The sequence below is a fragment of the Panthera leo genome, chromosome B4 (assembly GCF_018350215.1).
Source record: "Panthera leo isolate Ple1 chromosome B4, P.leo_Ple1_pat1.1, whole genome shotgun sequence".
Taxonomy (NCBI): domain Eukaryota; kingdom Metazoa; phylum Chordata; class Mammalia; order Carnivora; family Felidae; genus Panthera; species Panthera leo.
Window position 1 is genome coordinate 16230485 of NC_056685.1, and position 1153433 is coordinate 17383917.

At 40.5% G+C, this 1153433-nt stretch overlaps 6 protein-coding genes, 1 long non-coding RNA gene, 1 other non-coding gene and 1 pseudogene across 23 annotated transcripts in view; 6 read left to right on the top strand and 3 right to left on the bottom strand.

The window, feature by feature from the left end:
- Positions 1 to 22884: 22884 nt before the first annotated feature.
- On the top strand, positions 22885 to 121305 carry MRC1 (mannose receptor C-type 1). The gene is made up of 30 exons (XM_042945032.1): positions 22885 to 23276; positions 37043 to 37444; positions 40914 to 41087; positions 45362 to 45526; positions 53053 to 53166; positions 55621 to 55767; positions 60562 to 60747; positions 69367 to 69524; positions 71333 to 71443; positions 79216 to 79331; positions 81314 to 81462; positions 83612 to 83811; positions 86129 to 86256; positions 86774 to 86861; positions 89153 to 89297; positions 90873 to 90914; positions 92033 to 92196; positions 93474 to 93541; positions 95214 to 95314; positions 96263 to 96405; positions 96786 to 96900; positions 100746 to 100912; positions 104024 to 104126; positions 107918 to 108150; positions 110793 to 110958; positions 111933 to 112082; positions 116981 to 117094; positions 117783 to 117947; positions 119134 to 119175; positions 120337 to 121305. The coding sequence occupies exons 1-30, from the start codon at positions 23216 to 23218 to the stop codon at positions 120585 to 120587; spliced, it is 4368 nt and encodes a 1455-aa protein (XP_042800966.1). The 5' UTR covers positions 22885 to 23215; the 3' UTR covers positions 120588 to 121305.
- Positions 121306 to 151368: 30063 nt separating this feature from the next.
- On the top strand, positions 151369 to 235036 carry SLC39A12 (solute carrier family 39 member 12). Of its 3 annotated transcripts, none has more exons than XM_042948369.1 (12): positions 151369 to 151650; positions 159414 to 159695; positions 163563 to 163770; positions 175466 to 175638; positions 181118 to 181289; positions 186281 to 186453; positions 189344 to 189496; positions 191380 to 191490; positions 195089 to 195155; positions 199215 to 199373; positions 201408 to 201595; positions 234908 to 235036. In XM_042948369.1, the coding sequence occupies exons 1-12, from the start codon at positions 151390 to 151392 to the stop codon at positions 235034 to 235036; spliced, it is 2076 nt and encodes a 691-aa protein (XP_042804303.1). In that variant the 5' UTR covers positions 151369 to 151389. The 3 variants fall into 3 exon arrangements, with proteins under 3 accessions (XP_042804303.1, XP_042804304.1, XP_042804306.1); XM_042948370.1 differs by having other exon boundaries at positions 191383 to 191490; XM_042948372.1 differs by lacking the exon at positions 191380 to 191490.
- A 93525-nt stretch (positions 235037 to 328561) lies between these two features.
- On the top strand, positions 328562 to 711782 carry CACNB2 (calcium voltage-gated channel auxiliary subunit beta 2). 6 transcript variants are annotated; one of them, XM_042945034.1, is made up of 14 exons: positions 328562 to 328725; positions 337792 to 337884; positions 582932 to 583051; positions 675793 to 675915; positions 677971 to 678107; positions 681876 to 681952; positions 687291 to 687424; positions 691215 to 691295; positions 691995 to 692053; positions 701733 to 701842; positions 707460 to 707611; positions 709040 to 709135; positions 710113 to 710298; positions 711197 to 711782. In XM_042945034.1, the coding sequence occupies exons 1-14, from the start codon at positions 328603 to 328605 to the stop codon at positions 711689 to 711691; spliced, it is 1986 nt and encodes a 661-aa protein (XP_042800968.1). In that variant the 5' UTR covers positions 328562 to 328602; the 3' UTR covers positions 711692 to 711782. The 6 variants fall into 6 exon arrangements, with proteins under 6 accessions (XP_042800968.1, XP_042800969.1, XP_042800970.1 ...); XM_042945035.1 differs by lacking the exon at positions 687291 to 687424 and adding an exon at positions 688055 to 688116; XM_042945036.1 differs by lacking the exon at positions 328562 to 328725 and adding an exon at positions 328992 to 329115.
- Positions 363283 to 380993, top strand: LOC122223922. Its single transcript, XR_006204577.1, has 4 exons — positions 363283 to 363631; positions 364090 to 364258; positions 378305 to 378492; positions 380848 to 380993. It is a non-coding gene; the product is annotated as an uncharacterized LOC122223922 (long non-coding RNA).
- NSUN6 (NOP2/Sun RNA methyltransferase 6) lies at positions 703325 to 780967 on the bottom strand. 6 transcript variants are annotated; one of them, XM_042945045.1, is made up of 14 exons: positions 776055 to 776591; positions 773902 to 774057; positions 771982 to 772061; positions 758740 to 758849; positions 756770 to 756923; positions 748284 to 748365; positions 743676 to 743795; positions 737906 to 738050; positions 722610 to 722758; positions 719119 to 719244; positions 715931 to 717427; positions 712808 to 712933; positions 705506 to 705567; positions 703325 to 704699 (listed from the first exon to the last, which is right to left on the bottom strand). In XM_042945045.1, the coding sequence occupies exons 1-11, from the start codon at positions 776127 to 776129 to the stop codon at positions 717215 to 717217; spliced, it is 1410 nt and encodes a 469-aa protein (XP_042800979.1). In that variant the 5' UTR covers positions 776130 to 776591; the 3' UTR covers positions 703325 to 704699; positions 705506 to 705567; positions 712808 to 712933; positions 715931 to 717214. The 6 variants fall into 6 exon arrangements, with proteins under 6 accessions (XP_042800979.1, XP_042800976.1, XP_042800977.1 ...); XM_042945043.1 differs by lacking the exons at positions 703325 to 704699; positions 705506 to 705567 and adding exons at positions 776891 to 776902; positions 780720 to 780967 and having other exon boundaries at positions 712468 to 712933; positions 776055 to 776449; XM_042945042.1 differs by lacking the exons at positions 703325 to 704699; positions 705506 to 705567 and adding an exon at positions 707627 to 708685.
- On the bottom strand, positions 737189 to 737377 carry LOC122225762. Its single transcript, XR_006205363.1, has one exon. It is a non-coding gene; the product is annotated as a U2 spliceosomal RNA (small nuclear RNA).
- On the bottom strand, positions 767161 to 768213 carry LOC122223921 (annotated as a pseudogene).
- A 78-nt stretch (positions 780968 to 781045) lies between the features above and the next one.
- Positions 781046 to 811882, top strand: ARL5B (ADP ribosylation factor like GTPase 5B). Of its 4 annotated transcripts, none has more exons than XM_042945047.1 (7): positions 781239 to 781329; positions 781629 to 781749; positions 796583 to 796643; positions 798222 to 798369; positions 801495 to 801578; positions 803952 to 804103; positions 805471 to 811882. In XM_042945047.1, exons 2-7 carry the CDS (start codon positions 781701 to 781703, stop codon positions 805517 to 805519), a joined length of 543 nt encoding a protein of 180 aa, XP_042800981.1. In that variant the 5' UTR covers positions 781239 to 781329; positions 781629 to 781700; the 3' UTR covers positions 805520 to 811882. The 4 variants fall into 4 exon arrangements, with proteins under 4 accessions (XP_042800984.1, XP_042800981.1, XP_042800983.1 ...); XM_042945048.1 differs by having other exon boundaries at positions 781244 to 781325; XM_042945050.1 differs by lacking the exon at positions 781629 to 781749 and having other exon boundaries at positions 781046 to 781325.
- Positions 811883 to 1148173: 336291 nt separating this feature from the next.
- The window catches only part of MALRD1 (MAM and LDL receptor class A domain containing 1), a 774784-nt gene continuing 769524 nt past the window's right edge, over positions 1148174 to 1153433 (top strand). The window contains exon 1 of the mRNA XM_042948257.1: positions 1148174 to 1148351. Coding sequence (XP_042804191.1) covers positions 1148174 to 1148351 — 178 coding nt within the window. The remainder of the gene's footprint in view (positions 1148352 to 1153433) is intronic.

Below are 1153433 nucleotides of genomic sequence, written 5' to 3' on the forward strand. Positions count from 1 at the left end.
CTTTAAAAGCTTAGCTTCTGGCTTTATGGCTTTGGGTAAGTTCTTTGACCACTGTAAACCCTAGTTTCCACATCTAAAACAAGAGCATAATAATCTTACCTTAATAGGTTAGAATTGTACTTTAATAGGTTGACGAGGATTACATGAGATAGGAAATGCTGTCATCATATTGTCTGGCAAACAATAATAACTTGATAAACTAAGTATTTCAAATGTGCCACATTAACCATTTTATTTATGAAAAATAATATGTAAAATCTCAAGGTCACCTTAGTTTATAATTTTTCACCAAGTAGCATGAGGTCCAAAAATGAACAATCTACTGAATATACGGATTAAAGTTGACATGAGTATTCACTCGTCCGGCATTTGATTGTCCCTCCTGAGTTCTTATAGTGCTAATTATAGTGCTCTATTAAGACTTTATTTGAGGGTTTACTTTTCTGAGTTCCCCATTAATGCTTAAATTCCTTAAAGGAAGTCCTGATGGTGTCTTGTGGGTTTCCCTCTTCATCTGTCAATCCAACAGGCACTTATGATACTTAGAACTCTAAAAAATTGAGAATTCAAATAATCTCTTTCAAATTATGCCATGATAATCTTTTTTAATTAAGAAAAATGTGTAGGTGAAGTAGTTGATTCGTAATTTTCTTAAATATGAAAACATTTGACATACATTTATATTTATCTTTATATTGGAATTTATAGAGTGACCAGTGGTCAGACAAACTCTAAAGTATTACTTACTGTAATTTAGAATGTGTTATGTGTTTAATAGTTGAATATGGATATACCTGGCCTACTGGGAGGTCACAACGCTTTATACAAACAGTAAAGAGATGTACATGTAGAGGAAAATTATTGAGTAACAATTTAATATTTTATTTCAAGAGTATACACATGTTTATAAAGTTCAAGTCTATGATAGTCTTTCACTTCAATGCCTTTCAGAAGTTTTAATTAAAAAATTTTTAAATTGAAGAATGGTTGGCATACAATATTAGTTCTAGGTATATAACGTAGTAATTTGATATTTTATATACATTAAAAAATGATCGCTGTAATGAGTCTAGTTACCATTTGTCACCGTGAATAGTTAGTACAATATTATTGACTATATTCTCTATGCTATACTTTATATCCCCATGACTTATTTATTTTATAACAGGAAGTTTGTACTTCTTAATCCCTTCCACCTGTTTCATTCATTTTCCTACCCCTTCCCCTCTGCCAACCACCAGTTTGTTTTCTGTGTCTAAGAGTCTGTTTCTGTTTTGTTGTGTTTGTTCATTTGCCTTATGGATTTTGCATGTAAGTGAAATCATATGGTATTTGTCCTTCTGTGTCTGATTTATTTCACTTAGCATCATACCATCAAGATCCACCCTTGTTGTTGCGAATGGCAAGATTTCATCCTTTTTATGGCCGAGTAATATTTCATTGTATACATATTACTTTCTTAAATATATGACTTTTTAAAAATTTATTCATGTATTGATGGACACTTAGACGGCTTCTATACCTTGGCTATTGTAAACAGGGCTGCAGTGAACACAGGGTGTATATATCTGTTTGAATCAGCGTTTTCATTTTCTTCTGATAAATACCAAGATGGAATTGCTGGATTGTATGGTAGTTCTATTTTTAATTTTTTCAGGAAGCTCCATACTCTTTTCCATAATGGCTGCACAATATACATTCCCACCAACAGACAGGTAGGCTCCTATTTTTCCACATTCTTACCAACACTTGTTATTTCTTGTCCTTTTGCTACTAACCATTCTGATTGGTGCGAGGTAATATCTTACTACAGTTTTGATCTGCCTTTCCCTGGTTATGTTCCCTAGTGACGTTGAGCGTCTCTTTATGGGTTGGCTTTTCACCTGTAGGCCATCTGTATGTCTTATGTCTTCTTTGGAAAATGCCTCTTCACCTCCCTCCTCTGCTCATTTTTTAATTGTTTATTTTTTTGATGTTGAGTTGTATTGGTTCTTTACATATCTTGGGTATTAACCCCTCATCAGATACATCATTTGCAAATATCTTCTCCAATTTGGTAAGTTGCCATTTCTTTTATTGATGACTTTGTCCAAAAGCTTTTCTGTTTGATATAGTCCCATTTGTTTAGTTTTGCTTCTGTTGCCCTTGCCTAGGGAGACAGTCCCCACCCACCCCCCCCCCCCCCCAAATATTGCCAAGACTCATAGCCAAGAGTTTACTGCCTTTGTTTTCTTTTAGGAATTTTATGGTTTCAGGTCTTAAATTTATGTTTCCAATTCATTTTGATTTTATTTTTGTACATGGGTTGAAAAATTCATCCAGTTTCATTCTTTGTGCTATGTACCTGTCCAGTTTTCCCGTCATCATTTATTGAAGAGACTACCTTTTCCCTTTGTATATTCTTGCTTCCTTTGTCATAGATTAATTGACCATATAACTGTGGCTTTCTTTCTCGGCTCTCCTATTCTATTCTATTCTATTCTATTCTATTCTATTCTATTCTATTCTATTCTATTCTTTCTATTCTATTCTATTGATCTATGTGTCTGGTGTGTGTGTGGGGGGTGTGTGTGTGTGTATCGTGCTGTTTTGATTATTAAAGCTTTGTAGTATAGTTTCAAGTCAAGGAGCCTGATAATTCCAGCGTTGTTCTTTTTCAAGACACTTTGGTTATTTGGAGACTTTTTTGCTTCCATACAAATTTTAGGACTCTTTGTTCTTTTTCTGTGAAAAATGCTGTTGGTATTTTCATAGGATTATATTTAATCTTTAGATTCCTTTGGTAGTATGGATATTTTAACAATATTAATTATACCAGTTCATAAGTACAGCATATCTTTCTTTTATAAAAATATAATTTATTGTCAAATTGGCTAACATACAGTGTGTACCCTGTGCTCTGGGTTTTGGGGGTAGATTCCCATGGTTCATTGCTTACATACAACACCCAGTGCTCATCCCAATAAGTGCCCTATTCAACGCCCATCACCCATTTTCCCCTCTCCCCCACTCCCCCCATCAACCCTCAGTTTGTTCTCTGTATTTAAGAGTCTCTTGTGGTTTGCTTCCCTCTCTCTCAGTTTGTAACTATTTTTTTCCCTTTCTTTTCCCCCATGGTCTTCTGTTAAGTTTCTCAAGTCCCACATATGAGTGAAAATATATGATGTATATCTTTTTCTGAGTGACTTATTTCACTTAGCATAATACCTTCCAGTTCCATCCATGTTGCTGCAAATGGCATAATTTCATTCTTTCTTATTGCCAAATAGTACTCCATTGGATATATAAATCACATCTTTTTTATCCATTCATCAGTTAATGGACATTTAGGCTCTTTCCATAATTAGGCTATTGTCGAATGAGCTGCTATAAACATTGGGGTACATGTGCCCCTATGAATCAGCACTCCTGTATCCTTTGGATAAATTCCTAGTAGTGCTATTGCTAGGTCGTAGGATAGTTCTATTTTTAATTTTTTGATGAACCTCCACACTGTTTTCCAGAATGGCTGCACCAGTTTACATTCCCACCAACAGTGCAGGAGGGTTCCCATTTCTCCACATCCTCGCCAGCATCTGTTGTTTCCTGAGTTGTTAATTTTAGCCACTCTGACTGGTGTGAGGTGGTATCTCAGTGTGGTTTTGATTTATCTGATGATGAGTGAACTTGAGCATCTTTTCATGTGTCTGTTGGCCATCTGGATGTCTTCTTTGGAAAAGTGTCTATTCATGTCTTCTGCCCATTTCTTCACTGGATTATTTGTTTTTTGGGTGTTGAGTTTGGTAAATTCTTTATAGATTTTGGATACTAACCCTTTATCTGATACATCATTTGCAAACATGTTTTCCCATTCCATTTGTTGCCTTTTAGTTTTGTTGGTTGTTTCCTTTGTAGTGCAGAAGATTTTTATCTTGATGAGGTCCTAATGGTGCATTTTTGCTTTTAATTCCCTTGTCTTTGGAGATGTGTGAAGCAAGAAATTGCTGCAGCTGAGATCAAAGAGGTTTTTATCCTGCTTTCTTCTCTAGGGTTTTGATGGTTTCCTGTCTCACATTTAGGTCTTTCATCCATTTTGAGTTCATTTTTGTTTATGGTATAAGAAAGTGGTCTCGTTGCATTCTTCTGCGTATGGCTGTCCAGTTCTCCCAACACCATTTTCTAAAGAGAGTGTCTTTTTTCCACTGGATTTTTTTTCCTGCTTTGTCAAAGACTAGTTGTCCATACATTTGTGGGTCCAATTCTGGGTTCTCTATTCTATTCCATTGGTCTATGTTTTTGTGCCAATACCCTACTGTCTTGATGTCTACTACAGTTTGTAGTAGAGGCTAAAGTCTGGGATTGTGATGCCTCCACTTTGGTTTTCATTTTCAATATTCCTTTGGGTATTCAGGGTCTTTTGTGGTTCCATACAAATTTTAGGATTGTTTTTCTAGCTTTGAGAAGAATGCCAGTGTAGGGGCGCCTGGGTGGCTCGGTCGGTTAAGTGTATGACTTTGGGTCAGATCATGATCTTGCAGTTTGAGTTCAGGCCCACATCAGGCTCTGTGCTGACGGCTCAGAGCCTAGAGCCTGCTTCAGATTCTCTGTCTCCCTCTCTGTCTGTTCCTCTCCTGTTCTTACTGTCTCCCTCTCTCTCAAAAATAAAGATTAAAAAATTTAAAAATAACAATAAGACAACAAAAAAAGAATGGCGGTGCAATTTTGATTGAGATTGCCTTGAGTGTGTAGATTGCTTTGGATAGTATTGACATTTTAACAATATTTATTCTTCTGATCCATGAGCATGGAATGTTTTTCCATTTCTTTGTGTCTTCTTCGATTTCCTTCATAAGTTTTCTATAGCATATCTTTCTATTTGTTTCATCTTCAATTACTTTCATCAACACCTTATACTTTTCAGAATACAGGTCTTTCACTTCCTTGGTTAAATAGGTATTTAAAAAAACCTGTTCCTAGGTAGTTTATCCTTTTTGGTGTAATTGTAAATAGGATTGTTTTCCTTAATTTCTCTCTCTGATCATTTGTTATTAGTGTACAGAAATGCAACAGATCTGTGTATATTACTTTCATATCCTGCAACTTTACTGAATTCAAGTATTAGATCTAGTTATTTTTTGCATAAGTTTTTAGAGTTTTCTCTATATACTATTATGTCACCTGCAAATAGTGACAGTTACAGTCCTTTACCGACTGGTATGCCTTTCATTTCTTTTTCCCATCTAATTGCTGTGGCTAGGACTTCTAGTGATATGTTGAATAAAAGTTGCCAGAGTGGACATCCTTGTCTTGTTCCAATCTTAGAGGAAAAGGTTGCAAGTTTTCACCATACAGTATGATGTTAGCTGTGGATTTGTCATATATGTCCTTTATTATATTGAGATATGGTCTCTCTATACCCACTTTGTTGAGAGTTTTTACTCATAAACGGACATTGAATTTGGGCAATAGATGCTTTCTCTGCATCTATTGAGATGATATGATTTTTATCGTCATTTTGTCAATAAGGTATCATGTTGATTGACTTGCAGATATTGAGCCATCTTTGCATCTTGGGAAAAATTCCACCTGATCATGGCATAAGATCTTTCTAATTTATTGTTGAATTCAGTGTGCTAACATTTGTTGAGGATTTTTGCATCTACATTCATTAAGGATATTGGCCTGTAGTTTTGTTGTTTTTTTTTTTTTTTTTTTTTTTTTTTTTTTTGGTGTATCTTTGTCTGGTTTTGATATCAGGGTAATGCTGGACTCCTAGAATAAATTTGGAAGCATTTCTTTGTTTTCAATTTTTTGGAGCAGTTTCAGGAAGAAGATGTTAATTCCTCATTTAACGTTCAGTAGCATTCACCTATAGAAGCTTGGATTTTGGTTTGTTGGGAGTTTTTGATACCAATTTAATTTCCTTATTAGTACTCAGTCTGTTTCAGATTTACTATTTCTTTCTTTTTCAGTCTTGGAAGGTTATATATTTCTAGGAATTTATCCATTTTCTCTGTATTGTCCAGTTGGTTGTACATTAATTGTTCATATTTTCCCCTTATAATCTTTTGTATTTCTGTGAGGTCTGCTGTAACTTCTCTTTCTGATTTTAGTTGAGTCCTTTTCTTTTTTTTCTTTATGAGTCTTGCTAAACGTTTATCAGTTTTGTTTATCTTTTCAAGGAACCAGTTCTTAGGTTCAATGATCTTTTCCAGTGTTATTTAGTTTCTGTTTCATTTATTGTTGGCTTTTATCTTTATTATTTTCTTCTTTCTGCTACTTTGGCTCTGTTCTTTTTTTCTCAGTTCCTTTAGGTGTAAGGTTAGATTGTTTATTTGAGATTTTTCTTGTTTTTTGAGGTAGGCCCATATTATTGTAAACTTCCCTCCTAGAGCTGCTTTTGCCGTATTCCACAGATTTTGGTATGTTTTATTTTCATTTTCATTTGTCTCAAGGTATTTTTTTCTATTTCTTCCTTGATTTATTAACTGATCTACTGGATGCTTAATAGCATGTTGTTTAGCTTCCATGTGTTTGTTTTTTGCTAGTTTTTTTTTTTCTTGTAAATGATATCTAGTCATACCATTGTGGTCACAAAAGATGCTGATATGGTTTCAATTTTCTTAAATGTTTTGAGCCTTGTTTTGTGGCCTAACATGTGATCTATCCTGGAGAATGTTCCATGCGTACCTAGAGAGAATGTGTACTCTGATGTTTTTGCATGGAATGTTCCGTACATATCTGGTAAGTACATCTGATCTAATGTGTCATGTAAGGCCACTGTTTTCTTAATGATTTTCTGCCTGGATGATGCAAGTGGGGTGTTAAATTTTCTTACTGTTATTGTGTTATCATCCCCCTTTGGTCTCTTACTATTTGCTTTTATTTTTTTTTTTTTTTGGTGCTCCTTCCTGGGTGAATACATATTTATGTTTTCACATAAATGATCCCTTTATCGTTATGTAAATGTTCATCTTTGTCTCTTGATACAGTCTTTGTTTTTTTGCTACCCCAGCTTTCTTTTTGTTTTCATTTGCAAGGAATATCTTTTCCCATCACTTCACTTTCAGTCTGTATGTGTCTTTAGATCTGAAATGAGTCTCTTATAGATAATATATTGATAGCTCTTTTTTTTTTCTTCATTCAGTCACCTGTGTCTTTTGATTGGAACATTTAGTCCATTTACCTTTAAAGTAATTATTTGTATGTAGGTACTTATTGCCATTTAAAAAATTGTTTTCTGGTTGTTTTCGTAGTTATTCTCTGTTCTTTTCTTCTTGATCTTTTCTCTTTGTTTTGATGCTTTTCTGTCATGTTACGTTTGAAATTCTCTTTCTCTTTTGGGTGTCTATTATAGGGTTTTGGCTTATTTTTACCATGAGATTTATATTTAGCACTCTTTGTATATACAAGTCTATTTAAGTTGATGGACACTTATGTTTGAACACATTCTAAAACAGCTACATTTTTACACCCTCCCTAATGTTTTATGTATTTGATGCCATATTTTACATCTTTTTTACTTTGTATATCCCTTAACTAATTATTGTAAATGTAGTTGATTTTACTACTTTTGTATTTTAACATTTATACCAGCTTTATAAGTGGTTTATCTACTACCTTAACTATATGTTTGCTTTTATCAGTAAGATGTTTTCCTTTCATAATTTTCTTACTTCTGGTTATGACCTTTTCTTTTCCACCTAAAGAATTTCCTTCAACATTTCTTGAAAGGCCAGTATAGTGGTAATAAACTTTAACTTTTGTTTCTTTGGAAAACTCTTTATCTCTCTTTCAATTCTGAATGGTTGAGTAGGATATTTTTGGTTGTAGGTTTTTTTCCCATTCAGCACTTTGACTATAACATGCCAGTCCATTTTGGACTGTAAAGTTTTGGCTGAAATATCAGTTGATAGTGTTCCCTTGTACATGATAAGATGTTTCTCTTGGGGCTTTTAAGATTCTTCCTTCTTCCTTAACTTTTGACATTTTAATTATTACATGTCTTGGTGTAAACCTTTTTGGGTTCATCTTGTTTGGGCTCTCTGCTTTATGTTACTGATGTCTGTTTCCTTTCCCAGATTTGGGAAGTTTGCAGCTATTATTTCTTCAAATGAGTTTTCTGCCCTTTCTCTCATCTTCTTCTGAAACCCCTATAATAAGAATGTTAGTGTGGTTGATATTATCCCAGAGGTTACTTAAACTATCCTCATTTTTAATTTTCTTTTTTTCTTTTTGCTGTTCAGTTTGGATGATTTCAACTACCCTGTCTTCCAGATTACTGATCTGTTCTTCTGCATCCTCCAATCTGATGTTGACTCCCTCTAGTGTATTTTTCATTTCAGTTATTGTATTCTTCAACTCTGGTTAGTTGTTTTTTTACACTTTTTGTCTCTTTATTGAAATTTCACTGTGTTCGTTGATTCTCTCCCTAGTTCAATGATCATGTTTATGACCATTAACTGGAACTCTTTATCAGGTTGATTGCTCATCTTTATTTTGTTTAGTACTTTTTCTGTAGTTTTGTTGTTTTGTTTGGAACATAATCCTCTGTTTCCTGATTTTGCCTGTACAGACTCTCTCTGTTTATATGTATTAGTTAGGTCAGCTACATCTCTTGGCTTTGTAGAAGTGGCCTTATGTAGGAGTTGTCCCATGAGGCTCAGAAGTAGAATCCTCCCAGTTACCAGAACTAAGTGCTCCAAAGGTCTCTCCTGTATGGTTTGTGTGTCCCCTCCTATTATAGCTGTGCTATGACTGATGACAAGGCTGGCCCCAGTGTGACTGACCAAGAAGCCAACTGTGGCTACTGTGGGTACGCTTGTGTTTGAAGCTAGCCCCTAGTGTGGCTGGCTGCAAAATCTAGATGCAACTATTGTGGGCACACTGATGGGTGGGTCCACCTGCCCCACGTGCGTTAGGAAGGTATTTCAGTGTTTCACAAAGAAACATTAATTCATGAACTCTAAATCATGCTGCTCCATGTATTTTTTAGGACTGCCATGTATGATTGTGGTAGTCCGTGGAAATGGCACCCCTTCTGATTGAGCAGTGTACAACATGCACATCATTATGCAATGGCTCTGAGAAAAGAAACTGTTATTCCAAAGTGAGTTCCCCTCTTGGTGAGTGTTGAGCCAAAAGACAACCAAGCCAAAGAGTAGGGAAAGGAAGGGTTTCACCTGCTACAAGTAAGGACAACACCAGGGATATTTCCCCAAACAGTATCTCCTCAAGCAACAAGACTGGAGAATTTTTAAGTTCAGGGTGGCTACATATTTATGAAAGGGCTTGTGAAATGAGGAAGATAGCATGGAATTGGACAAAAGTCATCTGAGGGTGACAGAATCCAGGGTGAAGTTATGAGGGCCAGCAAGGGTCACAATTATCAATTCCAGGTGGTCCCGCATCTGATTGCTCAAAGAGGTTTAGATCCTGCAAAGATAACTCAAGTGCATCAGGTCAATCTTCTCTTTTGAATCAACACTGGTTTTACCACTGATTTATTGTCACTGATATAATTAAGCTATCCCCTGGCCTGACGGTGGATGTTTGTTCTTACATTCTTTTGTTCCCTGAAAATCATTCACTATTGAGGCCTATTCCTCTGCAATTTCAACATATTCCAGAACTTCTACAAGAAATGTGCTTTGAGCAAGTAGTGTCAGTCAGGCATAGTTCACAAGATGGATGGGGACCTAAATTGACTAGTAGTATGTCAAGAAAGTCATGCCTTGTCTTTGTTTTTGAGGGAACTACTAACTTTCTGTTTGCAAAGCCAGAGTATCTGTGGCTAATAGTTTTGGTAACACTAAATATTTATAAACAATCGACAGTTTACAAGAGACTTCACATATAAGCCCATATTTATTCTGAAGGTTATCTTTTTAACATTTACTTAATTGACTCATTTAACAAATTGGAGTACCTACTATATTATATATAGTATGTTTTTTATGATTAAGTGATACACACACACACACACACACACACACACACACACCAAAAGCCTTGGTGAAACTGACAAAATTTAAGAGTAGTTTAGGCTACTTCCCATTTCCAGTTCTGCATGCAAGGAGCTTGGAAGTTGCCCTCTCTGTCCTAACAACAAGTAAAAAGATAAACAGACTGGAAAAAGCAGCTCTTCTGGGATTCATAAGGGAAGACAAGATACCTGGCCAACCACTGCCTCCAAACTGGAAAGACAGACAGGGAGTCACAGCTTCCCAGAGGAGAGGCTCACCAGCACCCAGGTAGGAAAACCTCAACTGTAAATGATGACTCGTTGAAGGCTCTATGTAGATAACTGAGTTAAAACTCCTGAAGGACCCAGTTATGGGGGGTTTCCCATAATATTTTAAGAGTACCTCCAGGAGCTTGACCAAGTTTCTATAGTAAATATTGGAGAAAAATCCCCTTACGTTTCCACCAGGGGGAGGGGAAAAGGAACTATGTTGAAATTAGCGGAGCACTCTATGCATCTAAATAAAGCCTGTCTTCAGGAGGAACTAGTTAACCAGAGCCCAATATGCTGGGGTATTATCAGAGCCTAGCTGACCTGGGAGAAGGGAAGTACCCAATTCCAGCCTACTCTGTCTTGTCAGCCTTGTCAACAATAAGGGAAGAATATAATACAGAAACTCTTGTGAAGTTCACAGTCCGGAGACATAGGCTCACTAAAGACTGATACTTGGTCATAAATTATAAAATGCTTTCCCTTCCTCCTCCCCCACACTTCACTACCATATTACTAAAGGCTTACTTACAGAAGTTCCTTTTACCTGGTATATCATGCCCAGCTATTAAGAAAAAATTACAAGGCATATCAAAAGGCAAAAAAAAAAAATGTTAAGAGATAGAACAATCAAAACCAGATATGTCAGGGATGTTGGAATCATCATGCCAGGAATTTAAGACGACTAGGGTTAATATGATGATGGATCAAATGCATACAGTATACAGCATGCATGAACAGGTGGGTAATATAAACAGAGAAATGGAAATCCCAAGAAGGAACCAAAAAGAGGTTCTAGAAAGAACCATGTAGCAGAAATGAAGACTGTATTCATTGGGCTTATTAGTAGACCAGATAAAGCTGAGGAAAGAATGTCTGCATTAAAGGATATAGTAATAGAATATTTGAAAGCAAAGGCTGAAAAAAATGGAACAGAATACCCAAGAACTTTGGGACTACTGCAGAAGGCATAAGTCCTGAGTATTAGGAATGCTAGAAGAAGAAGAAAGAGAGAAAGGAACAGAAGAAATATTTGCCACAATGATGACTAAGAATTTCCCCCAAATTAATGTCAGACACCAAACCCACAGATTCAGGAAGCTCAGAAAACACCAAGCAGGATAAGTGGCAAAAGAATTATACCTCCGCATATCATTTTTAAATTACAGACAAAATATCCCAAAAGAAGCCAGAGGAGAAAAGCAGCTCACCTGTAACGCCCAACTTCTCATAAACCATGCAAGCAAGAAAAGAGAGCAGTGAAATGTTTAAAGGGTTAAGAGAAAAACTATCAACCTAGAATTCTGTATCTGTGAAATCATTCTTCCAAGGTGAGGAGAAATAAAGACTTTCTCAGACTTATAAAAATTGGAAGAAGTTTTTTGCCTGTAGACCTGTCTTGAAAGAAACGTTTAAAGAAGTTCCTTAGGGAGAAGGAAAAAAACAAAACAAAACATATAGGCCAGGAACTATGATACATATAGAAAGCAAATGACTAGATAAAGGTAAATAAAAACTGTAAAAAAATTCTTAACTGATCTAATAGATAACAAAATAATTATTATGTATGCTTATGTGTATAGCATATACATACATGTTATACAATTATACATAGGTGAAATGAATGAAAGCAAGAGTATAAATGATGAGAGGAAGGAATTAGGATTTTTTTTTTATTATAAGATACTCACATTCCTGTAAAGTGGTATAGCATTATTTGAAACTGTACTTGGATTAGCTGTAAATGTATGTTGCAAACTCTAGGACAACCTCTAAAAGATTAAAAAAGGAAGTATAACATATGTTGAGAAAGGAGACAAAACGGACTCATATAAAATGCTCAATACCATAGAAGACAGAAGAAGAGTGAAACACAAAAATAGGAACAAAGAAAACAGTAATACATATGATAGAACTGCAAAGAGAAATAAATGGATCCCCTATTATAGGCAAAGACTTCAACACCCCCTCTCAGAAATAGACAATCCCAGCAGGCAGAAGATCAGTAAGGATGTAGTTGAACTCAACAACACTATCAGTGAACTGGATATGATTGACATCTATAGACTATTTCATCCAACAACAGTATAATGCACATTCTTCTCAAGCTCACATGAAACATTCACCAAGATAAACCACATTCTGGGTCATAAAACACACTTTAACAAATTCAAAGGCATAAAAATCATAAAATGTCTGTTCTCATAACACAAATGGAATTAAACTAGAAATCAGTAACAGAAGAATAATAGGAAAATCCCACAGCACATGGACATTAAACACACTTCTAAATAACACATAGGTCAAAAAAGAAATCTCAAGATAAATTAAAATATTTTGGAGTAAATAAAAATGAAAACAACTTATCAAAATTTGTAGGATGCAGCAAAGGCAGCGTTTAGAGGAAAATTTATAACATTGAATGCATCTATTAGAAGAGAAGAAAAATCTAAAATTGATAACCTCAGTTTTCACCTTAGGAAACTAGAAGAAGAAGGGCATGTTAAGTCCCAAGTGAGCAGAAGAGAAGAAATAATAAGAATTAGAGCAGAAATCAATGAAATTGTAAACAGGAAATAAATGGAAAAAATAAAATGCTATTTTTGAAAAAATCAATAAATTTGATAAGCCTGTAGCCAGGCTAATTTAAAAAAAAAAAGAGCGAAGGCGCAAATTAGTAATTTCAGAAGTAAAAGTGAGGACATTACAGATCCCAATGAAACTAAAAGAGTACTATGAACAACTCTATACCCACACAGTTGATAACCTAGATGAAACGGTCCAATTCCTTGAAAAAAACAATCTGTCAAAACTCACACAAGAAGAAATAAATGATCTCAATAGGCCCATATCAAAGAAATCAAATCTATAACTAATAATCTTCTAAAACTGAGGGGTGCCTGGGTGACTCAGTTTGTTGAGTGTCCGACTTCCACTCAGGTCATGATCTCACAGTTCACGGGTTCGAGCCCTGAGTGGGCCTGGGTTTTGGGCTGACAGCTCAGAGCCTGGAGCCTGCTTTGGATTCTGTATCTCCCTCTCTCTCTGTCCCTTCCCTGCTTGTGTTCTGTCTCTCAAAAATGAATAAATGTTAAAAATTTTTTACTAAAAAAAAAATAATAATTTTCCAAAACTGAAAGCATGAGGCACTGATAGGTTCATTGGTGAATTCTACCAAACATTTAAGGAAGAAATTAAAGAGATTGCAGATAATTGGTATAATTTCTCTTTAAGAGAATAGAAAAAAAGAGGGGTCCCTGGGTGGTTCAGTCAATTGAGCATCCAACCCTTGATTTCTGCTCGGATCATGGTCTTACAGTTTCATGGGTTCAAGCCCTGCATCAGGCTCTGTGCACTGACTGTGTGGGGCCTGCTTGGGATTCTCCCTCTCTCCCTCTCTCTGTCTGTCCTTCCCCTGCTTGCACTCTCTGTGTCTCTCAAATCAAATAAATAAATTTTAAAAAGAGAGAGAATAGAAGAAAACAATACTTTTAAAGTAATTCCATGATGCATTACCTTAATATAAAACCAAACACATTATAAAAAAAAAAGGAAAAAGGAAGAAAACTACAGATCAGTATGTAGCGTAACATTGATGTAAAGTTCCTCAAGAAAGTATTAGCATAACAAGTCTAAGAAAGTATAAAAAGAATCATACCCCATAATTAACTTGAACTCATTCCAGGTATGCAAACCTTGTCCAACATTCAAAAATGAATTAATATAATCCATGACATTGATAAACTAAGAAAGAAAAATCACATGATCATATCAATTGAGACAGAAAGGCATTTGAAAAAAATCAAACACCCATTCATGATTTAAAAAAAAATCTCAGGGGGTTCCCAGGTGGCTCAGTCGGTGAAATGTCTGACTTCGGCTCAGGTCATGATCTCGCGGCTTGTGAGTTTGACTCCTGCGTGGGGCTCTGTGCTGACAGCTCAGAGCCTGGAGCCTGCTTCGGATTCTGTGTCCCTCTCTTGCCCCGCCCCTCCCCTGCTCATGCTCTCTCTCTCTCTCTCAGGAATAATGAAAATTAAAAAAAAATCTCAGAAAATTAGGAATGGATGGGAACTTTCTCAACCAGATAAATATTATCTACAAGAATTTACAACTAACATCATACTTAGTGATGATAAATTCAAGAGCTTTCCTACTAAGATCAAGTATAAGGCAAGGATGGCCCCTCTACTTTTGAACATCAGGTACAAGGGAGTGATGTTTTCACTACTTTTCAACATCATATTGGAATCCCTTGTCAATTCAATAAGGCAAGTAAAGGAAATAAAAGGTATACAGATTAGGAAGAAAGACATAAAAATGTCTTTGTTCACAGATAATACGATCATCTATGTAGAAAACCCATAAGAATTAATAAAAAACAAAAACAAAACAACCCTGGAGATAATTGATTATAGCAAGCTTGCAGGATACAAAGTTAATATACAAAAATTCAATTGCTTTCTTATGTATCAGGAACAAACAAGTGAAATTTAAAATTAAAAACACATTAATATTTACATTGGCACCCTCTAAAATGAAATACTTAGATATGAATTTAACAAAATATGTACAAGATCTGAGGAAAACTTCAGAGTCAGATAAAAGATGCCAAAGGAGAACTCAATAAATGGAGAGATATTTCATGTTCATGAATAGGAAGACTCAGTATTGTCAAGATGTCACTTCTTCACAACTAGATCTAGAGATTCAATGCAATCCAGTCAGAGTTTTAACAAGTTGTTTTGTGGATATTGACAAACTTATTCTATAGTTTACATGGAGAGATAAAAGGTCCGGAATAGACAACACATTTTGAAGAAGAAGGAGCAAAGTTGGAGAAAGGATGTTACCTGACTTCAAGACTTACTATAAAGCTACAGTATAGTATTGACAAAACAACAGACAAACATATCAATAGAACAGAATAGAGAGGGAAAAAAAAAAAGGTTAGAGTGGGAGAGAGCAAAAGCATAAGAGACTCTTAAAAACTGAGAACAGGGGCACCTGGGTGGCTCAGTCGGTTGAGTGTCCGACTTCGGCTCAGGTCATGATCTCACAGTCTGTGAGTTCAAGCCCCACATCGGGCTCTGTGCTGATGGCTCAGAGCCTGGAGCCTGCTTCCGATTCTGTGTCTCCCTCTCTCTCTGCCCCTTCCCTGCTCATGCTCTGTCTCTCTCTGTCTCAAAAATAAATAAAAACATTAAAAAAATTTTTCTAAAAAAAAAACAAAAAAAAAACCCCAAAAAAACTGAGAACAAACTGAGGGTTGATGGGGGGTGGGAGGGAGGGGAGGGTGGGTGATGGGTATTGAGGAGGGCACCTTTTGGGATGAGCACTGGGTTTTGTATGGAAACCAATTGGACAATAAACTTCATATATTGAAGAAAAAAAAAAAAACAGAATAGAGAGACCAGGCATAAACCCACATAAAAAAAAAGTCAACTGATCTTCGAGAAAGGAATAAAATTAATAAAATGGAGAAAAGATGATCTTTTCAACAAATGGTGTAGGAACTACTAGACATCCACATGCAAAAAACATAAATCTGTTCCTAGAACTTACACCCTTCATAAATTAAGTCAAGATGGATCACAGATCGATCTGTTTGTTTATTTTTATTTACATCCAAGTTAGAATATAGTGGAATAATGATTTCAGAAGTAGATTCCAGTGATTCATCCCCTAGGTATAATACTCAAGGCTCATCCCAACAAGTGTCTTCCTTAATGCCCCTTACCCTTCAGCCCACCCCGCCAACCCCCAATGCTCCAGCAACCCTCAGTTCATTCTCTGTATTTAAGAATCTCTTATGTTTTGTCCCCCTCCTTGTTTTTATATTATTTGTGCTTCCCTCCCCTTATGCTCATCTGTTTTGTATCTTAAATTCCTCATATGAGTGAAGTCATATGATAAGATGGATCATAGATCTAAATGGAAAATACAAAACTATAAAACTCCTAGAAGATAAAATAGGAGAAAACCTAGATGACCTTGAGTCATCTGGGTATAGTGATGCCTTTTTAGGTATAACACCAAAGACATGATCCATACAGAAATAATTGACAAACTTGATTCAATTAAATTAAAAAGACTTCTTTGTGAAAGACAATATCAAAATTAGAAGACAAGCCACAGACTAGGAGAAAATATTTGCAAAAGACATATCTGATAAAGACTGTTATCCAAAATATACAAAGAACGTAAAACTCAACACTAAGAAAACAAGCAACCCAATTTAAAAATGGACAAACAACCTCACCAATAACAGACACCTCACACATGACAAGTTAGCATACAAAGAAATGTCCAGATCATATGTCATCAGGGAAATGCAGATTAAAACAACAGTGAGATACCACTACATATCAGTTAGAATGAAACAAATCAAAACACTGGCAACACCAAATACTGGTGAGCAGAAGAAATTCTCATTCATTACTGGTGGGAATGCAAAATGGTATAGACATATTTTTTTGGGTATTGTTTATTTACTTCTGGGAGAGAGAAAACACGTGCACACAAGTTGGGGTGGGACAATGAGAGAGGGGGACAGAGGATCTGAAGTGGGCTCTGTGCTGACAGCCGCTAGCCCCACATGGAGCTCGAATTCATGAAGCGTGAGATTATGACCTGGGCTGAAGTCAAACGTTTAACCATCTGAGCCACCCAGGCGCCCTGTATAGACACTTTGGAAGACAGAAAGATGGTTTCTTACAAAACTAAACATACTCATACCATCCCATTCAGCAATCATGATCCTTGGCATTTATCCAAAGGAGTTGGAAACTTACATCAACACAAAAGCTTGAAAATGGTTGCTTTTAGCAACTTTATCCATACTTGTCAAAACTTAGAACCAAGAAAGATGTCCTTCTGTGGGTAAACAGATAAATAAACAGTGGTAATTCTGGCAATGGAATATTATTCAGCACTAAAAAGAAATGAGCTAGCAAGCCATCAAAAACACGGAGGAAGCTTATCTGAATATTACTAAGTGTAAAAAGCCATTTTGAGAAGACTACCTATTGTATGATTCAAGCTATATGACATTCTAGAAAATGCAAAACTACAGAGACAATAAAAAAGATGAACAGTCGGAGCACAGAGGATGATTATAATGGAGAAGGCCATGAGCATGTGGGGGCAGGGGAGTATATGCGAAATTTCTGTACCTTCCTCTCAAGTTTATTGTAAAGTTAGAAGTGTTCTAAAAAATAATCTTTTAAAAAAGTTACTGTAGTCTTAAATATATCAAAAATGATATGTTTTGGGAAAAATATTTACTATAGTAATATTTTATGTGAAAGTTTGCATTTATACATACACAAATCTTAATTTCTCATGCATTGAAATTAAAATATTAATGGATTTTTCAGAAATGCCTTCTTTCTCTCCAATGCATTTCGTTTCTTTTTTTTTTCTTTTAAGATTTAGTTACCTCAGAGAATAGGGTTTCCAGAGTATTTCAGTGAATAGATACAACATTTACATTCTGTTGCTAAAATTTATACGTAACATTACATAGTTTGTAGTTACAGAGAAGAAATCTAAGGTTTTTGTGTCTTGACTTCCATCTATAGTCTCGGTCATCTTCAGACCATAAAGGATGTTTTTCATCTTAAAATTTTTTTCAATTATTAAATGGGTCATATAACCTTCTAATTAAATTATTCAGCAAAGCTAAACAAGGATATCATAAAGACATGAGCAGTGCCAAACAAAACAAAACATAACACTGATTGGAGAACTGGAAACTTCGTAGGCCCCCCACGTAGTCTGCATGTATATACTATAAATTACAGTCAATCTCAATATTCTATCTGAAGAGAATTACCATTAAAGTCAAATTTTAAAAAAGTTTGTTTTAGGTTTATTTATTTATTTTGAGAGAGATAGAGACAGCGTGAGCAGGGGACGGGCAGAGAGAAAGAGAATCCCAAGCAGACTTTTTTGGTAAATAACCCAATACAAAGATTGTTTTATTTCCATAAGTCAATTGTTTTCTATTAAACTGCAAATGCATTACTGGTGTTTTGACATATTTTGGTAAAGATTGGAAAATGTGAGGAATAAGAACGTGAAGAAACAGTGTTTCATCCTTTTAGGTTTTTAAGTTTGAATTCAATGGCATCCTCGTCTTTTTTCTTCTGGGCCGAAACTATTGTGATTCCCTTGAACAAACTTGCCCATCAAGGGATACGCTTGCTTAAGCAGAACAGGCTTCTGAATTGGTCGCCGGTTTTAACCATGAGAAATGATAGAACAGGCTACAAAAAAAATGTGTTGAGCTGATTTTCTTGGAATTGCTTCAGAGCAGAAGAGGCACCAAGTTCATGTTTCATGGAATTGAGTGGGTGTGAAGTGTGTGATGCTTGAGAAAGACAATGTCTGGGAGGAAATGAAATAGTTCAGTGATTATCTTTCCAATTAAAAAGTAAAGGTTTCCTTAGTTTTAGCCTGAAGCAACTGCTAGTTAAGTTACACCATCATCAACAGCTAAGCAAAAACCAGAACCAAAACTTACTAGTATATGGTTAACAGTTGGATTTCATTTTAATGTGGTACTATATACATAACATAAAAATTTCCCACTTTAACCATTCTTATGTGTACAATTCACTAGCTTCAAGTATGTTCACGATGTTGTGGAACTATCACCACTATCTATTTTTCGAAATTTTCATCATCTCAAACAGAAACTCTGTACCCACTAAATAATGACATCGCCGTCCCCAGCTCACCAGCCCCTTGTAACTTCTATTCTTTCAGTCTCTATGAATATGTACATCATGTAAGTGGAATCATACAATATATGCCCTTTTGTGTCTGGAGTATTTCACTTAGCATGTTTGCAAGTTTATATATGTAGTAGGAATCAGATTTCTTTTTATGACTGAATAATATTCCTGTGTGTGTGTGTGTGTGTGTGTGTGTGTGTGCGTGTGTGACACTCACTATATTTTGCTTATCCATTCATCTGCTGATAGACACTGGGCTTGCCTTTACCTTTTGACTACTATGAATAATGTTGCTATGAACATTGGAGTACAAATATTTGTTTGAGTGTCTGCTTTCAGTTCTTTTGGGTATATACCTAGAAGTAGAATTGCTGGATCATATGGCAATTATATGTTTAACTTTTTGAGGAACAGCCAAACTATTTTCCACAGTGGCTATATCATTTGACATTCCCTCCAACGGTGCACAAGGGTTCCAGTTTATCCACAACCTCGCCAATATTTGTTACCTTCTGTTTTTGTTTCCTGATAGTAGCCTTCCTAATGGGTGTGAAGTGATATAGCATTGTGGTTTTGTTTGCACTTCCCTAATGACTAGTGATGCTGAACATCTTCTCATGTGCTTATTGGCTATTTGTGTATCTTTTTTGGAGAACTGTCTGCTCATGTTCACTGCCCATTTTTTAAATTGATTTTCTTTTGTTGCTGTTGAGTCGTACTTTATATTTTATGGATATTAATCCCTTATTGGATATATTATTTACAAATATTTTCTCCCATTTTGTGGATTGTCTTTTCACTCTTTTGACTGTGTCCTTTGATGTGCAAAATTTTTAAATTTGGGGGAAGCCCAATTTGTGTATATTTTCTTTCATTGTCTGTGCTTTTAGTGTCTTATCCACCCCACCCTACCCCCCACAAACCATTGCCAAATCCAATGGCGTGAAGATGTTTCCTGATGTTTTCTTCTAAAAGTTTTATAGTTTTAGCTCTTAAGTTTAGGTTTTTGATTCATTTTGAGTTACTTTTTGTATATGGTTTAAGGTAAAAGTCCAATTTCATTCTTTTGTAATGCGGATACCCAGTTTTCCCAGCACCATTTCTTGAAAAGACTGTTCTTTCTCCATTGAATAGTCTTGGCACCCTTGTAAAAAGTCAGTTGATCGCATGTGTAAGAGTTTATTTCTGGGCTTTCTATTCCATTCTATTGGTCTTTATGTCTCCCCTCTGCCAGCACCACATTATTTTGATTACTACAGCTTTATGGTAAATTCTGAAATCAGGAAGTATGAATTGAGTTCTCCAACTTTATTCTTTTTCAAGATTGTTTTGCCTATATAGGATCTCTTTGGATTTCACGTGATTTTATGAAGTTTCTTTTTTTTTAATTTATACAAAAATATCATTGGGATTTTTATAGAAATTGCATTGAATCTATAGAACTCTTTGGATTGTATTGTCATCTTAATGATATTAAGTCTTCCATTCTGTGAACATGGGATAGCTTCCCATTTATTTAGCTCTTCTTTAACTTCTTTTAGCAATATTATGTGGCTTTCATTGTACAAGTCTTTTGTCTCCTTAATTAAGTTGATTCCTAAGTATTTTATTCTTTTTGAGGCTACCGGAAATGGAAATGTTTTCTGAATTTTTTTTCAAAGTTTCGTTAATAGTATATAGAGTTGCAACTGGTTTTTGTGTTCTGATTTTGTATCTTTCAACTTTGTTGCATTTGTTTATTAGCTCTAACAGGATGTGTGTGTGTGTGTGTGTGTGTGTGTGTGTGTGTGTGTGTGTATAATTTTTATGGTTTTCTACATACAAAATCATGCCATCTGTGAAAAGAGATAGTTTTACCTCTTCTTGAGAGACAGTATTACTTCTTTTCCGGTTTGGTATTTTTAATTGTTTTTGTTTCTTTTTTTTTTCTCGCCTAATTGCTCCAGCTAGAATGTCTACTACTATGTTGAGTAAAAGTGGTGAAAGCAAATAAAAGCAGCAGTCAGCCTTCAGAACCCACAATTCGGATATTCTGGAGGACACGGCCCAGGCTCTAGCACGTTGCCCCAGAAACTCAGTCTGCGCCCTCATGCTGCCAGCCGTGAAGAGTGGGGATGAACGTGGTAGCCAGTGCCTCCAGGGAAGGTTCCTACTAGAGTCTGGGGTTCCAAAATCGTTACCGCAGACCGTTCCTGCCAGTTCAACAGTCGTTGAAGTGAAATGATGGAGTCCGAGAGCTTCCTGTTTTGCTATCCTCGGTGATGCCCCTCTCCCAAAAGTTGGATTTCTTTTTCTTGCCTGTTCACTGCTTCTAGCCTGATAAATCTTTGTTTCAATAAGGTCAAGGTCTTGGGGTAAATTCTTTGTGGGACAGTTGGTTTCCTTTTGTTTCAAAGTCACAGCCTTATCACGGATCTTGGTTGACTATGTGGCACTTTTATATAAATCAAAAAACCTGAAGGGTGAGTGTAGAGAGCGTTCAATTACGTTTTCTTTGCTTCTCAAATTGATTTAGATCCAAATTAGGCCAAATTTTTTAAATTTATAGAAATTGTTTACATTTAAAAGCCATGAAGGGCTCATTTAAAGTATCTTTTTTTTTCATGATAAGTTAATGAAACAATGTTTTAGAAAGAAACATTTTTGTTTCATCTGTACTGTTTCATAACAAACTTTTTTTGTCAGTCAGGTCTTAGCCTAATGGGGGGAAAAAAAACCTTGTCCTGTGTCCTACATTCTTAGCACCTTTTGCATTCTGTTAGAATAATCTTAAATTTAGAATGTTTTTAAAATAGTAACAGGACTATATCACATTTCTTATTAGGAAGCAGTTTATAACTTTATCACAAAGATGATCAATCTTGGGGCTTTCCGCTTGAAGATAAACTATTCGTTTAAAATTAAAGAAAAATTGCAATGTTTCCAGCAGCCTTCGTTTTTGAATTGCTAATCTTTAACACACTCCAGGTGTGGGTTGGCTCTCTAATTACTGATATCTGCATCAAGATATTCTTTTTTATTTATTTTTAATTTTTTTAACATTTATTTATTTTTGAGAGACAGAACATGAGCAGGGGAGGGGCAGAGAGAGAGGGAGAGACACAGAATCTGAAACAGGCCCCAGGCTCTGAGCTGTCAGCACAGAGCCCGACACGGGGCTCGAACTCACGAACTGCGAGATCATGACCTGAGCTGAAGTCGGAAGCTTAACCAACTGAGCCACCCAGGCGCCCCTGCATCAAGATATTCTTAATTCATGTTTTACTTATGAAAAGTAACAAAGATAGATGCTTAGGGATTAATATTGTGTCTAATGAACATTTTTGTTCTTCAAGAAAGAATTCCACCCATCATGTAATGAATATACATTCTTTTGACCAAATGAGCAGAGTTTCTCGTGCCAAGAGGTCCCTTCCAAAGTTGAAGAACCAGCATGATTGAGACAGGGCATCAAGGCTTTATCACAAATCTTGTGTCACTGTTTTCTCTGTTTTTCTAGAGCAAGCCTTCTAGAACTTTCCCCCCCTAACCCTGCTGAGATTCCCTCTTAGGTTTAACCTCTCACTTTTCCTCTGGCCAAAGCACCAAAGCTCTGTGAGAACTGTGTCTTTTGAAGCTAAGAAAAAAGGGGACTCTAAGCAGTGAATATAGAGAATGAGGGGTATCTGTTTCAGCCCTTAAGAAAATGTCTCCAGCGTCAAACTGTCCTTTTCAGTGCCTGTCATTTCTGTCCCTTCAGGGTGGGGTTGGCTGCTGAGGCACCGCTGGTTCAGCTGCTTCTCAGAGGGAACCCCGGCTCTCCGGCCCAGGTAATGGCCTCCGGCTGGCTCTTCACCAGCCCCATCTGAGCCGGCCCTGAGGCACAGAGCTGTTTCACTTCTCCCCTTCCCAGCTCGCCCAGCCTGGCTCCGCGTTTCTCACCATCACCCTTTCACCACCCCCCCTTCCTCACCCCTCTCCCCCATGTGTCTCTTTCTTCCCTTCCTCTGTGTCTGCTCTTCTCAGAAGTTAGCTTACAAAGCAAAGTTGTAACTTTGAATTCCTGTTTTTCCAACTACCCTCATGTGACAGGATATCTCCTTATTGGAGGTTTTCCCTAATTTCAGAAGCCCTTTAAAAGTGAGAGCTTCCTCCACACTTCTTTTCAGCAGGGCAGCTCTGAGAACACAGTAGGGGAAGGGGTGATTGGGTGCCTGCGTTGTCTGGCTTCCTGCTTACCCCCTCCTCTCCATCAGTGGAAGGAAAGGATAAACTCTGGGCCATGAGGCTGTCCCTGCTCCTGGTTTTCGTCTGTCTCATTCCAGTGACTGTGCAGCTGTTGGGTAAGTTGACCGAGGTGACGGCTTTCTGACTTGGGGCCTGGAGGAACACCTTCCTCTTTGGGTCAAGGTTAGTGGGGTCCTTTCAACGCTTGCAGTGAGGAGGAAAGCAAAAGTCCTCTGCGCCACCAGCTCTGGGGGAACCTGGTCGCCTCCTCCTGGCTGCCGGGCCTGGAAGCTGGGGACCTTGAGCCCAGAGGCTCAAGCTTCTCAGGCCAGATGTGCCACCTGGTCCCGCAGAACCCTTGTCTCCTCCTGATATCCCCCAGTTCCCATTGTTCCTTCCCTGGTCTGTTCTCCGAGGGATTTCCTCTGTGGTTTGTGCATTCTTGCTTTCAGTTCACAGTATTTCTGTCTAACCTGCAAGAAATAATCTTGTGCGTGTTTTGGGCCACAAGGAGGGCGGGTCCTGGTGTCTTTCCTTGTGGTGGGTTTAAGGACAGGATCGTAGATCATCCTCCAAGGAGGGATTCCATGAGATTTTCACAATGCTGCTTTTTGCCTGTGAGCAAACCTTTTAATCGTCCATAGTTTTTATAGCTACAAATTTCACCCTTATCAGTTTTCTAAGTTGTTCAAACTGATTTATACTTGTTTTCTTCCTCCCCCCCTTTTTTTTTTTCCTGGAGACTGGTGATTACTTAGGAGGAACAGATTCACAGCTTTTCAAATCCTCAAAGACATTATCAAGTCTCTCTTTTCTGTCTCTCTAGACTCAACCTGCTTAAACTTCAGAAAGAGGGTGCCAGTTAGAATTTGCATTCTCAGTTCCCTTTGGAAATGAGATGGAAAGGGCTTCACCTTTGAAATTCTGGTTCCTGATCCCCCCGTTTTCTCCCAAATCAGCACACGCCATCTGTGCCCCTTCTGTGCCAACGGCACTTTGTGTTCTCCATGTAACTGTGGGGGCACAACTGGGACCACACAGATAACACAGAAACCCCAACCACCAGGAGACTGCCCGGGGAGAGTGCTGACCACAGAAAATGTGAAATCATGACGAGAATTAGGTTGCAGTGATTATAAAAACACAAGCCAAGGCACCCTGCCCCTGCCGGGAAACTACTTAATTATTCTGTGTTTTCATTTCCTTGTTTATAAAATGGGGAGCATGATGTTATTTGGCCCTGTGTTTTGTTTTCTTTTTTAATTCATTAAACATTTTTTTAATATTAATTAATTTTTTATTTTAGAGAGAATGCATACACAAGTGGGGGAAAGGGGCAAAGGGAGAGGGAGAGACAGAAAGACAGAGGGAGAGAATCTTAAGTGGTCTTCATGCTCAGCACGGAGCCTGATGTAGGGATCAGTCCCATGACTCTGAGATCATGCCCTGGGCTGAAATCAAGAGTTGGACGTTCGAATGACTGAGCCACCCAAGTGCCTGTTTTTGTTGTTTTTAAATTTATTTATTTGTTTAAGTAATCTTTACACCCAATGTGGGGCTCAAAACCATGACCCCAAGATCAAGAGTCCTATGCTTTTTTGACTGAGCTAGCCAGGAGCCCCTATATACCCCTTGTTTTTGCAAGGATTCAGTGAGTCGCAAAATGTAATTTGTTTGTTTGTTTATTTATTTATTTATTTATTTATTTATTCATTTATTTTTGAGAGAGAAAGTGGGGGGAAGCAGGGGGAAGAGAGAGAGAGAGAGAGAGAGAGAGAGAGAATCTCAAGCAAGCCCTACGCATGGAGCCAATGCAGGGCTCAGTCCCACAACCCTGGGATCATGACCTGAGCCAAAATCAAAAGTTGGATGCTCAACCAACTGAGACACCCAGGCACCCCTAAAATGTGTAGAACATAGGATGGCCCATAGGAATTGCTTGGCAAGTGCTAGCTATTAAAACAGGGACTTCTGGTTCCCACAATAATCATTAACTAGCCAATAAAAGCAGTATATTAAGCATTTAAGCGAGAGATTTCCCAAGAAACCAATGCTGAGAAAGATTCTTGGAGCTTAAGAAGATATTTGGCCTTATTCCTGGCTACAAAGCTTATCTCTCAATGTGTAAGGGGGGCTGGAGAGGAGATGCTTAACATAAGCAAAAGAACACCATGGGGTGGGTCTAGAGGTTTAGACATCATCACAGTATTCGTGTTGCAAATCTGTCTCATGGAAGGGAGTTAATATATTCTTCATGGGCCCCAAAGGTTAAAACTAAAGCCAGTGAAAAGCTTTTAAGAGTTGCCATGTCTCAAATAGAACAGTCTGGTTAGGAGTAAGTTCCCTGTCTCTGAAGGTCTTCAGTTGGAACCTGGACGAACAATTCGAGGGTTCTGTGTGTGACCTGAATTTCTAACCCAGGGCAGTCCAACAGAAACATCATTGGCCACATTATGGAGCCACACTCAAAAAAAAAAAAAAGTAAAAGAGAAACAGTTGACCTTGATTTTACGAAGATACGAAGGTATTTAATTTAACCCAATATATCCAAAATATTGTCAGTGAACATGAATGACAATAAAACATTGGAATAGTTTCACACTCATTTTTTAAAAGTTACATTTTCAAAACACAGTATTTTATACTTACAGCCCTGCATCAGTTCAGACTGGCCTCATTCAACTGTACGATAGACCCTTGGGGCCAAGGGCTACCATATTGGGCAGCCTGGCTACTAATTTTCTTTATATTGACTCTTAGTGCTTTGGGGCAAGAAATGTTTCTCAACTTGCTTAGGAATTTTCCCCTCCTTGAGACAGCAGGATGCCTTACTCTGATGAATGTCTTCCTCTTCAGAGGCACAAATACAGGGGAAGCAGGGAGGTGCTGAAGGTGATTACTCAGAGAATAAAAAGCAAACGAAAACATGGGTAAGGGAGCTCTTTCCCCAATTTTTTTTTTTTTCAACTTGAGAACCTATAATTCTGATTTTACCTTTTTTTGGCTCAGGCAGCACATGAACAGAGGTTAGTTGCTGCTGCGTTAGCAATAGACCAAAGGTTGTATCAATTCCCTGCACCCCCTGCAGCCTCTTCCCTGGCTCCCTACCCATTAAGGAAATCCATGGAAAGGTCTCCCTACTGTCTGTCGTGTATTCTTTTTTTCAGCCCAGAACCCTTTGTCCCACCTTCCTGAGAGCATCCCACATCATCAGCACCATGAACATCCACACCATACCTTGAGGGGCCAGGAGGCGAAGCTTGAGGGGGGGCAAGTTCTTACCCTTCTTGCCCTGCTACCCATTCAGCAGGAGGAATCGCATTCGGCACCAATGTTTAGATCTCAGTGGGGATGTCGTCACAGTCAGACACAGTGAGAGATGCTCAGACACGATGGTTGGACCTCAGCAGAGAGGCTTAGCTCAAAATGGGATGGTCTGACTCACAAGCAATGGTGTGTTGGTAAACTTAACAATTGGTTCTCAGAAGAAAAGCACTGATGTGGGGCACTTAACCAATTGCCATGGTGGAACATTCCTGCCGTGGTTGATTTCAAACTACCGATGTGATGGCCCTGGAGGCAGAGCTGGAAAAGATGCCAATAATAGGATCTCACTAGCCAATGAGTGTAAAATTACAGTGAATTTGACCTCTGGTGGTCTTGTGCTGCGTCCAACCTCCTTGTTTTATAGGTAAGAAAACTGAAGTCCTGACATGTTAGGTGATCTTTCCAGAGTCTCACAACTAGTTACTGGCACAACCTGTTTAGTGCTTAAGACTCCTGACTCTTAATGGAACATTCTTTCTATTAAACAGAAGCAATTTTTTTTTTTTTCTGAATGAATGATTGGTTTAATACCAATCTAGGATTTCTTCAAGAAACTATTCCCCACTGCTGTTCCCTTGGTCATTTTAATTTTCATAAAATTTTCTTTATAATATTTCTACTTTTCTTGATTTCTAGCCCCGTTGTTTCTTCCTTTACTTGTGACTTCTTTTAGATGCCAGATTTAAGACATACTTTCTAAAGTTATTGAGCAAAACCAAGTCCTTATCATCTTTCATTTTTCAGTTCTTGTTATATTTGTCTATTTTTCCTGTTAGTGTTCCAAACTTCCTCTGATTTTTCTGAAATTGAGAGATGGAGACCTGGCTGTGTAAGATATTGCAGATATAGGTAAGATGGCAATTGCCTTGTTACATGACAATTCAGCGCCTGAGGAGGGTGTTGAACCAAATTTCTAGGTAGGAAGAGTCATCATTGGCTAGATGTGAACTTCACAGAGTCAAATGTGTTCAACCTCAGTTAAAGACAAAGACACCTGTCTTCAGAAAGGAACTACAGGGGCACCTGGGTGGCTCAGTCAGTTGAGCATCTGACTTCGGCTCAGATCATGATCTCGTGGTTCATGAGTTCAAGCCCCACATCGGGCTCGCTGCTGTCAGCCCGTCAGCTCAGAGCCTGCTTTAGATCCTCTGTCTGCCTCTCTCTGCCCCTCCACTGCCTGCACTCTCTCAGAAATAAATAAACATAAAAAAAAAAAAAAAAAAAAGGAACTAGAGATCACAGGCATCCTTTGACACTCACATCTGGTCTCTGAGACTGAATCCCAAGCAGCTAAGGGAGAACTAGGAAGTCACAGAGGCCACAAAAGGAGTTGAACGAAAGGAAAGTAGTTTCTAGTTCCTATGTGTCTCTACATAGCAAAGAGGGAGTCAAACTGATGTGGAAATGAGAACAGTTGTGTCCTCTTGCCTCTTGGCCACCATCAAGCATTGTTGGATGGAAAAGTCGTGTGGGTAGTTTGATCTAGAAGAGTGTAGTGGAAATCAGACTGATCAAAAACGAGAGTAAAGAAGGTAAGAAAGCAAGTGCCCTTTCAAAAAGAATTGAAACTGACATGGAAAAAATAATGCATTCTAAGACAAATTTGCCCAGTTACAAACCAAGTTAAGGTCATTCAAGCTAAGAGCACTTTCAGATCCTTTATCACATTAATTAATCACTTTCAGGTCTTTAATCAGATCCTTACAACAGCCCGTGGGGTAAGATGGGTAAGGGGTAGTAGCCGGCTTTTACTACAGGAGAAAACAGGCTCAGAAGTCAGCTAGCCAGGAGGGACCAGAGCCTCTCTGCCAGTGTCTTCTGACTCTGAGGCTAAGAAGTAGACAGGAGTTACCAGCCGGAGTGTGTCGACCAGGAAAGACGTACATGTGCTCAAAACAACAGTATGTCAAAGAAGGGCTTAGTCCTTCTGTTTGTACCAATTGTTTAGACTTCTCACCTGGGGAGGGGAAGGAGGGCATTAACACTGGAGCGTTTACTATATGCAAAAGGACATGCTGCGTGTCTTACCTCAATTATCTCATTTAGAAGTTCATAGCAACTCTCTCAGGGAACATTATTATCCCTATTTTACAGATGAGGAAATCGAGGCTGGAATGATTAATTTAACTGAGGCAACACAACGAGGGAATGGTGGAGCCAGAATTTGATAACACGTTTACTGACCCCAAAGAATATACCTTCCTCCACCACATCACGTGTCTCTTGAGTTTGGAAACTCTGTAGTCTCCACCATTTCTGTTCTTCTGTCCCTTTCTCTGGGCTGCTGCAACATCTCTATCTGCTCTAGTCGCTTCCTGTTCTGAACCACTTCACGCTGTCTTCAAGACTGATTTCCCCCAAGTCAATGAGAACAGTTGCCGCGTTTCTAGCAATTTCTGTGTCAGGAACTGTTCTCGGTGCTTCACTTAGATGATCTCACTGAATTCTCGCAACAACCAGCAGATCTTGTTATTCTCCCCTCATTTTTCAGATGGGGAAAAGGAAGCACAGAGTGGCTTAGGAACGTGACCAAAGTCACACAGCCAGTGAGCGTCAGAGCTCTGATCGTGTCATGATCAGAGCGACGCGATACCTAAGGATTAATTAGCACGGCTGCGAGGGGAAGAAGATAGAGTGGCATAGTGTCAACACCTTACCTACAGATTTTGCTTGTCTGTCTGAGAATTGGGGGAGAGGCTGGCATTCTGGGGTTGAAGATCCAGGAGAGAAAGGAAAGGAGAACGTGTGGAGAGACAGAAGGGGATAGAATCTAGGATACGGGTAGAGAGATCAGCAGACCGAGGGAGACCTGCTGAGACAAGAATGAACTAGCCCAGGAAGGGTAGAGATATTCATATCTTTAGGAAAGGAGACAGGAAGTTGGAGGAATGTCTAGCTCCTGACCTCTCCTTTCTCCTCGAGGTCATAACCCATATTGGATTCATAGCTGTACCTCCCCAAATAGCCGAACGCAGTGACTTAAATTATTGGGTTCTCTGAATATTTGGTGAATAAATGAAGGAGCAAAATGAAAAATAAAATAATTCTCAATTTTTCCTCTATCTTTTTTTTATTTATTATTTATTTATTTAAAACAAACTTTGGGGGCGCCTGGGTGGCTCAGTCGGTTGAGCGTCTGACTTTGGCTCAGGTCATGATCTCGTGGTTCCTGAGTTCGAGCCCCGCGTCGGGCTCTGTGCTGACAGCTCGGAGCCTGGAGCCTGCTTCAGATTCTGTGTTCCCTCTCTCTCTGCCTCTCCCTGACTTGTGCTCTGTCTCTGTCTCTGTCTCCCTCTCAAAAATAAACATTAATAAAAATTAAACAAATTTTTAATGTTTATTCATTTATTTAGCGAGAGAGAGTGCACACATGCATGCACATGAGAGGGGGAGGGGCAGAGAGCGAGGGAGAGAGAAAATCCCAAGGAGGCCCCGTGCTGTCACCACAGCCCAACACGGGGGGACCATGACCTGAGCCGAGATCAAGAGTCAGACTTCTGACAGACAGATCCACCCAGGCATCCCTCCTTTATTCTTTTGTTCAATCTTCCTAAACCTAACACTGTAATCCTTAGTCTTCTCCCTGCCCCCAGCACTTGGCATAGTGTTTTTTTGCATATACTACGTGCATGATAAATATTTGCTTTTCGCCTAACTTCAGTTCTGGGAGGACGCATATGTAGGTTTTACATTCATTTACTGAGGCTTATGAACAGATTTCTTTGGGTTGCTCAAGACACTGTCTCTGACGGTGATTTGAGTGAACTAGGTTACTTGGGAGACAGTCCCAGGAAACACCAGCAGAGGAGTGGGGAGCTGAGACCAGAAGGGAAGGAGCCAGTGACCACTGTGGACAACTGGGGTTCAGCCCTGCTGGGGCACTCTGGGGGACAGTGTAGAGTATGTGCCTTAGCATCATCCCGCCCACCATGCCGGGGATTTGGGGCGTTTATTCATTGATTGCTATCAGTCACTGGTGAAGGGCTCCTCTTGGGGGGCCTTAGTTCTCTGACCTTTGTCTTTGCAGTGTGTAGGCACAGTGGGGCGGGGGGCTGTGATGACCAGAAAACGTCCCCCAGGCTCACAGATGTTGTGCTGACGTTGGGGAGTGGGGCTGCCATGCACCGAAATGGCAAAAGGCAAGAAGAAATAAGTGGATTCCACTTATTTTCTTCTTTGCCAGCTTCTCTATCTTGCGAAAGATTGCGTTTCATGTTTGCGTGTCAGCGTCTTATTTCTTGATACTGGGGAAAGTCTGCAAATGTCTAAGGAAACATAGCATATAATAGTCATATCTCTAGATAGTCCCATTTAATAACCTAACTTTCTTTGCTTGTAAATTCAGAAATCTAATTTATTTGCTCAATGTTATGGAAAATTTTAAAACTGTTAAAATATGTTTGAAAGAATACTCATACTCATGTTACTGGATATCTCCCCTTCGGTTATGTTGACTTGAGATATTGAATTGAAACTTACTGCTTCTTTCCCAAGTGTATTTTGACCTTTGAGGTTTCTGGCTTTGAATTAACATCAGGCGGTGTGAGTTTAGTGGCAGGGAACTTGTCTCTGGTTTGTCCTTTACAATGTCACCAGCACAGTGCCTGGCACATATGTGTTGAAGAATTAATATGAGATTAGGCAGATCGAGTTAAGATGGAAGGAGGGTCTCTTCAATTCTGCAAAGAAATTTCTGATGTGTAAGTATTTAAAAAGCAAAAAGAGGGGCGCCTGGGTGGCTCAGTCGGTTGAGCATCCAACTTCGGCTCAGGTCATGATCTCGCAGTCCGTGGATTTGAGCCCTGCGTCAGGCTCTGGGCTGACAGCTCAGAGCCTGGAGCCTGCTTCGGATTCCGTGTCTCTCTGTCTGCCCCTTCCTGGCTCGTTTCTCTCCCTCTCTCTCTCTCTCTCTCTCTCAAAAATGAATAAACATTAAAAAAATAAAAAGCAAAAAGAAAGAAAAATACTCATTCGATCCCATAATTGAGATGGCAAAGAAATGAATCCATTGATTCAGCTGTCTTCATGTGTTAGCTTTGCAGTGCTTACGATATCAGGATTACTCTAGACAAAAAAAAAAAAAAAAAAAAAGAATGTTTGTACATATAAAACATTGGTGGTGTTGATAGTGGCAAGAATGGCACAAAATGCCTTTTGGTCAAGGCCTTGAATCACTTTCAGCGGAAGAAATGTGACCTTTTAAATCAGAGACACTGTGCATAGAACCATGATAAAAGCAGAACTCCGTGTTGATAGTTGGGGAGAGGAATAATGTATGACTGTGAAATCATAAAGTGATAATTTTACATTTCCTTATATTGTTTAACAATGACAATATCAAACTTACACTGCTCCTTACTGTCAAAGATAAATAAAGGAAATCAGAATAGATACACTTGAATCGAAATAGAAGCTTTTCATTTGCAAGTACTCCTTAAAAATATTTTTTTAATGCTTATTTATTTTTGAAAGAGAGAGAGAGAGCAGGGGAGGGGCAGAGAGAGAGGGAGACACCGAATCCGAAGCAGGCTCCAGACTCTGAGCTGTCAGCACAGAGCCTGACGCGGGGCTCAAACCCACGAACTGTGAAATCATGACCTGAGCCAAAGTCAGACACTTAACCAACTGAGCTACCCAGACACCCCTCCAAATACACCTTTTATAAAAGTTTATAAATTGCTCCTCAGTAAAAATAAATGTTCAGGGGGAAAAGTAACATTAAATATACTCATCATCCTCAGTCAATTACTAAATAAAATAATGTATCTGGGTTACTAGTCAAAATGCTTCAGACTTAATTAATATTCTTTCATGCATTCAACTAATATTTGTTGAGAGGCTAGTATGCTCCAAAAAGAGAGGATAGAGTACTGAGCCAGAAAGGCTAGCTCTTTCTACTTGTAGAATTTGCATTTCAGTAGAAGGACACAGACAAAATATAATTAAATGGATTTTTTAAAGTTTATTTATTTATTTTGAGAAAGAGAGCATGTGTGGGCAGGGCAGAGAGAGGGGAGGAGAGAGAGAAGCCCAAGCAGGCTTCAGCACAGAGCCTGCTGATGTGGGGCTTGAACTCGTGAACTGTGAGATCATGACTTGAGCCCAAAACAAGAGCTAGATGCTTAACCGACTGAGCCACCGAGGCACCCTGATAACTGAAGGGATTTTTAAAAAAGAACATATTTTAAGATGGTTATGAATATTATGTAGAAAATAAAAGAGCACAATTAGGATAGTCTACTCACTAAGGAGTTGACACTTGACCTGGGACCTTCACGAGCATCCCAAGAATAGGGAACTCAAAATACGAAGTTTCCAAAGTGGAAGCGAAGCGTTTGAGGAACAGAAAGGTCTGTGGCTGGAAGGTGGTGGGTGAGAGCAGGGATGGCCGGCTGGACCATGCCTCTCCTAGTGAGCTACGATGTGGAGGCTGGATATTTTTCTCCTCTGTGCAGCCATGCACTCTCGAAGGGTTGACACTGTTGGGAAAATACCGTTAAAAACAAAATCTCCTCTCAACCTAGAAAACCTCTCCACAAAGGTAGAAGAAAAAGGAAACAATCTGATTACTGAATGAGCATTCAACCAGAATGCAATGCACATCATGGGCAATCTGCTAGAGAGACTGCAAAGACAGACAGAAATCTGACTCTATTATACCGTTAAGTGGGAACAACCCATTACATTAGGTAGGATTTGAAATTCAGAGTCAGGTGGCAAATTAGGCCCATCTCACCCAGGAAACTCCTTATATTGCTAGGCAATATAAGGAAACTTAAAATTATCACTTCATGATTTCACAGTCATACGTTATTCTTCTCACCAACTGGTCAACACGGAGTTCTGCTTTTATCATGGTTCTGGGTGCAGGTGTTATCTTCTTTGATAATTGCATTTCAAAGAGAGGACGACCAGAGTTAAGACTATGGTGGCATGGTCTAAGGCAGTGGCCATGGAGACAGACAGAAAAGAATGGATTAGAGTGTATGTATTAGGGTTCTCTGGAGAAACAGAACCAATAGGATGTGTGTGTATCTCTCTCTCTCTCTCTCTCTCTCTCTCTCTCTCTCTCTATGTATCTATCTATCTATCTATCTATCTACCTATCATATATCTATCTACCTACCTACCTATCATCTACTATCTATCTATCTACTATCTGTCTGTCTATCTATCTATCTATCTATCTATCATCTATCTATCTATCTATCATCATCATCTTCTACCTATCTTTTGAGAAATATTTAAGGAATTAGCTCATGCAGTTGTGAAGGCTGACAAGTCCAAAATCTACAAGGGTAGCATGGCAGACGGGAAACTCAAGAAAGAGTTGACATTGCAGGTCAAATCCAAAGGCAGTCTGGAGAATTTTTTCTTTTTCAGGGACCTCAGTCTGTTATCTCTAAAGCTTTTCAGCTGACTGGATGAGGCCCACCCACAGTCTGGAGGGTAATCTGCTTTACCCAAAGTCTACCGATTCAAATGTTAATCTTATCAATCAAACAAACAAACCTTCCAAGCAACATCCAGACTGGGGTTTGACCAAATTTCTAGGTACTGTGACCTAGCCAAGCTGATACATAAAATTACCTATCACGGTGTATTTTTGGGTAGAGCCAATAGATTCTGCTTTTGTTCTAGAAAGTGAAGGAAAGCTGAGAATCCATGATGAGTCCTAGGTTTTTGGCTTATGGATATGAATGGATGATGGTGCCATTAATGAAAAACAGAAGATTGGATATTTGGTCATTAAGTGCCATCATATGCAGAGAAAAATTAAGATGGAGCCACAGATTAAAATTAGTTACATAAATTACAAGTCAAATAAGTATAAAAACCTCTGAAGGAAGAACACTAACTGTGCCCAAAGACATTCAAGCACCTTACCTTAAACAGCTGGCTATGAGCTGGTTGCGTGACTGAATCTGAGTGGTTCATAAATGCTGGCCATGCAGTGATGCCAAAGTATGAGATGGAAGATATTATTGTTGATGAGATAGATGTTACTCAGCAAAACTATCTGAAAAGTGGAAAGTATGTGAAGATAGGAAAACAACAGTTGGGATGGAAAACACAAATTAAAGGTAAAGGGCTGTAGAGATGAGTTCAAAGATCTATATGACAAAATTTGTAGACTTCATTACCGTTTAATTTTTTTATTGAAAAATTTTTAATGTTTATTTATTTTTGAGAGAAAGAGAGAGAGAGAAAGAGAGAGACAGAGTGCAAGCAGGGGAGGGGCAGAGAAAGAGGGAGACACAGAATCTGAGACAGGCTCCAGGCTGTGAGCCATCAGCACAGAGCCTGGTGCAGGGCTCGAACTCATCAACCGCGAGATCATGACCTGAGCCAAAGTTGGACGCTCACCTGACTGGGCCACCCGGGCGCCCCCAGACTTCATTATCATATTCTATTAGAGGAGCCTAGATTTACATTTGTGTGTGGCAAATTATCATAGTAATTGACTTCTAAACTTTTTGTTTTCCTATCTCCTGTGTTTTATCATGAACAAAACACCATATCATGAGTATTTTCATTTTATTGCCAACGCAGAAAATTCCTCATCTTGTCACATGAGGACATAGGCAGTAATAAGATGAGATCAAGTCTGGGAAGGAGTTCAGCTACTTGGGAGGAGCTGCGGCTTGGGCATCACATGTTCCGTTGACAGATGTCAACTCCGGAGAAGCCAAAAGGAGCAGGTGTTCTGAATTGAGACTCTATTGAGTCCCAATTCCAAGAAATCAAACCAGCAGAAACGAGAAACCCAGCTGAGGAACCCGGCTAAAGTTCAAAGTGGCACCAAATTAGGAGCCCAGACGGATTAGAGGCAGGAGGTCTCTCGCGAGTGTGGGACGAGAACGGAGATGGGAGCGAGGCAGGGGAAAATAATCTTTCAAGGCAAACGTCCATTGTAAGCCCTAAATTGATGGTCCAAGAACTGACCTCAGAATGTAAGTGGTGCTAACCCCACAGGGGTGTTGAGGACAGTAAATAGAATATGGCTTGTGAAAATGTTTTGTAAACTGTGAAAGGACTCTGCTAGTGGCACTTTTATTCCTTTGCTGTATTTCACTGATGGTTTGATTAAAAATAATGAGCTAATTTAGTCAGACCCTCAAACATCTGCAATACTACGGGCTCATTTTGAAAGACCAGTTAAGTAGGAGGAATTTAGTAACACTCCAGAAGTAGTGTTTGATATTTAGGTCATAAAATGAAAAGTCAGTTCTTTTCATTAGTCTATTCTTAAAAAGACAAACAAAAAAGAAAACCCTTTACATGAATTCAGTTTTGATGTAAGGGGAAAAAATATGCTTACCAGATCCTTTTTTTCTCCTCCTCTTTCTCCTCCTCCTCCTCCTTCTCCTCCTCCTCCTCCTCCTCCTCCTCCTCCTTCTTCTTCTTCTTCTCCTTCTCCTTCTCCTCCTCCTCCTTCTCCTCCTTCTCCTCCTTCTCTTTCTCCTCCTTCTCTTTCTCCTCCTCCTCCTCCTCCTCCTCCTCCTCCTCCTCCTCCTCCTCCTTCTCCTCCTTCTTCTTCCTTTTGGCAAGAGGAAGTTCACTTTTGCCAGCTAGCAGCTCTGTACTATAAGTATAAGCCATCTCCACACACTAATTTAAATCATCAGCCCCAAATTACTTGACTAAAACAACACCGTTATATGTAGTTATTCTCATAAATATTCCCTCAAATGGTATAAGAACTTGCATTTATTTAACCTTTACTGCAAACTTGACACATTGTTACACTTGCAGGTACATTTTTGCATCTTTTTGTTATGCAAAGGCTATCTTGAGTATGCCAATAAAATGAAAGTTAAAACTATATAATAGATACTAACTTACCTCTAGATGCTAGATCTCTAAGTTACCTATTGTTGTAAGGGAAAACAAAACAAAACAAAACAAAACAAAAGTCTTCTCTAGTAGGGCTATCCAGAAAGCACTTCGTTCAAAAATTTGCTGGATATAAAGGCAAACATTTCCTAAAATAAAATCAGTTATTTTCAAAAACCTCCCTAATGTTAGAATTCGAATAGAGTTTCCTCTATCTCAAAGAGAGTAGCGGTGAATCAGACTTCAAAATTCTATTCCAGGGAACACATGCACCTAATTTTATAGCTTATTATATTCATATCTAACTTTTCTTTTCCCAGATGGATATTATTTCTTTCTCGGTTATCTAATTTTTATGTTTACTCCACTACCCTTTGTGTGCATTTAAGGCAGGCCTTTTCCTAAAGCTATAGGAGTGAACTCGCAGGTCTTGAGGATTTCCAGCTGATTGCTGGGGGCCATGCGACTGGCCCTTCCCCCTGTCTCTCTCTCTCTCTCTCTCTCTCTCTCTCTCTCTCTCTCTCTCTCTCTCTCTCTAGCTTCATGGACCCCCTACCCCCTTCAAGGGAGCTGAGTTGTCTCAGGCAGAATTCATATCACCCCTTCTCCCAGGATCAGTTTTACGGAGGAGACATTAGGAATTTTGACCTAAACTATTCTTTGTCACATGTATCCCCTTAAACATCTTTTCTTTCTTTCTTTTTTTTTTTTTAAACAGACACGAGGCAATTTTTAATATATAATGAAGATCACAAGCGCTGCGTGGAAGCATTAAGTCCCAGCGCGGTCCAAACAGCCGTTTGTAATCAAGACAAGGAAGCACAGAAGTTCCGATGGGTGTCTGACTCGCGGATTATGAGTGTGGCGTTTAAATTATGTCTGGGGGTACCATCAAAGACGGATTGGGTTGCTGTCACTCTGTATGCCTGTGATCCGAAGAGCGAATTTCAGAAATGGGAGTGCAAAAATGACACGCTTTTGGGGATCAAGGGAGAAGATTTATTTTTTAACTATGGCAATAAACAAGAAAAGAATGTTATGCTTTACAAGGGCTCCGGCTTATGGAGCAGGTGGAAAATCTATGGAACCACAGATGATTTATGCGCCAGGGGTTATGAAGGTAGGAAGCATGGACCGTCTTGCCTTCCTTCTGTCACATTTTTCTCATCTTCTTAGTTGGAACCTAATTGGAGAAAATAGGCATATTCTTATTTAATCTGTCGTAGAATTAGTAACTGATGATGTTTGCATTTTGAACTATCTTCTATGAAAACATGACAGTGAATACATGGTAAAAAGTCCTGAATGATGCTTTAGCAATTTATAATTAATGGAAAGACTGTTTTTTTTTGAGAAAAGGCTTTTATGTGAGGTTGGTTCCTTAAGCTCTTGAAGGTTAAATAAAATCAGAGTATTTCGTTTTCTCTGATCTTGGCCAAATTTCATTCCTCTGGTGGCTGTGCACAGAAACAACAAAACAAAGATAAAGCAGAACTCGAAGCCTTTTACAAAGCTTTCTTGAGTCAGATGATGTTATCAACACATTCCAGGTTTGGACACTTGATTATTTGGGAGTGTTATCTACAACAACCTCAAGGTCAGAGGAAGAGCCTGCCTTTTGGGATAAGAGATTACCTGTTTCCAAAATTACTATGTTACTGGGGCTGCAAAGATTGCTTGAACCTGGTTATCATAGCTAATCAGAGCACCAGAGTTCAGTCTTTGTGAGGCTGTAACATGTCAACTTTCCATTTTCCTTCTTCCTTTTTGAAATTTTAAAATGTTTATTTATTTTTAAGAGAGAGAGGTGGGGGGCGAGGGACAGAGAGAGAGGGAGACACGGAATCTGAAGCAGACTCCAGGCTCTGAGCTGTCAACACAGAGCTCGATGTGGGGCTCAAACTCAGGAACTGTGAGATCATGACCTGAGCTGAAGTCAGACGCTTAACTGAACCACCCCGGTGCCCCATCCATTTTCCTTCTTTATAAAGAAGAGGGAGAGCAGAAAGAGAGAGAGAGAGAGAGAAAGTGTTCAGAAAGAGACTATTCGGGAGCATTTATTGAACATAATGAAAGTTTAGAAGTCATAGGAGAGATAACATTTCAAGAGAAACTTGGTTGAAAACTATAGCCGGACAAGAGTGAACCAAAGTTGAATGAGTTAAATTTCACAGATCGTAAAATAGTCCTGAGGGATTCAAAACACGAAGATTGGTGCTAAGACATGGGACTTCTTATTTCATTTAAAAATACATCACTGGAGGGGTGCCTGGGTGGCTTAGTTGGTTGGACACCGGACTTTGGCTCAGGTCATGATCTCATGGTTCCTGGGCTCGAGCTCCGCATCAGGCTCTGTGCTGATAGCTCAGAGCCTGGAGCCTGCTTTGGATTCTGTGAGACAAGTATGCAGAGGGTTTAGCATAGTGGTTCTCAAACTTTAAATATGCTTAAGAATCACCAGGAAAGCTTGTTACAAGTGAAGATACCAAGGTCCCCCCCCTACCCGGACTCTAAATCAGCACATGAGGGGGAAAGTCCAAGAATCTATTGAATTATTTTTATGAACACCTGGGTGCTTGGATGAAGATGGTCCATTGACCACACTTGGTGCTCTCCAAGTCTTTCTCAATACTTAAGATATTCCTGCTGGAAGATCTAGGCTTTCAGAGTGATCTTGGTATCTGCTCACTGTAGAGTACACGTTTATCTGAAGACAGTACAGAGAGGGTATATGTAGAGCCTGTCTCTCTAAAGAAAACCTGGGGGAGACAACTGGCCGAGGTCAGGGACTATTTTAGAATAACAGAATCAGAATTACAGACTTAGAAGAATCTAAGTGTTGTCTGGGAGTTTGGACCACAGTGGAAGAGAAACTGCAATTACATGGCTTGCCAGTGAAAGTGGCTGGACTAGAATGTGGTTCTTTTGGCTTCGCCAGGGCGTTGTTAAATACATCAGGTTTGGGGCGCCTGGGTGGCTCAGTTGTTTAAGCGACCGACTTCGGCTCAGGTCATGATCTCACAGTTTGTGAGTTCGAGCCCCCCGTCAGGCTCTGTGCTGACAGCTCAGAGCCTGGAGCCTACCTCAGATTCTATGTCTCCCCCTCTCTCTACCCCTCCCCTGCTCACCCTCTGTGTCTCTCTCTCAATAATAAATAAACGTTAGAAAAAATTAAAAAAAAAACACATCAGGTTAGTCCTGAAAAGCCCATTTCTGATTGATATCTATAAATCCAGTGTCGACAATTTCTTGGCTAATTGAATGAACAGTACAACTAGCCCTGAGGTGGTCTTAACAGATTTTCCTCATACGAAGGAACAGGAACCCCAGTGGTTACGAATGGCATAATCATATCTAAATCTAGCCTGTCCCCTATATGAGATATGATTTGGAAAACTAGTCCTGTAACTTAGTGGCACAAAAGCCAGAGTTGCGTTTTGAAGTGACTAACTACTAGCTAATTGGCAAAAAAGTAATTTTGAGGTAAATGAAAATAAACCTGGCTTTGTCAGGAGGACGGGATAAGTGCAGTAAGGGGGAAGGAAAGAGGGTAAGGAGCTTAACATGCGTTTTGATTTTAAGATATGTTGGGTATTGTGCTACATGTTTTACAAACTTTATATTGTCTAAATGAATTTTGAGATGTCTTTTTTTAAAGTTTATTTATTGAGAGAGAGAGAGAGAGAGAGAGAGAACAAGCAGGGGAGGGGCAGAGAGAGAGAGAATCCCAAGCAGGTTCCGTGCCGTCAGTGGGGAGACTGAAGTTGGGCTTGAACCCACAAACTGTGAGATCATGACCTGATCAAGAGTCAGATGCTTAACCGACTGAGCCACCCAGGTGCCCTGAGATGTCTTTTAAGAACTGTTTAAAGGCATAGGATCTGCAAAACTTAATTAGGAAAAGAGTATTTTAATCTAGGACAAATTCTGAATATCAGCTGGTGGCAAGAGGCTAAGTATGTTGCTATAGAAGGTTGTTATCTCCCCAAGTTGTTATTTCCTCTGTCTCTTGTGTTTGAATTCAGTTTTAAGAAAGCAGATATTAATCGTAAATGGTTTTCGGTGCTTTCTTTCCATGATGTGGATTAGAGAGTTATGCTCAACTTCCGACTCTTTCTCAGAGTCGTTGTTGAGGGACTCCAGTGGAGGCTGGCTTGACAGGATTTAAGTAGGCGGGGTTTAAGTTTTGACTGTGCGTTTGAGTTATACAGCTGTAAGTTTATTTTTTAATCTAGAGATTCAATAATTCTGTGATTCCAAGCAAGAGGAAGGATGGGCTCTTCCCTGTTTTGGAGGAAATGCAGAAATCCAAGCAGGTGTCAGTATAGCTGACTACTTTTGCCTCATGTGAGGCAGGAGGCAAATCTGTCCTAAAAGACAGTGGAAATGAAGCGGTCCTAGAATTGTTCCTGATAGAGACTGCTGTGTGTACTCAGAAAAAGACTGGGGTAGAGACAGAAGGGAAAGAAAAAGGGATTCCCTGGGTGGGGACCTCAGGTGTGATCCTCTTTCGGCATCCTTCTTATCAGAAAGTCAACCTTGAGAAGATTGACTGACATTCTAAGTGCACGTCGATATGTCTCTTCTAGACATGTACACGCTGCTGGGCAATGCCAATGGGGCAACCTGTGCATTTCCATTCAAGTTTGAAAACAAGTGGTATGCAGATTGCACGAGCGCTGGGCGATCAGATGGATGGCTCTGGTGTGGAACCACCCCAGATTATGACACAGACAAGCTATTTGGATATTGTCCATTGAAATGTAAGTAACGTTCCCACCAAGAAAATTTGACACATTTCCCATGTCAGCGTAACGAGCACATGTTGCGTTTGTTGAGAACGTTTTCCCTTCCAAAGTTCTTTCCCACTTATTATCCCGTCACCCTCCACCACACCCCTGTACGGGTGTCATTGTCCCCGTTTTATAATGGAGAAAGTGATCCATATTGGCTGAAGACCAGAACACAGATCTTCTGACTCTCAGCCCTGGGCTACATCACATGATCGCTTTATTTCCACCAACTGCTTCTTTCCTTCACCTTCTCCTGTTCCTGTAGGTTATTTGCTAAGACTTTAGGGCAAATTATACTGTACACGTTGCAATGTCTACTTAAAACTGCCCTCCCAGGGATTTGCCTTTATTAAATGATAGCCCCAAAATAAAACTTAATGCCATGAGCATGTCGTCTGGTGGAGACGGAGACATGTGAGGGGCTCCTCACTTTTGTGTCTCCGTTCTGTGAAAATGATAGTAATGAATAGTAATGACAGTAACTTTAATTTCATTTAAAAAGAGTATCATTTAATTCAACATAGCTATGAATCAAATGGAAGAGGATTATTTTCATGCTCGAAGGATTTTTTAAAATGAAAACCTAAGTATTATCGCAAGAATACAAAAACAAGTGGCTTTGCATGATATTGATGGGAAGCAGCCAGAACATGAGTCCTGGGTAGTCTTTCCATACTCAAGAATCTGTAAAGAAACAGGGGAGCAGGTTTAGGTGGGATGGGGGAGGGGCCTCAAATGGGGAGGCGGGGCTGGGGCTGATGGGGCCAGTGAGGGAGGGGTTCTTTGCTCCACTTTTCCTTTTTTTTTTTTTTTTAACGTTTATTTATTTTTGAGACAGAGAGAGACACAGCATGAACGGGGGAGGGGCAGAGAGAGAGGGAGACACAGAATCGGAAGCAAGCTCCAGGCTCTGAGCCATCAGCCCAGAGCCGGTCGCGGGGCTCAAACTCGCGGACCGCAAGATCGTGACCTGAGCTGAAGTCGGACGCTTAACCGACTGAGCCACCCAAGCGCCCCTCCACTTTCCCTTTCATCCCACCTCCTGTCTCTTCTGCTAGCTACCCCCTTCCTTTTTACTCCCTAAATGTCTTACTCCCTGCCCCCCTTGCTCCTTCAGGCTTTCTGGGTCGCAGTAGCTCCCATTCTATGCTGTTACCCAGAACTCTTCCTCCTGCTGGCCTGCAAAGGGGTGGGATCCGGGGTAGAATCTGGGTACACTAGCAGCCTGGCATGGCCGTGAGCCCACGTCAGCTGCAAGAGCATTGCTTACAGCTGAAGTTTGGGGACCATGCACCCACCCAACGATAGCATTATTCTGAGCAATATGAGGAAGTAATTCACAAAAAAATATTGTAGTTTCTCAAGTTAAAGCCAGAATTCTAAGAAAAATACTTGCTTATCTCTCTCGATACACAATCCCACTTAAAATGAATGTGATTTCTCAGCCTCGGATATTATCATAATCCTCTACTGGGTGCAGTCCCTATGTCCTGGGTGAATATCGACAAAAACTCACAGGCTTCCCATTCAGAGTGACACTGCTCTCCTTTTCTTGGGGGGGAAGTAACTGCATTCACGTCTCTTAGAACCACTTTAGAGGTTTGATTCCCATGAAAGGTTTATAGATGTCTGATCTCTGTATTAGAAGTGTTTTCATCTGAATCGAGCTATTTTTTCCCCTAAGATAAAGCAAGACTTGTTTTCCAAAGGTAAGGAGCGTCTCTCACCTTTACTTAGTAGGAATGGTATTTTCTAAATCTGTTATCATGGAGTCTCTTGGGGATGTGGATTTCCCAGGTCTGACTACAGCATCTTGGACTTAAGTGGTATTGATGAAGGAGTTGTTAGCTGTATGTATGATTTAATCAATCGTTAAATGGAAGACAGATGGTTAATCACTAATCACACACGTGAAAAAAACCCCACAAAACCCTCACAACCTTGGGATAGATGTGTGTTGGATGGGAGTCCTGAGTATTCTCTCGCGTCCTTGTAATTTATGCCTTCAAAACCTATGCATACATCTTTTTTCTTGTTCAATGTAAAAATAAGATAACTCTAGGAAATGAAAGTGTCTGATTTCAACACGCATTCAACCCGTAAAGCACATTTTAGGCATCCCATGCCTTTCTTAAAGGGCTTTGCAATTTCCCAGTCTACTTCATTTTCATTGCTTTGCGTTCCTTTCAAAAGAACATTTGATTTTAGGTTAGCCTTAATTTAAACCTTAAGGTTAAGGTTTAATACAGGAAGATGAGGTACTGGCTTTTGACCTCGTGACACTTTCATATGTGCTCTTCTTCCTTGTCCATCGCATTGTTTATTACAGTGTTTCCCTTCTGTTTAGACATCTATTTTAAAGCATCGTGAGAACCGGAAAAGGAAAAGACCCTTTCTCTCAGTCCTCCGTAGCTTGCAACTTGAGCTTGCTGCATCACTTGTGCTGGTTCACTGCGGGAATTTGAACGTGAGGGGGGATGTAGTGTCAGGAAACCTATGCAAGCAGTGAGAAATAGATTTCAATTCCTTGACCTCAAGAGCCAAACATACTTTCTTTTAAATGAAGAGTCATACTGCATTCCCTTTTTTGGTTATGTATATCCCCAGACATGAAAATAACGCCCCCCCCCCCACTTTCTTTGGATGTCTCACATTTTCTACCGTATGAGGCCTCCAAATTTCTAAAAATAGGGGTATAAAACATCTCCATCTTCAGATGAACTCCAAACCAGTCTGATTCGAATGGTCTCACTTACGTGGACAAGACTCCATTTGGATATGGAACTACGTGATCATTTAAATTTAACGTCACCAATTCAAATTTATTTTATTTTATGTATCTTTTTAAAGTGTATTTATTTACTTCCTTCCTTACTTATTTTTGAGAGAGAGAAAGAGAGAGAGACAGAGAGAGAGAGAGAGAGAGAATCCCAAGCAGGCTCTACATTGTCAACGCAGAGCCCAGTGTGGGGCTCGAGCCTATAAACTCCAAGATCATGACCTGAGTCAAAATCAAGAGTCGGACACTCAACCAACTGAGCCAATCAGGCGCCCCTCCAATTTATTTTTATCTAAATATATAATAATTTTATAATGAAAGCTTCTTAGAAATTTCTGTGTTGTTGCCTGAATGGAATTTTGATATATTTTTCTTCCTCTTTGGTGTGCAAAGGAACCCCAAGTTTCGTGTCACATTCTGTGGTATGCGTATGAAAAAGGTCACTTCCTTGTCACATGGCAGCATAGGGCTACACGCTTATTGGAGACTGGCCGACGTTGTGGCAGGTTGAACACCTCTTAGAAAATTTGAGAAGTTACATAATTCCTTCTCTTTCTTACAAACAAGTGAAGAAATTATTACTTCCTATGATTTGTAGGTAGAAATTTGTATTATTAAAAAGACAAGAGGGAAAGTTTCATAACATGAAGCACACAGAAATATTTCATTTGTTGACTAATTTCCCCAACATCTTATATGTAACACACTTGTAAACAATATTTATCTCTACTATTGACCTTTCATGAGGTATAACTAAGTTTATAGAGTATATTGGGGATCATAAAATAACAAAGGAAAAAATAAGCTACAAGGATTATTTTTTGCCCTGAAGGAAGAAAAATTAACAATCTGCATCTGTTATTGCCTGGAGCTGCCTCTATTTAATATATCCTAGAAATAGGAAAATGAGACTTGAGGGGTTTGCAATTTAAGGACAAACCACTAGTGAGGTGACATTGCCTAAATGCACGTCCAGGTCAGCCTGGCGGTGGCATCCATGACTTTGCCTTCTAATGCCTGTGACTTTGGTCTAAAAAGACCCAACTAGGACGTGCAGGCAGAATATCCACTTGCTGAGAGGAGACATATATTTTCTCTTTTCCTTATATGTTTTTTTCTAGATTAAGGAGCGCGGGCCGGCATCTCTATTCTTGCTTAGTATTTGCAATTGCCCCACTCCCCAACTCACCTGATCCCAAACCTCCTGACGGACAAGTAGGGAGATGATGCCTCTCTTTCCTTGCTTAGGCATATGACAACAATTGGATGTGGCTCATCTTTTGAAAACTCCCCTTTTCATTAAGGGAGTGAAGAAAATCTCATAGACACTTTGAGGAAAAGGAAAGAAAGGAAAAGAAATAAGCTGCAGGAAATAATGCTACTATTAGAATTGTGTACAAAACATTGTTCCCTGAAAGTCTTTTCTCCGCCTAATACAGCCAATTCCATTTGACTTCTTTTACAGTTGAGGGCAGTGAAAGCTTATGGAACAAAGACCCGTTGACTGGCATTTCCTACCAGATAAACTCCAAATCGGCTTTAACTTGGCATCAGGCAAGGAGGAGCTGCCAACAACAAAGTGCCGAGCTCTTGAGTATCACGGAAATCCACGAGCAGACGTACCTGACAGGTAATGGCAGGAGAAGAAAAGGAAGTTGTAAGTAAGATCATGATGGTTCCACTTCTATCCGCTGGAGCCTAAGAGCAGCCAGCATAGGGGATTACAGACGGACATCATGAGGGAGTCAGTCCTGAACAGGTGCCATCCCAGGGTATGACCCACTGGCCCCTGGGATGGCAAATGGCTTTTGTCTCCTCAGCCAACCCGCTTCCATCCGTTGCGACAGTCTCTCTAGAACCTGCGTTGAGGATTCCGAGAGTTAATCTGGGTTCAGAGTAGAAGACGTCTCCGTCGCTAGGGGATGTTCTTGGACACAGTAGGGCTGCTATGCTGGTCAAGTGTTCCAGGTCCAACCTGAAGCCCAAGGTTTTCTGTCAGCATCATGGCATTCAAAAGGATAAAATGAAGTAAACGTTCCCGCCACAAGCAGGGACCAGTCAAGAGCCGCTCTGAAACCCTGCGTCCTTTTTGCTTCCTGTCTCTCAAACTCCCTGACCGTACTGGTTTTCAGGCTTTATTGGCATTCTTTCCTCAAGGTGTTTGCTTTTGAAGCATTTGTTCTTGTAGGATTATGAAGATGAAAAGAGCCAATGTTTGCTTGAAATGAAAGTATTTGTTCTAGCTTCTGAGACCCACACTTGGGGAACAGAGAGAGATTAGGAGCAGAAAGGAGTGCGGAGGATAAGCATCCTCAATCCCCTGTTCCAGAATCCCCTCCCTCCAGGTCCCCCTTTCTCTGCTACCAGATTAATATATCCCTGAGCCTATGACTCCTGTGTTCGAAAAGCCCTTAGTGACTTCTTATTTTCTACCAAGTAATTAACAAAACACCTTTGCCTGGCATTCAAAGGCTGTCATCTGCCCCCTGACAGATGCGTTTTGCAGTCTCGACAGAAGGGTTTGGGTTTCTCATCTTTTTTTTTTTTTTAAGTTTTTTTTTTTTATTGTTTATTTATTTTTGAGAGAGAGACAGGGTGGGAGCAGGGAGGGGCAGACAGAGAGGGAAACACAGAATCTGAAGCAGGCTCCAGGCTCTGAGCTGACAGCACAGAGCCTGACACGGGGCTCGAACTCATGAACTGTGAGATCCTGACCTGAACCGAAGTGGGATGCTTTAACCGACTTAGCCACCCAGGAACCCCTGGGTTTCTCATCTTTATCTCGTACTTTCTCACCACCACATCTTTAAATCTCATGCCATTTCTCGTACCTGGAATTGCCAAAATTTCATACAGCTGAAATGCAATCTTATCCATTTCCATCTGCATTTCCCTTGTTCACTTATTTTGAGAGAGTGAGAGAGCGAGCATGTGCACACGCATCGGGGAGGTGCAGAGAAAGAGAGAGAGGGAGAGAGAGAATCCCAGCAGGCTCCGTGTTGTCACCTCAGAGCCCAACTCGGGGCTCATACCCACAAACTGTGAGATCATGACCTGAGCCCATACCAAGAGTTGGACGCTTAACCAACTGAGCCACCCCGGTGCCCCTGTTTACTGCTTTTATAATAGCTACTTACCTATATGTCCCACTTCCCCTACAAGATTAGAAATACATTTATTTGTTATTTTTCATTCATTTATTCAACAAGGGGGCTGGTATCTGTGTGTGAGGTATTATGCTAGGTCATAGGGACACAATGGTGATCGAAGCCAGTCATGTCCTCTCTACGTGGAGCTTAAAGTCCAGTGGGGAAAACAGACATAAACAACAGATAAATACACGTGCCACAGAAGTGCCACGAAGAAAGGAAACTGAATGCTATGTGGAGAATGGATTATATGAGCAAATGGCTGATATGAGGAATGTCTCATGATTATTTATGACCCCCAAACCCCCAAGAGATTCACACAGAACCTTCCAAGGAAGAGAGTCTCAATGAATGTCTGGTGACTGACAAATGATGGTGCAGCACACACAAAAAATAATTATCTAGAAATCCAGCCTCGTGCTTGGATGGGCGGTCAGCTTACGGCAAGGAAACAGTAAGTTCGGTGGTTCCTAAATGTGAACTTGCTTAAATCACCGGGGAACTTTGGTACAACAAAGACGTGTGGGCACAAACTCCAGAGATGCTGGATCAGTAGGTTGGGCCCAGGAATCGGCATATTATCAACCGTCCAGCTGATTCTGGGGCATGTTCACGAGACTGACAACAGAAAAGCAATCTGACCTCGCTGCGTATTCATAAGCTCAGAGAAGGAATCGTGCCTCAGTCTGCTCAGTTATTCGGTCTTGTGTTGGTTTGGGGGGCCTTCCCAGTGTTGGGACATAGTATCAGAGTGATTAATACTTACAACCATGCATAAAATTAAGGACAGAAAGCCCAGAAAGAGACACAACTAATTTCACGTAGATGATCCAGGGAGAGAAGGGATGATTGAAGACAACGCTGGTGTTATCTGTGCACACTGGCGTGGGTGAGAGAAGAACTCTCTCAGAGTTGAAATGGTTTCTGAGTCAGTGAGAGAAAGACAAATACCGTGTGATTGAACTTGTATGTGGAACTTAAGAAACAAAACAAAAGAGCAAAGGGGAAAAGAGAGAGAGAGAAACCAAAGAAAGAGACTCTTAACCATGGAGAACACAATGATGATGGTTACCCGAGGGGAGGCGGGTGGGGGATGGGTGAAACGGGTGATGGGATTAAGGAAGGCACTTGTGAGGAAAATTGGGTGAGGTATTCTGGAATTAAAATAAAAACTTTACAAAGAGGTTGAAATGGTTTCAATTGGCTTTTTTTTTTTTTTTTTTTTTTTTTTTTTAGGGGAATCTGTGGGTTGTATTATCTTGACTCATCCGAGTTTTACTGGATTTTTGGCTTTCTGGAAGCCAAGGGACTGAACACAGGTTACTGTTTCACTGCCTTCCCCAGCTGCCTAGAGGAAAGGGGTAATGCTGGCGGGAGGGACAGCAGCTGCGGCAGGAAATGCTTTCCTAATCAGCCAGAGCTATTATTGTGTCCCTCAGGAGAGCCAACAAGCCTGAAGAGATTCAGAGGCTCAGTTCACCTCAGATACTTGTTTGAATCTTATCCAAGCCTCCGGAATTTTAGTCAGCAAATTTTAACTGAAACCTGGATAAGAATGACTTCTCCAATGAAATTTGGAGTATTTCCTGCTTTTCTTTAAGTCAAAAATATCATGGATTGGGGGGAAAGAGTCTGAAGGGGAGTTCATGAAATAAACAGCATTTTGTTTTCTGGAGGGAAGATATTCATGACATTCAGGATTTACTGGGATGTATTGGGGGAAGAATCTGGAAAACAATGGTGTGAGTGAAGGACTGTGATCTATTTGGGGCAACAGGTCACTAAAAACTAAACAAAACAAAACAAAAATACCCACAAATAGTTACACTCTTAAGGCTTATTCTATGTGAGGATTGTGAGCAGTAAATATAATTTTTTTTTTTAAAAAAACAGTCTAAGTAGGGGCGCCTGGGTGGCTCAGTCGGTTGAGCGGCCAACTTCAGCTCAGGTCATGATCTCACGGTTTGTGGGTTCGAGCCCCGCGTCAGGCTCTCTGCTGGTGGCTCAGAGCCTGGAACCTGCCTCCAAGTCTGTGTCTCGCTCGCTCTCTCTGCCCCTAACCCACTTGCATTCTGTCTCTGTCTCTCTCAAAAGTAAATAAACATTCAAAACAAAACAAAACCATCCAAGTCATTTTTATGACGCTCAGATCCAATTAGCTGTCATTTATGGATCGGCTCCTGTGTGCCAGACGCTGGGCTTTGTTTCTAAACCTCACGCCTACCTCCTAAATGAATATTATTGTCTCCGCTTTATAGATGAAATAACAGACTAGGGGGGAGAAGGTTGAAACTTGCCCAGTGCCTCCTGTTCAGAAAATAGTTGCATTGGAACCAGGTACTGTCTTTCCATTTCACTCTGCCCGGGTCCTTCTCACAAAGTGAGCAAGGATCTGGTCGTCCCCGAAGCACTACAGAGAACCCTAATTTAGGTGTGAACAGCTCCCTGTTTCAGTGAACTTAACCTAAACTAACAGTCTGATTTCCCTTTGCCTGCAGGGTTTACCGCTCTGCCCGGTGGCACCTTCTTACATCACCCACACATGTTGCATTATATCCTCACTTCCGTCTCTACCCCCAAAATGCTGGGACGCTATGTAATCCTCAGTGCCCGAACCAGAGTTCTAACCACATATGTGCAGGGTTAAGATTTACAGAACCGAAATAAGATGTAGGAACTGAAAGCTGGCTCATTACCCTGATTGTTTTGGGGGCTGGCTGGAAAAAGTACTGGACCATGATACAGGAAAGATGAAAACAAAGTGTAACACCGGACACGAACACATCATCTATTATACCTAAGCGCAGAAGCAGGCATATAACCGTTTCAGACTAGTGTGCAGAAAAATCAAGAATTGAAACGTTCAGCGTGCGGAAGTGATCCTCTGTGTAGTATCGCTAGCAAAGCCTTGGTCTCTCTATGAAATTACAAAAGCACATTCGAGAAAGAAATCTGTGGATGACGACCATCTTCTTTAAGTGACCTACTTAACACAAAATTTGAATTTTGTTTCTGAACACACTTCTTGCCGATCCTGATTCAATAAGGAGCAATAACAATAGTCAGACAGCTTACAGTTATTGGGCACTTGTTACATGTTAGGCCCTGGTTTGAGAGGTATTTATTAATTTCGCTCTTGAAAATAAGCCTACCAGTACCTAGAGCATGTGCGGGACGTCAGAGGATAGATAATTCCCTGAAAAAGCTATCACCTTTTCTCAGTATGCCAAACACAGCAATGTCAGATGAAAATCTACTTTAATTTTTCCTATAGGCAGTGAATTCTTTACAGTTTTGAAAAGTTACATATGCTTATATTCTTAACTAATAAATTGTTTACAATGCCAGGGGATTTGACTTCGGGAAATAGCTGTCTTTAACATTTGTGAAATGCTACTTTTGGCATCATTTCCTCTAGCATTCGCCTCTGTAGGTACAGACAGAATTATTATTCAAGTCACTGCAATTTTAAGTGATGTATGAAAAAAGCCATTCAGGGTTCAATAGTGTTTCATGGAGTGATCATTAACATATAATGTAGTATCCAACCCTAGAAGGACATTTCTAAGGCACAGTCTGGTGGACGAGTATTTCCTCTTGACACATTATAAGTTACCTGTTGTGTAAAAGAGGTAGGACACTATTTTTTAGTTGGTTTCTTTAACTTACCCTAAAGTGCTCTAAGCAATCATATGGTACTCAAAATAGTTTTAATAACTGTATTTTTACTATACACAAAACATAATTACTAAACTAAAAGGAGGCCATTGATAAGATGACTAATTATAAAATTGATTTAATATGAGTAAATTTTTATTGCTTTATTATTATGTTTTAAGTGAAAGCAGTCATATTTGGTGCCACTCATCCCAGAGATTTAAGACTAAAGAAATATAAAGACTTCCCCTTTTGATAATGTCATCTTCTTGGTATAGTTTACAGTAAACATTTCTAGTTTTTGGTAAGATCTCAACTTTGGGGAACCAAAAGTTGAGTCTTCGCAGGTGACGAGAGTGAGTTGTGGCATGGGCTGTTGTTTGGGAGGGAAGGACACGTATCAGAAATATCTGTCTAGGTCATTATTGTGTATTTAAAGGTGTCCTAACATTTAGAGTTATCTAGAAAGGGTAATATATCTAGAAGGGGTAGTAACTCACAGGTAAGTTTAATTTAAACAGGAATTGAATCCACTGGAGAAACCACACTGAACCCTAGGTTCCAATCCTGATCCACTAATCCTCCCCGCGTGTCTTAATCTCTCCGTCTCTACATTCTTCCTCTGTAAAATGAAGGAATTGGGCTAGATACCTCCCAAGGTACATAAAGTACCAGCATACAAGAGCTGTGCTAACTCAAACTTTGTTTTCAGAACACTTGATATAAATGAGTGAATCTGCATTAATCTTCACTGATTTTTACATTCCAGAGTTTAATTTCATCCCACTGTTATTTTCTTATTTATTTAAAGAAATCACCCAATAGGGTTTACTTTTCAATAAGTAACTCCAGTATTGAATTCAGTTCGGTTTGTTAAGCCCCAGTCCACCTAATCACAACCGAATCGATGTCCTCAAGTGGGTATTTTCACCTCCCTTTGCAAGTACCTCTCTGCCAGATGCTAAGTCAACTGAGTGCAATGTTCAGGTCACATGACCTCTAAGACAGCCATTTGCACTCTCATGGAAGTAGGTGTAATAAATGTGAGATATGATTATTTGCCACTGAGTCGTTGTAACTTCCATTCACTTGAATTGGTCACACGAATGTGTGCCTATATTAAGCTAATGAAAAATTGGGGAAAATGGTAGCAACTGTCAGAGAGCTCAGCTGGTTACATCAGAACTAGAGAGTCTGGGCTTTGGTGTCATGAGACACTATCATGGTTTGTGAGGATTAAATGAACAAGTACAGCGCTCTAAATAGAGTAAGTGGTAATTCTCACCATTGACAAAAATACCCACCTGAGTTTGGTATTTTATTAAAGACAAAGGACAGTTTTGTGTTTGATGAACTCTTCAATGAATTAAAAGGAATATAGACAGAACAGAGAACTGTGGTTTTTAAAAACGTTCGGGTAGTAACAGATGAGAGTATTTGACCCTGGAGGGCTGAGGTCCTTGTGGCTTGTTTTTTTAATCCCAGATCAGGCCTGGCACAGAGTTCGAAGCAATGTAATTATGATTTATGAAGTGCCTAAACAAAGCGTTGTTCCTGTTAGCCAAAGATTTTGTGCTTAGAATTTAAGCAAAATCTGAATGAAAAGAAAAAGTGAGTTTTAAAAATGTCATGAAATAAAATTCTTAGAATATGTCCTGGAATGTAAGACTGGGTAATAATTTATGAGACTGGTAAATTGAAATGTTTATTAAACATTTTTATGGTAGAGGGGAGCCTGGGTGGCTCAGTTGGTTGAGCGTTCGACTTCCAGCTCAGGTCGAGATCTCATGGTCCGTGAGTTCAAGCCTTGCGCCTGGCTCTGTGCTGACAGTTCAGAGCCTGGAGCCTGAATTGGATTCCATGTCTCCTTCTCTCTCTGCCCCTCCCCTGCTCACACTGTCTCTCTCTTTCTCTAAAAACTAAATAAACATTAAAAAAACATTTCTATGGTAGAAAACTCTGAATTTTATCCAAAATAAACCTTGTGCTCTAAAATGAAGTAAAAATGTTAATGTTTGATGCTAGAGAAATGAAAAGCACGTTCATACTGGCGTATAGGCGTATTCAAGACGGTGGGTTGAAGCCTGGTCAGATCTGGGCTAGAAGTTCGGCAGGAATCTTAATAGATCTTACTAAGAATCTTACACTCTCACCTCCATTTCTGTATCTGCCAATGGAGACAGTAGTTGTGCTTACCTCAGGTTGTTAGGAGAATCAAAGGAGAAATGTTAGGCATGGTTTTTTATTACTTCCTTCAAATACATTTTGAGTCAGCTGCTTAATTGTGCATTTGATTTCATTGTCTTTTCCAAATGTCAGTCTGGTTTTTGTTTTTGCTTTTATTCTATAGGATTAACCAGTTCCTTGACTTCCGGACTCTGGATTGGACTTAACAGCCTGAGTTTCAACAGTGGCTGGCAGTGGAGTGGTGGGAGTCCATTCCGGTATTTGAACTGGTTACCAGGTAGAGTTCAGCTTGCCTGTGGATAAACTCATCTAAATTCAATTTATCTGGATACCATGGAGATCTTCTTCATCTCACATATAGAGCTCAAAGAAAGGAATTGCGAGACTTTACCAAATTTAGACCATTTCTCATGTTGCTTTGAAATCTGCCAACGTGATTTGTGGATACTAAAACCTTAAGGTTATACCTGCTTCCCAGGATAGGGATTTGTCTGAGAGGATAATCACACAAATCAATACAGGATTCTGTGAAAGTATATATTTTCTGAGTATACTTGATTTGCTAGGTATTATATTCAAAATCAAATTTTTGAATTTTACAGCGTTCCAATTGAAAGTGCATATGTATAAAATGTATACTTATGAGATATATATACTATGTCATGCTATATAGTGTATTGAAAGATTTTATATGTATTTATATTTATACACACAAAAAGTATGAAATTAAGCAAATATAAATTATTTGGGGCTGGGCAATTTCTCACTGTGAGCCTTGAGATATTTGCAATATATCTGTCATTGTCATAATGATCTTAAGGTCTACATTAACATCATTTTCTCCTGTTGTTAATCTAATAGAGTTGGATTAAAACAATATTTCAGCCACAGATGATGATATTCTACACTAGCACAATAATTATTAGCACTTTTGTTGGCAATTTGTAGTTTAATTGTTAAACACACACACACACGTGCGCGCACACACACACACACACACACACACACAAACACACTTGGGTGATGATCAAGACTTTAACAGCGTTCTAATTTTTTGGAGGACAGAAAATGCTCAGAACTAACCAACTAATCATTGGTTTAAATTGATTTGCTTTTAACTCTGAAATTCCATTTCCAGTGCGTTCCTTCCATGCATAGTTACGGGACTGTCGCTAGAGTCATCTCTATTTGCCTCTACAACATGGGAAATCAACATTGTAAGGCAATATCAGATGTCAGTTTTGTGGGTGAGGATTAAAGTCCAATTAAATGGGAGAATGGCAGTTGGGCTCAATCAGATCAATCAATAATGATCTTTTTTTTTTTTCAGGAAATAGAGTTTACTCTTTGTTGCTTAGTTATTGTATGTCGGGCAAGTCTCTTTATTTACCTTACAGTTTTGGAGTGATGACTGTAATATTTAATTTGCATTGCACTTGCATTCCCAGAGTTCAGTGAGAAAAGAGGGGGTATAACTTCAGTGAAAGTGAGCGATGAAACTGGAATATTAATGATAAAGGGAAAGAAATTAAACGAAATTCCTGGGAAGTAGTAGGCACAAGATCAAATCACCTTCTGAAATAATAGGAGAGTTTCTTCCAACTAAAATTAGAAACCTTGTGGAATATCAGCAATGGTCATTGCATAAAATTTTGATCAAGCAACACATAACCATGGTAGCCATTTACAGACAATTAATTGCTGTATTAAAGTCCTTACCACTAACAGTGGTTCGCTTTGTGTGCTATTTCACTACTTCTAAAAATTTCTGACAAAAGCTTTACGGAGCAGGTGATGTGATTCTCATTTTGCAGGAAGGGAAAGTGAGGTCCAGGTCTGGGTTATATACATGTGGCAGGTCACAAAGCAGAGTCATTAATAAATTGTGGCTCATCACCTTGGCTTCAGGTGTGAGACAGAACTAGTTTTCGGAGTACTGGTTTTAAAATCCTACATGAACGAGCAAAAATGCATGAGAGATGTGGGTATCATTGCCTGTATCCGTTGCCTTCCCGACGTTGACTTTATCTGGTTCTTTTATCAGTTTTCAGTAAGATAGGGGATGAGGGGTTAGCAGTTAAAACTCTTCGGTAGACTGGGTTGAAAATCTTGAGAAACAATCTTAGTTTCGCGTTTACTTGATTGGCATTTCCTGTGTCATGTTGCTTCCCAAGCTTTCCTCCTCTTGTCTTTCTCCTCTTCACTGTTGTCCTCTCTGTCTCCTCTCCCTATTTGGGGAAATTTTTCCCGTGTTCAGAAATTCTCTAGTTTGCTCTTCACAGTTAGCCTTACTTAGCTGTTTGGTAGGTGTCCACCTTTTTTAAATATGGCTGCTTTAGAGCATCACGTCTCTTGTATTTTGTTCAGTACCTCTCTGTTATACATAACCAAACCCAGTGTGAAGGCTGTTCAGGATTATAAGCCCTAGCTTTTCTTGTTGAAATTCTGGTGGCGGGGGGGGGGGGGGGGGGAGGGGGAAGTTATTTCAGAGAAGCAAGCGTGTATAATCAACATTTTAGACATCGAAATGGTCCAACAACAAGTAAAGAAATAGACACGCAACATGTCTTTTGCTCTGCAGTCAATCAGTAAAAGCTTTCTTGGTGAATTTGCGGCAGATAACAGAATGGAGATCCATTAAATCCCAAGGATGAAGACGTGAGGTTTTGGGGGGCTATTTACTTGTATTACCTATGATAATCCCACTGTGATTTTTTCCTTTTCCCCAAAGGAAGTCCATCAACAGAACCTGGAAAAAGCTGTGTGTCATTAAATCCTGGGAAAAATGCTAAATGGGAAAATCTGGAATGTGTTCAGAAGCTAGGCTATATTTGCAAAAAAGGCAACACAACTTTGAATTCTTTTGTGATTCCCTCTGGTGAGTGATCCATTTGATCTGAAGTGTATAAAATATTATCACTGAAAGAAGAAAATCATAGCTTACATAACTGCGTGAAATGAGAGGTTTTGTTGATAATTTATGGAGTAAATATAATGATGTTCCTACAGAATTTCTTTTTGTTGGTTACTGGTGATGGGCAGTAACATTTCCGGAGTGTGCTGTGGTGTTCAGGCATGCACAAAGCCTTTGAAAGAACAGCAATCAGAATTCTGTCCTCACAGCAGCCCTGTGAGGTAGGCATGATTATTCACACATTCTAGATGAGGAAAAGGATATTAAGAGGATATATAAAACTTGCACATGTGACAAAACTGGAATCCAAGAGAGGAAATAAATATCTGAAAGGGATGTTTTTATTATATTCTCACTGTTTAAGGCTCCATATAGGCTCTAATGCTGTAAGTTTAGCATCTCAAATGGAAGTCTTCACAGAAATGGGATAAAACATCCCAAAAGTACTAACTTACTTTTACATTTAGGATAGAATCTGGGAAAAGAATCCAATTATGCTCTCTCTTATACTTTTATAGAAGAATTAAATTACTAAGGCATTTTTGCCTTGACGAAAAGCAAACAATCTACACTTTTTTCACTATAAGCTGTTTTTGCAGGGACACTTAATGCTCTAAAGGGCTGTATGGCTGGATGTATGGCTGGATGGATTCTTCTGGAGAAACTGGACAGTGTGGCATTCTTGACTTTTCTCCTGGACTTGTAAAATCAATTTCATTGCCTGGCTGTAAAGTCAAAAGGCACAAAATGATAGAAAATAATAGTATTTTCCTTCCACCTCTTACCTCTAACACCCATTTCTCCTCCCTGGTAAAGAGCTGTTTCTGGGTGTTTATCCTCACCTGGTTACTCAATAAATATATAAAAAATATGCTGATAATTATTTTTTTCTGTTTTATGCAAATGGAAGCATACTGTACATATATTCTCGACTTTTTTTCACTTAAAAATTTTGGACATCTTTCCATATGATACATAAATAGCCTCTTTGTTTCTATGGCTGCACCATAGCCATTGCAGAGAGAGACCATGTAGACTTTTTCACCAGTCACCTATTAATGGACCTTCAATTTACTTCCAACTTTTTATTATTACAAACAATCTTAGACTGACTGACTTTTTACACGTGCCATTTCGTGCATGTGATCATTCCTCACAGTGGTGTTGCTGGATCAGAGAGTGGGTGTGTTTGCAATTTTAATAGATACAGATATGGTCAAGATCTCCAGATAAGGGTCATGGTTCTTGGGTTTGATATTTACAGAGGCACCATTTTGACTGCAGGCATTGTCCAGGAGACCTCAGTCGCCTTTGTACTTCATATCCTCTCTTCCTCCCATAGGAGAAATAGTATGATTCTTTCTTCTTGGAAAAGCTCATACAGTTCTTCAGAAGATTTGGAATTGCCACTTTGGGGAAGAGGAGAATAGTTGTTTTATAGCTTCCCTGGTACAGGAAGCAGAATTCTGGAATTTAGCCTTGTTCTTAACTCCCCCGTTGTAGGTTCCTCATCTGTAAGGGGAAATATTAATACCTGTTCTTTCTGTGAAAATTCATTCATACTGTCAAGACTTCAGTAAGTTATTCTTATCTCTCTACAATACCTGCCTTGTTTCACCTGCTAACGTTCACTTTGACATTGGTTTTTTGTGTTTTTTTTTAACGTTTATTTATTTTTGAGACAGAGAGAGACAGAGCATGAACAGGGGAGGGGCAGAGAGAGAGGGAGACACAGAATCTGAAACGGGCTCCAGGCTCTGAGCTGTCAGCACAGAGCCCTATGTGGGGCTCAAACTCACGGACCGTGAGATCATGACCTGAGCCGAAGTCGGGCGCTTAACCGACTGAGCCACCCAGGCGCCCCTTGACATTGGTTTTTGAATTTCTCTGTATTTCCTGGGTTAATCGTTCTGTCTTATCTATAAATTCAAATAAACCAGAGCTTGGAAAAGCATATGAGAGTGAAAATGACACAGTACAGGGGCGCCAGGGTGGCTCAGTCGGTTGAGCGTCTGACTTCAGCTCAGGTCACGATCTCGCGGTCCGTGAGTTCGAGCCCCGTGTTGGGCTCTGGGCTGATGGCTCAGAGCCTGGAGCCTGCTTCCGATTCTGTGTCTCCCTCTCTCTCTGCCCCTCCCCCATTCATGCTCTGTCTCTCTCTGTCTCAAAAATAAATAAACATTAAAAAAAAAAGAAAATGACACAGTACCCATGATTGGTGACCCTCTTGGGCAAGAGTTCTACCTTGTACCTTGTTGGTCCTTCCAATGCTACCCTGTTTATTCACAAATCCTGGGTCTCTAAACCTGAACTGCCCCATTCGGTAGCCACTTAACCACAAGTGGCCATTGAGAGCATGAAGCCTGGCTAGTTTGAATTGAGATGTGCCCTAAGTGTAAAATACATACTGCATTTCCAAGACTTAGCATGTGAAAACATAAAATATCTCATTATTTATTTTTTATTGATCACATGTTGACATGAAAATATTTTGCGTTAAATAAAATATATTATTAACATTAAATTTACCCATTTCTATTTGCTTTTATTTAACGTGGCTACTAGCAAATCTAAAACTATGTATGTGGCTCTCATTTGTGGCTTACATTATATCTCTGTTGGACAGTGTTGCTCTACAGGAACGGGTGATCTTTTGTGGCTGTCCCATGGAACTCCTTTTCATTGGTTATCTTCATGTTTTAAGATATTTTTTAAGGTTATCCATTCAGTTTTTGAGGTCCTCAGCATTTGCTGCATTTTCAGCTTCCTAGGTAGCAAAATCAAAACATCCCACCAGAGGGCTCCAGAGTTATACTAAGTTTGTTCTTTCTTTCTTTCTTTCTTTCTTTCTTTCTTTCTTTCTTTCTTTCTTTTTCTTTCTTTCTTTCTTTTTTTCTTCTCTTTCTTTCTTTCTTTCTTTCCTTCTTTCTTTATTTCTTTCTCTTTCTTTCTTTCTTTCTTTCTCTTTCTTTCTTTCTTTCTTTCTCTTTCCCTTCCTTCCTTCCTTCCTTCCTTCCTTCCTTTCCTTTCCTTTCCTTTTCTTTTCTTTCTGGTTTTTTTTTTTTTTTGCAACGTGACAGTGTGCAATATCTCAATTGTACTGAGGGGCTAGAATTTTTAAGTATGTGCATTTTTTACTGTTACAGTGATGCAGTCATCGTGGGTGACCATTTACTTAAATGACTACTGTAAACCGAATCCTGGACTCAAACAAAGATGTGGCAGACAGTCCCAGTCTTTAAGGAAAAATGGCTTTAAGGGATTCATGAAATGAATAACAAACATTCACTGTATTGAACATTTACTAAGGCAGCACATCTGAGAACATGTACTACCAAACACATATACTAATTAACGTTCATTTGGTAATACGGTCCCTCTGTAAGCAAGGTGCATTGCTAAACTGCAGTTTGAAATCGTTTCTGTAAACGGTAACGCGAAGCTGCCGTGTAGCACATATATCTTCCGCTCTTTTTCTTGACCAGCATTCATCACCGCTGCCATATGGCAGGCCCATGCTGGTTCTAGGGCATACAAGGATGAATAATATGAGTCTCTGCCCCACGCATCTTTCCCTTCACTTTCCCCAGCTCATGACTATTACAGTACATTTTTTTGCAATGCAAAATCAAGATTTATGAAATTTGGCCGTAACTGTTAGTAGTAATAATTAGGATGTTGGCCACTATGACCTATTGACTTAAATAATAATTGTGTGATATTTGCAGTTTATAGGAACGTTATCTCAGATGCTTTGTAGTTCAGAAGAACACAGTGAGGATGGGTAGTTTAATATTAGTATGGTTAATATGGTTATGTTATATATGGTTACTTTGGTTCATGTGATGTGACTTGCCCAAGGTCACACAACTTGTGGCAAACTCAGGTGTTGCCTGAAAGACTTCTGAATCGAATTCGCTGTGATCACCACAGGATCACATGCCACCTTGTGGGAGCAAGCCAGAGGCAATGGGCTGGGGCAGAGGCACAGGTGGCCAGCTTATGCTGCTGTGGTTGGTCTCTGTGGCTCGTTGTTGGCCCTTCTGCCCCCACCCATTCTATTCCCCATTTTAACCCAGTTTTTGTGCTTGTTTTCTGAGTATTGCCCTTCTTCTGAGGAATGATTGGCTCCCTAGTGTCCACAAAATCAAAGTAAATTGAAATCTTTTAAGGAATGTATTGTATGTCAAATCTTTTGTGCCTCCAACATTTACATAACGTGCTTAGTACAGGTTTGCTGACGATAAAATGCGACGATCTGTTGCATCTTAGTGTGGCTTTGTAGGTATAATTTTTTTAAAAAAAGAGTTTTCACATGTAGCTTTATTTTATTTTATTATTATTTTTTAAATGTTTATTTTTGAGAGAGAGTGAGACAGTGTGAGTAGGGGAGAGTCAGAGAGAGGAGGAGACAGAGAATCTGAAGCAGGCTCTGAGCTGTCAGTGCAAAGCCTGGTGTGGGGCTCGATCCCACGAATCATGAGATCCTTGCCCCGAGGTCATACAATTAACCGACTGAGCCACTCAGGTACCTGTAGTTTTATTTTAAAATGAAAGATGGATTCGTATAGTTTTTAGTTGAAAAGCAAACCCAACCTGGTTTATCTTTTGTGAATATGTATGCCAAAGATGAAAAACAAATATTACCTTTAGTTGCTTATAACTATGAACTGTTTTTTTATATAGAATGATGGAAAATTTTGTTATAATGAGAACAACCTTCCCTCTTAAATGTTTTCCAAACTCTTTTTTCTCTAGAAAGTGATGTGCCCACTAACTGTCCAAGCCAGTGGTGGCCATATGCAGGCCACTGTTACAAGATTTACAGAGAGGAGAAGAAAATCCAAAGAGATGCCTTGACTGCATGTAGGAAGGAAGGTGGCGATCTAGCCAGTATCCACAGCATCGAGGAATTTGACTTTATCTTCTCCCAGCTGGGATATGGTGAGAACCTTTAAATCTGTAATATGTTTGGTTCCTCCCGCTCTTCTCCCGCTCTCCTCCCATCACTAGAAAATTTAATCATAAATGTTAAACTTAGTGATTTAAAATTAATAGTTAGATTATTTAATACAACAAATATTAATCATGCATGAAAGTAAAACATTGTTTAGAAATTTAAAGAGTTTGTATCACAAAAAGAGAATTTGACTTATTTTTCTTTTGATATGTAATCAGTTAATAGGTAGTTTAAAAAATATTGTTTTTCCCTGTATAATCCGGATTCAGAGCAGCCTACCTCAAATTTGTCAATAATATCTATTGGAAGTATTTGTGTATATGTATTTTCTTTTTTAAAAGATCTTTCTCTCTCTTTTTTAAATGTTTATTTTATTTTGGAGAGAGAGAGAGAGAGAGAGAGACAGAGCATGAGTGGTAGGGGGGCAGAGAGAGAGGAGACACAGAATCAGAAGCAGGCTCCAAGCTCTGAGCTGTTGGCACAGAGCGTGACATGGGGCTTGAACTCAGGAACGGTGAGATCGTGACCTGAGCCGGAATCGGATGCGTTAACCGACTGAGCCACCCAGGCGCCCCTGTATTTTCTTTCTTAGTGCCCATGTTTTCTCTCAGCAGAAACATCTCTAAATCTCATACTCTGGATTTTCCTTTCTTTTTTAAGTCTATGTATTTATTTTGAGGGAAAGAGAGAGCAAGCAGGGGAGAGGCAGAGCGAGAGAGGGGAGAGAGAAAGAACTCCAAGCAGGCTCCGCACCACCAGTGCGGAGCCCGATGCAGGGCTGGAACCCACCAACTGTGAGATCATGATCTGAGTTGAAATCAAGAGTCGAACTCTCAACCCACTGAGCCACCCAGGTGCCTTTATTTTCTTTGTTAACCTAGCTAGTGCTGTCACAGTGTTGAGCAGCAAAAAAACAAAACAAAACAACCAGGATATTTTATTGGGGTGGTTGGGTGTTGGCCTAAATCTTTTAAAGAAATTTATGCCTCCCTTGTTAGGGATGTAATTTAAAGATTATATAGAACATGTACTAAACAAAATATTGCAAAGCTTTCAAAAGCTGGTTCTGTCAACAAACAAACCAACAAACAAAACACTGGGGAGAAGGAGCTGGGAACACTCACCGTGAAGGGGTGGCGGGCAGGGAGGAACCTAACGATAACGGGCGTTCGGCGATACCTGCTGATTAAATGTTTATCATTTTCTGCTTCCACCCGTGGGACTTCTAAATAGCTGCAGCTGTCCATTTCCACCCAGCAAAACAAGAGGAAATGGCTGGTGACGATGGTGAGGGCTGCTTCCTGACACGTAGAGCCTGAACGTTGATAGGAGTCCGTGGCGAGGGGAAAAGACCAAACAGTTGACAAATAGACAGGAATTGGTAAAGTCGTCCCAGAGAGAGACTGCAAAGACCCCAAAGCACTAGGACTCCTACACCGGTGCCAGATGGGATTCTTTCCCCTGCGCATATGTTCCTAGGCCCTGATGGTAGCCTGCTGCCGCCTGGACGCCATTTCTCGATTTTATATTTACTCCTTCTGGAGAAATCAGACTAGACGGTAATAATGGGATCAAGACTGATAGGTCTGAATAATATCACGACCTACAAGTCATGATACGTATAGCAGGTGATAAAGTGTTACAAATGAATCCGTGAAAAACAGATTCGTTAAGAGGCCATAGGCCCAAAGAGCACATTTTGCTCTACTTTCTATAACATGATGCAGTAATAGCAGAAGCTGATATGTTTATTGCTATAGTTATGTAGCGAAGCTGGTGGCAAAGGTTGCTTCTATTTATTTACTTATTTATTCGTTTTTTATTGAAGTATAATTGACATACTTTTTATCAGTTTCAGGTGTACAACCTTGATTGCACATGTGTGTTCATTGCATCATGATCACTGCACTAAACCTGGTTACCTGCATTGACTCTGGTCACCGTGCTGTGCATTACACTTCCGTGATTTTTGAATTTCATAACTGGAAGTTTGAACCGCTTGGTGCCCTCACCCATCTCCCCCCAACCCCCTGCCTTTACTTCTGGCAACCACAAATCTATTCTCTGTATCTGAGCTTTGTTTTGTCCGTACGTTTGTTTTGTTTTTTATTTTAAAAAACAAGTCTTTTTAAAATGCTTATTTACTTTGGAGAGAAAGAGTGACAGAGCGCAAGAGGGGGAGGGGCAGAGAGAAGGAGACACAGAATCCGAAGCAGGTTCCAGGCCCTGAGCTGTCAGCACACAGCACAATGTGGGGCTCGAACTCACTAGCCGTGAGATCATGACCCGAGCCAAAGTCCGAAGCTCAACCAACTGAGCCGCCCTGGTGCCCCTCATTTGTTTTGCTTCTTAAATTTACATATACGTGAGAGCAAATGGTATTTGTCTGTGTCTGATTTATTTCACTTAGCATAATGCCCTCAAGGTCCATCCATGTTGTCTGTTGTCGTAAATGGGAAGATTTTATTCTTTTTTTGAAACAAATTTTTGAATATTTATTTTATTTACTTTTGAGAGAGAGGAAGAGGGTGCAGAGAGAGATAGAGAATAAGAATTTCAAGTAGGCTCTGCCCTGTCAACGCAGAGCCCGAAGGAGCGCTCGATGTCATGAACTGTGAGATCATGACCTGAGCCGAAATCAAGAGTCAGATGTTTAACCGACTGAGCCACCCAGGTGCCCCTAGAAAGTTTTTATTCTTTTTTTATGGCTTTAATAGTATTTGAGTGTGTGCGTGTGTGTGTGTGTGTGTGTGTGTGTGTACATGCAATGGAACATATATATATATATATATATATACCATATCTTCTTTATTCATCCATTGATAGACACCTAGGCATTTCTATATCGTGGCTATTGTAGATAGTGCTGCAATGAACATGGGGGTGCATATATCTTTTTGAGTTAGTGTTTGTGATTTTTTTTTTTAAATACCCAGAAGTGAAACTGCTGTATCATCTGGTAGTCCTACTTTTAATTTGTTGAAGAACCTCCATACTGTTTTTCACAGTGGCTGCAACAATTTACTTTCCCACTAAGAGTGCATGAGGGTTCCCTTCTCCCCACATCCTCGCAGACACTCGTTATTCTTGTCCTTGTGAGAATAGTCATTGTGGTAGGTGTCAGGTAATATCTCATATGGCTTTAATTTGCATTTCCCTGATGGTTGGTGATTTTGAGCATCTTTTATTACGTGTCTGTTGGCCATCTATATGTATTTTTTGGAAAAATTTCTATTCAGATCCTCTGCCTATTTTAAAATCAGATTGTTTTTCTGTTATTGAACTGTATGAATTCTTTATATAGTTTATATATAAACCATTAATGAATATGTGATTTTCAAATGTCTTTTTCCATTCAGTATGGTTGCTTTTTCATTTTGTTGATAATTTCCTGTGCTGTGCAGAAGCTTTTTAGTTTGATGTCCCATTTGTTTATTTTTGCTTTTGTTGCCATTGCCTTTGGAGTCAGAGCCAAAAGAGTATTACCAAGAGCATTGTCAAAGAGCTTACTGCTAACATTTTCTTCTAGGAGTTTTATGGTTTCCAGACTTATATGTAAGTCTTTATTTTGAATTAATTTTTGTGTATGGTATAAGATAGTGGCCCTGTTTCATTCTTTTGTAAGTGGCTTCCAGTTTTCCTAACAACATTTACTGAAGAGACTGTCCTTTCTCCAATCCATGAGCATGGACTATCTTTTTATTTGTGTCTTCTTCAATTTCTCTCATTTGTGTCTTAGAATTTTCTTTTACCTTCTTGGTTAAATTATTCCCCGGTATTTTATTCTTTCTGATGCAATTGAAAATGAGGTTGTCTTCTTAATTTCTCTTTCTTATAGTTCATTGTTAGTGTATAAAAAGGCAACAGATTTTTTATTAAATTTATTTGTATCCTGCAACTTTATTCAATTTATTCGTTTTAACATTTTTTTTCTTTTGGTGGAGTCTTTGGGGTTGTCTGTAAAATCATGTCATCACAAATCCTGATAGTTTTACTTATTCCTTTCTAATTTAGATGCCTTTTATTTTTTATTCTTACCTAATTGCTTTGGCTAGGACTTCCAATAGTATGTTGAATAAAAGTGGCAAAAGTGCCATCCTTGTCTTTTTCCTGTTCTTAAGGGAAAAACTTTTAGCTTTTCACATTCAGTATGTTAGCTGTGGGCTCACAATATATGCCTTTATTATGTTACTGTACATTCTGTCTATACCCAATTGGCTGAGAGATTTTATCATAAATGGATGTTGAATTTTGTCAACTGCTTTTTCTGCCTCCCTTGAGATGATGACATGATTTGTATTTTCATTTTGTTAGTGTAGTGCATCACATTAATTGATTCTCAGATATTGAACCATCCCTGCATCCCTGGAATAAATCTCAAAGGTCATGATCCTTTTAATGCATTGTTGAATTCTGTTTGCTACATTTTATTGAGGATTTTTTCATCTATGTTCATGAGGGATATTGGCCTATAATTTTGTGTGTGTGTGTGTGTGTGTGTGTGTGTGTGTGTGTGTGTGTGTGTTATCTTTGTCTGCTTTTGGTATTGAGGCAATATTACACTCATAAAATGAGTTTTGGAGCTTTCCTTCCTGTTCAATTTTTTGGAAAAGTTGAGAAAAATAGGCTTTAAGTTTTCTTTGAATGTTTGGTAGAATTCATTGGTGAAGTCATCTGACCCTAAACTTTTTTTTTGAGGGGGGGGAGTTGATTACTGATTACTTCTCCTTACTATTAATTGGTCTGTTCAGATTTTGTATTTCTTTATGATCAAGTCTTGGAAGATTGTATATATCTAGGAGTTTATCAAGTTCTTCTAGTTTGTCCAATTTGTGGGAATATAATTGCACATAGTAGTATCTTATGATACTTTGTATTTCTTTGCTATCAGTTGTAATTTCTTCTCTTTCATTTCCATTTTTATTTATTTGCACCTTCTCTCCTTTTATATGATTGAGTCTAGCTAAAGGTTTGTCAGTTTTGTTTATCTTTTCAAAGAACCAGCTATTAATTTCATTGATCTTTTTTGTTATCTTTTTAGTCTCTCTTTCATTTATTTTTGTTTTGATCTTTTTAATTTCATTCTTTCTACTAACTTTGGGTTTTATTTTTTCTTTTTCTAGTTCCGTTAGGTATAAAGTTAGATGTTTAGTTTTCTTTTTGTAGTTGATCTCTGGTTTCATACTATCTTCGTATATTTATTGACACTTATTTTGTGGTCTAGCATGTGGTCTTTCTTGAAGAGTGTTCCTTGTGTACTTAAAGAGAATGCATATTCTGCTGTTTTTGGATGGAATGTTGTGTATGTGTAAATTACTTATCTCCATTTCTTTAAGTTTTTTTCTTGGGTTTTATCTTGTTTCTTTTTTCTTTTTTTAATTATTTGGAATATATTCCTCTGGTTTAAAAAAACTTTTTTTAATTTATTTATTTTTGAGAGACAAAGTGAGACGGAGCATAAGTGGGGGACGGGGAGAGAAAGAAGGGGGACACAGAATCTGAAGCAGGTTCCAGGCTTCAAGCCGTCAGCACAGAGCCTGATGCAGGACTTGAACTCACGGACTGCGAGATCATGACCTGAGCCCCAAGGCGGATGCTCAACCGACTGAGCCACCCAGGCGCCCCCTCTGTTTCTTCATTTTGTTTGTCCCTCTCTGAGACAGTAATCTCTCTCAGTCTTAAAGTGGTGGCCCTGTGTGGGCATCATCCTTACCATTTAACTTTGCTCTGCTCATTACTCGTTTCTTGAACTGTTCTTGCAATTGTTTCAGACTTATGGGGCCCAGACGTACAGTCCCTCCTGGCTACCGGAGCCCAAGATTCAACGGGCATCCTTTGTGCTGGCTGTGCATGGAAATGCTGTGAGGAAGCAGAATGGTACCTGCTGTTTCTGGGGCTGCAGTAGTGGCATGGGGCATGGGGCCCTTGCCCCTGCCTCTGGAAGGGCTGCAGCATCAGTGTGGTGGGGTGGGCAATAGTGGATCAGATTGATAGGGCAAAAATGGTGGCAACCAGTGCGGCTCAAGCAAGGTAGAGGAGGAAGGTAAAACGGTGCCTATCAACATCTTTCTCTGGAGAGAGTTCCAACAGGCTTTTGCCCCTCTGGCAGAAGTTTTAAGATTATCAAGTGAATCTCCTTTGCAAGTGGTCTAGGCTCTACTTTTTCCCCGGGCCCTGGGGTGAGTAAGTCCACATGTGACATCTTCATGAGTGGATTCTCTGTTCCCTACAGCCCTATGGTTCTCTTGGATTTAAGCCCCATTGGTTTTCAAAGCCAGACATTTGGGGGGATTATCTCTCCAGTACACATCCTGAGAGTGGGGGGTGCCTGGTGTGAGACACAAACCCATTACTCCCTGAGGAGAAGTTCCATATTTGTGAGACCCTCCTGATGGTGGGTGGCTACACCCTGGTGGAGTTTTTGGCAAGACGAGGTCTCTGTTTCTCCTACCCGTATTTCAGTTTTTGTTGTACTGTAGTTGTTCAGCTGGTTCTCAGGCTCCTTTCAGAGGGAATTGTTCCATATGTAGCTATAGATTTGTTGTCTGCATGGGAGGACGTTAGTTCAGGATCCTTCCGTGCTGCCATCTTGAACTGCCTCTGGCAAAGGTTGCTTTTCTTAAAATTTATTTTTTTTAATGTTTATTTATTTTTGAGACAGAGAGAGACAGAGCATGAACGGGGGAGGGTCAGAGACAGAGAGGGAGACACAGACTCTGAAGCAGGCTCCATGTTCTGAGCTGTCAGCACAGAGCCTGATGCGGGGCTCAAACTCACAAACTGTGAGATCATGACCTAAGCCGAAGTCAGAAGCTCAACTGACTGAGCCACCCAGGCGCCCCAGAGGTTGATTTTCAATTCAGAAGAGGAATTAATAAATTTTTACTAGGGAAACCTTCCCTTTTTTGTCATGGATAAGACTTCTTTATTTAAAACAGTGAAAATAATATGGATAAAGGTAAAGAAAAGTTGTAAAATTATTATTTCTGGATCAAAAGCCTAGAAAAATTTTTCTAGCTAGTTGAGATAATTATCTTTTTTTTGGATATTTTTTATACTGATTGTGGAAATAGAGTGGAGAAATTGGGACTTGCGCACCTAGGTTATGACTACATCAACTAAGACAGCTTCCCTAACAGACTCATAACAATTGGTTTAATGACTTTTTCCGCTTGTGTATTATATATTTTTATAGAGTGTAGGCTGTGTTTAGGAATTACAAAAGCTAGATGGGGGTGCACAATGTAGTAAGAAAAAATGTTATAGGGAACTCTTAACACTTTATTTTAACTGTGGGCCTTGGGAGTTTCGGGTTTTATTTTTATTTTATTTACTTATTGCGGGGGCGAGGGGAGAGTTTAGGTTTTTATTAACTTTGAACCTAAATCCTGAACGGGCATATGAGGTCATTTTGAAGCCTACATTTGCTGCCCAAAAGATCATGAGCTGCCAAATTAAGTGAAAGGAAAAGGGTTTCATCCTGGCACCGTCATTCATGCCTCAAGGTGCTGGAAACATCTGCTGGGGCTGGCAATGGGCCAATCAGTGACTTCTCCAAAAGCAAGTTGGGAGACAACGTTTAGGAGGAAGAGATTAAACCATTTAGGGAGATTCCTATTTAGTGTGGCATTTTTCTCATTTTCTACTACAACATCATCTTTATAGTCCTTTGGCAAGTAATTTTATTTTTGCCATTTAAAGGCCGAAAGTCAAGCATTCATGATGAAATTTCCAGTAGAACAAATTAAATATTCATTAATTTTTTTAAATTTGCAAACATATGTTTCTAGGCATGAAGACTTAGGCCTTACATTTTGTTCAATTTTAGTTATAATATTTTTGGAATTATAACTACAGATAAGGTCAATAATGTTCTTCATAGAACTTTAAAACAAAATGATGATATTTTGTATCTGTACCTGGTTATTTTTGTTTTAACGTTTATTTGTTACTTAGTTGAGTTTGTCTGGTATTTTATGGTGAACATGATTACAGATTCATTTATGTTTATAGACTAATAAATAAGTCCTAAATGTCGGGAGAGACAGCTCAACTCCTTCATTTATATATTTTCTCACTCCTAGTACAGTTATTAAGCTTTAATATCTGGAATGTTCTTAATAATAACATAGTAAGTAAACTAGAAGTGGTTTTTAATAGTACTTTAAAACATTCATGAGATTTAATGATAGTCAAATAGAGCAATGTATAAGTAAGCTGTCATATTTCCAACACAATGAGTACAGTTTGTATGGAAAGTTATTTATAACAAAAGAGTAGCTTCACAAAACAGGGGGTAATGATGGACCAACCTCAGCCTCATTTTAGCAACTCCCAGGAGATACAAGTTACACTTGTACAATAAAAGAATACAGTTGCCTTCACAATGTAAAGAATACTTTGCTCAATGAAACTAATATTGACAACATAAAGTGTAGTTGACACGTCAGATTAACACTCAAGAGAATGGTCTTTTATCTGTTATAATCTTAAGGGAGTCGAACTTTTGTTAATAAAGCAGGGAGCCTTCCTTCCCCGATAACCTCCTGATTTTAGGAAAGAAAACATGTGTACATTGATTTCATGTTTTTCTTCCTCTTTAGAGCCAGATGATGAGTTATGGATTGGCTTAAATGACATCAAGATCCAAATGTATTTTGAGTGGAGCGATGGCACCCCGGTAACATTTACTAAATGGCTGCGGGGGGAACCAAGCCATGAAAACAACAGGCAGGAAGATTGCGTTGTAATGAAAGGCAAGGTAAGGCAACTTTATTTGCTGATGCCTAGCAAAAGCCACAGGGTATGTTCCATTCTGCCTCGCTTATTACATATTATTATTGTTTAGGTTGCTTCTAGTCTAGGTGATCTATCTGTGTTTCTATTGTTTGGCGAAGTCAAATTTTCAAGGGGAAGAGAAAAGCAGCAGATAGAAACATTTGGTGCAGGGGTGAAATTAACCAGTAACCAACATATTCGTCTTGTTCCTGTGCTGGGTTCTAAATGGCAATTCTTACAACTTGACTGATCACATTAGAGCTTTGGTTCAACTTTTGACTGGTTGCTCTGAGCAGATGCACTTAGATCTCTTCTGGGTTGCACCGTCTGCCCTCTGTACCTGGAGAGCTACGTTTGCTCTTTTAGGTTACGTGGAGATGTCAAATTCGAAAAGATTGCTTCCACGGCCTAAATAGGAGTTTAGTGACAGAAGAATATCATCAGGTTATCTTTTATTAATGGATGACGAACACGGTGGTTAAGAGGCTGGGTCTGGATGCCTGGCTTATTTTCTCATTCATGAAAAGGGCATACTAATTGTACCCAGCTTAACAGTGAGTGTAAGGATTGAATGGGTTAATGTGTATAACAAGTACCGTGACTGCCCCAAACCAGTTGTTCAATAAGTATTAGCTGCTGTTTCATCATTGTGGTTGTTTTTGTTGTGATTGGTTTTTTTTTAATGTTTATTTACTTTTGAGAGAGAGAGAGAGACAGAGTCCGAGCAGGGGAGGGGCAGACAGAGAGGGAGACAGAGAATCCAAAGCAGGCTTCAGGCTGTGACCTGTCACATACAGCCCCATGCAGGGCTCAAATTCACGAACTATGAGATCATGACCTGAGCCGCAGTCAGATGCTCAACCACCTGAACCACCCAGGTGCCCCTCATTGTGATTAATTGAAAGCTTAAGAAAAGAGCAGGTATAAACTATTGAAAGGGTAGGCAGAAGTGTGTCCTGGGAAGAGGAAACCAGAAAACATCCTTCTTATAAAGAACTGAAGGACAATATGGCTTAAAGCACGGAGTTAGAGTGGACGGACAGGTAGGAAAGCTGGCGAGTGTTGAGACTGAGAAAACATGCCTTAGCTGAGGAGTGGCTAAACCAACTTTTCAATGTATAGCTCTCACTCTGGCTGAAGATTGAGGACCAGATGGCAGTAGGTTGCAACTGAGTGAGAAATGAGGAACCAGAGGCAGACAATACAGAAGGAGTCTGTAGGAGACTGAAGGAGAGGAGTGGTCATTTTGATGTGCAGTCGTTGAGGAAGGGGGAGAAGGTGGAATCTGAAGCAGGCTGGAGGGCAGAGTCGTAGACCCGGGAGGACACTCCTCAGTACAAATTGGAAAAGGGAGGAGAGATGACTGGTTTCAAGGTGTGTTTTCAAGTTTGGTGTGTTGGGTGAGGGAGTTTTTCTGGAAGGCTTTCTCTGTACTTGGTTAACTTGAAAACAGCTGATGGGAGAGGCTGCATGTAGACCTTCTGTTGGTATAATCACTTAGGGGCTTACAAGCATTTTTAGTTTCTCTCTAGATCCTTCTACACAGTGGCATGGATAGCCATAGTATCAAAACATATTGGGGCCCCAATAGCTTTTCACGTCTTTGCAGCCGGAGTCAAATTTGCTGTTTACTTATAAAATGTCAATTCACCTTTCCTTTTCACAGATGCCATTTTTCTCTTAAGAACCTCGAATCTTCGTTTTCCTTTCCTGAGACACCATTACAAGAAAATGGCCTCAGAGTGAAACAGCTGATAATCATTCATTTTTTTTTCTCTTTGCTTTCCGTAGGACGGGTACTGGGCGGATAGGGCTTGTGAGCGGCCTCTTGACTACATCTGTAAGATGAAATCTCAAACCCAACCTTCAGGAACAGTAGAAGTAGAAAGAGGCTGCCGGAAAGTGAGTATAAAACATATGCAATCATTTCAGACCAGCAAATATTCTGTGATATCTTGGCTTTACTTTTGCCTGGGAAAGTGTTGTATCATTGTCATAGGTAGTCAGATGTTCTAACTTTTTAAATGTTCAACTGTTTGTTGGTAGTATTTGGTATTTGTTCTCCCTGAAGTCTTCTTCAGGTGCCCTCTACAGTTAATATGGGTGCATGTGATTCAGAACTTCGGGGGAATTCTCCCACCCCAAATGGGGGAGCTAGAACAGAGAATAAAACCACACACCCGTGGAACCTCGTGAGGGTAATGAGAGTCAGATGGGTTAAGGTCCTGGAAAGAAGGGTCACTGAGGTATTATTGGTGGTCGATGATCCCATAGGTGGTAGGAACATTTCCAGAAGATAACCATGAATTTCAGATAGCCAACTCTCCTGTCATTTTTCTCCATTTATAATATTTTTGAGAAGGCTACATCTGACGGGGATACTTCGCAGTAGATGGCTGCATTGGGAGGGGAGAGATCCGATGAGCTGGTAGTAGCCGTCAGCCATCAGTTAAAGTGGATAAAGCTTCGCCATCTTACTGCCCATCCCCCTCACCTGTATCGCACTTGGCATTCTACCTCCCTGTAACTCTTCTAGTTCTTTGAGGTTGAAGCAAATGGCCTCTGTGAAACAGTTTCTAAACACATAAAGAAACTACAGAAGACAGGGTGTTTGTTGGGTTCTCATTTTCCTGTTTAACTGCTGAATTGCTCATCTTCCTCTTTTCTTCCTTTCTCACTTCTCTTGGATAAAAATAAAGTAGAAACCAATTTTCTTTCCAAGCATGTCATGTTGTGATCAGATCGTCTTATAACAAACACCAGAAAGCTGAGAGTTCATGAAACACAATTCAGTACTGTCCAAATAAACTAGAAGGAAACATTGAGCCGGGGCACCTGGGTGGCTCAGTCAGTAAATCGTCTGATTTGGGCTCGGGTCACGATCTCATTATTGGTGAGTTCGAGCCCCGTGTTGGGCTCTGTGCTGACAGCTCAGAGCCTGGAACCGACATCAGATTCTGTGTCTTTCCTCTCTGGTCTCAAAAGTAAATAAACATTAACAAATTTAAGATAAAAGAAACATTGAGCAGATACAGAAAATCAGAGACTGTTAGAGACATCAAGGATTTTTGTGATGATCAAAATCCTCCCTTTAATTTTTACGTTCTGGAAATTCAGCCCAGAGAAGCTTGGACTTTCTTAGGGTACCGAAGCAAGGCTAGAACCCCAGCATCCTGACCCCAGGTCTCTACACTTAGACCACTGGTTTTTCTACCAATGCACTTATGTATCCTTTGCCTAATCATATGCATATGTGTTTATGTGTGTATTATTGTAATTTTCTAGAAATAATAAATAGTCCTTAAATTTCATGACTTCTATACAATTAAAGTTTATATATGTATACATATATGTATGTATATATATGTATATATATGTGTATATATATGTATGTATATATATGTATATATATATGTAACATATATATATAGTTTATGTATGTATATATGTATACATATACATAGCCCAGTCATTGTCATGTCTACAACATGTGATAAAATCCAATTTAATCATTAGGGTAGTAATACGAAATATTAAAAAAAATATCCACAAGTGTTTGTTTGTTGAGTGTGGTTATTATGCCACCAATGACCTTAAAGGATAAATGCTATGCTCCTAATTAGAAGGGAAAACTAAAGCCCAGAGACGTTAAATAATTTGGCCAGTTTAAAAATACCTTCTGTAGGCATGACTTCTTCAGAAAGCTAGGAAGACTAGGAAAAAAAATCCACTCACCGGTAAAGAAAGATAACAAGACTTAAAATTTTTTTTTATTTCTTTTTTGGTCTGGGCCTGGGCACGCGATGACGTGATCTTTTGGAGAATTCAAAACCACAGGCCTGATTTCAGGTTCATTTTTCACTTTGTTGCTACCTTTGTGGGAAATCTAGTGCAAAGTGGTCCTGAGTCGCTGATATTCCTGGATGTCGGACAGAGGCAAATGTAAAGACTCTGTACACAGAAGTTCCCTTTTCCAGGAATCTCTCAGATGAGTTTGAAACCCAAAATTATAAAATCTACTACTGGGTGCTTTAGATGGTGGAATTAATGGACATGACATTCCAGCGAATGTGTTTTTCTTTTAATGTGTATTTATTTATTTTGAGAGCGAGAGAGAGAGAGAGACAGACAGACAGACAGGGGTGGGGGCAGGGGCAGAGAGAAGGAGAGAGAATCCCAAGCAGGCTCCGTGCTGACACGGGACTTCCTCCCATGAACCATGAGATCATAACCTGAGTCAAAATCAAGAGTCAGGCGCTTAACCGACTATGAATGTGTGTTTAAATATTTGCAGAAATAAAAGGTGAATTTAAAACTGTGGACCAAACAAATGAAGTTTTGTTATCTAGTGCTTTCATTGTGATTCACTTCCAAATATTTTTTATTTCCATTAAGATTTATTTTATCCTCGAATTATTTAGAAGAGAGAGAGAGAGAGAGAGAGAGAGTGTGTGTGTGTGTGTGTGTGTGTGTGTGTGTGTGTGGTTTTGGTGGTTGTGATGGGGATTTTGTTTGATTTTTAGTTTCTCAATAATTAGAAACTATTGATTTTAATTTCACTGCATTGTGATTATATACAGTTTTGGTTGTTTTTACTTGCCAAGACTTTCTTTATGGTGTAGTTAATAGTCAGATTTTGTAAATATTCAGCGTGTGCTTGAACAGAATGATCTTTGATTGTTCGGTTCAGGGATCTTTATACGGTGACTAGATAAACTTTAACAATTTGTATAATTCAGATGTTCTGCATTCCTAGTATTTTGTCTCCTTGACAAAATATTCTCTTTACAGTTCTGTCAATGTTTGTTTTATATGCTTTGAACTGCATTATATCTTCCTGATGCGTCAGTCCTTGATAGTGTAATTATTTTCCTTATTCATACTAATCCTTTTTTTGACCAGAAAGTCAATTTTAAATTAATTGCCACAGAAGCTATCTTTTGCTTGGCATTTCCCTAGAAATGCCTGTTAGCTTTTAATAGTTGTATGTCATCGAATGGCTCTTGTAAAAATATATCTGCATTTTTATTTTTTATCTCATTTGAGGAACTTTGCTTTTTACCGGCAAATGTGAGTGTGGATTTTTTTTGCACATTTATATATTTGTATTTGTTTTACCATTTTGAGCTTTATTTCATTTACTGTTCTGTTTTCTTTCTATCTTGTTTGTCTTTTCCTGCATTCCACTAGTTCTCTGGAATATTTTTATCCCATTTTCCTCCTCTACAGGTTTGGGAATTATTCTATTTCTTTTTTTTTTTTTTTTCAGTGGTTAACCTTATGTTTTTAACATGCATGTCTAACTTGAAGTTAATCAACATCTCTCTGCTTCCTGAACAAAATGAAGTTTATTATTCCACCTAAACATTAAAACATTTTTTTTTTAACTTGGAAATCATGTTAGACTGTCAAAAAATTGAGAAAGAGAGTACAGAGGATTCCCCTGTGCCATCCACTCCCCCACCTTTGGTGAGAACTTCTCGTGTGAGGCCTATAGTATCACAGCTAGGTAATTACATGGATACAATATATTAACTAAACTGCACATCTTCTGTTTTTTTGTTTTGTTTTGTTTCAAATAGGGACATTAAGGTTTATTTATCTCACAGGATTCTTGTAAGAATTAAATATGTAATACTGATAAACCTCTATTTTTAAAGTCTATCTCTAATTTTATTTTATGATTATTTTTTTAGAGTATTTTTTTAAAATTTTATTTCAATCCAAGTCAGTTAACATACAGTGCAATAATGGTTTCAGGAGTAGAATTTAGTGATTCATCCCCTACATATAATACCCAGTGCTCATCCCAACAAGTGCCTCCCTTAATGCCCATCATCCATGTAGCCTCTCCCCCCACCTCCCCTCCAGCAAGCCTCAGTTTGTTCTCTGGATTTAAGAGTCTCTTATGGTTTGCCTCCCTCCCTGTTTTGATCTTATTTTCCCTTCCTTTGCCCTATGTTCATCTGTTTTGTTTCTTAAGTTCCACATATGAGTGAAGTCATAGGATACTGATCTTTCTCCCACTGACTTATTTTGCTTAAACCACACATCTCGTTAATTTCCCATTCTTTAACTTCCCACCTGCAATTAGTTATCTTTGCTGTTTGCACAGGCATTTAGACCTGGATTCACACACACATTTATTGGTTCCTTTGCTCAGTGTAGACTTTCAGCTCTCTTATTCCTCCTGATTTAAAATTCTTCCTTGACAAAGTAAAACTTTTAGTGATTCCTTCACTGGTGATTTCGGAGTGGAAAACTCTCTGTCTTTATCTGAAAATGTCTTGATCCACCCTTACCTTGCGTAATAATTTAGGTAGGTTGTTTTAAAATGCTATCTGTATGTATGTGCGTGTGTGTGTGTGTGTGTCTGTGTGTGTGTGTGTGTGTGTGTGTGTGTGATATGATATGATATATTTTAAAGTAGGCTTCACACCCAGCATGGAGCCCAACATAGGGTTGGAACTCGTGACCTGAGCTGAGATCAAGAGTCAAATGCTTAACTGACTGAACCGCTCAGGCGCCTCAGTGCTGTGTACATATTGTTTCGTTTTCTCCTGGCCTTTATTTTTGCCACTGGAATTCCCCTGTTATTAGACTAATTCTTCTTTTTATCCTTCTTTTAAAAAAAAAATTGTTAATGTTTATTCAGTTTTGAGAGAGACAGACAGACAGAACACAAGTGGGGGAGGAGCAGAGAGAGAGGGAGACATAGAATTTGAAGCCGCTCCAGGATCCCATCTGTCAGCACAAAGCCCAGTGAGGGGTTCGAACCCACGAACTACAAGATCGTGACCTGAACTGAAGTCGGACCCTTAACCGACTGAGCCACCCAGGCACCCGTACTTTAAAAAAAAAGTTTACTTATTTATTTTAGAGAGAGACAGAGTGAAGGAGGTGGGGCAGAGAGAGAGGGAGAGAGAGAGAACTCCAAGCATGCTCCACACTGTCAGCACAGAGCCCAACATGGGGCTGGAACTCATGAACAGTGAGATAATGACCTGAGCAAAAATCAAGAGTTGGGATGCTTTTTAAAAAAATTTTTTTCTAATGTTTATTTACTTATTTTTGAGAAAGACAGAGAAGTGTGAGCAGGAGAGAGACAGAGAATCTCAAGCAGGCTCTGCACTGTCAGTGAGGAGCCTGATGTGGGGATTGAACTCACAGAACAGTGAGATTATGACCTGAGCGGAAACTGAAAGTCAGACACTTAACCAACTGAGCTATCCATGCGCCGCAAGAGCTGGGATGCTTAACCGACTCAGCCACCTACACGTCCCTAACTCTTCTTTTTAAAAAGTGGCTACTTGTATTTTCTCTCTGATTGATTTTAAGATCTACTCATTGTCTTTGCCATTCTGCAGGCTTTTAGTACAATATGTTGAGCTTTGGGTTAATTTTCTTCTCTTTGGTACTCAGTGTGCTTCTTCATTTTCAGAATGTATCTTTCTTTTTAAATCTTGAAAATTATTGGGGCACCTGGGTGGCTCAGTCGGTTGACCGTCCGACTTTGGCTCCGGTCATGATCTCGCGGTTCGTGGGCTCGAGCCCTGCGTCAGCCTCTGTGCTGACAGCTCAGAGCCTGGAGTCTCCTTTGGATTCGGTGTCTCCCTCCCTCTCAGCCCCTCCACCGCTCACGTTCTGTCTCTCTCTGTCTCTCAAAAGTGAATAAATGTTAAAAAAAAATTTTAATTATATGGGGCGCCTGGTGGCTCAGTCCGTTGAGCATCCAGCTTTGGCTCAGGTCATGATCTCACGGTTTGTGGGTTGGAGCCCTGCATTGGGCTCTGTGCTGAAAGCTTAGAGCCTGGAGCCTGTTTGAGATTCTGTGTCTTCCTCTCTCTCTGCTCCTCCCCCGCTCATGCTCTGTCTCTGTCTCTCCTTCACAAATAAGTAAAAACATTTAAAAAAATTAAAATCTTGAAGATTCTCAGTCATTAATTTTATTTTGTGATTCTGAAACATTTCTTACTTTGATTTTCAACCTTCTCATTCTATTTTGTGTTTTCTGTCCGTGTTCTTTAAATGTCTTTTCATGTGCTCCTTACTCTGCTACATTCATTCAGTTGACTAATCTTTCCAAAACTGCATTTCTATATTTTATTTGGCCATTGAGTTTTTAACTTCATGGTTTTCTTTTCTACAAATTCTGTTGTGTGTTCACATCCTCTTGTTCTTTGTTCATAACATGTTGTTCTTTAATTATTGATTCTGCTTCTTCCTTTGTCTTCTTTTGTTAAATCATCTGAAGCATGCTTATTTTTATGTTTTTTTTTTTCCCAGAAAGGCAATTACTGACTTTCCTTGAACGTGAGCCTCACGTGGTTTGTAATTTTTGATTCAACCAGTCCCCGTCCCATCCCCAACCTAAGCCTCAAATGTCTTAGCCTCACATTACCTGTGTTGTAGAAATAGTTCTAGTGTGTGTTTCTGCATTTGACTTCTCTGAGTGTCTAGGAGTCTCTCCTTTCGTAGACTGATATTTATTTTATGTTTGTGGCTGCGGGTGCTAATACGATGTGAACAGCATCAAGTTGGGACCAGCAGCCATCCCTGGCACAGAATTGGTATTTATTTTTAACAGAAGAACTTTTCTCCCTGCACCTAGAACCCCAGGCAGATGATAAGAAACTGTCATTTCTCGGTTCTGTGAGTAGAGTTTTTCGCTCTCCTTTTTCGGAGGGGCTCCCATTAGTGGGTACCATATTCATGTAAGGACTTCAGTTCCATTCCCCTGCCTCAAGTGAGCTGATGTGCTCATTTGTATGGAGATTAGTACCCCTCCCCTAGTACCATAATCTGAGGTTCGTGCACAATGGGGCAACTACAGTCTCAGCTTGAGTATTTCCCATTCTAGGTTTTAGTTTTCGATGTATTTTCAGTAACTGGAGACAACCTCTTCTTTCTCTTGAGCTCAAGTATGGAATTTTTTCTTTATTGTTATCTTTTAAGTTTATTTATTTATTTTTGAGAGAGGCACAGGGTGGGGGAGAGAGAGCAAGAGCAAGAGAGAGAGAGAGAGAGAGAGAGAGAATCCCATGCAGGCTCCATGCTGTCAGCACAGAGCTGGAAGCGGGGCTCAGTCTCACAAACCGTGAGATTGCGACCTGAGCCCAAATCAAGAGTTGGGCCGCTTAACCCACTGAGCCACCCAGGTGCCCCTATTATAATGCTTTTATGTAGCATTTCTGTGTGTTTTAAGGATGGGAGAGGAACCATGCCAAATGGTGCTGCCAGAAGTTTGATAAGTATTCTCCCAGGACCAGATGATACAGTTTCATAGTCATCATCTACTTTTGACGTCAGTGGGCAAATGAGCTTGCTACTCTGCCAATTATTTCCTGTGGTTACTCATTCTAATACTGAAATCTTAGGCATTCTGTTCCGTTTCCCCAGTGAGCACTTCACACATCGCTTTTGTTAGAAGAGGTGTCAGAAACGGAGAGAATGAATGCCCTGTCCCCAGTTTTGCGTCCTAATTTGTCGTATGAAAAACAACATTCTACTGTTTTCTTATTCACATGAGTAATCGTCATTGCATTTCAAACTTTTCAGATTTGTGTTCTTCAGATACCTCTGTTATTTAGCAATTTACATTTCATGATAGAGGAATTATTAAAATAATATTATTGAATAAATATCCATGATAATCTGCTTGATAACATTAATAGGGCTGGAAAAGACACGGCTTCTACTGCTATTTGATTGGACACACACTTTCAACATTTGCAGAAGCAAACCAAACCTGCATAAATGAGAAGGCTTACTTAACAACTGTTGAAGACAGGTATGCAACTATTTTAATTCTATTTTAATGCATGTCAAATAATGAAATGGTTTCACAGAAGCCTAAGAATCCCCATGCTCTAAATTTCTGTCAATTACATTTGATCTTGAGGTATGATTTGCAGAAGGAGTAGCATTGAAAATCATATCCTAATTTGGATTCTTCATTGTAAGTGCTATAAAATATTTTGCTCCTTTTAGAACTTGAAAGCAATATTCAGTAACAAACGTTCATTATGTTATTATATGAATCATATAATTTCATTTCAGAAAAGTAATGTTCTAGCAAACATAATTTATGGGCCTAACTTTTTTTCTGATCTAGTATATACCAAATTTTTTAAAGCAGAAAAAGTAAAATTTATTGGTTCAAAAATGCCACTTTCTATCTTTACCACTGTCTCCACCAAAAAAAGGGTAGAGAGATTCACTGAATATTTTATTATTCCTTTACATTTTTCTGTTCATTTTCTTTTCTTTTCTTTGCTAGTTTTGCTAGACCGATAGGTCCAGAAAAATCACATGAATGTAGAGGATTTTATATAACTTTTGACCTCTAGAGTACCAAACATCTTTGAGGTTTTAGTTCTTATTTATTTTTCCCTTAATCTTCACAAAGCACTGGATTAGACACAGAAGAAACTTAAAGAATTTTCTTTTAATGTTTACTTATTTTTGAGAGGGAAAGAGAGAGAAACAGAGCATGAGAGGAGGAGGGGTAGAGAGAGGGGGAGACACAGAATCCGAAGCAGGCTACAGGCTCCGAGCTGTCAGCACAGTGCCTGATGCAGGGCTCGAACTCACAAACCGTAAGGTCATGACCTGAGCCGAAGTGGGACGCTCAACCGACTGAGCCACTCAGGCGCCCCACGAAATTTAAAAATGTGCATTTGATTTGTTATAAAAAGGTCAAGACATGGTTTTAATACAATAAGTTTTATTCATTGCTTCTTAAGGCACACCTGATAAAAGGTAAAGAATGCTACTGTTCTGATCTTCACTGAGTGCACATTGATCCTGACTAATCAATTGATGAGTTGGTTTATTGATCTTTTGGTTTATTGGAGCAGAAATTTCCCTATATTTTAGGTTTGTTTTCCTTTGTATTGTCTACATTTCTATTCGGGAGCTCAGTAACTCTGTGCTTAAATTTTGTTTCTAGACTTTTGGGAGAAATTGGGTTTAGGACTTTAAACATTTTTTCTTTGTACAGTTGTGAGAATGAAATTATTCAATTGTGAGAAGTAAACATTCCGTTATCCTGGAAACTGTGAACACCACTTTTTTCACTTCTCTTTTGCTCCAAAGAAAAATTTTTGCCTACATTGCTGCCTCATTATTTAATGTTTTATCTGTTAAGATCAACTTTGGTTGCTTTACGAACCAAATTGGGTCATTGGATGATGCCAAAGAGATGAGATCCAAAGAAAACCTTTGGAAATTGTGATTCTTCTCCTACTTCTTTCTACAGATCGAATCTCTGCTTCTCCGTATTCCTCAATAGTTTTCTCTTCTGTTTCAGACCTGAGGGAAGAGAATAAAATTTGAGGGGTAATCCACACAGATTTTTCTGTCTGTGTCATCTTTGATAACGTTACGACCTCGGGATTTACTTACCCAAGAACTGTGTCGGGCATTTGAAATAGTTGGAAAGTGGACTACTTTTTTAAACAGTGTATCTGAGAATGCTATAGTTTTCTCCTTTGCCTTTGCAGAATTCTCTTAGATTTTGAGGAGGGGCCGAGGGGCTGGTGAGGAGTGGAAATGATTTGAGTATATTTGATTTTATTCACTCAGCTCCATGATAGTCCCCCCTCATTTCCTTAGTAGAAATTTGCATAATTTAAATGGCATATAACTTAAAACACAGTATGTTTGAAGTACCAACTAAATTATAGCTCACACATGTAATTGACATGCTTTTCGTGTTGCTGTTTGGAAAAATTCACATTTCTAAATTTTAGTTATTTTTTTTCTTTTAAGATATGAACAAGCGTTTCTAACTAGTTTGGTTGGATTGAGGCCTGAAAGATATTTTTGGACAGGACTTTCAGATGTACAAAACAAAGGCACCTTTCAATGGACCATTGAGGAAAAGGTTCAGTTCACCCACTGGAATTCAGATATGCCAGGTATGAGCATTGCTTGGAGGTGAGGATTTCATTCACCCTACAAGTCCATGGGGCAAAGCCTATTAGCCCTCCATGTACCTTTCCAAATATACTACGTAGATTAGTTGTGTTTGCGACATTTTGTATTTCATTCTCTTTTGCTTTTTCTTTCTTTCTTAAAATTTTCTTAAAAAAATTTTTTTTTAACGTTTATTTATTTTTGAGACCAAGAGAGACAGAGCACGAACAGGGGAGGATCAGAGAGAGACGGAGACACAGAATCTGAAACAGGCTCCAGGCTCTGAGTTGTCGGCGCAGAGCCCGACACAGGGCTCGAACTCACTGACCGTGAGATCATGACCTGAGCTGAAGTCAGATGCTTAACTGACTGAGCCACCCAGGCGCCCCTAAAATTTCTAATTAGTTCACAGTCGTCTAAGAAGACAGGGAAGGTAAAACCAGTAGTTGTCTGGTATTGCTCTGTTTGAAAAATATTTATGAAATCCTAAATAACCACAAACGTTCCAGACAGTTAACTTATGTTTGTAAACTTAAAACTATATTAAAGAGATTTAAAATTTGGCCTTGCAGAGATGAGTGGAAATATTAGTATGTTTCAGGGGCATGACACCGCGCAGAAATGCCTCATGCCCAATGTTTTGTGGTATCTGGGCTAAACGCTAAAGCAAGACTGTTTGCTCAAGCACCTGGATTTACTATGTGGCTTAATAAATCCTGATCTTCAGAAGTTCTTTTAATTTGTATTCTCAAATTATTGACAAATAAGGAAAATAGGACAGTAATTTGGATAGTGTGATTCTTGGTGAGTTCTTGAATGTTCTGAAAACAATACGATTTCAGTTTATTTTTATTAAAAAAAATTTTTTTTTTTTTGTAATCTTCATTTATTTTTGAGAGAGAGAGTGCAAGTGGGGGAAGGAGCAGAGAGAGGGAGACACAGAATCCGAAGCAGGCTCCAGGCTCCGAGCTGTCAGTGCAGAGCCAGACGCGGGGCTCAAGCTCACGATTGGGAGATCATGACCTGAGCTGAACTCAGATGCTTAACTGACTGAGCTACCCAGGAGCCCCAACGATTTCAGTTTATTTTTAAATTAACTGGGCAGGAGAATAAGAGCTGACCATACACTTTTGTTGTTGTTGTTGTTGTTGTTGTTGTTGTTGTTGTTGTTGTTGTTAAGTATCCGTCAGAGTGATAATGGTAATTTTTACTTCTAGGCCCTACTCTTTAATTTTCCTCGTGTTGCTCCTTCAGCAGTGGGACCCTGAAAGCTTAATCCTGGAATGTCCCTAGGGAATAAAAATGGATGAAATCAGAGCCATAGGGAATCAGAGATCTTAGAGAAAATGTTTTGAAAAAGATGCGCCTCCCCAGAACTTTGAGATTTCTCTCTAGACGCTTAATGTCCGTTAAAAGAACAATAAAAGAATATCTCACTCCAGCAAAGACTCCTACTATTTTCAAAGTTCTTTAAAAATGAATTACTATTTGGAAATAATCACACCTGTAAAACAGATTTATAAAGCATTAAGCTGATTATAGTCCCCATTGTCTATGCTTTTTTTATCCTTGAAAGCTGGCACTCATCACTACTCTGTAAAGTAGGTGGTGATATTTGCCTTGTAAGATAAGGAAGCAAGTTCAAGGGTAGTTGAGTATTCAACGAATAACAAAAATCTCTAGCTCACTTGTGTCTCCCTTTGAAGTGTGTGATGAATTTCTGTCCTGAGAGACCTCCAAGGCCTGTGGGGCGGAGGAGGGGACTCTTACAAACGTTTTCTTAAAAAAAGAAAAAAAACCCATGAACCCCCTGTTTTTGCCATTATGGTACATTTTGTTCTACTAAAATTATTGTATCATTAAGTACCTATGTGGGGGGCACCCTGCCCGATGTTAGAAACACGAAATGCTATCAAAACCCTGACGTCTGAGCTCATAATTCTGTTAGGGATTTTGACCACACAAATAAAAGGTCACCAACAGTTCAAAATAGTAGAAAGGAGTTGCCAAATGCGGCCGTAATTTCTCCTCTATATTTTCTCTTCACCTGAGGAGTGTATGGCCCTGGGTGACCCTCGGGTTTGACCTGCGCGCGGGGCCGGCCGTCAGTAGCTCCTGCTAAGTGAATTTTCCTTTATGTATTGAATACAGGGCGAAAAGCAGGATGTGTCGCCATGAGAACTGGAGTTGCAGGGGGCTTGTGGGATGTTTTGAGATGCGAAGAGAAAGCAAAATTTGTGTGCAAACACTGGGCCGAGGGAGTGACTCGCCCGCCAGAGCCCACGACAACTCCCGAACCCAAATGTCCGGAGGAATGGGGCGCCAGCAGTAAAACGAGCTTGTGTTTCAAGGTGACTGTCATCCGCTAAGCTAAGAAAGAACGTGGACTGTGTTTCAGCCTCAAAAGTCACGCGAGGAATTAAAACGGAACCCCAAACCGCAGTGCTCAGGCTCTACCTGTAGAAAGTCTAATTCTCTGAATCCGGAAGGGGAGCTGGGCTTCTGTGTTTTCAAAAGCTCTCCTCGGGTACATGCTAATGACCGGTTGCATTTAGAGCTGCAAACACGACTCACAGCAGCTTTCTTCACGTGCTCTGCTTCGTCACCCTCCCACTGTCCCCCCCCCCCCCCCCAGGCTGCCTTGCCCTCCTCTGAGCTTGCACTTTTCATGAAAATGTCTGTTTCCCCTCATGCTATCCCATCACGTCCCATTTTGCCCTGGTCTCAGAGCCCAAGCTCTTAGGTAATTGCACTGGTAAATGAGTCTACATTAATGCCAAATGGTCATCTAGGAGGTGATGCTCCATCGTTGTGACTTAGCCCCCCCTCCCCCGGTTGTTATGCCCGATGGGCGATGAGAGCATTACTAAGTAGGGGCACGTGGCTGTTCAGTGTCCTTTAAATGAGGAGTTGATATCCTGCTCTCATTTTATTCCTTCCAAGTTCACACCGTCCATTTTCTCCTTATGCAGTCAAGTTGACCAAAACAAACAGACAAAAACCTCAGTGAATTATACATTTGGGTCTTTTTTTTTTTTTTTTTTTTTCACTCTTGTAAGTCATATCCTTTCTTGAGAAAGTTAGATTTGGTCACATACAGAAATGTGCCTTTCTACCCCTTAATGATATTGTTCTTTAGCGTCCCACTCCCAGGACCTCTTTTATTCAGACCCTTTGGTCGCATGTGGCCATGGTGTGCCTTGTAAGACAGTTAGGTAAGGCTGAGGGAAAACTTGAATTACTAATGTGTATCAGAATGAGGCTGTTTAGTCTTCTGTAACTCAAGGGGTGTGGGTAGTTGGGTTAGTCATTCCCACTACTGGCAGTGGAGATTGTTAAATACTTGTTCAATCCTGATTAGCAGGTCAGGGCTAAATGCATAATTTACATAGAAGGGGATGCATTGGGCCAAGACAAGAGAGGATTTTGGAAATGGGTTAATTGAGGACTAATACAAAGCAAATCGGGTGTTCATTGTTGCATCTGGAAACTTTTGGTTTACTGCACACAGGCCAGGCTCATCCTATACACAGCCATTCACCTGGGGGTGGTAGGCTATGGAGATTTGTAGCAGGATTTTGCGAGAAGTGGCAGAATTCTCCAGAGCTGGGAAGTGAATGAGGGTTCTGGTAGAGATGCTATCCTGGTGGATATTCAACACATTGAAATATGTGCTTCATTAGAAAATTATATAGTTTTAGAGGTGCTTACGTAGGTTTGTTTGGAAATATATAGACCGTCTTTGTACATATTAAGATGTGGGACCTATTAATAAAATTCAGGTGATAGTAAATTTATTTAAGAAAACGAAGTCTTATATCATAGTCTAGCAGGTTGCAGTGCCCACAGAGTCTTGGGAGTTAATGATGTGGAAGCTTGCTCAAGGCACTTTTGTCCAGAGAGCTCAAGTTAGGGTCAAGGTGAAGATTGCCTTGGGTTGCTTGGTGATGGCTGGGCAGCCCTAGTCCATTGGAAGCCAACCCCATTTCCCACAAGCCTGTAATGGTGGGGAGCATGACTCATGAGAAATAGTGAATGAAAATTATAAAAGTTGATGGATACAACGGACTCCTATACTATTTGCATACTGACAGGTATTTCTTAGTCTGGAATTCCATTTCACTGTAGCCCTCTGGATAATACAAGATATTCCCTAACTCATATAATCTATTAAAATTTAATGCAGCTGTAAGGAAAAAAAGACAAGGCCATTGTAAAAGACACCGGCAATGAAATATTGAGACTGTCAGGTGTTTGTTCAAGCTAGGCAGGATAGCAAACTATGCCACAATTTTTGTTTTCTGAAGTTTTCCTTCCTTACTTTTCCTGTATCAAAAGTGTTTTTTTTTCTTTCTCATTTCAATGCTACTTTTCCCATCTAACCAAATTAATTCTGCCAAACGCATCAAACTTCTAAGACTTTAATCTAATTTCTTCTGTGCTATGAAGTATTTTTATTTTCTAAGGTTTTCTCAACAAAACCACCCCACATGTTTTGTTACCCAAATACTTACTCCTACACTGATTTTCAACCAAGAGAATTACATTGTTTTACACCATAGCAGTGTCTTTCTATAAAATGAAATCTCATCAAAAGTAAATAATTATTTCTCTTGATTTGATAAGCTATGAAGTATAAAATAACTTCTGAAACTGTATCATCTTTAGCTGTTTGCAAAAGGAAAACACGAGAAGAAAACATGGTTTGAATCTCGAGATTTTTGTAAAGCTCTGGGTGGTGATCTAGCTAGTATCAATAATAAAGAGGAACAGCAAGCAATATGGCGATTGATAGCGTAAGTGTCTTTTGTATATAATATTCCTTTTACCTATTTGATGCTCTGATGTTGAGAAAAGTCTTACATTTCTGAAATTGTTGACTCATAATGCTACCTTGAGTGGCTGTATTATATCCCAAATCCATAGGACCTTTTTTTAATCTAGTTTCACTTACGAATGCTTTAATTTTATCGATATAAATCCTGTGATGAATTACTCTAGAAAAGTACAAGACATTCCATACATGTTATTAAGTGAATAAGTGAATGACTTTCTTGCAGTGCTTTATAATGATATGTTCTCAAGTGGTGGCTCCTTTTGAGGATATTCATGGGCTGTACCAAAACACACAGTTGCATACTGCTTATAGTCCTTGAATCTTTTTACCTGTGTACTAATTTAGGTTTCAAAGACAACTTTCAAATTTGATTAGCTCTCATATTTGTCTCATTAGGTAACCATAGAAATCTCGTTAAGTAACCAGACTTGTTTCATCCAATAGTATGAGCTCTCTTCATGTCTTGTAAATTGCAGGGCTACCGGGACGTACCATGAACTGTTTTGGTTGGGACTTACGTATGGAAGTCCTTCAGAGGGCTTTGTTTGGAGTGACGGTTCTCCTGTGAGTAATTTGATTTGATACATTGTTTTCTCACTTTATCATGTATTTATTTTGATGTTACCCTTTGGCTTAATCCAAGTTTTTGGTGAAACGTGCTTTTATGATAGCTAGTAACATTTTTCTATGCAAAAATAAATCCAATTCTAGGATCATTATTCTGCCCCTGCCCTAATTTAGTTCTGTTCACCCAAGGTATAAGCATAACTGGCTGGATGAAAAAAAATTTTTAGAAAACTCATTTAGGTAGCTTGAATAAAATAATGCTTTCATTCTATCATGCAAAATTGGTGTGCAAGTAGTTAAACTTCTTAAAAGTTTGGTGTTTTTAAATTTTTATTTTATTTGTATTTTTTAGTGAGAGCATGGGTGGGGGAGAGGGGCAGGGGGAGAAAGAGAATCTTAAGCAAGCTGAGCATGGAGCCTGATATGGGGTCTGATCTCACGACCCTGGGATTATGACCTGAGCCAGAGTCAAAAGTCAGACACTCAACCAACTGAGCCACCCAAGTGCCCCAGAAATCGAGTTTTAAACAAGTGTTGGTGAGGATGCAGAGAAAAAGGAACCCTTGTGCACTGTTGGTAGGAATGCAAACTGATACAGCCACTGTGGAAAACAGTATGGACGATCCTCAAAAAGCTAAAAATAGGGGTACCTGGGTGGCTCAGTCAGTTGAGTGTCAGACTTTGGCTCAGGTCATGATCTTGCATTTTTTTAGTTTGAGCCCCACATCAGGCTCCCTCCCGTCAGCACAGAGCCTGCTTTGGATTCTCTGTCCCCCTCTCTCTGCCCCCCCGTGGCTTGTGCTCTCCCAAAAAATAAATATTTTTTAAGAAACTTAAAAATAGAACTACCATATAATTCAGTAATTGCACTACTGGGTATTTAACCCCAAAACACAAAAACACTAATTCATAGGTGTGCCTGTACCCCTGTGTTTATTGCAGCATTATTTACAGTAGCTAAACTATGGAAGCAGCCCAAGTGCCCATCAACATTTATGTTTATTCAGCCATAAAATTCCAGAATATTATTCAGCCATAAAAACGAATGAAATCTTGCCCTCTGTAACAACATGAATGGAGCTAGAGAATATAATTCTGGCTGAAATAAGTCAGTCAGAGAAAGACAAATATCATATGATTTCATTCATATGTGGAATTCAAGAAACAAAACAAATGAGCAAAGGAAAAAAGAGAGAGGCAAATCAAGAAATGGACTCTTAACTATAGAGAACAAACTGATGGTTTCTAGAGGGGAGGGAGGTGGGTGAAATAGGTGAAGGGGATTAAGAGTGCACTTACCATGATGAGCACTGAATAATGTATAGAATTGTTGAGTCACTATATTGTATACACGAAACAAATATAACACTGTATGTTAACTATACTGGAATTAAAATTTAAAACTTCATATAAAAAGTTGAGTGTTTTATAGCTTCTTATAGAGCAAGAGATCTGGAAACAATTTTTGAGAATCCATTAATAACCATTGGGCCTTGTCAGCCTTCCCCATTCCTAAGAATGGGGAAGTGTGAGGCTGTGACACGTGTTGGCAGTATTTAGTGGTCTGGTCATCCAAGGAAGTGATTTTGTGTAATTTCAGTTCTACCCTCTCTTATAACCCATCAGCAACTTTTCAAGGCACTTGAGTAAGGTGATTTCTTTGACAGCTCCACTGACACTTGGATTTCATATTGATATTTCTGGAAAATGCTTAGCCTAAAACTGTTGGGTATGATTCTACACTGAAACCTGCAAGGGGTTCTACACCCAGCCCTCCATTTATTTCCACTGTTCTTTTAGGCGGAGTTATGTAGCTTTGTTAACGGCATTTCGTAAGTCTTTTTCTTTTATTATAAAAACTAATTATATTTCTCTATCCTACCTGTAAAGAGAAAGTTTCCAACGTCACACTGAAATATTACCACTTAAGAATGGGTTAGAGATTTAGGAACACCCAATACTGACAAGTGGAGCTTTTTTGCTGTTTTTTTTCTATATAGAAATCCCACTTTCAAGGCCCTGGATCCATTCTATCTATAAGACCAAAGAAAATGTTATAATAATAGCATATTCTATTCAGCTTTGAAAGTTTCTATGTAGTGAAAGCTATTTCTTTCCAATCCATTTTCATAAACCTTGCTTTCAAAACAAAGCTATTGCAAAAAAAGTGGATGGATTAAAAAATGTTAATATACCTTCCCTTTCTTTCGTTTAGATAAATGATTGTCAATGGCCTGATTTAAATGACTTACGTAATTAATGATTGCGATGTAATGTTTCTGACATAGGTTTCATATGAAAATTGGGCTTATGGAGAACCTAATAATTATCAAAATGTTGAATACTGTGGTGAGTTGAAAGGTGACTCTGGTATGTCCTGGAATGATATTAACTGTGAACATCTTAACAACTGGATTTGCCAGATACAAAAAGGTATGGTAACCTGTCCTCTATTCTGTCTCACACTGGAGAACTAACCTCCTGATATCCCAGTGTTTTCCTTTTATTAGCAGAACCAAACAGACAAAATAACCAAATAAGGGAACTGGCAGGGGCCATCATTTCACAGGATAAGAATGAAGTCACTGAGCACAGATAAATGTTCCAAAGGAACAGAAGATCAAAAGGCCACCCGGGAATCCTGGATGACAGTCACGTCCTCTAAAATAGTTCCCACGAGCTGTGATTCTGGCTCAGGTTCTACAGGGGTGGGAGTGGGTGGGCGTTCTACTCTGTAAGTAGAGTAATGCACATGCTGTTTCTTCTTTGGTATATTTACCCTCTGACCTATGTTAGCCATCCGGTAGGTAAAAGTTTCCCAACGTCTGAATATTCTAAATGTTGATTTCTTAAATAAGTATTCAACACAAAGAACAAACACCATTTTGAGGCCCTGATGCTATTATAGCCACTATGTTTATGATTGTCAAAAAGTATCAGTGCATACTTTAAGTCACGATCTGGGACTCAGAAAGTTCCACATATCCAAGTCAGGCATTGAGGTCAGAGGATCCAGGTTCTTCTGTTAAGATAAAGGAACAAACAGACCTTCCCTTGAACCACAATATACATAATCTTCCTCATTTTAAAACAGTCTGTGGAACCACATTGCCCTCTGCTGTTGGAGAACCTCGGCTACTGTCCCAACTCCACTGCTAGAGACCCTGGGTTGCTCTCGTGCTGTCTGCTTGTTTTCCTCACTCCTGCATAGATGAATGCTTTCAAAGTTTTCAGAGTAGAGGAATAAAGAGTGGCCAGTTTTTCTTTAGAAGTCTCCTAGCTACCAATGACTACGTAAGTTTCCTTACGTGTTATTAGTAACTCTGTTCTTCCAGATGTTAACTACATTAAGCCAAAAGCTGGGTAACCTGATTCCTTTTATCAGATTCCAACAAAGTCCAGATATATCATTAACTCCTTGGAAAGAAAAATATTTCATTTAACTTTTAGGATAAGATACATTTAATAAACATAATATTCTTTGGGAAAAAAACATTTTATAAGTAAATAGTGTATCTTTAATGGTTTCAAATAATGAAATTTTAAGTAAGTCCACAGCTCATTATAAGATGTGTAACTGTCACCCTAACATTTATTAAATATCTTCTACATACCAATAATGCACATAATTTATTCTACCTCTTTACACATACTACTAACTCCTTTTAGCAGTTGACAGAGTTGAAGGTAGGCAATTTAAACCCCAGTTTGGTTTGAAACTAGGTTTTCTGATTCTAAAACTCGTGTTCCTTTCTTCCCTTTTGATGACACTATTTGTTGGGTCTGAAAAGTGTCTTCCAATTTCTAGTAGCTATTACTGTACTAATTCTCTTAGCCTTCATTCTCCTCCTCTACAACATGCTAGGGCAATTGAGGAGTAGAAGAGAGGGAGAGAAGGAAGAGCTACATTTTAAACTGTTTTGACCCACAAAAATAGGAAAATTAGAAGGAGATATGATTGAGGAAGTTCACGCACACTTTATAATCTGGTTTTCTTTTGTTTTCCAGGACAAACCCCAAAACCTGAGCCAACACCAGCTCCTCAAGACAGTAGGTGTTTCCTTATTTCGTGATCTCCACACTGATAGCCTTTTTTGGTCTTTCCTTTCCTTTCCTTCACCCAGGAAGAACAGAGTTCTTAATATCTCTGAGAACCTTGTGGGAGTATGGATCCTTTCCTCCAGACAAATGCTCATAGGCACAAAAGCAAAGTATTTTAATATGCTGGCTCAAGGGCTCTTGAATCCAACCCAAGGGCCCAGGTTTTCTCTTTGGTACTCTATTAGTTCCTCAGGGCTGCTGTAACAAATTACCACAAAGTTGGTGGCTTCAAGCAAAGTACATTTATTTCCCCTTACAGGTGTGGAGGTCAGAAACAGGAGCTCAGTTTCACTGGGCCAAAATTGGCAAGGCCATGCTTCCTCCCATGGTTCTAGGGGAGAATCTGATTCCTTGTCTTTACCAACTTCTAGAACGGCATCCCTCGAAGTTAGATTGTGTCCCCCCTCCTGCACCCTGAAAAACCAGCAATGTAGCAATCTTGCTTCTTTTGTCACATGGCTTTCTTCTTCTGTAGTCAGATCTCCCTCTTTAAGGATACTTGCGATTACATTAGGGCCCACCCAGATAATCTAGGATAATGGCTCCATCTCAAGACCCTGAATTTAATCATGATCAACCATGATTTTAATCAAGATTTTTCACTTCTTTGGGTAGATTTGTTCCTAGGTATTTTATGTGTTTTGGTGCAACTGTAAATGGGATCGATTCCTTGATTTCTCTTTCTGTTGCTTCATTATTGGTGTATAAGAATGCAACTGATTTCTCACAGCTTTCACTTATTGAACTCAGAACATCATAGGTCCAGGTATGTAAGTTGTTTGCTATGTGATCCCTTTGATGAAAGTAGCCCTGGGAGTTCTTTTACCCAATGATGATACATAGGACTTAATGGAGAAGATAGAGTTCCAGATCTGGTGCAGAGTGGATCTCTGCCCTTAGGTAATTCAGTCTGTGTTAGGCATAAATATCCTGCTTATTCTGGGCTCTCAGACTTGCTGATACCTCTGACAAAGCTACTCTGCCCTTTTTACTTTGGTGCAGCACACGTACGAGATTCTTGAATTTGTCGAGGGAAAATTCATCACCCTTTTCTGTTCCTTTTTCAGATCCGCCAGTCACCGAAGATGGGTGGGTTATCTACAAAGACTACCAGTATTACTTTAGCAAAGAAAAGGAGACCATGGACAACGCCCGAGCATTTTGCAGGAGGAACTTCGGTGATCTTGTTTCTATTCAGAGTGAAAGTAAAAAGAAGTTTCTATGGAAATATGTAAGAATACGATTAATTTCAGAATGAAACAGTGACGTGTGATAAGCAAAGATAATATCCACTACTGGTACCCTGTGGTGCAATTTCAAATGAGGGGCTAAATTTCAAGTTTCTCAGGTCAGGGGAAGACATGAATGCCAGAGGAGAGGTGGGTGGTGGCCATAACAGAAATGAATGACCTCATAAAAATAAGTTGAATATAATGAAAGAATAAAAAATCGTTTGCTTACAAAGCTATTCCAGTGTAGTCTGACCTATCTTTATCTTTGTGGATATATTTTGGTTTGAACTTTTTAGGACATTTCCTAATATTGCACAAATAAATATATATGTGGACAAAGTCTTTCCTTAGATGCAAAGTACCACATGGTTACTTTGTTTTAAAGAATATCTCCAACAACCTAATTACTATAGGCATTTGCTATTGCAGAAAATGACTGAAGGTATTTGCTTTATAAATTCAGGTTCATATATAGTATGCATATTTTTCTTTTTCTTTTTAAAAAAAATTTTTAATGTTTATTCATGTTTGAATGACAGAGAGACACAGAGCACAAGCAGGGGTGGGGCAGAGAGAGAGGGAGGGGGACACAGAATCTGAAGCAGGCTCTAGGCTCTGAGCTGTCAGCACAGAGCCCGATGTGGGGCTCAAACCCATGAACTGCGAGATCATGACCTGAGCCAAAGTTGGACGCTCAACTGACTGAGCCACCCAGGCACCCCTTTCTTTTTTCTTTTTTTTTTTTAAAGTTAATTTAAGGGATGCCTGGGTGGTTCATTTGGTGTCCAACTTTGGCTAGTGTCATGATCTCACAGTTCATGGGTTCGAGCCCCATGCTGGGCCCTGTGCTGACAGCTCAGAGCCTGGAGCCTGCTTTGGATTCTGTGTCTCCCTCTTTCTCTGCCCCTCCCTCCCCTGCTCATGCTCTGTCTCTCTGTCTCTTAAAAAGAAATAAACATTAAAAAAATTTTTTTAAGTGAAAAAAAAACTAGAAAAGTTTATTGAAGTAATCTCTACCCCCAATTTGGGGTGCAAACTCAGGACCCCAAGATCAAGAGTCAGTCACATGCTCTTCTGGCTGAGGCAGCCAAGTGCCCCAATATTTTTCTTCTATTTCTATGAAAAACGTAACTTTGAATATACCACAAAATTTCTGCATGAATCCCTCCTTAGAAAGCAACCCAAACGGGCTGCCTCATTACTAAGTAGGTTTTGTTTAAGAATTTTCTTATTACGTAAGTATGGATTGAACTATATGTCAACTTCCATCTTTTAGGTAAACAGGAATGATGCACAACCAGCATATTTTATTGGCTTATTGATCAGCTTGGATAAAAAGTTTATGTAAGTACATCAAAATAAAGACAACTTTGCTTCAGAGGAGGATCTGATAAACATCTCACAGTTATTTTGAGACTTCGGCTTTGCTGAACACATTTTTAAAAATCCTGCTGAGTAGGTGATGGGCTGAAGAGGGCATATTTTGGGTGAGCACCGGGTGTTGTATGGAAACCAATTTGACAATAAATTTCGTACATTAAAAAAAATAAAAAATAAAGATGTATATATATCTATAAAAAAAATCCTGCTGAGCTCTCAATCTAAAAAGCGTCTTAAAAAGAAAGCAAAAGAATTTCTTAAAATCCAGTTAAATATTTTGAGCATCATAATTCTCAAGTAAACAATTCAAAGTCTGATTTAATCTTGCAAAACTCCACCTATTTTTGTTTTAGGATGTCATCCCATGTTAGTAAGTCACCTGCTAAGGAGATACATGCTGCGTATATGAATACCGACTTTACCGTTAAAATTATGATTCCCACTTGGACCATCCGTGGTGCACAGAATTAAACCGCCCTTCTATGTCGCCCCACTCACTGCTTTAACAGCCCTACTTTGAAATACCCTTTCAACTGCATGAAATGCTTTCGTTTCAAAGGAATGACTGTACTGTTTTCCATTAGATACAGGGGCCAGGAAAAGCTCCGAAAGGGAGGAAATTAGCACATTTTTGGGGTTTCTTTCCTTGTTCATGAATACACATGTTCTCCTAAGTTTGAAGAACAGATATGTCTTCCTGGCTCGTGTGCAGACGTGTTAGCCACATATGTTCCGCTTGACCCTTATTGCCATTTTTGAGTAAATAGAGACCCAAACTCACACTCCTTAATTTTAAAGATCAGAAATGTTTGATGCTTCTTTGGACAAGCCCCCGTTTTTGTTTTATTTATTTATTTTTTTACATTTATTTATATTTTGAGAGACATAGATAGAGCACAAGTGGGAGAGGGGCAGAGAGAAAAGGAGACACAGAATCAGAAGCAGGCTCCAGGCTCCAAGCTGTCAGCACAGAGCCCGATGCAGGGCTCGAACTCACAAACTGTGAGATCATGACCTGAGCCGAAGTCGGACGCTTAACCGACTGAGCCACCCAGGTGCCCCTGGACAAGCATCCGTTTTAATCATCTCTAAAATGAGAGGGTCGGATTCGATGATCTCTTGCTCTCTTCCCAGCTAACAGTCTCTGAATTTCTGTAATTTATATAAAATAAGCATTGGCCTGCATACCCTGGGAGAAACCTAGAATAAACACAAAAATCACAGAATGGGCCTTACCGAGAAAGTCTCAATGCTCCGTCTCTCTCTATGGGTGGTTTTCTTTTGTGGGAATCCTGTCTAATCAGCACTGCGAGAGATGTTTGCTTCTGGCTGCTTCCAGAGCAACTGGGATCTCCATTTCCTCTCTCGCTTCAAGACTAAAGGTAGCTTCTTCCAGCGAGGGAAAAGAAGACAGACTGTCCAAAGCCCTGGGTTGCCGCAGAGGAGCACAATGGCCCGGGAATCACCGGCTCCTCAGAGTTTTTCTGCTAGTCTTTCTAGAATCCTCTCTTCTGTTTGCTTCCAATCCTGTGCTCTGTGCATCTTCACTGACTCAGGTGTTCCCTCACGCTAGGCTGTAACCAGTTATCCCGATGTTTGGATTATTATTGCTAAGGGCCTGAATTTTCTCTTTCAGTTGGATGGACGGAAGCAAAGTGGATTATGTGTCTTGGGCCACAGGTGAACCGAATTTTGCAAACGACGATGAAAATTGTGTGACCATGTATTCAAATTCAGGTAGACAACATAAACACCGTCTTGAATCTGCCCCATGGTGCGATGTGCCTTTTGCTACATCCCTAGCCTAAAAGTAGCAAGTTGTGCCCTTACGTCAGGCAAGAAAAGCAGAAGAAATACTTTAAGTCTCAGCGGCGTAACTGTTAGTTGGCTTAGTTGGCGAGGAGAATGTTGGCTTAGTTGGCGAGGAGAATGTGTGCTTCCCATGTGCTCTAATAAAGGACACTATCTTGTCACTTATTTTAAGAAACGTTTTTTTTTTTTATGTTTTGATTTGAGCAGAATATCCAGAGGGTTTATCTGTCTCCATTATCTCTCTCCACATCTTTGTCTGTAAAATGAGAATAGTGACCAGAACTTGTGTGTTGTTGAGAGAATTAAAGATATGATATTTCTAAACCACTAAACAAATGCTTGGTATCTATAAGTTTAGATACGATTAGATTATTATCTTTAGCTGTTAATGGCTGTTTAGATAATGTATCTGCAACATCAAGTTTATTCTGGGCTCGTAGGAAGCTCTCCATAAAGTTGAACTATTATCGGGACGCCTGAGTGGCTCAGTCATTTAAGTGTGTGACTCTTGATTTTGGCACAGGTCACGATCCCAGGGTTGTGGGATCAAGCCCCACATCAGGCTCCATGCTGAGCGGGTAGCCTGCTTAAGATTCTTTGTCTCTCTTTCTCCCTCTGCCCCTCTCTCCTGCTTGTGCTCTCTCTCTCTAAAATAAAACAACAAAATAAAATAAAATAAAGCCGAACTATTGTTAGTTTAAGTGAAAGAACAAAAGGGTACGGCATAGATCTTTCTAGTTACTTGTGTAAAAATGGTGTTGTAATCTAAGCCATTTCTGAGAATCCTTACAAAACATAAGGCATTTTATTTAAAAAAGAGTGTTTTTAAATGCAAATATGTAAATCTAATTTAGCTATTTTGTCCTCTGCCAGGGTTTTGGAATGACATTAATTGTGGTTATCCAAATGCCTTCATTTGCCAGCGGCACAACAGCAGCATCAATGCCACGGTCATTCCTACCGTGCCTGCAGTCCCGGGAGGTTGTAAGGAAGGCTGGAATTTTTACAATAACAAGGTACTAAAACAATTAGCGGTAGTCTTGGCATCGATCGATGTGGAGAGTGTCAGTGCAAACTTTTCAGCTGAAAGTTAACTTTCGCTTACCTAGTCCCTTGAGAAAATTTTAGGCAAGAATAGATGAAGTTTCCTGTGTCAAATTCCCTGTGGAAATTGAGAGTATACTTGAAGGATCCAGATAGATGTGCCCTTTGTTACAAGGAAGAAAAAACACTTTGCAAAGGAAGTCCGTGGGTGACGAAACTAACTTAACCTTCTGGATCTCTGTTGGGTGATGAGAAAATTTATATTTAGCGTCGATCTGCATGAATAATTTAAATTTCTTTAGGGCAAACACTATTATCTTGACTTAGTCCCTATTTTTGTCTTCCCTCCAAGTGTTTCAAAATCTTTGGATTTGTTGAAGAAGAAAGAAAAAATTGGCAAGAGGCACGAAAAGCTTGCATAGGATTTGGGGGAAATCTGGTATCGATCCGCAATGACAAAGAACAAGGTATGCAGACCATTGTACAATCAGTGATGCGCTTCAATATGTAACCTTTTCCTGCTGATGATAGTAAATGATATTTTGGTTTTTGACGAGGCAGGGGAGAAAACCCAAACACATATGGAGAACTATTTTTCAGTTGTAGGGAGCCTGCTGGGCATTTAACATAGAAAGTCCCTTTTGGGGCACCTGGGTGGCTCAGTCGGTTGAGCCTCTGACTCTTGATTTTAGCTCAGGTCGTGATCCCAGGGTTGTGGGGTTGAGACCCGGATCAGGCTGCACACTAACCATGGAGCCTGCTTAAGATTCCCTTTCTTTCTTTCTTCCTCTGCCCCTCTCCCCTGCTCTCATGCATGCTCTCTCTCTCTCTCTCAAATTAAAAACAAAAAAAGTCCCTTTTCATTGTTAATGACAACTCTGTGAAGTAGGTTATCATCAGCCCGTTTGTGATTGGTGTTCAGGCAGTCTGCTGGTAAGCAGGAGGGTTGGGAATCAAACTGGCTATTCCCACTTAGACGCTATTCTTTTTCCACCAAGCCAGTTTGTTCCCCAAAGAGCCAAAGTAGAGAGTAGTTCTAGGAGTGAAATGGAAAATTGTTAAAATTAACTCCTAGAGAGTTCACTCCTAGAACTAGTCTCTACTTTCACTCTTAGAACTACCCCTAGAGCAGTAAATGGAAATTATAATGTTTTTTTATTGATGTTTATTTACTTATTTATTTATTTAAAAAAAATTTTTTAAGATTTATTCATTTTTCAGAGACAGAGAGAGAGAGAGACAGAATCCAAAACAGGCTCCAGGCTCCGAGCTGTCAGCACAGAGCCCGATGTGGGGCCTGAACCCACAGACAGTGAGATCATGACCTGAGCTGAAGTAGGATGCCTAACCGACTGAGCCACCCAGGCGCCCCAACGTTTATTTATTTTTGAGACAGAGAGAGACAGAGTGCGGGCAGGGGAGGGGCAGAGAGAGGGAGACACAGAGTCTGAAGCAGGCTCCAGGCCTGTCTGAATTCAGATTCTGTCTCCCTCTCTCTCTGCTCCTCCCCTGCTCACGCTCTGTCTCTCTGTCTCTGAAAAATGAATAAACCTTAAAAAATTTTTTTAAATAAGTAAATAAACATCAATAGAAAACATTTTAAAATGCACTAAAACTAATTTTTAGATATGAACTTTGAACTAATTGAGAAAAAATTTTTAATAAAACATAAGGATGAACAACTGCTTTGAAGAACAATGAAGGGACAAACGCATCATGTCCATAGAGCGGATTGTTAAAACTTACTATACTGTTGACAAGAGAAAGACAGTTGACTACTTTCGCATGGTCTCTTCATGGCCACCTTACCTGAAATAGATGCTAAGTTAAATAAGTGAGCCACCACTTTAAGGAGGATGCTGGCCACTGACAGGCCAGCCAGATGAAGAAACCAAATGGCTGGAGAATTTGGAAGCCACCGCAGGCAGCAAGTGAGCCATGTTTGAAAGACCTTCATCTTTCACAGCCTGAAAAAGACAGGATATGGACGCGTGTGCTTCTGGAAGGAAGATTTAACACCAATGAATGGCAACTATAAAGAAATAGGCCTAGGCTCAAAATTGGGAGGCCATTCTAAGAATTAGAACGGAGTAGGGGCGTCTGGGTGGCTTCGTCGGTTGAGTGTCAGACTTTGGCCTGGGTCATGATCTCAAGGTTCGCGGGTTCGAGCCCCACATTGGGCACACTGCTTCGGATCCTCTGTCCCTCCCCTGCTCGCTCTGTCTCTCAAAAATAAATGAACATTTAAAAAAAAAAAGGAACTAATTAAATGGTCTGCTTTGTGAATTCTCTAAAGGACTGTGAAAATGCTTACATTGGAAAGTTCTTATTTGGATCCTATAGACTCTAGCATATAGTGTACATATTGACTCGTACATGGCATGAAAGATGTTTAATAAATGTTTGTATGAATGAATTTATGTGGGTTGTTAAGGGGGAGATGAGGCACTAGATAATTTCTAAGTTCCCTCTTGGTTCTGAAATCCTTTGACTTCCAAAATCATGGTACATCTCAGAAAATATAAGAAAGAAGAAAGACACAGGAACCCAAATGGCACTCTCTCAAATGTTTACCTTATTCCATAAAGGCTGCCGTGTGCTCTCTTGGAACATATTATCATATTATACGATAAATCAACCAGGGTTTCGCTGAGAACCTTTGTCAAGTGCAGCAACTTTCCAGACACGGAAAGAAAAGGGTCAAACCATAGCACACAATAAAAACATTTTAAGAATATAATATTCATATTTCTCTAACTGGCCTACCACATTTTGGGCTTAGCTACCCAGCGGAGAAACACAATAATTGACTTCTTCTCTTAACCACAAAGTGCTGATTCCTGGCATAACAGAATTAGAACCTGGGTAATAGAGACGTGCAGAAGGAAACAATTTTCAGATAAAATAACATTATTCCTGGCAAAGCAAGCACACGTTGTTGAATTCTTATTTGTGGTTGTTGGCAGAAAAAGAAGTCAGGGCTAAAACACTGGCAGGTAGTTAGTTCTTTTCCACATTATTTCAAGTTGGGGTTGGGAAAGGTTATGATCTTGTTTAGGAAATAAAATAAAACCAAAGTAAATACCTTGCCATGCTCTCTTCTCTCTCTGAAAAATGTTGGAAGAAAAAAAAATTTTTTTTTTTTTTTACCTTTAGTTGAGAAATAAGCAAAAATCTCTGAGCTGAGTACTCACTGCCTCTGCTACTCGTCAGAATAACCATGGAGTAGTAGCCCTTCCATGGAATTACTTGTTCATGAATAAACAGATCGTTGTGTCTCTTTGGGCTTCTATTTTGCATTTTTTAGTAAAACCCCAGTGCACAGTCAGTCAGTATCCTCTTTGCATTCAGGAGTCGTGTTCGAGCGTAAGGGTGTGGAAATTGTTCTGGAGAGTCGGTGTTCATCCACCTGGGCAACCACGACTCCTGGCTGGGAGGTTGCTAGCTGTGGAAGGTGGCTGCGCGGTGTGGGAGGCGTGAGGAAGGGCAAGTGGACAGGGGTTGGGGCACCTGTGCCTTTCAGCCTTTTCCAGCTTCTGAATATTTGCCCCCATCCTCTCTCACTGCCACAGAATTGGCAAAGAAGCAAAAGGCCACATTTGTTCTTCGTTCTCTGAATTGTTCTAGATCTTCTCTCCTAATGACATGAGTGCTTAGCATCCAGTTACCCCCCTGGGTCCAAGCACACTTAGCGGATGGCCCCTGACCCCTAGCAGTTGCTGCCCAGAAGCAGTTTCAATTGGGTAGCTCTTTGGGCTCGGAAACCCAAAGTAGCGAGAATTTGACAGCCTAACGCTTCTCGTTTTGACAAGTAGTTTTCATTTTCAGAAATTTTCTGGATTAAGAGCTCTCTTTGCCCCCTAGTTATTATAATTAGATCATCTTATTTAAAAAAATCACGACACCCGATAACTCATAAGATAACTATGTATGAATTAGAAACAATACCTCTTCCTGCAGAAGGCAGGCAGTCACCCCCAGATCGGGGTATATGAAATGGAAAGCAGTGTATGGGATGGGCTTGAGCCACCCTTTCCTCACTGCCATTGGGCGGGGCACAGACCGGACAGCTATCTGCCCTGGCCCGGAGAAGAACCTAGACCCGTATGACGCAAAACTTGCCAAAGTACAAAACTGAAATGATAAAGTGATTTTAAGGTTAGACTGTGTTTGTTTTCATGGTAAGTACTTTTAAATAATAAAGATGTTAATCATGGATTCAGTATTTTAAAATTCTGTATTTTGAATACTTTCCATATGTTGAGTATTTTCCCCCCAGGTTTTAAAGTATCTTGTGCAACTTTTCTTTCAGCATTTCTCACCTATCACATGAAGGACTCCAAGTTTAATGCCTGGACTGGGCTGAATGATGTGAATTCAGAGCACACTTTCCTGTGGACGGATGGTCGAGGAGTTCATTATACAAACTGGGGGAAAGGTTACCCTGGTGGGAGAAGGAGCAGCCTGTCCTACGAAGATGTAAATATCCGTTTCAGGTCACCTCTCCGTATACCGTCAGCCTGCTTCATCATATTAGTGATGAGTCTTCTTTGACAGTCTACCAGAGTTCTCCCTGATCTGGTTCATTCTTGCAGTTTTTAAGTGTTTCAGACTGAGCCAGCCTTGAGAGAAGGAGTATAAATTCAATTCAGAACTCTTCAGCTCGTGGGGCAGCTGGTGGGGATCCCAAGGGATGGCCAAGCCGGCTCCACTCTGGGTCTCTGTTGTAGTCATGATGTGCACTTGAGCCCAGAGTTATCAACTTTATTTGTACCAGCTGCTTGTAAATTCTTTTTAAAAAAATTTTTTTTTAACGTTTATTTATTTTTGAGACAAGAGAGAGATAGAGCATGAACGGGGGAGGGTCAGAGAGAGAGGGAGACACAGAATCCGAAACAGGCTCCAGGCTCTGAGCCGTCAGCACAGAGCCCGACGCGGGGCTTGAACCCACAAACTGTGAGATTGTGACCTGAGCTGAAGTCGGACGCTTAGCCGACTGAGCCACCCAGGCGCCCCTTGTAAATTCTTGATGCTTGTAGTGTTGAGGGTTTATGCCCAGGACCTACTACTACTAAAGATCCCATCCTCATCATTATCATGACTGAGCTGCCATTTGTAGAGTGCTTGCTATGTGCCAAACAGTGCCCTGGGTGCTCTTGTACATTAACCTAAGAGACAGATGATTGTTTCTTTATTTTAGTGCTTTTAATCTTGTATCACTGAATAGTCAACTGGTCAGTATTAAACAGCACACTAGGCATTGAGAAAAACATGAACAAAAGACTTTTTTCTTACCTTAAAGAAGCTTACACTTAGGTTAGACCTCAAGTCTTTTTTTTTTTTAATTTTTTTTAACATTTCATTTTTGAGGGAAGGAGACATATCACGAGTGGGGGAGGGGCAGAAAGCACGGGAGACACAGAATCCGAAGCAGGCTCCAGGCTCTGAGCTGTCAGCACAGAGCCCGACGCAGGGCTCCAACCACGAACCGTGAGATCATGACTTGAGCCGAAGTCAGATGCTTAACTGACTGAGCCACCCAGGTGCCCCTTAGACCACAAGTCTTATATGGGAAAGAAGATAGTAAGGAATGCAAGTGTATAATGTCAGGATCCCTTATAAAGCCCTGTGTAGTTAGCAGGAAAGAACTTACTATGGGATGGAGTGATCTAATCAGTAAACACTTACATAGGGAGACTTTCATTTGATGCAGAGAAGGAGCGTGAGAAAGAATCAGTGAGGGCTCTTTTCCTTAAGAGGTTTGAGACAATGATCCAGAAGTTAGGTGAGGGTTGGGGAAGGCCATGCTAAGTGAGTGAAGCAAGTTAACTCTTCAAGAAAAAGGCACCACGTGGGTTTGGGCAGGAGTAAATAGCTCTGGTAGAGCAGGGCTTTTATACAGAAAAAAAGTAGGAGAAAACTTTAAAATGTTGAAAGCAGAATTTAGAGAAATTTAAATGCCCCAGGAATGAGTTTGGCTTTGTCAGACAGGCAGCAAGAAAAGGTTAGAGGAGAAACATGATCTGATCGAAATGGTGTGTTTGTGATTATTAATTTGGTAGCTCTGTGTAGGGTACCTAGTGATTTTCTGTGCAGAAATTCCTTGAATCTTCATTTACATACATGAGGGCTAAAAACTTACTGAAGAAGATGAAGCAGAATAGAGTGATAGGGGATTTGCTGGGAACAATTTCTGGATGAGAGGTGAATTTTGTGTAAAGCACACACACACACACACACAAAAATCATTACGGCCCAAGTTTCTTTTTTTGTCTTGGGAACCTAAAGACAAGCAGAAACAACAAAAACAAAATTTGTAATCTCACCACCCAGGAAAAAACACTGTTCATCTTTCGTCGAATTTGTTTCTAGACGTTTTCTGAGCGCAAAATATAAAGTCGATTGCATGAAAATGGAATCAAAACACACAGACTGTGTTGTTACAATTTCAGGAACTTGAGAGGATTAAATACAGTGTGATCGAGAGGGTGGGAGAGAACTCTTCGTGTGCATTTTGTGGCAGAAACATGCTTGCTGTGTCCAGGCTTTCTGGAGCAGAGCACAGGCTATAAGCCAGGGTAACAAAGATAAGAAGAGCTAAGGAGGAAGATGGGGATGATAATGATGGCCCATCTATGTGTTGGACAGGGAGTTCCTGGGAGTTGAAGCTCATTATTCGAACTGACAGATTCAAGAAGCCCAACATGTGATAAGTCAAAATCTTCATCTGACATGGGATGAAAACTTTGGCAGGTGCAGATTTCATGACTTTATGACTTGCTTTGGCTCATAGACCATCCTATGGGAAGCTAGATAGTGCAAACATATCCACAACACAGAATAGAGAACTCTTTCCAGCCTGGCGTACTTCCCTGTAAGATCGCAAATAAGATGTGAAACTTTCTAGCTCTACCCCGGCAATTTGTTCTGAATCCATAATGATGCTTTTATAAATTAAATTAGCAAATGAAAAATATAGATTATACTTATTTCCCTTTAACAGCAGGACACCTATTCTGGGGGTTGAATCAGGGGAATTTATGTGGAGAAGATACTGTATTCTCCTAACATTTGGTTGCTAAATTTTGATAGAGATTAATAGAATTTCTGATAGCAAAATTTCTCAGACCTGTCTCTAAACTTACCCTAATCTACCGGGTTGTTAATTAAAAATAGCAAGAGTTCACTGTGAGAGATCCAGGTAGAAAGTGCAAGCAGGTGCATGGAAAGTAAGGAGCAATTGAACATACTGTAAATGAAATAGGGTGATGAAGGGGTGCCTGGGTGGCTCAGTCGGTTAAGCTTCTGACTTCAGCTCAGGTCATGATCTCACGGCTTGTGGGTTCGAGCCCCGCATCGGGCTCTGTGCTGATGGCTCAGAGCCTGGAGCTGCTTTGGATTCTGTGTCTCCCCTGTCTCTGTCCTTCCCCCCCCCCAAAATAAATAATGAAACATCAAAAAATATATTAAAAAATAGGATGATTAAATATGGAGGTTAGGAATAATGGATTTTTTTGGCTCATTAATGAATTGATTTAACAATTACTGCTTCACACTCCTTTTTTTCCCCCTTTCTCCATAAATGTACAGGCTGACTGTGTTGTTATTATTGGTGGGAAATCAAGGGATGCAGGAAAATGGATGGATGACACGTGTGACAGTAGGCGGGGCTACATATGCCAAACACTTCCTGGTAAGTTCTACCAAACCTCGCCTGCCCATGAGAGCTGGGGTTATTTAATATTTCTTATAAAATATTAAACCTTGAAAATATTAAAATTGAGAACCTTCTTCTCAATTTTACTGTGAACACTAGACTGCTCTAAAAACATAAAATTTTATTTAAAGAATAAATAAATTTATAATAAATAAATAAATAAATTTATTTAAAATTTATTTAAAGAATGGCACCTTGACAGGTTTGTTTCTCACCTCAATCCATGGATGCCCGTGACAGATGAAAAGGGTGGCGTTTTCTATAAACTATTCATGAGTGTGCCCCTTCATCCATCTGAAAAGTTTTATGCAGATTACACTTGGAGTTGGAACTTTCTCAAACTTCGTTAGAACTTTAGGGTATTTGCCTCCCTGTACCTTTTTAAAAATGTCACGGTAAGCATACCTCAGTCGTGCTTGCATAATTTGAGAACCATTGACACAGAATATCATATATGCCTCCTTGGTTCTATATTCTCTGCCTTTAAAAATGTAGATCTTGGGGTGCCTGGGTGGCTCAGTCGGTTAAGCATCCGACTTCGGCTCAGGTCATGATCTTGCGGTCTGTGAGTTCAAGCCCCGCGTCGGGCTCTGTGCTGACAGCTCAGAGCCTGGAGCCTGTTTCAGATTCTGTGTCTCCCTCTCTCTCTGCCCCTCCCCCGTTCATGCTCTGTCTCTCTCTATCTCAAAAATAAATAAACGTTAAAAAAAAATTAAAAAAAAATGTATATCTCAAGGTGCCTGGGTGGCTTTCTTGGTTAAGTGGCTGACTCTTGGCTCTCAGGTCATGATTTCATGGTTCATGAGATTGAGCCCCATGTCAGGCTCTGCACTGAAAGCACACAGTCTGCTTGGGATTCTCTCTCCCTTTTTCTCTCCGTCCCACCGCTGCTCATGCTTGCTTACTCTCGCGTGCGCTCTCTCTCTCATTCTCAAAATAAATAAAAGAAACTTTAAAAGAAACATAGATCTCTCTCTTTTTAAAGCTGTAATTTTTAAGGAATCTCTACACCGAACGTGGGGCTCAAACTCACACCCCCAAGATCAAGAGTTAATTCATTACGAACTGAGCCACCCAGGAGCCCCTAAAAATGTAGATATCTGCTTTGCATGTCATTGTTTATCCTAGGAAGCCCTACTATCATTTAATGAAAATAAAACGGAAAATGTACATATGTACTGAGAATCAGGATGATGGTTGTATGCACTTTATGGCTGTTTCCAGTGAAACAATATAATTATCTAGCTCCACAGAAAGAGGACCAACAATGCAAGGTGGTTGAGAGATGAGGGAGGGGATAGCGTGGGCTGCTATCCTCCTAAGAACAATTCTTAGAGTTTGAATTAGAAGGTGTTCGTTCTCCTACATCAAATGGATTTTTCCACACTTTCTGGGGGATCAGGGAACTCAGACCAGCTCATGGCAATGAGTGAAAATCACTTAAGATATTTTCAGATGACTGGCAAGTACCGCGGGAATCCTAAGCGTTCATTAATTCAGGAGCTTTTCTCTCTCCGCTGTGTCTTATGGCACCAGAATCTTGGGCCACGAGAAATGCCAAACATGCGATCTGTGTCTGTGTGTCGAGGAAAGGAGGGACTGTCCTTCCAGGAGTGAATGACGGTTTACAAGCTTTTTAACAATCTTTTTCTTCTTCTTACAAGCATAAGTGATAGACTATTTGCCCCCAATAAAAACTTATTAAAAAATAGATAATATTTATAATCCTATTCACATATAGAGTCATGTTTTTATGCATATGTATATTCATATATATGAGCCAAAACCCACTGTTTTAAAAAACACATAGCACCTGTTCTTTGTTGACATTTAGAAAATGCAGAAAGGCAAAAAGAAGGGAAAAAAATTCCCCACAGCCCAACCACCTAAAAATAACCTCTCAATATTTTAGTTTTCCCTTATAATTGTTTTATGACTGTTTTCATAAGCAAGTTGGACGGATGAGCTGTTTCCTAGCTGCATACAGTCTGCCACGAAACGGTTTTTTTCAGCCTGCCCTCGAGCCTCATTTGCCACTTTTAGTGGTCCTACAATTTTCTGGTGCTGTGAAGACAAACCCAGACCTCCCCAAGTTGGGAAACCGTAAGATTGTTCAGTCTCTACTGGCTGTACCATTGGAGGGTGCTGGCCTGGGTCGCTTGGTTTAAGGATATTCTTTTACCAACACAAGGTGGCAGCAACAGCAGAAGAAAGGGGAAACGGCCCTTGCTGATACAAAGTTGTCACCATACCAGGCGTAATCAAAAGAACGTTCGGCATTTGTATAGCGACGGGACAAGACAGATGGTGGATTAGGTTGGTACACAGCGGAACACATCTGAGATTTAGCCAAGACAAAATTGGCAGGCAAGGACATCTAGAACCCTAGGCCAGGGGTTGACAAATTTTTGCTTTCTGGAAAGAGACAGGTTGTAAATATTTTAGGCTGTAAATATACATTCTCTGTTGCTAGCATTCCGCCATGATATTGGGCGATCATAAACAACATGTAAACAAATGAACATAACTGCGTTCCAATAAAACTTTATTTGTGGATACAAATCTGAATTTCGTATAATGTTTACATGTCACAAAATATTATTCTTCGATTTTTTTTTTTTTTTTTAATTTGTCAGCCATTTAAAAGCCATTCTTAGCTCCTGGGCCACAGAAACAGACAACAGGCTGACATTTGCTAACCTCTAACTCTAGGGCATCTGTTAAGGGACACAGAAAGAAGCTCTTTGGGGGGGGTCTATACAGTAAGTGGCACAAAGGATAGGTTGGCCTACAACAGCAATTAGAAATCCATGCTGGAAGGGCCCCTGGGTGGCTCAGTCAGTTAAGCATCTGACTCTCGATTTTGGCTCAGGTCGTTATCTCATGGTTCATAGGGTTGAGCCCTCTGTCCGGCTCTGTGCCTACAGCTCAGAGCCTGCTTGGGATTCTCCGTCTCCCTCTCTCTCTGCCTCTCTCCTGCTCTCTCCTTCTGTCTCAAAAATAAATAAACATTAAAAACAACAACAACATTTAGAAATCCATGCTGGAAGACTGAGGAAAAAGCTTCAGAAAGCCAGAGTGACGGTGGCTTAGAAGAACTCCAGCCACTGAGACAGTTTGGTCAAGGCGTGGGGGTGCCTGGGTGAAGGGCGTAGGCAATCATCAGTGGGGATGAAGCATGATGGTGTGATAGGGGTTAAATGAACCCAGGACTAGTATCTGGCTTCGTGCCAGAACTTAAATCAGTCTCTTGAAGGTGCCTTACTAACAGGTGGAGCCAAATAGACACAAATAGATGCAAAATCATGGATAGGGTGGGACAGATGGAGGAGGGGAAGGAAGACTGTTGGTGACCTTGAAATTTGACCAAGATGGTAAAGTAAAAATTAGTAATGACAGGACAATAGATAGGCTCTTTAATTTATGGGATTAAACTGTGTCATTTCTTCTGCTCAGATTCTACATATCGTTGAATTTACGAGCCTTTTTTTTTTTTTAATTTAGAAACTTGATTACATATCTATATTAATGATCTGGATGCAGTTTGGAAATTATTTAAGTTAACCAGGCATACTGATTAAAAATCAGAGCTTTGGTTTTTGGTGTGAAATGGCTTAGGAAATATTTTTAACACCTGATGGTTTGGATTGGTGCTATTCTGATTGTTTTTATAATGGAATGAGATATGGTAGTAGATACAGTATATCATTGACACTCTAAATGATGCTTATTGGTAATGCTAATGAAAGATAATCTTTTTCTTCCAGACTCTTCCTTGCCTAGTTCTCCAACAACAATTCCAACAGATGGCTTTATTAAATATGGTGAAAGTAACTATTCACTCATGAAATTAAAGTTACAGTGGCAAGAGGCGGAAAATTATTGCAAGCTCCACACTTCCCTTATTGCTAGCATTCTGGACCCCTATAGTAATGCATTTGCATTTATGCAAATACAAAAAGTTAACGAACCCGTGTGGATCGCCCTGAACAGTAACTTGGTAAGATGCTGGAAACATGCGCAACTTGACACGATTTATAAATTGTGATGAAACAGGATTCTCTTTCTGTTCATTCTGCTGAGCACTCATTAAATGTAAGACACTGTGCTGGGCAATGTGAATGATACTAACATAAACTAGACCTCATCTTTTAAGGATCCAGTGCCTTCAGGGATCTAGCAAGCTAGTGATATATGTCAGAGATCAAATTAAATTTACATAACTTAGATTAACTTTCACACTGCTTTTGAATATTAAAATTAGATTCTGTAGCTCAACACTCTCAGGTATTAACTTATTTCTCTCTAGAGTGTCACAATTACAGCTCTACCATGGGAATCAAGAAAGCCGATCAGGGGCATGGTTCCTGGGTAATGAGGATACGTTTTATTTTTTTTTTTTTTGTGGCCAGTCATTCTAGAGTTGTGAGTCCTGAAGTTGTGAAGCTTCTGTCCCTGTGCGAAGAACGTCACTGCAGTCGTTTCTTTTATTCCATAATAGAAAAAGGCAGGTTGCCAGTGGCAGAGAATTGGGGTGGGGGACACAGAACTAAGAGTGGTGATGGAGTTGCTAAAATATTCCTAAAATGAGTCTTCCCTGATGCCCTCTGATGCATCTGTCTTTTTTTTTTTTAATGTTTATTTATTTATTTATTTATTTATTTATTTTTTTTAAACGTTTTTTATTTATTTTTGGGACAGAGAGAGACAGAGCATGAACGGGGGAGGGGCAGAGAGAGAGGGAGACACAGAATCGGAAACAGGCTCCAGGCTCCGAGCCATCAGCCCAGAGCCTGACGCAGGGCTTGAACTCACAGACCGCGAGATCGTGAGATCGTGACCTGGCTGAAGTCGGACGCTTAACCGACTGCGCCACCCAGGCGCCCCTTTAATGTTTATTTTTGAGAGAGAGAGAGAGAGAGAGAAAGAGAGAGAGATACAGAGCACAAGTGGGGGAGGGGCAGAGAGAGAGGGAGACATAGAATCTGAAGCAGGCTCCAGGCTCTGAGCCATCAGCACAGAGCCCGATGCGGAGCTTGAACCCACGAACTGTGAGATCATGACCTGAGCCGAAGTCAGATGCTCACCCGACTGAGCCACCCAGGTGCCCCTGTGATCCGTCTATCTTCATCCATTTAGCTAGTCAACCAGCAAACTTCCTAGTAGAAGAAATAGAAATGTCAACACGTTACTAGGAGACAAAACCAGAATGTTAAAGAGAGGTATCTAACAGTGCTGCAAGAGAGAAAAGGGATCAGTCGAGTCAGGGGAGAGGGCCAAGCAGTTTTCTCTGAGAAAGCGGACTTTTTTGACGTGGCCTGGGACGGTGGAACATAAGGAAGGGAGTACCAGGAAGAGAGAAATGGACGGAAAGAGATAAAACTGGAAAGTAGGTTGGCGTCAGATTTTATAGATTTCCTAATGCTGTGCTACAGAGATCAAAATACACACTTCATGCGAAGAGTATTTCCTAAGTAGGGAAGTGAATACTTAAAAGTAAGTAGTTCCATGCTGATTTCTGTGAGTAAACTTAGGCAAGACATTTTTATGTCTGTGTTGACTCTGTTTTTTAGTAATTAATTTGCTTGTTAGTTCACTCATTCCCTTCTTACGCACAGGGTCACAATTCTTTCATGAGTTTAACATAAGGTTTTATTACTTTTAGAAAGATTAAGTAGCTTTTCCACTATACCGACATTTATAATGAAAACGGTACTATTATCTTCCTTACATCTATAGAATTAAGGACAACATAAGCATTATTTGATTAAATGTGGTAGAATACTACAAAATTCCAACTTGAGGTAATACATGGTTTTGATTTTGTCATTAAATCTTTGGTAATTGGCTTGGGAAATTAAATAATGCAGTTAAAATGGGACCCATGGTTCGGTTTCAGAATTCATTTATTTCATTAATATTATATATCATCTGTTGTTAGACATTGCCTGTCAGATCTTTTAGACTGGTCAAAGGATATTATTGATAAGGACTGTTTTTGATGTGGTTAATTAATTTACATGTGATCATAAATTTTGTTCCACTAAATTCAGTAAGAAGTTAAGTGTGCAAGTTGAAAAGAACAATCTGCTTTTTAAAAAATACCCAGAAGTATTTGTTATAGTTGAAAGACCATCTTCCTGGAAAGCGTGGCACCTAGGCTCCTCTGTTATCTGTCGGATCTTGCCTAAGTCATTTGTCACGTGTGCTTTTTCAACAGCTGAACATTGAGGCGATTAGAAGAGATTGTGTTTCTCTCCAAGGTCTACAAATTCAATGAAAATTACTTAGTTTTATTGTCATTTTAGTGTTGATGTAATAAATATTTTATTGGTCCTGAAGACAAAATTTGTATTTCACCCTGAAAACCTGCAAATAAAAAGTTTCATAGAATAACACATAGGTTTTTAAGTCAGTGTTTTTCAAATTAGCTTTCAAGGATGTATTTATGGGGAACTCCAAGAGTCCCTCTAAAAGAAAGGGCTCTCTCTACTGAATTGCAGTTGGTAGAAACGATTTATTACCAAATGTTGAAGATTGTCAAATCACAGTCTAAAATATACTTTTACTTCTCACTTGGTTCTTTCGGTCTTTTCTAAATGAAGCAAGACTGCACGTTAATTGTTGTTTTCGTCTTTGCAGACCAATAATGAGTACGCTTGGACTGATAAATGGAGGATAAGGTACACTAACTGGGCTGCTGATGAGCCCAGACTGAAATCAGCATGTGTTTACATGGATCTCGATGGCTCCTGGAAGACAGCATATTGCAATGAAAGTTTTTATTTTCTCTGCAAAAGATCGGATGGTAATTGAATACACAAAAACAATCAAGGGATTTGAAATTTCCTCAATAAGTGAATACACATGACTTTTGACATTATTAAACAGTAACGTCTCCTGGTTAACTTAATAAAATAATAAGGGGCACCTGGCTGGCTCAGTTGGCTAAGCATTGGCTCTTGGATGTGGCTCAGGTCATGATTCCAAGGCTTCATGGGTTCAAGCCCCGCACTGGGCTCTGCGCTGGCCGTGTGGAACCTGCTTGGGATTCTCTCTCCCTCTCTCTCTCTCTCTTTTTGCCCCTCCCTGACTCTCGCTGTGTCTGTCTCTCTCAAAGTAAAGAAATAAACCTTAAAAAAATAGCTTTAAAGAACAAGATAATAAAACATCTTCCTTCACATAACAGAAGACTAACTTGATAATAAGCAAATATACATAGATCCAAATAATGGGGACAGAAAATTTTCTTCATGGCTAGAGTTTATTTGCACTTTATAAACTTATGAATTTTTATTTTTGAGATTATGTGATGTCAGATTTGTCAGGCAATTATGACTGGTTTTTATGTTGACAGCACATCTGTATCAATATAATTTTATCAGATTACATATCAATTAATGAGAGTCAGTGATATGAAGGTGATAATTTTCCTAGAATACAGTGAAGGGGGACTCCCTTTGCAAATTATTTTTTGATAACTTTTTTTAGGAACTTAACACCTTCGTAAATATTTATAGGTCTGCATTCTTCATTATGCTGGCAATTGATTTCTATTCTACCAGAGTAGCGTCTACTGAAATACATTTAAAATGAAGAAAAGAAAAAGATACACTAAAAAGAACACCCAATAACAAAAATGGCGGATCCAAATGATTACCGTTAGAACTTTTTTAAAAAATGGTGATGGGTGATGAAATTTTCCTGAGCTGCTAATCTTTAATTCTACATAGTAGAGAAACCTCATGCTTCGCTTTGTTTTAAATGTCTTTTTATTAACAGAAATCCCTGCCACCGAACCTCCACAACTGCCTGGCAGGTGCCCAGAGTCTGAGCACACAGCATGGATTCCCTTCCATGGTCACTGCTACTATATCGAATCTTCATACACGAGAAACTGGGGCCAGGCTTCTCTGGAATGTCTCCGAATGGGTAGGCCACGTTTACTGTAAGAAAGATGTCATAATCACCTAGTCCGGATTACCATGGTACTTAAAAACACTGTACATTAAAATCCTGTGGAATGTAAACACACCGGCTTATTCTTCTTGTTAATTTCTATTGTGACAGGATTGTCCACATCATGCATCCCCAATGTAATTTATAACATTACAGCCTCAAAATTTTAAAGTATTACAGTAGAAAAACAATCATTTGCTGAATAAGTCTTTCTCACTTTCTGCCCTAGTATTCTTTTGTTCTGTAGTTTTTTTTTTAATGTATATTTATTTATTTATTTTGAGAAAGAGAGGGGAGGGGCAGACAGCTTAGCATGGAGGCCAATGTGGGGCTTGATCCCACAACCACGAGATGGTGACCTGAGCTGAAATCAAGCATCAGACGCTTAACTGACCGAGCTACCCAGGCGTCCTGCTCTAATATTCTAAATTGTTAGGATTGTCATTCTGAGTTATCTAGAGTGTCGTGCATTGCCTTCTGACCTCCATGGTTTCTGTTGAGAAATCACTGTCGATTCTCGGGAGGATCTCTTGTACATGATGAGTCACTTCTCTCTTGCTGATTTTAAGAATCTCTATCTTTTGACAGTTTCTCGGGGATGTGGATTTCCTTGCGGTTATCTTACTTGGAGCTCGGATAGATGTGGTGCTTGCTAGATGCATACGTTAATGTTTTTCATCAAATTTCAGATTTTTGGGGGCCATTATTCCTTCAAGTATTCTTTTTGCCCATTTCTCTTTATTTTCCTTCTTGTACATCCATTATGTATATTTTGATCTAATTGGTGACGTCCCACAAATTTCTGAGGCTCTGTAAATTTTTCTTATTTTTCCTCCATTATTCAGATGCGATAATTTCAACTTACCTATTTTCATGTTTTTGTGGTTACTTCTTTTGCTTAATCAAATCTGCTGTTAGGCTACTGTAGTGAATTTTTCCTTTCAATCATTATAATTTTCAACTCCAGAATTTTAAGAAATAATTTGTATCTCTCTCTTGATATCCTCTACTTAGTGAGACGTATCTCATACTCTTTTTTCATACTTTAGCCATGTTTTCCTTTAGTTCTTTAACATAGATGATTTGGTCTCTGGTAAGTCGAAGGTGTGACTTTCTCAGGAACAGTCGGTATTTACTCCTTGTCTTGCGTATGGGCCATACTTTCTTGTTTTTGTTTTTTTGTTTTTTGTTTTTTTTTTTGCATTTCCTGTGATGTTTTTTGTTGAAAATTAGACATTTTAAATAATATGATGTACAACTCTGGAAATAAGATTCTTTCCATTCCACAGAGTGTGTTGTTTTTGCTGGTTTTTTTTTTTTCTTGTTCAGTGATTTTCCTTAACTATTTTTGTAAAGTTTATATTCTTTTTCATGTGTCATCATGGTAGTTACTGCTTAGTTAGTTCAGGGGGTCAGCTAATGACAGCTTCCACACTCATACAATAGTTGACAACTCTGCCTTAGTGGGGCGCCTGGGTGGCTTATTTGGTTGAGCATCCGACTCTTGATTTTGGCTTGAGTCATGATCCCAGGGTCATGGGATGGACTCCTGTGTCACTCAGCATGAAACCTGCTAAGGATTTTCTCTCCCTCTGCCCCTCTCCCCAACTCAGCACACTCTGTCTCTAAAACAAACAAAAACCCCCAACAACTCTGCCTTAGTGCTCACTTCCTTCTTGCAGATCCTCAAGGTTAGCCAGAGTGAGAGCTTAGAAATCTCTCAGATTTTTTGTAAATATGCACATGTACACGCCCCAGTGCATGTCTGTGGCCTTCTCGATTCTCAAGAATGGATCAAAGCTTTTTGGAGCTCACTACAGACATCTTATTCCCATTTTTCCTTTTAAGCTTTTGTTATTGTTGTTGCTGCTGTTTTGTTATTCTTTTTTATTCAACTGTTATCCCTGCCTCAGGCACCTGTGATGTTAGATAATTGCATGAACACTTTCAGAGACAAGACCATTTACATTTGGAAGAGCTCTGAATTGGGGCAAATAAAGCCAAAGCTTTGCAACTCAGACTTTCCAGGGAACTGTCAGAGAGATAAAATAATGGAAATTCTTTGAAGTGGGACTTCGCAAGAGCTCCACCGCCATTCTGATTATTCTAGTGGTTTCTAGGCTGTTAGTTTTCACTGTGATTTGGGAGCTGTCGTTTTTAAGGTAAACAGAGAGCTGAGGGTAATGCAGTGAAACTAGAGCAAGTTAAAACATCATGAAGCTCACTCTTAACACAAAAACTGAATTTTTTAAGATAAGTATCACTGGATTGCTACATGCTGTTTATTAATCTTTAGGGTTCCAAAATTTGTCAGTGTTCTTACTGCTTTTGTAGAGGATTGCCGTGGATACTTACTGTCTCTCTCTCTCTCTCTCTCTCTCTCTCAAAAATTAAGTGTTTAAAAATAAATACATACATACATAAATACATAAATAATGAGATTTTAAAATTGCAATGAAGATGGAGAAAGTTTGTTTCCAATTTTAGAGGACTGCGTTTTCCTGTAAATAAAATGAATGACTTTCACTTACCAAAATATGTCATAAATATTTCGAAATGGTTATCATCCCTGAAATACATTAAACCATGGAATATGTGACTGTGAAATAAAAACACTAATCAAGGGGATAATCCAGGACCCAGTAACATGGGATGCAGGCACACGGCTAAGTGTAGGTTTTTGAGATCCAGAAGGCCTGGATCATGCCATGACCCTACCCTCTCCTATCTTCGGGATCTTGACAAATTACTTACCTTCTGTACTTTTGGTTCCTTATCTATAAAGAGGGGGTAGTGCTCATTTGATACGGTTGTTGTAAAAGTTTAGGGAGATCATACTGGTAAAGCACAAAGCAAAATGTCTGGCATGGAGTACTTAAAATATATTAGTGGTTATTATTAGAAAGCTATAGTATTTTACTATAAACTCTAATGCTGACGCTGAATCAACCCTAATGTAGTGTAAGGTGTTGGTGCCATAGTAATCTAACCAGTCTGTCAGTTTCCTATCTCATTTTACTTTCTACGATCCCATACCTAGAGGATCACTACTCTAGGGCACTGCATCATTCTGCTGCCTGAAAAAAAACCCAAGTGTTCTTTATCACTACCCTAAATACCAATCTCTTGCCATCTGCAGTGAGGCCCAACCCAAGTCTTTTTTCACCTGTGGGTCAGATTAGTCCCGCCAAACGGAGCCATCTATTAGCACTCTAGGCTCCTCGCAGTAGATAAATCTATCCATCCATCTATCCTTTGTCTAACTCCTCTCACCACAAACCAAACATGGGAGAGTCCGTGTATCTGTGCGCCATGTTCCTGAGTAAGCACTATGCTTCCCTCCCTGTCTTTTGTCTTATTCCTTCTCTTCTTGGAATGATTTTCTATTCTTTCTACTTGAAATCCTATGCTTCTTACAGCTTGAATTCTATTCTTCCATGTTCCCCTTTGGTTGTTTCACCTAAAACAAGTCTTCGGTTTGACATGTCAGTTACATATCGTACTTATTTTCTCTTCTAATGCATCCGTCTATCTGTCTATAATGTCTCCTGAACCATAACCTTGTTGAGACACACTCTATGAAAACCTGAATAGACATTTTTTCCAAAGAAGACATGCAGATGGCCAGCAACACATGAAAAGATGCTCAACGTCACTCATCATTGTGGAAATAAAAATCAAAACCATAATGACATGGCAAATGGCCAAAACCTGTCAGAATGACCGAAATCAAAAAGAAAAGAAATAACAAGTGTTGGCAAAGATGTACAGGAAAAGGAACCCGCAGGTGCCGTTGGTGGGAATGCAAATAGCTACAGCCACTATGGATAACAGTATGGAAATTCCTTAAAAATTTAAAAATAGAAGTATCATATCAATAATTCCACTATTGGGTATTTACCCAGGGAAAACAAAAACACTACCTCAAAAAGATATATGCACCCTTATGTTGTTTGCAGCATTATTTATAATAATCAAGATGTGGAAGTGTCCAGTAGATGAGTGGATAAGGAGAATGTGGTACACACACACACACATATACACACACACACAGTGGAATATTTCACAGCCATAAGAAGGATGAGATTGTGCTTTTTTTGAGACAACATGGATGGACCTAGAGGGCATTTTGCCAAGTGAAATAATTTAAAGAAAGATAAATACCATATTATCCTATGCAGAAATGGGATAAAAAAAAAAGAATAAGTAAACAAATAGCAGAATCAGAATTATCAATACAGAGAACAAACTGATGGCTGCCAGAGGGGAGGGAGGTAGAAGGTTGGGCAAAATGGGCAAAGGAGAGAGAGAGAAAGAGAGAGAGAGAGAGATACAGGCCTCCAGTTATGGACTAACAGCAGACAGACGTGACTGACAAAGAGTAAAATCAATAAGATTAGGCATTGCTGTTAGAAAGGGTGGAAGCCAAGAGTGATTCTCAGGTTCAGGCTCGAGCAAATGGGAAGATGATGACGCTACGTACTGACATGGAAACAGTTAAGGAGGAATAAGATTTCTAGGCAAGGATTTTATGAGTTTTGTTTTGCACACGTTGAGCTTGATGTGCCCCTGAAACATTAAAGCAGAGTTTTCAAAAAAAGAGAAAAGACGCATTGTCTTACTCATCTTCTCATGTCCTTCAGCAACTCATTCGGTGTTTGTAACGCACATGATGCTTAAACCATCATATTTGCAGAATGGAAACTGAAATTCTTAGAAGTCAAATGTCCGTTCTTTGAAATTCTGTCCCTTAAGTGGAGAAGTCGGGGTGATTTTTATTACTTCTAAGATCAATACTGTCATTACAAAAATATTTTTAGCTGCTTAACTATAGTTCCATCATTGTGTGTGTGTGTGTTTCTACGTTGCAGGCTCTTCTTTGGTTTCCATTGAAAGTGCTGCTGAGTCAAGTTTTCTGTCATATCGAGTTGAGCCACTTCAAAGCAAAACCAATTTTTGGATAGGATTGTTCAGAAATGTCGAAGGTAATTTTTGCGGCATGATAATCACAGATATTTCACGGTGGTGTTTGCAAAACAAGTTTTCAGCTCCAGAAAGTCTTGCCTTAAATAATGATTAATTGGTGAAGAATTTGAAAATTCAAACTCATATTTTCACTTACGATAAGAACTGAAATTTTAAATGACTCACGTATTATGTATGCTATCTTGGAAGCTGCCAATTAAAAGAGTGTTTTCTGTAGCTAAGTTAATTTAAGAAGCTTTAAAAAGCATTTTCTATCTTCAGAAAAAAATTAGGGGAGGATAAGTATACGTATTTGTACTAATTAGGAATAAATGTTCAATGAAAGCTGTATAAGAGACATATTCTTTTCAGGTTTTTTTCCCTATAATAATTGGTCATTATAATCTTGCAAACTAAAAGTCTGGTTGTAAACAACTATTGATTATAGTTTAAAATAATATGTGTAGAAATTTTGCACAAATAGGTAGAATTTATTTTAAGATGGGTGATTTGGGGGGGCTGCGTAAGTGACCCAGTTGGTTAAGCGTCTGACTTTTGATCTCAGCTCAGGTCTTGATCTCAGGGTTGTGAGTTCAAGCCCCGGGTTGCACTCCCTTCATTGAAGCCTATTCGAAAAACAACAACAACAAAAAAAAACCCAAAGGTGATTTTTAACTTCTGTTTTTATTGACTTAATTTGACAACCAGGAATGTGGATGTGGATAAACAACAATCCAGTTTCCTTTGTCAACTGGAACACAGGAGATCCTTCTGGTGAACGAAATGATTGTGTAGCTTTATCCGCAGCTTCTGGATTTTGGAATAATATTCACTGTTCTTCCTACAAGGGGTATATTTGTAAAAGACCAAAAAGTAAGTAAGAATGTTCCTTGTGGCCCATATGTTCACAGGCCATCATTTCTTTTAAATATCAAGATGTCATGTGTGGGATTATAATGTGATTTTACGTCCCTTGCAAGCCCTACCCCAGTGTAAGTGAAAAACCCACTCTGCCCTGGTGCTCAGCTATCTGCAGCTCTGAGTGAGCAGAGAGTAGCTTGCTCAGCTGACATAATGATGTTGGTATATCAGTGCATTTCTAATGGGATACCCACACAGAGGGACTGTCCAGTTGTAAGCGGTTTGGAGAGCCAGTTGACAAAGTCATCCCCACCAAGGGGATGGGGTCAAAGTTCCAGAGAGTTCTCAGAATTTGTTATAGAATAAATCGTGGAAGACCAATGAAATCTCCTTCTGAGATTAAGTGGCAGACCCTGTGAAGACACAGTTTGGGGGAATTAATGGTGTGATATGCCCACGACGTGGTACTACCTAAACTTTAATATTTTCACGCCAGTCCACTTTATATAACATCCTTCCGAAGAGATAAAATTAATTAGGGAATCTATTTAAATAAATGAATTAGGTAAATTAACACTCTCTCCCCAATAGATCTTGTTATTTTGGAATTAGGTAGTTCCTCAGTCTTTTAAAACTCTGTTCTGAGACACCACACTCTTTGGTGCAGTGTTGAAATCTTAGTTTACTTTTCATTCCAACACGCCGTGTGGTACCTTAGGCTTCAGTGGGCCAATTTCAAAAGATCTAGCCAAGAATACATGATTATTGGATAGACTGGATAGATTTTGAGGGTCAGTATCAGTGGCTCAAATGCAACTCACTGGATCGTATTTTCAGTGATTTCCATTGTATTCAAACTCTCCCTACAGCTGTAGGATGCTGATATAGTATGTATATATATAGATAGATAGATACATACATACATACATACGTATATACATACATTCATACCCATAAGTCTTGTAGCCTCTATCATCTGTCCTATATCGTATATCGTATATATATTGTATCCTATCTATACATACATGTATCTATACGATACATCTATATTGTATCCTATCATATCGCATCATATCATATCACCATGAACAAAATATGGAGGACTCCATGTATCTGTGAGCCAAATAATACTCATTATCTACATGCAATTATTATGGGTTTTTATAAGTATTTAATTGATTTCTTATTTCACAAACAGTTGTTGATGCTGAACCTACTCATGCATTAATTACCACAAAAGGTAAGACCATTCATTATGAAATTTTAAGATCTGTATTAGTAATGTATCAATACAGTTTGCTTGTTTTAACAACCATGATAATCCCTTCCCACACCCCCCCCCCCCCCTCCGGTACTCTCAGTAGAATTGCTTGGGGTTACATTAACCTTTGTCATTATGTCATCAGCCTTCCTTGAACGATGCTCTAGAAAAGCAGGCCTTGGAGTCAGGTCGGGGTTTTTACCATAGATATTATTGAAGACATTGCTGTGTTGCAGAGTTACCTTTTGGAACCCATGGGGGAAATTTCTCTCGAATCTTTGTGGGTTTTTTTTTTCATTTTTTTTTTTAAAGCAACCTTTTAAATTTTAAGTTTATAGACAACCTGAACATTAAGGTTCTTTACAATTTTATAGACAACTGATTTATTTCGCTTATTGTGTTAGCAGCTAAAAAAAACTCAAAGTGAGATTTAGGGTTTGCCTGCCACCTCCTTATTAACCTTACGGGTGCTATTTGTTTAATTATACTCATGATTTCAAATTTCCACTATTCTGATTTTCTCTTTTCCCTATTTTTTCTTGCTTTTTAAATGTTTATTAATATTTTTTAATGTTTATTTATTTTTGAGAGAGAGAGACAGACAGACAGAGCATGAGCAGGGGAGGGGCAGAGAGAGAGGGAGACACAGAATCCGAAGCAGGCTCCAGGCTCTGAGCAGTCAGCACAGAGCCTGATGCGGGGCTCGAACTCACAAACCGTGAGATCATGACCTGAGCCGAAGTCGGACGCTCAACCGACTGAGCCACCCAGGTGCCCCTTTTCTTGCTTTTTAAAAATCATCATTATTATTGCTAGTCTATGTATCTTCGTATGATGTATTTGTCATCAGCCTTCAGTTATTTTCAAACAGCGATAAATATTTTAAAACATTGATTAACTAAGAGATGAAATATCCTTGCAACCGAATACTAATATTAACGTTTAAAATAATCCTTCATGTTACCTGGACTCCTGTGTTCATGTCCTGCATTTCTCTTTGACAGATGTCAAAGAACATTTGAAATGAAAGAATATATATTCTTCGTTTAGTTTTTCCAAAAAGAAAGTTGTATTGTTCTTCATAGCATTCTACCTTTGGCCTCCCTCCATCTTTATCCTGATGAGTTTGTTTATTTCCAGCTGACCCCAGGAAGATGGACCCTTCCAAACCAGCTTCTAACATGGCAGGAGTCGTGGTCATTGTGGTCCTCCTGATCGTAACAGGTGCTGGCCTCGCTGCGTATTTCTTCTACAAGAAGAGACGTGTGCACTTACCTCAAGAGAACACTTTTGAAAACACTCTCTATTTTAACAGTAGGTTGAGTCCAGGAACTAGCGATACAAAAGATCTCGTGGGCAACATCGAACAGAACGAACATGCAGGCATCTAGTCTCATAATGTGATTTTGATATATTTGAATTTCATAACATTATACTAAAATGTTAAGGTTCTTTAATTCAATGTGATTGTCTCCTTTACAATTAGTACTGTATTGCACTGGCCTGTCCTTTTCCTTTGCCTAATTGAAGAAATAATCGCTCATTTTCTAGTCTGGCAAGGTATCTTCGTGAAAGAGAGGTAATGATATTGATGACCACTTCTAAAAATATGTTAGGTGAACACACAACACCATAATGCCAACACATTTAAGCCTCACTTGTGTGTCGGTAGTGTCGACTGCCTGTGACAGAGTGATTAGAAGAACCCCAAACATCTAAGCTTCCTAAAATAGTTTAAGGTGCTCCCAAAGAAATGTTACCTATTGAATTATAATTCGGTAATTAGAAAACCATTTTGAAAATCAAGTACACGTAACTTGTTCTTTGTTGTTTCAGGTAGCATAAAAATTTAGTCACATTTTCCTTTTACCAATCCTGACTTTTACATCAGTTATTTAGAATTGCATTTGTACATGTGCAGAAAGAATGAGGCAGCTGAGAACCTGTTTTCCCCTAGCAGGGTTTTCAAGGCTGAATATTGCAAATGTGTTCTTTGTCCTGTTATATGTATATCAGGAATGCAAAGATGTGAAATAAAAATGTAAATTTGCATAACTGGGTGTACTTAGATAATGTGAAATAAACATCAAAGACAAGGTCTATTTATAATATATTTGTGTTTTGGTGATCTTGGTAAATGTAAATTTTCTTTTAAGCGTGACTTATTTATCTATTTTCTTTATACTGGTCTTTCCTCTGAAAATAAACAATTTATTACTAGATAAATTCTTTAAACTAGACCCTCCATCTGTTTGGAAAAGATGTGTTGCTAAAGCATTATGTACAAAATGAATTTTTTCTCATGGTGACTTACATAATTTCCCCAGATCTTCATCTATAACATTGATGCCACTCAGAATTCCACAACCAAAGGCACTGTTACTGAGAATCAGATCTCTAAATATCTTTTTGTCACTTTAATAATTCCTTTTTGCTTTTAAAAATTTTACCTTAGGGTCACCTGGGTGGCTCAGCTGGTTGAGCATCCAACTCTTGATTGCAGCTCCTGTCATGATCCCAGGGTCATTGGATCGAGCCCCATGTCAGGCTCTATGCTGAGTATGGAGCCTCCTTGGGATTCTCAATCTCTCTCTCTCTCTCCCCCCCCCCCCCCATCTGCCCCTTCCTGGCTCACACACACACACACACACACACAAACTCTCTCTCTCTCTCTCTCTCTCTTTCTAAAAAAGGAAAAAAGAAAAGAAAAGAAAAAATTTTTTCCTAAATAAAGCTTCACATACATGGTGTAATACCTGGAGGTTTTGCATCTCACACAGGGACTACACTATCAGCCCATCCTTGCCTTTCTCAAGGGACTGCTCAACGGGCGGGAGCTCCTTACCTGGGGTCTCTGGATGGGACTCCTTGGATGCCATTAAGGGGTCTATGAACGTCCAAAAAATTGCATGCAAAACATTGTACCAATTTGTGTTTGTGCCTTCTTTTTTTTTTTTTTTTTTCTGGGAAGAAAATAGATTTTCAGGTAAGTCTGTGTTCAAAAAAGATTAAGAAGCAGAACACTGGGTAGGGACAGGATGGACTTTCTAATACCCCAACTCAGATGAGTAACAGGTGGAAAGAAATAGGAAGTGAGAGGGAGGCAATTGTGGAAAAGGTTGCTGAGCACAAACAATTCCCTTTGATCCCTGAAACACGAGAAAACATATTGCTTTTCCTTTCTTGTGAGAATGAACCATATTCAGTTTGAAGAAGTTCTAATGGAGATGATGGCTGTAGTGTCACAGCTGTGTGTAGTGAACTGTACTACAGAAAAGCCTTTCCTAATATATATATATATATATATATATATATATAGTACATATATAAGCTATATATGTTAGTACATATATATATATATACGTACATATATAAGCTATATATGTTAGTGTGTGTATATATTAGTATATATATTAGGAATGCTATATATATTCCCCTAATATATAATATATATTCTCTATATATAATGCTCTGCATAGAAATGCTATATATATTTCTAATATATATACTAATATATTCCTAATATATATACTACATATTCTCTCTTTATATATATCCCTTTCCTAATGCACATATTTGTATCTCTCAAGATACAAGAGAGCATTAGAAATGTTGAATAAGGAGGAATACCTAAGTGAGCATGATTTAAAAATTGTTGACACAAGTCCTTTTCATTATAACTGAGAGCTGCATCTTCACAGAAAACATTTTGGGCTTCAAACATGTATCTCAGACTTAAATGTCTTACCTTTGCAAGAAATATTCCATAGTTGGCAGAGTGCTGAGCCTTATACGTCCCACTCACATTATCCCCTCAAACATAAATTGTTAGGTCATTTGTATCTACGCATGTATCCAAACACAATATTAAACTATCAAGGGTATTTTGGGGGTGGGGGAGAGAAATATAGGGGGGAGAAGAGTAGTTGTATGCAGTTTTGGTTTTGATTATTATAGTTGAGCTGTGCGTCTTAACCAGAAATTCTATCTGGCGGTAAATGGTTAAGTGTTCTCCTCGATGGCTTTGCACTTGCTTCAGGTTTGCATCAGCATCCAGCAGGTGGAAGATCCTTAAGGATATTGTTTTTCCCCAGTTGAGCTCATACCATGTGAATAGTCTGTAACTTGAACTCTAAAACTAAAGCTGAGATTTGTAGACACCAGGAGACTTTTAATTCACTTTTCCGTATTCCCTAGTGCATCTGTCTGAATATCTGCCCGTTCATCTGGCAGATATTTCTGGAGCATCTATTACATGTGCTAGGCATTGAGCTAACTCCTGGAGATTCAGATCTGGGTCAGGACCAGTGCCTGTTCACAAACGGAGGTGTAGACACAGATCATTTTACAGCGATGTGGGAATGTGCTAGTAGAAATACGCCTAAGATACTTTTTCAGCTTTATTGAGGTATAGTTGACATATAACATTGTGTAAGTTTAAGATGTACACCATAATAACTTGATATATGTACATATTGCAAAATGATGACTTCAAGGTTAGGTAGCACATCCAACCCCTCACATAATGACAATTTGAAATACACCGAAGATATTAATGGAACAGTGACGGACGCAGACGTGGTTTCAGCAGTGTGACAGCCAGGTTTCGTGGGCCTGAGGAGTTACCTTGGGTGGGGAGGGGCACTTCTGAAGAAAAATAATACAAAAAAGTAGTACAAAAGGGAAAAATCATTCAAAATGAGAAAAGAAGTCATGAGAAATTACAAATTTTTAAAAGTCGGCACGTACAACGAACATCATAAATTCAGGATAATTGTACTTTAGTTTTAATAATTAACTGCTGATCTACTTTGTGTTTGTTTTCTAGGATCTACCCCGAGAAAGTACTACAGACTGGTAGTTTAAACAGTGGAAGTTTGTTTTCTTTCAGAGTTCCTACAGCTTACAGTTCTGGATGCAGGAAGTCCAAGTTCACAGTCCTGGTGGGGTGGTTTTCTCTGATGCCTCTCTCTCTGGCTTGCAGATGGCTGGCCCTCTACGTGCAGGAGTCCCTGCTGTTTCTATGTGTGTCCTACCTCTTCTTACAAAGATACCAGCTAGATTGGACTAGGTCACACCTTAAATACCTTATTTAAAAAAAATTGTTTTTAATGTTTATTTGAGAGAGAGAGAGACAGAGTGTGAGCAAGGGAGGGTCAGAGAGAGAGGGAGACACAGAATCCAGACTCTGAGTTGTTCAGCAGAGCCTGAAGCCGGGCTGGAACCGACCAACCACAGGATCCAGACCTGAGCTGAAGTTGGATGCTTAACTGACTGGGCCACCCAGGCGCCCCAATAAAGACCTTATTTTTAACTTCATACCCTCCTTAAAGATCCTATCTCCAAATACAGTCATATTTTGAGGTCTTAGGGGTTAAGGCTTCAACATTTGAATTTGGTGGGGGTAGTGGGGACTTATTTTAGCCTATAACATTTTTTTTTATTGTCCATTGTATTTTTCAGGGTTTTCCAGAGAAACAGAGCCAATAGGATATTCCTGTCTATCTATATATCTATCTATCTATCCATCTATCACCTATCTATCTGCTTAACTATCATCTATCTAAATGGAGAAAGTTTAAGGAAAAATGGCTCATGCAGTTGTGGAGGCCTGGTAAGTCCAAAATGTACTGGATAGGCCAGCAGGCTGAAGACCCAGGGAAGAGTTGCAGTCTGAGTCCAAAGGCAGTCTGCTGGCAGAATTCTTCTCATTCAAGGAAGGTCAGTCTATGTTCTATTAAGGCCTTCAACTGATTAGACAAGCCTCACCCACACTAGGGAGGGTAATCTGCTTTACTTAAAGTCCACTGATTTTAATGTTAATCTCATTCAAAACTCCTTCATAGGAACATCCAGAGTAATGTTTGAGCAGGGCACCATGGCCCAGCCAAATGGACACATGAAATTAACCATCACACCCCTTTATATGGCAATGGTTTTGTGATATTTTTTATGTAAGGAATAGAAAGATAATAGAAGATAAGTCTTCAGCATGATAGATCAGAATTTAAAAGAATTCTTTGATAGTTTTAAGAGGTTTCTTTATATAACTTGTTGATAATATAGTATAAACTTCAGGGTTATAGTCGAATATGGGAAAACCTCTGGAATTTCATTTATATTCAAGCACTAATACTTCAGGGCATTTATTTTGTGTGTGTGTGTGTGTGTGTGTGTGTGCACAACAAGTAGTCATAAATACCTTTGAATCTGATGATAATCACTAATCAGTTTGTTGACATTTTTTATAATGGCATATTATGAAGGTTTGGGGAGGTTGGTATTTTGTGTCAAATCAGCTAAAAATTTAAATCTTTTTCTAATATGCTCATATGATTCAGTTCTCTTCATTCTCTTCATTAACTAAATTACCATATAACCTAAGAGTCTCTTCACTACTTCAACCTGACATTAGTCTCTTCCTGTTAATAAATTATTGCTTTGGGAATAATCAGAAAATGTTCTTGCTCATATTTCCATCCTGATGTCAGAATAATTTCTACTGGTTTTATTTTGAAATTTTCATACTTCTCGATTTCAATTTTCTATTGGTTGATTCTTTTTTTTTTTTTTTAACGTTTATTTATTTTTGAGACAGAGAGAGACAGAGCATGAACAGGGGAGGGGCAGAGAGAGAGGGAGACACAGAATCTGAAACAGGCTCCAGGCTCTGAGCTGTCAGCACAGAGCCCGACGCGGGGCTCGAACCCACGGACTGCGGGATCGTGACCTGAGCCGAAGTCGGCCGCTTAACCGACTGAGCCACCCAGGCGCCCCTCTATTGGTTGATTCTTTGCTTTGTTTCATGTTTCCATTCGTTTGACTTTCATTCTATTCTAATCCTTTAACAAATTTTAAAACGACAAGGTAAGGTATATTTTCTATACATGCAAATGTGCAGTCTGACAGTACCTACAGAAGAATTTCTCGATTGCTTTGAGAATATTCCAGAAGTGTGTTTCCAAGTTACAGGTAACATAGTATACTGGATAGAGCTGTGTACCACATTCCTGGCAAAAGAAGAGAAAAAAAGGAAAGCCGCAGAGTGCTTTCTTTCATATTGTACATGCTGCATTATTTTAGTTTTGATCTGGCTTTGATGAGAAATGAAATTCTACTTCAATTTTTTGCCCTGTGGTAATTGTAGGAATTTCTGCAGACTGGTTTCTGGTTTCAAATATTTCAAACATTGTTTCTCCTCGAAATCCACTGAATTGGGTCCTGGGTACACCAGGCCATGCTCACGCTGCTGAATGAGTTCTGGTTTCCAACCTTCCGGGCAAGGCAAGGTGACTGGGCACAGTGGATGGTCGGTCCGTTCCTAGAAGCCGTTTGTGAGGCGGCTGTTTGACGCGGCGGCCTCACTGGTTACAGTACTCAGTGAATCAAACATGGATCTAGCTGCTCTGTGAAGGGATTTTGCAGAAGTCATTAAAGTCCCTAATCGGGTGACTTGCAGTTGTACGGGCCTGACTCAATCAGTTAAATGGTCTCAAAATTGGACTTAGGCTTTCCCCGGGGTAGGATGTGGGCGCAAACTCCTGCTTTTAGAAAACAGCTTTGGCCCATGAGGTTCCAGCTCGCTCCTGTCCTTCCCTTACTGATGGCCTGCCCTGTGGCCTTCACACTTGCTTAGCCAGTGTGCTGCAGTTACATAAGCCAATTCTTCTGTCTCTGTAGATGTTTCCCTATCTTCTATCTATCCATCCATGCATCCATCCGTCCGTCCATTATCTCTCATCTTAACGTTTCCCACTGGCTGTCTTTCTTTGGCTGAACCCTGACTGATACACCATTTCTATACTGACAACCACATAAATATATTATTCCATTAAACCAACCAAATGTGTCTCAAACTCAAGGTCCCTTTACCCTGATTCCCCCAAATGCCCATGGTCACTCCCACACTCCTGGACACAAGACAAGAGGTCCTTGGAAGTGTAGTTGAAGTGGAGAGTCTGAAATAATTAGGGTTAGAATATCTTACTTCTACACATCTTATTTTAGAAACACAACCTCAGTGTGAAAATGCTGCTAGGGCCTGGTCCACTGGCGTGGCAGGGAACCATGCCAGTGAGGGCCCCCAAACTTAGGCTTCATTTGAAAACCTCACTAGAGAACCCATTCTGAATGTCGGGAGTAGTTTCTGAGAGAGGTGTCACTGGACTGGAGACCTGAATGCAATCTGGTAAGACGAGAAAAAAGAGCAGGGACACATGGGTGGCTCAGTTTGGTTAAGCATCCAGCTCTTGATTTCAGCTCAAGTCACGATCTCGGGGTCGTCAGATGGAGCCCTGGGTTGGGGTGCACACTGGGTGTGAAGCCTACTTAAGATTCTCTCTCTCTCCCTTTGCCCCTCCCCTGGGTAAGCACATGCGGATGCCCTCTTCCTCTCTCTCTCAAAAAAACCCCAAAAAGATGAGAAAAAAGCATCTCAGCGGGGAGGGGGGAAGGTCGGAACAGATGGCAGACGGAGGAAAACTTGAGCAAAACCACTGAGATGAGAAACCACTGGTCGCAGATATGGAGTAAAGCGGGATGAATGTGAGAAGGAACTAGAATTTAGGGATCACGCCCTCAAATACTCACAGCAGGCAGTCTTCTGGCTGGTCCTCTCCTTACTTCATGTGCATTCACAGCCCCTTGATGTGTCAGGCTCGGCCCAGGTGACCTAACCAAGGGGACAACACGTCTTACTCGTTCGTTGCCTAAACACACATAATCAAAGCTGCGTAGGTAACGTGGCCTAACTTAAGGAGGTCCTCAGAAATGACACTCCCTCTTACTCAGAGTTACTGTCGTAGACTCGGGAAGAATTAGGCTTACAGACTCGTGGAGACTTAGATCAGATAACTCGGGGAGGCCTGGAAGAGTTGGCTTGTTTCCATAACAAGACTGGAGGTGGAAAATCCTGCCTTAGTTTAGAAACGCTTGAATTGTGAGGAATGTAAGTCACCTATATTAGCGAGCATTTATTTTCCGCTGGTGTCTTAGGGAAAACCTACTGCGCTGGCTGTAAATGGACGTCTCGACCCTGGCTGCACATTGTAATCAGCTGGGCCTCGTCTCAGACCCACGAGACGAGCATCTGGGCGTGGTGTTCAGGCTTTGGCAGCTTGACAAGACCTTGGCAAACGAAAACTCCCCAGCTGACTTCATGAACTGGATAAATGAAGCAATCGTGTTAAATAGTTCAGGTTTGAAGCTGTTCGTTATTCTTTAATTTTTTTTAATGTTTTTATTTATTTTTGAAGGAGAGAGACACAGAGCATGAATGGGGGAGGAGCAGGGAGAGAGGGAGACCCAGAATCCGAAGCAGGCTCCAGGCTCTAAGCTGTCAGCACAGAGCCCGATGCGGGGCTCGAACTCACGAACTGTGAGATCATGACCTGAGCCGACGTCTGCCGCTTAACAGAACCACCCAGGCGCCCCTGAAGCTGTTCATTATTCTTCAGGATTCCCTAGTAGGTCAAAATTCTTGAGAGCATGAACACATATTTCTCAAAATTAGCAGAGGGCAGTGGGTGAATTTCCTGATGGAGAATGGCTGCCCTTAATATAATTTTTTTTAACCAAAAAGAAGATATCACCAAAAATAGTAATATTGTCATTTGCCCTTTCATACTTCTGGTTTTTCTTAGAGGATTTATGTTGTGTCCAAGTGTCAAATAAGAAAGTTTCCTTAAAACATTGTTTTTGGTCAAGCCTGAATAGACATTATCATAAAAATGTTTTAGGAGATTCCTTCCACTGGTGATTTTGTGCAAACTGGTGCAACACATATTTGAGTATTGGAACTTCTTTAGCATTCTATAAATAACGTTTTGGATTTGGAAAGGCCCCCTGACAGGCAGTTGCTTTAATCAAAAGGTGGCATTGACATTGGAAAGGCCCCTGAGTTGGCCGGAGATCCTGGCCGTGCTGTGGGGGCTTTTAAACATTAACGTTATTCATGGCGGCTCCGCACGATTAGATTTTGGCAACGATTATTGATCTCATTCAACTCGCTCTGTGGGTTGAGTGAAAACACCTTTCCTATCACAGCTTTCTCCTCATGGGTCTGATTACAGCGCAATATACAGGCAATTCTCTAGGAGTTTTAGAGAATGCCACAAAGCTCTCACGCTCCCTTTTCTGGAGACTTAACTTTTTCTTCTTTAAGGGCAAGAAAGTTCAAGACTCTCTGGGCTGGCTCCCGATGTGGGGTTTTGGCAGGGGGCTCTCAACGTTGATGGGCCTAAGAACCCCCCTAGAGGGTTGATTCAAAATAGAGATATCTTTGGGCCCATGCTTATGATTCTGATTAAATAGAGCTCGATCCGAGTCCTGGCATCTGCATTTCGGCAAGAATCCCAAGGGACTCTGATGCCCTCGTGCTACAATTTTGAGGAGCATTCTATTTCAGAATCATTTTGCATTGACATGGCATTTCCTCAAAGCTGTTAGAAATCTCACATAATCCGGGAGGTAGAAGCAGGCTAGCCCGACAGCATGAGAGGTCACCGAAGCTGCAGTTTTTCTATTCTCTCTGCTAATTAACCGGGAACTCTAGATGCTAAAACGTTTCTGCACTACCTTTCATAAACTCCCTCATACTCTCTGCCCTCTGCTGAATGTCTGCGTCCCATCTCCCCAAATTCGTATGTTGAGACCAAATTCCCAATATGATGGTATTGCGAGGGGGGGCCTCGGGGAGGTGATTAGGTGATGAAGGTGGAACTCTTGTGAATGGAATTAGTGCCCTTATAAGAGAGACCCCAGAGAGCTCCCTGGCCCTTCCATCATGGGAGGACATAGAAAGCAGACGACTGTCTGTGAACCAGGAAACAGGTTCTCACCAAACACTGAATCTTCTGGCAACTTGATCTTGGACTCCCAGCCTCCAGAACTTAGAGCAGCCCGAATGGTCTAAGACATGCCCCCAGTGCATCCCCTTCTACAATTCCTACATCCCCTTCACAATCACCATTAATGAATATGTATGAGTTGATGATTTGTCTCTCTTATCCAGTCTTATAGTCTAAGCTCAAGGAAGGGAAAAGCTACTGTGGGGTCCTAGACAGAACCCTAGATCTTTGTGAAAAGAACCATTTCTCTTTGCTATGGGTGATAACTGAAAATTATCCCTATAGAGACTCCCAGCTCATGGAAAGATCAGTTGTCATGGGTCAGGGCTTGCTCACGTTAGAAAAGGAAGTAAATAAAAATCTTCAGATGCTATGACCATCATAGCTCTGTAATTCACCTTTAGCTCCTTGAGAACTAAAAGGGAAAAGAAACCTCATCAGTTTCTTTGATAAAAATTGCAAGAAATATTTCAAAGACGGTTCTGTCTCTTCTTTCCCCTCAATTTTCTGGAAATCAGAGAAACTCTTGGCTATGAAGGTGATAGGGAAACCGGTTAAGTTCCTGTCATGCTGGACACAATGGCATGTAATCGGATGAATTCCAGATAGTCCTGAAGTGTGTTCGGCCGATTGCTATGTGCCACCCTAGGGGTTAATTCCAAAACCCAGAGGTCCTGGCTCTTGAGCTATGGGGATAGAGGAGGAGACTTGGAGTTTCTAACAGAGAAGAAGGAAGGATGTGGGGTTGATAGTCTCCAGGCGTCCACTTCTCTGAAAATGGCAGTTTGTTCATCAGGCAAGATTTGACTCCTTTCGGGAAATACTGGATTAAGAGATGAGCAAAATCTCTACAGTCCCTATGCGTTCCGTGTTGTTGATCTTGGGTCTCCAAGGGGGTATAGCTCAGTGGTAGAGCATTTGACTGCAGATCTTGGGTCTCCATAAGAAGTCTTGATTTTTTTCCTTGGAGCGTCCAGACTCCTCTCTGGGCCTTTGCTCCCGCGTATCAATAGGCTGTGACTAGACACGGGTTGTGCAAGAGTCGCTTTCGTCAGAAGAGTCAAGTTTCCATACCCTGTGGACCCCACGGGGGCCGTGACTCTGCTGTGGGCCGCCTCCCCAGCTGGACCGCAGCCCTGCCAGAAACAACCGTCTGGCTCCAGCACGCGCGGCGTGTGTCCCACAGAGGTGGCGGGACTCCCGCCTCCACCATCCACAGGGCCACTCCTCACCCCGGGAGGACCCCCTGGGCCAAGCTTGCAGGGCATAAAGAAGGAAGCAGCTCCAGTTGCGGGCTCTGCCTGAGCAGCTGACGGAGACTCCCCTGCCAAGCAACAGAGAATCTGGCATCATCTCCAGAGAGCCTCAGCCAACTGGAACTTCGGAAGCCACAGCTTTCCTCCGAGCTCCCCCTCAAGATGTGTGCAGTCATCGTGCTTGTTTCGCTTCCTCCCTGTTCTTGTTTAAAAGTCAGAACGCCTTCCCGACCAACAGCAACATCTCAGCACTCAGGGGTTTCTATGAGGGCCGAGAGGAGGCAGGAGAACAGGTCTGGGGAGGCCAGGGTGGCATCAGGTAACCCCTCCTGAAGTTGACCTTTCGAGTATCCAAGCCGCTGCGTCCTTTTGGACTGTCTTCAACCGAACATATTCCACAGTTGCCAAGCCTCAGGATATCAAAGAAACGCTTACAAAATACTCGCTCTCTCTCTCTCTCTCTCTCTCTCGTAAGAAATGATTTAGCTAAGAGGATAGTTCTGCCAATACATATCACATGGACCTAGACACACACACAAAAAAAGGAACAGATGTTTTAAAAAATGCCTAAGGAGAATGAGACTATGTTCTTGGTGGAAAGAACACAGTCACTCTTCCTCCAAGAGTTCTCGCGATGGGCAAACCTAAGCTGCTTTAGTCGCCACCACCGACCCTAAGGCACTCAAAAAGACTAAGGCAACGTAGTGCTTCAAGGACCGCTAAGGATACCTGGGTAGCCATCAACATCCGTGATCGTGCTGGGGGTTTTTTGGGGTGTTTTTCTTTAGCTCTCACTTTGTTCTCTTCACTTAATGGTATTTCAGTTTCCATTGTATCTGATAGTAACGCATCCAGTAGTAAAATGCTGTAAAAAGCCAAAGAGAAAAGTGACGACTGTGTAAACTATGAACTCAAGAGCCAAAACTATGTTTTGAGGCCAAAACAACCGCCACAGGGATGATCAACACCATCACCCCTAAGGATTCACGTCTCTGGCATCAGTGATCGCATCAGGGCATGAAGAGCTGAGTCAGAAATGAAGGCACCATCCGTGCTGACCAGGCAGCTGAAGGCCACACCCCAAATCGCATGCGCGTTATGAACTTACAGTTTTGAAGGAAGGAGGTTGAGATATTATACTGATGACTGATGACAGAAAAATCTAGAGTTGAGGCCACAGTCAGTACTGTCTTGACAGATTGTAAAAATACGAAAGATACCAACAACAAACTCAAGATAGCCCAGATCCACTGGGCAATATTTGCTCGTTGTCACAAAGCTTCCAAATGGTAAGCAGATCCTACCCTTTGTGACCCTTTTAACTTCTCTTTTACCATATTTACCTTTAAAGGCTACAAGTAGCACTACACCCAGCAAAGTACTTAATGGACTTTAGACAGATTAAGAAGGAATTATTGGAAGGACATTTACACAAAGAACTACTTCTGTATTAAGTGTGCTTGGAAATCTGGGGGACATTTCTCCTTCTCCATTGTTCTGTTAAGTCCAAATAAGGTATTATTTTGTGCATTATTTTGATGCAATTTGAGAGAAATGCCAGATGCTTAGTACATTTGTTTTGAAATTAATTTATTACTAAAAACTTATTCCTCTTTGTGTGCCTGGGTGGCTCTGTCCGTTAAGCGTCTGACTTCGGTTCAGGTCATGATCTCGCGGTCTGTGAGTTTGAGCCCCGTGTCAGGCTCTGTGCTGACAGCTCCCAGACTGGAGTCTGCTTCAGATTCTGTGTCTCCCTCTCTCTGCCCTTGCCCTGCTCACACTCTGTCTCTCTCTCAAAAATAAATGAACATTAAAAAAATTTAATAATAATAATAAAAAAACCTTCCTCCTCTTTTTGAAATAAAAAAAAGATCATGTTATAGGCCAGGAAAAGGTAGTAACTCTGTCAACATAGGTGTAAGTGATCCCAAGCTGATCATGGACTTAATTTATTAGGTCATGGTTCAACTTGATCAGCTCTAAAGAGAGAATTCTTGTGGATCTTGACTTGTGATATAGTGTGGATCCTCCCTTTTGATATAGTGTTATATTTATAACCCATTCTACTTAGGACTTCTGTGAAATGTATGGTGAGTAATTGATTTTGTTTTCGTAAATAGTCATTTAATGAAAAGAAAAATAAGATCCTGGAAAAAGAAGTAAGCATGAGAATGAATAAATAGCATGTTCATGCTAATAAATCTCAAATTTGTATCTTTGGCCTTAACTTGTGCTTGGGACTTTTAACATGTCTACTTGACTGGTCTACTTGAATATTTCACACATACCTCGGATTTACCCAAATAGAACACAGCCTTTCCCCCCATGCTGTTACTACTCTGTTCTCCATTTTGTGAATGGCAACATGAGCTATCCAGTCATTCAGTCTAGACAACTTGGAGCCATTCTTACTTCGTCTCTTTCACTCACGCTCTATATCTGTCACCATGTCTATTCAATTCTCCCCAGATAAGCTCTTGGACTCGTCCATGTCTCCCTCTTTCTATGGCTGCTCCCCAGTCCAACCACCATTATCTCTTGCCTGAAATACAAAAGTAGCCTGCTACCTGATCTCCATATTTCTGCTTCTGTTGTCCTCCATTTGTCCTCCAATGTGCAGCAAGTGACTTTATTAAAATGTGGGTCATATGTCACTCCACAACTCAATACCTTTCAATAGCTTTTAATTACAGTTAGAAGGCTACTCAACCTTTTTGCCATGACCGATAGGACCCATATGATCTGTCTCTGGCTTGCCACAGGCTCACCACCCACACACCAGCCTACTAATCCTTTCTCAGCATGTCAGAAAGTAGAACTCTCTTCCCTCAGGGACTTTGCTAATCCCTCCACTTGGAATGTGCTTTCTTCCCAGCTTCAAGAGTTAGACCCATTCGATCCTTCAAGTCATTTTCATTAAGCTAGGCTCCCATCCTGTTGTTCTTCAACCCAGCCTCCTGCTTGTTTCCAAAACACTCCTAATTCTTTAATATTTCCCTTTTATTTCTACCCCAGTGTAATGAAAGCAGGAACCAATATCTAATTTGATTCATTGATGAATTTCTGGGACCTTCAGTAGTCCTTGCCTCATGATGGTATCCAATAACCTTTGTTAACACCATTGAATCAATGGAAGAATTTAAATACTAAAATAATAAAAGAGGGCATCAGGCAGAATCCAGGGGCATGTTAATATCAACATTGGGGAGCAGGATACAAACCTATAAGGAAACTCAAAAGAAGCAGTAGGAGAGGGAGGACTCTGCTAGAATATTCTGAAAGCCAATCAAAGGACACACTTCAAGAAGGAAGGGGGGTGAGGGGTAGGCTCTACCAAATGCTGCCATTTGTCAACCGAGACAAGGGTGGAAAGCTGTCTGCTGGATTTAGCTTTAAGAGTCATTTGTGACCTTGGTAAGAGCAGTTTCAAGAAGACTGGTGAAGGAGAAGAGAGATCAGGCACAAGTTACCGGAGGGAAAGATTTCAGTACAGTTGAGTACATGAACGGACCTAGGAGAGAACGAAAGTGTAAGAGTCAGCAGGGAGTCACCTATACTCAACCAAATACAGCCTCCCTGGGATCCACTTTTATGGAACCCAAAGCCCAAGTGAAAGAAAAAGAGTTTTCTAGAGTCACTGTGAAAATCACTTGGGGGGGGGTGCTTTTAAAAGTATCAATGTCCTGCCCCTTCCCTAATCCAATTCAATCAAATCTCTAGGGATGGGGCCTAGATAAAGTATATTTATAAAGCATCCAGGTTCCTCCAGTGTGCAGTCTCTTCAATGTTTTCCCCTCTCTTTTGTGTATCGAAAGAGCACTTTGCAGGTGGGAGGAGTTTCCTTGCTGGGCAAACATTGAGTTAGGGCAGTGGATAGATGCCAGCAGGAAGATATGAAGACATTAGTGGGTACCTTCACCTCTACCCAGTTGAATTGCTTTAAATGCATGCTTCCATTCATTTTTAAGAATTTGGTAGAGAACACATACCATAAAATGTACTATTGTAACCATTTTTATGGGTATAGTTCACTAGTAAGTATATTCACATTGTTGTATAACTAAAACTCTTTCATGTTGCAGAACTAAAACTCTAACCTATTAAGCAACTTTCCACCCGCTTAGACCAAGGAAGTGCTTGAAGGCTTCTGTCTGCTGCTAACGAGCCAGAATAAGCCGTGACTCCTTATGGCATCACCTTGAAGGTCTTATTTATATGTCACCAGAGGCATCCTTGAGAGCTGAAGCTGGATGGCAATTTGTGCTCAGTGATAATCATTTTGTTCAAGGATATTTCTAACCTCCCTGCTTCACTTGATTTCACACGGACTTCTCTATTTTACTATAGTGCTCAAGTCAACTTGCCTTTCATGGCCTACCATGGGGTAAGGGATTCCCATAGAAGACAGTGTATATACCTTTCTCATAGACGTTCCTGCTGCATTCTGTTGGACTGCTTGCTTTTCTCTAACAAGCTGTGATGGTGGGTAGTGATCATGCTCCATTCATCACTATATAAGCAGCATATAGTGATGTAGGCATGCTCAATAAATATCTGAGTATGACACTATGTAAATATACATGTAACGCCTAACGCTCATTGAGACTTCCAATATGACATGGACAAGTCATTGATTGTATTGTTATTTAATTTAATTCGGGTAAATTCTCACAACAGCTCTATGAAGGCAAGTTTTCTATTTTTATCCTCTCATCACAGAAAACTGATAGAAAGTTTAGGAAAAAGACAGATATCATATGTTTTCACTCATACGCGGAACTTGAGAAACTTAACAGAAGACGATGAGGGAAGGAAAGGAGAAAAAATAGTTACAAACAGAGAGGGAGGGAGGCAAACCGTAAGAGACTCTTAAGTACAGAGAACAAATTGAGGGTTGATGGGGGGGTGGGTGAGAGGGGAAAATGGGTGATGGGCATTGAGGAGGACACTTGTTGGGATGAGCACTGGGTGTTGTGTGGAAGCAATGAACCACCGAAACTACCCCCAAACCAAGAGCACAGGGTACACTCTGTATGTTAGCCAATTTGACAATAAATTATATTAAAAACAAACAAAAAAAGAAAGAAAGTTTAAGAAAGTCGTGGAAGGTCACACAGCTAGCAAGTGGCTGAGGTGAAAATGAAGCCTGGGCAGTCTGGCTCTTGAGTCAGTCAGCTGACTTTGAAAGAAATGAAAAAGGAAAGGAAGTACGGACAACAAGGACTTTTATCTGTCTGAACTCCCTCCCCGGGCAAGAGGGAGCAGAGGTCATGAAAAGTAGACTAGATCAGGGTGGAATGGAACTGGCCATGAGGTAGCATTCTGGTTCAAACCAAAGGGAGAGTCAATATGACTCCAAGTCGCCAGCAGCAAAGCATGAAGTATTTCCAGAAACAGCGACCCAGGGCAAGGGATCATAGTGCCGGGGGCGCAAGAACAGCTTGTTTCCCAGCACTACCCACTCCTCCTTCTCCAGGATGACTATTCCCTGGGGCATTGGGGTGGGGTGTGATCTTCAGGATTTCAAGCTGAATTGCAAATATCAGCACTGAGAACAACAAATGAGGTATTTCACTGTATTTGTTACATTTATCGTCACCATCATGAATGAATAGATAATGCATATATAGGGTACACAAATTAAAAGATTCAAGAGGAGGGGCGCCTGGGTGGCGCAGTCGGTTAAGCGTCCGACTTCAGCCAGGTCACGATCTCGCGGTCTGTGAGTTCGAGCCCCGCGTCGGGCTCTGGGCTGATGGCTCGGAGCCTGGAGCCTGTTTCCGATTCTGTGTCTCCCTCTCTCTCTGCCCCTCCCCCGTTAATGCTCTGTCTCTCTCTGTCCCAAAAATAAATAAAAAACGTTGAAAAAAAAATTAAAAAAAAAAAAAAAAAAGATTCAAGAGGATGGGGAACCCCCACACCCCCCATGCTCCAACCCCCATCCCTCAGCCACTGGCAAGTACTGTTGGAAGTTTCTTGTATATTCTTCTAGAGATAAGCTATAAATACATGCACAAATGTGTATACATACGCATACACACACATATATGCACAGCATTTCTCTGGAAGAATATACAAGAAACTTTTAATAGTAGTACACACACACACACACACACACACATGAATATCCATTCATCCATTTTCATCTTTCCAAGGTTTTTCTTCTCTCTCTCTTTTTTTGTTTTTTACACTTTCATCCCTTCTCTGTTCTCCTTATTTGAAGGGTTGTGCTTCTTTTATTAAAAAATCCTCTATTGTCATTACAATGGTCAATATAATTGCATTACATTATTACAGTTACATTGGAGGACAGCTCAGAGATGAACATACACGATGTTTAACCAGAAGTCTTGTTATATATTGATAGCCTGACAAAAGGTATTGATGGAGCGCAGCTGGAAATCAATCCAGGATTGGGCAGTCATGGACGATCTCTGGGAAGTTGAGTGAGAAGGAAGGACTCTAACAAAATCTGGGCTTTTATAATAATAACAGTAATATTCACCTGACATTTTCAGTGCCAGGTGCTGTGCTTTACATGTGCTTTCTCTCTCATTTAATCCTCACACAAAATAGGTACTATATCATCGTCTGCATTTCAGAGATTAGGACATTGGAGTTCACAGATATCCAGTAAACTGACCAAGCTCACAAATCTTATGGATGACCGAGCCTGGAATTTAAATTTACACCTGCCTGAAACCTTTTTCTTAACTCCCAGGGCTGCTCATTATATTCTCTTCTGACTCATTCCTGACCACCATGAGTAGATTGGCTCGAACTTCAGTTTGGGGAATGAATGTATATCAATGAGGACAAAATATTCTCAGCGAAGTTTGCCAGAGTCTGTTGTTCTTTTCAAATGACATTTGAAAAATAAGAACAATATTATCTTAGAAACTGGATGATGAGAACCAGTTTTAGGTCAACATGAAGGCACCCCATCTGTGATTTCTGATGCTATCCCAAAGCACCCTCACCTCCAGTATTCCCCTAGCTTAGCCTTAATCTTTTCACACTCTCTTCAACTCTAAAATCTAAAGAAATTCAAATGGAATATGCTATATAGTTTCAGAGAGAAGCTGAGTTTCCAGAAGTTCTACTTTGACAGGAAATTGGGTTTCAATAATATTATATTGACAGGATAGTTCATATTATGTGTCAACTTGACAGGGCCATGGGTTGCCCGGGTAATTGGTTCCACATTGTTTTTGAAAGTGTCTGTGAGGGGTGTTTCTGGATGAAATTAGCATTTTAATCAGTGGGCAGAGTAAAACAGATGGCCCTTCTAAATGTGGGTGGGCCTCGTCTAGTCAGCTGAGGGTCTCAATAGAAAAAAGTGAAGGAGGAATTCACTCTCTCTACTTGAGAATCTCTCAGCTGGGACATCAGTCTTCTCCTGCCTTTGGACTTGCACTGGAACTTATACCACCAGGTCCCCTGGTTCTAAGGCCTTTGGACTAGATGTACTGGGACTTCTCAGCTTCCATAATCATATGATCCAAGTCCTTATAATCAGTGAATCAATCAGTCAATGTCTGCCTATCTTTCTATTACGTATGTGTCTATCTATCTATCATCTATCTATCTAAACTTTATCTATATATCTCCTATTGGTTCTGTTTCTCTGGGAAATTAATTAAATCGGCAGTTCCAAAATGTAGTGAATAGGGCCACTGCACTGCACACCCCTGGGGGGCACCATTCACATCATGGACTATGTGAATGATACCAGGTCAAGCTGAGGCTTCAACTTTCCTGAATCCAGGGCTCTTTACCAGCAGTTATGAGACCCAACAAGGGTTCTCCTTGTAATATAGAAATGCCCTCCGGTTCAAGGAAAGTCCGATCTAGGTGTTTGCAATGTACCTTTCACAGTAGGAATCCTGGAACCTAGCAATTATTTGCACAAAGGTGCTCAGTTTGGCAAGTGAGGCCCATGTATTAGCTGGAGGTTTTTTGTTTTTGGGTTTTTTTTTAATCTTTTCATCTTTAGAAGAGGAGGATGCTAAGTAGAATAAGAGATCAGAGCATGGCTCCCCATGATATCATTTTCTCCGTTTAGCACCCTATCATCTTGACTGTGACTATGTCTTTTTCAGTGGTTGAGCTACTTTCTATTAAGCTGTCCTCCCTTTTTCCCAGCAGCAAGTGTGTCCTGATCGCACCCATTCTCTTTTATCCACACAGGGATCACACAGTTCTAATCAACCTCTCCTCCTCTGGGCCATTCATTCAAGTATTCATTTATTCGTTCATCAGGTATTTATTCAGCATCCACTGTATGCAAGGCACCGTGTGGAAACGGGGATACAGAAGTGACAGGAAGACACAGTCCTTCCTCCTGTGGACCTTGCAGGCCTGTAGGAAAGACTGAATTTTTTCTTTAAGTTTACTTATTGGGAGAGAGAGAAGGCGTGTGCGCGGCACACGCGCGCGCGCGCACACACACACACACACACACACACACACACACAAGCTGGGGGAGGGTCAGAGAGAAAGGGAGAATCCCAGGCAGGCCATCCAGGCACCCGGGAAAAGAAATCAGTAAATAAATGATTTCACACAGAACTTTTAATTGTTATTGAAGGAAGCACAATGGAAGAAACTTACAGGAAGACGTGAAGGTACGTATTGAGGCCAGAGGAGACTTGAGAAAGTTGTAAAGGATGGAATGAGTCAAAGCTCAGAGAAATTGCTAATTGGAGGCTTGGGTGGTCGGGAAAGAGTGTGTGGGGAGCAGTTAGGGAGGCAAAAAAGCAAGGTGGGAGCCCACTGCTTAGGGTGAGCCTGCGCCGTTTCTTAGCTCCCAGTCTTTACAAACCCTAGTTGAGACGATCTCTTTTATTTTCCTTTCAATTCTCCAAAATTTGATTAAAAGGGAATTCCCTAGGGGCACCTCGGTGGCTCAGTCAGTTAAGCGTCCGACTCTTGATTTTGGCTCAGGCCTGATCTTCTGGTTTGTGAGTTTGAGCCCCGCATCGGGCTCCATACTGATGGTGCAGAGTCGGCTTGGGATTCTGTCTCCCTCTCTGTGCCCCTTCCCACTCATGTGTGCGCTCTCTCTCTCTCTCTCTCTCCAAACAAATAAATAAACTTAAAAAAAAAAAAAAAAAAGGAAATCCCTGGATGTGGTTATTTTTCTCACCGGAGGTGGTCCACTAAGAATGAAATACTTTCCTCCACCCACACGCACAACACAGGCCGTATCCTGAACCACTTTGGATTATCGATGTTTGGGGGTGGGCCGCGGTCTCCCACCAGGACTAGCGCCTGGAAGATCCGACAGTATAGGTCTTCGTGTTGTGCGTAAGCTGTAACAGTAACTCGCACAGAGCAGGTGCTGAGCGGGTGCTCGCTGAACTGCATTATTATGTGTTGATGTAAAGGTTTTCTGGAAGTTATTTCTGGAACATTTACTCGGAAGGGAATCCTTTTTTTTTTTTTTTCCCCAACAAATGGCAAGGACAACTTCTGCTTTCTCACATTGACTATTCTGAGATTATTTCCCCTATCAACACTTTATGTGTCCTGCCCTATTCTGACCCAGAAGTTGGGATCTTAGTGCTTCTCGGCCTCAGGGGTTTTGCACCGAGAAGGCAGACCTGTTTGATATCAAAGGGTCCTCTTATCTTTCATAAGAGCCAACTTTCATCCAAAAGAGTATGCCAGGGGGCCCCTGGGTGGCTCAGTTGGTTGAGCGTCCGACTTCAGCTCAGGTCGTGATCTGTGAGTTCGAGCCCCGAGTCGGGCTCTGTGCTGACAGCTCACAGCCTGGCCTGCTTCGGATTCTACGTCTCCCTCTCTCTCTGACCCTCCCCCATTCATGTTCTGTCTCTCTCTGTCTCAGAAATAAATAAACATTAAAAGAAAAAAGAAAAAAGAAAAAAAGAGTATGCCAGGGTTCCCTGAGGATAAGGGAAGAGAAGAAAGCGTTCTTGAGAGAAGGGAGAAAAAGAAGGGAAATGTCGCCTACTCATGCATCAGTCTGGGAAGAACCAGATCCTGGCTCACTGCCCTGCTGTGGTGCTCTGGGTGACACGACTTCAGGGGAGCACCTAGAAGTGACAGAGGGGTTTCCAGTCTCAGCAAGGATGCAGAGTGGAAGCAAGAGAGGCAGTAAATAGAAGCAGACCATGGGAGTGGGGATCAGGAGACTCTTAGCGATGACCAGAGAACCCCATGGACTGGAAGGGCTCCCTGATGTTTGACCTGGGACCTTTCCCCCACCTGAGGATGGAATTTCCCTCAGCCAGCGTGCTTGGAGGCTCAGAGTCAGACCGAGGTTGACATGAGAAAATGAAGAGAAGCCATATGTCTCACGCACACGCGTGCTCCTCTGTCCAGCTGTCAGCAGCTTTGTGGGTAATTATTGACAGACTAAACCATTTGGAAAAGTGATGCTTGTCCTCCATCTTGGATACACAGGTTTAACAAATACACTGGAAAGGAAGTTCTCTTTCCTCAATGGTTTACATTTTAACATCCTGTGGGAAAAATTTCTGGATGGGTTTGAAGTGCCTTGTGCCCATCGTCAGAACTCATGAACACTTTAAAAGCTGGTAATGGGGCGCCTGGGGGGGGGCCCAGTCGGTTGGGCATCCGACTTTGGTTCGGGTCATGATCTCACGGTTGGTGAGTTCGAGCCCCGTGTCGGGCCTGGGCTGACAGCTCAGAGCCTGGAGCCTGCTTCGGAATCTGTGACTCCCTCACTCTCTGCCCCTCCCCCACTTGTGCTCTGTCTGTCTGTCTCTCAAAAAATAGATAAACGTTAAAAAAAAAAGGTGGTTTTTTTTTAAGTTGGTATCTTCCCGATGTTGGTATATCTTCCCGATATCTTCCGTTCGCAGAGCCTGCCCTCTCTCTCACATAGGAGTTTGGCTCATGCATGATCATCCTATGATTCTACATTTAGCAATAGGTTCCCAAAATGGTGATTCCCCTCCTCCTTGTTTTCCAATGGTAGCAGCCTTCCGTCTAACCAACACAGGTAAGTGGCTGCTGGCTACGTCAGAGCTCACTGATGGTGGCCATTTTCCATTCCCGGGTGCTTGCCACATATTGCATGCAGTTCTTGATGCTAGGGCTACAAAAATGGTGAAGACCCGGGCCCAGTAATGGGTGAGATAAGACAGACGTCTATATCACCACATCCTGGGACCAGTAGGATGAAAACAAAGTCTCACAAAGCAAAGAGGATGCCGATTCTACTACCGCATGGGAATCGTGGGGCCTTTCTTTAAAAGAACGAGTTAGATGGGGCGCCTGGGTGGCTCAGTCGGTTAAGCGTCCAGCTTCCGCTCAGGTCACGATCTCACGGTTTTTGAGTTCCAGCCCCGCGTCGGGCTCTGTGCTGACAGCTCAGCGCCCAGGGCCTGCTTCGGATTCTGCGTCTCCCTCTCTCTCTCTGCCCCTCCCCCACTCACGCTCTGTCTCTCTCTCTCTCTCTCTCTCTCAAAAATAAATAAACATTAAAAAAAAATGTAAAAGAACGTGTTATCTGAGCTGGGTCTTAGGGAAAATCAAACCAAGCAAATTATAGATTTGGCAGTAGAGGGGAGAAAGGGCACTGACGGCCCTGAGAAAATAGCTTGAATACTAGAACCTAGAGAAGCTCGGGGAAAGAGAAGTGAAGGAAAGTGGCCTGGAGAAGGAGCCGAAGACAGAGGGACTGGAGGGGAACTTTTCACGGAATTGTACTGTAGAGCTTGCATAATAATTGCAGAGTGATGACAGTCCATTTACTGAGCTCCTAGCTGTGCCAGGTACCAAAATGCGATAAAAGCAGGTGATACCCCCATCTTAAAAAATTAGGAGAAGGCTCAAAGCATCCATAAAATATCCTACCTGGGGCCAATATTCTTCCCTCCGCCTCCATATCTCTCTGATTCCTGTTACCATCACAGCCTGCTTTAACTCGAGAAATCATCGTGGCTTGCACTTTTCAAAGTATTGCAAAGAGCCCTCAGCTGTTGTAGAGTTCCACAAACAATAAAAAGTACTTTCCCAAACAAGGGGGTGCCTGGCTGGCTCAGTCAGTAGAGCATGAGACTCTTGATCTTGGGGTTGCAAGTTTGAGCCCCATGTTAGAGGAGTAGAGTTTTACTTAATAATAATAATTTAAAAAATACTATCTTACCAAAACACAATTATTACTCTTCTTGCATTTATGTATTAGGATGCCCTCCTTTAAATGAAAAGTTTTAAAAGTTTATTGATTTATTTTGGGAGGGGGGCAGCAGAAAGAGAGGGTGGGAGAGAATCCCAAGCAGGCTCTGTGCTGTCAGTGCAGAGCTTGACGTGGGGCTCGATCTCACGAACGTGAGATCATGACCTGACCCGACATCGAGAGTCAGACATTCAACTGATTGAGCCGCCTGGGCGCCCCCCAAAAATTTTTTACAAGAGAGCTTTGACGCTGAAACAAATACATGATTTAGAAAAGGAAAATTATTTATTCCAATCCTCTTTTAAAAATGACTATTTTTTCCCTCCTGTGCAAAATGACACATATTTACTATAAAAATGTGGAAAATCTAGAAAAAAGAAGGAAAAATCACCTATATATTCCTACACCAGTGGGGAACTATTAATACTTAATTTATAGTAATATTCTTACCATAGACATATGACATAGTTATGATCTATGTAACATTATACACAAATGTTTAAAGCTAACTTTTCTTGTTATACAATGTGCCTAGGAATGGGATAAATATTGGAAAGCTCTCTTTCCATACTGAGAAGGAAATCCACCAAGTAAGAAGCACTGAACAATTTATTTTGTAGAATTCTTGTGAATGCCATTAGTTAAATCAACATAAATGTTGAACCATCCTTTCTGGCAATATTTGAGTTAAAAACTTTTTAAAGTTGTCTTTAACTTAAAGGATATTCAACAGACAGAAATTTCAGCACATCACATAATTCTGATATCTATCTGTTAACACCAACATCTTAATCTTGAGAGCGGGATAAAGGGGCCCCTGGGTGGCTCAGTCAGATGACTCTTTTTTTTTTTTAAATTTTTTAATGTTTGTTTATTTTTGAGAGAGGTGGAGACAGAATGCGAGTGGGTTGGGGCAGAGAGAGAGGGAGATACAGAATCCGAAGCAGGCTCCAGGCTCTGAGCTGTCAGCACAGAGCCCGATGCGGGGCTCGAACTCACGGACCGGGAGATCATGACCTGAGCCAAAGTCGGACGCTCAGCCGACTGAGCCACCCAGGCGCCCCCAGATGACTCTTGATCTCCACTCAGGTCATGATCTCACAGTTTGTGAGACTGAGCCCCATGTCAGGCTCTACGCTTGGGATTCTGTTTCTGCCCCTCCCCTGCTCTCTCTTATGCTTTCTCTCAAGTAAATAAACTAAAAAAAAAAAAAAAAAAAAAAAGCAGGATAAAATGTTAAATAAGGATTCTGCTATTTTTCTAAAAATATTCTAGAAACCGCAATGGTTTGGGTTTGTGGAATAAAAAATATATTCGACGGTTGTGTACCTTAATACCCTTTCATCTCAAATTACAAAGGATTAGAGCTTCGTTTTAGGAACAAGCAAATAAGAAATTAAAAAGGAAAAAATTCCGTGTTTTAGACTGGCGCTCAAGATTCTGAGTAAATATTCAATGTTGAATATATCCTTCGTAATATTTGTGGCTAACCCCGGGAGGACTTGGAAACAAGTAAAGTTGGGGTGTGGCCAGAAGATCGAGAAAGATGTTGTAAGAAGTTCCAGTGTCTCCACTTCCCCAGCAAAGAACGTGGATGAAAAATACAGCGTTTCGGAATGTGAAGTGGCCATAATTACTTACATAATTGCCTGTGCCCTTCCCTTCGACAACTCATGCCCCACGATGACCCCCACTTCTCGGTGTTCACCTCCTTACGGTACCCGTCTCCCCTGCCCCCCTGTGGGTGGGATGTGTGATTCCCTTCTGCCCAGTGAAATAGGAAATGTCCCTCTGTGATTAGAATTCGTAAGATTGCCAACAGTCACACGCGTTTGACAGGCCATCCTTCCAGGGCAAGTCTTCAAGAGAAACCCCAGCCCTGCCCGACGCCTGGGTTGCGGCCTGACGAGGCTTGAAAACAGAGACCGCACGTCAGCCATGTCGGGGCTCCCGCCCCACAGAAATGGTGAGGTAACAAATGTGTCCTGTTTATGGTCTAAATCTGTGTCAATCTGTTATGCAGAAGTAGATGACTAATACACCTACTGACACAGTGATTCACCCAGAGTGAGTCAGAAAGGAGTTGTGAAACGAAGTGGTCACTGGACCTCGTCAGAGCCACTCTCCGCTTCTGTTAGCTTTTTCCATGTCTGAAAAAGTCACTTCGAGAAGCAGAAAAGGATGACAACGCAGATCATTGTTGTCTCCAGGGGCACCCGTGTTTGCATCCGGCACAGACGAACGGAAGACTTGGCAAAAGGGACCTCACAGACATCCAGATGTAGGGGCTTATCGGTTTCACTCAATCCAAACTGCAGGGACAGGGCGCCAGGGGCTCCCACCGTGACTCGTGACTCGGCTGATCACTTTCCTGTTTAGGCTCCTTCTTCGGTCTTCTGGCTCCAGCCCTTGGCCTCCGGCTCCTTAAGTCCCTGGGGCCACATGCAGCGTCGTTTCTGCCTTCCGGACGCTCCCTTTGCTGTCCCCAGCGGACATCAGCTATGTCACGTGCCTCACTTCTCAGGAGCCTGGAAAAGTGAGGCGGATGGATAGAGGCTGGGAGCCCAGCAAAGTCTGCCCCTCAAAGCTTTGTTCCCACAGAGAGAATCATGGAAAGACACCAATGACATGGAAAGCAAGCTATAAATGAGGATTCATCAAAGCCCAATGGGAAGGTGAATTTTTGAAATGACTTCTAAAATGGATCCATTTACAGTGAGACTGACCTGAGATGAATAACAACAGTGAGCTTCAAAATCATGCATATAACATAATTCAAATTCTGTTAAAATAATCGAAAGAGATAAACTAAAAGACATGAACTAAAAAAGATACACATAATACAGAGGCCACTTTTTTTTATACTCTTAGGTGTTTTCTATAGTTTCTTTTATTTTTTATTTTTAAAAATTAAAAAAAAATTTTTTTAACGTTCATTCATTTTTTGAGGGACAGAGACAGAGCCCAAGTGGGAGAGGGGCAGAGAGAGAGGGCAGGGGGAGACAAAGAATCCGAAGCAGGATCCAGGCTCTGAGCTGTCAGCACAGAGCCCGATGCGGGGCTGGAACTCGTGATCTGTGAGATCATGACCTGAGCCGAAGTCAGACGCTTAAGTGAGCCACCCAGGCGCCCCTATGGTTTTTTAATTAGTGAGTATATATGGCTTTCGTAAGGAGAAGAAGAATGTTGCTTGAAAGCTGCACATGAAATGTGTGTTTCTTTTAAGAATCATTTTTACTATCAGCTTCCGAATCGAAGATGGCCGAAAGGTCTAAAGTCAAAACAAATTGACATTTTCTAATTGTTACTTCCGTGTCGCAGAATCAGAAGTTGTGTAAGGCAGTCCCTACCCTGTAGGGGCTGTCTTCTCAGTGGAATATCCTGCTTTTCCTCTGAGAACATCGTTTTGTGAACAGGTAGCATTTGTCTCACACGCCTGCTACGTTGCCCTGTTAGGTAGTATTGAAAAGTAGAACCTGAGATTCTATTGGTTTCAAAGTTCTATTTTTTGCTTACATTTTTTTTTTCCTCTGAGAATTTTTGGGCTGAAAGGTTTGGGGAAGAATTCGAAAATCAGAATGTAGCAGATCATTTCCTTGATGATGGGCTCTCCTCTGATTCCTCTGTGTATCCCCCCCGCCCCCCACCCATGCCGTGCTGTAAGAGAAGCTTTCACTTACAAGTAGAATCAAGGGACCTCATCACAACCCAAGGTTGCTCCGTGGTGTAAACACCAGTTTCAACGCGGACGGGCCTGGATTTCTTGCGGCACCTACTGTCTGTGTGACACTGAGTATTTCTGAGATGTACAATGAGTTCATTAGGTTCCATCGATATCACATGAGAAAATACACATGAAGTTGCTTAGCACCGTGCCTAGGCATAAAAGACACTCAAAAAGTGATAATAAACATTATTATTTAGAGAGGTTAGTGTCTTGGAAAAAGAGGGAAGAAGACCACCTAAAGGAGCACCTGGGGAGAAACTGGGCCCAGAGGTAGCTCAGAGTTGTAGGACCTCCTATTACTGCCTGAGAAAGGCCCCCCCAAGGCTGAATGCTGAAGAGGCACGCACAAAACCCTGTCACCAGCTCAAAGCCTCCTTTCCTGAGGAAATTTGCTGGGAAATTGTTGAAATATATATATAAATCTGTGATGACTACGGAAGTGAATGATGATCCCTAAAGTTGTACAGTGCACAACCTGCAAAACTGTACTGGGCATGCCAGAACTATACCCACAAGATGGCTTTCTCCTCGTTTTAGTCTCTTAAATTGCTGATGTGTTGTATTTTACGTTTCCCGGTGGGCCCCTTTAAATTCTTTCTAGGTCAAGGCAGGGAATCCATGTCAATACATTATAAGACCTGAAGAAGTTGAAAGGTAGGATATACCAAAAGGCACAGAATCCACGCTGAAGGAAGGACTGGTCAGTCCCTGTCTTCCCTCCCACTTCTGGTCCCCTGCATCTTCCTGTGATGGCACAAAGTATCTGTACATCAAGACATACTGCAGCAGACGTGAGTGGTCCCAAGGGGGCTAAATGCCTTGTAACTATCAGTCAGGAGGAAATTAGCTCCTTCTTTATGCATTTGCTTAGCTAACATCTAAAACGTACTACCCCTCAACTGTTGGTTTCGATTGCAGATACAACCATGTTTGAGAAAGGTTGGTTTCAGGCTGGTGGGGGAAGCAGACGGCTACGACCCAGAGTCAGGAGAAGGTGACACCAGCCGTGTTCCGCCAAGTGTCTCCTTACCCTTTATTATTCCCACTTTCTTCCGATCCGCCTGCCGGCCCTCCGCGGTTTGGCTGGACTTGGGGCCACATCCAGGGCTTCCCCCCGCCCCCGACCCACCTGAACGTCATCTCAACGGGGACAGGGACAGAGACGTGGTCGGTGGCTGACTGTGGGGGCGCAGCCAGCCTTGGGGGCAAACAGCGCAGGCTCGGGCACGTGACAGGGGGAGGCAGTCGACCTCGTGGGGTGTCGAGCGGCTGTGGGTGGGGTGGCTGCAGGCGGTGGGAGCAGCTGAGAATTCCTGCAGGAGGTCACGTGCTGGGGTCCTATCGGGAGCGAATCCCTTAGCCACAGGGAAGCCGAGGCTGGGAAATAGGACTTCTGGGGTGGACACCGGCATAGGGGAATCGGGAAAAAGCTCCCCAAGTCTCAGAAGGGGGGCACTGTCCTGGCACCAGCGGTTAGAGCGAATCAGGATCCGGTTCCGCTGCAACCCGGCAGGTTATGCAATGAGACCTGGGCAGGGAAGACAGATGCGGCACCTGCTCGTTTGGGGCGGGGCCGGGAAGCCAGGGCTTAATTCCGGAAACAAGGTCAAGCCGAGGGACTGAAAGCACGCGATGGGAGGACGTGATACTGTGCTCAGTAGCTTTTGGACTACTTTGCTCTAGTCACCTCCCAGACGACCCCCGAGACCCCCGGGGCTGAGATGGTCTCCCCTGTGGAGATGGAGGGGGCTCTGGCCACGTCCCTCTATCCTGAGCCCAGGCCCTTCTCCGCCCCGACTGGGGTCACAACTGGAAGGGTCCTGACCAGCTCCTCTCGCCTCTGCTGGCCTGATGATTCTGGACACTAACTGCAGCTCATCTCACCAGAGAGCTCAGGAGAAACAGGCCAGGTCTCTGCCCTTGGCAGTTTAGGCAAATCCAAGGGCTCCGTGATGTGCAATTAAAGAGAAGCCGGGCATTTCTGGGAGCATTTGCCTTCCACGTTTCTGTGAGTATTACCAGCGTTCTCTTAGGATGGCCTCACCCTGCTAATCCTCCCAACTGCTTTCTCTTTTCATTGCCTCCGCCTCCTTCCAGAAGCCCCCTCCCCTCCCCACTCCTACCCCAGGGCCCGAACAGGGAACTCCGTCCCTTCCCTTCATCCTTCAGCTTCTCTTCGTTTTTCATGTACCATTTACATGCACTATGTGCATTTTGAAATCGTGGGTTGTAACTTCTTACCTCCTATACAATTTGCCACTTTGTTCTCTCAGTCACTCCTTCGTAAGAATTTGCTGAGAGCCTGTTTCACAGGGCGCTTGTATCACAGACGCTGGGGTCAGAATATACACGCTAATTACAGTTCCCCACTCCCATCCACTTACTTCCCGGGTAAGAACTTTATGCCTCCGATAAAGACTTTTCCTCCTGTTTAAAGACAGCTTTTTACAGATTTTCGAATGCCTTCAACCTTTTAAACCTCTGCACCTGATAAAATTAAGGCTTTAAAGAGCTTACTTTTTCAATAAATCTTCGGTTTGAGGGTTGATAAAACAGAGAAGCAACTGAAAAGAAAAAAGAAATCTCGATCTAACACTAAAGCCTTTCCGTCCTGCAAGGTGGAATCCTTTGACCTAGATCTTTTAAGAGTAAAAGGCACGTGACTGTAAGAAATTCTAGGTTTTTCTTAGACTTCTAAGAGAACTGGTAAATATTGATCTAAAACCTTAGGTTCATTAGCCACTTTTATTTGATTTTCCTGAAAATCTGCCAGACAGAAAGTTCTCACTTTTACCCGCCTTCATTGGCATCCCCGGAGCAGTTTTCTCCACAGCAACCGAAAACGTCTCTGGGTTGAAATAATCCTCTCCTGCTTCCAATGCACAGTCAAGGAATTTTAAAACCAGAGGACTTTGTAATCACAAAATACTCTCCGAGATTTAGAAGGCCACAGAGCTCCAGAGAAATAGCCATTTATCTTTCTTCTAACGGTAAGCACTGCGTTTAGAAATGTTTGTAGCATCTTCTGTCATTTTTTAATGCTAACATAAGAATCTTAAACTCTCTCTCTCTCTTTTTTTTTTAAATCCTGAAAGTAATCCCAGTATCTTTGTTACTACCTCACAGTCATTATTAGGTCATTTCTGGGCCAAGATCTGACATGAGATGCTGTTAACAATTTGTGTTCCTTAAGCAACAGATTGAAGAGATTAATTTTTTTTTTTTTTTCAGAAAGCTGATTGGCTCTAACATTGTCTTTATGCTTTTAATGACCACTGAGTCTGTGGATTTATTGTGGCTCTTGCGGTCTTGAAACACTCTTGTTTTTCTGCTAGCTCGTACTTTTAATAAATTAAAAACTGGAAAATGACCAGTGTTTTCTGGACGTGACAATTTTCTTCCATAGTACCCTTCTTACCTAAAACCTTCTCACTCAGCATGATGTATGTAATTTGTTGAAATGTATTTTCTCAGGCACATCTGGGTGGCTCAGTCGGTGAAGCATCCGCCTTCGGCTCAGGTCATGATCTTATGGTTCGTGGGTTCAAACCCCGGTCGGGCTCTGTGCTGACAGCTCAGAGCCTGGAGCCTGCTTCAGATTCTGTCTCTCTCTCTCTCTCTCTCTGCCCCTTCCTAGTTCGCACTCTGTCTCTCTCTGTCTCTCAAAAGTAAACATTTAAAAAACTTAAAAAATGGTAATAATAAAAAGAAATTGATTTTCTCTTTATTTTTATTTGTTTACTTGAGTGATGAGAACCACACCTCACAGAGTTCTACATTCAGATGGGATACAATGAGGGTATTTCCTGTCCGGTTCCTGTGACTTGTACCCCGTGCAAGATAAACAGAGAAACTTACTCTTCCTGACTTTTTTACTCTTTTTTATTTTAGAAGGAGGCAGTGTGACAAACCTCTTGGATGTTCTACGGTTCAAAAGTCTCCAGCCATGATAGTTTCCTGCTGTTCGCAGTTGTAAATGACCTACAGACCCCCTACTGTTCAGAAACAGCTTGCCCTTGCAAATCAGCTTAGCCACCCAATTAATGAATCCTTTCAAACACGTCGCGGCCACAGTAATTAAGGCCTTCATTTCCCCCCTTTAGCACAGAAATTCCTCCCATTACAAGTTTACACGGTGAACGGCAAGCCACCCAACTCCATTAGACACTGACTTGAGGTAAAGGAAGAGTGGAAATGTGCTTCTGGACAAAGCTTCCGGTATTTTGGGTGCCATTGTTCCTCCTCCTCGGCCTTGTTCCCTCTACTGAGACAGAAAGACCCTCAACCCAGGACAGCGGCAGCACTTGGAGTCCAGGCCACCTGACGGAAGCGCTACGAGCTCTCTCTGCTGGCGGTCCCCCACCCCTGAACCATTCTGGAAGCCTCCTCAAAACACTGATGGAGAAAACTGGCTGCCCGCGGAGGACAAACGGAATGCAAGGAGATTGCCATCTGGTTAGTGTAACAGAATGGGATCAGGTACCAGGGAACGTTCAAGAAAGAGCAGTGGCTTCTCTAGCCATTTGCTTCAGTAAGGCAAACTCAAATGCGGTACCCAAGCGGGCCGTGCCTTGTGATGTCATGTCTCCCATATTGAGGATACGGAAAGTCATTTAGCGTTCTAGAAATAGTACTTGAAAACAGGGAGGATCTTGTTGTAGTAAAATGGTCATGTTCGTACAAGCCTTTCTATGACCCTTCTGCATGTTCAGAGGTATTTAGTTGTAAGTGTGAACTTTTTATTTTTAAGAGAGAGAGAGGAAGAGTGCATGCGTGCACAAACTTGGCGGGGGGGATGCCCGAGGAGGGGGGAGAGGGAGAGAGAGGGAAAGAGAGCAAGAAAGAATCTGAAGCAGGCTCCATGCTTAGTGCAGAGCCCAGTGTGGGGCTTGATCCCACAACCCTGGGATCATGACCTGAGCCAAAATCAAGAGTTGGACACTTGACCGACAGAGCCACCCAGGTGCCCCACAAGCATGAACTTTCAGTTCTTTCTTCTTTCTGATTCACTAATCTCCCCGCCCCCCCCCTTTGCTTTTGTGGTTGCCGTGAACTTGTGCGTCACTGGTTAGATACGATTTGTTTTTGATGGCATAATGATAGTACTATTATATTTGTCTAATGTTGAATTTTTTAAGTTTATTGATTTATTTTAAGAGAGAAAGCATGCATATGTATGAGCAGGGGAGGGGCGTAGGGAGATGGGGGCGGGGGAGAGAATCCCAAGCAGGCTCCACGCTCCACACCGAGTCCATCTGGGGACTCGATCCCACCACCGTAAGGTTATGACCTGAGCCATAGTCAAGAGTCAGATGCTCAACCGACTGTGCCACCCAAGCACCCTTAATGTCGGATTTTTAAGTACTTTAGCCTGATCGTTGATTGGTGTTTTCTAGTATTTTGCATGGTGGGCAGTTAATGAATTGGGTGATCACCCTCTTAAAAATGAGGTATCTGGGCTAAAATGAGGTCTGTGGCTCCTGTGGCCTGGGCCCACAGCCTACCCCCGGTTTGCCAGGCGACTCTTATGCCCTGGCTGCACCTCAGCATTGTCTGGGCAGCTCTCCCCAAATACTCTGTGGAGACTTCTTCCTCCATAGATGAGGTTGAATTAACTTGCCTGGGATGGAATTAAAAAAAAAAATTCGCTGCAGGCCACATGAATGTAACATCCACATTAATGTAAATTCAGCATTTAAGGTAGAATCAGAATGTCTCTGTCAGGGTAGGGGAATTGACAGGAGCCTCACCAGAGGTAGGAGCCCATGTCTTAATTATACCCAAAAATAGACAAAAACACTCTTCACCATCCCTTTCCTGACTGGCGAGATTTTTTTTTTTTCCAGAATGAACCTACAAATAAGTAAATGAAGACATGAGTGAATGAATGAATGAATGAATGAATGAATAAATAAATAAATAAATAAATAAATAAATAAATAAATCTAGTAGCTGCCTCCAGCAAAAAAAAATTTTGGCAGACTTTCTCAATCGTGCTTAGTTTTAGGGAAAACATTTCCTGGCCAAGTGTTTTTGTTTTTCGTGTTTTTTGTTTTTTTATTTTTTTGTTTTTTTGGCTTTTCTTTCTTTCCTGACAGAAGGGTCTGCTAATAGAATTTGTCTCTGCTCTGTGCAAACAGTGAATAATTCAATAATTAGCGAAATTCCCAAGGGTCCCCAGAGCAAACATGTGTTATAATAGGCAACCCATCTGTGATGACATTAATTTATATATATAGCAACATAAGACTTCCCCATGGAAATAAGTGGGAGTCATGTCTTATTAATGTCCTCTGAGAATTTGCTGTGGGGAAATGTTCTCCTCTAATGACATAAAGTACCTTATTAAGGCTGTTTGAATATTCGTCAAGCTAGGGGGAATGTAAACATGCAAAATTGTTCTATGTTCTGTTTTGTTTTGTTTTTCAGAGGGAGACACTGTTTTGCACTTTTTGTTTTCTGTGACATTATCGAGACTTTGGCCAATTTCGCTTCTGTTTCAGCTATTTTTATTCCTACCAAGTGAAACACAGTCTTTAATAGCTTCGCCCTCTTGCTGCTGCTATTTCTTTGTGTAAAAGACTGAGGTAAAAAAAAAAAAAAAGTCATGGGGTGGCCTGGGTGGCTCAGTCAGTTAAGTGTCTGACTCTTGATTTCGGTTCAGGTCATGATCTCACGGTTCACGCGTTTGAGCCCCGCCTCGGGCTCTGTGCTGGCAGTGCTGAGCCTGCTTGGGATACTCTCTCTCCTCTCTCTCTCTGGCCCCCCTTTCAAAATAAATAATAAACCTTAAAAAAATGCAAATTTCAGCTTTACTTGTTCAGAGGGCTACAATTCACCTGAATCACCCATAGGCAAGGATTCCATGAAATCTCTCTGCGTCATTCATAAAAAGCCGGGGAGAAACAGTGTCCTATTGATTTCACAAGCATCTGCATTCTGGCACAAGCCACAGGGCTTAGCTTGTTGTTGGATCTTTTGTGTCTTTTTAGGAACTTCGTCCAGTTAGAGGCAGGGTTTAGATTAGAAATTCTGTGGTAAAAAGAGGGCAAGGGGATGAGTTCATATCCCTAAATGTCTGAAAAAAAGAGGGAAGTGAGTGTCTTAAATTTGGGGGGGAGACAAAAAGTTTCCAGTTTTATTTCAGGCTTAGGTAAAAACTGAATGGGTGTGTGTGTGTGCGTGTGTGTGTGTGTAAATCAATCTGAACTATCTGAAAGCACTGTGCACTTAAATCCATTCAAACTTCAGCCTTTGAAAATGGACAGTCTTGCCTGATCGTGGCCTGGTTTCTTTTCAATGAGAAGGGTTAGACTGCAGTTTTAATGAATTTAATGAGGGATTAAGTAACTCTAAGAGAACAAATTCCACTTCAGTAATGGTGAGAACCATAACCCTCCATGAGTTCCAGAAGCGGTGAAGGGATAAGAACCTGGTATCTGGAGTCAGCCAGCCCTGGGCCCAAATCCTTGTTCTGGCACTTTCCAGCTGTTAGGTCACGCGGAACCTCAGCTTTCTCATCTGTAAGACCGAAGTGCCGGTCCTCTCCTCGGGGAGCTCTCTGTGAGGACCACAGGGCCACACGTGAACTAGCTGGGGCACGAGAACGCCAGCTGTCTCTGTGCCCTCACATTTCCTGTATGTTATGGACATGTCCAACGCAGCGCTTCTGGAAAATAAGATCCTCCTCAGCACTCCCTCCTGTCCCCTCCCCCCCCACCCCACCCCCACCAACTGTTCAGGGCTTGGGGTGTTTATTCAAGACCTCCAGGAGATTCTCAGACACATTCAGGGTAGAGAACCACTGCTTTAAGGTCCTGCATTTAATTCAACCTCCCTCCCGCGTTTGTCTTAACCTGCCGTGCGTTGAAGAGTGGACAGCATCGAGCTTTATCTTAACTTGTTGATCTAACAGGTTTCTTAACCCTTCTCAGTAAGACTTATCTCCTTGTCGGTCAGAAATGCCACAAAATCTGGTCATGGGTCCACAAAAAGCCAGTGCCTGCCATCAGCAAACACCCCTCCAACTCTTTGGCAGGAAAAGGAAGAAATATAATTTCCTTTTTATGATCAGTTCTAAGACAACCCTCTCCCCCCAGAAGACCTTGTAAAAGCCTAAGAACTTGAAAAAGGCCAGTGGGCTTATCCAGAACCCCAAATCAACTTTAAGCATCTTTGGATCTAAAAATTTTAAAGTTTATCAAGTCTGACAACTCCTATTAACATAGAAGAAAGATTTCCTGTTGCTTTTTGTTACCGAGACTCTCTCCTCGCATAAGCAATGAACAAAGCTGAATGCAGCAGCTGGGGGAGGTGATCTGATTTGGCTATTGGAATCCAGAATCTGTGCTTTTCTCCCCAAAAAACTTAGGCACCCACATGACAAGATTAAAAGGAAAATCGATGGATTATTCCTGAATGAGTCCATTCTTCTTTAACAAAGAATCACTTCACCAGGGTCAGTGCTTTGGATGGGTCTTGATGCCTATGAGGTGCAAGTATTTGCAAAATTGGACTAAACGTCCTCCCCCCAAAACAACCCAGCCACTGCTAACAGCTCTAACAACTGAAACAAATCTTGTGATGATGAACCGGAAAGTCCAGTCCACCATCAACCCCCATGGTGCTTTTTGTCATGTCAATGTCTGTTCGATTTTCTGGTGTTTCCTACCGTGTTCTTTCCTCAAGCCACTGTCTTCCGTACAAAGGTAACTTCTTTAAGAATCAGATGTCTCGGGGGCACCTTAGTGACTCAGGCGGTTGAGCAACCGACTTCGGCTCAGGTCATGATCTCATGGTTTGTGAGTTCAAGCCCCACATCAGGCTCACTGCTGTTAGCACAGAGCCCACTTCAGGTCCTCTTATCTCCTTCTCTCTCTCCTCCTCCCCCACTTGTGTGCTTCAAAAATAAATACACGTTTAAAAGAAGAATCAAATATCATAAAAGGGCAGAAGGTTTTCAATTCATGGTCATTTGATTCGCAATTGAGCTTTCTTCCAGCAGGTGTCAGAAACTTAAAGCAAAGTTTGGGCAACTTCTGTTCATTCAAGATGACTGAAATCTCTAGTCAGACAAAATGAGATGCTCCACAGGTATTTAAAACATTTTCAGTCAAAAGCAATTGACCTTCCATGTTACATGCTTTTTAGAAACCACTTCTGGAGCGAACATTGGTATGATTTCAGATCTTACCCTCTCCTCTGCTGCCCCAGGCCACATCCCTCCTATTCCAATCCTAGAAAGGTACATTGAAGAGGAACCACAAATGGACAGGGGTGTGAGGCACGTCAGATGGGTGAAGTGTAGCCATATACTCTGCTGTATGCTATCAACCGAGCTCTGGCCACATGTATCTGGTCAGGTGGCTTCACGGAGGTCCCATTTCTCGTGTCACTGATACCCTTTTGCCTACCTACTCAACCTCATCAAACAGTCTAGACAGCATTTGAAAGTCTGTCAACAGGAACTCATTCAATCTTCAAGTGGTAGTATGTTCTCTCATTGATTTATATTAGAGCCTTACCAATTACTTGGCCTCCCCATTGACCTCTTTTTCTTTTTTTTTTTTTAATTTTTAAAAAAAAATTTTTTTTAACGTTTATTTATTTTTGAGACAGAGAGAGACAGAGCATGAACGGGGGAGGGGCAGAGAGAGAGGGAGACACAGAATCGGAAGCAGACTCCAGGCTCTGAGCCGTCAGCCCAGAGCCCGACGCGGGGCTCGAACTCGCAGACTGTGAGATCGTGACCTGAGCTGAAGTCGGACGCTTAACCGACTGAGCCACCCAGGCGCCCCAATTGACCTCTTTTTCTATCAAACAGGAGGGAGAGAAAATTACTGGTTGAAGGGGTTGCACTTTCAGTACATAGGTGGGTCTACAGCTCAAATTCTTCATGGCCCAAAACAAAGAGATAAGCAAATAAAGCGAATCATTGGCATAGTGGGAATTAAGATTGGGCAACCACTATTAGCTTTGTGATTTTAGGTACATTATCTACCCTTTTGTAGACTTGTTTTTCACATATGCTACAGGTATACCTTCCTTGTAGAAGGAGGACATACCTCATGCTGGATCCTGTGCACACAAATGTACCCACGAGGCACCAAATAATTGAGGAATTGGTACTCTAATTCTTTACATCATTGCAGAAATAGTTGGTGACTTATCAAATAGGCTGGGGCCATTTTGTTTTCTATTTAAAATTTTGGAATCATGTTCTTACCATCAAAAAACTCATTATCTGACTTTGTCCAGAAGCGATTAGATTGAGGAATGCCCAAATACAGAAGGCGCTTAGCACAATCCTGGGCACCTGGCTTCCAGTAAAGGCTAGCTAATGCTATCAATAGTTTGGTTTCAGGAGGCGATATGTTACAAAGAGAGGCTTGATGACACTGTGTTTCAGTTGACTAACCTCCTTGAGTCTTGGTGTCAGCCCCGCCAATAGCTACCGACCCATGGACTTTTCTTGTCTGCTACTCAAGAAACAGAAATGTGCTGGGGTGGTTTCAATGGTGGAGCTTAATAGTCACATTGAGTGACTTGATGTGAAGCCGATGTCTCTCTTTTTGCCGAACTCTTACCCCATCGCAGTTGAGTTGGGGAGAGAACAGAACCTGTATGGCTTATGAAGAATGTGATTAATGCTTTGCTTTGGAGACAGATGACATGTTTCTTCCTGACTCAGATGGTATGTCCCAGATGTTATCTGGTGGGACACACAGCATCCATGGAATTAAGACGCCTGAAATTTCCACCTTAGAGAATAGATGAAAAGGTACCATCGTACATTGTCCCACATTGGGAAGAGTCCTTCTGGGGCTCAGGACAGGCATCCCTCCATGCCTTCATTCTGTGGCTGTGCCTCTGGGATCCTAGGAGAGTTGTCAGGAGCTCCCCACTATCTCTGAAGGAAGGCAGCTCCTGTCTTGTGAGGAGGGCTTCCCTTCCATAGCCCTGTGTGTATCTTTTTCTCATTGTCCCGTTACGTTACCCGAAACACCTTCTGCCACGCAGACTTCCCAGATTAGATGAGCCAGACGTCTTGCTGTGGGTGTAAAGCAAGTAAAGCGTCGTGGAAATATTTTTTAGCCGTTCTCTTAGGTAGGATAAAGGCGAGGCAGGTGGCGTTCGTTCATTCCATTCCGCACCTTGTAAGTGCCAGGGATTGTGCCAGATGCTGAGGATAGAGCCGTGCACGGACAGAACCTGGCCTTAATGGACCACTCGTTCTCGAAGGAAGAGCGAAAATAAACACGGGGAGAAAGCAAGTTTAGAACACTAGTGCTATGGAGAAAATAAACGTGATATATGTTAGAGCTGCCACCAGCCACGTGTGACCGTGGGCCACTTGATAACGTGGCTCATCTGAATCGACACGTGCTGGTAAGTGTAAAGTACGCACCAGAGTTTGAAGACTTGGCATGACGAAAAGAATGTCAAATGGCTCACAAATAACTTCTTAAAATTGTGATTACAAGTTGAAGTGATCATATCTTGCATATCTAGGTTTCAGTAAGACACATTACTAAATGTATTATTAAAATTAACTTCGCTTTTTCAAATGTGGCCACCAAAAAATTTAAAGTGATGTGTGACTCGCCTCTGTGGCGAGGGTTGTGTTTCCATCGAACGGTGCTGTGCTGGAGAACGTGGGACGGGGCGGGGGTCGGGGCTTTCTACTTTGGGTAGGGTGTGGATCCTCAACGGGGTATCTCTTTAAGCTGAGATTGGAGAATTGAGGGGAAAGGAGACCCGAAAGATGGTGGGAAGAGCTTGGTGGAACTGATGGAAAATCACAGGGGCGGAAGGTTAGTGAGCGAGGTGGAGAAAGGCTAAGGTAAGACAAGAGAGGTAGGCAGGCAAGAGCCAGACCAAAGAGAAAATTGTATGGAGCTTAGATTTCATTCGAAATGCAATGGGGTCCTTACCGTAAACGCCAAAGAGCCAACGGGTTTTACTCAAGGCAGCAGATGGACATCTGGAGAGAGAGAGATTACTCTCAGGGAATAAGGGCTCCCCGGGAGGGCAACATCAATGTGTAGAAGTCCAGCCACGACTACCTTATTTGAAGCTGGCTGTTAGACCTACCCGTGTTCCCCCCCATTCGTACAATAATAAGCACTGGAGATCTGGCGGGCGGTCGTTAGTGTTCTAGGACTCTTTGCTAAACTTTGTTTCTACTTTTGTTGTTTTATGTTTTGTTTTTGGCACAGTGCTTTGAACCAGATGCCCTGTTGCTAATAGCTGGAGGAGATTTTGAGGATCAGCTCAGAGAAGAAGTGGTCCAGAGAGTGTCTATTCTCCTCCTCTTTTACATTATTCATCAGGAAGAGATCTGTTCTTCTAAGCTCAACATGAGTAATAAAGAGTATAAATTTTACCTGCACAGCCTCCTCAGCCTCAGGCAGGATGAAGACTCCTATTTCCTTTCACAGAATGAGACGGAAGATATCTTGGCGTTCACCAGGCAGTACTTTGACACCTCTCGAAGTCAGGTAAGAAGGGCACAGGTCAGGTAAGAAGGGCACCTGGCCGTGCTGCTAAGAGACAGACTTGGAGCCCTGTTTTCTGTCACTTGTTTATCCCCATGACAGTCAAGGACGTCTAAGAGAGGTATTTGTGGGTTTTAGTGACGGGATGTTAAGTGACATCATTTGAAATTCTGAGTATAAAAGGGGGAAGGGTGATGACTAATGATTGTAAAAGGAGTTCTAGCCAGAAGGCAGGTGGGTGGTTGGGTGGGCAGGAAAGCCAGGTGACAGGACAACTCTCTTCCTGAACGTGAAAGTGAGTGATTCATGGCTTCCGATCGATCTCCAAGAACTGACCCACGGTGGGGAGGACGCGATGCTCTTTGCCTCGCCTTCCGGCCAGGGAAAAAGAAGACAGAACCGGTGTGAGAGAGGTGAATTTATCATTCGTTGCTTCACCGAAGAAGCAGCTTGCAAAAAGCATTATTCATGACAGTCAGCACAGACAATAGCTCTTCTGCAGCTTTTGATTTGTGCCGCACATGTTCAGGGGTCTCTCGAAGTGCTTTGCTTTCCTCATGGCTCCCACTGTGAGGAACCAGGCACCTGGTCCCTTCCGGCCTTCGTTACTGTTCCAGCAAGAGCTGGCCTTTCAATTACCTTCATGCCTTCTGCCTTGCGGTGGGGAGTTTGAGCAGATAAAGCGCTCTGGACGTAGGAAAAATTTTAAAGCCACATTTTCTTAAAGAATTGATTGAACAGTCACGAGTGCATTTTGAAGAGTGCCATGAAACCTGTTTTATTTTTCTCTCTTGAATTTTTCATTGACGTGTGTCTTTGAGCTGCTGTAACAAAAATGCCACAGACTGAGTGGCTTCTACGCAACAGAAATTTATTTCTCATGGTTCCGGAGGCTGGAAGTCTGAGATCAAAGTACTGGGCAGATTTGATGTCTGGTGAAAGCCCCCATCCTGATTCCTCAGAGACCATCCCCTCACTGCGTCCTCAGATGGCAGAAGGGGCAGAGGAGCTCTCTGAGGTCTCTCTCCTCAGGGCGCTAATCCCATTCCTGAGGACTTCACCCTCATGACCCAATCACCTCCCAAAGGCCCCGCCTCCTAACACTATCACAGTAAGTGGCAGGACTTCAACATTTGAAATTTGGGGGAACGCAGTCATTCAGTCCGTAGTGATGTATATGGGCGTATTTGGTTTTTGGCCTCAATTCTGGCTTCCAGGAGCCCAAAGGTGTCTGTGCGTTCATGCTGTGGCTCAACGACCAGCCGACATATCCTCCAACTTGCTGTAAAAACGTTTAATTTCTCTTGCGATTGGCACACAGGTGGAAAGACTGTTTCCTGAGGTCTTTGTGGGCATCATTTTGGTAACTCTCATCTCATGACTCTCCAAATAGGGCCATATTTTTGTGTCCACTTCCAACTGAGAAAACGGGTTCCTTTCTAGAATTCGGTTTCCGCTTCAATAAGGAAGTACGCCCACATACAGTTTCTTCAGTGCAACATCCATATGATACAAGATCGGTTCAGGTTAGCCGCTTCGAAGCAGACGGCGTGTACATATTCGAGGCAGATTTCTGGTTATCCAACACAGGCCGCAAACACCTGGGCCTCCAAGCGTACGTGAGAGCCAACATTCCGAGAACAGAATAAAATAATGCGAGATTATGCGTAGCCGTACTTTTTCCGCCTCTTCAGTCAAGAAGAATTAAGAGCTCGTAACCCTCGCTGGGCCTCGGACGGTTATCTTCTGGAGGAGAGCACTGTCTCCAGTTCCTGGGAAGGGTCCTTTGTTCGCTTGGGCCGGAATTCCCTTAGGAATCCTTAGTCACTCGATCCAGACTTGCACAGGAGGCCCGTGGGCATCTCACCGGAGGATGCCGCTGTCTCCGACTGGAGAGCGTGAGGCCGCAGACGGTGCCGCCAGACCAGGCCCGCCATTACCAGCAGCTCCAGGTCTTGGTCTGCATAGGACTCGGCCTCTGCAGGTGAAGCCACTAACAGCCACCCCAGGGGGGCCTTAACCAGCTCGCCAAGAAACAGCTTTACCCCGTAGTACGCTAACGCAGCCACCCTCCCTGATGGCCCAGAGTATAAACATCCCTCTATTCCTTCGTTCTCTTTTATCCAACCACTATTTTATCTTCTTGGCTCGGTCTCTTGCTCCCACCTCTTCCTGTTTTTCCCCCCCCCCCACTGTTTGCTCTTTCCATGGGAGATAAGCAGGGATCTCTACAGACTTCTCTGCTAGCCCTGACTCTTACGTGGAGGAATAATGGGTCGGTATCGCCATCATACAGTTGACAAACCCAGAAACCTGAGCCATTTTCAACTCTCTGGACTCCTTCACATTTTCCTACAAGTCCTTTGTAATGTGCCTCAAATACGTCCATTTCTTTCCATCTCTGGTGCTACCACCTTAGGTCGAGAAGTATCTTGGACTAATAAATAACTCCCGAACTAGACATTCAGCCCTTAGTGTCTATCCCTGGCAATGTCTTCACTACTTTGCCACCAGAGTGATATTTCTAGAACATACCATATTGTTCTTTTGTTTATGCATTAGTGGCTCCTCTGGAGCCTTTAGGGAAAAGTTTTCGTGATGGCTCTTGCTACCTTCTCCAGCCTCCTGTCTATCAGGGGCACCACTGGACACTGGGACCAACAAGAATAGTAGCTAAGATTCGCTGACCGTGTTCCGTGCGCCAGCTACCATATTAAGTATTTTACACACATGATCTAATCTTAATAACCTTTGTGGTAGGCAGCATTGTCCCTTTTTACTGAGAAGAATATGAGAGTGAGCAAAGTTAATCATTTGGCCCAAGTTTGCTCAGTTACAAACAGCAGAGATAATTTTAAAACCTAACCTGTCTGTCCCAAGCACGATCCTACGGAACTCACTTTGATGATAGGAAAGGCCCATCAGCAGCTTGGATTTCCGTTTATTTCTCTACACAAAAGGAAGGGTATTTAAGAGCATAGGCTATGGAGTCAGATCTGAGTGCGCATTGGGACTCTACCTGTCACTGGTCAGGTGGTCTGGGAAAAGGGTATCCTGTGCACAGAGCTCTGGGACAATGAAAAGAGAACATAGTGTAATGGACCTAGCATGGCGTCTGGCACACAGTAGGTACTCAGTAAATGTTGGTGTGGTGACGAGGCAAAAATAGGGACTCGGTCCGTTTCGGCCATGATGATGATATTATGGATGTAAAGCCAAGGGAGAGATTTTTATGAATGGCCGTACTAGGGGCACGTAAGGCTAGAGTCTAGCCTTTCAGATGCTCATAATTTAATTGAAGACCACTCAGTGTACACATGGAAAAGATCCCATGTCCTATGGGAGTTCAAAGAGCACAGAGACTGTGCCAGCTTTGGTCATCACTTAGCACACATTGAGCCTGAGACTAAAGGCAGGCGTTAAAAAGGAAGTGCTCTGTGATGACACGAGGCCGCAGGGCCGGTGTGAAGTCAAGGTCGGGAGTAGAGATTTGAAAGTCCTTACACTGTGGGCTGGACTTGAAGCTGGAGAAAAACAAGTCACCACCTGGAAGCCTGTGAACAAGAAGAGCGAGAGATCTCTTTGGAGAAGACACATCTCTGAGGGAGTAGTGAGAAAGGTTAGGTAACCAAGGACCACTAGGGTGGGAGTTAGAAAATACAGTGTCCAGTCAGATAAAAGAAACAAGCATTTTCCAGACAGAATTCTGTCTGAGACTAGAGAATGTTGATAGTTGTGTTCCTACAAACAGCTCAGACCTCTTTAAGGTGAAAAACTCTTCTTTGTCTTTTGGGGAAATCCTAGACATATTTTAATCAAAATGGCTTTCGAGGTGCAAGCTTTTTCTTTTTACTCTGCATCTGATTTCAGTGTATGGACACCAAAATGCTGCAGAAAAAGTCGGGAATACTGAGCGGGGATGGCGCTGATGAAAACACACTCCCTCGGTTGGCAGCGACGATCATCGCTTTGTCCCTCCAAGGTGTTTGTCTGGGGCAAAGAGACTTGCCGTCTCCAGACTATTTTACGGAATATATTTTCAGTTTTTTGAATAGTACAAATACTCTCCACCTGTCAGGTAAGGATGCTTTTCATGAATGTAACTACCAAGTCATGCCTACTAAACAAATTGTGCCAAAAAGAGTGACGCTTTTTGATGACTAAATTTGTTCAGGTATGTTCTAAACGCTATTTTATCATAGCCTGTGGTAAGACAGCTCAGGTGGCCCTTTTAAGGCAAACATGCTATCGTATCTTTGTGGCGATGAGACAAAAATTGGGACTCGGTCCTTTTCGGCCATGATGATGATATTACGGACGTAGAGCCAAGGGAGAGATTTTTATGACCTGCCGTAAGTGCTGAGGAACGCTTGTCTGTTTGGTACGTAGTCCTGGGCGAGGGGTCACAAACTATTGCCTAGAATGAAGACATGGAAAGCCCAATGGTGCAAGAGCCTTGGTGGTGTTTGCTTGTAGCCATAAAGATCTATTATTTAATTTTAAATAAAAGTCGTGTGAGCTCTCCATCCTGGTTATATTAGTGACTGCCAGCTTTTTGGAACTCCGAGAACAAATGGGATGCCAGGGATGGAGCCAGAATGTTTGTTCTGCACATTTCTTTGTACTCGACAAGGCATTAAAAATGAAATGACGTCTAAAAAATCTGTACCAGGAGGCCCTGTTTTGCACACCAAGGGCTCTCGGAATGTCGCATAATAGCTGTTGCTGCTGCCAACACACTTCCTCTTGGGAAGTCACAAGAAAAAGGGAGATGTGAATTTACCAAGGGACCGACAACGCCCGTGATCTGGGTAAACCTCCCAACTCTGAAAGAAGGGATTGGGGTCTGGGGCCATACATTCAGTGTTGAATTTTCCCTGGACCTGTTAGCACAACCATTTGAGGGACAGATGCGGGTTTCTGCAGTTTATTTTCTTTTTCTGTGAAAAGTTGACATGTAATTAAATCATGTTACCTGGCTGTCATACACAGGAAACAAGCCAGGAAAAGGCATGTTATGCCGAGAACAATTTTGAGGTGGGAAACAGGGGTTGGGAAATTTTAGCGGTGCGATTCCCGTTGAACTGGAGGAGAGCCGTGATTCCACTTTCCAAATAATGTCAAGGTGTAGGCCACTTGAAGGCTCTATCGCCCCCAAGAAATGGGAGGTGATCAGACTGCAATACAGAATATAGTTAGAGGCAAGCTGGGTAGATATGGATCATTGTGGACCTTCATTAAAATGCCCAAGTAACTGCTCACGAGCGATCTACAGTATCGCCTCTTGGGGCAAAAACCAGTCACTTTTGCATCTGAGAAGTCACAATTCCGTTTCCAAGTGCCATTTGGTGTCAGCACAATTAGGTGTTTGTTTCAGAAGCCATGAGACATTTTCTCTCACAGCTGCCCCGAGCTAGGACTCTGCTGATATTGATGGTATCCTGGAAGACAGTATGCTCATTTTAAGTGTTGTTTTTTCATTTAAAACTAGTAGAGTTAACATACAGTGTTATATTCGTTTCAGATGTACCATATAAAGATTCAATACTATACATAACTTACCGCTCATCAAGACAAATGTATTCTATATCCCTTTCACCTCTTCCCCCATCTCCCCCTGCCCCCCTCCCCTCTGGTAACCATGTGTTTGTTCTTTACAGTTAAGAGTCTGTTTTTTGGGTTGTCTCTCTGTCTTTGCTTTTTCCCTTTGTTTGTGTTGTTTCTTAAATTCCACGTGTGAGTGAAATCATACAGTATTTGTCTTTCTCTGACTCATTTGGCTTAGCATTATACTCTGTAGCCCCATCCACGTTCTTAAAAACGACAAGGTTGCGTTTTGTGTGGCCGAAGAATATTCCGTTGTATATATACAACATCTTCTTTACCCACTCATCTGTTGGTGGACACTTGGGCTGCTTCTGTAGTTTGGCTATTGTAAAGAATGCTGCATAAACATGGGGTGTATAGAACCTTCTGAATTGGTATTTGTGCATTCTTTGGGAAAATACCTAGTAGTGCGATTGCTGCTTTATACGGTAGTTCTATTTTTAATTTTCTGAGGACACTACATACTGTTTTCTGCAGTGGCTGCACCAGTCTGCATTCTTACCGATGGTACACGAGGGTTCCTTTTTCTCCACGTCCTTGCCAACGTTTGTTATTTCTTGTGTTTGGATTTTAGTCATTCTGAAAGGTGTGAGGTGATGTCTCATTGTGGTTTTGATTTGCATTTTCCTGATGGGAGTGGTGTGGAGCATCTTTTCATGTGTCTGTTGGCCATCTGGATTTTTTTTTTCTTTCAAATTTTCATTCAAATTCTAGTCAGTTAACATACAGTGTGATATTGGTTTCAGGAGTAGAATTTAGTGATTTATCACTTACATATAACACCCAGTGCTCAACACAAATGCCCTCCTTAATAGCCCATCCCCTACCCAACTTCCCTCCATCAACCCTCAGTTTGTTCTCTGTAATTGAGTCTCTTACGGTTTGCTTCCCTCTCTGTTTTTTTTTCTCCTTCCCCTATGTTCATCTGCTTTGTTTCTTAAATTCCACATATAAGTGAAATCTTATGGCATTTGTCTTTCTCTGACTCATTTCGCTTAGCATGATATACTCTTACAAATGGCAAGATTTCACATCATTGCAGATGGCAAGATTTCATTTTTTCTGATCGCTGAGTAATGTTCCATTGTGTATATACACACCCCATCTTCTTTATCCATTCATCAGTCAATGGGCATTTGGGTTCTCTCCATAATCTGGCTATTGTTGATAAGGCTGCTGTAAACACTAGGGTGCATGTGCCCCTACAAATCAGTATTTTTGTATCCTTTGGGTAAATAATACCCAGTAGTGCATTTACTTGTCATAGAATAATTCTAATTTTAACTTTTTGAGGAACCTCCATACCGTTTTCCACAGAGGCCGCACCAGTTTTCATTCCCGTGAACATTGGAAGGGATTTCCCCTTTCTCCACAACCTTGACAATATCTGTTGTTTCTTGTGTTGTTGATTTTAGCCATTCTGACAGGTGTAGGGTGGTATCTTATCATGGTTTTGATTTGTATTTCCCTGATGATGAGTGATGTTGAGCATCTTTTCATGTGTCTGTTAGCCATCTGAATGTCTTCTTTGGAAAAATGTCTATTCATGTCTTCTGTCCGTTTCTTAATCAGATTGTTTGTTTTGGGGGTGCTGAGTTTGATAAGTACTTTATAGATTTTGGATACTAACCCTTTATCCGATATCTCACTCACAAATATCTTCTCTAATTCTGTAGGGTGTGTTTTAGTTTTCTTGATTGTTTTCTTCAGCTGTGCAGAAGCTTTTTATCTTGATGAGGTTCATAGTTCATGTTGGCTCTTGTTTCCCTTGCCTCTGGCGATGTGTCTAGTAAGAAGTTGCTCTGGCCAAGGTCAAAGAGATTGCTGCCTGGGTTCTCCTCTAGGATTTTGATGGTATCCCATTTCACATTTAGGTCTTTCATCCATTTTGAATTTATCTTTATGTATGGTATAAGAAAGTAGTCCAGTTTCTTTCTTCTGCATGTTGCTGTCCAGTTTCCCCAACACCATTTGTTGAAGAGACTGTCTTTTTCCCATTGTATATTCTTTGTCGCTTGTCAAAGATTAATTGACCATATAATCATGGGTTCATTTCTGGGCTTTCTATTCTGTTCCACTGGTCTGTGTGTCTATTGTTGTGCCAGTACCATACTGTTTTGATTACTACAGCTTTGCAGTATAACTTGAAGTCCAGAATTATGATACCTCCTGTTTTGTTTTTTGTTTTCAAGATTGCTTTGGCTATTTGGGGCCTTTTGTGGTTCCATACACATTTTAGGATTGCTTGTTCTAGATCTGTGAAAAATGCTGTTGGTATTTTGATAGGGATTGCATTACCTCTGTAGATTGCTTTGGGTATTATAGACATTTTAACAATATTTATTCTCTAATTCATGAGCATGGAATGTTTTTCCATTTATTTGTGTCTTCTTCAATTTCTTTCACCAATGTTTTATTATTTTCAGAGTATAGGTCTTTCACTTCCTTGGTTAAGTCTATTCCTAGATGTTTTATTATTTTTGTGTAATTGTAAATGGGACTGTTTTCTTAATTTCTCCTTCTGCTTATTTATTATTAGTAAATAGAAATGCAGTAGGGACACCTAGGCATCTCAGTCAGGTAAGCATCCAACTCTTGATTTCAACTCAGGTCATGATCTCACAGTTCTGTGTTCGAGCCCCACATCTGTGCTGTCAGCACAGAGCCTGCTTGGGATTCTCTCTCTGCCTCTCTCTCAACCCTTCCCCTGGTCTCTCTCTCTCTCTCTCTCTCTCTCTCTCACACACACACACACACACACACACACACACACACACACACATTCTCACTCTCTCTCCCCCAAATAAACTTAAAAAAAAAAAAAGAAATGTAACAGACTCATGTTCATTGATTTTGTATCCTGCAATCTTATTGAATTCATTTATTAGTTCTAGTAGGTTTTTGGTAAAATCTTTAGGGTTTTCTATGTGTAGTATTATCTCTTCCTTACCAATTTGTGTGTCTTCTATTTCTTTTTCTTATCTGATAGCTATGGCCAGGACTTCCAGTACTATGTTGAATAAAAGTGGTGACAGTGGACATCCTTGTCTTGTAACTGACCTGAGAAGAAAAGCTCAGTTTTTCTCTCCATTGAGGATGATATTGGCTGTGGGTTTTTCTTATATGGACTTTATTATGTTGAAGCATATTCCCTCAAAATCTACTTTCTTGAAGGTTTTTATTATGAATGGATGTTGTATTTTGTCAAATTCTTTTGCTGCAACTATTGAAAAGATCGTATGTTTTTTTATTTTTTCTTTTGTTGATGTGATGTATCACACTGATTAATTTGCAAATATTGAACCACCCTTGCATCCTAGGAACAAATCCCACTTGATCGTGGTAAATGACTTTTTTTAATGTATTGTTGGTTTCAGTGTGCTAATATTTTGTTGAGGATATTTGCACCTATGTTCATCAGAGATATTGGCCTGTGGCTCTCTTTTTTGTGGTGTCTTTATCTTGTTTTGGTACAGGTAATGCTGGCCTCATAGAATGAATTTGGAAGGTTTCCTTCCTCTTCTTTTTTCTGGAATAGCTTGAAAAGAATAGATATAACTCTTCTTTAAATGTTTAGTATATTTCACCTTATGAAGCTCTCTGGTCCTGGACTTTTGTTTGTTGGGAGTGTTTTAGATTACTGATTCAATTTCAGTACTAATAATCAGTCTGTTCAAATTTTCTGTTTCTTCCTGATTCTGTTTTGTTAGGTCACATGTTTCTAGGAATCTATCCATTTCTTCTTGGTTGTTCAATTGGTTGGCATATGATTTTTCACAGTTTTCTTTTATAATCCTTTATATTTCTTTGCAATTTTTATTTCTTCTCTTTCATTTCTGATTTTTAAAATTTGGGTCCTCTCTCTGGCTGAAGGTTTATATCAATTTTGTTGATCTTTTCAAAGAACCAGCTCCTGGTTTCATTGATCTTGTTTTTTGTTTGTTTGTTTGTTTGTTTCTATATTGTTTATTTCTGCTCTAATATTTATTATTTCCTTTCTTTTACTGGCTTGGGGTTTTGTTTGTTCTCCTTTTTCTATCTCCTTTAGGTGTAAGGTTTGCTTGTTAATTTGAGATTTTTCATGCTTTTGATGTAGGCCTGTGTTGCTGTAAATTTCCCTCTTAGAGCAGCTTTTCCTGCATCTCAAAGATTTTGGGCCATTCTGTTTTCATTTTCATTTGTCTCCATTTATCTTTTAATTTCCTCTTTGATTTTTTGGTTGACCTATTTATTGTTTAATAGTACATTATTTAACCTCCAAATATTTATGTTCAGATTTTGTCTTGTGGTTGATTTCTAGTTTCATAGCATTGTGTTCAGTAAAGATGCACGGTATGACTTCAATCTTTTTGAATTTGTTCAGACTTGTTTTTTGGCCTAATGTGTGATCTATTCCAGAGAATCTTCCATGTGCACTTAAAAACAATATGTATTCTGCTGTTTTAGGATAGAATGTCTGAATATATAGATCCATTTGGTTCAATGTGTCATTCAAAGCCACTGTTTCCTTGTTGATTTTCTGTTTGGATTATCTGTCCATTGATGTAAGTGGGGTATTAAAGTCCCTTACTATTTTTGTATTACTATTTATTACTTCCTTTTTGTTTGTATTAACTCTTTTATGTATTCGGGTGCTTTCATGTTGGGTGCATAAATATTTACAATTGTTATATCATCTTGTTGGATTGCCCCCATCAAAACATTTTTTTGTAATGTTTTTATTTTTGAGAGAGAGAGAACATATGCACAATGAGTGGGGGAGAGACAGAGAGAGAGAGGGAGACAGAGACTCTGACGTAGGCTCTGCACTGTCAACGCAAAGCCCAATGTGGGTTTCCAACCCACAAACCACGAGATCATGAACTGAGCCAGTCAGCTGCTCAGTTGACTGAGCCACCCAGGAGCCCCACACCATTAATGATTATACAATGTCCTTCTTTGTATCTTATTTCAATCTTTTGTTTTAAAGTTATTTTATCCAATATAAGTATTGTTACCCTGGTTTTCAAATCCATTTGCATAATAAATACTTCTCTATTCCTTCATTTTCAATCTGCATGTGTCTTTAGTCCTGAAATTGGTCTCTTATAGGCAGCATATAGATGGGTCTTGCTTTTTTATTCATTCTGTCATCTTGTCTTTGATTGGAGCATTTAATCCATTTACATTCAAAGTAATTATTGATAGGTAAGTATTTATTGCAATTTTGTTACTTGTCTTATGATTGTTTTTGTAGTTCTCTCTTCCTCCCTTCTCTTGTTCTCTTCTCTCATGATTAGTTGGCTTTCTTTAGCAATATACTTGGGTTCCTTTCTCTTTATTCTTTGTGTATCTATGACTAGTTTTTGATTTGTGGTTTCCATTCATTTTGTGTATTAAATTGATAGTCACTCACGGCTGAACCCATTCTTTAAACCTCTCCCCACCTCCATGTTTTAGATACATGGTGTCATACTTTACATCATTTTATTTTGTGGGTCCTTTAAGTGATTTTTATAGATATACTTATTTTTATTGCTTTCATGGTTCCTACTTTTCTTACTCTAACTTACAGTCTTTCCTTGCCACGCAGAATCCACTTTAACATTTCTTGTAGGGCTGGTTTAGTGGTCATAAATTCCCTTAACTTTTGTTTGTCTGGGAACCTCTTTATTTCTCCTTCTATTCTGAATGCTAACCTTATTGGATAGAGTACTCTTGGTTCCATGTTTTTTTCTTTCAGCACTTTGAATATATAGTGCCATTCCGTTCTGGCCTGCAAAGTTTCTACTGAAAAATCACCTGATAGCCTTATGGGGTTTCCTTTGTATGTAAGTATTTTCTTTTCTCGTGGTGCTTTTAAAATTCTTTCTTTACTGCTTCTTTTTGCCATTTTAATTACTGTGTGTCTTGTTGTGGACCTTCTTGGGTTGATTTTGGGGGGTTCTCTGTGCCCTTGGATCTGGATTTCTGTTTCCTATCCCAGATTTGGGAAGTTTTCAGCTATTATTTCTTCAAATAAATTTTCTACCCCTTTTCTTTCTCCTTTCCTTCTGGGTTCCTTATAATGTGAATATTGCTGAGTTCCCTAAGTCTATTTTCATTTTGAATTTTTTTTTTCCTCTCAGCTGTTCAGCTTGATTTCCTTCTATTATTCTATATTCCTGGTTGGTGGCCCATTCTTCTGTTTCCTCTAGTCTACTATTTACTCCATCTGGTGTATTTTTTATTTTATTTATTGCATTCCTCAACTCTGATTGGTTCTTTTTCTGTCTCTTTGTTAAGGGTTTCATTGATGTCCTTCAGTCTTTTTTTTTCGAGTCCTGTGAGTATCTTTATAACCACTGATTTAAATTATCTAGCAGGCATATTTCTTGTCCCCGTTTTGTTTAGGTTGCTTGCTGTGATTTTGTCCTGTTCTTTCATTTGGGACATATTCCTCCGTCTCTTCAGGTTGTCTAACTCTCTGGTCTGTTTCTTTGTGTTAGGAAAGTCAGCTATGTCTCCTGCTCTTGATAGTAGTGCCCTTATGAAGAAGAAGTCCTGTAGTGCCCTGCAGTTCAGTGTCTCCTGTTCAGCAGAACCTGGTGCATCAGGAGAATCTTCTATGTCTCTTGCATACATCCTGCTATTTTGGCTGAAACACTTTTTCCTTCAGTCCAGTAATCTGCAATGGCTCTCTTTGCCTATTGTGGACAGGGTTTGGTCCCTGTGGGGTTAGTGCAGGACACTTTCCCTGTATTGTACCCTAAGAAGCCTTCATTGGTGGGTGGGGCCTATAGTAAGACCAGCTGTCTGTCCCACTGCTAAGCCTCTACCCTGATGGTTGTGTGTGGTTCTTTCCCTCTCCCTGGGGCAGGAGTCAGTTTGGTGTGATACTGGCTCCTGTTTGGGATGCTTGCACACTGCCAGGCTTGTGGTACCACTTTGGATTAGCTAACCCAAGAATGTATTGGAGGGGGAAGATCCTCAGAAGTGTGTGGGGTCGGAGGAATGGTATTAGCAAGGTTTGCCTGGGTCTGCTGCAAGAGGGGACGTGAAGCAGAGGCCTGGCTGGAGGGAATGTGTCTGCAGGGGAAGAAGGGGCAGGGCATGCTCTTTGTAAGTTATGCAGTGAGTGTAGGTGCTGCACTGGGCCCCACCGATGCCTGTGTGTCTGGGCTGGGGGAACAGGGAAGGAAAATGGCACCCACCATCATCTTTGTTCCTGGAAAAGTGTCCCATTGATCCCTGCCCTTCTAGCTGGAGCTCTTAGATTAGTAAACACATCTCTCCCCCGTATGCTCTTGGTATTTTTCAAACTGCTGTTTCTACGTTGTATCACAGCAGGTCTGTCTGTTGTAATGTTTCTTTAAGGACTGGGAGTCAGTTTCCTCTCACCCTCCCAGTTCTCTCAGAGCCAACCCCACTGATTTTTAAATTTCCAGATTTTAAGCCTCATTCATTGTAAGAACTTGTGAAATTTCGTCCGTTTAGTTTTCAAAGCCAAATGTTACGGAGATTTGTCTTTCCTGAGTGGGCTCCTTGGCGTGAGAATCTATTTCTCTCCCCTTTCTGGGATTGTGGGTCCACCCTCCCCCAGACTCTCCTGCAGTCTTTTTCACTCCTCACCATGTCTCCACCCTTCTTACCCTCTTCAAAGCTGCCTCTTCCCTACATTTAGCTGTGGTGAATTTGTTCTTCCAGTCTTCAGGTCGTTTTCTGGGTTTTTTACACTGATGTGTTACCTAGTTGTATCAATGGGACGAGGTGAACTTAAGGTCCTCCTACTCTGCCATCTTCCCCGGAAGTCAGTTTTAAGTGTTTTCTGTTGTTGTTGTTGCTGTTGTTGTTGTTATATGAATTCTGAATATTAAAAGTAGACATCTAATAAAAATGTAATGTAAACAAAAATATAAACAGTAACATAGTCAACCCCCATGCACACAGTATCTAGCCTCAACACTTACCAGCAACTGGATAATCTTATTTTTTATTTGCCTCCACCCTTTCCTATCACTTGATTATTTTGAAGCAAATGATTATTAACTATTTCGGTGTGAATCTCTAATAGACAAGCGTTTTTAAAAGCCCCTTATTACCAATATCACAACTGAAAAATTAATATTGATTCCTTAATATCACAAAAAAAGCCCATTAATGTTTACATTGCCCTGACTGTTAAAAAAAGATGTTTCATTTTTTAGCACATCAGGATCTAAATAATGTTCATAAAATGCAGATTGTTGGGGTATCTCTTCAATTTCCCTTTATAGATGTCATGCCTCTCCCCGACTCCACCTTCTCTATTTTGCTGTGGTTTTTTTGTTAGAAAAAAGGGGACTGTTTATCACATCTGGGTTTTGCTGATTGCGTTTCTAGTCATCTAATATGCATTTCTATGCACTGTGCTTCATGTACATTGGATGTCGTAGAGATTTGATTAGGTGGTTTGTTTACTTGGAGGATGCTGTCTTAGCGTTAGTACCTTCCGCCAGAAGGTACGTAACATCTAGTTTTCTCTTTTTGAGAAGTCATAAAGTATTGATGATACTTGTCTATGTTGATTGTTTGCAGCTTACGAAATGGTGTTCTTCTAATTGACTCTTTTCTTCTTCATTTATTAGTGTAATAATTCTGTAATGGAAAACTGCCCCTCGTCACAATTTCGTTTTATTGAGGTTTGTAAAGGAAAGTAAGAATAAATTCTTTTTTTTTTTTTTAAGTTTATTTATTTACTTTGAGAGAGAGCACACAAGTGGCAGAGTGGGAGGGCAGACAGAGAGGAAGGAAGAGAATCCCAAGCAGGCTGCATGCTATCAGCGTGAGCGCACGAACTGTCAGACTGGATTATTTCTGTTATTCTTTCTTCGTCTTCGGTAATTTTTCCTTTTACCATTTCACACGTGCTGCTGAGCTCCTTTTGTGAACTTTTCATTTCACTCACTATATGCAACACCAGAATTTCCATTTGAACCTTTATATAATTTTGATTTTCTTATTTCTTCTATTTGCTGATTTATTATTGTCACACTTTAATTCTTTAAATATGATTTCCTTTAGTTCCTTCAGCGCACTTATAATAGCTGCTTTGAAGTCTTTTTCTGCTTAATCCAACATCTGGGAATACTCAAAGACATATTTATTGACTGCTTTCCTCCCTGATTCTGGGTCACACGTTCCCATTTTTTTGCAAGTCTTATAATTTTCTTTTCGCTGAAAGCCAGTCATTTAAAATAAGATATTGTAGGAACTCTAGTTTGTAATTTTTCTTGTCCTTGATGATGACATTCAGGAAAATACCAGGGACGTTGTATTCCCAAGCAAGCCGATGGATAAATCCAAAGAAATTCACCACTATACTTAATTATTCTGCATACCAACTAATTTTTTAAAATTTTTATTTATCGATTTATTTTTGAAAGGTGGGGAGGGGCAGAGGGGGAGAGGGAGAGAGAGAATTCCAAGCAGGCTCCATGCTGTCAGTACACAGCCTGACGTGGGGCTTGACGTCCTAAATTATGAGATCATGACCTGAGCCAAAATCAAGAGTTGGACCCTTAACCAACTGAGCCACCCAGGTGCCCCTGTACCAGTCAGTTTTTAAGAGCCTCGAGCTGTACCAAGGGAAGCTAAACTGTAATCTATAAACTGAAAGCCATACTACAATAGTATTAGAAGACAAAGTCAGTTGTCTCTATAATCTCAGATCTCTTTCATTTTCTTTCTTGTTTCTGCATAAACAAACCCTTAAAATGAAAATAATTTGATTGACTTAAACATACCATAGTTTACCTACGGAGGATGTATATAGTACCTCAAGGAAATGAATTTCCTATGGATTAGGCCAGTTCTATCCTTTGTGTGCATTTTTATGAGGAACATCTAGAAAAAGAAAGAGTTGGCTCAAGAGAAGGCATTTCTTTGGAGGAATTGCCCACTGTATCATCCCTAGGAGTTAAAAGTGGTGGGAACATTTTTTTAAGACTGATTCAGCTCCAAAGCTTAGTCAAGATCTTGTGAGGGGATTAACATTCATGTGAAGTATAAGTTTTCTTTTATTACTTTTCAGAGTAACGTCTTGACTTTTCATTAGGACCACATTTATTTAGCAAAATATCTATGCTGTGGCCATAAGAAATTGTAATTATCCTGAGATTGACCTGTCTTTATTCTATGTGACACCAGATTTTGTATGAAATTTCTAGAACTAGACCAACTCCTCAACACTCTCTGGACCAAAAGTACCTGTATCCGAAAAGATAAAATCCATCGCCTTGAAAGGAAACAAAACAACCTAACAATCTATGACTGGGGATACCCTAATCTATCTGTATCCATGGACCAAGAGTCAGAAGACATTTCAGTTTCCTGGGATAAGGTATCGTTATTCTTCTTCTTATACCACCAATTGCTACTGTCAAAGTGGTGAAAGTTCTATAAGAGTTGTGAAAAACTTAAGGGATGATGTGTATTTCCTTCAGTGTGAAAATATTCTATTTGTACGGAGTGGTCATGGATTTTTTTCTTCTACAAATGGGTCTCTGCTGACATAAATGTGAGGCCAAGATATGTAGGAGAATAAGACAATAGATATAGATAGATATAGATAGATAGACATAGATAGATATACAGATAGTAAATATATATATATTACTACTTCCTCCCTTGTATCTATATCGAATGCATGAATAATTAACTCAACAAACATACTGAACATTTATTACCTGCCAGTCACCATCATGGTCATTGGGTATACAGTGTTGAAAAAAATAGGCACAACGCGGGGCACCTAGGTGACTCAGTCGTCTGAGCATCTGACTTCAGCTCAGGTCATGATCTCGCAGTCTGTGAGTTCGAGCCCCACATCGGGCTCTGTGCTGACAGCTCAGAGCCTGGAGCCTGTTTCAGATTCTGTGTCTCCCTCTCTGCCCCTCCCCGCCCCCCTCTCTCTCTCTCTAAAATAAATAAACATTAAAAAAAATAGGCACAACTCCTTTGGAACCTACAGGATAGGAATAGAACACAGACATTGCATATATACTTAAAATGATGAATGAATGCTTTAAACTTAGATAAGGTTATGAAGAGATTACTTTGGGCTGTGAGCAACAGAGAAATATTTGTATAGTAGGTAGCACTGAGAAGGGTTTTGAGAAAAGGTGATGTATGAGCCTATGAACATATTTATACCCATATTTCCTAAAGTTGTGCCCCAAAGTACATTCACTTGTCTATCTTGGTATTTCTTGAAATGGGTCCTATGATTAAATCGGTATGGGAAATACTAGAAATACATAGTACGCTGTGGCATATTAGGGTATCTGGGAGGTCTCTCAGCAAATAAACTTCTTTGATCTTATTGAATCCAGCAATTCTCAAATTTTGACTCTAGAATCCTTCCCTGCCCTAACCATTTAAAATCCTGAGAAACTGATGTTCCACGAGCGTGGCTTATGCTTATTGAGTATGTATGATGTGTTAGACATAACGCTATTTCACCTGCATTGCCTCATTTAATTATTATAACAACTATATGAGATTGGGATCTATATACTATAGATACTTTTCCATACTACAGATGAGGAAATTGAGGCATGGAGCTAAGTAATTGCTTAATGTTTACAGAAACTGAGGATATATACAGAGGTTGATAACATATTCTGTGCTCTTAACAACTGTGCTATTGCTTGGGGAAGGGTTGACTTAAAGAAAACTGGTTTTGTTATTTGTATCTCAGATGAGCAAGGTACAATTTGTACCTTAAAAGAGCAAAATCCCCTACAGATTGCTAACAATTCGGAACGTTTTTCCTGTGAGTTATGAATACATGATTGCACAGTACCATAGATTCCGTCCCTACCCCTGGAAGTTTGTATCTCTTAATACCCTTCACCTGTTTTGCCCAACCCCTTCAACCCTCCCCACCCCCCACTCTGGCAACGACTAGTTAGTTCTCCATACCGAAGAGTCTGTTTCTTTTTTATTGTTGTTTGTTCTCTAGGTTTTTTTTTTTTTAAGACAAAATCAGATTATTAATTAGAATATTAGATATTTTTAAAAGTGAATTTTTGTTACTTGTGCGATATATATGACATTTGTTAAAGTTGATTCTTTCAAACTCCTGCTTATTGTATTCAACCCAAGGTGAAGAGAGCTGAAGCCTGTGTTGGCCTTTGTTTGCGAAGTCTTTTTAGATGCTTCTTCAGGACTGGCTCTGAGGAAGGGGGCAAATTTGCCTAATGGAGACCTTATCTTCATAACGAATGCAGATTGTTTCCTAAAATTTAGGAACTACCTACTTAAGGCACGTGGCTTTAAAAAAGAGTTTTTTAAAAATGTTTTTATTTATTTTTGAGAGAGAAAAAGAGTGCGAGCAGGGGAGGGGTAGAGAGACAGGGAGAGACACAGAATCTGAAGCAGGCTTCAGGCTCTGAGCCGTCAGCACAGAGCCCAACATGGAGCTCGAACTCACGGACCGCGAGATCATGACCTGAGCGGAAGTTGGACGCTCAACTGACTGAGCCACCCAGGCGCCCCAAGCATGTGACTTCTAAGAACAGTAAGAGTCATTTGCTGTGCTACCAATGCCAAGTAAACAAAATCAACCTTTTCAATGGTTCTTCTCTGTCCCAACATGTCACTTTGCTTGTGACTCTTGATAGGACACTAAGATAGACTAGATCTGAAGAACCTGTGTATGTTATTTAGACCAGTGGTTCTCAAAGTTTTGTCTCTCGACCAGAAGTGTCAGCATTGTCTGGGAACTTCTTGGAAATGCAAATTCTCAGGTCCCACCCCATCATCTTTTTTTTTTTTTTTTTTTTTAACGTTTATTTATTTTTGAGACAGAGAGAGACAGAGCATGAATGGGGGAGGGTCAGAGAGAGGGAGACACAGAATCTGAAACAGGCTCCAGGCTCTGAGCTGTCAGCACAGAGCCCGACGCGGGGCTCGAACTCACGGACCGCGAGATCATGACCTGAGCCGAAGTCGGCCGCTTAATGGACTGAGCCACCCAGGCGCCCCCCACCCCATCATCTTTGAATCAGAAACTCTGAGAAGTAGAACCCAGCACTCTGCCTGTTAGGAAGCCATCCAAGCAATTCTCAAAACTAAAGTTCAGGAACCACTGCTTTAGAATATGTTTGTAAAGTTACCATAGAAGTCTGATGACATCAACACAAGGATACACATACACTGAAATTTTATGTAAGGGAATAAAGCTAGTTAAAAAAAATTTTGTTTTTACATTTACTTATTTTTGAGAGACAGAGAGAGACAGCATGAACAGGGGAGGGGCAGAAGAGAGGGAGACACAGAATCAGACGCAGCCTCCAGGCTCCGAGCTGTCAGCACAGAGCCCAATGCTGGGCTCAAACCCACAAACCGTGAGATCATGACCTGAGCTGAAGTCAGATGCTCAACCGACTGAGCCACCCAGGCGCCCCAGGAAATAAAGATAGTTTAAAAGTTAATGGCTGGATAATCTAAATTTTCATTCTATATTATTCTTTATTAAAAATATCTTGGGTTCGGGGCACCTAGGTGACTCAATCCGTTAAGCATCTGACTTCGGCTCAGGTCATGATCTCACAGTCTGTGAGTTTGAGCCCTGCGTCGGGCTCTGTGCTGACAGCTTGGAGCCTGGAGCCTGCTTCAGATTCTATGTCTCCCTCTCTCTTTCTGCCCCTCCAGAGAGAGCTGCTCTCACTCAGTCTCTCTCTCTCTGTCTTTCTGTCTCAAAAATAAACTTAAAAAAAAACTATTTAAAAATATTGGGGTTTAAAATTTTATAGAATATAATGAATGACCTTTAAGGCCATTTATGTTAGTGATTTCAAAAAGAAATTTAAAACCAACAAAGGACCTGAATAGTACAGGAACAGCAAATAAAGATCAAGGGCACAGAAGCTTATAATAGAATATCCGTACTCTAGGAGAAGGTAGTCTAAGACCAGAACTATTCGATTTCTTGGCAATGAACTGGGGAAAGACGCATGGCATTCTGTTCATTTCCTCTCTCCCCTGCTTTACTTACCAGTCGAGCACTTCTTAATGAGAATATTTATTACGAAGGATTTGTCATCAAAAGTTTAGTGTTCGTTTCCCTTTTCTGTTGTCAGTAGCTTTAATGATGAAGTCATTGTATCCCATTAGTAACAAATGGTGCAACAGAAAATACTGTCTTTGGCATAAATTATTTTGACAAAAGGAGAAAAAAAAAATCCCAAGTTTAGTTTTCTGTTGCTGCTTTTTGTAGTAGAAGCCTTTTGGAGTTTTGCCCAGCCTTTTTCTGAGAAATGCCTGCCTCAGCCACAGGCCTGAGGCTGGCAGCCATGTCTGAATGGAATGATCCCACCTCCTATCTCGAGGCAAGACTGATTGAACCAGAGGGTTGTCTGACCCAAGGGAGTTCATCTGTGGCTTTGCTGTAGCAATCAGGTCTCTGTCAGGACTTGCAGACTCAACTCAGCCTTGGGTTTGTGGGCTGAGAGGTCGCTTCAGAGTTGGGGCTTATATGGCCATGTGTTTACTGAAAGAGAAAACACCGGACTGTAAAAGGAAATAAATATATGCAGAGGGAAAGAGAAAGGAGAAAATACTTGGTCCCGAAGAGAGAGAGAGAGAAAAAACAACTTTAGGTTCTGATTTTCTAGCTTCAGATTGAGTTCCTTTTGAGGTGTGGCTACCTTCTCAATCTTGGAGATCCTTAGTGTCCTTTCAATACGATCTCCTCTTGGTTCTTGCTGGTTCAAGTGGCTTCTCATCCCTGCCACCAAACATTTCCGGATCAAGATAGGACATTTTTTATTCACGGGATCTTCTCCCCCCAAAAATTGTCTGTGGGAAAACCCAGCAAATATGTCATCATTATTTCCTGATTAGCAATGTGCCTTCTTAAAAATCCTTACGTTCTAAAGCGTGGCAAATCAGGAAAGCCTCGCAAGTCAATGAGTTTCTTAAAAGACCTTATTGATTGTGACTGGAGCTCACGAAGATATTGCACGAGGGTCTGACTTCAGACCCCAAAGATTCTGCACGAGGGTCATCCATTTGTGCTGGTGGAACTATACACATTAAAACCTTTAAGTGTAACTTCTGACACACAAAATCAGCCCTTAACACTTCTGAGATGCACCAATTCCTTGTGGCAGCTTTTAGAGACGTCTTGCATTTGTTCTTTATCTATGATCCTGATCTCTTATAAATATGCCTATACAACGTAGAAAGGCTTTAAAGACAGAGGAGCAGCAGTAGGCAATCGTAATGATTTCGGTTGTTTTTGTGGAGAAGGGACGTCCCTTACAAAGGTAGCCATATCATTTAGTGTTTACACACGAGCTGGTTGACACAGCATTCAGTTGTTAAAATATTTACTTTGATTGCTTTTGAAAAGACATGTTGCCTACACAGGCTTACTAAATCAGAGAATATTAAAGACAATGATCTTATAACCGCAGAGCACCTGTTTCTCATTTGAAGTCTTCGTTCTGTTGCTACAAAGCCATCCCCACTAAAAAACAACAAAAGCATCGAGGCTTCCTTAGCCTGCTGGCTAGCAAACCATGCCACACATTGTAAAACACGGTTGCATGTTTTCAGGAAGGAAAAAAGTGTGCAAAACTCTTACTAGATAATACTCAAAATAAAAGTGAGAGACAGCTGGCTTTGATCAGAGATGAAAAATAATCCCTGGAAATTATATATGCACAAAGATTGCAGGGAAGAAAAATGAAGTCATGGCTTCATGTGTCCTTTTTAGCCATTCTGTTTAGTTCTGACTCCTTGGGAATGGCAACTGATGGTGGTAAGTTTGTTTGCTGAGATTAGTAACAATGACGTTTTCCCCCAAACAGACTTGCTTCTCTGCCGGGCAGCTGGTGGAGATATTTCTACAGAATAGCCTTTCACCCATTTCGAAGGAAGACTTTCAACAAATGAGTCCGGGAATCATCCAGCAATTGCTCAGCTGTTCTTGCCAGCTGCCAGAGGACCAACACTCAAAGCTCCCACCAACCACTCTGGAGAGTAAGTTGTGGTTCTTCCCTGAGAAAGTTGGTGCCTATAACGTACATAATAATAACAGTTGATGGAAAGTTGGTGCACATAATGTCCGTAATAGTAACAGTGAACAGAAAGTTAGTGCACATAATGTACATACTAATACCAGTGAATGGATGGATACTTACTACATACCACATGCTGTTCAAAGCATTTTACATGTCTCACCTCATTTAATCCTCACAAGCACGCCATGAGCTAGATACTATCAAGGTCCCCCTTTTACAGATAGAGAAACAGGCACATAGAGGTTAAGTGACCTTCCCAAGGGCACACCGCAGGTAAGTGATGGAGTTGGGATTCAAACCCGGGCAACCTGGCCCCAGAGTCATTGTTGTCAGCCACTATGCTACAGTACCCTTCACTGAATATTTTATAGTTTGTATGTACGTTATATAAATTGATTTTTGTCCCATGTATATGACTGAGTCATAGACCAACTTAGTTCATAGTTGAGAAGGGGCGTGATATGAGAGCAAGAACCTTAACGATGGGGTCAGAAATGCAAAGTTGAGCCATGCCTTCTATCCCCAGCCCAGTCTTGTGATCTTAAGCCTTCTCTTTATTTCCCTGAGCCTGTCTTTTTTTTCCTGCCCAGGGCTACTCACTGTAGCACTACTGTAGTAGGTGAGCTCTTTACCTTCTTGGGGTAGCTGTAAGTTTCAAATGGGATAACGGGTACGAAACTGTGTTGTGGAATTTAAAGCACTGTGTATTTAAAAGAAAAGGAAATAGCGGCCTGAGAACATTCGTGAGGGACCGCAAAAATGTGACCGTGAACGCAGGCACCATTCCAAATATTACCAGTGATCCCAGGGCTTTGTGTATGCTTTTTTCAGAGCATTTTGCTTTCTCTTTGCGATAGCGTCATGATGCCCATCCGGGATGAATTGTCCAGCCGCTCACTCCTAACTCACAGGGAATTGTGCCGCGTTCAGCGGCTCATTTGAAGAGTTCACGTGAACAGAAACCTTGCCAGACCTACATATCTACCACATTCGCTGAAAGGAACAGAATTTCATTAAAACTGAGCTCTCATTAAAAGTGAGCAACTACATAATTCAGCACCTGGTGAGCAGTGATGGTTCTGAAATGGGTGAGAGGGACAGAAGCACGGCACCTGGGAGACTCCAGGAGCAAGTTTTACATTTACATTCCCACCACCTCCCATGGTGTCTGCTTCAAACAGGCCGCTACAAAATAGCTTTCTGAACTGAAGATCTGCGAATTGTTTTTCTTTCTCATGAACACCTATATCCTTCTAGGGACTAGTCTTGCTGAGAAAAATTCAGAGAAATCACACTCACTATGGAAGCTAGGCAAACATTACTGTGCTCGATTTGAAGTGTTGCATTACGTGACTTAAGGGAAAGGCTTAAATATCAGACAATGTAAGAAGGAGGCATAGGAGACGTTACTAAGAGTAGTGTTTGGTGTGCTGGGACCTGACCCCAAAGTTCCAGGTTGGGTTGAGTTTCCGGGAAACAGTGTTATGACCACGTATAAACCAGGTTTCAGATATGTTCAAAGCAGCTGCCTAAGAATGGCTAGGTGTTTAATTATTAGGTCAAGTTCTATTATAATGATGCGAACCATTTAAATAGAAACTCTATAAGTTGCCTGACTCCAGTCAAGATGTCATGACACCTATATGAGGACCTGGGGTAATTAGCAGAGTCCTATTTGCCACAAACGTCAGATTTTATGGTTTTCAGGCGATCTTTGCCACATGAGAGCAGGTGAAATCTGGTTCACAGAGGACCTGAACGTTTCTAAGCCCTAGAGTTAGGAAGTGTCCATCCCAGGGGCTCCTGGGTGGCTCGGTCGGTTGAGCGTCCGACTTCGGCTCAGGTCACGATCTCGCAATTTGTGAGTTCGAGCCCTGCGTCGGGCTCTGTGCTGACAGCTCGGAGCCTGGAGCCTGCTTCGGATTCTGTGTCTCGTTCTCTTTCTGCCCCTCCCCCACTTGTGCTCTGTCTCTCTCTCTCTCTCTATCAAAAATAAATAAAATATAAAAAAATTTTTTTTAGAAAAGGAAGTGTCTATTCCCCTCCAATACCAGCTGTTGTTGCCCTCAAGACAAAGGGGAGAGGAGTAGAAGAAGAATCAAAGGACTGGAAGCTTTGTCTTTTGCCTGGGAAATGCCACACCCTAATTTATCCTTGTGAATTCTCAACATTTTCTGACCTTTTGTAGCTTTCATAAAAATGTGGCAACTTTGAAACTTATTAGACATCCAGGTGCTCATGTGAAACTTCAGCTGTCTTTAATTTATGTATTTGATGAGAAGAATGACACTCCCCCATACAGTCTATTTGTCGAAGAGTATGATATGAACCTTGGTTAAATATCTCCAGGGATGTTTTTATAACATAGGTGTTTTTATTATAACAGAACAAAATGAAACCTCTAGGTGGGTATATGACCATTTCAAACGATTTTTATTATTTTTTAATTTTTTTAAGTTTACTTATTTATCTAGAGGGGGGCGAGAGAGAGAGAGAGAGAGAGAGAGAGAGGGAGGAAGGGGCAGAGAGACAGGGAGACAGAGAATCCCAAGTAGGCTCCGTGCTGTCAGCACAGAGCCTGACACAGGGCGGGATCCCCACAAACTGAAATCATGACCTGAGTCAAAAATCAAGACTCGGATGCCTAGCTGATAAGCCATCCAGGTACCCATATTTTTTTAAATTTTTAATTGTGGTAACAAACTGAAATTGAAATGAGATTTAACCATTGTTAAGTATAGAGTCCTCTCTATCCTTTGAACAACAACTGTTTTATGGAGAGGTGCCCTAGAAGTGAAGGGGTAGTGATAAGAATGGAAAAATTTAAAAATTGCAAGTTTTTGCTTCTTTTGCGTACACTACCAACTCTATTTTAATATTAGACTCCTGTCTAATTTAGAACATATAATTCAATAAAAGTGCTCTTAAAATCACAAGTCTATTATCATGTTACCAGCTTTCATCATTAACACAAATTAGTGTAGAGGGCGAACCTTCCAAAAAAGAACCAGAATGGTAAGAATAGAATGTTTTCTGTTATAACAAATTTTAAGATGATTGTTTCTTAAAATAGGCCTCAAGTAGTGTGATAATTTTGATTTAACTTATCTGTAGTCAGTAAGGATAGTTTAATTTTGTAATTAACTTCCTTCATTGTTTACAGACCAGTTTGCCATGGCTTGTTAGTAATTTCTAAAGAAGTAGAAGGACGAGTATTTGCTCTGAGTATCTGCAACCAAAGGAAAATGGTGGCCTGAAAAACTCTTTATCCCCAAATCATTTATTTATACAGTTGACTCTTGAACATCATGGGTTTGAATGGCAGGGGTCCACTTAAATGCAGCTTTTTTATGTATAATAGAGTACTGTAAATGTATTTTCTCTCATGATTTTCTTTTTCTCTCTTTCTTTCTTTGTCTTTTTTCTTTTAGAGAGAGAGAGAGAGAGAGAGAGAGAGAGAGAGAGAGTAAGGCAGGGAGAGGGGCAGAGGAAGAGAGAGAGAAAGAATCTTAAGCAGACTACATGCTCAGTGTGGAGCCCAGCATGGGGGGCTCAATCTCATGACTCTGGGATCATGACCTGAGCCCAAATCAAGAGTTGGGAAGCTCAACCAACTGAGCCACTCAGGCACCCTATTTTTATGATTTTCTTAATAAAATTTTCTTTTCTGTAGCTTTAAAAAAATTTTTAATAATGTTTACTTATTTTTGAGACAGAGAGGGACAGAGCATGAGCAGGGGAGGTGCAGAGACAGAAGGAGACACAGAATCCGAAGCGGGCTCCAGGCTCCGAGCCGTCAGCGCAGAGCCCGACGCGGGGCTCAAACTCACGGACCATGAGATCATGACTTGAGCAGAAGTCGGACACCTAACTGACTGAGCCACCCAAGCGCCCCTCTGTAGCTTAACTCTTGCATTTTTCAAGGATCAACTCTGCGTGACACTGAAAGCCACTTTTTTCCTTTCTCTTAATCTTTTATTTTCTTCCTTGTCTCTTCTTCCCCCACACATATTTGCTCTTGTTTGAATAATCTTAAAAATTGCACCCCCTGAACATTTTTTGAAAATTCAGAAACCTGCCAACATGGGATCAACTTAGGGGTTCTGGAAGATTATTGCAATAATTTAAAACCTAGGCTGTCCAAATTTATGTTATCAACCATCACACATTCATCGATCGGTTTTTACCGATATGATCACTCATTTTAGGCACGGAGGGTAATAAACACTTTCGACATTACAAATAATTTTGAAAATTTTTGGAAGAGGGTACTCACCTTGTACAGAAACCTAGGTCTCCGGTGGCCCCAAATTGTGTGCTCCCTCTGCCACTCTGCTTCCTTGGCGTCAAAAGATTTAGATGGGATTAGAAGGAAATCATCACCAGTCTATGGCAGCATATGTTGTAGTTTAAAGTGGGGGAAATTAATAATTTCTTTGGGGGTGGGAGGTGAGCTAGGTCCTTGTTTGCTGTAGTGATTTTAGTAGGACGTAGTCAGGGTAGCTTCAAAGCAAAAAGGTTAACGGTGAAAGTGTTTTCATTCTTTTCCTTAAAAATCAAGACCTTTTAGGGGTGCCTGGATGGCTCAGTCGGTTACGCATCCGACTCTTGATTTGGGCCCATGTTGTGATTTCACCATTTGTGACACTGAGCCTCGCATCGGGCTTTGTGCGGACATTGGAGGAGGCTGCTTGGGATTCTCTCTCTCTCTCCCATCTCTCTGTCCCTGCCCGGCTCTCTCTCAGAGCTCACTCTCAAAATAAATGAACATTAAAAAAAAAAAAAGAAAGAAAGAAAATTTAAGACCTTTTACACGCTATAACACTCATAAAACAATTCCGTATCCCGACCACCTGTATCATTAGATGGATTCTTCTGGCATTTTCACTGGCCAGGGCACTCCTAGCAAATGAGGAGCACTGACTGCTTTGCAATCTCCATTTGGCTTAGAATATGGCTACAGCACAGTGGCCGTGGCCCTGCTCACGCTAGGCTCCATGCTTGGGACAACGCTGATTCTGTTCCACAACTGTGAGGAGAACTACAGGCTTATTTTACAGCTGTTTGTGGGTCTGGCCGTCGGGACGCTTTCCGGGGATGCTCTGCTCCACCTTATCCCTCAGGTAACTCTTTTCCTGTTTGCAATGGTGTGTTTCTCATTTCCATTTCCATTTAGTCACTGGAGGTGTTGATGCAAAATTTCAAAGGGACTTGGATAAATCAATGCAGTGGCCAGTGTTGTCTTTGGAAATAAGTGTTATTTCCCCAAAGCACTTAGAGAGGAAAAGAGATAGCCAAGCCTTAGGTTTACCACGGGTTATTCTTATTTTTTAAATAAACCCAAAAAAAGGTGATCAGATGCAGATTCCTATGAAGAAAACTTCAGGAAGTTTTCACTAATTATCTGCCAATAAAAATGAATGGGTTGCCAGATGTTGCGTTGAGTTTTCTCCAGTTGCCCCCAACTCTCATCAGATCCCGTCTCTGCCCTGTCTGCTGTGTTTTTCCGCCCCAGACGGTTGTGCCCCTGCAGCTCCCTTGCAGGCTGCGTTGTTGTCTGGATTGAGCCAATGGAAGGCACAACAGAAAAACCAGGGTAGGAGGAGAGAGTAGCAGAGATATCTCTTCCTCACTCTCTCCTGGCTCTGCACCTGCTCTAGAAGCAGCTGATTTCCTACAATATTACAGCTCCTCCTGTGGGAGCCCTTCTCCCCGACTCCTCTTCCCACTGAGCTGCAGAAACATTATTTCCAACCTTTGCCCTTTCTGCCCTAAGAGTGGAAATGGTTTTCTGGGGTTACTCGCTTCTGGGTGTCTCATTACCCCTTGTCCCTACCTTTCTGCCTACACCTCTGCCATTACACCATCATTAAGCTCTCCTCATCTGAACCATCGAAATGAATTTTTTTTTTTTTGGCCTAATAACATCTAGATTTTCCTTAAGAAAAATGTAAGCCTCAGGAAGCTGGCTCTTTGCTGAAGTTTTCTGAGGCTCTTTATTTGTCAAAAATGAAAGGTCCAGGACCTGACATGCAAGAGTTCAGACAGAAGGGTCTCCAGATGAGGTTATTTCTTCCCTCTGAAATCTCTTGAGACTGGAGAATGATGGGCAAATGAGCCCTCTTCTTGCAAAGCCGGAGATGTTAAAAATTTCCACAAGCCTCTGGCAATTTCCTACAGGGTCACTCTTGTTGCTTAAAGGCTCAATGATTATTAGATGTTTTGAAAAATCACAAAGTGAGCATTGGAAAATGAAACAAACCATTATTTGTTTTAATTTCCCTCGTAATCTAATTTTCTGGAAATATTTCAGGGCTTATTGGCTTGAGGAAGCGGCCGAGGCCTTTTTCTAGGTCCCTTTAGCGGTTTCAGGGCTGTTCACTGCAAAACAGCTAGAGGGTCTTAAGGCTTCCCGCGCCTCCCCCAATGGGGGGCTCACATCTCCCAGCAGCAGGGCATGGGCTTGGGGTTTGGGGGGCCGTCAGCGGGTTCTGCAGAGACACGTTCCGGAGAGGAGCTTAGAAGATTAGCTAGGTTTCACGAAAATTGGAAGGCAAGTGTTTTACTTGAGGGAAGAGATGCGGACAAACGTTACTGGGGAAAGGAAGAACAATGCGGTACCAGTGTGGTGGAAAGCTAGAGAAATCAGTGCTTCCTGAATGAGATCCATGGCCAGGGTTCAGAAGGCCACACGGAAATGAGAAAAATACCACTGTCAGGATTTCTTTTTTCTTTTTTTTTTTAACTAGCAAAATTTATTCAACTTAAAGGTCTACATTTGATTCTGAGATTGTGGGGTCTGCTTCTGTTTTGTTTTGTGACCTTACCACGTCCCCTGTTTTGTGAAATAATGGTAATTGCAAATATTAGATAGGTATCCTTCCTAATGCCCTTACCAGAAGGAAAAGTTGACTGCTGTATATTGGATTTTAGTTAGGTTCGTAAACTCATCGTGTACACTTAGATACACACATTTACTCACACATGTGAGTACATTATGTGCACATGCACATACACACTTAAATCTACGTGTGGACGTATGAACACATGCACATACAGTATGTATGCATAGAATCTTTTTCCTTTTTTGTTTTTTTAAATTTGATGGTCACTAACATCCTAAATGTAGAAACCACTGAGCTGTTTGCCAAACTGCCTTCTCCTGGGGAGGGAATATGATACATAATGATTTACTAGCTCACAAGAAATCATGAGGTCAACCAATGGGATGAGCCAACTAGAGGAAAATTCCTAATGCATTTCATGTATCCTTTTGTTTCTCCAAGCGGACAGTACTGCTGGGTATACAATATACACTCAGTGGAAGATATCGTTCAGGCGGATTTCTTACTTATCAGAATATTTAATAAAAGTTTTCTTTTAAAAAAATTTTTTTTTAATGTTTTACTTATTTTTGAGACAGAGGCAGAGCGTGAGCAGGGGAGGGGGAGAGACAGCGAGACACAGAATCCGGAGCAGGCTCCAGGCTCTGAGCTGTCAGCACAGAACCCGACACGGGGCTCGAATTCACGAACCCGCGAGATCATGACCTGAGCCGAAGTCGGCCGCTTAACCGACTGAGCCACCCAGGCGCCCCTAAAAGTTTTCTTTAATTGCAATGGGGTGTGGAGAGAGTAAACCCTGGATGAAATGTATCTTTATATTTCTTCTGGATATAAAATACATTCATCTGTTACTAAAGACTTGCTGGGCAAACAGGTATGGATTGAACTCCTAGGAAAAGACAAGGACTGAGAATATCTCAAAATTTAGGTTTAAAGTTCTCCTTTCTTTTCCCTTGTGCACATTTTATTTGACCCTGATTAAATCATCTAGTGGAAGTATTCGTACAACTGAAAGCAAACGTGTCTTTCAATGATTCCAGCGGTTGTCACGGGGTTCCCCAGAATGAAAGGGGAATATATTTAATACTGGGCCTATTAATTAACATTTAAGCCATCATAAGTCATTTCTTTGTGTCTCCTTTTTGTGTTTGCTTTTGTGTTTTTAAAGGTTCTTGGTTTACACAAGCAGGAAGGCTCAGAGTTTGGACATTTCCATGAGAGCAAAGGTCATATTTGGAAACTGTTAGGACTAATTGGAGGCATCCATGGATTTTTCTTGATCGAAAAATGTTTTAGTCTTCTTGTATCACCAAATACGAAGGTATATTTAAAATTTTCTTTATCTTTTGCTTTAGGGCTTCATAATATTCCTCCCTTATTTCAAAAGTACTTGTTCAAAAGTGACTGATGTCTTCGTGATGTTCTCTATGTGAGGGATGGGGCTCTGATTTCCAGTCACGCCGACTGGCAGCTTCCCTCTAAGTATGGTTCTTAATTTTTTAAACATCTGTTGCTGGCCCGTTAAGGTACTTGTTAAAACCTGCTATTTGACCTTCACGGCTAGTTTAGAAACAGGAGACCATTTCATGTCTGGGAATGAAGGGGCTGAAAGGCCTACGTACTAATGAGTGTTTTGGATGTCTTTCATAACCCAAGACAAATAAACATGGAGACAAAAACTTTGCAAATTCACAAAATTACCCATCATTTTCTATCTTAAAACCACTGAAAATTATAAGAACAAGGAGCTCAGAAATGGGGTTTGTGGCAGATCTTTTTTTTTTTTTTTTTTTTTTTGTGGCTTGAATAATTGCTTGCATTGTACCTGTATTTGTTTGATCAATTTCTGTGTCTGTGATGAAATGTAAAATGCATTATGGTTTTTTTTCATGGATTTGTGTTGCTCTTACACATTACCCTATAAGACAATAGATTAACTGTCTGGTGGGATGGTTAAAAAGGTAAATGCTTGCAAACAACTGTGGGAGACTAAAATAAAGTAAATTTTCCTTACAAAGTCCTGAGGCTCTGCGGTCTGCTATGGTTTTTCCACATATCTTCTGGCTTTCTCCTTGTGCGCATGATTTATAATGTCTGTGCTCAGGGAAAACGTTAGCAGTCGTGTAAAATATCAGCACCTGTTTATTATGATTCCTAAATTTATTTGAGGCTCAAAGTCTGTGTGTCAAAAATTAAGATGGTTTTATGGATGGACAGAGGGATGATAGATGGATAGACAGGTGGTAAAATGGCTTTAGTAAATGGTAATGGTGGATCTTGGGAATGAGTGAGTGATCGCCTTACACTTCTTTCAGCTTTTCTGTGTATTGGAAACTTTTCACGGTAAATAAAATGCTGTAGAAATGTTCTTTTTTAACGAAGCAAAGTTTTCCTTTGTCCTGGAGCTCACGCTAGGAGGCTATAGTAATTGATGGTCAAACCATCTTTGACCACAGTCCCCACCCTGCACGTTCAACAACTTAACCTCCTCAAGACGGGTTCTCATCTCAAGAAGCACAAAAGTAAATATCAGATCCCCTTCGTACACAATAGATTAGCGTTCTTAGCCTGGGAAAACTAAATTACAAAGCCAACCTGTCAACTTGTACGTGACAATTAGAAGTTTAGCCAGGGTGGAAGTGAGTGAAATAAATTCTGGGCATCCAAAAATGTAAAGTTTATTCAGACTGTCCTTGGACTTGTCAGAGAACTTACAATAAGGTTTAAGAACATATTTCAAGACTCCTTATATTGAGTAAAATAAAGGGAATGTGAATATTTTAGAAGGTATAAGTGCTTTAATTGATGAATACGTTTCTGAAGGTATTAATTTCATTGTTATAGGGTGTAATATAGTTTCAATTATCATCCTCTTGGTATCTCCAGCAGAAAGAATTCCAAATTTAATTTCATAGTAAATATACTTTTTCAGTAAATACAAAAGACAATATCAAAACAACCACTATTCAAGTCTCTTAAAATCACAACTAGACGTATTTAAAGTTTCATTCTCAGGGCATTCAGAATATGCACAATGTTTCAGAACAGGCCGGTGCTTCTCCAAGGTGAGACATTTTAGTATTTGCCACAATGAGCCGGCCGCTTTGGCCAATAGGCAAAATGTTAAATAGGACCATGGAATTCACAAAGGCTGCACCTGTGTTCTTCTGGCTTCAGCACTAATTTTAAACCATCCTCATCCAGCAGGGCATGTCATTGGTTAATGGGCATGTGGAACATTCCCACCATCTTGCGCTCAACTCCGAATTAAGTGACCAGTCAGGCAGAGGCAAATCTGCTTCCACTATCCCGTTGGTAGGTTACCGATCTGAGGTATTCTACTGATCTGATTACCTTCCTTCCTTTGTTCCTTAATGAACCGATGAAAATCAGTAGGATAGATGAATATCTATTTGTGATTTGCCTGTTTTGAACCATGATACGTAGTTTGGGAAGCTTTGCCAACCACCTGAAAGCTGTTTTAAAGAATAAAGAGCTTTTTTCCCCACGGATTCAAATCCTTGGTATCTGCACCCCTTTGAAGCATATATGATTAGATGGCATAAAATACATCTTGATCATTTTGTTTACAGGGTTTCATAAACCTGTTGACCTCCAGGTTTTCCATTCTGAGGAATACTTAGCCATGACCAGATGGGGCCAAATAAATTGTAAGCAAGGAGTTAGTGCAGCTAGTGTGGTAGGGTCCCCTCCCTAAGGAAAGAAAAGAAGAAAAAAAAAGAAAGAAACCTCAAGGTAACCGGCTATGAGCGTACGTGACAACATCCCTCATGACCTTGTAACATGAGACCGCTTAATCAGACCACATGTTTCTGTGTGTTACCATATATGGGAGACAAATAAATAGGAAATATATAAAAAGCTATGCCATACGACGTTCGGGGCTCAGTTCTTCAGGTATGAACCCAACTGAGCAGTGCCAGCAGGAATAAAGTTGCTTCCTAGAAAGAAAAACCTCAGTGTCATGACTCTGTTCGAGAATCCTGCTACTCTAGGAGTGGGGGTGATCATTTTGTACTGCAGAAGATAATTGATTCTGCCCCATAAGATGTCTCATAAGTGGCTTCTGTTACACTGAGTTTTCCAGGACAAATATTCCACACAAATTTGCAAAACACAGCCTCCCACCAGGTTGAAAACAATGCTCCTACTCTAATTCTTAAAGTGGCAAGTAAAGGGACAGGAAGAATCTGAAAGTGACAGAACACTTGTCTCCTCTAACCATGGCCATTGGGGGAAGGGTTTACAGTTCAAGGATAGATTCCTGACCGAGTGGAAATAAGTAAGCTGTGCCTGGGACATTGCCACAGCAAATAGAAGTCTGCTGGTAGATCACAGGTCTAGAGCTAACTCAATTAGGAACAAAACCATCCCTTTAAAAAAGTGACTTTCAAAGCCTTTATTATGTTTATGGCTTAGATGCTTCACATATGGCTTGGAAGAAGATAATTTCAGGCTGAGGTTAGTTTCAAAATCAGTTTAATGCTGATTTTATTCCGTTTCAATGAAGGGTTCAGAATCCCAAGACCCATATAAGTAAATGTCCGATGCTAACTAACCTTGTGAGTTTTGAACTATTTGAATATGCCGGCTCACTAATACTATACTCACTATTCCTCTGGTTGTTTTAGCTGCAAGATCAACTGTAAGTGATAGAAATAATATGAACTTTTAGGATTGTTTGGTTCAAGTTCCTGGTTTTTCAGGAAGGAGGGAAACTCATAATTCTCACCCGTCAAGGAGTCTTGGATGCTTGCCTCTAAATCCCTTTACACAGTATATGGTTTTGGAGGGAAAACCTTAGCGTAAATTTTTGCACTCCTGCCTTTTACTAGATCTATAGAACCTTTCTATGGTAACCAGGCCTTTGATATAGTGTAAAAAGAAAATCACATTGTTTTCTTGTTCACTTTTATCCTGTGTCCTTCAGGTCCTACCTTACTTCTCAGCCCCTTGTCCAAAAATTGCCCATCATATCTTTTGAGTAGTGGCTACTGTTCCACTATGTGAGATATACGTTTACTTTCTCCGTTTTACATTTTTAAAAAAGGTGCTTAGCCTTCACATTAAATATGGCTCAAAATTTTCACAACTTTGGGTGATAGAATGATGTGAATATGCTTTTAGTTTTTTTCAGTCTATTTATTTATTTAAGTAATTTCTACAATCAACGTGGGGCTTGAACATACAACCTTGAGGTCAACGGTCACACGCTTTTCCAACTGAGCCAGCCAGGCGCCCCGGTAAATATGCTTTTAAAAGCTTTTAAAAGGACATGTTCAATAAGATAGTTTTCCCTCACTATCCAAGCATAGAGCATTTCTATGAAACCTTTTGTAAGCCAAAATGGTATAAAGTGAAGGAGAAATTACCCTTCATTTACGTGGAAAAATTTGTGAGTATTCCCAGTCCCCCAAAATAACCTCTCTTAGGACATTTTGCTACCTTGTGGGCACATTTTGCTAAGAGGTGCACGAAATAAATCAAAATAAAGCACAGGGGCACCTGGGTGGTTCCACTGGTTAAGTATCCCACTCTTGATCTCAGCTCAGGTCTTGATCTCAGGGTTGTGAGTTCAAACCCTGTGTTGCGCTCCGCACTGGGTGTGGACCCTGCTTTAAAAACAAACAAAACAAAACAAAACAAAACAAAACAAAACAAAACAACCCAGATGCTCCCAGATACAGAGCCAAGCTCTGATGGCTTGATGCTGAGATGCTGGGAACGAGCTTATGGGAGCCACTCAGTGTTGGGGCACATGGCACCACTTTAGGCTTGCTGCAAAATGAATGCTGAGTGCTGTTTTGTGCTTTTGGCTTTTTTTCATAAAAAGCGAAAATCCTCTTTGGATTTCTTTCAGTTAGTGAAAACAGGTACTAATGTAGGTTTTTGCTAAAAGCGACATGGCGTGACGTGAACTTAAGAAGAGCAAGGACTACCTGTGAAGAGTCTTCTTTTCACAGAACAGAATGAGAATCTGAGGCACAGGGACGGGAGATGACGTTTCCTGAAATTGATCCATGAGTCAGTCTCTGAAATGAAATCACATCATATTAACTCACAGAAATCAATTTCAGAATCTGACCCGTCATATGAAAGGATAGAAACAGTTTAATTTGTTGTATTTATCTTTTGTAAAGTCTGTTGATTTGCTTTCTTTTTTTAACGTTTATTTATTTTTAAGAGAGGGAGAAACAGAGTGCAAGTGGGGGAAGGACAGACAGAGGGAGACACAGAACCTGAAGCAGGCTCCCGGGTCCGAGCACAGAGCCTGCTGCAGGGCTTGACCCCATGGACCGTGAGATAATGACCTGAGCTGAAGTCGGACACTTAACCGACTGAGCCACCCAGGCACCCCTGTTGACTTGCTTTCTGAACCAACAAGATTCTTTTCCTCGCCGGCAAAGCCCCCAAAACAGAATACTCCATCACAAGTAATGTGAGGCGTGGGGTCTGCATGGCTTTGTTCTCTATCCACAATACACGATGTACTTAGACATCAGGAAATGAATCCTACATCCACAGTCCACCACACAGGACAATTGTCAAATTAGGTCAAGAATCAAGAACTGTTTCTACGGCCTTTGGATTTCATTAAGGTTTACATAATTTAAGAGCCTGGATTACAGACTGTCCCAGCAGCCTCTAGCTCTGTATGGAAGATTCTGATCTACGTAAAGTGCTATCTTCGCCCCAAGGCACATAGTGCCAGAAGTTTGTTCACAGACCTCCTGCTTTATGTTCTATGCTTGCCTGTGAAATTTAAAAGTTCCGCTCTACTCTGGAGTATTAAAATGTTTAAAAACCAGCATAACTGTCGAGATATTTCCATTTTACAATGAAATGGTGGCCATGGCTAATCTTTCATCACTTATTTTTTCGTTTAAAATAGAAAGGCCCAGAAGATTCACAGGCAGCTGAAATTCCTGTAGGCAGTATGACAGCCTCCAACAGAAAATGTGAGTACCAATGTTAAAGAGCTAAACTTAAAATGAAGAAAGTGCTGTAGAAGAAAGGTTATGTCTGTTTGGGAACAATGTGCCGAGATCACGTAGGTTTCTCATTGGGTTTGTTTTGCATTATTACAGCCTCTATGAGAATATGTTTAATACTCTTTCCTATCCGTCTTTCACACACACTGCACATTAACATCAACTTTATACTTTAAAAGCAATGGTTTCAGATGACGGTTTGAAACTGATCTTCTGAGAATTTCAATTAGTGTAGATTCATATGTCGTTATATCAAGGCTCCTTTAAAATCATGAGCATAGCACTAATAAGGTATAGACTTGTGGAATCACAATGTTGTGCACTGAAATTAATGTAGTGTGGTGTGTCAATTAAATGTCAATTTAAAAAATCCATGCTTACATGATAATTGAGCCTTTCACTTCTCTATGAAGCCTGGAAACTTCTATCACAGTCTACTGACACTGAGCGCAAATGTCTGTCTCACGTGTGATGTTGTCATTGAGACGGCTTGTTCATAACATTTGTAACCAACTGGCTTTTTTCTGTGGTTTCTTTATTTCTGAATTTAATGTACCCATTTTGTATACAGCTTTCTTCCTTTTTATTTATGTTTCTGAATACTTTTCCAAATTTTTTTGGTCTCTTCTGGTTTTTGCCAGTTGCTTCCAAACCTTTGCCCCACTTTTCTCACTGATATTACCCGTTTGTGGCACAGACTTCTCAATATTTTTATATTACACAGTCATGATTAGTTACCCCCGTTCTACCCTAATAGATTAGTTACTAATAAAAATAGCTAACATTATATGGCAGGCATAGTGCTCAATGGATCATGGATTATTTTATTTAATACTCATACAACTTAATGAAGTAAGAACAATTATTAGCCTAGTTAAACAAACGGAGAAACCAATTGTTAGAGAGGGTAAGTTCCTGCCCAGGATTACATAACTAGGAAGCTTCAGTACTGAGGAACTAAGGAATGCCGACGGGCCGACGGTTTCTATATGGCCATTCGTGCATGCGTGCCTCGATGTCTTTTCTCACGCTCTTTCATTCATTCAAGAAATGTTTGAACACGTACCATGTTTCAGGCACTGTGCACACACTGGAGAATAAAATAAGAATGGTCTTTATCCCTGGTTTGCAATGCGGTTGGGGATATAAATACTAAAACAACAAACACAATCGCGACGATCACTATTTTAAACGTGTTACATATATTAACCTCGGTAATGTATTTCTTTGATTCAAAATGCGTAATCACGTGGTGTGGCCAATTCTGCTTTCAGAACATTGCTACTAATCTTTTTCCTTCTAAATCTTTAGTTCCAGGAGAGATTTTAGAATGCCAGGCAACTAGTAGGGATGCAATAGACATTTCTTCATTTATTATTTTTTAAAATTTTTCTTATGTTTATTTATTTTTGAGAGGGAGAGAGAGCACAAGCAGAGGCAGAGACAGAGGGAGACACAGAATCGGAAGCAGGCTGCAGGCTGCAGGCTCCGAGCTGTCAGCACGGAGCCCGACGGGGGGCTCCAAGTCATGAACCGTGAGATCGTGACCCAAGCCAAGGTCGGGTGCTTAACCGACTGAGCCACCCAGGTGCCCCTCATTTATTGTTTTGGAAGGAAAGGAAGAGGAAAGAAGGAAACGCCCAGGCACCTTAGGAGTGGGGTGACCTATGCTAGATGAAGGAGTAATGATGGTCCGATTCGAGTATTTTGGAGGCCTCATATCTCTCTTTCCACTTCGGATATCAGGCTTGGCTTTCAGAATGAACAGTGAACAAATCCAAATTTGATTACTCCACTGCCCTTTTGCCAGGGACGTATTGAATTAGCTTCAAATATTTGATTACTTGTTTCACATTACCTCATTGGTGGGACTCAGCTTGTGTTTCAAAAGACAGGATGTGAAAATCCTACCCACAGTCTGATTTAAATAAACAAAAAGCAACATGATACAAGGTCCGGCCCACGTCTCACCATGGAAAACCTCTGATAAGTTAGAAATGTAGAAATGAATAGGACTGCCAGCTACATAAGCCAAGATAAAATATTATTGATAATTCTGTAATAAGTACATTAGATTACCAGCGAAGGCTTGTCTTATCTCCCTCTGAATAATATTTAAGTTGCCTTAAACAATGTGTACCATTGTGTTCCTTGGGGCTTACATGCAAATATGTCTGTTTGCCTTGTGGTTTATTACATGTCCATGATCTGACATTTAGAAACCCATAATCAGAGAAAATAAAATAATAGACAACAAAAATAGGCCACACTGTTTCTTAGCAGAGTATAAACTGAGTAAAAAAATTTCCATTTGAGTATATGCCACTCATATCAAAGCTACATATAAGCACTTGGAAATCACAATTTATTTGCGTGCTGTGATGTTGCCAAATGTATTGCTTTGAATTATTTTATTTTCACAAAGAAGAGCTTTATTTCTGAAAATTGGCAGGAACAGCAACAAACCTGGTAGGATTATTAAATTTTGAGAGCTTCTAGGCCATGCCAATAAGAACTCCCTGAATTCAATAATTTGATATTTATTCTGTTTTCATGACAGTTGCCTGAAATCTCCTCATTTTTAACAGAGAATAGAATGGATTAGTCAACCACAAGAAGGATACAAGTTAGTCTAACAGTGATAGCTATAGATAAAGCAGGATTTTTGCAAGTGAAATGCGCGAGACATCTTTGCACAGCAGTCCATAGTCCGTTTCCTGCCCAATAGTCTGGACCACATCTGCCGATTACTTGACTGAAGCTACTTATCTTATGGTGTGGGATGTGGAATGAGTGAGTCAAGCTGTATTCCCCAACCAAAATAGAAAACCATAGTATACTACGGTGCCCCCGTAGTCTTAGACCACATCACAGAAACCAGGAGATAACCTCTTTCTGTTTACTGAGGGTACAATTGTTAGAATACCGTGTTTGGTTCTAACAGCAGCAACACCTACTTCTTACTCTAGGCATGCAGTGGAGAGCCACTGAGTAATTAGTGAAATTTTAGACCATGGAAATTGATTTGAACTGCCCTTCTTCTCAAAAGGTATGCCTACATGGCTTACCGTCAGAGCGAGTCTTATTCCCCCAGTATTTTTTGAATTTATTAGTTGTTCCATTTCATGACGGGGCTGTACTAATATGCAATTTTAGGTTTTTGAAAAAAAGAATTCTGTCCGTTAGAAACTTGAATCCAATTATGATCCAAAATATTTCATTAATTATTTCATTGACTCTCTACTAATCAGATAATGTGTATTATGTAACACAATCCCATGAAAGCAGCTTCTCTTTATTTTGTTCAATGTCCAGCTGGTCGAGTACTGAAAGTCACTTTCCAGAAAGACAAGAACATTAGCTAATTGTTCCAAAGCTAATTTGGGGGCCAGCCGAGTCGATAGTGGTTCTGTCATGGTCACAGAGCTGGAAAGTGAACCAGAGAACTTGGGACGGCCGTGAGCGCCAACCAGAAAGGGGAGCAAGGAGCAGAAAATGGCAAAAGTGCACTCCAGCAGATAGGCGCCAGGAACAGTCTGACCCAGAGGAGATAGTTTTGGAAAACAGCCTCCATTTTAATGACATTCTGCAAGGAGGGTCTTAAATTATTTTAAAGTGCTTTGCAGAAGACGCACATGGAAAGGTCATTGGTGGGATGTGGGAAGGTTATAGCAACATTTTTATTTTTCTTTTTCTTTGGGGTTAGCTGAACAAGGTGAGAGAATCGTGAATGCCAGGGCCTAATTTATCTCACGACTAGTCAGATCTGTTAGAAAAACAATAGCCGCGCAGCCACATGTGTCCCTTACCAGATTGGCATCTCCAGTCCTGACTTATTTGGAACGCGGAAAGAAAGTGGGGCTGCTTAATTCGAGGCAGTCTAAGAATGTCAAGGGTTGTGCTCGCTTCGACAGCACACGTACTAAGAACGACAGGATGGAAGGGAAAGGTGGTCGTGTGTGAAGGGTTCCATGAAATATCTAGTGCCCTGTGAATGCTTTCTCACACCTTTGTTTGGTCCTTTAGGCAAAACCATTAGCTTGTTAGCAATCATGATACTGGTTGGGGACAGCCTGCATAATTTTGCAGATGGCCTCGTGATAGGAGCTGCCTTCTCATCTTCATCTGAGTCGGGAGCCACCACAACACTCGCCATCTTGTGTCATGAAATTCCACATGAAATGGGTAAGTCACATAGTAGGGGCCCTGTTTCCTGCTTGTTGAGAACGCCGTAGTGTTATTTCTAGCTATGGCCTGGAGGTGTCTTTTTCCAGCACACCATTGAAAGATGAATGCTTTCCGTTCATAATCTATTTAAACGGTAAGAATAGCACAACTCGAAAAAAAAAAAAAATGCTGTACCTTGGGAGAAAATTCAGCTAGACTCTTTATGATGTTTCCCAGGGTCATAAGTCACTCTTTTTGGATTCTGGAGAGTTCTATATGGGAGAAAGTCACTCAGAGAAACCTCGCCGCTAAAGGCCTTGGCAAAGGCTTTAAAATCTGCGTATTAAATGTGGGAAAAACATTACGAGGGGAACTTTACCCATTATGTCAGCAAACAGGCCAATGAGATAAAATAACATTTAAATTAAGGCCAAACCGTGGTTTCATCAACTTGATTTATATAAAATGTCTAAGGCCAAGCATAAAACTGAAATGACAGGCGTATGGTGGCAGAGGCACATGAGGCTCTTTTTCTGGATAATCTTAATAGCCCCGTAATTCAAATTCTGCCTCCCAGGAAGCGAGAAGAGACAGAACAGAGGTTTCGGAAACAGGCCCAGAAAGAGCAGAGGCTGACCCCGGCACACATGTGCCCTAGAGAGGGGGCCCTTGCCTGTCTCGCTGCCCCCATTTCCGGGTCTACATTGTCCCCTTGGGCCACCGGGACCTCTGGTGTTCAGTGTCTACTGCCCGTAATTCTGTCACCGGTCCTTCTTAGAGCAGTTTATCCAAGGCCCTTCCTGAATCCACTAAAATGTCCCTGGTCTGGGTGCCATATAGCATGGTCCTGCTTTTCACTGTTATTTTTTTAGTGGTGGTTTATTTTTGAGAGAGAGACAGGGTGCGAGTGAGGGAGGGGCAGAGAGAGAGGGAGATGCAGAATCTGAAGCAGGCTCGAGGTTCTGAGTTGTCAGCACAGAGGCAACAGGGGGCTCGAGCCTATGAACCGGGAGATCATGACCTGAGCTGAAGTCAGATGCTTAACCGACTGAGCCACCCAGGCGCCCCACTCACTATATAATAAAACCACAGAGGAGCGAGACAGTCTGTGGCAGGCCAGCAACGACGGTTTAAGACCCGTTCATAGGACCAGTTATGCCGTGGAACTAAGAAACTGAGTCCCCAGACTATTCATTGAATTTTCAGCCTCTTCCCTATCTCTCAAACTAAGAACTAGAGGCTCTCAGATTAAAAGGTGATTCTTCTGGGGCGCCTGGGTGGCTCAGTCAGTTAAGCGTCCGACTTTGGCTCAGGCCATGATCTCACGGTTTGTGAGTTCAAGCCCCGCGTCTGGCTCTGTGCTGACAGCTCAGAGCCTGGAGCCTGTTTCAGATTCTGTGTCTCTCCATCTCTCGCCCCCTCCCCTGCTCATGCTCTGTGTCTCTCAATAATAAATAAACGCTAAAAAAAAATTTTTTTTAAAAGGTGATTCTTCTTTGGGAGGAAAGGTGTGGAGAGAATAAGGTCATGTTTCTATAGTCATCAAGGCAGTAAAACATTTTCTAAAGGAAAAATTTGTTTTCCTGACCAACTTTGGCAATGATTTTTAAATCTCCTATTAAGTAGTTTTCTCTCCATAGCAGTGCTTACATAAGCAAATAAGAAAAGCCGACACAACGTGATTTAGCCTGGCAAGTTTCCAGGCAAAAAGGTTTAAAAACCCTGGAACAGCAAGTGCTTTATTCTGCATTTATCTTGCAAATGTCACAGGGCATTGGGAACTGAAGAATACGTCACAGTTCTCTTGGTATATGCCGTCTTCAGGAACAGAAAAGGAAGACAGCTCTGGAAACGTAACTTCCTAATAGTATAATGAGAAGGCTACGAATCCCAGAGAACTATGGGCAAGGGCTTTGTTAAACTGGTCAGTCAACTTGACTTGTAAAATTGGTCCCAGTTGCTGAAATTTGGAACAACCCAATAGCACATTCCTCTACCAAAGGCATCCTCAGTTAAATAATGATTATATTTTCTTGTGCCCTTAAATTTCAGGAGACTTTGCTGTGCTCTTAAGCTCTGGACTTCCCATTAAGATTGCCATCCTTATGAATTTTATAAGCGCTCTAACTGCCTTCATAGGACTATACGTTGGTCTCTCCGTATCAGCTGACCCATGTGTGCAGAACTGGATCTTAACAGTTACTGCGGGGATGTTCTTATATTTATCCTTGGTGGAAATGGTAAGAATTGTGGCTTTTCTATTTTGTTTGTCTAAACTCTGAAAATGTAAAACAGAGACAAAGCCATAAAATGGAAGGATAGATGGGGAGAGGGGAAGAAGGATATGTTTAAAAATATAAAAGGCTAAGGAGATAGTCTGTGTAATCCAAGAAAGTAAATTGTAGGCAGAGGAAACATAATTTGAGATACAGAAAATATTGACATCCTTTTAGTGAATTTAAGTGGAATGAACGAAACCTTTAAAACTGCCAAAAAGTGATCATCAGTTCATCCTGCTCTAGCTTTGCATCTCTGTATGAGGCCTGTCCTTCTAGCTGATAAATGGAAAGTTCTGTGAAACAGCCGGCTATTTTGTTTATACATTGGAAAACAGTTCGTCCGAATTTGTCATTAATTAATGAGCTGTTTGGTTTAATTAACCAACTATAGTTTGGGTTGTTTTGTTTTTTAGAGAGAGAGAGAGAGCACATGAGTGAGGGAGAGGGGAGACAGAGGGAGAGAATCTTAAGCAGGTTCCATGCCCAGCCTAAAGTCTAACTTGAGGCTCAATCCCATGACCCTGAGATCATGACCTGAACTGAAATCAAGAGTAGGTGCTCAACCACCTGAACCACCCAGGTGCCCAACCAATGGTAACTTTTAAAAATAATGATTTAAGTTTTAATTGATGAAGGGCTATCAGACTGGTGAAATGAGAAAGGTTATAGTGTTGAGTCTCTAACATTGCAACATACATTTCTTCGAGAGGGCCTTGCTAACTAATGCTAACGGTGACTCACTCATCACTTTTCATCCTCAGAAATCTGATAAAGGAATTACAGCTGGCAATTTCACCCTGTTTTGCTTCTGGAAACTGCAAAATAAACCAGACTTTTTAAGGTCACCCTCTACTGGACTTTTTATGACTTAAACGTATTAAGGTGGATAATACTATCCCATCTTGGGGCACCTGGGTGGCTTAATCAGTTGAGCATCCAACTCTTGATCTCAGCTCAGGTCTTGATCTCAGGGTTGTGAGTTCAGGCCCCGCGTTAGGGCTTTGCAACGAGTATGAAGCCTACTTAAAAACAAAACAAAACAAAACAAAAAAATGAACCTATCCTTTCTTATGTGTTGGAATAATGCAAATAAAAATGACATACATGAGTAAAAGAAATACTTAAGAGTGAAAACCAATACAAAGCCAATCCAAATGGAAGTAAAATTATGTGATGGCCTATATCCTGGAGCAGAAAAGTAAAACGAACGATCTTGAAGAATTCGATAAGGGGACTCTTCAAGTGAACACAGCAATTTTAAACCCCAGTCTAAATACGTTTGACTTTTTGGTTGTTTTTCTTAATTCTTATGAGATTCAGAGAGATGAGGTCAACACCAAAGGGTACTTCCGTGTTTAGAAACGTTCTTACATGTAATTTATGATACTCAGGGAATTTCCTAATCTTGATGATGAAGACAGACTTGTGGGGCAAGTTCAACCCACCTCTTCCGAACCCCAATCCTCAAGCCGTGGTCAGTATGACAGAATCTTATGATCCTTCCAGTTCGAGAAGTCTGGGTTGCTAGCCTTGAGTGATGACTTCAAAAGCACACTGTCACTCATCATTGAATGTTGTGAGCTACTTTTTGTGTAAAATGCCTGTATATCAGTCCTGAAATTCACTCTTGGATCTCCTGACGGTCAGTTTTCTGCTTCTAACTTCCTTTCCCTTTATGACTGAGTTGGGGGCAGTTGCTGTATTATTTAGTTATTCCGGTTTGCTTTTTTTTTTTTTTCAAGTCTGTACCTCACTTCAACTCTGATGGATATGTGTCTAGTTAATCTATCTATCTAGTTAATGCTTTCTCTTTGTTCGAGAGTCTGATCTCCCAAAATGGACCTGAGGACATTATCAAGAACCATTTGTCCCGTAGAACCCTAAACTAGGTACATCATTTCCCCTTAGTGTTTCTCCTCCTGGTCTTGTAAGGTTAGGCGATTGCTTGTAAGAAATGTGGCAGATATCCTATGAGATTCCAACTAGAATGAATCTTGACCTTGTTGCAAATTACTATCGGCCAAGGGAAAACCGGCATCCTGGCAAAAAGACAGCAAAGAAAATACTCTGGAGTTTCCTGGGGCGACTTGCTATAATCCAGGTCGCCTGCTCTCACGGCCTTTTGAGTAACTTCTAAACAAATAGGACTCTTTCACATAGCAGCAACTTTAACTGTTTCTGTGAGCTGGGGCTGTGCCAGAGAAAATAGTCTTTTGTCATTTAAAGGGAAGAAAACAAGTTTTCAAGACTGTGTAAAACAGGAAAGAAAAAAACTGACAGTAAGTAAAGGGTAAGGGCGGGGGGGGGGGGGGGGGGGGGGGGGGGGGGAAGGGGGCAGGAATCCTTCCATACACTGGTTATTTACTAAACGCTGGAAATTTACCAGGCACCTTCTCAGTTGGGCTAATGTGGAAAGATTAGCTACATTTTTGCCTTGCTTGTTTGTTTCAAAGAAATTGGGCGTGTTCTTTCAAATCCCAGAAGAAAAAGAACTAGGGGCAAAAGTGGGGCCATTAGCAATGAAGTCAGCAAAGCAGAAATTCTTCACTAGGGAAATCTGCCAGCCTAAATTCTCCAAAGTGGGATTGCCTCATCCAAGCACACTAACTCTTGGTGGCATTGAATGGTTTCTAAAGAAATTTAAGAATGAATGCGGGCCTGGGCGGCCAGAGGAAATTCATGCTCCTTTAGAAAGATCAGTGTGCTAGGCTGGGTTTGCCCCAAGCAGAGACTAAAGACGCATGTGTGTGTGATGGCAGTTCACCTCCTGGGAGGTGAACCCAGGAGAGGAATGAAGGGCAGGTGGAGTGAAGCAGAAAATGACAAAAAGTCAATACACTGATGTGTTTTTGTTAACGTGACCACCACTATGGGGACCCACCACCGCGGACCTTCTGTGGGGACTCCTGTCCCCGTTGTTCAAAGCTAGACCCACAAATATATCCCCCCCCCCCAACACACACCCCTTTCAGGCTATGCATGCTTGAGCACCTGGGAAGTTCCCGCGATGGTCTCAGGCCAAAACACTAGAGAAGCCCAGGGCAGGAGAAAGAGAAATGCAGTGTGGACTAAAGCAAAGCTTCTCTGCAAAACTTGTTAACACCTCCTTGGAAATGGTCTCTGCAGCAGTGGCTGAGCACCAGAGATGAGAGAATATGAGAAGTCCCTTCAGGGTTGGAGGCCAGCCAAAAACTCCATAGAGACTTAATACAAGAGAGCAGAATAAGCTTCAAACCCTATTGGTCTTTTTTTTTTTTTTTTTTTTTTTTAATGTTTTTGTATTTATTTTGAGAGACAGAACGTGAATGGGGCAGGGGAGGGGGTGCGGTTTGGGAGGCAGGGAGAGAGAGGGAGAGAGAGACTCCCAGGCAGGCTCTGCGCTGTCAGCACACAGTTTGTTGCTAAACCAGCTGAACCACCCAGACATCCGCCCATTGGTCTTGTGGCAATTATTTGATATTCAACCATCTCTGTCTTCTAGCACCCAGCCTTGGTTCTCCTCGCCTTCAGGCAGCGCTTGGGCTGATCCAGATTTCTTTCCTGGTAGGGCAGCCCAGATCTTCACTGACGGGTCTACTTTATCCTAGTTGGGTCATGCTTCCTGTGGTTGCCTGTTCACTATCGTCATCAGGCATGGAAGCATGAAGAGATGCTTCAGGAAACTCCTAGTTTCTGGCTATGTGCCTGGGTTCCTCCATTGTGTAGCCATAACCCTAGTACAAATTCTACCAATGGAAGAGCCAGCAGTGATGGTCTACCATTGCCTCCTGATTTTCTCTCTGCTGTCTCTAAGATTTCCTTCCTTCTATTCACTTTGCATTAATTTTCTGTTTATTTTCTTCCTTTGTGAGATGGGATGGTGTATCGTTGATTTTAAATCTTTTCTTCTCTTAGATTAGAAGATCTAAGCATTTAAAGCTATGCATTTTCCTCTAAGCACTGCTTTGCTGGATCCCATATATTTTCATATGTGGTGTTTTCAATACTGACCACCTTGAAATGTCTTTCAATTTCTCACATAACTTTTTTCTTATTTGGCACATGTTATATAGAAGCATGGTGCCTGATTTCTCAATACCTGTAACTTGTAGAAGTAGCTTTTGGTTATTGATTTTAACTTAATTCCTTCATTGTCAGATATACTCTATATTATTTTAGTTCTTTGAAATATTTTGAGGTTTGTTGTATGGCCCAGTGGTCTATCCTGGTAAATGCCCTCACATGCATTTGGAAAGTACACAAGTATGGCAGCTGTTGGGTATTAGAGTTCTGTGAATGTCGGTTAAGTCAGGGTGGTTGATGGTTTTATTCATGTTTTCAAATTCATACTGATTTGTTTTTCTCTACTTGTGTTAATTATGAGGGAGTGGCATTAAAAATATAGACTTAGGTATGGGGGTTTGCCTATTTCTTTCTTGGTTTTGTCAGTTTGGCTTTATGCATTTGAAGCTCTGTTATTACATGCATGTGTATTTAGGTTTGTCCTGTCTTCCTGATGGAGTTGATATTTTTATCAGGCTGAAAGTTCCCTCTCTTTACCTCTGATAAAACTCTTTGTCTTGCAGCCTCCTTTGTCTGATGTTAATAAAGTCACATCTGCTTTTCTGCTTACTGTTTGCACAGGATATTTCTTTTCATCCTTTTGTCTTCTCCTGGCTATAGAAAGTAAGTGGTGGGGTCTTGACAGAGTATTTGAAGTGTCACATAAGAGAAATGTCTGATGTAGTCAGCAATCCCTGGGATTAATAGGTTAGTGTCCATTTATCTTATTTATTCACTTTATCCAAATTGTATTTATAACCAGATCTACTGATTTGTGTTGTTGTTGTTGTTGTTTGTTTTGTTTTTTGTTTTGGTTTTTTGGTTTTTTGGGTTTTTTTTTTTTTTTTTGGTACTTCCATGTTTGCTATAAAGATTTCATGAGATTTGTCCTCTATACATATAATGCCCTCCTCCCTAAGATATACTTGTCCTATTCTAGGGTACCTGTGAATATGTTATCTTACATGTCAAAAGAGACTTTGCAGATGTGATTAAGGTTTAGGACTTTGAGACAGGGAGATTATCCTGGATGATCTGGGTGGTCACATTTTAATCACAAGAGTCCTTAAAAGTAGGAAACCTTCCCCAGCTATAGTCAGAGAGAGAGGTGATGGCGGAAGGAGGGTCAGAAAGATTTGGATCTGCCGGGTATGGAGTTGGAGGAGGGGGGCCAGGAGCCAAGGAACAAGGAATACCAGGTGCCTCTAGAAGTTGGAAAAGACAAGGTAACAGATTCTCCCCTGGAGCCTCCAGAAGGAACCAACACCTTGATTTTAGCCCCATGAGACCTGTGCCAGATTTCTGACCTATACAACTGTAAGATAATAAACTTGTATCATTTTAAATCACCAGATTAGTGGTAATTTGTTAACAGCAGCCAGAGAAAACTAATATATCCCTGTGCCACTAACCTTGGTTGAGATGTTCTTGAGAACAGGCAGCAACGTAGGACTCTCTTGTTCTGCTCGGGAACTGAAAGTTCCTTCTAAGAAAATTCTCAGAACTAAAAGGTCTAGAGGATTTCTCATATTCACCTTCTCTAAAGTTTACAGATTTTCTCAAATAGAAGGAAAAGACAAGCCCAGAAGTATTCTTTTTTTTTTTTTTTTTAGCCGTTTGGATAAAAGAGACTTTCTTTTAATAAATAGGACTTATTATTTAAATCATAAATTAGCTCATTTTAGAGAACATAAGGCACCATGGCAAGGAAAGGTTTATTTGGGATATGACACCGGTTTCAGACCTTGAAGCATTTTTTTTCCCTAAGGTTTTAGATCCTGCAAAACTGTTTCCATAACAACAAGCCCATGGAAACCCCAAGGGGCTATCACCACAGATGTCACGAGACATGTCCCTGGAACTGGCAGAACTGGACAACTGCCCAGGAACCGATACGTTAATAGCATCCAAGCTGTAGCTCCTAGAGGTAGGTAGTAGAAAGGTAGCCCTGAATTCACCAGTTCATGCCCAAACAAAATGAAACCAAAGTCAGGTGCCCCCTCCATGCGCATCAAGACCAACCAGTCAAGTGTAGACCTTATCTCTAGCCCTCTCGGCTACAAATCTCCCTAACTAAACAGTTCTCCGGATCTCTTTCCCTCCCCTCTGCACTTTTTGCTTGTTTGTTTGAGCAGCTGCTCTTTTTTTTTTTCTTTTCTTTTCTTTTTTCTTTCTCTTTATTTTTCTTGAGAGAGAGAGAGAGTATCTTAAGCAGGCTACACACTCAGCACAGAGCCTGATGGGGCTCCATCCCATGGCCCTGGGATCATGACCGGAGCTGAATTCAAGAGTCAGATGCTTGACTGACTAAGGCACCCAGGTGCCCAGAGGGGATGCTCTTTTCAAATTTCTCTTCCTGTTCAAGATTATTATTCATGTTCCTTCAATCTTGATTTCACTTACGTAACCATGGGGGAGGAAACACCAGGAATGAAGAGCAGTCACTTAGAGTACCTTGCGTATCTACCCACTTCTGTGAATGTCTCCCTGAAGCAATATGGCTGCCAGATTTTGCCTGAAACATTTTCAAATTTCCAGATGTGAAAGGTAGGGCAAAGACTCCTTTGAACTTAAGATCCTCTACTCTAAAAAAGAAAAATTTTGGGGCGCCTGGGTGGCTCAGTCGGTTAAGCGTCTGACTTCAGCTCACGGTCCGTGAGTTCGAGCCCCGCATCGGGCTCTGGGCTGACTGACTGCTCAGAGCCTGGAGCCTGTTTCAGATTCTGTGTCTCCCTCTCTCTCTGACCCTCCCCCGTTCATGCTCTGTCTCTCTCTGTCTCAAAAATAAATAAACGTTAAAAAAAAAAATTTAAAAAAAAAAAAAAAAAAGAAAAATTTTTAAAATAGGCTCCATGCCCAGTGTGGGCCTCAAAGTCACCATCCCCAAATTAAGAGTCGCGTGCTCTACCGACTGAGCCAGTCAGCTATCCCAAGATCCTCTGCTTTTAAAATATACCAAGGGGCGCCAGGGTGGCTCAATCCATTAAGCGTGGGACACTTGGTTTCCATTCAGGTCGCGACCTCATGGTTTTATGGGTTTGAACCCCATATTGGGTCCCTGTGTTGGGAGCACAGAGCCTGCTTGGGTTTCGCTCTCTCCCTCTTTCCGCCCCTCCCCCATTCACACTGTCTCTGTCTGTCTCAAAACAAATAAATAAACTTTAAATATATGTGTATATATATATATATATATAGATATAGATATATACACACATATACATACATAATATGTGTATATATATATATATATATAGATATAGATATATACACACATATACATACATATACACATATATATGTATATATATGTGTGTATATGTATGTATATGTGTGTATATATCTATATCTATACATATATATGTATATATGTGTATATGTGTGTATATGTATGGTGTATATGTATGTATGTATACACACACACGCACACACACACACATGCATACATACATACATGTGCGGCACCTGGGTGGCTCAGTCGGTTAGGCATCCGACTTCAGCTCAGATCATGATCTCACAGATCACGAGTTCAGGCCCTGCATTGGGCTCTGTGCTGACAGTTCGGAGCCTGGAGCCTGCTTCAGATTCTGTGTCTCCCTCTCTCTCTGCCCTTCCCCTGCTCACACTCTGTTTCTCTCTCTCTCAAAAAAATAGATAAACATTAAAAAAATTTTTTTTAAACTATACACACACACACACACACATACACACACACATATATATACATATATATAATATATACCCAAACACACAAAAATAAAATCTACGTATTAAACCCAGTCAATAAACAGGATTATAGATCATCAGACGATGAGCATCCATTGGCTTCTCTATGTTTATTTTAGCTCAGTAGATTTAACAGCTTCATAATAGTTTTCACAAAGGGTGAAAAGAACATAAGTTGACTGACAAAACGGCCACCTTTCTAGCGAGGCTTCTCATCTTTCCTTAATCACATGACTACAAAATTAAACCAAAATGAACCGACACTTTTAGGATACTGATCCTATTTCCTCTTCATTATTCTTTATCCTCCAATTTATTGATTTTGATGGGGTCTTGCTTTCTCAGAGAAATCTAGTTATGTCCAATGCACTTCAGTCAGTAATCGAAAATCACCAAGTTGGTTCTGATAAAAGAGTCCTTGCTCCCTCCAAGAAAACTATTAAGCTATCGTTTCTTTGAAGGTTGAGAATACCTACGTGTCATGCCCTTTAAACAAAATCCATCCATAGAAAGGGGATATTTTGTTTGAAAGACATATAAAATAACGTTGATATACATACTTGCTTTCAACAAATATTGCACTTGAAATCAGTGAATGCAACTGACATGTAAAATACTCTTTCTCTGGGGGGAGAAAAATGACAAGCATTTAAAAACCATGTCAGGCAGCAAAATTAATATAATTTAACATTCACAATTTCTTCCCCAAAACAAGAAGTATGAATCATTCTTGCCAACAATTTTGAAAGACTTTTATTCTCTTCCTTTATACATCAGTCAAACTCTGCACTTAGGTATTTTCTACCGAGAAAATGATTAATAAACCCAATTTTGATAAATGTTGAGCTCTGCAATTTTTAAACTGTGACCACCAGAAATGTTGGCCTTTTTCTGCTCCTTGTATTTTTTTTTCTTCTAGCTAGTCTCTCAAACCATGCACCTGTGCACACCCACATCTTCCAAAGTAATCCATTTCTTAGGAAAATACCAAAGATGACTAATGACTCTCTTTCCTGGGCTATATAATTAAGAATTAGTCTAACTGAATCATCCCCCTAAGGAATAAATGAAGCAGTGAATTGTTAGAGACAAGTTAGAAACAGGTAACATCTTTATCTCTCTGAATCATGTGTGACAACGATGAAGGCTTTGCTCTACAGCTCAATTTTCAAGAGGAAATTTTCATTTGTTTTCCAATGCAAACTGCTTCATAAATTCCCTTGGGACAATTAGATTGGGAAATTAGAAGCCTATAATACCTGTATTTAAATATTTAAGTAAAATATCTAATGCCGAATTTAAAAAATAATAACCTTCGGATAGACCTCCTCTCTGGTACTGTGGTCCTTACTTTCTTGCTTGCAGAGGAAAATTACAACTATGGTATTAAGTTGTTTTGTGAACAGAGCTGCTAATTTCAGAAGACCTGCATTCAAAGCAGAATTTGTGTCAGTGGGAACAAATCTCCCAATGTTAAGGTATCGTTGAGTCAGCGCAGTAATCTGTGTTGAGGATGTTACTGTTCATAATCAAATATGGTGCTAAAATAGAATGCTCTTCTCTTATTTTTGTCCTATAGAACTTGGGGATTTTATTTCAAGACAATATTGTTATTCTGGCCACTGCTTTTACCCCCTGGAATTTTTTTAAAATTCCAGTACAATTAGCACACAGTGTTATATTAGTTTCAGGTGTACAATATGGTGATTCAACAACTCCATACATCACCCAGCATTCATCACAACAAGTGCACTTAATCCCCACCACCTATTTCCCCCATCCCCTCACCCACCTCCCCCCGGGGAACCATCATTCGCTCTCTCTGTTTATGAGTCTGGTTTTTTGGTTGTCTCTTTTTTGCGTTCATTTGTTTTGTGTCTTAAATGCCACATGTGAGTAAAACCCTGTGGTATTTGTCTCTGATTTATTTCTACCAGCATATACCCTCTAGGATCCACCCATGTTATTGCAAATGGCAAGATTTCATTATTTTTTGCGGCTGAGTGATATTCCATTGATATCCAGTGATATTCCACCTCTTCTTTACCCATTCATCTATCAATCGATGGGTTGCTTCCATAGTTTGGCTATTGTTTATCGTGCTGCAATAAACACAGGGGTGTTCTTTGGATAAATACCCAGTAGTGGGATACTGGATCATATGGTAATTCTATTTTTAGTTTTTTGAGGAACTTCCATACTGTTTTCCATAGGGACTGTACCAGTTTACATTCCCACCAACAGTGCGTGAAGGTTCCTTTTTCTTCCCATCACCAACACTTGTTGTTTCTTGCGTTTTTGATTTTGGCCATTCTGACAGGTGTGAGGTGATACCTCACTGTGGTTTTGATTTGCATTTCCCTGATGACAGTGATGTTGAGGATCTTTTCCTGTGTCTCTTGGCCATCTTGATGTCTTCTTTAGAAAAATCTCTGTTCATGTCTTCTGCCCAGAAAATAAAACATACTTCTAGCCTCCTCCTTTATATTGCTGTCAAAGAAATGACTAAGAAAATGAATTCAAAACAACAAAAGAGAAAACATATAATAGAAGGATAGATTAGGTTGAAACCACACACCAACTTTTACTGAATCAAGTCTTAGGAGACTGTTAAAGGCACGAATTGATACGAGATTTCTCTGCAAATACTCCAGAGAAAATTTTTATTCTCCAGAACATTGTAGAAGGAGAACTCCAGCAAGCCCTCCTGAGATTTTGTAGTTGAGAAAACCTCATTCTGTGGATAGGCAATCTTCCCCAACCAATTATAGCCAGGAAACAGCCAGGTTGCTTTAAGGAAAAGAAACTTAGACTTCCCTCCATCATGTTATAGCTGACAATCCCAAAGAAATTCAAAGTAAGCCACACTTCAGACTCTAAAAACAGGACTCTAATAAGGGCACTCATCCCAAATGGCTTTGTTCCCATGACCTCATCTAAGGTGCCAGTTCCTAATACCATCACACTGGGGCATAGGGTTTCAACATACAAATTTTGAGGGAAAGAAAACATTCAATCCATAACATCTATGCTCCAGGACTTTGAGATCTAAACATAATACATGTTTCTCACTGCAAAGTGATGATAATGAATCCTTACCAGGCGGTGAATGACCCTCTTCCTATCACCTATGTTCTTGGATGTAATTAAATGCTGCTTATTGTGTTATTATAATAAGCTAGAGTTAAAACAGAGCTTGGAGTATGTGTGTGTGTGTTTGTGCATGTGTGGTGTTTATTATGGTAAAAGATACAAAACAAGAAATTTACTCTTTTAACCATTTGAGGTGTAGAGCTTAATGACATTAAGAATATTCACATTCTTGTGCGTCCATCACCACTATCCATTTATAGAACTTTTTTCACCTTCCCAAACTGAAGCTCCATACTCATGAAGCACTAACTCCCCACTGTCCCGGCCCCTACTCTCTGGCAATCACCTTTTTACCTTCTGTCTCTCTGAATTTGACTACCCTAGGTACCTTATATAAGTGGAATCACACAGTAGTTGTCTTTTTGTGACTGTTTGATTTTACTTAGCATAAGGTCTTCAAGGTTGATCCGTGTCAGCATGTGTCAGAATTTCCTTCCTTTTTAATGCTGAATAACATTCTATTTGTGTCTGTACAACACTTTGCTTATTCAGTTATCCATCAGTAGACATTGAGTGGCTTTCACCTTTTGGCTATTGTGAATAATGCTGCTGTGAACATGGGTATACAAATATATCTTGAAGTCCCTGCTTTCAATTCTTTTATGTATATATCCCAAAATAGAGTTGCGGAATCATAGAGTGTCTATTTTCAATTACTTGTTTTCCATAGTGGCTGCATCATTTTACCCACCCTCTTTCTCTGCATCATCACCAACACTTGTTATAGCCTGTCATTTTGAAAATAACAATCCTAATGGATGTGAAGTGGTATCTCATTGTTGTTTTTGTTTGTATTTCCTGAATGTTTAGTGGTGTTCTTTACCATCTTTTCACGTGCTTATTGAGCATTGGTATATTTTCTTTGGAGAGATGCATATTAAAGTCCTTGGATCATTCTGTTTAGATTTTTGTGTGAGTGTGAGTTGTAGGAGTTCTTTATATATTCTGTATATCAATCCCTTATCAGATAAATGACTTACAGATGTTTCCTCCCATTCCGTGGATTACCTTTTCACTCTGTTTATAATGTCCTTTGATGCATAAAAGTTTTACATGTTGGTAAACCCAAATTTAATCTATTGTTTTCTTTTGTTTTCTTGCCTGAGCTTTTAAAGACATACCCAAGAAATCATTGCCAAATCCACTGTCATGAAGATTTCTCACTATGTTTTCTCCTAAATGTTTTACAGTTTTACATTTAGGTAATTTACATTTACATTATACATTAATACATAATTTACATTCATTTACATTTACAGTCTTACATTTAGGTCTTTTATCCATTTGGAGTTCATTTGGTATAGGGTATAAGGTTAGAGTCCAACTTCATTCTTTTGCATGTGGATACACAATTTTCCCAATACCTTATGTTGAAAGGACTGTTCTGAAAGAATAGATTTGGCACTCTTGTCAAAATTGCCTATGTATGCAAGAATTTATTTCTGGTTTCTCTATTGTATTCCATTGGTCTATAGTATGTCTTTATGCCAGGACCAGACTCTTGATTATTGTAGCTTTGTAGTTAATTTTGACATCAGAAAGTGTGAGACCTCCAACTTTGTTCTTTTTCAAGATTGTTTTGACTATTCAGGGTCTCTTGAGATTTTATATGAGTTTTAAGATAGAGTTTTCTATTTCTATAAAAAAATCATAAAGATTTTGATAGGAATTGCATTAAATCTGTAGATCACTTTACCTGGTATTGATATCTAAGCAATATTAAGTCTTCCAATCCATGAACATAGGACATCTTTCCCTTTATTTGTGTCTTCTTGGTGAAGTTTATTCCAAAGTATTTTATTATTTTTGATGATATATTGCAGGTGGAATTGTTTTATTTAAAAAAATATTTTTTTATGTTTACTTATTTTTGAGAGCATGAGAGACAGAACCCAAGCAGGAGAGGGGCAGAGAGAGGGAGACATAGAATCCAAAGTAGGCTCCAGGCTCTGAGCTGTCAGCACGGAGCCCGATGGAGGGCTCGAACCCAAGGACCATGAGATCATGACCTGAGCTGAAGTCAGAAACATAACTGACTGAGCCACCCAGGCGCTCCTGGAATTGTTTTCTTAATATCCTTCCTTTTCAGAGTGTTCATTGTTTGTGTACAGAAACACAGCAGATTTTTGTGTTGATTTTGTATCATACAATTGCTAAATTTTAAATATATTTTAACATCTCAAAAGTAAAAAAAAGATATTGGTACTGGGTAACAAATTTTTATTTATCAGGACATGTTTTGTAAGCAGTATTTTTTTAAAAAATGTAGCGCTTTAGTGAATATAATTGTTTAGGTTAAAGACATTTACAAGTCAAAAGGATTCCATCATTAATCACATGAGGTCATTTCTCTTCTTTTGTTTTTTTAACTCACTCAAAACAGAAATCTGACTCAATTTTATCCACTTTTTTCCTCTTCTTCTTTAATTTTAAGTTATACGAATGGATAAACATGCATTCATGAGAACAAGTAAATAAAAGAAATCTCTGTATTTCCTTAAAGTTAGAAGGGATGATGTTTTCTTAAATCCTTAATGAACAATGTATGACAAATTTGATCCTTTTGTGATCTTTCATTTATTAGACCAACTTCCCTGGTAGATTTATGTAGTCTGTGACAGTGAGTGCAAGATACAGTCTTGTTTACTTATTAAGACTAACATAGGTTGTTTACAATTCAGTTCATCTAAAGTTAATTGAATGTGTGAAAAAATCACTGCTGTGAAGACCCAGCCTATGTGTGGCTTCATATTGTCACCAGTCCAGAAGAAAACCAAAAAGGTCATGTGACTGTTTCTGTGGTTGAATACTTACTAAAACAAGTATATTGTTCACTCAACAGATGAGAGAAGAAAGACAAAACTTAGTCCACCTATGTATTGGGTTTATAAAGATCAACAGTGTTTCTAATGTATCAATTTTTCAGCAAGTTGTGATCTCATGGATGACTTCTTCAGAAAATTGTCTTGGAGACAGCTCATGGATAAAGGATCATATAGACTGCGTGCTAGGTTTTACAAACACTGGCCGAACTTTCGGGTGTCATTAAGAACCATAGTAAACTGAGGGTACAGGGGAAGATGGCGGCATAGGAGGACGCTGGCTCATCTTGTCCTGCTGATCACTTAGGTTCCACCCACATTGGCCTAAATAACCCAGAAAACCACTGGAAGACTAGCAGAATGGACTCTCTGGAGCCAAGTGTAGACAAGAGGCCCACAGAAGAGGGTAGGAAGGGCGGAGAGGCAGTGTGCACTCCACAGACTAGTGGGAGGGAGCCGGGGTGGTGGAGGGGCAGCCTGCCCGGCAAGGCAGAGCCCCTCGAGGTCTGGCTTGCAAAAGCGGAGGGGCCAGACTGCGTGAGTTCTGACAGCCAGCAGGACTTAACATCTGGAATTTTAAAAGTCAACATCTCTCCTCTCGGAGAGCGGGGAGGGCGAGAGGACGCCAGAAGGGAGAGTTATTGAGCCCTGGAAGGACAGAGCTCGGCAGGGGAACAAAGGCACTGGCAAGCGCCATCTCCCTCTCCCACCCCCCAGCCAAAATTCCAAAGGGAACCAGTTCCCGTCACCAAACTTGCTTGCACCGTGCAAACGCCCAACGCTGTGCTTCTGTGGATCCATCCCTCTGACGGGTCTGCCTCCCTCCTGGTGCTTCAGAGCAAAAAAGCTACCTAAGCCTGCCCCTCCTGACCCTGTGCACCTTGCGGATTGACCCCATCTAATACGCCCTTGGCCAGATCCCATCGACACAGCACCACAAGCCTGGCAGTGTGCAAGCAGCCCAGACAGGGGCCATACCACTCCACAGTGAGTCCTGCCCCTGGGAGAGGAGAAGATAAGGTACACACCAGTCTGACTGTGGGCCCAGCGATATCTGGGGGCAGATATCGGGTCTGACTGCAACCCTGCCCACCAACACAAGTTTCTCTGGATAGCACAGAGGAAGTGCCCTGCAGTTTGAAGTTACCACAGGCACTACCCAAAATGACAAAACAGAAGAATTCTCCTCAAAGAAACTCCAGGGAGTAGCAACAGCTAACGAATTGATCAAAACCAATTTAAGCAATATAATTGAACAAGAATTTAGAATAATAGTCATAAAATTAATGGCTGGGCTTGAAAAAAGCATAGAGGACAGCAGAGAATCTATTGCTACAGAGATCAAGGAGCTAAAAATTAGTCATGATGATTAAAAAATGCTATTAATGAGGTGCAAAATAAAATGGAGGCAGCCATAGCACAGATTGAAGAGGCAGAGGAGAAAATACGTGAATTAGAAGATAAAATTATGGAAAAAGAGGAAGCTGAGAAAAAGAGAGATAAAAAATTCCAGGAGTATGAGGGGAGAATTAGAGAACTAAGTGATGCAATCAAACAGAACATTATTGGTATCATAGGAATTCCAGAAGAAGAGAGAGAGAAAGGGGCTGAAGGTGTACTTGAACAAATCATAGCTGAGAACTTCCCTGATCTGGGGAAGGAACCAGGCATTGACATCCAAGAGGCATAGAGAACTCCTTTCAGACGTAACTTGAATCGATCTTCTGCAAGACATATCATAGTGAAACTGGCAGAATACAAGGATAAAGAGAGAATTCTGAAAGCAGCTAGGGATAAATGGCCCTAACATACAAAGGTAGACATATAAGGGTAGTAGCAGACCTATCTACTGAAACTTGGCAGACCAGAAAGGAATGGCAGGAAATCTTCAATGTGATGAACAGAAAAAAATATGCAGCCAAGAATCCTTATCCTGCAAGCCTGTCATTCAGAATAGAAGGAGAGATAAGGGTTTTCCCAAACAAACAAAAACTGAAGGAATTCATCACCACTAAACCAGCCCTACAAGAGATCCTAAGGGGGACTCTGTGAGTAAAATGTTGCAAGGACCACAAAGTACCAGAGACATCACTACAAGCATGAAACCTACAGACATCACAATGACTCTAAACCCATATCTCTCAATAATAGCACTGAATGTAAATGGAATAAATGCTCCAACCAAAAGACATAGGGTATCAGAATGGGTAGAAAAAAAAATACCCATCTATTTGCTGTCTACAAGAGACACATTTTAGACCTGAGGACACCTTCAGATTGAAAGTGAGGGGATGGAGAACTATCTATCATGCTACTGGAAGTCAAAAGAAAGCTGGAGTAGCCATACTTATATCAGACAAACTAGACTTTAAATTAAAGGCTGTAACAAGAGATGAAGAAGGGCATCATATAATAATTACAGGGTCTATCCATAAGGAAGAGCTAACAATTATAAATGTCTATGCACTGAATACAGGAGCCCCAAATATATAAAACAATAAGCATAAACATAAGCAACCTTATTGATAAGAATGTGGTAATTGCAGGGGACTTTAACACCCCACCTACAACAATGGATAGATCATCTAGATACAGGATCAATAAAGAAACAAGGGCCCTGAATGATACATTGGATCAGATGGACTTGACAGATATATTTAGAACTCTGCATCCCAAAGCAACAGAATGTACTTTCTTCTCGAGTGCACATGGAACATTCTCCAAGATAGATCACATACTGGGTCACGAAACAGCCCTTCATAAGTATAAAAGAATTGAGATCATACCATGCACACTTTCAGACCACAATGCTATGAAACTTGAAATCAATCACAGGAAAAAGTCTGGAAGATCTCCAAAAGCATGGAGATTAAAGAACACCCTACTAAAGAATGAATGGGTCAGCCAGGCAATTAGAGAAGAAATTTAAAAATATATGGAAACAAATGAAGATGAAAATACAACAATCCAAACACTTTGGGATGCAGGGAAGGCAGTCCTCAGAGGAAAATACATTGCAATCCATGCCTATCTCAAGAAACAAGAAAAATCCCAACTACAAAATCTAACAGCACACCCAAAGGAAATAGAAGCAGAACAGCAAAGACACCCAAAACCCAGCAGAAGAAGAGAAATAATAAGATCAGAGCAGAAATAAACAACATAGAATCTAAAAAAACACTAGAGCAGATCAATGAAACCAAGAATTGGCTTTTTGAAAAAATAAACAAAACTGATAAACCTCTAGCCAGGCTTCTCAAAAAGAAAAGGGAGATGACCCACATAGATAAAATCATGAATGAATATGTAATTATTACAACCAATCCCTCAGAGATACAAGCAATTATCAGGGAATACTATGAAAAATTATATGCCAACAAACTGGACAACCTGGAAAAAATGGACAAATTCCTAAGCACCCACACACTTCCAAAACTCAAACAGGAAGAAATAGAAAATTCGAACAGACCCATAACCCGCGAAGAAATTGAACCAGTTATCAAAAATCTCCCAACAAATAAGAGTCCGGCACCAGATGGCTTCCCTGGGGAATTCTACCAAACATTTAAAGCAGAGATAACACCTATCCTTCTAAAGATGTTCCAAAAAATAGAAAGGGAAGGAAAACTTCCAGACTCATTCTATGAAGCCAGCATTACTTTGATTTCCAAACCAGACAGAGATCCAGCAAAAAAAGAGAACTATAGGCTAATATCCCTGATGAATATGGATGCAAAAATTTTCAAAAGCTACTAGCAAATCGAACTCAACAGCATATAAAAAGAATTATTCACCATGATCAAGTGGGATTCATTCCTGGGATGCAGGGCTGGTTCAACATTCACAAATCAATCAATGTGATACATCAGATTAATAAAAGAAAAGATAAGTACCATATGATCCTGTCAATCGATGCAGAAAAAGCATTTGACAAAATTCAACATCCGTTCTTAATAAAAACCCTTGAGAAAGTTGGGATAAAAGGAACATATTTAAACGTCATAAAAGCCATTTATGAAAAGCCCACAGCTAATATCACCCTCAATGGGGAAAAACTGAGAGCTTTCCCCCTGAGATCAGGAACACGACAGGGATGTCCACTCTCACCACTGTTGTTTAACATAGTGTTGGAAGTTCTAGCAATCAGACAACAAAAGGAAATCAAAGGCATCAAAATTGGCAAAGATGAAGTTAAGCTTTCACTTTTGGCAGATGACACAATACTATACAAGAAAAACCCAATAGACTCCACCAATACTCTGATAGAAATGATACATGAATTCAGCAAAGTCGCAGGATACAAAATCAATGTACAGAAATCAGTTGCATTCTTATACACTAATAATGAAGCAACAGAAAGACAAATAAAGAAACTGATCCCATTCAAAATTGCACCAAGAATCATAAAATACCTAGGAATAAACCTAACCAAAGATGTAAAAGATCTGTATGCTGAAAACTATAGAAAGCTTATTAAGGAAATTGAAGAAGATATAAAGAAATGGAAAAACATTCCATGCTTATGGGTTGGAAGAATAAATATTGTCAAAATGTCAATACTACCCAAAGCTATCTACACACTCAATGCAATCCCAATCAATATTTCATGAGCATTCTTCTCAAAGCTAGAACAAGCAATCCTAAAATTTGTATGAAACCACAAAAGACCCCAAATAGCCAAAGTAATTTTGAGGAAGAAGACCAAAGCAGGAGGCATCACAATCCCAGACTTTAGCCTCTACTACAAAGCTGTAATCATCAAGACAGCATGGTATTGGCACAAAAACAGACACATAGACCAATGGAATAGAATAGAGACTCCAGACTTGGACCCACAAAAGTATGGCCAACTAATCTTTGACAAAGCAGGAAAGAATATCCAATGGAAAAAAGACAGTCTCTTTTTTTTTTTTTTTTAATTTTTTTTCAACGTTTTTTATTTATTTTTGGGACAGAGAGAGACAGAGCATGAACGGGGGAGGGGCAGAGAGAGAGGGAGACACAGAATCGGAAACAGACTCCAGGCTCCGAGCCATCAGCCCAGAGCCTGACGCGGGGCTCGAACTCACGGACCGCGAGATCGTGACCTGGCTGAAGTCGGACGCTTAACCGACTGCGCCACCCAGGCACCCCCAAAAAAGACAGTCTCTTTAACAAATGGTGCTGGGAGAACTGGACAGCAACATGCAGAAGAATGAAACTAGACCACTTTCTTACACCATTCACAAAAATAAACTCAAAATGGATGAAAGATCTGAATGTGAGACAGGAAACCATCAAAACCCTAGAGGAAAAAGCAGGAAAAAACCTCTCTGACCTCAGCTGCAGCAATTTCTTACTTGACACATCTCCAAAGGCAAGGGAATTAAAAGCGAAAATGAACTATTGGGACCTCATCAAGGTAAAAAGCTTCTGCACTGCAAAGGAAACGATCAACAAAACTAAAAGGCAACCGACAGAATGGGAAAAGATATTTGCAAATGACATATCAGACAAAGGGCTAGTATCCAAAAATCTTTAAAGAACTCACCAAACTCCATACCCAAAAAAACACATAATCCAGTGAAGAAATGGGCAGAAGACATGAATAGACACTTCTCTAAAGAAGACATCCGGATGGCCAACAGGCACATGAAAAGATGCTCAACGTCACTCCTCATCAGGGAAACACAAATCAAAACCACACTCAGATACCACCTCACGCCAGTCAGCGTGGCTAAAATGAACAAATCAGGAGACTATAGATGCTGGCGAGGATGTGGAGAAACAGGAATCCTCTTGCACTGTTGGTGGGAATGCAAACTGGTGCAGCCGCTCTGGAAAACAGTGTGGAGGTTCCTCAAAAAATTAAAAATAGATCTACCTTATGACCCAGGAATAGCACTGCTAGGAATTTACCCAAGGGATACAGGAGTACTGATGCATAGGGGCACTTGTACCCCAATGTTTATAGTAGCACTTTCAACAATGGCCAAATTATGGAAAGAGCCTAAATGTCCATCAATTGATAAATGGATAAAGAAGTTGTGGCTTATATATACAATGGAATACTACTTGGCAATGAGAAAGAATGAAATCTGGCCTTTTGTAGCAACGTGGATGGAACTGGAGAGTGTGATGCTAAGTGAAATAAGTCAGGCAGAGAAAGACAGATACCATATGTTTTCACTCTTATGTGGATCCTGAGAAACTTAACAGAAGACTGTGGGGGAGAGAAAGGAAAAATAAAGTTGGAGAGGGAGAGAGCCAAACCAGAAGAGACTCTTAAAAACCGAGAATAAACTGAGGGTTGATGGGGTTGGGAGGGAGGGGAGGGTGGGTGATGGGCATTGAGGAGGACACCTGTTGGGATGAGCACTGGGTGTTGTATGGAAACCAATTTGACAATAAATTTCATATTAAAAAAAAAAGAACCATAGTAAACTATCTACTTACCTATCTATTTAATTTAAAAAATTCTCCAGAGTGACCAATGTTTCTTTTTAATCATTTTCTAGATAACATGTTATCAATGAGTAATTATCAAATGACCCTTCAAAAGATCAAAAGAAAAAATTAACTGAATGCTTTATTAACAGTGTTGTAAATACCCAGATGAGTGAATATTCTAAAGTCCTTTTTTTTTTTTATGCATTTGGTAATATGCAGATGTTATACAGGTATAAGATTGTGGAAAATACTAGGGAAAAAAAAGATCCTTCTGAGTATAAACAGAAGACTTTGAAATGGCACTCTCTAGTTTGACCTAAGCCACTAAACAGTCCAGTAACTTAAAATATACTTTAGCCTTTCCTTCTTCTCCTTTTTTCTCCTATTTTTAGAGCAATAGGAATGTGTGGGCAGAAGAAATACAGAATGATCCATAACCATTATAATTCTTCTCCCAGTGGGCCTATACTTCCCGCAAAGTGTTTCTTTAATTTATCTAGTGACTTTTTTTTTTTAAATGTGTGGCTGTCTTATCAAGCACTTGAAATATGGTTAGTGTAACTGGGAAATGGATTTTTTTTTTTTAGTTAAAAAACTTTATTTTTGACAGCAGTTTGAGGTTCATGACAAAACTGAGTAGAAAGTCCAGAGAATTTCCAAATAACATCTGTCCTCCACGTGCATGCTTTTCCCCACTCTCAACATCCTGCACCACAGAGGTACATTTGTTATAATTAAGAAACTCTGTTGACACATTATTATCACCCAAAGTCCAGAGTTCACATTTATTGCATATGTGGTGTTGTATGTTCTATGGGTCTTGACAAATGACACACACCCACCCTTGTAATGTGTAGAATAGTTCCCCTGCCCTAAAAATCCTCTGTGTGCTGCCTCTTCCCTTTCCATTAGCCCCTAGAAACCACGAATATTTTTTAATCTCTGTAGTTTTGCCTTCTCCAGAATGCAGTGTAGTTGGAATCATTCAGTATGTACCTTTTGAAACTGGCCTCTTTCACTTAGGGATATGGTTTTAAGGTCTCTCCCAGTCTTTTCGTGGCTCGATAGCTCATTTCTTTTTGGCACTATGTCATATCTGGATATACCACAGTGCATTTATCCTTTCGCCCACTGAAGAACATCTTGGTCACTTTCAGGTTTGGGCAGTTACAAACAAAGCTGCTATAAATATCCATGTGCAGGGTTTTGAGTGAACATAAATTTTCTATATATTTGGGGAAATATCAAGGAGTGTCATCCCCGGATCATATGATAAGAGTATGTCTAGTTCCAGGAAAGATTTCCAAATGTCTTCCAAAGTGATTATACCATTTTGCATTCCCACCAGCATTAAATGAGAGTCCCTCTTGCTCAAGGTCCTTGTCAGAATTCAGTGTCATCGATGTTTGGATTTTGGCCGTGGTCATAGTTGTGATATCTCGTTGTGATATCTCGTTGCTGTTTTCGTTTGACATTTCCTAGTGAAATATGATGTTAAACACCTCTGAATATGCTTGCTTGCCATCTGTGTACCTTCTTTGGGGGAGGTGTCTGTCCAGGCCTTTTAACCATGATTTGAAACTGGGTTGTTTCCTATTTATGCATTTCAAGAGTTCTTTGTATGTTTTGGATGGCAGTCTCTTATCAGATGTGTCTTCTGCCAAAAAATTTTCCAAATCTCTGGCTTGTCTTTTCATTTTCTTGATATGTCTTTTGCAAAGAAGAAAATTTAATTTTAATGAAATTCAGCTTATCAATGATTTCTTTCATGAATCATGTCTCTGGTATTATATCTAAAAAAGGCATCACTGTACCCAAGATCATGTAGGTTTTCTCCTCTGTTATCTTCTAGGAGTTTCACACTTTTGTGTTTTCCATTTAGAGCTATGATTCATTTTGACTTAATTTTCGTGGAGGATGTAAGGTCTGTGTATAGATTCATTGCAGGTTTTTTTTTAAAAAGACTATCTTTGTTCCATTTTATTACTTTTGCTCCTTTGTCAAAGACCGGTTGGCTATATTTATATAGGTCTATTTCTGGCCTCTTTGTTCTGTTCCTGTAATCTGTCTTTCTGTCCTTTCACCAGTTCCATACTGTTGTGATTACTGCAGTTTTATATTAAGTCTTGAAGACTGACAGTGTCAGCTCTCCCACTTCGTTCTTCTTCAATTATATGGTGGCCTTTCTCGGTCTCTTGCCTCTTCATATAAATCCTGGAATCAGTTTGTCAACAACCATGAGATAACTTACTGAGATTTTGGATGGGACTGTGTTGCATCTGTAGAAGAACTGACATCTTGACAATATTGATTTTTCCTATCCATGGACATGGACTATCTCTATGCTTCTTTATTTTTTCCTTGATATCTTTTTTTGGAACTTTACGCTTTTTCTCACACAGATTGTGCACATCATTTTTAGATTTATCCCTAAGTATTTCATTTTTTGATGCTAACATAAATGCTAATGTGTTTTTAATTCAAATTCCAGTTGTTCATTCCTCATATGTAAAAAATTAGTCAACTTTTGTATATTATTGTCTATTACTGTATCTTCCAACTTTGCTATAAGCACTTATTGGTTCTAGGAGTCTTTTTGATGATTCTTTTGGATTTTATACATAAATGATCTTTTTCTATATTCCTTTAAATTCCTTTTCTCCTCTTATTGAATTCAGTAAGACTTTCAACTTGATGTTGAAAAAGCATCAGTGGGATGGGACATCCTTGCCTTGTGCCTGATCTTAGCAATAAGTCTAGTTTCTCACCAAGCATGATGTTACCTGTAGGGTTTTGTTTTTTTTTTAATTACAGATGTTCATGATGAATTTGAGGAAGTTTCTTTATAATCCTAGTTTGCTGGGAGTTTTTATCATAAACGAGTGTGGAATTTTTCCAGTGCTTTTTGTGCATCTCTTAATATCTTCTTTTGACTGTCGATGTTGTCATATAGACTGTATTAATTGTTGAATGTCGGACCAGTCTTATGTATTTAGATAAATCCCATGTGGTTGTGGTGTGTAGTTCTCTTACATATTGTTGGATTCAATTTGCTAATATTTTGTTGAGAAGTTTTCATATCTGTTCATAAGAGATATTGCTCTATAGTTTTCTTGCAATGTCTTTAGTTTTGGTATTAAGATATTGCTGGCCTTTTAGAATGAGTTAGGAAGTATTCCCTCTGCCCCTGTCTTCTGGAAAAGATTGTAGAGAATTGGTATAATTTCTTCCTTAAATGTTTCGTTGAATTCAATGGTGAACTCATCTGGGCATGGTACTTTTGTTTTGGAAGGTTATTGATTATTGATTCAATATTAAAAATAGATATAGGCCTATTCGGATTGTATATTTTTTCTTGTATGAGTTTTAGCAGTTGTCTGTTACAAGAATTTTTGTGTTTCATCCAGATTATCAAATTTGTGGGTATAGAGTTGTTCATAACATCCATTTATTATGCTTTCATTGTCCTTGGTATTTGTAGTGATACCCCTTTCATTTCTGATATCAGTAATTTATGTTTTCTGTTTCTCTTAACTGGGTAGAGGCTTATAGATTTTATTGATGTTTTCATAGAATCAACTTTTGCTGCATCTGTCCATTTCTGATAGAAGCATGTTAAGGTCTCCAACCATAATAGTGGATCAGTCTCTTTCTCTTTGCTGTTCTATCAATTTTTGTCTCACAACTTTTTTTAATGTTTATTTATTTTTGAGAGAGACAGAAACAGAATGCAAGTGGGTTAGGGGCAGAGAGAGAGGGAGACCCAGAATCCGAAGCAGGCTCCAGTCTCTGAGTTGTCAGCACAGAGCCTGATGCGGGGCTCGAACTCACGAGCTGTGAGATCATGACCTGGGCTGGAGTCGGATGCTCAACCGACTAAGCCACCCAGACGCCCCTCACATTTTTTAACTCTCTGTTGTTAGGTACACACATATTAGGAATTGTTATGTCTTTTTGGAGTATTGAGTCTTTAGTTTTTATTTAATGCCCATCTTTATCCTTGATAGCATTTCTCGCTCTGAAGTCTGCTCTGTTTGAAATTAACATAGGTAGTCTTGCTTTCTTTTACTCAGTGTTAGCATGATATATCTTCATCCATGTCTTTACTTCTAATTGATATGTGCCTTTATATTTAAAATGGACTTCTTGTAGAACGCATATAGTTGGGTCTCATGTTTTGATCCGTTCTGAAATCCCTCTTTTTTTTTTTTTTTGGTGTATTTAGTCTATTGACATTTAGAGTGAATATTGATATAGTTGGATTAAAATCTACCGTATTTGTTACTGTTTTCTAATTGTTGCCTTTTGTTCTCTATGGCTACCTTTTTTTGCCTTCCACACCTTTTCTGTCTTGTGATTTTAATTGAGCGTTTTATATAATTCCACTTGACTCATTTGTTAGCACATGAATTATACTTCTTTTTTGAGTATTTTAAGTGGTTACTCTAGAGTTTTCAGTGTACATTTACAAGTCATCCAACTCCTCTTTCAAATAACCCTGCTCCATGGATAATAAAAGTAGCTTGTAATAAGAAAATATTCCTAATCCATCCTTCCCGTCCGTTGCATCATTTCTGTCAATTATTTCAATATTACATAAGCATACATACATAGGCACCACAAGCATACAGAATGGAATACATTGTTGCTATTATTTTGAAGAAACCATTATCTGTTGGATCAATTAGAACTTTAAAACCTAAAAGTTTTCATTTTGCTTTCACTTATTCACTTTCTGATACTCTTCCTTTCTTGTGTAGATCCCTGTTTCTGACCTTTATCATTTTCCTATCTCCAAAGAACTTCAATTAACATTTTTTTACTGGCAACAGATTTACTCAAGTTTTGTTTGTCTGATAAAGTCTTATTTTCCTTTCTCTCTTTTTGTTTTCTAAGTTTATTTATTTTGAGAGAGAGAGAGAGTGAGCATGAGTGGGGTGGGGGTAGAGAGGGAGAGAAAATTCCAAGCAGGCTCTGTACTGTCAGCACAGGGCCCAACGCGGGGCTAAAACTCACGAATTGTATAATCATGACCTGAGCCGAGATGAGGAGTTGGATATTTAACTGACTGAGCCACCCAGGCGCTCCCTCCTTTCACTCTTGGAAAAGTTTGGAGGTGCAGAATTCTAACTTGGTGATTTTCTCTCTCAACACTTTAAACATTTTCTCTCACTCTTTTTTTTTTTTTCTTGCATAGTTTCAGAGGAGAATTCAGATATAATTCTGTCCTTGCTCCTCTCTATATAAGTTTTTTGTTTGGGTTTTGGTTTTGGTTTTGGTTGCTTGCTTGTTTTTGTTTTTGTTTTTTACTCTGCCATCTTTTAAGGTTTTTTTCTTACCTTTGTTTTTCTAAAGTCTGAAAATGATATGCCTACGTGAAGGGTGTTTTGTTTTTGTTTGCTTGTTGTTGGTTGGTTGGTTTTGTTTTGTTTTGTTTTGTTGGCACATTTCCGCTTGCTATTCTCTGAGCTTCTTTGGAGCTGGGATTTGGTACCTGATATTTTTGGGGGGGAAATTCACAGCCATTATTGCTTCTAATATTGCTTCCATTCTCTCTCTCTCTCTCTTTTTTTTTTTTTTTTCTGATATTACCAATACACCTATATTACACGTTTTCTCTCATGATTTCGATATTATGTTTTGGGGTTTTGGGGTCTTTTTTCTCTCTGCTTTTCAATTTTGGAAGTTTCTATTGTCATAGCTTCAAACTCAGAGTTTTTCCTCAGCTATGTCCCGTACACTAATGAGCCCATCATTGTTCTTTTCTCTTGCAGTGTTTTTCATCTCTAACTTTTCTTTTTGATTCTTTTTTAGAAGAATCTCTCTGCTTATATTATCTATCTTTTATCATTTCCGTTGTCTACTTTTCCCATTAAGGCCCTTACCGTATGAGTCACAGTTTGTTTGTTTTTTTAATTCCTGGCCTGATTATGCCAACTTTCCTGCTGTATCTGACTCTGGTTCCGAAGGTTGTTCAGTCTCTTTAAACTGTGTTTTTTGCCTTCTAGTAATTCATGTTATTTTGGTTGAAAGCACGACCTGTTGTACTGGGTAAAAGGAATTGTGTGGTCAAGAGTCCTGTAGTAATATCGTGGTAAGGCATGGAGAGAAGGGGAGCCTTCCATAGTTCTTTGATTAGGTCTTGGTCTTGTGGGGAGCCTGTGCTTCCAGACTGTGAACTTCTTGCCTTCTTGCCTCCTCCCCCTTTAGGTGGAAGAAAATGTCTAGAGTGGGGTGAAGTTGAGGACTTCCCTTCCCTAGGCTCTGATAAAACTCCAGCAGGTTAGACTTTGATAAAATAGTTTCTCATAAGGGAAATCCTTGTTAAGATCAGAATCTCTAAAGGATTTCAAAATGGCTTCTTTATCTTCCTCCTGATAAAAGCACAAAGGGATTCCCCCCCCCCCCCCAATATTCACTTGAGAATTTGGTAGAGCTCCTGGCAGTAAAATCAACAAAAGTGTGGGGACCCTCTGAGACTTAGGGTCCCCCTAAATTTTTTAATTCTTAGGCTTGTCTACACTAAGCCTGTAATAATTTGTCAATTACAGGTTTGTGTGTTTCTTTTTCCCCACCTTGGCTTATTGGGTCCCACAAAAGTTTCTTCCTGTAGGTTTCTGCTCAGGTAAGTTGTGATTCTGTATATTCACTTGACTTTCTTTCCAATGTTTGGGTCAGTCATTGGACCTCACTTTTCTGTCATATCTGAGAACAGTTGTTGATTTTCAGTTTGTTCATCTTTTTTACCAAAAAAAAAAAAAAAAAGGCCAAAACATGACTTTCACTAACAAAGTTCCATCTTGTTCTCAGATGTGGGTCTTCTGCAAAGACACAATTAAGTTCTTTAAAAATGTGACAAGTGCTCCTGGGTGGCTCAGTTGGTTAAGTGTCTGACTCTTGATTTCAACTCAGGTCTTGATCTCACAGTTCCTGGGATCCAGCCCCATGTTGGGTTCTGTGCAGACAGCGCAGAGCCTGCTTGGGATTCTCTCTCTTTCCCTCTCTCTCTGCCCCTCCCCCGTTCACACTCACTTGCTGTCTCCCTGTGTCAAAATAAATAAACTTAAAAAAATAAAAATAATAAAAATGTGACAATTAGAACAACCTATGGAGTGTGTGCCCCTAGTGAGAGTAAGTATTACTAGGATAGCCTACAAAATACGTTTCTGAGGTTTTGTCTCTCATCATATTTCTTAGGAACGAGAGTGGCTCCTTTTAGCAAATGCAAATGCATACCTAACTCCATGTGCATAATGAATGGGTTTTAGGGTCCTTCTGAAAAGAAGATGGTGTAAGTCAGTTATCAAGAGAGCCTCATGAATGGAGAAGCAAATTATTTCTCTTGAAAGTTAATAATGTCAAAAGCTACGTATTCCTGAGAGAGGAAAAACATTTAAATTACAATTTCACCTTCATAAGAAACATCACCAAGTGTCTTCAATTCAGTGAATGTTGAGGGGCGCCTGGGTGGCTCAGTCAGGTAAGCATCTGACTTTTGATTTCAGCTCAGGTCATGATCTCATGGTTTGTGGGTTCGAGCCCCATGTTGGGCTCTGTAGTGACACTGCAGAGCCTGCTTGGGATTCCTTCCCCCTATCTCTCTGCCCTTCTCCTTCTCACACTCTCTGTCTCACTCTCAAAATAAATAAATAAATAAATAAACTTTTTAAAAAATAAGTGAGGGGCACCCGAATGGCTCAGTTGGTTAAACGCCTGACTTCGCCTCAGATCATGATCTCATGGTTTGTGAGTTTGAGCCCCCCGTCGGGCTCTGTGCTAACAGCTCAGAGCCTGGATGGAGCCTGCTTTGGATTCTGTGTCTCCCTCTCTCTGCCCCTTCCCCTCTCATGCTCTGCCTCTTTCTCTCTCAAAAATGAATAAACATTAAAAAAAATTTTTTTAAATAAGTGAATGTTGAATATTTATATTTAAATTATAAATTTTTAATAACGAAAGGACTTTGATTTTTCGGTGTTTTGTAGAAGCATTGGATGCTGAACTTTCTTTTTCGGTACACACATTTGTGATCTGTACTGAAAGTAAATGTTGAAATATGTAGCGATAGATCTTTAATACCCACAAGAAACCAGTTTCAGATTACAGATAGAAGTAGACAGAGAAGGCTTTGCACAGCAAGATTCTGCAGCTTTGATGTGTAAGGAGAGACAAAAAATCTTAGTTCTAGAGAATGTTTTATAGATCGTCCTCCTTTGTGATAAGTCCTCCCTAGTATATAATTATTACAAGGCACATGACATTAGAATTTATCCACTTTCTTTCCTCACGTGTTCTAACATTCTCCGTGAGCATTCCCTTTAAAAAGTTAAGACTATGAATACAGTTATGGAGACTGACTCAAGTATAAATCATGTGCTTCATATCACTTTCTAAATGTCCAGAAATTCTAATCAGAGGTTTGGTTGACATACCTACATCTCAGTTAGTTAATAGAAATATAGGGACCATATCTACAGATAGGTCAGTCACCATGTAGACTTGGTCCATCTAGGGAATTGGTCTCCAGTGTCTGATTCAAATTTGAAAAAAAAAAAAAAAAAGCATGTTAAAAGGCTTTTAGGTAAAGATTTTCTTTTTCTTTTTCTTTTTCTTTTTTGCCAGAACATTACAATTCCTTGGCTGTCATATTTTGGCATCCACTGATTTGAGTTGGGGAATTTGCTAAACATGGAGGTAAAAAAGAAAGTTGCTTTCTGCTTCAAGATTTCCAAATTTCTGGCAGCAATCTAAAAAACATATCTCTTAGCTCTATCTCCGGGCAAAAGTGTTTTGCTAGCATTTCTCTTTTTTCCTGACCTTTTACTTCATTGTTAACATACTCTATCCATCATTTCACCCCCTCTAGTCTTAGGATATAATCAGGATCTGTAAAATTATTCAATAAGGGAATCTAATTGCCCTAGAGGAAAAAGGGACTTTTCTCTCTTGAAATCCAGGGGAAAATGGGTAGCACTAAAACTCATGTCAGGAATTTTTTAAAAAGAAAAAAACAAAATATATACTCTTAAAAATGAATGCATATATATCTTTATGTCCCTTCAAAATTTACTGACTGAAATGATAACAAAAATGTGGGTAAGTTCAAAGAAAGTGAAATGTTGTAATCAGACACGATTGGGATTTGGCATTTTACATTTGTGTCTTTTGGAAAGACTTTTTGTGAGACTCTCTGGTATTTTGGTGCATATCCAAGAGATATTACAATTTATATATTCATCCATAATCATCCCAAAAAAAGCCAAGTATTTTCTCAAAAGCAAGCTTAGCTTGATTTTCTTACCAATATCCACTTACATGCGAACGTGCAAAGCTCAGATAGATCATCCAAATCAAGATGATCCGTATCAAGACGAGAATCTCCTTAAACTTTTTTTAAATGTTGATTTTCATTGTTTGTCCATTTCTATAGGCTTACAAGGTTAGTCTTTTTTTTTTTAATGTTTATTTATTTTTGAGAGAGAGACAGAGAGAGAGAGAGAGAGAGAGCTAGAGCAAGAGAAGGGCAGAGAGAGAGGGAGACACAAATTCTGAAGTAGGCCCCAGGCTCTGAGTTGTCAACACAGATCTTGATGTAGGGCTGGAACTCGTGAACTGTGAGATCATGACCTGAGCTGAAGTCAGACACTTAGCTGACTGAGCCACCCAGGCGCCCCGACTCTGTGATATCTTGCCATCCATCTAGATGGGTGTGCCTTCTAGCAGCTCATCGTTCCCTTGAAGTCTTTCAGGATGCTCTGGCTACAGGTCTCATGCAGCACTTACTTTCATTTACATCCACTTTATCATGCCCTTTCTTATATCCTGCACCCCATTTACTCCTCATAATCCTGCGAGAGCTAAATTATTAACTCCTTTTGGTTCTGAGGAAACCATGGCTCGAGGAGGATAATGACTTACTCAAAGTCACATGAATGTGATGTCAGAACTAGGACAAGAAGCCCGCTCATCTCATTACTGTAGTAGACAGAGGATTGTACACTGTAACAACTCCGTCTTTGGCCCTCCGTCTTGTTTGTGTTTGCCCCGTGTACTCTCTTGGGGCTATGTGTTCCAGGCCCCTTGGAGATCAATATACGTGCCTCAGAAATGTCCACCAAGGTCGGGATGGCAGGAAGCTTGCTTTGGCTTCCCATGAGTCGGTTAGAGATAACATGCTCACTCCCCTTTCTGAATGCACAGGGGAATATTCTTTGGGCATATTCTATGGATTTTCAAAATGTCATCTTAAGTTGCAAAACTTCCCAGAAGACATTGAGTTCATGTGAACGGTGGCTCCTGGAGCTGTAAAATCCTCCTGATGTTTTCTTGTGGACAATGCCATGTGCATACTCAGAATAAAGGATTCTTGGTTTTCTTCCTGGGAATGGGGCCACTGACAGAGTCTGGAAGCTCTTATAAACACATTTATTCAATTCTATCGTGTGTCACACACTACAAGCAAACAGCCGGTCTACAAACAGGCTAGTGAGGAAAACAATAGATCAAACAATCGTTTTTAAAAATTGTGGCATTTCTTTGGATTGAGTCATGACAGAAACTGATTGAGATTTTGCGGGAAGTCCCAGGACCCTCATTTAATTTCTGTGTTTTTGTATCTACGAGTTTTTGGCTATTAAATCTACCTAATCAAGACCTACTTCTTTCCATCGAAAGATCCTGACTAGAAGTTTGAGGCAAAGATGAAAATTAGAAAATGAGCTTTCTCAATTGTAGGTTAAGACACTGGTGGTTTGAAAATAAATCTCAAGTTCTATCTTTTGAACCAGAACCATTTTCGTCACCTTGCTTTCTGTCTTGCCTGAAGTAGTTTTCTCAACAAGTCATTGAAAACAGCATGATTGTTCAGCAAATCATTCACATTTTATGGGCATTTACCAAGAAAATCTTTTTAGAAATCACTTCTACTTCATCAGAGATGAACAATCAGGTAGTGCTGGACACAGTGGACGTAAGATGAGCTGTAAATTCATCCACATCTTGTAAATGAACATTAATTACCTTGCTTGAAAAACAGGGAGGAGAGGGAACTACACAATATCTCAATACCTTAGTGTATTTGGAAATAAGGCCGGTCAGAGCTTCAGCCTTTATGTTACCAGGGATGGCATAATTAATTGTGTCACCAAGATGGTCTGAAACATAAATTATTGAGACAGAAGGGAACTGGTGGCCCATGTTGTCTGGCCTTGGAGTCAACTCTTGGAAATTGCTTACAAACTATTGAGAATCAGATGTATGGGGTGACTCTGATGCATGTATCTTGTTAATTCCTCCAGATTACCATAAATTGTTGGCTCTTTGGGAATATTCTATGGATTTTCAAATTTCATTTTGAGTTTATAATAGATAATGAACCAAATAGTATTACTCTCAAGTAGTATCATTAACCTGATGTTTAACCATGGCGGAGACAAACCAATAGGACACATAATTTCTTTAAGGTCATCCACCCAGGACAGCATTTCTGGATCCTACTTTGCCTTCTAGTCCACTGCTCCATGTTAGGGTGTAAGATAGCAGGACACAATAATCCTAATCTTCATTCTGTCCATTAATCTAATTTTAAAAGGGAGAAATATCCATCTCAAGCATACCGAAATAGAACATTCCAGATGCTCTTGTACAGGCCTGAAAAAAACATGTCAAGGTAAAAAAAAAAAAAAAAAAAAAAGTATATCAACCTGTTTTCTCTTGCCGTAAATCTAAAACCCTTGCACATTTTATATGTTTTATCTTTTTCTTGCTGTAAATAACCCAGTTTTCAACCAGATGTGATTTTTACTCCTCAGGGAAATTTGACAACATCTGGAGACATTTTTGGTTGTCCCAACTGGGGTCAGAGGTACAGCTGACATATGTCAGGCAGAAGTCAGGGATGCTGCTAAGCGTCCTACAACCCCCGTAACAAAGAATTATCCAACCCAAAACGTCAACAATGGCATGGGTGAGTTAAGTCTCCCCTCCAGGCTGACCTAATTTTCTAGGTTTCTAGGGAGTAGGTATTAAGCATTTTGTAACTGCTTTGGGAATTTGAAAGGTTATTAGGTTCTGAAAGCCTGTTTTCTAATAGAAATGACTATGTCATACGAGAGATCTCCGCTCACCTTCCCGGGGTGAGGGATTTGAAAGAATGTGAGACAAAAACACATCACAGGGAGGACAGATACGGCACAGGGAATATAGTCCACGGTGTAAGAGCGTTGTAAGGTGACAGATGACAGCTACACTTGTGGCCAGCATAGCATCCGGTATAGAGGTGGTAAGTCACTAGGTGGTACACTCAAAACTAATGTAACGTTGTGTGTCGACTGTACTTCAATTAAAAAAAAAAAGAAACCAGAAGAGACCCTTCAAAACTGAGAACACACTGAGGGTTGATGGGGGATGGGAGGAAGGGGAGGGTGGGTGATGGGCATCGAGGAGGGCACCTGTTGGGATGAGCACTGGGTGTTGTATGGTAACCAATTCGACAATGTTTCATATTAAAAAAAATAATAAAGGCCAAGTGAAAAAAAAAAAAAAAGAAAGAAAAAATACTACCTTGAGGTGCTGTTCCTAGATTCTCCCAGGAACATTTTGCTCTCAATGGTGTTAAAGCCATTTCACAAACAAAACCCGTCACTCGCCTCTAGGAGAGTAAAATGTAGCTTTAGGGCCTGATTCCTTTATTGTTCTGAAGGTCAGAAAGACCTTGAAGATCTCTTTGAAAGGAAACAAATATGTGCTTTGTAACAACCAGTAAGTTTAATGGCTCCATAAACCTAACAGAACAGTCAAAAGTAATACTTTTCATCTATTGTCTACTTTACAGTAAACAAAAATAAGAAGGATTGCGCTTGGTTTCAGTTGATAACTCTGTCATTTTAAGACTTCTGGCAACACTAGGATTCTTCTAACCGCAATCAAATGACTTAATTTATCTTACATTTTCAAATTTTGGTTGGGAGTAGGTATTAAGCATTTTGTAACTGCTTTGGGAATTTGAAAGGTTATTAGGTTCTGAATAACAGTCTCATGTTTTCCCACCAAACTTTTCCCAGCAGTGAATATATCTGGATCTTATTCTGGTTTTTTATTCTTTTTTTAGCTTCCTGAAATGACTCATGTTCAAACACGGCGACCCTGGTTGATGTTTCTCCTGCAGAACTTTGGATTGACCCTAGGTTGGCTTTCTCTCTTACTGTTGGCTATATATGAACAAAATATTAAAATATAAGTTAAGAGTCTCACACTTCTTCAAAAAACGAATTTATATGGCCTCCTTTTGTTTCTTTTGTCGTACTCTATATAGTGATTGTAAATTAATTATTGTTATCTTAGACAAAGTATGTGTCTTTTAGTTCATTAAGTTATTAATTTTATAAGGCACTTTTGTTTTAGGATACAAAGATCACGTTGCCCTCAATTGAAATTCTGGTTTTAGTCCCCAGCACCATGATAGAACTCGTATCTTTTTTAGTAATTAGGAAATTCTAAATTAATTCTGGGAAACTTTCAAACAATATTGTTTTGCTAATAAAGAACGTTTGTTTGTAGTATTTGAAGTGGACAGACGCCTGTTGGGATAAATTGGCTGCAGCTTCTGTGATATCAATAATATTTTTCTGCTTGTAAGATGACAAACCCCAAGGAAACTAAATGACAGACAAATGTAATAAAGCCTAGTGTTAATGTGGTGATTTGTATTACCTTCTGTTTCTGAGTGTCAGATTCTGAACCAACTCTTGCAAAACCAATATAGTATAGTTCTAGAAACCTTGCCCACTGGCTCATAAGTGATGTTACATCAGCAAACTCAGGAAGCCTAGAGGATAATACATGAACATTCTATCTAATCACTAAATGAAACCTGTTTTAGGTAAGGAGAACTGGAAACAAAAAGGGAAGTTCAAAAAAATGTTTTAAATAACAAAAGCTTAAGTCAGGCCGTAGATCAATGCATAAACTGTCACAGGGGAGGGGCAGAGAGAGAAGCAGACACAGAATCAGAAGCAGGCTCCAGGCTCCAAGCTGTCAGCACAGAGCCCGACGCAGGGCTCAAACCCACAAACCCTGAGATCACGACCTGAGCCGAAGTCGGACGCTCAACTGACTGAGCCACCCAGGCGCCCCTACACTGTCACAGTTTTAACAGATTGTGCTTATGGATATAATATTACTGACAATGTGATATAGTTTATATTTTTGGGAGGAAATCTAAACATGATTCCAGTAGGTAAGTTCATGAAATGTGCAAACAACGTTACTGACAACCTAGCCAATTTATTAAAATAGAAAATAACCCCGGCTTTAGTTATTTTTCTTGGAAAATAGAGGCCTAATATTTTTCTTATTTTTTTAATGATATATCTTGACAAGGGAAAAGGCCCATTTGACTGCCAAAAAGACTCGTAGCAACCAATCCAATCCGTCTCTCCTGCCTTTCTTACCGGTAAATAGATATTCTGCCTTGTCCCACCCAAACTCGATCTTTTTCTACCACCTTTATTTGACTTCAAAGTGAGGCGGGTTTCTTCTTCAGTTGTCCCTAGAGCCTGATTTCAGGGGGCCTCATGACAAAGTACAGCAGTTCACAAATGGTGGCATCCAGTAAGAATGAGGAGGGAACATAAGGCAAGCTGATAGGCCGCAAACATCCACACCCCCCCTCCCCAAGCAGGTGGGATGTGTGATACTCCTTGGGCACTCCTGGCTGCCCAAGAACAAAGGAAAGGGGGAAAAACAAATGGTTAACTGATAGAGATCATTGTCCTGCAGGATCTAAGCCTCCATCACCCCTCCATAGTGATATGGGGAACAAAGGCAGAAGGAAATGGCAGATAGAACTAAATTGCCTTCTAACCTGCAGCCCATTGACAAATACTTGGTGTTCCTCCAGGAACCCTCTGTGTCTGAATGCTAATGCTTTGCTAAAGGGAAAAACAACCCTAGCTTGACAATAGCTAGGCCTCCAGTATCCCTTGAGTCTTCCTTAGCATATGAAAATCTCACTGGAAACTTCCCCTGGATTCACCCCCCCCCCCCCCACTCCATAGTATATAACCAGCGTCTCTTCATGGACTTGGGGCAGCTCTTCCTGCCCACGGGTCCTGTCCCCGTGCTTTAATAAAATCATCTTTTTGCACCAAAGACGACTTCAAGAATTCTTTTCTGGCCGTCGGCTCCGGACCCCGTGAACCCCGCTGTCACCCCAAAAAGCCTCATCAGGATCAACCAGGGGACTTCCTAAAACACAGACTGTTCCTCCCCATCCCGAGAGTTTCTGATTCTGTGAGCCTGGGTAGGGTTTGAGACTTTGATTTTGAACGGCTTCCAGGTGATCGTGATGCTGCTCGTTGAGGCACTCCTGGAGCTCCGCCGGCTCGGTAGAAGTCAGCCACAGCTGGCTTCGGGAAAGAGCAGGCACACAGCCCCGCTGCCCAAGGGCTGTGTGATTCCCGTTAAGTTGATTAACCACTCTGTAAACCTCACACTAGGCCAGCGTTCCCAGGTTGAAACTCCTTTCCCTTTGCCTCCTGGTCTCGGAGCAGAGGATCAGTTACAGGAGTTACTGGATGAGGAGTCCACAGACCTGCACTTGTACTCATAGTCGCCTTAAAGGTAAGCAGCCGCGACACCTAGAGCTTTGCCCTTCTTTTGTTAAAAAAGACACTCGTTTGTAGCCGAACAAAACCACCTTTGTGGTCAACACGGTGTGGAGGCTGTGTGCTAGAAGCACCTGGTGCCATTTGCGTTTTGGTCTCTATGACCCAAGTTCTGATTTTTGACATGGAGCCTGAGTTTGTGCCAATTTAATTGGGAAAGTTCTGCTGGGTAAATTATTTCAAGCTCAAGTCTAGCGCAGTTTGGGGCTAGCTAAATTACAATTTGGGGGGTGAGCGACTCACAGCGTAACGTTCCAGGGAGAGTGAATTGAATTTGACCTCTGGGATGAGTTTGTGGGTACGGTGCAGAGGGGCTGGAGTGATTGGAAGGACGTTCTCGGTGAACGTTTTGCAAGCCTGTAGCTAGTGCCCTGATGGTAAACAGAGTCCTGGCCATCAGAGGTCATCTGTAGGATGTCACCCTAAGGATACGGGGGTAATGACTTCTGAGGGGCACCTTTCTGGGCTCAGCACTCCTTCCTTCTGCTCCCTGAGCTGGCTCTTTGCTAATCTACTGAGCAACCCCGTAGCCCGCGAGGGACCTCCAGCCACAAGCAATCTTAGAATTGCCAGCAATTCCCTTTTCCTCAAAACTGAGGGGTAATGATAAAAATATTAGGACAACTCTTCGCCTTCTAAATATGGGCAGAGTCTCAATTTGGGATGGCTGCACATCATCATCCCGTGAAGTTATCTAAATTCACGTGTTCCTGAAATTCGGGGTAAATGGCGTTTTCCTGAGGTCAGATTTCTCAATAACCGTAGAGTCTTTCTGTTTACTGGGCCTAAATTTAGGATTCCGCTGTATTTCTACTTGGTGATTGATTTCTTTTGTCATCACTGAGCTAGAAATGGTCCAAGAGAAAAATAAAAGAGCAACTCACACAGAAATCTTATGTGAACAGACATCTTTATGGAAGACGTCACCATGTCGCTGTGATGCCAAGTGCTGGGCCTGGGGAGATGGTTCCCGTACTGCGTGCTTCAGGGCGAGAGGGTTCTGCGTGTGTGCTCATGCGTTATGGCCAATACCACTCTGCCCAGAACCCAGACTCTGGAGGTGAGACTGTGCCTCTTGCTGAAAGACGTACCCGTCAGGACGCTGCATTTTTACACTTCCTTTCTCCTTCAGAGCTGAGGGGAAGGGTCCTACCATTTGGCTGCTAATCGCTAGGGTACACGGGATTAATCAGATGGGGGGTTTTGTGTGATCATTAAAAAAATCAGGCTGTTTTGAAACTGGAATCTTGGTTCAGAGACCAATGCTGCCACTCAATAGTCTTGCAACTTGTTTAAACACCTATTTTCTTCTCATGTAAAATAAGGCTAAAAAGGGAACCTCACTCCTAGGATTGTGGTGAGGTCCTTAGGAGACTCTTACTGCTCATGAGGCCCTTAGCTCAGTGCCTGCAGAATGGAAATGGATCCATAAAGAGGAATTTATCATCGGTACCCGCTTGGTCGTCGGTTCTGTGGTTTACCTCCCAGGGCCGTGCTTTGGGTCAAGGAAATGTTTTGTCTTGGTGGAGAATGGAGAGCAAGGCTTTTTATGTAATCCTCTTGTGACACCTCCAAGCCAGCCCCCACCGGTCCTTCAAAGCTGCCTTTCACCTTTACTCACTTCTGGAGCCAGAGAGATGGGGGTCCCCTCTGGTGGACCCTACTCTGCCCATCTCCCTGGGAAGCCTTCAGCCATCATGATTGCCCTCAGTGTGAGCCCCGCCGCCCCCCCCCCCTTTCTCTTTCTCTCTCATAATAAATGAAAACCTATTACCTTCTACTCCACTCACACTTCTAAGGCTGTGGAGGTTCAATGATGGAGCCTGACGGAGAGAAACCTGAGGCCACGGCTATTGTCACAACTTGATTTCAACTTGGGGAGACAAAAAGTAGTTCCACCAATTGCCCCTGTTACCATGCACCTGCTGAGGGACTGAAACCAGGTCTGAAAAGAGTCCAGCCCCATCAGGGTGAGCGGAGCCTCTGCCTGCTGGAGGCCTGGCCTGTCTAAACAGCCAGATGCCCTCTGGCTGGCAGCACACACAGCCCGCGCTGGACCCCGAGGTCACCATGGATGGTGGCACTCTACCTCACCCAGGCGCTGCACCTCCCCCTAGTGCCGTAGCTCCCCTCGCTGTGGCGCGATGAGCCCCACATGCTCACACTTTTACTTACGGAGGCAACTCTCAAAACCCAACGGAAATTGTAGGGAGTTTGAGAAGCTAACGAGGCTTTCCCAAATCCAGAGTGATCTTACCCCACACCCATTGCTTCTTTGAAGGGCCTACCTATGAAATGCGTTTGCTCAACTGACTGTACCCACCCCGCCCTGCCCCTGCCTCCATGTCCAAATCTCAGCGGCAGATATTTGTCGCGTGGACCTTCCCCCTGCACATTCCGTGACACCCCACCCCCGATGCACACACCCCTTAACCCTTTTCGCAAAGACTTTTGTTTCTCAGAAGCTTCCCTTTCATTTATATAACTAACTCCCTCCACCTCCCTAGTCATACTGAACAACATCAAAAAGGTCTTCCTCGGGGAGGCTGGTTTGGCTCAGTCAGTTGAGCATCTGACTCTTGGTTTAGGTTCAGGTCATGATCTCAAGGTTTTGCGAGTTTGAGCTCCGCACTTCTCTCTCGCTCCCTCTCTCGCTGTCCCGCCCCCACTCGTACTATCTCTGTCTCTCGCAAAATAAATAACTAAACTTTAAAAAATTTCTAAAAAATGATCTTGCTCTTCCCCCGCCCACAGAGAGGGATGCTTGGTCCAGCCATAACCCACCTGGGCTCCCACCGATTCCCATTCCCTCCAAATTTTGGCAAGTACCTAGGACTTGTGTTTTCTGGGTTAGGTTGTCTCATGGTCTCAGTAATTCCCTTAAATAACAAGTTATTTATTACTTAAATAACAAGTAATTCCCTTAAGTAACAAGTAATTCCCTTAAATAACAATACTCAGCCTCCTGCAGCGCATAAGGCTAGTGCTGGAACCCCAGTCAGACACTTAACTCTGATCTTAGCGTAGTGTCATAATAGCGAACATTTTTATAGCATTTACGGTGTGCCAGATGCTGTGACAAGTGCTTTATGAGAGTCATTTAATTCCCTTAAGGAGCCTGAGAATGTAGGCCTAATACTATTTTCACGTGCCCTTTTACAGATGAAGAAACTGAGGCCCAGAGAGGTCAGTTAAACTTGCCCAACGTTAGAGAGCTAAGGCAGGCTGGCTCCAGAATCAGTGATCTTAATCCCTATATCACACAGCGTCTGTAGAGGGGAAACTGAAGTTTGGAGAGTCTGAATGATCACTTGAATTCTCGTCCCTGTGAAGGTGTTGACGTAGGACTTAATTTAGATCTCTGACTGTAGTCCAGCCATCTTAACAAATATCTCCATTCACCCCTGGTCCTGCCCAATCAATATCTCAGTCCTTTGAGGTTGCTTTTACTACCCAAGTCATGTTGAAATCCGTGAGGATTTGGAGTCTAAGCAAGTTTTTTTTTTAAATTGAGATATAACTGAATATAACAACATTATATTTCAGATATGCAACATCATGTCTCGATGTTTGTATGTATTGTGAAATGTTTACCACAATAAATCTAGTTAACATTTGTCACCACAAAGAGTAACACATTTCTTTTCTTGTGATGAGAACTTTTAAGATCTATTCTCAAAAACTTTCAAATACACAACACAGTATTTACATTTTTTTAATGTTTTTATTTATTTTTGAGAGAGAGAGAGAGAGAGAGAGACAGAGAGAGGAAGACACAGAATCTGAAGCAGGCTCCAGGCTCTGAGCTGTCAGCACAGAACCCAATGTGGGGCTCGAACTCATGAACTGTGAGATCATGACCTGAGTCAGCCAAAGTTGGACAGTTAACTGAGCCACCCAGGCACCCCTACACAACACAGTATTGTTGACTATTGTCACCATGCTGTGCTTTACATCCCATGACTTAATTATTTTATAACCAGAAGTTTGTATCTTTTGACTACCTCCCTGCATTTCTCCCACCCCCATCCCCTGCTTCTGGCAACCACCAATCTGTTCTCTGGGTCTATATGTTTGGTTTGGGTTTTGTTTTTTTTTTTTTTTTCAAGATTCCAGTTATCCGTGAGATCATACAGTATTTACGTTTTTCCGTCTGACTTATTTCCCTTAGCTTAATGTCCTTAAGATCCATCCATGTTGTCACAAATGGCAGGATTTCCTCCTATTTATGGCTGTATAATATTCCATTACACACACACACACACACACACACACACACACACACATATATATGTGTGCGTTTTCCTTGACTGTGAATGATCCTGAGCACCTTTTCATATACGTATTGGCCATTTGGATGTCTTATTTGGAACAATGTCTATTCAGGTCTTCTGCCCACTATTTAATTGGACTTCTTGTGGGTTTTGTTTGTTTGTTTGTTTTGCCATTGAGTTGTATGAATTCTCAACATATTTGGGGTGTTAAATCAGATATCTAATTTGCAAGTGTCTTCTCCCATTTGGGAGGCTCCTTTTTCGTTTTGCCGATGGTTTCCGTCGCCGTGCAGAGCTTTTTTACCTGTGCTTTGGGTGTCTAATCTAAAAAGTATCACCAAGACTGGTGTCAAGGAGCTTACCACCTATGTTTTCTTCTAAAAGTTTGATGATTTCGGGTCTTAAGTTCAAGTCGTTAATCCATTTGAAGTTGATTTTTGTGTATGGTATAGGACAGTGGTCTGGTTTCATTCTTCTACATGTAGCCATCCACTCTTCTCAACATTATTGATTGAAGAGACTCTTTTCCCCATTGTGTATTCTTGTCTTCTGTGTCATAAGTTAATTGATCATGCACATATGGGTGTATTTCTGGCCTTCTGTTTTGTTCTTCTGATCTATGTATCTGTTTTTATGCCAGGACTATACTGCTTCTTTTTCTTCCAAGATTTTAGCTAAATTCAAGTTAGTTGATGTATAGTGTAATGATTTCAGGAGTAGAATTTAGTGATTTGTCACTTACATATAACACCCAGTGCCCATCCCAGCAAGTGCCCTCCTTAATGCCCATCACCCATTTAGTCCATTCCTCCTCCCCCCCACTTCCCCTTCTGCAATCTTCAGTTTGTTCTCTGTATTTAAGAGTCTCTTGTGGGGGCACCTGGGTGGCTCAGTTGGTTGAGCAACCGACTGCAGCTCAGGTCATGATTTCACGGTTTGTGGGTTTGAGCCCCGCATCAGGCTCTGTGCTGACAGCTCAGAGCCTGGAGCCTGCTTCAGATTCTTTGTCTCCCTCTCTCTCTCTACCCCTCCCCCACAGATACTCGGTCTCTCTGTTAAAAATAAGTAAACCTTAAAAAATGTTTAAAGAAAAGAGTCTATTATGGTTTGCCTCCCTCTATTTTTGTCTTATTTTATTTTTCCTTCCCTTCCCCTATGTTCATCTGTTTTATTTTATTTTTTTAATTTTTTAATGTTTTATTTAGTTTTGACTGAGAGAGAGAGACAGAGCATGAGCGGGGAAGGGGCAGAGAGAGAGGGAGACAGAATCTGAAGCAGGCTCCAGGCTCTGAGCTGTCAGCACAGAGCCTGATGCAGGGCTCGAACTCACAGACTGCAAGATCATGACCTGAGCCGAAGTCGGACACTCAACCGACTGAGTCACCCAGGCGCCCCTGTTTTGTTTCTTAAATTCCACATATGAGTTAAATCATATGGTATTTGTCTTTCTCTGACTGATTTATTTTGCTTAGAATAATACACTCTAGTTCCATCCACATCGTAGCAAATGGAAAGATTTCATTCTTTTTTATGGCTAAGTAATATTCCAGTGTGTGTGTGTGTGTGTGTGTGTGTGTGTGTGTGTGTACATACATACATCACATCTTTTTTATCCATTCATCAGTTGATGAATATTTGGGCTCTTTTCATAATTTGGCTATTGTTGATAGTGCTGCTATAGACTTTGGGGTGCATGTGCCCTTTTGAATCAGCATTTTTGTATCCTTTGGATAATTAACCTAGTGGTGCAATTGCTGGATCGTAGGGTAGTTCTATTTTTCACTTTTTGAGGAACCTCCGTACTGTTTTCCAGAGTAACTGCACCAGTTTGCATTTTGACCAACAGTTAGGTAAGAGGGTTCTCCTGTCTCTACATCCTCTCCAATATCTGTTGTTTCCTGAGTTGTTAATTTTAGCCATTCTGACAGGTGTGAGGTGTCACAATATCTTATTGTGGTTTTGATTTTTATTTCCCTGATGAGTGATGTTGAGCATTTTTTCATATGTCCATCAGGCAGTTATATGTCTTCTTTGGAGAAATGCCTGTTCATGTCTTCTGCCCATTTCTTCACTGGATTATTTGTTTTTTGGGTGTTGAGTGCAATAAGTTCTCTATGGATTTTGGATACTAGCCCTTTATCTGATATGTTGTTTGCAAATATCTTCTCCCATTTCATAAGATGCATTTTAGTTTTGTTGATTGTTTCTTTCACTGTACCGAAGCTTTTTATCTTGATGAAATACCAATAGTTCATTTTTGCTTTTGTTTCCCTTGCCTCTTGAGACATGTCTAGTAAGAAGTTGCTACAGCCAAGGTCAGAGAGGTTGTTGCCTGTGTTCTCCCCTAGGAATTTGATAGTTGCTGTCTCATGTTTAGGTCTGCCAGCACTATACTGTTTTGATTACTCTAGCTTTATAATACAGTTTGAAATCAAGGAGCATGATGCCTCCAGCTTCGTTCCTCTTCCTCATAATGGCTTTGGCTATTTGGGGTCTTTGTGGTTTCATAAAAATTTTAGGATTATTTGCTCTATTTCTGTGAAAAGTGCCATTGGGAATTTTCATGGGGAAATCACTGAACCTGTAGATTGCTTTGAGTAACATGGACATTTTAATAATATTAATTCTTTCAATCCATGAACATGGAATATCTTTCAACTTATTTGTGTCTTCAATTTCTTTCCTCAGTGTCTTACACTTTTCAGTGTACAGGCCTTTCACTCCCTTAGTTACATTTATTCCCAAGTATTTTATTCTTTTTAATGCAATTGTAAATGGATTATTTTCTTAGTTTATCTTTCTGATAGTTTGTTATAGTGTATAAAAATGCACCAATCTTTGTATATTGTGTTACTATATATTTCCCTATTCAGGTCTATTAATACTTGCTTTTTATAATTATGAGCTGCTATGTTGTGTGCCTAAATATTTATAATGTTATGTCCTCTTGTTGGACTGACCCCTTTTTCATTATAAAATGACCTTCTTTGTCTCTTGTCACAGTCCTTAAAGTCTGTTTTATCTGTTCTAAGTATAGCTATCCCAGTTTTCTTTTGGTTTCCATCTGCACAGAATCTCTTTTTCCATTACTTCACTTTCAGTCTGTGTGTGTCCTTCCTTCTGAAGTGAGTCTCTTGTTGGCAACATATAAATGGGAGTTCTTGTTTTTGCTCATTCAGCCGTCCTCTGTCATTTGATTGGAGCATTTAGTTCATTTACATTTAAAATAATTTTTGGGGTGTCTGAGTAGCTCAGTGAGTTAAGCATCCAACTCTTGGTTTCACCTCAGGTCATGATCTCACAGTTCATGAGTTCTGCCCTGCATTGGGATTCTCTCTCTGTCTCTCTCCTTCTCTGTCTGGCCTTCCCACTCTTTAAATGAATGAATGAATGAATGAATGAATGAATGAATAAATAAATATTGTAAGTATGTACTTATTTCCATTTTCTTAATTCTTTTCTGGCTGTTTTGTAATTCCTTTTTTTCTTTCTTCTCTTGCTCTCTTTGAGACCTGATGATTTTCTGTAGGGGTCTTGGATTCCTTATTCTTTCTCTTTTTTGTATCTACTATAGGTTTTTACTTTCTACTACTATGAGGCTTACATTAAAAAAAGAAACCCTTACATTTATAACAATATATTTTATGTTGCTAATAACTTAAGTGTGAATGTATCTGAACCTCTACATTTTTACATCCCCTCCCCACATGTTAGTTTTTTTAAATTTTTTAAATATTGTATTTTTGAGAGACAGAGAGAGAGAGACAGAGCAAGCATGAGTGGAGGAGGAGCAAAGAGAGAGGGAGAGAGAGGAAGACACAGAATCCGAAACAGGCTCCAGGCTCTGAGCTGTCAGCACAGAGCCTGAAGAGGGGCTCAAATACGTGAACCACGAGATCATGACCTGAGCCAAAGCTGGCGCTTAACTGATGAGCCACTCAGATACCCCTCCCCCATGTTTTATTTTTGATATCACAACTTACCTCTTTTTATCTCATGCATCCATTAACAAATTATTGCAGTTTTAGTCATTTTTACTACGTTTGTCTTTGACCTTCATATGCCTTTACAAATGATTAATCCATCACCTTTACATTAGATTATTCTAATTTTACTATATATTTACCTTTAACAGAGAAATTTATACTTTCACATGTTTTCCTTTCACTACTTAGCACCATTTTGCTTCAGCTTAAAGAAGTCCCTTGAACAGATTTTATAAGGCCTGTCAGGTGGTGACAAGTTTCTTTAGTTTTTATTGGTCTACAACTCTTTATCTGTCCTTCAATTCTGAATAACTATTTTGCCGGATAGCATATTCTTGTCAATTTTTTTTCTTTCAGCACTTTGAATATATCATGTCACTCCCTTCTGACTTACAAAATTTCTGCTGGAAAAATCTGCTGATAATATGGTAGGGATTCCCTTGTACACAAAAACTTATTTTTCCCTTGCTGCTTTGAAGATTTTCTCCTTGTCTTTGAATTTGACACTTTAATTATAGTGTGTCTTCGCATGGGTTTCTTTTGGTTTCTCTGGAATTCCTGAATCTGTATTTATGTGTCCCTCCCCACTTTAGGGAAATTTTCAGCCACTATCTCTTCAAATAAATTGTCCATTTTACCCTTCTCCTTCTTGAACCCCTATAATGCAGATGTTAGTGTGTTGGTTTGTTTGATGGTGTCCTATAAGTCTGTTAAGCTGTGTTCATTCTTTTTTCTTTCTGATGCTTTGATTGGATTAGTTCCGTTGTCCTGTATCTTGAGTTCACTGATCCTTTCTTCTGTTTCATCTAATGTGCTGTTGAAACTTTAGTGTATCTTTCAGTTCAAATACTATATTCTTCAGCTCTGTGACTTCTATTTGGTACTTTCTTATAGGTACATTTTTTGTTGAAATTCTCGGTTTGTTAATCTACTCTTCTCCTGAGCTCAGCGAGCATATTTATGGCCGTGATTTTGCACCCTTTTTCAGGTAGATCACTTATCTCTGTTGCCTTGAGGCCTTTTTCTGAGGTTTTATTTCATTCTTCCATTTGGAACATATTCCTCTATTTCTTCATTTTTCCTTGACTTGCCATGTTGGTTTCTATGCATTCGATGAAACAGTCCTCTCTCCCAGTCTTGAAGGAGTGGACTTGTGCAGGAGATGAAATAGGTTGTTCAGTCCTGCTGTAGCTCTTGGTCGTCTCTCAAACTTTTGTGGTTGTCCAAGGAGCCTTCTTTGCACTTCAGCGACTTCTAGCAGTTGAGGGTGTGCCGTCGTCTGTTACTGTCCCAAAGGGAAGGATGTCAATCAACACCTAGATTCAGGCTGATTAGAAGCTAGATCCTCAGGTAGTAACTTTTTAAATGTGTGAGTTTACATCTTTCAAAGGAAGAGTGGAAGGCAGGTGTTTCGGCTCCCTCAGCACTGAGCCCCCATGTGAGAACTCTTTTTTTTTTTTTTTCTGTCACCATCCCATTGAACCTTGAACACAAGCCACACTGGCCATCACAGTTAGGCTATTTAAAAAAAAATTTTTTTAATGTTTATTTATTTTTGAGAGAGAGAGAGACAGAGTGTGAGCAGGGGAGGGGCAGAGACAGAGGGAGACAGAATCCGAAGCAGGCTCCAGGCTCTGCGCTGTCAGCACAGAGCCCAGTGCGGGGCTCGAACTCACAGACTGGGAGATCGTGACCTGAGCCAAAGTTGGACGCTTAACCAACTGTGCCACCCAGGCGCCCCGATCACAGTTAGGCTATTGAAGGGTCTGTCCTCCGGGTGGCAGACACAAAAGCGGGGCTGCCAGATGTAAAAACTGGAGCTCCAGATTTGTACACGAGCTTCTCTCCGGGATATCCCAGCGTTCCGGAACGCAGCAGAGGGAGAACACGAAGATGGCACCCAGCCTCCAAGGTCTCTGAAGAAGATTCCTGTCAACCCTTATATGTGTGTATGTGTGTTAAGTTAGATGGCTGCCCCTCTGACCACAGCTCTAAAGACAACCTAATTCAAGACAACTTACACAGCAAGACCGGTTGCCTCAGCCTGTCGCCTCTCTGCCGTGCTCCGTGCACTGGAGCTGGTTAAGAAGTCTTTCTCTGTTTGCGACCGTCCTGTGGGACCTACCAGCATAAGACTCACTGGGCACCAGAGCCAGGCAATCTAGAGGTTTGCCCTGGGCAGCAGCTGCAAAAATCAGGGCGCCAGATAAATATAGAAGCTCCTTTCTGGGAGACACTGGTGCTAGAGTGAGACGGGGAGAACACTAAGGCGGTGCCTGCCAGCCTCTGTCTTTGAAGAGTATTTCACTAGGCCCCTAGCTGTGTGTTAAATTGGATGCCTGTCTCTCAGGCTGGTGCTTTTGAAAAAAAGCAAAGAGGTCTCTTTCACGAAAAGTCTGGGCACTTTTCATCCAGCCCTCTGCGCTGGGCCCTGGCATGGATGAGGCTCGATTTAAGAACTGTTTCTGAGCTCACTGTAGCCTGATGGGTCTAGGGGGGGCAAACCGTGTTGACTTTCAAAAATAGATGTTTTGGGGGGCTCATCTCTCAGGTAGAGGTCTTAAAGTTGGGATGCGGGATGTGGGCTTCAAATGCTTTATTCTTCAGGAAAAAGCTCAGGATTTTGAGTTCCTCTCGATTGTGGGTTGTCACGCTGGGGGTGAGGTTTTATGGTCAAATTTTGTCTCACCCTCTCCATCCCACCTCGATGTGGGTTTTTTCTCTTGCACCTGATATGGAAGCTCATATCACCTCAGCTCATGTGGGGGGCCCCCCCAGAGGAAATTACTCCTTAGTATCTATAGATTTATCTGTGGGAAGAGATAAGTTCCAGATCCTTCTACATCGCCATCTTGAACCAGAAGCTGTTTCTTTATCTTGCGATTTGGGGAATATAGCAAACAATTGCAAAATGTTAGATGTACAAGGTCACGTAATGCGTTTATTATGCATTAAAAAACTGGTCTCATTTGGAATTTTAAATGCATTTCCCTTTTTAAAAATGCAGAGGGAAATACCAGGCTATCAGGCCAACCTGGAAAATATAGATGCTCTTGTGGATGCTAAGTCACCCGGATCAACAGTCACAATACAAGAATAGGTGGGAATAGATGTCCAAAATTGCCTAAATCTTTTTTGTGTCCAAGAGAGATAGTATTCTACGATAGTTATTATGTGTGATGAAGCCAGGTAACAAGTACAGCACTGAAACCAACATTTGGAGAGAGTTCATGGAAGGAAGTTTTGCGTTCTTTAAAAAAAAAATGAAGTGAGGAAAGAGGACATATCGAGAATTATGCTTTAATAATAATGGTGATAGCTGTGACTTAATTGAATTTCTTTGTACAAGGCACTTATCGCCTTTCCTGTAATGCTTCTCTTGTCATTTAAGTCCCGTATGAGACCATTTTGGAGATGAGGGACTTGAGGCAGAAAGTTTAAGTAGCTTAACAAGGACACAGCACCTAAATGCAGAGCCACTGTGATTCCATGGCCTTGGGTCTTTCCCATCACACACATTGCCTCAGACAAGAATGACAAGAGCTCAAAAGGCGTCACTAGAAGTGATGTGCTCTGCAGGAATCCCCTTTTTGACACGTCTACCTCCAGCAATGGAACAAGCTGCTTGGGCATGAGGTGATTCCCCAGTTGGGCAAGGCTGTTATTAGGAGATATGGAGCTAGATGACCGCTAAGCGCCCCCCACCCAAGACTGGGAGCTGACAGCCGTTCAGAGGCATTTCGTTGGAGGGAATGGAGGCCGACAACCTATTTGTGCTGCAAAGACTCAAACTTCATACTCCATACAACTCCAGGAAGAGAAGCACTTTCCCATCTATTTCTGGAGCTCTTTTAGCTTTGCCAACTCTACCTGTGTGTTGTCTTTTCAAATATGCAGTTACTGTCATAGCCCTCAGCAAAAATGTTGAAGTCGACACTTTCCTTGTCTGTGTTTTCCGCCAGGCTTTTAGTTCTTCCAGGGTAAAACGCTCTCTCTCACTCATGTTTATACTCTTAGAACCTAGCATTTAAAAATTTGTTAAAATGAACCGTCTAAAAAACAAATCAGAGGACGTCATTCCCCTATTTGAAATATTTTGTTTCTCCCTATTGCCTTCAGGAAAACGTCCAAGTTACTTAACACAGAATAACTTAATAAATGTGTGATTTGTTCTGTTTTGACTTCTCCCATTGCATTTGCATTCCCTCTTTGTTTGTGTTTTACATTCCAACCAAATCAGACTGCTTGTGTATTTTCCTTGTACTGTTGCTGTGTCTCACCTCCATGTGTTTGCAAGGTGGTTCCCTCTATCTGGCAAGCCTTGGGCATGACTTCCTTGAGAAGTTCTTCCCTTGTTCTTCCGCCTAAGTCTCCCCAAATCCAGTGGGATCCTATCACCATCTTTTCTCCTTCCATTGAATCTCTATCATGGTACCCATGACTCATATTATATATCACTGTTTAGACAGTGCTCCTTCCCACCAGGACAGCGATCTTCTTGAGAACAGATACTACACTTTGATCATCTTTATATCTACAGAGCCGTGATCTTTACTTGGCCCTTAGAAGGCATTTAGTAACTATTTGGTGAATAAGCACATAAATCAATTAAAGTGCTTTGGCAACTGAATTGAAAATTCAACCAATATTTCACAGTTGTTTCTTTTTTTAATGTTTTCAAAGTCTATTTGAAAAACAACAGAAAACCTCACAGAGATGCCATATTGCTTTGTCTTCACAAATAAGAAACAGATCTAATTTGCCTAAATGGCAGTGAAAGGAAGGAACCATCTCCATTTGCTTCTCACAAGCTGATTATCTGGTTACCTTATAGATTCCTAAGTTAGCTGAGGTGTGTCTAGAAATATGGCTTCACTTTGTTTTAAACAGCTATTTATGGTGACCACTGTTAATCCTTGGTGGAGATCTGCAAATCTTTAGGCTCCAAAGAATTACTTCGTATGAGTTTTTCTTGTGTGTGTGTTTTTTAATGGCATATAATTCTGTGTTCAGTATTGTTTTAATGCAAGACTTTGAGGAAGCTTCGATTATCAAGAGATTAGTATCACCTCTTAAATTTCTCTCCTGGCATAAAATTTATAAATCACCCTTCATATCGGAAACCTGTTGAGTAGAAGAGACCAGTCTAATGAAACCCCAGCCTAATCTTTTGGACGGGATCACAAGTAAGATATTCAAAGTACTTACCTATAGTTGTACAAGTATTAGCCTTGGGTTTTTGTAAATTACTTAGAAAGTCTTTTCGTTATTATTCTTTTTTTTTTTTAATTTTTTTTTTAACATTTATTTATTTTTGAGACAGAGAGAGACAGAGCATGAACGGGGGAGGGGCAGAAAGAGAGGGAGGCACAGAATCGGAAGCAGGCTCCAGGCTCCAAGCCATCAGCCCAGAGCCCGACGCGGGGCTCGAACTCACGGACCGCGAGATCATGACCTGAGCCGAAGTCGGACACTTAACCAACTGAGCCACCCAGGCGCCCCTCGTTATTATTCTTATAGTGTCACTAGATGGATAAAATGGTTAGTCTTGTGCTATGGACTAAATGCTGTGTGTGTCCCCCCTGCCCCCCCCCCCAAATTCATATGTTGAAATTCTAACCCCCAAGGATGGTATTTGTAGGTGTGGCCTTTGGGAGGTGATTAGGTCATGAGGGTGGAGCCCTCAGGAATGGAATTAGTGTCCTTAAAAAAGGACCCCAGAGAGCTCACCTCACCTCCACCATGGCAGTACAGAGTAAGAAGACAACTATCTGTTGACTGGGAAGCGGGCCTTCACCAGACACTAAATCCTCCCATAACTTGATCTAGGATTTCTGAGCTTCCAGAACTGTGAGAAATAAAATTCTGGTATTGATGGGCTACCCAGTTGCAAGTATTTTATTTTAGCAGCCCAAACAGACAAAGACACCTTGGTTTTCAGGAAAGGTAACGCTAGCGAGCCACTGAGAGATTCTTTTGCCAACCGCCCAGGCTACATGTAGCTGCAGAACTCAACTGTTGGTGTGCCACTGTTCAGAGTTTCCTTCATGACTAACACAGAAAAAGATAGGTGAGACATGTGACAAGATCACGGTTTAGGTATGGTGAGGGGTTCACACCTATCTTTTAGGGTTCACGTAAGAAGCACATGAGAGAGTGCAGTTGAGAGTGTCTGCAAACAGTAAATATCTATACAAACAGTAGATTATTTCATTCTGGACAATTTATTTAAAGAGGAGACACACTCACATTTGAGCTCATTTAATAATATTTGTCTGATTGTCTAATTACATCCTACATCAGGGCTATTGTTGATCTGATGTCAAAGCCTTAAAAGTTAAACAGAGCTCTCTGAAATAGACATGAAATGTGATTATATACAACTCCACGTACAGAATCGGAGAATGCTTGGCCTACAAGGAAACTTGGATAGCTTCCAGCTCAATCTGTTATTTTACAAAGGTAGAACTTAAAATACCAGGAGGCTAGTATAATGTGGTGTGATCAGAAGTATGTTTGGGGGAAACAAAGTGTTGGCAGCAAGGGAAAGAGAGCTACAGAAAGAGGTTTGGAGAAACTGACTCGGCTTTGGGGGGAAAGGAGCTGGAAGAACGAGAGAAAGCTGTCCAGGCACAATGTTGGAAGGGGTGCCACAGCCTCCTTCCTAATTCCAGACGTTTTCTTTCCAATTAGCATTAAAGGATCCAGAGTCAGACGGGCTGGGGTTTGAGGCTCTGATCAGGTTGATGGCTGGGTCACTGCATCTCAGAATTAGACCGGTGTGTCTGAATTTCAACATCACCCCCAAGTCTCACTCTACTGTTGGCTCATCAGAAGATTTGGGAATCCAGGAAACGGAGATTGGGGCATCACCCTGACCCTGGCCAGGGTGCTGCACTTGGTGAGTTGCAGGGCTGAGCCCAGAGCCCAGCTCTCCTGACTCATCGTCTCTCATCCACGCTGCCTGTCTATTTTGAGTGTATGTTCTGGTATGGTCTTCTTTCTGGGACCTTCGTTGTCTCTTTCTTCAGCCAGAGCTTTCCTTGCAGAAGGACTAACGATACTATTTATGTGACTCTATAACTGAAAGCATGAGAGGTTTGGGGGAATCATTCTACGTCTACATCATATCACATAAAGGGAACAGCTAACCCCCATGCCCCTGCCAGTCCTGGGACCACCACCTTCATTTGTGATGTACCCATATGTACCAGGCACTGTGGTGGGGCAGGGGGGAGGGGATCTACTTCTTGGAGGAAGTTATTCTTACATGAGTCCACTGTTGTTTAGAGAACATATATAGCCACATATGGGTATCATTCAACCTTTCAAATGAATTTACTTCTTCATGTCGTCTGTTCAGTAATAATGAAATTTGTTTATTAGTTCTGGCTTCCATAGCCTGGCATATTGAAAGAGCATGGGCTCCAAGGCCTGCCTCTGACACTTGTTTGTGGTGGTAACTTGAACAAATTCCTTAACTGCTTTGAACCTTAGTTCCCATGTGAGGCAGATGTAACACTTTCTGCCTTGCAAGGTTGATATGGTATATGGAAGAAACATAACATAGTCCCTAGAATATAATAAGCGGTCCATATATGATAGCTGCCATTATATTGTTGCTTTTGTTAATAATATTTTTTTATCAGCCCAGATATAAGAAAATGGCTGAAGACTAAACTGAGTTCATTCAAAAGCAATAATGATATTAACATTAGCGACATTTGCCAAGCACTTTCTATATCTCGGGCACTGTTTTATAACTAATTGCTTGTATTATCTCATTTAATCCTTACAACCACCTTTACCACCTAAAATTCATGATGAGAATCAAGGAGTAAATACGAGTAAGCAGTTAGCCCAGGAACTGGCGTAGAGTAAGTGCTCTAAGAGTTTATCAAAGTTAAGAAGATAAATACTATTATTTTCCTCATTTATCAGATAGAGATGTTGACTCCCAGAGACTGTGACTCCGCCCAAGGCACGTGGCTAGTAAGAGGTGAAGCTGGGACCCAAAGCCTAGCAAGCTAATTCCTTCATTCGTCACCCTGAAGTGTCACAGCAAGTGGTACTATCATTTCTCACAGAGTAGACGTTTGTACCCCATGACCGAACTGAGGGTTACCTTCCGTAAACTGGTTGAGTTGCCTTTGCTCTTTCCGCTCACATAGGGACCTTGAAAAGTCTCCATTCCCTCAAGAGACCACACCTTTTCCATCCACACTGTATCTTGCAGGGCAACCCAGATCAGAAATCTACGTGCCCTCTTCCCTGAGTTTTTCTAGAATGTTCCTAAGTCCCCTTTTGCACAAATCTCTATATTCTTTGCCCCAAATCTCAGAAGACACACTCCTAAAAATGTGCATTTGTGTTACATAATCATACAGGAGAAGTTTGGGACACATTACCTCCTAGGGGCCTGTGTCCGGGCAGCCAGTGGTGTGACGGTCGGAACGTTCGCTCATTGTTAATACAATCATTTTTACCTTTTCTTCTGCGTAGCCCATATTTCATGCATTTCCACAGAAAGCCTCCTTTGGATTCTAAGCCTGTTATTTTGATCTGTACGATAAGAAAATCACTGTCATTTCAATCCGTAGCTCGCGGGGCCTGCTTTGCTTTTTTTTAAGGACGATAAGTTCTTAAACACAAGCGAGATGAAAACCATACCGCGCTTCCCTCGGGGACTATTTAAAATGTAAAATATAAATATTTCTTCTTTGAATGTACTTAACTTAGCAAGCCCGTGTCTGGTTTGTGTCCTTCCAGTCATCGCACTGGCGCTGTGTTTGCTGTTCCTTCATTTAGCTGAGTGGAAATGAGCTGGAGAAGCGAAAATCAGCACTTCAGCCTTTTCTGCGGAGCAGAGCGCGTGAAGCTTGCCAAATCTTCCTTGATCGCATAATGCCTCTCAGATAAGGTTAACTCTGCAGTAGGCCTTGCCTCGTGGTAGTGTTTTATGGTGACAGATATGCTGGCTCAGGGTCTCTTGGTGCAGTGGGTCCGGTGTCAGGAGAAGCCAACAGGACAGTCAACTTTCGGGGGGGCCACACGTCACCTCGCTTTGCTCTGCATTTGGGGCTTGTGGTCTTTGCCTGGTGAGGCCCACCTCAAAACCACCCCACTCCCTACCACTCCTGCCCCTAACCAGGGTGTCCTGAGTAATTTGTGAACATGGAGACACTAAGAGAGTGGTAGCCTCTCTACCTTCTGGCATCTTCTTACTTCACCGAGCTTAACTGCCATACTTCAGGTCAGACAGAGTCATGTTCTTGCCTCATACAGTGTTTAATTTTTTTTTTTATGTTTATTGTTGAGAGAGAAAGAGCAAGAGCGAGCGTGAGCAGGGGAGGGGCAGAGGGAGAGGGAGACACGGAATCCAAAGCAGGCTCCAGGCCCTGAGCTGTCAGCACAGAGTCCGACGCGGGACTCAAACTCACAGACCGCGAGATCGTGCTCTGAGCTGAAGTTGGACACTTAACCAACCGAGCCACCCAGGTATCTCTCTTTTTACAGGTCTTTAGTTATGAGAAAAATCAGACAATGAAGGAGACTATCTGGCAAAGGAATAAAATGTCTGTTAAGACGGGGGACACTCAGGGGGTGCTTGAGTGGCTCGGTCAGTTGAGCATCTGACTCTTGATCTCATCTCAGGTCTTGATCTCAGGGTCTTGGGTTTGAGCCCCACATTGGGCTCCGTGCTGGGTGTGGAGCCTACTTAAAAAATTTTTAGAAGACGAGGGACACGTTAGTACCCCAGAGACAGCACCCAGTGGGAAAGTGGCTTCTCAGTCTCCCAGCCACTGAAACCTTTCCTCAAGCACAATCTCATGAGGAAGCCCCATTAGAATGGGAATGGGGTGGGGGTGGGGGTAAAACAAATTTCATATAAAATTAGCATTTTAACCATTTTTAGAGGCACAGTGCGGAGGCGTAATGGCATTCCCAGGATGTGCTACTGTCCCCACTTACATGTCCCACTTGGTCCACCGCCCCACCAGACACTCTGTGGCCATCAAGCAGTAACTCCCCATGCCCGCGACAGCCTGGGTAGACCCCAGTCTACTTTACGTCTCTTTGAATTGGCCTATTCTAGGTATTTCATGTAATTACGCACCATTTGTCATTTTATGTCTGGCTTATTTCATTCAGCATAATGTTTTTAAGATTCATCCATGTTGTAGCAGGTGTCAGAACTTCAGTATCTTTTTTTTTTAATTTAAATATAATTAACATGCGGTGTATTATTAGTTTTAGGGATTCACCGATTCTATACATTACTCAGTGTTCATCAAGTTAAGTGTATTCTCGGGTGCCTGGGTGGTTCAGTCAATTAAGCCTCTGACTTTGGCTCAGGTCATGATCTCACAGTTTGTGAGTTTGAGCTCCACATTGGGCTCTGCACTGTCAGTGCAGAGCCTGCTTGGGACCCTCACTCTCTCTCTCTCTCTCTCTCTGCCCCTCCCTCCGTCTCTCAAAAAATAAATAAACATTGGAGCCCCTGGGTGACTCAGTTGGTTGGGCGTCCGACTTTGGCTCAGGTCATGATCTCGTGATTCGTGCGTTCAAGCCCCATGTAAGGCTCAGAGCCTGGAACTTGCTTCAGATTCTATGTCTCCTTCTCTCTCATTCTCTCCCTCTCTCTCTCTCTCTCTCTCTCTCTCTCTTTCTTTCTTCCTGTCTCTCTTTCTCAAACATTAAAAAACACTTTAAATAACTAAATATTTTTTAAAAAGATAAGTGTACTCTTAATCTCTTGTATCTTGTTCATCCCCTTCATCTATTTCTTTTAATGACTGAATAATATTCTATTGTATGCATATACTGTTCTGTGTTTGTCCACTCACCCCCTGGTGGACACTTGGATTGCTTCCACATGTTACCAATTGTCCATAATGCTGCAATGAATATTATACAAGTGTCTGCTCAAGTCCCTACTTTCACTTGTTTCGGGTATACCCGTAGGAGCGGAATTGCTGGATTATTTGGCAATTCTGTGTTTACCGTTTGTTTGAAGAGCCACCAAACTGTTGTCCACAGCAATCGTATCCTTTTACATTCCCACCAGCAATGTGAGGGTTTCAATTTCTTCACATCCTCCCCAACACTTACTATTTTCCATTATTATTGTTATTATTATTCTTATTACCATCTTAGAGGGTGCCAAATGGTATCTCATTGTGCTCTTCCTTTGTATTTCCCTAATGACTAAGGGCGCTCAGCACCCTTTCGTGTACTTATGGGTTATTTGGGTATCTTCACCGTAGAAGTGTCTACTCAAGTCCTTTGCCTTTTTGAAGTCAAGTTTGTGTCTTTGTTGTTGAGACTTAGGATCTCTTCATATATTCTGGAAATATGATCAGGTATATACCAGATACATATTTTGGAAATATTTTCTCCCATTCTGTTGGTTATCTTCTCACTTTCTTGATAATATGCGTGGATGCATGCAAGTTTTTAATTTTGCTGATGTCCAACGAATCAACTTCACCTTTAAAATCTTTTTTAAGTTCTAATTTTTTTTTGAGAGAGAGACAGACAGACAGAGAGAAGGAGCAGGGGGAGAGGCAGAGAGAGAGAGAGAGAGAGAGAATCTTAAGCAGGCTCTGCACCAAGCCTGACGCGGGGCTCATTCTCACCACCGCAAGATCATGATCTGAGCCAATACCAAGGGTCAGACGCTTAACTGACTGAGCCACCCAGATGCCCCTCAACATTACCTTTAGCTGCTTGTTTGTTGTTGTTGTTGTTGTTGTCTATCTCAGTATCCATAGCCAAATCCAACCTTACAAAAATTTACCCCATGTTGTTTTTGAACTTTTTTGAAGACTTATTATGTCTCTGGCACCTCCCATATATAATCTTATTTAATCCTTGCAGCAAACCTATGTGGTATTATTATCTCCTTTTGATTGATGAAAACACTGAAGCTTAAAATAATAATTTTCCCAAGATTGTGCCACTAGTAAAATGATAGAGTGGGAATTTGAACTGGGACATCCAAATTCCTAATAGATACTAATGTGGGGGGTTCAAGAATGAGATATAATAATTTATCTGATTTCTCAGGAATTTCCCCAAACTATAAGTTATGCTTAAAATACTTCCAGCATTCTTTATGCACTTTACTCACTAGTATGGGTATCTAAAATTTTGTGTTTGATGAGTAAGAAATATTAAGTTGAGTAGTATCTTTAAACCACAGCAAATGTTCAAATGTTGGAAAATGCCAGAAAACAGCACTGGCTAGTATTCAAATAATGTAATATTTGGATCTCCCAAAAAGGTGAACATAACAATAAAATTCATGTGTAGAAATTGCCAATTTAAGGATTTATTTGCTTCTAAAGTTGTTGTTTCTTAGAACATCATCTATAGGACTTAAATAAAGCATACGATGTGTATAAACCTACTAATAGTTATTTTATGGGCCAGAATGACTCACTCTTAGCAGCAGGTAAAGTCAGAAGCACACACGTATAGCAAGAGCTACAAGTAAGACTGGCTGGTTAGATCATAAATATTCCCCTTCTATGTTGATGGCTAAGCTTTCGTTTTTGCTGGAGAATTATATTTTCTCCTTTCCCCAATTTCTCAACTGATCTTCCCCAGGATATAGAAACACATACAAATTTTTTGAGAAAGGACAAGAAAGAATTCTTGCATGGAAACACTACTTAGAACCAGATCTGGATTTTTCCCCTTAAAACACGTATTTTTGCTGCTGCTACAACTGGCAGCCTCCCAAGAGAGGCTGAGAAGGAAGAGGAAAAGGAAAAGAGCCCTCAGTTGTAGGATTAGGAGGTGTTCAGTATAACACGTTGAGAGTGTTTCTGGTGTGTATTTATTTCCTATTCCTGTCGTAACAAGTCACTACAAATGTAATGGCTTAAATTAATGCAAGTTTATTCTCTCAAAGTTCCGGAGGTCAGAACTCCCGAATCAGTGTCACTGGGTTAAAGTCAAGGTGCCAGCACGAAGGTTCTGATGTTCTCTGTACTTTCAGCTTCTGGTGGCCACCTCTGTTCCTTGGCTTGTGGCCCCCTCCTGATGATCAAAGCCAGTCACTCCAGTCTCTTTCCATTTCGGGTCACCTTCTCCTCTTACTCTAACTCCTTCATCATCCCTCTTTTAAGGATTGCTGTGATTGCATTGGGCCCTTTGGGTAATCCCGGAAAATCTCCCTCTTCTAAAGCTCTTGAAATTAATCACATCTGCCAAGTCCCTTTTGCCCTACAAGGCAAGATTCACAGGTCCCAGGAAACAGGAAGAGGACTCAACTCAGGGACCGTTATTCAGCCTACTGCATTGGGCATGGTCTACACTTCCAATGAGAATGAAAGGCAGATGGGGGTGGCCAGGACCTACGAACAGGGGAGCCCCTACGGCAAGGTATGGAAGAATGTGCCCAGGTGCTAGTAATCCTTCATTGTACTAGGGCAAATTCAAGGTCTAAGACAACTCCACAAGCTCATTTCCTGATCAAGGTCAAGAGCTGGCAAGAGGTCTGAATCTGACAGTGGACCCAGAGCTCCTGCTTAGGTTTAGTTTTAAAAGAAGATCTAGTCTCTTGGCAGGAAAACAGAGATGGATCAAGTGTAGCTTCAGGGCTCACAGGATAAGCAGAAGAACCAGTTTGTGACTGCACTGGGAATTCAGAACGTGGAAAAAATGCAAAAGCATCGTTCTTTCGGCCTGAGGGTTAAGAGAGTGTGGGTTTTAGAAGTCGTGTTATTCCAACCTGGGATGGTAAGCCCTGTGTGAGTAGGTGAGCTGAGACCCAAGAAAAACATGAGGTTCTCTGTGGTTAGAATTAGGAACAGGCCCAGGCAAATCAGATTTGCAGAAATAAAGATTTAGTTATTCTTAAGGCCATTGAGCATTTATATCTGGCACGCATGTACGTGTGCACACATAGGGGTGGGTGAATTTTAGAAAGTATATATATTTTATGTATCCCCTCTCCCAAGTGGTACATTGCAAGACTGTCTATAGCTTCCCGATACCAAAACCAATATGAATGTTGCAATAATTATACTCATATTCTTCTCCCTACGGATCCACGTGAGGATTTCTTTGAACGTATACCCGGAACAGGACAACATCAGTCTGACAGCTGACAACATCAGTCTCCATTTCCTCCAGCAGTGCATGAGGATTCAGATATCCCTACATCCCTGTCAACAGTTGTCATTTTCCATCTTTCTAATTTTGCCTGTTTATTAGGGGATGTGTCCTGTCTCAGTTCACTATCACATCATTGTTTCTTATGCTCCTTAGTCATGTGACTTTCCTCCACTATAAATCGCCTTGTAGTATCCTTTGTTGACTTTGTATTGGAATTGTTACTTTTTCCTTGTTGATATGAGAATGTCTCTTGTATGCTCAGATATTAACCTTCTGTTGATTTTAACCATCGCAGATCATTTTTCCATCCTGTACCTGTCTTAATTTTGTCCACGATGTGCTTTGCTGAACACGCATTTTTAACTTCAGTGTAATCGAACTCATTAAGTTTGAGATTTATTGTTTGAAGATTCATTTGAAGAATTCTCCCCATTGTGGGGCGCCTGGGTGGCTCAGTCAGTTGAGCATCCGACTTTGGCTCAGGTCATGATCTCACAGTTTGTGGGTTCAAGCCCCGCATGGGGCGCCACACTGTCAGCACAGAGCTTGCCTGGGATCCTCTGTCTCCTTCTCCCTCTGCCCCTCCCCCGCTGACTCTCTTGCTCGCTCTCTTTCTCTCAAAGAATAAATAAATTTAAAAAAAAGAGGTTTCCCCATCGAAAGTCACAAGAAACATCCCATTTTCCAATAACTTCAGGTCTTTAAGCCATGTGGACTCCATCTGTCTGGTGTTAGCTAGTAATTCAGATTTATTTGCTTCTGATAGTAGGTCCGCTTTGCTAACCGTAGCTATACAACAATCTATTCTTTCTCCATTGATTTGTGGTACCAGTTGACTATATATTAAATTTCCCTATACACATGGACCTGCCTCTGACTTTTAGTTTCTGTTTCATTAGTCTACTTTGATGCCAGACTGTACTGGTTTTATTACTGTTATTATGCTAAGTCTGAATAATTGATACACGTCCTGCTCATAGATATTCTTTTAAGAATAACTGTTAAAGACGTTCATTCTTTTCTTTTTAATTTGAGATATAATTCACCCTATCGTAAAATGTTCCCTTTAATGGTGTATAATCCCATGGTTTTTAGTGTATTTGTAACCATCGCTATACTCTGAACAGAACCTTTTTCTTACCCTAAAAAGAAACTTAAAAAAAAATATTTTTTTGATGTTTATTTATTTTTGAGAGAGAGAGACAGAGCACGAGTACGAGTGGGAGAGGGGCCAAGAGAGAGGGAGACCCAGAATCCGAAGCAGGCTCCGGGCTCCGAGCTGTCAGCACAGAGCCAGAGGTGGGCTCGAACTCACAAGCTGTGAGATCATGACCTGAGCTGAAGTCGGATGCTCAGCCGACTGAGCTGCCCAGGTGCCCCTAAAAAAGAAACTTCATACCCACTAGTGATGACTCCCCATTTGCCTTCCCCAAGCCCCTGGCAACTTCTAACCTACTTTCGATCTCTATGGATTTACCTATTCTGAACATTTTACTTAAATGGGATCATACTGGAGCACCTGGGTGGCTCGGTTGGTTAAGCATCTGGCTTTTGATTTCAGCTCAGGTCACGATCTCACGGTTCATGAGTTCGATCCCATGTCAGTCTCCATGCTGACGTTACGGCGGCTGCTTGGGATTCTCTCTCTTCCTCTCTCTCTGCCCCTCCCCCACTTGTTTTCTCTCTCTCTCTCTCTCTCTCTCAAAAATAAATTAATTAAATGGAATCATACAATACAATACATGATCTTTCGTGACTAGCTTCCCTCACTTTGCAGAACATTTTCAAGTTTTGTCTGTTAGTATGTGTCAGTAGTATTGAATATTTTTATTGCTGAATAATATTCCACTGTGTGGATACACCACATTTTGTTTATCCATTCATCAGTTAATGGATATTTGTTCTTATTTTTTACTATCATAAATCATGCTGCTATGAACATTCGTGTACCTGTTTTTGAGTGAACATAGTTCTCAGGTCTCTTGGGTATATACCAAGAGTCAAAATGGTGGTCATATGGCAACTTTACATTTAAGTTTTTGAGGGACTCCCAAACTGTTTTCCAAAGTGACTGCACAGTTTTCCATTCCCACCAGCAATGTATGGAGATTCCGATTTCTCCACATGCTTGTTTTACTGTCAATCTTTCGGAATACAGCCATTCTACTAAGTATGAGATTTGCCTCATTTGGTTTTGATTTCCATGTTTCTTTCTTTTTTAAATTTTTAATGCGTATTTATTTATTTTGAGAGAGAGGGAAAGAGAGTGTGTGTGTATGAGCAGAGAAGGAGCAGAGAGAGTGGGAGAGAGAGAACCCCAAGCAGGCTCCGCACTGTCAGCAGAGTCCCACACAGGCTCAGTCCCTCAAAGCATGAGATCATGACCCGAGCTGAAATGACAAGTCAGACGCTTAACTGACTGAGCTCCCCAGGCGCCCTCTGATTACTATGTTTCTGATGACTAATGATGTTGAGCATCTTTTCATGTACTTGTTGGCCATTTGTACAATTTCCCTGCAAAAATATCCATTCAAATCCTTTGTCCATTTTTAACTGTGTTACTTGTCTTTTTATTGATGAGTTATAAGTGTTCTTTATATATTCTGGGACCTAGACCATTATTAGATATAAGATGTAAATATTCTCTTCCATTCTGTGGTCTGTATTTTCACTTTCTTTGAGTCCTTCCCATGGACTTTCCCAAACTTCCCAAGTTTTCCCATGACTGTGAGAGGCTGCTGTATGTTTTCATTGTTCAGTCCAAAAAGTTTAGAATCATTCTTGACTCTCCTTCTCCCTTAACCTACATCCAGTCTGTCAGGAAGTCATATTGGTCTGACTTCAAGGATAAACAAAGTCGGATCCCTTTTCTCCTTATCTACTCTTCCCTCCATCAGCGTTCCTGTCTTTACCTGGATCATTGCTTAGGCTCCGAGCTCTTTTCCCTGCTTCTACAACAACCCTCAAATTGTCTTTTCTCAGTATAGTTTCAGAATGATCCAGTTATAGTCTAACTCAGATTATATCACTCCTGTGATCAATTCCTCCTCAAATCCACTCAGAGTAAAAGCCAGACTCCCTGCTGTGGCTCAAGACACCTGCCAGGTCTGCACCCCACCCCCCCTCCCCGCTGTGAACACTTTTCCTGCCACTCACCCCGCACTCAGCTCTGCCCCAACCCACTGACTCCTTGTTGCCTCCCACCTCTGGGCCTTTGCACTTACTGCTCCCCTTACATTGATGCGTGTCCAAAGATGCCCACAGGATGCTGATTTTTCAGGTATCTGCTTAAATGTCGTATTTCCACAAGGACGTCCTTCTTTACCTTCTTTAAAAATCACGCCTTATCTTCATCACCACCGCCATGGCCCTCCCTTTCCTGTTCCCTGGTTTATTTATTTTTTTCCATAGCACTTGTCCCCTGTCAATTACTCTATGTTGCACTTGGTTTGTTTTTGGTCAGTCTGTCTCCACCCCCACTTCAGCAAGTAAGTTCCATGAAGGCAGGGATTCAAAAGACATTAAGATGCACCAGACCACACGTTTTGAAACTTGACTGTTTGGGAGTCAATAGAGCAGCAGTTTGAAGCATTTGTCTTTCCTGCTTGCCACGGATTTGGGTGTGGTCTTTCCTGCTCCCTCATGCAGCGTGCTTTTCCATGGCGCTATGACCTCTATGAGAGTGAGTACTCTGTTCATTTTTGTTTGCTTTTTAAAATCAAAAAGTGCATACGTATTTTAAAAAAGAAAAGGAATCACTGAATCCTCAGAAATCTGTTCCTTCTTTCCTTTTTTTCTGGAGGTGATATCTCATGGGAGTCTGGCTTCCCTTCTCCACCTAGAACACCCAGCTGCTCCTTAGCAGCATGTCTCATGCTCATGAGAACCCAGAGCGGGGAGGGCCTTGGAGCATAAACTCCAGGGTAAATTGCCCTCGGCCACCCAGCAGTCCTGCTTCCTCCATTGAGACCATCCCCTTGCACTCACTCTCTGGTATTAGTGTCTCCTTAAATTTATTAGCGTAGCGTACGTCCTGAAAGGACACAAATCATAAGTGCACGGCTCCGTGAATTTGCACAGGGTGAACACAAGTGTATAACCAGCTTCAAACAAAGAAATCCAGCCCTACCTAGGAGACCTGCAGCTGGATTTGTTGCACTTTTAGCTGATGAAGGAGGCCGGGGCGAGAGAACGAACAAAGGGACCATAGAATTACACATTTTTTTAGCTTTAAAACCAGACCGTATCTTTTCAAAGACTGGCTTCCACCGAATGTGCCTGATATTTCTGGATTTCTGAAATGACCACGTGTGATCTCCGTGCACGTATTTGGTATACAATTTATAGTAACATTTTAGCTTTTCTCTCATTTAAAAAATAAACTTAATGTTTTATTTAGGGAGAGCTAATTTTGAATGTACGTGGCCCATTTGTCTTTTGATCCCGCAAGTGGATGGCTCCCGGGACAAGAAAGGCAGTGAGGCGCCGTCTGACTTGACTCTGAGATAACAACACTCTCCGAATCCTGTCCCTCCTGTCCTCAAAGCCTTGCCTGGGATCCAGGCTCTCCCTACCGTCAGCAAAGTAGACAACTGTCTATGCCCCTGAAGTGCGGTGAGAGCCTCAAGCTCAAAACATCCCACTGGGTCATTGAATTCAACTTCCCTAAGTTTTAGTTTCATTATCTACAACCTAGTGCTAGAGTCCTAAGCCCCCTTAAAATGGAAATAATCATAGTAATCATGTGGTGGGAATTGGATGAAATAATGTATTTGTGGTAGGTAGAATATTACCCCCTTCCAGATGTCCATGCTAATCCCAGGAATCCGTGAATATGTTACCTTATATGTCAGAAGGGACTTCGTGGTTGATTACAGTTAAGGAACTTGGGATGGAAAAATGGCAAAGGGGAATTAAGGTTACAAGTGGAATTAAGGGTATGCATCAGTGGACTCAACCTAGGGATTTATCCTGAATTATCTGTGTGGGTCCACGTGTCATCAGAAGGACCCTTAAAAGTGGGAGAGGGAGACAGAAGAGAAGGTCAAAGGGCTGTAAAGAACTTGACCCACCATTACTGTCTTTTAAGTAGAGGAAGTGACCCTGAGCCAAGGAACACAGACAGCCTCCAGAAGCTGGAAAAGGCAAGGAAACGGATCCTACCCTAGAGCCTCCAGCAAGAAACATAGTCTTGCTGACATCCTGATTGTATCCCTGTGAGAATGTCACATTTCTAACCTTCAGAAGTGGGGGATAATACATGTGTGGTATTTCAAGCCACTAAACTGGTACACTTTGTTATAGCGGACATAGGAAACTAATAATTTAAGATCCTAATGAAGGTCCAGGTACATGATAAGTGATCAGTAAATACATGTTAGCTATGCAGGCTAAATAGGGAAAGCGGGGGCTGAATGCTTCTAAAACCTTTTACAATTTTGTCCAAGGTTGACCCTGTATAAGTCATTGAAGGTCTGTTCCTAAATCACATAGAGATTCACAGAGCTGGGTGCAGAAATGAAAATAGTTTTTCCTCTTGTCAGAGTTGCCATGTTTAAGTTCACCCCTAACAGTCATTTTGCCTGGAAAGTTTGTGTGTGTATACATATACACATACGTAACTATATACACCTACGTACCTGTATACAAATACGTACCTGTATACACGTACATATGTATATATGCCTACAGAGCTGTATACACATACACATATATACACATAGACATATATACACATACATGCATATGTACATATTCTATCAAAAACTAAACTAAATCTCGGGCTATAGCCGTGTCGAATGAATGCCCCCGATGTTATTGGTTACCATGATGTTAGTGCAGACCCCATCACCTCTCACGTCAATGGTTTTGACAGCCTTCCGATGGGTATCCTAAACACTGCTGGCTCCTGCCTTCCAATCTGTCTTCCGTGGTGCCTTTATGGAGATTCTTAAAAAAAAGTAAATATCTGGTCACGTCGTCCTCCGTGTAGGGCATTCAGTGACTTCCCATAACTCTTACAGGACAAACTCCTAAGCTCATCAGTGATTTTCAAAAGGACTTCGTAGTCTGTTTTCAAGGCCTTTTCGTTTCTAGAAAACTTCAGCTCTCACCGCTTGCCTACTTGAGCTCTGTGCCCTGGCCTACCAGGGTAACTCCTGCATCCCTAAATACACCCATTGCACCTACTTACCTCGTTATTTGTGCCATGCTCTTCCCTTTTCTGGAATGTCTTTCTCTAGTATCTTAGCAAGTTTTATCCAACATTGTCTAAAGTGTTTGCTGATCTACCCAGCTAGAAGTAGTCTCTCCTCTGCGTTCACACACCATCATTGTGCTCACCTGCTATCTTCTAAAACGGTGGTTTTCCTACTGTCTGAACTTCTCTACGAACACACAAGCTTATAGGGAAAAAGGGTGGGAATCGGGGGTACAATACCTTACACGCTGATGAATCCCACACAGTAGCTGCAATTGTGCCTTCCCTTAAAGCACCCAGGCCACGTGTGGCTATCTAGATTTAAATTAGTCAAGTTTAAGCCAAATTAAAATTTATTAGTCATACTAGCCACATTGCAACTGTTCAATAGCCATGGGTGGTTAGTGGCTACCATACTTGAGAGCATGGACAGAAAGTAATTCCGTTATCGTGGAGAGTTCTGTTCGTCAGTGCTGCTCTAGAACGCAGTAAGTGATCAGCGTATACCTGAGGAGAAAAGAAGGAAAGAAATAATAATGAGAAAGAAAGAGGAATAGGGAAGATAATTAAATTCCAAAAGGATGTCAGGAGAGATTGTCCAAGACTTTGAAGTGGGTGAAAGAGCTTGCCAAGTGTCCTTTCAACAAAGGGTTGGCAATCCCTTTGGAGATTATCTGATTCTGTAGCGATGGGTACCTTTGACTTATTATCTAGGCAATTGTACATCTATGTAAGGGAAGAAGTTAGCTTATGGAAAACTGATAGCCGTACAAATGATTCTTGTCCGCAATGATGCAAATGAATATTGTTCCACTAGAGAAACAGTTCATTTCCCGCTGGTATAAAAGATAATTTCAAGCTTTACGTCTGATTTTCCATTAGATATTAACACATTTTACCTCTGTTAACAAATTTATTTCAGCATTCGTAATTGATTCTGTATCTCTCTGTTCTTCAGTCTCTTTCTTTCTTTCTCTCTCTCTTTTTGTTTTGAGAGAAAGAGAGAGGGCACAAGTGAGCAAAGGGCTGAGAGAGAGAGAGAGAGAGAGAGAGAGAATCCCAGGAGGGGCAGAGAGAGTGAGAGAAGCGGGGCCCATCCCAAGCGAGGCTCCTGTTCACCCCACGTGGGACTCAAACCCACAAACCGTGAGATCATGACCTGAGCCGAAATCAGATGCTTTATGACTGTGACACTGGGGCGCTCTCTTTAATCTCTCTGAAATAGCCTTCATGTCTTACCAGTTCCTTCTTTGATTATTACATTGTTTTTTTTTTTAAGATTTTATTTTTAAGTAATCTCTACACCCAATGTGGGGCTCGAACTCACAACCTCGAGATCCAGAGTCGCATGCTCTACTGACTGAGCCAGCCACGCGCCCCATGTTCATTTTTGCCGTATGCATCAGATGCAGGTTGTTGACATTAAAAACATTGTACCTTAAGGATGTTGGAGGCAGCAGTGCTATGTTCAAGTGGGCTAGACATGGAAGCCTGGAGAAATGCACTGCTTGGGAAGTAAGCCTTAGGGGCTGTATACGCCCAACCTTATCTCGTCTTGGCTCCCAGTGTGAATAACAAAAAGCAGAACTGTAACTTTCTGTTACTGACTCTCAGTTCTTTAGATTCTTCTGTCCTCTCTAATGGTTTTGGTTTTTTGAGTGTGTGTATATTGTTTTTGATTCCAGTTCGTGCACGGCCACTAAGTCATCTACCGTTGGTTGCAGCAATGATGAGTTTAGTTTTACAGTCTATCTGGTGCTTCTTACCAGATGGATGATGAAAGGAATGAGAGCCATGTTGAAAAATTTTTGAAAATTGTTCTCTAGCAGGGCAAAGCAAGCGACAAATGGAGGGAGGATCCTTTGCTGGAGGTCTTTTTTGAGCTACTGGTCCCGGTACATCTTGTTAAAATCAGAACCTGACAGTAAAGTGGAAGAAAGAGATTTTATTCAGGAATGATTGCAAGAGGGGAAGACAGACCTCCACATAGAACTGGGATCAGTTCTTTTTTTTTTTTTTTAAAGTTTATTTATTTATTTTGAGAAAGAGAAGAGAAGAGGGGTAGAAAAAGTGGGACAGAGAGAATCCCAACCAAGCTCCATGCTGTCAGCACAGAGCCTGATGCGGGGCTCAGTTTTATGACCTGTGAAATCATGACCTGAGTCAAAGTCACGCTTTGGACAGTTCACCCACTGAGCCATGCGGGTGCTCCAAAACTGGGTTCGGTTCTAAAGATAGCATTTGCAGGTGGAGACTTATAGCCCAGGATCAGGGTGGGGTCAGCAGATGGGACATTACTAAGGAAACATAGGGATAAAGGGGATTCTGGCTAACTCAGCTTGACAGGACTTTTGCTAAAGGCAGGCCATGTGATTAGACATCACCTGGGGGAAGTGAGGGGGTCAGGAATTTGATCAGACATCAAAGTGATCAGTTATCAAGTGGGAGAATTTCTCTGTTCCTGACTTAGCGGGGGGTTTGCTAAAATTGGGCAATGCACGGATGGACAGAGGAGTCCTGAAGTTGAGGCCTCATTGAGAAGAGAGTTCAGAGCCCCCTGACTCAAGTTTGTGCAAGGAGAGCGTCTTCATTAACAAAAAGGAGCTTTGGGGATGGCCTTTGGAAAGAAGAAAATTGCTTTGCCAAAGGTATAGAAACTGAGAATAAGTAATTAAGGCAGAGGCTAAAAAGTGGAAACCTTTTGAGTTAATTTTTTGGCTTGAAAGGTTAACAGGAAGGAAAAGTCTTTAAAAAGAGTCCCATGTGGTCAAGGTAGAAGTTTGTTACTTTGATTTTGTTTTATAGTTTGAAATGTTAAAATATATAAATATATATAATGTTAAAATATAAGAAATAAAGACAATAGGGGCGCCTGGGTGTCTCAGTTGGTTGAGCACCCCACTCTTGTTTTTGGCTCGGGTCATGATCTCAAGTTTCTGAGATTGAGCCCTGCATGGAGATCTATGCTTGAGATTCCCTCCGTCCCTCTTCCTCTCCTAGGCTCACATACATGCGCTCTAAGAAAAAAATAAAGGAAGTCAGGAAGGCAAGAGAGAAAGAGAAAGAAAAGGAAGGAAGGAAGGAAGGAAAGGAGGAAGGAAGGAAAGAAGGAAAGAGAATGAAAGAAGGAAAAAAGGAAAGGGAGAAAGGAAAGAAAAAAAGAAAGAAATATAATGGTGTCAGGGAGGAGAGTGTAACCTCTACCCTCTTATATTGAGAGCCTGTCAATGAAATTAACAAAAGACAGATTCCTAAGAGAAAAGATACATAGCTTTTATTAATACTTACATGCATGAGAGCTCACAAAAAGAAGCAAAACTCAAGGAAGTGGTTAGACTCGGGGGTTATATACACCTTTAGCAACACAGGAGGGGCTGGGCTTCAGGGTCCCATGTGTATTGGGGAAGTAACTAGGAAATTAAGAGAGATAAAGGTTATTTTAGTAAGATCTCTTTAAGCAAGTTAGCCTTGTTGCTGCCTCCCCTGTTTCTGGTGATGTGAGTTGCTCTTCTCTTTCTGGGCAGGGTGGGGAAGAGAGAGGGACACCATCACCAGTGGAAAAGTATGCGCTACCTTTAGTCAGAAAAGGGAAGGGCAGAGAATTCGTCCTGTATCTGTCGATTCTAAACTGTCTCTCACTCAAAATAATCTTGATGCCAAAGTGGCATACTTCAGGATGACTTATTCTGATTCCCTTCATTGGCTTTCTAGAACGGTATTAGATTTTGATGTGTGAAGGTTGATAAAAATTGAAGAAAGCAATTATTCATTCATTCATTCATTCATTCGCTACATTTTTATTGACGGATACTGCTATGCCAAGCTCTTGGGCAGGAGCTAAAAACAGAAGGATGAGGCATATTCTTTGCTCTTTAAGGATTTCATACAAGCAGGAGACTGATACGGAAGAAAATTAAGTGAAACAGAATGCCCTAGGTGCTGCAGTATAAGTACGCGATACCAGAGAAATACAATAGGATAAATGGTCTGTTTTGGTCTGGGAAAAGCATATAAAACAATACAGGAATACATGACTATTGTAGTTACTTTCCATGGCTTCCCACGAGCTCTGAGCGCAATCTGAAATCAGTCAGTCTGTGACTCAGTAATGACTACTGTCAGGCTGCAGACTTAGCTAGCAAATTAGAATTCACCGGACGCCTTGTTCAATAAACAATTCATTTTCAGATGTTTCTTTGGTTAAAAATGCATGTCTTTGGAAGTTTTACTAGTTGCTTATTTTCTTTAGAGGAGAGTAAACCAACAAAATGGCAGCAATTACATTCATATCCAGTCATACATTACCATACGAATATATAAAATTGGAGGGCTTAGGCGATTCAGTGCAATCTCCAAAGTCGACTTCAGACTGTCTGTTTCGCTAATGTATGTCCGGAATACCTTTATCTGACTTCTAACCCAGTCTGGGGAGCTTTGGATAGAATGTTTTGGACGGAATTTTGTGTAGCGACATCTGTTCCCTGGGTGAAAATGCATTAGCCAGATTTGTTTACTTATTTCTATGCCTCTGGTTAATCTTTTTCTTAGAAGTTACCAAGTAGCTTGCATGCAAATTCTCGCAAGAACTCAACCTTCCGTAATGGGCTCTTCTCAGCTAGCTAAACTTCTCTGAAATCTGCTGCTGTTCTCCTAACTGCCTGATATCTCTCTGCATACCTATTAGAACCCATTCTCAAATCTATCACAAATAAACTTCACCTTGCTTCAGCTGTCACTCACAAGCAGGATCTCTTTGAATTAAGTCAGTTGCCCTGAGCAACACTAACGTGCTACATGTTTCGAGGAAATCAGCATGACTCTTTGGAGGGAAAAGGGATAATTTTCCATGCTTCATGCCAGTGCAAAAATCCAACCTTGGTGCGACAATAATACAAATGCGCTGCTCTTCAATCACAATCTGACTCAATGGCTACTAATGCCAGAAGAAAGGTTCTTTTGTATGAAAATTCCTTCTGTGTCTTTGAACATACTCGTCTGTGTGGGGGCCATCCGGGTGGCTATGCCCCTGGGGGCTTTGCCAGGCGATGACAGCTGTAAATGGCCATTTATTCAGAAAGCCAGGCTGCTCACTCCTGTGTGCAGAGAACACAGCAATTATTTGAAATTACCTCTCAAAATCTTACCTCTGTCTTCATGTTTTTCTCGTTTAAAGACTAAGTTCACATTAGCCGGTACAATTTACAAAAGGATTTCCAGAATTAATTTTTGTCTGGCGCCATTTTTTTTTTTCCCCTGGGTGTTTCTGTCAGGCTGTTCTGTGATTCTTTTTGAACATCCAGTCCTCTCTCCCACACACCCACCATCTTACAGACCAGGGAACAAACCGTGATGACCTCAATTTCCCAAAATTGGCGGAGCGGAGAAGAGGGCCCAGGGGTTCTAATTACAAACACCACTTGACGTGGGCCCAAGTATACCTTCTAGAGCGTTTTGTTTAGTCAGGTGCACACGGAAACTTGTTGCCACATTATATAGTTCTGAAGAGGATCCTTGAGACCTAAAAATATATCCATTATGTGGTTTACATTTAGCTACACTGTTTGCTTCTCTCTCTGTCTCCACCTCTCGTGAGCCATGAGGAGCCATTGAGCCTTCCTTCTTTCTCTCGAAATCGTCCCATCCTTTCTTCCCTTTTCTTCTGGTCTTTCAGCCCATTCACCTTCCTTCTCAGCTGTTGCAATGACCCCTGGGGTAGTGCCGCTTCCAGCTTTCCCCCTCACCCAACCGGGTCACCCTACTCAGAACCAGCAAGAAATAATCTTACCACGTTGGCCCTCAGGCTCCCCGTCCCTAAAACTGGAGTCCACGGTCTTGGCGGAGTTTGGTGATACCCTCTCTGGGATCTCTTACTTTCTCCATAAACATTTAAAATGGTCGTGTCTTTGGTCTGATGAGGAGATCTAAAATTAAAATAAATATTGAATCATCTGGGTGCTCATAACCTAGTGTTGACATTGTCACCATCCACGTTTGTTTCTGTGTGTGCTTGTCCCCCACAGAACGGGTAAAAATGAATGCAGTTTTTCTTAAACTTATGGTTAGAACGATAAGGGAATTTAGGTTGAGTGAAATAGTGAAGCGGGGTTTGTTTTTTTGTTTTTTTGTTTTTTTTAAAAAAGGCCATTTAGGCACAAAATGGCAATTTTCAAAATTGAGGCACATTTTGTGAATTTTTTGAGGATCAAATATAATCATGCTCACTGGTAGACGATTCCTTTGGAATTGTCTCCACATTCAAAAGCCTCAATCAGAGGGGCGTTAGTCATATTTGCACGTCGAAACACAAAGCGGATTTCTCCGCTTTTTCCCATGAGTTGGTCGTCTAGGTTTCTGGTTTCAGAGGCTGTGAGTTTCAAAGCCTTGCGCTCAGCACCTCGGAGTCTTAGGACATGTTTCCCCCTGCTGTGCCTCAGTCCAGCCTCCCGGCTCTGTGATCTGTTCTCAGAGGCTGGTGACTAAGTTTTTCGAATTGTCAGCTGCACGTTTCAGTGGAACAGTCCCCCTCCCCCGTTTTCTGGCTCCTCGTGGCTGTTTCAGCTCCAGATTGCCCGCGTTGCTCCTCTCGTTGTCTTCTGGTTTCAAGACTTCTGATGTTTTTGTGCCTTCCCCAGGAGCGCTGTTCGATGGAGAGGGTAGGGACAGGAAGCATGTTCAGTACTTTGGGCGGACACCGGTGACTTGTTTATCCTGTAGCTGGGAAAGCCTTCTCGTGGGTCATTTCTCATATTCTTCTCTCCTGCGTTTGCCCGCCTTCTGCCTCCCGTCCTGCCTCCGCCTCTGTCTCTGTCACATGCACGCGTGTGTTTGCAGTGTCTGATAAATCACGTAGTTACTTTTGACTCCTAATCCCTCTCCTACATAGCCACGCTTGAAAAAAATAAAAGCCATTGTGCAACACGTGAACTGGGTTAGGTCCTCTGCCAGTAACTTTCACACACTGTGTCGGCACCATTTTTAAGAAACCCACCTCTGCCATTCAAGCAAAAGAGGGGATAGCTTGGCTCCTATCTACAGACCAGCTCCATTTCTCAAATTCCTTTTACATCTGACACCCCACGATTTCAGCCGTGGTAGGGAGACTAACCATACTCATTGTGGTTGGAGTACAAAATGTTAGAGGGGGGCATGTTGGCTTCCCCTGGGCCAGGTGCCCACCCTGGAACCGATCACCTGGGTCCAGGGACAGGCATAGTCTCTTCATGTGGCACCTCCCATATGGACCCAGGGCAGGACATGCAGGGGGTTGAAAGAGGGGTTACTAAACAAATCATCTTCGGGACCCATTTCATATATGACATAGTATATGAAAATCTCAACGACCACAGGAAATCAATATTGTGATTTCCGTTTTACAAATAACGAAAGATTCTTGGAGAAGTTACGCCACACAGATGATAAGTGATGGGGTTAGATCGACTTCTGAATCAAAACTTACCCCATTTCCGCGATGACATACGACGCGATAATATTTGGTTGGAGACGAACATTGACTTGCTTTGGTAAAATAAAGGAATTCTTAACCACTTCTTACCCAGTATCACTCACTGAACTTCACTAAAAGTCACCATTTTCTTACTTATTGGTTACTTTTATAAATCCAAAAAATATGACGTTAGAGCTACAAGGGACCGTGATCCTCTCTGCCCGAAACTCTACTGGACCTCCAGCCGCCTTCATCTCCATGTAAGCAGATGAAGCAGACCACTCTCCCATCTCCCGGTTCTTAGGCCCCCTGAGCTCCAATAACCCCCCCCCCTCTCTCTCTCACTGTCCACTCTCCCCACCAGACCCCAGTTACCATACTCCTCAAACTGCTCCTTTGTAAAATCTTAAATCCAAACCTTGCCCTTGCTGACCACACCTTGCCTCTTCTAGCGCTCTCATGATTCCCGCTATACTTGCCTTCGTCTCAGTGAGGTATCCAATCCCTTTGCCCCCAGTCGCCCTCCTGCCTTCCTCTCCTCCTGCCACCCTCCCCTTACCTTCCCATCCAACCAGAACAAATCCTTCTTTGTATCAACTAGTCTTTACCAATTTCCTCCAGCCCTTGGCTACCATGGTCTCCACATCATGCTGTGTATCAATGCCCCAACCTCACACCAACTGAATTGTTTGTGTTCTCCACTCACTTGTACTCTTATGATGTAAAAATCGCCAAAAGTACCGATTGGCACCACTAGGCATTAGTCCCAGGGCCCTCCTGTCCCATTCTCCACAGTAGCCATCTTAAGACTTTACTGCTTTTTTCAATTCTTCTGTCCCATAGTAGCCTTCTCATGGCTCAGCAGGTGACTTCAGGAGGAAAATCAAAGCCTTTTTAATGATAAAATTCTCTCACCTTCCAATCTGCAAACCTGTGACCTTCTTTAGTAAAACTTTTATCACAAAGGAACACCCGACCCTCTCTCTCTGGCCTCTGGGGACAGCTCACCTTCTTCTACAGATAGTCTTCCCACTTTCCAGAATCTTCCATATATTTTTATCTACAGCTCCTTTCTCTCAGAATTTAAAAATACTTAGTTCGACCCATCAAAACAAAACCAAAAATATAACTTACTTCTTTAAGACTGCTTCCGGTCAGTCACCAGTAGAATACAAACTCCTTAAGAAGAAAGAGGATCTTCCCTCAGCATAATCCCTGCTCTTAATAGAAATATTTATTCATAAATATTTGATAAAATTAATGAATGAATGCACTCATTCAGATGCTTCAATTCATAGATAAGGAAACTGAGGTCAGTTTATTGTCCAGGTGTCTATAATGCCAAGCTGGGTTTTATTAGCTATCTGTAGATGACAGGTGTTTAATGTTCCCAACATTTTAGTCAACAGGTATAAAAGTAGATATTTGAATGCAATATATAACATGGTTTATACTTAGTTTGGGATGCTTTTGAGATACACATTCTGGACTTGCTGAAGAATAATATCGTCCATGTATATGTAAGCTGATTTTGGATTTACTGGAACAATGCAAGTGCTCACAAGCAGCAGTCAGTTATTAAGTCAACACAGGAGCCAGAACCTTTTAAAATCTATGTCAGATCCTGATACGCCTCTGCTCAAAACCCTCCAATGCCTCCCCCCTCGCTCAGAATGAAAACCCAAGCCCTGATCATCAGATCCGGGGCTCTCCAAGACCTGACCTTCCTTCTGCAACCCGATCCCTCCATTCCTCACGTATCCCTGAACCTGCCAGGCTTGGCCCCTCCAGAGCCTCTGCCCTCCTTCCTTTGCCTGGGAAGCTCATACCCCAGGACGCCACATGAGGGGTACACTCCCTCTCCCTCCTTTGCTCAAAAGTCACCTTCTCAGTGAACTCGAGGAAGCTCTCTATCAGTCAACAAAATTTAAAGAATGAGGTGCTGTGCTTAGAGAAAACGGTCTTGGAGGATGTCTTCCTGCTGTGTTACGGGAGGAGATGACAGCTACCAGGGGCTTAGGGGAATTTCAGACAGACTTTGCCGTGGAACAGCTCACCTCCCCCTCTGCTTCCTCACGCCCCTTTCTCCCTTCCCAGAAGAAAGGATGCCAAGGTGCTGACGCCTCCCTTGGACTAGTCAAAGCTTCATGGCTCAGCACTCCCTCCCAGACATTCTGTTTCCCAAAGTGCCTTCCTGGGGATGCCTGGGTGGCTCAGTTGCTTAAACATCCAACTCTTGATTTCAGCTCGGGTCATGATCTCACAGTTCGTGGGTTCGAGCCCTACGCGGACTCTGAGCTGACAGTGCAGAGCCTGCTTGGGATTCTCTTTCCTCTCTCTCGCCCAAACACACACACACACACACACACTCTCTCTCTCTCCCTCTCAACATAAACTTTAAAAAAAAGGGGCCTCCCCCTTTTCCTCTCTCCCTCCCTCCCCCACCTTCCCATCAAAACCTCCTTTTCTCAGAGCAACCGAATTTGTTGGGTGTTAAATCTGTAGGCACTATAGGTAAAAAAATCTGCAATGATTATTCTCCACGCAGGTTGCTTGCATCTTAAAAGCTGAGCTTTTATTAGTTCAAACAAATAGCAAATTGGTAGATGATACAGGGAAGCAATTTTTGGCCAGGAACAATCCTGTGGAGACCTGGGCCTCCTTTGGGATCCAGTCTGACACCGTGACAAAACATCAGCGACCTTACTTTCGACCTTACTTTCTAGAGTCGACCAAACCCTGATACGTGAGGCATTGTTTGTAAGAGTTCCATAAAAAGTAAGTTATTGATGTACTGAGATCTTCATAACAACATGCCCTAAATAGGATTATTCAATTTGGCATTTCACATATAGAGTTTTTCAAGCATCATTTTTTTTTTTTTTTTAATTTTTGTAAAGCCAGTATCTCAGGATTTGAGCAGGGGCCCGAGTCCTACATTGTTTTTGGTTTTGGCCCAAACTGCTCATTAATCTCACAGTGTAGCGCCTGGCGATCATGACCTGAAGGATGTGCTCTGTTTCGAAAGGAAATGTTTGACCGGGAAGCAGGACAACTTCTCACAGGCACTTAATTTAACGTGGAAACCCAGCTGTTCCTTTCTCTGGAAGTCTTAGGAACTGTTAAGGAAGGTAAAGTGGGAGAATTGGAACGTGTACTCTGGTTCATGGGCCAAAACCATTTTCAGAAGAAGGACCTCCAATTGGCTGAAAAGAGAGCTCAGCACACGGTGGACACCCCCAGAATGAGAAGCCAGAATTCTCAGAGCATTGCCAACCAACACAGCCCAGCCTCCTGGAGCTGTCCTTTGTTGGCCGCTGGCCAGAGGAAGATATGTGGAGTTCTTGGGAAGCGTGCCCAACACAGAGTTCAAAGCTCCCTTTCTGAACAGATTCCGAGTCCCAGGAGATAAAAGGCCGTCACCAGAAGACTAGGGTGCTTCTCTTCGTGGCCTGATCTCCAAGTATTTCAGAATGTGCCAGTCTCCCTGAACCTAGTATCCCTGGCTGTTGCCTTTAATCATCAGCTTTACCCAAGCTGTATTTTGGGGGCGGCTTTAACAAAATGTCATAGCTTTAGAAATTACAGAGTGGTTAGAACAAAGGCTTTATGTAGAAAGGAGCAGTTGTATATAAACTCCCATAACGTAATTTTCCCCCAAATGATAGGATTCTGACTTGGTGCCTATGCAGATTTCAGATTGGATGACTGGTTTTGGATGTGTGTCAAGTTGGGACGGGGCAAACTAAAATTCCTTCATTCCAATTTAACTTGATGTCTTCAGAGATTCCCTTAACTTGCCACCATTCTTTAAAGATAAGCAAAATATAATTATCTCTTTTTTTAACGTTTATTTTAGCGAGAGACAGAGTATAGGTGGGGAAGGGGCAGAGAGAGAGACAGAGACAGAGATAGAAGCAGAAGCAGGCTCTAGGCTCTGAGCTGTCAGCACAGAGCCCGATGGAGGGCTCAGACCCATGAGCCGGGAGATCATGACCTGAGCTGAAGCCAGACGCTTAACTGACTGAGCCACCCAGGCGCCCCAATGATGATCTCTTATCACTAAATTTGTTTGGCTTTGAATTTGTGACCTACCTTGGGGTCATTTTTGAGGGAATAAGAATGATTCTTTGTGGATCAGTGAGAATTAAGGAATACAATAAGACAAGTGAAGACGAGTCCTTCAGTAGGTACTGTGTTAGCTCCTTGAGGAAAATTACTATGTCTTATTGGATGGTTTCCCTAGAACCTAGTATAGTGCCTCACGGGTTATAAGTGCTCAGTACCTATGTGTTGAATGACTAAATGAACAAACGAATGAATAAACAAAGGAATAAACACTGGGGACTTGGTTTTTTAGAAAGTATAATCTTTGGGGGTTTATAAGATGAAATCCTTACTATATTTAAAACAATATTGGAAAGGCTGTATGTTCAGGAAGTTCAGATATGTCACTTACGGAGAAACCGTCTGGTAAACCTGTGAGCAGTCAGAGACAGAACACAATATAGCTCGAGTCAAAGCCCATTTAGGCCATCCAAGAAGTGGGAAATTGGATAGGTCGGGGCGGGGGTCACCTGGGATCTTCTGACAGTGGAGAAAATACTGAGAGTTCCTAAATAAAGGCAACTGGGATACAGTGAGTGTAACTTTACAGACATCCCCTGGCAAACACGGGTAGAAATGTACATTAGGGGCTACGTCAACATCTCTTTGAGTTTCAAGGTCCTATTAAGAGCTCCCCCAGCATCCCTAGGAAATGAACTTACTCTCACCGGTACCCCGAGCCTGGACAGGTTTGCAATTTGCATTCACTCTTCCCCGCTCTTTTCATACCTCGACTGTCTGAACTGGAAACATCAACTCTCTGAGCTCTTCCAAGAAGACCCAGGCAGCCTAGGGTGGGCTTGCATCCAGCAGGTGCTTGAGTGCTGCCCAAACGTCCCATCTGCCACTTTGGATGAGTCTCCTCATGGAGTCAGTGACGAGCTAGTTCAGGTCTGCACGCTTCATTTTTCATCTGTTTATCGTAAGAGGGACTGACTCTGGTCCATCACCATCAGGCTTAGTGAATCGGCGGTACTGGGGATTCTTTGACTGTGCCTGGAGGGAAGGGATAGACTTGGAAAGGCATGCATTGCCAGGCCCTCCCTGGCCCTTGAAGGAGGGACCCATGTGGGAACCACGAGGGAACCATGAGGACAGTGGGACCACAAGGGAACAGAGTAACTCTGAAGAGCCCCTGACTAAATGTTTTGAGAAGCAATATTGTAAAGGGGAGTTTATTAAGATGTTTTATACTGATATCCTTGAGATTCAGTCAAGTGGTTCCAGAATTGTTTTCATATATTGTTGCATTTGACCAACACTGGGAGCACCTTTTAAATTACTCTTCCTTCCTATGTATCCCTCACGTAAGGCACTTACTTTTAGAAGGCTTTTTGTCCTCTGTTAATATTCTTTTATATTTTAGTTTATTTATTTTTGAGAGTATGAGCAGGGGAGGAGCAGAGAGAGAAAGAGGGAGAGAGGGAGAGAATGAGAGAGAGAGAATCCCAAGCAGTCTCCTTACTATCAGTGCAGAGCCGATGAAGGGCTCGAATTCATGAACCGTGAGATCATGACCTGAGCCGAAACCAAGAGTTGGTCGCTTAACTGACGCCCAGGCATCCTCTCTGTTAATATTCTGACATTAATGATCGAGTTCGTTGGCACATATCGAATGCCTACTGTGAGGTCAGCACTGCGCAGGCCCCTGTGTAGATCCTTCTACATGCCCAGTCTTGAGACTCAGTCACTTCAAAGAGATTATCATCTAATTCAGGAAATAGAACTCACATAGGGGAGGCCAAAGTGCCACAGGAAATCAGGAAGAGGGGCATCCGTGAGGGATGGGCCAGTCTGGGAAGGCTTCATGGGGAGCTGGAGCTGGGGCATGGTAGAATGAGGAATGGAATGAAAACAAATGTGGTACCTTGGGGAGGCTGGCCCAGTAATCTGAGGCAAGTAGTGTGTGCATGTTGGTGGGGCATGAAGGCATGACCTGCGTTGAGTCCCGGAGCCCAGGGAGGAGTTGCTACAGCAATTCGGGCATGTGGTGGTGAGAGCTTGGGCAAGGGTGTTAACCATGAGAATGGAGAGTAGCTCAGGTCATTGAAATACATGGCAGGAAACGCAATAGGAAATCCTTTATATTGACTGAATGTAAGAACGGTTCATTATTTCTTGTGTTTCCTTCTCCCTACGATTTTATGCTCTAAATATCCTCAAACATAACGTTTTCTGAATTCCTGAGTACATTGAAGGTTACATCTTCATAACCAGTCTTCTAGCTGTGGCATATAACAGAAAATAGAATGAGGATATATGGTGGAGAATCACAGGAGCCTACGTTCCAACCTGGGCTCTTAGTGTTGTGACCTTGGGCGAGCTAGTGAGGATTAAGAATGCTCCCTAAGGTTGTTGTGAAGATTAAATGTAGGTGAAGATTCCTAGCATAAAGGACCCCTTTCCTTTTCTTCCTTCCGGAAGCTCATGCAAATCTGGAGAACACCTGGCACGTTCAGTCCCAAGTTGTAGACCGTGGATTTGCCAAGTCCCACCATAGACTTCTCAGGACTCGTTTGCTCTTCACATTGCAATGCCATCATCCCAGTACTTACACAATCTGTGCCTTTCACAATTACCTTTCTGGAGCCCCACTTTGCACACTTACTTTGTTTGCCTTTTTCCCTACCACGATAGATATTAGAGTTTGCAACCTAAAAAAGCAAAACAATGAAGGCACACACTTCTGTAACCTAGAAGCGTTATTGTCCTTGGTCCCAGTGGGTCTTCTAACCAGGCCTTTATTTGGTCTTCCTATCAAGAATGTCTCTGTATTTGCTGTAATTATCTTGCAAATGAAGTCATCTTGTCCTAAGTGGGTGCCTTTTTTTTTTAATACAAAAATAGAAAGCTTAACTTCTACAATAACAGAGTTGAGTGTTACGCTTATTACATTTTGGAAATACATCAAATGGCAATGATTTAAAGAACAAGAAACGTTGTGTTTGAATTATTTTTTAGCCTTCTGATTATTTCACATTATCAGCCAGGTTTCTTATCTAACCCTTCCCCACCCATAGGCTAGGTGGGGAAGACGGGCTGCTGAAAGGTTACTTGAGATGGGAGGAGATGTCTTTTTTCACATTAATCAAGAGTAAGTTCTCCTGGCTAAGAATTATGGACTCTCCACAAGACTTAGAATTTGACCAGATCAGATTGTGATGTGCAGAACTGAATATCTTGACTATAAGGAAGGAAGGCTTCTGAGTTCAGTGTGAACTCTTTTGGTTCGGTTTACCTAAATTGTAAAATTTCAAGATTTTATTGAAGACTCACTGTGTGCTAAGTGTTGAAAATCCCAAGGATATTCTCAAAGAGCCTAAATGCTTGGGTAAGCAGGGGGAACATACTCTTACTGTCAAAACTGGCCCAGTGTAGGACACACTTCCCTAGAGGGACAGAATCCTGCTTCAATGGGAAAATGGTCTTTATATGGGAAAACACCTAACAGGTCGTTAGGTTCTATGAGTAAATTTCAGAGCCAGTCCAGATGAGAGAAGGAGAGAGGTTGTCTTCTTAATATGTAAGAGAGGGATAGAGGGAAAAGCAGAGGTTGGTGACAATGACCTTTCTCCAAGGAGAAGATGGCCAGTAAGCAAGTCTCTTTGCTACAAGAGACTGGGGAGTAATAGTGACACCCAATATTCAATTCTAAGTTATTCCCTGCTTTTCTACATTGTGCTGTGGTCCAACTTTGTCCCAGTTTTTAATAATCTTAAACTCCAATAAATCTATGTTTAAAATAACTTTCTTTGAAGAATGAAGGAGAAAAAGATACCCAGAAAAACTGTGAAAGGTTTTGTAATGGGAAAAAAAAAATTACTCAGTGTCGAGAGTACCCTTCTGTGACCCCCCCAGGTTTCATTGTCTTTTGGGCTATTTTACAACTCTGGAAGGGAGAATAGCTGTAGTGATACAAATGACTCTGTTTATAAAAATGCAAATTATGTAGAGACGCTGTTGATTATTGCCATGTGGTATTGACCACTTTTATTTTGATCGTCAGTTTCTTTCCACGTCTACGTGTGTATTTTTAGACCTTCTTATTTGAAGCAGTGGGGATCATTTCACTGGTTCCCTCATCATTGGTGAGTTAAACAAAATCTTTGGCAAGTCTTTCTTTCACATTTGTACAGCCATCACAATTTAATTTTTGATGTTTAACATTTTTAAATTTTAACTTTTGATTTCAATATAGTCGACATACAGCATTATATGAGTTTCAGGTATACAAACACAGTGATTCAACATCTATACACATTATGAAATGCTCGCTATAAGTAAAGTTAGCATCTTTCACCATACAGAGTTAGTACAAAATCGTGGACTATATTCCCTATGCTGTGGCTTTTATTCTCATGGCTTCTTTATTTTATAACTAGAAGTTTGTACCTCTTATTCCCCTTTATTCCTCCCATCCCTACCCCCCCACCCCCCGCCCCTCCTGGCAACTACCAGTTTGTTCTCTGTATTTATAAGTCTGTTTCTTTTTTGTTTGTTTTTTTTTTGTTTGTTTGTTTTTTTAAATTTTTTAACGTTTATTTATTTTTGAGACAGAGAGAGACAGAGTATGAACAGGGGAGGGGCAGAGAGAGAGGGAGACACAGAATCCGAAATGGGCTCCAGGCTCTGAGCTGTCAGCACAGAGCCCGATGCGGGGCTTGAACTCATGGACTGTGAGATCATGACCTGAGCCGAAGTCGGATGCTCAAACGACTGAGCCACCCAGGCGCCCCTGTTTTGTTTTTTTAGATTTCACACAGAAGTGAACTCCTATAGTATTTGTTTTTCTCTGTCTGACTTCATTCACTTAGCCTAACACCCTCTCGGTCCACCCATGTTGTCCCAAATGACAAGAGGTCATTCTTTGTTATGACTGAACAATATTCCATTGTGTATATGTATGCCACCTCTCTTTTATCCATTCACCTATGGATGGACACTTAGGTGGCTTCCATAGCTTGGATATTATAAAGAATGCTACAATGAACATAGGGGTACATGTAGCTTTTCAAACTGGCGTTTTTGTTTTCTTCAGGCAAATACCCAGAATTACTGGATCCTGTGGTTATTTCTCTTTTTAAGTTTGTAAGGAACCTCTGTACCGTTCTCCACAGTGGCTGCACCGGTTTGCGTTCTCACCAACAGTGCGCGAGGGATCCCTTTATTCCACATCCTTACCAACACATGTTTATTTCTTCTTTTCAGTAACAGCCATTCTAACTGGTATGAGGTGACATCTCCTTGTGGTTTCGATTTTCCTTTCCCTAATGATTAGTGATGTTGACTTCTGTATCATGTGTCTGTTGGCCGTCTGCATGTCTTCTCTGGAAAAATGTCCATTCAGGTCCTCTGCCCATTTTTCAATCAGGGTGTCTCTTCTGGTGTTGAGTTGCATGAGTTCTTTACGTATTTTGGATACTAACTCCTGATCGGATTTATCATTTGCCATTATCTTCTCTCATTCAATAGGTTGTCTTTTCATTTTGATGATGGTTTTCTTCCTGGTGCAACAGCTTCTTAGTTAGATGTAGAATTCTCCTTTAACAAAGGAGATGGAGCGGGGAGGAGAAGGAGCATATGAAGAAGATAGGGGCCACACTTTGAGAAAATCCGTATAGATTGTAAACAACAGAGAAAGGTAAATAAGCAAGGATTGAGACTATATGGGGGGGCACCCGACTGGCTCAGTCAGTAGAGCATGTAACTCTTGATTTCAGGGTTGTGAGTTCAAGCCCCACGTTTGGGGTAGAGATTACTAAAAGAAATAAATAAATAAGAAAAATTTTTTAGAAAGAATATATCAGGAGTTAGGATTCATAAGAAAAGATAAACCATGAAACAACCATCCTTCATTTGGAGGTTCAACACAGAATTCTTGGGGGTATGTGTTAGGGTTTTCACAAAGGAATTGTGCCGTAGATAGTTTATTTGAATATTAAAATAAAGAGTAACCCCACAAAGGTGGAAAACCTGGATGCTACCATATAACACAGGTAAACACATAATTATAACACACTGTGATAAATTGTCAGATTGGAGATGTTTACAAATTCCATGAAATCATAGCAAGGACCCCTAAACCTGCTGATTATGTCAGTAAATATTATTAGTGTTTGCAAGTTGAATTTTCAGAAATAAAAGAAGAAATATCAATATCTATCCATATCTGTCTAGCCCTTTCCCCATACATCTATCTAATCATCCATCCACCCATCCATCTTTGTATCGTTCTAGGGAGACCCTTCTTATCAGAGTAAGTCTCTCCATCGCTCGATGGACAGACTAGCAATTGTGCTCCAGGCAGAGTCCAACATTGTCAAAATAGCTGAGAATCCTTCACTTGTCTAATATGAGAAGTTGCTTTTGGAAATAAATTAGCAATGTCGTTCCTCTGGGAGGAAAGATACCCAGAAAGGGAGGCAAGGACGGTTTCATTCTCCAAGGAGCTTCAGTCCTCTGAGGAGTCTCAGTCAGGGCAGTGCTAGGGAAGGACAGGAGAGGGTGTTGCTCTGAAGGTCCAAACCTCGGGTTTTTTGCCCCTGTCTCCGCTGCACCATCTCACTTTCTTTGTCCAACCCTCACTCAATTATCCCTGGGAATTACCACCCTCAGTTGGCTCTGCCCCAGGGGCAAGTTTTTGAAGCCCTTGCTAGGATGATGTCAGCCACAAACACAAAAATCAGAGGTGCCCTGGTAGTGAGGTAAAAACAGAAAGTGAGAGGTCACACAGATTTGACTTTTCATCCGACCTCCGTACTCTTCAAAGTGTAAATGCTTCACTTCCCCAGATATTTCTTATATATGAAATACTAAGATATCATGCTAACCTTAGAGGCTAGTTATAGGTAGGTAGGTAGGTAGGTAGGCAGGCAAACAAATATAATTCGTAGAACTTGGCATATGATGGATCTTCAGTGTGGTTTCCACTTTCCCCTGTACCACCAGCTAAGGAGAACGACCTAGATCTGAGAGGCCACAAAGGTTTTAGAAAAAGCTGAGATTTCCAAACAATTTTTTTTAGGGACATAAGATGAGAAAGGGTTTGGGGCTTCGGTTTTTCCGTCTTTCTGTGATTAGGTTTGTGCCTGTCTAGGGACAGATCTGTGGTTGGTTCTCAGTGGCAGTAGATTCGGTTTCTTGTTCTCTCGCCTCTTTCGGTCCCTACTGCAGTGAGAAAAGAATCCTGATTACTCAATAGCCTGTCCTCCATTGGTTATTGATCAGGTCTCTGGCCAAGACGCCAGGCTGCTGGAATTGTCACCTTCGAGCATCCTTTACAGCACGCATGAAGAGGGAGCAAAGGTTGACTTTTGTACTCACTATTCAACACGAGTACATTCTGGATTTGTTTGTGGCAGGTAGATTCGGCCTCGAGACTCTGTCACCCCCACAACTAGTCATCTGGTTGACTCCTACCCACAAGACTCCCTGTAGCTGGGAATAATCACTCCTCCTAATCTGCGAGGATGACTCAGTGTGAGCTTTTTGTCCCTGATTATTTTCCTGTAATTTTGACTTACATAGCACGATGCCATGGCCCTGGTAACATTCCTTTTCTCTTCATAGTACTGTCTGTAAACACATTGCTATTTCAGAGAGTGGCATCAAAGCCAAGGCTGGGAAAAGAATTTCCAGAATGTTCACGAGACGGTCCCATTTTAAAAGGATTTTCAGGCATGAGCAAGACCACTCAGTATTTCAATTCCATTCACCCTTCACTTTAACACTGGTGCAAGGTCACTCTACCCCCGCCCCCACCCCCCCCTTATTTGGGAATATGACACAACTCTGCCCACTGGAGCTGTGGGGGCCCCTCAATACCTTAAACATTCTGAAACAGTGCTGTGATTTAGCTCCACATACTATTCATTCATCTGTAAACGAGCGATTTGTGATCATGGGAATCTGCTGAATACGGTTGTTTTAAAAAGAAAGAAGAAAAAGGAATGTTAAGCAATATTTTTGTGGGAGGAGTTTTTCACCAACAAGGTGGGTCAAAGCCCAAGCCCCAGAGTGCTTTCCGGTTTTGGAAGGCAGATGATGGAAGTTGCTCTGACCCCCTTTCAAGAGCTGACAGTCTTTTGTCCAGGCCCTGCTGGTAATATTAAAAGTTGCTCAGATTTAAACAATGGTTGCAGGCAACGTATTGCTCAAACTATTAAACTCTGAACGGAGGTGAAGATTGCAAAAAAAAAAAAATCACATCATTGCTCTCCTTTGCCAAATGGGAGTACTGTCCTCCTATCTGTCTTGCAAGAATATTAAAAGCTTTTTCATTTGTAAAATATTTTGAGTTCTTCCGAGAGAGAAGCTCTGTAAATACTAAGGGATTGTCATTTTTTAAACATCTTAGGAAAATACTCTTTCTATTAAATCATATTTGCACATGTGGATTTCTCTCAGACTTTAAGGCCTTACACTCTTGGTTCTGCTCAATTCTCTTGAAGTGAATTTTCACGTTTATGGTGGTTTGTGAACATCACAGCTGGTAAAACCAAGTCACAAATAAGACTGCTGTTACACTACAGCCAACAAATGGAAAGACCTACGTACAGATGTCTGCTTGAAATCGTTCTATGAGCTCGTGTGAGTCACCTTTCTCCCAGATTTCTTAGCTCCTGAGAGGTTCTAGAAAAACACACCTTGCTCCTTTGTTGAGTGAATAGTGTTGCTGTTATAATAACGAAGTGAACCCCCAGGGGGCAAAGCAAATTCCAACACACTCTATTGCCTCATCTATTACTGTCTACCAAAAGTTCCATTTGAAAGTGCCCAGGGTCCTTTTGAGAAGAGAGAGTGAACAGGAGCTCATATTTCATGGATGTATCAGAAGTGTGAAGATTAACCATTGTGTGTTTCTTTCATTTTCTTTTTTTGTTTTTTTTTTTTTTTAATGTTTTTTGAGACTGAGCTGAAACCAAGTCCAACACTTAACCCACTGAGCCACCTGGAGGCCCCCATTGTGTGTTTCTTTCAGAGGCAACCGAGTTTCCTTAGTTTTATCCCCACGTATACCTACAGACCGTCAATAGGAATATTTCCTTTGCCAGGTATGGAAGCCTTGTCATTTTTCTTCCTACTTAATTGCCAAAACTCCAAGGCGCTCTTGTGATAAATCATTAATTGTTATTCTGATAACTTAATAGCCACCATTTATTGAGAACTCGCCAGCCCAGTAAGAAAGACTTCACATGCACGGTCTCATTGAACCTTCACGATAACCTGTGAAACAGAGAATAGGTCCATTTTACAGTTGAAGAAACAAAGGCCTAGAGAGAGAAAATCCATTGCCCAGGCCACGCTTCCAGAAAGTGGCAGCGTCGGAGAGTATTGATACAAGAAATTAGGGGCTGGTGTTGTGTTTTGCTTTGTTTTGTGATACTTTTAGCGACCCCACGTAAAAGGATAGAGTAACACGTCTGTAACTTTTTCTGCACATGTTAGTCTCCGATCAGCCCGGGGACCGCATATTAAGTCAAGAATGTCAATAGGCATTTGTGTTCTGCCTCATTCATACAGGACGGTCTAATGGGCCTAGTGATAGATACATCAGTGAGTTCATTCAACACTTGTTTCTTGTACAAGTCGTCTGATTTTATTTATCTTCCGGCCCTTGCTCCACTCATCCTTCTCTCCAAAGCCTTCCTCAGTTTATCTTTATCTTGTGTGCCTTAATACCCGCTTACTTGTTTTTCCCTGATTCCTAAAATGGATGTGTGGACCCCTGGGGAGATACGAGATGGTTCTAAGTGATGTACAGACAAACATTCTTAACAGTCTTGGTTTTGTGTTGCTTATTAGAGAAATTCAACCAGCACATCAAATCTGTGATGTCACAAATATTATTGTTTACAACAAAGCTAAAGTTCTTTGTCAGTTAAAGATACTAAATAAATGACAGTAACGTTGGAAATATGGTGTGCGACATCTGAGGTTAAGGAGATGTTGGGGAATACCATATAGAATGAGAGGCTATTACATTTGATAATGTTGTCTACTTTTTACTCTATGTAAATTTGATTTTGTGAACATGACCATTATCTTCATTAACACTTCTGAATACATCTCCATATGTTACTTCCTATACTAAACACATAGATACATTACTTCAGTTCTCTCTTATGACAACTCTGTGAGGTGTGTATTATTATAAGCTCGTTTTATAGAAGAGGAAACTGAGGGTCACAGACTTCAAGAAGCCTCCTCAGGTGCACACCGTAAACAGTAGAGTTAAAATCTAGGTCTGTCTTTTGTGGTTCTATACAAATGTCCATCAACTGATGAATGGATAAAGAAATTGTGCTTTATATACACAATGGAGTACTATGTGGCAATGAGAAAGAATGAAATCTGGCCTTTTGTAGCCACCTGGATGGAACTGGAGAATGTGATGCTAAGTGAAGTAAGTCATACAGAGAAAGACAGATACCATATGTTTTCACTCTTATGTGGATCCTGAGAAACTTACCAGAAGACCATGGGGGAGGGGAAGGAAAAAAAAAGAGGTTAGAGAGGGAGGGAGCCAAACCATAAGAGACTCTTAAAAACTGAGAACAATCTGAGGGTTGATGGGGGGGTGGGGGGGAGTGGGTGATGGGTATTGAGGAGGGCACCTGTTGGGATGAGCACTGGGTGTTGTATGGAAACCAGTTTGACAATAAATTTCATATTTAAAAAAAATCCAGGTCTGTCTAGTGCCAGGACTCATCAACCGCCTGTATGGCCTCCCTTATGTTTGTATATTCCTCAAGGTTAGAAATTGTTGACAAGTATTCTAGAGTCTAAAACTATTGCTAGAGTACTTTGACTTTTCAAGAAAAGTTTAGAAAGCTAGAACTTCTCAGACGCAGGGACGAATTTTTTAAAAGAATAAAGGCTTTTCTCTCTTAGAAGAACATGAAATATCAAGAGCTGGAATTACATTGTGTTCTTTCCAGTAATAAGAAGAGTGTAAAGTTTAAGATAATTTTCTATGTCTTTAATCAATCTTTAGAGACACTGCTGATTGAAAAAGAAAAAACAAAACAAAGCAAAACAAAAACCTCCTAATACCTTTGCTTCAACGTTCTCTCTCTCTCTCTCTCTCTCTCACACACACACACACACACACACACACACAAATATACAATCCTTTCTTGAGATGTCAAGCCAACATCTTGTTTGGGCATCTAATATGGGGGGCATAACTGACTTTAATGAGAGGGCATAGTCACCTTTGGGGACATAAGCAAATTTTGTGGAATACATTCACTCTGCCGGTTTTCGCAGTCCATTGCTCGAACTAAAATTACCAATCCTCTCTACACCAAACAAAAAGAATAGCAGCCTGCTAAAATCTGTGGTGATTTAAAAACCCAAATGCAACAAAACCTGCTAAAGCCAGATTGACTCCATTTCAAATCCTTTCCGTTTTTAATAGAGCAAACTCTCCTTTATATTTTATTGATGAACCCTAGAGATAGATGTGGAATTTAGGTACATGGCATTCTTAATTATTTAAGTAGGTTCATTATGGTGGTTCTGGAAAGAAAACTTCATCCCATTTTCCCCAAGTCATTACCTTTATCAATTTCAATCTAGAACTAGTGCAGAGTTCCCCGGGTGGGTAGTGAAAATGGGCTAATCCCTCCAGCCTTGGCCTAGGTATATATATTAGTCAAGGCTCTCCAGAGAACCAGAATCAATAGTGTGTACATATATATGCATACAAAAAGGGGGTGGTATTTATCATAAAGAATTGGCCCAGGTGGGGCGCCTGAGTGGCTCAATTAAGCATCAGGCTCCTGACTTCAGCTCGAGTCATGATCTCATGGTGTATGAGATCAAGCCCTGCCTCAGGCTCTGCACTGAAATCTGGGAGCCTGCTTGGGATTCTCTCTCTCCCTCTCTCTCCGCCCCTCCTCCACTCATGTGCGTGCTCTCTCTCAAAATAAACGTTAAAAAAAAAAAAAGAAGAAGAAGAAGAATTGGCCCCTGTGGTTATGGAGATAGGTAAGTCCCAAGATCTGCAAGGTGGTCAGCAAGCTAGAAACCTGGAAGAGGGAGTGATGTGATTCTAGTCCAAAAGTCAGCTAGGTTGAGACTCAAAAACAGCCCGTATTTCAGTGTAAACCCAAAGGTGGGGGGGGGGGGGCGGGGAATGATGTCTTAGCTCAAAAGCAGTCAGGCAGGAGGACTTTGCTCTTCTTCAGGGAAGAGTCAGTCCTTTTATTCTCTTCAGGCCTTCACCTGATCCAGCAAGGCCCACCCACATTAGGGAGGGCCTTCTTTACTCAGTCTACAGAGTCAGATGTTAATCTCACCCAGAAACAGCCTCGCAGACAAACCCAGAATAATGTTTGACAAAATCCATGTGGCCCGGTCAAGTTGACCCATAAAATCCACCATTACAATACACTCCCAGCATTGTAGTGGGACATCTTTAGACCATATCTCCTAATTCTCAGCCCCCGACTTTGCAGGGTTTCCCTAAGCCTGAACAAGTCCTAAGCTTCTGTGTACTTCCCAATGCGAGGCCCTTAGTAAGGAATCAATAAGTGTTGCTCAAATTGCTTTTTCTTAAGGGCCAAGGACAATAAAAGCTTGAGGGAGGAAGATGGTGACAAGGGACTCCATCAGCTGAATTTCTGTTGTCTGTGTACTCAATCTGGATGCGAAGAAAATAGAATTCCTTGAAGACAGTAACAAAGGAGACCAGCTGAGTTGCATCACACATTGTAGATAAGAAGTAAATGTTTATGGTATTGAGGGTGTTAAGGAGTGTTCTGAAAGGTACATGGTCTCCAACAAACCGTATTTTTTTAAACATTTCCATAATTATTAAAATGAGACGGTAAGTAAATTTTAAATGCATAATCACTAGAAGTTATAATAAATTAATACCTTAAGGCACATGGTTGCTTTCAGAGTGACCTTTGGTACTTAGTTCCAAGAAGAATGGTCCAGATACCTCCACAGGTTCTAGAAAATGAATGGGCACACAGGGTTTTGAGGATAAACTATGGCAATGATTTGCATTTTCTTCCTCATTGCCAAAAATAACGTTAATGCCTTCTGGTGTTCGTGGCAGGCAAAATAAATGCCCTTTGTCTTTCCCCTTGTCAGAAACACACTAAATCATTCAGGATTGTTTGAAGTAACTTCTTCTATTTTTGGTCCTGTTTTCACGAGCATGGAATCTCTCTTGAGAACCTGGGGAATGCTTTCTGTTAAAAAGCCATATTACGATATGTTGATTTGTGATGCCTATTTGTATGTGCACCCCCTTGAAGGGGAACCAGCTCACTTTGAGAAAGGGATGCCCTCCCCTTGACTTGGGCATTCAGCCAGAAACTGGGGGTTCTCTCCTTCCGGAACATCCTACTGGTCATACAAGAGCATACTGGCACACTGTGTCAAACTATTTTTAAAGGAAAATGAGGGATGATAATATTCTGCACCAGGCAAATGACAATAACCTGATGTCTCAGACACCAACAACCTCTTGCTGTCCTAGGGGCTTTTATCAATCATGTCCTACAGGAAATGAGTTCCATAGTTTGTACGCTGCCCTCTGCTGGCCCAGCCTGTATTTTCTGATGCAGAAATGAAAAGATTTTAGGAAGGGAAACTTCTGCATCCTTCTCTGGCTGCGACCAGCGATTACAGCTCTTCTAATGTAACCCGTATGTCCATCCCCCCAAAATGCCATTTATATAGCACTCAAGGATCAGTTACTCTTTGCCAGGCAATGTAGACACTGAGAATATAACAATGAACAAATCACAGACCTCGCTCTGAACATGGTCTGGTAAGCTAGTAATTACAGCAAGAGGTGAAAATGTCCATATGTGCATAATGACAATGTTGGTGGTCTTTCTGACTGTGACTATAGATCATACTCGTTCTGTTGGTATAAAAAGACCATATCCTGATCTTGATGTACTTACCACAAATATTTGGCATGGTAGGTTTGCGACGCTCCAAATTTCCTTTGGGTGTAGGCCTGCTCATTGTTTGTCTGGAAGATTAATGATAAAGGATGCCTGTCTAGGAGTTTGGACACGTAGATAAAATGTGGTGAATGGTTAGGCCCAATGTTTGAGTCCGCAGTTACAGAGACATCCTAAATCATTGAGACATATCTAGAACAGCAACCCAATTTTTAATACACTTGATATTCTATACCTTCTGACCAATACTCCTCACCGAACGAACCGCACTGGAAATGTGATTTAGTGGGTTCAAGCTTAAATAATAACAAAGTAGTCGTTTGCCGTTACATCAGAAGCATGATTGTAATTTAACTCAGAGGCTTTTGAGGGAGATGTAGGGATATGGATGATGGATGTGAGGTCAGAGGAAGGGGTGCAACCACGAAGGTTGGCAAAGATCTGAGATGGTAACGGAGAGGACACTTCATCTTTCAGTACACATTGGTTGCAGGTTTGGAACTGCACAATGAGAAGCCCGGGGGGGGGGGCCTGGTAATTTCCCTTTTCTGAAGTTACGATAATTGCTGTTCAGTGGGATCTTGGTCCAGAGGCATCTGAGTCAAAGAAATTCCACAACTTTCCGCTCAGTTGTGCTTGTTCTATGATAATAGAATGAAATGAAAAATTTGTTTTCAACTCATAAAGTACCTATCAACTATAAAAGAATTTAAAGCAAGTCTGAAAGAGTATAGTTACTTAGGTATCTTTTCTCACTAATAACCAGCTTGTAGTAACCCTTGCTTAGTTCGACCTCGTTTTCATTCGTCTTTCACACTTGAGTAGAATAACTCAGCCTGGTTTTTTGTTTTTGTTTTGTTCTATTTTGTTTTAGCATGTCCGTGGCTTCAAGAGCTCTACAGCTATCTTTTCATAAGAATTTGACATTGGAACTTTTCCTCTCGTTCTGGATTTTACTGAAGTTAAAAACTCCGTAGATTCTAACTTAATGACAGAAGTTACGAACGTGCCTGCTTCATACTCTTAGCCCTCTGAGTTCTAAAATTTTCTGTTATGTTCTCCATGACATCCATGTTTTGTCTTCCCTGCTATAGAAAATAAGTAAATAAAACTATTGGGAAAGCATGAATTGTAGAAAATATATACTTGTGGTAACTTAAAGTATTCATTTTGTTATTTATTTTTATTGTTCGAGAAAGGTTTCTCCTGGCATATAGTAACACTCCTTTTAAGATTTCTTAGCATTGGCATTTGGAACGGGGTGGGGGGGATCTGCCATCTGAGGGGAGGCCGAGACTGAGAAACAAGGCTTGCTCTGTGCAGGAGAAGTCAAACTTGGATAGCGGTCCACCAGCAACCAACCCAAACTTATCACTGGCTTCTAGCAAATACTTAGTTATTTGCTATAGCAGGTGAATGCTTGTTGAAGGAATAGTTAAATGGTGAGTAAATCTCTTTCTGTGCCTTGTATAACCAAGGGCTATTACTGGCCCAAGGACACACAATTACTTAGGGGACAAGCCCAGAAGCGAAGTCCGATTTCTTGACCTCTAGCAAATGTACCTCTGCATTCCACAACCCACCTGCACCGACAAGGACCAAATGTCACTCGGCCCTCCTTTTATCTGCTTTTTCCCAGTCGCGTTGACTGATAGAGTATAAAGGGTGGGTGACCGGCTTCGGTCTTCTCCGTTCTTTTTTTGGATTTGTCCAAGTGGGTCTTTCAAAGTCTTTGTTATCTGGTATGAGTGTTGTAAGAAAGTCAAACATAAAAAAGGTAGAAGTGAAGAGAGTCAGCACATTTTGAAAATTAGCAAAACTACCTAAATCTCTCACTTAAGTGGGTTTATATTTGACAAGAAACTGAAATATATCTTTACCCTATTTTCGACACCATAAAAGGTCGAGCCGATTTTAGGTATCTTGTGATCTGGAAAATAGAGGATTTGAATAGTCACTGGCCTTCCTACCCCTCCCCGTGTTTCTCACCATCAGGATGGTGATACTCAGTAACAAATTTAGTATATTTGGGTATGAAGTTACCCATAAACCCGCAACTCAATTCAGTCTTGAACGGTAAAACCTTATAAAGAGAATGCAGTTTGGGTCCTGAGGGGGGAAAAAAAAATCTCAGGATCTTTAATAACAAATGAAGTTAAATTGCCGTTAATTTATTTAAGCTGAAAAATGTTCTTCTAAAAACAGACTTGGATCATGAGACCCGTAAGGAACGTATTTGAAGATTCCACTATCAGAAATAGCCAGCATAACACAGGAAATGTGATCCTTTTTTGGACATGTAGCGAAGGCTCGAGTGCAGGTACTTTGACATTCTCTGATAAAGTGAAATGACTAAACATTTATCTGGATTAGGAGTTTAACAAGGGGAAGAGAGGAAGCCGTGTGGTCAGAAGTGATCTACAGGGTAGGAATGAAGACCAGCTTGATTTTGTGAGTGCTTTTCCAACATTTGTATTTCTGTGTCTCTAATATAATAAATATTCCCCAACACTTGAGATTATTTATAATACTGTGGGCCCTTCATAATCTGCTCGTGTTTTAAAATCTTTTATGACACTCACGTTTGCTCTTTATTGCCAGCATTGTCTTCTTCTCTCACTGTGGATTTTAATAAATTAAAAAAAAATTTAATGTCTGTTTATTTGAGAGACAGAGACAGAGCATGAGCGGGGGAAAGGCAAAGAAAGGGGGAGACACAGAATCTGAAGCAGGTTCCAGGCTCTGAGCTGTCAGCACAGAGTCCGACGCGGGGCTCCGACCCACGAACCGTGAGATCGTGACCTGAGCTGAAGAGGGATGCTTAACGGACTGAGCCACCCAGGTGCCCCTATCACTGTGGATTTTAAACTTTTTTTTACATCTTCTAACTGCCTTACAAAGGAAATCATTAGGTGGGATTCTTCATTGTTTTCAGCCACTGGGATACTCACAATGTGGCAACTCATTGAGGTGGAATGCACAGCAGGGACCAACCCAGACGTTCTGTTCAGACTTCAATCCCAGCTTGGCCACTTGCTCGGATCTCGGAGCTTCGGACGCTATTTAAGTATTTGCGCCTACCTGCTTTGCATATTTTGCATATACTTTGCGTATTTAATAGAAGTTTTAAAACTCCTATAGAGTTGTCATGAGGATTAGATGAGACAGTCTATGTCAAATCTTAGTTTAGTGACCCGTCCTTAACAAAGGTTGGCTTTTATTGCTGTTATTATTTCCCGGGTCCCAGTGAGGCTCTTGGAGTTAGCTAAGATGTGAAAAAGGCTTTGTGTGAGGACAGGAAAGTGGGCGGGGCTCTCTCTCAGCCATTCACAGCTTAGCCTCTGGGACCTCATTTGATCATAAAAGGAGGGGAGTGTGTGTGTGTGTGTGTGTGTGTGTGTGTGTACATAGTAGGAGTGCTCTCGGGTGTTTCAATGAAAACCAACACAAACTGACTCCCAAAAGCATGGACTGCCATGCTGTTCCTTACCGAAGTTGTCTAGCGGGGTAAGGGACCACTTGGCACAACTCAGAGAAATTTTTGTTTTTCTAAGGTTCCAGTCTTCATGGCAGTGGCTCAAGGTTTCACCATCCTTCCCATCTCCCCCAGCCTCATCCACCTTCCTGGATCTTTCCCTCTGGTGCCTTCCTGATCTTATCTCATGCAGTAAATGACTGCATTTACTCTCTGTAAATGACAGTGACCTCTCTGTCCTTCTATTCAGAAATCATAGCTTTAAACAGTCAACAGAATAGAGTCCAGCGCGTAAGCAGAAGAATGCACGGAGAAAGAAAAAAAGGTGATAGAAAGCAGTGCTGTTGCAGAGGAAGAGTAATAAATAAAAATAACAGAGGCTGTACCTTCTTTAGCTTCAGTTTTTGGCCTCCCTCACACCAGTATACCTGACAAGTTCATACGTGCCGAACTCTCTACTTGGAGTGCTGTGCCCTATCCCTGGGCTTCTGGTCTAACTGTTCTAAGAAGGGGGTTAAGAGGAAGTTGTTGGTTTTGTTTGTTTCCTTGTTTGTTTTAAGACGGAGGTATGTTTGCGTGCTGATGGGAACGCTCCAGAAGGAGTGCTGGAAGGGGGATGAAATAGGAGACAAATGGGGACATTTACCTACTCATCCCTTGAGATTCAGCTCAAAGACACTGCATTTTTCTGAAGTGCTCACCCCCCCCCCACACCTACCACAGTAAAAGACTCCTTTTTCTGTATTCTCAAATAACTTTGAACGTACTAATTGTGCCCCTACGTTCTCTCTCACTAGAACGAATGTAAGCCCCTCAAAAAGGGGAATCTCTAATTCGGTAAGTGACGGGTGAGTTTTTACTACCGTGCCAGGCTGTGTTCAAAGGGCTTAAGAGTCATCGGTGAGCAACACAGAAAGTTCTTGCCCTTCAGAGAAACTGCATTCTGTGGCAGGCACAGACAGCAAACAACAGAGAGGAGATAGCCCTGGATACAGTTAGGGGAGGAAGACGCGGGAAGACGACACAGTCACATCACGGGAAGGGCCCCAAGGCCGGATCTTCCTGGAATTTTGGAACAAGAGCAGGGAGAGGGGGAGCGAGGAGACAGTAGCCAGAGAGAAGGTTGGAGAAGTTATGAGAACCATATCATCTAGTGCTTGGAAGTCAACCAGGCTTTGGCTTTTACTCACATGAAATGCAGCAACAGAGTGACATCATCTGACTTACGTTTCGGGAGGATCACTAAGGCTGCTGTGTGGAGCATTGACTCTAGGAGTACAAAGACAAGAAGTAGGAGGGGTGACTCAGTCGGTTAGGTGTCCAACTTCGGCTCGGGTCATGATCTTTCGGTTGGTGAGTTCGAGTCCCGCGTCGGGCTCTGTGCCGACAGCTCAGAGCCTGGAGCCTGCCTCGGATTCTGTGTCTCCCTCTCTCTCTGCCCTTTCCTGGCTCGTGCTCGCTCGTTCTCTCTCTCTCACACACATAAATAAACAGTAAAAAAAAATTTAACAAAAAGATAAGAACTAGGGAAGCCTGTGAGGAGGCTATTATAGTAATTAAGAGGAGATGGTGGGTGCCAGAACAAGATAGTAGGATTTTTGATGGTAAAACGTGGTCAGATTCTGGATAGATATTGAAGGAATTCAAAGTCAGCAGGAATTTAAGAAAGGACTGTTACGATTTGGGTCTGAGCCATAGGAGGGCAGGATTTCTATGAACTGATACAAGAAATACTTTGGATGGAGTTAGGTGTGAGTGTTATCAGTATCTCAGTTTTGGAGATACTGAGTTAGAGATAGCTCTTCAACACCCAAGAGATACATCAAGTAGACATCTGGGTATTTGAATCAGTATGGAAAGAAGACTAAACTGGAAATCAAAATGTGGAAATCATTGATACATAGCTGACACTGACAGCCATGTGACTGGAGTGGGCGTAAAGAGAGAAAGAGAGAGGACCTGATACCATTAACTCATCAGGACACAGGGACAAATGAGCAGAGGACACTGATGGGCCACCAGCAATGTATGAAGAAAGCCAAGAGAGCATCCTGGAAGTCAAGTGAGGTGATCAACTGTGTTAAAAGTGGATCACGAGATGAGGACTGACACACAGGAGCCATTTCCATAGAATGGAGGGAAGAAAAGACCTGACTGAAATAAGCTGAAGAGAGAACGGAAGGCGAGCAGTTGACAGCAATGAATGTCAATAGACTTTTTGAAGGAAGTTTGCTAAAGGGAGCAGAGAAATTGGTTGGAAACTGGAGTTGGAAGAAGGGGACTGAGAGGAATTTGTGGGTTTTGTTTGTTTCCTTGTTTGTTTTAAGATGGAAGTATGTTTGTGTGCTGATGAAAATGCTTCGAAAGGAGCGCTGGAGGTGGATGAAATAGGAGAGAAATGGGGTCACTTCTGGATCACTGTCTTTGAGAAGGGAAGGGGATATAAGCTCTAACACCCGGGCTTTATTAGCCCGTCTATATTAACGAGATCAAGCCCGAACTTTGTTTTCCTGCAGTGGCACCATGTTTGTCCACGGTCGATATCCAACGAATGTATATAATTGTTGGCTTTTTCGCTAACGTAGAGAAAGAAAAAAAATGTGTACTCTCTCATGTCTTCTTCTTCCTCTCTCTTTTATCTATACCATATTATACTACAGTCAGTCCCATTAGTTCACCCAACATTTTCATAAGAAAAGAGAGGTAGCAAGGTTGGCTAGGGGAGAATAGTTGGAGAAGGGGGCAGGCAGGAACAGAGACAGAGAGACAGAGAGAGACATGTGAAACTCTGTGAAACTTTTTTGTTCAATTATCTGACAAGCGAGTAAGTCAAGCAGTGAAGGAAATGCTGTGTTGCCTGTCCCTGCCTTACGTGTAGCCAGGTAGTTTTCAGGGTAACCTAGTTGTGAATTAACCAAAGTCCTCTGTCTCTGGTGGCTTTGCTGCTAACAGAGGGAGCTGTTTTCCAGCCCACTTTCTCTCCTTCTTTTCTGATGCCGCAATATTTTCCTCTCTTTGGCTCTGTCCCTATGTTCCCAACTGTCTTTCCACCCACACACGCAGGGACTGATTTCCTCTGTGGGACAAACTTTTTATTTTCCTTATAAAACTTGAATGTACTTTGTGTTGCTAAATTAGTTTTCTTTCTCTTCCGTGTCTAAACAGCCTGTTCTAAATACTGGTGAGAACTGACCTAGTGTAGAAAGGCGTTCTAAAGTTCCCTCCTAACATTTTCTGGTAATTAAGTATCTTCATGATGAAAATTAAAAAAAAAAAATTAAATATCTAACAATGAAGCAAATCAGACCACCACAAAACTACCGCAAGAATAATTTAGTCAAAATTGGTGTGGTCTCAGCTGTTACCAATGTGTTTGGTGTTTGATGATTCTGGACCTAGGAATAAATGGCACATACTGTAAATCTGACTGTTCTGGGAAAAACTGTCATTCCTCCTGGTCCCTCCATGTCCGAAGTACAGAATTAATCTTGGATTTCACAGAAGAGTTGATTTAGGGCTATTTTAAGAATTCCCTAATCCAGACCTTCTGAGACCAACAATTGGCTTGGAGAATATAAGCTGATGCCAAATGTTTATGGATCTGGAATTTTCTCCTACCTACTTAAAAGTTATGGGTTCCTGCCATACCTTTATCTAATTTATGCAATGAGGCCTGCAGGTGCTATATTTCAGTCTCCGAACTATGACCCAGAAGCTGAGGTTCTTTGTTGAATTAACTTTTGACACCCTATGTGTGTATTAGAAATGGCAGACAGAGCTCCTGTTGAGGAAGCAGGCAGTGGTGTTGTGCCCCAGGGGGACCCTGCTGTATCTGGAGTAGACACATACACGAGGAAATCGTTTTATAGGGTGACCATTGATTTACAATGGGGTCTGGTACTAAAGGACAAGATGGGCCAATCCCTATCCTACTCTCATAGTTTTACTGGGAAACATTGATAGAATTAGGCAGTTACTAATGTGAGAAAATACAAAGTTATGGTAAAATCAAGAGTGACCAGGGAAGCCATCACGGGCATGAGAGCTGAGATCATGAGGAAGCAGAAATTATCGGTAATCATAGGACACCAGCTGGTAGAAAGAAGGCTATTAACCCATGAAAGAGAAACATTGCTGCCTTGGAGATAAAAGTGTTAACTGACAACTGGAAGCAGACCCAGAGAGTTCAGGGCCTGAAGATTTCTAATTGTCTTGTGTAAGAACAAGGATATAAAATGGCAAATAGAAAATCATACTAGAGTCTCTCCCAGATTTGTGGTGAAGATCCAAGCTGGTCCTAGGTCCTGAGGCCAAAAGGATTGAATATGCAATTTTAAAAAGAGGATATACAAATGGCCAAAAACTAAGAAAAGGTATTGATCTTCATTATCAGCGAAGTGCAAATTAAAACCATAACGCACTACCGCTGCCACTGAAAGATAATCCTGCATACATCTCTTGTGCTTGTGCCTGTCATGCAAGCAGAGATAATGCTGTGCTCTGAGAGCCTGTTTGTTTGTTCCAGACCACCTTTTCAACGATGTTTGCCTGGTGTACAGACTCCGAAAATACAGATGGTGTCTCCCCCGGGAGCAAAACCAGCCTGCTTTCTGCCCGTTAGAAAAGATTTGGGTTCCCTAACGTGGGATCCCTCTCCTGTAATGCAACTCACTACTCACGCAGGTGCCATCTGGCTTTATTTGCATTGCTCTGCAGGAACGGAGACCCAGAGCACTTATGCAGAAATGTGCATATTCTAGTTTACTGTAATTGCTGTGAAAGAGCTGTCCTTCATCTCTGACCCAAGGAATATTGAGTCTCCTTTCAAGGTCCGTGAAGGTGGAGTAAACTAACCACTTTGAGTATGGGATAAACATCTCAGATTTTTGCCGTCCTTGACACTTGACACTCGACACTCGACGTCCTCTGGAATGGCTAAAAATAAAAAGATTAATGATACCAAGTGTTGGAAAGGATGCGAAGCAGTTAGAACTCTGCCTGTTGTTGGGAATATAAATCGGCACTCCACTTTGGAAAACTATTTTAGAGCGTCTACAAAAGCTGAATGTCGTGTCTTAGGACTCAGTAAATTCATCTCCTAGGTGCACACCCAATAGAAATATGTCCACATATTTACCAAAAGACATGCACAAGAATGTTCATGGACACGCCTCCCCCAGGGCAAAACAACCCAAAAGTCCATTAACAGTAGAAAAGACAGATAAATTGTTGTATATTCATACAATGAAATACTGCACAGAAATGAAAACAGGACTGCAATTACACACAGCAACTTGGAGGAAACTTCCAAACATAACATCGAGTGAAGGAAGCGATGTACAAAAAAGAACATGTCATGCTATATTAAGAAGACCGCTAACATAGAGAGTCAAGAATCATGAGAGTGGTTTGTTTGTTTGTTTGTTTTTTGATGGTAGTTTGTGAAAGTCGGAGGGGGGTGGTACTCTGGGATTCTTCTCAGGTGCTAATAGTTCTCTCTTGATCTGAACAGTGGTTGTGCAAATGTGTGCTCATTACATGAAAATGCATTGAGCTATATACTACTCATGATTTGTGCACTTTCCTATATGTGTGCCGTATTTCCGTAAAAAGATTAAGAAAATCACAACTCTGCGGTCTTTTACTTAGCATAATGTGTTACCTTGAGGTAATAATTCTATCCAATAACAATCTCATTTAAGATTAAACTGAGAGGGTGCCTGGGTGGCTTAGCTGGTTGAGCATCTGACTTTGGCTTAGATCATGGTTTCATGGTTTGTGGGTTTGAGCCCAGCATTGGGCTCTGATCTGAGCTGACAGCTCAGAGCCTGGACCCTGCTTCAGATTGTGTCTCCCTTTTTCTCTTTGCCCTCCCCTTGCTTGTGCTCGCACGCTCTCTCTCTCTCTCTCAAAAATAACTGAATGAACATTTTTTTGAATGATTGAACTGAGCATAATTCAGGGTTCAATGGGTTTAAAGGGCATGAACTCCATCAAGAAAGCAATCATAATTATAAAATTGCTTTCAAATGAATTGCTTTTATGTTTATATGTCTTCTGTCACACTCTGTAATTTTTCTTGTTTTTTGAAATGTTACCATATGTTATAGAGAGAATTATACTGATTCTGATTATATTCGATAAGATAAAAAATGAGAGTGGGGCGCTTGGGTGGCTCAGTCATTTGAGCATCCTACTCTTAATTATGGCTCAGGTCATGATCTTACAGTTCATGGGATCAAGCCCCATGTCAAGGTCTGTGCTGATGGCCTGTGCTGCCCCTCCCCCACTTGTGTTTGAGCTCTCTCTCTCTTCTCTCAAGATAAATAAACTTTATAAAAAAATTAAAAAATGAGAAATTTACTTAATTCAAGATTGTTGAAAACCAAAGCTTGACAAAGTCTGACATCCCTTTACTAATAAGGACTATAAAACCATAGTAAGAATGACTAGTATTTACTGAGGGCTTACTGTGTTCAAAGCGATCTTTGTCCTTGATGGATGTCCTTCAAAGGAATCTTCTCAACAACCCTGTAAAGTTGCGTAGTCCTTGAACTCTGCACACAGTCCCTACCCCAGCATTGCTTGTGGGTCATTTCCTTACTTTAAAGAGCATTACAGATTATGTTGTCAACCATCAATATACCAAAATAAACATAGCAAAGGTCATTTGTAAGGCAATAGCCCACTCTGTTAAGAAGAATGCACGGTTGAGGCACCTGGGTGGCTCAGTCGGTTAAGCGGCCGACTTCGGCTCAGGTCGTGATCTCACGGTCCGTGAGTTCGAGCCCCGCGTCAGGCTCTGTGCTGACAGCTCAGAGCCTGGAGCCTGTTTCGGATTCTGTGTCTCCCTCTCTCTCTGACCTTCCCCTGTTCATGCTCTGTCTCTCTCTGTCTCAAAAATAAATAAATGTTAAAAAAAATTAAAAAAAAAAAGAAGAATGCAAGGAATAATTTTGAAGTAAAAAAATTATTGAAAATAACCACCATTCTCTCAAAACCTGCTCTGCAAAACTTAAAAAAAGATGGATTACTCATAGTACTTGCTTGCTTGTGTTCTGACTCATTTGCCATTTAATATTACGTTAAGTGAAGGTAAAAAGGTAGAATGTTAACCCAAGCCTGTCAAAGTGGATCGTACAGAATTATGTCTAACAAATTTGAAAGGAGCTCATGTTAACCAGCTCTGGTCAAATATCCTTATTTGTCGAGGCCAGAATTTGTTGTTATATTGCATAATACCAAAGAAACAGAAGACTGGTCTCTCATAACACTGTTTGATGTGCCGCTTTAAAGCTCTCTGCTTATGGGAATCTACTCCTGAAGCCAAGACTCTACTGTATATTGCCTAACTTGACAGTAAATAAATAAAATAAAATAAAATGAAATGAAATAAATAATAAAAAAAAATAAAGTTCTTTGCTTTGGGCCTTTGGTGGGGGCAGAGTAAGGGAGATGCCTCCTACATGGTTCTAATTCTTTTTTTTTTTTTAATTTTTTCTTTATTTATTTATTTTGAGAGAGACAGAGACCGCACTAGTGGGGAGGGGCAGAGAGAGAGGGAGACAGAGAACCCCAAGCGAGCTCTGCTCTGCCAGTGCAGAAACTGACACGGGGCTCGAACCCACAAAACTGCAAGATCATGACCTGAGCTGAAACCAAGAGCAGACGCTTAACCGACTGAGCCACTCAGATGCTCCTAATTCTTATTTTTTAAAAGGGTCAACGACCATTTCTGAGAAGATTTTTAAATAAAACTTCAATATTTTTCCATTTAAATGTGCAAATTAGCATGTAAAAAAGAGGAGGCTTGGGGTAATTTTTACGAGGTTACATGTGAAATCAAGAGATGTATCATTTATGTGAGGCAAGAAAAACAATTTTTTTAAAAAGTTTGCTTTGGAATTGATAGGAGAGGCCCAGAATAGGCCTATCCACGATTATGTAATCTTTAAAAATCATCCTTGATAAACCAGTGTTCCCACAGAGTATACAAATGCAAGCAATCTGTGTTAAGGACTTTTTTTTTTAAGGTTTATTTTTGAGAGGGAAAAAGTAGGTAAGTAAGTAAATAAGAAAGGGCCAGCGAGACAAGGAGACAGAGAATCCCAAGCAGGCCCCACACTGTCAGCACAGAGCCCTACATGGGGCTCAAACTCATGAACTGTGAGATCATGGCCTGAACTGAAATTAAAAGTCGGGATGCTTAACCAGCTGAGTCCCCCCAGGCGCCCGCTGTGTTAAGGACTTTTAATCATGAATCAAACATGCCGTGGTAATAACAGATAAATTTCAGAAGTCTCTGAGACTCCTTCATAAGGTTCAATTTGTTCTTTTCTGGCAGACTTCGGTGTACTTGTTTCTTTGGGTTTTCCTGCCACAGAGATTATGAATAACAACGAACACTTCTAAAGGGCTGGCTATATCAGCAACGCGTTTAAATTCTGTGCATCTACTTTTACAATTCCCTGGAAGATAGAACATAATGTATTAAGGCAATACAATAATATACCCCCCCAAAACATTTGTAAGTTATCACGTTCTTGTCCCCCAAATTCCCACTTACTAAGTCAAAGCATGGACACACATATCCGCGAGGTCTGCTTTTTTATATTGAGAGAAAGGACGAAGCCTTTTTTTCTTTCAGTTTGGATGGTCTGAATGATGGGCTAATTCATTCGTTCGTACGGCCGTCTATACCTGTGACTCTCTGTGGTAGACATAATGTTGGACACAAATAAACAGAAAGCAGGGGGTGGGCAGGGTAAAAATTCCAAGGATGGGGCACAGAAGAGTTTGGGGAGAAAGAGAGGAGCGTGGCCAGGGACCTCCCCTGGGACCAGCAGAAGCTCACACAGCAGCAAGGTCTTAGCAGAGAGAACTTGGTAGAAAGTTTTCTGCATACCAGAGATACTTGTCACAGTGTTTTGCTTTTTAAATGAATCTGCTGGCAGTGTTTTGATGTGAATGGAGAGAGAGGCCTCTGGACCACCACGCTGTAGAGGTTTCCAGGTGTAAAGTGAGAAATCTAGATTTGGGATTGCTGACTAGCCTGATGATGGAGGGAAGAGAAAAATAGAATTGCTTCGAAAGATATTTGTCAAGGAGGAATTAATGTAATTTCCTATCTGATTGGATGGAGAGACAAAGGAGAAGAAAGCTACCACGGAGGGTTCAGGCTGAGGCAATTAGGAGAATAGAATTTCCACTGTGGAAGAGGAAGGCAAGAGATTCGGTAACAAGATCTTATTTTAGATTTATTAGGGGGTTTTTGCTTTGTTTTGTTTTGATTGCTCTAATGTCAGAGCTAAATTTGTTCATCCGCAAGAAGATTCAAATGTGAGATTTTATGTTCTGAATCCAGAGCTTCTGTGAAAATATTTTCATCAAAATAATTGTTACCTATTCACAATTATTTGGCGGTTGCCTTAGCATTATAGCTATGGGGCCGGTAAATAGAAATGCTGGAGTATCAGTCCTTTACTTTCTATGAATCCTGTTTTTCCTTCTTTTCTCATTCCTTAGGATTGTGTGTCAGTGGGGTGTGGTCAGTCGTATGAGTGTGTGAGAGAGAGAGACAGAGACAGAGAGAGACTTGGGTCACCACATTTACCACTTGGCGCAAAGGAAGAGGCAATGAACACCCTTACCCTGGAGATACCTGCAAAGAGGCATCAGAATCCCTTTGTAAAGAACCCAACACTTGAAGGGTTCATGGAGGCCAGCTAATGCTGGAGAAGATATTGAAGGAAATACTTACAACAGAATTATCAATCTGAGCTTTTCAGCTGTGAGTTTCTTTCACACCTATTGTCTTCTTATGGTCGCCATGTATAAGTGAAAGTTATCCACACCTGGGGGAATATTCCTCATTCTCTCTCTGCCAATAGAAAAGAGGGAAGGAAGGTGTAATATTTATGGACTGGGTGCCATTTTTTAAACTCCTTATGCTCATTAGTACATTTAGGGGCCACAACTTTGAGAGATAGGGATGATTATTCCTAACTTATGGATTAGAAGCCTTCTCCAGAGGGGTGGGAGAATTTCTCCAAGGCCCCAGGGCACACAATTTGTGGGGATTCAAACCTAGGCCAGTGCCCTCTGGCGTGAAGCCATTTTGCAAACTGTAGTTTGATTCAGATGAAGGGACCCAGAACCTCAGACCCATTTAGAGCCAGACATGATGACGAGGTTCATTAAATAACAGCCTCGATCCAAGAAGATTTCAGCAGATTTTTCTCTCTCCCCTCCTCCTTCCTTTCTTCTGCCCTCCTTTCCTCTTTCTTCTTTCCTTCCTCTTAGAACATTACCTTTATTTCATAGATTAAAATATAAGTACATGGCAGGATGGTGGCCACATTTCACCAGGTTGAATTACTGTTTGTTTATCCATTTTATAATTAAATGATTCCAGGACAGATCCCTAACACCAATAGTAGAAATGATTATATTCCAATCAATCAATATAGATATAGATATAGATATAGATTGATATATATATCAATATTGATGGTATATTGATTGGAATATACATATATACATACATCTATATATACACAGAGATATATAAACCCAATTATCTGCTCAGCCTTAGGCAAGATGTTTCTCCTTGCTAAGCATCCTCTTCCTCTTTATAAAGTGGGGACACTAATGGGATCTCTTTCAGAATTGCCATGAGGATTAACGTGCGAGGCACTTGCATAGTGCCTGGTATATATTAAACACATAGTACATGTAAAAAAATTCAAGTTGTGCACGCATCTCCTTGAAATACTATGCTTCCGATGCTTAGGGTTTAACTTGCCTACTTAATTTTTTTTTTTAATGTCTATTTATTCTGAGAGAAAGAGAAAGAGATTTAGAGAGCAAGCAGGGGAGGGGCAGAGAGAGAATCCCAAGCAGGCTCCGTGCCATCAGTACAGAGCCTGACATGCGGCTTGCTCCCGTGAACCGTAGGATCATGACCAGAGATGAAATCAACAGTCGGATGCTTAGCTGCCTGAGCCAGCCAGGCGCCTCCTTGCCTACTTATTTTCGTAAACCATTACGTCTTAGTATTCCAAGCCTATCCTTCCCTTCCTGCTGCCGAGGACGGCCTTGCTTCAGTCAAGTAAGCAGCCCTTCCCAAATGGTTATCCCGTTGGTGTGTGCGATCGAAGGCCCACTTCTGATCTCGCCACGTGGGGCTTTGCTTAAACACGTTCGCTTACCTTTACAAAGCTCTTTGGGGTCTTTTAGGACGGAAGAAAGGTGCTTTCTATATTATTATATGTAATATATTATTATTTTATAAAATCTATTTCCACGTATTATAAACGTATGTTTATATGTATACACTAGCTGCCATAAGGCATCTTGTGTCTGTTTTATATCTGTGGTTTATGTGACAGCCGTATGTTATTCCTCCCGACGTCTTCAATGGGCGGTATAAAACCTGTCTGCCAAAATGTGGTTAGACTTCGTTAATTTGTAAAGTTCTCTGGAACGCTTGAATTTAGTGTACCGCAATTAGTAGAAAATACTATTATCAGTACTCTAATTATAAAGCCCTCGTAGATGCCTCTTCAAGTATGGTCGAGACATTTTCCTTAAGTACATGATTCAGAGAGCTAGTAATTCTGGCATCAGGATGGCTTATCCGAAGAACATAAAATAGTTACACATGTGCTGAAGTTCACTCCTTACCTTGTGCAGTAAGAGAAAATCAGGCTCAGGAAGATGTTCTGTTACATTCTCAAATCCACCCGCAAATACTTTCTTATGGAACGCGACAATGCAGGTTTTAGCTTCTCTTCTCTTTGCTACCTTATTTGGGCTACCGTATAAAGATGCTGAATCATCTGGATTCTTTCTGAGAAATTCCATGTTTCCTCTGAAGGGGTTGTCTCCAAACAAGACAGAAAGGGGAAGAGGTAACTTGCTTTCAACTTCTCTCCCTAAAATCTTTGGATTTCAGAGCTGAGAGGAATGTTGAAAAATACTAAAAATGTCCTCGAATTTCCTTCTTCTTTTAAGTGAAAGAAAGTTAGGTAGCGCAGGTCCCCGGGGTTTGCGTCTGGAACTTGTCCTTAAGGGGTTTTTTTTGAACCACAGTATCAATCCCGTTGTGTTACAAACATTATCCAGGCCACCATGGGAAGCTGCCTGTCCTGTGTTGTCTGTCGTTCAGACATGTCACTTTGAGGCGTCTGGGATGGAGAAGTCTCAGCTAAGTGGAAATAGTTTTCCACATGTTCAGGAAAAGGCAGAAAAGAGTGGGAAGTGAGAGAATCAATTCAGTGCCTTTATTCAAAATAACAGAAATACGGAAAATCAGCTAGATTTAGTCCGTATTTACCATGATCACTGTTGATACTGCTACTCTCTAGGACCTCACCCTCATAAAATATTGGACCAAATTAAAATATTTTGAAAGATTCCGCATGAAGTCTCCTCAGTCTTTCTCTGAATTCAACAAACCAAAATATCACACACCCTAAGAAGTCTGGCTTGGTAGAGGTTTTTGACAATGGCATTTTAAATTTTTTCAAAATTTCACTCCCAAATTTTGAAAAAGATGTAAAAGATCTAAAAAGCAAATTCCCTTGGCCACTAAAGTGTGTTTGATAATCCTAGTGTCACTTTCCTTAAATGATTATAAATAATACCTTTCTGTCAAAGTCATGTTTATAATGTTTAATGTTGAAGGCATAAACAAAGGCCACGTCCGTCTGGCAAGTGACTAAGCATACAATAAATAAATTGAACGTCATCAAAAATGAAAAACTTCTGTGCCTCACAGGACATTATCAAGAAGGTAAAAGGACATCCCACAGAATGGGAGAAAATATTTGTCCCCAAATATATAAAGAACTCCTACAATTAAACAGCTCAGATAAAAACGAGAAAATGACTTGACTAGACAATTCTCCCAAGAAGATTTTTAAATAGCCAATAAATAGGTGGCACATGTTAAACCTCACTGGTTATTAGGGAAAGGCAAATGAAAACCACAATGAGACACAGCCACACACCCACTAGGACAGCTACAGTCAAAACGATGGAAAGTAGCAAGTGTTGGTGAGGATATGGAGAAATCAGAGCCCGTGGATGTTGCTGTTGGGTGAGGAAAACATCGCAGCTACTGTGGAAAACATTTTGGTGGTTCCTCCGAAAGTTCAACAGAATCACCAGATGACCCAGCAATCCGCCCCAAGTAAAGAATTGAAAAGAATGACCTACCCGAAAGAATTTAGTTATTCAACCAAAAGCATACAGCACTCTTCGAAATAGCCGAGAAGTTGAAACAACCCAAATGTCCGTAATGGATGGATGGATGGATGGATAAACAAAACGTGAGTGGACTTATTCAATGGAATTCTTTTATTTTTATTTTTTTATTATTATTTTTTTTGGAATTATTATTTAAGCGTGTAAAGGAATGAAGTTCTGACATGTGCCACGACATATGGGAACCTTGGAAACATGAGGCTACGTGAAATAAGTCAGAAACAAAAAGAATGAATACGGTAGGAGGCCACCTACGTTGAAATATCTAAACTACGCAAATTCATGGAGCTAGAAGGCAGGTTAGTGGCGAGCAGCGGCCAAAGAGAGGGAGAGATGGCGAGTGATTCGGTACCGGTCCGAAGTTTCCATCTGGAGCATTCCAGAGTTTTGGAAGTAAATGCAGATGATAGGTACACAACACTGTGAATGCACCTGACGCCACTGGATTGTACCCTTTCAAAAGGTGACTTTCTGTTACGTGAATTTGATCTGACCGTACAAGAGGGAACTAAAATATCTCATTATGTGCTAGCCTAACAGAGAAGAGGGAGGTTTACACACAGATCGTGAAATAACATAGGAATTTTTGGGAAACGTTTGTTCTAAATACGTGTCAGAGATTTAGAAAACAGTAAGCGTTTGTTCTCACGTCCTTTTGTAAAGACGAGCCTCTAGGGAAGAGAAGGCTGATCCACCAGCAGCCCTAGAAAGGCAGTAACCGAAAGCACAAACATAACAAAAATGAAGACGGTGACTGACAGCTTGAGTGGCATTTTACTGCAGATCGGCTTGCCAATGGAAATGTGGGGACCGTTAAAAATAGACCCGATGGAGGAATCCGAGCAAATGCTCGGGGCATGTCTGTAACGCGATTGAATTGAATTATAAAGATAAACTCTTTTCACTGTTTACACTAGTATTTATCCCAGCTCTGTTGAAATAGGGATTGAAATTTGGCTTCATTTTGTAAGAATAACATCTCCCGGTTCTTCACAGGTAGTTGGAGACCGTGTGCATTGTCTGAGCATTGCATTTGAGCTTGGGTAGAGCTCAGGTCCTGCCTCACTTAATTTTGCTGAGCCTCAGTTTTCTCAGCTGTAAGATGGAGGTCACAGCACCCTTTTCTGCGTGTGTGGGGAACGTAAGGGACCATTTCTGCAAAACAGACTGCCTGGCACAGAGTAAGGCGATTATTAAGTATTAGCTCTCCGTTTAAAGGAAAACCTTCTGTACCTAAGGTTGTCTCAGTGACGTTTAATATTTGCACCGTTTTAGGTGTAAGGTTTTCAATATTTGCACCGTTTTAGGCTTAATGTTTGCACTGTCAGGTTTTCTTCAGGGACGGGTGAGAGGAAACGTTTTGTAAATGGCAGTCTTTCAAGGTAGAGTACCATGGAGCTGTGAGCTTAACCTGAACCTTTTCTATGCCCTAAGAAGTGGGCTACTCCATACAAAATTCTCTATACAGTTAAAGATCATCATGAAGAGCCATCTCTGAATAAGCACCTTTCCATGGCTGTTGAGTCTCAAGGGTATTATTTTCTTATTATTTAATCATCTGGGAAGATACAGTCCTGAAACTGGGAATACAAAATTGGGAGCTCAGAGGAAAACCGAGGAGACTTACCTTACATTATAAATAAAATTAACTCAAATGGAGCAAAGACCTAGAGGTAAGACCTAAAAGTATAAAACTCTTAGAAGAAAAGGAGGGAAATGCTTTGCAGTATTAGATTTGGAAATAGTCAGTAGAAGAGAAAATAAATTGGACTTCATCAAAATTAAAAACTTTTGTGCACTTTCGTGCAACCTAGTGAAAAAGGCAGCCCACGGAAAGGGAGCAAATATTTCCAAATCATGTCTCTGGTAAGGGATTAATACCCCCACATACATAAAGAACTCCCATAACTCATGACAACAACAAAAAGCAACTCACTGAAACAACGGACAAAAGACTTCAATAGACATTTCTCCGAGAAGCTAGACACATGGTCCGTAAGCGCATGAAAAGATCATCAATATCACTAGTCATCAGAGAAACACAAATGAACAGCCAACACTTCACATCCACTAGGATGGTACTAGAAACAAAACAAACCAGAAAGTAACAAGTGTTTATGAGGATATGGAGAAATTGGAACCCTGGTGCGTTGTTGGTAAGGCTATAAAATGGTTACAGCCACTCTGGTAAACAGTATGGCAGTTGCCCAGATAATTAAAGATAGAATCACTGTAGGGGCACCTAGGTGGCTTAGTCCGTTGAGTTTTGGACTTCAGCTCAGGTTTTGATCTCAGGGTTCACGAGTTCGAGCCCCGCATTGGGCTCTCTGCTGTTAGCAAGAGCCAGCTTCAGATCCTCTCTCCCTACTCTCTCCCTCCCCCGCTCTCATGCACGTGCTCTCTCTCTCTCAAAAACAAAACAAAACAAAACCAAAACAAAGAACTGCTATACGATCCAGCAACTCTCCTTTTGGGTATACACATAAAAGCATTGGAAACAAAGACTTGAACAGTTGTTCACGTCAGTGTTATTCACAATAGCCACAAGGTGAAAGCAACCCCCGTATTCACTAGCAGGTAAATGGATAAATAAAATCTGATGCATAAATATGATAGACTTCTATTCAGCCTGAAAAAGAAAGGAAATTTCTCCCCCCCCCCACACACACACAAAAAAAGAAATTCAGAGACATGCTATGGCACGTATGAGCCCCGAAGACATTATGTTACGTGAAATAAGCCAGTCACAAAAGGATAAATGCCACGTGAGTCCATTTACACAAGGTACCTGGAGTAGTCAAATTCATGAAGACAAAGGGTAGAATGGTGGTGGCCAAGGAGTAGGGAGAAATGGGGAGTTAGTGTTCATGGAGTTCCATTTGGGAAGATGTAAAAAGTTCTGGAGATGGAGGGTGGTAAGGATTGCACGAGTGTGAACGCACTTAATGCCCCTGAACTGTGTACTTCAAAATGGTTCAAATGGTGACCTGTCTGGGAGGTATATTTTGGCACATGTTTTAAAAACACCAAATCTGTACACTAATCGGTTCATCACAATGAAAACAGTGAACAGCAGTAATAGACTATAACTTCTAGTTCAGATACATTTGCTTTTCTAGGGAATCCCCGTAGGCAACCCGCCGTCCTCTTGAGCAGCACGGTCCAGTGGAAAAACAATGCAAACCACATATGTAAATAGGTAAGCGATTTAAAAATTTTGAGCAGCCATATTTAAAAAGCGAAAGAGAGGAGGCCTGGGTGGCTCAATTGGTTAGGTGTTGGATTTTGGCTCAGATCATGATCTTGGGGTTTGTGAGTTTGAGCCCCGTGTAGGGCTCTGTACTGACAGCTTGGAGCCCGGAGCCTGTTTCAGATTCTGTGTCTCTATCTCTGTCCCTCCCTGCTCACTCGCTCTCTCTCTCTCTCTAAAAGAAATAAACATTAAAAATAATATTAGGGGCGCCCGGGTGGCTCAGTCACTTAAGCGTCAGACTTCGGCTCAGGTCATGATCTTGCGGTTCATGAATTCAAGCCCTGTGTCAGGCTCTGTGCTGACAGCTCAGAGCCTGGAGCCTGCTTCAGATTCTGTGTCTCCCTCTCTCTCTGCCCGTCCCCTGTTCACACTCTGTCTCTCACTCTCTCTCTCAAAAATAAACATTAAAAGATAATAATAAAGTGAAAAGAAACAGGAAAATTTAATTTTAATAATTTGAGTAATTTAGCATTTTATTTAGCACTATGTATTCAAAATCTATAATTTCAACATGTAGTCAATATAATATTATTAAGGAGATAGTTTTAGTCTTTTTTGTTGTACCTTGCTGTGGTTTAAAAATGTTCAAGTGTGGCACCAGCTGCATTTCAAGTGCTCGGTAAGAGAGCGGCTACTGAGTTGGTCTGCACGGCTCTGGGGGGTTTCCTTTTCTCCCGGAGCTGTTTGTAGACCGAGCTGAGAAATCGGACCTGCCACAGGGGGGACACAACACACACCATTCCAGTTCACCGCTGTGGAAGGAGCGTAAAGACCTTCCTCAATTTGGTAATATGACAAACCAGCCATGTTAAAACTGGCTACTAAGTGCAGAGATCCAGAGTGTGCCTGCTTATGGACCTAATGGGAAATGAGACAAAGGAACGGTTGGTTTGCTTTCTGAATGGTTTTGTTTATTTCTGCCTGGGGAGGCAAAGAGTGAACGAGAAGGTGAAAGGAGAAGAGAAAGATCACAGTTGTCGGGGGAGGCGGGGCAGGTGGTGGAGAGAGGGAAATTAACAAAGAGGCATCTGTGTTGGGGAGGAAAATAGGATTTTATCTTGGAACTTTTTTATCTGTGCATCACCATATCCTAAGGCCAAATCAATTTTTTTTTTCCCTTGGCGGGGATATCAGAGGTTAACACTATATTTACCAAGTGCAAAAGGACTGCCTATTAAGTCCTTCTAATTAATCTAAGGGATTAATAGCCAGAATATATACACAACTCCCCTGTTGATAGTACAATACCCTAAAGAAATCATATGCTATATGTAAAACAGCAAAGAACTTAAACCAAATATTGACTTGATTTATAGTGTGGTATCATAATAATAAGAGGGTAGACCAGTCTGGAATGATCTCTGTTTATAGTTGTTTCTAGACAGTTATGTTCACCTGAATTTCCTTTACTTTAGTGAATCTTTAGCGAATGTGGCACTAGGTACCTTGGATTATAAAAATGAATAGAAGAGGTGTCTTGTCCTAACAGTCTAGTGCAGAAGAGAGACAGGTTGTTATTTTCATGCCAGTTTGTGAGTGCCAAAAATAAAAATGTAAATAGCAAGGAAAGGCACTCCATCCCACACTCAGGTGGTGAGAAAGAGCTTCCTGGGACAGAATTTAAGAAAAAATTGGAGGTAGCCAAATGCAGAAAGGTATGCCCTTCGAGGCAGAAGGCAAGCATGAAGTAGTGAGAAGTAACTATCCATCCATGAGCGAGAACTTCGAAGATCCTCCTTATCAATTGAGAGGCATCATCCATTTACTACCTGAGTGATTTTTAGGAGGTTACTTAGTTTCTCTGAGCCTTGGTTTACTTTTCCTTCAAATGGGAACAGTAACAGTAACATCTCAGAATTGTTATATGAAATAAACAAGATAATCTATGTAAAGTTCTTAGTGTGGTGCTTTGTACAGATCAAGCATTTGATAAAAGGTGGGTGCTTTTAGCAAACGTGGATAAATATCTGTTTTAAACGCAGTCACTGTTCAAACAGGATTTCAAACATGGAACATGTTACAATCTCCTAGGAATAGTTGAATAAAAGGGCAAGAAATACATCAATCTGTATATGAAGTTCTATTTCTCAACCCAGTTTGCTAGATGCACTACACAAAGCTTTGTGAAAATTAACTCAGCAAAATCGTAACACAGACAACTATGATAATGTTATGTTGGGGAAGAATCTTTTTTTGGTCCTATTTCTCAATCTTCCTGATGACTCCTAAGAGAATATTAGGCTGCTCCCAAATATGAGAACAAAAGGCTATTTTTACAGTATAGTCTTCCTGAAGTCTTACCTGATTGAAGTTTTTTGGATTAGTTATTGAAGATCATCATAAAGTTAAACATCAAGGAAGCATCCATATGCTTTAGTGAAGGTGGTATTAGGTACCTGGGAGTCCACAAAATATACGTAAGAGAGGTAAATGATGAAATTCTACCACTTTTTATTAAAAAATTTATTTTGATTCTTATTTGAGAGAGGGGGCACAAGTGTGAGTGGGAGAGGGAGGGGCAGGAGAGAGAGAGAGAGAGAGAGAGAGAGAGAGAGAGAGAGAGAGAGAGAATGAATCCCAACCAGGCTCCATATTCAGTACAGATCAGACCTCAGCACAGGGCTCGATCCCATGACCTTGGAATCATGGCCTGAGCCTAAATCAAAAGTTGGACGCTCAACCAACTGATCCACCCAGGCGCCCCTCTACCATTTTTTCAAAATAAAAGTTCACTTCTGATGGGACGCTTCAATCTATCATGAAATGATTCTGCCCCCATTTTATGAAGTTCTTGGTAGTCTAATTGCGCTTTTTGTTGCTTTGCTGATTCCTTTCTTGTTTGTTTTTAATTTCATCTTTTGAGCTTATGCTTATCAAGGTTTTATGATAGCAATCTTCTAACGGTTGAATTGAGGGTACATCCCTGTAGACAGGATTTCCATACGCTCCTGCCAGTGTCCATAGAACTATAGCCATAGAACTGCCAGAACCACCCTTATACTTGGAGAAGAGAACACCCTGCCCGTGGAATTCGACACTCAGCACAGCACCGTCCGAAACATCGGCTCTCATGACTAACTCCATTCACATCCCCAGAAGAGACTTAACCCCATCTTATGTTCGATATCTTGGAAATAGGAAATATTAAGTCCCAATGCCACTGGTAATGATGCACATGGATACCACTTCAAAGGCGATTCACAACAAAATAGAAATAAAATACCTCAGTTGACCTAGAATTCATTAGGAGATGGAATCCGTAATCAAAAATTTCCTGAAAATGAAAAGTCCTAGACCTGATGGCCTCACTAGTGAATTCTACCAACCATTTCAAGAAGGATTAACACCAATCCTTTTCAAAAATTGTTTATGTTGAAGAAGAGAGAATACCTCCACACTCCTTCTATGAGGCTAGCAATACCCTGATACCAAAGCCAGACAAAGAAACTACAAGAAAACTGGAGAGTACTATCCCTTCTGAACATTGATGCAAAAATCCTCAACAAAATACTAGCCTACCGAACTCAGCAGAATATTAAAAGGACTATATACCAGGACTAAGTGGGGTTTATTCCTGGAACGCAAGGATATTTTAACATATGGAAATCAATTAATGGAATACACCACATTAACAGAATAAATAAGGACAAGATCCCATATGAACATCTCACTTGGCAGAAACGGCATTTGACGAGATTTAGTACCCTTTCATGATACAAAACACTCATTAAATTACCTTAATATAATCCATACATGAAAAACCTACAGCAAACATCATACTCGATGGTGAAGAACTGAAAGTTTTTCCTCTAAGACCAGGGACAAAGTAATGATGCCTGCTTTCACCACTTTTATTTAATGAAGTACTAGATGCCCTAGCCAGAGCACTTAGGCAAGAAAAATAAATAAAATGCATACAAATTGGAAAAGAAGAAGTAAAATTATCCCTGTTCATAGATGTCATAATCAAGTGCTAACGATTCCACAGAAAGTCGTTAGAACTAATAAATTCAGTAAGCTGTCAGGATAAAAAACCAACACACAAAAATAGTTGAATTTATATACACTAATAGTGAACATTCTGAAAAGGAAGTTAAGAAAACAACTCCATTTACAGCAGCATCAAAAAAAAATAAAATATTTAAGAATTAATGGTATATATATGTCATCTTGACTTAATAATGACCTGAAGAGGAAATTTACAGGTTTAGTAAATTTCTCCTAGTAACACTCACAGAACTAAATACTTACGGCACTTCTTGGTGGTTTTCTATGCATCCTCCTGAGGACCATAAAAAAAAAAAATGCTTCCTCTCCTAAACTACTGTATAATATATCCTATGAGACCCAGAGGAAAATTTTTCTAAAATTGGGGCATTCCATGTAGAGTCAATATTCTATATTTTAAAATGTACCTGGAAGTGGTAATGGACTTACTTCTCAGGATCTCTTTGTTCATAATTAGGGATATAAAAAATAGAGTTCAGAAGTAAATGAAATAAGATTGAAAGGAGAAGTCTTGATAAGGAAAAATAAAAATTAACCAAGGAAATGAAAGACTTATACAATGAAGTCTATAAATATTATTGAAAGAAATTCAAGAAGACACACACAAAAAATGCAAAGATAGGGATATCTGAGTGGCTCAAGTGTCCAATTCTTGATTTTGGCTCAGGTCATGATCTCACAGTTTATGAGATCAAGCCCTGGGTCGGGCTCTGCACTGACAGCACAGAGTGTGCTTGGGATTCACTCTCTCCCTCTCTCTCTGCCCCTCCCCTGCTCTCTCTCTCTCCCTCTCTCTCTCTCTCTCAAAATAAATACATAAACATTTTTTTAAATGCAAAGATATCCCATGTTAATGGACTGTAAGACTTACTATTGTTAAAATGTTAGTACTGCCCAAAGTGATTTATAAATTCAATAAAATCCCTATCAAAATCCCAATGATGTTTTTTCAGGAGTAGAAAAATCCATCCTAAAATTTAAATAGATGGGGCACCTGGGTGGCTCAGTCGGTTAAGCGTCTGACTTCGGCTCAGGTCATGATCTCTCGATATGTGGGTTCAAGCCCCACGTGGGGCTCTGTGCTGACAGCTGAAAGCCTGGAGCCTGCTTCGGATTCTGTGTCTCCCTCTCTCTCTTCCTTTCCCCTGCTCACACTCTGTCTCTCTGTCTCTCTAAAAAATGAATAAACATTAAAATAAAATAAAATTTACATAGAATCTCAAGGAACCTCAAGTAGCTAAAACAATCTTGAAAAATAACAGAGGTGAAGGACTCACACTTCCTGACTTCAAAACATATTACAAAACTACAGTAATCAGAACAGAATGAGACTGGCATAAAGATAGACATATAGACTAATGGAATAGAATAGAAAGGTCAGAAACAAATAATTGCATATACAATCAAATGATTTTCAACAAAGGTGCCAAGACCATCTAATGGGGAAAGGACAGTCTTTTCAACAAATCGTGCTGGGAAAACTGGATATGCGCATGAAGAATGAAGAATTGAAGTTGTATCCTTACCTAATACCATATATGAAAATTAACTCAAAATCATCAAAGACCTAAACATAACATTGGCTTTAGCAATGATTTCTTGGGTATGACACCAAAGACATAGGCAACAAAAGAAAAATGGGCAAACTAGACTTTATGAAAATTAAAAACTTATGTGCCTCAAAAGACATTATCAATGGAGTAAAAGGGCACTTTACAGAATTTGAGAAAATAGTTGCATATCTGATGAGGAAGTAATATTCAGACTATATGGAGAAGTTCAAAATCTCAACAACAACAAACACAAAAATTGGACACAAGATTTGAATACACATTTCTTCAAAGAAGTCCAAATGGCCAATAAGCACATGAAAAGATCCTCAACATCACTAATAATTAGGGAAATGCAAACTAGAACCGCAATGAGATACCAACTTATGTGCTGGTTCTCCAAAAAAGTAAAAATACAACTACCATATGACCTAGCAATTCTAGTTTTGCATATATATCTACTTTAGATCGCTCAGGCTACTATACCAAAATGTCGCAGGCTGGGTGGTTTATAAAAAATAGAAATTTGTCTCCCCCGGTTCTGGAGCATAGAAGCCCCAAATCAGGGTGCCAGCATGGTAGGATTCTCGTGAAAGGTCTCCTCTCGGTAGTAGATGGCCAATGTCTTCCTGTATCTCATATGGGGGAGGCACGTGCAAGTTCTCTTTCATAATGGCCCTAATCCCATTCATGAGAGCTCTGTCCTCATGACCTAAGCCTTGCCTCCTAATACTACTGCATTGGGCATTAGGATTTTAACATGTGAATTTGGGGAAGCAATTACCCCCCCAAAAGGAAAGCGGGGTCCCGAATTTGTACACCTACGTTCATGCAGCATTATTTACAATAGCTAAAATATGGAAGGAAGCTAAGTATCCGTTGACACATGAATGGATACAATGGAATACTATTTGGTATTAAAAGGAAAGGAAATCCTGATGTGATACAACATGGATGAATTTTGAAGGCATTATGCTAAGTGAAATAGGTCGGTCACAAAAGGACGGATAATACAATGGTTGCATCTATGGGAGTACCTACAGTAGTCCAATTCAAAGGGCCAGAGAGTAAGAGTGGATGGTGGGGGTGGAACATGAGGGGGAACGAGGAGTTCTTGTTTAACGGGTATAGGATTTCAGTTTGGGAAGATGAGAAAAGTTCTGAAGATGGATGGTAGTGATGATTGTACAACACTGTGAAAGTACCAAATGCCACTGAACTGTATGCTTAAAAACAGTGAAGATGAGGGGTGTCTGGGTAGCTCAGTGGGTTGAGTGTCCAACTTTGTCTCAGGTCATGATCTCACGGCTCGTGAGTTCGAGCCCCATATCGGGCTCTGTGCTGACAGGTCAGAGCCTGGAGCTGCTTCAGATTGTCTCCCTCTCCCTCTGCCCCTCCCATACTTGCACTCTCTCTCTCTCTCTCTCTCTCTCTCTCTCAAAAATAAATAAGCACTTAAATTTTTAAAAAAATGATTAAGATGGTAAATTTCATAATATGTATTTTACCATGATAAAAAAATTGAAAACAGGAAAAAGTAACTAATGTAAAAAATCCAAAATTATATTCCTAGACTCTAACTCTCCTTTCTCATTAATTGATAGAATAAGTAGATCAAGAAAAAAAAATGAGTGCGGGGACACTGAGTGGCTCAGTCAGTTAAGTGTCTGACTTCGGCTCAGGTCATGATCTCACGGTTCATGGGTTTGAGCCCCATGGGGCTCTGTGCTGACAGCTCAGAGCCTGGAGCCTGCTTGTGATTCTGTGTCTCTTTCTCTCTTTGCCCCTTCCCCACTCAGACTCTCTTTGTCTCTCTCTCTCTCTGTCTCTCTCTCAAAAATAAGCATTAAAAAAAAAATGAGTGCAAACATTGAAGATCTGAAAAATACTACCCCACACAACTTAATCTAATTTCTATTTATCTAACATGCCACCCAAGCAGAATAGAACTTATTTTTTTTAATATAAAATTTATTGTCAAATTGGTTTCCATACAATACCCAGTGCTCATCCCAACAGGTGCCCCCCTCAATACCCCTCACCCACCCTGCCCTCCCTCCCACCCCCCATCAACCCTCAGTTTGTTCTCAGTTTTTAAGAGTCTCTTATGGTTTGGCTCCCTCCCTCTCTAACCTTTTTTTTTTTTTTTTCCTTCCCCTCCCCCCATGGTCTTCTGTTAAGTTTCTCAGGATCCACATAAGAGTGAAAACATGGTATCTGTCTTTCTCTGTATGACTTATTTCACTTAGCATCACACTCTCCAGTTCCATCCACGTGGCTACAAAAGGCCGTATTTCATTCTTTCTCATTGCCACGTAGTACTCCATTGTGTATATAAAGCACAATTTCTTTATCCATTCATCAGTTGATGGACATTTAGGCTCTTTCCATAATTTGGCTATTGTTGAGAGTGCTGCTATAAACATTGGGGTACAAGCGCCCCTACGCATCAGCACTCCTGTATCCCTTGGGTAAATTCCTAGAAGTGCTATTGCTGGGTCATAGGGGAGATCTATTTTTAATTTTTTGAGGAAACTCCACACTGTTTTCCAGAGTGACTGCACCAGTTTGCATTCCCACCAGCAGTGCAAGAGGGTTCCCGTTTCTCCACATCATCTCTAGCATCTATAGTCTCCTGATTTGTTCATTTTGGCCACTCTGACTGGCGTGAGGTGGTATCTGAGTGTGGTTTTGATTTGTGTTTCCCTGATGAGGAGCGACATTGAGCATCTTTTCATGTGCCTGTTGGTCATCTGGATGTCTTCTTTAGAGAAGTGTCTATTCATGTCTTCTGCCCATTTCTTCACTGGATTATTTTTTTGGGGGGGGTGTGGAGTTTGGTGAGTTCTTTATAGATTTTGGATACTAGCCCTTTGTCCGATATGTCATTTGCAAATATCTTTTCCCATTCTGTCGTTTGCCTTTTAGTTTTGTTGATTGTTTCCTTTGCTGTGCAGAAGCTTTTTATTTTCATGAGGTCCCCATAGTTCATTTTTGCTTTTAATTCCCTTGCCATTGGGGATGTGTCAAGTAGGAAATTGCTGCGGCTGAGGTCAGAGAGGTCGTTTCCTGCTTTCTCCTCTAGTGTTTTGATGGTTTCCTGTCTCACATTCAGTTCCTTTATCCATTTTGAGTTTATTTTTGTGAATGGTCTAAGTAAGTGGTCTAGTTTCATTCTTCTGCATGTTGCTGTCCACCTCTCCCAGTACCATTTGTTAAAGAGACTGTCTTTTTTTCCATTGGATATTCTTTCCTGCTTTGTCAAAGATTAGTTGGCCATACTCTTGTGGGTCCAATTCTGGCGCCTTCCTATGCTACCATCTTCCCCAAGAATACAACTTATTTTTAAGTAGATACAAAAAATTAACCAAGGTAGATGATTTCCTGAACCACAAACATAAAGCAAATCTTATCAAATTTAAGATGGTTGAAAGTATATTCTCTGAGTATGATGGAGTCAAACAAAAAGTCAAAAGCAGAAATCTATCTGGAAAATGTCCCATATATATAGAACTTTAAGAACTCACTTCTGTATAACCCAGGGGTGAAAGAGGAAATCGTAGTTAAAATTAGAAAATATTTTGAATTACATGCAAAGAAAAATACAAGTCAAAATCTGGGGATGCAGCTAAATAGGTGTTTAAGGGAAAATGTATAGTATCAAATGTTGATATTAGGACAGAAGTAAGGTAGGAAAAGGTATCGGGGCACCTGGGTGGCTCAGTCAGTTGAGGGTCCAACTCTTCATTTCAGCTCAAGTTGTGATCTCACAGTGTATGGGACTGAGTCCCACATCAGTTTCCTTGCTAATAGCACAGACCCTGCTTGGGATTCTCTCTCTCCCTCTCTCTCTGCCCCTTCCCTGCTCATGCTCACTCTCTATCTCTCTCTCTCCCAAAATAAATAAACCTAATCAAAAGATATGAAAAGATCTAAACTTTCAGCTTAAGAAACTAGGAGAAAAGGGAAAAAAACTAACCCAAAGCAAGAAGAAGGAAGAAAATGATAAACTGAAAAGCAGAAATTAAAAAAAAAAACAAAAACAGAAAAACAAGAAAATCAGTGAAACATAAAGTTGACTTGAGAAGATTGATAAAAATGATATGCCCTTAGCCAGACTAATCAAGAGGAAAAGAAAAAAATGCAAGTTATTAACATCAGTAACAAAAAGGAAAAATGTCAGTATAGCACCTGTAGACATTCAAAGGATAATAAGAGATTCTTAATAACATTTTATGACAATAAAACTGATAGCTAAGATGAAATGAACAAATTCTTTGAAAAACATGAATAATCAAGGCTCAAGAAGAAATAGATCACTCGAATGGTCCCATATCAATTAACAAGATTGAATTACTCATTAAAAACAAAGAAACCTCCAGATCTACTAGTGAATTCTTCCAAATATGTATGAAACAAGTATCACTGAGTCTTTATGAACTCTTTCAGAATATAGAACAGGAAGTAACCTTTCCCAGCGCTGGCCTTCACTTTATGAGGCCAGCATTCCCCCAATCTATAAACCAAGATAGGCTAAGTTATACTTTAAAGTTAATTTTTTATACATCTTTTAGAAATTTTGGGGGCGCCTGGGTGGCTCAGTCGGTTAAGCATCCGACTTCGGCTCAGGTCGTGATCTCATGGTCTGTGAGTTCGAGCCCCACGTCGGGCTCTGTGCTGACAGCTCAGAGCCTGGAGCCTGTTTCAGATTCTGTGTCTCCCTCTCTCTCTGCCCCTCCCCTGTTCACGCTCTGTCTCTCTCTGTCTCAAAAATAAATAAACGTTAAAAAAAAAAAAAGAAATTTTCTTTAATGTTTATTCAATTTTGAGAGAGAGAGAGAGAGAGAGAGACACAGAGTGCAAGTGGGGGAGGGGCAGAGAGAGAGGGAGACCCAGAATCTCAAGCAGGCTCCGGGCTCTGAGCTGTCAGCACAGAGCCCAATGTGGGGCTTGAACACACACACTGTGAGATCATGACCTGAGATGAAAGACGCTCAACAGACCGAGCCACCCAGGCGCCCCAAGAAAGTTAGTTTTAAAAGAACAAAAATAGGGGTGCCTGGGGGGCTCCATTGGTTAGGTGTCCAACTGTTGCTTTCAGCTCAGGCCATGATCTCACAGCCTGTAGCATGAAGCCCTGCGTGGGATCGAGTCCCACGACATGCTCCGTGCTGACAGCAAGAAGCCTGCTTGGGATTCTCGATCTCCCCCTCTCTGTCTGCCCCTCCCCCCCCCCATCAAAATCAATAAACAAAAAAAGAAAAGAAAAACGTTTTGAGTAATGAGAGCATATCTAGCTGGGTTAGGTTTGGTATGATTTATCAGAAGACCTAAAGTGACAGACGTTTAAGGCAACATGAATGCTTATTCCTGCCTAACTTACAAGTAGGCAATTCTACGGTAGCTTGACCTGAGCCCCCCTTTTTCCCCTGCTCGTTCAACTTCAGCGCGTGGCTTTTATGTGGCTTCGTTGTCTAAAATGTCCACTCCTAGCGTAGCTGATACATCTACAATCTGGCCAGCAGGAAGGAAGAGGAGGAAGAAGAGTACTTCTCTCCCTTTTATGGATACTTCTGGAAGTACTTCACCACACTTTGCTTACATTTGGCAGAATGTAGCCACGTAGCTGCGTGGAGGTGCAGCAGAGACCGGGAAATGCACGGCCTTTTATTCTAGCCACCCACATGCCCGGCTGCGATCGCAGCCTCCGTCAAAGAGAGGTATGGACAACTAGGAATCTCGGCGACAAGTAAGCTGACTGCGTTGAGTATGGAAATTCAGATGTGTTTCTTTTTTTTTTCTTTTTAATTGTTTTAATGTTTTTATTTATTTTTGAGACAGAGCATGAGCACGGGACGGGCAGAGAGAGAGGGAGACACAGAATGCCAAGCAGGCTCCGGGCTCCGAGCTGTCAGCACGGAGCCTGACGCAGGGCTTGAACCCACGAGCTGTGAGATCATGATCTCAGCCAAAGTCAGACACCCAACCGACTGACCCACCCAGGCACCCCCAGATGCGTTTCTTGATAACACAGATCTCATTAGTCTATGGTCCTTTGATGCATGAGTGTATGTGTAGATCTCCCATAAAAGAGTTACAAGGATTTGGAAAGTAAAAGCATGGAGGACCAAAGCCTTTGCTTGTAAATGGGACATTCCGATCAAAAGAATGAGGCCGTAGGAGAGCAAATAATATGGGAAGTTGCATATTTTTCATTATCTGCCCACCCCCTCACCTTCCAACTCGACCTTCTAGCTGTACTGAATTTCTTCACCTTCCATTTTTGTATTTTCTGTTTGGTTTACCAGGAACATTTTTTTCCCGATTTTTTACATTCCCTCCCATAGGATTTTGCACTCATATTTATCCTATTTTAACTGGGTCTTCCTGACCTCCCCAAGTACAGCATTGTTCAATGCTATTACCTTTATTGCCCTGGATTATGGCGGGCACTCATGTGTGTACACACACACACACACACACACACAGACCCTGGATTAATAGCTCTTCTGCTATTCATAGCTTTTGTGAGATCAAGTTTACTTCTAGTAAGTACAATATTGTACTTATAACGTGAAGCAAAAGAAATGCATAAATCTGTTTCTCTAAACAAAAATCCAGTCTTGACCTGTGTGGCAGACCAGACAGGCAGCTGGGTCGAACCAAAGCCAAGTCTCAGAGTTGAGGTTTCAGAGACCTGTGGTGAAGTCTTGCCACTCATGAGCTGCTTGGGCTCGGTGAAGTCAGTCTCTGCTAGCTGTGGATCAAAATCCACTCTCCTTTTCTCCCGAAGGCACCCTACTGGCCTGTTATCTCTCAACTTGCCTTCTATGTTTTTCATATGACAGAGTTCCAGCCAGTAAAATAGAAGTGAAAGAGATGCCAGTAAAAACTTGTAAGCCCAGGACACGTCATCCAACTCAGACGGGAACAACTGGGTGACAACTAGGTGACATTAGAAACCACAATTTGAATATGGTAGTCACTCAAGACTTGGTTCATAAATGTCAGCACGAAGCAGAGTTACTTCTGATGGAGAACCACCACCCCAGCGTCAAAGGAATACATTTCTCATTCTCTGATCCACTAAATATTTAAGATGTACTTGGTATAGTAATTGGACTCATCCGAACGAACATAAGAGTGATATCTAATTCATAGATGAGATGAGGTATATAAATCCTTAGCACAAAGCCTGGCCCCTTGTATGTAAACAAAAGTACCAGTTGTTGTAACAGGGTTTGGATGAGAAATAAATAACAAATGAATATGTTTTATAAACTAAAAAAAGTGCTATAGATTATTAGATATTCCAGAGTTCTGTCTCTCCTAGGTAGTTCCAAGAACTCATGAAATCTTATTATTTCTATGAAGTCTTTTTTTTGGAAGTGAAATTAAGCTTTCCCTGACCACTTGCATTTCTGCTGTAACTGTTCACTACATGCACACACGCACACACACACACACACACATCCCTCTTATACTGGATTTGCTTGCATCTTTATATGCTTTTAAATAACAGTCTGTAATCCAGAACATTCATTTTATAGTGTAAGTTTACACAAAGCAAGTGTTAACTTAGCGGAATGCATCATACCAAGTTAGGTCAGTGGCCGATACAGGTATAGCCTTATGAAAATGCTATTAATAATGACAGAGATCCAGAAGTGTAAATGAGGTGAAAAATGATTTACCAAGTAACGTGAAAAATCACACATGGTGCGTATCTGTCCTAAAGAGCTCTTACCCCAAGGTCTTAAACATAGTCATAAATCTGCAAGCAAGAGAGGGGTAAAGTCATTGTAATCACTGTTTCTCCTAGTTAGGGGGAAAAACCCAACTCTTAAATTTCTGGCTTCCTTGGCCAATGTTTCTTACTGGCCCCTGTTCTCATTTCAGAGCATTAGTAATGCCCATAATATGCTGCCCATTACAACAACTAATGAGCACGCTGACGTTTACATACAGCTTGAACAAATTAGTCATCTGCATTTGAAAGCCTCCGCTGCCGATTGTACATCCATTATTGCTGGAGGCATCTGCATAACTTTTAACATTGAAAAGAATTGGGCTTCACTTATCAAATTTTAGCATTCGTCTGTGGTTTTTAAAAATTGCACAAGTCAAGGTATGTTAGAAACATAACTGACCACGATGGCATCCATAATAAGCTTCTCAAGCCTTTTTCTATCTATATTTATTCTGACATTGTTTCCTTTTTGGGGTAGGGACAACATTGTCTTATATTTTATTTGAAATCTTTTACAAGGCAGACTAGAGTCTGAATGGGTACTGTTCAATATACTAATTGAATCAGCATAGGTTATAAAGAATTAATATAATGCTTTCATGGGATTCATGATCAGGTGAATGTCTTCCTATGTTAGAACTTGCAAAGTTGTATGCTATGTTTTAAGACACATGGAGAGTTGGGGTGCCTGGGTGGCTCAGTCGGTTAAGTGTCCTACTTCGGCTCAGGTCATGATCTTGCAGTTCTTGAGTTTGAGCCCTGCATTGGGCTCTGTGCTGACAGCTCAGAGCCTAGCTTGCTTCCGATTCTGTGTCTCCCTCTCTGTCTGCCCCTCCCTTGCTTGTTGTCTCTGTCTCTGTCTCTGTCTCTGTCTCAAAAATAATGAACATTAAAAAAAAAATTAAGACACATGGAGACAGAGCATTCATTCATTCATTTCCACAACTATTGTTTCCAGGCTCTAAGTGCCAGATATCATGCTTAATGCTGGGGATACTAAAATGAATTAAGACACAATTGATTGTTCTCAAGAAACTATGTTCTGGAGGAGAGACACATAAAAACAGACTTTGGAGGGGCGCCTGGGTGGCGCAGTCGGTTAAGCGTCCGACTTCAGCCAGGTCACGATCTCGCGGTCCGTGAGTTCGAGCCCCGCGTCAGGCTCTCTCTCTCTCTCTAAAAGAAATAAACATTAAAAATAATATTAGGGGCGCCCGGGTGGCTCAGTCACTTAAGCGTCAGACTTCGGCTCAGGTCATGATCTTGCGGTTCATGAATTCAAGCCCTGTGTCAGGCTCTGTGCTGACAGCTCAGAGCCTGGAGCCTGCTTCCGATTCTGTGTCTCCCTCTCTCTCTGCCCCTCCCCCGTTCATGCTCTGTCTCTCTCTGTCCCAAAAATAAATAAAAAAAAAAAAAAAAAAAAAAAAAAAAAGTTGGAAAAAAACAGACTTTGGTATCATAAATTATATATTGGATCGCACATGAAACATTTACTTGCCCTTTGGCTCTAAGTTTTATTAGAAATGATTTGCTATTTTGTGATCCCTTTTAAAATGTAATAAAAGATAAAGTTCGATTTCCCAAATGGTCATAACTGAAACATACAGATAATTCTACTATAAGAAGTCACACAGATGTCTTGGGAAAACACCGAGTTTCATCAGAGTGGTGGTTTTTAAAAACCATGTTAGAATTCATCCTTCTTCCTTCATTCAACAAGTATTGATAGGTTTCTCAGTGCTTATTAACTACACTGTAAGCCCCAAGAGACCTGGATTTTTGTTGTCTGTGTTCTCCCAGTAGCACAGAATAGAAGCTTGATTCAACTTTATTGACTGAATATTCAAAGAACTCCGGGTAGCCTGCCACAATCTGAGTGTGCCTTAATGAATAAGGGTGGCTCCTACCTCCCCACATAGAGCTTACAGTCTAATGAAAAACCGGACTTAATGTTCTCCCTGAAATTTTAACACTCTCTCACGAAAACTGAACACTTGTTAAATGAAAGACCCAGGAAGGTGATATCATCAGCAGATCATGAAACTAAAATACACTATAACTCCAACACTTTAAATACAGTATCTTTTGTATTTATTTTCATATGCACATGCATGCATATGCACGTGCACATGTATAAAACTGCTGTTTTTCCCCCACAAATCTTATCTGGTGGGGTTTTGGGGAGACTCCCAGCCATGGCTACAGAGGGGTGTCTGGGCCACCCACACATATCCTAGCCAACAGCCTCCCAGTCTGTTGTGTTTCGAAATGTCACATTATTATTATTGTTAGTAGTGGTAAGTACTGACCAATATTTCGGTGCTTCTATTTGACATTCGGTAAAATTCAAATAAAAATGACCACTTTAACATCAAAGATGAGGAAAATCAGTGACACTATGGAAATGCCTCCATTTTTAACCATACCAAAACCTGTTCTTTAAGCCTGACTAAAATCAGTGCATAATGGAGACAGGTTTAAGCTGTGTTTGAGAGGAACAAGTACTGTATCCCACGATAATTTAAAAGGCAGTTGAAGCCTACCTACTGCAGTATATTTCCGTAAATATAGATTTCAGTACACTAAACTTCATACCTTGTATTTTTACAAAACAATACCGATGCCTGGAAACCTTGTTCTATTGAATTTCGCTGTAATAACAGTTGTCGAAATGCGAGGCGCCCTCGGATGGAAAAATGAATCCTATCAGGAGGATCTAAATGGGGGGCTGCGGGTGAAACGTTCTTGCTGGGTCCACTACCCTCTTTATCCAGAATTCAGAGCAGTAAAGAAGTGCCCCTGTTGTCCAACACGTGATACGAAGACTTCTCAACTTTGGAAGCACAAGCCCAATCTGGGAGGAAAGCAGTGCTATTTGGCAAAGATGAAAACCAACAGAGGTCAGGAAGGAGAAACTTGGGACTGGGGTTTGGACCTGGCGGACGAGGCCAGCTGTAGATCCCGGCGAGACCGCACTTCCCAGGTCATCAGCCCCCGCGTCTCTTCTGCCACCGCGTTACTGCCACCATCGAGTGCCTTCCACTGCCGACGGGACGTCCTCCGCAGACGCTCGCCCCCTGGGGGGTGGGGGGGCGCCGGAGGCCTCCCCAGATCGCAGACGTGCAGCTTCGGACCGGAGCCCGGGCGGCCTCTGCCGCCAGCGACCTCGCTCCGGCCCGCGGGCTGCCCGGCTTCCCGCGAGGTGGTCGCGGAGCAGGAGGGGCGGAGAGCCGGGCGCGGCGGCCCGAGCGACGAGGCTCCCGGGCGCAAGGCCTCGCTTTCGTGGCTTTGAAAACTTTCCAGCGCGCGTGCCACGGCGACGCGCAGCGGCCGGGCCGGAGCCCACGCGGCCCGCGCCTCCCGCGGGGAACTTTTCGGCGCCCGGCTGCCTTGTCACTCTCGCTTTCCGACGCGCCTCCCCCTGGGCTCGCGCTCCCCGCGCTGCCTCCCTCCCTCCCTCCCTCCCTCCCGCCGAGGAGCTCCCCCGGGCGCCCGCGGCTCGCGTCCCCGTCCCCGCCGCTCCGCGCTCGCCCTGCCCGGCCGCCCCGCCGCCCCGCGTCTCGCTTTTCAAAATGGCCCGGCCCCGTCCCGCGCCCTGAGAGCGCGGCGAGCGCGGCGCCGAGCCCCGGGCGGCCCCCCGGAGCGGGGAGCGCGGGGAGCGCGCGGAGCGGACGGCAGGGGAGGGGGGGGGCGGAACGGGGGAGCGGAGGAGGGGACCCGCCGCCAGGGGCCGGCTGCTAGCTCCGCGCCGACTTTTCGCCAATGGTCCAAAGCGACATGTCCAAGTCGCCTCCCACAGCGGCGGCGGCGGCGGTGGCGCAGGAGATCCAGATGGAACTGCTGGAGAACGCGGCTCCCGCGGGGGCGCTCGGAGCGGCCGCACAGGTAGCGACGGCGCCGCGCCTTCTCCTTTCTTTGTGAGCATTCCGGGCGCCGACCCCCCGGCTCTCCCGGCGCCTCCTCCGCCGGACTCCCTCGCCTCGCCGCTCCCCTCCCGCCCGGGCTCCTCCGCCGCCTCCTCTCCCCTCGCCCTTTGCCACCCACTTCTCCCTTCCCGGCGCCGGGGGACCCTGCCCCTTTCCGCCGGTCCCCGGCTCTGGCGCGGCTTCCATTTTTCTCTGCTTCCGAAAAGCGAGTGCCAAGGGGCGGGGGGAGAGACCTCCGGGTCTTCAGAGGCTGCCCCCGGGGCTGCTGGGGCTGCCCTCCTCGCCCCTTCCCGGGAGAGGCACATGGATAGACATGAACCAGGCGAGCGGACTGGACCTGCTCAAGATCGTGAGTCCGGGTGGGCGGGAGGGGCTCGGCTCCCCCCGACCCTTCCGGGCGTGCTCGGAGCTGGGGTGGGGAGGCAGCGTGGGAGGCGGTAGGGGTGCGCAGGGGCGTGGGGCGCTCGGCCCCGGGCCCCGGGCCCCGGGCGCAGCCGGGACCCCCCCCCCCCGCCCCCGCACCTGGGGCGTTCTGCCGCCTTGACGGCTCAGCTCCCCTCGCGCCGCTTGCCGCCGTCTGCCTGCACCCCTCTTTCTTTCTCTTGAGAGAGTTGGGGACGCGAAAGTTTTTATTTTTCCTCCCCACCCCCCCCGCCCTGAAATGTTAGCCGTTCCAGGGAGCCCCGGGACCCCCTTCCTCTCCGATGAGTATTAGCGGTTTCTGGAAAAATTCCGGTTCGCTGCTCGTTGTGAAATAGGAGATGTCAGTTGTGGGCGTTGGGCAATGATAAGGTGGTGGCTTTTACGTAAGGCTTTGGCAGGTACAGTTTGGATTACAGACACCTCCAGGTCTCAGCGGTAAGGAGTCTCTCAACTTTTATCCTGCCAGGGAGATGACTTCAGACTCCGAGCTGTGGGCTGCTGGGCGAGCGAAGTGAGGAGGTTAGGATTACATTTCAAGCATCGTTTTGGAGAAATGTCTCTTTGCCTAGCGATACGGGCTTGTTGATTTCAAGCCTGCATTTGCTAGATTGTAATTTGTGGTGGTTACATATTTCTGTACTTAAAAAAAAAACTTATAAATATGTCGTTTCTGTTTTTTATATTTATATATGCTCAAGAGAGAGCGTGTTCTTAGAGTGTTGTTTCCTGTAGCAGTGGGAGGGAGTAGGACACGGTAATAAAGGTTACAAATGTTTTGTTGCCATTGTTGTTTTGATAGGGGATAGAAATTGACGGCTCTGAGATTCTGTTGATACCGTTAATAATGGCGGTGTCATTGGCTTAATCATGGAGCTTTAGTGAACTTTCTTTTGCTACCGGGAAATAACCTTGCTAACTTAAAACACATAATTCACTTTGAGATGGAAGAAAAATGTGGAAACCAAATTGTGTAATCAGAAATCCATTTCTTTCATAGGGGTAGCACAGCTAGCTTTTAGTCGGCCTTGGGCTGTTTGGCTGCTGAACCAGAGAGGGGACGTATAGCTAACCACCTACATTCCCATCTAGCTTCTGCCGGGGGACCTGAATTCTTACCAACACATGTCACATTTGTTCTAAACTCCTGATTTGATCTAGACTCTTAACCAGGTTAGATGACAGTGAGAAATGTACTCCGAGAACTCATTTATTTCTGGATGAAAGTCTTGAATTTTGATAGAAGAAAGGACTTTTAGGCCATTTTTTTTCTTTGATCTTCCTTTAGGGATTTTTTTTTTTTTAAGTTTTCATTCTTATGATAAAAATAGAGTTCCTGAATTCCTGGAGATCAAAGTTACTGCTGACAGAAAACATGACTACATTCAGATAAGAAATACTAAATTCACTTAGTGATTTATGTCGTTAAATGTAAGTCAACAAATTGTTGTTAGTTGCGGTTATGAAATGATTCATATGTGAGGAGACACCGTTTCTGCCTTCAAGGGTGACAAATGTGTGGCAATTGTATGGTACAGGACTCTAAGTGAGGTACTGAATCTTCTATGGTTTCCGAGGAGTAAAGATCACAAACGTTCTATATGGAGTAATCTGCAAGGACTTCATAGAAGAGGTGGCTTTTGAGAAGAGCTTCGAAGGGTGGGTGAGGTTTGACTCGAGATTGTTTCTCAGAGAGATGGTGGGAGCCATATAGGAGGTAAAGTCGCAAAAATTGTAAGTCTTGTAACATACTGATCATGTGTAGCTTGAAGAGAGTATGGAAAGGTACAGATTGGGCAGAGTTCGGCAGCAGATTTACAAGGCAATTTGAGGCCACATTTTGGAGGCATTGGAACCTGCTGTGTGATGAATGATAGAACCATGGAAGGGGTTCAACCATGGAGTCGCATTCAGAAGATACACCTAGGAATGTTCTGGAAGGTATTTTAGAGTTTCAGGAGTCCAGAGGTGGAGCTGCCAGACAGGAGATTGGTATAACAGTTTGGACAAGAGGTATTAAGGCCTAAACTAAAGAGAGAGAGAGAGAGAGAGAGAGAGAGAGAGAGACGATAATGGATACGACAGGCCCGTGCGTGAGACACTTCAAAGATTCAATGCACAGGAATTGGCTAGTGAGTGGATAAATATACGAGAGGGAGGAAGAAGGGAGGAAAGGATATTACAAGCAGGTTGGAGGTATAAATATTCAACTGTGTCCACATCCGTCTCGTTGCTTTCTCTACCTTCCAAAAATGAAAGCAGTTTTCCTTGAATTGTGTGTCTATCACCTCGGGTATTTGAGGGAAACTTTGCCATGCTTCTTTTATTTCTAATAAATCATGGCATCGTAGGATCAGAGGGCTGTGAAAACTTGGCATCTATTCACTGGGCAGGACAGGACAGCAGTAAAACCGCCTAAAAAGGGGGGGCGGGCTGTCTCAGGAGCGTCCCCCTTTTTTTGTGATACTGAGTAATAGTAAATCTACTTAGAAATGGGATTTTCACTTGCAAATGGTGTGTCTAAGCAATCACTGGTTTTAAGAATCCTTTTTTCTTTTTTTTTACCTCTGGATTTTATTACAAGTTCTGTATGAACAGAAGATTTAGATTCACAGACTTCCCATTCTCCTTTTTTATGTTAATAATCCTGTCGAGGGAGGGATGGGGCACCCCTCCTACACCCCAACCCTTTCAGTGCAGCACATAAACAACACGAATAAGTTTCTTACATGAGAAGAGGGTTGGCAGTCTAACTACGGGTTGTAAGTTCTGATGGAAGCAAATGGCATCGCTTTTTGGGTAACCTGCCGAACAGCGTCACTGCAAACTTGGACCTCCTCCAAAGTCGGGCGCCAATCTAGTATTCTGCCTCCAAAGCTTCAAATCTGCATTGTCTACGACTATAGCCCCCAGCCACGCGTAGCCTGAACTGAGATGTGCTCTACAAGTCAAATGCACACCAGATTCCAGAGACTTGATACGAAATAAAGAATATATGTCTCATTAATCATTTTTATATTGATAACATGTTGCAGTGGTAACCATTTGGATATATTGGTGTAAATAAGACACAGCATTGCCATTGATTTCCCTTGTTGTTTGCCTTTCTCGTGTGGCTACTAGAACGTTCCAACGACACGGGCTTGCATTATATTTCTGTCGGGCAGCATTAGTCTAAAATGTGGCACTGGTAAATCTCAGGGGAGTGGACTCGATGGTGTGTGATGACTGGGGGGATGGGAAGCAGGTGAAAGGGACTGAGAATAGGATAGAGACGGAGGAGACGGGCAAGAAACAAGACGGGTATGTCAGCGCTTTCTGCCGGAAAGAGATTGTAACCGGCACCTCCAGCCACACCTGAAAACGAACAGACAGTAACCAGAGGTCCTGTTTGTTTTGCTCCTAGCAACAAGACCCAGCTGGTTCCACCCCAGCGGAGTTTGCCAGATGCTTTTCAAGCATGTTGTAGTAATACCAGCTGATAGTGGCAACATCCTGAATCACCGTAGCAAGGAGCTTTATCTGAAAAGGGCAGCGGCCTTTCTCCTGGGGCTCTCGAACCACCTCCGTGTGGTTTTCCAGAAACACTTTTAGGTCCGCGGTAGAGCTTAGTCTTTTCACAGTCTCCAGAAGGAATGACCGTGGGTCTCGTGCGTCACGTTTTGCTAAAACCTTCCCCTCCGGGCCCCCCCCCACTTTCCTCCTGATTGGTATTTTCGTTCTGGTACCTGTTGCTGGATTTGATTCCGTTGAATTGCAGTGACGTAGCTTTAGTCCTTTCAGGAAGAGCTGAGCAAAATGTGTTAACCCCGTAATGGGTGGTGGCACCCTTCCCTGTGTGGCTGCAGCAGTAGTCACTGTCCTACAAATGACACACTCAGCATACGCTTACTGTCACAGCTACGCGGAGTTAGAATTAATTATGACACCACCACCAGTAGCCGAGGCTGCCTTAGAGTTCTTTCCAGGCCTGGCTGGAGGCTGCTTACGAAGAGGGCAAGGTTGATCTTCTCCTGCCCTCCCTGCCCCTGAACTTCCCCACTAGACATTTCTCTGCCGTCTGGCCTTGTCCCTCCTTCCTTGTCTACCTCCCGATCCCCAACGCAGTTCTCTTTAGGCTGCCTCTGGAGTCCTTTGTGTAAACTGATCCATACAGAAAAGAACTTACGGTTTCCCTTTTCCTAGGGAGGTAATCTCCATTACTTTACTCCTCGTAAAGGATCTGACAGTCTTGTTCGTACTAAGCTATCAGTAAATGAGGAGATTTAATGTCTGATTTCTCTCTGGATCATTTTCGCTTAGTTTGTCTGCGGCTCAGAGGGATAAATCTCAATGAATGCTAATCGAGAGAGATGGAAACTAATTTCAGGTATCAGCATTATGCTGACGAGGAGCAGTCTGCAGGGAGGAGAACGGTCACCCTATCTATCAACCACAGAAGCGGCATCATTCTTGAAGCTGTCCCCAGGGCCTGCCAAGCCAACTGTGTGTGCACGGGTGGGCTCAAATCTACAGTTAACTGGCAACTTCTAAAATTAACTACTATTGTCTATTTCAATCATACAGAATTAGGTTTCAGTGATCTGTGAAATATGAACATTTAAAACTCCAGTCCAATTTTCAAAGTCATTTAGTATCAGAGAAGACATTCATTTACACAGAGCTGATATTTGACATCATCGTGACTGTTGGATATCATTTTAATAAGTCATTTATATACTTGTGGAAATTTCTAGAATTTTTTTCTAGTTTCTGAAATCTGACTTAGCTTGGTTGATGTTTTAGGAGAAGTAAAGGAGTTTAAGTTTACAGTTTTCTTTTTCTCCTTTTTGCTGTGGTGACAACAATTTGTTTTTAGTAAGCTTCACATAACTAACAGGCAGTGAGTGGAAATGAGTGACTTTTTCAGGCTGTGTTCCAAGAAGGATTTAGGGGTCTGCACGTGTCAGGGAGAGTATTATGGGTTACACTTTGTACTCTGGCCAAACACAGACTCCCTTTCTCCTCTCCCTTTGGTGTCCTGACACTTGGGTGACTCTGATTATGAATCATTTTATATATTGGGTGTTCATATATTTAGTGTTGCTAAAAAAAAAATTTAGAAAAGCCATTTGTCCTAAAGAAGCTACATTTGCAGTAGCCCCTGAACTAAGAAAACTATATACTTCTTTTCCAGGTGGAGGCAAGTAAATATTTGATTAATCTTTCTTGCCTTCCTTTGTTTTGGGAAGATTTGGCCTTTACTTTCTTCTTCTTCTTCCCCCTCCTCCTCCTCCTCCTCCTCCTCTTCTTCTTCTTCTTCTTCTTCTTCTTCTTCTTCTTCTTCTTCTTCCTCCTCCTCCTCCTCCTCCTCCTCCTCCTCCTCCTCCTCCTCCTCCTCCTCTTCTTCTTCTTCTTAATAATTCCTGCAGATGAAATGCTCTAGTCTCCATTTTCAAGGATTTAGAGTAACTAAAGAGCAAGTAATTTCAGCAAGATGGACTTAATTTTAAATATTCATTGGATCAAAGGAAACTTTGCTTTGTAATGGTAGTATAAATTTTCACTAACATTTTTTAAAGTACATCGAAATGGACTATATTAGCTTTCCAAAAGATGCTTTAATTTGTTTTCCTCTTGATCTTGGGTATTGTTACAAGAAACGTTAAAAATTAAAAAGGAGACTATAGGAGAGAAATGATTGCTATAATTAGTAAAAGGACAGAATAGAGGTGTAATTACGCATATCTGCTTATTTTAGCTTTTAATAAATTTGATACATAATGAATAAGGATTTGCTATAACACTATTAAGAAATGAACAAGTTAATACTTTGAATAAAGCATTCCCCTTAAATTTAAGTGAAGAGGAAAGTATATATACTTTAAAACTATCACCAGTTTGCATGGGCTTCGATGGGCCACAGTTTTTTGTTGTTGTTTAGTTGGTTTTGTTTTTGTTTTTGTTTTAGTGTGCAAACTGTGCCTTAGTACAGTTGAAAACTGATAATCTAACATATATGCTTAAATATATATAGCATAGGTAGCCAAGTGCACCTGAAGTTATGTTTATGAGCAGTGTTCGTAGGGGCCCAGAAAAATTAACATGCAGATACAATTAAACACTTTTTAAAGGTATCTGATTTCTTGCAGAGAACGGTCTCCTCCTCTGGGACAGAATGTCTGAAATATTGTGTGGTTTTCACAGTGCCTGTTGTGCATTTATGAGCAACCACGAAAAAGCTTACACACCAAAGCAGCTGAATAGTAAAACATATTTATCCTGAAAAAAATCTGAAGCAAATGACCATGATAGAATTTCAGACTCACTTTCCACCCATTTCAAAATGGTACTGGAAGGACACATCATGATGGAGTAAGGTTATATTTTGACTTTGTTCTCAAAGATGATTGTATGCTCCTCATGAAGACAAATAGTGTGTTTAAAAAAAAAAAGAAAATTTAACATAGATTTGTTCCCCAACCCCCAAAGAAACATGTTAGGCCTTTAATAAAAATCTTTCAAAGGTAATAAGTCTTTTTCTGTATGGAAATATATATATTTTTCTGTATGGAAATATATATATATATATGTGTATACATATATATATATATATATATGTATACACACACACACACACACACACACACACATACATACACATTATTTAAAGAACTTCTCATGCTTTATTTTAGTGTTCTTAGGCTTTGGAAGAAAGACACTTCTGTCCAAACCTTTGTATAATAATTGGAAAAGGAAGAACGCTCTTGAAAGAATGTTATTTTTCAACAGTTTACTGAATAATGTTTACATAAGTAAGAAGAATAAGCTGCTGAGTGAGGAGAACGTTGTATAATACATTGTGAAAGCCCAGCCTAGGTTGTCTTTCCTTTTATGAAGCTGAGAGTTAATTAAATGCCATGGAAACACATTTGTATTATACAAATCCCGTAGATGCTTGAAAGAGAACAAACATCTTTAAGAAAAATTCTTGCTTTAAGATTATACCACCGTCTCACTGATTGCAAAGTCCTGTAACTTAGTCATAACACAAATGTTTGTAGTAGATTTCAGTTCGCCTAAGTGCTACATATACCATGGTTTATGGGATATTTCTCTTTTTAATTAAAAACATATGTGTGTGTCCAATATCACAAAGTAGTATTTTCAAGACCTGAACACACTGATTTTTTTTAAAAGTAACTTTTGTAAATTCTGATGAACTAATGAAGCCTCTTTGAGTCTCATCATTCTAAATGTTATATACCTTACCCCACCTTTTCCCCACTCTTCCAGTCTGTGTGTGATATTACTTTTTATACTACGTATATTACTTCTTAAAATAAGTATGTCAGTTTTAAACTATTCTTCTGACCCTGTGCCATATGCTAGGTCTCATACTAAATGCTCTAAACCTGTTATTTCATTTAATACTTAACCCGGTGAGGTGAGTGTTAATATCCCCTTTTAAAGGAAGAGAAGCCTGTTGTTTGGAGAAGTTAAGACACTGGCTCACTTTCTGCTCTAGCAGGGTTCCAACCTGTGTGCATTGAACTGTAAAGCTCAGCCTTGAGCTACTTTTCGATTGTATGTTAATGTTCAATATTTGCAACGACGTTATCTTTGCCTGGAATTAAACAGAGATTGATGCATAGTTTATTCTCCGTGCTCCGAATGCAAACGGTAGACATAATAGGAAAAGCAAGTTCATTTGCATACGTTCGGGCTTGGCTCGATCCTGTCAATTGAAGCAAATTGTCTCACTTTTTAACGCCCTGTTCTGAAATGCTTGTTTTATTATCGTTAGGATTCTATAAAACTGATTTTTCCTGTGTGCTCAGCAAAATCGCTAAGTGGATAAAAAGCCAGATTTTCATATCCCATTCAAACATGACAATAACGGGCCAGGCATTTTTATGAACTACTTTTAATTTCATCGAATTCACCACCTCGTCTATAGCTATTTCACCACTTCCAAAAGCAGTCTCTACATCCATTGATCACAGGAGGAGCTGGCACCGTGTTTCCTCCGTGTTCCCTCTGGACCTGTATAGAAACTTCTATATATACATATATATGTATATAAATAAGTTTCAGGGCCAGCAGAATTCATACTGCACGATGTTCTTCAGCCACCATATGCAGTTCTTACAAGTACCTATGGAGTTACAGATTAAAACATGAAAAACAGCCGAAATGGAAGCCCGCACCACTGGGCTGCTGGAAACAGCATTTCATTATGCACAATCTGTCGACGCATCACCTTTTCTCTCACCTTGCTGTTGTAGCTTCTTCGGTCTCTCCTGCACCGAAATCCTTGCTTTTAAACGTTTTTATCTTCAATGGCTTTGCCTCCAGATGACAGATATGCTAACAGATCACATAAGTTGTTTTAATTCGCACGTTATTGAACCCTTTGTCTGGAAACCTCTTTTCCCTATAAACTCACCATTTTGAAATCGACACTTGTGATTCCAGTGTCATTTTCTAATGATGCCCACATGATGGCAATTTATATTTTGTTTCGGTTTTTGACCCCTTTCTAGAAGTAGGCCTAGATTTTGGTGAAGGTCTAACAATAATCTCATTTATCTTTTTTTTTTTTTTTTTTCCCTTTCTTTTGTAGTCATATGGAAGAGGAGCTAGAAGGAAAAACAGATTTAAAGGATCCGATGGGAGCACTTCCTCGGACACTACCTCAAATAGTTTTGTTCGTCAGGTAAGAGAGCTCTTAAATTTCTGGTTCACAGAGGTAGATTCAAATGAATTTAATTTTTTGAAGGTGATTTTTATACCATTACCCTTAAGATGTATGTGGTGCTATGGTACTTACTTGCAGTTAAAGTGAAAAGCGCGCAGTTTCATGTGATACTTAAAATATTTAAATTTTAAGTGAGATCACGTAGTAATTCCACCCTTTCCTGGCAAGTTGGGGAAAGACAAGTGTAAAATTCACTGATTTCTTCGTAACAGAATGAGTGAACTCCAGCAGAAATGATTATGGCTTTGGGCGTTTTTTTTTTCGGCTGGGGGAGGGAATCTCCTGTTGTGGGCATCCGTGTTGCCAACTATGAACTTGAAATACCGGTGTTCCCCTAGCTTGAGTTTTCCTCTTCCCTGTTGGGAATTGGATTAACTAAAGAGGAAACTGTTCTTGGTCTTGGAACGACTGAGGCTTCTAAGGTTAAATAAAGCATATGATATCTTTGCGGCATAACTTGAACTGCCTTTGGAGACGTAGCTTTTATTTCAGGTGCTATGTGGGGTATTCCTGTCCAGCTGTTTGCAACTGTCCCCTAGACAGTGAGTGTCCACATCTTTAACATAGAAAACGTTCACACGTGCTAACAGAAAGGATTTTAACTGCCAGAGCAAGAACACAGGCAGCCCTATCTCCGAGGGCAGTAGGTTGTGTGTCTAGACTAAAGTCTTGCTAGGTGTAGATGAGTGTGTATCTTCATGCGACTAACGCTTCTTGGTGGAAAAGAAATTGGGAAGGACAGTGCTAGACAGAACCTGATTCCGTGGCTGAAGGACTCCCAGTATCTGGCCCTCGTGCTCCGAGGAATATGTCGGCCACAGGTCTTTCCCCCCAGATAATGGCGGTCAACCGGAACACCTCCATTTCTCCTGCTGGCCACTTTTCCCGTTGCTTCTTGCGCCCCTGCTCCGACACGTCCCCCCACGGTTAGTAGCACTTGGGCTTCCGTTTGTCCACCTGCCGCACCACTGGGGATTCTGTTCTTGGCTGGTTGCTGCCTCCTTACACTTTCGCGACACAGACAAAGGATGATCCCTCTTTGGCCCCCAGTTCCCTCTCTGCAATGTCAGCTATGCCAAAGGTATGTCTGAGTAACTCACATGCAACGGGAAAAATCTTGGTTCTGGTCTGTGCCAGTTAAGAATTGTTTCGGTTGCAGGAAGTTAGAACAAGAGTTGGTTAGGAAAGAATGGGGCTATTTTGCTAAGAAACATTTAGAAAGAAAAACAGAGCTGTGTTTTAACGGTGTCAGAAAGAAGGAGCCGGGAAGGGCCCAAGAGGAGCCAAAGGTGTGTGCGTTGGCAGAATCCAGGCGCCATGGTCCTAAGAATAAATGAAGGGCCTGAGAAATAGTTGCTTAGCTTAGGTGAGTCAGTGCACAGAAAGTCACCCAAGGCCTTTTCCATTTCAAGCATCCATCTCGATTCTGCCTCTGGGACAAGGAGACTGAACCAGAGGAGTGAGAAGCCACAACTGTGAGTCATTATCTCGGGGCCGGACGTCCGAAGCAGAAAAAAAATAAGCTTCTTAGAACACGTGGTAGTTGTGGCAAAGCCACACAAAGCGACAGGCAGGTTGTCGAGATTGCATGGGAAGAGAAACTGATGTTTGAAGTGAATGCCGCGTTGTGGGCAGAAATGAAGAGTAAACCGAGTCCTCTGTTGCTCGTCTTCGTCCTGTTAAAAATGTCATTGTGAGACAATGGTTGGACTTCACTTTCCAGTTGCCCCTGGCCGTGGATTTCTCTTTCATGGTGCTTTGAGAATTTCATTCGTTAACTTCATTCATTAAGGGGTGATTGCCACACTGCATATAAATTAACTGCGATTTGCTTTTCTTCACGATAACTTCCTTTCGCTTTTGCGTTCCTGGTGATGTGTGTGAGATTCTGTGCTTGAAACACAAAGATTATAAAGAGAGTTGTTAAACTACTTAATGTAAATTTAGATCTATATTGCCAAAACTTATGTGGGCATTTAAGAAGACAAGACAAAATAAAGCAAAACAAAACAACAACAACCCCCCTCCCCCCCCCCCCCCCCCAAAAACCCCTCTATCCTAAAGGGGCATCTCTTTGAAAGAAAATAAAACCCATCTTCCTGAGTCCTAGAATGAGGTGTGTGCCATGGCATGGGTTTGGGGTGATGATTACACAGGTAATGATTTCAAGGACCCTGAAGTGCCGACTTCCTTCCATCACAGAAGGAAAACCAGTGTCTGTGGCCAGAATGCTGAGTTAAAACCTAGTTTTCCTTCGATAATTTAATCTCTATTCTGTTCAAAACAGCATTCATATTTTGCTGCCATTTGAAAATAAGCAAACGTTACCTTGATAGAACTAGATATTTAATAGAGATGATTTCATCAGAGTGTTTGAAGAAATGCATGGTAGATGTTAGATTATTAAATCACCTGAAAGAACATCTTTTAAATGTGTTCTTTTTATCATAAGTAGATGTTTTGTTAAAACAAGTGACTTGTGTCCATGTATGTTACTTACCTGTCTGTGGCTGGGGCATATGTATAATTGGTAAATCACTACAACAAGTGGGATCTATTTAAAAATATCTTACAGTTAGATCATATTCCTGCCCTTGAACTAAAAATCATTTCCATATAACTTTGAAACCTTAGAATTACATTTTTAAAAATATTATATTATTTGTAAAGACTTTTTAACTATTTGGTAACCACTAGGTACTTCAGAAAGTTTCAGAGTTTGGAAATGAAAATTTTGTATAATAAATATATTAAAAATTTCAAAAATAAATAACTGACAGAATAGCATAGACTTGGCTCTGAACGGAGTTGTATCTCCCCCCAATTCCTAGGTTAATTGTGTTTGGGGGGGGTCTCTAAGGGGATGATAACAAGGTTAGATGAGGTCATATAAGAGCAGGTCCATAATCCTACAGCACTGGGAGCCTTATAAGAAAGAGATACCAAGAATGTGCACGCACAGTAAAATAGCCACGTGAGGACATAGTGAGAAGATAGCCATCTGCAAGCCAAGGAGAGAAGCCCCACCAGAAACCCACCCTGCCAGCGTTATGATCATGAACTTCCAGCCTCCAGAACTGTGAGAAAATAGATTCCTGTTGTGTAAGCCTCTCCTTCTCTGGTGCTCTGTTACGGCAGCCATAACAGAGTAATACAGGTATGTATATAAGGGGGCATGAAAACAGGCCTATTTTATGTATTTATTTATTTATTTACTCTTAAAGTAAACATTCTTACTGATCTGTAACAAAAATGCCCCCAAATGCACAAATCATAAGTGTTCAGTCTGATGAGATTTCACAGAGTAAGTCCCCATGTGGCTATCACCCAGGTCAAAAAATCAATATCACCAGCACCTGAACTCCCCCTTTTGACCCTTCTCAACCATTATTCCCTTCTTCCTTACTAAAGCTAGCCCATTACTTCTTCTTTTTATACCATAAGTTCCTGTGGCCTGTTTTTGGAGTTTTATATAAATAGAATCATTTATATCTGAATTCTTTCACTCAGCTTTACGATGGTTATATTCGTCTGTGTTGTGTGTTGCAATAAACGGTGAATCTTCTTTGCCGTATCGCACTCCACTGTTTAAATATAGCACAATTGCTTCTCTACTTTACTATTGCTAGACATTGGGTTATTTCCTGTTGGGGTTATTGAGAGTATGGCCGCGTACATGTTCTGGTATCTACCTTTGGTATGTGCACGCGTGCATTTTTGTTTGATCAGTAGAGTGGGATGGTGGGCCACGTGAACGTATGTGTTTAATTTAAGTACACACTACAAGCCAGTTTTCCAGAGTGGTTGAGCCAGTCTGCACTCCCACAAGTAGTGGGGAACAGTGTCAACTGTTTCACGGCCTTGCCAACACTTCGTATTGTCAATGTTTTTCCTTTTAGTCATTCTTGTGCCAGTGGTATGAATAGCCCTTTCCCTGATGACTAAGTCACAACTTACCCATGCTGGATTTTAGCCCTGTGGCTGTTTGATGAAAATTGTCTGCTAACCGTTTGTTGGAACATGTTGAAACATACTGGAATGCGGTAGAACGTGAACATGAAGATAAGTCTACAAAGTAGAAGGCTGAGAGGCCTTCACCCATGGTTTTATTTTATTTTTCCAAACTTTTTGTTGTATATTTTGTACCCATCATTTGTTCGTGGTGCTCTAACTAAAGTTATTTTGTAAGAAGGATCCTTAGTCTTAAGGAAAAGTTGCTTATAGATGGGTTTCTGCTTTAGGTCCTGAAGCAGGATAACAGGGACCATGAAAGAATTTCACAGTCATAGATAAAGATTCCCGGTTGTTAGTTCATCAGTTGACCTTAAGTTAACCAACTGAACAGTCTTCTGGTCCTTCACATCATCAGCCTGTTTGAGGTCAGTGATATTTCAGAGTCGGGATTGGAGGACGACTTCCTTCTTTAACTTAGTTAATTTCCCCCCGGACATCAGTTTTATGCAGGGGCTCTGGGAGAGGGGCGGAGCCCTGATCAGCATTGCAGCATGGCCACTGCCCATGGGTTGTTGGCTACATGTTTCATATATTGGTAGGCTTTTCCAGGTGCTGTGGGAACTGAGGTCGCTATGATTTCTACTCTATATAAGCTTGTTGTGAAGTGATGGCCGAGCTCACCTTATCTGTCAAGCATTTCAAAGACAGACCTTGTTCTTCCTCATATTTCCTAAAATCGTTAGTTGGAGGGAAAGTTAATTGTGGTGTTTTTTAACTGTGGTCTTACTCCTTTATGCTGCAGCGGAAATGTTACATATATGCAATATATGTTCACAGTATACCGCACTTAAAATTTCCATAGTTCTCTTTGATGTATATTGTATCAGGAGACTTACTTAAAATGGTTTCTTTTCAAGAAGGAGGTGAGTGGTTAGGGGTCGCTGTGAAAGGACTAGAGTCTGAAGCCAGGCTGCTCAGTCTGAATTCCGGCTCTGCCATTTACTAGTTGGCCTTTGGACAAGCAGCTTAATCTTTCTATTCCCCAGCCTTTTTACCAGGGAAATAGTGCCGACTTCCAAAGTTAGTTGAAAGGATTGCATGAGTTCAAACTTGCCAATTGCTTAGAACTGTAGCTGGTAGCTAGAAAGTACTATTGAAGAGCGTATTATTATTATTTATAAATACTATAGGCCATTGAGAACATCAGTTAAAACCTGGATAAGAAGTAGAGCATGGCAGAGGAAATCATAATAGTTAAGTGATATTAATAGTTATCTATTATTTCATTGTTTACCGCGTATTCTTTCTGCACCTCTGTTTGAGGCACAGAGAGGTTAAGTAACTTGTCCACAGTCACATGACAGGTAGGGTTGGAGTCAGATTTTGAATCCAGGTAGCTGACCCCAGATTCTTGCTTTTTTTGGATAGGCTACATCTCCTTGTAACAAAAGCCATGAGTAAATCAAATTGAATGACAAGTGCTTTCTTCTTTCAGCTAAGGAAGACACGTGGAAAGATTTCTACCGGTGTCTTGACTGGAGAACACATACAAAGTTAGTCTGCTTTTAACTTCCTTCCCCACAGGAAGGTGAGGATGTCTTCAGCATTGTAAACATCCCCTGGACATCATGATGCAACAAACCAGCTTTATTCCCTTATTTCTTGCATCAAAAATTGCTGAGTTCCAGTTTGTGCCACCATTCAGCACACTCTGCCTCCTGTATGAGTAATGCCAAGTGGAAAAGTAGTGCTGGGAATGTTTCCTTTCTCCCACACACACTTAGAACACACACTTAGAATCCTGAAAGTCCTCTTTTTCTTCTTCTTGTTTTGAATACACTTGGCCGTGAACTTAAGTCCGAAATCACCTGCAGCATCATGCTGGTCCACTTTGAGGTTTAGCTGAGGCTGATACAGGCCCATGAATCATTCTTATTGTGAATCTGGGTAATTCCAGGTCCATATACAACACCTGGCTTTACAGCAGGTCCGTTAGAAATGGTTTTTTAGTTCCTTAGGCTGTTGCTTCATAAACAGGCATTTTAGTTTTAATTTGTTAAGAGGCAGAAAGTGTTAAACATGCCTTCTAGGCACCCTAATTAGAATTAATGAAGATTATTGTTCAAATTATTTACGTACTAAATGGTATTTAATATATAAAGCTGCAGTTATCTTGGATTTATTGAGATTATTACGATACCGAGGTTGTCTTCAACTCAGGGAAAAACTCTTTGTACTCTGGCTCTGTGTTGTGAACAGATATGTTGATAAAAGAACTTTATTTATCATCATAACAAGGCCAGCAAAGCTACCATTCTTAAGATTCTTGATGTGTAGGGCCTTGCTTAAAGTTATAGTCTATTAAGATAATTAAGTTGTCATATAATGTAGCTCTTTCCTTCCAACTTCATCACAGAAAGAGAGAGAGAGAAAGAAAGAAAAGAAAGAAAGAAAGAAAGAAAGAAAGGAAAGAAAGAGAGAAAGAAAGAAAGAAAAGAAAGAAAGAAAAAGAAAGAAAGAGAAAGAAAAGAAAGAAAGAAAGAAACAGAAAGAAAGAAAGAAAGAAAGAAAAGAAAAGAAAAGAAAGATAGAAATCCCAGGGGTCTGTTGTCAAAGGAGGAGGAGAAAAGAAGAATGAGTAGTTTATTTTAGCACCAGAACCTAAGCGAGTAAATTAATTTACTGGAAGAAAAATAGGTGGAGAAGAGTAACAAGGCCTGCCTGGCATCGAAGGATAGAACGTTTGTGCTGTTCTTTTCAAGAGATTGTGCAAGAACCGCTAACTGTATAAATTCCTCGATACTGCCAAGGTCAGGGAAGCTATGTACATCTGCAAATGAGCGCTGGTCATCAAAGTTAAAGCAGCTCACGGGGGGGGGGGGGGGGGGGGGGGGGGGTGGGGGGGGGGGGGGGGGGGGGGTGGGGGGGGTGGAGAGGGCAGTGTTAGTCCTTCTCTCGAGCCCAGTCACTTCTCTTCTGTGTGCTCCCTCCCTTCCTTCCTTCCTTCCTTCCTTCCTTCCTTCCTTCCTTCCTTCCTTCCTTCCTTCCTTTTTTAATTTCTTCATTTTCTTAAAGACATGTGTTCTCCCTGGCTACATTTATGTACCTGGCAGTATTCCTAAGATGAACACCAAATGCTCAGCGGATGCCTGCCAGTTTGCTTTATTTGGACGACTCCACAGCATGGCAACTTTCATTGAGAGCAACGCCGTCATCTGAGCTCTGCTATAGGCCCTGCCGTGTATGGCCAGGACCCACAAACCGTTTCCACTGCTGATTTTCACAGGTCACCCTGGCTGTGCCAACTGGGGTCTTTTGTGCGGAGACTTCAGCCTTAGGAATCAGCAAGTCTTTTTTTGGAATTTTCAAGTGCCATTATTCTTTGGGGGCTCACGAGGGAGAACTCTGCAACCGATCTGGGATTGTGCTCTCGCCAACATATGTTGTGGTTGTAACAAAATAATCCTGTCGCTTCCAAGGGCTTCCAGAATACAAATCAGGATGACAAAATGGAATGAACCAAATATTTAACAGAAGGTTGCATGACACTTCCAGAACATGGTATTCTAAACAAATTCCATCTCTTCCAGTACCATGTTCTGGGTGCCGCTTTTTTGGACCTTTTATTAGTTCAGATTGGCTTTAAATGCGAATGATTAATCACAGAGACACACAGCCTATTTTTTAGTTTTGTTTTGCAAAGGCAGATTAAATTGTGATAATGATTACAGACTCCAGGCCTGCGCAGACTGATATGTTTAAGGCTGGATAAATCTTTCAGCCCTTAAATACTGGCTTGTTGCCTTGTTATGCTGTATTCGTCACAAACACAACTATAAATAATAACGTGGGAGATTTATTGCCACTGTGATTTCCTGTAAAGGTCTTTCTATCTTATTAGGCATTCACCTAGGTTTTGTGAAGGATAGGACCTGTTCTGAGACCTCTTAAGAACTCGTCTTAAATATATCAGTAGAAAAATACAGAGCTTTTTAGGAAAGAATTCCCTTGTTCTTTCTACCGTGTCAATCTATATACAGCCATGAATGTTTCACTTTTTTTTTTTAGGAGGCATTTTAGAAAGTATTAAAACAAAATTTAGATTTTCGTACTTTATACAATTAGCTTTAAGACGTCTTTCTTGATGTAGGTTTTGTGGGAGAACAAGGGCATGATTAGCTATGAAATCTGCCCCATTCTCAGACTGTGGTCATGTATTTGGAACACCTCCTGTGTGAACTAGGTTCAATTAAGATCTCTAATTATTAAAATGGTTTTGTGGATTGAGGCATTTTTATCTTTGGATGTTTTTTTCCTATTGATACAAATATGTAATTTTAAAACCGAGAATTATTTCTGCAGGTGTTTTTAGTTTCTTTGACCCTCAGATGTTTCAAATTATAATATACTTTCCACTTATGCCCCATTTTCTGCTGTTATTATCCATCCTCTTTTTGGCCAATGTCTGTAGTCTTGGAAGTCCTAGACTGAAGTAACCCCAGGAGATTAATCGAGAATTTACAAGTGATCTGATATGGAGTAACTAGTATGCCTAAGAAAATGGAATTTCATTAAATACTGAATTTGCAAAAACTGTGTCTTTCAGTTGAACGTTTAGAAGTACCACTTAAGATCACTTACTTAGCTTAAGGTTAATTATTCATGTGTCTTAGGTCTTCATAGACACCATACCTGAGATACTAGTCTGGTCCCATGAAGGGACACTCTTTTTAGGGACGGAATTATTGTCAGCTTCTCTATTGATTTATTTCTGGAAGGCTTCATGTCTGATGGTTATCAGATGCTAGAGAAGTCCGTTTTGAGATTTGGGCTTATGGCTCAAAAATACTTGCTGTGGTTCAGTTCAACAAGTAATTATTCCAATTCTGTCGCATCATTATTCCACATTCGTGACCAGGCATGTGTGTTTATTACGAAGACCCCGAGATGGAGTAAAGTGACCCAGCCCCCACCTCTACCTCAGATCTTATCACGCTTCCTTTCTCCATGTGCTTATTTTAGAGTTTGACCAATAAGGGGGGGCGGGAGGGATAGGAAAATAGTCACAGGAGGAGGGGGGAACATTTTTATAGAGTCTTCCGTGGCTACGTGATAGGGAAAATGAAGATGGAGCCCTTCAGGGAGTCCTTGTCCCCTGCACCAGCTCACTGTCCGTGTCAACCCTCCCAAACTGCCATCAAGTTTTAGAGAATTGTCTTGGCTCAGGGCCCTTCATGATTCCCTTATGTCGTTGGTGTCTGTAAAACGTTCCAGCGTCCCCTCCTTCTTTTACTTCATACCTGGTGTTGAGTCACCGGGGGACAGCTTGACTGGCTTCTGACCAGGACACGTTGCCTTAACTCTGCTTTCCCTTCTCCATCCTGGCTGAGAGTCTGGGCACCGGGACCTCACCAGTTTTTCTTTCCTGGAAAGTAGTATTTTCTCGAAGCCAGGGTCTTCTTTCTCCTATAGGTGGAAGCTTGAGGGTTTACTCCCCTTTAGAGGTCTCACTCCCATGGAAAGATTCATGATTTCTCTGTGGTCAGGGTGCTGTATTTGAAAATTGGTAAATGGGGGGCACCTGGGTGGCTCAGTCAGTTCAGTCTGACTTCGGCTCAGGTCATGATCTCCCCGTTCATGAGTTCGAGCCCCACGTCGGGCTCTGTGCTGCCAGCTCAGAGCCTGGAGCCTGCTTCGGATTCTGTGTCTCCCTCTCTCTCTGCCCCTCCCCCATTCATGCTCTGTCTCTGTCTCTCTCTCTCTCTCAAAAGTAAATATTAAAAAAATTTTAAATAAAAATTAAAAAAAAATAAAATTGCTAAATGGCCAACCACCTTTAAAAAACAAAAACAACCCCCGCCCCCCGCCCCCAACCAAACCAAACAAGCTAACTGTTCATTTGAAAGAAAAATACTGCAGGTGGTGTATTCCTTTGCTAGAGTTTTTGTAACTACGTACCACAAACGAGGCGGCTTCAACAACAGAAATCTATTGTCTCACAGTTCCGGAGGCCAAGACTATGAACTTGTCCTTCCTTCTGAGGCTGTGAAGGAAGGACCTGTTCCTGCCTCTCCCTGGCTTATAGGTGGCTGTCTTCGTGTTCATGCAGTTTCTCCCCGTTTTGGGTCAGTCTCCATATTTTCCCCGCCTCCCTTTTGTCCCCCCCCCCCATTTTTTTAAAATTTAAATTTTAGTGAAGATACAGTGCAGTATTGGTTTCAGGAGTAGCATAAGTGATTCATCACTTACATCACCCAGCGTTCATCACACGTGCCTCCTTAGCACCCGTCACCCATATAGCCCATCCCCCGACCCACTTCCCTCTGTCGACCCATAGTTTGTTTTCTGTCATTACAAGCAGATCAGACATGTTGGATTAGGGTTCATCTGGATGACCTCATGTTATCATAATTACCTCTACGAAGACCCTATCTCCAAATAAAGTCACATCCTGAGCTCTCAGGGCTTAAGTCTTCAACATGCGGGTTTGGAGGGGGGCGGATCATAACTCAACCCACAGTAGATGGTGACTGTTACAATTAGCTTCATATGTAATTTTGTTTTCTTGTAGCTTCCATGTTTAACATGAAGATAGATTTACACTAAAAAACCAGCACAGAAATAAGTCAGAGAAAGACAAATACATGATTTCACTCACATGTGGAATTTAAGAAACATAGGGGAAGGGAAGGAAAAATAGGATAAAAAGAGAGAGGGAGGCAAACCGTAAGAGACTCTTTTTTGTCTTAGATGTTTTTTAACGTTTATTTATTATTGAGAGACCGAGAGATGCAGAGCGTGAGCAGGGGAGGGGTAGAGAGAGGGGAGACACAGAATCGGAAGTAGGCTCCAGGCTCTGAGCTGTCAGCGCAGAGCCTGACGCAGGGCTTCAACTCACGAACTGTGAGATCATGACCTTAGCCAAAGTCGGTCGCCTAACCAACTGAGCCACCCAGGCGCCCCCGTAAGAGACTCTTAAATGCAGAGAACAAACTGGGGGGTGCTGGAGAGGTGTTTGGTGGGGTACGGGCTAAATGGGTGATAGGCATGAAGGAGGGCACTTGTTGGGATCATCACTGGGTGTTACGTGTAAGTGACGAATCACTAAATTCTCCTCCTGAAACCATGATTCCACTGCATGTTAACTAATTTGGATTTAAATGAAAATTTTTAAAAAGCTAACATGTATCAGAAAAACATCTTTTTCTAGAATATTAAAGGAGTAAAGAGGTACGTTTCCCCCATATGTGTCAATGGGATTCCTGTATCTTCCTGTGTATGAAATAATACGTGAAAATTTCATGTATTTTCATAATTGATCTAACCAACTCAACTAATATGTCAATTATGAATTCTCTTCAATTTTCACTGTATGAATTTTCATTTAGATTATTCCATTTCTTCAAAGTATAAGACTTTCTTTCTAAGGCCTTGATTACTTGCACCTAAGGACATGTCAGGGATTTATAAAGTGTTCAAAAGGCTTGGGGCTTTTAGAGATTAAATTCATCAGTGTTACCCAGAATCTGGTTCACTCCTTAGCATACTTTGTGTGATGGGTAAAACACACATGAACTATTGCATATCAACAACAGGTGGGTTCTTTGTACTTAGTTTCGTGACACCTGTCGATATACACACACAAGCATTTTTGCATGTGTGTGTGTGCATGAGTATGTATTTGTGACTTTTAGGTTTTCCTTGTACCCTTTAACCTCTCACATTTAAAAACAGAGCTAAATTTGGGGCACCTGGGTGGCTCAGTCGGTTGAGCGTCTGACTTCAGCTCAGGTCATGATCTCACGGTCTGTGGGTTCAAGCCCCGTGTCGGGCTCTGTGATGACAGCTCAGAGCCTGGAGCCTGCTTCAGATTCTGTGTCTCCCTCTCTCTGCCCCTTCCCCGCTCATGCTCTGTCTCTCTCTCTCTGTCAAAAATAAATAAACATTAAAAAAAATTTCTAAAGCAGAGCTAAATTGAAAAATGTACTGTGTTATGGCCTACCTCAGTGTTTTTCATTTGTATCAAGATCTGAGCCACTTAAAAATAATTTTTAGACTTGCATTTCTCACAGTGAATTATTAACTCTGTTGAGTTTTTGCAGTTGTGATTTCTAGCTTATAGTCATTTGATACCAAGGAGAATGAGGAATCGAGGTCCTCCTTTAATCTTTCAGACAATTATAAGGAGAGCCGTAGCAATGAAGAAAACCACATGGTCGGTCAGAATGCCCCGTTACGTATTAGCCACTTGTGGGGAAAAAAATCAAAGATCGTCTGGCAATCCCTTGCTGATTCATTTGATGGTGTTTACTGGTTCACCAAGGTGAGAAACATGCCGAAGAATGTTATTTACTCTTTTCAAGGTCTTATTTCCAGAAATTTTCCTTCACTAAGCCGGATGTGTTTAAGGAGTCCAGTCTAGAAATCTCAATGAAAGATTTCAGAGTCAAATGTGTCGTTAGCGTCAGAGCGCTGGGCGTGTGCATTGTGGAAACAGTTCCCAAGGGATTCTAATGCTTGCTCAGGATTAAGTGCTGTGACCTGGAAGGGATCAAGGGATCAGGCTGGGTCATAAGGAAAAAAATTAGGTAGGAAGCAGCCACCAGGAAAGTAGTAAGCCAAGACATGACTTACTGACATACAAATAGCTCTTTGGTTGTTGTTGTTTTTTTAAGTGTATTTATTTATGTTGAGAGAGTGTGTGCGCACACGCGTGAATGAGTGGGGGAGGGGGAGAGAGAGGGAGGGAGAGAACGAATCCCAAGCAGGCTCCAGTGCTGTCAATGCAGAGCCCGATTTGGGGCTCAGTCCTACAAACTGTGACATCATGACTTGAGCCAAAATTGAGAGTCAGCCACTCAACCGACTTAGCCACCCAGGTGCCCCGGTGGCCATTTGGGAACTTAGAGGAAGTGTGTATTTTAGTGGAGGAGCAGAAGGGAGGCCTGTGTGAGCCCGGAGGAAATGACATTTCATTCAGAAGAGTAAGAATAGGAAGGATTTGAGCATTTACTCCAAGAACAATTTTATATTGAGATTTTCGATTTAAATTAAGAACTTCAATTTTAAGCACTGAAATTAATATTCAGATTAAATTAAGAATAACTTAAACATTTAAATGTTAAGCACACAGGGTATTTGGGGGATGCTAAGTATCCATGTGTATGGAATCTGGATGTATGGAGATATGGATGGGAGATGAAGTTAGGGCGGGTTGGAGGGCACCAGATCCCAGGGCTTCTGTGCCTCGAGTTACACGGCAGCATCCTGGGTGAGAGAAGCTTTGAAAAAGTGCACTGATGGGTCGGCTGATTGGAAACCAGTCGCTGTCAAAGAGCGTATGAATATAAAGTTGATAGTGATAGCTAACTTTTACTGAATACTGATGGTGTGCCAGCCACTCTGGAAGGCACTTTATTAAACAGTAACCCAACTCACTGAGGCAGGTGCTATCGGCATCCACATCTAACAGGTGACGAATTGAGGCCTTAGGTTAATTGATTTGCCCAAGTTCATACACTTAGAGAGTCATTATTAGATCAAACTGGTATATTCTTGGGGACGTTTAAGGCGTTCGTTTGGGCAGTCAGAGACTTCAGGCCACACTGATGCTCCAAATGGGGGAGAACATGACATGGTAGTTCTGGGTCACTAGGCCAAAGCCAGCCGTTATGACTGTGTGCGGAAGGCCCGAGGTCCAGCCACCTGAGCCGTGACTGCCAAGAGCAGGGCAACCTGTTGGGTCCCAAGAGTGGGGTTGGCTTCACGCTGAGCTCCAGTTCCATCAGGGAGTTAGGAGAGTCGCCTCTTTAGTGCTGAGTATATATGGGGAAGAGCTGTTCAAGGGTAGTGAGTCTAAGGGGACGCTATGTTAATCATACCATTCTTCTAATTTTTCTATAGTTTTGAACAATTTCAAAATAGATTGGGGCAGGGGGAAGTGGTGGGGTGGGAGAGAGAGGACAGAGTGCTGAGTAAGCTAACAGCAGAGCTCTGTGGGAGCCCTGGACCCCAGGGCAGGGGCAAGAGAGCTGTGCCTGCTGAATGGAAGCACACAGAGAAGGACGGGGCAATTTCTCTCTCAGAGATTCCCTCCACAGTGTCCTGCCTGCCTGCCCGCCCGCCTCTCCAGAAGATGTTTCTGGGGCCAAAGGGCCTAATAAAACAGAGCTGGGAGGCAGAGGCTGATATTTTCTACTGGCAACCTTATTCCAGAATTTTGCATTTAAAAAAAAAAAATCTTACAAGACTGTTTCAACAGGTAAAGTAAAACCATGTACAAATCCAATACAAACAGGTTTTCCTCACAGATGTCAAGAAGGTGAGAGGGTTTATGGCCCCAAACAGCTGTTTACCTTAATATCATATTATGGCTCTTTCAGTGAATTTGCACAAACCTCTTTGAACCAGCCATGCTGACTAACAGCCATTTTCCCCAGAGTAGAAGTAGTCATTAGTGGTCGTATAAGTTGAAACTCAGCCATTCTCTTTCTGCCTCAGGCCATTCGTTTGTGGGAGAGCAGTTGTTTGAGAAAATTAGGTTATTTGGTTACCAAGAGACACTGCCCTTTCCCCTATCTAATTACCCTCTTTTGGAAGAAGAATTGCTTAGTATTTGTTAGACAACTCCACGTGCTAATGGTGTTGGGGGAGATGTTTACGGCCTTCCTATAAAACAGATCAGAACAGTTTTACTGTTGTTTTGTTCATATAAGAAGCATCAGCATCCTGAAGATGTGATAAGTCCTGTGAATGCAATCAACTATGTTTTAATGATTAAAAAAAAAAAAAGATTGCAGATGGCCCGATTTTCACACACAGTTGTTTTAGGACCAGACATCGGTGTTTAGTCTTATTTAGTCAGAGCGGAAAAGCGACTCTGGACTCAGGGTTTGAAGGTGCCTACACTTTATTTATGAAACAGTGTCTCCGAGCATTTGTCTGTGTCAGTGTGAAAACTATATTGGAGACAGGCCACGTGTGCGCGTTACCCTCTGACTCTGCTCAACTTTATTTGTACTACGTTCTCTTTACTGGTTCTCGTTTACTCATCTGCGTATCCACTCACTGACTCGTTCGTTCACCAACATGTGGAGTGTCTTTGCCCAGCACTGGGCCAGATAGAAAACAAAATAACAAGGTTCTTTCCAATCATCAAATCAGTCAGTCCTGGGCATGCAAGGTACAGCATGGTGACTGCAGTTTATAAGGCCGTATTGTGTGTTTGAAAATTGTGGTATAAATTAATTCAGATTTGAACTGCCTTGAGTTTTAAGATTCATCGCTGTTAATTTATAATGGAAATACTTAGGACCATAATGATAATGCTGGGTTACTGGAGAGCTCTGAGGGCCCTCTTCTTTGTGGGAAAAGATCACCGTAGTGATCTTTTCGCAATAGATACATAAATCAAATCATTTCGACGTTGTACACCTAAAACTAATACAATGCCGTCTGTCCCTGGTGTCTGAAAAAAAAACAAATAACAAGGTTTCTGGATGAAGATATCAGAGTGTTAAATGGATTCGTGCTTTACAGCCCGGTGTTACGAGTTCCATAATAGAGGCGAGTTCAAAATGTGGCAGAGACACAGGGAAGGGTCTGTGGTGCAAGGAGTTGTAGGTTTCTGGGTCAGGCATGTGCTTTCTTTTGGATTTTCGACCAAAGGAGTCTACTGAGAAAGTTAATTTACTTTAAAAAGCAAGCTTTAAATATAAATTGATCCTGTATCCATAATATGTGTGACAACATATATACATATATATGTATAAATGTATGCACATTTCTTTTGACAGATTATTTTAGGGATTGCATGATGAGTGTAACCTAGCATTATCGTTATGGTCCTAAGTATTTCCATTATGGATTAACAGCGAAGAATCTTAAAAATCAAGGCAGTTCAAGTCTGAATTAATTGATATCACGTAGATTTAGGAGCTCCTTTGCTTTAATCTCTCAACTTAGAAATCTTCCTGGATGTATGTTTGAGAGACGATAAACACTTTATTATTTGGCGACTAGTTTCTTCGGTGCACTAATTCTTTTGGTTTATGAGGTAGAGTTCAGGCTGACGAAGAGGGAAAAGGTCAAGTGGAGGGCCCTCAGAGCTCTCCAGAATTGGGAAGTACAAAGAAATTTGAAGTAATTTGAGGTCTCTAAACCGTCTAGATCCCACTATCTTCCTATTTTCCTTCCCAGTTACTGAGAATAAAACTGGAAAGGGGCACCTGGGTGGCTCAGTCGGTTGTGTGTCCAACTTCAGCTCAGGGCATGATCTCACGGTTCGAGCCCCACATTGGGCTCTGTGCTGACAGCTCAGAGCCTGGAACGTGCTTCGGATTCTGTGTCTTGCTCCCTCTGCCCCTCCCTTGCTCGCTCTCTCTGAAAAATAAATATTAAAAGAAAAGCAACTGAAAAGTCTTTCGAGCCTGTGGCCACCACTGCACCCTTCCTGACTAAGTCACCCCCCCCCCCCCGCCATCCCCCATTCATAAAGATCAAATGATTAGAATAGTTCTCAGCTTCTTAAGGGAAAATAGGTACAGATTAGGTAGGGGTGCTGGGGGGTGGGTGGGAGGAGAGCATACCCATCATTTTCCCTCTCTTTAGGCCACTCAGCCCTGCCGCTCATCTCAGAAATGCTTGAGCTGACTGTGGAAAATAGTGTTTTTATTTTGATTCGAGGCTCTGCTGCTCAGGACCTGTGTCACCTGGTAAAGGAACAGGAACCGTCAGCTCCTCTGGAAAGTAAGGATAATAATACAGAACGGCCCTGGGGGCAGCCATTGGGAGGCGCCCTTCAGCCTGCTCATAATCTCTGTCATCGTAGATCTACAGTCCAAGGGAGAACAGAGCATTCCCTAGGTGAGCGCGGCTTTAAAGACAGGTGTCCTATCAAACAAATATATGTGACCCCAGTGGAAGCTACATGCCCACCAAACAAATGCATCTTCTCAGCAAGTTTCTCCAGGCCACCCGTCACCCCCATTTGGGGACACTTTACTTTTAGATTTTGCTCTAAACCCCTTTGGGTTGGAAATGCCGGAGGACCCATTATAATACCTCCACGTCTAAAAAATAACCAGGCAGATGTTTCTTCTATTCTGTGCAGTCGGATTGTCATTGTTACTGTTGTTCGTTTGGACTTGCTTTTGCTTATTTTTTTTTTACTTCTTTTGCAAAGGAAAGCTGGGGAGGATGTTGATCGAGGTGGAAAGGCACTGCCGCTGGATAATCCCGCTACGAGAAGAATCCTTAATCAACACATAATTAACTGATTTTTTTTCCCCTCTAGAAACTGATTTTGAGCAGTGTCTCGCACACAAAGGACCTTCATTCAGCAGAGATGTGGTTTCTTGATATCTTAGTCTAGATTTGCGTCCTTTCCACCCACCTCAATTTTTCTAGTTTGTTTCCAGAAGCTATATTTAGAATACATCAGTCACTTTACACTGCCATTTTCTTTTTCATTCTCTGACCTCAGGAGCTAAAAGATCCATTTTGTCTATTCACCTTGCCAACCTCACTCAAATATTTGAATACAACCTCCAGGTTTTTGGGTTTTTTTTTTTTAATCAGTGTGCTTCTGGTGCTGCGTGTGGAAGATTGGCCTAGGTGATTTAGTGGACAGTTAGTTGGACTGTAGAAATCCATTTTTGAAAAGCAAATGTGTATTATTTACCCCAGGTAAAAGCTCTTGATGGATGATTTACGTAGACCCATGATATTAATTTGGTGGTGGCTTGTGTTTCCCTGCAAAGACCTTGTGAAACAGTCTTGACCTGGAGACCTTTCTTTTCTACAGTTTTTTTCATAGCCAAGCAATTTGAAAAACAACTATTTTCTTCTATTTTCTTCTCTTTCTTCCATTCATAATTCCCATCTTAACCATACATAACACATGGTGGCCAGGTACCCAGACTAGCCTAAAGAACCTGATTATACCAAATCATAGCTACAATAGCATAGAATTTCAAAGGCAATTGGGAGCGATAATACTGTGGCATTTGTGGTAATTTAAAAGAAACTGATCCTTCCTGTTTGATGTATCTGACATGTATTAGAAAAAAAATAAATTTGATTTAAAGATGGTGAGAAGTAGATGGTGTAATGGTGGGTTGGTACAGCGAGAAAAGTCTGGTATGCAACGAGTAGTTCTTTTGTACAGGACATTTATGAGTTTACTAGGTGGTTCCACTTAACATACCTATTTTCGTTCTTGTTTTATACTTAAAAATAGGTGTTTTTTCCTGATCATAAAATTAAATATAGGCACACTTAAAATAATTTAAAAAATAAAGATTGCTCCTGATTACTATCCAGATCTATTTACATTTTAAAGTACAGTGTAGAGAATTAGGATAAAAGCATAATTGTATGGTAAAAATACTGCCCTCCAAATGAAGTTCTCTGAGCATAACTTCCGAGTATTTTGCTCAATTTTAGTTTTTTGTCCAAATGTGTATGTAATGTAAGGTGGACATTTTATTCTAGGACGTATAGATTAATGTTTTTGTTAGAAAATTTTGCGTGGGTGACGCATTTGCCTCCATGTTTATTGCTTCTATTTATGGCACCAATTTTTTTCACTTCCTCCCATCCTCCTTCCGATTTTCCAGTGTTGATCTGAAAAAACAACCACAACAAGAAGGTACATCAGTTAGAACTGTCCGCTGCAGGAGACTGTAAAGTAAGGATGGCTTGAGCAAAAGGAAATTCGGGGGGCCACTTAACTGTCAAGCCCAGGTGTTGGTGACCGGAGTAGCTCGTATGTCATTGGGCACTCGATTTCTTTCCATCTCTCATCTCTTCTGTCTCCCAGGTTTGCGTCATTCTCTGCTCTAGGTGGTGGCGGGATGGTTCCCAAGAGTGTTGGGTCTACCTCCTAACGAGATGAGTTGTCTCTCGTTGGCTCTGATTGAATGACTGTGCACCTGGGAGCTAATAGCTCAAGTTGTCCGTGATCAGCTGATTGGCCAGACCTCAGCTATGTGCTCTGCCTGAAAGTGGGAGTTGAGTCAACTTGACATAAGATCCATGGACTAAGAGTGAGAGAAGTGTTGCCTTCCCAGGAGAAATAGCGGAAGGCTACTTGTTACCAGGTGGAAGATGGTGGAAAAAAGAATGAGGTCCACTTTGGGGGGTAAATGAAGCCTATTGACCTGGGAATGTGCATGTAAATATATCCTTACAAGAATATGTGTTCGTGGGCATGTGTGCTACCTGTATATTTTTCAAATGATCAAATCATAAGAAGACCTAAATCTAATAATTATGGCCTTAATAACATTTGAGCAGCAGGAAGGTGCTAGAGGCAGAACAGAGTTACACCGGTTTTAGAAAACAATAAGCTATGTTCTTTTTTTTTTCCCCAATGAGTTTATCATATGGCGATTTCTATAAAAGTAAGACACGTTCTTGAAAACGATTATCCTTGGCTTGAATCTAGTATTGCCAGGCTTTATGGCAACACTAGATACCTTCAGGGAATTTAATGAGATGTCTGAGAATCGTACTGATTGGAGGAAATAGCATATGAAGAGTTAGATCAGATTCTTCAAGTGATAATGATAACTTTTGCTCGGAATCTTGATTCAATGGAAAGGTTCATTTGCCAGTTGGTGAGGTGTTCAGCCCTGCATATGTTATATTCAGTACCACTGACCTTGTCATTGAAAGCATGCTTGGCACACCTCCCAAGAAAATTGTTGTTCTTGTTTTCAGACCTTTGTGGTACTAACTGCCCCTTATGCTTAACAGCACAGGGGATTTTGCAAGTGGAATTGGGTAGACCTGTTAAGGACGTCCAGTCTTGTCTTCTGCTGAGAATTAGGGTTCCTTCTGGCGTATGCTTCACTCAGTTTCTCCATCCAGGAAATGTAAGGGCTGACCTTTAGAAAGGGGATTGGGACAAATTAGGATGTTTTTCGGTTGTGAGTGTGAGAGTCCCATCTCAAACTTGCCTCAGCAAAAAGGGATTTGTTGCCATCCATAACTGTAGAAGGCTTGGATGCTACTGGAGATGACCAGATGCTGGCAGGACTGTGTTTTCCTGCACAGGTGTTGGATTTTCTCTTACCAGACAAGGCTTCCCCGTGTTGTGCAGGGACATGGCAGTGGGAAGTTCCAGGCTCCCTTCTTGCCAGCTTTGATAACAGAATACAAGGCTGCTTCTTTCTTTTCACTCCTTCTAATTCCAGTCCAGTGAACCACAGAATAGGACTCTTAACTTGACCTGCTTAGTTCACGTACCATCTTTTGGACCAATCTCTGCGGGCGTGGATGAAGGACCAGTTTGGTCAAATGTGTGTGTGCAAGGGTGGGCAGTGGTGCAAGTCAACCAGAGAAGGAGGGGAGGGGGTGTTGACAGAAGAAGTTGAAAAGGATGCAGGGCAAGCCAACCATCCGTGGAAATTGTTGACCTTCATTGTACGTGATAATTACAACAAGCGTCCCTTTGTCCCCTGCGCAATGTGCAGAGGGCAACATACACTTCATGGATATCATGTGTCCCTTATCATACGCTGTGTTTTTCCCATGAAACAATGGGTCCTCTAAACATACGTCTACATAAAGGATAGAGCGGAGTGGTGGGTAAAAGGTCTTCTCTCCTGGGGAATTACAAGGGTGACATCTTTCGAGGTATGAAGAGCTAGCACTCCCTCTGAGTAGTTGATTGAAAATGCTTTTCTCTTATCTCGAATTTTCACTCTTCCCCTTAGATTCCACTCGCATCATGCTTTCTAGTTTTTCATGCATTTTTTTTTCATATATCATTTCTTTCCAACGATATAGCATCTTCTGAGGGAATGGAAATAGAAGTTCACAGAAAGTAGTCCCAAGGTCCCGCAGCTAGGGGACAGCAGAGGCAGGATTTTAACCCCGGTGTCCTGTGCCCAGGGCACCACACCTGGCTGTCTTTGTTATCACGATTTTGTTTTAATACTCATGTCTTAGCTCTGCTAAGAGCCTACAAATATTTTATTTTACCTTCAACGTCTGGCTTACTTACTGACACGTATAAGACTAGCTCGTCAGTGTTGGCCATTTAATGGCAGGATTGCCTGGGAATTACAAGCCCAGACTCTTGATTACAAGCCCAGAGTCAGACTGGCTGAGTTGAAATCCATGCTCCCAAACTCCCTGCTTGTCTGACTTAACCCTTAGGAGTTTCAGTTTAGCTTCACATGGGGAAATTAAGAGGGCCTATCCTATGAAGCCACTGTGAGAAATGAAAAAAAAAAAAAAAAAATGATGTAGATGAAGGAAAGCTATTTCATCAAATCCTATGGTTTACATTAGCCCGGTACATGGTAAACTCTGTAAATATTGGCTTGAAGGGTGCTAATGAAACATTCGTGCCGGTGACTTGTTTTAGGACAGTGTGTATATCCATACAGGATACCCACAGTAAGAGATGTATCCATGATTGAAAGATTCCGAACACGTTAAGGAAGAGGTGCCTTAGAGCTTTAGGCTGTAGGAGCATTGAGTTTGGTTTTAACCTTTTTGGGTGGGTTTAGGGTTCCTTAGAATCTGTCAAGTTCATTCTTTAATATTTTCTGCTGTTGCAGTTAGCATCCTATAATGAATAATTGGGGGTTCTGAATAGGGGGAGGCATACTTTTCGACTGTTGACTGTCACATGATTTCTTAACATGAAAAGCAAGGACATTGTATGTTTTGTTGATATTTAGAAGTTTGTATCCTGTGGTAGGGCTGTGTCTTGTTACATTTTTGTAGGTTTTGAAAACGCGTGGCAATTCATGGAGACTTCTAAATGTTTAGATTTTACATTTCTATAAAAGTACCACAAATATATTTGCAAATTAGTAAGCTCAGGGGAACTGGGGGTAGCAGAAGTAGTTTGCCAAGAGAAAGCTGTAGTTGGTGAGTCTCAAATGGCCTTCATTAAATGAGTACTTTTATTAGTAAAAATCTAGTAGAAACTTCTGGAGAGTGAAACAGAGACTGTGTAATAGTTACTGAATTGAAACTGTGTTCTATAATAGTTTACCTTTTGAATACTTTGAAAATTTGTTAAATCTTATCATCGCTCAAGACAAGTAAAATCTTAGTAGCATTGAAGGTGGCAATTTGAGACACCTTTACTTGTGACTTTAGATTTGCTTTACTGTTTTGCATGATTCAGGCACTGTGGAGGAGTGTGTGCACCAGATATCTGTTCTTTCTAACACGGATTCAAATTTAAATACAATTTGGATTTGTTGAGTATGCCCTTTACACTTTTCCCTTAACTAATACAAATGTTTAAACAACAAATTCATTGTAGAGAATTGGGACTTTTTATTTTGGTTTCAAGACTTTAAAAATAAAAATATAAATTTAGAAACACAAACCAAAGTGAAGAGTGTTACAGCATCAGTGAAATAACAATTCTTTAAAATAAAATATTAATATGCAACATATGAATAAAATAACCTTTAAATCTGTTCTATTAACCACCTTTAGCTAGAGACTGGTAAAACTATTTTATTTGGTTGAAATAGGGTCTTCTTTTTAAATCCTTTTAAATAAATCTATAGAATATTCCATTTTCCATGTTTCTTAAAACTAAACCCAATGTAATCACGTTGGCTGTTGTCAAAATTTGCACAGTGAAGTTTGAAATACAGATAATCACTGTTGCTGTTATGTTCCCCATTGACATGGGTTTGGTACTGGGACATCTCCTTTGACTGACGGCCTCCAAGTAGCAGAAACTTGAAAGATCTGCACTCTCCCAACATATTAGTTAGTTACCTTTATCAGTTTACTTTGTTGCATATTAAATAAACAAGATGTGTAGGTTGGGTCAGAATAAAAGGATTATGTGTGGAGAACAGGTTAGAATTACTGAAATATTAAATCAACATTAGGAACAAAGTGTTTATGGGAAACATTCATTTCCTTAAAGTTAACAGGTTCCTATTCATTAAGTCTTCAGAATTCTACACACACACACACACACACACACACACGCACACGCACACACACGTGCACACGTGTGCACTCAACATGCAATTTATAGTACACCCACTCACATACATGCCCAGAGGCACTGCCAGGGGACAGGAGGCTCCAGTCTTTTGCCTTTTTAAAAACAAAATACCCCCTCGGATTACTGGTGTCCAGTAGAAAGAAAGCACCACCCTCCATGTTTTTTACAGCAGAAACCTAGCTTGGTGGGGGGTAAGTTCTTGCTCCTGTGCTTTTTACGGACACTTTCAGACTGGGTTGAATTCTGAATTCAGCATGTTGTAGATGAGAACACCTTCTATGTCTTCATCAGAGCCATTTCTAGTATGCCAAGGAAGATTCTGCCCTCCAATTACAATGACATAGTGTTTGCTAAACAATCATATGAGCGCATGCATATTTGGCTTTGTACAAACAGGGTAAGGAAGGTAAAAGTGTCAGTTGTTGGGAGAGTGGGAGGGGGCAGAGAGAGGAGAGGGAGAATCTCAAGTAGCCTCTCTATGGCCTATGCAGAGCTCAGTGCGGGCTCACACCCACGAACCGCGAGATCGTGACCTGAGCCGAGCTCAAGAGTCGGAGGCTTAACCACTGAGCTACCAAGGCGCCCCTACAATCTTTCTTTTTTGATTCATTTTATTCCTGTTTATTTCTTCAGGGTCAGATAAGGTCACAAAAAAGATAGTGATTTGGTGGAGGCTCTTTTCCCTTTTTCTGGTTGCATTTAGCATGGATGGTAGACACATCTGTGGCTGGAGGTAAGAAGATTGGGTATGAGGGTGCATATGTACGTGAGATGTAAGAGCTAGCAAAAAATCAGTGAAATCTGAATCACTGTTTCGGCCGCCTTCTGCTCCAAAGTTCGTAAGGTCTGACCTCGGTGTTGCCATGGGGATAGGGACTCAGAAGGAGCTACCGTTAACACGTCTGAAACGGAGACCCTTTGAGCCACAAGGGAAATGGTGCTGGGATAAGCTTGGTCGTGGAGCGCTGGGGGAATCCCTGGGTATTTCAGCTGCCAAACCCTGCACGGATGGGCGTGGGGGATCGGCCAAAACAGAGAGCATGGAGCTCTTCACTCTGACATTTTATTTATTTTTTTATTTTTTTTTATAATTTTTTTTTTAATGTTTATTTATTTTTGAGACAGGGAGAGACAGAGCATGAACGGGGGGAGGGGAAGAGAGAGAGGGAGACACAGAATCGGAAGCAGGCTCCAGGCTCTGAGCCATCAGCCCAGAGCCCGACGCGGCGCTCGAAGTCACGGACCGCGAGATCGTGACCTGAGCCGAAGTCAGCCGCTCAACCTACTGAGCCACCCAGGCGCCCCCACTCTGACATTTTAAAAACAGACAGGCAGACAGAGAGAGACAGTCAGAGAGACCAAGACTTAGCCACTCTGTTCTAGCCGAGACATGCATGTAAACAGACGATCACTTTCTAGGCCTTCCTACAGAATGGTTTTTTACCAGGTGAGGAACGACTAAATTTCCCTTGCGACGTCAGCTTAATCCTATGCAATAAATGTCAGTGGCTTTTTTCCACCTCCTTTCATGACAGTATCAGAAACCATGATGATCACACTGTGAGTTCTGGAGAGAGAAAGACCTTGTAGGTAGGTGCGGTAATGGCCCTTTCGATCTTGTGAATTGTTGCAGAGAGTTGATATTGATCCCGTGATTATTAGTAAGGGTGCTCCGTGCCCCTGGGGAAAAGGGAGGGTGACCCAATTAGCCCATCAACAGTTGAACTGGGGACACTGGTCTTCCTTCCCGCACTGCACCCCACACCCCAACACTGCCTTCCTTCCATTTAGTCTATAACATTGTCATTGTTGTCAAATCCAACTTGGACTTTGGGGGTCAGATACAGTTTTTTGTAATCTAGTTATTCTGAACGTGCCGTAGTGAGATGTACATATTTACCTCTTTTTATGAAAATTTTTTTTTTAGGATCTTTGGGTAAAGATACGGTCAAATCAGATTGTAAATTTAGAACTCCAGGATTTTTTCCAAGTATTTTAGTTTAGCAGTCTGTTTTCGTTTGGTGTTTCAATCTTTGTATTTGCCTTATTGCATTCTGGTTATTTTCTTTTGCTTATCAGTAAACACAGGCATGCGTGTGTTCAACATGTACTTCACCAGGAAAGAATGACATTAAAACTCTTATAGTTCAGGCAAGTGCCCCAAACTCCCCATTTTTCCCCAGGAGTCTCACCGGTGAATTTTACCTTTCTCTGATTGCCTAATTTCATAAAAAGACTTTCAGCTCATTGCTGACAAAGGTGGTGTCCTTCCTGGTGTTCTCCTTGCATATAGATAGATTAGGCTTTAAGAAAACGGTGACCTGAAGAATCCATCCTTAGGCTTCTACGTACAAGTTGGCATGACTACGGGGTCCGCTTCCTCTGCTGGCTGGAACCGGGGCTATTTATAGTCTCTTTTCTTGGCTTCCGAGTTAGTGTATCTGTGTATTTATGCAAGGGAGAACTCTGAGGCCATATAAGACTGTAGTTTAGAAACCTAGTAGCCTCGTTTGCCTTTTGCTCTCTGGAAGGACAGGAATGATACTCTGTTTTGCCAACACAGAAATGTAACAGGATGGAGTGACAAGACACAGCGCTGTGGCTTCTCTGAAACCACAGGGGACACAGGCAAGCCTTGAGAAAGGGTCTACACACGGAGCAGAATTGGCCCAAGGATGAGTGACAGGGGGCATCTTCCTGGACCAGGGGGCTGCTATCAGATGCACTAGATGAAAATCTTCAGTGCCTTTGGTAGGTGGGCAGTACCTCCAATTTCCTCTGCCTCCCCCAAGGGGCAGTGACGTTTTTCAGTGAAGCCAGTGATCCCCCATTATGATGCCAGGGCAGCTAGGGTTACGTAATGCAAAGACCTCGGGCCAGATAAGACTAGCTTTTCACCTTGGGCCCTGCGGTCACACACGAGTCGGGTGATGTTATGAAGGTTCAACCTCCCTGGTCTCCAGTTTCCTCATCTACAAGATGGGGAAATCATATCCTGCCCTCACAGGGCAGTGTAGGGGCATAGGGATAAAGGTAACCACAAGAAAACGTCTGGCATGGAGCAGGTGCTAATCAAATCCTGAAAACTCATGGGCCATTTTTTCCCTCCAGGATCCACATTAAGGCTTTTAGCCAAGACGAAAAATAGAGATCAGAGGTATCTTTGGGATCCATTTCTCATTTCTTCTTTTTCTGCTTTCGGCATCCAGTGACCCAGGGGCACGCTGCCCTCTAGAACTCTCCATCTGAGCAAATGCCTGGACCCAGATGACCTCACTGAGTCCCTTCCCTGCTCCCAAAGCACTTCCCTCCTGGTGAAAGCAAAGCTAAGACTTTGAGACATTCTCACAGTCAGTAGCCCTAATCCAGTGAGTACAGGTGAGCCCGCCTGCTTTGGGGAAACCTCTTCACCTTTTTGGCACCTGGTACTTCTGTGGAGGTTTTTTAGCCTTCAGAAAAAAGAGCCCTCTGGCCCCACTCTCCTCACCATTGTTTTTTAATGGCTGGTAGTCAGAGTTTTGAAATTCCAGGGTGACTTCAAACCGCAGCCAAACGAATCCTAAGAATTTTCAGAGCCTGGTGACACCTGTGGGTAGGCTTAAAGCGCTCTGCTCGCCTCTGTTGTGCTGGCTGATTTTAGTATGGAAGAGCAGACATATGGGAGAAGGGCCGAATGGCAGACCCCCGATAGGGGTCGCCTGGGTGACAGGGGTGGGGAACAGTCTCCCCTTTGGCCCACCTGTGTCTGGGATGCCTGTTTACCATTTGTGAAAAGTGGGTGGAAGAGGTAAAAATGTTAAGTCAAAAATCGGATAATGTTTTACAGCAACGCAATTTAAACGTGCAGTGAGTTCAGTCATAATGTGCTACGTTGCTTTTTTTCTAAGCATGAAAGTCACATGCGCTCATAAGAGAAAATTTGAAAGAGTAGAAAAATTTGTTTTAAGTTTTTTTAATGTTCATTTATTTTTGAGAGAGAGAGACAGAGCATGAGCGGGGAGGGGCAGAGAGAAAGGGAGAGACAGAATCCAAAGCAGGCTCCAGACTCTGAGTTGTCAGCACAGAGCCTGACACGGGGCTCAAACTCACGCACTGTGAGACCGTGACCTGAGCCAAAGTCAGACGATTAACCGACTGAGCCTGCCAGGCACCCCTTAAGAGGCAGATAAAAATTACTCGTAATTCCCTCCACCTAAAGTTGTAATTATTATTAATATCTTGGGGGTCTGTATCTCTGTGCCTCACTCACACACACTTACATTATGTCATCACACACATGTGTAGTAGTTGAGAAAACGGTGTGCAAGTCAAAATTTCACATCCTTGTATTGTTTTCATTAGTAAGAGGCAGAGGAGCAGTGTGGTTGAGAGATCGTGCATTCGGACAGCCCTTATTTGAGTCCGTGCTTTGTGGCCAAGTATGTGATGGTGGGAGGAACTTCAGGCCTCCCTTTCCTCCGCTGCGAAACGTAGATACACCGTGCAGTTGTGACGATTCAGTGAGATGTTTTCTGTAAAGTGCTGAAGGTAATGCCAGCATCGAGACCTCATTCTCCAAACTGTGGCCAAGGCAACATTTATAAGCAAGCCCTTCTGCCCCTGTGGGCTGTCTGTCCCCTCCTTCTACCCTGTCCTTCTAACCATTTTTTAAAATCCTACCGTTTAAAGGTACAACTCAAATGTTGCCCCATCTAGGGAAACTCCCCGGGTGGTGGGGATTCTCCTAGACGCATGCCAATAGGTGCTTCTGGAAGTCTGTGTGGTGTCGTGGTGAGAAGTCCCAGTGCTTCACCAAACTCCCTGGGTTCAAGGCCGGCTCTGTCATTCACTAGCTCAGCATCCTGGGGAGAGTTCCTTAATTCCTCTAGGGCACCGAGCGCCCCTCATAGTACCTACCTTACAGGGTTGTCAGAGGGTTAAAAGGGTTATCCCATGACAAATACTGAAAACAATGCTCAGCCAGTGTTAGCCGTTATCACACAGAACATCTGCATGGGGGTTAGTGACTTGGGTGTTGCCTTTTTCTTTTAGAAAAGCCTGGATTTTATCTTACGCGTCTTTGTATTCCCTGTCAACCCACCCGAGTGCCAGCCTGGAGCAGATGTTCAGTTTACACGTGCGGTTTAATCGCTTTGGGTTGAAAGCTGCAGGGGGAAGTCAGGCCTGCTTGAGATGATGGCACGCCCAAGATTTTATTGCCGGAGCTTCCGGGTTGTTGGAAGTGTAAGCACTTGAGTTACAAAGGCTAAAGGAAATGAAAAGTTTTCTCCTTTATCAAGTTCGTATTGTAAGACAGTTGTAGAGTTACAGAATTATTGCGAATAGGGTACAGGGAGTTCCCATATGATCCACGCCATTTCACGCATTTACTAGTATCTTACGGTGTGTTGGTTACAATTAACGAGCCGATACCAGCTAGTGCCCGTCCTGTATTCACATTTTCTCCGTGTTCCCTTAAAATTCTTTTCCTGTTCCCGAATCCCATCCAAGATGCCATATGGTAGTAGTCCTGATATGGCCTGAGGCTCATCTTGGCTGTGATAGTTTCTTAGACTTTCCTTGTTGTTGATTCCCTTGACAGTTTTGAGGAACACTAATCATGAATGACTAGTTCCACAATACTTGTTCCACAAGTAGGATCTTTTTAAAGTTTTTAAAAATTAATTTATTTTGAGAGAGAGAGCACATCAGCATGTACACAAGTAGGGGAAGGGCAGAGAGAGAGAGAATTCTAAGCAGACTCAGCAGTGAGTGCAGAGCATGACGTGGGGCTCACTTAACTGACTGAGCCACCCAGGTGCCCTGCAAGTGGCGTTTTTAATCGAGATATCATTGACAGAGTACAGAATCCACCCTTTTGAAAATGTGTGCAGCCAACTCAATTTAAAATAATCCTGGGTGGCTCAGTTGGTTAAGCGTCCAACTTCGGCTCAGGTCATGAGCTCATGATTTGTGGGTTCGAGCCTGGGGTTGACAGCTTGGAGCCTGGAGCTTCGCATTCTATGTCTCCCTCTCTCTCTGCCCCCCTCCCTCCCAACCCCCTGCTCAAGCTCTGTCTGTCTCTCTCTCTCACTCAGAAATAAACATTAAAAAATTTTTAAAAAATAATCCTTTGGTAGTTTTATTTTGTTAGAACTAAAATTTATTAATAAAACCAGATTTCCTTAAATTGTATACAAAGTGCTTCCAGATAGGAAGTGTGTTATTTAAATTCCTTTTATATGGTGAGCTCAGCTGCTTCTGGTGAGCATTTATTTGAGCAGGGTTACAATGCATTTTGGCAAAAGGGAACCAGAAGGTCATCTTGGGTTCTCTGTTGCCCTGGAAATGTTGAAAGGAATGAATTTGTTCTGGCATCTTGGACTGTTTTGGACACAGTTTCTAGCAGGGTACTTGTTTTTATATACTAACTGAAATAGTACTGATGTCAGAGTGGCTTGCATTTGGAAAACAAAAAGGAAAATGGAAATACATCTTTTTACCTTGACGAAAAGCTACCAACAAATGGGCAGAGATGATCCGTGAGTAGAAATCAGGGTGTGGGAGTGGGATTCCGGTTTATGCAGCTTTCACTGCATGCCTAGTTCGTTCGTTCATTCATTCATTCACTCATTCAGCAGATCTTTATTCAGTGCCTCCCATGTGCCAGAAACTGTTGTTAGTCCTTGAGATGTAGCAAAGAACAAAGCAGACAAAATCATGCACTCCTGAAGCTTTCACACGGGCAATGTAGACAGTCAACACATAAATGTACGTCAGGGGTGATGGGACACATCCTTTGAAAAAGGAGAAAGTGGGTCAGGCGATACAGAACGGGGGATGGGAGGTGTTCCAGAAATCCCTCTTTGAGTTGAACTTTAGGCAGAGACAGATGTATATTTGACTAAAAGTGCATCTCCCGCATGGAAATTCTCTCTGGAATGAAGTTCTTTCAATTAAAATCCATCAACAAAATTAATGGAGTAGCTTTCTACCACTGTCACCAGGCTATGTTCTAGGGACTTTTAATGGTCAGTAAATGCCCAGTCCCTGCTTCCAAGGAACTTCCTGCCTTGACTGGGAACAAGATTAATCAATTAAAAAGAAGCCCTTCGTGACCAGTACTGGCACTGTGACAAGTGCTGGGAAGGAGGCGACAGGGGTCCATGAGCCAGGAGGGGGGCGAGGAGGAAGCCAGTCTCATCCGCTCGGTCAGGGAAGGCTTCCTCGAAGAGGGACGCTTGACCTGCAGGCCAACAGAGAAGGTGGAATGAACAGCGGTGATTAGGACTCAGGAGGAAGGCCAGAGAGCCTGGGCACCGGGAGCCAGAGAGGATTATGGGAAGACCATGTGGTGGGGGCAGTAACCAGGAGTCAGTCACGAACTGAGAGAGGAAGTCTGAATCCCTTGGTGCCACTGCATTCTTGGAAGTGGGTATTCTTGCTATCATTAAAAGCGCCTGCTAGATGGTTCTAAATGAGAATACATTCATCTGAACATTTGTCTTGCTTTGACACTTTTGGAATTTACAGTGTAAGCCAAATTTTGTAAAGATAAGCTGGAATGTGCTATGATGCATCCAATTCAGATAGCCACCAATGAGAAGAAATCGATTGCATTGACAGCGTTTTAAAAATGATTGCCTGGGTGACTCAGTCAGTTAAGCATCCCACTTCGGTTCAGGTCATGATCTCACCGCTTGTGAGTTCGAGCCCCGCGTCGGGCTCTGTGCTGACAGCTCAGAGCCTGGAGTCTGCTTCAGATTCTGTATCTCCCCTTGCTCTCTGCCCCACCCCCACTCACTCTCTGTCTCTCTCTGTGTCTCTGTCTCTCAAAAATAGATACACGTTAAAAAAAATGGTTGAGTAAGAACAAAAATAGATTCTTTTTAGGAAGACAGTTATTAAGCTCAAGACATAGAGGGTTCTTTTATTTTTCTTACGTGTTTTTAAATATCAGTAAGTGATATTTTAGAGGAGACGCTTAATTGTATTAGGCAGTGAGTATGGTTCTTAGAGGCAAAACAGCCCTCGGGGAATGTTTTTTAATCTAAGAAAATGAATTATCTTTGTTTAAAGCTTTTCCTCTAGGACATTCAGTTACTCCATGTTGTGCATCGTCTTGTGAGAGTGTTTGGATCTGACATGCCCAGAATCCAGTGACTTTATAAAGACTGAACAATGCTTTTGCTAAGGATGCAAAAATGCCTAATCTCCGGCTTTTAAAATGTTTCTGCCTTTTTAGGAAAATCAAGATGTGATCGTGGAGTAGAGTTCGATGAAGGTCTTACAACAGCGGTGGGGGCGGGTGAATAGTGCTGGAGGGAAGGCAGTGCTGTAGTTGTCTTGGTCTGGCGAGGTTGGGTTTGGATTATGACCCTTCCCTGCAGGTGCACAGCAGATCCTGTTTGATGACAACGCGTTTCACATTCCCATTTGTTGAAACAGTTAACAAACACACCACCCAGATTTCCAATTGTCATTTGAATTCTTTCCAAAGCTTCAAAATGTTGACCAAACTGAAACTTAGGACCATTTTGTTTGTGTATTTCTAATTTTTTTTTTTTTATTGTGAAAGTAGCAGAGGCTTTATTTGGGAAATTTAGGAAATACAAGAAAGTTGAAGGAGACAAGTAATCTCATCACTAATCATCTCCTTATGGCTTGTGAGAGTAGTATTTTAAATGCAAGTAGTCTTTTTATGATCATGGAAATGATATATACATACTTTAGAAGGAAAGATAATATATAACGAGATAACCACTGGTAAGGTTTGGCCGATTTCTGCAGTGTGTGTGTGTGTGTGTGTGTGTGTGTTTCATTTGGCCGATTTCTGCAGTGTGTGTGTGTGTGTGTGTGTGTGTGTGCGCGCTTCATATTATAAAACTTGAATTCAGATTAGTACTGGAAAGGGTTAAGGAATGTACTTTCAAGGATTGTCTATTAAAAAAATTTCTTCAAAGTAGCTCCTTCTTGAAAATCTTGGGCTTTCACATTTTAATAACATTCTGATATTTTCAAACTGGCTAATTTCATAATCTCAGTTGCTGCTTTGAGGGCCTTATTTTGAATGAGAATTTAATGTTTATGAATAGGCCATTAAAATAGTTACTAAATTATTTAGCCAGAAATTCACATTAACTGAACAAGAATTCAAAAATAAATATAGCCCAGAAAGGGGGTAAACATGTATCAAATAACTTTCCAGATATTGTACTTCTATATCCTTCCATACTTTTTTGGATGCATGTGTGTGTGTGTGTTTACACAAAATTATTTCATGTTGTTTGCATTATTTTATACCTTGTTTTCCTCCTTAAGTTGAATAATAGGAACACTTTTCTATTTCACACAACAGAATTTTCTATTAGCATTTTCAGTGGCTGTAAATTATGTGATTTTATAGTAATATCATAGTTTAAACAATTTTTTATTGTAAAACATTTGGGTTGTCTCCATTTTTTTCTATTACTAAAAACAGTATGGTTGTAAACACTGTTGGTAGATTATTGCCTGAAGATGATTTCTAGAAGTAGAATTTTTCAGCATTGAGAATATGACTAGTTTTGAAGCTTCTGTTACGTATTGTCAGCTTCTCATTCTGGGCCACCGCATTCTTCTTCACATTTTCATCAACAGTGGATATTATCGTTTTTTAAAATACTGTTTTAAGTTTCTTTCTTTATTTTTAGAGAGAAAGAGCATGCACAAGTGGGATGGGGGCAGAGAAGGAGAGAAAGAGAGAGAGAGAAAATCCCAAGCAGGCTCCCCACTGTCAGTGCACAGCCTGATGTGGGGCTTAAACTCGTGAACTGTGAAATCAAGACCTGAGCTGAAAGTCAGGCACTCAACTGACTGAGCCACCCAGGCGCCCCTATCATTCTTTTAAGTTCTTACATACCTACTAAACACAGAAACGTGTCTATTGTTTTCAACTTCCCTATACCCTGATCTCCTCCCTATCATATTTTTGGACAGTTCAGTTCACGGTGTTCATGGAAAACTTGTAGGCACGTTCCGTTAAACGTCAGCACTCGGATGTGGACCTTGAGCAAACACGCTGGCAATCGATTTCAGATTTTGATAGTAGAGAATGGGAAAGGAAGCTTTGGAAATTCAGAACTTAATTCATATTTACTGCTACGTGATGACTGGCTTACGTGCCACTCAACTGGAAATTTATTCTTTGTGAGGATGTGTTCCCAGCATACACAACAAGCAATCAAACTGTCCAGTTGCTAAACTTAGATTCCACGTAAACTTAGTAGTAATTATTTCAGTTTGGGAAGTGCCCAAAATGCACGTTAATTTGATTTGCCCCCAAAATTCAAGTTAAACATTGTGTAGATTTTTTTTTTTCCGTTTCCAGAATTTAAGCTTTGCTAGTATGTAAGGAACATAGAATCCTCTAACTGGAGAAGCTTTAGAATCTCTCATCCGATAGTCACATATTTGGAACCTAAGACATAGAAAGATAAAATAGCTTGCTTGAAGTCAAGTGTAGACTCAGAGCCCCAGGAAACGGTGTCTCTTGGTCTAGTGCCTTGTCCTTACCTCTGCAGCTGAACATGGAAACCTGCAAGAGAAGATGTCAACTCCTCCACTCCCTCCATACAGATGTGCCCAAGATGCACCCAATCTTTAGGTCAAAACAATTGAACAAGCTGAAAAACCCTCGCAGGTGAAGACAGAGTTGGGGCTCAGGACTGGCATATGAAGAAGACCTTTATGGAAATATTCTTTCCTGATATCATCACATGTTTAAATACTTTGCTCTTCTTAGGGTTTTCCCTTCACTTCACTTATCTGGGAATTACATTTTTATGTGTGCATAATTCTTAGAAGTCGGAGATTACATTTTTTCATGTATCTCCCGGCACGACCTGTCGCCCGCCCTGCCTCTGTGCATATGGAGGTGATCGTGCTGACCCCGTGCCAAAAACATGTGTGGCCCCCCGCGGGAGGAGATGGTTGGAGGAGAGCCATCCTTCTGTGAATGGAGTCCATTTGTGGTCCTTGAATAAGGCTTTTCTTCACGTGAAATGAAGGATTCACGTGGGTTTTGACCCTATGGCTTTATGCTGTTGACAGTGTTCTCTTCCCTAACAAGCTGACGAGTTGATGAAATGGGGCCATGGTCAGTGTCACACTTCGGGGCCTCTGGGAGGTGGACTCTGAGGCAGATGGCAGGCAGGAACCCACATGATTGGAAGGGTGTGGGAGTAGGAAAGGAAGCGGGCTATGCAGGGGGAAGTCGGGATGCGAAGCAGGACTGGCAGCAGCCTCCGTCACCACACGGGGAGCTCTGGAGCTTAAATGACCAGTCAGACTTGTCTGGGGTTGGGCTGAAATTGACTGGATTTTATTTTATTCTTTATTTTTATTCTTTTTTTGTTTCAGTACCTTGGCTTTTGTTTTTATTTATTTTTTAAGTTTTTATTTACATTCCAGCTGGGTAACATACAGTGTAATATTAGTTTCAGGTATAGACTATAGTGATTCAACGCTTCCCATACAACACCTGCTGATCATCACAAGTCCCCATCACCTGTTTCACCCCTCCCCCACCAACCTCCCCTCTGGTAACCATCAGTGTGTTCTCTGCAGTTAAGAGTCTGTTTCTTGGTTTGCCTCTCTCTCTCTCTCTCTCTTTTCCTTTGCTCGTTCATTTTGTTTCTTAAATGCCATATGAGTGAAATCATATAGTATCTGTCTTTCTCTGACTGACTTATTTCACTTAGCATAACACCCTCTAGCTCCATCCACATTGTTGCAAATGGCAAGATGTCATTCGTTTTTATGGCTGAGTAGTATTCCGTTGTGTGTGTGTCTGTGTGTGTGTGTGTGTATGTATAGACACACCACGTCTTCTTTATCCATTCATCAGTTGATGGACACTTGGGCTGTTCCCACTGTTCTGCCATTATAAATAACGCTGCTCTAAACATCGGGGTGCAGGTATCCCTTCGTATTAGTTTTCTTGTATTCTTAGGGTAAATACCTAATGGTGCAATTGTTGGGATTGTAGGGTAGTTCTATTGTTAACTTTCTGAGGAACCTCTGTACTGTTTTCCAGAGTGGCTACACCAGTTTGCATTCCCACCGGTGCACGCAGGTTCCCCTTTCTCTGCATCCTCGCCAACACCTGTTGTTTCTTGTGGTGTTTGGGTGTAGCCATTCTGACAGGTGTGAGTGATATCTCGTTGTCGTTGTGATTTGCATTTCCCTGATGACCCGTGATGTTGATCATCTTTTCATGTTTCCTTACCCTCATAGATGAGAGTCATTGGGTGGGGACCCAAGAAGGGCTGTGTGACCTTCGTAGAGGCACTTGTCACTGATGGGGCAGCAAGTGATTGGGGCACACATTCCAGGGAGCACTGCGGTCAGCATCAGTCATCATTGGATAAGTGTCTATACACATGAAGAAAAGACCACTGACCCTAGATATGGAGATAAGGAGTTTTGCCTCATTTGGTTCAACTCCACGAATTGACATTTGTTGAGCAGAGGCACAATGAATCCCTAATGTGTGTAAATACAAAACAAAATACAAAATACAGAATACAAAACAGGAATTTAAGACACTTCATCCCCTGGGGTGGGGGTGGGGGAAACTGACCCTTCCTTCTACCGTGGGTTGAGAACATTGAGCACCACACGTAAACCTCTGCATGCAGGATCTTGGGTCAGTGGCCATAGATGAAGAAGGGACCCGGCAAGGCTTGTCTGCTGCACAGGGTTGTGCTATTTGTACCAGTTGGCTCCTACAAGGGGCTTCCTGAGGTCCTGAAATTGGGGCTTGAAATTTGGCCCGTGCCCTCTCTGGCTGGAGTTTAGAAGAAGGGTTGCCTTTACTATTCAGTACACCTAGAGGGAGTCAACTTTGTTTATTTACACACAGCTGTTGTATAAGCTGGTCATAGCCCTGCTCAGAAATGCTTATTGAAGACTTATTTTAAGTGTGTGTGGGGGGGTGTGTGTATGTGTATTGAGACTGCTTATATGTGCCTTTGAGTATGTGTATGCACACCTGTGTGTATATATGTGTGTGCACATGTAAGGCTCTCATAAAGCTCAGGCCAGTGGAGGCGGGGGGGGGGGGGGGGGGAGGGGAGGGGGGAATGTGGTAACTCACACACAGAGAAGTCCTGGGCTTACTTCCTCACCTCCTAAGTCCCTTTATTGTTTGAGCTCCTTAAGGACCCAGCCTGTTTCATTCATGTTTGTATCCTCTGCACTCTTTTTTTTTTTGTCCTTCTTTTTTTTTCTTTGGGAGAGAGAGAGCGAGAGTGAGTCGGGGAAAAGGGCAGCGGGAGAGAGCGAGCAGAATCTTAAGCAGACTCCATTCTCCGTGCAGAGCCTGCTGTGGGGCTTGATCCCAAGACCGTGGGATCGTGACCTGAGCCGAAATCAAGAGTTGGACGCTCAACCAACTGAGCCACCCAGATGCCCCTGTACCCTCTTCACTCTTTAGAGTTGTAGCCTCTTCACAAATATAACTCAGAAAGGGACACTCCCACTGGCTTTGTACCCGTGGCCCCGGGGCAGGAAGATCCATGTGATAATATGGAGATATTCACATTGGTTTTCCCCAATACGGAGGGTCCAAGAATATGATGGTGCGGGAGCAGCTTCTAGTACTTCAAATATGTTCCCTGCAGCTATTCTTGCAATGAGAGGACACAGTTGCCCACCTGCCATGTTTTCTCTATTTTCCCCTGAGATCTAACCCATCTGAGTGATTTTCCCACGTGGTAAGGACACTTAATCCTATATTGGGGGGGTGGGGGTGGTCAGGGAAGACTTCTTAGAAGATGCAGTGTCTTACTGAAATCTTATGATAGAATTTATCCAGGTAAAGGGTTTAAGGAAATGGTAGTGGTGGGGACGGAGGGAGTGTGAGGGAGGGAGAAAACGGGGGAAACCTTTGTAGGCAGCACGGTGCGTTCCAGAAACTGAAACTGAGGTGTTGGAGTCAGGCAGTAAAGATAAGACGGGGTTGTTTCAGAACAGGTCTTGAAGCCATGTTAAATAGTTTGCTCTGAGGGCGGTGGGGAACTATTGCAGGGTTTCAGGCAGGGGTGCGGCATCATTAGGTTTGGTTTTGGAAGACCCATCTGGCCACACAGTGGAGAGTGCGTGGGAAGAGTGAGCGCTGGGAGTAGCCTTGGCCTTCCTTAACTGGTGAGGACGAATCTGCCGCAGGATGATGATGATAATGTCGCAAGGTGAGTTAGTGAAAGGGAACGTGAAAAGAAATATAAGAGATACATGAATTGGAAGGGGCGCCTGGGTGGCTCAGTCGGTTAAGCTTCCAACCCTTGGCTTTGGCTCAAGTCATGGCTCAGGTTCATGGGATAGAGCCCCGCCTCGGGCTCTGTGCCGGCCGTGTGGAGCCGGCTTGGGATTTTCTGTCTCCTGTCTGTCTCTCTCTGCCCCTCCCCCACTTGCGCTGTCTGTGTCTCTCTCCAGATAAATAAACTTTAAAAAAAATTTAAAAATCTATATATGAATTTGCAAAAAAAGAAGGAGGAAGGATGACAGAACCGGGTACCTGGGTTGTTTGCAAAGTACTTGAGCTCCTTTTCTTATCCAACAGTTGAAATAACCCTGTAGACAAGTAGAATGAGAATTATTATCTCTCTCTCTTTTTTTTATAAATGAAGAAACTGGGGTTCTGAGAAGTTTACTGAATTGTCTGGTGACACAGAGCTGATAAAGGAACTAGAACTTAAGGCCAGTTGCCCTGTTATATTGCTTCTTTTATAATCCTATGTTTGTTCCAGTGATTGAGTAAGGTCAGGGAAAATTAAGTACCTCCAAATCTAGTTTACTTCGTCTCCACTGCAGTGAAAAGGATTACAGTTTTCTCTAATAGAAGTACAAGGTACAAGTGGAATGAATAGTCTTTTTTTTTTTTTTTAATTTTTTTTAAGGCTTACTTATTTTTGAGAGAGAGGGAGAGACGGAGCATGAGCAGGGAGGGGCAGAGAGAGAGGGGGACACAGAATCCGAAGCAGGCTCCAGGCTCCGAGCTGTCGGCACAGAGCCCGACGCAGGGCTTGAACCCACGAACTGCACGAACCGCAAAATCACGACCTGTGCTGAAGTCGGACACTCAACCGACTGAGCCTCCCAGGCGCCCCACAAATAAAATGAATAGTCTTGAGGCAAGGGTCTACGATGGTAAACAACTGAATGCTGGGTAGCCATCTTCCCCCACCCACAGACCACCTCCTCTGACCTCCAGTGGGTGCACACAGAGGTGAAGAGAACAAGGCCAAAGGCATACTACATTACTTAGTTAGCTTTGTACCCAAACCCCAGTGGATTTGACAACTTGAACCTTCAAGGATTCTTTGTCCATACCAAATGGACCTAAGTGGCTTCTTGTTAAAATTTTCACTTAAGGGGTGCCTGAGTGGCTCAGTCAGTTAAGCGTCTGACTCTTGATTTTGGCTCATGTCATGATCTCATGGTCATGAGATCGAGACCCGTGTGGGACTCCACATTGAGTGTGGAGCCTGTTTGGGATTCTCTCTCTCTCTCTCTCTCTCTCTCCCTCCCTCCCTCCCTCCCTCCCTCCCTCTGTCTCTGCCCCACTCCTGCTTGCATGCTTTCTCTTTCTCTCGCTCTCAAAATAAATAAACATTAAAAACATTTTCCCTTAAAATAATGTTATTGAAGGGCGCCTGGGTGGCTCAGTGGGTTGAGTGTCTGGCTTTGGCTCAGGTCATGGTCTCACAGTCTGTGAGTTCGAGCCCCGCGTCGGGCCCTGTGCTGACAGCTCAGAGCCTGGGGCCTGCTTCCGGTTCTGTGTCTCCCTCTCTCTCAGCCCCTCCCCTGCTCATGCTCTGTCTCTCTCTGTCTCAAAAATAAAATAAAATAAAAATTAAAAAAAAATGTTATTGAGGTGAAATTCACATAACATAGAATTCACCATTTTAGAGTGAACAATTCAGTGGCATTTAATACATTCACCTTGTTGTGCAACCACTGCCTGTGTCTAGTTCTAACACATTTCCATCACTCCAGAGTAAACCCCCTGTTAAGTACTTTCCCCATCCTCTCCTCCCCCAGTCTCTGGCAACCATCAATTTGATGGCTCCATCTGGCATTCTGTCTCTATAGCTGTATCTATTCCGGGTATTCGATGCGTAATTTCATGGAATTATACAATGTGTAATCTTTTGTGTCTGGCTTCTTTCATTTAGCATCATGGTTTAGAGGGTCATCTACACTGTAGGGTATATTGGCACTTCATTCCTTTTCATGGTTGAACGATACTCCGTCGTGTGAATGTACCATGAGTTGTTTATCCATTAATCTGCTGATGGATGTTTGGCCTGTTGTTTCCACCTTTGGACCATCGTTGAATAGCATTGCTCTGAACAGGCGTGCGCATGTACTTTTTTAAGTACCTGTTTTCAATTCTTTTGGGTATATGCCTAGGAATAGAATTTTGAGGTCAGGTGGTGAGTCTATGTATCACTTCTGAGGAACCGTATACAAGTGTTTCCTTTCTCTCCCCACCCTTGCCAACACTTGTTATTTTCTGTTTGTTTTGTTTCATTTTATTATAGCCATCCTAGTGGATGTGAAGCATAAGTGGCTGCTTTTTATTAGGCCATTCCTGGTTTCCACCAGAGGAGAAAAGTCCCTTTAAAGTAGAAGGGAAACAGGCTAGCCTTTCTTTCTTTCTTTTTTTTTTTTTTTTTTTGCCAACTGTTGTGGGAGGAAAGGAAATCTCCAAGGAGATTGTTCCTAGAAGGATCCCTAAAGAGGGAGTACCCTTCTGGAACTCAAGGCTTTAATCCCTGGGCCTGACCCCATGATCTTCCCCCTGCTCTAGCATGGAGGGCTGGTAGCTGCTTTACCTTGGAGGGACTCCCTTCTGTCATCTCTTTTTGAAGGTGGAATGAGCCAGCAAACTATGAAGGAGGGTGTGTAGGAAGGAAGCCAAAGCTTACTGGACACATAAATTCTTAGATTCATTCATTTATTCAGTACATATTTATGAGGTATATTTTATGTGCTGGACAGTCTTCTGGATGCTCATGATACATCGGTAACTCAAACAGATACAAGTCCTTGCTTTCCCAAGCTTTCCTTCAGATGACATGGGGGCAGATAGAAATTGAACAATAAACACAACGAACAAATTATATAGTATGTTGGAAGGTGGCAGGTGCCTTGGCAAAAGAAAAAGTAGAGCATGATGGGAAGGTTCTGGGGTGCTGGGATGGGACAGTGTGAGGTATTTAATAGGATAATGGGTAGACCTTTTGGGGAAGCTGGGAATTGACCACAGCCTGGGAAGACCTGGGCATAGAGAGATTTTCTGAATCAAAAAGCTTCACCCAGACAGCCTGAGATTCTCAGTGCAGCGCTGACGTCCTACTTCTGCTTCGCTTACTGATCTCTTATTCCTCACTTGTTCAGCTGTTCGTTTTCTTAGCCGTCTTTTGACGTTCGTCTGTCTGCTTCCCTTTGCCCAATGCGCAAACGGGCCTTCCTGGTCATGACCGTCTGGTTAGCAACAGTGAAAATTTGGAGCCTCGGGCCCTTGAGCAACTTGGGGCCCTTGAGACGTAGGAAGCCAGATGTGAGTGAACAAAATCTTCCCAACGGTAAGTGAGGTAGAGACTCAATGTTGTAGAGGCTTGTAGGCCATAGCTAGGCATGCTAGGATTTTGTTACTTTGTTTTCAGTCTCCTCTAGGAGGGACTTCTGGAAGACTTTGGAGATCGTTCTAGCTGAGAGTTCAGAAAACGTGTGATTCTCAGACCCCCCCCCCCCCCCCCCCCCCCGCGCTTCTGGTGTTTTGCCAGTAGGGCACCCAACAAAGGCGTTAAGCTGGTCTGGTTTCTCTTGCAGTTCCCTCCTTATGTGGAGCTGTTTCTTTTGAGATGAGAGACCATAGCAAGGCATGGGCAGCTGTGGGGGAGCTAGACTGGCTCAGTGTCTCAGGAGGCTTGTGCTTGGAAGAGGAGATCAGAATCATTTTGACCACGAGACCACATCCATATTCGATCTTATTTTTGCTGACTTTTCAATGTCCTGTGCTGATGTTTATGTTTTATGAAATGAACATGTCTACAATCGTGCTTTCAGCAGACCCATTGTGTAAAGCGGAGAATACAGTGTAGACAGCATGCTGTGCTTTCGTTCACTTCACAGTGGTCTCTGATTTCAAGTTTGGCCAAAGAGGATTCATTTCCGAGACAAAATTTGCTTCCGATATTAACCTTCTAGCTCTGGTTTTAGCATGTAGAGAACTGCACGTAGTCTGGTTATTAGTAAATTCATAGTCTCCAAATTTAAAAATACATGGCTCGGTCTAATGAAGATAAGACGTTGCTTTAAATATCCAGGTGTTGCAAAGGGGAGCTCGGGAGCTCTGGAATACTTTTCCAAAATGAAATGGGGTTTTGGTTATTTTAGGCAGTCATTAAACAGTTGTTAGCCAGTTTAGTAAGTTTATATAAAACTGCATATTTCGAAGCTTTAAATGCCGCAGAAGTTCCAGTGTAAACAGAGGACAGAATCAGTGCTTTACACGGAAGCACCCAGCACTGTGCCTCATTCCAACTGAGGAAATGCTTACAAGTTCAAGGCCAGACGCAGGTTGACTCACCCCAGCAGTTAAAGAGGCTCTGGGGTATTAATCTCTTCAGGTTAGCAAGTCGGGGCCAAGAGGCCGGGTCCTGGTGCTAGTTCCGTGCGGGTCAGCTAGGTTTGCTTTGTTCTGCGTTTTGCAGATTGTGTCACAGACCCTGGTAAATGTCTCATAAATGCATTCCACTCTTCAAGAGAGTGTGGATTATGAGCTGCTGGCTCCTAGCCAGAGGGGGACGCTCAGCAACCCTCTGACAGGCGTGCCAAGAATGTTCTCTGTTAGGACTGTCAGTGCCTAACGTGGCGAAGACAGCTCTTGCTCTAAGTGACACCTGCCTTTGGTAGAAAGCTCTGGAACTCACGCCTAAATATGGTGACTGGCTCTGATATTGGCCAATTTCTCCCTGAGTTGCTGTTGGAGAAGGAAAAGAAGGAGTAAAAACTGCTGTTGATTTCTGTGTGACGTCTTTGAACTTGAATTTATCAGGAGAGTCAGTCCTTTGGTACAGAGCATCTTATGCATTGGTTCACGAATTAAAATGCACGTGTGCTCTTACAAAGCTTTAATCTGCATCACTGCAGTGTCTTGTAAAAGTTCCTGATTCCGAGCCCTTCTCATCTACAGTGTGAGTAAGAGTAGCGATTAGTGATGCTAATAATAGCTAACGCTTCCCGAGCATTTACTGTGGTCCAGGCTTTGTTTTGTCCATGTTATGTATTATTATATATTCATTACTTTCATTGATATATTATATATTATATTCATTATATTATATTATATTGTATATCAATATATATTTTATCATTTATAATTATATCTTATTAAATATATTTTATAATTTATAAAATTTATATAATTTATAAAATATATATAATGATATATTTTATTAAATATATATTTAATTATTTTCATCAATATCTATTATGTTCATTATATTATATTATATTATATATTCAATATATATTTTATTATTTATAATTATATTTTATTAAATATATTTTATAATTTATAAAATTTATATAATTTATAAAATGTATATAATGATTATGTTTTATTAAATATATATTTAATTATTTTCATCAATATATATTATGTTCATTATATTTTATATTATATTACATTATATTATATTATATATTCAATATATATTTTATTATTTATAATTATATTTTATTAACTATATTTATAATTTATAAAATTTATATAATTTATAAGATAATGATTATATTTTATTAAATATATATTTAATTATTTTCATCCATATATTATATATTATATTCACTATATTATATTATATATTCAATATATTATATTCACCAATATATTATATATTATTACATATTATATATTCACTGGATCCTCAAAGTAACCCTGTCACAAGGAAGCTATTCTCAGTCTGGCCACCGTACTTCAACCCATTGCGTGAAACTGTCCACACAACAGCAGCAAGAACAACCCACTTTGAGTGTGCCCTGTGTGCCAACCACTTATTAAAGCAAGTCTTTACTTTTACTGTGTCATTCAGTCTCATTGGTGTCTAAACCAAACTCCTCCCTAACAGAGAAGTGCCCTACCTTTTTTTTTTTTTAAATCCCAACACCATGGCTGAAATGCCTTTGTATGTGTGTCCCACTTTATTTTCAAAATAATTTAGGAGGCCTTTGAGACAATTGTCTTCCAGGCAACAAAGCTTAAATAGCCTATTTCTCTATTTTCCTGATTTTTTCCGTACGGTGTCTTTAGAGTGCATCCAGTCCTGAGTTTTTCTTGCTATTCCCAAATTTCGGATGCTCTCTTACGCCTCTCTCTCTCCTCTCCTCTTTCCCTCTGTATTTTATTCTCCGTGGGACACTCCATTATGCCTCTTAGCTACATGGCCGTTGCTCTGTTATAATGATCGTGACATTAGCCAACAATTTTCAGAGCTTTTTGACGGCAGGGAACTGTGTCTTATTCATGCTCTTGTTCTAGCACCTAGCACTGAGGCCTGGCACATCGGGAACGCTTGGTAAATGTTTACTGAATGAGCAAATCTCTTCCTTCCCATTCCTTCTTTTCTTCTGCCAATAACCTACTCCAGACACTCATTATTTTTCATGCCTAAGGTATATCAGAATGTGTTTGCCTGCACATAACAGCAAAGACAACTCAACCTGGCTTAAGCAATAAGGAATTTTACTGGCTGACAGAACTGGAAGTCCAGAGATAAAGCAGGCCTCAACATGGACTTAATCCAAGCACTGCAGCATTTCTTTGTGATTCTCTTGGCCCCGTCCTCCTTTGGCTAACAGTGTGGCGGCTACAGGAATTCGGATCCTCGATTTTGGCCACAGTGACATCGAACCTGTATCCGAAGAGTGCGCTCGTCCTGGAAGTTTCTAGGAGATGTCCCTTTGTGTAGTTCATTGGTTTGAAATGGGTCACGTATCTGCTCCTCAGCCGGTTCTTGTAGCCTGAGGATTGCCATATTCCAGTTAGTTTACAGCTGGATTTGTGAAACAGGCAATGACACGGAAGAAGGAATTACTCTGAGATAAAAACGGAGCTGGGTTCACTTCTCCAAGCAGTAGGCCTCTCATGGAGGGTGGGTGGAACGCTGACTGAAATTCACGGAACTGTTAAGAAGGGGCGCCAGACTTGCAGGTAGCAGCCATCAGTGTGAAACTTCCTAATTGGTGTTTCGCCCCCTGGGCACTCCCTCCTTCCGTGCACCTGCCACCAGATTCATCTCTCTGAAATGTGATGTTTACGATACAACACTATTGAAAAAATGTTAACTGACTCCCCGTTGCCTATTGGAAAATATTCTGACACTCAACCTGCTGTTTAAGACAGTCCCATTTTATCCTTAAAGATTCATCTTCTAGTTCTCTTCTGTACTAAAACCGGTATCATTTTTTATTTTATTTTATTTTTTTTGAGAGAGAGTGAGCGAGCGAGCAGGGGAGAGGGGCAAGGGGGAGAGAGAAAGAGAGAGAATCCCAAGCAGGCTCCATGCACAGTGCGGAGCTGGATGCCAGGCTCAGTTCCATAACCCTGGGATTATGATCTGAGCTGAAATCAAGAGTCAGATGCTCAAATGACTGAGCCACCCAGGCATCCCATTAAACTGGTATTATTGACTGAATGTTTGTCTGCCTCACAAATTCATATGTTGAAATCTTAACCCCCAATGAGGTGGGGCCTTTGGGAGATGATTAAGTCATGAAGGTGGAACCCTTGTGAATGGGATTGGGATCCTTATAATAAGGACCCCAGAGAGCTCTCTAGTCTTCTTTCTGCCATGTGAGAATACAAAGAGAAGGTGCCCATATGCTTTCTGGAAGAAGGCCCTCACCGGATCCCAATCATGCTGGTCTCAGGCTTTCAGTCTCCAGAACTGTGAGAAATAAATCACTGTTATTTATAGGCTACTCAGTCTGTGACATTTTGTTACAGCAGCCTGAATGGATTAAGACAGCTGAGTGTTGGCCAACATGGCTTACTAATCATTCTCTGATAATGTAGGTTTATACCTTTGCTTCTGTTTTTTCATTTCCTTTACATGGAGTGACTGCTTTCCTTCTCTGTGAACATGAAAGTTCTAACCTTGATTTCAAGATCCACTGAAGAAGAGAAAGACAAAGAGACAATGTATATTTAAAGCAATAATGGCTGAAAACTTAGCAAATCTGAGGAGAGAAATGGACATTCAGATCCGTGAGGCCCAGAGGATCCCAAATAGGCTTTGAACTTGAGTAGGGATACACTGAAACACATTATAATTAAATTGTCAAAAGTTAAGGACAAAGAACTTTAAGAACAGTAAGAGAAAAGAGAGAAGTTACATACAAGGGACCTCTCATAACACCATCTGTGGATTTCTCAACAGAAACTTTTGCAACTAAGAGAGAATGGAATGCCATATTCAAAACATTGAAAGAAAATAACTTTCAACAACAATTCTATACCCAGCAAGGCTGTCCTTCAGAAACAAAGGAGGGATAAAGACTTTTCTGAACAAAGAGAAGCTGTGAGAGTTCATTACTAACAGATCTGCCTTATAAGAAATGCTAAAGGGAGCTTTGTTAATGGAAATCAAAGAACAGTAATTAACACCATACAAACACAAAAAGGTAGGTAAATCTCACTGGTAATAGTAAATACATAGTCACTGTTACATTCTGCACTATGATAATAGTGATGCATAATTCGTTTACAACTTTAGTTTAAACATTGGGAAAAAATGAATGTAGTAAAAATAATCATAGCTAAAATATCTGTTATGTACGCAATATAAAAAAACATGTAAATTATAATCATAATAATCTAAGATATTTGGGGGAGGAGAAGCAAAAGTGTAGAGTTTATGAATTTTATTGAAGGTAAATCATTACCAGTTTAAAATTGGGTGCTATAAGTTTAAGATATTTTATATAAGCCTTATGGTAACCACAGGAGAAAATCTTGTAGTAATTATACCAAAGAACATGATAAAGAAGGCAAAGCATATTGATACCAAAACATGTCAAAACAAGAAAAAACAGCAGTATATAAGAAACAAGGAACAACAAATCTATAAAATAAGCAGAAAACAGTTAACAAAATGGCACCAGTAAGTCTTTACCTATCAGTGATTACTTTAAACATAAATAGGTTAAATTCTTCAATTAAACCACAATGAGGTAAAATGAATGGATTGAAAAAGTAAAAAGGAGAACAAGATCCACCAAGATCTCTGCCCATAAGAGATTCACTGTAGCCTTAAAGACACACATAGACTGAGTGTGAAGGAATGGAAATACACATTTCAAGCAAATGGTAAGTACGAAGAATGCTATATACTTATAGCATACAAAATAGACTTTAAAAATGGTAAAAAGAAACGAAGGTAATTATATAATGAGAAATGGATCATACATCAAGAAGATAGAATAATTGTAAATATTTATGTACCCAACATTGAGGCACCTAAGTATTTAAAATAAAAACTAATAGAGGTGAAAGGAGAAGTGAATAGTAATACACTAATAATTGGGGACTCTATAACACTCTGCTCTCAACAATGGATAAATCACCCAGGCAGATAATCAATAAGGAAACAGATTTGAACAGTACTACAAACCAGATGGACCTAACAGACATTTACAGAACATACTATCCAGTAACAGCAGAATACAGTTTTCTCAAATACACATGAAAGATTTTCTAAGATAGACCAAATGGTAGGCTACAAAACATGTCTTAACAAGATCAAGAAAATTGAAATCCTATCAAATCTCTTCTCTGACCACAATGGCTTGAAACCAGAAATCAATAACAAGAAGCAAACTGGAAAATTCACAAATACATGGAAATTAAACAATACTGTCCTGAACAACCAGTGGATCAAAGAAGAAATTAAAGGTGACATTTTAAAGTTTCCTGGAAAATGAAAGTGGAAACACAACATACCAGAACTTGTGGGATGCAGCAAAAGCAGTTCTAAGAGGGATGTTCATAGTAATAAACACCTGTAATAAAAAGCAAGAAAGAACCTAAATAAATAACCTAACTTTATGCCTTCAGAAACTAGGGGAAAAAAAGTAAAAAACTGAGCCCAAATTTAGCAGAGAAAAAGGACATAATAAAGATTAGAGAGAAATAAGTGAAATAGATAACAGGAAAACAATAGAAAAGAATCAAACTAAGAGTTGGTTCTTTGAAAAGATAAGATTGACAAACCTTCAGCTTACCTTGACTAAGCAAGGAAAAAAGAAAAAGCGTTCAAATCAACAAACTGATAAATGAAAAAAGAAGCATCAACATGATTATCACATGTAAATGAACCAAACTGGATCCATATCTTATATACTACTCACAAAAATTAACTCAAAGTGGATTAAAGACTTAAGTATAAGACCTGAAGCCATGAAACTCATTGGAGAAAACCTAGGAGCAAAGCTCCTTGACATGAGTTTTTGGATCTGACACCTAAAGCACAAGAAACAAAATAAAAAATGAACAGTGGGACTACATCTAACTTAAAAGCTTCTGCCCAGCTAAAGAAACCATCAACAAAGTGTAAGGAAAACCTACAGAATGGGGAAAACAATTTGCAAACCATATGTCTGATTAAGGGATAAACTCCAAAACGTATAAAGAACCCATACAACTCAATTGTAAAAACCAAATAACCCATTCACGAGTTACTTTCTTGCAATGGGAAATGCTCCATACGTAGTTTATGTGTGCCAGCTGTGAAGAGTGGTAGCAAAGAAGCATAGCTGAAGCACTGAAAACGTGAAGGTTCTATCTAGCTTTTTGAAAATTAGTAGTACAAATATTTGCCGGTAACCTACGACACATCGGGCACTGTTCACGGTTCTGGAACTTGACAACAAGCAATGAATAACCAAATCCCTGACCTCAGTGAACTTACATTTCTAGTGGACAGATAAACAAATTAAAAAAAAATTTTTTTTTTACATTTATTTATTTTTGAGAGATAGAGAGAGACAGCATGAGCAGAGGAGGGGCAGAGAGAGAGGGAGACACAGAATTGGAAGCAGCCTCCAGGCTCCGAGCTGTCAGCACAGAGCCCGATGTGGGGCTCGAATCCATGATCCGTGAGATCATGACCTGAGCCGAAGTCGGACGCTTAACCGACTGAGCCACCCAGGCGCCCCCAGATAAACAAATTAATCTGTAGTAAAATGTCAGATAGTGTCAAACGCTGACAAGATGGAAGATAAGAGGGTATTTTGAAGGTAGAGAAATCAGGGAAGTCTTCTGACCAAGGCCCTTAATGGAGCTCCAGGAGATGATACGGGGCAGAGGGAACCCCAAGGGTACAAGTCTTGAGGAGAAAGCCTGCTTGACACACTTGAGAGCCAGCGAGAAGGCTGACATGGCCCGAGGGTACTGATGGATCAGGAGTGGTGGGAGACACTAATGTCAGGGAGCCAGAGTTTGGATAATGTGCCTTCAGGTAGGCCGTACCGGAAGTCCAATATGACACGACATAGACTGCCCTTGAAGGACTTTCATCAGGGTAATGGCTTGGCCTGATGTACGTGTTACGAAAATTGCTTTGTCTTCTGTGTGGAGAAGAGATATTTGAGTTGCCAGAGGCGAGGCTCCTGTGGAAGTAGAGGTGAAGAATGACGTGTCCAGTTCTGGAATGTTGGTGGCAGGGCAGAGTGGTGGGATCCTGGACACAGGTGAAGAGAAGGGCAGCAGGACTTGCTGATGGAATGGCTGCCATTTGTGTTTGTGTGTGATTGTAAACAAAGGTTAGTGCAAAGGAATGAGGTAACATAATGGTGGCTTTTCAAAAAGAATACTTCACGTAGTTTGTGTTTTAAAAAATCGAATAGAGATCTTGGAACAGTGGACATTTTATTTGTTTTATTTTTTAAATGTTTATGTTTGAGAGAGAGGGAGACAGAGCGTGAATGGGGGAGGGGCAGAGAAAGAGGGAGACAGAATCCAAAGCAGGGTCCAGGCTCCGAGCTGTCAGCCCAGAGCCCGACGTGGGGCTCGAACTCACGAACCATGAGCTCATGACCCGAGCCGAAGTCGGATGCTCAACCAACTGAGCCACCCAGGCCCCCCAACACTGGACATTTTAAACTATTGCTCCCAAGAAGTGCTAAAAAGTTCCAAGGTTATTTAAAAATACTTAAATAAATGACAAAATAATAAAATCAAAGGGCCCTCGGAGAGATTGTTTGCATTTGTGACATTACCTTCCAAAATCTCTACATTTTAGGCATCTTTTTTGTAGACGTGGTGTTAATTATATTTTAAAAATTTTGCTCTGTTGAAAATCTTTTTTGTGGTAGACATGATTAAGTTGAGAATGTTTTGATTATGTGACCTGTATCTGGTACTAACATTTACAATTGACCCAGTTTGGTATAATCTTTGGTATATCATTTGGCTTGCCTGAAATTTGATAAATTTGTCTTTCCACTGATAAAAAGGAAGGGGAAGTTTGCTAGAATTAGTGCAGAAGAATAAGCATAAATACTTAAAAGTAATAAAATTTAAAATGATTAAAACAATACTTGTTTTAAAAACTATTAGGCATGTTTTCCATAATATCTGATTATTCATTGTTTTATCTTTTTTAATGAATTGGTTCTTATTTTTTTTTTCCTTGATAAGGTGCTGCTTACAAATGGAAACATTTATCATTCGTATACCCGGTTTTTCTGAGAAACTCAGAACTTTATCAAATCCATTAATTTTTGTAATAATTTTATGTTTGTCAGGTGGCAATTATTTGTCCTAATTTCTTAGGTTGAGACAATTTCAGAGATAGGAAAATGAGTAATTGCTATTGGAATTTGTTTCCTAATGCCCCCCATGCCTGAGGTAACCTCTGTGTAGAACACCTTGCTTCCAGAAACAACAGGGTTTGGTACTACATATATTTTTTGCACTGAAATTCACCTCCGTGACATATACTCTGTACAACGAAGTAAGAATTTGGTCTCAGTAGGATTATAGGGCTGATGTTCATTGGCTTCGATGTTATGGCCACACTAAATTTGTTGGATGATAGTGGTTTGAGGTCCCTCTAGGAGAGTTATTATTTGTTCACTTATTAATAACTAATGACTTGCAGTACTTTATGGATGCCTTCCTCTTTTATTCATTCTTTCAATAGAAATATACTGAACACTATCTTTTTCTAGCCACTGTGGTTGCTTACTTACTAGAAATTGCAAAACAGGAATCCTGTTAGGTTTCTCACCCACTGCCTTGTAACAGGCTCCAGGGTAATTTTTACACGTCTTGTACAGGCTGAGGAATAAACAGAGATAACAAACAGAACAGAATAGGTACAATTTCAAGCTTCCCTCCCCTGTCCCTTCTCATCTGCTTTGATCGTCAGATTTTCTTTAATTACTTGGCAAAATTTTTCATCGTGTCGCTAAATAGAAAATGATTAAAATACTCATCTTGGTTGCAGGGCTCTTTAACCAGAATTTTACCAGCGCAGTGCTCATAGACTGTTCCCTGTTTTATTGGTAGTTAGATTAGAGAAGAGAGAGCACGTGCTTTGGATTCCTGAAACAGAAGGTGAAGGTCAGTGAAAAAGTTACCTGGAAAGACAAAACAGGCTGTGTGTGGACAGCCTCACAGTATTGCGTGGGTATGCTGACGCCTTTGGGTATGGTCAGACAGAACCACTGAAGAAGGTCATCCTGCATGATTTGGAAGACAAGCGTTCGCAAGATAAGAGAGCTAATTTCTAGTTTCTTCCCTGGCTGTGATTGAGTGCGTGTAACTATTTGCTCTGAGCCTCAGTTTCTCTAGCTTTCAGATGAGGGATTGGATATAGTCTGAATGCGTCCCCTTTAACATTCTTATGTTGAAATCCCAACCCCCGAATGTGATGGCATCAGTCGGTGGGGCCTTTAGGAGGTGATGAGGTCATGAGGACAGAACCCTCATGAATGGGAGTAGGGCTCTTATGAAGGAAACCCCCCAAAGCTCCCTGGCCCCTTTCACTCTGTGAGGACCCAGTGAAAAGATGTGTCTATGAAGCAGAAAGAGGGCCCTCACCCGGCCCTCCCGGCGCCCTGATTTTGGACTTCCCAATCTCCAGAACCAGGAGAGCTCAATTTCTGGTGTTTATAAGGCACCCAGCCTCTGGTATTCTGTCACAGCCCAAACGGACTAAGATAGCACCGTGCTTTGTAATGTCCATAATGTCTTTAGAATCTGAGAGATGTGGGTGGCTGTGCCATTTCCTTCGTGTTATTTCTTAACTCCTCTAAGGCTTTATCTCCTCATCTGTACAGTGAGGGTAATGATATACAGTCTCTGAGGATTTAGGAAACCTCGAGATAATGTAGCTTAAGGATTGAGCATAGTGCCTGCTCCGTGAATGGCAGCCAGATAGAATAAATTGAGCAGGTTGCAACAGGGTCCTTATTTCCAGACTCACTCTCGGGTGCTATTTGGGGATGTTTATTCCACTCTGTGTTATGCCTGTGTGATAACCTCCATCTGAAATGTTGTAGCTCCTAGAAACAGCAAGTTCTTTGCCATGTTCTCTTTGTCTCAGGAAGAATTCATTTTGTAATCTCATGTTTTCACGTTGAAACTCGCTTTCTCGGGGCGCCTGGGTGGCTCAGTGGGTTAAGCATCCGACTTCAGCTCAGGTCATGATCTCACGGTTCGTGGGTTCAAGCCCCGCGTCAGGCTCTGTGCTGACAGCTTGGAGCGGGCAGCCTGCTTTGGATTCTGTGTCTCCCTCTCTCTCTGCCTCTCTTCCACTCATGATCTGTCTCTCAAAAGTAAATACACATTAAAAAAATAATAAAAAAAAAGAATAAAAAAAAAAAAGAAAGAAACTCACTTCTCAACATCTATGCCGACGTTGTGGAATTAGGTTGGTTTCCTATCATCTCTCTTATCCAACTAGATTGGATTTTCATTGTTTGGAAAACTCTGTTAACAAGGTCCTCCCTAACTGAGCCATCCTTGAACGTCACCTTGACTGATGCTTTAAGCTTCTGTCGCTCCCTCTCTGAAAATGCCACGCCATGTAGTTCCAGAGCAGGTAGTATCCTGTGGGTAGAAGGGGACACAAGAAGGTCTGTTCTCCTGCTGTAGCATCCAGATCCAGTCCTCGGTGAAAGTTTGGTTCCTTCTTCTGTATTCCACTCGACCACATGGAGGTAGATACAGTCAGGCTGCCAGTAGGGAGGGAGGGATTGTAATAAGCGGCATCCCACAGTTAGCGGGCAAGTCGTGTCAGAGGTGTGGCATCTTCGCAAGCCAGGCACACTGGTGTGTGTGGTGTGAATTGTGAACCCCTGACCACAGAAGGGGCTTGTACCTAGGCTGGTGCTTAGCCATCTTTCCTTTATAGATGTATGATGAATATGCAGCACTGTATGTTTAAGGTGCACAACATACTGATTTGATACGTTTTTATTGCAGTCTGATTGCCCTGAAAGCCTTAGCTAACATCTCTTTTGCATCACATAGTTACCATTTCTTTTAGCGTTAGGAACAGTTACGATGTAGTCCCTTAGCATGATTGCAGAATACAGTTTTGTTGTCTGCTGTGACTGTGGTTTGTATTAAGTCTACTAGTTGCAAATATGTACCCTCAAACAGCATCTTCCCTGTTCCCCTACCCCCTCGCCCCTGATGACCACCATGCCGCTCTGTGGTTTTTCAAGGTTCCTTTTTGGAGATTCCCTAAGATAGCACACAGTATTTGTCTCTCTGTCTGACTTATGCCACTTAGCATAATGTCCTCAGGGTCCAGCCACGTTGTTCCAATAGTCATTTTCCTTGTTTGACATGCATGGCTTTCTCTTTCCTGCGTGTATCCTTCGGGTGGCATACTTTGAATTAATGCAGACGAGCTTTTATCATAAAGGTAGCGATTTTATTAACAATTAAAATGTTTTGTTATTTTCCTACATCCCACATACTTCGTTTCCTATATTGCATCAACTGGTTCCTTCAAAAGGTGAGATGACTTACTGAGGGGGGAAGTATAAATAAATCAACAGCCACATACGTACGTATACACATAATATATACATATGTATGCATATGTATAGAGAGAAATTTTAGGGTTACATGTGAATGACTGTCACTTGTTTAGCAGAGGCTGGGGAGTGGGCAGCCCAGTTACATATATGGTAATGAGGAAGGAACAGTAATTGTGTTGTGATTTCCCTACCCTGCTTTTTTGCTGTTGACAGCTATTATGAAAAGCAGGTTGTCGGAATACGAAACACTAAATAAAGACCCATCATTTTATAAGAGCGTTTTATAGAATCTGTCTTTTGAAGTATAATAAAAATGTTCACAATCTATGTTTCTCTGCTTATGCCAATTACCCATTGTGTTTGTGCGTATTCATTTATGCATGGAAGTTTCGGGAGGAAAATACAGTCATTTTTGTAAATGTTAGATTTATAAGCCTCAGTAAAAACAGGCTCATTCAAACAAGAAAGCAGTCAGATTGCAAAATGGCAAATAAAAGGGGAGCATATCCTTATAGGAAACAAAATACTAAATTTTAACATTATGTTGCACGAGACAAAGGGACCTCCTGCAGACTTTTCAAGTGTTCATTTTGCTTGCACTGCTGCGGTTGGCTTACAGATGGTCCATGCGATAGTTGCTATAGAAACCAAACCTTTTTCATCAATCTCTCTCTGTTGCTATGGTGTGTTTGGGGTTGCTGCACGTAAACTTTTGTTTTAAGTGTCATTTATGTTTTTCATGACTGACCTGTAATGAAGCATATCGATTACGCATTAACCAACAAAGTATAGCATGAAATGATGCATTACCACTAACCATCAGTTACTAAGCAGAATAGATGGACCTCAACTTATTTGTAGACATGTACTGTGCATTTGTTAACCAGGCTATTTGAAACATTGTGATAAAAAAAACAACAACCCTGAATTGACAGAAGTAGAATCTTTTTTTTTCTCGAGAGTGATCCTTTTTTGGGTAAGAGTTGAGATCTCCTCAGAGTTAAAGCTGCAGCGGGATTCAGAAATCCTGTATTGTGATTTTTGCTTTGACGTTGGATGTGTGGCTTTCGGCCAATCGTTAACCTTGGATTTAATGAAATTATGAAACGGTGGCATGATGGATGTATATATGGTACGCTCCACGAGGGTTGGTACACGCCTGTTTTGTTCACTCTTGTGCTTTTAGAGCCCGGTACAGTGTCTAGGAAAAGAGCCTGGAGCATAGGATACACTCAGTGTGGTACTTGGTGATGGAATGAGTACACACGTTGTTTCCGATCATATTTTAGTTTCTATGTTAAGTCAGTTTGAAGAGTAGGCGTCATTGCATTTTAATTCAACAGACAGTCATTGAATTCCTAGCTGTGGGAAAATGCTTCCCTTCTTGTTTGATTCCTTGCCCTTTCCAAAAATTTTGTCTTTCTTTCCTGAGATTCTGTATCCCAAATACCCTAATTTTCACCAATCTGTGGATCTCAAGTATGTTGTTGTTGTTGTTGTCGTTCACATCTTAGGGTATGTGTCCTTGAACATAAATTTTCTGATCCTGGGGCACCTGGGTGGCTCCGTCAGTGAAGCGTCCGACTTCTGCTCAGGTCATGATCTCACAGCTCATGAGTTCAAGCCCCGCGTCGAGCTCTGTGCTGACAGCTCGCCCCGCGTCGAGCTCTGTGCTGACAGCTCAGAGCCTGGAGCCTCCTTTGGACTCTGTCTCCCTCTCTCTCTGCCCCTCCCCCACTCACACTCTGTATCTCTCTCCCTCAAGAGTAAATAAACATTAATTTTTTTTTTTTTTTAATTTTCTGATCCTTCCTTTCCAGGTACATTATTAACAAGACTGTTGTCTATCCAGTGCTTAGAAGCAGGAGCCTTTGAGTCAGGCAGACTCAAGGATGCACATAACTACCTCTGCACTTTTGAGAAGGGTACTTCTCATTGCTAGACTCGGTTTTCTCATCCATATAATGGGGATAGCAATACCTACCTCATAGAGTTATTATGAGAATGAAATGGATTCATAAAGTACTAACCATAGCAACTAGCAGAGGGAGAGATTCATAAGCAGAAGCTCTTGCTCTCTATGTGTGCAGACAGGATGCACTTGAGTCTCATTTGTTGAAAAGTCAAAAATCTGCAGATTGATTTACTTTGTTTCCCTCCAATGCCTCTAACTGCTGTATGCCCGCTCTTACTTTTTCCACTGGGTGGGGATATCTCAATACCATTAGGCATATTCTGTAACCTGCCAGTCCTTTTGAGGTATTAAGAAAAAAAGGTCCTGTGCAGTTTAAAATTCCAATCACAGACATGCTTCAGATGTGATCTCCGTGACCTCCAAGCCAGTCTCCTGGGTCTTGCAGTCGGATGGGGCTTGGGCTCTTCCATAAGTTCTTTCTTCTACTCCAGCAGCTTGGACGTGGGGGGCTGGGGTGGTGTTTAACTCCTCCCTGCTCCTCATCAAACCTGACTCCTCTGGTCATGTGGCCGAGATGGGAACTGAAGGCAGCGAAGATTCTGTGTCACCTGTCAGAGATAGAAGATGTCTCTGTTCTTGCTCTGGTCCTGCTCTGGTTCCCTCTGTTGCCGCAGAGTCCTGTGGGTGGGTCCCGGGGAGAGGGTATGCCTGGTCACAGTTTCCCCGGCCCCCCCCTCCCTCCATGAGGATTCTCCAAAAAGGACCACCGTCTCCCCTCTGACTCTTGCCAGCCGCCCTCTCCCCTAGCCTCCTCCCCCAGTGGGGCGTTCTCTTTCTTGGGCTACTGCGGGGCATTCCCCCAGCAGCTGCCCCCATGGAGCCACTAGACAGGGTGACTCCCTGCAGCCCTGTTCTTCCACTCCCCTGCCCCCGCGCTGTGCTGTCTTCCCCCTTCCTTGTTGGCAGCCGTGGCTCCAGCAGGCCTTCTTCCCCCTTTTTTGGAAGGCTTAAGAAAATTGAGACACGAGACACAGCTGGGTCCATGCGCTTCTCCCAGACTCCAGAAGGCACATCTGGACTCTCCCAGGAACCCCCTAGCGTGCTGTGACCCGCTCCAAAGGCAGTGCTCGGTGAGGCAGAGATGCTTCCTGCTGGTGCTAAGACTAGGCAAGCAAAGGCCAAGATGGAGATGGGAGTGTCGTCGTCATCTTCTTCCCCTCCTCCTCCTCCTCCTCCTCGTCCTCCTCCTCCTCCTCCTCCTCCTCCTCCTCCTCCTCCTCTTCTGTTTATTTATTATTTCTGAGGGGCAGAGAGAAATTGAGGTATTAAACAAGGGAGGGGCAGACAGAGAGAGAGCCACAGAATCCAAAGCAGGCTCCAGGCTCCGAGCCATCAGCACAGAGCCCAACGCGGGGCTCAAACCCACAAACCATGAGATCGTGACTTGAGCCAAAGTTGGATGCTCGGCGGACTGAGCCACCCAGACGCCCCAAACCCAGTGTCCTCTTGTTGGTGGGTAAGGTTGGATGTGCTCACATACACAGATACTTCAAATTTTTCAGTCCTCTATGGAGCAGGGTCTGCTATATCTTAGTTAATAAACATTATATCCTAGAGCATTACAACACGTATAGTTATCATTTAACAAAAATTAAAGTTTATAACATACATGGAAACCGTATGGCGCTTAAGTCTATAATGTCAACACCTGCAGTAGCAGAAAGCTTAGAAAATCGCTTGCACGCATTCATTTGTATTTGATCCTTCATTGTTCTGTGCTTTCAAATGCATTTAACATGTACATTGTAATGGACATGGTGTGTTACGTTGCATACCATAGAAAAAGTATTTCATTTGTTACTTAAGAATAATTACTGTGAAACACACGTAGCATTGTACCAGCCGGAGCAAAAAGAAAATCACTAGGGTTGTGATGTTGAATTCTGCATGGTGCAAGTTGACATATGCCCGTTTGGTATGTGTTGCTTTGTGTTTTAATCTCACAGTTCTTCTCAAAACCCTGAGTTTTAGGGGCACCTTGCCGGCTCAGTCGGTTAAGCATCAGACTTGATTTCAGCGGAGGGCACGATCTCACGGTTCCTGCGTCGGGCTCGGCGCTGACCGGCGTGGAGCCTGTTTGGGATTCTCTTTCTCTCTCCGTCTCTCACTGCCCTTCCCTTGCTCACTCTCTCTCACAAAATAAATGACTAAATTTTTTTAAAACGTGAATTTTAAAAAGATACAAATATTAGATGCATCCTTGCAGTCGGAAGGCCTGTGAGGTGACAGTTGAACACAAATACTAAGACCCAGGCTTGTGAACATGTCCGTGGGCTGACCGGCCCTTTTCTTAACCACCGTGAGGAACTCCAGAAGGCTATGCTAATGGCAGTTCTCTTTTAATGGGTCTCCTGCTCTTCCTCAGTCCTTACGGCTTGATCACCTCATCTGTTAAATTGTTGTCAACAGTCAGACTGATGCTCAGCCTGAAGAAGGTCTGCAGTCCTTTTCCACAGTCAACTCAGCTATACTGGAAAGGCAGCTCTTGTATTTTTTAAAAAATTTTCATGTTTATTTCTTTTTGAGACAGAGAGAGATAGAGCTCGAGTGGGCGAGGGGCAGAGAGAGGGGGAGACACAGAATCTGCAGCAGGTTCCAGGCTCTGAGCTGTCAGCACAGAGCCCGACGTGGGGCTTGAACTCATGAACCGTGAGATCATGACCTGAACCAAAGTCGGATGCTTATCCTACTGAGCCACCCAGGTGCCCCCGCCCCCTAGAAAGGCAACTCTTAAACTTATTTTAGAGACGGTCTAAGCACCAGAAGATACCATGCTTGAGAGAGAAAATCCCTGAGCACAGATGAATCCCACAGAATTCTAAGGAATTGGTAAAGGGACATCTTTATAATAACACAGGGTGATACCGAGCTTCTCCTGTGTGGGATTCCGTGTGGTGTGCCACTGTTTTGCTTGATGATGGGGAGATCACTGAATCTCAGCTGAGAATGCTCCTATTTAAAGGGAAACTAAATCTTTATCTATTCATCCGTCGATGGACATTTAGGCTCTTTCCATAATTTAGCTATTGTTGAATGCACTGCTATAAACATTGGGGTACCTGTGCCCCTATGCATCAGCACTCCTGTATCCTTTGGACATATTTCTAGCAGTGGTATTGCTGGGTCATGGGGTAGTTCTGTTTTTAGTGTTTTGAGGAACGTCCACAGTGTTTTCCAGAGCGGCTGCACCAGTCTGCCTTCCCACCAACAGTGCAAGAAGGTTCCCGTTCCTCCACATCCTCGCCAGCGTCTGTAGTTTCCTGATTGGTTCATGTTAGCCACTCTGACCGGTGTGAGGTGTACCTCGGTGTGGCTTTGATTTGTATTTCCCTGATGAGGAGTGACGTTGAGTATCTTTTCATGTGTCTGTTGGCCGTGGTTTATATATACAATGGAATACTACTTGGCAACGCGAAAGAATGGAATCATGCCGTTTGCAGCAATGTGGATGCAACTAGAAGGTATGATGATGAGTGAAATAAGTCAGTCAGAGAAGGACAGGTATCATATGTTTTCACTCATATGTGGTTCTTGAGAAACTTAACGGAAGACCATGGGGGGAAGGGAAGGGGAAAAAATAGGGAGGGAGACAAACCATGGGACTCTTAAATACAGAGAACTCAGGGTGGATGGCAGAGTGGGGGAGAGGGAAAATGGGTGATGGGCATTAAGGAGGGCACTTGTTGGGATGAGCACTGGGTGTTGTATGTAAGCGATGAATCACAGGAATCTACCCCAAAAACCAAGAGCACAGGGTACACACTGTATGTTAGCCAGTTTGACAATAAATTATATTTTAAAAAATAATAATAATAGTAGAGGAAGTGACCATTCCATCATGTCAAAACATAAACACTTCTAGAAATAAATTGGATTTTTCCCAACAGAAAAAATAATAAACCATGAAAAAAATAATAAAAAATTAAAAAATTAAATAAAAAAGCAAATAATAATAATAATAATAATAATAAACGGACACCAAATCTAATCAATGCAAAACAAATATAATCTTTCCCAGATTAGCTGCCATTCCACATTATTTACCGACTGCTTCCTTCCCCTGCTGTGGGTCATGGGTTTGAGTACATGTGAAAAATAATGTAAATAGTATGCCTTATTAGTGCTTTGAGGAAGATCTGCCTCAAAAATGACTTTTCATCACACGCACAAAAATGTGGCTTTTTTTTTTTTTTTTTATCATGTGCCTGAGGCAAGAAACAGTTTAATGGCAAGATCAACTTCACGGAGCACTAAGAATTTTCTTTGATAGATGGATGTGTTTCTCCAGGGGCTTTCTGCTTTAACTTACAAATGGTTATTAAATTTTCAAGGAAGGTCTTCTTTTAACTCTCAAAGTCAACCTATTTTCGACTTTTACAGCAGGAAACCCAAGTGAGGATGTGCTTTTCCAGATGTTCCCATCATGCTTTTCATTAACCGGGCGGCTTTTTAAGTTGTTACCTAATTTTCATCTGTATTGTACCAGCAGTGAGAGGGTCTATCTGCAAATTTGTAAGAATATTGCAGTCTTTTTACTTATATATGCTTTATTGAGTTTATATAGAGTATATCCAAATTTGATGGTTTGAACATTATATTGTTGTAATTAGTGCCAACAACTTTGTTTTAAGGGAAACGTGATATGTAGTTTTTGTTTCACCTTAGGAGTTCATTGTTTCAAAATTATTAATTTTCTTGAGCTGCTTTTGTGCTGACTGTTACTCTGGACACATTTAACAGGAGAAACCAAATAAAGTCTAAACCCATATTCTTTGTGAAGATAAAAATTTTACTTCAGATATGCAAAGAGAAGTTTTGATAAACTATTGAAAACTCTTTACTTTCTTATTTTTTTAGTTTTTAGACAGAGAGAGAGAGCACACAAGTGGGGGAGAGGGGCAGAGGGAGAGAGAGAATCTTAAGCAGGCTCCACTCACATCATGGGGCTGGACCCAGGGCTCTGTCCCGTGACCCTGGGATCATGACCTGAGCCAAAATCAAGAGGTGGACAGACACTCAACCGACTGAGCCACTCAATGCCCCTTGAAAGCTCTGTGTGAATATCTAGGTTTTAAAATGGATAGAAACAAATGAAAGAAAGAAAGAAAGAAAGAAAGAAAGAAAGAAAGAGGAGGAAAGAAAGAAAAGATATGAAGGGAAGGAGAAAGGAAGGGAAGGGGAGGGAAGGGAAAGGAGAAAGAAAGAAAGAAAGAAAGAAAGAAAGAAAGAGAAAGAAAGAGAAAGAAAAGAAAGGAAGGGAAGGAGAAAGGAAAGGAAGGGAAGGGGAGGGGAGGGAAAGGAGAAAGAAAGAAAAAGAAAGAAAGAAAGAGAAAGAAAGAAAAGAAAGGAAGGGAAGGAGAAAGGAAAGGAAGGGGAGGGGAGGGAAAGGAGAAAGAAAGAGAAAGAAAAAAGAAGGAAAGAAAGAAAGAAAGAAAGAAAGAAAGAAAGAAAGAAAAGAAAGGAAGGGAAGGAGAAAGGAAAGGAAGGGAAGGGGAGGGGAGGGAAGGGAAAGGAGGAAAGAAAGAAAAAGAAAGAAAGAAAGAAAGAAAGAAAGAAAGAAAGAAAGAAAGAAAGAAAGAAAAAGGAAGGGAAGGAGAAAGGAAAGGAAGGGAAGGGGAGGGGAGGGAAGGGAAAGGAGAAAGAAAGAAAGAAAGAAAGAAAGAAAGAAAGAAAGAAAGAAAGAAAGAAAAGGATGTCTTGCTTCATACTATCAAGCACTTAAAGCTGATTTCTCAGAAAAGCTTTGCTTAAGTTGATGAAAACAGATCCCCTGTAGGTTTACAGGAGGAGAGCATGTTCTCTTCCTCAGTTCAAAGGTGAACTGTTCTTACTATTGCCATGTTTCCATTTGGGAGTGTGACACAGTTGGGACCCACCTGGCAGGTGCTCAGGCTTTTAGACTGTATTGAAATATATTCGAAGTTGGTGACCATGGTCAGTTTTAAGCCAGTCTGTCAAAGGGATAATGCAGCTCCATAATAGAAATACAGACACACACGTATGTATGCCGCACCATTGCTTATAGAATCGTCTTTGATAAACGGGGATGGTTTTTTTTCCATAGACCTTGAGAGTTGGCAAGGGTTGCTGCGGTGGGGTGACTCTGTAGAGCCAATAAGTGGAACGTCACTGTGGTTAAGAGACCTGGTCTTGTGGATTCTAGAGAAAATCTGGGTTTGAGTGTTGGTTGTGCTGCTCACCAACTGTAACTCTGGGTTACACTTACTTACCTTCTGTAAACCTCAGTGTCCTTGTCTGAAAATTGATTATCATAAAGGACTCCCCCTTCTAGAGTTGTTGTTAGCGTCCAGTGTAACATGAATAGATCAAAAGTAACTTAAATTTGTCCTCTCAACCTTAATTGAGGAACTTAATTGAGGAACATCCTAATTGACGAACTTAAATGCTTTTAAGGTAAATATAAAATATTTATGATATCTTGCATGCGGATTATGGAAAGGGGAATAACAGAGTTAGTTGATAGCAGTATGGCGTTTGGACTCAGTATGTGGGTTGGAATCAGGAGTCCTCTGTTTTCTTTCTTTTTTTTTTTTAATGTTTTCATTTATTTTTGAGAGAGAAAGAGAGAGCGTGAGCAGGGGAGGGGCAGAGAAAGAGAGACACAGAATCAAAAACGAGCTCCAGGCTCTGAGCTGTCAGCACAGAACTCGAACTCACGAGCTGTGAGATCATGGTCTGGGCCAAAGTCAAATGCTCAACCGACTGAGCCACCCAGGTGCCCTAGGAATCCTCTGTTTCCCATCTGTGTCCGGGGATGAGTCTCTCAGCCTTCCTAAGGTCCTCTTTCCCCCTCTATGGACAGACCTCGTTGTAGTCACTGCTTTGCAGAATGCTTGTGAAGATTTGATGAGATAGTGTCTGAAGCACCGAGAATGGGGCCTGGCTTGGAGTGAGGCCTCCATAAATATGAGCTATTATTGTTGTTGTGGATGGTTCTTCTTAAATGTTTATTTATTTATTTATTTTGAGAGGGAGAGTGTGTGCCTGCCCTAGCAGGGGAGAGGGCAGAGAGGGAGAGAAGAATCCCAAGCAGGCTCCACGCTGTCAGCCCTGAGCCTGACGCGGGGCTCAAACTCAAGAACTGTGAGATCACGACCTTAGCTGAAATCAAGAGTTGGACACTTAACTGATTGAGCCATCCAGGCGCCCCGTTGTGGATGTTTTCAAGAGACTGGGAGAAGTGTGTAGTAAGTCAGTTTGAAGCCGAGAGACAGGATGGGAGAAGACGAAGAGTAGAGAAAGAGGAAGATAGAAAACAAGGCTGCAGCCACGATGGGAGCTGGAGGGCAGGGGGTCTCTGCTGGTTTGGAAATGGAGTGGGAGACGCGCACCTGACTTTCTACTTCAGTGTGGGTATCATCTCTGAAACTCTAGTCTTTGAAATGCGTAAGTCTCCATTCTTTATATAAACATTTACTAGCAAATAACTTGATGGGCTCTCTTTTTAAAAATTTACCATGCAACCTGAAAGACCTGCAAAAAGATATAAAGAATAATAAAATATTGACTGGGTTCGTATTTATCGCCAACACATTTGTTGCTCTCTGTGTAGCTCTCCTCTCTCCCGCTGGCAGAAACCGTCACCTTAATTCTTAAATCAGTCCCATGAATTTTTCATATTTTCATCATGTATGAATATGTCTTTGAGCAATGTAGAGTGCTGAGTATCCTTGTAGGTTTTCCTGTAAGTTGTATTTACGTGTTTTAGCTTCCTATGAAGGTTAGAATACTGGAGTATGCTTCTAACGCTTTTTGTCTGCTAAACATATGGTTGTAATTCATCCATAATGTTACACGTAGGATGGTTCACTCATTTTCACACAGTAAAGTATTCTATTGTGTGAATGTGGCACGATTCATTTACTGCTTTTTCTGTTAGTGAATATTTAGGGAGTTTCCTTTTTTTCTCTTTCTTTTTTTGGCAATGACCTACAAGGAAAATACTCAGGTGCGTGAGCCCTGCTACAAATGTGCAGGAGTTTTTCTGAGCAGTGCTTTCATGATCCTTTCTGAGTTGTGGTGGATGTAGAAAATAATATTTTTGCAGGCCGTTCCCAGCTGCAGCAACTGGCCCCAACCCCCCACGCCTCCACCAGGCCTCCCCCTGCTCCCGACGCTGAGTCTGGTGATTCCTCAGCCACACCTGGAACTCATTTGCCTCAGTGGCCTGTTTGAGAAGCTCTGCCTAAGGTATACCTTGGAATGGAATGCCTCAGTTGTCGAACGTGAATATTTTTACCTTTATTAGATATTGTCAAATTGCTCTCCAGAATAGCTGTGTCATTTCTACATCCCAACCGGCAACACGTAAGAGTTCTCTATTCCAAATGATTGGGGTGCCTGGGTGTGGTTCAGTCAGTTGAGCATCTGATGCTTCATTTCAGCTCAGGTCGTGATCCCTGTGGGGTTGTGGGATCGAGCCCTGCATCAGGCTCTGCACTGAGCCAGGAGGCTAATTAAGATTCTCTCTTGCTCTCCCTCTGCCCCTCTGCCCTGCTCGTGTGCACACACTCTCTCTCTAAAATAATACTTAAGGGGCGCCTGGGTGGCGCAGTCGGTTAAGCGTCTCCGACTTCAGCCAGGTCACGATCTCGCGGTCTGTGAGTTCGAGCCCCGCGTCAGGCTCTGGGCTGATGGCTCGGAGCCTGGAGCCTGTTTCCGATTCTGTGTCTCCCTCTCTCTCTGCCCCTCCCCCGTTCATGCTCTGTCTCTCTCTGTCCCAAAAATAAATAAAAAATGTTGAAAAAAAAAATAAAAAATACTTAAAAAAAAGAGTCCTCATTCCTCGACATCCTTATCAACACTTGGAAATATTGGACTTTTTTTTTTTTTTTTTACATTTTTGTCTGTCTGATCCTCTTGCTTTTATACCTTGCCTTTATATCTTTTGCTATGTATCTATTGTGCTGTTAGCTTTTTACATGGGGCTGTATAAGGTATTTCTATTCTTTTTAGTAACCCTCTGTCAGTTACAAGTATTGTAAATATCTATACCCAGTCTGTAACTTATTTTTCTTTGGATGAATGTATGTTCTAAATTGTGATGTTGTCCACTTCAACAATTTTTCCTTTATGTTTCTCATTTCTTATCTTGTAAGAAATCCTTCCCCAGTAATAAGGGCATAAAAATATTCTTCTGTGTTTACTTTCAAAATATTTAAAATTCTTGCTTATTTGTTTTTATGCTATGAGGTAGTAATCTAATTTTATTTTTTCTGTTTGGATAGTACATTGTTCCAGGGCTACTTATTAAATGGTATTTTTTCCCCTACAGATTGGCAAGGACAGCTTTATCAAAATACAAAGCACCTGTGCTGATTTCAATTTTAAGTTTGATATGTTTTGATTTTGAAAATAGAACTCAAGATAAAATTTTGCTTCCTCCTTTTGAAATTAAATCGCTGGATTGAAGTAAAGAGATTTGGGTTCTTAATCAGATAGAGAGCCAGAGCCCCCATACTAGCCAATAATATAAACAGTATATATGGTCAGAGTCAGAAATGTTAGACTTTTTTGACTTTGAGTCCAAGTTTGTGTTCTTCCACTTTGGGACTTTGTGGTAAAGCACATGAGGAAAAAAGGGAATAGAAGACCCTACCTCTATAAATGATCACTCCATGCAGCTAGAATGTCACTTGTGGGAGCAACATGGTCAAAACTCATTCCTGGTTTGTTAGCCTGGGGACAGAGGGAACTCCTGGGGCTGCTTTTCTCATAAGGGGTGTAGCTTGTGGCTACCATGGGGTGGCAGGGACTTAGCTCCTTTTTTTATAAAAAATTTTTTTATGTTTATTTATTTTTGAGAGCGAGAGAGACAGAGCATAAGTGGGAGAGGGGCAGAGAGAGAGGGAGACACAAAATCCAAAGCAGGCTCCAGGCTCTGAGCTGCCAGCACAGTGGCCGATGCCAGGCTTGAACTCATGGACTGTGAGATCATGACCTGAGCCAAAGTCAGTTGCTTAACCGACTGAGCCATCTAGGTGCCCCAGGGACTTAGTTCCTTAAAGTGAGTGCTAAACTTCTTTGGCCTTGGTTCCCCCATCTATTAAACAAGGAACATGGAGCAGGTGATTTCTCATGCTTCCAGCTTTTGTGAGTATATGGCATGTAATTCTGCGTAACTGTAAGTCAGGCACCAAAGAGCTGACCAGCAGCTTTCAGAATCCAATAGGTGGCCTTATCTTTGCTCTTTCAAAGTTGGGCGCTGTTTCATTTTATAATGCCTGAATATCATATTTGAAATAAGTATCAACTGAATTTTGGAGAGCTCAAAAATACTAGTTTTTGAATAATTTCGCCACTTCATTCCATAATGTAAGTCATCCTACAAACAAAAGTACTTTAGCAAAATTCTCCACTGGAAGAAATGTGGTCACCTTTATTGATGTCTTTTTGACACACACATCAAATTTTCAGAGCCCCTTTGTGAGTGAAATTGCTATAGACTATGGGGTAGGAAATTATTCTTTGATCTCCAGCACTGTGCTCATACATACCCAAAAATATCTTTTAGGCCACTTGCAAAGACATATAGTATCGTGGCTAAAAGAACCGTGTCTGGAGTCAGATTAGAGTGCCAGTGATCAAGAATTAGGAGGATGACCTTGAAGACGTCAATCAGTTCCCTAACCTTTGAATTAATTTGTTTTCTATGAAATGCAGATTGTAGGAGTAATTACATTCACATGGCCCTGAATTCACATGTAGGAGTAATTAAATTCACATGGCCCCCAGATAATGCATGTCAAATACTAATTGTTAGTTTACATAGCAACTGACCAATATGTGCTAGCTACTAGTATTATTACTGATATAGTTCTCTAATTTTTTATTTTTATTCATTAAATTAAAAATCATCGTACAGATCCAACTTATGCGTTACCCTTTGACTACAGACTTTTCCCATTTTATTTCCCCAGACTTTAAATTTCTGTACCCATGGGGCTCTTGGGTGGCTCAGTAAGTAGGTTAAGCGTCCGACTCTTGATTTCCGCTCAGGTCATGATCTCACGGTTTGCTTTGTGAGTTAGAGGCCTACTTCCGGCTCTGCACTGACAGCACAGAGCCTGCTTGGGATTTTGTCTCCCTCTCTCTGCCCCTCCCCCCTTGCCCTCTGTCTCTCAAAATAAACTTAAAAAATAAACTTAAAAATTCTGTACACAGAATTGACATTATTTTCCCACTGCAGTTATATGATCTGGATCAGATTTTACTAAATCACTAAAAAGTGATTTCTCTTTTGATCATTTACATGTGGCGAAAAACTGTAAAGATAAAAAAGTTTCCAAAACTCTTTTCTAATATTCACCTACTTTTGTATGTAATATAATCCAGAGATGTTTTTGGAAGTTCAGCGTCCAAAAAACAAATTTTTAAGCTTTGTGTTATAAAGGAAGTTCCATCTCTTGTAGACAAAAAATGTTATAACGTCCTCTGTTATGCTTTTCCCAGCCCTGACTCCTCTGTCCCATGTGACAGGGTAGACATGTCCTGTCAGGCACCTGGGGGTAGGCCCCTGTGTCTATATAGGAAAAGAAAGTAGCAGCTAAATTCTGTTTCTGCAGCCCCAGGTAAAACAAAAAAAAAGCCAAGACTTCTGATACCGAGGGAAAAAAATGGATTACATGAGATTTCTTGATTTTCAGCCTACATTAGTGGAATGGTTACCATATAGGTCAACTCTAACTCGTTTGCATATGCAAACAACCTTGGCAGTTAATCGTTTCATTTTTTATGAAACGGTACATTTTGTGTTAGATTTATCTAGCAGCTGAATATAGATTCTTTGCCATGAAATTTGCATGATTATTTCCGGGCAGTCTTTCTTGTCCTAAGCTCTTTTTTAAATTATATTTTTATAAGAAATCCCTCCCAGTCCTATGCCCCAAAATGCATCAAGACTGCCTATTAAATATTTTGAAATAAAAGATTAATTCCTGATAATGTCCTCAGATTATCATACATGTTCCTTTCTGAACAAGAAATATTCTCTTAATTTTATTAATCAAAGTATAATTCCCACAAATGCAGTAAAACCTACGCTCATCCATTATTCATGTCGTATCTCTCTCCCGTTGGAGGTGTGAAACCTGGGAACACATGGAAGAATTAATTAATGATAAGGTGATTAGTTAATTGTGGTTAATTAAAAGTGATTATTTTCCAAACTCCACATTGAACTTGAAAATACATGTGTTTCACGAACTATCCTTAGTACTTTTTATTTTTCCTGGTATGTATTTGTACTTACATTGCAGTTCACCTTCCCCCCCTTTTTATTCCAAGCGTGGAGGGACACGTTCAGATCAGAAGTTGTTCATTTTATTTTCATTAACAAAATAAAATTGTATGTGTGTATAAATGTCCTTACGAGTATTTGGCTGCCTACATCTTTTAACTTTAAAAACTGTAAAATGGGTGAACCACCGAAATTAATGACAAACAGGACTGGACCCAACTTCTGCTACGCACACACACTCAGGAAGTCAGAGAAACGGGAAAAACTTTTGCTTCCATTGTTGATACTGGTGTTCTATTTATACTCTGAATTATAGAATTAAACTTTTATTTCACAACTATATCTTTGGGTTATTTCTTTTTTAAAAAAATTTTTTTTTCAACGTTTTTTATTTATTTTTGGGACAGAGAGAGACAGAGCATGAATGGGGGAGGGGCAGAGAGAGAGGGAGACACAGAATCGGAAACAGGCTCCAGGCTCCGAGCCATCAGCCCAGAGCCCGACGCGGGGCTTGAACTCACGGACCGCGAGATCGTGACCTGGCTGAAGTCGGACGCTTAACCGACTGCGCCACCCAGGCGCCCCTGGGTTATTTCCTTTTTAATATTTATTTATTCTGATTGAGAGGGAGAGAATGTGTGTGCAGAGGAGGGACAGAGAGAGGGGGATAAAGAGAATCCCAAGCAGGCTCCACACTGTCAGCGCACAGCCAGTCGCGAGGCTCTGTCCCAACTGGGAGATCATGACCTGAGCTGAAATCAAGACTGGGATGCTCAACCAACTGAGCCACCCAGGCGTCCCTATCTTTGGGTTATTTCTGTGGACCAGCTCGGCCTTCTTCTGAAAGGTGCCCACGTCTCTTTGAGTTCCCTGCCTTTGTATCAAATTTGTTATTTAACAAATTGCAGAGCATCCTGGAACTGACTTGAAAACAAGCGTTTCTGGATTACACACAGAGAACCTCTACTTCCGCATCCATTTTACTCTACACAGGGATGATAGAAACATATTTCACAGGACAGCAGCCGCCTATCGGGGAGATCACCCACCATAACCTTGCTTGCAACCCCTCTCATTGTCGGATCCTGGGGAGGTTTGGGACGGTGATGTGATGAGAGCTTTTGAAGGCTTGGAGCAGTGACTCTTCATGAACGAGTAAGGAATTGTGCCATTACTGCACCAGCTGTCATGGCTGTGCCTCTGGGTGCTGATTCAGTATCCCCTGGGTCATCCCCTCCAGGGTAATTTGCCCAGACCACCATAGTAGGCTAATAGTTACTGTGATCACAAAGTAATACTTATTACTTACATGGCTTGAGTTTTAAAGAAAAAAAAGTCGGTGAAAAATCTTGGGGCTTTATTGGCCGCGAAATGCAAAGCTTACAGTGCCAAAATTATGGCAATTGGAGTCAAAGGCATATTTTGTGTTCCCTCACTTTGCTTGCTGTTTCCCATGATGGCATTTCATGGGAGTAGTGACACCTAGTGTTCCTTCCCAAGATGGCAGTGACTGAGCTCAGTAACTGTGTTTATTTCAGAAGTAGCCTGCAAACTTGATTACTCCTTCCACGGCCTGACTTTCACCATCTTTGAAGCACGTCACGTTCATCTAAGTCAGGGGCCCGGTTCGTTCCAGATTTTCGTAACCACTTGGGCAGGTCTGGCTGGAAGGCCAGACATTTTCTTGCCTTCTGGCCCAGCTCCACACAGTACTCAGCTCAGAGGCCCCCCATGGGAATAGGGCATTTCTGGGACCAATCTGAGGATTTGCAACACATTTTGAGTACAAAACTTCTTTCAATAAAAAGAGGGCACAAACTCAAACCTAGCCTTTTCTCCTAATGCATTTTGACCAAAATGGTCACTTTGAATCAGGTGTGATTGGAGAGGTCTTAAGAAATAAAAAGGAAAACGCACAAAATCTTCGAAGTCTCTACGTGTTCTCACTTTTGCTGTTCTTTATCTCTTTTTGTAATGCTTGGGGTTTCACGAATATGTATTTTATTTGTACTTCTTGGTGCACACAGCAGAGAGGAATTGACTTTGAGAAGGGAGAAAAATCCTTAACCTTTCATTGCCCACTGAGGACGCCGTGTTGATACAAAAGCTTGTGCTTTTTATTTCTGGGTTTTTGTTTTTATTTTTGGGTCTAATGTTGGTGGCAAGTAGGTGCTTTTATTGTTTCTTTTCTAATCATTTCTCAACGCTTTTCTTGCTGGGCTGCAAACAGGCTTGTGGTCATGTGTAACTTTGAAATTCCCAGTCATTATCATTCTAGAATTCTCATTTTAATGTAAAACAAGTTTTTGTCTTCCCTGAAATTCTTGACTATGAAACTCTCCCTTAGAGTGTATCAGACCTTCCCATAGGCCCCTTCACCCCTTCAGTTTTTTTTTTTAATTAAAAAAATTTTTTTTTCATGTTTATTTGTTGTGAGAGAAAGAGACAGAGCGTGAGCAGGGGAGGGGCAGAGAGAGAGGGAGACACCGAATCCGAAGCAGGCTGCAGGCTCTGAGCCATCAGCACAGAGCCCGACGCGGGGCTCGAACCCACGTGTGAGACAGATCGTGACCTGAGTCGAAGTCCGATGCTCAACCGACTGAGCCACCCAGGCACCCCCACCCCCTCAGGTTTAAGCAAAAACAAAAACTGCATGGCCATTTCATTACTAGTAGATGTGTCCTAGGATTACAACTTTGTGCATCATCATTAGCTCCTGACTTGGTGAGTGATGTCAGTAATTCAGTGCTAGACTGTTTCTACCTCGGTTTAAGAGCATTTAATTGTTATAGACCTTTTTTTCCTTTTTTTCTTTTCAACTGAAAGCTGGTACTGAATAACACAAATGCTGATCTTTCTGGGAATGGGGGAAGAAAGTGGAAGCACACCGTCTGCTGGTTCCTTCCCTTTTTTCGCAAAGTACTTCCTGTATATCTCTTAGGTGAAATTTAGCCATTCCTTAACCTCTCCACATTCCAAAACAGAGATCTCATGAAAAGTCGCTTAAAAGCAAACATAAATAAATACATCAGATTATAGATTGCTCTTAGGTGATGAGCCAGTGACAACACAGATGTATAACCTGGTCAGGATGGAGGTACTATAAATGATTTCTTTAACCAGCCCATTTATTTGGGCCAAGTTAATCAATTTCCTAGAGATAACGCAGGCATCCTTCCTGGATTATAAATGGAAACCTCATGTTCGTTCATTTCTTTATACATTTATTGAATAAATATTTACTTAGTATGCGCTATGAGCCAGGCATGTGGGATGTGTCATTGAACAGATATTTCTTATTATCCTGTATTCACTCCGGAAAATCCCCTGCCCACCTGGGTTTACAGTTTACGGGACAAATACAACTATACACAATAAACCTAGTAAGTAAGCCTATTGTTTAATATGGCAGAAGCTTATAAATGTTACAGAAAAAAAAAGAAAAAGAAAATGGATTAAAGGAGAAGGGGGTATATGTTTTAACCTTAGGGAGTCAGGATAGTCCTCACTGCGAGAATATTTCAGCAAAACTAGATGTGAGAAATAGGTCACGTGGGTATGTAGGAGGAGAACATTCCAGACAGAGGGAAAAACGACGGCAGAGGCCTCAGGAGGAAGTAGGTCTAGTGTGTTCAGAAACACCAAGAACAGGGGCGCCTGGGTGGCGCAGTCGGTTAAGCGTCCGACTTCAGCCAGGTCACGATCTCGCGGTCCGTGAGTTCGAACCCCGCGTCAGGCTCTGGGCTGATGGCTTGGAGCCTGTTTCCGATTCTGTGTCTCCCTCTCTCTCTGCCCCTCCCCCATTCATGCTCTGTCTCTCTCTGTCCCAAAAATAAATTAAAAATGTTGAAAAAAAAATTAAAAAAAAAAAAAAAAAAAAAAAAGAAACACCAAGAACACCAGTGTAGCTAGGGCAGAGAGAAGGAAGGGAGACGGTGTGTAGGGCAGGAGGTAAGAAAGGGAACCAGGCCAGCACATATGTTAAAACATGGTTTGTTATCCTCTGTGCAGCCTAGGAAAGGCCTGCCCTTCAGTCACCTTTAATAGTCTTTCCTTGCTGCAGACAGTTATGAGTATTCTGGCTTTTTGGTGGCAGTCTCACACTTTTATGAAGAGCCCCTTGTATCTTTGATATCATTCTACATCATGATTGATGTGCCATTTTATCCCGGTATTACCGTTTGGAAGACATTCTAAAGGTTTGGGGGAGAACTGAGTTCTCCCTGGGGCTGCCCTTGGGGCTATGATGATAATCGCCCTGCAGACCACTTTTGTGTAATGTGGCATTACCATTTAAATAGAAATATTTCCTGTGTGACTAATCTATAACAAATGTAAACCCATGGTTAGAGTCTGTCTTACTAAGCTCTGAAGTTATTTTTGCCATTAATGGGATGATAATATGACATTCTGACTAATCAGTTCAACTTTGTTTTAGTTGATTAACCTATTGAGTTGATTAAACCTATTGATTAACTCACATAGACAAACTGATTCTGCATTCCCACTATATTAATCCCCCTTGAATCTAACTCAGTTTAATGAATTTGAAATGATAAAAGTACAGATTCTTTAAATTTTAGATCTCAAGGATCATTAGATATTGTGGGTTTTTTGTTTTTAGTTTATTTATTGCGAGAGGGTGGGGGGGGGGGGGAAGAGAGAGAAAGAACCCATGGGAGAGGGGCAGAGAGAGAGGGAGAGAGAATCCCAAGCAGGCCCCATGCTGTCAGTGGGCTGGAACCCACAAACCACGGGATCATAACCTGAGCCAAAACCAGGAGTTGGATGCTTAACCAACTGAGCCTCCCAGGCGCCCCAGTATTCTCTGTTGTAACTTTTCCATTCCATAGGTGAGAAAAATAGATGGCCAGAGAGACTTTTTTGATGGGCAGCACAACCATTCAGTCAGCTGTGCATGTGTCTCAAATTTATCTTTTCTTGAAAATACTTCTTCCTCCAGAGTTCAGAATGGTATTTTTCCACTCCTGTTCTTACAAGAAGATAAGTGAATTTCAGACATTTGCTAGTTATAACCTGTTCCTTTTTTTGCCTCAAATATGAAATGACTCAGCACTCATTGTTCTCTGAGGGTGGGGACATATGTGATTTGAGCTGGTGGTGAAAAATAGGGGAGTCATGTGACTTGATAATTCAGTTTCCAGGTGCTATTGGCAAAGACATCTGACCTTCTCAGAAAGGTCAGCCTCTGAGGACTAGATATTGTTAACTTTAAATATAGTTACTAGAGAATGCTTTCCCTTATCCTTTGCCTTGCCTTCTTAATGCATACAGCCCTGGAACAAATTGTCAAGGACAAGTGGCCTAGCACGGAAGACGTATTAGAAATTCTGTCTGGCTCTATATGTCACTTACAGATTAAGTAGCCAGTTGGGGCATCCTCTGGCATATAAAAACTTGGGGAAGTTCATTTTTCACATTTACGTTTCCCTAAAGCTCAATAGCTTCTCTTATGCATCTTATCTCTGCCAAATTTTACTTTCAATCTTAGCTCTTCTTCTTAATTAACTACTTATTGGATATCATCATCTCTATTTCGATAGTCCAGAGGAACTCTAAAGGATGAAGTTTGAAATTTTCCATTTTACAAGAAAATACAGGCTCCCTTGTGATGCAAAGAAATTAACCTGGAGCTAGGCTGGCTTTGTTCTAGTGAGAGAGAGGTGCTGTGCTGAGAGAGAGGGAGAGAGAGAGACAGACAGACAGACAGACAGACAACAGGAGGGGAGGGGAGGGGAGGGGAAGCCAGGCAACTTCCCAAAGGTCTTAGTCCTTTTGCTCAAGTCCAAGAATTTTCAGAACTTGATACGTGCTTATATTCCAGGGCAAGTGTATAAACCCATTCTAAGGCCAAGCGGTAATAATATTGATTGTGTCCTGGAGCCATATGGAAATTAAAGACTTGCTGTTTCTCATGCCATATGCACATCTGCTAATGCCTGGAACTATTGCGTGGTTCCATCAGAATTCATTAGATATCTCGCAAGGTTCAATTTGAGAAAAGTATTTGCTTGTGAGCACTGTACGTCCATTTTAAAAGACCTTGATATATCCATTAAAGAGAAGTAACGTATTTGAAGACGATATCTCTTTCTCCCCAGTGCAGTTTTCCTTCCATTGGTTGAAGCCAATCCAGAATCATTTTATATCGTCTCTTTATCAAAAACTGTGGTGACTACTTTTTAAAAGTAGGACGGACTAAATTATCATTGGGGCAGAGTTTCTCTTTTTAGAAGTATTCCAGCTAGAGGTGCCTGGGTGGCTCAGTCAGTCAAGCTTCCGACTCTTGACTTTGGTTCAGATCATGGTCTCACGTTTCACGAGACTGAGCCCCACGTCGGGCTCTGCGTTGACAGCATGGAGCCTGCTTGGGATTCTCTCTCTCTCTCCCCATCTTTCTCTCTCTCCCTCTCTCAAAACAAATAAATAAATAAATAAACATTTTAAAAAAAGAAGCATTCTACCTAATACGTGAAGAAGGAACCAAGACATTACAGAGTTTCACTCTTGTGCGATCCTAATGCTTGATTGGCTTTAGGTGATGATGTCATAGCTGCTAACTTCTTAAAGGAAGGAAGAACCTGGCATATGTTCCTCCTGCTGGGAGTAATGATACACCCATAAAGTGTCCTTGGCACCTACTGATAGAAATCTGATCAAACCTCTAGATCTATAACTGGCAGTCTACACTGGAACACATTCAGTGACAGTACAGGAATTCAAAATCCAGACTGTGTAAAACTCTATGAGACAAATGGCCAGTTTTCTTCCGCAACCAAATTGCAAGGGGAACAATGGACAGAGATCCTTTCTCTTTCCGTTCTCAATTGCAAGAGAACAATGGTGGGGCTCCTGCCGATTAATGAAATTTGAGAGCCAGCAACCAGCTGCAGTGCATCATCCTTATTTAGATTGTGGTTTAAGCAAAAGGTAAAACAAAAAAAAAAAAAAAGACAAAAAAAAAAAAAAAACCCACAACAAATGCTCAGAGACAATAGGGGAATTGTTAACAGACTGGATATTTTTCTATTATTACAGAATTACCGTTAATGTATTAGTTTGCAATAATGTTTATTAGGTTCCTTTTTTAAAAAGAGTACTTATTTTGGGGTGCTTGTGTGGCTTAGTAGGTTAAGCATCTGACTTCAGCTCCGGTCATGATTTCACAGCTCGTGAGTTCGAGCCCCATGTCAGGCTCTGTGCTGACACCGCGGAGCCTGGAGCCTGCTTTGGATTCTGTGTCTCCCTCTCTCTGCCCCTCCCCCATTCACATTCTCTCTCTCTCTCTCTCTCTCTCTCTCTCAAAAATAATAAAACATTTAAAAAATTTCTTATTTTGAGAGAGAAAGAGAGAACGCACGTGTGCACACATGCACGAGCTGGGGAGGGGCAGAAAGAGTGGGAGAGAGAGAAAATCCCAAGCAAGCTCTGAGCTGTCAGCACAGAGCCCAACTTGGGGCTCAATCCCATGAACCACGAGATCATGACCTGAGCCGAAATCAAGAGTCGGACGGACGCTCAACCAACTGAGCCACCCAGGCACCTTCAGGTTATTTTAAAACAATACCAGTATTTCAGAGATACATGCTGAAAGATTCATGAGTGAAATGAAAAAATAGTATTAAACTTAAAAAGCACATTGATAAATTATGTGAAACCTGTCTCAACATTATGCTTTCATTCCACTGTTAACTTATTTTTTTATTGTTCTCTGTGTTACATAGATGACCCATAAATCCTATGGGACCAACGTGAGAATGTTTGATGTTTTGCTGTCGATCGCATACATATATTATGCGCACGGCACATAGACAAATGACGGCATTTACATAAGATTCTGAAAATTACTAATTTTGCTTCAGAAAGAATTCTTTGATTTTGGTGCTGTTTGCTCAATCTTTGCATATCTGCTCTTCAAAAGGAACTGTGGTTTGAAATCACATACCCTGACCTTTTACTTATGTAATACTGAACACTGATTATTGATAGAAATCATCACAACTAGACAGCACTGTAGAATATTATATCATTTAAGGGGCGCCTGGGTGGCTTAGTTCAGTGGCCAACTTCAGCTCAGGTCATGACCTCACAGTTCGTGAGTTTGAGCCCCACATTGGGCTCTATGCTGACAGCTCAGAGCCTGGAGCCTGCTTTGGATTCTGTCTCTCCCTCTCTCTGCCCCTCCCCCACTTGTACACTGTCTCTCTCTCTCTCTCATATAAATAAAACTTTAAAAATTAAAAGAAAAGAATATTATATCATTTAAAAAGCGAGCCAGCAACAAGTATCCAACCAATGTTTGTGAATGAATAAATGAAATTTCATGTAATCTATTAATTTCTTTGAAAAAACAAAATATTATACTCTTAATACATTCTTGTTCAGTAATAACTGATTTTAATATTTTACAAGATCTTAAGAGGAATCATAATAAAAATATGCTAGTCTTTAATACTTATAGAGAAATATCACATAAAGCAGAAATGCTCCTATATTTCCGTTTTTATTTTATTTTTTTTACATTAAGGAGCTTTATTTTAAAAAGTTTTTTTTTCTTTATAAACTATTACACAGTCACTAATGAAATCTTCAAAGACACCCAAAAAGGTTTTATTTCTTCACTAGACACAACCACTATGAGCGCTTTTATTTCTATTTGGTCTTCTTAAAAATAAAGCTATAATCATAGTAAGAAATATTCTTGCCTTCAGTTTTAGAGACAGAACTGTAGTACATAAATATTTTCTTTTACATTTTGTCTTGGTATTTTTTTTTCCTCTAATAAAAGAGGAACTTCGGACCTTTTTAGAAAATGAGAACTCTTCTGACCAGTGAAATATGTAGAAAGCAGATGATAAACACTGTCAACACTTTCCAGTAGCGTATCATTACATCTTAAAAAAGGGGGGGGGGGAGCCTATTTTTAAATTTTTAAGAATTTATATTTGTTTATTTATTTGCCCTGAGAACAATGGGGCTATTTTAATGGCTGGAAACAGTGAGGTTTCATTTGGTGAGTACTACTTTTAGATGGACCTAGAGATTAGTAACAAAATAAATTATCGCAAGATATAAAATAAATAAAAATAGTTCTCCTTTGCAGTGCTTTCCTTCCCTCCACTGGTGCTGATCAAAGCTACAGTTGTATTTTGTCTCTTTGTGTATGATTGGCTCCCGAGCCTGGAGCAAATATTCGTGTATCTTTTACTTTTAACACAGCTAAACTTTTGGACTCCATCCTCTTGGCCCTAAGCACGGTAAAGACCTACTTTCTTTGTGCCCGCTTCCCGTTTTCCTCCTCCATCCACCCATTTCTCCTTTCAAAAGAAATTTTGAATTCCTTTCTGGGCCCACAGCTCTGCATGTGACGAGGTTTACACCACTGGAGAAGAGACCACATGTGAAAAGTGACTTGTCTTTCTAATGGAAAGAATTCCATTCCGTTTGAGAAGATTGCCTCCTTGCAGTCTCCCATCTTGTATCTGCTTTACATTCTCCAAAGGGTTTCTTTCTCTACGCCGTGAGGGGACTGAGCAGGTGTTAATCTTAGTTTAATGAGAAGGAGGCAGTTGGCCCCAAGTTAGATCGAGCTAAAGAGCTCGGGCTGGACAGACCCGGACGCGAATAGAGTTGGAGGTGATGCCTGGAGGCAGGAGGCATATGTCCCACAACCATGACCAACCAAGTGTTTCTTGACGCTGACTGTGCAGTTGGCTCACTCTTCCAAGGTATTTACCCTGTAACAGGCTTCCGTGGTCTGTAGAGCCAAATTGAAGTCAAGCCACATCCCTGATTACAGGAGCAGAAACCTGTCAAAAGGCCTAAACTTGACCATCTGCATCTGGACCCAAATGTTTGTTGCAACCCAACCTTTCACCGCCTTTTTCCAGATTAGCTTAGTGTGGGCACCAAAAATGTTTGCACGTTTCTCTCATCTTTTCTAAGGTCATTGTCCTATCATCTAGGCTTCTTTTTGCTCAAGACCGGGGGTACTGGATTACTTCACAGGCTTTTCATTTCCTTCCTTATACGTGACTACTATTCATTCCTCAGTTTTCTGGGTTTCTATAATAAACGTCTAAAAAATGTGATCCATTGTATTTCCCATATTGGGAGGAGTCAATGGGACCTTTGAATACTGGAAATTATAAATTCCCTGGCAGGGTGACGGTAAACAAAGCAGAAACATGGCTAAGTAGCTTAACGGCACCTCCATTGTAATAAGTCTCTACTCATTGCAAACATTTTATGTGTCATCTCAAAACTATAGGAGTCTTTCACAATAAATATTCTATCCCTCATTTCCCAGAACAGGAAACCAGGGTTCTGAGAAGTATGACCAGAGTCAGGACTGAATCTGGGTTTGTGGACACTATAGGCATGCTGTCCTCTGATCCTCATTCAAATAATGTTCAAATACGCAAAACATTTTCTTAGCGGGGGAGCAGGCTGGCAATGATGGTCAGGGATGCTTTTATAGTTTTGTTCACTGCCGCTGGCCCCTTCAGCAGGCATTGGATCTACTTTGACAACTTTGTAAGAGTTACCACGAGATCTGAGATCTTTTCCCAAATGATTCTGACAGTGTGGTAGTTCCCCCCTGTAGACCGGTTCTCTCCTTCCCACTCCTTAATTTTCTCTGATGCTAGGGTACATGGCTAGTGAGTGGTAGAGAAGGGGTTTAAAACCCAATTTACTGTGTCCTTTGCTTCAAGCTTCTGCTAGCACTTCTTAAGATTTATGACTATGTCATCAAATGATCATTAATGAATTACTGTACCTTGATGAACATTGATCAGGTGACTGTGTCTTACATTCTTGTGGGCTTTACAGTTTAAAAGAATTTTTTATAGCCATCATCTCATTTAAATCTCACCCAGAAACATATGAATGCGGTAGGCCAGGGTAGATCCTAACTAACGCATGCAGAACCCATGCAGAACAGGGCCTCAGTAGCGTCAGGACATCCCTGTTTTTTAACTCCAAGTTTTATGATTCTGGGTAGCTCGCATGTTACTGGATTTCTTTCACATGCTGCTACTGTTCAGCCTGGCAATAGGAAGAAAAGAGAGGGAAGGAAGAAAGGGTTACTTAGCAAGCTGCGATTTTGAAACAAGGAGGATGGCCACTTACATGAAACTGTTTCTTCTCTGGTAGCTTCTAAGGATGGCATTAGCAGCCCACATTAGCTGCTGAAAAGGACGCCTTCCTTCTGAAAAGACTATCATGATAACACATTTCCTGAAATTAGAGTAAGAGTTTTATGTTCAATTACATAATGGGGTCATTAAGTCTTCATGGAGGTGATGCCATTGGAGATGGGTCTTGGTGAGTAAGTCAGAACTTATCCAAAGCCAAAGTGAGGTAGGAGGCAAGACTTTCCTTACCGAGAGGGAGAAGAGGAACACACTCCCAGAGGTATGATAAGGAATGGAAGGTTGAAGAGTGGGGAGTCCTGGCTGGGCAGGAAGGTAGCACTAAGTGTAGCCTGGTGGCTGAAACCCTGGAAGCTTCTATACCAGAGGTTATAGAATCAAAGAGGTGTAGGAGAATAACGGCCCGGTTGGGAGGGTGGACTGATAGAGCAGGAAAGCCCACACATGGGCTACTCATATTCTTTCAGTTCAACACTTAACAGCATCAATTATGATTGATGTGTTTATCAGAAGAGTGAGCGCGATCAAGTGGGATCTTCAGTGTATCTTCTGGAAAGAGAAAAAGCAACAGTCACCATTTTTTATATTCTTTCAAGTGAGAAGGACAGTCTGTTTCACGGAGTATCATTTTGTTTACAAATTAAATCATCATAATCCAAAGGATTAATTATTCGAGGACTGGTTTAAAAAATAATACATTGTTTTTAGGCATTTTTACAGAGAATATGCCCATTGAAGATAAAATATCTCAGTTGTGTTTCTCACGGAGTCCTATGAATAATGTTCGTGTATTTAGAACACGGAATTAGTATTACTAGTCTCATTTGTATGGGTAATATTGGCATGTTCATGAAGAAAAGACCAGTACGTTGCCAATCTGAAGAGTAGATCCACGATTTCAGTTACGTGTTTTTATTTGTTTATTCTTAGAAAACAAGAATGATTATTCCCATATTCAGGGGTTGAGGCACAAGTTCAAAACTTCAGTTGTATTTCTGCTTGGGAAAATAGCAGAGATCTAAAATTAGTCTTAGAAGACCACAGATATGTACCCAGCCAAATTTAATGTGGGATTTTAAAGTTCACGGAGTTAAAGAGTTGAAAGTAGCACTGTACAAAGCAAATAGAAAATGTACTTTCAGGCATTTTTTTTTTTTTTTGTTTTATTGGGTAAGATACCAAATCATGTGAGGAATGTATTTATACTTTTATGATGATGATACTTAAAATATTTGGCATCATGAAAAATATATTAAATATTAACATATTAACAAAACGAGTGTTTTTCTTTAAAGGGATTTCTTGGGTAGAAATCCCCTTGCTACATCCAAAGAGGTAGAAGGTTTCTAATTCGTAGCAACAGATCTCAACAACTTACATGTGGCGCTGACTATAGGCGAAACTACAGTGTTAGGGCACTTTTTTTTTTTTTTAAATAATTTATTGTCAAGTTAACTGACATACAGTGTGTATACAGAGCGCTCTTGGCTTAGGAAGTAGATTCCCTGATTCATCGCTTACGTACAACACCCAGTGCTCATTCCAACAAGTGCCCTCCTCAGTGCCCATCTCCCACTTTCCCTCCCCCCTCACCCCCATTAACCCTCACTTTGTTCACTTTTTATTTTTATTTTTTTAATATTTTAGTATTTATTTGTGTGTGTGTGTGTGTGTGTGTGAGGGAGAGAGAGAGAGAGAGAGAGAGAGAGAGAGAGAGTGGGGGAGGGGCAGAGAGAGAAGAAGACACAGAATCCCAAGCAGGCTCCAGGCTCTGAGCTGTCAGTACAGAGCCCGACACGGAGCTCAAACTCAGGACTGCGAGATCATGACCTGAGCCGAAGTCGGCCGCTCAACCTACTGAGCCCCTGGGCACCCCCGTTCACTTTTTAAAAGAATGTTTGGAATTGAGTTCTTTCTTTTTTATGTAGTTGAATAAATTTGAGTTAAGGCTTGCTAAAATAAAATTAGATATAGCTTTTGTCTTCCCATTTAGAAAATTGAATTATGGCTTGTAGCTCCTTCAGTATTGAAACTGGAAACCCACATTCAAAGCAAAAACAAACAAAACAACCACGACAACAAAAACGAAATAAAACAGAAAAAAAGAAAAAGAAAAGAGAATCTTGTGATTGCTTTCTCCATAATTCAGCCTCACATCTTCCTGACTATGTTCCAGGAATATTCATTGCACTACCTAACAGAGGAAATGACTGGTATCACATTTTATACAGTAGGTTCACAAGGGTTAATTTTTGATTAGAGGGAAGGCAGAAGAGGGACACAGTGTCCCCAATGGTTAGGATAAAAACGATAGAACAGTAAAAACCATCTCCAAATCAACAATGTATATTTCTGTTCTAGTGTAAATTTCCTCAAACAGTAGAGAATAAAAGCAAGAGTGAGCTCCATTTTGTGGAGGGACCGTCCTCCTTTGTCAACTCCTCTGTTGGTCCAGTCTTTTTTCACATGATTATTCAACAAACAAATGGACATAATATGCAGAAAAACTTACCCATTATGGTATGATAGGAACTGTTGAAGAAACCCAACAGCATTAGTGTATGGTATATAGTTTCTTATGCTGGTTTCTTGAGATTTCAAAACATTTGTCACCTGAAACTTATGTAACATTGTGTGTCAGCTATACTCAAAATTTTTAAAATATACAAAGGAAATTAAGTAATGATTTAAAACAACATTTTAAAGACATGTAGTAGTAAATCATGGTATGATAGAATGCAGATGGGGGAAAAAAAACCAGTGTTGTCTTGGAAAAACCTTTGAAATGATGTCTGAAGCAAAATATGCCATTCTTAAAGAATCCTCAACATTTAGAAGGAAACTTGAAGATGGTTTGGTCAAACCTCTTCAAATAATAACATACATACACCTTTTATTTCCTTAATTAACATAAGAAATTATTAAAGCCCGGGTGAACTAGAATTGAACCATGGAAAGGAGAGCCAGGGTTGGAGCAAATTACATTATGCTTTTGTAACTTTGAGTCAACAGTTCTGTATGAGAAGGGATTAAAATGAACTGTAGGTTCTTCAAGAAAAACCCATGAAATTACCCGATGGCAGGATGTATAGTATGCAGCTTGGGTCAGTGAGGGGGGCCATAGGGAGAAGGGTAGCATGCTCAGAACTTCATTATTTGTGTACTCTAACAGCATATATGGAGGGAGCCCTGGCTAGGAGTGGTCGAAAAGCAAACTAAAAAAATACTGCCCCCCCAAATTAAGTATTTGACTGCCATGATAATGCATGACTCCTGGCATATGCTGTAACACAGCCGCTGTGTTTTGTGTGTCCCCTGTGTATTTGAATTCTCTCAACGACACTGCTGTCTCTTTCAGGGCACATGTCATAGACTGTAGTCTGTGTCTTATCGATAACATTGCACCTTCACTGGTGCCTTTTGTGGCACTTCACAAAAACTTGATGGTACAGTTAGTTAACTGTACCTTTAAATAACTATACCTCTAAATAACTGTACCTTTAAAATAGAAACTTTATATTCTTTATCTGTGTGACTCAGAGGTTAAGGATGGTAAAGATGTACCTTTCCAAATCAGGTACTTCTATTTTTCTGTACTCTCTCAGAGTTCTGATTACTTTCTCTCTCTCTCTCTCTCTCTCTCTCTCTCTCTCTCTCTCTCTCTCTTTTTAACTTAAGTCCAAATTAGTTAGCATATAGTGTGATAATGATTTCAGGAGCAGAATTTAGTGATTCATCGCTTACATATAACACCCAGTGCTCATCCCAGCAAGTGCCCTCCTTAATGCTCATCCCCCATTTAGCCCCTCCCCCCCACCTCCCCTCCAGCAACCCTCAGTTTGTCCTCTGTATTTAAGAGTCTATGCTTTGCCTCCCTCTCTGTTTTTATCTTATTTTTCCTTCCCTTCCCCTGTGTTCATCTGTTTTGGTTCTTAAGTTCCACATGAATGAAATCATATGGTATTTGTCTTTCTCTGACTGACTTATTTTGCTTAGCATCAGACCCTCTAGTTCCATCCATGTTGTTGCAAATGGCAAGATTTCATGGTTTTTGATTGCCAAGTAATATTCCATTGTGTGTGTGTGTGTGTGTGTGTGTGTGTGTGTGTGTGTGTGTGGTATGTTTGTGTACACACACATATACACACACATATATAGACACACGACATCTTCTTTACCTGTTCATCAGCCGATGGACTGTTGGGTTCTTTCCATAATTTGGCTATTGTTGATAGCGCTGCTACAAACATTGGGGTGCACGTACCCCTTCGAATCAGCATTTTTGTATCCTGTGGATAAATACCTATAGTAGTGTGATTGCTGAGCCATAGGGTAGTTCAATTTTTAATTTTTACTTTCTGTGTCTTTTAAAGTAAGAGTTAAACTAGGAGTACAGCCCCCCACACGTCCCTAGCCTGAACCTCCTTGTAAACAAGACATATTTCTTTTCTTTTGTAAAAGTCTTAGCAATGATAGTGATAATATCTGCATAAATACATATTTGGAATAGACCAACCCCCCCGTATAAAATATTCTAATGCCTTATTTTGGAAGTTTTCCTCTGCTGGTTTTATTTTATTTTCCTTCCCCAAGCACATAAAAACGACCACAAAGGTATTTATACAAAACATTTCAAGCTTGCTTTTGAAGATAACGACGATACATATTTGATGATTTTATTTTCTTTTGGATTTAATAATAAAAGGCTAGAAAGAAGAGTTTGCCTCCAGGGAGGATAAAACGTTATCACTAATACTCCCCATGGCACTTTATATGTGATCACTCACTTGATTCTGATGACGAATCCATGCAGCCGATTATATTGTCCCCATTCTCATTTTACGGAAGCTTAGGAACAGAAGGAGCTTGAGTAACACGCCCCACAGTTACTCAGCCCAGATCTGAGCCCAGTCCTGACTCCACAGCACCATGTCCCGAGCCACTGTACTGGGCAGGTGCACTGGGCAGTCTCTGGAATGTAGTAGGAAAAATACAGGATGAGAATAGTTGGAATCTCACATTCATGGTGCGCAGTGTTGGTTTTAATGAAGACAGTTTATTGAATTATCTGTGAATCTCCACCAGTATCCCGTTTGGGGGTCCAAATTCTCCGAACTCTTACTGTAGTTGTTGGTCTCACAGGGAGCTGGTGTCATCACATGACAAGGCCGAGTCTTGTCAGCTTTGTCTGTTTGCACTGCCCTCTGTGTAGCTTTTGCAATTTTTGGAAACTTAAAAAAAAAAAAAAAAAAAAAAAGATTCTTTTGTGTACTCATTAAAAGCGTACGCCTAAGTTTCCCAGTATCTTAAATAGTTTGCAGGGCTTGGGAAAACACAAAGATAGGTTCCTCGCACGTGCTTTTGACATGAAATTGGCAAGAGTCTCGTCTAGCAGCTCTGCCCGGGCATCATACTAGCCTGGACCTTGATGTTCCAGAAATGACCGTCGTTGCAGAGAATGCTGAAGTCACACCGCCGCCTTCCCATAATGCAGTTTACGCTGGAGGATGGAGGATTTGAGCCATCTCCCGATTGATTAGCACTGTTGCCCCTTTTATGCGTTTAGTGACCTGGTGATTGTATGTGTGTTGCTTTAAAAACTTGTAAGCCCTCGAGCCTTGGGAGCTACTCTCTGATGGAAACATCTGTTTGTTTCTATTACCGTGACTAGCTAGGTTTCTTGTCGTTAGGTTAAAAAAAGGATGATGTCCCAAAAAAGAAAGAAAAAAGGCAGTGCCCTGGGAGTTGAGGATTGGGGTTGGATCTCAGGCTGCACCAAAACTGTGACTCTAAGGAAGGAAAGTCAGCTCTCTCGGTGTCATTGTTAAAGGAGCCAAGCCATTGTTGAGCGCTAACGGTTGAGTGCTAACTGTTGAGCACTGTGCTGTGCGTATGGTCTTTCTCGTCTTTATGGAGCTCCCACTATTTGTGAAAGAAGGGCTACCCTAGATTCTTCCGGGGCTTGGAAATAAAAGGAGGTCCTGAATACATGGGCCCCCTGTATTATAGCAAACCTTATTGAGAATTCATTTTAGTAGTAACTTTGGTTAAAAAAAAACAAATCATGTCCCCTCCCCTTGTCCACCCCAGTGTTAGAAAATAGCAAGCAAGTGCCTTATTGCTGGCCGAGCTGAGGGGAATCAGCCAGCGTCTGTGTCCTGTCGAGAGGGACTGTGTCACCGAGTGCCCGCTGACCAGGAGCAGACTGGCTGGAATCCTCCAAATCCACCCAAAACAAATATGTTCCTGATCAGAGCTTGGGAGGCCCCTGCCGACGTGAACATAAGATGCATTCTTAAAGGAGAGCACAGTACTTCCTGTTTGCTGGCTTTAGGACACCTCAAGGACCCGAGGCAGGCCATACGTGGCTGTGGAAGATAGGCTGCAAAGTTAGATCCTGGCCTCAGAGGCCAGTTCAGGACAGACGTGGTGGGGCACCTGCGTGGCTCAAGTCGGTTAAGTGTCCTCTGAACGCTTGGTTTCGGCTCAGGTCACGATCTCACGGTTTCGTGAGTTCGAGCCCCACGTTGGGTTCTGTGCTAACGGTGGGGAGCCTGCTTGGGATTATCAGTTTCCCTGTCTCTCTGCCCCTCCCCCACTCGTGCTTTCTGTGTACTCCGTCAAAATAAATTGAAAAAATAAACTTAAAAAAATTGAAAAAAAAAGACTGAGACATGTTGTCTAAGAGAGATGTGTGTTCTCCCACCCTGGCCTGAGGTTGTCGGGGGACAAGGCTGGAGTCTCGTTTTCTAATGTGCTTTGCACCGAACGGGGGTGTCGGGGTCACTTTTTCTCTTCAGTCTGTCTTCAAATGAGAAGAAATAGTGCAGCCTTGGTGAGATTGTAAAATGGCACAGCCCCTGTGGAAAACAGTATGGAGGGTCCTCAAAAACTTAGACACAGAATCATGGTAGGATCCAAGAGTATGCACACAAAAGAATGAAAGCAGGGACTGGAAGAGAGATTTGCACAGCCATGTTGACCGTGGCGGTAGTCTCCGTAACCAGAGCGTGAAAGCAACCCAGTGGCCATCAGTGGGCGAGTGTGAAAACAAAACATAGTCGTGCTGGAGGGTGGCCTGTCACTCAGCCTTAAAAGGAAAGACGTTCTGACACCTGCTGCAACATGGATGAAACTTGAGAACATCATGCTAAGTGAAATCAGTCAGAACAGAAGGACGCATACTTACATGAGGTACCTATAGCCACCAAACTCAAAGAGAAAGAAAATAGAATGGTAGATGGCCGGGGGCTGGAAAGAGAGGAGAGGAGGGAGCTGGCGTTCGCTGGGTACAGAGTTTCAGGTAGGGTTGATGAAAACATTCTGGAGATGGATGGTGGTCCACCCAACAAAGTGAATGTGCTTGCTGCCACAAAACTGTACCTTTAAAACTGGTTAACAGGAGGGGCACGTGGGTGGCTCAGTCGGTTAAGCGTCCAGCTCGTGATTTCGGCCCAGGTCATGATCTCGCGGTTCGGTTTGGGAGTTCGAGCCCTGCGTCCAGCTCTGTGCTGACAGCGTGGAGCCTACTTGAGATTCTCTCCCTCTCTTTCTCTGCCCCTCCCCACCTCTAAGTAAGTAAATAAATAAATAAATAAATAAATAAATAAATAAATACACTTTAAAAAAATGTAGCCTCCTTGGGGGCGCCTGGGTGGCCCAGTCAGTTAAGTGTCCAACTTCAGCTCAAGTCATGACCTCAGGGTTTGTGTGTTCGAGCCCCGCGTCGGGCTCTGTGCTGACAGCTCATAGCCTGGAGCCTGATTAGGATTCTGTGTGTGTGTGTCTCTCTCTGCCTCTCTCTCTCTCTCTCTCTCTCTCTCTCTCTCTCTCTCTGTCTCTCTCTCTCTTGTGCATGCAAAAATAAACATTAAAAAATTTTTTTTAATGCAGCCTCTTTTTCCAGAAAGGAGGGAACTGTTTGACTGAACTAGAAGGACATAATACAAAGTGGTTGAGATCAGACACTCATTCAGGTGAGGGGGCTGCTGCTCTGGACCTGCCACCAGCTGAAGACAAGTCCACTGCAGCACGTGGCCCTGCTCGGTCCTGCCCCAGACCTCAGGTTGTCTTGCTGTGATAGATTCTGTCAGCAAGAGGGGCGATGAGGTTTGGGTTGGTTAGCTGATGGTCGGCCAGGGTTTCTGATCCCGAGGTCCGAGGCTGGCCACAGCCTGATCTCAAGACTCTGATCCTGTACTATGCCATCCAGGCTTGGTTACTAGCCTGGTTGCCGAAGCACCACTGAGATCTCCAAAATAGGGGGGAGAAAGTGTGAACTCAAGTTATGGGGTTTTGTCTCATTGGCCTGTGAGGTACAGAGAAGGTGAAGGGGGCTCTGCAGATGCATTAGCACTTCCCGTTTCCCTCCCTGGACAATTCTCCATCATATCACTGTTTCCAGAGCCATCTCATTATATCTCCCAAAGAGCAAGGGGCCACCTTTGGCTGAAGCTTAAAGGCCAAAACAGAATGAAATGTACTAGTTTTGGGTCAAGCTGTTGCAGAAAAACATACTCTGTTAGGAGACATGTATTTGTGTTATATATAAAAAAAGCAAGTACCCCCAAAATGGCAGGTTCAATTCACAGCCTACCCACGCTCCACCATTCCCTGCTATTCTCTAAAGCCATCGACACCCTTGGAAATACTGTCTTCAGGGATCCAGGGATTTATGGCCCTACCCTCCCCCTTTCTTATCCAGAACATTGCAGCCCGAGCCTCCCTTTAGCCAGAGTCTCCCCTGGGAGGTTGTCTAAGTCTGACATTGTAGCTTATCTATGGGGAAAATGCCGGGGAGCTGGATGGTCCAGAGAGAAACTGCAGAGAATTATGCTCATTCACGGGCCCAGAATACTACGCACCAGGCAGAGTGCCAAGCAAGGTAAACACAACAATGGAAAAAGGGAAGGAAAGAAGGCCCCGCTGACCTGGGGATCTGGCAGGCTGGAGCATGCAGGCAGAGTCCTTGTCTCCAATGTGGTTAGCGCGGTTGTGGACATACAGATGAAGGCTAAGGATGAAGAGGGAGCCACACACTGCTGGGGAGAGAGATGGGGAGTCAGAATGGGGGCAAGGTGCTGTGTAGGTTGAACTGTGTGCCCAGAAAGATACGCTGAAGTCCTAACCCCCCAGTACCTGTGAATGTAACATTATTCAGAAACAGCATCTTTGTAGATGTAATCAAATTACGATGAGGTCATACTCAAGTAGGGTAGGCCCTAATCCAACCTCACTGATGTCGTTATAAGAAGGGAAAACAAGTACAGACGCACACAGATGGCCATGTGAAGATGGAGGCAGAAACTGGGTTGAGGCATCCACAAAGCCAAGGAATGCCGAGGACTTCTTGCCACACCAGAAGCTAAGAGAATGGCACGGAACAGATTCTTCCCTGTAACCTTGAGGAGGAGTTGTTCTGCAAGCGGCTAAGCAAAGACAGGAAGAGGTGGGGCAGAAGAAAAACAAGAGCCATCCAGAAGTGGGGGGGGGGGCCACTGGGACCCTGGGATATCAGGGTCCTAGAGCACACTGGTGTCCCCCGGTGTACCAAGAGAAGAGTAGGGTTATGACAAAGAATGATGACGGAAAGATAGGCAGGAATCAGCCCAGACAGGGCATTTATGCTATGCCAAGGAGTCTGGACTTTATTCACTGAGGCTTTCGTGGCTGATTGATTGTTAAAAGGCACTTTGAAGCCTCATGTGCTCTATTCCCTGTAGCTTAGAGCATATCCTAGTTCGGACCTGACGTTGTCTTGCCCTCTGGAGTTCTCCCAGATGGAAGGTCGAGCCAGATGTAGACCGACTTCAGGACTGGAAATGCGGCGACTGTTTCTGAAATCTCTCTCCTCATTGCATTTGGCGTTTGGTTTTATATAGCTCCCCGTCTCCATCCAGACACGACTCTCTGATTGGCATATAGTGTGCTCGAATCCAAACCATGATTAAAGTCTGTTTTGTTTTTCAGATTCTTGGCACCATTTTACGAAACTCTTCCAGAAATTCTAGTCTGGTCCTTACTTAACAAAACCAAAACGTTTGATATTGTATTCCAAGATTGCCCCCACGCATGTGTTCTTATTCTGCAATGTGGAAAGCCAGAGTTTTGGTCTACCTTGGTTCACATTTTCAATTCATATTTTCTTATCACAAACCCAGTCCGGTCTTTTCATTTTTCCCACTATTTAATTAATGATATTCCCAAACCTTCTGACTAGTACGTTGTCTCCATAATGTGAGCAACAACAATAACAAATCTGACCTCAACATAAGAAACTATTTGGCTGTACTTTCTTAACGGACTATTTTAAATCTTTTTGCATTTCTAAGTGGCTTCACTTAGTGTAGCATGAGTGAATTGGCTGCCACGGGTACGGGATTGTAGTGATTCAAAATTTCCTCGCCATCTACCCTGAGAATGACTTCATAGTTGCCAGAATGGCTTCATTTAGATGATAGTAACTGTTACAGTGCCCTAATTTTAAAAACAGGGTGGAAAAGTACTAAAGGAAGATGCCAGAGGCCTGAGTTTGAGCCCCATCTCCGCCATTAACTAATGCAACAGAAAACCTTTCAATTACTTTTTGACCTCAGAGTTACAATGAAAAAGGGCCCAGTTAGATTGTCTCTAAAGTCTCCGATTGTGCAATTGTGAGTTTCTTTTTTTAACTAAAGAAGCATTGTGAACTCTGAGCAAGTATCTTAACATTCGATGGCAGCTGTAACCCAAAACTTGTTCCTGAGATTCAAATCTCATGAAAAGCTGGTCAACGATGGCAGTATTCTTTAGCAAAGTTTGCCACCTAGTGGCCGCAAAGACCGAAACAGAACTTTGCTTTAAACAGTGGAACAAAAGAAAGCTCCTTTGTGAAGTTTAATTGGCCACTGAATACAATGATACTGAGTTTTTAAAAATCAAGTCTATTTTAAAAGTAGGAAGTTGTTCTAAATACCAGTTAATCTCGGGTCTTAATTGTTCCAGGGTTTTTTTGTTGTTGTTTCTAGACCCTCCAGCTCCCACCCCACCCTTACCCCCAAATCTTATGTAAAGCACTTAAATGCTTTTCTTGGTCTCAAAGAAGGACTGGTGGGACCTGAGCCCTAAGTCTTACGTCCGTGCACATGCACATTGTCTTAGCCTTGGTGGATTCCTTTGGAGTCTTATGTAGACTGCTGCTTTATCAGCTGCAACAACTTCACGTGACCTTTGAATAGCCTCACGTTTTAAAAAAATATGTGAAAATCTTAGGCATGAGAGATTAAATATTGTCTTCATAAAAATACTGGATGACCGGAATGTTAGGAACAGGTCATGCTCTGACCTAACAAAGCAAAAACTGTGAGTATTCTATTGACATTAGACAAATAGCTAAAAACATATCCTGCTTGACATTTTGCTTGGTTCCACTTGGACGTTCTCTTGGACAGTGTTAGTCTACAGTCCAGAAAAACATGTTGCAAAAGATTTGCTGTGACTCAAACAACTAAGCATCTTTGCATGCGTTTATAAAACTTAACCAAAAATTTGATTAAAGTCTTTACATAGAGTTGATGTCCACTCAGAAGGAGTGCTGCACTGCTCTGCATTTTGGTAATTTGCCCGCAGTGAGATAACGAGATAGTGGAGGGAGTAACCAGGTAATTCATGATCAGTCTTTTATCTGGGGAACGAATCCAGCTGCTTTCTTGACATCTCCTCTTGGTCTTCTCAAAGACACCTCATACTCAGTACGTCCCAAACTGAGCTTGTGGTCTCGCCAACTTCCCCCCAGCACCCCCCCCCCAGACCTAGGTCATTTTCAGTCTTTTCTCCCTCTCCCTCGGACCCAGTAGCCAGTCTATCACCAATTCCTTTATCATTATTATTATTATTATTATTATTATTATTATTATTATTTACATATAGTTGATACACACTGCTACATTAGTTTCAGGTGTACAACTAGTGATTCAACAACTCTGTATGTTGTGCTGTGCTCCCCACAAGAGTAGTACCATGTGTCACCACAGTACCATCGACTGTATCCCCTGTTCTGTACCTTCTATCCCTGTACCTCCCACTCCCCTTCACCCATTTTGCCCATCCTTTTACCCTGCCTCCCCTCTGGCAATCACCAATTTGTTCTCTGTATTTATGGGTCTGTTTCTGCTTTTTGTTATTGTTGTTTGTTTTGTTAGATTCCACATAGAAGTGACATTACATGGCGTTTGAGTTTCTCTGTCTGACTTATTTCACTTAGCATAATACCCTCTAGGTCCATTCTTGTTGTTGCAAATGGAAAGATCTCATCCTTTTTTATACAGCTGAGTAATATTCGATCGTGTGTGTGTCTGTACACACATTTTTATCAGTGGACACTTAGGTTGCTTCTGTATTTTGGTATTATAAATAAATTCTGCAGTAGACATAGCATATATCTTTTCAAATTAGTTTTTGTTTGTTTGTTTTTTATGAAAACCTAGGAGTGTAATTACTGGATCATATGGGATATCTGTTTTTAATTTGCGGGGCAATCTCCATATTGTTTTCCACAGTGGTTGTGCCAATTTACATTCCCACCAACAGTGCATGAGGGTTTCTTTTTCATCACATCCTCTCCAACACTGGTTATTTCTTGTCCTTTTGATGCTATCAGTTCTGACAGGTGCGAGGTAATATCTCATTGTGCTTTTGACTCGCATTTCCCTGATGGTGAGCGATGTTGAGCATCTTTTCTAGCGTCTCTTGGCCATCTACATGTCTTCTTTGGAAAATGTCTATTCATTCCTCTGTCTATTTTTAAATTGGATTATTTGTGGATTTGTTGGTGTTGACTTGTATGGGTTCTTTATATATTATGGTTATTAACTTCTTATCAGATATATTATGGGCAAACATCTTTTTCCCATTAGTAGGTTGCCTTTTTGTTTGTCGATGGTTTTTTTTCACTGTGCAAAAAAGCTCTTTATTTGGGGGTAGTTTCAGTTGTTTATTTTGCTTTTGTTTCCTTTGCCTGAGGAGACACATCGAGAAAAACACTGCTACAGCCAATGTCAGTTGATATTTGTGTCTGTTTTTGTGCCAGTACCATACTCTTTTGACTATAGCTTTGTAGCAGTGTATCTTAAAATCTGGGGCTGTGATACCTCCGGCTTTATTCTTCTTTGTCAAATTGCTTTGGCTAGTCAGGGTCTTTTGCAGTTCTATACAAATTTTAGGATTATTTCTTCTGGTTCTGTGAAAAATACTATTGGTATTTTGATAGGGATTGCATTGAGTCTGTAATTTCTTTGGGTAGTATGGGCATTTCAATGATATTAATTCTTCCAATCCATGAGCATGGTATGCACCTCCATATGTTGTATTGAATTTCTTTTATCAATGTTTTATAGTTTTCAGGGTACAGGTCTTTCACCTCCTTGGTTAAATTTATTTGTAAGTATTTTATTCTTGCGATGCAATTGTAAATAGGATTGTTTCCTTAATTTCTGCTTCTGCTATTTCACTACTAGTATATAGGTACACAACAGATTTCTGTAATTTTAATTTTGCATCCTGCGAAATGATAATGAATTATGACATGAATTATAAATAAAAATGAATAATGAAAAGAAATGGATGATCATGTCATGTAAAACTAAAAAAAAAAAAAAAAATCAAACACATCAAGTAAAGGCATTTAGAATAAAAATATTTCAGCAGGGGCACCGGGGTGGTTCAGTTGGTTAAGCATCCGACTCTTGGTTTTGGCTCAGGTCATGATCTCATGGTGTGTGAGTTCGAGCCCCACATTGGGCTCCATGCTGACAGTGTGGTGCCTGCTTGGGATTCTCTCTCTCCCTCTCTTTGCCCCTCCCCCACTCGTTTTGTCTGTCTCTCTCTCTCAAAAATAAACTTAAAAAAAATTTAAAAAAAATATTTCAACAAAAGGAGATATGAGAAAAATATATAAGATGCTGCTGTAATGGAGTTTTAAAAATGCATTCAAGAGACTACATTTAGAGTAATAACAGAACATGCTTACTTTTTTAACGTATTCTCTACTTTGTTCCATTAAATATAAGTGACCTGGAAAAAGGTATATGGAAAACAGGAATTGAAAATTACTTAACAACAGACGTAAAAATGAGGCAAGGGAAAATAAAGGTAAAAATCATAATGTACTCGAAATTGATAAGGATAAACTTAAAGAGAGATGCGTGTAATGTATTTATCCTAGAAGATAAGCATCTTCTATGGAGGCCCCCTCTCCAGGATGGATGAACATAAGGCTTTGAGGAAGAAAGGGAATGTCTGCATTAAGGCAAGAGTGGCCGATCAGTGTCACTGGACACGGAGGTGTTGGTTGCTACATGTGGCTTGCCCTAGAACACACGAAGCTGTCTTTTCTACCCTGTGTGTAAGGAACATGAGTAGACTCTAATGGGGACTAAGATGGTGAATTAAAACTGCATCACAGAAGATCACATCCCTAACGAATGCCGAGAGAAATAAGCGAGTGTTCATTAGAAAGGCAAACAAACAAATTTCCATCAACGGCAACCAAGGAGGGAAAGGGGCGTTGTCTAAAGGAATCCCTTTCAAAAGCTGCCATCTAAGGAAACAGAAGATTATGGCATGTCCTACAGTTCAATTCTGAAGAGCGAATGAGAGTGGAGTGTTCCTACACGTACCTTTCATTTTCCTTCTAAAAGTAAGGAGTCACGGGAACTAGTAAAAATCGGTGAAGCAGAAAGTAAACGGTAGGACCAACACTTTCCTGAAAAAAATGAAAACTTCAAACATACATAATGAATGGGAGCAGTTTTCGAAAGGAAAAGGGTCACTCCATCATCTCATTTCGTAAGAATGGATAGAATATGAGAATTGTAGCCCTCGAACTGTAACTCAGAGGTGGAAACAATCCGATCTGGGGAATCATGGAAAGAATTTACTCCCCATATAACAAGTAAAATGAGGGGGCAGAACGGCCTAGGTGTGCCCAAGCAGGAACCAAAACCAGAAACAAAAGACCAAACAAAATGCTACAGGAAAAACCGCTTCAGGGGCGCCTGGGTGGCTCAGTCGGTTAAGCGACTGACTCTTGATTTTGGCTCAGGCCAGGATCTCATAGTTTGTGAGTTTGAGCCCCGTGTCAGGCTCTGTGCTGCAGCATGGATCCTGTTTGGGATTCTGTCTCTCTCTGCCCCACCCCTGAATAAATAAATAAACTTAAAAAAAAAAAAAACACTTTAAAAAGCATACAGTGCAAAAGAAAAAAAAAAACCCACACCCAAAGAAACACCAAGGTATAGGAAGAAATGTTTTATAATTGCTTCCTACGTGGTATGATTCATAGGAACATGGATTTAATAAAGTAACACTCATGGAAAACATGAAAAAAAAAACCCTCAATAGAATAAAAAAAAAAAAAAGAGGAGCGCCTGTGTGGCTCAGTTGGTTAAGCATCCAACTCTTGATTTTGGCCCAAGTCGTCATCTTGTGTTTCATGGAATTGAGCCCCACGTTGGGCTCTGCTCTGACAGTGTGGAGCCTGCTTGGGATTTTCTCTCCCTTTCTCTCTGCCCCTCCCCTGCTCCCTCTCTCTCCCTCTCTCCCTCTCTCTCTTAAAATAAATAAACATTTTTTTTAAAGGAGATAACAATTCTGAGGAAATAGAGGATCAAAACAGTATCACTTCCAAACTACCGTATCAATCAGAAGCAGCAAGGAAAAGATTATAAACCATAGATAACTGAATTATTGACACAGAGGAGAGGCTCGGGGTAATCATAGTGACTGCAGACGACAAGGACTAATATTAAAACAATTTGAGAAGAACTAGTAGGTTATAGAAGGCAGACAAAAGAAGAGCCAACGTAAGAATAACCGATACTTAGCAGGGGAAGAGGAGAAACTCAGTGAGACACAAGACGTATTCTTTGAAATGAAGAAAAGGGGAGCCTGGGTAGCTTAATTGGTAGAGCGTCCAATTATTGATTCGTGAAATCAAGGCCCACGTCGGGCTCAGCGCTGACAGCTCAGAGCCTGGAGCCCGTTTCAGATTCTGTGTCTCCCTCGCTTTCTGCCCCTCCCCTGCTCAGGCTCCGTCTCTCTCTCTCTCTCTCTCTCTCTCTCTCTCTCTCTCTCTCAAAATAAATAAACGTTTTTTTTAAAAGAAAACATTCAAATGTTTTAGCAGAATGAGAATGTAAAGGTAGTGGAGTAGGAAATGACTCATTTATGCTGTCTGATTTGTTTTATCCTTTAATTACTAGGCAACATTTGCCTCCCTGCTGCACTGTGGGTGCATAAGCCCCTGTGATCAGAGCAGTGGAGCTTCCTAAGGCTGGACAGGCAGTACGGGGTTTGCAACATAACGCAGCACAGGAACGAGAGGAATGTTATAAGTACTGGGTTTTGCAACATAACGCAGCACAGGAACGAGAGGAATGTTATAAGTATTTGGCAATACGGATCCTTTTCTCTTGCTAAAACACAAAGGGGAATGTATCCTACATTCTGCCTGGGACATTCCTGTAGCTCATCAGATTTTGCAGTTAACCTGAGCAATTTAGGTGACTACTTGATTGTTTTTATTTGTAACAACTTTTACTGAATTTAAAGTCCTATGTGTATATTTTACTGCAAAGTCCGAGAAACGACCTTTGAAATGTTTATACAAATAGTACATATTGCTAAAATGAGCTTCTGTGTGATATACTGTTTTGAAAGAGAAAAGTGGTAAACAAGCAGGTTAGTCTTTTTGGTTATTATGGTACATTCAAGTAACAATCGAGAAAAATGAGGGATGCATTAAAAAAATAATAGACCAATAGGATATTCAAGAAAACTCCTAACTGACCTTCAATGTATGCAACATATATAAACAAAAACACAATAAAACCATAAATATGTAACAAACAATGTAAAAATTGTATCGGAATAAGTAGTTAGCTACCTAAAAAAAATTGGAGCCACACCTTACTATCAAAACGAATTAAGGAGTTAAATAGAACATGTCCTGGGGTAAAGAGTTTAATGTAAAATAAATCATGATTAGAGGGGCGCTTGGGTGGCTCGGTTGGTTAAATGTCTGACTTTGGCACAGGTCATGATTGGGGTTGGTGGGTTCGAACCCCGCATCAGGCTCTGTGCTGACAGTGTGGAGCCTGCTTGGGATGCTGTCTCTTTCTCTCTCTCTCTCTGCCCCTCCCCCACTCATGCTTTCTTGCTCAAAAATAAAATAAATAGGGGCACCTGGGTGGCTCAGTCAGTTAAGCATCTGACTTCGGCTCAGGTCATGATCTCCTGGTTCATGAGTTCGAGCCTGGGTGTTGAGCTCTGTGCTGACAGCTCAAAGGCTGGAGCCTGCTTTGTATTCTGTGTCTCCCTCTCTCTCTGCTCTTCCCTCGCTTATGCTCTGTCTCTGTCTCTGTCTCTCAAAAATAAATAAACATTAAAAAAATTTTTTTAATAAATAAAATAAACTTTAAAAAAATAAATAGGGGTGCCTGGGTGGTTCAGTCGGTTAAGCCTGAACTTCAACTCAGGTCATGATCTCATGGTTCACGAGTTCGAGCCCCGCATCCAGGCTTTGTGCTAACAGCTTGGAGCCTGGAGCCTGCTTCAGATTCTGTGTCTCCCTCTCTGCCCCTCCCTTACTTGCACTCTGTCTCTCTCTCAAAAATAAATAAACATTAAAAAAAATAGATAAAAATAAATCATGATTAGACTAAAAGAGTGTTGATTAATCAGGACAATGAGAAAATTAAAAAAGTTTTGGTTTTGATGCGATAGAAAACTCACAAAGAACAATGTATTGTTATTGTAAAGTATTAAACTGTATAACAACAACGACCAAGCAAATAAAATGAAAAAGTGAGCCGGGAAAATATTTGAAGCAAGTACATTAATGAAGAATCGAAATACCGCATTGTTTCTATGAATTGGTAAGGCCGCAGCAGTGAAGAAATTGAATTCAAAAGTATCTGTATCATAAATGCAATTAAGTAAAACTAGCTAAATTTTTAAACAAAACATGCAGAAGAAGATTCAAATTCATACATGGAGATAAAAGCTATTATTTTTCACTTCCTAACGTAGCAGTATTGTTACATTTTCAGTAAAATTGGAAGAAATTCACCAAACGTTCTGGTAGATATGAAACAAAACTATTTTAGAACTCCCAGGACCCCCAAGATAAAGTCCCTCAATTTCAACAGCAATCTCGACTTACTGTTGTATTAAATATGACCAAAAAATAAGCAGAAAGTTCCTGCTAAGACATTTATTGAAGTTAAAAAACATGGTGATTCAGAAGACTTTTGCACAGCTAGGTGGAAGTTTTGTGTTTAGGAGTGGGGCCGCTCAGCCCCCCTCCTGGGAACATGCTGGACAGTGTGGGAACAGGCAGAAAGGTGAAGAGGCCACCACCCAAGACGGGCTGGTGAAGTTTCAAGTGCAGACATTTGGGGGCGCCTGGGTGGCTCAGGCCATTAAGCGTCCGACTTCGGCTCAGGTCATGATCTCTCGATTTGTGGTTTCGAGCCCCGCATCGGGCTCTGTGCTAACAGCTTAGAGCCTGGAGCCTGCCCCATGTTTTGTGTCACCCTCCCGACCCCTCCCCTGCTCACGCTCAGTTGCTCTTTCTCTCTCTCTCAAAAATAAGCATTAAAAAAAAAATAATAAATAAATTAATTAATAAAGTTCAGGCGTTTGGGGGTCTGAGGACTTTGAGCTGGAATCCCTGCTCTGGCACTCACCAGCATGCGTCCTTGGACACCCATCAGGGTGTCATCTCGCCCTGGGGACCCCATTTCCTCATTTGTCAAACTGAGCCACTGGTCATTGACCCTGCATTTCTAGGGAGAGTCACAGGATGCAGTGAACCCAAAGTAGAAGGAAGCATTGGCTCTTGTCATTGGCTCTTGAAAAGCACTCCATTAGCAGGAGCTGACTGACTTCTCCCTAATACAGTGTCCTTGCTATCTGCTGCAATGACCTTGGCCACAAGACCATGACATCATCAAAACCCCATCACAGAAGAGTCTGTTTGGAACCACAGATGTCTGGTTTCTTTGCTGAGATCCATGTAGAATAAGATCACTGAATTCTGCAGTGAATTTCTGACATCAGAATGTAACCTTTGAACAAAACCCATTTAAAACCTAAAAGTAGAATTATTAAACCATTTCCCAAACCCCCCTATGCCTGTGGAGATGGAGGTCCCTGTGGGGTACGACTTTTTCTAATGTGCAGTGTAATCTCTCGTTTAAAAAAAAATTGCCAGTGTGTATCAGGTGAAACATAACCCTGAGTCTTGCCCACAGCACAGACGCCCGTTAAGTGCACCGTGGAAATTTTGCCTGGAAGTTTGGGTTTCAGTTGGGAAATTCAAATTTCTGAACAGTGTTCCAGATTCTTTTGTCAGCCTTATGTAGGAGGACTTGAGGCTTGTCAGGGTTCCATAGCGAAGCGCCCTTGGAGAAGGAATGGTCCTACTCTGCACACACAGACATGGGGGCTGGCTGTTCCCCCCATAGAGGAGGACTCCGTCCTAATCCCCAGGACCTGTAAATGTATTACCTGACATGGCGAAAGGGCCTTTGCAGATGTGATTTCGTCATCTTTTTTTTTACCCTGTGAAACTCATTTGGGAACCTTTGACCTCCAGAACTGTAAGATAATACATCTGTGTTGTTTTTAGCCACTGAGTTTGTGGTAACTTGTTCCAGCGGCCATGGGGTGCGAACATAAGCACGTGGTATGTAAAATTGCCCCCCTCCCCCGTGTGCCCATTGTATGTGTCCAGGTGACGAAGGGAGGAGCTGCGGTGTCCTCGCCTGTGTTCACTTTTAGTTTTGCCAAAACAATGCAGGATGCGTTTCACCCTTTGGGTTAGCCACGTGATTACCTCTCCTCCACCAAGAAGTGAGAGTCAGCTGCTTCTGGGCATTATCCTCGCCAGCGGGGGGGGGGGCGCGTTCTAAAGCAGACCAGAGAATTTTAATTGAAGAGAGAGAGAAGGTCCTGGGGAGGTGAAGGTATGGGGTTGGAAGTGTTCCTACTTTCCTTTATACAGCAAGAACTTTCATTTATTTTTATTCTGACCTTGCTTTCAACTATACATCGTTCTCGTATTAATCAGGAGCTGGGAAGCAGCCCGCGGGCATCATGGGGTAGGTGCCGGGGAGGAGATGTTCAGAAGGGACCCTCCGTTGGCTCTTCCCATTCCAGGAGTGCAGAGAGCAGCTCTAGGTCAAAAACTGCAGTGCCTCCCCAAATCCCTGAGGGAAAACAGCCTTAGTGGAAAGGCTGGATGCTGTACTGGTGAAATGCCAACCCCCCCCTTTCAGACCTCCTAGAACTGAAGCCCCGTTTCACATCCCCTAGCTATGCAGCTCAAGCCGGTTAGGTAACCGCTCTGTGCTCAGTTTTCCCGTGTGATAAATGGGTTCCAAAATACTAGCTTAAAGGATTGATGGGGAAATTAAAAAATATAAAGTGCTCAACACATAGTAAGCACTCCATAAATGTTAAACTATCATTAGAGTTACTATAACCTTAGGGAACATCAGAATTTTTAAAGGAGGAACCAATAGGGTCTAATTTCTCTGTTTTTTTTTTTTTTTTTTTTTTTTTTAATGTCTATTCATTTTGAGAGAAAGAGGGAGAGGGAGTGGGGGAGCGGCAGAGAGAGAGGGAGAGAGAATCCCAAGCAGGCTCTGTGCTGTCAGCACAGAGCTTGATGCAGGGCTCAATCCAATGAACTGTGAGATCATGACCTGAACGAAAATTAAGAGTTAGGTGCTTTAACTGACTGAGCCACTTTTGAATGCAATTTCCTCTCTTTCTTTAAAAAAAATGCCTTTTTACAATATTATCCTTGCCTCCTCTGTTACATAAATGAAGCAAAGGTGGCCTCTGTGTATTGAACCATAGGTTATACATGTCTTCACAGAGGGCTGAAATCTGTTAGCTCAAAAGCCAGCTAGTACCAAATCCAAATTTTTTACATATCCAATTGTTTGTTTTTTGAAGAGGGGATAAGTAGGGGCAGAAGGAGAGAGAGAGAGAGAGAGAGAGAAAATCCCAAGCAGGCCCCATGTTCAGCATGGAGCCCAATGAGGGGCTTGATCTCTCAACTGTGAGAGCATGACCTGAGCCGAAATCAGAAGCTGGACGCTTCTAGCTAAGCCCCCCAGGCATCCCACATATCCATTGGTTTTAGGGGCACCTGGGTGGCTGAGTTGGTTAAGTGTCTGACCTCGGCTCAGGTCATGATCTCACCATTCATGAGTTTGAACCCCGCATGGGGCTGTCTGCTCTCAGCACAGAGCCCGCTTTAGATCCTCTGTCCTCATCTCTCTGTCCTCTCCCCTTCTCATGCATGTGGCATAGCCCAAACAAGCAGATTTTTAGCCCTTTAGAACCGCCTGCTTTGCTTAACCCACGAAATTTTACCCTGTGTGGACTGGCCATAAGGCCCCAATCTGCTTCAGCCCTTTGGAGATCTCTGACCCGGGGGCTCATGGCCATGCTACTGAGCGACCTTACCTAAGCCCTTCTTCTATTCCCTGTCTGCCTTCTCCTCCCCTTCTGAGTAGCCATAGTCTATGGACAGACTCCTGCTGTGAGGAACCACCCCCCCCCCCCCACCATGCAAATCTGTCAGTCACCCAATAAAACTTCTGTCTGTCATCGCCACCTCAGGAGTCTTATCTTTTTCCTTGATCAACCCCCAGATCACTCAAACCCCCGCATCTTCTTTTCCAACTAACACCAACTTCCAGTAAAGGAACATTCAAGCACATTTTTGCTTCTCCCCCTCATAATAAGCTAAATAGAACCAAGGGACAGAAATGTAAATGTCTTCATTTTCCATACAGTTGCCCAATTTGGGACATGAAATGTTGGATATAGGAAGATTGTCAGGAATGCCAAATATCTCAAATTATTACATTCTTTCCATCACACCTTAAAAAAAAATCACACTAAGATTTTAGGCACATCTGTTGGTACTTTCCAAAATAAATCTACCAAATGAGAAAAATGAAATTCAAATGTATAAACCTAAGCTTAGAAATTCAGTAGGAAAGCCTCACTTCTCCAGAGCCAATTAAGTTGAGTTAGGACCCAAATGAACTGATCTTTATGAAGGAGGAAAAATGTTTATATCAAACATTCAAAGTTGGGGCTTTCAAAAAAGGAAAATTGATAGTTCAATGATTTCTCCTTGGGAACTATCTGGTTCACAAGTGAGAATATTAGAATACTTCTGTGGTCTGTAATAAAAAAAAAATGGGGCAGATACTCTATGTTTTAGAAGTTGTTTATCCCTAACCAGGTGACTCTCCCCAAGTTCCACTCTTTTGATCTTCCATTTGAGAAGACTGTTTTTCTGTTGCATCTATCATTCTTGTAGCGTCTTGAACTCATTAGATCAAACAGGGAAAGAAAAATTATCTTGTCCATTCCTTTGCCTCCTTGTTGCTCATTGCTAGTACAGTATTACGAAGGGAACTTCTTTTGAAGACACCTTAGGAAACAATGTCTGTGATCTCCTTTGCCATGTCTGATATTACTCTCCAAAAGCTCTTGTTCTATTCTATAATTTTGTATCTTTGTCGCCAACGTCTTTTCATAGCCCATCATGCCTCCTCCCCCGTACCCTCACTTTCCTCCTTACTCTCTTGAGGTTCCATGATCCACGGATACATTCTCACCTTCGCTGACAGCACAGAGCCTGCTTGGGATTCTCTGTCTCCCTCTGCCCCTCCCCCACTCGCACTCTCTCTCGTGCTCACACTCTCTCTGAAAATAAATAAATAAACTTTAAAATTAAAAAAATATATATATTTCAACCCAAATCTGTTTTCTGAACTTTGGAATCATCTGCTAGATTGCCTACATGACATCTCTCATCAATGTCCTATGAGCTTTTCAAAATTAATATCCCCCCAAAAGTACTTTGTTTGTTTTGTCCTTCAGGACTGCTCCTCCTTAAGTGTCCCTCTTCTCAATAACTGGCATGACCATTCACACAGTTGCTTGGCCCTCATCTGCCCCTCTTGCCATGCTGGGCTCATTCCTGGGTCTTTCCTTTCTCTTCAACACAACATCAATCAGTTCTGTCCCCTTTGCCTTTAAAAGAGACCCAGAATCCTAACACTTCTCAAGATTTCCTCCCACCAGTGCCTTAGAGCAAGACCTCTCTCTTTACCTGGACTGTTGCCAATAGTCTCAAAAACAATTTCTCTGTACCCACACTAGCTCCTTGCATTCTCCATACAGCAGACCTTGCCCCACTTTGAAGGTGTAAATCAAATCATGTGTCCTTTGCAAAACCCTCTGATGATTTCCCTTCACGATGAGAATAAATTTGCTTCACAATTAGAAGAGAGACCTGAAGACCCTCAACGATCAAGTCCCTGGTCACTCACCTTGCTCCAACACCTGCGGCTGCTTCCTGTTCTTCCCATGGGCTGTGTGTATTCTCCCTGCATTTGCCTGGACTTTTCTTTCCCCCGATGGTCACTTTTCCTCCCCTTCCCCCTCCCACCCCCCCCCCCCCCACTTTATTCTGCTCATCTTCCCAAGAAGCTTTCTCTGGCCAACTTGTATATAACCCAAACTTCTATCTGTCCATCTTTACTCCCATCTCTCCCTCACTTCACACAAAGCAGAAAATTTGCATGTTGATACTTTTTAATAGTTTCCATTTCCATTGCCTGCCTGGTTCCATGAGAGCTGAGATTTTTTTGAGTTGCTCACTGGGGAACCTCCAGTGTTTGGAACACAGCCTGGTACATGGAAGGTACACAAGTGATCGTTGTTAAATGAATGGAACATTTAACACATTCTTTTGATTTGCTCAGCAAATAATTGAAGACAGCAATTAAGTTTCAGCTTAGGCTAGTAACCCCAGTTTATTTTGTCTTTCCCCAAGGCCTTATTCCTCAACATCAGTTTTGCATTTTAAAAATATGTGTATATTTTATATATGTTGTTATTGAATATTTTACTATACATTTATATACATTTTAGATATAAATATATTTATTAAATTTTTAATTTTAATTTAATTTTAAAATATATATATTTTAAGTAATATATGTATATTTTTTTCTACTTAAGTCAGGTAACTCAGCATTAGACAAATATCTAACAAATGTCTTAATGGATATGGCTTTTCCTGTTTTTTTTAACATACCAAATTATGGGTTTTTTAAAAAAAATTCTCATTGCCAACTCATTTCTACCTATTCTTTATTTTTAAATGTAAACACTATTCTTTATATTTTCTTCTTCTTTTTGCATTTATTTTTCTCTAAAGGGATTCTTATCTCACCGTATTTGTTTTGTATGTTATTCTCAATGCTTAGGCTTTGGCCTCATGTTTTCAATGTCAAGGAATACTTTAGGGTATTTATTTATTCATGAATCTAGCCAAACTACCAATACTGAAACCCTATTATGTACTAACAACATAATTTTTTTTAAGTTTATATATTTGTTTTGAGAGAGAAAGAGAGCACACAAAGCAGTGTGTGTGTGTGTGTGTGTGTGCGCGCGTGTGTGCGCGCGTGTGCGTGCAGGTGGGAGAGGCCAGAGAGAGGGAGAGAGAGAAAATCCTAAGCAGGGTCCACGCTGTCAGCTCAGAGCCCAACTTGGGGCTCAGTCCCACAAACCATGAGATCGTGACCTGAACCTAAACCAAGAGTCAGATGCTTAACCAACTGAGCCACCCAGGCTTCCCTAACAGCATAATTTGAAGAGGACTCACCAATATCATCAGTTTGTTTACAGATTTCAGCTTAGTACGTAACAGAAAGTTTGGTAATCTGGGAGGATATTTCCATGAAAGTCCCAACAGAACCTACATAACATTTGGCTCAAGTGATATTTTCTTACTTTGTTTCTAACTGGAAAATTTTAGGTTTTGTAGAGGAATCTAAAGTCTTGCTAAAGAGAATCTGTACAGAATCTTTGATCCCCTGTTGGCCACTTTGATTTCTTCTTGGCTGACATCCATTCTAGCGCCCCATCCATAGGAGATGCCCACTGATCGTCTTGAGTGAGCAGGGCCTCTACCCCTTTCATCTTTTAAAGTAATTAAGTTAATCTGGAAACACTCAGTTTCACATCAGGATAGAAAAGAATAATACCGCATGCTTTCCTTTGAGGATATGATAAACTAAAAAAGCTCATTGAAGCTATAAGATCTAAATTGAACATAAGGTGATATTAATACCAACCTAGTAGTCTATTTTGAGAGTGTTCACTAAGTGCCTTGAGCATCTATTCTAAAATAGAGATTTGGTAATTTTGGATGTAATTCCATTTCTCCTGAAATGCATGCAGACATTTTGCTGTCCCTTTGTCAGCTTCTGCTCCTGTCTAATCCTCCCCCAAACAATCTTCAAGCGATGTGAGAATGGCCAGTTCAGTGCATGTCACAAGGCAGTTAGTGGTTGACTATTTCGAGACATCTTTTCTAACTAGTTCCTGTGGGGTGTCCCCGATCGGATGGGGGAGCACCAAATGTGGGCGTTGTGATCGGGTGGTGAAAGAATTCACCCAAGGCAGAACAAAGGAGATAAAAACTTACTGAATACGCTGCGAGGGAGGGAGCAGAGGGCGGGGACAGCAAAGGAGAGACTGTCTGCAGTGAGGCGATGGTGAGGGGCCACAGTTCTAGGGCAGAGGGAGGGAGTACGGGAACATATGGAATTTTCCCTTTGTGGTAACCTTAGGAACTGTGCCTGGTTGTAATTGGTCAGTTAGGGCCTGTGGTTGTTTCCAAGTGGGTGGCTTAATGAGCCTGCCTGCTTTCAGCTCGGTCGTCGTCGACATCACTGTGGGCCCTTTTACTTTCCTCAGGTTTCCAGGGCTCAAGCTTGTTCCCTGAAAGGGGCCTCTGGGGTTCCTCAGGCCAGTTTGCCTTGCCCCCACTTTGATCTCCCTTGTTTTGAAGATGTGGATTCTGAACTTCAAGCAGCGATGATACCAGAGCCTTTTACTTTTGGACAAACTAAAGATTTAAGATTTAGGATCTGCAGAGAGGGCGCCTGGGCGGCTCAGTCAGTTGAGCATCCCACTCTTGATTCGGCTCAGGTCATGATCTCGAGGTTCATGGGTTCAAGCCCCGTATAGGGCTCTGCGTGGACAGCACGGAGCCTGCTTGGGATTTCCTCCTCCCTCTCGCTCTGCCCCTCCCCTGCTTGAGCTCTCTCTCTCTCTCTCAAAAAATGAATAAACATAAAAACAATTTAAGATTTAAGATATCCAGATACTTGTGACTCCCAGAGAAATGCACCGTAGTTTAGTGTAGCACTAAAAAACTCTATGCAAATTGCTTTAGATCTAGACAGCCTTTATCTAGGGCTTTCTCTATGACCGTTCCCCCCACCTTTGCTGTCTTAAAAACCCAGCAGCGCTCAAGTTGAAGCTTCAATTCCTACACCCCATTCACTGACACTACGTCCCTCCCTCTCCCATTCTCTGAAACGTCTCCCCGGGAGTGAGGTGTTTGGAAGAAAAGCCATTTACTCTGCCGCAGGCTGAGATGGGGTGGCCTTGTCGTCTTCTTATCTTTCATTGTACTTCCAGCTTGATTATTGTGTTGAAGTGGCCACAAAAAACTAAAAAAAAAAAAAAAAAAATCAGTCTTAAGGTCACTAGCCTCTAATATTTATCAGAAGCTCGTCAATGAGGAACAGTCGTGGAATGGAATTCTTTGCATGGCTCAGAGCCATCACTGTCTAAAAGCCCTGGGGCCCTAGTGGTTGCAAAGCAGGAACTTTGGAGCCCCACAGATCTGGGTTCCAATCCTGTTTACGCTGCTTACGAGTTGCGCGTGGCCTGCACCGAGTTGCCAAACTCTGAAACCCGTTCCCTCATTTGGAACCCGGAGATTGATCATAACCGCACCTTCCTCAGAGCTGGTTAAGAGGATTGAAGGATGGTCCTCACTCCACGCGTGCTCTCTCAGCACCAGTGCACGGGAGCACTTTCTTTGGCTTCCTGCCGTTGTTACTATGACCCTTGCGTCAGGCCCCATCTGTGACGAGGCCGGGGTCCCGCGTGGCCCCCCGCTCCCCGCCCGCCCCCCACGTTGTGTCACTGAGTGTTGTGTGGCTAGAGACTTGTACTTGCCAGTGGAGATCGGGCTGACGTCCAGCTCTGTGAAACCCACCGTGCCATTTACCGTCGGGAGTGCCGTGTATCACTTTACACAATGTTCCTTTTTGTGGGGACCTCCAGGAGACTCCATTGTCTGGAGTTAGCGCCAGGCAGTCGTGCTTCAGAGCATTGGGGTTATTCTAAGCTAATGGGCAGTAAATTATGTAACTGACCAAGTTTCCCTTCTTGAGTTGGCCGCTAGAAAGCTTAGAGCCAAGTGGACGCCTCGTTTGTAGGAAGCGCATCGATTACTGCGGGGCGCACTTCAAGCCTCATGTCCGTCTCCGTTGTCTGTCCTCATTTTATTATTCTTTTTTTCTTTTATTTCGTGCTACCTAAATGTTACTTTAAAATGTAGTCCTGTAAATGGCGTTAAATTATTTCTAAATATTTAACAATGGGGATGGGGAATAAATACAGATAGGTAAAATAGATTTTTTTTAATGTTTATTTATTTTTTGAGAGAGAGAGAGAGAGAGAGAGAGAGAGAGATACAGTGTGAGCAGGGGAGGGGCAGAGACAGAGGAAGACAGAATCCGAAGCAGGCTCCAGGCTCCGAGCTGTCAGCACAGAGCCCAGCGCGGGGCTCTAACCCGTGAGATCGTGACCTGAGCCGAAGTTGGACGCTTAACCAGCTGAGCCACAGGCACCCCAAAATGGGGTTTTAAAGAAACTGACTTGTTTCATGACTTATAGCTTCACTAGCTAACAGATGTTTACTTTTTATACGAAGATACCTGTGGGGCGCCTGGGTGGCTCAGTCGGTTAAGCGTCTGACTTCGACTCAGGTCATGATCTTATAGTCCATGGGCTGGAGCCCTTTGCTGACAGCTCAGAGCCCAGAGCCTGCTTCAGATTCTGTGTCCCCCTCTTTCTCTGCCGCTCCCCCACTCGTGCTCTGTCTCCCTCTCTCTCTTTCAAAAATAAATACACGTTAAAAAAATTTTTTTTCAAAGAAGATACTTGTTAGATAAGATGAATTTTCCAGTTGGTAAAATTTCAGACTTTGCAAGAACGAGACAGAGATAGGCTCAAGGGTTGGGCATGTTTTACAGAAAAATACGGGTGATTTGGAAAACCCGTAGAAGGGGAACCACTGAGCTCAAAAAATGTCTGTTGTATGATTGGATTATTCGATGAATCATTGTCTTCTACCCCAGGGTCAGCATATAAAAATAATTTTGGCGTTTGATAGAGAGCAGAGGAGGGCCAGCGGGCTCAGGAGTCAGGCTCCTTGATAGAAACCCAAGCTCTGCCATTTCCTTGGACAATTTACCTGACTTCATTGTGCCTCCATTTCTTTCTTTATAAAATGGATTTAAAACAGTACTTACCTCACAGGGTTCACAGGAGAATCGAAGGGTAACTGTATGAAGTGTTTAGAAGAGTGCCTGGCACTTAGTAGGAGTCCATAACTCTCAATATTCTTCCTTCTCACCTTCTGCCCTCGAGCCCACGGACTTTCAAAAGGATGTCTGTTGTCAGTTTTGTAATGAATTGCATAGTGGGGTTAGTCAGATGGTGGTGGGGGCTGATGCTGATGGTAGTCTCCATGACCAAGTAAGGAATTAAATAAAAACATACCTACATACCTAAATAAATAAATATATACATAAGTATATGTGTGTGTGTGTGTGTGTGTGTGTGTGTGTGTGTATACACATAGATATGAAACAGAATTCGACAATCTATCTGGAGTGTTGTCTGGCCACTTTAGAAAACAAGGTGTGCTTCTCTTTCCTGGTCTTTCCAAACAAACAGGAGATCAAAATCACTGCCGTGAAGTTTCTTATCCTGTTCTCATCGTAGACATGCTCATGAAATGTTGTACTGTGAATAGGGCGCTTTGCCTTTCATCACCGAAGTGTCAGTGTTTTCCTTTCTTATATGCACGTTGCATTTCCTCGTAGCTGTAATGAATGAAATGAACTGATCAGATCTAGTCTCTGAAAAAAATTAGTGCGGCCTGGAAAAATCAGAAACACACACATGTTCTCGGCTTTTCCCCTCTCCTTCCTCGCTTCCTCTGCCTCCTGTAATAAATGCCTATTCATTGTTTCTTCTTCCAACGGTATCTAATAATGCTCCCTCCTGGCCAGCCACCTGTGATACAAAACCTAAAGTCTAGGTAGAGAGAGAGCATGCTGGAGACATAGAACAGAAGGCGTAGGGTTTTTGTTTGCCGGCTGTCTTTGTTCAGAATCTGAGTGATAGGCAAAGTGGGGGAAATTGAAAGAAAATCAAAAATCACAAACAGGGGCGCCTGGGTGGCGCAGTCGGTTAAGCGTCCGACTTCAGCCAGGTCACGATCTCGCGGTCCGTGAGTTCGAGCCCCGCGTCAGGCTCTGGGCTGATGGCTCGGAGCCTGGAGCCTGTTTCCGATTCTGTGTCTCCCTCTCTCTCTGCCCCTCCCCCGTTCATGCTCTGTCTCTCTCTGTCCCAAAAATAAATAAAAAACGTTGAAAAAAAAATTAAAAAAAAAAAAAATCACAAACAACAGAAATTAAGCAAACGTACCAAATATAAACCTAGGGATGTGTATTTATGGAGAGAGAGAGATCCAGGAGGATGAATGCCTGGGAGAAGAGTTTTTGAATGTTTTTGTTTGTGTTGAAAAGTGAGGGCAGGTTTACAAGTGGCTTTAGGGTAAGAGAGCATTAGAGAAGGAAGGAAAGGAAATTCTTGGGAAGCGTGGCTGTGAGTTCAAGGATTCTCTCTTGTGATCTTTGTGCCACATATAAGTTGATTTTCAATCACTTTTTGTTGGTAGATGGCATTTCTTTCAACATGACGAGGCTGTAAGAGACCTGGGACTTATTGGAGTTGCATGGGTTTCTCATGCTTTTGAATATAACATGCGTATTCTAACTCTAGAACACAAGATGTATTCTGCGCATTCCAACTCTAGAACACAAAATGTGTTCTAGACTTGCGGTTCACATTTCCTGATTATTATTCATTTTGTGAGTATGACTTCTCCCCCAATCACATCGCATGTAACTGTTTTCTTTACTTCTGCTGCCGTCTGTGTGTAGGTGGCAAATAAACAAGTGATGTCACTCTCATTACTGAGAAGAAACGCCTGGTTGTTGGTCTGAAACAAACAAACAAACAACCAGTGGATAAAGAGAACCTGGACACCCTGGTGAGAAAAAAATTAAAAAAAAAAAAAAATGAAAACAACAACAACAAGAAACTGAGAAAGACGATTTTCAGTCCGTAGAAGCTGGAATACAGTACAATGGTGCGGGGGCCCCTGGGTGGCTGTCGGTTAAGCATCCGACTCTTGATTTCAGCTCAGGTCATGATCTTGCACGTGTGAGATCGAGCCCCACACCCGGCTCTGTGCTGAGCATGGCACCTGATTGAGATTCACTCTCTCCCTCTCTCTCTTTCTCTCTCTCTTGCCGCCCCTCCCTTGCTTGTGCGCCCTCCCTCTCAAAAAAAAAAAAAAAATAGAGTGGTACTTTTCAGTGGCTAAAATAAGTAGAGCTGAATGGAAGAGACAGAGGGCTAAAGAGAGATCCTGTTCGGGATTCTGAGAGAAATGAGGATTGACCAAGAATAGAAGCAAAGTGGAACTGACGTGAAAATAAAGATTTATCATGGGTTGTGCTATTGGAGACTGAAGTTCACTAGTGGAGGGAAATACCCCGCACTGAGAGAAACAGGTATCTTTTTACATTGGGTTTCTTTTTCTGTTTTCTGTACTTGTGCTTATCCGCTTTGATTTCCCAAATCTTTCATGGTTTTAGCCCCTTCTCTTCCCTGCCACCTCCTTGCTATAAGATACCATCTGATTTTACTTGGATGGTTACGGCAGCTCCCAAGCTGCTCTCACTGCCTCCTCTCTGGCCGTCTTCCACTCTTGCTGCAGCTCCACTACTGAAGTGTGTTTTAAATGATACAGATTCTGGGGCGCCCGGGTGGCTCAGTCGGTTGAGCGGCCGACTTCGGCTCAGGTCATGATCTCGCGGTTCGTGGGTTCAGGCCCCATGTCAGGCTCTGTGCTCACAGCTCGGAACCTGGAGCCTGCTTCGGATTCTGTGTCTCCCTCTCTCTCTGCTCCTCCCCAACTCATGCTCTCGCTCTCGCTCTCGCTCTCTCTCTCTCTCTCTCTCAAAAAGAAATAAACATTAAAAAAAATTTAAATGATGCAAATTTGATCATGCCCCTCTACTGTATGAATAGAATCCCACTGCTGTTAGTGTAAAGATAAAAGTTGTTTCTGGCAATTATATACCTTTTTATCCTAATCTTGTCCCACCCTCCCGCTTCCTTTATCCTTCAGCTCTTAGACTGAGCATTCTTTCTTCTGCCACAAAGACCTTTGTAAATAATGTTCCCGCATTCGGAATATGGCTCCCATATTCCCTCTCCCTGCCCCATCTCCCCATCTCTCCTTGTCTTTTCCCCTGGGTTTTAGTCGCTCTGTAGTCAAGGACCATGGTTATTGGACTTGTTCTTTTATCCCTAGTGCCTAGGACATACGTGGCCATGGTAATTATTGACTGAATGATACTGTTGATGAAATAGACATTTGGTCCCTTTTTGCTTGTTCGTTTGTTTTTACTGAAATCAGCGGAGAACTTTTTGGTGCACCTCAGAACACCAGGCTCCGAGGCTTTGCAACAACATAGTGTGAAGGAAGAGTTCAGTGAGTCTATGGTATAGCGTCTGTGGCGGGAAGGGAAACCATAGCCACAAAAAGAGCCATAAATGCTCCAGCAGAGTCAGCCTTGACAAGGAACCGTCAGCTTCCCTGCAGAAGGCCTCTCTTGAGCTGGTTTTATTCTTCTGTTTCAAAGAGTTTTCCTCTCCAGAGAAGCATTTCATCTGTGTTTAACACCCACCGGGTACTTCATTTCTCCTAATAGTAACGTAGAAAGGGACGAGTGAATAAACATGAATTCTCACACTTTCTACAGACTTCCCAGATGTAAATCCCTTGAACTTTTAAAAATACCTGGCCTTGGGGCACCTGGGTGGCTTAGTTGGTTAACGTCCGAGTCTTGATGTCAGCTCAGGTCGTGATCTCATGGTTCGTGGGATCGAACCCCGTGTCAGGCTCTGCACTGGCAGCACTGAGCTTGTCTAGAATTTTCTCTCTCCTTCTCTCTCTGCCCCTCCCCTGCTCACTCGTGTGTGCATGGGCTTCTCTCTCTGTCTCTCTCTCTGTCTCTCTCTCAAAGTAAATAAACATTCAAGAAAAAAACCTGGCCTTGACAACATTTATCCGCACTTAGTTTTAATTTGCTGCTTTTGTCATTCTAGCTCTCATTGTCATCTTTTAATATTTTACCTGCACACATCTTGCATCATAGCAAAATAGCTAACTTAACAATTCATTAGATTTGTGATTTAGCTACATGAACCAAACAGCTAGTTTTATTGACTTTATCTGATTTCGGTTTTTAGCGGGTAGATATTTCTTGTAGACAATTATATAAGTTCAAAAGCTTCAGATTTCTACTAGTATTGAACTATGGACTAGTTTTTAAAACCAAACAGTCTAGAGATTTTTTTCTCCTACTTTTTAATAAAACAACACAGACTTTCACATTTAAAGGCTTTGCTAATTCTGAGGGCGCCTGGGTGGCTCAGTTGGTTAAGCGTCTGACTTCAGCTCAGGTCATGAGCTCGTAGTCTGTGAGTTCAAGCCCCATGTCAGGCTCTGTGCTGACAGCTTAGAGCCTGAAGCCTGCTTCAGATTCTGTGTCTCCCTCTTACTCTTTCCCTCCCCTGCACATGCTCTGTCTCTCTCTCTCAAAAATAAATGAACATTAAAAAAATAAAAAACAAATAAAGGCTTTGCTAATTCTGTATGTCCTAGAAGAGAAAATCTGAAGTCTCAAAAGTGATGTTCAAAGTACTTCACAGTCCAGTCCCATGCTGCTCTCTTGATTCTCTCCCACTCCCCCACTGCCCCCCCCCCAACTTTAGAGTCTGTGAATTAATCATTCATTCCAGAAACACTTTGAAGTACATTGTTTTGAGGTACTTTGAGGTATTTTTTGAGGTATTTTGAGGTGTTTTTTTGAGGTATTTTGAGGTAACTACACATTTAGCTTCTATAACCGAGGTCAGATTAAAAGTGACAGACAGAAGTACTCTAGGAGTTTATTTCTCTTTCACATCACAGCCTGCATGCAAGGAGCAGAAGGACTGAAGAGCGTTCAGTGTCCTTCTCAACTTGAGTGGCTCGTAAATGGTTCCAGCTCTCAACACTCTGTCCACGGTCAGAGCAGCAAGACAGGGAACAGAAAAAGGGAAAGGCAAGCTCCATTCCCTCTGAGGACAGGACTAAGATGTTGGCGTGTGTCGTTTCTTCCTGGAATGTGGAACAGAATCTGGTCACATGGCCATACCAAGTTGCAAGGGAGGCTGGGGCATTTCTCCTAGCCCAGCAGCCACGTGTCCATTTCTGTTGCTCTTGATGAAGTCAAGAAGGGACGATGGGGGAACCACTGTGCATCTTTGTCACACCTGCTACGTGTCCATCACCGCACTCAGTGCCAGGGGTATAGAGATGGGTGAGGCCTGGATTCTGGGGAGAACCCAGTTTAGTTTGAGGGATTTAGGGTATATACCTGTTCTCGGAATAGATCGTGAACATTTAACCTGTTTACCTTTTCTCTACGTTCTCTATAAACAATGCATTTTGTATACTGCGTATAATCCTCTGTGCTTTTGTATCTGCTGCCCCATTGCCTGGCATGATTTCTGCCCCTATTTTCCACTGGATGCAGTTCTACCTACCCGTTCTGCTAAGGCTACCCCGAGAGTTCCCACCTTCGAGAAGCCATTAGCATTCCTTTCTGGTAGAGGTAAGAGTTGTACCATTGGTGTTCCCATAACACTCAAATTCTGTGTTCTCTTCGCTCCGTTTTGTTGTAAGTCCCTTAAGACATGTAGGGACTGTATTTTATTCATTTCCTATTTTGAGCACCTAGCAAGCACAGTGCTGAGCAAATAGAAGGTGCTTGATAGATGTTTGCTGAATCAAATTAGAGCTTGGCATCCTTTCATGGATTCTTGAATGGCAAGGTGGGTGGAATCTCTAATGAACTGGGGATCTCCGTCATATTGCGGATAATGATATCAGAGTTAATAAAAAGTTAAGTGAATTCCAAATCAAATTCAGAATCATAGAAGAGATCATGTCTCCAACAGTTCCATCTTATTCTAACTAGAGTTCATTTTAATTCTTTATTTTTATTCAGTTATTCTAGTAAATGTGTCTTGGCTGAGATTGATGAAGGGTCTTCAAGAAAAAGCCTACATTTGAATTATAGGTTCTCTTATCTCGCTAAAAATTATATCACATATGTGGGGTGCCGGGGTGGCTCAGTCAATTAAGTGTCTGACTTCAGCTCCGGTCATGATCTCATGGTTTGTGAGTTTGAGCCCCACATCGGGCTCTGTGCTGACAGCTCAGAGCCTGGAGCCTGCTTCGGATTCTCTGTCTCCCTCGCTCTCTGCCTCTCCCCTGCTCACACTCTGTCTCTCTCTCTCTCAAAAATAAATAAACATTAAAATTAAAAAAACTATATCACATATATTTCTCACTAAAGTTTCTCTAAAAAATCAAATTTATGTCTTATCTGCGGGAAATCCATCTTGGATGGTCTAGAAGATGTTGAGTTTTTTTTCCCCCCCTCAGATCTCCTTTTAAAAGCCAATTTGCAATGTAATTTAGAAATTTTCTTTTCTTCTAGGTTTCTGATGTCATCACAAAAGTAGCCTTATTGTCTGTCTATAATTTATTCATTATTTCCCTTTTGGACCTTCTGATACATGGAGGATTAATTAGTACATGATAAAGCCATAGAATTTTCGTAGACTATTTAAATTACATAAATTACTGGGTGTAGTAATACTATTGCTTATGTTACTTATAGGCAAAACACCTGCTTATTTGGGGCCTTAGTTACTTTATTAGTGAAGGAAGAACATTCAACTAAGGCAGGACTTGTTTTGTTGTTTTGTTTTTTTTTCATCTCCAGTAGCCCCTTGGGCTGTTACTAATAATAAAGATTTGTTACTTTAAATCATAGGCTTTAAGGAAATAATGGTGAAGTGTCGACAGTTCATAGGCTTGCACTTTCTAGGGCCTGAAGAGCGTAGCGGTGTGATCTTCATGGGTGGCGGGAAATAGTTAACCTCTCTTCCTGAGTGGCAGCAGCCTCTGGAGTGACTTGGGCATGGGGTCAAATGCAGATCATTAGCTGTGGCACACTAGGAGGCTGTATGAATCCTTGCTTGTTAGAATGGGTGATACCATACAAATTAATAGTTTTACCCCCAAATGCCTTAATAGTTCGTCTTCTCAGGTGTGGCGTGCACAAGGCCTTTTGGAAGAATGTTATGATCGGCTCAGTCTCAGCAAACTGTATCTTTAGAGAAGAATGTAAATTACAGCTTGCAAGGAGCATTCATTTGTAACATCTCCTGCTTTGCAGGCACCCTCACTTTGTGTCTCGTGTCTAAATCGTAGGCGATGGATCATCTAATTAATGATATTATCTAATTAATCATGTCTGACTCTGATCAGATTTACTTACCGGGGTTATGTTTATTTCATGTGCTGTAACGTAGGAAGTGAATATTTTGGCAGTGAGCGCCCGTACGCGCGCGCGCGCGCACACACACACACACACACACACACACACACACACACACAGAAACCTGTGTGTAGCTGCAGTGATCAAGTGAGTCGGGTCCTGAGGCCACTCCAGCAATCTTTTCTACAATTCATGTGAAACACGTACCGCAAGACAAAGCGTCTGACAGTTTGGAGGGTGGTTCTGTAGTCCTAGGAATCCAGAGTGAATTAAAGTCTAGACTCCGTCATTTTTCAGGGGAAAAGGGAGGAGGGAGAAGTCGCAGATCAGATATGCCCGAAGTGTTACAGACAGAACACGGAGGCCAGGATGCTGCTGCTGGTTTGAGCGCTGGAAGGGAGGCAATAATGGCAGAGCAGCAGCGGGGGGAGCCGTGCGCTCAGAAGCAGTAGCATAAACAGCATCAGGAGTAGGGCCTCCTCTTGTAAAAAGCAGGATACTGCAGGCTTGTGAAAGGCAAGATTCTCTGATGTCTGACAGTCTCCTGAGTGGAGAATGGCTACTGTAAAAATGTTGCCAAGAAACTCTACCGATCCGGACGGTCATAACTGTGTGGTAGTAATAGTTACCTCAGGAAAATAAATTTTACTTTTGGCCGATTTTCTGGTCTGTAGACAACTCCCCGAAGAAGATCTCAAATTACCCGAAAAAAAAAAAAAAAGAAAAGAAAAGAAAAACAGGGACAACAAAGTTTTGGCATGCTCGCAAGGACCCGTGGTGTTTTTTAGAAACTACCTAGGAAGGCAGAAGCTAAGTGTTGATTTGCCCATGCCTCTTACCTGGGAGCACAAGGTGGGAAGAAATGGACAGTGGCTGTGATGAGACGAGGAGGCACAGTGCAGCTCGGTGAAGCCACACGCTGACTGCGTTCCGCACCGCTCTTCATGCAGTGCTGTGGGCTGGTGCATCGGCGGCGAGTACGGGTGTCCTATGTAAGTTTCTATTGCTGTAGAATTGCAGCTAGGGGCTGAAAATACGGTTCGTGTCTGTCTCGTGCATGTTGCCTCTCTCGGATGTTTTTAATCCCTGTGCTGAGTATCAGCCAGGGAATCAGTCATTGGTACTACGAGTTTTCAAGGCACCTGAGGTATGGGAGATGCTGCGATTGTTCCGGAGACGTTTTTATAGATCTCTGGTGCCGTGTTACTTTGATAAGATTGGAAATCACTTGCACGGGGATTGTTTGGGAAGTCCATTGTCTCAGAGATCTGTATCAGTTCAAACCAGTTGATATTCTCTTTTCCCTAAAGGAGTCCTTGTTTTCATGTGTGAATTATGGCATGGGAAAAAAAAACATTATCTCTTTTAGAGAGGGATACTATGGAGTTTGTGAAATTAACGATAGCCACAGAGGCTCCTATTAAATCCTATTTTGCACAGCTTCAGAAAAAGCGTAGATGATAATCGCTTGGTGGATGACACAGCTGTTGCCACTAACGCCAGGATTTATCGCAGCTTTATCATCCTGTGACTATTTCACTGAAATAGCCCTTATTTCACGGACCTGCTGTGTTTTGCAAAATGGCTGTCTGAGTATTAAATTCTACAAGGCAGGCTTCTGCAAACACTGAAGTATCACTACTTAAAATGATTGGATGCTAATTGAAATATGCTGTGCAGTGCGCTAGCCGGCAGGCTCTGGGGAAGCGCCGGCTTTATTTTCCTGCTCTTTTTTGCATGCGGCTACTTCATTTTCAGGGACTGATGTGAAAGAGGGAGGACAAGAGGTTTCCGCAGGCTAGCCAAACTGCAGTGCTGAACGGCTTCACACTGGTCTGCGATTGCTGGCTGCAACACAAATGGAAATTCCACAAAGGGAGCTAATCAATACTTAAGGGTGTCATGTAAAGAAACCCGTGACCTTGGAAAACTGGCCACCAGCACAGATAGTGCGTGACACTTCCAGGACAAACAAGGTCAAAATCTGATAGGATCTCAATAATAAAGTTGAGGATGGGGAGTTGGAGGCAGGGAAGGGATGACTGCTTTCCCATCGGATCCGAAAGAGAATATTCACTTTTGTTAAATAAGGCAAAGCGTGAGAAGCCCCTTTCACGTAAAGGTTTCTGTAATTGTTGTATATCCAGGGCCATTTGTCTTTTGAATGCAACAGTTGATACGCAAGGAGTGAATGTAGTAGTGAGGTAGGCAGCAAAGGTTTTTAAAGACGACATCTGCAGAAATAGTTGGGTTTCTTTTTTTCTTTTACCCCCAACAGAAAAATCAATTCTTTTTTAATAGGAGTTGAGGGGAAAAGCGTTAGAAAGTTTTTTAAAGTGTAAAATTATCCACATAAAGAAAAGCTTAAAAGTAATTTGAAATGAAAATCCCTATTTTTCTAGAATAATGAAGGCTGACAGCTCCAGACCTTTATGTATTCCTGTTTACTCTTATATAATGAATCAGAAGAAATCTGTGGTTACGTGGCCTATTGGATAGAGGAATTCTGAAATAAGGCCTCAAAAAAGTAATAATTTTTCTCCTACTTATCTTTGTCCTTTTTCTTACACTGGACATGTAAATAAATGGAAGAGACAGCACGATCTGTAATTTTTTGGAATGTTGATGGAAAGTTTAGAAGATTTGGCTCTCCTGCTCATTCTCAAACTTTTTTTTTTTTACCTTGCATTTTGGTTAAGGATCCACAAAACTTATAGCACAACTATATTTTAAACAGATAAAAGAAATTCATACCTTTGTCAGTAGAAATAAATTTTCCTTTATTTTAGAACATTTATCTCTGGGGAATTCTAACCCGTAACCCACCTACTGTTTTAGTCTTGTTGCTTTGGCAGTTTAAAGTATGGATTGCAATTTTCCTTAGAGATAGCCACCCCAAAGCTATAGGTCTGTCAGATGTGAAACATATTTCGTTTCTGTAGAGGAAAAGAACTCTCTGTGAATGGGTCTTCCTGTGAGATCTCTAACTTGCCTGTAAGTCTCCAAATGACACATTGAGTCTCGGAGCTGCTCATTGAATGACTGGGAGACAACAGGGCAAAGGACAGTCCAGAACTGTGTGTGGGAGCAGTGACCGGGCCCTTGGTCACTGAATACCCCTTATGTGGACTGTCCTGGTGGCTTTTCTCCAGCCAGTGTCCATTTCAGAGGACGATGGCTTAGACCATCATGCCAGTACCGAAATCCAGCTGAAGCTTGGGAATTTACAGTGTGTATGAATTAAAAAATATATGTATTAGCTCTAACATACAAATCAATTGGGGTGTGTGTGTGTGTGTGTGTGTGTGTGTGTGTGTGTGAACCCTCTGCTAGTTCTTATAATTTTTTTTTTTTTTTAGTATGACAGCTTTCTTAAGGATTCCTCCTACTCCAACATTGTCTCAGAAAGAATATGAAAGTTACGTGGGTTTTGAATAAAGTTATGTACATATGCCATAGTTCTTCATTTCGGGGGTTTTTATCTTCCACAGCTGTCCCCTTTATTAGGGCCCCTCCCCTAATTTGCATAACCCCACCTCCACATTCAAAAGCATTCTGCGAGTGACGCCCACCCTGCAGGCTGTGACCCCTTTCCTTTTCTTTGAGACTCAATGCAGAAGCCTTTCTCTTTGGCATTCTTCTTTGACTCCAAGACCTAGTCTTCATTATTTGGTTTACCCCTCATGATCATTCTGTTTGAACTCTACTTCCTATGTCAGAAGAAATTCCTATTTTTATCTAAACTGTCTTGCTATTTTCATCATATTGAATGACATGAAAACCTGTCAGCTGAATAAATACTCTTAAGCTTAAAAGGCTATATAAGCATAGTAAGCCCTGTGTGCGCCCTTGTGAAACACTTCTAAACTACTGACATTTGCATGCACTGGAGAGCAGAGACGGATACGAACTCTTTTCAGTAAACGTTTTATTGAGGTACCGCCTCCCCGCAGAAAAGCGCAAAAATCCTAAGTGGCGACCTTGACGAGAGTTCACAGGGTGAACCAGCCTGTGTAACCAACACCCAAACCAAGAAACCAACCAACATCAGCACACTCATGGTCCCTTCCGCACACTGATCACGCCCCCGCCCCCCAGCCAGGGCACCCACTCATCTGGCTTCTAACATCCTGTTTCCAAATTTTATACAGCTGGGCTCATACAGTATATACTTCTCTGTTCAGTTTGCGTCGTTCATCATGATACTCACAAGATTCATCCATCCATGTGGCTGCACGTTGTGGCTTATAACCTGTTCATTCTCATGGCTGTATGGCATTTCATCACGTGGCTGTACCGTATTTTAATTACCCATCTGACTGTTGATAGGCCTTTGGGTAGTTTCCAATTTGGGGCTGCTATAAATACTGCCTCTGTGAACATTTGTGACATGCTATTTTATGGATGTTTGCATATGTACTTCTGCATATGTATACGCATATGCCAAGTCGTGGGGTATATATATGTGTATTCAGCTTAAGGTGATAGTGGTAAACAAAGTATTCCGAAAGTAGTTCCGTCAATTTATGCTCCTACCAGGAGTGCCTCACCAAAACTTGGTGTTACCTCTTACATTTTAGCCCGCCTGGTGAATGTGTACAAGAACTCCATTATGTTTGTACTCGGCATTTCTCTGATGACTAATGAAATCAGGCACCTTCTCATACACTTAGTGACCATTTGGATATTCTCCTTCGTGAGCTATTTGTTCAATTCCTTGCCTCTTTTTCTATTAGGATATTTGTCTTTTGAGGCTTTTTTCTTCAGAAAAGAATAAGCAGTGGGGCACCTGGCTGGCTCAGTTGGTAGAGTGTGTGACTTTTGATCTTGGGGTTGGGGGTTCGAGCCCCGGGCTGGGGGTAGAGATTACTTTTAAAAAATCTTAGGGATGCCTGGGTGGCTCAGTCGGTTGAGCGTTCGACTTCAGCTCAGGTCATGATCTCACGGTTCGTGAGTTCAAGCCCCGCGTCGGGCTCTGTGCTGACAGCTCAGAGCCTGGAGACTGCTTCGGATTCTGTGTCTCCCTCTCTTGCTGCTTCTTCCCTGCTCACGCTCTGTCTCTCTCTCTCTCAAAAATAAATAAACATTAAAAAAAATGAAAAATCTTAAAAAAAAAAAAAGAACCAGGAAGAAGTTGATTGGCATGGTGATTAGCCAATATTATACTGTGGTGATTAGCATAATAAAATGCTTAGCGACAGAGGGGTATATATAGATATTATTGGAGCTTGCACTCAGGCTAACCTGGGTGTGATTCTTGATGTTCTCACTTACTTACTCTGGGTTAGTGGGGGGTTATTTTCTTTTCTGAGACCCCCCACTTTTCTGAGAAATCTGTATAATTGGGAAAGTAGGAAAAGCTTACAGGGTTATTTTGAGAGTTAAAATGAAATAATGTTTGTCAGCCTCTAGTATATTGCCTGGCACACAGTTGTCTCTCCAAAGCTGGAGGCACTATGAAATGAGATTGTGAGACAAAGTGACGATAGTAGGACAGCAGTAGGGAATGGTAGTGAACGAGATGGGGGGTGGCTGGCCTCAACTGGCTGGTTACTGCCTGTGTTAGCTACTACAAGTCTTGAAAAGCCTTGACAAATGGGTTAGATGGTGGAGAATGACCTAGTCTGTTACCAGTCTCCTATCAGAGCACTCTGTCCCTGGTATATGATCACTTCTGAACTTTCAGAGCATGTAAACGGAGTGAGATCACCCAGTGATGTCACTTGTGTATAAACAGTTGACCCTTGAACAACACAGGTTTGAACTGAGCAGGTCCTTAAATATGTTTTCCTTATGACTTTCTCAATAACATTTTTTTCTCTAGCTTACTTTATTGTAAGTATGCAGTATATATTACATATAACATACAAAACATACAAAATGCATGTGAGCCGACTGTTTATGTTATCAGTAAGGCTTCCAGCCAGCAGAAGGCTATTAGTAATTAAGTTTTTGAGGGAGTCAAAAGTTATACATGGATTTTCAACTACATTGAATAAAACAAGCATGTTGTTCAGCAGCGAACAGTCTAACATAACTTCTGAGAAATTCAGGACTCTAGGTAAATTCCAATTGTTATTGTTACCTAATGCACAATCGTATAGACTTTTACAGAGTTTACAAAATACTTTTATAGCCCATTATTTCATGTGATGTTAAAGTAACCTTTTTAAGGCAAGGCAAATGATGATATCCCCATTCTATAGATCAAGAAACTTCAAGTGAGGAATAACTATTGCCTCAGGCCTCAAAATCCAATAGGGGCCAACCTGAGATTTAAAGTAATATGTATTCTTATCCATATATAGTGTTCTGTGCCTCCTGCTTGGGATGTATTTCTAAGTTTAAATAATGGGATTAAAATTCAGTTTAATTAACGCTAGAAGTTTTTAGTGCATCTGAGTATAAAAATCAATTATCATTGAACTTGAGAAATGTCCAAGTTGTCATTGAAGAGATTTCTTGTAGTAGCATTGTGGGTAATGTACCCTTTTGACTTATTTCTCTCACAATTTCTGCTTTATCCAATTCTCACAATTGTCTTAACTAGTTAACTAGTTAGGTCAAGGTACACATTTACTATTTTTGCATTGGAAAATAGGTTTTTCATGGAAAATGACTTTTTAAAGAGTTTTGGTGGCTTCCATTCTGTCCCTTCACAGATAAAAGAGTCAGATTCATAAGCACAGTAACATATATATGTAAATGTATATATGGATGGATGGTTACATGTGTATGTGTGTACGTGTTTACACACATACCTTAAATCACTTGGAGCTTTTCCAGCTATGACTTCAGATGTTTTTGAAGAGTAATATTTGGTGTTTTAAACCTGCCTCTCGTTTAAAGTCAAATTTATATATGGTTTTCCTATAAGTGTATATACATTCATATACATTTAAAGTCAAATTTATATACATTTTTCCTATAAGTGTATATACATTTATATACATTTAAAGTCAAATTTATATACATTTTTCCTAGCCCATTTTTCTCAAGAGATTGCTGACTTTTCAGGTTTGGGACTGCGCGTGTTTGTGATAGCTTTTAATTTGGGCCATATTAAAATCCTTGATTTGACCCTTCAAATTTTTAAGATGTCGCTGATCCTAAAAAATATTTTTGAACTATTGCTCGTCTCTATAGGATGTGACAGTATCCTTCGGAAGGCATGCTTCCATCAGAGTAGAAGACCTCAGCTTCAGAAATGACAGCCGCACATGTTTAAAATACCTCACAATAAAAATACTGCTTGATGATGTACTTTTTTAGAGCTTTAAGTTTTGCTTTAATTATAAGCTTCAGTGCATGAGGACATCTTATTAATAGAAAACGAGATGGATGAACATGCCTACAAACATTAAGGAGCATGGGGGGGGGGGGAGGTATGAAATTCACTTAGCAGTCTGCATCCTTTGGGCGTGTGTAGAGAATGAGCCTCCTGATCAATTGTCACAGGTATGGGATCATCCAGTTGCTTTAAAGCCTCTCAGCACATTGCTGGTTGTCTCTCATTGCTTTCCCTTCCCGTTGGAGCGGCATTTGTTTTTTTGTTTGTTTGTTTTTTGGAAGATCACATTCTTTCAGCTTAATTGAGGTATAATTGACAAATAAAATGGTAAGGTATTTAAAGTGTACACCTGATGATTTGATATATATTGTGCAAAGATCCCTTCCATCTAGGTAACATGTCCATCACCTCACACTATATGTGTGTGTGTGTGTGTGTGTGTGTGTGTGTGTGTAGTGTGTGTGTGTGTGTGTGTGTGAGAGAGAGAGAGAAAGAGAGAAAATGTAAGTATCACTGTCCTAGCAAATTTCAATTATACAATATAGTGTTATCAGCTATAGTCACCATGTTAGTTATTAGATCCTCAGACCTTGTTTCTTATTGCTGAAAGTTTGTAACCTATTACTAACCTCTTTCTATTTTCCCCACTCCCCAGCTCCTTCCAGCCACTTTTCTACTTTCTATGACTTTGATTTTTTTTTTAAATTTCCACGTTTAAGTGATACCACATAGTACCTGTCTTTCTTTGTCCAGCTTATATCACTTAGCATAATGCTCTCAAGCTCCATCCATGTCGTTGCAAATGGTAGGATTTCCTTCTTTTTCATGGATGAACAATACTCCATTGTGTGTGTGTATCTCACATCTTTATTCCATTGCGTATGTGTATGTATGTATGTATGTGTATATATATATTCACATATATACATTCATATGTATACATTCACACACACACACACACACACACACACATCTCACGTCTTCTTTATCCGGTCCTCTCATGATGGACAGTTACATTCTTTCCATATCCTGGCTACTGTAAATAATGCCACAATGAACTGGGCAGTATAGAGAAGAAATTTAATATGGGAATGACAGACTCTGGAGCAGAGGCCTAAAAGCCATACCTTGTAGACCCTTGGGCAAGGGTCCATCACTCTGTGCCTCAATTTCCCTTTCTGTTAAATGAGGAATAACAAGAGAATCTTACTCCTAGGTTTACTGTGAATGTTATATGTGTTAAACTATGAAAATACTTGCCGCATAGTAAGTACTCAGTGAAGTGTGAACTGTTTTAATTATTGTAATTCCTGCCTCCCTCTGCTCTGAGCACCTCTCCTGTGGTAAGAAGGTTGCTGAAAAAGAGCCGTCACTTTCAGAAGGATAAACTCATTGTTCGAAAGAAAGGTTTTGTAAAGTTTATCTACTTACGGAGAGCTTCAGCTGTCGTCAGCCACCTGTTCATTCACGAAGGGATTACTCAGCACCTGCTTTTCGCCCACAGCTATCCAGAAAGTTCAAAGTACAGAGAGGAACTGAACCCCTAATCCCTGCCTTCAGGAGGGCCTGGCTTACTGGTGGAGACACATGAGTTTATGGAACATTAAAATATTGAGTTAACTGGAATATCCAACAATAGGAGACAACAAATGGTATGCCACCTGGAAAGAATACCAAACAGGCATTAAAGGAAAAACAGAGTGACATGGAAGGAGGGTCTGTGTTCTGAAACTATGGTACCCAAAAATTAAGTTGCAGAGCAATGTATATGGAATGATCACATTTACTCTGTGGGTGTTTGTATCTATATTGGCATCCGCATAAGAAGAGTCTAGAAGGCTCCTGGGCTCCTGGGTGGTTCAGCCGGTTAACTTCAACTCAGGTCATGATCTTGCAGTTTGTGGGTTCGAGCCCCACGCCAGGCTCCAGAGCCTGGAGCCTGCTTCGGATTCTGTGTCTCCTCCTCTCTCTGCACCCCATGCTCATGCTCTGTCTCTCTCTGTCTCTCAGTAATAAATAAATGTTAAAAAAAATTTTAGAAAGCTATAACAATGTGTGCCAAGTTCACAGAAGTGGGATTATAAGGGACAGGTGGGATTTTTACTTATTATATCATTTGACATTTTCCAATGAGCATGCTTAATTTTTTTGATAAATATTTAAGAAGACAAATGCCTTTAAATTACTCTTTCCCTCTCCTTCTTCTAGAAAGGCTTATAAAATATAAATAAATACATATAATGCATATTTCAGCTCGTTAGAAAACATTCCACTTGAAGTGCATTGAGTGAAAACAACCCAGAAATTGAGGAATCTGTGAATTGAGAAGTTGTCCTATGTGCTCACAGAACTATTGTGAATTAAGAAAGGCCGGGTCTGGCTGGTTTCTTAGGCCTGTCCTTCCCGGGGGGTTACATGTAGATGTGCTCAGCTTGTGGGCCAAGGTCTAGTCCTTCATGCATGCTTAGGTTGCATGCTAAGAATTGGTCTCATGCAGGCTGGTCAAGTCTTCTTAAATTCATTTGCACCCTGCATATCTTTACTGTTAGCACATTTCCTAAGCAAACGAAGATCAAAAGGAATGAATAGATGCGATCTTAGCGGAGCAACGTCAATCATCTTAAGAGGTCTTTCCATGCCTGGTGGAGATCTATGCCTGCCTAGTGGGTCTTCCTCACTGAGGATACACACCAGTCAGAATGGTCAGATCATCAGATGCATTAGCCATGGTCCCACCCCACTGTCCCACCCTGAAACAGCTTACCCTTGACTTCTGTGATACCTCATGCACCTGTTTCCATATTTCTCTTCCTCCTCCTTCTCATATGCATGCTATGACTTTGTTTTCTTATTTATACTGGTGTTCCTTCAGGCAGTCAGACATCTGTAGTCAGTTCTTAGAGAAGCTGATCAACACCAATATACAGTTGAAAGAGGCTTGAAAGCAGTCAGAGTGGCCAAAATGAACCAATCAGGAGACTATAGATGCTGGAGAGGATGTGGAGAAACGGGAACCCTCTTGCACTGTTGGTGGGAATGCAAATTGGTGCAGCCGCTCTGGAAAACAGTGTGGAGGTTCCTCAAAAAATTAAAAATAGACCTACCCTATGACCCAGCAATAGCACTGCTAGGAATTTACCCAGGGGATACAGGAGTACTGATGCATAGGGGCACTTGTACCCCAATGTTTACAGCAGCACTCTCAACAATAGCCAAATTATGGAAAGAGCCTAAATGTCCATCAACTGATGAATGGATAAAGAAATTGTGGTTTATATACATAATGGAGTACTACGTGGCAATGAGAAAGAATGAAATATGGTCCTTTGTAGCAACATGGATGGAACTGGAGAGTGTTATGCTAAGTGAAATAAGCCATACAGAGAAAGACAGATACCATATGGTTTCACTCTTACGTGGATCCTGAGAAACTTAACGGAAACCCATGGGGGAGGGGAAGGAAAAAAAAAAGAGGTTAGAGTGGGAGAGAGCCAAAGCATAAGAGACTCTTAAAAACTGAGAACTGAGGGTTGATGGGGGGTGGGAGGGAGGGGAGGGTGGGTGATGGGTATTGAGGAGGGCACCTTTTGGGATGAGCACGGGGTGTTGTATGGAAACCAATTTGACAATAAATTTCATATATTGGGGAAAAAAAAGAAAAAGGCTTGAAAGAAGGAAAACCTTAAAAAAAAGTAGATTGAAGAAGAAATGGCTGAAATAATGCAAGGAAAACCATTCTTACTTTGTATCGTTTATTTACTTATTTTGAGAGAGAGATGGGGGAAGAGGGGGACGGACAGAGAGAGAAAGAAAGAGAAAGAATCCCAAGCAGGTTCAACACTGTCAGCCTGGAACCCGACCTGGGCTCGATCCCAAGAACCGTGAGATCATGACCTGAGCCCAAATCAAGAGTCAGATGCTTAACCAACTGAACCACCCAGGTGCCCCAGAAGCAAAACTATTCCACGTATATGCTGATGGCTCCTAAATCTGTATGCCCAGCTCAGATACTCCAGCAAGTTTCACAGACGTGTAAACACTGAACAAAGTCCAGACATCTCTATTTGGGAACTCTGCAGGCTCTGCAAACACAGCCTGTGTAAACCTGACCCCGTCTTGCCCATCCCGCTCCTCCTTGTCTCTGTGCCTCCTTCCCTTCCCACCAATGCCTGCATCTACTCCCACCTCATCGGGCAGATTGGAAGGCACTGGCATCCTCTGCCTGGTCCATGCCAGAACTGAATCACTTTCCCTTCCCTTCACTCTCCGACCCAGTCAGTCGTCACATCCAGTCACTTCTACCTCAAGATCTTCTCTGTCCCAACTGTCTCGACCCTAGTGCGGACCCCAGTTCTGTCCCTCCCCAGATTACTGCAGCAACCCCTTTGACTGGTCTCCCTGTCTTACTTGTAATTCTTGAACCGTCCTTTCAGCACGTGGGAGCAGCCATTGTGACTCTTGTCAAATGCAGTAATGTCATTTCCTTGCTCAGAACCCCCAGTGGATTCGTGTTCTCTGATCGGCATGCTGCTCTCCTGATCAAGCCCTGTTTGCCTCCTGGGCCTTAACCCCTAGCATCTTCCCACTCAAGTCCCAGTGGCACTGAATGTCATTCTTTTCCCCCAGTGCGCATTGCACTCTGTTGCCTGTGCTCCTCGGTAGAGGCTGGGGTAGTGTCCGTGCTCTTTTCCTGCAACAGCACTTACTATGCCTTATCACAGTTACTCCTGTAAATGTGCCTCTTTGAACACTCTGAGTTCCCTTTTCATGGTTGTATCCTGATTATCCAGCAACAATGTGTGCCTGTGGCACATGGTGACGACATATTTGTTGAATGAATAAGTAAATAGTGCTGGAGAAATATGATTAAATTGTTATTTTTTGTTCCTACTGGTCATTATAATATGCAACTTTTATTTTATATTTATATAAATTCGTTATATACATGGGTATATGTATGCACACACACACACACACACACACACACACACACACACACACACAGAGCTTTGTGATGATACAAAGTTAAATTCCTTGGTGTTTTCAGTATTTACAAAGTAGAACATAAACGTTGTTGCTAGACTTTGAAACTATTTACTCTTTAGGCTTCTTCTCCCTGGTTAGATTATTGATATTCTGTTCATTTAGGATCTGAAACAGGAAACAGGCATTTACCCACTGGCAAGGGCCTGCTCTGAATGCAAAAGAGATCTTAGCTTGATTTAAATGATGAAATTAGCCAAAACCCATGAACTAAGTCCTTTTAAAAACAATGGTTACAAAATAGGTAAATGTGATTTGTTTGTTTAAAAAAAACATACTTTAAAGTATCCTTAAGCACGGCCATTTCAAAATAAAAACATCACCGGATTATTTTTTTGAAGCCTTGAATTAAAGGCTTTAACAGCCATATGTATTAAAAGCTACCCCGTCTTTTCCATATTAAACTAGCGGCTCCTGTTTTAGATGTGTCATTCGCTGCACACCCCCATCCGAGCTTGGGCAGGTAGCAATGCTCTGACCAGCCTTTTGTGTTGTTGGCTCAAGGCCTTCTATTGCCAGATGACCTTTTTGCTGAATAGATCTGCTTCCCATTGAGCCGGACTCCTCCGTTGGTATTACATTGAGATATCAGCCAATTCTCTTCAGTTTGAATCATCAGAAGTAGCTTCATTTATTGTTTACTGGGGTTCCCTCCCTCCCCCCTCCCCGACCCCGGCACTTTTGTGATGAGCATAGTGCCTTTCTCCTCCCCATCGCCAAAGGAATACATAATTTATATAACCCTCTCTGATTTCCAAACAGCAGCACAGAATGAAGGGGGTAAGGGGCAAAGTGGCTTCTCTCAGGACTGTGACAAAGGTGCTGGGTGTGTTAGAATCTCTGCACGTTGTGTCTCTCGCCCTTTTGGAGGGTCTGAGGGGAGGGCAGTGGTATCATGGGGTCTGTGAAGCTTCCCCACATGAGTCAGTGACTTCTCTTGGGTCATTTGCAGAACAGGATGGAGGGGAAAGGGGGAGGGTTAAACACTACACTTGAACGATCTAAAAATCTCTTTTCTCCTCTCTCCCCAAGGTACATAGCTCTTTATTAATCATCACTTTGCAAAGCTTTATAAAGAGTGGATAAGATAAGGTAATTTGGGGGTACACAGTAGAAAATCACCTCTTTCTAGGGCACCTGGGTGGCTCAGTCAGTTAAGCATCTGACGTTGGCTCAGGTCATGATTCCACAGTTCGTGGGTTTATGAGTTCGAGCTTTGTATCAGGCTCTCTGCTGTCAGCACAGAGCCCGTTTTGGATCCTCTGTCCCTCTCTCTCTGCCCCTTCTCTGCTCATTCTCTCTCTATCTCTCTCTAAAAATAAATAAATAAAAACTTTAAAAAAAATCCCCTCTTTCTAATTTAAAACAGAATTCATTGGCTGTTTATGGCAGTGTTTCTCAATGTGTTCTTTGGAGCACTAACATGAGAATTTTTAGGAGTGTTTGTCAAAAAAAAAAAAAAAAAATGCACATCCTGGGGCACCTGGGTGGCTCAGTCGGTTAAGCGTCTGACTTTGGCTCAGGTCATGATCTTGTGATTCGTGAGTTCGAGCCCTGCTCGGGCTCTGTGCTGACAGCTCAGAGCCTGGAACCTGCTTTATATTCTGTGTCTCCCTGTCTCTCTGCCCCTTCCCATTTATGCTCCATCTCTCTCTGTCTCTCAAAAATGAATAAATACTAAAAAAAAGTTTTTTTAAATGCACATCCCTAGGAACGATCCCAGACCCATAAAATCTGCATCTCAGGGATGGATCTTCATCATTTAATTTTTAATAACCTCTCAGTGTGATTTTTGTGCATCCTGTGACTTGCGGAGATCTCAGAGAATCCAAGGAAATTTGAAAGTTGGGGTGTCAGGAACACAGAGAATCTGGACTTGTGGCTACACTCTTCAGCGCCCTTCCTCTAAGGTGAGTCGGCTCACCTCACGTCAACTTGTGTCGGGTTACTCAAGGTTCAAATTCCTCAGAGAGGATCTGAGTGGCCAGCTTGATCTTCTCAGGCCAGGAGAGGGGCAAGGGCTACTTGACTGAAAATGCAGAAGAATTTCCCAAAGTAAAAGGCAAGTGTTGTTTCTAGGGGGAAAAAAAGAAAAGAAAAGAAGAAAAGAGAAAAGAAAAGAAAGGAATGAAAAAGAAAAGAAAGAAAAGAGAAAAAAAAGAAAAGAAGAGAAAAAAAAAAGAGAGAAAAGAGAAAAGAAAATAAAAGAAAAGAAAAAAGGAAAGGAAGTAGGTCCCGGTCAGCATAAACCACAGATGATCTTTGCACACACATGGAACACAATGATAGGAATTTTTAAATGAACCAGGCTCTCTCATGGTTAAAGCTTAGGAAGTGAGCATTAACAGCCTTAAGTTCAGCTGTGCTGATGTTCCTTGGTTACATAAATGGGGATTATGGAAGATGGAGTCTGTAGGAGAAATCCAGAATTGCCTCTCCAGTCGAATCAGTGCCTGGTAAAAAACCTGTCAAGAGTCAAGACCTAATATTTGAATTGATTTAAGTGACCAATAATGACTGTAAGCATCTTATCCAGATATTCCGTAACTATTGGCAGCCTGTTGAATTACAAGATTGAATTACAACTGAAGTTCATAGAATCAGCTAAAGAACAGTGTGAAGAGTCTACCAATAAAGGAGCTAAAATAAAATACTATATATACTATATATATATATACACTATATATATATATACTATATATATATATTACTATATATATATATATACTACTATATATATATCTATATATACTATATAGTAATATATATATATATACTATATATATATACTATATATATATAATATATATAGGAATATATATATATATACTATATATATAGGAATAATATATATATACTATATATATATATATTATATATATATAGTATATATATATTATTCCTTGCAAGGTACAACTTTTGTTGCTAGAAATACCATTTATTTCTCCTTGAGCAACACTGACCTGGGGACCATGGGTCTGAACTGACACAGTTCTGATGAATGTCTAGCATGAATGATAAAACATGGATTTCATGTTTCTAGAAAGTTCTTTTTTTTTTTTTTTTTCAGACCCCAGACTCTCCCTTCCCCAGGAACCAGGAATCTGGGATCCCAGCCCCCTTTTCCCTCACACCTATGTTCCCAACCTCTCCTTCCCCCCAGCCCTGGCCTTCCCTCATATTTCTAGAAAGTTCTACCCCTTGGGAGTCTTAACTAACCTCTAACTGTTAAATCAGAAGTAGGGTATCCTGTGTGCGATACACTGTGTGATAGGCCACACTGGCAAAATCTGTTGGCAGCTTTCCTTGTAGCAAGGTTAATTTGGCTGAAATACATTGACTTGTCTCCTGATTTTAGTGAACTGAATTTCAGTTCCAGAAAAATGGAGGAAAGGAGGCACCTGAAGTAGAAAGGGATAAGAAAGAGATTTTACAAAGTTGCTTCAAAGTATCAGCACCTCAGCACTTTTTTTTTTTTTCTGAACAAATCCTGAAAATGCCTTTAAAAGGGATTTAATTAGTTGGTTTAATTTAGTTGGTTAGTTCCTGAACCAACTACTGAATGTCCACCCCTCAGATTTGAATAAGGTGGCTATACAGACAGACCCTTGAACTTGTAATCTTGTGTTTAAGGGTTTCAGCAAGGTGGGCCTGTTCATTTTTTTCTTGTTGGGAGGGAAGAGAGACCAAAGCTTCTGCCTGTCCTGTCTCCTCTTCCTTCGGTGTCACAAACATTTTAAAACAGAAATCTTTGGGGTGCCTGGGTGGCTCAGTTGGTTGGGCGTCCCACTTCGGCTCAGGTCATGATCTCACAGTTCGGGGGTTCGAGCCCCATATTGGGCTCTGTGCTGACAGTTCAGAGCCTGGAGCCTGCTTCAGATTCTCTGTCTCCTTCTCTCTCTCTGCCCCTCCCCCATTTGTGTACATGCTCTCTCTCTCTTTCCCTCTCTGTCTCTCTCAAAAATAGATTTTAAAAAGAATAATAATAAAAGAGAAATCTGTGTAATTTTTTTTCATACAATGCAGACCTCTAGTTAAATTCTTCTGGTTTTAAAAATGTTTTCTTGGGGTGCCTGGGTGGCTTAGTCTGTTAAGCAACCAACTTCAGCTCAGGTCATGATCTCACAGCTCGTAAGTTCAAGCCCCATGTCTGTCTCTGTGCTCTGAGCTATCAAGCTCAGAGCCTGGAACCTGCTTCTGATTCTGTGTCTCCCTCTTTCTCTGCCCCTTCCCCGCTCGCACTCTATTAAAAATAAATAAAAACATTAAAAAAAATTTTAATGTATTCTTTTTAAGAACCCTTGCTCAGTCCCTCTTGAAACAACCAATTTCATAGATTTTCACTTGTGAACCATGATTATAGTGTGCTCATTAGTGTTTAAAATAATAGAACTCTTATTTCTACAGACCAAGGAGCACTTAAAATTTTGAAATGAATCTTTACTTTAAAGGCAAAATCCATCACTGCTAGAAGGTACTTTTCTGATCTTTCATTTTTTCCCTATACGATTCCTTATTGCACTGCTTCTCTCATTGAACTTGACTTTTGAACTCTGATTGACAGTACAGTCAGATTAAAGAACACTCTTAAAAGGCACTGATTGGCTTCTTTCACCCTACAGACCCATGAAAAATGAGGTGACAATCTGACTTTTTTTTTCTGAGTTGATTGGATGTCTGTGTTTACCTTTTCAAACCCTTGATGAGACATGTACTTCTCCATGGCATTTTTTTTTTTTTTTTTTTTATATAGGTGTTCAGGCAGTGAGGATTTCTCTCTGACAACCCTGTTCCATTACTCTCTGGAGCAAACAGCAGTCACCTGGCATTTGACAGTTTCATCTATGGTTCAATTTCAGGCTATAGTTAACTGCTAGACTTCCAGGTCCAGTGGGTCGGGTATGAGGACTGATATCATTATTGATGTCAGACAGCTACTACTGAATACTAGCTCTCAGGATTCATTTCCCCAACATTATCCTGTTAATGCTGGTACTTCTTCATAAGGGGGAAAGGGTAGCCTCCTAATAAGGAAGTAGATGCAAGAGACTGCAGACATAAGGATTTTTGAAGATTGGCTTCTAGGATCTGATGGAAGGGTACGCACAGAGAATTACTCTCCTTTTAAATGAATCGGTACATGAAGAAAATAAAGGTTATTCCTATTCTCCCATGCAAGAGTGGTTTTTAAAATCTATTTTAATTTTTTTTAATGTTTATTTATTTTTGACAGAGAGAGAGAGAGAGAGGGACAGAGCATGAGCGGGGGAGGGGCAGAGAGAGAGGAAGACACAGAATCCGAAGCAGGTTCCAGGCTCTGAGCTGTCAGCACAGACCCCCAGATCATGACCTGAGCTGAAGTGGGACGCTCAACCGACTGAGCCACCCAGGCGCCCCTAAAATTTATTTTAAATAGTGGCTCTGCCTTTTGGAAAGTGCATACTTGCACAAGAAATGTTTTTACCAATGGCTTCTAAATTACCACGTAGTCTAACTAAGCTCAGGATTTTAAATTTCAGAGTAAATCTTCACCGTCAGTTTTTATTAGTAATGTGAACCTATTTCTCTAGTTTCCAGCTATGTGACTTGATTGCAACCAGAATGCTGAAACTTTGTTTAGATGAAAGAAGGAACTTACGATTCAACCGTTCTCATTCTTTGCCAGTCTGTCGTAAGTTTCAATGAGTTGGAGTATTAAAATATGTTTTCTAGCAACTTTAAATAATAACTAATCAATCAACTCAGAACATCAATGTACCATGCATTGTTTTCAGCCTCACATAACATAAAAGATTAGAACTTGCAAGTTTTGGGCAAAAAAGCAATGATCTCCGTTTCATAATAAACTCAGAAACAAAGAGTGAAATTGATGTCAGCAATACTATAAAGAAGTGAATAACGATGCCAACCTTATTAGAAATGCCAACCACGTCCTTGTCAGCCTGTAGCCATGTGAAATTGCCAAACGCATCGTTACTGCCAAAAGGCAGTATATATGAACTACATAGACTGCCCTGACCCACAGCCCCACGGGCGGCTGAAATATGTGCAATTAGGGTAAGCGCTTTGACTCAGGAACGTGAGTGAGGGAGTCACAGACGCACTTGCCTTCAGAAGCAGGCGCTGAAAATTTGTCACGGATGAGAGGGAGAGTCATGGGGAGTCACAGCAAGTCCAAATTTTGAGTAAAAATATGCAAGGAAGCAGAAGCTATGTGGTAAAGAGTATGCATCAGAAAAGGAAAGAGTCATCAAAGTGGCTCAGGGTGCAGAAAATAGAGCTTTGGGGAAGCATGACCTATGAAAACAGCACTCAGGATGGCAGGTTGTGTTAACAGCAGAACACATCCTGGGGCGCCTGGGTGGCTCAGTCGTTTACGTGTCCAACTTTGGCTCAGATCGTGATCTCACAGTGAGTTCAAGCTCCGTGTCGGGCTCCATGCTGACAGCTCAGGGCCTGGATCCTGCTTCAGATTCTGTGTCTCCCTCTCTCTCTGCTCCACCCCTGCTCACGCTGTGTGTGTCTCTCTCTCTCAAAAATAAATAAACATTAAGAAAAGTTTTTTAAAAATAAAAAATAAATAAATAAAATAAAAATGGTTCCCGGCCTTTCTGAAGTCGACTGTTCAGTTTTTCTGAGTTCCTGCAAATGTGTATCCTTTAAACAAGGCCCTGCCACATGTGGGAACTTTAGTGATCTCCGTTCATTTGAACCAAGTGGTCCAAACTCCAATAAAACAAGGAGAAAACATGATCACCTGAGGAGACCAGAGTGAATACCAGATGTTAGCCTAAGCTTAAATGATATGCATGACAAATCAGTATAAAGTGGAGATTAAATGTGTCTGCATAGGTTCATGAAACAAGAATGATAAAACATGATTTCTCATGCACTGTAGAGGCAAACATACATAATTTTTAGCTTAATCATGTTTAAGTTTATTTATTCCATATGTATTTAGTGCCTGGCACATTTTAGATATTCTGTTATTCTTTTTTTTTAAATTATTTTAATGTTTATTAATTTAAGAGAGAGAGAGAGAGAGAGTGCGAGCAGGGGAAGGGCAGTGAGAGAGGGAGACACAGAATCCGAAGCAGGCTTCAGGCCCTGAGCTGTCAGCACAGGGCCCGACGCGGGGCTCGAACTCACAAACTGCGAGATCATGACCTGAGCCGAAGTCAGATGCTTAACTGACTGAGCCACCCAGGAGCCCCCATATGGTTTTATTCCTGAGGGACATCAAAATGAATCCAAGAGTCCCTTTCCTCCAGGAACTTCTAGTATATGCCTAGAATAAAACAACATCTTCTTCATTTTTAAAACAATGTACCGCTTTTGAATTCTCAAACCATTAATCCTCACGTAGATTACCCGTGGTCTGGGAAATGGTCTGGGAACCAGTGTCCTGTATGTAACCAGTTATAATATAATGTGGGTATTTGCCTGTAAGTTTCAGCTCAAATCTTGGATTTAAGTGAGTAGCTTCCGTGAGTGTTCACAAATGGATCTTTTCTTGCTAACACGTGAAGATTTGTGTACCAATATATCTAATTAGAAGGAAGTGACTACACCTAATATTACTGACTACACACGTTAAATATAAGCCTCATCATACAAGGGCTAGACAGGAATACAAAGAGGCACAGGCTTTCTGTATAGATTTGATGTGGTAAGAAGTAAGTGGCTGCCATGTTCATGATCATAAGTCTATGTGGATATGAGTGGGGACACGCAAGAAAGACTCTTGAAGCCAAGGCAGCTGGACTCCAGTATGGAAACTCGGGAAGACCACGGTCTCCTATATTGTCCAGATGAGGTGATGTAAGGATGAGAATCGCAGTGATGGGCACTGTTGAGAGAGGGAAAAGGAAATGAAACCTAAATATGCTGATTCTTATTTTTCCCCTTTTTACTCATAAAACATTATTTATTTAGACCAAAACTTTATTTGCCCTCCAATAGCTAATAGCTATTTCCAGCTAATAGCTGGAAAATGGCTAAGATAAGCAAAGATAGTCATTTGGCATTTCATGACCTATTTTGGGTTAATCACCCCCGTGAAAATAGTTGTTTGTTTTTTAATTTCTAGGAAGTTTTGGTTAAAATCGAGGATACTTGGTAAATCTCATGAATCCTCACTACGTATATCCTTATCAAGGACATTTTAATTTAGCTGGTTGGCCAAATTAATGAAATCTGAATGGCTTTGGCCATGTTTTTGAAAGCCGTCCCAGAACTGGTAAAAACAAATGGTTCTGTTCTTTCTGGAAGAAGTTCAGATAGGCCCCCCTCCCCCCGCCTCCATGACCTCCCTCAGTTCCCTCTCCCCTCTCCTCTCCCCATATTCAGTATCAAGAGCCAGAAAATGGTGTTGTGACTATTATTCAGTGACAAGTCATTGTCGATGACTCCCTCCAAAGGGACAGGAAGCTGTGGTTAGACCCTTGCTCAGGAAGTCATTGTTTTATGACATTTTCCATGTCCTTGTCCTCTCTGGGTTAGATTACTGCAGTGTGCTGTGCTGGGATGTGTCTTTGAAGTTTACTTGGCAGACATTTGTATTATCATTTCAGCCAACATTTTTTTCTACATAATATGTCATAGTAGTATATATTAAAATGATGAATGTGGTTCTTGCCCTTGAAGAATTATGAATCCAACAAGGATCAGCATTTAGTTGATAACCCATCATAGGATGATAAATTGTCATAGGAAGTATCATGACTTATTGACAGAATTTTAGGCAATCTGTTAGAAATATTCATATTGGAAAGGCGTAGTCCCTGGCACAAAAATAGGCTTAATATATGCTGGATGGATAAATAAATAAATAAGCAAGTGTACCATAATTCTAGGTGGATTTTATTTCCTTCCCACATGATGCTTTCTTTCCCTGATATCTAAAATATGAATGCAGTGGAGATTCTTGTTTAATAATTGGGTATTTATTTGTAAGTGACAAAAACCTCGATTTAAACTAACAAGTAACAATTGAAAAAAAAAAGATGACTATTCAGATTGATCTAAACTAAGTACAGAGCTCTTCAAAGTCATGGTTTCTAATACCTCTGGCTTCGGCAAAAACAATTTCCTGTGCAAGAGAATGAATTCTGAAGCCATTTCATATCCTTAGAGCTAAGTTTTTATAAACTGTATGTTTCAGGAGTCCATCAATTTATCCATTATATTCGTCAAAAATTAAGAAGGATTTATACGTTGCTAATTGGCCTCATGCAAAAACGTGTACACACAGTTTGGTTTTGAATAGATCTGAGTGCTATTTTGAATCGTTAATACTGTGTGTCATTTTCCCACAAATAGCACATCTTCATTTCGATTATAATGTTACATTTAGAGAATAAGAATAAGAATAATTAACAATGAGCATTTATTGGGGCACCTGGGTGGCTCAGTCAGTTAAGCATCCGACTTCGGCTCAGGTCATGGTCTTGAGGTTCGTGGGTTTGAGCCCCATGTGGGGCTCTGGGCTGACAGCTCAGAGCCTGGAGCCTCTGTGTCTCCCTCTCTCTCTGCCCCTCCCCTGCTCACGCTCTGTCTCTCTTTCAAAAAATAAACATTTAAAAAAATAATGAGGACTTATTATGTACTATGTGCTAGGTAGTCTTCTCATTTAATCCTCATAACCTGTGAGTGATATAAAATCCTTTGCTTTTTACATGAAGAAATTGAGGCACACAGGGACTGTGGCCAAAGTTGTACAACTAATAAATGCTAGGGCCAGGATTTGAATCTGAGGAGTATATACTCCTCTATTCATTCCTCTTAGGGCCTCTGCTAGTCATCACGGACACTCTGTGCATGTTAGAAAAGGGACTGTCTTTGAGCGGACAAATGAGAAAAATGCCACCCCCCACGGGCAGACGCGGCCTCTTTGGATTTCACCGCTAACCTACCCTTTTGGCCAGGGCATTTGTGCAGTGCACAGAACATACAGCACTGCATGGCAGCCTCCTGTTCACCTCCTCCACGACCTGTCAGTACTTTCGTAACTCTCAAGCAGCTTTCACATGCATGATGTTACTTGATTTTGGCCTCAGCCGTACTAGGTACACACGAAAGTTAATTATCCTTCCTTTACAAAGGAGAAATCTAAGACTCACCCAGGCATATGCATCGATCACACAGTAAGTACCTCATGAAGACCAAGCAGGAAACCGGGAGCAGGGAGATCCCAGGTACGGAGCCACTGTGTGCTTGACCATCTGCATGCTATACATCTCGTTTCATACAACGCTCCCCAAAGCTCTGCGAGCCAGTTGTCACTGGAGTCTCTATGTGGATCAGGAAACAGGTCCAACCAGGTTAATTGCCTTGCTCCAGTTTCCATATCTTATAAATAAAGGAGTTAGAATTCAACTCTGGGCTGTTTGACTCCGGACCTGCGCTCTTTCTGCCATGCTTACTCCATCTCTGCTTGAGTCTATCGGATCATTAGGTGTAGACGTGTCCATACAAAATAACAGTCATTAGTGTTGGGTAGTTGGAGTTTAGGATAAAGCCCTGCTTAGGCAGACAAAATAGCCTACAGGGCATACCCTAGGGAAAATAGTACTTGCAGTTTTAATAGATTGGAATAAGGAGGTAATACTTTCAACAGGGAGAACCACTTACTTCATCGGGATGCGCTAATTGAGCACCTGTTAAATGCCAGGCATTTAGATGTAATGTGAGACACGGCTCTGAAAATGGAAGCACTTATCCTCAAGGGATCACAGTCTAGTTAGTGAGATAACTAAAGGGCCTGGATGTGAACACTTCAGCTCCTCAGTAGTCTCCAGGGACCTCTTTCAGTAGGGGCTCACTTCGTGGATCCTCAGAAGAAACGCTCACAGATTTGGAACTTCACAGATCCTGGAACTCCATTCTCTCCTGAATAGAGTGGATGCATCTAATCATAACAGGCCTTGTTCCCCAAAGGAAGAGCCTGAGACAGGGACTCCGTGCAAGCAGTGCATTGGGCCGGTGGTGTCTGGGAGACAGGCATGGAGAAAAAGCGACACAGAGGAACATCATCAAGGTTCTGGGCGAGGGGTCTAGAGTGCCCCGGGACCTCCTGAGAAGTGTACCAAAACCTCCCAGAATTGTCCACTCTGGGTAACAGTTGGGAGCATTTGTGGCCTATTCTGATTCCTATTCATTGAGAGTTGACTCTAGGGACAGGGGCTCCCCCTCACTTCTGGGTTCGCTGGTAGGCTGAGTGGCTGTTTGCAGGATCTAAGACTGTGGGCCAAGGAGGAGAACGTTGCATGGCCTGGCTTAAAGTAAGAGCTGTGTCTGGAATCAGAAGTGGGTTGAGAGTCTGGGACCCTGTTTCGGACCCCTCCGTGTGTGGCAGCGCTAGTTGGCTTTTCTTGTTACAACTGAAAGAGACCAACCAAGCAGGAGGGCGTAGGCATCAGACTCTGGAGGGTCAAAGCTGGGCATTGCCCTGGTCCCTTAACCTCTCCGGGTCTCCATGGATGCCCGTCTCCCCTCACCATAAGCCACATGCCCGGTGCTCGTGCCCTTACACGGTACTCATTCCCTCCAAATCTGGGCTGGTGCCGTTACTCACTTTTGACGAGAAGAGCATCGTGGCAGTAATGCCGTGTGCTGTTTCTAGGTTAGATAAGAACCCTTGCAGCTCCCCGCAGGGTTTCTTGGGGTGCTTGCTCTTGGAATAGTGTCTCTTGGGATCTAGGTGGCATGCTATTAGAAGCTTGAGGCACGTGCAGAAGTCACCTGGTTTGCTCTGGTCACCAGCCCTAGCTGAGCTCCTGGCTGACAGCCCGCATCAACTGCCAGCCGTGTGTGTGAGGCATCTTGGGTGTCCAGACTAGTCAAGCTGTCGGGTGACTCAGCCCCAGCAGCTCTCTGACCATAACCACATCAGAGTCTCCAAATGGAAACAACCCAGCTGAGCCCAGGGAACCCTCAGAACCATGGCGCGTAATAAATTATCGTTCTAAGCCACTAAGTTTTGGGACAGTTTGTTACGCATCAGTAGTTCAGTGGCACAGGATAGAAATCAATTATTTCTTAGATATCAGCAAGGTTTTACTTGGGCACACAGCCGCTATGTCAGTTTTTTACCTTTTACGTACCACGAAGTGGATCCTTTGAAATAAACTTTGTGGAATAATATTGCTGCTTATCAGTTTTCTCATGATAACGTTATAGATGAAATTCTTAGATTTATTGTGCCATACGCCCTTTTGTGGTCTGGGAAAGCCCAAGGGAGTCTTTCTTAGAGCAGTATTTTTAAATGCGTATTGTGAAATTTGTAGAATTACGAAGGAAACTAATCATACGATGTCGTAGCTGTCAAAATATTTTAGAAATCAAATCTCTAATATGTATATGGTAAAAATGTACTTCCTATTAGTAGATTACATAACAGTACTAACAATCTTGAAAGAATCTTACAGAGACACCCATGTACTCACTCCCTAGATTCTCCCATTAACGTTTCATATACTTTCATTATCACATATCTATCCATCTAAGCATCTATCCACCCATCGGTGCATCATCAAACCGTCCTAATGTTTTTGTCCATGTCAATGTAAATTGCAAAGCAAATTGCAGATTTCCTCTAAATAACAGCGTATATATCATAAACTAGAGGATGGACATATTTCAAGATACCGGAAACAGTTATAATCTGACATGAAAATATGCGTGATTCCCGTGGCTGACATCACAGGTACTGTTAATACTACTCTAGTTTGTTGCTAACATTCATAACTGAGAGAAATGCTAAATTTCAGTCAGAAGTTACTGAGAAGAAGATGCAGTGATTTTCCATTCAAGTTCATGAACTCCCTAGATTTTATTCATTCATGGACTCCTTGGGCTCCCTAAGCCCCACGTTAAGGGACCTCATGTGTGAAACGTGCAGATAGTCTCTTAATTAATGTAAATTGTAAGTCAAATACATAAAATAATATAGGTGTACTTTAAAACTCAAGTTTTAAACATAAAGTGTGGCATTTTTTTCCTTTAAGGTTCTACAGTGAAATTAATGGAAGAAGTTTGGAATACTCCAAAGAGTCATTGAAGAGAAAAAGAAGGGAGGAATTATTGAATTGACATCTGTGTTAGTTTGCTAGGTCTGCTCTAGATACCAAAAAGCCGGTGGCTTAAAACAACGGAAATATATTCTTACAGTCTGGAGACTCTGTGTCCAAGGACGTATCAGTAGGGCCATGCTCTCTCTGTGGCTCTAGGAGAGAATCCTTCTTTGCCCCTTCCAGCAAATATCTCTTCTGGGGTTTGCTGGCAATCCTTGATGTGCCTTGGCTGGTAGATACTATCCTCCAGTCACATGGCCGTCTTCTGTGTCTTCACCTTTTCTTCCCTTTGTGCACGTCTGTCTCTATGTTCACGTTTGCATAGACACCAGTAATGACACCAGTCCCGTTGGATTAGGGCCCACCCTAATGACCTCATTTTAACTGATTACCCCTATAAAGAATTTACTTCCAAATAAAGTCACGTTGCGAGGTACTGGGGGTTAGAACCTAAACATACCTTTTTTGGGGGATATAATTCAACCGATAACAACAGCGGACCATCCCAACTCCAAGGACCAAAAGTTTAGTTGTAGTTTGAAGCCAAATATTTCTAGAAGGATCTGAGATTAAATATGACTGGAGTTACATGGTCTGGTCTTACTTTGTACACAGTAAGAACAGTAAACTTGTGCCAGATAGCCCTTTATGATTGTTAGAAAATTTAAAATCCAAAAATTCAAATGTAAGTAATCGCTGGCATTCATGTTTTAGTCAAAACATCAGGTTCCAAGTTGCTTTATCTATTTTTCAACAGGGTTACACTGCAGAAAATGTTAAAAGGAAATTCTGTTCAAAGCACGGTTTTAAAATTCATAGTGGAATTGTACCCGATTAGTCAACAACAGTTATTGAGCAACTGTGAGTACTGTATTCCCTGAAGAGAAAAGAATATAGTAGATATGAGCCATGTCCTTACGGGGTTTATAGCATAATAAGCCAGATGCGATTTACTCACGCACACAGACTCACAAGACACTCAAAGGAAGTGTTTTTTATTTCAAAAATCCTTGTTATCTCCATGTTCATGTCTATCTAAAATCTTTTTCTGATTTTGAATTGGTGGAAAATTCAGCTCATGTTGGTCATTTAATTGTAATGTCAGGTTTTTCTTTTAAAACGTTTAAAAATTGGGGGCACCTGGCTGGTTTAGTCTGTAGAGCGTGTGACTCTTGATCTCAGTGTTGTGAGTTCAGGCCCCACGTTGGGGGTACAGATTGCTTAAAAATAAAATCTTCAGAATAATTTAAAATTTTAATAATTGTTGGGGCACATGGATGGCTCAGTCGGTTAAGCATCTGACTTTGGCTCAGCTCACGATCTCACGGTCTGTGGGTTCCAGCCCCGCATCGGGCTCTGTGCTGACAGCTTGGAGCCTGGAGCCTGCTTCAGATTCTGTGTCTCCCTCTCTCTCTGTCCCTCCCCTGCGTGTGCTCTGTCTCTCTCTCTCTCAAAAATAAATAAACATTAAAAAAATAATCATTGTTAATGTATTTTAGTAAATAATTTTATTTTAAAATTCAATATTGATTAATACTGCCTCTACCAAAACCATCCAGAATCATGAGGAATCAACTTGATGAGGTTGTTGTTGTTTTGAGTAAGATAAAAATGGTAAAATACTTACCATATCGAACATTTTAATAAATGTTGGCTCTTATTACTAAATCTGTCGAATGTACAGCACAGAATCACCAGTCATTTAGACCCTTTGCCTGTAGCACTGATCTTCATGTGGCTCACTGCAGCCCTGATCTTTGTGGCTTTATACATTACAAAAATGTAAACCAAGATACAGTTGACCTTTGAATAATGTGAGGGTGAGGGTAGCCAACCACCCACACAGTTGCAAATCTGCACGTAACCGTTGACACCTCCCAAACTTCACCGCTAATTGTGTGCTGTTGACAGAAAGCCATACGGATAACACAGCCAACTACCACATTTTTTGTATGTTCTGTGTATTGTAGACTGTATTCTGACAAGAAAGTAAGCTAGAGAAAAGAACATATCGTTAGGAAAATCGCAAGGAAGAGAAATGACATTTATAGTACCGTACTGTATTGAAAAAAAAAAATACCCCTGTATAAGTGGATCTGATCAGTTCAAAGCCATGTTGTTCAAGGGACAGCTGTATTTCTTGTGAGGAACCATAGAACATTATTATTTTCAAAATAAGTAGGAACCATAATTCCACAGAATTCTTAGACACTTAAGGGAAACATATGGTCTTTAAAAATACATATATATAAATTCTTCGAGATTGGAAAAGACCCAAAGAAAAAAATCCAGATGCCATTTGATTTCAGAGAGAGAGAGAGAAGTCTAGAAAGCATTGCTTTGGCTCAGTGGGTCCTCATTGAAAGGTATTGAATATCTCTAAATCCTAATTCCTCATTTTTAAAGTGTTGATATTAATACCTACTTCCAGGATTGCTTGGACCTGAGTATATGTAAATTCCCTTAGGCCATGCCGGTCATGTAGTAGATGATCAGGAAAAGGACTTCTGGTTCCCAGCCCCTTCTGTAGTCTTCGTGACCTCAATCTCTTGGCCAAGATGGTCAGTCTGCTAGGAAAAAAATTTTCAGTGAAATGGAAAAAATGCTGTGCGTTTCTTTGATCGTGATTTAACTTTCAATCTGAGGGAACATTTAGAATTTGGAAGAAAAACAAAGTAAAAAGTGAAATAGATGGTTTGCTCCCCCTCCATTTGTATCTGTGCAGCTTCAGGTGGCCAGGTTTTCCCTTGCTCACGGATTCCCTCCTGCAGAACCTTCCAGAATGCTTCCGTCTGGTGAAGAGAAGGACCACAGCATGGTGTTGTTCCAGTCGCCTGGTGTGGCTTGCTGAGGGAGAAGGCAGAGGTCCGCCTGTATAATCCGATTTCATCAACTCACACTAATCACTACTGATAGTAGCAAAATTTAGCCTGGATCTGCTTGGTTAATCTAGATTGACAGGAGGTAAAAGAAAAGGGACGCAAGGACACAGAAACAAAGGGAGGCGAGCCAACACTGATTTCCAGCCTTGCTCTTCCATCTGGGGCTTCTAAATTGTTCCCCCCTGGGGCTTCTATTTTTCTTACCTTATAAACAAATGTTGCTGGTTGTTAGGAGACCAGCCTTTGCACGGAGCAGTTTTAGCCACAACAGGTGCACCGTGAGTCTCCGGGACCGCGGAGAGAGCAGTTCCTCCGTGAGGCTGCGCAGAAGGGACTTACAGGTACACATTGTACCTGAGACTATGTATTATTTATTGAAACTGAGCTCTGCATTCTCTTTCTCCTCTGGGCAGCCCTGGAGCCGGGCGCCTCCTAAAATGGATGCCACCAGCAGCTAACCTTGCAAGGTCTCCTAAGTGCTTACTTTCACTCTTTCCCTTGCTAGTGATTGCAAGCCCTCGCCGGCAAGCTTTCCATTTAAGCTTGGGGAGCAACCGGGAATTGCACTTCAGCAGCCGAGGGAGGAATTCCTCTGTGATTTTGGACTTTTCCACATGGATTCGGGTGTTATTTTTTTAAGGAAGTAGCCCACTGCGGATTTTTGCGGCTGTAGAGACGATACACACGTTGCGGCTCCCGCCTCCACATACGGAGTGATTCAAGTAGTGATCTGTTATGTGTGTGTTCACATGCTTAGTCCTGAGAAGAAGAATGGGTTACCTGAAGGTCATCTTCGTTGTTACTTATGACATCCGTGTCTGGCAAACCAGGCAACTTTTTGCATTTGGGTAACAAAGACATTTGGAATATACTCCGTTGGATTTTCCATGTTGGTGAAACTGTTTTTGGCCACCTCCATACTGCAGGTTGCCATGCTAAAACCACCTAAGGGTAAAAATGTCTCCTGGGTAAGTAGATACGATTTTATATGTCTTAAGATATAATTTGAAAACTGAAAGACCTCTCGTGGTTTCCTGTTAGTAGAAGTGTTTGCGAGACTTTCAGAAAGTGTTCGCCTTAGAGAAGCGTAGAAGTGTCCTCATTAGTGTTCGGAATCCTTTGGCAAAAGCCTGGCGGTGTGCTTGCTAAAATATGGACGATGACAGGTGTGCTTGCTAAAATATGAACTATAACACATGGAAACTCTCGGTTCGTTTTGCCACTTTTAAGTTGCTTCGGATTCACATCTGCACCCAGAATTTAACATGCATCAGTGCAAAGTCAAGGCTATGGTTTGAAGATGTTTTTAACTGTTCGTGCTCAGTAAAGATAGCATACATTGATAGTATTAAGTCAAATTTTACGGGTAGGATGTGCAGAGTTTTCATTATTTGGGCCTACCGTTCCCTTTTTTTGTCCTTCGAAGCACGATAGCAATAGTTATTTCTCAATTTTACACGTCTGATTAAATTCTGTCAATCAATAATGGACACGTACGAGGAAAATATAACATTCCAGGAATAACATGACATGTTAATCCTAATCAAGTTTGACTCTTGAATGTTGTTTCAAGTTAGTTTCCTACAAAAGTACAAAATATATTATATTGAGCTTCAAATAATGAGAACAATCTGTAAACTCTTAAACAAGTGGCTTTCAGTCTCTGCTATCATGTTTAGCGAGCTTGATACATTAAAATTAACAGGCAAATGGATTCCCTTGTACTCTCCGTATAAAGTTGGGTCTCGAACACCAATGTTTTTAGCCGGCACCGGCACGTGCAACCCAACCATATTCATTGCAGACTTTGTTAGATTTATGATTGTGGTCTTTGCTTAAAGTAACTCGGGGAAAATAAATGATTCTATTTTTACTGCCTTAATTTGAAATTTTGCTGATTAGGCTTTTCTTTCTTTCCATGAAAGAGCACAGTACATACTTGAAAATGGTGACTGATTTCTTTTTTTTTTAATATTTTTTTTAACGTTTATTTATTTTTGAGACAGAGAGACAGAGCATGAATGGGGGAGGGTCAGAGAGAGGGAGACACAGAATCTGAGACAGGCTCCAGGCTCAGAGCTTGCAGCACAGAGCCTGACGTGAGGCTCAAACTCACGGACCGTGAGATCACGACCTGAGCCGAAGTTGGCCGCTTAACCGACTGAGCCACCCGGGTACCCCGACTGATTGCTTTTCTTGACGGTCGTTCTGTATACTACTTAAGGAAAAGAGATGTATCTTAGTTTGAAACACAATTCCCCCAATTATTTCAAACAACTGGCAACATTTTTTGCGAGTTGTTCATTTTCAGAAATTAATATTGGTATTCTTTGTCTCAATACTCTTGCCGCTGTTGGTTTTTCGTCTCATCCCAGTATAACCAAGGGGTATGAGTCACAGACTCGTGGCCTATTCAGTGAGTTTCTTTCCCGCTCTGTAAGGATGTCTCCAGCAGCTAATTCTGATTTCCAGTTGGGTCTCTGCCACTTTCTCCCAGTACATAAACACCGAAGAAAGGAGTAGTTGCAAAAGTATATCCCCTCCCTCATCCGATTAATCCCTTCTAAAAGATTAATTCTCCCAAAGCAGTGTCTGCCTAATGGGGTGTTTCTGCTGTGAGGGCAAAACTCGAACCATTTTATAAGCTTCGATCACCATCGCGTCTGGTTTCCTTCAGACTCAGTTATGCCAGTATTTTGTTAAAAGTTCAAGTTGTTGGCTAAAAATGTAAAAACTGATATTTTAATAGAGTCGGGATACTTGTATTTTTTTAGGTTATAGTTTTCACTGTCTATTCCACTGTATAAATGTATAAATGTCACTGTATAAATGTCTGTACCCAGGCTTGTCAGAAGCAAAGTTTAGGAGTTGAATTACTGTTACATACAGAGAATATAGTAATTTGGTTCGTGTGCGTTGATTGTGCGGTGAACCAACACTGACTGTTCATTGGTGTTATGAAATGACTTATTTTAAATATAGGGCACAGACAGACACCTTTGAATGTTGACCTTCGCTTCGGATTTAATCAGTGTGCTTGTTTTAGGCATTGGATGACATTTCTCTGAGTTTTTTGGCTATGTGGAGGGAAATGTATCTGGTAGTCCTACCTTTGCCATTGGCCACTTTCCATTTGAGCATTTATTTAGACTTGAAGTCAAGAGAAGAATAAAATGATTCATCTCATCTGAAACCACACAGGGAACCTCTCTTTGGAGAGAGTGGGTCTTCCATCTCTCTCCCCCTGGTTCGTCTTGAGTATTCCTTAGATATGCCTTGCCCCGTCTGGTAAACACGAACACGTATTGCTGAATATCACAATCCAGAGGGAAACGCCACTTTCTTTTTGTGGGGCACCCTCTAAGGCAGTGTGTTACCTGGGCACCTGCTCCTATCGTTCCCGAGAGTTTCCCTGGCTCTAAAATAAGTAAGAACAGCAACTACCTGCTTCTCTTGAGATGTGAGGGTTAGCAGGTCCTTTTGCTGTGCGGGTTCGACGATCATTCCACAAAAATTTACTGGACGCCTCTTCTGTGATATTCTCAGCACTGAGGAAACAGCAGTGAATAAGATACTCAAAAATCCCCGTCTGCCCTGAGCTCACATTTTAGTGAAAGGAGACAGACAAAAAGCAAACACATAAGCACTGTGCGATGTGGTGAATAAACTAGAGCAGGGACTGGCTTAGAAAGTGCCAGGAATTGAGGGGGGGGGTTGCCAATTCCTTGGTCAAACTATTTGAGCAAATACTTCAAGAAGGTAACAGAACCAGCCTGTGGAAATGTAGGAACCAAGTATTCCCAGCAAAGGAACGTTCAGGTACAAAGGTCCTGAGGCAGGAACGTACCTGGAGTGTGCTAGCATGGCTGGGCTGCAGGGACCTTCTTAAAATTGCTTTGTGCCTCCTGTATACACTTGCATTTCTTTGGTAACTGTTTCACTGGGGATTCCAGGGCAGATCTCAATGGCTCTATTCAAATCTCAGAGACTGGAGGTATGCAGAGGCTTCCTAGGACAGCACTCACCACTCTTGCCAAATAAAGGTTACAGACAGCACAAAGAAAGGGGAGGGAACGGATTATCATGGCACATTCATGCTTGATAGAACGTGTTATGGCCCTTTTTTTCCCCCTTTGGTTCTTTATTTCCTTTTTTTAAATTTATTTTTTTAATTTAAATCCGTTAGTTAACATACAGTATAATAATGATTATAGGAATAGAATTTAGTGATTCATCACTTACGTACAACACCCAGGGCTCACCCCAACAAGTGCCCTCCGTCTTGCCCATCACCCATTGAGCCCATCCCCCCCCACCCAACACCCAGCCAGCAGCCCTCAGTTTGTTCTCTGGATATGAGTCTCTTATGGTTTGTCTCCCTCTCTGTTTTTATCTTATTTTTGCTTCCCTTCCCTTATGTTCATCTGTTTTGTATCTTAAATTTCCACATATGAGTGAAATCATATGATATTTGTCTTTCTCTGACTCACTTATTTCACTTAGCATAACACACTGTAGTTCACCCGAAAAGTGTTATGGCCCTTTAGAGTTCAGAAGTTTGTTTATTTTTTAATGTTGTTGAGAGTTTTACAAATAAGCATAATGATGCTTTTGGAGTAACAGAAATTAGAACAAATTTTAAAGTAATGTTAAAGATAGTATCAAGAGGGGCGCCTGGGTGGCTCAGTCGATTGAACGTCCGATTTCGGCTCAGGTCATGATCTCGCGGTCTGTGAGTTCAGGCCCCGCGTCGGGCTCTGTGCTGACAGCTCAGAGCCTGGAGCCTGCTTCGGATTGTGTGTCTCCCTCTCTCTCTGCCCCTCCCTCGCTCAAGCTCTGTCTGTCTCTCTCTGTCAAAAATAAATAAACATAAAAAAAAGATAGTATCAAGAAAGAATATTTAGGGGTGCCTGGGTGGCTCAGCGGGTTAAGCATCTGATTTCAGCTCAGGTCATGATCTCCCAGTTCGTGAGTTTGAGTTCCGCATCAGGCTATGTGCTGACAGCTCAGGGCCTGGAGCCTGCTTCAGATTCTGTGTCTCCCTCTCTCTCTGCCCCTCCACCACTCGCACTCTCTCTGTGTGTCTCAAAAATGAATGAACATTTAAAAAACTTTAAAAAAAAGAAAGAATATTTAGGAACAAGGATTCAGATCTATGGAACACAGCTTTCCTAATGACAGTTTTTTAATAAAATTTTTAAAGTTTATTTGTTTATTTTGAGAGAGAGAGAGAGAGAGAGAGAGAGAGCGCGCACGAGCAGGGGAGGGGGAGAAAGGGAGGGAGAGAGAATCCCCAAGCAGGCTCTGCTCTGTCAGTGCAGAGCCGGATGCAGGGCTCAAATTCATGAACTGGGAGATCATGACCTGAGCTGAAATCAAGAGTTGGACGCTTAACCGACTGAGCCACCCAAGCGCCCCTCCCAGTAACAATTTTTACTTTTTGTTAGGATACAGTTAAGTACACAACATGAAACTTTATTGTGGAATCTCCACATATTCTTTGACTATAAAAAATTCTTTCAGAAGTCTGGGTTTTGAGACATGGTCATGTGGGCATTTGTTCATTAAAGTTGTATGGACCCCTTAAGGCTGTAGATGTGACTTTATGCCAGACTGACCTACTTTGTTGAAAAGTTGCTCTGCCCTGAAAATACAGAAATAAAAGACCCGACTTAGGATCCAGTCACTGAGCAAACTCCCTTGTCGTTCTTTTAATTTTCAAGAGCTGAAATCAATCACACTCAAGTTTCTGACATCCCAAACCTGTGATCCCCTTTAAAATTATTATTTCTATATAGTATGTAGTATATTTCATTAGCTGCTTTTCTGTTTTTTTACTTTGTACCATAAAAAGCAAAAATAAAATTTATGTAAAAAAATGAAGGCAGGCTATAAAGGACATAAATGAATTATATTCTCCTAACAGAGTGCTAGAGATTAAGTAAGAACTCAGAACTTTGATCAATTCTCGGCCTTTTGGCTAAGATCAAGTGTAGAACTCAGAACTTTGAGGTCTGCTGTCTATTTCTTGATAGAGATGCTCCTAGGAAATGCATTAAGAATGCACTGTTATTATCTTATAAAATACATGTGACTAGAAGTTAGCTAAAAGACGAACATGAAAATAAAATATACTACAAATAGGATAGCACCCTAATAGGTTTCTGACGTGGAAAAGCTATCTGTCCTCCAGCAAGAAACTCTATCTCCCCTCCTTGGTCAGTTGACTCTATATTTCATCTTATTTCCATATAAATGTCTTATTCAGGTTGTCAAGGATTCACTAATCTTCTGAGTTTTTTTTTTAAATTAATTAATTTTTAAATTTACATCCAAGTTAGCCTATAGTGCAACAATGATTTCAGGAGTAGCTTCCTTAATGCCCTTTACCCACTTAGCCCCTCCCACCTCCCCAAACCCCTCCAACAACCCTCTGTTTGTTCTCCATATTTAAGAGTCTCTTATGTTTTGTCCCCCTCCTTGTTTTGATGTTATTTTTGCTTCCCTTCCCTTATGTTCATCTGTTTTGTTTCCTAACGTCCTCATACAAGTGAAGTCCTATGATATTTGTCTTTCTCTGACTAATTTCACTTAGCATAATACCCTCCAGTTCCACCCATGTAGTTGCAAATGGTAAGATTTCATTCTTTTTGATTGCCAAGTAATACTCCATTTTATATATATACCACATCTTCTTTACCCATTCATCCATCGATGGACATTTGGGCTCTTTGCATATTTTGGCCACCGTCGATAGTGCTGCTATAAACATGGGGGTGCATGTGTCCCTTCGAAACAGCACACCTGTATCCCTTGGATAAATGCCGAGTAGTGCAATTGCTGGGTCGTAGGGTAGTTCTATTTTTAGTTTTTTGAGGAACCTCCATACTGTTTTCCAGAGTGGCTGCACCAGTTTCTGAGGGTTTTTTTTTAACCTCTCTGATACATACTTAATGTCTGTCTTGATGAACTTAAAGTTGAATGGTGTTATTATGACTTTGTCAGAGATTTATCTCTTCTTGGCTTCACTTCATTAGATATATAAGTTTCACTGCAGTATCTAGACTACTGGTCTTTCAGTAACAGTTTCTGAAAATATCCAATTTTATATTTTCCTTTTTTATGCTCTGAACATATGCTGCTGTCATCGGAAATACTTCCCTATTGTTGTTTTCTCCCCTCTTTCTCCTTGTTGGGATACATTAGGTTTATTATACTTATTTCAAACACCTGTGCAGATTTTAATATTTTTCACCTTCGCTCACAACTGACAGGAAATCAGAGTGGGTCTAGTGATACAGATAAAGTATTTACTTTTGCTCATAGCTGCTGAGGTTCTTCCAGAATTTCATGTGTGGAGACAGTTTTTTTTTTTTTTTTGTCCTTCCTATATATATATTTTTTAATTTTGTTCTCTTTTCTTTTCTTTTCTTTTCTTTTTTCTGAATAGACTCAGGGTACCTGCGTGGCTCAGTTTGTTGCGTGATGGATTCTTGATTTTGGCTCAGGTCATGATCCCAGGCTCGTGGGATCAAACCCTGAGTCAGGTTCTGTGCTAAGTAGGGAGCCTGCCTAACATTTTCTCTCTCTCTCTCTCTCCCTCCCTCCCTCCCTCTGCCCCTCTCCCCAGCTCGAGCTCTCTCTCTGTCTCTAAAAAGTAAATAAATAAAAATAAATAGATAAAGTCTACATCTAGACTTGGAAACCTGAGAGATTGTGCCAGGTGGCTTTAGTAAATACTCATTTATATAGCTTTATATAGCCAGCCACAAAGCATTAAGAAATATGTAACTGATATGAAAATTGCTGTTAGTAATTGTGTTTTTTATATATTAAAATGTGCACCTTTTAAAATAATCGCAGTTCTCACTTACACATCTAAAAGGCACTTACACATCTAAAAGGAAACAAATCATCATTCCCTGTCTCCAAACTAATGCCTATCCTCTGCTTTCCTGTTTCTTGTTTCTGTTCCTGGTGACATTCCCTCATCTACCCAAGCTCACAGCATTGTTGACAGATTATATTCTACTTTAGAGGGAAATTCTGACTTTAAATCTTGTTTCTTGCACCAGCTGTTGGACCTTGATATTAGTGACCTCTGAGGTTTAGTTTATTCATCTGTAAAATGGGGATAATAAAACTTTCCTGGTAGGAATGTTTTTAAAATAATGTACATGAAGTACTTATCATCGTGCCAGCACTCACAAGTAATTTGTTAAATTCCACTTTGTTCCCTTCGTCCTTTTCTTTCCAATCCCGTGGCTATAGCACTGATTCAGGGATCTCTTGCCTTGAATCTCCTAGACTCTGTAGCAGCCCCTGTACTGAGTGCAATTCCAAACTTTCTCCTCTCCAGGTCATTCCAAATATTTCTCCTGTTCAGTAAGTTCCCTTAAACCCAGATTTCCATCCATTCTCCAGCAGACCAAACCCTTTACGGATTCCTCTCTGTCCGTTGAGAAAGTTAAGCCTTCTTGAACGCAACTGATTCCCTTCCCAGAGAAGACGACCGAGGGGTCTAGAATTGCAGGCAGGGCCCTCTGTCACCCCTCATCCCCGGCTTCTTTGTCTTGTGTTTGAACTGTGGTCTTAGAGCTACAGTGAGCGTCCAGCTGGTGGAACTTCTCTTCCAGGGTTCTTGCTGAGCTAATGTCTGGGTGTAAGGGACAGGTTCAACTCCACTACATGCAAAAGCTTCACATAGGTTTCCCTTTGGGGCTGGCTCTCTGCCTGGGTGTTCCTGGGTCTGAAGATCAAGGCCTGGAGGTCGATGAAATACGGGTAAGGAAAATCAAATAATTACCCCCGAATCACATAGTGATATGCTGAACTATTTCCTTTTTCTATTTGGTGAGGGTTTAAAAACAGAGAGAACTCAAGCAGGTGCATGAAAGATACCATTAAAATCTAAACTTTAGGGGTGCCTGGGTGCCTCAGTCAGTTAAGCGTCTGACTCTTGATGTTGGCTCGGGTCATGATCTCACGGTCATGAGATTGAGCCCCGCATGGGGCGTCACGCTGAACCTGCAGTCTGTTTGAGATTCTTTCTTTCCCTCTCCCTTTGCCCCTTCCCTGCTCATGTGACCTCTCTCTCTCTCTCTCTCTCTCTCTCTCTCTCTCAAAAATAATAAATAAATAAATAAATAAATGTGAACTTGAGAGCACCAAATCCAGACCAATAAGAAGGGTGACATTTCTTGGGAGAAGGTGTTGATCTGTGTCCTAGTTCATGTTAGATACCACATCTGAGGCACGTAGAGCCCAGGCAGGGGAGGACCAGTTGTGAATTGTGCCCTGAAATCAAGAGATGACACCATTTGCAGTGGGTGATCAAATCACAATATGCTCAGAGGAGTCTGAGTCTGTGCCCCGTTGGAGGTTTTGGTCTTACAGCCCTTACTTGACAGCCCGGTGGGCATTAGCTGCCTGGACCAGCAGAGACCAGAGACCTTTCAGCCGGGCAACCCCACCGCCTCGGGAGAAGGGCGGGCAAGGCAGCCCTCCTTCTACAGAGACGGAAGGGAGAGCAGAAGGAAAATAAGGATGGGTTGGGTACTTCTGACCTGGGAAGACTGCTGAGTGGACTGGGGGGGGGGGGGCGTCCCCTCTCAGCAATTAGATGGTGACATATTCAGGGATGCCGCCTTTGCATGGAGAAGGTCGGAGAGACTCCACTGTGGACAATTTCAAATTAAGTTGCTAAGTAAGTATTAACCCCGTTTCAGGGATTTGGTCAAACGAGGGTGTGCAGAAGTCCCAAATCATGCCTGTTGCCTCACAACAATGATGACTAGTGACTTCTGTTTCCAAAAGTGTTGTCGTTTGGACAGCAAATTCCGTGGTCACTCTCAGTTTCCCATGGAGTATGAATGGATGAGTAAAGAGGAGAGCAGTGGCGGGGAAGACTGGGAAGGTCCCCGCTGTCCCCGCAACAGACTCTGCTGTGAGTGTTCTCAAACCCAAGGAGGAGGGGAGGGGGCATACACCTGTGGCATCCGGCAGGGACGCATCAGCTTTGTGACTCTGGGAAGGCTAACTGATCTTCTCAAGGATCCCTTTCTCTTCCTGCAAAATGGGGGATCGTGACACCCACCTCACATGGTGCTTGTAAGGATTAATCCTAAGAGTCCAAGGAGCGTATGTCCTGGAGACCAGAGATGTCACAAGAACAGTGAGACAAGCCAGGCTACTTAAAATCACCTCTGGTGCCGATCTAGAATTCCCAGCCTGGCCCGGAGGCATGTCTGCATCGAGTTTCAGTCGAAGGTTCTGGCCCCGTTCCCCACCATTTCCACAGATAGAACCTCTAGCGCTCTGAACACATGAGCATCCGTGCCGCATCCGTGCTTCTGTTCCTGCTGAGCAGCTAACAAGCGGACACCCACACCCCTGAAATGAAATTGCTGCTACTTCTGAACCAAGTTTAAAACCAAGTCTTATGCGCAGAGGTCGCGGGAAAGGACAGAGATCATCAGAATTACTCTCCCCACGTATATGCGCAGCCCTTGTGTAAAGTAAGTCTGCATTTATGTCATGAAACCTAACAGAACAGGGGCTGCCTGGGTGGCTCGGTCGGTTGAGCGTCCGACTTCTGCTCAGGTCACGGTCTCACAGCTTGTGGGTTCGAGCCCCGCATCGGGCTCTGCGCTGACAGCTCAGAGCCTGGAGCCTGCCTCGGGTTCTCTGTCTCCCTCTCTGCCCCTCCCCAACTCGCACTCTCGTTTCTCTCTCTCAAGAACGACTAAACATTAAAAAATTTTTCGAATAAAAATAAATAAATAAAAACCCTCACAGAACATACCGCAATAAATGTCAAAAGTCCAGGTGTTGATTACGTCTCCGATAACTAACCCGTTTTAAATGCCGTCGAAATCTGTTCGTTTTTATCATCACCGATGACTTCTGGGCGGGGGGGGGGGGGGGGAGAGAAAACCCCACAGAGTATTTAGAATTCCCTGGGGAAGAAAGAGAGACCAGATTTCTCCTAAGGACTAATGCCAAGCCAAGCAGATAAGACAGTGTAAGCCAGGAAAGAGCACTGTTTTAATTTGCAGTCGGCCACAATATCGAGGTGAGAGGGAAACTATCATAACGTGGAGGGAGATCCCACTGCTTTCAAAAAGAGAGACTCCTATTCAGGAGGGCAAGCGAGTATTTCTCTCCCCGGGGGAGTCTGAGATGTTCGTCTTGGCACGGTTTGCCAGTTCTTAGGTCTTCAGCTTATGATCTTATTAACTTCCCAAGTCAAGCCAGGGGAGCGAAATGGGCTGCCTCAAGCTGTCTTTGGTAGCAGGAAGGAAAGCGCTGGAAGGCGGACGGAAGCGTCCTCGCGTCGCTCCCACCTGGTTGAACAAGCCTCTCCGGGTAAATCCAGGGCACCTCCCCGCAATGTGGGAGAAGATGCACATACCTCACACTTCCTGGGGCCCCAGAAAATAACCCAGGGGAGGCATTCTGACTGAAATTAGCCTAGCCTGCGGCAGGGCTGGGAGTGGAAACGTCACCAACCTATCGAAGCAGGAGGGAGAAAGAGCACTGCCACACTTGTCTCAAAATTACCGCCGTCAGGCGTCCCGGCTTGACACAAGAGAAATCAAAGTGGAACCACTCCTCGGCGAGTCAGCGCTGACCGGCCTCTGGGGCCCGGTCCCAGCGATCCACAGGACCTGCGCCTTGGCAGCCTGGGTCGCCTGGTCGGCCTGGAGCCATCTTAGTGCTTTGCCCATGTGAACGGCGGCAGCAGCAATAGCAGTGAGAGCACATATTTTTAAATGTGAGTGACAGGTGGGGGTGGACTTTTCTAGACTTGCAGGCAGATTGCAGCCTGGTGCAATCTGGGCTAAGCATATCTAGCCTGCTTTCTCCGCAGAGCTCTCCTACAGGTCCGTATCTATAAGCAGGTGTCCTTTCTTTTCTTTTCTTTTCTTTTTAAGTTTATTTTTATTTATTTCGAGAGAGAGAGAGAGAGCAAGCGGGGGAGGGGCAGAGAGAGAGGGAGAGACAGAATCCCAAGCAGGCTCTACACTGTCCGCGCAGAGCCCGATGCGGGGCTTGAACCCACAAACCATGAGATCATGACCTGAGCTGAAGCGGAGTCGGATGCTCAACCGACCGAGCCAGCCAGGTGCCCCAGGCGGGTGTCCTTTAAACTCGGAAGCTCTGTGGGGTCGTTCTGGGGGTCATTAGTCCCGCAGCGGAAGTCCCAGTGAAGGGATTCAAGCGAGAGCCTTGTTGGCCCCTCGTGTTGCCTCCAGAGAAAAGGGATCAGAGAGAGCTTATTTTTATTTCTGTTTTGTTGTAAAGTCTGTTCGGGAGTACAGGCGGAAAAGCAGGGATGTGAGAAATGTTGGAGCGAGGGAGAAAAAAGAAAAAAGAAGAAGAAAACACATCTCAGGGCCACACGTCTCTGCTGACAGACTTGCCTCTTTGCAGGAGAGCCCGTACCGAAGTCTTAGAAGCTGTAACAGCTCACAAGACTATCTTCACTTTCTGCCACTTTCTCAATAATCTGGAAAAAAAAAAAAAAAGAAAATCCTGAGACATGTCAGAGGGACTGCCTGTTGGGGCCGGCTGTCCGCTGGGGGCACATCCCGGCTCTGCCCTCGACCAGTTGTGGCGCCAACACCATATCGTCACGAAGACGGGCTTCTCCCCTGACCGATGGGGACAGTTACATCTGTCCTACCCAGCGCCAACAGTAAAGAGCAGAATGCTCCCTGGGAGAGAGCCTTCCCCTAGAGAACATTATAAGCGTGCGACTTTATCAAAATGAGATTGAAATTCCGTCAGTTGCTAGAAAGACGATCGGTGTTCTAAACCCAGAATTGCAAGTCATGGCGGCAGTGGGCAAGGACGTTTCTCGGAACACAGTGGGCAGGGGTGTTACCTCAGAGGCGGGAACGAACTGTCGCGCCTCCATCGCAGAGGCTGGAGTGTAACAAGAAGGTATTAAATACATTTGTTTCAAACACCAGCTTGTGAAGATTGCTTGTTTCCCCAGATTTCCAGGTGAAGGATAAATCTGTGCTCATTTGCACCATTTTTTTCCCCCCTTGTAACCTAAACCTGTTAATATCTATATTCAGCAAAGCTGGCATGGTTGCCTGGCAACCTGGCTTAGTGGGTTAACAAGGCACCAAAGCAAGAAGTGAAACGCGGCTTACAAAACCGTGATTTATGCTGCCGCGGGACAGAATTTCATCCTCCGCGTGGTGTGTGTGGACTTCCATTTTCAAAATATAAATAAGCCTTTCCAAATGTTAGCCCAGGGCTATCAGGAGTTTAAACATCATGGCATGTTAGGCAGCATTTCAAGGTAGTGAAGTAAGTATGGAGGAGACATTTCTCTCGGCTCGTTCATTAAAACGGGGGGTCGTGTTTTTGTTTTTGTTTTTGTTTTCCTGGTAGGTCGTCTTATACTTTCCACTCTCACTTTTCATTTCCGCAGCAGGGAGACGTATATACGTTGTTCTTGGAATACGAGGTGATGGAAATTGAAGTGTCAACGTCAGGAAGTAGAAGTTTAGGGTTAGTTACTGCCAAACAGATATTTTTGTAAAGTGTACAAGGGAGGAGAAAGAAGAGTGAGTGAAAATGACTTTTCTCACGCAGATTTTTCTACCCTTCCACCTTTATACACTTTCTTTTCCTATATTCTTCCCCATGGAGACTTTATCCCCTCTAATATTAAGAACAAGGAAAGCCTTTGGGGTAAAGCAAAGCAATATCCTCTACTTCGTGGACCAGCTAGGCAGCGCGGCCGCATCAGAATTTGAAAGCTAAGATTGACGTTAGCTCTCGTTTTATTCTGTTACTTGTTTCAGAGTTCAGGTTTTATTAGGTAAATTCAGTATTCGGAGGAAGGTAAACTAAAGGCCTCGGAATCAAATCCTTTTTGAAATAAGACGAGGGAATTATAGAAGATAGGACGAATAACCAGGGCTCTGAAGATGTGGGTAAAGTCTGACAAGGATGAGAACAGAAGACTGATAGGACTGAACTTGGTAATATCTGCGGTTATCGGCACGAATCCTCAAAATCTGCCCGGAGAATATCTCTTCCTGTTTCCTGCGTGACGGAGGAAGCCAGTCGTTCATTGTTACTTTGCTGTCAAAGGGTCATTTGTGTCTGTTTGACGCTCTTCTTTCTTTCATCCTTATTCTGTAGTTGATACGAATCGTGGTTTCTCAAGACAAACTGGAAGTCCAGATTTTATGTAAAATCTCCTAATTTGCAAGTGTTGACTTCTGTGAAAACAAACGACCTCAAGACTCTGTAGGCCAGGCAGAACGCACCTGGAAGCCAGAATACGCTCGGGGTTGCCATTTGTGACTCCTGGTGCAGGGGAAGAAGAAAAGAGGTTGATGGAGGAATCCTAAGGAATTCTCATGTGTGCAGAGGACACAATAAAAAGTGAGGGGTTACCAGGGAGGTAGGACAAGGAAGAAGATCGTGCGTAATACAATAGTAACTATGGATGCAGAGGATTTCAGGACAAAGAGAAGGGGTATCCATTGGGTCAGAAGTGACTTTAGCGAAAGGGCATTGGTGATCTTAGAAGAGGTCTTTCAAGGGGTGGGTGACGGTCAGGCACAAAGGCAGTGACTTACAAGAAGTGGGCGGGGGATGAAAGCAAAAACCAGCAAAACGAAGCCTACGGTGTCCAGAAGGTGGAAATAGGCCACAATCACTTGGAGGGAGGGAGTTGAGAGACGATGTGAACATATTTGTAGACAGAGCACAAGTTTCTGGAGCAAGTGGCCGAAGAGAAGACCAAATACAGAGGACTGTGTGGAGCCTGGGTGGCTTCGTCGGTTGAGCGTCTGACCCTTGATCTTGGCTCAGGTCATGATCTCGCAGTTTGTGAGTTCAAGCCCTATGTAGGGCTCTGCACTGACAGTGTGGTGCCTGCTTGGGATTCTCTCTCCCCCTCTCTCTCTGCCCCTCCCCTGTTCTCTCTCTCTCTCTCTCTCAAAATAAATAAGAACTTAAAAAAAAAGAGTTTAAAGGGAAGCAGAACACAAAAATGAAATATGTAAAGGTTTTGTGTGTGTGGAAATGACATAAATTTTGAATTGACATTTTAGGGGCACCTGGGTGGCTCAGTTGGTTGGGCGTCCAACTCTTGATTTTGGCTCAGATCATGATCTAAAGGTTGTGGGGTCGAGCCCGCATCCGGCTCCGCACTGAGCATAGAGTCTGTTTGGGACTCTCTCTCTCTCTCCCTTTCTCTCTGCCCCTACCCCACTTATGCCTGCTCTGTCTCTCTCAAAATGGATGTGTAGATTTAAAAATAAAATAGATCAAGAGAGAGAATTGACATTTTAGTTGACATCTTGTGTAGTTGACAGTAGAGGTGAGGTACTTGGAAAATGAGAAGGGCAGGCTGAGTTGGGAGGAAGAAGGAGAAAGGTCTATTATGAAATAATTGTAAGCATCGTTAAGAGTCATGATGAAATTGGGTCAAGTGATATGTATTGAGAATCTCCAGCAATTCGCAGTAACCCTGGAGAAAATGACTAACATTTTCTTTAAAAGTAGTAGGCAGACACTGAAGATAGGGAGTGAGGACTGGCAGGTTGCTCGAGATTGTACTGTGGACACGTCGGACCTTGGGAAGCAGGTCAGAGAGAGAAGCAAGTGATTGCAGGAGGTCAGTAGCCCAAAGATAGCACAGAGGTATTAAAGGACTCAAGGTCATGGGAAAGGCTAATTGCGGGTTTATTGTAAGAAAAGTAGCCGACAAGGTGAAAATAATAAGATTATGATCAGAAGAGTTTCAGGATTTGAAGTCCCTTAGTTAAAACAATTTGGGGCTGCTTCAGATTCCCAGTATCCAATTGGGGCAATATCCAATTTGGAGCCTGCTTCAGATTCTGTGTCTCCTTCTCTCTCTGCCCCTCCCCTGCTCATGCTCTCTCTGTGTCTCTCAGAAATAAATAAACGTTAAAAGAAGCTTGTCACTTGATAAACATATAAAAGATAAAAATTCCCAAGTTGTAACGAAAGAAAAGAAACTCAAAAGTTTATTATCCTGCAGAAGACAAAGAATAAGTTTGATTAGTTTTTTAGCCAGAAGCATGGCTGGCTGGCTTAGTAGAGCATGTGACTCTTGATCTTTGGGTCATGAGTTCAAGCCCCACATTGGGTGTAGAGATTAATTAAAACAACAACAACAACAACAAAAACAAAAACAACTTGGGGTAGAGACCAGAAGAGGTAAGAATTACGCATGTGAGTTCCTAGTGAGGAAGTGAAAGCCCTCTATCCGGAGAGAGCCAGGGACCTAAAGGGAAGGACAGAAGTTTGCATGTAATGTCCCGGGTGAAGGAAGAAGATATAGTAGAGAGGAAAGGCACGCAAGGTGAAAGAATGTTTGAACTGCCTGGGGGGAATATCTCAAAAGTTGGTAAATAGACACTCTTCCATCATGGCGTTTATCATAATTTACAGTTAGGTACCAATTATTTATTCTTAATACTTTTCTTCCCTCTCTATTAAATTGAAGCCAAAAATCAAATTTTATCTCTTTTGTTCACCACTGAACATAATACCTATTTCCCAGCACAGTGATGGCTCTTAGTAGGTATAATCAATAAATACGTTGCATAAATTAAAAGATAGCAACAGGGGTGGGAAGGGGGTCATGCGATTTGATGTCATGGACTTAAAAAGGTGTGAGGCCACTGACTGAAATGAATGGGGAATACTTTGAAAGGGTCAGTAAGAAGCTTGTCTCTTGGGGCACCTGGGTGGCTCAGTTGGTTAAGCGTCTGACTTTGGCTCAGGTCATGATCTCGTTGCTCACAAGTTTGAGCCCTACATAGGCTCTGTGCTCACAGCCCAGAGCCTGGAGCCTGCTTCAGATTCTGTGTCTCCTTCTCTCTCTGCCCCTCCCCTGCTCATGCTCTCTCCCTTTGTGTCTCTCAGAAATAAATAAACGTTAAAAGAAGCTTGTCACTTGATAAACATATAAAAGATAAAAATTCCCGAGTTGTAACAAAAGAAAATTAACTCAAAAGTTTATTATCCTGCAGAAGACAAAGAATAAGTTTGATTAGTTTTTTAGCCAGAAGCATGTATGTTTCTCACTGTTCAGTCGTCTAAAACCAAAAAACGTGATTGGTTTGGGACTAAACAACATATAGCAACATTTTAGACTTTTGTATTTCTCGAAAGATCATCATAAAACGGCAAATACAATTTACAATTGCAACGCTATAGGGAAGCATCGACTGATTTCTTGGGCTACCCTTCCGTTTTCCCACAAGGTCACTAGCAGTAGTTCGTGCGATCTGGCTTTTGGGGTCATAATGAATAGTGAGTTGGCTGTGTGTCTGCCTGCCAAAAACAGCCGTAAGAATACCAGGTGTGTGGGAGCCAACAAAGTTACCGAAGGCGGAAGGTATGCTTGATACCTTCAGCCCCTGGCAAAATGAGTCAAGTGCATGACTTGACAGCTTGTTGGGGGGAACGAGTTGTCCCTTTTGTATAAGATGTCATAAACTCACTGATGTGTATTTGCTGATGTCAGCCGGAAAATGAAGCACTTTCAAAAATATAATTTTTAAACAGAGGAATAGTTGAATATACGCTGACTCGGGTCCTTACTTCTGTTCGGAAGCATTACAGAAGTGCATTTACTTTTTAAAAAATGTTACACCCTCCAAGTGATAAGTTCGGATTTTTTTTTCCTCATTGTCACCCCCACCCTTTTTTTTTTTTTTTTTTTGCAAAAACTAACATTTTCAGTATTGAAATACAGGTAGAACTGTTGTCTGACACGTTCCCCAAATAAAAAAAAAAAAAACCAAACAGATGGTAACTTTCTGGACCAAATCTGTTATCTATGCTTTATATGTGTACAAGGGAGAAGTAAGATTTATGCTTGGATTTTTGTGAAAAGGGGAAAAATAGAGGAATATCCAGAAAGAGAGAGGACAGAGTCACAATATCTCCAGAAGTTACCAAGAATCTTCATACTGAAACCAGAACTTGACTAGAAAGTAAGTGTTCCCTGAGAAAGGGGAGACAGGATTTCTGGACCAAGGCCACAGGCTTCTGCCCTCATCCATCCATCCATCCCAACACCTTGAATGTAATAGATCCTTAAGAAGATGTTGATTTTATTTGAGCCATGAATTGCTACTTGTTTCGGAATGGTTATCCTGATAAGGAGTTCAGTGAGAATGAGGCAGGCGTGTGGTTTTAGACATGCATATAATAAATGGCTTATGGATTAGATGGTTAGAATCAAGGTAGGAAAGAAATCTAACAATCAACATTAGATTTGCCAGTTTCAAAAAAAAATTAAAACCTAAAGATATCTTTGAGACCAGTTGTTACATGAAGAAATAAATATTGTAAGAACATTTACTTTATTCATCCAACTAATAACTATTGAGTACCTACTATCCTTACTGAGGAATCAATGATAAACAAAGTCCTGGCTGTCCAGGAGCTCACCATCAAACTGGCAGGTGGGGAAAGCACAAAATCAACCAACAAATAAATATATGATATGGCAGGTGTTGAAAAAAGATGAAGCCAGAAAGAGCAGAAGAATGATGACAGGTTAGGGCATGGAATGCATTTCTCTGAAGGGTAGTCAGAGAGGCCACTCTTGCTAAAGTAACGCTCGGTCCAGAAAACGAGAATTTGATGCACCGTGTGGTACTATTCCAAATGATGGTAGTGCTACTAATTCCAAGCCTATTCGTAGATACTCGGTTATACAGTTTTTCATACTCGCTTTATTCTCAAATAGTTTACTCTCAACTTTGAGTAGTTCAGCTTTTCCCATTTTCCATTGCCTTTTCAGGAATGTGTTTTAAAGCTCTGTCTTTAAAATTCTGGAATTTGCCAGTTAAGTTTGGATTCTGTATTTCTTAAACAACATCTCTAAAGTCTACTTTGATGGCAATAATTAGGTTTACTATAATTGTTAAGCCAAGAACTTGCAATAAAAAATAATTTTTAATTTTTAAGTTAGGTATATAAAATACATAGGTTATCGAAAAATTCTTTTCTAGAAGTTTAAAAAAATTTTTTAATGTTTATTTTTTAGAGAGAGAGAGGGAGACAGAGAGACAGAGTACAAAAGAGAGAGGGACAGAGAGAGAGAGAGGGAGACACAGAATCCGAAGCAGGCTCCAGGCCCTAAGTTGTCAGCACAGAGCCCGACGCGGGGCTCGAACTCACAAACTGCGAGATCATGACCTGAGCCCAAGTCATACTGAGCCACCCAGGTGCCCCTAGAAGTTTTTATCTCTCAACTTTTCTGTCCATTTACTATATATTTTTTTCTTACTCATTTTTTTTTATTCTGGCTACAATGCAAGCATTTGAAATATCCAAATAGAATGAAAGGCTAAAAAATGAAAAGTAAATGTCTCCTTCTACCTTCTAGTCCCTCCCTCAATTTTATTCATCAGGGAAAACCACTGTTAAGAGGGTTTATAAAATTTAATTCATATGGTGGTTATGAGTATAAATTTAAGTATTAGTTTATCCCCTATTTAGTAATTTACTAACTTTAGACACTTGAAAAGCTGAAGAATTTGAAAGATACTACCCCCATCTCTCCTAACTTCCAGTTTTTATTAGCTATTTTATTTATGCCAGTTATATTGTTTTGAAACTGGAATTAAACCTTTGGCTTCATTCTATACTATGATTATTAAAAATGAAAATAAATAGCATTTGCAACATCATGATTATGGAGACATCATTTACATATTGGATCCAGGGGGAAGGAAGTGGACTCTAATGCCATTAAAAGTCAAGGGTGACTCTTCATTCTGTCCCAGTTGATGGATTCTCTTGTATTTTCTTTAAAGTTTCCATCTGCTTCCTCTCAGTTCTATTAGGCTAATAGTGTGGTGGATATCCCATGAAGTTCTTATTCTTGGGTTATTTTTTGTTTTTGCTAGAAAAGCCTTAGTAATTAAGTGTGTGTGTGTGTGTGTGTGTGTGTGTGTGTGTGTGTGTGTGTATTATGCACATTTAAAAATCTCTTCTTTTGGGGGCGCCTGTGTGGCTCAGTTGGCTGAGTGTCTGAGTCCTGATTGGGGCTCAGGTCATGATCTTGCGGTTCATGGGTTTGAGCCCTGCATTGGGCTCTCTGCTGACAGCGCAGAGCCTGCTTGAGATTCTATCTCTCTCTCTTTTTCTACCTCTCCCCCACTCACGCACACACTCTCTTTCTTAAAGAAATTTAAAAAATTGAAAATCTCTTTAGTATATTACACATAATAATGTATCTTGGCATGGAGTTGTGATTTCAAAATGTATTGTTCCCTCAGAACTTCCTTTCGTTGTTTTTCTTCAATCATGCAGGGCTGCCGATGAGAAACCCACTATTAAACTAATTCTTTTCTTTTGTAGATAATTTGCCTGTTTCTCTCTAGAGCTTTTCGTGTTTTTTCTTTATCCCTTGATTTCACATTTTTATCAGGACATGTCTGGGTGTGAGTCTTTTTCTCCATCATTCTATTTAACTTTGGGCCAAAGTGTCAATCTGTTTCTTACATTTTTCTCTACTAAATAAGATAAATGTTGAAACACTAGGAGCAATGCATATTTCTTAACCTCTTATATTGTCCCTCATTTGTTCCCTTTGGTTTCACATACCTCCACTTTGGTCTTCAGATGCTTCCATTTTATTAACTATCTTGGCCGTTGAATATTTTTAGGCCGACAAGTATATTTTAATTTTCAAAAACATTCTCATTGCCTCATTGTTCCTTTTTCAAAGCTTCTCCTTCGTGTTTTGTAAATTCAATAATCTCTTGACTTTCTGAAGATACTACTTTGGATTTTTTTTTTTTAATTTGCTTATGCTCCTTTGCTTTATTTCTGTTCTTTCAAGGAAACTTTGGATCTTCTCTTTTAGATTGTTCTTTGTCTTTATTTTTCAAATGTATGGTTTTCCCTATTTGTTCATTCATACTTTTGCCTGAGTGCCTGCATTGGTTCATATAGGTGGTGGCATGGGTGTCCTCTAACATTTTAGTCTTGCTTCTCCCATAGACTTGTCATGTCTGGGAGAGTGAGCTGTGGTTCCGTGTGGGTAAAGAGGGTGGGATGGTAGTTAGCCTTCTCTGTGGGTGGTGTCATCAGGGAACCTCCAGGCAGGAACCCCGAAATCCACCTGATTTAGGAAGGCTTTAACCCTTAGGGGCAGAGCACTTTAGGTCATTGCTGGGAAAACCTACCTTTTCTTCTCCCACGAGAACCCCTTCCACGCTTTTGAGGATGTCAGTATGTTTACCTAAAGCTTTCTTCCTCTTTCAGTCCCAACACCTTTTAAAATGCATTTATATATTTAATATTCCTTGTCTTTTTTTTAAGCATGGAAGTAATCTGACAAAAACTCTCCAAGTAAATAAGCCTTATGAAATAAATTAAAATTATAATTATAAATCCGGTAAAATTTAAAGTCTCCTAAGTATTCGATATGGCACATAAACTTAGTAAGTTTTCAACTGAAAATCCCGAGTCTAAACCAATTATTCAGTTACCTACTTTAAGTTGAAATGAAAAAGCTCACCTGCCAAATTCTCTTAAATGTTAAAAGTGCATAAAATACAAAGCATTCAAGTCTCCTTTGCATGAAAATGCTGATTCTATTCGTTTAGTCATTGAGACACATTAATTTTAAATTTTTCTAGGCTTCCCCTCCGAGGAAATAATTTATATTCTCCTTCCTCAGCCAGTTAAGATTATAGAATGACCAGAAATGTTGGCCCAGACTGAATGAATCCTTGTCAATACCACGAGACAGGCCTAGCCCTCCTAAGGTCACTTTATCAATGTCCTTTGAACATATTTATTTAGGGAGATGAGAGTGTGGGTTGGGGTGGGGCTGTCCAAAGTTCTCCTCCGCTTCTTGGTTTCACCACTGTGTGCTCTGGGTTGTACTTCATTGTTCTTCAGTTTTTAAGATTTGTAAATCCCTTTTCTGCCTAACTGTAAAAAAACAAAATTCGTAAACCCAGCCCACTTTTTTATGTATCTTCTAACACTTAGGACTGTGCAACTCTCTTGGAGGACATTTAGAGGATATCCAGCTGATCTCCAGAGAGCTCTCAGGACTGACTTTTTTTTGTCACGGTGTTCAAGGTCACGCCGGTGACAGTTACTGACTGAGAGACAGAGCAAGTGACTGCTGACCTCTAGAGGATGCTCGATGCAATAAATGATCATTTTTCTGTGCTTGGTTATAATGAACTTGGGATAGTTCAAGTAAAGTGCATATAGCCCAGGCCTGGCACATAGTAGGGGCTCAGTAACCATTATCTTTCATTATGGCTACATCCAGTAAATAACTATCAATAGAAAATATTCATATGTAAATGAGAAACTTTTACACACACGTTCAGCTGTTTGGTGTTGTGTATCCCCTATCTTCCCTTTGTTTTGACTGGTATTTTATTAACCTAGTATTCCAGTATAAGTTACCTGTATAGCCGAGTTTCTCAACCTCAGCATTGTTAACATTTTAGGCTGGATAATTCTTCGTTGTGGAGGGATGCCCTGTGTACTGGGATTTAGCAGCCTCCTTGGTCCCTACCCACCAGATGTAAGTAGCAACCTCTCTGCAGCTGTGACAACCAAAATTGTCTCCAGACCTTGGCACATGTCTTCTGGGGAAGGCAAAGTCACCCCTGGTCAGGGTGAACCACTGTTTCATGGTGACACCAATTTGTGGTTTTGTTTTTTTGTTTTTTTTTTCAATTATTTTTGTCTTTGCTTCTCCGAACTCGGTTCCTATCTCGGGAGTTTTCCGTCTTTTGCCCTAACAGCAGCATAGAGAGTATGTCATCACCTCCTTTTTCTCCCAAGCTCAGGGCCTAAAGATGGGAATGCAATTGAGATTAAATTCAAAGCCTTATTGAAATTAGTAATCAACTTATTAGGGGAAAGAATGTTTCCCATAACCCATAAGATAGCACTTCTTGTGAGCCTGACGTTTGCCGTTTAAGAGACTTGCGGATGTATTCCGTTGAGACAAATGGTATGTTCCCACAGTAATACACAACATCGTCGTCTTCTCGTTCATCATTTTCAAAGAGCTCTTTCCATTTGGGGTTTGCTGCAAAAATAATGGCTGGTAGGCCCATCTATTTACGATAAAGTTACTTCCTCTCCATTAAAAATATTACAGGTTTTCGCGGAAAGGAATCCCATTTATTAGAGGCTTCTGGACAATCAATAAATATGTTGACGTGAAGTGTGAAATACCAATGACTACATGGTAACCTCAGAGTGTTATTAGCTTTTTATATTCAGTAAATATTGAATATTGAGTGAATGGAGATTGAGCGTAACGTACACTGAATTACGTCACGTGGAAACTCTATATAATTATCCTAACACCAATGTTGTAGTTAATAGCTTTAAGGAAGAGAGAGTTGTTATAATACCATTGTGTAATGCCGTTAACAGTTGGGATTTGGAAGAAAGGGGAAAAAAAACGTTTAATTGACCAACCTTTCAAAAAATAACCCTAAGGAATATTTCTGTTGTTAATGAATTTGAATATTAATTATATTGTTCATTTTGAATAAGAAACCTAGAAAGATGCTTGACTATGCTATTCAGTAAATTGTTACATCAGTAAAAATCATAGAGTTCCCACCCCCTTGTTTTTCCTTTTTGTTTAAGTCTCAAAAATTACTTGCAGAGAGGTAAAAACATATTTAGACAATTGAAATTCCACAGTTCATCTTCTCATATCCATGGGGAAAAAAAGTAAGTTAACCTTTCTAAACATTCATCCACAATAACTGACCCAGTCTATCACCATTGCCCTCAGTTACCTCTTGGGCACTTTTTTGTTTGTTTGTTTATTTATTTTTGAGAGGGGGGAGGGGCAGAGAGAGAAGGAGACAGAAAATGAAGCAGACTCCAGGCTGTCAGCACAGAGCCCAACGCAGGGCTCGAACCACGAACCGTGAGATCGTGACCTGAGCTGAAGTCGGACGTTTAACCGACTGAGCCACCCAGGTGCCCCCATTGGCTATTTTTTATTTACTCGTGGGCTGAAAAACTTGGTAGTGCATATTCTAGTGGATTTGCACTTAGGTATCAAGCAACCCTTGTTTGATTTTGAGCAAATTTTGGAATGCCCCCAAAAGTCATTTTATTACAAGCAGAACAACCATAGCCAAGAAACTAAGGGTTTGACTAAAAGAATCATTGCCTTACTTAATTTACTTGATTTGTGGTTAGAATTACTGTTGACAGCGCTGAAGGGGAACAGAAAGTCCACATTTTTCCTTCTAAGGAGACTATTAGTAAACTCTTCACATACCACAAAATGCAATATTCCTGAAGAGCAAGCCAGGAGGAAGATGTGTCTCTTCAACACAGAGGGAATTAGGAAAGCAAGAACAGCGTTTCATAGAGAAAGCCGCTGAGCTCTGGGATGTTTTTCTCAGTTGAGTGAGAAGTTGATTTGGAGCCTCTGCAAGCTCTCAAAGCCCTCCGTACCCCCAACAGAACCAGTCACATTCATTTCTTCGATCAACTTGGAATATGAATGTGACGATATAACTAGACTTCGAGAGATGGCTTCAGCATGTGTTTTAGCGTTTTGTGTTCATTTAGGAATATCACAGTACCTTGGGGATGTAACCCACTTCTTCCACGGGCTCCCCGTAGAGCAAATCAGTGATTCAGAAGGCGTGCGTCCGTGTGTGTGTGTGTGTGTGTGTGTGTGTATTAATAGCCTCAGTACTCCAGATAGTCCACAGCCACAGGAGCCGTGACTTCCTATGAGTTCTAACCTGCAGAATGAAGCTATCTCTTGCTCTCGGCCCCATCTTTGTAAATTCTGGGAGGAGTTGGGGGTTGTCAATAGTGAGAAATCTCCTGGGATGAGAAAGCTCCCTCGGGTGTATTAAACTCTGATTTCCAAGAGAGCTTCGCTGATGGCAGGAATCATTACAACGAGCTCGATGACACCCAGAAAATACTGTGACTCATCTTTCAGCGATGAAACCTCATGGCTTAGAATAAGCAGGCAGTGAGCAGATATTTCATGGTTAGTATTTGTTGATTATTAAGGGTCTTTGCTGTTCACTGACTCTGTGTTTTGTTGTTTGCTTCCTTTGTAAATATATGTATGACAATTTCTTGCTTTATGTAAACATCCTACATTTCTATAATTTTACAAGATGACCTTGGAGGAGATGAAATAAAGAGATTAGAAATAATGATTTGAGAGGGTGCCTGGGTGCCTCCGTCAGTTGAGCATCCAACTCTTGGTCTCGACTCAGGTCATGATCTCAGGGTCAGGGGATTAAGCCCCGGGTCGGGCTCCACACTGAGCCTGGAGCCTGCTTAATTTTCTCTCTCCCCCTCTGTCCCTCTCCCACACTTGCTCACTCTCTAAAATAAAAAAAAGAAGTCATGACTTTGAGGGCTATGAAATATGTCTAACTACATGATTTCATTTCTTCCAGATAAAGTGGGAAAAATAAAAAAATTTTACAAAAGAAAATAGGGTGGTATTTTATGTTAGTTATATTAATTTCTGATTTGAATGAATGTGAAAGAAACAATTACTGTATTTGTGAGCCTAAAGCTCAAAGTAGATGACAAAGTGTCAAAATGACATTAAAGGAATAAATTCCCAAAACGTCTTATTTTTGCATTAGATACCAGAGCTCTGTAAGTCATTTTACATTAATAGACTTTTGATGTTTTTATATGCACAGCGTTCACAAATGCATTAAATATAAAAGTTTTACTCTCTGCCTGCAAACACCTACGAATATCTTTTAAGATGAAAAAACAGTTTTAGAAACCAAATGCATATAGAAAATTGCAACCCAAAACCACCACCTTTTCTATAGTTAAGCAAATGATGGCGAGCAAACTCCCATAGAACCCCTCCAAAAAATGTCTAAAAGAATAGAACATTTCCCGGCAGCCCCCAGAAACATCTCTCTGCCTCCTTATCCCTTCTTCTCACCACCCCTGCCTAGAAGTCACCACTAGCCTGCCTTCTTAACTTTGATGGTGATAAACTTGATTTTTGCAACAGTTTATCTTTTCACTCCCATACACATCCCTATTCTCTATAGAGTCGTTTTGCCTAGTTTTGCGTTATGAAACTATGTATATGCTTTGGAGGCTTGCTTTTTTTTCCCCCTAAATATTATGTTTCTAGGATTGGTCTTTGATGTTTGTTTGTATAATCCATTGTAGAGACTCTATCATAATTTCTGTGTCCTCTCTACTGTTGATGAACATTTGGGATGCTTCTAGTTTTTGAGGACTAATAGAATTATAGTGCAGTAATTATGAACCTGACTCATCAAGAGAAGGTGCCCTTGGGTTCCATATATTTAATGAAGGAATACATGGAATCAGAGATCACTTACATCATCATGCACCTGTGTTATTTTTGCGCACTTAAAGGAATGGGTTTTAATACCAGAAAAATCACTTACTAGGAATGTCCTAATGAAAAGGTAGAGTTACGTTTGGTCACTACAGTGAACTGGAGAACAGAAGCCTAGGACGTGACCTGTTCCTAGTAGATGTTCCTATCCTTTTATTCTCCTATCCGGAAATATTAGTAGTGAATTTCTTTCAGGTACGTTTTAAGAAGTAAGAATGTGATTGCAGTTCTTCGAACGTATCAAAATGAAACAATATAAACTAGTTATCTCAGTCTTAAAGTCATTTGTAGGGGCGCCTGGGTGGCTCAGTCGGTTAAGCGTCCGACTTCGGCTCAGGTCACGATCTCTCGGTATGTGAGTTCGAGCCCCGCGTCGGGCTCTGTGCTGACTGCTCAGAGCCTGGAGCCTGTTTCAGATTCTGTGTCTCCCTCTCTCTCTGACCCTCCCCCGTTCATGCTCTGTCTCAAAAATAAATAAACGTTAAAAAAAAAAAATTTAAAAAAAAAGTCATTTGTAGAAAATGACATATGCCATTAATAACCTGCTGATATACAACAGATAGAACATTATGCACAATGGTACAATGTAGGGAATACGCAATATACCATATACTAAAATAGAGAAAAATACTATTTTAAACATCTTACTGAGCATAGGAGTGAAGGTAACAGCAAGGAAGGCAAATGAATCTTGGCTAATCACTTTTGCTTTTGAAGAATTAATAGGTCATTCATTTATTCATGCACCAAGTATTAATTAGACGCCATCTGTGTATTAGACCACAGTGATTCTAAGACGAGTGCATACAGCTATTGCTTATGAAGTGCTATAGACTTAGAGGAAGAGAGGGATATTAGGTAACTCTTTGCATAAACAGAGTGATTGGTACCGTGACAGAGGACTATGCAATGGACCACAAAGGGAGGCTCTCCCCCCCTGAGAAGATCAGGGAAGGCTTCTGAAAGAAAGAGAAGCTTGAATTGGGTCTTAAAATATGGGTGGAAGTCAGCCCAGGGAGTTGCAGGTGGGGCTCATCCCACAGCAGAAATTTTGCTATCATTGCCATCACAAATAATGAATGGAGGAGGGCCTGGGCAGCTCAGTCGGTGAAGCATCCCACTCTTGATTTCGGCTCAGGTCATGATCTCACAGTTCATGAGATCGAGCCCTGCATCAGCTCTGGGCTGACAGCTCGGAGCCTGCTTGGGATTCTCTGTCTCCTCTCTCTCTGTCCCTCCCCCTGCTTGCTCTCTCTCAAAATAAATGAATAAATACACATTTAAAAAATTATTCAAAAAATAATGAATGGATGGTAGTGATACAGAAATATTCGAGGAGAAATAAACCAGTCGGGAAGTGAGTAACATAGAATGAGCAACAGAAATTATGCTTTAAAAATAGTTTGTGTTTGTTGGGACCTTAATGTGTGCCAGACACAAGGCTAAGCACTTCCTGTATGTTATCTCGCATAGTCCTCACATTCGCCCCATGGAAGATGTACAGTTAGTGTCCCCAGGCGTGACGATAGTCACAGCGATACAGTGACCTGTGCTTAGAAAGGCCCTAACTTTGGGTTAATGCTCTGCCAGTGCCATCTTGAAATTTTTAATAACTTTGGACAAAGGGTGTCACATTTCCATCCTGTGCCACACCCTACGGGTTATGTGGCCAGTCCAGAGTGTTTTTGCAGGAGGAAAGTCACGTGCCCTGGATCACATAGCTATTAAGCTGAAGACTCTAGCCTAGTTCTTTGGGACGCTGATTCCTACTGTCTTAACTCCTGTGCCTAGTCTCTTGTGCCTTCTGTTGTCAAGACAGATGAATAACAGAAGGTAGGAGAAATTGCAATTAATCCGAGTATACCGCCATGGAAAGAAAACACAATCAGTAGATCAAAGGAAAAAAAATGGACCGAATGCTACTTTAGGAGTGAGCGAAACGTGATTTCCTCATCAAGGCTCCCTCAAGTTAAATGTGGAAATCCAACACAAGTAATTAGTAATGTAAAGCCTTATTCCCCAAGTAAACAGAGCTTTGAATTCCAAATCATGTTCCACGGTGACTGTGCTGAATCTTGGTCATCCAAAGTGTAATTGGATGTTGACCCAACTCTGCTCTTTCTTGGTAGTTTCTGCAAGAAAAGCCAAGAGTGGAAGATTCGTGGTGTTAGCGTCCAGGGGAAAGGAGCAGATGGGAGGAAGAGAGACAGCCAGCTCCTCCTCCGTCAGACTCCTCATCGGTACTGCTGTGCCCTCTGACTGCATTAGATTAAGAATTGAAAATAAATAAGATCGCATTTGATCTTTTTTATTTTTAACATTTTTTTTATTTTTTATTTTTTTTTATTTTTGAGACAGAGAGAGACAGAGCATGAACGGGGGAGAGGCAGAGAGAGAGGGAGACACAGAATCGGAAGCAGGCTCCAGGCTCTGAGCCATCAGCACAGAGCCTGACGCCGGGCTCGAACTCATGGACCGTGAGATCGTGACCTGAGCTGAAGTCGGCCGCCCAACCGACTGAGCCACCCAGGCGCCCCTCACATTTGATCTTAATAAGCACAGCTCACTTGGAGGAAGTTTTACTTGAAGGCGTCCTCATTTTCCTTTGGAATATGGCGGTTTACTCCTCTCACCAGGGGATGTGCTTCAAATTTTTATTAGTGCTTCGAGTTAATTCAGAAAGTAGGAAGTAATGGCTTTTTTAAAAGCATTTCCTTGGACAACCCTTCCATGAGCACTAATAAGTCAAAGTTCCGTGATAGTAAAAAATGATATGTTAGAACATTCCTGATTTGTTCATTCTGTTTTTAGAGAAAGCCTTGAAATATGTTCTTATGTTATTCCAAAGCACCTGTGGACTTCAGGGTCCAAGACAAGTGACCACAAAAGAACATGCCTATGATATGAAGAACATGTTTTTTTATAAGTGTATTCATTACGTGTTCATAACAAAAACAACATAATTCTCTTTTGATGCATTTCTTCAGCCTCCAAAAGTATCAGATGTACTTAAATGCTGTCTTGTGGAAATAGGCACATCTGGAAATACTAAGTTGCACCAGCAGTGTTTTTAATGACCACGTTCATGCCTGTACTCGACGAAGGGCAGAAGTTTAAGACTAGCTGACTAACTTCCTCTCATGAATGGGCAGGGTTCAGCACGCAAGGGCTCCTGGAGCCAGGACTGAGTGGGGACCAGCAGGGCTGGTGTCAGACTTTGGGGCAAAGGGAACTTGTATCAAACGCCTGACCGAAGGCAGAATGGGAACTGCGGACAGGTCAGAAGTACCAAATTCTGGAAGCAGATAGAAAGTTAGGACTGGATACGATAAAGAGCTGCCTGTGGAGAGGTTAGACTCTGCAGCCAGTTCTGGAAGGATCCAAGGTACCCAGACACAGGGTGTTTCATGGCAACTTCAAGGGCTACTTTTCATGGTATTCATTCAAGAGCCACAAGAATTCAAGGCTCAAAGACTGAATCGTGAGCAATGATGAAACCCGAGGAGAAAAGACAAGAATCTACATGGCCCTACTGCAGTAGTTTTCTATCTTCGCTGCACATTAGAATCATCTGGGGAGCTTTGAAAACTCTTCATGCCCAAGCTGCATCCCAGACCAATTATGTCGGAATCTCAGGGGGTACAATTCAGGCATCGGTAAAGCTTAAATCTCCCCAGTGATTGCACATTGCAGCAAGACTGGTTTCAAGGCAGTGGCGGTATTTACCTGATTTAACCACTTATGTGTCATATGCGTCACAATTCACACATTAACCACATTATACTTGCGTATACTTACACGTAAGGTTCAGTTAGGTAGTTGATCTACACACACGCTTAAGGAGTTCTGCTTATCATAGTGCTCATGATCAAAAACTGGGGCCTCTCGGGGCGCCTGGGTGGCTCAGTCGGTTAAGCATCTGACTTCAGTTCAGGTCATGATCTCGCGGTTCGTGGGTTAGAGCCCCACACCAGCACACCAGGCTCTGTGCTGACAGCTCAGAATCCTGCTTCGGATTCTCTCTCCCTCTCTCTCTGTCCCTCCCTTGCTTCTGCTCTGTATCTCTCTCTCTCTCTCTCTCTCTCTCTCTCTCTCTCTCTCTCTCTCAAAAATAAATAAACATTAAAAAAATGTGGTTGTGAATATATTTTTTCCTCAGGGTTGCTACTTCTAAATCATCCTGTAATAAAAATAATGGTGTCAGGGAGATGGAAGCTTTAAAAATGTGTCAGTGTTTACAGTAAAAACTAGGGAGTAAATGTTTACATTTTTATAATTTACACTAAATTTACATCTAGAAAACTAGGATTAATTTCGCTACCTCATTGGAGGAATTAGTAAAATGAAATCACATGATAAGAACCATTACATTTTAGCTCATGATCATATTTTTATTTATTTATTTGTTTATGAGGAGAGAGAGAGCACGTATGTGCGAGCACAAGCAGGGGAGGGGCACAGAGAAGGGGACAGAGGATCTGAAACAGGCTCTGCACTGACAGCAATGAGCCCAATGTGGGGCTCAAACTCACAAACCAGGAGATCATGACCTGAGCCGAAGTGGGACGCTTAACTGAGCCACCCAGGTGCCCTGTTCATGATCTTATTTTTAGCCTTCTGTGTTTCTGTAGTTCCTTTATCCCTAATTCATTGTTTCCCCCTAGATCTATTTTTAAAATCTATTTTCTGGGTGCCTGGGTGGCTCAGTTGGTTGAGCGTCCGACTTCGGCTCAGGTCATGATCTCATAGTTTGTGGGTTCAAGCCCCGCATCAGGCTCTGTGCTGACAGCTCAGAGCCTGGAGACTGTTTCATATTGTGTCTCCTTCTCTGTCTCTGCCCCTCCCCCACTCACACTCTGTCTCTCTGTCTCTCAAAAATAAATAAATGTTAAAAAAATTAAAATCTATTTTCTTTACTTATTTTATTCTATTGTACTGAATTTATAAATTCCTGGTTTTAAAACTTATGGCTGCAGGGCACCTGAGTGGCTCAGTCGGTTGAGCGTCCGACTTTGGCTCAGGTCACGATCTCTCAGTATGTGAGTTCGAGCCCCGCGTCGGGCTCTTTGCTGCCAGCTCAGAGCCTGGAGCCTGCTTCGGATTCTGGGTCTTCCTCTCTCTCTCTCTGCCCCTTCCCCGCTCATGCTCTCGCTCGCTCTCTCTGTCAAAAATAAACATTAAAATTTTTTTTTAAAACTTATGATTGCTAGCGCTAGGAGGTGGGGGAAATAGGGAGAGGATAGTAAAAGGGTGCAGACTTTCAGCTACACCATGAGTAAGCTTTCAGCATCTAACATACAACAGAGTGACTACGGCTGACAACACTAAATGTTCCCACACACGCTACAACAAGATGCCACATGGGGCCATGAATGTGTTGACTGAACTGGATAGGAAGCATCCTTTCACAACGTATACATATAGGTCAGACCACCGTGATGCACACTTGAGGTATCTTGCGGTTTTGTATGTCAATTGCACCTGCCTAACGTTGGGATTTTACAGATAACACAGAGCAGTCATAAAAACCACATTCATTATTTAATCCTTAAAATGTTTGGCACACTTGACTTAGGTGTAGATTGTATGATCGATCGGCTTGTAAATGCAGCAGGCTGTCAGCTAGGCTCCTTCCAGAACCCACCGAGTCAACAAGCTTTTTCGAATACGAATTAAGTGAAAATTCGGTTCAGCCAGCAAGTGCCAGTTGTTATGACTGACCTTTCTAACCTGAATTAATTGTGGATCTCCTAGAGATTATACCTGGAAGCTCTGACTGATTGAGACGACTGTATAAAGTCATTTTCCTCCAGCGTGTTTATTGGAATAGCAATTTTAGAACTTCTAGTAGGAGCACCAAGTCATTAGCCTCTCTTTAGAGTGACTAGTTCAACGACCTCTCTTTATATCGGAAGCTTCTGAGGCTCCGGGCGTGTGCAGTAACTTAACGAGTTAGTTAATGGCAACAGGGTTGGAACTAACTCAGTTCTACTATCTCTGAGTCTAGTGCACTTTCTTCTTTACCGAATGTACTTCTAGGTTTGACTCGATTGTGGACCAGACCGTACTCCGAGAGAGCATGTTCCTGGTGGTAACATTTAAGCTGAAACTAGCAGGATGGACAAGCCATCTGTTCTGTATTCACTCTATTGGGAAGGCAAATATGATATACACACATCCATACTTTGGGTACCTTCGACTGTTGCTACAACCTATAGAGAAAACCAAACAGGGTCGTGTGATGGAGAGTAGTTTCACCTTGGTCCTAGAGGTCAGGTCTTCTTTGAAGCGATGAGTTTCACTGAATGATGTAAGAAGGAGGCAGCCATGTGAGTGTCCATGGGGAAAGCATTCCAAGCGGATGGAAGAACAAATACAGACCCCTGACACAGTCTGGGGACATAGGGAAGGCCAGTGTGGCTTCAGCATGGCACCCACAGGCAGAGTGAGGGGATATGAGGTCAGAGATGTGGCCGGGAGCCAGTTCTCACCAGCCCTACGCACCGTGCATTTACAGCTGCAGTGAGAAACTATTAGAAGGTTTTAAGCGGCAGAGCGATTGAAGTGAATTCATGCTTTAAAAAGCCAACTTTGGCAATCTGTGGAGATGGGACAGCAGCCATGACATGAGTCAGGGGCTGTTGGTAAGCAGGTCACGAGAGAGGTGGCAGGTTGGCTAGAGTGGACAGGACTTGCCAGTGAGTTTTTTAGTCTAGTCACAGGAGGGTAGAAGTTCTATTCGCTGCAGTGTGCAAGACTTGGGTGCTGGGGAGAACAATCAGGAGTTCTTTGGAGACGGGTGAACTCAAGAATCCTACTGGAAATCCACGGGCAGGTGTCCAGTTGGTGCTACATGTAAGAGCCTGGAACTCAAAGGCCTGGAATATTTAGGAACACCTCACAGAAATTGGGAGTGGGGAATCCAAGAGTAGGGAATAATTATTCCCTTGATTCAGGTGAGAAGTGAAGATTTGAGGAGGAAAATCCTTCAGATGGCAGGATAGAGAAGGGCTGGGAGAAGAGATTTCTGAAATGGGATATGTGTGTGTTGGGGTATCTCAAAAACACAGTGCAAAACCCAGTACTCACCTCCTTAGTCCCCAGCACATACCTCGTACTGCAGAATCCAGTGGCAATCGTTTGAAAGGGTCATACTGAAACATTATGCATAACACATTAAATTATGTTGGTTCATTCAACTACCATAGAAAGAAATTAGCAGTTTTTCTTATAGATAACTCTAGAAAGACATTGAATGATAAAGAAAGAGAGTTTTATTACGTTAAATGCAGGTTGCAAGTACCAAAAAATTCTAAACTATATTTTTTGAAGTCAGATTTACAATAGAACAGATCCATGGGAGGGATAAACCGGTCAAAGTGTCTCTCCCCACCCCCACCCCCAAACACCCTCTCCTCCTTTTATTTTTCCTAGCATAGTCTGAAGAAGCAGCTTTGATGTAGATAAAATTATGTGGCTCTTTATTAATAACAGTACTCAGGGATATTTTCAAGTAGATCTTAGCCAATAATGAGGGAAAGCAAACAGTAGAGAAGCGTCCCTTTCAGCTCGTGTAATTGGTCAGCTGTGATGTGCTTGAAATTAGCATGTTGTTTCAAATACAAAGTTGTTTGGCCCATGCAAGTTCTTAACTAATGGTAAAATTAAAAATCATATATATATATATATATACATATACGTATACGTATACGTATATGTATATATATATATACGTATACGTATATGTATATGTATATATATGGCAGCTCTTTTATCAAGGAGGCAGGAAGGGCAAAAAGCTAGCTGAGTTCCATCCACTGCTAGATTCTTTATGAAATTAAAGGAGGGGAGCTTCATCAGAGTGGCTCCGATTTAAATGAAGATTCTCCCCTCACCTACAGCTCGATGAATTAGGGGCACAGTTGATAATAGACTATTTACGGGAATAAAATATAAGGAAAGAGATTTAACAGTACAGCTCTTTGGGTTAAATAGTACAGCTGTGGGGAAAAAGCTGCTTTGCTTTTCCTCATAGGTCATCCGAATCAATGACCAGTAGGAATTTGTTGGATTTTGTTGTCACGTGTCATAACAAGATTTTTTAGTGACAACATATTAGTCGGGTGGAAAGAAAACTCAATCATAGATGCGACTGTTTTCATTTTGTTTTGTTGTTTGCTTTTTCTATGGCATTTGGAACTGTTTCTTATTTTTATGTCTTGAGGAAAACAATGTGTTTAGCTGTTATTTACCAAAAACACATGTGAGGTTTAGCGTGTACCCACACGTTAGAGTTTTGTTTTGCTATTATGATTCACTGTCTGGCTAATGCACGCCATAATTATCCGTATTTGTACACATATCACGGCCTTTTGTAATCAAAGACGACACTACTGATGGCAGGAGCTCTCAACTGGGGTGTGGTCAAGGGAATTTTTTCACAACCCTTGCCAGTTAGATAAACAGTCTGGCCTTTGAAGTCTGGAGTGGCCACTCGAAATACGTTGATTCCCAAATCTTGCCTTTTTTTTTTTTTTTTTTTTTTGTCTCCTGGCAACATAACCTACTTCTACTTTGGCCACCACCTCCCCATCCAAAAAAGTCTTGCTGGTGTTTTAAAGTTGAAAACAACAAATGGGAAAGTTGCCTCCGCTTGAGGATCCAGTACTACGGAAGCTGTCCTTCCGGCCTTCTGTTTCTGCAGACAGATAATAACAATTCTGCGCACGAATGTAGCAGTAAAGAGAACCCTTCTCTTGGCAGATTGGTGAGCATGCTTCTTGAGTTATGGAAATAGCACTCCAGGAGTTCTCTGGGCCCGATGTCAATTTCATTAAGCCTTTTTAACAGTTTAGCAAAGACAACTCGGGGGCAGCTCGGGGTATGGAGGAAGGGAACTGGAAACAAGCTAAGGCAAAAGATTGGTGCTGTGAATGCCTGCGGGAACAGCAGAAACCTCCAGTCTTTTCCTCTGAAATCCGACACTGAGCTAGCCAGTGGTCTCTGTGGGCTTCTCCTGTAGAAAATCACAGAATAACCAGGCACTTGGCCGGGTTCCCAATTCACAGTGGTCAGCTTCTCTGGTCCTTGTCCTTTGCCTCTCCAATCCTCTCTCCCACTTTGAGGCAACCTGAAAGAGATCTAGGTATGGTTTGAATTTTAGTCAGTCATCTTAGGTTATACTTTAAAGTATATACAAAGGGTACCTTCGGCTTTCTCAGCCTCAGCACTATTGACCTGTTGGGCTGGAAAATTCTTTGTTGCGGGGGACTGGCCTGTGCAATATAGGATGTGTAGCAGCGTCCTTGGCTTCTACCCGCTGGATGCCAGTAAACCACCCACCCGTCCCAGTGTGGCAATAAAAAATGTCCCCAGACATTGCTAAATGTCCCCTCGGGGCCAAATCATTCCCAGCTGAGAACCACCCAGTTATAGGAAAGAAAACTCACATTTATCTCACATCTCTGATCTGCCAGATGGGTACTAGATGTTTTGTGTAGTCCTGACAGTTCTCTTGTGAAGTTTTCTCCCCTTTTCATAGATTAGGAACCTGAGGGATGGCAAGGACAAGTGTTGCTATCTGTTTTGTTTTGTTCTGGGATTTTTATTTTCTAATACTTAACAAGCAAAATGTGTTATCCAGGGAAATTATTTTATACCCAGAAAAGACAGAAAATATTATTTTTAATATTTCATTCTACACTCTGTCTTTTAGACATTCCCTAAATTATAAACACTTAACTTGAAAACTTGCCAAATGTATGAAGAGCCAAAAAATCACCACCTGGGTGCCCTTGCTCTTTCTTTCAACCCCCTGTTGTTTTTTGCTTACCTGAAACCAACATCAGTGATTGGCATTTTTCCATTGTAAGTATCTTTTGGTGGCATTATATATTAATATGGGCTAGACTTGGGAGGCTAACAATCAAACATGTCATTGTCCGAAGCATTTTAAATTGAAAACTCATGTCCAAGTTTACTTTTTCAAACTATTCAGAACACTTACCTGAAATAAAGGTACGATGAATTTGTGTCACAGGTTTTTAAATTCATCACGGAAACTGACAGGATGGTAAAACCAGTGTAAAAGATTATGGAAGCGACCTAAGTATTTACAGTCGCTGAAAGGAAGATAGGGGGCTAAGATTGTTAAATTAGATACAGAACTGGTTACCTCTCTACAGGGCAATAAAACAATCATTTTGAGGGTTATCTTTTCTACAAAATGGAAATCATTAGCATTTTTACTAGACAAATTTGTTTCTGCTGGTCAAATTCATTGGCGTTTTTAATAGCTTTCTAAAAGTTAATAGCTACCCTCACAAGTATATAAAATATTCTAATCCAAAGTAAATAGTGCGTTAAACAAAGGTTTCTAATTTCCCTAGAAAATTAGATAATCCTTGATTGCCTGTTACACACCTAAAACTTTTGGGGGGGTCAAAAAATAATATAAGCCCATTGTAAAAAGTTTGAAAAATACTAAATTTTTTAGGAGAGGAAAAGAATCTACCCTCAAACCACTACCCAGATGCAACCACTATAAATAGACTTCATGTTCCTTACAAGTTTTTCTCTAAATATTTGTAACAGTGGAGTCATTATTATGAAAAAAAAATTGGTAGGCTACTTTTTTTCTTTTACTTATTCTCATATATCATATTTTTTGTTATATAATGAAAGTGTCCTATAAATATTTTAATGTCTGTATAATGGTTTGACATTTTTGTACCATCCTTTTTGCTATTTTTTCTAATTATAAAATTATTTCTTTATTATGAATAAATAACGCACTTAGGAATTTTTCAGACTTACAAAAAATACATAGAAAATAACAGAATGGCCAATAGTGGAGGTACAACCTCATTAAAAAAAATCAAATCAAATCAAATTAAATTAAAAAAGGGGCACCTGAGTGGCTCAGTCGGTTGAGCATCCAACTTCAGCTCAGGTCATGATCTCACACTCCGTGAGTTCGAGCCCCACATCAGGCTCTGTGCTGACAGCTCAGAGCCTGGAGCTTGCTTCAGATTCTGTGTCTCCCTCTGTCTCTGCCCCTCCCCCACTCATGCTCTATCTCTAAAAAATAAACAAACATTTTTTTAAAAATTAAAAAAAAAAAGTAGAATATAGAGGCACCTGGGTGGCTCAGTTGGTTGAGCGTCTGACTTCTGCTCAGGTGATGATCTCATAGTTTGTGAGTTCGAGCCCCACATCAGGCTCCATGCTGATTTTAAAATGCAAAACGTATTCTTAACTTGCAGGTTATGCGAAACGGGTAGCTGGCTGGATTTGGCCCTCAGGCCGTAGTTTGCCCATGTATGCCCTGCTTGATCCCTCACCAAGACCTGGTGTGTTTCAGATATCTTAAATGTTTCTACTCCAGTGGGTGTGAAATGGTGAATTGTGATTTTCGTTTGTATTCTTGACTCGTAGTGAAGTCAAGCATTTTTTCATGTGTGTTGGCCACTAGGATTTTCTCTTCTGTGGTTTATTTATTGATTTTTCTTTTCCTTTTTCTTTTATATTGTGGGTCTTCCGTTTATGGGCTTTGAGGAGTTCTTTCTCTCCTCTGGATGGTAATCCTTTGTTACATGCTTTGCCGACATGGTCTTAGGGTGTTGTGGTTGTTGTTCCATTCTTTAAACTTGTCTTTTGATGAAAGGCGTTTTCAATTTAAATAAAATTAAATTTATCCCAGTGAGATTTGGCTGTGTGGAAAAAAAAAATGTAATTCTCTTGTACATGGGGAATGTGAAAGGTGACCACAAAAGAAAGATCTCACTTTTCTTGTATGCGAAAGAGGAAATATTTCTTCACTGGATGTGAGTAAAAGAATGTTCTCACTTTTGGTCCAAACAGTTTTCAGTCTAGTAGTTTTCTTGAATGCCAACAGCCCGTCCAGTTGTGCAATCTGTTGTTCTATAGTAAAGAAAGTATCCTAGTGCCGCCCGTGGGCATGCATTTGACATTGATGAAATGCTACTTGGCTTTCACAAGTTTGCAGGCTTTGCTCTTGCAAGCCAGCTGACGTAACTGGAAGTAGAAAAGGACCCTCCCCCTGGCGTTGGTTAATTGACTTTGATGAGCTTGTCTGTGGTGCCTAAGTGGTTCCAGAACAGAGAGAACTGTTCTAATCTGAAGAACTTGAGAAAGTCACACTGGCTGGCCAAGGCCGCACACCTCCAGCCAGCAGGGAAAAGGAGAGCAGTGGATATGCTGGTCAGCAAAGCAAGACTTGGCTGCCTTGAGCTTTTTTCCTGAGTTCTTGCCCCGGTGAAGCACATTCTTGCTCTCTGGAGAGCCGGGCCCACTCAGAACTGGGCTGGCATGCTTGACCGACGCCTCATGTCGCCTCAGACCAAGCACATCATTCCTGGGGTAAGCATGCGGGCAGGGAGGCAGGCCAGATGCACGGTGTGGTTTTGAGCAAACGGGAATGTCTTTTGTTGCTAATGAGCTCAAGCTACATCACATCACATCACGTTAGTCGCTTCACTTTTTAGGAGTTTTTCTTATCTTGCCAGAAATGTCATTCGCAGTGTGATTATGTAAGTGTTCAGGTGGTTTAAGCAAGTAAAACCAGAACTCTGGTTTTAAAGTGTATCTAATTGAGAACAGTTTAGCAGCTTGGGTTGGGGGGGGGGGGACTGGGAGAAACTGGAAGATGAAAATGCTTTTTCCAGCTGTAGACAGTCACTTGTTGCATTGTAGATGACACTGACAGCCCAGCCACTGAGCTACATGTGTAGCTCCTGAGGCCTTTCTGCATAAATCAAGATGATGTAGCTTCCTGCACGGCTGCCGTTTCAGATTTCCTTGCCGTTTGCCGCTTCAAGAATTTGTGAATTTAATGAAATGCAGACCCGCGAGCCTGGCGTTTAAAATCCTTGAGCAGAGAGCTTTGCCACACAGAGGCCGGGTCTTTCGATTTGGAGTGGAACTTTTAAAGAAGAGATCGCATTGTTATTGGAGCCCTTTGAGGAAACACGTCAAGAAAGTAATCATCGTTCTAGAACCCAACTGTAAACGATAGCCTGTGAAAACAAAAACCATAAGCTTACAAGTATCTGTGTTAACAGGACACAAACATGTCACTTTGAAATCAGTGAAATACAGCTTGCCTAGAAATTCTTTCCAAAGTGTCTCTTTTGTTTCCAGTTCCAGGCTACCCTAAATTCATCTAATGAAGAAAGAAAATGCTTGCTAACACACACCTGTGTGTGGTAATTACTGCTTCCTTCCAGGAGCTCTGGGGACAAAAGTATTAGCACGGGCAGGAAGCTGTGACATGCGTTGCTTAATCTATGTGATTTTAATGCCCTTTTATTGGGTTGCGTCTAAAATTTTCTAGGCACACACTTGGCTTTGCCCCATTCAATTTCGTGTGCCACAGTTGTACTTCTGTTGCCTCTGACATAGCTGCCGATATGCACACTGATTTTCAAGGGTTTCTGAGCAGTAGATACGTCACACACACACGTGTCTGAGCTTTTCAGATGCCACTGGCATTTGATTTAGAAATTAATCAGTACCTGTTTGTCCTGAGGGACATCTGGAATCATCATCCCCATACTCTTGCCTGCTTTCTAAGAATCTTATCACACACAAAATAGCTGTTAAGGTCGTTTCTGCAGAGGCATTGCCTGACGAATTAGGAAAATGTATCATCTGCCACCCGAGTGGCGGAGTACCCCAAATTGCCAAATACATGCCAGCGGTCATTTTGAATATTTTCAGCAGTGAAATTGGGCACAAATACGTCACGGTGGTTTAATTGGGATGTCAGTCTAGATGACTTGAAAATAGTTGAATGATTTATCATGCAGTTAATTTCAGTTCTGTCTTGAAGGATTAGGGGGACTCTGCACAGGGACCTTTTTCAATCCGTTTAAGTTACTTCGTCTCCCCAGATCCTAGATTTTTGTTTCCTGTGACCTAATCACTTCTTGTTTTAACTAATACCGGTGTTTGAATAGGCTGCTAAATACGCGGACTTTTGTCTTAATGGTTAAAGTTTAAAATAAGTCCTTATAAAGACCATTCTCTTTCCATTTAACCCCTTCATCCAATCATGCTCAAAATTCCCCAATGATGACAGAAACTATTCTTTCAATTGGGACAATAATATGAATGGATAGGATCCTTTATATACACATATGTATACGGATACATTTATGTGTGTACGTAAATGTGTTATGGAATAACTTTTTAGGATGCTGAATAAGCTATATGGTCCTTATTTTTTTTGTTCTAATCAAGTATGGATTTCAGTTTTTATATCACTGTACTTTTTTAAAGCCACTGCAAATCCCAAATGTACAAAAACACATTTATAAACCATACAGTTAATTCTTATCTTAGATTAAAATGAAATTAATAAGTTCCTAAAGTTTGGTATAGGTAGTTACCTTTTCACTGCCGAAGGCAAAAAAAGTGTGAATCTGACTAGTATGTTTGTTGTCTATATATGAATTCTGGTATTGTTGCATTGTTAAGTTTCTTAAACTTGAATATTCTTTTTTTTTAATTTTTTAGCACACGTGCGCGTGCATGCGCACACAAACGCACACTTGTGGGGGAGGGGCACAGGGAAAGAGAGGGAGAATCTTAAGCAGGCTCCACACTCAGCATGGAGCCCAACGTGAGGCTCCATCCCACAACCCTGGGATCATGACCTGAGCCAAAATCAAGAGTCAGATGCTCACCTGAGCCCCCCAGGTGCCCCAAACTTGAATATTCTTTATGACTGAAATTGTGTGCACTCCCTCTGTGTCCTTTCCTCCCTTCCTTCAAACCAAAACGATCTCTCAGACTTGTGCAGGGTTTTCTCTTGATGCAGCATGTTACCCACAATTTCACTTTTTTTCTGAATGTGGTTGAGAGCAAGTGTTCGGCTCCAGTCAGACTTGACTTTAAATACAAGGCCGTTCCCTTCATAACTGTGTGATTGGCAAACTTAGGTAATTGTAAAATTAAGAAAAATTATACCTGCGTTTCGGGTATTTGTGAGAAATTTTCTTAAAAGTCACAGAGCACGTAGACTGCTTAGCACAGTACCTCTAGTTACTAAGGGGACGCACATGCCTATGTCCCTTTTCTGCAGTGTCTGAAAATGCAAGAACTTAGCTCTGAGATCGCAAACCTCTCCGTAGGAGAGGCTAGGGAAACTTGTGAGCAGGTTTTTATTTGCATATTGGGAGGAAAGAGATTAAAATAAATAATAGTCCTGTGACGTGGGACTCCTAACTGGGTATCTGGCCCTGGGATCAGAGGGCTTCAAGAGGGCAAGTGGAAACTCTCCACAAACTAAATGTGCATATTTGAGTCTTTGTACCCATTCACATTTTCTAGCTTCAGGAGATTCTCCACGTGGCCCTCACCTCCCAACTGCAAAAGCGCCAGAGCTCCCGGATGGCACTGAGCCTGAAAGAGCAAAAAAGATGATGTAGGTTAAGTATTCTAAGAAGTCTAGGAATTTTTGAATTATTATTCTTTCCGTGTCTTTTACCTGTGCATTGCTAGAGCCGTTTAGAAGGAGAAAAACAAGAAGTTGACGTGTGCCTGTGCATTCTGAGGGGAAGGAGACTTTCTCTTTCTTCCCTTCTGGGTTCTTTGGCTGGTCTCATCATGAAATTGACTTGAAACAGATGAACAGGAAAAAAAACAAATTTAATTTTGTGCCTACGGGAACCCATAAAAATCTGAGGCTCATGTAAATGACCAAAGCAGGCAGCTTTTATGCCTTTTAGAAAAAGAAACAATAAACTTGTGAAGAATTGACAGAACAGGGGTTTGGGCTTGAAGTAGCAAATTAGTGAAGAAATTACAAGGTTTGTTCACACAGTATTTTTGGCCTTGAATTCCCTGTCTTTGGTGGTAAGGATGCTTTCTATTCTCCTGGCACGGAGAGGGTGCCTTCAAATAGGAGATTTATTTTCTGCCCTCAGGGGGACAAAGGAGGGTCGGAGTACCCTTCGTGTACCAGCTGTTTCTTGAGTAACTTTAATTCAAAATAATAAATATGCCCAAATGGCATATCTTGGAGTCGCATATTCTGCTCTGCAGGCCTGCCTTTGAAATCTCCAAGAGGTTTCACAATTCAGAAGTTGAGTTGGTAGATCGTTCCAGGATTTTATTGAATTAGTCTCTTAGCCTTGAAAATAAGTCAGTTAAATTTTAATCGAAGTATAGATGACATACAATATTATTTAGTTTCAGGTATACAACCTGGTGATTTGACATCTATCTATGCACACTATGAAATGCTTGCCACAATAAGTCTGGTTACCGTCTGTCACCATACAAAGTCGTTATGATATAATTGACCCTGTGCCCTATGTTGTACATGACATCCCCATGCTTTATTTTTTTTGTAACTGGAAGTTATACCATTTGGTAATACCAACTGGTGTTATACCACCCATTTTGACCATTGCCCTTCCCCTCTCTCCTTTAGCAACCACCAGTTTCTTCTCTGTATCCACGAATCTGTTTCTGGTTTTGTTTGTGTATATGTTTTGTTTTTCAGATTCCACACATGAGTGAAAGCACGTGGTATTTGTCTTTTTTCTGTCTGACTTATTTCACGCTGCATAATACCCTCTAGGTCCATCCGTGTTGTTGCTAACAGCAAGATTTCATTTATTATGGCTTTTTTAAATGAGTGTGTTCATATGTATGTGTGTGTACACACACACACACACACACACACACACACATACACATACATATATACCATGTCTTTATTCATTCATCTATTGATGGACACCTAGATGATTTCCAGATCTTGGCTATTGTAAATAATATTGCCATGAACACAGGGGATATATCTTTTTAAATTAGTGTTTTCATTTTCTTTGACTAAATCATACTGAGAAGTAAAATTGCAGGATTGTATGGCATTTCTATTTGTAATTTTTTGAGGTACCTCCATACTGTTCTCCATAGTGGCTATACCAGTTTACATTCCCACCAGCAGTGCATGAGGGTCTTCTTTTGTCCACGTCCTCACCAACACTTGTTATTTCTTGTCTTTTTACTACTAGCCATACTGACAGGTGGAGGTGATACCTCATCGTGATTTTAATTTGCATTTACCTGATGATAGTGATGTTGAGCCTGTTTCCATGTGTCCATTGACTATTTGTATGTCTGCTTAGGAAAAATACATATTCAGGTCCTCTGCCCATTTTTATTTTTATTTTTATTTTTATTTTTATTTTTATGTTTATTTATTTTTGAGAGAGAGAGACAGAGTGTGAATGGGGGAGGGGCAGAGAGAGGGAGACACAGAATCCAAAGCAGGCTCCAGGCTCTGAACTGTCAGCACAGAGCCCGACGCGGGGCTTGAACCCATGAACGGTGAGATCATGATCTGAGCCGAGGTCAGACGCCTTATCGACTGAGCCACCCAGGTGCCCCATCCTCTGCCCATTTTTAAATCAGATTGTTTGGGGGCGCCTGGGTGGCTCAGTCGGTTGAGCGTCCGACTTCGGCTCAGGTCATGATCTCGCGGTCTGTGGGTTCGAGCCCCACGTCGGGCTCTGTGCTGACAGCTCAGAGCCTGGAGCCTGTTTCAGATTCTGTGTCTCCCTCTCTCTCTGACCCTCCCCTGTTCATGCTCTGTCTCTCTCTGTCTCAAAAATAAATAAACGTTAAAAAAAAAAATTTAAATCAGATTGTTTGGGTGTTTTTGGTGGTGAACTATATGGTTTTTTAAAAATATTTTGGTTATGAACCCCTTCTCAGATATATCATTTGCCAATATCTCTCTGTTCAGTAGGTTGTGTTTCATTTTGTTGATGGTTTCACAGTTGAGTCTTCAGTAAGAGGCATTTCTATGGAAACAAAATAAAATGAAGGGTTAATGATTAGAGCTAATTATAAACCCGGTCAGAGTTCTGTGGGTCATTGGTCAAGATTCCTAGATTGGACTCAAAGCATTTTCAGATAGAATAAGGACAGGGAGTAGCAATCTGACCGATTTCCTGGTTTGCAGTTTGAGTGTCTCTGGTCATCTTCCTGAGTGGCCACAACAGCAGGCATGAAGATTTTCCAGACATGAGCTGTTGTGGTGATGTCTCTGAAGTTTACATCAAGTTGTCCAGTTATAGTTTGCATGGCTTTGGAAAAAGAACAATGATTCCAAGTCAGAAGTGTGGGAGAAAATTGGACATTTTGGAAAATTGGAAATCGGTTATTTTGGAACGTTATAGCCAGACAGTGGAGAAAACTAGAAGAATTCAGGATCTGGTTAGTTTACAGGTAGAAAACATAACCTCAGAAACAAGTAACGGGACTGGAATCTGATACCCAGAAGGGTTTATTACAGTTTTCCATTGACACAAAATTTTTCTCTGTATAGTTACCCTATTTCTCTCAGAAACAATCAAAGTAAGACTAATTTGTTTGCAAAATAAGTCTAGTCCCATTAAACTTGGCTTGGTTATTTGTATAAGTGCTGTAAAAATAGCAATTGACCGTACAGACTTTTCAAAGTTTGCTTTGCTGAAACTTTTTACAAGGAATTTTAGATTGAACTCTTAAAAGACCTCTTGAGGCTAGGAACCCAAACCAAGGACTTACCATCAAGTCTGCCATCTGACTTTGCCTGTAAGACCTATACATTTGGGTTAATTCCTCCCTTCTTGAGGTTCCCCAAATATCCACAGGTTCCTGAGCCTGCCAGAAAGTGGCCTTCCTAATTCACTTGGTAAGGCTGTCTGGAACCCGTAAGCAAGGTAACAAGCTCTTTTTCCAACAGCCATGATTGGCTGCATTCAGTCAATAGCTTTTAGTTTCTTAAAGCCGTCTGGTCATATTTGATTTTACGCACGTTGTTTTAAAATATGGCATTCTAGTCAAGGCCTTGGTAATATTCCAATTGTGTCCTCTTACAAGGAGAAAAGATTCTTATTAAACTTATGCAAATAACTATATTGCCACAAAAATAAGAATAATCACTGAGTTTTCAAATTCTGGGGAGATCGGGTGGGTGGAAACAGTAATTGTTTTCTCTTTGTTCATGGGAACTCTTTAAAATTGCTGTAGGTCATAGGAAGATGAAGGAGGGGGTAGAAAGAAAAGGTTTTCCTTAAATCTGGAGAAATAAAACATTAAAGAACCAGCAGTGTTTTAAACAAAAAGTCATGAAAATTGTAATCATCCTCATCGGTTTGTTCAGCCCCATGTAATTAATTCTTGTTCTGCTTGAATCCAGTTTTTCCATTAGTTCTGGAAATTTTTACCCAGGTCAGTGATATGATCTTAAAGTTAATAGAAAGCTGTATTCTAGAGTACTGGTCAGAGTCCGTTCCATGAAAGTCTCTGAAGATAAAACATATTTGCAAAAGCATCAGAGTAAAGCAGTAGCTTCTGTAAATGACAAAAGAGTTAAAAATGGCCATGGTTAAAGATCTGATGAGAATTCATTATAATGCAGTTGACAAGGGAATTTGGTTGTTTCTGTAATATGCATTTTAAAATAATAACTAGAATTGTGACTGATGGCATTATACCAGGACACATCAGAGTTTTAGGAATTTCATATAATTTCTGGAACACTTATATTAATAATTTCCATATATATATATTGTAAAGGAAGTTTAGCATCACTTCTTATTTTTTTAACTTTTTTCAATGTTTATTTATTTTTGAGAGAGACAGAGAGACGAGCACAAGTCGGGAAGGGGCAGAGGGAGATGGAGACACAGAATCCGAAGCAGGCTCCAGGCTCCGAGCTGTCAGCACGGAGCCTGATGCGGGGCTCGAACTCCCGAACCGTGAGATCATGACCTGAGCTACCCAAGTGCCCCCTTGTTTTTAACGTTTATTTATTTTGAGACAGAGAGAGAGAGAGAGAGAGAGAGAGAGAGAGCGCATACATGAAAGCAGGGGAGAGGCAGAGAGAGAGAGGGAGAGAGAGAATCCCAGGCAGGCTCCATGCTGTCAGCCTAGAGCTGATGCAGGGCTCAATCTCATGAACTGCGAGATCATGACCTGAGCCGATATCAAGAGTTGGACTTTTGACTGAGCCACCCTGGCACCCCAGCATCACTTTTTATTTGAGAGTGCTTCCTATCACCTCTTATTTGATGATTTAACGTATCAAATAAGCCTAATTAGTATAACGTCTCTCTTTTTATAAGGGGTGATGAAATAAATCTTTTGAGATATTCTAGGGACCCTCTAGAAAATCCCAAACTTAGTCTGAAGTCAAAAAGACTTCATTCAGAATTTGATTTGGGGAAGCTTGTTCAAAAATACTGAAAGGTTTTGGGGGGTGCACCTGGGTGGCTTAGTTGGTTGAGTGTCTGACGTCAGCTTAGGTCATGATCTCATGGTTTTTGAGTTCGAGCCCTGCATTGGGTTCTATGCTGTCAGTCTGGAGCCCACTTTAGATCCTCTGTCCCCCTTTTCCTGCCCTTTCCCCACTCATGCTCTCTCTCTCTCACCCTCTCTCTTTCTCTCAAAAATAATAAGCATTAATTTTTTTTTTTAATATTAAAAGGTTTTGGGGACTTGACTAAATAGGATTGTGATCATTATGAAATTTAAGACTTAATTAGCTATTTAACCAAAGTGACAATAAAAGATTATAAAAACAAGTATAGAAGGTTACAAAGTTGTGAGCAAAACTTAGCTCATTTAATATTGAGAAGATTCAGTTTTCCTAAGTAATCCTTTGATTAAAACAAAATGGAGATCAGGAAATTATTTTGGTAAGACACAAAATCTTTGCTTTCTAGGAAGATTACTTAAAAGGTAAATAAAAATTTTTGCAAATCTCTTATTATCAGGAGCAGACCAATAGTTGAACAAAACTTTATCTCTCTTGCAGATGAAAGAAAATTAAGATTTAGTTTTATGTAAGCACACTATTAAAGCTTATTTTTAAAACCTTTATGTTAGTGACTCAACTTTAGCCAACTTGGTTACACAAGAAAAAATTCCCTCTCTCTTTTTTTCTGTCTCTCTTCCCAACTTCCTATTTCCATTCAGTTTGTCCTGGTTTCCCTTTTTCTTATTCTGAAATAACCAGTTGTATTTTAGTACAAAATTATTATCTTTTCTCCTAACAAAAATGCATCTCCATCCCTGATGCTTTTTCTTGCCCCGAAACCTATCTCACTTTTCTTGCATACAGATGTGTTTCCTTTATTTTTTCTACTAGTTTAATTATGCTTTCTAATTACAATTCATTCTTAACTCTGAGAAACCGTAATTTCTAGTAAAAACTAAGAAGTAAGCAATTGTGAGCTATATGTTGTACCAGCATTCTTTAGATTGGCAAATGTATGAATACATTTTATAATTCTTAGAAACATAGGCTTCCTAATAGTTTAATTTTTCAATGTGGTACGAGACATGTTTACTAACAGACCCAAATATCTTTAGTTCTTCTATAATAAGAAGCCGAAATTAGGTAAAACTTAGGTTCAGTAATTAATGTTTCATTATTCTGTTTTATTTAGAAATAATCTAGGTAATACCATAAGACAGTTGTTTAGGATGAGAACTCTCTAAAAACTTTTCCCCAAATATAGACTTTTTTCCAATTCACATATCCTTCATGTGGCCATTGATCGGTAGGATCTTGTAATCTCAATAGCAACTCAAACCAATAAGCTTTTTAATGGCTTAACCATGGGTACGACAGGTGTCCCAAAAGAGTACAAAAGGTGCAGCCCTTACAAGACCTAGAAAGTTCACTCTCAGAGTTAGCCTAAGAAAGCAAAGACCTTCATTATCACAGGGGATTAGAAACCTTTCATTTTCTGCTGCTAATCTAAATTTAGAAAAAGAGAGACTCTCACTGCTATTGATCTCAACAGATCCTGCAGGCAGCGATCCAGGAGACCGATGGGTTAGGCATCCTTACCTTCTGCTGGCTCTTGCCAGGGGTCCCAGGATCTTGCAGCGGCCGTAGCCCTGGAACAAACAGGCGGTCAGCCAGGAGAGAACCCCACATTGGGCACCCAAACTGTAGGGGAGGAAAACATTTCCCTTTTTCCCTTCTAGGTTCTTTGGCTGGTGTAACAATCACATCGAAATAAGACAGATGAACAGGAGAAAAGCAAATTTAATTTCATACATATGAGAGCCCATAAAAATATGAGACTCAAAGAAGTGACAAAGCTGAAAACTTTTATGCCTTTTAGACCAAGAAACAATGAATTCGTGAAAAAATGATGACCCAGAGAGGTTTGGGCTAGGGGCAGATTAGGGAAGAGGTGACAAGCTTTGTTTATACAACCTACTTGGCCTTGATCGCTGTCTCTGGTGTACTGATACGCCGAGGGTATCGTCCCATGAGAGATTTATTTCCTGCTTTCTGGGAGGCAAAGGAGGGTCAGAGTGTTCTTCTTATACCAGCTGTCTCTTAAGTGACTTCAAAATAATCATTATTGCAAAGTGGCATATTCTGGGGTGCCATATCTGCTGTCCTTCAATTCCCATATATTACAAAACAAATAATGATCTAAGGTTATAGGTTCCTGCATCGTTTTTCAGGTATAACCTGTATTTCAGTGGAAACAAAATGTTACAAAGTCCTGGTGGCTAGTATACGTACATGAGGATGCTTTGAAGGATGACCGCAGGGATGCTGGCTTTAGGACCCGGAGATGTCAGAACGTGTGATCTCACCTCGCCCCATAAAACAGCGAGTTCATAGAAAAGCTAATTTTGCACCATCCTGACAGAGAGTTGCCAAATTATCTCTGCTGTTAAAATTGAAAAAAGCTTGAAAGAGAGCCTTACACATCCCACTAATTCATTAGAAGTGATTGATATTAAAAATATAAGAAATATCACAGGAAACGTGTGTGTAGGAACACTACAGTCGCATCTCTTTGGGCCAGATATGTTCGTTCTGGCAAATTACGTCCCAGTCCTTTTTATAAGCTTACATATTTTTATGGTTGTAACTATAGTATACAGACTATTCCTAGGTGCTGCCTTTTTCCCTCGGCTGTGTTTTGAGATGACTTTTAAATCATAGCACAGTATAGCATTGTGCGAACTTACCGTGGTGTGTCGAAATAAAATGGTCATTTATTGTTGGCATTTTCGTTGATTTTACAATCTTGTTTTTATAGGTAAAGAAATCTGTAATAGCAATTTTGAGCATATGGTTTTTGGCTCTACTAAATCACTTCCTTGAGGTAAAGTCTCAGATGGGGAGCTATTTGCACAGTGAGTGGAGTTGAGTGTTTTTATGTCTTTGGCTCTGCTTTCCATATCTCTTTTCAAAATTATTGCACCAGTTGCCAGTGCCAACATAATAGTGATAATATACTAATTTTATAACGATACACCCCATGTTAATGTTAATGTCTAGTTACTTTAAAATATAAAAAAAAATTAGGGGTGCCTGGGTGGCTCAGTTGCGTCTGACTCTAGATCTTAGCTCCGGTCATGAGCTCGTGGTTTCATGAGTCCGAGCCCTGTGTCAGGCTCTGTGCTGATGGTGCAGAGCCTGCTTGGGATTCTCTCTTCTCCCTCTCTCTCTGCCCCCTCCCCGCTCATGCTCTCTCAGTCTCTCTGTAAATACATAAATAAGCGTAAAAAAGAAATAAAATGTAAAAAAAAAATGACACGGCAACGCTTTCATTTCTATTTAGTAGACTACTAGCAAAGGTGAATGTTAAATAAAGTATTTGTATATTCTTTGGACTTCTGTGTACGTATTTTATTAGGTTTCCTGGGTTTAGAGGCTAATGTCACTTTTATTTGTTAGATATTAACACAATTACAGACTGAACTATTAGTTTTTTTCCCCCGTCTAGTCCCTGCCATTGAAATACTTCCTTTCCTAAAAACTGATCTTCCAGGGTGCCTGGCTGGCTCAGTCAGTAGAGTTTGTGACTCCTAATCTTGGGGTTGTGAATTCGAGCCCCACGTTGGGTGTACAGATTACGTAAAAATTAAAAATTAAAATTGACCTTCACATTTATATCGCGGCACCCCGCTTATGTCACTCAAGGGTAGCTCGTGTGACGTAGTGGCATTAAAATCGACGCTAAACTGGTCACAAAACTTAAGCCTTGATTTTGGAAAGCCAAACAAAAAACTTTGACTTTGTTTAGATATCTCACTTACTTTTTGCAGAGAACTAATGACTGTCCACAAATAAGAAAAAGACCACATTTGGCTCAAGCTGTAGTTCACATGAGACGTGTGTTCTGTCTTGTCTTTAGGTTCATAGAGTTTGCACCGTCGAGGGCAGCGTGAGCCGGTAGGTCATCAGGTTGTTGATTCAGGGCTGTTAGAACTCAGAAAGGGCTCTTCCACCCTAATAGCTTCCTGTGGGGCTCCCCCTTAAGTGGTCATACCGGTGGGAGGGGGGCTGTCTCCCCAACTCTTCCCCTAGGGTTGGAGAACTGGAACTTTCTGTACTCTTTCTTGGTAAGAGACCTGCGGTCATTTTGACTTGAATGTAATGTTGTTTGTTAACCTTACAAACGGTACTTGTCTTTAAACCTTCGTCCGAGTGTAGAACCAATTATTTGGGTTAGTGGCGTTTCAGGCATCAGAAAAGAAAAATCTGACCCTTGAGATCATACATAAGATCCTTAACTGTGTTACCAACACATAAAATAGATCTGCCACAGTCCCGAAGGTTCCACACCCTGTGCTACAGGTGCCCTCTTGACAAAGTCTGTTTTGTACCACCCTGGGCCTCCTCATCTTCTTACTTACTCATGGAGGACAGAAAATGGCCTTGATTTGAGAACATGATAGGATTTAGAACATGATAAAATGGACAGAGCCCACTGCACGGAAAGGGGAAGAACGAGATTTTTTTCTTGGTTCGAATTCTTGCATCTTCATTTGGAAGCAAGTCAATTAACATGTCTAGGTTTGTTTAATCACCTAAAATGAAAGTAGTAATTCTTATCTCTGGATTCCTCCATATGGGAGGTTGTAAAGGCCCTTGGGGGTGATACAAAATACTTCTCAGAATCTCAGCATCTCAGAATAGCTATTTCTAGTTTTGTCTTTCCTTTGAAGCCCTGATGATTGCTTGAAGAACGTACCTTCAATACTAATAACGTATAAAATCAAGTCATCTAACCGCACATTATTTTTCCCCAATTTTTTCTTTTTTTTTTTTTCCTTTCCATTTTTCTTTCCTTCTTTTCTTTTGGACCTCTCTTGTCTTGGCATCAGCACAGGTATTTCTGCATCGTGAAACCTGAAGAGCCTGAGATTCCCCCCTGCTGGGTCCAGGTTTATGACCATTTTCATGACTTGGTTTAATAAGGTTTAATGTTCAATAAAAACACAGGCTTGGAAATATTTCAAGGCTAAGTGCCACATCAGCGGGTTTTGTGAATCATTCCCAGCTCTGCTTCCATGGCTTTTACAGTGGGTTTTCAAGGTAGACTGTGAATAATTAATGCTAATGTGATGTTTGGGTGTTTTTTTTTAAACACAAAACTCTGTGCATGGACTCGGATATAACAATATGAAAGGGAAGTAACTTCACGATATTGCCAAAAATATTAATCGCCTCCACGTGATATGTGTTGAGTACTACCCAGGTGAAATTAAGTGAGATCTCTATGGTTGACAGTGTTACCATTTATTCAGATAATGTTAACAAGATAAAAAAAATAGGTATGCATCTGTGCAAATACAGCGACATCAAGAACCACAAATGTCTCTATTATAGACAATAAATATTGAGAGAATTCTCAGGGTTAAAGATTGGTTGCAAGTGCAGAAGTTGTGGAATTCAGTTCAACAGCGGTTAAAGAATAGGTTTGTGAACAGTCTCTTTCATATGATTGAGTTAACATGTTTTTCTCTGTGGAGATCCAAGTTCATTATGGGGCTGAATAGAAGTCTATATTGGGGGTGGGGAGGGGGAAGGGCGCCTGGGTGGCTCAGTCGGTTGAGTGTCCCTCTTCGGCTCAGGTCATAACACGATCTCACAGTTCGTGAGTTCGAGCTCCACGTCGGGCTCTATGCTGTCAGCTTGGAACCTGGAGCCTGCTTCAGATTCTGTGTCTTTTTCTTTCTGCCCCTCCCCTGCTTGCACTCTCCCCCAAAAAATATTTTTCAAAAAAGTTTATATTGGGACACCTGGGTGGCTCAGTCACTTAAGTGTCAGACTCTTAATTTTGGCTCAGGTCATGATCTCATTGTTCATGGGATCAGCCCCCATGTTCGGCCCTGCACTGATAGTGTGGAACCTGCTTGGGATTCTCGCTCTCTGCCTCTCCCCCCCAGTTTACACGCTCATGCCCTCTCCCTCCCTCTCTCTCTCTCAAAAATAAATTTTAAACAACAAAAACAAAACAAAATATTTTTCAAAGTTATTATATGTATTTTTTAAAAAAATGTTTAATGTTTTTGAGAGAGAGAGAGAGAGAGAGAGAGAGAGAGACAGAGCATGAGCAGAGAAGGGGCAGAGACAGAGAGGGAGACACAGAATCTGAAGCAGACTCCAGGCTCTGAACTATAAGCACAGAGCCCGACGTGGGGCCCAGACTCACAAACTGTGAGATCATGACCTGCGCTGACGTCAGACGCTTAACCAACTGAGCCACCCAGGCGCCCCTATGTATGTATTTCTTAATGTTTATTTTTGAGAGAGAGAGAATGCACACACGAGGGGAGAGGAAGACAGAGGATCTTTGCACTGACAGCAGCGAGCCTGATGTGGGGCTTGAACTCTCGAACTGTGAGATCGTGACCTGAGTCGAAGTCAGACACTTAATCATCTGAGCCACCCAGGTGCCCCCAAAAGGTTTATATTTTAAAGAGACCTCCAACCTGTCTTCTCTTTTGTGTTTCCTATGAGTGGTAGGAATTCAAAGACTGTTGTAGAAGTTGCTGTGGGACTCAGGGACCCCTTGAGAATGTCACTTGACTGCTTCTGTCTCACCGTTGAGAGACGTGATGTTGTAGCCGGAACATCTAGTTGGTGGAGACGTTGAAAGTTATTTGTTTCAAGAGAGCCCAAAAGAACAGTTGTTCCTGAGCTCCAGATTAATAAAACTACTCCAGCTTATAAAAGACAGTTTGTGTGGATAATAAAGTGTCCCCGTTGCTGATGCGGTATCTGCTTTTGGGCTGAGAAAATATGTATCTGTTAAATTTCTAGAGCTGAGTGAGAATGCCTGTCTCCTCTGGGACTGATTTAATGCCAGGAAAAGTGAAGGCATTGTGCTAAGTGAAACGAGGCGGCCACAAGATGGCAAATGCTGGATGTTCCATTTAGATGAGATACTTGGAACAGACCAACTCATAGAGACAGAAGGGAGAACGGTGGTTGCAGGAGCTGGCGGGGGGGGGGGGGGGGGGCGGGGGGCGGGGAAGGAAATGGGGAGGTGTGTCTAATGGGAACAGGGTTTCAGTCTGGGATGATGGAAGTTCTAGAGATGGATTAATGGTGGTGGGGGCACAACAGTGTGAACCTACTTAATGCCACTGAACTGCGCACTTCAGAATCGCTGAGATGGTAACTTTTTTGTTGTGTCTGTTTTACCACGAGTTTTGAAACGCAATTAAAAAAAAAAAGATCTTTATAGTAAGCCTGTATGTTGAATGAGGCCAAATGCCTCGTATGTATTATCTTATTTAATTCTCACAGCAACCCTGTGCAGTAGACACAGGATTTTCTCTAGTGAGGAAGAATCTGAGCACAGCCAGGGATGTCTCACGTCTAGGGAGCCCCCGGGCGCCAGTGACAGAAGCAGGAGAAACCACCCACCTAATCCCACCAGGAGTCAGCCAGACACCCTAGACCTTCTGCAGACCAGCTGCATGGTCCTCTCTTAGAGTTCATGAAAATCACCCAACAGGCCGGCTGCCCCCATGGTCTCAAAATTAACTTGTGCTTTAAACATCCTTTTAACCCTCTGGGGGCGCCTGGGCAGCTCAGTCGGTTAAGCATCCGACTCTTGGTTTCAGCTCAGATCATGACCTCACGGTTCGTGAGTTTGAGCCCTGCATCTGACTCTGTGCTGACAGTAGGAAGCCTACTTGGGATTCTCTCTTCCTCTTTCTCTGTCCCTTCCCCACTCAGGCTGTCTCTCTGTCTCTCCCCCAAAATAAATAAATAAATAAACTTTGGGGGCAAAAAAAAATCACTTTAACCCTCTCTAAATGGACCACTTTCATTCAAATGTTTTTTTTTTTTTTTTGATGTTTTGTTTTGTTGTTTTTTTTTTTTTAATCTCCCAGGATGGTCCATTAGAAATATGAAATGAGCTGTTTTTCCCTTATCTTTATGTCCCAGCTCCTTTTCAAAAAAACAAGAGCAGACTCATTCCCACAGGGAATGTATGTAAAAGCCAAGTAAAGATATTTTCGTAAAGACTATGTTTATGCCATTTTTCTTCTTTTCTTTTCTTTTTAAAATTTATTTATTTTTTTCATCGATACCATTTTAAAACAGTTTTTTTCCTTGCTGGAATCCACATTTATAACCAGATTGCACTAAGGTTTTGTTGTTGGTGGTAGTGTGTTTACTTCGGGGTGTGTTGTTTTGTTTTGTTGTGATATGTTTGTTTTGCACTTTTAGGCTTTGGACCCAGTACATTCTATATCCCATCAACCTGGTGAATTGAAGATTGCAAGACCATCCTGGGATAAAATAAGTTACATAGAACAGGGAAGAAGCCCCATTAGGGAATGGGGGGCTAAGAGATCTTTCTCTGATTCTGGTGCTTGTTGCCTCTTTTTTTTTTTTTAAGTTTATTTATTTATTTTAAGAGAGAGAGAGAGGAGAGGAGCAGAGAGAAGGAGAGAATCCCAAGCAGGCCCCGCACTGCCGGTGAGGAACCTGATGCCAGGCTTGAACGCACGAACAGTGAGATCATGACCTGAGCAGAGATCAAGAGTCAGATGTTTAACCCACTGAGCCACCCAGGCACCCCTGGTGATCAGTGCCTCTTAAATCCTTCTACCCCTGTTTTTCAACTAGGTGAAATGATGAACCTGGAGACACTTGCTACACGGAAAACGCAGTGTCTTTCAAAATCTTGTTGGGAACACGTGCTATTCCAATGTTCCCCGTTTCCTACCTTTTTTATTTTCCCATGAGAAACCAGCTGGTTTGTGCCAGCTGAGAGAAATCATTTCCAACCCCGTATATCTGCATCATTTCCTCTCTGCCCTTAATTCGGAACAAAGGAAACAAAATAATAGGCCAACACAATGAATTAAATCAAGTTCTTAATTACGGAATTAGGAAACTTTTTAACATCATTTAAGAATTCCGTGCTTGCATTTCTTTCAAAGTTATAGAGTCTATTCAGAGCATTTTCCTGATTAGTTCCTCAATTCAGTAAGTCAGAATGCTGACAGTTTGTGCAAACCTAGGAAAAATAATTGTGACACTTAAAATACAAATATAGACATGCAGAATTTCAAATCCTGTATCCTCTTGGTGCTTTCTCAAGGCCAGTTCAGTTTTTCCTAATAAGGACGTTTGACTAGCTTGCAGAGCTCTTGACAGATGATATTTCTACAGGTCTGTTTTTTTCTGTGCGTTCACGGCAATGCCTGAGCTGAATGAGCTACATTGGCCTTATTCACCAAACGCGTATGCTGCCTAAAAGTGCATTTTAATTTTAGCCCAAGTCAGTCTCCTTATACTACGTTCTTACCCTCAGAAAGGATAACGTCTCCTTATTTGGTATTCGTGTTTTCTTTCAGATTGCATGAATTGAGATGACTTTTACATAGCACGCCTCATTACCGGGCTCCTCTGCGAAGCAGGGAAAAACATGGCGTCTGGTGCTGGTAATTCTTACACCACCAGAGAACATAACTGCTTTATCGCACGGGGCTCTGAAGATAGCACATGTCACCACTGTATGAATGCTCTTAGGTTATGGAATTTGGTCAGTGACTAACGTTATCATGCATGTGTACTGAAGTAGAGAACAGTACGATTGATAAATGATGAGGGAGAAGAGTAGCCAGAATAGTAGGGTGATAAGCAAGTACATGGGTTAAAAGCATTCCAGGAGTTCCATTTATGAGAACTTGTAGACACTTTGTTTTACTGTCTGTTTGTTGCTTTGGAAGAGCTTCTCTTAATGAGACTTGTGCTTTTCCAGTAATATATACTTGTTATATGAAGGACAAGAGGCTACATGGTTTTCGTTGCAGAACTGTGTTTTAAGTAGTACTGAAAGGAACCATTTCTTCATAGCATTGCATGGTGTTTTTTTTTTTTTTTTTAATGTTGATTTATTTTGAAGGACAGAGAGCATGAGCAGGGGAGGGGCATGGAGAGAGAGGGAGACACAGAATCTGAAGCAGACTCCAGGCTCTGAGCTGTCAGCACAGAGCCCGATGCGGGGCTCGAACTCACAAGCTGTGAGATCATGACCTGAGCCAAAGTCAGACGCTTAACCGACGGAGCCACCCAGGTGCCCCATTTCATGGTGGTTTTTAAGGGAGAATGTTTTACGTATAGTATTTAGCAGAATTTGAAATTATTAGGATATTGGATTTTCTCGTCTTCTGAGAAAATGGATGAATATATAATTTTGAATCCATAAAATCTATGAATGGTATATGGGGACATATTTTCACTGTCAAACATGCATCATGTCGAGTAAAATTATAAATTATAGTAATATTTTAAGAAGGTCATTTTTCTTCTTCATGAAGTGTTTTATTCAGTAGCAGGTAAATGTGATCTGTTCCGTACAAGAAAAATGAAAGATAAAAAGCTTCTTATAATTTTTTTAAGGGGAATATGGTTCCTAAACAATAATACAGCTTAAATTTTAATTCTAGGGGTGCCTGGGTGTCTCAGTCAGTTATGCGTCTGACTTCAGCTCAGGTCATAATCTCATGGTCTGTGGGTTGGAGCCCCGCGTCTGAGCTGTCGGCACAGAGCCTGGAGCCTGCTTCAGATTCCGTGTCTCCCTCTCTCTCTCTCTCTCTCTGCCCTTCCCCCGCTGTGCTCTATCTCTCTCATCCTTCAAAAATAAACATAAACAATTTTTTTTTAATTTTAATTCTAGTTAATCTGAAGCTTTCAAATTAGAATTTAAAAATGTATGATTCTATATGAAATCTGTATTTTTACGTCCTTGGAAAAATCTTTGTGAAGGATATGACTCTTCTCAGCTGTTGTTAGCTCAAGAATTTTATGGTATAAACTAAGTGTGTAAGCATTTCTTTTCTTCACCCTGGGCTGATCTGGGTTGATTTAGTGTAAGGTACGCACCAAAGTAAAATGACCTGCAAAGACATCTGAAACTAATAGAAGGGAAAAGCAGAGAATGTAGTGCCCCAGGGATTAAGAACTTTTTGACGTTTCTCATTCATTGGCCTCTGGTTTGAGAGTCTGAGCTTAGATTTCCAGCTTAATTTTTCTTAAAAAAAATATCCTTATGCTGCTCTCTGGCAGTTGAGGGCTTTGTATTAATCATATCTATCCTAAAATATCTGTTTAGTCTGCTAACTCTGACAACGGCCCTTATCTATGTGTTTGGCCAAAGGAATTAGAATGAAATAGTATGACAAAGTTTTATTTCTAGCACAAATAAGTCTTTCTAGACATCAAACTCTGAGTATTCTGGTTAACGTTTTGAAAACCCTTGATATTTATCAATACCAGCAAGTGGCTGATAGCTCAATGAGTTCTTGATTAGTATTAAAATAGAATTGATGAAGGGGGCCTGATTGGCTCAGTCAGTTAAGCGTCCGACTTCAGCTCAGGTCTTGATCTCACAGTTCCTGGGTCAAGCCGCTTGGCTTGTCGGGCTCCTTGCTGACAGCTTGGAGCCTGGAGCCTGCTTCAGATTCGGTGTCTCCCTCTCCCTCCCTTTCTCTGCCCCTCCCCTGCTCATACTCTCTCTCTCTCTCCCAAAGTTAAATAAACTTAATTTTTTTTTAATTATTTAAAATAGAATTGATGTTTCTTTAAAAAAGCTGGTATGGGCTTTAATTGTATGAGTGACATTGGGCACACCACCAAATGTCTCTGGGAGTCCGTTTCCTTATTTTTACAATTGAATAATAATGATATAAGCCCTATCGACCTCAAGGACCAAATACCAAAAATATGTACATCTTGAAACTAGTAAAGTATGGTAATAAGAGATTAATCATTTGACAAACATTTGTCAAGGACTGACCTGTCATTTTCCCCCTGACTTGAGCCCTTACTCTGCTTGCCTGGAGATTCCAACAGTCTTGGGAACAATCTCCTTGGTGTACATACAGTCCCTTGAGAGCTTCTCATAGTGCCTGGTCCCAATCCTTAGTCCACCCTCCATATTTTCTACCCCTCTGCAACCTTGCTCTGCCCTTGAAAGGGCCCAGAGGCTGCCAGGAGAGTCCTGGGGAGAGAAAAATGGCAGCCAGTGCCAAGGAGTGGGGCCCGAAGGGGGGGCTGAATGAGGTAACAGGGGTCACTTGTGTCTGGTGTATCCGAGGCCAGAGGATAAAGGCTTAAAAGAAAGCCAGAGTTAACTGTGTTGATTTGTTAACTGTGTTGATTTGTTTCCGTGTAGTGTTCGTTTTGCAAATTGTGTCTCAAGACGCAGTGGGACCAGAGGCCTAATAGCAGGGGAATGGGGGTACGTAGGAGAAGAGAGGTAGAGCAAACAGCGAGAGGCAGCTTCTCTGCCTCTGAAAATAGGTTCGTTGCCTACATAGTCTATGCAGGGATTGGCAGCATTCAGAGAATTAAAATATAAGACATCTATTGGAACCACGTGTGGTTTCTTTCTTCAGGAGTCACTTCCGAAGTGAGGCTATTACAGTGTTTCAGGGTGCCTAACATAATTAATACCTCTCACACTTCTTGTTGTTTGACTTTTCTAGAATTTTGGATTCTGGATAAAGAGCCTATCTTTTGTAAATCTTACCTATAGCTGTTCCTTTCTAGGTGTGAACCTAGTTAGAATAATCATATTAAAGAAAAATGTGGGCACCTGGGTGGCTCAGTCGGTCGAGCGTCTGACTTTGGCCCAGGTCATGATCTCACAGTTCATGAGTTCGAGCCCCACATCTGGCTCCAACAGAGCCCGCTTCAGATCCTCTGTCCGTCCCTCTCTCTTCTGTCTCTCTCTCTGTCTCTCTCTCCCCCTCCCCTGCTTGCACTCTCTCAAAAATAAAAGTAAAAACATTTAAAAAAGAGAGAAGTTTTTAAAAACTGGGTTTCCATATATAACTAACCGTTTGGTATTGATTTTGACGCAAATGATCATAACTCTCAAATAAGTGTAGCCGTTACTTTTTTTCTTTTTATGCCACAGCAGAGTTTTTGGTAGAGCTGAGAGCTGCACTTATAATCAGAGAAGTGTCTGGTAGGAGTCCAGCTGGTTAGGCTCCCTGTGCAGCGTCTGAAGGAACTAACGCACAGGTAAAATATGAACAACAAGCAAACAACAGCATCTCTCTGGAAGGATTTCACAGGGATGTTTCTGCTGCACCTGGGCTGTAGCGCCCCCACCAGATCCCAGGAGACGGGATCTTTGCAGCCCGAGCAGGTCTCTGGTGCTTCTAACATATCTTTCAGGTTTGGGGCCGGAGCTCCCGGAACCCCATCGGTGCCACCGTGGCCCGGACCTCTACCCAGCTGTTCTTCTGCACACTGATGCCTGATTCATCCACGTAACCGGCCAGTCTAGCACCCGTGTCGTATCCCGCTCATTTCAGGCACTGCCGAGACACCCGTCACCGGCAGCATCATGTCCCTTTGACTTGCTGTGGTTCATCATCATTGAGTTTTTGGGTTTTTTTCCAACGTCTCCAACAAGCCAAGTTCCAGCCTCACGGCCTTCGTGGTTGCTGTTGTTTTTCTTGGAGCATTCTTTCTGTCCCTTCTTCTTGTTCGTAAGCTTTCAGTGAAGCCACGATTCTTCAGAAAGGTTTTCACTGACTTCCCTCCACAAAGCGGTTTCTCCTATGTGTCCCTGTCACGGAACTGAGTCCGTTTCCTTCATACAAATGCAATTATGTGGCTTCCTTAAGGTTCACACCTCTCGCAGACTCAGTTTCTTTTACAAATGCTTCCTCATGCCCCCTTTATGATCTTGAAATGAAAATCACAGTTAATGTGAACAACTATCACGAAATGTATAAAACTCCAGTAAGTACTGATTTCTTCTTTAATTTTTTTAAGTGCTTATTTATTTTTGAGGGATAGAGAGAGAATGCAAGTGGAGGAGGGGCAGGGAGAGAGAGAGAGAGAGAGGGAGGGAGACACAGAATCTGAAACAGGTTCTAGGCTCTGAGCTGTCAGCTCAGAGCCCAACACGGATCTCGAACTTGGGAATGGTGAGATCGTGACCTGGCCTGGAGTGAGACACTTAACCAACTGAACCACCCAGGTGCCCAGTAATTGATTTACCCTTAAGTCATGCGTGTTTCAGTTTGTGATCGTACAGATACGACCACACTGCAAGATGTGACAAAGTCGTCACATGTCTGCCCCTGTCTGTAGGTGCCGTGGCTGGGGCAGCTGTGAACGAAGGTTAACGGTGTTATGTCACACTGGGGGGTGGCTCTTGGAGACAATACTCAACAATTCTTGGTAAAGTCCCAAAGAAAGTACAACCTTCCACTGATTGACACAGGACGTTCATTTGTAGAAAATTCAGTATATTTGATAACTAACCAAAAATGCTTTGTGCTTATATGCAGAATAGAGTTGGGTTCTGGATTTGGATCATTTCATCAACAGCTTTTTCACCTGCATAAGTTCCAGCAGGACAGAGGGCATGAGGGGTGCACACCCATTTTATTATGACGTGAGACTGTTGTGCACAATGCAGGACATTTATACCCCTGGCCACTGCCCACAAACAGCCTATAATGTCCCTCAATTATTGAGACAACCAAAAATGCTGCAACAAATTTCTGGAACACCTTTTTAGAACACCTGGTCTAGGCTACAAGCTCTGCTGAGTGCAGAAGCCATGTTTGCCTTGTCTGTGCTGGCAGCCTTGATATCTAGCAGATGATCATAGCAGTGCATGACAAATAATTAAGAAACGAACGGATGGATGAATGAGAAAGCATGGAAACAGGGAAACATGTTCATCCATTCAGTTAAAAAGTGTGTACAGAGCAACTACCATAGATGCTCTGCGCTGGTCTAGGACCTCGGAATACAGCAGTTAATGAGACAAATACCCCGAGCTTGCTCTCTCTCCGTATATGAAACTACTTGGTGACTGTAGTGACACCTAGATTTCCTATAAAGGACGACTGTAACTTTGGTGTATCGAGTTTTATTTAATTCAGAACACATACTTTGTATAGTTAAGTCACTTGATTATGATGGAGAAAGCTGGGTAGAAAATAAAAAGCAGTGGAAGGAAGTCAGGTTGGTGAACTGTTTTTAAAAAGCAAATAGAATAAAATGAGTGCCTGAAAATAACATAGTTATTTATAGATTCCTTGTGTCTGTTTACACGGCATCCTGGGCCAAAACATTTAAATCAAAATCATTTTGTTGTTGTTCTCAGTTACATGGCAATAGAGTGCTGTAAGGGGCTCTTTTCCCCTGAGCAATACATTTTACATTTAGTAAATTTACATTTAGTAGGTGTATTGGAGGCAACAGACGTGCCTTCTTGAAATGAGGTGAAATCGTAAACCTGAGTGTTAAGAGGCACCCATCGGGGGCATCTGGGTGGCTCATTTGGTTAAGTGACTCTTGATTGGGGCTCAGGTCATGATCTCACAGTATATGAGATCAAGCCACACATCAGGTTCTCTGCTGACAGCTTGAGATTCCCTCTCCCTCTCTCTCTGCCCTTCCCCCACTTGCATTCTCATTCTCTCTCTCTCTCTCTCCCTCTCTCGCTCTCAAAATAAATACATAAACTTAAAAAGAAGAGGTGCCCATTTGAGCATTTTGCAGTTAGTGTATCTTCATATCTATATGGCATTTGCTTTGGAATCCCCCACCCACGCTTATGCAGTTAGTCAACTAGGAGATAATCAAGCTAGGGGCCAAAGGGGGGCTGAGGGAAATTGCCAACAGCTGAATATGTCTGTGAAAAGTTGTATGTTCTTACTCGCGATTCTGGAAGCTTCAGCAGGAGATACTATGTCAGCTTTAGTTTACGCCTTAATAGAACGGAAAAACTGGTCACAACTGAAAAGGGACATTTTTGGGGTCTTAATAACCACTGAACCACTGGCTGCCATTTATTTTTTTCCACTTCCACATTATTTAGGGAGCTATTTTGTAGGCACAATCTGAAACCAAAATTGCCAGTGCCCTCTGAGATGCCTTTGTTGCCACCAACAAAAGTAGATGTGGTGTCAAATGATGCTTATAATTTACAAGTGATTTTTTTTTTATTTTTTAAGTTTATTTATTTATTTTTGAGCAAGACAGAGACTGCATGAGCGGGAAAGGGGCAGAGAGAGAGAAAGAGAGAGAGAATCCCAAGCAGGTTCCACCCTCTCAGCACAGAGCTCTGTGCGAGGCTCGATCCCGCAAAACCTTGAGTCGAAACCAAGAGTCGGATGCTCAACCAACTGAGCCACCCAGCATCCCAACAAGTGATGTTCTTCTTAAACTGGCGTGTTTATTGGCCACAGCCCTTGAATTTGAAATATTATTCTTTGAATCGTTCTCATGTTAAGGTTGACTTTTATGCTTTCTACTGTGGTGAATGATACTGAAGACTCCTGGGTTGTAAATTTGAGTCTCCAGTGCAGACTGCAGATTGTTCTGCATTCAACATAAGCCATAAATACAGGACCATGGTCTTATACTGGGGATCACACAGCAGTGCAGAAGCATGGCATGGTCCCATGATTTCTTTGATATCAGTTATTCAAACAACCTCAGAAATAGGTGGTATTTTTTTTTTTCTGTATTGTGCAGAGAAGGGAACTGAGGCTCAGAGTATTTGGTTTTTTAAACTAAGATTTGCTGTGTGCTTGTAATTACTCATTTATCCCTCATGGCAGTCACGGAAAATAGGATGGTGTTTCCATTCTACAGATAAGGACACTGAGGTGCAGAACTTTAAGTGACAGCTTTGATATGGAACTAAGTTATTGTGGTGAGAAAGCAAGACTCCAGAAAGTAGACTCCGGAGCTTGCCCCCCAGAAACTACTCGGTGCCTGCTTAGGGACCTGCGGAATACACAGCTGACAGGTCGCAGAGCAAAGTTGTCCGATTTCATGTTCGTGGCCTCTTTACCATCCTCTGCTGCAAACCTGGGGAATTTTCTAACTATAGGTAGAAGGCATCATGAATGCCTTCCTCATCATCAAAGCCAAGAACTGTCCATGGTCCTAATGCCTTCCGACCTTTTTTCAACTCATTTTTCCTCCCTCTCTCACACATCCTGTGTTTTCTTGCCTCCTTCTCTGAGCTCAGCATCTCATTCTTGGCTGACTTTGTCCCTCCCCCCCCCCCCCCACCCCAGCATCTGGTAAGTTTGAGTGTTACCTGGGGTTTTTTTCTGAAACTTTCTATGATTTTTATGTACTGTGAGAACTCTGCTCTGCAAGTTCTCATCTCCTCCCTGGATTCAGCCATCACCTTTACATAGCCATCCTTAGATAGATCTTAGAAGCAACAATCCGGGCAGAAAAGTGCATCTGTTATGTGTTTCTCCAGGGCTGCCAGACCACTGTTATCCTGCTCAAGGTGAAATTTGTAACTGTGCTTCTAACTTCTGTACTATTACAACTACACATTTACCCATCGTCCGTGTGTTTGGCAGCTAATCATCAGTGTATCTCTTGGCAGTTCACCTATTGCTTTAAGCCTCATTTGCATGTTGTTTCTGTACACATCCAAGTATCCTGTTCTTTCTAGCCATCTTTTTTTTTTTGTTACCTTGTTTTAATGTTTATTTTTGAGAGAAAGAGAGAGGCAGACAGAGAATCCCAAGCAGGCTCTGCACTGTCAGCACAGAGCCCCATGTGGGGCCCGAACTCACAAACCATGGGATCATGACCTGAGCCGAAATCAAGAGTCAGATGGTTAACCGACTGTGCCACTCAGGTGGCCCACCATCTTTTTGCCTTTTAAGGACTTCTTAAACATGCTTTTTAGAAAACATTTTCAGCTTAATTTATATTTCAAAAAAGTGGTTCTCAAATTAGCACTGTGGATATTTTTGTTTTAGTTATAACTCCTTAAGAAATGTTTACCTAATTAAAAAAAGGGAGAGAGATGTTTACCTAAAGACCTTTTCTTCCAAATGTTTTGTTAGTAGTAGTACAGACTTGTAAAGTTCATAGAAATTTTACCAGTTTTATCTACTTATTTTTCTACATTGTGTGATTACTATTTCCTCCTTGTTTTGTTTTTTACTAAGAGATTATATGAGTATTGTAGTCATTTGAGAAGTTTAACACAAAAGTAGTCTCAGGTGAATTGATTTAAATTTCTTGTTTAAAAAAATTGAGATATAATTAATGTATAACCGGGGCACCTGGGCCGCTCAGTCTGTTAAGGGCCTGACTTCGGCTCAGGTCGTGATCTCATGGTTCGTGGGTTCAAGCCTTGTGTCAGACTCCGTGCTGACAGCTGGAGCCTGAGGCCTGCTTCAGATTCTGTGTCTTGCTCTCTCTCTTCCCCTCTCCCATTTATTCTGTCTCTCTCTCTCTCTCAAAAATAAATAAACATTAAAAAAAATTTTAAATCAACATATTATATTAGTATCAGGTGTACAACTTAATTATCAGTATAGATTACAAACTGATCACAATAAGTCTAGTTAACATCAGTCACCACACATGGTTACAGTTTTTTTCTTGTAATGAGAAATTTTAAAATCTACTCTTCTTAAAAAAATTTTTTAATGGTTATTTATTTTTGAGAGAGAGAGAGAGAAAGAGAGAGAGAGAGGTAGAGTGTGAGCAGGGGAGAGGCAGAGAGAGAGGGAGACACAGAATCTGAAGCAGGATCCAGGCTCCTAGCTGTCAGCACAGAGCCTGATGTGGGGCTTGAACTCTTGCTAGTTACTAGTTATAGTCTTGCTAGTTATTTACTGACAGTTTTTCTGCCTTACGCTTTTAATGATTGTGTGTGCTCTGAAGGTGAGGTATGAGCCTATGAGTTCCTCATTTTCCTTCCTCTCCTGGTCCAGTAATTTACTAATCATATAGTGTTTAATAGCATCCTTTCAGTGTTTAAATGTTTTTGATGGTAGGACTAGACAGGCAACATGATATATTTGAGAAAAGCAAGCATTTGAGCTAGAGGGTCTGACTTCACATCCTTGCCACCTAAAATCTCTGAATATCAATTTGTTTTTTTTGTAAAATACTAAGGATAGTAATACCAATCAAATTGGTTTGGTTTAAGAACAAATAAGTAATTTACAGGAAGTACATTCTATGTCACACGCTACTATAAAAATGTTAATATGGCAGTATTTTTGTGAATGCCTTTTAAAAGAATGTGGCCTTCAATGCAGTTCAATCTTTTGATCTGTCTACCTTTCTCTTTTTTTTCAACATCTTCAACCACTTCTTTCTTCCCCTGCCTGTTCTCATACTGGTACCCAGGACCTGTGGCTTTCTCCCAGGTGTTGCTACCTAATTTGCTCTCCTTGCTTTCTATCTCTTTCTTCTTTTCTGATTTCCCTCTTTGTATCAAAGCCCCATTTCCCATGCAGTATTTCTTTCTTCATTATTCTTTAGCCTTCTTTCTTCTTAGTGTGTATAATAGGGTTCAACACTGACAGGAGATTAAAGAATTCTCACAAAAACAGTCTGTACAAATTCTGTGTGTGTGTGTGTGTGTGTGTGTGTGTGCATTTTATGGTAGTGCTTTAGGCAAGTGCTGTCTTACTCATACGCACAGTGTCGGGAAGTTGGAGGTAGAGGAGAGGTTGAAATTCATCTAATCCAGTCGACTTGGTTTAAGGATGAAAAGCGCGTATGCAGAGGAGTTAGTGACTGGCCCTGGATCTCAAGGTTAATTACTGATTGAGTTGATAGTTAAGACTGTTTCCGGAGTTCAGCCCACTCTTGTTTCTCTGTGCCTTTGCTATCCACTGTATTGTGTGTCCCGTCCTAGAGTTTAGCTAAGGACATTATCTGGGGGTTAGTTTGTTCCCAGCAGGCAATCTAGCTGATTGGCTTCGGGTAAGTTATTTAACCTCTCTGGCCTTGAGATTCTCATCAGAATCTGAGAGGACCAAGTCTTCAAGGCATCCTTATAATTCTCAATCTTCCTTCATGTAACAAACTCTCTGATGACCAATTATCTACAAGTGCAAGGTGAGCTGGATTCATGGTTTGCCTTTGTGTTTTTTTTTCCCAAATGCCACTCAAGGTGGAGCTTTTCCTACATTACTGTACTGCATTTTGATCTGGACAACCAATTAAGCTTGTCCAGTATTTGGTTAAAATTATTTCTAATTAAAACATCACAGCTTCCTTGGCGGAGATCCCGTCCTTGTATTACAAGGATGTTTGGCAAGATTTTTGTTATCATTTTGTAAAAGGCTGTGGGAAAATTGAAGCGTTTTGTTGAAATATTTTCTTTGGATCATAATGTTGAGACAGAACAGTGTGACATTCTTTTATACACCACCTGAAAGTTAACGAAAGAGGCACAGAAAGAAATGTGTGCCCGTATCTTGTTGAAATGACAATGTCAGAATAGGTTAGCTAATTTGACTTCCGGGTGATTCAAAATCCAGTAAATTACTACGCCTTAATTTTATGCAAACTAACACTCACATTCCCTTTAAATTGCTGGAAAATTCTTTCTACTTATTTACATAAACGGACATTAATCCTGAGTAGTATGTTTATTCCCTGTCGGCTTGGGTTCCTATGATGTTTGCTAGCCCCTCCATTGAAAACTAGGTGTCTAGGTGGAGGTCATGTGACAGGGTGGGTCCCTTACCAGAGAAGTGAATGTTTGTGTGTGCTCTGAAGGCGAGGTATGAGCCCATGAGTTCCTCACTTTCCTTCCTCTCCTAGTCTAGTAATTTACTACTCACAGTGTTTAATAGCATCCTTTTCTTGGGTCTGTTTGCTTTTAGTAATCAATGAACCTATTTACATCAAAAACTGGTTTTGTTTAGGTGTGGAATTTTCACTCAGTTTGCCAGACCATCATTTCCTGAAGTGCTTGCAAATAGTCATTTTTTGTCTTTCGGTGCCTGAGAGCCTATTTTAAGAGCATTGCCAAGCGTGGGAAACTAATAGCACTATCTTCCAGCTGTGGAAACAGTATCACTGTGATAATGCACTTCAGCTTCCTGTAAAAGGACCTCTTGCTGGCTATGCTGAGAATCTAGTTCGAGGTATAGAAGCAGTATGTGCGATGATGGCAGTGAGCATTCGGAAGTGGTAAGAAACTCCTTCTAATGTCATTGACGTGTGGCATTTTTAATCAGCTTTTTAAACCATTTTCAGAGTTTGATTTTAAACTTGCCTCTCAAGCGCCTGGCATCACTAACAGAAATGGAAAACAAATCGCTCGTGTCTAAAGGACGAGCCCAAATGTTGAAATACTGCAGAACAAAGTTTGAAATCAAACATGTTTTGTATTATTTGCTATAGCTGAGATGATTTTTGTACTTGAACTTGGATTTGAAATGGTTATCAGTATCTTATGATGTCTATTGAAAAGGTGTTTTAAAAAGTCCTTGTAAGTGTAATGATAGGCAATTAAGATTCCTTAACAAAAATATTTTTAATTTACCAGTGAAATCATCTGTTAAATATCATTGAAAGTAATTGAATTGAAAAGTTTTATGTCACAAAATCTCTTCAGATCCTTTATTTGTAAATAGTAAACCGTTAGGAAAATCTCAGTCTTTCCTTAAACATTAAACGCATTCCTTGTATATTAAAAAATATTTAAACTAAGAGTATATATATAGAGTATCACATTGTTCTCAATCCATAAAATATGTAAAAAAATCACATGAATCTGTACATTATGCAAAATGAACAGCTAATGTTTTTTATATTTCAAGAGTTACAGACATATAACTTTGAAAGTGTCAAAAGGCATTTTAAACCATATGTTTCTTTGAAGTACTGTATTGTTCGATTCCTTAATACATTCTGATTCCTTAATAGCCTGATGAATTGAGGTGATAATTTGATCTGACTTTAGAAAGATCTATTCTCAGTAAATAATACCACAGTTTAACTAATAAGAAATAAACCTGTATTAAATAGTGGATTTCAGTTTTCTGGTCATATTCCACTCAAAACCAAATTCCCTTTTTAGGTGTGTGTAGGAATCATAGGATGAGATGATTTCACTTCTTGTTATGTAGCCAGAAGGAAAGAAATTTCCCAAAAAGCAACTGAGATTTCTACTTTAAACATAGCAAGTTGAAATCACACAGTTGTCTATTTAATTTGAGTTCTTTATTTCAGCCATTGGCATAAGATCACAATGATAGATACAATTCCAAAATGAGAGCTAAAGGTTTTGTTATGAATTTCAAAATGGTCTTCTCTAATATGGTCATTGTTTTGTAACACCTTTTATTTTATTTTATTTTATTTTATTTTATTTTATTTTATTTTATTTTATTTTATTTATTTTATTTTATTTTATTTTTTGAGAGAGCACGGATAGGGGAGAGGAGCAGAGTGGTGGGGGTGGGGGAGAATCTCAAGCAAGTTCCACACTCAGCATGGAACCTGACACTCCACGGGGCTCGATCCCATAAATTCACCTGATGAATTTGGAATTCATGGAATCATGACCTGAGCCAAAACCAAGAGTTGGACACTCAACTGACTGAGCCACCCAGGCACCCCAAGACCTTCTTTTGTCTCTTGATCTTTGCTCTCAGGTGACTGTCAAGATGAGCAAAAACTTTTTTAAAGAGTAGGACATGGCTCTATTCAGATGTTCATAAGAATTTAAAGTGGTTGCAAAATTATAAATTTTCAGAATAAGACACTTTAAACTCCTACTAAACAGAAATGTGTCCAGTGTTTAAACCCTACTCTCCCTTGTTACTGTCTACACTGCATGCGGTTCGTGCAGGATTTTCAAACTCTTTGAGAGTTGTGCTCAAGCCTAAGCTGTCACAGACAAGAAATCTTTGGAGGAGTGAAGTTAACATTTTAAGAAAGTATTGCTGAAAATGAGTTCCAGGTTTTTGTTACTTTTTTAATAAAGAGTATAAATGAATACAGAAAATATATTCCTTAGAATTCACCCTAATGAGTATTTTAGGAATACAAACATTCATTAATTAGCCCTCATGTGTTTAAAATACACACCTGTTGGATATGGTTATGCACAGAAGCTGGTTTTTTCATGAATAATTTCTATCATTTTTGCATAATTTTAAGGAACCATATGTTCTATAATGAAGAAAAATATTTAAAGTATGCAATCATGTTAAACAGTTACAGCATGAGTCACTATATATATATATATATATATATATATATATATATATATATATATATAATTTTTTTTAAAGTGCTGCCTGTAGGTGACAATAGGAGCTAAAAGGATTTGAAGTGAGCTATCAATGTAAAATCACTGTAAATTTATTAACTTAGGCAATTTTGGTTATTGAGACCAAATTTGGAAACTTTCTTGTGTTTAGGTATTAAAATGGCTTTTAAAAATCTGAAAACCAGATTGAAACATGAATTGAATACTTAGATTTGTGTTTGTTTTGTAAGAAGACGTCTGCATCACTGTGTAAAAAATGACTTTGGTGGCTCGTCTAGGTTTTATAACGTGCCAGGACTGGTTCATTTTACGGATGTCATAAAGAACAGTTACGTGCACTTAAAAAAATAAATTACTTTCCATGTCATTTAGCTCTAAAGTCCTTTTTCTGTTTTTCTCCCTGTGAGTCAAATATTCCATTTGTATCACTAATGTTTTTTGTAGTTTTGTTGCTTTATTGAATATTTGAAATGTCCTTTCAAATATAGCATAGGTAATACTTGTCCAAATTTGATATTTCTAATGCATCATATCCAAATTTTAATTTTTGTGGGAATGTAACAGTCGTCATTGATGTGGTCTTAGTTTTGTTTTTTTTTAAGTTTATTTATTTTGTGGGAGAGAAGGAGATCACATGAGCACAGGAGGGAGGGACAGAGAGAGAGAGAGAGAGAGAGAGGGAGAGGGAGAGGGAGAGGGAGAGTCCCAAGCAGGCCCCTCACTGTCAGCACAGAGCCTGATGCAAGGACTCAATCTCATGAACTGTGAGATCCTGACCTGAGATGAAATCAAGAGTTGGATGCTTAACCAATTGAGCCTCCCATGTGCCCTAATGTGGTCTTATTTTTAATAAGAAACATGTGTCAATAAGAAACACATAAAAACATGGTACAGTTGAGAGGACCGAACTTTAAAAGGTGTTTCCTTGTTGTGTCTTGTTAAGGGTGTGGCACAAGTAGCGGAAGTCATAAGAAGGGAGAAGGTATGTGTCTTTTCCGTTTAGAAATTAATAAGCGAACTCACCGACAAATGGGCCACCCCCTCCCCATTCTTAGAAGTATCTATCCTGCTTTTGGCATGCTCTAGCCAGCCGGTACTGTTCTTTAGAACTTTCTCTGATGATTGAAATACGCCATATCTGTGCCATCCAATATGGTAGCCACTAGCCACGTGTGGCTATTATGCACCTGCAGTGTGGCAGTGGAAGAGTGTCTGCTAAGAATTTGTAATTCAATGTAAATAATCCTGTGGTAGCTTCTGCTGGACTTCTTTCGATCCAAAGGGTGCTCCATGGACCACCTCGGAGCCTGTTCGGAATGTCAGAATCTCAGGCCCCTCTTCAGACCCTCCTGAAACAGAATCCACATACTAGCAGCCTCTCCGGGTGGATCATGTGTTCACTGCCATTTAGCAGGGCTGGTCTATAAGGCATTCCTAAATGGACTAGATGGCTAGAGGAGACAAGTATTCCAATTGCCAAGGGCCTATATATTTTTTTTATTTTGGAGAAGTTAATTGTTGAGATTCAAAGAGAGGTAAGGAGCATACGCTTTGAGGTTAGACCAGGCGTAGAAACAGCTTTGCCCTGTGTTGGCTGTGAGCGATCCTGGGCGTGCTGTCCTACGTAAGGCGTGGTTCCCCTCTGTAAGGGACAGATGCTCGTGATACGGTACCTGCCTCAGTGTTGTGAAGACGAACTGACATAATGTAGGCAAAGTGTTTACACACACGGTAAACCCTCAAGAGGACTGGTTTAACTTACACTGTTGTTAACTCGTATTACATAAAGTTGTGCCTTTCAAATGAGACAGGCAGACTAAACTTAGCAGACTGTGTCTTTCTTCTAAATCTACATTGGCTTGGAAAAAGTCTCCAACGATGGTTGCTTATCTTAAAGAAAAGAGGGTCTGAGTCCATTGGTTTGATTTTTGACACATGTTACAGATTTAGGATCAAAGTGTGAAGCAACCACCCAGCCTCTTTAAACCATGCAAGAGTCCTTCAATTGCAGATCTGAGAGCATAGCAACTGCTTCCCCTTCCTCCCTTAGAGTTTATAGAGTCCCCAGGTGCTGTAAAACGTCTCGAAAGTTCTGCCTCTCTCTAGTTCTCACAGTTGGGGCCGCGGCAAAGCGGAGCTCTGCCCTCCTGGTTGCAAGATGTGAACGGACGGGTTTGGTTGGCCTTCTTTGGAGTGTAGCCAGAATTTCCTTTTCAGCAAGTTCTGTTTTAAAAAGAATGAACCTAGGGTGAGCTCAAACTATTAGTCACAAGTTTTCATCTTTATTAATGGTGCTTCATCAGGAAGCTAATCCAAGTGGGGGTGGGAGCCGTCTCCTAGTTAAAAATAAAAGCACATACTTACTTAAAATTCCCATCATTCTTTTGCCACTAAAAAAGTAGTCCATGCTTACAGAATATAAATTTCGAAGTGCTTTTTAAAATTTAACCATTTTCCCACTGTTGGTTTATTTAGGTTGTTTTACACACACATAAGTGTGTACACATATACACACACACATCATATATATGTATGTATATATATATATACACACACACATATATGTATGTATGTATGTGTATATATATATATGTGTGTGTGTGTGTATAGATATATATAGTCTCTGTCCTCCTCCATATATATGTATATATATATATATATATACATATATATGTGTATATATATGTGTGTATATATATATATATATATTTCAGCTTGGGGTTCTCCCTCTCTCTTTCTCTTTTTCTGCCCCTCCCTCGTGTGCTTGCGTGGGCTCTCTCTCTCTCTCTTTCTCTCCCCAAAAATAAGTAAATAAACTTAAAAAAATAAAAATAAAACCACATCAATGGCAATTCTTACATCCCCACAAAAATTAAAATTTGGATATCATGCACTAGAAATATCAAATTTGGGGGTGTCTGGGTGGCTCAGTCACTTAAGCATCTGAGTTCGGCTCAGGTCATGATCTCTCAGTTCATGAGTTTGAGCCCCGTGTCGGGCTCTGTGCTGACAACTCGGATCCTAGAGCCTGCTTCGGATTCTGTGTCTCCCTCTCTCTCTGCTCCTCCCCCACTCATGCTCTCTTTATCAAAGATAAATAAACATTAAAAAATTTTTTTTAAGAAATATCAAATTTGGACTACTATATATATATATATATGATGTGTGTGTATGTATATATGTGTGTGTATCATATTTCTTTGCATCTTTATTTCCTTCACATAGATTGTGGAAAAGAGAATTCAGTATACTGATATACTTTTGAAAGAGTAATATGCCTTTCCAAATTGCTTTTCAGAGAACTTGTATTAATTTACGTATCCACCAGCAGTGTTTGAGTTCATTTCGCTGTAATATTGACTGTCACTTTAAAAATGATTAATTTGATGCGGTGGAATATTATTCAGCCATAAAAAAGGAAGTCCTGCCACCTGCAACAACACGGATGGACCTTGAGGACATTCTGCTAAGTGAAATAAGTCAGAGAAAGACAAATACTCTGTAAGCTCACTTATATGTAGGAGGTGGGCAAAACGGGTACAGTTGGTCTAAAGGTACCAACTTCCATTTACAAGATAAATAAGTCCTGGGGTATAATGTGATGACTGTAGTTAACAATACTATATTGTATATTTGAAAGTTTCTAAGGGAGTGGATCTTTTTTTTTTAATTTTTTTTTAGTGTTTATTTATTTTTGAGACCGAGAGAGACAGAGCATGAACGGGGGAGGGGCAGAGAGAGAGAGGGAGACACAGAATCGGAAGCAGGCTCCAGGCTACGAGCTGTCAGCACAGAGCCCGACACGGGGCTCGAACTCATGGACCGCCAGAGCATGACCTGAGCCGAAGTCAGACGCTTCACCGACTGAGCCACCCAGGCGTCCCGAGAGTAGATCTTGAGAGTTCTCATCATAAGAAAAAAACCTGATAACTATGTGTGTTGATGGGTGTTAAGTAGATTTATTGTGGCGATCGTTTGATTATGCAATGTATATACATGTATCAAACCAGTATTTATACGCCTAAAACTAATATAATGTTATATGTCAATCATCTCAATTTAAAAATAAATAAAAATAAATAAAACCTAAAATAGAAAGTTTTTAAATAATTTGATAGGCAAAAGTATCTCTTTTTTTTTTTTTAATGTTTATTTATTTTGAGACAGAGAGAGACAGAGCATGAATGGGGGAGGGGCAGAGAGAGAGGGAGACACAGAATCGGAAGCAGGCTCCAGGCTCTGAGCCATCAGCCCAGAGCCCGACGCGGGGCTCGAACTCATGAACCGTGAGATCGTGACCTGAGCTGAAGTCGGATGCTCAACTGACTGAGCCACCCAGGCGCCCCAAGTATCTCATTTTTAACTTAAGTACCTAAAGATTTTTTATTATGGTGAGGTTAAGTGTTTTTTCATATTTCTTAGCCATGGTTGTTTCTTCCTTACGTATGTGTCCTTGGGTGAATTACCTAACTCTGTACCTTGTTTTTTGTTTTAATCTCAAGTCACTTTGTAAGGTCACTGTGAAGACCAAATTAGATAATATTTTTCACGTACTTGCCACAGTATGTGTTGTATAGATGTTCATCGGTCCTTGGTGAAAGTCTGATTTATGGCTTTTGTCCACTTTCTGTTGCCGTTGAGTTCCCAGGATTTAGAGCCTTATGGGGCACTGACCTTTCTCACTTCTTTGCATGAAGTGGGAGAGGATGTAAGTTTCTGATGAGCCTGGTGACCGTTATTTCTGAGGATGCCAGGAGCGGAGTGATGGAAGTCTCCTCACTATGAAAGTTGAATCCTCTCCGTATATTCACAGACTAATGTTATTATCCCCGTTTTATAAATAAAAAAAAACAAAGGCTCTGAAAGTTGTAGTGGCTTGTCCAGGGTATGACGGACCTCTCGTCCCCTGCTCCCTCCATGCCGCTGGGGACTATGGTCCCTCAGCCCTTTGAACTGTACTTGAGGTTTACATCTTGCTACCTAAGGCAATCCCGTATGCTTGTTGATGTCAACCGTGGAGCCACGTGACCTGAGTTCAGACCCTGGCTCTGTCACCTACTAGCTGTGTGACGTCGCCAGCACAGTCACTTCATCTGTAAAATGAGAATGGTAGTAGGACTCACCTTTTGAATTGTCGTGAGGGATAAGGTCGTTGATTTATGTGTCAATCACCTAGGTCAGTGGTTTCGTACACGACAGGTGTTATATAGCAGCCACCGAGATCATAGTCCCCAGCGTCGGGGACGTGTGTGGCCAAAGGCCTATCCGACATTTTTTTTTTTTGAGAGAGGGCGAGTGAGAGAGCATGAACACACATGAATGTGTGCCCGCGCGAGGGAGAGGGGCGGAGAGGATCCGAAGCAGGCTGCGTGCCCATAGCGGAGCCTGATGTGGGGCTCAAACTCGCAAACCGTGAGATCATGACCTGAGCCAAAATCCAGGGTCAGATGCTTAACTGACTGAGCTGCCCAGGCGCCCCCTACTGACATTTTCAGCGTCTTGCCTGCACACCATCGACTGTGCACCATTCTTGGAATGGAACTGGGGGGAGATCTCTTGGTGGGCTAAGAACTTGTGCTTTTGCTCACCCCATGTCGCAGTGAACCAAAAAGAAATTTTTGTTTGGTGAGAATTTTACCAATAGGGATTTAGTTTTGTACAGCCGGCAGGTCAGAAATCCAGAGTCCCTTTGTGCTGCCCGCTTGCTGTAATTCCTGAGTGGAGGAGGTCACCAGGAAGGCCACCCTCACTGTCATTTGTACTTTTTGGTTTTTTTGGAAGACACCGAATGCCCTCACAAGGCCATAGTCCGCCGAGCATCAGCTCAGTAGCATGGCTCCTGTCCACACAACGTGTGCATCTCTCCCTGGAGAACTTCACTGTTGGTAGCACAGGAAGCACAGGAAGTTCCCCAAGTTTGGGGGAAAACCATCAGAGAGAGAGAGAGAGAGAGAGAACAGAACTTTGCTGTGAAGCAAAATCATTGCCAAAAAGGCAATCGCATTTCCCTACTGACTGGCCAGCTTCACCTCAGGCTGCACCGTGAGAAGATCGTAAGGAACCTTCTTTGTGAAGGTTCTCATGGTCTGGGATGGAGGCAGATGCAAGGCCTTCCCCCCTCATTCATCTGTTCATTCAGCAGACATTTATTGAATCCTGACTGTGCTTCCTTCTGCCCTAAGCCCAGGTTGAGGTGTATCTCATTCTACTTTTGTATCTTAATTCCGATTTCTGTTTCTCCCAAACAAGGCTGGACAGCCTAACTCAAGGGCAGCAACCCGCTGTGCAAGGCTGACGAGGTGGGAGAGGATGAGGAGAACAGCTGTTATTCGGGGGATATTTATGTGAGGCGCTGGGTCAAGTGATTTATGTATTGGAATGATTCAGAACACTTTTTTTTTCTTTACCACCCACTCTTTACAGATGAGGAAACTGAGATTTAAGGAGGGTTTTTTTTAATGTTTATTTATTTCAAGAGAGAGAGGGCACGAGTAGGGGAAGGGCAGAGAGAGAGGGAGAATCCCAAGCAGGCTCTGCGCTGTCATCGCACAGCCCGGTGCGGGGCTCGATCCCATGAACCATGAGATCAAGACCTGCGCCAGAACCAGGAGTCAGCCATGTAACCAACTGAGCCACCCGGGCACCTCAAGATTGAGGGGGTTTTAAAAAGGTGCTCAATTCAAGCCCCTCATCAGGCTCTGTGCTGACAGCTCTGGATTCTGTGTCTCCCTGTCTCTCTGCCCCTCCCCTGCTCACACTCTGTCTCTGTCTGTCTGTCTCTCTCTCTCTCAAAAATAAATAAACATAAAAACTATTTTAAAAATGCACTTAGCTAATAAGAGACAGACCCAGAATTTCAGCTTCAGTTAAGCTGACTACAGAATCCAAACCCTTCGTTGTTCTGTGCTGCTTCTCTCGTGAGGTCAACCTTGTGGTTTCTCCGTTTGCTTTCTTGAGCGTTGGGGTTAACCTGTATGTTCCTTCAGATTTTTCAGTACATTTTGGTTTTGTTTTGTCTTGATTTAATGACGAAGGTGTTAAGAGTTGTTAACCCAATGGGTATGTGATTTGCTTTGGAGAAGGTGTCCAGTAGGTGTCTCTGGAAGTCCATGTGTCATTGGGACGCACTTGTGTTGTTTCTGTGTCCAAGATGATGCTGATGGGCAGCCTTGAGGAGGTCCCATTTCCACACTAAAGGTGGGATGTAGAGATAAAGAACAAAGTGTGAGAGGAAGACTTGAAGACTTAGGTAGAGAATAGAAGCGAAGGTAAGAATAAATTAGCTTCCTCCATTTGCACCTTCATTTGCATTGTAGCGCCTGCAGTGACATAGAGAAAAATAATTAGAGGCATACCAGGATGAGATAGTGACTAAGGAGAGAAAGAATGCCAGAGGACAACACAACTCTAGAAATTTACGACATACAGTGATGTTTGGCCGAGGTTGGAAGGGTTGCTGAGGTCACCAGACGAAGCAGGGCACTAGATGAGTGAAATTAAGTGTTCCCTCGAGTTTCCAGGAAGGTAGAGAGGGCTTAGGGGAAGGTCAGTGGCTGGAGAGGTGCCAGGTAGATTTGGCAGGATGGGAAATAGAATTACAAGAACACCTTGAGGGGTCAATCCTCAATTAATAAGAAAGGGAGTGTCTCCTCGGGTTTATAGTAAAGATGAACAGGTGTCGTTAGAGATAAAGCAGAGGCGATACAAAAACTAGTAAAAGTACATGAGCTGCTGAGTAATTTTTTGACATCCTTGGTGACCAAGGTAGGTTTTCTTTGTAAAGTGCTTGGCGTCCTAAATGGTCGGCTTATTAGCCTTTCGTATCCTGTGCAGCAACAGAATAACAAAGTCGTGCCAAATGGCATTTTCCCCGACACTCGTGCACCGGTCGTGTGCTTTGCCAGTATTAACTTACAGCTCACAGCTGTGTGCACCAGCTCCTTCCCATTTTCCAGATAAACTCAGCCTTTGTGATGTTTCATATCCTGTCCAAGGTCACCCAGTTAAAAAGTGTCAGGTTTAGTATTTGTTACACTGCCCGCCAAAGAAAGGGTCCTATTTTGGTGAAAGCAAAAGGCTGTGGTAAGACGTAGCCCTAGGAAAGATCCCTGTTTTCTCTGGTGTTGGAGATTGGAAGTGAGTGTGAACGGAGTGCTTTGACGTGTCCTGTGCTCTATTATTTTGTCCTGTGATTTCAGTCCCCCTAGGCTGTATCGATGCCATAAGGAGGAAGGTACCTGTATCTTTATTAAGATAAAGTTCCCCTCTCTCTCTGCTCCCCCCCCGTTCATGGTCTGTCTCTCTCTCTGTCTCAAAAATAAATAAACGTTAAAAAAAAAATAAAAAAAAAAATAAAAAAAGGGGGCGCCTGGGTGGCTCAGTTGGTTAAGCGTCCGACTTCAGCTCAGGTCACGATCTCGCGATCTCACGGTCCATGAGTTCGAGCCCCGCGTCGGGCTCTGGGCTGATGGCTCAGAGCCTGGAGCCTGCTTCTGATTCTGTGCCTCCCTCTCTCTCTGCTCCTCCCCCATTCATGGTCTGTCTCTCTCTCTGTCTCAAAAATAAATAAACATTAAAAAAAAAAAAGATAAAGTTCATCTCAATGTGCTAATGGGGATGAAGTCCGTTGTTAAATTAATCATTTTGCAAATCCTCTGAGTGGTAGTGTTTACTCTTTGGATTGAGCTTTCTTTCGGGGCCATGCATGGGAAATATGGCAGGCAACGTAAACTGGCAAAAGCAGCTTTTAACTGATGAAGACCTTTAACTTATTTTCCTTAACTAACCTAAGTCTTTGAAACTGAGAAATGGAAGGCAGTATTCATCACAAAATACTGCTAGCAAGCAAGTGAAAATTCACTTCTCCTTGACCCTTTATAGGAACATACAGGGGCCCGTGCTCTGGGCAATGAACTTGGGAGTTTATAGGCCTGAGCACGATAATCAGTAGATGTGAAGGCCGGACAGTAAATGCCAGAACAAGTGATGTCGTATATGTGTATGTTTGAAGGATGGTTTAATTTCTCTGGTTTGTTGATCCATTGAAAACCACCCTGGCCTCAAAATGCCGTGGACACAGATTTGGAGGAGAAAAATACTTTGTCATCAGTTAAGGTAGTCACGAGATTAAAAACCAACTGAAGTTTATACCAGCTTAAGTATAAATAATTTTGGTTGGGGAACTCCTCGGAAGGGGAGGAAATATGTTGGGCCCCATACATAACCTCCAAAATGAAACCCTTCAATTACTTTGTAAAAAAGAGGAATTGGAGTAAGGAATAATGAGACTAGGTAGGTATCGATATTATGCAAACTATATAATTTTAAGCCTGGCATACCATGTAATGGAGAAGTTGGCAAGCTTTTTCTGTAAGGGTCAGACAGTAAATATTTTTGGCTTCGAGGCCATACATTCTCTGTCACCCTCACGGAATTCTGTTGTACCACAAAAGGAGCCATTGGTTCATGAGACACAGAGAGAGGCAACAGGCTGACTTTGGCCCCAGAGTTGTGGTTGGCTGGTCCCTGGTATCATCTGTGGGGTTTGAGCCCTGAAGGTCTTTTTATATATATGGCAAAAGTGAAATGCTTCCTACACAAGCCTGGTAGCAAATCTGAGAACGCATTCTAGGTGCCCCTTTGTAGAAACACTATTTTATTTGAGGTTTTTGAAAATTATGCTTGGCCAACTCAAACATTAACCTCTGCTCTTTAATTCAGACGTTATATTCACATTTCTTGCCAGACCTGGGAACTGACTGAAAATAATTATTAATGAAAGACACAGGGCCCTTGAACCCTTTCTTGTGGCTATTTTGAAGGGTCATTGTCTTTTAGCTAATTAGGAACCAGGAACATTATGTTTCAGCTGCTTGTGGAAGGTATTATCCTTAGAGAAATGGTCTGGACAAGAGTTTGTATGGGGGTGCCGGGAACAGAGAGGAGAAAGAAAACCTGGGAGGGCCAAATTACAGGCACCAGCAACAGAGAAAACCCAGCCAGTAATTAGAGTAAATTTCTGAATACAAATCCTCAAAATGCGTCACTTTTCACATTTGAATCCCAATGCATTATACTCAACAAAACGAGTACTTGGTGATATGTCAACATTTTAATTCTGAATGAGTGTTAATTGGGTATTTTAGTGCTGAAATTATTTGTTACCTAAAACACTGACACAACCTGAAGTTCCCTGATTTTTATAATTATATAGCACAGACAGAATTTCCTTCTCTAGATTTGATTGCTTTTACAAAATGTATTTAAGGCACACGCTTTAGATCAATTAATAATTCAGAACTGTAATTATTAGACTCCATGGTGACTTGGTATAGTAACTCTTCCTGAATCAGCCCGTTCACAATTCGGGGCTGGTTGGAATTGTGAACTTCAGCCAAAAAAAAAAAAAAAATGGAAAATATCTCCTCTCGATATAATGTACATGGTGACTGTAGATAACACTGCCAGCTGGTATATTTGGAAGTTGTTAAGAAAGGAAATCCTGACAGTTCTCATCTGAAGGAAAGAAAAAAAAAATTTTTTTTTATAATCTATATGAGATGATGGACATCGACCAAACTGTCTGTGGGGGAATCATTCCATAATATATGTAAGTCAAGTCATTATGCTGTTACATCTCAGTAAAACTGGGGGAAAAAAATTCCTCCCTGACCTCCCTTTACTTGTCACTTCCCTAGAGCAAATGTGTTGAGTGGCTGCCTGACCCAGTACCGTGCTAGGGGCTTGGACCCAGTAGGGAACAATGCAGCCAGCGACCCTTGCTTTCCTGGACCTATTTGTTATATAATACATTTGCATGCCTAATATAATTTCTTGCTCTCTCTCTCTTTTGGATGCTTACTCTGATTTCTCTAGCAGAAATCATGTGGGTCTAAAAAAATATTTTTATTGGGGTAGAATATACATAACAATATTTAGCACTTGACCTGTTTTTAAGTGTGCAGTTCTGTGGCATTCAGTGCAAGTTTTAAATACGAATTCCCCATCTCCTCTCCCCACCCTGGCCCCTGGCATCCACCATTCTTTTGGTCTCTGTGGATGTGATTACTCAGCTGAATGATAAGAGTATTTGTCCTCTTATGATTGGCTTATTTCACTCAACATAATGTGTTAAAGGTTCATAAGAAACTGTGTTTCTAAGAGAAATGTTTGATTTTCTTAAATTAAAATTTTTAATTTCGATTCAGTCAGGCGAAAGGGTTTTTTTTTTTTAATCTCAAGAAGAGCAGTGTTCATAATTCCTTTGAAAAAATATATTTTTTTAACGTTGACTGACTCACCAAGCAATATTTTCGTTTTGGTTTTGCCTTAGAAAGAGAAGATTTGATTTGTTGTAAACCTTTGTGTATTACAGTCTACTAGGAGAACAGAAGTGCCCTCCTTGCATGCAATTAAGGAAGTATTCTGAGGATGGTCCTGTTTTAAAAGACTTTCTAATTCAGTGGCTCAGTCAGTTAAGCATCCGACTTCGGCTCAGGGCATGATCTCGCGGTCCGTGAGTTCAATCCCGGAGTCAGGCTCCGTGCCAGCAGCTGAGAGCCTGGAGTCTGCTTCAAATTCTGTGCCTTCCTCTCTCTCTCTCTGCCCCTCCCCTGCTTACACTCTGTCTCTTTCTCTCTCAAATGTAAATAAATGTTTAAAAAAATGTAAAATACTTTCTAATTCCTTTTTTTTTTTGAGAGAGAGAGAAAGAGAGAATGAATCTTAAGCAGGCTCCACACCCAGAGCACAGCCCCCGTGGAACTCCATCTCAAAACCATGAGATCATGACCTGTGCCAAAATCAAGTCACATGCTCAACTGACTGAGCCAGCCGGGTGCCCCTAAAATACTTTCCAAAGTAAATCAGAAAACTATGAATTAGGACAATTCATTTTTGCAGGTTATTTTTAGAGAAAGATGTAACAGAATTGTCTTTCTTTGTTTGGAAAAGAAAATGTGAGTAGGAAAACAAACACATACTATCCCCACTGGGGGATCCTACTTTTTAGAAAATGTGTAGGTTTTTCTGCCTGCGATCCCAATTTTATGTTAATTAGCACACTGCCCCCTGCGTCAGGAAAACTGTTTGCGGTGCCTTCCCTTTCCTGGTAGGCTGCCTTGCTTGTAACCACCCCTAGGAGCCACTCTGAAGAATGCAAGCAGCAGAGGTGTTTTCTGAAAGTGGAAGGAAGTGAGCTCAACGGAGTTGTTAATCCTTACTCTCCAGTGCCCGCTGGGGAAATTATACTCCTGGCTGCTATCCTTTGGTTCTGCTGTCAGTAATAACAGGTAGGAGCCCCCACCTCTCCTACCTAATAGAAGGTTCATTTTCCTGTGATTTAATTGCCTACAGAGGTTGGAATTGTGGAGGGCTAAAATTGTATTTGCGAGCACTGCATTCATGAAATACTTGGCTCACACGCACAGAAATAGGCCCTGAAAAATAATTGCTTCCTAACGATGTGCACGCATGACGTGGTTCCCCCAGAGCTCTGAAATCCTGCCACAGTCAGATAGGGTCCACCCTCCAGGCATGTCTCTGGACTGTACGTGGAAATATTCTTTTACTTTGTTCTTCATGGAAATCACAAAAGAATAACTTGAAAAGGGTTGGGCACTCGTTATGCAGTGAGGCTTTCGTGTATTTTTACCGTATCATTCTAATTTCTTTCTTTTTTTTAAATTTTTTGGATGTTTATTTTTGAGAGAGAGACAGAGCACAAGTCAGGAAGGGCAGAGAGAGACGGAGACAGAATCTGAGGCAGGCTCTAGGCTCCGAGCTGTCATCACAGAGCCCAACACGGGGCTTGAACTCACGAACCCCAGAATCATGACCTGAGCCGAAGTCGGACACTTCACCGACTGAGCCACCCAGGTGCCCCTCATATCATCCTAATTTCAACAAAATTATGTGTAATTATAAGTGATATACATTGGGAGTCTGATATGATTTGCATCTTTCAACTTACTGAAGGAGACTAAAACTGTTGGGTATAGAAAAAAAAGAGAGAGAGACAGAGAGAGAGAAACGAAAAGAAAAAGACCATGCCCTTCACCTCTTGTAGTCTTGTCCAGATTTTGCCAGGCTCTTCAGGAGGGTTGTCTCTTCTGCTCAGCTTTGCAAATGCTTATCATCCCGGGAACTGATTTTCTCTCTGTTTACCACGGCTTTCTCTTTCTCTGTACCGAAACGCCTTGTTGACTTTGCTGGGGGTCTTTCTCGGTGTTCCTCAGACGATGGGATGGTACAGGTTCGGTTTTATTCATGACTGGATGCCACATTGGTAGGAAACAGAAATGTTATACTACGTGCCAAACAATCCATGGGACACTCAGTAAGGCTACTGAAGTTGTTTTTGTGTTTAACACCAAATATTACCCCAACTTTGATATGATAGACCTTTACTTTAAAAACATTTTTTTAATGTTTATTTCTTTTTTTTAACTTTTTTTTTTTACATTTATCTATTTTTGATAGGCAGAGAGAGACAGTGCACAAGTGGGGGAGGGGCAGAGAGAGAGGGAGACACAGAATCTGAAGCAGGCTCCAGGCTCTGAGCTGTCAGCACAGAACCTGAGGCGGGGCTCGAACTCACGAGCCATGAGATCATGACACCCCATGATAGACCTGTACTTTATTCACTTACCCAGAATATGTACTGGGCAACGACTGTGCACCAGGGTCGGTACCAGGCAATCAGCTCAGAGTAGGAGATCCAGATATTAAAATGAAGCCCCTCACATGGTGGTAAACCCGCTTCTTGCGGGTCAGAGGGCAAGAGGACCAAAGGAGGCCCAAATAGTGCATGCCTTTATGATTGCGAACCAGTTTGAATTTACAATTGTCCTTGAAATGCCGCATGGAGATCTGGCAGCGGAGAGAGCTGACATAGAGACCTCACGTCCCCCTGGGTCTGTCAAGGTCCGTGAGGGGCTTTTGCATGTGAGTAGAAGCCCAGCCTACACATTCAGGCCCCTGCTCATCACTGCCAACCTCCCTCATCATACAGCTGCCCCTAGCCACAGCTGGGTCTAGGAGTGTGCACGCGGGCAGGGAAGTGTATCTTGAGAAGTGTGAACTTGGGAAGAAGCCCAGGCAGACCTAACAGGCCCGTGGCCATTTGGTCAGCAAATTCCGGACGCTCCAGTTTCCAGACTCTCTAAAACTACCCTGTATAATATGGTAGCCCTTGCCATGTAGGGCTATTAGGATGTCAATTCATCAAAATTAAGTGAAATTTTAAAATTCGTTGCACTAGCTATATTTCAACCCACGTGTTGTCTAGAGGCTATCGTGTGTGTGTATATATAGTATATGTGTTGCTACAGGACAAATACAGATTTTCCGGCAGAAAGTTCTAGTTTGGAGGAAAAGACAGGGGCTGGGAGTGTACAGGCACCACTTTCCCATATCTAAGAGTTGTGCTGTGTTTGCAGAGCGTGGGGACAGGGTTGCGGGAGGGAGGGGGGCGGGGAGTGGGGTAGCCAACGAAAAGTAAACAGTGACTAAATAAGTCTTTGCATCATGTGAGAGACTCTCCGAAGAAGATAAGCCGGGTGATGTGATGGGAACTGTAGCCAGAGAGGAAGAAGAGCTTCAAGCAGTGGGAAAGACAGAAGTAGAAGTTCAAAAGCCAAGAGAGTTTCATTTGTCCCAAAAAAAAAAAAAAAAAAGAAAAGAAAAGTCAAAAAGGCGATGTTTATGGCTGGCAGGTAGCGAAGGAAGAGAAAAGTAGTGCGAGATGTGTCTGGAGATGTAGGCAAAGGCCAAAGTGTATCAGCGAGACACGGGATTTATTTTTTAAGTGACATGGGGGGCAATGGGAACGTTCTGTAAGGGGGAATGTTGTGAGCTAGTGCGTTTGAAGAAGTTTCCTTTGGCTCCCTGCGTGGAAGGGCTGGGGGCGGGGCAGAGGCAGAAAGACCAATCAGAGCTGTAGTCGGAGCCCACACAGGGCGTGAGCGATAACTAGGCTTGGGGTGATGCGGTGGAAAGAGGTGGATGATGAGATTTTCATAGAGCTGAACAACAGAGCGGATCCGTTTGCAGCCAGCACACATTTATTGAGTGCCTGCTGTGTACGAGGCCCTGTGCTAGGTACTGGGGACTCAATGGTGAACGAAAGTCACACTGACTCCTGCCTTCATGGAACTTAGGTATTCGTGCAGAGAGTAGAACCATGAATACACATGTAAGTACAGCAGAAAAAGGGGATTAGTGAGTAGCTGATGGGTTGCCTTTTTTTTTTTTAATTTTTAAGTTTATTTATTTATTTTGAGAGAGACAGAGACAGCATGAGTGTGGGAGGGAGCAAAAGGAGAGGGAGAGAGAGAATCCCAAGCAGGCTCTGAGCTGCCAGCGTAGAACCCCATGTGGGACTTGAACTCATGAAAGTGTGAGATCATGACCTGAAATGAAACCAAGAGTCTGATGCTTAACCGACTGAGCCCCCCAGGCGCCCTATGGATTGCCATTTTAAATGCTACGGTTGTTACGGGGTGCCTGGGTGGCTCGGTCAGTTGGGCATCCGACTTCAGCTTAGGTCATGATCTCACAGTCTGTGAGTTCAAGCCCCACGGCGAGCTCCGTGCTGACAGCTCAGAGCCTGGAGCCTGCTTTGGATTCTGTGTCTCCCTGTCTCTCTGTCCCTCCCCCACTCATGCTCTGTGTCTCTCTGTTTCAAAAATAAATAAACATTAAAGTTAAGTGCCACAGTTGTTTTGGTCAGTTTTGTGACCTTTGATGTTGGAGACTTACAAAGACATTTTGGGAGAAAAGAAGAAAGCAACTCCAGAAATAGAGTTAACAGAGCCAAAGAGGCCCAGGGTTACTAGAGGTCCTGTAGTCCTCCATGGAGTCAGGGCTAAGACACCCCCCGACCTCCTTAGAATACCCTGCAAAATCAGTAAGTTCAGCTTCCTGCCTCTGGGTAGTTTTGCCAATATCAGTGATCACATTTTTTGTGTTTTTGGTTTTGTTGTTGTTGTTTGTTTTTAAATTTTAATCCCGGGGGGGGGGGAGGGAGGGGAGGGTGGGTGATGGGCCTTGAGGAGGGCACCTGTTGGGATGAGCACTGGGTGTTGTATGGAAACCAATTTGACAATAAATTTCATATTTAAAAAAAAATTAAAAAATAATTTTAAAAATGTAATTCCAGTGTAGTTACCATACAATGTTATATTAGTTTCAGATATACAACATGTGGTTCATTGTTCATCACAAGTGTATTCTCAGTCCCCATCACCTGTTGAACCCACCCCCTACCCACCTCCTCTCTCGTAACCATGTTCGTTCTCTATAGTTGGTCTGTTTCTTGGTTTGTCTCTCTTTTTCTTTGTTCGTTTGTTTTCTTTCTTAAAGTTCACATATGAATGAAATCATATGATATTTGTTCTTCTCTAATTTTACTTACCATTCCTTATACCCTATAGATGTAGCCATGTTGTTGCAAACGGCAAGATTTCACTCTTCTTCATCCAACTCATCTATCAATGGACCCTTGGATTGCTTACATAATTTGGCTATAGTAAATAATGCTGTGATAAACGTAGAGGTGCATATATCTTTTCAAATTAGCGTCTTTGTGTTCTTTGGGCATGATACCCAGTAGTGGAATACCCAGTACTGGATCATATGGTAATTCTATTTTTAATTTTTTGAGGAACCTCCATACTGTTTTCAAAAGCAGCTGTACCAGTTTGCATTCCCACCAGTGGTGCACAAGGGTTCTTTTTTCTCCACATCCTTGCCAACACCTGTTGTTTCTTGTGTTTTTTTTTTTTTTTTTATTTTTAGCCATTCTGACAGGTGTGAGGGGATATCTCATTGTGGTTTTGATTTGCATTTCCCTCATGATGAGTGATGTTGAGCATCTTTTCACGTGTCTTTCGGCCATCGGTATGTCTTCTTTGGAGTGATGTCTGTTCGTGTCTTCTGCCCATTTTTAATCAGATTATTTGTTTCGTGGGTGTTGAGTTGTATAAATTCTTTATATATATTGGATATTAACCCCTTATCAGATATATCATTTGCAAGTATCTTCTTTCATTCAGTTGGTTTTCTTTTTGTTTTGTTGGTGGTTCCCTTTTCTGTGAAAATGCTTTTTATTTTCATGTAGTACAATAGTTTATTTTTGCTTTTCTTTCCCTTGCCTCAGCAGACATAACTAAAAAATGTTGTTGCAGCCAATGTCAGAGAAATTACTGCCTGTGCTCTCCTTTAGGATTTTTATGGTTTCTGGTCTCATATTTTGGTCTTTAATCCATTTTGAGTCTATTTTTGTGTATGGTGTAAGAAAATGATCCAGTTACCTTCTTTTGCAAGTATTATGATCATGGCTTTAAAAAAAATACAATTTCAAGCATTATAAAAGGTTCCACAGTGAAAAGCAAGTCCCTCCCACCCCTGCTTGGCCCTGGATCCCTCAGGTTTCCTCGCTAAAGGCCATCACTGTTAGGTGTCCTGGCGTAGAGTTCTCAACTGTCAGTGGTCAACAGAACTACATGCAGAGCTTTAAAAAGGACTGATGCCTGGTCCTGCCCCTGAGTTTCTGGTTGAATTTTTGGGGGGATATAGCCCAAACATAGATATTTTTTTAAAGTTTTATTTGTTTAAGTAATCTCTACACCCCATGTGGGGCTCTCATGACCCTGAGAGTCACATACTCTTCCTACAGAGCCAGCCAGGCACCCTCGAAGCACAGAGATTTTTAATATCCTCTCAAGATTATTTCATGTGCAGCCATTTAAATGTTCTAGAGGTAGCCTAAAAACTAGCATATGTATTCTCAAAAAAAAAAAAAAAAAATATATATACACACACACACACACACACACACACACACACACACAGAGACAATACCAGAATAGTATCTACTGTTTTGTCTCTTGCTTTTTTCTTTTTTTCTTTTTTTAACTGTAAAATATATCTTGGAAATTGTTCCATGTTAATACATATGGCTATATATAGGCCTTATTAGTTTTAATGTCTCAATAATAGGCCATAATGTAGATGCACCCTAATTTATTTAATCAGTCTCCTCCTGGTAGATAGTTACATTATTTTAAGTCATCTGTAACACAAATAATGCCATAATGAACATTCTTATATATACATCCTTTGCATATATTTGTATATACCTCTAAAATTAATTAGAGGTATTAATTTTAAGAATCAGAATTGGGATTATTGGTCAAAGGGTAAGTGAATTTTCAATTTTGATAAGTGCAACCAGATTTTACCCTTAAGGGGCAAAGATGTGTTCCACACTAATAAGTGCTTTGCTTTTCATCTTTGCCAAGAAAAACTAGCATTTTCTTTGATTTTGCCCCTTTTAACATCATAATGAAAGTTGGACATTTTCTATATGCTTTCTAAAGAAACCATTTCTCTTTCTGTGAATATCTCCTGTCATTTTTGTCCATTTTTCTCCAATAGCATTGGTCTTTTTCTTACTAATTTCTAAGATCTATTAACATATGAAAGAAATGAACCCTTTGTCATTGGTATATTTTTCCCAATGTTATATTGATTTTTATTTATCATTTTTTATTGTATGTAATAAAATGTATGCTTTTTATGTTTTGAAATTTTAAAATGTGGATTGGTAATTGGTGCAGGTATCGTCAGCTACTTGAGGACAAGGAATGTATCGTATTTCTTCTTGTATCCTCAGTGTCTGGCACATGGTAGTTACTTGCTGAATGAATGGTTCGATATAAACATGATGATGATAAAGGATCGTTCAAGCTGATTGCGTGTGTTCATCCCAGAAAAGTTAAGGAATTAATGGTATTACCATAATGGAATTGCCTTGGTAATTTGAATGCATCAACTTATGCGTGCAGTATTAAGTGTCCAAAGGCATATCCAGATGAGTTCTCTCAAAGGTTTCCTTTTTCTCATTAAGCTCTAGCTCCTTAAACGTGCTAAGAGCATTCTCCTCTTCAAATTGGTCCTTCTGCCTTGAAACATTTTCCCTTACCTCTTTGTGTAACTTGTTGCCTGTTAACTTCAGACCCAGCCTAAATATGATTTTCCTTTTAGAAGCCCCTCCTTGTTCCCCCTGCTACATTTCCTCAGAGCACCCTGTGCTTCTCCTGGATCGTCGCTGCCAAAATTGTCATAAAATAATGTTTAGGTTATTACCTCTGTAACGTCTGTCTCCTTCACTAGACTGTAAACCCCAGCCTTGTCTTCTTCTCAGATTGTATGCTGGCCCTGGGGATACGGAGGTGAAAAACACAGACTTTCTGCCCTCATCACGGGCACGAAAATACAATCATATATTCTAATGTGTGTGTATATTGGGAAGGGAGAGATAATAATAAATTTAGTTGTACACAATGTTAAATGATTGTTATTTAAATGAAGTGGAAAACCTAGTAGGTGTTATCTTTGGTTTGGAGTGCTCAAGTTTGGTGTGTCTTATGTTTGTTTATTTTAATAGCTTCCTTTAATATTTTTTTAAGTTTATTTATTTTTGACAGACACAGAGAGAGAGTGTGAGCATGAGCTAGGGAGGGGCAGAGAGAGAGGGAGACACAGAATCCGAAGCAGGCTCCAGGCTCTGAGCCATCAGCACAGAGCCCAACGCGGGGCCTGAACTCACGAGCCGTGAGATCATGACCTGGGCTGAAGTTGGACGCTTAACCAGCTGAGCCACCCAGGCGCCCCTGGTGTCTGTTTTAACAGTAGAAGCATCTGGCATATAACGCATGAATGCTGTAGCAGACTGCAAAACAGTAGTCCTCAGGCCATAATGCAAGAGTCAACAGGCATGGGCAGCAGCAGTAACCAGATCTTTCTGGACTTTGCCAAACTGGCAAGCCATCTTCGTCCTGCTTGATGGAAGTTTTATCAACAGCTCACATCATGATCTCACGGTTCATGAGTTCAAGCCCCACATGGGGCTGGCTGCTGTCAGCACAGAGCCTGCTTCAAATCCTCTGTCCCTCGCCTGCTTGTGCCCTCTCTCTCTCTCTCTCAGTCTCTCTCAAAAATAAAGAAACATTAAAAAAAAAAAATATATTTACTTCTCAGAGCTGAGAAGGCTGGAAAGTCCAAGATCAAGGCACTGGCAGATTCAGTGTCTGGTGAGAGCCTGCTTCCTGGTTCACAGACAGCCTTCTTACTGTTACGACCTCATGTGGTCAAAGCAGCTAGGGAGCTCTCTGAGGTGTCTTTTACAAGGGCACTAATCCCGTTCACATGGGCTCCACTGTGATGACCTAATCAGCCTCCAAAAGCCCACCTCCTAACACTATCACCTTAGAGATTAGGTTTCAACATATGAATTTGGGGGCGACACAAGCATTTGGTCTATGGAACCATGTACTGAATATTTGCAGTAAAAATGCTTCCTTATTTGTGAGACAGGAAATATTATATGAATTGCTTTTTATTAAGTGTTCTTAATAGAGTCGGGGTTTTTAGCATGAATAACATATTAATATAACCAACAGCACATCTCCCTCTAGCTACGCAGTCTAAAATTCGCAGCAAATTTCTAAATATAGATTTGTATAAACCAGATTGTCTCTAGTTCTTAAATCACCTTCTGAAGGTAGGTTAGCTGCTTAAGGGATGCATTAACTATTTTAGGTCAGTAGGGTACTTTGCAGTGCTTTATTACTAAATGCTCCATACCACTGGCACTTTTCCAGCCAAATCCCTGATCGGGTAGCCTATTTTTAATATTAAATCTCTCTGAACCAAAGTCATATCTTTCTGGAAGGTTAGACTTTTAGAACAGCGTATTAATAATTTACTACCAAATTACTGAGTCATTTGGCCTGCTTAAGTATCTAACCTAGTAGCAAAAAATTATTTAAGCAATCATATGAGAAAATTCCAATGTTTCAAGTGGAAATGTAACATAATCATTTTAACACATTTTTACAGAGAAATGTAGTTCTTCAAAATGTTAACATTTCAGGTTCAAGTACTTTTCTTTTAATTCTTATTTCTTACCTGATGTAATTCCTGTATCAGCATTCTTGCTTTCTTCCTTCCTTCCTTCCTTCCTACCCGCCTGCCTTCCTGCCTTCCTACCTTCCTTCCTTCCTTCCTTCCTTTATTTCTTTATTTCTTATGCATGAAGAGTCTTTCAGAAGACCCAGAGTTTGCCTCCATTCCCCACTTGCAAAACAAAAAACAAAAAACAAAAAACTATTAAGGTTAAATCAACAAATTAGGGAAAATATATACCTGCATTGTTTTTTTTGTAACACCAAAAGTATTTTCAAGATAGTTTGTTAGATTTTTCGATTGCATTAAGGGCTTTCTACTTTTGTTAAAAAATGGTAACATTACAGAAAAAAATTTAAATTAGCTCTCTGAATTAAAAACAACAGTGACTCCAACTTTATCTCTTCTGTTCATCTTGTGTACTCCCAGTATTTATATATATGTGAATGTATGTATTTATAGAAATGATTAAGGGATTTTTATTTCTTTATTTTTTTAACCAAATATAATGATCATTAAGAATTGCCTATAATGCCCTTTAGCCTTTGTAACTATTATTAAATATTATATAATAATCTAAGTGTTGTATGGGACATATTTTAGAATTTTAAGACAGATGCCAGAAGTGAAATCATTAGTCTAAACGCATATTAGTCTAGATATGTATCTAGATACAAACAGAAAGAACATTGTTTTCCCAAAGGGTTTTTTAAAAGTCAAGAAAGTATCAACAAAGTATCAACAAGACCTGAAAGCATCTGTGTTAATGTAACTTCACAACACTGAATTGGTACTTTGCAAAGAGAACTAATTTAATGGGAAATGGTATTGTGTTTCATTCAGCAGGCTGAACACTTTTTCCGGACGCTTGTGACTAGTTTACTTTTTGTGAATTTTGTGTTCATAACCTCTGCCTATTTAATACCCATTGATCTCTTCCTCTTTTCTTATCAACGAATATAAACTCTGTGTAAGCAAAGAAAATTTTAGAGGGTAAAACCTTGAAGGACGGAAGCCCTATCCCCTTTGACAGCTGTGTGGCTCCCTGGGGGGACACATATGAGGACTCTCCTTTAATGTGTGTAGATGGATTGTTCATTTGCACCTGAGAGCATTCACCCTGGAAGGCAGGAGTCAACAGTTACTGTTTGATTGTTCTGCCACTCAAGGAAAGGCTTGCTGCTGGACTTTTGTATCTGTCTAGTTTGTCAGTAGCGTGCCTTTTAAATATATTACTCAGAATGGCTTAAAGAAATATCTTCCTTCTGTGCTGGCTTAATTTTTTTTAAATTTCTTTAATGTTTATTTCATTTTGAGGGAGAGAGAGACACCGTGTGAGTAGGGGAGGGGCAGAGAGAGAGGGAGACACAGAATCGGAAGCAGGCTCCAGGCTCTGAGCTGTCAGCACAGAGCCCGACGTGGGACTCGAACTCACAAACTGTGAGATCATGAGCTGGGCCGAAGTCGGATGCTCAAATGACTGAGCCACCCAGGCACCCCTGTGCTGGCTTGATTTTTTAAACTCTCTGTCTTCCTAGACATTATATGTGTAGTCACTTTTTCTGTTGTGAATTTAAACTCTCTTCCCCTAGACATAGTGGGCTAGTGCATGAGGAGTAACAGTCAGTAAACAGTCATACAATATGTCCTATTTACAGCGTTTTTTCAACTATCTCTAAGGAAATTTTCAAGAATTTTCTTTCTAGTAGCGTTGATTTTTTTTTTTTTTTTTTTATATATACTCATTTTACTGAGGGGGAAATTAGCCTGGGGCATATTTACATGACTTGCCTATGGCTTCTCCAGTGGGTCATTAGCAGTTTTAAGACTGGAGCTTTGAATCCCTGGAATGAATAAATACAATTAATGGGAAAAGAAGCTTCATAGAAAATGAGCGCTAATCATATTTTCAAAATGCAAAGCCTCTCTTAACATGTCTTCGAAGAAGGATGCTATATAAATTTTATGTATAATAACTTTTTTTTTTAAGTGGCTTGCTTGTTATGGAACATGTTTATCTAATCAACCGACCATAGCTGACATTTACACTAAGTTGGTTAAGTGATATTTGTTGAGGGTTATGATGAAACACCAAGTGTGTCTTCAGGCTGAAGCCTTAGTTTTATTCTCTTGCTCCCGATGGTGAGTTATTTATTGGTCATTCACAATCCAGGTCAAATTGCTGTTGCTGTTCTTTAGTAAGGAGGAGACTTGAGAATGTTTAGGGTGTTTAGGAATGTTCAGGAATGCTAAGGGGAGGCCCCTCTAGTGAAAGAGCGTTAAGATACAGGATGTGGGGGAGAATAGTCTCTCTCTCTAGTAACCCTTATTCATTCATCCAGTGAATGAATTTATAGAGCAAGAATGCTGTGCCTGGTACTATTCTAGGCCCTTGGGGTAAATGAGTGAAGGAAACAAACAAAAAAAATCTCTGCCCTCAGGGATGTTATATTCTATTGGAGGGAGATAGAACCCGAACAATAAATATAATTAATAAATTCTGTTGTATGTTAGAAGGTAAAAGCACCATTAAACAACAACAACAACAACTAGGGGGCATCTGGGTGGCTCAGTCGGTTAAGCCTCCAACTTGTGTCGTGATCTCGCGGTTTGTGAGTTCGAGCTCCACGTCGGGCTCTGTGCTGACAGCTCAGAGCCTGGAGCCTGCTTGGGATTCTGTGTCTCCCACTCTCTCTGTACTCCCCTCCACCTCCTCCCCCTCCCCCCCCGCAGCTCATGCTCTGTCTCTGTCTCTCTCTCGAAAATAAACATTAAAAAAACGGCAGGTAAGTGGAATTAGAGATCGTGGAAGGGGAAGGCCTTCGGGATTATCGTTTTAAATAGGATGGTCACGGAAGGCCTCACTGAGAAGGTGACCGCTCAACAAAGCCTTGAAGGAGGTGATAGTTGGCAGTGTGGAAATCTAGAGAGAGAGAGCATTGCTGGTGCCTGTGAGTGATGAGCGAATTTGGAGCAGAAAGGAGTCTGTGTATGGGGAGGAGCGTGTGGCAAAAGGAGGCAAGAGGAGATACCAGCAAAAGAGACTTCGAAGGAGCAGCCAACAGGTGAGAGGAAGACAGAGAGAGAGTGGTTTCCAGAAGGTGTTAATGAGAAAGTGCATAAAGGATGGGGAGTAGACTCCCATCTATCAAGCTCCTGATACGTTGAGAAAGATGCATACCGAGAACTGACCTGTGGCCTTAGCCATCTGTCACTGACAGTCTTGGTGAGCAGTGATGGCCGAGTGCAGGGAGTCCGTAGCCTTAAGAGGAAACGAGAAGAGAATTGAAGGAAGCGTCAGCAACTTTGAAGCATTTTTTGTCTACAGAGGAGAGCAAAGAAATGGGATGGGGGCTGGCAGAGAATATGGAGTCAAGGGAAGGTTTTCTTAGGCAGAGGGGAGTCATATAGCCCGCGTGTGTGCCGGTTAGAATGATTCAGTGGGAAGACGAAAGGTAGTGTTGTGCACGCAGAGCTTCTGACAGTATCTATACCCACCGTGACTTCCTATTACCCAGAATGCCCCACGTCTGATTCGTTCACTCCTTTTCCCTCATTCAGTTTTTTTCAGCAATATTTGAAGGAAGGTCACCTCGCCCAGGCCACAATTTTTCTGTTTCTTGCCTACTCGTTTCCGTTTTCATGACTGAAAGATAAAGTTTTTTGGTAAGAAATTATATAGCGTGAAACGTTTTTGTCATCTATCACCATCAATCAGTAAATTGATATTAAAGGCCTAAAAAACTCCCTTGGTACCCACCCCCCCACCCGGTGCTGTAATTATGAAAGGAAATTATTTATCATATGTCTAAAATCCCAAACTCAAAGTACCATTAAAATTGGCCCTCTAATTCTAACTTTTCAAAATGGTTCTTTTTACTGGTGTCAAATTTTGCGAATTTCGGGCAGGGTTTCTTCTACAAAATATAAATAGCCATCATAGCCTTCCTTTAAGGAATAGGTTGGTGGTAACAGTGTTTTAATATATTACTCTTTGTTTAAATGTTTATTCATTTTTGAGAGAGAGACAGAGTGAGTAAGCAGGGGAGGGGCAGAGAGAGAGGGAGACACAGCATCCGAAGAAGGCTCCAGGCTCTGAGCGGTCAGCACGGAGCCCGACGCGGGGCTCGAACCCACTAAGTTCATCACGACTCGGGTCTGTACTTGAGTAACTTAGGCTTCAGTGCTGAAAACTAGCAACTGTTCTATTGAACATAGGAGATGCTTGAATCCCAGCCAGCTTCAGGCAAGATTAGCTGCCAAGGAGGCTATCGAAGGCCAGCTTGCCAGAGTTACGTTCATTTTCAGGGAAAAGAGAGAAATTTAAATAGCCGGTTTCTTGACTTCCATTGTTTTCCTATTCTACTTTTCCACTCTCCGTTGTAGGTAAGTAATGAAAAGAAGGCTTTATAATTTTGAGATACTCTGAGGGGGAGGCAGATTTCAGGGTAACAGCCAACCTTTGAGTCCTTCTTTAACACAAAACAGCATTACATCGATGAATGAGAAATTATCTGTTTCATCGGACCTTCACTGTGTCTTTTGGGAAGATAAAACTTGAGGTTCTCTGAAGATGTATATGTGGTGTGTGTGCGTGTGTGAGAGAGAGAGAGAGCAACCTAGGTTTAGCAAAAATAGAACTAAGAACTTGGAAGTCCTCTTGGCATTTTATGGCCAGTGGAAATGGCCATACATGTGCCTGACGGACAGAAAGAGATATGTTTTCAATGAAAATAAATAGTAGTTGTATGTAGGGATTTGTTCTGTCTGTTCTTTTTATGAACCGATGCATGCCTGAGTTGATGCATCCATTCAGTTTTGAATTCACTTCAGAAGCTGCCTCCCACCTCTGTTGATTATTAGCTTTGTCACCTCGGTTGGGTTACTGGCCTTCCTTGTGCCTCAGTGTTTTCTTCAGTGAAGACAGAGATAGAGATCAAACATTAAATTATGTAATGCTAGTGAATCCACCCCGTGTCTAACACAGTGTGAAGCCTTCATGAAAAGTTAGCAATTATTATCATTCATATAGGTGGTAGCCTGATCTTAATAAATGGCAATAAATCTTAATAATTTGCTCTGATTGTTAACCTAACATACGACAATCTCAGAAATAAGCTATTTGCTCTTAGGAGATAGTACTGGGTTGAGAAGGAAGAAAATCAGAGCACTGTGTTTAAATCTCAGGAGACATGATTTTCCCAATAATGTGGAATTTACTGACAACTTAAATGCCACTTCTGCTTGAGAAATTCAGATAGGAATAAGGACCTGTACTGTCAGGTGATGCCACATAAATGAAAAGGATGCCCCAAAATTCATATTCCAGGTATACTTGAGTATGTACTACCTGCAGAGTGAAAAAATGGTGAGGGGGAAGGGAGGGTGTTGAAAGAAATACTCCTGAAAAAGGAGCATGTTTAGCTACACTGATCTCTTTTCTTTTCAGTTCCTTAAACTTCTGAGTATTCCTTGTCCTCAGTCCTTAGCAGACGCTGTTCCCTCTTCCTGGACATCGCTTGTCTTAACACATCCCCAAGCTGACTTATTTTTTCTTTCTCTTTTGAGATATTTCAGCGTAAATCACATCTCAGAGTGTTGTATCGTCACCCTGACTAAAATAGCTACTTCTTAGGGCACCTGGGTGTCTCAGTCGGTTGAGTGTCTGACTCTTGATTTTGGGTCAGGTCGTGATCTCAGGGCCGGGCGATCGAGCCCTGCCTCAGGCACTGAGCTCTGAGCCTGAGCATGAAGGCTGCTGGAGAGTCTCTCTCCCCCTCCTCCCTGCTGTTCACTTGCGCGCATGCATACTCTCTCTCTCTCTCAAAAAAAAATCTTTTTAAATATAAAATAAAATAGCTTCTTTCTTCTCACCATTATTATATTCTCACAGCCGGTTTTGTGTTTTCTTGTTGTGATTATTGTTCTGATCCCCTTAAAAAAATTGGTCTCGTTCAACTAGATTTTTGGGCTCCATGACAGACACGAAGCTTTTGTCTTTTTCATAGTTATAGTCCCAGCATTTAACTTAGAGCACATAGACTTGCAAAGTAGTAAGTGCTCAATAAATGCATGTGGCTGATTTTGGATTTGGTTTTGGCAAAATGTAGTTTTTTCCTTCAGTATGTATGTTAGTGCCACAAAGTGTCTAAATTTACATATGCTCTTGAGAAAATTGAAGCAATATTTAAAATTTTTTTTTTTAATGTTTATTTATTTTTGAGACAGAGAGAGACAGAGCATGAACGGGGGAGGGGCAGAGAGAGAAAGGGAGACACAGAATCCGAAGGAGGCTCCAGGCTCTGAGCTGTCGGCACAGAGCCCGACGCGGGGCTCGAACTCACGGACCGCGAGATCGTGACCTGAGTGGAAGTCAGACGCTTAACCGACTGAGCCACCCAGGCGCCCCAGAAGCTAGTATTTTAGCTTTTACATAATCCTACAAGTTACCACACAGGGATGAACTTGCATGGATTTATTACCATCGCCTAGGATAATATTTTCACGTGAAGCCAAATGGCAGGCCGATCACATTTGAGATTTTCATTGATCGAATGGGTATGCAAGTTCTATGACATTTGCGAACCCAAGTATACAGTATTCGTGTCAATGCGTTTCATCCCAATAGTCTGTAACATTTTTAAGGTTCTTGAGGCAGGAAATTGTCATTATTTGTAAATGGTAAATGGGTTTTATTCCTGAAGAAACCAACAGTGCAGGGGGTAGCAATTCATTTTCTTAGAGATCCAGATCTCTTCATAGAAAGAAAAAGTTAATTCTCAACTGTGAAAAGAGGCGACAATATGAGAAATGAAAGAATTCTCTCTGCCAGCTAATGCACAGACAATACAAGATGGAAGTCTTTGCCTTTGGTCTTTGGTTTCAGAAGTCCTTCCCATTCTGCTTTTTTCTAAAAGCGTGGGCCTGAGGAATATGGCGGTGGAATGTCTGTCTATCCCATGGCAGGTCAGGAGGAAGCAACTGAATTCAGACTTGCCATTGGCTCAGCATAGTCCCATACAGGAGGAGGGTCATTTGAAGTCTTGAGGGTTTTGGATGGAGCGTAGATTTGTCTAGAATCGGGGGAACCCTGGAATACTGTGAGAAATTGACTTTGTCCAACAACATTGCTTAGTCTTCATATGAAGTTTCCCTATAAAAATAGATGGACACTTTAGGATTGAAGATGCCATTCCTGAGTAGGCTTATGACTCTCGCTCCTCTGGCTTTAGAAGAGAAAATACAGGAATGCTCAAGAAAAAAAATGATGCTGGCAATATATATGATTGAAACAATAGAGTACAGCGTCAAAAAAGCAAACTGCGTATGGAGAGCCTGGGTGGCTCAGTTGGCTGAGCATCCGACTTCGGCTCAGGTCATGATCTCTTGGTCTGTGAGTTCGAGCCCCACGTCAGGCTCTGTGCTGACAGCTCAGAGCCTGGAGCCTGCTTCGGATTCTCTGTGTGTCTCTCTCTCTGCCCCTCCCCTGCTCATGCTCTGCCTCTCTCTCTGTCCAAAATAAGTACATATTAAAAAAAAATTTTTTTTAAAGCAAACTTTCTATATACAAAAAAAAGTATGCTTTTTGTGCAAATATTAGGCATAAATTGGGGGGAAAAACAAAAACTGAAGAGTAGTTACAAAGAATGAGGTAATTCGGGTGCCTGGGTGGCTCAGTCGGTTAAGTGTCTGATTTGGGCTCAGATCAAGATCCCATGGTTCTTGAGTTCGAGCCCATCATCCAGCTCTGCACTAACATTATGGAACCTGCTTGGGATTCTCTCTCTGTCCCTCTATCTGTGCCTCTCCCTTGCTTGCATCTAGCTCTCGCTCAAAATAAATAAAACAAACCTTTAAAAAAAGCATGAGTTAATCCAGTTAACTAAATTTCCTGTGAGCAAAGCACATGTATTTGGAGTTAAGAGTTCTGAGGATAAAAGTGAACGATCCTGGATGAGTTTTGGTAGACGTTAGGGTACAAGTTACGTTTTGGACCTGTACAATGAGGGATGCGAATATTAAGGTGTAGGAAAGGAAATATTTGTAGCTAAACTGTGATATACCCACCTGCAAGGACAAAACTACAGAAGACCAGCTCATCACATTGTAGCAACCCAAGAGATCAAGGGCACATCTTGTAATGAACTTACTCTGGAATTATGGAAATGACAGCCAGCTGTTCCTGACTGAAGACTGCTTGAGGCAGAATGACCCAGAAAGTCCATATGGTACCAAAGGCAAAAGCTTAATTAGATATATTACTAATAACTGCATAAATCCACACTCCCAGAAGGAAGATTAATTGTGCATGTTGGGAGGGTGACTTTCAAAAATGCAAGAACTCTGGAAGCTAAAACATGCTGTTATTTAATAGTGGTTATCTTTGGGTGGGAGAATTTAAAGTGACCTTTATTTGTGCGTCTCTGCAATGGGTACATGTAACTTCTATAATGAAAATATTTTGTTGCCATTTTTCTGCTACTACTACAGATCCAAGGAAAGAAAGTATGGTGGCCCCTTCTATCAACCTCACTAAACATCATTTGGGAGTCACATCTTACATTGTAACATAGTCAAAAGTTAATTTATTATTGCAGTATTCAAAAGATCATTGCCGGAAGTCACTGTAGAGGTTTTTTGTTTGTTTTTTTTAACTGCTTGATTATTTAAACCTGGAAACAGGTCTCAACATGACTGTGCAATTAAAAGCTACATCTGATTATTAGCAAAGGACTTTTTAAATCATATTTTGTTCAAAAGGGAACAGGATAGTGCACAGTTATGTGTGTGTTATGCTCTTACTCTCCTTATGGGGCTAACTAATGACCGAAACTTTGTATCTTCACTGTGTTGTGAATGGAACCTTCTGCAGGGTGATTGGGTTTAAAATGCTAACATTTGTGACAATGGGGCCTGAAGCCTTTTGTGGGATAAAGCTGTGCTTCCGGGTAATTTTCTACTGTGCTACACTCGCCATGAGAAACCCTCTGGGAAGATGAGGAATCCCCCTAACGTGTGTGGATGGAGAAAATTTCATTTCTCCCTTGTGAATTTTACTGGAATTAGAAATTGCAATGCATTTTATATCTCCCATGCATTTTACATTCACTTCGTAAGAATATAAATAACCCGTTTATTGATTTATAGATAACACAGTTGGGGTGTATTCAATCTATAACTTATTCTAAAGCCTCTATTCTGTATTTTCTAGCATTTAAGGCATAAAGATTGGTCTTAGCCCACAAAAGAAGGGAGAAAGAGATGAAATGAAGGAAGAGAAAAAAGTAGCAAAGATTTTAAAACCTCCTGTCATGGGGCACCTGGGCGGCTCAGTTGGTTAAAGGTCAGACTTCAGCCCGGGGCATGATCTCACAGTTTATGAGTTCGAGCCTGTGTCGGACTCTGTGCTGACAACTCAGAGCCTGGAGCCTGCTTGGATTCTGTCTGTCTGTCTGTCTGTCTGTCTCTCTCTCTCTGCCCCTCCCCTGCTCGCACACTGTCTCTCTCTCGTGTGCTCTCACTCTTTCTCAAAAATAAATATTTTAAAAATTCATAAAAAAGTAAAAATAAAACCACCTGTCTTTCATTTGCATGACACTTTACAAAATAATCCCCTTCCCTACCACACAAACAAAAATGTAGTTTGGAATGCAGTGTTTGAATTTTATGTTTACCAAGCCATCTAGAAGTGTGTATTTCTTCGTAAAGAAGAAATGTAATCTCATTGGTAGAGGAAATTAATAAGTATCTTTTCTTCTCGAGCTTCAATCACCCTATTTATAAAAAGAGTTTGGACTCAGCTATTCTGTAAATCTTAACTCGAGCTAATAAATCAACCGCACTTTGCAATTTCTTCATAATTGTTGTTCTGACAGTTCATACTGTTGTTTCTTCTAGGGACTTTATTTCAAACGGTAGTTTCTCAGCTGGAGAAGCAGTTCAAAGTCATTTTGAGCTCGGTTAAACTCATTGCTTAGAGCTGTGATTACTTTCATGTCCTAATTAAAGGGGGAGATCTGTCTCCTGCATCTTGTTTGGGAAGTCACCAGCAATCAAGGGCAGTTTGATGTTATGATTGATGAGCACCATTCATCGCTTTCCACTGTCCAATGATGCCTGCGTGATATTGCTTATCTTTGAATTGTCTTATGGCATAGGATATACTCTGTGTAGCAGGGTAATGGAAAGGGCTCATTAAATGAAAAGATTGCATGCTTTGTCTTTGAGAGGCTGTTTCCACTGAAGCAGAAACATGACAAACATACCATGTGCCTGTTACTATAGAACCGAAAAGCCCTCTCCAGCTGTTTACACTTCGGATGCAAAATGGCAATTTGACATAGACTAACAGTGTGATGTAGGCATCTGCGTAAAAAGGCTACATATGGAGCATGCCCAGTGCAGTGAGTGCCTCCTCCGCCCTCCCCCTCCAGATCTCTGAAGATAAGGCTTGAACTTTGCACTTGCAAATGTCACTGCATACGTTTTGCAATGGGTTTTTTTTAAAAAAGGTTCTCTTACAACTAATTTCCTGTAGCAACCCAAGCGCAAAGAGGAGAATATTTAGAGTAATAAGATGCATTAAGTTTAGAACGAGTTGATGCCTGTCTTTGAATGCACTTGAAGTGTTCTTTATTTTTAAAGCAGTATAAGGCACTCGAGTGTTTGTTTTCCCCTCCCTGGAATGGGAAAATAAGCATCTCCTTGGATTGGAGTCCTCCGGGGTAGGGAGTGAAAGCCCCGGTGGCAGGAAGGGACGGAGAAGAGGGGCTTGCCCAGAGCATGGATAGGAAAGGAGCAGGGGCTCTCCAGGGCTCAGCGCGCACTGAGGATCCGTGCCCGGGGCTGCAGCTGCGGATGAGAAAGGCGCTGTCTGGCTAATGAAGGCCACCTGGATCAGGCTTCTGAAAAGAGCCAAGGGAGGAAGGCTGAAGAATTCGGATATCTGTGTAAGCTCAAGGGCTTTCGTCTGGGGGAGATTCTATATTGTCGTTGCTTCTGCTGTTGTTACAGTGAGTGCTGGCAGGGGCTCCTGTGATTTAGTAATATGATCCTGATTGCAAGACAGGGAGCGAGGGAGAGTCCTATAATTTTCCGAGCTCCCTTGCCCGTGTTGTGATTTATTGCCGTAGAAGCCATCCCGGGCAGGTGTTTTCTTTAGGCAGCTTTTATCAAACGTCTATTTAAAGCGATTGGAAAACGCGTTGCTTAAAGATTGAGTGAAGCTGGCTGCTGTTGCCTTACAGTTTTGTCCGTGAAGGTATCAGGTGAATGAAAAGGTACAAAAGGATGCTTAAGATTACCGTGGGAGTCATCATCTCCCGGTAGTGACATTTTGGAGAATTCAAGTTTATGACTGGTTAGGAGTTTCTTTTATGGGTTTTTTTTTTTTTTTTTATTAGACGTAGCTTCTTTCTACTTGCAAATACTTGCTTTAGTGTGTAGAATGTTCTCGAAGCCATCCTTGAAACCCCTCTATGCCCTTCAGCCGGGCACTGCACCACGGAGCTGGTTTAATTATAAAGGGACTTGCTCTGGCTTCCAGAAAGGAGAGTAATCGGAACATAAGACTTGGGAAGGAATGGTCACTTGGTAGGCACAGCTCGCCGAGGGAACGGTCTGCAAACCAGAGCATGATTTTTCTCGATGGTTTGCCACAAAATGGATTCTTTTCTCCTCTTTTCAGGAATGTATGGCATCATCTAGGAAGCTAACTGCTGTGTCAATGAGACTTTTCCAATGCAAACATCATAGATGGAATCTATTTTAAAATGCAAATTTCTCTCTCAAGGGTTCGGCAGACTCCTACACCAGCCGTCCGTCCGACTCAGATGTTTCTTTGGAGGAAGATCGGGAGGCGGTACGCAGGGAAGCAGAGCGACAGGCCCAGGCCCAGTTGGAAAAAGCAAAGGTAAAACCATTTCTCCCTTGCCAAGCTCTTTCTTGGCCGCTTGTGCTGGGTCTGTGATGGGCCACCTGTGGAAGTTTCGTTCGAAGCCGATGGTTGGTCTTTTACGGCATTTCGTTGGTTTTCAAGAAGTACCAGAAATGGAGTGTGTTGGATTGATTTCCTTGATAGGAAAAGGAAGTGTGATATATGAGAGTGGCCTTGGCTTTTCCGTTGTGTTGTAATCGAAGCAACTTGTTTCTGTGGGTGGATAGTTGATGGAGGCACTCAAAAAAGGATCCCCAAATCTACAAAGAGGAAAACCTGCTTCTAATCACAAAGTGATTGTAACTTCATTATTTCGGTAAACCATTTCTCTGTTCAGGAAAAGCACTTTCCTCAGGGCAATTGTATATTTTCTTAGACTGGAATGGTCTTTTCCCCAAATTTTACTGCATAGGTGTTTTGTAATAGCATTTTCTTATATTTAACAAAGGGATTGCATTCTGCTTTTCAAAAATAAAGCAATAAAGGATTTTATGGGTTCAACGTGTTCCTTCCTTTGGAACATGTTCTCCTCCATTCTAATAACAAAGTGTGTATATGTGGAAAGGGGAACTGGAAATCAGATATAAAATCTGTAAGTACAGTATTTAGCCACGAGGATGGTGCATTTCATTTCACGCATGGCAATGATTTGAAATCTTTTTTCCCGTGGAGCCATTCAAATGCCAGCAATTTCTAAAGCATAGATTGTTGTTCAAAGTTACGGTATCTTGGCTTGTGTGACACTTGGTAACTTTTAAATGAACACCTTTCACGCAGTCGTTCCTTTTTGGGTTTGGTTTTGGGTTTTTTTGTTTTTTTTTTTTGAAAAAAAAATTGCTTTGCCAAAAAGAATTAGGTACTGTGTTGATCTTGCTAAAAAAACAATCAAGGGTGGCACGAGGCACTTTGGCTGGCTGCTTCATCTCTGAGAGGAGTAAAATCTCCGTGTGTTGCTATGGGAATTGTGGCTTGGAGATTCTGGCTGGAATGCACGGACGGTCCTTATGTAATATTCATGGCCTCTCGCACAGCTGCCATAGTCGTTTACAGAGCAACTGCCAGGAGGCCTTGACTTTTAAAAAGCAGTCTTTCCATACATCAAAACGGTGTTCTCGCCTCAGCTGGCAGGGAGGTCATTTCCAGATCTGACACCATCTTGACCGCAAGACGGGTTCTGCACAGCAGGAACAGGGAGCTGATGAAGCAAGGCGTGGGCCTGGTTTGCTGTCGGCTCTTCTGCTCAACCAGACTTCACCGTTTAAAACCTGATGATGCCGCAGTACAGGTGCACTTGGAGGACATCAGGCCAAGTGAAATGAGCCAGTCACAGAACGGCGAGCCCTGGGTGGCTCCGCTTACACGAGGCATCTAAAGCCCGACTCCCAGGAGCAGAGCCTAGAATGATGGTTGCCAGGGGCTGGGAGGAGGAAGTGGGCAGTTGCTAACCAACAGACCTAAAGCTGCAATTAGGCAAGATGAATAAATTCTAAATTTTTTCTTAATGTTTATTTTTTTGAAGGAGAGAGAGACACAGTGTGAGTTGGGGGTGGGGGGGTGGGGGTGGGCAGAGAGAGAGGGAGATGCAGAATCCGAAGCGGGTTCCGGGCTCTGAGCTGTCAGCACAGAGCCTGATGTGGGGCTCAAACTCACAAACCACGAGATCATGACCTGAGCTGAAGTCGGACGCTCGACCGACTGAGCCACCCAGGTGCCCCAAGATGAATAATTCCAGAGATCTGTTGTATGACATTGTGCCCGGAGTTATCAGTCCTGTACTTTGCACCTCATAGGTTAAAAGAGTAGGGTAGATCTCTTGTGAAATTTCTTACATATATATATATATATATATATATATATATATATATATATATATATACTTATATATATGTGTATATATATTTTATATGCATATATATATATATATCTTATATGCATATATATATATACGTATATATATATATAATTAAGTACTGGAGAAGATTAAACAGTGAATGTATGGCTAGCAAAGTTAATTGCCACAAGTTTGCCGTGTAGCTAATATATGTTGAGTTTGAGAATCTGAATTCTTTATTCTATATTTTGCACCAGGGTACAAAGAAAAGTTTTGGGGGGGGGGGCGGGGAATAACAGTTTGTGTTCCAGAAATAAGAGTGTTGTATTTGCACTAATTTATTCATGTGATTTTCACATACCGAAATTAAACGGTTTTCCAGATTCGTGTCACATCAGCATACAACCCTGTGTCTTGTAGGTTTGGTTTTTAAAGTCTTCAGTTACATGCTTGGGGCGTTTTTGTCCATGACTGTGTTTCCGAAGCCCTCCATTAGGGGCGCCTGGGTGGCTCTGTGGGTTAAGCATTTGGCTTGTGCTCAGGTCAAGATCTCATGGTTGGTGAGTTCGAGCCCCGTGTTGGGCTGTGTGCTGACAGCTCAGAGCCTGGAGCCTGCTTCGGACTCTGTGTCTCCCCATCTCTTGGCCCCTCCCCTGCCCATTCTCTGTCTCTCTCTGTCTCTCAATAATAACAAATGTTAAAGAAAAATTTTTTTTTAAAGTATTCCATTATGTGATACAGCTGCGTAGAACTGTTAAATTTATCTTTTAACCAGCCTGGACCAAAATATTCATCCCAGACCAAACCAGGTTCAAGTTACTTGTCATACAGACTAAAAAGTTTATTGTTACGAATGACTTAGAAGATGAGAGGAAAAGGAAGGGAATTTAAAACAAAGGCAAAACAGTTGAAAGACTGTTTCCTGTGTTTAATGAAAGGAGTTTATTTCCATCCATGTTTCTTCCTTAAAATTCGGTCAATATCTTGAACCTTTGATGTATTCAAACGAGTGAGACACTAGGATGAGGGAGAATAGGACTATGTTCTGAAAGAACATGGAAGGACTAGGATTTAAGTGTACTTTATGTGAAAATCATGGTTCGGTAGGTCTGGTTTATTCCTGAAGAATGGATGAAGAACAGGGATGGGAGAGGCCTTATTCATTAGCTTATGTTTATCTGTTCCCCTTTCACTGTCCCTTCCTTTATGTCAGTATGACTTTTCCAGCCCTTTTATATTTTTTATGTAGTCATTTAATTTTTAAGTTTATTTTGAGAGAAAGAGCTCACGCACAGGTACACGCGAGCAGCGGAGGGGCAGAGAGAGAGAGGGAGAGAGAATCCTAAGCCGGCTCTGGACTGTCAACGACCAGCCCCGCGCTGGGCTCGAACTCACGAACCATGGGGTCAAGACCTGAGCCGAAATCAAGAGTCGGATGTTTAACCGACTGAGCCACCCAGGTGCCCCTGTGGGCCCTTCTGTAAAATGAAGCCTTCAAGCTTAAAAATACATGAATTCGTCATTTAATTTTAGATAGTTGAAAACACATTGCACATCCATTCTGGAAGAATCGAAAGCTTTGCACATTTCTGTTGTAACCATCATAGCATCTCTCAAACGGGAAGACTTTCTCAGTGGGTGCTGTATCTCACTGCTCCCACAGATCACATGCAGTAAGGCTGTGCAAATGTCTGGAATAAACCTCAGCAGTATTTCAGATCCTGGCCCTCTTTAAATATGAACTACATGATCCTTAATTGCCTTTAAGAGCAGGTCTATAAAATAAGGTGATTGCCAAGTACGAGAAATGAGAGACGCTGCCTTTTGAAATTAAGTGACCTATAAAAGTTTCTATAACCAGGCACTCTGTGCTTCCAGTGAAAGTCAGTACTTTTCCCTCCTACTTTGCTATGGTTTCTCTTAAAATAGTAAACTCTACAGTGAACAAATTATGTATTAATTTTGAGGCACAGAAAAATCAGCTGACATGACCTTGTGTTTGTAGCTTGGGGTTTTCCTCCTAAATGCATGTTTCAGTCCTTTTCGGTTTTTATCCTGCTTTGCAAGTCTTGCCTTATTGAAGCTGGTGCCCTTTGATTTTTGCCTTTATTCTCATGCTGATCTTTTTGAAAAGACAGCTTTATTGAGGTGTAATTCGCTCATCTGAAGTCTACAATTCGGTGGGTTTTAGTTTGTGCACAGAGGTGTGCAACCATCATCACAATCGATTTTAGGTATTCACTGCTCCTTAAAGAAATTCCGTGTTCTGGGGCGCCTGGGTGGCTCCGTCGGTTAAGCGGCCGACTTCGGCTCAGGTCATGATCTCGCGGTCCGTGAGTTCGAGCCCCGCGTCGGGCTCTGTGCTGACAGCTCAGAGTCTGGAGCCTGCTTCGGATTCTGTGTCTCCCTCTCTCTGACCCTCCCCCATTCATGCTCTGTCTCTCTCTCTCTCTCAAAAATAAATAAACATTATAAAAAAGTTAAAAAGAAATCCCGTGTTCTAAGTTAGCACTCCCTACTCTGTCTCTCCAACTCCCTCAGCCTTGGGCAACTACTATCCAACTTGGTGACTCTTGATCTGTGAATCTGGGTGTTGCATATAAATGGAATCATGAAGTAGGCTATCTGTTGTGACTGACTACCTTCACTTAGTGATGTTTTCTTCCTTTCTTTTTTTAATGTTTATTTTTGAGAGCGCACAAATGGGGGAGGGGCAGAGAGACAGGGAGACTGAGGATCTCAGCAGGCTAGGTTCTTACAGCAGCGAGCCTGACGTAGGGCTCGAACTCACGAACCGTGAGATGACGATGACCTGAGCTTAAGTTGGATGCCCAACTGACTGAGCCACCAGGTGCCTCGGTAATGTCCTCAATGTTCATCATGCTATATCGTGTGTCCGTACCTCATTCCTTTTTATTGCCCAGTAATATTCCATTCATTGTATGTGTATATTACATTTTATTTACCCATTTATCACTGGTGGACATCTGGGTTGTTTCCACTTTTCGCTCTTGTGGATAATGCTATTGTGATCATTCACCTACAAGTTTTTTGCACGAACATATGTTTTTGTTTCTTGTACGTATATATCGGGGAGTGAAGTTCCTGGGTCACATGACCATCTTTTTAAAGTGCAAGAATAACTTTTTTCTTGTCCCCCTTACTCCCCAGAGCTGATCCCTTCTGCTGTATATGCAGATACTCTGAGTTAGGAAGTCCGGATGTGGAAAGGACTGGAACAGAGACGAAACAGGTTCAGTGCAGTGTTCTCAGCAGAATGGATTAACATGAAATTTTAAGTTGACTGTTCTCTCAACAGTGAATGTCTACTTATTAAAGAAATTGTACGGGGCACAGTTGGTGACTACACGGGATGTAGAGCCACAGAGAAGCTTCACTTTTTTGACATCTTGCCAACCTGAAAACGTCTTTATTCTAGCCTCACATTGAATTAATAGTTCAGTGAGGTATAATATTCAGGTATGATGAATCTTCTCTTTTGGGAATTTTGAAGACCTTAGTTTGTTGTTTCTGCCTTCCAGCACGTTTGATATGCTCACCGGTGTCATTTGGGTTTTGAGGGTTTTGTTTTTTTAATTTTCTGCAATACATAGAACTGATTGGCCTTTGGTATTTGGAGATTTTGCATTGGTGTGGCTTTCGTTGATCACACCCAGCTTCTCATATGAATGTTCATTGTGAAGGACTTGTCACTTCAGTTCCGGGAAGCGACCGATTTTTATGTGGTCATTTTTTCCACTGTATATTCTTCTTTTTCGTGTTCTCTAGTTTGTCAGATGTTTGACTGGACCTTTCTTCTGATTTTTTTTTTTCCCTCTGTCTCCCAGTCTTTTGGTTTTACTGAGTCTTTCACCACTTATCTTCAAACCCATCTACTGAGGTTTTTGTATTTGAACATTTCTAATTCCCAAGAGGTTTCTTCTCCGCTCCCTTTTTATAGTTGGCTGTTCTTACCCCATGGCTGTAAGATTTTCTCTTATATCCCATATGCTATTAATTTTAATTTTTCTATATGTCAGTGCCCTTCAGACTTTTAAAATTTGGTATTATTTTTTACATACTGGAGACTTTCTTCCAAGATTTGCTTTTTGACGGTCTATACATAATTAAGAGCAAGACCTTGTAAAGCTCCCTGGAAGCTCTAAGTGCAATGGCAATGGTTTTTGTTGATATTTTGTAGGTGTAGAGGGGAGGGAGTGCCTTTCATTCCGTCTGGTCCGTGTTCCTAGCCCGGAGTCTCTAGCCTTTTGGTGTTTTATGTTCTGTCTCCACTTTGTTAATTGCCACTATCATTTTTTTTTCTTTTTTTTATTTTAGAGAGCCTGCATACAAGCAGGGGAGAAGGGCAGAGGGAGAGAGAGAGACAGAGACACAGTCTGTTTTTTTCAATTTGTTTAAACATTTATTCATTTTTGAGAGACAGACTGTGAGTGGGGGAAGGGCAGAGAGAGGGAGACACAGAATGGGAAGCAGGCTCCAGGCTCCGAGCTGTCAGCACAGAGCCTGACGCGGGGCTCGAACCCACCATCTGTGAGATCATGACCTGAGCAGATGTTCCATCAGCTGAGCCACTCAGGCACCCTGAGACAGAGAGAATCTTAAGCAGGCTCCATGCTCAGCACGGAATCCAACACGGGTTCCATCCCAGGACCCTGGGATCATGACCTGAGCCAAAATCAAGAGTTGGAAGCCCCAGGGACTGCCCAGGCTCCCTGCCACAATCCTTTTCTCTAGTCTGCATTTTCGTCAACTCTGATTTCCTGTTCTATCTGTGGATTTATACTTTCTCGAAAAAAAATATTTTTAGGAAGAAGCATATGTTCATTTGACCATGTTTTATTCCCTCATATTCATCAGTAAACATACTTTATATAAAAGAGAAAAAGTGTTTCTCATATTGCCTTAGTCTGTAAATGCCTTAGGCATTGGGAGAATCGGACCCAATTGGAAATATTCCCCGAACTAGCCTTTTCAGAAGAAAGAAGAAACATGACTGTGTTTATTCACCTTCAACCTGAAGATGACCTTTCAATTTCAAAAATATTAAACATTTTTTAGTGGTATTTATTAATTTTGAGAGCGAGAGAGAGACCACGTGAGTGGAGGAAGGGCAGAGAGAAAGAGGGAGAGAGAGTTCCAAGCAGGCTCCACACTGCCAGCACAGAGCCCCACGTGGGGCTTGAACCCATGTAAATGTGAGATCATGACCTGAGCCGAAACCAAGAGTCAGACGCTTAACCAACTGAGCCACCCAAGTACCCTGAAAATATTCTTAAAAATGTGTCTGATTGAGTAAATTCTGTGGGAAGTAGGAGAGAAGTCTATGCATTTGCCTATATTGCATACTTTCTTAAACCTACAGGATAGACTGATGGAGAGAATCCAAAGAACACGTGACAGGTATTAGACTAGAAAGGTACTCCTGTGGGGGGGGGGGGGGGACGGACATGGTTAATTGGTGAAAATCCAGCAGAGAGATCTCCTCATAGGAAACAAAAATATGGCAGACTTTCTTAGGAAAGTATTTGAGGCTAAAATTGTTTTCCCATCACTGATCTCAATGCCGTCTTTTAATTTTTGCATTGAAAAATTGTCAACTCTCCTTTGCTCGTAGCAGTCACCTTCCAAACAAAGCTAGTTAACTGGCTAACTATGTCCAATCTCCAGCAGTGTGGGCTAGTTTATTGTCCCAATACACGTTGGCTTACATTGCCTTTTTTTTCTACCTGTAAGAAATCAAAAAGTGCATGTGAGCCCCTGACCCCGTTTCAGGCTTCTCCATTAACTCGTAAGTGTGACTGGATGGGTGTGGCCCTGTGCCCTGGTGCTGTAATTCTGCCCATCTCCAATGGTAGGTGACAACGACAATAGTAATAACCGCAATGACAACATTTCCTGCAGGATTACTGCTCATGGTAGCCGATTTGAAAGACACGAAAGGGAAAGCAAAGCTGTGTGTCTTGAGAGCATTTTGAAGTACTTTTGAGCGGTTAGGATCACGAAGTACGTACAGAATTGGTTCCTGGACAGCCCTTTATGTCAGAAAAATCCTCCCGTGTTCTCCCAGTTGGCTTTTGCCATGGAACAAACTGCTCTCAGTAGCTTAAAGTCACCACCGTTTTTACTTGGGCCCCATTCTCTTCTGCGTGATCACCGGCCAGCTGGCGGGTTGGCTGGTGACCAGGCGACTGGGAGGGCCTCCTGCATGGGTCTTCAGGTTGACCGCTGTCCGTGTGGGGGTCTCCTTTTCTAGATGGTCTCTCATCCCTCAGCAGGCTGGTTAGCTCTGTCTCATGCTTGCTTGAGGGTTTACAAGCACACCAAGAGACACCAAGTCCCAGTGGGCGATATTCGTGTCTCTTCTCGAGTCCTGTTTGCTAGGGTCCTGTTGGTGAAAGCAAGCCATGTAACTAAGCTCAGAATCAGTGTGCAAGGGAACTACTAAGGACATGGATCCAGCTGGTGAATTGTTGTGGCCATTTTCTTTTCTTTTCTTTCTTTTTTTTAAGTTCATGTGTTTATCTTGAGAGAGAGAGGGAGGGAGAACCTGAGCAGGGGAGGGGCAGAGAGAGAGGGAGAGAGAACCCCAGGCAGGCTCCTTGGCCCCTGCGCAGAGCCCGTTGCGGGGCCTGAACCCACAAAGTGTGAGAGGCGAGATCAAGAGTCGGATGCTTAATCAACTGAGCCACGTACGTGCCCCCTCATGTGGCCATTTTCTGTGAAGAGCCTGCCCTGCCATTTTGTCTCCCTTCCTGTCTTGGAAAAAGAAATCTCTCCATACCTTTTTTTTTTTTTTTTTTTTTAATTTTTTTAAATGTTTGTTTATCTTGAGAGAGAGGGAGAGCACTTGTGCACAAGAGGGGGAGGGGCAGAGAGAGAGAGGGAGAGAATATCCCAAGCAGGTCCCATGCTCATCATAGAGCCCAATGTGGGGCTCAATCTCACGACCATGAGATCATGACCTGAGCCGAAACCAAGAGTCAGAGGCTCAACCAAGTGAGCCACCCAGGCGCCCCTCTCCACACCTTTTAAAACAAACAACTGCCAGGCACCTGGGTGGCTCAATCATTAAGCATCTGACTTCAGCTCAGGTCATGATCTCACAGTTCATGAGTTCGAGTTCCACATTGGATGAGCACGAGCCCCAATTCAGGTGAGCCTTGCTTCTCTCTCTGCCTCCCTCTCTCTCTCCCTCCCTCTCTGTTTCTCTGCCCCTTGCTCACTTGTGCCCTCTCTCTTAAAATAAAATAAAATAAAATAAAATAAAATAAAATAAAATAAAATAAAATAAACATCCATCTTCCCTCACATCCCATCTCTCCATTCCTGTTAGTGCCAACCTTAATTTCACCAGGTTTCACCCCCCGTTTCCATTTCTTTTCCTTCTTCCCCACCTCTTTGAAACTCATTTCTGTCTCTTGTCTTTCCACTGATAGTGACAGAAAATCTCCTGGGATTTTCTAATCAAGCCAGTTGACTTTTTCTTCCGTGTACCCTTGACTTCTCTCGAAGCCTCCCTTGTCCCCCCCCTCCCTACTGTATCACCTTCGTCTTTTAGCTTTTGACTGTGACACAAGTCTATTTCTGCTACCTCTCTGGTTGATCCCTTTCAGCCTCTTGGGCTGCTGCTTTTTGTTCCCTCCCCTGAAGTATGGAAGCCCGTCCAGCCACATGCTCAGACCTTGACCTTCTGGCGTGCCCTTGGTTTTCCCACTGATGGGCTCCTCAGGACCTGCTGCACGGGCAAAGGGGCGCCCTGCGATGTGTTCTGTGCACTCCTTTGGGATTCAGCCAGAGCAGCTCGTTCCATTCATGTGACATAGTGGGACTCCCATGTATGTCTTACTCTGAATATAGAGCTTCACCTCGACACCGAGTTTTAAACCGTGGCTACCTTCCGCTCACTGCCTTGCACTTCCCACGGCTTCCACTTTTTGTCCGCAGCTCTGCCCCAGCCTCTCTCCCTAGCGTTGGTAATGTCACGCCGTCTTCTCTTTGGTGTCCCTATCAGTTCTGCCCCGCCACCCCCATGTAAAATGGCGCTCCCATTTTTTCTCTCAAACCCTCTCTTCTCTGAGCTTTCCGACCTCTGTCAATGTGAGCTTCGTCCTCCTAAGTGAAGCCTTAGTGCCCGGATGGCAAATCTTTAACATAAAGGGTCAGATAGGAAGTATTTCAGGTGCCTCGGGTCTCGTGGTCTCTGTCGCATCCTGTCAACTCAGAGAAACCTGGATTCGCATTCCATCTCTGCCGTGGACTGGCCGCCGGACCTTTTGCTAAGTTCCGTGTGAAGCTTATTTGTAGCTCCAGTGACAATCGCGTGGGCTGGTACGTGCCACGCCCAGGGTTCCCAGTCGGGTCTGGGTTGGGCACAGACGAGGTACACATGGCCTCTGCCATCCAGTCCAGTGTCCAGTGGGGAGTTTGTATTAGAAGTTACGAAACCGCTCTTGCCATTTCTCTTGAGTTGCGTCAGGTCACCATACGCTGTTTGGTGACTACTGCATTCAGAATTTATTTAAATTTATGTTAGTTAACATGCAGTGTAGTATCAGTTTCACGAGTAGAGCCCAATGATTCATCACTTGCATACACACTGAGTGCTCATCCCAGCAAGTGTCCTCCTTAATGCCCATCGCCCGTTTTTTTTTTTTTTTTTCAAAAAATTTTTAACGTTTATTTATTTTTTGAGAGACAGAGACAGAGTGTGAGCAGGGGAGGGGCAGAGAGAGAGAGGAAGACACAGGATCTGAAGCAGGCTCCAGGCTCCGAGCTGTCGGCACAGAGCCCAATGTGGGGCTCGAACTCCTCAACTGCGAGATCATGACCTGAGCCGAAGTCAGATGCTCAACCGACTGAGCCACCCACGCGCCCCATTGCCCATTTAACCCATCCCCCCACTCAGCTCCCTTCCAGAAACCCTCAGTTTGTTCTCTGTATTCAAGTTATTAGTTTCTAGCTCAGTGGTGAGGGCTGTATGGCAGATCAGTAGGTCCAGTGGCTGCAGACCTGAGTCGGAAGTGATGGGCATTGACTCCCTCACGTCTTCTTCACAGCATCTCATCGCATCCGGTCAGATTGTGTCCCATCCATCCCCACGATTGAGGCTCATGTCCTGTCTCCTGAACTAGACTTTGAGCCCCTTGAGAGTAAAGGTGTTCTCCGTGCTTCATCTCACTGGTACAGATTCCTGCCTCAGTTACCAAGAGTGAGCTACTCTCTCATGTCTTCTCTTGCTCTTCTCATGTCTTCTCTTCTGAGTAACATCTGAGTATTTTAGGAATGAAATTACACATTGTTCTGTATTTCCATGTGGTTCTATTATCTTGGCAATTTACCTATGAGAAGGGGTAGGAGTTGCATGTTTTGAAGATAACCTGGTATTCTATCTAATTCAGCACTCTTACGGTGGATTTATGGTTTTATTCATGGAAGTTCTAGAGGGCCCCCATTTAAAACCACAGTCTTGTGCAAGAATCCATATAAGGACTGTTAACATAATACAGACTTCTGGCTCTTTCAGAGCCATAAATGGCTTGGGATGGATTATAAACTTTGCAGCTCAAGCTTTTTTTTTTTCTTAGAGAGCTGTAACTGAACATCTTTGTTGTATCGTTATAAACAGAGCCATAAATACATGATTCTTCTCTGTTTTCTCTACCCAGTTTGAATGGGGAACAACACAAAGACTTTTTACACCCCGTTTAAAGTCATCCTTTCCCTGCTCTTCCGTTTTGCCCCCACCAACAGCTAAATGAAAGATGTTGGAAACTGTGAAACAGGAGAATGTATTCAATTAGCAAACATTTAATAAGTGATTTTGCTGCTGAGTTAGGAGCTGAAGAAGGGAAATCAAAGATGTGTTAGATGTCGTTTCTCCCTCAAGAAATGCATGTTGTAATGATGATGCCAGACATGTGTGTCACTGGGAGTAATGTGTTAAGTGTTAAACTAGCAGCAGTGGGTGGGGGTGGGGGGCTGGAAGACCCCAAGGAGGGCAGTTGGGATTATAGATACCTCCACTGTTAGTTAGGCGAATGTCTCTTTGGGGGCACAGACTTTGCTAACCTGCACCATGCATTTTTTTTTTAATTAGAGCAGGGACAGAGAGAGAGAGAGAGAGAGAGAGAGAGAGAATCTAAAGCAGTCTCCATGCTTAGCACAGAGTGCGACGCAGGGGCTCAATCTCATGACCCTGGGATCACAACCTGAACCAAAATCAAGAGTAGGTGCTCAACCGACTGAGCCACCCAGGCGCCCCACAACATCCATTTTTAAGGCTAGCAAGATTGACTGGTAAACGAGGGGCCCGATAAAGGCTGATATTTTGGTTTAATTTTGTTTATATCCCACTTACTTCCAATTCACCTTGAACTAACCCTCTTCATCATTTTGAAATGTACATTTCAGTAGTGTTAACTATGTTCACACTGTTCTAGAACAGGTCTGTAGAATGTTTTCATCTTGCAGAACTGAAATTGTATTCCTCCTAAACAACGGCTCCCTATCCCCCCTCCCCCCAGCCCTTGTCAGCCACCATTCAACTGTATATTTCCATGATTTTGGCTACTCTAGGTAGCTCATATCAATGGAATCATACAGTGCTTGTCCTTTTGTGACCGGCTTATTTTACTCAACATAATGTCCTCAAGGTTCATCCATGTTGTAGCATATGACAGAATTTTCTTTTCTTTTCTTTTTTTTAAAGCTGAATAACGTTCCATTGTATAGATATACCATATTTTCTTTATCCATTCATCTGTCAATAGATATTTGGGCGGCTTCCACCTCTTGGCTATTGTGAATAAAGCTGTACTGTTGTTTTGGGGGTTTTTTGTTTTATCTTGGATTTTTTTTAACGGTCTTGTGAAGCTCTTCTGTCAGCAAGTAGTAATTAAAGCTTGTGTTGTACAGTGTCTCAGTGTTGAGCTTTCCAGTGTATTTTACATTGCTTGGTCCTTTGCCACTACTGAGTGAGGGCGGGAAAGCAGATACAGTTACCCCATTTTAAGAATGAGGAAATTGATGTGATATTGAAGGATCTTGCCCAAGGTCACTGAAGTCGTAAGTGGCAGAATGAGGACAAAAACCTAGGCTTTTGGTAGGATTCTCTTCTGTACTTTCACCTGGTCAGGGAGCACCTCGTGGAAAGATATAAACCAAGAATGTACTAATGTTGCCTTTTTGTTTCATGATCTGGAAGGATTAAAGGACTACCTTTTTTTTTCTTTAATGACAAAAGCAAAAAAAAAAAAAAGAAGAAGAAGAAGAAGGAGGAAAGGTAACTAGGTAACTAGTACAACAGTTTTACGAGTAAAAACACCACCTCTGTTGTTTTTGTCTTTGTTTTTGGCTGTGGCGTCACATAGAACAATTGGAGTTCCCAAACAAAATATTCATCTTTATTCCCACTTTGTAAGTTTTGCTTATGATCCTTATGCCACTGATTTGGAATGATGTTTACATTTTAACATGATGTGAACAAAAATCTTGAGTTAGAATTTCTTGATGGGGGTGCAGGGTGGCACGGTCAGTTGGGCGTCCAGCTCCTGATTTTGGCTCAGGTCATGATCTGGAGATCGAGCTTGTGTCGGGGTCTATGCTGACAGCGCAGAGTCAGATTGGGACTCTCTCTCCCTCTCTTTCTGCTCCTCCCCTACTCTCTTTCTCTCTCTCTCTCTCTCTCTCAAAATAAATAAACAAACTTAAGCAAAAATTCTTGAATCTACTGTGTTGTTAACGGATGAGCTTTCAAGACATATGTGTGATACTGTATTCTTGGTTAAATGGAATGTGCCTGAAAATATTTGAATAGGATCTTCCTATAAAGAAATGGAAAAATAATATCTAGGAAATACATTGTAAGAAGAATATTGAAGAAACAGCTTACGTAGGCCAAGGGAGAACAGATTGAACTTACAATGAAACTATTTGAAAAGAGATTTTGAAAGTGTTGTCTGTTCTACCAAAAAAAAAAAAAAAAACAAACCAGGAACAGTCTAAAAATCATAGCAGCCAAAAATGTAAAGTTAAATGTTATAATTGACTAGAGAGAGTTGAGAATATGTTGTCAAGAAAGACTAGGAAACTGTCTTAGTGATGGTTTAGAAGAAATTTGTGTGGCTTAGAAAAGTGTTGTTTTTTTAAAAACTAAACCCTGGGGTGCCAGGCTGGCTCAGTGGGTACAGCATCTGACTCTTGATCTCAGGGTCATGAGTTTAAGCCCCATGTTGGGTGTAGAGATAACTTAAAAAAGTAAACAAGGAAGTAAGATTAAAAAAATAGTTGCAAAAACAAAAAAGGCAAAACAAAACCCCGTCTTTAGGAAGGAAGATGTGGGGCACAGTTAGCTGTCGGTTATGTTCTAGTGATTCCCTACTAATAGTTCTCTCTACTGATACATGCAGAAATAATGCCCATTGCTTTAAAAAGAAAAAAAAAATCTTTACAAAGGAAAAAAGTGACCATTCTTGAAGATCTGGGGCTAACACTCTGCTTCCCTACTCTCTCAAGGCTGCGCCAGGAAGAGTATTTGGCAGGTGGTGGGCAAAACTGTAGGCAGTCAAGTCTTCAGGTCTTTTTGCTTTCTGGCTCCATTCCCTGGGATTATTTTTTCTAATGTTTATTTATTTGAGAGAGATAGGCAGAGAGAAGGAGAGAGAGAATCCCAAGCAGGCTTCGTGCTATCAGTGCAGAGCTCGACACAGGGTTCGATCTCACAAACCAGGAGATCGTGACCTGAGCTGAAATCAACAGTCGGAAGCTTAACCGCCTGAGCCACCCAGGCCTCCTCCCCCCACCCCCCACCCCCCCCCCCCCCCCCCCCCCCGCCCTGGCATTCCATGGATCATAAACAACTCAACTCTCCCTTTTGTCCTCTGAAAGGAACTTGAGTCATCCTTGAATGAATTATTTATTAGACCACTTTTAATCTGACGTTGGAGTCACCCTATATTCCCTACGGATGACAGTTAAGTTACAAGTTTGTTTACGAGACAACTCAAGTGTCCTACGTTGGCCCAGAATTAAAGCTGACCTTTGACATATGCTACTTGGTCAGTTCTGTGGGTTGAAGTAGCCTGAAGCATGTAATAGGTCTTATAATGGATGTGCACAATGAGTATGGAAATCATTTGGCTAGCTGAGAATGTTCACATGCTACAGGAATAATGCATTCGTTTAACACACTTGTGTATGGTAAGCACGATGCTAGAAGATACGAAACGAGTAAGTCTTGCTCCTTGATCTCTAGGAAGTCCATCTAAGAGGACGTTTAAATGTCCTATATGGTAATACATCATGTCACCTTATTCATGTCCTCGCTTTGAAATGAGAGAGAGGGGCGCCTGGATGGCTCAGTCAGTTAAGCGTCCGACACTTGACTTTGGCTTAGGTCATGGTCTCACGGTTTGTGGGTTTGAGCCCTACATCAGGCTCTGCACTGACGGTGTGGAGCCTGCTTGGGATTCTGTCTCCCTCTTTCTGTCCCTCCCCTACTTGCTTTCTAGCTCTCTCTCAAAATAAATTTAAAAAATAAACTTTAAAAAAAAAAGAAATAAAATGAGAGGGAGAAGTTGAGCAGAATGAGGCCCGGGTCAGTTCTCATGACTCCTGTGGGCGCTAAGGTTTCTGAACCGCTGTGTGTTTCGTGCCCGTCTGACCAGATGTCTCTGAACTGGCATCTCAGATGTGGCAATGGAGTCAGCCTCCAAGTGATCGAAGGTCAGCTCTAAAGGGAGATAGCCCAACCGTAAATAGTTCATTTAAGCTTAACACGTTAATAAATGTATTCTCTGGCACTTGTCTTTTGCTATAAAACCAATGTGTTCGTTGAATATGAGTCTAATGCATGTTTCACCTCTACAGACAGACGCCTTCAGTTTAGGGTATACTTTGACATTTGAGTTTGACTCCATCCAAAGGGATTTGGGTTCCAGAAAATACAAGAAGAGACGAAAAGGATTGATTTAAAAACACAGTCCTAATAACTTAGACCTTAAAATGACCTTCATCGGAATTTCTCCTAAATATCTTAGTTTTCCAACACAGGAACCATTTGTTTCTTATCTTACACTTTTGCTAAATGTCTTGGTAAAATAAAAAAGCAAGATTTTGGTAAAATACAGCATACTTATAATGAAAGAGAGGAGTTTGAATGATGTTTCTTTTTTCCTAAAAGTGTACGTGGGTGTCCAATGTTTTGATCTTAGTTAAAGGTCAGTCACTTCTTGTTAAACTCCAGCCCAAGAAAAACTGTGAACTCGAGTTAGAAAAACAAAACAAAACAAACAAACAAAAATGGGTACCTTATAATCTTGACCGTTGAAATAATTTTTTATATTTCCCTGAAATATGTATGCTGTTTCCTTGGATGAAAAATGTTTATCATAATATTACCAATGTGGAATTCTTTTTTTAAAAGATTTACTTTTTTTGAATAGTGTTTCTTTATGTCTTCTGGATCACAACTGCCTTTGAATATATGATAAAATCCATGAGCCTTCCTGCAGCATGGCTTCTCTTTCCAGGTCTTCATGGGACCTTGGAACAAATGCCTGGTTCCTAAAGGTTTACAAAGTACAAGAAACTTTGTTGAGAACCCAGTGTTGGTGGTCCAGTTAGATACCTCCTGAACTGTGGGACATGGTCCGAAGGATGAGACATGTTTGCCTTTGCTCTGGAAGCTTGAAATTACCACATAAACTCTTCGTGGAGTTTTCCTTTTCGCTATCATGTTTAGTCTAGTGTGGAACCAGAAGTTGGGGAAAGATCCGATACTCTAAATATTTCTATGTGCTATCTGGCTGTTAAGGGTGTTCCAGTTAAAAACGGTTGTCAATGGCTAGCCATTTCAGTGTTTTGTCTTGTTTTCGGATTCTTCAATGACCTGTATGAAAATGGACACAACTGAAAGATTCTTTCAAGTTTAGCAGACAGCAGAAGCTACTTTTTCTGTGGTTGGCCCTGGCCGTGTGCCCGTGTTGGCTCACTGGCCTTTGAGCTTCTGAGCTGCTCTATCTTGTGTCAACTCCCATCAGATATAACCTGCATATGTACTCGTTTATCCTTGCTGAGATTATCTGTGTGATTTGGACACTGACGACGGGCTGTTTGGAGGGGAGCCTGCCCGCAGGTTACAGAACATCAAGGCTACCTGAAGCCTGATTGTTCTTTTCCCCCAGATTAGACAGAAGCTTCCTGCCATTTCTCCGGCTTCTTGGAAAAATAATTGAAATATTAAGTGTTCCCAACAGCAGGACTTGGTCCTGCCCAGAGGTGTAGGGCTCCATTGAGAGGTTCACTATATTCAGCAGCCATGAATGAGCTCTGATCTGACGTGGCTTATTCCTCTGTCCCAATAACCCTCCCTCATCCCTCATCCCCTCCTGCACCTTCTTGCAGTCCTTCTTGCCCCAATGGGCTTTGTTTTCTCCCTAAATGTGTAAACTGGGAGTAACCTGGACTAAGATGGTCCTGTTGACATTTTCAATTTAATTCCTTTGTGGAAGCATAACAAGTATTTGTGTGGATTGAATGAATTACATGCTGCCAGTGTGATAGGGAATGTGTGAATTGAGCTCTAAACCTTTTGCCATCTGTGTCTTCTATAACTTAACTCTTTTAGGAGGTTGTATCTTGTCCCCACAGGGGACATGTGGCCTCGGAGAGAGGATTTAGGGATGTGTAGTTTGTTTCTCTTTCTAGTATAGTAAGTGATATGCAGAATGACTTTTGGTTACTTAGTGCATTTCTTTGGTGAAAATTAAACATTGAATTGTTTGTGCGGTGCCTAGGTGGCAGTTGAGTGTCTGACCCTTGGTTTCGGCTCAGGCCATGATCTCACAGTTCATGAGTTCGAGCCCTGCATTGGGCTCCATGCTGACAGTGCGGAGAATGCTTGGGATTCTCTCCCTTTCCCTCTCTCTCTGCTCCTTCCCTATTCATGTTTTCTGTCTCTCTCAAAATGAACAAATATAAAAAAAAAATATTTATGGTAGAGATAACTGAGGAAGTCTTTTCAGAAACTACATTTTGTCAAGTATGGTTCTCCCCCTCACCCATGCTGCTGCATAAGGCGTGGGGTGAGGGAACACGCTGTAGGAACCACATCTGAACAGAGGTGGTCTTTGCAGGAAAACGGCATGCCCCCACCAAGTGCACAGATTCCTGACTAGCAGGAATTGTTGTTCTCAGTCATAGGCAAGAGTCCATTCCAGCCCGGCTTCTGAGGAGCTGTTCTGTTATGTAAAGATGAGATTATAAATGGGGTTATCTTTTAGAGAAATTGAGGTCTATATGTAAAATGCACCTGGTGTGTATTCCACAAACGTATTTCCAGAATTTTTGGTCTTTCTGAAGTTTGATCACTGTCTTCTTTGGAATAATTAGTGAAGAAGAGAGATCGTAAAGTAAATGACTCCAACATAAGACATAAAAATGGCTAATGTGTTCCCATATGTAGATCATTCAGTTTGCTTTTGTATATGGGAATACAGCTGAAGAAGAAAGCTGCAATTCAATGACTTCATGATCATTGGAAAGAGTTTGTCTTCTTGGGTACTGAGAAATATGCCATAATTGAAGATTGGTTAAGTAATAGTAACATTTTTCTGCAGGTGTTGACTATATATTATGCTATAATAGAAGTTTATTAGAAGTAGGATGTCACCTTCTCGATGACCTTTAAAGTAAATTAAATACTGCATATAAAAGATTATTTATAAGAGGTGGAAAACTCGTGCACCCGTGCACCCACGGCCCTGATTAAAGATAGAGAGCATTGCAAATAGCTTTGAAGGCTCCCCTGTTGTCCTTATACATGCCGTCCTCCCTCTCAGAGATTATTGTTAGGCTGAATTTGGTGTTTCTCCTCTCTTCCTTTTCATTCTGAACCATGTATGTTTATATTCCATATAACCTACCCATATAACCTATTGCGTCGTTTTTGTGTTTGGAGCAGTTATTTAAATGACATCCTATTAAGATGTGCCTTTGTAACTTGCGTGTTTTGTGTAACATTACATTTGCACATTCATCCGTGTTGACTTTAGTCACAGTAATTTGCTCACTAGTACCCATATATGGTAAAAATGCCCACGGGCAGTGGACATTTGAGTTAGTACATGCAGTCCCGGTGTGGAAAGTCTTATACTTGTCTCTGGGTATACCTGTGCAAAAATTTCTCTGGGATATGCATAAACAACAATACAGTATGTGTGTTTTTATTTTTACCGGATGGTAGCATCTAGTTTTTAAAGTGGTTGTCTTCATTTATACACCTGCCATTAGACTGGGAGAGTTCCTTAGTTCCATATTCTCTATAACACTTAATATTATCAGATTTTATTATTTATTTATTTATTTATTTATTTATTGCCAATGTAGCACAGGTGCAGAATTTAAAATCTCATTGTGGTATGATTTGCATTTCCATGATTACTTAGGAAACGGAACACTTTGCATATGTTTATTGACCTTTGTTTTCTTCTTCCGTGCGTGGCTTTGGATTAATTTTCTTTTTTCCTTTAGTTTTTATTATTTTATTGTTGCCTGGCTTTGGATGAATTTTCAATCAAATGGTCTTTTCCTATTGATTTGTACGAGTACTTTGTATATTATGTATCCACTTGTTGATTATTTTTATTACTGAAAACTTTTAAGGAACTGCCTTTTTAAAAAAATTATTATTATTTTTTTTTTGGGAGGGAGCAAGAGAGAGCTCCTGTGCACGTGGGGGAGGGGCAGAGAGCGAGGAAGAGCAAATGGCAAGCAAGCCCTGCACTATCAGCCCAGAGCCTGACGCGGGGCTCTGTCTCACCATCTGCGAGCTCACAACTTGACCTGAAATCACGAGTCGGAGACACTTGAGGGATGGAGCCACCCAGGTGCCCCTATATTACTGAAAGCTTTTAATCTGTAGCTGCTCTTCTCACATTTTTGTAGCAGTCTTAATTTGAATCAAGCAAGACTTACCATCCCTTCTCTTGCTGTTTGTGCTTTGGAGCCTCGTTTAAGAAATTCTTTCCCACCCTCGGCTTATAAAAAATTCCATCTTTATTTCTAATGGTTTTACAGTTTTTGTCTTTCATATTTAATTCCTTAATCTCTCTGGAATTGGTTTTTGTATATGGAGTGAGATAGAGATCTAATTTTAAGAAATAGCTTGTTGTCTCCCCAGTGGTCTGAAATGCCTGCTCACTTGGAAATCAATATTTTATGTGTGAGTAAGGTCTGTTTCTTGGCCTCTTTTTCCGTGTCAATGTTGTGCTACTTAATTACTATAGCTTTAGAATAAATATTGGACCTGTTAACCTCACAGCCTTCTTCAGGAAAGAATTGGCTATTCTTAGACCTTTGTCCTTCATACAAATCTTAGATAACAAGTGTGAAGTTCATCACACACACACACACATACACACACACACAACATTGAAAACAGACAAAAACACAAAAACACTAACATACTCAGGTGAGATTTGGGGTTATATTTAAAAAATTTTTTTAAATCTTTATTTATTTTTGAGAGAGAGAGACAGCGTATGAACAGGGAGGGAGCAGTGAGAGAGGGAGACACAGAATCTGAAGCAGGCTCCAGGCTCTGAGCTGTCAGCAAAGAGCCCAGTGCGGAACTCGAACCCGCAAACTGTAAGATCATGACCTGAGCCGAAGCTGGATGCTCGACCAACTGAGCACCCCGGCGCCCCTGGGGTTATATTTTTATCTGTGGGTCAACGTGGGAGAAAATGCTTTTGTTGTAATCTTAAGTCACCTTATCCATGAATATGAAATATCTCTCCATTAATTTAGTCCTTGAATATTTTGTAATTTTTTCCATAAAGGTCATGCGGTCATGCTCATACTTGTTAGATGTGTTCCTTGGTATCTTACATATATATATATATATATATATATATATATATATATATATATATATATATATATTTAGTTACTATTGTTTAGTCCCTCTGTCTTACTTTCTGTCTCTCAAGTTATAATTTCTCTTTGCTGATATAGGAAAATGCAGTTGATTTTGTATGAAAATCTTTACGAGTGTCAATCTTCCTAAATGCTTATTAAATGCTAATACATTTTCTGTAGATGCTTGAGTTTTCTATCAAACCTAGACTCGACAGTTATATCATGTGAATAGTGAAAATTCTCTTTCTTCCTCTCCAATCCTTTTAACTTTTCAGTGTATTCTCATCTTACTGCACTGGTTAGACCTTCCATTCAGGTGTTGGGTATCCATGGTTAGAGTAGGCGTCCTGGTCTCTGAATTTTTAAAGACCATGCTTTTATTTTTTATTATATATTTATTTTAACTATTTTATTTTGCTATTTATAATGGATGTGATTTTCTGTAGATATTCTTCATCATGTTAAGAAAGTTTTCTTCTATTTCTAGTTTGCCAGGTTTTAAAAAAAAATCACGTATTGGGGCTCCTGGGTGGCTCAGTCCGTTAAGCATCCAGCTTCTGCTCAGGTCATGATCTTATGGTTTGTGAGTTTGAGCCCCACACTGGCCTTTGTGCTGACAGCTCAGAGCCCGCTTCAGACCCTCTGTCCCCCTCCCCCGCCCTGCCCCTCTCCCTCCCCAACTCACGTGCTCTCTCTCAAAAAGAAATAAACATTTTACTTTTAAAAAATCACATGTTGATCTTGAATGTTATCAGATGCCTGTTTTTACGTCTTTTAAGATGATCATATGATTTTTTTTCTTTAAATTTCTTATGTGGCATATTAATAGATTTTCTATATTAAACTGACTCTGCACCCTTGGTAAGTAACATTTTCACAATATTCTATCCTTTTTAATATGTGGCTGGATTTTTCTTCCTAAGGTTTTAATTTTTTTTTTTTTTTTTTTTTGGAGGTGTTGGATGTGTGGCGATGACAGAAACTGGCCTTTAATTTCCCCATTTTGTTTCCATGTGGCTTAAGAGCGAACTTTGCTACGCTCATAAAATTTTTATTGTTTGTTTGTTCATTTTGATTTTTTTTTCCTTCCCCTGGAAGAGTTTCTGTTATGTTCTGATTACTTACTCCTTGAAGAGTTTCTAGAACTTACTGTGGTTTTTTGTTCTTTGGTAGAAAGACTGTCTATCTATCTATTTATTTATTTTTAAGCTTAATTCATCCATTTTGAGAGAGAGAAAGTGAGCTTGAGCGCAGGAGGAGGAGGCAGAGAGAAAAGATGCCAAGCAGGCTCCTCCTTGTCAGCAAGGGCCTGAACCTTGGGTTCATGTCCTGAGCCAAAATTGGATGCTTAACCAACTGAGCCACCCAGGCTTCCCCAGGAGGAAAGATTTTTTTTTTAAATTTTTTGACGTTTATTTATTTTTGAGAGAGACAGACCATGAATGGGGGAGGGGCAGAGAGAGAGGGCGACACAGAATCCGAAACAGGCTCCAGGCCCTGAGCTGTCAGCACACAGCCCGACACGGGGCTCGAACCCATGAGCCGTGAGATCATGACCTGAGCCGAAGTCGGACGCCCAACCGACTGAGCCACCCAGGCGCCCCAGGAAGAAAGATTTTTAAACAATTGATTCAAATTCTTTGTTTATTATAGAACTCTTAAGGCTCTTCACTCCCCTAGTGTCATTTTGGGTATTCTAGCTACCCTTGCTCTTTTTGTTTTTCACCTATATTTTCAGATACTTTAGTCCTAGATTTATTTATAATCGCATTGTCTTTTTAAACGTCTGTAGTATCTATAGTTACATCTTTTTTGCCCCCTGTCAATTTTTTACTTGATCTTTCTCACGGATACTCAACTATTTGTTACGATTTTCAAATAAAGTTTGTAATTTTCTCTACCTCCTCTTTCATTAATTTATTATTTTCTCATCTTTTTTTTTTTCACGGTCATTTACGTCAGGTTCTTAGCTCTTTATTTCTCCTCCTCTTCTCTGTTAATCGTATTCACTTTTTACATTTCTATTTTTGTATTCCACAAATACTGACTTGTGGCATTTCATTATTGTTCAGTGAGGTTTTCATTTTGATTTCTTACGTGAGCTGTGAGTTATTCATTAATATCTTAATTCCCAAATGCATGCAGGTTGTCTTACTGATGGCATTTCTTGCTCTGTCCTTGGGTATTAGGTTTGTGTATTTTAAAAAGGGCACAGGTTAATTTATTTTTTTTATTCAGTCTGACAGTTTTTTGTCATTTTAAAATACAGTGTTTATTCTTGCTTTGATTGAGATCACACAAATTTGTATTTATTTTGTACTGCAGTCTTGTGCTTCTAGCATGTTCCAGGGTTTCTTTCTTTACCTTCCATCTTATTTCTTTTTTGTTTCATTTTCTTTCATTTGGAAAGAGTGAATTGCCTTTTGTGTTTGTTTTGTTTTTTTGTTTTTGGTTGTTTTAATCTGTTTTTACTCTTTACTAGTTTGGAAGTGATACAGTTCTGTTTTGGGTTTTTTTGTTTGTTTATTGTTTTTTAGTGGATACCTTCAAAATTTTAGCAAGAATTCTTAAAGTGATCTAAAGTTAATCAGTGCCCCTGCTTTTGGACAAAACATTTAAGCCTGATAACTCCTTTCTGACATATTTTGGCCAATAATTTCACTTAATCTGCCTTTAACCCTATATATTAAAAATTATTATTATTTATAAAAATATATAAATTTTTAAAAATATATTTCATTTGTTTGCTACTGACTTTGTTCACCATTTCTTTCAGGTATCAGGGATTCCTTCTGATGTCATTGAAATTTATCATTTTTTTAATGTTTATTTATTTTTGAGAGAGACAGAAACAGAATGCAAGTGGGTTAGGGGCAGAGAGAGAGGGAGACACAGAATGCGAAGCAGGCCCCAGGTTCTGAGCCATCAGCACAGAGCCCAACACGGGGCCCAAACCCACGAGCCACAAGATCGTGACCCGAGCTGAAGTCAAGACGCTCAACCGACTGAGCCACCCAGGCGCCCCTATCGTTTTTTTAAGTGTATTCATTTATTTTGAGAGAGAGAGAGAGTGAGTGATCAGGGGAGGGGCAGAGAGAGAGAGAGAATCCCAAGGAGGCTCCGCACTGTCAATGCAGAGCCTGAATTGGGGCTCCGACTCACGAACTGTGAGATCATGACCTGAGCCGAAATTGAGAGTCGGATGCTTAACTAACTGAACCACCCAGGCGCGGCCCTGAAATTTATCATTTATAAGTTTATTTCATGAGAACATTTTTGATGAAGAAGTTTCTCTATTGGTCTGGAAAAAAACTCATTTATGAAAAATAGATTGTTTGAAAATAATCTTAAATTGATAGTTACTTTTTCCTGTCACTTTTGGAAGATGATATTTTACCATCTTGTAGGTTTTTGCTCTTGAGTCCGTCCTCAGAGTAACTGCCAGCTCTTTGTGCACACTGTCTCTTATTTCCTGGCTGCTCTAAGATCTCTCTCTGTCTTTGGTGTTCTGTTGTTTGCGATCTGTCGTTTGCGATCTGTCAAGCTACAGAGTCTTTTTTTCTTTTTTCTTTTTTCTTTTCTCTCTTTTTTTTTCTTTCTCTTTTCTCTTTTCTTTCCCTTTCACGTTCCCACTTCCTTCCTTTTCCCTTTTCCTTTTCCTTTCCTTTTCTTATCCTGATTGGAATTCATCGTTATCTCCTGAATCAAGGATTTGAATATTATACCAACTCTGGGAAATTTTTTTTTCAATATATGAAATTTATTGTCACATTGGTTTCCATACAACACCCAGTGCTCATCCCAAAAGGTGCCCTCCTCAATACCCATCACCCACCCTCCCCTCCCTCCCACCCCCCATCAACCCTCAGTCTGTTCTCAGTTTTTTTTTTCCATTTAGTTTCTCTTTTATTTTTTTTTATTTTTTTCCAATATATGAAATTTATTGTCAAATTGGTTTCCATACAACACCCAGTGCTCATCCCAAAAGGTGCCCTCCTCAATACCCATCACCCACCCTCCCTCCCTCCCTCCCCCCATCAACCCTCAGTTTGTTCTCAGTTTTTAGGAGTCTCTTATGCTTTGGCTCTCTCCCACTCTAACCTCTTTTTTTTTCCTTCCCCTCCCCCATGGGTTCCTGTTAAATTTATCAGGATCCACATAAGAGTGAAAATATATGGTATCTGTCTTTCTCTGTATGGCTTATTTCACTTAGCATCACACTCTCCAGTTCCATCCATGTTGCTACAAAGGGCATATTTCATTCTTTCTCATTGCCACGTAGTACTCCATTGTGTTTATAAACCACAATTTCTTTATCCATTCATCAGTTGATGGACATTTACGCTCTTTCCATAATTTGGCTATTGTTGAGAGTGCTGCTGTAAACATTGGGGTACAAGTGGACAGGAGTACTGGGAATTTTTTTTTTAATTAGTATTATTTAATTTTTTTAAAATTTACATTCAGGTTAGTTATATAGTGCAACAATGATTTCAGGAGTAGATTCCTTAATGCCCCTTACCCATTTAGCCCATCCCCCCTCCCACAACCCCTCCAGGAACCCTCTGTTTGTTCTCCATATTTAAGAGTCTCTTATGTTTTGTCCCCCTCCCTGTTTTTATATTATTTTTACTTCCCTTCCCTTATGTTCATGTGTTCTGTTTCTTAAAGTCCTTATGTGAGTGAAGTCATATGATATTTGTGTTTCTCTGACTAATTTCGCTAAGCATAATACCCTCTAGTTCCATCCACGTAGTTGCAAATGGCAAGATTTCATTCTTTTTGATTGCCGAGTAATGCTCCACTGTATGTATATATAGGTACATACACCACATCTTCTTTATCTGTTCATCCATCAGTGGGCATTTGGGTTCTTTCCATACTTTGGCTATTGTTGATAATGCTGCTATAAACATGGGGGTGCATGTGTCCCTTTGAAACAGCACACCTGTATCCCTTGGGATAAATACCTAGTAGTGCAATTACTGGGTCATAGGGTAGTTCTATTTTTAAATTTTTGAGGAAACTCCATACTGTCCAGAGTGGCTGCACCAGTTTACATGCCCATAACTCTTGAAAATTCTTCACCATTATCTGAAAAGTTAAAAAAACAAAAACTAATCTAGCATTGTTAGTTAACCTTGGTGGAATGTTTGTCCCAAATGTCTACTGTCCCTCATTGCCAGAATTGGGAGATACATTAATAAAAGCTTCAAAGGTCCATTACCCAAAATAATAGGGAAAAAGAAACTTTTCTAAGTAAGACAGGTATACTGTCAACAGACCCCCCAGACTCCTCTTAAATCATGATTCTCAGTCTGACTAAATACATACATGAATCTTAGAACTAAATAGTCACACGGAGTGCCCACAGTCTGCATTTTTGTTGTGTATGGAGGGAGGGAAAGAAAAAGGAGACGTTTATTTTTATCCTTTTTAAAGTTACATGTAGGGTTTTTTTTTTTCTTTTTAGGGATTTCCGGTCAACCTCTAAAAGTATCTCATTAGAGGGGTGCCTGGGTGTCTCAGTCGGTTAAGTATCCAACTTTGGCTCAGGTCATCATCTCGTGGTTTGTGAGTTTGAGCCCCGCATCGGGCTCTGCGCTCTGAGCACAGAACATGCTTTAGATCCTCTGTCTCCCTCTCTCTCTGCCCCTGTCTCTCCCTCTCTCTCAAATAAATACACATAAAAAATATAAAGCTATCTCATTAGAGTTCAGTGTGTCAACAAGGGACCACATAGTATGAAGTGTTCTCACCTGTGATTTCTGTTGAGACATGTTTCCAAAAGGAAATGGCTAAGAGTTGATTCTGATACGTAAACGAGCCAGAGGATTGTGGTAAGTACATATGTCCTCCGCTCTCATTTATCCACATGAGAAACCTACGTTTGCATTTGACGTGTCAGTCAAATGGATAATTTAACTAGATCCTCTCTTAATCATGTATATTTGGGTTTGGTCAGATGCTTTTGTGGTTGTATTTATATATAGATGTCTCTTCTTCTGAGATTGTATAACAGTTCAAACGAACGTAGAGTAAATGTCAGTTTGTTTATCTTCTCTGCTCGTCTACATTTGGCTGTGGGAATAGAATAAATCTGCTTTTCTCCTGATGCCTAAAGTAGGTCCTGAGCTCTTTTTATAAATGTCTCAGCAGTGCCTATGAAGCCTATTTTGCCTTTTCCTATGGTTATTACTTATAAGAGCAAACATATTCTATTTAAGTCAAGAATGTACTTCAGGGGGGCTAATGAAAATGTCGACTTAAACACAGGCTTTATTCCTAATAATCCACGATATGAAAAAAGGAAAAGCTGACCACATTTTCCCCTTTGTTTAAAAGCTTTACATATATAGCATTATCTTGTTCCTTGAAAAGCCAGAAAAGCAAGGAAATTAACTGACAGAAAACTACAGTGCATTCATCTGATAAAAGTCAAGAAACAAAATGGTTAAGCCCCAAGGATGTTTTTTGTTGACCCCATAATTATCTCCTTCCTGTGGTCATGTATCTGCCACAGGATTATTATTTCTCTTTTTAAGAAAGAATAAATTAACTTTAGAAATGGGGAGGTGTGATTGCAAGCCTTATGGATAAAACTGAAAACTCTTTTCAATAACCCAAAATGCCAAGCTACTCACTAAGATTTTCCCTGGAGTCTGAAACTAGCCAAAGTTTGAACAAAAATACCACATATATTCTCTTTGAAGATCTAAAATTTTAAATATGGTAGTGAACACATTTGTCACCCCCAGAGCGCTTTTTTGTCATCCTTCCTTCTTGCCCTTCCTGATATCCTGATGTTCATTATCTTGATGGTGGTAGTTACATAGTCACATAAGCTAAAACGTGGCTTAGTTGGTTGAGCATCTGACTCTTGATTTCGGCTCAGGTCCTGATCCCAGGGTCGTGAGATCGAGCCCCGAGTCAGACTCTGCACTGAGTGTGGAGCCTTCTTGGGATTCTCTCTCTCTCCCTCTTCATCTCTTACATAATTTTATGCCACTTCAACCTCAAGAGAAGTGTTTAAAAATAAAAAATATAAAAATAAATTTGCAAAGACATTTCATGAATCTCAGGAAGAAGGAATGTGCTTGCTTTGTATTTCAAAAACAATGAGCAAAACAGCCAAAATAAATGTTTCAACACCACTGAGATACATGATAGATGGTCTGTGTCTGTCCCTTGTTACTACTGCCCAGACATCGAATCTTCCCTTTGGGTGGCTCCATGTTGCGTGCTTGTTAGTTTTTTACCTCCTTAGGGTGGAACTGTTTAGATGGTATTCTTGATTCTTTTAAATGTGTAAATATATATGTATGTGTGTGTGTGTGTATGTATGTGTGTTATACATGTGTGTGTATGTATATATGTATGTATATTTATTTATTTGACAGCCTGTTAGCCTTTTGCCAGAGCTGCAAATAAGTACAAAGACGATCCAGATCTCCTGTGAGGGGACCGGCATGCTCCCAAGAGCAGAGGAGAGCAAAATCTGTTTTAGGAACAGCAAGCAGTTTAATATACCTGGATCAGAGACTCAAATGATCAGTTTCTCTTTTGGAAAGTTAGGCTATTTTATAGCTCGGCATTTCTCATACCCCAGTTTTGGTGGAAGCCAGGTGATGGATTAAGTAAGCCTCAAGGTCTGCTCTTGTTTCTGTAACTCAGCAGCTTTGTGTGATGTGCATTGGGTCATCAAACAGTGGGGCATAGAATGGTAAGAATATGTAAGAATCTGTATGTGCTGATGCCGGCTGGTATTGATAAGCAAAGAAAAGCCCGTTCTCGTACAGACGATAGATGGAAGCAAATGGTGGGTTCGTGAGGGATAGTTACGGTTAAAAGTTTAGAACTATATAAATACCCCTCGCATGAAATAAATTTGCTGTGGCAAATTTGAAACTTCCTAAGTCTCAGGATTTTTCCCCCAATCAAAATCATTGTCTTTAATCATACGTTTGTTTTTTTCGCCGCACGGAACTTCCTGGAATACAGCCATTGTGTGAGAGCAAACCGTTTGACGATATTCATATCCATTTTGACAAGAACTGTGGTAGAGTTGCACGGATTGCTGCATCAGTTAATTTTGAGCTCCCTCTGACAGGCACATGGCATGTTTTATAGAAAATAGACGTTTGAAAATGTAGGGCACTGAAGGGCACCTGGGTGGCTCGACTGGTTACTCTGACTTCGACTTGGCTCATGATCTCACGGTTCGTGGGTTCAGGCCCCTCGTCGGGCTCTGTGCTGACAGCTGGAGCCTGGAGCCTGCTTCGGATTCTGTGTCTCCCTGTATGCCTCTCCCCTGCTCATGCTCTGTGTCTGTCTGTCTCTCTGTCTGTCAGAAGTAAACATTTTTAAAAATTTAAAATACAAAAAAATAAAAATGTAGAGCACTGAGAGTTTGGTCATTAACTTGAATAGAAAATGGTTTGAGGGTAGGTTCTTCTAAGTCATACTCTGAGGGGAGAGGTGAGAGTGGGGAGGAGATTTCCCATATGGTACAACTTAAAATTTTTTTTTTAATCTTTATTCTTGAGAGAGAGACACAGACAGAGTGGGAGCAGGGGAGGGGCAGAGAGAGAGAGAGGGAGACACACAATCCGAAGCAGGCTCCAGGCTTCAAGCTGTCAGCACAGAGCCTGACGAGGGGCTTGAACTCACAAACCCGCAAGATCATGACCTGTGCCAAAGTTGTACTTTTAACTGAGCCACCCAGGCGCCCCAACATGGTATGATTTTAAAGAATTACTGAAAACTAATTCATAGTGTCTTGTATTGAGCATCACTTCACCTCTATCGTGGTTTCATCAAGAAAACAAAAACCACTTTAAATATTTCATGGAGGAAGGAATTTAATACAGGGAATTAGAAGCTTACAAAACCTAAAAGGGACTTGAGAAATAAAGTCGGGGAACACTTTTCAGGTTTGCCAATAGCTTTAGGGGAATCAAAATGTTGGTAGAACCAACTGATCACCACAAGAAAGTCACCCCTGATCGTTCCAGCTGCCTGAAGCCCTGGGTAGGGAATTCTCCGGACAGAGCCTAGAAAGGCATTTCACAAACTTTTTGGTCTCAGGAACCCTTGACATTCTTGAATGTTATTGAACATCTCAAAGAGCTTTTGTTTATGTAGGTTACATCTGTTGACATTTATTGCCTTTGAAATTAAAACAGAAAATTCAAAACGCAAGAATGCACAAGTACACGTTCCCGTAGCCATCAGAGCCATAAAGTCATCACAGGTTCTGTGGTTTCGGGAAAATTCTACTCGACAATCATTGGACAATAGAAGTGTAAAAGGCAGGGGCGCCTGATTGGCTTAGTCAGTTAAGTGTCTGACTCTTGACTTTGGCTCAGGTCATGATCTCATGGTTCATGGGTTCTAGCCCTGCATCGGGATCTGCACTGACAGTGCAGATTCCCTCTCACTCTCTTAAAATAAATAAATAAACTTAAAAAAAAAAGGCAAATAACATCTTAGTGTGATTATGAAAGTACTTTTGACATGGTGAATTCCTTAAAAGAGTCTCAGGGGAGGGGTGCCTGGGTGGCTCCGTGGGTTAAGCGACCGGCTCTGATCTCTGCTCACGTCATGATCCCACAATCTGAGGGTTCGAGCCCCACATCGGGCTCTGCATTGACAGTGCTGACCCCACTTCACATCCTCTGTCTCCCTCTCTCTCTGCCCTACCCGACTTGTGCACTCTCTCTCAAAAATAAATAAACAATAAAAGAGAGAGAGAGCCTTGGAGACTTCTGGAGGTTCTTGAAGCATACTTTAAAAACCGCTGGCCTCTGGAACTGGAAAAACCTCTTGTCTGTTGGTGGTCTGGCAGCATGGCTCCTCTCTGCCATCCGTGTGTGTCTCATACAAGTGCCTCTCGCTGGGGGAATCCAACCTGGGTCCCAGCCGGCAGAAATTCTAGAAATCTGAGTGCTAGGTAGCCATGCCCTCTGATGCATGGGAGAGGCTTGGCTGGGGTCGGGGACGATAGTGCCGAGCTTGGCAATAGATAATCCACCACAACATTTCATCACCAAAACCCAATTTGACCGGATAGCACACACGTAAATGATAACGTTTCTGTGAAGGTAGGATCAACTTTGCTCAGCCCTTCCCAATCACCACCCCTTTACCTCAGTCTTTGACAGAAATGAAGCTAAGAAGTCGCCACCAAGCACATCTTTGACTGCTTTCCACCCAAATTTCCAAGAGTTAGCTATCCTGGAAGCTAGTTTGTGTAGGCTCAGGCACGCATAGACAGACACACATCGAAATCGTTGAGATCTTCTTAGAGCCTGAGAAATTCTAGTCGTCTTCTGAGAACCCAGGGAACCCAGAACGTTAGCAGTTGTCATGTAGATCAGGCCTTAGGAGCAGGATGCCTTTTTAAGCACTATAAACATCTAGGGAGTGTTTTGAGATCATTTTTAGAGGATTCATAAGGTTAATTTTTGAAAAAGGTGATCAGAATAAAAAGGAATATTGTACCTTCAATGAAGTCTGTTGTAAGTGAGAAGAGGTGGGTATTACCCTGAAAATTCTTAAAAAAATTTTTTTAAAGTGTGTTTTCTTTTGAGGGTGGGGGGACAGATGGAGTGAGAGCGGGGCAGGGGCGAGAGAGAGGGAGGCACGGAATCCAAAGCAGGGTCCAGGCTCAGAGCCTGACGCAGGGCTTGAACTCACAAACCTCGAGATCATGACCTGAGCTGAAGTCAGACACTTAACCGATTGAGCCTCAGGGGCTCCTACCCCGAAAATTCTTAAGCTGGGTTCAATAAACGAGTAAAACATAAATAGTGAATGAACTGAATTTTATGTTCATCAGTAGTCGACCAATAAAAGTTTTCCCCTCTTTGGTGGAGAAGTTCAGAAACGTCTGTTTAATTTCAAATTTGAACAAAATCTTAGAAACCGTTTCAAGTATATTTCACTATACTAGGAATTTGGGCAGCAGAGTATGCATTTGAACCTTCTGGAATAATTTATTCATTGTGAACAAAGCAGAGACCAACAACAACGAATAAAACTCATCACCCAATCAAAACAGTGCTATTTCCTTTCTATTAATCGTTGCCACATTTCTCCTCCCTGCCCACTATCAGTAAGTAAAAATTTAAAAAGGACTTGTAGGTAAAAATCCTTGAAAGTTCTGCTTAGACCACATACACGTGTGGATTAATTCTCCTTGGCATGCATGGCTTTATAATCAGAAGCACTGTTGCTTGCAAAGCATATTTGGTATTTTTTAAACACAAAAACACCTGAAAAAATAATCAGAGGTTCTTAGAGGTACAAAATGTTACTAGGTTACCATTCCATGTGGGTGCCAAAAGCAAATGAGCTTATACAACCGAACAAAAATAAATCATGTTTATTTTTTCCATATGCACTTAGAAAGAGAATATGTAAAAATAAATGCTCAGAAAAATAAATTTGCCAAAGATTACCACATGTGCCTGAACAGAAGATGGGCCTCTTCCCAAAACAACATTCCTCAGAAAGGAGTGAGTCACCTTATGTTTGACCCCTCACACAGTCTCTCTTGGTGCAGAGAGCACGTTCTTACTTTATTTCGAACAACAGTGCACAGTTTGCTAAAGATGCATCAGCCTGAATAATCTCAATCAATCTTATTTTGGGGAGTTTATAGAAGTCACTTGATAAAAATGACTTGAACTATTTAAATGTACATTTAAATTTAAATGAGACTTACCATTTATTTCTGGGAGATGTGACCTCAAAGTTGTAAACACTGGATGCTGTTGTAAACTCAAGGGTTCAAAAAGTATGGTTTCCAACAACCTGGATGATAGTTTCCTCTGGAAAGGAGCTAGATGACTCTCTGTCTCTACTGATGTCCACGAGATAGATGCAAAATTCAGAGAAAGTTGCTTCATGAAATCTGAATAAGAGTTTGGAAAGAGGGACATCGGTCAATTCATATATGTTTCTATGCCCGTGACACTTGAATAACGTTGTGAGTGACCAAATTTTAAGTAAACGTTTGTGTCGGGACAAGAGATACTACCTGCCGTAACAAACTAGGCTAGACCTCTCATTGGTCCACCACAGCGTAGAGTTGCTTATGTATGTCACAATCCCAATGTCCCTTGAGTGGCTGACCTCCACACAGTGACAGGGGGATAATGACTCTCTAGGAAGAAAGTGTGATTAGCAAGGGTCTAGAATATCTGCCACAGCTTTGACCGTCTTCTCTGGTCCTTAGAGTTGGCCAAAAAAAGGTTTAAATTTGTCACTTGTGAAATGTGAGGTTAATTTTGACAGTATCTACCTGAAGATAGTGTGAGATCTCACAGGTTAAGGGCTTAATCTCACAAAAATGTACACCCACCATGTGCATCAGATACCAATTCCAAGTTTAGTTTGTCACCTGTGCTTCTGACCAACTAGCTATAGATTGGAGGGGATTCTTATGAACTTTTCCTTGGGTTTGATTCATTTGCTAGAGCACCTCCCTAGAACTCAGGAAATGTTTTCATATTAAATTACTAGTTTATTACAGAAGGATAGAACTCAGGAATAGCCAGATGGAAGAGATCCATAGATCAAGGGATGAGGAAAAGGGGCCTGGAGCTTCCCTGCTGTCTGGGCGCACCACTGTCCCCCAGTCTCTGTGTGTTCACCAACCTAGAAGCTATCGAATGATGTCCTTTTGGGGTTTTTATGGGGGCTTCATTTTCCAGACGGGGTTGATTAAATCACTGGCCATTGGTGGTTGACTCAACCTTGAGGCCCCTTCCCCATCCTAGAGATCAGGGGTGGGACTGAAAATTCCAATTCTAATCACTGGGTTGGTTACCCTGGCAAGCAGCCCCCAACCTCAGGTTACCTAGAGGCTTTCCAAAAGTCACTTCATTAACATAACAAAGACACCTTTACTGCTGTCAACACTTGGGAAGTTCCAAGGGTTTTAGGTGCTCTGTGCCAGAAACTGGGAGGAAAACCAAATACAGATTTCTAATTATAAATCGCAGTATCACAGGCATCTTTGGTAGTTGCCTGAAAACTCTAAAGTCCTGGAAAATTATTTGTTTATTATTAGATTTTTAAAAGATGGGGCACCTGGGTGGCTCAGCCAGTTAAGTGTCCGACTTCAACTCAGGTCATGATCTCATAGTTTGTTGGTTGGAGCCCTGTGTGGGGTTCTGTGCTAAGGACTCAGAGCCTGGAGCCTGCTTCAGATCCTGTGTCTCCTTCTCTCTCTGCCCCTTCCCCGCTTGTGCTCTGTCTCTGTCTCTCTCTCTCAAAAACAAACATTAAAAAAAATTTTTTAAGAGTTTATGTAGTCAAAGAAATTAGCATTGAAATAAAGTGGAAATTTGTTAAAAGTGACTTTTCCATCAATATAGTTGGATTCAATGATTGAGTGAACACCTACTTAATTATTGTTAAGTTCCATTTTCAAAGTTTGAGTATCTAGATTCCATATTCTTTGAAATATGCTAGCTGATAAGTGATATCAAAGAATAGAATGTCATGTAAAAGGAGCCCAGATCTGTGCCTGTGGTTTAAAAAAAAAAAAAAAAAAATTATTTATTTATTTTGAGAGAGAGGGGGAAAAAATGCAAGTGGGGGGTGGGCAGAGGGAGAGGGAGAGAGAATTCTTTCCAAGCAGGCTCCACACTCAGCCTGGAGCCCAACAGCAGAGGGTGGTGGGCAAGATTGATCCCACGAACTCTGAGATCATGACCTGAGCCCTGAATGGAAATCAGGAGTCAGATGCCCAACTGACTGAGCCACCCACATGCGCCTAAACTCTTCTTAATAGTAGAAGACTATTTTTTTTTTTTTCCTGGCATATGAAATGTTCTGTCGAACCTCAGCTGGTGAACCAGATTACGGGGCTCTATTGGTAGTCTCGGAGAAGGGGACTTAGAGCCTGCCAACAGGTCTTTTAGAGCATGCTGATTTATGTATGGTGAAAGCCTGCCTTGCTTTCGCATCAACTCTTTGATCCGAGTTCCATCCCCTCTGGGTCTTGCGGAGTATATAATCACCTCTTCCTCCTTTAGACACTTTCTTTTCCAGGCTAAAAATCCTTGAGTCCTCATCTGACATGTGTTTATGCCTCTTTACCAATTCCTCCTGTCTGAATGTGCTATAAATATAAGTCTGACAAAGTAGGACTCACATTGAATTAAATCCTTTAGTTGTGATCTGGCCACGCACTAAATAGAATGGACGAGGAAGGCACGTGGATTAGCGGGGAGGTGAAGGTCGTTGGGAGGAAAAACTTGTCCTCTACACTTTTAGGTGAATTCTGCCGGATCCGTGAATAAAACCAACAAAAGACAGATTAACAGGGGAAAAGGCATATAGTGTTATTCATTTTTTTTTTCCTAAAGTTTATTTTATTTACTTAGCACAGGAGGGGCAGAGAGAGAGAGAGAGAAAATCCCAAGCAGGCTCTGCACTGCCAGCACAGAGCCCGATGTGGGGCCCAGATCCACAAACCAACCATGAGATCATGACCTGAGCCAAAATCAAGAGTCAGACGCTTAACCAACTGAGCCACCCAGGCGCCCCAAGTGTCATTAATATTTTTATGTTCACAGGAGTTGACAGAGAAGAAATGGAACTCAAAGTGGTTGTTAGACTGAGGGAATTATATGCTGGTTTTTAACGGAGGAAAGAAGGTTTGGCTTTCAAGAGATGGTAATTATGGGGAAGTGAATAGGAAGTAGGCGAACCAGTGGAAGAAAAGGGTTATTTTAGCAAGGTAAACTTCAGAAAAATTGTCACAGTATTTCATGTATAGACAATCTTCTGTGCTTGTTATTCTGTGGGGATAATAATAAGCCCCCGTGGGCATGTGATTATATAAACAATTGGAAAACAGGCTGGATTCCCCCAACAATTGTATGCGAAGACTTTTCTCACTATAGACCTATCAACAGATAAAGACTTTCGTGCCTCATTATTCAAAAAAAAAAAAAAAACAAAAAAGAGTTGCTGTCCTGTTGCTGGTTCTGAGGAGGGAGACAACCTTTCATTTACAAGGGAAATCGATGCCCTTGTTTTCGGCCCGGTAAGGAGAAGGCAGAAAAGTCTTGCTGTGTCTGTTGATGCGCAGTTGCCTTCAGCTCAGAATAATCTTTATGCCAAAGTTTTATTTATTTATTTATTTATTCATAATATAATTTATTGTCAAGTTGGTTTCCATACAACACCCAGTGGTCATCCCAACAGGTGCCCTCCTCGATGCCCATCACCCACTTTCCCCTCCCTCCCACCCCCCCCATCAACCCTCAGTGTATTCTCAGTTTTTTAAGAGTCTCTTATGGTTTGCCTCCCTCCCGCTGTGTAACTTTCTCCCCCCCTTCCCCTCCCCCAAGGTCTTCTGTTAAGTTTCTCAGGATCCACATGTGAGTGAAAACATATGGTATCTGTCTTTCTCTGCCTGACTTATTTCACTTAGCATAATACCCTCCAGTTCCAACCACGCGAAGGCTGTTTTAGAGTAGCGTATTGTGTATCCCTTCCAGAATACCTGATCCCCTTCCCTAACTCCCTTTACTCTGTACTGTTTTCCTCAAGGGCTTAAACCCCCTACCTCTCATTACAGCCTTCAAAATCAGACTGCAAATGTCTCCTCATGTGATCACACACACCATGAATTAGGATATTTGAAGTTTTGGTTTTATGTTTATAAACCAACTTCATTATTCTGTCATTACAAAGGTAAGAGATCTTACTGATACTTGGATGAAATCTAGACTCACTCTTCATTCATTCATTCATTCATTCATTCATTGCGTGCCCCAAGCCATGTCCCAGCCACAGGGAACAGAAGTAAACAAAATCCTTGCCGTCAGGGAGATTGTGATCTCTTTGGGGGCAGCAGAGCATACCCGGATGTACATACGTAACTTGATGTCATAGTAAGTGCTGAAATCCCAAATTAAGAAAGGCAAGAGGATGAGGAGTTGGAAAGTGAGCAGAAATAGCTTCTCAGAAGAGGTGATGTTTGAACAGAGACCTGAATGAAGTGAAGGCGTGTGCATGCCGATATTTGGAGGCTAGAGTATTCTGGGCAGTGGGAATAACAACGGAAAAGTTTCTGAGCACATCCTGAGAACGACCCAGAGACTGTGTCTGGGTGTGGCAAAAGGCTGGCAGGTCAGCCAAAGATCAGGCGGCCACCTTGTAGGCCATGGGGAGGCCTTTGGACTTCCTTGTGAGTATTGGGGGGTCCAGTAGAAGGTTTTGAGCAAGAGAGTGATGTCATTTGTTTAAATCTTAAATTTTAAGAGCACTGAAAGAAAAGGAAGAAGGAAAGAAAGAGGAAAGCAAAGCAGTGGCTGTTTTGTGGGGAAAGGCTATGGGATCAGGAACAAGTGTGGAAGCAGGAAAACCAGTCAGGCAACCAGTAGTTGATCCATTAATTTAATAACCATCCAAAACGGAGAATAAGGCTTGCCTAATGAGGTTAGTTTTGCATCAACATTTTCTGGCTCTAGTGATTCTGATTTTATTTTCTAAGTACTTTCAAGCTAGTCTCCTTGTAATTCCTTCTAGAACATTCCATGATTGGGGAACTCGTCCTCTGAAGAAGGCGGGCATACAATGTGAGGTAGCGGAAAGGGCTTGCCCTTCGTAGTGGACACTCCTGATTTGAACTTGGCTCCCCTTAGCTCCAGTAGAGTAAGCGGAGGCCCGGTTCCCTGTGTATAAGTGAAGGTGATAATACTCTTAAAGTCCTGAAGTATGTATCCTGTAACTTAGGGGCTCAGCAAATCAAAGTTCTTTTTCTCCCCATTTTTATTTCACTTCAGCATTCATTTAACCCGATTGTACCATCTGTAAGGGTATGAAATAGGTTTTGTTTATGTTTGTGTCCCCTACGGAGTGCCTGAGTCATAACAGGTGCTAAATTTAGAGTGAATCAATGAGTCTGTGCAATGGTTGGCAAGTTAGCAAACATCCCGGTGTCCTAACAGAAGGAAGAAGCTACTTCTAGGTGAGAAGCGCAGTGGCGGTGGTGGTGGCCGTCAGCGGTTCACCCAGAGTCCCCGAGGCTCACCGTCAGGTTGACCAGGGGACCCCTGAGGCTTCGGACAAACAGGGGACTCATGTGCAGGGCAGCGGGGAGCACCCAGGACACTTACTAGCACTTTGTGCTTCTCTATTTGGTTTCTGTTGCTGTTTGTTGTTGTTGTTGTTTTATATAAAGTTTATTTATTTTGAGAGAGAGTGAGGTAACGTGTAAGCAAGGGAGGGGCAGGGAAAGTGAGAGAGAACCCAAGCAGGCTCCACACTGCCGGCGCAGAGCCCGACGTGGGGCTTGAACTCACGACCCATGAGATGATGACCTGAGCTGAAATCGAGAGTCGGATGCCCGACCGACTGAGCCACCCAGGCGCCTCTGTTTGTTGTCGTTTGATTTCACACTGTTTCCTGAACATCTAAAGGGAAGTAGTGACCCAGTTAACTACCTCAAGGCAGCTTTGAAGGGCATCCGCTCGTTTGAGCGAATGTTGTTCTCGCGGGAGTGCAGACCCTTTGTATCCTCTCTGGATGACCCAGTATAGAAGATGGCATTCTGCTCCCCATCTGGGTGCAGGGAACTAACGTGAGCAGTTCTGCTCATATATGCACTCTCTTAGCCCAGCCCCTGGAAAGTGGTTGCTTTGCATTTCTCCCTCCAAGTGCCCTTGATGATCCCGAATCCTTTACCCTGTGGCTCCTCAAACCTGTCCTTGGGATGTGCACACGGCGGGTCAGACACACAGATGGGACGGGCCCACAAAAGGGTACTCTTGTGAAATATGTTTATTTTAAAAACCTACATGAATTTTACCTTTACTCCAAAATATGATTTAAGAGGAAAACATTTTAGATTGCCTAGCAGCTAAATTACTTGAAACATTTTGCTCACGAATCTTTCATAGAATGGACAGAGCTAAGAGAGAATAACTACTATTTATCTCTTAGAGCCTCATACGCCTGTAGCCTGTGTTATGGGCTGAATTGTGTACCCCTCCCCCCAACCAAATTCATATGTCGATGCCCTGACCTCAAAATGTACCTCAGAATGTGACAGTATTTGGAGATAGAGCCGTTAAAAGAAATAATTATATTAAAATGAGGTCCTTTGAATGGGCTGTAATCCAGTATGACCAGCATCCTTATAAAAAGGGAGATTAGGCCACAAGACGCTCCAAGGCTGAGAGGCAACCACGTGAGGACATAGTGAGAAGGTGGCCTTCTGCAGGCCAAGGAGAGAGGCTTCAGAAGAAAGCAGGCTTGCCGACACCTTGATCTTGGACTTCCAGCCCCCAGACGTGTCAGAAAGTACATTTCCCATGGCGCCTGGGGGGCTTAGTCAGTTAAGCGTCTGACTTCGGCTCAGGTCATGATCTCGCGGTTCATGGGTTCAAACCCCGCGTCGGGCTCTTTGCTGACAGCTCAGAGCCTGGAGCCTGCTTCAGATTCTGTGTCTCCCCCTGTCTCTGCCTCTCCCCTGCCCACACTCTGATTCTCTCTCTCTCCCTCAAAAATAAACATTAAAAAATTATTTTTTAAAAAAGGAGATACACATAAGACAGTAAAACGAGAAATACCCTGGCTGAAATATTAGTGAAATTAGTAACATGGCATTTGGAATTGTTAACCAAGGGAGCAAAGGCTAAACAGTGACGTCAGGAGAAACAAATAGACAAGAAAGAGCAGACTTGGTTCCACTTTTGTCCAGTGGTTCTACCAACTTTGACTGCATTTACCCTTCGTTTTGTTTTGGAAAGATTAACTAGCATTTCCAAGTTTTTGGTTTTGTGTTTTTCACCAAAGTATTTGTGGCTCACTTGTTATGTAACCGATTGAATTCGTTTCAGTCTTTCCTTCTCAGAAGTATCTCACGTGGCGAGGACAGTAGTAGAAATCATGCTTATACGTTGCTTCTGCCCATGGTGTTTTGGGCAATCACTAATATATTAATGTTATTCGGCTATTTTTCAGTTCAGGATGGAAGTCTTATTGGGAAATTGAACACTCTGATTCTTCTCAGAAACAGGAGGGGACCTTGTCTAGCAGCTGGCCCTTGGGAACTGGTACAAATTACTATGTCTGATAGTGTATCTTGAACTGTGATGTTTATAGCTACCAACAGAGCCTCAATTTACCAAAATTATAGTGCTTAGTATTTAAAAGAGGCTTGCACTTTAAGGAAGAACATAGAGTTTTCTTTTCCCTCATGCGTGTACCGACCACATTTTGGTAAAGGAGTTTCCAATGTCATGGGGTCTGAATTTTAGAACACTGGTTTCTTTTTCTATGTACAGGTCAATGTAATTTGGTTTTTATTCATTATCCGGCTTATTTCTAGAGCTTTCGGAGCAAGAGACTGTGTTAGGTACATCTGGGGAGGTAAATGTGTATGAGAGACAGTTTATGTCATTTCCATGCCTCATTCTGAAGACAGAAGACCAAACAGAACAAGTGCAATGAGCACAGTGCTCTGGGATTTCAAAAGGAACAGTGACAGGGACGCCTGGGTGGCTCAGGCATTTGAGTATCCGACTCTTGATTTTAGTATATGTGCTGCCGAAGCAACACTCGACTCTTGATTTTAGCTCAGGTCATGATCTCACGGTTCATGAGTTCACGTCCCATGTCAGGCTGTGTGCTAACAGTGAAGAGTCTGCTTTGGATTATCTCTCTCTCCCTCCCTCCCTTCCCCCCCCCTCCTCTGCCCCTCCCTTGATTGTGCTCACTCTCTCTCAAAATAAATAAACCTAAAAAAAAAAAAAAAAGGAGTAGTGACAGTTTATGACTGGAACATGAGGAAGTTTCCTAGAAGTGGTGGGATTGTAGCTGAGCTGTGAAGGATAGATAATCTTTGAGAAGCTGTGATTTTTTTTTTTTTTAAGTTTATTTATTTTGAGAAAGAGAGAGTGTGTGTATGGGGGAGGGGCAAAGAGAGAGTGGGAAAGAGAGGATCCCGAGCAGGCTCTGTGCTATCAGCGCAGAGCCCAACACAGGGCCTGATCCCATGAACCATGAGATCATGACCTGAGCCAAAATCAAGAATTGGACGCTTAACTGACTAGCCACCCAGGCGCCCTGAGAAGCTGTGATATCATTGGAGGGTTTTTCACGATGAAGCAAGAGAGTAGCATGAGCCAGAGCATGGATCTGAGGACAGGTGAGGGTCAAGGGTCTATTTTAGAATCGATAAAGCAAGAGGGTACAGAAGGATGGAGGCAGGGCCAGGGATGGCAAGCAGGGGTTGATCTGGGTTAGAAAAAAACTTTGAATGTTACTTTCTATATGAGGGTGCTTGTTCTTTAGTTTTGTGGAGATTTTTAAATCGGGGAGTGAAATGTCCTGAGCTGTACTTTCAGTGAAGTAATCTGGTCTCAAACTAAGCACACTGGATTCAAAGTTTAAGGAGAAAGGAAGTGAGCTGGTGAGTTGCATAGTTGGACCAGAAGTAGCAGGGCCTGAAGTGGAGAAGTGACCGTAGGGCTGGAAATAAAGGCTCCACAAGGAAAAGTCATCCAGGCTGGGCAAATAATCAGATGTAAGAGGCAGAGGTGAGATGGTTGATAAAGGTCACATTCTGATAAGTATCGGTAGATGTGCTGAGTGACACTGGTTCGTATTACCAAAGAAATTAAGACCTTGGTCAAATCATTTTGCAATGGCATGTTTCATTTTCTCTGTGCAGGATTTCTCAGAGCTTCTAATGTGCTAATATGTACTGTGAATCTCCTAAAAGAAGATGGTGTTGTCCCACTTCTCAAATTTAGTTGTCCATGGACACTCTTAAAAAAAAAAAAAAGAATTTCTAAATCATGTATTATTTTCTGGAACATTATTTTGGGACATGCTACACTTTATCTGGAGAAAGATGATGTAGTTACTCAAAAGTGGGGAATTGAAATTAGTATTTGGTTTGGGCCAGAGACAATAACTTGACATTGGGATGTGTTAAGTTTGAGGTGCCTTGGACTATGAACCTGGAAGCATCTAGAAGGCTGCGAGGAACTGCAGCTTAGAAGGAAGGTTCTGTTAGGAAGAAGAATTTGGAGTTATTGTCTAGAGGTGATCATTGAATCCATAACTTGAGTGAAGCTAACTAGAGATTGCTGGGGAGCATTTGTCTGAGGATAGAAGGAAGAGAACTGCCAAAGGAAGCTGAGAAAGGATGGTCCCAGAGCAGGAAAACTGGGATCTGGCTCTTTCAGAATATTAGGATAGGACTTTGAAGACCAAGGAAGTGTTTGGCAGAGGGATCCAGGAGGAGAACTTTAAAGTTTGGAAAGTAAGGCATCACTGGCCTTGGAAAGAATAGCTTTACTAGAACATCACACAGATGGGAGTCCTGCCTAAGGAGTCTTGGAGTGTTTTGAAGAGAAAGCATGAATGGGGCACCTGGGTGGCCCAGCCAGTTAAGGTGTCTGGCTCTTGATTTTGGCTCAGGTCATGATCTCACACATCATGGGATCAAGGCCCTCACTGGGCTCTGCATTGCAGAGCCTGCTTGGGATTCTCTGTCTCCCTCTCTCTTTGCCCCTTCCCTGCTTACATGTGCATGCTCTCTCTCTCCCTCTCTCTCTCTCTCTCTCAAAATGAATGAATGAATGAATGAATGAATACACAAACTTAAAAAAAGAAAGTGTGAACAGAAAGTACATCATATTCCTTATTTAGAGAATGGTATCAATGAAATAAAATAGTATTTTTTAGTTTTTATTTATTTATTTTGAGAGAAGGAAAGAGAGTATGCACACATGAGTGAGCACAGGAGAGACAGAGAGAGAGAGAATCCCAAGCAGGCTCCATGCTGTTAGTGCAGAGTCTGACACAGGGCTCCATCTCATAAACCATGAGATCATGATCCAAGCTGATATCGAAAAGTCAGATGCTTAATTGACTGAGCCACCCGGGTGCCCCTAATGAAACTTGATAGGAGGAGCAGGATTCAGATTTTTCTTTTTTTCCTTAAGAATAGAGGATTGGGGCACCTGGGTGGCTCAGTCGGTTAAGCGTCTGACTTCAGGACATGATCTCGTGGTTCGTGAGTTCGAGCCCCGCGTTGGGCTCTGTGCTGACAGCTCAGAGCCTGGAACCTGCTTTGGATTCTCTGTCTCCCTCTCTCTTGCTGCCCCTCCCCTGCTCGTGTTCTGTCTGTCTGTCTGTCTCTCTCTCTCTCAAAAATAAACAAATACTTAAAAAAAAGAATATAGGATTAACATGATGAAGTAGAACATGATTAAGTAGAAGCAAAGAAAAGGATGTGTAATGGGGATTATGGGGATACTTGCTTTCCTACTAAGTTCCTGCAGTAGTAGTTCTTAAATGTTGGCCTGTGCCAGAAGCCCTTGGGGTGGGGGGGGGGGGCGCCAGGAAAACACAGACTGCTCAGCTTCAGCCCCAGAGTTCCTGGGTCAGCAGCTCCCAGGTAGAGCCCAAGAAATGGCATTTCCAACGGCTCATGCCGTTGACGTGGGGACCACAAGCTGAGGGCCTCTGCCCTAGAGAAGGGATAACGTGGAATCCAGGCTGCAGGTGGAAGGTGAACGTTGAGAGGGAGAAAAGACATGTCTTTGTCAGAGAATGACCAGAAGGGAAAGAAGCAACAGTGGATAATGACATGTAAAATTTTGAAGTCAGGTTAGAATATAGATGGCAGCCACTGGAAGTGAAGAATTAGGAACTAGAATCCCAAAAGTTGTCCCCGTGGATATTGAGACAAGGAAGAAGGGACAGGGTAAAGAAAATGCTGTGAGCCCAGGGGCACGTGGGTGGCTCAGTTGGCTGAGCATCTGACTCTTAGTTTTTGGCTCAGGTCTGCGTCTCATGGTTTGGGAGATCAAGCCCCACGCTGGGCTCTGTGCTAACAATGCAGAGCCTGCTTGGGATTCTTTCTTCTCTCTCTCTCTCTCTCTCTCTCTCTCTCTCTCTCTCTCTGAAAATAAATAAGTAAACTTAAGAAAAGAAAAAAGGAAATTCAGTGAGCCCAGTGCTGAAACTATCAGGAAAGGTGGTGTAGGGGAAGAAAAATTATTTTTCTTCTACTCTCCTAGGTTCTCTGGCTGGGGCTGTGTAAAATTAGAATGACTAAAAGATTAATGAGAGAAAGACAGTTTCCCCACACGTGTAGCGCACTTTCTGTGGGAGATAGCTCAGTGAAGAGCAACTCAGGGGGGACATTAGAACTTGGGTTCTGCAGCATCTTACAAAAGAACAGTAAATTTTCAGGGATGTGACGAGACAAAGTAAAAGAACTTGGCATTTTTTAGTACGGCAGATTGTGGGAAGGCAAATATATGGGGGAAACTAATGGAGTGAGGTTTATCTGTGCGGGTCTATCTTGGCACCAACTTTCCATCTCCCTCATGGCTGTAAACTTTCCACGAAGAGGAGATGTATGGCAGTCCCCATTTTTCAAGAGTTTTTACTTATGGTCTCTTAAGGGAAGCTCTGGGAAGGTATCTTCCTGCATCTCCTCTCACTGGTGTCTCCAGCTCAAAAGAATACTTATGCCAAAGTGGCATATTTTCGGGTGGCATATTCTGCTCCCCTATAAGTGGAAGGAATCTGCCTTCTGTGAAGTAGGTTACGATTGTTGGGGTCCTGTGGTGTGGAAATGCTATCCCAGAAACAAAGGCGATACCAAACTCCTTCAGTTAAAAAAAAAAAAAAAAAAAGTAGGAGAGCACAAGGCTTCCATTGCAGGAAGTCATGAAGTCATTGATATGATCAGGCTACCTTACTATTTTAGCTAAGACAGAGTCAAGGAGGAAGAGCGTCTGATGAGAAGAGCAAGTTCTTACATAGTATTTTACATCCACTACTTTCATCTTCTCAAGGACCCTGTGCGGTTGATACTATTATCTCGATTTCACCATTAAAGACATGAAGTGATGAGAAGCCAAGAAATTTGCCAAGTTCACATGGTTGGTAAATGAGAAGACCTGGGATTGGATCCAGTCTATGGGGAACTTGATAGAATCTCCCTGTGCTTATTTGGTGCATTTGACATTCTGTCATCCTTTTGCTAGGTCCCTTCTCCAGGTACCAGGGCTTGCTGAGGAGAATGCCAGCCCCAGAGACTTGTCTTGAGGTGCCTCCCGGAGTACTCTGGCTTGGGGAATGTTCTAGAGCTGCTGTTACCTAGACATGATGGGACATAGGTCGGTTTGAGTGCAGATGGGGAAGGCAGCATGTCAAACTTCAGTGCCGGGGCTTAGAACAGGAAGCTGGATGAGGCAGAATGTTCAGAGTACAGACCCAGAGCTGACAAAGGAGCCCAGGCCCTCCAGAATGGAAGGCACAGGGCAGGTGGCATAAGGCAGGAGAGCATTTCATTGGGTACAGTGACTCTACTTCTGTTCATCATAAAATTTTTGTTTTCTCTGCTCCTTGGGTCTATACAGTTCTCAAATTAAGATGTCTGTAAAGCCCAAAACTGTACTATTCAGGCACAGTTCCAACAGTCTTAAGGAATGAATGGTTTGTTAAACACCTAGATGCTGCATTTCTCTGTCCTTTATTTAACAATTTTTTTTTAATGTTTATTTTTGAGAGAGAGAGAGAGAGTGAGCGAGCTTGAGCAGGGGAGGAGCAGAGAGAGAGAGGGAGACACAGAATCTGAAGCAGGCTCTAGGCTCTGAGCTGTCAGCACAGAGCCCAATGCGGGGCTCGAACCCACGAACTGTGAGATCATGACCTGAGCCAAAGTCAGACGCTTAACTGACTGGGTGACCCAGGCTCCCTTCTCTCTGTCCTTTAAAAAAAAAAAAAAAAAAGCCATCGTTAATGGAATCACAAGATTTGACCAGAGGAAACCCTTCCTTACTGCCCTATGCCCATTAACACATCCAACAGAGTGAATAGTGTCTCTTTACCAAAGTGATTTTTTCATTTCCTTGCTAGATATTTATCTCATCACCTAAACACCAGTGCTTCTAATTATTGGGAAAGAATAAGTGTGGAATGTGGTAAATAATATGAGGAGGTAGCTCACCGGGGGCTAGCGGCTGAAGATAGAATCCAGGTGGTAAGGGAACCCCAAGATTTGGGTGCTCCTTCCTACTTCCTCTTAAGAAGGCATCTCAGGGGCACCTGGGTGGCTCAGTCAGATGAGCGTCCGACTCTTGGTTTCAGCTCAGGTCATGATCCTACAGTGGGTGATGAGTTCGAGCCCCGCATCGGGTGCTGACGGTGCAGAACCTGCTTGAAATTCTTTGTCCCTCCCTCTCTCTCTGTGCCTTCCCTCTCTCTCCCCCCGCCTCTCTCTCAACATAAATAAACTTAAAAAAAAAAAGGCATTTCAGTGCAAGGGGAAGGAAACAGTGCAGGAATGACTCTCATGCTCTAGTGTATGTTTTTATAAAGGAAAAAAAGAATCACTACTAGTATTTCAACCTATTTCTTGGAACATATTTCCCATCATCAGGGAATCAGTGGCAAAGTTTGTAATATCAACCTTACGTAAGATAGGATCTCTTCGCCTGAAGAGATTTTTGTGTAGCCTGGATTAGATCTGGGGGGAAATGCTTGCACACCCGGGGTTTGCGGGATGCATAGGACTTGGAAACATTTAAGCATTTCCTCCGTGGTTCTTGAATTTCACCTCGCTTCTCAGCCCACTCGATGCGAGAAAAGCAACCTGCTTAATGGAGGCATCGGAAATCAAGAAGCAGCCATCTGGGTGATTGCATCAAATAGATTTTCAGGTGCAGTTCCTGAAAAGGTTTAGAACCATCGTAACAGGTCTGGCGTTACCGGACCAGATAGTCTGGTAGGCTCCCACCTGTTCTTGGCTTTGTTTCCACTTTGGTTCATAGACCCTTCAGGCATAAGTACCGTGTTTCTGTCATCAGCTATCTCCAATCTGTCATGTCGATTTAGCACTGTTTTAAACTGGATTGTGACAGAATTTGTTCAATATGAAGTTTGCGTGGTTCTGCGTGGATTAAGAAACAAAATGGCTTTAGAACCATGTTCTCCCGCTAAACTACCTTTTTCCCCCTGCAGAAAAATGGCCATTTTCTTGTTCCTTTTCTTCCACCAAAGAGGGAGGAGGCTTTTCACAAATAGGGAGGTACCACCCCGGTGCCCCCTATACCCACATATTCATCCGTGACCTAGCTCTTTCTGTCTGTCGGAGAAACGTTTTTGTTCCTCCAAGCCCTGGTGGCCACCTAGTTCATTATCAGCGCTACAAACACAGACGCACTAGTGAAACCTGCATTTTCATTGCATTTAACTTTGAAAGCATGTGTATATCAAATAATGCTGGTCATAGCATTGTCTACATGTAGATAGGACTCAAGTGATTACACTTTTATGTATTCCTCATAATCTCTTGTGGTTTTCAGTTCAGTGTTTTAAGAGCTATATAAAGTCACTTCACCAAGGTAGTTGAAAGAGGTGGTCCAACTTCACAGTTGGCTTTATTCCAACACCCCACCCCCACCCCATCTTCCTTTTTTAAATTTTTTTTTATTAAAAATTTTTTTTAAATATTTTTATTGACTTTTGAGAGACAGAGCACAAGCGGGGGAGGGGCAGAGAGAGAGGGAGACCCAGAATCCGAAGCAGGCTCCAGGCTCCGAGCTGTCGGCACAGAACCGGACGCGGGGCTCGAACCCACAAACCGCAAGATCATGACCCGAGCCAAAGTCAGACGCTCAACTGAATGAGCCACGCAGGCGCCTCCCTATCTTTGTTTTCCCAGAGCTCCAATTCCAACCTGTGTCCTAGTCCATTAAGGCTACCTTAACAGAATCCCATAGTTCAGGCTTATAAACAACAGAAATGTATTTTTTACAGTTGTGGAGGCTGGAAGTCTTTGCTCAGGGTACCAGCATGGTCTGTTCTGTGTTGCAGACAGCCATTTTCATGTCGTACTGTCATGTGGCCAAGAGAGGGCAAGATAGCTCTCTGGGGTCTCTGTTATAATGACCCTCATTCAGGAGGCTCTGCCCTCAGGACCTCATCACCTCCCACAGGCCCCGCTTCCTAATTACCATCAACCTTGGGAGTTAGAATTTCAATACGTGAATTTGATGGGGGGGACAAAAACGAAGTCCATCACACCCTATAAAATTTTTCATCTTACTGGATTGTTCCTAACTCAGTTGATTAACTTATGCTCTTTCGGAACAAGCCAGAGTATGCATAAATAAAAATAAGCAGAACCACAGTAGCACATTAAAAAAAGAAGAAGAAGAAAAAAGAAGAATCTAGCCAATGACCACATTGAAAAACTGCCTTCCACCCACTGACCTCTGCAACGACAGAGGTCACCGAGATTGGCCATACGAATAGAGGTACTCTACCTAGTATGATTTTTATATTTTTCTGTTCACTAAAAGGGTTCTCTGTCCCACCGACAGCACCCTGGCTGTTTTTGTGAAGTCTGGTCATTCCTTAATGAGCGTTCCTGGTGGAGCCCTACCGACATATAAACGATTTAGTGTGGATGAAGGTTGTCGTATTTCTTCCTGACATCAGGCTTAGGTGAGGGGGCCAAGACGAAGCAATCAGAGACTGTCAGGTAAATTTATTTTCTCCACCACTCGGGTTAAAATCAGGTCTTGGTGTTACAGAAATTCATACTTCATGGAAAAACCCATCATATCCCATGTTGTGAAACAAAAGTAACCTCAAAAAAAAAAAGAATTCATTTTTTTTTCTTCCTTCCTTGATTATAGACCACATTTAAAAATTGTTTTTGAAAAAATAGACATTGTACGGGTCTCGCATATGTATGTGGACTTTTTGTTCAAACAGCTCTGTAATACTGATGTTTACTTTCCTGCCAATGTTCCCCTTTACGTCAAAGCAAAACATCGGTTTAGTAGATGTTGATTCTCAGTATTTGCTCCAGTACAGTGTCCCTCAAAGTGCGATGTCCCCAGATCAGTAATATCAGCATCATTGGGAAGTTGTTATAAATGTAAATTCTTTAGGCCCTACCCTATATCTACTAAGTCTTGAACTTTGGCTGTCAGTGTAGGCGGGAAGGGCCCACCCTCTGTGTTTCAACACACCCTGCAGGGAATTTTTAATTTAAATTTTAGTTAGTGCTCATCACAACAAGTGCCCTCCTTAGTACACTTCACCTGTCTAGCCTATCCCTCCACCCACCTCCCTCCATCAACCCTTAGTTTGTTCTCTATTGTTAAGAGTCTCTTGTGGTTTGTTTTCCTCTCTCCTCTTCCCCCCCCCCCCATATATTCATCTCTTTCTTTTTTTTTTTTAAGTTTATTTATTTTAAGAGAGAAAGAGGGAGAGAGAGAGAGAGAGAGAGAGAGAGAGAATGAGCAAGGGAGGGGCAGAGAGAGAGAGGGAGAGAATCCCAAACAGACTAATGGAGCTCGAACTCATGAACTGTGAGACGATGGCCTGAGCCAAATTCAAGAATCAGATGCTTAACTGACTACCCCACCCAGGCACCCCAGTTTTGTTTCTTATATGCCACATATGAGTGAAATCATATAGCATTTGTCTTTCTCTGATTGACTTATTTCACTTAGCATAATACATTCTAGCTCCATCCACATCGTTGCAAATGGCATGATTTTATTCTTTTTGATGGCCGAGTAATATTCCATTGTGCATATATACCACATCTTCTTTATCCATTCATCAGTCGATGGACATTTGGGCTTTCTCCATGGTTTGGCTATAGGAGAGAAAGAGTGCTCGATAGACATAGTTTGATACATGTATACATATTGGCTAATGCTGCTATAAACATTGGGGGTGCATGTATCCCCTTGAATCTGTATGTTTGTATCCTTTGGGTAAATACCTAGTAGTGCAGTTGCTGGATCATAGGGTAGTTCAATTTTTAGTTCTTTGAGGAACCTGCATACTTTTCTCCAGAATGGCTGCAGCAGTTTGCATTCCCACCAACGGTGCAAGAGAGTTCCCCTTTCTCTGTATCCTTGCCAACACATGTTGGTTCTTGTGTTGTTAAATTTAGCCATTCTGACAGCTGTGAGGTGGTATCTCATCATGGTTTTGATTTGTATTTCCCTGATGATGAGCGATATTGAGCATCTTTTCATGTGTTTGTTAACCATCTGGATGTCTTCTTTGGAAAAGTATCAGTTCATGTCTTCTGCCCATTTCATAAATGGGTTATTTGTTTTTTTGGGGTGTTGAGTGTGATAAGTTCTTTATAGATTTTGGATACTAACCCTTTATCAGTTATGTCGTTTGCAAATGTCTTTTCCCATTCTTTACGTTGCCTTTTGGTTTTGTTGATCATTTGTTTTGCTGTGCAGAAGCTTTTTATCTCGATGAGGTCCCAATAGTTCATGTTTGCTTTTGTTTCCTTTGCCTCTGGTGACGTGTCTAGTAAGAAGTTGCTGTGGCCAAAGTCAAAGAGGTTACTGCATGTGTTCTCCTCTAGGATTTGGATGGTTTCCTGTCTCACATTTAGGTCTTTCATCCATTTTGAATTTGTTTTTGGGTGTGGTGTAAGAAAGTGGTCCAGTTTCATTCTTCTGCATGTCGTCATCCAGTTTCCCCAACACTATTTGTTGAAGAGACTTTTTTCCATTGGATATTATTTCCTTCTTTGTTGAAGGTTAGTTGACCATAGAGTTGTGGGTCCATTTCTGGGTTTTCTATTCTGTTCCATTGATCTATGTGTCTGTTTTTGTGCCAGTGACCATACTGTCTTGATGACTACAGTTTTGTAACACAGCTTGAAATCTAGAATTGTGATGCTTCCAGTTTTGTTTTTCTTTTTCAGACTTTCTGTGGGTATTTGGGGTCTTTTGTGGTTCCATACAAATTTTAGAATTGTTTGTTCTAGTTCTGTGAAAAATGCTGGTGGTATTTTGATAGGAATTACATTAAATGTGTAGATTGCTTTGGGTGGTATAGACATTTTAACAATGTTTATTCTTCCCGCCCATGAGCGCGGAATGCTTTTCCATTTCTTTCTGTCCTCTTCAGTTTCCTTCATAAGTCTTCTATAGTTTTCAGGGGATTTTAGTCTACACTCATGGTTGAGAGCCATTGCTCCGGTGAAATACCTGCCTTGTATTTCTTCTGGTTCTTGTCATCTTTACTGTGTGTTTTTACTTGTAGTAAAATTCAACCTTAACTTCACTACCTCAACCAAATTTTCCAATTTCAAAGTATTTTCTTACTTCTGGCTTTTGAGGTAGACTCATACAAAGTTTGTAAATGACTTATCTCTCTAGTAAATTGGTAAGGAATTTAAATTAATAGTTGGAGGGAGGAGGAAGTTGAGATTTTTCTGCCAATACTTTACTTACTATTCTATATTTCAAATAATCCCAACCACTTTATACACACACTTGTGGTAATACCACTTAAGGATGCCAAGTTTAACAGAATTTCCTTGTCAGAAGGTGCCTCATGTAAAGATAATGGAAGTTTCCCAGAATAAGAACAGCTGTGTGTTAGGTCACTGTGAGAATAATACCAAACAGAATCATGGCATCAGTCAGGGAAATTAAAGTTTACATTTAGAATCTACTGTCAGACCTTTAGAAAATCAGACACTTTTATCTACTTTTTTCTTTAAGTTTCTTTATTTATTTTGAGTATGAATCAGGGAGGGGCAGAGAGAGAGAGACAATATGAATCCTAAGCAGACTCCACATTGTCAGCATAGAGCCCAACTGGGGGCTGGAACCCATGAACCGTGAGATCATGACCGGAGCGGAATTCAGACGCTTAACCAACTGAGCCACCCGGGTGTCCCTATCTACTCTCTTTCAGAATTAAGAATTCACAAGAAGATGACGACGATAGTGGCATACTGAGTGAAAAATAGGACTTCATACCAGTGAGAAATTAAGAATTCATCCAATAAAGGGGCGCCTGGGTGGCTGAGTCGGTTAAGTGTCCGACTTTGGCTCAAGTCATGATCTCGCTGTTATGAGTTCAAGCCCCGTGTCGGGCTCTGTGCTGACAGCTCAGAGCCTGGAGGCTGCTTCCGATTCCGTGTCTCCCTCTTGCACTGTCCCTCCCCTGCTCATCCTGTGTCTCTTCCTCAAAAATAAATAAACATTAAGAAAAGAATTTAAAGAATTCATCCAAGTAAACTGTCTCACTAATGGTTGAAGAGAGTTCCATCACACTTGTTCAGTTAGCTTTCACTGATGGTTCAAATATGAAAGAGTCACTGCTTTGGAGGAGCTCAGAGTCTGGTGGAGAAGCCCAGAACACTTACAGAATCGGACAAAAACTACCATGTCAGGAGCCTTTGTCTGAGACTCAGCCCTACCATAATACCCCAATGGTGGACTTCACTGGGGAAGAAAGATCAGCTATGGCCAGGAGCCCAGGGTAGCATTTTGTAGTCCTGAGTTTAAACTGGATGTGACCCTGGCCAGCTAGTTGTATGACTTTGGAGACTTTATTTTTTGATCCTCAGCCTTCTCTTTTTTAAGACGGGGGAGGGGGGGAGGGGAAGAGGCAGGAAAATAATACCTGTCTCTAGATACTATGAAACTGGCATAGCGTAGTGCTTCATTTTTTCAAGAAATTTGTAGTAAATTCTAGCTGTGGTGTCAGGCAGTGTGCTAGGGATGGATAAAACCAAGGTAAAATCCCATTGTGACGGATGTCACCCCATCCACTTAGTTGTTCAAGCTCGACCCACCCTCCATTCCTCTCTGTCCATGTCCTCAGCTTCGGTTATTTGTCTGTGTCCATATCTTTCCATCTCTGCCGCTGCCGCGCTAGCTTGTTCACCTGGATTACGAATATCAGAATAGCCTTCCCAACTGTCTCCTTCTTTCACCATCGCCTCCCCTGATCTTCGGTCCCCATACAGCCAGAGTGATTTTCTTAACACTTAAATTGGATTCTGTCTACAAACCTCTTGTGGCTTTCCACTGCTGTAAGGTAAATCAAGACCTCTTACCAGGGTTTAAAAAGCAGGGCAGGAACTCGCTTCCGTTGGCCCAACTTTCCAGTATCATTTCCTGCCAGTCTCACGCTCCACCTTTCCCACCCCATTGCCTCACAGCCCCTCGGGTCTTCCTTCCTGGCCTCCTCAGCCCTGCCCTCCCAGGGTCTTTCTGTTGGCCTGTTAGGCTTGGAATCTGTTCTGTCCGTTGGATCACGGACTTACCTCTCAGGTACCAGCTAGGTATCATCTCCTCCGAGATTTCTTAACCACTGTCTTTCCTACCACCCTGTTTATCTCCTCCTCAGAACTTTCACTTAGTAGTTGATAGATTGTGTCATGCATTTACCTCCTTCCTGGCTTTCTTTGTCACAACTAGGTTGTAAGTGCCAGGAGGCCAGCATTCTTCCTTGACTTGTTTTTCACTGTACCTTCAGGGCCAACCCCAATGCCTTTCTCACAGTGGAAATAAACACTGAATGAAGAAGGACAGTCTCTTCTCTTGAAGTAAGCAGTGTAGTGAGGGGATTAAGTCCAATGGCCATTTATAAAGTACCATGATAGCAGTGATAGGGAAGGATTCATCCCTTAGGGGCATCCAGGAGAAAGTATTACCAAATACTTACAAGTAAGAGAAAGCATCTTAGAGAAAATCATGTCTAGAGAGTTCCGGGATCTCTAATAAGTAACTATTTTGGAGCTTACAGTATTTATAATTAATTTCTTACAGTTTTGACATCAAAACAGTGTTTTTAATCTTCTGGTGTTGTTGTTGTTATCACCTCCTTAAGGAGGAACCTTTTCTAGACAGGTTTTTCCTAATCACCATCCTCTCTGCCCAATGAAATTATGTCCCACAAATATACTGTACATCTGGCTGTGTACTCTGTATATATCTGTGCTTTACACATAAAAAGAGTTAGTTTTTTTTTCACCTTCTAAGAGGAAATTTTTGGCCCCTTGGGGGTACAGTTGCCCCCATTGAAAATGCATGTATCAAAGCATTTTAATATAGATCATGGGACTAAGTTTTCAAGAAAATGCCATTGATATGGCTTTGTAGTACTTGGCATTTAAATGTCAAGTGCACTGTGTACTGTTTAAAGAAAAAGGTGTTTTTCCCTCCATTGGGGGGAAAAGATGAACATTTTTTTAAATGTGATATACATGCTTATCGAAGTAAAAAAGTCACCATGCGAATTGTAACGGAAGTTCACATAATGGTGTCTGCCAGCGTGTGATGGGGCACCTGCCTCCATGAAGAGCATGAAAAGATATATTAGAGGAACTTGTATTTTTAGGGGAAAAAATGTGACAGGCAAATGCACAGTAATCATTGCACCGTTCGGGAAGGAACATGTGGGGGCTGGTTGATTCTGAGAGTACTTGATGATATATTAAGGAAGATGACTTAGGAAGAAGGTGTCGCCTAGAAGATGATTTAGAAATGGTAATTAAATTATTAGGTAAATGAGTGCTGATAAAGTTACCTGGAAGAATCAGGGCTAGGAGAGCTGTATTGAAGGTTCGTGGAGATAAGAAAACACTTCCAGAGAGGGTCTGTCATCTGGCTTATATCCTGCTGTCACTGTCGCTAGAGGTCAGTGCTGTTGGGAAACGTTCATTAACACAGGTAGATACTACAGGCTGTTCCTTGGACAGCGAAGAGTGTACGGTCCCGGTGGGAATGCTCGTAGAGGAGTTTTTAATCCTGGAAGGTAGCCCGAGGGCAAATCGTGTATCACTCCACACTTCTACTTGCTTATCTTTCAGGAATTTTAAGAAGGTTAAAGCCCTGGTTGGTTAAATGGTTTCACTCTGCGGGCTCCATTTGTATTCTTGCTGTTCTTTGGCCCCTACAAATGGACCCTGCTTCCGTATTATAATAAGAAGGGCATAACCCAGAACGTGGCGGCCTTCTAATTCTGTACTCTTAGCAGAATTTCTTTTCATTAGCCAAGTAGAATTGAGCTTTGCTGATGTGCAGTGAAATGAGGCATGACTTAGCTTGATGGTCCACGAAGGATGCTCAGTGAGGGTGACATTTAGTTCCTTTGTGGCTGATGTTTCTATTTATACCAAGGATAGTTTTTGCAGTAACACAAGAGACAAGCTATTTCCCGGTTTTACGGACATAGACATCCTTTTATTTCATTTCCCACTTAACCAGCCTCCTTGTTGCCAATTACTCTTCTTTCTCCTCTATTTAATGTAATCTTCACTTTCTTGACAGGTTAATGTAAATCATCACTTTCATAATGCATCTCCTTCGTGAAACTTCCCGCCAATCGTATTCCCTGCAGACTGCTGAACTTTAGTAACTGCTAACCCACATGGCTGTCCTTTTTCGCCATTTTTTTTCTAAGACTCCAAGGTTTAATCTGTTTCTTTCCCTTAATGCCTCTTCTGTTCAGCTGCCTCTCAAAGCCTCCAGTATCTCCTGCTTACAGCTTTCCTTCTGTTCTTTCTTATGGTGCCCCTAACTTCTGCCTTCCATTCCTGGACATAAGATGCGGACACATCCTAGTTAATATACGTAATGATTCTCCTTTCATACTGACTTCAAAACAAAGTGTCCCCGCCTAAGTTCTGGCAATATTTGGATACATGCTGGTCACCCCAGTTCATTCTTCCTTTGATATTATATAAATTAATCTTGTGAATTCCTTTCAGGCCTCCTATGTCTTTTTACCCAACCAGTGTTCCAACCCTGGAGATTGCTTGCTACTGTGTATTTTGACATATTATATACGTGTAGTGATGACTGCACTAAATAAATGGGCATCGCGTGAATTTTATTTGTTATTCGAGCACTTAAGTAACAAATGATAAAGGATATTGGATGACTATTGTTTGGATGAACATATAGCACAGAATATGCCCTGTAGGAAAGTTTTCCCCTTGGATACAAATTCATAGATTATTATTATGATGTTGACCACTAAGAATTTTTTTTCCATTTTTACATGATATTGGGATTTTTTTTTTGCATTTTTAGGGTGATAAAACATACATAAAGTTTATCGTTTTATTTTTTTTAATTTAACATTTATTTTTGAGAAAGAGAGAGAGACAGAGAGTGACAGAGGGAGGGGCAGAGAGAGGGAGACACAGAATCCGAAGCAGGCTCCAGGCTCTAGGCTCTGAACTCTGAGCTGTCAGCACAGAGCCCAATGCCTGACTCGAACCCACAAACCATAAGATCGTGACCTGAGCCGAAGTCCGATGCTTAGCCTATTGAGCCACCCAGGTGCCCCAAGTTTATCATTTTAAAGTCTACTGTTCAGTGCCGTTAAGGGTATTCATTCACCTTGCTGAGCAACCATCACCACTGTCCCTCTCCAGAACTTTTTCATGTTCTCCATCTAAAGCTCTGTCCCTGTTAAGCACTAATTGTTCATTCCCCTCTCCAGCAGCCCCTGGCACCCAACATTCTACTTTCTCTCTCTCCGAATTTGACTGCTCTGGGAGTGGTACTGCCTCGTATAAGGGGGATCATACAGCAATTGTCCTTTTGTGATCGGCTTATTTCACTTAGCATAAGGTCTTCAGGGTTCATCCACATTGTGGTATATGTTAATTCCTTTCCTTTTTAAAGCCGAGTAATAATCTCTTCCATGCATCTCCCATGTATACATTCCTCCATCGGTGGACAGGTGGGTTGTTTTCAACTTTTGGCTGTCGGAATGATGCTGCTATGAACACGGGTGTGCAAATACACCTCCAAGAACTTTTATTTATTTATTATTTTTTAAATGTTTATTATATTTGAGAGAGAGAGAAAGAGACAGAGCGCAAGCAGGGGGAGGGGCAGAAAGAGAGGGAGACAGAATCCGAAGCAGGCTCCAGGTTCTGAGCTGTCAGCACAGAACCTGACATGGGGCTTGAACTCACGAGCCATGAGATTATGACCTGAGCCGAAGTGGGATGCTGAACTGACTGAGCCACCCAGGCGCCCCAACCTCCAAGAACTTTTTAAATTTTTTTTAATGTTTATTTATTTTTGAGACAGAGAGACAGAGCATGAATGGGGAAGGGGCAGAGAGAGAGGGAGACATAGAATCCGAAGCAGGCTCTAGGCTCCAAGCTATCAGCACAGGGCCAGACGTGGGGCTCAAACTCACGGACCGTGAGATCATGACCTGAGCCGAAGTCAGATGCTGGACCGGCTGAGCCCCCCAGGCACCCCTACCTCCAGGAACTTTTAAAGAAAACTCAATTATGTACAGACAACTTACGCTATTATGTTAGACTATATAAATTGAGGCATAAATTGAGTTCCTCCTACACAGGATAGTCCCTTATTTCAAAATGCTGCTGGGTAATAGTACTTTCCAATTTAAATATGTAACATCTTCCCCTGGTCGAATAGTGTGCTGTTTTTCAGCAACTTCTTTTTATTGTACAAGAAAATTAGGAAAAAAATGTTTAGAGACCTGAATATAAAAATCAACTTATTTTTAGTAGAACATATTTGTTCTCAACTTGGCTAATTGTTACAGATAACTACCAATCTTGGATTGTAAGTATTGTAAGCTATCGAAACATTAGTTTGAAAAATAAATAATAAGGTCTGTTAAGGTGTTTGGTTGTAGGTGAATTTATATCTATCTACACAGTAGCAATTCGAGATAAAAATATTGAGGTCCTAGTTGGAAAACAAATTTAAATATTGTCTACACAATATTACACAAATAAAATACTGTGTACGTCTAGAAAACACGTGAAAATATCATCCTAATTAACTTTCATGTTTCACTATTGATTTGCATGTGTTAATTTTTACTTGTATTGATTCTAAGAGTTTTTATAAACTCCATGAAGATGAAGATTTTGTCTGTTTATTGCACACAGAAATCATTAGATATTGGATGCATATAAATGAATAATTATATCATTTAGAAATGATATAGATTCAGAAATCCGTAGATTCCTTTATGCCTTAAGGTGAAATTAATAGAAAATAGACCCCCCAAAAAACCACAAAGGACATAAATAGTATCAATAAAGTTGTGATTTTTTTTTCACGATTTATTACCATTCTAATTTGAATGACTAATTCAAGGCCTATACATTCTAGTATGAAGGAAGTAAAGAAGGTGAACTTTTACAAAGCTTTTTCAAAATTTGTGCCTTTAATAGTAATGCCTTTTAATGCTTACTTACTTATTTTGAGAGAGAGAGAGAGAGAGAGAGAGAGAGAGAGTTGTCGGGGGGAGCAGAGGGAGCCGGAGAAACAGGAGCCAAAGCAGGTTCCATGCTGCCAGTGCAGAGCCCCACGTGGGGCCCGATCCCACAAACCCCGAGATGACCCGAGCTGAAATCAAGAGTCAGAGACACTCACCTGTCTCTGGTCACATAGGCATCCCCCGTGTGACATTTTTAAAAAACATATAGTCTGGGTTTTTCTAAAAAGTCTAAAAAAGGAATAAATAAATAACAATAAAAAGAGCTCTGATTGCTGCCTTAAGTTCACGCTTGTAATTGTGAATACTATAATGTCATACACTGATGGCACCAGGAACATAGGACTCGTTGCCCTTTGAGCCTCCCGGCCACCTTTGCTGTGTTCTGCAGAAATGCCCATGTTCTCTGGAACAGTTGTGGAGGAAGGAGTGGCCAAGACCATCCGACTGGACACGTGCTTTTCTGGGCTGTGGCCGTCGTCTTAGAGCTCCATGGAGCCCACCTCCAATGCAGAGATCACCCCTGTGCTGTGGCGTCCCAGGTCCCTCGGGCTTCACGGAGTCATGTAATAGTTCTGCCAGTCAGGAGCTAAAATTTTTTTTACCTGGATGCTATTCCGTGGCATGACCAGTTTTGAAATTAAATTCAGCAAACATAGCAAATAATGTCTTCTCCCCTTTATATTGTTATCCATAGGATAGCTAATTTAAAACATTCATAATATTCTGGACGCTGTAAATCAATTGGGCGTCCTTACCACCATTTGGTAAAGGTAGAGTATTAACATATTTGGGGTTTCTTTTAAGAAAATCATATTTTATTGCTTGTTTTTATGTGTGTTGTGTATATACACACATACGTCTTTTCAAAAGACCAATGAAATAATGGAAATCCATAATAAGACATGGAAGAAATTGGGGGTGTTGTTTTCATTCACGTTTTATCTTCTCATTTGTGGTTTTCGTTAGATTAACGTAAGGCAGATTGGGGAGAAACAGAGCTAGTCTTCTAGCCCAATATGTTGGACGTTTGCTTCCACGTTTATAGTCTTTCTGTCAATAGTGAGCTCTCGAAGGTTGAGTAGGGATAAGTTCTCATGGAAGGGTCCCCAAATCCATTACTTTACAGGATTTATGCAGTAATGGTTCTGATGTTTAAGTAGGAATGATTTTTTTTATATCTGTAGGAAGATTTCAAAGTATTCACCCTTTTTTTCCTGTAGGAGTTCTGGTAGATACAGATGTGGAGGTTGAGTTCATTAATTGTTCCAGGGAGAATTTGGCAGATTACAATGCGTTTCTAAAAAAGGGACTTCCCTTTTTGTCAACCTCTCTACACCAGTGTTCCTCCCTCAGTTACTCTCATGTCTGGAGGGCACTGTTCTCAGGGTGCTTGGTTTGTCCAGCCCTGTCTTCTGACCTTTGTCCGGAGTGATTCTGTTGCTGTCACCATCTTCTCTGGAGTGACCTCACTCTGGGTTTCACTTTCTGGTTTGGTAGCACTCTCCCCCCACCCCCACCGAGTTCCCTTAAAATCCAGTGTCCATGGTTTTTCCCTTAATTCTGTTTACATAAATTTATGTTTTCAAACTGATTGCCCTTTGTTTAAGGCATTTTGGTAAAATCTCTCTATTTTTTGGCCCTTGTACTTCTATCCAAGTCTAGACCTCCTCAGACAGTACAGTTGGGAGATGCCAGTGGCCCCCAATCTGGCCTCTGTCATCACAGGGTGGAGTTCATCCATTATCTGGTAAGACATATAGCTACCTCAAAGTACTACAGTCTTTTTGGAGCTTCAGAGAGAGGGCTGAGGTGTCATTTTTTTTCCCATCTTGGATGTTCATTTATTCTGAAACCAGATGCCTCTCCACCCTCATAGTCAACAGTTCATCCAGTTCTGGGGAGAGACTACTCTGTCTTGGCCGGTTGCCCACGCAGAAACTAGCAGCATGAGATCGATCCCCAGCAGCCTTGACTGCACAGTCTTTCTCCAGAACCCTGCAAAATGTCCAAGGATCCTGGGCGAGAAGATTCACAATAAAAATTTATGAAAATGTGTAAAAATAGAAATAGTTTCTCACACTGCCCAGAAGAGAGCAAATAAAAGCTATTTATTAAGCATAGGTAGTGTTTTAATATAATCCGAGATGGTTTTCCTACCTTCTCCTCTCTCCTCAAACTAATTATTCATTCACTTTGGGAGTTTTTTTTTTTTAAGGTTTTTTTTTTTTTTTTCACTTATTTAGTTTATTGATCTCACTTCATGCCGAGAAAACAAAAGTTAGCAGATGGTAGCACTCTCATCTTGCCACCAGCCTGTAAACTTGTCTTCATTTGGGCTCCATGTTTCCGCCTTCCCTCCTTTTAGAACAGAGGAGGCATCTCCCCTGCTGTCAGATTCCTTTTTTTTCCTGTTTCTCACCTCCCCGGGACTTCCTGTCTTTATTCATCTTCTCTTTCCTGCAGCATCCAGTCTTTCTCTTTCTACTGGATCATTCCATCAGCATGGCATACTGTGGAGGTGCCCGTCCTAAAAGCCCTATGTCCCAGCTCCTTCAGCTAAAGCTTCATCTCTCTACTCCCCTTCCAAGCCAGATTTTCTCAAATGAATGGTCTGCACCTAACGTCTCCTTCCTCACCCCTCTCCTCACTGCCCTCTCCAGTTCAAACTCTATCCCCTCAATTTCAACAATTCCAACAATTGTTCCAAGCAAGGCCATCAATCTCTGTGCTGCAGATAAGTCAAAGGCTTTGTTTTCTCTTATTCAACTTGTCAGCATTCAGGATGGTTGACCACTCTTTCCAACTTGAAGTGTTGTCTGCTCTTGGCTTCTGTGATACCATGTTCTTTGGCCATCCCTTGCCAAGTTTCTCTTTCTGTCTTTCTTTCTTTTTTTCAGGGTGGGGAGGAGTAAGCTCCTCCCTTTATACTTAACCTCTCAAAGTTAGGATTCTTCGGCACTCAGAACATGGCTCGCTCATCTTTTCGTTTCTCTCTACTCTCTCCACTCCGAATTCCAATTTATATTTATAGCCTATATAGCATCTCCACTTACGTGTTCATTCAGACCATCTCCAAAACGTTTGCATCACCCAAATGTACCCAGCTTTACCACTACAACACTAGTCCAAGCCACCATCATCTTTCATCTGGGCTCTTCTTCTCTTCCTCCTTTCCAACTTGTTAAAGAAATAAAATTAGAGAAAATTGACACCATGAGAATTTAAGTGTGGGGCAAGTAGAAATGGAAGAAGAGAGAATACACTGGGGGATTGGGGGATATATATATATATATATTTAGAACAGACTACAGTAGAACAGACTATAGTGAGCCAGTGGGAAGGAGCCCAGAGGCAGGAGTCCAGGCTAAGAAAATGGGGAAAATATGAAAGTTTTGACTAGATGTCTCAATCCTTGGACATGTCAAGCTGTGGATAGTCGGCTGGAAATTCTTGGAGGCAGTTGGATATAGACAAATAGAACCAAGTCTTCGGGGCCAAATATATAGACCTAGGAACCAGCCATTTTAGGTTATACCTGAAGCCATGGGAGTAAGTCTAATCACTTAGGAAAACTCTATAGGTGAGTAAATAAGAGTGTCAGTCCTGCTTCCCAGCCTCCTGTTGACTTCTTACGTCTCCCTTCTGTTTCTTCTTCCAGCCCTAAGTCCGCGTTCCTCCTGTCTTCCCAGCCGCACATCACCTACATTTACCCCTGAGTATTCCCCTCCTAGGATACATGCGGGGTGAAGCACGGTGTCCCGGGAACCTTTTCAGCCTCGTTATTAACAGAGATAAGCACGTACATCCATGTTCTTTATAAAGGTTTTGGCACTTCATAATATTCAATTATCTAGACCTAGTAGGAAAGTGACAACACTTGACACAAATACAGTCACACCCTCCCGCACCCAAACAGGGATGGATTATCTGACATTCCAGTTCTGGTGCACGAGGCCAAGAATCTCAAAGTAGCAAACAAAACTCTCCAGTACTTAAAGTAATTGCAACATCTAGGCACTGAAACTGGAGTCTGTTTTTGTCTATTCTACCTACACTTCTAAAGAGCTTGGTTTTCCCCCTGGCTGTTGATTTTGAATTATAAGAAAGTCCTACATGGAAATTTCTCTTGTGATTTGGCAGAAGGAAGAAAATCAGATTCCTTTGTAGTCACTTCGTTTGATGATCCATTACGGGTACTAGCAATTGACGAAAGACTAAGAGACTCTCACTTAAATAGAACTTCACATCCTTCATCCAAAAATCCTGGCTTTCTGGGGGCACCTGGGTGACTCAGTCGGTTACGCATCTGACTTTGGCTCACATCATGATCTCATGGTTTGTGGGTTCGAGCCCCGCATCGGGCTCTGTGCTGACAGCCTGGAGCCTGCTTCGGATTCTGTGACCCTCTCTCTCTCTGCCCACCCCCCCCCCCCCCTTGCACTCTGTCTCTCTCTCTCTCAAAAATAAAACATTAAAAAAAATTAAAAATCCTGGCCTTCTGGTCATAGGACAAGTTCTAGACCAACAGCTATTAGAATGTGTTAATAGGGGTGTCTGGGTAGCTCAGTTGGTTCAGTGTCTCAATTTTGGTTTCAGCTCAGGTCATGATCTCACAGTTCAGGGATCGGAGCCCCACGTCAGGCTCTCCGCTCTCAGCGTGGAGCCTATTTGGGATTCTCTTTCTCTCCCTCTCTCTCTGTGTCCCTCCCCTGCTCACTCTCTCTCTCAAAATAAATAAACTTAAGGAAAAAAAAAAAAAAAAAAAGAACCGTGTTAATGAACTGGAACTTACGTTGAAACAAGTCTAAACAAAGTGGAATTTAAATGAGGTCGCGATAACGTTGAAATAATGTTTTAAGTGCAATAAGATGAAACAGAAAGGCATTCTGACTTTTTTAAAGACTCCGAAACAATCCATTCTAAAACCATTCAGCTGAAATGATACATTAACATCGCTGCCTCCTTTTGTCACAAACATCAGAAATTCCTAGTTGTGGTTGGACTGCCGTTCACACTTCACCGTGAGATGCTCCACACTCAAAGGTCCATCTGTATTCTCCGGGAATGCGGAGATCCAGAAATATTTATTGAGTGCCCAGTATATGCCAGGCCCTGGGAAACGGTGATGCATAAGAGGTGGCTTCTACCTCGACAGGCTTATTACCCTCTGGTGAATTTACAGTCTGGTAAGACAAGACCTGCATGAAAGACACAGGGCAGAGCAAAGTGGCAGATGTCGGGAGCCAGGGGAATGGCATACACATGAAGCGCGAGAGGATTCCACAGCGGGGAGAATCCCCCCCCCCGCCAGGAGCCCAATGTCTTTGACTTTCCAACTCAACTCAAATGACTTTGTCCTGTGGCGCTTTTCTGTCAATCGGCTTCTCTTCTAAACCCCTCGCCAGGTGCCAGGCAGAGTTGACCGGTCCCTTCTCTATGAAACTGACACTTCTGTTTTCCATTCTCCACTTTGCTGAGATATCCGGGATGCATGGCAGCTGTCGGCATCTGTCTCTCTTTGAGATTCGGGTCTCCTGGAGACTGTGGGTATGTCTTCTTCATCTTGGAATTTCTCTTGCCCTCCTGCCTGGTGTGGTACCAGACTACTGTTAGTGCCCCTCGAAACAGTGTTTCTTGCGTGAGCGAATCAAGAATCGAATGAATTTGCAAGATACGAGCTGGCCCTGAAGGAAGGTCGCAACATGGCGTCTTTTAAGTCATTAAAACAAAAAGCCTTTATACCCAGGCACATGGCGATCAGAAAAAAATTAGACTATAAGTAGGGGTGCTCAAACCTCAGTGTGTCTGAGTTACTTAAAACTGGTAAATATGCAGGGGCACCTCGGTGGCTCAGTTGGTTAAGCTTCCGGCTTCGGCTCAGGTCATCATCTCGTGGTTTGCGGGTTCGAGCCCCATGTCCGGCTCTGTGCTGACAGCTCAGAGCCTGGAGCCTGCTTCAGATTCTGTATCTCCCCCTCTCTCTGCCCCTCCCATGCTCATGCTCTGTCTCTCCCTGTCTCTCAATAATAAATAAATGTTAAAAGGATATTTAAAAAAAAACTGGTAAATATGCAGATAGTATGGACCCCCACCTCAGACTTCATAAGTCTGAATCTCAAAGCACCTACATTTTTTAAAACCTCCATGGGTGATATATACCGTCCAGGTGGAGAATCACTGAAACTCTCATCTAGTTGACATTTTTGGGAATGAGGCATTCCATATTGGTTTTATGGTTAACTGGACAAGCAAATATTTTAAATTTGATGGAAGTGCATCTGAAATGCTCTCCTGCCTTCTTAAGCAAAAGCACCACACATAGTTTGGTCCTGCCTTTGGGAGTTCATGGTAAGCACCTGGAACGTCACTATCAGATGCCTTGGTTTTTCTTATTCTTTCCTTCATGTCGGTCTTCCGATTATCCTGTCTCCTGACACCACTGTTGTGTCGCTGATATTTGTTGCTCCCGTGCCATTGACATACTGCTTTTAATGTGCCACTGGCTTAGGACAATGGACAGCCTAACTTGTTAGCAACTATATGTTGAATGAAAATCGATCTCATGGACTTGAGGAGCTTTCTCAAAAATTACTTTAGGTGCCCCAAGTTGCCTTTGCTTACTTCTGGCAAATTTCCAAAACATACCCAGCCCCAGAAGGCTGATCTCTAGTAGAGGATGTGTAGAATTACTTTGGAAGAATGACATTCAGGCAAACTGAGGCATAGAGACTTCATGACTTTCCTGAGTCGAGTTACTGTAAATAAACCAGGTGCACTAGAATTTGCATGATTCGAGACAGTAATCTGTATAAAATTCAAACTACATCCATAGCAAGAATATCTGGCTACTTGGCAAGAATAAATTTAATGTTTGGTACAGTTTCTCTGAATTTTCTGTGCTTTATTTTAAAACCTGTTTAATAACATTTGTACTTTCCACCCTGACACATCACAGGTACCGAGAGGTTAGGGGATCTGAGTCTATTCATTTTTGTATGTAGCCCAACAACTTAAACATAGACTATGTTCACTGTTCTTTTTTTTTTTTTTTTGCCTGCTCCTGCTATAAATCCATTTTGTAATCAAGAATGTATGTGAATTGGGGCACCTGGGTGACTCAGTTGATTGAGCATCTGACTGTTGATCTCAGCTCAGGTCATGAGTTCAATCACCACATTGGGCTATACGCTGGGTATAGAGCCTACTTAAAAAAAAAAGAATATATGTGAATTAATAAATGAATATTTTACATAAAATTTCCAACTTAGGAATTGCTACCTGAAAATATGTGTAAAAAATAGCCCAACAGCTTAAACATAGAATATATTCACTGTTTTTTGTTTTTGCCTTGTCATGCTATATAAATTTTTTTTAACGTTTATTCGTTATTGAGAGAGAGAGAGAGCATGAGCAGGGGAGGTGCAGAGAAGGGGAGACACAGAATCCGAAACAGGCTCCAGGCTCCGAGCTGTCAACACAGAGCCCGATGCGGGGCTGGAACCCACGAACCGTGAGATTATGACCTGAGCCGAAGTCAGACGCTCAACCGACTGAGCCACCCAGGTGCCCCTGCCTTGTCATGCTATAAATCCATTGTGCAGTCAAGAATGTGTGTGAATTAATAAGTGAACATTTTACCTAAAATTTCTAACTCAGGAATTGCTACCTGGAAATCTGTATATGAAATGCATTCTATGTAAGGAAGCCAGATGCTTGCATGAGGCGAAAGAATCCAGGTTTTTGTTTTTTTAATGTGTATGTGGAAGGAAAAAACTTGAAAATTATGTGAATGACCTCAAGTACAATGACCATAAGTACAAAATGTAGCTTAAATGTGAATGACCTTAAGTACAATGACCATAAGTACAAAATGTAGCTTAAGTTTTTAATGAAAACTAGCATCTTTTGGGGGTAATATGCCAATGATATCCTTAGGAAGCTAAGTAATGATGCGAATAAGCTTCTTATTGGATTTTTTAAAATAAAGGGTCAGTACTTTCATTTACTGTGTTTAAAAATGCCTGCATCCCTGCACATTTGTGTGTATTACTAATGTATGCATTACATGTGTATGTATTTTCATCCATTAATATAAACTTCTCAAATACGGCAAAGTGTACACATGGTTCATCTCTGTCTTTGGATTTTCTTCTTCTCTGGGCCAGCCTCAGTTTATTCGCCAAAATGTTCCAGTTCAGCAGATTCTAGGACACTCTGGCTTTTCCCTCCTTTAGACTGATCTTCATAAGCATCTAGCTTGGGCGCTTCGGTATCTGGTACACAGTAGGCATAGCAGTGTGGGGAGGCCACTGGCGGCAAATAAAAAGAAAGATAAAGGAAACCCTCTCTGCCCTTAGAGGAGCTCGGTCTGGTCAAGAAGACGGACGCGTAGGGCAGAAAGCGAATGAATGTGTGAGCCAAGTTCCAGAGTTACCATTATCCTGCATTATCCTGGCTCCAAACAGGAGTTTGTGGCCTGGCGGGCACTACTTCAAGTCCCACACACATAACATGGTCAAAGACGACGTATGAACGGTAAGGATTGGGAAGGTTGTCAAATGAGTATTTCCGCATGACCTTAAAATGAAGGAATTCTGGTAAATTATGATTTAAAAAAATTAACTACCTTTTCCTCACAAAACGTTATTAAAGTGTTTATCTTCACATCTTACCAGTTCATTCCTGTTACTCTTATGTTCTCCCCAGATAGGAAATCACGATCCGGCTGCCATTTGCCTTGTTAAACTGCCCTTAGTTTTAGGCCTTTCGATTTAACGCTTCCTCTGGAGCACTTGGTAGCAAAAGCCTAAAATGAGAGCAGAAATTGCCGTGCAGTGGAGTTGGAATTATGGGTTAGACAGAGTCCGGTCTCTACCCCATCTAGCCATGTGGTTTGGAGCCTGCCATCTGATTTTCCTCATATGCAAATGGAAGTGATAATACTTAATTTATCTACCAAAAGCATTTGACTTTTGACTCAGAAGGGGTCTTGAAATTTTCAATTTACAGTTGAGGTGAAGAAATGATGTATGAAGGCTAGGTAGAAGGATGTATGTAGTAAATGATGAAATGCCTGTAAAGACGTCTTAGGAATTTAAGTCCCTACACCAACATCATGTAGCAGTCATCTGACATCATGACGTCACCATGTATTTTTTGCTTAACTGCTTGTAGAGTACCTACATACCAAATAACAAGTATATCCCACCCCAGTTCTGTTAAACTTCAGAATCTCCCTGCCTAACCACTCATCTCGCTCTGTGTCTCCTTCACAACCATCATCCCTCCTACATCTGCCCGTGGATCTCAGGTGTACCTTTGAGGTCTAGGTTCCCCCATTTTCTTTTGGTGGAACATAGCTTGCTGGCTTCACTTCCTTTTCTGTCTTCTTCAACCCCACGATTGACCAGCTGAACATTTCTGGATAAGGAGTCTCAGTTTACTGCAACTGACCTCTCCCCTCCACCTGCCCACCTTGTTTCCACGATGAAAGCCACCTCCTCAACCTAATGTTAACACCACGAGTGAGGGGGTGGGGAGTCCATAGAAGAGCTTTAGTGACCTTGGTTCAAATTAGGTCTGGTTTGAAATTGTGTCTGACACAGCTGTGTCCCTTTATAATATGGTTCATCGTTTACTATTTTCAGTTCAATCTTTAGGAAACGAGTGGCCTTTTAGGACATCTTCCAGAAAGTTTTAGTCTTCAAACTCTGTGTGCTCCTGAATATTCTTCATAGCTTTGTTAAAAATGCAGTGTTTTAGGTTGGGGGTGAGACTCGCCATTTAGATTTTTAACAAGCTCCACCCCCAGTGTTTGAAGATGGCGCAGAACACCGTTTGAGCATCGCTGTTATGAAACATATTCTCTCTTCAAATGGAGATTTCCATTCTCCGTGAACACGGGAGGTGTTAAAACGAACGGCACGGCACACTTTGCGTCGCTGTTGTGTGCTATCAGTGGTTCTTCATCGAAGATATGCTCGAGAGTGCTTTTAAAGGCCATCAGGAAAAAAATTACTCATGTTTTGACTCCACTCCCTGGCAATTCAGTGCAAGGTTTTCCGGGGGGGCTCAGCAGCCTTATTTTTTTTTAAGTATCACAGGCGATTCTATTTGGTTTACTATGGGAGGATACAATGAAAATAAATGCAGGCTTTGAGTAGTAGTATTTTGATTTGATTTACGTTAATATGTGAATAAATGTATGGTCAATTTTGGAATTGTTATTCAAAGAACTTGTGAAAACAATATACAAATCGATAGATTCACCACCATCCTTTAAAAAAAAAAAATTGCATCTACCCAAGCCTTGAGAACAATATGTGTTATGCTTTCTCCTTCCCTCAATGAAATCATATTGAAATTCAGACTCACCAGTGCTAGTTTATATTCAATTCAAGACAGCAAGCCCTAAAATAGCTTTAATGACTCATGCAAAGCGTTTTCCTAGGAACAGACTCTGGACTTATTAGTGTCTGAAGCCATCAGTCAGTCCTCATCTGGTGCCCTGGTGTGCTAGGAAGCAGTGCCAGAAATGTGTGCTTTCTCCTATCTCTTCCACCGTCACACAGGGAATTAACGTAACTTGCTTTAAATAGCCAAAGTGGAGAGAGAGATTGACTTTTCAGTTGTTCTTGCTTCTTAAAAATACTTCTCTTTTCCTGGCTGTAAAATAGCAATTGAAAACTACCGTGTAAAGTTAAAAATAATTTCCTGAGGTTTCGAGTGTGTTTTCCACGTATCAGAACCGGGGCCAGGGTCTAATTGGACACAGAGCACAGAACCCGGATGCAGCTGCCTGCCACGCTACTATCTGTGACCTTGACCGAGACCCAAAATTGCTGGGCTTCATCTTTTCATGTTTAAAACGAGAGGGCTGGCTTCGCTCGCGAAGGGCTCTTTTTGCTCCCAACGTCAAGACGATGAAACATCTATGCTTCCAGATTTTTCACGGAAGTTTCTCACCTAGAAAAAAGAGCCTTTGAAAACTATATAATGAGACTTCTTGTAGGAAGGAGCTCTCCTTGGTGAGGCAGGGGAACATTGGCACATCTGAAGTTGGCCTCCACTCATGGGATGATAACATGTCAGTACTCAAGAGCACCCACAGACCAGTTAGCTCACATACAAGGAAGCAAGGGACAGCGAGGCAGGGTGACTTTCAGGGACTCTGGTTTTGGACTCACAGTGTGGCAGCAAGCCAGGTGCTTAGTCAAGCTCATGAACTAAGGTGCCGTTGGTCAATCAGCGTGGATTGTTCAGCTGTATGAAAGTGGGATGTAACTCACCAACCGCTTTCCTCATTCATGCATTCTTACTCAGAAACAGCTCAGAGCCCCTGGAGAGATGGCCTGGGTATATGAGCGTGTATATGGCGTGGGTATATGAGCGTGTATATGAGCATGTATATGGCGTGGGTATATGAGCGTGTATATGGCCTGGGTATATGAGCGTGTATATGGCCTGGGTATATGAGCGTGTATATGGCCTGGGTATATGAGCGTGTATATGGCGTGGGTATATGAGCGTGTATATGAGCGTGTATATGGCCTGGGTATATGAGCGTGTATATGGCGTGGGTATATGAGCGTGTATATGAGCGTGTATATGGCCTGGGTATATGAGCGTGTATATGGCCTGGGTATATGAGCGTGTATATGGCGTGGGTATATGAGCGTGTATATGGCCTGGGTATATGAGCGTGTATATGGCGTGGGTATATGAGCGTGTATATGGCCTGGGTATATGAGCGTGGATATGGCCTGGGTATGTGAGCGTGTATATGGCCTGGGTATATGAACATGAGGCACCAGGAAGCCTCCAGCTTGCCTCTTGTAAGATCAGACTCAGCGTTGGCTTCATTAGCCTGGTGATGGCTACTAAATGTTGGGTGTGTGCTCGTCCATGGACCACATTCTGTGAGTATGGCTCCAATTATTGCTCTCTGGATCAAGAGGTGCCTTGTCGATACTTTTCCCTGACCACCCCAGCCTCTACCTCCACTAGACTGGCAGAATTCGAGATTGGTTAGGGAGCATCCTCTGTTTTGATGGTTACCATTTTTCACGTGTGTCCCCATGCCAGACTCTGTGCTGACAGCGATGTGTGTTCCAGCTCGCTTCAGATTCCCAAAACCCTCTTTAAGATTTGGGAACCGGGCTTAGAAAGGTTTATATGCACCGGGTCACACAGTCGGTTCAGGGCCAAGGCTGGTTTACCCAGGCCTTCTCAAATATGCCGTGACTGCTTCCTGTTGTACTTCTTCACAGCACCACTGGGGAAACCCACTGACTTCTATTTAACCACAGTTCAGAATCCTTATCACTTTTGCGATTTTAATTTTCAGGACAGTGTCCAGTTGTGATGTTCTCTAGGACTTGTTAGAGATTTAAAGTGTATACAGCGAAAAATGTGTGGCGTGGTGGCATAGCCATTTGATATTGAGCATGAAATGCATCAGTAGTAAACTTCTTTAGGCCGTTAAAACAAGGGAGGGGATGTCAGTTGCGAGCCCAGCCGATAGCGGTATTTGTGTTTTTATCCACGTACGACCCACTTGGGAAGCTTCTCTTTCCATCAGAGCATGGATACAGATCTGGCTGTTTTTAAGCTTGAGGCAAACAGACCCTGGAATACAGGAAGAACACAGAGCAGGAGGCGAAGAGCTTAAGGGCCACATGATAGAAAGACATTCTCAGATTTCTGAGTAATTGACATCAGGAGTTTTGGGGGACGTTGTTTTGTTTTGTTTTTGAGGAAACACCACTTCTGTATAAATTTGCCAAAGTGCGTATTCATAGTGAGATTCAGACAAGTGCAAACAGGCTGTTATTAGTAATAAGAGACGTAACAGAGACCCCAAAGCTGCCATCCTGGGCAAAAATGTACCAGTGGAGCCTAAACGAGTGAGCCTGGGAGGCTCCGTGCTGGATCAGGAGAGAGGATTTCTGAGCCACCCAACCATAGAAGGAATAAAAGACAATTAATATAGGGGGCGCCTGGGTGGCTCAGTCGGTTGAGCATCCGACTTCAGCTCAGGTCAGGATCTCACGGTTCATGAGTTCGAGCCCCACATCGGGCTCTGTGCTGACAGCTCATAGCCTGGAGCCTGCTTCAGATTCCGTGTCTCCCTCTCTCTCTGCCCCTTCCCCACTCACACACTCTGTCTCTCTCTCCTTCAAAAATAAATAAACATTAAAAAAAAATTTTTAAGGCAATTAATATAAAATTATTTTATATTAATATAATTACTGTACAACGTACCCTTAATAATGCACTTAAAACTAATCATACTTATGTTGCGACAAGATTTGTTGAGCACATTTTTCATTCTAAAAGGGGAGTTTCATTTTTCTTAATCATTTTGTTGTCTATATAAAGTTCCAGATTAAAAGTTCCCTCTGGACTATCAATAGCTATCTGGAGCTCAGAGAGGGCCTGCCCATTAGAGACAGCCATTAGAGGGTGGAGAGAAATAGGGTGGTAAAAGGCTATAGACTTTCAGTTATAAGATGAATAAGGTCTAAGGATCTAATGTATAACATGGTACCTATAATCGATAACACTATATTGTGTGATTGAAGTTTGCTAGGAGAGCAGAACTTAAATATTCTCCAAAATGTAAATATGGGGGGTAATGGATTTGTTAAGTAACCTGATGGGGGAATCCTTTCACAGCGTGTGTATGTCTGTGTGTGTGTGTGTGTGTGTGTGTGTGTGTGTGTGTGTGTGATCATGTAGTATACTTTAAATGTCTTATTATTTTGTCATTTATACCTCAATAAGGCTGGAGAGGAAAAAAAAAAAAGCCATGTAGAAAGCAATTACAAAAAACAACTCTCTTCAAAGCTTTTCCTTTCCCCAGGTGTACTGCAAATTAATTAGCAGCCTAAATAATTATAGGAAAATCAGCATACCTGAAATTCAATAAAATGAGCAAGATGCACAGGAGTAAAAAAAGTAGATCATTTCTTTGTTACTACTTCTCCCAAATTCTTCTATTATACACGGGAGGGGGAAAAATCCTATAGATCTATGACTATTTGGGTGCTTAAAATTGTGGTTAATATTAAGTGCTTCTCCTTAAAAGTAGAAATACTTGGGCTGCCTGCGTGGCACAGTTACGCATCTGACTCTTGATTTCTGCTCAGGTCAGAATCTCAGTTTGTGAGTTTGAGCCCCGCGTTGGGCTCTGTGCTGATGGTGTGGAGTCTGCTTGGAATACTCTGTCTCTGTCCCTCCCCCCCACTACTTTTATTTCCACATAAAAGTAGAAATACTTGATTTTGTGGAGGAAATCGAGACATACATAGATATATTACTGAAACCCTTTCTTTGACTTTTTTTTTCTGCCAAGAGTAAACACAAATAACCACAGAGCTTATGATCTAGTCTCTCGATAGGCCTGTGTTATGAAATTTCTGTAGGCGTACCTGGAGTTCTTAATACAAATTCCAAGAAAAGATGGCTTATTGGGAAGCATAAAAACTTAAGAAAACTTTGGGGAACCACGGTTGGGACTAACTTTCTTTCAAAAGCTGTTGACACATTGTTAGGACTGTCCTCTGAGGCATGCATGAAGTACAAATGAAGACATCTCATTACTTTTATTGTCAAGCAATGTTTGTAATGTAAAACATTGATGTCCCTAGTTGACCGTTACCCATTAAATGTGACTTTGAATGACGCTGGGCTATGTCAGAAAAACTAACTTGTACTCAGAGGAAATGAGTTATCAATATAAATTTTTTTTTTTTTTAATATTGGAGGTGTGAAGTTTTTTTCTCTCTGGGTTACCAATCCGTTTACTAAAAGGCTGGCTCTCCTCTAGAGAGGCCTTCTAGAACAAGGCAAGTCCCTCTATGTAAGCACTATGGTAAGTACCGTCACATACAATGCTTCCCTTTTGTAAAACCCATCCTGACTGCAGTGAATAATGTTGTCATGTCAGTATTTCTCTCCTGCTAGGATATCCATCTCACAGAGCAAAAAAACATATTTTTCCTGTTGATCTCTGTGTTTCCCCTAAAGAGACAGACTTGCCTATAGAGGAACTGAATAAACACCTGATGGATTCAAGAGGAAATTATTTTTTTTTAACGTTTCTTTGTTTATTTATTTTAGAGAGAGAGAGAGAGAGATAGGCAGAGGGAGGGAATCCCAAGCAGGCTTCCATGCTGTCAGCGCAGAGCCCAGCACGGAGCTTGATCTCATGAGCCGTGAGATCATGACCTGAGCCGCAATCAAGAGTTAGATACTGGGGCGCCTGGGTGGCTCAGTCGGTTAAGTGTCTGAGTTCAGCTCAGGTCGCGATCTCGCGGTCCGTGAGTTCAAGCCCCGCGTCGGGCTCTGTGCTGATGGCTCAGAGCCTGGAGCCTGTTTCACATTCTGTGTCTCCCTCTCTCTCTGCCCCTCCCCCGTTCATGCTCTGTCTCAAAAATAAATAAAACGTTAAAAAAAAAAATTAAAAAAAAAAAAAAAAAAAAAAAAAGAGTTAGATACTTAATTGACTGAGCCACCCAAGCGCCCCTAAAGAGGAAATTACGTATTTGATCACTGAGCTGATTTCTTCCAAGTGTAAGTAGTTAAACTGTAGAAAACACAATTCAAAGCTTTTCTCCAGCCTATCACCTTGAGACTTAGGATATAGTCTGGCTAAGAGAAAACAGAGAATTTTTCCCCCTGTCAGTAGGCAAGAGAATTAACACATCTTTCTGGAGGGAAATTTGGTGACATATATCACACCTTTTTTGATATCAACACCTTTTGACCTGAGAGTTTATCTGAGTTAATAATTAAGGATGACATGCTTTAGATGTGTTCAATGAACTGAATGTTTATGCCCCTGCCACCCCAGAACTCATATGTTGAAATCCTACCCCCCCCCCCCCCACCATGTGAGGTTATCAGGAGGAAAGGGCCTTTGGAAGTGATTAGGTCATGACAGTGAAGCCCTCATGAATGGTATTAGGGTCCTTATAAATGGGACCCCAGAAGCTCTCTCGCTCTCTTCTCCACCAGATGAGGATAAAACCATAAGAATGCAGTCTGCCCCTGGAAGAGGGCTGTCACCAGGTCGACCCTTCTGGCACCTTCTTTGTAGACTCCCAGCTTCCAGTACAGTGAGAGAGAAATTTCTGTTGTTTATGAACCACTCAGTTTATGGTCCTTTGTATAGCAGCCCGAACTGATGAAGATAACGTGTTTTTTAAATAGAAATAAATAAGTAAACAAACAAGCAAATAAATAAATCTCCTTCTGCACTCCATGAGGTGCTCCCAGCCTTGCCTGCTTCTTGTTCCACCCGTCTCTGAGGCAGTCCATCTGCGTGGGCTTTTCCTGCACCTCACTTCCTGTTCGCCTCACCCCACTCCGGGTCTTTCCCTGTGGACAGTGAGGTGTTCCATGTAGGACCATAAGTACTTGGAAGCTCAGGGAATCACACCAAAGTGACCATACCTATGGCCAGTGAAGAGGTTCAGTCACACCCTCCTCCTGACAGATTGTCCTGAGGCACGGCTTATGTGGCTTTTCAGAGGATAGTCCAGAAGGTTTAAGCAGTCAATCACGCCTAATGGCACCCAAGTCCACAGTGGGTCCGCTTCTTTCTCTCCTTTGCTTTACCGTGTGTCTCTCACTTCTTTTCCCTGGAGTTTTACTCCTCTGTAAACACTCTGCCTCATCGTCTGCTTTCTGGGAAACTGAGAGCTTCTCTAATTAGTGACATAAGACATAGTATTTATTCAGTGGGCATAGATCTGTCCAACCATTAAAAATGACGTTGCAAGGGGCGCCTGGGTGGCTCAGTCGGTGAAGCGGCCGACTTCGGCTCAGGTCACGCTCTCGCGGTCCGGGAGTTCGAGCCCCGCATCGGGCTCTGTGCTGACAGCTCAGAGCCTGGAGCCCGTTTCAGATTCTGTGTCTCCCTCTCTCTCTGGCCCTCCCCCGTTCATGCTCTGTCTCTCTCTGTCTCAAAAATAAAAATAAACGTTAAAAAAAATTTTTTTTTAAAAATGACATGGCAAGACAGTAGTTTTTTAGATGAAATAAACCGGTTACAGAATTATATGTTTAATATACTATTTGGGGTTTTGTTTTTTGTTTTTTGTTTTTTTTTAAACAGCATGCGTGTATATCAATCAGCTCTTCAGTGTTCGGTAGAGAGTGGAATTGTAGACGATACTTCCTCTCTTTGGTTTGCTGCATTTCCTAAATTTTCTATTTTTGTGGTTAATTTTTTTTAAGGGAAGATTCAGTGGGGTATATTTTTGGTAAGAATTTTGGCCGAGAGATGCAGTAGGACCATATAATCGAGGAACAATGAATTTAAATTATTTGAAGAGTTATCAGGTATGAATTAGTGAAAGTTTATGAGAAGTTATGAAATAAGTAAACTTTACAGTATTTCCGTGGCATATTATGACATGTAATAGGAATTTTGGAAAAGTTAGAGAATGAGTAGAAATTTTAAAAACTGAAACTTATAAAAGAGGCTGTGGTCTCTCTTGATGACAGGACAGTGGTTATAAGCGAATCGAAAAAGACGTAGGTTTGAATTCCAGATCCTCACTAGACACATGGCCATAGGGTTTTTATGGAGACCAAATGAGATCTGTTTCAGCATAGTGGCTTCTGTGTAGTAAGGACTTAATAAATGAAAGCAGTTATTAGTTATTACAGTCCAATCATATTAGAAAAAAAAGTCTGCTGGGGCGCCTGGGTGGCTCAGTCGGTTGAGCGTCCGACTTCAGCTCAGGTCGTGATCTCACGGTCGATGGGTTCGAGCCCCGTGTCGGGCTCTGTGCGGACAGCTCAGAGCCTGGAGCCTGTTTCCGATTCTGTGTCTCCCTCTCTCTCTGACCCTCCCCCCCGTTCATGCTTTGTCTCTCTCTGTCTCAAAAATAAAAATAAACATTAAAAATTTTTTTTTAAAAAAGCCTGCTTACCAAGCTACATCATATCTTTCTATTGCCACAAATATGCCCAAGTAAGTAAACATTGCTACTTCTTACATTCCCACCCAGTAGCCAACAGCTGTCTGAAACCCTGACTCCCAGAAGGCCATTAGGAAGTGGAAAATATCCCCTGACTTGCCTGAAGATGTTTGAGCAGATACTTGAGATGCCTTTCGTAAAGGTCTTTAGAGTAATTACAAGTGTTAAAGTAATTGAAGAGGCCATTAGACTAGGGTGGCACCAATGCCTTGGGATGCTAAGAAAGCACCCCAGAATTAAGCCAGAGTTGATTCCTGTAAATGCCCTTGTATCCCAGGAAACAAAACGACCAATTACTAATAGCCAACTAGGCTTTTGCAAATAAGGCAACCGCTGAAGCTGGAGCCAGTCACTTTCCTTGCTTTGCTTCTGTGTCTTCTCCACGAAAGCTTTTCCCCTAGTTCCTGCGGCTGGAGTATTCCTAACCACTTTTGGTTTGGTGATGCCTGATTTGAGTCGGTGTTTGGTCAAACGCAGTCTTGAAAATTGTAATACGCCTCAGTTTATCTTTTCACGTGAGTTAGTATCAGAGTTTCACTGTAGACGTGCACATGGTAAACTTGCATCTAAAAATCTGAAAATCCAGCCCAGCCCGTTATCAGCATTAGCCATGATTACAGATTTTTTTTCATGTATCAGAGTCGATTTGTGCTTTCTTCCCGTATTTGCCCCTTTGGGCCCTGTCCTGCCCTCGCAAGCATTGTGCTAGGTAGTGACTACTCACTATTTCTTTGGATACTGGTACAACATTGAAGGAAGGGTGGAGAGACAGTTTTTAAAAGTTTCTCCAGAGTAAATGATCAGACAGGGGCCCCTGGTCAGAACTTGCCACTTACAGCTCTCTGTGCTAATTGAGGCCCTGCGAAAACGTTGGGTTTTGGTCACGGAGATCGTTTGCCTCATTTTTTTTTCTTTTTAGGAAAAGCAAAGCACTCAGTGCAAACTAAGCAAAACAACATTAATACACACAAATTTGCCTAACTTTTGAGCACTAGAGCAGTGTGGAGTTAGCTGAAATTGCAGCTGTTGGAGAAGAAAGTGAAGATTAAAGAATTAAAACAAAAAATACTATCTCTGTCTCCCAAGTTTGTCAGGCTGTCCTTTGTAAAGGCTTTCCTTGCCTTTGTTTAGAACACTTCTTGGGAAATTCTTTGTAGTGTATAATTTTCCAAGGATAGAATAGACATTTTTATACCAGCCTGAATGCCCAGCAGTACTTTAGAAACAAACCACCATTGGTTTGTCTTAATTCTTTCCTTCTTATCCTTGCAGTAGAATAAAAGTACTGAGCAGAACCTCGATGGCAACATGTCCTTAACCACTCATGTTAAGAGGTTCTGAATGTTTCTGGGCTGCGCTTTGTGGACTGAGGCCCTTTGGAGAACGATGGGCCTGATCCCTGTTGATATGACCCGACATCATCACACCTTTTATGTTGTTTTTAAGGTTTGCACTTTCAGAAAAGTGGACACGATATAATTCGGAGACAACCAGCTAAGGAATGGGACAGTCAGGTGGGGTTAAGCGTAACATTCAAGCAAACAGAAAGAATGCAAACAGAAAGTAGTTATTCAGGAGTTGAAACAGCAACTACACAAAAGATACAGCCACCCAACAGCAGAAGAAAGCCAGCAGGTATGTTTGAACCCACCCCATAGGAATCCAGACTTTTGTTGTTGTTTTTTTTTAATGTTTTATTTATTCTTGAAGAGAGAAAGAGACAGCATGAGCGAGAGAGGGGCAGAGCAAGAGAGAGACACAGAATCCAAAGCAGGCTCCAGGCTCTGAGCTGTCAGTGCTGGGTCCGACGCAGGACTCGAGCTCACAAGCTGTGAGATCGTGACCTGAGCGGAAGTCGGATGCTCAACCGACTGAGCCCCCCAGGCGCCCCAGGAATCCAGACTTTTCAACTGCCGTTGCTAAAGTGCATTGGTCTGCTGTAGACAGAAGCTCTCCAGCTAGAACTTCAGTAGGTTTAAGGAAGGAAACCCTGTATCCTGCACTGTCCTGCCCTTTGACCTATGCAGTGTTGGATTTTGAACAAAGTAGATGTTAAGTAAATGTGTATTAGAAAAAGAAGGAGTGATTTTTTTTTTTTAATTGACTTGACATTTCCCTAATTTTCTTTGAATTTTGAGTAAAGAAATTCTCTTTGGTTATGAATGACTTTTATGTCAAAATAATGTAGATTCAAGTCGTGCTTTTTACCAGAAATAGAAACCAGGATGTTGATTTGGGTAAGGCAACGGTGCTCGTCTGCTTTGGCGATCATAGCAAAATACCATCAACTGCGGGGCTTCAACAACAAAAATGGACTTTCTCACGGTTCTGGGGCCTGAAAATCTCCAGTCATGGTCTGGCGAGGTCTGTTCCTGGCAAGGACACTCTCGTTGGCTTGCAGAGGCCCCCTTCTCTCTGTGTCCTTGCTTGGCGTTTCCTCTGCGTGCACCCTCAGAGTTCTCCAGGGTCTCTTCCTCCTTTTACCAGGACACCAATCCCATTGGATTACAGCCCTATCTTCATGACCTCATTTCACTAACTTCTATAAAGATCCCGTCTGCAAACACAGTCACACTGGAAGCTAGGACTTCAATATCTAAATGCAGGGAGAGGGCGACACAAACATTCAGTCCATAACAGCAACAGAAGACAGGTTTTTCAGTGTCTTTTTTTATGCTTAAAAAAAAAAAAAAGAAAGAAAGAAAGCAATGAGCATAAAGTAAAAATTGTTTCTGATTTATACCATTAACTTCCAAATAACTTGAGAAATACTGTTATCAGGCTTGGTAAAACTAACCAATAGTAAAATTAAATGTAAACACTTCTTTTCTTCTTAACGATGCCGGCTTAGCTGAAAATGACTTCTAAGTAATACTCCCTTCTAAGGCAAGGAAACACACATTGCACAACCCAGAATAAATAAAATCGAGCGCTTTCTCCTCATATTGGCTTCTTGCCCAGCGACTTGGAGTTGTTATGCCTTTTGAAGATACTGCTCGAGGGAGAGACAGCCTCACTTGGGAAAAGAAGCCAGTATGTTCTTATTGCAGGGGAATGCTTCACAATCATCGCACAGATGATAGAGGAACTCCGAAAATTGCTGATACAATCTCTGTTCTTTGTACGGATTTCTTATCTGATAAAGTTCTCCATGGGTGTTTGCTAATCCTTTACATTCCTTCCTTGAAGACCTCAGATCCAAAGCGATCAATTCTTGATAAGCAGAAGGAAAGACGTGTGCTACACTTCTCTGTGTGTGTGTGTGTGTGTGTGTGTGTGTGTGTGTGTGCATGCGTGCATATGAGGCAGACTCCTGATCAGACCAGCTTTGTTCTCATGATGATCTAGCCATTTGGTTTTATAGGCCCTTAGCTCTATGGTGACAGAATATTGTGCTGAGTAGGTATAGCCTAAGCACCTGATAACTGATTCTTCTAGAAGAAAAAAATAATCAATCCCTTAATTGAGTCCCTTAACATTGAGTTATTAATGTATACCTGCCGCTATGCAAAATACTTGGAGCCCCAGCAGCGTGATTGCTGGATCAGAGGGTATTTCCATTTTTAAGTTTTTGAGGAACCTCCATACTGTCTTCCACAGTGACTGTGCCATTTTACATTCCTACCATCAGTGCCTGAGGGTTCCCTTTTTTCCATAATCTTTACTTGCACTTGTTCTTTCTTGGGGCGCCTGGGTGGCTCGGTTGGGCGTCCGACTTCGGCTCAGGTCATGATCTCATGGTCCGTGAGTTCGAGCCCCGCGTCGGGCTCTGTGCTGACAGCTCGGGGCCTGGAGCCTGTTTCAGATTCTGTGCCTCCCTCTCTCTCTCTGCCCCTCCCCCGCTCGCTCTCTCTCTCTCTCTCTCTCTTTCTCTCTCTGTCTTAAAAATAAATAAACATTAAAAAAAAGTAAATACTTGTTTTTTCCTTGTCTTTTTAATACTAGCCATTCTGACAGGTGTGAGGCGACATCTCATTGTGGTTTTGATTTACATTTTCCTGATGATGAGGGATGTAGAGCATCTTCTCATGTTTCTGTTGACCGTCTGGATGTCTTCTTGGAAGAATATGTGTTCACGTGTTTTGCCCATTTTTTAATTGGACTGTTCTGGTCTTGTTTTTATTTTATTTCTGTTGAGTTGTAGGAGTTGGTTTTATATATATATAAATATATACATATTTATATTTATATATATAAAAAATAAATATATATAAATATATATATACACGTATCTATATATGTATATATATGTATATATATATCTTGGTATCAACCCCTTTTCAGATACATGATTTTGCAAATATTTTTCTCCCATTTGGTGGGTTGCCTTTTTTATTTTGTTGATGGTCTTCCTTGTGGTACAGAAGCTTTTTAAGTTTGGGGTAGTCCCACTTCCTTGTCCCACTTAGTTACTTTTACTTTAATTGTTTTTGGTGTCAGATTCGAAAAATCATTGCCAACACCTGTGTCAAGGAGTGTATCCCTTATCTTCTAGAAGTTTTATGGTATCACCTCTTACATTCAGGTATTTAACCTACCTTGACTTACGCTTTGGATATGGTGGAAGATAGTGGTCCAGTTTCATTCTTGTTTTCGTAGCACCATTTATCGCAGAGACTCTCCTCTCATATATTCTTGGCTCCTTTGTTATAAATTAACTGACCCTCTACACATGGGTTTACGTCTGAACTATTGTGTTCTATTCATTTGTGTGTGTTTCTATGCCAATACCATACTCTTTGATTACTATAGTTTTAGAACATAGTTTGAAATCAGGGAATGTAATGCCTCCAGCTTTGTTCTTTTTTCTCAAAACTGCTTTGGCTAATTGGGGTCTTCTGCGGTTTCATATAAATTTTAAGACAGTTCTGTTACAGTGAAAAATGCCATTGGGATTTTAATAGGGATTGCATTGAATCTGTCGATCGCTCTGGGTGCGTATGGACACTTTAACGGTCTTCTTCCAGGGCTTGAGCATGGAAGAGGTTTCCATTTATTTCTGTCATCCTCAATTTCTTTCACCAGTGTCTTGTAGTTTTCAGTACACAGGTCTTTTATCTCAATGGTTACATGTATTCCTGGGTATTTCATCTTTTTGATGCAGTTGTAAATGGGATTGTTTTTTTTCTCTCTCTTTTTTTATGTTTTCTTTTTTATATTTGAGAGAGAGAGAGAGAGAGAGAGAGAGCGCGCAAAAGCAGGGGAGGGACAGAGAGACAGAGACAGAATCTGAAGCAGGCTCCAGGCTCCGAGATGTCAGCGCACAGCCCAACGCGGGGCTCGAACTCACGAGCCGTGAGATCATGACCTGACCCGAAGTCGGACGCTTAACCGACTGAGCCACCCAGGCACCCTGGGATTGTTTTCTTAATTTCTCTTTCTGATAGTTTGCTATCAGTATATAGAACTACCACAGGATTTTGTATTTTGCTTTTGTATCCCGCAACTTTACTGAAATCTGTTTATTAGTTCTGACCGTTTTTTGGTGAAGTCGTTAGGGTTCTCACCGTATAATGTGTTATCTGCAAATAGTGACAGTTTTACTTCTTCCTTTCCAATCCGGATGCCTTTTATTTCTTTTTCTTGTCTAATTGTTCTGGCTCCCAAAGTCTCTTTTCAATTAACAGCCACTACAGTACTTTGAACATGTCGGACCGTATCATTCCACTGCTGAAAACCCTCCAGTGACTTCTCATCTCATTTAGAGTAAAAGCTGAACGTCTCGATTGTGACCTGAAAAAGCCACATAAAACCTGAGAGCTCTGACCTCCTCTCCTGCTCTTTTTCCTGGTTTGCTCCATGCAGCCTTTCTGACCGCGTCTTCCTCTGACACGTCTCTGGCCTGCTTCCACTTGAGAGCCTCTGCGCTTGCCATTTCCTCTACCCCGAGTTCGGATGCCTGCATTCGCTCACCCCCTTCGTGCTTTGGTTCAAGTATCTTCTGCCCTGTAGCTTGTGCCCTGGCTTTCCCTTAACCTTATTTTGATTTTTCTTTTTCCACAACGTTTATCATCTTTCAACATACACTTTGTCTATTAGGTCTGTTATTTATCATTTCTCTCTCTGCTCTAGAATGTCAGCTCCCGGAGGGCATGAGAATCTTAGTTTCTATTGTTCACTGTCCAAAACAATGCCAGACACGAATAATGAATGAGAGCTCTGACGAGGCTTTCCCTAACTACCCCATTTCATGTTGCCTGTTCACCTTTCCTGCCTGGTTACTCTCTATTCACATAACTTTTCTTTTCTACTTTTTTCGTTATTTGATATCCCCTCTGCTAGAATATAAAATAAGCCATGCGAGGGCAGGGACCCAAGATAGTAAACACGTCCTTATAAATATTCATTAAGTGAATCAGTTCTCAAGAAGAACTTTGAATCTCTCAAATCAGTTAGCAGCATATATAAATTTTATCTTGTGGCAAATCTGATTATTTGCTTATTCAGTTCGATTCAGCTGTCAGAATACATAGTCACATTGCTTATATCACCATGGCTTGATATATTTTGCTATTAAAGAATTCGCAGACTGTCCTTGGTAGCTCATAATAAATTAAGCAAATATGTTTTAAAAGTTCAATGATTGGAAAGACTCACGGCAAGATTTTTCAGTATGCTATAGAATCTTTCGCATGTATGTGTAGGGAATAAAGTTGAAGATTTTCATTCCATATAGGAAGGATTTTTGATTATCACTGAAGTAGCAAATGATGCTGAGAAGTTGTACAGAGAAGGGTAACCGGAAACTACAGTATTAATATGTAGAAAATAAAAGCGATAGCTCTGATCTTATTCTTGAAAGTACATTGCTATGTCTTCGGGTCCTAAGTATTTCCTGTGGAAGACTCAATGCTGATCCCACTTGAGTCATTTTTAATGAATTAGAAGAATATAGCGTGTTTTATAGGAAATGATTATGTACAAGTAGATCAAAAATCCAATTTGATTTTTAAGCTCTCTTTTCTCTAATCTCATAATAGGTATCTGGGTCATACTTTTCCTTAAATTTCTTTTAAAAATATTGGAGCTCCTGGGTGGCTCAGTCGGTTAAGCATCCGACTCTTGATTTCGGCTCAGGTCATGATCTCATGGTTCATGGGATGGAGCCCCACGTGGGGCTCTGCACTGACAGCCTAGAGCCTGCTTGGGGTTCTCTGTGTCCCTCTGTCTCTGCCCCCCCCCCAAAATAAATAAACATTAAAAATATATTGAAAATTGAGAGTATTTGGATAAATCCATTATAGACATTCAGACATTAATTTTGGATTTTTCTTTTATGTTATTAGATATGACAGTTTCAGAATGAAAAAGGAAAAAACACACCTTGCTATTGAGCATAGTAAAATGCATCTTTACATTAAGAAGTCAAAGCATGAAAATTCAAGTGACCCTATTAATCATGATCAGAAGTTTGTTTTATTTGGGTGAATTTCATTTTGCTTTTTAACAAAGTACGTATTCTGCCGCTAGCACCTTTTTAATAAACCGAAGGTAAACATTTTATTGCATCCATTAAAATGATTGGTTTCATTATTAACTCATTAAGTCATTGTTTAGGAAGAAAACTAGAAATAGTGCCATAAACTTGTGATAATCTGTTTTGCTTTGTTTTCTGATAGTCTGCATGTGAGATCATACAATATTTGTCTTTTCTGACAACTCACTTAGCATAATGCCCTCAAGGTCTATCCATGTTGTCACAAAGGGCAGGATTTCCTTCTTTTTATGACTAAATAATATTCCATTGAAGCCTGCTTCAGATTCTGTGCCCCCTGCCCCTCCCGCACTCACCCTCTCTCTTTCAAAAATAAATACGAAAAAAATTTTAAATAATACTCCATTCATCTGTCAATGGACACAGGTTATTTCCACGGCTTGGCTATCGTAAATGTGATGCTGTGAACATGGGAGTGCAGAGATCTCTTCAGCATAGTATTTTTGCTTCCTTTGGATATATTCCCAGAAGAGGAATTGCTGGACCCAAATAGATTTCTTTTAACTTAATTATCTCCTACTTCTAATAGCCATGTACCAAAAGCCTTAGGTCTAGTGATTCCAGAAGGTTGTGAAAACAGAAGAATTTGCTTCTGCTGTAAATGTCACGTGTATCTCTAACAGGAACCTGCAGGCTCACACAGACCCGGCCTCTGGAACACTAATGCATCTTCCTTTGGTTGTGAGAAAAAGCAAGACCTGTGGCCCCCGAGCTGTCCAGGAGTATCCCCCCTGCAGTTGTTCGATGGGCTCCCGTTCAGGCGTGGTCAAAACTGGATTCTGACATCCACGTCTCAGCAGAGTAGAGCTTATGGCGGCATGATGGACTCTTAGAGGGTGCTAGAGGGCGTGAGTCAGAGCAAAAGCATCGAGGAAGAGGAACATTTGGGAGGGTTGAGATACGAATGGGCCATCCTTCCGGGTCCGTGGGCTGGACTGTAGCGGCTCTGGATTCAGCCTGGGGCAGGCAGTGGTGAAACCAGCGTGGTTTGGATCTTCAGCATTCTGCCGTACTTGTAACTGTGTGTCGTCGTGTCCGGAGAATTCCACCCCAAGACTGTAAACTGACAAAAGCTCCCCAGGAAACCACAACCGAAGCCAAAGAATCCTTAGTGATACTCCAGCAGCTGCCACGGGAAAGGGACCTAGAAAAGGAATCCTTCCAAAAGTAACAAACTTGCAAAGCAAAGTTAGAAGGCTCCCAGAATAACTGGAAGGCCAGTTAAAATCCTTAAAGTTAGTCCAGGAAACATTTTATCATAAGTAACTTTGCCTGGCTTTTTCTTACCCTTTTCAAATATGGTATATATACTATAAATTCCTTGTGCATATATTCCCTATAGTATAGTCCTCCTATGTATAGTACATTATGCTATAATATAGTAGCTGTGGTCTTGTAGCTCTCCCTCTGCAACATCCTCTGTGGCATTTTTGGAAGCCATGAGACCGCGTGTGTTTTAATATCTCAATTCTCTGTGCGTGAAATTGAGCTTTATATGTTGTGGAAAACAGAAGAAAGAACATTTATATACAAATAAACAAAAATCATGATTTGACATTGTTATTGATTTGTCAGACCACAAAATGATTCAAGTGCAAAGAGGCAGAAATACATGACCTTTACAGTGAATGCCTGTAGTTCCAACACGGGAACTGCTCAGTGTTAGCTGTTTTTTAAAAATGGACTAGGGGTGCCTGGGTGGCTCAGTCCGTTAAGCGTCCGACTTCGGCTCAGGTCACGATCTTGCGGTCCGGGAGTTCGAGCCCCGCATCGGGCTCTGTGCTGACTGCTCAGAGCCTGGAGCCTGTTTCAGATTCTGTGTCTCCCTCTCTCTCTGACCCTCCCCCGTTCATGCTCTGTCTCTCCCTATCTCAAAAATAAATAAACGTTAAAAAAAAATTTTTTTTTTTTAATTAAAAAAATAAAATAAAAATGGACTAGGGGAGGGGTGCCTGGGTGGCTCAGTCGGTTAAGCATCCGACTTCAGCTCAGGTCATGATCCCCCAGTTCCTGGGTTTGAGCCCCATGTTGGGCTCTGTACTGACAGCTTGGAGTCTGGAACCTACTTCGGTTCTGTGTCTCCCTCTTTTTCTCTGCCTCTTCCCTGCTCATACACTCTGTCTCTCTCTTTCAAAATTAAATAAATCATCAAAAAAAATTTTTTAAATGGACTTGGGGCGCCTGGGTGGTTCAGTTGGTCCAGCATCCAGCTCTTGATTTCAGCTCAGGTCATGATCCCGTGGTTGTGGGATGCAGCCCTGTGTCAGGCTGTGTCCTGTCAGAGCTTGAGATTCTCTCTCTCTCCCTCTCTCTCTCTGCCCCTCCCCCCAAAATAAATTTAAAAATTAACAAAAATTAAATTGATTAAATTATACAAGGCAGACTTTGACCTGATTTTTTTTTTTTTTTACCTTCTGTCCCAGCCAATTTCTGAGCATTGTGTGAAAAATATAATTTTCAAGTGTTCAGAATTTCACACAGACATTTAAATGCTTTAAAATTGCCATCACTGTACCCCTCTGAGTGAAAGAACCCAGGCTTTAGAAAGAGATCGCTGGGTTTGAATATCACCTCCATTATTTGTGACCTAGGAGAACTTGTTTGAGCCTCACTGTCCTGACCCAGGAAAACCAGTTGTTCTCTGTGTAATATACAGCACACCATTCAGACGTCCCATGATGGTAGTTCTTATAATTTTATTATAAGTTGTGCTGTGTACAAGATGAAGAAGGACTTGGAAGAGAAGAATAGTAATTGCTTTACATACGTGTTATTTATTTGTCCCCCTTTCCAAACATATCTGAATGCAGACTGGAAATACCATTGTGAAATGACATAGCCATAGTGTTTTGTTTTTTTTTTTAACAAAATTTATTTATCTAATTTGAGAGCCAGAGAGAGAGAGAGAGAGAGAGAGAGAGCGAGCATGGGAGGAGCAGAGAGAGAGGGAGAGACAGAGAGCCTGAGCAGGGGAGGGGCAGAGAGAGAGGGAGAGACAGCCTGAGCAGGGGAGGAGCAGAGAGAGAGGGAGACAGAGAACCCCAAGCAGGCTCCGCGCTGTCAGCGCAGAGCCTGACACGGGACTCCGTCTCCCGAACCGTGAGATCGTGACCTGAGCCCAGACCGAGAGTTGGCCGCGTCACCGACTGAGCCACCCACGCGCCCCAGCCATAGTGTTTTGAAAACACGTTTGCGTAATAGTCTGGATGATGAAATGCTCTGCTCTTCTACAAGGTGATACTCATTGGCTGAAGAATCTGTTCAGCTTTAGTTCACAGGCTGAAGTGCAGCAAACGTTTAGTTCTGTGCACCAAGAAGGCAAGTACAAAACGAGAGGGGTTTACCAACCACCTAAGGCTTTAGAGCACATGCCGGACAGAAGGGACAAAAATAGGCAGAGGAATCCATCAACCTTGTTAACCTGGGCACAGGCGCGTGAGAAGCAGAGACTGGTGGGAAGGTATGTCCCCACCTCACGAGCCCTCCAAACAAGTTAGCTGGGAATCCCGGTAGGAGACAGCAAAAGTGGACCCCAGCAATAGCCCTGGCCTGAGAATAAAGGTCTTAGGCTATTTATGAGGCCAACAGAAGGTGGAATTGAGGATCACGTGGTCTCCCAGTCAACTTACTTACCCCATAGCTTCCGTGGAATAGGGCGATTCTAAATCTAAATCTAGGAAGGGGAAAAATACAGTTTCAAACAAAGAGGGAGGCAAACCATAAGAGACTCTTAAATACAGAGAACAAACTGAGGGTTGATGGTGGGGGCAGGGGGGGACAAGTGATGGGCATCGAGGAGGGCGCTTGTTGGGATGAGCACTGGGTCTTGTATGGAAGCAATGAATCATGGGAATCTACTCCCGAAGCTAAGAGCATACTGTGTTCACCGTATGTTAGCCAACTTGACAATAAATTATATTTAAAAATAAATAAAAACAGAAAGTAAATCTAAATCTGCCCTGGGATTTGAGTACTGTTCCACAGTAGTCCTGATAGGACCTTACCTGGGGCTGTGGGCCACCTTTATATATGTGTGCTTGCTGCCTCTCTTCTCCACCTTTCCCGACAGCTGTGACCAAGTCTTTCAGGCACACCTGTGAGGCTCTGGAGGTCAAGAGCATCCAGAGGACAATTTGAGGGGAACCTATGACCTGGGGCAAAGCCCACTCCTCAGAGCGTCCCATTAACTTCTGGTCCAGAGGCCTGGATCAGCCTTGCTTCCCTCGAGACCCAGAGCAGTTTGGGGGCTCAGCATGTCCGACAGCTCTAGATCTGTCTGTCACCACCACCACAGTCCCCTCTGTCCTGGTGTTCCTAGGAGGCCTGTGTAGGGCCAGGGCTCCCTGGCTTCTATTTGTTCTTCCTCTTTAGGACTTTGCCTTAACCTGAGGAAGGGAGCAAAAAAAAAAAAAGAGAGAGAGAGAGAGAGAATAAACATCCACTGGCCTCAAAGCATAAATGCCCCGACAATCAGTTATGGCCACAAATTGTTCGAGTGGATCCCATGAGTGTGGAGTGGGGATCAGCTGAACCACGTCCTGGGTCCTGATTGGAGATGTGGCAGTGGAAGAAGCATAAAAACAAGGCAGGCTTCTGGGCCGTAAGTGCATGTCGGAGTGGGAACGAGGCCGAGGGGCCTGAGTGATGAAAGGAAGGAGTCCTTGAGGCCTGGACCGTACCGCCAGGAGGCCAGAAATGCAGAGGTCAACTGAAAGCAGGGTATGTTTAATTTTTAAAAATGGTTTCATGGGATAAAAATGCAAAGATTCCTTAAGACACGTTCCCTTGGGACTTCACGTTGGTTAAAAAATAAAGCCCCTGTGACTTAGGACTCTCAAAGAAAATCAGAATTAAAGACCTAGGGTAGTGTAAGCAAAACAAATCTGGGAAAGCCTTACCATGTTTTCCCATCCGAAAGAGTATGAAAGAATCCACGTTGGAGGAAAACATCTTGAATAGAAGAGTGATTTAGCTTGTATCCTATGGCAGGTATTCACCTGTTTTAACTAGTTTGGTCTGAGCAGGGTCACACTGAAAGAGCACAGAGAGAACAGTTCGTGTAGGGCCTTAAAAGACGGGTGAATATGGGCAAACATTTATTTAGGTGTGGCATTTATTATGGTGGATAGCAAGCCCATTTATTGAGCACTCTCTCTGTTCCAAGCACTGGCCTGGCCTTGTGCGTGCATTTTTTGTGAGTTGGGTTTTGGGGTTGGGGGAGCGTTGGTTAGATTCCACATATAAGTGAGGTGATACAGGAATTTGCCTTAGTCTAACTTAGCTTAATGCCCTTGGGGTCCAACCGTGTCATCGCAAAATGGCAGGATTTCCTGTAACTTGTGACATACGCATTTTCTGAAATCTCGCAATCACCCTGCTGTGTTGGCATTATGACTCTCATTTCAGCCACGAGGAAACATTGCTCAGTGAGAGTAAGAAATATACCCAGGCCGCTTACCTGGTAAGTGGCAGAATCAGCATTCAAATCCAGGCCTTTTAAAATTCCATACGAATGAACCCATATGAATGGAATTGATGTGGAAAACGTCTTCCACATAGTAGGTGCGCTGCTTGAGCTAGTGCTGAAGTGAGTTCAGGGAACCCAAAGTGACATTGTCATTTGGTCCCTTTGGTTGGCATCCTGGGGTCTTTGTCTCTAACAGGTAAGCTCTCGTAGTTTGATAAAGCCTTTTTCCTCCTGTCCACTTTCATTGTTGTCCATTCTAATCTTAGAAACATAGTTCCTGAAGTGAGTATCGTAAGGGGTGGGATTCTGCTGTTCTTTCCTCCCTATATGTTGTATAAAGCTGATTCCCATATACAACTCCACATGCAGGGCTAGAATTATTGGTTACGGGAGGTGAGCCAAGGAAGAACGCATGTTCTGTGTTGATGTCTTACCTGTCAGAACAGAAAATTATTATCTGTGGCCCTTGTTCCTACATGCTGGCCTTCACCACGCCTTTAGTTTGTTTTTCTGTTTTTCAGTGTCTCCTCTTCCTGCTACTACCTACAGTCTTTGAAAAGTTAACGTGTAGAAGACCTGAGATTTCCATGGGATCCTCTGTAAAGTTGTATATTTAAAATTTATGTCTTCCCATGATGAAAAAACATGACACCACATCTAATCTCTCTATCCTCCAAGGAATAAAAGACCTTCAGGGAGGGGCGCCTGGGTGGCTCCGTTGGTTGGGTGTCTGACTTCAGTTCACGGGTTCGAGCCCCGCATCAGGCTCTCTGCTCTCAGCGAGGAGCCTGCTTCAGATCCTCTGTCTCCTTCTCTCTCTGTCCCTCCCCCACTTGCTCTGTTTCTCTCAAAATAAATAAATAAACTTAAAAAAAAAAAAAAAAAAAAAAAAGACCGTGAGGGAAATGATCATGCTAACATAAAAAAAATTTTTTTTCGATCTGTATTTTTATGATGCGAAACTCTCCTGAATAATAGAAAGATGTATTCAAGAAAATCCTATTTCTGGGGCACCTACGTGGCTCGGTTGGTGAAGCGTCCAACTTTGGCTCAGGTCACGATCTCACAGTTTGTGAGTCCGAGCCCCACGTTGGGTTCTATGCTGACAGGTCAGAGCCTGGAGCCTGCTTCAAATTCTTTTCTCTCTCTCAAAAATAAATAAACAGTAAAAAAATTAAAAAGAAAATCCTATTTCTGGCAGCAAGCCCACATCTGATTAAGACTACATCTTCTTTTAAAGGGCACCATTGTATAGTGCTGGTTGCAGTTTAAAATGGAGCAGCCCATTTAGACAGTAGTTTGGAAAAGAATTTAAAAAGGTTTTGGTAACTCATGGCTTACTCATGCTACCCCTGGGAATCTGTCCCAGGGAAAGAATTCTAAATAGAAAGAAGCTTTTCACGTACAGATTTTTTGAAGTAGAATATTTATCATAGTGAAAAAAATATAAACTCAAGTATCAAAAAAAGGTAAATGGTTTGAATAATTTTAAACGGCAGATTTAAAAAGCATATTGCATGAAAATAGTATATTACTTTAAAAGCTGGATAAAAACGAAATACCTTATGATTATAGCTGTGGGAGTAAAATCTATGTATGTAAAGAAATTTCAAGAAAAAATGGAAGCACCATCACTATCAATGATTGTGTTTCAGTGAAACAATCACGGGCAACTTTTTGTTGTTTCTTTTTTTTACAGTCTCTATTTCCATTTGAGGATGAGTACCTTTTATATCGGTGAAGATCATAGTGGATAATAAGAATTAGATTCTAGAGATTTATGCCCAGTTTATGTCTACTCTGCTCTTGCCCAGCATGTGGTAGCCTTTCTCAGTCTGCATATTGTGGATGGATCTGTGTGACTTCATGGCTTTTAGCTCAGTCCTCGACCCAGACGACAGTTCTCTAGAACAAATTAAATTTGGAAGTAAAGATGGACTCTCTATTCCCAATCCCTCCTGACAAGCAGAGTCAAAGAAGACCTCCTTCAGAAGCGAGAAACGGCTCAGAAAAAGTCCACTGGCCCATAACATAAAGTAACACAATGCCGCTTAAGACAGTACCACTTCTGTCTTTCTCTGACCGACTTATTTTGCTTCGCGTATTACATTCTAGTTACTTCCGTGTTGTTGCAAACGATGAGATTTCATTCTTTTTGATCGCAAGCAATATTCCATTTTATATGTATATCACATCTCTATCCATTCATCAGTCGATGGACATTTGGGCTCTTTCCATAATTTGGCTATCGTTGATAGCACTGCTGTAAACATTAGGGTGCATGTACCCCTTCAAATCAGCATTTTTGTATCCTTTGGATAAATACCTAGTAGTGCAATTGCTGGGTGGTAGTGTAGTTCTATTTTTAGTTCTTTGAGGAGCCTCCGTACTGTTTTCCAGAGTGGCCACACCAGTTTTCATTCTTCCCCTTTCTCCATATCGTCGCCAACTTCTGTTGTTCTCCTGAGTTGTTAATTTTAGCCATTCTGACAGGTGTAAGGGGGTATCTCATTGTGGCTTTGATTCGTCTTTGCCTGGTGATGAGTGATGTTGAGCGTCTTTTCATGTGTCTGTTAGCCTTCTGGATATCTTCTTTGGAAAAGGGTCTATTCATATATTCTGCGCATTTCTTCACTGGGTTATTTGTTTTTTGGGTGTTGAATTTGATAAGTTCTTTACAGATTTTGGATACTAACCCTTTAGCAGATATGTCGTTTGCAAATATCTTCTCCCATTCTATCAGTTGTCTTAGGAGGGCACTTCTTGGGCTAAGCACCGGGTGTTTTATGTAGGTGATGAATCACTGGCTTCTACTCCTGAAACCAATACTATACGGTATGTTAACTAACTTGAATTTAAAGAAATAAATTTAAAAATGTTTAAAGTTTATTTATTTTCAGAGAGACAGAGAGGGAGTGGGGGAGGGGCAGAGAGAGGGAGAGAGAAAATCCCAAGCAGGCTCCACACTGTCAGTGTTGAGCCTGATGCAAGGCTTGAAGTCACAAACGGTGAGATCATGACCTGAGCCGAAACCAAGAGTCAGACGCTTAACTAAGCCACCCAGGTGCCCCCAAATAAATAATTTTTTTAAAAAAGACAGTACCACTTTTCACCATTTCTGAGCTTACCTGTTTTTCCACCTTGCGGGTAAACAGGAATTGCCTAACTAGAGGGCAAATACTTACCTGTAAATTTTCAAAGCATCAAATAACAAAGGTTACCGTCTTTAATGGCTGACCCAACTCAAGGAGGAAAAATAATAGAATTAAATGTCATTGATTTTCATAATTCCCTGCAGCCTTCAAGAAGATATATTCTCTGGTTCTTTTTTCACCCAAAACACTGTCCTTCCTACAACTACGTCATTAATTAATTAAAGTAGCTGTTTGGGGTAGGAGTGGTGGTTGCTAAGTCTTTTTCACTGAAAGCGAAGAAGGGCACTTTATCTCTTGTGCTTTCCAAGAGAACGGTGGCCTTTTTCTAGTTTGGAAATGGGTGGTATGTGGCTGAGAGCGGAAAGATTTTACATGTTGTGAATACTAATAAGCTGTTTTGTGATAAACAACCGAGGTGGAAAAACCAGCAACGATGACGGTAGAGGGGCCCCTGGGTGGCTCAGTTGGTTGAGCTTCCGATTCTTGATTTCGGCTCGGGTCCTGACCTCACGGTTTGTGGGATTGAGCCCCGCATCAGGCTCAGTGCTGACAGTCAGAGCCTGCTTGGGATTCTCTCTCTCTCTAAAAAAATAAATAAAAACTTTAAAAAGAAATGACAGTAGATATTCGGTGTCTGTTTGTATGTTGGAGGGGAAAGGGAGGAACACTGTTGTGTTTTTGGTTTTGGTTTTTTGGGTTTTTTTTGGGTTTTTTTGGTTTTTTACTTTTTTCTCCCTTTCTTTTCCCTCCTTAGACAAAGCCCGTTGCATTTGCTGTTCGGACAAATGTCAGCTATAGTGCAGCCCACGAAGATGATGTTCCAGTGCCAGGCATGGCCATCTCCTTCGAAGCAAAAGATTTTCTGCATGTTAAGGAAGTAAGGAAAATCATTTGAATTTCTACCCGCCTGATGTTTTCTCCTTGAAACATCATTTCTTATTTCTTATTGCCGTGAAATAGCATCGCATAGAGCTCCACTTGCATAACATGCACAAATTCAGCGCCTCTCAACCTTTTCTAATATAAATATAACCTTTTTAAAGAAGAAAGAAGTCACAGGCCTCTTGCAGTTAACCTCAGGGCTCCCCTGGGCTCTGTGACCCAGAAATTGGGAATTACTGGAGTAGATGATCCTTTTTTTATGCTTAACCTGTACTTTTCTTTTAATTTTTAACCTTGGCTGCATGTTGAGTCCCTCTCATGTCTCAAGTGTAACCATCTGGGGGAGAGTTAATAATAATGCCTAGAATTCATGATCTCTCCTCTCTGCTGACAATGTCTGAAGGCAGACCACTGGTGCCCGGATCCTCCTTTTGGGAGTAAATGTCTGCAGCGGAGGGAGAATCATGGGAATCGGAGCCATCGATGCAAGAAGCAGATAGCCAGAAGCCAGACGCTCCCTTTTCCTCCATGCCGGAGGTCTCCACCTGCCAGTTAACGATGACTCCTGCCTGTACATTGGAAAAATTCACCCTTAATTAAGGCTTATTTTGAGTCAATCTTTACCAAATGCCAGCTGTGCAGAACATGGCATTAAGCGACCAGAAATTCCCCCTCAATGATGTTCTCAGTGTGTGAGCATGAGGTTTCCCCGGACCTGCAGGAGTGACCACTGGAACAGACTTCCATCTAAGGGATGATGTGTCAGGAAGAATGTATGTAAATTTAGCTGCTCACTAAAGTAAAGGAGGTGAGGACTCCCAATTAAAAAAGCCTAGTCAATGGGGCGCCTAGGTGGCTCAGTCGGTTAAGCGTCTGACTTCGGCTCAGGTCACGATCTCACGGACCGTGAGTTCGAGCCCCGCGTCGGGCTCTGGGCTGATGGCTCAGAGCCTGGAGCCCGCTTCCGTTCCGTGTCTCCCTCTCTCTCTGCCCCTCCCCCGTTCATGCTCTGTCTCTCTCTGTCTCAAAAATAAATAAACGTTAAAAAAAATGTTTTTTAAATAAATAAATAAAAAAGCCTAGTCAAGACTCTAATAAAAAAAAAATTATTAAAGAAAAAATAAATCCGTACTCTAAAACTCTGTGTAGTAAAGAGGTGTAGAGAGGTACAGTTTCAGCCTCGATTCAGACATGTTTTTATATGTGTAAGAAAAAGAAAGCCTGGAGAATTGAGAACCTACCATTTCGTTGACTTTTTAGAAAGAGATACGAAATACTGGCTGGAAAGGAAAGACCATAAAAGCTGTCAGAAATGTTGGCATGCCTACAATCTGACTTCACAGGCAGAAGTTAGGTTAATCCAGGGTCCCGTTCTGATGGCTGATGCTTAAAGACAGATCTCTACCATGGAAGGAAAAGAAAAACAGAGTGGCCAGTCTTCTTTGAAATGTTCAAGAATAGACTGGCAAAGTACTATTCCATTGAAAGGATTAAAAACAAATCATAAAGATGTAGGATAAACATTGTATCTGCAAGAGAGAAATTGTCAACATCCACGTAAATGGAGAAATCATCTGTGAACACCATACCATTGTAACTATAAACCTGTTTGCACAAAGGGAAATTTGGCCCCGGAACAAAATATTTCAGGTAGATTTCAGTATTTATCTCTGACTCTTAATATTTTTGAGCTATCTGATTACAGAAGAGAACTCTGTAGCACTCCCTGGTTCTTAATGGGAAGAATTGTGAATATTTGAACCAGGGGCCTGCAGAGGCCGCACCGAAGTTCAGGCTAATCTCACATAGTACCAGGAAAGAGAATGAGGGGTAAATCCTATGGTGAATTGCTGAGCTCACTGGCCATACTTCAGTCTTACCTGTTCAACCCATGAAAGCCTTAGGCTTTCTCCAGTTGTGACGTCGAGGCATAGTTAACTGTATTCGCCATAATATTTCTCTCCACTGAAAATAGTTCATGTAGAAGAAAAACAATCTGAATACATGAACTTCTGTGCACTGATCGTAACAAATTTGATTTTGCGTTTAGAAATTTAACAATGACTGGTGGATAGGGCGATTGGTTAAAGAAGGCTGTGAAATCGGATTCATCCCAAGCCCAGTCAAACTAGAAAATATGAGACTACAGCATGAACAGAGAGCCAAGCAAGGGAAATTCTACTCCAGGTATGAGAAAAACATCAAGTGTCTTTGTAAACGTCCAGACTGTGTCGTCATTTATGTCCTCTTGTTTTCTGTGTTCCACAGTCTTTATTATGTGTTGAGTGCTCGCTTCGGCAGCACATATACTAAAATATTATGTGTTGAAAAGCAGACTGGTGATATGGTTTATTGATAGAATCACAAATCCTGCATTTTCAAGCCTTCATCCCAGCATCTGATTGTCATCTTACTTGGGAGAGAATCAAATTAATTGTTGTCGTTAATCATAAAGGCATGGAGTATTAAATGTGGGCTTCAGTGCAGAGGAAATTCTCAAGTCCTAATCTCTTACCGAAAACACTGGGACACTGAGCAGCCTTCATGACTAATCCGAGTGTCCGTGGTAGCTGCCTGGCATGGCAGGAAGGTGTTTTAGAGATGATGGTCTTAGACTTTACTGGCGAAGAGCAGGTCTTGTGATCTGTGACTTCATTTTCACTTAGGAAACTCAATTTTCAGTTCTACCCATCGCTAAGCACGTAAAGGGAAACTCAATATGAAACCAGTTAACGCTGCCTTTGCAGATAGCAATTAAATGAGTTATGTAATAAGCTGGGGCTGAATAATCCTTCTTAGGATTCTTGAGGTTGTGTGCCCCTCATTAAAAGAATCACTGGAGGAGCTACTCAGACATGGAGTGAATTTGAAATTGAACCCTATGCAGACGAGTCCGAGAACACGGCCTGATTCTTCTGCTTCTCCTTGTGGGAAGGGATGTGATTGGGGCAAACCTTTTCACTAATGTGAATTGCTAGGTTTCTATTTTCTTGGTTATATTTTGTTTCTATAATGCTGGAAGATCCTTTGCCAATGGTAATATTTTAGCATAGGCAAGATTTTTTCCCCCCAAGTATCTGCAAATAAGTCATCTAGAAGATCTTTTTTTTGGTTTGAAACGTCCCTCTTTTTTAACGGGAATTTTGTAACTGTCAGGCTGTTTGAGTTCAGATGGATTCCTCCCTTACTTGAAACCTCTCCCCCCCTATTTGGCTGTCATTAATCCCTGGGCTATTGGGGGCTCTCAGATTGTGAGATGCATTTAGTCCTATAAAAGTGGATGCACGCAGATCAACAGTGCATGCACATTTTACTTGTAGGGTGTTAGAGATCAGATCCTATTCGTAAAATTTCCAGCGTTCTCCTGGAAAAATTATTATTTTTCTAATCTCTGTATTGATAGTAGTCTCTCAGTACTAACTAGTAAAATCTTATAATGTGAAAAAATTTTCTTTTCATAGGGTATATATATTGCTGTTTTGACTTTGGTGGTATATAGTTTGTTGAGGTTTGAAGTGATCTCAGATAGGGGATTGTTTTGATTTTGTTTGTTGAGGATAATTCAGTATTTTCAAGCATTTACCTGGTCAAACAAGTTTAGGACAGTACTTGGTAAGAGCAAATTACCTTAAAGCTGTTCCCAGCCTTTAATCTGTTCAGCCTATGAATCTGGGTAGCGGGATGGGGATATTTTTCAGGTGTCTACTAAAATCATCTTGGACGCTTCTTGGTGCATGTCTTTGGAATCGTGTTTTGTAGAATGTATTGTAGGAAATTTGGGATGGGTTTTTACGGAGATAGACTTGTATATCTTTCTCTGCTTATTCACGTACAAACTGAGAATACTTCCCAAGGAGTAGGAAGGGAGAAGCTTTGGCCAACATTGTTAAGGAAGCACGGTTTCCTCTGCCTCCCAAGCGGGCATCCCTGGTCTGATGTCGGTCATCAGCTCAGCTTTATAAGAACCTGTGGGCACAAGAAGTATCAGCGTTTCCACTTCACGGATGAGGCGACAGGCAAAGAAGCTAGGGAACTTGACCGAGCTTGCACAGCTCGTAAGTGGTAGAATGAGGATGAGAACTCGATCCATCTGACTGTAGCCAGACCGCAGACGGACGACCATGCTGTGCCGCACATCGTGTGGCAAGGGCCCGTTTTTATTTACTATATTAGATCGTATTGCTTTTGCATTTTTTCCCTGAAAGGACCATATAAACTATCTGTATTTGGGGAGTAACGCCTCATAACTTACTCTAGGGAGCTAGGTGACCTTTCCTAGACCTGTGGATCTTTGCTTTTGATTTTCTTGATTTTATTTTGTCCTGGTTACCTAAGTTTTTGCCTCAGTATGTGAAGGTGTTTTTGCTTTCAGAGATCTTACGTTTGTCTTCTAACATCCGAAATACGGTTTGATTCTGAGGACATAGCCAGCATTCAGCAGTATGTAAAAAGCCGGATGTTTTTTAAATTACAAAAATCAACCGACATCAAAAGTGGTAAATGGGGGCAGAGCTCAAGAATGTGGCATTTGTCTGGAATTAAAAGTTAAGGGCAAATTTGCATTTTGAACATTTTGACTATTTGCAGTGGTTGTCGAAATTTTACACAATTCAAATAATACTTTGACTTTTATTAAAATTCAAAGAGAATGTAAAACAGACCCATGCTTGAACTGAAATTACACTTAGTACCTTAGAAAAAGGAAAAGCAAAACCAAACAAACACAAAACTTCTGGAAGAAAATGTTTTGGGCCTGGTAATGGGTATTCTTACAGCTTCTATAAATACAACTTTTTATTAATTTTATATGCAGTCTGGTATTCTTATTAACTGTACTGGAGTACCTCTTAAGAATCAGAAAAAAGATACAGAGGCCTCCTGCTAGCTACTTAAAGTTTTTGACGTTTGTCTATTTTATGCATCAAAATGCCAGAATAGCAGCAATACGGTTGAGCCTGGTTACTGGTATTTTAGTGGAATTTATATTTTTATCTTAATGTTTGTGTAACTTAAACATTGCCCTTTGGTGCATAGACACTGTAGCAAATTCTTTCAAGTACACCCACGATTGGCTCTGATAATAAACGTTAGGCACTAAGATCGCCTTGCCAAAACTGCCTGTCACTCTTGTACGATATTCCTTTGCATCTTCTTCCTAAGGGGCCATTTGGTAGTCGGGCATTTAGCATGCTGGTATGCCGGTGAAAAAACATAAACGCTCTGATTCCGATAACTTTATTCCGTAAAGTTGCTAAGACGCTGGCGTGTCTTGTTTCGGATTGTAGAATTTGGTGGTTCTGAAGCACACGCTCTTCAGTTTGTGCCTAAAATCCCCAAGTTGAATCCTCTGTGGTAGCCAGGCTGGAGACACGTTCCGAATACTAACTACTATCAGAGGGTTAAATCATAGAACACTTGGGTGTGTCATGCTCCGTTGTGGATCTTTTAAAGGGTAGCAAGTTGAGTATTGCCGTGTTTTTCTTTTGTAGGTTGCTCACGAAAGCTTGCGTACTTTCAATCTTAATACACTGACAGTAACCCAGCTAAGACAGAGAAGCAGGAACCACACAAGAAGGAAGTCATAAGTTTTGGTGTTAACTTTAAGGTTCTATGCATTACTTGAGAAGGTCGCTAACATAAAAAGCAAAGGGCATCTGCTGTCATCTCTCTGTGATGCTGGTGGAGAGTGTGAGGGCCGCAGATATTACCCTAGTTCTCTTCCATTCTCTCAGGGCCTTTTAAAATTAAACCTTGAACTTGAAACAGAGACTATTACATGGCTGTTTCAAGTACTCCAGGAATCTCCGCTGGGAAATTATTATTTGCCTCCTTGCAGGAAAGACAAGTTTAAAGTTCAATAAAAAGACAGTGACTAATCATGTTTATTGAGCAATAGAAATGTTCTAATGTCTGAAATAAGCGTCAGGTGTAACATGAATTTTTGCTTTACTTCAGTAAATCAGGAGGAAATTCATCATCCAGTTTGGGTGACATAGTACCTAGTTCCAGAAAATCTACACCTCCATCGTCCGGTAAGTAGGTAATAAGTGCGAAACGGTACATTCTGCATTTCATGCTTTCCCCAGTCTGACCCAGTTGTGTGAATTTACATACCCAGAATCACCGCCTGAACCCTAGAAAGGTTCAAATTGGTCGGACATAAGAAGGCTCACATGGGGTAAGAAACAATATGGGGAAATTTTGGCAGAGCTTGGAAAAAAGGAAATATGTCAATGTGTTCGCTGTAAGTTGCCTGGATGACCAAAGTGATGAATGTATTTAACTTTTTATCCCTACGTACTTCACATGGTGCCCAGCACATCGTCCTGGGCAGTAAATGGGTGAATACCCACCATCAGACACGGGGTAATGTGCGTTGGCCTCACTGTTAAATAAAAAGAAAAGAAGTATAAATGCTTTGGAAAGGCAAGGAAAGGAGAATAAAATGATGGAGTGATTGGCCTGACACGAGCTTTACCCAAAAGGCTCTTTGGAAGATTTAAGAGATATGTAGAAATATTGAAAAAGACAGAAACACCCATAAGAAGAGTAACTACTGTTTTCTTTCCAAAGCAGTGGAGAAGCACACCACATTAAATTTGAATTCAGATAAAGAATGAATAATTTTTTTAGTATAAGTAAATATTGTATGAGAAATACTTACAGTAAAAAAAAATTGTTTATCTGAAATTCAAAGTGGACTGTATTTTTCTTTAGTAAATCTGGGAACTCTGGGGGCGCCTGGGTGGCTCAGTCAGTTGAGCGTACGACTCTTGCTTTCGGCTCAGGTCAGTCTCATGGTTCGTGGGATCGAGCCCCACATTGGGCTCTGTGCTGACAATGCAGAACCTGCTTGCTTGGGATTCTCTCTCTCCTTCTCTCTCTGCCCCTCCCCTGCTCTCTCTCTCTCTCTCTCTCTCTCTCAAAATAAATATACATTAAACAAAATAAAGCTGGCAACTCTACCATTCTCTGTAGAACTTGGAGTTCTATATAATTAGGAGGCCAGTTGGTAGAACTGCAGAAAGCCCAGGATTATCAGAATCTTAGTTTGCTAAGAGAGGCAATTGGGACTCAGAGGAGGACTCCAAGGAGTTACCAGCAGAGCGTTTGAGTGAAATGATTCCTCGTGTGATTCCAAGGAAGCTGGAAGAGGGAAGCGTATACATCCGCGGAGAAGGTAGGGAAGTAGGTGCCCTCTAACTGGTATGTCTTAAGAACAGGATTCCCCTCGGACTCCTGATCAGGCCTCCTTGCTGAATGTTGGTGGCTTTTAGAGACCAAAGGCTTCTTAATAAAAATGATACAACTTCTTTAAGTGCAAAATCTGAGCACGATAAGAAATAAATCATTTTAGGATGCATATTGATTTCAAAAACCATGTACGTACAGCTTGCAGTAATTCTGAGTTGTCCGAAATTAAGTAAAATCGTACGTTTGAAATGAAAATTGAAGCCCTTTTAGATGTTAGGTAAGGCTCATGCCTTCCCTTCATCAGTGGAGGGTAGCTACTTACTGAACGCACAGGGGAAAGGAGGCTGATCTCCACACCTTCTCAAATATGTAAAGTTACCGAGATTATGATATCAAGCTGTACCCTTCATATATATCTTAAAGACTGTCTCAGAGGCTCCAGAGGACTGGCACTAGGCTCCTGAAATGGGGAAATGTCACATCATATTGTGACAGAACTGCAGCCCCGTGCCCAGAAGTCCACGCCACTCCTGTAGACGAGGAAGATTCTTCCATTTCCATAAACTGGGCTGTGGCCTTCTAATGGTTTTGGCGATGTGAGAGCAGGCCACGTGCATTTTGAAGAGTGAGTTAGTGTGTTTGTAAAATAACATTTCATTTTTGCAGGCAAGTGTCCGTCATCACTAAAACTAAAGTTCAAGTTACTACAGCAAGGTCAAGATGATTTAAAACTTGACACAGGTTTTATACAGATACAGGGCTTTGCAATACCTTTTCACGAATAGCAAGAATAGAAAACACTTGGGACTGAAAAGACTGGAGACATTGGCCAACCACAAAATTTATAACAGGAACCTGCTATAATTTTCATATTTCAACTCCTCTGAAGGAGACCTTTGGAGAACTTCTGCAGAGATGTTTCCCCACCCCACCTGCAGGGTAGACTGCCTAATTCATCCAGTGTGGACTGGCCTGCAAAGGTAGCTTTTATCTTTATTTCCCAGAGGCCCTGTCTACAATTCACCTCACCCATCGCTAGACCAAGGAATATAAGCATTTGCCTAAAGTACATATTCTTGGAGGTTCTCAAGGATTTGGAAAAGGAAGAATTTCCACTTCATATCTGAGTGACTGGGTGGTAGTCAGTTACAGAACACATACCCCCCTACACTTACACGCATATGCCCACACGGGTCCCCCCAGGACGCCACTCCACCTGACCCACGGGTCTTAAGGTGAAGTTTACAATTTAGATTTCAAAAAATGTTTCCGAGGTTCTCTACCAGAAAAAAAAAAAAAAAAAAAAGAATCATTCTAGTGAGGACCAATAAAAGAAGCTATTTTCATATTTATGGAAGTAGTTTTTCCCACGTAAATACTAATGTTTGCTAAGGTCTGCAAACACAAGTATAAAACAGAAAAAGGGTAACCGTCTGAGTCTAATAAAGCGTATGGAACTCTGGCCGAATGTTTTAGAATTCTCTGCGCTTCAGAGTGAACCCTGATGGCTTTTAAATTGAAGTTAACCATAAGTCAGAACTAATCAGTTGGAAAGTTCTCAGTTGGGGATTTTGAGCCCTTGTGTCCAAATACAGGTAAATTTCAAACCTGACTCAGGTTTTGAGGCTATGTGTGGGTCGCCAAACATCTGGGCAGTATCACAGCTGAACTTTTTATGCATATCCACTCCTACTATAAAATTAAAAAAAAGAATCCATCCACTGGGGTACCTGGGTGGCTCAGGTAAGCATCCGACTTCAGCTCAGGTCATGATCTCCTGCTTCTTGAGTTAGAGCCCCACGTCGGGCTCTCTGCTGTCAGCATGGAATCCACTTCAGATGCTCTGTCCTCCCCTCTCTCTCTGCCCTTCCCCTACTTATGCATGCTCTCCCTCTCTCAAAAAAAAAAAAAAAAATATTTCAAGGATTAAAAAAAAAAAAAAAAAAAAGCCCATGCACTGATCAGAGCAGACCAGATTCAATGGCCAAATCATAAAATCTAATTCATGAACTTTGCAATCCCAGGGTCCTGTCAATTCTGACATGCCAGTAGGTATCCTCGATTTCAGAAAGGCTCTCAGGAAGTACTCTCCCCAGAAGGTCGCCTTTATAAGCCCAAGAAAAGATGAGGAAGGTAAAAGTATATGGGCACGTGCCACCGGAAGGGAAAATGATCTGACGTTGGTTAAGATAGGTATTAGAAATCGTGAAAAACTGACCCCAATCCTCTCCATCGTATCCAGGAAGACACTGACAACCTGCTTCCTAAGTGGGGAGACAAGGAAAACCTTACAGGGTTGTACAAAAGCATCCATTCAACCCCGTGGGCACATTTTATAGTGTTTCCATCAAACACTACATGCTGAGCCTTTTAGCGCCTCAGTATGCATGGATGCTGCACAAAGAAAGACTTCATTACTAGGGAGGTCTAACTAAATATTTGGAATTAACTCAGCCTGTTATTACCTTCACTGGAGAGAGAGAATCCTACCTCCTCTTTCCGCAAGCAGTAGTTGGTGTGTGCAATATCATGCAAACAGTGCCAGGGAGTTACTTCATCGCCTGCCTCCGACCTAATCCGATGAATCAGAGGAACAGTTAAACGAGCGTTTCATTTAGTTTTCAAAAGGCTGAGTCACCTAATATCCGTCATCGCTTCAGAATTGAAGAGTGATGTGACGGCTGCCGGGTGACCTGCCCCCGTCGAAACGGTCAGCAGCGGCTGCCGTTGCGTGAACCCGATGTGTTCCTCGCGTGAAGGAATGGTAGGGGCTTTGCAGCACCGAACTGTCATGCCCAGATGGCAGTGAAGATATCTCTGAAGATACTGTGGGTTTTTGTTAGACGGAGTAGATTTTCTCCTATTCCTTTCCATGATCTCAACTAAAGCATAGACTGATTTTCTCCTGAGCTCACCTCTGTGGTACCTTCCTGAACCCTGACAGTGAGGATGCAAGCCCTCTTGGAAAGCACAGGGGACTGGAGAAGGAAGGGTACCTGGTGGAGAGAGGGCTCACCTGGAGAGGCAGCGGGGTGCGGGGACGGGGCAGGGGCTCGCAGAGGCAAACCTGGGTTCCGAGACCTGGCCCTGCCGAGTTTTTTGCCAAGAACAAGTCCCTGAAACTCTTTAGGAGTTTATCATCTCAGCCTTAAAAATAAGAGGGTTGAAAGCGATCTTCCAAATACTTTCCAGCCCTGGTTGTGCAGAGGAGAAAATTCTGTAGTAATGGCTCGTGGAAGCATTTTATACAGTTCAAAATGAGATTATGGATCATTTTTCACTTAACGCTTAATCTTTCAGTGCTCCGGTTTTCAAGGCAGAAGGTTTTAAACGTGAAATCAGGTTGAACCACAAACCTGAACCTCTCGCTCTCCAGACAAGGAGACCGGTGCCACATTCTCTTGGGTCTTTGTGTCCTTCCTCTCTGCCTCTCTTATTAGATCCAGTGGCTTTACACAAATCACTGGAAGTCCCCATATGTCATTAGAATCATTTCATCTGGAGATCGTGGGGTCCAGTGCTTTCTAATTAGTAACTAATGAGGGGGATACAACCATCTTGAAATAGTTTTAATGCTGTCCTTCCAGGAACACTCCCTGAATCATTTGCCTCGTGTACGACTCCTTTCTTTGCGTTGCCTGAATTTAGGATTTTCTACTCTCACGTTCGCTCAAATTCCTGTTGCATTTTTAGCGAAGCTTTTCACGTTGCCCTTATTTTCCCACAACATCAAGCAAAACTCAGAAGCCTGGGGCACACCGTGATAAAGGTTTCCAAGAGTAGTTCCTCATTATCTAAAAGCTGAGTTAAGTATCGGGAGACGTGAAGCCAAATGTTCTGTACCATACTTATATACAGTTGATGTGGAAAAATGTCAGTGTTCTGTTTGAAGCTACACCTTAAAAATGTTTCTCCGGAAATATTATCCGAGAGATCTAGCGTAACTTTGTTCAAGCAAACCTATCACGAAGGGGATCTTTCGGTGGTGTTCGATTTGATTACATGGCATTCTTAACGTGCTTTACCTTGAAATTTTACTTTGTTTACTGTGCGGAGCACTCGTGATAGATCTTTTACTATGGTTAGTTTTATTTGCTTTCATTTTATTTTTTTTTTATAACCTGTTTTTCCTCTCCTGTCTACCTGATGATGTTTGAATTGTTTGTCTGTATATAGCTATAGACATAGATGCTACTGGCTTAGATGCAGAAGAAAATGATATTCCAGCAAACCACCGCTCCCCCAAACCCAGTGCAAACAGTGTAACGTCACCCCACTCCAAAGAGAAAAGAATGCCCTTCTTTAAGAAGGTAACATTAACTTCCAAGCTCCCGTCTGCTCACCTGCTCAACCGCACTGCGCCACACTTCTCGTCCTGTTGATTGTCTGCGTCTTTTGATAAGCCAATAACGTGCATGCTCTGTTATTCTTTGTTTCTTTTCCACGCTGCTGTAGCTAAGCAGAAGCAGAGATCGGTAAGTTTACATTGACATAAGCTGTGTTTATCCTGCCACTGGCATCATTAGCATTAAGTCCCACGGTTTTATTAAACGCAGTCATTTCTGTCCCAAGAAAAGAACCTATCAAACAAGCTCATGGAGTCCATGCATTTCAAACTGACTAAATTCAGGGAGTGACCTGTTCAAGCGCTATTACAGTACTTATCCTTTTTGATGGAATAATATCTACCACCAAGGGAATTTGTTTAAACCTTCCAAGATGTCAAAACACTGACAAGTCCATATAATGCACCTGTATTGTGCATGCTTATTCTGTCTGTCTTTGTCTCTTTTCTTTTTTCCAGAAATTTAACTTATATCAAGCATATTAAAACCATGATTAGATTCTGATTGATGATATCCAGATACAATAGCTTGTACTAAAAAAAAAAAATGATTCAATTTTTAATTTAGTCAGTATTTAAACTTCTGATCCACTAGGTGCAAACTCTGCAGATGAACAAGACCAGTGGAAAACTGCAGGCTTGTTTTGGCGGTTTACTGTGAGTTTTTCCTATTGTCATATATAAATCCTCTCCCGATGTTCTTGCCTTCTCCCATAGTCAGGTCGCAGCATCTCACCTGTTGGATAACAGGGCGGTGGCCGTGCGTAGAGCCTTTGCCACCGGCCCGCCAAGGTGCCACACAGTGATGCTCCTTGTCCCCTGACTGGAAACCAGGGTATTCCCAAGTGCCCTTCACTCCAAAGGCTGTCTCCTTTCACACATTTTGTAGCTTGAAAGCATTATTTTTTAAAGACATTCCCCCCGCCCCCGACACACACACACACACACACACACACACACACACACACACACAATCGCCATTCAGTCCTTTCTTCTCACACACACCACTTTGCACAGCCTACTGCTGTGCTGTCTTTTGGAATCCTACTTCCCAGCATCACCATGTCCAGCATAATGATGGGTACATCGTGACATGGATGCAAGCATTTTGCTACATGGAGGAACTCTAAAATCACCCATGAAGTGTCAGAGGCTGAACTGTGAAGTGTGTTGTTGTTTTTCTTTTTCTTTTTCTTTTTTTTAATAACTGATGGTTACATTTATAATAGAAGACCTCAGCACTCCAGGCAAAAATGAAAACCTGGATTTTTGCGTTAACATGGACAGCCCCAGCCTGATGTACGTCCACACCAGTGGGCCCATCTCGCTGGTCCTGTCTTCTCGGCGCAGCTAAAACTTGCAGCCAAGTGACTACCAGTCTTCATAGCACAGATGCCTAGAAAATCTGCATCCTTCAGATGCTCTGGATCTTACAGAGCAGTGACCTGAACGAAAGCCACGTTAGTCAAGATGTGTTTTTTGAAGTTTGCTTTCTCTTAAATTCCCAAGCCTTACGGATGTCTATGAACCACGATTTTTTCAGCTACACAGTTGGAACAAAATAGGGCTAGCGGGAAAGGGTAGATAAAAATGATGGTGTCGTTATCACTAGGGCACAAAGTACCAATATTCCATCAAATAAGGTAATTTCTGTAGCTCCCCTATCGAATACGAAGCTGATTGATGACCGGCATGGGTAACCCTTTGCTAGTTGGTAGCCACAGACCGAAGGAACCAAGACCTTATGTATGAAATCCTGGGCCGCTTAACCCTTACAGGCTTGAAATAAAATTTCTTGGTAGCCGTTGCTGAAATATGTGCAATTTATATTTCTGATCCCAACAGTGGAAAAGGTATTCTTCTACTGAATAGTTATAAGGACTCGGCTTCTAAACAGTTTCAGTATGATCCCAGGTGTTATCAATGTAATAACAAATATGCTTATGATGCCTTCGGCACTGGTATTCATTCTTCTTGTGTTACTGATTATGTGGTGAACTTCAATGTAGAGCTCAAAAACCAAAAGCCAACCTGACATTCACCGATAAGATTGTTTTCCATCTTTTAGGTTGCTTTTAGAGTGGTGCTCGTGGCATTTGTGCTGTTACTGTATTATGTTTGTCTTGTTTTTTTTTCTTTTTTTTTCCTGTTTGAAAATGTATTCTACCTTTCTTGTGTCTATTAAAATTAATTTTGAACACTAGCTAAAGTTTTAAGGAGTAAAATTGGACAGCACATGGCAGCGTTATTTTTGTCCCCAGAATGGATCTGTCCTCTACTATGGGCGGAATTGCAGGTTGAAACTACAATGTTTTTTACCGCCCACTCCCAGCCCCCACCTGAAGCAAGTTAAGTTTAGTCAACGTCAGAAAGTTTGCAGTGGGCAATTTTAAGCAACCATACACTGTTCTTGAGCAACAGGCTGATGCAGAAATTGCATTCATGTTTGTACATCAGTTTTTCAAATTCTTAAAATAGTTAAAAAAATTTTTTTTTGTCTGTGTGATTCTTTAAACATATAGTTTTCAGGCACTCCTTAATGCAGGAAGATTCAGATAGTAATGATTTGTGTACCTCACTGTGGGAGATCTTCTCTCTCTCTCTTTTGCATTAAAAAAAGTCCTCTGGGGTCCGTGTAAGCATTTTCTGCTATGGAAATAGCCAGTTTTAATGTGATCAAACAAATTAGCTGTTACCTGATTTTTTGGGGGAAAAATTTTGATCATTTTATGTGAAGCGGTTAAAGCTGAAACTTTTTGGAAGTTTTAGAAATTGCTACAAAATGTAGCTCATTCCCCTGCTCTTCCAAGAAAGAAAGAAACTATCGTGGAAAGGCATGAATTAGTTATGTAACAGAGACATGACCTAGGCTGCTCATGAGAAGCATATTAGATGTGCAAGTTGATAATGAACCTTTTGAGGCCCCTGCAGCATGCTTAAATATGTTATCACACATTAACCCCCTTTCTTCCAAGGCATGTAAAGGCTACATTTTAAGTTTTCAAGTTCCAAGGTAGAGAAACCCAGAATCCAAAACCATGAATCACTAACCTGTGATAGGGATCCTTAGAACAGGCCTGCCTATTAATTTAAATTCTCACAGTAAAATAGGGATTTGCAAGTATTTGGTAATGGGCGTTACAATGTTCTGAAATTAGGTTTTATCCAGGTAAGACCAACATTCAGGATGCAAAGCTAATGAGACCTTTTTTTTTTTCTCTGCAATTAACCACGTTAGTCCGATCACTCAGCTCTTCAGAAAACTCTGAAATGCATTTAAAAAGCAGTATTAACCTCCAGTCCAGCCTAAACACTTCTTCTGCATGAGGCATGTTTCTGTCCTTCCAACTAGATTTTGCTGAAAAGCAGCACTTCCTGCTTTAGGAACTAATATGTCAGTAGTATTTCTTGAGGCGAGCAAGAAAACTGTAGACAATCCAGTAAGTTGAAAAACCTTAGGAAAATAAGCCCACCGTGCTTTGCTTGGGTTTATTGAGGAAAGAGGCAAGTAAGAAAAATAAAAGAAAGAAAGAAAGAAAGAAAGAAAGAAAGAAAGAAAGAAAGAAAGAAAGAAAGAAAGAAAGAAAAAAAGAGAAAGAAAAAGAAAAAGAGAAAGAAAGAAAAAAGAAAAGAAAAAAAATTTTTGGAAAGCCGGTGCCTCCTATGACAGAGTTCAGAAAGAACAATTTATACTTAAAATATCTCAGCTCCCCCTGCCTCTTAACCATCTGAAGTCCTCTCCTCTCTCTCTGCAGACAGAGCACACTCCTCCTTATGACGTGGTACCTTCTATGCGACCCGTGGTCTTGGTGGGCCCATCTCTGAAGGGCTATGAGGTGAGTGGCTGCCCTCCGGAGCACACGTGACCTCCACCAGCAGCACTGCTTTGTGACTCCACCTCCCTCTTGAATGGGGACCTTAAAGAGCTCGTAGCAGCGAAGCATGTTACTTTCCGGGCTGCGGTACATAGTGCTTCCTGTTTTGTTCTGTTTTGTTTTTATGGCTGTTGCTTTGGAGATGTTGCTAGCTGTAGTTTACTCAGCCTGGGGGGAAATAGTATCAAACGGAGAGTGGCCCGAAACCACTTGCGATGTCATGTGATTGTCACTAACACGTCAGGATAAGTTGGGGGAACGTTCCCTTTTTAATTTTTTTATTTATTTTTGGGACAGAGAGAGACAGAGCATGAACGGGGGAGGGACAGAGAAAGAGGGAGACACAGAATCGGAAACAGGCTCCAGGCTCTGAGCCATCAGCCCAGAGCCCGACGCGGGGCTCGAACTCACGGACCGTGAGATCGTGACCTGGCTGAAGTCGGCCGCTCAACCGACTGCGCCACCCAGGCGCCCCGACGTTCCCTTTTTAATTGTCACTGCTACCACAACTCAGCAACGGAAATAACGCGACAGTCTCCCATGCTACTTTTTCCAAAGGGGAAGCATAGGTTTTTAAACAGTCTGAGGCGTAGAAGTGTTTTATCCTAATTAGTAATATTTTTATCGTGTCTTATTAATGTATTGCTTGCTCAATTGCAGGTCACAGATATGATGCAAAAAGCATTGTTTGATTTTTTAAAACACAGATTTGAAGGGCGGTGAGTATTTCAGGATACTGGATTTTGTGGATTTCTCCTCGACGATGACACAACCCGGGTGGGACAGGCGTGTGATCCCGAGAGAAAAATGCCCTCTGAGGTCTCTATGGTGATGGGCAAGAAGTCTCATTCAGTTCACTCTGATTCAGGAAATATCTGTCATACTTGCTCAGCACATCCTCAGCCCTGGACTAGCCAGCTCTCTGTCCCTGCACCTGCACCTATAAGCTTTTGGGCCTGTTGACTAGTATCACCCTAAAGTCAGCTGGCTCTCAATGCTGCACAGATACAATATACATCGTCTTCTCACTTTTCTGACGTCTGTACCATCTCCTCTCTCACCAATTCCCAAGCCCCTTGTCATCTGTCTCCCCCATGGAGGCAAACAGAGAACCTCTAGAGTCCCCACGCCCACACCGAGCCCCACTTGCCTGTTTGCTGGAATGCCCTCTATTTTTCCCTGTCACTACGTTCCTAGCAATGGCCAACCCAACGACTTGGGCACTTAGATCCCTTCCTACCCCAACACAGCTGGAGAATCCTTTCCTTTCTCCTTATCGCTACTTCTCATTCTAATGGAAACTCCATCAGCATCTAAAAAGGTACTTTCTCCCTCTGAACAAAGTTCCAACGCCTGTTCCCCTCTAGCTGCTCCATTTGTCTCCTTTTCTTTACAGCCAAGCTCCTTGAGCACGGAGTACACACTTGTTCTCCTCTCATACTGAAGTGTACTCCAGTTACGCATCCATCGCTCAGCCCAAACTAGTCCTGTCAGATCGTCCGTGACTTTCACCATCGTTAAATCCAGGGGTGAATCCTCAGCCCTCCTCGTAACTGACATGTTGGACTGCCTCATCGTCATTTAAGTACTTGGTTTGCTTGCTCCCTGCAAGCACACTTTCCTGGTGTTTCTTTTATCTCACTTTGTCTCCTTTCTCTCCTTGGCTGGTTCTTTCTCATCAGCTAGACGTCTGGGAGAGCCCAGGGTTAAGTCCTTTGGTGTTCTCTCTTCTATTACACTCATTCCGTGAATGATTTCATTTTAAGGCTTTAAATAGCACTCCTTCGCCGGTCTGTCCTCCGAATTCTAGACCCACATACCCAGCTGCCTATTGGGATCACCACTAAGATGTCCAATGGATTTCTCAAACTGAACCTCCCAACTCCCCTAAAGCCTGCTCTTCTCGTAGTCTTCCACACCTCAGGTATAGCTGCTTCATCTTTTAGTTCTAATACCCATTAGCTGCAAATCATTGAATCATTCTTTTTTTTAAGGGTTATTTATTTATTTTGGGGGGGGGAGGGGCAGAGAGCGGGGGGAGAGAGAATCGCAAGTGGCCTCCAGGCTGTCAGCACAGAGCCCGACACGGGGGTCGATCCCACAAACAGTGAGCTCATGACCTGAGCCTACATTAAGAGTCAGACACTCGGGGCGCCCGGGTGGCTCAGTCGGTTAAGTATCCGACTTCAGTTCAGGTCACGAACTCACGGTTTGTGGGTTTAGGCCCCGCGTCAGGCTCTGTGCTGACAGCTCAGAGCCTGGAGCCCGCTTCGGATTCTGTGTCTTTCTGTCTCTGTTCCTCCCCCACTTGTACTGTCTCTCAAAATTAAATAAAGATTAAAAAAATTAAAAAAAAAAAAAAAAGAGTCGGACACTCAACCACCTGAGCCACCCAAGTGCCCTGAATCATTCTTGACTATTCTTTTTCTCTTACATTCCACATCCAAATGCTGTTGTCTGTATCTTTAAAATAGATCAAGAATCTACCGACTTCTCACACATCCTCTGCTATCCTTTTGGTCTAAGACCCCATCATCTTCCCTGGATTATTATCATAAATTGCCTCCTAACTGGTATCATTGCTTCTAACATTGCTTCCTTAATGTCTCTTCTCAATTCAGCAGCCTGAACAACCCTGTTAAACTGTGAGCCGGTTCCCATCACTGGGTTCAGACCCATCCCGTGACTTCTCTTTTTACACAGAGTAAAAATCAGAGTCCTTATAGTGGCCTTTAAGACCCTCTCTGGTCTGACCACGCACACCCCCACACCCTGCCTTACTTCTGACCTCATCTCTTACGCTCTCCCACTTGCTTATTCTGTTCCTGCTGTACGGACTTCCTTGTTCCGGGAGTGTGCCAGACAGCCAGATACATGCCCACCTCAGGGCCTTTGCACTTGCAGTTCCCCGTGCCAGATACTCTTCTTGGTATATGTGCACACACATAAACACACCCATCCCCTCTTCCTTCCTTTTTTCCATGAATCTTTTATGTATTTATTAATTTTGTTTGTTGTCATTCTCCCATAGTTGGAATGTAAACTCCATGAGGGCAGGTTTTTTGTTTTTTTGTTGTTTTTTGTTGTTGTTGTTGTTTTTAAATCTCTTATATGAACTGTTGTGTTCTCAGTGCCTGGAACTGTGCCCATTGTGAACAATACTTGTGGGTGACTGTTGAATGAATGTCTCCTATATGTGTCCTGCTAGAGAAACGCAGAGATGTTGAAGCCATTCACTGTCTTTGTGGACCTTAGGTGTCGACCATCAGTTGAAATTTCGACCAGTGACATATAAAGTGAATGAAAGGGCAGCTCAGCATGTGTGTGTCTGGGGTAAAGAGAGGAGGGAGGAACACTGACAGGGATGTCCTCTCTAGGAAAGGTTTTAAAGTGGTAGCTAAGATTTCACCAACTCGAATTAGAAAGGCATGTCCAGACATCAAGGTGTGGTACAGCATCATGGGGAAGGCAAGCTAGCTAGAGGTCTTTGAGTCAAGTCCCTCGACAAGGAGTGATGGGTAACAAAGCCAGGGCCATATCTAGTGGGTCGTGTTAATTGGCTCGGACTGAATCCTTTTCCTCTTTTCCCCTTCCCCCTCAGCTTGCTTCAGCAAGTTTTCTTGAGCATACTCTATGTGCTAGGCATTGCAAGGAGCAAAATCAGACAAGGGCCTTGGCTTTATGGAGCTTGCCTCAAGTTCACTGAAAGGAAGCCTTGAGTCAGATAGTCAATGGGCACTGTGGTCAAGGTTAAGCCACTTCCTGAAGCATCAAAGATATGATAGGAGTCTAAAACGGAGACTTCGAAATTTAAACAAAGAGTTGATTGTAGGGGATGTGGGAACAACCTGGGCTGGTTTAAATCTCTGCATTTTTAACAAGACAAATTTGGTGCCTCTCCTCGATACTCCTTTCCTTCTTGTATCCTAACAACACAAGTACAATAGATGGTATCTGTGGGTTTCATTGTTCTTTTCTATTTCTTAATATACTGCTTTTTCCTTGACCACACGTGCTTCTATAGCCATTTCTAATTTATATTGGCTTTCAGCAAGGGAGGCCAGGACAAGAAAAGGACTGAAAGAGACAGAAAAGGAAAGCAGACACTATGATTTGAGGTACAAAAAAGACTTGGTAATCAAGATCCACCTAATCAAATGCTCCTAATTTGATTTTTTCCCCATACCTTTATGAAATATTTTTCACTGCGTACCAGGAAAACACAGTCTCTGGCTTGGTCCAAGGCGACATGTCGGGCACTGGCCAAGTGAAAAAGGCATAGTCCTGACCAGGCTCAGTTACTTTTCAGTTCTCCGTTGTTGCCTCTGTCATTTATCCTAGTTTGGGATGGTCTTCTTGAGAATGCACACCCAGAAAATTCTGTTAGACAAAGCACTATGCTTTCTGTCACTGAGTTAGCCCACTGTCCTTTCCAAAACACCAAAGATGGAGAAATGAGATGGTATTTCCTTGCTGTCTAAACCTAGTAAGTTCTGAATTGGGAAGACAGATGCCAGCCATAGGGTATATCTTGGACCCATGTTCTAAAGTATTAGCCATTCAGGCTGATTTCATTTAAGAGACAAATGAACCAAATATGTGAATACTGTATTGATTTGCTGCTTCTGGCCAGGAGTAATTTCCACGTGGTTTTATTAATGGGCCTGCCTTGGCTTATCTGACCCATAAAGCTCACGTTTAACACTCTAGGCTTGGGATCACCTAGTAAAGATCCTCAAAGGAATTAACAGGGTCCATAAGATACACTTACAAAAATCCATGCAAAAATTGAATTTTTTAACACATGGCAAGACATCCAGAGTCCCGGAATCATTAAATGTCTTTTGGTTTTGGCACGAATAGGGGAAGGAAACTCATCACTTCCCTATACGTGGAATTTTAGAAGGGGAAAACTACTCCTTAATTATCTATTAAATAAACTAAACTTATTTTTAAAAATTGGAAGCCCAAGGGGAAGAAAATATAAGAGGAGGTGTTGGTGAGGAAGAGACTGTTGACAGGAATTGTTTTCTGTTCTTAAACCTTAGTTAGGTTCATTTGTTGAAGCCCTGGAGAGTTGTCAGAATCGTGATCCTGTTAAATAGCGTTACAGTGTGTCAGGTCAAAGAAGAGATGCTAAATCATTATCTTCTCTCTGTTGCGTGTGTGGAGGAGCCCATTTAGAATCAGATCCATCCTAACCAACTGTGTGTGTAAACAAAGCAATCTTCGGATTCACCTTGTAGGACATTGACAGGTAATTAACAAGGAAATTGAGGACAAGAAGGAGAGCTACCATCAGTCATAAATTTGGTTTTCCTTCCTAGTGACTTTGCAAACGTTAGCCGTCAGCTCTGAAGTGTCTGGAATGCGAGCTGAACTGTAGGGATACGTACGCTGTTGAATCTTCTGTGAGCGAATTTTACTGGAAATCAATAATCCTGGGAAACATTACATCGCTGTATTCTGTCGTGTGGATAATTTGCCTTAGATGTGAAGACAGCTTCTTCTCAACTGGTGGTTATCTAGCCTGGATGCATATTAGAATCCTCTGCAGCACTTTAAAAATAAATCAGAGCAAACGACAAAGGCTTTGTGCCGCCTGTGACCGAACCCAATCTCTAAGGAAGGACCTAACGTCACTTTCAAAGCCTCCATGGCAGTTTTGATATTCCGAGAGGGTTTAGAGCCACGACTCTAAGTTGAATCGTCCCCCAAATTTTGCCCTTGTAATTTTCAAGGTCCCTCTTTTGGCGGAACCCCAAGTGGTGACAATCCCCAAGGCACACTTAAGGAGTTGAAATAGGATAGTGACCCCACTTCACACAGCTGACAGAGCTGCCCACCGAAGCAGGTCATTGGGTCCTCAGCTGAGCATACCATGTGCACAAAGGTCTGAGCATGTGAGGGAAGGAGGATGTGTTATTATAGAAAATCCCGTCCTGCTGCTGAATCAGTTTCCCCACAGGCTGACTGTGTGGTGCTCTCTGGTCTCGTCTGTCTGGTCACCACTGTGTGCCCCGGGCGGTGCCCATCACCGGGCAGCTTGCCTCCCAGGGAGTGCCCAGACCCAGACTGTGGTCGCCAGCAGTACCTGGGTCCCATCCAGCTGTACTGCCGCAATGCCCCCCACTTCAGATGCTCACTCTTCCCTCTGCCTAGAACACCCTGCTCACAGTGTCCGTGTGGCTCATTCCCTCACTTCCTTCATGCCCCTGACCAAAGGTCAGCTTTCCTGAAAGGTCTTCCCTGAACACAAATGTACCCTGCCCTGCACCCCATCTGTGTCTTCATGACCCTCCATTATTTTTGTAATAGCTTTCTTACCACCTGGCATCACACATCTGTCTGTTTCCTTCCTCTCTCCCTACATCCCACAAGAATTTGAGTTCCAGAAGAGCACCCTCATGGCTGGCACATAGTAGGCACTCAATAAATCGGTGTTGGATGAGTGACCCCCTCCGTGGTCAGGCAGATGCTCCGTTGTCACCTCCTTTGCAGCTGGAGCTTCCCAGATTGTGTCACCCTAGCTACTATACCCACCCCCAAATAAACAAAAACATGTTAAACGATTACTAAGCATTGGGTGTTTCACCTGTAGCCTGATTTCACTTGTGAATGCATTTTGAAATAATAATGAAACGATGTTTAGATTGATGTTTTAGTGTCTTTTCTGGTTATTGCTTTTCTTACATGTTAAATAAAATTCTCCTCAGTGGACAGAAAGCCCAAAAATCCAATACTTATTTTTTAAAAAAGAGCAGTCCCACTCAGCAGTAAGAAAAAATGGAAATGTGCAACAATGTGGCTGAATCTCAAATCCATTATGAGAAGTGGAAGGCGCTCCATTCAGAAGGCTACAGTGATATTCTGGAAAAGGCGAAGCCAGAGGGATGAAAAGCAGTTCTTTGGGTGCCAGGGTTAGGGAAGGGGGGAGAAGACTGACAATAAAGGGGGCAGCACAAGGGAATTTGGGGGGGGGGTGTTGGTAATGGAACTATTTCTTATCATGACTGTGGTTGCAGATAGAGGATTCTATGACTTGGTCCAAATTGATGGAATCAGTCACCAGAAAGATGAATTTTGTGACACATAAACGCACATTTCTTTACAACAGCCCGTAGTCCCTTCCCCCATTTTACCAAATGCCCTGTGCTTCAGTTGACAACCACTCTAAACTACTTTAGGTGGCCCTTTTGCTTCGTTACTCCTTACCTCTAGATAACGTGCTCGATTTGCTACTTGAGTTTTCGGTGTTAGGCTTTATCTATTGACTTCCTACCTTGCAACATATTTACCTCTCCTGCATCTTACAGCTGTTTCTCCCATACCTGCACACATCTCCTCTTTCAGTCTCCCAACGGTTAAATCCTAATTTCAGCTGGTTCCATTTTTACTATGTATTATGACCTTGTGGGTATAGTTCTTTCTTTGGTGTTTTCTCATGGGAACCATGAGATAAGTAATTTTACTTTTCATGCTTGCTTAACTTTCTCTGTATTCGGCCCTAACTGAGCCCTTAATTCCCCAGTTGTTTGAACCACTCCGCGCCCTCCCCCCCCCCACCCCTGCAGCGTATTGAAATGCATCCTGTAGTCACTCAACTTCCTGAACCTCTGGGGGCCTTCTGTCATTCTGCGACATCTTTCACCTTTATTCTTGGGGTTTCCTTCGCCCCCCCCCCTTTTGGGTTGGAGCCCCTCTTCTTTAGATCCTTTGATCGCTTTCAGGGTTTACCCTGTCATCTCAGTCCACAACATCCTCTAGTAGTTTCCCTAGAAAAGTACAGAGCTTTTGGAGGCCCTGAGTATCTATCTAATAGTGTCTTTAAGCAACTCTCCCATTTAATTGAGAGTTAAAATGGCTATAGAATTCTGATTGGAATAATTTCCCCTTAAAATTCTGACAACTTTTTGCCCCATTATCTTCTGGCTTCCATTGTTGCTGTTAAGGATTACAGGACACGTGGGGCACCTGGGTAGCTCAGTTGGTTAAGCATCTGACTTCGGCTCAGGTCATGATCTCACAGTTCGTGAGTTCGAGCCCCACGTCAGGCTCTGTGCTGACAGCTCACAGCCTGGAGCTTGCTTCAGATTCTGTGTCTGCCTCTCTGTTTCAAAAATAAATAAACATTAAAAAAATTAAAAAGAATTACAGGACACTTAGTGTGGGACCTGTCTTTTTCCTTTGTCCCTCATGTCATGAAATTTGTGAAGACTGAGTCCCGGTGTAGAACTTTGAAACTTTGTGCCCATCCTTTTCAATTTGGATAATCAGACTCTTATGGAATTTTTTTTTTTTTTTTTGGTTTCCTTTCCTCTGCTTTCTTGATTCTCTTTTTTTCTGGGACTCTTATTATTTGGAAGTTGAATCTGCTGGGTAATTCTCTAACTCTCATACCTTCTATTTTCTCTCTTTTTGCCTTTTACTCTTGCTTTGTTTTATCCTTTAGATTTTCTTAACTTATGTTCCAGCTATTGTTTTGAATTTTTACTTCTACTTTTTAATTTCCAACGACTCATTCTGAGTTTCTAAACAGAAATTTGTTAGTTTCCTGGATATAATAATCTCCTGGCTTTCAACTTTGAATACAGCTGGCCCTTGAACAACACGACTTTGAACTTGTGTGGTTCCACTTATATGAGGATTTTTTTTTTAATGTTTCTTTATTTTGAAAGAGAGAGAGAGAGAGCAGGAGGGGCAGAGAGAAGGAAAGAGAGAATCCTAAGCAACCTTCACACTGCCAGCACAGAGCCTGATGTGAGGCTTGAAACCACGAAACTGTAAGATCATAACCTGAGTCGAAACCCAGAGCCAGATGCTCAACTGATTGAGCCACCCAGGTGCTTCTGCCTCATTTTTTGAGAAAGAGAGAGCAAGGGAGCATGTGTACATGAGCAGGAGATGCGCAGAGAGGAAGAGAGAGAATCCCAAGCAGGCTCCACGCTGCCAGCGGAGAGCCTGATGCGGGGCTCAATCTCAAGAAGTGTGAGATCAGAACATGAGCTGAAATCAAGAGTCAGACACTCAACTGACTGAGCCACCCAGGCGCCCCTATGAGATTTTGTTTTTCAATAAATATATTGGAAAATTGGGGGGAGGAATTGTGACCATTTGAAAAATCCTGCCGGTGAACCAATTAGAAATACTGGAAGATTAAGAAAAAGTTAGGTATTATTATAAGTATACAGAATATATAACATATAAAATATGTGTTTATAGCTTATTTACATTATCAGTAGGGCTTCCAGTCAACAGTAGGCTATTAGTTAAGTTTGGGGGCAGTCAAAAGCTCTATGTGGATTTTTGACTGCCCAGGGTATTGGTGCTTCAAACCCCCATGTTGTTCAAGAATCAACTATATTATTCATACTGTTGCTTTTTCTGTTTGTTTTGGTCTCTTATGTTAGAGCTTTTCCTAAGACTCTCAGGGAGCGCTGTGGGGCTCCTAAGAATGGGGGTATCACGTGATCACTTGGAAATTCTGTGCTCACAGGTGGGGCTTGTCAGCTTTATGCTTCCCTATAGGACAGGCTCACTGGACCATCTAATTGGAAACCTCTAATGTCGTTATCCTGGGGTGTCCTCCCCTTGGTAGTCAGTTTTCCCATGGAAAGATCTTCCATTCTGACCCCTGGAGGAAGTAAGCCTGGCTGTCAGAACTGTAAGACAGGGAAGAGGGCTGGTGGCCCAACATTTAGAATCCTTTCTTTTCCATCTAGTGTCCCTGTCCTCTCTCTGCCTAGGGTCTCCTGGTCAGAGGCCCTGTATTTTACTGCCTGTAGGGAATCAACCAGTGGTGTTAAATCACACGGGGAAGGGAGTATCACCTGGCGACTCGAGGGGAGGTGGGGGGGCTAGAACTCGGAAACAGACTTTTCACCAAACCTCGTGTTTTTAGTTTTGCCTTCTTCTTCAGCGGTATCATGAGGCTTCTATTTTACTCAACTATTCCCGTTACTGACTTAGATATTTACTTCTCTGGGTCTGTCATCTTACTGTTTCCAGCTTCCAAATTGTGGTGCTCTCATTTCTACCAGACCTAAAAGGAGCCCCCTAATTCCTTACTGTCACAACACCCTATCTGTCCTCTCTCTGACAGCCATCTTGATCTTTTAATTATTTTGTTAATTTTCTTATTTATTGCCCATCTCTTCCACTAGACTCTTAAGTCTGGTAGAGCGCTTCGCCCTTGGTAAGCACACAACAAATGCCAAGTAAGGAGGTGCAGGATAAGCCAAAATGAATGATTAGTCATTAACAATTCATTAAAAATGATTTTCACCTGAAAATAATGTTCACTGTATATCTCAAATCTAGATGCGTTTTGGGAATGTACTTCTATCCCCTTTTATTCAGCTAGTAACCTCAGGGTCTTCTGTTACTTTTCGCCCACAGGATATCCATCACAAGGGTCACGGCTGACATCTCGCTCGCCAAGCGCTCAGTGTTAAACAATCCCAGCAAGCATGCAATAATAGAAAGATCTAACACAAGGTCAAGCTTAGGTAAGTCTGTGCAGTGCTGATGAGCTTAGGCTATTGAAACATTTCTCTCCTGACGTTGCCAATGAGAAGCTCTAACTAGATGATAATTCCGTGTGTCATAGAGCAGAGAAGAAATGGACCCGTGTTGCCAACCCGTGTTGCCAGGGGCAGGTGTTACAGTCTTAGTGATTTCATGATGCAGAAAGATTTGTTAGGATAGTTGCGAGTTAAATGTTCCACTGGCTGTCAGCATTGTTTTGGTTGTGTTTTTTTTCCTTTCCCCCACTAATGTGAGCTTGGGTGTCTAGAGACTCTAAAACTTCCTGGCTTTGCATTGGTGTTACCGTGGGCAAGTTCGTTGATGTCTTTAATGCCGAGTTTCCTCATCTAAACAACAGAGAGAGAGAACTACCTTGTAGAATTATTGTAAGGATTAAACATAGTATGTTTAATAATAAAAACATAGCCATCAGTGATGGCTATTATCCAAAGACCCTCGGTAACTGAATTATATCAATGATTATGTCATATTCAGGATAGTGTGTGTCGGGGGGATGAGTAGGTGTTGAGATAAAAGATAAAATTAGTTACTGGCCATTTTTAACTGATACTATGTACAAAAACAGTATAGAGATTTTAGTGAACATGTCTACAGGGTTGTGTTTGGATACTGTTTATAAACGTGCTGATTTGCTCAAATGAGATAGTTTGGCAGTTATTTCTTTTCTGTGGCATGTGCTTGGAGTTTTAGGTTAATCATGGTCACATTTCACTCACTGGGTTGTTAGGTTCTGTTGTTATAAAGTAATTTTTCTGAGAGTTTGAGATTTTTTTTTTCAATTTAAAAAAATTTTTTTTAGTTTATTTTTGAGACAGAGCATGAGCAAGGGAGGGGCAGAGAGAGAGGGAGACACAGAATCCAAAGCAGGCTGCAGGCTCTGAGCTGTCAGCACAGAGCCCGACGCGGGGCCCAAACTCACAAACCACAAGATCATGACCTGAGCAGAAGTCGGACGCTCAACCGACTGAGCCACCGAGGCGCCCCTGAGAGTTTGAGATCTTTATATAAATCATTATATAAATCATAGAGAAACTATTAAAAATAATAAACTATCTGTTAGTAATATGTAGAATACCTTAGAAAACACAGTTTGGTTCCTCACCTAAAAAACCCTCACTGACTACACTTGGGTAATAGAGCACTGGTTCTGGGATCAACCCCCACGGTGAGCTCTGAGCTGACAGTGCAGAACATGCTCGTAATTCTCTCCCATCCCTTCCCCCCCCCCCCCCCCCCCCCGCCATCACTCTCAACACTTTTAATGAAACTTTTAGGGAAAAAAAAAAAAAAAAAAAGGAGGGAAGGAGGTAGAGAGGATGATAGGGACTTAAAGTGAGAGTGAAGAGAAGCTTCTGGACAACACTGTTCTTTACCTTAGCTGTGAGTCTGTGAGTGTATGGTTTAAAAGAGGGAGGTGGGAGGTGACACCAGAGAAGCAGAGGAGAGATATTAAGGGATTTGGAGCTTACCCTTAAGGCATTATGGAACCATGTATCGTAGGTTTTAGGCATTTATTCATCCATTTAACAAATACTTGAGTACCAACCATGTGCTAGGCATTACTGTAAGTGCTGGGGACACAGATGTAAAGGACACCAACTCCTCACTCTCATAGAGTTTTTATTTCATAAGGAACACATGGACAAAAGTGAGCAGATAATAAAAGTCCGTGGTTCAGGAGTCTGGAAAAAAAAGGCAGGCCAAGGGGTACAGAAAAACTGAGAAGAGTGATTTTTTACATGGGGATGTTGGGGGAGCCTCTCTGAGGAAGCAACGTTTTAGCAGAATGACTTATGTTGTGAATTCTCTGGCCTTACAGTAAGCTACCCGTGAAAAGACTGTCTCAGGCAGAGGGAGCTGAAGGTGCAAAGGCCCTGTGGTGGGAGTGTGATGTGTTTAAGGGATAGCAAGGAAGCCAGATGTGGAACGAGCAGAGGCCAGGGGTTGGGAGGATGAGGTCAGAGAGACTGTGCCTGATCATGTAGGACTTTGTAGGCCTTTTATTGTGGATGCGGTAGAAAGGTGTAGGAAAGCAGATGTGACACCACAGGACTTGTGTTTTAGAAGGATCACTGACAGCATTGTGGAGAAGAGAATGGAAAGGGGCAAGAGCCAAGTCAGGGGAAACTCAGATTGTTGAGGTTGTTTCAGGGAAAAATAATGTCCTCCGTGCAAAACCTAATCAAACGGGTGCCTTTAGAAGCATCTCCTCTCAGTCCACTTCTTGCCCTGTCAGGTCATTTAGTAGTCGTGGTCATTCATCATTCAACTTAGAGATTAAGAGGACTGACATCAGACAGGGGTGAAGGGAATGAGTAGAATGAAAGGAGTCCAGAGAGAAGAGAGCCGGGATCTGGCAATCTGTTGAACCTGGAACATGAAGAAGCCGACTCCAGCACGAGCTGTAAGGTTCCGCTTTCAGGAACTGGGTCATCAATGGTGTTATTCTGGGGAGAAGGAATTCAGGAGGAGGAGCTTGGCTGGAGTACTGGGCTGGGTAGGGGGATAAGGAACATGATGACTGCGTTTGCGCACGTGTTGAATTTGCAGTGTTACGAAGCACGCAGATGTCCAGCAGGCAGATCTGGAACGCGGCAGAGGACGGGGCTTAAGGTGCAGTCACTTCTTAGTAAAGTCTCCGTGGACACTGAATTAGCAAATACGGAGTCTTTGCTCCCAGGGAAACACAGGGGTAGGTTTCTCTGGCGATTTTAAGTTTTTCTTATGGTAGCACTAGGACATAGGTACTTATAGCAGGAGAATGGTCCAGTGATGCCCGTACATGTTGAATTACAAGTTGTGGGCGTTATGTGGACTCTGTTGTAGAGGAAACACGTTTCATGTTACAACGTAGTACAAAACCGATACTTTAACATTCCAGATATGTAAGTTTATGTATATGCTATACCTTAAGATTCTTCTATATTTAGTAGAGCTTAAATTTGAGAAGATAGATCCTCACCTCAAAGATCAATTTCAGCTATCACTTCTTTTACAGAAGGATGAAAGATCCGGTACAGTGAAGATATAATTTGATAGGTAAAAATTTGCTTGATGCGTAAGCTTTTAGAAAAGCTCCGTTACAGAAACCAAAGTATAGTATGTTGCCTTTGGAGTTCATTATGCTGATGTACCACTGTATGACATGAAGGGAAAGAAAACTTGGAAAAATGTGAAGCTTTAAGTCCATCTTTTGTACTGTTTTGGGGTGGTACATGACTTCTTTGGATGGACATACGGCTTTATTTGTAGCCATAAGATTCATACAAGTTCTAACTTTGTTTTTCCAGTTGTAATGTTGGTCAAGCATCACAATCTAAGATACCTACATTAGATACTTTTCACACTTAGAGAATGCAGAAGAACATTACACTCTTAAAAATATTACTTGAATTAAGATAGTTAAGCCACAACAAGGTTATAAAGCTGTAGCAAGGTTATAATTGGAATAAAAATGTAAAGATAAGGTAAATGTAGAGAATATGTAAACAATATTAGTCATGTTTTAAAACACTATTATGAAAAGAAATCAGAATATACCATTTTTATTTTTTAAACTGTTATTAAATTCAGTTATGTAGGGAAGTTAGAAGTGGAAGGAACTTCAGGTATTTATCACTCACTTTCGACATTCATGGCCAGTCTTGTTTCATCTCCAGTCCTCTCCTTTGTCCCCCAACTGTCTCTGGATTATTTGGAAACAAATCCCAGACATCATTACAGATTTTATCTGTAAATATTTCAGTACCTATTTCTAAAGATTAGGGACTCTCTTTATTTAAACCATAATGCCATTATCATATCTTAACAATACATCCCTAGTATCATGAGATTTCCATTCAGCCATGTATCATTTCCTAATTGTCATATATATTTTTTATATTTTACTCACTTATGCGTTGTAAATATATAGAGTCAAGATGCGAATTAAAGTCCACAGTGATTGGTTCAAAGGTCCTTAAGTTTCTTAGTCTATAGTTTTCCATATATCTTTTTTTTTTTTTCCCTTGTAACTTTTTGCTTAAAGAGTCTGGGTCACTTATGCATAGTTTTCCATAGTCCAAAGTTTGCTAACTGCATTATAGTGTAGTTTATTTAATTGTTCTGTTTCTTATAAACGGGTAGATCCAGAAGCTTAATCGGGTTTTGTTTTTCCTTCCTGCAAGATTGTCATGAGTACCATGTAACCAAATATTATTTTAAAGCTGGTATTGCAGGTGGTTTAAGTCCAGATTTTAAAGACATCCGGGTAAATAAAAGGAGTCTAGTCATAACATGTTGTGAGGCAGATGATTAGTGACTTATCTTTTCTGCAGTAGTGGAAGTTATCTCCAGGAGTCTTCCGCACAGAACCAAATAAGAGGACTTGAAAGGTATTCTGTAGGGCTAGGAGTCTCAAGGAACCCGCCCTTCATGGTCGTAGTAGACACTGCAAGCTGCATGCTAGGCTTGACAGATCTATGCTTCTGGAGCTTCTGGCTATTTCACTTTAAGCTTAAAAATTCAGCTTCTCATTCACACTACATTTCGAGCGCTCAGTGGCCGCAAGTGCCTAGTGGCTGGCTATCGGGTGGACGGCATTGATACAGACTATTTCCGTCATCACAGAACATTCTATTGGACCTCCTGTTTTAGATTCTAGAGAGATCATGGGGTAGACAGACTGAATGAAATTTCCCTGGTGTTCAAGCATATTTTTAGTTGATAATTTCTCTATAAACCTTATCGTTTGGATTTTTGCTTTTTTCTGTTTTTTTTTTTTTTTTTTTTTTTAATGTTTGTTTGAGAGAGTGCAAGCAAGGGAGGGGCAGAAGGAGAGAATCTCAAGCAGGTTCCATGCTGTCAGCAGAGAGCCGGATGCAGGGTTCGCGCTCACAAACCCGCGAGACCATGACCTGAGCAGAAATCAAGAGTCGGATGCTCAACTGAATGAGCCATCCAGGTGCCCTGTAGTGCTGCTTCTAATGGAGAACTACCCTTTTAGAACAGGAATACTGCAGGACCATTCGTCTGGTGGTAGAAACCATGAAAAGTGTGTTTTTGGACAAGTTTGTTATAGATACCATTAACGTCTCTCCTGTTTTTAATGTTGTATTTCAGCTTGCTAATACATTTGTCTAGATTATCATATCCAGAAAGCATACCAATAGGTGACAGTATAAACACAGATTAAGCTGATACAGTGAAAAGAAAGGTGGTGACAGTTGCTATGGTAACGTGGTCAGAAACAAACACATTGTTTCTATTTTACAAAATTTTTATGAAATGATTTCACAGAGTGAAGTTTTACAGCACAAAAAGTAAGTCAGCACCGATAGCCAACTATTTTGATTCTCCTACTCAAACTGTTATACTGGAAGCAAATTTTATAGCTCGTTGAAAGACTTCCCTCAATTCTAAAGGTACTTTGGAGAGACAGCTCTTTCCAAAGGATACCTTTTATCAGCTCTGTTACCTGTGAACATTAGCCTACTGGCTGTCCTACCTGCCTTCCAGGTGAAGAAACAGTGTAGCATTTTACTTGATTTCTATTGGGTCTAAAAATACTTTAATTGAACTCTGCTTAACCTTTTACAGCGGAAGTTCAGAGTGAAATCGAAAGGATTTTTGAACTTGCAAGAACATTGCAACTGGTAGTCCTTGACGCAGATACTATTAATCATCCAGCTCAACTTAGTAAAACTTCCTTGGCCCCCATTATAGTATACGTAAAGATTTCTTCTCCTAAGGTAAGTGGGGTTGTTCTTGTCTGCTCTCTAATCACACTTCACTATGGCGTTTATGTTGTGCTTTACACTTGTAAAAGGCTATGTTTCTAACATCAGGAGTGTGAAGAGACAGGGTAGTCAAGAGTTCTTAATATAAGCAAACACCATAGGTTCATGGCTTACAACAGTGATTCCTAAAAGTGTGGTCCCTGGTTTCCTGGAGGAAGGTTCTGAGAAACTTGCTGAGAGTCCACAAGGTCAAAATGATTTCCACAGTAATACTGAGACATTATTTTCCTTTTTCAGTGTTTGGGCATTTGCACTGATGGTGCAAAGGTGGGTAAAAGTTAAGTGTCCATGACTCGAGACTGGTACCAGACAGCACCCACAGTGAAGAAGACCACCACCGTGCAGTCGCACTGAGCAATGTCCTGACACAGGAGTAAAATTTGACTCTTCAATACAAGCCTTTTCAATATCCTGTGTAATGAAACAGGAAGTACATTTGAAAGTGCTTCAGCTACAGTTTTAGCAGTTAGCTATCTTGAGGACACTTCGAAATACAAACTCAAGTAGCTTTTTTCATGGAACACCATTTTTATTTGAAAGAACAACTGGCATACTATGTTTATTCAGACTGGCTTATTTGGCAGATCTTTTCCCATTTGTCACCAGTGATAAAACTGAAGGTTTCAAACAAAAAAACAGAATTTCAGAAAATTCGAATCTACCTGAGAGCTTACCAGCTTCTCAAAAGACAGACTTTTCTGAGATTAGTGGTAATAGCAAATATATTCTTTTAAAAATGTGTCCGAAGATCTGAAGAACTCCGTGCACCATTGGTTTTCCAGATGATGAATGAATGATGTTACAAATCATGCCTGGTAAAAGATCCGTTCAAATTTCGAGACGGGGCAGTGGAACTTGAGAGTGAGAGAAGTTCATGGATAGGGTGTTAGCTTTCACGTGCAGACTGTCGTGAAGAAAGTAGTTTGGTGTAATGTTAAAAGACAATATCCACAGTTACCTGCAAAGGCTACTAAAATACTCCTCCTCTTCTGAATTCCCTATGTGTTGAAGGATAAATTTCTTCACCTATTCCAACCAAAACAATACACAGTAGCAGGTTAGAAGTAAGTGTAGCTAGGAGACTTTGCAAAAAACTATAGATAGTTGTACAAAAATAAGTAATATGTTCACATGTAACAGGCGTATGTTCTAAAGCTCTTGGGGTTCTCAGTTTTTGTAAACACAAAGGAGCCACGATACCAGAGGTTTGGTAAGCTTCAGCATAAGCTCCATGCTAGCTGGGTATGTTTTTTGAAGCCTGCACCTGACGTGTGTGTGAACGCGTTAATTCTGCAATCTTAGACATTTTGTAGCTCAGTCTATTGAGCTGCTTCTTCAGCTGAGTGCAGATGTTCTCCCGTTACACCTTCTCTCGCACAGGTTTTACAAAGGTTAATAAAATCTCGAGGGAAATCTCAAGCCAAACACCTCAATGTCCAGATGGTAGCAGCAGACAAACTGGCTCAGTGTCCTCCGGTAAGTGGTCTCTCGGAACGGTACAATCCACTCCGCGTCCTCAGACCTGGCATTATATCCACAAGGCAGGCACACAAACACCGGACGGAATTCTCCCCACCGAGCCGTGGTCCTCACTCCCAAGAGGTGAACTGTCCCACCCGTTCCCACAAGCGCTTGTCTAGATCATGGCTTACAAAAAGCTACAGTGCATTCCGTGGTGACCGTGCACTGTTAGTATCTAATTGTCTTAAATGAAACAAGATTGTGGTTTCAGAAATTTCGTTGCTAAAATGGATTTGGGATTACTATTCACTTCTAATAATAGGGAGCAAATTGCTGGCTCTTAACAACTGAGAAATTGATTTGAGACCACGTAAAAACAAATTTCTGAACACTCAAAACACCTTCTTCCTTCTAATCCCTCCTTTACCTATCATGCTTGGGGACCCTAGATCACCTCTGGGTTTTTGTTTTGTTTTGATATGCAGGTATAGCAGAAGCTATAAGAGTTCTGATTATATTAATTTTCTGTTGCTTAGCATATTTTGAAGTTTGCACCCTGTCAAATCATCTGTGGTTTCAGCTTTTTTCTGCCAAATTTCATGTCCTAAACGGGCCTCAGTCATTTCCAAGATCAAGTTTTTCATAGTCTCCATGTCAAAAAACAGGCCTCTTCTGTACTGTCCAGATTGTATTTTTGTTTTCTTTTTTTACTTCTCTTTTCTATCGTGTCCTAAACAACTTTCACGACACCTTTCATATTCTGGTGATTGCCACGGTTAAGCATCGAGGGTTGTAAATGACGACCTCAGGCGGACAGACGGGCAATCACACTCAGCAGGGCAGTCAGCCAGTTAGGTAAGGAGAAAGCAGGAGCACACGAGCAAATACAAAGTGGTGCAGCTCTTGAGCCCCTCCCTCGTGTGAGTGTGTGTGTGAAACTCACCCGGTGCGGGGCTGGCTAAGGGCGCCGCCTGAAGTGTCTGTCTCTGCAGGAGCTGTTTGACGTGATCCTGGACGAGAACCAGCTGGAGGATGCTTGTGAGCACCTTGCCGACTATCTGGAGGCCTACTGGAAGGCCACCCACCCCCCCAGCAGCCATCTCCCCAACCCTCTCCTTAGCCGGACTTTAGCTACTTCGACTCTGCCTACTAGCCCCACTCAAGCCTCTAATTCACAGGTAAGAGGAGCTCTTCCTTACGCCCTAGAAACCGAGCTGCCTTAGGTCACATGGCCGGGATCCACTCCCAGTCACCCAGCACAGCACTCCTTCCAGTTAGAGCAGCTCCATCCACACTGAGTCTTTTACGGGTACACAGCTCCCACTGAAGATCGTAAACAAACCAGGTAAACAATATACCACAGACGTATGTAAACTTTAAAACTCCCTAACTACATGTTCTAGAAGACAAGGATAGAATTTCCTATGCCATCTATGTAGCACAACCATGGAATCAGACTGCCTGGGGCCACGTTCCCGCTCCACCGCTTACTCTGCATGTAAGTTTGGATAAGCTCCTCACGTGCCCCTTGCCTCACGAAGACTGATGGCAACCTGTCCCCTACGGCCGCTGCATTAATGAATTAATCCACAAGACAGACTTAGGACAGTACATTCCTCATGCTAAGTGCTGTTGGGAGCACCTGTCATTTTACTTTTTTCCCCTCAATCCAAAGCCAACATCTTAAGCATTTTTTATCTTCCCATGTGTATTCAGGTAGAGGTAGTTAAATGTGCACTTGTGTGCAGAAAATCCTTAGGGCCCTGAATCTGATTTGAACTCCAAGAGAACATATAAAAGGATCCCCTCCCCCCTTCGTTTAGTCATTAAGGGGAAAAAGAAAGTTCCTCCGGATGCTGTTGTGGGCTCTTACAAATTCAAGTCCAGTATAATGTAGTACAAACCTTAGAAATGCCACTGGGTGTTATCAGACGTACGGAGTAACTGAGTAGGTGAGATTTCATTCTAGAAACTTAGAGGGGAATAAACCTGAATGCGTGGGCTTGCTTTTCTGACATGTTAGTTCCTGACGCTCTGGCCTTGGCTCATGCCTGCGCCGCCTTCCTCCCGTGCCAGGGTTCTCAAGGAGATCCGAGGACTGCGCGCTCTGCTCCTGCCCGTTCCGCCTCCCAAGCTGAAGAAGAGCCCTGCCTGGAACCCGTCAAGAAACCCCACCACCGTTCTTCGTCCTCCGCCCAGCACCACAGCCATCGTGGTGGCACGAGTCGAGGCCTCTCCAGGCAGGAGACGTTTGACTCGGAAACGCAGGAGAGTCGAGACTCTGCCTACGTGGAGCCGAAGGAAGACTACCCCCCCGAACACGGGGACCACTACGCCCCACACCGCGACCACAACCACAGAGAGGAGCCCCACGGGAGCAGCGAGCACAGACACAGGGAAGCCCGACACCGTGCCAGGGACCTGGATCGAGAGCAGGACCACGGCGAGTGCAACAAACAGCGCGGCCGGCATAAATCCAAGGATCGCTACTGTGACAAGGATGGAGAAGGCATAGCCCGGAAACGGAACGAGGCTGGGGAGTGGAGCAGGGATGTTTACATCCGCCAGTGACTTCTGCCCTCTTGTGTGTTTGTTCTTTTTTTTTTTTTTAAAGTCTTGTATGACACCATCCTCAGACTAAATCTCTGGGGTCTACATTGCAGTCAGATGTGATCTGTCTTGTATACTCTGTATTGCTGTTGCTTGAATAGCAATAGCATGATTGATAAGGAGTATTAATATACCTTTTTTTCCCTTTTGCAAGTGCTACGTAAGTTGGCCTCGTATGGCTGCAGTGCTCCGGTTGTATACTGGACTCTTCAAAAACTGTTTGGGATAGCTGCCACTTGAACAAAATCTGTTGCCACCCCGGTGGCTTTAGTATTTTAAGAAACATAGTTGATGTTTTCAAAAATGTAGTTAATGTATCCAGCAAGCCAGAATTGGCCCAGATAAAAGTGGAATTTCCTGATTCTCCAGATTTTTAATATGTAGGCACCAGATCTGCATACTCATTTATCCATGGACCACTGTTTCTTGCTTGTACCTCTGGCTGACTAAATTTGGGGACAGATTCAGTCTTGCCTTACACAAAGGGGATCATAAAGTTAGAATCTATTTTCTATGTACTAGTACTGTGTACTGTATAGTTTGTAAATGTTATTTCTGCAAACACCTTCTTATGATAATTATATATATAATATATAAATATATATATATATATCAGTTTGATCACACTATTTTAGAGTCTTAATGCCAAGTCAGCAGATTTGCTTTATGAATTACAGGGACTAGAGATGCCCACCTTCAGGAAATTTGTTATATCGTCTAGACACCTACCCCCGTTCTCGTAGAAAGTCTGTACATACTGTAAATACGCGTGATTGCTTGACTTGAAAAGGTTTGATTTCTGAATGTTTTACCATCCTTGTAAGTTTATAACTTTGACCATAAATTATGGTAAATATAACCAAACTCCAAAGGTTGTTCTAATCCATGCAGTTCACACCGATTGTGACAAACACGTTCTGAGTAGTTAGTGTCTTATGTCGCTGCACTGGACTTGACGAGCCGGACCTCTCTGTGTGCAAGTGCGTCTGTGTGTAAGAGCGGTACGAGTGTGCACGAGTGACTGAGATGGACCCGAGTGCTGAAGACTCGAGACTGATGACCTAGAATTCTACCCACCTGGCTTTGTATTTAATTGTGTTACGTGTCGCTTTAATAATCCGTTGAGCAGTCAGGGAATGTGAGGAAGCTCGCTGCCAAAGGTGACTAGGAAGGCATCCATGTGCTGGCTCCTTGTGTTTGCTCCTAGAGTAAGAACACAGGCAACTTTTAACTGTGAGTGTTTCACTGGAAATGTACAATCTTTGTGTGTTTGAGTATTTGTTTTAGTGAGAAATGTTTACACAGCTTGTAGAATTATTTCGTGGGAAAATAAATTTTTCTAACTTCTCCCACCTCCTTTTCTAAACCTTGCCTATCGTTCCTGTGGTCTCTCTCCCCCAGATTTACCCTTCATTCTGTTCCTTACCACCAACTCCAACACGTCCAGTGTCCGTCAAAACCCAGAAGTGCTTCTTACAACCAAAGTTTCCGCTCTTCAGAAGTAATCAGGGCAAAATGAGGGGACTTGAAGTGAACAAAACATTAAGAATATCTTCCTATGTTAGACACCTGCTCTGAAGGGGAGCCCGGAAGATGCTGTTCTCCACGCGTCAAAGATAGCACTGTCAGCAGCTCACAGTGTGGTTGCCACGCTAAGGCTAAAACCTTCTCCGTGTCACTTATGTGTCCACTTTGTCCAATTATGACTGGACAGGTAAGACAGTATTAGGTGTGCAAGTACCTAGCACCTGAAGTTTGTCCCTGGAAAAGGCCCATCTATAATTGCCTAACTTCAGATCTACACATTGTAAAATTATTATTAAGTGGGTTCATCTAGTTTTGTTCTGCTTCTTTGATTATTCCAGGTTCTTGCCAAATATTCTTGGAGCTTTATATGTAAAACTGTTTCACATTTAACTCCTTATTTCCCTCCCTGCACAAAAAAACTCAGTTTTACAAATGAGTTACACTTTAAGGGTTTTACCCGCTAATGGAAGAAACATTTTCCTCAGAATTAATCTTTTTGTTAATTAGCTCTGTACTGTTGACAAATTTATTTACTGAAGATAAAAACGGGAGTCGTAAACATTTTTGATGTAAAATATTCGTATCATTGGGAAACCATATTCCAGTTACAGTTACCTGTATAAAATATTTCTGAACTTTCATCCCGGTTAATGACTTTGGAATATTTAAATTCTTGAAATATAACTGGTATTTATCTTACTTGCTGCTACCACTAATCTTTCAACGAGTCATGCCAACAGATTCCGGTTTTAAAATTTGTATCTGGATTCTTAATTTTTCACTTTACTGTGAAACATAGTAGTCCAAATCAGAGTGTTCCTCAAAAGAACTATATTGCAGGATTTGACATGAACATCTATATGTGTGTAAACAGTGTGTTCTAAATTTGTAAATGAAGAAATAATCCCAAGGGCAATGGGAGATTTACTGACTTGTGGAATGTAAAATTAGTCTCTTCACTCAGCAAAGGCTTAATCTTAACCTACTCAGTTGTAGAATCATGATCTTTGTAGTCGACCTAGAAAATGCTGGAAATGTCCTTAATAGTTCTGTGTTTTATTGTCAAATCCGTTTCAGTTTTTCCTATGCTCTTTCTCTACTGCTCATTTAAGTTACTGTTACAAAAAGGTGCTGCTAAATGTAGGATGTCTTAGTCATACTGTACTTTGGGACAATGCCACATTTTTAACATGGTCTGCTATGCATTCCTGTTAAACATTCACTGTCAGCTACACTGAACTGTTCAACAAATCTGGTTTAAAGTCATTCATATAAAACAAATAAAGAGCTGGCTTTCTGCACTGTTTACTAGTAGAAGTATTAATTGCCATTTTAGGGATGATTCTGATAGCTGAGAATACGTCCTCTTTTCAACACCAGTGCCCACTTGTGGAGCAGCTCTCTCAACGGCAACGCTAATCACTGACGTTACTTTAGCGACGTTCCCATGATGTCGGATAAAATGATCACGTACAGTAGGTAAAGATCCTTTAAGATCGAGCAGAGTAATCTTTCTCCTACATTAGTTTTACATGTGTGGCAATTCTTGATTCAGATTGTTTTTATTATTCTTTCGTTTTTAAAATGAAGATCCATCTTGATGTCAAACTTAAATCCTCACCCTCATCCCTCTGCTCAATGATACAATGCTACTAGTCTTGGACACTAATCTTATTTCTATGTCAAGGGTCACACTGTTGGAGAAAACAGCCACTCGATCGTTCTGGGTCAATTATTTAATTCTGGCTAAATTGTATTTTCAACTACTTGTACTTCACTTTACGATTTAAAGTAAACTATGGCACAGGGTTTTGAAGTAAAATGTACTCACTGTTAAACTGAAATGTTTTTGTTTCACAAGAATATGTTAACCCTAAGTATGTTAAGAGATAATATATTAATTGTCCTCCACATTTCCCAGATTTTTTACCCTTTTGTTCTATTTTTTTCTCAAACTTAAGTCCTTTAAATGTGTTTTATTTTCCAATTTGCCCTACTTTTTGAAGGAAAGAAACCCACTGAAACTGTCTATGTCAAAGCAACAATTTTTAACAATATTCTTTGTCCTGCTGTTTTTAATATGCAAATATTTTTCATCAGTTTTGCTTGCATTGTTTGTATTTTGACATTTGTCAGTGTTAATCAACAGTTTACATGTTTACTGCTGGACTCCCGGTCTGTGATTTTCATCCCAGCTTAGCACAAAAGGCTTGGCAGAAAGCAGGGGAAGAAATGGATTTTTTTAAAACACACCGGAAGTCTGGAGAAATGTGGTGAGCTCTAGAGACAGAAGTGCCACAGGTAAACGTGTTTCTCTTTAGTCCAACGACATCTACTGGATAAAAGGCAGAATGAAGGATATAACGAAGTCAGTCACACATTTGAATCTTATGGAGCTTGAAATATCTTTTCCCCCATTAAATAAGCATGTATTGATGATCTGCTCTAAAGCAGCGACAGAAAAAACAGGGTTCTTGCCTCCAAGACTTTCCCAAGCATGGGGGGAGGGGTAAAGGGCATGGCCAGTAAACTAAGAGTGAGTGTGTTAAGTACCATGACAGCAGCAGAAGTAGGTCCTAGGGATATATGGAAAGACAGAAATGCCTAAGCCAACCTCGGAGAAGGATATTCAAGAAAGGCTTCTTCAAAGAAGAGGCCTGCTGAAGAGCTTACCTGATCCGAGAGACCTTGCAATCTTGATGGACACAATAGATGGAAGAAATTCTGAACAGAAACCTAGGAGGGAAAAAAAGGAAACTATCAGGTAGTTGTTCCCAGTTGTCCACCTTGTATGCCCAAGGCTGAGAAACTCTGAGATGATTCAAAAGGAAGTTAACAAAACATTGAGATGTATTTAATACTGTATAAGGGCTGGGTATTGAGTACTTAAATATATCTTCTCTAAAAAGCAATAGGATGAAGCAAGCCTAAGGTTATAATTAATTTTTAGTAAGAGCAGTCACATTGCTGCTAACAGTGGCATGTCTGGTCACTTTTAGGGGATGTTCTGGATTTTGCTGGATTCCAGATTTGATCATGAGGTGCCCTTTTTTTGTCTTCATCTACCATACTCACAGTTGCTTTGTCTGATGTTGGGAGTTCTGTGAATGTGTTGATGTTCAACAGAACACCAAAGCTTGGCTCTAAGGGTCAAGCCAGTTCCCACAGTTATCACAATAACTTGCAGAACAGGTATTCCAGGGGATGATGAAAGGTAGGACCCAAACTGTGGAATACTCTCATAATTTTAATCTACAGAGTGAAGAAAACATTGTAGTTTTCAGTTTAAAAGCATGGAAAAAAAAAAAAAAAGTAAACATGGTGAAGACACACTACCATTTAGGAGAGGTCCAGATTTCATTTCAAAGAGTTGACTGATCAAATAGTAAGCAGAAAACCTCAGATAAAATGCTCACCTCAGTTATGAGTACATGAAAAGCGTTATAGTTCCCAGGCCCTGAATTTTTAGAAAACTACCACCCCTTAGGAACTCTCAAGAACAAAACACTACTTTTTATCAAATTAAGTATTACTCATTTTATTTCTCTTGTTATAATCACAGATTTTAACATTAAAAATGATTTGTATTCTTCATACATTAAAACACAAAACCCCAAATGAAAATATGCTCCAGATATCTGTAGGCATCTCATTTTCTTTATACTGTGCTAAATTCTTAAGAAAAAGCATATTTTAAACACAAAATATAATCTTGTACCACCCCCCAACTACCTCCTCCGTGAAGCGGTCTCTTAAGCCTCTTGCTCCCTGGTACAACAGCTGGCAGCCTTTTCTGTTTCCTTAGCAACTATGTCATCAATCACCAGGCCTGACAACAGTTTGATTAAGAAAAAACAAAAACAAAAAACACAAAAAAACGGAGGCAGGAAAGGAAGGAAGGAAGAAAACCAAACAAAACCATAGAGCTAATGTTTGGAACTTTCGTTTCTATGGATCCTACGTGCTTTTGCATTTTATGAATTTTGCAATAAAAAAACCTATACAATCTTTATTTGCCAGCCAAATCATGTCTTCTATTCTGGCATCTCCGAGAGAAGCAATGTCAGTGTCCTGAACTGGCACAACAGATGGATCAAATCGCTGCAGCTGTTTCAATTGTTCAAATGATAGGCCGGCTCCCATCATTCCTTCTCCTCCAATCTGCGGTTCCTGTGTGGAGAAAGGGAAAAAAATACGAATATCCTATAATTAGTAAATGTGCCTGTGTACAATTTAAAAGACAAAATTGAGGTATAAGTACCACCACTTCCAAAAATAGATAAATGTTATCTCTGTGGAATGTACGTGCGGCTTTTCTCGGTGGTAACAAATGGTCACCTGATGAATGACTATCTGTTAGGACCCATCTGCTCATCAAGTACTGCAGCTTTGCCACATTTTAGCTGTATGTATTTTTTTTTTAATGTTTATTTTTGAGAGAGAGGAAGAGAGACAGTGCGTGAGCAGGAGAGGGAGACACAGAATCTGAAGCAGCTCCAGGCTCTGAGCTGTCGGCACAGAGTCCAACGCGGGGCTCGGACTCAGCAACCATGAGATCATGGCCTGAGCAGAAGTCGGACGCTTAACTGACTGAGCCGCCCAGGCAGCCCTGGCTGTGTGGTGTTAAGCAAGTCCTGTCTCCTCATCTACGAAACAGATCAAGTACTCAGTTCGAAGACTTCAAGAAGGTGGTGGTATGCCCGGCATACAGTGGCCAGTCAGTGAAACATCATTATCAACAACAGTAATAAATACAAATTCAGCTTTATCATCACATTCCCCAAAGCGGACCTAAAGGTGCCTTTCTCTGACCCACACCAATTGGATGATAAATGTCTTCTATTGTTTTTAAATGTACTAGAACAATTATTACAAAGAGATAAAGTAAGACTGTGTCAGTTGGTTTAGAATACAGAATCATAAGGAACTGAGTGATATGTGTGAACCATGACCGCAAAAGATCGACAATCCTAACTTCAGTCACCAATGCACAAACGTTTGCGTACTACTGAAAACCTATCGTTTATTAACTCCTGGGCAGAAAGTTTCTCTCTCTTTTAGGTATATATTGAGTGTTGTCTATACATACACACACACACATAAAATTCAAGTGAATTCTGAAGTCTTCCTTTCCTCTACAAAGCAGTTATCTTAACTTCTGAGTCTAGAAACCATCTCTCAATTTTTATTCATATATCCCAATTACCTACTAGAATTCTGTACAGGAAGGTTACTGAGGTTAGATGTTCAATGTATCTAATTGAATGTGAGTATTGTTACATATTTAAATTAATCTCAAACATCATGAGGTAAACATAATATACTTTTGATAAAAACCGAAACAGGTCAAATAAAGTGTAAGAAAACTTTTAAAATGTTACATATTTTATGTAACAAATTGTGAAGAAGCAATAATCCTGAACCATTTTCTCCCCTCCGCTAGTCTTCTGATATGCCAGTTATTACAGCTTATTTGATTGAGAAAAAAAATGCTCAACATACTCCATACCAGCAAAATGTAGGACCAGGAGAGGAAAGGAATAAACAACTCTTTAGGAAAAAAAGGTCTGCATAAACTGAACAAGAGCCACAGGTGAAAGAAACCTGTAACACAAGTACACCTGAGCTCTGTGGCATTTTAACACAACGGCAAAGAATGAAGACGGGGAAAAATGCTGGGACGTGGAAATTCTCTGTTCATGTCAAATGGATCTCACTGGAGGAACATGTTTGTCTATTGCAGTATTTGTTTCTCAAGTTTCGCTGGACACATTTTTTCATATGACAACCTCGTGTTTATCGCCACACTCATGATTCTGTGACTTGTCACATTACACAGAGAAAACCGAACTCACTCATACCTGGGGCTGAAGCTGGAGGCAAGGAAAGGTTGCGAGGGCCCAGGCAACCTGTTCTTCGTTTTCCGCCAGTGTGATGGTGCACGTGCTGTAAACCAGCACGCCCCCCGGCTTCAGCAGCTCAACTGCCTAAACAAACATGTGATCAGACTACGGGTGTACCACAAGGCAAAATCAACATTTTACAGGATTTTATAACTGTAGGACACCTTTCACGTGTTTGGGATAAATGTTCTGTATGATCAAGACTCACTCTCTGAGTCGAGTGTTCCAGCCCAGGTGCATTTCGCGCTCTTGGAACTGTTAGTGCGCTGAAACCAAGACTTTCCTAAATGTAAGCATTCACTTTCACTACTTTAGATACCCCTTTTTATGCCCCAAATCACACATGTACACTTTGTAAGCCATCCTCCTTTCTGAACTCTGTAGTCATGTATTCAATCGCCTTCTCCATTTGCCTACTATCGAATTTGACGTGTCTCAAACTGAACACCTGTCTTCCAAGACCTTTTAGAGAAGTGCTATTTTCAGGCCCCCAACCGGAGATGATCTTTTACGCCTCTCTTTCTCCTGCACTCCCATCCGCTAGCAAATCCCATTGGCTCTACCTTTAAAATATATCCAGAGTTTGGCCACCTCCCCTGCCATCATTCTGGTCCAAGCTACACCGTCTTTCGCCTCCTTCTCAGCCCACCTGCTTCCTTGTCTGCCCTCCTACAATCATCTCCAGACAGCAGCCGGAGAGCAGTGTTTTTAAAACTCGTCACTTCTCAGCTCAAAACCCTTCAAATGTCTCGACTTATCACTCGTGGTCCAAGCCCAGGTCCTTACGGTGGCTTTCAAAGCCCTACACAGAGCAGGCCTCTGGCTGCCCTTCTGACATGCCTCGCTCACTCTGCTTTAGCAACACTGGCCTCTGCTGTTCCGGAACACACAGGGCACAGGCCCACCTCAAGATCTGTGCACAGGCTTGGAAACTCTTCTAATTCTCTGCATTGCTTCCTCACAATCTTATCTCTGTGTATATGTCACCTTTCCAGGACTGCCCTCCCTGACCATCCCAGGTAAAACTACAACTACTCAAATCCAGCAATCCTACCTTCCCTTCTTTAGTCTGCTCTGTTACTATACATAATAACTTACGCATCTGTTTATATCTTCCTCCCCATTTGGAATAGACACTCCATGAATAAGGCAGGGGTTGTCATTCTTTCACGGCTATATTGATAGCACCCAGAACAGTCCATATTGTGGTATGGTCAGGTGCTCAATGAATATTTGTCCAGTAAATAAATGAATCACAAAATAAGGTGTTAATAAGAAAATTAATTTTTCCCAAATAACTAAAAACCGTATCTTTTCAAACTCCTAGATATTTAAAAACATTAAAAAAATTTTTTTAATGTTTATTTATTTTTGAGAAAGAGACAGAGCAAGAGACAATGAGCGGAGGGGCAGAGAGAGAGAGGGAGACCCAGAATCTGAAGCAGGCTCCAGGCTCCGAGCTGTCAGCACAGAGCCCGACACGGGACTCAAACCAACGAGCCGTGAGATCATGACCTGAACCAAAGTTGGACGCTTAACTCAGTCACTCAGGTGCCCCAATATTTAAAAACATTTTAATGAAAGTCTTTAAAATACATCCTATACATAGTATACTATTATACACACACACACACACACACACACACACACACACACACACACACACTATATGCCATCTGGTATTTATGAGTATGAATAAACTATATAATAATATATACCATCTATACTACATATATGTATTTTTATTACATATAGTATATATTTGTGCCTTCTTAACTAGAGTATGCTGATGAAAATTTAAACTTTGTAAATGTGTGCCAGTTACTGTTTTAAGCATTTTACATGGATTTTCTCAATTTACTTATAACCACGAGGCATAGTTACTATCTCCCATGAGGTGACCCTATCAGGTGGATTTATAGTCCCCATTTCTCATATAAAGAAAACAATGTACCTAAAGTCACTCGTGTGGAAGCTGCACAGTTCCAAACAAGATAGTGTCTGATTAAAGTCCACGTTCTCCATCAACACAACTCCGCACTAAACGGCAAATGTGCTATATTCTGAACTCTCTCTCGTAGCTATTCCTTTTCATTGAGATCACTGCATCTACTCCTAAGAAACCTTTTAAAATGTTCTTTCTGCTTTGACCTAAAAAAGAACAAAAAGCCCAGTCTTTTAAAACAGTGTCTTAATTGTACCCTCAACTCAGAGTGGGTTTCAACCCTAAGTAAAGCTTCCTTTTTGCTGTCTGCTGTTTTAACTTCCAGGATGTGCTCCTTGAAGACTGAAGAAAAAGTTAAATAATCTACCCTGAGTGCCACCTTTGGGTATAAAAGGAGATACTAGAGAGATGAGCAGAAACATGCTCAAAGGTAACTTTAGAGACTGCATAATCACAGGTACCCATTTGCTGCAGCCTATGTATTTATAACTGCAGGGCTGAGAGAAAATAACAAAGTCATCTTTGATCAAATGCTCTCTACATTCTGCGAAATCCACCGAATCACGTTCGCAAGCCAGAAAGAAATCCTCAAATGTTCTATTTGGGTTTCTCTTGAAACGTGCTAGAGACCAGTGAAATTAGCCAAGCTTTTATGGTTCTTCTATATTCTACACTGAATGGTCACTTCTCATTTTTATTGATGTGTTTCCCTTCTCCTGGACTCTTCCCATTTCTAATACACTACTGAAGATGATCCAGGAACCCTATAAAAAAAAGAGTAACTCATTTATATCCCATTCTTTACACATCAGTTAGCAACTATGATGTTAACAACTCAGTGACTTCTTAAGATGTATCAGAAGGTTGGAGACCCATTAAATGTCTCAGTGAAGAAATTCTGCCTCTGCCTGTAATAAAGAGTGATCAACACAAATGAAAGCTTCATTATTTAAACTGGGTTTTCTCTGTCCTTTTCCATGTGATAAAACAACATAAAACTTGACATTTTAACCATTTGTAAGCGTACAGTTCAGTGGCATTAAGTACATTCACACTGTCTGCACCCATCACCATCACCCATCTCCAGAACCTTTCAGTTTCCCAAATGCGAACTCTGTACCCATTTTAAACACTAATTCCCCATCCCTCCAGCCCCTGGTAATCTTTCTTCTACTTTCTATCTCTAAGAATGTTCCTATTCTAGTTACCTCATAGAAATGGAAACAGACAGCATTTGTCTTTCTGTGTCTGGCTTATACCACTTGGCGTAAGTTCCCAAAGTTCATTCATGTTGTGCCAGGATTTCCTTCCTGTGGAGAGCTGAGTAATATTCTATTATATGTGTACACATTTTCTTATCCATTCACCTGTTGATAGACAAGTGGGTCGTTTCCCTATTTCGGTTATTGTGAGAAATGCTGCTATGAACACTGCTTCTCGGTCTTTGAAACATCAAAGTAGCGAAGGTCAACTTTTTTTTTCACATCAAAGTATCATCACCTACCACAGTAAAGAGTTTTCTCTGTAATGGCTGATATGATGTCACTTCTTTCAAAGTCCAAGAACAAGCCATGTTTGGCCTCTGTCCCATTCCACTGCACGGTGCATCAAGAAGAATTCGGTCAAAAGATTCTCGTAAGAATGGAGGTTTTCCTGTGAAGAGAATTATAAACATACTTGTTATGTGCCTATAGGTGTAGAATAGAAAACTCCCGACATAGGGGTGCCTGGGTGACTTAAGTCTGATGAGCGTCCGACTTTGGCTCAGGTCATGATCTCAAAGCTTGTGAGTTCAAGCCCCGTGTCAGGCTCTCTGCTCTCAGCACAGAGCCCACTTCGATCCTCTGTCTTCCTCTCTCTCTCTGCCCCTCTCCTGCTCGTGCTCTCTCTCAAAAAAAAAAAAAAAAAAAAAAAAAAAAAAAAAATATATATATATATATATATATATATATATATATATATATATATATTTAAATAAAAAAAAGAAAACTCCTGAGATAGAACCTATTATCAGAAATTTAAAATCATCATCTAGACTACAAAGAAAAACAATTTCTCCTTTCAAGTAGCTGGTAAAGCTAATTCTGACATGTAAAATGGTTAACAATGTAATTATTATAATTGAGGGTTATTCTGTTGACACAGTGCAAATTAAGGCCTAATCATATGAGACTTTGTATCCCCAATGTCACAAGCCACAATTCATCAGAGCGAGGACCTGGAATTCATTCTAGTCATACTGAGAGCGGACACTTCTCTCGGCAATCCCTACTGCAGACAGCCCCCCAAAACAAGAATACCTGTTAGGTTCTAGTCAAATATACTGGTTCTGAGGTTCCTCACTCTCCTCGCTTTCATGGCCATCAGCAAGGCTATGCTCTAGAGTATCTCCTTGTATCACATGAATAATTTTCTCCGCTCCGACTTCTGAGTTATTTAGTGTTACTGGACAAAATCATGAAACCGGTCTGTTTATATATTTCTGCTATTTAATAACTGCAAGATATTGCTGCTGACTGCCCTCACAGGAAGCCAGCTGACTGCCCACGGGAACCACAGCAATGTTCTGAGAACCACAAGATCACCTGCTTTTCTCTGACTGCACAACTGTCATACGTGAGCTCTTATCAATTTAACTCATCTCCACCTATAACCATCCCTGCATTCTCACCCACAGTCTCAGAAGATCTTCTCAAAGTAAACAATTATTTTTAAGGTTTTTGGTACATACTGAAAAAATGCTCCAGAAATATTATAGCAATTTACACTTTCATTACGATTATACTCATTCTCCTAAAAATCTTCATCAAAGAAGTTATTATTGTTGTTGTTTCATTGGCCATTTCTATTTTTCCTTTATATGGTCACCTCTCTTGTTTTGTCCTTTTTCTACTTAGACTGTTGGCTTTTTCTTACTGATCAGAAGAGCTATAGGGGTAGTAGCTGCTTTCTGCACATGATTAGCTCCAGGATGCTTCGATGATCTCCTTTTGCTTTTCCAGCTCTCCAACATCGATTTAACACGTTCCTTACACTATTTTTTTATACCAAATTGTCTCTCTTAGAAAACCAAAAACTCTCCCACAGCTACCTAAATCTCTTGAATAAACTCCTTACACTAACAAATAAAGACCTCTTCTCTAGCTTCTCGACTACTCCATGTACTTCCCTAGCTACCTTTCTCAGTACTCAGCCACATTCACCAATGTTAAAAAAAAAAAACAAACCAAAAAACCCACATCACTTTGTTACCAAAAATGTCATGAGCTTTGCTATTTCCATGCTTCTGCTAATTCTATTTTCCTGAGATGCCCCAGCACTCATTTCCACTTGTCAAAATGCTATCTACCCTTTCAAGCCCTAACAAATGTCACCTCCTCAGCCTAAACTCTTTTTTCTATTGTCCCTAGAAGAAGTAATCCATTCCTCTGAGTTGCCATAGCATTAGGTATCTTTTGGATGTATATATATTTTTTTCCTGAGAGAGGGAGAGCGGGTGAGCGTATGAGCAGGGAAGAGATGTAGAGGGAGAAGGAGAGAATCTTAAGCAGGCTCCATGCTCGGCACAGACCTCAACATGGGACTCGATCCCATGACCCTGGGATCGTGACCTGAGCTGCAATCAAGAGTTGAGTGAGCCACGCAGGCACCCCTTGGATGTAGAGTCTCATACACACTAGCGTTCAAGTGTTACTTCCATCTAGACACTGAAAATTCCTAAAAAACAGGACAAGCAAGCCCACAAGATACCTTTGTATGGACTAGAATTAAGGTATGCGTATCTCTAGGTTAACATAGTTCTGCACCATGATAAACAGAGCACAGGCTGGCCTTCAGCCCCTCAACATATCCCCCAGCCAGGCACCCTTGTACAGAGCAGAAGCAAATGCCATGGCCTTGACAGGGATAGGGACAATGCCAACTCACTGAACTCACTGTTCTTAATAAGTACCATTTTCACAGAAAGCAGTGGGTAATTATACAAAAATTGAGACATTCCTAAAAATATTCTAGACCTGTCTGAGACTAAGATCACCAAATGACCACAAAGATACCTGGTGCAAGAGAAATCTCTCTTGTTCAAAAGTAGAAAGCCATGAAATGAACATTTAAGGCTTGTATGCAGTTTAGGAGTACCCAAATTTTTATTTATCCAAAGCTTTTCCTCAATATATATTCTTAGAACAACCTTCAGTGATTTCTAAAACTGCATTCGTTTGGAGTGGTGTATAATTTAGGAGCAATTTTATGATGGAAACAATAAGACTGGGACAACATTTGGAATGAGGGGATACAGACCTTCTCCCCGGTGCAAGAATTGTAACTAGTAAAAACTGTAACAAAAGCGAAAACCACCATTTAAAGTCTCTAGAAAATGCCTGGGACATACATCAAATGAAGAAACGCTTATTAAAGAAAATCTAAGAAATGTGAGTATCTGTGGTATCTGAGCCACGATCCACTCACACACACTCTCTCTCAAAAAATTAACATTAAAAATTATAAAATAAAATCACCTTAGTATGCAACATAAGAATTTTAATCATATTAATTCAATTTACGGAGCAGGTAAAAGTCACCCTGAAGTAAACTGGAAGAATTATTGATTTTGTGCTCTTTCATTTTTCAAGTCAGTATTTATTCCATGTCCAGTTAACAATTTTTGTGCATATAAATTTATGCACTAGGAATACAAATTATTTAAAACTGTGAAAAAATTATATTTTCCAAAGATAGCTATGCCAATACCTTCCATCCCACATGCCCTTCAATTTGACATTGACTCTTCTCCCACAAGAGGTGGGGTCTAATGTTCCTTTTCTTTTATTGTGGACAAGAGCAGAACTGATACTACATGACTTCTGGACTAAGTCATAAAAGGTTGATACAGCTTCTGCCTGGGGCTCTTAGGACACTCATTCTCAGAACCTAAGCCACTTGGTCTGAGAAAGCCCAGTCGGTACACATGGGAGAGGCCACGTGTAGGTCCTATCTGAGAACCACCATCAACCTCCAGACATGCACGTGACAGAGAAAGCTTTTGAGATGACGCTTCCCTCAGGTACCCAGTGACTGCTAATTGCGTCAGATACTCAAAGTGAGAACCACTCAGAGGTCCCAGTCATTCCCTCAAACTGTGAGAAATAATAATAAGATCACTGTTAGGTCACTAAGTGATGAAATGATTCATCAGCAGTTCATACCCAGAACTGTTTAAAAATCAAAACCACCCTGCAACTTGACATCAGTGCATGGTTAAGAAGCCACTGAATCAACTTCTTGCCACCTTATACTACACACCTCACTCATCCGCTCAGAGTCTGTCTTTCAACTTAAAAAGAAAAGAAAAATTTTATTAACTAAAAGGAACTCAGAAAACACGGGGGGGTGGGGGGTGGTTGTTAAATGGCAGAATAGGAAGATCTTGAGCTCACCTTATACCACAGACACTAAACCAACAACCGTATCTACTGCAACTGATTCGGAAAGTCTGAAGACTGGGAGAAGAGACCTTCCACAGCTAGTCACAGAGAGAAGGCCATATCAGAAAGGGTAAGAGGGGTGGAGACAAGGTCGATAACCAAACTCCTCGTGTGAAAAACCACAAAAGGAAGGGACATCACAAACATAGAGGAGTGAGTGGATCAGGACCCACAGCAGGCAACCTCAGTCCTGGGCACTTACTGGGAACATGAGTCTTCACGATATCTGGCTTTGAAAATCAGCAGAGCCTAAAAATGGGAGCTCTGACAATCAGGCGATATCAGTTGATTTTTCAAGAGAAACTCTGCAGCCCAGAAGGATGCCTTCAAAGTGCTGAAAGGAAAAACCTACAACCCAAAATACTCTACCCGGCAAAGTTATCTTGAAGCAGAAATGAAGGAGAGATAAAGAGTTTCCCGGACAAGCAAAAGTTAAAAGAGTTTATCACCACTAAACCAGCCTTATAAGAACTGTTAAAAGGAATTCCTTAAGAGGTAAGAAAAGCCTGTAACTAGAAGAAAAATATAAAAGGAAAAAAACTTCACTGGTAAAAGCAAACATAGAGTGACCATAGTAAATTAATCACTTATAAAGCTAGTATGGAGGCTAAAACATTAATGTTGGGAAATCACATACATCTACCAAAATCAGTCAAGGAATATACAAAATAAAAAGACATAAATATGATATCATATACATAAAATGAAAGGGGAGTCAAAATTTATGCTTTTAGAATGTGTTCAAGGGACGCCTGGATGGCTCAGTTGGTTGAGTGCCTGACTCTTGATTTCAGCTCAGGTCATGCATGATCCCTGGGGATATGGGATCGAGCCCTGAATCTGGCTTCACACTAAGCATGGAGTCTATCCCCTCCACCACCACCACCCCCCCACCCCCCGACTCATGCTTTTTTTTTTAATTTTATTTTTTATTTTTTAAAATTTACATCCAAATTAGTTAGCAAATAGTGAAACAATGATTTCAGGAGTAGATTCCTTAATGCCCCTTAACCATTTAGCCTCTCCCCCTTCCCACAACCCCTCCAGTAACCCTCAGTTTGTTCTCCATCTTTATGAGTCTCTTCTGTTTTGTCCCCCTCCCTGTTTTTATATTATTTTGGCTTCCCTTATGTTCATCTGTTTTGTTTCTTAAAGTCCTCATATGAGTGAAGTCATATGATTTTTGTCTTTTTCTGACTAATTTCATTTAACATAATACCCTCCAGTTCCATCCACGTATTTGCAAATGGCAAGATTTCATTCTTTTTGATTGCCAAGTAATACACCATTGTATATATATATACCATATCTTCTTTATCCATTCATCCATCGATGGACATTTGGGCTCTTTCCATACTTTGGCTATTGTTGATCGTGCTGCTATAAACATGGGGGTGCATGTGTGCCTTTGAAACAGCACACCTGTATCACGTGGATAAATGCCTACTAGTGCAATTGCTGGGTCGTAGGGTAGTTCTATTTTTAGTTTTTTGAGGAACCTTCATACTGTTTTCCAGAGTGGCTGCACCAGCTTGCATTGCCACCAACAATGCAAAAGAGATCCTCTTTCTCCGCATCCTTGCCAACATCTGTTGTTGCCTGAGTTGTTAATGTTAGCCATTCTGACAGGTGTAGTGATATCTCATTGTGGTTTTGATTTGTACTTCCTTGATGATGAGTGATGCTGAGCATTTTTTCATGTGTCGGTTGGCCATCTGGATGTCTTCCTTGGAGAAGTGTTTATCCATGTCTTTTGCCCATTTCTTCAGTGGGTTATTTGTTTTTTGCTTGCTGAGTTTGATAAGTTCTTTCTAGATCTTGGATACTAACCCTTTATCGATATGTCATTTGCAAATATCTTCTCCCATTCTGTCAGTTGCCATTAAGTTTTGCTGATTGTCTCCTTCACTGTGCAGAAGCTTTTTATTTTGATGAGGTCCTAGTACTTCATTTTTGCTTTTGTTTCCCTTGCCTCCGGAGACGTGTTGAATAAGAAGTTGCTGTGGCCAAGATCAAAGAGGTTGTTGCCTGCTTTCTCCTCGAGGATTTTGATGGCTTCCTGTCTTACACTGAGGTCTTTCATCCATTTTGAATTTATTTTTTGTGTATGGTGTAAGAAAGTGGTCCAGGTTCATTCTTCTGCAAGTCGCTGTCCAGTTTTCCCAGCACCACTTGCTGAAGAGACTGTCTGTATTCCATTGGATATTCTTTCCTGCTTTGTCAAAGTTTAGTTGACCATACGTTTGTGGGTCCATTTCTGGGTTCTCTATTCTGTTCCATTGATCTGAGTGTCTGTTCTTGGGCCAGTACCATACTGTCTTGATAATTACAGCTTTGTAGTACAGTTTGAAGTCCAGAATTGTGATGCCTCCTGTTTTGGTTTTGTTTTTCAAGATTGCTTTGGCTATTCGGGGTCTTTTCTGGTTCCATATAAATTTTAGGATTATGTGTTCTAGCTCTGTGAAGAATGCTGGTGTTACTCTGAGAGGGATTGCACTGAATATGTAGATTGCTTTGGGTAGTATCGACATTTTAACAATATTTGTTCTTCCTATCCAGGAGCATGGAATCTTTTTCCATTTCTTTGTGTCTTCTTCTATTTTTTTCATAAGCTTTCAGTGTATAGATTTCCATGTATAGATTTCAGTTTTCAGTGTGTAGATTTTTTACCTCTTTGGTTAGATTTATTCCTAGGTATTTTATGGTTTCTTGTGCAACGGTAACAAGATCCCATTCTTGTGCAATGGGATCAATTCCTTGATTTCTCTTTCTGTCACTTCATTGTTGGTGTATAGGAATGCAACTGATTTCTGTGCGTTGATTTTATATCCTGCAACTTTGCTGAATTCATGAATCAATTCTAGCAGTTTTTTGGTGGAATCTTTTGGGTTTTCCATATAGAGTATCATGTCAACTGCGAAGAGTGAAAGTTTGACCTCCTCCGGCCGATTTGGATGCCTTTTATTTCTTTGTGTTGTCTGACTGCAGAGGCTAAGACTTCCAATACTATGTTGAATAACAGTGGCGAGAGTGGACATCCCTGTCTTGTTCCTGACCTTCAGGGGAAAGCTGTCAGTTCTTCCCCATTGAGGATGATATTAGTGTTGGGTAGTTCATATATGGCTTTTATGATCTCAAGATATGCTCCTTCTATCCCTACTTTCTTGAGGGTTTTTATCAAGAAAGGATGGTGTATTTTGTCAAATGCTTTCTCTGCATCTATTGAGAGGATCATATGGTTCTTGTCCTTTCTTTTATTGATGTGATGAATCACGTTAATTGTTTTGCGGATATTGAACCAGCCCTAGATCCCAGGTATAAATCCCGCTTGGTCGCGGTGAAAAACTTTTTTAATATATTGTTGGAGCCGGTTGGCTAATATCTTGTTGAGGATTTTTGCATCCATGTTCATCAGGAAAATTGGTCTGTAGTTCTCCTTTTTAGTGGGGTCTCTGGTTTTGGAATCAAGGTAATGCTGGCTTCATAGAAAGAGTTTGGAAGTTTTCTTTCTGTTTCTAATTTTTGGAACAGTTTCAAGGGAATAGGTATTAACTCTTCCTTAAATGTTTGGTAGAATTCCCCTGGAAAGCCTTCTGGTCCTGGACTCTTCTTTTTGGGGAGATTTTGATTACTAATTCGATTTCCTTACTGGTTTTGGGTCTGTTCAAATTTTCTATTTCTTCCTGTTTCAGTTCTGGTAATGTATATGTCTAGGAATTTGTCCATTTCTTCCAGATTGCCCACTTTATTGGCATATAATTGCTCATAATATTCTCCTATTATTGTTTTTATTTCTGTTGTTTTGGTTATGATCTCTCCTCTTTGATTCTTGATTTTACTTATTTGGGTCCTTCCCTTTTTCTTCTTGATCAAACTGGCTAGTGGTTTATCAATTTTGTTAATTCTTTCAAAGAACCAGCTTCTGGTTTCATTCATCTGTTCTACTGTTTTGTTTTTTTTTTGGTTTCGATAGCATTAATTTCTGCTCTAATCTTTATTATTTGTCTTCTGCTGGTTTTGGGTTTTATTTGCTGTTCTTTTTCCAGCTCCTTAAGGCATAAGTTTAGGTTGGGTATCTGAGATCTTTCTTCCTTCTTTAGGAAGGCCTGGTTTGCTATATACTTCCCTATGACCACCTTTGCTGCGTCCCAGAGGTTTTGGGTTGTGGTGTTAACATTTTCATTGACTTCCATATACTTTTTAATTTCCTCTTTAACTTCTTGGTTAGCCCATTCATTCTTTAGTAGGATGTTCTTCAGTCTCCAAGTATTTGTTACCTTTCCAAATTTTTTCTTGTGGTTGATTTCAAGTTTCATAGCTTTGTGGTCTGAAAATATGCACAGTATGATCTCAATCTTTTTGTACTTACTTAGGGTCATGCTGTCTCTTAAAAAAAAAAAAAAAAAGAACGTGTTCGAACTTAAGTGACCACCAACTTAACATAGACTGCTATACACAAGTGGATGTTATAAATGAATGCCATGGTAACCACAAATAAAACCTATAACAGATACACATACACAAAAAGAGAAAAGAACCCAAGCATAACACTAAAGAAAACCACCAAACCACCAAGGAAGAGAGCAAGGAAAAAAGAAAAGAACAGAGAAGAACTACAAAAATAACCAGAAAGCAATTAACAAAATGGCAATAATTATGTACCTATCAATAACTGCTTTTAAGTTTAAATAAATGCTCCATTCAAAAGACAGGTGGCTAAATGAATAAAAACCAAGACCTGTCTCTAGGCTGTCTACAAAAGACTTGTTTCAGACCTAAAGATACACAGAGACTGAAAATGAAGGGATGGAAAAAGATATTCTGTGCAAACAGAAGCAAAAAATTAAAAAGCCAGGCAGAAACACCTATGTCAAACAAAACAGACTTTAAAACAAAGGTTCTAATAAGAGATAAATAAGGGTATTACATAATGATAAAGGGATCAAGCCAGCAAGAGGATATAACAATTGTAAATATCTATCCACCCAACATAGAAGCACCTAAATACATAAAGCAAATATTAACAGACATAAAATGACAATACAATACTAATATACAATAATAGCAGTGGACTTTAACACCTCAATTACGTCAACTGATAAAATATCCAGACAGAAAATCAACAAGCAAACAGTGGCTTTGAAATACACATTAGACCAAATGGACCTAACAGATACAGAACATTCCATCCAAAATAAGCAGAACACACATTCTTTTCTAGTGCACATGGCATATTCTCCAAAGCGGATCACATGTCAGGCCACAAAACAAGCCTCACTAAGTTTAAAAACGCTGAAATCATATCAATTATCTTTTCCAACCACAACAATATGAAACTAGAAAGCAATTATTTAAAAAACAGAAACAAGAAAAAACACAAATACATGGTGGCTAAACAACATGCTACTAATCAGTCAATGGGTCAATGATGAAATAAAAAAGGAAATAAAAAAATACCCGGAGACAAATGAAAATGGAAACGCAACAGTCCAAAATTTTGGGACATAGCAAATGCAGTTCTAAGACAGAAGTTTGCAGTGATATAGGTATACCTCAAGAAACCAGAAAAATCTCACATAATCTGACCTTATAACTAAAGAAACAAGGAAAAAGAACAAAGCTTAAAGTTAGAAGTAAATAAAAAGATTAGAGCAGAAATAAATTGAGACTAAAAAAAACAGTAAAGATCAATAACTGAATAAACAAAATTAATAAACCTTTATACAGATTCATCAAAACTCTAATAAAATCAGAAATAAAAGAGCAGAAATAACTGACACCACAGAAATAAAAAGGATTCTAAGAGAACACTACAAAAAAATGATATGCAAACTGGAAAACGTAAAAGAAATGCATCAATTCCTAGAAACATACAATCTCCCAACACTTAATAAGAAATAGAAAATTTGAACAGACCAGTTACTAGTAGTGACATTAAATCAATAATCAAAAAACTCCCAACAAACACAAGTCCAGGGCCAGATGGCCTCAAAGGTGAATTCTACCAAACATTTAAAGAAGCGTTAATACCTATTCTCAAACGATTTCAAAAAATAAAAGAGGAAGAAAAACTTTCAAAGGCATTCTAAGAAGCCATAGTTAGCCTTATACCAAAAGCAGACAATGACACTACAGAAAAAGAAAACTGCAGGCCCACATCCCTGACACAAAGACAGGTGCAAAAATCCTCAAAACATTAGCAAACCAAATTCAACAATACACGAAAAGGATCATTCACCACTATCAAATGGAATTTATTTCAGGGATGCAAGGATGGTTCAACATTCACATACTAACGTGATACATCGCATTAACAAGGGGAAGGACGAAAACCACAGGATTGGGCACCTGGGTGGCTCAGATGGTTAAGCATCCAACTCTTGATTTCAACTCAGGTCACGATCTCATGGTTCGTGAGTTAGAGCTCCACTTGAGGCTCTGTGCTGACAGTGCAGAGCCTGCTTGGAATTCTCTCTCTCTCTGCTCCCCCCAACTCGTGTGCACGTGCGCTCTCTCTCTCTCAAAATAAATAAACTTAAAAAAAAAACAAAACAAAACCATAGGATCATCTCAATAGATGCAGAAAAAAGTATCTGACAAAATGTAACATCTCGTCGTGATGAAAACTCTCAACAAAGTGGGTTTAGGAGAAACATGCCTCAATATAATAAAGGCCATATATGAAGCACACATAGCCAATATCATAGTCCATAGCAAAAAAACTGAAAGCTTTTCCTCTAAGATCAGGAATAAAACAAGGATGTCCACTCTCACCACTTCTAGTCAACATAGTACTGGAAGTACTAGTCACAGCAATCAGACAAGAAATAAAATGGATCCAAATTGGTAAGGAGAAAACAAAACTGTTACTCTTTGCAGATGACATGATACTATATATAGAAAACCCTAAAGATTAAAAAAAAATTAGAATAAATGAATTCAGTAAAGTTACAGAATGCAAAAATTAATACAGAGAAATCTATTGTGTTTCTATATGGAGAAGGAAAAATAATAAAATAATCCCATTTACAACTACACCAAAAAGAATAAAATACCTAGGAATAAATTTAACCGAGGGGAAAACCCGTACTCTGAAAATTGTAAGACATTGAGGAAAGAAACTGAAGACAATACATATAAAAAGATATGCCATACTCGCGGATGGGAAGAATATTGTTAAAATTCCCATATTACCCAAAGAAATTTACAGATTCAATGCAATCCCTACCAAAATAACTGCCGTGCTTTTCACAGAATTTGTACAGATAATACTAAAATGTGTATGAAATCACAAAGACCCCAAATACCAAAGAAATCTTGGAAAAGAAGAAGAAAGCTGGAGGTATCACAATGCCAGATTTCAAGATACACTACAAAGCTATAGTAACCTGGAAGAATATGGTACTGGCACAAAAAAAGATCAATGGAAAAGGATACAGTGGTTGGAAATAAAACCATGCTTTTATGTTCACTTAATTAATAAAAAAGGAGGCAAGAATATGCAATGAGGAGTGGGGAAAAGATGGTCTCTTCAATAAATGGTTCTGGGAAAACTGGACAGTTACATGCCAAAGAGTAAAACTGGCACACTTCCTCATATCAAACACAAAAATAAATTCAAAATGGATTAAAGACCTAAATATGAGACCTGAAGCCATAAAATTCCTAAAAGAAAACACAGGCAGTCATCTCTTTGCATCAGCCTTAGCAACATATTTATGGATATGTCTCCGCAGTAAAGGGGAAAAAAAGCAAAAATAAACTATTGGAACTAAACCAAAATAAAAAGCTTATGCACAGTGAAGGAAACCATCAGCAAAATGAAAAGGCAAACCTACTGAATGTAAGATTTTGCAAATGATATATCTATCTGTAAGGTGTTAATATCGGAAATACATACAGAACTTCTACAACTCAGCACCAAAAAAACCCCCAAAGAATACAATTAAAAAGTGAGCAGAGGACCTGAAGACATTCTTTCAAAGATGACATACAGATGGCCAACAGACCCACAAAAAGATGCTCAACATCACTAATCATCAGGGAAATGCAAAATAAAACCACAGTAAGATCTCACCTCACACAACAGTGAGAATGGCTAGTGTCAAGAAATAAATAAAGACAAGAAATAATATATAAGGATGTAAAGAAAAGAGAAATCTTTTGTACTGTTGGTGGGAATGTAAATCAATACAACTGCTATGGAAAACAGTATGGAGATTCCTCAAACAATTAAAAATAGAAATACCACATGATCCAGTAATTCTAGTACTAGATAATTATCTGAAGAAAATGAAAACATGAATTCAGAAAGATATATGCGCCCCCACATTTACTGCAGCATTAGTTACAGCAGCCAATATACGGAAGCAATTCCCAGTGTCTACGGACAGATGGATAGAGATGTGGTACACACACACACACGGAATAGTCAACCATAAAAATGAAAGGCATCTTGCCATTCACAACAACATGGATGGATCTAGAGGGTATGTAAAATAAGACAGAGAAAGACAAATACCATAGGATTTCACATATATGTGGACTCTGAATGTCAAAACAATAAACAAACAAACAGAAATAGACTCAAATACAGGGGACAAACCGGTGGTTGCCAGCAGGGAGGCGGGTGAGTTGATGGGCAAAATCAGTGAAAGAAATTAAGAGGTACAAACTTCTGGCTATAAAATGAGTAAGTCACAGAGATAAAACAAAACAAAACAAAACAAACAAACAAACAAAAAACCACAGTGTAGGGAATATAGTCAATAATGTAACATTTGGGGCGCCTGAGTGGCTCAGTCGGTTTAAGTGTCCGACTTCAGCTTATGTCATGATCTCACGGTTTGTGGGTTTGAGCTCTGGGCTGACAGCTCAGAGCCTGGAGCCTGCCTCTGATTCTGTGTCTCCCTCCCTCTCTCTGCGCCTCCCCTGCTCACACTCTATCTCTCCCTGTCTCTTAAAAAATGAATAAATGCTAAAAAAGAAAAAGTTAATAATGTAGTAACATTTTAGGATGACAGAGGGTGACTTAATTGTGATGAGCACAGAATAATGTACATAATTGTAGAATTGTTATACTTGAAACTAGTAACACTATGTCAACTAAAATAATAAAAATTTTAAAAATCTTATGAATAAATGTAAATGGTCACCATCACCACCTTGGCACTACAAAGCCTTCGTCAGACTGCTAGCTGTTCTTTAATGCCCATTATCCTCTTTTCCTACAGTCATGGTTTGCACTGGGCACACCGCTACACTGCTCAAGACTACGTTTTCCAGCCCCCACTTGCAGCTAAATCGATCAAATGACTAATCTGGCCAGCTGTAGTATGCATTACTAAGAATTCTGATATCCTTTCCCTTCCCCTTGAAAGAACCAGAACATCTATCTTGGGCCCACAGATGACATTACCAGGACTGAATGACCACTTCTGCTAGGTGAGACCAAAATAAACAACGAAAACAGAGAAACAAAAAATGCTTTTATATTTTCTAAGCCATTGAATTCTGGGTCTCTTTGATACAGCCTGTGAGCCTATACCCTAATATAAATCCCCTGGCTAACTCTTTTAGGTTAACAATAACTGACCATGAAATGCTGTTCTCATGTCATCAGGCAATTAAGTCTGACCTATTCCCACCTCTGTAAGAAGACAAATCATAGTCCAGAACTTGTTCCTCTGAACAATCCCTATTTTTCTAGGAAGAGTTCCATGTGCTGAATTTGTTTATTCCCGTGTGGTTTATTACACATTAGGTAGGTATCACAAAGTAACTCCTCACTTTCCAGGAATCTCAAAGATATGGTGATGTTCACATTACTGATGCATTTTCCATCAGATGTCTTTTGCCTGACATTCTAGCTTTAATACCCCAAATCAAACTACCATCCCGTATCTGTGACGAAACAAGTCTTGATGCAAAAAATACCTAAAGATGACAACCTAGGACCATTAGCTAATAAAGTGATGTAAATGAGTGAAAACTCAGTGATCAACTATTCCAAGTCAGTTAATATATGTCCCGCTATAGCACTGGAGACTAACCTCTAAAATGGCTACCCCTACATCTCGATTGTTCTTACCATAATCTCAACCTATTATGCTTATAAGTATGATCACTTTATTCAGTGATACGTAAAAACTGGTCACCTACCAATGATTTCAGTAAAGTAACAGTAATGGATTATATTGAGCTGTCCATTGTCTACTAGTCATTCTTAAAAAAAAAAACAACAGCTTATATGTGGGAACGTTAGATGGGCTATAAGGGGTGGGGAATCCAAACCATGGCCTCAGTTTTTTAAAGTCATCTTTAAGGGCACCTGGGTAGCGCAGTCAGTTAAGCATCCAACTCTTTATTTCGGCTCAGGTCACGATCTCACGATTCTGTGAGATCAAGCCCCACCTCCGGCTCTGCGCTGACAGTGCAGAGTACGCTTAGGATTTTCTTTCTCTCTCTCTCTCTCTGCCCCTTCTCAGCTCACGTGCTCTCTCAAAATAAATAAATAAACATTAAACATAAAATAAAATAAAATAAAAGTCACCTTTAATCAGGTAGGATTTTTTTCCCCTGGACAATTTTCATTCCCTCAAAAAGGTGCACCATTCCTGGGAGTACTGGGAACACAGGTCGATGCATGGAGTGGACGGAGCAAGTTCCTGTTCCATCTCCTGGTGCCAAAGTCTTGCGATATATTGTCCTCAGAGAGAGGACATGGCAGATATTCAACTGATAAGAGCAGGTACTACACTTGATCCTAGCCAAAAGGCCAAGAAGTGATTAATCAAGTAGCATCTTTAATCGATGCACATTGTGGGAACACGAATGCCAATTAGTTCATTAAAATATGCAAGTTTCTGGAGTACTTCATGAAATCAAATCTAAACAAAGAAACAGAGCTATCGAGTGACTTAATACAACATTTTGTTCTAAAACAAGACATGTGGCAGTTTTTCCTCCCTTCCTAGCTCCACAGCCCCATTCTCTCAAGAAAAATGGAGAAAACACAATAGCCCAAGAATCATAAAATTGAAAGGCTAATAAGCTTTCTGAGATTCAACATGAAATTAAGACAAATACAGTAAGACCAAAGGGTTTGACCAAGTCTTGGGGATATGATTGCACATTATTAAAATCTGAAATTTAGGGATGAGATGAAAAGCAAAATGCTATCTATTATGGCAACATAGCTTAAATCCATGCCAGTTTCGAGGTCTTATGGATATTTTAAGGCTAGAACAATGATAGCAAAATCTACTTGTTTCCAAAAGCCGATTACAGAAGCCTATAAAGACAAAATTTAACTCACCTTCAGCATCCTTAACCATATCCAGTTTAAGAGCCTTTGTTCCATCAAAGCAAAATGCCTTGATGGAATTCAGCCCTAACAATAAAGCATTCTGTTTTATTTTTTCTACTTTGTTGGATATTTTATCCAGTGCTATTACTTCTCCCTAAAAAACAAACAAACAAAACACATAAAAATAAGGTGTATACCCAAAGCAGTCATGAAAACTATCAATACTGTGGAAAACTGATGAAAAATTATGGTCTTCTCTATTTTACTACCACCCTTAGTTTTAAAGGTGACTTCATTAAGCATCTGACTGTTGCTTTTGGCTCAGGTCATGGTCTCACGGTCATGAGATCAAGCCCTGCATCCTTCTCCATGCTGGGTATGGAGCCGACTTGGGATTCTCTCTCTCCCTCTCTCTCTGGCCATACCCCACTCGCTCTCTCTTAAAATAAACAGTTTTTTAAAAAAAGTCAATGAGGATGATACCACACTTCTACAAATGCCTTGTGACATTCATATGGTTTTAAAAATATGCTATGAAATGATATTGCAGAGATGGTGAGATTAACTCTTCAATGTCTTTTCTTGCTTTTTTTTTTAATATACAACATCCTTGTATGACATGTGCATCTAATGCATAGACAACAATGCTGAAAATTTGCTGATGATGTTCCTAAATGTGACACCAGGTTAGTGGTAGACACAGTTTTCCTATTAATATTTTGACAAACAGGAAAACCATTTCCAGAGAGTTGAACTGGAAAAGTAAGCAACAGCAACTGGAATAAGTTTCAAATGCATTACTGTGGTGATGGGTGAAGGCTGCTTTTACAGAAGTACAAGACTAGAGGCTATACTCACATAAAACTTGCTTAAATATCAAAATAAATAACAACACATCAAGAACAGCAATAAAATCTGGAATTCACGCAAGCTCAAATATTTCTATTCAAAGTTGTTCATTTCTGCTGGCGGCCCACTATGGGGGAGTCGCCCAACTCCAACTCAACTCTCCACATATCCCCCACCCTTTGGCACTCACCTTGCAGTCCCTTGCCTTTCCTACTTGAGCTGAGCCATAGGACTCGCGTCAGCCAATGGGATGACGGTAAATGTGATACAAAAAGAGCTGTGGAAAGGACTTGAACAGGTGGCTTTGCTCTCTGCTTTGCCCTCTGTGCTCCTAACCTTCAATGTTTGCCCTCTGCTGGGCTGGTCCCCTGACTACCCCCTAGCAGGGAGATAAAAGAAAGGAACCAGCAGCAGGGAACCCTAGTGGTCTCTGCTGAGGTCACTTTAGATAAGCCAACACCAGCCAAATTCAAGTGAATGAGCCCACCCAAGGCCATGGGAACCCCTAGCTGGCCTGCAGCTGATCAGGTGCACAAGCAAGCCCTGCAGGGATCAATTGAATCCCAGACTCCTGAGCTGAATAAGTGCTTAGTCGTAGGCTGCTAAGGTTTCTGTGGTCGTTTTTACACACTAGAAAACGGAACAACAAAACATGGACACACTTAAAATACCCAGATTCTCTTTGAAATGACTTCTTATTAGAGAACACAAAATATCTGTGAACAAATACTTCTAAGCCAACACAATAAATATCATATACCATAAATTAAGGGGGGGGATTATGATTACTTCTTCAAGGCATATCATAATCTTCACAATTAAGATTTCAAGGAATCTAAAAAAGGATCTGCATTTACACACCACAACTCCATAAAATGAATCTTGTTCTGCATTTTACACTCTGGTGATATTTAATGCATTTTTCCTTAAAGTTTTTACTGTTACCAGTTTAAATTCTTTTTGGATAAACAAGAATATAAGTAAACAGGCAAGTATATCTCCTCTAATGAACCCAGAGTATTAATTCCACAAAATTTAAACAAGTATCTTTTTCTTCCTTACTTACCTTAAGGCCACTCACTGAGGTTATACTAGTGTTACCGCAAGTGTGTCTGTGTGTGTAGGGTACCTGTGTACAGAAGGCATACATATACACACGCAGTACGTATATATACAGTGCCTATATATAGTGTTTGTAGATACACACATACAGTACAGAAACAGATTTTAACCTTTCAATGTAATTATTAAAAATATAAATTTATATATGTTTTATCCCTCTGTGACACAGTGAACGTTTCAGAAGTTACGATAGTATTATATACTAATATGCAAGCAATGTGAATTTTCATCAGAAGTCTTTGGATAAAATGATTTGCACTGATGAAAGGGAAAAGTTACAATTTCACCTTGACACAGTAAATGTTCCTATTATTTTCTGTGCAAGATTGCTTGTAAATTGCTTAAGCATCCTAAAAACCATCAAATACAGATCAAAAATAATCACCTGGCAAAGTCCAACACTTGGCACTTTGGGGAGTGGGCAAATATTACTTCTATGAAGTAAATCAGCTAGAGCAGAAGGGCTTTGGTAAGACTTACGGACGTGTATTTCTATGTCAGAAAGTCTTACACCTCAGGTAGGTAAGTTTTTATTTATAAATTAGTACTGTGACAAAAACTGTTGAGTTTTCTAGGTGCCTAAGAAATCCTCCCACTGAAGAAATGTGAGCTAATTCGGAAAATCAAGAATGGATCCACACTGCCTCAGTCTTTTACTGTCCTGGCTGTGCTCCTCACCCAGCTTAGATCCCACGTGACATCAAATCACTCTCTTCTACACATGCTTTTGTGTCTTAGATGTAAGCATGGCAAAAATGCTGCTGTGGTTAAGCTCCATTCTTCACCAACCTCCTGTCTACCCCCAGGCAGCTTAAAAAAAAAAAAAAAGCCCATCATTATCCCAACTAATCCTGCCTCAAATTCATGACCGTTGTCTTCAGGGAGCCCACAGTGCTAACTGGATTCCTATGGCGTGTCCACACCCGTCCTCACTTCCACTTCCTGGACTGGTATTTCCTACCTCCTAGCTCTTACCGCCTCCTTCCCCATCCCCATTTTCATCTGATGACCTTGCTTCCTATTTCACTGAGAAAAGCCAAATGATCAGAAGAGACCATCCAGGTCCTCCCACACTGACCAGCCCACCAACAGCTGCACCTATGTACTCAGCCTCCCTTCTTATTTCCACGGGATAAACTGTCACAGGCTACCAACTAAAGCCACTTGTGCATCAAATCCTAGCCCATGTCACCTCCTCAAAGATACTGTCCAGGAATTTTCCCTGCTTTCTCTGGTGTTACATGTTTCCCCTTTTAATGCATCTCTCATTAGCATATAAACATTATCATTTCTCTCATCCTAAAAAAAGTATTCCCTGAGTTCACCTCCCACTACTGCCCCATTTCACTGCATTCTTTTTTTTTTTTTTTTTTAATGTTTATTTTTAAGAGAGAGAGAGAGAGAGAGACAGAGCATGAACAGGGGAGGACAGAGAGATAGGGAGACACAGAATCCGAAGCAGGCTCCAGCTGAGCAAGAGGTCAGCACAGAGCCCGATGAGGGGCTCGAACTCACAAACTGCGAGATCATGACCTGAGCCGAAGTCGGACGCCCAACCGACGGAGCCACCCGGGCACCCCTTCACTGCATTCTTGTACAAATAACTACCCTCACCACGACCAAAGGAGCTGTTTTGATTCACTTTTTCAGATTCTTCTCATTCTCAATCCAAGCAAGCATTTCCACTCACCAAAACTGCTCATGAGAAGCTCACCCATCACCTAAATGGTGCTAAGTCCACTGGTACGTCTTAGTCCTCCTTCTACGGGCCCGGCAACAACATCTGACACAGCTGATCTCTCCATTGCCTTTCAGTCCCTTCCTTCACCTCGTTTCCAGGGTAGCACACTCCTCTGGTTTCGCTCTGACATATTGCCACTCCTCTCCTTCTCCCAGCTTCTGAATGTTGGCACACGGTACCCAGGCAGCTCAGTCTTCTGGCCTCTTCTACTCTCTACTGCCACCCACGCTAGTTTTATGCCTTTACGCATTATCTAGATGCTGATGGGTCCAAATCTCTATTCCATATATGTTTACATTTCCAATCCAAAGTTTTATTTCCAGTCCAGGCCTCTCTCCTGAACTCCCGGCTCAAATACCCAATTGCCTGCTCATCGTCATCCTCTGGATGTCTGACAGACACTTCACTTTATTATCTCCAAAACTCAATTCTGCCTTTTCCCTGCCGAACTTGCTCCTCCCGGTCACCCCCACCTAGCTCTCTCTCTCCGTTGCCTCAGGCCCAAATCTGGAGGAGTCACCCTCGATTATTTTCTCATGTCCACAACCCACTTCCAGTGCGTCTGCCGCTCCTTACAACCTCACCTTAAAAGCCACTCCAGAACTTCCCGCCTCCATGACGCTTCCCTGAATTACGGTCTCCTAACTGGTCACCCTTGCCCTCTTACAGCTTCTCTTCAATGCAGTGGCCAAAACGATACTTGAAACAGTAAGGCTTATGCCACTCTCTCTTCAAAACCTCCAACGACTTCCCATCACTCGAGTGCAGGTCAAGTCCTGACACACCCTGCAAGCTGCTCTACCCAAACGTCCTCCCCTGGGCCCTCCCTCTCCGACTGCCCTTCCTCTACCCGTCCTCCTCAGCAAACTGCAGAGGCTCCTCAAACAAGCCAGGTGCCCTCCAGCCTCGGCACACTTGCACTTGCTGTTTCCTCTCACGAAAACACACGTCCGCAGCCCTCCACATCGCTCAGCACCTCCACGTCTTTCCTCAGAAGCCGCCTTCCCAGTGTGGATCTCCCTCCCCACCCTCCTTCCAACTGCCTCCTCACTCTCCGCCCCCCAAGAACCCCAATTCCCCTCACCTTCCTTCACTTTTCACCGTAGCCCTCATCGCAATCACATATGCCAGACCCTGTATTCATTTAGTTTAGTATCTGTCTCCTCGCAACTAGAATGCAAGCTACATGAAGAAGGTGATTTTGGTCACGGTGGTTTATTGCTACACGCCCAGTCCCCGGCACATGGAAGTACTAATTAAATATCTGTTTAATCAACTAACAATCAATGAAAATCTGACTTCAGATCAAAGTAAGTGAAGACACTAGCATGTCTCAGTATTTTAGGAACCACTTAATTGTATGGAATTTGAAATAAGAAGAAAGACGGCATCAGCCAGCCGTATCCTCTTGGGCTGAAGTACTGCAATTGCAGCAGAGAATGCTTACAAGGTCACACTGAGTACTAAACGGAAGACTAACCCATAATGAAAGAAAACATACTGTCAAATACACACACACGGAGGTACAGGCGGTAAAATGTGAGATAAAGTTATCCACGACTTACTCTATCTTGTGACAATAAACCAAGCTTGGTAATCAAGACAGATCATACAGCTTTTGTAAGTCTCAAGATGTGTCTGACGTGTATGATATAAGTACATACGCATGGATGGATGTGTAATTCGATACTGCAGTAATGTGCAGTCAAATTAACTCTTAGTGGCAAAACTGAATAGTTTAAAAAGTATCAAGTCTTATACTTAAGAACATAAAAAATCTCTTCAATGTTTCATTTAAATGTATATTTATGAAGAAGACTTCTACTTTACAAATGTACTAGCAAATTTGGGATTTAAGAAGATCTTCAAATGGTGTTTACAAATGATAATTATATACTACACTCAACATGTGATGAATCCCATCAGTGAAGAGTCTTCACTTTGGATGAATCTATAATAATTCAGATTATAAATGTCTGCATGTTTCCTAAGTTATATGTAGTGCTACTTTCAACACTGAAATACGTAATATGTTGAGAGTAGTGTTTGCTGTGAAGACAGTCTTACCTGATCGTGCATTAATGCTGCAATGTGTGTAGTTTTGCCTCCGGGTGCTGCACACAAATCTAGAATCTTCTCTCCAGGTTGAGGATCCAGAACATGAGTTACGACGGCAGATGGCAAATTCTATAAGGGAAAACAAAAAATCAATTACCAATGACTCTAAATTTTTTTAAATTATTATTTTATTATTTTAATTTTTTAACATTCATTTATTATGGAGAGACAGAGGATGAGCATGGGAGGAGGGGCAGAGACAGGGGAGACACAGGATCCGAAGCAGGATCCAGGCTTTGAGCTGTCAGCACAGAGCCCAGCGCAGGGCTGGAACTCACAAACCCTGAGATCATGACCGGAGCTGAAGTCAGACACTTAACCAACCGACTGAGCCACCCAGGTGCCCCTCTAAATCCTTTTTTTTTTTTAATGTTTATTTATTTTTGAGACAGAGAGAGACAGAGCATGAACGGGGGAGGGGCAGAGAGAGAGGGAGACACAGAATCGGAAGCAGGCTCCAGGCTCTGAGCCATCAGCCAAGAGCCCGACTTGGGGCTCAAACTCACGGACCGTGAGATCGTGGCCTGAGCTGAAGTTGGACGCCCAACCGACTGAGCCACCCAGGCGCCCCATTTTTTAAAGTAGCCTCCATACCCAGCGCAGAGCCCAGCATGTAGCCCAGTGCAGGGCTTGAACTCACAACCTTGAGATCAAGACCTAAGCTGAGAACAAGAGTGGGGATACTTAACCAACTGAGCCACCCAGATGCCCCTAATGATTCTAAATCATTTTAAAATTAAGAATCACAGAACATAAACACATCTTTGGAGGCAGTCCAGTACAGCATCCTCCACCAAAATACGGTTTCTGTAAAAATACTAGTGTCAGGAAATTCACAATTTCCTAGATTATCCTTTGATCTCATAGGACCTTCACACGCAAGACACACATGCACAGATGCATTTCCCTAATCAATTTAGCAAATCATGTTTTTTTCTCAACAATTCAATATTTTTTTAAGTTTATTTATTTTGAGAGAGAGAGAGAGCAGGGGAGGGGCAGAGAGAAAGGGTGAGAGAGAATCCCAAGCAGGCTCTGTGCTCTGAGCACAGAGCCTGATGTGGGGCTCGAACTCATGAACCGTGAGCATCATGACCTGAGCCAAAGTCAGATACTTAACTGACTGAACCACCCAGGTGCCCCAACAATTCTCAACATTTTGAAGGTCAAAGCCCTTTTAGAAATGTAAGAAAGCTCTAGGTTTTTTTCTAAGAAAATGTATAAAATTTTGCAACTTCAGGTGCTTCACCATCTAATGCCCACTTAAGAATTCTAGTTTTATGCTAATGCCAGTCAAAGACATTTGGGTTCCTATCTCCCCACCATGACCACATTTCTGTAGGAGAAAAGTAAAATGTAAAAAAATCTTATTGTTTCTGATTGGCACCCAGAAATGTATTATGAGACTGGACAACTCAGATACCGCAGTAGTAAATTATACTGCAGTAAGTTATACCTTACCTGATTATTAGTATTGATCACATAAGGACTGCTACTCTAGGATAACAGTTTGCCTCAAATAAAATAGAAATACTGGGGCACCTCGATGGCTCAGTCGGTTAAGCATCTGATTCTTGATTTCAGCTCAGGTCATGAGCTCATGGTTCACAAGTTCAAGCCCTGCATTGGGCTCTGCGCCGACAGCACAGAGCCTGCTTGGAATTCTCTCTCCTCTCTCTCTGCCCCTCCCCCACTCATGCACACATGCTCTCTCCCTCTCAAAATAAATAAATATTGTTTAAAAGCTAGAATATTACAAAGCAATGCATTTTCTTTAAAGTAATGCAGTTTTTAAATTACTTGGCAAGCACAGAGCTATTTAAAGTTTAAAGGTGTCCATTCGTTCTCACATCGGAATTGTATCCATTAGTATGTTCTCAAGAACTGGGAGAAGGTTACAATGCTCTCAAGTGAATCCAAGATTACCACTTGAAAACAGAAAATCAACGTGAGAAAGCAGACACAAATGAGCAAGTACTCCCCCTATGGAAACAGGAAGCATTAAAATCAATGCAAATCATTCAGGCATCTGAAGAGCAGTCCCTCCACGTTAAACACTAAAAACAGCTTAACCTGTTACAGAGTTTCTCTTCAATGGTCTAATTTATTCCCAAAATATTTAAAAATTGAACTCCAATATGAAAACACTAAAACATGTATGTGGCTACTAGAGATTTGGTGATTCCTTATCTGAAGACAACTGGTTATACTTGTCTCCTAATAACATTAATGTATTGGTCAAAAATGACAGAAATCTGCAATCAAACATAAATAATACATTAAGAACCTTCTGGCAATGCAATAAATTGAAATTATCAAACAGTCCAAATGAAAAGGCTTCATTAAATATTTAAATAATGACAAACTTTTCTTAAAATAATTTAGTCTACTACCTTTCTCTACAGTATATCCCAATCCTAGCTACACAAGAGAATCACCTAGTGAGTTTTTCAAAAAGGTTTAGTCCTGATCTAGAATAGTGAAACCAGAATTTCTGGCAATAGGGCCTAGGCATCAGTGTTTTCAACACTGCCCCAAGTGACTCTAACGTGCAGCCAGACGCACCCCATTGCTATGCTATAGTGATTCTCAACCTTAACTGCACATGAGAATTGCGTGGGAGAGCTTTTAATCGTCCTGACCCAGACCCCACCGCAGTCAGACCAACTAAAACCAATTCTGGTGCTAGTGCCCAGGCAGTAGTATTTATTTAAAAGCTCCTTAGGTTGTCCAACCTCATCTGGCTCTTAAATTAATTATTTACAAGGAACGAGGCAATGAGAAAATTAAGTTTCAGGCACTATGTTTTATTCCAGTTAAACTAAAATGTTATTAGAATATAGCTGAAAGCAGTTCTTGTAAGTATTTAACTGCTAAACTTTTAACTGACAATTATTTCAAATGTGAAGGACATCTAAGATTATTTTGAGATCCTGTGGACTGTGTTTAAGCAATTCAAAAGTTCCCTTTTGACTGTGAAAAGCCAAATGGTATTACACAGTTGTAGTTTTAATGATTGTATACAACACTCCAATTAACTCTGAAAAGTATATTCTAGTATATAACTTCAAGTGCTAAAATGAAAAATAATCAGTTATCAATAGCCCCTTACACATACACATACCCCAGCAAAACAAAGTCTCCAATGCAAAGCTTTTGCATTAGCTGTTAGAAGTAACAAAGAATATAGATTTGGGGATAATGCCAAGGCCAAGAGGTATCCAAAAGCGGGAAAGAGAAAGCGAAAGAGAACCCCACAAATTTCCCCAGGAATTTTTCAGCAGCTCTATAATTCCACCCATTCTATAAACTAACCTCACCAAGTAGGTAGACAAAGGCTACCAGTTGCCAAACTCTTATGCTTATGAAATATGATTTCTTCAAGGTGTAAATTTCTTCAGCCAGTCATCCTATGAACTACCTTGTGTCACAAGTTAAATGGCTATTGAACATCATTCAATAATGTGTTCAGTATCAGCTGTCTTAAGTTGTAAGCCAGTTAATGCTTGTGGTAATATATTCCAAGCACCTAGCGCAACTCCAAATTTTAAAACAAAGGCGGGGGGCGGGGGGCTGGCACAGATTACCAAAGAAAAATTTGAATAATAGCGTGTAACTATATAGTAGGTTATATATCCTATGTGTTACACCATCACTATTGTAGAATCAGATAATACACATAAATCTGTTTTCCTGTTTGTTCCCATTAGAAATAATCTTTGGGTTTATGTCTTTTGATTAAACACTGGGCAGAGCAGAAAGTAAATGGCATGTGCATTTAGGTCAGGGTTCAGACATTACTAATTATGAATTGTATATGACCTTGTCCAAGAAACCTAACAGATCTGATACTCGGTATCTTCATTACATATTGGGAGTAGTAACAATAATACCACCTAACCAATGAACTGTAACAAATCAAAAGAGTTACCGTCTGCAAAAGTATGCAATAAACTGGACACGGCAAAATAAACTGTCATATCACAGCAATTGATAACCACCTGACAAAAATGTGTTAGTAGTAAATCATCTGCATCTCACTCAAAGTTACAAATACACTTACATGTATATTAACGCATGCATTATTTAGACATTAATATTTTGAGATGGAAAATAATGGTTATAATGAGCTGTTAAAGCGCCTTTGGGCAACAGAGGGTTAAAAAAAAGTTTAAAATTCAGTTGAGGGGCACCTGGGTGGCTCATCGGTTGAGCACCCGACTTGGGCTCCGGTCATGATTTCATGGTCCATGAGTTCGAGCCCAGCATCAGCTCGCTACTGTCGGCACAGGACCTGCTTCAGATCCTCTGTCCGTCCCCACTTCTCTCTGCCCCTCCCCCACCTGTGCTCTCTAGCAAAAATGAACATTAGGAAAAAAAATCAATTGAGAAAAAGAGAGTACGTACAAAGTTTTTTCCTACTGCTCATTAACAAAAGGTAGATCAGAAAAATAAACCACAAAAAATATGGTAATAGAAAAAAAACACTGTATTTGAAATAACTCACTGAAGTTATGTTTCAATGTTAATAAATATTTTGCTTTGACAAATACTTACCTGTAAAAATAAGTAGTTGGGCAGTACATTGTCAAATGAGGGGCTGAGGTATATCGGTTCTGTCATTCTTATGCCTATGCCTCTGAAAAGCAGAAAATCTGACATTAGTCTGTATAAAGTCCATAGTCTATACAAACTCCACTTCTGGGAACATACCCAAGCAGCCCAATAAATATAGGATGTTCTGCCTTTTTAAAACCTCTTTAACTCAACACCACAATCCTTAGGATATTCCTGTGAATTGTCTATGACTCATTCCCTGCAGTAGAAGGCCATCAGGAAAACTAAAAAGGATAAAGTTACATAAAATTTTCATTTAGGCACAAAGGAGTTTTTCAGAGATTTGAACAAACTGAAAAAAGCAAAGAACGGCTTGAATCTTTAAAAAAACAACAACACACAGTTATTTAATTAAAAATGTTATTTACATTAACATACAATAGTTGTATTGTTATTTTACCTTTTAATTCCAGTATACAGTGCTGTATTAGTTTCAGGTATACAATATAGTGATTCAACAATTCTATACATTATTCAGTGTTCATGAGAATAAATGTGCTCTTAATCCCCTTTATTTCACTCATCCCCCCCCTACCGACATCCACCTCCCCTCTCATAACCATCAGCTTGTGCTCTAACCAGGAGCCTGGTTTTTGATTTGTCTCTTTTTTTCCCTTTGTTTGCTTGTTTTGTTTCTTAAATTCCACATGAGTGAAATCATATGGCATTTGTCTTTCTTTGACATCTGAGTCTTTATTTATTGATTTATTCTAATCTTTCTGGTAACAGATTCATGATCACTGTTAACAGCAATCAACAGTTTCTGAATCCTTCAGTTTGGAAGGCACTATGCTAGGTACTTGTATGAAAAACAAAAATAGACTTGGGGCACCTGGGTGGCTCAGTCGGTTAGGCCTCCAACTTCAGCTCAGGTCATGATCTCACAGTCTGTGAGTTCGAGCCCCACATCGGGCTCCGCGCTGACAGCTCAGAGCCTGGAGCCTGCTTCAGATTCTGTGTCTCCCTCTCTCCCTGCCCCTTCCCTGCTCATACTCTGTCTGTCTCTCTCTCAAATAAATAATATACGTTAAAAAAATTAAAAAAATATATACATGTATACTTAAGAGTCATGCCGATGCTAAGAAACAACAAACATGCCACACAACTCTCCTCTCAACTCTTTAGAGAGTAATTGCCCAGTATTGACACAATCCTTACAATGAGCTCTGTCCCATTTTATAAGGGGCAGGGGAAATGATCAGAGCAGGAAGTGCAAGGGCCCAGGAGAACATGGTGGATGGTGATTCATCAGGACAAACATCGCAATCTGAGAGAGGCTGTCAGAGACTATCAAAGGCAAGAGGAAGTACACAAATAGTTAGAGAATGCCAACCATGGCCTGGCGTATCAGGCCACACCACAAAGAGGAAGAAGAAAAGCCAATCAACACCATGTTCCAGGGATTTAAGGGGCACAGAAAAAGCACAATCTAATAATAAAGGCAAGGATGAGAACAGGATTGAACCCAGGTGCAGGAGTACACGTATAGCATCTCAGTATGGACATCGAGAACAAACTCACAGCTTCTGAACCAATCCTGGAGCAGAAGCATCCATTCCAATGATCTGCACCCTGCCTGACATAGGTGGTTGGGCTAATTTTACTCACAACGCTCCTGCCACCAAATGTGCAAGGTTTTCTCTCAAACCACCCGCGGGTCCTGCAATTCAGTTCAGTTCTGGCTCTAACTGCCTGGGATTATCGGGAGACTGCATAGGCTCAAAGGTTCAATCCAACAAGACTGGTCTCCCTCCAGATGCCAGCTGCACATCCCAAGGTGCCGCCTGGACTTCCGATCAATTGGCTATAAATTTGGGGGTTTCCACAGTGCCCTCCCGGTTTGAAAATTCGCTAGAACTCACAGAACTCAAAAAAGCACTTAGTATTACTAGTTTACCATGGAGGATTCAAGTTAGTATTGGCCAAATCAAAGGGATGCGCAGAAGGTATGGGAGAGGCGCATGCATCACCACCACCCGCCCCCCTCCCCCCAGCACCTCCATGTGTTTACCAACCTGGAAGCTCTCTGAAGCCCACCATCTAGGAGTTTTTATGGAGGTTTCATTACACAGACACGATTGATTAAATCACCAACTGCTGGATATTAAGTGAATCTCCAGGCCCTCTCCCCACCCTGGACGTCCAGGGGTAGAGCTAAAAGTTCCAACTTTCTAACCACGTGGTTGGTTCCTCTCGCTAGTGCCATCTAGATGCTACCTAGGGACCCCCAGCTACCAGTCTTCTCATTACCATACAGAAGACACTCATCGCTACGGAGATTCCAAGGACTTGGGGAGTTGTGTGCCAGGAACCCAAAGACCAAATTATTATTATGCCTCAGAAGGATAAGTTTATACTTCCCTTTGAAGTGAAATAATTGCTGTAGCTATTCATGGACTGCCATCGCAGTGAAATGACTATCATGTCCACTTAGTTCTAACATCCTTTGTCATACAGTAAATATGAACTCCTTTCTCCCCCTTCCCATGCCTTTTATCCTCCCTCGATGTGTCTGCATCTCTACTTTTAATGAGAGTTAATTAATCAGTTCAGTCTTTGGTCCTTGCTCCAGCTGGGATCAAATCTAGCCACTTCCTGCACAGTTGCTGTCCCTGACAAGAAAAAATACAAAGGAACCTTCTGAAAAGTCACAGCCTCACATTCAAAAGTCAGTCATTTGTTGGTATAACTGGTATACTGACCTTGATCAACACCTCAACCCCTGCCCAGAGTCCGAATCCATTATGGAACACCTTGAATGCCAAGACCCACCTGCTCACTCTTTTGTAATTTCAATGAATTTGTGACTCCCAGGACACTAGTCCTCTGAAAAATACTCAAAACATTAACATTTATAGGCCTGCCTTTCTAATCCAGTTCCCACCTAGCGTTTCAAGTTCTGCTATTTGGGTATCTCCTTCTGACCACCAGCACAAGTAGGTTCGTCCATACAGTATTTAACTTAAAATACAACTTTTTTTGTTAGGTGTATCTCCATATAATAATGCAACGCACCAGATCTCATAGGAAAAACAGGCTGTTAGTAAATTAATCTACCTCTATGAAGTCTAAGACTCAACTCTGCTATAATTCAAGAAGCCAAAGGGTGCAAACTTACCAACCAAATAACAAAGTACTACTAGTTGACGTAGTTCTAAAATTCCACAAGAAACATGGTGTATGCACAGTGTTCCTTGCTTATGGAAGCATGCTTTTCCTCACATAGGCAGAGAAAGAAATCCTAACAGCGTAACTGGATGCGGAGTTTAAAAGTTGAGTTTACAAAAGAGTTTTCTGAAAGATGGCTGCCTGCTACTCCCACCAAAAAACATTACTCAGAAAAGTCTGTCAGTGTAGTAGTTCTGAATAATATAAGAGAATGAAGAGTGGAAGAAGGTTCGAGATGGCAGAATAAAAAGATCCTGAGCTCACCTCCCCCCACAAACATAACAAATGTGCAGCTGCATATGGCATAATTCATTCTGAAGGGGACTTAGAGATTGGATGAACAGAGCCCCCACAACAAGAGACAGCACCAAGATGGGTAGAAATGGCAGAGATACATTCCTGATAAGGAAAAAGCCACACCCCAGGAACCTCATGGACCCCATGGACCCACACCCCATGACCCCATGGTCAGAAGGGACCTCAAAGGAATCTTATCTCCCTGAGGAGAGATCGAAGCTCCACATCAGGCAACCCAACCCTTGGATCCTGCATGGAGAGATGAGCTTCCAAAACAGCTGGCTTTAAAAACCAACAGGGAGTAGGTCCAGGAAAATTACAGAACCACAGGGAAAGGAAAACCCACTCAAAAAAGCCTTCCACACAGACTCAACCCAGAAACCAGTACAAATGGTTTCAGATCAGATTAAAAAACCACATCAAAAAGAACAAAAAAGATCAGAGCCAGACCAAAAAGCACATGCACCATGGAAGTAGACCTACTTACTAATCTTGGAACAACTGCTGAAGGGGATGGAGGGGACTCGCCCTGGGGGGTAAGACACTGGGGGCAGCCCTGCTGATGCTGGGATGAAAGGCACCATTTTGAAATTTCCCTCTAGACCGCTAAAGCCACGGTGTGCATCCCACTGAGAACCCCATACGACCCCAGCCCTCAGCAGGGCCTTGCAGTCTACAGGGTGATAATTCCACCCACCAGCACACCTGCAGCCATCAGGGATGGGCCTCCAGCTAACCAGGCAAGGGAGGGAAGCCGGCCTCACCCAAGAATGCACCTGGAGCTACTGAGGGGCTGCCCCAAGAGGAGGACACATATAGCCCATCCAGGGAACACCCCTGAAGCACCTGCGTCTGGTGGTCGGTGCGAGGGAATCGCACTTCTGGGCCCTACAGGTCATTTCTTACAGAAGGCCACTCCTTTAAGACCAGGAGATGTAGATGAACTATGGAATACGTGGAAATAAACATAGAGTTAGGGATAACGGGGAGACAAAGAATATGTTTCAAACAAAAAAATAAATCAAAAGAAAAAAAAAACTAAACGGAGATAAACAATCTACCCAATAGAAAGTCCAAAGTAATGGCCATCAAACTGCTCATCAAACTCAGAAGAAAAATGGGTAAACACAGAGAGAATTTCAACAAAAATAAAATATAAGAAAGGTCCAATTAGAGGTGAGGAATAACAGAAATAAAAATACACTATAGGGAATAAACAGCAGATTACTGATATAGAAGAAGAGAGCAGTGATCTGGAAAACAGGGTAGTAAAAGTTACCCAAACTGAACAAAAAAATGAAAAAATAATTACAAGTGTTAAGGATAGTTTAAGGGACCTGTAAGCCAACATCAGTGCACTAACATTCCCCTTCTTAGGGTCTCTAGAGGAAGAGAGAGCAAAAGGGGCAGAAAACTTATTTGAGAAATAGTAGATGAAAGTGTCCCTAATTTGGCAAAGGAAACAGACATCCAGGTCTAGGAAAAACAAAGAATCCAAAAAAAGATGAACCCAAAGATATCCCCACCAAGACACATTATAATTAAAAATGTCAAAAACTAAAAACATAAAGACAGAATCTTAAAAGCAACAAAATAAGAAAAAAAAAAAAAGCATTAGTTACATATAAGGGAACCCACCCCCTACCCTGCACATCACGCTATCAATTTCTCAGCACAAATTTTGCAAGCCAGAAGGTAGTGAGTGCCACAGTATTTTCAAAGTGCTTACAATCAAGAATACTCTACCCAGAAAGGGTATCATTTACAATTGATGGGGAGATAAGAGTTTATCAGAGAAGCAAAAGCTAAAGGAGATCATCACCACTAAATTAAATTTATAATATTAAAGGGATTTCTTTAAGCAATAAGGAAAAGGCCATAATTAGAAATAAAGATATATGAAAGAAAAAAAAAATCTCATTGGTAAAGGAAAATATATAGTAAAGGTAGTGGATCAACCATTTATAAAACTAGTCTGAAGGTGAAAAGACAAGAGTGTAAAATCACCTATACCTATAATAATTTAGCTAAAAAATACATAGGATAAAAAGATGTAAAATATGATGCCATAAACATAAAATGCTGCTGGGTGGGGGTGGGGAATGTAGTGATTTTGGAATGTGTTCCTAATTAAGCAATCACCAACTTAAAATACACTGTTATATACATAGATTACGTATGAATCTCATGGTTACCACAAACTGAAAATCTAGAATGGGTACACACACAAAAAAGAGGAAGTGATCCAGGCATAATACTAAAATCATCAAGTCCCAAGAGAAGAACAAAGAATTACAAATACAATCAGAAAACAAGTAACAAAATGGCAATAAGTACCATATAAATGATCTAAGCAATGAGTGGGGGCGCCTGGGTAGCTCAGTCGGTTAAGCATCCTCTTGGTTTCAGCTCAGATCATGATCTCGCAGTGTCATGAGTTCTAGCCCCACGTCGGGCTCTGCGCTGACAGTGCTGGGGAGGCTACTTGAGATTCTCTCTCTCCCTCTCTCTCTGCCCCTCCCCCACTCGCACTGTCTCTCAAAATAAATAAACTAAAAAAATTTTTTTTCACAGAGCATGAGTGAATGGCTAAAAAACAAGACCCATCTATATGCTAACTACAAGAGATTCACTTCAGACCCAAAGACAAATACAGACTGAAAGTAAAAGGCTACAAAAAAATATTCCATGCAAATGAAAACTAGAAGAAAGCTGGGGTAGCAACACTTATATGAAACAAAAAAGGCTTTAAAACAAAAAGGCTGTAACGAGACAAAGAAGTGCATTAAATAATCATAAAGAGAATCATTAATAACAGTAACAATAGGGGACTTTAACACCACACATACATCAATGGATAGATCATCCAGACAGAAAATAATCCGATAACAGCTGTTAAGAACACATCAAACCAGATCGACTTGATACATACAGGATATTCCATCCCCAAACAGCAGACTACACATTTTTCTCAAGTGTACATGTAACATTTTCCTAGATACACCACGTTAGGCCACAAAACAAATCTCAATAAATTTAACATTTAACAAGACTGAAATCACATCAAGCTTCTCTTCCTACACAGCAGAATGAAACTAGAAATCAGTTGCAAGAAACTAGAAATCAATCACAAGAAGAAAAGTGCCCACTGATAGATGAATGGATTAAGAAAATGTGGTATATATACATATACACACATGAATATTAGTCACAAAAAAGAATGAAATCTTGCCGTTCATGACAACATGGATGGCCCTCAAGTGTACTATGCTAAGCGAAATAAGTCAGATAAAGACAAATACTATTATGATTTCACTGTGGGATCTAAAAAACAAATGAACAAACGAAACAAAATAGAAACAGAATCATAGATACAGAGAACTGATGGGTACGACAGGCAAGGGGGTGACAGTAATGAATAAAATAGGTGAAAAGGATTAATTTTCCAGTTATAAATCAGTTACCAGGATTAAGTTATGGGGGTTAAATAAGTTACAAATAAGATTAAATAAGTTATCAAAAGTGGTGCCTGGGTAGCCCAGTTGGTTAAGGGTCTGACCTCGGCTCAGGTCATTATCTCATGGTTTGTGGGTTCCAGCCCCATGTCGGGCTCTGAGCTGACAGCTCAGAGCCTGGAACCTGCTTCGGGTTCTGTGTCTCCTGATCTCTCTCTCTCTGCCCCTCCCTCGCTTGTAGTCACTCACTCACTCTCTCTCAAAAATAAATAAATAAACCTGAAGGAAAATTTAAAAATAAAATAGTTATCAATAAAACATGGGGATGTAAGGTATGCCATAGGAAAGATAGTAATATTGTTACAACTTTGCGTGACCACAGATGGTAACACCTTATTGTGGTGACCATTTTCTAATGCATATAAATACCGAATCACTGTGCTGTATACCTGAAATGCAATATTGTATGTCAATTATTCTTCAGGAAAAAAAAAAAATGAAGCCAGTCACACACACACACACACACACACACACACACACACACACACAAAGAGGATGAGGCGTGTACTACTAACAACAGAACTGAAGGAGGCAGTCAAAGCATTGATTCCCAATTTGAGACCCAAAGAAAAACACAACATACATATGCTTTATCTTCATATTCATAAGCCGTCTAAGAATAAAATATTTGCTCTTGGCCATTTGGAAAGCGCCTGCTTTCCAGAGTTAGCTAATCCAATAATCTGTTACCTCTGAAGAAGTAATTTCAATCATAAACCCAAATCACTGCAACATGAAAACTGTTCCAGGGATCAGGGACATGGTCCAGTTCTCCGCGGATAAACGCACAGCTTTCAGTACCTCTACATCAGCTGTCAGCGGTGGGGTAATGGAGCTGTCCACGGAACTCCTTAAACAGTTTAGGCCGAAACGTGAAGCAAAAGCAGACTCTGGACTGCCCACAGATTTGATGTGTTTAGAGCCAGGAGCAACCTGAGATGATTTAACAATAACTGTATCTTAATTTGGTTTGAGTAAATCCAAACACTAATCCTTGACCACAAGTAGCCATGTGGCTTTCTGGTAAAAATTGAATATAAATTTTTTGCTTTTTAATTTTTATTAAAATCATAAGCTTTTCCTTTCACAAAGTCAGATTGTTTAAAAAGCTCTGGATAGGTCACAATTTATCCTTTTTCAAGATGAGTACTGTTCCCCAAAGATGCAACAATTTTTAAATCAATAAAATTCACAAGGAAAACTGAAACTGACAACTACAGTGTGACTATGTGCTTACTCAGGGCACTTTAATCTAAGCACCTACTCTTTCACCTAAAAGCAATTTTTCAAAAAACATGGAAATACTCACTCAACGATTATTTTCCAGTTGAATTTATACCAACAAAATTTTATAATGCAACTAGATCTATTTTTGACATTGTTATTATTTTCCTTGAATCACCAGAAAGGATGTACATTTCCCCCAAACAAACCTTGACGACATACTTCAGTTCGGGTAGCCCATTGAAGATTTCTTTGCGGCTTAGCTCAGAAATCCCATTGCCAAGGAATACTTTCGTTCCATCAAATTCTTTGGCTCCTTTCTTACATTTGCCTTTAATATCAGAGTATACAGAAATAACATCTCCAGCTTTCATAACTAAGAAAGAAGAAAACCAGATGATACTAATTAAACTCTGTTTTGGTAGGAGAATAGTGAACATTCTTTAAGCTGGACTGGGGACATGAAAGGGCATCACGAGTGGGTATGGAGGTCTAAACTGGCTCATTATCTCAAAATAACCCCTTACAGAAAATACTGCTTTTTGCTTTTAAATGTTCTGTAACAGTAAATCTAACTGAAGACTTTTTTCTAGGAAAACAAAAGTCTTCAAAACATTCTATCTGAATTGGAAGAATTTAGCTAAGCAGAAAAGGAAGGTATCTCCTACTTAAATTATTTTCTCCAAACCTAACATTCCCTAAAAAATTTCATTTAAATTTTGGTATCTTTGGCTCAATCCTCAAAGTTCTAAGGTTCCTTTAAAAAGATCCCAGGGCACCTGTTGAGGGCCTGACTCTTGATTTCGTCTCAGGTCACGATCTCACGGTTCATGAGTTTTAGCCCCATTCATGTCGGCTATGTGCCGACAGAGTGGAGCCTACTTGGGATCCTCCCTCCCTCCCTCTCTCCCTCCCTCTCTCTCTCTCTCTTTCTCCTCCCCTCACCCCACATCCCCATTCCTCTCCCTCCGTTTTCACTTTTTTTTTTTTTTTAAACGATTCCTCAAAAAAGTATACTAAAATCCCTTAAAGAAATTTTTCTAAATCCCACAACCCTGTTATTTCTTTGCAGGTTTCCTATTATAGCAGTTACAGCAGGGATGTAAATGATAAGCACAAACATTCATTCATATATATATATGTGTGTGTGTGCATGTGTGTATATATATGTATGTGTGCACATATACATGCCCATACATATACATGTGTATATACTCACAACACCTTGAAACTACAGAGTACAGAATTTATCTCTATGGTTAAGTCTAATTTTTATAGTCATTTCATTAATTTCAGTAACACATCCTGATGACTTTCAAAATGGGAAATTGCATTCCACTTCTTCTTAGACCTAGCCTGCCACAAATTTGTCTAGCCCATTAACTTGACCACAGTAGTGAGTAGCAGATCAGCCAGAGCTAGAACTGTCCACACAGATCAGGGGTCAGTGAACTTTTTCTGTAAAGGGTGGTAAGCAGTTGAGGCTTTGTGAGCCACATCAAGTCTATTGGCATATTCTGCGTTTTAAAACAATCTTTTAAAAATGGAAAAACCATTTTCAGTTGTGAGCCACGCAAAAGCAGACACGGGCCAGACTTGGCCAGTGGGCAGTGGTTTAGCATACACTAATGTAGGTCAAGTTATTTATTTCACAGACAAGATAACTGAAGCCCACAGACTGAATAACTCACCAAGAGATCAAAACCCCGTCTCTTGATTTCAAGCCCAATAAATTAGGACTGAACCACAGTGACTAACTTACTAAGCATAATGTAACAGGTCATCAACTGAGTGAGTAAATTAAGAATATTGACTATTACTCCAATATTAAAATTCCAGGTACTGAAGGTTACCCACACAGTGACAACGGAAGTCTGAGGGCAATGGACTTAAGAATACAAAATAAAATCTCACTGACATCTTACACTCTATTAATCAGTAACAGTCCTCTGAAGATCATCTCACATACCCTTATAAGGAAAGGAAAAAACTGGCAGACCTTACATGGATGCCAAATTTGTTAGACTGTATCAGATAAACCTCTCGCTGGCTATCCCGAACGTAAAACTTGGAAAATATCCGATAAACTTGAAATGCATCTGAGTGATAGTTAAATAAAGTTTCCATTTGATCATGCACACGGATTTTAAAGAATCTTTTATTTTACAGAGACGCTTAAACATTATACTTACATTTCGAAGCTGACACAATTCCGGGAACGTAGACGTGGGCCCCTCTTAACACTGCATTGCCACACTGTGCTCCAACAACTGCTTCACACTGCTGTTTTTTTATATTCCTCCTAGGGATGTAAGATGAGCAATTTAACAGAGTAATACACCCCCAACCAAACTTTTTAATGTCTCAACCTAAACCCTTAAAACCTCTTTAGTCTTGACTGTCCTAAGATAATCCCACTAATGGATAACTAAGAAAAAGCAAGCTAAAAAAAAAGCTGAATAGAGAAAGTAGTTTAGAGAGTGGGGTGGGACACACTTGAGAAAAGAAAAAATAGAAAGATGTCCATCTGGTGGAAGGCAATAAAGTGGCACCAAAAACTGCTTACTCATTTAATGAGCATTGCTGTTTTCATAACAGCATTAGGAGGGAAGAAAAATAAAGTCCCTGTCTTCAAAGACTAAAAAAGACCCTAAACAGACAATAAAACATTTCTAAAATGGTATACTGCTGCATGGTAAACCATTTGTATTTTAAAACAAAGATGTCTTTTAGTCTTCCTTTACTGTCCAACTTTTTTGAGTGTTTTCCAATTTCTCACTTCCCATGCACTCCTTAGACAACTAACACCTGGGGGTCACTTCTAACACACAGAAAAGACTTTTCTAAAAGTCAGGGGGTGCCTAGGTGATCAGCCCCAAATAAAAATCGTAAGCACTGAGTCTCTGATGAGCGACCCTGGTTGGCAACATCTCACAGGTGTTGTCAAAACTCCGTGCAGCATAACTGTGTGTGTCCTATCTTCCTTCAGTAATCTCCCGATGGTCAAATCTCACTAAGCTTCTCGACTTTATTCCACTCCTGTCTTACATTCTCACTGTTCATTTTCGATCTATGTCTTAAAGAGGTCTAGTCCCCACATTCCAAAACATACTACATTTCTTCTCACCTTGCATTCTACCCCTTGGCAATCTCAGTATTTCAATAATCACTTACAAAAATGACCTGTGTACTCGTATGTTCGGCCTTTCTAGACCCTGGACTGGTATTTCTCATCACCTGCAGGTAACTGTATGTGCGTGTCCCCTAGTCACTTCAAGCTTATCAAGTCCTAAACAATGTTACTTTTCTCTGATCCACTCCTTCATCCTTAGCACATCCCAAATCTTCCAATCCTTCTGTTGCCAATCTTGAACAAAGTGTCATCTGCTTCAATAACCAAACCGGAAGTCTCAACATTATTTTAAATCCCTTTTTTCCTAAACCTCCTTACTCGACATATATTGCGTTACCAAATCATGCCACCTCTAATTCTCCGACAGGTCTTCTGGACCCATCCTCCAACACTGGACCTATATCAGCTCTTGACTTAATTTCTGAAATAGCTTTTTGGCTTTTTCACCCTCGACCATTTTCAGATCTTCTTTATGTCTTTGGCATTCTGCAGTTTCATTCTGAAGTAGACATGGAATTATTTTTATTTTTGGCTTCAGACTCATTGTACTTCTTACATGTCTTTCATAAATCCTGGAAAATTCTTAGCATTACACTTTTGAATATTGTCTTTCCCCCATTATTTCTATTCTTTTTTTTTTCTTTTTTTTTAACATTCATTTGAGAGACAAAGAGAGACAGAGCACAAGCAGGGGAGGGGCAGAGAGAGAGGGAGACGCAGAATCTGAAGCAGGCTCCAGGCTCTCAGCTGTCAACACAGAGCCTGATGCGGGGTTCAAACTCACGGACTGCGAGATCATGCCCTGAGCCAAAGTTGGATGCATAACCAGCCACCCAGGAGCCCCAAATCTATTTTTTTAATATTTATTTATTTTTGAGAGAGAGAGAGAGAGGGGGAGAGAGAGAGAGAGAGGGAGAGAGAGGGAGAGAGAGGGAGAGAGAGGGAGAGAGAGGGAGAGAGAGGGAGAGGGGGAGAGGGGGAGAGGGAGAGAGGGAGAGGGAGAGGGAGAGGGAGAGGGAGAGGGAGAGGGAGAGGGAGAGGGAGAGGGAGAGGGAGAGGGAGGGAGAGGGAGGGGGAGGGGGAGGGAGAGAGAGAGGGAGGGAGAGAGAGAGAGAGAGAGAGAGAGAGAGACAGACAGACAGACAGCGTGAGCAGGGGAAGGGCAGAAAGAGAGGGAGACACAGAACCCTGAAGCAGGCTCCAGGCTCTGAGCTGTCAGCACAGAGCCCCACATGGGGCTTTAACCTGTGAACAGTGAGATCATGACCTGAGCCGAAGTCGGATGCCCAACCAACTGAGCCACCCAGACACCCCTAAGAACTCTGATTTTAAAGTTGCTACCAGAGGGGCGTCTGGGTGGCTCAGTCGGTTAAGCATCCAACTTTGGCTCAGGTCATGATCTCAGTTTGTGAGTTTGAGCCCTGCGTCGGGCTCTGTGCTGACAGCTCAGAGCCTGGAGCTTGCTTCAGATTCTGTGTCTGCCCCTCCCATGTTCATGCTCGCTCTCTTTCTCTCAATAATAAATAAACATTAAAAAAAAAAATTTTTAAGTTTCTACCAGAGAGCTCTACTCTGCTAAAGTTCAGGGGGAAATAGGATCCTTCGATTTGCTGTATATGCTGTTCTCACTTATGGAGGTCTGAATCTTAGTATATAGCATTCAACCATGAGAAATGTGTGTGGCCAGCACTGAATGTGTGTCACTCAAGAGTGGTTTTGCCTGGCTTTTGCCAAGCACCTCATGAACTGGCTTGGGATCAAATTTTTATGTTAATTTCCCAGACTGCAGGTTTCAAGACCACTTGGGTAGTATGAATTTGAATTCCAAACCTTTATGAGGTATGAACCATAGTTCCACATTCTCAGATTTGTCTTCTTCAACCCAGATCCTAAGACAAGAGAGATCAACTCCTGATTATTGCCTTGCACTGACTGCTGGATACTTCTCAGCTCCTGGGGTTAATAGCCTCTTATTAAAATAAAAGGCCCTAGGGGAGCCTGGGTGGCTCGGTCAGCTGAGCATCTGACTCTTGATTTTGTCTCAAGATCCCAAGGTCATGGGATCAAGCCCCATGTGGGGCTCCGTGCCAGGTGTGGAGCCTGCTTAAGATTCCCTCTTTCCCTCTCCCCTGCTCGTGCTCTAACACACACACACACACACACCAACAAAAGAAAAAGGCCCTAGATTTAGGAGACCAACTAACTACCTCCCCTCCCACATCCCCCAACCCTAAGTATGAGCCCACATGCTTTGTTTTCAGTTACTCTTCATTCTAACCCCTGAATATCTCACTCACATTCTCAACCACCCAGGTGTGCATCTTCTGGCCTTTTTTTTATTTAGTATTCCTAGGTTGTGTGTAGCAGAAACATTTTCAGGTTATCTAGGTCACCATATCGTTGGAAATACAACACTCTGAAATGGTTTGTTTACAGTCTTGCAATTCATCTGCTTTCAAAAAGTTTTTCAAACTTTTTGGACTGTAACCCAATGTTACAAATGCACTTATTATCACAACCCAGTACACATATGTAGGTGCGTGTGTATCTGTCAAACGTTTCATGAAATATCTTCACTGTGTGCAATGCACTAGGATACGTTACAAAATAATATCCCATTTCTTTTATAAAATAATAAAAAGACATTATATTGATTTTACAACCTACTAATGGATCGTGATCTGCACGCAGTTTGAAAAACAACTTTATGTACCACTAATATTCTTTAGCTCCTATGTTCTGCGCAAAAAAAAAAACAAAAACAAAAACAAAAAAAAACCTAAATATTCCTTAGTTGAAAAAATCTTTTTACATTTGACAGCCAGCCTCCCCTAACTTCTTCAACCTCATCTTTCACCAACCTCTCTGCAAAAGCAACTGAGTAGACAAACCTGATCACTTTTGTCATGAGCCACCTTACATTTTCACACCCCCATACTTCTCTCCACCTTGCATACCCTTCCCCCATCTTACCTCATCAGCCTACTGCCTGCTCACTTTCAAGGCTCCAATGAAATAACATCCACTTGCAGAAAATCTTTACCAATTTTCTTTTACTCAAGTCATTCCTATTCTGTGCTCTGATGGCACTTCATGTACACCTTCACTGTTAACGGTCTGACTCACACCAAAGTTTTCTGTTTTTAAATGAAACAACTAAGTTTCATTCATCTTTGTAAAACCCTTGGGTCCTCCACATAGCACCAATTCAAAAAATGTCTTGTGGCATGGAAACTTGTAGTGTGAATCAGAGTATTTTATGGGGATAACCATTTCATGGAGAGGACAGAAGGAAAGACTATGGAAAAAAGAATGAAATCCTGCCATTTGCAACGACATGGATGGAGCCAGAGTGTGTTACGCTAAACAAAATAAGTTCAACCAGAGAAAGACAAATACCATATGATTTCACTCACATGTGGAATTTAAGAAACCAAACAGATGAACACAGGGGAAGGAAAGAAAAAAAAGAGAGAGAGGGAAGCAAACCTTAGGACAGTCTTAACTATAAAGGAGAAACTGAGGACTGCTGGAAGAGAGGACGGTGGGGGATGGGCTAAATGGATGATGGGTATTAAGGAGGACACTTGTGATGAGCACTGGGTGTTATACACAAGTGATGAATTACTAAATTCTACTCCAGAAACCAATATCATATTATATGTTAACTAGAATTTAAATTAAAACTTGAAACAAAGAAAAAAATAGAGTTAACATAGCAAGCCTGAATAGCTAGCCTTTCTTGGGAAGGCATGGCTATAAGGTTGGTCCTTGGCTGGCATCTGGGAACTTAGATTTCAGGCGGGTACTCATGGTTACCTGACAAGAATAGCTCACTATGCTTAAATTGCCTGTATAAATAATAAGGTTGATGGCCAACACTGACTTTCCTTCTGGGGGACCAGAATTTCCTTCTGGGCATGTACCAGGCAGGGAGTACCTACATGATCACCCCCGAATAAGAATCCTGGTCACTGAGCCTCTCATAAATTTCTCTGGCTGGCAACATCTCATGTTGTCAAACCTGTTGCTGAGGGAACTGTTTCCTGTGTGACTCCACTGGAAGAGAATTCTGTAAAGCTTTCAACTGGTTTACCCTGTACTTTTTCCCACGTGCCCCCCCCTTTCACTGATTCTGCTTCAGATGACTTCACTGCAATAAATCATAGTCACAAATAATGCTGAATCCTAGGAGTCATCCTAGAGAGTCATCAAACCAGGGAGTGGTCTTAGAGATCCCTCAACACTAGGACTAATTGTACAAAAACAAGTATCGAAGTGTAATTCAGCTTTCCTGAAGGGGAGAGTTGTAGGCAGGAAAGATAAAAGGACATGTCAAAGTTGATGCAGGGCCATAAAACCTGCCAAAAGCTTGACTTTTTACTGCAATGTTTACAAATAAAGGAGTAAATCAACACCATTGAAGTGGATTTTCTGATAGCACAGTCATACAAATAAAAGGGAAAATAGAATGAAGGTACTCTGATTAAGAAAAAAATATTAAAATAGCTTTAAAAATGAGGGGTCTAGGGGCGCCTGGGTGGCTCAGTCGGTTAAGCGGCCGACTTCAGCTCAGGTTATGATCTCACGGTCCGTGAGGGCTGTGAGTTCCAGCCCCGCGTCGGGCTCTGTGCTGACAGCTCAGAGCCTGGAGCCTGTTTCAGATTCTGTGTTTCCCTCTCTCTGACCCTCCCCTGTTCATGCTCTGTCTCTCTCTGTCTCAAAAATAAATAAATATAAAAAAAAAAAAAATGAGGGGTCTATGAACTAAAAACTGAGATTATGAGAATGTCCCACTAAAACATAAATGAAAACATAAACTTATTTATTTGGCATTTTTTAACTGCACATATTAGCAACTCTACACCAAACAGGAGATAATGAATATAATTTTAAGATGTTACATATTACTGCATTCCAACAAATATTTTTCAGCAGGGTTGCCATCTGTTTTAATCATACATGTTTGTGCAATTGCTGGAGTATTCTATTGCATTTACCATATTATTTCATATACATAAATAGTAATTGAAATATTAAAGTGCTGATACTAGCAAGATAAGAAAGATAGAAATCACGCAGGCTGAGAGAGGCAAATCTGGCCTTCTTTGGATCTCCAGAGATTTATGCTACTGGATTAGTTATTCAGTTGTGAAGGAAAGAAAAAATTTTCTCAACTGCTAAAAATATTTTGTTGAGATTTTTGTCAAAAAGGGAGGTACACTATTAAAAAAAATGGAGAGGTTCTTAAAAATTATGAACTGAATATTAACCTAAAACATTCTACTAATCTAAATGCAGTCTTTAGAAAATGCTGTTTGGGATAGGATGTTAAAACACTTTTTTTTAAATAAGTTTATTTATTTATTTTGAAAAAGAGCGAGAGAGAGAAGAAGGGGCAGAGAGAGGGGAAGACAGAGAATCCCAAGCAAGCTCCTTGCTGTCAGTGCAGAGCCCTATGTGGGGCTTGATCCCAGAAACCGTGAGATCCTGACGTGAGCCGCAATCAAGAGTTGGACGCTCAACCAACCGAGCCACCCAGGTGCCCCTAAAAACACTCTTATATCAAGTGAAGGCCGGCATTCAATTTTCTTCTAGGTTTTTCACTAAAGTTGACATGGATACCATCAAATGCAGCATCACAACCTTATGTTCAATTTCATTATGTTGCGAATGATAAGATCTTCCCAACATTAAAATATACTTCATCAGTATTAAGTATCATGTTAAGTATCCTGTTAAGTAACCTGAGGGAAACTGAATTTATGGTGAGAAATTACTTTTAAAATTGCTCACTATCTACAAATAAAGTTTAACCTCTATGTTTTGATTTTTTAATTTTAAATGCTTATTTTTGAGAGAGAGAGAGAGAGCACATGCACACAAGCAGAGGAGGGGCAGCGAGAGAGGACAGAGGATCTGAAGCAGGCTCTGTGTCGACAGCAGAGCCCAATGTGGGGCTCGAATCCATGGACCGCAGGATCACGAGCTGAGCCAAAGTCTGACGCTTAACCGACTGAGCCACCCAGGCGCCCCTGTTTTGGTATTTTCAGTAACTGTATGATATTGAGCATCTTGTACAAGAGTAGGAAAAGAGTAAGTGTGTGTATTTCTGTTTCTGAAGTCTGCAGAAACGGAGAAAAAAAAATCAATCCGAGAAGGACATGCCGCTTATAATAAAACTAAGGAACAGCTAGCTACATTCCCAATGAGGAGGAATAACTGCCTGACAAAGAGAAATGTGGATCAAACCTAGTTCCTCAACAGGGTATGAAAAGGAAAGGCACCTAGAGGCCTAATCAACTATTTACTACTCAGAACCAGGACAGGGGGTCCAGGTGGAGAAAAGACGATCTGAGGTCTTGTCAGTACCCCATCCACAGCATATCAAGCTGAAAGAGGAACAGGACTGTCAACACTGGCAAGCAGGTGTCTGTGTTTCCCTGAGAAATCTGGATAAACTGCCTGGAAGAAGCTAAGGGAAGGGGAAGAGCAACCAAGAGCAGTGCTCCTCGCCAGAGTTAACGAGGCAGAAACACAATTTAAAGCCCCGTACAAAAAAAGCTGTGAGCTAGAAGTCTTCACAGAGAGCCTCAGCCTGTATCGGCTCCACTCACCAGGACTAGAAATTTGCTGCTAGGGAAAACTTGGTGAAAGCATTTCCAGAAAACACATCTGTTTGGTCGTCTAGGGACACATTTTACCCCATTGTATAACATTTTTATGCGATCTGAAGAGAAACCAGAGTATTCTATAACATTTTTGAGCAAACTACAAAGGAGATGAAGCTACGTGAATGTAACTGTTTCTACTCAATGAATAATAAACAGAAAAGATTCATTCGACATGGGACCTATACATAGGTAGTAGCCAAAACAATATTACAACACCAAAACACAAACAAAAACCCAAGGAAAAGAACGCCAAATATGTCTTTGTACTTTTAAAAATAAGTAAAAGGAAAAATTCAAAAATGGTATATAAGAAAAACAAGATAAAAAACAGAAAATAGTGGGGCACTTGGGTGGCTTAGTCAGTTAAGTGTCCAACTCTCGATTTTGGCTCAGGTCATGATCTCATGGTTCGTGAGTTCGAGCCCTGCATCGGGCTCTGTGCTGATAGCATGGAGCCTGCTTGGGATCCTCTGTCTCCCTGTCTGTGCCCCTCCCCTGCTCATGCACTAGCACTCTCAAAATAAATACTTTCAATCCGTTAACGCAATGTTCTTAACTTCTGTTGTGTAACCGAGATAAGAGAGGGTTTCAAAAAAAACAGAAAATAGCGAACTGGGAAATAAAATGATAATAAAGCCTCTGAAATAAGAACACAACAGGCTTCAGATGGCTATTTTTAGAAAGGCCTGCTTGCAAGGTCCGCCCTTGGCTGGCATCTGGAAAAGACTGTGAGAAACAGTTCCCAACACTGACTTAAAACCTTCCCTACCAAGAGTGGATTATTGTTCCTAAACTGTTTGTTTTTGTTGTTGAAAAAATTTATATTTAGATTTAGCCAGCTGGACTCAGTTTAGATGATCCCAATTTTGTTGGCAACATCCAAAGCATCATAGGAGCCAATCGAACATATGCTTTCTTTTCTCCATTGGGCCTGATCAGAGTGTTGACCTTGGCAATGTCAATGTCATAGAGCTTCTTTACAGCCTGTTTGATCTGCTGCTTGTTGGTCTTGACATCCACAATAAACACAAGAGTGTTGTTGTCTTCTATTTTCTTCATGGCTGACTTGGCAGTTAGGGGAAACTTGATGATGGCATAGCGGTCAAGCTTGTTCCTCCTGGGGGCGCTCTTTCGAGGATATTTGGGCTGCCTTCGGAGATGCGGTGTCTTGGGCTGTCGGAATGTAAGTGACGTGCGGATCTTCTTTTTTTTTATGACTGTGGACGCCTTTCAGCACTGCTTTCTTCGCCTTCAAAGCCTTTCCTTTGGCTTCGGCTTTGGGAGGAGCAGGGACTTCCTTCTTCACCTTCGGCTCCATCTTCGTGATAGGGCATTCCTAAACTGTTTGTATAAGGAATGTGCTTTATTCTGAACACCTGTTTTCCTTTTGGGAGCCTGAAATTTTGGTACATGCTGGGCAGAGGGTGATCACATGACCAGCGCCCAATAAAAACCTTGGCCACTGGGTCTAGTCTCTAATGAGCTGCCCTCCTGGGCAACTATTTTACTCGTGTCACAATTTGTTGCTAGAGGAATTAAGCATGTTCTAATAAGTCCATCGGGGAGAAGACTCTTGGAAGCTTGTGCCTGACTTCTTCCAGACTTTGCCCCATGCAACTTTCCCTTCTAGATTTGCTTTTGTATCCTTTTGTGTAATCAGTCTTCCCCAGGAGCACTACAACATGCTGAGTCCTGACTCATTCTTGTCAATCACAGCACCTGAGGGTTGGTTGTCTTGGGGTGCCCCAACACAGGAATATCTGCACTGGAGATCCAACCTACAGAGTCCTAGGGTCCTTATAATAGAGAATACAGAAAAGTACAACAAAAATATTCACAGAACTACTGGTGGACTTGTAACTAAAAAGTTATACTGTTTGATTAAAGAGCAAGAGAGAATAGTGAAAATCAAGCTATATCCTAGCCCAGTTTCTAAAGTTCAATGATGAATTCATAGATCTCCAAGTAAAAACTACTCTTGTGGGGGGCTGGGAGAGAGGATGTTTTTTTGGCCTCTGAATTTTTTTTTTTAATGTTTATTTTTGAGAGAGAGACAGAGTGTGAACAGGGGAGGGGCAGAGAGAGAGGGAGACACAGAATCTGAAGCAGGCTCCAGGCTCCCAGCTGTCAGCACAGACCCAATGTACGGCTCAAACCCACAAAGCTCAAGATCATGACCAGAGCTGAAGTCAGAGGCTTATCCGACTGAGCCACCCAGGCGCCCCCAGCCTCTGATTTCTTCACAGCAACACTTGACGCCCTGACGCTGTAAAAGCAATGTCTACAAAGTGTTAAGGGAAATAACATGGGACCTGAAACCACTATCAGTCAACCTATTGTTTAAATATAAAGGCAACAGGCAATTCTCAAGCAAGAAAGTAAATACTTTGGAGAGGAGAATACTGATTTTGGAGACGGGAAGCAGGGGCTGCAGACCGGATAAAGGACTATACTCGCTAACCAAGAGAGCAATCAAGACAAAGAACTCAGAAATGAACTATTAGAGTTAAAAGCAAGCACTGCATCCATTTGAATTGTGCTTCCAGAATAACAATGTTATAAACCTCTACAATGCTAAAGAACACAGTAAATAAAAACTGGCTGGTGGAGGTTTTAGGGGATAAAATTTAAGAACTTCCTCATTTTTCATAGTGGAAACTCATAAGGTAATAATAGTGATAATGAATTTTAAAAACAAAAAAGAATGGATTTGCTCCTTTTAGAAGTGAAAGGGAGGTATGTGAATCTATTCTCCTAAATGACTTTTGAATACTTTCCTGTTGTAACTCACCATTTGTGTTTTTTAGTTCACAAATGTTCTGATGAGTAGCCTAGATCACTACAAGGAACAGGATGAAAGGGTTGCTAAATTCAGAAAATAATTAAATTATCTACACATTTTAAAAGAGCTAGCATAGCCAATATTAGCAAGAATAAAAGATCTGAGGGGCACCTGGGTGGCTCAGTCGACTGAGTGTCCAACTTCGACTCAGGGCATGATCTCGTGGTTCGTGGGTTCAAGCCCTGCATCGGGCTGTCAGTGGGGAGCCTGGAGCCTGCTTTGAACTCTGTGTTTCCCTCTCTTTGCCCCTCCCCTGCTCACATCCTGTCTCTCTCTTGCTCTCTCTCTCAAAAATAAAGAAACATTAAAAGAGAGAAAAAGAATGAAGATCTAAGAATCTCTCATATATTGCTAGAAACATTAACTGGTAAAACTTATTTTTTTTATTTTTTAATGTTGATTTTTGAGAGAGAGAGTGAAAGAGCAAGCAAGAGGGCGCGCACGCATGAGCGCACAAGTGGGGGAGGGGCAAGAGAGAGGGAGACACAGAATCCAAGTAGGTTCCAGGTTCTGAGCTGTCAGCCCACAGCTCAACTCGGGGCTGGAACTCACCAACCATGAGATGAGATCATGATCTCAACTGAAATCGGACACTTAACCAACTGAGCCGCCCAGGTGCTCCTGACTGGTAAAATGTTTTAGAAGGCAATAGGTCTCAAACTAAAATATGCACAGACCAATGAACCAGTGATTCCATGGGGTACCAATTTATCTTGTAGACATGCTTATGCAAGTCCACAAAGAAACATCTTAAGAATATTTACTGTTGGTAATAATGAAATGTCCATCAACAGAAGGATAAAAAAAAATTTTTAAGTATGCAGCTATTAAAAAAGAATGAAATAGCTGTATATAGAATTAGGGACACTTATGGACATCTTTCTATCTTGATTGAGGTGGATCATAACCACACAGCTATACAAATTTGGGAAAACTCAGCCAATGATACACATAATTAAGATCTCTCCATTTCACGCCTGCAAATTTCACCTTAAGAAATAAAATAAGGAACTCAAAAACTCCTTCTTTTTAATGCAAAAGAAATACATACAGTATTTCTTACAGTAAATATACTTGCAGTAAATATAACACAGAAATGTTACAAGTGAAAATCTCCTCTTACCACTTTTCTCCTAATCCAACCTCATCAGAGTTAACCACTCAGAATTAACCTCTATTAATAGTTGGGTATGACGGCACCTGGGTGGCTCAGTTAAGCATCTGACTCTCGATTTCAGCTCAGGGCATGATCTCATGGTTGGTGAGTTCAAACCCTGAGTTAGGCTCTGTGCTGATAGTACAGAGCCTGCTTGGAGTTCTCTCTCTCTCGCTCTCGCTCTCTCTCCCCCACCCCCCACCTTAAATTAAATAAACTTAAAAAAAATAACTTTATGAAAAAAAAATAGTACAGGATGTGAATTTAAGCCCCACATCGGGTTCTGTGCAGAGGAGTACAGAGCCTGCTCAGGTTTCTCTCCCTCCCTCCTCTCTCTTTCTCTCCCCTGCATGCTTGCTTGCTCTCTTTCTCTCAAATAAACTTAAAGAAAGTAAATTAAAAAAAAAAAAAAGTTGGGTTCGTTAAAGCCTCCAGACTTCTAAATATAAATATACATAAATGTATAATTGTTTTTGTAATTACAAAAAAAAAAAATTTGTAATTATCCTATGCATGGCAACCTCCTTTTGATAATTGTGAATTCTTCTCTTATCGGTACATATAATTCTCCCCCATTAAAGGCCATGTTTCACTGCACAGATAAATCTTAACTTACTAAACCAGTGCCTTACTATTGACTGCTTTACTAAATTACTTTAAAGCTTTCACAAAATGAGCATTTTTCTATTTAATAAAACTCATAGGGGTACAAAAAAATTAAACCATAATTAGGGATTTAAAATGTTCTGGGGAAATGAATTCCTATTATAATATGAAAAGGCTTTTTTTCCCCAATTTTCAAACGTGTCTTCCAAATACATAAATGAGTAGAACATTGTTCTACAGAACATACACAATAATTTAATGTAACTGTGGATTAAGGAATAAAATTTTACAAACATATCACCTACGAATGTAGGAAATATGTTGCTTTGTATTTTTGTGTAGTTCAAAAAAAAAAAGTTTTATATTAGCAGTGGAAGCTCTTTGTTTTTTTGTGTTTTTTTTTTTCAATTTATTTATTTTGAGAGAGAGAGAGGCAGAATTCTAAGGAGGCTCCACACTGTCATGACATGAGCCGAAAACAAGAGTCAGACACTTAACCAACTGAGCCACCAGGTGCCCCTTTCCTCCTACTTTGTAAGTCACTTCATTTGTTTACTTAAAGTATTAAGAGAATCCACAACTGGGGTGTCTGAGTGGCTCAGACAGTTAAACACCTTACTCTTGATTTCAACTCAGGTCACTATCTCCTGGTTCATGAGTTCGAGCCTCGTGTCGGGCTCTGGGTTGTCAGGCTCCCAAGCCTGCTTGGGATTCTGCTTCTCCCTCTCTAAATAAATAAACAAACAAATTAAAAAAAAAAAAAAAAACAGTAGGAGAAAAACAACCAATCATTGCACCAAATGGACATAAAATGCATTACTTTCAAGGTATTTGGGCCCATTCCTAGTCTTTTTTGTAACATCTCCCACGACACAGTATGAAGTTGGCATTTTTGAACTTGTGAATTCTTGTCTATCTATACAAAGTGGCTAATAATACAGAAACTCAGTGTTATCACCCAACAGTAAGAAAAAACCTGTGACAAATTTTTAGAATTTAATTGGAAATGGAAAAGTTACAAACCTAGGTCCAATAATAGGAATAAGTAAGACATCCTGAAGGTCTGGATGTTGAAGAATAGGAACACTTAATCCATTAAATTGCTGTTAAAAATAAACAGAAGTATGAAGCAATCAATATAACTGATAAATTTCAACTTACAGAGCTTTTCAGTGTCATTATCTAGCAGAGCATGAAGCTTGGTTTAGGCTATTCTCACTTTATTCCACATAATACTATGGAACAAAGACTTCAAAACAACTATATTTTCTGTATATTTTATTCTTCTCTATGTCTTCCTAAGGTTCTATTTTGCTTACTGTTTGGTTTTATAAAAGCCAACCCATATTTACCTTAAATGACTTACTTTGAAAACACATATCCAATATAGAATTGCATGTAGTACTCTTTCAATGAAAAACTCTAAACAGGACATTAAAGATTACGATTAATATTATTTATTATATACAATCAATACGGGATGCCATGTCAGTTTTGGTGAGGAAAAGAAAAGCTTTTTGGCAAAAGTTCAGGATTTTCAGTATCCTCTATCATACTTGGGTCTTCAGACTAGAAGTGGGTGCAGGGCCGGGAGTATAGGTGCTGAGGCCAACTCACACAGTCTCAGGAGAACCAGTTATGTGCATCTCTTCCCAACCGTCTTCCAAAGCCAAACCATTTGACATCCTCACCTATAACGTATAAAGCTTCCAGTTTCTCCACATCCTCACCAGCCAGATGAAATTTACATTATTAAATCCCAATATGGGGCCCAGAGAACTCTGGGGAGACAAAGCACCCACCCTTCCATCATCCCATATGCGACATCTCTTTAGGACACACATGAGTTTTGGATCATGGAAGGAGAAAGAAAATAAATAGTCTGAGACCCCTTTCCTGCTAGAAGTAGGTACTGCTCTACCATCAATTTCCTATCTAGTGCTTAGGGGTCAACCTTCTGCCTCACTCTTAACCTTTAAGAGACTCAAAGCCCATCCATAGTCAATGTCTACCTTATCCTAGATACTAGTTACTAGTAATACTAGATGCTATAGGCCCACTGGACAGGAATACTAGAATATGAAGACTCCGGGAATAGTTTGCTAGAAAAGAAAATAATCTGGATCTGCAGGAGTTATAGACAGTTGTGATGGGCCTCAGAACACTGTCCTACTACCTGAAAACATATACATGACTGCATAAGAGTATTAATTTTAGTTGTTCAGAGGAACTGCTTATATTTTGTTATTTGTTACGTTTAGTTGCTTAGAGGAACTGCTTACTGTCATTACTCTCAATAAAATTATCACTATCAATATTCAAAATCGGATTACTTTTTCTACAAGTCTTATTATTACACTATTTTGGGTCTCATACACTCAGATCCCATAGCGGGTAGTTCTTACACATTTTCTCACAACTTGAAATTTATAAAACTGTTCTTACAGACAATATAACAAACATTCCATAAATCTAATGAGATTAAAGAACAATAAGTAAATCAACATCAGTGATAATTTTCTGAAGATTTCTTAATGTTACATCTTCATTAAACTAATAACACAGCCTATAATAAATATATAAATAAAAGCCCTTTGATTATGCTTGCATCTTACTTTTAATTTACGCACTAATCAGGTAACTTATTACAAAACCAGACTTTTAGGGTTAGAACGGATCTCTTCATATGTATTTTAATGATGAAGCAACTGAGGCCAGATGAGCTGAGTGACCTACTCAGTGACTATAATAAATTCTGAATCACAAGTGCTGGGTTCTAACATTACCTCTAACATTACCACTTAACAACTGAACATTCATGATCTTCGACTTCCTTAGGTGTAAAATTGGAATAGTACATTATGTTCATAGATTTTAGAGAACAGCAACATGACATAGACTGTAGAAATGTCATAGACATAATGACAGAAAATTTGCACATACCTTCCGAAGCTCATCCAACAACAGATTTTTCACATGTTGCACTGAGGCGAGATGTGTGTTTACTCGGACAGTTGTGAACGATGGAGGGTGTGACAAGTGATTTAACAGAGTTTCAAATCTCCTTTCTGCTTCTTGTTTGCCTAGAGCAGATACAACCTGAAAAAGAGGAAAATAAGAAGTTAATGTTTCAACGTCCCTTAACAAATGAACTAAAAATTTTAAGAACATGAACACCCATTCGTTCAACTAATGAAAGACTCAACCAACCAAGTTCCCTGTGATGAACTGAAGCTTTACGAGACATGTATTTTCCCATTTTTGTCATCTTTTCTTCTTAATGTTTATTTTTGAGAGGGTATGAGTGGGGGAGGGGCAGAGAGAGAGGGACAAAGGATCTGGAGTGGGATGTGCACTGACACATGAGCCCGATGTGGGGCTCCAACTCAAGAACCACAAGATCATGACCTGAGCTGAAGTCGGACGCGGAACCCACTGAGCCACCCAGGCGCCTCCCATTTCTGTGATCTCTGAATATACCCTGCCCCACAGCATCTTCATAAACCACTTGCCAGCCTACTAACCCACCAGCCTCATAGTATTAGTACTTTCTCTAGTGTATTAAAACTGACCTTTACCTCCAATACTTTTACAAAGTAATGGCTTTTCTTTTCGTGAAATCACTTACAGTTAGCGGGTCTGAGGCAGGGATGGTGTCAAAGACGGACATTTGGATCTTCTTTCATAAAAGCAATATTTATTTTTTTTAAAACCGCTGGGAAAAATTTCTGAATGCCTCTATTTCTCTTAATACGCTCCTTATATTTTAAGTTCTCTGAAATCTAGAGAATGTCTTTTCTCTTTCCATGCTGTCTAATCCCGTAAAATAATCTTTGGAGGGGCGCCTGGGTGGCTCAGTCGGTTGAGCATCCGACTTGGGCTCAGGTCATGATCTCGCGGTCCGTGAGTTCGAGCCCCGCCTCCGGCTCTGTGCTGACAGCTCAGAGCCTGGAGCCTGTTTCAGATTCTGTGTCTCCCTCTCTCTGACCCTCCCCCCCGTTCATGGTCTGTCTCTCTCTGTCTCAAAAATAAAACGTTAAAATTTTTTTTTAAATAATCTTTGGAAATAAAATGCAGAAATCAAATCTAACAAGTCAGCTTCAGCAATATCTTCACGCACGATTAACATTTAGGTGGCTTTACTCTGAACAGAAAAGCAAAGACTTAGAAGTACAAAGTTGCCTAGAGGCCGGATCGTAAAATGTCAAGAGCACAAGCTTGGCAACCAAAGACAGTATTCACGGAGGACTTCTGTGCGAGGCACTGCGAAAAGCACAGAGAATGAGTATTTGTTGAGGACTGTGTGCCAGAACAACGCCAACTGCTTTCTCAGGATTAATATTCCAAAGCAACCTTGTAAGGATGTGTATTTTTAACATCCCCAGTTTTCGCAGAAAAGGAAATTCAGGCTAAGCGCTCTGAAATGATTCGTTCAAAGCACAGAGACACAAACCCAGGACTCGGGACTCCAGATCTGGGTTTTGTCATTGTACCTGAGCTCTTCAGGCTTCAGATCTCAGTCCTGTTACTTCATAGCGGTGTCACTTTGGCCTCTTTGGACCCTCCGTCCTCTCACCTGTTAAAATGGAGAGGCAATGTCCACCAAAAGAGAGAGCGAGCGAGAGAGCGCGAACATTAAGATGTAAAGGTCTGCAAGCCACCTAGCACAACGGGTGGCATTTGAGGCATTAACAGCTTCTGGCATCCCTTTCACCAGACTGCCACACTCCAAGAGTGCAGCTGTGACTTGTCTGCAGGACTTAAGTTCTCGAGAACAGGAATCTTTTTGCGCTCATTTTGCAAGCCCTTCAGAGCCACGCCTACTGCCGGGCACATAACCGCTTTGTTCCCCTCCCTTCTTTCACGTTCCTAAGGGTGGAAACGTATACACCTCATTCACCTCTGATCTCGAAAGCACTAAATCCCTACGGGGAAGATACCGGCCGTTTTTACATTCGGAAAAAACCAGGCAGAAACAACGGTGTCAAGATGAGTTTTCGCTTTAGGCCTCTTTTTTTTTTTTTTTTTCTATTTCTCCAGAGTGTGTAAATATTTGAATTTTTGCAAATATCACCTACCAGGTTTATTTGACCTACCTCCTTATTCATAAAACCCTCCTTAAGGTACCTTTCAACCTCAAGTCTCAAAGATATTTTAGGGAAAATAGACATTTTGGCGATAGTTTTGTTCTCCTCCAAGAAAAATGCTGGAAAACGGTGATTTTTCTCTTTCCGAGTGAACAGTGAGCAGCGTGTTGTCAAGTGAGTAACCACCCACACGCGCCGGGACCGCCAGATGGCCAGGAAAATCGCGCCGCTCTTTCCAAGTTATATTCGGCTTTTGCGGAGGTACATCCACGCTTTCTCGAGCGTCGCCAGTTCAGAGCAGCTTCCTCGCCTCCACCACACCCGTCCTTGGTCCTCCTTTAGGGACGCTCACGGAAATCACTGTGAGGCCACGTCACCCACGTTGCAAAAACACCACAAGAAAACTAAACGGGGGGGGGGGGGACGGGGAGACAAAAAACAAACAAACAAAAACCCTGACGGGCGAAACCGTTGCGAACAGGCCTGGGAAAGCGACCCGCACCTGCTCTAGCACGTTCAGCCCTCTGAACCTAATTTCCAAAACCGCGCCCCCCAATTCCTCTGCCGAAAGCCGCTTCCGGCCTGCGTCACTTCCGGCGACGCGGCCCACCCTCCCTGGTTCCCCAATCCGCAGCCGCAAGTTGCCGCTACGTCACGTCCCCGGAGTTTCCCAGCGCGGTGGGTGGCGCGTCCACGTGCGGGCTGTTGGATGCAGGGAGGGGCGGCAGCCCGGGGGAGCACCTGGGTCCTGCGCCTGCGGCGGGTGTCAGGGCAGACGAGGAAATGGTGTGGGTTAAGTCGAAGGCTTTGCTGGCCTGAGTAAGTTGAGAGGGCCAATTAGTTACCTGCTGGGTGACCTGCAAAGAGAAAGGCAATTTATTTGAACCTGTAAGTCACTCTTTGATTTCAGAAACGCATGCTAGTCTGACTTCAGCGATGAATGAACCACGTTATTCAAATTTTCGGAAGCTGGGTTACTGGTGGGTTCATGTCCATGAATGATCAGTTAAAACTTAAAAACCTACACCTAGCATTTACAGTTAGTTGAGTGAGGCTAGCAGTTACCTGTATCATAGTTGATTTATACTTGAAGGCTCTGAGACCCTTGACATAATTTATGTGTTACGGATGAAGTAAAGGATTCAAAAGGAGAAGGTACCTAATGAAAGTCAGACATTTTATGATTGAATAGGTAGCTAAAAATAATTGTCTCCTTAGAAAGTCAGGATAAAGACCACAGCCACCTGTCATCTAAAACGAATACCAACTCTTTTCACCATGGTATACTTCAGTAAGTTCATGGGATTTTTCCGTGGCTAAATCATCTAAAAGTTATTAGAAAACATGTCTAGATCGGGCATTTCCAAAGGAATTTTTGCAGCCTGAACATTACAACCCTAGCACCAATAATGGTTGGAATCTGTATTTAGGAGATAAGGGAGAGGAAGGAACGAGTTGGACTAGATTGTAAACTCCACGAGGGTAGAGACTTCATCTCACCACTGCATACCCACTGCCAAAACACGTAATAGGCACTTAAATGTTGAATGACTAGATGAATGGATAGGCATCTATGTGAACTAGAGAATGAAAACTGTTAAAGCATGTATTTGCTGGAAACTAGTTTACTAGTGAAGCACATATAAACAGTGCTGAGGACTTTTAGACTATCCTTGTCTAGACACTATCGTAGTGACAGGTTGATGAAGATGCCTCTTAGTGTTCTAAACTTGGGTCCAAGACAAACACATACCAAATCTGAAGTTGGCATAGTGCAAACATATTGTCTGAGCAAAGGAAGAGCCCTATAGGAATATACCCATATACGGGTCATTTAGGTTGTATTTGCTTCATGGGATAATATGGCTGCCCATGTGGAGAAGCAAAAAAACTTAGGTACAATCTTATCATCTTAAGTCTTAGTTTGTAGTGCTCCAAAGCTTAACCTTACCAAAAACCAAGCATATTCCAAAATATTCAATTTCATGAAGAAGGTATGAGGGGATTAGGGAAAAAAGTCTAGAAAGGCAGGAAATCTATCAACTCATCTGGAGGCTAAAGTCAAAGTGGACATAATCTTAATAGTGTAGGAGAGTTGTTTGTTTTTGAAAAGTTTCATTCCTAGTTGGCAGAACATGCTGTCCTGAACTCTTCGTTCAAGTCATGCATGCAGTTTATCTTAGTTAACAGTAATAAGTTGAATTCAGTTCCTGCTGTAGCCAACTCTTCTAAGTACTATCTAAATTTGGATAATTAGTTCCTTGTGAGGAACAGTAGTTACAGTTTGTTGCTTTTAATTCCCTAGTTGTTCAATGTTTCATTTTTTCCTGAAATTTTAATTTGTTTTGCTTTATGTACAGTACTTTTATCTTTTTCTTAAAATTTAGTGAACTGGAGAGAAATATTACTGGCATTGGGTTTTAATTAAAGGAAGTTATTTCCAACTAACACTTCAGAAAGTAAGTTATAATCCTAATGACAGTATTATCACGTTCCTTTTTCATGATTTTTTTTTTCTTTCATGAATTCAAAATATATTCAAATAGTAACATTTCATAGAACAGTGATACCTTCTTTGGATTAAGGCTACGCTGAAATTAGTTTTTAAAAGTTTTTAAAGGAATGTTTTCAGAAAAAAATTAGCAAAGGTGTTTTTTAAGTTTAAAAAGTGCATTCAGGGGCGCCTGGGTGGCTCAGTCGGTTAAGCGGCCGACTTCGGCTCAGGTCATGATCTCGCAGTCCGTGGGTTCGAGCCCTGCATCTGTGCTGTCAGTACAGAGCCTGGAGCCTGTTTCAGATTCTGTGTCTCCCTCTCTCTGACCCTCCCCTGTTCGTGCTCTGTCTCTCCCTGTCTCAAAAATAAATAAAACGTTAAAAAATTTTTTTTTTAAAAAGTGTATTCAAAATATATTTAACAAGTGTATTATTCAAAACTCTTTAGTTTGATTAAATTATTGACAAGTATTCCTACTATAATATATATAATACAAATATACAATATGAACTAAATTGTATCTTTTGTAAAAGATAATACTGGTATGCCAGCATGAGTTCTGTTTAGATAATGCGGAACTCTATTTTTGTTAATCAGTTATATTTGCTTTTCAGTTGTGAGTGGTTTTCTTTTCTTACAGTTAAAAATTTCAAATTCCTAAATTGGCAAATAACACTTTCTAATGTGAAAAAATATTTTAAAAATATTTCAGCAGTCCTGGTGTCAGGTAAATTGTAGAGAAAATGATAAAAATTAGAACAGTTCTTTAACATAAAAGTTTCAGACATTTTGGAGCACCTGGCTGGCTCAGTTGACTGAGCAGGCAGCTCTTAATTTGGGGGTTGTGAGTTCGAGCCCCACACTGGGTGTAGATATTACTCTAAAAAAAAAAAGTTTCAAACATTTTGAAAGAATAGCACCAATAGAAATATCAACAGCCTTGCTCAAATATATTCATTCCACCACTGAATTAAAAGTGAAAAAATACTTCAAATTTACTTTCTAAAGTATCATTACACCATCATAAAAATATTTAAGAAATAAGTAATTTTTTTCCTCCGAAGCTCTGCAAAAAATAAAACTGCTTTATTTCAGAAACTGTTTCTTGGAGATCCAAAAGCCAGAAAATAGTGGAATGTAGTTTATATATATATATGTGTGTAACAATTTGAGAGGCTAAGTTACAGTATCTGAAGGTTTTTTTATGAATAATGAAACTATGATTAGAAATATCCCTTTAAGCCTGTTTACACAAACACAAAATCATTTATATTGGAGCCAATTCACGATCCTGACAGATAAACTAATTTACATAGGCTCAGTACATACCTTTTCCTCTACATGGGACGTTATAACTTGTCTTTAATATGAGAAAGTTGGAGTACATTATCCCATATAAAAGTCTTCAAGAATCTTTGTGTTTTTTTTGTTTTTAAATTTTTTTAACGTTTATTTATTTTTGAGACAGAGAGTGACAGAGCATGAACGGGGGAGGGTCAGAGAGAGAGAGAGAGGGAGACACAGAATCTGAAACAGGCTCCAGGCTCTGAGCTGTCAGCACAGAGCCCCACCCGGGGGCTCGAACTCACGGAGCATGAGATCATGACCTGAGCCCAAGTCGGCCGCTTAACCCACTGAGCCACCCAGGCGCCCCCAAGAATCTTTGAATCATAACCCTAGGAGGATTTCACAAGTCATACATTTCATTTCTCTTTCTACAGCTAAGGAAGGTTTGGCCTGTTAAAAGGCCTTGTTACCTGGGTTAAAATCTACCACCTGATCGAAGTCCAGTTCAATTAAGTTCTCTCCTTTACTGATTTCAGGGGCATTAGGTTTCATGCCAGGTTATGCAGCTTTTAAATTTGTTGGAACTTAACAAGGCAAAGAAGGTGGAATTGTGTAACAGTGTACAATGCAGGGACAGATTGTAGTTACTTGTGTGAGCATATAAGACAGAGATGTTGAATCACTATGTTGTACACTTGACGCCAATGTAACGTCGTGTCAAACAATACTAAAAAAAAATGATTACAAAGTGGAATTGAAACGCTTAAGTAGAGAATTGGCTTTTTGACTTAAAAGGTTAGCCAAGAAATAAATTGAATTCAACTCCAGCTGCAGACAGTTCTTCCAAGTATTAAGTTCATAATATACATATTTTTTAAATTCCCTAGTCCAACCTTTTCCTTGACATTTCCGTTTCTTTGATCTAGGACAGCACTTGGAGCTTTCTCCTCTATTTTGTTGAACGGGAGAGATTACTGGGATTCCATTTCAATCAAAGGAAGTTATTTTCAGTTAATGCTTCAGAAAAGTTTTGTTTTGTTTTTTTGATTTGGGCTCCATGAAAATTCCGAATGCGTGGCAACTAGGCGGCTTTAAGTTAATCACACAACCGAACTTTGTGGCTACCGGCAGTCCATGGATCGTCTCCCAAGCAATTCTATTTCGAATTAAGAATCACGTTAGAACACCAAGCTCGCCTGCCTGCCCACGATGACAGCTGCGAGAGAAACACTCCTCGTTTCCGTGCAGTAAAGGGCAACAAACGGCAGCTTTTCGGTTAGAGGAGCTGCAGCTGCCCCTAGATTTAGACGGGGGAGGGCGCACTTGCCCAACAGCAGAGACTCAAGAACTGGAACGTGACAAAAGCTTACAAAACGCGACGAGTTTAAGAGCTCACCTAGGGAAACTCCCGACTCCCACGACCCCTAACCTCCCACTCCGCGGGCAGTTTGAAGCCCGCCCCCCGGAAGTGAAACCGAAGGAAACGCCACGTCGAAAGCGTGGGTAAACGCAAGCGCGCCGACGTCAGTCCGCGTCCTTCCGGCGATGGGTGGTCGGGAATCGGGAGGGGAGGCGGAGCGGAGGCGGGGCTTGGGGCTGGTAGAGGCTCTGGTGGGTAGGTGGGTTCAGACCGAGGGTACTACGGGTCGGCGTTGGGCTCAGTTGGCTCGAAACAAAGGACTATCCGGTAGGGACTCGGCGCGGTGCCTTCTGACCGGTAGCTGAGCGGCCGATCGAGGCTTCTTGGCCAGCCAGTGCCGTCGCCGCGCGGTCTCAGTAGGCTTCTCCTCGGTTCCCTACAGCCAGCGCCGTGGTGGGGGGCCCGGCGCAGCGGCACCTGCTGCTGAGGGACCCCGCGGCCCGCCCAGGTGCTCATGATGGGGCTGATCTTCGCTAAACTGTGGAGCCTCTTCTGTAACCAAGGTGAGAAGGATGGAGCTGCGCAACGGCTTGACTGCTAGGGGGAGAGTCTGGCCGCCTTAGGGGACAGCCGGAGGCTGGGCTGTCGGTGGACAGAGGCGCAGAGAAGTGCTTTTCCCGAGGGGGCGGGTAGAAAGTCGGTGTTTTAGGCTGGGAGAAGGTGCAGGAGGGACAGGGTTTGTGGGAGAAGTGAGGAGTGAAAAGAGGAGTCTTTTGGGATCCCAGAGTCCAAACTAAGAATTTTTGGATTTCAGCAAAGCAAAGCGAAAAGCACCTAATGATACCTGGAGGCATTTTGCAGGCCTGTTCTATCTCTAGTTAAGCATCCCGTGTCTTGCCCCATGAGTGTGCGCCCAGAAACCTATCAACTTTTTTTTTGTTTTAATTATTATTACTGGTGCTACTTTGTTTACCGCCCAGTTCTTTAAGCCGGTGTGCCTTCACGTTCTGATTTCGCCTGCTCCATCAGACTTGGGAATGAGTTGTCTCGTGAGATACACGGGTTTCCGGAAATCTGCATCCCAAACCCTTTATTTTCCTTTCTTAGGTATTAGAGAACTAAATGCTTTTGGTTCTGTATAGGAGGTTGTGTGTCCATAATTAGTCTGGGACAGGTTATGAGACATGTGGAAGTTGGAAGTCCAAAGGGCCAAGAAGTTGTAAAACCTGTTCTGAGTCAGAAAGAATGAGATGTGATGTCTTCTGAAGAGAGAAAACACCCAGACCAAAAAAAAAAAAAAAAAAAGTGGGGGGGTGCTGATAATAGGTAAAGTCTTAGCCATTCTTTGAACAGAATGCTTTTCTTAGCAATTGGAACTACTTTTTAAATTCAGTTTCGTTTTCTGTTTAATACCCAGACATAATAAAAACCAGTGTTTTATAATGATACCAACTGTTACTGCTCACGTGGGTTTTTTTTTCCTGGATTTGAGAAGTGAAGAGAATGAAATGGCTTTAGTTCACTTGTTCCATAGCTGAGAACACTAGTCTTTTCCAAGATTATAAGTGAATGTATACACACACACACACACATACATGCAATTACGTTTATGTTTGCAGTTACCACAGATATCACATTTCAGGTAATTTCAGAGTGCTCGGAATTTAATTCTTTAACGATATCATCTGTACATTTAACATGTGATTTTTTTTTTCAGCAGTTTATATTTTCCAGTCCTTGTTACTTGAGTTCACTGCTATATGTAAAGCAGCATTTTAAGACATGCTAAAGACTATAAAGGTCAACCCAGTTATAGCCTGCCTATCTTTTCGCGTAGTTTAAGAAACAAAACAGTACCAAAGTCTTTGTTTCTCCTTGTGTAACCCATCCTATTCCTCTTCTCCACTGTTTTAGTATTATTATTTAATTAATCATTTACTTATCGGACCTTCCTTAATCAGACTAGTGGGGAATGGAGGGTGTAGGGGAAAGATTTAGGAGATGAGGAAAAGCATTCATAGGCTGCTTCAAGTCCCAGAATTTGTCAGGCCTCCGCAATCCCCATTACTACTTAGAATTTTTCTTTTCCTTTAACTTCCCTGTTGAAAATTTAGAGCTAGTGGTCCTCCTGTCATTTTATACTCACTCATTCATGCAACTGACATTTAGTCATGGGCCATAAGCCAGTCTTCAATTAGGCATAGCAGATAGGAAGGCGAAAAACAGAAACGGTAACACAGTTAACTTGTTCCCAAAGTACTCAAAGATCAGTCAGTGAGACCTATGGGGGAAAATGCAGTGCGGTAAATGGTTTAACAATGTATGAAAGTGTGGTGATGATTGCCAAGAAGTAAGTGATTAATTTTTTCTCAAGTGGATCCTGGAAGACTACGGGAAAAGGTATACTTGTACTTTAATGTAAGTAGGAGTTTAGAGGGCATGCTAAGTAGACTGAGTAGAAGGGGCATATTATTCTAGGCTGAAGGACTAATAATATGCAAATGGGAGAGGAATCAAATACTTTGGTACATTGAAGGAAGCTGAAAATAGTTTAGTTTGGCAGTATCTTAGTTTGCCTGTGGGGAGTTAGAGATGAGGCTGGAGAGGTAGCCCCTGGAGGCAGATCACAGAGGGCCTTGTGTGTGGACCAACTAAGACATTAAACTGTATGTACAGAGCAAGCCATGGGAGCCATTGAAGTGTTTGCTCGTTTTATGTTATTTTTTAAGCAGGGGAATAATGTGAACAGACTGCTGCTTTAGTCCTGTATTTTTTACTTTCTGTATCAACAGCACTGACAGTCTCAGCATTTTCCATTTTCACCACTGTCATACAACTAATCCAGAGATACTCAAATGACTCAATCTTGGTTGAGTGTTAGAATAAATAAGCCCAAGGCTGTACCTTAGACCAGTTAGATGAGAATGCGGCAGAGTATCCTGGGCATCAATGCCTAGGTGATTCATATTTGCAGCCAGGGTTGAGAACTACATATCTTACTTTAAGGACTCCTTTCCCTTGTCTTTTTTTTTTTTTTTTTTTTTTTCCTTCCAGTATTTGCCTCCCATCTTTTTTTCCTGTAGCATTTTACAACACAAAGCATCTTCTCTTAAATTTGATATCTTTCTGGGAATAAGTACGCTAAAGCGTGTTTGACTAAATGAAACTATGACAAAGTACACAGGTTCAGCAATTTGTGCCAGAATACATTACTGGGATGCAGTTATCAATGAAGGAAGTAATTTCAAATCGGATTATCTTACAGACTTGTGTATATATCTCTTTCGGTAAACACTTCCATATTTTTGAATAGTATGCCTATGTGGAAACTTGAAGCATTATCATTTGTCCTTTGAGATGTAATGGACATAGATTGTATTAGTTTCGGGTGTACTAAGCATTTGTCTTATTATGGTAGAAGAGCTCTTAAGGCCCTTTTCCCTTATCATCCCAATACAGTGTTTTGGTTTGATACGCACTGTCTTTTCATTTTTAGTGATTGCAAAATTTAGTCGCTCCTGAGCCACGGTGTAGGTTTCCCTTTTTCCTATAACTTTTTCCCCCTAGAGTAAATAATTACAACATCCCATTGCTTTAGTTTACTTTGTATGTTTGACTAAGTCCTTTCATTCCATCCCAAAACTCCCCATACAAGTTTCCCCATAATACACTCAGTCACATGATTTAGCCTTCCTCGAAGCTCCCTCAGTATTCCCTCCTGCTCCAAACTGCTCTTGCTTCCCTCTGCCTGCTACACAGCTGTGCTGGATTCGTCTTTACAGTCATTCCAGGAATTGCCTTTGCTTTTCTGTTTTATTAGGACTTATGTCTTTCTTGCTTTCCTCTTATTTATGAAGCACATCCTACAGAAATGTCCTGCGAAGGTGTCCAAAGCAGTCACTTTTTTTTTTGCGATTCCGAATGCATGAAAATGTAGTAAGTCTGTCCTGAAAATGTATTTGTCCTCATTTTTGATTTATAATTGGGCTGAATATAAAATTCTGAGTCGGAAAACCTTTCTTTCAGAAGGTATTTGAAGATATTGTCATTGTCCTCTAGCTTCTAGTGTTGTCGAGGAGACCAGTATCGTTCCTCCTCTGATCTGTTTTCTCTTTCTCTTTCTAGTGGACTCTTGGACTTTTCTGATCTTCCCTGGCATTTTTATTTTTTATTCGATTTTTTTAAGTTTATTTACTTACTTTGAGAGCGAGAGAGGGGGAGAGAGAATCCCAAGCAGGCTCCATGCTGTGAGCATGGCGGTGGATGCAGGGCTCAAATCCATGAACTGTTAGATTATGACCTGAGCCGAAATCAAGAGTCCAATGTGCGCTTAACCGACTGAGGCCCCCCAGGAGGCCCGTCCCTGGTATTTTTCAATTTGAAATGCACATGCCTTGTTATATGTCTTTTTTGGTTCACTGTGCTAGGCCTCTGGACCTTTCCAACATAAAGTTGGACGTTTTCAGGTCTAAGAATTTTTTTTTTTTTTTTAATTTCTCTTAGGATTTCTTCCTCTACTCTTTTGGAAATATTACCGATCGTATTGTGCTACTTGATTATCAAGTATTCTTTTCCATTTTACTGTCTTTTCTTTTTTTTTTCTCCCAGTTCTGTTTTCTAGGATATTTCCTTTGTCTTCCAGTCTTCATATTGAGTATTTTGGTTCTGCTATCATATTTTTAATTTATGAAAACCTTTTATTTGCTGAATGTTAACTCTAATCGCTTTTATGGCATTGTTTCATAATACTGTGTCTTCCAAGTTTCTCTGAAGTTTTCTTCTCCCTAATTTTCTGTTTCTGCTTCTGTTTGCATTAGCCTTTCCCACTGGAGGCTTTTCCCTTAGATCTGTTATCATTTCATCACGTGCATAGACCACAGTTTGTTTATTCATTTGCATCATGACTAGTTGTAATACGTGAATAGTCTAATGACTTTTTGTAGACATGTTTTCATTTCTTTTAGGTAAATGTATAGAAGTGCAATTTTATTTGTTTTAAGTATATGTATAAATTTATTCAAAAAAATTTTAATGTGCTTTTAGTTTTGAGAGAGACAGAGAGACAGAGCATGAGTGGAGGAGGGGCAGAGAGGGAGGGAGACACAGAATCCGAAACGGGCTTCAGGCTCCAAGGTGTCAGCTCGGGCCTTGAACTCACAAACCGCGAGATCATGACCTGAGCTGAAGTCAGACTGACCCACCCAGACGCCCCTAAAGTTTATTTATTTTGAGAGAGAGAGAGAAAGCATGAGCAGAGGAGGGGCAGAGAGAGAGAATCCCAAGCAAGCTCAGCAGTTATCAGCACCAAGCCCTATGTGGGGCTCAAACCCATGAACCCTGAGATCATGACCTGAGCCGAAATCCAGAGTTGGATGCTTAACTGACTGAGCCATCCAGGTACCCCTAGAAGTGCCGTTTTTAAGTCATAGAGTAGATATGTGATTAGTTTTATAAGAAACTATTAGATTGTTTTCCAGAGTGTTAAACCATTTTTATACTCTCACCAGCAGTGTTTGAGACTTCTTTTAACATCCTCACCAACATTTGACGTCACCAGTCTTTTTAATTTTAGTTATTTTGTTGGATGAATAGTGATACCTCATTTTGGTTTTAATTTCATTTCTCTGATGACTTTTGGATATTAATGTGCTTTTTTCATGTGCTGACTGAACATTTGGATTTCTTTTGCAGAACGTTCAAATCCTTTCCCATTAAATTTTTTTTCTTTAAAAAAATTATATATAATTATTTATATCATCTGGAATTGAGACCTTTGTTAGATATGTTTTGTGAATATTTTATCCCAGTCTTTGGCTTACTTATTCATTTTCTTAATGGGGAGTTTTTGCTAAGTGGAAATTTTTAATTTTGGTGAAACCTGATTTTTTTTTCAACATTTTTTTTTTTTTTAATTGTTGTTGCTTTCTGTGTACTGTTCCTTTCACCTACAAGCTTTGGCTTTTATGCTTAGGGCTGTGAGCCATCTCAAGTTATTTTGCAGTTATGACACAAGTATAGGGGGTTAGAATTCATTATTATTATTATTTTTTTTTTTTTACATGGATATCTGCTTGTTCTAGCATAATTTACTTGAAGACTTTCCTTTCCCAATGGATTGCTTTAGAGCTTTTGTCAAAAGACTGGGAGTCTTCTCTCTGGACATCCCTCTTCCATTGATCTGTATGCCCATCCCAAAGCCATACTACACAATCTTGATTATTGTCCTACTTCTCTGTAAATTTTGAAGTCTGATAGTGTCAGTCCTCCGACATGTTTGTTAATCTTTTCAAAGATTTTAATTTTCACTGTTGTTTTCTGGTTTTTATGTTACTAATTCCTGCTTCGTACTTCCTTTCATCTACTTACTTTGGGTTTACTTTAATTCCCCCACCCTTATGAAGACTGTGTGTGTTATTGTTCTTGTCCCTTTTTCCATTCACATGTAACAATTTTTTAAAGTTTATTTACGTACTTTGAGAGAGAGAGGGAAAGCGCAATTGGGAAGGGGGCAGAGAGAGGGGCAGAGAGATTCTCCAGCAGGCTCCGTGGGTCAGTGCAGAGCCCAACTAGGGTGGCAGAGTCATGAACTATGAGATCATGACCTGAGCCAAGATCAAGAGTCAGATGTTTAGCCCACTGAGCCACCCAGGCTCCCCATATATATAACGTTTTAAAGCCATAAGAACTTCCTAAGAAGTGTGTTAGCTTCATTCCACAAATTTTAATATGCTGTATGTCATTCAGTTTCAAAGGTTTTAATTATTTTGTTTGTGATTTCTTCTTTGACTTATGGATTATTTATAAGTGTTTAGTTTTCAAATATTTATTTTTCTAAATAGCTCATTATTGGTTCCTAACTTAATTCCATTGTTGTCAGAAATATCCTCTGTAAGATTTCCATCTTTTGTCAGTCTTATTGAGGCTTTTTTATAGTCTATCCAAATGATCTCTTTGGTGCATGCACCACTTGTGCCTGAAGGAAATATGTAATCTGCAATTGTGTGCAATACTCTATAAATGTTTATTCGGTTATGGTGGTTGTTAGCATTGTTCCGATATTCTGTATCTTAATGTGTATTTCTGCCAGACAGCATAGGGTGTGATCTTGTGATTTTTTTTAATGTAGTGTGAAACTCTGTCTCTTTTAATTGGAATGTTTGGGCAAATTTATCAATATGGTATGATTTATGGTACAGTCAGATATTAAGGTGCACTATTTTATTATTTCTTCTTTGTCCCATCTACATTTGTTATGTTTTGTTGTTTCTCTATTCCTCCTTTCCCACTTTGCATTAATGGTTTGGTTTTTATTTTTAGAATTCCATTTTATTTACTGGCTTTTTCAGTGATCATTTTTGCATTCTTTTTATGGTTCTTCTAGGGATTGATTACAACATGCATTGTTACCTTTTCTCAATCTACTTAGTAAATAACACTTGTAAAGTGTAAGAAATGGTATGGTTATACTCTCTCTTCCCCTAGTCCTATATAACCATACGGGTTATATGCTATATGTATGGTATCTACATTAGTTATAAATTATACAGTACAGTGTTTTAATTTTAGCTATAAACAGTCACATATTCCTCAATATTTTAAGAAAGGGTAAAATTTCCTCTTACATTTACTTACATTGCTATTTTTGATGTTTTGAATTTCTGTCTAGTGTAATTTCCCTCCAAATTCAAGAATTTCAGCATTTTTTGTTGTGTAGCTATGCTGGTGATGAATTCTTAGTTTTCTTTCATCTGAAAGTGTCTCTATTTTGCCTTCGTTCTTGAAGTATATTGTTACTGAATATAGCATCTTAGGTCAATATTTTTTTTCTCCCTTTAGTGCTTCAAAGTTGTCATTCCATTGTCTTCAGGCCTCCATTTTTTTTCCTGTGACAGCCAACATTCATATATTAACTTCCCTATCTAGTCTGTCATCTTCTCTTGCCACCTTCAGGATTCTTCCTTTATCTTTGGTTTTTAGCAGATTGACCATGACATACGTAGCTTTGCTTTTCTTTGTATTTACCCTGTTCGCGTTTTGCTGAGCTTCTTGAATTTGTAAATGTTTGAATATTTTTATACTTACCCAGTTCACTTGTATTTCTCAAATACGGTTGTTTCCCCAAATTGCCCAACATAACCCATTACTAAGTTATAGAGTCCATTCAGTGAGGATCAGCATTTAAAAAAGAATTGAACAGGGGCATCTAGCGGGCTGAGTCGGTTAGAGCATCAAGCCCCACATTGGGTATGGAGCCTACTTAACGAAAAAATAAGTAAATAAAGGAATGATATTCTACAATAGAAACTATCACAGTGTATCTCAGTAAAGGTACCGTTTTGTGAAACTTTTATTTCAGTTGTGTGCATCCTGGGTCATCAGGCAAAATGTATTTAACTGTGGTCATTGTCCTACAAGTTCGAAAACCGTGCACTGTCTCTGCCCCTTAACATTTGCCTTCCCGGGCGCCTGGGTGCCTCAGTCGGTTAAACATCTGACTTTAGCTCAGGTCCTGATCTCACCACTGGGTTTGTGAATTCGAGCCCTGCATCGGGCTCTCTGCTGCCAGCGTGAAGCCTGGTTGGGATCCTCTGTCCTCCTCTCTCTCTGCCCCTCCCCCACTCACTCACTGTCTCTTAAAAATAAAATAAAACCATTAAAAAAAATTTGCCTTCCAGAGTTTAACCTTCCCCTGGGCAACATTTGAATTCTCTAGAAAACTGTAGAAGTTAAAATCAACTTCAATATTTCCTTGTCGAAGCCTTTCTTCTATTGCCTTTGTGTAGCAAGTTGGAATCTTTGGGCTTAGGCCCTTCACTGTGGTCTGTGATGGTAGTGTTCTACCTATTAGACTCTTTGATGTCTTTCCTTTTTATCTGTATTTAATCCCCTTATCTACCAGAAGAGTGTTTTTCTTCTATCCAGTAAGCTGTTCTTATTTATTATTCTGTAAGACTCAATTTTGTCATAAAGATGGGGAGGCATCACACTGGGAGACCATTAGCCAAACTTCCCAGCATGTTATTTAGCCTAAGGCTCAGTTTTCTCTTCAGTAAAAGGAATGCCACCACTTTCTTATGGAATGATGGTGAGGATTAACTTCCACAATGCCCAGAAAACAGTCATACCGACACTCTGTAATATTCCTTTTTACTGTTGACATTTATTTCCTCGGCTGAGAGTTGGATTCTAGATCTCACTTATCCTTGGGAATATTACCGTAGGATTCTTCACACTCTGTAATATTCCTTTTTACTGTTGACATTTATTTCCTCGGCTGAGAGTTGGATTCTAGATCTCACTTATCCTTGGGAATATTACCGTAGGATTCTTCACACTCTGTAATATTCCTTTTTACTGTTGACATTTATTTCCTCGGCTGAGAGTTGGATTCTAGATCTCACTTATCCTTGGGAATATTACCGTAGGATTCTTCGGTATCTGTTGCTTTGTACTGATGATGGTGTATTGTAAGTGCTTATTTACATATCTGCCTTTAAGATTTTTGAGGGTAGAGAGCTTGCCTTGTTAGTCTTAAATGTTACAGTCATGCATAAAATGAACTCAATAAATGTTGAATTGTTGCCTCATCAGATTTATGTAGCTGCTCTTGACGAAATTTAGGCATCCAGGAAGACGGATACTGTGGGGGAGTGGGAGAGACTGAAGAATTTGGAAGGGGAATTAATGCTTTATAGCAAAAAGAGTGGGGCAGCAAATGCTGACTCTTACCAGTGTTTACTAGAACACATTACTTAAACTCATAGGACCTTAATTTCTTTTTTTTCTTTAATGTTTACTTATTTCTGAGACAGAGCATGAGTGGGGAAGGGGCAGAGAGAGAGAGGGAGACACAGAATCCGAAGCAGGCCCCAGGCTCTGAGTGGTCAGCACAGAGTCCAACGCAGGGCTCCAACTCAAGCCTCCAACTCAAGCCTCCAACTCACAGACTGTGAGATCATGACCTGAGGCAAAGTCTGTCGCTCAAGTGACTGAGCCACCTAGGCGCCCCGATAGGACCTTAATTTCTTATCTAGAACATCAGCAAGATGGCCCAGGTCAATAGTTAACATGTTTTTGGAGACCTTGGTTCCTCAGAAATGCCTTTATAGGTGGCACATTTGTAGGTGAAGAGGTGGGAGAGAAGGAATAAATCTCAAATTCTGCAGTCTGTTCCAAGCTATAATGTTTTATGATTCTATAACCAGTATAATATAAGACAGAGTTAGTTTATATGACGTTTCCTTTTTTTTTTTTTTTTTTTTTCCCCAAGAGCAGACTTCCTTGGGTGCTCATCATTGCTGTGCAGGCCTTCAGGCCTCAGTTGGTGACATCCTATCTTCTGACTTTTTAATACCTACCCCTTGCAACCATTCAAACTCATTTTCTGTATATGCGATACCCGAAATTTGCTGAATCACCAAATTTGGCATGGAGTATTTTTCCTTGTTTAGTTGCGAAGCTGTTTACATACTCTGCGTTCGTTTAAGGCTCTTGTTAAGTGACAGTGTTGGTGCAGGTATGTATCTAGAAGGTAGTGATCCCTATTTCATGATATCTTTTGGGCTTTCTTGTATTTTAAAAACACAAGTCGATCATTTTATCACACGAATTTCTTTGATATTTCCTCCACTTATTTTTTTGAAGTTTCTTTTTCCATGATTTTTATTTTTAGCCATCTTTTACCTGTGTTTGTCTATAAGCAAGCACTCTTAATAATTTTGTTTTGAAACCTCATTCTGTGTAGGCTTTATGTCTTTATGCCCTGCTTACAAAATAGTATGCGCCAGCTTTTAAGGAGATCCAAATACCATAGCCAAGAGTGCAGAGAAACTTTTGTGCAAACACTTGATGAAAATTAAACAAAAGCTGTACAATTGGACCTTCATTTAGGGTAAATAAACATGCTTTGTGTTGACTCTGGACAGGCATGGATTCCTAAGTAGAACTGGAAATGCTCTCCTCTCAGCCCTCTATTCTGGGAAGAGGTGCAGCCTGGTGTCCTGGAAGAGATTTCTAGTAAAATGTGGTGTCAGGGTAACTGTCTCATGGTGTGCAGGCACATTTCAACATTTGGATTCATTGTAGCTCTGATACTTAGGGTGATGTTTTAACCCAGACTTATTTGGCTGTCCAAGAAAGTGTGTAAGTTGCACCCACTCTGTCCCCAACACACACATTTCTGGCCCCAAACAGGGGCAGCTCCTTCTCTGTGATAATATACTGATTTTAATAACACTACTGAAAAACAATAAAGAGGGTAAACTTCTGATTACATTTGCAAAAATCATTCTAAATAAAGAATGTAGTATTATCTATGTTCATAGTTTTCCCTGTTTGAGGTTAAATGAGAATCGATTACGTCTCTGTCTGTCTAAACTAAATACTTCATTTTCATGGAGAGTAGTTGGGCTTAAAAGAATATACAGTTTACATATCCACGTTGAGGATCAGTTGAAATTATAAAAGCACACAGTTGTATGGTTTTCTCCTCACAACTTGAGACATTTCAATTCTGGTGAATCAGAAATCCCCACTCCTGGCTCCGCAAGTAAAAGTGATGTTAAGTGTCTGACGTTCATCTGATTGGCAGCAACTCAAAATCTGACTGTTAGGATAGATTCTTTCCCCACTTCACCGAGACTGAACTGAACTAGAATGATACATTTTGAAAGTTTTTTTTTTTTTTTTAATCTATTAGGTAAACAACAAAAATTATTGGGTGATATAGTACAAACTTACAAGCATCATTTTTAGTATCTGCTTTAGTTAACTGTGATAGGTGAAGGAAATCATTTTACCATGACTGCAGGAAATCACTAATAGTTACATAATTTAGCTGATATTTTTGTTCCTGTACATAAAACAAGGTCTGTATGTTGGCTGTTGATTACACGCAGCTGAAAAGCAGTACAGAACAAGTACCTTAAGCCATGTTTTTTTTTTTTTAATTTTTTTTTTTTCAACTTTTTTTTTTTTTTTTTTTTTTGGGACAGAGAGAGACAGAGCATTAACGGGGGAGGGGCAGAGAGAGAGGGAGACACAGAATCGGAAACAGGCTCCAGGCTCCGAGCCATCAGCCCAGAACCTGACGCGGGGCTCGAACTCACGGACCGCGAGATCGTGACCTGGCTGAAGTCGGACGCTTAACCGACTGCGCCACCCAGGCGCCCCAAGCCATGTTTTTTTAACGTCAAGTGGTATCAGATGATTTATACTTTATTAATCTAGACACCACTTATGGACATTTAGAGCAGCATATGAATTTCCTTTCCTGCTGACAGTAAAGGTAGGTGCCGTCCGTGTTCTTCTTGAATAGGTAAAAGCTTGACTCACTAGCATTTATGAGCTCAGGCCCTTGGTCATTGGCATACTCAAGTAGCAGCAAAGTACAATGGAGGCCTTTGAAGATGGGAGGAAGAATTACAGTTATGCCGCAGAGTACAAACAGCTTTTATTTTGTACTTGGCTTTTTAGTAAATGCCCGTTGAACTTGATTTCCCTCTTACTGTACAGATGATGTTCAAGAGGTGCTTTTTCAAAGAAAAGATTTAAAATGCACTCTGTTGGGGCTCCTGGGTGGCTCAGTGGGTTAAGTGTCTGACTTAGGCTCACATCATATCTTGGCGGTTCGTGAGTTTGAGCCCCGCATCAGGCTCTCTGCAGTCAGTGCACTGCCCCCAACGAGCCTCTGTCTCCCTCTCTCTCTGCCCCTCCCCTGCTTTCACTCAGTTTCTCAAAAATAAACATTAAAAAAGTTCAATACAATACATTCTTGGGGTGCCTGGGTGGCTCAGCCAGTTAAGTGTCCAACTTTGGCTCAGGTTTGTGGGTTTGAGCCCTTCGTCAGGCTCTGAGCTGACAGCTGGGAGCCTGGAGCCTGCTTCAGATTCTGTCTATCTCTCTCTCTGCCCTTCTCCCACTCGTGCTGTCTCTCTCTCTCTCTCTCTCTTTCTCTCTCAAAAATAAACATTAAAAAAATTAACAAAAATAAAATATACTACACTTATTTCATGCTTTTATTGTTTATTTTTGTTATTTCATACTTTAAAAAAATATTTAGCTCTTTCCCATTGATGATGTTTTGTTAGAATGTAGACTCAGGTTGCACCAGAAGATAGGCCTCAGTTTAAGTGAAGGATTGATGTAATACCTTTATTATAAGACCGAGGTGAAATTGTTTTGTCTTAATTGCTAGAATTCCCTATTACTGAGGGGAAAAGGAATCTGAAAAAGACCTGAAGTTAATCACTCAGTTGAAACTGTCATAAAACTCATGTTCTCTTCACCTTCAGAGTTCGTCACCTCTGACTTAGTTCAAATTGGGGCCAGTCTTTCAGAATGATGCATGATGAGGGCAGGGCGCCTGGTGGCTCAGTCATTAAGCATCGGACTCTTGATTTCACCTCAGGTCATGATCTCACAATTCGTGCTTGGGATTCTCTCTCTCCCTCTCTCTCTGCCCCTCTGCTCTTATTTAAATAAATAAGAACTTGGGATTCTCTCTCTCCCTCTTTCTCTTATTTAAATAAACTTTAAAAAATGATGCATTATTTATGACTTTTCCTGTCGCACGCCTTCAATACTCTGATCATCATCATACAAAATGTGAAGCGAGGGCAGGGCTGTTTGAAAATGGCCCCGGGTGTTGGTTCAGTTTAGTGGCCTCAACAGTGAACCACGTGGTACTACCTTCTGTTTTCCTTTCCCAGCAGAAGTGTCCACGCCCAAGTTTAGCTTACTTCCAGACTACTGGCTTCCTTCTCACTCCCGCAGGGACCCTTTGGTCTCCAGATGCTGGGCAGGTGGTTTCCAGCTGTCCCCAAAATTTAGAATGCTTGTTCCTCCACTGAAAGAGGGTTCTCATTCTTGGACTGTAAAGGGAGAAGAATAAAGATTGGCTCCTTTAGAAATTAGGGGATATGAACCAAAGAGAGTCAAATAAGGAGAATTATAGTGAGTTATAATAAGCGAACAAGTTCTGTTCTTTTTTGCGTCTTACAAAGCAGTTTCTGCCATAGTGAAAAAAGCCCTTCGAGAGAACCATGTCCTTAGTCCTGTGGTATTACAGGCAGTACAGACAGTGTTCAGGTCGTTAAAGACGCATAAAGATTCATAGTTTGTCACCTAAGAACTTGTCTGTGAACAATGGCCTCTCTTTTTGACTGATGCAGTATAAACACTCTCGAGTAGGAATACGAGCTGATGTCTGATGTATAATCCGAGTTTTTATATTATCACAGGTTAACAAGGGGAGCAGGGTTCTGATAGGAAATATGTCAAATCGTTGGCTACAAATAAATCGATTGTGTTGTGGTTCTTACGAAGGTTCCCTGGTAGCTTTTTAAGCCTTCTGCCCTGGGGAAGAGAGGTATCTTTAATATGTTCTGTAAAATCTAGAAAAGATGACTCGGAAGTGTCTTCTCTGCGTTCAAAAGAGGTTTCAGAGTATGTACCACTTAACAGAATGATTAGATGGGCCTTAAAATCTATCAGTGAAACAAAGGTGCCAGAGAGAGAAGACTCAAGAGGTTTTTGTTGCGTGAGGAGCAGAAACAGTATCTACTCAGAAGAGTTGTAAAATCCAGATTGAAAAAGCCTTGAGAACTAAGCAATTGCTTATTTATCTTTAAATTAATGGAAGGAGGGGCACCTGGGTGGCTCAGTCGTTTAAGGGGCTGAGTGTCCAGCCCTTGATTTCCGCTCGGGTCGTGATCTCACGGTCTATGGGTTCAAGTCCCACGCCCAGTGCCACACTAACAGTGTGGAGCCTGCTTGGGATTCCCTCTCTGCCCCTCTCCTCTTGCGTGTGCACGTGCACGCTCTGTCTCTTTCTCTCAAAATAAATAAACTTCGGAAAAGAAATAAGATGACGGAAAGAATGAGAAACTGATGGAGAGAATACGTGTGTCCTGTTGGTGACAGGGAAACCTTTTCATTTTTGTGTTTTAAATTGGATTTCTTCGTGAAAGGAAGAAACCGCATGTAGGTGGGAAAACTTCCCAGGTGTAAAAACAACTTGCTAAAAAGCTGATTTGATTAGCAGAGGTGACAAGCAGGTGTGGAAAACAATTTTTTAAAACTTAGGTTGTACGTCGTAGTGCCTTGTCAGGATCAGAATTTGTGTTATTCCCCCCACACCGCTTCTCTTGAACTTCCCTCTAAACCCGGATCTCACATTCTAAGTTTATAAGACAGCCAGGTGGAGAACATCATACTAGATGGCCTCCCTTAACGTAGGTAACCTTGACATCGTGAAGCTCTGTTTACTCTGTGTTTTAACAATCCAGTAATAAGAATCCGACGAATGATCCTCATTAGAAAGCTAACTAATAATCATTGTTGCAAGCATGTAATTGTAGTAGTGTTAAATGTTTCTGGTTTGTTTTCTTTTTGTAGAACACAAAGTAATTATAGTGGGACTGGATAATGCAGGGAAAACCACCATTCTTTACCAATTGTAAGTATAGTTATTTATTTAAACAGTCTTCATTATTTAAGTTACCAGAACCAATTTTGTGTAATTAATAAGATACCATTGTAATATCCCGCAAAAAACTAAGCGTAATGGTTTTTGTATTTTACCGAGCACAAAATTTGTTTCAAAAGTGAATAAAAGGGCTGTATGTTTGGTACAGCCTTCACAAACCCTCGTCTTTTTCTGGCCTTGAAAGAAAGACTTAATATTAAACTAAAATAAATAAAGCATCCATCATAGTGCTGCAGTGAGGTGATAAAGTGCACTTCACTTCATTCTTCCCACACTGCGGTTCATACAAGGAGACCAGTATCTCTAGGAAGCTCATTGCTACTCTCTTGACTAATAGCTCTGAATTGTTTCAACTTAGGCAGACTTGTCAAATCAAAAGAAATGAAGATCACCCCTGAAAGTCCTGCTTTTGTCACTCGCAGCCAGGAAAGGCTGGAGGCTTCCAGAGAGATACATTAATACTTGAAGGAAGTTTTAACAGCCTGTCAGTCCACTTGTCAGATCAGAGTAGCTCCCATCATCCTTTCAGGATTAATGAAATGATCCATGTTAAACAGTGGAAATGGATCTATGTCCCAAGCCTTTTAACAAGTAGTTGTAAGATACGGTGCTCGATTGTGTGACTCTTGTCTCTTTCCACCTCATCCTAAGTCTGTCACCTGACAGCTGTCTGGAAACACTTCACTTAAGCAGTGCCTAATGTGTTTTTCGGCTCCTTTGCTAAAAAGCTGCTAACTTGTGGCTTGTTGTTTTACAGTAGAATGACTACTTGTTTTACTTTAAAACATTCATCCGTTATCAATTATGTATTTTAATGCGACTCTGCCTTTAAACATCAAATGTAAACATTTCAGAAACCTGTCAGTTATTGAAATAATTTTCCACATAGCTTCAAAAACATGTAAGACCCAAGAGACAGTTGGAGACTTCTTTCAACACAGTAGCAGCGTATTATAGGCAAATACATATTTGTTGAATGAATGAATTAATGTGTCTTAATGCATAATTATGATAAACGTGGTATGAGCCTTAGTATTCTAAATATATTTACAGTTAATTTTAATTAAAATTTTCATTTGCCTGTAGCCTTATCTTTTTAAGGCTGTGGTTTAGGTTAATAGGCCTGAACTAATTTTTATGGCTGACCCAAGTCTCAATTTTCTCACGTGGACAGGCTTCAGAATTATACACAGCCTGCTATTCAGTGGTTGCTACTTTGCGAGCGTTGATGTCACAGTCACCTAGAAACTTGCTCTTTCGGGAAAGGGCCCTGGTTCTGCTCCGATAACAAGGGCATGGTGGTTTGGAATTTTGGCCGCAGGAATACAAACTCACACCACAGTGTTTCCATCTCTCCAGATCAAGCCTTTAGTTTATTCCATTAAGAGGAAAAAAAAAAAAAAAGTCTTCCTTCAAGGCTTGTTCTTTGTCTAGGTGTTTGCATTAAATGTCCTCCCTGGTTCTAGTTTTGGTGCTGTCGTTGGTGGGATAAAACTTCCCTCCGGTTCTCAAGATTTACAAAAGATTTGTTATGGTGTCTTTCAACAGCTTAATGAATGAAGTGGTTCACACATCTCCAACCATAGGAAGCAATGTTGAAGAAATAGTTGTGAAGAACACGCATTTTCTTATGTGGGATATTGGTGGTCAAGAATCACTGAGGTCGTCCTGGAACACGTATTACTCAAACACAGAGGTATACTGAGCCAATTTCTGAATGTTAATAACAAGGACCACAGAGTCAACCCAGAAAATAGATAGGCAGTCCCCACGAGGCATGTTGGCAGTTGCTTTCCAATAAGATCCTTTTCGGTAAGGAATTTGAGGTTTTCAAATACCAGAGGGAAGGCAAGTAGAAAGACTAATGCCCACTGTTGGTTGCGCGCCCGCTGCAGGGCGGACTGTATCCGGATAGTTCTCCTCCCAGTGCTCCTGTCAGGTCTCTGCTGTTGGAGAAGGTGGAGACCGGGATCAGTTAGATAACCTGTCCCAAGATCTCACAGCTGAGAGAAGCTCTGGTTAGGGAGGAATAAAATATTTTAGGCGTAATTGAATACAAGATTTTCAAATAACACGAATTGAGCATTCGAAATTTTGGTGAGATTATATTTTAGTTAAAAAAACAAATGGTTTTGCAGCACCCGCCCCCAACTTCTCTGTCACTTATTTCGCTACTTTACTGCTTCCGAGCCAACCCAGGAAACAGTCTGGACTAGCTTCTATTTCTGTGTTTATTTCTTGTTAAGCAGGTTTTTTTAAAACCATGCAGTGCTATCGAGACAGATTTATCTTTGAGTATACTGATGTACAATTGAATCCGTAATTTCTCTTTACAGACAGGGACGTCTGACCAATTATTTTTTCCTAAAATGAAGCCTATTAAAAATTGAGTGGCTTTTTTGAAGGGTGTGTGCAGAGGAGGTGGGGAGAGGCAAGGAATTTTTGGTGAATAAGTTTCCTTTTTAAATAAACATATATTCCTCTAGATTTATACTGCGATAGCATATGTACCTATGCATATATATTCCAGTGCAGTTTGTGATTGGTCCAACCAAAATGGCACATCCTAGGTCTTTAACGGTTGTAGTAGCACTTAACTTTTCTTATTTGAAGCGGGGGGATAGGTTGGTAAGCAAATACGGTTCAAGGTTAGCTTAATGTATACTTCTATAGTAAAGTATTCTGCAACTAAAAATGTTAGAAAGAGAGAAACAACCTTTTACCATATGGCTACAGTTGCCCCTTGAATAATGCCAGTGTTAGGGACACTGACCCATGGTGTGGCCAAAAATCCACATATACCTGGACTCCTCAGAAACTTTACTAATAACCTACTGTTGAGCAGAAGCCTTACAGATAACAAAAAGAGTGGATTAACACACCCTTTGTATGTTGTATGTATTATATGCTGTATTCTTACAATAAAGTAAGCTAGAGAAAAGAATGTTATTAAAAAATCATAAGCAGAAAATACATGTACAGTCCTGTACAGTTAAAGAATCACATTTAAGGGGATCTGCTCAGCTCAAACCCATGTTGTTCAAGGGTCACCTGTATTTAAGCAGCATAGCTCTTGGTGCCCTGTCAAAGCTCACAGTTAACTGCAGTTGTGTGGGAGAGGAGCCGTTACTTTTTTTTTTTTTTTCTTCTTTTTTTCAACGTTTTTATTTTTTATTTTTGGGACAGAGAGAGACAGAGCATGAATGGGGGAGGGACAGAGAGAGAGGGAGACACAGAATCGGAAACAGGCTCCAGGCTCTGAGCCATCAGCCCAGAGCCCGACGCGGGGCTCGAACTCAGGGACCGTGAGATCGTGACATGGCTGAAGTCGGAGGCTTAACCGACTGCGCCACCCAGGCGCCCCGAGGAGCCGTTACTTTTGATGAAGAGGTTAGAGTTGATTCTAGCTGATCCATGTATATCGATAACCTTACAAGAGGGTAGTTTTTGAAGTTGCAGAAACTCTAGAAGACTCCGCATGGATCCAGAAAGACATATGTTATTAATGACACCGTTTGCATGAAATGTTTTTTATAATAAGCTATTTTTCTTATTTAATTTTTTTCTTCCAAATTTGTATGTAAGGTCTGGTTAGTTAACAGAGTGTAATATTGGTTTCAGGAGCAGAATTTTAATAAACCATTTCTATAAGAATTCACAATTACTACAAGAACCTATGGCCTTTATCACAGCACACCAGCACGGCACCTAGCATTTGCAATCTTAGATTCTATGTCACGGGCCTGCCCATGTGACGTTTCCCCCATGGCCTTCTTCACCATTGTCGTCCTCTTAACTTCTTCTCCGTAAGGAGTCCTCCAAAAGCCCAGTGTCTCCATTATAAGACAAGGAGTTCAGCTGCCGATGAATTCCTGCCACCTTCCTCTCATTAAGTTCCCTATGTTCTGTCCATGCGAACTTGCCATGTTTCTTACCTTTATTCCTTCCATTTTCTTCCTTGCCCTTCACGGTTTCTAGGCAGATTTCTCCACTTGCCTCTTTGCCTAATGTTAAGGTCATCTGAACAATCTGGTTTCACCCTCCCCCTCTCCATTTATTCTGAGCCAGTCTATTAAAACCTTTAGCATCGCTTAATCTCACTTTTTAACTTTCTTCTTCTAAGATTTGATTAGAGGCCCTTTCACACTGTATCTTATTTTTCTTACCAAAGATGCTTTTATTTCTAATGTGTAAGACCCCACGTTTTTCATATACACCTTTACCAACAGTTTTCTCCAGCTGTCTTTGCTTGCTGCTCTTTAATTTCACCTACACCCACTCTAGCGTGTTAACCCCTAAGTGGGTATGTTTCCGTGTAGCACATTTTTTCTGGGGCTCTTACTGTTGGCATTGCTATGTAAAAATGTCTTGTTCATTAGTCTGTGTGTGTGTGTGTGTTTTTCTCTTTTTCTTTCAGACTAACTTGTGTGTCCCTAGTAGGCAGAAAACTGTCTCAAACATAAATAACTACTGATTGCTTAAGTCAGCGGTATAGAGTTTTAGTGGAAGTTATTTAAGTTACTGTGACTTTCTTTTTAAAAATTATTTTTTATTACTTGCATTTAAAATAAATCCTAGTGTTACAGCGTATTGTGTATTCAAATATCACCTTTTTAAAATAAACTCGGGCATAGTTTTTCTTTGTTGAAATGATGAGTTCTTTTCTGAACATGTGGATTTTACAGTACAATACAAACTCTTCATGAAAAAGACCATTTTAAAGTAATGATGACGTCATGAAAATATTCTGTCACTTGAGAGTAGTTTTGCAGAAAACTTCAACATTCCATTCAATTTTCTTTCTTTTTAATTGTCTTCTAGTTCATCATTCTCGTGGTTGATAGCATTGACAGGGAACGACTAGCAATTACAAAAGAAGAGTTATACAGAATGTTGGCTCACGAGGTAAATTTTGAAAGCAAACGTAAACAGTGGAGTAAGGTATCTGTGTGCTGGTTTTGCTTTTTTACAAAGATGATATGCTTTGCTGTGGGTTATTTCATCATTAGCAAAATGTTGTGTTTTGATGGACGTCTTGAAGTCAAAAAGTTTCATTATGTTTTCAGACTTGAAAACAACTCAGCACATTAATTTGTAGCCTATTATTGTTATTGATAAGATTTTTCAAGGTTAAAACTATTCATTCATGTCTTAAAGAGTCCAATAAATTGAAGCAAGAAAGAGGGAAAACTTGAGTGTTTTTTTCCAAGAGTTTATAATCACTGAAAATTCTTTAGTGAATAATCTGAGACCACTTGATTCTAACAATTTAAGATAGACCAAAAAACTTAGGTAATAAAACACATCCATCCACCTACCATCCAATATAAGATACTAAATATCTTATGAGACCCCCCCCCCCCGAATCTCATTTCCTTCCTTTCTCTCAAAGAGTCCTAAAAGAATTATATTATCCTAAAAGGAGTGAGAATCAATCCCATGTATATTTTTATATTTTCCCTACATTTTTATTTGTCAGTTGTATAAAATACTGTATTTCATTGTTCATAAAATCTTTTTTAAAAATGTTTATTTTTGAGAGAGAAAGAATGCACATGGGCACAGGAGAGGCAGAGAGAGAGGGAGACAGAGGATCTCAAGAAAGCTCAGCACAGAGACAGACACGGGGCTTGGACCCACGAACTGCCAGATCATGACCTGACACTCAGGCAACTGAGCCACCCAAGCGCCTCATCATTGTTCATAAAATCTTATATATACATACGTATACATATATATACATACGTATACATACGTATATATATATGTATACGTATGTATATGTATGTATATATACGTATGTATGTATATATATGTATATGTATATATATACACACACGTATATATGTGTGTGTATATGTATATACATATACTTATATATATATATATACATATACTTATATATATATATATATACACATATACTTGTATATATATATATACATATACTTATATATATATATATATATAAGTATATGTGTATATATATATGTAACTCCGTTTGGGGGGTTTTGTGCACAGCATTGTGATTATCCACATCAGCACATACGGCATTGGTTTCATTCCTTTCAACAGCTATGTAGTATTATTTTGTATGAATCTATCACAGTTGATCTGTCCTTCTATTAATGAACATTAGATTATTTCTAATATTTTGATAATATGAACAGTTCTGCAGTGAGCATAAATGAATGTGGTTACCTTATACCAGTAGTCATGAGCATTGCCCAGCCTTTCACCTTCTGCGCTCTTCTTTAAATTTGGAGAAATTCTTGGGGCGCCTGGGGGGCTCAGTCAGTTAAGTGTCCAACTCTTGGTTTCGTCTCAGGTCATCATCTCATGGTTTGTGAGTTTGAGCCCCATATGGGGCTCTGTGCTGGTAACACGGGGCCTACTTGGGATTCTTTCTCTCTGCCCCTCCTGTGTGTGTGTGCATGTGTGCTCGCCTGCTTGTTCTCTCTCTCTCTCTCTCTCTCTCTCTCAAAACAAATAAATAAACTTTAAAAATAAATTTGGAGAGATTCTGTACTGTTTGGCAACATATTACCGTATTTGCCTATTAGAATATTGCTTATATAGTTTTTTTTGTTGTTGTTTTTTACATTTATTTATTTTTGAGAGATACAGACAGAGCACTAGTCGGGGAGGGATAGAGAGAGAGGGAGACACAGAATCTGAAGCAGGCTCCAGGCTCTAAGCTATCATCAGCACAGAGCCCGACGCGGGGCTTGAACTCACAAATCGTGAGGTCATGACCTGAGCCGAAGTCAACCGCTTACCTGACTGGGCCACCCACGCACCCCTGCTCGTATAGTTTTAAATCAATGTTTAAGATGCATGTTTATTTTACTTTTAGTCTGACCCCTTTGGCCCAACAATATAAAAATAATTTTTGATGATCTAGCTTATGTTATTTAGCCTATCTTTGTTAGAGCGAATCATTAAATCACTATTGAGAAAATTTATTTTCATCTTGATACAATTTCCATTTATTCGTTTGTTTATTTAATTGAGGTTTTATTTTTTAAGTAAGTTCTACTTCTGGTGTGGGGCTTGAACTCATGGCCCTGAGATCAAGAGTCGCATGCTTTACTCACTCAGCCAGCCAGGTGCCCCTCAATAAAATTTTTAAGTTAAATATTACTGCCTAATCAATCATTTTAAAGTAGAGGGATTTCATTATAACTGTCCAGTTGGACATATTTGACCTTCCTGCTTCATTAGTTTAATTTGAATTGTGCTATTTCATGTTTTAGAAATATTTCATATTGATTGCAGGATTTACGGAAAGCCGCAGTCCTGATCTTTGCAAATAAACAGGATATGAAAGGGTGTATGACAGCAGCTGAAATCTCTAAATACCTCACCCTTAGTTCAATTAAGGATCATCCATGGCACATTCAGTCCTGCTGTGCTTTAACAGGAGAAGGGTAAGTGCTAAACAACATGGGGGGAGGTATGACTTCTGTCAAATTTCTGTTTTTTAAGGCAGTTGTTTCTTCTTTGATGCTCTTTTGGGTTTTTGTTTTTGTTTTTTGGGTTTGTTGTTGTTGTTCTTAAAGATAGTTTTTGTATTTCAATTTTATAAGGTAAAAATAAGTTTAGTCGGTTACTGTTGTTAAATTACACTTTAGCAAAGTTACTGACGCATGTTTTGTAACTTTTAATATAAACAGAATATTTTAGCATAAAATGTCAATAACAAACTTTTGAATTAAGTTTTCACAATCCAGATTTTCAGTGGATATTCATTTCTTGTATCATTTACTAACTGGGCGGCGGAGGTGGGGGACTGTAGTGTTGCCTGAATTAAAGAGGAAGCTTCAAAGAAATTTCACATTTCAGTAAAGGCATAATTAAACCTGAACTTTCAGCTTTCCACAAGAGTACATCTCCTTTATTATTCGGAGTCCTTTGGTGGGACATACTTCAAGAGACCAAACATTTAAGGGGCGCCTGGGTGGCTTGGTTGGTTAAGCGTCCGACTTCGGCTCAGGTCATGATCTCACGGTCCGTGAGTTCGAGCCCCCGGGTGGGACTCTGTGCTGACAGCTCAGAGCCTGGAGCCTGTTTCAGATTCTGTGTCTCCCTCTCTCTCTGACCCTCCCCTGTTCATTCTCTGTCTCTCTCTGTCTCAAAAATAAATAAATGTTAAAAAAATAAAAATAAAAAAAAAAGAGACCAAACATTTAAGACAAATGCTTATGATGGTGTATTCTTCTCTCCTCAAAACTTGAGTTTGGATAGAGTAGGCCAAAGAGAACCCAGTGTGCCACCCATGAATTATCCCATTCATTTCCAGGAATTTATTTATCCTCCAACCAACCTGACCTTCTTAGTTATGCTCATATTAGAAATCGCTTGTAATATAATAGCTGTGTAATATAATAGACTGTTTTGACCTATACTTTTAAGACTGAGCTGTAAGCATTCCATTCTTTAGAATTTAGGAGGGCAGGGCAAAGTTCCTGTTGCCTTTCTATAGTGGTTTCAGTTTTAATCTTACAGGGGGATGAGGAGTATTTGCAATCTTGATGGCAAAACTGCCAGAGCTGTTATCTTCAAGATGAGACTGAAGCAATTTCCCAGTTACTCAACTGATTAACATCATTTTTTCTAAGTGAATCTTCCACTTAAAGATTCCGCTTCGTACGGTGTTACCTCCATCTTGTCACTTACGTGTATAAATAATTATTGTAGTACCAACAGTTGGGGAAGACTTAAAAATAATAAGTGTGCTTCCAATTAGAAAGTTGAAATATTTTCATTTTGAAAATACTTCTCTCCTTTGTTTCAGGTTATGCCAAGGTCTAGAGTGGATGACCTCCCGGATTGGTGTGAGATAACTTTTTGCCTGAAAAGAGACTGCTCTATTTATTCTGTGACATGAACATTTTCCTAGTACCTTTGGCTGCTAAGGCAGCAGCATGTTTAATTTATAACAACACAAACCTCTATGAGCAACACTTGAATCAAGTGCAGCTGAACTGGAACATAAAAGATTTTTTCTTAACTTTTTTTTAATGCACTAATCTTCAGTTGGATGAACATAACGTATAACGGTGTTTTCGGCAACATAATTCTTCTGACTGCTGATTCTGATTATTCAATAACTGCCTTGTAAGAAATGTTTGTCATATGTTTAATGTTTTCTGAAGTATTGTGATAACTTTAATGACCAATTTCTTTCATTTCTTGACCACCTCCTTTCCCTACCAGACAATTCCTGGTTTCACAAAGTAGTAGTGGAAATCATCAGGCACTGCTTGCAAAACTAACCAGCACTAAATATTTGCTCCCTCTTTAAACCACTTCTCTTTTGGACAGAACTTATTATAGAGAAAGGAATCAGCCTCGAAGATATATCTGTAAGGAAAATTAACCATCATGAGAACTGCCTTCACAGAAGTTAATTTCACCCAATTATTACAAGTCATGGAATAATTTTAAGTTACGATTAGCATGGAAATTAAGTAGGCTATTTATCTAAAAGAATTAAATTTACTTTTCTGCCTCCAACACGAGATTAGTTTTTGGCTAAAATCTAATCAAGGAAAAATACTTGAAAGCCCAACTTTGATGGTTAATATTTTAGAGGAATCTGATACTTCAAAAATGTCACGCATTATTCAACACGTACATTAATTATCACAAGTTACTAAAGCATACCAGCACTGATATCAAAACAAGACACTTGGAATATATCTCTTACTATCAGTGATAAACAAGTGTATTATCAGCAGAAACTTCAACTACTCCGTCTGCAAGGGAGAGTGCATCTGCTTGGGGCAGTAGCCAAAGCAGAAGTATAAACATTTCCTTTCTTAAAATTTGAAATTGCATGTGGATTTTGAACAGTGTTTCTACCACCAGCATTGTATTACTTAGAAAGCCATACGGCTTTCCGTAAGTCCATCTGAGGTTATAGTGTGATAGGCTTGAAATACTTGCCACCTCTCTTGTTAGTTACCCCTCGTGTTCTAAAACTTTGGTGAATTACAGGAAACTGCTGAATCTAATCCTAGCTTTCAGAGCATGCCATGAGACCCAATGTCAACACTAACATAAGTTAAAAAGTAGGAAGGGAAAGAGTCCTAATCTATCAGAAGTTCATTGCATATCATTAAAAAGCTTTCCAAGGCAGTGGTCTAATATGAACAGTAATCTAGGGCATACTTAAGAGGGAGGACAAGTATTCTAATTTTGATCCCCTATTTCACGTGTGGGATTTTGCGATAATGAAAGGGATAAATTGCATCCCTAGAGAATAATACTTCCTTTTTGCAGTATTTTTTTTCATGTGGGTCAAAAATAGGATTCAGTGTTGATACGAATATCTAAATACCTATTCAAAAATGGTATTTTAATTTTAATAGTTTTTATTGTAAATTGGTTTTAATTTTGCTCTGTTTTCAGGTATACTTGATCTGTTATATTTAGTCTAATTTAGTTGAATGAATGTGGTAACATTTTCTATTTAGTGGTAGCACACCCTAGAACTGAAAAATGGCCAGAGGAAGGCTTTCTGGACTTTGGGAACTAGTGGTTTATTAACCTTGTTTTGAACCTTTTTCTTAGTGACTCTATACTGGGTAGAGGATAAATGTTGATTTTAATAAAATCCATAATCCTAGAACATGAGAGGAAAGCAAACATAAATCAATACGGATGCTTTGCAGTATATGTTTGGGGGCAGGAGGAAGTACAAAGATACAATTTACCTGAAGCACACTTTGCCAGAATACCTATCTTGGTTCTAGAGTTTAGCCATAAATTCTGAGGATAATTCTCTTAACTCCATCCTGAGAAAACACATTTAATAGTCCTGTATCTATTCTTCTTATGAAATTTATCTTCTTATATCTAATAGGATTGGCTGGCTCAATTTTCTTCTATCAAATTACACGGTTTTGGTGTTTTTTTTGTTTTGTTTTGTTTTGTATTACCACATCAGCATTATATTGAAAGTGTTTTTAATAGTTGATTGTATTTTGTCAAACATCTAGTATAGATTCAAGTTTGCTATTTAATTTTTTAAAACACAGTTTATTTTCTTTTCTAAATTTTTTAAAAAAGCATTTTGTTAGTTTTGAATCAGAAATGGTTATGTTAGCTGTGTTGAAAATGAAATCAACATCCCACTAGTTTCTGTGGCAATGACTGGGAAAAGTTCAAATAGGAAATTCATGTAAGACTTTTTAAAAGTGTTTTATAGGTTCTCATTAGATATTTCCTGTTACAGTAATATGAAAACTGATTATCCTTTACTCCAAGAGAATGTTTTGACCCAAGAACTTATCTAATGCTAAAGCATTGATTCTGACATTCTTTGTAAATCAACTGTAAGATACTGTCTGATGAAAAATGTAAATTTGTGATTCGTGCCTTTATTCACACTTTGAGATGAGTTCTCAGTTTTGTACTCTACCTGTTCTTTAGAATGCAGATTAGCAGCTAATTAATTTGACAATGACATAAACTCGAGATTCACTCTCCCTGCCACCCCTTCAGTTGCCTAGCAAAGTTTCTAGTAAGTAGTGGAAAGCAAAGGACCCACCCACATTACTTTCAGGAGAATATTCTATATTCTGTTTTTATTTTGAGGATAAAGAAACAGAAGTTTAACAGATCTTTTCAGTATTTTATTAGAACTAAAATGTAACTGCTACCCAAATATGGATTTCTCTTCATTTTCAACATGTCACATTCTTATTTAAACACATGGCTTTCATCGCAGCCCATTTGGGAACTCTTAGAATTAACCGGCCCTTTTATATGGGAATATACTACATAATATGTATTGTTAGTGTAATTTAATTCTTTCAGATCTGAAATGACATATTATCTGTTGGAAAACTAATGATTAAATACATAATTTCTGCTTTTACATTCTGTGTTAGTATGCTTAAAGGTAAAATTTTATTCTATATTCATTAGAGGAAAGATAATAAATCCAAGCTCTGTTGTTAAAAATAATTTTTAAATGGGCACTACCCCTCTAGCCATAGTCATTCTGATTAAGCACAAAGTAACTTTTATTTTCTGGAGCATAAGAGAAATTATTTTCCTATGGAAACAGTGAGTGATACAGGCAGTGCTGTAAACAATATTCTCTGAAGAGTTATGGAAAGTCAACAAAAGCAAAGAAATTTAAAGAAAACAATAAATCTTTATATTTTTAAAAATCTTTTTGGTGTAGTATCCTAGAACAAATTCTAAATGGAATTGTTTGTGACTAGCACTCTTAATTCTTAACTACGTAACATAAAACTGTATCAGTAGAAAAATGTACTGGTATTATGCCTGTAGATGGGTAAGTTCCTTTGACATTTGTCTTTGAAGAGCAACTTCATGAGTCTAACTTTTCATCTATGGCTTTGGATCCAAAATATTTCATATCCAGTGTAATTCTAAAGGATCTTTTATATTTTGCTGGCATAAAGTCACTTTGAGATTCAGTCTGATGAGTTGGATCTAGTAGAATATTGTGTTGGCTGTCTAAAGAAGTGGTTTTGAATCTGAATTTGGCCCTTGTGTGTCTCGTGACTTTAGACAGTTACTGTTCATGGTCTTTCTATTTTTTCCCCCCCACAATGAGGAACTTAAGCCCACTAAAAAAACTCCACCATATAAAGTCCTGAATCCTTAAACACTATATTAAAGTTGAAAAACCAAAAAAAAAAAAAAAACTAGGAAAGGACCTGAAATAGGAAATTAAATTCACTTCTATCTATGGTTGGATTCCCACCTCATTATCATTTAGTTTATGAATACAATCAAATAAAACAAAGTAGCAACTAGTCACTGCTGCTCAGCTTCACTAAAAGCTAATGACAGTGCAGAAGAGAAAATAGGCCATATTGCCAAGGAAATGATTTTAAGCTGCTGATAAAACACCAGTGTGTGTTTAAAATACTCTCTTCTGGAGAATACCTGGCTTTCCCGGCTTTTACTAATTAGAAGTGGTTAGTTTGTTCAGAGTTTATTGGCTTTCGATGCCACCCCAAACTCCAATTCTGTTGGACTTTCCGGTATTGAAAGGATAGTGCAGTCAGGCGGTCAATATTTTACAGACATCTGTATAAATCTGAGAGTAGTTTATATTCAAGGTTAGTTCCTTCAGTAATGTCTGTCTCATCCTTATTTATTTAGTATTACTGTGAAGACTGTAAATCCAAGTCAGCTTTCCAAAATATTTTTTTTAGGAGTTCCAGGTGGCCAAAATTAAATCGAGAAGGTCAAAACAAAAAAATTTTTTTTTCAACTTCTCCATTTTAAACTAGAAGAAGTACGGTGTTCAAGAGATCCAAAATCAGATACCAAATCATGCAGATGATTTGGTAAAATGTTTGGGAAAAGTTAACTTGGAGGTATCGAGTCATACCTAGAAACGAAGGTCAAAACAGTTGATAGTGAAGATAAACATGAGGTAGAAAAGTCTTCAAAAGGATATTAAGTAATAGAAAATGTGGATGAAAACAGTGAATTTCCCTCGTTAAGGCACTTAAAATTACTAGAAAGCACAGTCTTTTACTCTAGAACTAGATCTCTTACTTTTAAAGTGGCCATAGGACCAAAGACTGATGAGATTTTTTAGAATTTGTTCGTGTTTTCAAGTCACATCTTTTTTATTTTTCCTTAAATGGTAATCTGCACGGTATCCTAGAAATGGGGGAATAAAAACACTGTGCTGTGCCTATCTTTTGAAATAGATAACAAAGTTCTAGGAGAATGGAAATGTTCTCCTGCACAAACTTTGTAATATTTTAATTAAAAAATTACCTCATTTTTCAATCCATAAGGTGCTTTGCTCAAGCTTGTGGGATGCCTCACCCATCAATACCCCCTTCACCCAAACTGTATTTGAAATATGCAAAGTTCACAATGAAGGGGTAGCATTCCTTGGAGGTTTTGTTTTGTTTTATTCTTACTTGCCGCCAGCAGGGTTAACACGGTTTTGCAGATTCATTAAAGCTCACAGGCCAGTGCTCAGCCAGTACTTGGTTTCATTAAAATCAAGGGCAAGGACAACCCTAAAATTTGATCGATTATATACTGTGACTATATTTCCACCGGTGTTGGGGAGATATCAGATGACTATCATTTATTTGCGTATTTTGGCCCTATTCACTTGAGGCTATTGTCATTTTAATCCGCTTATATTTTCCCTCAGGAAGTTCAGGGAGTCAACAAGCCTCTTATTTTATTCTCTTGGAGTAAACTGTTCAGTCTAGCTATGAAAGTTTTGATTTAAAAAGAAAAGTGTAGCTGCTATTTCATTAAAAGTGTGAAATAAAATGATGGTTATGATTTTTTCCAATTATGTAATAGTTTTAAATTTTACCCTATTTATTGCACAGAGCATGGTTAAAAAAAAAAACAAAAACAAAAGCAATTACAACCTTGTTCCTGTATTTCTCCTACTCAGAATATAATGATTATAATCACACATTGCCATCTTAACATAAATTGGTGCTTTAGAGCATGAAAGAGGAAACAGCAGGCCCTGTCTAATACACTTTTTGCCTCAGAATAGAAAACTACTTTAAAGTATATTTATATTTATGTTCCCTTCTTAAGGTTTCAGTACAAACTGTTACCCATCAAGCTTCAGGCTTTCTACAAAAGCTGTAACAATATCGGAACTAATCAGCTTGATCCAACAGGTGGTGTTACTGTTGACAAAAGTCTGAATTGGATCTCTCTGTGGGTCCCACCCTATTGCATAGAGGGCAAAAAAAGAATGTCTTTGACACCACAAACCGTGCTTCTTAATCCCAACCAAGCAACTGAAGTGTGTGCTGTCGGTCTAATGTATAGCATCAATAAAATTCAAAGAGCAAACCAATTACTTAATGCATTCACACCATCACTTCTTGCAAATGGTTCAAAGCATGTTCTACTAATGGTGGGGCTGTTTAAAGACACGTTTTAACTTTTTTAATAGCTTCATGACTGTTGTAAAATGCTTCTTTGTATATGTTCAGTTTAGGTTGCTTGGTACTCATGATTTTTTTTATTTCTGCAATTATACTGAGTTGCTTGCATGCCTACTCACCCAAGTAAAAAGGATGCTGTTTGCTCTGGAATGTTCATCTTTCAGACAGGTTTTTGGCTCATTTGCAATCATGGTGCAATACAGTGTAACGTTCATTTGTTTTCCGTCAACAGTTTTATTTTTGTCATAATAAATAATTACTTTTCCAATATGTCACGAACCCGGTGGTTTCCTTTAAAGATGACAATCTGTTTGAACAATCTTTTTGTTGCGAGGGATAGAAACCCACCTAAGATAATGAAGCAAGGAATTTGTTATAAGGGTGAGAGGTCAGGTTGTGGGTGCTCATGGAACCCAAGGTCAAGGACACAACTGGGTTTTTGAATAGGTTAGGACCAGAGACCCAGGGACCCTGAAGAGAAACCAGAGTCCTTTATCCTCTCCATCTCTTCTTTTTCACTTGTCTCCCAGGCAGTCCACGTGGCGGAAAATGCCCGAATCAAATTGCGCCTGTAGCTCAATCTTTGTCCAAGGGAGAAGTCAGATGGTCGTTAGGTTCTTAGTTACGTTGTCAGAAGCCGCCCTCCATGCTTCTGAGTCAAAATAGAACGTGAAGACAGGGTTTGGGATAAAGAGGAGCCATAGCTTTATTGCTTTCTGGGCGAAGGAGGCTGCAGCAGGCTAAGACCTTCCAAAACTGCCAGCCCAGGCGCTGAGGAATTTCACAGAGAAATACAGGATCTAGCCGGTTTCAGCAGGAGTCCGGAACTTGGCTGCCAGCCTGTGGGTCAGGTGTGCGGGGTGATACGGGGCTCCTCAAACAAGAGGCTAAGAAAGGAAGGGGTGGTGGGCGGAGGAGGGGAGAAAGGTCACTTCGTTGAAAAATCGAGCCTAGCTGAAGCCTTAATGCAGCCATTTGTATTTTTGTTCCAGTTTATGCTTTTAGTGGGTTTCGGATGGTTCACTTCCCTGCATTGGGTCAGTTTCTCCTTCTGGTCCGAACAACTGTGGCTTGGGGGAAGGTAACACTTAACAGAGACGGGGAATCCCTGAGCTGTTTTAAGGCAGTCCAAGTGGGTGTGTAAGGGTATAAGAGGAAATCTATTTGGTCTTTGTACCGTGGTCCGGAGACAAAACTTCTCAGCCCCTCGGAATTTCCTGAATGGTTAGAGTGTCTTTTTTTCATTCAGAAGAAGGCTCCTTTGAGCTTATGTTAATGACTCATTATTATGATGATGTTTATTATTATTATTATTATTATTATTATTATTATTATTATGTTAGTGACTCAGCGTGGACCCCTAGATAGGCTGAGTGTAGCTGGTCCACAGGAAGACCAAATGAATAGAAGGTTGGAACTTGTCTACCCATCAGCCTCTGGGAAGGGAAGCGGATGCTGCTGATGAAACTGGGAAAACTTGAACAAGACTGATAAGCTTCCTGGTTAGTAAACACATCCACATGCCCGGATGGTGGTACACCCGTTGTATGGGGACTCTCAGACCTTGCCGTATATACCTCTTCATCTGGCTCTTCTGTATCCTTTATAGTAAACTGGTAACTATAAGTAACTGTTGAGTTCTGTGAGCCACTCTAGCAAATTAAACCCAAGAAAGGGATTTCGGGAACCTCCCTTCTATAGCCAGAGACACAAATGACAGTCTGGACTTGGCATCTGAAGTGGGGAGGGAGGGGAAAGTACAGTTTTGTGAGAGTGAGGCTTTAGTCTATGGGATCTGACCCTATCTCCAAGTGGATAGTATCAGAATTGAGCTACGTTGTAAGACACCCAATCAACGTCTGCTAAGAATCGGAGAATTGCTTGGTGATGTTGCAAAAACACATTGGAATGTGTACCCCACTGTGAGGTGTAATTGGAATCTTCCACACATTGTATGTTCTTTAAATTGTGTTCTTGTAAAAAAAAAAAAAATTGAGATGTAATCTAATATTGTAGGACCATACGTCTTCATTATATTCATTAATTAGGTTCCTGAAGGGTAGTGGCTTAACACCCTCCTTTTTTTCATAGTCCTCTTTGAGAATGCGATGAAAGATAATCCACCCTGAAAAATTACACCTGCATACTCATGTGAAACGTTGGGATCCGGGAATGAACAGTCAAGACTTCTCGAGGCGTCTTTGGTGCAAAAATGGTGGTTTTATTAAAGCACAGGGACAGGACCCATGGGTGGAAAGAGCTGCACTGGGTTTGTGAGAAGTGACTGATTACATACTTTCAAGTTGGAAGGGGGTTAGGGATAGCATAAGTCTCTAAGGAATTTGGAAACAAGGTTTTCAGGACCTTGAGAGGCTAGCTGTTAGGATAAGGTCACTACTGTCTAGTAAACCCTTAGTCACCAGAACCTTTTGTTGTATGTCAGTGGGCCATAAGTTTGGAGGATGATTACTAACGTATAGCTTGGGGGGCAGGTAGAGAGAGATAAAGGAAGTTTCCAAAGAAATGAATATATATATATATATATATATATATATATATATATATATATATAATCAGGCTAATGTCAAGCCAAGGTTGCCTTTTGCCTTTAGCAAAGTATTCACATTGAAACTGCTGAGTTCCTAGAGGAAGGTCACCCTGCCTGTCCCAAGTACTTGTCAATGGGCTGCAAAGGAAATTTAATTCTTTTCATGCCTTTGTTCTCCATATCACACACAAAGTTGCAATTTTGTATAGAGTGTTAGGAAAGCCTCAGTTTAAGAGTTCTTCTACACTATAGGACTTCATTAGCCAAACATTCCAATTTCTTACGAGAAACACTCAACCTCCATAAGGTTTTATCGTGCCTATTTTTTAACAGCTTTATGCAGGTATAATTAACACATAAACTAGACCTGTTGAGAGTGCACGATTTGAAAAACTCATGTGTATACACTCATGACACCATCAAGATAATGAATTCTCTTGATTATTCCTCCAATTTTCCTAGGGTCCTTTGTAATTCCTCGCTTCTGCTCAGATCCCAACGTCCAAGTTTTCTGTTGCTATATTTTGCTTTCATAGAATTTTATAACATCACTCAGCACAATTATTTTGAGATTCACTCATTTCATTGCGTAGATCGACGGCGCATTCCTTTTTCTGCTGAGAAGTATTCCATTGCATAGATGTGCCACAATGTGTCCACTCCCTGTTAGTGGACATTTGTATTGTTTCTAGCCTTTAGCTATTACAAGTGAAGCTGCTAGACCCATAGAACATTCGTATGTAAGTCTCTGGGTAAACATTTGCTTTCATTTCCCTTGGGTAAACCACACAAACTAAGAATGGAATGGCAGGGTCCTACGGTAAGTGTGTGTTGCACTTTTTAGGAAACTGGGACACTTTTTCCAAGTGACTGTCCCTTCGGTTACATTCCCACTGTTAGTGTGTGAGAGGCACAGTTGGTTCACATTCTTGCCAGCCATTGTCCTGGTCACTGATTTTAGACATAAGGGTCTTATTGTAAGTTTAATTTGCATTTCTCTAATGACTGATGAGGACCATCTTTTCATGTACTTGTTTGCCATCCTTCTATCTTGGTGAAGCGTTTTGTTCAAATCTTTTCTTCCTTTTTAATTGGATTTGCTTATGATTTGAGGTTCAAGAGTTGCATAGTTTGCATATAAGCCATTTATTAGATACGTTGTTTACAGTTGTCTCCCAGTCTGTGGCTTGCCTTTTCATCCTCTTAGCAATGCCTTTCTCATGCCATTCCTCATTTATAGATGGCCAAATATGGGGACATCGATAGGGGAGTTCTGGCTAATCACACGGTTAAATTGACTTAACAATCCTCTGTAGCCTCCACATATAATTTGTGTGTAGTTTTCTTAATATCCATGTAGCTTTGTCATCACTAGCCCAAGCTTGCTTAGAACATGCTTCATGGGAGTGGAATTTTTTCTTTGTTTTCTAAACAGAAAAGTCTGATGTCAGAGTATAATTTTTGGAAGTATAAAACTCTTCTGTAACTATATAGTGAGCATCTGTCAAAAATTTTGTTTAAGTCAGTAGTTAGGGAAACAGCAGGCTACAAATCTGATTCAAAGAAGTACACTTCAGAAAAACGGGCGCTTGAGTGGCTCAGTCAGTTAAGTGTCTGACTTCGGCTCAGATCATGATCTCGAGGTCTGTGAGTTCAAGCCCTGCATCAGGCTCTGTGCGGACGGCTTAGAGCCTGGAGCCTGTTTCGGATTCTGTGTCTCCCTCTCTCTCTCCCCTCCCTTGCTCGTGCTCCGTCTCTCTGTCTCTTAAAAATAAAAATAAACATTAGAAGAACTTACAAACTTACTCGTTTCTACCTGTTTCTGCCTAACTTTATAGCGTGAGGGCCCTTCAGCAGACTTGGAGGATGATGCCCTAGGATGACTTTGAAAGGGCATAGTAATCTTTCTGCCTTCTTTCCGAGTCTTGGATAAAATTTTCAAAGCAGGAAATAATTTTTTTCATTTTATGAAAACCCTACCAACGTATGGAATACAAAGTGGACTGCAGGGAAGGGAATCAGACAACCAAGAGACAGTACTTTTCTGGTGAAAAAGTGTGAAATCCAGTGTAAATATTGAACTAGTACTGAACAGCCTCTCTGGTTTGCTATCTCAAAGCCCAGGATGGTTTAAGCCAGACTAATTAGGCGGATAATCTCCTGCAACCAATAGCTCTGGGGGGAACCAAACTAGAGGGCCCTCTGGGCAGTGGCTTGGTAGCTACCCAGGATTTGCCCCAGATTACAGTTGGTTCAGAAAGCGGCCATGTGCTGGCATGAGAGATTGTTTTGGTTCAGTACCCTTTAGCTCGGGAGGCTGGGAAAGGCAGGGGAAGAGCTTGTCCCCCCAAGCCTACAAAGAATGCAGCCCTACTGGCAACTAGATTTTAGACCATAGTTCTGGAATACATGTTCTTGCAAGCCACTAAATCCATGGTAATTTGTTACAGCAGCAGTAGGAAATTATTACAAGACCATATGTGTTTTCCTAAACTATTAAAGATCAGTGAACTAGAGAAAATCGAGCAGAGATTTTACTTAGGAAAAACAGTCAATTTGTGGTTTCCGTGGCTATTCCAGACAGAGAAAAACTAGGTATTAAATTAATTTGAGCTTTTTATAAATTTTTAAATCTAATTTTTCCTTACAGGTTTAAGTTCAACTTTTTTCTGTTTCAATTTTATTAGACGTAGTTGACATAAGTTTAAGGCATACAACATAGTGACTTGACTTACATTGTGTAATGATCACCACAATAGGTTTAGTTAACATCTGTCACTTCATACAGATACAAAAGAAAAAAAGGGAAAACAAGGTTTTTTTCCTTATGATAAGAACTTTTAGGATTTACTCTCTTAGCAACTTTCGAATACACTTTTCACCAGGGTTGATTATAGGTAGATAGTTAACTATACTTCAAATCTGTCTAAACCTTCCCATGTACTTGGATAATTCTAGTAAATCCAACAAGTGTATTAAATAATAAATCCTAGCTCTCTTAAATATCCACCCTTAGCAAATTTTCTTACAACTTAATTTTTTTTTTAATGTTTATTTTTGAGAGAGAGAGAAACAGAGCACAAGGAGGGGAGGGGCAGAGAGAGAGGGAAACACAGAATCTGAAGCAAGCTCTAGGCTCTGAGCTGTCAGCACAGAGCCTGATGCAGGGTTCAAACCCACAAACTGTGAGATCATGACCTGAGCCGAAGTTGGACACTTAACTAATTGAGCCACTCAGGCACCCCTCTTACAACTTTTTTTTTTAATTTACTTATTATTTAATTTACATCCAAGTTAGTTAGCATATAGTGCAACAATGATTTCAGGAGCAGATTCCTTAATGCCCCTTACCCCTTTAGACCATCCCCCTTCCCATAACCCCTCCAGCAACCCTTTGTTTGTTCTCCATATTTAAGTCCTTTATGTTTTGTCCCCCTCACTGTTTTTATATTATTTTTGCTTCCCTTGCCTTATGTTCATCTGTTTTGTATCTTACATTCCACATATGAGTGAAGTCGTATGATATTTATCTTTCTGTAATTTCAGTTAGCATAATACCCTCCAGTTCCATCCACGTAGTTGCAAATGGCAAGATTTCATTCTTTTTGATTGCCAAGTAATACTCCATTGTATCTATATACCACAGCTTCTTTATCCATTCATCCATTGATGGACATTTGGGCTCTTTCCATACTTTGGTCATTGTCCATAGTGCTGCTATAAACATGGGTGTGTGTGTGTCCCTTTGAAACACCACACCTGTATCCCTTGGATAAATGCCTAGTAGTGCAATTGCTGGGTCGTAGGGTAGTTCTATTTTTAATTTTGGGGGGAACCTCCATATTGTTTTCCAGAGTGGCTGCACAAGCTTGCATTCCCACCCTCTTAATACTTTTTAACTTAAAACCAACAAATCTAAAATCATTCATGTATTTTAAGTTACAATGAATCATAAGTTAGTGTGTTAGATTCTTTAATGTGACAAATATTAAATATTACACATATTCTATATACTAACTGCGCATAAGTTATTCTTAAACATCACACAAAAGCATCATACTGTGGGTTTGACTCATTTTTTTTATGTTTATTTATTTTTGAAAGGGAGAGAGAGACAGAGTGTGAGCAGGGGAGAGGCAGAAAGAGGGAGACACAGAATCTGAAGCAGGCTCCAGGATCCAAGCTGTCAGCACAGAGCTAGACGTGGGGCTCGAACTCACAGATGGCAAGATTATGACCTGAGCCAAAGTCGGATGCTCAGCCAATTTAGCCACTCAGGTGCCTCTGTGGATTTGACTTAGTAACCTCCATATATTGATTCTTGGTTTAAAAGAGCCTTTGTTTAGGGGCACCTGGATGGCTCAGTCAGTTAAGCGTCTGACTTCGGCCCAGGTCATGATCTCACAGTCTGTGAGTTCGAGCCCCACGTCAGGCTCTGTGCTGACAGCTCAGAGCCTGGAGCCTGCCTTGGATTCTGTGTCTCCCTCTCTCTCTGACCCTCCCCCGTTCATGCTCTGTCTCTCTCTCTCTCAAAAATAAATAAACGTTAAAAAAATAAAATAAAAGACCCTTTGTTTAAAAAGGACCCTTCCCACTGAGAAAACAATTATGTAGTCCTAAGCAAAGTTGACTTCTCACCTTAGTAGGTTGAGATTTTTGAGGGGATTTTGAGACTTAGCTCTGTAGTTATCCAAGAGGATTCTTCTGGCACAGAAACAAATACAAGGTGAATTCTATAATGATAATCTGTCTTCCAAATGGGTTGGTTATTCTGTCATTTCTTTCTAATTAATTACCTTATTTTTTTGGTAGATGACATTGTATGTAACTGGAACTCAGGAAACTTTATACTTGATAGGAATTGCCTAATCTATTTATTGCCTGATCCTATTCGGAATTATTTTAATGTTCTATTTTTATTTTTTTATCATTAAAATTTTTGTTGCATTTATTTATTTTGAGAGAGACAGAGACAGTGTGAGTGGGGGAAGGGCAGAGAGAGAAAGAGAGAATCTCAAGTAGGCTCTGCACCGTCAGCGTGGAGCCTAACATGGGGTTCAAACTCCCGAAACTGTGAGATCATGACCTGAGCCGAAACCGAGAGCTGGATACTTAACCGACTTAGCCACCCAGGTGCCCCTTCATAAATAAATAAAGAAACAAACAAACAAACTTAAATAAATAAACTTAAAAAAAAAAAAAGAATGTGTTTGAGAGGATCAGAAAACTGTCATGAGTTAAAGTCACATCTACCATTTTGAACATTCCACATTCCAGGCCCTTTGCTAGCCACTCTATTATTTTAACTCATTTGCTACAACAACCTTAATGAAGGCAAAAGGAGGTAGATTCTGAGGGGTAAAGTGGCCTGTCCAAAGTCACAAGGTTACTTAGTGGTAGAGCCAGGATTCAAAACAGGTATCTGTCATTCTAAAGCTGCTAACTATCATGGAGAAAGTTCTAGAAGCTTAGCACTGTTTTCATTTTCTCCTGTTAATAGAATGAAAGGGAAATGAAAAATTCCCTATAAATACACTTTGCCCAATAAGGAGGCACAGGGGATATATAGGCATAATGGAAGTCCCCTGGCTAACAAAGACGGTTTAGATTCTGAACAGAGACCCCGTGCTCAGCAGAGGCAGACAGGACTGGGAGAAGGATTCTCATTCTGCGCGGAATCCGAACTATATGCCTGACTGAGCTAAACAAGAACTCTAAATTCCTCTGCTTAAAAACAAAACAGAACTAAAAGCAAACAAGCCCAGTGGCGCTTCTCTGAAACCTGTTCTTTTCTGTTCCTTCCTCATCAGCCTTATGATTTCCTCGTTTTTGTGAATTTGTAACTTACATAAAGTGCATAAAACAATGGTACAACTTAACAAAGAAAGTGAACATATGTACTCACTCCTTGTCAGTGTCTTCTCAGACTGCACAGTGCTCCTCCCTGGAAACGGCCACCTTCATGTGTTTATGGCTTCCACTCCCGTTGAACATTGTGGAGACCGTCTTCCGCCTTCAGACTGAGGGCCTAGGGCTGTGACCGATTCTCCCTGAAAGAGCCCACAGAGCTCCTCAGAGATGGGTACACACATTATTGTGATAGGGAGAAATCTGTCAGGGAAAAAGTTTTGACGTTATTTATTTATCTATCTATCTATTTTTTAGAGAGAGAGCGTGCGAGCGAGCGAGCATGAACCGAGGAGGGGCAGAGCGAGGAGGAAACAGAGAATCCGAAGTGGGCTCCACACTTTCAGCGCGGGGCCCCACATGGGGCTCGAACTCACACGCCATGAGATCATGACCTGAGTCCAGGTCAGACGCTTAACTGATGGAGCCACCACTACCCCGTCTCTATTATTCCCTGGATCCCGTCCATAGAGATTGCTCAGATCTGAGCTAATAAGGAAAAATAAAGAGAATCAAAATTCAGCACTGATCGGTGTTCCTGAATGAAATTTTACTGTACTGAAATCCTCAGCAGCAATGGATGTTAATGCCGATGACTTCCAATGACACCAGTGAACCCGCCCCCCCCCCCCACATTGGCAGAGAGGCCCCCGCATTTTTAGTGACTCTCCCTTGGTGATATCTTCCGCTAAGAGACAGATTTTGATGAACTTTCTTGTGGGAGAAACTGAATACCCCTGCTTTTAAAAGGGGAAGAGCGGGGCGCCTGGGTGGCTCAGTCGGTTAAGCGTCCGACTTCAGCTCAGGTCACAATCTCGCAGTCCGTGAGTTCTAGCCCCGCGTCGGGCTCTGGGTTGATGGCTCAGAGCCTGGAGCCTGCTTCCGATTCTGTGTCTCCCTCTCTCTCTGCCCCTCCCCTGTTCATGCTCTGTCTCTCTCTGTCTCAAAAATAAATAAACGTTAAAAAAAAAAAAAGGGGAAGAGCAATCTAACTATGTGCCCATAAAGGTGAGAATAAAAAGGTTTTATACTCCAGATTCAGGTAAAAGAGACTGCCCTTTTGCTATAATCCCACAGGTAAGCACAAAACTAAAACCAGTCCCAGGCCATCAATGACAGCCTCACATCAGCATATACGCCTCTGACGGTCGTCAGGGACGGTTCAATGCTTTGGAAAATCAGCCAATCAATAACAATCAGTGACCATGCTTCCACTTTGGAGGAATTTGATAAAGAGCCTAAAATTGTCCCAATCTCTGGATTCCATCCAGACAGTATATAAGATAACCTTATGCTTTGTTCACAGAGGCTAACCCTTATCAGAGTGGTTCCCAGTGCCTAGTATTGGCATCACCTAGGAACTTGTTAGAAACACAGACCCGTCAAAATAGAAACTCTGGAGGTCAGGGCCCAGTAATCTGTGTCACTAAGCTCTGTAGGTGACTCTAAGGCATGTTAGAGAACCACCGGCTTGCAAGTCAGATTCTTCCTTGCTTCGGAAGAAATATGTTTCAGATATCGACGGATGACCTCTTCCTTTGACAAAGCGTGACTGTTATTATTTCTGCAGGAAAGACTGAGAGAGTGGATAGAGGGGAAAGGGGCGGAGCTCATCTTATCAGGGATGGGGTGGGGGTGGGGGGTTCCTGGAAAGGGAAAAGAAGGGTTGCTCGGTAGTAACGTTAATTGGGAATCCACGTTGAAAGCATGAACATCAGGCAGCGCAGTCCAAGCTTGCTGGGGTCACTACAGGAGAGAGAGGCTGGCAGACCCTAGTGTGAGAGCCCGGAAAAGTTCGACGTCTAGGCTTTGAGGTGATTGTGTATCCCCAGGCTAGTGGTGAGAGTGAATGAGACGCAGACCTTACCCAACAAGTGGAGTGACAGACCCCCTGCAAGTGGGCAAAAGCCTTGTGTATTCCTAGCGAGCAGGCATGATAGAATGCGGGATCTACCCACTGCCGAAAGCAGCCCTTTTCTGTTCTCTTGGGCAGATTTGTTGTGGTTGTCCCTAGTTCCCGGACGGCGTGTTCTCACTGCGTCCTCACACCGTGGGAGCAGTGCAGGAGCTCTCTGGGCTTCCTAACGGGCACAAACTGCAAATCCCATTCCTGGGGCCCCCCGGGTGGCTGCGTCAGTTAAGCATCCAACTCTTGATTTCGGCTCAGGTCATGATCTCGTGGTTCGTGGGATCGAGCCCCATGTCAGGTTCTGTGCTGACAGTGTGGAGCCTGCTTGGGATTCTCGCTCTCCCTCTCTCTCTTTCTGCCCCTCCTCCACTCATGCACCTCTCTCCGTCTCTCCCTCAGATAAATAAATAAGCATTAAAAAAGAAAGCACAACAAATCCCATTCCCGAAGGCTCCGCCTTCATGACCTACTCATCTCCCAAAGACCCCACCTCCTTATACCATCACATATGAATTTGGTGAGCGGGGGTGGGGGTGGGGGGAGGACACAAACATTGAGTCTCTAGCACCATCGGTCTTTCCTCCTCCAGGACGGCTAAGTATGGAAGTGCAGGCAGTGTACTGCCCAACTCCAAGAGACGCTGCTGACATGGACCCCTATCCCGGGGGACTTGTCTATCGCCATGGCACTGCTGTCACATGTGGCCTCTTAATTGGTCTCGTACTCAGTCCATTCTTGCCTCCTTTCTCTCTGTCACTCACCGGATCCACAGCAATCCTTCGAAAGCACAAATCTGATTAATTCTTTCTTCTTGAAACTCTTCATAGCTTGCTCATTGTCTGTCGTCTGTCTCCAGGTGATTAGACCCCAGGCAGCCTCTGCACTCTCATCCGAACATGTCCCACTCATCTTTTAGTTCCGCAACAGCATCATGCTGCCTCCCATCTCCAGGCCTTTCTTAGTCCCCTACATTTTTATAATTTTATATAAATGTAATGTCTCATCCCCAACAGACTATTCATTCTTAGACAGCAGGGACGATGTCTCCCTCATGTGTCATTACCCCGTCGGTGCCTATCACAATGCTTAGCCCATAGTAGGCATGTATTAAATACTTGTTGAATTAATGCATAAGCGAAGTGAAAAAAAATGGACTTAGATTGGGCAACGTGGGTTGTAGTGAAAACTCCAGTAACCAGTGTGCGACGTTGAACGGAGCATGGACTCTTTGTTGACCTCAGTTTCTTCCGCGGAGGTGAAGAGATTGAAGATGATCTTTACTGTCCCCTTTGGTTATGAAGTTCTTTGATGATATGGATGACCCTCTGTTTCCTGATTTTTGTAAGTATATATTATGTAATGGTATACTCTGCTGAGAGTATATATATATATATATATATATATATGCTGAAAAGCAAATATTTCATACCTATAAAATGTCACTTTGCAATTTATACTACTACTTAACGCTGGGTATGTATTAGGTAAGGTAATTTAGAAAATCTTAAAATGTGGGACTGAAAATTTCAGTGGAAAATATCGAGAAAAGACCATCAACAATAACTGGTCCAACAACTCCAAGATGGGGTTCTTAGGAGATGTACCCAATGTGGGGTTCTGCCTTTGCAAGTGGCCAAAGCCTTGGAGGCCAGATGGGGCCAAGCAAATTTGGCAAGGTGTAAATGTCAGGTTGATACATACCTAATCCACAGTTTTTTGAAAAGTGGTTTTTAAGATAAAGTATTTTTTTCTGTGTGGGGAATTCTAATAGTGTCGGAGAGAAAAAGAACCAATCTCTTTCACAATTCTCCCCCACCATATATATCATATGCCATATGAGATATATATATATATATATATATATATATATATATATATATATATATATTTAACAGAGTATCTATATATTCTAAACTTCAGGGGCCATTGAAATTTAAAATATTTTCTAGGCAGTTAGTATGTGTCCTCTAGATGGCAGAACAGGATTTCATTTTGCCATATTGAATCCTCTTGGCCATTTAATTGAAGGTTTCCTATTGCAGAAAGTTCTTAGTGATTTTGCAATGGAAAGACTCAATATATGTTTAAAAATTTCTTTTGTACAGATAACACTTGACCAATCCAGAGTCACAGGAAGAAGAAGCAAGGTGTATCAGTAGAAAATCTGAACAATGAATTTTTTTTAAAATCTAAAATGTTTAATGTTCTCAAGCTACTATATTATCTTGAATAAATTGCTGATTATTTTGCCAAAATGTAGATCTTGCTGGACTGGCTTTAATGGACAGATGAGACTTGTTGTTAATTGACTTTTATTGTTGATATTTAATAAATGTTTCTGGAGTTTCTGAAAATTTTGGATTCCCTACATAAGAGTAGGTTAAAAATACTGTTACATTTACCTTATGTTGCAAATTTGCTTACTAACGTATTTTTTCCCAAAGAAATTTCGAAAGTAAACTTTAGAATAGACTTGCCTTAGTTGTTAGGAATTTTGGATTGGTCACATCTGAAAGATGGGGTTTATGGGTGCGTGGGTGGCTCAGTTGGTTAAGCGTTTGACTCTGGCTCAGATCATGATCTCACAGTTCGTGGGTTTGAACCTTAAGCTGGGCTCTGTGCTGACAGCTCAGAGCCTGGAGCCTGCTTTGGATTCTGTGTCTCCCCCCGTCTCTCTGCCCCTCCCTGACTCATCCTCTGTCTCTCTCTGTCTCTCAAAAATAAATAAATGTTAAAAAAAATGAAAGATGGGGTTTATATTAGCCCCTTAAGCAATCATTATATATAAAAGTTTATGATATTATGAAATGTCATTTCTGAATACAATTGCCATCAGGGATCTATTAGCTTCCTTCCATCTGTTTATAACCAATTCCTTCCAGGTAATGCATTTTCCATAGAGCAGACATTCAGTAAATACTTATGAATCTGAATGGACTTGAATACAGGTCACGTTCAAAGCTTAGATGTAAAACATCTAAAGAGATGTACTCAAGAGTTCAAGTTGAATCCTTCTAAGATGGATCATGTTCCCGCCACAGGAAGCTTGTATTTCCTGTCTCCAAAATGAAGATCACTCTATCCACTGATAACGGCTAAAGTAATGAAGACTACGTTTTGGATTCGCGGTTTGCTTGTACTGAGGTCCGAGTTCTATATTTTTTGTTTTAGGTAGCAGACAAAAGTAGTCATCTGTGCTTTCTCAGTCTCTGCTAACTTTGCCTAAGACTAACAAATACAAGCAACAATGACAAATAAATGCTGTCAGGAGTATGGGCGGTCATGACTTCGAAGAGAGACTTGCTGAGGATTCTGAAGCAAGTCTGTGTTCGGCGTGAAAAACCCTGTGATTGACGAGTGTCTCCTGTTCTGATGGAAGAACAGGCAAGAGGAGCCGCACACCAGGACTTTGCCTTCTCCTCTCGGGTCTGGCTGTGATGTCAGAGGGATCTCGGGGTCATTTCTTCAAGGAGATTCAGCGATACAGAGCTTTTACACTGCACGATTAGACGAGTTCCACTAAAAGGTCTTTTCAGACCTTTCAGAAAGCTTTGTCAGGCTTTCTCCAGTTAACATGTTTTTGTTTTGTTTTTTTGGTTGGCATGCATTAGAAGGTATTATCAACTGAGAAAAAAGTATTTTATTACGCATTTTAAGAACATCAGTAGCATTAGGGGCGCCTGGGTGGCTCAGTCGGTTAAGCGTCTGGCTTTGGTTCAGGTCATGATCTCGCCATTCCGGAGTTCAAGCCCTATGTCAGGCTCTGTGCTGACAGCTCAGAGCCTGGAGCCTGTTTCAGATTCTGTGTCTCCCTCCCTCTCTCTCTCTGCCCCTCCCCTGCTCGCACTCGTTCTCTCTCTCTCTCAAAAATAAATAAACATTCAAAAATTTAAAAAAAAGAGTATCAGTAGCACTAACTCTTTTCAATGTAGACATGTATTCATTTGTTTCAACTGCAGATTCTTCTGTAAGGACTATTACGCAGCACAGCACTTTGTTAGGTATGGGGTTTACAGTGTCGGGGAAGGAACATTCTTACCCTCTTGGGGTTTCCTTTTATTTTATTTTTGTTAATGGTTTTTTAAAATTTAGTTTTGAGAGAGAGAGCAAGAGAGGGGGAGGGGCAGAGAGAGAGGGAGAGAGAGAATCCTAAGCAGGCTCCATGCTGTCAGCACAGAGTGCAGTGCGGGGCTCAAACTCACAAACTGTGAGATGGTGACCTGAGCTGAAATCAAGAGTTGGACGCTTAACCGACTGAGCCAGCCAGATGCCCCCTGGGGTTTCCTCTAAAATTATCTTATTGGAAGGGTCTTCCAAGTCCAGGGGACTCCTAGAATGTGCCAGCTGTTATTCCAGGTGCCCTGGGTGCAGCAGTGACTAAAACCCAGTTCCTACTTTCATGAAGCTTTTACTTAACGAGGAGGAGCATGTGAATAAATACACAGCATAACGTCAGTGATGTGTGGTACAAAGGAAAGCAGAAGGAGGTAATGGGAAAGGAAAGGCTGGTCAGGGAAGGTCTCTGTATCGATTTACTTTATTTATTTATTGTTTTGAACTTTAAGCAGAGCTGTGAAGGAAGACCTTTGTGAAGACCCGTAGGTAGAGAGAAGGGAAAGTTCATGAGGTTTGCTCTTGGTGAGTAGAGCGCCCATGGGATTTGACCAGTGAGCCCCCAACAGGAAAGGGGTAAGATAACGAATTAGAGATGTCGCCAGATACAAATCCGTAGTAAGGACTTCAGCTTTTCTTCAAAGCTTTGTGGGAGATATTGAAGGGTTGTGAACAGGGCACTGATGAAATCTGAATTTATGTTAAAATATTCCCACTGATAGAATTTAGGTCAAGGAGGAAACTACATTAGGCACAGAGACCAGAAAATAAAACTCCATTGTAAAGAGTGATAAAAATTATGATAAAACGATATATTTTGTTTTTATATGTTATTTATTTATTTTTAAATATTTAGTCATTTTTGAGAGACAGAGGGAGACAGTGCACAAGCCGGGGAGGGACAGAGAGACAGGGAGACACAGAATCCAAAGCAGACTCCAGGCTCTGAGCTGTCAGCACAGGGCCCGACACGGGGCTCGAACCCACTGACCGTGAGATCATGACCTGAGCCAAAGTCAGATGCTTAACTGACTGAGCCACTCAGGCACCCCTGTTTTTATTCTTTATATGCGACTATATATATTATTGTCAAAATCCTTAGACATTAAAACTTTATATATTTTAAAAGAAATTCTAGGCTAGTTAGTCCTGTCTTCTGTTGTTTAATGTAGCTCAAATATCTATATATCATATAATACTTTAGAATTTAGAGAACATATAAAAACCAGTGATTCCTTTATTTGGATATTAAGAGACACAGAAGAAACACCCGGGCCCCATTTACCAGACTTTGCACAAATACCAATGATGCTTAGTTTGAGATTACTGATGACAAAAGCAAATATGTCTAGGCTTCATCAAACCCTGAAGGTCCAAGCAGTTTGGATGGCAGTTCCAAGAATACATAGGGTATTAAGAAAGAACATAAATTGTTATGAAGTGCCTGGGTGACTCAGTCGGTTGAGTGTCTGAGGGTCTCAGTCAGCTCAGGTCATGATCTTGTGGCTCGTTTGAGTTTGAGCCCTGCATCAAGCTCACTGCTGTCAGCACTGACCCCACTAGGGATTCTCTGTCCCCCTCTCTCTCTGCCGCCTCCTCAGCTCACGCTTGCACTCTCTCTGTCTCAAAAATAAACATTAAAAGAGAAAGAAAGAATATAAATTGTTATTATCACAAACCCAAATATGAATATGTTAATAGGATTATTTGACCTTCAACTTGAAAATAAAGAAAAGGTTTCCTCACGGTGGTATTTGATAAGGTTAAAGGGGGTGTGGGTCATTGGTGTTGTTTGCAAACATTTCTGGTTCTCCTCCATTCTGGACGTATGGAAAAATTGAACTTCCTGACTCCTCACGAATGGGAAGCCATCCATGTAAGTCCATTTCACTTCTCCAAAGATACTTTAATTGACAGAGCAGTATCAGATGAAATTTTTAAAACTAGCAAGTCCTGCAGGGGATTAGCTAGGAAAGTATTAGGATTAACTAGGAAAGTTAGGAAACTAGGAAACTAGGAAACTAGGAAAGTTAATCCCAGGATTAACTAGGAAAGTATACACAAACACAACTAACTAGATTGCTGAAGAAAGGCTATACTTTTTTCTTTTTAGATGGTTGTACAACTTGGATCTACTATAATGTTCAGAGATGGATTGCCCACAATTTCCATCTTCTATAGGCCATATTCAACATCACGGCCTGAGAAGAATACCAAAGCCAACGTTCTAAATACTATTTGACTTACAGCACTAAAGTAACCCTATCAATCTGAACTTGGGAAGAAAATAAGAAACAAAACAGTTGAAATAGGATGACCAAAAATAAGGTGGCCTGGAAGAAACATCAGTGGCAAGTAGTCTCTAAGACGACGCCCAATGATCCCTGCCTCTTAGTATTCATGTCCTTGTGTGATCCCCTCCCCTTGAATGGGGGCTACACCTGGAGAGTCACTTCTAATGAACAGAAGACAGCTACGAATGCCACTTCTGGATTAGGTTACAGAAGATTGGTTTCCATTTATTGCTGCTCTCTCTTGTTTTCTCGCTCCCTGGGTCTGAGGGAAGCCAGCTGCCATGTTGCGAGCTGCCCTATGGACAGGCACTTACTTGTGCAAGGCACTGAGAGAGGCCTCTGGCCCACGGCCAGTGAGGGCTTGAGGCCTTCGGTCCAACAACCTGTGAGGAAACTGAGTCCTGCCAACAACCATGAGAGCGTGCCAAGAAGTGGACCTTCCTCCAAACGAACCTTCAGTTGTGTCCTCTCCCCAGCCAACAGTGTGACTGCAAGGTCAGGAAAGGCCTTGAACCAGAGGTACAGCTAAGCCACATCCCAATTCCTGATCCCAGAAACTGAGATAATAAATGCTTTCTGTTTCAAGCTGCTAACTTTTGAGATGATTTGTTATATGGAAAAAAAGAACGCGCTACCTTAAGTATATCCTGGAGCACACTGCCAAAGGATATAAATGCAAAGCTACAGGCTTCTGAGAGTATATTCAAGGAGCATCTGGGCTAAATTCAGTTATCATGAAGGAAATAAGCCTTTTAGCTAAGTCATCAAGACCATGTGTCAAAAAGCAGAACTTCTTATTGAGACCACACTACACTGTGGGAGAGACTGTCTACACTCAGCCACATGTGTGTGTACGTCTTTGTTTCTCATCTTCGCTTACAGTTAGATTCACCATGTGGCTAGTTTTGTCCAGTGGAATGTAAGTAGAAATAAACTGCTTTACTTCTGGTTGACTTCTTCCTCCAGTGTCCGGGCTAAACTTGAAACCAGTGGATGGTGAGACCCCAAGATGGAAGAGGCATTGTGGCAAGAGGGAGAAATGAGGTCTATGGTATTAAGCCACTAAGATTTCAGGTTTTATTTGTTACCCTAGGGTAGCCTACCATAATTTAGCTCTATATCTAGCAAGAGTCAAAATGCAAAGGGCAGCCCATCCATTGAAATAACTTTTTAAACTTCCTAACTGGTCTATATCTATGGAGACAATATCACTCGTCTCATATGTAGGGCAGTTTCTTTGTATATTTTCACTTCCTTCCCCTGGTGAGGAGAACACTTTTCACTTCCCCCGCAATGGTCAGGTGACACAGTCTAGAGGGGACCTGGATGCAATCTGTGACATGGAAATCAGTGCCGCTTCTGTATTCCACTCACGTTCCATTTAACCTTGATAACCAATTTACCGGGATGTGAAACTTGTGTATTTTGGGTAGTATTTTGTGTGATTGTTCTTTCTTTTCCTTTTTTTTTTCTTTTTTCTTTCTTTTTAGGATATAGATCCATTTTTGGATTCCTTCAGCTCTTTAGAAACTGGCAAATGGCCAGAGTACGTGCCTTAATAAAGAACCGTCTGCTTTAATGAAGAACAATTTCTTAGTCTTTGTTAAAAGTAATTCTCTACGCCCAATAGTGGGACTTGAGCTCGTGACCTTGAGATCAAGAGGCACGTGCTGTACCGACTGAGCCAGCCGGGCACCCCATAATTTCTTAGTCTTGATTGGTGTCGCAACATCCCAGGACAAAAGGTAGGCCTTTGGTTTCACCTTTCCCTCTTAGGCTGCATCTACACACCATGTGTCCAGAACACAGAATACTCTGTGGAGACTCTGAAAGCCCTATGATGTCATGTTTGGAAAAGCAACAGTCTCCAGTGCCAATCCATGCCTTCCCTGTAAAAGTGCGTCAGAATGCCTGAATTTATTCATTCATACGGTATCAACTAATCCAACAAATACTTATCGAGTACCTAAAATGCGACAGTCCTCAAGCTAAGTGTTAGGGACACATGAAGGGCATTACCAAGGAGTCGGGGGGCATTAGTGGTAGTGTAAGGGTGTGAGGGAAGGAAACCTGGATCAAGGGGACATGGTGTCTGAGATGATCTCTATGAGAGAATGACGTTTAAGTTGACATTGAAGGGTAAGCAGGAGACGGGGAGGACGGGTGTTCTCTCTGCCCTGAGAGAACAGCATGTGAAGGGTCTGAAGTGAGGAAAAAGTGGGTGAGGTAGTTGTAGGAGCTGAACTCAGACCAGTGTGGCCGGAGGCAGGTGTCTCTTTCAGGGCTTAACTTTAATAACACATCTTGGAGTCAGAGAAGCTCTGCAGGAATGATGGATTCCCTATAACTAAAGATTTCAAAATTCAACAGGGAAAATCAGAGAATTTCTTCCTTTCTGATTCTGACTGCTTTCTTCCATATCCTCCATGTTCTGTGAAATAGACTTGAGCGAAAGCATTATTTTCATTTTTTTCAAGTTTCACTGACGGTTGAACTTATGGTACGTGGCTCAAGCCAAGTACATTCCCGGCCATTTTCTTTTTTTTGGAATCATCTGTGACATAGTAACATATTGGGGAGGCTGAGAGGTTAAATGCTAAAGCTTTAAACAGCTGTAGAATAAAACTTCTGTGGTAAAGATGATGTTACATTATAGTGTAAATGTTAATCAAAGGATTCACTCAAAATCCTTGCAAAAAATACCATTATAAAGTTGTGTGTGTGTGTACCCTGTGACCCTGGAAACTCTCATTCTCAGTCTTTCATCAAAACACAGTCTGTGATTTTTTTCCTAATTTTATCTCAGAAAAATGTGAGCTACCAACGCGTTCTATTATTCTGCCCACACTACGTGATTATGTTTGCTAGTGGCTTGGAAATTAATCAGTTGGCCTGTTCTGGAAAAGATCTCCTTAAAAGCAAACCACAGAATGATATTAGAGCGTATTGTTTGATGACAGCCAGCGGCTGGCACGGCCGCCTGCCCTGAAACGAGGAGACTGCCAGGTGCCATCCACCCGAGTCCCAGGTGCTGAGTGCTTTGTGGAACGACACTGTTTCCCCTGTGCTCATCTACACATCCTAGCAGGACACCCTGTGCTCATTTATCAGGAAGGAGCACCGTTCGCATTGATAATGTCTGCAATTAAAGCCTATTAGTCCTGATTGAAAGTGAGGCATCGAAGGTGTTCTGTGATTTGAGGAAGCAGAAACAACATCTGCAGTCCCGTCATCTTGGTGGGAGAGACAGGAATGAAATCCTGGGGAAGAGTAAAGGCAAGCTTTTGTAAGCAAGAAGTTGTGGGGCTATTGCTTTAGGGATGGATCCCATATACCTTTTAGAGATATTTAAGCATGCTCGTTGGCATCTATCGAGTGCCACGAGGATTGCGTTCGACGTGTGCTTGTGCGAACTCTGCAAACTCGCCACAGCCCTACGAGACGGTAGTGTTATCGCTGTCCCTTGACATCTGGAGCTCTATAAACAGGGATGCAATGAACATGACAAGCACCCATATCGTGCCCGAGGGCAGTGATGCTGGACTTGAGCTCCGAGTGCCCTGCTTCTCCACCTACGTCTCTTTAGGCTACACCACGTATCCAGTTCACCTGCAGAAACCCAGGGGATGAATGACGCGGAAGTTTCATGAAAATTCCGAAGAAGAGCTGGCTTAATATAAGAGGTCGAGGTGCTCATCGATGTGATTTATTAAGGATGAGATGCTTGGATGTCCCCAGATATTTTCTGTTATTTGCTAACTGATGCCTGAAATTCCAAAGCCTTAAGCATTAGGCTCTAATCCTGTCAGAGCATTTCCCCCTTCCTGTTAACATGAAGAAAGCCTGGCTCTTTAAGCTCTGAATCAGTAGTGGTATTTGTATAATATGAATGAAAGGCAAGAGATCTGGTATTTCCAGGATATGGGGGCACTGTGAGACCACCTAATGGAAGACATTCCAGCAAGAAAAGAGAAGGAGGAACACAGGAACACAAGATAGGAGCATTTATTTAGATTTCAATATGAGTGGTGTCCCCAGAAGTATTCAGCACAGTGGTGGGCAGGGAATTGGGGCAGTGTGCGTGCTGTGTGTGTGTGTGTGTGTGTGTGTGTGTGTGTGTTTAATTGAACATGAACTGAGGACGTACTTTGTTTTTTGGTCAAATACTTCTTGTACCAACGCATTTCCTTGCTCAACTTTATATATATACATTTAATTTACTTGAGAGAGAGAGCAAGAGTGGGGGAGAGGGAAAGAGAGAGAGAGACTCTTTTGGAAGGGCAGAGAGAGAGGAGAGAGAGAGAGAGAGAGAATCGTTCCACACTGCCAGTGCAGAGCCCCACATGGGGCCCAAACCCACGAACTACAAGATCATGACCTGAGCCCAAGTCGGACACTCAACAGACTGAGCCACCCACGCGCCCCACCTCGCTGAACGTTAAAATGTGCCCCTCTATCACACTGCGCTGAGTTTAAGGAGGTTTCTGCTACCTGAACTGACCTATTTATTTCTTAAAGTCAAAGCGACTTTACAACTTGTCTGTGTGACTACAGAGAATGTATGTGACATCAGTACTTGGTGTTATCCCATTCTGGTTAAAAAATGAAAATTAACAAACCATCAGCTTCAGTAGTTCATAAATATTTTATTAAGCTTTGATTGTAATGGGAAATTTTGAAAAATTTGCCTAACATCGAAGTTATAAAAAATTAGTCTTTTCAAAATTGCTCCTACAGGCAACCTGCTTTGAATTATTACTAAGCAGAAAAAAAAAACAAGGGCAGTGTTAGGGCCAGATGATAGAAAATGAAAGCTACATGTGGTTTTTCTAGCAAGCATTCCCGAAGGGGCCCTGGTGGCTAGGTCCATGCTTTTGATTAAATTCACTGAGTTTCCTCTATTGTGGTTACAATGGCTGGGCTGGTTACCAAATGCGTGCCTTTCATGGGGATTTGTGCATTAAAAATCACAGAAAGGTGCTTTCTGAAAATGTCATATTATATGAATGTTTTATAATACTTTGTGAATGCTGACCATCGTGGCTAAGGTTTTTGAACTTCAAGACAACTACACCCAGTGTACTTAGTGTGGGCATCCAAAGGTTAGCAGGATGGAAAGTACATTGCATTTGTCCATTCCTGAAGGTCCCCTCTCCCTGTGGTTTGTGTGACGTACTCCTTTACTGAGCTTTATGTTACTGACACGTGTACATTAGAGCCAAACTGCCCGGGTTGGGGTTCTGGCCCCACTGTTCCTCACCTGCTCAACTTGAACAATTTGTTTGACTCTGTGTCTTGGTTTGCTTCTCTGCTAGGAGGAGAATGACAACAACACCTACTTTGTCAAATTGTGAAAATCAAGTGAGAGAATATATACAGCGGGCTTGGAATTTGGTGGCCCACAATAAATTCTTAACAAATATTTATTATTACTCTTGCCCTTTCTAATTTTCTTTTCCTAACCTTTCTCCTCAATCATTCCTGCATCAAACCTGTCTTGACACCCGATGATATGTCCCATTTCATCTCTCAGTTTCCTTCTAACTCTGAGTTTCAGATTCTAGGATTCTTCTACAGGTCAGGCATTGCCGTAGATGTGTTGGGGAGCACAAGATGAAGAGATGTGGTCTCTGCTCTCAGATTCCAGCCCAGCAGGGGAGGTAGGTCCTAGTCTCAGCTCATTGGCCCATCAGGTCAGAATGTGCGAAGGGCTCTTACGCAGGGATAAAATGCACTGGTAACACAGGAAAAGGGAGGAAAGGAAAACTTCAAAGGGAGAATGAAATGTGTTCTGGGATAGCTTTTTGGGCCTCTTGGCGTTTGCATTCGAGCTCGAATGAGGACATTCGAAGATGTGGGAATATGTGAGGCAAAGGCTCAGAGGCCGGAAAGTGAAGAGTGAGTCTGGAGACCTTGAGTGGTTCTATGGAACTGGAACCTAGGGACTCATGCCTGGTAATTGCAGCCTAGGAGTTAGTGATTCCCAAAGAGCTACCGTGGCACGTGAAGACTTTGGAGATTATTGTACTGATAATAAGAAGAACGTGCAAGTTTAAAACAAGGAGGGGAAAATCAATCCTTATTTCTTTTTTTTGTTCTGTTCCTTCTCCTGTTCATTCTTTATCTTCATTTCTAATTAAAAGATTGCTTTTCATTAAAGCAGTTGGTCAACCCTACCTAGCCTTTCCCTTTGCCTCACGTTAGACTTGCTATGGCTCCCTCTGGACAGGGGGTACTGTGTTTTAAGGTTATTTATTCTCCTCTGGGATCTTAATTTCAATTGACATATCCTAAATGACAGATGCAAAGAGAGCATTCTTTTAATTTTTTAAATTTATTTTTAATTTATTTTATTAAAATTTTTTTTAATGTTTATTTATTTTTGCAGGAGAGAGAGAGACAGAGTGCAAGTGGGGGAGGGGCAGAGAAAGAGGGAGACACAGAATCCAAAGCAGGCTCCGAGCTCCGAGCTGTCATCACAGAGCCTGATGTAGGACTCGAACCCACGAGCTGTGAGATCATGACCTGAGCCAAAGTCAGACGGCTAACTGACTGAGCCACCCAGGCACCCCACTTTTAATTTTTTTTTAAGTTTATTTTGAGAGAGAGAAAGCAAGCAGGGGAGGGGCAGAGAGAGAGAGGGAGAGAGAGAGAATCCCAAGCAGGCCCCACGCTGTCAGCACAGAACTTGATGTGGGGCTTGAACTCACAAACAGGAGATCGTGACCTGAGCTGAAACTAAGAGTCAAATGCTTAACTGACTGAACCACCCCGGCACCCCAAGAGAGCATGCTTTATAATATATATTCCGATAACTTGAGCTTCTTCTGTAATTAGTTGTGAATACAAACACTGTAGATCAAACTTGCCTTGGGTCAAATGTTGATAACGTAAACTAATTAGTGGATGTTGGCTTACAGTAGCACAAAATAGGCATTGTTTTGAAACTGTGCTCCCCTTTTTCAGTACTTGCATCACAAATCTGTAATAAGCATACGATTAAGGTAACATATATGGAAACAATTTGTGTTCTGAATCCACAAAAAACAATGTGATTTTCCATTGAGACTACTGTACTTCCATGTAAATTTGATTCTTCAGTCAGGTTTACAGGTTAATATAAGAAATATCAAATTTGGGGGTGCCTGGCCGGCTCAGTTGGTTAAGCGTCTGACTCTTGGTTTCGGCTTAGGTCAGGATCACACGGTTGGTGAGTTTTAGCCCCATGCTGTCAGCGCAGAGCCTGCTTGGGCTTCTCTCTCTCTCTCCCTCTCTCTCCCTGGCCCTTCTCCACTTGTACACATGCTTTCCCTTTCTCTCTCAAAATAAATAAATAAACTTAAAAAGAAATACAAAATTTCATGTTGCATGTTGGAAGTAAGGCTCTAATTCCTCCAAATTTAGCTATATTCTGTTAATAAACAAGGAGACCATTAGACCGAGGTGACTCTGATACCTTGGGGGCCTATGTAAGCACACTAAAACCTAAGCCAGAGTCAATGCACTCAAATCTGAGGAAACAACTCAAGAACCCCTGCGTACAAGCAGCCAGCTAGGTTTTCCCCAATAAAGCAGCCAGTGGAGCTATAGCCAATCAAATTGCTTTGCTCTGTTTCTGCATCTGCCCTGTAAAAAGGCTTCCTTCTAGCTTCTGTGCGCAGAAAGCTCCTAACCACTTTCAGTTTGCTGCTGCTTGATTTAAATGGATGTTTGCTCAAATAAACACTTATAAATTTTAATGTACCTCGGTTTCTGTGTTTGGTTTCCCCAGAAAGTAAGAACCAGACTTTCCCTGGCGCCATGTTTTTCTGTCTTCCAAGCAAGTATCTTAAGCTCCTTGCGTCTGTTTCCTCACCTCTAAAGGAATAATTATAAAAGTTGCTTCCTCCGAAATGTCGTGATTATTCGGTTATATATACAAAGCTTTTGGAATATGTCAGACACGTAGCAGATGCCGTGTTCCAGTGAACGTACTATTTTATCAATAAGCATGAAGTTGTTTTCTTTACTTGGTAAATTTTCTTCATTCATTATCCTAGGACAATCTTTTTTTTCCCTTAAATGTAAATTTATTATTTTAGAGAAATTTTAGATTCATAGCCAAAGTGAGCACAAGTATAGAGAGGGTCCCCCAAACCCCCTTCTCACACATGCACAGCCTCCTCTATCAGCATATACCACTGATGTGATTTATTTGTTACAGTTGATGAACCTACATTGATAGGATTTTTAAGGCATTGAAACACTTTAGTGATGGATACATATCATTACATACTTGTCTGAACCTTTAGAATATACAACACCAAGAATGAGCCATAGGGCACCTGGGTGGCTCAGTCAGTTGAGTGTCCAACTCTTGACTTCGGTCGGCTCAGGTCATGATCTCACAGTTCGTGAGGTCGAGCCCTGAGAGGGGCTCTGAGCTGATGGTGTGGAGCCTGCTTGGGATTCTCTCCCTCTCTCTCTGTCTCTCTCCTGCTTGTGCTTTAAATAAATAAAAAAAAATTTAACTAATTAACAAACCTTATTGCATACTATGGACTTTGGGTGATGGAGCTATGTTAATGTAGGTTTATGAGTTGTAACAAATGTTCCACTCTGGTGGGGGGTATTAATGGTGGGGGAGGGTGTGCATATGCAGGGGCAGCGGTATATGGGAAATCTGTGTATCTTCCTGTCAATTTTGTTATGAACCTGAATGTGCCCTAAAAAATAAAGTCTATTAAAAAAAATTCCTCTGAGTTCCACCTTTTCATCTTTTCTTTCTCCTCAGTCTCTGGCAACCACTGATCTGTTTACCGTCTCCATAGTTTTGCCTTTTCCAGAATGTCATACAGTTGGAATCATACAATATGTATGATTTTCAGATTACCGTCTTTTACCCAGTAACATGTATTTATGGTTCATCCATACCTTTTCGTGGCTTGATAGCTCATTTCTTTTTAGTACTGAATAATATATTCAATTTTATGGAGGTCCCACAGTTTATTAATGAATTCATTTATTAAGGACACCTTTGTTGCTTCCAAGTTTTCGGCAGTTATGAATAAGGCCGCTGTAACCATCTGTGTGCAGGCTTTTGCGTGGTTGTGTTTTTGAGTCTCTTGAGTAAATGCTAAGGACTATAATTCCTGGATTATATTATAAGGATATATTTCATTTTATTAGAAACTGCCAAACCGTGTTCCAAAGTGTTTGTATTCCCACTAGCGACGAATCAAAGTTCCTGTTCCATCACATCCTTTTCAGCATTTGGTGTTGTCAGTGTTTTGGATTTTGGTTATTCTAATAGGTATATAGTGGTGTGGCGTTGTTGTTGAAGTTACAATTGCCTAACGATGTATGATGTTGAGCATCTTTTCATAAGATTATTTGCCACATACCTCCTTCAGTAAGGTGTCCCCTTCTTTCGCTCATTTTTTAATTGGTTGGTTTGTTTTCTTATTGTTGAGTTTTAAGTGTTCTTTGTATATTTTGGATAGCAGTCTTTTATCAAATATGTCTTTTGCAAATATTTCTCTCAATCTGTGGCTTGTCTTCTCGTTCTCGTGACCTAGGTCAATCTTTCAAATTCAAGAAAATTGTGAATTAGAGAGAAAATTTAATCAGAAACTGATAGCAGAGTCACAAGAAATAGCATTCGAGCAGCTAAAGAAGATTGTGGGTTTCCTTTTTTTTCCACTGTAAAATACTAAGTGGCTAGGTTGTTTTTCTAGTCCTTTAAAGAACATTTTCATTTTGAAATAATTTTGGATGTACATAAGTGCAAAATTAGCACTGGGAGTTCTCTTTTTCCTTTCCCCCTGCTTCCCTTTCCCCCTGCTTCCCTTAATGTTAACATCTTACATGACCATGGTACATGATCCCAGCTAAGAACTAAACACTGGAACAGCTCACTTAGCTAAACTACATTCTGTTGAGATTTGACCAGCTTTCTGCTAATGTCCCCATTCTGTTCCAGGATCCAACACAGGGTATCACATTGCATTTAGTTGTCATGTCTGCTTAGTATTCTTTAGTCTTTGGTGCTTTCTCTGTCTCTTCCTGTTTCTCATGACTTTAACACTACTGAAGAGTAACAGGCAGGTATTTTACAGAGTATCTCTCAATTTGGTCTGTCTGATGATATCTCATGACAAACTGGACTGGAATTATGAATGGGGGGAGAATACTTGTCATCGTGACCTATTAATGGGTATAGGATATGAACATGACTCATACTGATGATATTAACCTTGATGGATTTGGTTAAGGTGGTCTCTGTTAGGTTTATCGCCTGTAAAGTTTTATTTTTTCCCTTTCCATGTTCTATTCATTAGAAGCCAGTCACTAAATCCAGGCCACACTCAAAAAAAGGTAATTCAATTCCACCTCCCAGAACCACAGTAATTAACAGGTACCACAACAATGACTAAATATTATGGCTGATGTTTTGAAGCTATGCTAATATCCTATTTTTCTTTAAAGTTCTGACCACTAATTTAAACATCCATCAGTGGAATTTCCCTGTGGCAATAATAACTACTGTAAAATTCTAATGATTTTCTATTTCTCTCATTCCTCCTACATTTATTATTTGGAATTCTTCTATAAAAATAGGTGTCCCCATTGTATATTGATTCAATCGTTTACTTACATTATGAATATTTATTTTATTCTTAGAATCCACTACTACTGTTTGTTGCATTGACCAAATTATCCCAGCTCTGGTTACTGGAAATTCTTTACGGTTGGCTCCTATATCCCATTCTCTCCCTCTCCCCTCTCTCTGCTCCTCCGCCACTGAGCTGTATCTGTCTCTCTCAAAATAAATAAACTTAAAAAAAAAAAAAAAAGAAATCGGGAGTTTACATTGGTAACCCTTATTTCAATTCAGTACCTGAGTTCTCTTTTTAAATTTTTTTCTTAAAAAGTTTTTTTTAGGGGCACCTTGGTGGCTCAGTCGGTTGGGTGTCCGACTTCGGCTCAGGTCATGATCTCGCGGTCCGTGAGTTTGAGCCCCGCGTCGGGCTCTGTGCTGACCGCTCAGAGCCTGGAGCCTGCTTCAGATTCTGTGTCTCCCTCTCTCTCTGACCCTCCCCCGGTCATGCTCTGTCTCTCTCTGTCTCAAAAATAAATAAACATTAAAAAAAATTTTTTTTTTAAAGTTTTTTTTAATATTAATTTTTGAGAGAGAGAGGGAACAGAGTGTGAGAGAGGGAGGAGCAGAAAGAGAGAGAGGTATGCACAGAATCCAAAGCAGGCTCCAGGCTCTGAGCTGTGAGCACAGAGCCTGATGCGGGGCTTGAACTCACAAGCCATGAGATCATGACCTGAGCTGAAGTCGGAGGCATAACCGACTGAGCCATTCAGGCACCCCAACACTTGGGTTCTTTATGGCCTTCCAACTTTCTGCATCTGTAAATTCTTCGTCCGATAATGAAAAACCAGGCTTCCATTAATCCCAATATATTGACTTACCAGCTCAAGCTTCTCTGTAATCTTAGACTGCCTGACTAGACTGTCACCTCAGCTTGCCACTTCTACACCTCTTTCCTTAATGGCCTCAGTGCTGCTAACTTCCCACAGGAAAGGGAAAGGAGGAGAAGAGCAACCTGCTATTTTGAAGAGGCACGTTACAACATTCAGGACTCCAGACAGGCCCAAACGGCCATCTTGGGACTCAGTCTTGGGGACGTAAAACCACCTAAGGAAGGCATGTTTCCCATGAAAACTCTGTTGATTATATTTTGTATCTGGAGCCTCAGGATTTCTCTTATCATGCCACCCTAAGACACTTTTGCTTATAGAGGCAGGTGCTACTTCAGAGGTATGGAGCAGGATTTCCTTCAGTCCAAAATATCATTCTCACTTGACCAATGGTACCTGAAGTCGCCTCTTTGTGGGTGGAAGAAAACCTTTTATCCCAAGCATCATCTAAAATGCATATAACCTGTCTCACATTGACCCCTTTTTTGTTTCACCAAGTAGCTCAGACTTGTACTTTGACGTCCTGAGTAGGCCCAACTCTGCCCTGTGTTTTTGATGTCTTCTAGCTGCTTCTGGGGGAACCAGTGACATTGCCCCCTCCTTCAAGAAGCCCTATTTGACTTGACTGTGAGAACAGGCCCTGTTGAGCAAGGCCTGGCTTTCCTGCCTGGCTGGTCTTCTTTGTCACCAAACCCACATCAACCCTGGCCTGGAAGGGTGGGGCCCGTGACAGTCTACAGTCACAAACGTGGCTTGAAAGTCAAAACTGAGCATAGAGGAAACAGACACGGAAGTCTGTTCCTGAGAAAACCAGATCTTGGTGGAGTCAGCAAATTAGCATATTTGTCTGAGTCAGTTTCACTTAAACTAATTAAGTTTCCCTTTGCTCACAGCCCTTTGTTGGATTTTCTTAAGCTTTTTATGACTCAGTGAAACACAAGCTTGTGGATTTCTTTGCATGTTGCTTCATAGATCAGCGTGTCAGCAAATAACTTCTTTGCAGGGAGCTGGTGAAATGCAGGGGTGAGTGACAATTGTTCAATGCCTAGAAAAAACACATCACCAAAGAGGGCAGCTTGGGAAATGAGTACAGAGACATGAAAGGCTTAATCTGCAATTCTAGGTTTTAAAGCAGAGTGGATTAATATAAAAATGGAGAGTGTTCCTATTGATTTCCGAGAAAAAAATATATCAGGCTATTCCTTTTATGCGGTTTATTCATTAAGCATTGACAAAGACACCATTTCACCGTACTTTGGCTTTTCTTATCTGTCATCAGAGACAGAAATTGATTTTTTTTTTATTTGGGCTTGTCAAATCTGAATGATGAGAATAGCTAGTAAATTAGCTAAAAAAATGTATGGTGCTGAATGGGTGCCTTTTGCTGTTTGGCACAGTAAGAGTTGAGATCTTAGAAAGAGGATCTGTGGAAAAGGCCTGGGTAAGAGGAAGAAGTCATTAAAGTTACAAAGGCTTGGCACTTTTACAGAAAATTGAACTGCAGGGAAGAAAAATCTGGTGGTATTTGTTCCACGGTTGATTCTCCTCCAGCTGGACGATGTTCAAACAGCGAGCATCTTCCATGTGTGGGAATGATAGGGCAATGGTGATCGATAAGGTAACTTTCTATGTGGGACGCACGTTGGGCTTTAGTTATAGGATTTGTGCAGAGCCTGAGGGCCAGCCCGCATCACTGGGTTTCTAAAGCATCCAGTGATGTCTGCAATTTCTCCCATTAGAATGACATTTATAGCTTTGCATCCTAATTTGGGTTTCTGAATGGCTGTTATCAGGACAGAGAAATATCTTAAACATGAATAGCCATCACCATTCTAGATTAATTGCTTCCCTCCTCGCAGTGAGAAAAAGCCACTAAAATAGAACGCGGGTGCACTGGGCAGTGGACAGTGATTAAAAAGGTGGGACTAGTTGTGCTGATAGTGGAAGGAAAGGGCAAAAATGAATATGCTGAACATTCTAGAGCACTAGGTCATGCCGTGGCTCTGGAAGATTCAGATATTCAGGGTGATGCATGAAAAATAGGTCTTTGTATCATATCAACACATTTTGGTATTCTTTTCTTTTGAACTACTAGCCACACTTGCTGCTCCTTCTGTTTAAAATGTAATTAATATGATTGAAAGCTTAGTAATAGCAGGAGAAACCATTTTACCCAGATGCAGATCCCTGTTCTGGATAATTACCAGGCGACTCAAAGAATTTGTATCCAGTTTTATAGTATTATAAGCACTATAATGTTACTTAAAACTTCAGAGCTCTGGTCAAAACACAACTAAAATATCATATTATGTATGTTTCCTTTCTTTCTTTCTTTCTTTCTTTCTTTCTTTCTTTCTTTCTTTCCTTCTTTCTTTCTTCCTCCCTCCCCCTCTCTCTTCCTTCCTTCCTTCCTTCCTTCCTCCCTCCCTCCCTCCCTCCCTCCCCCTCTCTCTTCCTTTCTTTCTTCCTTTCTTTCTTTCTTTCTTTCTTTCTTTCTTCTTTCTTTCTTTCTTTCTTTCTTTCTTTCTTTCTTTCTTTCTTTCTTTCTTTCTTTCTATTTATTTTGAGGTGGGGAGGGCCAGAGAGAGGGATAGAGAGAATCCCAAGCAGATTCCATCCACACTGTCAGCCCAGAGCGCGGTGCCCGGCTCAAACCCACAAACCTGAAACCACGGTACTACCCAACCCTGTATACATTTTGTTTCTTTTTTCCCTCTATACGTACACACCTACAATAAATTTAATTTATAAATTAGGCACGGTAGGAGATGAACACCCGTAACTAATCGTAAAATAAAACAATGATAACAATATGCTGTAATAAGAGTTATGTGAATGTGGTCTGGATAAGGAGGGACTCTTCTCCTATGTTGTGATTTCGGTTGGACGGATTTGTGTTGTTAGGAGGCCCCAAAAAACCGAAACCACTTTTCAAAAATTGTGTGAGGAATAGTAGTTTCTCCTCAGCACAGAACACTGATGGTTGATTTTTCTTTCGTTTTCTGCTTCTACTCTTGGCCCATTACATTCTATTTGCAGATAACAACTGGAGTAATCTTCTAGCAATGTAAATAGGATTATTTCACCCTCTGCTTAACTTTCCATTGGTTTTCTTGTATTTAAAGTCTAAACTCTCTTGCTCGTGCTATGAAGCTGAAAGGAATGAGCCCTTTCTCACCAGCCTTATCTCGTGACACTTTCCCATTTGCTCACCAGGTTCCAATCACACGGACATCTTGCTGTTCCTAGATAAATTGCCTGCTTCATTCCGACCTTACGCCTCTGCCACTGCTGTTCATACTGCCTAGAAAGCTCTGCTCCCCGATTTTTGCATGACTGGCTGCTTAATCAGGTTCCACTCAAATGTATCTCTCCCCACCACCCCCTCCCCAGTAAGGTCTTCCTTGCCCTCCAAACCTAAGGGTAACTCTGATCTCAGCCAAAGTCACATCACCTGGATTTTTTTTTTTTTAATGCTTAAAAAAGCTTTTAATAAACATACAAAATAGCAGGTGAAAGAGAAGGCAAACAAGGCCAGAGAGGCCCCTAGTCACTTGCAAGTGTAGCTCTCCAAGTTATTTTTCGTTTTTTTAAAGTTTTTTTTATTTCCTTTTATTTTTTTAATTTACATGCAAGTTAGTTAGCATGTAGTACAACAGTGATTTCAGGAGTAGATTCCTTAATGCCCCTTACCCATTTAGCGCCCCCCCCGCCCACAACCCCTCCAGTAACCGTCTGTTTGTTCTCCATTTTTAAGAGTCTCTATGTTTTGTTTCCCTCCCTGTTTTTATATTATGTTTGCTTCCCTCCCCTTGTGTTCATCTGTTCTCTGTCTTTAAGTCCTCATGAGTGAAGTCATATGATATTTGTCTTTTTCTGACTAATTTTGCTTAGCATAATACCCTCCAGTTCCATGCACGTAGTTGCAAATGGTAAGATTTCATTCTTTTTTGATTGCCGAGTAATACTCCATTGTATCTATATACCACATCTTCTTTATTCTTTTATCCATCGATGGACACTTGGGCTCTTTCCATACTTTGGCTACTGTTGATAGTGCTGCTATAAACATTGGGGTGCATGTGCTCCTTTGAAACAGCACACCTGTATCCCTTGGATAAATACCTAGTAGTGCAATTGCTGGGTCATAGGGTACTTATATTTTTAAATTATTGAAGAACCTCCAGACTGCTTTCCAGAGTGGCTGCACCAGCTTGCATTCCCACCAGCAGTGCAAAAGAGATCCTCTGTCTCTGCATTCTCACCAACTTCTGTTGTTGCCTGAGTTGTTAATGTGAGCCATCCTGATAGGTGTGAAGTGGTATCTCATTATGGTTTTGATTTGTATTTACCTGATGATGAGTGATGTTGAGCATTTATTCATGTATCGGTTGGCCATCTGGGTGTCTTCTTTGGAGAAGTGTCTATTCATGTGTTTTGCCCATTTCTTCACTGGGTTATTTGTTTTTTGCGTGCTGAGTTTGGTAAGTTCTTTATAGATTTTGGATATTAACCCTTTATCTGATATGTCATTTGCAAATATCTTCTCTCATTCCGTCAGTCACCTTTTAGTTTTTCTGATTGTTTCCTTTGCTGTGCAGAAGCTTTTTATTTTGATGAGGTCCCAATAGTTCATTTTTGTTTTTGTTTCCCTTGCCTCCGGAGACGTGTTGAGTAAGAAGATGCTGCAGCCAAGGTCAGAGAGGTTTTTGCCTGCTTTCTTCTCTAGGATTTTGATGGTTTCCTGTCTTAACATTTAGGTCTTTCAATCCATTTTGAGTTTGTGTCTGGTGTAAGAAAGTGGTCCAGGTTCATTCTTCTGCATGTCACTGTCCAATTTTCACGGCACCATTTGCTGAAGAGACTGTCTTTATTCCATTGAATATTCTTTTTTTGCTTTGTCAAAGATTAGTTGGCCATACATTTGTGGGTCCATTTCTGGGTTCTCTATTCTGTTCTATTGATCTGAGTGTCTGTTTTTGTGCCAGTACCATACTGTCCTGTTGATTACAGCTTTGTAATACAGCTTGACGTCCAGGATTGTGATACCTCCTGCTTTGCTTTTCTTCTTCAAGATTGCTTTGGCTATTTGGGGTCCTTTCTAGTTCCATATAAATTTTACAATTGTTTGTTCTAGCTCTGTGGAGAGTGTTGGTGTTATTTTGATAGATATTGCATTGAATATGTAGATTGCTTTGCGTAGTATTGACATTTTAACAATATTTGTTATTCCTATCCAGGAGCATGGAATATTTTTCCATTTGTTTGTGTCTTCTTCAATTTCTTTCATAAGCTTTCTGTAGTTTTCAGTGTATAGATATTTCACCTCTTTGGTTAAATTTATTCCTAGGTATTTTATGGTTTTTGGTACAATTGTAAATGGGATCGATTCCTTGATTTCTCTTTCTGTTGCTTCATTGATGGTGCATAGGAATGCCACCGATTTCTGTGCATTGATTTTATATCCTGCAACTTTGCTGAATTCATGAATCAGTTCTAGCAGTTTTTTGGTGGAATCTGTTGGGTTTTCTACATAGAGTATCATGTCATCTGCAAAGAGTGAAATTTTGACCTCCTCCTGGCTGATTTGGATGCCTTTTATTTCTTTGTGTTGTCTAAAAGCTAAGGCTAAGACTTCCATTACTATGTTGAATAACAGTGGCAAGAGTGGACATCCCTGTCTTGCTCCTGACCTTAGAGGGAAATCTCTCAGTTTTTCTCCATTGAGAATATTAGCACTGGGTCTTTCATATATGGCTTTTATGATCTTGAGGTATGATACTTCTCTCCCTACTTTCTTGAGGGTTTTTATCAAGAAAGGATGGTGTATTTTGTCAAATGCTTTCTCTGCATCTATTGAGAGGATCATGTGGTTCTTGTCCTTTCTTTTATTGATGTGATGAATCACATTGATTGTTTTGCGGATATTGAACCAGCCCTGCATCCCAGGTATAAATCCCACTTGGTTGTGGTGAATAATTTTTTTAATGTATTATTGGATCTGGTTGGCTAATGTCTTGTTGAGGATTTTTGCATCCATGTTCATCAGAGAAATTGGTCTAGAGTTCTTTTTAGTGGGGTTTTTGTCTGGTTTTGGAATCAAGGTAATGCTGGCTTCATAGAAAGAGTTCAGAAGTTTTCCTTCCATTTCTATTTTTTGGAACATCTTCAAGAGAATAGGTGTTAACTCTTCCTTAAATGTTTGGTAGAATTCCCCTGGAAGGCCATCTGGCCCTGGAGTCTGTTTTTTTGGGAGATTTCTATTACTAATTTGATTTCTTTACTGGTTATGGGTCTGTTCAAATTTTCTATGGGTCTGTTCAAATTTTCTATTTCTTCCTGTTTCAGTTTTGGTAGTGTATATGTTTCTAGGAATTTGTCCATTTCTTCCAAATTGACCATTTTATTGGCATATAATTGCTCATACCATTCTCTAATCATTGTTTTTATTTCTGCTGTGTTGGTTGTGATCACTTCTCTTTCATTCTTGACTTTATTTATTTGGATCCCTTTTCTTTTTGATCAAACTGGCTAGTTGTTTATCAATTGTGTTAATCCTTTAAAGAACCAGCTTCTGGTTTCATTCATCTGTTCTACTGTTTTGGTTTTTTTTTTTTTTGAGGGGGGAGTTTCTATAGCATTAATTTCTGTCTAATCTTTATTATTTACTGTCTTCTGCTGGTTTTGGGTTTTATTTGCTGTTCTTTTTCCAGCTCTTTAAGGTATAAGTTTAGGTTCTGTATCTGAGACCTTTGTTCCTTCTTTAGGAAGGCCTGGATTGCTATATACTTCCCTCTTATGGCCACCTTTGCTGCGTCCCAGAGGTTTTGGGCTGTGGTAGTATTTTCATTGGCTTCCATGTACTTTTTAATTTCCTCCTTAACTCCTTGGTTAGCCCATTCATTCTTTAGTAGGATGGTCTTAGTCTCCAGGTATTTGTTACCTTTCCACAACTTTTCTTGTTGTTGATTTGGAGATTCATATTGTTGTGGTCTGAAAATATATGCATATATGAGATATGCATATATGAGATTGATCTCAATATTTTTGTACTTGTTGAGGGCTGATTTATGTCCCAGTATGTGGTCTTTTCTGGAGAACATTCCATGTATACTAGAGAAGAATGTGAATTCTGCTGCTTTAGGATGAAATGTTCTGAATATATCTGTTAAGTCCATCTGGTCCAGTGTGTCAATCAAAGCCATTGTTTCCTTGTTGATTTTCTGTTTAGATGATCTGTCCATTGCTGTAAATGGTGTGTTGAAGTCCCCTACTATTATGGTATTATTATCAATGAGTTTCTTTATGTTTGTGATTAAATGATTTATATATTTGGGTGCCTCTACATTTGAAGCCTAAGTGTTTACAATTGTTAGATCTTCTTGGTGGATAGACCCCTTAATTATGATATAATGCTATTCTTCATCTCTTTTTACAGTCTTTATTTTAAAGTCTATATTGTCTGATATAAGTATGGCTACTCTAGTTTTCTTTGGTGACCGTTAGCATGATAGATGGTTCTCCATCCCCTTGCTTTCAATCTGAAGGTATCTTTAGGTCTAAAGTAGGTCTCTTGTAAATAGCATATCGATGGATCTTGTTTTCCTATCCATTCTGTTACCTTATGTCTTTTGATTAGAGCATTTAGTTCATTGACATTTAGAGTGAGTACTGAAAGATATGAATTTATTGCCATTATGTTGCTTTTAGAGTTGGAGTTTCTGGTGGCATTCTCTGGTCCTGTTTAGTCTTCGTTGCTTTTGGTATTTATTTATTTATTTATTTATTTATTTATTTATTTATTTATTTATGTCTTTTCTCCCACAGTGAGTCCCCCTTAAAATTTCTTGCAGGGCTGGTTACTGGTCATAAACTTCTTTAATTTTTGTTTGACTGGGAAACTTTTAATCTCTCCTTCTATTTTGAATGACAGCCTTGCTGGATAAAGAATTCGTGGCTGCATATTTTTCTGATTCAACACATTGAATATACCCTGCCATTCCTTTGTGGCCTGCATCGGTCTGCTGAGAACCTGATCTGTCTTCTCTTGTAGGTTAAGGACTTTTTTCCTCTTGCTGCTTTTATGATTCTTTCCTTGCCTGAGTATTTTGTGAATGTGACTATGATATGCCTTGTTGATGGTTGGTTTTTGTTGAATCTAAGGGGAGTCTTCTGTGCTTCCTGGATTTTGATGTCTGCATCTTTCCCCAGGTTAGGAAAGTTTTCTGCCATGATTTGCTCACATAACCCTTCTACCCCTTTTTCTCTCTTTTCATCTTCCTGGACCCCTATGATTCTGAGGTTTTTTCCTTTCAATGTTTCACCAATTTCTTTAATTCTTAAATCGTGCTCTTTTGTCTTAGTCTCCCTCTTCTTTTCTGGTTCATTATTCTCCATAAGACTATTCTCTATATAGCTGATTCTGGGTCGGCCTCATCCATCTTTGCCACCAGGGCATCCATTCGAGATTGCAACTCAGTTATAGCATTTTTTTATTTCATCTTGACTAGCTTTTATTTCTTTTATCTCCACAGAAAGGGATTCTAATCTATTTTCAACTCCAGCTAGTATTCTTATTACCATGATTCTAAAATCTGGTTCAGCCATCTTGTTTGTATCTATGTTGGTTAAGTCCCTGGCTGTCCTTTCTTCCTGCTCTTTCTCTTGGGGTAAATTCCTTCATTTCATCATTTTGAGGGAAGAAAAGGAACTAATGAGGTAAAAAAAAAATAAAATTAAAAAAATTAAAACAAAAAAATTAAAATTAAAAAATTAAAAACAACACACACACAGGCATATGCACACAAAATCGAATAAATGATGCTAGATCCTAGGTGTGTTTTGGTCTGGGTGTTGAAAGGTGCTTGATAGATTAGAGAAAAAAGCGGAAAGAAAAAAAAAATCATTTGAAAGTTTGAAAAAATGAATACACTGAAATAGAATAAAATGAAATGATGGAAGCAAAATAAAATTTGAAAAAATTTACACAAAAGTAAAAAATATAGTAGAAAACAAGTTAACGAAAAATATTTTTAGTAAAAATTGAAAGTAAAAATAAATTTTTTCTCTTCCTGTATTCAAGAAAAAGAAACAAAAAAAGAGAAAAAAAAAATTGAATAGAGGGACCAGTGAACAGACTGAAATACAATTGAAATTACTTCGTTTTCCCCTAGAAGTCAAACTATAAAGTGCTTTATAGTCTGTAAACTAAGCAGGCAGAGAGATTTGTGTTCCTGGAGAGGGAGATTGTCCCACTTGGGTGGGGTTTAGTGTAATGGCTCTGTTCCCCACTAGATGGCGCTGCTTAGCTTACTCCGGTGGATTGTCGGGGCGCTTGTAGGTGCGTATGCGCCTGCGTGGGATTGGTGAAAATGGCATCACCCAGCTACCCTAGTATTGGAACTCTATTCTCCCTGATCAGTAATAGCGCACCTGTCCTTTGTCTTCCTCTTCCCTCCACTCCCAGCTTTTACACTGTCCGTGACCAAGCCCCAGGCAGCACCTCCCTCCTGAGTTTTATCTCAGATGCGGCTGTTTTTCCCGACCCTTATTTCAGAGGAACTGCAGCTTTGACCCGTTCTGCTCCTCTGCGGGAGGGTCTCACCGAGCAACGGCCGGGTGCCGGGTGCACCCAGAAATTTTCTCAGGACCGTGCTGCTGCTGATGCCCAGAGACTGCGGCCGAGTGCTGGCCCGCCCCTGAAAAGGTTCATTCGATCGTGTAGCAGCAGCATTTCAGGGATTATGGAAAATCACAACACACATCTGGCACCAGGCTTCACCCCCAACGACCTTGTTCCAGCACCAGCGACTGTGGTTGTCCTCCCAGGTCCACTGGGTCCTTTGCCTGTGTGGTGGCCACACAGCCTCTACCAGATGTCCTCCCAGCAGGGGAACCGCCTCTCCCCATGTGGCCCGAAGCCCGACCCCACTCTGCTCCTGGGGATTCGCCCTTCTCTCCAGAGCTCTGCCAGGTAACGAGCTGCAGAGTTTCAGACTCTGCTGCTTCCCCTGTTTTTAGAATCTTAATGGAATTTACACCCTCTCCTTTGTCCTTTTTTAGTTCAGTCCCTGCGGCTGTTTCCACTTTTCTACTTTCTCTCCAGCTGCTTCTGCAGGGTGGTGCTTTTCCCGTATTCTCCCGCCCCCTGTCTCTGTCCTCTCTCCACACGCAAAAACAGCTCCCTGTGTCTGCGGCTTCTCGCTCCCCAAGTTCACCTCTGCGTGCCGCGGACCTGCTGAGTTCTGTGGTTCCGGTTGTGCAGATTGTTGTGTTAATCCTCAGATCAGTTTTCTAGTGTGCAGGATGGTTTAGTGTGGATCTGGCTGTATTTCATGGACACGAGACACGCAACAAAACTTTCATGCTGTTCTACCATCATGGCTCCTCCCCTGGCTTTTTTTTTTTAATAGTGGTTTTCATTATCTGAAATTATCTTCTACGATCCTCTGTTTATCCCGTCACAAGAATGTAACTTCACGGAGGAGAGGCATTGTCTGTCTCTTTTCCTTCCACACTTCGAGACTGATAACAGTCTGGAGCTACGTAAATATTTCTTGAGTGAATAAATTAATTATTTCTTCTTTTCCTCGTTGGTTAATTGACAGCCCGCAGAAACTGCCCTGGAGTAAAGTTGACGTATTTCAACTAGTTTGTATACACAGAGAGATTGGCAATTACAGTTACCAGCTCCTAGGAGATTAGTTCCCCTGGCCTTTGACCTGATAAGAGTAGACCTTTGTGTCCTGGGAAAAAAGTGCTACTGGTTCATTAAGAATGGGATTTCTAGGTTAGTCCATCAGACAATAAAAATTACTAGTTAAGAAAATACAATACAAATTAAAAAGAGGGAAGAGAAGGGAGTTCAACAGAGGTTGGAGGGTGGACATAATATATAGACTAGGCCAGAGAATTCTTATTCTCCTTGTCGATGCCAAGAGATAGGCCTGTGACCTGAAAGGACATTGACAAAGGGCCTGACAGTGACTCTCTGATGCTTTCTAAATGTACTAGGGTCATTTGCAACTATGTGGGTGGAACGGTAGGGTATTATGCTAAGTGAAATTAGCCAGTCAGAGAAAGATGAATATCATATGATATTGCAAATATGATTTTTCACATATCATATGATATTTCACTCATAGGAGGAATTTAAGATACAAAACAGATGAAAATAAAGGGAAGGAAGCAAAAATAATATAAAAACAAGGAGGGGGGTGGCTTCTGGTTGGCTCAGTGGCTTAAGCATCTGACTTCGGCTCAGGTCATGATCTCACAGCTGGTGAGTTCGAGCCCCGAGTTGGGCTCTGTGCTGATAGCTCAGGGCCTGGGTTCTGCTTCAGATTCTGTCTCTGTCTCTCTGCCCCTCCCTGCCCACACACTGTATCTCTCTCTCTCTCTCTGTCAAATATAAATAAACATTGAAAAATTAAAAAAAAAACAAGGAGGGGGACAAAACATAAGAGACTCTACAATACAGGAAACAAACTGAGGGTTGCTGGAGGGGCTGTGGGAGGGGAATGGGCTAAATGGGCAAGGGGCATTAGGGAGGACACTTGTCGGGATGAGCACTGGGTGTTGTATATAGGGGATGGACCACTGGATTCTACTCCTGAAATCATTATTGCACTACATGCTAACTAACTTGGATGCAAATTAAAAAATAAGTAAATTGTTTTAAAGGTCCAAAAAAAAAAAAATGTACTAGGGAAACCAGAAATGTGAAGCACGTGGTGAGGAAGCCAATCTGTGTATTTAACCAGCATTTACTATTGAGTCGGGAAACAATTTTTGACAAAAGGAAGGGTTGCGGAGGCAGTGAGAGGGCAATGTATGGAATGTGGGGGAGTGGGTCTCTGTGTGCATAGCCTACGGGGTCACATATGGGCTAAAACAGTAAGCGTCCTCCGAAAGGGAGGAAAAATTTCTAAACATTTGGGTTGTGTGTAGAGGCAGAAAAGAACTAATGGAAGCTTTGTCCTTAAGGAAGGGGGGGGAAACGGAATATGGTGCCGGGGGCTGATCGTAGGGAAATAAAACTCCAGCCATTTGGGGACAGTGGTTAATAGAGTCAAATGTTTTCTGTCCGCGGGTCACCATCTTAAGCCACTGTGCAGCTATGGGTGGCAACAAGCAGTCGCCACCCTGGTGACTGAACCCGTTTCAAAAGCCACGGGCAAGAATTCTAACCTGGGGTCCGTGACGGAGCTCCCGGAATGTGACAATGCCTGAAACCACACACGTGTTTGTGGTTAGCCCCACGTGTATTTGTTTCTGGGGACACGATTCGTAACTTTTTTCCGGGATTCTCAACGGGGTCTGAGATTTCTAAAAGGGCAAGAGACGCTGCTGGATGGCTTTGCTGATGCCGCCTGCACTTTTTGTGACAGAGCTCGCTCGCTCTTCCCTCAGGTAGTGACAATCAAGAGGTTTCAGCAAGGGGGCAAAAGTGGTGCGAAAGGCCTCTCTGCGGCTTGGTAAATTTGTGAATGATCCTGCTCCACTGAAAGTAACTCTGGCTCTCCAGAGACTCCAGAAAGTTCCTGTTGCTCTGTGAATACGACTATGTACACTTTGGCTGATGGACAAACGACTCCTTGCCCTGGAAAATACTATGGAAGGGGCACCTGGGTGGCTCAGCCAGCCAAGCTTCCGACTCTTGATTTCGGCTCCGGTCATGATCTCACGGCTTTGTGGGTTCGAGCCCTGCACGGGGCTCTGTGCTGACAGTGCGGAGCCTGCTTGGGGTTCTCTGTCTCCCTCTCTGTCTCTGCCCCTCCCCCACTCGTGCTGTCTCTGTCTCTCTCAAATAAATAAACAACGACAACAAAAGAAAATACTATGGAAAAGCTATGCTCTGCACCTGTCTTGGGTGTAAATTTGCGTTTGATTGACGTTGTGATGGCAAACAATTTAAGGTAAAGAAAGACAAAATGTCATCTTTTGGGGCAGATGGTAGTATTAGAAGTCAAAAGTGTGAGGGAAGTGCTTTGAAAAACGTGTTATTTCTCTGTGGTCTTTAGTCCCACTGTAAGCACAGGAAAAACATTTTTGTTCTTACTCCTATTTAAAAGTCAGTGACTGCAACATTATTGTAAGTGAAAAAACCATTGTCAACCTGAATTTTATGGTGGGCATACAAGGGTTTGGTGATAAATGGTTTAGGGGGCCCTGTAACTTTAGTTACTGTCGCAATTTCAAATAACTGAACAACCACTCTTTTTTGGTGAAATATTAGTTTGTGAAAACTCACCAGTGGTTTATTGGAAATCCCTCATAAAACCTCAGATGCTAATCGTTCTGGACCATTGGGCTCAAATTCTTTAATTTATGGGGTAGAATGAATTGTTGTAGTACCAAGATGGCTTTATGGCTCCTTTAATTCAGTTAGTGTATTTGGTACATGCCGACGATATATTAATTTTAAAAATCATTAGGGAGGCTTTTAAATAAGTATTGCCATGTAGGACTGAAAGCGTCCATGCCTCCTCTCCCAGGGAGCTGCCTTGACACTGGGAAAATCAGATTTCATGAATATAACTTGATATTATCCTTTATTTGGAAAGATAAGAGGGGAATACAGCCCAATTCAATAATAGATAAGAAACACACACTTTTTCTTTTCTGAGAGCTGTGTAACCTTTGGGTCAATTTGGATGTTTAGAGGATTTTTCTTTTTGTACTTTGTGGGAATTTTAAAGAAAGATACACATATATAGCAATGAGTTTATATCAAACAAAATGGCCTACTTAAAACAGAAAAAAAACCAACAAAACTGAACCACTTCCATTCATCTGAGCCAGCGGAAGCTGAAAACCCTTGATACTGTTCTTCTCTCCTAACTCTCTTACTTCATAGCCTCTCTTTTGATTTTCTCGACACTTCATTTCGGAGGGGCTGCGACATATCAGCAGGAACACCCCCTCAAATGTGCGCCGTGATTCTCTCCAGCAGACCTCTTGGACTCTTCACTCCATGTTATTATCTGATAAGAAAGGACCTACATCCAGAAGCCAACTGTCATTCAAGCTCCCTCCACACCAGCTATCGTTGAGAGTGACCTAACAGTGCAGATCTGTCCCCGCTGCCCCTGGGGACACCTCTGCTCCCTGGCTCAGTGGATCCACAGCGTGGCTGTGCTGTGCTCTGTGACTCAGTTGCCATTTGGCTTTTGTTGATCTCCAGGATTCAAGATTTTGTCACTTTCGTAGTCTCAAGTGCCCGCACAGCCAGGTCATTCTCTGCTTCGCTTCAGCTACTTATGCCTCATACAACCCAGAGACAATTGAGAATGTGAAAAGTTTAGAAAGGTCTTCAAAAAGCTGAATAATCTGATTTCCAAGAACTTTCCTACTCTCTAGTATTTATTTCTTTGAGAACTTTTTCTGTTCTTCTCCAGATCCTACATGGCCAATGTGAGAAAAATCCCCATTACTTACTTTCTAACAAATTATAAATTGATTTGAACAGACATTGAACCTATTGCTAATTAATTCTGCTTGTTTTCTCTGGGAGACAAGAGGGAGAAAGAGGGAGAGAGAGATGTGTGTGTGTATGTGTGTGTGTGCATAACCTCATACAGGACCATCCATGAGGAAACAGTGTCCAGAATTCCAGAATGATACCATCTTTTTTTTCCCATTAATTTTTTTAACGTTTATTCATTTTTGAGAGACAGAGAGAGACAGACCATGAGTGGGGTGGGGCAGAGAGAGAGGGAGACACAGAATCCAAAGTAGGCTCCAGGCTCTGAGCTATCAGCACAGAGCCTGATGTGGGGCTTGAACCCATGAACCGTGAGATCATGACCTGAGCCGAAGTCGGACATTTAACCGACTGAGCCACTCACACGCCCCATACCATCTATTTATTGAGATATAACTGACATATAACATTGTATTAGTTTCAGGTGTATGACATAGTGATTCAATATTTGTATATATCATACAAATGATATATGTTCACCACAGGACGTCTTGTTAACATCCCTCACTGCACATATTTTTTTTCTAGTGATTAGAACTTTTAAGAACTACTCTGATCATCTTTCAAATTTGCAGCACACTGTTATTAACTATAGTCACTATGCTGTACATCCCTAGGACTTCTCTATTTATAACTAGAAGTTTGTACCTTTTTACCACCTTTGCCCATTTTTCCCACCCCTCACCCCGGAATTCTAGAATTTAAAGTTTTTTTAAATTTTGTTTTGGGTTTTGTTTTTTTTTCTTGAGAGTGAGAACGCAGGGGAGGGGCAGAGAGAGAGGGAGAGAGAATCCCAAGCAGGCTCTGCATTGTCAGTGCAGAATCTGACGCAGGGCTTGAACTCATGAACGGCGAGATCATGACCTGAGCCAAAACTAAGAGTCAGACACTTAACTGACTGAGCCACCCAGGCACCTCCCAGAATTCTAGAATTTAAAAACCCGTTTTGTACATTCCAAATTATTGTATCAGAAATCTCTAGTTCCTTTATGCTTTTTTGAAATGAAAGTTTCAGTTTAAAACATGACATCCTTAATCATAGTCTTACCTTTTTAGAACATTTTAATCTTAGAAAGCTTGCACTAATTTATTGATACACTAAAAATTCAATAATCCTATGAGATCATGTTATCAATTATGATGTTTTGAATAGGTGTAGGGGAACTTTGTCAAAGAAGAGATGGCTTTTCTAATACCATTCTCAATGTGACTAGACTCACAGAGAGTCTTTTGTAGGAACTGCGTACCTCTGCAGGCAGATGGGGCAAAGTAGGACAGAAACCTGCTACCTACTCCAGTGTCTATTAGAAATGAACTCCATTTAAAGTAGCAAATTTAAGGGGCGCCTGGGTGGCTCAGTCGGTTAAGCGGCCGACTTCGGCTCAGGTCATGATCTCGCGGTCCGTGAGTTCAAGCCCCGTGTCGGGCTCTGTGCTGACAGCTCAGAGCCTGGAGCCTGTTTCAGATTCTGTGTCTCCCTCTCTCTGACCCTCCCCCGTTCATGCTCTGTCTCTCTCTGTCTCAAAAATAAATAAACGTTAAAAAAATTAAAAAAAAAAGTAGCAAATTTAAGAAAAGAAATTACAGGGATTCAGAATCCATTCAGAAATATTAAAACTCTACAAAAAAAAAAAATCTTTACTTGAAAGATCTCAAGACACAGAATTCTATCAGTTATAATTTTCTCCATATTAGGACTGGGAGTAATTTACTCATATTTGGAAGAAGTGACTCTGTCAGGCTGCTAGGGTGTGAATTTTCTGTAAACTAGTATGTGTCAGAGTCACGATGTGCTTACTCTGTGCCGGAACCCTCTGATGATTGAAGTTGTGCGTGAAAAGTATCTGAGAGAACTTCATGAACTTATTCTGTGTTTGTTTCTCTCAAATCCAAAATTTTAATGATGATGTTCAGAATTAGGCAGACAGAATATTCAGAAATTCTCAAAACTAAGTGGACTCTCCTTCCAGCATGAGAATGCTGACCTGGGTCTTGAGTAGACCACGTACGAGAGTGGTCTGGTCGGAGTGCGTAACCGCTCTCCAATCACTTGCCAAGATATGATGTACTGTGAGGAACCAGCGAATAGTAATCTGATCAATGTGTATTCACTGTTGTAATTCTGAAAGTTTATACAAATTTTTTAATTTTTAAAAATTTTTTTATTTGAGAGAGAGAGAGAGAGCAAGGGGAGGAGAGGGGCAGAGAGGGAGGGAGGGAGAGAATCTCAAGCAGGCTCCACACTCAGCGTGGAGCCCCATATGGGGCTCAATCCCATGACCCTGGGATCATGACATGAACTGAAATCAAGAGTTGGATGCTCATCCAACTGAGTCATCCAAGCACCCCATGTAATTCTAAAGATTTCTAAATGAAAAGCTCAGTAATATTATAAAATGATTTATTATTAAAAAACGAAAACAAAATTATTTATTATTAAGCCAGTATGATTTTGTATTTCATAAATATATAAGCATGTGTAGTGAAATTCATTTTGAGAGAAAATTCATGTCTTTTTAATCAGAAAATTGATGTCATTCATTATACCTCAACTGTCATTCTATTATTCCTTTCTATCATATCCCAAGTGTCCTAGAAGTAAGTTGATCAAAGAAAAGAGCACTACATTACAAAATGATAAATTTTAGGTCTGTTTGATATGAAAGGAGCTATGCTGTAAAATGGAAAAAAAATAAATGCAAAAAAAAATGCCTTTGTCTTTGAAGCAAAACTTTAGTAATGATTCCCTTACTCTTAGCAAATTAAAAGATAACATCTCTTGATCAAAAAAAATCACTCCTGGGGCCACTTTTCCTTACCTCGGAGGATTTTTGTGAGGGTAGAGTGTGAAAATGTAAAACTGCTCGTTCATTCATTCCTTCAAAATATTTTACTGAACGCTCCTTTTCTGAACGCTTCTAATAGCTAATCTAATCTATAAAATATGTAATCTGTAAAAGCAGTTTGCATATCAATGTATTATGTCTGTTTTCTTTCATGCAACATGGTGCCTTTTTAACTAGTACATACAACCATGCACAAAAAAGGGAGGGAGGAACTGCTGAGAGACATTTTGTTTGTAACATGACCACAAAGTGTTTTTTATTCCTTTTGCTGTCTCTTCAGTGCAGTCTCTAGCAACTTGAGAATGGGAATTATCCCCAACAAGTGGGTGATTTCCCTAAATCTGGAAGTGTCCTTTGGAATGGAGGATTTAAGTTACCGAAGTCTTTTTTTTTTTTTTTTAAATCAATGTTTATTCATTTTTGGGAGAGACAGTGTGAATGGGGGAGGGACAGAGAGAGAGAGGGGTACAGAGGATCTGAAGCTGGCTTTGTGCTGACAGCAGCAAGCCCTATGCGGGGGATGAACTCACGAACCATGAGATCATGACCTGAGCTGAAGTCAGATGCCCAACCGACTGAGTCACCCAGGTGCCCCAAGTTCCCAAAGTCTTACAGAAATCCCTCCATCCCTAGATGGAATTAGGACTGAATTGAAATTCTGCCTTAGCGTTTATTTCACTGGTGCAGCCTTTATTTAAATTAAGAAAGTTAATGTCTGTTCATAGGGTTGCTGAAGACTCTTCTTAAACATTTTTTTTTAATGTTTTATTTATTTTTGAGACAGAGCATGAACGGGGGAGGGGCAGAGGGAAAGGGAGACACAGAATCAGAAGCAGGCTCCAGGCTCTGAGCCATCAGCCCAGAGCCCGATGCGGGGCTCGAACTCATGGACCGCGAGATCGTGACGTGAGCTGAAGTTGGACACTTAACTGACTGAGCCACCCAGACGCCCCTGAAGGCTCTTCTTAAACAGCACCAGTTATATAAAGCACCTGGCATCTTGCTTGATTGTGCAGGGGGTCCTGACCAAGAGTGTTGAGGGTGTTTTCCCGACACAAGCCCCCTGGGGCTGTCTTTTGTGGGATGGGGTGGGTGATCATGGGGTGGTCTTTTAAGCTGAACCACTGGAACCACTTGGGTGGGAAAATCTCTTGTGCTTTAGCAAAGCTGCTGATTATAAGCGTTCGAGAGTGTTTAACAAAGGAAACCTCTCAATCCGATGGCCATGTAGGGACCCCCCTGCCCAAGTCATCCCATTAGCATAAAGTCAGGTATGATACAAAGGGCTTGATATGAATAACAAGACACCCCTGTCACCTCGGAAATTACTAGAGTTTATTAGCTCTGTGTCAGAAACCAGGATGAAGTCCAAATATATTTCCTATTATATGACAGGCTGCTATAATAAATTACCACAGACTCAGTGACTTAAAAAACATAATTTATGTCTTCCCAGTTCTAGAAACTAGAAGTCTAAGAGCAAGATATTGGCAGGTTTGATTTCTTTTGAGGCCTCTCTTCTTGTCTTGTAGATAGCCATCCCCTCTGTGTGTCTTCTCATGGTCTTCCCTCAGTCTGTGTCCCAATCTCTTTTTATAAGGACATAATCATATTGATCTAGAACCTACTTTGGTGACCTTTTTTTTTTTTTTTTTAACTTACTATCTCTTCCAAGATTATACCTCCAAAATTAGTCACTTCTAGGGTTCTGGGGGTTAGAGCTTCAACATGTGAATCTTGCTGGGCCACAATTCAGCTCACATAAGATGTCTTAAATAATCTTATCTAGAAGGTCAGACTAGGGTAAGGCATTTACTCATATTAGCTAGGATAGGGATGTTTGGTCATTAATGTGGCTTTGCCAGTGTTCATGTTTCGCCTGTGTTGGACACACACAGTGATCTTGTTTTTGTCTTGATCCATCATGGCCATAGAATGTCTTTATCTGAGGTTGATGTTCTGTAAAATTGTTTGTGTTCAACAGGAGTACAGCAAGTCCTACCTGTGAGTGTCGGGTCAACTCCTAGATGCCAGGGACTGCTTTTCTCTTTCCCAGCATTATTAAAAAAAATAAATAAATAAAAAGAGGGCAAAGTTGCCTGGGTGGCTCCGTCAGTTAAGTGTCCCACTCTTGGTTTCAGCTCAGGTCGTGATCTTATGGTTTGTGAGTTCGAGCCCTGCTTCAGGCTCTGCGCTGACAGTGTGGAGCCTGCTTAATATTCTCTTTTCTTTCTCTGCCCCTTCTCCACTCAAGCTCTCTCTCTCTTTCAAAATAAATAAATAAACATTAAAAAAAACCCTGAAATACACCACCAGTTTATATTGTTACCCTTACCAATTTAAAACTATGCGTTTTGGCCAATAGAACATAGGGAGCTTTTCCAAGTAGGCTGGCACCTAAGAAGTATGAATAAAAGCCTTACTCCCTAAGCAAGATAAATGGATAAATAGAAAGTTGAAATGAAAACTGTGATGCTAAACCATATCACAAGACTCTTGCATAAAGCGACGTATTAAAAACTTGAATAAGAAACAAAATGATTTTGTGATTACTCAGCAACAGGCTGAGCACGTGCTGTCCAAGTGAAGGGTAAGCATGCAATACCATAGAAGTGGTAACAGCATGAGAGTCAGGGATGTAGTGGGAGGAACTTGGGCTTTAATGGCAGGACTGAATTTAAATCTTGATTTTTCTCCTAATTAGCTGGGCTACTGAGCTTCTCTGAGCCTCTGTTTCCTCACCTGTAAAATAGATACCATAAAAATACTTAAAGGGTTATTGTGAAGAAGAAGAGGGGGAAATGCATGCAGAGGAATGGACCTAGCATACTTCCTGATGCATAATAAATATAATATTAGCCATGAGGATGATGATGGTGGTGGTGGTGGTGGTGGGGAGGAGGAATCTTCCTTACACTTTTTCCTTCTTCATTCCCCCCCCCCCCCAGATTCAATCTTTCAGCAAATCTTATGAGCCCTACCTTTATTTTTATTTATTTATTTATTTATTTATTTATTTATTTATTTAGAGAGCAAGCACAGGTGGGGGAGGAGCAGAGAGAAGGAGAGACGAAATCCCAAGCAGGCTCCATGCCATCAGGGCAGAGCCAGACACGGGGCTCGAACTCACAAACTACAAGATCATGACCTGTAACTGAGATCGAGTTGGATGCTTTAACCAACTGCGCTACCCAGATGCCCCGTCATGAGTCCTAACTTTAAAATTTGTATTGAATCTGACCCCTTCACCATCTTTTTTACTTCCGGGTCCAGGTCATCCTAATCCCTGGCATGAACTTTGCACACCCTTCCTAGGTGGTCTGCCTACTTGCATTCTTGCCCTTCTGCTCCTACACCATATGTGTTATCCACTTGGAGTAAAATTGAACCATGGTACATCTCTATTTGTCCCAACCCCCAGAATAAAAGATGTACAGATGATTTAAGCGTGTGAGTAGATGCTCAACATCATACCTTGTTGGGAAATCACAAATGACAACAATGAGATACCACTATACACCCGCTAGAAGGGCCCAAATCCAGAACACTAATTAGACTGAATGCTGGTGGAAAACTAAACATACTCTTACCCTACAATCCAGTAATTGTGCTCTTCAGCAGTTACCTAAACACTCATATTCACACAAATGAATGTACATGGAAAATTTTTTCACAATTGCCAAAACTTGGAAGCAATATGTCCTTCAGTAAGTGAATGGATAAATAAACTGGTGCATCCCGATAATAGAGTATTATTCAGTGCTAAGAAGAAGTGAGCTATCATGTCATGAAAAGACATGGAGGAAACTTAAATGCATTACAACCAAGTGAAAGAAGACAGTCATGCATACTACTAGTTGTATGTATTAAATGTTTCATTATAAAGATTTAAAAGTGTTTATCTTTATGTATGTTATTACACTGGCCTTATACAAATTTCAAAATTGACAATGTGCTCAGGCAGAAACACTTAAATATATTTAAATATCAGGAAGCTGCCAGCTCCTAAGCTCAGTGAATTCTGAGGTCTATAGTGAGGGCACTGGTTGTCACCTTGAAGTTCTATTTAAGCAAACCTTCCCATCTGGGGCGCCTGGTTGGCTCAGTTGGTTAAGCGTCCAACTTTGGCTCAGGTCATGGTCTCACAGTTGGTGGGTTCGAGCCCCATGTCAGGCTCTGTGCTGACAGCTCAGAGCCTGGAGCCTGCTTCAGATTCTGTGTCTCCCTCTCACTCTGCTCCTACCCCAACTCATACTCTGTTTCCCTCTGTCTCAAAAATAGATAAACATAAAAAAAATTACAAAAAAATGTGCTTCCCTGCAGTACCTTCTCTACATGTCTTATTAAAACAAAAAAAAAAAAAAAACAAGAAAAAAGAAAACCTTCCCATCCTTAATAATTGTCATGAAAGTGGTAATAGTGAATGCTATCACCTGGGGACATTATAAAAAGGAGATTTCAAGGATGTTACAACTGTATTAAAGTTTCCTGTATGACTGTGTGAGATGAAAAAAAAAGTTTAAAAAGCCACTTTCTAGTTTAGCATTAGGGTCTGAAGGAGAAAAAGATATAAGGAATATGTCAGAACAACAGCAAAAGTCTGAGACATTTGTTTTTGTGTGGAAAAGAATTCTCATCACTGTGCAGAAATCTCTAGAAGTGTTATACTCTAGGGTTTGTGAGACTGAGATGAAGCTATATATATATATGTATATGTATATGTATATATGTGTACATATATATGTATATGTATATATATGTATATATGTGTACATATATATGTATATGTATATATATGTATATGTATATATGTGTACATATATGTATATATATGTATGTATGTATAAAAGCTCTCTCCTGGAAGAAACCCAAGCTGAAAACTGATACAGTAAGAACAGTGCCAAGGTTCAGCCACATTTTTACCTCACGTGCTCACCTGCATTCAGATTTGACCAGGTCGTGAGGTAAAATGGGTTTGTCTGGTCATGCCTGGCGGCCATTTATCTCCCTAACAAACCCACTCGGTGCCACAAAGGCAAGGATAGTGTAAATCAGGCCATTTCCAAATGTGACTTTCTAATTAGCCTACAAGCCTGAGACCCTGTTTGACAATTGACTAGGTAATTCTACTGACAAATTAGGTTAATAATTATATGTATTTTATTTCTTACTAATTTATACGCCAGCATGTTCTGCCAATAATAAAAAGCAGCACAATTAGGAAATTTATATAGTTCCTCGCATTTAATGTGTTGTAGTAGGTTTTGTCAATTCTCAGAGTAAGGCTGTGAAACCCGTATCAAAGGCCCGCTTTTGCAGCTGGAGGAGTTGGGGTCCACAGAGTAGTTGACCTGCTCAGTTGTGAGGTAGGTGTTGGTATTGTCTTCTAGCAAGTGAGAAGGTGAAATGTAGGGAAAAGAGGTTGATTGATTCGTCTGAGGTGGGATTTGGAGGTGGGATTTCAACTCACATTTACTGACCCCAAGGATTGTCATCCACCACTGTGGCATATTACCTCCTTAAAATGTTGTTTTTCTGATGGTTTTAACCGATTAAAAAAAAAAAAGAGTCATTGAGTTGATTCGTATTTCCAAATACTATTTTTTAGAACCTGAATGCAATGTAGAATGGACTTCAAATTCTTCTGATAATATGAGACAAGCTATCTTTATTTCTAAAATATTGGTCCATCTAGAGATTTCTGCTTATATTCACTCATGTGATTTCATCCAGTAAATTCTAAGAGAAAGTTAACCTTGGTAGAAAAACATCTTCTGTTTCATCTGTGGAAAAACTCTGAGTCGTTGCATTTGATTTCCGAAAGAGTTCAAAATAGCGTGTTAACCTTTAGTGTTCATTTGGACTTCTTGGGGCACCTGGGTGGCTCAGTCAGTTAAGTGTCAGACTCCTGATTTTGGCTCAGGTCATGATCTCACGGTCGTGAGGTCGAGCCCTGCGTTGGGCTCCACACTCAGTGTCAGCCTGCTTGGGTTTCTCTCTCTTTCCCGCTTTCCCTCTCTCCCATTTGCATACACACACTCTCTCTCAAAATAAATAAATAAATAAACTTGAACAATAAAATAAAATAAAATTTGGAACTTCTTTTAGTTATGAGGAAAAGCCCAACGTTGCTTTCGGAGACATTTTCTGAGAGCTATTTACCATGTATTTAGTCGAAGAAAATACGTGAATGAACTTCCTGCTTTTTGCTGAATACGAAATAGCAATAAAGTATCACTGTCCTTTTTTTGGGAGGGGGTAAGAGCAGAGGGAGAGAGAGACTCTTAAGCAGGCTCCGCACCAGGGCAGAGCCCTATGCAAGGCTTGGTCTCAAGACAGGGAGATCATGACCTGGGCCGAAATCAAAAGTCAGATGCTTAACCGTCTGAGCCACCCGGGCGCCCCTAAATATCACTGTTCTAATACCGATTTCTCCAGGTCACAAGATTTTTGAGACTGAGAATCAGGTATGGCTGAAGCTGGCACTCTGCAGTTCAACTCATCCTCCTCCAGGGGGCACTGGAACCTAGCCTCTGTGTAAAGTTCTTTTTCTGCGTGGCAGTGGACTAGATGGGCCTTGAGATGCTACGCTAGCTGCCGTGCATCTCGTTTGTTCCACTTGATAGCCGGCTGTCTCACTTCTGAAGTGCTTGCCTGGGGGGCCCCCTAAGAGTCTGAAGCCTGGAACTTACTGCCAGGGGCTCGCTAATCTTGCTCTGATGCCAGGCTAAGCATCTCTCCATCGCCCAGCTGCTGATACCAGGGCCGCATGCGGCTCTGTGGGCGCCTGAGGCTTCAGTCTCCTGCCGTGGGTGATGATGACCTTTATCTTTCTCACACCCTCCTTCTGCTTTGGACACTCCTTTCGGTATGTAAAAGTGATCCTCCCGCACGCGTCCTTGAACCATTCTGAGGGGTCTCAAATACGGTTGAAAAACTTCCGTTGTGCGTCAGCCCCACATCTCTGGATTTGGGTCCTTTTTTCCCCTTGTATTTCTGGCCAGCCACCTCCCTAGGATTCTGTCAACAGATTAAACATGGGTCTTGTCAAAGCTTTTTTTTTTTTTTTTTAGTATTTATTTATTTTGAGAGAGACAGAGAGAGAAAGAGCACGAGTGGGGGAGGAACAGTGAGCGAGAGGGAGAGAAAGAATCCTAAGCAGGATCCTCGCTGTCAGCACAGAGCCTGATGTGGGTCTGGAACCCACAAACCATGAGATCATGACCTGAGCTGAAATCAAGAGTCTGCTGCTTCACCAACTGAGTCACCCAGGCGCCCCAGTCTTTTTCAAACCTTTTACAATACGTAGGTGACAAGCTTTTCACTTACTAATGTATAATGTAGATTTCTGCAAGTATGTTGTGGGGAATTAAATTGGGAATATTCTATAACAATTAGAGAAAACTTACAAATTAATTATAAAAAAATTAAACATGAAACAATTAAAAATTGGGAAAAAAACAAAATTGGGAAAAAAACAAAAAACAAAAAACAAAACTTAAGGATGGCAGGGGCCCCTGGGCGGCTCTGTTGGTTAAGCGTCCAACTTCGGCTCAGGTCATGATCTCACAGTTTGTGAGTTTGAGCCCCGTGTCAGGCTCTGTGCTGACAGCTTGCTCAGAGCCTGGAGCCTGCTTCGGATTCTGTCTCCCTTTCTCTCTGCCCCTGCCCTGCTCACACTCTGTCTCTGCCTCTCTCAAAAGTAAATAAACATTAAAAAAATTAAAAATAAAGAAAAATAAAAAAAATAAACTTAAGGATGGCATACCAGCTTCCAGTTATAAGATAAGTAAGTCCTGGAGATTTAATGTGCAGCATGGTGACTATAGTTTATAGTCCTGTGCTGTATGTTTGAAAGCTGCTAAGGGAGTAAATCTTAAAAGTTCTCATCACCAGGAAAAGAAATTTGTAATTATGCGTAATGACATGTTAACTAGGCTTCCTGTGGCAATCATTTCACAATATATACAAATATGGACTCATTATGTAACACACCTGAAACTGACATAATGTTTTATGTCAATTATATCTCAAGGAAAAAATACAATAAAGGTAAGAGTGAGAAAGATAGCACGTAACAAGCATTTCTTTAAAACCCAGTAGTTTCAGGTTTATGCCTAGGCATGTTGGAAGTCTGGATGACTCACACAGAATATTGTCTTTAAAATTGGCCTAGTTTACTAAGAATGTATTGGATGCAACTTTTGCCTAATGACTGGGAAATGGATATTCATTGTGAGAGCCCAGTCGTCAATGAGACCTTCATGAGCTCTTGAGGAAGCACTATGCTCAGTATTGACTTTGCTTTAGGAATCTAGGACACAGCTGAAATTGCTTAGCGCCAATGACTGACTGTCTCATCTGAAGCAATCTTTCTCACAGTCTTTTTTTGGCCTGATAGATATTTCAACCTCACACATTCCCCAGACATCAGCTCCCTCTCTTTCCATTGTTTCCTTGAAGAGAACTGATGGTTCATTGAAATGAGAAAACAGAAACAAAACAGCAAACTTTCCTTCTAAAATATAGTATAGAGCTAAGACTACAGTTTAATATGAGATAACTTGCCCATATACCAAACTTTAGAACCTTTGTTTTGTGCTCATAAATGGCCTAATTGAGCACTGAAGAGTAATAGTTTTGTTTATCTGTTTCTTAGTGGAAGGACATTTGGGTTATTTGTAGTTTTTTTAGCAATTATGAATAAAGCTGCTAGAACAATTCGTATGCTAGTTTTTAACAGAAAATACATCAGTAGTTACCAGGGGCGGGAGTAGGAGTAAAAATTAACCACAGAAGGTAAAGGGGAGTTTTTTGGGGAGGAAGGAGGGTTAATGCAACTATTCTAGATTTTGATTGTGGTGCAGATTGAACAACTTTATTACTTGTCAAAACTCAGAGAGCTGTTGACTAAAATGGGGGTTTTACAATATGGAGATCATGCCTTAATTAAAAAAAAAAAAAAAGAAAAAGCAATGGTTTTTACTTAATTGTTCCCTTAGTGCATCTTCCTTCCTTTGTGAAAGAGTTCTGAAAGCCTCAAGGACGTAGAGAGGAAAAGAGTACAAGAGGTTAAGAAGGGAATTATAGAATTCTCTCCTACAAAGGATGATACAGATTGAAAGCATTTACAGAGAGTGGGATAGAATCGCTTGCTCTCCTGTTAAATAGGATGGTGGGGCATTGTGACTGACATTGCTATGTGCTTTTTAAAACCATTTTATCTACCTCCTGGGCTCACTATCAGATGGTAATTTCCGGCCTCCCTTGCAATTATGTCTGGCCATCTGATGAAATCCTGTAGAAACACTTTCATGCTTGGCCCAGAAACGCTCATAGCCCTCCATTCTTTCTCTTCCCCCAAATTCTGGATAGATGCAGATCGAGCAACAAATTTAAGTTCCTATGGACTTAAGTGGAACCATTAAGGGGAAGTTACTTGGGTCCCTGAATGACCATATGGAAGAAAATCTTCAATTGGATTGTAATGGGAATAAAAAAGAAACTTTTATTTTGTTTAGATAACTGGAATTTAGTAAGTTTATTTGTTGTAGAACTCTGTGTTATTTTTCTTAATCTGAACAAAAACAATCATATTTCTTTGCCTGTTCAGGCATATTAAAAGCTTGAAATTTTGGTAAGAGAATAATGAGATGATAAATCCATGAGGGTGGAGGGCTTCAGATATTTTGTATGTGGTATTGTTGCTGGGAATATTTTGAGTGGGTTTCTTTTGACCTATGGGGTTTAAGGACACTTTTTGCATTTTCATTTGAGCTATATTGTTACATGATACCTGATTTGTCTATTATTAATGGGAAGGATATATTTAAAACATTCTACTACGTTGGTAGATGTTTTTCTTTCTCGTTGTGTTTATTTAACTTTTTGGCTTTATATTCATTGAATTTATGTTATATGTTGCATATAATTTTAGGCCTGATATTCTTCCATGTATATTGAAACTGTTTTTTGAAACTTTTATCATTATGAATTGACCTATTTCTAGTAATGATCTTAGTTTATAAGTGAATTGTTGGTATTAAGGGAATTATGCAAGCTTTCGTTTGGTTAATATTTGCTTAGCATATAAATTTCCTTAAAAATTTTTTAAGTTTATTTACTTATTTTGAGAGAGTGAGAGTGGAGGAGGGGCAGAAAGAGAGGGAGAGAGAGAGAGAATCCCAAGCAGGCTCTGCACAGTCATCATAGAGCCTGATGTGGGGCTCAAACCCATGAACCATGAGATCATGATCTGAACCAAAATCAAGAGTCGGATGCTTAATGGACTGAGCCATCCAGGTTCCCCTTAGTGTATAAACTTCTATTTTGATGCTTTTTTATTTTCTATATCTCTATGTTTTTTATATATTTTCCATAAATAAGATATACCAAATTAAATGTAATTTCATTTTTCTTAAATTGAAACATTTAGTTGATACATAATTTTAAATTAATAATGTATTTACAATAATCTGTATTATTTTATTTTGTGATTTCAGGGAGTCTTACCCATAAAATGGTTTTAGTGAAAGGATAGATATGTAGATCAATGGGAGATAATTGAGAGTCCAGAACTAAACCTATTTCTATGCAGTAACTTGTTTTCAACAATGGTTATGAGGCAATTTATTGAAGAAAGGAAAGTCTTTTCAACAAATACTGGTAGACAAAATGGATATCCATGTAAAAAAATATCAATCCTTACCTTATACACAAAATTTAACTTGAAGTAGATTATAGACTTAAATGGAAAATTTAAAAGAAAAAAAAAACTCCGGAAGAAAACATAGGATAAAATATTTTTTGCAACTTTGCGTAGGAAAAGTTTTCTTAGATACCTCACAAAAAGCATGAACTGCAAAAGAAAAAAAATTGGTAAGTTGAACCTTATCAAAATTACAGACTTTTGCTCTTCAAAAGACACCAGTAAGAAAATGTAAGATGAGCCACAGAATTGAATAAATTCTTTGCAATACATATTTTCTTTCCTTTTTTAATTTTATTTTTTATTTTTTAAAATGTACATCCAAATTAGTTAGCATATAGAGAAACAATGATTTCAGGAGTAGATTCTTTAATGCCCCTTACCCATTTAGCCCTTCCCCCCTCCCACAACCCCTCCAGGAACCCTCCGTTTGTTCTCCATATTTATGAGTCTCTTCTGTTTTGTCCCCCTCCATGTTTTTATATTATTTTTGTTTCCCTTCCCTTATGTTCATCTGTTTTGTCTCGTAAAGTCCTCATATGAGTGAAGTCGTATGATTTTTGTCTTTCTATGACTGACTAATTTCAGTTATCATGATACCCTCCAGTTCCATCCACATGGTTGCAAATGGCAAGATTTCCTTCTTTTTGATTGCCGAGTAATACTCTGTTGTATATATATATATACCACATCTTCTTTATCCATTCATCCGCCGATGGACATTTGGGCTCTCTCCATGCTTTGGCTGTTGGAGATAGCGCTGCTATAAACATGGGGGTGCATGTGTCCCTTCGAAACAGCACACCTGTATCCCATGGATAAATGCCCGGTAGTGCAATTGCTGGGTCATAGGGTAGTTCTATTTTTAGTTTTTTGAGGAACCTCCATACTGTTTTCCAGAGTGGCTGCACCAGCTTGCATTCCCAGGCAATACATATTTCTGATAAGACTTATATCTAGAATATATATAAAGACTTTCTTAATTAAGAGGCCTCTGGGTGGCTCAGCTGGTTGAATGTCTGACTCTTGATTTTGGCTCAGGTCATGATCCCAGGGTCATGGGATTGAGTCCCACTTTGAGCTCTGTGCTGAGTGTGGAGCCTGCTTGAGATTCTCTTTCCCTCTGCCCTTCCCTACTGTTCATGCTTTCTCTCTAAAATACATACATACATACATACATACATAGGAACACCAACTACCCAACTTAAAAATGGGCAAGAAACTTCAATAGATACTTTAGGAAACAGTGGTCAACAAGACATAAAATGATGTTCAGCATCATTAGGAGAATGCAAATCGAAGCCATAAGATGCCACTACTTATCAGTAGAACACTGACGTTAAAATTACTAAGAATACACATATTCTTGAGAATGTGAAGCAACTGGAATTTTCATACGATTACAACTACTTTGGAAAATTAACACTTACTTTAATAAGTAAGCATATACTTACTGTATGGTCCAGGCATTTCACTCCATGTGTGAAATGAAAAAATTTCCACACTGGGGCACCTCAGTGGTTCAGTCAGTTAAGCATCCAACTTCTGCTCGGTCATGATCTCATGGTTTGTGAGTTCCATCCCTGCATTGGTCTCACTGCTGTCAGTGCAGAGCCTGCTTCGGATCCTCTATCCCCCTCTCTCTCTGCCCGTCCCCTGCTCTCTCTCTCTCTTTCTCTCTCTCTCCCTCTCAGAAATAAAAATAAACATTTAAAATAAAATGTTCACACAAGGGTAAATGTTTGTAACAGCTTTATTCACTATAGCCAAAAGGCGGAAACTGACATGCCTGTCAGTGAATTTTAAAAATGTGGCATATATATTCAACTAAATATTACTCAGAAATAAAAAACAATGAAATACTGATTCATAATACAACACGAATCAACGTATGCTAAGTGAAAGGGTCCACAGAAAAAATGCATTTTGTATGACGCCATTCATGCTAAAAAGAATAGAAAATGCTACACTCGCAAAAATATTTATCTGTGGTTGTCTGGTGGTAAAGGGTGGGATGTACCACAGAGGAGCCTGTGGACAGAGAGAAAATGTGAGTAGGGGAGGGGCAGAGAGAAGGGGAAAGAGAGAGTTTCCCAAGCAATCTCCGCGCTGTCATTGTGGAGCCCCGTGTGGGACTGGGGCTGAAACACATGACCCATGAGATTACGACCTGAGCCCAAATCAGACGCTTAGCCAACTGAGCCACCCAGGCACCCCTGCTAATGTAGTTATTATTCCTTTAGGGGTAACCTGTTATTTTTCCCTCTGGTTCTAGTTAGAACTTTTCTTTTTCTTTGGTTTTCAGTAGTTGCATTGTGATGTGGATTTCTCCTTCTTTATTCTGCCTGATATTTGTGAAGCTTATTAAAATGTGGAGAGGGGTCTTCTGGAAATTTTAGAAAGTTGAGGTCATTGTTTAGTCAGTTATTTCCCATAATTCATCCTCTTTCCCTCTCCTCCTATTAAACTCTTATTTGTGCATGCCTTGGACATTGTTTCCTGTTCCTGCACTTTTTAAGCAATAAAAGCCAAAGCTTAAAATTCCTGAGCTCAGAAATTGGCTTTCTTCAAGGAATAATCTATTTTAAATTCTTTGTTTACCTTGCTGGGTTTCTGCCCTCACTTATATTTTGGCATCTGAATATTACTTTCTTGCTAGATATAGGCATTTGAAAAGATTCACAAATATATCTGAGTTAGCATTTTAATTTGTTTTGCATTGGAGGATCAGTTATGGAACCCAGCCTGTACTGTCAGAAATTGGAACTGTGTGGTACGGATGACTCCATTTAAAAAATTTCATTGTGGTATATCTATTACAATTAAAATTTTTTTCTTTAACAATTATCCCTTCATCACTACATAGCTCAGGGTCTAAAGCTGTATTTAGAAGCTAAAAAAAAAAAAGAAGAGTTTATAAATACAAAACATGTCAGAAGATCCTGGTGAGATTTTGTTCTGGTGGTTTTGAATATCAGGTCTATTTGCAATGAGATTGCAATGAAACCAAAGAATTTTGCACGGAACAGAAGATTATATTGCAAAGAGTAGATGATTTCTTAACAATTCTCATTAGAAATTATATCTTTATTTCGGAATGATCTCAAATTTCAGGAAGCAAAATTTGGTAGCTGTGAAGAAAATCTTTTGAGACACTTGTGATATAAGAATAAAAAGGGACAATTTATTTCTCTAGGTTGGTGAAGTAATATTTCAGAAGCAACAGATCTTACAGATTGCAAGTTTTAACTTGATCATTATTCAACTCATGGCAATTTTAAGCATATTCAATAGAATATTGATACCTAGAATTCCTAGGATGGAACTTGATACCTAGTTTGACTTCATAATCATTTTGCTTTATTTTATGACACCTTTAGATATCAGATAATATAGTGGTGTTAACTGGGTTTAAGCCTTAGAATTCCTAATGTACGTTGGCCAATGTCCTATCTCCTGCTTATATATACCAATTTTAGCTGTTTTCCAAATCTCTCAGGCGAATAACTGTACTCTTATCGTTTAAAACTGATTACACACACAGTCACACGCATACATCAATGAAATAAAAAGTTTAATTTTAGGTCTGAAAGATTCATATGAACATTTGTAATGAACTAATTTGTATGTCTGTGTTATTTTTTTTTTTTTTTTTTAATTTTTTTTTCAACGTGTTTTATTTATTTTTGGGACACAGAGAGACAGAGCATGAACGGGGGAGGGGCAGAGAGAGAGGGAGACACAGAATCAGAAACAGGCTCCAGGCTCTGAGCCATCAGCCCAGAGCCTGACGCGGGGCTCGAACTCACGGACCGCGAGATCGTGACCTGGTTGAAGTCGGACGCTTAACCGACTGCGCCACCCAGGCGCCCCTGTATGTCTGTGTTATTTTTGGTACTGCTATACTTTCCTAAATATATTTGTTGTTCAATGTTTGTTAGTAAAGAAGGAGATTTTGAATTTCTATGTTAATATGGGCCATTCCAGATGAGATTCTTACCCTTTTTTGAATAAAACATTTCTGAGTTGTCACCTCTTACAATGCACTTTAAAGTTTGTTAGCTATGGGGCGCTTGGGTGGCTCAGTTGGTTAAGCGTCCAACTCTTGATCTTGGCTCAGGTCATGATCTCACGGGTTCGTGAGTTCAAGCCCCTCATCAGGCTACACATTGTTGTGCAGAGCCTGCTTGGGATTCCCTCTCTCTCTCTCTCTCTCTCTCTCTCTCTCCCTCTCTCTCTCTCTCTCTAATTGCCTCCATGGCATTTGAACATGGATCTCAAACTTTTTATTTCTTAAACTCAGTTCCTGATTTTCTCCAGGGCCTGATCCTCTCGGTCTTTCCAGGCTCAGATAAATGCAATTCTATCCTTGTGGCCACTCAGGCCAGAAATATTGGACTGCTCTTTCTTTCACCTTTGACGCCTCTCTTAATTTCCCATCCCGAATATAATCTATGAGTAAATTCTACTGGCTCATATTCAAGCTATATCAAGGTTCTGTTTCTACCATTGTTACCACGTGTAATATTTTACCTGGATTACTGCGATAGACTCGTGTGTTACACCAACTGCTGTAACACAACTCTAAAATCTCAGTGGCTTAGTGCAGCAAATGTTGGTTGTTTGCTCACACGATAGTAAGTAAACGAAAGGGCTCTGATCTACATGGTCATTTAGGAACCCAGGATTCTTCCATCTGGTGGGTCCATCTTTTTCTATAATGTGGAATTCTCTACTTAATTCTCTGCATGTGGCAGAGAATGTGGGCAGCGTGTGAATTTTCTTACCTCCAGCACTGGAGGTAGCATACGTCACTTCTGACGGTTTCCCATTGGGGAAGTCAGTCACATGGTAGCATCTGCAAGAGAAACCTGGAGACTGTGCTGAGCTGTGTATACGGGGAGGAAATACTGGGTGAGCACATAGCAGTCATGGCCATCCTATTAAATGTAAGCACCAAATTGCTTTATTGCTCAAAACTTTCCCATGCCCTAACTTCCCACTCAAAAAACAAAACGACACAAAACAAAACAAAGACAAACAAACAACCCTACATCTGTACCATGGGGAAGGGGTCTTCCGTGATCTGGTTACCATTACCGTTTTTGCTTTATTTCCTATTCTCTTCCCCTTAGTCACTCCTCTCCAGTCACACTGACTTCTTTGATGGCCCTAGAATGTGCCACACATGCTCCCAGATCAGGGCCTTTTCCACTTGTTTCTTCGGTCTGCAGTGTGTTTCCTGTAGCTATCTATATGGCTTTCTGCCTTGTCTTTGTATCCTGGCTCAGATATCGTCTTCTCAGTGAGTCTGTTCCTGCTCACCCAAATTGAAATGGCAACCGTCAACCTCAGGACTCCTGTCCTGCTTCCCTGATTAACTCTTTTCATAGTTCTTATCACCTTCTATATTATACTATATGTTTATTTTGTTTATCGTCTCTTTCCTAATAGAATGTAAGTTCCAACAGGATAGGGATCTTGTTTGTTGTGTTCATTGCTATAGCCTTGGCTCCAGGGGTAAGTACTGAATAATAATTATAATAACTATAATTATGCAAATATAACAACTAATGACAACGATAACAGTTTTTTGAATAAATGACTTTTCCATTCCTAAGGATTTTTTTTTTCATTCTCAAGGATTTTAAATCAAGCTAGGAAGATAGACAACTGTAACATCTCACTACAAGACACAGGTATCACTTGTTAAAGAAACAAAGAAAAGGTCAACTTGTGCTGCCTGGAACCCTGGGTCCTCACAGTGAGGACAGTGTTAGACCTGGGCATTGAAGAATGATTAGGAGTTTTCTAGGTGTTTAGGGGCATTCTAGGAAGAAAAACAGCACAAAACAAAGGCACGAAAGCAGAAACATTACGACTTTTGGGTAACAACTGAGGAATTGGAGGAGTCCGGAGGTGGGTATGTGTGTGTATATTTAAGAAGGGGGATATAAAGCTAAAGTGTTAGGTTAGTACAAACACGTCTGGTATTTTAACACATTTGGATTTTAGTCTATTGGCAGTGGAGAAACTGGGCAGGCTCTGGTAGGAGTACAGTGAGTCCAGGTACGCATGTGTGAAAAATGAGCTTGGCACGGTGTGTCAGAAGACTGAAGGGCAATCGGCAGGGATGTAGGTGAGAGGCTGCTCTGATAGTCCAGACAGAGACGATGAAAACCTGACCTCAGGTACTCAGCATGGGCTCAGACACGCAAACGTAATCAATCACAGAGATCTCATCTAAATTGCTTGCCTGTCCCCAAATGGCAGGGGTGAGAAATCTGCCCAAGTGTGGATAACCCTCTAGAGGATAGAGATCACTAGGAACACAGGTTTTGACTGATCCTGTGTTTTATACCTCCATCCATGTGAAAGCCCTTTCTTTCTTTCTTTCTTTCTTTCTTTCTTTCTTTCTTTGAGAGAGAGAGAAAGGGGGGGAGGGGCAGAGACAGAGAGAGACACAGAATCAGAAGCAGGCTCCAGGCTCCGAGCATCAGCACAGTGCCCGACGCAGGACTCAAACTCATGAACTATGAGATCATGAACTATGAGATCATGACCTGAGCTGTAGTCGGATGCCTAACCAACTGAGCCACACAGGCTCCCTGACAGATGTTTCTCATGCTGTCCATGGCCATGATAGCAAAGGTCTCAAAGTCTGGCTCTCAGCCATCTTCTCATGAAGATATGACTTTGTGATCAAAAGAAGACATGAGCATTTACATTATTAAATGTTCACAAATTGCTTGGCTTTGAATTTGATCCTTGATTCCTCAGGCCTTTTTGGCCTTTCTCAAATAAACATCATGAGCTGTAAGTGATTTATGTCATTATTGACTTTATTCCCTACAATTTAAAAAGTACTTATTGAATACCTACGACGTTCACTTTGTAAGGGACTACCAGGCATACAAATAGGACTAATACTTAGAGAATAACATTCAAGTCATAGCGCCTGTCTGTCGCTGCCTTGGCCCATTATAAGCGTCCCCATAACGAAGTGATAATAAAAACTTGGGGGCCTTGGAAATGATACTTTAATAGGATTGCTTCCCTGACAGTGAATCATTTGTGTTTATATTCACCTTCTAAATCTAAATTGAATCATTTCCCAAAGATGATCTTTTTGTTTTCGTTGTCCCTGAATGCTCTGAAACTTAGCATGTGACGTTGGATATACTAGGTAGTGCACGTGTATGTGCGCATGCGTGTATTTATGCCATTGCTGAGGCACAAGACTGATGAGGAACCAGGCTACCACCAAGTGAGTCCGAAGGAGCCAACACCATCCATCAGTTCTAACTGACATAACATGTTTATCTCTCCGGACAGTACAAAATCCAGGCACAACTTGTTTTGTTTTTTCAATGATAGATACCGTTTGTTGTTAATGATTTTTCCCCCTATTTGTCGTATGTGTATGTTAATAAGTGAAGAAATGAGAAAGCCCAAGCTTCCTAGGAAGCAGCACATTTGTAAAATCCTCTAATGTAAAGCATTCTGAAGAATGTGTCATTTCCCAGGGCGGGAGAAAATGGTGATCGAAAGCATCTGAACTTGGATTGTAATTCCTCTGTGAGTTCATTTCACACAGAGTAGTCGAACTCGATAAAATATACTTGACTAAATTCTGAGCATGGATGGTATTTCATTTTTGTCGGTGTGCTTAGCTTCACTGGACTTGGAAATAGCTTTGTTCTGCGAGTGTAAATAACAGTGTTCTCAAAGCCTTCTCACCCTTTATATTTCAGTTCAGAATCTCTCCTCAGCTTTGGCATCAGCTTCTCATTCTACCTCTGTGTGTCTCAGCACAAGCTGGGTACTCTCAAGGAAGAAACTTTTTTTTGGGGGGGGGATTCCTGAACTTAGCAGTCATCATTATCAAATAGGATATGGCTGCAGAAGTTTGTCTTTTAGACTCATTTCTTATTTGTGTAAAATCATTAAATCAAAAGGCTCTGTGGTTTGTTGGGTGCTCACTTTTTTTTTTCTTTTTTGGAAGAAAATGATGGAGTTCTCAAACGTTAAGCAAAAGTTTTTTTTCCCCCTCATTGTTATAAGCCTTCTGGGGAGAAAGGAGATTATAGGAGGCATATGTGCATTATTTTAGAGCAAGGTCTAAACAAAAATACTCTCCATAAAAAACAAACTTGTTTGATTGTCGTTCATTTTGGGGAACACGCACTGGTTTTATATTTTCTTTGAAATGAGTTTTTAAAAATTTATATCCAAGTTAGTTAGCATATAGTGCAACAGTGATTTCAGGAGTAGATTCCTTAATGCCCTTACCCATTTAGCCCATTCCCCTCCCGCAACCCCTCCAGTAACCCTCTGTTCTCTATAGTTAAGAGTCTCTTATGTTTTGTTCCCTTCCCTGTTTTTATATTATTTTTGCTTCCCTTCCCTTATGTTCATCTGTTTTGTATCACTCATATGAGTGAAGTCATATGATGTTTGTCTTTCTCTGACTAATTTCACTTAGCATAATACCCTCTAGTTCCATTCACGTAGTTGCAAATGGCAAGATTTCCTTCTTTTTGATTGCCGAGTAGTACTCCATTGTATATATATACACCACATCTTCTTAATCCATTCATCCATCGATGGATATTAGGGTTCTTTCCATGCTTTGGCTATTGTCAATAGCGTGGCTATAAACTTTGGGGTACATGTTTGGGGCCCTTCAAAACAGCACACCTGTATCCCTTGGATAGATACCTAGTAGTGCAATTGCTGGGTTGTAGGATACTTCTATTTTTAGTTTTTTGAGGAACCTCCATACTATTTTCCAGAGTGGCTGCACCAGCTTGCATTGCCACCAGCAGTGCAAAAGAGATCCTCTTTCTCTGCATCCTTGCCAACATCTGTTGTTGCCTGACTTGTTAACGTTAGCCATTCTGACAGGTGTGAGGGGGTATCTCGTTGTGGTTTTGATTTGTATTTCCCTAATGATGAGTGATGTTGGGCATTTTTTCATGTGTCGGTTGGCCATCTGGATGTCTTCTTTGGAGAAGTGTCTATTCATTCTTTTGCCCATTTCTTCACTGGATTATTTGTTTTTTGGGTGTTGAATTTGATAAGTTCTTTCTAGATTTTGGATACTAACCCTTTATCTGATATGTCATTTGCAAATATCTTCTCCCATTCTGTTGGATGCCTTTTAGTTTTGCTGATTGTTTCCTTCGCTGTGCAGAAGCTTTTTATTTTGATGAGGTCCCAGTAGTTCATTTTTGCTGTTGTTTCCCTTGCCTCCAGATACGTGTTGAGTAACAAGTTGCTGTGGCCAAGATCAAAGAGGTTTTTGCCTGGAGTATTTAGATGCCTTCCTGTCTTACGTTTAGATCTTTCATCCATTTTGAGTTTATTTTTGTGTATGGTGTAAGAAAGTGGTCCGGGTTCATTTTTATGCAATTTGCTTTCCAGTTTTCCCAGAACCACTTGCTGAAGAGACTGTCTTTATTCCATTGGATATTCTTTCCTGCTTTGTCAAAGATTAGTTGGTCATATGTTTGTGGGTCCACTTCTGGGTTCTCTATTCTGTTCCATTGATCTGAGTGTCTGTTTCTGTGCCAGTATCATACTGTCTTGATGATTACAGCTTTGTAATACAGCTTGAAGTCTGGGATTGTGATGCCCCCTGCTTTGCTTTTCTTCTTCAAGATTGCTTTAGCTGTTCGGGGTCTTTTCTGGTTCCATACAAATTTTAGGATTGTTTGTTCTAGCTCTGTGAAGAATGATGGTGTTATTTTGATAGGAATTGCATTGAATATGTAGATTGCTTTGCGTAGTATTGACATTTTAACAATATTTGTTCTTCCTATCCAGGAGCGTGGAATCTTTTTCCGTTCTTTTGTGTCTTCTTCAATTTCTTTCATAAGCTTTCTGTAGTTTTCAGTGTATAGATTTTTCACCTCTTTGGTTAAATTTATTCCTAGGTATTTTATGGGTTTTGGTGCAATTGTAAATGGGATTGATTCCTTGATTTCTCTTCCTGTTGTTTCATTATTGGTGTATATGAATGCAACCGATTTCTGTGCATTGATTTTATATCCTGCGACTTTGCTGAATTCATGAATCAGTTCTAGAATTTTTTAGTGGAATCTTTTGAGTTTTCCATATAGAGAATCATGTCATCTGCAAAGAGTGAAAATTTGACATCCTCCTGGCCAGTTTGGATGCCTTTTATTTCTTTGTGTTGTCTGATTCCTGAGGCTAAGACTTCCAATACTCTGATGAGTAACAGTGGTGAGAGTGGACGTCCCTGTCTTTTTCCTAAGCTTAGGGGGAAAGCTCTCAGTTTTTCCCCATTGAGGATGACATTAGCATTGGGTCTTTCATATATGGCTTTTATGATCTTGAGGTATGATACTTCTATCCTTACTTTCTTGAGGGTTTATATCACCAAAGGATGCTATATTTTGTCAAATACTTTCTCTGCATCTGTTGAGAGGATCATGTGGTTCTTGTCCCTTCTTTTATTGATGTGCTGTATCACATTGATTGTTTTGCGGATATTGAGCCAGCCCTGCATCCCAGGTATAAATCCCACTTGGTCATGGTGAATAATTTTTTTAATGTATTATTGGATCTGGTTGGCTAATGTCTTGTTGAGGATTTTTGCATCCATGTTCATCAGAGAAATTGGTCTAGAGTTCTTTTTAGTGGGGTTTTTGTCTGGTTTTGGAATCAAGGTAATGCTGGCTTCATAGAGTTTGGAAGTTTTCCTTCCATTTCTATTTTTTGGAACAGCTTCAAGAGAATAGGTGTTAACTCTTCCTTAAATGTTTGGTAGAATTCCCCCAGAAGGCCATCTGGCCCTGGTTCTGTTTTTCTGGGAGATTTTTATTACTAATTTGATTTCTTTACTGGTTATGGGTCTGTTCACATTTTCTATGGGTCTGTTCAAATTTTCTATTTCTTCCTGTTTCAGTTTTGGTAGTGTATATGTTTCTAGGAATTTGTCCATTTCTTCCAGATTGCCCATTTTATTGTCATACAGTTGCTCATAATATTCTCTTATTATTGTTTTTATTTCTGTTGTGTTGGTTGTGATCTCTCCTCTTTCATTCTTGACTTTATTTATTTGGGTCCTTTCCTTTTTCTTCTTGATCAAACTGTCTATTGGTTTATCAGTTTTGTTAGTTCTTTCAAAGAACCAACTTCTAGTTTCATTCATCTGTTCTACTGTTTTTTTTTTTTTTTTTGTTTGTTTGTTTGTTTCGATAACATTGATTTCTGCCCTAATCTTTATTGTTCCTGTCTTCTGCTGGTTTGGGGTTTTATTTTCTGTTATTTTTCCAGCTCTTTAAGGAGTAAGGTTATGTTCTGTATCTGAGACCTTTCTTCCTTCTTTAGGAAGGCCTGGATTGCTATATACTTCCTGCTTATGACTGCCTTTGCTGCATCCCAGAGGTTTTGGGCCGTGGTGTTGTCATTTTCATTGGCTTCCATGTACTTTTAAATTTTCTCCTTAACTTCTTGGTTAGTCCATTCATTCTTTAGTAGGATGGTCTTTAGTCTCCAGATATTTGTTGTCTTTCCACAACTTTTCTTGTGGTTGATTTTGAGTTTCATAGCATTGTGGTCTGAAAATATTCATGGCATGATCTTGATCTTTTTGTACTTGTTGAGGGATGATTTGTGCCCCAGTATGCAATCTATTCTGGGGAACATTGCATATACCTAGAGAAGAATGTGAATTCTGCTGCTTTAGGATGAAATGTTCTGAATATATCTGTTAAGTCCATCTGGTCCAGTGTGTCTTTCAAAGCCATTGTTTCTTTGTTTATTTCTGTTTAGATGATCTGTCCATTGTTATAAATGGTGTGTTGAAGTCCCCTACTATTATGTTATTATTATCAATGAGTGTCTTTATGTTGGTGACTAATTGATTTATATATTTGGTTACTCTACATTTGGAGCATAAATGTTTACAATTGTTAGATCTTCTTGGTGGATAGACCCCTTAATTATGATATAATGCCCTTCTTCATCTCTTGTTACAGTCTTTATTTTAAAGTCTATATTGTCTGATATAAGTATGGCTACTCCAGCTTTCTTTGGTGACCATTAGCATGATAGATAGTTCTCCATCCCCTTACTTTCAATCTGAAGGTGTCTTTAGATCTAAAGTGGGTCTTCTTTAAACAGCATATGGATGGATCATGTTTTCTTATCCATTCTGTTACCCTATGTCTTTTGATTGGAGCATTTAGTCCACTGACATTTAGAGTGAGTACTGAAAGATATGAATTTATTGCCATTATGTTGCTTTTAGATTGGAGTTTCTGGTGGCATTCTCTGGTCCTTTCTAGTTTTTGTGGCTTTTGGTATTTATTTATTTATATATTTATTTGTCTATTTATGTCTTTTCTTCCCACAGTGAGTCCCCCTTAAAATTTCTTGCAGGGCTGGTTTAGTGGTCATGATCTCTTTCAATTTTTGTTTGACTGGGAAACTTTTAATCTCTCCTTCTAGTTTGAATGACAGCCTTGCTGGATAAAGAATTCTTGGCTGCATTTTTCTGATTCAGCACATTGAATAAACCCTACCACTCCTTTGTGGCCTACCAAGTTTCTATGGATAGGTCTGCTGGGAACCTGATCTGTGTTCTTTTGTAGGTTAAGGACTTTTTTCCCTTGCTGCTTTCATGACTCTTTCCTTGTCTGAGTATTTTGTGAATTTGACTATGATATGCCTTGTTGATGGTTGTTGTCGTTGTTGTTGTTTTTAATCTAATGGGAGTCTTCTGTGCTTCCTGGATTTTGATGTCTGTGTTTTCCCCCAGCTTAGGAAAGTTTTCCGCTATGATTTGCTCACACAAACCTTCTATCCCTTTTCTTTCTCTTCATCTTCTGGGACCCCCTATGATTCTGATGTTATTCCTTTTTAATATGTCTCTGAGTTCTCTAATTCTTAAATTGTGCTCTTTTGCCTTAGTCTCCCTCTTCTTTTCTGCTTCATTATTCTCCATAAATTTGTCCTCAATATTGCTGATTCACTACTCTGCTTCATCAATATTTGCCACCGTGGCATCCATTTGAGATTGCAGCTCAGATAGCATTTTTTAATTTCATGCTGACTAGCCTTTACTTCTTTTATCTCCACAGAAAGGGATTCTAATCTATTTTCAACCCCAGCTAGTATTCTTTTTATTGTGATTCTAAATTCTGGTTCAGACATCTTGCTTGTATCTGTGTTGATTAAGTCCCTGACTGTCATTTCTTCCTGTTCTTTCATTTGGGGTGAATTTCTTCATTTTGTCATTTTGAAGGAAGAAATGGAATTAATAAAGTAAAAAAAAAATCAAAATAAAAAATTCAAAACAACACAAAAAATCAAATAAAGGATGCTAGATCGTAGCTGTGTTTTGGTATGGTTGTTGAAAGAAGCTTGATTAGATAAAAAAGGGAAAGATAAGAAAAGAAAAAAAAGAAAAAAGAATAGGAGAAAAGAAAAAAAAGTAAAACGTTTGAAAATTTGAAAAATAAAATAGTATAGTATAAAATGAAATGATGGAAGTAAAATAGAATTTAAAAATACACAAAAAAGTAAAAAATATAGTAGAAAAAATTAAAAATATTTTTAATAAAAATTGAGAATAAAAATAAATATTTTCTTTCGGTATTCAAGAAGAAGAAAAGAAGAAGAAGAAAAATTGAATAGATGGACCAGTGAACAGACTGAAATACAATTGAAATTATATTAGTTTTCCCTAGAAGTCAAACTGTGAAGCACTTTATAATCCAAAACTAAGCAGGTGGAGAGACTTGTGTTTTTCGTGAAGAGAGAGGTTGGCCCAGTTGGGCGGGGCTTAGTGTAATGGCTCCATTCTCCACTAGATGGCGCTGCTCAGCTTACTGGGGTAGATTGCTGTGGCGCGTGTAGGCAGGTATTCACATGGGCAGGCGGGGTGAAAATGCATTGCCCAGCTACCCAGTCTCTAGTATCAGAATTCTGTGTTCTCCCTGACCAACAATGGCACACCCCTCCTTTGTTTCTGGCTTCCATCCACTCCCTTCTACATTGTCTGTGACCAAGCTTGTGAGTCTGTGACCAGCCCCTCCTTGTGAGTTTTATTTCAGATGTGGCTGTTTTTCCTGACCCCTCACTTCTGAGGGACTGTGGCTTTGACCCAATCTGACCTTCTGGGAGAAAGTCTCACTGAGCAATGGCCAGGTGCCAGCCTGCCCCTGGGAAAGTTCGCGGGACTGTGCTGCTGCCGATGCCCAGAGACTGCCACTGGGTGCCAGTCCACCCCAGAAAAAGGTCTTGTGATCATGTAGCGGCAGTGTTCCAGGGATTATGGAAAATCACAACACATGTCTGGTGCCAGGCTTCCCCCTTAATGACCTTGTTCCAACACCAGTAAATGTGGTTATTATCCGGGGTCCACCGGGACCTTTGCCTGTGTGGGGACCACACAGTCTCTACCAAATGTCCTCCCAGCAGGGGAACCGCCTCTCTCCATGTGGCCTGGACCCCTTGGACCTTGCTCTCTGCTCCTGGGGATTTGCCCTTCCCACCAGACCACCAGGTATTTAGCTGTGGAGTTTCAGACTCTGCACTCCCCCTGTTTATAGAGTCTTAATGGAATTTAAACCCTCTCCTTTCTCCTTTCTCCCTTTTTTGGTCAGTCCTTGTGTACGCTTTCTTTTCTCTCCAGCTGCTCTTAGGCTGGGGCGGGGCGGGGGGGATGGAGAGAGATGCTTCCCCGTACTCCCCTCCCCACCAGCCCCATCTCCGTCCTCTCTCTGCAAGCAAAAACAGCTCCCGGCCCTCTGTGGCTTCTCTCTCCCCCAGTTCACCTCTCCACGCTGCTTACCTGCTGAGTTCTGTGGTTTGGGTGGTGTCGATTGTTGTGTTAATCCTCACATCAGTTTTCTAGGTGTGCCTGATGGTTTAGTGTTGATCTGGCTTAATTTCAAAACGATGAGAGATGCAAAAAAAAACTTCTATGCTGTTCCGCCGTTTTGTCCCCTCCCCTGAGATGACTTTTGATGCCCCGAGCAAAAAAGTACCATCATAAACAACAATCATTGGTTTGAAAGATAAGCACGTGATCATCAAGGACGTTGCCAAATCCCAATGCAAATGGTTTCAAGAATCAGTCTGTTTTCTGAAATAATTTCAGCTTTGTAATTAACATATAAAGTTGTCAAGATGTTTAAAGTGTATATCATGGTGATTTGATACACCTGTAGCGATTCACTCCAGCTGGTTCACTCACATGTCCATCATCCCACGTATTTATCTTTTTAATTTTTTTGGTGAGAACATTAAATCCTACTCACCTAGGAAATCTCAAATTATGCGATACAGTGTAACCAACTGTCTTCACCATGTTATACATTAGTTATACAGGCCTTATTCATCTTATAGCTGAGAGTTTGTATTCTTTTACCAGCCTCTCCCTATTTCCCCCCTTCTCCAGCCCCTGGCAACCACTTTACTGTTTCTTTGAGTTTGGCTTTTTTTGTTAGGCTGTTATGTTGAATGATGACAGTTGCAGCAAATAGACCTGAAAGAGGTTTTTAAAAAAGCATGTGATCTTATAGACTGTTCCCACATAGTATTTAAAAAATCCAATTATGGCAAAAAGAAAGCTTTGGTAAAATCTATCAGTATCAGATTTCCATAATATATAGCTCATCCAGAGTGTTCTTCTCATGAATGGCTAAATTAGAACAGTGCCTGGTGTGTAATAAGTCCTCAATAAAATATTGGCTGAATGAATAATTTTGGAAGTGATATTTATTGAGCACTTACTATGAGCTGGTCACTGTTCTAAGCACCGGAAATATGGTGGAATATAGCAGTCCATGAACACAGGAGTCGGGGTGTGATGGGGATTCTTGTACCTCTCCCCATTGGATTTATAAGCCATTAAACCATTGGCACCTTGGGTCACCTGGGTGGCTCAGTCAGTTAGGTGTCTGACTTCAGCTCAGGTCATGATCTTACAGTTTGTGGATTCGAGTCCCATATCAGGTTCTGTGCTGACAGCTCAGAGACTGGAGCCTGCTTCGGATTCTGTGTGTGTCTCTTTCTCTGCCTCTGCCCTGCTCACATTCTGTCTCTCTCTCACAAAAATAAACATTAAAACAAAAAACAAAAAACAAAAAACATTGGCACCTCTCCAAAGGTAGACGTACCAGAACACGATACTTCTCAAAGCTGTGACTTTTAGAGTGCCCACATTGAGGTAATCTTCAGCCAAGGTGGAAGGTGAATAATGCTATCCTCTATGCATTCCCAAGCCAAAGTAGTTTAAAAAAATATTTTTTAACATTTATTCATTTTTGAGAGACAGGGAGAGACAGAGCGTGAGTGGGGGAGGGGCATAGACAGGGAGACACAGAATCCAAATCAGGCTCCAGGCTCCAAGCTCTCAGCACAGAGCCCGATGCAGCCTTGAGCCCATGAACCTCGAGATTATGACCTGAGCCGAAGTTGGATGCTTAGCTGACTGAGCCAACCTGGTGCCCCTAAACCAAAGTAGTTTTAAGACCACATTTATACAGTCAATCCTGAACTTTCTGACTGAACGCCATGTCCGGATTTTTTTTGAGCATCTCCTTTAAAACATATGTTTATGTATATCATATAAACGTACAACTCTACTAAATATTATGATTATTATAAAACATACACACAATAGAAATTTTAAAGGGGTGAAATACAAATAACAATAAATGTAAATAGAAGCTATACTATTCTGTAATCCTGACAGATCATCTTGCTGATTCCCTTAATCTTAGCCTTTAAATCCATCTGAAGATGCTACATGAGGACACCTTTATCTCTGGCTACAGGTGCTTTTGGAGTTTTCCTTCTTATAAAAAAGAATTTCAGATAAGCTTCTAAAACTTGATAGCAACAACCCAACTTTGTTCTTGGCCCATCAGGTACTTACAGCGAACGGGATCTCTTTATTCTGCATCTTAGGTACTTGTTGGAGAGTCTGGGCTGGATTTTACTGTTCTTTTGTCTCAAAAGACAGATTGAAACAATGCATGTATGGGAGTCATAATCTAAGGCTCTTCTCAGCTGGTATTGCCACAGAGGGATGGAGAGTATGCAGACATACTGAGTCCCTTGTCCTCTGTAGTTGTAGGTGGGCTTGTTTAAGTTGTAGGTAGGCTTGTTTAAGACCCCTTGAAGGGACGTGTGTGAGTCTGAAAAATGGCCAAAGAGATAAGCTGATCATTTGTTTTTCTGGGTTTTCTAATATAATATCACCAGATGGGGCGCCTGGGTGGCGCAGTCGGTTAAGCGTCCGACTTCAGCCAGGTCACAATCTCGCGGTCCGTGAGTTCGAGCCCCGCGTCAGGCTCTGGGCTGATGGCTCGGAGCCTGGAGCCTGTTTCCGATTCTGTGTCTCCCTCTCTCTCTGCCCCTCCCCCGTTCATGCTCTGTCTCTCTCTGTCCCAAAAATAAATAAAAAACGTTGAAAAAAAATTAAAAAAAAAATAATATCACCAGAAAGTTAGATTTATTATTATTATTATTATTATTTTTTTTTTATTTTTTTTTTTTTTGAGAGAGAGACAGGGCATGCAGGCTCGTGTGCATGTGCAAGTGGAGAAGAGGCAGAGGGAGAGGGAGAGAGAATCTTAAGCAGGCCCCATGCTTAGCTCAGAGCCTAATCTCATGGACCATGAGATCGTGACCTGTGCTGAAATCAAGAGTTGGTCGATTAACCAACTGAACCAGGTGCCCCTAGATCAATATTTAATTTAAGTAATTAATTTTTTAAACATAACTTACTGTCAAGTTGGCTAACATATGGTGTGTACCCTGTGCTCTTGGTTTTGGGAGTAGATTCCTATGATTCATTGCTTATATACAACGCCCAGTGCTCATCCCAACAAGTGCCCTCCTCAATGTCCATCACCCATTTTCCCTTCTCCCCCTCCATCAACCCTCCATTTGTTCTGTGTATTTAATAGTCTCTTATGGTTTGCCTCCTTCTCTCTCTGTTTGTAACTATTTTTTCCCCCTTCTCTTCCTCCATGGTCTTCTAAGTTTCTCAAGTTCCACATCTGAGTGAAAACATTTATAGATTCATGTTTTAGATGACATAATTTGCTGTAGAAATTTACTCAAAGAATTATATGTTCTAAGTTTTTTTTGTTAGAAGATTGTTATAAAAAAAATCCACATGGAATATATACTGTTATTGAAGATACACACATTTAGCAACATTCATTGTGTTGTTAAATATTCTTTTTTTAAGAGTCTATTTATTATTTATTTTGAGAGAGAGAGACCGAGCAGGGGAGGAGCAGAGAGAGAGAATCTGAAGCAGGCTTCAGGCTCTGAGTTGTCAGCACAGACCCCAACGTGGGGGTTGAACTCACGAACTGTGAGATCATGACCTGAGCCCAAACCAAGAGTCAGACGCTTAACCGACTGAGCCACCCAGGCTCCCCACGTGTCATTAAATATTCTTAATGAAGTTACTAGTGGGGAATTTCCTCTCTCTTGAAAATGAGAAGTACAACAGGGTAATAGTAATATTCCTTCTACTTCCCATTTCATGAATAATTTTATTATTTTTTTGTGGGAAGCGAAACGTTAAATTTTACGGTTAGCTCATCTTATATCAAGAATTAAAATATACAGGGGCACCTGGGTGGCCTAGTCGGTTAAGTGCCCAACTTCAGTGACTGCGAGATCATGATCTCGCAGTCCACGAGTTCGAGCCCCATGTCAGGCTCCGTGCTGACAACTCAGAGCCTGGAGCCTGCTTCGGATTCTGTGTCTTCCTCTCTCTCTGCCCCTCCCCTGCTTGTGTTCTGTCTCTGTCTCTCTCCAAAAAATAAACAAGCATTAAAAAGAAAAAGAATTAAAAAATATATTTTCTTCAAAAGTCTGTATTTTTATGAGGAAATGTTCCTTAAAGATTACTTAGAAACTATGCTTTAAAGATTGCCATGAAAATTGTAGGAGTGAGAAAAATATCTATTTGGCTTTTTTTTTTATGAATGATTTTTTTTTTAAAGTAGGCTCCATGCCCTATGTGGGGCTTGAACTCACAACCCTAAGGTTAAGGGTCATGTGCTCTACTGACTGAGCCAGCCAGGCACCCCATGAATGACTTTATAATGAAGTTGCGTATTGACTTTATAATGAAGCTACGAAAGTCTGATTTTGCCAAGGGATAACTTAAGGATGGATCGTTTTGCATCTTTGAAAACATAAAAGATGTTTGAAACATTTCTATCCAATAACCTTCTTTTGACCCCTCATATCCCACAGCTTCTGTCTAATTTCTTTACCTTTCTCGCTAGCAAACTTCCTTGAGGCAGTGTCAGCACTTTGTGTGTTCTCATTCTCCACAGAACCCACTCCGATCTTCCCTAGTTCCACACCTGTTTCTTATCCATACCCTCTACGTCCTCCATGTTGCTAAACCCAGTGGTGAACCCTCAGTCCTCATATTACTTACTGGGCATCGGCATCTGACATCATTGATTGGTCCTTTCTCTTTGACACTGTACTTGTACTGTCTGTACTTGGTCACTAGAATATCATTCCCCTTATGTTTTGTTTCTGCCTCATCGGACTGCTGCTTCTCTGTTTTCTTTGCTGGATCCCACTCAGCTTTGTGGTCTCAAATATTGGAGTCTCTCAAGGTGTAGGGTTTGGATCTTTTCTCTTCTCTGTTTGTATTCACTCACTAGGGTTATCTCATCTTGACCTGGATATTCGACTCTCAGAAAGTATCTACCTTTCCTTTAAACCCCATATTTCAAAATATCAGAAACTCTGCTTTCAACATGTGTCCTAATCTTGAGTTTATCGATGAAATCAGTCCAAGCCACCATCATCTCTCACTTGGTCTATTGCAATAGGTTTCTAATGTGCCTCCCAGCTTCCCCTCTTAATCTGTGATCACCCCCTACTCCTGACCCAGTAATGACTTACAATTTTATTCAAAATGAAATCCCAAGTGCTTACCATGGCAAATAATGTTCTCAGTGGAATGGCCTTTACTGTTTCTTTACATCTCTTCCCGATCTTGGCCTCCCTCACTCTACTCCAGCCAAGTACCTCCTTGTGGCATCCCTGCTCATGCTAACTCCACTTGGGCCTTGGCCCACGGTGCTCCTTCTGCCACAAGCACTTTTGTCAGATAGCCTTCTAGCTCACTGCCTGACTTCATTCAGGTTTTCTCTCCAATGTCGTGTCACCTAATCTGAGAGTCTCTCTCCGAACCCCCATCAAACATAGGAGCCTTGCCAGCCCTTTAATTCCTTCGAGCACATATCAATATTAATTACCTATTGATTCAGTTGACTGATTGTTGCCTTTCTCCAGCACAACATAGGCTTTCTGATAGCAGGGATTTTGCCTTTATTTGTGCAGTTATAGTCTGAGTGTTGGAGGAGTGCCTGACTATACCAGGTGCTCAATAAATATTGTTTTCAGTGAATGAATGGAAGAAACAGGAAATGGCTTTTAGGGTATTGGTTGGAAGCATTCTCTATTCTTACTTACAATCTATAAAATGCTGACGTGGGTTTATGGCTAATCAATGCTATAGCTCTACATTGAGAATTCTGTGCTCTTCTGTTGAGCTTATGCAGGGTAACACAAGGGTCATTCCACATGCATTTTGTTAGAAGAGTCTCTTCTTGCTTTTAGTTATAGTGGAAAACCGATGTGAAAACTGGTTGTGAAATTTCTCTCCTACTCCGGCAATCATACATCCCTTTGATCACTTCTTCACAAGAGAGGGATTTATTTTCAACCCTATCTAATTATTTTCTGGAACCCGGTTTTGTGGAATCGTTATTTTGTTATTTTTATGGGATGATGCTGGGGGAAGGTGTTTAAAATGCTCTAAAACAAGGGTATGTTAGAAGTATTTCCTCTTTGGCCAAGTTGTCCAAATCTGACTTTGAAAGTCGATATTTTTATTGGATATTTAGTGCTTATCAAAATCATTTGCAGCTAAAATAAAATGTCAGTCAGAGGCACACATTTTACTGCTACAAATTCAAGATTTCATAGGATTTTTGTGATGTATATCTTTTCAAGGTACAGTTTGACAGAAATGAAATTAAATCTGCCATGTCAAATAAATCCTGATGATGGAAAAATTATAGATAATTTTTAATATTTGATAAGTATATCTTCTTCTCTAGCAGTGTATGCCATTGTTGGAATAAATAATAATTTTAAAAATTATTTGAGGTAAGGATTGTTTTCAGTAAAAGATATCATTAAAGAGAATCACATGAAAGTCCTAATATAATATATATTACAACAGGAGGATGTTTAAATACTCCATATAATCATCATAAATTACAAAATTAATGCAAAAAATGGGAATTTTTTTTTTTTTTTTACTATTTAATTCATTAAAAACATTCCACATTGAAGGGCACCTGGGTGGCTCAGTTGGTTGGGCATCTGACTTCGGCTCAGGTCATATTCTCAGTGGTTCAAGCCCTGCGTCGGGAGCCTGCTTCCGATTCTGTGTTTCCCTGTCTCTGGCCCTCCCCCGCTCACGCTCTGTCTCACTCTCTCTCTCTCAAAAATAAATAAACATTAAAAAAAGTTAAAAGAAAACAAATAAAAACATTCCACATTGAGTAGATGAGGTGTTTGTTAGACTTTTTGTGATATATCATAAGATAAGTCAGAATGGTCAAAATATCTGCATATTTATTTTAATTTTGAAGATTATATAAAGAATAGTTTCAAAAGGAAACCCAGAAGACAGAACATATTCGTATAACACATTCCATAAAATTACATTTTTTAACCTAAAATAACTATAAAATCAATTTAAAACTTCAAAGAAAGAAATTGGAAGAATCTGATATATAAATTGCATTTATTTTTTATGTTTTTTTTGCAGTCCTTACCTCAATCCATACATATTTTTAGCAGATATAATCATGTTACATGCAATTTTATGTCTGTGATTTTAACTTAAAATTATATATATTTTCACATCTTGCTGTTTAATCATTATTAATATCATTTTTAATGTCACAATATTCCATTCAGTGGATTGATGCAATTTGCCTGACTACTTTTCTCATGGTGGGCCCAGCCGCATTTGTTTGCTTCCTGAGAAGGCACTTATAATATTAAGTTATAATAAATAACTCCCTATGTGGTATGATTGGAGTAGTGCTGAAAAATATTTCTCATTTCAAAATATTCACATAAAGTTATTATTTATTTTTATACCTCGGCCTGGATCAGCATATTAGTTCTCGCCAAAATATGAGAAGTACATTTTTTTATTGTTTTATTTTATTTTTGAGAGAGATAGACAAAGTGTGAGCAGGGGAGGAGCAGAGAGAGAGGGAGACACAGAATCTGAAGCAGGCTCCAGGCTCTGAGCTGTCAGCACAGAGCCCGATGCGGAACTTGAACCTGCAAACCATAAGATCGTGACCTGAGCTGAAGCTGGATGCTCAACCAACTGAGCCACCCAGGCGCCCCAAGAAGTGCATTTCTTTTTTAAACACTGAGGGGGTTGGGATGCTGCACAATGACATTCTAACATTATTTTATTTTATTTTATTTTATTTTATTTTATTTTATTTTATTTTATTTTATTTTATTTTTTGTTTTGAGAGAGAGAGAGAATGAATAGGAGAGGGTGAGAGAATCTTAAGCAGGTTCCATGCTCAGCACAGAGCCCGACATGGGGCTCAGTCCCACGACCCTGGGATCACGACCGGAGCTGAAATCAAGATTCAGACACTCAACCAACGGAGCCACCCAGGTGACTGAGATTTACGTTTTGAATGGAGAAGACATGAGCACAGTGAGTGCTTGAGCCTAGGTTCACCCTGGGGAACTGATCTGGTGGGTGGACATTGACAACAGACTCTTGTATGAGAATCAACATCCCAAAGGGTCAGAGAGGACTCCTCATTTGCAGTATAAAATCTATTACTGGGTTGAAGCATAAAAAAGTGTACAATTTGTATGGAGGTTAGTTTTGTACAGACGTGGAAAGAACCTACAAGGAAAAGGAAACTACCGTTAGTATTTTTTTCTGTCTAGGGTTGGAAGAAGTTTAGGGAGATGTTATTGATTCACAGTGTGTATCCAGTGTGGGTAGAGAAACAATAAATTTACTTGACCAGAAATTTAACACAACACAGGAACATGACTGTGGTAACAATGGTTCCAAATCAGCAAAGTGAGAGCCACACTCATCAGTTCTGTTGTTTGTCATTTAGCCATGAAGAAAATACTAATGACTGACAAGACTTTGAAAAAACTGATCATTTTTTTTTTCAGGTTCTTTCATGGTCCAACTGACCAAGACATCACTGGGGCAAGGGTTCATATAAATTGTAAGGCAGTATACAAGAAGCAATAGAATTTCTTTTTCCATTAGTGGGCTGCATCATAATTTAAAAGCTAATTTTTGTTCACTAAATTGAGCTATGACCATTTATGACCAAAATGATAATACTCAATTTTAAGGATTTAATTGGTGCAATGAAGTAAATTGTAAATTTCATGAGTTGTTAGTTACGTGTATAAATGTAGCAGCAATTATGTTCATTCATTCACTCACACTATAACAATATTTGCATTCATAACAATATTTTTTGAGTTTTTGCATGCGGCAGGCTCTAGTATAGGGGATATAATAGTGAACAAAACAAACTCCCTATTCTAATGGAGCTTATATTCTGGTGGAGAGAGATAGACATTAAACAAGTAAACATATACCATGTATAAAACTTTAAATTTTGGTTTGCACAGTAAAATCCAAAGTAAGCTAAAAACACTGTAGGCAGACCTGTTTTATTTTATATTTATTTTTATTTTATTCTAAGTAGGCTCCATGCTGAAAGTGGGGCTCAAACTCACGAGCCTGAGATCAAGAGTTGCATGCTCTACCGACCAAGCCAGCCAGGTGCCCCCAGACCTGTTTTATATAAGGTGGTCATAGAAGGTCTGAAATATTAGAATCAAGACCTGAGGAGAGGAGGGGACAAGCCTGCAGGTATGTGGAAGAACTTCTAGGTGGAAAAAAAAAATAGCAGGCGTCTCGGTGTTGGGGTAGAAACATTCTGGGTGCTGTGCAGGTAAAGTAATGAAGCAGATGTGCTGGGGCAGAGTGGATGAGGAGGGGGTTACATAAAATGACTCAAAAAGGTTGCAAGGGAGTGTGGATGGTATAGAACTTTTAGACCACCATAATGACTTTGGCTTTTACTTAGGATGAGATAAGAATCCATTACAGGGTTTTGGCCAGAAGAGAGACATGATCTGGTTTGTTTTAAAGAAATGACCCTGGGGGCGCCTGGGTGGCTCAGTCGGTTGAGTGTCTGACTTCGGCTCAGGTCATGATCTCGCGGTCCGTGAGTTCGAGCCCCGCGTTGGGCTCTATGCTGATAGCTCAGAGCCTGGAGTGTGTTTCAGATTCTGTGTCTCCCTCTCTCTCTGACCCTCCCCCATTCATGCTCTGTCTCTCTCCGTCTCAAAAATAAATAAACGTTAAAAAAAAAAGAAAAAAGAAAAAAGAAATGACTCTGCAGTGTGAAGCATATATAAAGATGAGAAGAAGTAAAGGGAACCAGATAATAATTCTGCACAGAGGAGAAGGTAAGCATATCTTTGAGGTAATGGAAATGGTCAGATTCAGGATATATGTAGAAGGACAAGCTGATAGGTCTCCTAATGGTCTGAACATATAGTGTGACATTTGAGAAGACAAGGGTGACTGAGGCTGCTGGTCTGACCAACTGTTGGGATGCGATTGCCCTTTATTGAGATACAAAGGAGTATGGACAAAGGAGGTCCTTGATTCATTTTTAGTTAGTTTTTGAATATAGTGTAAGGTAGAGGTTCAACTTTGTTCTTTTGCATGTGGATACCCAGTTCTCCCAGTATTGTTTGTTGAAACGACTCCCCTTTCCTCCTTGCATGGTCCTGGAACCCTTGTCAAAATCATGTGACCACCAATGGGAGGGTTTGCTTTGGGGCTGTCTATACTAGTGCATTAGAATATATGTTTGTTTTGGGGAGCCTGGGTGGCTCAGTCGGTTAAGTGGCCGACTTCGGCTCAGGTCATGATCTCGCGGTCCATGAGTTCGAGCCCCGCATTGGGCTCTGTGCTGACAGCTCACAGCCTGGAGCCTGTTTCAGATTCTGTGTCTCCCTCTCTCTGACCCTCCCCCGTTCATGCTCTGTCTCTCTCTGTCTCAAAAATAAATAAACGTTAAAAAAATTTTTTTAAAAAGAATATATGTTTGTTTTTATGACAGCGCCGCACTTCTCTGATTACTGTAGCTTTGTGGTAAGTTTTGAAATCAGCTAGTGTGAGACCTCTAAATTTGTTCCTTTTTTCAAAATTGTTTCGGATGTTCAGGGTCTCTTGAGATTCCCTATTAATTTTAGGATTGATTTTAGTATTTCTGCAAAAAAAAGTCTTTGGGATTTTGATAGGGATTGCATTGAATGTGTAGACCCCTTCGGGTAATATTGATATCTTAACAATATTGTTTTCCAATCCATGAGCATGAATGGTTTTCCATTTATGGGTTACTTCTATAACTTCTTACAGCAATATTTTGTAGTTTTGTAGCCTTTGTCTCCTTGATGAAGTTCATTTTATTTTATTATTTATTTATATTTTTAGAGAGAGAATCTTTAAAAAAATTTTTTTTAATCTTTATTTATTTTTGAGAGAGAGAGAGACAGAGTGCAAGTGGGGGAGGAACAGAGCGAGAGGGAGACACAGAATCTGAAGCAGGCGCCAGGCTCCGAGCTGTCAGCATAGAGCCCGACATGGGGCTCGAACTCACGTTAGTGAGATCAATGACCTGAGCCAAAGTTGGACGCTTAACTGACTGAACCACCCAGGCGCCCCAAGAGAGAGAAAATATTAAGCAGGCTCCATGCTCAGCACGGAGTCCAATGCAGGGCTTGATCCCATGATCCTGGGATCATGACTTGAGCCAAAATCAAGAGTCAGACACAACCCACTGAGCCACTGAGCGCCCCCCCCCCCATGAAGTTTATTACTAAGTATGACTAAATATTTAATTCTTTTTTGATGCCATATTATTTTTATTTTTAAATTTCTTTCCCAGATTTATTGAGATATAATTTACATATACCATTATCTAATTTAAGGTGTACTAAGTAATGATTTGTTGGATGTATATATTGTGAAATGATTGCTACAAAAAGGTTAGTTAATACAGTTTGATGCTATTTTAAATGAAATGGTTTCCTTAATTTCCTTTTGGAACTGCTCATTGTTAGTGTATAGAAATGCAACTGATTTTTGTTGAATATTTTTTTCCCTCCATATAATATCTCTAAATATCCTGTAAAAATATGGTGCTGAAGGGCACAGGTTAGAAAATGTTTCCCAAAGAGATACAGTAATTTGTACTGTTGGTGCTATGATTGCAAAGTCTTGGAGAACTTTGTTTTATGTCATTTTCCCATTTATGATAAATCATATTCTTATTTATTTTGAAGGAAAAGACTATAGAGAATTTGAATAATGTCTATAGTCAAATAAAAGTTGATTTATCCATCTACTAGAATTCTCTATTTACCTTCATCTCATTAATTCAAGGGACGCAAGTTCAAGTCTAGGTTCTATTGTATGTGAGCTATATGACTTTGAACATCCTCCTTCATGATTCTGAGTCTAAACTTTTTAATCTGTAAAACAGGGTAACAATGTGCCATTATTTTTTGTTAAAAATCAAAGGACACATATATGTCCATTTCACTTAGGGAGTATATTAGATTAGAGATGAGGAATGTGTATTGCATTTAGACTTTGCTGTTGGTCCTTTTTTTTTTAACTGAGGTATAGCTGACATACAATGCTATATTAGTTTCAAGTGTATGACATAGTGATTGAACAAATCTTTACATTATGCTGTGCTCACCACAATAAGTGTGGTTACCACCGCTTACCGCATTCTCGCCAACATATGTTATTGCTTGTCTTTTTGAGTGTAGCTGTTCTGACAGGCGTGAGGGGATAGCTCACTGTGGTCTTCATTTTCATTTCCCTGATGATTAGTGATTTTGATGCACATCTTTTCATGTGTCTCTTGGCTGTCTGGCTATCTGTGTGTCTTCTTTGGAAAAATGTTTATTCAGGTTCTCTGTCCCCTTTTTGCTCAGATTGCTTGTTTTTGATGTTGAGTTGCAGGAGTTCTTTATATATTTTGGCTAAACCCCTTATCAGATATATCATTTACAAATTTCTTCTCGCATTCAGTAGATTGCCTTTTTGTTTTGTTGATGGTTTCCTTTGTTGTGTAAAAGCGTTTTGGTTCCATACAGTCTTAACAGTTTATTTTTACCTTTGTTTCCCTTGCTTGAGGAGACATACTCAGGAAAAGGTTGCTAAGGCTGATGTCCAAGAGGTGATTACTTATATTTTCTTTTTGGGGTTTTATGGTTTCAGCTTACATTTAGAATTTTAATCCATTTTTGAGTTTGTTTTTTGTATGATGTAAGTTTCATTCTTTTGCATTGCTATTCATTCTTTATGTTCTAAGTTACAGTACTAGACTTAAAAATTTTTATTTCTTCATTCATGGAAAAATGCATAAATATATGTAAATTATAAGGTCTAATACCATTAATTGATTTCCATTATTTAGGCTTCAGAGTATTACTACACTTGTTAATTTCTCTGATATGGCCTGACAGCTCACATTGGAAAGCACAAAACGGGTGACACTTTCTGAGGGTGGGGGGTTGGATGAGACATTCCTAAGCATGATTTCTAAGAAACAGTGGACAACCTAGTAAGAAAGAATCAGATCCTTGCTTTCTGGTAGCAAAAATCTCCTCTTCCTTTTAAAACTTAACCATTTTTCTATAGCCCTATGCATTGTGTGAGAATAAACTCATTGATAAGGATAAAACACCATTGCTGCCCTTGAAATCACTGACTACAGAGGCTTGAGTTGAGACTTTTTTCTCTTTCTCTTATTCAAACTTGTGGAACAGATTTACCCTGAAATATTGTAATTATTCTTTTCTTTAATCTCCGTTCTCCCAGAAAAGTTTAAGCTAACTTCTTATCACTAGCCTTAGAGGTGGCATTGCTATTATCTCTATGGTGATAACATACTTTCTGCAGTACAGAATAGAGTTGTAGTCATTTCGCCAAAGGGCTTATTTCCTAAGCAGGAAAGTCCATTCCAGTGTAAAATACCCTAATGAGAAATATCAGCAGTGTGCACTTACTCATTCCTTAACTCCGGCTGGAGGCAGGAAGAAAAGGGAAGCGATTTCAGGTGTCCGAGAGGTACTGCTATCAGAGGAGCTTTCCGCACTTGTGTCTTTCCATCTGCCATCGCTGTGTGTCTGATGGGCACCTAGTGTGTGTAGACAGCTCTGCCTCTTGTTCCAGCTCAGTGAGAGGACGGCATTCCCTACCCTTGGTTCATCCCCCTTACCAAAACCCTCAGTGCCAGCAGGTTTCGGTAATGGTCAGTGGTCTCCCTGTCAAAACCACAAATGCTCAGGAATGTATCATCCTTTCCTTCTTTTATTTGTGGATTTGCTCATCAACATGTATGTATTGAGCACAACGTGTAAGGCAATTATGGAGACACAGAGATGAAAAAAAATGTGATTTCTGGCCTCCAGGAACTCGCTGTCTGTGGGGGTGACAAATATATAATTCTGTTACAATTCGATTATGACTGGGAGCACAGAGGAAGGACATCTCATCCATGAGGTGGAGGGGGCATGGTACACTTGACATTAAGAGGTAAGGGCAGTTCTCCTAATTTAAGGAGTGGAGTTTGGGATTCTGGGCATTGTAGATAGCTTACACAAAAGCATAGGGCGAAGGCACAAGGAGATTTGGCGGTGGTGTTCTAGAACAGACATCACTCAGGCGGTTCCCCTCGAACGTCTGCTGTGTGTGACCAGGCTGCTGCCTGGTCCTACTCTGTGAAAGAGTGGGTGCTTCCTCCTCCCCGCCTCCAAGGCTGAGCATCCAGTTGGAATTGAAGCTGAGGTCCCCCCAGGGGGGCAGGGATAGATGGTTCCTCTCCAGTTCCATTTTCAGAAAGTGGCTGTTATCCTAGTCTTGATCACCTTTTTGAATCTCCTGGATTGATCAGACTTATGATTCTGACTCTCTTGACCTCTGCATCCCTTGACGGTCTACCCGCTTCAGAGACTGTCGGCATCTCAGTGAGAGGAGACCTTCACCCGTGGTGTGGATTACCTACCCGTCCCCCCGAGACTCGCAGCTCTGCTCTTATTCTCTGCTGGCCTCCTTCACCTCCTCTTCAGTGAATGTCCTCCTTCTTCTCACATAACTGCCACTTGGCAGACATAGTCCCATACCTTAAGTTGCTTCTGGGTCTTTCCCTGGATGGAAAGACATTGTTCCAGAAATAAGTTATCATATAAGACTTTGAAGGGAGTTAAGGATGTAAAGGGATGATAAATGGCCAGTAGGAAAATAAAACAGAAAACAGTAGTGAAGAAGAGAAACCAGCTGCTAAAAGTAGTAAAGTACAGCAATGTTGATATGCTGGGAAGGGATATGGATACATGGTTGTCTGGACAGACAGATAGCAACTGTGGCTTAACAAATGTATTTAACAATAATGATTTTTTAAAAAAAAAATTCCCTATTAATCCTTTTTACAAACTCCACCATAAGATCTCTCCGTCACAAAAGTAATCTCGGCATTAGTGACCATTTACGTTTTTTGGTGCAGCCTGAACACTCCAGGAAGTTAGAACTCTCCCTCATGTCCTGCTAGGACTGGGGACAGGACACACACAGAACTGGAAGGTGCCAATGTCCAATGTCCCAACACTGACCCTGCTAATCCATTCAGCCAAAACATGACCCAGTTAATGGAAAGGAAAAAAATCAGACATTCTAGTCATTTGACCGCAGGAAGTTAAAATAGTCACAGCCTCACACCTTTGGCAAAGGATTCGTGTCCCTTGACTCAGGTGAAATCCACACCATTAGGAATTCCCTATGGAACATCAAGACAGCCTCTAGGGCTCAGAGTTGCCACATTTGCTCTAATATGTTTCTCTTGCCCCAGATACAAGTGTTGGGTAATCAACTTGAGAATTTTGTGCACTTTTCTATGAGCTTTCCCTGAAGAACTTCCCCCTCCCTCTCTTTTTTGTCAGTTACAAGATGCTAATATGATAATGTTGGCCTAGACAGGGATCATAAATATTCAAATCAATTCCACGTAGTGCTTGTTACATGCTTGGCTGTAGCTCTAATAAACGATGAGTAAAACACAGTACTGATCCTCAGAGAAGCAGGCTAATTATTTGGGAGGAATGCTAAAATTAAGGTATACTGTTGTCTTACGTTTACATAGGAATTATACCTTGAAATATTGAAATTTAGGGTAATGCTTGGCAAAAGACTTAAATGAGCATTGCACTGGAATATCCAACATGTCCCAAATATCTCAATACTACGAATGAAAAATTCCATTTTAGAAAACAGAATAGAAAAGTGCAAAAGTTTAGCTATGACCTTGTTGTCAAGGTTATGCAGGACTGCATGAGCTGGTGAGAATAAATTGCATGAGAAAAGCAGTAAATCAGAATCAAAAAATAGTATCTCTGATTATAAAAATAAGTGCAATATAAACAATTTGAAGGTACAGAGAAGTAGAAGGAAGAAAAAAAACTACAACATGCAACTGGAAAGAACTTTTGTTAACTCTTCGTTGTATTTCCTTCCAGTATTCTTTATTTTCACATATGAATGCAACTGATTGGGATCATATTTAAGTATTGCTTTTTATTCTGTGTGCATTTTTCATCTAATGTTATATCAGGAATGTTACATCTCATTAAACTTCTTTGAAAATTTAATTTTTAATGACTAAAAAATAAGATGTAATTCATTTCATGAATCTGCTATTTGGATATTTAGTGTATTTCTACTTCACCCTTGTTTCAAATAATGTTTCAAACATCTTAAGAAATAAATCTTTGTCATCTATATCTTAGTATTTTCTTAGAGTTGGTTCCTAGGATTGGAACTTCTGAGTTATTTACTTACTTAACCATTCCTGCAACAAGGGTCCTTGAAAGCCAGCTTTGAGCTATGGAACATTTTTAAGGCTTTTGATGCATATTGTAAAATTGCTATTCAGTGTGGTGATACCAATTTATTGGTGATTATGCCAATACTTACCTCCTGACATTTATGCTGTTGGGTAATTCCTTCCATCATGAATAGGGTTGGCCTGTGTAAACCGACACGGTATAGCAAAACCACTCTTGGATTCTTGACCCTCAGAAACTGTGTGAGATAATAAATACTTTTTGTTTTATTTGTTACACTTTAGGATCATTTGTTACACATCAATAGATAAATAATACCCACTCCCTACCAGCAGTTGGCATAGAGTCCTTGCTGGCCTTGTCATTTTTAAGCTAATTTGGCAGATAAATATTATCTTAGTGTTTTGTTAACATTTCAGTTAATGATTTTCCCGTGTTTAATTAATCATTTTTTCACTTCCAGCGGTGATTTATGTCTGTCCATTTTTTTTAAAAAAAATTAGAGTTTCCGTTTTTTCCTAAGGTTTGAATTTCCACCAAGAACCAATACAGCAGTATAACGATGCCAATAGGGACCACAAGGAAACTTCAGAAATGCATGATTCAAATATTTTGCTAGACTAACAAAGAAAGGGTTAAGATTTGGACCAAAATTAACTCTTGAAGATGCAGTTTAGCATTTCTCCTGGTACCTTCTCGGATCATCAAAGCAACTGTGGCAGATTGTATATTCCAAAAATGCCAGAACAATATTTCTCACCTACATGCTTTTTCTACAATGTGAATTTACCACTCTTTCCATTGAGCGGTCGGGTCTATAATCTCCGTCACTTTGAGCCCAGAAGACTTGAGACTGCATCAATGCAAGTGAAACTAGTTGGTTTTGAAGTTAGATCCTAAATGACACTATCATTCTTTCCTGGTTCTCTTTTGATGCTTCCTGTTGGAACTCAGCTACTCTTATGTAAGGAAGTCAAAACTAGCCCACTTGGAGAGGTCACGTGATGGTTTCCGACCAATGGTCCAGCAGAGCTCCCAGTCAGCACTCAGTATCAATTGCCAAATATGTAAGTGGAGATGTCTCCAGAAAATTAGCTTCCAGCCGTTGAGTCACCCCCATCCTTCGAATCTTCCCAACTGGGGCTGTAAACACCTTGAAGTGGAAACAACAAAGTCCATTCTGCTCCATTTGAATTCCTGACTTACAGAATTTGTGAGCATAATAGAATCATTGCTTTATGTCTCGAAGTTTTGGTTTGCTATGTAGCAATAGTAACTGGAAGAGCAGCTGTATAAGAAAAAATAGGTTAGTCAGATGTGTGGGTGTGTGTTTTTTTTTAATGCTTGTTTATTTTTGAGAGAGAGAGAGAGAGAGAGCAAGAGGGGAGGGACAGAGAGAGAGGGAGACCCAGAATCTGAAGCAGGCTCCAGGCTCCAAGCTGATAAAACAGAGCCCAATGTGGAACTCAAACTCATGAGCCGCAAGATCGTGACCTGAGCCAAAGTCAGAGGCTTAGCTGACTGAGCCACCCAGGTGTCCCAGGTTAGTCAGATGTTTTTAATCATCATTTTAGTGCTGTGGAAATACAAAGTAAAGGGAGAGAGAGAAGGGACATTTTCAGGGTTTCCTAATAAGTTAGTGTCCGTTCAATAGTGGACTATTTAAACCACTGGATACTCTTTTAAAGATAGAACTAGTGATAAAAATGTAATGGAAACATTTTAAACTCAGTCATTCAGTCAGAGATATTTTATTGAGTAGTACTAGTAGGTTCCAGGCAATAGATGAGGTTTGGGGAGTAAAATAGTGAGTAAAAAGCAGGTATGGGATCCATCTATGTGGAGATTACAGGCCCGCACAGGAGACAGACACTTATCAAATAATCACACACATACATAAAACTTAACAACTGGGTACATAAAATAAAGGAAATTATAGCAGTATTCTAAGAGCAAAATCAAATTGATGGTGGTCAGGAAAATGTGACTGGCATTTGACTTGAGAACTGAAGAATGGGTAATTGTAGTTAGCTGTACTTACGTTTTCTTTTCACACATTATTTTTCTTTTTAATGTTTATTTTTGAGAGAGAGAGAGAGAGAGAGAGAGAGTGAGCGCGAGCAGGGGAGGAGCAGAGAGAGAGGGAGAGACATAGAACTCGAAGTGGGTTCCAGGCTCTGTGCTGTCAACACAGAGCCCGACCTGGGGCTTGAACTCACGAACTGTGAGATCATGACCTGAGCTGAAGCCGGACACTTAACCGACTGAGCCACCCAGGCGCCCCGCCTTTCACACATTATTCAGTTTTTATTTGTTCATTCACTTTTTACTATTAAATTATATACTGCTATAGAGCAGAAAATGTGCTTTCTATTTCACTTGAATGACTCCGCGAAGCATAATTATACTCCTAGTTATGCTCAGGCTTCTGCAAGTGGCACAATAGACTTAAGAATAATTCAGCTTAGGGTTCCATTTCTATAGTTGTTTTATGATCTTCTTTCCTATTACTCACCTCCAGGCTTCAGCTGAGGTCTCTGTACAAAGCTGTTCTGATGAGTGTGAAGTCATTGTGTTGGGATACTGATCCACAGTGTAGGATTCAAATGGCTGCGGCATTTATGTGGCCAAATAATGGGTTATGTCCACTAATAACATTCGTTCTTCCTGTAACATTAGTGCTATGAAGTATACAAGGATACTTAGTGGTTGTGAACTGGCAAGATAAACTAGGAACAGTTTATAAAGGTTTACGGAATGGAATTTATTCTTACTAATAATCCAAGAATGGAAAGAAAGTGGTAGAGGGGTAGGATTCAAAATCCTAAAGTTCTCTAAAACTCATCTTACATCTTACAGCTTTACTAAGATTCTCAATATTCTTTTTCTTTTAAGTTATTTATTTATTTTGAGGGTGGGGGAGCAGGGATGGGAGAGAGAGAGAGAGAGAGAGAGAGAGAGAGAGAGAGAGAGAGAAAATCCTAAGCAGGGTCCTTCCTGTTAGCACAGAGCCCAGATCAGGGCTCGAACTCACAACTGTGAGATCATGACCTGAAGTTTCTCAATATTCTATAATGAAATTTCTATGAAAGAGTTCTAACTCTGAAGGAGAATCCCTGGATGCCCAGATTTGGAGGATCTGATGGAACACAGGATGAGTATGCAAGGGAGTGATGGGGGTGGAAGGAAGGGAAACTGAGGCAGAACACCATGGGCTCTTCAGATCTGTCCAGCATTTCTACTCCATCAGGGCTGTAAAGAGCAGATGTTCTGAGATGAGCATCACTCCAAAATTGTTCTCTGATTTATGGCCTCCTTTCTTTTGGGAGATCTATCTGTTGTGGTAGTATGCCTCTCCTAGGCTTGCTGAAATACAGTCCATTTATCTTCTTGTCAGAGACCTTAGCTCTCTAAGGATTGAGCAGGGGTTGAGGTGCAAAGAATAATAGCAGGGGATTTGATATATTGGAATTGGGGACCAAGAGATACCATGAAAGGGCACATCTTCTGGCATAGATTCTGATTCGTACCAGTGGCAAGTGGATGGCACAGTAGTCTTTCTAGTAGTTTGAGTTAAATTAGATTCTTTCATTTGAAGTTAACTCATCCACTCTGATTGGTTCGAGGACAGGAAAGAAATACAGTCATATTTGAGACTTGGGAAAGGATATCCCAGATCATGCACCCTTAGCCCATGGTGATGTGAGTTAGGAGGCAGCAGAGCCAAAAGTCTTATAAGAACAGGATTTCTCTTTAAATAAATTTAGGGAAAAGAGTATTGTTCTATATTCAAGATAACTAGTAAACCAACAAAATTCTTTTTAAATCTGTTTAATCAGTCAATGACAGTTCTATAGCTATGGTAGTAACCAACAGACCTCGTTTAAACTTCTTTAGTTGACTCATGGACTACCTACTTGTGTTAAACACAAATCTAAGGTCTAACCATGAATGCCAGCCTCACACTTTGAAAATCAGACAATAGACTGTGAACCCATTCCAACGAGTATGCATCTAAAATTGATGTTAACTCAGTCCTATCTCTGTAACAAGTAGAAAACATGTTAAATTAACTCATTTAACTCATGTTAAATTAACTCATGTTAAATTAGCCAACACTATTCTGAAATGAATGGTTTCTGAAAACCCCATATAAAATGAGCAATTTGGGGGCACCTGGGTGGCTCAATTGGTTAAACATCCGACTTTTGGCTCAGCTCATGATCTCATGGTTTATGGGTTTGAGCCTCACATCAGGCGCTGTGCTGACAGCTCAGAGTCTGGAGCCTGCTTCAGATTCTGCATCTCCCTGTCTTTCTGCCCCTTCCCCTGCTCATGCTCTGTCACTCTCTCTCTCTCTCAAAAATAAATAAACATTAAAATAAAACAAAATAAAGTAAAATAAAATAAAATAAGCAATTTCCTTTGCCCAAAAGAGTATGCCTGGTCAGCATAGCTCTCCCTTACTTAGGTACACAATAAATTCAGTTTTTAGTTTCAGATACCAAGTAATGGTCTCTTCCTGTGATAGTTTCAAAAGCTGACATGGTGTAGAGCATACCATGGAAATCCAGAAAGGATGTGGGTTGGACAATTTAGGGACCAGACCTCTGTGGATGGTTGTTAAGGTGACCTTCTGGACTATTTTCAAGGATGTTTGTACAGTGAACATCCATGGAAGAGAGAGATAGTGTCTTCTAGAGTAAAAGGCAGGATTGTTTGGTGTATTAGGAGTAAAGAAGCAGATCTTTAGAAGCCAACAGATCAGGGAAGAGAAAATAGGGTCCCAAATTAATGGAGTAACAAGGAGATAAAGATGCTAACTGTGCTGTATATCTTCCATTTGTCCCTCCGTAGACTGTTGTATAGAATGTTAGTATCCAGGAATTGAACAGTTTGGACTACATCAATAGGTATTTTTATTCTAGCTTCCAGTTAAGTTCAGACAATGATGTGTTCTGGCTGGACAACAGAGGAGTGGCAGAGTATGAGATTAGGATATTTATACACCCCTCCCCCCACCTCAACCGGCTTCTTTTGTTGGGGATCTTTTGTTGGGGATCATTATGGTCTTGCTGAGGTCCAAGGTCATAGCTCCTGTTAAGTCTAGCCTGTTAAGTGGCTTTCTATTTCCACTACCATTTTCCCCTTGTGTTAGCTCTTCAGTCCTAGGGGTAGTAATGGGTTCTCCTCTACATACATTGTATCAATACCTTTATTAACCTCTCTTCACACTGCCTAATCTGAGTGTGCCATCTACTTCTCGTCAGGACCTACTCAACACAATACTGATGTGATGATGCTAAGGCAGAAAAGATAGGACTTGGTAACTGACTGAATGTCTGGGGCAAAGGAAGGGAGGAGGCAAAGTTGATTTTGTTTAACTAGGTGAATGGAAATTGTTCACCAAGACCAGAAGGAACAATGGCAAATAAATTTTGAGGATAATATATTTGAGGAGAAGCAAATTAAAATATAAGATCGGTGCCCAGAACAGAAAGCAGGACTAGAGGTATAAATATATTCCTCTACACAGGAGAATATGGAGGCTATGGGAAAGACTGAAAACAATCAAGGGAGACTCTAAAATTCTTCTACTAAGCTAGACCTTATTATGATTTATACAGAAAATAGAGTCATCACCCAAAGACATGCAGTTCACCAAATCTAAATAAAAGTAATTAAAGTATCTACCCATAGAGTATTGCCCAAACACTATGAAGGAGATAAAAAGCACACAGTAAACTCTTTAAATCATTTTTTCATCTATTATTTTCCCACCCACCATAGTTTTTTCCCCTTTGCAGCACCTTCCTCTACAAACCATATGCCTGTCATAAAACTTCCTTTCTTGACATCCCTCTATTTATTATTCTCCTGATTTCTTATCACAGTGGTGAAATGAGGTTGGATTTCATATATATTCTGGAGGTAGAGCCAGTAGAATGTGCTAACAAATAAGATTGGGGGTGTGAAAGAAGGAGATAACTTCTTGTGTGCGTATGTGTGTGTGTGTGTGTGCGCATGTGCACCAGCGTGTGTTCGTGTGTGTGTGTGTGTGTGTGTGTGTGTGTGTGTGTGTGTGTGTTGGGTGGGATTGACATCTCTAGCTGATCCATTATCTATGGAAAAGATGAAACTTGAAATAGCCCTGGAAGAGCCTGAGTGGAAGTCAATATTCTTATCAATCTGTATTCCATGATAATTACTTCTTTAAGACCTTGAAAAACCCTTACAAAATGGCATTTTTATATTTCTGTTCTGTTTTAGCATTGGGTGTTTACAGCTCAATTTTCAAAGCTCTTACTATATAGTCATGTATTTTTATCTTGTTTTTGGATAAGTGTTCAATAGACATTCATCTGAACTGCCTCATGGAGGAAAGTCTCTAGATGATGCTAAGGAAGAGTGATGTTTCAGGGTCCATTCAAGCCAGACCGCAGTAGGATGCTGGTAAGAGTCACAACATAAATGATGAAAATGTGGAACTGAGATAAACTACAGGTATAAAAGGATAGAAGCACCCAAGTTCAGTGAATGCAAAAAAAAAAAATAGATTCAAGACATGATAGCTGTCATTTGTTATCCCTAAATTTAGAGTTTTAAATTAAATTCACTATTGAGAATACAAGTAAAAAAGCACCTCAATTTACCTAAACAGTGTCGACTCTGCCTTTGTTCACAGTTGTGTTAATTTTTGAAACTTAGTTATGTTTATTGTGAAACTAAGTAATTTATCACATATTACCACCAGATATAGAAATACCTCCTATGTGTTTTGCATCTTTTTTATCCCCATTGCTTTAGTTTATGTCCTTCTTGACCTCCAACACTTGTGGAGTAAGGTTAAAAAAAATCATTGCATAGAATACTGAGCACATGCCCTTTATAATCTGGCATTTGTATGCTCTTCTCCCCTAACCTCCTTCCATTCTTAGCACCTCCTTCCCCAACATAGGTGCACACACCAGGATATGAATTGTCTTCTGAACATGCTAACCCTGTTAATGGCCCTGACTTTGCAGTTGTTGTCCTGCTTTCTCTTTGTTGAGACAGCCTTCTGGGATTTGCATACATCCTGATCAACTCCTTATTCTAGAAACCTCAGTTTGAAGAGAGCTTTGAAATAAATCTCTGTTTTTGTTCCAGGAAAAAAGTTGATTGTTTCAAGGACCTTTTTAGCATCTAAACGTCTAGTGCTTACCACAAGGGGTTGTAATTATTTTCTTACATGTCAACAAACTCTTAACAGGAAGAGCTCCAAACTTATTTTTCTTTGTATTCCTAGTCCCAGAAGCAAAAATGATTTACAGAAAGTGTTGAGTGAATATAAAAGACTTTTGCCTATTGGCAGTGTGGTAAATGGACCATGGCAACTAGTAAGTGATCAATGAATCTTATATTGGGTGACAGCTTCTATTTTGGTTATAGTCCCTGAAATGTAAGTGGATTAAAAATGTAATCATAATAAACAGAATTTTTATTCTTAGTATTTATTAGTAGTACTATTTTCGGAGAGAGAGAGTGAAAGCAGGGGAGGGGCAGAGAGAGAGAGAGGGAGAGAGAGAGAATCTCAAGCAGTCTCCACGCTCAGCATGGAGCCTGACGCAGGGCTCATTCTCACTACTGTGAGATCATAACCTGAGTAGAAATTAAGAGTCGGTTGCTTAACTGACTGAGCCACCCAGGCATCCTAAACCAGGATTTTTAAAAATAAATTCCACCTATCTTACTTGACAGTTTTTTCATCAAGACTACAGAAATCACATCAGATTTCCATAGTTTTTGGTGGCAGGATTTGTTAGTCATTGATTGCCCTACTCAATACATGTTCTTATATTCCATAAATCTAAACAAGGGGTGCACAACATCTTTTCCTTAAGTTTTACTAAAAATATTCTTTCCTTGAGTAGATCTTCAGGTAAAATAGTGCTTCTGGTGTAAGAGCATCTCATCCTCTGTTAAATGCAGGGGCTTGTTTGCTAAGCTTGTTTTTCTAAAATGTGTTCTAATGCCCTCTCCTCCTCAGAGCTGCCATTAGAAGGATTTTAGGACTCCTCTAATCAAACGCTAACAAGGCTTTGCTCAGATGAAGGTAATAAGAAAAAAAAATGTGTACACAGATAATGTACACTCTAAAATGTCTCAGGGAAGTAATTAGTGTTTATTTAGAGTCTTTCTCTTTGAAGACATTTAAAAAAATCAGACTTGTAGACCATTAGGAAGACTTAGGGGTAACACAGTTGCAGATAAAAACTCTAGAGAAAAAGCATTATTTCTTTCTGAGTTATTTTTGAATATAAAGTTAAAATGTGTAATCTCAGGGTCAGATCTATATTTGTTTTGGGGGGGGACTACACTCATTTTCAGACAGGATTAATTTACTTCAAGAAATCTGGGCAGTGTTATTAGAAAATGTCAGAAAGGAACTTTTTTTCTTTTATGAAAGGGTAGATTCCTGATAGATCCAGTGTCACTAGGCTTTAACACATACACCACATCCATCCTAAAACATCAGAATACGCATTCTTTTCAAGTGCACATGGAACATTCTCCACAACAGATCACACACTCGTCCCCAAAACAAACCTCAACAAATTCGAGAAGATTGAAATCATACCATGCATCTTTTCTGACCACAAAACTATGAAACTTGAAGTCAACCACAAGAAAGAATTTGGAAAAACCACAAATACATGGAGGTTAAATAACATGCTACTAAACAATAAATGGGTCAACTAGGAAATCAAAGAAGAAACTAAAAACTACATGAAAACAAATGAAAATGGAAACATGATGGTCCAGATGCAGCCTAAGTGGTTCTAAGAGGGAAGTTTATTTTTTATTTTATTTTTTACTTTTGAGAGAGAGAGAGAGATAGAGAGTGCATGCACAAGTAGGGGAGAGGGGCAGAGGGAGAGAGAAGAGAGAGAGAGAAATCTTAAAAAAAATTTAATGTTTATTTTTGAGAGAGAGGGAGAGAGAGGCAGAAAGAGAGGAAAACACAGAATCTGAAGCAGGTTTCAGAATATGAAGAGCCAGAATCTGATCTCTGAGGCATCAGCACAAAGCCCGAGGTGGGGCTTGAACTCACAAGCTGTGAGATCATGCAAGACCTGAGCTGAAGTCAGATGCTTAATCTACTGAGCCACCCAGGCGCCCCTGAGAGAGAGAGAGAAAGTCTTAAGCAGGCTTCACTCTCAGCACAGAGCCTGATGTGGGACTTGATCCCACAACCCTGGAACCATAACCTGAGCCGAAAGCGTCAGACTCTTACCTGACTGAGCCACCCAGGTGCCCCAAAGAGGGAAATTTATAGCAATACAAGCTTACCTCAAGAAGCAAGAAAAATCTCAAATAAAAAAACCCTAACATTATACCTAAAGGATCTAGAAAAATAACAACAAACAAAACCCAAAACAAGAAGAAGGAAGGAAATAATAAAGATTAGGGAAGAAATAAATGATATAGAAACTATAAAAATAATAGAACAGATCAATGAGACTAGGAGATGGTTCTTAGGAAAAAAAGTCAATACAATTGATAAATCTCTAGCCAGGCTTATCAAGAAAAAAAGAGAAATGACTCAAATAAATAAAATCAAAAGTGAGAGAGAAGAAATAATCACCACCACCATAGAAATACAAACAAGTATAAGAGAATATTATGAAAAACCATATCGTAGCAAATTGGGCAATCTAGAAGAAATGGATAAATTCCTGGAAACATATCCATACCAAACTGAAACAGGAGGCAATAAAGAAACTTTGATCAGACCAATATCCAGCAAAGAAATTGAATCAGTGATAAAAAACTCCCAACAAACAGAAGTCCAGGACTGGATGGCTTCACAGGTGAATTCTAAAAAAACATTTAAAGAAGAATGAATACCTATTCTTTTTAAACTATTCCAAAATATAGAAAAGGAAGGAAAACTGCCAAATTCATTCTATGAGGCCCACATTACCTTGATACCAAAACTAGATAGAGACACCACTAAAAGAGAACCCTAGGCCAATATCCCTGATGAACATGGATGAAAAAATCCTCAGTAAAATACTAGCAAACTGAATCCAACAATACATTAAAAAAATCATTCACAAACAATCAGCAAAACTAAAAGGCAACTGACAGAATGGGAGAAGATATTTGCAAATGACATATCAGATAAAGGGTTAGATCCAAAATCTAGAAAGAACTTATCAAACTCAACACCCAAAAAACAAATAATCCAGTGAAGAAATCAATAGACACTTCTCCAAAGAAGACATCCAGATGGCCAACCGACACATGAAAAAATGCTCAACATCACTCATCATTAGGGAAATACAAATCAAAACCACAATGAGATACCACCACACACCTGTCAGAATGGCTAACATTAACAAGTCAGGCAACAACAGATGTTGGCAAGGATGCAGAGAAAGAGGATCTCTTTTGCATTGTTGGTGGCAATGCAAGCTGGTGCAGCCACTCTGGAAAACAGTATGCAGGTTCCTCAAAAAATTAAAAATAAAAGTACCATACAACCCAGCAATTGCACTACTAGGCATTTATCCATGGGATACGGGTGTGCTGTTTTGAAGGGTCACATTCACCCCCATGTTTATAGCAGCACTATCAACAATAGCCAAAGTATGGAAAGAGCCCAACTGTCCATCAATGGATGAATGGATAAAGAAGATGTGGTATATGTATATAATGGAGTATTACTCGGCAATCAAAAAGAATGAAATCTTGCCATTTGCAACTACGTGGATGGAACTGGAGGGTATTATGCTAAGTGAAATTAGTCAGTCAGAGAAAGACAAAAATCATATGACTTCACTCATGAGGACTTTAAGAGACAAAACAGATGAACATAAGGGAAGGGAAACCAAAATAATATAAAAACAGGGAGGGGGACAAAACAGAAGAGACTCATAAATATGGAGAATAAACTGAGGGTTACTGGAGGGGGTGTGGGAGGGGGGATGGGCTAAATGGGTAAGGGGCGTTAAGGAATCTACTCCTGAAATCATTGTTGCACTATATGCTAACTAATTTGGGTGTAAATTTTAAAAAATAAAAAATAAAAATAAATGGAAAAAAAATCATTCACCACGATCAAGTGGGATTTAGTCTTGGGTTGCAAGGTTGGTTCAATATTGGCAAATCAATCAATATGATATATTGCATCCATAAAAAAGTATACAGTCATTTCAGTAGATGCAGAAAATGCATTTGGCAAAGTGTAACACCCATTTATGATAAAAACCCTCAACAAAGTAGATTTAGAGGGAACATACTTCAACATAATAAAGGCTATATATGAAAAATTCATAGCTGAGAAATTTTCTCCTAAGGTTGGAAATAAGACAAGAATGTCCACTCTTGCCACTTTTATTCAACATAGTACTGGAAGTCCTAGCCACAGCAGTCAGACAAGAAAAACAAATAAAAAGGGATCCAAATTGGTAAAGAATAAGTAAAACCTTCACTATTTGCAGATGACTTGATACTGTACATAGAAAACCAAAAGACCCCACCAAAAAACTGCTAGAACTGATACATGAATTCAGTAAAGTCACAAGACACAAAACCAATGTATCAATACAAAAGAAATCTGTTGAGGGGTGCTTGGGTGGCTCAGTCGATTAAACGCTGGACTTCAGTTCAAGTCATGATCTCATGGTTCATGGGTTTGAGCCCTGTTTCAGGCTCTGTGCTGACAGCTCAGAGCTTGGGGCCTGCTTCAGATTCTGTCTCCCTCTCTCTCTGCCCCTCCCCCACTAACACTCTGTCTCTCTCTCAAAAATAAAGAAACATTAAAAAAATTGTAACAACAATAACCAAAAAAAAGAAATCTGTTGTATTTCTATACACCAGTAATGAAGCAGCAGAAAGAGGAATTAAGAAAACAACCCCAGTTATAAGTGCACCTAAAATAAGATACCTAGGAATAAACCTAGCCAAAGAGGTGAAAGATCTGCACTCTTAAGACTATAAGGCACTGATGAAAGAAATTCAAATAGACACAAAAAATGGAAAGACATTCCATGCTCATGGAATGGAAAAACAAATATTTCTAAAATGTCTATACTACTCAAAGCAATCTACACATTTAATACAATCTCTGAAAAATACCAACAGCATTTTTCACAGAACAATCCTGAAATTTGTACGGAACCAAAGGACATCTAGAGTAGCCAAAGCAGTCTTGAAAAAGAGAAGCAAAGCTGGAGGCATCACAATTCTGGACTTTAAGTTATATTACAAAGCTGTAGTAATCAAAACAGTTATGGTACTGGACAAAAACAGACACACAGATCAATCGAACAGAATAGAAAATCCAGAAACAGACCCACAATTATATTATCAATTAATCTTTGACAAAGCAGGAAAGAATACCCAATGGGAAATAGATGATCTCTTCAACAAATGGTGTTGGGAAAAATGGACATACAGTTTATTTTTTTATTTTGAGAGAGAGAAAGAGAGAGCACACATGTGTGTGCTATCAGGGAAGAGGCAGAGAGAATCCCAAGCAGACTCCACTCTCAGTTCAGAGCTTGATGCAGGCTTGATCTCATGATCCTTGGATCATGATCTGAGGCAAAATCAAGAGCTGGACACTTAGAACTGAGTGAGCTACCTAGGTGCCTGTGGACCACTTTCTTACACCACACACAAAAATAAATTCAAAATGGATTAAAGACCTCAATGTGCGATCAGAAACCATAAAAATTCTAGAAGAGAGCACAGGCAGTAACTTCTTTGACATCGCCTGTAGCAACTTCTTACTAGATGTGTCTCCTGACGCAAGGAAAACAAAAGCAAAGATAAACTATTGGGACTTCATCAAAATAAAAAGCTCTGCATAGCAAATAAAGCAATCAACAAAACTAAAAGGTAACCTACAGAAAAGAAGATACCTGCAAATGACATATCTGATAAAGGGCTAGTATCCAAACTATACAGGGAATTTATACAACTCAACAGCCAAAAAACAAAATAGTCCAATTAAAAATGGGCAGAAGACATGAAACAGACTTTTCTCCAAAGAAGACATCCAGATGGCCAACAGACACATGAAAAGATGCTCATCATCACTCATCATCAGGGAAATGCAGATCAAAATTGCAAACAGATATCACCTTACACTTGTCAGAATGGTTAAAATCAAAACACAAGCAACAACAGATGTTGATGAGGATGTGGAGTAAAAGGAACCCTCATGCACTCTTGGTGGGAATGCAAACTGATTCAGCCGCTATGGAAAACCGTATGGAGGTTCCTCAAAAAGTTGAAAGTAGCACTACCTGACAATGCAGGAATTGCACTAATGGGTATTTACTCAAAGAATACAGGAACACTAATTCAAAGAGATGCATACACCCCTATATTTATATCAGCATTATTTACAATAGCCAAGATATGGAAGCCGCCTAACTGCTCATCAATTGATGAATGGATAAAGAAGAAGTGGTATATATTTTTAAAAAAAGTTTACTTATTTGAGAGAGAGCACGAGGGGATGCGAGTGAGGGAGGGGCAGAGAGAGAGAGAATCCCAAGGAGGCTCCATGGTCAATGCGAAGCCCAACGCAGAACTCAATCTCACAAGCCATGAGATCCTGACCCGAGCCGAAATCAAGAGTCGGACACTTACCCAACTGAGCGACATGGGCGCCCTAAGAAGTGGTATATCTATATGCAATGGAATATCAGCCATAAAATAATCAGCCATAAAAAAGAGTGAAATCTTACCATTTGCAATGACATGGGTGGAGCTAGAGAGTATAATGCTAAGTGAAATGAGTCAGAGGAAGACAAATACCGTATGATTTCACTCATGCGTGGAATGTACGAAACAAAACAAGCAAAGGGGAAAAAAAGAGACAGGGAGAGACAAAGCAAGTAACAGACTCTTAACTATAGAGAACAAACTGACGGTTACCAGAGGGGAGGTGGATTGGGGGATGGGTTAAATAGATGATGGGGATTTAGGAGTGCACTTACTGTGATGAGCTATTGTATGGAAACATCGCATCAGTGTATTGTACACCTGGAACGAACACAAGTTAGCTTACTAAGCGGAATTAAAATAAAAACCGTAAAAACAGTATTATTCCATAATGGTCAAAGCAATACTCAGGATTAAGAAGCAGACCATTGGGTTTTGTTTGTTCAAAAGTGTAAGTTTCATCCCTGCTCACAGTAGGAACCTTATAAAAATGAGGTCTGGGTAAAGAGAATAGACAGCTAAATCCACAAAGGTATTATCTCCCAAATGAAAATAATATATAACAAATAGCAAATGAAAACTAAAACCAAGTCAAATTCTCTCCCTTCCTTAAAAAAAAATCAACATTTAATGAGGATAGGTCAGTATCTTCTTAGTATACGAAAAATAGCCTATTAAGAGAATTCTTGCTTTCATAACTCCTAAATTCAGCCTTTCTTTAAAAAAAACCCAAACCCAACCAATAACAACTTTGGTTTGCATCAACAAGTTTGTAATAGAAGGAATTGTATAACGGTAGTGTCAGGGCCCAGAAGTTTGAACTATATGTGCCAAAATTAGCCATGTCACCTTGGACACGACCTCTGGTCTTCAGCTCTCTGCATTTGCAAAGCGAGAGAATTTAATTCGAAGAACTGGAAAGTCGTCTGGCTCTGGTACTGTTTAAGGGTTTCAGAGGAAAAACAATTATATTTGGAAGCATAGGTTTGCTATGTCAACTGATGCCATATTTAATAGGACATTTCCTAGAGCTGAATGTTGCTGGAACTTTTAGATTAATTACTCATCACGGATGCTGCGATATTCAATTGACTTCTGGTTTGAGCACTGGAACAGATTTGAAATTGCTCTCTAAGAAATCTTGGATGACTTGTGTGAGCTTCAAGTTTTCCACTCTGGCCATATTTCAAATTTGGAAACTTTACTTCTCATAATAAAGTATCTCTTATCATTTCTCTTCCATTCGTATGTCCAATAGCTAGACCGAAGGTTTTCAAACTCTATTGTGAAAGAATCACTGGGAATATTAGTTAAAATGCAGATTCCTGCATTCCATCACCAAGAAAGGGTTTTTCCCGCTCTGGGGTGTATCTTTATATGTATTTTTAGAAAGCTACCAAGGGCCATACCTGGACAAACTGATCTTAGAGACCTTGGTTCCCCTTACTTTCCATCAGTATATTTCCTTGTTTCTTTCATCTTGATTTAGAGCAATGCCAGCAGTGAGAATGGATTTTTGAAAGTGGCAATTCTTAGAGGTGGCTCCCTACGATCACTTGAAGAACATTTGGTCTATATATAGATTCCTCGTCCCAGCCCAGAGATCCTAGGAAGCATTATAGGAATTGATACTGTTTTGACAGCTCCTGTGTGATTGTTACATATGTTTAACTTAGGGAAACACAGGCTTAATGGATTTTTTCATTTCTCAAGCTTTTCTGAGCATAATGTGATACTAGTCATTCTTCCATTGGAGGAAGTTACCAGAAGTCTGCATACGTGTACAGAATCATTAGCACTATGCTCTTTGCTTTTACAGAGACTTTGATATTAAAAATAGCCATATGTTGAATGACATTCTTTGTTCTTTACTGCTTTAAAGTTCACAGCCCATTACATTCTCAATGGTCCTTATATAAAGACCTTCGGGACAAATTTTTCCTAACACTAAGATTTAAGAAAAAGTTTCTTTCGCCTGATGAGCAGATGTGCTTTCCTCTCCTAGGTGGGAGTAACTTTCCCTGTTACTTAGTTTGCTAGCAAGTTCAGGACAAACCATGGAGTTCAGCTATTGTAGCTTTCATCAGTCAGAGTTTCACAGATATTAATTGCTACCTTCCATCATTATTCTAAAGTGACCTTTTTATTTTATTCAACATCCACGTATTTGTAGTTGAAGTTGTAGTTTTATTGTTAGCCAGTCCAAATCATTTCTTGAAGTGGGAAGAATGGGCAGACTTAATGAGATTGATTACTTTTAAAAGCTATGCTTCTTTCGGTTGTTGTTATATTTTTATTTTCTTTTGAGGGGGGACGGGCAATAAGAAATGGATAGAGGATCCCGAGTGGGTCCATGCTGACAGAACAGGGCCCGACGTGGAGCTCACATTCACAAACCTGAGTTGAAGTTGGACGCTTAAATGACTGAGCCACCTAGGAACACCTAAAGCTGTGCTTCTTAACTACTATTCCACACACTTTGGTGAAATGCTGTCTTCCTTGTTTCTTACATCTGAGACATGGTTTTAATGCCTTGCAATCTACCTTGCGTACTGTGATGACCAGCTGCCTTTCCTTATTTATTGGATTAAGCACGCCTTGTTTATCCTACCTTCCCTTCAGGTCTTGGCTGATTTTCACTCTTCTCCTTTTTCAGTGTTTTCAAATGTTGCCTCATTATGGAAACACCTGTAAGTGCTTGTTAAAAATACAGTCCCAGGATACCCTTCCCCTCTCCCCTGTTTCCGATTTGGTAAGTGAATGATATGATGAAAGGGCGTATTATTTAAGTAGTCAGCTGTTTTATTGATGCTGGATGTAAGGGCAGACAAGCCATAGTTTTTGCTCCAAGATATCTACTAACATTGAGATTCTTCAATGTTTTCATTGAAGAACGTAGTACGCCTTTCAGGTAGGATTGCGGCATGCCATTATTAACGGCTATTTGGAATCCTGGCTTCATGAAGACAATATCTGCACATGCCAAACTGGTCTTTGTTTTTATCAAGTCTTCCTAGGAATTAGGAGACCCATACTTCTGAAGGAGCATCCTGTCCCCGAAATGAGAAGTAGAATAAAAATACTATTACAATCAAAAACAAGGTGAGTTGTAAGATGAAAAGGAGGCAAAAGCCACAGAGATTTATACTGAGTCATTCTTTGGTGTATTCAACTCATTTCAACTCATTGAATTTCAACTCACTGAAATTTTACAATGTGTTATGCTGGAGCTTCTCAACTTCAGGTGCTTCAGTTGAGCCCCTAAAATATACAAATGTTTCAGTCCGAACTCTTTCCCTGCAGAATGAGTCTCTTGGGTTGACTCTGCATGTGTTTATTTTGCAAAAGTCGATTTGGGGATCCTAGCACTGGGCATGCTCTTGCCCTGAAGGAGTTTATTATCTAGTAATCTAGATCAGTAGTTCTTGATCCTGCATGTGAAATGCCTGGAAAACTTCTAGGGATATCAACTCTTGGACTCCGCTGCAATTTACTGAATCAGAAGCTTTTGGAGGCAGGAAAGGAAATCTGTAATTATAATAAAAAAATTTTTTAAATTAAATCTGATGATTCAGCTACGTTTGAAAGCCACTCATCTAAAATCAAGGGACTTTCAGAAAAAGTATTCATGAGACAATTTAATGAAATGATTTTTTGAAGGGTTAGGAGACCTTAGGCTAACACCTGGGAAGCTGTGGAATTCTGGAGCAATATTTTTTCTGATTGTTGGTCTGAAGATGGCTGAAGCAAGGTTTTACCATGTCATGTCTTCTCTATTACCTTTCCCTTCCCTTGTGATAATTCCAGTCTTCCTCTGTTTTCCTTCCTAACTCCCTGCCTTTCTTTTTCTCATTCATGCCTAGAACCTGTATTCCAGAATTTAGTTTACCGAACTGTATAATTTATCTCGATAAGCACTGTTTGGATATGATTTTGATTAAGTTTAGGGCCAAGATTCTCAAACCTGACCTTACATTTGAATTATCTGGGGAGCTTAGGAAAACAGTGCCTAGACTCTACCTCAGAGTAATTAAACTGGGCTAGAATTCTGGTCTTTGTGTTCTTCTGAAAGCTTCCCAGTTGATTCTAATGATGTTCAGGGTTGAGAATAGCTAGGCAATTTTGTTGGTCGTTAATGCACTGAAGTTTTTAAATTAGGACTGAGGTGTTTTTTTTTTTTTTTTGGATTTTGCCTTTTTAACTGTTACTTCCCATGTCTTTTTAATGTAAAAGTTTATATTGTATAGGATGGACTTTAATGAGATGGCAAATTGCTTCATGGAGGCCCAAAAGGGAAAGCAACATGATAAGACATTGTTTTGTACCTTGTAATTAGAGCAACTACCGCCGGGTTTTAACAACATCCATGGGAAATAAGGATGTAATCTCCCTAAAAACGAGATTTGGGTTTGTCTCCTGCCATCCATTTTTTTATAGAAATATACTTCCAAATGTTTTTTAGTGAATGATGCATTTTCTTTAGAGACTGAAGTATTTAGGCCTTATGACTTCCAAGGCATGCCATTCTCTCTCTAGAGCGATACCTTTTTATTCTTTCTTTATTTTCCAAGTAAGGAAAAGCTTAGATTGTCACTATTTTTTAAAAATTATTTTTTATTATCTTTTTTTTTTTCAACGTTTTTTTTTTTTTTTTTTTTTTATTTTTGGGACAGAGAGAGACAGAGCATGAACGGGGGAGGGGCAGAGAGAGAGGGAGACACAGAATCGGAAACAGGCTCCAGGCTCCGAGCCATCAACCCAGAGCCTGACGCGGGGCTCGAACTCACGGACCGCGAGATCGTGACCTGGCTGAAGTCGGACGCTTAACCGACTGCGCCACCCAGGCGCCCCTATTATCTTTTTAACGTTTATTTATTTTTGAGAGCAAGACAGAGACAGAGCGCAAACGGGGGAGGGGCAGAGAGACGGGGAGACACAGCATCCGAAGCAGCTCCAGGCTCCGAGCTGTCAGCGCAGAGCCCCACGCGGGGCTCGAACCCACGGACCGCGAGATCGTGACCTGAGCCGACGTCTGATACTTAACTGACTGAGCCACCCAGGCGCCCCTAGATGTGACTATTTTTACAAAATCTTTTTAAAATCCGTAAATGAGTATAATTTGGAGTACCTATTTAATCGAAGCAAGCAAAATAATGAGATGTTTTGTTTCCTTCAGAGCGTTTATAGTTCTATTCCTCAAACATTAGGGAATCTCTACACCAGATGCAATACTGGACAGTGGGAAAGGATATATAAAATAAGAGCTTTCTGCTCTCAGGAAGCTAACAATCAAATAGATGACAAAATATACTAAACGATAGAATAGAGACATGTGCAGCCTAGATGGGAAAATAAAACCAATACACATGACACGAACATTAAGAAATGTTTATTTGATCATAGCTGGAAATTATTAAAGAATGATTAATTAAGAGAGAGCTGCTGTTCAAAGGGGGATAAAAATTCAGCAAACAGTTGGGGAAGGTGGTACTTTGGAGGAAGCTAGAACTTGGGTAGATGGATGTGGAACAGGGAGTCGTTCTGGCTGTGGGATCCAGCGGAGTAAAGGGGCTAATGAGGTGTAAACATTAATGTTATGTGTAAAGGTGCAAGGTGCATGTAGACACGTAGAAGAGGTGAATTCTTACATTTTGGAAGGGGTGTCGTAGAACCTTTTGATAAGCTAATGAAAGCTGTGCCTATGTATACAAATGCAAAATTTTGTATTTAATTGCAGAGATTTACAACTTCTTGAAAGGCTAATGGAAGAAATACAGCAGAGATGGTTTGTTTCAACATGACCATTGATTTATGAGCAGGGGAGTGAAATTACTGCATTGGGTTTAGGGACATTTTTCCGGTTTAGGGAAATTTTTCTGGTAACTGTGTAACTAAGATGACTGGAGCCGGGAAAGAGCTGGGGGTAGAGAAATGTAAATATGAAAGGAAAATGGTCTGGACTAGAAAGGCAGCTGTAGGAACGGAGATTAAAGCCATAAAAGGAAGATATTGCTCGTTATGTAACTGAAGATGATTTTGTAGTTGATGGAATGCAATGAATAATTTTCTGTGTGCATTTTAATTTTTATATTTAATGTTCCAAATATTTTAGGAAGTAGTTTGTGATATCAGAGGTTACGTAGTCACTTATCTTAGAGGCAGGATGGCTTTAGTAGAAGTTTTTAGAAGTGGCTGTTGGAAATGAGGGAAAAGATAGTATTTTTCCTGAGATTAGTTTGTAGAAGATGGAAGAGAGGAGAGTAGACATTTGATCGTGTTACCAAATTCTTCAAAACAGCTGGAATTTGGCCAGAAGGAAGATTTTGCATATAATAAGTTCAATAAAAACCTACAGTTTTAAGAATTTTTCATTTACTTGTTCGCTCGTAGCTTACTTAGGTAACTTGGTTCTTTAGAAGGAAGAATAAAATAGAAATCCTGATGTGTAAAGGAACTGCATATTCGAGAAACAGATAATGAACTTGACCGTCCTTATGCTTGAGGAAGACAGCTATTAGCCAGCAGAGGGAGCATGTTAACTGGATTTTCAATAGAGTTAACATCTTTTACCGAAAGAGGCTGAATAATACGAAAAGCTTTACTATAATAGGGTGAAAAATCGAAATTATAAAAGTGCCATCTACCTTGGCAACTAGGATTAACTACATCCTTTTAGGAGGAGTACTGCATCCTGCTTTTATGAAATTAGACGTGAGGCTGAGATTGTCCAACTGAAGAAAATGTCATATATGTTGTCTTATTTATGTTTACTGTTGTGAAGTTCATGGCCTTCTTTTTGCCTTCTGCTTGGACGCAAGAGAGATGCGTGATTTTTAAGAGCTGAGGTTTGGTATTGCATACATTAACATTTTGATAAAAATTATTATCCTTGGACAAAAATATTCTTTTCTTAGCAAAAGAAGCCAAGTTGTGTCAGTTTGTCTTTCCTTTAAATTTTACATAGTAGACCTGTACTTGAAAGTTATGTTTAACTTTATGAAGTACTGTTATAACAAAAACAGACTGGTTTTAGAGCAGGCTGTGCTCATTTTGCATTCCCTGGCAAAACTGAATGCATCAAAGAACACAGTAAAAATAGCAGTGGTTTAAGCAGTTTTTCTTTAAGTTAATAGCTGTTTCAAGGTAAATGTTTTTGATAGTTTTTGTCATCCCTCGATTTCAAATATACAAAAATTCCCGAGGATAGTACAGACATAACCACTGTTCTGAAAATACTTACCAGAAAGGGATCATACTACCTTGTAATTAAATGAAGATGAGATTTTCAAGTATGGGAAACTCATCAAATAAAAGTTTTGTGTGAATCTTAATTTTGTCTCCCTAAAGAAGAAATTATACATCTGGTGTCTCTTATTACTCTAAGACTAGGTTTGCCCAACCAACTGGTTAAAGAAACAGTTATATTAACAGTTTAATTTTTTAAAATGTTTATTTATTAATTTTTGAGACAGGGGAGAGGTACAGAGAGAGAGAATCCCAAGCAGGCTCTGCACTGTTAGCACAGAGCCTGATGCAAGGCTCAAGCTCACGAACCATGGACTCGATCTCCTGGACGGTGACATCATGACCTGAGCTAAAAACAAGAGTCGGACATTTAACTGACTGAGCCACCCAGGCGCTCCAACAGCAGTTTAAATGATAAATAATAGTGTAATCATTCCAGAGAGGAAATAAGGCAGTGTACAAATTTCACTAGACAATAAATATGTGCAAAATAAAGAGGTGAACAAATCGTATAGGTGACCAAATAGCTTAAAGTGTTGGTGGTAAGAGAGATGGAAAGGCAAAGGCAAAAAAATGGAAAATAAAGCTAGAGTAAAATTAATATTTTGAGACATAATCTATAAAGTTTATACATTTGTGGCTCAGTTGGTTAAGTGTCCAACTCTTGATTTTGTGTTGACAGTGTGGAGCCTGCTTGGGATTCTCTCTCTCTGCCCTCTCTGGCACTCCCCCACTTATGTGTGCATGTGCTTGCTCTCTCTCTCTCTCTCTCTCAAAAAAAATACACTTAAAGGAAAAGTCTATACATTTGCTGAAATCATGCAGAAATTTGACTGACTTCTTTGTAGTAGGCAATAAAATAGGTTATATGCTTTTCTTCTTTTTTCAATTAAAAAAACTTAGCTCATGGAGATAACTCAATACAATTCACACACTGAAAGCGAGTGACTCAATGGTTTTTATCATCTTTACAAATACGTGTGCTCACCACTGCAGTTAGTTTTAGAATATTTTTATCACCTCAAAAAAGAAACCCTGTACACTTTAGCTTTTAACTCTCTATCCTTCAGTCAACACCTCACCCTTTAGCCATAAGAAACCACTCATCTACTTCCTGTCTTTATAGATTTTTTTTCATGCTGGATTTTTATATGAATGAAATCATATGGTATGTGTTTGTTTGTTTTTTGTTTTTATTTTAATAACTGGCTGTCTTCACTTGACCTAATGTCATGTTTCACTATATTGTAGTGTTTTATCCATGCTTCTTCCCTTTTTGATGGCCGAATAATATTCCTTCATCTGGACAAGTCATATTTTTGTTTATCCACTTATTCTACTGATGGACTTTTTGGTTGCTTCTACCTCTCGGCTATTATGAATAGTGCTGTTGTAAACACTTATACACAAGTTTCTGTGTGGAATGTATTTTATTTCTTTGGGGTGTACATGCAAGACTGGAGTTTCTGGATCATATAGTAACTTTATGTTTAGTCCTTTGAAGAACTGCCTCATTGTTCTCCAAAGCGGGTGCCCCATTTTATATTTTTACTATCGGTAGATCAGGGTTCCAATTACTGCATGTAGCTGCCAACACTTTTAATCTAATTTTTTTAAATTGTAGCTGTTGCAGTGGTCGTGAAGTGGTATTGCATTATGATTTTGATTTACATTTTCCTGATGACTAATGATGGATGGTTTTTTAATGACCATAGGATATAAACAAATAATTTGCTTAATATCATCGATCCATATTTCTGCTATGTTCATGAACTGGAGAGAACTTTATCTTATGGGTCTACATGAAGAAAACTGTGTATAATATAGGGGATAATCTCTAGAGTATTCTTCCATACAACAGAATAATAATAATATGTCCTGCAGGATACAAAGCAGTTGATAAATGGCTCCATGTCAGAGTTGGGGGATTTGAAATACTGCGAGACAGCTTAAAATTTAGAGCTTGTTATGGGGTGCTGGGTGGATTATTTGGTTCAATGTCTGACCTTTGATTTTGGCTCAGGTCTTGATCTTGTGGTTTCGCAAATTCGAGCCCCATCTGGGCTCTGCGCACGGACCATGCCCATGGGGTTCTACTTGGGATTCTCCCTCTCTCCCGGTCTCTCTGCCCCTGTCCCGCTCACGCTCTTTCTGTGTCTCTCAAAATAAATAAATGAACTAAAAAAAAATCCCCATTTAAACTGTGTTTAATAATTAGGGTTACCTAATGTTTCCTTTAATGGTGATGATTAAGGGGACACAGCCGTTAAACAAACATGCATTTCCTTTGAAGCACATCTAGTGGACAGTTGAAAATAACCTTTATTTGTCCTTATAAGTGTGCTAATCTTGCCAAATATAAGTCAATAATTTATTCACGCTGTTCTGCTTGAAATTAAAAGGAAAACAACTTAAGCCTGCTTTGACGCATTCGTTCTAAAGAACACAATTCCTATTTTTCCTTCCAGGAATTGTTTATCATCAGCTGGCTCTGTGAAGATCCTGTCTCCTGCTGAATGTCCATCCCATTAGAAACTCTGTTTCACTACCCTTTTATCCACGTTAGACTCTATGTTGATCTTTCCAGATCTCTACAGTTGGGTCGAAAATAGTAATAGACAAAAGCCCTGGGAAGGATTCATCCCCTCAGGTGTTTTCGCCGCTGGGACTCAGGGCTATTTTTCCTGTGTCCTTTTCTTAAAACCGCAGCAAAGCAGGCTGAAAGTAGGATATGATTAAGAAAAAACAAGTACTCTCTTTTTCCCTCAAATTAAACCCTGTGGTGTTGAATTAGGCCCTGGAGGTGGTTGAATAGGGATAGTGCATCTGTTCAAGAATTAGATGCTTTACAGTTAATAAGACTGCATCTGATGCTATAGTATTCCCTTATCAGAACCTTATAAATCATTTCATAATTTTGAAAGAACTGCAGGAAGTTGTAATAAAACTTTGCAGCTCTCATTAGCAGCCTTTGTTACTAATGATCTCCTCTAGCTTTGAGGACTTAATCTTTTTGATGATTTATTTAATGTGTTCTAGAGTCTCTGAGTTTGGCAAAGGGAAGCTACATTTTTAAAAAGTCACTAACTGCCCTCTTTGTGAAATGTATGGGTCTCAATCCCTGTAAATTTTTACCAAGCACATGAGAACAATTCAAAAATACATAAAGATTTTTCTAGATAACCCCAGCAGACATATCAAGTATGAATTTTACTAGGTAAAATTGTTCTGATTATATCACCATCTACCAAATACGTAATTGTACATTCTTTTTACAGTAACTTTTAACTAGTGGGGGAACTAAATTTAATCGAAACTAGATTAAAATCTGTGGATCTCCTTGGCACTAATAAAGAAATAAGTGGTTTGAGTAAGAGGTAGAAAGAGGTAAAAAGAACAGATTGATTTCCTAAACATTTTTATAGTTATCCAGTATCAGCAAAGCTGTTCATTAAAAGTGTTGTCAATAATAAGAAAAAGAGGGGCACCTGGGTGGCTCGGTCGGTTGGGTGTCCGACTTCGGCTCAGGTCATGATCTCACAGACCGTGAGTTCGAGCCCCGCGTCGGGCTCTGGGCTGATGGCTCAGAGCCTGGAGCCTGCTTCCAATTCCGTGTCTCCCTCTCTGTCTGCTCCTCCCCCGTTCATGTTCTGTCTCTGTCTGTCTCAAAAATAAACGTAAAAAAAAAAAAAAATAAGAAAAAGAAAATGTAGAAGCCACTTGAAGCACATCTCATAAAGTCTCCCTTTCATCCCATATTTGGTTAAATCTCATTTGGTTCTTTTTTGGTAGCTCAACCGAGCATAGAAAAAATAGGGAGGGGAGGATTTTCTTGTGCCAGAGTCACCATTTCCATGGCTCAGTCAGCCCTCATTTGTCATCGTCCAATCAGTCCATATGCACTGGCTTGGATGACCCTCTGTTACTAGGACCTGTTTCATGGGTGTGTGACCAGTGCAGGCACTTGGAGTTTAACGCTCTGCAGTTGCCACCTTGAAATTCTTAGTAATCTCATCTTTGAATTTGTACTATAGGACTGAAGTCTAAGGGGACAATGGAATATGTGCCAGGGACTTGGAGCCATGGTTCAAGTGGGGTCCTCCCTTCTGCCACTTGGGTGCCTCCTCAGGACAGATGATCAGACACCTGCTCTCTGGCTTTTCCCAGCAACTGCCTTGTTGCCTTCACCCCCAGCGGAGGGCCCGGGTGTGGGTGCAGGAAGGCTGGGGGTTGGGTGTGCACCCAGTGTGCCCAGCTGGGTGGAGCTGAGAGGTTTTCGCTCTCCCAAGAGACTGTAACATTAAATAGTAAGTAAAAAAACACCAGGGCAGGTCAAGAGACAGATGGCAAAAGCAAGGAAGGAGCTTTTCACCTGCTTTGTGAACAAAATGGTCCCGCATTTTCATGTTGCACTGGGCCTTGGAAATAATGTGGCTGGTTCTGCCTGTTAGTGATTCTTCCCATCTGACCATTCCCTCAGGCTGTTTTCTTTTGAAATGTGTGGATAGAGTAAAAATAACATTGTATTTTCCTTGTTTTTCCATGCATGTGTCTGAGTGCTTTTATGAGGATTTTTCACTGGTCAGTTCTGAGGCTGAAGGGCTCCAATGACACTTCATTACAAAGACCATTGCCTCAAGTCCTCCAGGATTAATGTCTTTTTGAATGGGTTTATTAGATTTTGTGTTGCTGAGGTTCAGGTAATTGGAGGAACCATTACATAAAAGATTTTTGTCATGATTGTAATGTCCCATACTTATTTTTGTTATTGTGTTGATTAGCATAATCAAGATATTAACATAATCTTATGGTCAGCTATGCCTATCTGCTTATCTCTAGAGGCAGGACGGAAAGACTGCTCTTTGGTTTTCCTATAGTTTTTGATTGGACTACCTCCCCAAGCAGGGTGGGCAAGTCCTGGCATGAACTGTGTTTCCAGTGATCACTGAACACTTTTCTCCTCTTTGGCCCCATTAAGTAAAATAATAGTCATGCTGCCCTACAGATCACTCAGAAAATACTGTTTTTCAGATAGTATCTAGCCCTCCATATTGATATGCCATAGAGCACATTTTTGTAATTGGCAGAATTTGATTACTCTCATTACTTACAGAGGGATAGCACCACATTTGCTTAGTTAAAATAGGTTTCTTGGGGCATCTGGGTGGCTCAGTAGGTTGAGTGTCCAACTCTTGATTTTGGCTCAGGTCATGATCCCAGGGTTGTGAGATTGAGCCCCGTGTTGGGCAAGGAGACTGTTTAAGATTGTTTCCATCCCTCTCCCTCTACCCCTCTCCCCTGCTCATGCTCTCTCTCTCTTTCCAAAAAAAAATTTAAAAAAAGGTAAAAAGAAGGTCCTTAAAAAATTAGGTACATATATTGAGCATATATAGCTTAAAGAGGTGGAAGCCCAAGCCCAGAAATATTTCAAACTTGCTGTAGACTGTCTTCCTTTCCCGAAGCTGTCTTGGAGAGAATGCCTACAGCTTTCTTAACTTGGATTTCTTTACAGCTATGGCCATGCAGTATTTACTTTGTAATGTGTGTGCAGTCTTGATTAGTGTTTTACAAGCTATTGTCTACACACCTTCACCCTCCCCTTAAGTTAATCTCTCATAAAAGGGTGCCATGACTAGGAAATGTCACACACACCGACCTCTTCTAGGAGAATCCCAGGATACACCAGCCTATTGGAGGCTCTCAGTAGGCCTATAGTAAAATGTGTTCAACATTTTTTAATGTTGGATTTTCCAAACTGACTTGATCATGAGTCCTATTTCTCCCCATCAGCATCAATTAACATTTTGGGGCAGAAGTAATTGAGGGTGGTTCCTTTGGTAATTGCTGGCCTAGACAGAATTTGTTGGGGGTGGAGATGGGGTGCTTTACCTTTAACAAGTTTGATCTGCAAGATTATAAAAATATAGGGGGAGTCAGTGATATCTGAAGATGTCAGAGTGCCTGGAATCAGGCAGGAAACAGAATTGTTTGTTTCAGATCTAGTTGGCTGTGGTTGTATGTTGCTAGAGACTAAGAGTTGATATAAAAAAGATAAAACCATTAAATGGATCCCCTGAGGACAAATATCTCTGATATGGGAGTAGAGATTACTCACCCCAGTTCTCTCAATAATATTTGTGCTTCTTCTCATGGAATGGGAGGGGTTGAACTTGAAGAGCATTTGGAAAGATTATGCAATATGAATACAGTAGTCTGAATAATGGCCCCAAAGATATCAGGTACGAATCCCTGGAAACTGGAAACGTTATCGTTTATAGCAAAAGGGTATTTAGAGATGCAGTTAAATTCATGATCTTGAGATAGGGGAATTATCCTGGAGTATCTGGGTGGACCTAATGGCAATCACAAGTGTGCTAATAAAAGGCAGCAGGAGACTACCCACAGAAAAGATGGCAGTGTGACGAAGGAGGCTGAGTGGAGTGCTCTGGTCATAAACGTAGTGTATTGATCAGGGATCTCCAGAGAAACAGAACCAATAGGATAATTCTAGGAATTGACTCAGGTGGGTATGGAGGCTCAGAAGTCCCACGATCTGCCTTCTGCAAGCTGGAGAGCCAGGAAAGCCAGTGTTATAACTCAGTCCAAGTGAATATCTGGGGGCTGATGATGTAAATCCGTCTGGGTCTGAAACGCTGAGAACCAGGAGCAGTGATGTCCGAGGGCAGGAGAAGATGAATGTCTCAGCTCAAGCAGAGACAATGAATTTGCCCTTCCTCTGACTTTTTGTTCTATTCAAGTCTCCAGCAGAATGGATGGTGCCCCCTTGTATTGGTGAGAGCAATCTTCTTTAGACTATCTACTGATTCAAATGCTAATCTCTTGTATAGGCACCCTTACAAAACACACCCAGAAATAATGTTTTACCAGCTATCAGGGCATCCCTTAGCCCAGGCAAGTTGACACATAAAATTAACCATCACACCAAGGAATGCCCTCAGTCACCAGACACTGGAATAAGCAAAAACAGATTCTTCCCAAAAGTCTTTGCAGGAAAGTGTGGCCATGCCGACACCTTGGTTTTGGCCCAGTGATACTGATTTTGGACTTCTGACTTCTGGTACTGTGAGAGAATAAACTTCTGTTCTTTTAAGCTACCTAGCTAGTACTATTTTGTTTCCTTTTTTTTTCTTTTTCTTTTTAGCAGCCATAGGAAACTGATACAGTGAATAAAGAGAAGAAGAGTTAAGGCTTTCCATTTTTACTTTATTGATCTGGACTTGAGACGACCTTTTTCTTGTTTCCATAAAACTGAAAGATCAAGGGGTCTTTAGCATTTCTTCAGATTTGGAAGGAAGACTGGGATCTATCTTGGCTGTTCTATTTCAGGATGCCCTAGGGGGCCATAGTTATAGGGAGAAGCCTACATGAGAAGGTAGATCGTGGACCCCACAGCAGGAACAATTTCAGTTGTGTTCAAGGTAGAAAGAAGAGGGTGTAGTAATTACGAAGTTTTTTCCTTCTACCCAATTTCCTTGAGAAGTTCCCTCAAAACTGATGCAACTCTGTCCACATCGTCAAGGGAGAAGAAAAATCAAAATGGAATCTTGTTAAATAGGAGTATGTTGGATGGTCATTTGGCCCAGAAAAAATATCATTATAGTCACAACCACATAATAATATTTACATTTTATTTATTTCTACACTCCCGTTCACACCACAAAGCTGCCTCTGATGCTACATCACCTAGTAAGAGCAAAACCTTCCTTTCCAGATCGGAAAGGCTTAGTGAGGCTCAACTAAATGGATGAATGCATAAAATGGTATTTATTTTAGGAGGGGAGACTTCATGAATACTAAGGATTGTCTGTTGACCGAATTAGCAACAAGGGAAAACCAATCCAGGTGCACTGATGCCAAGAATGGTCTGGTCTCCTCATGTCCAGAGCAATCCCCATGGGCCTACCAAGCTGATTTTGTCACATCTGAAGTCCAGGAGCCAGGTGTCAATCCTGGGTTTTGTCCCACATAGGATCGCTGGCCGAGTGGTCAATTGAAATGGAAATGAAAAGCCTTCCATGCTCCATTGACTCAAAGCTGCCTGTTCCATGCTTTTCTGGCATGCTGGCTGCTCCCATTATTACCCCATCCCTTCACTCCCTCTGTCACACAGCCTCAGTTTTGCCTTTCAGACTGATTTAGAGACAGCCTGCGTGTTCCGATTTCAGTCTGGGCTGAATCCCTGGACCAATCCTTCACCTACCGTTAGCAGGCCTTAATCTCTCCCCCTGGCAAAATTGTAATTCTCTGTGAGGCTCACCACCGCTGTTATTTCTTTTCATTGTGGCACTCAGCTTCAAATGCTGGTAATTGGGAACTCAGCATACTGGGGACTAGGAAGGATCGTAATTTTTCTGTCTTTCTCATCAAATATTAAGCTCAATTATCTTGCTCCCATCATCGGCAATTATACAGGCTTGCATAAATTTATGCTGCTACAGTAGTCATATTGCCCAACTGAATGTCTGGCAAGTATAAATGTCATTGTCAGAGGCAATTTACCGCACAATTCAGACAGACAGGCTCCTCAACCAAATCTCTTTCCCCTTGACTCTCTGGAAGCATAATTAGAAAACTGTAGAAAGCTGCATGTGAGCACAAATAGAAATGTAGTTGCTATATTAAAGGAAGAGAGAATTAACAAAGCAAAATGATTATTGCCAACTTCCTTGGGGTGTGTGTGTGTGTGTGTCCTTGTGCGTATGTGTGGGTGTACGTGTGCGTGTGAAAGAGGTAGAAATTGGGGAGAGAAGGAAGGTGGCAGTTCATTTTCCTATGTAGTTGGGTCAGCTCAGTTAAAAATGCTTTCAACACACAATAGACACCAAACATTTATTAATGATGTAGTCGGACTCTGTGCAAGGCAATGGGGCTACATTGAAAAATAAGACAAAACCTTGCCTTGAAGGAGCTAGTTGTGTGTTCTTTCTTTGTTTCTGGTGAACTCTCCCTTGTGTTGAGTGGAACAGGTCATGGATTCCTTAACTTAGATCAAGATGACTCTGGAATTTTGAAAGTGATTTAAAACAGAAGGGAGTACACCTTCCTTGGGCCATTTGAGGTCATCCTTAATGTCTGGGTTGTATGAAAGGTAAACAATTTTTGTCCTTATTCTATATTTTCTGTCACCGAGCTCGAAAACATAATTTAGACAATGCCACTGAAGGCTAAAATAGACAGTCCACTTATTTTATACAGCCCCAAATAATTAAAGAAAAAGCAGCCTAGTAGTTTTTCATGTCCTATCCTGAAATATTTGTAGAGAAATAGAGACAATGGTCTTTCCCTAAAATGTTGTCTATTTGTCCTGGGAGATTCTGTGCCTTTAAGTATTCAGGGAGTCTATAGGGTATAAAGTTATTTGGTAACTAGTAAGATAACACAAAAAAGACATTTTTTTAACTTGCCAAACTTATTAAAGTTAGACAGCATTTAATGAGACCCTGATGCTGAGAAAAAAAAAATTGCTCTATCGGTATTGTTTTTCATTATAGTTTGTTCCCTTTCTGGGCTTGTTTAATGACTGCTCCTTAAAGTTCTTCCGTTTCTCATGCATTTAGTGGCATAATGTAGAGAGAATAGGAGTCAAAGTAGAAATAATAATCCTTTCCTGCTTCATGCCATTCTTTGCATTTCTGGGGGAGCAATAATGAACTGCATTTAAAAGCAGAGGGTTCTTTCTTTGAAGAAGTATTGGGTTTGAAAACCATCAGAGTAAGCCCGCATTTTTCTCAAAGATAATGTCTTACTGTTTCCTGCCCTAAAGTTTCCTGAAAAAACATTGTCATAGTTTGTAAAGTGAATTGTAAGTATCCTCGTTCTCATAACTCCTGCGGGTAAATGGCATTTTCTCTCTAAGTTGCACCGAAATCAGGGTGCATTTTTGGATTTAGAATGTTACAGTGTTTGTGAAACCTTATCTTTTTATACCTTTATATATATACCTTTGTCTTTATATATTATGTCTCTATATATACCTTTATCTTTATTATTCAGAAGGTAAAAATGGTAACATAGGTAATTAAATCCATTTTGAAATATTAAGTATTTCACTCAGGAAGGATTTTATTTGAATTAAATGGATTCATTGGAAAGATTCAGTGCAATCAATTTTATTCCTACAAGGAGTACATCCTTTTTGTCAGAAATCACCTTCATATAGGGGTGGCTGGTTGACTCAGTCAGTTGAGTGTCTGACTCTTGATTTTGGCTCAGGTCATGATCTCAGTGTCATGGGATCAAGCCCCATGTGGGGCTCCTTGCTGAGCGTGCAGTCTGCCTAAGATTCTCTGTCTCCCTCTGCCCCTCTCTCCTTCTCTCTCTCTCCAAAAAAACCCCCAAAACAACAAAAAAAAAAACCCAAAAAACAGAAGAAAGAAAGAGAGATGGCCTTAATATAGATATTACACAATTCAAAAAAATTTACCTTTTAGATTTATGAGGTACAATGCACTATATTGAAGGCAGGAGTAGTACGGTTCCCTGCCCTGCCCCCATCTACATATTTTATATCTGCATCATCAAGCAATAATGATCTGGTGATTTTAATTTTCATCACCCACTGAAGCAAAAATTTAGATTTCATTTGGCAGTGAGCTATTATGATACAACAAAGAGGTAAAGGGTATTTTGCTTTTCTTTCTTTTTTTTTTTTAAATGTTTATTTATTATTGAGACAGAGAGAGACAGAGTGCAAGTGGGGGAGGGGCAGAGAGAGAGGGAGACACAGAATCTGAAACAGGCTCCAGGCTCTGAGCGGTCAGCACAGAGCCCGACGCGGGGCTCGAACCCACGGACTGTGATATCATGACCTGAGCCGAAGTCGGACGCTCAACCGACTGAGCCACCCAGGCGCCCCTTTTGCTTTTGTTTCTATACTGCATTAGGGATTTTTAAAAAGGAGTGGATTTTAGAAAATTCATGTTTGAGATGTTGGATTGCATAGAGGCTGAAACTTCCTATTACTATATTAAGCATACACAACAGGATGGCAGAATTATGTCCATACGTATCAGTAATAATTATAAATAGAAAGGGGTTTAAATCCATTAGCACTGTCTCTCAGACTCATTAAAGAAAATAAAGCCAAAGTCTATGTGTCATCGATTCTAAGATGCATGTTATTTTCACTTTTGACAACTCTGAAACTACAAAATATCTTAGGCATTATAGACATGATCCGCATGTCTAGGTGACACTTGTGATGTTGTTGTCACTAGGCTGTGCAACTTGCTTAGTATTCCTGGTGGCAAGATTGGGCGATAGCAACCCTTTGATGTTCCAGTCAACAAATCATTAGGGATCATTTGAAAGAAATCTAAGTCTGCACTGTTTGAAAACCTTCTGTTGACATCTTAGGAAAAGTTTAAGAAAACGCTGATATCAAACCTTGTCAGAATGAGTGTCAGCAGCTTGGAAGGAAATTCTGGAGACAAGAATGAAACTCTTTAAAAAATGTCTCACCCACCCTCTTGATGGCACACAGGATAATAGCGTATGGAAAAATGTGAATATCAACAACTCTGAGTAAAAAGCAATTCAGAAGCATTGGATTCTGAATGTGAAGAAATTTTGTTTTAGGAATACCTTTACTTCCCATTTTATTTTGCTTATGTTTTCCTTTTTTAAAAAAATGCTTATTTATTTTTGAGAGAGAGACAGAGGGAGAGGAAGAGAGAGAGAGAGAAGAGGGGCAGAGAGAGAAGGGGACAGAGGATCTGAAGTGGGCTGTGTGCTGACAGCAGAGAGCCCGATGTGGGGCTTGAACTCACAAAGTGTGAGATCATGACCTGAGCCAAAGTCAGACGCTCAACCGATTGAGCCACCCAGGCGCCCCATGCTTATGTTTTCCTTTTTGGAAAAATATATGCGCTTGGTGGGTATAAACAACCAGTTCCTAAATACTGTTTTAGTAAGAGTTGTTTCAGTGAGTGCAAAATTATAGTTCTAAGTAATAAATACATTATTTTTATACAGTATCTTTATTTATATTTATTTGTATTATACGTTATTTTTATTATTACATACATATTTACACACTAATTAACAGAGGTTTTTCTTTCACAGAAATAACTAATATCATGGTGCTTGTACAGTCAGTGATGGTCTTAGATTAAATGAAATAATCCTTTCAAGAGACATACTTGAGAAAGCAAATTATATGATTGGAAAATAAAAGGATGGAAAAATTGTAACACAAAACATGACATAACCTTATCATATACAATAGTATTCAAAGCAAAAATCAATGAATACTGACACAGGAATATCATATTGATAAAAAGGATAACCCACCAAGAAGACGTGCTGTCGAATTACATTCATGCAACGACATTGCCTCAGAAAATATAAAACAAAAATAGAACCACAATTTTAAAAAAGGCCAAATCCAGGGGTGCCTGGGTGAGTCAGTCAGTGGGGCATCTGACTTCGGCTCAGGTCATGATATCATGGTTCGTGGGTTCAAGTCCCGCATCAGGCTCTGTGCTGACAGCTCGGAGCCTGGAGCCTGCCTCGGATTCTGTGTCTCCTTCTCTCTCTCTCTGCTCCTTCCCTGCTCATGATTTGTCTCTTTGTCTCTGAAAAATAATAAGTGTTTAAAAATTAAAAAAAAAAAGGCCAAATCGATAATTGTAGCTACAGACCTTAGTATACTTTACTCAAATTTTGATAGATTGATTTATTAATATGGTTGAGTGTCTATTCTGGGCTAGGTATTGTTCTAGATTTTGGTAAAATAACTTTTATCAAATAGCATTTACTGAAAACAGACCTTGCAAAAAAGGAGACTTTGAAATAAATCCCCACAAATACACAGAACTGATAAAGACTAGGAGTACAAATGGTGTAAAATGTAATTTAAAAATTCTGTAATTGCATTTGGAAATATGTTGACTTGTGCGATTCTGTTGAACAGAATCTTTGATGGAGTTACTATTTGAATTTGACACATTCACATTCTTCTGAGAATGGAATGAGTTTATGGTGGGCAACAATTTGTGGCATCTAAAGTTGGTTAAATATTAAAAAGTAATTCTAAAAATTTTTTAAATATTTGTTTCAGAGAGGGAGAGAGAGAGAGAGAGAGAGAGAGAGAGAGAGAAAGCATGAGTGGGTGAGGGGCAGAGAGAGAGGGAGACACAGAATCTGAAACAGGCTCCTGGTGCTGAGCTGTCAGCACAGAGCCCGATGCAGGGCTTGAACTCAAACCGTGAGATCATGACTTGAGCCAAAGTTGGACGATTGACCAACTGAGCCACCCAGGCGCTCCAAAATCATACTCTTAATATCTGCACAGTTGGTAGATTATTGTCATTCATGTATAAAGCTTTAAAACTTGGCAAATAATTATTTTCAATGAGCTAGTCATACAATATAATGCATAAGGAAATATCCTAACATTATCACTAGCGTCAATGTTTTATGGCTCCTTTGTTTTTTAAAGATGTAAAAATCAATCTTTCATACAATATAAAAGGAGCACATATTATTGGATTAATTATAATCCCTCTAATAATTCTATGTAAAATATCATTTCCAAGTTGGAGGCTTTGGGAAGAGAAATTTCAGTTCTGAATATTTCAGACCGACCCAAGTCGGTGGTGCTTTGCTTTGGTTGGTAGTAATCCAAATTAGTAAAGCTTCCTTACTCCCACCTTTATTCCAGGGAGCCATACTCCTAGCAATTGTCACCTATGGAATGACCTCGATTAGCCATGCCTCTAGGCAATCAACTGTGTAAAATATACGTAAAGAAAACACCAGTTTTTTGCTTTTAAGATGATCTTTTCTCTCATGAGTTTCTGTTGCCTTGTTGGGGAGGAAAAAAGTTTTTCTCCACCCTCTTAGGGTCCCTGGCTAAGTCTGAAATTTTAAATGGCAAGGACAGATTCGCAGGAAAAAAAACCATGCAAAAGTATTTAATATCAGTTCTTCATGACACAGGAGCCTTCATAAGGAAACGAAGACCTAAACAGACTTGTCTATTTTCAGCGAGGTTCAGTGAAGAGTTGTAACTGAACCCAAGTGCATCTGCCCTACGCGCAGCAGAGCTAATCACTGAGACGTCAGGCATGTAACAAGGAAAGGATTTATTCCAGAGGCGGCCAAAGGAAAAGGGGGTTGAGTTTACACACATATTGATGAAAAGGGCAGAGAAACCTAAAACTATTCATGAGGCAAGACAAAGCATGCGCATTGAGCAAACATATATATGTTACGTACATTCCATGTGGGCCATGGAATGGAAGTTTCTGTAGGACAAGGAGAAGAAGGGTGGCCATGCTCTGAGAGCTGGTATAAACTGGATGGGGTCTTGGGCTCGTTATCTTGAGTAAGGAATGCAAGGTCTTGCTTGTTCATAGGCTGAAAGCATCTCAGTTGATCTTGAATCCAGGCTTCTGCAGAGACAGCCGGTGGGTTTGTTAGTGGGGTCTGAAAAGACACAACAGCCGACTGGGAAGAAACAGTTCTCTGAAAAACAAGCTTTAACTTTTCTGCTACTTTTAACCTCATTAACCCTACAGGGCACGGTTTCAGAGTGAGCAGCTATCTAGAAAGATGATAGATTAAGGGGTCTGACGTTAGTGTGGTAAACTGGAGAAGACTTAGCAAGCGAGGTCTGTTATTATTTTTGGGTCCCTTTGTCTTCAGAGATGAGAATGCTTTTTTCCTTCAGATATAGGGAGGGCACCCTTCACATGCAGATTTTATGACCTGTTTCAGGGGAGGAGGATTGGAGAGGATCTGAGTCACCTGCCTCCTTCTGCCATTTTGTCAAACTGCTTCAGTTAAGATATTCAGTATGCCAAAGTGCCATATTTTGGGGTAGTTTGTCCTGTACCCCATCAACCTCTACATTATTGAGGCTTAAGATTTTTGGGGCTGGTAAATGCACTTGGGAATGTGCATGCTTACATGCACTTACATGCTTCCTGGGGTAGAGAATTATTTGGAAAGTGATTACAACTAAGTAACTGTTGGCAAGTCCTATGAGATGTGTGTTTCTACCAAGACAATGTGTTCAAAAGTGAGAACAGAATGCAGACGGTGGCTGCAAGATGGAGGACGGCTGAGAAGGAGCAGGTAGTCTGTACCTTTAACATCCTGGCTGTTCACTACTTCATCCATGAAGGCGGAAACCAGCAAAACCAGGCACAGTTGTAAACTCACGGGAGCCCACCATAGAAGTAAAAACCGCGTGACATTCTGGAACTCTTTCCTATGTCATATTGTATCTGGTTTAGCGTCCATCTATCATTTTTGTCCTACGTTTTGCTAAATTCCCTTTTGGACTAGTTTCTTATCCACTTTTCCGTGTCTTTATAACATTTTCAAGGGTCTGTTTACTTTTTGCGGTTTCATTAGAAGAAGAAAAATTCCACTTCTTTTTTTTTTTCTTTCCATTGATGCTGGACTCATATTGTGCGATTTCAGGCAGGAATGACAAGTTTTCGTTACTCTTCTAATCATCCAAATCGATCCCCTGGAGTCATAGGAAATACACAACGCTTGAAAATTATTGTAGGGAAGGAAACAGAATTTTATCTCACTTCCATGCCCTGATATTTTTTTTTCATTTAACTAATAATGCTTTCTTAGCTACACTGATCCCACCTAAGGTGAATAGAAATGCGAAATAAAAGTAGGCATTTGCACTATGATGATTTGATAATCAACCTTATTGTCAGTAGTCAACTTGTGTTCCTATAACTACAAATTTCTGATTGGATATCTTTTTCTTTCTTTTTCTTTCTTTCTTTCTTTCTTTCTTTCTTTCTTTCTTTCTGTCTCTTTCTTTCTTTCTTTCTTTCTTTCTTTCTTTCTTTCTTTCTTTCTTTCTTTCAGCGAATCGGCCATGAAGAGTGCGGAAAGATAATTTAAAATCATTGGACATAATTGCTTCTAGTAGTCCCTCTCAAGGTAATAATCACATTGGATTATATTCAAATACAGTACTTACCAACCTTGGATTGCATCAGAATCAACTGAAGGGGTTGTTAGACACAGATTGCTGGATCCCACTTCTAGAGTTTCTGGCACACTGACTAGGGCGTGGGCCAGAGAACTTGCATCTCTAACAAATTACGAGCTGATGCCTGGGGCCGATGCAGCTGGTAAAGGGCCACACTTTAAGAACCCCTGTTCTTAAGTGAGTTCATTCCCTTCTCTGACCTCTCCACATTAAGTAATCTATAAAATAACTTACCTAGCGGCTTTCATGTATAAGAATGTCGATGGCTTCTTCTCTAAAAGGGTTACCCTAAAGATTTATTTTTCCCTTCCTGAGAATTGGAAAGTAGGCAGGGGAAAAGTGTTCTCATGAAGCTCATCTTAAGAACAACAAATAAAATCTTCCGTGGATGGCATCTCTGTCATGTAGAGGAAACTTACAATTTTGTTTCAAATGCCTATCTGGTATACCTTTATGCTTCTCTATTGCTGACACATTAAAGATCCACTTTCATATAAATAAATGTGTTTTTTAAAATAAATGTGTGTTAGGGGGCACCTGGGTGACTCGGTCGGTGAAATGTACAGCTCTCAGTTTTGGCTCAGGTCACGATCCCAGGGTCATGGGATGGAGCCCCACGTCAGGCTCCGTGCCGAGTGTGGAGCCTGCTTAAGATTCTTTTTCTCCCTCTCCCTCTGCCCCTCTCCCCAGCTCTTGCTCTTGCAAGCTCTCTCTCTAAAATAAAAACTAAAATAAGATAAATATGTGTTAGTCCTAGATTCCACAGTGACTGCCATAATATGCCGTCTATTATTTCAAAAGCCAGCTCAAATTACTAAGCATTCTCACCTTTATTTCTCTATTTTTGACAAAGCGCTCAGGGGGGATTCCACCTTTAGTGTTTTAAGGGTACTTCTCCAATTTTTTTAGACCACTCTCTCCGACACTTTTCTGCTATAAAATAAAAGCAGTCAATTTCTGTGTTGATTGCTGCCTTCGTTATGGCAAGGCTCTGTTGCCTGGACCACAGATCCGAAAATGACCGTGTGAACTTTGTATGTCTAGTCACAAGTGATAAATGTACTCTTATTGCTGTAGGCTGTAGACACCTCTTTTCACATAAAGATGGGGGAAGAAATCCAACTTAAAAAGATTCTACTAATCTGTTCTTCAATCGTCTCATCTCCACAAACCTTATAAATTACGGTTTATATTGTCAGACAAACTCTGGAATTCCTCAGGTGATAATATTCCTTTCCATGTGGAGAAGCTTGACATAATTACAAGGTGAAAATCACTTTTAGGAGAAATCAAGTACATTTCATGTCATCCCAAAACATCATCTTTCTAATTGGCTCAGGGTTAGTTAAACCCAAATGATTAGAAATTTGCATGTGTCGTAGATACAGTTTTATAGTGGGTTCCCTGTGGCGTATCATAAAAATGGCTACAGATTTCTTCCACTCCCGTATGCACAGCACTTTATATTTTGACTTTTCCCATTGGTACTTCCTTTTGTTACTATTTTTTTTAAAGTTTATTTATTTTGAGAGAGAGAGAGAGTGTGTGTGTGTGTGTGTGTGTGAGTACAAGCGGGGGAGGGGCAGAAAGAGAGGGATAGAGGGAATCCCAGGCAGGCTCACGCTCTGTGCGGAGCCTGATGTGGGGCTCAATTTCCGCACGGTGAGATCCTGACCTGAGCCTCAATCAAGAGTTCACTTAACCCACCGAGCCACCCAGGCACCCCTCCCATTGGTCCTTTCAAGGGGTGGAATCTATTTCTTCATTTCTTGACTCAGCTCTTGGCCATGTGACTTGCTTTGGCCAATGGGGCAAACCGTCATAAGCAGACGCTTAAGAAATGCTATGCAATAGGACTTGTTATCTCGCAGGTCCAAGTACCTAAGGCGAATGAACACAGGCTAGCCTCATGGAGAAGGAGAGGCTATGTGGAAGAAACTGAAGCACCCTGGCAGATATGAAACCAGCCAGCCAGACTTGTGTGTTAGACTACGTCGACCAGGGGTTGGAAAGCTATGGTTTATGGGTCGAATCCAGAATCCAGCCCACCATCTGCTTTTGTAAATAAGGTTTTGTTGGAACACGGGCATGCCCGTTCATTTACATATTGTCTACAGTTACTTTTGTGCTACAACAGCAGAGCCGAGTGGCTGCCTCAGAGACCATATGGTCCATAAAATTTTTTACAGGAAAGGTTTGTTGACTCCTGCCTAAACCATCCAGTGCCAGGTAAGCTGGCCAGAGCTATTCAGCTCAATCACAAAATCATGAGGGATGTAAATGTTTGTTGTTTTAAGCCTCCAAGTTTCGAGTGGTTGGTTACGTAGTATAAACTGATGCTAACTGGAAATACCTGATAACCACCCCCTTCCTACCACATAATGCCCTTTCTCTGGTTCTCTTAAGCTTGGAGGCTTGGCCCATAAGCTCAATGAATATTGGCCTAATCTTAGAGATCATCTAGTTCAGTCATTCTGTAGTACAGACAGGAAAATACAGACAGAAAATGCAGTCATTCTGTAGTACAGACAGGGAGAGTACTTAAGGCTACATAGATAGCTGTCTTTGCCAGTTAAATGGTGAAACGCCTTTGACATGTGAAACTCTGATCTTTCATCCGTTCCAATTAGACTATGAAAATATCTTTTTAAAAAAATGTTTGTTTATTGAGAGAAAGAGAGAGGGAGCGAGCGGGGGAGAATCCTACGCAGGCTTTGCTCCATCAGTGCAGAGGCAGAAGCAGGACTTGATCCCAGAAACCGTGAGATCATGACCTGAGCCGAAATCAAGAGTCAGAAGCTTAACCAACTGAGCCAACCAGGCGCCCCTAGACTATGAAAATATCTAGGGTATTTGAAACAGGGGATATGGATGGAAGCACTTGAGACCACTGAGATCACTGGGAGTTTTGCCACAAGGATGGGTGAGGGAGTCTTTACAGAGAAGTGATCATTTATCTCTGATCACACCTGAATGGGGGGGTTTGGTGTGATGGGGCGAAGCGAATGGCTTTGTATAATATTTTCGCTTATTCCTCAGTTTCCTTGAAGAATTCTGAAAGGCTTCAGCTGGGCAATTTGATGAAATGGCTTGTTTTTACCTTTCTCATAGACCTCTGGTAGGATTGTAGGGCAGATGCTTGCAATGCAAATTTTTGAAATGCCTTGAAATATTGGTTAAAACAGGGGCGCCTGGGTGGCTCAGTCGGTGAAGCGGCCGACTTCAGCTCAGGTCACGATCTCGCGGTCCGTGAGTTCGAGCCCCGCGTCGGGCTCTGGGCTGATGGCTCAGAGCCTGGAGCCTGCTTCCGATTCTGTATCTCCCTCTCTCTCTGCCCCTCCCCCGTTCATGCTGTGTCTCTCTCTGTCTCAAAAATAAATAAACGTTAAAAAAAAATTAAAAAAAAATATTGGTTAAAACAAATAACTGCAAAAGTACAGTTATTTAAGTGTACCCTATGAATGTCTGCAAATTACAAATGAAAAATAACAATTTTAAGGATAAACATAAGCTAGCTTGTTACGTTTCATGAGATCAATTTGGGGCCTGAATAATCTAGAATTGATAAGGATGATGATAATGTTAAGTTTGGTTTCATTTTGGTTTCACATATAGATATTTATTCATGTGGAAACAACTGTCAGGTATATTTTCAAAAGTCTGGGAATTTAAATGAAAACTCAAAGAAAGTAGTTTTATTGATTATATTTTCATGATGAATGTTAGTCCTGCTTTTCTTATGTCTTAACAAGTCAGTCTATGGGATCACTAATGCATGCATTATGTATCAAATAATAGTTTTATTGACAATATAAAGTTAGTAGGTACATGTTATGATGTTATAATGTAGGCTGGCTATAACTTTTTACCACTTAGTCTATGAATAGTTTAAAAAAATTTTTAAATGTTTATTTAAAGAGAGAGAAAGACAGAGTGTGAGTGGGGAAGAGGTGGAGAGAAAGGGAGACACAGAGTCTGAAGCAGGCTCCAGGCTCTGAGCTGTCAGCGCAGAGCCCAACATGGGGCTCAAACCCAGGACCATGAAATCATGACCTGAGCTGAGGTCGGATGCTTACCCATCTGAGCCACCCAGGTGCCCCCTCTATGAGTAGTTTCAGGTGGGTTATCTTACTCATTTACCTCTCCTTAAGATTAATCATGTTGATGCTTGGTGTTATATTTTCACATAGCTTTCTATTAATTTGCATATATATGCGTATATCTATATTTTAAAAACACAAATTGCATTTTAATGTATACATTGCATATTGCCTCAATAATTTAACTTACATTTGGGAGAATTTTCTATGATAGAACGCATAGGTTTCCCTTTTTCTTTCTTTTAAAAAAATTTTTTTTTAACGTTTATTTATTTTTGAGACAGAGACAGAGCATGAATGGGGGAGGGTCAGAGAGAGAGGGAGACACAGAATCTGAAACAGACTCCAGGCTCTTAGCTGTCAGCGCAGAGCCCGACGCGGGGCTTGAACTCACGGACTGCGAGATCATTACCTGAGCTGAAGTCAGACGCTTAACCGACTGAACCACCCAGGCTCCCCAACATTTTATGTTCTTACCAGTAGTGTAAAGACATGCCAATATTAGATTTTATTGTTTTTCTTTTTTTTTCAGTTTATTCTAAGTTGCTGGTAAACTTGAATTCCCACAGTTTCTAATGATTTATCATTTTATATGTTTATTTGAACTTTGTGTTTATTCTTATTTCTATATAATTGCTTATATATGTGTTAAAGGCATTTCTATTTCTTTAGAAGATAAATTTGTGGGGGCGCCTGGGTGGCGCAGTCGGTTAAGCGTCCGACTTCAACCAGGTCACGATCTCGCGGTCCGTGAGTTCGAGCCCCGCGTCAGGCTCTGGGCTGATGGCTCGGAGCCTGGAGCCTGTTTCCGATTCTGTGTCTCCCTCTCTCTCTGCCCCTCCCCCGTTCATGCTCTGTCTCTCTCTGTCCCAAAAATAAATAAAAAACGTTGAAAAAAAAAAATTAAAAAAAAAAAAAAAAAGAAGATAAATTTGTGGAAATCCTTTATATACTATAATCCTCATTCTCTCTTTTGTTTAAGGGATTTTGTTATTCAGTTTTATTAAGTCAAATTATAAAATTCTCTTTTATGGCATCTGGTTTCATTTATAAAGACTTTCTTTGCAAAAATGTAATTTTCTATATTTTCTTTTAAAAGTTAGTCGTTTTCTTGTTTAGATCTTTAGTATGACAGGGACTTATTTTTGTGAATATGTGATATGATGATCTATATAACTTTTCAAATGAATAATTTTTTAACACTATTTTTCTCAATTACTGAAATGTCAACGCTCTTATATATGAATTCTTCTTATAGGTTTAGGTCTGTTCTGCGTATTTGGATCCATTTATGTACTCCATCATTGCTAGGACAATTAGACTCTCTCTTAGCTACTAAACTTTTCTCAATGGTTTGGTATTTGAGTTGTCAAGTGAATCACTCACTATTCCTTTCCATTTCTTTAATTTGTTTAATGTTTATTCACTTTTTTGAGAGAGAGAGAGAGCGCACGCAAGTGGGGGAAGGGCAGAGAGAGAGGGAGACACAGAATCCGAAGCAGGCTCCAGGCTCTGAGTGGTCAGCACAGAGCCCGATGCAGGGCTCGAACCCACGAACTGTGAGATCATGACCTGAGCCGAAGTCGGACACTTAACTGACCGAGCCACCCAGGCACCCCTATTCTCTTCCATTTCTTTTAAGATTTTGTTGTTTTGCTCGTGTACTTTTTCAACTGAATCCCAGAATCACTTCGTAAAGTTCTATTAAATTTCTGTTTGAATTTGATTAAGACTGCATTGATTTTACAGATTTGAGGAAAGTTGATAGGCTTCTGATTTTTTACCTTTAATCCAGAGCAAGGTGTGATTCTCTGATCCTGTCTTGTGTCCACCAGTAAAGTTTAAATTTAATAGCTTTCTTGATACCTCTCTTGTACATCAATTCTTATGTTAATTCGTTGGCATTTTACAGATTTTGTGGCTATTATAAACTGGATTTTTCCTAAAGCAAAAAACAGTACTTCAGCCAACAATTGTTGTCCACTAGCTGAACTACTGAACTACTATCATTATCTATCATGTCACATCATGGTCTGCAAGTCTCAGAATACATTTTAATATGTAGGTGGCTCTTTCAAACTGTTTAAAGGCCAAGGATCCAATATTTCTTTTTCCTGTCATCCAAAAATGTTGTCTGATTTAACACCGCTGAAAACTGTCAATGTATGTGACTGTTTTTCCCTTGTTCTGTATTTCATATCCTGTCTGTCGGCAGTCATGGGCTTTCCTTGCATGTCTCCAGTTTTCCACATTTTATTCTTTATTTCCTCCGTCCTTTGGGAAAGAGAAATTCCTTACGTGGAGTGTGATAGTTTTACTGTAGTTTAGACCCCTTGCCTCTTGGAATATCTTATTGTCTCTTAGGAATAGGAATTACAAAAGAGGCACCTGGGTGGCTCAGTCGGTTAAGTGTCTGACTTCGGCTCAGGTCATGATCTCCTGGTTCACGAGTTTGAGCCCCTCGTGGGGCTCTGCGCTGATGGCTCAGAGCCTGGAGCCTGCTTCGGATTCTGTGTCTTAATCTCTCTCTGCCCCTCCCCTGTTCGTGCTCACTCTCTCTGTCTCAAAAATAAATAAACATTAAAAAGAATTTAAAAAAAACAATAAGAACTGTAAGAAAGCTAGGATTGGTAAAATAATCCCAATCCTTCCATCCCTTTAGAGGCGTCCTTTTTTAAGTGAGTCATTGCCAATGTAGGGTTTATGGCATAGTGGTCGACAACTGGTTTATTTTGTGAAACAAATAGTTGTTTATTTCATGAGAATTTTTTTGGACAAGTGATGTCATTTTAGTTATTTCAGTTACCAGCTGTTACCACTGGGATGCACAGGGCACGGTGGAAAGGAGCCAGCCGAGTGTGGGTTCTGGTCAGAGGGTCCTAGGAAAGCCGGGTCCTGAAGGTGAAGCCCCGGAAACAGCCGCCAGGTGGCGCCAGGCTGCACAGGCTGCACCAGGATGTGCGATCAAGGGCTGGCAGCTGCGAGTCAGCCTGAGATTCCAGGGGCCTTGAGAGCTGGCCCTCCACAGGCTCCGTGGGCCCGGGAAGCCCCTTCCTCAAGCCTCCCAGAGGTTTTGCTCCCGTGCAGGAGTCCGGCCCCGGTCTGGGCCGGCCTCAGTGGTGCCTGTCTGTTGGAGGTGCGGCTCCGAGGTCACAGCCTGGGCCTGGGCGCGGCCAGGCCCGCAGGTGCAAGGTCAGCGCCGGCTCCTGGCCAAGCGGCTGGGGCGGTGACACTGGTGGGCAGGTCACCCTGTCCAAACTCCGCGTAATCCGTAGCCAGAATGTGGGCGGCCGTCTGGAAGGGCCAGCGCTGGAGGTAGGCCACTGTGCCCTCGGCCCCCACCACCTGCTGGCCCCCGTGGTGGGTCACGGGCGCGCCAGCTCGTTTTCCGCAGCCTCTTCACCGGCGCCTTGCTCGGGTCAGTCTTGCAGCCCACGACGATGGGCACCTTCTTACTGAAGTCACTCACCTCCAGTCCCCAGGTAATGCTGTCAGAGCTGTATGGGCTGGTGTGGTCAGGCAGAGCAGGGGCCGCGGGCGGGCTGGATCCCAGCGGTGAGGAAAGTGGAAGGCGCACGCTGGTGGGGGGAGGTCAGAAGTTTTTTAATCTCAACTTTTTTCCCTTTTAGAGAACCTTGTGTGTTTTATCAGTCCAACGCTCCTGGCCGAGGTAGATCTAAAATCGTGGGCACAGTCATTCAAAGTAGTATTTGGAGATTTCAAATCTAGTTTGAAGTCACGTTATAAACCGGATGACTAAATGGCACAAGTAAAATTGAAATCACCATTTGTGCTCAAATGTAGTATTACGGGGACTGTTACGGGCATTTAGGTTCCGTATGCCTCATATTCTCAGGCTTTAGTGTAGAAATAAACACAATCCTTACTTAAAGGTATAAAAATACGTGTTTGTAAAACACTTTATAAATTTGAAGTACATTTAATTCCTAATATCTCACCACTATATTCTGATGTTCTAAGTGGAGCACAGTATTGAGGCTTTAAAAGCATGGATAATACATTTTCATTTTCATTCATTAAGAACACCCATAGTGAAAGGTAATTATTTTCCCTTGATTATGAAACACTAGGTTGCCATGCTGTATGCAGAAATTTTGTTTAATTATAAACAGAACAGACCGGGATTTGACATGGTGACAATGGCTAGAAAAGTAAGGTTTAAGAGCTTTTCAAGCTGTGCTGGCTTCATTCGTGTGGAACTGTCCTTTTTGCTGACTTCTGATTGCTTGCTGAGGAACTGAAAGGGGAAAGTGTCCCTCTCTGACTCCTAATACTAATGTCAATCTAATTATAAAGCCAGCCCATCTTTCTCTCTTTCATAATGCAAAGTTATAAGTCAATTACCTAATGTCTCTGGTAGAAAGAATAAAAGGGAGCGGTAAATTTTTTTTTTAATGTTTATTTTTATTTTATTTTTTGAGACAGAGAGACAGAGCCTGAGTGGAGGAGGGATACAGAGAGAGGGAGACACAGAATCTTAAGCAGGCCCCAGGCTCTGAGCTGACAGTACAGAGTTTGTCATGGGGTTTGAACTCACGAACTGTGAGATCATGACCTGAGCAGAAGTCTGGCGCTTAAGCGTCTGAGACAGCCAGGCGCCCCTAAAAGGAAGCCTTTTTTAAAACACAGATGACATGTTCTATAAACATTTCCTCAGTGTCCTTTGTCAAGCTTTTATGGTGGCAGGTAATTTATAGACCTCTTCTATAATCCTCATAACTACAGAACCTATTCTGTAGTAAATTTTGTTCCCCCCATTTTACCAAAATGACTATTTCTTGTAGCTGTTGTGTGTGAAAAACGATAGAGCGATATTGAGGCTCCACCTGCTACCTTCCTGCACAGCGAATTTACTTTTGCTTCTGGAATGCAGGAAGTTTGGGGGAAGGACTCTTCACTCTCATCTGGAATTGAGCTGATTCGCAGCTGTATTTAAATTTTTGTGAAAGCTGCTGTATTTCTAGTTGCCTTTGCTCCAGCCCCTTATGAGTCCTAAGTGATGTCTAGAAGTGTTGACTGGGTTCTTCCCCTTGGTGGGCTCTCCTTTTCCATTTTTTAAATCTCCTCTGTGTACTGAGACCACTGAACTCTGGCATTCTGCTCAGCTTTTCACCTTCCTGGCCACCACTTAAAAAAAAGCCAATGACTCAAGGGAGATGATAATGAATTTGAGCGTTGCCTCTTGGGGATATTGGCCCCTCAAGTCCTTGCTGCCTTGGAAGCACCTTGCCTTCCGTGTTTTTGTTCTTTTTGTTTTTCTTTTTAAAAAGTATTCTACCCAGGTTTCCTAGATTTCAGCATCAAATGGGTGACACCAACTAACTGTCGTAGACACAAATGGAAGTCTTTCTCGCGGGCTTTGTCTGGGAGCCCATTGATTTAGTTCTGGAAGCAAATTTCATTGTTGTTCTGGAATCATGTTGATGTCATTGCTCTCCCTCTCCTACCAATATCAATTCACGATCCATGAACACTGAAATCAAATAGTGCATTCTACAGTATTTCTCTTAAGTGGGAAGCTTTGTTCACCCGAGAGTTGGTGGACAGGTACCCATTTCCAAATGCTGCAGTAGCTATTACTGTAACAACTAGAAGAGAGATAAACAATAAGATTAGATGGTGAGAATTCAGATTGTCTTTCACCCAAATTCTGATGATAATTTAGACTATGTCAGATCTCTAGTAAAGCACACAGAATACATTGAAGCCTGTTGTGTATATAATGTAAATGTCCATTAGAAAGTTTAGGATGTTACTTCCATGTCAGAAACTTGAATATCATTACTTTGCTTGATATTTCCCTAACTAGTCCAGTCATGAGACCCTAAATAGAACAGTGATGATTAACCACGGTTATAGTTGAATCACTTGGGGTGCTTTAAAAAATGTATTTTACTCCAGGTCCCGTCCACAAAGATTCTGATTGAATTGACCTGGGATGGGACACAGGTGACTTCCCATTTCATATCTCTGATGTGAATCCTACTGAGCCACAAAGCCTTTTCTTCTCCGTAACATTTTCTTCTACATCTCTGGTCTTTTTCTTAATCTGAATTTCCAAGTTCACTATACCCTAGAACACTTATTTATGTATTAATTCCTTATCACATTGTCTTACACATATCTTGCCTTACCATCTAAACTGTCAACTCTTTGATTAGGGACGATTTCTCAACCTTATTTTATGTAACTATTGACACAGCCCGGTCTTTGGCAAAGAAAAGGTACATGAAGGTGAAACAAAAAACAAAACAAAACAAAACAAAAACCCCGAAACCCCCCACAAAACCACAACAGAATACCACTCATAGAAAGCTCGTTTGCTTAATACTTGATAAACTACTTAATGTGAGCAAATGTGAGCACCTGAAAGCAGATATTAGCAAAAGAATACACCGGAGGCAACAGATGAACTTACTAAATGCTTTTGTTTTAGAGATAAGAGAAGTTCAGGGGTGAAGAGAGAGCAAAGGCTGGATAAAATAGGAGAGAGTGGTGGTGTAGGGGGTGCGGGGAGTGGGGAGAGAACAAAAGGAACAGAGTATGTCTGAGTAACTGGCATACTGAGTGGCTGGAGAAATTTTAATAAAAGGCATCACTGTTCAATTTTAGTTTGTCTTACTGCAATTAAAAAAATAGTAAATTCTCTGTCTCACCCAAGAAATCAGCAAAGAAGTTTGCTACCTACTACCTTAGAAAACCTACTGTAACTTGTTTAGCTTAGCATTTTTTTTTTTTTAATAGTGTAAAGTGGCTGATTACCATGTGTGGTGGTCCCATGGGCCAACAGAGACCAAAACACGGGCAAGTGCTGGGGCGGCTGGGTGGCTCAGTCGGTTAAGCAGCTGACTTCGGCTCAGGTCACGATCTCGCGGTCCGTGGGTTCGAGCCCCGCGTCGGGCTCTGTGCTGACAGCTCAGAGCCTGGAGCCTGTTTCAGATTCTGTGTCTCCCTCTCTCTGTGACCCTCCCCCGTTCATGCTCTGTCTCTCTCTGTCTCAAAAATAAATAAACATTAAAAAAAAAAAAAACAAAAAAACCACGGGCAAGTGAAGGCGGTGGTCAGTGTGCTCCCTGACCTGAGCTAATTCGATGACGGTCAGAGCTTGGAGTCAGCACCGACTGCTTAAAAGAGCCAGTATAGAAATTTGGGGGGAGGTCATTAGACTTTCGGTAGAAAATTCAACGGAGGCTCAAGCCAATATCTTTTAAATCTTATGTCTTGATGCTTTAAGATTTTAAGATGTGAAAGCTTATTAAGTCATCACGCTGGCCATAGAAGGAAACTGCTTTTTCTTATTTGGTGTAAGGAGCATGTGTATGTATGTTTATAGCACACTGCCTGCATTTCAATCCTGACTCCATCATGTGTTTCCCATATGACCTGGGGAAAGTTATTCAGTTTATCAGTTCTTAGATTTCTTAACAGAAGAGCAGAGATAATAATAGTTCCAAGCTCGGAAAGTTGTTACGAAGATCCAGCGAATTGAGACACGTAGATTTCTGAGCTGGGCGCCTGGCACACGGCAAGCATGCCAAAGTTGTGAACTGTCATCATTTTTATTGTGATGCTGTCATTCTTCACCCTGCGTGGCATTGGTCACCCATGGAGTTTGAAACAAGAAAAAAACAACACACATGCTCCAGTTCTAACCCAAAGCCATGAATCAGAATGTCTGGAATTGGAGTCTGGGCATGTGTGGAAGAAAACCCAGAGATTCTGAAGTATAGTCAGCTCTATGGAGCACATCTGTGATGTGTTCTCAGGTGGAAAAATGTGAAGATGAGCAAGGATGGCAATGCCCTTTAGAAACTGCATCGCTCAAGGCACAGAACTCGAGCTATGAAGCCCTATACCTGTCAATACTAAAGCCAAGTGATGTCCAAAAGTCTTTGGCTATCAAGTGGAGGTGTGGAAAAGCAGTTGTTGAACACGTTTGGGGGTCTGGGTGGAACAAGTCCTTGAGGGAAGAATGTTTGCCTGTGTGTTTCCAAGTGGCTCCTATTGAAAGACAATAGCATTTTTTTCTGTGTGATTTGTCTTGAAAATGAATTCATGGACCAAGAGAAGCCAGTTGGTGTCCATGGTCATGAAGGTTCCCATGAAAAGGCAGAAATGTGTTTTTCCTCCAAAGTGAATACACCTGTTATTGTTTCCCTGTTACTTGCATTTTAGGAGGCTAGAATGGGAGTAATTATCTTCTGCCCTTGTGACGAGGTGGACTTTCCCAGAGAGTTGTGGTTTCCTGGAATCCCGATTGCCTGCCATTGAGTACTATGCTTCCGCAATTTTTGTTGCTCGTAAGACACTTGACCGCGTGTACATGCTTTTAATTTCTTTCTCAGATTTTTAAGTGGTTCTTTATTGTTTTGGTTACAGGATAATAAAGGCTAATCCGATTGGCTGGTATTCTAGATTTTCCAGTGCAATTACTTTGTGCTTGCTTTAGTCAATTGAACCTCTTCCGGTTGTACCAAACCCTCTAAGGATAGAGGTGATTCTGGTGTAGCTGTTATAATTAGCCTAGCAATGAACTTTTGCCAGAAGACTCACTTCTTCTCTCCTGTTGCTCCCTTTACAATCGAAGGATAGGCCAATGATAATTATAAGGATACAGAAACTTGTATTAGGGATTCAGGAACAATCATATGTCCACAATATTGACCAAATTCTTATTTAGAGGGAGGCAGAAGATTGCAGAGATTAAAAAGAAAATACTTGGAGGTATATTTTTCTTGGGAAAGTTACTTAGCTTCTTCATGTTTCTATCTGTAAAATGGTGATAAAAATATTAGTAAGTACTTTGTAAAATTGTTAGAAAAATTAAATTAGTTTTCTTTATAAAGCGTATATAACAGTCACAAGCACATAGTAAGCATTATATTAATGTAGTTAAATAGAGAAAAATAAAGTTAGGGCTGCAAAAAGTCATAGCCCATTTGAGGAAACATGTATGGCTTTCTCTCCCAATTCTTGCCTAGCTATTCAGATATAGACTCTGATCTTATTATTTGACTTCTTTGCCATCCAGATCACATAGTTTGATTTTTCATCTTACTGGATTTGCCAAATGTGAAAGGAATAATTCTGTGACCACCTGTGATTTTCATTAGTATTTTTTACTTTCATTCAAAAGGGCTCTTGTTACAGTCAGACTACCATAAAATTTGCAGAGGAAAAGCAAACCCCACTTGAGTGCTCTCTTTTGGAATCATCTTGGGTTCCATATCTGACTTCTAGAGTGCAGCAAAGAAAGGAAGATCTTTTTATGCTCTGTTGGTGAGTTCTTAATTCTTGTGTTTTGTCATTTCTGTAGAACTGGAACTTTGTTACTTAAAATGGTTCCTGCACTCAGTCATTGGTCAGCCCAAGCATGTTGTAGCATTTGCTGTTGGTTTCCCACCCCTATTTCTCAGGACTTACCATGTTTGTGCCTCACATCAGACTTCCACAAACCATGGTCTTCCAGAGGACTTTCTCTGAAGCTGAAAAGTAAAAACTCTGCCTATGTCCATGGCTGGCGCAAAGTGAAGGCTGGCCCAAAGTTGTTGGCTCTCAGTTGTTAGCTGGTGGGAGGTAGTATCCAAATACACCAGGTCCTTTTCCCTCAGGTTCAATCCAGGAGTCTTCCAAATTCCTAGTGGATTAAGCACTCTTTATGGAACACTTTTCCTTCCTTGACTGACTTCTCCATTTCCTAGCTGATGTTCCTTCCCTTCCCAAATAGACATATTGTATTCAAATATTTGTATCAGCATCTGTTTCTAGGGGGTCCCAGTCGGAGAGCCCCATGTTCTTTCAATGTGTAGAACGGAAGTTAAAGTGATGAAGTAAAATTTGAGCTACCCCTGAGGTGCAGGAGAAGCTGGGATTGGGTGTTGCTACTGCAACATCTATTGATGTCACAAGTGATGTGGGAGATCAGAGCAAGTCAAGAGTTGATGTATCATGTAAGGAACAGAAGTGTCTAGGTGATAAATACATACTTCCTTTTTATTTTGAGACCTATCCCTAGTATTTCTCTGGATTGAGTACCACTCAGTCTAGAGGATTTGAGGGAGGGCTACTTCACAGATTACAAAGAGCAAATGACTAGAAATACATGCTAGATGGTTGTACCATTCTAGATCTTTAAAAATGACAAGTACCAGGGGTACTTAGGTGGCCCACTTGGTTAAGCATCTGACTCTTGGTTTTGACTCAGATCATGATCTCGCGGTTCGTGGGTTTGAGTCCTGAATCGGGTTCCACATTGGCAGTGTTGAGCCTGGTTGGGGTTCTGTCTCTTTCTCTCTCTGTCCCTTCCCTGCTCATGCTATCTCTCTCTCTCTTTCTCTCTCTCTCTCTCTCTCTCTCAAAATAAATAAATTACAAAATGAAAAATACCAGCTCCATGTATACGTGAAGTCAGCAACTGAAAATTTGCAGACTATTACACTATACTATTCTGTATATAAAACTCCTGTGTCTTGCCCCACTAATCCTTCAGTGAGCCCCCACAGAGCCCCATTCTCTGTCCTGGCATTCAGACACTGTTTATCTAGACCATTTTCCATAGACCCAACCCTATTTTATCTACAACTGCCTCCTGTATATCCTTGGCTTCGGTGACTTTATTTTGTTCATTTTTCTCCAAACACAGGGCAGGCATTCTTGGATATGGTCATGTTTCCTGCTGTTTTCCTAACTGTAATTCTCTCCCATTCTCCTCCGTAAAACTAAATTTTTATTCTCCATTTAGGCTGCATCAGCTGGGATAAAGTTCAATTGTAAGTGACAGAAAACTCAACGAATAGTGGCTTAACAATGTAAGAGATTTATTTGTCTCATGTGACAAAAAATTTGGAAGTGGGAAGTTCATTTGGTAGAGTTTAGTGGTTTCATCATGGACCTGGGTCCCTTTCATCCTTAAACTGTGTTTTTCATCCTCACGGTTATATGATGGCTGTTCCATCTCTAGGCATTGTATCCTTGTTCCATGTAGAAAAAAGGGAAAAGATAAAGGGTAAAAGCAGAATGCTAAAACTTACAACACTGTCCATTCAAAAAGCCTTGTCAATGACTTCTGCTTTCATTTCATTGGCTGGAAGTGAGTCACATGGCTAAACCCAGCTGTGGAGGATTCTGGAAAAGTATCTTAATTCTCTCGTCTTTATTACAGAAGTTAAGAAAAAGATAAGGTTGTGAATGATTTTTGCATATCTAATTCACAGCATCCAAACACTCAGCTTTTAGCATTCATGAACTCCAGAAACACTTTATTTGTGACAACAATTTTATTTATACTTTAACCAATGTTGTCGTGAATGAAAAAGACCTATATGTTTTCATTCATATGTGTTTTACCTCTGATTGAATTGGCAACAACTGTGAATTTCATCTTGTCATGTGACTAGCACCTACTTAAATGGTTCTTGAAACTAAACTTACTCCATTGAGGATGAGTCAAGCTAATGGAGAGAAGCCACTGCAAACAGGACTGGCGAGATCCATGCTAATGATTTCACTTTGCTGGCTGTGCCTCCTTCAGTCTGTTCCTAGTCAATCCTGTTTCATGGTCGGGTTGTTCAAAGCCACTGGGCATTGTATAGACTGAAAGAAGTGTTCAGAGCTGAGGAAGAGATATGAATAAAATGCATTTAGGAAAGTGGGTGTCGATGTGGGCAACTTGAGGGAATAAAACAATGTCGTTCTTTAAAAATTTTTTTTTATTTATTTGAGAGAGAGATAGAGCATGAGTGGGAGAGGGGCAGAGAGAGAGGGAGAGAGAATCCTGAGTGGGCTCTGAGCTGTCAGCGTGGAACTTGATGCAGGGCTTGAACTCACTGTGAGATCATGACCTGAGCCGAAGTCGGACACTCAACCGACTGAGCCACTCAGGCGCCCCTGTTTATTTTTATTAAATATTATTTTATTAAAAATATTTTTATTTATTTTTGAGAGAGACAGAATGCAGATGGAGGAGGGGCAGAGAGAGAGGGAGACACAGAATCCAAAGCAGGCTCCAGGCTCCTACCTGTCAGCACAGTGCCTGACTTGGGGCTCGAACTCAGGAACTGTGAGATCATGACCTGAGTGGAAGTCGGACACCTATCCAACTGAGCCACCCAGGTGCCCCTATTACTTATACTTTTTATGGTGGTTGACAGGACAAAAATTCTATGAGTTTAAGAATACTTTGGAAAAAAAAAAGAGTACTTTGAATAATTTGTAATGTATTAATCGCTAAAATATATGTATATTTGAAATATAACAATAAATACATGTGTGAAACACTATTCCACCTACATTCAGTGTGTAGTGCTTATTATAATGCTGCCTTCTAGAATTTAATAGAAATGGTCTAGAAGGAGCGGGGAGTAATCTGAGCAAAATAGCAAAGAGCAGTCAATTTCTCCAGATCTACTGCTAAATGTCCATTGTTTTCAGAAAAATTTAAAAATCTAAATAAGAGACATCTAGCCTCAAAGCACCTGGGTAGCTCAGTCGGTTACGCATCCGACTTTGGATCAGGTCATGATCTCATCGTTTATGAGTTCAAGCCCCGCTTCAGGCTCTGTGCCCACAGGTGGGAGCCTGGAGTCTGCTTCAGATTCTGTGTCTCCCTCTCTCTCTGCCCCTCCCCCACTCATGCTCTGCCTCTCTTTCTCTCTCTCTCTCTCTCTTTCTCTGTCTGTCTAAAATAAATAAACACTAAAAAAAAAAAAAAGAGACATCTAGCCTTACAATCTGTAGGTTTACATTCAATAGGATAAACTAAGTGAGGGATGTTCATAATAGACTCTGGTTTCTCTGAAGGTAAAATTGCCATTTGAATTTCCTAAACTGGTCAATACTATTTTAATTGAGAGAAATTATGAAGAGTTGCCCTGAGATGTTTGGCTTACTTTTTTTGGCCTTAATATGGAAGCCACTAAAATTCTACAACTCAGTGCAGCCATATTTAAAAAAAATCTTACTTATTTAAGTGATCTCTACACCCCATGTGGGGCTTGAACTCACAACCCTGAGATCAAGAGCAGCATGTTCTTCCAACTGAGCCAGCCAGATGCCCCAAGTATAGCCATTTTTAATAAGAGACAGCGCTGTGTTGAAGCTGGCATGGATTTGGGACTCAGGCACTGATGTGCTCTCGAACTCCGTGACTTAATAGCTACCTACCATTGGTCATTTTATTTAACCTCTTTGGGTCTCGATTTCTTTCTTTTTTTTTTCTAATGTGTATTTATTTTTGAGAGAGAGAGAGAAACAGAGTGTGAGTGGGGGAGGGGGAGAGAGAGACAGAGGATGAGTCGGGGAGGGGGAGAGAGAGAGGGAGACACAGAATCCAAAGCAGGCTCCAGGCTCTGAGCTGTCAGCACAGAGCCCGTCGCGGGGCCCAAACTCATGAACCATGAGATCACGACCTGAGCTGAAGTCGGACGCGTAACCAACTGAGCCACCCAGGTGCCCTGGGTCTCGATTTCTTTATGTGTAAAAAGGAACTATTACTAGGATTATGGTGGGGATTAAATGGATTATATTATATTTAATGTACCTAGTACAAGTCTTATACATTTAGTGCTTATTAAATGATAGCTATTATTAGTATTGTCATTAAATTTTTTTTAACGTTTATTAATTTTTGAGAGACAGAGAGACAGAGCATGAGCAGGGGAGGGGCAGAGAGAGAGCGAGACACAGAATCTGAAGCAGGTTTCAGGCTCTCAGCTGTCAGCACAGAGCCCGACGCGGAGCTCGAACTCATGAACCAGGAGACCATGACCTGAGCTCAACTGACTGAGCCACCCAGACGCCCCTAGTATTATCATTTTTTATTATTATTAAATTTTACCCTTTCTAAATAGAGCAATAACTTCTAAAGCAGAAGTTGTGATTCCAGAGGGGCACAAATAAATAGTACTACAAATAAAAGGAGTTATATTTTCCTGGATGGGTGTATTTTGCTAATCTTTCCAATAACACACTCTTCAGACAAATCATTTGAAATATGACTCTGGTATCAGTGGACTGGCTTGACATTAAAAAAATAAGTTTGAGAGCAATTGTTGGCATCAAAAGGCATTTATGTAAAGGCCTTGCTATTTCCCAAGTGGTCAGTATTTAGAGTAGGGAACTCAAAGTGACAGGGTATTGGAGTAGTTTACGTGAAAAGTGCTTTGCCTTGGACACCCATGTTGTTACCATAAAATTGTTAGAGAGAAAGCAGCCCATGTTGCTTATTTTCCCTGTACTGTACTAAAGCTGTTGTCATCAGAGGACCATGTCAAGAAAAAAAAAAAAGTTATAAAAAGAAAACTAGTGATCTTTATCCACTGATTTTTAAAATAACAAATCTAGAGATACAAGGAAGCAATGGATTTTGGTAAATAGTTCTGAGGGTGCTTAGGCTGAAAAAGATAAATATTTACTTAAAACGAGAGTTCACAGAGAAACAGTAAAGAAAAGGAAACTAATTGCCAAATACGCAGAATGTATTTTAGGAGTAAAACCAGGGGGGAGTTAATTTTTTAAAGTTAAGACAGCAGTTGGAATCATGACATTAGCTTTATTATTGCATATTATTACATTTAATGCATATAAAATTGCCGTGTAAAAATATAAATGAAATAAAAAAAAATCTCATTGGACTGTACACATACTACCTAGTGTTGAAATAAGGGAATCACACAAGGTAGAAGAGGAGCTTTGCCTTTGTGTTTTGGAAACTTCAGACTGTATTCTTGACTTTCCTAAGAAGTAACATAAATAAGCTCGGTGACTAGACATAGTACTGTTTGAAATGTTTAAAGTGCAGTAATAATACAGCAAGTGCATAGCCCTCCCCCCACCCAAACCCCACGAAGGTGTTAATGTCTCTAAAATACGGCAGGTAGTTCTGGGAAATAAGCCACGATCAAGTCGGCCTCCTCACTGACTGACCCAAATTGATAAATACAAATATGAACACTTACCTAGTTCCTTCAGCCGAGGACCCTTGAGGCAATCTCATTTTTGAAAGTAGCCCTGGCGATTCTAGAAGTGTGATTTGAAGAGGGAGTAGGTTAAACGAAGTAGAAATAAAGCTCACCTATAAATATGAAGTCTGTAGAGATGGACATTTCCTATCCAGATGTATTTTCCTTTTAGCGGGTAAGTCCTACTGCTGTGGACTGAATGTTTTTGTTCCCCTAAAATTTGTATGTTAATAATCCCCAATGAGATGGTGTTTGGAGGTGGGGCCTATGGGAGGTAAATAGGAGGTTGTAAGGGTGTACCCCTCATGTGGATGAATGCCTTTTTAAAGAGAGGAAGAAATATGAGATTTCTTTCTCCCTATGTGTAAATGGCCTTCTGAGATAGAGAGAGAGAGAGAAAGAGAGAGAAACACAGATCTCTCTGTCTAAATGTAGACATGTGAGGACATAACCAAGGAGAGGGTCCTACACCAACGACCTGACTATGCAGGTACTCTCTTCTTGGACATCCAGCCTCCAGAACTGTGAGAATTAAATGGTTGTTGTTTAGCCATCCAGTTGGTGGTATTCTGTTAGAGCAGCTCAATCTGACCAAGACAACTACCAGTTGGAATCTATCAAGACAGAAATATGGACATCCATTTAGACATACAGATGCAAACATTTTCCGCACGACTCTTTTCTGAGAAACACCTTTGTTAACACCAATGACTTATTATTTTTAAGGAAGCTTACTTACAGTTCTAAGCAATTTTCTTTTGATTTGTCTTCTTTAGATTTCTTAGCACTTTGAGTTAGTATAGTTTGTTCAGCTCCCTAATGGTCTATTTGCGAGTAACTGATGACATTTTAATGCAGCTTTACCTGATGCAAGGAATTCCAAACTGAGTGGCAGAGAAATCTGCTATGTCATGGCTAAATTGTTAGGGATCTGGAAGTATTTGTAAACACAACACCTATGTTATTGGCAAAAGGTGAAGATAGAAAAGCAGAATGCGAGAAATTAATGTGGAGATAATGGTTCCCTTTTTACAAAGAGACTGCAAGAAAACTTCTCAAGAAGATAGTAGTAGAGATAGTTGATAATTTGATGGCATTCACCACTTCAGGGTAATACAGAGAAACAGACTGACAGATCAGCATGCACGTGAGGAGTCACATAGCAGATGGAACTGGCTTCAAGGTTTGCACTGTGCCATTTGCATTATGAGGGCTCTAAGAACCTTGAAAAGTTTTGCTTTTTGGGGGAAAAGGTGACATATACAAAAATATATAGAGGACTCTACTGAGTTTAATGGTCAGGTGTTCTGTACCTCCACCGAGGGTGGAATAAAGGCAATCGGTATTATACAAGCAAACAAAGGAGACATGGGCTAAGTGTAAAGAAAGCAGTGGTCAAACTGTTGAATATAAAATTGGTTAATGGGTTGTGTAATTTTCTTTATTGCAGATTTCAAAGCGGCTGAGTGTTAATCTTAGTTTAGATAGAGGACTGACAAGTTAACCATTTGATGAAGGAGTTAGCAAACTTTGTCTATAAAGGGTCAGAGAGTAAATATGTTTGGTTTGGGGACCATGTGACCTCTGTCGCAGCTACTCAACTTTGAGTGGTAGGCTAATACAGCCTTAAACAATAATGTAAATGAGTGAACATGGCCGTGTTCCAATAAATCTTTATTTATAAAAAGAGAAGGCAGTTGGGATTTGGGCCATAGTTTGCCAGGCTTGTGGTCTGATATCATTTTTCTGTGGAAGACTGTGTGGAACATTTGATCGGTAGAGTTTTTTCTTTCTTTCTTTAATGTTTATTTATTTTTGAGAGAGAGAGAGAGAGAGAGAGAGAGAGGGAGAGAGAGAGACAGACAGACAGAATCCAAAGCAGACTCCAGGCTCTGAGCTATCAGCAAAGAACCTGAGGCAGGGCTTGAACTCACGAACTGTGAGATCATGACCTGAGCCTGAGCTAAAGTCTGGTGCTTAACCACCTGAGCCACCCAGGCACCCCTGCTTGGTAGAATCTAAGAGGAGTGATGATAAGTGAGCTCTATCTCTGTGATCTTATTATTCTACAATTAATTATTATTATTATTCTATAATCTTAAAATTCCATAATAGCTCATTTTGGGTATGATCTTTTATGGAAACGAAACAGATCTTTACAGTTTCACACTTATTTGCCTATATAACCATAAGACTCACTGCAGACTATAAGCATCTTAACAGCACAGCTGATTTACTTCATTTCTATATTCTCACTGCACAGTACAGTGCCCATCGCTAAACAGATATTAAATACATATTTTAATTGAAGCATCAAGTGTTTAAACATTTCTAATCTGCCTTAAGTGCATTAAAAATTCTAAAATATCTAGAAACAAAGTAAGAACTCAAGGATCCCCTTTGATACAATAATGAGCCTACAAATAAATGTTTCTTTTTGCCTTTGGAAACATTTTTATTGCTGCAATACCAAAAAACGCTCTGCCTGAAATCTTGTGTTCAGGGGTCCCATGTAGTGAGAGACACAGACCAGATAGGTTTATGTCAGAGGAATATCAAATACATTGTGTGGAGCACGAAAATCCAATTTGGCAATATTGTACAGATTCCCCTATCTGTGACCCTGCAGAAACAACTTACAGGGGCTTGATTCCATTATCAAATTCTTTTGTGGGAGCAATAAATATGACCAGGGTGTAGCAGGTTTCCTTTAAGTTCCAGTGACAGCTGATGGGCAGAAAACGTTGACTGGGAAACTTTACAAGGAGAAAGTAAATGCCTCATTCTGAGAGAAAGCTTTACAATTATAGTTGAATACAGGGAGGCTGCAGTTAATAGCAGTAAAGGATGGCATGAACGAGCAATCCTGTATTCAGGGTCATTGAAATTTTTCCAGTTGCTGAATAAGTGGTACAATGAACTGAATGACTTGTGGGATACAATGAAAAGGTAATTTTATTTTTTTTCTTAGGAGTTTCTCTGCATTTATTTGGTGAGTCTCATTTGTCTTCTGCCGATTAAAAACTCTGGGAACTCTTATCTGATTACTCCCCACCTACCTACCTACCTTCCTTCCTTCCTTCCTTCCTCCCTCCCTCCCTCCCTCCCTTCCTCCCTTCAATACAAGTTAGTTAAAATATAGTGTAGTATTGGTTTTAGTGATAGAATTTAGTGATTCGTCACTTACATATAACACCCAGTGCTCATCCCAAGTGCCCTCCTTAATGCCCATCACCCATTTAGCCCATCCCCCCACCCAACCCTCCTCCAGCAACCCTCAGTTTGTTCTCTGGATTTATGGCTTGCCTCCCCCTCTGTTTTTATCTTATCTTTCCTTCCCTTCCCCTGTATTCATCTGTTTTGTTTCTTAAATTCCACATGAGTGAAATCATATGATACTTGTCTTTCTCTGACTTATTTCACTTAGTATTATACACTCTAGTTCCATCCACGTTGTTGAAAATGGAAAGATTTCATTTATTTCATTACCAAGGAATATTCCATTTATATACATACCACATTTTCTTTATCCATCCATCAGTCGATGGACATTTAGGCTCTTTCAATAATTTGGCTATTGTTGATTGTACTGCTATAAACAGTGGGGTGCATGTGCCCCTTTGAATCAGCATTTTTGTATCCCTTGGATAAATATCTAGTAGTGCAATTGCTGGGTTGTAGGGTAATTCTATTTTTAATTTTTTGAGGAATCTCCATACTGGTTTCTAGAGTGGCTGCAGCACTTTTCTACCAACAGTGCAAAAATGTTCTCCTTTCTCTGCATCCTCACCCTGCCCCCCACATCCTGAGTTATTTTTAGCCATTCTGACTGGTATAAGGTGGTATCTCATTGTGGTTTTGATTTGTGATTCTCTGTTGAAGAGGGATGTTGAGCATCTCTTCATGTGTCTGTTAGCCATTTGGATGTCTCCTTTGGAAAAATGTCTTTTCATGTCTTCTGCCCATCTCTTCACTGGATTATTTGTCTTTTTGGGTGTGGAGTTTGATAAGTTCTTTACAGATTTTGATTACTAATCCTTTATCTGATACATCATTTGCACATATCTTCTCCCATTCTGTTGGTTGACTTTTAGTTTTGTTGAATGTTTCCTTCACTGTGCAGGAGCTTTTTATGTTGATGAGGTCCCAATAGTTCATTTTTGCTTTTGTTGCCCTTGCCTCTGGAGATGTGTTGAGTAAGAAGTTGCTGCAGCCAAGGTCAAAGAGGTTTTTGCCTGCTTTCTCCTCGAGGATTCTGATGGCTTCCTGTCTTACATTGAGGTCTTTGATCCATTTTGAGTTTATTTTTGTGTCTGGTGTAAGAAAGTGGTCCAGGTTCATTCTTCTGCATGTCACTGTCCAGTTTTCCCAACACCATTTGCCGAAGAGGCTCTTTTTTCCACTGGATATTCTTTCCTGCTTTGTCAAAGATTAGTTGGCCGTACATTTATGGGTCCATTTCTGGGTTTTCTATTCTGTTCCACTCATCCATGTATCTGTTTTTGTGCCAATACCACACAATCTTGATGATACAGCTTTCTTTGTAATATAGGCTAAAGTCCAGAATTGTGATGCCTCTGGCCTTGGTTTTCTTTTTCAACCTCACTTTGGCTATTCAGGTTTTTTTCTGGTTCCATACGCATCTTAGAATTGTTTGTTCTAGATCTGTGAAGAATGCTGGTGTTTTTTTGGTAGGAATTGCTGATTTGGTTAGTATTGACATTTTAACAATATTTGTTCTTCCAATCCATGAGCATGGAATGCTTTTCCTTTGTGTCTTCTTCAGTATCTTTCATAAGCTTTCTATAGTTTTCAGCGTATAGATCTTTTACCTCGTTGGTTAGGTTTATCTCTAGGTATCTTATGGATTTTGGTGCAATTGTAAATGGGATTGATTCCTTGATTGCTCTTTCTGATGCTTCATTATTGATGTATAGAAATGCAACTGATTTCTGTACATTGATTTTATATCCTGTGACATTGCTGAATTCATGTATTAGATATAGCAGGGTTTTTTGGTGGAGGCTTTCAGGTTTTCCATGTAGAGTATCATGTCATCTTCAAAGAGTAAAAGTTTGACTTCTTCCTTGGCAATTTGTATGCTTTTTATTTCTTTTTGTTGTCTGATTGCTGAGGATAGGACTTCCAGTACTATGTTGAACAACAGTGGTGAGAGGGGACATCCTTGTCATATTCCTGATCTCAGGGGGAAAGCTCTCAGTCTTTCTCCATTAAGGATAATATTAGCTGTGGGTCTTTCCTATATGGCCTTTAGGATGTTGAGGTATGTTCCTTCTTTTTTTTTTTAAGTTTTTTTTTATGATGTCTATTTATTTTTGAGAGAGAGAGACAGAGTGCAAGCAGGGTGTGGGTGGGGACAAAGAGAAAGGGAGACACAGAATCTGAAGCAGGCTCCAGGCTCTGAGCTGTCAGCACACAGCCTGATGTGGGGCTTGAACTCACGAACTGCGAGATCATGACCTGAGCTGAAGTCGGACACTTAACTGACTGAGCCACCCAGGTGCCCCAGTTATGTTCCTTCTATCCTTATTTTTCTGGGGGCTTTTGTCAAGAAAGAATGCTGTATTTTGTCATATGCTTTTTCTGCACCTATTGACAGGATCATATGGTTCTTATCCTTTCTTTTATTAATGTTACGTATTGTGTTGATTGATTTGCAAATATTGAGCCAGCCCTGCAGCCCAGGAATAAGTCCCACTTGATTATGGGGGATAATTCTTTTAATGTATTGTTGAATTTGATTTGCTTGTGTCTTGTTGAGAATTTTTACATCAAGGTTCATCAAGGATATTGGCCTGTAATTCTCCTTTTTAGTGGGGTCTTTGTCTGGTTTTGGAATCAAGTAATGCTGGCTTCATATAATAAGTTTGGAAACATTTCCTTCCATTTGTTTTCTTTGGGACAGTTTGAGAGAAATAGGTATTAATTCTGCTTTAAATGTCTGGTACAATTCTCCTGCGAAGCCATCTGGGCTGTTTTCTCCTCTAGATTTGTTTGTTCATCTGTGATTTTATCTATTTTGGCTTTTCTCTCTCTCTCTCTCTTTGATAAGTCTGGTTAGGGATATATCAATTTTGTTTATTCTTTCAAAGAACCAGCATTTAGGTTCATTGGTATGTTCTACTGTTTCTGTATGTTTGTTTTGACATCGTTTATTTCTGTCCTAATCTTTATTATTTCCCTTTTTTCTTTAGGCTTTATTTGCTGCTCCTCTTCTAGCTCCTTTAGGTGTAAGGTTAGGTTGTGTATTTGGGACCTTTCTTGCTTCTTGAGATAGGCCTGGATTGCAGTTTATTTTCCTCTTACGACTGCTTTTGCTGCATCCCAAAGAGTTTGGGGTGTAATCTTTTCATTTTCATTTGCTTCGATGTATTTTTTTTTCTCCTGTAAGTTCCTTATTAACCCATTTGTTCTTTAGTAGGATCTTCTTTAACCTCTGTGTAGTTGAGTGTTTTCCAATATTTTTCTAGTGGTTGATTTCAAGTTGTGATCTGAAAATACGCATGATATGATCTTGATCTTTTTTGTACCTATTGAGGGCTGATTTGTGACCCAGTATGTGATCAGTTCTGGAGAATGTTCCATGTACATTTGAGAAGAATGGGTGTTCTGCTGCTTTAGGATGAAATGTTCTGATCTGGTTCAGTGTGTCATTCAAAGCCATTGTTTCCATGTTGAATTTCTGCTTAGATAATCTGTCCATGGCTATGAGTGGGGTATTAAAGTCTCCTATTTTTGTGGTATTATTATCAATGAGTTTTTTTAATGTTTGTTATTAATTGATTTATACATTTGGAGGCTCTCAAGTTGAAGGCATAAATGTTTACAATTGTTACATCTTGATGGATGGATGCCTTAATTATGGTATAATGCCCTTCTTCATCTCTTGTTATAGTCTTTGGCTTAAAATCTAGTGTGTCTGATATAAATGTGGCTATTCCAGCTTTCTTTTGGCCTCCATTAGCATGATAGTTGGTTCTGCATCACCTCACTTTCAATCTGCAGGTGTCTTTAGGTCCCAAATGATTCTCTTGTAGGCAGCATATAGATGGACTTTTAAAAATCCATTCTGAAACTCTATGCCTTTTGATTGGAGCATTTAGTCCATTTACATTTAGAGTGATTACTGAAAGAAATTAATTTAGTGCTATTGTGTTACCTGTAGAGTTAGTGTTTCTGGGTGATGTTCTCTGGTCCTTCGTAGTCTTTTGTTGCTTTGGTCTTCTTTTTTTTTTCTCCACTCAAAGAGTCCCCCTTAGTACTTCTTTCAGGGCTTATTTAGTGGTCACAAACTCCTTTAGTTTTTGTTTGTCTGGGAAACTCTTTATCTCTCCTATTCTGGATGACAGCCTTGCTGTATAAAGAATTCTTGGCTTCATATTTTTCCCATTCAGCACATTGAACATTTCCTGCCACTCCCTTTGGCCTGACAAGTTTCAGTGAATAGATCTGCTGCTGACTTTATGTGTCTACCCTTGTAGGTTAAGGACCTTTTGTCCCTAGCTGCTTTCAGAATTCTCTCTTTATCTTTGTATTTTGCAAGTTTCACTATGCTCTGTTATGGTGTTGACCTGTTTTTATTGATTTTGGGGGGAGTTCCTGTGCCTCTTGGACTTGAATGCCTATTTCCTTACCCAAATTAGGGAAGCTGTCAGCTATAATTTGTTCAAATAAACTTTCTGCCCCCTTTTCCTGTGTTCTTCTTCTGGGATTCCTATGATATGGATATTGTTTCATTTCATGGAATCACTAAGTTCTCTAAGTCTCCCCTCATGATATGATAATTTCCTTTCCCTCTTTTTCTCAGTTTCATTATTTTCCATAATTTTATCTTCTATATCACCTATTCTCTGCTTCTTCAATCCTTGTTGTCACTGTATTCAGTTGGTTTTGCATCTCAGTTATAGCATTTTTTATCTCATTCTGACTAGTTTTTAGGTCTGTAATCTCTGCAGCAAGGGTTTCTCTGGTGTCTTCTATGCTTTTTTCAAGCCCAGCTAGTAGTCTTATGATCATTGTTTTAAATTCTTGTTCAGATATATATTGCTTATATCTGTTTTGAGCAAGCCCCTGGCTGTGATCTCCTTTCTCTTGACCTTTTTATGGGGGAGAATTCCTCCATTTTGGCATTTTGGCTAACTTTCTATCTTTTGTGTGTTTTAAAAGCTTGTTACATTTCCTGCACCTGAGAATACCGCCATATTAAAAATGGGTCATACACTGTCCTAGGCCTGGCACTTCAGGAAGTGTTTCTGGTGTATGCTGTGTGCACTCTGCTGTTGCATTTTGGCTGCTCTTTCCCACTGGTCAGTCCTCTGCAGAGCTCCTCCTTGGTTGTAGTGGGGGAGTGTTTGGACCTTTAAGAATGTGTGCTTTTATTGTTCCTTGAAGTGACCCTGGAAAAAAGAGGGCAGTGGAGGAAGCCTGATTCCAAAAAAAGAAAAAAAAAAAAAGCACAAAAACCTAACAGAGAATCAAAAAACTATAAGGGTGATCCAAAGAAAAAGAAAAAAAGAAGAAGAGACAAAGGAAAGTATAAACAAAGCTGGATCCAAAAAAAAGGAGAAAAGGAAATGAAAAACAAACAAACAAACAAACAAGAAACTATGAGCCGGATTCCAAAAGAAAAAGAAGAAGAAGAAAGAAACAAAATAAAAACTGCAGGTGTCACTTTGAAGCACTCAGTTTTCAGTGCAATTGGTGCCTGTGAGCTTCTGGCTCTGCTGGTTTTCGGGGGGACAGATCTGCTGCTCTGGCTCAGACTCTGTCTTGCCCCAGCAAAGCAGTTGCCAGGCATAGGGGAGGGGGCAGCAGGGTTTGGTGTAAGCAGGTCTCCTGCATCCACTGGGGGCCGCTGTGCAGCTCTCTGAAGTCCCACCATGTTGGTATTGGGGGGAAAATGGCACCACCCCAATCTCTCATCCTGGACCGGGGATTTCACCCCTTGCTATTCAGACAGCCTTCAGAGAGTAGAGAGGGCAGGCAGCTTGCCCTGTATCACAACTACCCTGCATTTTTTCTTTGGCACACAGCTGGGATTCAAAACCTGAAGTCTTAAAGAACCTGGTACCATGTGGATCTGCTCCCCTCCTTTGGAGCAGAGCCTCTTCATGCTATGTGAGGTCCTCTGTCCCTGAAAAACACACCTGTACAGTGCACGGAATTGATGGTGTCGCACTACTAAGAGCAGCAAAGGTTACATTCCCTCTGGGTGTGCCTCTGTCCCCTGCTGATGAAAGGCCATTGGCTGGCACCTGCAGGGTCTTTTGTCCTTGGGGAGGCAATATACCCTCTTCCAAATGTACTCCAGAAAGGGGAATGCTCTCTTCCACTGTGCCCCGGAGATCCCCACACCATGCTGTGCACTCAGGGGACAGTTCCCTTCCCCCCAGGAGCAGATACCACAGCTCTGCTCTGGAGAAAGTTGCACACATCCAAAACCTCAGAGTTTGAGCTCCATATGGTATTTGCCAAAAAAAAACAAAAAAAAACCCAAAAACCCAAAACAAACCCAAACAAACAAAATCCACAAAGCAAAACAAAACAAAACAAACAAAAAACCCCCAAAACAAACTTGGGGCACTTAGTACTTCTTGTTCTCCAGTCCTTGGTCCAGAGACGTCTTCCTCTTGTGTTAACTCGGTACCACACTTTCTCACCCCACCCTCTGTCTCTCCGTTTTGGACTCCATGGAAAGAGTTCTCTCCCTTCCCTGACACTGCTATTTTTCTCTTCCCCAATTCACTTCCATGTACCTGACACCTGCCAAGCTGTCTCCCTCCAACTGTGGAGATCCTTCTGACAGTCCACAGACTGATTTCCTATGTGTTCCAAGTGATCTTACCTCAATACAGCTGTGTTTGAGGGACAAGGAATGCCCAGGGTCCCCCTACTTCTACACCATCTTAACTCCTTCTCTCTTATGTTATTGCTTTTAAGAAATAGAAATTTTTACTGTCACTTAAGTCAGAAACAAACTTTATTTCCGGAATTAAAATGTCTCATCTGTACTAAATAACTTTCCTGAGACAAACCAACAAACAAAAAACTGGACAAAATACGTGAAACAATAATTTTCAAGGCATTGGCCATCAGGCATGAAGGACAGTGAAGGCTGAGAGAGAGAGAAAATAAGTCAGGTGAGCCCTATGATTGTTACAGTAGCTTGAAAGAATTTCCATGCTGTAATATAGGGTGGGTAGACTCAGGTAGAACCCAGAGGACACCCTGAATTGAAGAAATAGAGTTGAGAGTTCAAGGTGGCCGAATCATCTGCAGTCCACAGAACAGAGTCCTGGAAAAGAGAGAGTTGTACAAAGAAATAACTCTTGAGATTGCAGGAGGACCCACTTGAGTAGTTAGCAGAGTATTGATGAGCATATATATGTGAAAAAACAGTAAACCTGAGTCTAGGGAATGAAACCATCCAAAAGGATTACCAGGAGCATTATGTGGCAGCCAGTCAAGGTTGGAATAGTACCTGTCCTATCAGCGAGTCTAGAAAACTTCACGATTATGGGGCACTGGGTAGAGAGATCAGAGAGGTTTTGCCTCAGTAGGGTGGAATAAATAGCTCTAAAATAAATAATTCAAAAATTCAAAAAAATTAAGTAGAGACATGGAAGATATAAAAAGACTTAAACTTCTAGAGGTGAAAACTATAATGTATCAGAAAAAACTATACAGAGTTGCTTTAATGGAAGATTTGATATCATAGAAGAAAAGATTAGTGAATTTGAAGACATAGTAATAGATAATTGAAAATGAAACATGAAGAGAGTAAATGAAATAAAAAAAAATCATTGTGCTGTGGGACAACTGAATGTAACTTAATATACATGTAATTGTAGTTCCCAAAGGTGAGATGGGTAGAGAAAGACTTGAAAAATAATGGATGAACATTTTCCAAATTTGGAAATTTTTATAAATTTCAAGCAAAGGAATAAATAACACTGGAAATGATAACTCTACCAGTCAATGCATAAGATATTTTCCTTATTTAAATCTCCTAAAGTTATAATTGACTGTTTAAACAAAAAAACCCATATAACTGTACTGTAGGGTTTATAATACATATATATTATATTTATAATATATACATATATATGTAAAAATGTAACAAAAATAACATAAAGACCCACAGAGGAGAAATTAAAGTATATTCTTATAAAGTTGTTATACCATGTTTTTCTAATATCATGGTATATTTGAAAGTGGGTTGTGATTAAATGAAGATGTAGAATATGAACCCTAGAACAATCACTAAAATATCACAATGAAAAATTATAGCCAATAGGCCAGGAGATCAAATGAATTCATAAGAATACTCAACCTAAAAGAAATTAGGGGAACCTTAATGGCTCAGTCATTTGAACATCTGACTCTTGATTTTGGCTTAGGTCATGATCTCATGGTTTGTGGGATCGAGCCCTATGTCAGGCTCTGTACTGGCAGTGTGGAGCCTGCTTGGAATTCTTTCTCTCCTCTGTCTCCCCTCCTTCCCCCACTCATGCAGTCTCTCTCTCAAAATAAACAAACTTAAAAAAATAAAAAAAAATAAAAGAAATTGGAAAAAGAAGAAAAAGGGAACAAATAAAAGATGAGGTAAATAGCCAGCAAATATCATGACTTAAATTATATCAGTAGCCATATTAAATTTAAATGGTATGAATATCCCATTAAAAGGCAAATGTTGTAAGACTGGATAAAAAAGCAAGGCTCAATTTATATTTTACTTTCTAGAAATCCACTTTAAACATCAAGACAAATAGACTAAAAGTAAAGGTTGAAATACGTATAATGTTTATACTAGTCAAAATAGAGTGTCTGATAATGTCAGACAAAATGGATTTTAGAGAAAATAATATTCTTAAGGATGAATAGTCACCTCCTCATGATGTGAGGTGACTCATGAGGTGGTGTAGTCACCTCATCATGATGTAGGGTGAAAAGACTTACCAATTTGAGATTTTTTTTTTAACCAGGGAAGAGAGTACTGAAGTACATGAAGCAAACACTTACAAGTCTGCAGGGAGAAATAGACAAATCTATAACTGAAAGTGGAGATTCCAGTACTTCTCTCTGGATAACTGCTAGAACAATTATATAGAAAATTGATGAGATGTTGACTTGAAAAGCAACTTTATCTAATTAACACTTATAGAACACTCCACCCAATGTTTATAGCAGCACTTTCAACAATAGCCAAATTATGGAAAGAGCCTAAATGTCCATCAACTGACGAATGGATAAAGAAGATGTGATTTATGTATGCAATGGAATACTACTTGGCAATGAGAAAGAATGAAATCATGCCATTTGCAGCAATGTGGATGGAACTGGAAGGTATTATGCTAAGTGAAATAAGTCAGTCACAGAAAGATAGATATCTTTTTTTTTTAATATTTTTTTAACGTTTTTTATTTATTTTTGAGACAGAGAGAGACAGAACATGAACGGGGGAGGGGCAGAGAGAGAGGGAGACACAGAACCGGAAGCAGGCTCCAGGCTCTGGGCCATCAGCCCAGAGCCGGACGTGGGGCTCGAACTCATGGACGGTGAGATCGTGACCTGAGCTGAAGTCGGATGCTTAACCGACTGAGCCACCCAGGCGCCCCAAGATATCTTATGTTTTTATTCATATGGGGAACTCGAGACAGTTAACAGAAGACCATGGGGGAAGGAAAGGGGTAAAAGAGTTACAAACAGAGAGGGAGGGAGGCAAACCATAAGAGAGTCTTAAATACAGAGAACTAGGGTTGATGGATGGCGAGGGAGAGGGGAAAATGGGTGATGGGCATTGAGGAGGGCACTTGTTGGGATGAGCACCAGGTGTTGTATGTAAGCGAGGAATCACGGGAATCTACCCCCAAAACCAAGAGCACAGGGTACACACCGTATGTTAGCCAATTTGATAAGAAATTATATTAGAAAATAAAAAATAAACTTGCTCTGGAAAGCAAAAAAATAAATAAAATAAAGTAATGAATCAGCTTTAGTTAGGAGATAGACGTTGGATGCTCAAGTCTGTGTAACAGCAGTTGGTAGGAATAATAAAACACAATCATCAAAACAAAAAACAAAAACAAAACAAAAAAAGAACACTCCATAAAAGGGTTGAATACACATTCTTTTTAAGTGTCATGGAACATTTGCAAAGATATACCAAATTATGCACCGTATAATACAAGTTTAAATAAGTTTAAAATGACTCAAGTCCCACAAAGTGTATTCTCTAACTATGTAGAATTATACTAGAAATCTAGCAGAAATACTTCTGAAAAATCTTCAAATATTTGGAAACTAAACACAATTCTAAACAACTCACATGTCAAAGAACTAATCAAAAGAAAAATTTGAAATTTTTTGGAATGAAATGAAAAGAAAATCACAGTGTCTCAAAATTTATAGGAACAAGTGTCTTTATTAGAGGAGAAGAAAGTTCTCAAATTAATGACTTGAGTTTCCTCCTTAAGAAACTAGGGAAAAAAAAAAACAAACTAAACCCAAAGTAAGCAGAAAAAGGAAATGTAAGCAGAAGTCAGTTAGCCAAAAACTGAGGATAATAAGAGAGAAAAATCAATGAAATCAGACGTGGGTTGGTTGAGAAAATCAATAAAAACAAATGTCTAGTCAGACTGATCAGAAAAAAAAAGAAAAATTACCAATGAAAGGAAAGAAGGAAAGATCATCACTAGGAATTCTACAGACACTGAAAGCATAATAAGGGAACATTATAAACAAGCTTTCCCCCATACTTTCACCAATTTAGAAGGAATATACAAAATGTATAACTACAAATATCATTCAAGAAGGAATAGGTAACTAGAATAACCTGGTATCAAAGAAACTGAATTCGATTAAAAACCTTCCTACAGGGGCACAAATTTTTTTTGGTGTTTTTAAACTAAATTTTATTTATTTATTGTTTATTTATTTATTTTAAATTTATTTTTAATTTTAGAGAGAGTGAGTGGGGGAGAGGGGTAGAGGGAGAAAGAGAGAGGGGTGGGGGGGGGGAAGAAGAGAGAGAATCTTAAGGCTCCACGCTCAGAGCAGAGCCTGACACGGGGCTCGATTTCATGACCACGGGATCATGACCTGAGCAGAAATCAAGAGTCAGATGCTTGATGGACTGAGCCACCCAGGTACCTCAGATTTTATTTTTTTGAGCGGTTTTAGGTTTACAGAAAAAATGAGCAGAAAGCATGGAGTTCCCATATACACTTTCACAGGCTTCCCCTTGCCTTGTTTTTCCATTTTCTCTGTTATTCACATCTTGGATTAGTGTGGTGCACTCGTTGCAATCAATGAGCCAATATTGATGTATTATTGTTAATAGAAGTCCATAGTTTATGTAAGGGTTATGCATTCTATTAGTTTTTGACAAATGTGTAATGGCATGTACCTACCATTATAGATTCATACAGAATAGTTTCACCACTCTAAAATTTCCCTGTGTTCCACTTATTTCTCCTTCATTCTTCTTGCAACATTGGAAAGCACTTCTTTCTTTCTTTTTTTAACCATTTCCATAGTTTTGCCTTCAGCATGTAAGCTTTGCAGATTGGTTTCTTTCACCTAGCAACGTGCACTTATGTTTTCTCCATGTCATTTGTGGCCTGACAACTCAGTTTTTTAAATTACTGAATAATATTCTTCTGAATGGATATACCACAGTTTGTTTATGCATTTATCTAACGACATCTTGGTTGTTTCCAAGTTTTGGCAATTATGAATAAAGCTGCTATAATTATTTGTATGCATGTTTTTCTATGTGTATTAGTTTTCTACTCAATTGGGTAAGTATCAAGAAGTGTGATTGCTGGATCTTGTGGTGAGTGTATGGTTTTAAATTGCACGTCCCTAATGGCACACAATGCTGAGCGTCTTTTCATGCGCTTATTTTCCATCTGCATCTCTTCTTTGGTGAGGTGTTTATTCAAATCTTTGGCCCATTTTTAAATTGGGTTGTTTTCTTTTTGCTGAGTTTTAAGAGTTCTTTGTATATTTTGGATACCAGTCCTTTAGCAGACATATTTTGCAAAGAATTTCTTCCAGTGCGTGGCTCGTTTTTTCCTCTCTTAACAGTGTCTTTCACAGATCAGGAGTTTTTCAATTTTTATGAAGTACACTTATCAGTTTTTTTCTTTCATGGATCATGCTTTTGGGCTGTCATCTAAGACATAAATGCGAAACCCCAGGTCACCTAGATTTTCTTTAAATTATTCTAGGTATTTTATATTTTTCATTGTATATTTAGTTTTATGATCCACTTTGATTTTATTTTTTTGAATGGCATAAGATATGGGTTTAGATTTTTTTTTTTGCTTGTGCATAGTTATTCAAACACCATTGTGGAAAAGAGTATCTTTTCTCCATTTATTTGCCTTTGCTCCTTTGCCAAAGATTAATGGACTGTATGGGTGTATTTCTGGGCTTTCTATTTTGATTCATTGGTCTGTTTGCCAATTGATTTTTGAATGTTGAACTAGCCTTCTATACCTGGAATAAGTCCCACTTGACTGTCATGTATAGTTCTTTTTATGCATTGTCAGGTTTGATTTGTTAATATTTTGTTGAAGATTTTTGCATCTCTGTTCGTAGCTTTTTTTTTTTCTCGTTAATGTCTTTGTTTTGATGTTAGGATAATGCAGCTCTCATAGAATGATTTAGAAGTCTAGAAAATACTTCCTCATCTGTTGCTTTCTGGAAGAGATTATAGAGAATTAGCATAAATTTCTTCTTTAAATGTTTGTAGGGGTGCCTCAGTGGCTCCGTCGGTTAAGCGTCCAACTCCTGATTTTGGCTCAGGTCATGACCTCATGGTTGTGAGATCAAGTCCTGTGTTGAGCTCCGTGCTAACAGCATGGAGACTGCTTGGGATCCCCTCTCTCTCTCTCTCCCTTTCTGTCTGTCCCTTCACCACTTACCCATGTGCACACATACTTTCTCTCTCTCAAAATAAATAAATAAATTTTAAAAAATGTTTGGTGGAATCCACCAGTGAACCCTTTTGGGCCTGGTGTTTTCTGTTTGGAAGCTTATTAATAATTAAATTAATTCATTTAATAGATATAGGCCTATATTCAGTTTGCTTTTTTTCTCCTTGTGTGGGTTTTAATAGATTGTGGTTTTCAACGAATTTGTCTATTTCATCTCAGTTATTAACTTTGTGGACATTGGATTCTTAATATTCCTTTCTTATTCTTTTTTTTTTTTTTAATTTTTTTTTTTCAACGTTTATTTATTTTTGGGACAGAGAGAGACAGAGCATGAATGAGGGAGGGTCAGAAAGAGGGAGACACAGAATCGGAAACAAGCTCCAGGCTCTGAGCCATCAGCCCAGAGCCTGACGCCGGGCTCGAACTCACGGACCGCGAGATCGTGACCTGGCTGAAGTCGGACGCCCAACCGACTGCGCCACCCAGGCGCCCCTCCTTTCTTATTCTTTTATTTTCCATAGGATTGGTAGTGAGGGCCCCTCTTTCACTTCTGATATTGGTACTTTGTGTCTTCTCTCTGTTTTTTCCTATGTTAACTTGGCAAGAGATTTATCAATTTTAATAATCTTTACAAAGAATCAGCTTTTGTTTCATTGATTTTGCCCATTGAGTTCTTTTTTGTTTTCCGTATCATTGATTTATTCTCTAATGTTTATTATTTCATTTTGTTTGGTTTAGATTTAATTTGTTCTTTTTTTCTAGTTTCTAAGGTAGAAGATTAGATTGCTGATTTTAGATACTTTTTCCCCTAAAATATGCATTTAATGCTGTAAGTTTACCCTAACACATCTTTTACTGCATCTCACAATTTTATTTATTTATTTATTTATTTATTTATTTATTTATTTGATGTTTATTTATTTTTGAGACAATGCTAGAGACAGAGTGCAAGCAGCAGAGGGGAAGACAGAGGGAGACACAGAATCTGAAGCAGGCTCCAGGCTCTGAGCTGTCAGCACAGAGCCCAACGCGGGGCCTAAACTCACCAACTGTGAGATCATGACCTGAGCTGAAGTCAGACGCTTAATCGACTGAGCCACTCAGGTGCCCCTGCATGCTACAAACTTTAGTAAGCCAATTTCTTGACCATAAACCATCCTCCCCATGACCCGCTGTGCACGGCCACCAAAACATTCTTCGGAACTAGGAGTAAGTTGCAGAACTTATCTGGTTTGAAATCTAACTTTCCTCTCTCTGTTCTCTAATAATGGACAGTGAAATAATGGAAAGGGAGGGAGAATATGATTTCTGCTTTTGAAATGATATTTTTCTCTGCGTTTTATGTTTAAAATTTAGATGGGAATTAAGGCGTGCACTTGTGATGAGCACTGAGTGATGTACAGAACTGTTGAATCACTATACATACTAATACTGTATGCTAACTAACGGCAAGTAAAATAAAAACTGAAAAAAATAGAGTGTGTTTTTAGAAAACATTTTTGAATGATTGATACTGTATCTTCAGTAGCACTAGTAACCCCTGACATCTATAGATAAACCATTTTAATTGTTTTCTCATTTCTATAATCTTTGTAATTTCATCCCTCAGCCTTCTTTTTAGTCCTCCCAAAAGATCCCAGAGAGTATCATTTGCATTTTGAGGCTTTCCTTTCTGTTTAAGCAACAGCCTCATGACATCTGTGAAATACCACTCTTTCTTTAAATTGAACATTTTGGCCCATCTCCTTGAGGAATATGAGGATTATGGGCATGATAGCAGTTTTGTGATTCACCTGCAGTTTGCAATTTGAGACACTGACTTGAAGTGAAAAGTGTTATGATGGGACTTTAGTTACCTTAGAAAAAAGGCCTTTTCCTCATGTAGTTGCAAAAGTAGGAAAGATCAATCTATGTGCTCTCACTGCTGTGTCTGTGACTCAGCTTCAGGGGAAGCAATGATAAGATATGGTGCTCACATCTTTGGGTTTCACACCTACTCTGGTCTGTTACAGTTGCATTGAAATAAAAATTTTTAAAGCAGTGTGAAATCGATATTTTCAAGGGTTTATCTGTATCGGTGGGGTTTGGCATGGCGTATTTTATTGTGCAGGTCTGACAGTTTAAAAGGATGGTTCTTCTTAAAAGGATATGCTTTTAGGATAATGAAATAATTCCTCCTTTAGAAGCATTTTTGTAGACATTTAAAATTAATAATTCTGTCTGCAAGTCATAGGCTTAAATTTTATATCATCACCAATAAAAATGTTTATTTACATTTATGCTGCTAGATTTGGTATGTACTGTGCTGAGTTATTTTAGACAGTACTGCTGACACTCAGTTTAAACTAATTTAGAGAATTTTAAAAAGTGTATGAAATACCTTAACATTCATTGTATAACTGTGTTCATGTTAGAGTTTAATGCACTTCAGAGATGATAGAGAAGCACCATGGTTTTTAAAAATTGTTTTGAAATGATATTGTTCGTTATATACAACAAAACATATTTATTTCCCGTATATTCTCTTTTTTAAAATATTTTTTTTTTTGAGAGAGAGAGAGAGAGACAAGGAGACAAAACATGAGTGGGGGAAAGGGCAGAGAGAGAGAGGGAGACACAGAATCAGAAGCAGGCTCCAGGCTCTGAGCTGTCAGCACAGAGACTGATGTGGGGCCTGAAACCATGAACTGTGAGATCATGACCTGAGCTGAATCCAGAAACTTAACTGATTGAGACACCCAGGCGCCGCCCATCCCATCCCCCCCGCCCATATATTCTCTTTTTAAAAATAAAAGTATACTTGCAGCATTTTACCAGAAATAATATAATTATGAGCCCTTGGAATATCTTCCCAATGTGCCATACTGTCTTGACCAATTTTATAATAGAGTTTCTACTACATGATTCATTCAATTGCCAACTCGGATATTTTTGGCTAAAAAATAAATACAATGTAGAAATAATTATTTCTGTTGCCTGTGAGAGTCCCTAAGCCCCATCTCTCAGGCCATAGCAGACTACTAGGAATGCAAATTCTTGAATTTTTTTTTAAACATCAGTGGAGGTATCATTCTTTTTACATGGCCATATGTAAGATACTTGTGCAAATAAAATATACTGAAAATTGGTTAACCCCACTTGCCTATTCAGATATTATGAAAGAAATATAATTTTAAAATTTGTATTTATATTTTTAATTGTTTTTCTCAGACTTGCTACATGTACAGAATTTTACTAAAGTGTTTATTATAGCTATGTTTTTTGTAATGTGCATTTTATTTTTTATATAAGATTCTACCCAACACTGATATTATCCTCAGTAGATATACTTATTTTTTGTTGTTGTTCTGTTTAAGAAAAATATTGTTACAGATTTTAGAAATAACTCTGGTCCTACCCACAGAAATGCATATAAAATTGCTATATGTGTTGTATTAAATTGGTGTATTATTGGGCATTTCCACACATGGTAACATGTACCTGGGTGTGATGGTGGAAACAAAGGAATAGATTTGACCTGGTGATGCCTTTGTTCCCCATAATAATTTACATTGACTTTGATATGTTTTCTGACTTTCTCAGAACTTGGTCTCTTAATTCCTTGGTTTTAAGCATTCCATTAATTTTTTTTTTGATCCCATGGAGACCTCTAATCCACTGATATCACCCTTGTTTTTATCATGCATCACTCCTTTTTATATTACCACTACTCAACACAGACTCCGTGATCCATCATTATGATCGCTGTCTTGTAATTCTCCAAACCCCTGCCCTTTTCTTCTACCATTACACTCACCTTGTAAAACCCAACCCCAGTTAAACTTGACTGTTCAACCTCTGCACCTGCTCTGAGCAGCTGAATGTTTGTAGAGCAAATCAGACACTCTGTCGATTGATTTTCCTTTAAATTAGTTATCACAAGCACAGCAGACACTCAAAACTACCTAGCAAAACTCCTAGGATGTTCACTCACACACATATACACACGTATGTGTAATTCATATGTGTGAATTACATATGTAATTCCTCACATGAAATGAAGAAATGAATGAATGAATTTTTCCTTTTGGTTTGTTTTGTTTTTGGCATGTAGACTGGATGTCTTGTGGGGAACACAGGAAGTGAGTTGGGTTGAGATAAGATAATGAATTCGGTTTTGTATATACTGCAAAGTGACTTTGTAACATCTTAGAGATGTCAAGAAGGCCCCTGTTAATGTGGATCTGAAATTCAGAGAAGAGTTTGGGGGAAAATGTCAAGTTAATAAATATTGGTGTATCTAGGAAGAGAGCATCCAATGGTGAAAGTACAGGGTAGGACTGAGCGTAGCCAAACTATAAAATCTCAAGGCAGTAAGGAGTGGCTGAACCAGCAAAGGTGAAGTCAGAATGTGAAGACATAACCAGAGACAGTGTGATGTCAGGGAGAACATGGCTTTAGAAAGGAAATGGGTCATCAGCGTGGAATGTTCTGGAGATCTGAAAAGTGATAATACAATTCTAAGACTAAAGTATTAAGTTATTAACGTTTAATTGGCAGCGAGGTCAAGGGCGACCTGAGGCGGAGAGTAGTTTTGAGTTGTGAAAGCCACACGAAGGTGGAGAAAGGGGCAACGGGTGAAGCACTGGAGACACATGCAGGACATTTTCTCAAGAGGTGAGGCTATGAAGGCGAAGCTTGAGAGAAGGTAGAACAGTATGTGGAAAGAGAAGGGAAATGAGATGATGTTTTCATTTGTTTTTACCTGGGAGAGGTTGAGCACTGAAATGGAAGCATAGCTTGATTGCTAGCATTAACTCATCTGAAGAAAGAGAGGTGATCTGCAGCCTGGGAAGAGAGATATTTGAAGCCAAGAGTCTGGCATCTTACCCTATAGAGAGAGAGACAGAGACAGAGAGACAGAGAAACTGAAGTGAGAGGGAGTCCCAGTTTGTTATGCATTTCCTGCACAGAAGAAATGTCTGCTGGGGTCAGCTTGCTTCTGAGTTTTGGCCTCACCAGTAATTGGGTCATCCCAGCAGCTTCGGTGGAAGGTTTATTTATTAACTTTTACGTGGTTAGTTTTAATCAGGTTCTTAGAAGCTCTCTGGGTGCATTGATACAATTGAGTTTCTAGACACCCCCCCCAAAAACTCTGGACTGTGGAACAAGCCGCCTCCATGTAGGTATTACTGGTTCAGACTGGCATAATAGTTTAGTTCATCAGCTAGTAAGCGGCATAAGAATAGTAGTTACCATGTGTCTAGCCCTTGTTATGCATCATGCTCTGCTCTGCATGCAGTTCTCATCCTTTCTATGACTTTGCAAGAACACCGTTATTGTCATTATTTTACAGGTGAAAGAACTGAGGCTCAGATAATTGTTTTTGTTTAAATTTTATTATGGAAGTGTTCAAACGTGCATAAGGATAAAGAAAATCATGCCTGAGTGGCTCAGTCAGTTAAGCCTTTGACTCTTGATTTCGGCTCTTGTCATGATCTCATGGTTTGCGGGACGGAGCCCCGCGTCGGGTGCAGAGCCTGCTTGAGATTCTCTCTTTCCCTCTCTCTCTCTTTGCCCCTCCACTGCTTGCAATTCTCTCTGTCTCAAAATAAGTATCATTAAGTAAAAACCCTTAAATTAAAGGTGTAAAGAAACCACATGAAACCTAGATTGAAGAATTACTATTTGTCAATCTTGTTTCACCTATGCTCTCTCTTCCCTACATGCCCACTAGTTTTCTTTCCTATAGCTCAAGCAATTTAAATATCTTGCCCAACAATGAGAAAGAATGAAATATGGCCCTTTGTAGCAATGTGGATGGAACTGGAGAGTGTTATGCTAAGTGAAATAAGCCATACAGAGAAAGACAGATACCATATGTTTTCACTCTTATGTGTATCCTGAGAAACTTAACAGAAACCCATGGGGGAGGGGAAGGAAAAAAAAAGAGGTTAGAGTGGAAGAGAGCCAAAGCATAAGAGACTGTTAAAAACTGAGAACAAACTGAGGGTTGATGGGGGGTGGGAGGGAGGGGAGGGTGGGGGATGGGTATTGAGGAGGGCACCTTTTGGGATGAGCACTGGCTGTTGTATGGAAACCAATGTGACAATAAATTTCATATATTGAAAAAAAAAATAAATATCTTGCCCAAGGCTACACAATTAGCCTGCTTTTTCAGCTCTCTCCTAAGGTTAAGCACTAAGTTGAGTCTTTGGGAGTACAGTCGCAAAGAAGATCTGGTCCTTTTCACTAACACCAGCACCAGCACCAATCAAGTATGCCATAGGCTTCGTTCTGTGAGAGTTGTTTCAGTCATTACAACAATCCCATGTGGTTAATGTTACAGATGGGGAAACTGAGTTACAGAGAAGACGAGTGACTCACCCAAGAGTGGTGAATCTGGGTTCTAACCTTGATGGTCTGGCTCTAGACCTGGTAGGGTCTGTAGGCAAAGCAACTCATAGATAATTTAGGAAGATTAGAGATGTGATAAAAGGATATAGAAGGTACAACCTTTTAGTCCCACTGGCTGGCCAGCACCCCTCCCTGCTGTCTTTTAATCTCCCTCTCCAGAGACAACATCCCACAAGGAGAGCAAATGTTCATGTGACAGCACCAACATCATTTAGAACAGTGGATCTATCTCTTCTCTAGTCTATGTGGCCAAGTCAAAATGAAAACAGAGAGAATTTGGACATTAATGATACACTGTAGCCTGCCTGTGTTTAAGAGGCTGCTAACTGAATGATGTGTATGATTGCACACGTTTGTACAAGTTGGCAGGGTCAGGCTCAAAAAAGTCTTGCAGGAAAATAAAACCAGAAGCTTTTTAACTGCCAGCTAGACTGTGTTTCAGCCATGATGAATTCAAATGAGCTGGGCTGTATTTCGAGCATGCCCATGGGATCATCATGTTACTTTAAATTACATAATATCTCAGTCATTAATAAGCATTGTTCTTTCATCAGGAGTAGACAAGAGTAGAAAAAATTGCATCAGGAAGAAGACGTTCCTCCTGATTTATTTTTTTAGTTCCCCATGGATGTTCAGATATTACTCAGATATTACTCAGATTAATTGCTTAGGTGATTAGCAGTGATTTTGTGCCTGTTCTAAGGGAGCTCTGTTACCCTATAATTCAAAGGTAAATGGATAGGGATGCAAACATATAGCCACGAGTGCTGGCAGGAAGAGGGAAAGAAGAAAAGGTAGGAGGGGAAATTAAATGAGGAGGTGGTAGAATTTTTTTTTGTCCTTTGTGAAGAATCATGATACTCTGAGACATGGTGGGTATATGGAAATTATTGCTTATAAATGAAATTCTTCTTAGAAGGGTCAGTTGATGTCAGAATTTGTATCTCTTGGTTTGTGGTCAAGAATTGGGCAATTCCACCTTTTTTTTTTTTTTTTTTTTTGGCCTTGCAATTCCTTTCTTAGAAATTGTCAAGCAAAGCCTATTAACGCCTGTGTACTGAAAGGCAGCTACCTTGGTTGATGCTGAGAGTGTGCCAGTGGGAAGTTAGGTTGCTTTTGACCAATGAACTGTTTTGGAGAAAAATTGTACTCCAAATTGCTTCCAAGTTTATTTTGTAAAACATTATGGAAGGTTATATTTTCTAGATGCTTGGCAAACTGTTGGATAGCTAGTATTTGGCAACTGAACCCTTTTAGTTATTTATCAAAAAAAAAGTCTTATACTTGCACTCACCTTGCGAATTCTTATTGAGCTTTTGATGGAAATAAACTGTAACTCTCACTGAGTTCACTTTCCTATTTAAAAAAAAGGAGGAAGGAAAGAAGCCTCTGTCACAATGATTCATTTGAGGCAACCGCCCATATCCCAGTTCATCTAACGTTCATTAAGTTCCAATTCCCCCAAATGTCAAGCTCCAATAACATTGTAATCCAAGAAGTCAAGGAAATAATTTATCCCAACAGTTTATATACTTGTAAATGCCTTGCTAGCCTTGTGATACACATCGTTGTGTTGGGCTCATTATTATATATGACAAGTTTATATGTTAACTTTGGGCAATGGGAGTTTTACACAGTAGAGAACATATACACTGGCCATGTGTTGGCTAGCCACACATTTGAATTCTATGTTTGTATAATTTCAAGGTTTGAAATCATTGCTTTGAGGAATGTTTTACTCTTTTCAAAAACTTTCAGAATTGAATTTAAAGAACATAATTGCAAATTCTACTCCATCCCTTGTATGTCTGTTAAAATTATTCTCGAGGGGTGTCATACATCCTTAGGTGGCTAATGATAATGCAAAGGAAATGTACAATATTAATGTTTGTTTTACTAGATGCATAGTTATTTAAGAGCATGAAAGTTCAGAAAGATAAATATGACTCAGAAAAAAAAAGAATTGTATTATTGGGCAAGGTAAACTAAAAGAGAAAAAGAGACTAAAGATGTGTCTTCCCTGATTACAGAAGAGGAGGAGCACATTTTGTCCCGTTCCCATTTTTGTCTCGTTGAGATGGTGGTAGGATGGAGAGATGGGCACTATGGGGGGAGTGGACTGTTGAGATTAACTTGGGCTTCATGCAGCCTTTGTGCTGTTCTCATGGGTCTATTCCCCAAGGTTCAGATTGTGCCTTCACTTTAGTCATTGCATTTGTTTCCTAGGATTGCCATACACAATACCACAAAATGAGTACCTTAAAACAACAGATGTTTACTCTCTTAGAGTTCTGGAGGCCAAAAGTCTAAAATCAAGGTGTCAGCAGGGTATACGTTCTCTGAGACTTCAGGTAGAAGCCTTCCTTGACTCTTCCTAGCTTCTGGTAGTGGCCAGTAATCCTTGGTGTCCTTAGTTTGTAGATTCATGTCTAATCTCTGCCTCCATTGTCATGTGGCTGTCTTCCAGTGTGTCTGTCTTCTTATAAGGACACTAGTAACATTGGATTAGGAGACTACCTTGCTCCAGGATGACCTCATCTTAACCAATTACCTCCGAAGCAACCCTATTTTCTTTCTTTCTTTCAATGTTTATTTTTGAGGGAGAATGAGAGCGAGAGAGTGAGTGAGCGTATAATGGGGGGAGGGGCAGAGGGAGAGGGAGACACAGTCTGAAGCAGGCTCCAGGCTCTGAGCTGTCAGCACAGAGCCTGATGCGGGGCTCGAACCCATGGACCACGAGATCATGACCTCGACTTCAACCAAGCCGAAGTCGGATGCTTAACCAACTGAGCCATCCAGGTGCCCCCGAAGCAACCTTATTTCCAAATACAGTCACATTCTGAAGTATTGTGGGCTAAGACTTCAACATATCTTTTTGAGGAGGATCCCATTCAGTCCATAAGAGTCATGGAGATGATGAATTCACTACAGACCTGACTATACTATGGTGGTTACAATGGTTTTTTGTCCTGAGAGCTTTTTGTTTTTTAACAAATTTTCTGAGGTTTCCCATCTCTGCACCCTGATAGGCTTCTTTCTAGATTGACGACAATAATAAGAGTTTTAAGCATTCTCTTCTTTCACCAGTACACTTTCTGAGGTCTGACAGTGAGATTAGTGTTCTCACAGAGCCGGAATATTCTATCCGTCTCCCCTTGACTTACCACTTTATGAAATCTACTTCTTTAGTAGATTGTTGCTACTTTTTTAATTTCAAAAATTTGAGCACAATTTTGTAAAAGATGCATTATAAGTTGTTGTCAAGAACTGTGAATAGTCTGAGATCTGACCCTATGTGCAGACACAAGTTAGCCTGTCACAGTTTCACAGGTTCTGGAGGAACACACAAAGATCCTGGTGCAGACACGAAGGGTGATGCATTACTCACAGCGATACCAGTAGCCCAAGCATCAGAATTTTGTACCAGCTCCCTGGGCCCCCGTTCCCACTGTATGATGTGAAGACAGAATACACCTGCAAACACAACAGGTTGATTTTTGGGAGAGGAACTCTGAGTTTAGGGAACTTGAATCTTTTATAATGGGCAGTAAGCAAGACTGCCCTTTGCTTCAGAAGGAGCATTATTTTATTATACTGTTCAGAAAGCATGTCTGCCCTCTACTCTGGAGAGAGACACTATCTTTGCCAAGGGAGCAAACCAACTTCTTGCTCCTGAGGGAGAAATGAACCTCTATCTTCCAAGGCTATTTTATATACAAACATCCTTGAAAGGATAGTCCGGAATGAAAAGCAGTCAGTGCCTTGCCAATAAGGCATTCATAGGTGCAGAGGGGCCCCTGGACAATTGTCTTCCAACAGTTGTTGTAAGGAGATATTTTCTCATAAGAAGCACTTGTAGTGATATTTTTATATTTTCTGGGAAATGTGATATTTGCATAAAGTTTTACAATGACAATATATTTAAATGCCGGTAAAAAAAAAAATCCCTGCATAGAATAATAACTCTGTGCTATGTGTTTCAGTGTATATTTCATGTATACTTTTAGAAATAGTATTATGCAGTCGCTGAACTAGGGGCTTTGGAGATAGACAGGATTGCGTTTTATTGCTAATTAGGCTGTTTATTCATCCATGGGTGAATAAAAAAATCTTCAAAATTGTTTTCTTATTTAATCCTCTTTAATCCTCAGAAAGACAGATGAGATTGGAGAGGTTTATTACCTTTCCCAGTGTCATAGTGCTAATAGAAGATAATCAAGATTCAAACCAAGGTCTAGCTGATTCCCAATCCTGAATTCTTAACCACTATATGATTACAAATCCATGAAGTATCCTATATAATCAGTAACAGGTGTTTTACATCTAGCACTTAGAATTTATGGGAGAAGCTCAGTCAACAGGTACCTAAAATGTATTCTGAAGTACTCCTTGGAAACAATGGGACACAGTTGTGTTAAGAAAGAGACATCGAAGCAGGGAAAGTCCCCAAAAAACAAACGTCTGTCATTGCAGTTGTAGAACTTACTTCCAGACAGAAATTTGATATAAAAAGAAAATTGTCATCCATCCAGGCCTGGACCTTATCTATTGGCTGTTGAGATTGTTTGACTAGAATAGCCGGTAAATGTGAGCTATGATTTAGGTTTGTTTATATATTCATTGGACTCGTATGTGCCAAAACACTGCTATAGGAGAGGGAAATATTTGTCTTGTTGGTCAGGAGAGAAAGTTTCTTGTTTTGTTGGTTTGCTGTGGAAGGGAATCCTGAGCTGTGCTCAAGGTATTTCAGTTACAAAGAGGAGTTACAGCTTGCTTACATTTTCTCCTGTGTGTACTTGGCTTTATCAGATTTGTCTAACCTCTTCCACATGGCATTTTACTTTGATTTTGCTGTTTTATGTTTAGTGGGTGTTAAAAAGATGCAAATACAGTAGGAAATACTGGTTACCTAGGGTCCCTTCTCAGTAAATGTGTCCTAGGAATGGAAACATCAAGTGGTTTTCTGGGATGACAGGTGGACATCTCTATCTTAAATTTATTTTCAAGGGTGGATCAGTAGATTCTCAAGTTGTACACAACTTGAGATCTGCCTATTATCTGACATATTTATTTTGATACCCTTTAAAACTTTAATTTGGTTGGCCATTGTTTTTGTTATTGTTGGCATTTATGCGGTTCTGTTTTCCTCACTGAATGGTATCATTGAGTGTGCTGCACAGATGTTTGGATAGAGTCCTGTGGCCAGTAACTAATAAATACTATTATTTAAGGCTTACGGAAGGAGCTCTGACCCTAAATCAAATGTTTACATCTGGGACATGCATTTGACTTCGAGTGTAATGTGCACTTCCTTTGCCCTGATTAGCACTAGCCTCATCTTTTAAAGAATGCCAATTAAGTGCAGACTTGCCCTAGGAAGCAAATGCCCTTCAAACATAGGCTGTGTGCAAAGGGGCACAACCTATTGACAAAACATCAAAGTAGGAGGCTCAGGATTGCATTTTAATCCTGATGACTCTCCTTATTAAATTTTTAATTTGGGGAAAAATCCCTTAACCTTTGGTGACCATCTTCTCATTTATAATGAGAACATGTGAACATCTCTAGAACTGATGTCTGTGTATCAAATATATCTGATATATGCATGTAAGATGTGTATGTACTTATTACTTGTTAATTCTCTCTTTTTTTTAAATGTGTGTTTATTTTGAGAGAGAGTGAGAGCAGGGGGAGGGGCAGAGAGAGAAAGAGAGAGAGGGAGAGAGAGAGAATCTGAAGGAGGCTCCGTGCTGTCACCATAGAGTCTGACATGGGGCCCAATCTCACGAACCCGTGAGATCATGACCTGAGCTGAAATCAAGAGTCAGACCCTTAACTGACTAAGCCACTCAGGTGCTCCTAATTTTATTTCTTTTAACTTGTTAAAAGTCAAAGACTTAAAAATTTTTTTAAACGTTTATTTATTTTTGATTAAGAGAGGGAGACAGAGCATCAGTGGGAAAGGGGCAGAGAGAGAGAGAGGGAGACACAGAATTCCAAGCAGGCTCCAGGCTCTGAGCTGTCAGCACAGAGCCCGATGCGGGGCTTGAACTCATGAACCACGAGATCATGACCTGAGCCAAAGTCGGGTCACCCAGGTGCCCCAAAAGTTAAAGACTTTTAAGAACTTTTAGGGTGTTTTATAAAATTCTATGTTCTAATTTCTATAGTATATATACATCACCACAAAACATAGTGGCTTGAAACGACAATCTTTTTTTCCCCTTTCCTATGGATCTGCAATTTCGGCGGAGAGGGATTGACAGGAAGCAGCTCATTGCTACTGGATATCAGCTGGGGCTTCTTGGTAGAGCCTAGTGGATCCATTTTCAAGATGGCTGTCTCACATGGCTAGCAAGTTGGTACAGGCCGTTGTCTGGGAACTGAGGCAGTACTGTGGGTTGGGGGCTGGTTCCTCTTTACCTGGGCCTGTCCATGGGCTATTTGGAGTTCCTCACAGCATGGTGATTGGGTTCTAAGAGCAAGTCTCTTAAGAGACAGAAAGTGAAAGCTGCCAGTTTCATAACCCTGGGCTCAGAAACAGAAGCAGTGTTCATTTCGCAATATTCTATTTTTCAGTTTTTCAAGGAGCCCCAATTCAAGAGGAGGGAGCATAGATGGCACCTTTCAATGGGAGGTGTGTAATTTGGAGGCCATGTTTTAAAACCACCACATCCTATACATGATTCCTGAACGACTGACAATACATCATTGTAAATAGCATTCCCAGTGTTTATTAACATCTATTTTTTCTCCTTGAAAAATATGAATTTTCCATTGATCTTCTACATCTTCCCTTACTATTGGCATCATTGTGTATTTCATATACGTATGTAAGAATTTCTAATGAAGCAAATGAACAAAATATCGATAAAATCGAAGCAAAACACCACCTATTTGTTGTCACCTGACTCTACAAAAGTTTTTGACTGTCATAAAAAGTATGCTATACCGGTTGAATTAAGAAAAATAAAATACAGGGGCGCCTGGATGGCTCAGTCGGTTGAGCATCCCACCCCTTGTTTTGTCTCAGGTCATGATCTCCTGGTTTGTGAGTTGGAGCCCCACATCCTCACGGTTCAAATTAGTGTCAGTGATAATCATCCTCAACAAGCAAGGGCAGGAGTCACAAGCAAGGTAGAGAGAACACTCCACACAATGGGGGTAGAGGAGGGTTTGCCAGTGTTGGCTCTGGGTGTGTAGCAGGATTTTCTGAGCAGCTTCGGAATAGTGAAATAGAGTTGGAGAAGCTGGGTGAACACAAGTCCTTTAAAATATTCACTGACCCACAATTTCCGGTTGGGCACAAATACAGCTTTAGAACAGTTAAGGATAGAAGATGGGAAATGATCTGAAGTGGGAATAGGTTTTTTTTTTTTTTTTTTTTTTTTTTTTTTTTTTTTTTTTGGTGGGGGAGTGGGGTAGAGGAAGAAAATATGAGTCCAGGAAGGGGGAGGTTAAGTTGATATTGGGCACTGAAAATACTGGCCAAAGCTAAATCCCGAAGCCTCCTATAATAGCAAGGGCCTCTGTGGGACCCGTCTCCTTCCAGGGGTCCTGAAGAGTCAAGAGATGGCCAAGTGAGCATAGCTTGTATCCTTCTCACCTTCTACGTGGGTTCCCCTATTTCCTTCAACATATTTAATTCCATTACGCTCCTCTCTGATCCTGATGGTTAGCATTTGCCTGTCACGGCATTTTCATGTCTATTATTGCTTATTCGGTTACATGTGCATTTTTCTTCACTTAATATACCATGATACCATGCTTCAGTGAATGAATATTGAGCTTTTTGTTCCATACAGCAGTCCATTCCACATTGTGCAGCTGTGTCTGTTCTTCATTATTGGCATAAATCCACCTCCCTGCACGTGGTAAGTTTAGATGTGCCTTTTATACTGATAGAATAAATGCAGAGAAGTATTCATCGCAAGGCAAGGGCCTTGGAATCATAAACTGGTTTTGAAAATCAAGCCTTGTGCAATAATGATTTAGGATTGTGTTTTCAGCTAATCGCTTACTACCATATCATGCACAATTATGTTAAGAGAAAGTGCTTTGAGGGGCGACTGAGTGGTTCAGTCGGTTAAGCGTCCTACTTCAGCTCGGGTCATGATCTCGTAGTTTGTGAGTTTGAGCCCCGCGTCGGGCTCTGTGCTGACAGCTCGGAGCCTGGAGCCTGCTTCGGATTCTGTGTCTCCCTCTCTCTCTGCCCCTCCCCTGCTCACACTCTGTCTCTCTCTGTCTCTCAAAAATGAATAAACGTTAAAAAAAAAAAAAAGAATAAATGCTTTGATACACCACTAAGATGAAAGATCAAACAGGATCAAATTTATATTTGCTTTTGAAACTGACTAGTGGGAGAATTAATTAATTTTTGAAATAGTTAATTTGGAACTTTATTAAACAAATGCAGCATATGTTTGAGAACATAATTTACGTGATGGTTAAGAGGGATAGGAAGTCGACAGTATTGCTCACCTCTTGTGTCCCCTTCCCCACCCACACCTTCACAGCCTGCCTTTTTATTCTAGTTGCTGTGGTAACAGCTACACGGAGGTATAACCTGATAGAACCTTGTCTCAGCTGATCTAGTATTTGTGCCTCAAGAAGACTTCTTTGCTGCTGTTGTGTGGGACGTCCGTGGGAATATACTCACCCCTTTGGACCTGTGCATAGACCTGCAAGGGTGAGGGAGTTCACACTTCAGGGGGTAGTCCTTCCCCATGGAGCAGAAACCTATGCATCAGCACTTCCCTTTCCTGCTCTTCATGTAAACGACTCTGAAGTGCATGCAGCAGGGATAGCAGGAGGGGGTTCCCCTTGCTCACGGTGGTGATCAACTCAGGAAGGCACATTTAGATGGACTTCACCGCCTTTTATGTGTTTTTACTTACATCACTTCTGACACCAAATGCGTGGGGTTTATTTCCTCACATGAACTGATTCTCCTAGGCCAACCGGATGTCTTAAATTCACTTCGGTTCTGACACTACCCAGCCTTTTCACAGACCCCAGAGGTAAAGGGCTCAGTCCCACCAGAGTGCCCCCGCTTTAGATGCCAATTTCAAGTCCAGCCCTCCTCTACTTTTGGCCACCCGGCTAAAATGGATTGGGTTTCTGCCCCCTGTCTCACCCCTTTCTCAGTTAGACAGTTTGCTAGGATGGCTCAGGGAAAACTCAGGGTAACACTTAATTTAGGTTTACTGATACATCATAAAGAATACAACTCAGTAACAGCCAGATGGGAGAGATGCATAGGGTGAGGGGAGAGGGGTGCACAAAGCTTCTGTGGCCTCTCTGTGTGTGCCAACCCCCTAGCACCTTGATGTATTCAACTCAGAAGCTCTCCGAAGCGTGTTGTTTAGAGGTTTTTATGAAGGTGCCATTATGTGGGCACAACTGATTAAATCATTGGCCTTGGTGACCCAACTCAATCTCCAGTCTCTCTCTTCTCCCCAGGTGTCTGGGGATGGAGCTGAAAGTCCCAACCCTCCAATCACCTGGTGGCTTCCTCTGGCAACCGGCCCCATCGTGAGACAATCTAACTAGGGACCCAAATGTCACCTCATTAGCATACATTCAATAAAGGTAGAAAGGGGCTCATTATGAATAACAAAATATGCTCCTCAAGAACTTTAAGACTTTTAGAAGCCCTGTGTCAGGAATTGGAAGCCAAGACCACGTATGTGTTTCTTATTATCATACCTTCTCTGCCTTATTCTGCTTAGTCTCTCATTTCTTTTTCTTACAGTCACCTTCCAGAATAAACTAGCTGCATGCACATTTTTGTCTCAGACTGCCTTTTTGGGAGAAACTGAGGCGAGATAGCAGGAAAAAAGGGTAAAGACAGGAAGGCTCAGGTTCTGAAGTATTCTTTTTTTTTCTTGAGGAGGGGGAAGAGGGGCAGAGAGAGAGGGAGACAGACTCTGAAGCAGTGGGAACAATGGGAACCTTAAACAATGACAACCTTTTAATTCCCTTGCCTTTGGGGATGTGTCGAGTAAGAGATTGCTACGGCTGAGGTCAGAGATGTCTTTTCCTGCTTTATCCTCTAGGGTTTTGATGGTTTCCTGTCTCACATTCAGGTCCTTTATCCATTTTGAGTTTATTTTTGTGAATGGTGTGAGAAAGTGGTCTAGTTTCAACCTTCTGCATGTTGCTGTCCAGTTCTCCCAGCACCATTTGTTAAAGAGACTGTCTTTTTTCCATTGGATATTCTTTCCTGCTTTGTCAAAGATGAGTTGGCCATATGTTTGTGGGTCTAGTTCTGGGATTTCTATTCTATTCCATTGGTCTATGTGTCTGTTTTTGTGCCAATACCATGCTGTCTTGATGATTACAGCTTTGTAGTAAAGGTTTATATACACAATGGAGTACTATATGGCAATGAGAAAGAACGAAATATGGCCCTTTGTAGCAACGTGGATGGAACTGGAGAGTGTGATGCTAAGTGAAATAAGCCATACAGAGAAAGACAGATACCATATGTTTTCACTCTTATGTGGATCCTGAGAAACTTAACAGGAACCCATGGGGGAGGGGAAGGAAAAAAAAAAGAGGTTAGAGTGGGAGAGAGCCAAAGCATAAGAGACTGTTAAAAACTGAGAACAAATTGAGGGTTGATGGGGGGTGGGAGGGAGGGGAGGGTGGGTGATGGGTATTGAGGAGGGCACCTTTTGGGATGAGCACTGGGTGTTGTATGGAAACCAATTTGACAATAAATTTCATACATTGAAAAAAAAAACAAACAATGGCAACCTTAATTGCTCACGTGGTACTCCATCACTGCCTTTGAGGTGGTGTTCTTTTTATTTTGTTTTGCGAGATAGACATGTGTGCTCTATAGCTCCCTTCCCAATATTTCTTATTTGTCCGATTCGAAATTCAAGTCCACAAGTCAACCCATAAAAATGGTGCTGCTGAATATGTAAACTTCATGTGGAATTCACTTTCCATGCCTATTAACACCACAAACGAAGTTAGAAACATCAATGTTGTGAAGATGGAGGAAAATATAGGAAGCAAAGAATCCACTACCCCACGGTGATGTTTTTGTAAGGGAGAACACATAAGTTTGTATTCATTTTAGCAACTTAATTGAATTTATGTACAGTATAAGACAATTATCTTCTTGCATCTGATTTGCCTTCATCTTTAAATATCCTTTTGTGATCTTTATCCAGCTTTGGCTTGGTAACGACCCTTTCGTTAGGATGAATGTAGACCAAACAGCATCACCTTTCACATTAGACACATTCAATGTGTAAGACAAATTTCTTCCTGAAATCCTGGAAAATTTGGCTGATGTACTCATCTTTTTGGTGTCCTTGAGTATTTCAATTTTAGTATAATATATTTTTAATAAAAAGGCTTCATTATAAGGATGTGAAAGTAACTTGCAGAACCTAATGATGAGAGTGCCATTGGGCCACACAAAAGATTGGATAAGAAAAATGGAATACAGGGGCGCCTGGGTGGCTCAGTCGGTTGGGCATCCGACTTCGGCTCAGGTCATGATCTCACAGTCCGTGAGTTCGAGCCTCGCGTGGGGCTCTGGGCTGATGGCTCAGAGCCTGGAGCCTGCTTCAGATTCCATGTCTCCCTCTCTCTCTGCCCCTCCCCTGCTCATGCTCTGTCTCTCTCTGTCTCAAAAATAAAAAAAACATATAAAAAAAAAGAAAAATGGAATACGGTGAGGAGCTAGAGCACAATCCTTACCTTTCGTCTCTCTCTACGTCACAAGGTCACTCATCTTTGTTTTCCCTCTGTATGTTGGCTTCATTCCTGTGTTTCTCTTTATAGGATTACCAGACTCATGTGGTTTCCTGCCCAAGTATTCAAGAGACGTATACTATATTTGTACTGTGTATCCTGAATATTTTATGGTGCACCATTAATTTATATAGTACTAAGAAAACACGTTGTTAAATACGGTGCACAAGCTATTCTAAGGTACGTAGTGATTTTAGAAATGATAAAATGTGCAAAACTGTGCATCTTAGCATCAGTAAAATAAGGTACTAGAGTGTCTGGGGTCTGGATTCTAAATTACTGGAGAGAGCATCTGAGTGAATCCATCCAGTCAATGGATTGCTTTCTTCAGGTTCAGCTGTCTACCCCAGGATGAATTAGCCATGGCAAGAGGAAAGTTCTTGGGCACGTGGGTGGTGTGGGGTGGGGACAAGAATTACAAAGTCTGTCTTGCTATATGCACTGTATACTATGATTTAACATTTTCTAGACTTTCACATTCAATATTTTGATAACATAAAACATCTATATATTTACTCTTAGGATTCTTGTTTGTTTTGAATTGCTGCAAAATATGGATTGAAGAGCCATGGAAGCAAAAGTCTGATGTATATGTTGAATTATTATTAATGAAAAGATGAAACTAAATGCCTTTTGGGTGTTAAAATTTCCATTATGGGTACAGATATACATTTAAAATAGTTTTCTATTTTGTTGAGGTTTTGGGTATGCCGTCAATAAAAATTAAGAGTTAATTCTTTATTTCGAGGTAATTTTAGACTTCTAGAAGAGTTGTGGAAGTAGAACAGAGAATTCTCAGACGCCCTTCACTCAGCTCCCCCCACTGTCAGCATCTGATGTAACACCAAGCAGTGATCAAAACTAAGAAACTGACTTAGGTACAATGCTAGTAACTAACGTACAGGACTTATTTGGATTTCACCCGTATTCCAGTAATGCCTTATTTCTGTTCCCAGGATCCAGTTCTGGATTCTGCAACCCATTTCCTTGTTCTGTCTCTTTCAAATCTGTGTCGGTTCCTCAATTTTCCCCTGTCTTTTCACTGTGACACTTTTAAGAGTATTGGCCAGTCATGCTGTGGACTGTCCCTTACTCTGAGTTTAGCTGACGATTCTGCACGAACAGAATGAGGGTATGCATAATTGGGGAGGATGCCACAAAGGTATCAGAACATAATATCAGGGGTCGGTGATGATAGAATATATTACTGGTGCTGTTAACCTTGATCGGTTGGTTAAGGTGGTGTTGATCAGCATTTTCTAATGCAAAAGTAATTATTTTCCCTTTGAAATTAGGAAGTATTTAGGCAGTGATACTTTGAGTCTAAATATCCTCTTTTTGTTATCCAGGTTTGTTCCCATGCTCTTTGACATGCTCCCATCCTTGTTTTCTTTAGACACTTTTTACTTTCTGACAGCACAAATTACTCTAGGCTTACTTACCCTATGTTTTTCCTGCCCTAACCTTGAAATCAACCAGTTTTTAAAGAGGCCCTGCTTCTTTTGTTGGAGAATGACATTTGGAGGCCAAGATTTGAGTACTAGATGTGTTGATTTTGATTTCTAATGCCTGTTAGTAAATAGAACTGCAATATATATGATGTACAGTACCCCATGTATATATAGAGGGACATCTACACCTGTCCCTCTCCACCTTAAAAACACCGTTGTATCTTTGACTTCTATCCTGCACCACCAGTTTTATTCTTAGAAAATTAATTTTTGCTTAATTAAAAAAATTTTTTTTTTGCATTATGGTTAGAAGGTAGGGTCCATACAATATTTATTCTTTGGGATTTATTGAGTCTTCCTTATATTGAGGCCTAATAGTTTGTTTCAGTAAAATGTCCCATTGGTACTTGAAAAGAGTGCGTATTCTTTGTTAGATGTAGAATTCTCTGTTCATCTAACGACTTATGAGTACGTTATTCAGGTAGTTTAGATCTCTGTGTTGTTTTTTTTTTCCTGCTTGATGTTCAGTTTCTGAGTGAAATATATTTCAGTGGTTCTCAATGTGTGGTCCCTGGACCAGCCGATTCAGTATCAGCTGGGAACTTAGAAATGCAAATTCTTGGGCTTCACTCTAGATATGATTTTTGTTCCTTTTGGATTCCTTTCTCTCCAAAAGGCTTTAGAATTTTCTATTTGTTTGATGTTCTTACAATGTCCCACCATTTGTTTTACTGTGGATTCTTTTTTTCTTATCTCTCATGTTTAGCACTCTGTGATCCCTTTTGATCTGTGGTCTTTTGTCCACCTAATTCTTGGAAATTTATCTCTATTATTTCGTCAATACTTTGCCCCTTCACATTTTTTACTTCTCTCCTAGAACTCTTGTAATCTGTATCTTGGCACATCTTTCCAGATTCTTTAGCTTTGAAAGGAAATTCTCTTTCTTTATCCTTTGTTGCCATTTTCTCAGTTTCTCAATTTATATTTCCAATTCTCTAATGTGTTTAAAAAATAATCATCTTCTTGCTTAAATTAGATGTTGTATTTATCCCAAATATTATATTCTCATAATTAATATTAAACTTGGCCCTACTTGTGATTACTTTTCCTTCTTTCAAATTGTGAATATCCTTTTGAATATCTCTCCAAGAGGTATCTACTCTGTTTCCTGGTCCTCACGAATTCTTCCATAGGTTTTATATGTTGCTGACTGAACCTATTTCAGACAAGGTCATGTGAAGCTTCATGTTGTGTGGTTATTTTTGCCTGTGTGTGTTTTTCTGGGGTACCCGTGGGCAGTGTGAGTTTGGGAAGAGCCAGAAATCCAGGCCCTAGTCTCTGTTACTCCGGGAGACTGTTGGTGGGGAGACATCAGTCACTATGGACTCTTCAAGGGATAACCACACCCAGGACCACCTTTGCTCCTTGACACAGCCAGCACTGGGCAGACGTAGTCTTCCTGGGTTCTGTTGTCTCAGGAGGCAGTGGAGGAGTTACGCAGTAGGGCCCTGGTCAGGTCATACCTGACTATACCACCTCCTAACCCTGTCACAGGTTTTGTGCTAGCTACTCTCCTCCCTAACTACACCAGAGGCCTGTGCTGTTGCTGCCTATTTCTGTGATGAGTGTAGACACAGTGGTTGTTCAGGGCAGCATATGAGAGAGGAAGGAGTAACATTGAAAGGGCTTTCCTCCACACCATCCTCCACAGCTGTCACTCACCTTCCTCCCCCTTCTCCTTCCCCTACACATACACCAATTCAAGGCAGCTTTCATTCTCTCCAGTAGTTCTCACATTTGGTTTGTTCATTTGATTTGTTTTTTTTTTCCTAGTTCTGGAATCCATGTTTGCTTCCTGAGTCTATGTATTCTCTACGGTTGAATTTGGGGAGAAGGTTTTAGCGACTCTGCTACTTTGCCATCTTGGCAGGTCATTTAATTTGTGCTGATCTATGACCATTGACTCTACACTTGGACTGTAGTCTTGGATAACCTCCAGTCCCCTTGGCCTCTGCTGCCTCGCCATTGTCCTGGAACCAGAAATCACTGCCCATGGGAGCCAGAGAACTAACAGAGGCTGTCCATTTCGGATTCCCATTGACCATTTCATCCTGCCCTCCACCGACACTTCTCTGGGTTGGATGCACACTTCATCTATGAAGAGTACAGGAACTACTCTTCCCTCTTTCTCAATTCTTAATTTTCTCCTTGCCACTGTAAGTCCCAGTAAATGGCCATGATTTCTGTTTGACAGAAAGAAAAGATGTAACATGAGCTCCCTTGCCCAAATTCTTATGTATTCATCGTATTCTCTTCTCATCTCAACCTGAGTAGTTAATGCTGAAGTCATCTTTCCACTTGTTCTCTGGATCCCATTGCCCTTGGGATGATTTGTCTTTACTCATCTTTTTATATTGTTAGCATTATTTTTGTTTTACAATAATTCTGTTACTGTTTCCTAAAACTGTGTACATTTACATGGATGTTTTTAAAACATGTCTAAGTTTTTCTTAGCGTGAGTTTCCTAGCAAAACAGAGCCTGAGGCAAAAGCTTTGTTGCTAAAGCTTTATTGGGACCAAAGGAGCGTGAGGCAGGGAAGGAGAGGGAGTGAATATGAATTGGCATGTTATTGGGCTGCTCATGTTTTCATGGCAAGCCAGTCACTCATTCATACCTTGGCATCCTTCAAGGGACTCCACAAAGCTACCGTCCAACAAATAGTCTGCCCCCAGGTAGACTATTTATCCATTGCATCCTGCCTCCTATTTGTCAAATTTTATCTTGTCAGACTGCCAACCCCCGTGCATTCTCTGCCCTGCATTGTTGGCCTCATGACTCAGAGACAAAGGGGACATCTCGGGTGGAGGCTGAAGTACAGGGTGAGGGGTGTGGTGAGGCAGGGATGAGGTGTGTTGAGACAGGCATGAAAGACTAGGAGCCCTCATCTCAGAGGGTTCCTCTGTTGAGACAGCAAGATAAAGTCTTGGATCTGGGTGCACATGAACTGAACCCATAAAAAGTATAAAAAGTGTATAAAAAGTGTGTATAAAAAGTACACAGAATATTAAATCAAACATCAGGGTTCTCACCAACTAGATCAAGGAGGAGAATAAAACCAATAATGCTGTATCTCCCTGTATACCTTTTCCATTCAAACTCTCTTCTTCCCCTTCCCAATAATATCTATTCTGATTTTTGTTTTATAATTCCATTGTTTTCAATGGCATTTAAAAAGTTTTGTACATATCTTTAACATGATATTAATCAATTTTGGATATTGAATTATCCATACATGATATCCCACTTGGTATTTTTCTGTGATTTTCTTTTGCTATTGTTGAGGAAATGTAATTAAAAACAAGAACTCCTGCCAACCCAGGAAACCTCTCCACAAAGGCAGAAGAGAAAGAAAACAATTTTATTATTGAATAAGCATTAAAGCAAAGTGTGATACGCTTCACAGGCAAGTGGCATTACAAAATAAAGCCAAATTGTTTTCCAAAATTGTAGAATCAATTTACCTTACGTTAACAAGGCATTGTTTGCTCTTCATTGTACCCATTACTACTTGCTAAAGTCAGGTTTTTAAATTTTGCCAACTTGGTGAGTGCAAAATATTCTCTCCTGGTTTTAACTTGCATAACTCTGATTAAAAATGAGAGTGGGCACATTTTGACTTATTTATTAGGCATTTATATGTCTCCCTTTGCCCATTTTTCAATTGGTTGTTTATCTTTTTCTTTTTGATTAAGAATTATTTATGTACCCTGGTTTATGCTCTACAGATTACAAATGTATCTTCTAGTTTTGTTGATTTCTACATTTTTCTTTTAAAATATCTTTTGATGTAAAGATATCTTGATTTTAATAGGTCAAATGTATTTATTTATCACCAGGACTTAGGCTTTTGTGTCTTGTTTAAGAAAGTCATACCCTTAAAGAAAAAAAAAGAGGGGTGTCTGGGTGTTTTAGTTGATGATCTGAGTCTTGATTTCAGCTCAGGTCATGATCCCAGGGTTGTAGGATCAAGGCCCTCATGGGCTCTGCACCGAGTGTGGAGCCTGCTTAAGATTCTCTCTCTCTCTCTCTCTCTCTCTCTCTCTCTCTCTCTGCCCCTCTCCCCTGCTCACATGCTCTCTAAAAAAATAGTCATACTTACTGCAGGTGAAGATATTTGTGTGTGTGTGTGTGTGTGTGTGTGTGTGTGTGTGTGTGTGCGTATATATACATATACATATTTACTTATTTACTTATTTATTATATAAATTAAAAGAGAGTCTTTTCACATTTAAGTCTTTTATCTTCTAGAATTGATTTTTCTGTATGGTGTGAGATACAGTTTCCATTTTTTTAAAATGTGTGTAATCATGTACTCCAGCATCACTGTTTTATTGATCCATTTTCTGGCGTTATTATTTAAGCTCCTGTTCCTCTGTACTGATTGGCAAAGCATTCCTTCTCTGTCATATGTCATGTTTCCATGTACATGATGGTCGATTTGGGAGCTTCCTGTTCCAGAGGGTCCCAGTGGGGAGTCACATGCTCATTGGTATGACAGGGATAAATTGAACATCTTTGTGTTTTTATTTTTGGTTTGTATTTTATTAATTCTGCTTTGATCTTTATCTTACATTGATTTATGCTTTTTTAATGAATTTTTAAAGAACATTTTCTGTATCTTTGGTTTTCTGCATTTTAAATGTAGTGTATGTAGGCTGTGGTTTTCTATTTTTTAAATCCTGCTTCAGTGTTTGTGTGTTTTATCATATCTAAAAAACACTTAGGCACCATTCTTTAGATTTTTTTTTACTCCAATTTCTGGATTCTTTCAACAGAAAGAAATAGATGTTAAAGCTTCTCATTCTATTTTCTGTACTTCTTAAAACTCTTGTTTATTTATGCTGCCTTTGGGTAATTTCTTCAGATTTATTTTCTAGTTTATTAATTCTCTTTGGTTTTGTTTTGTGTGCTATTTGACTCTTGAACTTCAATGGTTCTTTTTTTTTTTAAGACCTTTTACTTGGTTCTTTGTCAAACTGGCTTGGTTGTTTTTAATATTTTCTTGATCCCTGGCTATAGTCTGATTCTTTATTCTTAACGATTTTATTACTTGATTGTTTTCTCTTCTGTGTGTTCTGATAATACAATCCTTACGTATCTGAATCTGTGGTTTCTGTTTCTCCTGTCCCTCACCCAAGATGACTTTGTTTTAGTATGCATTTGGTAATTATTTTGGACTAATATTTGATTGTGGGAAAATCCTATGGGGTCTACCTGGATGATGATTAGATTTCCTCCAGAGAGGATTTGTGTGATCATTCTAGGTTGACTTTAATTAATATTTTGGCTTCTTCTCTCCCAAATCATACATATAATATGAAATCAAGCCCAGGACACATGTGCTGGCAGGTCTATGGCTAACATTTTTTATGAGGCGATTTTCCTTCTTTATTTCTCCCCTGGCACCAAGGCTGGGACAGACAGGTTTTCTTTTTAGCTCCCTTTGTGGCAGGGCTGGATTGCCTACTTGTCCTTTCATCCTGGTTAGAGTTCTTTCTTTGTGTGGGGTTTTATGTTTAGCCGTTTCCATCTTGGCAAAGTCCCAGGGTCCTCTCCTCACTTACCAGCTTGGTGAGACTTCCATGCCCAGTGCTCTAGACTACTGTTGTTGGCATTGTCCCCAGAACATTTCCAGCTTCTTATGTTCTCTTTCTTATTCTACTTTTAGCCTTTTATTACTATTGTTATCATCATTATTTGTTGCCTTTTGGGATTTTTTCCAGACTTCCTTTTTAGATTAGCAATGCATTTGAAAAATATGATTTTTGTAATGTGTCCAGTATCTATTTATTTATTTTTATTTTTATTTTATTTTATTAAAATTTTTTTTTCAATATATGAAATTTATTGTCAAATTGGTTTCCATACAACACCCAGTGCTCATCCCAAAAGATGCCTTCTTCAATGTTTTTTTTAATTTTTAAATGTTTATTTTTGAGAGAGAGTGTGCACACACACATGTGCGGGAGGGGCAGAGAGAGAGGAAGAGAGAGAATCCCAAGCAGGTTCTGTGCTATCAGCAGAGAGCCTGACACAAAACTCAATCCCATGGACTGTGAGATCATGACCTGAGCTGAAATCAGGAGTTGGATGCTTAACTGACTGAGACACTCAGGAGCCCCTGCATCTATTTATTTTTAATGCAGCAGGTTGGAGTAGTGGGTTCAGAGTGTTAATTCCCAAGTGGCTAGAAACAAAAGTCTCATCATCTTTTCAGAAACGTAAGGAACCAACATTTCAGTTAGTCTGAGCTCCTGGGGAAGAAGGAAATAAAGAATATAAATAACTGCCTTGCAGTGTGGGAAGGTATGTTGCAAACACCAAAATTTTGGGAGGTGTCATGTGATTCCTACAGGGGACATTTTACTTTAACCACGGTTTCTTCTGGATAGAAGAGGCTGACTTAATAATTCTGTTCTCTGTGTAATTGTGAAGCCTTTGTCCTAAATTATTTTTCAAAGGCTTCAGGTTATAGTCCAAGCCTCAAGGAAGGGACTAGGTGTGTGGAAAATCTCAATCATAGATTCCCCGATACATTTTTCTTAGCTACGTTTCTGTTCTAAGATCCTTCTTTCTGACAGTATCTACAACATGAATGTTATCTTAATTAAAAAAATTTTTTTAATGTTTATTTCTGAGAGATAGAGACAAGTGTGAGCAGGGGAGGGGCAGAAAGATGGAGACACAGAATCAGAAGCAGTCTCCAGGCTCTGAGCTTTCAGCACAGAGCCTGACGCAGGGCTCAAACCCACGAACCGTGAGATCCTGACCTGAGCCGTAGTCAGATGCTTAACTGACTGAGCCACCCAGGCTCACTGTTGAGCCACTGAGCCCCAACAACATGAATTATCTTAAAACTAATGAAAGTCCATATCTGCTGAATGGGCGCATTTAGAACGTTCTCCTTTGATTTTAATAATGAAGCAAATAGTACCACCTGAGTAATGCAGTTGAAGTGTTTTCTATAAGTATTAGTTAAAGACGTAAACCTCAAGGAAAATTGAAAATATGGGGGCACCTGGGTGGCTCAGTCGGTTAAGCGTCCGACTTCGGCTCGGGTCATGATCTCGCGGTCCGTGGGTTCGGGCCCCGCGTCGGGCTCTGTGGTGACAGCTCAGAGCCTGGAGCCTGTTTCAGATTCTGTGTCTCCTTCTCTCTGTGACCCTCCCCCGTTCATGCTCTGCCTCTCTCTGTCTCAAAAATAAATAAACGTTAAAAAAAATTAAAAAAAAAACAAAATAGAAAATATGTTGCATGAATTATTTTTTTTACACTGTAATAACACTGGAAAATCTAAATGGCTTCCTGATTTATCCAATTCATCCTATGGACAACTATCAGAATATTTTCCTTTTTTTAAAAATGTTTATGTTTATTTTTGAGAGAGAGAGAGAGAGAGAGGGAGAGAGAGTGAGTAGGGGAGGAGCAGAGAGAGAGGGAGACACAGAATACCAAATAGGCTCCAGGATCTGAGCTGTTAGCACAGAGCCTGATGAGTGGCTTGAGCTGACAAACCTTGCGATCATGATCTAAGCCGAAGTTGGACACTTAACTGACTGAGCCACCCAGGCGTCCTTATCGGAATATTTTCTTAAAGTACAAATCTCAGTAAATGGCCTTTTTTTCACACAAGAAAACTTGAATTAATTGCTGTTTCTAACTCCTTGTTAGATATTTCTATGTGGATGCCATGTTTACAGTCAAATGCCATCTATCTGAATCTGAACTTAGTCACATTTACTTTCCTTTAATCAAGATTCATTGAAGCCTTTTTTTAAAAATTTTTTATTATTTTATTTATTATTTTATTATTTTTTATTATTTTTTATTTTTTCAATATATGAAGTTTATTGTCAAATTGGTTTGCATACAACACCCAGTGCTCATCCCAAAAGGTGCCGTCCTCAATACCCATCCCCCACCCTCCCTTCCCTCCCACCCCCCATCAACCCTCAGTTTGTTCTCAGTTTTTAAGAGTCTCTTATGCTTTGGCTCTCTTCCACTCTAACCTGTTTTTTTTTCCTTCTCCTCCCCCATGGGTTTCTGTTAAGTTTCTCAGGATCCACATAAGAGTGAAACCATATGGTATCTGTCTTTCTCTGTATAGCTTATTTCACTTATTTCACTCTCCAGTTCCAACCACGTTGCTACAAAGGGCCATATCTCATTCTTTCTCATTGCCACGTAGTACTCCATTGTGTATATAAACCACAATTTCTTGATCCATTCATCAGTTGATGGACATTTAGGCTCTTTCCATAATTTGGCCATTGTTGAAAGTGCTACTATAAACATTGGGGTACAAGTGCCCCTATGCAACAGTACTCCTGTATCCCTTGGGTAAATTCCTAGCAGTGCTACTGCTGGGTCATAGGGTAGGTCTATTTTTAATTTTCTGAGGAACCTCCACACTGCTTTCCAGAGTGGCTGCACCAATTTGCATTCCCACCAACAGTGCAAGAGGGTTCCCGTTTCTCCACATCCTCTCCAGCATCTATAGTCTCCTGATTTGTTCATTTTGGCCACTCTAACTGGTGTGAGGTGATATCTGAGTGTGGTTTTGATTTGTATTTCTCTGATGAGGAGCGACGTTGAGCATCTTTTCATGTGCCTGTTGGCCATCCGGATGTCTTCTTTAGAGAAGTGTCTATTCATGTCTTGTGCCCATTTCTTCACTGGGTTATTTGTTTTTTGGGTGTGGAGTTTGGTGAGCTCTTTATAGATTTTGGATACTAGCCCTTTGTCTGATATGTCATTTGCAAATATCTTTTCCCATTCCGTCGGTTGCCTTTTAGTTTTGTTGGTTGTTTCCTTTGCTGTGCAGAAGCTTTTTATCTTCATGAGGTCCCAGTAGTTCATTTTTGCTTTTAATTCCCTTGCCTTTGGGGATGTGTCAAGTAAGAAATTGCGGCTGAGGTCAGAGAGGTCTTTTCCTGCTTTCTCCTCTAGGGTTTTGATGGTTTCCTGCCTCACATTCAGGTCCTTTATCCATTTTGAGTTTATTTTTGTGAATGGTGTGAGAAAGTGATCTAGTTTCAATCTTCTGCATGTTGCTGTCCAGTTCAACCAGCACAATTTGTTAAAGAGACTGTCTTTTTTCCATTGGAATTCTTTCCTGCTTTGTCAAAGATTAGTTGGCCATACGTTTGTGGGTCTAGTTTTGGGGTTTCTATTCTATTCCATCGGTCTATGTGTCTGTTTTTGTGCCAATACCATGCTGTCTTGATGATGACAGCTTTGTAGTAGAGGCTAAAGTCTGGGATTGTGATGCCTCCTGCTTTGGTCTTCTTCTTCAAAATTACTTTGGCTATTCGGGGCCTTTTGTGGTTCCATATGAATTTTAGGATTGCTTGCTCTAGCTTCGAGAAGAAAGCTGGTACAATTTTGATTACGATTGCATTGAATGTGTAGATAGCTTTGGGTAGTATTGACATTTTGACAATATTTATTCTTCCAATCCATGAGCACGGAATGTTTTCCCATTTCTTTATGTCTTCTTCAATTTCCTTCATAGGCTTTCTATAGTTTTCAGCATACAGATCTTATACATCTTTGGTTAGATTTATTCCTAGGTATTTTATGCTTCTTGGTGCAATTGTGAATGGGATCAGTTTCTTTATTTGTCTTTCTGTTGTGAAGCCTTTTTTTATATTGTATTCTGCATGAGACAAGTGAGTCAAAGATGAATTAGCCGTGATACTTACCTTCCGGGTGACATTCATTATAGTGGGGGTGGGGAGGAGGGACACACAGCATGTAAAAAAAATCACATGGTGTGGTAAGGGCTCCAGTGGAAATTTATGCAAATGATTCTTTCTTTTCCTTAATTTTCATAGCATTTTATCTTAATCTGTCATGTGGCATTATTATTTTTACCTTTTAGTACAGTCATTTACCTCTCCTATGACTTCAAAGTTTTTGAGGGGCAAGAATGGATATTATGTTTTTTTGAAAAAAAATTTTTTTTTTTAAATTTTTTTTTTTCAACGTTTTTTTATTTATTTTTGGGACAGAGAGAGACAGAGCATGAACGGGGGAGGGGCAGAGAGAGAGGGAGACACAGAATCGGAAACAGGCTCCAGGCTCTGAGCCATCAGCCCAGAGCCCGACGCGGGGCTCGAACTCACAGACTGTGAGATCGTGACCTGGCTGAAGTCGGACGCTTAACCGACTGCGCCACCCAGGCGCCCCAAAAAATTTTAAGACAGTTTTTAGAGTAGTTTTAGGTTCATGGCAAAATTGAAGTGACTATGGAGATATTTCCCATATACCTCCTTCTCCCACACATGCACAGCCTCCCTATTATCAACCTCCATCACCAGAGTGGAACATTTGTTATTATTGATGAACTTACATGGACACATCATAATCACCCAAGGTTCATAGTTTACATTAGGGTTCATTCTTGGTGTTTCTTTGGTACTTTCTTGAGTTTAGGTAAATGTATAATGACATGTATCTGACATCATAGTATCATACAGAGTACTTTTCCTGCCCTAAAAATCCTCTATGCTCTGCCTATTTATCCTTTCCTCTCCCTTATGATCTCTTTTGTAATTCTCCCACCTATTAAGCTGAATGCTTTCCATGGAAAAAGAACAGTAAGAGAACAACAACAGTAACACCAACAGTAATATGAATCCCTTAAATATTAAGTATGTGCTAGTCCCTGTCTTAGGGTTTTGTACATATTAACTCACTGAATCCATACAACAACTCCATGAATTGGATACTATCATCCCCATTTAACTGATGAGGAAACTAAGGCACGAGTAACTTAAATAACTGGCTCAAACTCACATAGCTAGTAGTGCAGAGCCGAGAGCTCTGATACAGTAGGTATCAGTAAAGAGATGGTGAATTAATATTCACAATTAATAGGTGGTTGTTTAAAGAAAAACTTAAACACAAAGGTCTCAGAAGTTCTACATCTATTACTAATGTACTTTCCTTTGGTTTTTGGGCTGCATAATTTGGGGAGATGATAAAACTCTATCTGCATTAATGAACTTTATTTATTTCTGATGGGAAACTCCTTAGTGTTGTTGCCGTAAGACATGAAAGATTGACACATTTTACCTCCAGCAATTCTTCAGTTTTGTTGTCCTGTTTTTCAAGTTGGATTGTCCTCAAAGGACAGAAACTTCATTGGCATGCTAGACATTTCTTGTGTTTTACACGGAAACTTTCCCAATGCTCTGAATATAAATAAGCTTTACCTGCAATGCATAACAACTGACTTTACAACTTGCATATTAATGGAATACACTAAATGGAGAGTCATTTTGAAATCTGGACCCTTCTTGCTTTCTTGGTCTTTTACCACAGGCCCTAAGATAATCACAGCTTGGTGAAGTTAGAAGGGGTTTTGATGATCATATGGTCCAACCATTGCCTTTAACGGACAAGCCAGCTGTAGTTCATAGAAGCTTTGCCTCACCTGAGGTCATACCATAAATTAAGGGAGAATAAAAATGAGAACAGTCCTGTTTAGAGACAAGACCGACATGTACAAAACTATCGAAGACATGATTAGAGGACAGCCTGAGCTGTTACCGTGAAAAAATATATATAAATGCACAATTCTCTGTATTCCAGTAATTTACAGTTAGGAGAAGACAATATAGGGTATGGGGTCCTATACTACAGAGCAGTCTGATAGGGTCCCCACAGGTGATAGAGGTAGATTATATGGGATTATAGAGGAATAAGGGGTACATTCTGGCTCTTATACTCAGGAAAGATGCTTACTCATTTATTCTTTTAATAGTTTAGTCTAGCATATGTTCCAAATAACATTCTGCATAATGAAGAATCAGTGGTGAATAAGAGAGCCACACTTTGTCCTTGGAGATTTCATGTATAGATCAAGATAGATAGACAATGTAGAAATGAATGGAGACCAATGATAATAGTGAGAATAAGCCAATGATATTTACTCAGCGCTTGCTATAACAAAGGAAGTGAGCCACCACCATTACATACATCCGGCAGAGCAGTGGGAAACCTTTATAGCAGAGAAAAGGGGTAGGCTTCAGGTAGGCCCTGATCGGAGGCTCTTATTGTTTGGCTTCCTGGAAGGGTTGTTAGAGATAGCAGTCGGGCTTTCTACAAGTCTGATTTGTAGATAATAGGTTGGCTTCTTGGGCTGGTTGAAGTAGATTGTGGGACAGAGCTCTGTTCTTGCATATGATCTAGTCACTGTTTATTTGTACATTTAGTCTTTCAATAAGAAAATGAATGCTCCAAATAATACAAATAAATGCCAAAGTAATCAGGGAAAGGAATAAAGTGTGGTCAAGAAGTGGGAGGGGCCTTATTTTAGACGGAGCAGTTAGAGAAGAGTAACCTTTGGGCAGAAACTTGAATTTTATGAAGGAGAAAGCTGTGAGGAGTTTGGGAGGTAAGTGGAGGAGGGAGAAGAATGTCTCTGGTGGAGGGAAAAGCCGGTGTAAGGGCTCAGAGGCCGGAATGAACTTGCCGTGCTTGAGGGGCAGCAAAAGACCCAGGGTCGGGAACGAGCGTGGAGTGCTGAGGACAATGAGGACAGTTCAGAGGGAGATGTGTGGGGAGCTGGGCTGTTGGTGTCCCACATGTCCTGCTGACCTTACTCTGAGGTCATCAGAAGTCGCTGGCAGTGAGAAGAGCCAATTGCTAAACGTCCGTTTGGCCGCCATGCGGGAAATAGTAGGTGTGCCGTCAACTCTGGAGGCAGGAAGAGTCAAAAAGCTAACTGTGAGGGCAGTTTGAGCAGAATGAGACTGAGAGGAAAGATGGGAAGACTGTTCTAACCTGAGGGAGTGTTGTGAGCAAAATTAGAGGCAGTGAAGAGATATTATGACAGGAGGATGGAGAGGCATTCTCTTGTGTTCTGGATGGTGCGGTCTGGCTGAAAAATTCAGACTGGGGTCTGAGGCAAAACTGCCTGAAGTATGGGTTTTGTTAGTTAGGAAATAAGTTGTGAGAATAATCTAATTAACGTTTTGGTTTAGGATATGTTATTTCTTCGTGGTTGCACAGTGGGTGAGGGAGATGGAGTTTGTTAGAAGGAACAGTCGTGCTGAAGTTCTCTCAGTCTGGGTGTGAGGCATTCCCGACATAGTGGAAACAGAAGGAATCCGGGGAAGCAATGGTTTTTATTGCCGTTTCAAGAATTCCAAAGACCGAAGAAATAATTCCCCTGCGTGGGGTCAACACAACTTCATATGCTACGGTGCAGTATTGGAGCAGTGGCACAGATTTTTATATCCGCCATTAGAGCCGGGCCGTGTGTAATTGCAAAGGATAGGGGCACTCATAAAGCAGTGAGGTTCTGAATAATGCAAGAGTCTTTCAGGCAGCATTTGGCCCGGAAGATACAATGCCACTACCGAAAACCAGGAGGGTCTAAAAAAACTTCACCTTCACACAAAGAAAGCCTGTGGTCCCAGGCATTGTATGGAAGGTGGAGGCCAATTTCAAAGCATATTTTTGTTTCCATCCTTTTTTCTCTGTGCGTCTTAAAATAGCTAAGTTGGGGACTGCAGATCAAATTTTGAGTCTTATTCTTCTCAGGCAATATTAGAGTTTTCCTCTGGCGTTAAACTCCTGGTAAGCATAATTTCTAAGTATGTTCATATCTTTGTACATAAACCTTTGCTAATATTTCAGATTATTCCCCTAGGAAATATTACCAGAAGAGAGATGAATGGATCATTTCTAGTTACTTTTGTTCCTAATAGTTCTTGCATTAGCCTTGAGAATGTAGGAAATTCAGGAGTTGGAGAGTCTTTTATTATTCCTTTCAAATGCAAATGTGAGAAATTCAACATGAATTATGGAAGCACATCAGTGGCGGACATAGAAGAATAGTGATCAGTTGAACGACTACTGATTTGTACTAGGGTTTTCGTACATTATCTTCTTTAATCCTCAAAGCAGTCCTAAGAGACAACCGTTTTTATTCTTGCTTTGCAAGTGTGGAAACCGAGGCTGTAAGGGTTGGCCCAAGGTCTCCAAACCCCTACATTTGACTCCAGAGCCTATGCTCTTAATCTGACCAGATGGACAAACAAAACTAACTAGGCAATAACCTGGGTGGGAAACCCTAGCCATTCCTGGTTAAGGACTTCTTTACCCTTAACCTCATGAAGGAATTACTCTCAACTTAAACCCCTCTTCCATCTTCCTTCCAGTCTTGAACATTCTGCTGAAATGTTTTCCCTCACACTTTCTTTCCTGTTTCCTCTGCTTCCACATATCCCTGTGTTAATCTTAATGACTGTAACCACAGTATAGATTTTACCTTAATACATTTAAGGTCACATTAACTTAGCTTATAGTTGGAGCTCCTGGGTGGCTCAGTCGGCCACTTTTGGCTCAGGTCATGGTCTCACGGGTTCGTGAGATGGAGCCCTGCATGGGGCTGACAGTACAGAGCCTACTTGGGATTCTCTCTCTGCTCCTTTCCCGCTCACGCTATCTACTCCCCTCAAATAAATAAAGATTTTAAAAAACCCACAAAGCTTAGCTTATAGTTCATTCTCTTGTGTAAGTTGTTAGGAAGTAATGATTTTATTGGCGTCATAAAATTGTATGTTTAAAAGACCTTGAAGAACTAAACATTTTTCATTGTGACCTTTACCACACCTTGGTATTCCCCCCATCCCTCTTGCTAAATTCACATCGTCCACTGAACAGCTGTTGAACTGCCACTTTATTTCTGGGGCCCTGCTCTGCCCCGTGGTCAGCACAACCTCTTCCTCTGAGCCTTCTGAGAATTTGAACAGCAAACAATTCTTAGAACGATACTGGTTGGCTTTTCTCCTCTCATAAAAGATTTTCCTCAGCTATTTTTAAGGACATACTATTCAACTCAACTGATCTGACTGACATTTAAAGTCACTTGTTGTAGCCACAGTTCGAGAAAACCATGTAATTCGTCATCTTACAAGCTCATGCTTCAATAACAATAGAAAGCAATAGTAAAATCATTTACTGAGCAATTACCCTGTACCAGACTCTGAGAGCCCTTTTGATAAACTGTGTCATTTATTTCTTAGAAGAAATGCGTGAGATACAATTATGATCCCATTTTGAAAATAATGAAACCGAAGCATAGTTTAAGTGACTTCCCAAGGTCACACATGTCGTAAACTGTGGAGCTCAATTCCTAATCCAGTTGTACTACCCTCCAAAGCCTGGGTTTCTCACCACTACGGAGCTCGTATCTGGCTAGGCAAGCCACCCCTTAAAACAATGATGGATTCAAACCAAAGAAGAATTCAGTTATGTTTAATTGTTTGTTATGTAAGCCAGTGCTTAAATTTTGTGGTAAAATTTCCTGTTTGATCAATGAATTGTAATTATATTTCAGATCTGTCTTCTATCAGCTCTCTTTACTCTCAGAATACTTCTCTTTATGTAAAAGCAAATGTGACTGCATTATCGTCTCACAAATAAAAGGGAAGGAAAGCATTTTACTGGGCTTGAAAGTCCATTGATTTGTATTTAAATTATACCTTTGGAGACCACAGTGCAGTGCTCAAACGTATTTCTTTTATAGTCTGAAAGCACAAAATTATGTTATTTATTTAAGTTTTAAGAAAATCTTCAAGATAGCTTGACCGTGCATTTGTCTAAACGATATTTTTTTTCTGGATGATTTTTAACGAAAGATTATTATGTTGGTACTTTTCATAAATGTACTTTTCATAAATGGTACTTTTCATAAATCATGAACCATTCCATGGTTCATAAATCATGAAATGGTAAATTTCATAAATGGTACTTTTCATAAATCATTAAACAATGTATAAACCACTTGTTTTGCTATTTGTTTGTTTATGCTGAGACTGGGGCAAATGACCCGCCAAAGCTTAGCTGGTGAAGAACCCCACAGCCGTGAGTTCTTGCTGTCTGCCAAGTCTTTAAGATCTGAAGGGAAATTTTAAAATAAATCTCTTGCTATTTCCCAAGGATGATTGGACAACTCGGCACCATCTGCCAAGAGTGTTTTAGGTTGCAAATTCTCCAACACCGTCCTTAGCTCAGCCATCTCATTTTGTTCTTCTTCTTTTTTTTTTTTTTATATGTAATATTGCCATCACTAAATCCAAGAAATCACCACAAGTCCCAGTAATTTGTTGTGCTGTCATTCGGGGGATGGGTTTGCATCCAAGCTATTTGGGTAACAATGAATATTTTAAATGGGCAGAGAGCAAACAGTTGGCATCCGTCCAAAACATGAAAGGTTTTAATAGCTTTGGAAGCAATCCATTTCTTCAGAGTTCTTTTTTCGCTTTTTCTTAGTGGGGATACTGAATTGTACTCAGGTTATAGACAATTCACAAATGTCAATCTTGATAATGTTTCCATACTTTTTTTTTTTAATCAAATCAATGCAAGGTAAAAACATTCTTTCTGCACTTCTATAGGAGAATCGAAATGCTTTGAATACTTTAGAACTTAAAGGTTTTTTTTGTTTTTAATTGAAGTATAGTTGGCATACAATATTATCTTAGTTTTAGGTGTACAGCATAGTGATTCAACAATTATATATATATTATGCAGTGTTCGCCACAATAAGTGTAGTTACCGTCTGTCATCATGCAAAGTTATTACGATACTATTGACTGTATTCTCTATGCTGCACTTTTCGTCCCTGTGGCTTATTTATCTTATAATTGGAAGTTTGTATCTCTTAAGGCCCCTATCTCTTTCACCCAGCACCGCCCACCTCCCTCCCGTCTGGCAACCAACAGTTCTCTGTACTTATAAGAGTGTTTCTGGGTTTTTTGTTTGTTTTGTTTTTATTTTTGTATTATTTTTTAATTAATAATTTATTTTTTTAATTTACATCCAAGTTAGCATATGGTGCAACATTGATTTCAGGAGTAGATTCCTTAATGCCCCTTACCCATTTAGCCCATCTCCTCTCCCAACCCCTCCAGCAACCCTTTGTTTATTCTCTATATTTAAGACTCTCTTACGTTTTGTCCCCTCCCTGTTTTTATATTATTTTTGCTTCCCTTCCCTCACATTCATCTGTTTTGCATCCTAATTCCTCATATGAGTGAAGTCATATATTTGTCTTTCTTTGACTAATTTAGCTTAGCATAATACCCTCTACTCCCATCAATGTAGTTGCATGGCAAGATTTCACTCTTTTTGATTGCCAAGTAATTCTCCATTGTGTATGTGCATATCCATCGATGGACATTTGGGCTCTTTCCATACTTTGGCTATTGTTGATAGTGCTGCTATAAACATTGGGGTGCAAGTGCCCCTTCGAAACAGTACACCTGTATCCCTTGTATAAATACCTGGTAGTGCAAATGCTGGGTCATGGGATAGTTCTATTTTTAATTTTTTGAGGAAACTCCATACTGTTTTCCAAAGTGGCCTCACCAGTTTGCATTCCTACCAGCAGTGCAAAAGAGATCCTCTTTCTCCGCATCCTCGCCAACGTCTGTTGTTGCCTGAGTTGTTAATGTTAGCCATTCTGACAAGGGTAAGGTGGTATCTCATTGTGGTTTTGATTTGTCTTTCCCTGATGATGAGTGATGTGGAGCATTTTTTCATGTGTCAGTTGGCCATCTGGATGTCTTCTTTGGAAAAGTGTCTGTTCATGTCTTTTGCCCATTTCTTCACTGGGTTATTTGATTTTAGGGGTTGAGTTTGATAAATTCTCTGTAGATTTTGGATACTAATGTTTGCAAATATCTTCTCCTATTTCATCAGTTGCCTTTTAGTTTTGCTTATTGTTTCCTTCACTGTGCAGAAGCTTTTTATTTTGATGAGGTCCCAATAGTTCATTTTTGCTTTGGTTTCCCTTGCCTCTGCAGACGTGTTGAATAAGAAGTTGCTGCGGCCAACAGCAAAGAGGTTGTTGCCTGCTTTCTCCTTGAGGATTTTGATGGCTTCCTGTCTTACACTGAGGTATTTCATCCATTTTGAGTTTATTTTTGTGTACGGTGTAAGAAAGTGGTCCAGGTTCATTTTTCTGCATGTCGCTGTCCAGTTTTCCCAGCACCATTTGCTGAAGAGACTGTCTTTATTCCATGGATATTCTTCCCTGCTTTGTCAAAGATTAGCTGGCCATACATTTGTGGGTCCATTTTTGGGTTCTCTATTCTGTTCCATTGATCTGAGTGTCTGTTTTTGTGCCAGTACCATACTGTCTTGATGATTACAGCTTTGTAGTATAGCTTGAAGTCTGGGATTGTGATGCCTCCTGCTTTGGTTTTCTTTTTCAAGATTCGTTTGGCTATCTGGGATCTTTTGTGGTTCCATACAAATTTTAGGATTGTTTGTTCTAGTTGTGTGGAGAATGATGGTGTTATTTTGATAGGGATTGCATTGAATATGTAGATTGTTTTTGGTATTATTGACATTTTAACAGTATTTGTTCTTCCTATCCAGGAGCATGGAATATTTTTCCATTCTTTTGTGTCTCCTTCAATTTCTTTCATAAGCTTTCTGTAGTTTTCGGTGTGTAGATTTTTCACCTCTTAGGTTAGATTTATTCCTAGGTATTTTATGGGTTTTGGTACAATTGTAAATGGGATCAATTCCTTGATTTCTCTTTCTGTTGCTTCATTGATGGTGCATAGGAATGCCACCAATTTCTATGCATTGATTTTATATCCTGCGACTTTGCTAAATTCATGAATCAGTTCTAGCAGTTTTTTGGTGGAATCGTTTGGGTTTTCCACATAGAGTATCATGTCATCTGTGAAGAGTGGAAGTTTGACTTCCTCCTGGCTGATTTGGATGCCTTTTATTCCTTTGTGTTGTCTGATTCCTGAGGCTAAGACTTTCAATACTATGTTGAGTAACAGTGGTGAGAGTGAACATCCCTGTCTTGTTTCTGACCTTAAGGGGAATGCTCTCAGTTTTTTCCCATTGAGGATGATATTAACATTGGGTCTTTGACATATGGCTTTTATTATCTTTAGGTATGATCCTACCCTACTTTCTTGTGGGTTTTTATCAAGAAGGGATGCTGTATTTTGTCAAATGCTTTCTCTGCTTCTATTGAGAGGATCATGAGGTTCTTGTCCTTTCTTTTATTGATGTGATGTATCACATTGATGGTTTTGTGGATATTGAACCAGCCCTGCACCCTAGGTATAAATCCCACTTGATTGTGGTGAATAATTTTTTTAATGTGTTTTTGGATCCAGTTGACTAGTATCTTGTTGAGGATTTTTGCATCCACGTTAATCAGGGAAATTGGTCTATAGTTCTCCTTTTAAGTGGGGTTTTTGTCTGGTTTTGGAATCAAGGTAATGCTGGCTTCATAGAAAGAGTTTGGTAGTTTTCCTTCCATTTCTATTTTTTGGAACAGCTTCAAGAGAATAGGTGTTAATTCTTCCTCAAATGTTTGGTAGAATGCCCCTGGAAGGCCGTCTGGCCCTGGACTCTTGTTTTTTGGGAGATTTTTGATTACTAAATCAATTTCTTTACTGTTATGGGTCTGTTCAAATTTTCTATTTCTTCCTGTTTCAATTTTGATAGTTTATATGTTTCTAGGAATTTGTCCATTTCTTCTAGCTTGCCCATTTTATTGGCATATAATTGCTTGTAATATTCTCTTATTATTTTTTGTGTTTTTGCTGAGTTGGTTGTGATGTCTCCTCTTTCATTCTTTATTTATTTGGGTCTTTCCTTTTGCTTTTTGATCAGACTGTCTAGGGGTTTATCAGTTGTGTTAATTCTTTCAGAGAACCAGCTTCTGATTTCATTTATCTGTTTTACTGGTTTTTTTTTTTTTGTTTTTTTTTGGTTTTGAAAGCATTGATTTGTGCTCTAATCTTTATTATTTCCTGTCTTCTGCTGGTGTGGGGTTTTATTTGCTGTTCTTTTCCAGCTCTTTAAGGTGTAAGGTTAGGTTGTGTATCTGAGACTTTTCTTCCTTCTTTAGGAAGGCTTGGATTGCTATATACTTCCCTCTTATGACCGCCTTTGCTATATCCCAGAGGTTTTGGGTTGTGGTGTTATCATTTTCATTGGCTTCTATGTACTTTTTAATATCCTCTTTAACTTCTTGGTTAGCCAACTCATTCTTTAGTAGGATGGCCTTTAGTCTCCAAGTGTTTGTTTTCTTTTCAAATTTTTTCTTGTGCTTGATTTTGAGTTTCATAGCATTGTGGTCTGAAAATATGCACGGTATGATTTCAATCTTTTTGTACTTGCTGAAGGCTGATTTATGTCCCAGTATGTGATCTATTCTGGAGAACGTTCCATGTGCACTGGAGAAGAATGTGTATTCTGCTGCTTTAGGATGAAATATTCTGAATATACCTGTTAAGTCCGTCTGGTCCAGTGTGTCATTCAAAACCATTGTTTCCTTGTTGATATTCTGTTTAAATGATCTCTCCATTGCTGTAAGGGAGATGTTGAAGTCCCCTACTATTATGGTATTTTTATCAACAAGTTTCTTTACATTTGTGATTAGTTGATTTATATATTTGGGTGCTCTACATTTGGAGCATAAATGTTTACAATTGTTAGATCTTTTTGGTGGATAGACCCCTTAATTATAATGCCATTCTTCATCTCTTGTTACAGTCTTTATTTTAAAGTCTATGTTGTCTAAGTATGGCTACTCTGGCCTTCTTTTGGTGACCATTACCATGATAGATCGTTCTCCATCCCCTTACTTTCAATCTGAAGGTGTCTTTAGGTCTAAAGTGGGTCTCTCTCTTTTTTTTTTTTTTGAAGGAGAGAGAAAGAGAGCACGAGTGTGGGAGGAGCCGAGAGAGAGAGAGAGAGACATAGAATTCAAAGCAGGCTCCAGGCTCTTAAGCTGTCAGCACAGAGCCCAGTGTGGGGCTCGAACTCACAAACTGAGATCATGACCTGAGCCGAAGTTGGACGCTTAGCGAACTGAGCCACCCAGGTGCCCCTAAAGTGGGTCTTTTGTAAACAGCATATTCTTATCCATTCTATTACCTTATGTCTTTTGATTAGAGCATTTAGTCCATTGACGTTTAGAGTGAGTACTGAAAGAAATGAATTTATTGCCATTATGTTGCCTATAGAGTTGGAGTTTCTGTTGGTATTCTCTAGTCCTTTCAGGTCTTTGTTGCTTTTGGCCTTTTTTTTTTTTTTTTTCATCTTTTCTCCCCTCAGAGAATCCTCCTTAAAATATCTTGCAGGGCTGATATAGTGGTCACGAACTCCTTTAATTTCTGTTTGTCTGGTAAACTTTTAATCTCTCCTTCTATTTTGAAGGACAGCCTTGCTGGATAAAGAAATCTTGGCTGCATATTTTTCCAATTCAGCACATTGAATTTATCCTGCCACTGCTTTCTGGCTTGCCAAGTTTCTGTGGATAGATCTGCTGCAAACCTGATCTGTCTTCCTTTGTAGGTTAAGGACTTTTTTCCCCTGCTGCTTTTATGATTCTTTTCTTGTCTGAGTAATTTGTGAATTTGACTATGATATGCCTTGTTGATGGTCAGATTTTGTTGAATCTAATGGAGTCCTTTGTGCTTCTCAGATTTTGATGTCTATGTCTTTCCCCAGGTTAGGAAAGTTTTCCACTATGATTTGCTCACATAACCCTCTACCCCTTTTCTCTCTCTTCCTTTTCTGGGACCTCTATGATTTTGATGTTGTTTCTTTTTAATGAGTCATTGATTTCTATAATTCTTAAATTGTGCTCTTTTGCCTTAGTCTTCCTCTTTTTTTCTGCTTCATTGTTCTCCATAATTTGTCCTCTGTATCGCTGACTCACTGCTCTGCTTCATCCATCATTGCTGCTGTGGCATTCATATGAGATTGCAGCTCAGTTATAACATTTTTTATTTTATCCTTACTAGCTTTTATCTCTGCAGAAAGAGATTCTAATCTGTTTCAACCCCAGCTAGTATTCTTATTATCGTGATTCTTCTGGTTCAGACATCTTGCTTGTATCTATGTTGATTAAGTCCCTGGCTGTCATTTCCTCCTGTTCTTTCTTTTGGCATGAATTTCTCATTTCGTCATTTTGAAGGAAGAAAAAGAATTAATAAGGTAAAAAAAATTAAACTTAAAAAATTAAAAATAACACAAAAAATTCATATAAAGTATCCTAGATCCTGATTGTTGATAGGAACTTGATAGATAAGACAAAAAAGGGAAAGATAAGGAAAAAAATGTTAGAAAATTTGAAAAAATTTGAAAAAATGAATACACTGAAATAGAATAAAATGAAATGATGGAAGTAAAATAGAATTTGAAAAATTTACAGGAAAGTAAAAAATATAGTAGAAAAAAATTAAAGAAAAATATTTTTAATAAAATGGGAAATAAAAATAATTTTTTTCTCTTTCTGTATTGAACAATGAGAAAAGAAAAGAAAAAAAATTGAATAGATGGACCAGCAAACAGACTGAAATACGAATGAATCAACAAAGAGACTGAAATACAATTTACATCAGTCTCTCCTAGAAGTCAAACTTTGAAGCACTTTATAGTCCATAAGCTAAGCAGGCAGAGAGACTTGTGGTATTCCTGAAGAGTGAGGTTGGCCCAGTTGGGCTAGGCTTAGTGTAATGGCTCTGTTCTCTAGTAGATGGTGCTCAGCTTACTGGGGCGGATTGTAGTGGTGCATGTAGGTTGGACGTGCATGTGTGGGAGGGGTGAAAATGGTATCACCCAATTACCCAGTCTGTAGTATTGGAACTCTTTTCTCCCCCATCAGCAATCGTGCACTCATCCTTTGTCTCCAGCTTCCGTCAATTCCCCGCTTTACACTGTTTGTGACCAAGCTGTCATGTTGCCAGGCGGCACCTCTGTCCTGAGTTTTATCTCAGATGTGGCTGTGTTCCCCAACCCCTCACTTGTGAGGGACTGCAACTTTGACCCACTCAGACTTTCTCAGGGAGGGTCTTGCTAAGCAATGGCTGGGTGTTGGTCACACCCAAGAATATTTATGGGGCTGTGCTGCTGACGATGCCTAGGAACTGTGGCTGGTTGCCAGCCTGCCCCTGAAAAAGTTCACACAGTCGTGTAGCATCAGTGTTTCAGGGATTATAGAAAATCACAATACACATCTGGCACCAGGCTTCATCCTTAATGTCCTTGTTCCAGCATCAATGAATGTGGTTGTTCTCCGGGGTCCACTTGGCCTTTACCTGTGGGGACCCCACAGCCTCTACCAGATGTCCTCCTGGCATGGGAACCACTTCTCCCTATGTGGCCTGAAGGCTTCTGGACTTCACTCTGTTCCTGGGGATTTGCCCTTCCCACCAGAGCACCACCAGGTATCAAGCTGTGGAGTTTCAGACCTGGGCTCCCCCTGTTAATATAGTCTTAATGGAATTTAAACCCTCTCCTTTCTCCTTTCTCCCTTTTTTGTTCAGTCCCTTATGTACTCTTTCTTTTCTCTCCAGCTGCTTTTGTACTCTCCTCCCCCATGTCCGTCCTCTCTCTGCAAGCCAAAACAGCTCTCTGCCCTCTGTGGCTTCTCTCTCCCCCAGTTTACCTCTCTGTGCCACATACCTTCTGAGTTCTCTGGTTCAGGTTGTGCATATTGTTGTGTTAATCCTCAAATCAGTTTTCTAGGTGTGCAGGATGGTTTAGTGTTGATCTGGCTGTATTTCAGGGAGAGAGATGCAAAAAAAAAAAAAAAAAACAGCAACAAAACTTCCATGCTATTCTGGCATCTTGGCCTCTCCTTGTTTTGTTTTGATGTCACTTGTAAGTGAAGTTATATGGTATTTATCTTTCTCTGACTTGTTCACTTAGTGTAATACCCTCTTGGTCCATCCATGTTGTCACAAATGGTAAGATTTCATTTTTTTAATGGCTGAGTAGTATTCCATTACACAGATACCTATATCTATAGCTCTCATATATCACATTGTCTTTATCCATTCATCTATCAATGGATACTTAGTTTGCTTCCCTATCTTAGCTAGTGTAAATAATGCTGCAGTAAACACAGGGGTGCACATATATTTTTGAATTAGTGTTTCATTTGGCGGGGAGTAAATACTCAGCCATGGAATTACTAGATCATATTGTATTTCTCTGTTTAACTTTTTGAGAAAATTCTATACTGTTTTCTGCAGTGCCTGCACCAATTTACATTCCCACCAACAGTGCACAAGGGTTCTTTTTCTTCCACATCCTTTCCAACACTTGTTATTTCTCATCTTTTTGATACTGTCCTTCTGACAGGTATGAAGTGATATCTCATTGTGGTTTTGATTTGCATTTCCATGATGATGAGTGATGTTGAGCATCTTTTCATGTGTCTGCTGGCCATCTGTGTGTGGTCATTGGAAAAGTGTCTATTCATGTCTTCTGTCCATTTTTAATCAGATCATTTGTTTTTTTGGTATATGTGTAAGGAGGACTATACTTTTTTCAAGGAGTATACTTTTATGTTTCTTTAATTCCAATGGGGAGGAAAGAGGACGTGAAAAGGACTTTTCATTATTTGCTTTATTAATGTGGCTATTCTTACAGAAAATGCTTTTATATTCTTATATAAAATGCTCAAAACAAGCCTTGAGAAGAGGTAAAATTAGAAAACAGGTATTTAGAATTTTAGGTCAATACATATTATTCTATTAAGTTACACACGGTAGTCAACATTTTAAAAATATACTAAACTCCTTTAGGGATTTTCCTAAATCCATTAAATAAATTTTATTAAATTATTAATTTTCAGGGTGCCTCAGTTATTTAAATGTCGGACTTCAGCTTAGGTCACAATCTCATGGTTGGTGAGTTTGAGCCCCACATGGGGCCCTCTGCTGTCATGGCAGAGCCCACTTTGGATCCTCTGACCCCCTCTCTCTCTGTCCCTCCACTGCTCACTCTTGCTTTCTCTCTTTCTTGAAAAATAAATAAACATTAAAATTTTTTTAAAAAAATTGTCAGTTTTCTAAGAATTAATAAAGCAACATTTCCTATTAGTGAGAAGATTGAACAGAGTGGAAACATTTGAGGCCATGCCTTCGTTCTTAAAATGTTTGATTTCAGTCTTCCATCCAAATGAGTAGCATCTGGGAAATTGAATTTTTACCTTTCTCCTTGTTTGCTGGGCTGGCTATGGCCTGTTTGCCCTCCAGCCATTCCTAGCCTTTCTCTTACCTTGGCAGTAGGGGTCAACACATGCAAGCTGCTTTTTCCAGGTGCTGTGGGCTTCCAGCTGGGTATGGCAAATGGGATGTCGGTGGGAAATTACAGGGTATCCCCAGCTGTTCTCTCCTCTGTGCACCTGTGCCCTGATCTATCTCTGCCAGCTGCTCTGTCTCAAGGACCCCCCCCCCCCCCCCAACCACCCTTTTGGCTTGGCATGCCTGCACTTGCTTTGCCTACTGTGGAGTGAGTGATTCTGATGCCTGGACTCTGGTAACATCACTTCCCTTGTCTCTCCAGTCTATGAGTAGGAGCGGCTTCTGGGTTGCCTCATCTTCCCATTTGACGTCCTTAACCCTCCAAACACCACTGTAACCAATTATTTTAATTTAGTTCTATTTTAAATATTTGGAGCAGTTTCTGTCTCCCTGAGAGGTCCCTGAATGATATACTTTCCCCTGCTATAATTATGATTTTCAGAATTTTCTGTACTCTAGGGGTGCCTGGGTGTCTCAATTAGTTAAGCCTCCATCTCTCGATTTCGGCACAGGTCATGATCTTGCCATTGTGGGATCGAGCCCTGTGTCAGGCTCTGTGCTGACAGCATGGAGCCTGCTTGGGATTCTGTCTCTGCCCCTCCCCTGCTCATGTGCGTGCTCTCTCAGAATAAATAAATAAACTTGAAAAAATGCTTTTCTGTACTCTACTATAGAAGCACAATTACTTCCCTTGGGGCATACCAGCTGTACTGGGTTGAATAGATCCCCTCCCCCCCCCCCCCCAAATTTGTGTCCACCTGGAATCCCATAATGTTTTTAGTTAATGTGAGGTCATACTGAATTAGGGAGGGCTCCAGTCTAATGACTGATGTCCTATACAAAAGTTATGTTACTCCCAAGGCAAATATCAGAGTTATATGACTATAGGCCAAGGAACACCAAAATCACTGGCAATCTCCGGAAGCTAGGAGAGAGACACAGAACAGATTCTCCCTCAGAGACTCCAGAAAGAACCGGCTTTGCCTACATAGTTGATTTCAGACTTATGTCTTCTGGAAGTGTAGGAGAAAAAATTTTCTTTTGTTTAAAGCCACCCAGTTTGTGGTACTTTATTACAGCAGCCCTAGCAAATTAATATACCAACTATTTTTAGCATTACTATTATTGTAATTCCTACTTCTCTCTTAACTTATGTTATGTCTAATCTGCTGATTTTCCCCATGATTGAGACCAGGTAATTTGCATGGTTGATATAATGAAAAGTAAGCAATGACCTTAGAAAGGAGGGCTGGCGTGATCAAGTTCACCCTCAGCGACACTAATATAAAGCCATGCGAATTCAAGTAACCTAAAAATGCACCATTTCTGTAAGAAACACCTTTTTGAAAAATTATGTAACGATGTCTACAAAAAAAATTGAACATATCTGAAAGTTATGAAGCATAGTAAGCCAAGAACCTGTTTATAATTTATGAACTAGAACAGAGGTACACAAATATTTTCTTTAGAGGACCAGATAGAAAATATTTAGGTTTTGTGGGTTTTTTTGTTGCGACTACTCAACTCTGCTTTTGTAGCAGGAAAAACCACTGTGCTCTATTATGTTAATGAATGTGTTCCAATAAAACTACAAAACAATTGGGTGGCTAACTTTGACCTATGGTCATATCCTGCTGACCCCTGAGCTAGACCACTACCAATATAGCTCCTCATTCCCTTCCCTTGCACCTTTGCTCTGAACAGTAACTATTTTTATGATTTTGGTATTTACCATTCTTTTAAAAGATATATTAATTCATATTGTTTATTTACAAGCTTTATTAAAATAGCTTTTTAAAGAAAAAAACTCAGATTATGTTTGAGAGGTTCTATACCAATAGTTCATATATTGAGTAGGTCAGTCTTTTTACTGCTATAAAATATGGTTTGCATGAATATTCCATAATTTTTCATTTTTCTGTTGGAACTTGTGTTGTTTGAAGTGAATCTTTTTGCTATTACTAACAAAGTTGCCTGTTTTTATCATACTCTTATCTAGATGCACATATGCAAATATTTCTGTGGGTCGTATACTGAGGTATAAAATTGATGAGAAGATATGCACATTTTCAACTTCATAAGATTGCCAAATTGCTTTCTCTTTTTAAAAAATATTTATTTATTTTGACAGAGAGAGTGAGAGAGAGAGTACATACACGCATATGGGGGATGGGCAGAGAGAGAGGGAAAGAGAGAATCCCAAGCAAGCTCGTATGATCAGAGGGGAGCCTGACATGAGACTTGATCGCACTAACAGCGACATCATGACCTGAACCAAAATCAAGGGTCAGACGCTTAACCAACTGAGTCACCCAGGTGCCCCAGAAATTACCAAATTGCTTTCTAAAGTGGTTATAACAATTTACATCCATCCCATCAGAATCCCATGATTCCACATTGTTGCCAAAACAGTATTGCCAGACTTCTTATTTTTTGCCCATCTAACGAGTATAAAATGTTATCTTTATTTGGCCTTAATTTACATTTCTATGATTATTAATTAAGTCAAGAAACTGGCATCTTTCTTACTTCTCTGTGAAATTACTATTTTGTTTGTTTGTTCATAGTTCTATTGACCATGTGTCGTTTCTTAATTGATTGTAGGAATTGTTTATATATCCTTGATACTAATCCTTTATCAATTAAAATAGTAGTACAAAGATTTGCCTTATGTAAACCTTGTTTTTTTTTTTAGGTTTATTCATTTATTATTCCTGAGAGACAGAGATAGAAAGTGCACAAGCATTGGAGGGGCAGAGAGCAAGAGGGAGACACAGAATCTGAAGCAGGCTCCAGGCCCTGAGCTGTCCTTACAGAGCCTGACACAGGGACTGAGCTCACCAACCATGAGATCATTACCTGACTGTGCATAGCCTGCTTAGGATTCTCTCTCTCCCTCTCTTTCTGCCTGTCCTCTGCACGTGTGTGTGTGTGTGTGCGTGCTCTTGCTCTCTCTCCCTATCTCTAAAAATAAATAAACATTTTTTCAAAAAAAGAAACTGAATGAGCAAGCCAGGCACCCCTATGTAAATCTTGTTTGATCACTTTTAGTAAGATTTATAAATCTCCATATTAAGTCTTACTTTTTTTGGTTGAATTTAGTGCTCCAGAATCTTACATTTTTGTATTCTGAGTAAGTGGAGTTTATTAAAGACATTCTGTTTGCTGGTAATAAACTAGCCTCTAATGATGTAAAGCTGAAATTATTAAAAAAAATAGGATACAAATGAAAGGTAGGAAGTATGTAAATTATAGAGAAATATATTGAATGCAAAGTTTAGAAGTTATACAGTGCTTCATAAATGCAATTAATTTGTTTTTTATGCATGTAGAATTGTTGGGAGAGAAGGAAACCTCATATCAGATTAAAATATATTGCTTTCAATTAATTAAAAATTTAAACTTCTTCTGTGCCTTTGCATGTATTTCCTACAGTATCACAAGCTTATTTTCCCTGAGAATAATTAGATAAGCATAGCTCCATTTGAACACAGTACACTTGATAATGTTATGTTATCATGTATTTTATTTTTGTGTCTCTACTGTAGCATGGTGTCAGGAACATTAAATGTTATCATTGTTATTTTGGCAAATGAAAATTTTTTGCCTCACCCCTTTGAGTTGGAGATCTGGAGGCCTGCAGTTCTGGAGTCCTGATGTACGTAATCAGACTTCCACTAAGGAATTACACAAAGTTCCAGCTCAATAACTGTGAAGTTCTACTGGCTCCTCTCTCTCTCTAGTAGTTATTAAGGCAAATCCCTACATAATTGTTCAAATAATAAATCTAGTAGAATTAGATACTGACATGATCAAGATTATAGGAGTTTCTAAATGTGACATCTTTTGTGAAGATCAAATAAATAGACAATTTTCTGCCCCAAACTTTGTGATTGTATACCAGAGAGCAATGCCTATTCATTTATGTCACAGGCTTAGTCAAGTGAATTCCTGTAGAGGAGGAAAACAAGTAAAATACATTTTTCTTCAGTGATTACTTGAAAATTTCAGTTTGTTTTTATGTTATTATATCATGGTTTGATAGAAAATTTCATAGACTGGCCTTTTAACAAACATCTCCAATGCAGGCTGTCTTTCCTTGGAACTATCCCTCTTTCATTCCTTGCTCCTACATCCCACGTTGTCTTGTTGCCTTTACATTTCTTTGCCAAAAAGATATATGCTGGAAGAATTATTTCATAAATCTTTGCTTAATATATCAGTTTATTGATTGATTTTTATTTTTATTTTTCATTTATTTTTTTTAATATGATTTATTGTCAAATTAGCTAACATACAGTGTACAAAGTGTGCTTTTGGTTTTGGGGGTAGATTACTGTGATTCATTGCTTACATACAACACCCAGTGCTTCAGCTGATTTATTAAAATCAGATGTTGATTTATTTAAAATCTTTTAAAAACAAATTGATCTATATGGCTTGAAATTTCTCTATTGACATACCCATCCAAAATACCCAACAAATCATAAGTGCTCAACTGAATGAATTGCCACGAAGTCTATAACCACCATCCAGGTAAAAAAACAACAACAACAAAAAAAACACCTGAATATGGCCAGCATCACATACGACTTTTCAGTGCCCTCACTCAATCTTCTTGTTTCCTCTCTAAAAAGAGAATCACAATCTTTACCTTTGACACCATAGTTTAGTTTCTCCTTTATTAGCTTTGGTATATTTACTAATTAGAATGATATGTTTGTATTACGTGGGTCTGTTTTTTTGTTGATTCATATGCCTATATGGTGGATTGATTTGTCTTGACTAGCTATGGTTCATTCAGTTTATGTATTTTGTTATAGGGATATATCACAATCTGTTCTACTTTTGGGGGGAACATTTAGGTTGTTTCCTGTGTTTTGTATCAATGACCATGCCACTCATGAACATTTTGTCATGTCTCTTGCTAAACATACACATGCAGTTTGTTGGATATCTATACATCTGGGATGGAATTGCTGGATCACAAGAGGATATGTGCAACTTTGGTATATGCAGCAATTTTTCCTTCATGGCTTTACCCATTTACACTTTTCCCAGCACTCAGTAAGGTCATCCTATTTTAATTTCCTTGTGTCTTCAGTTTCCTTCATAAGCTTTCTATAGTTTTCAGCATACAGATCTTTTACATCTTCGGTTAGGTTTATTCCTAGGTATTTTTTGGTTCTTGGTGCAATTGTAAATGGGATAAGTTTCTTTATTTCTCTTTCTGTTGCCTTATTATTGGTGTATAAAAATGTAACCAATATGTGTACGTTGATTTTGTATCCTGCAACTTTGCTGAATTCATGTATCAGTTCTAGCAGACTTTTTGGTGGAGTCTGTTGGGTTTTCCATGTAGAGTTATCATGTCATCTGTGGAAAGTGAAAGTTTGACTTCTTCTTGCCAATTTTGATGTCTTTTATTTCATTTTGTTGTCTGATTGCTGATGTTAGAACTCCCAACACTATGTTAAGCAACAGCGGTGAGAGTGGATATCCCTGTCATGTTCCTGCTCTCAGGGGGAAAGCTCTCAGTTTTTCCCCATTGAGGATGATATTAGCTGCGGGCTTTTCATAAATGGCCTTTCTGATGTTTAAGTATGTTCCTTCTATCCCGACTTTCTTGAGGGTTTTTATTCAGAAAGGATGCTGTATTTTGTCAAATGCTTTTTCTGCGTCTATTGACAGGATCATATGGTTCTTATCCTTTCTTTTATTAATGTGTATTATCACATTGATTGATTTGTGAATATTGAACCATGCTCATGGACTGAAGAATAAATATTGTTAAAATCTCAGTACTACCCAACGTAATCTGCACATTCAATGCAATCCCAATCAAAATTGCACCAGCATTCTTCTCAATGCTAGAACAAACAGTCTTAAAATTTGTATGGCACCACAAAAGACCCCGAATAGCCAAAGTAATATTGAAGAAGAAAACCAAAGTGGGAGGCATCACAATCCCAGACTTTAGACTCTACTACAAAGCTGTAATCATCAAGATAGCATGGTATTGACGTAAAAACAGACACATAGACCAATGGAATAGCATAGAGAACCCAGAATTGAACCCACAAATGTATGGCCAACTAATCTGTGACAAAGCAGGAAAAAGTGTCCAATGGTAAAAGACAGTCTCTATAACAAATGGTGCTGGGAGAGCTGGACAGCAACATGCAGAAGAATAAACTAGACCCATTTCTTACACCATACACAAAAATAAACTCAAAATGAATGAAAGACCTGAATGTGAGACAGGAAACCATCAAAACCCTAGAGGAGAAAGCAGGCAACAACCTCTTTGACCTCAGCCACAGCAATTTCTTACTCAACACATCTCCAAAGGCAAGGGAATTAAAAGCAAAAATGAACTATTGGGACCTCATCAAGATAAAAAACTTCTGCACTGCAAAGGAAATGATCAACAAAACTAAAAGGCAACCTATGGAATGGGAAAAGATATTTGCAAATGACATATCAGATAAAGGGCTAGTATCCAAAATCTATAAAGAACTCATCAAGCTCTACACCTGAAAAACAAATAATCCAGTGAAGAAATGGGCAGAAGACATGAATAGACACTTTTCCAAAGAAGACATCCAGATGGCCAACAGGTACATGAAAAGATGCTCAATGTCACTCATCATCAGGGAAATACAAGTCGAAGCCACACTGAGATACCACTTCATGCCGGTCAGAGTGGCTAAAATGAACAAAGCAAATGAACAAATAGATGCTGGTGAGGATGTGGAGAAATGGAAACACTCCTTTACTGTTGGTGGGAATGCAAACTGGTGCAGCCACTCTGGAAAACAGTGTAGAGTTTCCTCAAAAAATTAAAAACAGAAGTACCCTATGACCCAGCAATAGCACTGCTAGGAATTTCCAAAGGGATACAGCAGTGCTGATGCATAGAGGCACATGTACCCCAATGTTTATAGCAGTGCTTTCAACAATAGCCAAATTATGGAAAGAGCCCAAATGTCCATCAACTGATGAATGCATAAAGAAGATGTGGTTTATGTATACAGTGGAATACTACTTGACAATAAGAATGAAATCTGGCCATTTGCAGCAACATGGATGGAACTGGAGGGTATTATGCTAAGTGATATAAATCAGTCAGAGAAAGACAGATACCATGTTTTCACTCATATGTGGATCTTGAGAAACTTAACAGAAGACCATGGGGGAGGGGAAGGAGGAAAAAAGTTACAAACAGACAAGGAGGGAGGCAAACCAGAAGAGACTCTAAAATACAGAGAACAGACTGAGGGTTGATGGGAGGTGGGGAAGAGGGGAAAGTGGGTGGTGGGCATTGAGGAAGGCACTTGTTGGGATGAGCACTGGGTGTTTTATGGAAACCAATTATTTTATGGAAACAATTATATTAAAACAATAAATAAATAAACTTCTAAAAAAAGGGTATCCTGTTTTCTCACATTATCAACAAAATCGGGTGCTGTCAGCATGTTAAAATTTAGCCATTTTGGTGGATGGCTAGTGGTCTTTTATTGTAATTTTAATTTTTATGTTTCTGGTGACTAATGGTGGTAAGAATCACGTTAAGTATTATTTCTCATATTTGTTGTTCATTTGGATTATTCTCTTCTGAAGTACCGTTTCCAGTTTTTGTCTATTTCTAAATTAGGCTGTCTGAATGTATGGAATGGCTTTATATCTGCATTTGAATGATTTGTTTTGCTGTAACTGTTGCAGAGATTTTCTCCCACTCTGTGTCTTGGCTTTTCATTTCTTAGTGCTGTCTTTTGATATAAAGACATTCTTAATTTTAATGCCCAATGTAGTTATCTTTTCCATTATGGTTAGTGCTTTTTTTGTGTCTCTGTGTAAGAAATAATTTCATATTTTAAGGTCAGAAAAATATTTTGAAAATATACTAAAAGCTTCTAAAAGCATTCTGAAAATATACTAAGACTTCTAGAAGTATTTTATATTTTATACTTAGAATTACAGTCCACGCTAAACTTTTTTGTGAGTATGCTAAGTTTTATTTTTCTCCCCCAAGGATATCCACTTGACCTTGGACCAGTTATTGAAAGGACTGTCCTTTCCTCAGTAATATATAGTACCATCTGTCTCATATGTAAAGTGTTTTTATAAATATGAGTCTGTTTTAGAATTATTACTTTGGTTCCATTAGTTTTTGTGTGCCTTTATGCCAATACCACAGTGCTCTCATTGCTTTATTTATTTATTTTGACTTTTTACTTATTTAATTTTGAGAGAGAGAGAGAGAGAGAGAGAGAGAGAGAGAGAGAACAAGCCGGGAAGTGGCAGAGAAAGAGAGAGGGAGACAAAATATCTACAGCAGGCTTCAGGCTTTGAGCTATCAGCATAGAGCCTGATGTGGGGCTTGAACTCATGAGCTGTGAGATCATGACCTGAGCCGAAGTCAGACACTTAACCAGCTGAGTCACCCATGCACCCCTCATTGCTTTAACTTTACAATAAGTTGTAATATTGGCATTGTGAATCTTCTCAAAAAAAATTTTTTTTTTCTCTAAGGGGATTTTGACTGTTCTTGGCTCTTTGCTTTTGTAAAATATTTAGAATCAATTTATTTCCACAAAAAAAGTATTGAAATATTTTGGTGATTGCATTTAATCCATAGATTCATCATATGGGAAATTGACATCTTTTATATTGAGTTTTCCTGTCTCTGAACACGATAGTTTTTTCCATTTATTTATATCTTGTAAAATTTCCCTGAATGTTTTATAGTAGTCTTGCACATGTTTTGTTAGCTTTATTTATGAATTTCTGGCATTTTTTTGTTGCCATTGTACATCTTTTTAAACTTTCATTTTCTGTTATTTATTGCTATCACATGGAAATGCTTTTCTATGTTAGTCATGTACCCAGCAAACTTTACACATCATTTATTAACTCTAATAATTAGGCTGTAGATTCCTTTGGATTTTCTAAATATCCAATAAAGTTATTTCTGAGTAAGAACATTTGTTCCTTTTTTCACATATTTGTTTTTCTTGCATTACCATACTGTCTAGAACCTCTGGTAAAATATTGACTTGAAATAATGATTTGAGCATTCTTTTTCTCGTTCATGAAAAGCTTTGTATCACCGTTAGGTATGATGATTGGGATTTTTTGAAGGTAAACACTCTTTGTTAACTTAAAGCAGTTGCTTTCTGTTTTACATTTGTTATACATTTTGTTTAATGATAAGTGCATGTTGACTTTTATCAAATTATTTTTCTGCTTCTCTTGAGATGGTCAAATATTTATTCTCTAATTTGCTAACGTAGTAAATAAATCTCATTGATTTTTATGTTTAAACCAACCCTGCATTCCTGAAATAAACCCATTTGATTGTGTGATACACACATAAAATATGTGTACGTATTATGTATGTGTACACACATTAAATGTGTGTACATTTTATGTACAACTGGATTCAGATTACATTTATTTTGTTTAGTATTTTTGTATCTATTTTCCTTAATAAGATTGGCCAATAATTTTCCTGTGTTGTGATATCCTTATGATGTTTTTTATCAAAGTTATGTTAATTTCATAATACGATATGGGGAAATTGCTTAGCTATTTCTTTCTTCCATTCAACATCCTCCCACCTCCAATTCTCTGAAAGTGTGAAAATAAGATTGCTATGTATTTTCCTAAATATTCTACTAAATATGTATTTAGTAGAATTTGCTGGTAAAGCCATCTGGAACTGGAGTTTTCTGTGTGGGCAGCCTAAAAGTATGAATTTTATTTCAAATTTTTGTAAATGCAGTCAGATTTAATATTTCTCCTTGTGTCAGTTTTGTTAGGTTGCATTTTTGAAGGATTTTGTCCACTTAATCTAAAATGTCTAAATTATTGTTATAACTTGTTTATAAAGTTATTTTAAGGTATCTTACTTGGTTGGATCTGTAGTGATGCACCCTTTTCAAATATTTTATTTGAGCTGTCTTGATTTTTTCCTCAGTCTTGCTAGCTGTGTATCATTGCTATTTGTCTTTTCATAGAAGTGATTTTGAAATTTGTTGATGACCTTTATGTTTTGTTTTCTATCTTATTAATTTTAGTTCTTTTAAAGTTTTTCCACCTACTTTTGGATTTAATTTACTCTTAAGCTTCTAGCTTTGTGTGAAGGATTTTCTCTGTCCTCTGTTGAGCAGGTAGAGCAAGAGTCTTATCTCAATCCAGTTCAAAGCTGAACTGAGTTATAGATGAGTTTGAGTTTAACTTACACAGTCTACCTCTGACTTACATTTGATTTAGGGCCTGAATGATCTTATTTTTATCAGATGTGAACCACTGTAGTAGTCCTGGTTCTATCCTTCAGAGCCAATTCTCCAGGCTCACACCCTGCATATTTTCAAAATGTGGCAAATATTGAAAGAGAAAGTTGACAATGTGCTTGAAGCAAGTTTTTTTTTCCCTAAGCTTGAGAAATGGAGAGAATTTCAATCTACCTTTAGGAGATTTTAACCCACGCCCATTTATACCATCATGGCCTCAGAATGCAGGGTAAGCCCTATGAATATATCAGCTATTGTTCTAGTTCCTTCAGGTTTTCAATTTGCTATTTCTTCAATGATTACCCACACTTTTCCAGTTTACATTTCCCCCCATTAGAGGCTCTATACTTAGGTAAACCTGAAGCTTGGACAAACTAGATCTTTAATCTATAACTGACATTACCCCATGTTCTGTAGGGGAAATAACTGGATGTTATTAGCTCCCCTGAGAAAATTTACCCTCTTAGATACTTTGCTTTAGAATTCTTCTTGGAATTTTATTTTGTCTAATTCTTTGCTTCTGCAGTTTTCTAGTACCTTTAAAAATTGATTCAAATAATTAATTTTTTCCTAGTTTTTGCTGCAAGAGCTCTGGTCTACTGTAAAATAGCTATACACTCAAGTTTATCTGCATTGATTATTATCCCTCTTTATTGACTTTTTAGTTATACAGTCACTTCTCTGTTCTTTTAAGTTGTTACCTGGATACTATAGCATACATTGTAACCTCATTTTTATTGTCTGGACAATGAAAGATGTTTCTGTCATCTAATTTTGCATAACAGACCTTCACAAAACTTAATGCCCTAAACCAATAATTTATTATTATTTCTCATATTTTTGTGGTGGCTGGGCTTACCTGGAGAATTCTCACCTGGGTTTTCTTATATGGTTCTAGTCAGATGATGACCAGGGCTGTAGTCATCTGAAGGCTTAATTAGGATGGGTGTTTTTAATGGCTTCCTCATGTGGTGGGCAGTCGATGCTGGTTGTCAGTTGGGAGTGTACTTTTCTATGACCTAAAGTCCTTTTGTAGTAAGTAGCCTTCAGAGATGCTCTCCTCAATGAATCATGTCCTCCAGTATTCAACGCATTGTGTAGTCTCCTACCCTTGAGTTTGGGCTGACATTGTGACTCAGTTTTAACCAGTAGAACATGGACAAAGTAATGCCACATGACTACTGAGGCAAGTCACAGGAAGCCTTGCAACTTCCACCTGGGGCTCTTGACATGTTTATTCTTGAGATTCTTCCTCTTGGAATCGAGTTATCATTATGTGACAGCCTCAAATCTGGTGGGAAGGCCATGGAAAAGTATTTATATTGATAGTCCCTTTTCAGCTGGTCTTGAACTCCAAGTTTTGGTCCCCAGGCCTCATGAATTTTGCAAAGCCCTGTTCAGCTGCACTCTCTCTCTCTATCTGCCTCTTTTGGAATTAGAAAATATCCATAGGGGGAAAATAGCCTTACATGCTAGATTCACCTCTTTGGATATCTCTCTTTATCTAGGTCTTGGCCTTGTAATTTTTAAATCGCCTCATTAGCCACGTGGTGTCAATTATGGACCTTTAAAAAACTTTTAGGGAGTCTTCTGGTTTTATATATATATATATATATATATATATATATATATATATATATATATATATAATATATATGTATTATATGTATATATATATAAATATATATAAATATAATGTATATATTTATATATATTTAATTTGTGATAATTGAACTTCTAACAAACCTAATCGGAATAATGTAGAGGCTTTTCCTCTACCTGATTTTAATATAATTACCCCTTCAACAGAATGCATGGACCTTTTACATTGAGTGGAGGTGGGTGGGACTCCCTGTGGATGGTGATAAAAGAAGAATTCTGCATATTATTTTCCTCTTGAATTTGTGCTCAAATTCCCTTATCCTATAGTTTAAACCTTTAGATTTTGGGACAGTTCTAGCAGGATGACAAAGTTTTAATACCAAACTCATGTGAACATATTTCTGATAAAACCTGGCAAATAGCTCCATACACACAGCTACTTGCCTGCTTTGCAGGCTTTAAGTCCTTGAAGTTGTTTCTCAAAGTTGTACTTTAATACATTGTATTGGAATCATCTTCTTATGTTTCTAAGTCCACACTGCAAATAAAATTTCCTCAAGGACAATGATCATTCCTATTCATTGTCTATCCCTACCACTCAGGAGATGCATATTGATTTGACCTGATGGGAAGAAAAAGCTGTAGTTTGAGATCAGTTAGCTTTTTTTTTTTTTTTTTTTTTTTCAGTTTAGGTGCTGTGTGAATAGCTAAATATAAATAGTTGTGAATAGCTAAATATAAATAGAAGATAGTTTAAATATTTTTTTCAACAATAAGGACAAACCATCTAGTATGTATGTGCTAGATGGTATAAAAACTAGATGCTGTAAACAAGGTTTAATTCAGTATCAAATGATTACCATGATCACTGATTAAAAGGAAAAATGTACATTAAATTGTCACTAAAAACCTTAGTCCTTGCATTTCCCCACCAATCCTGTTCTTTTCTTTTGCTAGTTCTCTCCATTTTTTTCTCTAATTTTCTTTATTATTATTAATCATCCTCATATACAGCTGACTTTACTAGATCCCCACCTAGCATGAAGTGGTTGGAAATACAAAAGAAAGTTATATTTTGGAAGGCAAATATTTATTGACTATTTATTATTTGCCAGGCATTACCTTAGGTCTTTATTTCTTTTAAGTTTTTATGTAAATTCCAGGTAGTTAACACACAGCATAATACAGTATAGTTTCAGGTTTACAATATAGTGATTCAACATTTCCACACATCACCCAGTACTCATCACAAGAGGTGTACTCCTTAATCCCCATCACCTATTTAACTATCCCCCACCACTCTCCCCTCTGGTAACCATCAATTTGTTCTCCATAGTTAAGAGTCCATTTCTTGGTTTGCCTCTCTACATTAGGTCTTTATGATACAGTAGTGACTAGAATCACACATGATCACTGCTTTCATAAGAAGAATTGATAATCACTGTACTCGATTGCATGTGTGAGGTGCAGATGAAAACCACAGGCAATAAGCATCATAGTGTTAAAGTAAGTCACTGCAGAAGACTGATGTGATTCAGTGTTAAGGTAGTGTTAGAACTTGAAAAGTGACCTGGTTTTTATAAGTAGAAAGATACGCTGGTTAAAGTCCTCATGATTGTGATCTGTTTGCAAATGAATAGTCTGGTTTGATGCATAACCCACAAAATAGCAAAGTGATAAATTGAACATCAAAATGGATTTTTTTACTTTTTGAAAGACACTATTAAGAGAATGAAAAGACTTACTGAGAGAAAATATTTGCAGATAACATATCTGATAAAAGGCTTGCCTCCAGAATATATAAAGAAGTATCAGCATTCAGTTATTTACTAAGAAAACAAACAACCCAATTTTTGAAAAAATGGGCCAAAAATTTAAACAGAAGACATACAGAGAGAAAATAAGCATTTGAGAAGATGTTCAATGTCATTAATCTTTAGGGAAATGCACATTACAACTACAATGGATATAACTACACACCTTTTCGAAAGATTGAGCATGTCAAGTTCTCGTGAGGATGTGGAAGAAGTGGAAATTTTACACACTGCTGCTGGGGACGTGAAATACCGAGACCTATCATGTAATCCTAGCCATTCCACTCCCAGGTATTTACCCAAGAGAAATTAAAATGTATAGCCAAATACTTGTACACAAACATTCATGGCACCTTTATCTGTAATAATCCCAAAGTGGAAACTACCCAAATGTCTACTGTCAGATGAATAGACAGACAAATTATGGGGTATCCATATAATAGAATACTACTCAACAACAGAAAGGAGAAAACTATTGATACATCCAACAACATGGATAAATCTCAAATAATTATATTCAATGAAAGAAGGTGGACAAAGGAGTTCATACTCTGTATTTTCTTTTACATAAAATTTTAGAAAATGTGGCTAATCTACAGTTATAAAAAGCAGATCAGTGGTTGCGTGATATATTAGTTATCTTTTGCTGTGTAATAATATTACCCCAAGTTCAGCAGCTTAAGATGACATTTATTATCTGGCACTTTCAGTTAAAAGTCTGGGTACAGCTTAACTGTGGGGCCTGTTAATAAGCAAGGCTTATTGAATGCAAGGCTGCACTCAAGGTGTTGGCCAGTACTGGGTTCTTACTTGAGGCCAGTCTGGGGAAGGATCCACTTTCAAATTCATGCAATTGTTAGAAGCATTCAGTTCCTCACAGGCTGCTGGATTGAGGTATCAGTTTCTCTCTGGTGGGGGTTGGAGCCTGCCCTCAGTTCCTTGCCTCATGGCCTTCTCCATATGGCAACTCACAAATTGGTCGCTTGCTTCCTCAAGGCTAGCAAGGAGACATTACGTGTATCACAATCCATGTGCATTACTTATGCACATGTACTCATGTCCATCTCATCACGGTTGCATATTCTGTTGGTTAGAAACAAGTCCCAGGTGCAGCCCGCTCTCAAGAGGAGGAGATTATCCAAGAGCATGAATAAGAGGCCACCTTGGAGTCTGTGCACCACATTTGGAGATGGAAGGACTGCTGAAAAGGGGGATAGATTACAAAAGGGCAGAGGGAAACTTTTGGAGGTGATGTTTATTATCTTTATTATGGAGATTGTCTCACAGTTGTATACATATGTCAAACATATCATATAGTTAAATGTGTGCAGTGTTTTGTACGTCATTTATATCTCAGTAAAACTGTTAAATCTGTTTTTTAATTAGAGAGAGAACATGAGTGGGGGAGGGTTAGAGGGAGGGAGGGAGGTAGAGAGAGAGAGAGAGAGAGAGAGAGAGAGAGAGAGAATCTTAAGAAGGCCCCACACTCAGCACAGAGCCCGATGTGGTGCTCAGTTTCCCAACCCTGGGATCCTGATCTGAGCCGAAATCAAGAATCAGACACTCAACTGACTGAGCCACCCATAACCTGCCTTAATCACCCCAAGGCCAGGCACCAGACCCCTAGGGATAGCCGTTCTTCCCCAGAGCCTGATGAAATCATCCAGACTCGCCAACCCTAAGCCTGTTTAGTCTAACTCACCCATTGCTTCCTGTAGAAGCCTCAAAACCTAGGTTAAAAAAAGGATTGCATTTGGTTATACATCTAGATTCAGATTGAAGCCAAGCAAGAATAAAAAGCTGAAGGAAAAACATTGGCATTTCCTTAGCTGCAGACAAGTTAACTTATGGATATGACTTTGACTCCTCTCTGGATGAAAATGTACTAATGATATTAATGTAGTGAGCTTTCTGTAAAGAAGTGCAAGGTATACAAAACATTACTGCTACTGATATCAATTCACATGGTGCGAAAATTATGAGCTCTTGTAGTTTCTGTTTTATAAGGAATAATGAACAATGCAATTTGTATATAGTTCTTCTGACAAGTAAATTTCCCGCATAAAGTATGACTAGAATTGCAAAACAACCTGTCACATCAGTGAGGCTGAAGTTAGAGCTCTTAGAGAAGGTATATTATTTTTAGAGAAGGCATATTATTTTAAATGTCAGAATGCAAGATCTTTTTCATTTTATAATGTAAAATTACGAAAATTTGTTTTACAACACGGCAAGCATGGTGTAAGTTTTTAAAAATGTGGGTATTAAAACTGAGTTGCTTTTATGTTTACTGCTAATTTTGAAAGTGAACGCGAGCTATATCATGAAAAGAGCAAAGGGTGAAAGAACATAGAAGTGCATTGCTTCCTGGTGAGGAGAAATGCTCATAGGTTACTGTAGTCTATGTTTATTAAACTAGAATACAGATTTTGTTCACAGTGGGACAAAGAAGTGATGGTCATTAAGTACCAGTAGTGTGTTAGGAAAATATGGTAAGCGTTCATATGAGTTGAATATTTTAATTTTTATGAAATTCCTACTGGTCATTTTTTAGTTTTTAATTTTTTTAACGTTTATGTATTTTCTTGAGACAGAGAGAGACAGAGCATGAATGGGGGAGGGGCAGAGAGAGAGAGGGAGACACAGAATCTGGAACGGGCTCCAGGCTCTGAGCTGTCAGCACAGAGCCCGACGCAGGGCTCGAACTCACGGACCGCGAGATCATGACCTGAGCCAAAGTCGGGCGCTTAACCAACTGAGCCACCCAGGGCCCCACCCCCCCACTGGTCATTTTTTAGAAGACAAGAGTATGGGACTGCAGTCACCCAGAATTGTCCGTACGGGAAACAGAGGCACAGATAGAGGCAACAGAGGAAGGAGAGGCACAAATACTGCAGCCACAGTGTGTAGGTTCAAGTTCTGGTTGTATAAGCTGCTGTTAAGCTATTATTTTACCTGTTTTCCCTACTGAAATTATCACTAGTACCTGCTACATCAGATTGTTTGTAAGGAGTGCAGAAATTTCTAGAAAGAACTTAGAACAGTGTCTGGCACATAGTAAACTTTCTGTGATTATTTATTCTCATTATTATTACATGCTTTGGTACACATGTATTAGCCTGTTTGTTCCTCCAGAGAAACAGATCCAATAGGATTTATATCTATCTATCTATCTATCTATCTATCTATCTATCTATCTATCATCTATTTATTTTAAGGAATTGGCTTACGTAATTATGGTAGCTGATGTGCCCCAGGATCTGCAGGGTGAATTAGTAAGTTAGAGACCTAGGAGATCTGATGTTTCGGTTTGAGTTCCAGGTCAATGTCCCATTTGGAAAGCAGTCAGGCAGGAGGAATTTTTTTCTTACTTAGGGTAGGGACAGGCCTATTTTACTATTTTGTTCTATTCATGCCTTTGCTTTATTGGATGAGGCCTAGCCGTATTTGGGAGGTCAATCTGCCAATTTACACATTTCAGTCTACTGGTTTCTCATTTTATCACTTTACGTGTTTATCTTATCCCAAAACACCCTCATGGAAACACCAAGAATCTTTTACTAAATATCTGGGCGCCTCATCGTTCCGTCAAGTTGACATAAAATTAACCAGCACAGCATGGAAACCATCAGACATCACACCAGCATTATGCATACCGAGGTTCTATATGCTGTGATATTTTTAATTAAGACTTATTGACGTTTAAATGTTTTACTGAAAGATTTCATGGTATGTTTATGTCTTTTTGTTACTGAATGCTTGATGGTTTCTTGCCTTGTCACAATCATTATGATTTTTCTCCCTTTCAGAATGAACACTTTACAACTTATATTGGCTGTAACATGACAAGCAGGCTGCTTATTATGAAAGCAAATCAGAGTTTTGAATTGATGACTTAGTGATGAAATGACAAATCTTGTGGGTTTTTTGATTGATGACTCATTCATTTAAAAAATTTTTGAAACACTTCAGAAATTTGAGACCTGGTCGGATTTTTACCATTTCAGCAACAAGGGAGACATTACATAAAAATTTTTAAAAAATGGTTATGGTGATATTAACAACATCAGTGACAATATTTACCATTTATTGACTATACCTACTGTGTGTCAAGCATTGTAACAGGAACTCCACCGTGGTTACTTCTTTACTCCTCACATACACCATGGGTTTGAAACCATTATCTTATTCATATTATACAGTCAAGGAGATGGTCAAATAAATTAGGGAAGCATTGAAGCCAGCCTGGGGTTGCTAAAGCTTGAGAAGTTTGACTCTTGATACACTATTCTGTTCTCCTGCAGGAGGAGATAATGCCACAAAGCCGCTTGGGAAACAGGTTGCTCCCTGCCAGCCTTTCCTTCCAGATGGCGGTTATTAGGGAGGAACATTTTAGCTTTAATGCCTGGCTTACACATTTCTCTTCCAGTCCCTATGACTACTCTATTCTCAGTGCTATATTATGGTGAGAGTGACTGCCCTAAAATACACTGTGTTAATAGAAAATTTGAGGTATAGTAAGACTAACAGTTCTGGAAACAATTGTCATTAAAAAGTTTATTGCCCACAATTCCCGGTGGGGGTGGGGGGTGCCATGCCAGTGGGAACTACACAGGGAAGCATTGGAGTTGGTCATGAGGCAGAGGGAGGGGGGAACTGTGGGCAAGAGCTTAGGTTTTGAGGCTTCCACAGGAAGCAATGGGTGAGTTAGACTAAACAGGCTTAGGGTTGGCTAGTCTGGATGATTTCATCAGGCTCTGGGGAAGAACGGCTACCCTAGGGGTCTGGTGCCTGGCCTTGGAGTGATTAAGGCAGGTTATAGTGGCCTGGAGTGTGATAATTCAATAAGAAAGGTGGTTGGATAATTCAATAAGAGTGTGGACTCTGGTTTGGTTAGTTTGTATTTGAAAAGTCACCCCCTGGGAGGTCTGCTTCCAGGGAAGGGGATGGAAGGTAGAAGGGGATGCTGAGAGAAGCAGGAGACCAAGGCAAGATGACTCTGGTGTATTGTCAGGTTGTCCAGAAGAAGGCATGTCCAGCATATTCCTGTAGGACAGATGTTAAAGCATCAAGTTCATAGAGATTTGAAACATGGCTATTAGTAATAGCCCAATTTGCTTCTAATAGGGAAAGGGGATTTCATGAGGTTTAGATTCATCATTAGCCCTCTAATTCACTTGTTTTGGAAGAATTGTGCAGACGTGTTCTTATGGTGCCCATTCATTTCCTGGTGGTCTTCAGACTCCCACCTGCAGTGAGGGAGCCCTTTGTTTACATCAGTGTGAGCAGAGAGCAACAGCTCAGGAATGTTTACTGCTCAGCAGAGAGAGTTGCTGACATGGGCAGACATCCTTCATTGTAAGATATAAATGGAAATACCAAAGGCTAAGGAAGATTAAAGCCTCAGGAAACCTTGAGGTTTGTGAGAAGGGGCTGTGATTGTGCCAATATGCAGCCCCATCAACGACTCCCCAGGAATGACATGTGCCAGGAACTCCAATGTAGATCTTTGTCTCACTCTCCATTCTCTCCCAGATTAAAAAAAAAATTATTCAATATTGGAATTAGTGACTCTTCTGAATTATTCCAGTGTTTTCCCTACTTTCTTCACTGTCATTCTCTGCATTCTTTTGGATGTTGCAACAATAACCAAAAGAAAATAATGAAAAAGCAAATTTGATAGAAACAGAATATCTTCACCTCCCAAGGGAGGAAAAGAAGCTGAGTGAACAACTGCTTTTAAAACATAGAAACATCCTTATCACAGAGAATGGAGAAAAGAGAAATTTTGGAAATATTTACGGTTTAAAATGAGGGCCTGTCAGCTTTGTAAGAAGCAGATAGGTTGAGCTGAATGGGGCGATTTATGGGTTTTGATGTGGCATGAATCTGTAGTGAAAGATTGCTCTACCTATCTGTGCAGACTCAAATATTGTAATCTGTTAGCTGTCAGAAGGACTTTAGGAGAAGTTATGGACTGTACTTTCTTTCCATTCAAATACGAACTGCCAGGAGAAGGTGACATTTTTCTGAGTGACCCTGAGAAAAAGCCTAGAAATCCTCCTTGGGTTGTTAAGATTCTGTTGGGACAAGTAGAACAGGCATTCTAGAGACAAGTAGAGAAGGCATTCTAGATAGACTCTGTGGATAATAATAGATGACCTGTTGGAAGGAAAGCATTGTTCTGTGCATCCTTCTAGAATCCATGAAGGATTATTTGATTTATGTGAAGGATTGATCGAAAGGAGACTTTTTTTTTCTTTTAATCAACTCTACTCTCTTGTCTTTCTGCTCTTCAAGGCATAGAATGTATTACACATGGAGCGATAATAGGAAAGGTACGGGTTTAGTGACTGTTCAGAGATGTTTCTCAAAGCCCAGGCCCACCAGGCCTTAAATAATCCTTCCTCAAACAGATTGTGTGGTTGGCTTTGGGTCTCAAATGAAATGGAAGCTGGGGAGATAGTAGAAAGTGAAGATTACATGTGCAATCTAAAGTACAGCACCCAAACCAGTAGACTGTAGGGTTGTCAGATTGGAAATGGAAATGTTTTCCCCATTCATTATAGTATTCCTCACAAACATGACCATGCTATATGTATTTCATGTTGGGAAATTAGTTGGAAAGTATTAACCTAAGTAACTGTGGTCTAGAAGGAGAATATTGCCTATTTTTAAAATATTTATAATTTTCATTCCCTCTTTAAGGCAATGACCAGCCTTATTATAAACATATATGTTTCAAGTGCAAAACATAAGGCTTATGTAGGAAAAACACCAAGATTTGGGGTGTATGCAACGCATGAATTAAGCACCAGGAATGATCTTCCCTTCACCATCAGACCATCATCTTATTCATGAGAGGACCTCTAAGCTACTACATCAAATGGGTTGGATTTATAGAGTTCTGCAGGTAAGCATTAGAATAGCAAAATCTCATTTTCTCTTAGTTCTAATATAAAATGCTCTGACTTCGATGAATGCATTTTGTACCACTCCTTTCTATATTTAGATAGCTCTAAGCTAAAAACGAAGGCATTCTTTCCAGGTCAAGATATCACATAAGACATATAAATCAAGATTTGCTTTGTGTTTTTCTTTTGTAAATGCTGCTGAGTTGCTATTCATTTTCTCTTGTAAGGACAACCTTTGGCAGGATTCCTTTCCCCATATTTTCTGTTTTAGTAACTGAAAGTCATGAAAGCCAGAAATGTGGGAGTTACCTTTGACATATGCCTCTTTTCCACCTCCTCTCCTGAATTAGCCATCAATTCCTTTCAATTTTCTATTATTTTTACCTTAGTTTATGATCCTAGGGATTATTGCAATGAATTATTTATTGGTTTCTCAAAACCCAGGCCTCCCATTCCTCTTCAGTCTGTCCTTCACATTGCTACCAGAATGTTCTTCCTAAAGGGCAAGTTTGGTTGGATTCATTTCTGTTGCCTATAAGATCAAGTTCCTTCAACTTAGGTTGAGAATAAAGACTTGACAAAACTTTTTCCCGTTTTACAAGATAGCTTTATCATGAACCAAGGGCTTTTTTTCCCCCCAGAACCTGATAAAGGTGGAATGTCAACTATGTTACTGGGAAATATTTCTAACGGTAAAATGGGCCGCTGTTGCTATACTGTGTCTGCTCTAGGAGAATTATGAGTGGGAAACCATGCTCTGGGCTACATGAGTGTGGTGATGCATGTAACTGGCTCTTCGAGTCCCTGAAAGCTGTATCTGTTAGGACTCTTACAAGAGAGAGTGGTTTCTGTGTGGTCATGGGGCTACCAAACTGATATGGCACCCACATCCACCAATGAGATCTTATTCTTTAGCACCCGAGTTGGTTGAGACGGGGTCAAAGAAGACTAAACTCTGTACTGCTGTGAGGACAGCTGAGGAAACATGCCTGATGCTGCCTTCCTGACTTTAACCTGTCACATTCTTCCATGACTGTCCACTCTCTATCAAATGTAGCATAAAACTACTCAGGTCTACCTGTTTCTTTGGTTGCTCTTCCCTTTTGAAGGCTCCCACATCACAGAAAATTTATAAAATACATGTGTATGCTTTTCTCCCATTAATCTGTCTTTTTCAGTTTAATTTTCAGACCCAGCAGGGAACACCCTAAGAGGGTCGAGGCAAACTTTTTCCTCCCCTACATATCTTATTGAATCCTCACAGTTATCTTGTGAGAGCATGGAATTAAATTCTTTTCTATAGGTAAAAATTTTAGGCTCAAAAAGTTGAGGAAAAAAGTGGCCAAAGTCGGACTCAGATACTCGATTCTCTAACCCAAAAGCTGTGACTTCTGTCTTAGTTTGCTTGGATGGCTAAAAAAAAAAAAAAAAAAAAAAAAAAAAATCCACAGACTGGGTGGCTTATAAACAACTGAAATTTATTTCTTACAGTTTAAGAGTCTGAAAGTCTGAGGTCAGGGTGCCAGCATGGTTGGGTGAGGGCCTTCATCCTGGCCCCATATTTCTCCTTCTATCCTCACGTGGTACAGGGGACAAGGAAACTTTTTGGGGTTCTTTTAGATGAACATTAATCCATCTGTTAAACCTCTACCCTCATGACGTAAGCACCCCAAAAGGCTTCACCTGCTAATATCATCACTTTGGCCATTAGGATTCTAACATGTAAATTTTGGGGGGCACCAACATTCAGACCATAGCAGCTTTCTTAATGGAAACTCCTTTAATAGAGATACTTTAGAATTAGGTGCCCTAAAATGATACATGTCTTGAAACTGTATTGGGGACAATTCTGGGATCAAGGAAATAGATCCATTGTAGTGACAGTGCTGATTCTCCAAGGTCATTTAAGATGATTTTCAGTTTCCTGTGTCTATTTTTGCCCATCTGTCAAAATTAAAGCCACAATTAAATAGTATCAACAATTCAGTAAAAGGGGATCTACTCTTCTACACTTACTTTCTGTTGTCTGCCTATTTGTCATATGCCTTCCTTGAAGAGTCTCTTTCAAGTTCCTAGATTTTCAAGATGTTCTGCAAATCAGATGAAATTTCACTAAAATATTTATCATCCACAGCATAATATTCTTTTAACAATGAGCTCAGCAGAGAGAAAAATCTGTTTTGTTGTGGTAGTTTCCTATAGCTATGCTTTATTTTGATGGTGTTCTTAACATTACATAAGTAGTGTGTAAAAATATGCTTGCTAAGAAAAAACAACTAATCAATAAAGATTACATAGATTTTAAAGGCAAGACTTTATTTTATCCATTATATATAATCTACCTTTCTCCCTAGAGGTAAATATTGTCAACATTGGTTTCTATCCTTCCAGATTAGCTTTTTAAAAATACATGAATCAGATTTACTTTTTATATAACACAACCATTCTATAATCATTTTCCAGTGACTGACTTTTATGACTCAATTATATATCTTTGAGATTATTATGTGCTAGTATATTTCTCAATTATCTGTTGCCAGAGTGATGCTGTGTAACAAAATACCCCATAAATTAGTGAATTAAAACAACAGCGATTTGTTATTTCTAATGCATCTGTTGTTAGCTGGATGGTTCTTCTGATCTAGGCTGATCCTGGTTTGGTTTTTGAATGCATCTACTGGCAAGTCAGCTAGGAGCTTGTTGGTGTATAATGGCCTCAACTGGAAAACTTGGCTTTTCTCCAAGGATCTTTCACATTTCTCAAGAGGCTAGCTTGGGCATGTTATAATCATGGAGGCAGGGATCCAAGAATTGATGAAGAAGCATACAAGAATTTTGGTCAAGCATCTGTTTGCATCACATTTGCTACTGTCCTATTGACAGTAGAAAGCCGAGCTTAGAGTCAGTGTGGGGATATGAGTATGGGGAGATGTGAAAAATTGAAGTCATTAATACAATCTGCCACAATTCAAATGTAGCGTGATTTTAATTCTGCATAGTACCTTACAATCTGGTTGCACTAAAATTTATTAATATGATCCCATGATGGACTCTGATGGTACCTGTAGTTTTCATTGTTAAAACACTGATCCAAGGTACATCTTTTTATGCATTTATTTATACCCACATTTTTTCAATAGGAATACATTCCAAGAAAGCCTAGAATTTTATTTTTCGTTGAAAAGATTAGAAAGTGTGTATAGTAAAAAAACAAAAAAAAATGCAACAACATCAAAAACTTTACTTAACTCCAAGAAGGCTGCTTTCCTCAATTTATTGCTTCCTGCCTTTGGAAACAACGTTTTGGGCCTACAACTTGAGATTTCTGAATTACAGTTGAATCAGTAAAGAGAGAAGAATATGCTTGTTTCAAATCTGTTTTGTTCCTCTTAGTGGTTTAAAATGAGATCCAATAAGAAGTAGAAGCTAAGGAGCTGAACAGCATATAATGTCAGATAAATACAGTAGTTTATACTATATTTATTCTTGTTAGCATGTGTTGAAGTCATAAAAACTGGTACCCAGTCTCATTTTAAAAATTAATCAAAACTAGCATATGTCATTATTTCTTTCCAGGATCTACAAATAGAAATAGAATCAATAAAGAATAACACTGAGTCACATATAATTATTAACAGTTCCATATACCTTGTTCATCCCCTAACCCCATACATGGATCGGTGGCTAGCACATAGTAGGTATTTAATAAATTTGTGTTGAATAAATGTCAAAAATTTGTTTATAGCCCATACCATAAGTCCCGAATGTAACAGAGGTTATGGGATAGGAGAAACTGGGCTCATACTTGAGATCTGGAAAATCTTGTGTTTTAACTTCTCAGGGACAGTTTTACATAACACGAGAATTCTGTTTTGCTTCACTATTCATTTGGTGTCTAAGATGCTGGGAATAATAATTCTCTGCCATTATGCAGTTCTATTCAGTCTTAGATACAAGAGTCCTTAAGGTGCAGCATAAAGATCGACACATTAGAAATGGATTTGTAAAGAGCCCAGGGCCTTGTTTGGGGTCATGTAATTGAAGACAATTTTCCTAAATATAATGAGAGCAGCCAAGGCCTAAAAGCTAAGAGTTTAAAAGGAACAGATTTATGCAAGGATGAGAAATGGCAAACCATTATATGAAGCAAGTAATTTTTCTGTTCTCAAATTGCATTTCCTAATAAGTCAAGGTTCAATTTATTTTACTTATAAATGAATATACACTTTTGCCCTGCCTTCTCCCTGTTTGATTGTAGAAGTTTAGTTCAGAGAGTGGGAAAAAAAATATAGTGCTATTGGTCTCCCTCAGAGGAGAGATGATTATATAATCACCAAATTCAATTAAGAATATGGAAAACATCTTTTTAAACCTGCTCCATATAAAAACAGTACGCTTTCATTGTCACTGACAAGAAAAAATGTAGTCTAAAGCTAGATAATATATTAGCAATCATTTTTTGTCATCCTGGAAAAATAGCTTTAAAAAATGAAAGCTGATTCTTTCATTAACTATAAATATTACCGCTAGCACTATGTAAGTCAATCTACTGTGCTTTGCTTCCAAGTGGAAAAATATGCTGAACACATAGAAACTCTTCTGCCCTAAAAATTTAGAAGTCTGTAAGAAATAATGGCTTAACCACATTGAGATTCTGTCTTAGAAGACAAAAATGTAGAGATATCGTATAATGTAACCTGTATTTGTCCAAGTCACGTGAGGCAACATGAGGTAGTATGAGGGTCCGGAAGGGATCGCTTCAAAACCAACCATCCTTTGTGTGCTGACCCTTAACAACCCCTGTTCACACAGAGCATCAAGAGCCCTGCCTCTGTTACTACAGCCAGTCTCCCAAAGTATCTCCAGAGCAAGGTTTCCCACTCCTATGCTGTACTTAGCCTCTTCTTCATTACTACTCCAACCACTGGTGCTGGTGACACTGCTTGGGGCTGAGCAGCACAGCCATTGGTACCAGTGGCCCCTGGGAGAACTTGTACAGAGATGTGCTGCCTCCCTTCCCAATGACCACCCTTGAGGTGCAGTAATATAGGATCAGAAAACATAATGTCTGTTAAATAATCTTCTCATGAACATGGTAAAATACAAATTGTGCATGACACTTTGGAGAAGAGTATGGAGGTGACTCAAGAAACTAAAAATAGAACTACCCTATTGCAATTGCCCTATTAGGTATTTACCCAAAGGATACAAAAATACAGATTTGAAGGGGCAATGCACCCTGATGTTTATAGCAGCATTATCAACAATAGCCAAACTATGGAGAGGGCTCAAATGTCCATCGACTCATAAATGGATAAAGAAGATGTGGTGTGTGTGTGTGTGTGTGTGTGTGTGTGTGTACACACACACACACACACACACACACAATGGAATGTAACTCAGCCATCAAAATGAATGAAATCTTGTCATTTGCAATGACCTGGATGGAGCTAGAATGCATTATGCTAAGTGAAATAAGTCAACCAGAGAAAGACAAATACCATATGATTTCACTCATATGTGGAATTTAGGAAACAAAACTGATATATGTATGAGAAGTGGGGTGGGGGAAGAAGAGAGAATTGAACAAACCACAGAGGACTCTTAATGACAGAGAACAAACTGAGGGTTGATGGAGGGAGGTAGGTGAGAGATGGGCTAGATGGGTGATGGTTACTAAGGAGGCACTTGGGATGAGCATGGGGTGTTGTATGTAAAGTGATGAATCACTGAATTCTACTCCTAAAGCCAATATTGTACTGTATGTTAACTAACTAAAATTTGATAAATAAATAAATACAGAGTTAAAAAAAAGAACAAATTGTACATGATCTACATTTCTGAAGGAAGAAGTTTAGGCTGGCCTACACTTAACCTAAAATTTGGGAGTGAGTGATGATGACAATCGTGGTAATTGTAGGAAAAGCTTATAGTACAATACTGCCTGGTTGTATGTTTATGATTATCATTTTTGTTTTTCATTTTGGTGGCCTCCTCACCTTACTTCAAAAGTAAGACTGTATAGGGGCGCCTGGGTGGCGCAGTCGGTTAAGCGTCCGACTTCAGCCAGGTCACGATCTCACGGTCCGTGAGTTCGAGCCCCGCGTCGGGCTCTGGGCTGATGGCTCGGAGCCTGGAGCCTGTTTCCGATTCTGTGTCTCCCTCTCTCTCTGTCCCTCCCCCGTTCATGCTCTGTCTCTCTCTGTCCCAAAAATAAAATAAACGTTGAAAAAAAAAAAAAAAGTAAGACTGTATAATTTCTATTTAGTGATAACTTTAGTGGGTATGGAAAATAACATGACAAAAATCTATAATTTATATAATTCTAACACAATAATAACAACAGTTGTACAGTGCAAATTTTACAATTTATTAAATTGTATGTGCCTTGTAGAATTTGATCTTTGTAACGATGCCATGAGAGTAGATAATGGGTTGCATTTCTAGGTAAATTTGATGAATTAAGAAACTGAGGCTCTAGGAGTTTATTTAATCTAAAGTGATATAGCTAGTAACCTGCAAAGGCAAAATTTGAAGCCAACTTACTTAACTGAAATGAATACATTACCCCCCTTTACTACTGTGATTTAGAGAGCCCATTACTTTCTGATATTCAAACAGTCCTCTGTTTTTTGATATTTAAAGTTTTCACATATGCATGCACACACACACATATGCCATAAATTCATGTTATCATACTATGCATCCTCCTATATGTTTTTTGCTGAACTTCTCCCCCAACTCTCATCCCTCTCCCATCCCATCACTCATCTACACATATGTATGCCATGCTAACAACACATTCTTCTTATTGTCTTCATGCTTATATAATCATATAAAATATACATGGATGTGAATAATAATCATATTGAAATATACACAGTTTTCTGCATTTTACTTTTTCACATTTAACAATGGCATTTGGAAGTTTCTCCAAATTCAAAGATTTAGCTGTCATTCATTCTTTTTATTTGCTACATAATGTCATGGTTGGGTGTACTGTAAGTTGTCCAGTATTCCCTGGATGATGGGCATTTCAGTTTGTTTGCAATTTTAGCACTATCCACAGTGTTGCAATTAACAATATTATACATATATCTTCATGCGGCTGTTTGAAAGGGTATGATATTCTTTTTTTTAAGGTTTTTTTAAATTTATGTTTGGAGGAAGACAGAGTGTGAGCAGGGGGGGCGGTGCAGAGAAGACACAGACACACAGAATCTGAAGTAGGCTCCAGGCTCTGAGCTGTCAGCACAGAACCCTATGCAGGGCTTGAACCCACAAACAGATCATAACCTGAGTCGAAGTCAGAGGCTTAACTGACTGAGCCACCCAGGCACCCTGAAAGGGTATGATATTCTTAATTTTAATAGTTGTTGATAGATTGCTTTCCAAAAGATTTCCAATAGAGTTGTGAGAAGTCAAATTCCCCCCCTCCCCAAAGTATATTAGAGTAAGTTTCCTTTACATTCTATCTGTAAGAGATAAGATAATTTATAGTGTTTGCCAATTATATGGGAATAGGTGATATATCACAGTAACTTTAATTTACACTTCCCTTATTGCTACTATAGTTGGATATATTTTTCTAATGCATTTTATGTTATTTGGATGATATCTTCTGTGAATTGCTTTTCCATGTCCTTAGTATGTTTTCTGCAGGGTAGTTTAACCTCTTCCTTGGCTATTTGTCAGAATTTTATTATGTTATTTATATTATATGTTAATTCTTTGTGTGATATTTTCAAAATCTCTTGTTCATCCGTTAGGTTCTGGTATCTTACATCATACAAAATTACTTCTTTTTAAAATTTAGATCTCAAAGAAGTTTATCTCCTCCTTTATAGTTACCGAGTTTTTATCCATTGTAAAGAAAAATCTCCTTAGATTGTATGTTGTGTAGCAATTTTATGTTTTACATTTAAATGTTTAGTTCTGAAATTTATTTATGTATTCGGTGGAAGAATGGGTTTGCTTTAATTTTCTCCCAGCTGGAAAACTAATTTTCCCAATATCATTTGTTAAATAAGTCATGGTTTTTCACTGCATTAAAATTTCTCCTTTGTCAAACATGAACTTATCAAGTACACTTAGATATATTTCTGGATTATGTTTAACGGGTCTCTGTCAAGGACTATGAAGACTTTGAGATTTTACCCTACCTATAAGTTGACAAATTAGCCTGCCACAGTTTTATAGGTGTTGGAAGAAGATACAAGACTCCTAGGTCAGAGGCAAAGGACAGTTTATTACTCACAACATTAACAGTAGCTTTAGTTTCATAATTTTCTGGTCTGGGTTCTCTGAGCCTCAATTCCTGCAGGATAATGCGAGAAGGGCTAGATGACACTACTGTAGCTGCATTACTTGAATGTTGATATGTTGTAATTTTTTTCCACATTCAGTTCAAGAAATTTTCTGATTTTCCATTGTGAATTCTTTGACTTATGTAATTTGAAGTGTGTTGTTTAATTTTCAAATAGTTGGGTGTTTCTCATATTTTTTTCTGTTATTGATTGCTAATTTAATTCTACTGTGGACAGAGAATATAATCTGTATTCTTTAAATACTTGAAAAAATATTGCGACTTGGATGTCTTTTATATCTTTTTCTTGCCTAATTGTTTTGGCTAGGACTTGCAATAATATGTTGAATACAAGTAGCAAGAGTAGACCTCTTTGTCCTATTCCTGATCTTAGAGGAAAAGCTTTCAGCTTCTTATTATTTGGTCTGATGATATTAGCAATGGGTTTCTCGTATACAGTATTATTTTGAGGTACATTCATTTTATACCTAATTTGTTGAAGGTTTTTATGATGAAAGAATGTTGAATTTTGTCAACTGCTTTTTATGCATTTGTTGAGATGATTGTATGATTTTTATACGTCATTATGGTATATTACACCTGTTGATCTGCATATATTTAACTATTCTTGCATAAATCTCACTTGATCGTAGAATGTGGTCCTTTTAATGCGCTGTTGAATTGCACTGTCAGAATTTTGTTGAGTATTATGATGAAAAGAGAACCATTGTACACTGTTGATGGGATTATAAATTGGTATAGGCATTATGGAAAACACTATGGAGTTTCCTCAAAGCATTAAAAATAGAACTATTGTATCGTTTAGCTACCCGACTTCTGGGTATTTATCAAAAGAAAATGAAAATAGTACCTTGAAAAGTTAGAAACAATTTAAGTGTTCATCAATGGATGAATGGATAAAGAAAATGACACATACACACACAGTGGAATATTATTCAACCTTAAAAAAGAAGGAAACCCTGCCATTTGGGACAACATGGAAGAACTTAGAGAAAGTTATTAAATAAGCCAGATACAGAGAGATAAATACTGCACAAGGGTTCCATTTTACCTACATCCTTTCAACATTTGTTATTTCTTGTCTTTTAGATAATAACCATTCTAATTGTTGTGAGGTGATATCTCATTGTAGTTTTGATAATCATTTCCCTAATGACTAGTGATGTTGAGTACCTTTTTGTGTACTTGTTGATCATCTGTATGTCTTCTTTGGAAAAATTTCTATTTAGATCTTCTGCCCATTTTTTTTTGTCAGATTGTTTTTTTGCTAATGAGTTGTTTGAATTCTTTATATATTTTGGAAATTAATCCTTTATCAGATATACAATTTGCAAGCATTTTCTCCCATTTCATAGATTGCCTTTTCATTTTGATGACAGTTTCCTTTGCTGTGCAGTAGTTTTTTGGTTTGATATAGTCCCACTTGTTTATTTTTGCCTTTGTTGCATTTGCTTTTGGTGTCAAATCCAAAAAGTTGTCACCAAAACCACAGTGAAGAAGCTTAGATTTATGTTTCAGGCCTTAAGTTCAAGTCTTTAATCCATTTTGAGCTAATTTGTATGTATGTTGTAAGATAGTGGTCCAATTTTATTCTTTTGCAAGTTGTTACCACTTTTCCCACTACCATTTATATAAGAGACTGTCATTTACCCATTGTATATTCTTGGTTCCTTTGTTGTAAATTAATTGATGATATATGTTTGGGCTTATTTCTGGGTTCTCTATTCTGTTCTATTGATCTATGTGTGTATATTTATCTTAATACTGTACTGTTTTGATTACTATAGCTTAGTAATATACTTTAAAATTGGCAAGCATCATTCCTTGAGCTTTGATCCTCTTTCTCAAGATTTGTGTGTCTAATTGGGGTCTTTTGTGGTACCATACAAATTTTAGGGTTGTTTTTTCTATTTCTATGAATGACATAATTTAAATTTTGTTAGGAATGATTTCAATGACTTTCAAAATATTTCTCTTATTCCTTAGATTGGAAAATTTTAATTTATCTCTCTTCAAGTTTTCTGTGCCTTTCATTTGGAAGGTCAAATCTGTTGCAAGGCTGTCCAGCAAAATTTTAATTTTAGACATCGTAATTTTCAGTTCTCGAATTTCCATTTGGTTCACTATTATAGCTTCCAAATCTCTTTTTCTGTGTGTTTTTGAACATGTTTATAATAGCTTCTCTGAAATCTGTGCCAACTCCAAAATTTGGGAAATCTTGGGGTTGCTTTCTGTTAACTGGTTTTCTCTTGACTGTAGGACACTTTTTGTTTTGCTGTTTGCTTTTTTTTTAATGTCAAGTAATTTTTTATTGTATATTGGGCATTGTAGTTGATGTATTTTAGGGGTTCTGGATTTTTTTTTTGTCTTTCACTGTAAAACTTTGGTTTTAGTCCTAGCAGGCAATTAACTTAGCTAAATTGTGACTTCAAATTTTACCACAACGCTGGTGAGCAAATAGCTAAAATTTCCCATCAATTCTTTGAGCCTCAAGTGTTTTTATTGCCTGGTCCCCTGAAGTATGTGTAGTTCAGAGATCAGCCAGGGATTTGGGTAGAATTTATAAACAGATTTATTCTCTTTTGTTTATAGTTCTCTTTATTGGGGATTTTCCCATTTGGAACTGCACTCCATCGTCTGAGTACACAATGTCTTGGGCTGTTCAGAATGGGAAGTGCCCTCTCAAACAAAGTTGCATGAACATAGATTTCACTCAGTGCACTTACTCTCTTTCATAGGTGTTTTCTCCTTAAGTTCCCAAAGTTTTGCTCACTCTCTAGTGCCTTAACTTAAAAGGATTGTTTTTATTCATATTTTGTCTAGAGTACATAGTTGCTATCCATTGGAGAATCGTCTACTCTACCATTATTAGAAGTAAAATCTGTACAGACTTTTAATAAAGAAAAGTATAAATTATAAAATCTGTCTTAAGGCATCTTGGGAAGGAAAGACAAAAAGCATTTTTGAAGTCAGAGGTTTTTAAAAATGATCAAACAATAAATGTTTTCTGTTTGTAACTCACCCAGTTCAGACTGTGCAAGAAATCAATCACAGATATTCTAGCTCGTACCTAATGCAGTTTCTCCGAAACACAGTAACTTCTATATGTTTAGACAAAATTCTCTAACACATAGTAAATTATCTGCTTTATCAATGGCTAGATTCTTACGTAAACTTGAAAGGTCATTGATCAGTAAAAACATGTGAAAAAAGAAATGTTAAGGACAACCCAGAATGTGGGTACTCAGGATTAGGTGTGTGTGGAAAAATGTTGTTTGTTTTTTTTTTGAAGAAATCTATTTGTATGGAACCTGGAGATGAGTATGGATAAAAGTAATTCAAAACACCTCATTGAAATGACCAGGTATTTCCTTTCTCATGTCACTGAAGCCAATTAAAGTTTGACAGGAATGGAGAACAGGGACAGATTCAAGGTGATGTTTATTCTCTTTTAAATCACATTTTCTTTTTCTTTGCCTTTTCTGCCAAAAGGCTGCAATTTTTATGAAATGAGTTTTATATGTATTTGTTTAAATATGAGCTGAGATAAATAGTCATTATGCACTTTTTCCTCACATTGAAAATATGCTTTTGTAGGATGTTGAAAAGCAGCGTGAATAGCAAATTTTCATGTTTTGGGCATACCTGATAATGAATTCGTGTAAGATATAATAATCAATTATCATTTTTAAATTTTACAGGATATTAATTTTGTCAGTAGATATTACTATTTACTGCCAGCCTTATGACACAAAGTAGCGTATCTTATAGAAATAAGCACATTTGGTTTATCATATCTTATAGAACAATGCCATTTTTCTAATGTTCATCCCTAGAGGAATAAGTTAGAGTAGATAATATTTTAAATTGAAGAGAAACAAAAAAAAGTCACAGTAAGCATTTTTTAAAGCAAAATACAGAGCTCATAATAAAACAAGGCTTCAAATATATAATTTGAAATTCCTAATGTTTCTCAGAGGTAATTTGGGTCCAAATCACTTTCAGTGGAAATTTATATTTATGATCACTTATATTTTCAGTCCACCTACATTTCTCAGAATTACTGCAAGAAATAATTAAGGTAGAAGCCAGCCTCCAAGCCTCTGATGTATTACAGGACTTTTGCAAACGTACTTAATATGTACTTTATATATCATCATTTTAAGTAAGAATTTTGCATTTTTCTTTTTGAGGTTCCTTAAAGTGACAACTTTTACATGTAAAGAGAGTTTGATTGGACCTGTGAGTGCCTGAGATAGACCTGCAATGTATTCCTCAGTACCCCAGTGTACTGAATGGCACATAGTAAGCACACAAGAAATCGTTTTCCGAATGGTGTGTTTACCATCAATATCTCTTTGAAGCAACAAAGAATAACTTATATCATTGGGTTTTCATAATTTCTAACACTTTACACATTATTTTAATGGCAGAGAGTTTTAATACAAACCCTTCAATGTTAACTGAATTTCTTCTCTGTTTTGAAGTATAATAATTTATTATGTAAGTAAAAACTTTATTCTTCAAGTAAAATACTGATTCTGGAAAACAAACTCAGGTCTTCCTGCTTCAAAATGAGTGTCACATTTTCATAACTTAAAGTTGAAACATAGCCAGGGAGACTATTGTTTAAGGGAAAATGATTAGGCTCTGAGATTGTTAAGGCAATTGGTATTATTCTGGCTTTCTTCATATTTGGAATTCCTAGCACGTAGTAGAAAATCAATAAATGTTGCATTAAATCAATGAAGAGTGAAAGCTAGGGTTATTAAAAATATATTTTTAAAATAATAAATGTGATTCTAATATTTCTTAGCTAATAAACTGTCAATCAGAAAAAAATCATGGAATGATAGTAATCTATTCCATGTTTGCACAGGCCATTAGAATTTTCAAATATAACATTAGCTTTCAGTGACCTACCTAAATGTACTGACTTTCCCCTCCTGCTTTCTCATGGGATTTTTATTGTATACATGTTAACACATTTAGATTGCTGTTTGTTTACTGTTTCTGGCAGCTACAATGCAGTGTGTTGAAGAACAGAGCATTTTGCAATTATTCAGATTGACAGGGATTCTGTTTGAAGGGCTCTTCATCAGTGAGTGGACACCCACCTGTCTCATTTTAGGAGAGGTGCCCCGGACCCTACCCTAGTGCTCATGGTCTTTCCTTCACCTAATGTACGTTGGGACTGTTGGTTGTGAATCTGAAGATAAATTGTTTGGAATATAGCATATTATGCATTTGCCCTTTATTCCAGACTGTAGTCTTTTTTTTGACCTTGCGTTCTTCCATTTATATCTATGTAGGTTCTATAAAATAATGACAACAAAAAAATGAAAAATACAGTAAAATAACGACAGCAAAGATTTATCTGTAATTGTAGTGTAGTTGGTTGATATTTTTCTGCCCTCCTAAATTAAACTGCCAACTGCCCTCCTAAATTAAAATAAAATAGGTGGCTCTATTTCCTACTAGTGTTATCAGTCAGTAGTGTCCACTCAGAGAAAACAAACCACTCTGCATATTTTGAGGAGAGAGGGATTTAATGTACAGATCATCATAATGGTGCTGATGGGACCAGAAGAGGAAAGATGATGATAGGTCTTTTTGTATCTTGGCTGGAGCCCAATATCCCCACTCTCACAACTAAAGCTTTTAGGAACTCCAAAGCTTCTGGGTACCATATTGCCACTCACCTTGGATTTGGAGATAGATATATTTTTTTTCTTTTAGAATTTTATTAGCATATGTATGTCAGTAAAAGTGAACTCTAAGTTATTGAAAATAAAATATAGTTCATAAAGATACCTCCATGAGGGGCGCCTGGGTGGCTCAGTTGGTTGAGCGTCCATCTTGAGCTCAGGTCATGATCTCACAGCTCATGGGTTCGAGCCCCACATTAGGCTCTGTGCTGACTGCTTGGAGCCTGGAGCCTGCTTGGCATTCTGTGTCTCCCTCTGTCTCTGCCCCTAACCCACTTGCATTCCATCTCCGTCTCTCTCAAAAGTAAATAAACATTAAAAAAAAAATCTCCATGAGTATCTGCTGCTATATTATGATGCTCCATTAGATAGTGAATTCCTAGAGAAGATCCCTTTTTGGTATTATTTGCTGAACTGAATTAAGGAATTTATTTTTTGTGACTTCATAAAGGGTTGTCAAAGAGAGAAAAAACAGTAACTAAAATGTTAAAGATCTTTTGGCTCAATCATCTTAGAAAACTAATTTTTATAGTTATTATTTGCTTTTAAGAATTGTGGAGAGAAGCATGATATTGTACTAGGCATTATAATTTATGTTATGTAAATTTTATATTTACATTTTGTATTAAATATTTGAATGTGGAAGCATAATCATTTATAAAACTCTGAGTTTCAGGGATTTTGTTGGTACTTGTATTTTAAAATTATTTTCAAATAATGAAATATTTCAGTGGTGCCTGGGTGGCTCAGTCGGGTGAGTGTCTGACTCCCGCTCAGGTCATGATATCGCGGTTTTTAAGTATAAGAATAGAGTGGGGTGCGTGGGTGGCTTAGTCCACTGAGCATCTGACTCTTGATTTTGGCTCAGGTCATGATCTCAGGATCATGGTATTGATCCCTGCATTAGGCTCTGTGCTCAGCATGGAGCCTGCTTAAGGTTCTCTTTTTTCTCTTCAAGGAATTAAAAATTCCATTTCTAAATGAGATTTTCTAAGACTGGTGCACATTATTTTAACATTTTCATGGGTGCATTTAATGTCATCAGTTCAGTCTCATTGACTCGGTTTTATATAAAAGTAGTTTGTCCTATTTTTGAAAAATTACCTCCTTATATACCCACGGTTTAGAATATGTGGCACATGAGACGCTCCATAAAAATAACTAGCCCCAAGTCAAAACATGTGAGTACTTGGGCACTTTATATTTATACAGAAATAGGAAGTATATTTCAAGCATGTGGCATTATCAAACATGTTCATGTTTCACCGAATAGTTTGGTTGGAACAAAATTATGAATCTGTTATTTAAACGAGGTAGAGGATTATATGGTTCTTTATGCAGAAAATATGTCTCGTTTCTCTTACTTTATTATCTCATTTGGTTTTAGATGAAGGATGTCAGATTTTATAATGAGGAAACCCGTTCTCATTTTCACCAAGACTGCCCAAATTTAATGCGTGTGCTTCAAGCTTCAGTATCCTTCTAAGTAATAAGCGGCTGTGTGTCTTATATTTTTGTTTGTCAAATGTGGGCAAGGGCATTGTGAAGCTTATCGTTTTGCTCTGCTCAATTGCCTGTAACAATATTAATTGAAATTACTGTAGTTTTCTATGAGATAAAAGTTGTAATTTTCTATTTATTTTTTTTAAAGTTTTCCTTTAAATTCCGGTTAGTTAACCGTCTACTGTTTCTAATCTGCTTTTTAAGAATTTTCAGATTTATTGGAATTATTAGAGGTAGCACCCAAAGACACTCTCATAAAATAGTTCCAACAAATTTGCAAGTTCTTTATTCATAGTGAAAAAATAAAAAACATAATGAAATGTATATTCAAGCCTATAGAGGATTTTTTTCCTCCATTCAAATCAATTCAAAATATAATCATTTGATACCTATGCTCTAAATGTCTTTGTAAACATTTAGAGAAATAAAAGGGCCCACCTTGTGAAAATGTCTCAAAGTTGATGTGGAGCACAAAGGAAGAAGAAATGTAGAAAAAATTAAATTTCCTTACAATTTAAGACAGGAAGAGAGACTTCCTCGATGGGCCCTTCTGCCTCATTGTTAATACTTTGTTAGAGACAAAAGGCAGCCTTAGCTTGACATTAGCCCAGCCTCCAGGATCCTGTAAATCTTCTTTAACATATAAAAATTCCTTTGGAAACTTCCTTACCTCTGCCCTCCCCCACCCAGGATATATTTAAGCTTATGGCCTGCTGATATACATTTGAAGTGTCTCAAGACTAAGGTTTTACTAGACAGTAGTAAATGACCCCTTAAGTTCCTGGAAACTTTGCTTCCAAATTCCTTAGAGACTTCCGCTGTCCCTAACTCCCAACTTGAAAGTGTATAATCAGTCGCTCCTCACAACCCCAGTGCTTCCCTTTCTGCCCATGGGTCCTGTCCCTGTGCTTTAATGAAACAACCTTTTTTGCACCAAAGTACGTTTCTTCACCGTATACTCCCGAACCCCAATATTTCACATCAAAAGTCTTTTGTATACTGCATCTATATGGAATGTACTCAAGTAACACAAAATTACTTAAGGCTAATGTAGAATTATATTTTACTTATTCTCTGTATAAATAGTGTGCACACACACATACACACGCACACACACACACACACACACACACACACACACACACACTGGTTCTTTGAGCTGTCTTGTTGGCTGGCCCACATTTTTACCTAAAGGAAAAATGGAGTAATAATAGTGGCAAAGTGAAGTGAAGTGCAGAGGAAAAAAACAAAATGGTCCATTTTACCAGACTTGCCCTTTCTGAGAATAAAAATAGCAGGAGGGAGTCAAATAGTGTAGAAGAGAAGTAGAATGGCAATTTATTTAATACCACGTTAAGATAAAGACTTAAAGTTCATATTGATTGGAAAGGACATAATTTTTTTCTCCATGTTTAATAAAACACGTCCACTATTTACCTGGAAATGCATGCAGGAAACGAAATGGATGCGGTGAAGAATTACCTTAAGATTTTTAAAGAACAAAATGTTTCTGATTAAATTTGAAGATCTAATTGGCTGTATTCAGCTCCTTTCTACTTGCTAGAGCCCTGAGGAGGTGTACAAATGGAAGGCTTCCGTAAAAGATAGTAATGGGGGTGGGACAAGAAAGTTACCAGCAAAAGAAAAGAAGGGCAGGAGTCTGTCATGCAGATGATTTTACTTCTGCTGATCTGGAGATCCCATTTTGACTGTTTAAAGCTCACATTCCTGAAGTTAAAGTCTGTTTGCTGTCATGGGTGCAAGTGACTCCATTTTAGGTCTATTTTTGTTTTCTTTCTTTTTAACAAGATCAAATCAATCAAATAGTATGGCTTGATTGTTTGCTGCTATACTAGGCATTAAGAAATGCAAAACAAGATGAATAATTTAATTATAAGGATAAGAAATACTAAATTACACTCTAGTGTGTACTTAGGGAGTATGGGGTAGATATGATTAGGACCCATCGTGTTTACTTGCGAGACAAGCCCTATTAGGCTAGGCAGTAGGTAGAAAGCTCCAGAAGATGCAGCCGAAGAGAAGACAGGTGTGGAAATGAGTTTTAGGTGTGTACTTAGGACCTAGGGGGAAAAGACCTTAATGACACCCAAGCTCTTAGCATTTACTTTTGATATGATTTATCTGAAAAGTTCAGCTCTAAAGATAAAGGTTGGATAATGGGGCTGGGCTCGATTTCTCTGCTGGTAAGGAAGATGGGCTGATGTCCAAAAAAGGAATGGTGAAAAATGATCAGAACCTTGGTCCTGATAGGGCAAGGGGAAAATGCTGAAACAGGGACACTGGTGACATTTATGAAGATATGTTTATGCATTTAAAAAACCTTCAAGTATTTATAAAGGCCACTGTTTTATTGACTAATTACTCTATATGCTGTGGTAAACCCTGAAGAGAGACATGAAAAGATAGTTTAAAACTTGTTAAAAATAGATTTCTTGGGTTTTTTGTTTTTTTGTTTTTTGTCCTTTTTCATTTTTTGAGAAAACTCCACAGCATCCCCGCCCCTGCTACTAGAAGTTAGTAAAGACTTCTTATTTATCTTACTGTGATATTTCCCCTTTATTTCCTCCTCCTGAGTCCTCTGCCTTGAGTCTGTCTTCCTTTCATGTAAAAGCAGAAGTGCTTTCATAACAGAACCCAGTTCTTTGATTTCCTGAGTAAAGTCTTTATTTTAAAATGGCTGTAACGCAGTGGGTTTTGTTCTTTCTATATCTGGTGTATTTCTGGCCCTTTCCTTTTGAAAGTCATACCAATTTTTCTTTCTTCCTTTCTCCCATGCCTCATGCAAAAAACCCAGATGGCTAAAACTCAGTACAGATCAGTAAATTATTTGAAAAACAGGATACTTTTAATTTTTCATGAACCCAGATGTTCCCATCTATCACTTGTGAAATAGAGAATATGTTTTGGGCAAGTCCCTTGAACCCTGAGGACGTTATTGTCTTCAAGAAGATGGGATCACGTAACTTTTTTTTTTTAACTTAAAAAAGTTGTATTGAGGTATAATGGACATATAACACTATATAAATTTGAAGTGTTGCACATAATGATTTAATATTCATATATTTTGCAAAATTATCAACACAATAAGCCTAGTTAACATGGATCATCATGTAGAGTTGCAAAACTTTTTTTTATGTTGAAGACTTATTTGATCTATTCTGTTAGCAACTTGCAAATATGCAATACAGTATTGTTAACTGGAGTCACTCTGCCCTACATGATATCCCTGTGAACAGTTGTTCTTTTTTGATGAATTCCTTCTTCTTCCCCCTTCTCTTTATTTTGTTTTATGTTATTGCTTTATTTATTTTTTTGAGTGTAGTTGATATCGCGTGTTACATTAGTTTCAGGTGTACAACGGAGAAATTCAACAAGTGTGTACATTATGCTGTGCCTACCACAAGTGTGGCTACCATCTGTCACCACACAACACTTTTATAATGCCACATTGGGGCTCCTGGGTGGCTCAGTCGGTTAAGCGTCCGACTTCAGCTCAGGTCACGATCTCGCGGTCCGTGAGTTCGAGCCCCGCGTCAGGCTCTGGGGTGATGGCTCAGAGCCTGGACCCTGCTTCCGATTCTGTGTCTCGCTCTCTCTCTGCCCCTCCCCCGTTCATGCTGTGTCTCTCTCTGTCTCAAAAATAAATAAACGTTAAAAAAAAATTATAATGCCACTGACTATGTTTCTTATGCTCTACCTTGTATTCCTGTGACTTACCCATTCCATAACTGGAAGTCTGTATCTCCTTCTCTCTCTCACCCATTTTGCCCATCTCCTCACCCCCTCCCCTCTAGCAAACAGCAGTTCTCTGTGTTTATTGTCTGACTCTTTTTTTTTTTTAATTTTATTTTTGAGAGAGAGAGAGAGACAGAGCATGAGTGGGGGAGGGGCAGAGAGAGAGGGAGACACAATATCGGAAGCAGCCTCCAGGCTCTGAGCTGTCAGCACAGAGCCCGACGTGAGGCGCGAACTCACAAGCTGTGGGATCATGACCTGAGCTGAAGTCGGATGCTCAACCGACTGAGCCATCCAGCCCCATGCTGACTCTTTTTGTTCGTTCATTTGTTTTGTTCTTTAGATTTCACATATAAGTGAAATCATATGGTATTTATCTTTCTCTCTGACTTATTTCACTTAGGAATGACATAACTTTTTTTTTCTTAAGGTTTTTTTTGTTTGTTTGCTTTTTATGTATTTTGATAGAGGGGAGGGGCAGAGAGAGAGGGAAACAGAGAATCCCAAGCAGGCCCTGTTTTAGGGCTAGAACCCCTGAACCACGAGACCATGACCTAAGCCAAAACCAAGAGTTGGACGCTCAACTGACTGAGCCACCCAGGTGCTCCAGGAATGGCATAGCTCTTAAGAAAAAAATTTTTTTTAAGTTTATTCATTTTTTGAGAGACACAGAGAGACAGAGCATGAGTGGGGGAGGGGCAGAGACAGAGGGAGACACAGAATCCAAAGCAGACTCTGGGTTGTGAACTGACAGCACAGAGCTGGACTCAGGACTGGAACTCACAAAGCGTGAGATCATGACCCGAGCCAAAGTCAGACACCTAACCAACTGAGCCACCTGGCTCCCCGACATAGCTCTTAAAGTAACTTTATATTTCAATCATTCCATGACACACAACATGTCGTATTTAAAGGCCATACTGAAATCGTTATCGGTTTTGCACATAAATTACTGATACCTGGCATAGTGCTCTGCAAGTAGTAAGGACCCATTTATACAATGAATGAATGGCATAGATTTTATGGCGTTAGAAAATCAGAAAGTCACATGAAACACACTACCATCTTCAGACATTAATAGTACCCCTGTTTATACCTGATATATTTTCATAATCTTTCCCATGTATTTTCCTCCTTATACTACCAATGCTTCAATATGCCAAAATTTGAAAAAAAAGGGAAAAGTCTCGTTTTGACTCTGTTAATTTCATAGTAGGTTTAGCAGATGAAACTAATTATAGCTAAAATAATTTTTACCATATCTCTCAAATTTATCATTCAACAACAACCAGGAAAGGTAATGTGTAAAACCAACGGAGATTGTTCAAAGGGGTTATATGCTGGTGAAGATAGGAAATTTTAATAGAAACCATTTTGTAAACTTTACTCTGATGGTTGTTATAATTGGAGATGCTGGATTGAAAATGTGACCAAAATGGCCAATGACAGACCATTATGATAGCTTTCTGAATGAAAGCATTCAAGTACTTTATAATTTTAGTATATGTGCTGCTGAAGCGAGCACAATACTTTATAATTTTAACTCCTTTGAATGTTCAATCTCTTTGTCGTTGGCTCCTGATCTCATTTATTTATTTGTGTAGTGTGGATGACAAAAATTCTGATCTAAAAATCCTATACTTTAGTTTTACTTCAACATGTAGCTGTTTATAACTGATTCACTTACATTTGTATTTAGCAAAATAGCACTAAAATTATGTTTGAGTTACCAAATAGCTTCATGTTTTCTTTCTTTCTTTTTTTTTTAAATGTTTATTTATTATTAAGAGACAGAGAGAGAGACAGAGCATGAGCATGGGAGGGGCAGAGAGAGGAGGAGACACAGAATCGGAAGCAGGCTCCAGGCTCCGAGCTGTCAGCACAGAGCCCGACGCGGGGCTCGAACTCACAAACCTCGAGATCATGACCGGAGCCGAAGTCGGACACTCACCCGAATGAGCCACCCAGACTCCCCCTTCATGTTTTCATTGATTGAGAAAGAATGGCAAGCATCAGAACTATTGCCAAATGTTAGTAATATCTTCTGTGTGAAAGGTTTGAAATATTTAGTTAAAATATTCATAAGAGATTTTCTAAGTGTAAAGCACACCCTCTTAAGGAATTCCTTAAGTGTTAGTCTTCGTAATTCTACTTCTATGAATTTCTTTTTTTTAAAAGATGAAAAAAACAGGCAAAATTTAATGGAGAGAGATTTCTACCACTTTACTGTTTCAAGATACAGAGTAATAGGTACAACACATACCCGAAGATACAATGAAAACCAACAACAGGAAGAGAGAATAAGTAAACACATTCATAACATAAAATCTATGAAAACTGGCATCTTTGTACAATTTTTATTTATAGGTAAAACATATTAGGCATAATATTAAATGAGAAAAGCAGAATAGATGAATGAATATATGGCATAACCTATTCCGCTTATAGCTAGAAGAAGATATTAATTAGAAGTAGAAAAAATCATAGTGTTGGACTCTGGGGGATACTATTACAGGTAATTTTAACATTATTCTTTATAGATTATATGGTTTCCATAATACTATATTTTGGTTTTACTATATTTTAATAATATACTTCATATTTTTTAAAAATATATTTTTTACTGTTTATTTATTTTTGAGAGAGAGAGAGAGTGAGTCAGCAGGGGAGGGGCAGAGAGAGAGAAGGAGACACAGAATCTGAAGCAGGCTCCAGGCTCTGAGCTGTCAGCACAGAGCCCAATGTGGGGCTCGAACCCACGAACTATGAGATCCTGACCTGAGCTGAAGTCGGACACTCAACCAACTGAATCAGGCGCCCCTGGCTTCACATTTTAGAGCACATTTATATCTACAGAAAAGTTGTGCAGAAAATACAGAGAATTCCCATATCCCCCCCTCTCGCCTGCACATACTTTCTCCTACTATTAACATCCTGCCTTAGTAGGTATATGTGTTAACAATTGACGAATCAGTATTGGTGCATTTTCATTCATCAATGTCCACAGTTTACATTAAGGTTACTCTTTGTGTTGTAGAGTTCAGTGGGTTTTGAAAAAATGCATAATGCCATGGCTTACCATTACAGTATTCTACAGAAGCTTCACTTCACTAAATATGCCCTGTGCTTTCTGTACTCGTTGTCCCCCCACATCCCTGAATTTCTAGAAGCCACTGAACTTTTCACTGTCTCTGTAGTTTGCCTTTTCCACGTTGTCAGAGTTGGAATCATATAGCATATAGTCTTTTCAAACTGACTTCTCACTTAGCAATATGTGGTTAAGATTTCTCCATGTTTTTTCATGACTTGACAGCTCAATAATAATATTCCTTTGTATGGATGTACCACAGCTTATCGATCTATTCATATCTATAGATGGTTTGGTTGTTTCCAGTTTTTAACAGCTATGAATAAAGGTACTACGAACATTCATGTGCAGACTTTTGTATGGACATAAGTTTTCAACTCATTTCAGTAAATACTTAGGCATGTAGCTGATGGATTATTTTTAGTTTTAATGAAGTCCAACTTATCAATTTATTTTTCTTTTGTGAATCATGCTTTTATTATCTTAGCTAAACAGTCATTGCCAAACCCAAGATCACCTAGATTTTCTCCCGATGCTATCTCCTAGAAGATTTATGGTTGTCATTTACCATTTAGATGTATGATCCATTCGAGTTAGTTTTTTGTGAAAGGTGTAACATCTCTTTCTGGATACATTTTCTCGCGTGTGTTATGTCTTGTTTTTTCAACACTATTTGTTGGAAAGTTTTCCCTTTCTCCACTGAATTGCCTTTGCTCCTTTGTCAAAGATCAGTTGCCTATATTTGTGTGGGGCAATTTCTGGGCTATTCTGTTCAATGAATCTATATATTTTTCAGTCTATGTTACACTGTCTTGATTACTGTAGCTTTGTAAGTCTTAATGTCAGGCAATTCCAGTCCTCCAACTTTGTTCTTTCCTTTAGCTTTGTTTCCATTCAAGCTCTTAGCTCCTTAATAGGTGTTCTTCAAATTCCCCGTCTGACAATTTCAAAATCTCAGCCCCATCTAAGTCGGTTTCTGATGCTTGCTTAGTGTCTTTAGCCTGTGTTTCTTGCTTTTTAGCATGCATTGTAATACTTTGTTGAAAGGGAGACATGATGAACTGGGTAAAAGGAACTGAGGTAAATAGGTTTTTAGTTTGAGGTTTTATGTTTATCTGGATAGAAGTTAGGCTGTGTTTACTCTTTGCTGTAGCTGTCAGTCTTAGAGACTAAAATTTCCCTTGGCCGCCTTGTTTTCATCTCCCGTGTTGTCTTTGGGTTTCCTCAGAAATTTCTTCTTAAATAGGTTTCTAGTTCTTTCAGCTGTAATCTGTTGCTATTATACAGGAGCTTGATGAATGGGTTGGTAAAGTAGAGAGGGGGAATCCCTGTAATCCTATGATTGGGTCTCAGTGTTTTGGTGAGCCTGTATCTTTGGCTATAACTTTCACCAATGCTTCTCTGTCTTCAGCATCCCTTACATCCTCCTGGAGGAGACAGACAGGTGAGGGCTGCCTGGAGTTGGGAGGCTCTAGTGAAACCCATGTCAGTTACAGTCTGGTAAAATTGAGCTCTGGGAATATTTAAAAGTGGTTACTTCACCCTCCCCCTGCTGGAAACATGTAGGGGTTTTCCCCCCAATTTTTACCTTAAGAACCCAGTGGGACTCCTCGAAGCAAGCTCATGAAAGCGTTTGAGGGGAATCTCTGTAAGGCTGGGTTCCCCAGAATTCTTGTCCTTCAATATTGTCCATGCTCAGTTTGCAGCAATAAATTAATTACCCTTTAAATTTCCCTCGCAATTATTGGCTCCAATGATGGTTTCTGCTCCTGGTGTACTGTGATTCTCTGTGAGTGGTTGTGTGCCTGTGTCTCCGGTTTTTGGGATGACCTTCTGTTGTGTGACCTCAATTGAGGTCTAAAAAAAGTCAATATTTGGATATTTTAAGAGGCTTTTGTAGAAGCGGTCCCAGTTTATATTAGAATATTGCTTTCGCAATTTTTCCCTCAATTTTTTGAGGTATTTACGTATAAATAAAGTCAATATTTAGATATTTTAAGAGGCTGTTATAGTAACGTTCCCAGTTTATATTAGAAGATTGCTTTCTCAATTTTTGTTCTAGGTACACGAGCTTGTTGAATACATAATATTAGAGTCGTTCACAAAAATCACACACATGGTTTCTTTATGACATTTACTTCGGCTCTAAATAGGAGACACTAAGACTTTTGGTGTCCCCAGAAGCACATATAGTCCCAGTATTTTGAAACATGTTGGGGAGAGATATGTGCATTCCCTTAAGTTCCTAAAAATTTGCACCTGATGTTTATTTAGCTTTTAACTATTTGTTAAAGTTTTTGAATATCTGGCATCCGTTCAAGATGCTGCATGGAGAGCAGTGAGCACCACAGCTACCTTACCATTCTTCTTAGAATTCACGGTGGAGTGAGGTCTGGCCTTGATGACCTCCTCTTGTCTATTGTTAAGAGCTCCCTCTTTGTAGGGCTGAGGCGAAATTGGGAAGGGGATATTTTCACTGAGTTCTTCCAGCCTTCTCTCTTTCTTCACCTGTTTTCTCCTTACTATAGCACAATATCCATAAAATTAAAAAGAAAACAAACAAAGCAATATGTAGTATTAACTTAGTAAAAAAATACGAACTAAATTTCTTTTCCCTTCCCATCTTTGCCACAACTTCGGGCAAAAGCCCTGCTCCTGATTGAACCTAATTATCACCCTTCCCCTGGCCGGCAGTCAAGCTGATGAGTCTTGCTGCATAAAACCAAATACAATTAGATCACAAATGACTTCCTCAGGGATTAATTTAATTAGCAATTTCAGTCCTCAGCTTACTTGACGTCTCAGCAGACATTTGTGTAGCTGCCCACTGCGACGTGTTCAAAGGTATCTTTTGGGGCGCCTGGGTGGCTCGGTCGGTTAAGCGTCTGACTTCGGCTCAGGTCATGATCTCACGGTCTGTGAGTTCGAGCCCCGCGTCGGGCTCTGTGCTGACAGCTCAGAGCCTGGAGCCTGTTTCAGATTCTGTGTCTCCCTCTCTCTGCCCCTCCCCTGTTCACGCTCTGTCTCTGTCTCAAAAATAAATAAACGTTAAAAAAAATTTTTTAAAAAAGCCATCTTTTTTCTCGGGTTCTTCTGAAATCCACACATTTCCTTTTTTTCCTACTTTTTGAGCCACCCCTCACCTTCCTTTATTGACTCATCCTCTTTTCCCTGGCCGTTCAAATAGATCCTTCAGCACTTTGTTTTAAGGTCTCTTCTCTTTCCAGCTACTGCTTCCCTGACTACACCAGCAGTTTCGAGCAACTCCATCTTGTTATGTCCCACACCGAAATCACCTTTACCTGTGTCGCATTTCCCTGCGTCTCATGGTCACCATCCTCTTCAGTATGTAATAGCAGTATCTACACCATTGCTCTGATCGGAAACCTGAACATCATTGTGATAATCTTTTTCACCTCTGCTATGCAAAAGTGTCACTGGCCCACATGCACATGTGTGCGTGTGCGAGGAGGGCACTCTGTGGTCCTTTTAGGATGCCACCTAAGACGTCCCAGAGAGAAAAAGGGACCACACCAGTTATATATGGCCAGCAGAGGAGATGTGTTTGTGTGTTTCACACACACATGTGCACCAACAGAAGAAAGGGCCACCTGAGGACATTGCCACTCCAGAGGGCCCGTGAGATTAAATCTAAACATAGCCCTGCACTCTTGCCTTTTCACCGATACCCTTTTTCCGGAGAAAAATGCTGGGAGGATTAGAAACAGCAGCTCAAGGGGCGCCTGGGTGGCGCAGTCGGTTAAGCCTCCGACTTCAGCCAGGTCACGATCTCGCGGTCCGTGAGTTCGAGCCCCGCGTCGGGCTCTGGGCTGATGGCTCGGAGCCTGGAGCCTGTTTCCGATTCTGTGTCTCCCTCTCTCTGCCCCTCCCCCGTTCATGCTCTGTCTCTCTCTGTCCCAAAAATAAATAAAAAGAAACAGCAGCTCAAGATGGGGGAGGAAGTAGAGCCAGGAAAGAGAAAAGCTGACCACGGCAACTGTGCAGTTGGACCAAATGGAAACGGAGATAAAACAGGAAGGTCCTCTTTAGTACCCTCTTACAGAATTAGATGCCAACACTCTCCAGCATCTGGTGATCTCACTGACTAAATATTTTAAAATCTCACACCTGCACATGCCATTGTTTTCATTCTAGTTGAAACCAGTAAGATCTCCATCTGTCTTCTGTGATAATCTTTTTTTAGATCAATATTTTCATTTCGTATAATTTCTCTATTGAAATATTGTTAAAAATTCTGTGCTGTAGGTATATCTTTATGAGGCTAGGAATTACGATTTTTCAAATTAGGAGAAAGAAACTAGATGGTGCTAAGAATAGAAACATTTGGGGGTTTGGTTATAGATTAGTGTTTTCGAGTGAACGCTTCTATTACCTTAGACTTTCTCATCTCCTGCTCCTGACAATTTTGGAGAGGGAGAGGGAGAGGGAGAGGGAGAGGGAGAGGGAGAGGGAGAGGGAGAGGGAGGGAGAGAGAGAGAGAGAGAGAGAGAGAGAGAGATTCTAAAACAAAAGACCTAGGTTTTGTTTTGTTTTGTTTTTTGGTGTGTGTGTTCAATTATTTTTCAGCACATTGTCTGAATGCCATACATGTAGACATAGGAAGTAAATAGCTTTCATTTTTTTCTTTGACTTGGATAGAATTGATTTCTTATTGCCTTTTCAGTATTCTGTTGTTTCCTAAGAGAATAGATTTCCATTCCTGAATGTGTCTGACAAGGTATTTTTGAAGAAATTTTCTTTGAGAACCATGAGATTGAGATGCTGTAACAATTGCATTTGTGTTCTGGCTAAACTGCGTCTGTAAAATAATAAGAATAGTTTTTGGAATCTTTAACTTCACAGACTCAGACTCATAAAGCCAGAAAGAAAATTTCAACATTTCTGCCAGTCTGTATGAGGACTTGACCTTCCGCCGGAACTAAATATTCAGGTATATTATTTTGTCCGAGGCGACTTCCACATTCACAGGAGGCTGCTATATACTCATAGCAGCTGCATGATTGTTTGGGTCATTCCTTATTCTGTTTAATTTGTCTTCCTGAACAAACGATGGCCATTTTATTTTATTTTATTTTATCTATTTATTTATTTATTTATTTATTTATTTTTAATGTTTATTTATTTTTGAGACAGAGAGAGACAGAGCATGAACGGGGGAGGGTCAGAGAGAGGGAGACACAGAATCTGAAACAGGCTCCAGGCTCTGAGCTGTCAGCACAGAGCCCGACGCGGGGCTCAAACTCACAGACCGCGAGATCATGACCTGAGCCGAAGTCGGCCGCTTAACCGACTGAGCCACCCAGGCGGCGATGGCCATTTTATAGGCAACTCTAATTTTGCAGCAGATGATTATATAGTTTGTGAATTTTTCATGTTCCTCCCATTTCACTGTTTTCCTCTTGCATGTCTCTTGGTCCTTTTAGTAAAGGTTGATTATCAAAAATTAAGAAAATTAAATCAAACATTGCTATTTTTTTAAACTGTTGGAAGAAGAGAAGATTGCAATAGATTACAGTGATTGTCATTGTTACTGCAAATATGAAGGTCATCGAGAATTGTCAGTAAGTTTCTTATGGGCACCTAAACAGCTAATCTGTTATGATAAGGGTGATATGGCATATATATATTTCTATTTTTTGTTACAGTGGATTAAAATTACATTCGCTACTTTTGTGAAATGTATAGGATGTTCTGGCAAATTCTAAACTTGAAAAGTAAAATGATGTTGACATTAGGTTTTGAAGGTGAATCTCTTTCAACTACCCTTTAGGTAGGTATGGGTTTAGAAATGATATTGCTATCCCAGGCAATTACATTTCCTTGGGTCCAGTGGATTTCCTGTGGCTACCTGGTCTTCATCATCCTGCAGTCTGACTCGAGTCACTTCCTGCTACTTACCCAGGGTTCTTTCTTTTATAAGCTGTCTAACCTCTGTGATCATTCTGGGTTGCCTAACCATTGCCATACTTCATTCATGGTGAGTCTGTAAGATTTTCTGATCGATTTCTGTGTTTCTCCTTGCTAAGCAATGATTTTGTTATCATCAGTGTTAGAATTCATAGAAATATGAATTCATAGAAATATATACTTCCAAGTATTGACTCAAAGCCTATTTCAATTGCAAGCAACAGAAACCAACTTTACAAGCCTAAAAAAAAAAAAAGAAAAAAAGAAAGGAATTTATGAGATGGGTAAAGGAAATCAAGGAGCTCCCAGATGGATGGAAAGTTTGGAGAGCCAGACTTGGTAATGGATGGAGGCTAGGACAGCTGTTGAGGTTTGCTAGCAACTATTTGTTAGGCAAGGTAGGATCATTCTGCTCTGGTCATTATAGCTGGAACAAATAAGCGTTAGCAAGTTTTACCTTGATTAAAATTCCTTCCTGTTATCAAAATAGGGAAGACGTGATTTTGCACAAGGAAATTAGGTTGTCATTATCAGAGAAGGTGGAATGACTGTAAATAGCCCAAACTCAACAAATATCCAGTACAAAAATCTGTGTTTGGAAAATCATAATAGTTTTATGGTTTTTAAACTTCTTCTGAACTGGGATTTTAGCACTCTGGACAGGTGTCAGAATGTATTTAATATTATTGATTTTAAGATTACATGATTTTTTTACGTTTTAAAGAACTTTTACAGATTTGGAACTATTCACAAGAATTGAATGTAGGTGGGTATAGTTGATTTAAGAATATTTTTAAATGGTTATGTTGTCTTTCATTAATTACTACCTTGAAACAAAATTCCAAGGAATATGTTAATGCAAAACAATAAATTATTTAAGAGTTTTATTTTTAGAGCTTTATACCATTCTCAGAAATAATACCGCTCTAACAACTGATACTAATTCAGAAGATCTTTCTTCTGGTGCTATAAAACACTGTGATCAGAAAAATTATTATAAATTAATAAATTTATTATAGTTGCATAGAAGAAAGTTAGAACGTATGTCTATTGAGAGTCATTTATCCAAAGAATAAAAGTAAAAGTAGGGTCATATTCTATACGAGAAAAATAATTTAAAAAAAAATAGGGTAATATAGGCAACATTCAAACTACTTTTGTTATTCAAAATTTAATAACATGTTGTTTAATCAGAAAGTACAAGAATAAGAACTGGATATGAACTAGAGTTTCAAAGTTGTAAGAGGAAGAGAGAAAAACAAAACAAAGCACAAGAACAGAAACAAAGCAGAAATAGCAAAGTGAAGGAAGGACAAACGTCCACTTCCCATGATCCCATTAATGGACCATAATGGCTTCAACTTCTTCCTTTGTTCCTAAATTGGTAGGATTGCTTCACCCTCTTCTTGCCCCTGCATTCTGAATCAGACATTCCTGGTCTTGGAAGTTGCCTCTTACTCCCCTAGTTCCCTAAATTCACAGCCATGAATTATTTCTACTTTCTCAGTGTGAATCTGTTCTGTCTCAGCTTTCCATATTTCCTAACATTCCCCTGAATATAGTCCAAAACCGCCTTTTTCTCTGGCCAGGCCTCCTGCCAATATTACAAGTCTCTCCCTCCCACCTTCATTCCATCAACAAAACGACTCGTGGGAAATTCACTTGTTAATTATCTTCCACCTGACTTCTAAGGTTGTCATCATCAATCAATTTGTTAAATATTTATTAAGTTCAGAAAGAAGCATCAAGATCTAGCCCCATAGCTCCACTCCACAATTTCCCAGTATTTGCTGACCTCCAACATATTTCGCGTGAGAGCTGCCAACTAGTTAAGTTTATTTAACTTCTTATTACATTTCCTAAATTAAACCAAGGCCCTGATCTTGTCATCCTTGAGGATGACATCCTGTTTCTCTCAGAAATGCATCAACTCTCTGAAGACCCCTGGGTACATGAGTTTATTGAGGGTTTTTTTTTCCCAAACCATTGAGCCAGGTATCCTTTGGGGGCAGGGATGGAGGCAAGGATTAAGAGATAATATCTAAAATTGAAAAGGAAGAAGCAAACTGCTCTGAGCTGCTCATGGCTCTACTGAAATGAAAAAAATGCTACAGACCTTCAGCATGAATCCTTCCCTTTAGGTACCTCAAGAATATCACAAATGTTGTAAGATGGATGTTGTATGGTATAAATTTAGACCAATTCCTCTGAGAAGTCCATTTTAATATAAAAAATCTAAAATGTAATATGTTATTTAAATAAGGACAATTTGAACTACGATTAAAGTGGGATCAGGGCCAGAAACTTGGGAGAACCCTCAGTTCTGGTGGTATGTTCATAGATCATCCACAAATAACTTATGGCTAGGGACATTTGCTAAAACACCTTCCACTAACTCCCTTCATAGTGATTTACTCCATTTCTAACTTACCGTAAGAGGTCTTTGTTCAGGCTACAAGGCCTGCTTCTTAGGACTTGACTCATTATTTGTCTGATTGTTTGAATATTATTTTCCCTTTTGAGATGCTCCCTTCTTAAAGTTGAAAAATTAAAATTGGTAACATTTGGTTTTATTTTCTAATTTTATCATGATTGATTTCTGCCACAGCAATCAAGACTTCATTTTTATGATCTAAGCTTGACAAGGAACGCTGAATCCTATTGGGGGTGTATTCTGTGTTTGAGATCCTTTATTTTTGAGGCAAAGATGCTGTGTCAGTATTTATATGGGATCTGGTGAAGTTTGCAAAATTTCCCACTTTGTGGTTTTACCTGATTCTGTATGATTGATAGATTGATTGGTTGCCACTGTTGACAGTGGCTATTGTATTAGTATTTGTGTGTTAAATAGCCAAACCTCAGGTTCCAGTGTTCTCCATCTATTTCCCTCCCTCCCTTCCTCCCTTTCTACTTTCCCTCCTTCCACAAATATTCGTGGAACACACTTCATTTGTGTGTGGCTACATGCTAAGATAGGGAGAGCAAGATAGAAAAAGCCTCTTCTTGAAGAATTCATTATCTCATGAGCAAGATACATAATAAATAAAATCATGCCAATAAATAAATAGTAATAGACTACAATTAAAGAAAACCTGTTAAGTGCTTAAAAGGCAAAGTGTAGGTGGACTTTCTCTCACCATCTACACAGTGGGCATTTTTTGGTACTGAAATAGGCCAGGCTTCTGTGGTTCTCTGAGTCTTTACATGGGCTCTTTAATCTATTATCCTATAGAACTCAGCTTAAAATCATTGTCATTCAGAACATGAAGACATCCAGAACAGATAAGTTACCCCACGTTTAAGCTTTCACACTATGCTGATTCTCCCCTTCAGCATTTATTTAAATAGAATTAATCATTTACTGGTATAATTAAGTTTAATGTCCCATTCTCCCATTGGGCTACACTCTGTCCATCTCATTCATATATGTCCCTGCTGCCTAGAAAGAAAACATGACAAATGTTTTTGCTCAAGCAGGTATTAGACTATGATGACTGTGTTCTTTCTCCAAGATATGAAATAAAATGAAGAATTTAAATTTTTTTTATGGTTATTTATTTTTGAGAAGAGAGAGACAGAGCATGAGCTGGGAAGGAGAGAGAAAGAGGGAGACACAGAATCCGAGGCAGGCTCCAGGCTCTGAGCTGTCAGCACAGAGTCTGACACGGGGCTCGAACTCACAGATCGTGAGATCATGACCTGAGCCGAAGTCGGCCACCCAACCGACTGAGTCACCCAGGCGCCCCTAAAATGAAGAATTTAATGCATCATTGTGGTTGGTGATCCCTTGAGCATGGACTCCAACTTCAGGGAGAAGGATACTTGTTAATCTGTGCCATTGGGGGTCGTCTGGGTGGCTCAGTCGGTTAAACATCCAACTCTTGATTTTGGCTCAAGTCATGGTCCCATGCGTTCATGAGTTCTAGCCCCACGTAGGGCTCTGCGTTGACAGCTCACAGACTGTTTGGGATTTTCTCCCTTCTCTCTCTCTGCTCCTTCTCACCCACTCTCAAAATAAATAAACATTAAAACAAAATCTAAGCCATTGGGTAATTTGATTACTCTTGCCATGGTGGTAGGTTCAGGATTTGGAAGTTTCAGCTGGTTACTTTATAACACTGTCTTTGCCAGGGGTTGGAATGGGTTTGTGATCTAATTTGAATCAATAACCTTTAAAGACAGGCTTTACTAGAGGCTTCAAGGACAGGATATTCCTCTTTCTGTGTCTGTTCTAGAATCCAAGTATGAGGTCAAGGCTGAGACACACGATGGGGAGGCTGAGGAAATCCCACAAGCAGAATAGGCTGAACCTGACTTCTGCCCACCTCTGCTTTTTTCAGTTAACCTGGGAAAATAAATGGCTTTTACTGCTTATGCCAGATTGAATTGATTGTTTTTACTCTCTATCTAAGGATCTAAGTTCTTATCTCCCATTTATACTGGTGAGATCTCTCTGTTTCTGTCTCTCTCTCCTTTTCTGCCTTTCTTGGAAACCTCCACTATTAAACAGGCAGAGAAGAAATATTATATACTGGAAAAAAAGATTTACAATTAAGAAATATCTATCTTCACTTAAACAACAAAAATTTTTTAGAATAATCTCATTTTTAACCTAGTATTATGATCAAGTTGAGTTAACTATGTTCCCCAAGAACAAAGAAGTTTGTTAATTATGTGATTTTATTTGCTTATTTTTGAGATTTTTTTTCATTGTTGTAAAATCTACATAAAATTTACTATATTAACCATTTTAAGTGTATACTTACCGTTTATACTTATACAGCTAGAAAGTGGATACAGCTAGAAAGTGGAAGAACCAAGATTCATACCCAAGTCCCAAAGATGGACATGTAAGTTGTTTATAATTCTTTATTTTTTAACATTTATCTATTTATTTTGAGAGAGAGAAGGAGAGCATGAGCATGGGAGGGAGGGGCAGAGAGAGAGAGAGGGAGAGAATCCCAAGCAGTCTCTGTGCTGACAGCACAGGGTTCATTCTCAGGAATCCTGAGATCACAACCTCAGCCGAAAGCAAGAGTCAGTTGCTTAATGGACTGAGCCATCCCAGGTGCCCCTACAATTATTTTTCTAATTATGAATATTTCTAAGAAGAATGTTTTGGTCATGAAACTTTTCACATACGAGATTTTTAGGATTTATCTTAAAGGTAAATTTAGTGGATCGAAAGATAAGAAAAAATTTTTAAGATGTCTGTTGATAGCTAGTGTCAAATTGTTTTCCAAAAGGGCTACACAAATTTATGCCACTCAGTATTCTGTGCGGCCACTTGTTCCATTTTCCTGGATGTCCAGTGGCTCCAGGCCTGTTTGAAGTCCTCCTAGTCTAGGTTGCTTCTTATTCTGCCTTCTTAATCTTCCTGTAAGTATAAAAACTATGAAATTGGGTGAATGGGCTTCTATTTTTCTTTCATGCTATTAGTTTGGAATTGCTTATGTGATACTAAATAGACTCTAAATAAACATAAATGTTTCTTTTACACAAAATTAGGTGGGCCATGCAATAATCTCTAGGTCATATTCAGCAAGGTCTTGTTTACCCGTCAAAAGATATTTTTCCTACTGAGCTGTCCAAGTGTTGCCTTCTTCCCTGTCTGATCTGTTATTTCAATTGGAAGAGTCGAAATAGCAGAGGTAGGAGACGTTACTAAAATCCTATTAAATTAGTTTATCTCACTGGTTAGTTCTACTTGAAATGGAAGAGAGGAGAATAGAGAGAATTTACCCTGAAGGGGTGAGTGTTATATGTATTTGAATGCAGATTTTCAGCCACTAACCTGGAAACTTTGTGGAGTCATCCAAAAGGGCAGGGTACACAGAGTGCAGGTGAAGGATGACCTTGTGGAGGGCCAGGAGTTGGGTCAAAGGACAACCACCTGCTGAGCAACATTTTGAGACACAGACAACATTATATTACCTTTTGCAAACTATATTATAAGCATTCAATAATTAGATTTTCAAACTGTGTTATATTTTCATTATTTTATTAAATCATTCTACATTCCTCCTCCTGGCAATGCAAAATATTTATTTTCATCCAATGGGTTCAATTAGTAGGCTTTGTGAGATCCTTATGGTCCCACTGCCCTCTTTCAGTGGCCAGCTTTCAAGATCACTATTCCTGATGTTCTTCCTTGAGTATTTCCAGTTTTATGATTAATGTTTATTGTGTGCTTACTGTGTACAAAGCATTTCCAGACCCCAGTGCTGGGTTAGAAAATGTAAACCATTCCAGAAACGTATCCTATGGACCTAATTTGAAATAAAGTAAAATCTATGTGCATGGAGTGTTTGGTTGCAAAGTTATTCGTAATATAAAAGTTTTGAAAAGACTGAATTAGAGACAAAGGGAAATGGTTATATAAATTGTTAAATCAATTTGGTAGAATATTTGAAGGCACTATAGTAACCTGGCAACATAAAATTATATGTCAGGTGTCATGATGAGTATAAAGCTGTGTGAATATAGATGAGGATATTCAAAGGAAGACAGAAAAAAATGTGCACCATGTTAGATTGGTTGCAGTAAGGGTCATCACTGTGTATTCTCAATCGTGTTAATGTTGAATTGTTATATAGTTTTAAGAAAGTAAAGGTATGGTCTGTTCAGATGTGGCCTTAATCCTCAAGGAACTTGGTTTGTAGTTTAATTGCAGGAAGATCATATACTTGTACCTGGAAAGATCATTGATGCTCTAAACTTCATGTGGTTGAGATAAATGAATTCCATGAACAATAAGAATTTTAGTTATAGCATTTTTCTTCAATGTTGGCATTTCCATCTCATGAGATGCTGGGGAGGTGGTCAGTTCAGATTCCATCAGATACAAGAAACATGACATCAAGAATAGCAGCCCTACTACATTACTCCTTCATTTCCAGCCCATTTAGTTTCCATCTACAAATCCATTTGGTGTTTCTATTACACAGTGAATGATTTTCCAATTTAAACCATCCTCACTGATATTTTTACTTAGTTTTGTTTTATCATAAAAAGGAATACTCTTTAGGATATGATTTAATGTTCATTGCCAATTATTTTTTTTAAAATTCCACTTAATACTTGTGAACTTTACGTTTGCATAGGGAAATGGGGACATTGTAATTCAGTTCGTCTGACTTTTGAATAGTTGTAAGTAAAATGTTAGTAAAATATTCATGAGAAAGTATGATGATAATCACTTTAGAGAGGGATACATTTAAAGTCTGCCCTTGATGCAAAGGTGGGTGTCTCTTGGCTGTGTATGGTTAGACCAGAAAACTGGTAGATCAAGATTGTAGCCTGTTTCCATGTGGCCAAGTTAGGTTTGGAAGTATGTAGCCTGTATTCTGCCCATGTTTTGAGGGCCTTACCAATATTATAGATTGAACCGTGTTCCCCACATTTTGTATGTTGAAGCCATAACCCCACTGTGATAATACTTGGACATAAGACCTTTGGGAGATAATCTTAGATAATGTCATGAGGACAGAGCCGTCGTCATGAGATCAGTGCCCTTGTAAGAGCTTGCACTCCTACCCCATCCCCTCTTCTTGTAGAAGGTGGCCATTTACAAGTCAGAGAGAGATTTCATTAGAAACTGACTGCTGGCATCTTGATCTTGGACTACTAGCTTCCAGAACTGTGAGAAAATAAATTTCTCTTATTTAAGTCACCCAGTCATGGTATTTTGTTGTGACAACCTGAGCTGATTAAGGCCCCACTTCATTGTTTGAAGGTTATGCTTCAACTGCAATTACTGTAACTTGTCTGAAGGCTTTCTCTGAAGCATCAAATGGCAGCTCAGTCTGCAGTCTGGGAAATGCCAAGAAATTTACCAGGGCTGTCTCCACCCTCAGCAGCTCTCAAACACTGGCTGATGGTGTCGGACTCGGCCTCTGGAGGATAACTCTGCAGGTGTGTTCTAAATCATCTTGCAACCACATCAGTGGCTGGCTTAGTGACACAACCTTTTCTGTCTGCTTTCCTCTTGGTGTTACATCCCAACTCTGACAATAATTTCCTGAGCCTGTCAAACTACTGGGCACTTGAATCTTTGCTCCGGGTCTGCTTCTGTTGGAACACAAGGCATGTTGAACGCTTCTCTTGGCCACTTTGTGTGAAGGGATACAGCTGTTTGTCATGGGGAAAATTGCAGGAATCTGGAAACAAGCATTTGGCCATCATCATTGCTGGAAAAAGATTGAAACACATGCTGTAATATTGGTGGGTTAATAGAATCTTTTTTTTTTCCCTTCCCCAGAATACTTAGACAACATGTGCGTATTTATTTTGCACAAAATAGGGAATATTTTATTGTTTTCTTGATTGGCCATATAATGGGTTCTCCCATAATTCTTCCAAGCAGGGGCAGACCTTGTTCAGATCTCATTACCATGCTGTAAGGGGTGTTGCCTATTGTCCGCTGTGGGTACCATGATCCTAACTGCACTTGTTCACTGGGGATGCATATAGGGTACATACTGACCCAGTCAACTAGTTGTTGAACTATTCAAATACTTCTGAACTGGTTGTGAGAAGGCTGTTTCCCTGTTACTTCTAAGTAGCTTTCTTCCCCTGCCTTCTCCTTCCAAGTGTCTAGACCCTCCTGAATGTTCTCATCATCCGGATCTGACAACTGAAAGAAACACCATTTATAATTTCAACACTGCATGTAGAATATGGTTGAGAAAAAAATATAGGTGCTCTTTAGCTATTTTATTTTATTTTATTTTTATTTTAGAGAGAGAGTACATGAATAGGGGAGAAGGACAGAGGGAGAGAGAGAGAATCTCAAGCAGTCTCCATGTTCAGCGTGGAGCCCATCGTGGGCTGGGGATCATGACCTGAGTCGAAATCAAGAGTTGAATGCTCAACCACCTGAGCCATCCAGGTGCCCCTAATTTAAGGTTTTAAAGACATATTTATAATTAATTTGAATGACTGAGTCCACTTGAGATAAGCTCTGTTTATTTTTACTTACCAACCAGCTTAAATATTAGCAATTAGCTAAAACATGAATATATATGAATGTGTATATGTATGTAAATATTAGGTACATGTATATTTATACACATATACATTTCCATCTAATCAAATAGATACAACAAATGTCTTTTTTTCTCCAGCTTTATTGAGATATAATTGACAGATAACATTGTGTAAGTTTAAGGTGTACAACATGTTGATTTGATATATTTATATACTGCAACATAGTTACCACCACAGTGTTAGCTACTACGTCCATGATGTTACATAATTACCACTTCTTTAACATGGTAAGAATATTTAAGATCTATCTTAGCAATTTTCAAGTACATAATACAGTATTGCTAACTACAATCACAGTGCTGTGCATTAGGTCCGTGGAATGTGTTCATCTTCTCACTGGGAGTTTGTACTCTTTGACCAACATCTTCCTATTTCCCCCACCCCAACCTCTGGTAACCACCATTTTACTCTCTGTTTCTATGAGTTTGGCTCTTTTAGATTCTTCATATAAATAATATCATAGAACATTTTTCTTCCTCTGTCTGACTTACTTCACTTAGCCAAATGACTTCAAGATTCAGCCATTTGCTTTAAGTGGCAGTATTTCCATCATTCTCATGTCTGGGTAATATTCCAGTGTGTGTGTGTGTGTGTGTGTGTGTGTGTGTGTATCACATCTTCTTTATCCATTCATCCATTGATAGACACTTAGGTTATTTCCATATCTCAGCTTTACTTCTGTAGCAAATGCTATAGAAATGGTGGGAATATAGATGTCTCTTCAAGATCCTGTTTTCATTTCCTTTGAATATGTACTCAGAAGTGGGATTGTTGGATCACATAGCAGTTCTATTTTGGATTTTTTGAGGAACCTCATACTGTTTTCTGTAGTGTATATATCAATTTGCCAACAGTGCACAAGGATCCTGTCAACAGTGCACAAGGATTTCCTTTCCTCTGTGTCCTTGCGGACCTTTGCAATCTCTTGTCTTCTTGAGGATAGCCATTTTAACATGTGAGAGGTGATATGGCATTGTGGTTTTGATTTGCATTTTTCTGATGATTATTGATGTCAGACATCTTTCCATGTACCTGTTGTCCATTTGTAGATGTTTTATTTTGAAAAAATGTCTCTTTAATTCCTCTGTTCATTTTTAAATTGGATTTCAGTTGAATTGTTATGGAGTTCTAGGAGTTCTTCATATAGTTTGTATATTAACCCTTTCATTTGAGATATGTTTGCAAATATCTTCTCCCATTCCATAGGTCGTAATTTCATTTTGCTAATTGTATATTTTGCTGGGAAGAAGCTTTTTAGTTTAAAGTAGTCCCACTTATTTTTGCCTGTGTTGCCTTTGTTTTGGTGTTCTATCTAAAACATTATTGCCAAGACCAATGTCAAAGAGTTTTTTTCTCTCTGTGTTCTTTTAGAAATTTACGGTTTGAGGTCTTATGTTTAAATATTTAATCCATTTCAAGTTTTGTGGTTGTTATTTTGATTACTATAACTTTATCTAATGTTAGAAATCAAAAGGTGTCATGCCTCCAGCTTTCATTTTCTTTCTCAGGATTGCTTTTTCATTCTTTTACATGTGGCTATCCTTTTAAAGCACTGTTTACTGAAGTGATTATCTTTTCCACATTAAGTGTGCTTGGTTAACTTGTCAAATACTCATTGGCCTTATATATGGGTTTATTTCTGGGGTCTAGATTCTGTTTTGCTAATCTATGTGTCCATTTTTATACTAAGACCATCCTGTTTTGAATCCAATTTTAAGATATTTTTTTCTATTTCTCTGAAAAATGTCATAGGATTTTGATAGGGATTGCAGTGAACTTAACTGAAAGATAGCTTTGGGTAGTATGGACATCTTGATGAATTCATAACCAGTCGGTGAGACATTATTGCCTCTACTCTGGCTCCACCTCTGCAGCCTAATCCCATGCCATCATCTTCTGATCCTCATCTTCATACCATGTCGTCCTTTATTTTTGTCAACTCGTAATGCATCTACAAGAGCGCTCAGCTTTCGTTTAACATGTCTGGGCACCTACAGCAGGATAGTGGGGCGGCCTCACCAAGGAACACAGTGCTGATCTAGGCAAAGAGTCTCTGTAGGTTACTAAGAGTCAGCGAACACATCTACTTAATTTTGATGACTTGTGAGTATCTGAACAAAGACAGTTCATGAGAAGATTCTTTCTCCTTTATCAAAGTCCCTGAGAAGTACCTTCACCCTGTTATCCTAGGAATGGGCTTTTTATCCACTATTGGTTTCTGTCTGCATCACTGCTCCATAAACTGTCTGATCCATGCTATGCCAGTGGGAGGAATTTATAGGGTTTGGAAAAGAAAAGAACAGTTTCTGGGTTGATGGTAACCTAGAAAAGTCTTGCTTGGCACACAGAACTTATGACACTTCTTTTGTTTTAGTAGAAGATATTTCTCTTGATGTAGTGACCCCTCCATTTTCACTGCTTAATTTTATCAAGTCCGTTGTGTTGTGCTTTTGAATGCATCAGTTTATTTATTTCCCAATATCCATGTTAGTCAGAATGTTGTAAATTCCCCATTTTACATTTCCAGATGAAAATGTTGAGGCTTAATATTTTGCCTCACTGGTATCTAAATGGCTAAATTAATAATTGCAACAACAGCTTAAGTTCAGATCATTGCTTTCTTGGGTCTACTGCATAAATGCAGACTTCTATAGTTCTAGCTAAATATAGGCATTTGTCTGAAAAAATGTTGATTATAGATTAAGATTTTAGAAACATTTGGCTTTTTGTAAAATGTGATTTTAAAGATGCTGATGGTAATTCAGCATCTGTTTCCATTCTAATTACATGTTTCTGGCTGTCTTCATTTCTCTTTATTTTTTACCTCTTCATCATATTACCCCCCCCCCCCCCCCGCCTTGTTATTGTTTTTCTTCTTTACCTCTGCACATACCTATTGCCCTTTATTATTTGGATTAGTAGAAAGCCATATGGTAACCACAGTTCTCTTCCCCTCCTTGTGCTTTGTTTCTGTGATATTCACATAAAACATTTGGAATTCATGGGGAAGACAAGAGATGATTTTTGAAGGGGGTGAATATATGTTATTCAGTATGAGCCTTCTGAAGTATCTACCATGGAGTAATATGGGCATAGGTTACTTGCTTTGTGACTGAATGTTTGAAGGAGAGAAGGACAAGACCAGTAATAAGAGTTCACAACCTTCAAATAAGAGCAGGAGAAAAAAATGACCATCAAGAGCGACAACCATAAAATGACAGAAAAGATTCGTAAGACCTCTATTCTTTATTATTCTTGGGTTTTGCATGAAAGATTACATTTTCAAAAGAAACTTAGATTGATATGAGAATATGTCAGCTTATATTCTATATAGAAAAATATAGTTTTAACATACATAGTTAGTCTATTCATTGATACATTAAAAATGAACTATTTACTATGTACCAGCCATTATGATGGGTGCCATGAATACAGTGGTGAGTAGAATAGATATGGCTTCTGTTTTCATAGTTTATGGACCACTGAGGTATACAGAGACTAAATAATAACTAAGTGATGATTAACTGAAAGCTTTCCCTCTACAGTCAGGAACAGGGATGTCCACTTTCACCACTGTTATTTAACATAGTACTAGAAAGTGCTGGTTTCATAAATCAGACAACAACAACAACAAAAAAATAAAAGGCATCCACATCAGCAAGTAGGAAGTCAAGCTTTCACTATTTGCAGATGACATGATTCTCTCTCTATAAAACCCAAAAGACTCCACCAAAAAATTGCTAGAACTGACACACAAATTCAGTAAAGTCACAAGACCCAAAATCAGTGTACAGATATCTGTTGCATTTATATACACTAATAATGAAAGCAGCAGAAAGATAAACCCAGGAATCAATCCCGTTTACAACTGCACCAAAAACCGTAAGATACGTAGGAATAAGCTTAACCAAAGTGGCAAAAGATCTGTATTCTGAAAACTATAAAACACTGATGAAATAAATTGACAAGGACACAAATAAATGGAAAAATATTCCATGCTCATGGATTGGAGGAACAAATATTGTTAAAATGTCTATACTACCCAAAGCGATTTAATGCAATATTTGTTAAAATACTACTAGCATTTTTCACAGAGCTAGAGCAAATAATTCTAAAATGTGTATGGAACCACTAAAGACCCTGAATAGCCAAGGCAATCTTGAAAAAGAAGAACAAAGCTATAGTCACCACAATTCCAGATTTCAAGTTGTATTACAAAGCTGTAGTGATCAAGAGAGTATGGTACTGGCACAAAAGCAACACAGAGATCAGTGGAACAGAATAGAAAACCTAGAAGTGAACCCACACTATATGATCAACTAATCTTTGACAAAGCAGGAAAGAATATCCAATGGAAAAAAGACATTCTTTTCATGAAATGGTGTTGGGAAAACTGAACAGAAACATGCAAAAGAATGAAACTGGACCATTTTCTTACATCATATACAAAAATAAATTCAAAATGGTTTAGAGACCTAAAAGTGATACAGGAAACCATCAAAATCCTAGAGGAGAACACAGGCAATAACCAATTTGACATTGGCCATGGAAACCTCTTACTGGATACGTCTCTTAAAGCCAGAGAAACAAAAACAAAAATGAACTATTGGGATGTTTTCAGGATAAAAAGCTTCTTCACAGTAAAAGAAGCAATTAACAAAACTAAAAGGCAACTTTCAGAATGGGAGAAGATATTTGCAAATGACATATCTCATAAAGGGTTAGTATCCAAAATATGTGAGGAACTTATAAAACTGAACATGCAAAAACAAATGATCCAGTTAAAAAATGAGCAGAAGACATGAATAGACGTTTTTCCAAAGAAGACATCCAGATGGCTAACAGACACATGAAAAGATGCTCAACATCACTCATCATCAGGGAAATACAAGCCAAAACTACAATGATATTTTGCCTCAGACCGGTCAGAATGGCTAAAATGAACAACACAGGAAACAACAGGTGTTGGCAAGGATGTGGAGAAAGCAGAACTGTCTTATACTGTTGCTGGGAATGCAAACTGTGCAGCCACTCAGGAAAACAGTATGCAAGTTCCTCAAAAAGTTAAAAACAGTACTACACTACAATCTAGCAATTGCACTACTGAATATACGCAGGACACAAAAATACTAATTTGGAGGGATACATGTATCCTGAGATTTATAGCAGCATTACCTACAATAGCCAAATTATGGAAACAGCACAAATGTCCATCAACTGATGAATGGATAAAGAAGATATGATACACACACACACACACACACACACACACACACACACACACACAGTGGAATATTACTCAGCCATAAAAAGAATGAAATCTTGCCACTTGTGATGACTTGGATGAAGCTAGAGAGTATTATGGTAAGCAAAATAAGTTAGAGAAAGACAAATGCCCTATGATTTCACTCATATGTGGAATTTAGGAAACAAAGCAGATGAATGTGGGTGGGGGAAGAGTCAAACCAGGAAAGAGACTCTTAACTATAGAGAACAAACTGAAGGGTGCTGGAGGGGAGGTGTGGGGGAGAATTGGTTAAATAGGTCATGGGTATTAAGAAGGGTACTTGGTGTTGTAAGTAAGTGACAAATCACTAAATTCTACATCTGAAAGTAATATTACACTGTAAGTTAACTAACAGGAATTTAATAAAAAAACTTGGAAAAAAAAGAAACTTAAAAAAACACAACAGGGGTGCCTAGGTGGCTCAGGTGATTGAGTGTCCTATTTTGGCTCAGATCATGATCTTGGGGTTGGTGGGTTTGAGCCCGTGATGGGCTTTGTGCTTAGACTGCAGAGCCTGCTTGGGATTTTCTCCCCCTCTCTGCACCTCTCTCTCCCTCTCTCTCTCTCACAAAATAAATAAATAAACTTCAAAAAAAAACCAAAGTGACGTTTAGCATTCTTTTGACTGTAAGTGGAAGAAATGAAAATCAACATGGTGGAGATAAAGGTAGTAGATGTGGGTAGGAGTTTTGGGCACATATAACTGAAAGGTGAAGGTTATTTTTCAAGCATTATTGGACCAGGGAACTGTCGCTCTCCATTTCCCAGCTTCACTTCCCTCTTTGGTAGCTTATTAATTATCAGGCAGGCTCCCTGCACATCTTAGCCAAGCTGACTCCTTGTACTCCTGGTTTACATTGTCCTCAGCGCCTGTGATCTGAGAAGGAGGTAAATGTTCCTTTTCGCTGCTGTTTTAGTCAAGATGGCTTCTTATTCAGCTGGCAATTACTGTAACTTGAACGTACTGGTTTTCCAGGTTGGTGGTTGGGGTAGGTGAAACTTTATTCCTGCATAAATCATTTAAAATGTATCCTGTTTTTAATTTTTTTAAACATTTATTTATTTTTGAGAGAGTGTGAATGGAGGAGGGGCAGAGAGAGAGGGAGACACAGAATCTGAAGCAGGCTCCAGGCTCTGAACTGTCAGCACAGAGCCCGATGTGGGGCTCAAACCCATGAACTGCGAGATCATGACCTGAGCTGAAGTCAGATGGTTAACCTGCTGAGCCACCCAGGCGCACTACTCTGTTTTTTGTTGTTTTTTTTTTTTTATAGAGAAGGAAGGAGGGATGATAGGAAGGCAAAAGTAATTGTAAAGACTATAGTGTAAATGTTATATGTAATGTATATGATATGATATGATATGATATGATATGATATACTATCATATATAGTATTTACTATACTGTACTATACTATAAATATACTATAAATACTAGTGAAAAATACAGAAATTATTAATAAGAATGGAATACAGTTTTTTTTTAAAATCAAGTTAAAGCAGCAAAAGTAGCTAACAATAAAAAGGCTATAGATAATGCTAATATATATACAGTGCTTGTTATATGGATACAACAATCATCTTTTTTTTAAAGTTTATTTATTTATTTTGAGAGAGAGAGAGAGAGCACAAATGGGGGAGAGGCAGAGAGAAGGAGAGACAGAATCCCAAGCATCAGAGCAGAGTCCAGTGCAGGACTCCGGCTCACGAACTGTGAGATCATTACCTGAGCCGAGATCAAGAGTTGGATGCTTAACCGGCTGTGCCACCCGGGTGCCCCCAACAGTCATCTTTCTAAAGGAAGAAACATGGGCAGAATTCCTTTAAAAAACAACAAAGATCCAGATATGCTCTTGTCATTGTTTGTATTTAAGAATTAACCGCAAGTTTGGGCTATGCAGTAAGTCAATAAAAAGAAAGTAAAAGCATAAAGATTAAAAAGTAAAACATGCAACCATTGCTGTGTTTGCTTGATATAATTGTCTACCTAAAAATATTTAAAATAATCTGATGAATTATTTGAAGTTATTAGATCTAAAAAAAAAGTGAGCAAGATGACTGGATATAAGATTAATACAAACAAATCAACTATATCCTAATTTGCCAGAAAAAAAAGTTTTTAAGCATCATTTATAATAGCGACCAAAGTTATAAAATACATGTAAATGAATCTAACATATGATGAGCAAGATATACAATTATAAAATTTTATTAAAGCCATTAAAGAAGACTCAGCAAATGAGTTATATCCAATTCATGGATGAGGAGATTTAATATCATTAATAATTCACTTTTTTCTTATTTCTTTATAAAATCCATGCAGGGCCAGCAAATATCCCAATGGAGTTATTCATGAAGCTTGGCAAGATAATTTTCTTGTTTATATGGGAGAATAAAGATTTATGAAAAGTCAAAACACCACAAAAAAGAATGAAGAAGTATTTGCTTTAACATATATTAAGACTCCTATGGAACTATAGTAGTTAATACAGTATGGTGTTCATGCAGAGATGGACAAATAGAGTGACTAGAAATAGACCATGCATATTTACAACTTGATGATTTGGCAGAAGCGACAAAATGGATCCTTGGTGAAGGAGACACTGTTCCTAAATGAAATTGGAAAAGCTGGTTAACCATAGGAAAAGAAAAGAAAATTGAATGTTTACATTGTACCACACTAAATATTTAATCCTTAATGGATTAAAGATATACTACCATAAGCCAAAGTTTGAAACTTTTAGGAGAAAATATAATAAAATGTCCTGCTGGTTTTAGGATTACAAAGGATTTCTTAAGACATGCCAAAAAAAAAAAAAAAAAAAAAAAAAAAGCCAACTGGTAGAGAAATTATGAGTACATTTGTTATATTAAAATTAAGAACTTCTGTTTACCAAAAACACCTTGAAAAACCTGAAAACAGAGGCTATAATCTAGGGAATATAATATAAATACCTGACATAATACTAGTAACATAATTAAGATTATTTAGACATAATTAAGATTATTTAAATAAACTTCTACAAATCAATAAAAATACAACACAACATAAAAATGAGTAAAATGTTTTAATAGGTATTTCGCAGAAGGAGAAATTCAAACTGGCAACAATTGAGAGGTCTGACAATTGCCAATTTTGAGATATAGATTAGCTGGATCCTTTACATATTGCTGGTAGTTTATATGCTGGGAATAAGTCTGCGTAAAAGCATCGGCCATTCTACTTTAATTGCTTGCCCTAAAATGTAGCAATTCCAATCCCAGCTATATATTCAAGAGACAGTTTTATCCAGAAGCACCAGGAGAAATGAAAAGTAACGTCCCTTTTCTTAAGAGCAAAAAATTAAAAAAAAAAAAACCCTGAATATTTATCTAATAGTGATAAGTTGTGGTATGTTTCCACTATGGGATACTTCAGCTATAAATATATGTAATAATAGATAATATTCATTGTATAATTTTGAAAGAAAAATTATACAATTGGATACACAGTTGGAAAGCTGGAAACAGTAAGCAACGTATTGTTTTGGTATATGTAGAAGGAAATGATTAGCATAAATTCAGATTAGGTGTTATCACCCGGAGGAGGTTTGAAGGGGGGAGAACTAGGCATGGGATAAGAAAAGAGGAGTTCATAGGTAGATTTAAATTATTCTTAATTTACAAGTTCTTGTTTTGAACAGTCAATTAAAATTGGCCATTATATTTTTTAAATTCACTAAATTAAGTAAGGCCATGCATTGGTTGATAATGACCAATAACCAAGGATTGATTAATCCAATGAAACCAACAGTGTTGCGTTCTGGTTTCACAACTGGAAAGAAGATAAAATCTTTCACAGAGAAACCCGAAAGACCAGATTGAAAAGTAAAAGACCGGCCTTGGATTTTGATGTGTCTAGTTCCTTTTCATTAAGAAAATTTTTGTGGTATCATTTAACTAGAGTGACTAAGGTACTGATTTTAACAGTATTCTTTTTTCTTTGTTTCTTCATGATTCATACTGTCTTATCTCTTTCTCTGTGCTATGATGTGCACTGTTTGATTGAGGACCTTTTTACTTTGTTCATACATATTTCATTTATGAGATGATCTCTATGCATAGAAGGAGTTCCCAGATCGAGCTTATGCTTAGTGTAAAACTACATGAGACATGTCTGAGAACTAATAGGGAATATGTGTTAAGATCTTGCCTGAGGGACTGAGATGCTTCCTCAAGGAGAACTGTTCCCAAAAAAGAAGAGGGAGTCAGGCAGAGAAGCTTGACCCAGTTACAAATTAGAGCAGTTGTCGTGGGGTGGGGTGATACTGCCTATAACATGGTGTCTGTTAACTGAAATTCCCTCCACTGATTTACATGTATATTTTAGGGAATGGGGAATCTGGAAATTCTTTTATAAAAGAGGAACTCTAAAGATGGTCTAAGCTGATGCATACCTAGGCTACTAGTACAAATGCAGAGAAATTCTGGATACAATACAATAAAAGTATGTTTTAAAATTTTATTTTGGAGAAAGAGAGCAAGCAGGGGAGACAGGCAGAGGGAGAGAGAGAGAATCTTAAGCAGGCTCCATGCCCAATGCAGAGCCAAACAAGGGGCTTGATGTCATGACCCTGGAATCATGACCTGACTCGAAATCAAAAGTTGGATGCTCAACCAATTGAGCCACCCAGGTGCCCCAATAAAAGAATTTTTAAATATTACTATGCTCATGAGAAAAGAAGAAAGGTAGGAGACATTTCCAAATTTAAAAGATAAAGATGAAAAGAATAGTTGTGAATTATAGTGGATGTTAAAGCAATCCATAGGGCATTAGACAAGGATATAAGCCTTTGGAGGAGGCTGTAATTTTAACCAGAACATGGGAACAGTGTTTATGGTCTTGGTCCTGCACTAAGTGGAAAGTTGCAACCAGTGTTTTGTAGTTGAGACCCTAGAAGAGCTTCCCAGTCAATTAAGCAGGGTAGAAAAACTACGGAACATGCAGAAGCAGTGATATCTCAAACTGTCAGTGAAAAAAATTACAGAATTTCCCTGAGAGCAAATACCAAGATATGGAAGTGTGGTTTGATTTTACACAGAATGCTTGCTGTGGAAAACCCAAACTCAGCCTTAAACATTAATCCAGTAGAGGGGAAATAACAGATTCTCCAGAAAAAGAAGGGGAAAGCAGTCTACATGTGGACATATCCATGAACTAGGCACACTGGACTCTCAAAGTAAGCAATCTGCATCAAAGGCAATTGCACAATTAAAAAATTATAACCCTCACAAGGAAGGGAGCCATTGGAAGGTAAAGTCAGAGAGGTAAAGTGAGAGAATTGACACTCTCAAAATTAGAAATAAAAATCTAAGAGTATACAACATCAATTTGAAATTTTTCCAGCAATAAAAAATTGAAACTATAATGAAGATTATGAAGAAAGAATAGACAGTATTGTTATAAATACCAACCAGAACTTCTAGAAATAAAAAATATAGTCATTGAAATTAGCAATGACTGATGGTTGTAGAGAATATTAGACAATGCTCTAAAGAGATTTAGTAAACCAGAAGATGTAGCTGAGGGGCTCAGAACAGACTCCAGAAAGATAAAGAAATGGAAAGTATGGCAGACTAAAAAATATGAATGGAATGTATAGATCACCAAATGTAATCAATTAGAAGTCTACAGAGAGAAAACAGAGAATCAGGGGAGAGGCAGTCCTCAAAGACATAATGGGTGGAAATTTTCTTAAATAAACAAAAGACAAGAATCTGAACTCCACACACTCCCTGGTTTTTAAGACATAGGATAAATAGAACAGATCCTGCGTAGATACACTGCAATGAAACTACGAATATTAAACACAGGACAAAGAACTTAAAGCAACCAGAGAAAAAAGATAATTATCCAAAAAGAATAACAGTTATACTGATAACAGACATTTATCTTTAGAGTATTTTTAGAAGGAACAGTGTCTTTGGAAGCTGGAACCTAAAAGTCAAAGCTCAGCTAACGTAACATTTAAGGGTGAAGTAAAAAGGAATAACTGAAGCGAGCCTGAGAAGGTTTTTTGTTTTTTGTTTTTAAATTTCAGATAATTTCCAAAAGGGCTACTAGGGGTTGCACTTCAATAAGAAGGACCTTGATCCCGGAAATAAGAAGTGGGATTTAAGAAGCAATCATGTGTAAAAAGAACTGGTAAGTATAGGAGAAATTCTATCTAACCATTGGCTGTGACAAACAGCAATAAGAATTACCTCACCGATAATAATCAACATAGTGATTACTAATTTTGAGATTAAATTATAAGTTAAAAATTAATAAATTAAAAAATAAATTTGACAAATACAAATAGGTAAGCTCTCATTAAATATTAAAATGGGATTGTTTACTAACTTAAGTGGTATGCAGTCTGGTTGGGAGGTTATGAAGGGACCAGAATCCAGTAGGAAATGAGAGTCAACACAGTGTGGTTATAAAGCAATAAAATAATTTACGTTAGTTAAAACAGAGGAAATGCCATCAGATGTTACTGAGAAAATGAAACCCTCACGGTTAAATAGTTTTAGAAATGAAAAAGAACTCATAAGTACAGACACTCTGAAAACTTCAAAAGGCGTAAGAAAACACTCTGAATACCTTTTTTTTCTCACACATTTGAACACAGATGAAATGTACAATATTCTAGAAAAATACGGATTGGGGCACCTGGGTGGCTCAGTCGGTTGAGCGTCTGACTTCGGCTCAGGTCATGATCTCATGGTCCGTGAGTTCGAGCCCCGCGTCGGGCTCTGTGCTGACAGCTCAGAGCCTGGAGCCTGTTTCAGATTCTGTGTCTCCCTCTCTCTGACCCTCCCCCGTTCATGCTCTGTCTCTCTCTATCTCAAAAATAAATACAAACGTTAAAAAAAAAAAAAAAGAAAAATACGGATTGCAAAAATTTGTCAAGAAGAAAAAACCAGGAATAAACCAACATCTTTTTGTGGTAAAATTTAAATTGACAGAGCGATCCCGGAAATTCAAGAATGATTTAACTTTAACACTAGAGGATCTGTCAATATAGTTTTCTACATTAATATATGAAGGGAAGAAAAACATGTAATATTAGTACATATAAATAAATACTTGGTAAAATTGTTTTTCTACTTCCTCTGCAATTTGGTATGGCCAAGTTCTGGGTAATAGGTTATAATCATTTTGAACCCTTTTCAGGAGGTCGCAAGTCCTTGCCATTCACCTTCTTTTCTTTGCTCCTTCCTTCATCCTGCTCTGCTTGGGCTGTGGAGGTTGCCATCTTGGACTGTGTGAAAGGAGCCTGGGTGTCCAGTTCTGACATCTGGAGCAGTGTCTGTCTAGTAACCTTTTATCACAGACGATCACATAACCACTCAGTAGCCTGTGGGGCAATTTGTGACTTTCACATTGTGTAGGTTGAAGGGAAAAGCCAGAAGGCTTAACACCTAATGAATCAATCTACTGAGCTGTGGTCTTACTCCTTTCTGAAGCCAGCTGATCTGGGAAATAGACATTTTCTCCTTTTACAAATGCTAGAATAAGCTGTAACAGTGGTGGGCTGGTAAATATTTAGTAAGTGTCTTTTCAAGAAAAAAGCCTGATTCATATCATTTCTGATTTTTGAGTTGTAAATTCTCTGTCATGGCCAATTTCAAGCTACTGCAAACTTACTGACGGAAGAGATGCACACCTCTGAGCTCTTGAGTCAGCGTGTGCCCGTCCTGATATCTGCCTCCAGTGGTAAAGGGACAGATGTCATGAGGGTTGAAAATGAGTAGGATGACCTCTTTGGATTTTCTGTCCTTAGGATACTCTACCTTCAACTTTGAGGTCCTTTATGTAACAGATAATATAGAGCAGCCTACATTCTTATTTCAAATTTATGTGGCTTCCTTACCTATGCTTTTGACATCTAAAATAATAGTTTCCATTCCCAAGCTTGAGCTTTCAACGGCAAATCCAGAGAACAGTTTCCTCAAACTTTGAAATAGGTAAAAAACAAAACAAAACAGACCACAAAGTATCTCAGTTTAATAACTGGTCAACTGCAGCTTAGATAAGAACCACCTACGGACTGCTAACTTTCAAACAAAAGTCACTATCGATGTTGGTTTTGATTTCTTTTATCTTTTACAGCACTAACTCAACCCTTATCCCCATCTTGATCTTCCCTGTGGTTAGAATGAATGCTGTGGATTATTAGGCCAAGGTTCAGACACAAGGAACAAAGATAAAGCAACATAAATTTGAACTTTGATCTGCTGCAGCTTCTCTGGGATAGAAATTTAGTTGCACTGAGTGGCAAGTGAGATGACACCGGGCAAAAAAGTATCATGTGTTGGCAGGCGGGGAGAAGGGATAAGAGAAAGCCATTAAGAAACAGGAGCTATGAAGAAAATTCAAGAAAGTCTCTGAGCACCATTTCCACAAAAGGATTCTTTCTTCACATATCTTCAGGCTAATATTTCAAAGTACAATCTAGATTGGACACAAAGTAACTATTTTAATCCTTTACAAGTAAATACTTTGGTAAAAGGGAAAGGTGTAGAATATTTGACATTTTTTTTTACTAAGAGTTAAGATATGAAATATTTTCTCGTGTTTTTAAAAATACAGCTAATTAGCACAGGCAAGTGGAAAAGAGTTATAGCAGGAATTGAAATGGATTTGGGGACCCAGTTTTAAAGGTGCTGGGAGTTTGGTGGCTCTCCATAGTCTTAAACTATACAGTTAAGAAAAAGTATTCTCTTTATGATAGAGGGGGTTGAAGTACTTCAGAGTTGGTTCTTGGCCTCGTATTTCTGGTTTGAGGTATCTGTTGATTGTGTCTTCAGTGTGGATTGAGAAGAAAGAGATCGTACTGGAGACGTTCCTCACAAATAATTCCAGTTTAGCTTCCAGTCTCCAAATGCAGTATCATGTAAATCTCGTGTGGGCCTCAAGTCCTCAGAAGCTGCCACGTTAGAGAAGCCTAAAAATCTCAACTGATGTCTAATTTATGGCGTGAACTGAACTATTGATACAGAAACAGGGCAACACAGCATCTAAAAAGCTAAAGTAAGGCAGCATGTCACGTATTAGTGCACATGAACGTGTACATTGTGCTAGTTCCGTGAAAATGGAGTTGGAATATAAAACAGTGAAAAACAAAACATAGCTTGTTCAAATCTTTAAAAAATAGCAAAGGGGAGTAACGAAAAGATGGCTATAAAAGCTTGAAGAGTGATAAATTCAGAATAAATAAAATATCGGTTTACCTAGTGGCTAGTAAAACAAGGACATTATAAAAATTAAAGAAGGATTCAAAAAAGTCATGGATAGGAGATATAGTCAGTCTTCACTATTCATAGACACCATATTTTCAAACTTACCTGCATGCTAAAATTTATTTGTAATCCCCCGATTAATTAATACTTACCATGCTTTTGCAGGCGTGGGTATGTGCAGATTCGCAAAAACTTTGAGTCACCTGGAGCTTGTATTCCCAAATGACGTCGAACAAAGTGATGCCTACACCTTCTTGTCTCAGCCTTCATACTGTAAACAAGTGTCCTTTTCATGGTCTGTTTAGTCCCATGTTTTTTTGCTCAGTGTCACTAATTATCAGGGAACTGCTAATCAAAAGCACACATGTTAGCACAGCTATTATCAAAAAAAAAAAAATGACAAAAGACAACAAATGTTGGCAAGGACGTGTAAAAATTAAAACCCTTGTACACTGTTGGTGGAAATGCAAAGTGACACAGAAGCTGTGGAAAACAGTATGGAGATTCCACATGTTCATGCTTTTCATTGGTGATTTTGTCGTTACAGTGATCTCCAAGGAGAGTGCCCAAGTGCTGGCCAGCGTACCTAAGTGCAAGGAAGCATAATGTGTTTTACAGAGAAAATACACGTGTTAGATAAGCTTCCTTCAGGCATGAATTCTAGTGCTATTCGCTGTGAGTTCAATGTTAATGATTCAACAATATGTGTAACAATATATGTATTGTTTAAAGCCCCCCCCCCCCCCCCGCCCAAGAAAAAACAGGGGGGGGGGGGGCTTTAAGCAGAAATACACGTAGAACAAGATTATCTGTTGATTGGTTGAGACTCATAGGACCCAAATCCTGAGTTTGCTTAGAAGCAATGGTTCAGTCTTCATTAATTCAGTGTTCACAATGACTTTACACAACATAACTATAGTGAATAATGGGAATTAACTATATATAATATGTTACCAAAGGAAGCTTAGGGTGTTTGAAAGATGTAGTCACTGCAGAGTATCGTGTCACATGAAGTCACTTGGAATCAGTCAGAAAGAAATCTAGACTGAGCAGACCAGTCTGATGTAGTAGGTCAAGTCTTTTGTTTTCAAATGATTATTTCAAAAGAGGTGGTCAAAAGAGCCTACAGTCTTATTTGAATAATAGTAATGCATGGAAGTCACATGTAAAGGTGACTCTGTATATGTCATGAAATTGAAAAGAGCTTTGGAAACTACATCTTTGTCTGAAGATCTGACAACAGCTTATGGGATGCCATTTGTCCCCTGGATTTTCATTGACTGGATGGAGTTGTTGGGCTTTTCCTTTTCCTGGCTATCAGTCCTGCGTCTTAACTGCTGCATAATCTTATAGGATAAGCAATTTGACCATGCCTCATTGTAAAACTCGAGGTGATATTTGCAATTACTTCTTCAAATGCAATTGAGGAACATACAGATTAGAAGGTCCTTTGTAAAAGAAAACTATTGATTAACTATTTTTTGAAAGTGGCAATTTGCTTTTAAACCAGTGTGTCATTAATATTTAATCTGAAAAATGAATTTACTGTGCCCTTTAAAGGTGCCATATGACAACATTACGTTCTTGGTTTTAAGAATCGAAATTTTGAAATGCATGTATTTGCGTCAGAAATGTTAGCACACTAGAATATACCATGAATAGAAGACACCAGTGATTATTGTCATATCATTATCATAATTAAGACCTTCATTTGTGCCTCTTAAACTTATAATAGCATGGGGAGGTGAGCGGTGCACAAAAATTACGTTTTAGATGAAACTGTGAATCAAGGAGATTATGAGCCCTCTCTGGTACAGCACTGACAAAACTCTAGCAGTGAACAAACTTTCTAAAAAAATTTATGGAGCACATTGGAAGTTGTACTTAGGTAGAAAGTGAATGAGAGAGCAGTCAGGGCCTTTAACAGATGATTTTTGGTTTTGCTATCCAGTATCCATTTATTTTTTGAGGGGACAAATATTCCATTTTTCTTCTGGAGAATCATACATTCCTCTCTAGAAAAAAGCCCACTGTACATTCCTTTACACGAAATACTTTACTCCTAGTCACCGAAGTTGTTGGGTTGTTCTCACACTGACCTTTTTTTTAATACCGGCCGGGTGTCCTGTAGTTCAGTTCAATTGTGATGCTATCGGTGAGGGTTAGTGTCGGATCCCACAAGTTAAGGGCTCAGTCTCAAAAGGCTGCCCCAACTTGCAATGCCAATTTCAAGTCACAGGTTGTTATCTGTACTTCTGACCAACTGGCTATAAATGGAAAATCTTGGGAACTGTGGCCTTGGTAGTTTGCTAGAATGGCTCACGGAACTCAGGGAAATATTTACTGAGAGGTTAGCAGTTTATCATAAAGGATATGATAAAGAATACAGATGAGTGGCCAGATGAAGAGATACATAGGCTAAGGTCCAAAAGGGTCTGAGGCACACATGCACCTCCCTCCAGGCATGTGGATTTGTTTATTAAGCAGGCAGCTTTCTGAGCTCAATACTTTGGGGATTTTTATGGAGGCTTCATTATGTAGACACGATTCATTAAACTCAACTTCCTTCCCTCCTCCTCTCTCTGGAAATGGAAGGTAGAGCTAAAAGTCCCAAACTTCTAATAATGGAGTGGCCTCTGGTGACCAGCACCCACACAAGAGCCCACTGAGAGTCACCTTATTAGAACAAAAGACACTTCTTTTTAGAAAAAAAAAATGTTTAATGTTACTCTTGAGAGAGAGAGAGAGAAGCAGAGAGAGAGAGAGAGAATGAGCAGGGGAGGGGCAGAGAGAGAGGGAGACAGAGAATCCAAAGCAGGCTCCAGGCTCCAAGCTGTCAGCATAGAGCCCAACCTGCCCAACCTGGGGCTCGAAATCCATGATCTGTAAGATCATGACCTGAGCTGAAGTTGGGCGCCTAATCAACTGAGCCACCCAGATACTCCGAATTCTTTATTTTTAATGTTTATTTATTTATTTTGAGAGAAAGAGAGTGCAAGTGGGGGAGGTGCAGCGAAAGAAGGAGGGAGAGAATCCCAAACAGTTTCCGTGCTGTCAGTGCAGAGCCTGATGCTGGGGCTCAGTCTCATAAACCGTGAGATCATGACCTGAGCCAAAACCAAGATTCAGATGATGGGATGCCTGCATGGGGCTCTGTGCTGACAGCTCAGAGCTTGGAACCTGCTTTGGATTCTGTCTCCCTCTCTCTCTGTCCCTCCCCGACTGGTGCGCTCGCTCTCTCTCTCTCTCTCTCTCTCTCTCTCTCTCAAAAATATATAAACGTAAAACAATTAAAAAAAAAGATTCAGTTGCTTAACTGACTGAGCCACCCAGGCATCCCTAGAACAAAAGACACTTGTAACACCAAAGAAATCCCAAGAGATTTAGGAATTCTGTATCACTTAAGAAATTACAAGGGTTTTAGGAGCTTTGTGTCAGGAAACAGGACCAAGAACAAAATATTAGCAGGAACCCGGGGCAGAGACCAATATATATATTTCTTATTATTTCACACTCCCATTCTTAGTCTGTGTACTGAATTGGTAGACCTGTAACTCAGTCTTGGCCCCCTCAAGCAACACATTCACCTGCCACAAGGATTAGTTTAATGATGGGCTTGAGACCAAACAGAGCCAAGGGCATGTCTGCTGGGACTGTTGGGGGAGGGAAGCATGTGCTTTCTTTGCTAAATTTGGCCCCTTGCTGTCAGGAAGGGTGCATACCTGGCTCTCTTAACTATAAAATCTGAGAATGAAGTCAACACAAAGAAGGCGTTGCTGAGAGAAGGAAACTGAATCCTATGAGAGCGTTTCACACTTTGGACTGGACTTTTCAGCTATATAAATAATAACTTCCTTTTTTAAAAAAAATGCTGATTTTACTCAGGGTTTTTTACTCTTAAAACTAAAATATATTTAACCATTGCAAGTTTCAAATTTCAGGATCAGTGAATGCTTTAGCATTAAAACTCCCATTTTACCTTCTTTAGTATAATACAGAAACAAGTGGGCAGTGATTTATTTTTGAAGGAGGAATACACTAAGAATCCTTCCTGACCTTGTGAGAAGTTTAGCCTCTGGCCAATCAAGGCTCCTTACACACGGACTGTTACCAAGGAGATGCTCAACCAGTACTTCAATATTAGCTTTAACAGTTTTTCTGGTTGTTTAAATTTCTATTTAAGGCTGAAAATATTTTACATAAAGTACAGTACTTCTTAGCTTGTTTTAGAATATTTTGACTGCAAATGCACATCAGATGCATTTCCATTGTATTTTTAAAAAAATTCTTTGCTATTTTGAGAAAAAAATGTTGATATCTCCATTCATTAAAGGTTTAAAAAGGTTGATTGATTTAGCCATAAAATATATAGGCCAAATTCACATGATCATCTCTATAATATAGCATTAGTTGTCTCAGTGGGGAAGGTTCAGATATAATTGCTCGTGGGTTCTAAGAGGCTTTATATAAGAAAGGTGAAACTTATGTACCATAAAAGTTCAGGAGCAACTCTGCCAAATTGGTTCTGCTTTTTCAGCTTTAGTATCTGTAAGAAGGATGTAATGTAGCATTAGGTAATCTTTCTGGTAGGGCATATCCTTTATAGTTGGGTTACCAATCAAAATGACTGAATCAATACATCCAGATCTTATTTGATAAAGATGACAAGCATACTTGTGCCTTTGAGAGACATTTTGTAAATGTGACCTTTAATGTGAAAAAGGAAATTGGGCATCTTTGATTTTGGAGTTCACCTTGTCATAAAGCCGTCAGGGTTGTCTCTATATCATTAGTTTTAGCACAAGATTCATTTTCAAAATGTAACTCTATAAATTCAGAAAAAGAAAAATACGTCTTAGAAGTCACTTAGAATGTGGGCAAATTCAGGAAATGGGAACTACTTGGTATCCAGGGAACCATCTCCTTCCTAAAAGATCATTCTATCATGCAATTCACAGACATTTATCAGCTTTTAAGGATATGAGTCTTCTTAAAGGTTGGAGTACAGAGATAAAGATTAGCCACACTACACGAACAGAAATATAAGGACAATGCCTAAATGATTCCTGAAAAACAACCTGTTAACTCAGCAAATGTGAACTCTAGAAAAAGGCTCAAGGAAAAAAAAAATGAATCACTGGTGTATTTCTTTACACATTCGTAATTCTTCACCAGTGGAATGAGATAAATTATAACTATGGACACATGGACACAGAATAAATAATAGAATTGGGAGAGAACATAGAATTTGGCCCAGCTCCTCGTCTTAGAGACGGGAAATTAATCTCATTTGAAAGACTGAAAACTGTGGAAAGAACTTTTAAGCATTTAAATTATTCTCTTTACTTCTTTTATTTAAATTTAATATTTTGCGTTAAAGAAATAGCTGGACATAACTTAAAAGTCAAGTAGTACCATGAGGATTCTAATTTTAAAAAGCAGCTCCCTGTCCCCATCCTCTGGTAATATTGTTAATATGATAGTATTGATAATATGTAAATATTATCGACAAGTGAACTACACTGCACTCAGTGATAATATTTGCTTTGATGTACAGTCTTGTTTTCCTTGGAAGATGCTGCCTTTTTTGTGTGTTTGGCCTCTCAAGTCAATCAAACGCAACTCCCGCCGGTTCCCTTGGGGATATCAGTCCTGGAGATTAGAGACTTCTACCTGTTTCCTCTAATGCTGATTGCTGCTCTCTACATCTATGCCACGTGTCATGTATGAGGTGATGACATTGCGCTCCTCTCGTGTAGACTACTGCTTCCTGGCTCCCATGTGTTCTTCCTTCTCGGTTGTTCTGCTTTTGGTAAAGCGTATCTTTTCCATGCTTCTTGAGAAGAGTTACTTTGGAAGCAAAATTTTTGTGACCTTGTTTGAAAAGGGAGACGTTTCATGCCATTGCAGTTTCCAATCCTGTGTGTGTGTGTGTGTGTGTGTGTGTGTGTGTGTGTGTGTGTGTTTATTTTCTTCTAAAGACATATAGGATTCATTATATCTATAGTACACTGAAAATTCCTTCCTTCCTTCCTTTCTTCCTTCCTTCTCTCTTTTCTCTCTTTCTCTCTCTCCCTCTCTCTTTTTCATTTTGTTAACACATCCTTATATAGTTACCCTTTTCTGGGAGGGGCTGGTGAGAGCATTTAAAGTTTATTCTTTTACCCTTCAATACAAGACCATATTTGCTGTACAACAGATTGGCTGAAATTACTCATTTTATAGCTGGAAGCTTGTACCTTTTGACCACCTTTATTCTTAGTCTATGTGTCACCTTAAAGCTGAAGGGAACCTCTTGTTGGCAGCTTTCTGTGGATCTTTTTAATCTATTCAGTCATCCTAGGCCTTTTGATTGGAGAATTTTAATTCATTTACATTCAAAGTAATTACTGATGGATAAGATCTTACTATTGCCTTTTTGTTAATTTTTTTCTGACTGTTTTATAGATACTTTGTTCTTTGCTTCCTCTTTTGCTGTATTTCTTATGATTGATGATATTGTGGTGGTATGCTTTGACACCTTTATTATTATCTTTCGTATTTCTACTAAAGGCTGTTCCTTTACAGTGACCAGGAGACTTACATAAAATACCTTATAACATCCCATTTTTAAGCTGATAATAAATTTATAGAATACATAAATTTTTATTCCCCCCCTCACATTTTAGGTTATTGATGTTATAATTTGTATCTTATTTATATTGTGTTTCTAATAACAAACTATTGTTGCTAGTTTATTTTTATTATTTTTTAACTCCTAAATTAGAGTTTTCAGTGGTTCACATACTACCATTACAATATTAGAGAACCTGAGTTTGATTACATTTACCTTTACTGATGAGTTATACACATGCATATGTTTTTATAACATTAATTAGCCTCTGTTCATTTCCACTGTAGAATATTCTTTGGCGTTTTTTGTGCAGCTGGTCCAGGGGTGATGAACTTCCTTAGATTTTGTTTGTTTGGTAAATTCTTTATTTCTACTTCATTTCTAAAGGACAGCTTTGCCAGATATAATAATTTTGGTTGAGTTTTGTTTGTTGGAGAATTTGAATATATCTTCCATGTCTCCTGGCCTGCAAAATTCCCACTGTGAGACTGCTGATAACATTGGGGAGGGGAGGCGGCTCCCTTGTTTGTGACGAGTTGCTTTTCTACTGTTGCTTTCAAAATTCTTTCTTCATCTTTGGTTTTTAACAACTTAATTATAATGTGTCTCAGTATAGAACTTTTCAAGTTCAACTTATTTGGGCTCCTTTTAGCCTCATGCATGTGAATGTCCATTTCTCACCCAAAATTTGGAAAGATTTTCTCCATTATTTATTTAAATATGCTTTCTGTCCCTTTCTCTTCTGCATAATCCCTATAATTCAGATAATGTCAAAAGATCTGTCTTCAACTTCACTGATTCTTTCTTCTTGGAGTCTGATATTGAAACTGCCTATTGAATTCTTTTCTTATTGAATAAATTTGGCATGTAACATTATGTAAATTTAAGGTTCATAGTGCATTATTTTGATACATTTATATATTGTAATAAAGTTGCTGTTGTACTCTATTGAATTTTTTAGTTCAAGTATTACAGTCTTCATCTCAGATTGTTTTTGTGGTTTCTGCTTCTTTGTTGGACTTCTCATTTTGTTCATGCATTGTTTTCCTAATTTTGCTTAATTGCCTTTGTGTTGTAGTTCAATGAACTTCTTTAAGAGAATTATTCTGAATTTAGTTTTTCAAAGAGTTTATAGATCCATATTTCTTTAGGATCAGTCATTGAACTTTATTAGTTACCTTTATGTGTCATGTTTACTTGATTCTTTATGATCCTTGTATATGCATTGGTATCTGTACATTTGAATAAGTGGTCTCCTCTTCCAGACTTTATAGATTCATTTCAGCAGGGAAAGATCTTTACCAGTAGGTCAGCTTGGCATACTGGATGGTGCATCTGGTAGTATCTGTGAACAGGTGAGTCTTGCTTTTGGGGTCTCTAGTTGAGCAAGGCCACTGACTGTGCTCTAATTGTGAGGGGTTGAGGGGTGCCTGTAGGTGGCCTCTTTGGTTTGGTGAGCCTGCTGCCTGGGTTCTGTTTTCAAGTGGGTCTTTTGGGTTGATCGCTGATTGAGTGGGCCTGCTGGCTATTTACCACAATCAGATGGGGCCTTCGGCAGGTTCTGTAATCACCTCTGGTTGGGTAGGTTTTTAGGCCATGTTCTCTGGCAGGGTGGTGCCACTAGTTGTGTTCCACAGTGGGCAGGACTGAGTGCCATGATCTACAATCACTTCTAGGTGGGTGGAGTCTTAGGGTGTATTCCTTGACTGGATGGTCCTACTGGCATGACTTGATGTTCAGATATAGCCTCAGGCTGTGCCCTAACAGTATTCAGGGTAAGCTTTGCAATTGAGTAGGCCATTCCTTGTGTTTTGTCTTTGGTAAAGGTCACTGTTCAGTCTCTCTGTTTGGGGAGGGCCTTTAAATATACCCCACAGATGAGTGGGGCTGGAGACTGTGTTAAGAAATTGGGCAGAGCCATGTTAGGCTCTGCTGCTTGATGAGATTGTAAGCTAGTCTCCAAGGCTACATCACAAAAACAGGTGTTCAGAATGAAGACAACATGGGGGAGGCCAATAATGGGCTTGTAACCAAAGTGAAAAATAATCCTGTGTTGATATAAGCCATGGAATCTTGGGGTGGTCTGTTAGTATCATGTAATGTAATAAAAGCTGAGTGATGCGGAGTTCTATTTTATCATCTGGATGTAGTCTGGAAGTATGACCCTTTTTATTTTAATAAATGTTAGTACCTTTTTTTAAAAAAAGTTTATTTGTTTATTTTGAGAGAGATAGATACAGATCATGTGTAGTGAGGAGGGGCAGAGAAGGAAAGAATCCCAAGCAGGTTCTGCGCTGTCTACATGCAGCCTGATGTGGGGCTCGATCTCAGAAACCACGAGATCATGACCTGAACTGAAATCAAGAGTCAGATGCTTAACCAACTGAGCCACCCAGGTGCCCCAAAATGTTAGTTCCTTTTTAAAAGTAGAAGCTAAATACATATTTTTTATTGGATTGACACTTTATAAATTACATCACTTTTAGTGGGTTTGGTTCTAAGTAAGAGAAAACCATCTCAAACTTGCCTGAACAGTGAAGATAGTTCACTGGTTATATATCAGTAAATATAAAGGTAAGAGTCTCTGAGCCTGGTTTGATATAGTGGCTCTGTTCATCAACTATTGAGTTCATCTATGTCTCTTTGTACTGCCTTTGACAGTGTCAGCTTTATTCTTTTTTTTTATTAAAATTTTTTTTAATGTTTATTTTTGAGAGAGACAGAGAGCAAGCAGGGGAGGGGCAGAGAGAGAGGGAGACATAGAATCTGAAGCAGGCTCCAGGCTCTGAGCTGTGAGCACAGAGCCTAAAGCAGGGCTCAAACCCACAGACCACGAGATCATGACCTGAGCTGAAGTTGGACACTAACTGACACTTAACCAAGCCACCCAGGCACCCCATGTCAGCTTTATTCTTATTTTTTTCTTATTTAAGTAATGATAACAACCATTCCCAGGGATAGATGTTTTCTGGTCAACACTAGGGAGAGAGAAGTTCCCTTCTAGAAAGTCTCTCATAAGGGTGCGTAAACATCCTTTTTAGAAGCCACAATAAATTTCTTGCATCTTAGTGATAGGAAGTCAGTCACCTATGTATTTCTGAATCAATAATTGTAACCTATTCACCTCAGTCTCAGGCACAGATTGAACCTCTTGAGCCACATGTGGTTAAGCTATCCTGGAAGGGCTGGGAAAGTGAGTTTGCCCAAAGGAATGAATACTTAGATGTGCTGGACAAAATTACAATGAACACCACACATTAACTCAGATTTTTTTTTCTTTTTACTTCAATCCTTGTACATAAATATGTGACACAGTGTATCAGATGATTTGTGTTTCTGATCTTTGCTGAATATTCCTATACATTTAGCCTAACCCAAGAGAACCCGATGATGAAATGATGATTGGTGAGCACACAGCCCATTTCACTTGGCTGTTAGATTCATCCAATCCAGTTTTGTAAATTATCATCTGACAAGCTCCTTACCACACTTAACATGGTCAAATATGCCAAATCTTTCATATGTTTCCAAATTTTCTGCTCTCATGCTTTCCCTTTCCCTTCATCTCTCCCTCTCTCTGTCTCTCTCTGATGTATAGATATATCTACAAATACTCTCTCGAAGAGTGAAATGCTTAAAGTGTGTTAAGTCTTGTGTGTCTGCTTCCTTTTTTTTTCTCACAAGCACAAAATTCATCTTGTTTTCTTGAAAATATCTTCATGCTTTTCAAGATTCATTTCATGGCATATTAAATTTCTGGGAAAGTAGTTGGTCTAACATTAAAACCTCAAAATAAATAATCTTCATAATTTTAATGAAACATTCTTGATTTTATCTTCTTTCGTGGAATATAGCAAGAGTAATGTAAATACTTAAGCTTGTTGTAGCCTTATTTTCTTGTAACTATTAATGGGCATTTGAAGCATAATACCAATTTGGCCATGCAAATCCATTTAAAATCTTGATTTTTCTTCTTCCTTATTTATCTAATTCTCAGAGATGGTCTAAAGATTTTGCTGAGACACCATTTCACTTTGAATAATTTATAATCAATGTGATTTTTCTGGTTGTGCTAGATGACTGATCATTTATTTATTACATGTCTGGGTGTCTTATATGTCAAAATAGAATTTTAATGGGCATTAAATCAATTAGAATACATTTGACAATCATTGCAGATTAACTATATGTGGAGGTCTGAACCTTCCTTATTTTGATAAATGAGTGCTGAGAAGTACAACATGGGAAACTGCTGAGAATCCTGTTAAAATGAAGGAAAACATTACAGTAAGAATTTTTCTACTCTGATTTTATAAAGCAGTCCCTTTAATGCGTCCTAGATTTTGTAAAGTTCCTATCTGGTAAAGGAATGAATGGACCACAAACCAGCAGTTTCTTAGTGAAAATGCCTGTGCAATACTTCATGTAAATCAATCTGTAACTAATATTTGCATTTTAAATAAAATGTATGTGTTGTAAGGGAGCTGCATTGATTTTCCAATCATAATACTGTAAACTTCTTAGTTGGTTGTCTTCCTCTTTTCAACCCTGCTTTCACGGTGAATCCATCAAAAAGATGCCCGGGGGAAATCAAAGATGGTGAAACCCAAGTACGGAGCTCAGCAGTAAAGAGAATAGCAGTTCAAGGGCTTGGCTAAAAATGAAGTTTTTGATTGATGCAGTCACATATTTTTCAGTATTAATCGGGACCAAAGCCAGCATGGACAAAGGAAGCATTTGTCTACAGTGGGGAATAGGGGACTTGCCCTGTTGCCTAAAATTTTATTATTAGAGCTTTACTCCAGGAAGAGAGAGAGGAGGGAGTGCATATATCCTAAAGGTGTGAAGGGAAAGGCAATTACTTTTGATCAAGCAGAACTAAATTTTAATCCCAGTTGTACCTCTGAGTAGTTTCCTCTAATTTCCGGGCAATTATCTCAGCAATTTAAGACTCAGCTTCACCACTGGAACAAATATCTACTTCATTGGGTAGAGGGGAGAATAATGTTAAATAAATTAACATGTGCAGAAATGATCAGGCACCATGGCTACCACAGGGTAGGGACTGGGTGAGTGCCTGGGTCCTTGCCTGCCTTCCTTCTTTACCCACTCTTTCTCTACTCTCTTTTCTCCCAAAAGGAAGTGGGACAGCCCCTGAGCTTAATGTAGTCATGATTTAGTCGAGGACTGGCTCAAAACGGGACATCTCGTTCTCAAATTTACAGTGAAATGTGGAAGGTGTCCTATTTCTTAAACATTAGGATATAGGCTTCTCATGTGACAAAACGGTTTTAAGAATTAGGCAAATTATTATACACAAAACCCTAGGGGGAAAAATAACCCTAAACATACACAAAACCTTAAAAAAAAAAAAAAGCAGCAGCACTTTGGAATCAGAGACATCTGAACTCAAATATCATGAGTTCTAGAGTTGTGGTAACAGTCAGTTTCCTCTTCTTGAAATTGTGATGACAAATGTGTGTGGGGTCATATGTGTGGATTTATGCAGCACTGAGCTTGGCACTTAGTAGGTGCTCAGCGGATTTTGTATCTGGGGACCCCATTATCCCAGATAAAGTGGAGCAGGTTGAAGTGTGTCAGATGTTAATCCAGTAAATGTCAGCTGAAAGAATTTCGAAAAGTTGGCTGCGTGCAGGTCTTGCTTGGCGTATCCCTGAGCTACAGCTGTCACTGATAATTGCTTAACAGCTCAGTTAGCACGATGGCAAGTTGTGGCTTTCAGGAGACTTGTGTATTTGGGAAGAGACTTCAAATCATTTCAGAGAATGTACTTGAATTTCAATGAATTCCAAGAGGTGTGTCAAGCACTTTGATGACCTTGGGTTTAAACTTCCGTCCAAATTATTTGATGTAACTGTCCTCTCTTTGTAAAAAAACAAGTTTCATACAGGATGTAATGAATCATTTTGACAGTCAAAACACACAGTGGCAATTGTATTATGTGTTCCACAAGTCAGGAAAGCAATAAGACTTTATTGCGGCACTTAAAATATCTGATGCTAGACATAACCATTAAATTAGTTTCAAATGTTTTAAATTCAGAATGTATAGAATATGATTGGCCATGCTTAAAAACTTAGCTGCTGCCAGCAACTGATATATAAATTTAACAGCTGGGACCAAGTTCGGGATTATAGGTGAGGTGGTTAAAATATGCATATAGAAAGGGTATTAGCAGTGGCTGTGAAATTAGCTTCGGCCTTGATGTGGCATATTGAGGGGAAGGGCCTTTCTTGAGCCTGTAGCAGGACTTACTACCTTTTTCTCCTCCTTGTAGTTAAGTTTTCAATATCCCTCATGAATAATTATACTCAGGAGGATAAACCTGTGGCAAAGACTGGGGCCGTTTCAAATGTTTCATGATTTTGCCCATAGGTTTACTGCTAACAGTTTCCAAGATAAAAGCATAGATCGTTCTGTTGAAATAGATTCTTCGTGCTGCCCTGATAGACCCTGCACTTCTGAGTCAGAGTTCAGGAGAATCGAATGAAAATTTTCGTATCCTTCTGCCCCTGCTGCTTAGAGTACAGCGCAGGGGTTCTAGAACTGTAGGGGTATCACCTGGAAGGCTTGTTCAACTAGATTGCTGGGCCCCATCTCCAGAGGCTAGGGTAGGCCTGGGGAATCTTGTGTTTTTGTAAAGTTTCCAGGTGAGACTCTTGTTGTTCGTATGAGGATCACACTTTGAGAACCAGTGGTACAGAGCAAGTGCTTCGGGTGGGACTGCTTTATGCTACAAATAATAAAACCCCTGACTTCAGTGGTTCAAACAATAGAAATTATCCTGTGGAAGAAGAAATCCAGAAACCCTAAGTCCCAGAGTTGGTTCCTTGGCACAGGGTCTTCAAGGGCCCACACTCTGTTACTCCTGCCGTGACGGTGAGTGTTGGTTATGTCTTCCTGGTATCAACTGCCACCTCTAACTGGGCAGCTGTCGCGGCCCTAAGCATTAGGTACCAGCACAATAGCCCTCAGGAGCAGAAAAATGGAGGGATAGAAGACACATTTTAGTATCTACTGCGGGAACACTCTTGGCCAAAAAGGAAGAAGGGGAAAGACTAAAACGAGTGCTAATAAGTAACCAGCAACCATCAAGGGCACGTTTTGCAAGTAATGCTAGGAAAAGGTCTTCTAGTTTTGTTCTCCACAAGGTATTTGAAATGACACAAAAGCATTGAGTGCTGATATCATTCTGGTGACTCTCCCCTCCCTCACTGCCTCCATCCCTTCTTGCCTGCTTGCCTTTCTTTCATTTTGGCTTTCTGTCATTCTGAATTCTCTCCGTGATACCCTCTTGCTTCCACCATCTCTTAATACTGTTTTCATCTAACTTCCTTCTTCCTGTGCACTAGGGATTTAAAGTTGCATTTTGGATGATGAGTAATTGCGGTCTGAAATTTGACAGCCATATGCCTTTTCTTTGCGTTTCATGGATCAGAGTAGGATTTCCTTTCTCTTTCATGCCTTTCTAGATTTCCCACTTTCATTCTCCTTTTGGGAGGAGCTTTTAGACCAGACAGGGAATACTTTGCTTTGCTTTGCAGAGTTCTACTCTTAAGCACTGGAAAGCCCTAAAGCCTTGTAGACCTGATGTTGAGGCTTTAGGGGGAACCATGATGGATCTTTAGAACCCCCAGGATTTCACCTTACCCTCTTAGGATAAGCGCACCCCCAAATGTCCTCTTCTTGTGGCCTTTCCCATTTCCATAAAAAATAGCCCTTGTACCTCTTTATGTTGTCAGGGCAATGTGTGGGAATCATTCTTGACTTCAGAAATAATTTTTTAGCATAGCTTGGCAGCTTTAACTTAAGAATATGGTCCCATTGTGACCATTTCTCACAACTTTCATAGTTACAACATTGGTACAAGCCAACATTCTCTTATCTAGGTTTTCTCTCATGTGGATGTTCTCCCTGCTCCTACCTTGGCCTTAAATTTATTCCCAACATAGGAGCAAGAATGTTTCTATTAAAATGTAAATAAGATCATGGCACTACTCTGTTTAAATTCCTTCAATGGCTTCACATCTCATTACAAGTAATAGCCAACATTGTTCCAATGGCCTGCAAGGTTCCTTAATGATCTACTCCCCTCCCTACCTTGCTATCCTTTGAACTTGCCAGGGGGGCTCCCACTTTGTTGCATTCGCTTTTCCTATTGTCTCTCATGACCTGTTTCTTTCTTTTTTCCCAGGCCTGCCTCAAATGTCACCTCCTTGCTGGGTCCTTCATCACTCTATTAAAATTCTATTACCAGCCCTTCTTACTTGCTGTTTTCCCTCTCTGTCCACTCTTCCTTTAGAGCACTTATGACCACCTGTTAGGCTTTATCTTTTATTTATTGCTTATTTGCTATTTTATTTATTTTTTAATCTTCCTCTGCTACAATGGGACCTCCATGACAGTAGCAATGTTTCTGATGTTAATTGCTCTATTTTTTTCAATATATGAAATTTATTGTCAAATTGGTTTCCATACAACACCCAGTGCTCATCCCAAAAGGTGCCCTCCTCAATACCCATCACCCATCCTCCCCTCCCTCCCACCCCCATCAACCCTCAGTTTGTTCTCAGTTTTTAACAGTCTCTTATGCTTTGGCTCTCTCCCACTCTAACCTCTTTTTTTTTTCCTTCCCCTCCCCCATGGGTTTCTGTTAAGTTTCTCAGGATCCACGTAAGAGTGAAACCATATGGTATCTGTCTTTCTCTGTATGGCTTATTTCACTTAGCATAACACTCTCCAGTTCCATCCACGTTGCTACAAAAGGCCATATTTCATTCTTTCTCATTGCCACGTAGTATTCCATTGTGTATATAAACCACAATTTCTTTATCCATTCATCAGTTGATGGACATTTAGGCTCTTTCCATAATTTGGCTATTGTTGAGAGTGCTGCTATAAACATTGGGGTACAAGTGCCCCTATGCATCAGTACTCCTGTATCCCTTGGGTAAATTCCTAGCAGTGCTATTGCTGGGTCATAGGGTAGGTCTATTTTTAATTTTCTGAGGAACCTCCACACTGCTTTCCAGAGTGGCTGCACCAATTTGCATTCCCACCAACAGTGCAAGAGGGTTCCCGTTTCTCCACATCCTCTCCAGCATCTATAGTCTCCTGATTTGTTCATTTTGGCCACTCTGACTGGCGTGAGGTGATATCTGAGTGTGGTTTTGATTTGTATTTCCCCGATGAGGAGTGACGTTGAACATCTTTTCATGTGCCTGTTGGCCATCCGGATGTCTTCTTTAGAGAAGTGTCTATTGATGTTTTCTGCCCATTTCTTCACTGGGTTATTTGTTTTTCAGGTGTGGAGTTTGGTGAGCTCTTTATAGATTTTGGATACTAGCCCTTTGTCTGATATGTCATTTGCAAATATCTTTTCCCATTCCGTTGGTTGCCTTTTAGTTTTGTTGGTTGTTTCCTTTGCTGTGCAGAAGCTTTTTATCTTCATAAGGTCCCAGTAATTCATTTTTGCTTTTAATTCCCTTGCCTTTGGGGATGTGTGGAGTAAGAGATTGCTACGGCTGAGGTCAGAGAGGTTTTTTCCTGCTTTCTCCTCTAGGGTTTTGATGGTTTCCTGTCTCACATTCAGGTCCTTTATCCATTTTGAGTTTATTTTTGTGAATGGTGTGAGAAAGTGGTCTAGTTTCAACCTTCTGCATGTTGCTGTCCAGCTCTCCCAGCACCATTTGTTAAAGAGACTGTCTTTTTTCCATTGGATGTTCTTTCCTGCTTTGTCAAAGATGAGTTGGCCATACGTTTGTGGGTCTAGTTCTGGGGTTTCTATTCTATTCCATTGGTCTATGTGTCTGTTTTTGTGCCAATACCATGCTGTCTTGATGATGACAGCTTTGTAGTAGAGGCTAAAGTCTGGGATTGTGATGCCTCCTGCTTTGGTCTTCTTCTTCAAAATGACTTTGGCTATTCGGGGCCTTTTGTGGTTCCATATGAATTTTAGGATTGCTTGTTCTAGTTTCGAGAAGAATGCTGGTGCAATTTTGATTGGGATTGCATTGAATGTGTAGGTAGCTTTGGGTAGTATTGACATTTTGACAATATTTATTCTTCCAATCCATGAGCAGGGAATGTCTTTCCATTTCTTTTTATCTTCTTCAATTACCTTCATAAGCTTTCTATAGTTTTCAGCATACAGATCTTTTACATCTTTGGTTAGATTTATTCCTAGGTATTTTATGCTTCTTGGTGCAATTGTGAATGGGATCAGTTTCTTTATTTGTCTTTCTGTTGCTTCATTGTTAGTGTATAAGAATGCAACTGATTTCTGTACATTGATTTTGTATCCTGCGACTTTGCTGAATTCATGTATCAGTTCTAGCAGACTTTTGGTGGAGTCTATCGGATTTTCCATGTATAATATCATGTCATCTGCAAAAAGCAAAAGCTTGACTTCATCTTTGCCAATTTGGATGCCTTTGATTTCCTTTTGTTGTCTGATTGCTGATGCTAGAACTTCCAACACTATGTTAAACAACAGCGGTGAGAGTGGGCATCCCTGTCGTGTTCCTGATCTCAGGGAAAAAGCTCTCAGTTTTTCCCCATTGAGGATGATGTTAGCTGTGGGCTTTTCATAAATGGCTTTTATGATGTTTAAGTATGTTCCTTCCATCCCGACTTTCTCAAGGGTTTTTATTAAGAAAGGGTGCTGGATTTTGTCAAAGGCCTTTTCTGCATCGATTGACAGGATCATATGGTTCTTCTCTTTTTTTTTTATTAATGTGATGTATCACATTGATTGATTTACGAATGTTGAACCAGCCCTGCATCCCAGGAATGAATCCCACTTGATCATGGTGAATAATTCTTTTTATATGCTGTTGAATTCGATTTGCTAGTATCTTATTGAGAATTTTTGCATCCATATTCATCAGGGATATTGGCCTGTAGTTCTCTTTTTTTACTGGGTCTCTGTCTGGTTTAGGAATCAAAGTAATACTGGCTTCATAGAATGAGTCTGGAAGTTTTCCTTCCCTTTCTATTTCTTGGAATAGCTTGAGAAGGATAGGTATTATCTCTGCTTTAAACGTCTGGTAGAACTCCCCTGGGAAGCCATCTGGTCCTGGACTCTTATTTGTTGGGAGATTTTTGATAACCAATTCAATTTCTTCGCTGGTGATGGGTCTGTTCAAGCTTTCTATTTCCTCCTGATTGAGTTTTGGAAGAGTGTGGGTGTTTAGGAATTTGTCCATTTCTTCCAGGTTGTCCAATTTGTTGGCATATAATTTTACATAGTATTCCCTGATAATTGTTTGTATCTCTGAGGGATTGGTTGTAATCATTCCATTTTCATTCATGATTTTATCTATTTGGGTCATCTCCCTTTTCTTTTTGAGAAGCCTGGCTAGAGGTTTGTCAATTTTGTTTATTTTTTCAAAAAACCAACTCTTGGTTTCGTTGATCTGCTCTACCGTTTTTTTAGATTCTATATTGTTTATTTCTGCTCTGATCTTTATTATTTCTCTTCTTCTGCTGGGTTTAGGCTGCCTTTGCTGTTCTGCTTCTATTTCCTTTAGGTGTGCTGTTAGATTTTGTATTTGGGATTTCTCCTGTTTCTTGAGATAGGCCTGGATTGCGATGTATTTTCCTCTCAGGACTGCCTTCGCTGCATCCCAAAGCGTTTGGATTGTTGTATTTTCATTTTCGTTTGTTTCCATATATTTTTTTAATTTCTTCTCTAATTGCCTCGTTGACCCACTCATTCTTTAGTAAGGTGTTCTTTAACCTCAATGGTTTTGTAGGTTTTCCAGACTTTTTCCTGTGGTTGATTTCAAGCTTCATATCATTGTGGTCTGAAAGTATGCATGGTATAATTTCAATTCTTGTGAACTTATGAAGGGCTGTTTTGTGACCCAGTATATGATCTATCTTGGAGAATGTTCCATGTGCACTCGAGAAGAAAGTATATTCTGTTGCTTTGGGATGTAGAGTTCTAAATATATCTGTCAAGTCCATCTGATCCAATGTATCATTCAGGGCCCTTGTTTCTTTATTGACCATGTGTCTAGATGATCTATCCATTTCTGTAAGTGGGGTGTTAAAGTCCCCTGCAATGACCACATTCTTATCAATAAGGTTGCTTATGTTTATGAGTAATTGTTTTATATATCTGGGGGCTCCGGTATTCTGCACATAGACATTTATAATTGTTAGCTCTTCCTGATGGATAGACCGTGTAATTATTATATAACGCCCTTCTTCATCTCTTGTTACAGCCTTTAATTTAAAGTCTAGTTTGTCTGATATAAGTATGGCTACTCCAGCTGTCTTTTGGCTTCCAGTAGCATGATAAATAGTTCTCCATCCCCTCACTCTCAATCTAAAGGTGTCCTCAGGTCTAAAATGAGTCTCTTGTAGACAGCAAATAGATGGGTCTTGTTTTTTTATCCATTCTGATACCTTATGTCTTTTCGTTGGCGCATTTAAGCCATTTACATTCAGTGTTATTATAGAAAGATACGGGTTTAGAGTCATTGTGATGTCTGTATGTTTTATGCTTGTAGCGATGTCTCTGGTACTTTGTCTCACAGGATCCCCCTTAGGATCTCTTGTAGGGCTGGTTTAGTGGTAACGAATTCCTTCAGTTTTTGTTTGTTTGGGAAGACCTTTATCTCTCCTTCTATTCTAAATGACAGACTTGCTGGATAAAGGATTCTCGGCTGCATATTTTTTCCTTTTAGCACACTGAAGATATCGTGCCAAGCCTTTCTGGCCTGCCAAGTTTCAAAGGAGAGATCAGTCACGAGTCTTATAGGTCTCCCTTTATATGTGAGGGCACGTTTACCCCTTGCTGCTTTCAGAATTTTCTCTTTATCCTTGTAGTTTGCCAGTTTCACTATGATACGTCGTGCAGAAGATCGATTCAAATTACGTCTGAAGGGAGTTCTCTGTGCCTCTTGGATTTCAATGCCTTTTTCCTTCCCCAGTTGAGGGAAGTTCTCAGGTATTATTTCTTCAAGTACCCCTTCAGCACCTTTCCCTCTCTCTTCCTCCTCTGGGATACCAATTATGCGTATATTATTTCTTTTTAGTGTATCACTTAGTTCTCTAATTTTCCCCTCATACTCCTGGATTTTTTTATCTCTCTTTTTCTCAGCTTCCTCTTTTTCCATAACTTTATCTTCCAGTTCACCTAGTCTCTCCTCTGCCTCTTCAATCCGAGCCATCGTCATTTCCATTTTGTTTTGCATTTCGTTTAAAGCGTTTTTCAGCTCCTCGTGACTGTTCCTTAGTCCCTTGATCTCTGTAGCAAGAGATTCTCTGCTGTCCTGTATACTGTTTTCAAGCCCAGCGATTAATTTTATGACTATTATTCTAAATTCACTTTCTGTTATATTATTTAAATCCTTTGTGGTCAGTTCGTTAGCTGTTGTTATTTCCTGGAGACTCTTCTGAGGGGAATTCTTCCGTTTGGTCATTTTGGGTAGTCCCTGGAGTGGTGAGGACCTGCAGGGCACTTCCCCTGTGCTGTGGTGTATAACTGGAGTTGGTGGGCGGGGCCGCAGTCGGCCCTGATGTCTGCCCCCAGCCCACCGCTGGGGCCACAGTCAGACTGGTGTGTGCCTTCTCTTCCCCTCTCCTAGGGGCGGGATTCACTGTGGGGTGGCGTGGCCCGTCTGGGCTACTCGCACACTGCCAGGCTTGTGGTGCTGGGGATCTGGCGTATTAGCTGGGGTGGGGAGGCAAGGTGCACGGGGGCGGGAGGGGCGGGCTTAGCTCGCTTCTCCTTAGGTGATCCACTTCAGGAGGGGCTCTGTGGCAGCGGGAGGGAGTCAGATCCGCTGCCGGAGGTTTGGCTCCGCAGAAGCACAGAGTTGGGTGTTTGCGCGGAGCGAGCAAGTTCCCTGGCAGGAACTGGTTCCCTTTGGGATTTTGGCTGGGGGATGGGCGGGGGAGATGGCGCTGGCGAGCGCCTTTGTTCCCCGCCAAACAGAGCTCTGTCCTCCGAGGGCTCAGCAGCTCTCCCTCCCTTTGTCCTCCAGCCTTCCCGCTTCCCCAGCAGAGCTGTTAACTTATGACCTCCCAGACGCTAAGTCACGCTTGCTGTCGGAACACAGTCCTTCCGGCCCCTCCGCTTTTGCCAGCCAGACTCGGGGGCTCTGCTTGGCCGGCAGGCCGCCCCTCCGCCTCGGCTCCCTCCCACCAGTCCGTGGAGCGCGCACCGCCTCGCAGCCCTTCCTACCCTCTTCCGTGGGCCTCTCGTCTGCGCGCTTGGCTCCGGAGACTCCTTTCTGCTAATCCTCTGGCCGTTTTCTGGGTTATTTAGGCAGGTGTAGGTGGAATCTAAGTGATCAGCAGGACCCGCGGTGAGCCCAGCGTCCTCCTATGCCACCATCTTCCCCAGATCCCTCTTAATTGCTCTATTATCACAGGAGCACCTAGTATGTAGAAATCACTAAGAAATATTTGTTGCATGAATGAGTGAATCGTCATCTTAAAACATTGTTTTTAAAAATTTTGTTCAAGACCTATAATGCTGTTAGTTCAACTCCTTTTGAGACTAGAGACTGTGGGAAAAATCATTTGTCAGATATTTACTAAAATGTTGATCATTTAAGGCATGAGATATAAGGAGGTTTATCTGAATTAGAAGTAAGGAATTCTTGGAAGAAGCAGTCCAGGAAATGTTTCTGGGCTAAGGGTAGACGTATCGGCAGAGGAAGAGAATTCTCTTGCCAGAGAGTAAGCAGGTATAGTTGTTCATAAAGAGAGCATTCGAATTCTCTGGTTCCTAGTCACAGCAGCCAATGAAGCTACGAAGCTTAGCCCTGCAATGTCTCTAAGAGAAGCAATATTGGTGTTTTTGTTTTTGTTTTTGTTTTCAGGGTAATTCTTCATGGTGAGAGATTGCCCAGTACATTTCAGGATATTTAGGTTTCTCAGTCTCAGGCCAGCAAAACTCTGCAGGTACTGTTCGTTGTATATGTTTGTCAAAAAGTTCCCCACAGCCAAAACAAAATAAAACAAAAAAATATGCCCTAAGGGGATGGTATTGTCCCTTGTAAATAATTGCTGGGTGAGATATAAAGGTCTCACACCAATATGTCAAGATCAAGATAAATGTTAATGTTGTATGGTGACAGTTACCAAAATTGTGGAGGCTGGCTTGCTGGACAGAATATTATTCTCCTTGTGGTGACCCCCACCGATACTATTAAGATTCTACATAGATGCCTACTTCTCCATGAAACCACTGAATTTTCTGTATCTGATTCGTACTTTCTTTAAAAAAATTTTTTTATTATCATGTTTATTTATTTTGAGAGAGAGAGAGAGAGAGACAGAGTGTGAGCAGGGGAGGGACAGAGAGAGAGGGAGACAGAATCCAAAGCAGGCTCCAGGCTCTGAGCTATCAGCGCAGAGCTCAATACAGGGCTTGAAACCACAAGCTATGAGATCATGACCTGAGCCGAAGTCAGACAGTCAACTAACTGAGCCACCCAGGTGCCAAATTATGGAAAGAGCCTATGTGTCCATAGACCGATGAATGGATGAAGATGTGTGTGTGTGTGTGTGTGTGTGTGTGTGTGTGTGTGTGTGCGCGCACGCTTTAAGGATTTGTTACCACATGAAATTGCCCATTTTAATTGCATATTTTCTTATCTATCTCCTCCTAATAGAGTGTAAACTTGTGAAACCAAAGGCATTTTCTTATCCAGTGCCATATCCCAACATCCAGAAACAGTATCTGGTGCATAGTAGTGGCTCAACAAACATTTTGAACAAATGGATAAAAGCTGTTGGATTAAGAAAATATGAATCATGGGGTGCCTGGTGGTGGCAACCATAGGTCTCATTTTGCAAGCAGACCAACACGCATCTTGTTAAAATGCACCCCACCTGGCTGGGGACCAAACACTGCCCACAACAGGCAAAGAGAGCCTCTGCAGATGATTGGACTGAAGGGATAAGTGGCCAGGACACAACAGAACATAGGCAAAATACATTGGAGACATTCCCTGAAGTGCCAGGTTTTGGGGAACAGGGAAAACTGCACTATAGGGCATTACAGGAATTCTTCTTCATAAGGCCATTACCTTCAAGAGCAGGAGATGTAGCTGACTTGCCTAACGTACAGCAACAGACACAGGGAGGTAGAAAAAATGAGGATACAGAGGAATGTGTCCCAAATGAAAGGACAGGACAATACCACAGCAAGAGACCTAAGTGAAACAGATTTAAGTTATATGCCTGATAAAAAATTTAAAGTAATGATCATAAAGATACTCACTGGTCTTGAGAAAAGAGTGGAGGACATCAGTGAGATTCCTAACAAAGAGATAAAAAAGAAACAAGAGATGAAGAACACAATAAATGAAATTAAAAATACACTTGATGGAATAAATAGTAGGCTAGAGGAAGCAGAGGAATAAATAATGACCTGGAAGACAGAATAATAGAAAGTAATCAAGCTGAGCAGGTGAGATAGAAAAAAAAATGCAAATTGAGAATAGACTTAGGGAACTCAGTGACTTCATCAAGTAAAATAACATTTGCATTATAGGGATCCCAGAAGAAGAAGAGAGAAAAAATGGGGCAGAAATTTTATTTGAAGTAATAATAGGTTAAAAGCTCCCTAATCTAGGGAAGGAAACAGATATCCAGATACAAAAGGCACAGAGATCTTCCCATAAAATCAACCCAAGGAGGGCCTTGCCAAGACACATGGTAATTAAAATGGCAAAACATAGTGATAAAGAAAAAAAAATAGAAGTAACAAGGGAAAAGAGGACAGTTACATGCAAGGGGAAGCCCCATAAGGCTATCAGCGAATATTTCAGCAGAAACTTTATAGGCTAGGAGGGAATGGCATAATATATTCAAAGTGCTGAAAGGGAAAAATCTTCATTCAGGAATACTCTATGCAGCAAGGCTATCATTCAGAATAGAAGGAGAGGTAAAGAGTTTCTCGAACAAATAAAAACTAAAGGAATTCATGATCACTAAACCAGCCCTAAGAAATATTAAAGGGGACACTGAGTAGAAAGGAAAGACTATAAATGAGAGTATGAAAATTAGGAATGATAAAAAGTAAAAATAAGTATATCTGTAAAAATCAGTAAAGAGATTCACAAAATAAAAGCCTGTAAAATATGACACCATATACCTAAAATGTGTGTTGGGGGGTGGGGAGGAATAAAGAATTGGTTCAAATGTAAGCAACCATCTACTTAATATATCTGCTATATGCAGAAGATGTTATATGCAAATCTAATGGTAACTGCAAATCAAAAACAAGTGATAGATATGCAAAGAATAAGGAGAAAAGAATCCAAGTATATCACTAAAGAAAGCCAGGAAACCATGAAAGAGAGCAAGAGAAGAAGAATTAGAGGAAATCTATAGCAACATCCACAGAGCAAGTGACAACATGGCAATATATGTACATCTGTTAATAATTATTTTGAATGTAAATGGATGTCAAATGAAAGCTGAAGTAGCAATACTTTTATTGGACAAAATAGACTTTAAAACAAAGATTGTAATGAGACAAATAAGGGCACTATATAATAATAAAGGGGACAATCCAACAAGAAGATACAGCAATTGTAAATATTTATATCCCCAATAAGAAAGTACCGAAATACAGAAAACATCCAACAACAAGCATAAAGAAACTAATCAATAATAATATAATAATAATAAGGGACTTTAATACTCCACTTACATCAATGGACAGATTATCGAAACAGAGAACCAACATGAAGACAGTGGCTTTAAATGACACTCTGGAACAGATGGATGTAATAGATATATTCAGAACATTCCATCCTAATGTAGCAGAATACACATTCTTTTCAAGTGCACATGCAACATTATCCAGAAGAGATCACATGTTAGCCCACAAAACAAGTCTCAACAAATTCAGAAAGATCGATGGCCAACAGATGTATGAAAAGATGCTCAACATCACTCATCATCAGGGAAATGCAAATCAAAATCAAAATGAGATATCACCTCACACCTGTCAGAATGACTTAAACCAACAACACAAGAAACAACAGGTGTTGGGAAGGGTGTGGAGAAAGGGGATACTTGCACTTTCGGTGGGAATGCAAACTGGTGCAGCCACTGTGAAAAGAGTGTGGAGGTTCCTCAAAAAGGTAGAAATAGAGCTACCCTATCATCCGGTAATCACACTAGTTGGTATTTACCAAAAAAACCCCACAAAAAACCCAACAAACAAAAAAACTAATTCAAAGGGATACATGCATGCCTATTTTTATTGCAGCATTATTTACAATAGCCAAATTATGGAAGCAGTCCAAGTGTCCATTGATAGATGAATGGACAAAGAAGATGTGACACACACACACACACACACACACACACACACACACACACACACACACTGGAATATTACTCAGCCGTAACAAAAGAATGAAATCTTGCCATTTCCAATGACATGGATGGAGCTAGAGAAAATGAGGCTAAGTGAAATACGTTGGTCAGAGGAAGACAAATACTATATGATTTCACTCATGTGTGGAATTTAAGGAACAAAGTAAATGAACAAAGGAAAAAAAGAGAGAGAGACAAACCAAGAAACGGACTCTTAACTACAAGAGAACAAACTGATGGTTGCCAGAGGGGAGGTAGGTGGGGGAATGGGTGAAATAGGTGAAGGGGATTAAGAGCACACTTATTATGATGAATACTGAGTGATGTAAAGAATTGTGGAACCTCTGTGTTGTACACTTGAAACTAATGTAACACTGTAAACAACACGGAATTAAATTTAAAACTCAATAAAAATATCTAAAAAAGAGAACTCAGTGAGAAGGTGGGTATGAAAGTGCGGATGCTTCTTTTTTCCTCTTGCCTCATGATCAACCACTTATGTATTTTCTTTTAAAGCTCTTCACTTTACTTGCAACACACCTTATGATTTAGCTATCTGAAAAGGTTAAGCAAACTGTGGCAGGTGATTTCGAAATGGATCTATATTTCTAGAACCGTAGCTGTAATTCTTTAAATGCCAAGGCTAAAACAGCGCGATGATTGTTTTGTCTGAAGGTGACCTTTATCACACTGAAGACGTAGGCAATAGATTTTTCTGTATCTTGTGTAAAAGGTTTGTGATAGCACAGCATTAAGTTCTTTGATGTGTCTAAATCATATTAGTGATAGGTTAAAGGTAGAGTAACAATAGTTTTCAATCAGAAAATTAGGACACGTTATCTGGCAAGCATAAGCATATTTATCAAGACAGTAGGATAAAATATTTGAAATTATGACTATTCTGGAAAATCAAATAAGGTATGAACGGATGAGCTTTTATCGAGGTGATTTTAAGGTACATCATTATTTCCATGCCACAGGTTATTTATTTCACCAAGAAGCTTCTTGAAGTTAATTCAGCTTATCTTTGGATATAGATATCCAAATAATGCAGATCTAACTAGATCTTACTATTAATGATAGGACATATAAGGAGTATTTGGTCATTGTATTTTTATCTTATTTTTCAATTACTTTTATTTTTATCAAATTAATATATGCACTTAATATTAAAATGCCAAGCTTACATTATTGCTTTATTACTTTCACATCCTCATGGCCTTTGAGAAGTCCAGGACCATTTTGATTCTTTGTATATTGCATGTTTTTTCTTAATTCAATGTAGATAGCCAAATAAAATTTTATGTATGTTATATATGTGTGTACATATACTATATAAACTTTTCATTTTGAAATAATTTTAACATTATAAAAAAAGTTGCAAAAATAGTACAAATAATTCTTGTCCATCCCTCACACAGATTCCCTGATTTCTAAAATTATTTTCTTGATAATTTGTTCCTTCTGTTTTCTCTCTTCATTCTTTCTGGAACACCTATCTGTGGGATATTCTATGTCCTGGATTAATGCTCAAATTTTTATATATTTTCTCTCCCGTTTTCCCGTTTTGGTAATTCTTGATCTATTTTCTGGTAGATTTTCTTTGTTCTATCTTTTATCTTATGTTTTTGTCTCAGTTACGTAAATTTTTAATTTCCAAGAGAGTGTTTTGGTTCTCTGATGGTTTCTTTCCTCTAGCATTATGTTCTTATTATTGTTTATTAAATCTATTATCTTAATACCATCGTTAACTCTCTGATGTTATTTTTTTTTATATTTTCTGTTCCTATGTTACCAGCTAATTCTTAAAAGATGTTTCTCCTTGTTTGACTTGTTCAGTCACTTTCAAGTCAGAGGCTGTATCGATAGGATTCTGGTAGGTAACAGTTGGCACACTCAAGCGAGGTCTGTTTGTAGGGCTAAGGATTAACAACAAGAAAGGGTGAAAAGCAGAGGTTAGCAGCTGCAAAGAGCTGTTACTTCCCTGAGGCCTAAAGGGCAGGGGAGGGAGAAATTATTGGAACCTGGAGAGATCACTAATCATAGTTGTCGCTGGAGGAGAGGGTTGCCTGAAAGTAGCAACTTAAAAAAAATGTCATTTAGCATCACACTCTCCAGTTCCATCCACGTTGCTACAAAAGGCCATTATTTCATTCTTTCTCATTGCCAAGTAGTATTCCATTGTGTATATAAACCACAATTTCTTTATCCATTCATCAGTTAATGGACATTTAGGCTCTTTCCATAATTTGGCTATTGTTGAAAGTGCTGCTATAAACTTTGGGGTACAAGCGCTCCTATGCATCAGCACTCCTGTATCCCTTGGGTAAATCCCTAGCAGTGCTATTGCTGGGTCATACAGAGAAAGACAGATACCATATGTTTTCACTCTTATGTGGATCCTGAGAACTTAACAGAAGACCATGGAGGAGGGGAAGGGAAAAGGAAAGGAAAAGAGAGGGAGGGAGGCAAACCATAAGAGACTCTTAAAAACTGAGAATAAACTGAGGGTTGATGGGGGGGGGGGGGTGGGAGGGAGGGAAAGAGGGTGATGGGCATTGAGGAGGGCACCTGTTGGGATGAGCACTGGGTGTTGTATGGAAACCAATTCGACAATAAATTTCATATTAAAAAAAGTCATTATTAGATTGTTGAATAAATAATATATTGTTTGATAAGGGAATGTTGCTACTGCTAACCTGTGGCCCAGGAGGGGGAGAAATCCACTGTTCCTTCACCCGTGATTTGTGGCTGGTGCCTCCCATTCACCTAATTCACACCGGAGGCAGGACTGGGGAGCCTGGATGATACAGTCTGTAGGGCTTGGCTTCCTGAGTCATATTTGAGTGTTTGTGATAGTGGGGTGGTTCTGAAGAGGCAAATGGAGGCTATCTAGCACTGAGCCTTCTTGAAATATTAGTGTTCCTTTGCTCTATTCTCATTTATGAATGATGCAAGTAAACTGCATATGGAAAGTTTAGAATTTCTTTGAGGTCAGACTTCAGTTTTCCCTGTAACGAAGGGAAAGGAAAAGGACTGCCTTTAGGGCAGTGGCCTGACTCTGCTGGGTTAAGGAGAGACCTGAGAGGCTACGATTTGTATACCAGCTTTAATAAAGTCCTAATTTTTATTCCTGCAGCTCAACTCTGCTTTCCATGGTGTCAGTGTCTCCAATGGCTGAAATTCTCAGGATTTCTGTGAGATGTGTAACCTTCTGTCCTCTTCTTCTCTGTGAAATCATTGAACAATTTCTCCATGTACTTTCTTTTAAAATTTTGTTGAAATCTCATTTTCACTAGTCTCTTCTTTCCTGATCTCTTTGTACTTATATATATATATATATATATATATATATATATATATATATATATTATATATTTGGTTTTTTATTCTTATATTAGTTAGCTCAGGACTCAAAGAGACCATCTGCTATGTTTAACCAAAATTCTTAGGTGTTTTTATAAGTTGACTCATGGAGAATATAAATTTCATAAATGGACTCAGAAAGGATGGAATAAATTAAGCGGTGATTCATAACAATTTTATTTACTAAATATGTCTGTGAGTGTAGAAATTCATGAATCTGAACACTCTGTGGTCCAATGAAAAATTCTGTTTTGCGTTTGCCATACGGAGGCTTATTATTAGATTATTATATAGATAGATTAGGCTTATTATTAGATACAGCCAAGCATTTTGGCCACTTTTTGTCCTTTAAAAACAAGTCCAAACAATGCATCGTTGCTGCTTTTAACATGGAGTCATACACCTTGCACGGATGTATGTATACGTGTCACATCTTGTTCTTGCCCATTTTCTGACAGAAGTGTTCATACCCTGAAACTGCAAAGCAGAGGAAGAAAGCAAGCAAGGAACTGAATTATCCACCCTTAAAAGACTGAGAGTTGGTGGCACCTGACACTACCGAAAGAAATCTGCCCAGGGTCCATTTTAATCAAACATATTTATAACTCAGTCCTTTACATTCGTAATTTAACAATTGAATTAGTTCCATTTAACTGGCAGCAGATGGTGTGTGATTATTGCCTTCCTAATAAAAAGAAAAGCCTGTCAATACTTGCTAAATATGGATTAAGCCAAGGGTTACTGCAACTGCTTGGATTTTCATTAATATAGTTCATTCCGTTTGAATTTGGCAATTAAAATGTGTAGAAATCACATAAATTACATATGCATGATGCGTCTTGGCAAGTCAACTTCAACATGAAGTAGTTTAGTAGTGAATTCTTCTGGAAATATAACTTATTTTTTTTTTTTGCCATTTAAGGTAGAAAATGAAATCGTCTCTGTGTAAACATAGGCAGACATTTGCATATTTTAAAATTGATTATGTTGGAGAAACGCTCTCCTCAAGCCCAGAGACCCAGGAGACTTTGCAGCCTGAACATCCGCCCCGCGTTCTCCCCGGTTTAAAGGAAGGCAGCTTGGAGGTACAGCAAACGCGGCCTCCCTCACAACCGAAGCAGCAGATTGAATTTAAATGATATTTTCGCCCTTCAGAAACTGTGACCGCATTTTTTTTTTTTTAAAGGTAAATCATTATCCGGCCGCTCTATACTTAAACCTGTTCAGAAGAGTTAAGGTGCCTTTTTAATGGACTCTTGTGACCCAAACTGGCTAATTGCACTGTCATTTGGAAAATTTCAGCATGGAACAAATGTTTGAGCGAGGGGAATCCATGGAGTTATGTACTGCAGAAAAAACAATGCAAGCCATATTGTCTCAGACTGGAGGGTTTTTGGTTTGTTTTGTGTTTTTTTTTTTTTTTTTTTTTTTTTTTTCTTCAGTGAGCGCTGACTGCTTTAGGGTTTTGTTTTGGTTTGGTTTGGTTTGTTATTGTTTGGAGGGTTTTGCCTCTCCTGTGGGTCATCCGTCATCTTTGTGATATTTTTCCAGGAAATCTCTGTTTCAGGCATGGGCCCCGGAGTAGTCCCTGCTGAAGCTCCGTTTGCTCCCTCCAGGCCTCAATTGGCCTTTCTACTCACAGGACCCATCACTTCCCTTTCAGCTTCTGAGAGTTTATCACTCATTTTTCTCCTGACTGACTTAGATGCCTCTTTCTTCCATTTAAAAAAAAAATATGCTTCTCGACAGTGATTTTTCTTTTCAAAAACAGTTTTTAGAGTTGTGTGGTATGTGTGTGTGTGTGTGTGTGTGTGCGTGTGTGTGTGTGAATGTCATGAGGTTCTAGAATAAAATAGGAATAGATTCAGGAAAAGATATGGAGAGGCTGTGAAGGCAGTTGTATTTCGGCACTGGGGCAATAGAGCCCTGAAAAACCCACAGCCTCTTAGGGCTTAGGTCGCTCTGCTAAAGTGGGTCTGACGCAAATTAGGCAACATAATAGTTGAATTGCATTCAGTTGTTGTAGACAAGGAGCGGTTTTATATGATGCAACATAATATTTAAAAGTTTTCAAAAATTGGAATTGACAGTAAAAGCTGCTGGAAGCTGATTTCTCCGCCTCCCTGGAGGCTCCCTGGCTCTGGAGTCTGTGCTCTAAGCCCCGTGTCATCTCCCAGGGGGCTCTGAATGCTGTCTCGCTGTGGTACGGTTGTCCTCAGTGCATTTACTCTCCCCTCTTCTCTGGTAGGACCGTCGTATGCCTCTCATTTTTATCTCAGGCCTCTAGTATCCCCTCTTCTGTGCTCACTCTCCACTCTTGATTTTGCTTTCTACGTCTCCAAGAAAACCGAAGTAATCCAAAGAGAACTCCACCACTATGAACTGTCTGCCTACCTCAGTCTGCATCTGTATATCATCTGATCCATCTCCAGTAAATCTGGACCTATTGGCCCAGCAACTCCTGCCCCTGAAGACTGGAGGTGATCCTGAAGCAATGTTCTCCTACTTTGCATGATTAATTTTGTCCTTTGTTCTGTGTTATCCTCATACACATAGGAGCATGTTATTTCTTTCTTCTTTTTTTTTTAATTTTTTTTTTAACATTTATTTATTTTTGAGACAGAGAGAGACAGAGCATGAACGGGGGAGGGGCAGAGAGAGAGGGAGACACAGAATCGGAAGCAGGCTCCAGGCTCTGAGCCATCAGCCCAGAGCCCCACACGGGGCTCGAACTCATGGACTGTGAGATAATGACCTGAGCTGAAGTCGGACGCTTAACCGACTGAGCCACCCAGGCGCCCCTTTTCTTTATTCTTAAAAAAAAAAGCTCCTTTCATCTCACGTCTGTTTTCAGTGACTCTCCCACCGTTTTCTCCCATTTTCTTGGAAAACGTTACGTCTCATCACTTCCCCAAATTCCTCTCCTTGCATCCAGTCTTGAACCCCTGGTAGGCTCTTGACAAAGTCCCCATTAACCTTCACATTGTTGCTGTGGCCGTCCATTCTTTTCTCAGCTTCTCCCTCCGCTGCATTTGAGATAGTTGATGACCGTCTCCACTTAAATTCCTTCCTTAATTTAGTTCGTGGGATGCCACACTGTCCTTTGTTTTATCCTACCTCCCCAGCTGTTGCTTCTCTGCCGTGTCTGTTCCTTATCTTTCTGACCTTGGAACACTGAAGTGACCCTAGATTGAAAGTTTCTCCTCTTACTGCCTTGCTACTCCCCATCCTATATCATGGCTTTCAAAACTGTTGGTGTATCAGCTTTTCTTGGGTGCCATTTCAGATCCCCTTAGACTCTTTCTTTCGTTCCAGCTCTGCATTATCTTCATCCCACACCCCTGCATCTCTTGGGTTTTGCCTCCTGTGTCGCATAGACTGAGTCTGTGTCTCCTCGAAATTCATATGTTGAAACTGAATCCCCGAGGTGATGGTATTTGGAGGTAGGGCCTCTGAGAGGTGATAAGGTCATAAGGAATGGAATTAGTGCACTTATAAAAGAGACTGATTGTTCCTTTATCCCTTTCCCCATGTGAGGACATGGAGAGGACGGCCGTCCATGGACCAGGAAACGAGTCCTCACCAGACGCCCGATGCCCCTTCATCTTGGACTTGCTAGCCTCCAGAACTGTGAGAATAAAGTTCTGTTGTGGATAAGCCACCCAAGCTATGATATTCTGTTATAGCAGCCCGAATGGACTAGCACAGCACAAGAGGCTTCTCTCTTAATGCCACCCGGAGACTTCCCGCTCGCGCTACTCATCCATACTTCTGCAACCCAGCAGGGGATGATAACATCACCTGGCACTTAGATTCAGTGGATGAATTCTTTCCTCTTTCCCACTTATTGGCTCTCTTATCACAGTCAATTTTGTTCTTCCATCCCCTGGTGCTTTAGTTTTCTTTACTTCTTCACAGTTTTTCCAGGAGTGAGAATAAGCAAAGAATACCATTCACATTTTCCTGTAAAAGGCTCCACACGTAGCCTTGATGAAAATAGGGTATATCTTCTCATTAGATTCCAGAATTGTTCACAACGATCGTATTCTATAGTCTTCTTTGGGATTGGATGCTCTGTATCCATCTACCCAGTTAAATTATACTCACTGTGTACCTTTGGATCATTTCATAAGTGATTTATTTATGTTTCTACAACATACCTGCACACAGTAAATGATGGCATTCCCCCCCCCCCTTCTTCATTTTACTTTCCACTTTCTAGTTGAACACTTATAGTTACCTAACCTTCAATATAGCTGCTATTTCAACTTCTTATTGGTGATCGGTCTTCTCTCTACCTTGGTGAATCTTTCTGTTTTCTTTCCCAGTCCAGTTTGCTTTGGTTAATCATCTGCTTTAAACACAGCTTTCAGTGTCTGGCTGCAATGGTCTCTGATCCACACACACTTTCTCACCCCAAGCACATACCATACACATCTTATATTCTCTGACTTTTGAGCTTATTCAACTGTAATTCTAAGAACTCTTAACACAGCTGGGCCTTTAAGAGGCCGAAGCAAAAGTAATAGCAAATAGAACGGTGAATAGAGCAAGAAATACCAGACGTGTCTTTGTTTACCACTGAAGAGCAAAAAAAAAGAAAAAAAATCATTTTCTATTCTTCACTTGAACATCTTCTTGTTCTCTTTCAAGCCTTTCAAGTTCCATTCTATGAAGTTTGTAATAATAAGCGGCTTATCCCATGGCTCCCTTCCTCTCGCTCCTACCTCTGCTCTCTTGCCAAGGAACAAAGGGTAAAGGGCAAGTACAAAAGCAAATGTCAAGAAAGCGAGCATTACCAAGATTTAATCACGACATTTGGCATATTCTGTGTCTGATTTATTTGTCTAGCTTCTATCTTTAAGCCTACAGTGCTGGGTCTTCCATATGTCATGTGGAGGGATAAGACTCTTCGTCATTTGTTAGGTAACAAAAGTAGCATAATCCAACTTCCACTTTTTTTTCCTAAACACAAACACACACGGACGTGAAATTAATTTGTTTATGTGTAGTCACGTATTTCCTGAACTGATCACCAGACCATACAGCGTCTATCATCATTATAGGATTGCCAAGTTGTTTATACTTTAGTACTTTAATCTTCCTTATGTTATCAATTTCTAATTCTGTCTCTCTCTGTAATCTTTATTGTTTGGTTCCATTCTTCTCCAGCTGCCTTTGTCAAAAGCCAGTTCCCGAAACATTACAACAAAGCTTTTTTTTTTTTTTTTTGAATTGAAGGATTTAAAAAAATGTTTATTTATTTTAAGAGAGAGAGAGAGAGAGAGAGAGAGAGAAAGAGAGTGTAGCGGAAGGGCAGAGAGGGAGAGAGAGAGAATCCCAAGCAAGCCTTGCCCTGTCAGTGAAGATTCTGAACTGGGGCTCGGCCCCACGAACCATGAGATCATGACATTAGCCGAGACCAAGAGTCAGACGCTTAACCGACTGAACCACCCAGGCACCCCACAACAAAGCCTTTTGATAAGACAAAGCTGAATTTATTGCCTACCATGGGAAGAGAAAAGCCCTCCTCACAAAGCTTTGGCACTATCTCAGAGAATTCGCAGTTTGGCTTGAGGTAGGTCTTTCAATGCAAAGACTTGATTAGAATTGGGTAAGAGTCATAATACAAGAGTTCAGGATTGTTGGGAACAGCAGGGTGAAGGTTTTGAAACAGTGATTCGAGGCATTGTAGGGTGCAAACCCAAGGGCAGTCCTGAAGGGTAAACAAATGGTAATGAAAATAGTAAAAGGTAGCAGAGCCATGTTTATGAAGATAGTAAGTTGTGGTTTTGGTTTCAAAATCTGGGCTGAGTGTTGCGGTTGATGGTTTTGGTGCTCACTTTCTGCCTTATGCATATCCTTGAAGAATTCAACTGCCAAAAAATAAATGTGCCTTTTCTTACATCCTCGTCATGAAGAGAGAGATGATTACTTTTGAGCCAATGGTGGGTATTCCTAGGATGAAGTTTGAAAACCCTGATCTGATTGGTCAAATTTTGGGTGTCCAGGTTATTTCTAGTGCATGGAATTTTACCCTTCAGCCTGTTGCCATTTTCACAATGCCATTTGTGACTAAGCTGGCACACGCATTCCCCTTAGAGGAATGTCCCAGCCTTCTTTTTGTGTTTTTTTTTTATAAGTTTTGGGGAAGCACTATACCACTAAAGTGAGCAGTCTACTTTTGTGCTATAGGTGTTAGGAAAAAACATTCTTACAGATTTTTGGGTAAGAGGTACTTCCTCATGATTTGTACCTTACGGTCTTATTCCTACACCTGAGGTCCTAGAGAACAAGACAGCTTTCCTTTATACATGGTCTTCAAACAGTGAAGACAGTTGTGTGCTCTTCCTTAATTTCTCTCTTCTGCTAAACTTCTTAGGACAAACATCCGGGTTGCTTTACCATCCTGATGATTCTTTTGTCCTCCCTTTGAAATGTTTCAGACTGTCATTTTTTCCTCCCAAGCAGGACGTTCAGAACTGATTGCAATTCTCAGGATTTTGTCAGATGCTCTAGACAATGGAGCAGAACTAGAACTTGGGGCCTGGATACTGCTTATGAAACAGAAGACTCGATTATCTTTTTCTGGATGTCATATCACACGGTAAATTGCATAAAGGTTGATATCAAAAAAGACCAAAGAGTTTTGCCCCAGCCTTGCCTTGAGGCCACATCTGATCCTTGTCTTTCTAGGGCACTACTGTCTAGGTAGACACGTAGTCTTAGGAACAGCCCTGTTGAGGTTATAACCCCAGCTCCACTACAAGTGCAAACTTGGACAGGTGACTAACTCTCTCTTAGTTTTGAAATTGAAAATAAGATTAGAAAAGTGTATGTGTTATTGGCCATCACAAGGGTTCGTGTGAGGAAATGCATGTCAAGTCCTGAGAGCCATGGCTGATGTATAAAAGAAGGCTGATAAGTATTAGCATTTACTGTATTTAAAGGTGGCTCTCTTTTTCAAAACGAAAACAGCCTTTTATAGTAATGATGATACCTGTACATTACTTTAAAAACCAGTCTGTTAATGAAAAAGATAAAACGTACAATTTCACAACCCAGAAGTTACCACTGCCAGATATTTTCTTCTAGATATTTCTGTGTGTATACACACACATTAGAATTTTATCAAATGAAGTACTACACGTGCTGTCTTGTATCCTGCTTATTATACCAACATCCTTTCGTGTCCATTTTTATCAGGGTTCAGCAAACTTGTTTTATAATGAGCCAGATAGCAAGTATGTTATTTAACTTCATGAGATATGTGCAGGCTCTGGTACATAGTGGTTCTTTGTTTTGTTGTTGTTATTTTTTGTTTTATATAGCTACAAATATGTAAAAACCACTTTTTAACTCACAGGCCAAACAAAAACAGGCCTCGGGCCAAACTTGGCCTGCAGCCCATATTTTGCCAACTCTGGTCTATATAATGATTTTTCAGTAACTGAAATGTATGTGTGTATCCTATTTATTTATTTTATTAAATTTTTAAAATGTTTATTTTTGGGAAAGAGAGAGAGAGAGACAGAGCATGAGTGGGGGAAGGGCAGAGAGAGGGAGACACAGATTCCGAAGCAGGCTCCAGGCCCTGAGCTGTCAGCACAGAGCCAGATGCAGGGCTCAAACTCAAGGACCGCAAGATCATGACCTGAGCTAAAGTCCGATGCTTAACCGACTGAGCCACCCAGGCACCCCTGTAAGTATCATGTTTATTAAACTCTTTCACTATTTACATTTCCTCCTATTTTAAGAAATACAAAAAGTTTTGAACAGTTTTGCTCTTGCCTTAGAGAAAATTGTAGAAATGGTATGCCTTGGTTAAAAAAAGATTTTTGGCACGCATTGAAAATGTTATCTTTTAAGCTGAGTAGAAGACATTAAATTAGGAACCTGATTCTGTCATCTACATTATTAGCTATTCTCCACAGCTTCTGGTTATTGAAGAATGTCTTCAGAAGTCCCTCATCTAAGCAAGTAGTAAGGTCAAAGCAGAGTAGAACAGCATGCAATTACCTATCTACTTTTACTTTGACATCATATATTTTGGAATTGTTTGGAACATTTTTTTAAACGAGAAGGGAATTCTAAATAACTGTAGTTCACATCAGACACACATTTTTCTCAGCTAACTCCCGATATCAGAGGTTATCAAAGGACTAGGTGAAATCAGGACTGTTTTCTTCCTTAATGGTCATTACACTTTCTCTCAGCTATTCTAAAACGTTTTCCTGGATCGATATCAAACCCTAGCCTATACTTTGTAGAGTTGCCATTGTTTATTAGTTGTGAGTACGTTTTCTGTGGGGTTACTCTGTCATTGCACTGAGGACACACTGAGGAAGATCTCATCCTTGTCCTCAGTTCTCCTGGAGAGCGGGCACGTGGGTCATTGCATGATACATGATTATATGATTACTGAGAATTAGCATGAGATTAATACTAGGCAAGGCTTCATTTGTGTGGCAGCCACATTGAAGCACCTGCTGGCTTTAAGTCTCTGCAAGATGACCAGCTGTAATGTCTTCCTTGAGTTGTCTCAGTATTCTGGGAGAGTCGAACTGACTTAGAGGCATTAATTATCTCACTGCCATCTATCAGATGGGTGCAGAGCTAAGCTTATGGGTGAACGGAAGTCTTAAGACTTACATGGATTTAACAGAAAACCCACAATATAGACTGATATACTTTTAATTAAGTAAGGTCACAGCAATAATGCTTCTGGATTCTGAGACCAGAGTGTGGATTTTCTGTTTAAGCGTTAATTAAGCAAGAAAGATAAAGAAAATTGGAACATTTTGACATTACTAGAAGTGTTCAAAAGTCATACTTCAAGAAACTTTTGAAAGCGTCATTACTTAAAGAAACTCTGTGACTCTTTTCATTTGGTCTGCTGAATTCCTAGTTTCAGTAGCTGACTGCATTTTGTGTACGGAGTACCATTTATGTCACTCAATGGAGCTAAATCATTCAGAAGTTTTAAAAAGTATTGCCCTGGGCATATGTTGTTATAACCCACTGTATTAGCTTCCATATCAGGGAGACAGAGTAAGTCCTAGACTTCAGTAGATGGGTTATATAGGGGCTGTGATGGGGATGAAATCAAACTTCTTTCCTGTGATCTATTTGAGTCTTTGAGACTGTATTTCATCCCTTGAAAATAAATTTGCTGCCATATAAGTGTTTCCCTTGAGCTAGAATCAGATTCTCAGCACTAACTCAGACTTCCCTTGCTGCAATGATTGTCATTTCTTCAGATTAGATTTTGTATCGTGCTTTTAGCTGCCTCGTGTAATGTATAGTTTGTAACATTATTTTTATTTTGAAACGTATTTATTAATATTTGCAAATTTTTAAAATCACGCGAGTGAAATAAAAATTATCCATAACCTACCACCGGGAGGGAGTTTTAAAAGAGAGAGATGAGGATGTCATCTGCCCTTGCAATACAGCCTGCAGAGATGAGAGCCACTTAACAGTGTTGTTGATGTCCTTCTAAAAGAAGTATTCTCTGTGTCTTCCACAGAGTTCATACGGATTCTGAATGTAGACTGAATCCATCAAAATACATCCTTTATGGGATAGATTGGCGTGTGGGTCTTGAGTACTTACTGTTACTTCCATGAAGTTGGGAGAGTGCCGTAAGTAGCTTTGTATACCTAGTGCCAAGCTGAGTGCTTGGAATAGCAGGTATTTCTTACGTGGTAAATTTACAGATTTAACGTACATTTTTCTAAACTCACAAGCTAACTTCCATTTTTTGTTAAATGGGATTCTTTTTCCAAAATGGAGTTTTAGTATTGCCAAGTTTAAGGATTTCATATACCCACAAGCTTTCTTTGGTACAGATTTTACCCGGGAATATCTGTTTATATGAAAACGGAGTATTCTTTCCCTCTATAACATTCGCAGTATAATACAAAATTAATCGAGTCAACCTCAGATAAAATAATATCGGGCATGGATAACTTCCCAATTTTCCCACCTTACCGTACCATATCCTAGTTCTTACGTGATTGTGTTGTCTTGCTTGTGGGAAATATGGAGAAGCTTCTCTTCCAGCTTGTCTCCTGTTCCAACAGGAGATCGTGAGACTTATACTTGAACTTCAAGTACTGTACTCTATTTTCTCCTCTTCTAGGATTCGTGACCCAATGAGCACCTGCTGGTTGCTCCGTCCTGCTCACAATGAAACTGAGTATGACACAGAGTGCACCCCTATTAGGAGAAGGGGCCCTATCACCTTCATCTTGTATTTACTACTTAGGTTCTCTACCATCATACTTTATCAGAGAGTCACTTTCAACTTCCAAAAACCAAAAAAATTTGTATAGCTATGAGATTAGATTTCCTATGAATTTCCAGCAAGCCCATGAGTGTGCTATTGACATTCTCATTATATCGTAATGTAAACTTATCTTACGCAAACCTTTCTTTTATGTAGCCTCATATTGAAGGCCGTGAGATAAATCTCTGCCTTGGTTATAATTTTTAGGAAATAGAGAGAAACTGAGAACTAGGAGAGATTTACTTAGAAATATGTCTTTTTCCTTAAATTCAGAATCAATATTAAATATATTGAAAGAAAATTGTATATACTGGTCCAAACATTTTTGGTTGACTAGGAGAGAAATCCAACTAAATACAAAATTCTCTCAGCTTATGTAAATGAACAACCTCGGGTATGGATTCAGCTTTCAGCATGGCTGTATTTAGGGACCTAAGCAATGACACAGAAATGTATCCATTTTCATCTCTGGGCCCAGCTAGTGTCTGTATTGGCCTCAATCTAAAAGAAGTTTTCTTCAAATATTACCAAAGACAGCCACCGGACAATCTGGCCTATGGTGTCTTGGCCTAGCCACCTCAGCACAAGGAACACCCTTTTTTTTTTTCTGATAGTTTCTGAAGTCTGGGACTTGCTCCTCCTCCATGGCTTAGCTTGGGTCACATGTTTGCCCTGCCACAAATTGCTGTGGCCAGGAGGGAAGCCGGGTCTGACTGTCCAGGACTGAGTCCTCCATCCATATCTCCAACTCCTATGAAATCTCAGGAGCTCAGAATTAGCTTGTGTGGTTTCTCAAAGGAAAAAAAAAAAATGAGTCTGCTATCATCAAAAGGGTGAGATGTATGCTAGGCAGGTAAACAAAAATCTAAAAACCCAGTAAGAATTAGAGGCAGTTATTTTTATAATATAATGCTTATTCATTCATGTATACATTCATTGAATATTTATAGGGCACTGATATGTGACAAATGCTATACTTAGCAGTGAGGATACGTAGATGAATAATTTCAAAGTCCTAAAGAGGTCACACAGTTTAGAGGAGAGGGTCAGACTTTGAAGCTCCCAAAATGGAGTCTAGAACAGAAATGTAAGCTGGCTGTCACAGAAACAACTATACAACAAACAAACTATAAGGTCTCTCCAAAAAGTTAAATGAGTAAATGGGTACCGAAGAAACAAATTGACAGGTGAACTTGGAGGGGAGAATAAAGGGGCCCTCTGACCTCTTTTGCCTTCACCTCAGCCTGTGCTCCCGAAAGGACCACGTTTCTGGCTCTGGGATCATCCTTTCTTGGGGCAGCTGATTGGGCCATGGAGTACCTCCAGACCAGACCCACCATCACTAGGATGGCTCCTGACATGACTTTACTGGGCTGGCAGAAAATGAAGAGCTGGGCGACTCTGTTTAGGAAAGATGGGTTAATCAGCATCAAGACTGAATGAATGAAGGGGTAAAACTAAAACTGAAAGCTTCTGGCATCTGGGGTGTCAGAGTGGCCCAGAGAGGGATTATCTCTAAGCCACAATTGAACAGCTGAGGAAGCAAAGTCTATGCATAAACACCTGAAGCTCCCAGGAGAGAGAGGGGAAACCTGCAGCTCTTTGGCCTGAAAACCTCCATGTGTGCAAACTACCAGGGTGAGAACAAGAGAGAGAGAGTGGGAGAAGTCGTTCATCTCCAGAGACATCTCCGCTCTTGAATTTCTCATCTACCTCCTCCAATACCCACGCAGACTGCCCTCCATCATCACCTTTGTCCCGCTACAGCCTTCCGGGTCATTACTCTGCTTCCACTCCTGTTCCTCACCTACCCATTCTCCCAACTGGAGCCAACATGACCTTTTAGAATGTAGATCAGTTGATGGACCACTTCTGAAAAAAAAAAAAATTCCCCAATGGCTTTCCTTTGCTTATACACTAAAGGCAAAACTCCGTCTGTAATTTAGCTCCTTCCCACCTCTCTGGCCTCACTGCTGGCCCTTCTTTTCTTTCGTCCATGGACTCAGCTGCACTGACAGGCTGCCTGTGCCCCAATCGCACTGCATTGTTCCCTCTTTTATATGTCCTAGGGGCTCATTTTTATTCCCACCTCAAGGCCTTTGCCCTTGCCATTCTGTTTGGAATACACTTCCTCCAGATCTTCCCATGGTGCCTCTTTAACCCTCAGATTAAAGGGCACCTTCTGAAAAATCACCTTGCTATCTATTTTCTGTCACCATATCTTGTTTCTTTCATAGAACTTAATAGTATTTGAAAACTTCCTCCCCCCTTCCTTCCTTCCTTCTTTCCTTCCTCCCCCCTCCCTTATTTTCTTCCTTCATTTTCTCTCTTCCCGTCCCTGCCTGCTATTCTCTCTTTCTTCTTTCTATATTAACTGTTTAAGTTTTCTTTGGATGACTCTATTAAAATATGAGTACACTGGGACACCTGGGTGGCTCAGTTGGTAAAGTGTCCAACTCTCAATTTCAGCTCAGGTCATGATCTCATGGTCATCAGATGTCAGAGTGGGACCCACTCTGACAGCTCAGGGCCTGCTTGGGGTTCTCTCTCTCCTTCTCTCTCTGCCCCCGCCTGCTCGTGTGTGCATGTGCGTGCTCTCTCTATCAAAGTAAAATAAAATAGTGAAGAAAACGCCTTTGGGGAAAAAAAGGGATTACCTCTTTCCCTCTCCCTCTTCCCCTCCTCTGCTCACACACACTCTCTCTCTCTGTCTCAGAAAAAAAATACAAGCACACAAAACATGAAATTTGACTTATTTATCATTGTGTCCTTAAAACTTAGAAAAGTGCTTGGCTATCAGTTAGAAACGGATTGATTGAATTAACTCCAGTCCTAATAGGTATTTCCAATAAATCCTTCTTCCTTACCCATCTTTGGAGATGACTTGAATAATGCTGTTACTGGCAACTAACAGAACTGAGACTGAAATAATGCTTGTGTTATTCTTGATATTTTGAAGCAGTTTCTTCATCTATGTTACAGCATTAAATGAGTCTGGTTGTATAAGAATTCCTCCTGATGGAAACTGTTTCCCCCAAATAGCCAGAGATCCTGACCCTTTTCAATATTGTTCGAAATTCAACACCTTTAAATACATTATTTTCTTTTTAAGCTCCATTGAACAGTGCAAATTCGCTGGGAGATCCATTGTTTTCTCAAGGTGAATTAACTTATCAGAGGGTAGATGTCTTAGCACTTGGAAGTATCAGAAAGACATTCTGAGGGCAGAGTGAGGAGATTTAGGTAACTGGGTGTTGCGAGGGTGGAAGGCCAGGTGAGACATTGCAGTGACACAAGGCTATGTATCTAGGGACAGAATGGAGGAGGTGAAAGGAGAAGAGGCCAGCTTGTAAACTCTGAACAGAACCGCCTTGTCAACCAAATACACTTGTTCCGTTACTGGGTAGTAATAGAAATGGGAGGTGGGGAAGGGGTTTCAGGAGAGAGAGGAGGGAGGAACCACAAAGATTTAACATTCAAAGCAACTCAACATCTCTTCCTTTTTCCCTTCTTATTCACAGGTTGATAGAATCTATGGAATAATTTTTTCTTGGGCCTCTGCCTTGTGGAGTGAATGCCCCCAGTCCAGAGGCCCAGTGGGAGGGGTGGTACTGCCCAGATCAGCTTCTGGTTTTTCTGGGGGGGGAACTCGGGTCAGACGTACTGGGTTGGTGCAGGTCATGTCTTCTACTGAAGAAGAAAAAAGTCAAAATTCTAAATGCCCCGAGTGAGAAGGGGATGGAAAAGTGTAACTGTGTGCTAATAGATATCTTGAAAAGAGAAAGTCTAATATGTGTGGGAAATCTGACCTCTCTTACACTCTCTTCACTTCTGCACAGTTAGCTCTCTGTAGAGTTATATTTATTTTATGGCAGAAACCAATAATAACAGACACCCACCCCACTGCGGAGGAAAGCGGTAGAATTCCACAGTCTGAGAGATCATACAATTTTGATTACTCCAGAGTCTCCGGATGGCTCTTCTTCAACTAGGAATGTGATCATTGCACTATATGCCCAAGTCCTGTGGGAACGAAATCATCAACAAAACATTTTCAAGTCTTAAAGGCAAAAATTATATGTTTAGTTTGGGGGAAAAATGACTGTTATAATACAATACTATTTCTCTAAGGTGGTTTCATTAGGTAGTTATCACATCTAAACAGTTAAGAGATGGTTTCTGAAAATTTCTCTGTGCAATAGTCTCAGATCCTTGCTGCCCAGTCCCCTTCCCTCTTCTCTGCAAGGTATTAGAAGACACTTCCTTCTTCTCCAGCTCCCAGCCCTTTATTTATTGGTGCCCTAATCAACCTCTTGTCCTCCATTTTAGTATCTACTCCTAGGGTACCTGAGTAACACATGGTACTGTGAGTGGTCTAAGAAGACAGGTGGTAAGATGAGGTTTTAAATACTTCCGATGCATTTTCTTCCTCAAGTTCCCGAGCTGATGCATTTTCTCTCACAGAGCAGGCAGGACAGCTGGAGCGGGCTGGGGGCAGAAGCGTTAACCCTCTTACCAGTGTGGAAATGAACAAAGATCACCCAAACGAGAACAAAAGAGCCTGTTATTCAGAGCTTGCTATAGGAAGAGAGTCAGCCATTGCAGAGAGACTCAAAGGCAGGCAGAGGGGTAGGGAAGCTGTATAATGAAGAAAGAAGAAAGGGCTTCAGGCTTGCCCTGCTTGGACATTGCTGGCATGGGGAGGTGGCCTAGCTAACTAAGAGTGAGGCCTGTTATATGATTGGTTTGGGGAACATACTTGACTACCTCTGGCTGATCCCCGCTTGGAAGCAGGAGCAAAAAAGGAGTGAAGCTGGTGGTTGTGGAGCAAGTCCTAAGCAGTCTGTGTCAGTCACCATGGCAGTTGTGGTTTAACTTCCTGGGCTGGTTCCTGCAGAAATGGTGGGTCAGACTCTACTGTCTTCTATGATATGGCCACCATCTCCTTGTTCGCTCAGTCACTCACCAGGGTGGCTCCAGGGGGCTCCTGTCCGGGCTGCACCGGCTGCACTTGGTGCGCTCTCTTGTCCATGGTGTCCCTTTCCCCACATGCCTTCCCAGTGCCCTCCGCCACGCCCTCCAAAATTGGATTTTGAAGGTGGCAGGATGTAAGGCCGAATAAGCAGTAATCCATTGACCTGGGTGAACTTTTTCAGAACACAGGATATTTAACCCTAGCAAGTAGCCCAGGGGCTGGGGAGAACTCATAGCTAGGGTGACCCTTACAAGCCTGGAGAAAGCGATGGCCAAAGGCAGGTGGAGTGCAAGTGCCCGAGTCTCTCCCTGGTAGAGGATAGAAATGGAGAGAGATGCATTAGAGGGTTCTGGGAGGACACAGAGGGCACATCACCTGCCAAGACCGTGAGGAATGTGCTGCTGAGTAATACATGAGCATGTTCAGTGGCAGCTCTCCTCTGCAGGCTGGAGCTTTTGGCAGGAGAAGCGGTCGCAGAACTGGGCTCATTCGTACCCACGGGCATGATGAGGTCCTGGAGAAATGGAGACCAGGTGGCAGATTCTGACTGCCAGGAGCCCAGAGGCTGCAGTTGAAGGTCCATAATGATTCTCAAGGTCAGAGAGGCAGCCAAGGGGTCTTGACCCACAGGGAGTTGTGAACACGGTCAGTAGGACTTGGCATCCTAAGGGGAAACACAGATGGGCAGCCAGTGAGGGTGCTGCTTAACATCTACCAACAGGGAAAGCAAACATGGAGACGCAGAAGGTTGAGGGTGGTTGCACAGTAAAAATCATGGTCACTTGCTCAGTTCCTGAACTCATGCCAATATTTTTTTTGTCTTCATAGACTTTATTTTTTATTTTTTTTTATTTTTTTTTTATTTTTTTTATTTTTTAATATATGAAATTTACTGTCAAATTGGTTTCCATACAACACCCAGTGCTCATCCCAAAAGGTGCCCTCCTCAATACCCATCACCCACCCTGCCCTCCCTCCCACCCCCCATCAACCCTCAGTTTGTTCTCAGTTTTTAACAGTCTCTTATGCTTTGGCTCTCTCCCACTCTAACCTCTTTTTTTTTTTTTTTTTTTTCCTTCCCCTCCACCATGGGTTTCTGTTACGTTTCTCAGGATCCACATAAGAGTGAAACCATATGGTATCTGTCTTTCTCTGTATGGCTTATTTCACTTAGCATCACACACTCCAGTTCCATCCATGTTGCTACAAAAGGCCGTATTTCATTTTTTCTCATTGCCACGTAGTATTCCATTGTGTATATAAACCACAATTTCTTTATCCATTCATCAGTTGATGGACATTTAGGCTCTTTCCATAATTTGGCTATTGTTGAGAGTGCTGCTATAAACATTGGGGTACAAGTGCCCCTATGCATCAGTACTCCTGTATCCCTTGGATAAATTCCTAGAAGACTTTATTTTTTAGAGCAATTTTAGGTTCACGGAGAATTGCACATTGCACAGGAACTATAGAGAGCTTTGAGATACCCTCTCTCCCCTACCCTATAGTGTCATGTATCCCACTGTTAACAGTGTTATATGGAATAGTTTCAGCACCCTGTAAATTCTCTGTGCTCCAACAATTCGTTCCATCCTCCCTTCCTTCCCTGGAACCCCTGGCAACTACTGATCTTTTATTATCTATACAGTTTTGCCTTTTCCAAAATGTCATATAGTCAGAATCAAAGAGTGTATAACTTTTAGACCTGCTGCTTTTACTTAGAATAAACATTTAATTTCCTCTGTGTCTTTACAGGGCTTGAGAGCTTGTTTCTTCTTATCGCTTAATAATATTCCTTTGTATGAATGTACTACGACTGGTTTATCCATTCAGCTATTGAAGGACATCTTGATTATTTCTAGGTTTTGGTTATTATAAAGTGCTCTGAATATTTATGTGAAGGAGTTGTGTGGACGGTTTTCAAGTCATTTAGTTAAATACCAAGGAGTGTGCTCGTTGCATCATATGGTATGAGTATGTTTAGTTTTGTAGGAAACTGCCAAACCGTCTTTCAAAGTGACTATACCATTTAGCATTCCCACCAGCAGGGAATGAGAGTTCCTGCTATTTTGGATTTTGGCCATTTTAATAGGTGTGCAATAGTATATCATTGTTGTAATTTGCATTTTTCCAAACACATTGTTGATCATCTTTTCATGTGCTTATTTGCCACCTGTATATCCTCTTAGGTGAGGGGTCTGTTCATGTCTTTTGCCATTTAAAATTTTTTTCTAGCTTTATGGAAATAAAATTGACATAACATCGTGTAAGTTTGAGGTATAGAATGTGTTGATTTGCTATATTTATATGTTGCAAAATGATTACCCCTGTGGCATTAGCTAACCTCCCCATTGTGTCACATAATTCCCATTTATTTTTTCAGGATAAGAAGATTTAAATTCTTTCTTAGCAACTTTTAGGTATATAATATTATTAACTATAATCACTGTACCGTACATCAGATCACCAAAACTTATTTTTCTTATAACTGGATGTTTGTACTGTCTGACCAATATCTCTCCATTTCTTTTATCCCACAGCCCCTGGTAGCCACCATTCTTCTCTGTTTCTATGAGTTTCGCTTTTTTTAGATTCCACATGTAAGTGATACACAGTATTTGTGTTTCTTTGTTTTATTTCATTTAGCATAATGCCCTTGTCCATCCGTAGTGTTGCAAATGACAAGATTTCCTTCTTTTTCATGGTTATAATAATATCTTATAATTATTTACTTTATTAAAAATTTTTTAATGTTTAGTTTTTGAGAGTGCGTACATGCGCGCACACATACGTGTGTGCACGCGCACCCGTGGGGGAGGGGGAGAGAGAGAGGGAGGCACACAATCTGAAGCAGGCTTCAGGCTCCAAGCTGTCAACACAGAGCTCAAGCTGTCAGCATAGAGCCCAAGGTGGGGCTCAAACTCACGAACTGCGAGATCCTGACCTGAGCCCAGGTCCGACTTAACTGACTGAGCACCCCAGGCACTCCCCTTTATCCATTCATCTGTTGATAGACACTGAAGTTATTTTTAGATCTTGGATATTGCGATAATGCTTAAATATCTTAAATGCTCAATATCTTGTTTTTTGTTTCCTTTGGATACATTCCCAGAGGTAGGACTACTGGATGATATGGCATTTCTATTTTTAATTTTTTTGAGGAAACTCCATACTGTTTTCCAAAATGGTTGCACCAATTTGCATTCCCACCAACAATGCACAAGGGTTCTCTTTTTTCCACATCTTCAACACTTACCTCTTGTCTTCTTGATAATAGCCATTCTAACAGTGATATGTCATCATGATTTTGATTTGCATTTCTCTGATGATTAGTGATGTTGAGTACTTTTTCATGTACCTGTTGCCATTTGTGTATCTTCTTTGGGAAAATGTCTATTCAGTTCTTCTGCCTGTTTTTAATTGGATTGTTTTGATATTGAATTGTATGGGTTCTTTACATATTTTGAATATTAATGCTTTATCCAATATATAATTTGCAAATATTTTCTCCCATTTGGTAGGTTGCCTTTTAGTCTTGTTTTTTTTTGCTTTTCAGAAGCTTTTTAGTTTGAGGTAGTCCCACTTGTTTAGTTTTGTTTTGTTCCCTTTGCTTTTAGTGTCAAATCCAAAAAGCTTATTGCCAAGATGGATGCCAAGGACCCTACTCCTATGCTTTCTTCTAGAAGTTTACATTTCAAGTCTTTAATTCATTTTTCTTTTGCTCATTTTTGAATTTGATTATTTGTTTTCTCATTAGTGAATTTTAAGAGTTCTTAGTTTGGATACAAGCTTTTACCAGATATGTGCTTTGCAAAGGTTTTCTCCTGGTCTGTCACTGGTCTTTTAATTTTCTTAACAGCATCTTTCACAGAGAATAAGTTTTAATTTAATGAAATCAAACATATCTATATTTTTCTTTCTTGCACACTGCTTTGGATGTTGTATATTAAAAGTCATTGCCAGGGGCAGCTGCCTGACTCAGTTGGTAGAACATGTGACTTTTGATCTTGGGGCTGTGAGTTCGAGTCTTACATTGGGTATGGAGATTACTTTTTTTAAAAAAAAGAAAAGAAAAAGCCATCATTGCCAAACCTTAGGTCACCTAGATTTTCCCCTGCGTTATTTTCTGGAAATTTTATATTTAAGTTTTTAACATTTAGATTTATGACCCATTTCGAGTTAATTTTTGTGAAAAGACTAAAGTTTGTATTTATATCAATATTTTAAAAGTATTTTTATATTAATATTTTTCTAATCATTTATTGGAAAGATCATCCTTTCTTTATTCAGTTGCTTTTGCCCTTTTGTCAAGAACCAGTTGGTTATATTAATGTGGATCTATTTCTGGACTCTCCATTCTGTTCCATTGATCTATTTGGGTTTATATGTCTATTCTTTCACCAGGTCCACGCTGTCTTAATTACTGTAGCTTTACACTAATTTTTGAAGTCAGGTATTGTCACACTTCTGACACTTCTTCTTCCTCAGTATTGTGTTGGCTATTCTGGGTCTTTGCCTTTCCATAAGAACTTTACAGTCACTCTGTAGGTAAAATAACTTGCTGAAATTTTGACAGTGCTTGTGTTGAATCTGTACATCAAGTTGGGAAGGACTGTCAACTTAACATTAAATTTTTCAGTCTATAATCATGGGATATCTCTCTGTTTAAGTTTTCTTTTATTTCTTTCATCAGAATTTTATTGGTTTTCTCACATTGCTTATGTACATATCTTGATAGATTTGGACTTATACCTATGTATTTCATTTCTGGGGTGCTAATAAAAATAGCTTTGTTGTTGTCTTTAATTTCAAATTTTATTATTCATTCTTGGCATATAGGAAAGCAGTTTCATATATTAACCTTGTATCCTGCAACCTTGCTATAATCATTTAGCTTTAGGGTTTTTTTTTATGTGATTTTTAAAGATATCCTACATAGAAAACTACATTACCTTTGAACATGATAGTTTTATTTCTTCCTTCCCAATCTGTGTGTCTTTTATTTATTTTTCTTACCTTACCACATTAGCTAGAACTTCCAGTATGAGGTTGAATAGGAATGGCAAGAGGGGATATCCTTGCCTTGTTTCTGATCTCAGGGAGGAAACATTTATTTTCTCATCAATAAGTATGATGTAGTTGTAGATTTTGGGTAGATATTAATTATCAAGTTGATAATTCTCCTCTGTTCTTAGTTTTCTAAGAGTTTTTATTGTAAATGGGTGTTGGATTTTGTCCAGTGCTTTTTCTTCAGTTGATATGATTATATGATTTTTATTCTTCAGACTGTTGATGTGATGGATTAAATTAATTGATTTTGAATGTTGAACTAATTTTATATACCTGAAATAAATCTCACTTGGTCATGATGTATAATATACCTGAAATAAATCTCACTTGGTCATGATATATAATTGTTTCTACATATTGATGGGCTTTGTTTGCTAAAAGTTTGTTGAGGATTTTTACATCTATGTCCATGAGACATATTGGTTTGAATTTCTTTAAATGTCTTTGTCTGGTTTTGGTATTAGGGTATTGCTGTCTTAATGATGAATTAGGAGTTATTTTGTCTGCTTCTATTTTCTGGAAGAGTTTGTAGAGTATTAGAACTATTTCTTCCGTAAATGTTTGGTACAGTTTGCCAATGTTATCATCTGGGCCTGATGCTTTCTGCTTGGAAAGTTATTGGTCAATTGTATTTCCTTATTAAATATAGGCCTGGTTTGAGTCAATTTTCATATCTGTAACACATTGACTGAAAAAGTGTCCAGATCGCTGGGAAGAATAATTGTGCTCACAGGACAAATACGGGCTATGATTATCCTCCAAACTCTTCCTCAAAGTTCCTATGAACGTTAACTTAGGTGTACTTTATATTGGGTGTGTTAATCCAGGTCCTTCAAAAAGTAGACTCCAAAGCATAAGAGACTGTTAAAAACTGAGAACAAACTGAGGGTTGATGGGGGGTGGGAGGGAGGGCAGGGTGGGAGGGAGGGGAGGGTGGGTGATGGGTATTGAGGAGGGCACCTTTTGGGATGAGCACTGGGTGTTGTATGGAAACCAATTTGACAGTAAATTTCATATATTAAAAAAAAAAAAATAAAAGTGCATTTTCAAGGTTAAAAAAAAAAAAAACCAAAAATAAATAAATCTTAAAAATTAAAAAAAAAAAAAAAAAAAAAAAAAGTAGACTCCAAGACAGAATTGTGATTTTGGAATCTGTGAGTTATTCCTAGAAATGCCTTGTGAAGTTTACTCCTTCAGCCCTTGCATATTATTTTGAAACTATTAAAAGCTTATAATAAATTACTTCTGCTGAAACCAATGGAATGCTTTCTATTGTTTGCTACTGATCCTTAGTTGGTAATACACTTGTTCACAAGGATGGTTGCCAACTGTAGTTTCTAAAATAAACTACACCTAGGCTGGGGTATCTGACCTTGTTTGGGGTTTAAAGCAGTGAAAATCCTGTTAGCGTTAGATGTGGCACTAACATTTTGTGGCAAAGAGTGGTGCAATTTCATCTTTGTCAATGTGGACTGTGGGACATACTGAAGGTGATCAGGTCGCTTTAGCAGATCAGGTTGCCGCTGTGAAAACCATTATGGTTGAGAATGAGGAATTCCAGAATTGTAGTATTGGGTGGGTACAATTCTTAAAAAAAAAAAAAGGGCCAAGGCATAGTGAGAGGACCAGGAAACTTTATGGTTCCCTAAAATAACCTCTGTAGGTATTATTGCTGTTGTTGTAGACTGAGTTAGCTTTTGCAATTTGTTGATTTCCAATGTAGTTTGAATTGAGAGACTCTTTAAGCCTCTTATGAAAAAGCTAGGGCATTGTTCATGAGAATGTGAGATCCTAAGAACTGGAATGGAGAATCGGGGAGCATTTGGATGACTGGAAGTTCCTCTAACGCCTGACACCCTCACTACCAGCTTCCCTTGATAAACGAAGTAGCCCTTCCTCCTCTGAGAAGCCTGGTTCCACCTTGTCAGGAGATATGCCACCACCTCATTTGAGGATCCCCTCACATGTGCCTGCGAGTTTTCCTCATGTCTCATTCTCACCATCCTCATTGCTCTCCAAACTAGAAGCAGATCTATGAAGGGCAAACTAACACGCCAAAAGGATTTTGATTATTTGCTAACTCATATCAGTAGAAAATGGGAACCATGTGTGCAAATCAAGAGCCTGGTTCAGGTACGCAATTTCGAATTGGGTTGAAGATTTCTTTATTTTTGAGCATTTAGAGGGGCTTCTAATCGGTTGCTCAGTTCAACTGACTGGGACCTGGACCTTCTGGAGGTTTACGATAAATGAATTTGAGACGCTAATAGTGAAGAGACAGAAATTCAAGATTTGGGAAAACAGGAATGTTGGAGTGGATTGTCTGGTAGCCAATACCAAATGGTAACCAATAGCATTTTTGGTGTAGTTTGTTTATTCTCCTCCTATTCCATATAAACTGAGATGTCCTGCAAGGCCACGGGTAGGAAAACATTTAGAAGTAGTTTGCTGAGGAGACTGTCAGAATTCTTACGAAATGCTGTAATGGCTGACCTATTCAGATCTCACATAAAGTGGAGATGATGGTATCTCAAAGTGAGGCTGGCCAGTAACAAAACGCGATTGTTAGGGGCCAGGTTAGCATGGTTACTACAACGTTATCATAGTAGTCAGCAAAGCCAGGTACTCAATTTCGGGACCTTTGTTGGTGGCTAATGGAACTTGAGATCCATAGCAATAAAAGAGGTGGGCCACTTATGAAAACCCTACATGACCTGATGTAAAAACAGCAACAAAAAACTCTTCTGAGTCTGGTGCCTGTGCCGTTGGATGGTAATGGCTGGCTGGAAAATGGGAAATACTCCAATCCTAGTTCTAAGCTGGTATTAGTTCCTGGATATCTAGAAAATCACCATGGTTCTATTGGCCAGAGGTGGGACATATGAAGGTTAGGTGATGAGTGGAATTTAGGTCCAAGTCCACTTCTCAGTGGCTCACAGATTCTATAAAACCATGCTGTGGTTGTTTTTCTACTAGCTGAATGAGTAGTTGGAGCAGATGTACTCAATATTTGGTAGTATCTTCCCACTTATTCCTGATCCATTAAATGACTTCTGTTATGGTAGTTGTGTCAGGAGGTCCTCAAAACCCAGTTCAATGATTTTCTAGGGAGACGCACTGGACTCAGCCTATAGTTGTACTCATGGCAACAGTGAAAAAATCCAGAGCAAGATCAACAAAGGGAAAAGATATACGGGGCCCTGTCTACGGGGAACCAGAGGCACACCTCCAGAGTCTTCTGCCAGTGGAGTCACACAGAACACACTTAATTACAGCAATGAGTTGTGACAACACAGGTGGAATGGTGACAACCAGAGGAGATCCTAAGATACTCAGTGCCATGGACTTTTTTATTGGTGGTTGATCATGTAAGCAGTTTCTGCCTGGAACATATTAAAATTCTAGACTCCCAGAAGGAAAGCAGGTGTTCAGCATAAATTATATTTTTGTTTGTACAAACAGTTTAGGCAGAGTGAGCTCCTCTTAATCGGTTAGAATGGTAGGAACTGGTAGTTCTTAGATGCTAGCCAAGGGCCAACATTGAAAGTATGCCTTTTGGACATGGATGTTAGCTGGTCCTGCCATGTTAACTCTTTCTTCATAGGTAGGAATAAATAAAGTGAAACCCCACCTCTGGGGGAACTGCAGAGATTGGTACCACCATGGGCACTAATTCCTGTCAACTAATTTGACTTGCCTTTTGTCCTTTGCAGAGGTGGCTGAGCCTTGGAAAGTAATGGATGATCGTTGAAAGGATAACCAGATGATGATTTTGATAACAGTGCTCTTTAGATGTAGTTTCTTTACTGAAGCAAGCCAGCAAAGCCTCTGTGTAGCTGTGTCTGTGGAAGATGTATGGATTTGTTCTATTCCAATAAGCAGAGAACTCTAGACAAATTTTGTTTTCAGTCAGGAGGGACAACAATATGCCTTCATTGTTGTACTGCAGAGCACGATCGACTCACTTGCTCTGAGGCATATATGGTCTGTAGATGCCCGGATTGTCTCACCATTGCACGACACATCATGCTCATTCACTGCAGACATGGCAATAATCTGACAGAATTTGATAAGCACAGGTGGGCAGCTTTTTAAAATACTTGGGAGAAGTTCATATAGGATGTTCATATAGGTTGGGTAATAAACCCCATAGATATTCAGAAGTTCATATAGAAGTTCATATAGGTTGGGTAATAAACCCCATAAATATTCAGAGTGCTAACACATTCATGAAGTTCCTTGGAATAAAGAAAGATAACTCTTACAGTGAGAGAAAATTCACCTCGTCTTGCATTTTATACCTCTAAGAAAGATACAGGAAACTTGGTTGGCTTATTTGAGTTTCAGATACAAGCTATGTATAAAACAAAACATAAATCTGTGTAGTACCTAATACAAGGCAATGTTCTTGAATTTGTTAAGAGCGCAGTGAAAGAATCTGTGAACATTTAGTCGCCTTGATAAGAGTATGTCCCACTCTGTCAGTGAATCACATTATAGGTTCCTATCATTTGGGAGTAAAGCCAGCGCATAGGTATCTTCCTCTCAAGAAGTAGCTGTTGGGCGCAGATTGAGACTAAATTCCTGAGCAAGCAACAGCAATGACCCTGCAAGTTGAGCCACTTGAAATAAATTGAAGGTGATGTAATTTGAGTGTGCCAAGCAGCAATCCATCATCAGGGAAAGCAGTATATACAAGACAGAGTTGAGTAGGGCCTGAAGTCCCAGATAAGCGCCACAAGCAGATGGCTCACACTCCCAGGGCGTCTGTTCACAATTCTGTATCCTTCATGGCATTTTTAAAATTTGCACCTTTATTTTTTTTTAATTTCTTTTCAATTTTCTGATTCTTCACTGAATGTCATTGCCAGCGGAGAAAGTCATCTGGGTAACACTAAGTCTTTGAAATATATTGAAATTAGTGTTATGGGACTCGTATTTTATTTCTATGTATTCTTGTTGGGTACAGAATTTAGAATGTATCCATTGCTCAGGGTGTGTTGAAAACAAAGTCCGTCAGTTTTCAATCATTTCAAAATTATTTTATCCCCTATCCTGAATAAACATTCCGGTCACGGCTAACTCTTAAGTTCCATTGTGATTTTTTCTCATCACTATAAAACCATCATTCCATTATCTTACATTTGTTACAGATGCCACTATCTTATTGGCTTATATCGTTGCTGTTGAAAAGTTACCTGCCAGTCTATGGGGTGCCTGGGTGGCTCAGTTGGTTAAGTGTCTGACTTCAGCTCAGGTCATGATCTTGTAGTCTGTGAGTTCGAGCCCTGCGTCGGGCTCTGTGCTGACAACTCAGAACCTGGAGCCTACTTCGGATTCTGTGTCTCCGTCTCTCTCTGCTCCTTCCCCCCCACCCCCACACTGTCTCTCAAAAATGAGTATTAAAAAATTAAAAAAACAAGTGGCATAAATAGGAAATATACATATAGTATATGTATTCATTGTTTTTATTTTGAACGATTATATCTTTCCAGGTCACTTCTGCAAAATCATACCTGGTCTTTTCTTCCCTGTGCTTATTTTTAAAATTTAATCTTGTGTATATTTAGTACATAATTTTTTTTATATTCATTATCCCATAATGCCAATGTATGAAACATCTGGGTATCTTATTGTGCCTTCGTTCATTTGATTATTTGTGCTAGCTCTGAATCATAAGCGATGTGTTTGTCATTTGCCAGTTAATTTTTCACCATGAGCCCTTATTTGGATGACTATAATTTATGGAAATTCTGACATGCCTTACGAAGGTGCTAGGGATTTTTTTTTCCTAGCAGATTCTTCCTCTGGCTTTATGCAAACATGTCAGTTGTAGTTGCTTATCTTATGCAGATCTCAATTCTTTTATTACCCTTCTCAGTTCCACGTTCATGACTGGGGTTCTAGCTTGCTTTCATCTGCAATACAGCTTCTGTCTTTCCTCACTGTTCTTGCATTTGCTAACATCTCCCAGTGATTATTTTGCATCAATTCTGGAGTTGTTCTGAAAATGTTATTGACGATGGTCATCCAGTAATAAACTGTCTATTGCGTTGGCTTGGTCTCCTCTCATCTCCCTTTCAAGTCTTGGGATTTGCTTTACGTTTTACAGCCTCGCGACTCAGTTATACATTTAAAGGCATTTTATATTCCACATCTAACATTTTTATAGTTAGTTGGCTTGTATGTTTTTACAGAAAAAGAGTCCATTGTTGTTGCCAAAACTGGAAGTAGCATGTGTACGTTTTTCATAAATGTTTTAGATCTCCATTCCCAGGTTGTACATTCTTTTAAGTCTGGACACTGTCTTACTCTTTATTGTACCCCTCCTGTCTTCTTGCCCCCATGCCCAGGGTCTAGTATAAATAGGTGCTCAGTCTTAAAAAAAAAGATAAACAGTGTATCTACTTGAAAATGAATTTGCTGTGTCACTTTTGAATATTTTGCTACTTGGAAGTCTAACTCAGAAGTTTTTAAATGCCTTGTGAAAATTGTTGGCTATATAATTCAATTAACATTGTATGGTCGTTTTTCTTCTATCGTGGGTCATAGCCAAGCCCCATCATTTAAGACTCATGTGATATTGGGCAAGTGAGTGACACTTTTAAAGCAAAAGTAGGCAGCACAAGAGGGTGTTTGGGACATAATGAGACAATACGTATGAAGCACCTAGCTCAGGGATAGAACATTGGGATCTACAGGGCGTTCATCCCTTCCTCAGAAAAACAGGTAGGGAGAACCTTGCTATTAATATCTATGTATTCCTTGTCCTTTTCAGTGCATGTAGAGAAAAAGTGATAAGGAAATATCAATTGAAAATAATTTTATTTTTTGGCAACAAAATATAAATTTGCCTTATAAAATATTATGCTACTGGATTATTCTGCTTTATTTTGGGCGATTCTAGTTCACTTCTTGTCTAAATGATGAATGCCACTTGAAACAGTATAGGGTAATGTTATTTTTAGTAGGAAGTAACAGTTAATAAAGGAGTTTTCCAGCTGAAACGAGGCAATAAACAGCTATGGCAGCAACAAAATATGTGATTTCTTTCTTCTAAATGGAAAACAGTGAACGTATACAATGTCACAGGGCCTGAATTCAGAATCAGGATATAAAATTGAAATGTTTCTGGGTTTGTATGTCTCTTTACTCTTGTTTTCCTTCCCTCTTCCCCTCTTGTCTTCCTTCTCTTTCTCCTTTATTCCTCTTTTTCACTCTCTCCCTTCTTTCCTCCCTTCCTCACTTTCTCCCTTCCTCCTCCCTCCTGTCCTTCCTTCTTTCCTCCCATCCTCCCTCTTTTCTTCCCTTCCTCCCTCCCTCCCCCTTCCCCTCTTTTTTTCTTCCTTCCTTCCATCCTTCCATCCTTCTTTCCTTCCTTCCTTCCTTCCCTCCCTCCCTCCCTCCCTCCCTCCCTCCTTCTCTCTTTCCCCCCTTCCTTCCCTCCTTCCTTCCAGAGGGAACCTGAAATGAGCTTTGACATTTACTTAATTAGTGCAGGGAGGATGGTGGGGCACATTGCTAACGTAATACAAAATTGCAATTTCAAAATCTGAAAGGCTTTTTAAAGTAACACAAGCTTCATAGATCGATTGCTTTTTTACAATGCAACTATTACAGTACCATTGATTATATTCCCTATGCTGTACTTTTGATCCCCATGACTTAATCATTCCATAATTGGAAGCCTGTACCTCCCTGTCCCCTTCGGGAATGGAAAAGCAGCAATAAACACAAAAATATAAATCTTTTATGTACCGGTGTTTTAAAGTTTCACATCTTCATTGCATGTATTTATATGTGCCTAGCACAAGTTAAAATGGTTGTAAAGCTCTCATTAATTCCATTCAATTAGCAATTACTTATGGAACAACTACTATCTGCTGGGAACTGTGCTAGTAACTGGGGATATAACAGTGAAAAAGTCACTGTCCTGCTTTATTTCACAGACTAGCAGAGGCATCACTGAAGTAAACACATAGTGACCATTCCAGAGCTGTAGGTCCTGGGAACAGCAGCCTGTGAGAGAATCCAGGAGTCAAACTTAGCTCGGCCTTGGGGAATCAGCCAAGATTTAGAGAAAGTCCCCAAAGCTGAAAAATAAAGAAAAATTAGTATTAATTTTCTTTCTGGTAAATGGAGTGGGGAAGAGATCTCAGATCAGGAGTCAAGAGATGGCATGTTCAGAAAAATGCCAGTACAGTAATTCAGTAATATTATTTTTCCTTTTAGAGAGAGAGAGAGAGGACACAGTGGGGGAGAGGGACAGAGGGAGAGAAAGAGAATCTTAAGCCGTCTCCATGCTCGGCACAGAGCCCTATGTGGGGCTCTAGCCCATGACCCTGGGATCATGACCTGAGCTGAAATTAAGAGTCAGACGTTCAACCAACTGAGTCACCCAGGTGCCCCCAGAATTCAGTAATATAGTGAGTGAGAGCATAACAGAGGGCATAACAATGAACCTAGAAAGACAGGCTATGTTTCTAGGTCATGCTAAGGAATATGGCGTTTATACTGATTTCAGAGGAAAATATGTAGGAATATCTTTGTGCTTTAAAATGATGATTCTGACTGAGGGATGGAAAATGAGTGTGGGTAGCAGTGACTTTTGGTTCATGGTGTTGCTGAGATGAGATTTGATAGAGTCTTTAACTGAAATACAGAATGCGGAAGACTTGGTGATTGATAGGTGGAGTGGGCAAGAGTGGTCCAGGAACAATGCATAATTCCCTGGTTTGGGACGGAAGAAGGTGCCATTCACTGAAATATAGAAGGTGGGTATTAGCTAGCTGAGTGGGTTGGGGAATGCAGAAGAGCTTACTTTTGCATTCTTATGCCACCTGGCTATGTGGTGTGTGTGTGTGTGTGTGTGTGTGTGTGTGTGTGTGTGTGTTCGTGCAAGCACGTGCGCGTGTGCACTAAGAAAGAAGACTTACGGTATATGGGGCACTTAGGTGGCTCAGTCTGTTGAGCATCTGATTCTTGATTTCTGCTCAGGTCATGATCTCAGGGTGATGAGGTTAAGCCCCACATCGGGCTCGGTGCTGATAGCTTGAAGCCTGCTTGAGATTCAATCTCTCTCTCTCTCTGCCCTCCCCCGCTCACCTGTGCATGCGTGCACTTTCTCTCTCTGTCTCTCCCTCTCTCTCTCTCTCTCTCAAATAAAAAAAGAAAGGGGCAGCTTGGTGGCTCAGGTGGTTAAACATCGGACTTCGGCTCAGGTTATGATCTCACAGTTTATGAGTTCAAGCCCTGTGTTGGGCTCTGTGCTGACAGCTCAGAGCCTGGAGCCTGCTTCGGATTCTGTGTCTCCCTCTCTCTCTGCCCCTCCCCGCTCACACTCCATCTCTCTGTCTGTCTCTCTCTCTCAAAAAATAAACATTAAATTTTTTTTTAAAAAAGAAAGAAAGCTTACAGTATAGATTTGAGGAACATATCATATCAGCCTTCAGAAATAGATTTGGGACAATACATAGATGATGCTCAGAATCACCATAGTGAAGAAAAAGCCTAGAAAAAAAAAGTATAATCTGAGCAAAGAGAAAGACTGGGATGGAACTATGAGGATAATCAACATTTAAGAGACACACAAAAGAGAGAAGTAGGTTAGGTATGAATTAATATTCATGTATAAAACAGAGGTAAGAAGAAGAAGTATTTCTGAAATTGGAGTAAAGCACAGAACAATGAAATGCCAGATTGAGCATGGGGTGCTCAACGATAGGGCAAAATTATGGATTTTCCTCCTAGAATCTGGAATGCCCACACATTAGACCTTTATATATACAGTGGGTCCTTTTTCTAGAATATGGAGAAAATCTTACTCTCCCAACATTGTTATTCAATGGGTGGATGCATCCCTGCCCTTGATCTGTGGTCCTTTTCACTCCACATTCCCCATTTGCTTCTTACAGTCTCATGGAGTAGCTTTTTTTTTTTTTTTTTTTTTTCAACGTTTTTTATTTATTTTTGGGACAGAGAGAGACAGAGCATGAACGGGGGAGGGGCAGAGAGAGAGAGGGAGAGAGGGAGACACAGAATCAGAAACAGGCTCCAGGCTCCGAGCCATCAGCCCAGAGCCTGACGCGGGGCTCGAACTCACGGACCGCGAGATCGTGACCTGGCTGAAGTCGGACGCTTAACCGACTGAGCCACCCAGGCGCCCCTCATGGGGTAGCTTTGTTTCTCGTGGTTATATTGCAGAAATGACAAAGTGGTTGAGAAAGAGCTTCAATATGCCTTTAAGAAATCAAATGTAAAGGGACATTTTGAATATTCAACTTCATATGATTTCTATGATTATTAAGCTTCATGGAATTTTATTATGAATACATCAGTGTGTCCCAAACTTCAGAATACTGTTCATTGTGAATATGCATTCTGCAATCATGTTTTGGTTGTGCAGCAAATTAAGATGAGCTGACAAGAGGATCAGGGTGCTAGACAACCAAGAATACTGCCCTCGGCCGTCGGAAACTTGCCTTCTAGTTTCTAACCCCAAGTTACTGTATTTCCCCATAAATACCCTTAACTTCTTTGGGCGCCCAAGTTGTGTGATATCTAAAACAATGACTTCCAATGTCCCTCCCGCTTTTAAAATCCTATGGTTCTCAATTCATCCAAACAAGCAGTACAGGGTTTCTGTCTAATAGCTAAGGATCTGCATTTCATGCTCACAGAGAGATTCTAATAATCAGGCCTGAAATATTTTAATAAGTTTCAGCAACCACAATGATGTTCTAAATTACATGAATGCAATTAAAGAGGCATAGGAATTAATATAGCACATTGCTATGTGACGTATAACTTTATTGTAGCCCCACACCATTTATGTGCCTGCCCTTTGGTTCTTAAAATTTTCTTTCAGGAGATAGCATGGTCATAAAGGCTGACATTGTTTAAATAGGACATACACAGGGCAATAAATATCCATGTTTAGCTAGATACAGAAATGGTGCAATTGCTCAGGTTAAATATTTTCTAAAGACACTCCTCTGAAAGAGTAAGTGAACTGCTTTGGGAGTCACTTGTTAGAGTTGCAGGCATTTACCAATAGTTACCCGCTGGCTCGTAAGAGTAAGAGGCAAATCTGGAAAAAGAAAGAGTAGGGAAAAGAGAAACGATGTTTCTGATTATGGATTCATCCATTACAACTGCCTGATCTCCCAGAGACCTATCAAGTGCTGCTCTTCTGCTTGGCCGAAATGGTAGCATTCCCAAGGAATGAAGCTTTTTGTTTCCTTTGGATTTCTTGTGTTTTCGTCTCTCCGTGGGTTCAGCAAGGAACCGAAGCCTTTCAGTGTAGCAATGGGTTGTCCTTGCCTCCTGACAACGTGTGTGACTTTACAGATCAGTGTGGGGACAGGAGCGATGAACAGCAGTGTAAGTGTCATTCTTCTCCTTTCTCCGGTTTCAGTTCCACCTTCAAACCAGGGGCTGATGGGCAGTCCAGGGAGATTCGGCTAGATACCTGGCCCGTATGGACTTCACGGACACGCCTCTAGTGTCAATCAGAAACTAAAATATACTTTTTAATAAAGAGATGGGTTCATACATCAAAATGACTCTACTTAAACAATATACAATTGCTAAGATTCCAGCTGGAGGGAATGTATTTTAAACCAGTTTTTACGGATTATACAAAAAGTGATAAGCAGTAATATCACTTTTAATGTATTAGGGAAGCAAAATTCAAAAGCTCATTGCTGAAGCTTAAAAATGCTGTGATGGAAATGATGAGCTTAAACTTAGATTCAATATGGAAATGTTCAAAATGAATTTTAGGTTGGATGAGTAGATTTTATTTTTGCTCATAGGACACTAGCTCCAAGTGAGTTGGTACGGATTTGCACACACAGCACAACTCTGGCCTGTATCCTTTGATTCTGGGGCACAGGAAACAGCACCAGCTTGCGAGTGCAGGACCTAGATTTGGATCCCGCATAAACCATGTGCTAATTGTGTGATCTTGTACCTCCTTCTCATTACAAATGGTTGTAAAGGAAGATACATTGACTCTCAGCAGTGGGAAGATGCTCCATTGCTTACTGGTCTAGTATGAAAAAGGAGCCTGTTCACCAAGGAAAGACATGGGCGAAGATGTGTATGTTTCTCTGGTTTCCCTTGTAATGTGACATCTTGAAGGAATATTGCATGTCATCAGTGGAACTCGTGCTTTTCTTACAATACGATCACCCTTTGTAAACCACATTTTCATCAAGTTAAATTGGTTCACTGTGGTTCAGAGTAACTATTGAGTCAATTACCTGGAGGCACTAATTCTAGTATTTTAGAGCACCTTGTGCTTTTCTTTTTTTTTTTTTTTTTTTTTCCCCCGGATGCTATGTGAATCCATGTTTATAGAATTGTTCATTTTCTTCTGCTAAAACAAGTTTCTATATATTCAGTTTTGCTATTGTTGTCCTCCAGTTACATATTCAGTTGTTATGATCTTAGAACAAGAACAGTGAATAGTGAAAAATTTCTTCTCTGCAGAAGAAAACGAGCTATTGATCTGTCTCCCATAGTTTGGGACACCGATGGTGCTGTTAGTGACTGTTAAATACAAAATGCAGCCGAAGACAGGGATTCATCTATATGTGTCCAATTTACCCAGAGAGGCTGAATGTGGGTGTACTGTCCGTCTCTGACCTGCCTAGGAAAGCCCTCACTGCTCTTTGGTGAGCAGCAAAGAGGAACCACTTGGCTGGTTTGACAAGTGCAAAGTCCCTTCCGCTATTAATCTCTACGCAGCTTCCCTTAGCACGCTTGCTGTGATAACATGCACGGGCCTACTTCAGGAAAGGTTAATGTGAAAGAAGGAGGGAGCAGCTGAGTGCGAAAGGTCTTGACTGCATGAAAAATTCTAATAACTCATGGCTGTGGAGGAAAATGAAGGAACAGATCTGTCGAATAAACAGATTTCGTTTTCAGCATTACATTAGGAGATCACCTTTTGGCGTTTCGCTTTTCATTTTCATTTCTGAGAAGTTTCCACTTTGGTATTTTATTTCAAATGTGGACCATAACCTGTAGATAAAATCAAGAATCGCTTTGAAGTGTGAGTTTCTTTTGTACACCACAGTAGGGGGGAAATACTGTGAAGGAATAATGATGGCCAATTTTTCCCCTAAAATTTTGTGATGCGAAACTTATGGATGAGATATTTTTTTTAAAGCTAACTTTATAATGATGGTAAAATAGCTACTTTTTGAAAAAAAAAATCAGTCTGTGCCCCTTTTTAGCATCCAAATGGTGTGACCTTTAAAGAAATAGATTACTATGTTGACTTTCCTTAATGAAATTGGCATAGTTGAATTTCAGATGCAACTGATCCTATTAATAGGTTTTTGAGAATTTTCTTATTTTACATGATGGGTCTCTTTTTTCAGAGTACTTGAACCTGTTGGTTTGACTCACAATTATTTTTTTAAGATATGAGGTTTATTTAGAAAGACTGAATCTTCACAATGAAATAAATTCTATTTATATCAAGCACTTAATATATAGTGATCAAGAAAAATAATTTTTAGGTATAACAACTGTTTGGCTCTAATGTTGACAAGAGTTCTTCTTCATTATAATTTATTGACATCCTGAGTCAAGGAAATAAATGCTGTAGTACTGGGTATCTTGTTTCATTTTTAAAAATTTTTAAAAATTTATTTATTTGTTTTGAAAGAGAGAGAAAGAGAGAAAGGGAGAGTCTCAGGGAGGGGCAGAGAGAGAGAGAGAGAGAGAGAGAGGGGGAGGGAGTCTCAAGCAGGCTCTGCACCATCAGCACAGAGCCCAACGTGGGGCTCGAACTCACAAACAAAACCATGCAATCATGACCTGAACCAAAAGCGAGAGTCAGACGTTCAACTGGATGAGCCACGCAGGTGGCCCCTGGGTATTTTGTTTTAAAATCATGTTCCAAGCATTGCATTGTCTGCTTCCTTGCTGACCCCCATTGCCCATTTTCCCTCATTCTCTTTGATTTGTATGTTTATTTTAATATCAGAATCATATCAAGTATAGAGAGAGTCTAGCTTCTCTCCTAGCAATTTCTCAAAATTATTTGAGTACAAAGGCTTTACTCTTGTATTTTTACTTGGAGATAAAGATAGTAGTCTTGCTTATATTGCTACCATTCAGATCCAAGTCAACCAGAAGATTATAAACTGTTGATACAATGTGGAGGTATATCCCATGCAACGGATCCTCACCACTGAAGTGTTGTCAGAAAATATTCTTAGATAATTACTTTTGCATACCAGAAGTTCGTACTAAAATTCACTGTTATATATTCACTTGCAGAGGTAAATTGACTGTGACTCAAAAGAAAAACATATATATTCCGTTAATCTGGCATTTTTTTCTCCTACCTACATGTCATACTTAAGAACTTCCCATTTGGTCTAGTATTTTTTATAGGGAATTGGTGTCTATTTTTAGACTTTGATTGGATGGGATACATCACAAGGTTTTGAGGTTTTACTTTATTTCTTTTGCACACTTTTTCAATTTAGAAACAAGAGTTTTTTTTCAAAAGGTACTGACTTTTTATAAATCTAATTTTTTATGTGAAATAGGTAAAGATTACCTTAGAGGTGCGTTCTCAAAATCCGAGAGGTGACAGGGTTTAATCAGACGATGTTAAGTATAAACATTGCTTCCTCAATAGGGTGACATGTCAACTACCTGAAAAAGGAATTGGTTCATTGAAATACTTGAAGTTAAAGCATTAATAGAGTGAAATGTGAGATTTCACCTACAATGTTTAAGTTACTACTGCATTGTATGCAAAATGTTTGATGCGTATTTTCCTGAAACAACTAAAAATCCTAAGCAAAATGTCTTAGTTTGAGCTTCTATAACAAATACCATAACCTGGGTGACCTAAACAAAAGAACATTTAATTCTTAGAGTCTAGAGGCTGAGAAGTCTAAGATCAAAGGCTGGCAGGTTTCATGTCCGATGAAGGCGCTTCTCCTGGTTTGCTGAGAGCTGTTTTTCAGTGTCCTCACCTGGGGGGGCGGGGGGGGTGGTGGTGGTGGAGAACTCTTCCTTTTCTGTAAAGGCACTAATCCCATTATGAAGACTCCATAGTTGTGACCCAATCATCTCCTAAAGGCTCCACCTCCGAATACCATAACACTGGGGATTAGGGATTCAACATATGAATGTTGTACTTTGTTTATTTTGAGAGAGAGAAAGAGAGAATGTGAGCAGGGGTGGGGAGGCAGAGAGAGGGGACAGAATTCCAAGCAGGTTCTGTGCTTTGAGCACAGAGCCCTATGTGGGGCTCGATCTCAGGAATAGCGAGGTCATGACCTGAACTGAAATCAGGTCAGATGCTTGACCGACTGAGTCACCCAGGTGCCCCTCAACCTATGAATTTTGAAGGGATACAAATATTCAGTCCATAGCACAGCAAAATTATATATGTGAGAAATCTAATAATAAATCTATAGAGCCTAGCTGAAGAAAATTATAAAAAATTACTGATGTATGGAAGACTCATGATAAGATTGTTTTCTTAATACGGTGTTTCAACAGTGTAAATAGATACATTTTAACGTTCATGAAATCAATCTAGTTAAATTCTAATACAGAGTATAACCAGGGTAAATTTTGGAATCTGATCAAAGGGACTTGGCAAGGTCATCCAGAAAAACGAGTGAGAATAGCTAGAAAGGGGGAGAAGAATTTGATTAACAACAGGGAATAACTTTTATTAGTAGGTTTGCAATAGGTATCATGTAAACTACCCCAACATTGTGGCAGTTCATGTTTAGAAAAGAATCTGATCACTAGAAATATTCAGCTTTCCTATATATAAGAAACATTAAGAAATATATCTATAATGTATTAAAAAATAATGGTGGCATTCCAAGTCAGTTTATAGTACTTCTTATAAGCCAAGCACTGTTAAGAAATTTCCATAGAGTATCTCATTTAATCTGCACCAAACACCAAGATAGTAGGAACTATTATAGGTCCCAACTTATAGCTTTATAAAATAAGGCTCAGGTAAAGTAAACTAAAATGCCAAAGGACACAGAGTTATTCAGTGGAAGGACTGACATTCACAGCCAATTGTCTGATTCTAGAACGCTTAACTCTAACCACCATACAACACTGACTGTGTTTTTATATGCAACAAATGAATATGAGGCAATTTCATGGAATAAATATCTTATTTACTCCACATATCAAGACTTCCAAAAGGTAAAGTGTTAAATGTGAAAAGTAAAGCCGTAGTCTTTATTGTTCTTGATGGTAAGTTTTGAAGTCAGGAAAAGTTTCTCTTTTGCTTTGAGGTATAATAAACCCTCAAAATATATTTGTTGAATATTGACATTGTATAAATATTCAGATGAGGAAGGGCCTTTTTATGCTTTACATGTAAAGAAGAAAGTACAAAAATCAGTAAATCAGAATATATAAAATGTAAAATAACAATTTCAGTGCATCAAAAGC

What these genes read in the sequence shown, in the direction of transcription:
- MRC1 (XM_042945032.1), top strand. Translation starts at nt 23,216, where the DNA reads ATGAGGCTGTCCCTGCTCCTGGTTTTCGTCTGTCTCATTCCAGTGACT. An exon ending in AGAAGTTTCTATGGAAATAT is followed by an intron (nt 92,197 to 93,473) that starts GTAAGAATACGA and finishes TCCATCTTTTAG; the next exon opens with GTAAACAGGAATGATGCACA. An exon ending in TCTGGAATGTCTCCGAATGG is followed by an intron (nt 112,083 to 116,980) that starts GTAGGCCACGTT and finishes TCTACGTTGCAG; the next exon opens with GCTCTTCTTTGGTTTCCATT.
- SLC39A12 (XM_042948369.1), top strand. Translation starts at nt 151,390, where the DNA reads ATGTGCTTCTGGACAAAGCTTCCGGTATTTTGGGTGCCATTGTTCCTC. An exon ending in CTGCTTCCACTATCCCGTTG is followed by an intron (nt 191,491 to 195,088) that starts GTAGGTTACCGA and finishes CGTTTAAAATAG; the next exon opens with AAAGGCCCAGAAGATTCACA. An exon ending in TGAAATTCCACATGAAATGG is followed by an intron (nt 199,374 to 201,407) that starts GTAAGTCACATA and finishes CTTAAATTTCAG; the next exon opens with GAGACTTTGCTGTGCTCTTA.
- CACNB2 (XM_042945034.1), top strand. Translation starts at nt 328,603, where the DNA reads ATGGTCCAAAGCGACATGTCCAAGTCGCCTCCCACAGCGGCGGCGGCG. An exon ending in CGCTCGGAGCGGCCGCACAG is followed by an intron (nt 328,726 to 337,791) that starts GTAGCGACGGCG and finishes TTTCTTTTGTAG; the next exon opens with TCATATGGAAGAGGAGCTAG. An exon ending in TAACACAAGGTCAAGCTTAG is followed by an intron (nt 701,843 to 707,459) that starts GTAAGTCTGTGC and finishes AACCTTTTACAG; the next exon opens with CGGAAGTTCAGAGTGAAATC.
- NSUN6 (XM_042945045.1), bottom strand. Translation starts at nt 776,129, where the DNA reads ATGTCTATTTTCCCTAAAATATCTTTGAGACTTGAGGTTGAAAGGTAC. An exon ending in AATTGTGTCAGCTTCGAAAT is followed by an intron (nt 756,924 to 758,739) that starts GTAAGTATAATG and finishes CTTCTTTCTTAG; the next exon opens with TTATGAAAGCTGGAGATGTT. An exon ending in GCCTCCAGCTTCAGCCCCAG is followed by an intron (nt 717,428 to 719,118) that starts GTATGAGTGAGT and finishes TTCTCCACACAG; the next exon opens with GAACCGCAGATTGGAGGAGA.
- ARL5B (XM_042945047.1), top strand. Translation starts at nt 781,701, where the DNA reads ATGATGGGGCTGATCTTCGCTAAACTGTGGAGCCTCTTCTGTAACCAA. An exon ending in GAGCCTCTTCTGTAACCAAG is followed by an intron (nt 781,750 to 796,582) that starts GTGAGAAGGATG and finishes TTCTTTTTGTAG; the next exon opens with AACACAAAGTAATTATAGTG. An exon ending in ACCACCATTCTTTACCAATT is followed by an intron (nt 796,644 to 798,221) that starts GTAAGTATAGTT and finishes GTCTTTCAACAG; the next exon opens with CTTAATGAATGAAGTGGTTC.